Source organism: Schistocerca americana, chromosome X (assembly GCF_021461395.2).
Source record: "Schistocerca americana isolate TAMUIC-IGC-003095 chromosome X, iqSchAmer2.1, whole genome shotgun sequence".
Lineage (NCBI taxonomy): Eukaryota > Metazoa > Arthropoda > Insecta > Orthoptera > Acrididae > Schistocerca > Schistocerca americana.
In genome coordinates, this window is record NC_060130.1 from 609,333,300 (window position 1) to 610,486,732 (window position 1,153,433).

The window sequence follows — 1,153,433 nt, forward strand, 5'->3', positions numbered from 1 at the left end:
CGTCAGGAGTGCCCCAGGGAAGTGTTGATAGGACCGCTGTTATTTTCTATACACATAAATGATTTGGGGGACAGGGTGGGCAGCAATCTGCGGTTGTTTGCTGATGCTGCGGTCTACGGTAAAGTGTCGTCGTTGAGTGACTGCAGGAGGATACAAGATGACGTACAAAATTTGTAGCTGGTGTGATGAATGGCAGCTGGCTCTAAACGTAGAAAAACCCTAAGTTAATGCTTACGAGTAGAAAAACAAATCCATAATGTTCGGTTACAGGATTAGTAGTGTCCTGCTTGACACCGTCACATCGTTTAAATATCTGGGCGTAACATTATAAAGTGATCTGAAATGGAACGAGCATATGATGATTGTAATAGAAAAGGCGAATGATCGACTTCGATTTGTTGGAACAATTCTAGGAAAGTGTTGTTCATCTGTAAAGTACATCTACATCTACATGGTTACTCTGCAATTCACACTCTACCATTCCACTCTCGAATGGCGCATGGGAAAAAGGAACACCTAAATGTTTCCGTTCGAGCTCTGATTTCTCTTATTTTATTATGATGATCATCTCTCCCTACGTAGGTGGGTGTCAACAAAATATTTTCACATTCGGCAGAGAAAGTTGGTGATTGAAACTTCGTAAATAGATCTCGCCGCAAGGAAAACCCCCTTTGTTTCAGTGACTGCCACCCCAACTCGCGTATCATATCAGTGATACTCTCACCCCTATTGCGGGATAACACGAAACGAGTGCCCTTCTTTGCTCTTTTTCGAAGTAGACCGTATATAGGACGCTAGTGTGACCTATTCTTGAGTACTGCTCAAGTATTTGGGAGCAGTACGAAGTCGGATTGAAGGAAGACATCGAAGCAGGCGGGCTGCTAGATTTGTTACACCTAAGTGTTACGGAGATGCTTTGGGAACTCGTTCAGGAAACCCTGGAGAAAAGCCACGTTCTCTTCGAGGAACGTTACTGAGAAAATTTCGAGAATCGGCATTTGAAGCTGTATTTTGCCCCCAACATACATTGCGCGTAAGGACCACAAATAGAAGAGACGAGAAATTAGGGCTCGTACGGAAGCATATAGATAGTCGTTTCTTCCTCGATGTATTTGCGCATGGAACAGGAAAGGAAATGACCAGTAGTGGTACGGGGTACCATCCACCACGAGCCGTAAGGCGGATAGCGGACTGTAGATGTAGTTGTACTCTGCTTATTATTTGAGCTTATTTGGCTTTAATTTAATTTCGTATTTCTTTTATTTCTGCAAAGAAGGACCACATGTGAACATGAATATCGCTTTAACGCGCTTTCACGAACACAACGTTCCTCGCCAAGCGGCCAAATACATAATCGATTTCACCAATGACTGAACACCTTTACAGCCAAATTAAACTATAAATCCCCACATCTAGTGTTGGCACATTTGTTAGCGATAAATAATCATAACTCTTCTAAAGATTAAATATATTTCGACATAGATTGAGCAACTTTCAAAAACCCTTTTAGTAATAAGAATAGTGTTTATTGCACTGATAATAGACCAACAGGAATTTAGAGATTCTAGCATTGTGACTTTGCTGTTTCCATAAAAACGATTTTGTCAACAACACTGACGACCATTGTTTTCGCACTTGGCTCTATTGTCTGTGTGCTGGCGATTCACATGCGGTGTGTTTCAGATTTCAGTGTAGTGCTTACTTTCATTTGTCCAATTAACAGTAGGAGTGACGGCAGTGTAAAAATTGTTGGTTTCTTAAAAATTAGATTTATTTGCTTTTGTGGGTATTACAGGTTTCTGAATCTATCAGGCAGTTCTCTTTAATTTGTTTTTAACCTGAAGAAGGGTAAAAAATTTTAAAAACAATGTAATACTACTACTTCCACTGTTATTTAAAACTTTCGTTATTCGTTCAAACATATTTTGTAGGTATTTTAATTATTTATTTCCAGGCTAACGTGGAGCTATGCACATAAATCTCGTGCACAGAAGAGATCACAAAAACTTGGACGCGATGAAAAATTTGTGAAAGAACAACAGAAAGATCAGAAAACATAAGTACCTACTTATTGCCAAAAGATAATCCAGAGTCGAATGTAAGTAAGTCTTGAACGCCAGCAGAAACAGAACTTGTTCTGAGCAAAACCTAAACCACTCCATGAAGTTTCGAGATTGCATCCGAATTACGTTGACTTCTTGCCACGATATTTTGGCTGACAACCGTTCAACCATCTTCAGGCGAGTGTATTGCCCTGGAGATTACTAGTTCACATCGTTAACTTCGTACCAAAAGGTGGCGCAGAGACGCATGCGCGAATGCATCGGGTTCCACGCCTTATCCAGTTGAAAGCCGCCTTCACGATTAATAAGAACTTCCACCAAACATATTTCCACTAGTTCCCTAATAATTGAATCACAGAAGGATCTCGCCGAGGCCAATATTTTCGTGGCAGAATAATCCATGGAATCTACTGTGAGAAGAGATTAACGTAATCCGGCTGCAATCCTGAAACTATATGGAATACTCTTTTCACTGGGAAAATTTCGCCACAACAAAACGTACACTTGCTGCGTCTAATGTAGGCATTTTGCCGTCTGACGAAGGGCAGGTAAGCGAAGAAAAGCATGAGTCTGATGGATGTAGTGACTGTGACTGGAATCCAAGTGATGCTGGGCAATATCCATCTAATAACATCGATAGAGACAGAATTATTAGAATGGACGTTTCAAATATTGACCTTCGACCAGTTCAACAGTTTCTAGACAAACAAAGTAGAAAATTTACCAGGCATCTCTTGTATTCCAAAAGCTCTAACAACAAATTTGAGGTAAGAAGAGATGGGTTAATGTGGAGCGACAGCCTGATAACACTCTTCTGTTGGCCATGTTTATTATTTCAAAATGATCCCAAAACGCCTGTTACATCTAAATTAGCTAAACTACACGAAGGATTTGACTAGGCGAAAATAACTTGGCGGGAGAAATACTCTATTGTTCCTGACCACGACAGTAATTTGTTGCACAAAAATACTTATTTAGCATGGAGATGTTATGAAAAAAGCATAGTAGGTAGCAGTGTGCATTCCACGTTCCAGAAACTATTGCTGAAAGAAAGAAACATTTTATGTGAGCTGTTCAAACGAAAATTTATATGTGATCCAGCAAACTGACCATGCACTATAGGATCACTGAAAGAGGCCTTGTGCTACGCTGTGTTCTATCACCAGAACTGTGCTTGTACTAAATTATAGTGGGCGAAGTGTGCACAGGTAACTCCCTCTTGCAAATTTTCCCATCACTACGTGCCTTGGCCAGTACGGAACTGTTGCCTGTGCAGTTTTTACGTACATTCTAGCTACGGATTTTACCGGCCAATGTTAGAGCAATTATTTATGCTTTTTCTGAACCACCCCTAATTGAGTTAGCACGTAACGCAGATGCCACTGCAATTGCATTAAATGATGAAAGTGTGTATGCATCAGTTAACGAGGTTATTTCGGTAGCCCAGTCACGCACATATCCACACACGCTGAGGTCGCCGCCCCTTGCAACGTGCATAGCCTAGCCGCAGGAGCAGCCGGCAAACACAGAGCCCTCTGTTAACCAGCTCATTGCGCAGCTAGCGAGTCTCACTGCCCAGATGGAGAAACAAGTGGGGCTGCAACGCACAGAGAAGAGCCATGGTTTTAAAACTAGCCCTAGTAAGGGTTGTACATTCAGATGGTGCTGGTACCACAGGCAGTTCGGAAGCGCAGCTGGACAATATACAAGACCATGCAAGTACTCAAACTTCGACGACAAGCGCTATAGGACGCACACGCTCTTCGAGAGAATCACAAGCGCCATATGGATTGCACAAACGCTACGGCATCGTCTGTTAACAGTTCGTTTCGCCTTTTCATGCAAGATGTATGGGTGAGTGACCAATTCCTCATCGACACTGGATCGGAAATAAGTGTGTACCCTAAGAGCAGAAATGTATGCCCAATAGAAACTTCACACCCCCTGCTGACTGCAGACAGCGATACGATGATTTCAACATATGTGGAGAGCACGTCGACCTTGCACTTGAACAACTAATTCCGCCGTACGGCGGACTTTCATGGTGGCTGACGTGGGAGGTCCTATCATTGGCGCTGATTTTGTGCGACATTTTTGGCTAATGCCTCATCTCGTTTCTTGGCGTTTAGGGCAAATGACCTTTGTGACATCCTCTCCTCCTATATCTTCCCTGCCAGGTCACGTAACATGCGATGCTGTCGCCCTGCACTGCATGAAGATGTCCGGCAATCTCGAGACAACCTCGCCAATTCGAAAAGACGCGCTATCGCACCTGTCACAATGTGGATTGCATGCGTGTGCTTTATGTGAGAAGAAGGCTGTATCCTGTGTATTCGAACATACCATACCAGTACCAGTGCTACATGAGAGTTGCAGCATTTGTGCCACACTAGTGGTCTAAATGAGCAACACAAAAAGGATCCGAAGGTGCTGTCAGCCAATGTCACTTCAGCATGTGACGACAGCCTTTTTCTAGAGCACAGGAATTCGCCGCGCTCGCTGGCCCTGTTGTGGCAGGTAAAGACGCCATCATACAGGGTGTCCCACTTAAACCTCCCTGATTTCAAGGACCCAGGAGAAAAAACCCACAGTAGATACGACAATTAAAAATGCACCACATTGTAGAGCATCTCAAAGAATTTATATTCCCACGTCAGAAGTGCCAAGTATGGTCGCCAGAGTGCAGCATGGTCGCATGAAGTGAAAATGGCGACTACACAGCAGCGCGCGTAAGTAGTGTAGTTTGCAGAAACAAAATCGCCGATTACTGTGGAAAGAAATTATCGTCGTGTGAATGAATGTGATCCACCTGGTGTGAAAACAATTATGGAATGGTATAGGAAGTTTCTGGCAACAGGAAGTGTTCTGAAACATTCTGGCGGTGCACGTTACGGCGTTTCTGAAGAGACAGTGAAGGACATCAGGCAAACGTTTCTCAGAAGCCCAAGAAGTCAATTCGTCAAGCATCTAGGCAACTTGATGTACCTCGATCAACATTGCATCGTGTAGTTCACCAGCGTCTTCGTATGTGTGATTACAAAATGCAAATTCTGCAACATCTGACACCGAACGACAAACCAGGCCGACAACAATTTGCTGCGGATATGCTGGAGCGTACCGATATGGATGCCAGCTTCCTGGAAAGATGTTTATTCTCAGATGAGGCAACTTTTCATCTATCAGGAAGGGTTAATAGGCATAATGGCTCTGAGCACGATGGGACTTAACATCTGTGGTCATCAGTCCCCTAGAACTTAGAAATACTTAAGCCTAACTAACCTAAGGACATCACACACATCCATGCCCGAGGCAGGATTCGAACCTGCGACCGTAGCAGTCTCGCGGTTCCGGACTGAGCGCCTAGAACCGCTAGACCACCGCGGCCGGCTAATAGGCATAATGTTCGGATTTGGGGTTCGCAAAATCCGCACATCGTCATTGAACATGTTCGTGTTAGCCCTAAACTAAATGTCTGGTGCGGGCTAATGCACGAGAGAAAATGGTTCAAATGGCTCTGAACACTATGAGACTTAACATCTGAGGTCATCAGTCCCCTAGAACTTAGAACTACTTAAACCTAACTAACCTAAGGACATCACATACATCCATGCCCGAGGCAGGATTCGATCCTGCGACCGTAGCGGTCGCGCGGTTCCAGACTGAAGCGCAATGCACGACAGGATTGTTAAACCATTCTTCTTTTCGGAACAAACAGTGAATGGGTCAGTGTATCTAGACATGTTGGAGCAGTTTGTGTACCCTCAGATACAAGACTTGCAACCCAGCATCATTTTTCAACAAGATGGAGCTCCGCCGCATTGGTCAACGGCTGTCCACGAGTTCCTGGGTAAGAAATTTCCCAATCGTTGGATCGGACGCGGAGGACCCATTGCCTGGCCACCACGTTCACCCGACATTACGCCGCTTGATTTCTTCATGTGGGGATTCGTGAAGGACCGCGTGTATGCGACCAAAGTGGATGATATTTCTACATTGCGACATCGTATCAATAATGCGATTGCAACAATAACAGAGGAAATCACCTGATGATGGCAACATGGTCGATTGTCGAAATAATGTGTCCTTTGTACACTCACACTGGACTGTTCACCCGAGATTTATTTCATCTTGAAATACGCCTGGAGAAATTGAAGAATCACAACTTGGCAAGAAATTGAATATTGGCTCGATATTCTTCATGCTACAAATTTGCTTCTGTGAGTGCTATTAATTGGACTGACAAGGGAACTAAACAGGAAGGCGATGCTCTTCGTCAATGGGTACTCAAAGATCGTGAGTCTACAACTTTACAACTAGAGGACGTGTCGCTACAGGGTATATGACAAGGAATTTGGTGTGACATGAACGAAGGAAGGCAGTGGCCGTTCATTCCTGAAATCTGGCGGCGTTAAATTTTTGATATCTACCACAATCTCGCTCTCCCTAGTATCAGAGCCTATGCCAGGCTGGTAGATTCGAAAGCGGTTTGTCCAGGCGCACAGAGATAATCCCGTGCCTGAGTGTCACCAATGCCGCAAAGTATCCAGACACGTGTTCCCGCCAGTCGGATTCTTTCCCACGCCAACAGCAAGATTTAACCACGTTACGTTCTTACATATATTGTAGGACCATTGCCAACACTGGTGGATACCTCTTAATACTCATCGACCGTTTCACGAGATGGCCAGAAGTGGGACCTGTTCGCGATATTTTTACTGAATCGGTCGCCAGGGCGTTAATGTGGGGTTTGGCATTCCACAGAAGGTTACGACCGACAGGGGCGCAGAGTTCGATGGACAGTTGTCTCAGGAATTGCGCCAGCTTTGTGTCGGCATGCATATTCGCTCAACTAGTTACCATGCTGCCAGCAACAGAATGGTAGAGCGAATGCATCGAACTTCAAAGCCGGCTTTAAGATGTCGTGGGTCGTCATAGTTCGATGCTTTGCTGATAGCACTGCTAGGGTTATGTACGGCAATTACGGAAGATATTCACTGTTCGCCCGCACAGATGGTATGTGGTGAGCAGCTATAGGTTTCCAGCGAGCTCATGATACCTACTCCGCTACTGTCGCCGTCACCAGAGATCTCTGCCGATATCGTGCAACAAATGAGTTCACACACGTGACATCTCAGGCCGCTCAATCCGTTTAGGCACGGCGACCGGAAAGTTTTCGTCCATAATGACTTGCAAAGCTGTCAGTTCGTGTGGTTCAGAGACGATTCCATTCTTCCTCCGTTCTCTCCTCCCTAATCCGGGCCCTTTAGGGTAATTTTTAAGAGAGGAAACACGTCTGTCATTGAAAAGTGCGGCAAGCGTGACACCATGTCGATTGAATCTGCACATACTGACGACGGAGTTCTCCTCACTTGCGGCACACTAAACTGGAGTCACAGGCACCTACACTCTAAGCCTTCACTACCTCCCAACCATTTGGCACTTGTGCACGCTCTGGCAGAATAGTGAAGTGCAAGTTCTCATAGGCGAAAGGGGCTCTCGGTTTCGCGTCGGCAACACCGCGTCAGGATTCTAACCCAATTCAGCAGATCGGGCTGTGTGGCCAATGGCTAGCTGCTTGCTCGATCCGTGTGAGATCATTGGCCGGCCGGAGTGGCCGAGCGGTTCTAGGCGCTACAGTCTGGAACCGCGCGACCGCTACGGTCGCAGGTTCGAATCCTACATCGGGCATGGATGTGTGTGATGTCCTTAGGTTAGTTAGGTTTAAGTAGTTCTAAGTTCTAGGGGACTGATGACCAGAGATGTTAAGTCCCATAGTGCTCAGAGCCATTTGAACCATTTTCAGCCTCAAGTGTGTTATCTTTTATCTTTGTTGTGGTTCTCAGTGCTTGTACCACGAGATGATTGTTCATATAACGAGTGCGTTTGGTTTGGCGCAATAAAGTCGTATTAGGTAAGACTCATCATGTTTTGCGTTAACAGAAGAGAAGTAATAACACATCCCCATAAAATAATAGTGCCTCTAATTTCCGTAACTCTTATTATAAATAATATGAGGGAGAATTAGGTTCTATGAAACAGCAAGTGACTTGGGTACAGCTGTATGATACACCTGCCCTAAACATTTGAACTAAAATGTTAATAACTTAAAAACTTTAATGATGCATGTAGTTATTTCATCAGTAACTCAGAATTATCAGATGGACGTCAGTTTACATGTATCCTCCAAGGTGATAATTTCCCCATCTCACAGCACAGCCATCCTGAAAGAAACACCATTCCAGATGCATCTCCCAAACTCCTTGTTCGCCTCATTGCAGAGGTCCTCGATTCAACTGGAAGTGACCACCTAACTTTTCACCTCACCATTTCCTATACACTACCTCATTCCCATGCTCCCCATCCCAACCTCCGGCCAAAAGTTGTCCACAATTGCTCCTGCGAGAAATGGAATGCCTACCCAGATTTGAAGCCACCCACTAACCTCCCAGTAACCTGACGATACCCCCATGCAACGGCCTTCCTGCTCCAGTCCTTGTCGGATGCTGTATCTGTCCACATTCCTACCAAGGTCATCTGTCATCAACGTCTCACCATCCCGCCACTGAGAATCCCGTCGTTTATCTCGTTCCTTCCTAAGGACTCGTGACGAGCACACACTCACACGCCACTGGCAAATACAGAAACACATCAGCAATTTATTCAACGCTAAAGGACGCTGGGGCTGGCTCCAGATAAGCACCAGATTTAGAGCTACACTTCCGTTAACGTTTTCAAGTACTGGAAAACTCACTGGCAGTCACTCCATCCCTCACTACGCGCTCCTTCACAACAACCATCCCTTGTCTGACAACCTAGGAAAAACTAACCACTTTGCATCCCACCTCTCTGACGTCATCTCAGTCCCCAACAGCCCTCATTTTGATTACTCCCTTGTCCCTACCATCCACAAATGCACAAATACCATTGTTCCATCTCTGGGTTCCAGCTTCCAGTACTTGGCCAACATACCACAAATGGAATTAAACACCCCAATCACAGTACGTGACACAAAACAAGTACTTCACAGAAAATGCAGCACATTCCCTGGTCACGAACAAATTACATCTACATCTACATCCATACACCGCAAGCCACATAACGGTGTGTGGCGGAGGGTACCTTGAGTACATCTATCGGTTCTCCCTTCTATTCCAGTCTCGTATTGTTTGTGGAAAGAAAGAATGTCGGTATGCGTCTGTGTGGGCTCTAATCTCTCTGATTTTATCCTCATGATCTCTTCGCGAGATATACGTAGGAGGGAGCAATATACTGCTTGACTGCTCGGTGAAGGTATGTTCTCGAAACTTTGACAAAAGCCCGTACCGAGCTTCTGAGCGTCTCTCTTGCAGAGTCTTCCACTGGAGTTTATCTATCATCACCGTAACGCCTTCACGATTACTAAATGATCCTGTAACGAAGCGCTCTGCTCTCCGTTGGGTCTTCTCTATCTCTTCTATCTACCCTATCTGGTACGGATCCTACACCGGTGAGCAGTATTCAAGCAGTGGGCGAACAAGTGTACTGTAACCTACTTCCTTTGTTTTCGGACTGCATTTCCTTAGGATTCTTCCAATGAATCTCAGTCTGGCATCTGCTTTACCGACGATTAATTTTATATGGTCATTCCATTTTAAATCACTCCTAATGCCTACTACCAGATAATTTATGGAATTAACTGCTTCCAGTTGCTGACCTGCTATATTGCAGCTAAATGATAAAGGATATTTCTTTCTATGTATTTGCAGCACATTACACTTGTCTACATTGAGATTCAATTGCTATTCCCTGCACCATGCGTCAATTCGTTGCAGATCCTCCTGCATTTCAGTACAATTTTCCATTGTTACAACCTCTCAAAATACTACATCATCATCCGCAAAAAGCCTCAGTGAACTTCAGATGTTATCCACAAGGTCATTTATATATATTGTGAATAGCAACGGTCCTACGACACTCCCCTGTGGCACACCTGAAATCACTCTTACTTAGGAAGACTTCTCTCCATTGGGAATGACATGCTGCGTTCTGTTCTCTAGGAACTCTTCAGTCCAATCACACAATTTGTCAAATAGTCCATATGCTCTTACTTTGTTCATTAAGCGACTGTGGGGAACTGTATCAAACGCCTTGTGGAAGCCCAGAAACACGGCATTTACCTGGGAACCCATGTCTATGGCCCTCTGAGTCTCGTGGACGAATAGCGCGAGCTGGGTTTCACACGATCGTCTTTTTCGAAACCCGTGTTGATTCCTACAGAGAAGATTTCTAGTCTCCAGAAAAGTCATTATACTCGAACATAATAAGTGTTCCAAAATTCTACAACTGGTCGACGTTGGAGATATAGGTCTATAGTTCTACACATCTGTTCGACGTCCCTTCTTGAAAATGGGGATGAGCTGTGCCCTTTTCCAATCTTTTGGAACGCTATGCTCTTCTAGAGACCTACGGTACACCGCTGCAAGAAGCGGGGCAAGTTCCCTCGCGTACTCTGTGTAAAATCGAACTGGTATCCCATCAGGTCCAGCGGCCTTTCCTCTTTGAGAGATTTTAATTGCTTTTCTATCCCTCTGTCATCTATTTCGATATCTACCATTTTGTCATCTGCGCGACAATCTAGAGAAGGAACTACCGTGCAGTCTTCCTCTGTGAAATCAACACCTAAGAGAATGTCCTGTCTCCTATCTAGTTACACTTGCATCCCTTTATGCCACTTTCATCTCCACAGATTACTATCCTGAACTGTGGAAAACTTTCAAAATCCCACTTTTCCTCAAACTGCACAAACCCTCTACTGATACCTCTTCTTGCCACCCCATCTGCCTCACCTCAGTGTTTAGCAAGGTCTTCAAATCCATCCTTTCCCAATACATCCATTAACGCCTGAACCAACGCTACCTCTTCCCTGTTAACAATTGTGGCTTCCATCCCATCTTCTGCTCTGATTTCCAGCTCCTGCACCTCTCACATCAGCTTTCACACCCATAAATCCGCTATGTTTCTCTCCCTCGAACTAGAGAAAGCCTACAACCATGTGTGGCATTCCAGTCTCCTTTTCAAAATCCAGACATTCGCTCTTCCAATTAATTGTGTCGGCTTTTTTGTATCCTTCCTCTCTAATCACCCATCCCTCGTCACCATCTACAACACCAATTCCTCTACCTTCCTCTTAACAACACAAACACTGCAATATCGCAGTTACTTTATAAAGTAACGGATACTACAGTCTACTGTCCTTTTTTGATTTAAGGTGTGCGTACACATTTTGCATTTGAAGATGGATTCGTTTCAGCGCCTGAGTTAATAGTTTGAAAATAAGCATTACATTGTTTATGGTAATCCCCAAATACGTAACAAACAGAAATGAGCATTGGACATTATTGCCGATATATTTCTCCGATAACCTAATAAAAATACGTCGTTTTATATGATAAGTCACACTAAGTGATGTCGTACTAAGCGATTTTTTAAATATAGTTTATATAGGATTTAAGCAGGACGGTTAGATTTAGCTGTTATAGCTACTACGTCGTAAAAATGATGTCGGTAGAAACGGTATCGACTGTATTCACTGACACACACTACGTTACTATACACTCTAAAGATCCAAGATGACGACACGTCCCATCACATAATCATCACGTCACATATTCTTGCAGATGTAATTCAGTTGTATTGTGCTACATTCCTACCATAACGTTCCAGCTTCCCAACTCGATCGTTAAGTGTGCTGGGTGCATTGATCGTGACTGGGCCAAATATCTCACGAAGTAAGCCTCAAACGAAAACACTACAAAGAACGAAACTCGTCTAGCTTGAAGAGGGAAACCAGATGGTGCTCTGGTTGACCCGCTAGATGGCGCTGCCATAGGTCAAACGGGTATCAACTGCGTTTTTTTTTGTTTTTTTTTAAATAGGAACCCCCATTTTTATTGCATATTCGTGCAGTACGTAAGGAAATATGAATTTTTTAGTTGGTCCACTTATTTCGCTTTGTGATAGATGCCACTGTAATAGTCACAAACGTATAAGTACGTGGTATCACGTAACATTCCACCAGTGCGGATGGTATTTGCCTCGTGATACATTACCCGTGTTAAAATGGACCGTTTACCAATTGCGGAGAAGGTCGATATCATGTTGATGTATGGCTAATGTGATCAAAATGCCCAACGGGCGTGTACAATGTATATGCTGCTCGGTATCATGGGCGACATCATACAAGTGTCCGGACCGTTCGCCGGATAGTTACGTTATTTAAGGAAACAGGAAGTGTTCAGCCACATGGGAAACGTCAACCACGACCTGCAACAAATGATGACGCCCAAGTAGGTGTTTTAGCTGCTGTCGCGGCTAATCCGCACATCAGTAGCAGACAAATTGCGCGAGAATCGGGAATCTCAAAAACGTCGGTGTTGATAATGCTACATAAACATCGATTGCACCCGTACCATATTTCTATGCACCAGGAATTCCATGGCGACGACTTTGAACGTCGTGTACAGTTCTGTCACTGGGCACAAGAGAAATTACGGGACGATAACTGATTTTTTGCACGCGTTCTATTTAGCGACGAAGCGTCATTCACCAACAGCGGTAACGTAAACCGGCATAATATGCACTATAGGGCAACGGAAAATCCACGATGGCTGCGACAAGTGGAACATCAGCGACCTCGGCGGGATAATGTATGGTGTGGCATTATGGGGGGAAGGATAACTGGGCCCCATTTTATTAACGGCAATCTAAATGGTGCAATGTATGCCGATTTCCTACTTAATGTTCTACCGATGTTATTACAAGATGTTTCACTGCGTGGCAGAATGACGATGTACTTCCAACATGAGCGATGTCCGGCACATAGCTCGCGTGCAGTTGAAGTGGTATTGAATAGCGTATTTCATGACAGGTGGACTGGTTCACGTTCACCGGATCTGACGTCCCCGGATTTCTTTCTGTGGGGAAAGTTGAAGGATATTTGCTATCGTGATCCAGCGACAGCGCCTGACAACATGCGTCAGCGCATTGTCAATGCATGTGCGAACATTACGGAAGGCGAACTACTCACTGTTGAGAGGAATGTCGTTACACGTATTGCCAAATGCATTGAGGTTGACAGACATCATTTTGAGCATTTATTGCATTAGTGTGGTATTTACAGGTAATCACGCTGTAACAGCATGCGTTCGCAGAAATGATAAGTTCACAAAGGGACATGTATCACATTGGGACAACCGAAATAAAATGTTCAAACGTACGTACGTTCTGTATTTTAATCTAAAAAATCCAAAATTTAAAATTGTGAGCCATATGTTTGTAACTATTACAGCGCCATCTATCACAAAGCGGAAAAAGTGGTCCAACTAAAACAATCATATTTCTTTACGTACTACACGAATATGTAATAAAAAATGGGGGTTCCTATTTTTAAAAAAACGCAGTTGATACCCGTTTGACCTATGGCAGCGCAATCTAGCGGGCCAACCATAGTGCCATCTAGTTTCCCCCTTGAAGTTAGACAAGTTTCGTGCTTTGTAGTTTTTCCGTTTGACGCTTACTTCGTGAGATATTTGGCCCGGTCACGATCAATGGACCACCCTGTATTGCCTAGGACATAAACTTTCAAAAGCACAACATCTCTCTTTTAACACCTGCCAGAGAAGCTTTTTGTTGACTGTCCCGCAATATTTTCACGTCGACTAAGCGCTCAAAGTTCTTTTAACTCACCGTATCATTGAACTATCCCACTGGCGACTATACTGATCTACCGCAAATTATTCTCTTTAAGTGAGAACGGCAATACATGTATCTGGCTGCCATCATCGGAATGATCAGGGCTTAAACCAAGATCTTTTTTACTCGACGGTGTGTCAGAGAAGCAACATATCCGACGGGGGGAACATACAAACGGCGTCACGCTTTGGTGGGCAGATCCGGCCAGCGATTTTCTTCTTAATGATATGCACCGCTGGTGTCTGTCTGTATACCGCGATATTCCCACGCAGTTTGTAGTATTCCCAACTTCACTGTCATGGAGACAATCAATTATCCATTATCTTAACACTGCTTTTACCGTAAAAAAAGTTTCTCTCGAATAGTGTGCGTGTTTCTCATAGCTGTTTGTTAGCAAGGCTGAGGCTATTTCCTACACCACTATTGCTTTCCTCATTTTGCTATTCCAGCCGCGCATACTGCGGGGGAGGAACGACTGTAGGTAGGTCTCGAGTCTCTCTGTATTTATAGTCTTATCATCATGGTCATTTGGGGAGCCTATGTATGTCGTGACAAAAAATATGGAAAACAACACATTATCACCCCTAATACCATGTAGGAAGACGGTTGGCATTCAGTAAACGTGCTTAATTATTGGTCCTCCATGGTTTTCAAAGGACTCTTATATCATTCTTGCTTAAGGTAATGGTGAAACGAGCAACCCACAAAGGCTCAATAATAATAATATTGAGATCATCTTCGAGTTAAAAAAAAAGAGAGAGAGAGAAAGCCCAGGAAGATGCTTTTAACCTAGACTAACAATAAATAATCTTCTCTTTCAAAAATGAGTTTATTTTCTCATACCCTCCCATACCTCTTTCCGGGGCCCCATGCGAACTTCTCTGTACATTGGGTTCAAAATGGTTCAAATGGCTCTGAGCACTATGGGACTTAACATCTGGGGTCATCAGTCCCCTAGAACTTAGAACTACTTAAACCTAACTAACCTAAGGACCTGACACACATCCATGCCCGAGACAGGATTCGAACCTGCGACCGTAGCGGTCGCGCGGTTCCAGACTGAAGCGCCTTTAACCGCGTGGCCACACTGGCCGGCTGTACATTGGGAAATACTTATCATTTAATATATGAACTGATGTACACTCGTTATTTGGAAAATAATCTTTCTTCTTCTCCTCCATGTCTGACCGCCCTGGGTTACCAATAAATGATATTATCTTTCTGTGGTGTCACCGCCAGACACCACACTTGCTAGTTGGTAGCCTTTAAATCGGCTGCGGTCCGGTAGTATACGTCGGACCCGCGTGTCGCCACTGTCAGTGATTGCAGACCGAGCACCGCCACACGGCAGGTCTAAAGAGACTTCCTAGCACTCGCCCCAGTTGTACAACCGACTTTGCTAGCGATGGTTCACTGACAAAATACGCTCTCATTTGCCGAGACGATAGTTAGCATAGCCTTCAGCTACGTCATTTGCTACGACCTAGCAAGGCGCCATTATCAGTTGCTATTGATATTGTAAATAATGTACAGACAAGAGCTACGTTCAACATTAATGGATTTAAGTTAAGTATTCCACCAGTTACCTCCTTTTTTTCTAAGTTCTAATATCCTTGTCCTGTTCCAGACCTCACGCCAGCCTGCGTGAGCTAAACGCGTGCCTTTCGGCTTCCTCTATTCATACGGGTTGGCTCTTCTGCCAATCCTCAACACTTTCACATACGTGTATTTTTATAACTGCGTAGGTTTCGTTGCCCTTCAAATTTTCTGAGTATCGTATCACGAAATAATGTAAAAAAAACTATAATGGAGAAACCAACGTTTTTCCAGAAGAAGGCCGCTTTAACTATGGCCGAAACGTTCGTTTCTCCAGGATAGTTTTTAGCTTTTTTGCATTATGACAAGTTACGATATTCAGAAAACTTGTTTGTCAGACAAAAACAGAAGAATATTTAATTGCATTATCTGTTGACACTCCCTTGCTGAACCGATACTGAGATACTAACAGCGACTTATGTGTCGCGTTCATCCTCGCTGTGTCGTAATGAATTGCTTTTTTGCAATGTGTGATGTGCGGTTTGTTGATTGAAATAGGCCTACCTATGTTGTCTAGTCTCGCCCTAGTATTTTCTTCCTGCCTAGAGGAACACTAGATTTCCATCCGCAAATGGGGCCCTTATTCCTCACTATTCCCTACTCTACTTTATCCAGCTGCCTATCTACACCAGGCTAGTTCGCATTCACTATTCTGGCTCTCATCTTCTCGAATTGATCTCCTCGAGACGTCGACAGCAAACCGTACCAGCTGTGGGACTGTGGACTCCAACCAGAATGCAAGAGAGTCTACCACAAAAGAGTTTTTATGCTAGTCTACGATGTATGAACAGTAACTGTTGAATGAAAATTGTCGAACTAGCATATTCTAGAGGTTTGATGGCGACATACCAAACAGACGTACCGTGGAAGCAGCGGTACTTGTCGTTCTACGAAGAAGGTTTACACATTCTTCCCTACGTACGAATAGACATTATCCTTCTGAAATGTGGTACGTGATGTTGCCTGAAGGAGAAGCTGTGAATCAGGCTCAGAATCAAACTCATGTAGTGATTACTGTTGAGATGCATCGGTTTTGAACTGTAGATTAAAACTGAAGAAATTCCAAAAGGGATGGCGGTTAAGGAGATGGCACCTGGATAAGTTGAAAAAAGCCGAAGTTGTTGAGAGTTTCAAAGGCATAATTAAACAATACAACAGGCGGGAGGAATACAGTGCAAGTCGCATGGGTATCTTTGAGAAATGAAACAGTGAAGGCAGCACAGGATCAAACACATAAAAAGGCAAGGCCTAGTATAAATCCTTGGATATTACAGGAAATATTCAGTTTCATTTAGGAAAGGAGAAAATATAGAAGTGCAGCAAATGAACCAAGTTAACAGAATACAAATGTCTGAAAAATGAGACTGACTGAAAATCCAAAATGGCTAAGTAGGAATGGCTACAGGACAAATGTAAGGATACAGAAGCATCTATCAGTATAGAAAGATAGATACCACATGCAGGAGGTCAGACGGAAAATCACTACTAAGCAAAGAAGGAAAAGCTGTAAGGTGGAAGGAGTATAATATAGAGGGGCTACACAAGCGAAATGAACTTGAAGACCATATTATAGGAAGGGTAGAGGACGTAGATCCAGATGAGCTGGAAGATATAATACTGCGTGAAGAATTTGACATAGCATTGAAAGACCTAGCGCCAAACAAGGCCCCTGGAGTAGACAACATCCCCCCAGGACTGCTGATATCGTTGGGAGAGCCCTCCATAACCAAGCTACTCCATCTGGTGTGCAAGATATATGAGACAGGGAAATACTTGCAGACAGCAAGAAGAATGTAATAACTCCATTTCCAAAAATGCAGATGCTGAAAGGTGTGAATAATACTGAACAAAAAGTTTAATAAGCTATGGCTGCAAAATACTGACAAATACTATTTTCATAGGAATGGAAAGACTAGTAGAGGCCGAACTCTAGGAGATTTGCTTAGGTTCTGAAAATAGGTTGGAACGCGCAAGGCAGTACTGAACCTACAACTCATTTTAAGAGATAGGTTAAGAAAGGCAAACCTACGTTTATTCCTTTAGTAGACAGAGAGAAAGCATTTGACAGTGTTGACTGGAATACACCTTTTGAAATTCTAAAAGGTAAACTACAGGGAATGAAAGGTTGTATACAGGTCAAGTTATAACAGTTGGGGGTATGAAGGAGAACGAGTGGTTGGGAAAGGAGTGCGACATGGTTATAATCTATCTTCAGTGTTATTCAATATGTACATGTAGTAAGCAGTAAAGGAAACCAAAGAAAAATTTGATGACGGAATTAAAATTCAGTGAGAAGAAACAAAAACTTGCAGATTTGTCGATGACACTTTAATTCTGTAAGACACTGCAAAGGACTTGGAAGGACAGTTGAATGGAATGGACAGTTTCTTGAAAGGAGGACGTAAGATGAACATCATCAAGAAAAGCAAAACAAGAGTACTGGAATGTAGTCGAATTAAATCAGGCGACGATGAGGGAATTAGATTAGGAAAGCAGTATATGAGTTTTGCTATTTGATCAGTGAAATAACTGATGATGGCCAAAGTAGAGACGATATAGAGTGTACACTGGCAAAGAGGAGAAGAACGTTTCTGGAGAAGAGAAACTTGATAACATCAAATATGCGACCGCCAGACTAAAATATTAGTACAATCATTTAGGCCGGCCGGTGTGGCCGAACGATTCTAGGCGCTTCAGTCTGGAACCGCGCGAGAGCTACGGTTGCAGGTTCGAATTCTGCCTCGGGCGTGGATGTGTGTGATGTCCTTAGGTTAGTTAGGTTTAAGTAGTTCTAAGTTCTAGGGGACTGATGACCTTAGAAGTTAAGTCCCATAGTGCTCAGAGCCATTTTTTACAATCATTTAGAGGTTTCCAACTCACTCAAGATTTATTGTTGCAACAGTGCATATGGAGTACATGAAATTATTACCTTCACAAAGCAATAGCACAAGTGGTTCTGAGGTTTCAGGTATCGACCCACAGCACATGGTGTAGCCTCCATGGGCAGCAGTGCAGGTGCTTATTCTGGCATCCGGTCGATTGTACAGATGGCGAATGTTGTCCTGAGTTACTGCTCCACCTGTTCACGTAGTTCTGTGACAGTTGTCGGTTGATGAGTCATACGAATCATTTCTTGTCCCATCATATTCCACACATGCTCGATCGGGGCAAGTCCGGAGAACATGCTGGCAAGGGCAGTTGCTGCACGTCTTGCAGAGCACGTAGAGTTCCACGGGAAGTGTGTGGGCGAGCCAGTGTGTGTTGGACGAATGGACCCTGTAATCCCTGACACGCTACTCGTTAAAGCCTGTGCTATGGTAAGTGAGCGGGATTCACCTTATGAGAAAGGATTTTCGCATAGATATCGACCGCGTGTACCTGAATGGTGGCAAATCAGACTTACATCCACTCTGTAATAACAATGAATCGTCAAGTAAGTTCGAAATGCAATTACACGTCAGGATGGATCAAAAACAAACCAGAAGATGCTACCAATGTGACAATAATACGGTCGCCAGCCTAATTAGGCATTAACTGAGTTTCTTCCCTGTACAAGTTGGTATATATTCATGCAAAACAACAAGTTGTAACACTGCATAATATAGTAGAATTTTAGAACCAGAAACTCTATTTAACTGATAGTTTCACATTCTGTACTGATATGGAAAATCATGAATACATAACACTACACTATAATGTTTACTACAAAACTTTATACTGTCTATTAATCTGATTAAAATCGGGCATAGGTTACCCTAGAAATTGTACTTCCATGCCACACACAAAATGTCAATTTTGATAAAGATAAAACACTGATAAATTTTGACTTTTATATTGACTTTAACTTTTGCTGCTCAAACCAATTTAGAACACTTCAGAATTCAAATGAAGGAGGGGGGGGGGGGGACCCTGAAACTGTTATGATCGCTGTATTTAAAAAAATGATTACTGAAATTATTATTCATTCAAGATTTCCAGTATATAAGTTACTACTCTTTTCATCGTATTTTCTGCTCATTTAAAAGCCTTTAAATCTGTCTCGAAATAATAAACTTCATTACTATATCAATACTAAAGTTATCTTTCGACTTCGTTAGACCTTCGCTGTTCATTTACTGGTTCATTAACAAAACATTTCTTTAAACACCATTCTAATATAGCTAGTTCTGCAAATAATTATTATTAACACAATTTTTAATTTTCATTTCGGGACGCTCGGATTGCACAATGTTTGGAAAGGACCCTGTCTAGGCTAGTTGTGAGGATAATTAAATGTTGGGAAAGTTCTGGTAAAATTTAGGTTATTATTGCACAGTTCACTCTCTGATCCATACGAATACAGTACTAAAAGTTTCAACCTGCTAGTATCGATGCGGCGGTTGGTGGGCGGCACGATGGCGAGGCACAGAGCGCACATACAACCACAGCTATGGCTCTTGATGTATCGCCACTTTAATTCTTCTTAGCGTCGCAATACTTTTCCATTTAGTGCCTATGGAATTTTGCCATGCTATGTGGGTGTCAGAACGGCATACCCGAGGCTCAGTGAAGCTATGTCTTCCAGGAGAGCCTCCTCGCTCCAGGTGTTGCTCAAACCAGTGCCAAACTCCAACTACTACCGTGCCCGTTGTGCATTTTCCCGCGCTCGCCTGCCATCCACCTTTTACCGCTCCCTGACAGACCGGGTATTCACCCGAGATTTTGCATTCTACATATCCTAACACATTGCCTACGTATGGACCAGACGTACAGTTACAATTTTAAACATCTTGCAACAGTTTCAACATTTGTTACATTTCAATTCTATTACAATATAACTTGACATTTGACATGAACATTAATATTCACATTGAAACTTATTTACAGTTTTCTTAACATAATGGCATGAAACAAAAAGAAATGAAATCAGAACATCAATTACACAAGTTTATCGTAAAATCAGATGAGAAGAATTACTTATATGTACAATAGTACAGAATCGTTGTTCTTACAACCCTCCGAGACAGCGCTCAACCGGTCTACGTCGTACGTGCAAAGACCATCACTTATGTCCAGACAGAATCTGCTTTCGTTGCTGAAGGCCACGGCACGCCATTCCATCTTACAAGTGATCCTCTGATGGCACTAGTCCAGCCGTGCACGTTGGTGTTGTGATGTGAGTGGGCGACGGGCTAGAGGTGCGCGTGCCTGTAGGCACACTGCTATGAACCAGTTCGCAACATTTCGTATTGACGCGTCTGTGCTCGCAATCCCTCTTATCTATTCTGTGATAGCTGTACGATCTGCCAGCACTCGCCTTGCAACACGAATATCCTGTGCTGCGTGGACTTCCGGAACCTACAGGTCGGACAATGTTCAAGGGGTTACTGATAACAGCATCATTGCACAACTGTCGTAGCACGGCCAACTTGTGTGGCAATTCTCCGAAATTACCATCACGCCACTCGGAAGACCACAATTCGACCCTTTTCAAAGGTCGCTCAGTTGGCTGTAGGAAGCACAAGTGCATCTCCGTGGCATTGTTGCCTGCTTGCTTCACAGTTTTGTACCACACTGAGCATTCTGGCTCTGAGCATTCCCTATGAAAGGGTAGGCACAGGTGGCGCTGTGATAGCTATGCCATTATGCTATCTGTTGGCGGGAGACGTTGAAACCATTATCAGTACATCTAGCATCCCCCAGGTGGCATATCTGTCATCGGATCACAATCGGCGTCGTCTTTCCGAGTGTAATTTTTTTTTCCTTGCAGTGTAGATGAAAGGTATTTGCTTGGTGTGTAGCCTTGTATGAAAGTGAAACGGTGGACTATAAGAGAATATAAGCTTTTGAAATGTAATGCTACAAAAAGATGCTTACGATTAGATGGGTAGATCATATAACTAATAAGGTACTGAGTGGAACTGGAGAGAAAATAAATTCGTGCACAACTTGACTGAAAGAAGGGATCGGTTGATGGAACATATTCTGAGACATCAAGGGATCACCGATTTATAAGTAGTATTGGAGGTAACTGGAGGGGATGAGTAAAAATTCTAGAGAGAGAGACCGATAGATAAATATAGTAAGCTAGGTTGCACTAGTATCAAATCAGTCTTCAGGCTGAAGAACACAAAAACAACATTGGAGTAGATATTATAGGTTGTATCCAGCAGGGTGGCAAACCATAACACATTCTTGATGTGGATTCGAGACGTATCGATCCACGATCGATAACCTGAACCTGTTGGAGGAGGATATACATTAACCTTTCTTGGGTAGACGACAACTAACAGAATATTTTTTATGCAGGAAAGTCATATGGCATTACCTGGAAATGAAACATTCTAGAGCAAATTCAATAGTGATGTTTCAATGGTCGTCTGTTAATATTAATTCGATCCTTGCTACCACAACAGTTATAAAAATTCCATATTGGATAAGCTCTGTTTGACATATTTGTACAAGGGAGTAAAGCTCACAAAGAAGTATTTTAAGTGTAAACTTTCTCGGCATTAACATTAACACTACAAAATCCACTCTAAGGCTCTACTGTAATTCTTCTTATTTCCTAACAGTTTTTCAGTTTACCTCCCTTCCAAGCATGTAGCAGCTTCTTGTTAGTACAATTCATAATTATGTTTGAAAATTTGACTAAAAGACAAATTCCTGATTTCATATACATTTGTTTTCGTTCCAACATGAGTCACAGACTGCCCAACCATGCAGTGGTGGTGGTTGTTAGTGTTTAACGTACGCTCGACAACGAGGTCATTAGAGACGGAGCGCAAGCTCGGGTTAGGGAAGGATTGGGAAGGAAATCGGCCGTGCCCTTTCAAAGGAACCATCCCGGCATTTGCCTGAAAAGATTTAGGGAAATCACGGAAAACCTAAATCAGGATGGCTGGAGACGGGATTGAACCGTCGTCCTCCCGAATGCGAGTCCAGTGTGCAACCATGCAGTACCTTCGAAATTATAGAACTCTAACCCAAAACATATGTGTGTAATGGGTTAAGGATTTTGCTTGACTACACACTAAAAACATCTCAGTATACAAAATAAAAATAAAGTGGATATAAAAGACAGTCAACACAGGAAACTAACTTCTTTCATGAATTCATAAGTGTGCGTGTGTGTGTGTGTGTGTGTGTGTGTGTGTTTGTGTGTGTGTGTGTGTGTGTGTGTGAGAGAGAGAGAGAGAGAGAGAGAGAGTGCTGATTTTAGCTGCTGTCGTCATGTTTTTAATATACATGACTCTCAAATTAGACACATTAGCCATCATGTTGAGGGATGATATGGCACTCACATGGTTCCATAATTATGTTAAAAAAGCGAAATACCATATACTGCATTGACTTGTACAGTGATTTGAGGCCACTTGAAGAATTGCACCGATACATTACTGACAAGAACCAGCTGTTCTACAATTTTCGATGGTACCACGACTTCAGCTCATATCTCTGTGACCATTTCTGCTAATGTTTCTCCTGACGAATGCATAAAAACAAGTAGCACGCATATCACTACATCAGTTGAGGTATAGATGTTATGTTGTACACTCTCAGTTTAAAATGAGTGAGCATCGATATTAAGAGCGAATTCCTTTCCTCAACAGATCTAAGGCAGGGGGAGTGGAAGTATATAACAGCATATCTAGCATCAATGTGGTGAACAATAAACTACATGTAGGAAATGATGATGCTGTGATAATATCTCCTGGCTCATATGATACTGACGATTTGGATGTATATATGAAGCTATTTGTATAAAGCTTTGAGTTACGTTAACAAATTTAAAACAAGGATAAAACAACAAAGCAGACAGTAGACAGCATGCCTCAAGGAACATTGCATCGTTCTTCCTAAAAACGCAGTCACTGTAATATCGTATTTATTCACCGATACTGGACAGCGACTTTCAGTTATAATGTCCTCCCACGTATGAGAATTACATAATGTGTGTACGAGTAGGGCTGTGATGCAGGAACAACGATCTATGGAAATTGTCTGGCTGTGAGTCGTACACGAATAGCCAAAGCAGTTAAAGCGACAGCTCATGTGGAATGGGGAATCTGGGATTAAGTCGCAGTCTGGCCCAAATTTTCACTGTCGTCAATCCCGTATATATCTAGTGGTTGTTCACATTCACACATGTGAATACATTTCATGTACGACAGACATTAGCGATGGAGGTGCAAAAGGATTGCTATTAGGTGTCTCTAGGAGCCAAGAGTTAATGCATAATACTGATGAAAGTGAGAGTCGAATCAATAAGTGGATATTCTACCTGTTAGCACCATAGGTGGCAACGAATTCATGTCTTAATGATAGATTATTTCACATAATATACAGATTTTTTTCCACAGTGGGTCCACATTACAAAATTGTGGAGGTGCCTATCAATCCAATATATGAGAGTTGCCCAGAAAGTAATGCACCGCATTTTTTTTCTGCAGCATTCTTTATTGAAAATAATGACAATTACACGAAAGAATGTTGTTTTATTTACACACCCCATTTTTCCACGTAACCTCCATCCCGCCCTATGGCCTTCCTCCTGTGCGAAACAAGGGCGTTTATGCCCTGTCTGTAGCAGTCCTTGTCGTGGTGGCGGAGCCTGTGCTTCACTGTCTGAATCGCCTCCTCATCGTCCTCAAAATGTCTTTCACTAATGGCATCATTTAATGGCCCAAACAAGTGGAAGTCCGAGGCGGAAGTTTAGGTTTTTCAGGTGTGACAGCCATGGATGGTCTCCCCGACCGCTGCAAATCGTGGAGCTCCGCCGAACCGCCTTCTGATGACCTCACCCTCCGTTCCCAGCGACTAACTGCGCTTCTGTCGACAGCAGATGTTCCATAGACTCTGCACAAGAGTTTGTGAATATTCCCCACGGTTTCTTTCTCTGCAGTGAGAAATTCAATGACGGCACATTGCTTGCAACGTACATCACACACAGACACCATTTTGAAACGGTCCTGCAGCTACGCTATCTGCCGGGAGTGACGGAAACTTGGTGTGCTCACTCAGGGGACTTCAAATAATACATGCGTAACATTTCGCATTTGTAGCTATGTTTTCGGTCAGAAAAAAAATGCGGTGCATTATTTATTACCCTTGTACCTCCAGTTAATGTTCAGGCACTGAACCATCTGGAGTTGAATATCATAGATCAGAACGGGAACCTAGCCGATTATTGGTACGAGCAAATTACGGTACACCTTCATCTGAACAAGCATCATGTGTATAAAGTATAAATACAATGCACACAACCATCAGAAGACCGCTTTGCAGAGGAAGCTGAACACAATAACGCTTGTGATTTATGAGTTTTTTAATCGATTGGGCTGAAACCTCGTAATGATACTGCTCGATGTATCAGCTCCAATTCAGTACGACGATCAGTCATTTGTCAGGAATATTTCTCCTGCAAGTCTTTTCCTTTAACAACTTCTAACAATAACGATAATAATTACTATTCAATATCAGGATGACTTAACACTTCCAGGCAACATTTTCCTATGTTTGGAAGGAAGGTTTATGGCCATGAAGTAACATTGCGACTTTCCATAATGTATTCGCCTTGATATGGTAAAAAATCGACGCGCAAGTCGCCGAAGTGACGTCAACTCAAAAGACTTGCACCAGGCGACCGCTCTACCCGACAGGAGGCCCTAGCCACATGACATTGGACTTAACAGTATCTAGTTCGACGGTTGGAATCAAGAATGAAATGGAATCACATCGACTCTCAAAAGAAGAAATGTTGGAATAACATCGACTCTCAAAGCACATGTCTCCACATCAGCTTTGAATCTGAATGCATCAGAAAACAGAGGAGGTTCTTGGATCGATTGCCAGATGGCTGTTTTACTGCCTGTATACCACTCAAAATATTAATGGGTTTCTTTGAGAATAATAAATGCATCATTATGAATACCAAACAGGAGCTGATTCCAGTGCAGATTGCTGTGGATAATAAATCACACATTCAAGAGGTGCCATAATAAACAGGATAAAATTGTGCTGGATACATTGGTGTGGAAAGAGCTCCATTTATCAGTATCAGACGAGGAATGCCTGAAACTTTTTCGCATATTGAATGTATGTGCCTAGGTACCATTAGCTTTCTGTTTATGGGAACTTTACGAGTATCCAATCCTTCCAGAGACTTCCAAACAATCATGGACAATAAAGACACCTGTTTACCTAGGAACACATCGATTTATTAATCTAGAGGTGCAAAAAGACTGTAGAGGGAATCAGAAAAAGGATTCAGTATTACTGAAGAATCCCACAACTGTTGCTTTGCCAGAACCATGTAGTGTAATACACTGTGCTAAGACTCGCTAAACCACTGTATGGCTTACTCACTATCATCATGAAAAATGGTGGGATGTTGCAGGGACGTCGTATGAAAAATGGTGAACCTTGAAATCCCATCACGCAATTGTACTTCTTTTTTGCAATACCTAGACTGTCAGTTAATGTCAAGATGATAAATTATGCTCACATCGGTGGTATGCACAAGCTGTCGACTCCATCATCAGCATGAGCAAACTGGAACAAGTACGCCAACAGCAGATATAAATAACTCGGTATGAACAGCCCCTCTTCACTTTAGTCTGATTATCATTGACAACTATAGCATAAATATGAAGTGTCAGCCTAGCAATGCTAATGGTGATGGTGTGGGTAAGCATAATGGTTTTATCGAGTGATGACAACATGCCATCGTCGCTTTATGACTATCAAAGTGTGGGTTTCCTCTTGAATAATTCTAAGAAATGTAAGTATACGGGTGAGTCACCTAACATTACCGCTGGATATATTTCGTAAACCACATCAAATACTGACGAATCGATTCCACAGACCGAACGTGAGGAGAGGGGCTAGTGTAATTAGTTAATACAAACCATAAAAAAATGCACGGAAGTATGTTTTTTAACACAAACCTACGTTTTTTTTAAATGGAACCCCGTTAGTTTTGTTAGCACATCTGAACATACGTATAAACAAATACGTAATCAGTGCCGTTTGTTGCATTGTAAAATGTTAATTACATCCGGAGATATTGCAACCTAAAGTTGACGCTTGAGTACCACTCCTCCGCTGTTCGATCGTGTGTATCGGAGAGCACCGAATTACGTAGGGATCCAACGGGAACGTTGATGGACCTTAGGTACAGAAGAGACTGGAACAGCACATTACGTCCACATGCTAACACCTTTTTATTGGTCTTTTTCACTGACGCACATGTACATTACCATAAGGGGTGAGGTACACGTTCGACGGGCGTTTCATAGGACGTGGAGGACGCATAAATTGGCCAGCCCGTTCTCCTGATCTTACACCTCTGGACTTCTTTCTGTGGGGTACGTTAAAGGAGAATGTGTACCGTGATGTGCCTACAACCCCAGAGGATATGAAACAACGTATTGTGGCAGACTGCGGCGACATTACACCAATTGTACTGCGGCGTGTACGACATTCATTACGCCAGAGATTGCAAATGTGTGCAGCAAATGATGGCCACCACATTGAACATCTATTGGCCTGACATGTCGGGACACTCACTATTCCACTCCGTAATTGAAAACGGAAACCACGTGTGTACGTTTACCTCACCTCTCATGATAATGTACATGTGCGTCAGTGAAAAAGACCAATAAAAAGGTGTTAGCATGTGGACATAATGTGCTGTTCCAGTCTCTTCTGTACCTAAGGTCCATCACCGTTCCCTTTGGATCTCTACGTAATTCGGTGCTCTCTGATACACACGATCGAACAGCGGAGGAGTGGTACTCAAGCGTCAACTTTAGGTTACAATATCTCCGGATGTAATTAACATTTTACAATGCAACAAACGGCACTGATTACGTATTTGTTTATATGTTCAGATGTGCTAACAAAACTAACGAGGTTCCATTTTTTAAAAAAACGTAGGTTTGTGTTAAAAAACATACTTCCGTGCATTTTTTTATGGTTTATATTAACCAATTACACTAGCCCCTCTCCTCACGTTCGGTCTGTGGAATCGATTCGCCAGTATTTGATGTGGTTTACGAAATATATCCAGCGATAACGTTAGGTGACTCACCCTGTATATATTTATGTGTTATGCATAATTTAGCTGCACGGTGTGGCCGCGCGATTTGAGGCGCCATGTCACGGATTGCGCGGTCCCTCCCGCCGAAGGTTCGAGTCCTCCCTCGGGCATGCGTGTGCGTATTGTTCTTTGCATAAGTTAGTTTAAGTTAGTTTAAGTAGTGTGTAAGTCTAGGGACCGATGACTTCAGCAGTTTGGTCACTTAGAAATTCACACACACACACACATTTATGCATAATTTAAAAGAAATGCTGTTTACAGCACTTATACGATGGTTTCGTTTCTAGGTGATCTGAATACTTTCATACATATGTGTGAGCAGGACAGTAGATTGGCATCATCACTACAGCCTGACAATGAAGCTATGGCGTTCCTAATGTGTGATTTGTACGAAGGTGGCCATAAGTGTACATATTTATATGTGCCTATCTTTTTTTACACTTGCATTCAGTACTTCTGTGCTCCTTTTTTTGTTGTATAGATGTTATCAACATTGAGCTGCCACAGGCCATGACACCATTTTCTAGTCAGAGCTCATGGGAGGAGACACCGATCGTCGAACAGTGGATACGTCTGTATTACTACTTATGCTACCAATAATAATAATTTACACTTCTATATAATGCTTATGATGTACTTTTCTTATGATTTTCAAGACGCACTTGGTGACAACATAGCCCCAGATGTGAATGAATGCTTTACTGTACGCATAAATGTCGGAATATGTGTGTAATATCCCGAACGATGGACGTGACCAGTGGCATTGTCCTGTAGGTAGATGAAACCATGCCAAAGAAAAATAAACCACATGTAGGGGTGGACACAATCCCCAGCGATACATTCATAGCCGGCCGGGGTGGCCGAGCGGTTCTAGGCGCTTCAGTATGGAACCGCGCGACCGCTACTGTCGCAGTTTCGAATCCTGCCTCGGGCATGGATGTGTGTGATGTCCTTAGGTTAGTGAGGTTTAAGTAGTTCTAAGTTCTAGGGGCTGATGACCTCAGAAGTTAAGTCCCATAGTGCTCAGAGCCATTTGAACCATTTTTTATACATGCATACTTGTGTTGATCCATTGCGCCTTTAGAATGACGAGGTCAAATGCCACGAAAACTTTCCCTAGACCATAATGCTCTTTCGTCCAGGCTGAATCCTACCGACGATTGTTGCAGGGCCACACATACCCAAGGCCATCTGCCTGGTGGAACAGAAAACCTGATTTGTCTGAGAAGGCCACCTGTGGCCACTCACTGGACGTCCGGTTGCAGTAATGACGTGCAAATTCCAGCCTTTGTCGCCGATGAACAGTAGTCACCATGGGTGCATAAATTAGGTGCCTACTGCAGAGGCCTATAAGCAGTAACGTTCACTGAACAGTCGTTGAGAAGACGCTGTTGGTAGCCCCTGGGTTCATCGGTGTGTTCAGTTGCTCAGCAGTTGTGCGTCTATTCCCCAGTACACATATCCGCAGCCATCATTCACCCTTTTCGTCTATGGCTGTGGTGCACCACAGCTGCATTGGCGTCGGTTTTGGATAGCGCCATTTTGTCACGCACGGTATACTTTGACCACAGCGGCATGCAAACAGTTTACAGACTTCTTCCAGCCTTAGCCCGAAAGCCAATGACCGAACCTTTCGGACGTCAGATAAATAGCTTCATTTCCACATTACGGCAATGACTGCACTGTGTTGCCACCTGCCTTCTGTGAGTGGTTATTGCACATTGATATCGAACGTAGCTGGTGGCCCCAATAATGTGACTGAACCCAGTATTATTGTTACACGCACTTACTTGTTTTTGCTCACTGTGTCCTTACAGGATGAGGTACCTAAGACTGGCCACCCCAAATATATCCAAAATGAATAAATACATCGGGATGCCGTTTTCGCTAAGCTATAGCGGACAATATGGCGAATTTCCTGAGATTTGGAATTAATTTTTATCGTTTGTGGTCACCGAATTATGTCATCGACTTTTTTAAATTGAATTATATACCTTTTTTCTGTGGTAACTGAAAGAAGCTTCTAAGAGAATTTCAACGACATAACATGTGTCGGACTTGATCAAATGGTATCAAGATAAAAGCGCCACAAATCGCTGTCCCGCCGTCAGCAGTATAAGTTCCACTAATGTCTGTCTTATTATACCAAATGTAAGCAAACATGTAACTGAGGTACGGCTCATGTGTTTATTATCATGGCTCCGTTATAGAAAGTGCTCAAATTGTTGACCTTGAACATTGCTACACGCTATAAAATGATTCTGGAGAAAGAATACTGCGCGTTGAATTTCATCAGGAGTTAACGGCAACACAGGTCCATGTTATAAGGCATTTCATGCCTTTAGGACTCTTTGGTGTTTCCTAATAGATCTCTTGTTTTAATTTTATCCACAGATAAAAGTATAGAAATGTTAGATTTAGTGAGTGCTGACCATTTTGCGTTTACTGAACGGCAATTCCAGTACTCTCCAAATATTCTCGTAAGACAGTCTGCCATTACATGTGTGGAATGGGAGAGATAATCGTCATGTTTGTACCACACTGATTGCCTTATGTCTAGTGAGAAATCTTCCAGTAACTGCGGTAGCAGCATATCTTAGAAACTCGAGATACTTGAGTGTATTTAGATTTCCTTCAATAAAATAGAGACCAATGATGTGGGTCTTGAAAAACACGCACCAGACATTGATAGGGCAAGAGTGTTGTTTTTATCCATTTCCTTGAGTCAGTGTGGATTTTCAACTGCCGATTAGTGCATATTGTGCAGATTGACTTGTAAACAATGCTTCTTCGAGAAATAAAATTTTGCATAGATATGCTGCATCACTTTGCACCTTTAGTAGATAACATTCAGAGAACTGTAACCAAATTTGGAATTCATTGCCAAGAAGCGAAATTTGAAAAGGATGAAATGCGATGGAATGTTGTATTCGCAGAACACTCGTTTGGTTGATCCCTCTTGTACCTCCGAGATGCCTCTTACTGACATTTGCGTTGTATTTTGCTGCTGCTAGAATGAGAGCTTCAGTAGTTGATATTCTTGTTCCTTGGCGTATTTTATTCTCCACACGTCCAGTTTCTAAACTTTTTTTAATAATGTTTGCAAAGACAGCTCGTAAGTGCTTCGCACGATCTAGATACGCCGGCCGAAGTGGCCGTGCGGTTAAAGGCGCTGCAGTCTGGAACCGCAAGACCGCTACGGTCGCAGGTTCGAATCCTGCCTCGGGCATGGATGTTTGTGATGTCCTTAGGTTAGTTAGGTTTAACTAGTTCTAAGTTCTAGGGGACTAATGACCTCAGCAGTTGAGTCCCATAGTGCTCAGAGCCATTTGAACCATTTTTTTTTATCTAGACACGCTTCAGCACACAACTGCACCGCTGCTCTAATAGCTTGGAGATATTCACTTTTTCGACTGTCGTATATATTGTGAATATCTCAAAAGCTTTACGAGCAAGTTATCTGATTGTTACAACAGCAGAACTCGGAACGACAGGCTTCAAGAGCACAAGCAAACACAAGAACCATACCTGAGTTACGTGTTTGCTTACATTTAGTATAATAGGGCAGACGTTTGTGAAACCTCTTCTCCAAGCTGCAGAGCAGTGGTTCACGGCCCTGTTATCTGGATACTATTTGATCAAGTCCATTATCTGTTACGTCATCAACGTTCTCTTTCAAGTTTCTTTCAAATGCCACAGAAAAAGTATATAGTTCCATTAAAACAAGAAAACAAAGTTGGTGTCGTAATTCGGTGACTAGAAATGTGAAAGTTGCCTGCGAACTTCAGGAAATTCCCCATATTGGCTGCTATGACTTTGCGAAAATTGGAACCCGATATATTTATTTATTCTGGATACATTTGGAGAGGCCTGTCATAGCTACCTCACCCTATATATTATGTACATACCAGTGAATGTGTGTGTGTGGTTGTTTCTTCCTGACATACAGCTGCTAGTCCACATACACTGTAAATACTGCACATAAAAACTCCATGGTAGTTGTATTAGTTTGAAGTGTCTTAGTAATCAGTCATGTAAATACTCATATGACATCCTTCACCTCCTTTCTTAGTATTAGTACGATATATCTCCGCATATAAGCAATCAGATGCTGATATTTCTATATAAACCAATCAATTGTATTACTGTGATCTATCTCTCTGCATAAAAACAACCTTTTCTCTTTAAAAAATTGGAAAAGTGCGTTGGTTATGATCATAACCTGTAAGTTAATTTGTTATATCAGTGCTATTTTTCTGGAAGAGACACTATTCCTCTCACCATGAAGTCACCTAATTCTCTTAAATTCCAATAAGGGGGCGACAAGCTCCGACGCCACATTCAATCACATCCCAGATGTATTCGATCGGTTCAGATCTGGCGAGTCGAGGGGGGGGGGGGGGAGGGGGCTGCAGGGCAAATACATCAGCTGGAATTCGCCACTGTGTTCCTCAAACCACTCCACCACACTCCTGGCCATGTGACATGGTGCATTATCTTGTTGAAAAATGCCAATGCCGTCGGGAAACATGATCGTCATGAAGGGGTGTACGTGGTCTGCAACCAGTCTACGATACTCCTTGGCCGTCATGGTGCCTTGTGCCTTGCACGATTTCCACTGGATCCATGGATGCCCACGTGAATGTTCTCCAGAGCTTAGTGGAGCCGCCGCCAGCTTGTCTATGTCTCACAGGTGTCAAGGAGCTGTTCCCCTGGAAGACGACGTATTCGCCCCCTCCCATCGCCATGATGACGACGGTATAGGAATTCATCAGACCATGCAACGCTCTGTTACTGCGCCAGCGTCCAGTGCCGATGGTCACGTATCCATTACAGTAATGGTTGCCGATGTCGTGGCGTTAACATTGTGCACGTGCATGAGTCGTCGGCTGCAGAGGCCCATCGTTTGGAGTATTCGGTGCACGGTGTGTTCAGACAAACTTGTACTCTGCCCAGCATTAAAATCTGATGTTAGTTCCAGCACAATTCGCCGCCTATCCTGTTAATTCTGGATCTATGAAAAATCAGTTGGTGGGTCGAAGGCGTCTATTCAGTCACTTGTAGAACAATCTGGTGTGGCAACAGAAGACAGAAAAAGTAAAGCTGAAGTTTAAATTTCGCGCTTAAAAATCATTTCATGCAGGAGGATTGTGCAGACATACAGTCCTTTGATCCCGTACAGAGGAAATAGAAATAGGCAAACAGGACGTTGAGAAGCAACTGAAAGAGTTAAAAACAAATGAGTCACCAGATCTGGATGTAATGCCAATTCGGTTTTACACAGAGTACTTGTCGGCATTGCCCTTCCATATAGTTTGCACTCATCGAGAATCTCTCACCCAATACAAACCCCCAAGCGAGTGGAGAAAAGCCACATGACTTCTGTAGACAACAACTGTAAAAGAAATGACCTGAAAAATGCAGATCGATACTCTTACGATCGGTTTGCTGCAGAATTCTAAGTTCGAACATAATAAATTTCCTTGAGACGGAAAAACTTCTGTCTCGAAATCAGCAGGGATTCAGAAAGCATCGCTCTTGCGAAAGTCGGCTTGCCATTTTCTTGCGCGATATCCTGTGAACCATGGATGTAGGGCATATTGCTAGATTTCCGAAAAGTGTTCAGCGGAATGCCCCACTGAGACTGTTAATGAAGGCCCGAGCATACGGAATAGGATCCCAGATATGCGAGTGCTCGAAGACATCTTAAATAATAGAATCAAGCACGTTGTCCTTGACAGCGAGTGCTCTCCGGAGACAGGGGTATCGTCAGGAGTACCCTAGAGAAGTACGACAGGACCACTCTTGTTCTGCATGTACATAAACAATCTGATGGTGGGCATCGATCTGCAGCTATTTGTTGACGACGCTGTAGTGCGTGGAAAATTGTGCGACTGTAGGGGTCTATACAAGATGATTCACGAAGATATGAAAATATTTTAAAATGTTATTCTACAATTAAAACTAAAGAAAAAAGTTCAGAAAAACACAGGTCCGCAAATGATTAGTTACGGAATTACTACCGAGCGAGGTGGTGCAGATGTTAGACACTGGACTCGCATTCGGGAGGACGACGGTTCAATCCCGTGTCCGGCCATCCTGATTTAGGTTTTCCGTGATTTCCCTAAATCGCTCCAGGCAAATGCCGGGATGGTTCCTTTCAAAGGGCACGGCCGACTTCCTTCCCCGTCCTTCCCTAATCCGATGAGACCGATGACCTCGCTGTCTGGTCTCCTTCCCCAAACCAACCAACCAACCAACCAACGGAATTACTGCTACTAAAAGATGTTGCCTGAAATTTAGCAATTTCGCTAATATCAAGGCATCGCATAGCTGTACGATGTTAAAGCAAAGCACGATTTCCATTTATTTTGTTGTTATTGGTCTGGTGAATCTAGTAAAACATGTCCCAGACGTGTATCTGCAGTTGTTTTCCAGAACATCCAGAGAAGCAAAGTTTATTATACAAGTAAATTTGTTTACTTTCCATTAAGAATGTAGAAACGTTTATGCCATTGTTGGCAACCGTTGGTGAGTTGTTTCAGTCGTTTCCTAACCTTGAAACGAGCCAGTTTTCTATATTGTTCAGTGAAAGAAACATAATAACAACAGTGTATTTAAGTGAAACCACATAGTAACTGTTGTAGTTCGTAGATAATTTTTGAAATAGGGATGCCTTTCAAATTTACAACAGACGAATACGTAGACATGGTGTTTATTTATGGCAAATGTGATGGTAATGCTACGGCTGCAGTTAACGAATATCGCGCACGTTATCCATCTCGGAGGATTCCGAATGCACGAACCATTAGCGGAGTATTTCGAATGTTACGGGAGACAGGTTGTCTACCTAGATTTCATAATCATTACGAGCGTTCGATACGTGAAGACGATGATGAGGATATTATGGATACTGTTCAACGTAGCCCGGATACCAGTACACGACGTATCTCTCAACAATTAGGCATTTCACAATCTGAGGTATGGTGTACACTGAAGTACAATAATCTGTATCCTCACGATAAACAAAAAGTGCATCATTTACATCCGAGAGATCCTGCCCTTCGCTTGGAGTTGTACAACTGGTTAAATACTAATCGGCAGTTACACAAATACATTTTATTTACTGACGAGGCACAGTTTACTCGATATGGTATAAACAGTTTACATTACGAGCATGTATGGTCTGAAGCAAACCCACATGCAACAGTACAACGCAATTCAAAGCAGTGATTTTGCATAAATGTGTGGTGTGATATAATCAACATTCTTTTTATTGGACCATTCATTTTCCCATGTTGTCTAACCGGCGAGACGTACTTACAATTCTTTCAAGAAGAAATACCCCACTTGCTCGAAGATGTTCCACTTGCTACGCGATTGCAAATGTATTTTCAATAAGACGGCGCGCCTCCACATTTCACCAACGCAGTTACTACACATTTAAATGAACATTTTCCCCAGAAATGGATTTGTCATGGTGCTACACGTCTGTGGCCTTCCAAATCTCCCGATTTAACACCAATGGGTTATTGTGTATGGGGAAGGATGAAAGACATAATTTATGAGCACAAAGTCAATGCACGTGAGGCATTACTTGCTCGCATTATGAATGCAATAGACGAAATTAAGAACAATCCTATGAAACTGAAACGAGCAACAAAATATGTTCATACACGTGCAGCTAAATGCACTGAACTCGGAGACATTTTTGAATATTTCTTGTGAATGTATTGTGAAACTGTATGTGCACTGCACACTGAGCTTTGTTTTTTCCGGTTTAACATGAATTCACTTGTGCTATGACACTAATAAAAGCAGATTATCTGACACATTCACACGGTTGCAAATGACGTTATTACCGTCATTTTCCAAAATTAAATTCTCTACAGCTTCTGTTGAAAACTTTGGGCAATTGTCTGGAATTTAAGAAAGAAATTGGGCACAGTAGTTAAAAAATGAAAAATTTTACGAAATTACCCATTGCTTCTCTGGATGGTCTGGAAAAGTACTGTAGATACAAAAAAAGAATAGTTCAAATGGTTCTGAGCACTATGGGACCTAACTTCTGAGGTCATCAGTCCCCTAGAACTTAGAACTACTTAAACCTAACTAACCTAAGGACATCACACACATCCATGCCCGAGGCAGGATTCGAACCTGCGACCGTAGCAGTCGCGCGGTTCCAGACTGTAGCGCTCGACCACTTCGGCCGGCTACTGTAGATACACCTCTGGGACATGTTTTATTAGATTCACCAGATCAATAACAACAAAATAATTGGAAATCGTGCTTTACTTTAACCTCGTACACTTTGCGATGGCTTCATATTAGCGAAATTGCTAAATTTCAGGCAAAATCTTTTATTAGCCGTAACTCCGTAACTAGGCATTTGGGTACCAATGTTTATATGAACTTTTTTCTTTAGTTTTACTTTTAGAATAACTTATTAAAATATTTGCATATCTTCGTCAATCACCCTGTAGAATGGCTAGGACAGAACTTTTATTTCGTTTAATGAATAATAGTTTGGTCTAAATTTAGAAAAATGTACATTAATGCGGATGAGCTGCTCTCCGTTGGATCTTCTCTATGTCTTCTACCAACCGTATCTGGTACGGATCCCACACTGGTGAGAAATATTCAAGCAGTGGGCGAACAATTGTACTGTAACCTACTTCCTTTGTTTTCGGATTGCTTTTCCTTCCGATTTTTCAAATGAATCTCAGTCTGGCATCTGCTTTACCGACGATCAACTTTATATGATCATTCCATTTTAAATCACTCCTAATGCGTACTCCCAGATTATTTATGAAATTAACTGCTTCCAGTTTCTGACCTGCTATATTGTAGCTAAATGATAAAGGATCTTTCTTTCTATGTATTCTCAGCACACTACACTTGTCCACATTGAGATTCAATTGCCATTCCCTGCACCATGCGTCAATTCGCTGCAGATCCTCCTGCATTTCAGTACAATTTTCCACTGTTACAACCTCTCGATATACCACAGCATCATCCGCAAAAAGCCTCAGTGAACTTCAGATGTTATCCACAAGGTCATTTATGTATATTGTGAATAGCAACGGTCCTACGACACTCGCATGCGGCACACCTGAAATCATTCTCACTTCGGAAGACTTCTCTCCATTGAGAATGACATGCTGCGTTCTGTTATCTAGGAACTCGTCATCCAATCACACAATTGGTCTGATAGTCCATATGCTCTTACTTTGTTCATTAAACGACTGTGGGGAACTGCATCGAACGCCTTGCGGAAGTCAAGAAACACGGCATCTACCTGGGCACCCGTGTCTATGGCCCTCTGAGTCTCGTGGACGAATAGCGCGAGCTGGGTTTCACACGATCGTCTTTTTCGAAACCCATGCCGATTCCTTCAGAGTAGATTTCTAGTCTCCAGAAAAGTCATTATACTCGAACATAATATGTGTTCCAAAATTATACAACCGATCGACGTTAGAGATATAGATCTATAGTTCTGCACATCTATTCGACGTCTCTTCTTGAAAACGGGGATGACCTGTACTCTTTTCCAATCCTTTGGAACGCTACGCTCTTCTAGAGGCCTACGGTACACCGCTGTAAGGAGGGGGCCAAGTTCCTTCGCGTACTCAGTGTAAAATCGAACTGGTATCCCATCAGGTCCAACGGCCTTTTCTCTTTTGAGCGATTTTAATTGTTTCTCTATCCCTCTGTCGTCTATTTCGATATCTACATTTTGTCATCTGTGCGACAATCTAGAGAAGGAGCTACAGTGCAGTTTTCCTCTGTGAAACAGCTTTGGAAAAAAACATTTAGTATTCCGGCCTTTAGTCTGTCATCCTCTGTGTTTCAGTACCATTTTGGTTACAGAGTGTCTGGACATTTTGTTTTGATCCACATACCGCTTTGACATAAGACCAAAATTTCTTAGGATTTTCTGCCAAATCAGTACATAGAACTTCACTTTAGAATTCATTGAACGCCTCTCGCATAGCCCTCCTCACACTACATTTCACTTCGCGTAATTTTTATTTGCCTGCAAGGCTTTGGCTATGTTTATGTTTGCTGTGAAGTTCCCTTTGCTTCTGCAGCAGTTTTCTAATTCTGTTGTTGTACCACGGTGGCTCTTTTCCATCTCTTACGATCTTGCTTGGCGCATACTCATCTAATGCATATTGTACGATGGTTTTGAATTTTGTCCACTGATCGTCAACGCTATCTGTACTTGAGACAAAACTTTTGTCTTGAGCCGTCAAGTACTCTAAAATCTGCTTTTTGTCACTTTTGCTAAACAGAAAAATCTTCCTACCTTTTTTAATATTTTTATTTACGGCCGACATCATCGATACAGAAACCGCTTTATGATCGCTGACACTCAAGATTCCGTATAAATGTTGCACCTTTCTTTCTTAGAAAATTTAATTAATGACAAATATGGATAATTTTAGGAATGAATTTACCGTAAGATTGACCTTACTTTAAAATGAGATTTTTAGCTATAGGAAGTTTGTCGATTGCCTCAACATATTGTTACGTCGGTTTCTGCCTGATCTCGCTAAATATGTGACTCAAGTATTTTACAGTGACGTAAAAGAAGTCTTGAGCTTATAATGACCAGTGTTTTGCAGTTTGTCATCAGTCTTCTGACTAATGCGGTCCTGTGCCACCCTCTTCATCTCTCAGTTGCAATTGCACACCATGTCCTCAATTATTTATATTCCATTCTCTGCCTTCCCTTATAGTTTTTATCCTCTACAGTTCTCTCAAGTACCATAGAAGTTATTGCTTGATGCCCTAATACATGTCCTGTCATCCTATCCCTCCTTCTTGCCATTGTTTTACACACATTCCTCTCCTTGAAGATTCTTGTCAGTCTACCTAATTTTCAACATCCTTATGTAGCGCCACATCTCAAACGCCTTAACTCTCTTATTTTCTGTTTTTCCCACAGATCATGATTCACTTCCACAAAATGCATTGCTTCAAACGTCGATTCTCAGAAATTTCTTGCTATAATTAAGTATGGTATGTGATATTAGTCGCCTTCTTTTTGCCAGCAATGCCCTCTTTGCCTGTGCTAGTATGCTCTTCATATCCTCCTCATTTCATCTGTCACACAAAATTTTGCTTTGAGGGTAGGAGAATTCCTCCATTACGTGTACTTCGTGGTCCCCAATCTCGATGTTAACTTTATTGCTTGCATCATTTCTGTCACTCCTCATTGTTTTCGTTTTTATTTGGTTTATTCTCAATCCATAGTGTGTGCACATTGCACTACTCACTCCATTCAACAGGTTCTATAATTTTTCCTCACATTCACTGAGAACAGAACAGTAGTGTCATCAGTGAATCACATCATTATCCTTTCACCCGAATTTTAATCCCATTTCTGAACCTTTATTTTGTTACTGCCATTGATTATTACACGTATAGATGGACCAGTAGCGGCAAAAGACTGCATCCTTGCCTTCATTGTTGTTGTGGTCTTCAGTCCAGAGACTGGTTTGATGCAGCTCTTCATGCTACTCTATCCTGTGCAAGCTTGTTCATCTCCCAGTACCTACTGCAACCTACATCCTTCTGAAACTGTTTAGTGTATTCATCTCTTGGTCTCCCTCTACGATTTTTACCCTCCACGCTGCCCTCCAATACTAAATTGGTGATCCCTTGATGCCTCACAATATGCCCTACCAGCCGATCCCTCCTTCTAGTCATGTTGTGCCACAAATTTCTCTTCTCTCCTTGCCTTATTCCTTTCTTACTCCACGCACTTCAGTCTTGTCCCTCCGTTCTTGTTGTTCCACCTTTGTACTTGTACTGGATTGGTGCGTAAGTCGGTAGCGTTTTTCCATGTATTTAATAAACACAACAGATGCACATAACACAAACTTTAATCATCAGTGCCGGCCGATGTGGCCGAGCGGTTCTAGGAGCTTCAGTCCGGAACCACGCGTCTGCTACGGTCGCAGGTTCGAGTCCTGCCTCGGGCATGAATGTGTGTGATGCCTTTAGGTTGGTTAGGTTTAAGTAATTCTAAGTTCTAGGGGACTGATGAGCTCAGATGTTAAGTCCCATAATGCTCAGAGCCATTTCAGCCATTTAGTCATCAGTAATATGTCCTTCACTACTTACAACAATCTGCCAACGCTGGGATAAATGTTCGATTCCACAACTGAAGAAATCACTGTTTTTGAGACGAAAAATTCGTCAGACCATGTTGCGAGCGCCTTTTCAACCAGAACGGAAGTTCTCTGAAGGTTTTTCGATGGAGAGCGGAAAAGGTGAAAAATCTGAGGGCTCAAGATCAGGTGACTAAGGTGGATGCGGATTGACTTCCCAACGCAACTCCTGTGTAGTTTTTTTTTTCAGTCTAGTAGAATGCGGACGGGCGTTCTCATGGAGTAGCATCACTGCATGCAGTCTTCCTGGTCGTTGGCATTATCCCATACAAGGCGCAAATGTTTCTGGCTGCCTCCGCTACTGTCACCACTCTATCCAACTCAAACAGAAAAATATGTCGGAAATGTTCCGATTTCTCCATTTGACATTTCATTTTCTAGCGTCTACAGCTCCACTCACTACCTCCAAATAACAAAATGACAATCTGTAAACTCAAATAGCATAAAAGAACTTCAAATGAAACATGACAATCGTTAAATAAACCAGTAGCAACGGGAATATCAACATGCAAAAAAAAATCTCTGAGAATTCATGCACCAACCTAATATTAACTGTGTATTACCTACCTTTCCCTATAGCTTAAACCTATTTTCCTAAGAATTTCGAACATATTGCACTATTTTACACTATAGGATGATTTTCCTAGGTCGTTAAATCCCATGAACATGTCTTGATTTTTCTCATCTTGCTTCTGTTATGAAGTGCAACGTCAGAACGTTCTCTCTGGTACTTTCACCCTTCCTAACAGAGACATCTCATGGTCTAGTGGATAGCATTGCTGCGTACAGATCGCGAGGCTCTGCGTTAGATTCCCCCCCGCCCTGGATCGAAGATTTTCTTCAATCAGAACTTACTGGACAGCTCCAGACGGTGTCTTCCAGCCAATAAAACCATGCTACTTGATTTTCACCTTTCCTAAGGAGAAACTGATCATCACTTAATAGCTCCTCAATTTTCTTTTCCATTATTCTTCATATTATTTTTGGCAGCAATTTGGATGCATGAGTTGTGAAGTTGATTGTGCAATGGTTCGCGTATACATTTGCTCTTGCTATCTTCAAAATTGTAAGGATCATATTTTTCCATCTGAGGCTATGGTGCCAAACTTATGGATTCTACAAACAAACGTGAATGATCGTTTGGTTGCCAGATCCCCCACTGATTTGAGAAATTCGGAAAGAATATTACCCACCTTATTTGACAGCAAGTCTTCCAGAGTTCTAAAATGGCTCTGAGCACTATGGGACTTAACAGCTATGGTCATCAGTCCCCTAGAACTTAACACTACTTAAACCTAACTAACCTAATTACATCACATAACACCCAGTCATCACGAGACAGAGAAAATCCCTGACCCCGCCGGGAATCGAACCCAGGAACCCGGGCGCGGGAAGCGAGAACTCTACCACACGACCACGAGCTGCGGACTTGCCAAAATTCTGTTAAACACTAACTCTAATACTGGATTCCCTATTTGAGTCAAATAGACGCTCACTTCTTCTGTCACGTCATCGGAGACTTCCTCTCCCACGTAGAAGCCTTCAATGTACTGTTTCGACCTATCCGCTCTCTCCTTTGCGTTTAACAGTGAATTCCTTTTACACTCTTAATGTTGACACTATGTTTACCAGACACTTCTTTATTAACAGATTCTTCCATTTCATCGCCAAAATTTTCATCCTCTGTTTATTTGTTACCTGGCGTGATTAATTTTCTGTTTATCTGTTCAGGTCTATTACGACTTGCGTTTTATGGACTGAATGTAATCCTAAAACTTATCTTCTTGAAAAATGACTTTGTTCTAGTTTCTTTAGTTATTTTGAATTTCATGAATGTTGGCATCGCCTGAGCTTCCCAACCGAAACAAAAACCAACAATAGTAATTTATATTGCTCTCTCTAGCGTCCCCAGTCTGATTCAAGCAGAGTTCAGAGTGTGTTCTTAATCTGTTAGTCTTCTCTAGAAAAGTGGGTTCAAAATAAAAATGTTTGGTGGTGAAGAAGATCCATTAAAAACTCCTCCATGAAAGATCCATATTCAATTATTAAAAAGTGCTGAAAGTTTAGTGAAATAAATTAGAATCAATCTGAATCTGACTGACTAGTCCTTGAAAATGATGCATATGTACTTTTGGTGTTTTTACATGTGTACTTCCACATTATTAATATTTAATGCACTCTGTTAAATATGTGGAGTAGTTATGTACATTTTTGTGTGCTGTATATGTGTATTTTAGTTTTGAAAATATTGTTATAAACGAATAATGAGTCGTCACTCCGGTTTTTACTTTACAAAATCCGGCAACCCTTTGCGACCATTTCTTTTTCAATTTCTTTAAACTTATCTTGCAGACATTTCGCCTTGGCTTCTCTGTCTGCATCGATTATATGAAAGTTTAACTGAGATGCTCTGGGAACTTGGAAGGAAATCTAGAACAAAAGTAACATCATTCTCATGTTATTCTGTTGACTAAACTTGAACAATCAGTGTTTGAGGAAGTCCATGTGAGAATTCTGCTGTCTCCAGCCTATCACTTGCGTAATGATCATTAGACTAATATAATAAATACTGAAATGAGCACCGAAGCAAATGTGCAGTCATTTCACCCTTTCTCATCTATGAAAGTGGCATAAATCCGGTTGGAGAACTTAAAAAACAATCTCTAGGAGAAATTCAACATCATTCTCGTGACACTCTGTTGGGTAAACTTGTAGAACAAATACTCAACGAATACTATGTGACAGTTCTGCTGTCTCCAGAGAATAACTTGCATAATGATTACTAGAATAAGATAATAAATACTGTTCTTTTGTATTGAAGCATATGTCCAGTGATTTTCTCCTTTCTCAAAGTACAAATTGAATAGAGCAGATAATCCCTAACATTAGTATGAAGTATCCTCCACCTCACACTTTTCTGGGGCTTCCGTAATATATATGTAGATTATACATATGGCTGGCACAAAAAATAATAATCTATAAGTGTATGAAATATTTGTTTGAGGGGCTATGGTTGCGATCTATTCGCCACTATTCTTTGATGAAAACCCAATTTCCACAGTGCATGAAACTCCTCCAAGTGCATAGAAAAAGAAAAATGAAGGATATAATAGAAGGAAATGAAGATCATACTAGAATAAAATTCGTCTTATACATTTTCATGCTAATATAAAATATAATCTTATTGAAAATCTTTTCTCTTATTCACACACAAGAAAAGAAACTGAATGTGTTCAGTGAGCTCACTTATGGGAGAAATTTGCAACAGCTGAAATTGTCGCAGTGGGGCCAATATCATATCAATAACGATATAGTTATAGAGATGTCTAAATAATCTTTTTAAATGTAGGAAGTTTCTTGTGATGAGGGAAACTGCAAAAAAAAATGGAGTAATTGTGATTTGGCTTGGCTAAATAAACTTTTCTCCATCGGCAGAACCCATCGCTTTATACAGACAAAAATTGCAGTTTCAAATATCAAAAAATAAATAGCATCACTGTTGGAGAGACTGTTATAATTGTGAACACTTTTATGTGTGAAGGCATTTCCAGATGGAGATTAGAATGTGTTGACAACAAAATATAAGGGGCATTCAAATGAAACCCAGTCACTAGTATAAAGCAAAGGTAACGATTTTATTAACTCAAAAATGTAGTTATACTGAGTACACATACTCAAAAATTGTCGCCAAAACAGTTGACACATTTATCCCATTTCGACACTAGCCGGTCGATTCCATCCTTGAAGGAGCTAGTAGGCTGCTGTCGGATCCAGGCCTGGACCCAGTCACACACTTCGTCGTCCACTGCGAATCGATGTCCGCGAATAGCTTGTTTTAGAGGTCCAAATAAAAGAAAGTCACATGGTAAAAGGTCGGGACTGTACAGTGAATGTTCCAGCGTTTCCCACCGAAACTACGGCAATGTCGTCTTCATCTCATTGGCTGTGTGTGGGCGAGCATTATCATGCAGGAAGATAACACCATTGGACAACATGCCTCGGCGTTTCGACTTGTGGCTTGATAACGCTGTGCATTGATGGTGGTTACCCGTTCCAGGAACTCGACAAGCAGTGGGCCTTTGTGGCCAAAAAAGGACATCATGACCTTACCAGAACTGGTGTGCACGGCCTTTGATTGCTTTGGAGGTAGTGAAGTCGCATGTTTCCACTGCTTGCTTCGACGCTTGCTTTCCAGTTCAAAATGGTGACACAATGTTTCGTCACCTGTGACAATATGCGACAGAAAGCCGTATTCCTCCTCATGATAACGTTGCAGATGACTCAAAGACAGAGCCATTCGACTATTGTGCTGTTCGGTGGACAGTTGGTGGGGAACCCACTGCACACAGATTTTTCGAAAGTTCAAGTGTTGATGCATTACGGTGTTGGGCGGTGCCCACGCTAATACCCAGTAACCAATGGATCTCGTCCACAGTGATTCTGCTGTTGTCCAAGACTAAAGCATTCACTGCTGCAACCAGTTCTGGTGTGATGACACGATGAGCCTGTCCAGGACGAGCATCGTATTCCAGTGACTCGCGCCCCTCATGGAATCGTTTGCGCCATTCCACAACACTTGAACGATTCAGACCGTACTCTCCGTACACAGCCTTCATTCGTCGATACATTTCACGGCCTCCAACTCCCTCCGATGCCAAAAATCGAATCACTCTTCGTTGCTCCTGCTTGTTCGGTAGTGGACGATAACTTGTGTGACCACCGTCTTTTCGGCGTGACACCACACTGGCGTTATTCAACGTCAAACGGTGTGCACGTGTCACTCTGTCTACTAATAGATGGCACCACCATACCCACCGTTATGTGGTGAACAACTTACGTGTAAGGCAAAGGTAGACGCACTGACAGCTTTCATTTGAATTAACCTCATATATTAGATGAGTCATCATTATTGCTCCTTGGTGCTGGTTAATCTTTACAAGTTTTGATAATTCTTTGTATGAAATGGCTAGGTCACATTATATAGAATACAGTCACACAGCATTGAAAAATTGTTGTATTGCAGCAGACACAAGCATCTTTGATCAAACTCATAAATGCGATATCTCTACTGGTTGTTGGGTGATTAAAGACCAGTATGACCTGGGAACGTGAATATTACTGAGCTGAGGTTTTCACAGGCGTTTTTTGCTACATCTGGTTTAGATTAGATTTACTTTCATTCCAATTGATCCGTAGTGAGGAGGTTCTCCAGGATGTGGAACACGTCATAAAAACAACATCATCATCATCATCATCATCATCATTTAAGACTGATTATGCCTTTCAGCGTTCAGTCTGGAGCATAGCCCCCCTTAAACAGTTCCTCCATGATCCCCTATTCAGTACTAACATTGGTTCCTCTTCTGATGATAAACCTATTACTTCAAAATCATTCTTAACCGAATCCAGGTACCTTCTCCTCGGTCTGCCCCGACTCCTCCTACCCTCTACTGCTGAATCCATGAGTCTCTTGGGTAACCTTGCTTCTCCCATGCGTGTAACATGACCCCACCATCTAAGCCTGTTCGCCCTGACTGCTACATCTATAGAGTTCACTCCCAGTTTTTCTTTGATTTCCTCATTGTGGACACCCTCCTGCCATTGTTCCCATCTACTAGTACCTGCAATCATCCTAGCTACTTTCATATCCGTAACCTCAACCTTGTTGATAAGGTAACCTGAATCCACCCAGCTTTCGCTCCCATACAACAAAGTTGGTCGAAAGATTGAAGGGTGCACAGATAACTTAGTCTTGGTACTGACTTCCTTCTTGCAGAAGAGAGTAGATCGTAGCTGAGCGCTCACTGCAATAGCTTTGCTACACCTCGCTTCCAGTTCTTTCACTATGTTGCCATCCTGTGAGAATATGCATCCTAAGTACTTGAAACTGTCCACCTGTTCTAACTTTGTTCCTCCTATTTGGCACCCAATCCGTTTATATTTCTTTCCCACTGACATTACTTTCGTTTTGGAGATGCTAATCTTCATACCATAGTCCTTACATTTCTGATCTAGCTCTGAAATATTACTTTTCAAACTTTCAATCGAATCTGCCATCACAACTAAGTCATCCGCATATGCAAGACTGCTTATTTTGTGTTCACATATCTTAATCTCACCCAGCCAGTCTATTGTTTTCAACATATGATCCATAAATAATATGAACAACAGTGGAGACAGGTTGCAGCCTTGTCTTACCCCTGAAACTACTCTGAACCATGAACTCAATTTAACGTCAACTCTAACTGCTGCCTGACTATCCATGTAAAGACCTTTAATTGCTTGCAATAGTTTGCCTCCTACTCCGTAATCTTGTAGAACAGACAATAACTTCCTCCTAGGAACCCGGTCATATGCCTTTTCTAGATCTATAAAGCATAGATACAATTCCCTGTTCCACTCGTAACACTTCTCCATTATTTGCCGTAAGCTAAAGATCTGGTCCTGACAACCTCTAAGAGGCCTAAACCCACACTGATTTTCATCCAATTGGTCCTCAACTAATACTCGCACTTTCCTTTCAACAATACCTGAGAAGATTTTACCCACAACGCTGATTAAAGAGATACCTCTGTAGTTGTTACAATCTTTTCTGTTTCCATGTTTAAAGATTGGTGTGATTACTGCTTTTGTCCAGTCTGATGGAACCTGTCCCAACTCCCAGGCCATTTCAATTATCCTGTGTAGCCATTTAAGACCTGACATTCCACTGTATTTGATGAGTTCCGACTTAATTTCATCCACCCCAGCCGCTTTATTGCACTGCAATCTATTGACCATTTTTTCCACTTCCTCGAATGTGATCCTATTTCCATCATCATTCCTATCCCATTCTACCTCGAAATCTGAAACATTACTGATCGCATTTTCACCTACATTGAGCAACTCTTCAAAATATTCCCTCCATCTGCCCAAGGCATCCACAGGATTCACCAGCAGTTTTCCTGACCTGTCCAAAATACTTGTCATTTCCATCTTACCTCCCTTTCGAAGACTGCTAATTACACTCCAGAATGGTTTTCCAGCAGCTTGACCCATAGTCTCCAACCTGTTTCCAAAGTCTTCCCACGATTTCTTCTTGGATGCTGCAATTATCTGTTTGGCTTCGTTTCTTTCTTCAACATAACTTTCTCTGTCTACCTGGGTTCTAGTATGTAGCCATTTTTGATACGCCTTCTTTTTCCTTTTGCAGGCTGCCTTGACTGTATCATTCCACCAAGCTGTTTGCTTCATCCTACTTTTACACACTACTGTTCCAAGACATTCTTTAGCCACTTCTAGTACTGTGTCCCTGTACCTTGTCCATTCCTTTTCCAGTGACTGTAATTGACTACATTCAACTAACTGGTACCTTTCTGAGATCGCTGTAATGTACTTGTGCCTGATTTCCTTATCCTGAAGTTTCTCCACTCTTATCCTCTTACATATGGACCTGACCTCCTGCACTTTCGGCCTCACAATCCCAATTTCACTGCAGATTAAATAATGATCAGTGTCATCGAAGAATCCCCTGAATACACGTGTGTCCCTCACAGCCTTCCTGAATTCCTGATCTGTTATTATATAGTCAATGACAGATCTGGTTCCCCTGCCTTCCCAAGTATACCGGTGAATGTTCTTATGTTTAAAAAAGGAGTTTGTGATTACTAAGCCCATACTGGCACAGAAATCCAAGAGTTGTTTCCCGTTCCTGTTGACCTCCATATCCTCTCCAAATTTACCCATAACCTTTTCATACCCTTCTGTTCGATTTCCAATCCTGGCGTTAAAATCACCCATGAGCAGAACACTGTCCTTGTCCTTTACTCTAACAACTACATCACTGAGTGCCTCATAAAAACTATCCATCTTATCTTGATCTGTCCCTTCACAATGCGAATATACTGACACAATCCTAATTTTCTTGCTAGACACTGTCAAATCTATCCACATCAGTCGTTCGTTTACATACCTTATTGCAACTACGCTGGGTTCCATTTCTTTCCTGATGTAAAGCCCTACACCCCATTGTGCTATTCCTGCTTTGACTCCTGACAGGTAGACCTTGTATTCTCCCACTTCCTCTTCTTTCTCACCCCTTACCCGAATGTCACTAACAGCTAAAACGTCCAGCCCCATCTTACCTGCAGCCTCTGCCAGCTCTACCTTCTTCCCAGAGTAGCCCCCATTGATATTAATAGCTCCCCATCTCATTACCATTTGTTTGCCAAGTCGTATCTCAGGAGTCCCTGGTTTGTCAGTTAGAGGTGGGACTCCGTCACCTCCAAAGGTCCGAGGCATTTTGCTCTGGTTGTTGCCAGCATCATATTTATAGTACCAGGGAAGCAGGTTGCGAGCCTTACTTGCCCCGAGTCCCATTGGGTTTTACCCCTAACGGCTGAGGGACTAACCGGTGGATTTGGTAGTCTTTGCCGTATGAGCACAAAGGTGACCACGACTCAGAATATGTCCGAGATGCCCAGCCTTATTCCAAAGTAACTGGTATCCTGACTGTCGGGACCACTTACTTGGCCACTCATACGTTGCCCGTGGTTCATGAACTAGGACATGACTACAGGAACCCACACCATGAACCATAAAAACAACAATACAAGACAAATATTTACAACTAAAACAAATAAGCTAATGTACCATTCCACAGGTCCCAAGTGGAATGATCGTCATTTTTTAATGAACACTATATGAAAGTCATTTTACAAATCAGTTGGTTTTACTGAGAAATTCATCAATGGAGTAGAAGGAGTTGGCCACCAATAAATCCTTTAGGCTTCTCTTAAAACTGAATTTCATTGGTTGTTAAGCTTTTTATGGCTGCTGGCAAGTTATTGAAAATGTGCGTTCCTGAATAATGCACACCTTTTTGTACAAGACTAAGTGACTTTAAATCCTTGTGAAGATTATTCTTATTGCTAGTATTGATTCCATGAATTGAGCTGTTGGTTTGAAAAAGTGATATATTTTAATGACAAATTTCATTAAGGAATAAATATATTGGGAAGCAGCAGTTAGTATCCCTAGTTCCCTAAACAGGCTTCTGCAGGATGTTCTTGAGTTCACACCACATATAACTCTTACTGCACGTTTTTGTGCCCAGAAAACTTTAGCTTGGCTTGATTAATTACCCCAAAAAATAATCCCATATGACATTATGGAATGAAAGTAAGCATAGTATTCCAGCTTTTTCAGTTTTATATCCCCTATGTCTGACAAAATTCGCATTGCAAACAGAGATTTGTTAAGACGCTTCAGCAGTTCTGTGGTGTGCTCCTCCCAGTTGAATTTATTATCAAGCTGTAATCCCAAGAATTTAACACTGTCCGCTTCTTCTATCTTCTTGTCATCGTATGTTAGACATATACTCGTGGGACACCCCTTACAAATTCTGAACTGCATGTAATGTGTTTTTTCAAAGTTTAGTGACAAAGAATTGGTTAGGAACCAGTGATTAATGTCCACAAATATTTTATTAGCTGATCTTTCTAAGACTTCACTTGATTTGCTATTTATTGCAATGTTTGTATCATCGGCAAACAAAACAAACTTGGCATCTGGTAATGTTACTGATGAAAGGTCATTGATATATATATATATATATATATATATATATATATATATATATATATATATACATGAAAAAGTAAGGGCCTCAAAATGGAACCTTGTGGGACCCCACATGTAATTGGTTCCCAGTTGGATGATGCCTGATAGCTTGATACATGTCTCTTTCCTAATAACACCCTTTGTTTCCTGCCAGAGGTATACGATTTGAACCATTTTGCAGCATTTTCTGTTACACTATAATATTCTAATTTACTTAAAAGGATATTGTGATTTACACTACCAGTTGCCTGCAATTTCTTGTCTAATGAATTAAGCACATTTTCACTGTAAGTGTAGATAGCCTTCTCAATATCAGAACCTTTTAGAAATCCAAACTGTGACTTCGACAGTATGTTATTTGAGATAAGATGGTTATAAAGCCGACTGTACATTACTTTTTCGAAAATTTTTGAGAGTGCTGGTAACAGTGAAATTGGACGGAAATTTGATGCTATTTCTTTATCTCCCTTCTTAAACAGTGGCTTAACTTCAGCATATTTAAGCCATTCAGGAAATATTCCACTGATAAATGACGGGTTACACAGATAGCTTAATATGTTACTTAGCTCAGAATCACATTCTTTAACTAACTTTGTTGATATTTCATCATACCCACTAGATGTTTGTGATTTTAAAGATTTCGTGATGGACATTATTTCTGTTGAAGTAGTGAGGGTCAAATTAATATAATGGAAGTTGCTTGAAATTTCTGGTCTGAGGTATTCCATAGCAGCATCTACCGAACCTGACAACCCCATCTTTTCGGTAACAGTTATAAAATGTTTATTAAAAAGTTCTGCAATACTATACACATCTGTCACCAATGTAGTGGCTGAGTCTAGTGATTAGTAGAAAAATCCAGTGATAAGTTTTATTCTGAGTCTTACTCAAACAAGCTCACATGCAGCTTCAGTTTCTATCAGAGGATTTGAGTTTCTTTTCTTCTGTGACAAATATACCATCTATACTTTCCATTAGATTATCCTTTTGATATAACTTAGATTTACCACAAAAATCTCACTGCTGTCAATCTCAGAAGCACATAGTATTGTGTGAGCTCCATTCTGACACATTAGCATCCAGCATAAAACATTTGTTTAAAGGGATAGAAATCCAAAATATAATTTATTTTCTACATCTACATCTTTATTCTGCAAACCATCTTGAGGTGCATTGCAATGGATATGTCTCATTGTACCATTTATTAGGACTTTTTCCCATTCCATTCACATATGAAGTGCGGGAGGAATCATTGCATAAAAATTTCTTGCATGACTTGCCATCTCAAATGCAGACAAAATTCCAAACTTTCGATGATATTCGTCATAATATTCCGAAGGGACTAAAACTTCCTGTCATGAGCTGGCATGTTTTTCTCTTGTATACCCACAGAAGGGCATCTGATTGGGTGGATTACATCATGATGGCGCATCCAGAGGTGGCACACTCTACATCCATAGATTTTGCTTGCATCTCTATCTAACATTGTTTGCAGTGCCATCCATCACATCAGGCACCGAACTTCGAGAAGTATTACTCCGCGTTTTTTCCTTGTCAAGTGCATGCTTCCATGCATTGCTGAGTGCATAGCTGGTGTCTTTATTGAAGTTGTTATCACAAATTCTAACGCCAACAACTTCTCTGATCACAGAGTTCCAAGAGTACAAAATGTGACCAACTATCCTCGTTTTTTCAAACAAAATCTTATGTTTATTTAAAAGGCTGTGTTCTGCAGCCATTGACACTATCTGTTCCACAGGCTACTGTACCAACGTGTAGCAAACCTCGAAAATCCTGCTTTTTCTCAAACCAAACAAACTTCTTCACCCCTCTGATACCTCCTCATACCACCCTATCTGCCTTACCTCAGTGTTTAGCAAGGTCTTTTAATCCATCCTCTTCCATCACATCCACCGTCATCTGCATCAATGTCATCTACTTCCTATTACCCAGTGTGGGTTCCATCCATCTTTCACTACTGATGATCAACTCCTGAACCTCACCCATCTCCTGTCTCAACAGCTCAACAACCATAAATCGGTCTTCTTTGCCTCTCTTGACCTAGAGAAGATGTATGAACGTGTATGGCATTCCAGTTTCCTTTTTAAACTGCAGACTTACGCACTTCCCATCACCTGTGTCCATCTTATCACATCCTTCCTCTTCAGTCCCATATCTTACGTCATTGTTAACAACACCAATCCCCGTTCCTTCCTACCCACTGCAGCAGTACCCCATGGTTCTGTTCTCTCTCCATGCCTGTACCTCTTATACACTGCTGATATGCACAAACCACCTCTTCCCATAAACTTCCTTCAGTATGCTGGTGTCAACAGTTTCCTCATCCTCTGTTCTACACTCCACAAATCCAACAATACCTCCAAATCCACCTCAATCATTTTACCAATTTAACCAATGGCTCCTTAATATCAACTCCTCCAAAGCTCAGGCAATAATTATAGGATGCACTACCTGCACCTTCCATCGCCATGACTTCTACCATACCACTTATGACCGTACCATCCAGTTAAGTAATACACTAAAATACCTCGACTGACAACTAACGTGAACACACCACCTACAAACCATCCAACAAAAAGTCCACGATAGACTTAAACTACTAATCAGCCAAACATCAGGACTACAACTTACCACTGTCCTTCACATGTTCAAATCCCTAAGCTGCACCATCCTTTGCTATGCAAATGTTGCATGGATATCTGCTACTTCCAAGTTCTGTAGGTCTCACCAGATCTTTGAATACCATACACTCCACCTCACTTTCCACATCCATTTACCTTTCCCCACAACGATCCTTTACCAGCTCATCACATTCCCACCTCTCCTCACAATCTACACCATCCACAAACTCGACTCTAATAATGCTGTCGTTCCCCCACTACTTTTCAGTCCTCATATGCTGTTGCACTTTTACCAAAGACATATTCCTCCAATCCTCCACTTATATAACCTCCACATTCTCTCCCAAAGAAACTTCAGCCATCCCCCACTCCCAGGTCATAAACTCCACCCTGATATTTACCCATACTACCAGCTATAGGTCCATCCCACCCAGTCCTTCTCATCAGGGTTTCCTCTCCCTCCCCTTCCCACATTTCCTTACCCCCTTTTCTTCACTTCTGTCTTTCTTTCTCATCCACCTTTTCCCAACAAGTATCAGTGTCACCAATTCCCCCCTCTACTGCAATCTCTCTTCTGTCTCAACAGCCACTCCTATCCCATCGTTGCAATGTATTAGTCCTTCAGCCTTATATCACAACATTCCTACCCTCTCCGCCAGTCAATCTGTTCCTCTTCAACAACTGACTCCCTATCCCATGGCAGATCCTTCCAATTTCTAGTGATAGGGAAATGCTTCTTTTATACATGAGTGTTTTGGCAACATGTTGTAAATGTTTTAACTGCGTGCTTATTGTATTTCATTTTATTGTTATTGTTTTTAACTACCAATGCAAAACGCCATCCATCATAAATCTCAAAACCTCCCATTTTTTTCATCTTTAAATAGTTTTAAATCCTGTGTATATATCTCTGCTATTTGTTTCTTGTTTTGTCATCTACTTTACTATGTTAATTACCCCATGACTGAAGCGCAGGTTGTCTGTACCATTGAAATAACACCAATGAAAATAAAAGCCACTGCTTATTTATACAAATACCCTGTGTTTAAAGTGGCATTGATGCTTGACACAATGATTGGAAACTGCCCATACACACTAACCCAAGTAAGTCTTGCCACACTCACAACGAATGTTATTAATTCCTGGCACTCTCAGGTCGAGATTATCTTTAACTGGTCGCAATATTTCTCTAATTTTTCTGGGTGGCCAGAAGATCGGTCTGATCCGCTGCCTGTTTAGGACTCCAACTATCTTGCTAGTTGTTACACCGCAGAACTGAAACCACGCTATGTGTTGGTCCTCTTGGCTTGTTTGACTGGCATCACGTCTTGGTTTTCTCAATAGTGTTGATCTCATGTCATGGACAGAATACATGTTCCTTCTGAACACTGTCTTCAGATGCTTAATCCCAGAACCCAGTTGGTCCATGTCCGAAATATTTCTGGCCCTGTGTACTAAGGAGTTCAGCACAAGTCTCTTCTGAGCTGGATGTGTATGTGTATCTGTATGTGTATGTTTCCTGTACACAGAATGGCTGAGTCGTCCATCTGATTTCTGTTTGACCAACACATCTAAGAAAAGTAACTTCCCGTCCTTCTCAACCTCCACTGTAAATCTTATGTTGGGATGTATACTATTAGCTGGCAGTTGTGGCCGAGCGGTTCTAGGTGCTTCAGTCTGGAACCGCGCGACCGCTACGGTCGCAGGTTCGAATCTTGCCTCGGGCATGGATGTGTGTGATGTCCTTAGGTTAGTTAGGTTTAAGTAGTTCTAAGTTCTAGGGGACTGATGACCTCAGATGTTAAGTCCCATTGTGCTCAGAGCCATTTGAACCATTTTTTTTATACCATTCAAATGATCTATGAACTGCTGCAGTTCCTCACTGCCATGTGACAAGATTAAAGATGTATTAGCGTATCTGAAGAAGCAAGATGGCTGGAAGGGAGAACTGTTCAACACTCGTTCTTTGAAATGTTCACTGAAAAAGTTAGCTACAGCTGGTGACAGTGGCGAACCCATTGCTGTTCCATTAGCCTTTTCATTATAATTTCCACCAAGGTGTGCCAAAATAATTTCAAAATTTCTGTGGAGAAATGAGTGACCAACAGTTTTAATGTGTCTTCCACTGGTATCTCCGAAAATGGGGAAACCACATCTAGACTAACCATGATTTCATTTGGGCCTATCCTCATCTGCTTTATGATATCAACAAACGATTGTGAGTTCGTAATATGATGTCTATAGGTGCCAATAGTTTCGTCAGATACTTTGCCAGCGTGTATGTAGGAGAGCCGGTAGCACTAATAATCGGTCATAATAAGATGCCGTCTTTGCATATTTTAGGCAGACTGTACAACCTGGGTGGCCTTGGTGCTCTTGGTCTTACATTACTCACTAGTTAATCAGAGAAGCCAGAATTCTTACGTGGCTCCCCTGTCTTTCTGCAGAGTTCTGATGTGGGATCCCATTCAAGAATTCGATATGTACTATCTACCAATAATAAACCCACTTTATTATAATTCTTAGCATTGAGGATAACTGTAGCCTTCTGCTTGTCAGATAGTGAGACAACTAACTCTTCATTCTTCTCCGACGATTTCAGTCCTTGTTTTCCACTCTGACACTATAGGACTTAGACGACTTGACTGTCGCTAAAATCTGGTTAGTAGGAAGGCTTACCTCATCTACCGCTTCCTCAGGAAGATACCGAACCGCTTGTTCTATTCAGCTAGTAATCTTGGTCATTGGTAGCTTTTATGGAACTGGAGCAAAGGTCAGCCCTTAACTGATAGGCGATGTGGTTTCTTTGTCATAAATGATTGTTTGAATCCGTCTGTGTGTGCAGTAATTATTCTAATCTTATTCTCATGATCCCTATGTGAGCGATATATAGGGGATTGCAGTATATTCCTAGAGTCATCATTTAAAGCTGGTCCTTGAAACTTTGTTAATAGACTTTCTTGGGACAGTTTATGTCTATCTTCAGGAGTCTTCTAGGTCAGTTCCTTCAGTATCTCTGTGACATTCTCCCACTAATCAAACAAACCTGTGACCATGTGTGCTGTCACTCTCTATATATCATCAATATCTCCTGTTAGTCCTATTTGGTATAGGTCCCACACACTTGAGCATTGTTCTAGAACTGGTCACACCAATGATTTGTAAGCAATCTCCTTTATAGACTGATTGCACTTCCCCAGTATTCTATCAATAAACCGAAATCTATCACTTGCTTTACCCATGACTAAGCCTGCATGGTCATTCCATTTCATATCCCTAACAAAGTGTTGCACCCAGGTATTTATATGAGTTGGCCAATTCCAATAGTGACTCATTGATATTATAGTCATAGGATACTACAATTTTTTTTTGTGAAGTGCAAAATTTTACATTTCTGAACATTTAAAGCAAGTTGTCAATCTTTGTACCACTTTGGAATCTTATCAAGATCTGGCTGATTTTTTGTGCGGCTTCTTCAGATAGTGCTTCATTATAGATAACTGCATCATCTCCCAAAAGCCTGGGGTTACTACTAATATTGTCTGCAAGGACATTACCATACAACATGAACAGTTTGAATGAGCAGTCTATTGTTGAAATTCGTGCAGTCATGACATGAACAAAAGACATATGAAAGTCATATGCCATAGCTTCCCACAGCTTGTTATGGCAAATACGTTGAAATATCTCTGACAAAGATAGACATTTATAAAAAAGAAGTAATCATTCTGTGTGTATACCAATCACTTTCTTATAGTGCAGATACATTTTTAGTAAGTTAAGTATAGACTCACCTCACAAAAATAAGATATTATGTGAATATGCACAAACAAATCTCTGATGAAATCCCTATCAAAGATATAAACCTCCTTTACAGTTTCTGTATCACAAACCTGGTCAATATTGCGAGTAGGATAACTAAAAATGCACCATAAGGAATAGATCATTCACTTACAGAGATGGACATGGGAGCTGTAATGTATCTGTAAAATGCCTTGTTCTCTCTCAGAATGTTAATCAAATAATAAGAGTAAAACCTGGTTTGAAATAGTTAACCAAACTGCACATCTACAAAAGAACTTTTTTGAATCAGAAAATATTGGAATTTGTCAAAGACATGTAAACCCATAGTATGGAAGAAGTACATACGAAGCACAGTGTAGATTCCAAACTCCCTGTGTTCCCCATATTATTTTAACTGAAAACTGAGCAGATATTTCTAGATGTACTCACATCAGTAACCATGTCCAATAAAACCAAATACATAACAGTAGATACTATTAAATCTTCTTGTACATTTAAATGTCTCAAATCCATACAAAAATCCCTAGCAAGACAGTATTTCTAAAACTTTATCACAGTTACAAAATAATTACAGGAACGTACTACTTAACACAAATAAGATGTTAAATGACATAATAAAATTAATAATAAAATAAAGCCAAAGCAATTTGCGGAACCATAAAATAAGAAATAAGGAAAAACAAACAGAAACATAACAACTTCTTAGAAGGAAAGTCTGCATTGGCCATAATCTTGATGGTTTATTGTCAGCAAAATCGATTTTCGATCACATAATGATCATCTTCAGTGCTGTAATGTACAAATTAAAGCTCATAGACACTGGGGTCAAGTTATTATCAGTAACCAAAGCTATGAAACCATTACAATCAAAGTTATTGTGGTCGTTTCATAGCGTTGGTTACTGATAATAACTTGACACCAGTGCCTATGCTATGAAGCTATGAAACGATCACAATAACTTTGATTGTGATCGTTTCATAGCTTTGGTTACTGGTAATAACTTGACACCAGTGCCTATGAGCTTTAATTTGTACACTACACCACTGGAGATGATCATTATGTGATCGAAAAACGATTTTGCTGTCAATCAACCATCAACATTATGGCCAACGCTCACCTTCCTTCTAATTTCACGTATATGGTTGTTGTGCACACAACACTCTAAAGGATATGAACAGGTCAATAAAATATCCATAGGAACGAGCAGATTTTGTGATTGAGTATTTTCCCATTATTGTATGAAAAATATAATAAAAATTCTCAACTACTGTTCTAGCTTCTGTAGAAAAAATGTTGATGGTATTGACCACTACAGAGCATGTGGCTGGACAGTTACATTGAAAATGAATTAGTCTATCATATATGTAAATTTTATTTAAACCAGACAAGAGTCATAGCTCCATCAAAGAAAGGTGATACAGAAGAAATAGAAAGTTACAAGCTTGACTATTTCCTGTCACCATCTTCAAAACTAATGGAACCAGTTATGGAAGACAGCCTATTGAATAACTTGAACAGATACAACCTCCTCCTGAGAGCTTTCTTTGGTTTCCTAAGTGGTGAAAGTACCAAATCAGCCATAGTACAGTTTACAAATGTGGTATGTTATGGGCTAGACCATGATAACTCCATCACAGGAAAAAATTTAAAACTTTGTGAGGCTCTGGCACCGTTGACCATGAAATTGTACTAAATAAACTAAAATCAAAAGAAATAAGGTGAATAGGAAATGAGTAGTTCCAATAGTATCTAGAAAATGGGATATAAAGCATAAAAATACCACAGTCCTGAAATCAAGCATTTTTGTGAACCTTCTTTTCAAGCCAAGTACACATTAAATTTGTAGTTTCTTATAGTAGTATCTTAAAACCATTATTACTTTTGGTATATCTCAGTTAGGTTTCACACATTGTTACATATGTAGAAAATCGTGATAGAGTAAATGAAACCATTAGGGGTGTATACATTTGGTGCATACACTATGTATTAAAATTAAATCTAAAGAAAATAGTATTAATTTCAGTTGACAGGGGAAAATAATATTGACAAATTGAAAGCAGCTAATAATCACATAACTTCTATGGAAAACATTAAAATTTTGAAGATACATATTGACTTTTAGTTCAACCAAAATGATTGCTGAAACACAATAGGAAATTTTATACTACTGGAATCCTGTCATGAAATTGTAGCAGATGTACTACATACTCACCTATTACTCTTATGTGGACTTATTCCATAGCTATGTCATAGTTTTATGAGTCAGGGGGCAGAACAAGCAGAAAACATGGACACAGTTTCCATTGTACAGGGAGAGTTGTAAATATAGTAACTACCTAATACTTTATGAGGTGACTTGCTACAGTTATCAAGAACTTGAAGAACTGTGTAGTAGCCATCAGCTGTAGGAATTATTCTTTATTCTTTACCGACCTCGGTCGTGGCGACTATTGTCAGAGGAAGAACATCAGATTGTTAAGCAGTTCAACTTTCCTTTAGATCGACTTGAAGTCCTCAAAGTTTCGAAACGTTTACATAACTTTACGTATTACGCCATGACTCTAAATAGCATGAAATTGGTTTCACAATAGCTCGCAACAGTGTATAAAAGAAACAGTTTAATTGGGATCAGTCCTCACACTATTTATTTCCGAAACTTGGTGTCTCAGATGGCTTGGTGTGGCCTAGGAATCTCTTTTCGTCGCACTCGTGGGGCTAACTCCATAGTCTGACGTAGTTATGCCTGTAACCAAGTAAAAGCTGACAGCAGCAACTAATTCTCCCCCTCTGTGTCGCTGGACCTTGTTAGATAGGTTATTTACCATGAGTTTGAATTTGCCAAACGTGACTTCTAACCTCCGAATTTCGTTCTCTAGTGCCAATATATTGCAATTTAATCTTAGGGTCCACTGACGGTTTGACATTATCGCATCTGACTGTCGCGGAAACAAGACATCACCTGTTGGTGGACGTACCTTGAAGGCTTCCATCAGGCTGCAACAGGATTGTTGGCTCATTTTGACGAAACGTCTCATGTACCTTTTCCCTTTCGTCCTGAGCTTGATGCTTTGAGCTGGAAATGCTTCTTTTCGCCATGGAATAGGACCATGTGCCTTACGCAAGAGGAAGACCTCTTGTTAGTTTGTTATTCTTACTCATAATGTAAGTGCATAATGATGTGTTGGGATAGCAGCAATCATATCATGTGTTCTTTGCCTTTTTCTGCCTTCCACATTCATCTTCTGAAAGCGTTGCTGACAGCAGAGACATGAACTATCGTGGGGTGAGTTGGAATCTGCTTTTTGGCGCTGTGACATCGTTTCTATCACCTGAAACGGGCCCTGATAACACATCACAAAGTTCTTTGCCTCTCGTTTTGGTACATATGGCTTGGTGATCATAGCTCATCAGCCTATGTGATACTTAGGTAACACTGCTTTTTTATTATGGGCTCTGACTTGTCGTTCCAAAGCTTTAGTGTTCATGTTTTTCACCTGCCACCAAATAGTTTTTCAGCTTTTAGAGCAATTTTTCACTAACGAAGTATCACTATTGGGGGAGACTTACAAATTTCAGAAGGGGAAGGCATAGTCTGGCCAAAAACCACCTTGTATAGCGATAGCTGTATGCTTCTGTGGATTTTAGAATTATATTCTCTTGTGACGTATGCAACTGAAGTGTCCCAGTTATTATAATTCATGTTAACGTAGTAGCTTAACATTTTCCAATTGTGTGATGGACACTTGCTGTTCGATCCTTGCACTATTAGTCCAAAGCACTAGTCCAAAGTTTCTTGATGTTCAGTAATCTGCATAACTGCTTCATTAAATCAGGTGTAAAATTTGTTCGTTGGTCAGTTATTATTGTTTCAGTCATTACGAATTTTCGTATCTACAGGTTCACCATTGCATGTGTTTGTTTCTGCGTGTTGGTTTGGTGTAGCTGTCATAGAAACGAAACATAAGAAATGATACATTATTGTCAACACATAACGGTTTCCTGCTGATGTTTGGTCAAATGTAGTGCGAATATCCATCCCAATCGTTTAAAATTGTTTATCTGGCTTGTGTGATTTATGTAGCATAATTCTGTGGTGACTGAGCTACTGCTGCACAGAATACAATCCTTGACATAATGCATGACATCTTGTCTGTGTGTTATCCACCAGTAATTTTGCGCTACTCTGCATTCCGTTGCCCTGTGATTAGTGCGTCCTGCTACATTCGAATCATGGCCTGCCTCAATGCCTCATTTCATAGTTTCCCTGATACTACTATGCATAGCCTGCACCTAGTCTTCCTTGCTGTCTGGCGAACTGCTGACAATCTAGGACATTGCCCTGCACTTCCTTCCAAATATCCTTGTCTATGGCAGCGTTTTCCATGGCGCGTACCCTGTGACTCAAACTGTCTGCATTTGTGTACCGCTTTCCTGGACAATGTTTACTTCGAAATCAAACTCACTGAGATGCAACACCCATCTAGTCAACCTCCTAGTTGGATGGTAATGTCCTAATAACCACTTGATTGTTGGATTATCAGTTATTACTTGAAAACATCGTTCATATAAATAACATCAGAAATAAATTATTATAAATATTAAAGGTAGCATTTCTTTCTCAGTTGTTGAACAATTCCTCTACAAATTAAACTGTCTGGATGCATTCACTATGCAGTTTTCCTGCCCATCTACATCCTTACTCAAAACACAACTTATTGCTAGATTGCTGGAATCACATGACAGTATACATTGTTTCTGGTAATTTCGAAAGGCAAGAACTGGGCTAGACATTATTGAATCTTTCGTTTTTAAGAATTCTACTTCACAATATGGTGACCAATGACACTTTATTCCTTTCCTTAATCGCTGCATGAGTTTTCTTCCAATTTCAGCGAATTTTGGAACATATTTTAGATATGACTGCAATTCCTTTATTATAGTAGGTGTCGGAAAATGTTTTAAGGGGGCAATAATTCACAGATCGATGCAGGCACTGTTTTGGCGTATAATGTGGCCCAAGCAATGAACTTCTTATAAGATGAAATGGCATAGGACCAGGCTGAGGGTTAAATATGTTGCATGTATATCTTCTTAAACTTTGCATAAATGCACCATTTGCTTGTGAATCTCTTTGGAGGACACATCTATATCATCTAAAACGATCATGATTGATTCATTTTTAATCCCCACAGCGTATCACCAAATAATCTCTGTAAAGTAGGTGGTCCCTCTTTCAGCCCAAAAGGCATGTTGATAATAACCAGATGGAGTTGAAAATACTGTCTTCAGACGATTTTCAGGCACTACATCTATCTGATGGTACCCACTTTGTAGGTCCATAGCTATATAATACCAACACTGGTCCACATTATTTTAGATTCGTGTTAAATTTAACATTGGCTAGGCATCTGAAATTTTATTTTTATTTATTTAAGTAACAGTAGTCACAGCAGAACTGGTATTCTTTCCTGTTGTCTGTTGATTTTTTGGGCATGATGCCAATGGGTGCTGATCAGGGCTATTGCTTGTTGCTATGATTCCATTTTGAAATTATTGACTAATGAAGTCCTCCACAACAGGCTGCAGTTGTTGAAGAACTCGACACAGTTTCTTACAAACCACTGCATAATTTCCAGTGGGTATATGCTCTTGGACTAGAGGCATAGCAGGCAATGGCTGAAGAGTATTAAACAACCTCATGTATTCCTATAAAAGCCTTTCCATGTGCTTCTTGTCCTGTCCCTCTAGATGTGCTACTTCCTTTCTTAGAGTGGTAAAATTGACAGACTAATCCGATGTTGTGTAACTTAATATGAAAATCCTGCCCAACTCACCTTCAATTAGTGTTTCTAAATTACGTATTGGTGAACCAAGCGATAACTGTCCTTCCTCAGGACTAAAATTATCAATACTGAGAGGCACTACTTTGCTGCCTTCACTTTACCTTATGTAAGAAAAACTATAAAATGCAAAACATTTTATCTTATCTTATTCTTCATTTTCAGATAAAAGTTCAATGCGGATTAACTTTTCAATGCCCTCTGAGGTGATATCCTATGAGAAAGGGACCCTGTATATAGTTTAGGTGCCCACCGCTGGCCTAGAGGTGAACCTCGCGACACTAACGATTATTTATTTATTTATTTATTTCTTTTGCCATAAAACCAAGGTGGAACATTGCTTGATTTGATTTGATTTATTGAGCACCCGTTTTATCATGTACAATGATATGGGATTTGTCATATGTTACATACAGAAAAAATGTGAATAACAACATATTATGTAAAAAAATATCAGTGAACAATCTGAATTAAATATATGGGCAAAAACAATTACAGCTTACATGATATAAATTTGTAACAATATAGGACACAAATAAGTTACATATATTCTGTGTATAATGGACAGCAACAAGAAACAATGATTTTAACACTCTATATTGACAAATTAATTAATTTTTGGGTGTAAATAAAAGAGTCTACCCCACGATACAAGTTTGTATATAGTGACTGGTAAGATAGGTGAAGGCACGCTATCTTTCTGAAGAATTCATGTGTTCACTAACACTGTAAAAACTATTACTAATTAACATTCTTTTGATTTCTCTTTTAAAACTGCTCAGCTTCTGAATCCTTTTAATTTTTAAGGGAGGAGCACTATAGAGAATTTTTGGGTAGTATATTGCACTCTTGTTGTACTGGGCTTTCTTATGCACTTCTCTGTGAAAGTCATTACTCTGTCTTGTTGTACAGTCATGGAACTCACTGTTTAAAGAAGAAAACTGGGGTGAGACTTCAGAAAGCATATACTTTCATAGATGTAAATGGATGGAAGAGTCATGATTTTATATTCCTTCAAAAATTCCCTACATGGATAGGTGCAGCTCCTTTTATGATTCTTATCGCTCGTTTTTGAATAATAAAAGTGTGTTTTGCCTGACTTGAATTGCCCCAAAATATGACACCATATCGCAAAAGGCTATGCATAAATGCATAATATGCACACAGTACTGTTTGATCACTGCAGCAATTTTTGAGCATTCTAAATAAATAGCAACATTTACTTAACTTTATATTGAGCACATCTATATGCTTGTCCCACTTTAGATGCTCGTCTAACCAAATTCCTAAGAATTTTGTATTTGGCATTTGTAGTGTATTCTGTTGGCCTAGCTTCACAGTTATATTGGGCTTCACATTATTTGAAACATGTCTGTAATTAATCCATAATGTTTTTTTCTCATTCACAAATAAACTGTTGCAAAAAGCACACAATCAGCTTGTGTTAAATAGTTTGGCAAGTCATTTATGAAGATCAAGAACAACAGGGGTCCCAACACTTAACCTTGGGGCACCTCATAACTAACTTCCTTATAACCGGAAAAGTATGACTTTCTATCATGAACTATTTCTACTTTCTGGCATCTGCCAGATAAATATGACTTAAACCATGCATGAGCAGTACCACGAACTCCATAGAAACTAAGTTTTGTCGAGCAGTAGTTTATGATCAATAATGTCAAAAGCCTTTGATAAATCTAAAAAGACCCCACAATTTACTTCATTATTATCAATGGAATTTAGGACAAGTTTTAGAAAGTTGTATATAGCTGTTTCAGTTGATGTATTCTTTTGAAAGCCCTTTTGTTCATTGACCAATATTCCACTTTTTTTAGGAATGTAGAGAGTCTTCCATGCATTACTCTTTCTATAATTTTTGAAAAACAAGATAACATTGATAAAGGCCTGTTGTTTTTTACATCATAACGATCCCCATTTTTGTATAAGGGTTTTATAATTGATTGTTTCAGCTTTCTAATATATACCATTCCAAGTCTACTTTGGTGTGATGTGCAATCAGGAAATCTATCCAAGAATGATTTCACAGACACTGGCAGCCATGGGAAGAACTTCTACATTAACTCAGAAATTACCTTCCACAACTCGAAAACTTACTGGTACTGTTCAAGTGAGAGTATTTGCATGTCTCCCATCACGCTGCTTAACGCCTGGTGTGGCAGATTTAATTCTACTTTACCAAGTACACCCTTATTTTCCACAGGTACCTGAGGCCCAGTATCTAATAAGAATTTACACAGCTGTCATTTTAGGTAACTGGTCAAAAAAATTTCTGCCACTGATTTCATACTTGTACTAACAGTTCTCTGCAATTACACTTGATATACCATGTATGACCACATCTGAAAAATTTAATACCCATATTAAAAACAAGCGTCTCCTGATGTGGATTCGTGTGGGCTAGGCTCCCGTGCTGAAGAAGGGTGGGGTGTGTAGATGAAGATAGCATGATCATGGTTATAACAACTTCTTTATTGCAACTTGTTTACAATCACTGTCTTCGGAGTGCAAGTAACAATGGTAGGTGAGGTGAATATCAAGGAGTTTCCCATTATGATAGCACTCAGTTTCTGACTGTGCACCATTTCTGCCACCAGTGCTATATTCTCAGATTCCTTTGTCGGAGATGGTAAGACCAGTGGCACTTGCTGCAAGGATGTCAGGCTGCATTATGCTCTAGCGCCTAAGGTCTAGATGTCTTCTTTTGATACCCCAGCGAGGGCAGGGATGGCTAATCCCTCACATACAACTCCCAGGATGGTGGCAAAGTGCAGACCTAACCTGGCATCCATGTGCTTAGCTGGCTGGCAGTGGTTCGTGTTCCACTGGTGACAGGAGCAGCTGCATCATTGATATGGTGTAGAGCAGCATAAGCTCAATGTCACACAATTTCCCAACCGTTCAAATGCTGATGGGCATGTTGTGGTTAGTTTAAATGCTGTTGCTGCTTGCTGATTTTTCGGGAGTCACGGCATTAGTGTATCACTCTGCATTATCTGGAATCAAGGCAATGACAGGCTGGTGTAAACTGCAATGAGTATGGTGGTAGTTCATTCTGGTGACTGGTCTGGTTTCATTACATGGAGGGCTGTGAACACAGGAGAGTCACTGCTCCACTCACCATGAGGGTCGCTAACTGATGCCTGGCTGATTCCAGTATGGCCTGATTACTATCCTGGGGCTCCATTTCTGTCTCAGATACACTGCAACTTTTTCTGTTGACATTACATACTCAGCATGATGTGTTACATGTGGATATATAACCATCTTGTAACTACGAAGACTTTCTGTTCATCTAAAGGAAAGATGAGCTGCTTATCCTTCTGAGGTGCTGCTTTTCCTGTCTGTCATGATCGCCACTATGATCGAAACAAATAAAGAGTATAGTATAATTTGCACATCTGATGGCTAAAATGCAGTTCTACAAATTATAGTAACTATAATAATAATAATAATAATAATAATGATTAGTTGGTTCAGGACAGAACTAAAGAAGCCTCGGACAAGCGCTGTCAGGGTCGGGGACGACGCTTGAACCCTATGCCCGCCCACAATGGTAACGACACTGCTAGCCAACTGGAAAATGATTTAAATCCAAATAGAGATGTTTTGCAGGATATGCTTCCTGCAACCACCCTAGAAGGAAAACAAAGACAGAGGATGAGATGGTCAGATGAAGTTAATCGACACCTCATGTTCTGTTATTACCAAGCAACAAACCTAGGAACCAACACAACTGGATACAGATCACAAGTATACACAACATTTATTACCAGATGCCCAGAATTAAAAGTTTTAACAGAACAACGACTAGCTGATCAGACCCGTGTAATAATAAAAAATAACAGGATACCCCAGTCAGAATTAGAAAACATCAAACAACAAGTACAACAAATACTGGAACAAAATAATGTGCAATCAGAAGAAGAAGAAAATACAGTAATGGACTCAAACATCCCAGAGCAAACAAACAAAGAACAACACGCACCAATTAAACAATCAGGGGAAAACGAAATCTTAAGACAGCCACCAGAACAAGCACAAATAGAACACAAAGTGACACAGATGTTAGATATAGAAGAAAAATTTCAGCTAACATATATAGAATACAAAGACACAAATACAGACATTAGACCATTCTTGCATAGACCACCAAATAACCCACAAGTCGAAACAACAATAAAAACTATCAACACAATCATACACAACAAAATAAATGAAAATACAACTATGGAAGAGTTACAACTACTGGTTTATATAGGAGCACTCACTACACTAAATATACCCACTAGGCAGAGATCAGAACAAACAAACACACAGAAGAAACCCACAAAACCAGCATGGCAACACAGGCTACAGATCAGAATAGAGAAACTGCGAAAAGACATCGGACAGCTAACACAATTTATAAGAAATGAAATATCAGACAAAAAATGTAAAAGGTTAGGTAAAATCTCACAACAAGAAGCAATAGAGCAATTAGATGAAAAGAAGCAGAAATTACAAGCATTGGCCAAACGACTTAGAAGATACAAAAAAAGTGAAAATAGAAGGAAACAAAACCAAACATTCAACAAAAACCAAAAGAGATTTTACCAAACAGTAGATAACACACACATTAAAATAGACAATCCACCAAACATAACAGACATGGAACACTTCTGGAGCAACATATGGTCAAACCCGGTACAACATAACAGGCATGCACGGTGGATACAAGCAGAAACAGACACATACAAGATGATACCACAAATGCCTGAAGTGATAATTTTGCAACATGAAGTCACCCGAGCAATTAATTCTACACACAATTGGAAAGCCCCTGGAAATGATAAAATAGCAAATTTCTGGCTAAAGAAGTTCACCTCAACACATTCACATCTAACTAAATTATTTAACAGTTACATTGCAGACCCATACACATTCCCTGATACACTTGCACATGGAATAACCTATCTGAAACCTAAAGATCAAGCAGACACAGCAAACCCAGCTAAATATCGCCCCATAACATGCCTACCAACAATCTACAAAATATTAACTTCAGTCATTACACAGAAATTAATGACACATACAACACAGAACAAAATTATAAATGAAGAGCAAAAAGGCTGCTGCAAAGGAGCACGAGGATGTAAAGAGCAACTGATAATAGATACGGAGGTGACATATCAAGCTAAAACTAAACAAAGGTCGCTACACTACGCATACATTGATTACCAAAAAGCCTTTGATAGTGTACCCCACTCATGTTTACTACAGATATTGGAAATATACAAAGTAGATCCTAAATTAATACAGTTTCTAAACATAGTAATGAAAAATTGGAAAACCACACTTAATATCCAAACAAATTCAAATAATATCACATCACAGCCAATACAGATTAAGCGTGGAATATACCAAGGAGACTCATTAAGTCCTTTCTGGTTCTGCCTTGCTCTGAACCCACTATCCAACACACTAAATAATACAAATTATGGCTGTAATATTACTGGAACATACCAACACAAAGTCACACATTTGCTATACATGGATGATCTAAAACTACTGGCAGCAACAAATCAACAAGTCAACCAATTACTAAAGATAACAGAAGTATTCAGCATTGACATAAATATGGCTTTTGGAACAGACAAACGTAAGAAAAATAGCATAGTCAAGGGAAAACACACTAAACAAGAAGATTACATATTGAATAACCACAGTGACTCCATAGAAGCGATGGAAAAAACAGATGCCTATAAATATCTAGGATACAGACAAAAAATAGGAATAGATAATACAAATATTAAAGAAGAACTAAAAGAAAAATATAGACAAAGGCTAACAAAAATACTGAAAACAGAATTGACAGCAAGAAACAAGATTGGTTCAAATGGCTCTGAGCACTATGGGACTCAACTGCTGAGGTCATTAGTCCCCTAGAACTTAGAACTAGTTAAACCTAACTAACCTAAGGACATCACACACATCCATGCCCGAGGCAGGATTCGAACCTGCGACCGTAGCGGTCTCGCGGTTCCAGACTGCAGCGCCAGAACCGCGCGGCCACTTCGGCCGGCCAAGAAACAAGACAAAAGCTATAAATACTTATGCTATACCAATATTGACCTACTCATCTGGAGTAGTGAAATGGAGTAACACAGACCTAGAAGCACTCAATACACTTACACGTTCACAATGCCACAAATATAGAATACATCACATACATTCAGCAACAGAAAGATTCACATTAAGCAGAAAGGAAGGAGGAAGGGGATTCATCGACATAAAAAAACCTACATTATGGACAGGTAGACAATTTAAGAAAATTCTTTTTAAAACGAGCAGAAACTAGCAAAATACACAAAGCAATCACTCATATAAATACATCGGCTACACCACTGCAATTTCATAACCACCTTTACAACCCTTTAGATCACGTAACATCAACAGATACGAAGAAAGTAAATTGGAAAAAGAAAACACTACATGGCAAGCACCCGTATCATCTAACACAGCCACACATCGATCAAGACGCATCCAACACATGGCTAAGAAAAGGCAATATATACAGTGAGACGGAAGGATTCATGATTGCAATACAGGATCAAACAATAAACACCAGATATTACAGCAAGCATATTATTAAAGATCCCAATACCACAACAGATAAATGCAGACTTTGCAAACAACAAATAGAAACAGTAGATCACATCACAAGTGGATGTACAATAGTAGCAAATACAGAATACCCCAGAAGACATGACAATGTAGCAAAAATAATACATCAACAGCTTGCCTTACAACATAAACTTATAAAACAACACGTTCCCACATACAAGCATGCACCACAAAATGTACTGGAGAATGATGAATACAACTTATACTGGAACAGAACCATTACAACAGATAAAACAACACCACATAACAAACCTGACATCATACTCACCAATAAAAAGAAGAAATTAACACAACTAATCGAAATATCCATACCCAATACAACAAATATACAAAAGAAAACAGGAGAAAAAATTGAAAAATACAGTACATCCAACTGGCTGAGGAAGTCAAGGACATGTGGCATCAGAATAAAGTTGACATTATACCAATTATACTATCAACTACAGGAGTCATACCACACAATATCCACCAGTACATCAATACAATACAGCTACATCCAAACTTATAGCCGGCCGAAGTGGCCGCGCGGTTCTGGCGCTGCAGTCTGGAACCGCGAGACCACTACGGTCGCAGGTTCGAATCCTGCTTTGGGCATGAATGTGTGTGATGTCCTTAGGTTAGTTAGGTTTAACTAGTTCTAAGTTCTAGGGGACTAATGAACTCAGGAGTTGAGTCCCATAGTGCTCAGAGCCAACCAAACTTATATATACAATTACAGAAATCCGTAATTATTGATACATGTTCAATTACCCGAAAGTTACTAAATGCAATATAACATATACCGTACAGTTAAAAGGAAGTGACGCTTGATCAAGGTCCGCGTCACATCCCATTTTTAACCAGACTTAACGTCTGAGAAAGTAAAGAAATAATAATAATAATAATCATTGGAATAATTTGTTTAAATAGCTGAGGATTCTGACAGCACCATCTGCAAACATCCTAAACTATTATTAATTCTAGTACAAGTATTTTTATCTATGTCCTTGGAGCAAGAGATGTATTTAACATACTTTTACAAAGAAAAATAATGAGCAAATCAAAACAATATTTTCTACCAGAAAACCAAATTGTCCATGGAGATTAAAGAAATAAGTGAAACCATTATTTTTAAAAAGCCATTTAAAGTAATTCTCTGAAATAATGCTTATTCTATTGCAAAGATTTATTTAGATAACAAAAAGTTGGTACTTGTAAAGAGCAATATGAATAACTAATAAAATACATTATACATCAACAGTATAGTACACGATACTGGAGAATTGTAGGGCTAAGATCTGTGTTGGATAGTACCAAACTTCTTTTGCCTTCGTGAGTGCCTCATCTTCTTCTCTGTAGAGGGAAACTACTACAATATTACGAACCGACTGAACAAGAACCATGAAAAAACTAATAGGAAGCTCACCCTGCGGTCCGCAGGAAGGGTTTGTGCGTAGTGCACACGGCGTATCCAATGGTCTGCACTTTGTGCAGCAACTGAGGGAGATTACGCAATGATTCGCGCACATGACTTGTAATCGGGAGGATGGCAGTTAAAATCCGTGTCCAGCCATGGTGATTTAGATTTCCCATTGGTTTTCCTGAAACACCTTACGTTAATGTTACGATAGTTCCTTTGAAAAGACATGGCTAATTCTCTTCCCTAAAGTGAGTTTGTACTCAGTCTGTAATGACTTTTCAGGTCTAATATCATATTATTCTAAAACTAACTGCAGTCAAATAAACTACTAAGTTATATTCCTCTGATACCAGGACCTCTTCACTATCTTCACAAGGCATTTTACTTTGGTGTACTGACGCTGTATGCCTCGTACAAACCCACATTAATTTACAGTTAAATTAGCTTCCACTGTCTGCACTACTCCCTACAATAAAAATCAAGGCCATGTCAAAATCAATAAAAGAATACAAAGAGAATAAAGATATCAATTATGGGGATTAAACAGGCATTTTTGGTATAATACAGGAAGTAAACGTACCTCTAGTAATAAAATGTGTTATTCTACAAATGTGTGAATAAATATGAAACTAGAAGAACTTTATACATGAATGGTAGCAGATAGTAACATTCTTGAGGATATTTTAGTAAGAGTAGCATCATCCTGCAGGTACAGTGACCTTATATCGTGAAAAAAGAAAGCAGGGTGCTAGTTACTGAGTTACCATTGTGGAATACCATTCAAAATCAAGCCATTTCGTGAATACTTGAATAAAATATAGGTACTCCCTCAAAAAAAATTTAATTTCATTAAGTTTCAGGTCTTTACATTTAATTTAAATTTGTATTTCTCGACATCTAACTTTTTGGTCATTTATCTCAGTTAGATGCGTATATTTTATTATAAGACATGACCTAAGAAATTGATATTTGGCACTTTTAGGAATTATTTTGTCTTACGCAAGAATATCCAGAGCTATTAACAATGGATGCGCTAAACTGGTATATCTGCATTAACTTCGCTGATCAGCGATTATAGCTGATATGTCAATATTTTGTTTGTAGTTTTTCTGCTGGTTGATGTGTTTCTTAATATTTGTTTTTGTTAATTGACATTTACTCGCTGCTAAAATGGGAACAAGAGCTGCCGCCTGTAAGTGGCGTTGGTAACGCCTTTTTAAGCCCTGTCACCTCCAATGTAGCTTTTAATTAAAAAATAAAACACGATGTTTGTAAAATCGTCAACTTTAATATTGTCATTTAAGTACCTTATTATGTAGGCGGCTGAAATTTATGTAGTATTATGTTCAAAATATTGTGATAATTTTATGTAGTTTATGCGGAGGGCACAATCTGCGTAAATTTTCTAAAGTAGCGTCTGTACCACCTGGACGTCAATTTCAAATTTATATTTATACGTATTACTGTTTCAGTACTCATACAATGCAGAAGTGCTCTAATATTATTACGTGTCGAAACTCATAAAATTCTAAGACGGCGGGGGAAGACTGTACTTGTTCAGATAAAGTCATAAGCGTATAATAAATACTATTCTATGTGTAGTTCACATTAATGTAAATTACGTGCATATGATGTAAATCAGTGTGGGGTACACATTCACTTATCTTGAGGAACAGTTGTATTTGAAAATAAGAAATTCCCAATGTTATCAGTTGTAATATTTCGCATTTATCTCAGTAATCACGTGTGTTAATTACAAATATCGTTGTTATTCATGTGTTTTTTATGGTTCACGTAATTCTAAAGCAGTTATGTCTCATGAGTGTAGGAGCCATGTTGTACTTAACTTATGTATTTATGAAATGTTTGTTACTTGAGCCATTTGAGTCGATTGAGACAAAACTGTATTTGCCAATCATATGCGACAAAGTTTTGCAGTTTGGCCGTTCACACTTGTTTTACATTTTATTGTTTTTATGGTATACAGGTGCAGTTTTCCAGTCACTAGTAATTGTACAAGAAGTTGGCTTGTAATAGTCAGGTTCTCAAAGTGTTCGATAGGTTGGAGGTGCAGTTGTAAAATGTATGAATAAAACTGTTGTTCTTGAAGTTAGATGCAATCTTATATTGTATGAGCTACAAACCCTGTATTATGTATTAAGTGATGCATGTGAGGAGCTATGCTGTGATATACTGTGTATTTGTATTTGCAATCATTGTTTACTAATGCCATAAGGCATGTCTGTGTTCTCCGTCTTGTTTTGTTATTAAATTTAAACCAAATATGGTTGAGTACTCTGTAAATGTATAGAATCTATTCATAAAGCTATGCATATGAATTGTGTACCAGTACTTGTTGCTTGGAAATTCACTTTTGCGACACCAGTTTCATTGAAATAGTTTAGGTCATGTTTTGAAAAACCTATTGAATTGCAAATACTGATTATTCTGCAATAGTTGTTGCTGTTGTGAGCTTCATTCTGAAGACAGATTGAATGCAACTCACTACTCTATCCTGCACAAACCTTTTCATCTCTGAATAACTACTGCAATCTGGAGCCATCTATGCATTTGAGCCCGCTTACTGCATTTGTCTCCTAACCTGCTGCTATAATTACACTCTCTTTCTCTTTTTCCCTCCCTTCCTCTTCCCTCTCTCTCCATCCTCCCTCCATATTTCCATATTTTCACTCCCATAAAATGATGCACTCCAGGAAAATAGGACTACCTTCAGAAAGACTTTCTAACTCTTAAATTTAACAAATTTCTGTACTTCATAAATGTTTTTCTTGCCATTGCCTGTCTACATTTGATATCCTGTTTACTTTGGGTATCATCATTTATCTTGGTGCCCGAGTAACAACTTTCTGTGATATAAATAACCTAGGTTTGTGTTTAGGCAACATTTATGTTTTATGTTGATGATATGACTTAGTTTCACTTAAAGAAATGTAGGCTACTGTTACTGTTTAAAGATTTTAGAGAAGTTACAAACTCTTTGTGCTTTTCTTAAGTAATTTTCAATCTAGCTCTTTATGTTAGCACTATGTTACTGGTTTTATCCAGCTATCACCAGTATGTTACTGGCTTTCTATAAATCACTTATATGTGAATGTACTCCAGCCAGACAATTTACTTCAGCTTGTTAAAAGATGATATTGCGTGTAAACTCGGTCAAGAATACATTCCATTACCTTACAGTTAGGCCTACTTAGATATTTGTTCATAATGATAATTTTTAGTCAGTAATAGCAGCTGCTATATTAAAGAACAAAATTTTGGCTATCAGGTAGTTCTAGAAATTTTCAGATGGGACATATATTGAATATAGGCATCATGAGTTTCCAATGATTCTAGGCTTTCTGTAGTCTGTATTCTACTGTGATACATATTAATAACCAAAAAGGCATAAGTTGCTGTTTAATTTTTAAAGGTTCATTTCTTTGTTGTTATCCAAACAAAATTATTTTACAACATAGGAACCACATATTCAAAAGTTACAATTTCTATAAATAAATATACAGTTGACAACAATCCTATTGATGCTGTCTTCTAACATTTGTTGTTATATTCGAATTAATATTAATATTTATTGATCAACCATTGATCATGTACATGGTCTGGGTGTCATCAGGTTTATACATAATAAGTAAATATGTGTAACTACACACACAAATGATATGCATATACAGTATATAACACAACAAACAATATAATAACTTGATAGAAAAATCAAGGGAATAAAAATACCTGATGTACTGTAGTACTTATACTATTATACAGCTTCCCATTTAACTACAAAAACTGTCAGGAGGCATACATACATTTTGAACATTGGTGTTAATTGCTACCTATTTTCCATTTAGTGTAAATAATCTTTAACTGTATAGCAACGTTTTTGAGGAGATAACCAGGTGATTGCTGTGATGTTTTACAGGTTACTCCTAAAAGTCCATTAATTCACACGTCTGTTATCGTAGTATATTATCAAATACTTTGCAATAATTTAGGTGACATTTTGTCAGTTATGCCAACATATAATTAGAAAATCGTACTGCATAATTAGATAAAAAACTTGAATAGTCATACTATCTTCAATTGAAGTGCTACTTTTATATTTCTTTTCTCACTCATCTCTTCTGTTACAGTTACTGCAAAAATTCGGAATCTTCACGATTATCAACTTCGACTTCTGCATGGAATTATGCCTGTGCCATCTGGTGTAGATATTGCCAACACACTGAAATATTTTTCTCAGACATTATTGAGTATGTACCATACTGCATATCATGGAATTTCTTATTTGTCAATGCTTTTGTTGAGTATTAGTAATAAGATGTTAGTGAGCTTACAGAAAAATCTGTCTGTATTGTATGGGTCTTATAGAATGAAATGGCAATGATAGCTTTCGGCAGTCAGGGATTGAGCTTGAAATACAGATTATGCTGTGAAAAATATAACTGCCATTTGGCAAGACTTTTGCAGTTACATGTTCGATAGGTTGAAGAGCTGTAGAGGTTATGTCAGTATTTAAAATAGTCATAAATTACATATAATAATGAAAAGAAGCTTCTTTATTCAGAATTGAATGGATAGTATAAATGTGGAAAAGGGGGGAGGAGGAGGGATGAGAATGAGTTATCATGTAGGGAAAAAATGTGACTTTAAATTTGGTTAAATAACAGCCAATGTTATAAGCGTGTAGTAGTGTTTCGATGTTTTATCTGGATAATATATTCTAGATAACAGTTGGTTTGCTAAATTTAATTACAAAAGACAAAGTGTTTAAAATGAACCACGCTGTTGGTACCCATACATTGCAGGAGTGGACAGAGGTATTGTTTGCATTAAAAAACTCATGCAAGAAGTCTTACATACTTACGATAAAACAATCGTAACACTTCAAAAAGCAAAAAATTCCTTTTCTAATCATGTTACAGATGAAATTTATGTATGTAACTGTGTTTCAATAACAGCCCAGCAGCTCCTAATATCAAGTTGTCAAAGTAGCCTCCGGTATGAAATGCAACATAGGAGGTCAGAGTGTAGGGGATCCCTTGATTCTATTTTTTTTTCTTTACAAGTAGTAACTCACTATGACTGTGCCTTCCAAAGGTCTCTGAAACATAGACCTATACCCACCCATTATTAGCCATCCAGTGTGCACAGTAGTACAAGTTCTGATGTAATGGCAAGATCTTTGAAGTTGTTACTAGTTCAACATCAATTTATATGCTCAGGTATGACTTTATATAGCTCCTAAACATTTTGGGAATTAACCTGAGACATAAAAAGAGGTACTTGTAACTTCCAGTGATGAACAGCCAGTGAATAAAATGTCTATACTGGAATCACTGGCCTTTGAAAACCTACAATTGTTTTTGTGGACAGGAAGAGCATTTTCAAAAAGTGTGGGAGTTATTGAAGTAACAGTGATGATGATGATGATGATGGACAACATCATCTACATATATAACCCCCAAGCCACTGTACGGTGCATGGCAGATGGTATCATGTACCACTACTAGTCATTTCCTTTCCTGTTCCACTCACAAAAAGAGCAAGGGAAAAATGAGTGTCTGTACGTCTGCATACATGCACAAATGTATTTAATCTTATCTTCATGGTCCTTACACAAAACGTACATTGGAGGCAGTAGAATCAATCTGCAGTCAGCCTCAAATGTTAGGTCTCTAAATTTCTGCAATGTGCCTCACAAAAAGACCATCGTCTTCTCTCCAGGGATTCCCTTTTTACTTCATGAAGCATTTCCATGATACTTGTGTGCTGATTGAACCTACTGATAACACATCTATCAGCACACCTCTGAATTGCTTCATTGTCTCCCTTTAATCTGCCCTGGTGGGATCCCAAATAATAGAGCAGTACTCAATAATTGGGTACACTAGTGTTCTGTATGCTACCTTTTTTATAAATGAGCCACACTTTCCCAAAATTCTCCCAATAAAACAAAGTTTAACATTCGCCTTCCTAATTACCAGCATTACATGCTCATTACATTTCATATCACTTTGCAGCATTATGCCTTGATATTTAATCTATGTGCCTGTGTCAAGCAGCACATTACTAATTCTGTATTTGTATTTTACAGGATTGGTTTTCCTACTCATCCACATTAACTTACATTTTCAACATTTAGAACAAGCTGTCATTGATCACACCAACTAGAAATTCTGTCTAAATCAGATTGTATCCCCCTACAATCACTCAAGGATGACACCTTCCCATACACCACAGCACCGTCAGCTGTAAATTGCTATTCACCCAGTCTGCCAGATTGTTTATGTATGTAGAGAATAGGAGTGTTCCTATCACACTTCTTTGTACACTCCTGCTAACACTCTTGTCTCTGATAAACACTTGCTGTCGAGACCAGTGTAATGGGTTCTATTACTTAAAAAAATCTTCGAGCCACTCATGGAAGTGGAAACCTAATCCATATGCACAATCCTTTGTCAGCAGTGTGCAGTGGTGCACCATGTCAAATGCTTTCTGGAAATCAAGGACTACGGAATCTGCCTGTTGCCCTCCATCCATGCTTTGTAGGATATCTTGTGAGAAAATGGCAAGCTGATTTTCAAACAAGCAGTGCTGTCTCGATCATCATCATTATCAAAAGAAATAACACGTACTGCAGCACCATAGATCTGATACAACTTTAACAGGATGTGTGTTGATATTGCAGCTTTTTTATTTACACAGATTGTCAATTGATCTTTCAGTTGAGAATGGATCTGGGTCACATCTTTCCATCATACAAAATTGAGATTGTTATTAACCAATGCACCATAAATGTGGCTTTATTCAGTTGTTTTACACTGATTTTTCAGAACAACTACAAAGTCTTTCAAATATAGCAGAAGGTAATCATCTACCAAATCTAGTGCTACAAATAAGTAATTGTGGGACATAACTTGGAAACAGTGGATAGAGAATATGGCTGCAAGCACCAGTAGTCAAAAAAAATAAGACTTGACGATAGGGTGGTTGAGAATTAGATGTGGCAAAATAAGCAGATATAAGATATCTGACCAATCTTAAGTATTGACAGGCATTATGTTATCGTGCAGGACTCACTGTTCTGTTGTGAAATCTTTACATGAAAATTGTCAGTACTTAATGATGAAGAGAAAAAAGTGAGAGGGGTCAATTTCATTCACTTCAGTTTTTTTGTAATTTTCGAGTAGTTGAGAAAAAAACTTTAATGGTTAAAGTTTCTGTGGAGTAGTATATCTTGTTAAGTACTATCTGTAGAGATTGTGAAAAATTACATACATAATTATCATTTTACTCAGTGTCCAGTTACAGTGTAGTGTGAAACATAAAATAATTTGTTCATAGCACTGCATACCATTAGTAATCAATTTGTCTATAATCAAATCATCATTGTGGCTTCATTTATTTTGTTTGCAGAACTGTCTCTTAATTTTTATCAATTGTATTTAATCTGTTTTTCTTTCAAATAACAGCTGTATTGAAAGATGTGCCTGACTCACCACTTGAGATGTTGAAATGTCAAGAAAAGGATGGGATTCGAATGAGCCTTTATCCCAATCTTGATTATAGGGGTCTCTTTAATGCTGTTGTTCAGCTTGTTGATATTGCACCACTCATACAGTTTGGTCTGCATGGTATGCTACACAAACTCTACATATTCATATTTTTAAATGAGTTTTGATTTTCAAATAGTGATACAGAACTTGTTTCTTTGTGTACTTCAGCATTTGGGCAGGCAATTCTACAGTGTGTGGGCTGTATTTTACCATTTTTGGAACAAGATATGATTGATGCTTTGCCCTATACAGCAGCTTCAACAATTGCTGTTCTCCCATCTACTCTGCATCAAGAGATTGTTAATTCACTATGCTTTTATATACTGCCATTTACAATAAGTAAGTATGTAAAAAAATTTGCTTAAGCTAAAATAAAGACCTGAAGGAAACAGTACATAATTTTCTTTTGTGTAAGTGCCTGTCCAGACTGTACTGTCCCAATTTTAGCAAAGTTATTGCTTTGTGTAATTTGTTAATATGTTGAGAAACAATCTTTTTAATTGTGATTTTTTAGTTGTAAAATAATTAGAATAGAAGTTGCTGAATAGGTAATATGCAATTCTTGTACTCACATTTGCTTGCCTGTGGTATTACTGGGCACTGTAGAAATATTTTACTAAGTGAAGATATCTCTATGCATCCATTAAATTCCTTTTTTTCTTTCTTCACAATACGCATTTAAGTTAGTTACCTCTCTCTTGACATGAGGGGAAGGAATAATCACAAGTCTGCTGAATTTAATAAACTTAATGACCATCGAGGCTCTTGTCAAATGGTGTATTGAGTTAAATGGTGCAGTGGTGAGACACTGAACTCATATTATGTAGGAAGGCAACTGAAATCCTTATTTGGCCATCCTGAGTTGGGATGTCCATGATTTCCCGAAATCTTTGTAAGGTGTCTGCCAGGATTGTTTGTTTGAAATGGCCCACTGAATTCACTTCCTCATGCTACTCTAATCTGAACTTGTGCTCGGTCTCTAAAACCTCAGTGCTGACATGAAATTAAATTCTGATCAATTTTCCTTATTTTGCCAAATGGTGAACATTTTAAAACTTTTGGCCAGTCTGTGCTAAGTACAGCTTGGGAGAATGGGATTGGTGAGGATCTTCCTCCCCCCCCCCCCCCCCCCAAAACTATGCTGTACCACAAGCGTGCGCGCGCGCGCGCACACACACACACACACACACACACACACACACACACACATTGCAACACCATGAAGGTGGCATGGGACAAACATCAGATTAGTATGAAGCATGCTTAGATATGCAAATGATTAGCATTTCCTACAAAGTAGGTGGTAGTAATGCCACCTACATTCTGTCTTTAAGAAAAGATTAAGCTATGGGTTTGTCACTCAGAAGTTGCATTTGAAAGTTGGCTGTTTGTGAGAAGATATTGTAAGTTACTAACAATGTGGTTTACTGTTACACAATAATGCTGCTTATGTTAATCAGGATCATAGGACTCCTGGAAATGTGGAACCCATCAGTTCAGGAGGGCTCTACTTAAAGCCATGCAGAATCTCAGTAGTCCCATGTGACTAGCACCAGGGAGGACAGATGTTTGTGTGTTCAGCCATGCAGAATTGTGCTGCCACATCACGTACACTGGTATCCAAAATTAAAGCAAAAAATTGCTATTTCCCTGTCCTGTATCTAATTCATGATATAATCATACAAACTCTCAACAGATGTCTGTATGTATGATCTTGTTCTGCATGAAAGACAGCATTCTCGTCAATGGACAATCACACAAACGACAATGTCAGGACACGTATCAAATGAATTAGTGTTTGCCGAGTAGTCCCACATCCACAATCGCTGTGTACGCAGTCACAGACAGTGTAGTATGGCACAGAGAAGACACCTACCAGACTCTCTGAGGTAAAGGGCCAGAGGAAGAATGGAAGCAGGCCAGTCACAAACTGATGCGGCCAGATGGCTTAATGTGAATTGTTCTGTTGTTTCTCGGATGTGGTGACAGTTTATAGAGACTGCAACTTTATCCCAAAGACCAACACAGGGCCAACCATGTACGACATCAGAATGGACCGTTACATGGCTGTAAGGGCATGACAGGTACCTATTATTATTGGCATCTGACCTCACAGCATTCACTAGATGTATTATATGGAGGCAAGCGATGCACAGAAGACTTTGGCAGAGTGGCCTTTATTGTTAGGGTACTGCTATATATGTGCCTCTGACATGACTTCACAGAAACGAGCATCTAGAGTGGAGTTGTCAACATGCCTCCTTAACAGTTGAACAGTGGGCCAAAGTTCTTTTCACAGGTGAGCCACGATTTGGTCTGAAGAGTGATTCTTGATGGATTCATATCTGAAGGGAATTTGCAACATGATTTTGGGACCCAAACACTGTGGAAAGAGACCAGTATCAAGGAGAATCCCTAATGGTGTGTGCAGTGATTATGTTGACCACCCAGACACCTCTTTGTGAAATTCTATGGGTGAATTAACAAGATTTAACTGCAGTTGTTGTGATGTGCTGTGGGCCCAGTTTTTGTACGGACAGACGATAATGCCCAAGATCATAGACCATGGGAAATTGATGTTTTCTTGGAAACAGAAGATATTTCATACATGGGATGTCCTGCTTGATCTCCCAATATGAATCCAGTAGAGCATGTATGGGATGCACTAGGAAGATGGGTTAAATCACATCAGCATCTGCCAGTGACTTTCCAAGACTTGCTAGGAGCTCTCCAAGAAGAATGGGCGTTATTGCCTCAACATGAGATTTATGATGTCATTCACAGCATTTTCCATCGTTGTCAGGCCTGTATTGCTGCCACAGGTGGTCACACCTCATACTGAGCACAGTAACCAGTTATCGGAATGTCTGTGCAAATCCTTTAAGTTGGGAGAAACAAAGAACATTTTTGTCTACCATTATGCATGTTGTGGTTGCTTACGTTCTTTGTTCTTTACATTGTTTCTACTTTACTGTTACCTGTTTATATTTTTTGTGGCAAAATAAATGTAACCTTGAAAAATTTCTGTTTGTTTCTTTAATTTTGGACACCAGTATATATTGAGTCAGGAAATGGACTTGTTCACAGCAAGACAAATATCCATTTGTACTGCTAGCAAGGCATCTATTCGTGCCACTTCACTCATGGCAGCAGAGAGATATGCACCAACAATGGTGCGCCGAGCAATAACCCGACAATGGTGCACCCACCAGTAATACTGGGCACAGTAGTGGCACCATGTCAACTTTTCTGACAAGTTCCAGTTCTGCATACAGAATCATGATGGTGTGTGGAGACACAAAGGAATATGAATATTCCCAGATGGCATTCTTTATTGTCATATGCCACAGAGTTGAAGTAGCATGAAATGAGATATCTGTATTTGTCATTCAAGCTCAGTTCGACTCCATGCCCAGCTGGCTTAGAGGCATTGTTGGTGATAGTGGTGACAGCTCTGTGTACTAAATTCCGCACCTTGTGTTATTTTTTAGTTTAGTTTTTTTGTATGTTTAGTTGATTGTATTTGTGACTGCTTGCCATGATGTGGTACATGTCAGTTCCCCATAATCATCTACAAGTAAAATTTCATCATTTGCTACCCTTTTTGGTCTTGCAATTTTAGTGGCCAGCATTGTGTGTTCATTGGGACAGTGGGGGGAGGGGTTTGTAATGCATCCACAGCTAAATTTGGCAGCCCCCCCCCCCCCCCCCCCTCCTCTGACCTCTTAAATATGTGCTCCCCAACTGTTACAAATGATCTGTGGCAAGTAGTGAATGTTTTACTTTCTAGTGCCCCTTTTTTTTAAATGTTAATCCATCTGGCAGAGAGAGCTGTATCTGAATGATTGTCTTAAGATAGGTACAGTATGAAAACCAAAGTTGAATGTTCTCTATTTGTGAATTATTTTTCAGTTTCCTGTTTTTCTTTAGCTTCAGCAGGACAGCACATCAGTCTACAATTAAGAACTCCTACAATTAAGAGTTTGAAATAGTACACTGAAAGGACATATGTGAAATATTTATTACTGAAAGTCTTTTGTTTAGATTTTAATCATTCATTTCATTTTTTCACTCGAGATCTTAAAAGTGCGTTCAACCCAACCAGCAATCCCTGACTGTTAGTGTAAATCTGTAACTTTCAGATCCTTCTAGAATGTCAGTGATTTTGCAACCCCCTGAAATGAAGAGTTAATGTTGATTTTTAGTAAGGTTATTGTTAATAGTACAGGTACCCTTACATCAGCCCTCTAACTCAGTAATACTTTGAAAGTCTTACATGAATCTCTTACAATGTTGACTTGGATTGTTTGATCTACTAACATCCAAGCAGATGTGCGATTATTAGAGATATCACTAATGTTAAATGATTGTAAACAGAAGTAAATATCAAACAAAATAAATCACAATGTCAAGCAAAGTGTAGAGATTTCAATCAGCCAATGATTTAAGCATGAATCCATATTAGATATCTTATATACACATAGCATATCAAGTTCAATCAGTCCAAATGTTCAAATATTGTTCAGTAAAACATCAAAAGCAGAAATGTAAAGTGTGTGGTGTTGTTTGTTGTTGTGGTCTTCAGTCCTGAGACTGGTTTGATGCAGCTCTCCGTGCTACTCTATCCTGTGCAAGCTCCTTCATCTCCCAGTACCAACTGCAAACTACATCCTTCTGAATCTGCTTAGTGTATTCATCTCTTGGTCTCCCTCTACGATTTTTACCCTCCACGCTGCCCTCCAATGCTAAATTTGTGATCGCTTGATGCCTCAGGACATGTCCTACCAACTGATCCCTTCTTCTAGTCAAGTTGTGCCACAAACTTCTCTTCTCCCCAATCCTATTCAATACCTCCTCATTAGTTACGTGATCTACCCACCTAACCTTCAACATTCTTCTGTAGCACCACATTTCGAAAGCTTCTATTCTCTTCTTGTCTGAACTATTTATTGTCCATGTTTCACTTCCATACATGGCTACACTCCATACAAATACTTTCAGAAACGACTTCCTGACACTTAAATCTATACTCGATGTTAACAAATTTTTCTTCTTCAGAAACGCTTTCCTTGCCATTGCCAGTCTACGTTTTATATCCTCTCTACTTCGACCATCATCAGTTATTTTGCTCCCTAAATAGCTAAACTCCTTTAGTGTCTCATTTCCTAATCTAATTCCCTCAGCATCACCCGACTTAATTCGACTACATTCCATTATCCTCGTTTTGCTTTTGTTGATGTGCATCTTGTATCCTCCTTTCAAGACACTGTCAATTCCGTTCAGCTGCTCTTCCAAGTCCTTTGCTGTCTCTGACAGAATTACAATGTCATCGGCGAACCTCAAAGTTTTTATTTCTTCTCCCTGGATTCTAATACCTACTCCAAATTTTTCTTTTCATTCCTTTACTGCTTGCTCAATATACAGATTGAATAACATCTGGGAGAGGCTACAACCCTGTCTCACTCCCTTCCCAACCACTGCTTCCCTTTCATGCCCCTCAACTCTTATAACTGCCATCTGGTTTCTGTACAAATTGTAAATAGCCTTTCTCTCCCTGTATTTTACCCCTGCCACCTTCAGTGATTATAATATCATAACTATGGTGTCACAATGTAAATGCACCAACACTTGTTAAAATGTTTACAGGGGTCACACTTCAGAAATATAATGGAACAAGACAGATATGAGATTATATTAATTTCAAGATTTTGTTTTTTCTTCTTCTTTTGAATTGAAAGTTAATGGCTTCAACTACCATTTCAATAATCATGAAAACATACATACTCTGATAAACCTCTCAACAGTTAAAATGTCAAAAAATAACACAAGACAAGTAAATAAACCATAACTTCTTTACATGTGATAAATTAAAGTCCCCCACTGCTTTTTTTCTGTCTGTATGTAAAGGCTAATCTCAGGAATGACTGTAGGGATTTTGATGTGGTTTTCATTAATAGGTAGACTGCTTTACAAGGAAGGTTTGCATACATAATTTATTACTGCTACACCAGACATATCTTCCTGCAATAAATACTTAGTGTTAACTTTGTGAAGTCAGGATTCATCACTAGTTTAATATAAATTAAAAACTTCATGCAATTATTTACTACTGTAACCACTTCCTTTGTCTGCAGTCCATTAGTGTGTTCGAGGGCAAACTACAAAGTCTAAACATAAAATCGTAAACACAGCAGGAATATATTCCTGACAGTTGTTTCAGTGAAATGTAAAACATGGTTGAGTGCTTTGCACAGCTCACTATCCATGCGCTGAAGGTAGCAGTGCTCTGGACAACTGCTTTCTGTGACAGTGACACTCACCATCAGACCTGCAACAGACTTGTATGGTATCAATATAGTCTCTTGCCAAGAATCTCTTGGGGCACATGCACAGTCATTTCTCAGAAAAGACTGTAGTGTTGCACTCTACAATTTATTCTAGTAGCCTCCAGATAAGCCTTATGATGTTACCTTTGGTACTCTACCTAGACATTCTTGCTTAAAAACTAAATAAAATATTATCAAAGTTCAGTACCACTGTGCTCGAACATTCATGACTCAAAATATATATACGAGGGTTGGAACTTAAATAGTGGCAACTATTTATTCACAATCGATACAAAAGAGTTACATGTTTGCATGTGCTACTGTCCTTCAAAGTAATCGCCAGTGTTGTGTAGAACCTGTTGTCAGTGATGTGGAAGGCATATTATACCGTTAGCAGAACCTGTTCTGTTGATGGTGCGAATGGAGCGGTATAAAGTTATGGTGATTCTCGTGTACGACTGTGATGGTCCTATCCTGATGCATTGCGTTCCTTCATGGCAGACCGTCAGTGCACAGTATTACTGTTCATTTTTGGAGCATCACCTGTGACCAGCTTTGCAAAAGAAGCGGCGACACTTTCTGCGCAACCCACCCATCATTTTGCATGACAATGTGCGGGCGCATACAGCGCAAGCTGTGGCTGCTCTGTTTGGTCGATGGGACTGGGAAGTACTGTACCATCCACCATACTCCCTGGACTTAAGTCCTTGTGACTCTAATTTGATTCCAAAGATGAAGGAACCACTTCGTGACATTTGCTTCATAACTGTTCCAGAGATTCAACAGGCAGTAGACTGCTCCATTCTCACATTCAACAGAACAGGCTCTGCTAACGGTATACTATGCCTTCCATATCGCTGGCAATGGGTTCTACACAACGCTGGTGACTACTTTGAAGGACAGTTTAACAGGTGCAAACATGTAACTCTTTTGTATTGTTTGTGAATAAATAGTTGCCACTATTTATCCTCAGCAGTTCTCTCCCATTTCTCCTCTTTTAATACTGAGAATGATTCTATTTATTAAAACCAGATGTTAACAACTTATGTAGCTTTCTTTCTGTGACTTCATTCTTTACTTGTTCTGGTTGCAGATGACTAGAGAGAGTTTTGTCTAACCTGATTTTTATTTTGTGCAGTGGCTCTTTAATTTTGCATAGCAACTTTGTAAACAGCTTCATATTTGAACAGCATATTGCGGAGTTTGTCTTTCAGATCAGCCCCTACTCCAATTTTATGGATTATGTTAATGATTTCATCTTTATTACTTAACACGGTTTCTTCTGAACGCTCTTGTACATGGTGTCTTCATGCATTACATCTTGAACCATGTCTTCAGCAATTTGCAGATTTTGTTTTATTACTTCAGATATTCTGGCAAAGTTGGCATCTCTCATAGCAGTCATCATTCCACAACATGGGATTAGCTCCATAGTCTCATCAGTATTCATCTCTGTGGCTTCATTAACAAATTTCAAATTTACTCCACACTCTGCAACTGTAATTGCAGGCTCACAAAGTTGCAAAATCACTGTTGTGTCAGCACTGTATTTAGACTTGCCAGTATCAGCTTCCAGTAACACTTATTTCTTAATGGGCTTACATCGTGCTCTACAGCTCGTGCAATTTTGAATCCAGAAGTTTATTATAAAAGTTCTTCAAAATTACACTCACTTGACTTCCAAAATCCAGGAGAATACTACTTCTTCTCCGTACACCTTTGCTCTACTGATAATGACGACATCCTCTCTTCTCCATAAAATAATTCTTCTTGCTTTCTACTCAGATCTCCTGTCTTGATCACAGTAACTTACTTCTGCTCTGGCATCACCTCTTTGTTTAAATGTTTTTGATTGTCATAATTTGTTGAAAGTGAATACCCTTTTTGCCAGTTTCTGAAGCCGGTCCTGTTCTGAGTCTAATAATATGTTCTCCAGATTCAGTATTTTATCATTATTATTCCCTTGCCAAGGTCTTTGCTGAAATTTGCTTTCTCTGTGATCATCAAATCTTTCTTGAAGGCGTGCTCAGTGATTCCACTTCTGTCTCTGGTCCTGCTTATGCATTTTTCTGTTATCTCATTTCCAGTTCCATTCTGGAAAATTCTATAATAATAATATTTCTGCTGTGAGTCCCTGACTTTCTCTTCTGTCCTCATTTTCTGTGTATCCAAAAAATTGTCTTGTCTGATCTGCTGTATTGATAATTTTCACACTAACAGTCTTCATATATCGGAAGATAAACACTTCACAACCCACATCATGACATCATCATGCTTAAATGATTTATCTAAATACCAGTTCGTGCCTTGACCATTCCAGCAAGCCACATGCATTAGCATGCCCCTTCCAGTATTCAGGGAGGTGCACTGGCCGTAGATCGAATCCGCACATATGGCTAACAATGAGGTTCGATGTGCCACTCTGCCTCAATATGATTTTTGGGTGGTTTTTCACATCTGACTAGATTTTTTGGTTGGTTGGTTGATTGATTTGGGGGAGTGGACAAAACAGCAAAGTCACCGGTCCCAGTGGATTAGGGAAGGATGTGGAAGGAAGTTGGCCATGCCCTTTCAAAATAACCATCCCGGCATTTGCCTGAAGCAATGTAGAGAAATCACGGGAAACTAAATCCGGATGGCCTGATGCATGTTTGAACCATCATCCTCTCAAATGCGAGTCCAGTGTGCTAACCACTGACCATCTTGCTCGGTGTGACTAGGTGAATACTGGGCAGGTACCCATGTCCCGCCTCAGTTTCATAATTCATTAACACTTCAAAAACATTAACACACTTTTGCATGGGACAACACTAGACGCAGACTGATGGGGTACACAAAAGCCTGTCTTGGGAGGTTGGAGGGTGGTGACAGAAAGTGCATCTAGCTCCCGTCCACCACTAAAACTTCCAAATGCAAATTAACATGCTGAAGCTGTGAAGATGTGGGATAAGGCTGGGAAAAAGAAGGAAGACCAGTTCCTGTCTAATTCTATTCCCAAGGAATCTGTTGATGTTCCATCAGCTTCTCATCAGTATTCTTTATTATACAGTGAACTGATAATGCTTGTCCTATATGCATCTTGACCATTACTTCATCAAAATTACTGTCTCCAATTCCATGTATGTCATGGTACCATCATCTGTTGCAGTCCAAAGTTGCACACATCTCCAACTGTGCAATTAGCAACATAAGAAATTGTCTGCACCTCTGTTCACAATGGCAGCAACACACTTCTATAAGTTACAATAAATGCAACAGGATTTACATATACGTGGGACTCGAATCTGTTAAACTGTGTATTCTGTAGGAAGTATGTCTGCCTTTGCTCATCATTGCTTACATCACGGCTGTACATGCACGGCACTGTGATGCACTTCGTCAGCTTTGGTGGTATACTTTGTAATACCTTGGTTCATAGCCAGCCACACACACATCTTTTGGTGCACTACACTTGCTCAAGTTCAGACACTGCTTTCTTTTTTTCCAGCTCTTTAATCTGTGTATCATTTGTCATTAGCTCACTCTGTTTAGTGACCACTTCCTGCACTTTCAAATTTAGATTAGTAATCCTTACACCCTCATCTGCACTAGTTTCTTACATTGCTTCAGTATGTTTCACAATTTCAGATTTTATGTTGTTTATTTTGGTAGCTAACTTAGTATGTTTAGCACTCTAGTCAGCCTTGAAATTTGTGAGACCTTATTTCACTTTATCAGCAAAAGTATTTTGGCTTTTTAAAATCTCTCTTCTTGGCTTATTAACCCCTGTTTCCTGGAACAATGATCTCTCTTCCCTTTTTTAAATGCTTAGCTGTGTTTTCCTGAATGCCTTCAAACTGTTCATTGGTACCCTGTTGACTATCCTTGATTTTATTGGAAGACACTCTTGATTGTTAACGATGATGTTCTGAATTTCTTTAAACTGTTCATGTGTACTTTTTTGACTTTCTTTCCTAAGACAGTTTAGATTACACAAAAGTACTTGCATCATACTAGAGAAAACATCTAGCACCTGACCGTTCAGTTTTCAGTTTCTATTGCCAAATGTGTGGTAGCAGTGTGGATATCTATTGATCCACTGCTTCCAGCGTACTATTCATACAAAAACTAGCGTCATCACTACTATATTCCCCATAATCTGAATGCCTGACTTTTACTTACGTATGTCCTCAACCGAAATTAATTCAACATTTGCAGTATTCACCATCTTGCATTCATCATCCATCTCAGATTTGCTAGAGCGGGACACACAAACGCGTTCTGGTGCAGCACAACACCTAATCTCTCACAATACTGTTTCAAATAAATACAGCACACTAATGACACTGTACATCACACTTAGCACCAATGCAATGGCATGAAATATTACTCTTCGCCCAAATAAACGTGACACTTAATCTGTCTGCCCATGGGGATGTTCTGGTTATTATTACATAGTAATGTAGGCGTGATGTGGTACAGCATGAAGATTCTGCAATTTTCCTTTCTTCAATACATCCAGATGTGATGAACTAATTCCACATGTACAGTTACTGTTCATGTCTATTGTTTGTTGCTCAATGTCTATTGTTTGTTGCTCACTGTTGGTGTGTAACATCTCTGTTCATTGTTTTCTTCTATTTCATCACTGAAAATTATGGCCCTGGCATGGTCACCACATGTAACCCATCTGCACACCTTTAATCAATTATTTATTTTAAACATAAATGTTCACTCAAGTTTTGCAGCAGTATTGGCCAAGTGAAAGTGGTTCACCACATTAGGTATGCAGTCAGCTATTGGGCTGAACCATGTGTGTAAATCAACCTGGACACTGCACCGTATGCATATACAGAGCTATATTTAACTATTATTCTCAAATGATAAAAGTCGCTCAAAATTAGTTTCTTATTTCACTCTCTCAGTCCAGCATCACTCATCCTGCTTAGCCACATAAGTCAGTTTCTTTCATATAGTTTCCTTTAAGACTATTTCAGTTATTTAGTTACTTCATCCGAAATTGTTCCAATTTTTATATACTGTTGCCTGTAATCAATTTAGTTTGCAGTGCGCTACCAATGGCTGCCATACTCTTATCTCTCCAAAATCTTGACACTGCTCACAACTTATGATTATTCACAACTAACTTCACATAATTATTTCCCATGAATAGTTAATCACTATCATGATTCAAATACTTCTCCGTACCACTTTTAAGCTATTCATATTTCAAAATTAATCTGCTGTTCACTTCTCCGGGCAACAGCCTGATCATCTCCCTTGACCACTAGCCACTGACTGACTTAATCAGGTGTCTTGAAAATGCACACATTCTATCAGAGATTTACCAACGATTGCCATGAAACTGTAACTTCCAGAACATAAATAATACAGTATGTGATCAAAAGTATCCAGACACCTCCAGAAACATACATTTTTCACATTAGGTGCATTGTGCTGCCACCTACTGCCAGGTACTTTGTATCAGCGACCTCATTAGTCATTAGACATTGTGAGAGAGCTGAATGGGGTGCTCCGCGGAACTCATGGACTTTGAACATGGTCACGTGATTGGGTGTCACTTGTGTCATACCTCTGCACGTGAAATTTCCACACTCCTTAACATCCCCTAGGCCCACTGTTTCCAATGTGGAAGTGAAGTGGAAATGTGAAGGGACACATTTAGCACAAAAGTGTACAGGCCAATCTCGTCTGTTGACTGACAGAGACCGCCAGCAGTTGAAGAGGGTCATAATGTGTAATAGGCAGACATCTATCCAGACCATCACACAGGAATTCCAAACTGCATCGGGATCCACTGCAAGTACTATAACAGTTAGGCAGGAGGTGAGAAAACTGGGATTTCATGGTTGAGCAGCTGCTTATAAGCCACACATCACGCCGGTAAATGCCAAACGATGCCTCGCTTGGTGTAAGGAGCATAAACATTGTATGATTGGACAGTGGAAAAACATTGTGTGGAGTGACGAAACATGGTACACAATGCGGCGATCCGATGGCAGGGTGTGGGTATGGCGAGTGTCTGGTGAACGTCATCTGCCAGCGTGTGTAATGCCAACAATAAAATTCGGAGGCAGTGGTGTTATGATGTGGTCGTATTTTTCATTGGGGCGTGGGGTGGGGGCGGGGGGAGGGGGGGGGGCTTGCATGGCACTATCACAGCACAGGCCTACATTGATGTTTTAAGTGCCTTCTTGCTTCCCACTGTTGAAGAGCAATTCGGAGATGGCGATTGCATCTTTCAACACGATCGAACACCTGTTCATAATGCACAGCCTGTGGCGGAGTGATTTCATGACAATAACATCCCTGTAATGGACTGGCGTGCACAGAGCCCTGACCTGAATCCTATAGAACACGTGTGGGATGTTTTGGAACACGGACTTCGTGCCAGGCCTCACCAACCGACATCAATACCTCTCCTCAGTGCAGCACTCCATGAAGAATGGGCTGCCATTTCCCAAGAAACCTTCCAGCACCTGAATGAACGTAAGCCTGTGAGAATGGAAGGTGTCATTAAGGCTAAGGGTGGGCCAACACCATATTGAATTCCAGCATTACCAGTGGAGGGCACCACGAACTTGTAAGTTATTTTCAGCCAGGTATCTGGATACTTTTGTTCACATAGTATATTAAAGTCAGCTGAAATGAGTTTCTAACATCTATCATTAGTAAGGATGTCGATGCTGTTACCTGTACATACTGTAGAACTGATTGTAATTACAGGGTCTCAGGACTTCAAGATAGCTCATGTTAGGGCAATGTCATGTTGTAGTAGAATGGCACAGAACCCTGAAGTTAAGAAGGGATGTAACATCATGCAGGCATCTGATCCAGATACCAATGTCAGAACTGAAAGAAGATATGGAAGGAAGAGCCACAGATACTCACGTCATCAAAAAGAATGAATTGGGGAGGAATGCAAAGAGTAGCTTTCCTTTGTATGTTTAATACTCTGACCCTGCTTGAATGTATTAAAATAGCATTTATGCTTCTCAACTTTGAACATTATATTCCAAAATCCATGCACTGCTATATCTGTTAAAGAATGCCTTTGTAGGAGCTCACATAAACTGGAAACATTATGTGATTAAACACCCCACACCTTCTCCAAGAAAATGAATGAGAGTAGCCAATGTAAAACCTCCATTAATGAAGCAAGTCTCCAAATTACCAGACAAGAAAACTCTTTTGATGTTTATGACTCATAAATGGAACTTGTAGTGTAACATGACACTTTGTTAAGATATTCCACTGTACATTCTTAGGCTCTTCAAGAAATTGAAGATATTCATGTGAATGTAAAGAGGAAAACTATGATTTTAAATTAATTGAACTACAATGGAACAAAGCACTGTCGCTGGGCTTTTGTTTATGCAAAGCCAAGATATACTCAGGAGCTGCACCTCCCATGGGCATTAGTGGTGAATAGAAATCATCACTTGCTTTGGTGGGTGTGTTATTCCATGCAGCCACTGAGGTAAGGTGTTATGGTGGACTGCCAAGGATTAACCAAATATCCTGCATTAGCAATGAATCTTATGTAAAATGGAATGTAATTGACTTACTCTATTGTATGCAGACCAGAGAAAAGGAGGAGCATGGTGCTCATTGTAAAGTATGTTGTATTCATTATTAATCAGACAACATATGGTTGGAATGATGGAACTCTGGTTACGAATGCTTTACATTGTCTGAGGAGAGAAATTAGCTCTTTTTCTAGATAATTCATGAAATATTCTGGGAAGAGGATCCAAGCACAGTGAAGAAGATTATTAGGTAGTAGGACCAGCTCATCAAGATAAAGCTACTGTAGTATCAATAAGATATTAGCAAACAAATTGTGTACTGTTCCAGGAGGATATATGCAACTATACGTTCGATGTCTCCCTTTGAGCACGAGGACACTACAAGCTTAACACCTGTAACAAGGAACCATCAAGTCTTAAGAGGATTTCACCCATATTTTTGCACTGACTACCAAGATGAGAGGGAAACAGGCTTACACGATTCAGTAAAATATGATCACGGTCAGGACTCATTTTGAAGACATTGCAGCTGTTTGCACAAGGAAGACACCTTTGTGTGTTTCTGTAGGAGGCACATTTTTGTGAAATTAGCACATTAGTATCAGAGAAATGACCTTCATAGTGACAGGGTCAAAGATTGATCGAGTGATTAGTGTAGGAGGGGGAGAGGGGAGGAGTAGTTTTCAAAATTTGAATTTTTTCATGGTTTCCCCAAACCACTCAGATTAATGCCCAGTTTGCTCTTTGAAAAAGACACATCTAGTTTCCTTTCCCATCCTTATCCTGCCCAAGCATGTAATCCATTTCTAACTATATTACTGATGACAGTATGTTATACCAACCTGCCAATCTCCCCCTCCCCCTTTCAGCTCTTTTCCCAAAGACTTGATGTCTTTTCATTAGTACAGTTGCTCACTGTATCACAAGCAGCTGACTTGAGAGTATGTGTCACTGAAGATAATGGTGAGCTCTTTATACTTGCCAACACAATCCTGTAGACATTCATTTATTCATTCGTTCCTTGGAGTTAAACTCTTAAGAACTAAAGAGAGAGCATTGAAGTTCACAGGTACAATAGTCATTAAGTTAATATAACTTTTTCAGTTTGGTTGATTTCCATCATCATCATCATCAGCAGCAGCAGCAGCAGCTGCTGCCATTTGACATGCACTGCTGAATGAAGATGTCCTCCAGACTTTCCCATATGTTATGACCTGCAGCTACGTGCATGCATGTTCCTTTTGCATATTTTCTGATGCAATCTACTGACCTTCCATTAGGTCTTCATCTCAGTCTTTTCTTATCTGTTGATACTGATCAAAGAATTCCCCATTTTGAAGAAAACTGGAATGGAATATTGCACTGCTGGGAAATATAGATTAGTATATCACTGCATTAAAGATGTGACACAATATTCCACTTATTTCAGTAGTGCAGATTTCACTAACTTACTTGAGATACTGTCAGCACCAGTTGAATGTTTACTGTTTAATAAGATAATGATTTTCTTAAGTTTTCCAATAGTCAAAGGAGGGAAGTTCTTTGATCACAAATAAATGTAACTTACTGATTGAGCATATCTATTGTCTTGTGCACAACTGTTGTTTGTATAGTCTGTTTGTACAGTAACAGCTATGACCTCTAATAAACATTTAGCACCCCCTCCTTATAATTAATTTTATCACTGTTAACATAAAGGAGTATATTGTAGTGACAGTGAACAACTCTCCATCATAGTTGCAATGGCCATTTGTAACTTGCCTTAATAGACACATGGATTTTACATAAATCCCTCCTCCCATATTATTTTCACAGTATAAAGGTGCTAGGGCGTAGCTATAATCTTGGAGAAAGCTGACGGTGGTTGTGGCTTAGGGTTTTGTATAGCATAAAACATACGGATCATTTATCCATTGTAAACTTGCTGCTAGAACTGTAATTTGTTTGTTTTACTTGCCAATCCTCTTATGTTGTGATGAAACATTGTCACATATTTACTATCCAGCAAATTTCTTCTTCTATTTCCCTAAGAAAGGACACACAAGCTTTGTGTCAGTACTCTTTATTGGTAGCTGCTTTGCTTTTGACAGCTGAGCATGTAAGTTATGTAAATTACCACTTTCAGACTACTAAAGCCATCAGAGTGCAATAGGTTTCAAGTTTAAAATGCTTTTGTCATGCTTTTCCTTAATTACTAAATTTAACAGTGCATCTGATACTTCTTTACCTGACTTGTGTAGTAATAGGTCATAGTTACTAAACAGATGTGTATGGAAATTGCTGATATCTATTGCATATGTATTCTACATCTGCTTTCTGCAAGCCATCTTATGGTGTTTTTCAGAAGGTACTTCTGGTGTCATTTCCTTTTCTACCTATGATGATCAGTTTACAGGTGGTATGTGGGAAGAATGTTTTAATAAACCTCCATATGAGCTCTAATTTCTCTGATTTTCTTGTGGTCATTTTACAAGACATATCTGGGAGGAAATAATATGATGCCTAACTCTTCTTAGAATTTCAGCAGTAACTCTCCACCCCATGGGGTACAATGATTCTTTTATAGTTACTGCCACTGAAGTTCGTTGAACATTTCTGTAATGCTCCCACTTTGACTAAACAATCCTGTGATGTAAAATACTGCTCGTCATTGGTCTTCTGTATCTCATATAGTATTCCAAATCACTACGGGTCTCAACCTGATGAACAGTACTCAAGAACTGGTTGAACAAGTGTATTATAATACACGTCTTTTCTAAACGAATTACTTTTCCTTTAGATGATCCCATTGACCAAGGTCTTTTATCTCATTTTCCTGTTTGTTTTATTTGATCAATCCACTTTATGTTACTCTGGATGGTTACTTCTAGATATTTTATGGTAGTTATTGTTTTTAACCTTTTTTTTTTTTTTTTTTTTTTTTTTTTTTTTTTTTTTTTTTTTTTCCCAATAGTCCACTCTAACAGTAGTGGATCACTTGGCTTATGTATGCACTGTACCTTATATTTATGTTCATTGCCAACTCCCTGTCACTGCACAAACTATTGATCCTCTGTAGATCTTCCTGAATTTCACTACAATGTTCCGTATATACAACAGCATTGTCCATGAATAGCTCATGAAGCCTCCAGTGTTATCCACTAGATCATTTACATAAACTGTAAACAGTAACAGCCTTGTCACACTTCCTCGGGGTGCTTCCAAAATTACCTTTAAATACGCCAGTTTTTATTCTGTTAAGAGTTACATTTTGAATTCTATCAGTAAGGAAGTCCGGAATCGCATCACAAATCTGGTATGATACTCAGTAAGCTCATATTTTGTTCACATTCCTCAAAGTTTCTTTAAGTATTTTGGATTTTATAGTTTATTTGAGTGATGGCCTAACTTACAAGGGATTTTTTTTTTATCAAGTTGTGTCGTTTTTGAATATTCACAATAAATATGTTTGTGTAATACTGTAACATTCATTGCATACTACATTGTTTGTGCCACATATCAGTATCATAAATACTTTACATGTTCTGAATTGCAGTTCAGTTACTAGTTCATGTAACTTTACACTGGGTTTCGCATTTTCACAAATTTTAACACTATTCAAATTTTTAAATTATTTCTGCCATGTTTCTCCCATAACTATAAAAAAATTTTCCTAGCAGATTAAAATTGTCATGTATAGATAGCTCAATCAGTGGAGCATTTGCCTGTAAAAGGCAAAGTTTCCTGATTCATGGTCTGGCACATGGCTGTAATCTGCTATGAAGTTTCAAGTCATGCTTGTTTTGTGTTTTCATGTTTAAAAGTTGTTAAAATCTTTCCATAGTATGTTGACTATAAGTAACTGAAATGTATTTTTGCAAATTTGAAAATTCAGTGCTGTGGCTTTACACAAATTTTCTTTTTAACTGAATCACTCCACCTCAGTCTTGCAGCAATGTTACACAATTCTATACAAGCCATCATCTTCAACTATCAGATCCAATGTCAAAGGCCTTGAGTCGTTTCCTCTTGTGGTATCTTTCTGGTTTATATTTATCTTTATCTTTTGTCACTCCCTTCTCAGCATAGCCTATATTTCACACTTTCCAATTTATCCATTTTTCTGTGTTCTGTATTAAAACAACAATGTCATATTGATTCAAACATCCCTCTAAAGCTTTGCTTGTGTCCTGTATTTTTCTTTCTCTTTCGTTTTAGTTCTCATGGTTAAAAATATGAAAATTCTAACTAATAATCTCACTTCCTTCTTAATATACCATTAACTTCCATGAATTTATGTATTATGTATTTCTGAGTGTCTACAAAGTTGATATGAAGTAATTAACATCTCATCTTTCTCTATTTTCTGTATGTTTCTGAACATCTTTTGCTGTTTAATGTTCTTATAAGTCCTCTCAATGCACTGAAGTGGCATCAGGTTGTAAGATTTGCACCAGACTGGGAGGTGTATTATTCTTTTTTGTTACAAAATTGATCACCAATTAGCACTTCATTTCTATTTTTTCTGTGTGTTGTGTTGTTATGTGGCATTCTAAACTAATTTTGTGATTGGTTTTGCATTTCTTATTTCCTATCTTCTCAGAACATTTGACAAGTAGGCTGCTTTAATAAAGGTGGTGGCTTGTGTTATGTCATAGACTTGAAATTCCAGAATGAATGAATTTCAAGTTTGTGAATAAATTATTAAATCTCTGTCAATAAATTATTAAATCTCTATCACTTAAAAGGGATTGTGAAATGCCTAAGGCAACATATGCGTTTGTAGGCTTTCTTTTAACTTACTAGATTTTCATGGTACAGTATGTGTATGTATTTTGCAGTACGATGTGAAAGAAATCAAATTCATTCAACATCTTTGTTCCAGCAAGAGGAGACGATAACGATGGTGAACAAGAAACATTTGCTCGCCAGTCTGTTGCTGCAATAGTTATGATGATCTTCCAGTACTCAGATAATCCAGGTATGTTTCTTCACTATTACATAATTTATATAATTAAGTAATTACTGAAACTCATGTAATTAATGGATACTTGGGTTGCATTTACAGACTTCCTTGAATCACTTGTTGTTAATATTGGCCGGCCGAAGTGGCCGTGCGGTTAAAGGCGCTGCAGTCTGGAACCGCAAGACCGCTACGGTCGCAGGTTCGAATCCTGCCTCGGGCATGGATGTTTGTGATGTCCTTAGGTTAGTTAGGTTTAACTAGTTCTAAGTTCTAGGGGACTAATGACCTCAGCAGTTGAGTCCCATAGTGCTCAGAGCCATTTGCACCATTTTTTGTTAATATTGCACTACTTTTGTCCTCCTCCTGGCAACATTGTAGCATAAATTCAATTTATTGTCACTTGGAAGCTAAATACCAGTGGAATAGTGCCTATCACAAGAGATATTCATATGCAGAGTATCTTATCTTAAGCTTTTATAAATAAATAAAGCTGAGTATATATATTTACTCCATTGACTTTTGCAATGGAGTCAGTGGTCAACAGGTACATAATTTGGAATCAATCTCTAAAACATATTTCTGCATTCATATTTTTTCTGTGTTTTGGTATGATGCTTTTTGAATAGTCCCTTATCTGATGAATGATACTCCAAATGCAAGTATCTCATGTATGAAAAGGAAAGTGTGAGACATTGAATATTGTAACTTAAATTTTAAATGGAATCTGCAGCAACATGAACTGAATTTAAAGAAGTAAAAACTATGTTTGAAGGGCCTCAAAATGAATAAGGGCAATGAAAACAATCATTGGATGTAAAGAAGAATGATTTACCAAATCTTTTCACCCCAGGGGGCTCACATCTCTCTTGTGAGCATGGGCTTGGCCACCACGGGGCCCCAGCGCATCCAACTCTACTTCCTGTTCCGTGCTGCAAATCTATACTTCTACTGTTTGTTTCTCCTTTGTGCCTTTCTATTGTATGGTCTTCTTGTTGCTGATCATGCTTGCATTTGGTTTATGATTTTGGACACGATTTTTTTTTTTCCAGCACTTCATACAACTTTTCATACTTCACTACATGGTCCCCATTGTTGGGTTTGACATACCATTCCTCTTCCAAATTTTACGGAAGTGCAGATAGTGCGGGAAAGGTCACCCAATGCAGTGAACAGTCCACCTTTTGTCCCTTCCTGTCTTCATACTTTTCCTTTCTGGCAAAAGTAATATACCCAAAACCCAACATTGTAGCCATCTCATTGTGGGGTGAGTTGTCACAAGTGCCTACACAGTTGCAGTCCCCTGACTACACAGGGATTACCGTATTGGTGTCAGAGCTTGGAAGTCCTCACTTATGCCAAAGAGTATGTGCTCATCATGACTGGGACACAGGGATTCTGGGCTATGGTTAACTGGCCAGGTTGCCGTTGTGTGGGTGGGTGGCATCCATGGGGAAAGCCCCCATTCAGAATGGGTGGCACCAAGGCAGATCACTTGCAAATTAAGCAGCTCAAACTTGGCCCAAGCAGTCTTCTCTGAAGAAAAGGATTGCTAGAATGTGGGAATACATGACCCAACAACATTTCTTTCCCTGGCTAGGCCATGGGAGGAATGTAGGGCCAAGAGACAAGGGGAGAGATAGTTCCCACAGTACTTTGTTTGCTCTAGAACTGACAGGAATTCTGTCTTGGTCACAAAGTCATTATTCTTTGTTGAACATGTTCAGGAAAGGTTTGGAAAAGTAGCAGTAATTTTGAAAAAGTGGTTCAGTTCTGATTAAACAGCATCCCCCACTCATTTCTGTAACTATCACATCCCGTAACGGTCTCAGTGCTGTACAGGGTATCATCTTCCCCCACAACTTCATTTTACAGACCGATGACAAGCTTTGTGGCAATTTACCAATTTAGAGTCACCTGGTGTGCATTTTGTTTGTTGTGTCCAGTAGGGACCAAAGAACAATAAGGTTGATTTTGGGGTCTACATTTTGGGCCGTGAAGGTGACTAATTGCTTGTAAAGGTCAAAGTGATGGTATATCAGTGCAATGTGAAACCATATGCTCCCCCTCCCATGTGGTGCTAAAAATTCATGAAACTTGGGCACACGTTTTGCTTTGTAATGTCAGCCTCCTCTGTAGGGATTGTGGAAGTCAATATCGCACAAACACTCCTTGTGCCCCTCCCTCCATCTGTGTCAGCTGTGGGGAGCACCATTTCTCCTGTTCACCGGGCTGACTCATATTTCAGGAGGCCAGGAAGAAATATGGTCTTTTATATCCCGTAAATATGACAATGACTTTTGCTATGGCTACAATGACAACATCCAATCTTGTCACAGAAACATAGCACAACATGCTTACTACGTCAGGCCCTCATGGCTACTTGACAGTACCCACTCCACTGGTGGTTGAGGCCCCTCTCCTAATGTTTCCCCCACACCCACTTTGGGGGCATTGACTCCGCACTCACTGTGAACCTGGATTCCCAACTCCCAGCTGGAGAAGCAACACCCTCTTCCCATGTCTCTCACCAGGAAAGGGTCCCTCGGGATGCTCCCCTCCAAGGATTCTGCTGATCTGCAACCTGATACCAGCCGGTGACTAAAGGAGCCACAGGTTGATGATCATAGGGCTTTGTGTCCCTCCTCTGTCCCTGAAACTAGGACAGACAAGCCCTCTCAGACATCAAAATCTTGAAAGGAGAAGAAGACGAAGTAAGTTCTAGTGGTCCATGCCACAGGAACCCGCATGTTCTGGTTGTGTACCTGACACAAAAAGTTCCTTTTGGCCCCTTTGGCACTGGATCCCCCCCCATACGGCCTGCTTCACAAATGATGTGGATGGATGCTGTATCCTAGCAGCCAGTGTCAGCAGGCAACCCTGGGGCATGACCTGCCTCCACAGGATACTGATAGCGTGATCCTCCACTAGAAATGTAGTGATTTTTTTCCGCCAGCTGGTCAAGCTAAAACTTCTCTCATGAATTTCGACTGCTTTCTGTGTTGCCCTCCAGGAAACTTTGTTCTCAACATTGCAAACAGTTACCTTCTGTCCTTGAGACCGGTGTGACAGTGATGATTTTCCAGTTATCCTCTCCCTTCCTCAGCATCACTCACCTAGACGTCCACCCAGACGGGCTCTCAACAATGCTGACTAGGATGACTTTGTCTCTGCTATCACCCGTAGCACCCCATCATGTGGAGGTACTGATGTGATGGTCCAGAGTCCAGTCACAACCATTCTATTGGCACCAGACTTAGCGATCCCCTATTCCACCAGATCCCCCTGTTGGAAGATAGTACCTCAGTGGACATTAGAAATCACCATGGCCAATAGAGATCACAGATGGGCTCTCCAATGCCATAAGTAGCATCCATGACTGGAGCACTCCATTCCCATTAACAGCTTTATTCCCAGGTCCATCACCTAATAAAATGACAGAAACAAGAATGCTGGGAATGGTATGTTACTACCACTGGACAGCGTTTGCCTTCTTCCCAGGTTTTGGCAAAGGTTTGACACCTGTAGGGTCACAACTCCCCCACAGGTGTACCTGGCATCTCCCTAAATAGTGTTGTGTATACTAACCCATATGCTGTTGCCAAACATTTTCCTCTGCATTATGCTCGAGTCTCTATGTCAGAGAATTACCAGCCTGCATTTTGTATTCTCAAACAGCAGTTGGCGCAGATTCACTTACCTTTCACTACACATCACCTGGAGCCATACAGTGCTCCATTGAGTGAATGCCAATTCCTCAAAGCCCTAGACTTATGCCCTGATATGGACCCAGGGCCAGACCACATCCAGAGCCACATGCTAAAACACCTATCAGTGGGTTGCCAATGACACATCCTTGCCATTTTCAACCATATCTGGAGTGAGTTCCCACCTCAAGCAAGCATGATCATCCTGATACTGAAACTGTGTAGACACACTCCTGAGATGGGTGATCAACACCCACTTAGTCTCACTAATGTTCTCTGCAAGTTGCTCGAATGTATGGTGAGCTGGCAGTGGTGTTGGTACCTTGAGTCTTGGGGTCTTTTTGCTTTTTCCCAAGGCTTTTCATGAAGGCAGTTCTACTGCTGACAGTTTTGTCTGTCTGGAGTCTACTATCTGATCAGCTTTTACCTAACATCAACACCTTTTCACGGTGTTCTTCAACTTGCAACAGTATTATGACTCTACATGACGTCATCACGTGAGTGGTGTCGCTGCGGCAGGCTCCCAGTTTTTCTCCAGAACTTTTTGTCACACGATACTTTCTGGTTTAAAGTTGGTGCTTCCCACAAAACACCCCATATACAAGAAAATGAGATCCCACAGGGCTCTGTATTGAGTGTGCCCCTTTTTCTAGTGGCTATAATTAGTCTAGCTGCAGCTATGGGGTCAACAGTGTCACCCTCCCTGTATGCTGTTTTGCATTTACTATTGCTCCTCCACTGTAGGTGTTGTTGAACACCAGCTGCAGAGTGCCATATGAAACATGCAATCTTGGGCTCTCAGCCATGGCTCCTGGTTTTCAGCTGCCAAGACATGCATCATGCATTTCTGTTGCCATAGTACTGTCCATCTACAACCAGAACTCTACCTCAGCAACCACTTTCTGGGGCTGTTCTTTGATGCCTGGTTGACATGACTTACCCATCTTCAAAAACTTAGGCAAATGTCATGGTCACACCTTAATATTCTTTGCTGCCTCAGTGATACCAGCTAGGGAGCAGGCCATTCAACAGTTATGCAGCTTTACAGAGCTCTGATTCTGTTCTGTCTAGATTATGGGAGAGTGGCTTATGCCTCATCATCACCTTCAGCATTGCACGTGCTGGACCCGATACATCATTGTGTGGTCTGACTTGCAATAGGTGCTTTTCAGACCAGTCCCATGAACAGCCTACTGGTGGAGGCTGAGGTCCATCCATTATAGATCAGATGCCAAAAAATGCTACTCAACTATGCAATATACATTTGCTGCTCCCCTGAGTGTCTGAACTGTCATGTCCTTTTCCCTGATAGGGGGATCCGCCTCCCACAGTAGTGGCCCAGGACTGACGTCATGATCTCAGTTCGTATACAGTGTGTCTCATCTAAGCTCCAACTTCCCCTACTCTCATCTCTTGTCAGTGAGCAATCATGTACAACCTCATAGTGTATACCCCATCCTCGAATATGTCTCAACCTATCCTTTGGACTGAAAGACTCTGTTGACCCCTTGGTTTTTCACCATGTGTTTCTGGCCATCATTAATGGATTTCCAGGTTCAGAAGTGATATACAGTGGCAACTCTATGTTCAATGGATGAACTGATTTTGCCTACCACACTCAAGATTCATTGAGCTGCACACCCTGCTAAGAAGATGCAGTGTATTCACTGCAGAATTGGTGGCCATCGCTCGAGCCTTCAGTCACATTCATTCTTGCACTGGCGAGACTTTCTTAATTGACAGTGACTCCCTTAGTAGTCTTCTGGCTATCAACCACTGCTACCCTCAACACCCATTAGTTGTGACTATCCAGGATCTTCTTCCTGACCTCTGTCAAGCTTGATGGTCAGTCGCCTTTGGTCATGTTGGCATCCCAGGGAACAAACATGCTGTCTGGCTGGTCAAGTTGGTTACCAGAATACCGACTTTGAAGATGGTGGTACTAGAACTGGCCCTTTACTCAACTCTACTCCACCAATTGTTGGAGGCTTGTAACATAGAATGGTGTGCTCTGATTTCTCCAAAACTGTGAGCAACAAAGGGGGCCTTATCCATGTGGCAGTCTTCCTTCAAACTTCTCTCATGGAATATGCCGTTCTCTGTTGGCTTCACATTGGCCACACTTGGCTGACCAATTGCCATATCCTACAGTGTGAGGACTCAACCCCTGTGTTGGTGTGGTGTCCATAGTCTCCACACAACAATGACAGACAACTTCAAAACCCCTGCCCCATTTGTTTACTTCTGTACTTTTTTGTCACTGATACTTTCATTTTGGATGATACGTGGGAAATGTCACTCAGATACCCAAAGCATTTCTTGATTTCCTGAAAATTTCTTTCCTGAAAATTTCTTTGGCAGGTTTGTATTGTTTTCTAGTATACAAAGTGTTTAGGAATCTGAAAAATCTCTCTCTCTGTGGACATTTTTCAGAGCAGCTGGAAAAACTGTGACATTCTCCACTGCAATCAAAGTTGAGTAATGTTTCTGTAGATCACTAACAATCAACTGCCATCCACAAGTATTAATGACTACTTTAAAATTGTTGCAAAGAGTAACATCAAACACCCAAATACAGAGCATGCTGTTTAGCAGAACAAAGGTTATTATAAAAAATCTGATTCAGTACTTATGCTATATAAGTTCTGTCATCTAAAGCCATCCCATATAAACAGTAAGGGTAAGAACACTCCCTTCTGCAGTTATTACTGTCATGCAATCCATTTGAGTTGGCTCTCCTCTAGTTCCACTGCTTCTCTTGTCTCTGTCCACTTTTCATTTCACTAATCGTTCTTCTTTCCTCATTCCTTCATTCTTCAGGTCTTTGTACACCTGCAGTATTATTTGTTTGTTTTATATTCTCTTTGTTTGTTCCTTTACCTTCTTCTTCAGCCTTTTTCCTGGTTTGTCCATTGCTATTTTGCCTGTACCCATATTTTTTGTTTGCTTCCGCCCTTCTGACTTGGAATCTGCCCCTCCCTTCTCTTTCCTGTAAGAGTTGTCCTTGTATTTGCTTCCATCTGTTTTGCTTTCCACCCCTCTCCATACTCAACACAGCCTTCTGCCATAATCAGATCCCCACCTTTCTTGCCACCTCACTCTCGTCAGCCTACAGTGCCATCTTAACCAGTAACATTGTTACATCAGAAGCCCATGCATGGTCTTTTTGTGAAGAGCAACTATAGTTGAGAAACACACGCAAACAGTTGTGTACTTTGTGTGTGTCTATCCATCCATCCATCATTCAGCCTTTCTTATGATGAGGTGTGGCTTTTCCTCCCAATCATTCTTTGAATTGTCATTAGAGGCATATATAATGTCATCATAAAATAAATCCGCTTGACATTAAAACTTTGTCAGACTGTGACTTGAACCTGGAAATTTCATGGCATGTCATTCTTTTATTTGCTCAACAGTAGATTGGTAATTTGTTTGAAATAGAGCATTTTTTAGCATTTAAAGAAACATCTATTTATGTAAAATTTTTTGTTATTCCCTAGAGTATATATCTTCCTCGGTTATGAATTATTATTGTGAGTTGTATGATTGGAAGTTGAATTGGGCAGTGTTTTTGGATTATTCTAACATAAAAAAAACTGAAATGACACTTGTGAACTACACTACTGGCCATTAAAATTGCTACACCATGAAGATGATGTGCTACAGATGCGAAATTTAACCAACAGGAAGAAGATGCTGTGATATGCAAATGATTAGCTTTTCAGAGCATTCACAGAAGGTTGGCGCCAGTGGCGACACCTACAACGTGCTGACATGAGGAAAGTTTCCAACCGATTTCTGATACACAAACAGCAGCTGACCGGCGTTGCCTGGTGAAACGTTGTTGTGATGCCTCGTGTAAGGAGGAGAAATGCGTACCATCACGTTTTCAACTTTGATAAAAGTCAGAGTGTAGCCTATCGCGATTGCAGTTTATCATATGGCGTCATTGCTGCTCGCGTTGGTCAAGCTCCAATGACTGTTAGCAGAATACGAAATCGGTGGGTTCAGGAGGGTAATACGGAACGCCATGCTGGATCCAACGGCCTTGTATCACTAGCAGGTGAGATGACAGGCATCTTATCCACATGGCTGTAACGGATCGTGCAGCCACGTCTCGATCCCTGAGTCAACAGATGGGGACATTTGCAAGACAACAAACATCTGCACGAACAGTTCGACGTTTGCAGCAGCATGGACTATGAGCTCGGAGACCATGGCTGCAGTTACCCTTGACGCTGCATCACAGACAGGAGCGCCTGTGATGGTATACTCAACGACGAACCTCGGTGCACGAATGGCAAAACATCATTTTTTCTAATGAATCCAGGCTCTGTTTACAGCATCATGATGTTCGCATCCATGTTTGGCGACATCGCGGTGAACGCACATTGGAAGCGTGTATTCGTCGTCACCATACTGGCATATCACCTGGCATGATGGTATGGGGTGGCATTGGTTACACGTCTCGGACACCTCTTGTTCGCATTGACGGCACTTTGAACAGTGGATGTTACATTTCAGATGTGTTATGACCTGTGGCTCTACCCTTCATTCGATCCCTGTGAAACCCTACATTTCAGCAGGATAATGCGCGACCGCATGTTGGGGATACAGAAAATGTTCGACTGCTGCCTTGATCAGCACATTCTCCAGATCTCTCACCAATTTAAAATGTCTGGTCAATGGTGGCTGAGCAACTGGCTTGTCACAATATGCCAGTCACTACTCTTGATGAACTGTGGTATCGTGTTGAAGCTGCATGGGCAGCTGTACCTGTACACGCTATCCAAGCTCTGTTTGACTCAATGCCCAGGCGTATCAAGGCCGTTATTATGGCCAGAGGTGGTTGCTCTGGGTTCTGATTTCTCAGGATCTATGCTCCCAAATTGTGTGAAAATGTAATCACATGTCAGTTCTAGTATAATATATTTGTCCAATGAATACCCGTTTATCATCTGCATTTCTTCTTGTTGTAGCAATTTTAATGGCCAGTAGTGTAAGTAACCAATTCAGGATTTTATGGCAATGCATGGCAAATTATAAGAGGCTTGTGATGAATTCTCCGCTGTACGTAGCCCGCTCGAGGGTTAACACAATGGTGCTTATCTATTAACGTGAAACTTTCACACTATACTGTTTGATACATCATGAAAAACTAACTGGTCATCATGAATATTGTCACATACTAATTTACCCATTATCTCAGAGAAATGCAGCAGTGGCAGCATTATGCAGTAACTTACTTACATATGGACAGATACTACATAAAAGATTATGTTTCCCTGTCATGGTCATTAGTCCAATGAATTGCATCACTGGAAATGATGAGATCAAAAAATTGTGGCAAGAACCCAGTCAAGATTCATTGTTATCCCAGTGGTTTAAATGGATCCACCATACTTGCTACGTGTGTGACTGACATTCTGTTGGTGAAAGAATCACTTTGATGCGTTAGATTTTCAACAATATGCTCCTTCATACATTTCACAGATTTGCCTTTTGTTGACATCAACAAATGGCAAACAATGCAGTACCATTCAGTGATTAAAACAAATTATATAATTTATGTTCTATGTTTATTTTAAATAAAAGTAATACACGCAGCATAACTATGTTGCAACTTCTTTCTTTGTAATCTTTATAGAAGTATTTTGGAAAACCCAGAATAACATGATACCATGCAGAAATTCACCTGTTCCAGTGTTTTTACATTTACACAAATGAAGAGAAATGTGGAACAGTGCACACAAATGTCTTATTGCAGGATCAAAAGGCACAGTGGTACTGTTACTTTGATCAGTTGAATCCTGTGGCCACTAGAAATGATGGGAAGTGAAATGGCTATAAACTGCAGAGAAAATAAGTAAGGTACTGAGGTTAATCATGAGGATACACATTTGTAGAGGAGGACACTTGTCTTAGAAGACCATACTAATCTATATAAAGAACACTGTAATATATGTAAATGAGGTTAATCATAAGGAAACAAGTGAGAGTTTAGGGGACAGCTAAAGATGTCAGCCACAAGAAGAATGAAAGTAACCATCCTTTGGCTAACTAACTTGTTTAACAATTGTATAATACAAGGTGGAATTACCCGTATATGATGAGGATCTGAGATTATTATTATTAAAAAAGGCAAATATAAATATTCCACTCAAATTTATAGGCTGATTTGTTTGTTAAATACCTGAGGAAAGCTGCTGATATGACTTACATAAGAGACTTACAGCACATAGGACACTGAAAAGAATGAACAAAAAACCAATAGTTTTCTGTAATGGAAAATTGATTTAACTGCACATTTCATATATTATAAGATGCCCAGAGCAAATATGTGATTGGAATGATGATTGATATTAATGCCACATACTATGGAACATGGTGGCCCACTCATTTCTCAGTGTGCACTGAAAGTGCCAAAACAGCTTGAGGGATTGCTGTCATAGTTGAGTAGTGCATTGAACTTCACTGAAAGCTTTTATAGCTGACAGTGTAACGAAAGGTGTCCATGAAGGTCAAATTATGGTCAGATTTTCTGAAACATGATGACTTAACTGCTTCTGGATGCCATAAGAAATAGCTGTTTTGTTGTCAGAGTCGTCACATACAGAGACAATCTTACTTTAATAACATCTAGGCAGGTGTGTCAGTTGACACAGTATACTGTGGAATCAATACAGAGGTGGTGCTCTAAAAATAAACTGTAAGTAGAAAATATCAAAACATTGTAACTGATGTGGAAAGACAATGTATCCGGAACCAGAAACTCCACTGTAAGACTATATAACAAACTTTATTCAAGCACTGCCTGACAAAAAAGTACCAAAAAGTGGAGAAAAAAACAAAACGAAACATCACAGGTTGAGAGGCAATGTGATGATATTGTAGTGATTAGAAAATTGAGTTAAATTTACAAAGAACTCGGTAGTATGAGCTCGCGTATCAGTATGACATCACACCATCAGGACTGCATGAATGCACACACTGATTCCATTGGGAAGAGTGTCAGAAAGCTGTTGTATCCACTCCTGAGGCAATCTGGTCCACAACAGTTGTAACTGGTCCTTGATATCCGGGGTATTGGCATTGGGACATAATTAACATCCAAGTTGCATTTTCTTTTGGGGCAGATCTGGGATGTCTTGCTGGCCACTGGAATAGCACATCACAGCACAGACAGTTCACAGAGACATGTACCATATGTGGATGAGAATTGTCATGTTGGAAATGCTGTCACATGAGAGTTAATAAATGAGAACACAGGATGGCTGTACTGTACCATTTCGCTGTCAGAGTTCCCCTCAGCCACTACCAGCCATGGCTTGAAGTCATGCCCAATCACTCCCCACACCATGACATCAATAGCAACACTGCTGTGCCTCTCCAAAACGTTGTAATAACAGGATCTCTCACTAGATTGCTGCCATATTTCTCACTAGGTTGCCACCATATTCCATGACAATAATCATCTGGCATAGTGCAGAACCACAAGTCATCACTGAACACAATGCATCACCATTCATCAGTGGTCTGTGCTTTTTGATCGTGGAACCACTCCAGATGCAGCATTGTCTGGTGTTAATGGCAGCCTACACATGGGACAGTAATTCCATAGTCCAGCTGCTGCTATTTTCCAATCAGTGGTGCAGGATGACACAGAATTTTGCAGGGAGTCCATTACTTGTTCTCAGATGGCAGGCGTAGATGTGAAGGGCCACGATGTACTTGGTGCACAATATGGTGACTCTCCTTTGTGGTGATCATACAGAACCTTGACAATACCTATGCTTGCCCTCATGTTCCCATGCAGTCTACTATCGGACTACTGTCACATCCAAATGCCCCATAAATCTGGATATTGCATGATTTTACCACTCGGCCAAATGAAGACTCACATTGAATCCACTTTCAAATTCTGTCAGCTGCTGATAATACTGTCTCATATGGGTACGCAGCTTCTCCACGTCCGTTGCACTGATCACCCTTCGTCTGAAGTGTTCATGCTCCTTATATGCCCTTCCCAGCCTGGTAACAACATTTTGTGCTGTTGATGTTTTTCCTGTCACAGAGAAATGCAACACCAATCATTTATACTCTTTGCCACTGGTGTGTATGTGTACAAATTTATGTTGACATCAGACCATATCTTCTGGGTGTTTCACTCTTTTTGTCAAGCTGTGTATATTGGGTCTATCTCAATGAAAATTCTCATACAACCACTGAAGTGAAGCAAGTAAAAAACTCTCCCCTGATTTATGAAAACTATTCATAAAGTAACTTCTGATTTCATATAGCTTTTGTAATAGGAGAGATAGTGGTGCCGCTCTTGTGGTGGAATACACCCCAGACCAGCATGCTGTGAGCAGTGGAGAATCAAAGCCATGTCTTTGTCCCTTGCCGAGCCACGTGCTTTCAAAATTTGTGTTGCTATCACAAGACTTGCCAGTTTTGAGGTACATTGTGTAATAAGGTTTCTTCTGCTAAAATACTGTAAAGCTATCAAAATCTGTCATTAACTTTGTGTACTTTATGGGCTGGACATGATGAGTGGAGGTGGGGGAAGACAATGGTGTCATATATTCAAAACTGGGCAAATCAGTGTCCAAGATGATGAGAAAAGTAGTTGACTAAGTATCTTAAATGCAAACCTTATTTGTTTAGTTGATGAAAGGGTTAGAGAAAACCGAAGATTCACAGTCTTTGAGCTTTGTATCCATTTTTGAAGATTAGTCATACTCTTCTGCACAAAATGATTACTGAATATTTGGCTACTGGAAATTTAATACCAGGAGGGTACCTTAACTAATTTCTGATGAACAAAATCCTCAGTGTATGACAACAGCATTTTCCTCTCTTGTGTGTTGCAAAAACTTTCCTCGACAAAATTGTACAGGAGATGAGAAATGTGTCTGGTATGTGAATGCAGAAACAAAACTTCGGTGAGTGCAGTGGGGCCATACTTGATCACCAGAAAAACCTACAGTGTGTCTTAAAACAATTTCCAGCCTGAAACTCATGGCAGCTGTCTTCTGGGACAGAAGAGGAATTTTGTTAGTAGAGTTATTGGAGAGAAATGCCACAATTAAGGCTGAAAGTTACTGTGACACACTAACAAACTTGAGAAGGGCCAGTCAAACAAAACATTGTGTGTTCAGCATGATTTTCCTTCACGACAGCCTCACCCGCATACAGTATGACTTACTGCAACCAAACTGCAAGAGTTCAAATTAGATGGATCACCCTCCCTACAGCACTGATTTGGTGCCTAGTGATTATTATCTCTTCATGCATGTGAGGAAATGACGTGGCTCAAAGCATCTGAACATCATTGTTATAGGTTGGTTTCAATTGCAATGGCAGAATTCTACAATTGTGGAATTCCAAAGCACATCAGATTCTGTTAAGTATATCTCAGTATCACTGGAAACTATGTGGAAAAATAAATTAGTGTGTGTACTTTCACAGTATCATAAAATAAATCCTGTAATTTCATTTTTTTAAAACCAAACGGAAATTCCTTTATAAATAACCCTCAAACTTTGTTGCTACAGTAGCAACTGACATTTCTGTTCTCCAGCGCATACAGTTAAAATATTTCATGATGTGATACTGATGGTCACAGCTAGCTTCAGAACAAGCATTTTCAGGGAACCACAATAGAATACAGTAAATCATTAGAAAAATGGCATTCACCAAATGAGAATTGGCAACTGACTGGTGGCCTAATATGATGAAATGCAGGCATATACATTAATTGCTGCTAAGTGTGACAAAGAAAAAAGATTGGCCATCCCACACTAACAAAAGCCATAGTGTACTTTTTGATCAGACATGTATCTGATCCATATTTTATGTTTAGGATGTTTGGGCAAAACAAAAACCTATGTCAATGTGGGGCTGGTAAAAACTGCTGAACATATGAAACTTCCTGGCAGATTAAAACTGTGTGGCGGACCGAGACTCGAACTCGGGATCTTTGCCTTTCGCGGGCAAGTGCTCTACCCAAGTTTGAGTCTCAGTCCGGCACACAGTTTTAATGTGCCACGAAGTTTCACATCAGCACACACTCTGCTGCAGAGTGAAAATCTCATTCTGCTGAACATATGGTTTTAAAATGCAGCAACTCAAAAGTAGCCAAAAATCTGCAGAATATTTTGATTTAAGAAAGCATGAGAAAATTAAATAGGCAAAAAGACAAGGTCTTGTAAAAATCCTTGGATAACATCCAAGATATTGAATTTAACTTATGATAGAATAAAATATAAAGGTGAAGCAGGTAAAAGGAATACAGACATTTAGAAAAATGAGATTAACAGAAAGTGAAAAGTAGGAATGACTAAAGGACAATTGCAAAGCTGTAGAAGAATGTATGACTGTGTGAAAGATAGATGCTGTCTGTATGGGAATAAAAGAGCCTTTTGGAGAAAAGTAAGGTACCTGTATGAATATTAAATAGCTCAGATGGCAAGCCAGTACTAAGTAAAGAAAGGATACTGAACAGTGGAAGGAATATGTCAGAGAGCAACACCAAGGAAATAAAATTGAAATCAATATTATGGAAAGGAACGAAGAAGTAGATGAAGATGAGATAGGAGATTTGATTGTGCAAGAAGAATTTAACGGAGCACTGAGGGACCTAAGCTGAACAAGGCATGTGGAAAAAGACAACCTTCTCTCATAATTATTGAAATGTTTGAGGGAACATACCATAACAGAGTTATTCCACCTAATATGCAAGATATATGAGACAGGTGAAATAACGTGAGACTTCAAGAAAAATGTAACAATTGCAGTTCCAATGAAGGTAGATGCTAATAGAAGTGAATATTTCTGAACCAACAGTTCAACTATTGCAGGATATTACATGAGAATGGAATGGCAGATAGAAGCTGAACTTAGAAAAGATCAGTTTTGTTTCCAGAGAAATGTAAAAAAAAACACAAGGCAATACAGACAACTTCTTTCAGGAGAAAAAAATGCAAATCTTCTATTAGCATTTGTAGATCTAGGGAAAGCTTTTGATGATATTCACTGGGATACACTCTTTGAAATGCTGAAAGTAGTAAGAAAAAACGGCAGGGAGTGAAAGTTGTTCTGCAACTTGTACAGAAACCAGACTGCAGGTATAAGATGTGAAGGACTTCAAGGGGGAAGCAGTAACTTAGAGGAGAGTGTAGCACAGTTGTAGCCTATCCCCAATGTTATTCAGTCTGTAAATTGAACAAGCAGTAAAGGTTGTAGATGGTTCCCAGGGAACAGCAAAAGGTAGTGAAGATGTAAAACAAGGAATGATGAAGATGAGAGTATCTTGCAGAAGTAACTTCATTCGTGGATAAGTTAAAACTTTAGCTATAAGTTAGGTCTAGTATTAATTTAATGTCTGAATACTAGATGTATGTTTGCTGTAAATCTTGAGCAAATTTTGTAGTTGCTACAAAGTTGACAACCTTGTGTAATTATAAATCACCATATAAATCTAGAGGATGAGTCCTCGGAGTTCTCTGCAATAAATAAATAAATTTCTTTCAGATTTTCCATCACTAATGACCACATCATTTATCAGATGTTATACATTTTCTTCATGTCTGCCTCCATCTCTTCCTGGTGAACCGGGAGACTTTTAACACTAACAAACATAGGGGAAAAAATGCTTCATCTACAACTACATGGCTAATCTGCGAATCACCCTTAAGTGTCTGGCAGAAGGTTCGTCAAACTACATTAACACTAATTATCTATTATTTCACTCTCGAACAGAGTGCAGAAACAAAAAAAAAAAAAAAAACAAACAAACAAACACCTACCTTTTTCAGTGCAAGCTTTGATTTCCCTTATTTTTTATGATGTCGGTGTCAAAAAATATTTTCCAATTTGGAGGACATAGCTGGTGATTTAAATGTAATGAGAAGATTCTGCTACAACACCTTTATTTTAATGATTTCCATCCCAAACCTTGAATTCTATCCATGATGCTCTCTCCCCTATTTCTCAATAATGCAAAACGTACTGCCTTTCTTTGAACTTTCTCAATGTACTCCATTAATCCTATCTGGTAAGGATCCCACACCATGCAGCAGTACTCCAAAAGAGGACAGACAAGAGTAGTGTAAGGCAGTCTCTTTAACTGATCTGTTGCATCTGGCAAGTGTGCTGCCAATAAAATGCAGTATTTAGTTTGCCTTCCCCACAACATTTTCTATGTTTTCTTTCCAGATTAAGTTATTTGCAGTTGTAATTCCAAGGTATTTAGTTGAATTTACAACCTTTAGATTTGAATGTTTTATCATGTAACTGAAGTTTAACAGATTCCGTTTAGCACTCATGTGGATGGCCTCACTCTTTTCATTATTTAGGGTCAACTGCCAATTTTTGCACCATATGTGTATCTTATCTAAATCATTTTGCAATTGGTTTTGATCTTCTGATGACTTTACTAGATGATAAATGCTTGCATCATCTGCAAACAATCTAAGACAGCTACTCAGATTGTCTCTTAAATCATATAAGGAACAGCAGAGGGCCTATAACACTACCTTGGGGAACGTCTGAAATCACTTCTGTTTTTCTTGATGACATTCCATCAGTTGCTATGAACTGTGACCTCTCTAACAGGAAATCAGTAATCCAGTTGCATAACTGAGACGATATTCCATAAGCATGCAATTTGATTACTATCCGCTTGTGATGTATGGTGTCAAAAGCCTTCTGGAAATCTAAAAATATGGACTCAGTGTTAAATCCTTTGTCATTAGGATTCAACTCTTTGTATGAGAAAGGAACTAGTTGTGTTTCACAAGAACGATGTTTTCTAAATCTGTGTTGACTGTGTGTGAACAGACTGTTGTCTTTGAGATAATTCATAATGTTTGAACATGCTATATGTTCCAAAATCCTGCTGCATGTCAGTGTTAATGATATGGGCTGTAATGTAGTGCATTACTCCTGTTGCCTTTTTTGAATATTGATGTGCAACTGTCCAGTCTTTGGGTATGGATCTTTTGTTGAGTGACCAGTTGTATATTGTTTTTAAATATGGAGCTATTTCATCAGCATACTCTGAAAGTAAGGTAATTGGTAGACAGTCTCGACCAGAAGACTTGCTTTCATTAAGTGATTCAAGTGGCTTCACTACTCTGAGGTTATCTACTTCTAAGTTACTCATGTTGGCAGCTGTTCTTTATTTGAATTCTGAAATATTTATTTTGTCTTCTTCGGTGGAGGAATTGTGGAAAGCTGTGTCTAGTAATGCTGCTTTTGCAGTAGTGTCATCAATAGTATTTCCATTGTTTTTGTGCAGAGAAGGCGTTGACTGTGTCCTGCCACTAGCATACTTTACATATGACCAAAATCTCTTTGGATTTTCTACCAGGTTTCAAGACAAAGTTTCATTGTGGAAACTATTATAAGCGTCTTGCCTTGAAGTCTGTGCAGATTTTGAGTTTCTGTAAAAGATAGCCAATCTAGGGGATTTTACATTCATTTGAATTTGACATTCTTTTTTATTGTTTCTGCAACAGTGTTCTGACCTGTTTTGTGTACCATGGGAGATCAGCTCTGTTGTTTGTTAATTTATTTGGCATAAATCTCTCAATTTCTGTCGATACTATTTCTTCGAATTCAAGCCACATCTGGTCTACACTTGCATTGTTCAGTTGGAAGGAATGGGGATTGCCTCTCAGGAAGGCATTAAGTGAATTTTTTCTTATTTTTTGAATAGATATATTTTTCGTTTATTTTTCGTGGATTTGGGAGTTACGGTATTCAGTCTCGCTTAGACAATGCTGTGTTCACTAATCCATGTATCCATTTTGAGGCTCATTATTAGCTTAGGATTCCATTATAATGTCAATTCTTTGCAAGTGTGATAGTTTATATTCACTGAACATATAGTTTATGTTGATTGAACATACATTTCCATCTCTTGAAATTCTTCCTCATCTACAATACATGATGCAACATTTTATGTAATTTATTAACTCTCTTAAGACTTATTATCTTTTCATAAATCATTAGTCATATGCATACAGTCTTCCTGTCTTTTTATTTCTCATTATATGGAAGTCCCTAGATTTGTTCAAGAAAGTTTTAAAATAAAGCAACAATTTTTCTGTGAAATGTGACTTGACTGTTAATTTACAGTATGCCTCCTGTCACTGTTTCACGGATGAGTTTCACTTCAAAAATGAATTTACAAGAGACAATCAAGTTTGTAAAAGACATTTGCATACTGAAAGAAAGTGCGGTTGTTGACATTTACTGTAATGTGAAAATGTTGACTGTTTACTTGATGGACAATCTACTTGATGTTTATCATTCAACATGTGCTGCTATTCTTAACCCTTTGACTGAGATGAGTAAGACATGGGAGCCGTGCCGTGGGTGGTGCATTATCATGAGGCTTGGTGTACCCCAGAGTGTGGATACTTTCGAAGCACTTGACGTTTGTATTGTCTCTATTTATTTCAGAGTTTGAACAGGCACAGGGATAGTTTGGAGTATTTGTTTACACTGCGTACATTCATTTATGATGCATTTTTATTGACCAGGCATTTAAACTTGTTTTCATCTAGGGTATATCTCTACATCCTGTCAATACTTGCTTAAACTAGATTGACCAGGCAGTTAAACATGTTTTCAGCTAGGGTATATCTCTACATCCTGTCAGTACTTGCTTAAACTAGATTATTTACTGCTACTGTTTTTTTCTTTCTTTTTCTTTTTGTTAAGTTTCAAAATAAGGAGATGCAAAGGGAGTTTTTTTTTTCATTCATTAGAACACTATTTAGTGTCAAGTGCCACCTGTTGGTTTTACAGTAAAGCATTAAATGTGGCAAGTGTCTACTGATAGAATTGACGTTGACATGGCAGTGAAGCCATGTACTGTAAAGTGATGTGTCATTAGTTAGATTTAAAGCAAGTGGTGAAGCACAGGTTTTTTCCAGAAAGTAATACATTGCATTTCTTTTTTTTATTATTTCTCAGATAGGTTCAATAACTTAAAATTCTTTGAAGTATGACCATTCTGCGTCAATACATTTTTTCCAGAGCAATTTCCATGCATCATAAGTTTTCTGGAACTCCTCAATTGGGATGCTGTTCAGGGAAGCCATCAATGTAGCCTGCACATGTCCACCAACTCGAGATGCTTTCTTTTGAGGTCCCTTATCAGCCAAGGAAACAGAAAAAGTCCTCCAGGGCAAAGTCAGGAGTATAGAGTGGCTGTGGCACTGTTGTCATACTATAGGTCAGGTAGGCCATGACGAGAAAGCCGGTGTGAGCCTGTGCACTGTTATGCATTTTCCACAATGCGCAAAATTCCTTTCAGACGTGAGCAACCCTATGATTCAGTCTCTGGAGCACTGCCTTGTAGAATAGAGGATTGATGGCCTGTTCAGGGGGGTACAAACTCGTGGTACACTATCCCCTTTGCATAAAAAAAAAACAATGAGCACGGACTTGACCCGTGACTTGCTCATGTGAGCCTTTTTCTGGCACTGCGACCATGTCACGTGCCATTCCACACCCTACCTCTGTGACTCCAGGTTGTACAGAAAGACCCATGACTCATCCCCAGTGATCACATTGTGCAGGAAATTGAGATCATCTTCACAGAGTTGCATGAGTTCTTCACACACTTCCACTCAGTGTTGCTGTTGCATGTCAATCAAAAGTCTGGGCACAAGTTTTGTGCAAATCTTCCGCAAGGTCAAGTCTTCCGATACAGTCTCATGAACAACTATTTTCAGCAAGTCAAATATTTTGAACATCAAGTGAACACTCATTCAGTGGTCTGAATTCAGGAACTGGTGCACACGAGACACATGGTTGTCGGTTCACAATGTTGATGGGCCTCCCAAGGGGGTCTCATTGGCAACCTCCTCCAAACATCATGTGCCTCCTGTTTGCCTGTGACCTGTAAAGGCAATCACCCCAAAGGCTTGCTTAAGCATTCCAAAAGTTTACAGTGGTGTCTTGTTGAGCTTCACGCAAAAGTTTCTAGCATAGATTTGTTCTAAAGCTATCTCCATAATAAGTTCAACACAACCACTACATAGAGGTTCATGGAAGAAGCCATTATAACCCTTCAGGAGCACAGAGGCAATTGAGTCATTTACTGCTCAAAAGTTAAAGAGTCCCCCCCACCCTCCCCAACTGGTCCAACTGCTTTGCAGCGTATAGTCGCATAACAAAAAATTGCATCACATTACTTTCCGGACACATCCTGTATAATGAGAGTTTACTAGAAGTGCCTCTGTCTAACCATCACAAAAGTCAATCACAGCTAAGCAGTTAGCAAAGGCAATTCTCAAAACATCTACAGCAGTTAAGTACACTACAGTAATGTAGAAATGAACCACAACTGGGACTCATCACATTTCAGCTGGTGTGCAATTCACTACAGTCATGGTGTTATCTGCATGTAGATACATTCACTGATATGGACTCAGTTTTATAGTTTCTTTGAAATGAATATATCAAAACTTTTTAAAAAAGGGGAAAGAATTAACTATGTCATTACTTACATAATCTATTTTAATGAAGACAATGGCACTACAAAGTTCCAGTGGAACCTCAAGTCTTCAAACCTAGATGTTTAATCTCAGAACCTAATGAAAAAATGATAGCATGTGAAGAATGTAATGTATTATGGCAGTGCTTAATTCTTGGAGCATATTCTAAGTTCAATCACAATAAATTTCCTTGAGATGTAAAACCTTCTGTCCACATATCAGCATGGGTTTAGAAAGCATTACTCATGCAAAACTCAGCTTGCCATTTTCTCACACAATCTTCTTCAAACCATGGATGAAGGGCAGCAAATTGCATATTTGTAGATTTTTGAAAACTATTTCGCACAGTGCCCACTGCAGACTGTTAATCAAGGTCTGAGCAGGTGGAATAGGTTCCCAAATATATGAGGGACTTGAAGACTTCTGAAGTAATAGAATCCAGTACATTATTCTGTATGGGGAATGTTTATCAGATACAAGGGTATCATCAGGAGTGGTTCAAGGAAGTGTGATAGGACCACTCTTGTTTCCTATACACGTAAACAATCTGACATATAAGGCAAGCAGCAATCTGTGACTGCTGATGACACTGTAGTGTATGGCAAAGTGTCATTGTTGTGGGACTGCAGGAAGACACAAGATGACTCAGGCAGAATTTTTATGTGGTGTAATCAATGCCAGCTTGCCCTAAATGTAGAAAAATTTAAGCTAATTCAGATAAGTAGGAGAAATTATTCTGTAATGTTTGAATATGAGACTAGTGGTGTTGTGCTTTGACACAGCTCGATTAAATATCTAAACATAATATTGCAAAGCAATATGAAATGGAATGTGCATGTAACGTCATGAGTAGATAAGGCAAATGGCTTTCTATGGTTTATTGGAAGAGTCCTGGGAATGGCTTTGTATGATTTATTGGAAGAATCCTGGGAAAGTGTAGCTAATATATAAAGGATACTGCATATGCACTGAGGTGACAAAAGTCATGGGACAGCAATATACACCTGTACAGATTGTGGTAGTATCATATACACAAGGTATAAAAGGGCAGTGCATTGGTAGAGCTGTCATTTGTACTAAGGTGATTCATGTGAAAAGGTTTCCAATGTGATTATGGCTGCACGACAGAAATTAACAGACTTTGAATGCAGAATGATAGTTGGAGCTGGATGCATGGGACATTCCATTTCAAAAATCAGTAGAAAATACAAAATTCCAAGATCCACAATGTCAAGAGTGTGCCGAGAATACCAAATTTCAGGTATTATCTTTCACCCTGGACAATGCAGTAGCTGGCAATGTGCGACGTACAACCAATGTTGCTGTTAGGACAGTGCAGCGAAATTTAGCGTTAATTGGCTATGGCAGCAGACGATGGATATGAGTGCTTTTGTTAACAAGACAATGACATTTGCAACACCTCTTTCGGGATCATGACCATATCGGTTGTACCTTAGGCGACTGGAAAACCATGGTCTGGTCAGATCAGTACCGATTTCAGTTGGTAAGAGCTGATGGTAGGGTTCAAGTGTGGTGCAGACCCCACGAAGTCATGGACCCAAGTTGTCAAAAAGGTGTACAAGCTGGTGGTGGCTCCACTATGGTGTGGGCTGTGTTTACATGGAATGGACTAGATTCTCTGATCCAACTGAACTGATCATTGGCTTTAAATGGTAATGTTTGGCTACTTGGAGACCATTTGCAGCCATTCAACAGTTTCTTGTTCCCATGACAATGTGACATGTCTGTGGGCCACAATTGTTCACAGCAGAGTTAAGATCATTCTGGTCAGTTCAAGCAAATGATTTGGCCATCCAGGTCACCAGACACGAATCCCGTCAAAAATTTATGGAACATTATTGAGAGGTTAGTTAGTGCACAAAGTCCTGCACCAGCAACAATTTCGCAGTTACGGATAGCTATAGAGGCAGCACAGTTCAATATTTCCATAGGGGAGTTCCAATGACTTGTCAAGTCCTTGCCATGTCGAGTTGCTGCACAACACCAGGCAAAAGAAAGTCCGGCACAATATTAGGAGGTATCCTGTGACTTTTGTCACTCAGTGTACAGGCTGTCCCAGAAGGAACGGTCAATGTCAAGGGTATGACAGGGATGATCATTCGGAATGAAAAACTTCATATGGACATAAGCCCTATTTCAAATGGTTTCAGAGCTATAATGCATTTAATGTACTTTGTTATGTATTTTTTGTATTATTCGGTTCAGTGTCAGGTTTACACATGTAGATATGTACAACCATTAGTAAACATTACAACATGTATGTTACAAAGTATCAGCTGAAAAATACATGTTTTTAACACATTAACCTCTAAGCATTATCATACATGTCACATTGCAATTGTTGTACAGTTCATAATAAAAGTTCAAATACCTGCCGTCAACAAACTGCCTATTGGCTTCTGTCTCGGGATCTTTGGCCGACGTTCATCTAATGATTTTTCTGACGTTTCGGCAGCACGAGTGGCTGGCATTGTCAAAGCTTCACATCTCCATTGCCAGTGGTGAACTGGAGCCGAGCTCGCGGGCGCAGACTATATGTACCTGGCGCGCCAACGTCCGAGGGCTTCTCCGCGGTCATTTCCGGTGCGGTTCTCCTCTTGCTACCTGCGACGGTCATTTGCTGCAGTACGGGAAGCCAGGATCCGTTTACCTTAAGGCTCTCCTCTTTCTTGTTCAAACTGTTCGCGTGTTGCGAACAGTTTGAACTGTTCGCAATACGCAAACAGTTTGAAAAAGAAAGAGGAGAGCCTTAAGGTAAACGGATCCTGGCTTCCCGTACTGCAGCGAATGACCGTCGCAGGTAGCAAGAGGAGAACTGCACCGGAAATGACCGCGGAGCAGCCCTCGGACGTTGGCGTGCCAGGTACATATAGTCTGCGCCCGCGAGCTCAGCTCCAGTTCACCACTGGCAATGGAGGGTGAAGCTTTGATGATGCCAACCACTCGTGCTGGCGAAACGTCAGAAAAATCATTAGATGAACGTCGGCCAAAGAACCCGAGACAGAAGCCAATAGGCAGTTTGTCAACAAGTGGCCACGAAAGCCTCAACAATTTTGTACCTGCCGTCAACTTCAGTGGATCTGTGCACTCGTAGGAGACCACATTGTGTTTCTTGTTGGAGTGCCTCTGCACAGTCCCTAAATGAAAGCAGTAGGGTTCATTACAGGACCTCGCATGTTTAGGTTTGATTTATACATGTCAGACTTCATCCTGCCACATAGAGAGAAGTCTAATGGCATAGGGTCTGGCAATCTTGGCAGCCAATTAATTGTTGGGTGGATAAGGCACATACGAGGGCGGTTCAGAAAGTAACCTCCGATTGGTCACAGTGCGGGTTGTGGGGGGAGTAGCGACGCCATCTGTGCGTTCACGCACTCAACAGGTCAGTCGGCATCAAGCCGTGGTCGAGTGAATGTCGTACCTGCGCTAGTTTAGTTTTTGTGGCAGTTTGAAATGTGTGCTGCAATAGAAAACCCCGCCAAATGTGAAGTGCGTGCTGTCATAAGGTTTTTTACAGCCAAAGGATATTCTGCAGCAGCTATTCATCGTGAGCTTTGTGCCGTGTACGGACCAAGAGTTATGAGTGAAGGAGTTGTCCGTGAATGGGTACGTTTATTTAAAAGTGGACGAGAAAACGTTCATGATGAAGAGAGGAGTGGTAGACCATCATTGGTGACTGACGAACTCGTTCAGACAGTTGATGCAAAAGTTCGTGAAAATCGACGTTTCTCAATGTCGGAGTTGTCTACTGGTTTTCCACAGATTTCTAAGACTCTCTTGTACGAGATAGTGACAGCAAGATTGGGTTACCGTAAGTTCTGTGTACGATGGGTGCCCAAAATTCTTACCGACCACCACAAAACTCAAAGAATGGCCTCTGCATTAGACTTTCTGTCACGTTATGAGGACGAAGGAGAACCATTGTTAAACAGAATCGTGACCGGTGACGAAACCTGGATTAAGTACGTGAACCCTGAGACAAAAGAACAATCAAAGATGTGGGCACATTCAAATTCGCCTACCAAACCAAGAAAAGCCTCACAAGATTTTTCTGCCAGAAAACTGATGGCAACGGTGTTTTGGGATGCCAAAGGGGTGTTGTTGGTTGAATTCATGGAACGTGGTACGACCATTAATCAAGACGTGTACTGTGAAACAATAAAAAAGTTACGACGGGCTATACAGAACAAACGCCGTGGTATGCTGACTTCCGGTATCGTTTTTTTGCACGATAACGCCCGTCCTCACTCTGCTCGCAGAACAACGGCCCTTCTTGAGTCCTTCAAGTGGGACGTTATCAACCATCCACCTTACAGCCCAGACCTGGCGCCAAGTGATTATCACCTCTTCATGCATTTGAAGAAATGGCTCGGGTCACAGCGGTTTGATGACGACGAAGAGCTCAAAGATGCGGTCACAGGCTGGCTCCAGGCACAAGCGGGTGATTTTTATGCAGAAGGAATTTCAAAGCTTGTGAAGAGATACGATAAGTGCCTCAATCGCTATGGAGACTATGTAGAAAAATAGTGCAAAGATGTAGTTGTAAGATGTATATATTAAAATATTTTTAGTTAACTTGGTGTATTTTTTTAAATCAACCGGAGGTTACTTTCTGAACGGCCCTCGTACATGCACACCACTAACCCAAAAGCAAATCTACATTAATGTGTTCTGCCTTGGAAACCATTTGGAATAGGGCATATGCCCATATGAAGTTTTTGCTTCAAATGTGCATCCCTATCATATCCCTGAATACTGACCATTCCTCCTGGGACTCCCTGTGGAATACTAATGTGACCCATTCTTGAGTACTGCTTGAGTGTTTGGGATCCCCTCAAGGTCAGTTTAAAAGCAGACGTTGAAGCAGTTCAGAGGTGTGCTGTTAGATTTGTTATCGGTAGGTTCAACCAACATGCCAGTATTCAGGGATGCTTTGTGAACTAAAATGGGATGCTTGGAGGGAAGACAGTGTTCTTTTCTTGAAATACTGTTAAGGAAATATGGAGAAGCAGCATCTGAGGCTGACTAGAAAATGATTCTCTGGCTGCCAAAATATATTTCGTGTAAGGAATATTTCTACTTTGTTTCCCTGGTGTTTTCTTTGTGATTAATAAGCCTTTGGTCTACAGATGTAGCATAAATGTATGTGTTACAGTGTCTGGGACATATTGTGTAATTCGTACATCATAAGAGCATGTGACTGAGATCACAGTTTATTATCTCAAGTCTTCTCCAATTTCTGTGTTGCTTTGCATATGTGTAATACAGGCAGGCATGAGAAAGATTTTCTAAGTGGACTTAAATGGTTGTAGTCTCTTCTCCCTTGGTAAAACCATGAGTTCATAGTCTCAAACTGAAAAAAATTGTTTTGATATTCTAATCACATTTAACAATAATGAATGCGACACCATAGGTTTTCAGATTCACTAATATGCACATTTATTTTCCCCTCAACACAGTGTCAAGCAATGACCGGTCTCTAACAATAAATCTTGAAACATCTGCCCCATTAGCTTTTATGCAAAACAATGTCATTAACCAGCCAAGTACAATACCCTTATATCTTGACATTAGAAACAAAACTCACTTTCATTGGTAGCTTGTATAACTAGTTCCATACTGTTGCCGTTACTAAGTTTGTGTTCACAGAACACTGCTGTACAGTTCACGTAGCTCTCTCTAACATAGTTTGATTAATTGTCTGCTAAATGACATTCAATAATTAATGACAGAGACCATATTGAGTCATTCAAAACAGAACAATAGTAGCATGGCACATTAGTAGAGTGGATTTTCTGCCTCTGCAGCATGGTGTGCATTGTATGAAACTTCCTGGCATATTAAAACTTGGGTACTAGACCAAGACTCAAACTCAGGACCTTTGGCTTTTGCGGGCAAGTACTCTACCTACTGAGCTACCCAAGCATGACTCGCAACCCCTCCTAACAGCTTTACCTTCACCACTACCTCATCTCCTAACTTCCAAACTTCACAGAAGTTCTCCTGAATTCATTCTGGAAACATCCTTCCACACTGTGGATAAGCCACGTCTCCACAATATCCTTTCTTCCAGGATCCAGGAGTGCTAGTCCTGAAAGTTTTGCAGAAGAGTTCATGTGAAGTTTGAAAGGTAGAAGATGAGGCATTGATGGAAATAAAGCTGTAAAGACAGCTCATGAGTTGTGCTTGGATGGCCCAGTCAGTTGAGCACTTGCCTGCCAAAGGCAAAGGTTGCCAGTTTGAGTCTTGGTCCAGAACACAGTTTTAGTCTGCCACGAAGTTTCACAACACATTAGTAGTTTGTGCACATACATGTCACAAAGAAAACATGCTAATTATTGAACAATTTTCCAAGGAAATACTTTTTATGTACATAGATGTTACTTGTATGAATATGACCTGCAGACCACTACATAATATATACCAAATGGATGCAAACTTTCATAGAGACTGAGTATTTTTTGGTGGAGGGTAGTATTTATAGACTGATGTACAGATATTTTGTGATCTCAATTAGTTTATAAAACTGCAGAGGAAAAATTTACTAATGTAGATGATGTATAGATTCCAATAATTATTTGCCTTAACTAAAGGATTGCTGATGAGAAAACTATAAAAGTTCACAGTACTGTTTGATTATCACACTGGAGGCCTCCATGATGGACATCCTATTTACACATACCGTTTTCATGTTCAAAATTTTTCTGATTTATGCAAATTCTTAATTGGAGGTTTAACTGCGTGATGAAGAGTATTATCTGGTTCAGATAAACTGGGGCAGCAGAGGTATACTGTTGTATCGTGGAATCTAATGGTCATAATGGCTCACTTGGCAGATTTCAATTGTGAATATTATTTAAGTTAATTATTTTTCAGAAAAATGAAACAAATTACCATAAAGAATGAAATCAGGACATTCTAATGAGTGTTGTCAATTCTCTGTGAACTGTTGATAACTCGTATTAATTTTCATAAAGCATACTGTTGTAATGAGTTTGTTTACTAATTTTCTTAATTGAAAAGGTTTCAAACAAAGCTAAATGCACCTCTAGTATCAGCAGTTGGTAAATTCTGATGTGAGTAATGAGATTACATAAAATACTTTGTAAATAAGAACTTGATCATTTTGTGTATATGTGGTATATGCCATACTTGTACAAGTATAATCAGCTGAATGACAAAGGGGGGAAAAGATATTAAAGAAGGAGCCGAATGATAGCAAATGGGGTAATTCCACCTTGCCATGTGTCAATATTTCCTGATTTTTAAGTATAGCTATAAATGTTCCCATATGGTGAATGGTTTTTCTCAGTGTTTTAATAAGATAATTGAGTAACCCAGTTTGACTCTCTCTCTCTCAACACCACACACACACACACACACACACACACACACACACACACACACACACACACTCACTCACTCATGAAAGAGAGCACTGGAGACTATTTCTTAATTGTGTTTCATAATGAGTAGTTAATCATCGCATAAATATACTTGTTTTCAGTTTTGTAAAGAAAAAAGAACTAATGTTGTTTCTGTAATTAAGTTATGCATAATAAAGTTCACAAATTTGCAGCTCATCATTGCCAGTTGTTGGAATGTTTGATGGCAACAAAGAAGAATGTAGTGAAAGATCTGCTTTGTGTAATAGCATATGGAACTTCAAGTGCTAGGTCATCAGCAGCAAAACTATTATTTTATTATTGGCCAACGTTCAACCCTGTCTTGTTTGATCGAAGAGTTGTTTTGCAGAAAGTTGCAAGTAAGTAATATGGATTTTTACTATCAGATTTAAAACCTGAACTCAAAGAATCTTATTCAAGGCACCTAAGACATGGCATCATTAATGTGTACAAAAATACTTATTGCATGTGCACTTGTGATTTCTTTTTCAGTCTGCATGATATTTTAGCAAATAACTGTTCCATCCATCACAGTTAGACCAGTGCTGTTGAATTGTATCATCTAAGATGCCATTGTTTCTCTTGCTACTTTCTTTTCATTTTCACCACCACCACTGCCCTCTTCACCACGGCTGTGACTGCATTTGCTATTTGTTTGGCAATTGTTGGCACCAGGTTGTGAAGATTTTGGGCTAGATCTTGGACGTGAACTCATTTAAGTTTCTTCAGCACTAGTCAGGACACTTTTGAGTGTTTCTCAGGCCCTGAGTCATGTGTAATATGACTGAAAACAACTATAATATTGTCTGCTATGTATACTTATACAGCTACCATGTTGTGGTCCAAGAAATCTTTTGCTGAATTAAGGCTCTCCTAGTTGTCATTTCTGCAAAATAGCCATTGTCATTATTGTGTAACACAACGGTGGATATTGTGGGCTGTAAGAAATGTGTGGCATTTTTAGTCTTCAGATTGGTCTTTGATGTGCAAACCTTCTACCTATCTGTGCAGTACATACACATACAACATGGTATGTGTCTATTTTCTTAGGGTGTATGTCTTCTTCAAGTACTTGATCATCTGGACGACCCTTTGTCACAAATGCTTCCACTATATTGGGAACTGCTGCCTGGTGCAGACATTCTCATTGGGTTTTTGTATAGATTTCCCAAAATTATTTTAAGCAACTGCTAAGATGATTCGTTATAGCAAATAATTCATGATAATACACCATGGTGATGTATTTGATTATTATTCATATAGTAAGATGACATTTCCATGCCATGTTATTATGACCCGTTGGAATAAAAATAATATATGCTCTCTCAAAAGTTGTAGCAATTGAATTAATTTATCAAATTTTATATTCCTATACTAAAGGTCATAATGTTTGTCCACTACATATAAACACACTCATTTACTGCTAGCATCATGAAACCACCAAATAATTTTTATGAGACCGTATAATCTTGGCATTTCAGCAGTGCTTTGGGTTTTTATTTTCATATAATTTGCAAGAGCTTCCTTACAATGGTAAGTTTTTGCTCTTGCTGCACGTAACTCATGAGATCAGCAAGTTGGAAGCAAAGATGTTACTGAGGGTACCGGAAAGAATTCAGATTAAAAACTCTTGCTGTTCGCTGATTATGTCACATATTTGTCACCAGACATTTATGTGGCATTCAGAAATATTAATACAAAGCACAATGAGTTAAATAGGAGCAATGCCAGAAGACAGTCTAGTGCTGTTGTGAAGCACGTCTACAGCAAGGTTACTGCTGTTCTAGAGACTGTCCTTGCAACTGTCCATTAAGTGCAAGCTGCATCTGTGGAGTTTCAGTTAGCAGAGCAGTGATTATTCTATAGATGATACCAAAAAAGGCTGTGGCTGGTCTGTGCTGTGTACTTTATGGGACATGGGTTGCAAAGGGTGTTTATTGCCCACTTGATATGTCATGGGCAGTGTTATTGACAGCAATGTGCAAGTGCAACAGTGCCCTCCAAGCTTCTTTCATGCACGTTTTCTGCATGACTATCGCTCTTGGAGACAAGGCTCACCTTTTCCCTGAAATGGCCATGTATGGCCTGTAGTGTTCATGTCTGAGTTTCTGGTGAGATGGAGGTCAGAGGCATTCTGGAGCCAATGGACTGCCTAGCTGCTCTGATGTTCATTCTGAGAGACAGTTTCAGGCCCATAGGCTACTACCGAAGGCTTGTGGTTTGTAAATAACTGATACTATACACTGTAAAGAAAAATGTGAAACTTCTTCATAGTACATATGTAATTGACAGTGCCTCTGGGTCTATTTGGGAGGAGGTAGTTGGAGCCTAATTGAGTGTTTTTACTGCATACATGAACAATCATTAACTACTTCCAAGTTTCTTATGCACCAGAATGACACTTGTTCCACATTGGGATGCATCTACTGTAAAAATCATTAGTTTGCATGGTATAAATATTAGTAGACATGGACCAGACTGGAGCTTACTCTTAAACATAAAGTGTGTTTTGTTGCAGTCCATAGACTGTACAGTACACCTCAAAGGTAACTAAGTGGGCAAATGATTTCAGCCATGTTCAGAATGAACTTCTTCATAGTAGTTAATTTTTCCTAGGAGAACTTGTAAATCTGTGGTACTCTTTTGGTTCTGGTAATATGTCTACAGCTTCTAAATAGAACAGTGTGAGTGATATGCTCATTGAATTAAGAATATGACGTAGATGTTCTAGTTGTTCTTTAAAGAATGTACATTTTTGGCCTGCCTCATGCAGCTTGGAGAAGCTGATTTGCAAATTATTCAAGTGATCATGCTGGTCCTTGCCCATAATAATAATGTTAGGAAGGTAGTTTGCACACTCCAGTTTTTTTACTCCAAAAATCTTTGAAAATGATGGCTGCAGTTGCTATTCTGAAATACAGTATTTTATATCTATACAGGCCAAAGTATGTATTAATAACTGTGAGGTCACAAGAAAGCATCAGGCTAAGAGAAATTGCGAGTAAATTTTGATTTTTAAAAATGTCCACCAGTTGCTAACTCGCAGAGCAGATTGTACGGATATGTAATGGGGTATGAATCTACCACTGATGGTGCATTAAGTGGGCAGATACAGCTTAAGATCTTCAAAAACTCAATTTTTCAAAAGTATTATTTTTTATTATGCTCCGCATTAATACAATGACTTCATATTATGGGACTGCAATCAGAGAAAATTCTGATACTAACAGGGGAACAGCTATATTGGCTATATGGTGTCATGAATTCTGATTCTGACTCAGTGCATCATTTTTGTCCCAAGGGAAATGATAATGATGTCCATATCATGTGCAAAATGTTGATAGCTATGGGCACAAAAAATACTTGACCAGTTGCAGTGATGGGATCTATCAAGTGTGTGCTTAAAAATTTAGTGGCCACAGAGCTCTTAAAAGATGGTTTGGAGCTAATGCACAAAATGTGAATGAGTCACTGAACAGCAAAATTTGGAAAGTTTGTCCCAAGTTTGTTTAATGAACATAGTAAGAGCATGTGGACTATCAGACCAATTGTGTGATTGGATTGAAGAGTTCCTAGATAACAGAACACAGCATGTCATTCTCAATGGAGAGAAGTCTTCTGAAGTAAAAGTGATTTCAGGTGTGCCACAGGGGAGTGTCGTAGGACCGTCTGCTGTGACAGAGAAAATTCTGATCTGTTTTATTTTGTCTTAGAATCCACTTAAATTCTTACCTTTGTTTATTTCAAATGACTGTGTATTTCCAACAAACAGGGCAAAAACGTTATGGTGTGATAGATAAAACATGTATATTCATGAAAGCAGAATCAATCAGTAAACATTATTGTGAGAAAAAAATCTTTTGATCTTTTCCTTGAAGTATATGAATGCTATTATTACTGCTCATATGGACAAGTGACCAGCAGACTGCAGCAGTTAAATATAGAGACTACATTTCCCAAAGTATTGGCGGGCATAATATTTTTGGCAGATATATGTTTCTCTCTGGAGCCACTCCCTGAAGAAATGATGTTGCATCAATAAGTGACTTGGAAATTTACAGTTTCTTTGAAGGATTAAATTTACTCTGAGATTTGTTTAAACATCTGTTTTGTGTGTGATTTTAAAATTTGAGGTCTTACAGCAGTTATCGTTGTCTAAAACTGATCTTTCTTTTTCATATTTAGATGACTTCGTTCCATTTGTTTGCCAGCGAGATATGTGTCCCAGTGCAGGGAACGCTGAAGCAGCAAAAGTTTGTTTTGATCATTGCATTTCAATCACGTTTGCCAGTGATAGTCCTCCACCTTTGTATCTTTGCATAGAATGTGCAAATGAAATACACAGGGAACATCCAAATCAAATGTTCTTTGACATATTACATCCAATGCAACAAGTATCAATGACTTGTGAAAACAAGGTAATTTCTGCAAGTGATCTTAAGAACTCTGTACTGTTTTGAAACTCTTAAAATTAATGTTTCTTCCTACAGCTCTCCTTATTCTAGTGCATTAATCAAGCTCTATATTTTAGAATTGCAGGGGTACTGACAAGTATGCTATCTCAATTTGCTTTTCAACTGAATGTGCAAGCTACAATGGAAACCACCCTATAAGATATTGTCAACAGTGCCACAGCATCAGGCATAATAATCGCCGAGGAATGGATCATATTGTGCATAAGAGTTTGCCATACATTTGGGATATGGATACCAAAATGAAATCCTATTTGGTGGAAGCAATAGTCAGGTTAGTAACATTATTTTAGTCCTCCCAGAAATTCATTTTAAAACATAAACAATATTTATGCCAGATATTTGTTTACATCTAGTTTGGTGTAATTGTTTGTATGTTCTGCGGATCATACATAATTTTGAGCTTTGCTATGATGAGGAATGAGTCAGTTTTATAATAATAGTACACTTTTCCAATGAAAAATAAATATGACAGCATTCTGACCATTTACAAAAGTGTCTGAAGCTACCTTTTTTAAATTTTTTTGTCTGCAGTGAGTGATTTATACATAACTGTGTTCAATCTCTCTCTCTCTCTCTCTCTCTCTCTCTCTCTCTCTCTCTCTCTCTCTCTCTCTCTCACACACACACACACACACACACACACACACACACAGTATTGTTGATTGCATAACGGTTTCAGGGCCCTTTTTTTTCACTAAAAACAACAGATCCACTGTCATGGTATGAATAATTCTCTGTAGACCCTTTAGATATAGTTGACATGCTTGTACTCTTGATTGAAAATCTGACCCTGTGTTGCACTATGAAATTTAGAACTAAATTACTTTGTCAACATTGAGTAACTTCATCAACTGAACTGAATTAGGGACTTACCAAATATACTCAAAGATGTTGCTCAAGGGAACATAGAGTTTCACACTGAAATGTGAGAAGACCTGGACGTACATACCTACAAAATGTTGTTGCCCAAGAACTAAGTGAGAATGGAAAACACACAGGCCTTTGGTAAGAAATCCAACTTCATGTCTCTCATTTAACTGTATCATTTATCGAGCATGAATTTCTTTCCATATGTAAGACATCATACAGAAACCAATATTTTGGTACTGGCCAGTAGACAACTCTAGTAAACTTTATGAACATTTGTTGCATAGGCTCATGTAACGTTCTAGTAGATTATATTTGAATTTGATATGCAAGATTTTGTTCCATTAAGAGCGAGGTGTTGCGACTTCCTTGTGGACAGAACTCAAAATATTGCTGTTAATGGAACAAAATCAACAGATGGAAAGGTAATTTGTGGAGTACCAGAAGGAAGTGTGATAGGACTGTTGTTATTGTGGTCGTCAATCCAAAGACTGGTTTGATGCAGCACTCCATGCTACTCTATCCTATGCAAGTCTGTTGATCTCTGAGTGACTACTACAACCTACATCCCTCTGAATCTGTATACTGTATTTATCTCTTGGTATCCCTCTATGATTTTTTGCCTCTTGACACTTCCATCCAATACCAAACTGGTGATCCCTTGATGTCTCAGGATGTGTCCTATCAACCAATCCCTTCTTCTAGTCGGGTTATGCCACAAATTTCTTTTCTCCCAATTCAATTCAGTGCCTCCTCATTAGTTTCGAGGTCTACCCATCTTGACTGTTACTGTATACAGCGTATGTAAATGATCTAGTAGAAAGTGTTGGATGCTATTTAAGACTGTTCACAGATGATACAGTTGTCTGTAACAAAGTAGCAATGCCAGAAGAAAGTATTCATTTGCAGAATGACCTGCAGATGATTGATGAATGCTGCTGTCTCTGGCCATTGACCCTGAACATAAATAAACGTAACATACTGCACATAAATAAGAAAAAAAATCCATTCCTATAGAACTACATTATTGATGAGAAACTGCTGGAAACAGTATCTACCGCAAAATATCTAGGAGTAACTATACAGAGCGACCTTAAGTAAAATGACCACATAAAAGAAATACTAGGAAAAGCAGAGGCTGGAAAAGGTTCATAGGAAGAATGTAAGGAAGCATAACTCATCCACAAAGGAAATGGCATATAAGGTGCTTGTTCAACAAATTCTTGAGTACTGTCTATCAATGGGATCCTTACCAGGTAGGACGGATAGAAGAGAGAGACAAGATCCAATGAAGAGCAACACATTTCATCATGGGATCATTTAGTCAGTGTGAGAGCACTACCAAGATGCTCAACAAACTCCATTGGCAGACATTACATCTACATCTACATCCACATCCATACTCTGCAAGCCACCTGACGGTGTGTGGCGGAGGGTACTTTGAGTACCTCTATCGGTTCTCCCTTCTATTCCAGTCTCGTATTGTTTGTGGAAAGAAAGATTGTTGGTATGCCTCTGTGTGGGCTCTAATCTCTCTGATTTTTATCCTCATGGTCTCTTTGCGAGATATACATAGGAGAGAGCAATATACTGCTTGATTCCTCGGTGAAGGTATGTTCTCGAAACTTCAACAAAAGCCCGTACCAAGCTACTGAGCATCTCTTCTGCAGAGTCTTCCACTTGAGTTTATCTATCATCTCCATAACGCTTTCGCGATTACTAAATGATCCTGTAATGAAGTGTGCTGCTCTCCGTTGGATCTTCTCTATCTCTTGTATCAACCCTATCTGGTATGGATCCCACACTGGTGAACAATATTCAAGCAGTGGGCAAACAGGTGTACTGTAACCTACTTCCTTTGTTTTCGGATTGCATTTCCTTAGGATTCTTCCAGTGAATCTCAGTCTGGCATCTGCTTTACCGACGATCAACTTTATATGATCATTCCATTTTAAATCACTCCTAATGCGTACTCCCAGATAATTTATAGAATTAACTGCTTCCAGCTGCTGACCTGCTATATTGTAGCTAAATGATAAGGGATCTTCCTTTCTGTGTACACGCAGCACATTACACTTGTCTACATTGAGATTCAGTTGCCATTCCCTGCACCATGCGGCAATTTGTTGCAGATCCTGCATTTCAGTACAATTTTCCATTGTTATAACCTCTCGATATACCACAGCATCATCCGCAAAAAGTCTCAGTGAACTTCCGATGTTATCTACTTGGTCATTTATGCATATTGTGAATAGCGATGGCCCTATGACGCTCCCCTGCGGCACACCTGAAATCACTTTTACTTTGGAAGACTTCTCTCCATTGAGAATGACATGCTGTGTTCTGTTATCCAGGAACTCTTCAATCCAATCACACAATTGATCTGATAGTCCATATGCTCTTACTTTGTTCATTAAACAACTGTGGGGAACTGTATCGAACGGTTTTCGGAAGTCAAGAAACACGGCATCTACCTGGGAACCCATGTCTATGGGTCTCTGAGTCTCGTGGATGAATAGTACAAGCTGGGTTTCACACTAGCGTCTTTTTTGAAACCCATGCCGATTCCTGCAGAGTAGATTTCTAGTCTCCAGAAAAGTCATTATACTCGAACATAATACGTGTTCCAAAATTCTACAACTGATCGACATTAGAGATATAGGTCTATAGTTCTGCACTTCTGTATGACATCCTTTCTTGAAAACAGGGACGACCTGTGCCCTTTTCCAATCCTTTGGAACGCTATGCTCTTCTAGAGACCTTTGGTACACCGCTGCAAGAAGGGGGGCAAGTTCCTTCGTGTACTCTGTGTAAAATCGAACTGGTATCCCATCAGGTCCAACGGTGTTTCCTCTTTTGAGCGATTTTAGTTGTTTCTGTATCCCTCTGTCATCTATTTCGATATCTACCATTTTGTCATCTGTGCGACAATCAAGAGAAGGAACTACAGTGCAGTCTTCCTCTGTGAAACAGCTTTGGAAAAAGACATTTAGTACCTCGGTCTTTAGTCTGTCATCCTCTGTTTCAGTACCATTTTGGTCAAGAGTGTCTGGACATTTTGTTTTAATCCACCTACCACTTTGACATAAGACCAAAATTTATTAGGATTTTCTGCCAAGTCAGTACATAGAACTTTACTTTTGAATTCATGGAACGCCTCTCGCATAGCCCTCCTCAGACTACATTTCACTTTGCGTAAATTTTGTTTGTCTGCAAGGCTTTGGTATGTTTATGTTTGCTGTGAAGTTCCCTTTGCTTCCGCAGCAGTTTTTTAACTCTTTTGTTGTACCACGGTGGCTCTTTTCCATCTCTTATGATCTTGGTTGGCACATAATCATCTAATGCATATTGTTTGATGGTTTTGAACTTTGTCCACTGATTCTCAACACTATCTGTACTTGAGACAAAACTTTGGTGTTGAGCCATGAAGTACTCTGAAATCTGCTTTTTATCACTTTTACTAGACAGAAAAATCTTCCTACCTTTTTTAATATTTCTATTTACGGCTGAAATCATTGATGCTGTAACCGCTTTATGATCGCTGATTCCAATATTTCAGTTATGTTTGTCACCAGAATGTCTAATATGTTATCACCACAAGTCGGTTCTCTGTTTAACTCCTCAAGGTAGATTTCAGATAATGCACTTAAAAAAATTTCACTAGATTCTTTGGCCCTGCCAGCCATTATAAACATTTGAGTCTCCCAGTCTATATCCGGCAAATTAAAATCTCCACCCAGAACTATAACATGGTCGGGAAATCTACTCAAAATATTTTCCAAATTTTCGTTCAGGTGCTCTGCCACAACAGCTGCTGAGCCAGGGGGCCTATAGATACATCCAATTACCATGTTTGAGCCTGCTTTAACCATGACCTTCAGCCAAATTATTTCACATTTCAGATCTCCGTCAATTTCCTTCGATACTATTGCACTTCTTATCGCTATAAACATGCCTCCCCCTTCACTGTCCAGCCTTTCTCTGCGGTATACATTCCAATCTGAGTTTAGAATTTCATTACTGTTTACATCTGGTTTCAGTCAACTTTCTGTCCCTAGTACTATGTGGGCATTGTGACTGTTTATTGATGAGAGCAGTTCTGGGACCTTTCTGTAGACGCTCCTGCAGTTTACTATTACCACCTTAATATTGTTATTCCCTGTTGCATTTTGCCTACTACTACCACCTTGTCACGTCTCAGGAGGCATCTTGTCGGGCCTACGGAGGGAATTCTCTAACCTAAAAGACCCATGTGGGCACTCCACATGTACTCTGCTAACCTTGTAGCCACTTCCTGCGTGTAGTGCACTCCTGACCTATTCAGGGGGACTCTACATTTCTCCACCCGATAGCAAAGGTCGAGAAATTTGCACCCCAGATCTCCGCAGAATCGTCCAAGCCTTTGGTTTAAGCCTTCCACTCAGCTCCAAACCAGAGGACCGCGATCGGTTCTGGGAACGATACTACAAATAGTTAGCTCAGATTCCACCCTGCGAGCGAGGCTTTCTGCCTTCACCAACTCCGCCAACCGCCTGTATGAACTGAGGATGACCTCTGAACCCAGACGACAGGAGTCATTAGTGCCAACATGTGCAACAAATTGCAGTCAGGTGCACCCAGTGCTCTCTATCGCCGCCGGCAGGGCCTCCTCCACATCTCAGATGTGGCAGACAGAGTGAACACTGGCCTTTTTCCCCGACCATTCCACTATTTCTCTAAGGGGCTCCATCACCCGCCTAACGTTGGAGCTCCCAATCACTAATAAACCCCTCCCCCCGTGTGCCTGCTCAGACCTTACTGAAGGAGCGGCCACATGTCCACTCACAGGCACAGCGGGCGATGCCACACAGCCAGCCACCACATTGACCCTCCGCCTCGTGCGCCGCCAATGCCGCTGAACGTGCCACTTCCCTTTGGGAGAGGGTGGCCCAACCGCGCCCGGTACCTCCGAAGACGTCTCGACAGCAGGGACCATGGGTGAAGCTTGTAACACCTGGGGTGTACTATTCGACGCACCAGACTCCACACTGCCGCGACACTTCGAGGCAGCAGCCTGAAGATGGATGACCGCAGCCTTCAACACATTCAGCTGTCCGCGAACAGTGGCCAGCTCCTCCTGCGTCCGTACATAGCAATCACACATCTTATCCATCCTAAGAAATCACTTTACTGTAGAGAGTTAATCAACATTTAACTAGACTGGTAATTCACTAAAGGCAGCTAATAGCTGACTAAACTGTGATTACTAGACACTTCTATTTGGAAATAATGAAAATAAGCACTAACTGTCTCTGGACTGTATTCAAAACAAACACTAGCATTACTGGCACTGCAGCTGACTAAAGGGACTCTCTCTGACTGTATTCAAAAACAAACATGAAATCTATGGAACACTATTACTAGCTGAAAAGCAAATATATTTTATAACAGCTATCAACCACTAGCTTCATGGTATGTAGAATAAACTCAAATGTGACAAGCTGTGGATCATTATCTATCACTATTCTGAGAAGTAACCCCAGTGTCAAAGATGTTGGTCAAGACCCAGAATGACACATGTGGACCTTATTATCGAGGACACATGTGAGAAGTGGGAGGGAGAGAGCATCCAGCACTACCAGCCACACTGGCATTGTGAATGGTCTAGCGTAATTAATGTGCATCTTCTTCCAAGGATGTTCAAATTTTGACCAAGGCAGTAAATGGTACTGGGTTCTCTCTATTTACTTAACCAGATAAGATTTGGAGCACCAACTCCCCTCTTACGTCAGACCCGGGTTTTACAGATCCAGTACTTTTTATCTCACAGTGAAACAAGATTTGATTTTATGTAATGCCATTTGAAATAATAGTACTCATTAATAATTATAAGGGGATGTTCAAAAGATTTCCATTTGAAGTCCGTACACTCCACAATCGGTATGCCAATCAGGCAAAATCACCAAGAGCATTGAGACAATCATCCCACCAATACCACAAAACTAGAAGATACCCGTTCGTTAAAACACCTTGTCCTGTTGCATGAAGAGATCCATAACTACCTGCTGCATGTCATCTTCTGACAGGAATTGTCGATCCTTCAAGGCCTTTTTTAAGTGACAGAAGTCGTGATAATCACATGGGGACAGATCAGGGCTTTAGGGGGGATGCTCAAGTGTTTCCCTCTTGTATTGACGTAACTTCTGCATCACAACATTTGAGATTTGGGGATGTGCATTACCATGAATCTGCATCATCCCTTGGCACACCACTCCACAACAGTGGTTTTTGACTGACATGCTGCCCCATACACATTCCTCATTCTCTGATGGGTGTCTATCGGTGTTTTTCGTTTTGCAGCCAAGAAAAGAATAACAGCATGTTGGTCCTGTTTCTACACATTTTGGAATAACATCGCCATAGTTCATGTTTCTTCACTTACTGCACACAATCGCAAAGACATGAATGCCCACTAATCCCTTGCCTACACGGCAGTGCTTATATACCGGCAATAATAATAATAATAATAATAATAATAATAATAATAATAATAAAACCCGTGGAGGCCCGGGAAAAGAATAAGCCTCAGGTATGTTCTGCCAGTCGTAAAAGGCAACGAAAAGAACAAACCACTAATAGGGCTAAGCCCCCTTTTAGTGTGATTAGTTGGTTCAGGACAGAACTAATGAAGCCTCGGACAAGCCCTGTCTTGGTCTGGGACGACGCTTGAACCCTATGCCCGTCCACAATGGTAACAACACTGCTAGCCACACGGAAAATGATTTAAATCCAAATAGAGGTGTTTTGCAGGATATGCTTCCTGCAACCACCCTAGAAGGAAAACAAAGACAGAGGATGAGATGGTCAGATGAAGTTAACCGTCACCTCATGTTCTGTTATTACCAAGCAACAAACTTAGGAACCAACACAGATCACAAGTATACACAACATTTATTACCAGATACCCAAAATTAAAATTTTTAACAGAACAATAACTAGCTGATCAGATCCATGTAATAATCAAAAATGACAGGATACCCCAGTCAGAATTAGAAAACATCAAACAACAAGCAAAACAAATACGGGAACAAAATAATGTGCAATCAGAAGAAGAAGAAGAAGAAAATACAGTAATGGACTCGAACATCCCAGAGTAAACAAACAAAGAACAACATGCATCAATTAAACAGTCAGAGGAAAATGAAATCTTTAGACAGCCACCAGAACAAGCGCAAATAGAACACGAAGTGACACACATGTTAGATATAGAAGAAAAATTTCAGCTGACATATATAGAATACAAAGACACAAATACAGACATTAGACCATTCTTGCATAGACCACCAGATAACCCACAAGTCGAAGCAACAATAACAACTATCAACACAATCATACACAACAAAATAAATGAAAATACAACTATGGAAGAGTTACAACTACTGGTTTATATAGGAGCACTCACTACACTAAATATACCCACTAGGCAGAGATCAGAACCAACCAACAAACAGAAGAAACCCACAAAACCAGCGTGGCAACATAGGTTACAGATCAGAATAGAGAAACTGAGAAAAGACATTGGACAGCTAACACAATTTATAAGAAATGAAATATCAGACAAAAAACGGAAAAGGTTAGGTAAAATCTCACAACAAGAAGCGATAGAGCAATTAGATGAACAGAAGCAGAAATTACAAGCATTGGCCAAACGACTTAGAAGATACAAAAAAGTGAAAATAGAAGGAAACAAAAGTAAACATTCAACACAAACCAAAAGAAATTTTATCAGACAATAGTTAACACACACGTTAAAATAGACAATCCACCAAACATAACAGACATGGAACACTTCTGGAGCAACGTATGGTCAAACCCGGTACAACATAACCGACATGCACGGTGGATACAAGCAGAAACAGACACATACAAGATGATACCACAAATTCCTGAAGTGATAATTTAGCAACATGAAGTCACCCGAGCAATTAATTCTACGCACAATTGGAAAGCCCCTGGAAAAGATAAAATAGCAAATTTCTGTCTAAAGAAGTTCACCTCAACACATTCACATCTAACTAAATTATTTAACAGTTACATTGCAGACCCATACACAGTCCCTGATACACTTACACAAGGAATAACTTATCTGAAACCTAAAGATCAGGCAGACACAGCAAACCCAGCAAAATATTGCCCCATAACATGCCTACCAACAATATACAAAATATTAACTTCAGTCATTACACAGTAATTAATGACACATACAACACAGAACAAAATTATAAATGAAGAACAAAAAAGCTGCTGCAAAGGAGCATGAGGATGTAAAGAGCAACTGATAATAGATGCAGAAGTGACATCAAGCTAAAACTAAACAAAGGTCGCTACACTACGCATACATTGATTACCAAAAAGCTTTTGATAGTGTACCCCACTCATGGTTACTACAAATATTGGAAATATACAAAGTAGATCCTAAATTGATACAGTTCCTAAACATAGTAATGAAAAATTGGAAAACCACACTTAATATCCAAACAAATTCAAATAATATCACATCACAGCCAATACAGATTAAGCGTGGAATATACCAAGGAGACTCATTAAGTCCTTTCTGGTTCTGCCTTGCTCTGAACCCACTATCCAACATGCTAAATAATACAAATTATGGCTGTAATATTACTGGAACATACCAACACAAAATCACACATTTGCTATACATGGATGATCTAAAACTACTGGCAGCAACAAATCAACAACTCAACCAATTACTAAAGATAACAGAAGTATTCAGCATTGATATAAATATGGCTTTTGGAACAGACAAATGTAAGAAAAATAGCATAGTCAAGGGAAAACACACTAAACAAGAAGATTACATATTGGATAACCACAGCGAATGCATAGAAGCGATGGAAAAAACAGATGCCTATAAATATCTAGGATACAGACAAAAAATAGGAATAGATAATACAAATATTAAAGAAGAACTAAAAGAAAAATATAGACAAAGACTAACAAAAGTACTGAAAACAGAATTGACAGCAATAAACAAGACAAAAGCTATAAATACTTACGCTATACCAATATTGACCTATTCATTTGGAGTAGTGAAATGGAGTAACGCAGAACTAGAAGCACTCAATATACTGACACGATCACAATGCCACAAATATAGCATACATCACATACATTCAGTAACAGAAAGACTCACATTAAGCAGAAAGGAAGGAGGAAGGGGATTTATCGACATAAAAAAACCTACATTATGGACAGGTAGACAATTTAAGAAAATTCTTTATAGAATGAGCAGAAACTAGCAAAATACACAAAGCAATCACTCATATAAATACATCGGCTACACCATTGCAATTTCATAACCAGTTCTACAACCCTTTAGATCACATAACATCAACAAATACAAAGAAAGTAAATTGGAAAAAGAAAACACTACATGGCAAGCACCCGTATCATCTAACACAGCCACACAACGATTAAGACGCATCCAACACATGGCTAAGAAAAGGCAATATATACAGTGAGACGGAAGGATTCATGATTGCAATACAGGATCAAACAATAAACACCAGATATTACAGCAAGCATATTATTAAAGATCCCAATACCACAACATTTAAATGGAGACTTAGCAAACAATAAATAGAAACAGTAGATCACATCACAAGCAGATGTACAATAGTAGCAAATACAGAATACACCAGAAGACATGACAATGTAGTAAAAATAATACATCAACAACTTGCCATACAACATAAACTAATAAAACAATTCCCACATACAAGTATGCACCACAAAATGTACTGGAGAATGATGAATACAAATTATACTGGATCAGAACCATTATAACAGATAAAACAACACCACATAACTAACCTGACATCATACTCACCAATAAAAAGAAGAAATTAACACAACTAATCGAAATATCCATACCCAATACAACAAATATGCAAAAGAAAACAGGAGAAAAAATTGAAAAATACATCCAACTGGCTGAGGAAGTCAAGGACATGTGGCATCAGGATAAAATTGACATTATACCAATTATACTATCAACTACAGGGGTCATACCACACAATATCCACCAGTACATCAATGCAATACAGCTACATCCAAACTTATATATACAACTACAGATATCCGTAATTATTGATACATGTTCAATTACCCGAAAGTTCCTAAATGCAATATAACATATACCGTAGAGTTAAAAGGAAGTCACGCTTGATCGAGGTCCGCATCACTTTCCATTTTTGACCAGACATAACATCTGAGAAAAGAAAGAAATAATAATAATAATAATAATAATAGTAGTAGTAGTAGTAGTAGTAGTAGCAGTAGTAGTAGTAGTAGTAGAAGATGTATAATTTATTTATGTGTGTACGAAGGTGAGATTTTCCCATGTAACATGTTATAATATTCGTTACTTCATCTGTGTTGATACTGCTACTTCGTTTATTCTTTCTGTAAATAGTTCGAAGCATTAGGCAATTCATAACATTCCTTCTTCCCATAGTAAGTCATCAGTTTTATAGTTTTCATAAAATAATTTGTTTACATATTTAAAATACGCTTAGGTATTTAAATACTGCATGTCATTAAACTGAACTGATAACAGCCCACAAAGAACATGCTGACTTGAGTTCTGCCAAGTCTCACTAAGCTATTGGTCTTCATGCGGACAGTAGAAAAACATGTTCTGGGAATCCCGGGTGGTGTGCCAATACAAGTTTATCTGTAGCTGGTATAGATCAGGTACATAGTTGTGTTTTAATTCGTCAGAGCTACCAACATTGAGGAGAATCTCTCAGTAATGACACGGCAAATGTGGAGTAGGGCGGGGGGCACCCAGAAAGGGAGGAGCACCCAGAAGGGGGGGCACCTTCCACCACCCCTCACCTACCGCTACCAGAAAGTTTTAAAAATTAGAAGCCTGATTTAGGCCTTTAAACACTATATTTTAAACATTTTCTGACCCTAAATAAAGATGGTATATGTAATTGTTCATATATTTATTTTTATTTTTGTATGAAAATTAATCCAAAATATCATTTTCAATAAAGAAAATTACTTCAGCCTCAACATCACTCACATTTTGAATGAATTGATGGGCGAATCTGCAGTTGATGACCCTCTGCCAGATCTGCATTTACTAGTGACTGCTGCTTCCTTCATACATTCATTTCTGCCCCATAGAAAGCATCGCCTTTTTGTATTTTTTTAAATTTTTGTTTCACTGCCCTTTTTTATGGTGGCAGCTCATATAACTTGTTGATGATAAACTTTCCCAAAATCAGGTAACAAATCTTGTCAGTGTTTTTGTTGTTGTTGCTGTTGTGGAATTGGGAAATGACTTTTTTTTTTTAATCTAGGTCATTGCTTCTGGTGCCAAGCATCAGAGCAATTTTTTGTAGCGAGTTCTTCTTTTGTGTAATATTTTGATAACTATGACTCCAGACATTCCAGAGGCACTTCACTGCCTCACAGAGTGTGGCGAATTCATAAATTTTGCTTCTTGTCCATTCTGTTTCACAAATGAACACACATAAAGACAAATTGCAACACTACAGGCAGAGCAAAAACAAACACTACCACTACATAGTAATGTATGGTGATTGTAGGCCATTGTTCCTCTCTCCTGTACTGATACAGCCATGGAACACTGGTTTTGTGTTGCCAAGATGTTGACAACACGCAAACATCAGTAATCCAGTACTATCCATGACCAATGTTGCAGGACATGTTTTAAACTCAGTGTAAACGTGCCTTTAGCAAGACATGGTGACAAAATCATTTGTAGACAAGTTCACCGCATACTCAGGAAGCAAATCATTACGGTCTATAAAACATTTTAGTAGCGTATGATTAGAGTAATGTAAACAGTACTTGTTTGATTTTCATAATACATCAAATTGTAAAATGTCTATTTCCATAATTTTTAATAACCCCCCATCACACTGTAAATAAGGCAATAAATCTGTAATAATTGTGGATAGTCCATAATAGTTGGCAGCCATGATTCATAGTTAATTTTGAGAGTGGTAATGACTTTTAATATTACTTCACTCCATTGTTCAGAAGTAATTCTGAAGTCCAATTTTCACTGTGTGGGCAGCTTAGCTCCATATAGTCATTTTGGTATGCAATGTACAGTTATAGTAATATATATTTGAGAGTTGAATTGGCTGGCTGCTGAAACTGCTGATCTGGTTCTCACTCATTTGGGTTTCAACAGCCTGTATGCAAACTATCTACTATCTGTGTAGTATATCTATGTCAGTTACATGGCCGGCCGCGGTGGTCTAGCGGTTCTAGGCGCGCAGTCCGGAACCGCGCGACTGCTACGGTCGCAGGTTCGAATCCTGCCTCGGGCATGGATGTTTGTGCTGTCCTTAGGTTAGTTAGGTTTAAGTAGTTCTAAGTTCTAGGGGACTGATGACCACAGATGTTAAGTCCCATAGTGCTCAGAGCCATTTTTTTCAGTTACATGTTCAGCAGACTGACATTGGTCACATACTACTATTTGTATGCCTTTTCCCTGCAGTTCTCTGGAATGATCCAGTACATATTTCCTTAAGACTCTCAGCTGTCTGCTCAAGGTCACTTATTCCTGCTCGCTGCACCTGACATACATGAGTTTCAAAGTGGGTTTTATTAGTAGCATGATTTGTTCTTCCACATTGCTACATTGCTTACACTGCATGAATGAACTCATAGCATGTTATTCTCTGTGGTGGCCTATAGGATGCTTCTACACAGGGCGGAAATAATGGCACTCTTTTCTGCCATAGTTACAGCTGTTGCCTCTTATCTGTATGTATCAACCCATGGTTCCATCCAAAAATAGAGTGTGATTAAGTTTATGTTGCCAGTAAGCTTGCTTGTTTCTATAAGTCTGCAGATATATTCCTGAAACTGGTGTTGCATATTACACCTTCACTGTGCACTGAGAGATTTCCTTGTTATGTTGTTAGATGGTGCTGAACGTATGACAGACATAATAGTTTATGCTCCGACATCTATCACGACTTTAGTATAAGGTTTATAATGTGAATTTGGCTCCTGATTAAATCCCTCACCAGTATCTCCACTCCTACAATTCTTGTTTTAATTAATTTCAAGAGTACACAATGATCAAAGTCATTGTTTTTCTGTTTGGCCAAATCACAATTTTTGAAGAAATCATTTGATGTATTCCATGACTCATGCTCATCAATTACACAGTCTCTCTGAAATTTACGCAGTGGCTTACCACAATTTTTTTCTCAGTGCTTTTTCAGCAGCTTAGGTTTGCAGCACTCTGTTACTAAACTGAATGTAAGGCAGTCTTCCAGATGCCAAATGTTCTGCTATGTCTGGTGTCTCAAGACTATTGGCATGTGGTCCTTCGGTGATCTTGCTGCATCACTCACGTTTTTCTGCTTGGCCTGTTTATCTAGTTTGACTTTGGGCTGAACTATCAGAAACTATCATTATCCTATGCTAGCACTAATAACGCTCTCATGTTTTACACCATTCTTGTTTGATGCAGTCACACACAAAGATTGTGGTGTGAGAGATGAAATATCATCCGTCAGCAAGATACCATTGTATTCCCAGGATATGTAGATGAGCTTTTTTCCAGATAAGATACAGTAGCCCAACAGAAAATGAGAAAGCTGGTTGATGAGAGAAGTTTTAATTGCTATATCCATTTGCCGATGAGCCAGGTGTATGTGATTACTGATGTCACAATTATTGACAAGTGATGTTAGCACACCTACTAAGCCATTGTCAGTGTAGATATACTAGAATCTGTGCAATTCCTGCAAAGCACCTATCTTCCTCCTGGTATAATTGTCTCTTCCTGATCTGAAGGTTACTCCTTCTGAAGTTTCTGGACTGGTCTTTCCGGAGCACTGAGTCAGTCTCCCTGAACTAGCCTAAGTAGCCACTGAATATTCTTCCAGTGGCCAGTACATAGTTTGGTAATTATTTCAATAAAGAGGAAAGTGTTAACAGATGCTATGTAGTCCAGTTCTAACAGTGGTACTGTGTAATTATGGTGTGGAAAAATACCTGACTCAGTGTTTCCAATTTTTGTGGCATTAAGAAACATAGTGGTTTTGTAAGTAGCACATTATGTGACAGCATTCATAGTGTGTTAGGTAGTTGTAATAGTTAAACAACTGGTTAACCTGAACCACACAAATGTGTGGAAACTTTCATCATCTTGGCTGTCAGAGGTAACCAGTGTACAGATTGACTTCCCTTGCATAGTTCTCCGATTAGGTAATGATTGCAGGCATTTTAACTGAAGGAGCATGGCACAGTGACATGTCTCATTTTCCATTAGGCACTTTGAGACGGCTCCACACCATAGCAGCAGGTTCCACCCTATTCACTGATGTTTCCCAATGTAGATCAAATTGTCATCTAGAAAACACCTTGATGATTACCATTGTGCTCCCATAGTCCAGTCAAAACACTAATCCATGTTGTTCTAGCCATGTGGTAACACAGGCAGACTGGAGCAGCAATATATAGAGCTGTACAGGCAGTAGTTTAGTGGTATCATGTAGTAAGTTGTATGGTTTTTAATAAAAATTGACATATCAGATGAAACAAAACATGCTGAAATTTGAGGCATATCACTGACTATGTTATTTCACTGATTTTACAGTACTGCATATGCATTTGATGGTGAGTACTTTTTATGATTTTCTGTCCACATAGGTGAATTCATAGATAAAACTAAATAAGACTACAGGGATGTCACAAAAATGTTTGAGTGTTTTCCCCTAGGGTTCATTCAAACATACACAATTTTTATTAAAACTTCCTTCATCTGGAGAGACCTAGGATTATATAGAACTACCTAATGATGTTCCAACACAGAAAATTAGTAAAGTTGCTCAGTGATTATCACAGCACACTAGCATTTGGTAGTAACTTGGTTTCCCATCCAACCACTCTCATTTAGATTTTCTCGTGGTTTTCATCAACTGTTCGTTTGAAATAGGACTCTGCTGATTTGTTTTCCCATGTCTTGTCCTACCTGACATTGCCTCTAATAATCCTATCATCAGTGAGATGTTATTTATTTATTTATTTATTCATCTGTGGAACAATAAATATTGTATGGATGTCGTCAGTTTACAACACATGAGCACACATTTACATTTACAATGAAACAGGTTTCTCATATTTTGTGTAGTTTTTATAACTAGTCGTACACACATTTATAATTACACAATATTTTGGTGATAATGTCATACGTTGCTAATAATCTACACCTATGTTAAATATTCTTTTACAGTATAACAACTTTTACTTACTAGAAAGGTTTTAAGCTTTTGTCTGAAAGTGAGGGGCTCATTTATCTCTTTAATTTCTTGTGGTAATTTGCTATACAGTTTTATCCCATTATAAAATATAGTTTTTTGCGTCTTTGCCTTGTTCTTTCTATCTAGATGGAGGTGGTGACAAGCTCTCTTTTCATGGTCATGTATTAGGCTGTTTGTGTTGTACATGTTGAGATTTTTCTTAATGAACATTATGTTCTGAAAGATATACTCACAAGAAACAATTAGAATTCCTAGCTTTCTAAATAATTCTAGACAGTGGGCCCTGTTGTTGCTGTTTGTTACTATCCTTATGGCTCTTTTTTGTACTTTGAACACAGTTTGTATGTTACTGGCACTTGTTCCCCAAAACATGATCCCATAGCTGAGGACTGAGTATAGATATCCGTAATATGTTATTTTAAGACAGGTATTATTGCATACCGGTGCAAGGATTCTAAGAGCATAGCATGCTGTGGATAATTTCTTTGCCAAAATGTTGACATGGTTTGTCCATTTCAGTTGGCTGTCTACATTCATCCCTAAGAATTTGGTACTTGTTACACATTCTAATTAATTATTATTAACTTTTATTCTAGTGGCATTGTGTTTTTTGTTCAATTGGAAGTTAATATAGTTAGTTTTCTTTACATTTAGGGTTACTTTATTTTTTAATGACCAGTTGTGGACATCATTGAGAGCCTCGTTTGCTCTTTCTGACAGTTGTGTTGGATTTTCACCTGTTATTACTATGTTGCTGTCATCAGCAAAAAGTATTTTTTCTCCATGTCTGATACTTTGTGGGAAGTCGTTAATGTATATAAGAAACAATATTGGGCCTAATACACTTCCCTGTGGGACGCCTATATTCACATTTTCTGGGTCAGACAGGTGTTTTATAGGGGAATTGTTTGAAACTTGTGATATCTCAACTCGTTGAACTCTGTTTTCCAAGTATGATTGGAACCACTTCTTTGTCACACCTCTTATTCCTATTTGCCCTAATTTATGAAGTAAGATTTTGTGGTCAACTGTATCAAAGGCCTTGGACAAGTCTAAAAAGATACCACTTACATTTTCACCTTTGTCCAGTGCTTCTAAAATTACTTTAGTGAATTGTGCTATAGCTGATTTTGTGCCTTTTCCGGGCCTAAAACCAAATTGGTCTTTGGAAAGAAGATTATATTTATTCAGGTAATTTAGCAGTCTCTTTTTGACTAGCATTTCTATTATTTTAGAAATGATAGACAGTATAGAGATCGGCCTGTAGTTCTCTACATTTTCCACATCTCCGTTTTTAAGGATAGGTATAACTTTTGCTTGTTTTAGGTACTCCGGAAAGTATCCAGATTCGAAAGATTCATTACTTATGTCTGTTAATGGGCCCTTTATGGAGTCTATACAATCTTTGATTACGCAGACTGGGATTTCATCAAGTCCTACTGAAGTTTTATTTTTTAGTTGGTGTACTACTAGTGCCACTTCCCTTTCTGTAGTTGGCAAGAGCACCATTGAGTTTGTTGGCTGGTTCTGAGTAGGTAAATCATACGTATCTGGAAATTTCTGCTGTAATTTTTTTGCAATACTACTGAAATATGAGTTTACAAAATCAGCTAATTTTTTAGGGTTACCTACTGGTACATCTTTGTTTTTAATATGTGAATTGAGGTCCTTTTTAGCAGAGTTAGATGTTTCCTGTTTGACGATGTTCCAGGCTGCTTTGCTCTTGTTTTCAGCTTCAAGTAATATTTTGTTGTTTGAAAGTTTTTTTGTGGCTAGCAACACCTTTCTGTATATTTTCCTGTACTTTTTGTAGAGTTGCAGAACTTCTGGGTTAGATAGATTATTTTTTATGGAGTTGAGATATCTAAGAGTTTCTGAGGATTTTTGGATACCTGTAGTCACCCATTGATTTCTCTTTGTAGTTTTAATTTGATAAAGAGTTTTGGGAAACATCTCTTCAAATCTGAGTTTAAAAATTGACATGAACTTGATAAATTTCTGATTTGCATTGGTTTCTGCATAGACTTCCCTCCAATCTTCATATTCTAGCTGGGATTTAAACTGATACAGGGCTGATTTGGAAAACATTCTTTTGTATGTACAAAGTTTAGGAGGGGTTTCTACATGAATGTTAGTTTTTAAGATCTGGCAGAGGTGGTCTGATAGGCCCAGGTTTTGGACAACAGTATGACATTTTTTACTATCAATATCTGTGGCTACATGATCTATAGATGAGGAGGATTCTTTCGTTATTCTAGTTGGACAATTAACAAGGGAGGATATTCCATAACAGCTTGGAATATTCACATATATGTTGCTAGCCTTATCAGGCTTCATCATATTAATGTTTAAGTCACCACAGATAATTACATTTGCTTTTGGTCCAGAAACCTTGTCTAAGCTTTGATTCACTTTTGAGAAGAATATATCAATGTCTCCACTGGGAGAGCGGTAGACACAAAATATGACTAATTTTTTTGCTATGCCAGGTCCTATTATTTCAACAGCGGAAAGTTCGAAATGTTTGTCCTCACCTAGATCTAAAAGATCATATCTAACTTTAAATGACATACCTTTTTTTTTTACATAGATACATGAACCTCCACCATTCATTGAGATTCTGCTATAGTAACATGCAAGGTCAAATGAGGCTAATGCAATGTGTTCAATTTCCTTCCCTTTGCACCAGTGTTCAGTGATACACAAAATTTGGCTATCAAAATTTTCCAATTTTACTTCTAGCTGTTTTGCTTTGTTCTTTATGGCTTGAATGTTTTGGTGAAACACTGTTAGGCATTTGTTTTCACTTATCTTGGTGGCGCCTTTCCCTTTAGACCTGATGCTAAAAAATCCTTTAGATGAGCTGGTGGCATGGTTATTCTTCTGTTGATGACAGTGGAGGTGAGTCTGTTGCCAGTTAGACTTGGAAGTTGGTGTATCTGAAGGTATCTGCCTTATGTTAGTCTTTTAATTGAGGCCAGGTACCAAAAATCCTTGTTGTAGATTCCTCTGCTTGCAAGCATTTATCTCTTTCCCTGTTATGTGCTGTTGTTCACTGCTTTGCCCCAGCAAAAATCCTGGCTTCTCAAAGGTGGCTGCCTTCTTCTGGTGTGATGACTGCTCCTATTACCACTGCTGCTGTGTGCTGTTGTAGTGAATGCCAGTGATTCTGGTTGCTTGGTTATTGATGTTGGAACTACTGCTTCTGATGTTGCTGTGACTGCTAATGATTCTGGTTGGTTGGTTTTTGGATGGTCCATTTGCGTGCTGCTCCTGTTTTTGCTGGTGTTTCTGCTATTGGAGATTTATACCATCCCAGTTCAGTGGCTGTCACTTTGTAATTGCATTTAATTGCTTCCCTTATTAAGTTTCCTAACCTGGCCTTTCCATTTCTGTTAAGGTGAAGCCCATGTTTCGTAAAACATTCTCTGTCAAGTGTGCTTGAGTCAATTAATTTCACATTGCTGAATAGCCTACAACTACTTTTAAGTTTCGCATTAATTCTGTGAATTTCCTTATTCACACATGACCATTCAGGTAAATCATGCCTGTGGGTAAAGTTCACCAGTAAAATGTTTGTATTTGACAGTACTAGCAATAGACTCAAGGGCTGTTTATACATTTTCATAGCATTGTTTTCGTAAATGTCTTTAGCTCCTGCGCAGATTACAACACTGTCCTGCTTGTCATAGTTATATTTTACGATGTTTTTCGTCACTTCTTTGAAACCAGCACCTGGTTTAACTGTGCCTGTCTGTGACTGTCGTTGATTTACTATTTACTTGCAGTTCTTGAGAAATTCCTTTGGCGTGACTGTCTCCAAAGACGTCGACTTTTGATTCTTTCTTCTTTGTCACACACGTCGGTTTTTGTTTATTTGTATTTTCACTTTGTTGCAAAACGTCGTATTTGTTTTTATCGCAAAATGTGACAGATTTTACGGAGTTTGTTATTCTTTTAGTGGATGAGGGATTACCTTTTAGCGACACTTTTATCCACTCGCACGTTGTTTCACTGTCTTGCATCACTTCATTAGCGTTTTGCATATCCTTATTGCAGGCATCACTACTATTCGACAGAACACTGTACCTGTTTTTATCTGTAATTATAATTTCATTTTCTGCCTTTGATGCCTGTCTATCGCTTCCTTTCCGCTTCTCATAACTCACCAGGTTCCCGTTTTGTGGCTTTATTGTTTTATCATTTAGAATATGGCGCAACTTTTTCAGCTCACAGTTTTCGTTAGTTATATGCGAAATCTCACGTCTTAGAACATCTACTACTTTTTGTAAACTTGAAATACGTTCGTTTAGTTTTTCGATTTCACTTTTACAATTTTCACAGGATTCCTTTTTTACGACAGAACAGTAACTTTTATTCACTCGTTCACTATGCATCACTACACTCGTCGCCATCATAATCTTCCTTCGTTCTATTCCTGCACAGAAGCTGCTGGGGGACCAATCTCCAGTTTAGGTCTATGAGCTATTTTTATTTTAAGCCAAATGAAATCTTTGTTCAAGTGAATTATAGCTTAAAATGTGTGAAATTTGTCTTTGAGTACAAATTTTATTTTTGGATTCTTAATTTCAGAAATGTGTTACCCTTCACTTTTTTTCCTCCAGTTTGTTGAAAGAAGCAAAACCCTTAAGTATTGAAGTGAGCAGAGAAACTTCAGATATCCACACAAAGGCAACATTGTTAAATGTTCTGAATGTAGCAGACAACATACCAGTTGAAGAGAGGCAATTACTTGGACGTTATGGTGTATGGCTTTTAGTGGGACTTTGCACACCAAATGAAACAAAACCTGTTGAGATTCTTGGCAGATTGCTGGCCATGTTATTCCACTGGTTTGATATTACTGCATATTCATTTGATGGTGAGTACTGTTTATGATTTATATTTGTGTATATATGAATTCACAGGTACAAACTATATGCGACTGTAGGACATCAGCTTACCATTCAATTTGAAAATGATTTCATGAGGGACACTTCAAGATGAACAAAGCACCATTTAATCAAGTTAATGGTTACTCTGTGTTGTATAAATGTTCAAACTACGGCTTGATGATTTTGGTGCAGTAGATAAATGATGTAGTAGCTTGTAGGATTACAGGTAGTATTGGTAGCACTGGTAGATAAAAAAATCTAGATAGTTAATGTTGTTATTTTGTACTCAGCAAAATGTTCTTTATCAAAGGCAAGAGTCTCCTGTTATTATTGATAAGTGTGTAAGTTGTTTGTGAATAACAGAAACATGTTTTGCATAAGCTCAACAAAGTATTGAAGCAATGTCTGATATGATTTTTGAGGGAACTGCATTTTCTTGCACTCCGTGATAAATTTGGTTTCTCTCTTTATATGTAACATCCCTCTGTTTCGAGTAACAATTCAACAATTTTTCAATAAAACCTGAATTAAACACTGGCATTTTGAATTCTGCTGTAAGTAGTGTTTATTTTCAAGAAACAGACAAGAGGATAACTATGTATAACAAAAATGTCCCATAGGTTATCCAGCCCTCTATATAACCTCACTCAGTTTCTAGACAGTTCACTGCTTCCAGTTCCTCGGGGAATCTAGTAAGACACTGATTGGATACACAATCAAAGGGATCGAAATGAGGTAACACCCGATAGGTATGCAATACACCGAAAGTGCAGGTAATGTGTTTTAAGTCTTAACTGACCAGGGGTACTAGGAAAACTATCATAATCTTTACTTACTTTTCATAGTCAATGACAGTTTTACAACTCTATTTCAGACAGAATAAGATGATAGATTATAATTATAAACAAAGTTTTAATACATATTAGAAAAACAAATTCATTAAAAACAAAATTTAAAGGAAATTTAAGTTAAGAAGATATGTACTTTATTTTCGTTAATGAGATGGTAGTGTGTTGAAAGAGAGAATTAGGTTCTTTCAGATAACTCATATGCAGTAACTTCATATTCTGTCGAAATAAGTTGTGGATATAGTCAGTAGTAGTGGTCACCGAATGCTTTGCATAGTTATCTAGTTTCAGCATTTCTCCTGACCAACAATTGGAGCATATGGGAAAGTAGGAATTTACTATACCTGCCATATTACAAACTACCATAACAGTGTCAAAAAGTATTTAATGACATAAAAGAGTTCTCTGTGAAGACTGATGATTTAAAGGGAGAGTAACTCAACAATCAGAAAGCTGTACACCATTTGCATGTTCCTTCATTGCATGTTTGCTTAGTGTCGTGTGGCTGTGAAAAAAAGTAGAATAACACTAAATATTTAATCCATTCTATTTGTAAATATATCTGGATAATTTTACAGTTTAACCCATGTTTTTGTTCGTTGTGTGAATAATGCATGTGAGAATGAAAAAAGAAACGGTGTTGAAAACTACTTCCCGATGAAACTTCAGAAGCACAAAGGCAGAGCGTGGACACACTCCAATTAGTGTCCACTAATAGGTGTCCAGATACTGTTGATCAGACAATGTATGAAGCATATGACAGCAACTTCTTTGTCACCAGCATCCAACGACGACTTACTTTGTGGACTTGCATACATCCTGCAGAGAGGAGATTTCCTTGGAATGTATTCAGGCCATCTATTATGATTTCATGTCATGATGTTTAAAGGAGGAGGAGGAGATCAGTGTTTAACGTCCCGTCGACGAGGTCATTAGAGACGGAGCGCAAGCTCAGGTTAGGGAAGGATGGGGAAGGAAATTGGCCATGCCCTTTCAAAGGATCCATCCCGGCATTTGCCTCAAGCAATTTAGGGAAATCACGGAAAACCTAAATCAGGATGGCTGGAGATGGGGTGAACTGTCGTCCTCCCGAATGCGACTCCAGTGTGCTAACCACTGTGCCACCTCGCTTGGTCTCATGATGTTTAGAGGCACTGATTTAATCATTTGGGATTTTACACTACACTGACTTCTCAGAGTCTGAGATGTTGTACAATTCTGTAATTGTAAATATTTCTATGTAGTCATATACTATGTCAGTCCAAAAAGCTTTGAGACTGGAATAATAAAAAACTAGAGAAATGTTAAGGTTGTGGTTTTGATGCTTCAGTTGTTCCACATATTCTCCACCACTTGTGTAGAATGCACAGTGTTCATATAACTGTGTAAAACTGTCAGAAAAGTACTTCTTTGAGATGTTATTCCACTAAGGTGTCATATTGCCTTGAATGTCATTTAAGTCATCAAAGAATTGACCCTTCATGTGAATTTCTGCACTTCCATCATTTTGTGGTAGCTTTGTATTGAAAATACCGAGTCTCATCATCCTTGATGAGTTTTTCTATAAAAGAGTTGTCCACATTTTGCACTTCAGTCAAGTCACGGCAGGTGTTCATGCATCATCGTTTTTACTCAGGAATCAGTGTGTGTGGAACAAACTTTGCACACACATTTCTCTTCTTTAAAATGTTCTGGGGGTATCTTGAACACCTGATTTAGAGATGTCGCCCCATTGCAATTTGTTACACAATAACATTGACACACTACAGTTGCACATCGTCAACTGCTCAGCACTGTCAGGAATAAAATCACTGAACTTTTTGGACAGGTGGTGTACACATTCTGTTCATACAAATTGCATGTTTCATTTTTGGTGTTGCAGTTATCACAAACTCTTTTATATAAACCTGTAAATCTTATTCAGGAAGTATGACCAATAAGTGCGTATATTGTAAAAATATCTTGTGTAGCTTGGTTTTGTTACCAACTAACATGCTCAGCTTGTACACAGTTATAAAATAAGTAACACACATTAAAGAAAAAAAGAAACAGAAAAATATAAAACTGGTAGTGTCCTCTGTAAACTGTCACTAATACTGTGTGACACTTGCAATTTTCAGATGCAGCTCTTGGTCTTGATACCTGAACATTTGGAGTTCAGTGTTCTGTGGAATTAATGAAGTTGTTTTACCTTTCCTGAAGACAGCTGGAATGCAGTCTTCGGAAGTATCTTCTGTTGCAGGAAACAAGAATATGAAAATGCAGCTTGTTTTGTGACTTACATGTGCAAAATATTGATTCAAACATGAAGTATTTCAAAGTGTTTTATTATGTTTTCATGGATCACACATTTACCATATCACAGCTTTTCAGGAAGACATATCTCTGTACATTGATAAGTTCAAGTTTGATATATCTCTTGTGCTCTGTTAATAATAGAGATGACTTTACTTTTGATGTGTTGCAAAATTCTTGTTATTTGCTTAATTACTATATGCCAAATAAATTTCCAACGGTGTAGCACTAGAACAGTTTAATAGTGATGTTAGTAAGTACAAGTGTGCTACAACATTGCATGATATTGGCAAATTTGACAAATGTTAGATTATAGATTGTCCTTAGCAGATAACTGCATGATTGTGGAAGTAGTAGCCTGCATATGTAAATTTATTTTGATATGCAATTTGCTGCAGAAATGAGTCAGTGCATGTGCTATTTGTTGAATATGGATATGAAGGCCATACTGAAAGTCATGAGCAACCAGTTGGTAAAATTCCAAGTCCAACAATGTAACAAAAATGACTGCAGGATCCCAATCTACAGACTGTACATCACATGTTGCCATATTACAATATTTAGTGTCTGTCACATGACCACAGGCAGTATTTCTAAAATGGCATGTTTTGACAGCAAGCTGTCATTGAATTCCTTGTTAAATAGGGAAAATGTGCTGCCGAAATTCACCTCAGACAACAACGTTCCTGTGGAGATGTCTTCTTGGCAACACCAGTGTTAGGAGTTGAATGAAACATTTCAAAGATGAAAACATGAATATCCAAGATAAGCCATATCGTAGTCATCCTTGAACTGCCTTCACAGATTGTAGTAAGGGAAGAGTTGATAAGCTCACTGGAGAAGACAGGCACGACACAGTGAATGAAGTAACTGGAAAGAGTTGATGAGCTCATTAGAGAAGATGGTCATGCCACAGTTAATGAAATCACTGCAAAGCTTGCAGTTGGACATGCTACAGTGCAGTGAAATGATTCAAAGCTTATTCTATGGAAAAGTTTGTGCTCATTGGGGCCTTCGTTTATTGACCAAAGACCACAAATGTCAGAGATTTCAAAATGAAGGTGATGATTTTTTGATGAGATTGTGACAGGTCATGAAAGCTGGTTCCATCTTTACAAGCCTGATTCAAAATGTCAGAGTATGGAATGACACCACTCGGATTTGCCATTGAAGAAGAAAGCAAAGACAATGCTGTCTGCTGGGAAAGGTATGGGCACTTTCTTCTGAGATGCACTTGATTGTTTTCTGATTGTTTCTCCTGAACCTTGGTGTCCACAGTATCCAGACCATTTTGAAGTTCTGTTATGCACTGCATGATAGATGCCCTGGAAAGGAGAAGATAATCTTGCAACAGAATGACATCCTTCCTCACAGTGCCCGTGTCATTGTGGATAAAGTCAGGACATTTGCATGGGAAACTCTTCCGTATCCCCCCTACAATCCACTTGGCACTGTGTGACTACCATCCTTTTGGTTCTTTGTTAAGGAACAGATGTGAAGCCAACATTATGAGACAGTGTAGTCAAGCAGCACATCAGTGTCTTCAGGAAACTGGAATGGAGTTCTGTTGTAAGTGTATTTTCAAACTTGCAGAACAATGAGGAAAATGAGTGCAAAGAAATGAAGACTGTGTTGAAAAGTGAGAGAGAGTACTGTATGTAGATTAAGATGATGATCTTAGTTCACACAAAAAAAAATAAATAAATAAATAAAAAATAAAGATCAAAAATATTAAAAAGTGTTGCTCATTACTTTCAGTTTAGTCCTCGCACAAGTTGTCACTTTTGTTCAATAAAAAAGCAGTATTAAAAAAATCAATATGTATCTGTCATTAAACTGAAGCCACAGATCCATTCCTTTATGTTTGTCTGCTCATTATAATAATACTATCAAAGCCACAGCAGTAATCCATGTGTGCTTTTTAGAACAGATTTTAATTATTGAAGTTGTCAAAGAAGGCTTATGGTATATGTCAAGGTGACTAAATCTTATGAAAAATGTTTGAAGTCTCAAGTGAATTTCAAGATATGTGATGTGTCTGCTGTGCCATTCACACTTAACAGATTCATGTACAAAGTACAGTTCAGTTTAATGCTTTTTACACAAATCCATATGTAGTATTAATTAGTAGCATGTCATTCATAATGGGCAGCTGTCCAAAGACGCTTGCTTTCCAGTTGCTCATTTGCTCATTTTTTTTTGTTGTGAATTCATTCAGACCACAGATTAACCTGACATTTAAAAAATTATGGAAACACTTTGCGATCTGATACCAATGGGCATATTATAGTGACTAATGACTGGATTAAGGTATTGAGGAGATCTTTAAGGGCATTAGGGAGCTGATGCAGATACCATGTATCAGGCTGTTAACTGTTGGACTAATGGCAAAGTGCTCCCCCCCCCCCCCCCCCCCTCTCTCTCTCTCTCTCTCTCTCTCTCTCTCTCTCTCTCTCCCTCTCCCTCTCCCACCCACACACACACACACACACACACACACACACACACACACAGATACTGGGTATCTGGCTGTTAACTGTTGCACTAGCAGCCAAGTGGTCTCCCTCTTTCCCTCCCTCCCTTCCTCCCTCTCTGCCTACAACACCCAACATCCTCCAACATAACTATTTCTTTATGCCATAGCAAATGGACCATTAATCTGCTCCTTCTCATTGTATGAGGTTCCACAAATTTCTGTCTACTTCTGTTATGTGTATTACTTTTCCATTTCATATTTTATATGACACCGTAATTTGTAATATATACCTGTAACCCCACATTCCAATTGCCTCTCTGAATTTTCAATCAGCTGTACTTCAGTGCTTTGTTCCAGATGTACACTTTCAGATATTTCTCCCCCTCACATACGTCACTGTTTGATTGCTAGAAGAAGACATTCTTCACTTGTCCCCATCTACGTATGATGTTATCCTTGCTTTTGCCACCATAAGTAATCTTGTTTCCCTGATAGGAGACTTTTCAATTATTTTCCCACTGTGTATTTCCCAATTTTAAGCAAGTTTCTATTCTCCTTTCTACTACTTTCAGTTGATTTTGTTTTGTTTATCCTTAACTCATTATGCACACTATGTGTGTTGTCTGTATTGTCAATGAGATTCTACTGGACTTCTAAACCAGAAAGACAATGACATCTGTTACATTTAGACATCTGTTTTTGTTTCCTTTACACCTCTATTTGTCTTTTATTTATTTATTATTATTATTATTATCTTCTTTCCTTTCTCAGATCTTAGGTCTGGTTAAAAATGGAAAGTGACATGGACCTTGATCAAGTGTGACTTCCTTTATTATTATTATTATTATTATTATTCATTCCCTTCATTACTGACTGAATGTACAAATTAAACACCAGTGACAATAACATCCGGCTCTACCTAACTCTTTGTCTTAATATGGTCTTCACTTCCTTGATCTTCCACATTTATTACTCTCACTTGCTTTTTTTAGCTACTGTAGATTACTTGTCTGTTTCTGTATTTATCTTTATAACATTCTGAACATCGTATTCCACTCATAGTACTGGTGGGTTTTACTAGGTTGACAAATGTTCTGACAGTCTCCAGATTTTTCTTTATTGTTTCTTCCATTGCTAAGCACAAAGTAAGAATAATATTTCTGGTACCTAAAGCTGAACTGAAGTCACATTAATCTTTGTCCAGTATCTCATCAGTTTTCCGTTCTTCTGTATATTGTTTAGTTTGCAGCCTGTGTGTATCGTCACACTATTTCTTTGATATCTCCACATTTGTGTGTTTGTTTCTCCTTTGGAACCATGATGATCATGTTTTCTTGTAAATTTGATGGTAGGTCTTCAGTTTCATAAATGTGTAACACTAGATTAAATAACTTCCTAGTTTGTACCCTAAAAATATATCAGAAACTCTTATTACCATGTTTGAACTCATACCATTCGATACTCATCAGAATTCTGGCTGCTTTATTGTGTCACTATCAATGTATCTCTTGCGCATCAATGTCCTCCTCCTCCTCCTCCTCCTCCTCCTCCTCCTCCTCCTCTACCACTCTTCAAGACAGCTCTTCTCCATCATTAACAATATACTTTTTATGTACTCATTCCTTGTATGTGCCATTTTCTGTTTACTTAATAGGTGTTTCCCACCTACATATTTTAGCTTAACTTTTTTTTTATTGTGGTAGTGTAGTGCTTAAAATACAGGACTCATGTTTTGAAGAACTAAGAGTTAAATCCTATCTCTCTTATTGATTTAGGATTTATGCAGTTTCCTTAGATCACTTGAGGTAAATACCAGAGTATTTCCAAAACAAAGTTCTGCTTGATTTTATTCTCATCTCATGTCCTATCTGAGCTTGTGCTCTATCTACACTGATGTTACTGTTGATGAGACATTGCAAGATTAACCTTCATAATTTGTGATTCTTTAAAATTTCATTTTACCTTCATGCATCCTGGGACAAATGTTCCTTCAACTACCTCACTCTCAGTAGATTTGTGTGTGTTTGCCCTATATTCTGATGTAACCTCTTTGCTTTTATTGTTAATATGATTGTAGACTTCCTACATCATCCTTTGTGTATATCATTATTTTCATCATCATCATCAGCAGCAGCAGCAGCAGCCATTTAACATCCTCCACTGGATAAAGGCCTCTTCTGAACATTTCCTTGCATTTTGGGATTTGGTTATAGGCATCCATATTGCTCACGAGTGGCATCTGACCTTTCATTAGTCCATATGTCTGTATTTTCTTATATCTTGCAATCTGGAAACAAATTCCTTTGGTCCATCTACCATCCATTTGCCTAGCTATATTTGATGCCCACATATTCATTATAGTTATAATTACACCTTCTTCTGCAATTTGTTTCCTAATCCATTTATTTATTTTCTGTCTCTCATACTAATTTCCATCATACATCTCCCATTGCCTGTTGGGCAACTCTCAGTTTTTTTTAAAGGATTTCAGTCTAAAAATCCATGACTCACTTTTGTGTTTGTTAGCCCCACATTGGGAAGATATTACATTTTGTGCTGGAATTTGTTCTGGTATCCATCTTGGGGAACTAATTTATGTCAATTAAATTTGTAAAATACAGATAATGTGTTGAAGTGCCCCAAATTGCAGTAAAATTGAAAAATTAAAGTAATGCAATTACGTGCAACATTTGTAACAAATAAAATAAAAACATTAGGTGCATCTGCTACAGGAATGTAATGAAGGTACATTAGAATTTCTTTTATTTCCACAAAATTTGTCTATTTTGTACCACAGCTGAACAGCAAATTCTGACTTTTCCATGGACTTGCAATAGTGAGTGGAGGAAGATGATTTTTCACAGAAGTTAGTTTTCCATGACAAAGCCATATGTCGTGTATCTGGAAAGGTGGATTGTCATTATGTGCATGCTTGTGGCACAGAATGTCTACACAGGATTGTTCAACACATTCATGATCTACCTAAAGTTTTACCTAAAATTTTGTGGTATGCTCTCTCTGAAAGTTTATAGATATTGTCTCCCTGTTCCCTCAAGAAAACTTTGACTGGTTTCGCAGATCTGGACATGCTGCAGCAGTGGCTTATGCCACAATTACAGCAAGACAATGGTGAGTTTATTTTGCAACAAGACGGTGCTCCAACAAACTTTCATTTGTCAATGCCTCAATGGTGAACTGCTTTAACATTGAATCGGACGATTATCCCATCGTGACTTCTCTTCTTCGGTGGACTCCACAGTCACCTCACCTTACTCCATTAACTTATGGGGTTAAGTAAAAGATCATGTGTTCCTGTGTCCATTGTCACTTATCTGCAAGAATTGCAAGGAAGCATAATTAGTTTGGTTACAGTCCTTGACCATGATATTTTGGAATGTTTATGCGAGAGTTTGACTATCATTTTGATATTTTCCACATCACTTACAGTGAGTTAAAAACTGGGGGAGATGTTTTAGCCATTGAGATGTGTCTACTTTTTGTAGTTTTTCTGCAGTCATCTTTTGAAACAACGTAGTTACTTATGAATAACACTGCACGAAGGGAACCAACAAAATTATTTATACAGTGTCAGCTGTGGAAGACAATTCCCCATAACTGGAACAAATCTTTTGAAGTGGATATAATACAAATGACCATTTGCAAGTCATGAATAAACTAACAAATTGATTTCTCCCCAGTCACTAAAATTATCTCCCTTAACAGAATTAGTAAACAGCACCTTTTGTGAGGAATAATGCTCACTGCATCCATAGCATGATATGGATACATCCTGAGTGGTTTCAAATAGTGAGCATCTCAAGGAATGTGATCTGAAATGACCAGGTTCAGGTGTGGCAAACCTGAGATGTTTCAGCTTTGGGCAGGTCAGCACCATCAGTTTTATATTACCATAAACTATGGGTATGCTTAACTAACAACTGTCTGATCTGGCAGGCCAACATTGTGTGTGTCAGGGAATGGGGATGGGAATGAGAATGGTAGAAACCTCTATTAAAAATTTTCTCTGTGTCAAGATGTGTTGTATGCTGATGAGTTGAACGGCAGTTGAGGCAAATCAGTCATTAACTGGCAACCCCTGGGGCACATGGCACACCTCAGTTGTACAAAGGGCAATCATAAAGTTTAAATTTTCATCTCAAAAAATTAAAATTACGCAACAAATTTGTTTGTTTGCAGAGACATATCTGCAGTCTTGGTACACATTGAAATCCCACACCACTGTACCATAACATGGCCCTAGAGGAGCAAAAACAGAATGAACCAGCTCATCTCCACTTACTCAGTGGCAGTGTCATTTTGCTTAGACCCCTGCAGCAGCATGCTATGGTACTGTGGTGCTGATATTTTAATGTATATGAGGACTGCAGACACATACATACAAATAAAAAATTAATTACATAACTTCATGACTACCCTTAGTATAAGGCTTCCCAGGCAAGCAGGTATTTAGCTGGGTGGACTTTCAATTGCCTTCTGCTCATGAGACATCTATGGAGCATACCAATTTTAAGAACAACATGCCCAGACAAACTGGTGAACTACTGGTCAGCACTCTCACCCATCTCAACAAGAGGTGTTCTGAGGATGACCCTACTGAACACACACACATACGATAATAAGGAACAGTTATCATAACAGGATACAGTTGTGTCAAAATGTTTTCCATTATTGTTAAAAGGAAAGAGAATACCTTTGAAAACATGTCCCCATTTTATATACAAAAGTATCTAGATGGTATTATAAGTGGCCTGAAATCAGTTAAGAGACTCCTAAATCATACAATGTTGATATAAAATGCCACTTTTCAGTAAGTAAGAAACCTAAAATTTAAGAAACTTAGTGAATATCTCATTGTATGTGGACTGCATAAAACACTTAAATTCCAGGAATTGGGTGGTGAAATATAAGGGACTAATAAACAAAGATTTTGTCAAGTTACCAAAATAATAAGTACACAAAGGTGTTACAAGCATTTGGAACACACTGAAGAAAGTGAATGGCACCCTTGAGAAATCACGTGCTCTCATTTTGAATTCAGTATGCCAGTCATACCGTATTACATTAAAGCTTTTCTTCTCCTTTTCTTTTCCTTTCTTCTTTTTTCCTTTTTTTTTTTTCTTTTACTGTGAATCTTTATATGCCAAATCCATTGCAATATTTCAAGTTGCAAAGATTTGGTCATTTCATAGTTGCTTGTAAAGATCATGCAAGTTGGTGGAACTGTGGTCAAGAAACTCCTGAACCAAGTATAGGATGCACATCTTCACCAGTCTGTGTTAACTGCTAAAACAAACATTCACACTCTAATAATGAATCCCATCTTCACAGAAGAAAATAAAGTACAAAAAAAATCAAGGTTGTGAGATGTATGCCATGCACTGAAGTAAAGAAATAATTTAAAGCCATACAGTCTCCATCATTTCTTACCTCATTTGCATCAGCCTTAATAAAGTCCAATGTTAGTGTATAAACACAGACATGAGCAGTAAATCCCACTGACAGTTGTTGCTGCACAGCCAAACTGCACATTTCTCTAAGCACCAGAGAACTAGTTACAAAGACTTGAAAGGCTTACAATGGGACACCAATACCCCGAAAAATAAAGATCTCACCTGCAGTGATTGGTCTGGTATATAGTATCTGCGTGTGTGAGTGATGTAGTTGCACGCAGGAATAATAGCAAAGTATTTGTTTTGCAAATAAAAAACGCCTTCACGACAATACAGCTCTGATGTGAGATACAGGAAAAGATAACTTGGGCTCAGATTTTTAAGCACTAAAGATGGGGAAATTATTTATTTTTTATGTTCTAAAATACTCAAAATATGTGACAGCAAAGTAAAAATACTGAATTATAATTCAGTTTATTTATGTGAACATGAACAATCTGCAGTATTCACGAATTCAATTTATGCTACACTTCACTGATAGTGCTGAAGAACTACAATACACAGTGAGATTCATCCTCAAGTTCGCCATCACAAATGATTGGTTATTATCCTGAAACACTGCCTTTTACTGTGAAAATCAATGCTCCGCATCACAAGTTGTCAGTCTGGTAAATTTATAGGTCATATCTCTCACACTCACAGCGATATCATCCTTGAGATGACCATCTAACATATTTGAAAATTTTGCACTTAGTTTGAAACCCACTATTGTTTTCAAACACATAATGGAATTAATTTTTAACATCTGTACTGCAAATCAACAAAGACTGTTAAGTTTTTGTTCAGTATCATGAACATCCTGAACTGTTCCTGAAAGAAGGTCCCCCTCATTGTCCAGTACGTTGACTACCGAGGCAAAATTTTCTTCATAACACTGGACTACAATAAGCCAAGATCCCCATTGCATTGTTACTGGGGTGGGTGGCAATGGTACATTGGGATTTTTAGTCTTACATACGTGAATCATTCTTGGCAACTTAATGAACAATCATATCCCGTTAGATACAAATTTATCCTCACTGGGACATACTGCTCTAATGTCCTTACATAGTCTGTGCAATGCATGTAACGTGGATCATTTTAGAATAACCAACAACAAAACCTACCTTCTTTGTACATCTACATAGCTATGTGCAAGCCACTGTATGGTGTGTGGTGGAGGGTACCCTGTACCACTACTATCATTTCCTGTCCTATTCCACTTGCTAATAGGGTGAGGAAAAAACAACCCTCTGTATGCCTCTATATGAGCCCTAATTTCTCATATCATATCTTCATGCTCCTTATGCGCAATTTATGTTGGCGGCAGTAGAATCGTTTGGCACTCAGCTTCAAATGCTGTCTCTCTAAATTTTCTCAATAGTGTTTTTCAAAAAGAACATTGCCTTCCCTCCAGGGATTCCCATTTGAGATCCCGAAGCAACTCCATAAAACTTACGTGTTGTTCAGACCTACTGGTAACAAATCTAGAAGCCTGCCTCTGAATTGCTTCAATATCTTCCTTCAGTCCGACCTTGTATGGATTCCAAACACTCAAGCAGTGCTCAAGAATAGGTCGCACCAGCAACCTATATGCTATATCCTTTACAAGTGAACCACTCTTTCCTAAAATTCTCCCAATAAACTACAATTGACTATTTGTCTTCCCTATCACACATGTCACATGCTGGTTCTGCCTCATATCATGCTGCAGTATCTGTTATTAACAGTAAAACATTGTTGAACTTCGTACTACATGGTTAAAAATTTGCGTTGCTTAATTAAATAATCTTGCAACTTTCTCATGGTTCGCTTCAGTCATTTCTTGGCTAGTTAGTGGAAAACACTTCTTTGAAATCACTTCATTACTTTTTTAATACCCCAACGATGACATTTTGAACTTCACTGCCACTAGAGTCTGAAGTTTCGTCTGACATAACACAGATTTTCTCATTTTGACACATCAACTAACAGACCCGAACTATTTGAAACAGTTAACGCAGAACAGGGAATCAGTGATCGTAAAGCAGTTACTGCATCGATTATTTCAGCCGTAAATGGAAATATTAAAGAAGGTAGGAAGATTTTTCTGTTTAGCAAAAGTGACAAAAAGCAGATTTCAGAGTACTTGATGGCTCAACACAAAAGTCTTATCTCAAGTGCAGTTAGTATCAAGGATCAGTGGACGAAGTTCAAAACCATCGTACAATATTCATTAGATGAGTATGTGCCAACCAAGATCGTAAGAGATGGAAAAGAGCCACCGTGGTACAACAAAAGAGTTAAAAAACTGCTGCGGAAGCAAAGGGAACTTCACAGCAAACATAAACATACCAAAGCCTTGCAGACAAACAAAATTTACGCAAAGTGAAATGTAGTGTGAGGAGGGCTATGCGAGAGGTGTTCAATGAATTCAGAAGTAGGATTCTATGTACTGACTTGGCAGAAAATCCTAATAAATTTTGGTCTTATGTCAAAGTGGTAGGTAGATCAAAACAAAATGTCCAGACGCTCTGTGACCAAAATGGTACTGAAACAGAGGATGACAGACTAAAGGCCGAGATACTAAATGTCTTTTTCCAAAGCCGTTTCACAGAGAAAGACTACACTTTAGTTCCTTCTCTAGATTTTCGCACAGATGACAAAATGGTAGATATCGAAATAGATGACAGAGGGATAGAGAAACAATTAAAATCACTCAAAAGAGGAAAGGGTTGCAGTGATGTACCGTAGGTCTCTAGAAGAACATAGTGTTCCAAAAGATTGGATAAGGGCACAGGTCATCCCCGTTTTCAAGAAGGAAAGTCAGACAGATGTGCAGAACTGTAGATCTATATCTCTAACGTCGATCAGTTGTAGAATTTTGGAACACGTATTATATTCGAGTATAATAACTTTTCTGGAGACTAGAAATCTACTCTGTAGGAATCAGCATGGGTTTCAAAAAAGACAATTGTATGAAACCCAGCTCGCAGTATTCGTCCACAAGACTCAGAGGGCCATAGACATGGTTTCACAGCTAGATGCCGTGTTTCTTGACATCTGCAAGGCATTTGATACAGTTCCTCACAGTTGTTTAATGAACAAAGTAAGTGTGGTGTCACCGCCAGACACCACACTTGCTAGGTGGTAGCTTTTAAATCGGCCGTGGTCCGCTAGTATACGTCGGACCCATGTGTCGCCACTATCAGTGATTGCAGACCGAGCGCCGCCACACGGCAGGTCTAGAGAGATTTACTAGCACTCGCCCCAGTTGTACAGCCGACGTAGCTAGCAACAGACACTGACGAAGACTTTCCCATTTGCCGAGAAGATAGTTAGCATAGCCTTCAGTTAAGTCAATTGCTACGACCTAGCAAGGCGCCATTAACATTGGTTATTTATCTTGTCATGCCTGTACCGACAGACCGATGTTCTACAATTATGAATTAAAGTTAAGTATTCCAGAAGCTATGTACTATTTTTGGCTACTATAATTTCTGTTATTGTTCCAGACCTCACGCCATCCTGCGTGAGCTTATAGCGTGCATTTCGGCTTCCTCAAACAACACGGTGTTGGCACTTCTGCCGACACTTCAGTAAGAGCATATGGACTATCAGACCAATTGTGTGATTGGATTGAAGAGTTCCTAGATAACAGAACGCAGCATGTCATTCTCAATGGAGAGACGTCTTCCAAAGTAAAAGTGATTTCAGGTGTGCCGCAGGAGAGTGTCATAGGACTGTTTCTATTCACAATATATATAAATGACCTTGTGGATAACATCGGAAGTTCAGTGAGGCTTTTTGTGGATGATGCTGTGGTATATCGAGAGGTTGTAACAATGGAAAATTGTACTGAAATGCAGGAGGATCTGCAACAAATTGACGTATGGTGCAGGGGATGACAATTGAATCTCAATGTAGACAAGTATAATGTGCTGCGAATACATAGAAAGAAAGATCCTTTATCATTTAGCTACAATATAGCAGGTCAGCAACTGGAAGCAGTTAATTCCATAAATTATCTGGGATTGGGCATTAGGGGTGATTTTAAATAGAATGACCATATAAAATTAATCATCAGTAAAGCAGATGTCAGACTGAGATTCATTGGAATAATCCTAAGGAAATGAAGTCTGAAAACAAAGGAAGTAGGTTACAGTACACTTTTTCGCCCACTGCCTGAATACTGCTCACCGGTGTGGAATCCGTACCATATAGGGTTGATAGATGAGATAGAGAAGATCCAACAGAGAGCAGCACACTTTGTTACAGGATCATTTAGTAATTGCGAAAGCGTTATGGAGATAATAGATAAACCGCAGTGGAAGACTCTGCAAGAGAGACGCTCAGTAGCTCGGTACGTGCTTTTGTTGAAATTTCGAGAACATACCTTCACCGAGGAGTCAAGCGGTATATTGCTCCCTCCTATGTATATCTGGCGAAGAGACCATGAGGATAAGATCAGAGAGATTAGAGTCCACACAGAGGCATACAGACAATCTTTCTTTCCACAAACAATATGAGACTGGAATAGAAGGGAGAACCGATAGAGGTACTCAAGGTACCCTCTGCCACACACCGTCATGTGGCTTGCAGAGTATGGATGTAGATGTAGAAATGAATTTGTTGCAGATTTCACTAATAAAACTTCTGAAGGTAATTTTTCTTAACATTAAAATGTGATGGTTTGAATATATGGAGAGTAACTTTCTTGACATTGGATTATTTACCTTAGACAAAGGCATGTCATTTAACATAATGTCCTACATAAATATCCACAATAAACTGAAAATGTATCAGGTGCTGCAGGAGAACCTGGAACTGCATCACTAATTAGAGGTCCCTCCCCCCTCCGCCCCCCCTCCCCCCCCCCCCCCCCCAAAAAAAATACATTATTCTATGAAGTCTAAACCTGCTGCAAGCCAGATAACCAAATGATGATGGTTTCATCAGCTGTGAAATTGAAAGAATATGTTTCTTGCCCTACAGATGTTGTGTAACTTGAGAGTGCTGTTCAGCAGCTGACAAGATGATAAACACACAGCAGCAAGCTGATATGCAGATATGGAATACCATAAACTCTGCATTTAGAGCAGCAGATGTTTATAGATTAGATTAGATTAGATTTGATTAATACTTGTTCCATAGATCATGAATACGACACTTCGTAATGATGTGGAACGTGTCAGGTTAATAAAAGATGTCTGTACAAGATATTATATTACACAAAATATTGCATGACACTAATGTTTAAGTTGGTTTTTTTTTCCCCTCCCTTAATTTATATCTAAAAATTCAGCCAATGAGTAGAATGAGTTGTCATCTAGAAATTCTTTTAATTTATTTTTAAATGTTGGTTGGCTATCTGTCAGGCTTTGGATGCTATTTGGTAGGTGACCAAAGACTTTTGTGGCAGCATAATTTACCCCTTTCTGTGCCGAAGTCAGATTTAACCCTGCATAGTGAAGATCATCCTTTCTCCTGGTGTTATAGCTATGCACACTGCTACTACTTTTGAACTGGGTTGGATTATTAACAACAAATTTCATAAGTGAATATATATACTGTGAGGTTACTGTGAGGATCCCTAGATCCTTAAATAGATGTCTGCAGGATGACCGCAGGTGGGCTCCAGCAATTATTCTGATTACACGTTTTTGAGCAATGAATACTTTTCTACTCAACGATGAATTACCCCAGAATATGATGCCATACGAAAGCAGTGAATGAAAGTAGGCATAGTAAGCTAATTTACTGAGATTCTTATCACCAAAATTTGCAATAACCCTAATAGCATACGTAGCTGAACTCAGACGTTTCAGCAGACCATCAATGTGTTGCTTCCAGTTTAACCTCTCATCAATGGATGCACCTAAAAATTTTGAAAATTCTACCTTAGCCACAGACTTCTGTTCAAAGTCTATATTTATTACTGGAGTTGTGCCATTTACTGTACGGAACTGTATATACTGTGTTTATCAAAATTTAAAGAGAGTCCGTTTGCTGAGAACCACTTAATAATTCTGTGAAAAACATCATTTACAATTACATCACTTAGTTCTTGGTTTTTGGATGTTATTACTATACTTGTATCATCAGCAAAAAGAACTAACTTTGCATCTTCATCAATGTGGAATGGTAAGTCATTAATGTATATCAAGAACAGTAAAGGACCTAAGACCGAACCCTGTGGGACCCCGTACTTGATAGCCCCCCCCCCCCCCCCCCCAGGTTGAGTATTCAGCTGTTGTTTTAACATTACATGAACCACTTGTTTCAACTTTCTGCATTCTTCCAGTTAAGTATGAATTAAACCATTTGTGCACTGCCCTCCTCAAACCATAATGATTTAGCTTATCTAAAAGAATTCCATGATTTACACAATCAAAGGCCTTTGAGAGATCACAAAAGATACCAATGGGTGATGTCCGGTTATTCAGAGCATTTAATATTTGATCAGTGAAAGCATATATAGCATTTACAGTTGAAAAGCCTTTCTGAAAACCAAACTGACATTTTGTTAGTATATTATTAAAACAGTTTCTTCCTTATTTATGTAACATGAAACAGAAATGAAATAAACTGAAAGACCTAGTATATTTATAAAAAATAATGTGAATGTTATGTGCTTATAACTGAAAAGCAGGTTGTTATGGAATTATAGCAAAAATTTTCAAAATATTTATTTGCATTAAAAACTATTTATTTGTCTAAAATAATTGTGGTGGAAGGTGTGTGATGAAATCCTAGTACACTGCTGCATAATACAAAGCCTGGGTCTACAAGTCAGTGTGTGCCTGGATGTAAAGTCTATCCAGGATTGGTAGCGTTGGCACTGATCAGGAGTTACTCCAAATGAGGAGCCGTGGAGCAGTCAGCACAATAGTACAATATAACTCTGCATTATGACTGGTCTCTTGGAGGCCGTTCACCCATTTAAGTACTGCTGAGGCAGAGGTATATAGCATGGACTATTATTGGCACACGACTTATGGAGGGAACCAGCTTTGTGCTGCCTGTGCCTCATGTCATCGATCAGAATACTGCCAGATGGAAAGAGTAGTGCCTGGTGTGGTGGAAATCTGGGTCCCCATCAGTAATAAGCCACCTTGTCTTTGTTGTTGTGCTGGCTTGGTACCAAGAACTGTTATGCTTGAGCTGGCTTGCTGACATATGCACAGGAAGTGTATGAGGCATGATGCTAGGGCACCTGCTAGATGCGGGTGTATTGTGGTTGCTGTCTGATCAGAGTTTAGGTGTGGATACCTCACTTTCAGTGTCAGATCTTCCCCTGCCTCTGCCCAGAATGGAAAAACTACACCAAAGAGCAAATAAAATGGTTTTAGAGAAGAGACTAAAGCATCAAAGACTAAATAAGCAGCCATTGTCTATTATAAAACTTTAGAAATATACATTGTCAGTAGTTTAAAGGAACTACCAAGACCCCTCTACCCAACCTCCAACGGCCTTGAACTCTTCACTAAGGTGCGAGAGAGAGACAAATGTCTTCAAGAGAAAAATTTTAAAGCTTCTGCTACCCCTATATTATGGAACTGTCACCTACATAGACAAGTGTGAAAGGGCAAAGAGGGGAGTGTCAGTAATGTTGTCGCAGTATATGTTGTGTCATTTGAGATAACAGTGTGTTTCATTTACTTCCCTGTTTGGGAACTACTGTATAGTGCATTCTTGGGGTCTATCAACCACTTCTCACCACTATTCCTCCTTTTGGGACATATCAGTGCATGTAGTGTCCATTGATACTGTAACTCTATCTGTACGAGAGCTCAAGAGGTAGAGAATCTCCTCAGTTCAGAAAACATTTGCCTCGTCAATACAGGGAAAATAGCACATTGTAGCTCAACAACTCAGTCATTCTCTGCTACTGATCTCTCTCACTTGATCTAAGACCTAGGGACAGTGTTTTAAGGATTGAGTGAGGATACTGGGCTTTTATTTTATAAGAAACTGATTTGTTTGCCATGTCTAAGGGATTTAAAAACACAAGCCCTCAAAGCACTTGACATCACGAAGTGTGTGATTGGGAAGCACTTGGGGACAGGCAATCCTGCTTGCACCAATTTTATAAAAGTTTTATGTGCTTTTGTTTAGCCTGTGTTTGCAAGGTCTGTGGGCCAACATGACTACCACACTTAAGAATACTGGATTCAGTACATCATGAGGGCACCAGGTTGGCTACAGGGTCATACAGGACAAGCCATATACCAATCTTTCACATACAAGCAGGAGAGCCACCAGTATCTGCTTGACAAAGGCTGTATGTGGTCCAAACAAGCATTCAAGCTCTAGTCCATTCCAATTTCTTTGTCCTTTTATGCAACAATTATCATCAGTGTGATCAACAAAAGCAGCTATAAGATAGCAGCAGTCAAACTTCTGGCAAATTAAATGTGATGAAGTCTGCTTAAAATGTCTTTGAAAAGGATGTGACTCCCTGACGTATAGGTTCCTCCTCAGACATAAAAAAATACTAGTTTATGATGAATACAGTTCACCATATTCCAACTGATTTTATTTTATATCATAAAAGGAGAGCAGGAGCCAATTTATTAGTGGAGCTGCCCACAGTTTTTTGTGATGATGCAATGAGTATGATTCATGTTTTAAGATTTTGCATTGTGTCTGACCTGTCTAAACTGTTAAATAGGAGATTGACTATCTATCTAAAACTTTTAGGTAAGAGAGTTAAGTGCATGCATAGGATGACTGGCTCATCCAGGTATTATGTAAGTGATCAACCAATTGCAATTTCTGCACATGATGTTTTGTGTATTTCTTGTACCGATATTCATTTTACATCTTAAGGCACAGACTGTGCCAACTTGCGAGTGACTATGAGTGTTAATGTGAGAAAGAATGTAAGAAAGTAAATGGGATTTTAACTAGTTTTGAATTGTCTACATTATATAATTTGTAATCAAATGCATCTCATAAAGTATTTTTAAGTGTACTGATAATCATGGTGCCCTAAAATAAAAAGTCAAACATGCTTTTTATTCTCTTTGTTGAATGTGATTCAGAATAGTTGTTTGCAACACCATTATTTTTTAAGACTGTAATATTTCTTGGGTCAATGTATATATAGCATTTTCAACCAAGCAACCCTTCTGGTTTAGAAACTAAGATGTATTTAGTAAACTCTTTCTGGATCCACCTCATAGATCTAAATTGTACACCAAAATGGAATTAAAAATCATTGCCTGTTGCAAACAATGCTTTTACCAACTCAGATATCAGAGTATCAAATCTGTAAGTACATTTCTCTTACTTTCCAGATCTCACAGAAGCTCTCCAGCAAACCTTGCTGCACTAGTATTAACGGAGATGTGACTTAGTCATAGCCTACATGTTGTTTCAAAAATGAATGTTTTTGCACACTGCATTGCAGAGTGTTAAAAAATGTTGTTATTCTAGACATCATCTACAACATGTGAATAATTTCTCCTGCAGACACACAATTACTGAATCTATTGAAAAACCTGTGGAAAAAATAGCAATATCAGTATACACTGATGTGCCAAAAGTTGTGGAATATCTCCTAATATCATGCCGGACCTACTTTTTCCAGGTGTAGTGAAGCATTTTTACATGTATGGACTCAACAAGTCATTGGAAATTCTTTGCAGAAATATTGAGCCATACTGCTTCTATAAATGTCCATAATTGTGGAACTGTTGCCAGTACAGAATTTTTTGCAAGACCTGACCTCTCAGTTACATCCGATAAATGCTCGAAGAGAATCATGTTGGGTGATCTGGGTGGCAAAATCATTCACTTGAATTGACCAGAATGTACTTCAGACTAATCATGAGCAATTGTGGCCTGCTTATATGGTGCATTGTCATGGGAACAGGAATTCGATGAATGGTCGCAAATGATCTCCAAGTAGCCGAACATAACGATTTCCAGTCAATGATCAGTTCAGTTGGATCCATTTAAACACAGCCCACATCGTTATGGAGCCATCACTGGCATGCTCACTGCCTTGTGTCGATGGCTTCATGGTGTGTGCACCAATCTCAAACTTCAGCTGTTGCCAACTTAAATCAGGAGTCCTCTGGCCAGGCTACAGTTTTCTAGTCATCCAGGTTCCAAACAATATGGCCACAATCCCACGAGAGACATTGCAGGCAATGTCATGCTGTTAGCAAAGACACTCGCATTGGTCATCTGCTGCCATAGCCCATTAACACCAGATTTCACCACACTTTCCTAAGGGATATATTTGTCATATACCCCACATTGATTTATGTGGTTATCTCATGCAGTGTTGCTGTTCTATGACAGTAATCGATTTTTGAAAATATATTGTAATTGGATAGATAAAAAACCTACTTAAAAGCAGAGGCAGGAGAATGCATATATAAAATGTCACAGCATGCAAGCTTTTGGAGCCAGTGGCTCCTTCTTCTGGCAGAAAGGTTGAAGGGGAAGGAAGAGGAGTAAAGGGAAAGGACTGCCGACATTTAGAAAAAGGGTTAGAGTTCAGAAAAGTCACCCAGGTTGGGGTGGACTTACCAAGCTGGGTGAGAAGGGAATTGTTTCCTTCTCATCCCATCTGGTATGTCTCCCCTGACCCAGAGTTGTGGGTGAACTCTGACTCTTTTCCTAAACCTTACCAGTCCTTCTCCTTCACCACTCTTCCTTCTCCTTCAACCCTTCTGCAAGAAGGAGGAGCCACTGGCTCTGAAAGTTTGCAAACTGTAACACGTTTTATATGTTTGTTTTCCGGTTGCCACTTGGTGAGTAGATTCTTTATGTATCCAGTTACATTAGAGTGTTACTTATCTGTTAGCACTAACAATTCTATGCAAATTTCACTGCTCTTAGTCATTAAGTGAAGGCAGTCATCAACTGTATTGTCCTTGGTGAGAGGTAATTGTGGCATTCTTGGCTCACTCTTGTACTATGGATCTCAGAATATCGAATTCCCTAACAATGTCCAAAATGGAATGCCCCAGTTGTTTAGCTTCTACAACCAAAAGTGTGTTAATTCTCATTGTGTGGCCATAATCATGTTGGAAACCTTTATGCATGAATCACCTGAGTTCAAATGACAGCTCCGCCAACGCACTGCCTTTTTAATCCTTGTGCACACAATACTACCACCATCTGCATATTATTATCCCATGACATTTGTCACCTCAGTGTATCCAATGGCATAACACTAACGTTGTTGATGGTACACTCCTGGAAATTGAAATAAGAACACCGTGAATTCATTGTCCCAGGAAGGGGAAACTTTATTGACACATTCCTGGGGTCAGATACATCACATGATCACACTGACAGAACCACAGGCACATAGACACAGGCAACAGAGCATGCACAATGTCGGCACTAGTACAGTGTATATCCACCTTTCGCAGCAATGCAGGCTGCTATTCTCCCATGGAGACGATCGTAGAGGTGCTGGATGTAGTCCTGTGGAATGGCTTGCCATGCCATTTCCACCTGGCGCCTCAGTTGGACCAGCGTTCGTGCTGGACGTGCAGACCGCGTGAGACGACGCTTCATCCAGTCCCAAACATGCTCAATGGGGTACAGATCCGGAGATCTTGCTGGCCAGGGTAGTTGACTTACACCTTCTAGAGCACGTTGGGTGGCACGGGATACATGCGGACGTGCATTGTCCTGTTGGAGCAGCAAGTTCCCTTGCCGGTCTAGGAATGGTAGAACGATGGGTTCGATGACGGTTTGGATGTACCGTGCACTATTCAGTGTCCCCTCGATGATCACCAGTGGTGTACGGCCAGTGTAGGAGATCGCTCCCCACGCCATGATGCCGGGTGTTGGCCCTGTGTGCCTCGGTCGTATGCAGTCCTGATTGTGGCGCTCACCTGCACGGCGCCAAACACGCATACGACCATCATTGGCACCAAGGCAGAAGTAACTCTCATCGCTGAAGACGACACGTCTCCATTCGTCCCTCCATTCACGCCTGTCGCGACACCACTGGAGGCGGGCTGCACGATGTTGGGGCGTGAGCGGAAGATGGCCTAACGGTGTGCGGGACCGTAGCCCAGCTTCATGGAGACGGTTGCGAATGGTCCTCGCCGATACCCCAGGAGCAACAGTGTCCCTAATTTCCTGGGAAGTGGCGGTGCGGTCCCCTACGGCACTGCGTAGGATCCTACGGTCTTGGCGTGCATCCGTGCGTCGCTGCGGTCCGGTCCCAGGTCGACGGGCACGTGCACCTTCCGCCGACCACTGGCGACAACATCGATGTACTGTGGAGACGTCACGCCCCACGTGTTGAGCAATTCGGCGGTACGTCCACCCGGCCTCCCGCATGCCCACTATACGCCCTCGCTCAAAGTCCGTCAACTGCACATACGGTTCACGTCCACGCTGTCGCGGCATGCTACCAGTGTTAAAGACTGCGATGGAGCTCCGTATGCCACGGCAAACTGGCTGACACTGACGGCGGCGGTGCACAAATGCTGCGCAGCTAGCGCCATTCGACGGCCAACACCGCGGTTCCTGGTGTGTCCGCTGTGCCGTGCGTGTGATCATTGCTTGTACAGCCCTCTCGCAGTGTCCGGAGCAAGTATGGTGGGTCTGACACACCGGTGTCAATGTGTTCTTTTTTCCATTTCCAGGAGTGTATATAGCAGCAACCAGCCACACATTGGTTTTAGGTTACTTTGTTGAAAAAGTACCATTTCCGGTTTCAAATTGATACAGTTTGTTATGCATATGTGCTTTCATCAAAACATGTTACATCATTTTACAAGTGAGTTGCTGTGTGAAATGTGTGCCTAGAACATTTATTCTTACAATTTTTCTTCAATGAATCATATTCACAGTTTTTGTACACACACACACACACACACACACACACACACACACACAGAGAGAGAGAGAGAGAGAGAGAGAGAGAGAGAGAGAGAGAGAGAGGCACACATACCTGCCCCCCCCTCCCCCTCCCTGACACACACATTGGTTGCTGCTGTACACAACCAACAATTTGTATCACATAACAACCGTAGTATACAATCATACCTTTTTTCACAAAATTGCAATAGCCCTAATGTGTTTATGAATCAGAGTTATCATCAAAACAGATGCTGAAAACTGCATAAATTCACACTCCAAGTGGTTGACCTCCTTTTGTTGAACTCTTTTTTTTTTTCTTTATTATAGTTGTTGAGTTCAGGATTCCAGCTTAACTGATGATTTGAACTGGAAATCCATATAACTAGAAATTGAGGTAGAGGACATCATTTGTTATTATGACTCTGCTTCGTAAGGCTTAATTATGAATCAGTCAATGAACCTGTTGTATTAATTAATAGTTACTTTTCACTTCATATTATCAGTGCAGTTATCATAAAATCATGTGTCAACTAGTTATTTCTCACAAGCAGGGCACGCTAACACAAATATGTGTTTAAACTTTCATATTTCATGGGATAGGTGTACGTCTACATTTAAACTCTGTAAGGTGCTTTACAGTATGTAACTGAAGTAGATGGTGTACAGGAATCACCCCCCCTTCCTCTCCCCCCCCCCCCCCCCATTTCCCACAAATTTTCTAATTTTACCAATTATTTGAGCAGGGCCATCAGTTTCATATTGGAAGCAGTTTTATGAAGCACACCTGAAAGTATGCACACAGCTGAACTTTCTTACCTCAGTAGTGGGTGCTCCTGTTTGTACATACATGTAGTGTTCTCACAAATTTCAAAATTTCATAAATAAGTAAGTCTCAGGACCTTTCTGATGTAAAATTTAAATTATGAATAAGTACAAGTGGTAGGCATGGAACCAGACACCTGCACATCACTAAACAATGACTGTAACTACTACAATATGGTAGACAATGGACAGTGTGAGGCATTGCCTCACAAAGCAGTTACTTACTGTTTTGGAATAGGATGTAGCATTCTGGATATGGATCTAGTCAGTAGCCCTTTGTATGGCAGTTTTGGTGGATCCTCACATTCTGATCACGTTGTCATGTCCTGATCATCAGTGTGATGTTCAAACATAGTTACTTCCAACAAGGCAGCACAACTGTGAGGCAGTTCTCCATGTTCCTTGTGTCGGAAGCCTCTATTGTTGATTTGTGTGTCAGGACTATGTTAGAAATTCACACAAAGGACATGGATGACATCTTTGCACTTTGTCTCCTCAGTGTTAAGATCATCATCCTCTACTTCATAGGTAATGTCTGACAAGTGATGTAGGATTTAGTACAGTCCAAAGTTTGCTTTAATAATTTTTGGACATCCCAAACTTCCACACAGTCATAAAAATTCAAACTAGGTTGCTTGTGTTCTAACTTACAGGTAGGTGTTTGGTATTATAATGTTCATCATCCTTATCCTAGGCATCCAAGGTCCATAAGTGTGCTAGACATCTTTCTCCTTCACTTCTGGTAATGAGTTATTTGAGGTAATCATTTCCAGCATCATCTGTTGAAATGGAAGCAAAATATGTGTTGTTGATTCAGCCTCTCAGCTGTGAACCTGGAAAAATTGCATGAAACCTGTAGTGTCATGCATTCCTGTGATGTATGTTAATTTCATGACAGACAGTATTTTATCACAGTCTCTCTGTCTGACATCAAGAGAATATCAGCCAACGTATTGTTAAAACATTCTGTGGGGTCATTCATCTACTGATGGTAGGCAGCTGCCATCTGTGAACAACATTGCATAATGAAATTACTTTTGAACCCAGTATCGACTGAAACACTTTTCCATGATCTGGGATCACTATACATGGAGCTCTATGCTTCAAAATTACGTCTTCTGTAAGAGGCCAGGCAAGTCCCATACCTTTGGCAGTCAGTACAGCCTTCGTGAAGTGTAGTGGGTGAAGTAGTCAGTGAACACTGCTATCCACCTAACAGAGACATAGCCAATGATACCTGCTCCGGATTCTGTTGTGTGTTCACAGAACCCACAAGATCTGATGGTTTAAGTATGATGAAAATACTTCAGTATGAACACCTGTAAATGAGCTGGGAAGAAAAATAACCATTTCCATCCCATTGGTTTATGTTTCTTTTAATGCAATATTTCATGTATTATTCCGAGTTCTTCTCTCATAACTTATTCATTTTAATAATAAATGAAAAGCACCAGTTTGCTTTTGTTCTACAATATTATTTTTATTGCAAACCGGTTTTCGGCTTACAAGGCCATCTTCAGACATTTACTGAGTATTATCACCAAAGAAGTTAAATGTTAGCAGACAACATTGGAAGAGAAGTAACACATCTAGAGTGAAGTAGAAACATACAGTGAGTAACATCTTTGCAATGAAATAGTAAAAACTGAACAGTACATAAATAACAATGGAGTTGACAGGAAAACATTTAGCAGAAAATAGGAATAGCATGCCTACATAACAGTTTCTATTAATAAACAAAACTAATAAAATAAGATAAAATTAGTACTAGACAAGGCTGCATCAAGAGGTATGAAACATGCAGAGTGATACACAACCAATTAAGAAAGAAGAGACAGTTGTCAATGTAAATACAGAATACACGAGGAACTTAAGCAATATCAATAAGATAAACAGAAATTAGTAAATGCAGGAAAATTGAGGTGTTTGAGGGAACCTACAGTTTGAGAGTGTTATGGTACTGCATTTTAACATTAACATTATAATCAAAGCAGTGGCTGTATACCAGTTTACATTAAATAAATGAGCAAAGTAAAATATGAACAGTATTTGATGAGACAACTACAAGGGGAGTTAAACATGGACAGTAATACAAGTCCAAGTTAAAAGCAAACCCTTAACTATTGAAACTTCAGCATATGTGGAATACAAAGACAACTGCAACAAATAAAACAACTTAATGACCACAGGAAAATGGGACTATGTAGGAAGAGAGAGTGTGGGAAGTAATGAACAACAAAGATGATTATATGAAGTTTAGGAGAGAGGAAGTGTTGAGTTGTGTCTGGTCATTTAGGATGAGATCTGGACTGTGAGCAAGATGTTTGTTAATTTCCAGGGCTTCCAGCAGGTTGAGTTTATGGCCTTTGTTTGCTAAGTGAAGTACATGGGACACTGGCTGGTGGTTGTGACTCTCACTCAGTACATGCTCAGCAAACGCAGAGTCTGAATTCTGCAACCTCCAGCTGCGTTCATGTTCAGCCAGCCTAGTTGATATGTCTCTGCCTGACTGACCAATGTAAAATTTGTCACAATCAGAACAGGTGATTTTGTATACTTCACTGTTGGCTAATAACTGGATCACCTGTTCTGATTGTGACAAATTTTACATTGGTCAGTCAGGCAGAGACATATCAACTAGGCTGGCTGAACATGAACACAGCTGGAGGTTGCAGAATTCAGACTCTGCATTTGCTGAGCATGTACTGAGTGAGAGTCACAACCACCAGCCAATGTCCCATGTACTTCACTTAGCAAACAAAGGCCATATATATGATTATGATCATCACTGCCATATACATTTCTTTTGTGAGGCTGAGTTCTTTTTAACACTCAGTTAGAATTTCACAGTTAATTGATCATCCAGCTGTTGACTAAAACTTTGATTGGTGATGACACTGAGGCAAGTGAATTTTCAATGATAGACAATCACCCAGAACAGTCATTGTTGTAGGAACTTGTTGGAGCAGCTTCATCAATCTGGAGTTACAATCTTCCACAGCCTGTGACTCTTTCTCATAACCACGAGAAGTCCTACCCAAAGATAACATTGCGAAGATGATTATGTTCAGTTTGTGGGGTGCTCAACTCCATGGTCATCAGCACCCATACAAAGACCTAATTTTCACACAGTCCAATTTTTTCACATTCAAATCTAACCACTGTCACGAGTGATGATAATGATGATGAAATGATGACGACACAAACACCCATACCCAGGGCAGAGAAAATCTCCAACCCAGCCGGGAATCGAACCTGAGAGATAATATTGTGGCTTGCTTTCTGGTAAAATGACAAATTCTAATGGCAATGTTCTGTCAGTGATATCTCTTCTTGCAACACAGGTTCCTGTTAGCTGGGCATATTTTCTGTTTGTAGCCTTCAAGGAAAGAAGGAAGGAATATTGGGTTTAATGTTATGTCGACATTGAGGTCATTAGAGATGGAGCACAAGCTCAGATTTTGTCAAGGATAGGGAAGGAAATAGGCCATGCCCTTTCAAAGGAACCGTCCCAGCATTTGTATGGAGGGATTTAAGGAAATCACAGAAAACCTGAATCTGGATGGCTGGATACAGGCTTGAACTGTCGTCACCCTGAATGTGAGTCCAGTGTGCTAACCATTGTGCCACCTTACAAGGTTTGTAGCTTTCAGCACAATGTCCTTTGAATCATGAAACATATTATTTAATGATTATAAGCATCCAATGTCACAGAAATTGATGTCTGAGAACTGACTAGTGCCTAGACAGATTGGTCATTTATGGTGATGTCAGTGTGATTTCTCACTATTTTGCCAACTGTCAGCAATGGGTGATCTTTATCTGTGGTGGCCTCACCTCCATAGGTGGTCACCACATTTAGTTTTACTGTTTTCAATAACTTTTCAAGTGGCTGGAACCTCTATATGGTGACAGATAATGATTGTGGAACGCTGGACAGTGATCTTGACCACTGATGGGCTTTTTCCTACAGTTCAGTTACAGTCATCTGCAGTTGTGTGGCATTCATAGAACTGCTATTGTTTGGTATCTTGTAGTGTAATGGGTTGTCAAACACCCTTCTTCCTTCTTTCCTGTAGAATGTGTCATAACCAGGGCATCCACTGAGGAAACATACCATTGTGTGTCCTGTGTTCTCCTAATGCCAATTTTTCCATTAGGCAATAACACTGATGAGGAAGCTGGTTGTATTATATGTGCCATCAAGATCATTAGATGTTGTCTGACAGTTGCAACATTAGTGTTAGGTTTCCAACTCCATTTCTCCATTTTTCATCTGCCTTCAAGAGATCAGTGCCAGTGTTCAGTGAACCTGTTCTTCAATTAATAATGCTAGTTTCCTCTCACAGAGTTTGTCATTCAGTGTGCTAGTCTTGATCATTTATGTTCCACGTTAGTTATCTCTCCTATTACTTTTTGCTGTGTTGGTGATACAATGTCTGGATGGTCTTCAATGACTGCAATTGGTACAGCACTCTGAAATCAAATGGTTTAATGAGGTGACTCAATACAGCTGTGAAGACTTTGAAGAATTGCATGTTTGCCATCAGCCATATGAATTTATTATTTATTTTCTACCAGTTCAACCATAGCTACCAACTCCACAGGAAGAAAAAATGAGCTATACATTGAATTGCATATTAATATAATGTACAGCTTTACTTCTCCATGTGAAGATGCTCACTATAACCAAAACTGATAGAAAATAAATAATAAATGTGTACAGCTGATGGAAAACATGCAATTCTTTTCAAAATTCAAAGTCTGTTGAAAGTCTGTCAGTGTACTCTGTTACATCGACTCAATGTAAAATACACAATTGTTTCTGTAAATTTCAGTCTAACGTCTGTCTTATCCACCACAATATATTTGGAATCATTCCACCTTCAGTCACTCTCTGCAATATTGTCTGAAAGAAACCAAGTTGACACCCAGTTCATAGGGTGATGGGAATGACTGTAAACACATTTCCCATTTACAGTCACTCCCATTAGTTACCACTCTGAGTATCAACTTGATTTGGATGGATATTACTCACACACACTTGACGGTTGTGATGTAAAATGTTAACGGTCCATCCTCTGTGTAGTCAAATAATACTGAGATTTCACATATTAATTCATTTATATCTATGATCAGCTGTCAATCTTTTATCCAATACTGATCGTCTAAAAGTCTTTCTCTATTTTGGAACAATTTCATAGTACTATATCTCCCGTTTATACTATAACATCATTATAAAACAGCCTCAGAGAGTTATAAACACTGCCATTCATGTCATTTATGTATTTGGTAGATAATATTGGTCCTATTGCCAGTCCCAGAGATATGCCAGATGCTATTTTCATTTCTAATGGTATCTCTGCATTCTGTATCTACTTGTACTTACAAAACCCACAAGACATCATATGGTGCATGGGGAAGGGTATCTTGTGCTACTACTAGTCATTTCAATTTTAGGTTATGCACATATTATTGGTTTGTGGTTGGCAGAACAGGAAGTTGTTTGACTAACTGGCATACACCACACCAACACCATTCAATGATCACCCACAGTCAACAACACCAACTGATAACTACTAACTACAAATTATGGCTCACATGAATGTTGAGAGAGTGCTACAGAACTTCATGTTGCTTTTTTTAGAAGCACCTTGGAATAATATGCAACCATCTTCAGATGATCAGTGCTTCCTCTAGGTATCCATTATGAGCAGTAGTACCAACCTGCACCACCATGATGGACAAACAAAATGGCACAGGAAATACCTGGAATGGAACCTGGATCAGTGGCACCAGTGAATGCAGGGATTTGTCTGACGCCTGATGATGATTATAAAAGATACCGTGGTATCTGCTGATGTCAACCTGATTGACAATGCTTTGGAATAGCTGAAACTGGCAACATGTCATCACAGGAACCCTCCTCACACCCTGTATAACCTCAAGGTCCACTATCAATGAATGAGACAATCCTGAGCACCAGCATCTCACAAACCTTATGTCAAGGGGGGATCCAAGCACATTAATAATGCGTGAGCTGGAGTAACAGGGTACTGAAGGTTACAGAGAAGCAGATTTTGGTTTCACAAATGTACAAAGGTGTGCACTTTCAAATTGCTTTGTTACTGTGGATATTGTTTTGCTATTATTTCACAGTAAATATATTTTTTGGTTCCAGAAAGCTTATACTTTCACATGCTCCCCTTGAGTCAAAGTGCATACACTGTCACAGAGCTACAGGTGGTGCGATACTTTTTTTTTTTGAGTAGTTTTTATTTATGGCTTTCACAAAGTCAGGGAATACAAAATCAACCAGAACTTCACTGTCTATAGCCATATGGATCACATGAATAAATGGACTGAGATTTACATGAATAGTGTTTTCAGATTTTCAGGTTGCTTCCTGCAGAGTTATTGGTTGGTCTTCAAAAATGTCACCATAGGTTATGTTCCAATGAACTGATATCAGTGAAAGAAGCCTTTAGTTCTGTGTATATATACAGTGAGCTTTCTTCAAGACTTAAAGAGACATTATACAATCACATGCAACTTGCCATAAATCCTCTTCCCCAGAGTAAACTGCCACCATAAAAGTCCCAAGTGTTCCATGTGTTCAATATAGAAAATAATGTTTATCCCATCAGTTCCAAAGGCCTTCTTCCATTAAATTACCATAAATTTTTCAGTTCTGCACTTATTTATTACTAAAGCTATTGTTTTTGTGGCTGAGCAACATCCTGAGTAAGAACTGTGCTTTTATTTTTTGTGAAGAAGTTCCAGAAGACATAATTTTAAGTTTAATATCTCATTTTATCATTGTTGTTTTGGTGACATCATGAACAATGAGTGTTTCAGTCAACAATTTTGATCTGTTGATTAATTTTACTTATAATTTAAACTATTAAATTTTGCAATTTGGTGGTCATGAACTCAGTTTTCAAGTCATTTAACATTTTTTACATATCATTCACCTCTTCTTTCTTGTACTTTGTTCAGCTTTTGTTCAGTGATAAGTAATTGGTTTTCTTTGAATCTTTCATGACTCTCTCTCTGCTTTTATGGTGACTATCTAACTTTGTTATTTAACCATGGTATGACTTCCCAACCACATGCCATCTTCCAGCGCACAAAGTTAGCCAGAACCTAGCCTACAATATTTTCTGAATTTGTGCCACAGATCCCCTGAATTCTACTCCACATAACTAAATATCCACTGCTGGTTTGTCAGGGAGTTTGTAATCATTCTCTTCACACTTATTAAGCTAAAAAGTTACCTACCTATCTTAACTTTTCATTCTGCACCAGTGATTGTTGATACTACAAAGAGCTTGAGGTTGCTGCTTCTTATCTATGGGCCTGTTTTTTGTAAGCATGTTTAAACATTTTTCTTAGCTCATCTAACCAACCACTCAAAATAGTTTTCAGAAGAGACTTTTAGTACAATGTCACGTGATATCATCCCTACAAGTCTATTTAGATGGATGTATCTCTTAGTCTATAGGACGGAAATTGAAGTGTGTTCCTATTGCCCTAACATGATATCAGAATTTGTGTGTGATATTTTTGTGCTTTCCATGCCACTGTTAGCCTGTAGAATCATTCAATTATTACATCTGGCTGATCTTTGACACCCGTATCATCTCACATTCTGATTATTTCTTCCATTGGTCATTTCTGAACGCTTTGTGGTCTCATGCCAATGTTTCCAATGAGTATTATATGAGGGTTGGAACTTAAATAGTGGCAACTATTTTTTCACAACTGGTACAAATTTAAAAATTTCTCAGTTATTTACCTCCAACAGTAGTTACCTTTCACGTTCTTATATTATGTGTGCATTACTATCTCAAGTGAGGCTACTTATGGGATGTATCCTGAAGGCTTCTGCAGTGAACTATATTTAGAACTGTGTTTTTGTTTTCTGCCCTAAAAGTACATGCTGTCCCATGTGTAACAAATATAGGCAACCAATTCATGGTACCATGTTGTACTACACCTAACTGTTCATGGGTCTTCAAAGCTGTTTTTCCAACATAAGAAACACCTTCTCCTGCATGTACACATATTATGCTCTCAAAGTAGCTGCTTGTTTTATATGAAAGGTGGGCAAGCTTTTCTGTTTATGAGCCCATACAAGAGTTTGTCAGCGTATGGCAGCCAGGGAACCAAGCCAGAGCCAGAATGTAAACTACATAGCAACTCAAGCCTGAAGATTCCTCACACCCCCATCCCTCCTCCCAGAAAAAAATTCACATTTTTTACGAAAGAATCTCAGGAAAAGCTCAAAATTTTGGCTATTAGGAGATGTCATCTGACCTATAGATGGAAGAGTGGTGGTGGTGGTGGTGGCGAGGTGGGGGAAGGTGGGGGTGCTGCTTCTCACAGTATACTCCCTTGAAGATTCTTCTCAGCCATATGTCTGCTCTGCAAGCCTCTTCCCTTTCCTTCTACTCGTTCATTGGATGCCTATTCAGTATTAATATCCCTTTCCTACATCATCCTGAATATTTCCTGTCAATTGCTCCTTAGTCCTCTTCTTCCCTATATTCATCTGTTTTTATAGGGAATATTATCTTAGGTGTCTATTCTTCAACATTGTTACTGTATGACCAACTCATCCCAGCTTTCTGTTTTCAACATTGTGACAGAATTATAGTGTTTGTTCAGCTCCATAGTACTTAATTTTTTCTGATCCTCCATTCTGTAGTATCTTCATCAATAATGTTTCCAAAATGGTTCTTAATGTTTTCATTTTGAATAATTATAGCTTTTCCTCATGTTTATTTTTCCCTAAACTTTCAAGATTAAGATCCATATAATATTACCTTTATTATTATAAACTGATATAAGTGAATTTTGAAATAGGGCTGAACATTATTTTTCTTAATTTTGAAATAAGTATAATATGTTTTGTTTGCAGCTGTTAGACAGTCCTATCTCTATATCTCTTCTGTTGTCCATACTGAAGAGACCCATTAAGATTTTGAAATGGTCAAATATCTTAATGGTTAGTCTGTCTACAGCCAAGGATGAATCAGTTAGCTTCTTCTTACTTATCATCAGCTATTCTGCCATTTCCTTGTGAACATTTAGTCCTATATTTTCAACAATTTTATAGTAGTTTTGCATTACACTGATTAATTTAACACTAGAATTGCTTATCAATGCCACATCATATGGACAGGCAAGTCTAATAATGTTTACACTTTCAAATTGAAACCCACCCAGGTAGCCACACGTGTTAACGCAACTACTTCCTGGACTGTGAGGTATGCCATCCCCAGACCAAATATGCCCAGTAGATTTATGGAGGGGGACTGGTGTGACAGTCAGCATGGGTGTGGTTTCCGCACTGGCAGAATGGGTAAACTGCTTCTGTCCTGAGGAGGGGAGGGGAATAGAAGACTAATGACCTTAACTGTTGGATTTCCTTAAACAAGTACTTTTAATCAGCATCAGATTGAATTTCTTTGAGGTAAATTTTAGTAAATTCTGTATCTTCTATAAGACAAGGTTAAATTATAAAGGTGAGATGGCTTCTCCTAGTTTCACTCCAGTCTGAACATTACAATTTTCAGTGTATCTTACTGGTGTCTTTATTGGACAGAAATTTTCTTCCATACACATTTCAGCTAATGTGATTAATTTTGATGGTATTTCAAATTATCTCATGATCTTTGCCTGTCGGTGTATGCTGCCTTGGTTGAGCTGCACACCATCTGCTTTATGCCTCAATATGGTAGTGACCAGCCAAACCTCTACACTAGTGATACTTTGGTCAAATGACTGGGGAAAGACAGACATTTAACATGGGTTAAAGATTATTGAACATAAAAGAGCAGGGAAATCATAGTAATAATGTATGGTACACTACAGCTTTTATTTTACATAACTGATTTATTCAGCAACATAGAGCTTCCTACAGAATGGCAGTCCTTAATAAAATAAAATAAAAGTTCACCTGGTAACAATGTCCCATTTGTAATTTAACTAGCACTACATGAGTGATAGTAGTCTCCACTTAATATGTTCAAATTACTAAGTTTGTCTGTATGCCACTTATTCTAACCCCCATCCTCAAATGCATGAACCAAAGTCCACAGTCTCACGCCCCAACAGCCAAAGTCATGATTGCAAGCCTATACTCAGAACCTATCACTTGGCTGACCTCCTGATCATGGAAAATACAGGTCTCCTATGGTTGTAACTGAACAGCCACTCTCACATCAGAAAACCACAATCAGCCCTCTTTCTCAAAGGACCATTACAGAACCTCCATTCTCCCTGCATTATCCAGCAGCTCCCCAGAGCACATCGCCCACCACCATGTCCACTGACGTCACCAAACTTTTGCCAATGGCATCTCAAGTAGCTCCCCACCACATAATGCACTTCTTACAACACTTTGACACATTGTGTTTGATTGAAGTGGAATGAAAATGAATTGTAAATGTAAATGGAATTGGACCACCATTCCTACAGTAATAATAATTCTGTAATTAATTTGTGTATGTTACATGAAACATTATTTGATAGAATGTCTACTAACACTAATTACTATTCATTTAAACATAGATATATCATTTACATTGACAAGGACATGTGTTTATCACATTTTCAATGAAATACTGTCAAAACAAGGTCAATATATTAAATTAATCTGATGTACTAATAACAATGTACTGCTTCATTTACATAAGTGTATGTATAGAGTACTTTCTGGTATGACACATTTAATGTACACACTTACTTCATAACATATTTAATAATGATGTAATTTGCAATGTTACTCATGAAAATCGCTGCTGTGCAATACCATTATCTGATACTATGTCTACCTTGTATGACAGTCTTGCTTGTTATTATAGTGTGTAACCATTTATAGTGTAGAGTCTAGTTATGACTGTAATTACAGTTGGTGTTTGTGTACATAGCGCTGCATTTCTTGGACTCACATATAAACCTTAAACTTACTGAATCAGTATTCCTTGGTTTATTTTAAGTTATTAGAGTGTTCGTTCTGCTCTGAGTCTTGATATTTCCAAACAACATTTAGCTTCAGAAATCTGTAGCTGTTAGTGGTTCTCTTGCCTTTTACCTTTAAGTGCCAACTACTTTACATCAGATGCTTACTCCTCCTAATCCCTCCTTTGTTCACAGGGGTTCATCATGCCTACCTTGGTAGAACCCATTATCATTTAACCAGCCTCCATTCTTGTACACACAGCACAATGAACAGTTTTCTATAGTAATTCCATGTTGAACACGTTTCCCAAAAGGGAACCATCCCTGGCATTGTTCAACAGCTTAAACTAATGCTTATGCTCCTCCGCTGCCCCAGAATTTCCACAACACTTGTTATGGACTGCCTGTTATTATTCACATTCTGGACATTCCCATAGTAGTGGCCGGCCGTTGTGGCCGAGCGGTTCTAGGCGCTTCAGTCCGGAAACGCGCCGCTGGTACAGTCGTAGGTTCGAATCCTGCCTCGGGCATGGATGTGTGTGATGTCCTTAGGTTAGTTAGGTTTAAGTAGTTATAAGTCTAGGGGACTGATGACCTCAGATGTTAAGTCCCATAGTGCTCAGAGCCATTTGAACCATTTGAACCCACAGTAGTGGAATCTTACCTGGATTCTTCAGCTATAAAAAATTACTTCCGAAGGCAGCCTGAGGCTATCTCTCCACCCTTGTCACGTTAAAAAACCTCCATTCAGTAGCACCTAGCAGACCATCTATGTCAGCATAATTTCTGTCTGTGTCTGACTGGTAGTGTAAATACCTTAAAGTAATGAATAAAGCAGAACTACTAACTATAGACTTATAAAGATCCAGTGCATATAAATATACTATCCTATAATTTAAAGTTAAGTTAATTTGCAATCTACATCTACATCTATATGGATACTCTGCAAATCACATTTAAATGCCTGGCAGAGGGTTCATCGAACCACCTTCACAATTCTCTATGATTCAAATATCGTATAGCGCGCGTAAAGAATATCTTTCCTGTATGGGGTCTGATTTCCCTTATTTTATCGTGGTGATCATTCCTCCCTATGTAGGTCAGTGTCAACAAAATAATTTTGCATTTGGAGGAGAAAGTTGGTGATTGGAATTTTGTGAGAAGATTCGATCGCATCGAAAAACACCTTTCTTTTAATGATTTCCAGCCCAAATCCTGTATCATTTCTGTGACACTCTCTCCCATATTTCGCAATAATACAAAACATGCTGCCTTTCTTTGAACTTTTTCTATGCATTCCATCAGTCCTACCTGGTAAGGATCCCACACTGCGCAGAAGTATTCTAAAAAAGAATGGACAAGCGCATTGTAGGCAGTCTCCTTAGTAGGTCTGTTACATTTTCTAAGTGTCCTGCCAATAAAACGCAGTCTTTGGTTAGCCTTCCCCACAACATTTTCTGTGTGTTCCTTCCAATTTAAGTTGTTTGTAATTGTAATATCTAGGTATCTAGTTGAATTTATGGCTTTTAGATTAGACTGATTTATCGTGTAAATGAAGTTTAATGAGTTCCTTTTAGCACTCATGTGGCTGACCTCACCCTTTTTGTTATTTAGGGTCAACTACTACTTTTCACACCATTCAAATATCTTTTCTAAATCATTTTACAGTTTGTTTTGATCTTATAATGACTTTATTAGGCGATAAATGACAGCGCCATCTGCAAAAAACTGAAGACAGCTGCCCAGACTGTCTCTCAAATCATTTATATAGATAAGGAACAGCAAAGGGCCTATAATACTACCTTGGGGAATGACAGATTCTTTTGCCTAAAGAGGTGGTAATTTTAGATATTATCATGAAATGTCTTTTATGAAGTCATGTTTATTTACCCAAATCATTGCTGACTCCCAGATTTTTTAACCTGCACAACACTGAATTCATTGTAGCACTTCACTTATAGCAGCAAATTGGTCACAGCACCTTATTTTTCACCCTCTACTCTTTCAATTTGCACATTTATGGTACTGAATCTGGTACCTAATCTTAAGTACTGTAACCACACATGTGTCACTCTGCACCCAACATCAGCACAAAAGATGTGGCACCTGTCAATACTGGATGACAAAATAGCTACAGAATATTAAGTCTGAATGAATCTCCAAATTTCATACTCTGAACACTTTCCTTACTGGATCTGACACACATCTTTGATCAGAGGCAGTGCAAACCAGCTAATTCTTTGGCAGAACTGCACTTTCATTTATTTTAAATAACCATTTATACCCCTTGATAACTTTAAACCCAACAAAATGACAGTTATAGTTACACACACATATAAACAATTTAATTACATTATCTCTTAATCATATCTATGTAAATTGATGAATATCTTACTCTTCTCTGACCTCCACATACCTACAATTATGCCATCTGTTTTTAACTACCTCTTGGCACCAAATAATAAGTGCCTCCTCATTCTTGACATACCTTTTAGTGCCATTAAATTCACCATAACACAAAACATTAACATCCCATCACAGTTTTTACTATATTAAACATTTAATACTTAATAATTTTACACATAATTGTATACACATTACATACACTTATGGCCAGTGAAACAGGTCTCCTGTTATTGCCACTAGGGTAATTGTAACATCCAAATGGACCATTTGCTGTTTGCCACTGAGCACCCTGTTGAATTTTATTCTTCCTTTCTACCCTCTTGTTCAAATTTTATCCATTTTTATTATAATTTAGCACTGTTTTATTCTTCATCATAAAAATCTACACCCAGCACAAAACCTTTTATTAACCCTTTCATAATAAAGCAGCTCACTCTGAAATGAAATCAGTTACTTTGAAATTCTACTAATATTTTTTCTGTTACAAGCTTGCTCAACCCAAATGTTGCAGTTCTAATTTTCTACCAGTGACAAAAAAAATTACAAATTTCTTTTTCTTATGCCTATTTTAAAAAATTTCTGACGTGGCTGACACATTGTTCACAGAATTGATTATCACATACATTTTCTTGCCACAAACATCAATTTCTATGACTGGCTGTACATTTTGAGTTTCTTCCTTCTCCAAACATTTTTTCCTTAATAGATGATTTTCTATCTCTCTTCCACTTTCCACCACTTCCAATACATTCATCTCATTTGTTCATCTGTCGAACAATCTTCAGCCTTGTTATCTCCCCATTAATTCATTAAGTAATTCCTTCCCTCTTGGTTAACCTTTTCTTGTATCAAGTTCCCTACCTATCTCAGACTTTTCAAAATCCCACATATGTATATGATGTCCAGTTTTGACTGTATAATCTTCATTCCTCTATAGTGTAATCATCCAGATCTTTTGTACTCCATTCAAATTTGATTTTTCATTCAAAGCCAGCAGTTTGATGACCTCAACAGAATTTAATGTACTTATCTTTTTCTCTGCCATATTAATCTCCATAGCTTTACCCTCTGCACTTAAAATATAATTATTTACCTCACTCTTTTTGTCTTCCTCCAACAACACTTCATTTGATTCCTCTTACCTATCACTTACACTATCTCCAGTTGATGAAACAAATGCAACATTGCTTTCACCAACATTATTTGTTGTTAAATCTCTATTTATGCTTAAATCTTTCTTGCTACCACAGAGTGTTCCCTCCATTTTAATCAAATTAGGACCCGTTCTCCCCCCTTGCTCTAAGGCCTGACACCCAGTATTCATGTCATAAGCATTACATCTACATCTACATTGATACTCCGCAAGCCACCCAACGGTGTGTGGCGGAGGGCACTTTACGTGCCACTGTCATTACCTCCCTTTCCTGTTCCAGTCGCGTATGGTTCGCGGGAAGAACGACTGTCTGAAAGCCTCCGTGCGCGCTCTAATCTCTCTAATTTTACATTCGTGATCTCCTCGGGAGGTATAAGTAGGGGGAAGCAATATATTCGATACCTCATCCAGAAACGCACCCTCTCGAAACCTGGCGAGCAAGCTACACCGCGCTGCAGAGCGCCTCTCTTGCAGAGTCTGCCACTTGAGTTTATTAAACATCTCCGTAACGCTACCACGGTTACCAAATAACCCTGTGACGAAACGCGCCGCTCTTCTTTGGATCTTCTCTATCTCCTCCGTCAGACCGATCTGGTACGGATCCCACACTGATGAGCAATACTCAAGTATAGGTCGAACGAGTGTTTTGTAAGCCACCTCCTTTGTTGATGGACTACATTTTCTAAGCACTCTCCCAATGAATCTCAACCTGGTACCCGCCTTACCAACACTTAATTTTATAAGATCATTCCACTTCAAATCGTTCCGCACGCATACTCCCAGATATTTTACAGAAGTAACTGCTACCAGTGTTTGTTCCGCTATCATATAATCATACAATAAAGGATCCTTCTTTCTATGTATTCGCAATACATTACATTTGTCTATGTTAAGGGTCAGTTGCCACTCCCTGCACCAAGTACCTATCCGCTGCAGATCTTCCTGCATTTCGCTACAATTTTCTAATGCTGCAACTTCTCTGTATACTACAGCATCATCCGCGAAAAGCCGCATGGAACTTCCGACACTATCTACTAAGTCATTTATATATATTGTGAAAAGCAATGGTCCCATAACACTCCCCTGTGGCACGCCAGAGGTTACTTTAATGTCTGTAGACGTCTCTCCATTGATAACAACATGCTGTGTTCTGTTTGCTAAAAACTCTTCAATCCAGCCACACAGCTGGTCTGATATTCCGTAGGCTCTTACTTTGTTTATCAGGCGACAGTGCGGAACTGTATCGAACGCCTTCCGGAAGTCAAGAAAAATAGCATCTACCTGGGAGCCTGTATCTAATATTTTCTGGGTCTCATGAACAAATAAGGCGAGTTGGGTCTCACACGATCGCTGTTTCCGGAATCCATGTTGATTCCTACATAGTAGATTCTGGGTTTCCAGAAATGACATGATACGCGAGCAAAAAACATGTTCTAAAATTCTACAAGAGATCGACGTAAGAGATATAGGTCTATAGTTTTGCGCATCTGCTCGACGACCCTTCTTGAAGACTTGGACTATCTGTGCTCTTTTCCAATTATTTGGAACCCTCCGTTCCTCTAGAGACTTGCGGTACACGGCTGTTAGAAGGGGGGCAAGTTCTTTCGCGTACTCTGTGTAGAATCGAATTGGTATCCCGTCAGGTCCAGTGGACTTTCCTCTATTGAGTGATTCCAGTTGATTTTCTATTCCTTGGACACTTATTTCGATGTCAGCCATTTTTTCGTTTGTGCAAGGATTTAGAGAAGGAACTGCAGTGCGGTCTTCCTCTGTAAAACAGCTTTGGAAAAAGGTGTTTAGTATTTCAGCTTTACGCGTGTCATCCTCTGTTTCAATGCCATCTTCATCCCGTAGTGTCTGGATATGCTGTTTCGAGCCACTTACTGATTTAACGTAAGACCAGAACTTCCTAGGATTTTCTGTCAAGTCGGTACATAGAATTTCACTTTCGAATTCAATGAACGCTTCACGCATAGCCCTCCTTATGCTAACTTTGACATCATTTAGCTTCTGTTTGTCTAAGAGGTTTTGGCTGCGTTTAAACTTGGAGTGGAGCTCTCTTTGCTTTCGCAGTAGTTTCCTAACTTTGTTGTTGTACCACGGTGGGTTTTTCCCGTCCCTCACAGTTTTACTCGGCACGTACCTGTCTAAAACGCATTTTACGATTGCCTTGAACTTTTTCCATAAACACTCAACATTGTCAGTGTTGGAACAGAAATTTTCGTTTTGATCTGTTAGGTAGTCTGAAATCTGCCTTCTATTACTCTTGCTAAACAGATAAACCTTCCTCCCTTTTTTTATATTCCTATTAACTTCCATATTCAGGGATGCTGCAACGGCCTTATGATCACTGATTCCCTGTTCTGTACATACAGAGTCGAAAAGTTCGGGTCTGTTTGTTATCAGTAGGTCCAAGATGTTATCTCCACGAGTCGGTTCTCTGTTTAATTGCTCGAGGTAATTTTCGGATAGTGCACTCAGTATAATGTCACTTGATGCTCTGTCCCTACCACCTGTCCTAAACATCTGAGTGTCCCAGTCTATATCTGGTAAATTGAAATCTCCACCTAAGACTATAACATGCTGAGAAAATTTATGTGAAATGTATTCCAAATTTTCTCTCAGTTGTTCTGCCACTAATGCTGCTGAGTCGGGAGGTCGGTAAAAGGAGCCAATTATTAACCTAGTTCGGTTGTTTAGTGTAACCTCCACCCATAATAATTCACAGGAACTATCCACTTCTACTTCACTACAGGATAAACTACTACTAACAGGGACGAACACTCCACCACCGGTTGCATGCAATCTATCCTTTCTAAACACCGTCTGTACCTTTGTAAAAATTTCGGCAGAATTTATCTCTGGCTTAAGCCAGCTTTCTGTACCTATAACGATTTCAGCTTCGGTGCTTTCTATCAGCGCTTGAAGTTCCGGTACTTTACCAACGCAGCTTCGACAGTTGACAATTACAATACCGATTGCTGCTTGGTCCCCGCATGTCCTGACTTTGCCCCGCACCCGTTGAGGCTGTTGCCCTTTCTGTACTTGCCCAAGGCCATCTAACCTAAAAAACCGCCCAGCCCACGCCACACAACCCCTGCTACCCGTGTAGCCGCATGTTGCGTGTAGTGGACTCCTGACCTATCCAGCGTAACCCGAAACCCCACCACCCTATGGCGCAAGTCGAGGAATCTGCAGCCCACACGGTCGCAGACCCTCCATTCGGCTCTGTACCAAAGGTCCGCAGTCAGTCCTGTCGACGATGCTGCAGATGGTGAGCTCTGCTTTCATCCCGCTAGCGAGACTGGCAGTCTTCACCAAATCAGATAGCCACCGGAAGCCAGAGAGGATTTCCTCCGATCCATAGCGACACATATCAATGGTGCCGACATGAGCGACCACCTGCAGATGGGTGCACCCTGTACCCTTCATGGCATCCGGAAGGACCCTTTCCACATCTGGAATGACTCCCCCCGGTATGCACACAGAGTGCACATTGGTTTTCTTCCCCTCTCTTGCTGCCATTTCCCTAAGGGGCCCCATTACGCGCCTGACGTTGGAGCTCCCAACTACCAGTAAGCCCACCCTCTGCAACTGCCCGGATCTTGCAGACTGAGGGGCAACCTCTGGAACAGGACAAGCAGCCATGTCAGGCCGAAGATCAGTATCAGCCTGAGACAGAGCCTGAAACCGGTTCGTCAGACAAACTGGAGAGGCTTTCCGTTCAGCCCTCCGGAATGTCTTTCGCCCCCTGCCACACCTTGAAACGACCTCCCACTCTACCACAGGTGAGGGATCAGCCTCAATCCGGGCAGTATCCCGGGCAACCACAGTCGTAGTCCGATCAGAGGATGCGTGGGACGAGCTGGCCGTCCCCGACAAACCCCCATCCAGACCCCCACAGTGATGCCCATTGGCAACAGCCTCAAGCCTCAAGCCATGGACATCTCTCCAACTTCACAATTTCTTATAAACAATTCATCATATGTTTCTCTTGCACCTAGCTTCTCTCTCCTTCCATCAAGCACTCTTGCCACCTTAAACTTTTTATTCTCCAAGAATTTCAGTAACACAAGTTTTAAAATTTTCCCATATAACCTCCAATCATTAACGCTGTATTCTGCTTCCTCCTTCATATACCGCTCAGTAATAATTTTGGGATACATGTCAATAGTTTCCCCATAACTTCTTACTATGTTCTCTGTATCTGACTCAGAACCATTCATTAGCATTTTATCATCATCTCACCTTGCTCTATAGAAATGAATGCTTTGATACCCTCGTTTGATACAGCCTCACCAGCCTCATCCACTACTTTATTTTCTGAAATCTCCACATCACTTTCCTTTGACAATGAATTAATTACATCTGCCAACATACATTCAGTATCCATATAGTTGAATCAGCATATGAGTTACTATAACTATCTACTTCAACCTCCCTGGCTACATTCCCTGGATTACTGCCTACATCAAAATGGTTCAAATGGCTCTAAGCACTATGGGACTTAACATCTAAGGTCATCAGTCCCCTAGACTTAGAAGTACTTAAACCTAACTAACCTAAGGACATCACACACAGCCATGCCTGAGGCAGGATTCGAACCTGCGACCATAGCAGCAGCGCGGTTCTGGACTGAAGCACCGAGAACTGCTCGGCCACAGTGGCCGGCACTGCCTATGTCACAATGATTACTACTATTGGATTTTATGTCAGTTGAGATCATGCTACATTCAATCTCTGCCAAGTTTGTAATGACTTATGGTTTCAAACCTTATACCAAATTTTTCCCCAAAAGTTTTCTACCATTAACCTCTTCTCCCCTAAATTAAACAACTGTTTTTTCCTATTTCCTAGTACATCTTTCGCATATATTTCTCTCCCTTAACTCTTACTCTGCTTACAGTTTCTCACTTTCATATCTTCTTTTAAAATCTCCATCTCCACTACTTCAACTCTGCTTTCTAATTCCTTACATCTGTTTGGATTTGCTGCCCATTCATTCCTTTTCTACGCCAGTCTAGATTTCCATCTTCAGACCTGAAATTTGGCAAAATTTAGTTTTCTGGCATCCTGTTGTGGTTATTCTGTTCTTGCATTATTGGTCCTTCAAACCTTCACTCCCTATTATGATTTATAAAATTTACTTCATGGTTATTCCACTCTGACAGTAGTTTCCATTATTATTGCTCTACCTGTGAAACTGAGTGGACTGATTCCTTTTGACTGGTTAAAATTTCCGTTGTAGTTCTCCTTGCCTTGCCTGCTGCAAAATCCTAGAATTAACTGTTGAATGTGTTGGACTATGCACTAGGTACCACTGCAACAATTCTGGCAATAATCACTTGAGCACTGTAATTTCAGTTAGAACACCAAGAACACCAATAGTTATGTGCATCAGTTTAATCAACTTGTGTACCCAAAGCTCTTTCATTGTTTTACTGCAGTATCTATAAGTCGGTCCATTGAAGAAATCATTTTTGAGTCTTGTCTGTTTCACCACCTCCAGAATTTATTTACAAAACACATCACAGCCATTAAACAAATTTTTCCACTATTGTGCATCTCCTTCTAACTGTCTTTTCACTAGTTTTATTTTTCTCACATCAGGCTTTCTGGTGTGAAACTGTCTTAATATATGGCAAGAAGGTCTATTGGATCAAACTTTCCACTGTTAGAAAAGCATTTTGAAGTCCCCAGTTCACCTCATGGTACATTTATTATGTGGTTGCCTGACCTGTTGCTAACATATCTAATTTCAGGCTCATCTCCTCCCCACTGATTTTTTCTAATGACCCTTTAGACATCTGCAATTTTTCAGACACATTATAGAGTGCCACTCATGTTTCCCCAACAAGTACTTTCTGCCTCAGCAAACAGTTATCTACAACACTTCTCAATTCATCATGCACCTTTTCCACCTTTAGACCCAGTAACGTCTAACATTAATTTATTTTTTCATCCATGTGCCTACTTTGTCTGTGATTTTGTCCATTTCATTTCTAATTTCTTTTAACTTCCCCTCAATCAAACCCTCTACACCTGTTTTAATATTTCCAACTTCAGCTTTTAGCTTATTTTTTAATTTAGTGTTTCCAGCATCTATCTTTGAATTTAGTTCAGTTTTGACTTTTGAGATTTCCTCTTTAACTGCAGAAATTTCATTTGAAAGATCTGTTTTCATCCCACCATATTAAGTTGTATAGCCCTCATTATCCACAACATTTTATTAATTGAATCTTCCAAATCTAAACTTTCCTGCTATGACTTCAGGTTATCTGACTGACTATTATTCTCCAAACCACAAGTGCTTGATGACTGTTTGAACATGACATCTTCAATTCCAGCCAGTAGGTCTGCAAAGCTAGACACATTGACACTTTTATTACCAGTACCCGTCTTTTATGCCATGATGACTGCCTCTGCTGTGCTGTAAAGGTGCTGCTGACGCTGTCTGCTGCTGATTCTGATGGTGAAGCTCCTGTAGTTGTAGCTGACATCTGGAATATTGGTCTCCACTGCTGAAAAACCATTTCTATCTTCTTCCCTCTTGCACTGTTTCATATTTATGTCAATTTCATGCACTACTGCTGTGACCCCCCATACAAAACTGCCTACACCACTCAGGACCTGGATCGCTGATTCTTGCTTGTAAATTCATTCAGAAATGAATCAATTTAAGACCATATCCCAGACAAAGAAGACTCCATTTGCAACTTAACTTCCTTGGACTAATGTATGACTCTGTTCATTAAAACTTGGCTCATAGCTGTCTCAGGGTTGAGTTTTATGCCATCTGCTTTATGCCCCAATATGGCAGTGACCAGGCGAACCACTACACTGGTGATCCCATGGTCAGATGGTTGAGGGCAGACATATAACACAATCTGAAAACTATTGAACATAAAATATCAGGGAAATCACAGGAATAATGTATGCTAGAATCCAGCAAGATAGAGCTTCTTCTGAATGGTGGTCCTTAATGAAATAAAATATAAGTTCATCTGGTAAGAATGTCCCATTTGCAATTTAACTAGCACTATATGAGTGATGGTAGTCTCCATTAACATGTTCATACTAAGTGCATTTTTATACCAGTTCTTCCACCACATGCTAAGATGCATAAACCAAAGCCCATGTATAAGGAAACTCAGTGTCATGCTCCAATAGCTGAAGTCACAGTTGCAAGTCTCTGTTCAAAATCTGTCACTTGGCTGCACTGCTGATTGCAAAAACCACAAGTCTCTTACTGCTGTAACCAAAAATTCACTCTCACAGCCCTCTCTCTTTGGTGGGCATAACATTGTCTCCATTTTCCTTGCATTTTTCAGCAGCTTCCCAGAGCACAACCTTCCACCACCATGTCCACGAACATCACCAGCGAGCGAGATCGCAAGTAGCTCCTTACCATATGATGCACTTTATACAACACTTTGTCACATAGTGTGCAAGCTAAATGGAATGAAAATGAACTGGAAATATAAATTCAAATGGAACTGAACCACCATTCCTCCACTAATAATTTGCTTTTCTTACTAGGAGATTATTTGATACCATGGCTACTGACACTAATTACAATGCCTTTAAACATTGATGTATGAGTTACATAGTCAAGGATGTACATTTATTGCATTCTCAATCAAATGCTGTCAACAAAAATAACATGTTAAATTAGTTTGATATACTAATAACTATATACTGCTTCATTTACATGTGTATGTGTGGAGTATTTTCTAGTATGACACACGTAATGTAGACACATCATCATAGCATATTTAATAACAATGTAATTTTCATTGTTACTCATGATAATGGCTACTGTGCAATGCCATTATTCATATTATTTCTACCTTCTGAGGCAGCCTTGTTTGCTATTTAGTGTGTAAATGTTTACAGTGTAGAGTCTAGTTATGCTTGTAATCACAGTTGGTGTTTGTGTCCATAGCATTGCATTTCTTGGATTCACATATAACTCTTAAGCTTACTACATCAATATTCCTGTTTTATTCTAACTTATTGGAATGTTCTTGGTATTTCCAAACAACACTTAGCTCCAGACATCTGTAACTGTTAGTGGCCCTCTAGGGTGTTACTACTTAAGGCCAGACACTCACTCCTGTTAATCCCTCCTTTGTCCATAGGCCCTCATCATGCCTGCCTCAGCAGAACCCATTACTGTTTACCCAGTCTTCATTCATGTACACAAAGCACAATGAACAGTTTTCTATAGCAATTCCATGGTCAACACATTTCCCAAAAGGAAATCATTCCTGGTGTTCTTCAACAGCTTAAACTAATGATTATAGTCCTCTGCTTTTCTGGCATTTCCATAACACTTGTTATGAACTGTCTATTATTGTTCACACTTCTAGGCATTCCAACAGCAGAACCTTATGTGGTTTCTCCAGCTTTAACAAATAACTCTCAGCGGAAGCCAAAGGCTTTCTCTCCAGCCTTGTCACGTTGCAACAGCATGTGGAAACCCATATTAAATTCCCATGTCTTCTCTGTTATTTGTCTCAGAATGACTAGGTGGTCCAATTGTGTTTTTTAGGAGCAACACTGTTAGTCCCAAATAATTTCTTCAGTCATGGGGGTCAGTGTATTTAAAAGTAAAGCTGATATAATTTAATAAGTAACATCAAGTGATGTGATTATTTTTTAGTTATGAAACTGGTATGGACAGCTGCTATGTAGAGTGCTTTATGTTTCCTACCATTTTTTTACTTTCAGACATCTTTAGGTATAAAACAAACACCACATTATTCTGACTGAAGAGAAACCATGTATGGTGTTCTCAGAGGCTCAGTCTTAGGTCTGTTGTTCTTCCTCACGTATGAAAATGATCTTCTGTCTAATATACAACAACTCGAATTAGTTCCTTTTGCAGATGACACTAACATAGTGATCAATCAAGGCATACACACAGCAACAAAAGAAATGGTAAACAAGTTTCTTAAAAGTATCATTGACTGTTTTTCTGCAAATGGTCTCACCCACAGTTTTTAAAAGACACCGTATATTCAGTTCTACACATGTAGGGGTATTACAATGATGATAAGAGTAACATGTTGCGGGGAACTAATAAAAAGAGTGGAAACTTTAAAATTCTTAGGTGTGCACATTGATGAGAATTTAAACTCACAAAAGCACATTCTGGAACTCCTAAAGCAACTTAGTTCAGCCACATTTGCACTTAGAATGATTACAAATCTAGGCAAAAGACAAAGCAGTAAGTTGATATATTTTGCATATTTTCATTCAATAATGTCATATGGAATATCATTCTGGGGTAACTTATCTTTAAGAAAGAAAGTCTTCATTGCTCAAACACTTGTGAGAATGATACGTCATATTCACCCATGATCATCTTGTAGACATCTGTTTATGGAATTGGGTTTTCTGACTACTGCCTCACAGTATATTTATTCCCTCATGAAGTTTGTCACAAATAATCCACTACAATCCACAAGGAACAATGATATCAATAATTAAAATACCATAAGGAAAAATGACATTCATAACTCCACATTAAGGTTGTCTTTAGTACAAAAATGGGTGCACAGTGCTGCAACTTGAATTTTTGATAACTTTCTTAGTGATGTAAATTGTCTGGCAGGCAGCAAAGTAAAATCTAAAAACAAACTGAAAAAGTTTCTTCTTGACATCTCCTTCTATTCCTTACAAGAATTTTTATCATCATGGCATGTTAAAGGTGGCGGTTAGGTATTACTAACTCACATATGTATAATAATAATAATAATAATAATAATAATCGGACAAGCGCCGTCATGGTCAGGGACGACGCTTGAACCCTATGCCCGCCCACAATGGTAACGACACTGCTAGCCAACTGGAAAATGATTTAAATCCAAATAGAGGTGTTTTGCAGGATATGCTTCCTGCAACCACCCTAGAAGGAAAACAAAGACAGAGGATGAGATGGTCAGATGAAGTTAATCGACACCTCATGTTCTGTTATTACCAAGCAACAAACCTAGGAACCAACACAACTGGATACAGATCACAAGTATACACAACATTTATTACCAGATGCCCAGAATTAAAAGTTTTAACAGAACAACGACTAGCTGATCAGATCCGTGTAATAATAAAAAATAACAGGATACCCCAGTCAGAATTAGAAAACATCAAACAACAAGTACAACAAATACTGGAACAAAATAATGTGCAATCAGAAGAAGAAGAAAATACAGTAATGGACTCAAACATCCCAGAGCAAACAAACAAAGAACAACACGCACCAATTAAACAATCAGAGGAAAACGAAATCTTAAGACAGCCACCAGAACAAGCACAAATAGAACACGAAGTGACACAGATGTTAGATATAGAAGAAAAATTTCAGCTAACATATATAGAATACAAAGACACAAATACAGACATTAGACCATTCTTGCATAGACCACCAAATAACCCACAAGTCGAAACAACAATAAAAACTATCAACACAATCATACACAACAAAATAAATGAAAACACAACTATGGAAGAGTTACAACTACTGGTTTATATAGGAGCACTCACTACACTAAATATACACACTAGGCAGAGATCAGAACCAACCAACACACAGAAGAAACCCACAAAACCAGCATGGCAACACAGGCTACAGATCAAAATAGAAAAACTGAGAAAAGACATCGGACAGCTAACACAATTTATAATAAAAAGGAAATCTCGGAAAAAAAACGAAAAAGGTTAGGTAAAATCTCACAACAAGAAGCGACAGAGCAATTAGACGAAAAGAAGCAGAAATTACAAGCATTAGCCAAACGACTCAGAAGATACAAAAAAAGTGAAAATAGAAGGAAACAAAACCAAACATTCAACAAAAACCAAAAGAAATTTTACCAGACAATAGATAACACACACATTAAAATAAACAATCCACCAAACATAACAGACATGGAACACTTCTGAAGCAACATATGGTCAAACCCGGTCCAACATAACAGGCATGCACGATGGATACAAGCAGAAACAGACACATACAAGATGATACCACAAATGCCTGAAGTGATAATTTTGCAACATGAAGTCACCCAAGCAATTAATTCTACTCACAATTGGAAAGCCCCTGGAAATGATAAAATAGCAAATTTCTGGTTAAAGAAGTTCACCTCAACACATTCACATCTAACTAAATTATTTAACAGTTACATTGCAGACCCATACACATTCCCTGATACACTTACACACGGAATAACATATCTGAAACCTAAAGATCAAGCAGACACAGCGAACCCAGCTAAATATCACCCCATAACATGCCTACCAACAATATACAAAATATTAACTTCAGTCATTAAACAGAAATTAATGACACATACAACACAGAACAAAATTATAAATGAAGAACAAAAAGGCTGTTGCAAAGGAGCACGAGGATGTAAAGAGCAACTGATAATAGATGCAGAGGTGACATATCAATCTAAAACTAAACAAAGGTCGCTACACTACGCATAGATTGATTACCAAAAAGCTTTTGATAGTGTACCCCACTCATGGTTACTACAAATATTGGAAATATACAAAGTAGATCCTAAATTGATACAGTTCCTAAACATAGTAATGAAAAATTGGAAAACCACACTTAATATCCAAACAAATTCAAATAATATCACATCACAGCCAATACAGATTAAGTGTGGAATATACCAAGGAGACTCATTAAGTCCTTTCTGGTTCTGCCTTGCTCTAAACCCACTATCCAACATGCTAAATAATACAAATTATGGATACAATATTACTGGAACATACCCACACAAAATCACACATTTGCTATACACGGATGATCTAAAACTACTGGCAGCAACAAATCAACAACTCAACCAATTACTAAAGATAACAGAAGGATTCAGCAATGATATAAGTATGGCTTTTGGAACAGACAAATGTAAGAAAAATAGCATAGTCAAGGGAAAACACACTAAACAAGAAGATTACATATTGGATAACCACAGCGACTGCATAGAAGCGATGGAAAAAACAGATGCCTATAAATATCTAGGATACAGACAAAAAATAGGAATAGATAATACAAATATTAAAGAAGAACTAAAAGAAAAATATAGACAAAGACTAACAAAAATACTGAAAACAGAATTGACAGCAATAAACAAGACAAAAGCTATAAATACTTATGCCATACCAATATTGACCTACTCATTTGGAGTAGTGAAATGGAGTAACACAGACCAAGAAGCACTCAATACACTTACACGATCACAATGCCACAAATATAGAATACATCACATACATTCAGCAACAGAAAGATTCACATTAAGCAGAAAGGAAGGAGGAAGGGGATTTATCGACATAAAAAACCTACATTATGGACAGGTAGACAATTTATGAAAATTCTTTCTAGAACGAGCAGAAACTAGCAAAATACACAAGGCAATCACTCATATAAATACATCGGCTACACCACTGCAATTTCATAACCACTTCTACAACCCTTTAGATCACATCACATCAACAGATACGATGAAAGTAAATTGGAAAAAGAAAACACTTCATGGCAAGCACCCGTATCATCTAACACAGCCACACATCGATCTAGACGCATCCAACACATGGCTAAGAAAAGGCAATATATACAGTGAGACAGAAGGATTCATGATTACAATACAGGATCAAACAATAAACACCAGGTATTACAGCAAGCATATTATTAAAGATCCCAATACCACAACAGATAAATGCAGACTTTGTAAACAACAAATAGAAACAGTAGATCACATCACAAGCGGATGTACAATACTAGCAAATACAGAATACCCCAGAAGACATGACAATGTCGCAAAAATAATACATCAACAGCTTGCCTTACAACATAAACTTTTAAAACAACACGTTCCTACATACAAGTATACACCACAAAATATACTGGGGAATGATGAATACAAATTATACTGGAACAGAACCATTATAACAGATAAAACAACGCCACATAACTAACCTGACATCATACTCACCAATAAAAAGAAGAAATTAACACAACTAATCGAAATATCCATACCCAATACAACAAATATACAAAAGAAAACAGGAGAAAAAATTGAAAAATACATCCAACTGGCTGAGGAAGTCAAAGACATGTGGCATCAGGATAAAGTTGACATCATACCAATTATACTATCAACTACAGGAGTCATACCACACAATATCCACCAGTACATCAATGCAATACAGCTACATCCAAACATATGTATACAACTACAGAAATCCGTAAATATTGATACATGTTCAATTACCCGAAAGTTCCTAAATGCAATATAACACATACCGTACAGTTAAAAGGAAGTGACGCTTGATCAAGGTCCGTGTCACTCCATTTTTAACCGGACTTAACGTCTGAGAAAGTGAAGGAAATAATAATAATAATTATTATTATTGTTATAATTATTATTGTTGGCGAATTTTCCCTAAAAGGAAATCGTTAAGCTTATGACTTTGAAGGCTTGTTCTTCTAGTCCTTCCAGTACTCCTTCATTCTCTTGGAGAGGGCCTCTTTTCTCTCCTCAGACCATTCTTGTTTGGTCCACTGTTTTAGCACTTCTGACTTTACTTCCCAATTGTCTATGTGTTTTTGGAAGGTGCTTCTGTCTGTGGTGTTTGTGGTGCCAATTGCTTGTAGGTCTTTTCGGACTCCTTCCATCCAGGGTGTCGAGGCTTTAAGTGTCTTGATGTGTTCTAGAATTTTCTTGGTGAGTCTTGTTTCAGGGAGTCTATCTAAATGTCCGTAGAATTTAAGGCGCCTTTTTCTCATATCGTTCTCGATGTTCAAATATGCTTCTACTGTTGAGTTCTTCTGTAGTCTGTAGCCATCTGGTGTGGGTCTTCCTCCTAAAATTTTCCTCATGATTTTGCGTTCTTCTTTTTTGATTTCTTCAATTTTGATTTTCCTGTTGAGTGCTAGTGTTTTGCTGGCATACAGTACGGCGGGTTTGATCACTGTGTTATAGTGTCTGATGTTGGTGTTTCTGGAAATGCATTGTTTGTTGTAGACGTTTCGCACCATGCCTAGTGATTTCCGTGTCTTCTGTTGTCTGTCTTCGTAAGCCAGTTTCTCTGTTCCGGTCGGTTCGATGATTTCGCCTAGGTATCTTAAGTGTGTGACTTGGTTGTGATGTCGTCGCCTTCTCTTAATTATTATTATTATTATTATAACAACAAAATCAAAAAGCTTATAAATGTACAGCATATAGCCATATTTACAAATGAATTTGTAACATGATTATAAAATGACTCATTCCATGTAATTATGATCTATTATGTAACAAGAAACTTGAAACTAACTAACCAACAAACTAACCACAGTGTACACATGTTCACTTTATGATTTTCTAACAGGTCTATCAAGTCAATCAGCATCAAAAGTTTATTAAAATCCAATTTGAAGGGAAATCTCATGCTGGATATTTTTAAAGGATGACATTAAGTGCTCTTATACATTTGACAGTACCTTCAGAATTGTCTCACACGGCATATATTGTAGAAAAGTCTTGCCATATACTCTCTTATTATGAATGACTTAAGTTATCTCACTCCCCATGAACAGTTTACATCTTACCAATAGTCAGTAAAGTCATCAGGATGATACAACACAATTTGTCCATAATAGCAGTCAAAATGATTCAGAATTTTCCTGGGTGATTAACACTGTGTGCTGGACCAAGACCCGAATGCAGGAACTTTGCCTTTCATGGCCAAGTGCTCTACCATCTGAGCTATGCAATCACAACTCACACCCAATCCTCACAGCTTTAGTTCTGCCAGTACCTCATCTCCCACTTTCCAAACATCACACAAGCTCTCCTGCGGACCTTGCAGAAGTAGCACTCCTGGACTGCAGAGTGAAAATCTCATCCCCCAGGCTGTGGCTAAGTCATGCCTCCACAATATCCTTTCTTCTGGGAGTGCTACTTCTGCGAGGTTCACAGGAGAGCTTCTGTAAAGTTTGTAAAGTAGGAGATGAGGTACTGGCAGAACTAAAGCTGTGAGGACAGGGTGTGAGTCATGCTTGGGTAGCTCAGATGGTAGAGCACTTGCCCATGAAAGGCAAAGGTCCTGAGTTTGAGTCTCGGTCTGGCACACAGTTTTAATGTGCCAGGAAGTTTCATATCAGTGCACACTCCGCTGCAGAGTGAAAATCTCATTCTAGAAAATGATACCGTTTTTTGACAGTGTAAGTTACGTGAGACAATTAAGAAGGAATTGTCAATTTTATATGAGCAGTTCATGTTACCCATACAAATATTCAATTTGAGGGTTTCATTCAAATGGGAACTTTTGACACAGATTTTCTTGATTAGGTATGTATTTTTTCTATTGGATTATTTCTGTTGGAAATGATTTCTGATTCTAGTTGTGATCCTTATTTTTTTACTAGCTCTGCTTAAACAAGGAGATGACTTCTATATTTGTTGTATCATATTTTTTGAATTTAGAGTAGGGTGTCAGAGCATTCAAATTGAGTAGTTGTAAAAAATGTAATGACCATTTATTTTCTGTATCATTTTTCCCTGATTGTTGCTTATAAAATCTTCTCTTTCAGCAAATTTGCTGGAAGTTTTTTCAGTTTTCAAAATCACCTTCATCTTACGAAGATTAAAATTTTTCTTTGATTCATCTGTAATACATTTATAGTATTGTCTTTTCTTTTATCTCACAATTTATTATGTTTCATGACAAATTTTAACTTATTTTCTGCTTGGTGTGATATTATTTCACTATTGGAGTCCTGCTTCCCTTTCGTTTTACCTCTCCAACCTTTTTTCTTGACAATTTTGGATAAATTAAACTTTTTTAAGGGCGTTTATATACCCAGTCATTTCAGAAGTAATGTCATGTGTATTGTTCTTTAAGTGTCTCCATCTAGTTTCCATATCCCATTATTCATTATGAGCTTACACTATTGTTCCTTTGTAAAATTTGCTTTTTCCCCCTTCATCGTGGTTCTATGAGTTATACCTGCTAGCTTTCACACAATTTCTATGTTCTTTCTTTTTCAATCTTATTTTCATTTGTGAAATGATGAAGAGATGGTACAGCCAGTGTCACAATCTACTCTTCTATAAATTCTCACATAGTTTATACTGTTTTGGGACCTTGTTTGGATAGCTGATTTAACCCTTATCCATTGTGTCATATCCAAGTCCTCCTACATGAATGTGTTTGTACTGAAATTTTGTGCTGCATAGTGTGAGCTTATTCTTCAAATTTTTAAATCATAGATTATTACTTGAACTTTCCTCCTGTAAGGTAAAATTGTCATAGCAATAATTTATTTCTTGACAGCCTCACTCTCTGCAAATACCCTGTTCTCTTTTACAATCTTATGTGATAAAACAAAACAATCTGGTCCTATAAATGGAGTCATCACACCTGCTCTGACCAGCCTATCAGCTTGTTCACTACTGTTAAGTCCTAAGTGGCCAGGGACTCACCAGAGGTTTACCCTGTTGCTTTCCCTAGCCTCTCAAGGTTCATGCCGTTCTGCAGTGATCTTTGATTTCATTGCAAGGACTGATAGAAATTGAAGAGCTGCTTGGCTGTGTGATTAGATGGAGATGTTATGATCCTTGTAACACTTATGTAAATTTACCTTTGTGCATACTGTGAAAAGAAATATCTCTGCTTAGAATACCATAGCCAGTTTTCCTAGGGAGAGTGCACTCTCCAATTGAGCCTGTGCCCTGTCTACCACAGTTCCAGTACCTTTGTCTGTTTTTTAGGCCACCAGTAAACCAGACTATGACACATGAATGGTATTATGGTTCTTTATTCCACTGCTTCCTGCCTCCTATGGCTATGCAGGAATGTTTATTGAAGCAGGTGGAAAGTATTCTATAGACAAACAACACTTGCCTGACTATTCCTATGTTTGCCACATTCATTACATTAATGTGAGATTATGGAAATCCTAAAGATTTTGAGTTTTTTTTCAGTTTTTAAGCTGCATGCCTCTGCTGCAGCCTTTACTGTAAGCTAAATATGTAATTGGGGCAAGTCAAGCACAGTCTCCAACATTGAAGTGGGAGTACTGCTCAATACATTTGTTATGACTACACAAGCCAATCTCTGCACCTCCTCTAGCTCCTAAGCAGACATCTTAACAGAAATATGGTAGAATAAAATATAATATCTATTCTATTACAACATAATGTAGCCCCATAAATTATCAAACGTTTTATTACAGAGGTGTAGATCCAGTGGATGTTGCTGGGACTAAGACCTCATTTTTTCCACAGGCCTTCTGAGGGCACATACAAAGACCTTATGCATTGTGAAATATATTTTTCATGTGTGGAGTCCATGATAGTTTCACATCCAGGTTTACCACTAGGTAATTCACTACTACCTTTACTAACAGAATTTTATTGAAGAGCTTAAGATTCCAATATATGTCCTGGATATGTCTCCTTGTGAACAGTACTACAACAGTTTTCCTGGGATGACTCTTAGGTAACATTTGCTATAGCAGTTTTTTTACAATGTTCTGGGTGTATTGTGCCATTGTTATAAGGGTACTTGCAAATGTGCACTGTGTTATTCTGATTAAATCTTCTGTGTATCCTTAGCAAAAGTGGCATCTAGCATTTAACTTTTAAATGAGTTTGTGTACCACTAAGTTCCACAGAAGCAGAGACAAAACCCCACCTTTGGACACACTCTGGTGGTGTTGATCACCATTTTCACATACATCATGGCAGCTTGTACTCTTTGTCTACTCAGACTAGTCTCAATTCATCTACATATAGTGGTCTTAATGTAATGCTCTTCTGCACCTCTGATCATGGATTTGAAGGTCATATTGCTTAAAACCCCCTCAATACTTGTGTCTTCCTCAATCTTTTCAAAGAGAGCCTTCTTGGCTAGCTTTCCCTGCTGCAACGTGTTGTTAACAAGTTGATATCTTTGTTGGACTTCTGCCATCCTGGAAACTGATACTGCAGTGCTGTAGGTCTGCTTTCCTGTTTCCTGACTTGGCTATTTCTGGATATGGGTATTCTAGGAATTGGGAGTAACAGCCACGTCCCTCATTCTCTTATTCCCTGCCTTGGAAGTGGGACTGGTCTGCCAACCCCCTTATGTCTAAAACAGCCTTTTTTTGGAGATCTTACATTCAAATCCTTTTAATTCCCTCCATTTGCTCTTACAAAGCTGTTCGTTGTCACCCTATTCTTTTTGTTTGCTTCAAGTTTCCTCCTCTGTGCCGCAGACAAGGCTTTGATATTGATCTATTCCAACTTCTCTGTGATGTTTTCCACTTCTTGGACTAAGGTGCTACCTGATCTAGTTGCAGAAACAGCCTCCATCATTACTCCACCCAATGTCTGAGTATTTGAGGTATCATCAAGTTCCTCAGTTTTTAAGTTAGTTTCTGTGTTATCCATCTTGATCCCATGACAAATGGTGATATACTAGTTGTCCACAGCAGCAGAGCCCCATGCATTGTGTAAGGCTAATAACTCAGGAAGGTTGCCCAGTATCCCTGAGGCACCTTTCATCATGTCTTCCCAAGTACCACACACTGCTGGGCACAGATCGTGTCATATCTTGGGTTGGATGAGTACTTTCATTTTGTCCAATTTGTTTGATTTGACACATATTTTCACATGAATTGGATGGCCAAAGAAGGAGTACTTACATCCCCCTCATCTCTAAAAGGATCTATTCTTACATTGGCAAGCTCCCCAGACAAAAGTACATGCACACTTGAGGGGGATTAATATTAAACTGTATAATTAAAAAGTAAAAGTACACTAACAAAAATTCAGAAATTCAAATATAGTAGAATTAAATAAAAATTTATTGAACAAACTAAAAGTTGAAAGAAATGTTTCTTAAAAACTGAAAACTAACAACACCTATTAAGGACCAGAGTTTCATGAGACTCCAATCAAATGATTTTAGTTAGTGAAGTTGCAGGAAAAGGAGCTCAGGCTAAACAATCTAAATGTTTGTTGCAGATTTATATAAAGAAACTAGTTTACCTGAAATTATAAAGAGAATAGAATTGTTAAACCATTCAAATTCAGACTGTTATGGATATGCATCCATGCACTAGTGAGCAAAACTTAAGGATGAAAGTAACTTTGCATGATGTGTCAAAGTGTCACTACTAAGTAATGTAACTTGATGAAACTTCAAACAAGCATAGAAAGAAGTGTTATATTATATTACAGTACAGTGCAGTACACCACACTACACTAAACTACACTACACTACGCTACAGATGATAACCAAAAGATATACGCAATGAGACAAAAAGAAAAGACACTTCTGTTCAAAGACAATAATTGCACTGAAGTCACCATGATTTATGAGGGTCTCCTGGACATTACAAAAGGCAAGACATGGCTAATAGGGTGTGTGATCACTACGGATGGCAATGCGTGCTTGGCAACGTGTTCCCATGCTGACTACAAGGTTCATAAGGATTTCTTGTGTTAGGCCATTCCATTCCTCCACCAGAATGGTTGGCAACTGCTGGATGGTCATTAGTGAATGTGACTGTGCAGCAATACATCTTCCCAATGCAACCCACATATGTTTGATGGGCTTCAAGTTGGGGGAATGGGCAGGCCAGTCCATTTGCTGAATATACTCTTATTCTAAGAGCTTCTTTACCTGTGCTGTCCAATGTGGTCACGCATCATCATCCATAAAAATGAAGTCAGGGCTGCATGTACCTGTGAAAAGATGCACATCAGGGAAGGAGTACAGTGTCACAATAATGTTGACCAGTGAGTTTACCGCACTCAAATATTTGTAGGTCAGTGGACCCATGGAATATTATGCCTCCCCATGCCATAACACCTGGGCCATCAAAAAAATCATGTTCAACAATGTTACTGAGTGCACTATGTGTTCTCACCTCTCACAAGATGAAAGTATTCCTGTAACTCTACTTAAACTGGATCTGCTCTCATTTAAGGAAAGCACACAACTCCACACCTTGTTGGTCCAGTCTCTATGCTCTTGGCACCAACACAAAAGGCGCCACTGAAGTGCAGGTGTCAATGGAATACAGTATGATGATTGGTGAGAAAAGATACCAGCTCAATGCAGTATCTGTGCCATTATGGTGCCTGAGGTTGTGTCTCTTGGAGTCCTGTTAAATGCGGTTGCAGTTGCACCCTCTGTTGGACGTGGATTCCTTCTTGCCTGTTCCACAATGTAGCCATCATTTACTGTTGTAGTTGTCTATTGTTTACCACCTCCTCTCCTTCAAGCAGCAACAGCAGTGCCTGTGCTTTAGAACAATTGCCTTGTACATTGTACATGAAACAATGTGTGTGTGTGTGTGTGTGTGTGTTTGTTTTTTTGTTTCATCAACAGCCTCGTATTGTGGGACCATCCCTATTTGGTGCTATAGTCACTCTGACTGCACACCATGTGACATCCAACTTTCTGTACATGAGTGGGAGACCTCTGGTAATATGCTTCTACACTTCATTCATTTCCATCACATAGTTAATATATTATGGTAGCTTGTCTAGCTCATCCTTAAGTTTTGTAGAGCAGTGTGTAACAACTATTATAGAAATCACAGTTAGACAAAGTCATTTATATCTTATGTTCTCCTTGTAGACAATCCATAAAAGCTTTTAGTCCAAAATAAAGTTTGGAGTATATCTCTGAATCAGTTCAGTACCTACACATGATAGATTATTTTTTAAATAATATTCAGTTGCACAAAATTGAAATTAAAATTGCTACTTACACTTCATCAACTAAACTACATTCAAATGTTTTGCCTGATATAGTGCCCAGAGAAGTCATGCACATATTCTTTATTAATTCCAACATATATGAAAGGTTATTTCTTTTCCATATGCCATATATTGCACACTTGGTATCAAACTTATTCCTTTGCTCATTAACTGTTCATGACAATGTTTCCTTATTCATTTCTGATATGCTTGGTCATAGGATGCAGGATGATAAGGTACACACAATGTTCACTTTGTGTACTGTATGGCAACACTATGTAAATAGCTTATTCAGAAACAGTATTTTACAAAAATATGAAACTTACTAACTCATTTAACTTAAAAACCATGTAATTTTCTCTGCATTGTATAATGAAGTACCAAAACAAACATCAGTGACATAGCACACACAAATGCAGAGAAGAGGAGGACATTTAACCACTGACTCGTGTCACTAGTGCCATTTTTTTTTTAAACAAATCTAACTGATAGTGCCTTAATAATATTGTATTCCAGAATTTATACTAACACAAATATGGGTATGCAACTTAAAAAATAACTCATAGAAGGCTAAGAATGTTTCCCTACAACAATCGCAGCAGTTCTTTGATTGTTCCTATGATTGCAAAAGGCTGTTCAGTCTGAACTTCATTTCTGTCCTTGTCTGCTCTTATACTTCTGGAGTGATGCTCATGGCATAAATAATTTGTGTCCCAGAGTCTTGAAGATCCTGCCATAAAAACTGTCCCTAACACATCTCAATAAGAAGAAAGTGAGGGCCATTATGTCTAGCTAATGTGTTAGCCTCGCAAAAGAGTATTAAAAAGTGTGTCCTCAAACATCCAGTGCCTAGTGGGATGGAGTACTATCTTACTGAGATGGAATACATGAGTGCAGATGATGATGATGATGTTTGGTTTGTGGGGCACTCAACTGTGCGATCATCAGTACCCGTACAAAGTCCCAATTTTCACACAGTCCAATTTTTTCACATTCCAATCTAACTGCTGTCGTGAATGATGATGATGAGTATAAAATGATGAGGACAACACAAACACCCAGTCCCTGGGCAGAAAAAATCACCAACCCGGCCGGAATCGAACCCAAGACCCTGTGATCCAGAGGCAGCAACGCTAGCCACTAGACCACGAGCTGCGGATGTGAGTGCAGATACACGAGTGTGGATATGTGAGTGCAGATGTGTGTGAAGTGGAAAAACATATTCTGTTAGCATATCTAGGTACTTTTAAGCTGCACTAGTCTTTTTTTGTAAAGAAATAGGCTTAATTTTAGTTCATACATCGGACAGAAAACTTGATGCTACCCCATGAGTGTTCCCAAGTATCATGTGCTTATTATGCCTATTTAATACTGTTGGAATATGAACTGTGGCCTCACTGGTGAACACAACATTTTTCACAAAATCATTGTGTCTGTAAATGTGGTTTAGTATGCTGTATGCATACTTGTATTACTATGACTCATCTGTTGTCAGTATCTTCTGCAACATTTGATCTTATACCATTGCCAGTATCTTCTATATGAACTGATCTTATGCTAGGGGTGGTATACTGCAGCAACCAGGCAGACTGTCCATTAGAAATACACTATGTGATCATAAGTATCCACACACCTAGCTGAAAATTACTTACAAGTTCATGGAGCCCTCCATCAGTAATGCTGGCATTCAATATGGTGTTGGCCCACCCTTAGCCTTGATGGCAGCTTCTACTCTCACAGGCATACATTCAATCAGGAGCTGTAAGGTTTGTTGGGGAATGGCAGCCCATTCTTCATGGAGTGCTGCCCTGAGAAGAGGTATTGATGTCAGTTGGTGAGGCCTGTCACAAAGTCGGCGTTTCAAAACATCCCAAAAGTGTTCTATAGGATTCAGGTCAGGACTCTGTGCAGACCAGTCCATTACAGGGATGTTACTGTCATGTAACCACTCTGCCACATGTCATGCATTATGAACAGGTGCTCAATTGTGTCGAAAGATGTAGTTACCACCCCCGAATTGCTGTTCAACAGTGGGATGCAAGAAGGTGCTTAAAACGTCAATGTAGGCCTGTGCTGTGATAGTGCCACATGAAACAACAAGGGGTGCAAGTCCACTCCACGAAAAACATGACCACACCATAACACCGTTGCCTCCAGATTTTACTGTTGGCACTACACACTCTGGCAGACAACATTCATGGGGCATTCACCATACCCCCACTCTGCCATCAGATTGCCACATTGTGTACTGTGATTTGCCAGTCCACACAATGTTTTTCCACTGTTAAATCATCCAATGTTTACGCTCCTTACACCAAGCGAGGCACCGTTTGGCATTTACCAGTGTGATTTGTGGTTTATGAGCAGCCGCTCGACCATGAAATCCAAGTTTTCTCACCTCCCACCAAACTGTCATAGCACTTAAAGTAGATCCTCATGCAGTTTGGAATTCCTGTGCGATGGTCTGGATAGATGTCTGTCTATTGCACATTACAAACCTCTTCAGCTGTTGGCAGTCTCTGTCAGTCAACAGACGAGGCTGGCCTGTTTGCTTCTGTGCTGTACATATCCCTTCACATTTACACTTCACTATCACATCAGATACAGTGGACCTCAGGATCTTTAGGAGTGTGGAAATCTCGGGCCTATGACACAAGTGTCACCCAATCACCTGACCATGTTCGAAGTCTGTGAGTTCCGCAGAGTTCCCCATTCTGCTCTCTCACGATGTCTAATGACTACTGAGGTCACTGATATGGAGTACCTTGCAGTAGGTGACAGCACAATGCACTCGATATGAAAAACGTACGTTTTTGGGGGTGTCTGGATACTTTTGATCACATAGTGTAGGTGATCCTCCTCCTCCTCCTCCTCCTTGCTCTTTTTCCAAGCAGTGAAGCACAGTGATTAAGTTACTGGACTAGATCAAAACAGCCTCCCTCTCAGTACAGTAAAATAATACATGTACAATGCAACAAGTTATGAACACGGTCTGCTGTGCTACTATTCTACAAGGTTTTCAGAAATTCCCATAACTAACTTCTAGGGCTTGGAGAGGGAAGTGAGTAGATAATATTATGAATTGAAACCCAGGTCTGGAAATATACTACCATTTGAAAATATGTTGGTAATTCAACCAGTTTTACAAGTAATTGATTAGGTGTGTGCCAGTACATCACTTGTTTTACAGTTCCACTCGTTAATAGACAAATAAATTGCTCATGTACTCATTGATGGGTTCTCTTCAATGTGATACAGTACAGACTCTTCCAATGCTGATGGTGAAGGTACACATTCTCAAATCCACTGTGCAATTGTGGCAAAGAGGGTATGGCATGGAGTGGGACGTTGTCGAAAATGATCCTACAGGGTGACAATTATTGAACTATATGAAAAAAAACATAAATTAGTTACAAACTATGGCGTGTACCCACTTTATTCAACATGTAGACATCACTACATAAATTTGGATTTAGATTGTGACATATTTGATACGTCAGCTATCACTGGCAATGATGTGGCACAGACAAATAGTGAAATTCTGCATGACCCGCTGAAGTGTGGAACATCGATGGTGTTGATGACCTCCAGAATGGCTGTTTTCATCTCAGCAATGGTTTTGGGGTTATTTCTGTACACTTTGTCTTTAATATAGCCCAACAAAAAGAAGTCACATGTGTTCAGATCTGGAGAATATGGTGGCCAATTGAGGCCCATGCAAGTAGTCTCTGGGTACCCCAGGACCAGAATGCAGACCCCAAAGTGCTCCTCCAGGACATCAAACACTCTAGTGCTTTGATGGGGTCAAGCTCCATTTTCCATGAACCACATCTTGTCACAATCATTGTCACTTTGGATAATGGGGATGAAATCATCTTCCAAAATCTTTACGTACCGTTCAGTAGTCACCATGCCCTCAAGGCACATTGCATCGATTATTCTGTGACTGGACATTGTACGCCATGCAGTCACCTGTTGAGGGTGAAGAGACTTCTCAATCACAAAATGTGAATTCTCAGTCCCCCAAATGTGCCACTTTTTGCTTATTGATGAACCCATCCAAATGAAAGTGGGCTTCATCGCTAAACCAAACCACACATGTGCCTACTAATTCCCATCATGCCCTGTGACCAACTGTGCAGTTTGAACATCCTAACACAGACCATTCAGAAGTTATTATGATTTTATTTCTTATAGTTCAATAATTGTCCCCCTGTGTCTTCATAAATGTATTGAGCAGCTCTTCCATTACTGTAAATGTCACCATTCAGAAGAATCGTGTCGGTGTATACTGCAAATGTGTACACAACCATGTTGCTGTAATACTCACAGACATTTGAATGAGGCTTGAACCTAGTCAGAGAGGCAGGCTACATGTCAAATGACATCCATCAATCCGATGTAACCATCCCCCACCATGACTACCCCCTTGCATACATACTTAGCAAACATGTTTTCAAACAGCTGTAGCATGGAAATGATACACTTCCGGACATGGGTTCCCATACAAAATTATATGTGCTCACTCTCCTCTACTTTTTTCTCAAAAAAAGGATGTCAAGGTTTTCTTGATTTTTGTGGTGTGGTCTCAGCTTACATCTTTAGGGAGCAGTACACTATGTGGCTGACTATGGTTACAAAGTATTTCAATACTTAACTAACTTCAGCCTCATAAACAAGAAGAAAATGAACTTAATGACTCTTTTTTTTTTTGAGGGGGGAGGGGGATGTGTTTAAATAAGTGACAAGATGCATTTGGCGTTTTTGCTAGTACAGAATTTTGTGTAATTTCTGTTAACAGCTTAAACTCTCCCATATTCTTACTCTTTAATTTTAACAGTTTTATAAATTTTAAATCAATTAAACAATCTCAGAGGCATGTGAGCCAATGAATATATCATGTTTAAAAATTAAAAATAATACAAACAGGCCCAGTATTTAACTGTGATACCATCCTATTACAGAAATGGATGATGACTGACAAAGCTACACACCATGTGCAAGGGAATGAAATCTGTAACAAAGAAATATTCTTAATTGAATCCTTATATCTGACTACAAGTAAGCATGGTGGTTTAGATGTTTAAGAAAAGTCTTTGGGTGGATAAACTTAAAAACACAGATAGTTAAAGTAACATACTAAGATGGGTTTACTATAAGTCATAATGGGAGGCACCCTACATGGTATACAGTTACTATAAAGAAACTTCTAAAGAAACAGAGACTACTGCATAACAGGTGTAAAACAAAGCACGGGGCTATAGACAAAGAGATTCTGAATGAAACACATTTGGCTGTCAAGACAGCAATGCATGAAAGCCTTCAATGACTATCATAGCAGAATATTGTCAAATGATCTTTCACAAAAACCAAAGAAATTCTAGTTGGATGTAAAGGTTGTTAGTGGCACCAAAGTTAGTATCCAGTGCCTAACAATAGATAGAGGAACTGAAATGAAAGATAGAAAATCAAATCTGAAATGCATAACTCTGCTTTCAAATACTCCTTTACAAAAGAAAGCCCAAGAAATTACCCCAGTTTAATCCTCATATCACTGAAAAGATGAGTGAAACATGTGTTAGTGTCAATGGTGTTGAGAAACAGCTAAAATCATTAAAACTGAACAAAGCTTCAGGACCTGACTGAATCCCTGTCCCATTCTATACTGAATTTCTGGGCGAGTTAACCCCTCTTCTAACTATAATCTGTCATAGATCCCTTGAATGAAAAACCATGCCAAGTAGTTGGAAGAAAGCACAACTCACACCAATCTTCAAAAAGGGTAGTAGAAGTCATCCACAAAACAACCATCCAATATACCAGGTGATCAAAAAGTCAGTATAAATTTGAAAACTTAATAACCACTGAATAATATAGATAGAGAGGTAAAAATTGACACACATGCTTGGAATGACATGGGGTTTTTTAGAACAAAGAAAAAAAAAAAAAAAAAGTTCACAAAATGTCCAACAGATGGCGCTGGACACAAAACGTCAGTGACTGCACATGACAATCATGTATAAAAGGAGCTGTAATGAGAGAGAGAGAATCAGATGCACCAGCAGTCACAGCATGTTGACGTTACCTGAAAAGGTGCTTTTAGTGAAGCTGTATTATGAGAATGGGGAATGTGCTAGTTCAGTGTTATGATCCTATCACCATAGGAAGGGGATTCCAATGGGTAAAGGTCCGTTGACAAATGCAGCTGTGGTGAGAATGATTTCGAAGTTCGAAGCCACGGGTGGTTTAGACGATAGACCCCGTAGTGGCCGACCAAGCACAAGGTGCAATACTGCTGAGACAGTTCAGGAAGAAATGGAGACTGTAGTGGGTTCGTCTATGTATGGGGACGCCAGCGTTCATGCAGTCGCATGTCACACCGGCATTCCATACACTACAGTTTGGTTGGCACTTAGGCATACCCTCCGATGCTATCCGTACAAAATCCATCAGCATCATGAACTGTTACCTGGCGATTTAGTGAAGCAGAGGGCATTTGCAGTGTGGGCATTTGAAAAGATGGTGGAAGATGACGATTGGTTGAGTAACGTGTTGTGGACCAACGAAGCTCATTTCACGCTCCGAGGGTCTGCCAACACCCACAACTGCAGAATTTTGGCTACCAAAAATCCTAGAACTGTCATGGAAACTCCATTTCACGATGAGAAAGTCACGGTATGGGTTGTATTTATCACATCTACATTTCTTCGAGGAAATGCGTGATTCTGGTTTTGTAACTGCTACCATGACAGGTGAGAGGTACGCTGATATGTTACAGAATCACATGATCCCCAGCCTGGCCGAGAAACACCTGCTGGAACATATGTTGTTTATGCAGGATGGTGCTCCACCCCATATTGCTAGATGCGTGAAAGATATCTTGCACGCGTCTGTTGGTGATGATCATGTGCTCAGCCACCACTTTCGTCATGCTTGGCTGCCCAGGTCCCCAGACCTCAGTCCGTGTGATTATTGGCTTTGGGGTTACCTGAAGTCGCAAGTGTATCGTGATCGACCGACATCTTTAGGGATGCTGAAAGACAACATCAGACGCCAATGCCTCACCATATCTCCGGACATGCTTTACAGTGCTGTTCACAACATTATTCCTCAACTACACCTATTGTAGAGGAATGATGGTGGACTTATTGAGAATTTCCTGTAAGGAACATCATCTTTGTTTTGTCTTACTTTGTTACGCTAATTATTGCTATTCTGATCAGATGAAGCGCCATCTGTCGGACATTTTTTGTACTTTTGTAATTTTTTTAAATTTATTTATTTATTTTTTTTGTTCTAATAAAAACCCATGTCATTGCAAGCATGTGTGTCAATTTGTACCTCTCTATCTACATTGTTCCATGATTTATTCAGTTTTCAAATTTATACTGACTTTTTGATCACCTGCTACTTGACATCAATTTGTTGCAGAATCTTAGAACATAATCTAAGCTCAAATATAATGAGGTATCTTGAACAAAATGGCCTCCTCCATGCCAACCAGTATGGGTTATGTAGACATTGGTCATGTGTAATGCAACTCAAACTTTTCTCACAAGGGTTCTGGTATAGAGAAAGCTATTTGCGCTTACAGTGATAATGTACTTAGTTCATTAGATAATAAATTAGAGGCTATTGGCATTTTCTGTTACCTGTCAAAAGCCTTTGACTGTGTCAACCACATCATTCTCTTAAGTAAATTAGAATATTATGGTGCCACCGGCAATGCTGCAAAATGGTTTGAGTCTTATCTATGTAACAGGAAACAAAGGGTGTCGTTGCGAAATACCTGTGCAGTAAGCAATCAGTCTTCATCTGACTGGAAATTAATTACATGTGGGGTTCCTCACAGTTCCATCTTGGGTCCATTGCTTTTTCTTGTGTACATTAATGACCTCTCATCTGTTACATTGCCAGATGTTTAGTTTGTTTTGTTTGCAGATGATACAAATATTGCAATAAGTAGCAAGTTAAGTACAGATTTAGAAATAGCTGCTAACAAAATTTTCACTGACATTAACATGTGGATTAAAGCTAATTCACTGTCATTAAACTTTGAGAAGACCCACTATATGCAGTTCAGAACCTGTAAGAGATTTTCTTCCAGCATGTGAATAACATACGAAGACATGCAGATCGAAGAGGTTGACAGTTTTAAATTTCTCGGATTACAACTCAATACTAAATTCAGTTGGGAAGAGCATACCACAGAATTGCTTAAGTGCCTAAACAAGTCTGTATATGCTGTGAGAATGATGTCAGATGTAGGAGATATAAATATAAAAAAAACTTGCATACTTTGCTTACTTTCATTCTATTATGTCATATGGGATCATATTCTGGGGTAACTCATCAAACCGAGCAAAAGTTTTTAGGGTGGAAAATCATGTGATAAGAATAATTTGAGGTATAAATTCAAGGAACTTTGTAGTCTAACCACTGCTTCTCAGTATATTTATTCCTTAATGAAATTTGTTGCAAGTAATTCATCTCTATTTCCAACCAATAGCTCAATACATAGTATCAATACTAGGAATAAGAACAATCTACATAAAGACCTAAAATCACTTACCTTGGTCCAAAAAGGGCTCCAATATTCAGGAACACACATTTTCAATAAATTTCCAGCAACCATTAAAAACTTGGTTTCAGATAAAGTATGGTTTAAGCAGAGCTTGAAAGACTTTTTGATAGGCAACTCCTTCTACTCCATAGATGAATATCTTAACAGAGACTGTTAAGTCAGCTTAAGTAAAAATCTCTGTTAGATTTAATTTTTGACAGCACTTGGTCACAACAGTCAAGATTAGGTATTTTGTGTATGATAAATTTATTAATAGTGCATAACAGTGTTTCATTCTGACAGCATGTTAATTCTGTAAATATTAGCTGTTCCAGTTTACCACATTGTATTCACCTATTTCGACAATCTCCTGGCAAATGTTCAGGGTAGTAAGTATTATACTCAAATGTTTCTTGTTTTTATGTTGTGCTTTCTGACATGTTCCACACCCATAAGAATCATCTCATTTTATGGGTCTAAGGAATAAAAACTGAATCTAATCTAATCTACTCTACATACTAAAAGCTTTGAAAGAAGGCAGTCAGGTAGACACAGTATTTCTTGATTTCTGAAAAGTATTTGACTCAGTACCACACCTACACTTATTGTCAAAAGTTTGATCATATTGGTTATCAAGAGGAGTTTGCAACAGGATTGGGGACTATTTCATAGTGAGGACACAGCGTGTTATCTTGAAGAGTCATCATCAGATGTAGAAGCAGCTTTTGATGCGCACAGGGAGGTGTGTTGACCTTGTAGACAATATTAATAGTAACCTCAGAGTTTTTCCAGATGATGCAATTACCTGTAATGAATAGACGGAATCATTGAAAGAAACATCTTTTTAGTCTAAAAAGTATCCTTATTGTAACACATCTTATTTTTAATTGTTGAGTTATGAGACATTCTTTAGGTTTAAAATGACATTTATTCATAATTCTGCATTCCGTGTGCAGTGTTTCATTAGACCCTAAAGGGAGAGGGGGTTGCAGTGCTTGACTGATTCCGTGTTATGTTCGTGAAGGAGACTCATTGTTAGAAGGGCCTTTTAAACAGGCTTCTTAACTTGTAGCACAAAGAATAGTGGCAAAATTACATCTGTTGATGTGATGAATGAAGGGCTGAAATGATTTACATGCAGTTTGTACATACATACATTAATACTTATTCCATAGATCATGAATACAACATTTTGTAATGATGTGGAACATGTCACTTTAACATAAGTTTTTATTTACACAAAATAATTAATTTTTTTTTAGATCACCCTTTCTTCTAGTGTTGTAGCTATGCACTTCACTGTTATTTTTCAGTTGGGATGGGTTATTAATAACAAATTTCATAAGTGAATATATGTATTGCAAAGGTACTGTGAATATTCTGAGTTCCTTAAATAAATGTCAGCAAGGTGATCTTGGGTGGACTCCAGCTATTATTCTGATTACACGCTTTTGTGCAATGAATACTTTCTCTCTTAATGATGAATTGCCCCAAAATATGATGTCATATGAAAGCAGTGAATGGAAATAGCCATAGTAGGCTAATTTACTGATATGTTCATCACCAAAATTTGCAATAACCCTAACAGCGTAAGTAGCTGAACCTAACCGTTTCAGCAGATCATCGATGTGTTTCTTCCAGTTAAATTTCTCATCAATGCACACACCCAGAAATTTTGAATATTCTACCTTAGCAACAGACTTCTGTTCACAATCTATATTTACCAATGGTTTTATGCTATTTACTGTACAGAATTGTATAAACTGTGTTTTCTCAAAATTTAGTGAGAGTCCATTTGCAGAGAACCACTTAATAATTTTCTGAAAGACATTATTTACAATTTCCTCAGCTGATTCTTGTTTGTTGGGTGTGATTACTATACTTGTATCATCAGAAAAAAGAACTAGCTTTGCGTCTTCATGAATATAGAGTGGCAAGTCATTAATATATATTAAGAACAATATGGGACCCAAGACTGAACTCTGTGGGACACCATTCTTGGTTCCTCCCCAGTTAGAGTGTGCTCCCTGCCGTCGTTGGGTAAGCAGCTGCAGCAGCAAGTCATATACTCCTAGCTCACTCATTTGTTACATAGTTTAATTCTTAATTTCTTTGCGTGTTTTTGGTACTTGCATTGTTTAATTCATAAATTTCTGGCATATTATAGTATTTGAGAGTTTTAGCATTGCGTTTTAGTACCTGAATAGTGTAAAACCGCATAGTCTCCTTCCGCCGCCGAGCAGTGTGTCAGCAGTGCGCAAGTAGCAGAATTACTGCATTTAGTAGGCAATCTTATATTTTAATAACCGTTTAAATTTTGTGTTGATTTGTTTGCACTCTCTGTAGATTAGTTCAGACGTTCTTTGCACAACAGTTTTTAGCATGGATAATGACTACAACTGCTGTGTTCGGATGCAGGCTGAGTTGGCATCCCTTCGCTCCCAGCTTCAGGCAGTGTTGGCTTCGGTCACACAGCTTGAGGCTGTTGCCAATGGGCATCACTGTGGGGTTCCGGATGGGGGTTTGTCGGGGATGGCCAGCTCGTCCCATGCATCCCCCGATCGGACTACGACTCTGGTTGCCCAGGATACTGCCCACATTGAGGCTGATCCCTCACCTGTGGTAGAGTGGGAGGTCGTCTCAAGGTGTGGCAGGGGGTGAAAGACATTCTGGAGGGCTGAAAGGAAGGCCTCTCCAGTTTGTCTGACAAACCGGTTTTTGGTTCCTTTGAAAGGGCACGGCCGATTTCCTTCCCAATCCTTCCCTAACCCGAGCTTGCGCTCCGTCTCTAATGACCTCATTGTCGACGGGACGTTAAACACTAACAACCACCACCACCACAAACCGGATTCAGGCTCTGTCTCAGGCTGATACTGATCTTCGGCCTGACACGGCTGCTTGTCCTGTTCCAGAGGTTCCCCTCAGTCTGCAAGATCCGGGCGGTCGCAGAGGGTGGGCTTACTGGTAGTTGGGAGCTCCAACGTCAGGCGTGTAATGGGGCCCCTTAGGGATATGGCAGCAAGAGAGGGGAAGGAAACCAATGTGCACTCCATGTGCATACTGGGGGAGTCATTTCAGATGTGGAAAGGGTCCTTCCAGATGCCATGAAGGGTACAGGGTGCACCCATCTGCAGGTGGTCGCTCATGTCGGCACCAATGATGTGTGTCGCTATGGATCGGAGGAAATCCTCTCTGGCTTCCGGCGGCTGTCTGATTTGGTGAAGACTGCCAGTCTCGATAGCGGGATGAAAGCAGAGCTCACCATCTGCAGCATCGTCGATAGGACTGACTGTGGACCTTTGGTACAGAGCTGAGTGGAGGGTCTGAATCAGAGGCTGAGACGGTTCTGCGACCGTGTGGGCTGCAGATTCCTTGACTTGCGCCATAGGGTGGTGGGGTTTCAGGTTCCACTGGATAGGTCAGGAGTCCACTACACACAACAAGCGGCTACACGGGTAGCAGGGGTTGTGTGGCATGGGCTGGGCAGTTTTTTAGGTTAGATGGCCTTGGGCAAGTACAGAAAGGGCAACAGCCTCAACGGGTGCGGGGCAAAGTCAGGACATGCAGGGACCAAGCAGCAATCGGTATTGTAATTGTAAACTGTCAAAGCTGCGTTGGTAAAGTACCCGAACTTCAAGCGCTGATAGAAAGCACTGAAGCTGAAATCGTTATAGGTACAGAAAGCTGGCTGAAGCCAGAGATAAATTCTGCCGAAATTTTTACAAAGGTACAGACGGTGTTTAGAAAGGATAGATTGCATGCAACCGGTGGTGGAGTGTTCGTCGCTGTTAGTAGTAGTTTATCCTGTAGTGAAGTAGAAGTGGATAGTTCCTGTGAATTATTATGGGTGGAGGTTACACTCAACAACCGAGCTAGGTTAATAATTGGCTCCTTTTACCGACCTCCTGACTCAGCAGCATTAGTGGCAGAACAACTGAGAGAAAATTTGGAATACATTTCACATAAATTTTCTCAGCATGTTATAGTCTTAGGTGGAGATTTCAATTTACCAGATATAGACTGGGACACTCAGATGTTTAGGACGGGTGGTAGGGACAGAGCATTGAGTGACATTACACTGAGTGCACTATCCAAAAATTACCTCGAGCAATTAAACAGAGAACCGACTCATGGAGATAACATCTTGGACCTACTGATAACAAACAGACTCAAACTTTTTGACTCTGTATGTGCAGAACAGGAAATCAGTGATCATAAGGCCGTTGCAGCATCCCTGAATATGGAAGTTAATAGGAATATTAAAAAAGGGAGGAAGGTTTATCTGTTTAGCAAGAGTAATAGAAGGCAGATTTCAGACTACCTAACAGATCAAAATGAAAATTTCTGTTCCGACACTGACAATGTTGAGTGTTTATGGAAAAAGTTCAAGGCAATCGTAAAATGCATTTTAGACAGGTACATGCCGAGTAAAACTGTGAGGGACGGGAAAAACCCACCGTGGTACAACAACAAAATTAGGAAACTACTGTGAAAGCAAAGAGAGCTTCACTCCAAGTTTAAACACAGCCAAAACCTCTCAGACAAACAGAAGCTAAACGATCTCAAAGTTAGTGTAAGGAGGGCTATGTGTGAAGCATTCAGTGAATTCGAAAGTATAATTCTATGTACCGACTTGACAGAAAATCCTAGGAAGTTATGGTCTTATGTTAAATCAGTAAGTGGCTCGAAACAGCATATCCAGACCCTCCGGGATGATGATGGCATTGAAACAGAGGATGACACGCGTAAAGCTGAAATACTAAACACCTTTTTCCAAAGCTGTTTCACAGAGGAAGACCACACTGCAGTTCCTTCTCTAAATCCTCGCACAAACGAAAAAATGGCTGACATCAAAATAAGTGTCCAAGGAATAGAAAAGAACTGGAATCACTCAACAGAGGAAAGTCCACTGGACCTGATGGGATACCAATTCGATTCTACACAGAGTACACGAAAGAACTTGTCCCACTTCTAACAGCCGTGTACCGCAAGTCTCTGGAGGAATGGAAGGTTCCAAATGATTAGAAAAGAGCACAGGTAGTCCCAGTCTTCAAGAAGGGTCATCGAGCAGATGCGCAAAACTATAGACCTATATCTCTGACGTCGATCTGTTGTAAAATTATAGAACATGTTTTTTGCTTGAGTATCATGTCGTTTTTGGAAACCCAGAATCTACTATGTAGGAATCAACATGGATTCCGAAAACAGTGATCGTGAGAGACCCAACTCGCTTTATTTGTTCATGAGACCCAAAAAATATTAGATACAGGCTCCCAGGTAGATGCTATTTTTCTTTACTTCCGGAAGGCATTCGATACAGTTCCACACTGTTGCCTGATAAACAAAGTAAGAGCCTACGGAATATCAGACCAGCTGTGTGGCTGGATTGAAAAGTTTTTAGCAAACAGAACACAGCATGTTGTTATCAATGGAGAGACGTCTACAGACGTTAAAGTAACCTCTGGGGTGCCACAGGGGAGTGTTATGGGACCATTGCTTTTCACAAGATATATAAATGACCTAGTAGATAGTGTCGGAAGTTCCATGCAGCTTTTCACGGATGATGCTGTAGTATACAGAGAAGTTGCAGCATTAGAAAATTGTAGCGAAATTCAGGAAGATCTGCAGCGGATAGGCACTTGGTGCAGGGAGTGGCAACTGACCCTTAACGTAGACAAATGTAATGTATTGCGAATACATAGAAAGAAGTATCTCTTATTGTATGATTATATCATAGCGGAACAAACACTGGTAGCAGTTACTTCTGTAAAATATCTGGGAGCATGCGTGCGGAACGATTTGAAGTGGAATGATCATATAAAATTAATTGTTGGTAAGCCGGGTACCAGGTTGAGATTCATTGGGAGAGTCCTTAGAAAATGTAGTCCATCAACAAAGGAGGTGGCTTACAAAACACTCGTTCAACCTATACTTGAGTATTGCTCATCAGTGTGGGATCCATACCAGATCAGGTTGACGGAGGAGATAGAGAAGATCCAAAGAAGAGCGGCGCGTTTTGTCACAGGGTTCTTTGGTAACCGTGATAGCGTTACGGAGATGTTTAACAAACTCAAGTGGCAGACTCTGCAAGAGAGGCACTCTGCAGCGCAGTGTAGCTTGCCCGCCAGGTTTCGAGAGGGTGCGTTTCTGGATGAGGTATCGAATATATTGCTTCCCCCTACTTATACCTCCCGAGGAGATCACGAATGTAAAATTAGAGAGATTAGAGTGCGCACAGCGGCTTTCAGAGAGTTGTTCTTCCCGCGAACCATACGCAACTGGAACAGGAAAGGGAGGTAATGACAGTGGCACATAAAGTGCCCTCCGCCACACACCGTTGGGTGGCTTGTGGAGTATAAATGTAGATGTAGATGTAGATGTAGAGGACTCTACTGATTTTTCAAGACTATTTGTACTGTTAATTTCAACCTTCTGCATTCTTCCAGTTAAATATGAATTAAATTATTTGTGCACTGTCCCACTCATACCACAATACTTAAGCTTATCTAGAAGAATTTTATGATTCACACAATCAAAAGCCTTTGAGAGATCACAAAATATTCCAGTTGGTGATGTTTGGTTATTCAATGCATTTAATATTTGATCAGTGAAAGCATGTATAGAATTTCTGTTGAAAAGCCTTTCTGAAAATGAAATTGACATTTTTACAAATATGTGATGCTACTCTCAAATAATAATACCATCTATTTATATTATTATATATATATATTATTATATTTATTATATAATAATATCATCTATTTATATGTGCCTGCGATACCTTCTTGATGTAGAAATATTGTAATTATTCCTTCTTAGAATTAACATTTCTTCTGCAACAGAAATCTCTGTATTATATGATGCATGAAATTTGTTTGTATGAACTCTAAAAAATTATGATTATATTCCTACAAAATATATATATATATATATATATATATATATATATATATATATCTGCTTGTGTCTGTGTATGTGCGGATGGTTATGTGTGTGTGTGCGACACATAGTAAATCTTTCCCATCCCTAAATATTTGTAGATTTTTTATATATGTGTGGCGAACATTGACTACGAAAACAGTAACTTTGAGTTTTGATTTGCACAATTTTTGCCATATATTATTCAATGTCTTTGTTTTTGTGCTGGTTTATTATTATTATCATTTTTTTTTTTTGCATTTCTTGTGATTGTTCTGTAGTTATGTAGTTAAAGTTGTTCTACAGTGTATCTCACATTGATAATTCCTTCATCATACAACAGAGGGGTACAATTTATGACATTGGTGAGCCCTATACTAAAACAACTTCACCAAACTACTTGGTGCAGGCATTATACACCCACCAGATAACAATTGGTTTCCCCCATGCACTTTGTCCAGAGTAAAGGTGGTTCATTTTGTCTGTTCAGTTACTACATATTTCTGAATTCTCACACTATTATAGACAATTGTGTGATCCCACGTATTCAGGACTTCGCCCAACTCATCAACTGTACTTGAGTGTTCAGTGTTCTGTGAGCTTACCACCGAACACCCATGTTCAAGAGCAACATGAATTCTCACACTATTATAGACAATTGTGTGATCCCACGTATTCAGGACTTCGCCCAACTCATCAACTGTACTTGAGTGTTCAGTGTTCTGTGAGCTTACCACCGAACACCCATGTTCAAGAGCAACATCTTCATGACTACTGTAATTACTCCTTTTGGACTCTCTGAGTACTGTTTCATGACATACAACCTCAAAAATGCAGCCCAGACTTGGCAGCAGTTTATTGATTATTTGTTGTTTAACCTCCAGTTTGCATATGCCTGTTTGGATGATGTCCTGAGGAACGCAAACTGCAGCTAGCTCAAATCCAGGCCACACTAAATAATAATGATGTCAAAATCAACTACAAGAAGTCACAACTAACTCACTACAGTTTTGCTTTCCTAGGCTATACTGTGTCGACTGAGGACATCCAACCAACATCTGACCATGTTGAGTGCATCCATAACCTTCCTAGACCCACAAACTATCATGAATTGACAAAATTCCTGGGCATTACAAACTTGTACCATCATGACCTTCCTTATGTTACCTCCATCCAGGCATTGCTTGCTGATACCCTGATTGGAAAAAATACCTCAGGTGTGAGGGAAGCTCTGTGGACTGATGACATGATCCAAGCATTTAAAGCTCTCAAGTCTGCTCTCAGCCATGCTGTCATGCTGGCACCCCCAGTACTTGATGCCCCCATCTACATCATGGCTGATGTGAGAAATACATCAATAGGCTCAGTTTTGCAATAGCACATTGGTGATGCCATCAAGCCTCTCAGATGTTTCTTCAAAAAAGCTTTTGCCTGCCCAGTTCAAGTGGTCTACATTTGACTGCAAATTTCTCACAGTTTGTGAAGCAGACAGACACTTCTGTGACAATACTGATTGTGAGTTTACTAGCTTTACCAACCATTGGCTACTTACAGGTGCCATCCACAATCCTAGTAAAAGTGCTCCTCCTCAGCATCTGAGGTACGTGGAACCAATCAGCCAATATTCTACAGATGTATGCTATATATGCAGTTTTGACAATGTTGTTGCTGATTACCTGTCCAGTGTGAACATTACCACATCCCCTATTGAGATTGGCAAGTTGGGCTGCCTGCAAACAGATGACATCAGTCTTGCAGACATGCTACAGGACGCAAAATATGCAGACCAGTTGTACTTCTCCCCCTCCAACAAGTGGTATTCAGCTCTCTGCATGATCTTGCTCATCCAAGCATCAAGGCCACTATGAAACTGGTTTCTGAATGATTCATCTGGTCCAAAATTAAGAACAACTGTTGTGACTGGATGCAGGCCTGTATACCTTGCCCGAGAAGTAAATTGGATGTCATGCACAGCCCCCTCTACGACTATCCAGCATCTCCAAAGGACGCCTACATCATGTACACAATGATGTTGTCAGCCCCTGCCTTCCTGCAAGGACTTTCAATATATACTCTCATTCATCGACTGAGTAATAAGGTGGATCAAAGCCATACCTCTATCCAACATTATGGCTGAGTCATTTGACCATGCTTTTGGCAACTCCTAGATTTTTCACTTTGGTTGCCCTTCATCTATACCACTAGTCAGGGTCACCAATTCAAATATTCGCTATTCACCAAACTATGCAAGTTGTGCAGTGTTGACAAGTTCCACACTACTGTCTACCACGTGCAGAGCAACAGCCTCATGGAGTATTGGCACTGCATCAAAAGGTGACACTCATGTGCCATGGTGGTTTGTGGTGGTCAGTGACACCCCCATGGATCCTCCTAAGAATACATGCCACTCACAAAGAGAACCTACAAGCATCGCTTGTTGATACCCTCTATGGTGAACTGCTCTTCCTTCCTGCCAAGTTCATTGAACATTATAACCTCCCAAACAATGATGGGCTTCCCACTCTAGTTGATCAAGTATGTGAACACATTTTCCACATCCATATTCCTTTGCTGAAATTGCATTCAGTACCATGAGTGTTTTTCACAAAGGACTCCCCCTCCATTATGCTTCATGACAACCCTGTCTGTGCGTCTTTTCAGCCCCCATACTTAGGCCCTCACAAGGTTCTTGACCATGGACAGAACACATTGGACATACTACTAAATGACAGATGCCAGACAGTCTCAGTGAGTAGGGGCAAGCCAGCCTGGTTCTTAACACATGACCTACAGTCACCTGTTTCCTTACATTCACTGGCCATAGTCAACAACACACCTCCATGAGACACAACACTTGAAGTGTATGATGATTTTACCATTCAAAGTGTTGCTCTCCTCTCAACTCCTTCACACCATCCCAAAACATGTCTACTGTCAATATCGTGTTTACCTGGACGACATCTCCATCAAGCTTTGAGACAGCACTGTCTTCATTTCCGACCTTCTTCTGCGTATGCAAGGTGATGCCTCAACAATTCACATACAGCTATTGAACTCCTCCAAGCTCCCTCCAGACACTGAGCAGGACCTCATAGTAGCCAAAATCTTGGGTGATAGCATCCTGTCTATTGTCATCCCTCTCTGCCGTCCGCCCCAATAGCTGAATGGTTAGTGTGACGGACTGCCGTCCTAAGTGGCCCGGGTTCGATTCCCAGCTGGGTTGGGGATTTTCTCCACTCGGGGACTGGATCATCATTTCATCCCCATCTAGCATGCAGGTCACCCAATGTGGCATCGAATGTAATAAGACCTGAACCAAGGTGGCCGGACCTGCCCCATAAGGGGCTTCCCCGCCAATGATGCCAAACGCTTATTTCCATTTCCATCCCTCTCTGCCGACAGCTCATGGACATCCCTCTTGTTGATGAATCTCCTAAATCCCATGTGGGATGGCACATTTGACCACCTACATAGCTTCAAGATTTTACTGAGGACAGCATCTCCAATCCAGTTCCTCCCCCTTTGCTTCAGACCACTTGTGGTGGAGGAGGGAGGGGGGGGGGGGGGAGGCTCTGTGGCGACTACAGGCTGCAGTAACAGCAACTTAGATTTTTGACTTGCACACTCTTTGATCTACTTTCTTTGACATCTTTGTCTTTGCACAGGTTTCCTGATGTTTTTTACTTCTTGTGCTTGTCATGCAGTTGCGTGATTAAAGTTATTCTACAGCATATTTTGTGGTGGTGATTTATACTCCTTGATCATGCAACAAAGTAGCAGAATTTACCACATGTAGTTTAGTATTTTGTCATAGCAGAAAAACGTCTGCAGCAATAAATAATAATTGTGAATTGTATATCTAAAATAAAATGAAAGTATCTCTCATTGCCCTTTTATCTAAATTATCAAAATATCTGTATTGTAGAAGCACAAACCTCTTACTATCACTATAAGGGACAATATAAAGAGTAAAATTAGACTTCATTCTTGCAGTACATAAATTAATTTGAATTACAACATTTTAGCTTAAGTGTGTGATGAATGTTATGAATATCCAGAGTATCACAGAAAAGCCCTGTAACCAACAGCACCATCAAAATAGTCATATAATTATGAAATATTGAAAGTCTCGTCAGGTTTACTGCCAGATCCTAAAATCAACTTGACTCAATATTTTGGTGATCCAACTGGTTGCCATCTTCATGGAGAATGCTGCTTCTGCTGATGAGTCCCACTTAGAACTGACGCCAGGCTGCAAATTGACGTCCTAACTAGGCCACCGTTCAGTACACGGTGCATGCGCCACCCATCACAGTTGCTACCTTCCAAGACTGAAAAGTGGTGCCACCCATAGTAGAACACTGGCAGCAATGATATATTGCACTCAGGGCCACACCCAAGAGCATTCAATTTTGATGTGAGATAGTACAGGATTTCACGTTCTGCTAAGAGGAAACCCATTGTCTCTGTTGATTAAATTATCTGCCAACCTAATGTCAATCGTCTCTTTATAGACACTGTTCTAAAAACCAGAAATGTTGGCAACTACTATGGTTTCATCAAATTTCATACTGTGTCCCTCATTTAAGCAGTGTTCTGCTACTGCCAATTTTTTTCTGGCTGTTGTAGCCTCGTATGACAGCGACGTTCCACACACCTATCATCAACTGTGCGAATCGAACGGCCAATGTAATCTTTCCCACATTGACACAGAATTTTGTATACACTGGGTCTCCTAAGCCCCAAATCATCTTTCACAGAGCCAAGTTGTGCCCTAATCTTAGAAGGTGGACAGAACACACTCTTAATGTTAAATTTCCTCAAAATTTGTCCAATCTTAAACGATAGGCCTCGAGCATAAGGAAGAAAGGCCACTGATCTATGTTCCTCTTCATGCACCTCTAGAGGTGGTCCAAACTCCATATCCCAATGAATCTGCTTCTGGGAGTACCCATTTTCCTTAGAAACAGCCATCAAATGTGCAATTTCTAGGGTTAAGCTGTCCGCGTCAGAAATGACATATGCTCATCCACCACACCAATGCATTGGCATCCTTAGAACTTTGGTATGCAGAGCATATGCCATTTCTGCCACTGACAGGATTTCAACTGCTCCATTTCACTCACTATTCCCAATAGTCCAGATATTTTCTATAAGGTTAAGAGTGGATAGTTTAGCACACCTGTCATGGTGCAGTCATGTGCCTCAGTGTTTGTCAAACCATGAATGCACGTAAGCAGCCCTCTGAATATTGCTGTTGTCATAGTGAGGGGAGTATTCACACCACATTCATGAAGATATAGAAGAAAGGACAGCACTTGCTCACCAAAAATGTTGCAATACGAATCCTGAATCCTGTTCATGATAATCTGAATGTGTGGGCCCAAGTCATGGTACAAAAAGCACCGCAAAAAATTACAGAATTACTTCAGCCTGAACTACAATCTCCACATACAGTTGGTTAAATGCCTCAATGGGCCATTGGTGCACTTTATCTTCTTCTTTTTTATAGTTTTATCCATATTTTCACATTATTGGTATGTTAATGTATGAACTTGGCAATGTTAGCGAAAGAAGGTGGCAAGATACCCCTTTTCCAATGCTCCAAAGTGCCCATGGTGCTCTTTTAAGGAGATGACATCCCAAAGTCCTTGTTAGCAAACTCACCATTATGATTAGTGAATTAGAACTCTCCAACCAAACAGCAGCAGGAGCACTACCACCAACTTGAAAGACGGCAACAATAAACCAGCTGTTACCATGACTGAAGCTTTCATTATTAACAAAATTAAAATTGCATCTCACAATTACACATGGTCTGTCGAGAATAGAAGTATTGGTAACTCCTTTCAGTTTGTTTTTTGTGACACCCACTCCAGTGCCACTCTTTGTTTCTTTGTTAGTAACACTCTTGACAACAGTAGCATGATGACATGCACATCAGCAGCATCCATGGTGTGACATGGCTCAGTGAAGTTGCGTATGCAGCAGCCCAGTCCAATCCGGCTTCACATCACATATCACCCTCTCCAGTCAGCAAAGCTAGATTAGATTAGATTAGCACTTGTTTGATAGATCATGAATACGACACTTCGTAATGATGTGGAACATGTCAGGTTAATAAAAGGTGTCTATACAAGATATTACATTAGAAAAAATATTACATGACACTCATTTTTTTTTTTTTTTTTTTTTTTTGGGAGGGGGGGTTAGGAAATTACCCACATACTATATAAAAAAATTCATCTAATGAGTAGAAGGAGTTGCCATTAAGAAATTCTTTTAATTTCCTTTTAAATGCTATATGGCTATCTGTCAGACTTTTGATGCTATTAGGTAAGTGACCAAAGACTTTTGTGGCAGCATAATTTACCCTCTTCTGAGCTAAAGTTAGATTTAACCTTGAGCAGTGAAGATCATCCTTTCTCCTAGTGTTGTAGCGATGTACACTGCTATTACTTTTGAATTCATTTGGATTGTTAATAACAAATTTCATAAGTGAATATATATATTGTGAGGCTACAGTGAAGATTTCTAGCTCTTTAAATAAGTGTCTCCAGGATGATCTTGGATGAGCTTCAGCAATTATTCTGATTACACACTTTTGTGCAATGAACACTCTTTTACTCAATGATGAGTTACCCCAGAATATGATGCCATACGAAAGCATAGAATGAAAATAGGCGCGGTAAGCTAATTTACTCAGATGTATATCGCCAAAATTTGCAATGACCCTAATAGCATAAGTAGCTGAACTCAGTCATTTCAGCAGATCCTCAGTGTGTTTTTTCCAGTTCAACCCCTCATCAATGCATACCCCTAGAAATTTTGAATATTCTACCTTAGCTACCGATTTCTGATCAAAGTCTATATTTATTAATGGGGTCATTCCATTTACTGTGTTGAACTGTATGTACTTGTTTTGTCAAAGTTTAATGAGAGCCCATTTGCAGAGAACCACTTAATGATTTTCTGAAAAACATCATTTACAATTTCATCAGTTAATTCTTGCCTGTCGGGTGTGATAGCTATACTTGTATCATCGGCAAAAAGTACCAGCTTTGCATCTTCGTGAATATAGAATGGCAAGTCATTAATATATATTAAGAACAGCAGAGGACCCAAGACCGAACCTTGAGGCCCCCCATTCTTGATTGTTCCCCTGTTCGAGAAATCACCAGTTTTTTTGCATATTATGCGAACTGTTTATTTCAACTTTCTGCACTCTTCCAGTTAGGTATGATTTAAACCATTTGAGCACTGTCCCATTCATACCACAGTAATTGAGCTTATCTAGAAGTATTCCATGATTTACACAATCAAAAAACTTTGATAGATCACAAAAAATCTCAACAGGTGACTTCCAGTTAATATTTCATTAGTGAAAGTATATATAGCATTTTCCGTTGAAAAACCCTTCTGGAAACCAAACTGACATTTTGTTAAAACTTTATTTTTACAAAGATGTGAAGCTACTATACAATACATTACTTTTTCAAGAATTTTGGATAAGGTAGTCAGAAGAGAGATTGGGCGGTAGTTGTTGACATCAGACATATCCCCTTTTTTATGCAGTGGTTTAACAATGGCATACTTCAGTCTATCTGGGAAAATACCCTGCTTCAGAGAGCTATTACATATGTGGCTAAGAATCCCACTTATTTCTTGGGAACAAGCTTTTATTATCCTGCTGGAAATGCCATCAATTCCATGTGAGCTTTTATTCTTCAGAGAGTTTATTATCTTCCTAATTTCAGAAGGAGAGGTGGGAGGAATTTCAATTGTATCAAATGGTGTGGGTAAAAGGCCTCTTCCATTAACTGCCTTGCTTCTTCTAATGAACATTTAGATCCTATTTTCTCTACAACATTTAAAAAATGATTATTCAAAATTTTTTTGACTTCTGGCCAGTTGTTTATCAAGTTTCCATTCGCTTTGATGGTGATGCCATCATCCTGTACTCTTGGTTGTCCTGTCTCCCTTGTAATAATATTCCAAATTGTTTTGATTTTGTTATCAGAGGTATTAATCTCAGACATGATGCACATATTTCTGGACTTTTTTATAACCTTTCTTATTGTAGCACAGTAGTTTTTATAATATTTGGCTGTTTCTGGGTCATTACTCTTTCTTATTGTTAGATACAGTTCCCTTTTGTAGTTACTCTGCTGAGGAGGGCAAGGCCCTGTGTAGGCAACCTGCAAAGAACCATGTTATGTCATTGCAGCTCCGTGTTGCGCTATATGCAGTTGAGCCAGTGACCTTATAATACAATGTGACAATTCCAGTGAAACCATTAGCACAAATGAATTTCAGTGTACAAAACCAAAATAAATGTTAAATAGTAACTTTTTTTAAAATAAAGGCTTCTCCTGAAAATTTATATCACTGAAACTGAAAAACATTTTTGGGTACATAATACAAACTAGATACCTTTTTGGAATGCTCATTAATTTGTTCATTTAGTAGATCTATCATGTGAATTAACCAAATGCATCAGCGATTTGTTAGCCTTATGAGAAGAACAGAACATGTACTGCAATTTTTCACTATATGATCAGTCTTATGGTATTGGTGTAAATAGAGAAGATACTTGTAACAAATGTTGATCAACATTAGATTGAAATGAAAAAGAAATGTCTCATGAAATTCAGTGAAACGGAATGAAAAGAGGTGAATATTTCAGAAGCAAGCTGTCAAAAATGGACAGGCCTACAGCACATGCAACATTTATAGAATTATCAACTCACTACTGATTGGCACACACAAAACAACACATTGTAAAATATTCAGAGTCCATTGATATGTTGATAAAGCAGTTAACTGCATATTGTATAATCCACAGTGTTTAAAATTATTTTATTCCAATGCTAGAACCAAAATAGACCTGTTGGCTGAGCACAGAACATTATTTCTGTAGGTATGTTTATAACCTAAATGAACTACGCCAGTGATTAAATGTTACGCTGTAAAAGAGGGAAAGCAGGAGAATTCAACACTTCAGTTTATTGGACAAGGCTATTCTATTGAACTGTATTTGTTATAGCTGATGTAAAAATATTCCAACACACATGTAAGTAATATCTCTCTTTCCTGTGCCTATATGATTTCAGATCAAATTGAAAGCACATTGGAACGCCTCAAAGTGGACTTTGTTTGTGACTGGTTGTCCCAGCTTCGTACAAGTCACTTCAAAATTTTTGTGTCCTGTCTGTTACCACATCCAGCAGATTATGCAAGAGTTGGTGGTCACTGGTATGTGTAGCAGAAATGGATTATCTGTCATGAATGTCAGAACATTTGTTGTTAAATATCTTATGAAATTACCCTTAATAGCATACTGACATATTATGCTTATGTAGCTACATTTCATGTTCCTGAAAAATATTCTGCCTTGCATTAATTTTCCACAGCATTATTTTAAGTCTCATACATTGGTTTAACTCATTTCTGCTTAAGTATAAGAAATAGAAGTTACATTCTTTAAAATGCTAAGTTTTTGCTCATATTATAGGTAATGTAAATTAAATTTATATTTCATTGTGTGGAAAATAGTGTTGTGTGGTTTGAACTAAATGGCCCACTCCAGGTTCACACAAGTAGGGCTAAATATTTTCAGCTGGACAACTTGTCTGTTGCAACGTTAATTTTAGTGATGAGCCACTATATAGCATTTTGATAAAAACACAGAATAAAAACACAGAATATCAACACTTTCATATAACTTAAATGATTAAAGCAGCAAACAACAGAAAAATTCTCAGAGGGCATGAATGTTATGTTCCATATTTGGTGTTTGCAGTAACATCTTGTGTCAATGATAGTCATTACTACAGTCCAATTACAGCGATGAGCCACCTAATATCATGTAGGGCCCCCATAAGCACACAGAAGTGCAGCAATACAATGTGGCATGGACTCAACTAATGTTTGAAATAGTGCTGGAGGGAACTGACACCATGAATCCTGCAGGGGGTAGAGATCTCTTCTGAACAACACACTGCAAGGCATCCCAGATATGCTCAATAACATTCATTTCTGGGGAGTTTGGTGGCAAGCAGAAGTGTTTAAGCTCGGAAGAGCATTCCTCAAGCAATTCTGGAAGTGTAGGGTGCCGCATTGTCCTTATGAAATTTCGGAAGTCTGTCAGAACACACAATGGACATGAATGGATGGAGATGATCAGACAGGATGCTTACGTATGTGTCATCTGTCAGAGTCGTATCTAGACATGTCAGGGGGTCCCACATAACTCCAACTGCACATGCACCACATCATTACAGAGCCTCCACCAGCTTGAACAGTCCATGCTGACATGCAGGGTCCATGGATTCACAAGGTTGTCTCCATACCCGTACACATTTATCTGCTCAATACAACTTGAAACAAGACTCTTCCAACCAGGCAACATGTTCCCTGTTATCAACAGTCCAATGTTGGTCAAGGGTGTATGAGTGGACCTTCTCCAAAAGCCCATACTGATGATGGTTCATTGAATGGTTTACATGCTGACACTTGTTGATGGCACAGAATTGAAATCTACCGTGATTTGTGGAAACATTGTACAGCTGTCACATTGAACGATTCTCTTTAGTCTCTTTGGTCCCATTCTTGCAGGATCTTTTTCTGGCTGCAGGGATATTGGAGATTTGATGTTTTACCAGATTCTTGATATTCACGGTACACTCATGAAATAGTCATATGGGAAAATCCCTACTTCATCGCTACCTTGGAGATGCTGCGCCCCTCACTCAAATGCTGACTATAACACCATGTTCAAACTCACTTAAATCATGATAACCTGCCATTGTAGGAGCAGTAACCAATCTAACAACTGTGCCAGACACTTGTTGTCTTATATAGGCATTGCTGAGTGCAGAGTGGTACTGCCTGTTTACATACGTCTGTATTTGAATATCCATGCCTATACCAGTTTCTTTGATGCTTCCCTGTAATATTACTTGACAGCTGAATCTTGACATGTTGGAGCTGGTTTCTTTCAGTTAGCATATTAAACATCATGCTTGATCTACTTGCCATTGCCAAACTGCCACAAAAATTGGTCAGTTCACTTCCAATTGCTTGTCCAGCATGATGTGTTTGGATCCCAAATCATGGTTCTGGAACTTTTATTTTGGATTTCATCACATGTGATAACCACATCAACAACAATGCTCATACACAATGATGCTAATGAAATAAACATATTTCATACACAGCACTAACTAAACACTACTGGATACTTCTGCAGAAGATATGATTCAGAGTCACATATAAAATTATCACAATCACAGAGATCAGCTTACATTAGATAAGGTTGGACTGGCGTTGCATGAGGCTGAATTTTTGAAGACTACAATTCATCATCGCAACTACATCACCACAACCATAAATATAAATACTGAACCCAGTGTGATGGTGTAGCAGAATGGTTAGCATACAAACTTGTCTTGTAGAAGATTGTAGGTTCAAAGGTCGTCAAACACAATTTTTTTTTTTTTTTTTAATTTGTAAATCTTGTCAAAAGAGTTTGATTGTTATTTTTATTTAGTTACTTAGTTTAAATGTATTTTTTTATTTCTAAATCACTGAGGTCACGGCTCACACAGAGTGCATCACAGAGTGCAGAATGCCCCAGAGAGCTACAACACTAAGAAGAATGGCTTCTCGGCTTTTGGCAAGATCAATGTGTAGTTTTTTGGTAAGGATAAGGAAAAGGGAAATATTTTATTTAATTTCTGTAATAATGGGTGAGATCACCCACAATTTTAATTCCTTTTATTTTTTTTCCTATCATTCTTTTCTCATTTGAAATCTGCCTGTGTTACCTACAATCTGCAACCAAGTACCAACAAATATTGCTCATTGGTTAGTAACATGACAGCTCATGTAGTCATGGTCAACATAGTTTCAGGTAACCAACGATTTACAGTTTGCTTTTACCCCTGCAACTGAATTTTTTCTGTCTTGAATTTGGTCATAGAAGTTAGCTTTAATCACCATGATTTTAGTTCTACCACAGATTGTTGACTGTCATTCTCTCAAATACATTCCACATCATGATGTCCTGGTTAGCTTAGGGCATGAGTTTAAATTCAGGGCTGCAAAACGCATTGTCTGCATCAGTTTAGTTATTAGTCACTTAAAATCAGCTGTCGGCAGAGTATCTCGCATTTCCAACATACCTTGCTGCAGCCACTTCCAACATTGATCTGTGTTACACATCAACAGCATTTGTGAAGTGATCCACCATGTTTGTGTGTCATGTATAACTGAGCAGTAGCCAGCAGCCAATGAGGCCATACTGTAGCAACAAGTATCAGACATCAAATATCAAGAAATTTTAATCAGACTCTTGCTGCCATAACAGTAGGTACACCACACTGCTGTACCAGTTCAGAGTGAAATTCAAACACCTACCAAACACTCCACTGCAGTGCCAGTATGGTTGGGTCCATTTGACCACAACAGATTATGGCATGAGCTACAGTCACTTTTTGCTCCATCATATCCTACACATACCCAACTCAAGACAAGTCCAGAGATTGTGCTGTCCAGGGAAGTTGCTGCACATCTTGCAGAGCCTGTTAAATTTCATGGGCAGTGTGGGAGTGAGCATTGTCTTATTGGAACAACACATCACATACCTGTTGCAAGAATGGTAAAAGAACAGGTCTAACAACATCCTGCACATACTGAGCACTGGTCAGAATCACCTACAGAAGCACTATAGGTGAACAAGAGCTGTAGTTTATTGCACTCTACACCTTTACCTTATAAATAAATAAAAAACTTTTTTTTATTTTAAATTCAGTGCATTAGTATTTGTAAAATGACTCTTAGTGTTCATTAAAAAACGACGTTCATTCCACTTGGGACCTGTGGAATGGTACATTAGCTTATTTGTTTTAGTTGCAAATATTTGTCATGTATTGTTTTTCTGACATGTTCCACATCCTGGAGGACCTCCTCACTACGAATCAATTGGAATGAAAGTAAATCTAATCTAATCTAATCTAATCCATAAGGCCTGAGTTGGTGCCATTGTGTCTTGGCTGCATTCACTCTATGAGACAGCACTCACCAAGTCTATGCTGTACAGGCAAACGACAATCAATTCCATGTTGCCAGAATCTGTTTTCATGATGGAAGACCATGTGGCACCATTCCATCTTCCAAGTGTTCCTCTGATGGTACCAGTTGAGCCACGCATGTTGATGCTGTGGCATGAGTCGAAGATCAGCTAGAAGTGTTGTGTGCCCATAGTCTCACTGCTAATAATTGGTTCACAAGAGTTCATGTTGACACATCTGGGTTTACAAGCCCTCTTATCTGTGATATGACAGCTGTATGATCTGGCACTGTTGCCCTTACAGTACAATGATCCCTGTGGGCGTCTGTGCAGTGTAGACAGAACCTTGCCTACAGGTGTAATAATCTAACATGATCTCTGACATCAGCATCGTTGCACAACTGGCATAGCTTGTCCAACTTGGTGACAATTCTCCAAAATGACCATCCTGCCACTCAGAAGGCTGCTATTTGATCCCTTTCAAACTTACTCAGTCAGCTGTAGGAATCACAGGCGTATCTCCATGGCTTGGTTACCTGCTTGCTTCACATGTTTGCACCACAGTCAGCCTTCTGCTTGTGACCATTCTCTATTACAAGGTAGATACAGATTGTGCCCAGGTAGCTATGCCATTATGCTATCTGTTGATGGATGATACTGAAAACATTATCTGTACAATTACTATCCTCCAGGTGGCATCAAAATCAACATACATTTTCAGGTATACAATTTTTTTTCTGGCAGTGTATCTTCTTAAAAATTTCTTCCTCAAATTAAACCCATTGTTAGATACTAGTAGACTTCTTTTCACCAGGAATGCCATCTTTCTACTAGTCCGCTTTTTATGTCCCCCTTGTTTCACCATCAAGTGTCCCATGTGTAATACAGTGTCTTAAAACTGAGGAATTTTACAACCAGTATCAGTGTTTGATTAAATTGAACAGATTGCTTAACTCATTCTTGTGAGGTGTTATTTAATTTGTTTGTACTGCTATGAAGTATAGCTAACAAGTAAAATTTGAGATTTTAGACTTTCCATTCTTGCTGTTCCTCTTGTATGGTATCCAGATCATTTGAAACTACTAGATCTGGTATCCCAGCCTGGCATGTTTGAAGACCCACTGGGCAGTATGGACATCAATGATTGCCACTCTGCAGCATTGAAGTAATTGGTGTAAGTGCTGCCATAAGCCACGTCTGTCTGGTTGGCCTGTGAGGGCTCATGGCTGGCCTTTAAGGCTAGCAGTGCAGCCTCTCCATCTGTTAGTTGTAATTTCTCTTCATTGCCATATAGAGCTTGCTAAACATTGTTGTCTTTGTTCTAAATTTACTGCAACCTAGTATTCAATCTTAATTTCCCATTTGGACTTGTTATTCCGCTGTGCTATCTCCACTGTCTGTTGATCCCTCGTGCTGCCAACCTGTTATTTGTTGGTGACTCACTGGCAATGCTCTTGGCCAATCAGCCAGCCACCATTGGTTCTGAAGTTTTCCTCAGACTTGTCCAATTCCAGTCACTATAACTGGTGACAAGGTAAAAGTTTATCAGTGTTCCATGGATGCCAAGCTTATGCAACTTGTGGAACAGCAGCAGTAGCAGCAGCTTCTCCTGCAGTACGAACTCCTACATTGGGTGCCAATTAGACCACAACATATCAGATCTATTTTGGAAACTGTGTTTGTACAAGTGAAATCACAAATACATCACTCACAAGCAGCATGACTGACCAGCAGCAGTTTCAGCAATGGCAGTTCCAACAACAATTTCAACTTTTGTTGAATTGCTTATAGGTTCAGGGTTCCCAACCCATGTAGTCTGGCGTCACTTCCCATGTGGACACATTTTCAGAAGCTGAAACAACACTTCACTGCTTTTCGGGTTTACAATGACACTTTCCAATATTGCTCTTACTATCTTGGGCTTCCCCAGAGATGTGTTTCTTGCTAAAGAAGTTCGCTACACTCTTGAATCTGGTTGCATTCAGGTTCAAGAAGATGTGTTCACTGCTGCCCAGTTATTATTCTTGATTACATGTAGTCCCATCACACCTCCAGTTCCATTACTACCACAATAAACCTGATCAGTCATACTGCATGTGAATGTTGTATTTGCGATTTCACTTGTCCAAAAAACATGATTTCCAAAACTTCATATGCAGATTCACTGATCTAAGATGTGGTCTAATTGGCACCCAGTGTAGAAGTTTGTACTGCAGCTCAAACTGGTCACTCATTTCTTAGACAATGTTTTGAAAATCACACACTCTTTTGAGATCACACAGACAGAAAATGAACACCTTGTGGCTCAGCCTTTTTCCCACCATCAGCATCATGAGTCATTGACTTTGGATGTCTCCATGGCCTCTGAACAGCTTGTTACACCCTGTTGACATAAGCAGCAGGGTCTCCTGACATGTCCTGACTGCTTCATGGCATACCTGCATGTGGACTGGCCAGATTTATGGACACACTGTGGGAAAGATAGGCCTCTTCACACTGTTCATTTTCATTGTCAATTGTCATTATAGTTGGATGCCTCTGCCACATGCATAATGGGATTGTGCGTGAACTTCAGGCACTTGTTTCTCAGGGTGATCCTTCCACCTCTAAGTTGTTTATCACCCTCATTACTGCAAACCAGGCTGTCTGCATCCAGGTGGACACAAGGGCTACAGTTTCTTTGATGAACCTCCACATGTATGCTTGTCTTGGTTCTCCTGACTTGGTCCTGCCCCCCTGTATGTTGGTTACCGTTTGCGACAATTCGATTCCCCTTCAGGGTCAGTTCTCTGTCAATGTTACACAGAAACAGGTTTTCCAGTTGATAACTCTGTTTGCTGTTGATAGCCACTCTGCCGGTAAAATATTTGGTCTGATACCTTGTCACTGTTTGGATTCTCCATCACTGACAACATTCAACTTGTCCCTTCTAGGGGCTCATCGATTTCTGTGCCACCTTCATGCCTCTGTCTGAACTCAGCCTAGGGTGCACCATGGATTTCCAGGCCCACATCTCCTTACATCATGACACTGTGCCCCATTTCTGCCATGCATGACCTCTTCCTCTCTATTTACAGGTGGCCGTTAAGCAAGAACTTGATCATCTCCATAATGCTGTAGTAACTGAACCTGTCAAAACTAGTGCTTGGGCCACACTCATGGTGGTAGTCAAGAAACGCAATGGCTCTCCCCATCTGTGCAGGGATTTTAAATCAACTATCATTGCCCAGGTACAAGTGGAAACCTCCCCCATCACAGGTCCAGAGGCCCTCCTCATGAAGTTTGTTGGAGTATTTCTGTAAGATAGACAAAGTTGAAGCATATTTGCAGATCCCCCTGGATGAAGAATGCAATGCATTATGGTCATCAATACTCTCTTTGGCTTATAGAATGTAGGTCATTCCCATTTGGTATCACTTCCACTCCAGCAATTTTCCAAAGATATCTGGAGTATTTAACTATGTCTATTTCTGCTTGTACTATTTAGAAAACATAACTGTCAAGGGCACTATGCATCAGGACCACCTGCACAACCTTTGTACCCTCTGATGATACAGGACTCAAGTGTCACTTACACAAATGCCAGGTTCTTCAGGGGCAAGTGGGACACCTTGGTCAGTTGCTCAACAGAGATGGGAGTCAGCCCACTGGGGATGACACTTCTGTCATTGATTGTCTACCCTGCCACCAAAAATCCACAGGAGCTGCAGGCTTTTTTGGGAGAGGTAAATTATTATTCTAAGTTCCTGCTACAGGCAGCCCACATTTTGCATCTGCTCAAACATTTACATAAGAAGGATGTCCAGTATAGGTGGACAGCTGTTTGTGAGAATGCTTTCACACAGCTGAAGCACCTGTTGTGCTTAGCACCCTGCCTTATGCTATTTACACCATCATGTCCGCTGGTTTTGACCATGGATGTTTCTCCATATGGTACTGGTGCAATACTGGCACATAGGAATGATGATGGTATGGAGCAGCTATCTGCCTGTCTGTCAAAGAAGCTGACACCTGCTCAAAAGAACAACTCACAGATTGGGAAAGAGGCTTTGGTGATCGTCTTTGCCATTAAGAAGCTCCACTTTTTTCCTTTTTGTCGCCAAGTTTACCCTCATTATAGATCACATGCCACTTAGTGGCTCTCCTTGGGCCCCACTCTTGGCTTCTGGAGCAGGTTCCACAATGCCTCCAGCATTGTGTACTCTTCATCAGCTCATACATTTATACCATCAAATACAAGCCCACAGCACAACACACAAATGCAGATGCCCTTTCTTATCTGCCCTCATGACTTTACCTGTCATTTGACCTACAGATGTTTCCACATCAGTGAGGAATAATGGCGCACCTTGGATGTGTTTCCAATTATGGCTAATCTCATCACTGTACACATTCTCCACAACCCCATCTTGCGGCATGTGATGCACTATCTGCTCCATGGGTGGCCCACTTCTTTTTCAAAGTCTGCCAATCTCACGCTCCAGGTCTGGGCTCACCTCTCTCACCATATGTCTGTCATCTCCAATGTTCTCCTACTAGATGCAGAGGCAGATAAACACTGTGCCCCCACATTCTGCACCTCCTCCATCATGGGCACTGGGATATGTCATGGATGAAGGCAGTTGTGAGACACCATACCTACTGGCTGGGACTGAAAGAGACATGGAGGCCATGGTCTACACCTCTTCTGCTTGTGACTGGCATCAGGCAGCTCCACCCCAGTCTTTCTCCTCCTGACCCACCCTCCATCACCACTGGGATTGCATTCACCTGGGTTTTGTGGACCCCTTCCTGGATCTGTGTGGTTCATTGTAATGGATGCATATTTTAACTACCCATACATGGTCAGCATGGTGCTCACCACAACTGACACCACTCTCACTGCTAGCATCCAGATTCTTGCCACCAACGGGCTTCCTTGCACCATCAGGTTGAATAATGGGCACCAATTCACAGTGGCAGCATCCAAATGGTTCTGCACTTGCAATGGCAGCAAGCACCTGTTTAGTGCACCATTTAACCCCTTCTCCTATAGTGAAATGGAGCATATCATGCATATGTTTAAACAACAGAAGTTGAAAGCAGTGGGCACTTCTATCACCACAGCTGGGCTCACATTGTTTCTCAGCACCTAATGGACTGTCTTGTTCATGACTGAAGGAGCTCCTCCATAGGCAGCATCCATGTACTCTCCTCCTCCTGGTCCCACAGCTGATGCAATCCCAGACCTGGCCTCCCTGTCCCTTTCTGCCAGGCGCAGCTGTTTGTGCACACTTATATGAGTCGAAACCTTCATGGGTGCTGGCCACAGTTGTTGCCATCCACAGTCAGTGTCCTATGATGGTGGAGACTGTGAGGAATTTGGAGTGCTGGCACACCAACCATCTCCATCCATGCCTACCATCTGTCCCACTGCCACCATGTCAGTCAGTCCAGCAATGCCCATTTTAGCCACGCCCAACATGGCACAACCTGTGTTCTTGACACCCAGCAGCAGTGCCCAAGCATGTGGGCATGGAAGTGAAGGCCTCAGGGAAATCTCTGTCCTCTTGACTGTCAGACAAATTACCAAATTGGGTTCTTTAAAGAGCCAAATGACATTTGTATACCTCTGCTCTCATCTCTGTCCTGTCTGTGTCAGATATGGTTGCTGAGGTTATGGGAGACATCTGCGAAGTGATCACCTGTGTTACTGGAACTGCAATTCCTCTTTCTACAGGCCCCCTCCACCATCATCCAGGGTCATGGTGACCAAAGATATTGCAACAGCTAATCAGGGTCATTGAGGGGCCCTGCACCGTCTCAAGTGACATCCTTCACACACCACCTTCCACACTTTCAATTGGCTCCGCCCTAAGGCTCACTATCTAATTAAACATAATAAGAAGGAACGCTGTGAATGCTACACCTCCTCCATGAGAACATATGCATCTTCATCTCAAGTGTAGTCTGCTCTGTAGTCTGCTCAGTCCTAAATATCAATAACTGTTCTGAGTCTCTTTCTTCATGGTGTTATTTTCACCATTGCGTGAGTCCTTACTGAGCACCTTGCAGTCCACTTTGTAACAGTATTGGCATCTTCTTTTTACCCATGCATAAAGAAGAATTTGAAAATATCTCCCTATCTTTCAGCCCCATCATGCCCAATTATACACTACTGGCCATTAAAATTGCTACACTAAGACAAAATGCAGATGATAAACGGGTATTCATTGGACAAATATATTATAGTAGAACTGACATGTGATTACATTTTCACGCAATCTGAGTGCATAGATCCTGAGAAATCAGTACCCAGTACAACCACCTCTGGCCATAATAATGGCCTTGATATGCCTGGGCATTGAGTCAAACAGAGCTTGGATGGCGTGAACAGGTACAGCTGCCCGTGCCGCTTCAACACGATACCACAGTTCATCAAGAGTAGTGACTGGCGTATTGTGACAAGCCAGTTGCTCGGTCACCAATGACCAGATGTTTTCAATTGGTGAGAGATCTGGAGAATGTGCTAGCCATGGCAGCAGTCGAACATTTTCTGTATCCAAAAAGGCCCATACAGGACCTGGAACATGCGGTCTTGCATTACCCTGCTGAAATGTAGGGTTTCACAGGGATTGAATGAAGGGTAGAGCCACGGGTCGTAACACATCTGAAATGTAACATCCACTGTTCAAAGTGTAGCCAATGCGAACAAGAGGTGACCAAGACGTGTAACCAATGGCACCCCATACCATCATGCCGGGTGATACGCCAGTATGGCAATGACAAATTCATGCTTCCAATGTGCGTTCACTGCGATGTCGCCAAACACAGATGTGACCATCATGATGCTGTAAACAGAACCTGGATTCATCCAAAAAAATGACTTTTTGCCATTCGTGCACCCAGGTTCATCGTTGAGTACACCATTGCGGGTGCTTCTGTCTGTGATGCAGCATCATGGGTAACCACAGCCATGGTCTCCGAGCTGATAGTCCATGCTGCTGCAAACATCATCGAATGTTCGTGCAGATGGTTGTTGTCTTGCAAACATCCCAATCTGTTGAGTCAGGGATCAAGACGTGGGTGCACAATCCATTACAGTCATGCAGATTAGATGCCTGTCATCTCGACTGCTAGTGATACGGGGCCGTTGGGATCCAGCACAGTGTTCCGTATTACCCTTCTGAACCCACTGATTCCATATTCTGCTAACAGTCATTGGATCTCGACCAATGCGAGCAGCAATGTCGCGACACCATAAACCACAATCACAATAGGCTACAATCCGATCTTTATCAAAGTCGGAAAGGTGACGGTACGCATTTCTCCTCCTTACGCGAGGCATCACAACAATGTTTCACCAGGCAATGCTGGTCAACTGCTGTTTGTGTATGAGAAATCGGTTGGAAACTATCCTTATGCAGCACGTTGTAGGTGTCGCCACTGGTACCAACCTAGTGTGAATGGTCTAAAAAGCTAATCATTTGCATATCACAGCATCTTCTTCCTGTCAGTTAAATTTTGCACCTGTAGCATGTCATCTTCATGGTGTAGCAATTTTAATGGCCAGTTGGCCAGTAGTGTATAATGAAACTTTTAGTGACTGGGAACTGTGGCAGGCTCTCAACCTATTATATGATATGGCCCCAACTGGACATTTGATTCATAATCAGATAATCCAACACCTACAACTACTAAAAGGCTCAGTCTCTGCAGGGTCTTCAAGTGTCTTTAGCTAGCTGGTGTTATCTCTTCACAACAGTGAGATAGTATCATTGTTTCAATCCTTAAAACAGGCAAAAATCCAACATCCATCACAAGCTACTGACCAGTTAGCCTTACCAACATGGTCTGCAAAGTGCCTGAAAGGACCAACGATTCTTCTGGGGTCTTCAATTTCCAAGGCCTTTTGTTCCCCTGTCAGTGTGGTTCCCAGGAGGCAAATCATATCTCACAATCTGGTTAAGTTAGAACCAGCAATCTGATGGGCTTTTTCTAAACACAACATCTCATTGCAGTCTTTTATGACTATACCCCTATGTAATGCAGAACTGACCACTAGATGTTGTGAGAGACTGACCTGCCATTATAAAAGGAGGTAAGGAGTATTATTCTGTCAATAGAGAAGCAGTAACATCAGAATGGGTCAATTAACCCTTTGCCTGCTATGCGCAACACTGGCGGTCATGCCTCGTGTGCTGCATTTTCGCGCCCTTCACTGTGTGCTGAGTGCTGAATGCTTCTGACGCACTCTCCACACACAATGCTTCCAACACGCTTTCTGTTTTATGGCTTTCTATTTTGTTCTGGTCTTTAGACTGGCTTTGGAAGAATTGGACGTATTTATTTTCAATATTTAGACTTCATTTTCATGTGAGGTGCATTTTTATTATAATGTATATACAAATAAAGATGTTTACAATAGTGATATATTCTACATTCTCCCAAAACAAGGTTTAACAGTTTTTTGTTACTGAAATTGTTTGTGATAAGTTTTGAATCATGGATAAGCACAAAGAGTTCTATTGCGTTCCTCACATCAAAACTTGGTTTGTTTTCTAACACCATTTTGAGCACAGACTATGCATATCTTGTACTTTTCCCTCTGATCTGGTAAATGTGTTGACACACTTAGTCTTGTAGGGTACTCTGGACATTTAGCACCACCTGATCTCTTGCGATTGACCTAAAAAGTTGCAAAACTTTCTCTAATTACATTGAGATGAAACTTTTTGTACTTCACTTTCGTCCAATATTTCCAGTATAAGCAAAAGGCATTGAACATTGCCATGTCCAAAATATGGGAAAACAATTTCCTGTACGACTACCATGTACTTTCCACTGTTTTTATTAGCATGTCACTTTGGTCAACTAATCCCACTGATACATTGTAATCTATTACCACACTTGGTTTCATTTTCAGATCACCACTCCTCTGATCTCTTTTTGAAGAATGTTCTACAATAGGCTGAATTTTTGACAAGTAATCGCCATTTAGGGGCAAAGTGTTGTTGTGGAAATGTAGTAAATTCAACAGCAAAAAATACCGGTCTCTGGATATTACTTTGGAAAAAATTTGTGCTTCCAACAAGGGATCTGTCAGCTAAAATTCATTTAGTTTTAACTTTTTCACTCTAGCCATCAGAAAGGAAGACATTATAAAAACATACATTTCTGACACATTTGTGTCACTCCAGTTGTTTATTCTAGAATTTGTCTTTGGTTTGCAATTGTCTGATCAATACATATAATACATACTTGTTTCCTGGCAGATCACTTCAACAATGTCTGTAGTTACAAAATATCTAAAGTAACAGAGGCAGCTTTCATTTTCACTTACATGAGCTTTCATTCCTGATGAGGATTCATTGAACTGATACTTCTTTGGATTTATATTTTCACATCTCTATTTGTTTTCTATCATCCTTGTGGGTCACTGTGCATCTTCATTTGAAGATGATGAGTGTTGAATAGAAGTACCCAGCTGCAGAATTCCTCTCAATGTTTTGGGCTTTGCACTAGTAATTACAGATGGAGATGAATGAGAATCAACAATGTCTGTAGATTGTAAACTATTTATAAGAGAATCTTTTTATCTGAATCACTGTCTATTGATGAGCACAGTGATTCTTCAGAGTCACTCCCTGTCAACATCTGTATTATTTCCTCAGAGGTGAGGAGCTTTTTATATGTCATCACAACACATAAATTCACTATGTAAACAGAAGCGAATAATAGGCAACTGATATCTGAAACATGAATAGGGTCTCGGAGAAAGGCGTGAAACAATAGTTCAACAGAAATCACAGTAGCATTATCTGTTGTGTCTACATCTACATCTACATCTACATCCATACTCCGCAAGCCACCTGACGGTGTGTGGGGGAGGGTACCTCGAGTACCTCTATCGGTTCTCCCATCTGTTCCAGTCTCGTATTGTTCGTAGAAAGAAGGATTGTCGGTATGCTTCTGTGTGTGCTCTAATCTCTCTGATTTTATCCTCATGGTCTCTTCGCAAGATATACGTAGGAGGGAGCAATATACTGCTTGACTCTTCGGTGAAGGTATGTTCTCGAAACTTTAACAAAAGCCCATACCGAGCTACTGAGCATCGATTACTAAAAGATCCTGTAATGAAGCGTGCTGCTCTCCATTGGATCCTCTCTATCTCTTCTATCAACCCTATCTGGTACGGATCCCACACTGCTGAGCAGTATTCAAGCAGTGGGCGAACAAGTGTACTGTAACCTACTTCCTATGTTTTCGGACTGCATTTCCTTAGGATTCTTCCAATGAATCTCAGTCTGGCATCTGCTTTACCGATGATCAACTTTATATGATCATTCCATTTTAAATCACTCCTAATGCGTACTCCCAGATAATTTATGGAATTAACTGCTTCCAGTTGCTGACCTGCTATTTTGTAGCTAAATGATAAGGGATCTATCTTTCTATGTATTCGCAGCACATTAAACTTGTCTACATTGAGATTCAATTGCCATTCCCTGCACCATGTGTCAATTCGCTGCAAATCCTCCTGCATTTCAGTACAATTTTCCATTGTTACGACCTCTCGATATACCACAGCATCATCCGCAAAAAGCCTCAGTGAACTTCCGATGTCATCCACAAGGTCATTTATGTATATTGTGAATAGCAACAGTCCTATGACACTCCCCTGCGGCACACCTGAAATCACTCTTACTTTGGAAGACTTCTCTCCATTGAGAATGACATGCTGCGTTCTGTTATCTAGGAACTCTTCAATCCAATCACACAATTGGTCTGATAGTCCATATTAATCATACAAGTGCTGTGAGAGTCCAACAAAAGTGCTGACATTGACTTCAATGTAGTCATGTTCTGCATATTGAAATACCATCTGTTGCAGTTACAGCAAATGATAAGATGTGGCGCTGTACACAGACAGACGTCTTATTCAAGCACAGCTAAAAAATAGGCAAGCGAATGTCTCAGAACTTCTACAGCAGCTGGAAGCACCTGGGGCACAGCAGTGCTCAACTGCTGTGACAGTCAGCCATGCCCAGGGCATGGCACGCTCGGACTGCTGTAGCAGTCAGCCATAATCAAAGGGTTAAGAGAGCTGACTGACTTTGTATATGGACTAGTCACTGGATGTCATCTGAGTAACATATCCATCACAGACAGATCAGCCCTTTTAAAGATGCCCAAGTTGACTGTTTGTCTTGTGACTGTGAAGTGGAAATATGAAGGAACAACCACAGATAAACCAAGATTTGGTAGAACTCATGTACTGGTGGATATTGTCTCTGAATATTGTGGAGGATGGTTGTAAAATATCACTTGAAATCAGGAGAAGAAATCATGCATTAGTTTCAGAGTTGTTGTTGTTGTTGTGGTCTTCAGTCCTGAGACTGGTTTGATGCAGCTCTCCATACTACTCTATCCTGTGCAAGCTTCTTCATCTCCCAGTACCTACTGCAACCTACATCCTTCTGAATCTGCTTAGTGTATTCATCTGTTGGTCTCAGAGTACTACCAGCAATCCAGCGAGCACAACAACCATGCATAGGGAGTTTTAAAAAAATGGGGTACAGTGCTCGATTAGCCCATTATCACCTACATTTCTGTACTCAATGCTAAATGATACCTGAGGTGGACAGTGAATGACTGGAACTGAGTGATTTGTAGTGATGAATCACATGATATATTGTGGCAGTCTGATGAGTGGGTTTGGGTTTGGTGAATGTCTGAAGAATTTTCTTATCTTTCACATAACCCCACAGCCAGAAGTTACAGGGTTAAGATCAGCTGATCTGGATGGCCATGCTGTAGGAAATCAATGGCTGATATTTCTAGCATTTCTGAAATGCCTTTGCAGCAGCTGCTTCACTGATTGTGCAATGTACAGGGGAGCACCATTTAGCATAAAAAGGATCCTACCCATTCTTCTATGACATGAATGGTTGGAATGACATTGGTGTGTAAAAGACTCTCACAGCATTTACCAGTGACAATACAGGTGGGTCCTGTTACCCATGAGACTCATCTCCTTGAAAAAATATGGCCCTATGATAAATGATGCCTTCAACCTACATCATACTGTCATCTTTGCAGAATGAGGTGGTACCAAATGATGTGCATGTGGATTTTCCATTGCGCATATTCTGCTATTCTACATATTGACATGTCCTTGGAGATGAAAATAGGCTTTGTCTGTCCACAGAATATTCCATTGCCATTCATTCTCCACTTCCATGCAAGCTAGAAATTCCAGAGCATATGTTTTTGTTGCTGGCATTTCAGCAGGAAGTAACTCCTCAATATGGGTGATTTTGTATGGATAACAATCCAGGATGTTTCATAGAGTTTTATGCACCATGCTTGCAGGTATATCCAATGTTCAGACAATTACCCATGCACTACATGTTTTCACACCATTTTCAACCCCTCCTGCAATGTTGTGTGGCCACATCTTCAACAGACATTGGATCAACTTCTTCCCACTTACAGCACCACTAATGGTCAAATTTTGATTTAATTTTTTTGTTTCACAACATTTCCTCATACATCAGTATTATGCTGTTTAAATTTCTGAGCAGTAGTCCTCTTTCTACAGCATTTTGAAACTGGAACATTAATAATGGACACCCTGCACTTTCAGCCATTTCTTGGGTTGTTACCAGCATCTTCAGAAAACACTGATGAATGCCTGATGTGCAGCTGACTTACTTTTGTTTTTGAATTCATTGGTCTTCTGCATACGTGGATCTTGGGACTGACAAACTACTTGCATTCCAGTTCCTGTCCATGTAGATGACAGCATTTACATTGCCTAATTGGAGCCACAGTCATGTAAGTGCTTTGAAGTACCATATGTCTTAACAAAACAATGTCGTGTTGTAACCACAGTCAAGTCCAAATTCAAATGCAGACTCATCAGTCAAGTACAACACTTAGCATGGAAATCACATTTATTATGAATACTCACATACAGTCAGAATAGTGCAGAACTTACTTCCTGGGCGAAAAGTGTTGCTCCATGTACAAACATGGAATATTCTATAAAATACAAACATTACAAACATAACAAATTTTGAAAGCCTTTGAGAAATGATAAATGTTAATTAAAAATGGCTGGTGGTTGGATTTGGGCTGGTATCCATTAGTATGCCAACCAGCAGTAGTAACGACTGTGCCACACTTGATGCTCACCAACTCACAGAATTTTATTTGGCCTGGATGCATATATGGACTAGTGTTTCCCATCAAACACAGTCCAGACAATCAAGAATAGTGTTCCATGTGCAGAGGTGTGTTCTTTGTAGGTCCAGTATGCCCGTTTCTCTTCTGGAGTCCTGGGAATGGCTTACAATTTTTTGTCTGCACTACATTATGAGAATCAACATTACAAAAATTTTTCAGTTAGGCCAACACCCTTAGTCTTGCAGGATGACATAAAAGTAGAACTGGATCACCTAAAGGAGTTAAAATTGCTATTCTAAATTCTTTACAACAGACTGGCATTCCCTGTAGTCATTTTTTTGGAAATTAAGTGTAGCATTACATCTTTGTGGGGTCTTCAAATATATGGTAAATACTCAGTCAATTATGGACTCATCCCCTCAAAAATACTGATGAATTATTTTCAAAATTAGCGGGAGTCAGTATCTGTTTAAGGTTGATTTTTTGGAAGCCTGTTTTCAATTTCCTTTGGAGGAAGCGTCCAAAACCATCCCCATATTTATTTAAATACTCCTTATGACCTCTGTCAATATAACGTGTTACCTTTTCAGTGCACTAGCAGTCTTTCAGAAATTTCTAGAATGAAATATTGGCAACATTACAAAATGCGTCAACTATTTGGATGATACAGCAGTGACAGCTTGAAGTCAGGAGCATATATTGAGTCTCTAGAAAGCATTTTTATTCCTTTTGAAAGCTGGGTTGAAATGTAGCTTTTAAAAATGCACCTTCTTTCCACCTTGTATTAAGTATGCAGGATATATCCCTAGCTGGGAAGCCCTTAAAACAATACCAGAGAATGTGACAGCCATTTCACATATTCTAATATCAAACAAAGTACTAGACCTATGGGTTTTTGTTGACAGGATTAAATATTATGTTCAATTTAGTCCCACAAATTGCAGTGGTAGTCTTATTCCCCAAATTGCAATGATTCCCCTAACTGATAACTGTTTGTAGAAAAAAGGAGTCCCTTACCAGCTGTCCTTAGATTTTTACTAAGCATTTCTTAAGCTGAAGAAATGTGTCCATACTGCTCATTGCCTGACCTTGTACCAGCTTCTTTTTACTTCTTTTATTGGCCACAGATGCATCACCCTAGGGTATTGGGGCAGTTCTGTCACTTAAGTACACAAGTGATTCAGCACAACCTATTATGTTCACTTCTGAGTCACTTATCATGACACAAAAATATTATTCCCAATCAGAGAACAGGCTATGGGAACAGGATCGGTAATCAGGATATAGAAAACTTAATTCCCATATATGTCGTAGCTCATATATATTTATACCTGTCACTGCGTCCGTACAGAATGATGTATAACAAAGAACTGAGTAAAGTAAAGTTAAGATGGAGACTCGACAGAGCACTTAGAGTTCACAGATATTACGTTTTATGGTCAATACAAACTATCAATGCCACCCCCCCCCCCCACCCCCCCCCCCACCCCCCACCAGTACGGAGTACTACAGACTACAGATGTCCAACGTTGAGGGCGTGTGGGTGTCAACATCAGTGGAAATCGTGAGCGTAGGCAGGCCCACCACAGGTACTTCCATCTCAAACAAGGTGGGTTGTGTAGGCGGAGCGGTGAGAGGCAGGTCCACTTCGTAGTCAATCAGCCACAGCCACAATGGCCAGATGAGACAGCAGCCGGCCTGGGAGTAAGCGGGCGGGGCAGCTGACAGAGTGGTGGAGGCATGTATAGCTCTTAAATGGATCGAGCCGTCCATAGAAATGAAAGCACATAGAGATGTTCAGTCACACTCACACGGGTGTGTGAGGTTGTGTACAATGTTGAGGTGTAAGGGACCGTCCGATGGTAGGACCTCGATATCTGTCAAAAGAATGAGCACTCGGTTATCGAACGTCACTATAGAAACAGCGTTAACTCAGTGCGGTGGCACGCTGCAGGAAAAACTGATAGTAGGTGTGCGTGTCTCCAACACTGGATGTGAGGGCACAAAACCTGTGCAGGGTGAAACAGGGGGTGGGGTCAGGAAACCAGTGAACAGTGGCAAACAGTCTTCAGCAGAAGAGGTGTGCGGTGAGGCTGATGGAAGCACATCTTCATTCTTGATCAGGGATGGATCTTCTGCAGAGTCTGACTGCAGCGGTGTGAGACCATCAAGGGTCAACAAAAGCACATGCAGAGAAACTGTCTGTGTGAGGTCTTTAATCATGATGTCAAAAGTTATGTCCCCCTGCCGCAGGACCTTGTAGGGGCCAAGATAAGGTGGCTGAAGAGGCTGCCTAACCATATCATCATGCAGCATGACGTGGGAGCAGTCAGAGAGTGCGGTGGGAACATAAGTCTTGGGCAGTGAGTGACTGATGGGCGGGTGCAAACACATTTGTTGAAAATGTGTGCGCATTCAGCTAATGAAATTTGGCGAGGGGGGAAGATACTCACTAACCTGTTGAAGAATAAGCTCCCCCAGTAGAACTGGATTCTCACTGAAAACAAATTCGGATATAGTCCCCTGTAGGTTAGGTTTATAGGCCGAGTGTAGATCAAGTATCACCAATGGGAGAGCTTCTGACCAGAGACAATCATGGCATCAAAGGGCCGTCTTGAGGGTGTTGTGCCATCTCTCCACCAACCCATTGCTTTGTGGGTGACAGGCGGTAGTGTGTATTTTTTTAATATCACAAGTATTGCAGAGGATGGTGAAAAGGGAGGATTCAAACTGTCAACCCTGATCGGTGGTGATAGTGGTCGGGCACCCGAAACGAGCGATCCATGAGCCAATGAAAGCCTTGGCTACCGTCTCGGCAGTAATGTTAGGGAGAGGGACAGCCTCAACCCAGTGAGACAAATGGTCGATAGTTGATAAGATATATCTATGGTCCTCTGAAGGAGGAAGAGGCCCGATTAGATCAATATGTATGTGACAGAATTGTGCTGCGGGAATGTCGAACTTGCCCATAGGCGGGGAGGTGTGGCGGCTGACCTTGTTGCGCTGGAAAGCGACGCAGCTGCGTGCCCAGGTTTGACAATCCTGTTTGATATTCTTCCAAACAAAATGTTCTCACCTGAGAAGTGTGGTGGCTCGAACGCCCAGGTGAGCTAGGTTAGTCAGGGCATCAAAAACCTGTTGGCGCAGCCCGGGTGGGATCAAAGGATGTAGGGTGCTGGTGGAAGAATCACACCACACCTCGTTGGAAATGCCAGGAAATTTAGCCTTTGTGGAAACAAGTGACGTTTGTGGGTCTCATAGGAGAGCCTGAGAATATTCATCAGAAGGTTGGAGGGAGGCCAGATTGGAAAGATCAACAATGCAGGAAACAGCACTGATCCACGAGAAGAAATCCACAGCAACGTTATCTGCACCCTTGATGTAACAGACGTCCATTGTGAATTGAGAAACCAGGTCAAAGTGGCGGTAACATTGAGGGGGTGGGTCCTCAGGTGGGTTGCAGAACGCTTCTACCAGTGGTTTGTGATCAATGAGGACAAAAAACGAACGTCCCTCCATGTTGGGACGGAAATGTTTGATTGCCTTGTAAACAGCTCGCTATCAAATGCAGAATATTTTCTCTGTGCTGCAGATAGTTTCTTGGAGAAGAAATGAAGGGGAGAAATCATGTTGCCCTTGTGTTGTTGCAACACCGCCCCCACCGTGATGTCGCTGGCATCCGTAGTAATGAATAACTCAGCCGAGGGGTCAGGGTGGGCAAGTGTCACAGCGTGAGCTAAAGAAGTCTTCAGAGCCTTGAAGGCCTCTAGCATCAGAGCAGTCCAAGAGTCGGGTTTGATACCGGAAGTTTGTTTGCCTGATAGCGCATCCGTCAGGGGTGCCTGAACGGTGCTGGTGGAAAGCAGATGGCGACAATAGTAATTGATGGTGCCGAGGAAACAGCATAGCTCTTTGTAAGTAACTGGGGGCGGCAGAGATGTGATAGCCTGCACACGAGATTTGGGAGGCTGTATTCTGTCAGCGGAGAAGGTGTAACCTAGGAAGGAGACTGATGCCTGGCGCAACTGAAACTTGTCTTTGTTGACCCTGACACTGTTGGAGTTCTAGGTCTGGAGGACCATAGACAGATGATTTTCATGTTCCTCCGCTGAGCTGCTGAAAACGAAAATGTCGTCCAGATAAGCAAAGCAAAACTCGAACTGTCGCAAGATAGAGTCAATGAAGTGTTGCCACATTTCCGCCGCATTCTGTAGGCCAAACAGCATGAAGTGGAATAAACTGAGCGGCATGATAATAGCCATCTTAGGAATGTCTTCTGGCACTACGGGAATCTGGTTATAGGCACGTTTATGGTCAATAACACTGAAAATTGTGACGCCTGATATCATATGAGTGAAGTTATTGATGTTCGGCACTGATGGTATGAGTGTTTAAGCATCTGTAATCGTCACACATTCGAAAAGATCAGTCGTGTTTGGGGACGAGGCAGATTGGTGAAGACCAGTTGCTGTCTGAAGGTTGCAGAACACTTGCCGCCAAAAGTTCATTAATCCGCTGCCGGGCTGTGCGCAACATGATAGGTTGGAGGTATCAGACCTTATGCCAAATAGGGGGTCCAGCAGTGGTAACTATCTTTTGTGTCATTCTATCAGTGACGGAAGAAACTGAGAACTGCACATGAGATTGGTTAACGTCCTGATGCCGAGTCTTTAGATGAGTAGGGCGCAACAAGGTGTAGCTGTTAGCACAAGTGGGGGGAGCGCGATGAGGGGTTGGAACGTCACACGCAAGTAAAGTTTGTGGACTAACGTGGTGAGAGTTTGAGCTAGGCTCAGCCAAGCAGTCTTGTTTAGGTGGCGGCGCTATGGACTGCAGTTGCAGAAGTGAGGTACAAGCCATGACAAGCTCACTGTAAGTGGATGCGATGCGTTGTTTCAGCTTCTCATTATACTGGTGGAGTTGCAGCGCCAAGTCGTATTCTGACAGTAGGTCGGTAACGCAGGTCACAATGTTGCCTGTGAGGGCAGAGCACTCAAGTATGATATCATATGTTGTGGTGGAAACAGAGCAATAAAAATAGGTCCAGGTGCATGGTTTGAGTGCGTTTGTAGGATGGTGGAGCACTGAACCCTGTACAATGTTCGGAGATAGTTCATAATGAGACAAAAAATCCATACTGAGGATCAAAAAAATGTGTGTGAAATCTAATGGGACATAACTGCTAAGGTCATCAGTCCCTAAGCTTACACACTACTTAACCTAAATTATCCCAAGGACAAACACACACACCCATGCCCGAGGGAGGACTCAAACCTCTGCTGGGACCAGCCGCACAGTCCATGACTGCAGCATCTTAGACCGCTCATCTAATCCCACGTGGCTACCGAGGATTGGTTCACCAATGTTGGCAATGTAGAATGTCCACAGAAAATGTAGAGAAGGAGATGGGCTCACCGTAACCTTTACTGAGTCTGAGGTAGGTAATGATGATGCATTGACAGCTCGTAGAAGTGACTTCGTCTGTGAAGAAGCAGATGGAGCCATTGAAGTAGGTATGATTGACATGTCAGCACCAATGTCGACCAGAAAAGCTAGACCTGATGCAATGTCAGTCACATAGAGACAACCACTTGGCCGGTCGGATGAGTGAACAGAGTGTAATGTAAGAGGATGCCTGTTAGGTTCCCTGCAGGACTCAGCGTCTCTTAGTTCCTGCGGTCAGCGTTTGAGTGTTGGCATGGCAACCAATACTTCTTGGTGTCATCGCTGAACACTTTGTGGTACCAGCAGAAAGGGTGAGCAGGGTGAGGAGGAGGTGGAGACTGCGACAGTGGGGGCAGCTTGTCCTCGTTGATTTGTTCCGATAAATAGACTGGTACATAAGGTGCATGCTCGAGCCTGGAGTGCTTGGACAGCAGAGAGAGTGGGCCGACACAGCCAGGTGAAGTAGATGAGGTGATGGCAGAGTGAGCCCTGCCTCTGCCGGTCGAAGGTCGGTATGCAGGGGCGGCTGTGCCGACAGACAGTGTGGAATGAACTGGCTGATGTTGCCGCAGCATCAAATACAACTGGTCAGTGATGCATAGGCGGGAGTCAATGGACTCGAATGAGTGTGGTAACAGATGGATCTGTAGCTCAGAAGGTAGTTTGACAGACCACACAGCCCATAGCATGGCATCAGGCATGGTATGCTTGTTCATGAGCAATCAAAGGCAGCACTAGAGTTGTGAGAGGTTGCATTCCCCCTGGTGCTCTTCATAGAAAATCTTGATTATTAACTCTTGTGGCAAGCAGGCAAGTTGTTCCATTATAGTCTTCTTTGCAAACTCATATTTTGGTGCAGGCAGCGATGAAAGGAGCAGGTCACAAATCAAATCCAAGTGGTTGTGGAGGTGTGTGATAAGGCAGAGAAACTTTGAGTTGTCGTCAGACACATGATGTAACTTGAACAGACACTCGACGAGTGCAAACCATGAAGCCGAGTTGTCCTCATATAAGGGTGGTAGTTTCAGCAGGTGGCAAGGAAGGGCTAACAATGGCAGCTTCAGTGCCTCCTGGGGTCTTCTGGGGTAGCAGCTGAACTGAGGTTAAGTCAGAGGCCGGCGTGGTAGGCCCAGATTTAAACCAGGTGGGCGAATCTGTAGTGGCAGCAGCTGGCATAGTTGACTGTGTGTCACGAAAACATAGCACGGCAAGCACAGACGGTATCATGGAAACGGGCGGATGGATGGCACATGAGGGGGGCCCAGAAACTGGACCATGAGTGATGAGTGCTGGATGGAAACGACCTGCATTTGGAACAGGCTGAGAGTCCGGTGCAGCAGACGCAGGTGGTGCTGTGGGAGTGGCAGGCGGTTTGTCGACCCAAAATGGAGACCCCCGCAAGTGAGGGGAGGGGGGGCAGTGGGGGGGGATTGGCAACGACATCCGTGTGGAAACTATCTGATGCATAATATGCCTGTAGTGCATGTGGCGGGCCACAGAATTTCCTGTCTCTTCGTACTTTCTGTGTCCAAGTTGTTGCCTTCCATAGTTCCCCCCATACCAAGGAGAACGGGGTCCCACAGGACTGTATTGAGTGTATCTCTATTCTTAGTGGCCATTAATGGTCTAGCAGCAGCTGTAGGGCCATCTGTTTCACCATCTCTGTATGGAGAAGACTTCAGCATTTCGTACTGCTCCACCAGTAATAGTGTTGCTGAGCGGCGCTTACAGGGAGCCATCTACGAGGCACAGTCATGGGCTCTAGCACACAGTTTCCAGTTTTTGGCTGCAAAGTCATGAGTTAAGCACTTCTATATGAAGTGCTCAATCAGTATTGTGTAATCTGTGTAAACATAAATTAGCACAAACCATTTCAGATGAGAATAGTTCAAGGTTGTACTGAAGCCTTCTCATCTGGTACAGGGAGAAATAGCCCATTATCAACTAATACGCTACTTAGACTGTATTACACATCCAAATACAGTATACCACTTCCCTCTACATACTGCAAATTATTTTAACCATGCTCATTGTATTAGTTTTCTTTATTTTACTTTGACATTTGCATTGTATAAATTAAATTCTCATCAACTAGGTAGTAACAAATTATACGGAACCATTTTAACAATTATTAAGCATTCAATTCACTGTAACCTCAGAGAAATCTTTATATATTATGTGCTTCATATTATTTAAAAAAGCATTAACAACTGTATACCAATAAGATTGTAACAATGAGAAGTCTTTGCTGTTAGATTCAGAAGCATCTGACCCACCTAAAATTTCAAGGCGGTGGGTTGCTCTGTACTGCTAATGAAACAATATTACAACAAGGATGCAGGCCACTGAGGCGAGGTAAGGGGTCCATGTTATGTGAAACACTGAATTGGGCATGTAAATTGGACACAACTGGAACAGCATGTGTGCGGAATGGATCTGGCGTGGTTTGTGGTAATGGTGGCATTGCACATGGCCCAACAGTAACTGACGTAGCATGCTGGTGGGTGGCTAAACACGTGTTCAAAGGGAAATCACTTTGTTCTTGAAACACTCAATTTGTAGAGACACAATTCAAAATATTGTTCAGTTCACATTTCACTGTCAGATGGGCATAATCTGGCATTGCGAAGGCTGAGTCCATTATTTGCTCTAACAGCAAAGTTGTCAACCGTTTCTTTTTATGACACCATGGCCTTCATCTTTTCTAAAGTGTCCCATTATAGAATCAAGATTACAGTCAGTGTTGAGTCATGATTTTGAAGGTTCTGTGCTTCTGTATATTGCAAGCCCTGCAGACTGGGAAATTTCTAGAACATAGAACTTGGCCCAGCTACATAGTCAGTGGTCATGGATTGATGAGACTACTGTGCATGTGGCTCAACAACACCAAGCTTGTGAGATGCAGCAACCTGCATTGGCTCAAGTCTATCAGCCCTGGCCTATGCCTAATCAAATGTGGGTTCACACAAATTTTGCAGGTCCTTTAAGTGAGGCCATGTTTTAGATGTTATTAGATGCATGTTTTAATTTCCCATACATCATCAAAATGCAACAGATCACAATGGAGACTATCATTAAGGTCCTGGCCACTATTTATTATGTTCAAGGTGCCCACTATCTCTTGTCACTGATAATGGATGGCAGGTTGCATCTCCTGGTTTTCAGTGGTTTTATACCTAGAATGGAATAAAATATATACTGCATCTCTGTTTAACCTTGTTTCTAATGGCATGGCTGAATGTTCTGTATGAACATTTAATATACAGATTGGAGGACTATTAACATTCAGGCCTATTGATTCTGCACTGGTTTCATTTCCATCCTTTTACCAGGTGATACTGATCCAAGATTGAAACCCAGTGGAACTTTTGCATAGATGCCTTCATTATTCCTTCTTATATATTTATTGCAGCCTCCATCAGTACAAGAAGGAGACTCAGCCACAACTTTTAAGGTTGGCATCTCCACTGGACAAATGCCTGGCTGGATAAGTGGCTCTATCACAACCCAGCAAGACTGCCAGCTGGTCCTTGTGGCCACACCTTGAGGCATCCTTAACCAGCATCAGAACTAGCTCCATTTCTGTCTTCTGACACAAGACCCATGTCCATATTTGCCATACTGTTGGTAGTAGCCTACACTGACTGCCCAGAGGGCCAACAACAGCAGACATGGGGTTTGGTTCCAGGAGGACAACCCAGGTAGTGGGTGGCTAACGTTATCAGTTCTCCACCTTTTGTCCATCACCCCTCTTGATCTGGACTTGGACAATAAGCAGGAGGTCCCCTGGTCTGCACTGAGTTTGATTTCAGACCCATAGCTTTCTTTGGAATGAGCAGCAAGCTGCAGGCCCAAACAAACATTGCTCCCTGCCTAACTGACACTGGAAATGGGAATGGATTATCTACTGCAGGCAACATCTGAAGTTAGCAGTGTTTGCAGCACACTACATTCTTCTTCACACTAGCCATGATGTTTCTGGCCCTATGGCCTGATTCAAGGGAGAAAGGATCATGTAATCCCTCTGGATGTATTGAAGGATCACTAGATATAATTATGCATACGTCTGGTGAAGTTGCTAGGGGTGACACAATTGATACACCTGCCAGTGCCAGTTTATGTGGAAATACACCTACAGCAGATCTAGTGTTGCTATGAACTGCCACATTCTCATTTGTCAATCAGCCAATGTTTTCAACAAACTCTCCGGTGTATCTATTGACAATGACCTTGTGCTACATAGTTTTTTCCCTGACTGTGATATGGACTTTGTTGATACCTAACAACATTCGACTAATGCAGAGATATATCTGTTTACCTGTTTTTTCAATCCCACCATCCACCTGCAGCTACTTTTTGAAAGTAGCTAAGTTCTCCTCAATAAATTGTATCAGATTATCATAATAGCACTGTGTTGTGTACATAGTTCCACGTAGTCAGCACGTACACAACTTTCCCACTAGAGCAGGCCCCGCTAAGCACAACAGCACAGGCACAGTGCTCATCTGTCTCCGCACTATGAGATGGTGCTGCCATAGAGACGGACCAAATTCTGCTTCCACCAAGCCGCATATTAATATGTAACGCAGCCAATGAGATTGCTGCTAATGTAGAACCTTTTCTCCTTGCGGATCACACTCGCGCAGTGGTACGTGAACACACGAGGTATTATAACAAGTGTAAAGACCTCAGATTAGTCAGTCTGCATTTGTCTGCACCAGTTTGTACCAGTCTGCATTAGTCTGTACCAGTCTATAGTCAAGTTTCAGTCTGCACCTAATAGGATTACCATATTCCTGTATATAGCCATGAAGATAAATGTATAGACACTTTTATCAAGTATCAGAGATATGTGTGAGAATAAGATTAACGTACCAATACCAAAGGAACTTCAGATTGGCAATTGTAAATAGCATCCAGAACAAAGTTAAGTAATTTTTATGCTTGTTATTATTTTAATAAATGTGTGTGAAAATTAATCAAGTTATGTTTAAAGTTGCTTACCGTCAATCTGCTACTCTAAGTGTGCAAGTGACATTTCTATTGTCTGACCTAATGGCAGAAGATAAACACACCACGATCAGACCACAAGACATATTGCTGACACTCGCCTACTTTTTTAGAGCGACAAGTCAAATAATCTGATGGTGTGTGTACTGAAGGTCTTACAGTACGCACACCACACACTGTATGCAGTCTCCAGTTATAAGGGTAATAGGAAGTTCTCCTACTCCACTACCACCACTGACTTCTTGATTAGAAATACTAGCAAATGGCAAAATTCACTCAAAAGAAGAAGCATAGTTGGCTTTTACAGTTCTCATTGTTGGGAGTACCCCTAAAACAGCTTCTCAGAAACTACGCTGAAGAGTAGTTTTGCAGATCTTCAGACAGTTTTTAGAATGATATCTGCAGAGGGGCCAAAACTGTCTGAAACAGCTGGGCAGCTGATAATGCCTGATGCATTGCTTAAGTCCACATAGTCCTCCCTCAGCTCACCTGATGTAGCATGAGCTCTGGCTCATGCTCAATACGACAGTGGAGTGACGATATCTCCACACTAGTGGCAACCAAATTCATTTTATACCTTTAATTACTCAACTATATTATTCACTTTTAATAGTGTTTTCAGATAATACACACTAGGGTAAATGACACTTCTTGTATTTGTAAGTTCAATCACCAAATGTGAAAAGCTGTATTTGTCACAGAAAATGTAATTTCAACAGAGAGCCTCTGGTACCGTGTGCTGCGGAATTTGAATCCCCGCCAGACATCAAGGACGTTGAAGACCCCTAGAGGTCTCTGCACCATCACGCTGTAAGCTGTAACGGCGCACACCTCCTGGTCCACTTTTAGTGTGAGGGCACCAGAGTGGAACACATGGTTCCAGTGGCCAATAGCACCACCCCCGATAGACTACTTAAGCCCCTGCTTCTTGCTCAGCCAGCCAATCTAATCTCGCATACATCTGTGGACACACCGCCTCACATTATACAGCTTACTTACTTTCGTGTTCTGTGTGTGAGTGGATGTGTTTGTTAGGTTTCTGTGACTCTGTTGTTCAATCTTGTTGTTGTTCGTTCTGTCCTTCGTTGGTCGTGTCCGTCCTCTCCCATTGTGTTGTTGTTCGCGGGCCTCTCCGCAGGTCCCGCCACGCTTTCTGTCATTTCAACCCCACGACCATCCCAGTTGCTGTTACAACAGAGCCAATATTAAATCATGATGAACCCAATGGTCGTCTTGCATCCAGTTACCTTGCCATTTCAATACTCAACACACTGTCCACTGAACAGCTGTGATCTAGTGCCACTGTTGTTGTACTAATTAATCTTGATGAACAAGCTGATATGAGCATACAATTTGGGAAAAAATTAAGTGATTTCCAGTTTTCATACTATGTTGGGAGGCCTGGAATAAAAATATATTCGCTTGCCATCAGTATACACAATTTTTTTCCACCAGTACTTGTGTGCTTCTGCAACTTTGTGTGAAAGAATGAACAGTATTAAACAGCCAGATTGGGCATACAGACAAATGAAGTACAACAATTTTTTATTTAACTAAGATCCTCCAAATTAGAGTAGAATTTGCAGATCCCAAAATTTTTGCCATGCTCATTTGCCTAACTGGCTCACCAATCTGCATTCATTGTTTCACATACACTTGTAGAAGCCCATGACTGTTGGTGAACATAGTAAAATAGGCTGACTCAGAATATTTCTTTGACTGCAGCTCTCTCAATTCAATGAGATCTTCTTGGTTTACAAGCCATGTCATTCGAATGATGCAGCTTGTAAACTGAGAAGGTTTTATTGAAGCATTGCAGACAAAAGACTCCAAGAACACAGCTCTCTCAGTTCCCTGATTTTGTCCCTGCTACACTCTTTTATATATTGATCATAGTGTCATTGGCTCCACCCAGGTGACATTCTTCATCCACCTCTGGTAGGTTTCATGGGATGACTCTGTCATTGGAGATTCTTAGGATCTCTGACAATCACTGATATCAATATTGGCCTTAAACAGAGATACCAAATGCCTCCCCACCTGTAATTAGTGTGTAGAGCCAAAAATGGCCAGGTTTGAATATGGACTGATGTGATAGAGGGAATATTGGTGCCAGTAACTTAGTGATTGTGTCCACAAGCACCCTGTGTGAGCCTCATTTTACTTCTACTTAATATATGAGCATGATACTTTATACTGGGAGCAAATAAACTGTATTTAACAAACTGAAAATGCAAGGTGTTTCCCTGGAGCCTTTCAAAAAGTTTCAGCAATTTTTTTAGGTCTTACTCACATGTAGTCCTCTTTACTATGATGCCATATAGATACATTTGCACATTACATTATTCCATGAAATAACAGCTCCAGATATTTCTGAAATATTGCTGAGAAGATACCATTTCAGATTGGTAACCTCTTGTATTGACATATACTGAGCAGTGTATTAAGAACTAACAACTATTGCAATTCCACATCCAGATGCTGTTGTAGGTCTCTTAAATCTCTTTTAGAAAAACAGCGACTTCCAGTGAGCTTAGTTAGTAAGTACTCTCCACAAAGAATTGGATATGAATCTATGTTAGAGATGCATCTATCATGGACTTGATATTTCCACCATTTGGTTTTTTAATAAAAACCATGAGTGTCATCCACTGGCTTGCAATGACCCTCTTATCATGAAGCCTATCTAATTCTGTCTTCGTAGCACCCCCCTTGGTGAAAGGCATTGATTGAGCTCTACAAAACTTAGGAACTGCAGACAGTTTTATAGATATGTGAACAAAAATTCTGTGCTCAACCTAATGATGCTTCAAACATTTGTTTACAATTAGTGCATAATGACTGTAGATTTTGAAATGGAATTGCTTCTGACATTAGGTATACAAAGCACACAATTTTGAATTCAGCCAAGGTGAAAATGTCTAGTCCAAAAATGTTAGTAGCTTTAGACATATCTACTACTAAAAACTTCAGTACACACACTACATTTTTGTACATAGCTGTTGCTGCTATCTGATATCACAGAGAAATATCCTGTTTGCAGCTGAACACTACTTGCCTATGGGTCTCTGCATTTATGGTGACTCAGGCTACCTGTATGTGTGTCTATTGAGCAGTGACAACACAGCTCCCATATTCACTTGAAATAAAACCAACTGAATGTTTATGGTGAGTGTAAGCATCAGCCTATTAAGATTTTCTTGGACTGCTTTCTCCGCTGATGAAATGGCATTGTGATGACGAGCATCAACATGATGTTTTCTGACACACAAAATGCAAGTGTCAATCCTTGTTGCAGTAAACACCCACTGCATCTCTGTGGGAGCAGTGACTTTTTTGTGGGCCCTGTCACATTTTAAATATGACTATAGGACTGTCCCTTTATGGATATTTTCATGCAATGCCATGGTGTGGGAGATGCTGTGACCAAGGGTATGCAACTGATTCTTGCTCAGTGATGGGAGAGATGAATCAGTAACTACAGTCTTACATCTGTCACAATATGGAAGATGATGGCAACAGAATGTCATTAGATGAGTGATTGATGAAGTGAGGTACTTCACTTATTTCTAACTCATTACCTAATGTATGCTGGGTTGTGACAACTCTCTCAAATTATTTAGGAAATTTGAGCATGTCAGCAAAGCTTGGGTCTCAAGTACCCAGTGCTCTAGATGTCACTTCTTTGTCATGAGCTAACCACATAACTGTATCATTAATTAGCAATTCAACATAGAAAATGCTGCACTGTTTACACACAAAGTTATGGCAATGCACTAAACCTTGCAGCATGCAACCCAAGCTGTTTATAACATTGGTTAAACTTCAACCTAGATGCCACAATGTGTGTTTGATGACCATAATATTTGGCCAGCTGTTCACAAGGTTCTTGGAATATTAATGAACTGGGTTTGAGAGCAGTCACATATTTGAGACAACTGCATATAGGCAACTAATCAAAGACAAAATCAATGAACTTTACTGTTTAGTATGAGGAGTTTTACTTGCAATACAATGGAATACAGAATATAGTAAATACAACTCCCAGCTCCAGTTAGCTTCATCAAAACAAATGACTGGAGATATTGCTGTAACCAAAACCACTTACTTTTGCAGACACAACAGCCACTCTGAATCAGCATGCAACTCCAGCAGTTGTTGGAGCTGCTGGTGATGCTGCTCCTGCTGTTGCCGGGGCTATTGTCACATTTGTTGTTGCTGATGTTGTTGTTGACATTGTTGATGCAGCAAAAGTTGCTGCTGTCAAAGCTCAAGACCTTTGGATGCATGAGTGCAAATGACTGGGAATGAAAATCCTTGTCCCCACTTTTCTATCCATCATTAAGGATGAAATATGTACATCATGCTCAGATTTACTCTTTGGTGACTGAGAACCACACCCTTGTAGAACAGAACAATGAAGTTCGGCAATTGTAGAGTGTGAGAGGAAACACATATTGAAGCTTTTGACAAAGCAGAGATCATTGTTAATATATCTTAACATAACCAGAGAAAGATAGTCAAAACAACCCAACTCAATAACCTAAGCAAAACCTGTATGTATGTTGTGTACAAGACAGTTTTTTTTTTTTTTTTTTTTTTGCAGCCATGGTAACTGTCACTGAAAATTATTGGGATCTCTGACAGGATGCTGCACTCAGAATTATCCTTGGGCAGGGATACCAAACCTATCCCCTCTGGAATGAAAATGTAACTTCAGTAGGATGACAAATCTGAGAAGACTGTGTTTCCAAAAATATCTTGTGAAACATTATCTTTATCATTGTTACCTCATGAAATGGTACTAAAATCTTTGACTTGGATGCCTTCATGATTTTCATTCCTCAAACACATAATTCTGTAAACTTAGTATCATCCACTATTAAAAGTATGCCTCACTATTCATCTCTAGGTCTGCTTATGCAGCTCACCTTAAAACCCACATCACATTGAGGCTGTCTAAATTTTTCTAGACAAAACCCTTGCGCTTTACTGTCCATGATTATCTGAAACAGGAACTCTTAGATTACACTGTATGGGGGTTATAGAGCTTATCACAGCCAGCAGCTTGGCTGTGCCAATTATTACAGTGGAAAAATCAAATGGATATTCTATCAGTGCATAATCCTACCCAATCACTCATCCAGATGAACTTCAACAGTGGGGAAACAATTCTCCTAAGTAGACTTAGCAGACAGGTACCAGGATGTGATAATTAAACTAACAGTGTCGCGAGTGGTGCAGTACAGGCTGTGTCCATTGCAAGTAGCTGAAACATCATAGGTAAGTTCATTAATCAGGGTGGTTACAGAATACACTGAAAAAAATAGTAGTTCCACTTTCTGCAACCAGATGAAAATATGCCGCTGTAAGCAGTCAGAATGTGAAATGTTTCCTGTTTTGACACCAGTATGCTGTTAATCACTTGAAGATGCGTGTTTATTTCATTTGTGAATTGATCGTTGGTGTAAAGGATTAAGAAGGTTAAGTTTTTTGTGCAAAGCACAATGGCTGTTGAGAAGAAACTGGTGCACTGCTGGTAACAGCAGCCCAGAATTGTGGGAATATCACTGATAGAAATGGCTACAAAGAGGCCCAATGTGAATAAATGCGCTAAAGAATATGATGAAGAAATTTGAAGAAACGGGCGAATTAGGTGGTGCAGCTTGGAGAGGGAGAGGGCCCATTCCCATTGCAGTTGCCGATGAAGTTACTTTAGCTGTAGTGGATCGTGCAGCATTTGCCTCAAATTCTGCTGCCAGTGCTCAGCCCATGTCATGAGAATTTCTTCCCCCTGGTCAACAATTCAAAAGATTTTGAGGCATATTTTACTCTGGTATCCCTACAAGATTCAGAATGTGCACCATATGAAGCCCCAATAAAAGCTACAACACTCTGATATTGCCCTTCATTTTTTTTGGTGCACATGAAAATTGATAATGTGTGGTTTGGGAACATTCTTTGGATGGACAAGGCACATTTTACTCTGCATAGTGATGTGAAGGCACAGAACTGTTACATATGGAGTTCTACCCCACCATGAGTTGTGCAGGAAAATCCATTGCACCCATCTTATGTGGCTGTGTGGTGTGGTTTCACAAGATCCTTCATTCTTAGCCCATTTTTCTTTGAGGTGATGACAGCGAGTTGGTAAGTCAGGAGACCATATTGAACTCATGTTGTAACTTGTGACCGTGTACTAATAAATGTACCAGAACCACTGCTGTCAAGTGTTTGATCATTCCTTCCCTTTTCTTGCACCCACCCTCCTTCTGACTGCTTACAGTGCCATATTTTCATCTGGGGGCAGAAAGTGGATCTATAATTTTTTTCAACATACTTCGCAAGCACACCAATTAATGAATGTACCTATGAGGTTTCAGCACCTGCGATGTATACAGCCTGCACTGCAGCACTCAGAGCACTGTCAGTTTAATTATAATTACCTGGTACATTGAGCTCCTGGTAGACACATTTTTGCGGTACATCACTTTAATAAACACATTATTTGGCCACTATGGATACAAGCTGCTACCTGTTGGGTTTAGATGTTTGTCCCCAATTTTTCAATGCTCTTTGGAGCAACTGTGCCAGGAAAGTTAAAATAGTTTAAATTGCCTGGACAATATCATTGAGACTGGGAAACCTCAATAGGAGCATCTAAAGAACATACAAATGATTTCACAAGAAATAGGTTTGAAACAAAAATAAATGCAGCATTTTGCACCCCTAAAACAGTCAATTTAATTCACCTACTAAATCAATTATGACATAAATATGTTACATTCAGAAGATCTAAAGAATAGAACCCCACTTTTCAGGTACTGAAGCAAAGCTTTCAAACATCACTGTATCTAGCTATGATGCATCCTAAGACAGATGCCATGAACACACATAGGAATCTTTGTACTAATTTGATAAATATCTTGGTTCTATGTAGATAATTTTTGCATAATGCCACAAACCATCGCAGGGGCTACAAATTGTGACCCTATGTGTACAGAAAAACATTAGTGACAGAATTGTGCCCACCAGGGCCCTGCATTGTGGACCTTTTTCACTCAGAAGTACCTCACTAATAAGTAGCCCAACAGGCTGACAACAGGTTATCACTACACGCTCCTCAAGACCACATATACAGGGCATTTCACAAAAGGGTCTTTGGATGATAACCAGGATACGTAATATTACCTATTGGCATGTCATTACTTGGGGTTTTCAGCTGGTTTAGAAAATTTAATGCTCACATTGCAGCCATGCCCTTAGAACTCTTAAATTTCTCAATTCAGTCTTCACCCCTTCACCTTCGTGGCACACTACATTGATTCTGATTATGCAGAATCATTCCTCAAATCATTGTACCTTCTTGTCATGGACACACTGTTTAGTTTTCCATATGTGATCAACATGAGACTATACACTACAGCAGATCTGTGATCAAGGCATTATCCAAGATTTTTGCAATTAATGGACCACTGCAGACACATGTGTCTGGTAACGGACTTCTGTTTATTTGTGAGACCTGATATCATCAGATGAGAGGAACACAGTGACTTATATTATTTATCATAAATTTTGAATCATCTTGATCACAATATTGTGATCATGGCAGTTTAAATTTGTAACAGGTTTCAGTTTGTATCACAACAGTTCAAAAACTTTCCAGGACAAAGTAAAATAATCCACTCAAGATCGACTCAGTTTCATCTTCAAACTAACGATGAGGCAGAATGACTTGTCTGCATTATATAAATTTATATGTCTAAAATAATATCCAACTTCATTTCCTCGTAATCAGAGCTCATGATATTTTTATGTACCGAGTGATCAAAAAGTTAGTATAAATTTGAAAACTGAATAAATCATGGAATAATGTAGATAGAGAGGTACAAACTGACACACATGCTTGGAGTGACATTGGGTTTTATTAGAACCAAAAAAATACAAAAGTTCACAAAATGTCCAACAGATGGCGCTTCATCTGATCAGAATAGCAATAATTAGCATAACAAAGTAAGACAAAGCAAAGATGTTGTTCTTCACAGGAAATGCTCAATATGTCCGCCACCATTCCTCAACAATAGCTGTAGTCGAGGAATAATGTTGTGAACAGCACTGTAAAGCATGTCCGGAGTTATGGTGAGGCATTGGTGTCGGTTGTTGTCTTTCAGCATCCCTAGAGATGTCAGTGGATCACGATACACTTGCGACTTCAGGAAACCCCAAAGCCAATAATTGCACAGACTGAGGTCTGGGGACCTGGGAGGCCATGCATGACGAAAGTGGCGGCTGAGCACACGATCATCACCAAACGACGCCATCTGTTGGACATTTTGTGAACTTTGTTTTTGTTTGGTTCTAATAAAACCCCATGTCATTCCAAGCATGTGTGTCAATTTTTACCTCTCTATCTACATTATTCCGTAGTTTATTATGTTTTCAAATTTATACTGACTTTTTGATTACCTGGTACATACATTTGTGCATTAGCCAGTGACAGAAGCCAAGCAGAGATCCTTCATAGCTGGTATCCTTTACGCTGCTATTCCTGCTACCTATGTCACCATCATGCTGGTACCTACATTGCCTATTACCCTTTCACCTGGCTCAGCAGAATGGTATAGAATCTTTGGGAAGTGTCTAGGGTCATCTGCAGTCACAGTAAATGCCTTAGAAGACAGCCTCGTGCATACAGGGCTCAGCAGTGTGGACTGTTTGCAATGCCCCACTGTGGTTATATCAACCACCAATTCCTCCGTCTCACATCAAGAACATATGAAAGTTGTCTGTACCTTCTTAGCCATCATGAAAATTGTACCACTGACATATGTCAGTACCAGGCTGCCCTGCACCATTACCAACCAGAGGCATACTCTACTTGCACACCACTCATACTAGAATCGACCAACACATTTTCAGGTGTTACCTCATTCATTGCTACTCATTCACATGGCACATGAGACATGGACAATCAGCAGATCCCCTAAGACAATATCATCAATTTGGCCATCGACCTCCCACATTAAGTTAATAGCAATACTGAGATACCATTAGCCCTTACCAATGAAACAAATATCAAGAGAATATTGTCAGTGCGCAACAAAGGTCTACACCAGCTGAACGATAATGGGGCTCCATCATCCCTCCATCACCCACTGAACCAAAGGTATGGGTGCTAATGGCCATACACACCAATGTCACGTGGGCAGAATGCTGTATCACCGGATACTGAATTGGATGTTGAGCCTATGAAAACTGCTCAACTTCAAATGTCATGGGCACACCACTTAGTTGATGCCAATGGTATTGTTTCTGATGACTCATACAGTTTCATGGTATGACTAAAATGGAGATAGTGCAAATCAATTCTTTGCTGGGCAGTATTGCCAGAACATTATGCACACTGCGGGTCTAAATATTCCTCTTTCAGTGACTGGTATTTCCTGCTGGGCTTTGCCTCTGGGTATTATTCAGTGTTATTTTGTCAAGAGTAATCTGTAGTCACATGTGCACCACTGTAACTGTCACAAGGAACTGTAGGTTATGGAAAGAGTGACTTGCTGTGGCTGTGTTTGTTCTCCATTTACACTTTTATGCCTATGTCTGTGCTATAACTAAGTGATTGTGTATTTATAATAAATCGTTGGTTCTTCAAACATGATACTGTTTATTTTTATTTTTTATATTATAAAAAAATTCATAGGGACAGAGCAACTACAGCACCATACTGATTCCATTCTAGTGCTATGAATTTACATGAGGCATATATTATATACTGCTAAGTTATATACTGATGATCTTAATTTTGAGCACCTATATCCAGCAAGAATATTTTGTTTTCATTTAAAGTAAAATTAAGTTACTCCATTTTAGCTTTACAGTATATAGTTATTTACCTTTTTTTGTCATTTACATGTATTTTACAGGGACACGCTTGTGTCACGTACAGCTCATCTGAAGGATGGTTTAAATAGGTTATTCTGTCTTGTACCATATGAAGTTATTACCATAGAAATTTGGGATTATATTATGCCACACTGGATGGAAGCTATGGTAAATGATGTCCCAGGAAAAGAACTACCAGAATTAAAAATGCTGCTAAGGTAACTTTTTTAACATTTTATTACACATACCATGCTAGAGAGACAAACATCATAGTAAGTTGGGTATTTTGGGGATGTACTGCTTGTTAAATATAACTGAAGAAATTTATCATACATTATTTTGAGTAATAAATGACTCCTATGAAAGAGGAATCAAACCAGAAGACTTCACACAATGCAGAACCATTACTATACTTAAGATAAGAAAGGCACCTGACTGCACCAATTATACAAGGTGGTCAGAAACAGTCTGAAAAGCTAGTAATGGTGTTGCAGTGTAGTTGTCCTGAGAAATAATTGTTAAGAAAAGACTTCAATATGTTGTCCTGTTTCCGAGTTAATTAGCATTGAAGTTAGCCACCCAGGCCATTGCATGCACAAATTCAAGTGGCCTGCCAGAGACTGTGTTGCCAAATTTCTTCTTCGTTTGGTTTCCTGAAACTGAACGAAAGAGCAATACAAAAATTGGACATGGGATACTAACAAGTCTCAAACCCAAGCCAACAGCTGAGCTGTCTCGTGCGCTGTCATCTACACTAAGAGAACAACAGACACTAATAAATTGTATCTTCAATTTGCATATTCAATGGCCTGATTGGCTAACTTTGATGCTACGTAACTCAGAAACAGCACAACATATTCAATTTTTTTCTTAACAGTTATTTATCAGCACAACCTACTCTGCAACACCATTAAAAGCTTTTCAGACTGCTTCTGACCACCTTGTCGAACACTGTTGATGTTATTCCATGCCTCCAAAACACTCTGCATCAGCATCTACATCTATTCTCTGCAAACTACCATGAGGTGCATAGCAGAGGGTATGTCCCATTATACCAGTTATTAGGGTATCTTCACATTCCATTCACATATGGAGCATGGGAAGAATGCTGGTTTGAATGCCTCTGTGCATGCAGTAATTATTGTAATATTATCCTCACAATCCTTATGTGAGCAATATGTATTGTTTTTAGTACATTCCTAGTGTCATAAGTAATGCCATTTCTTGAAACTTCATTAATAGAATTTCTAGGGATAGTTTATGTCTGTCTTTAAAAATTGTCCACTTCAAGTTGGGACAAGTTGGGATGGTAGGGGATGGATGCAAATGCAGTGTGCAGCTTTTGTAAATTGATAAAAGGAAAGGTCTGTAAGTACCTGAGAGAAGACCAATTTGGATTTAGAGAAGGCAGAGGAATAAGACAAGCAATTTTGGTCTTGTACATGCTATTGCAGGGAAGGATGGATGTGAATATATGGACTTATTTTACCTTCAATGGCACAGAAAAAACTTTTGACTATGCAAACTGTGAGCAACTCTTTAGATCTATGAAGAAAGTAGGGCTGCACTAGAAGGGTAGAAGAATGATTCAATAAGGTAGAGGAAGATGCCAGAATTAGAAAAATAGTTGGATAATGATATCCCCTATCTTTGTATAAGGAGTGTTGAAAAGAAAGGTTACAGAACATTCTTACAACCAGATCAATTGAAATTTGCAAATCCTATTTTGGGATAATGTAGTGAGACATCTAGTGATGCAAATGTAGTGTCTAGCATAGTTGTGTACATGCATAGGCTCATGGGACAGATGAAATATAGGAACTGTGTGTTCTGTCTGTTTGATGTATCAGTGCACGTGAGGACATCATGGCATTCACATCACAAAATTCAATGACTGAGGAGCAGTGAGGTGTTATCCAGTTTCTGACTGTGGAAGAAGTTAAACCAACCAATATTCATCACCAGATGATGATTGTATACTGGGGAGACTATGCGTCTGACAAGTCAGTGAGAAAGTGGAGTGCCCATCTTCATGAAGGCAAGGAGTGTCCAAGTGATGTCCTGAGACCAAGTCATGCAAGCATGGTAACCACAGCTGAACTCATCAATAAGGTGAATGACTTGGTGAGATGTGATCAGCATGTCACAATGCTAATGCTGACAGTGATAGTGGGGACCAGTGTTGGAACAAAGTGGTCAATTATGTATGACAAAAAGGGTTCACTGAAGATGTGCACACAGTGGGTTCCAAAGAAGCTCAGTAAACCACAAAAGGAACTGCATATGGCACTAGCACTGTAACACCTGTTCTGGTATCGTGAAGACCTGCATTACTGGAGCAGATTGTCACTGGTGATGGGAGCTGTGTCATCACTGTAAGCTAGATACAAAGCAGAACAGCATGTGATGGAAGCATGCATCATCACCTCCCCCTAAAAAATTCAAAGCTGTGCCCTCAGCGGGCAAGGTGATGCTCACCATCTTTTTCAACACCCGATGTCCAATATTCATTGAATTCCTTGAGCATGGAAATACCATTAACAGTGACGTATATTGTGAGACACTCCATAGCCTACAAATGTCCATCAAGAGCAAACAGCCTGGGCTGTTCATGGAGGGAGTCCACAATAATGTGTGTCCACAGATCTCCAAGGCCGCATAAAGTATAATGGGCCGAGTTCAAGTGGGAGCAGCTTAAGCATCACACTCCACAGCCTGGACATGTCACCCTGTGTATTTGGTCTACTATAAAAACATCTTGAAGTGAAGAAATTCGACTCAGGTGACAAACTGAAGGATACAGAAGAAGACTGGCTCCTGTAACAGCCACATGAATTCTGTGAACATGTAATCCTTCATCTGATGAAACAGCGGGATAGCTGCGATCAGAGTTTGGTGATCAATTTTGTACAAAGACTTCAAATATACTCACAGTGTTTTTCATCCCTTTTGTTTTGAACACCTCCTCATACTCATTGAGGAAGCTACTCATATCATGAAGGAAGGGGAATAAAATTCAGTGGTGGAAGGATACATTGTATCAGATTTGCTGATGACATCATAATAGTTTCGGAGTCCAAAAAAGACATGAATGGAATGCTGTACATCCTACCAGATACTCTTAAATTAAGTGAACAAATGGAAAATGAAAGTAATGGTAGTATAAAAAATATGTAAGAAGTTCAAACTAATTGAAAATTGATGAGATCAGAACTAATCAGGTGAAACAACAGTTATCTCGGTAGTGTACTGACAGAGGACAATAGGTCCTTAATGGAACTGGAGAGAAGGACTGCATTGGTGAAATAGGCATTTATGAGTAAGAAAACATTTTAACTAGTATAAACATGAATAAAGACTCACAAAGTCCTTTGCAAAATCAACTGTATGGAGTACACTGCTATATGGGAGTGAAAGTAGAACTCTGAGTAAACTGGAAAGGAACTGACTTGAAGTTGCTGAAATATGGATATGGTGGAAAATGACAACAATTTGCTGAATGGAAAGAAAAACCAACCTAGAAGTCTTAAGGGAAGTCAATGAGGAGAGTAGATTATTCAAGGAGATGGTAAAGAGAAAAATAAAATTTGCTGGACATGTCATACAGTACTTCAGTCAATAACATTCTTGAAAGGAAAGTGTTAGGAAAGAAAGTAGGAGGATGGGCTAGAAAGAAGTATTTGGAAGACATGGACAAGAGGATAGGCTGTGACAATTACATGGCCCTGAAATGAATGGCCAATGACAGAAGAGAATGGCTGCATTGGCAAGGCATTAGCCTTTATAATATGTATGTTCAAAATATTAGGACACAATGAGAAATACTATCAGACAAACTAACAAGTGCATTTGTATCCTCATTTATCAATTATTACAATGGGTTACACATAAACATGTGACCTGGGCAAACCACATTCATCTATGTCACTCTCCTAACTATAGAGTAATTTTCCTAAAATTACTCTATAACCTACATTCAGTTGCTTAAAAGAATGAATCTTGATCTAGTGATTCTGTCATCTGGATCCCGCATGGACACTAGATCTTGAAAGCATTATTCTAGTACTACCTTCATTTTGGAAACTATTGTCAGCATTCTCAAACAAAAGCCATCTCATTTTCACTGCAGACTGTAGATCTGTACTATGGGAACATGCTTCGTGTAAGTGAATACTGGTGACAGCATGCTTTGGACGTGTAAATACTAGTGGTAGCATATTGCACTGCTCCAGTTGAGTGATGCACACACCTTCCTTCAGCAGATGCCATGCGCTCATTTCTGTGTAAGCATTGTGCATGTTCTAGTGCTCTTTGTGGCAAAATTATTTCTTTGCAAATAACTGCATATTGGGAACAAATAAGAATAGTGAATATATTTATGTAATGTTTCTGTTTTGGAATTATTTGCACTATTACCTGTTGTTTTAAGCTCTTTAACTGCTTAAATGTCCTGTAAGATCAAACTCAAAAATTGTATACTTGTTTGTGAGGAAATCACTCACAAGGGAACCTCCCCATTGCACCCCCCTCAGATTTAGTTATAAGCTGGCACAGTGGATAGGCCTTGAAAAACTGAACACAGGTCAATTGAGAAAACAGGGAGAAGTTGTGTGGAACTGTGAAAAAATAAGCAAAATATACAAACTGAGTACTTCATGGCAAGATAGGAAACTTTAAGGACAATGAGACCGCATCAACGCCGTGGTCTCGTGGTAACGTGAGCAGCTGCAGAACGAAAGGTCCTTGGTTCAAATCTTCCATCGACTGAAAACTTTAATTTTTTATTTTCAGTGTATGTGACAAACTCTTATGTTTTCATCACTTTTTTGGGAGTGATTATCACATCCACAAGAAAACCTAAATCGGGCAAGGTAGAAGAATCTTTTTACCCATTCGCCAAGTGTACAAGTTAGGTGGGTCGACAACATATTCCTGTCATATGACGCACATGCCGTCACCAGTGTCGTATAGAATATATCAGATGTGTTTTCCTGTGGAGGAATCGGTTGACCTATGACCTTGCTATCAAATGTTTTCGGTTCCGTTTGGAGAGGCACGTCCTTTCGTCTACTAATCGCACGGTTTTGCGATGCGGTCTCAAAACACAGACCCTAAACTTATTACAGTGAACAGAGACGTCAATGAATGAACGGACAGATAATAACTATGCAAAAATAAAGAAAGTAAAATTTTCACTCGTGGGAAGACTTGAACCAAGGACCTCTCCTTCTGCAGCTGCTCACTCTACCACAGGACCACGGTGCTCCTCAGCTCACATTCTCCTTTATGTTGCCTATGTGACCAAGACTGATGACCAGTTTGTATATTTTGCTTATTTTTTCACAGTTCCACACAACTTCTTCCTGTTTTCTCAATTGATCTGTGTTCAGTTTATCAAGGCCTATCCACTGTGCCAAGTTATAACTAAATCTGAGGGGGGTGCAATGGGGAGGTTCCCTTGTCAGTAATATTGTGTTTTTGAGGAGAAACAGGCAAAGCTATTCCTGTACCCAGGCCTAATGAAACCATAGTATACTATACATAACATTTTACAGTCCATGTCACCCTCTTATAGATGGATATCAATCAATATAATATGAAACAAAGGTGCCTCAAGCATCCTCAACTACAGGTATTTAAGAATGCTGCCAGTCTCCTTACAAACAGATCCTCTATTCTCAGTCCTAATTGTAATTGCTTATACTGAGATTTCTCCTGCTGCCATAGTCATATGATATCTAACAGAATTTCAGAAGAGAATGAAAGTGTAAAAAGCTTATATTTCTATGAATAAATAGTATTTATTACTATATTTCATTTCTAGCAAGTTGGGAGTATTTGGAGTTCTTTCCAATTTGTTTAGAAATAGAGACTTAACAGTTGGACAAACATTTGTATTTATTAACTATTTGTTGAATGAAAAATTTATTATTAATATGTCAATAATGTCTTTGAAATATGGTACTTATCATGACAACCAAAAGTGCAACCACATCATTATTCATGATTCTATATCAAGGTTCTACAATGTATAATGATATTACAGTTTCAAACTGAAAAAAATGCTATACCATTTGTAGAGTAAGTGGAACTTAGTTTCATGAATTTTCTGCAAAAACCTAATGTTCATAATTTTGTCTCCATTAAAGGTGGAAAAAACACTATGAATTGCTAAGCCCACATACAGGAGACCCTAATATGCCGCTCAACCCTAGTGTTGAATTGATGTCATAGATTCAAAGTGAGTGAAATAAGAAACACTCAAGATAAAATCTGTAGCCCTCATGGACCTAGTAAGTGATTTTAGGTGCTGTTTTTGATAGGTCATACAGAAAGAGCAAAGGTTGGTTTTTAATCATTGAATATCAATCATTTAATTGAAATCCACATAGTAAAAATTTTATCCTGAAACCTAAATGACATTCATTTGGTTTCCAATACATAACCACTACAGCAGGCCCAGTTTAATGGCACCCCATAGCTACACTATTTATAAACACTTGTAATAAACATTCCAATGCAACATAACATAACAAATAACAACTGTAATCTGCCATGGGCTTTAGAGCTTGGACATGCTGAAGTTAGTATGGATACAGTAATTGTTCATGAAGTACTGGCAAGAAAGAGGGTGACTCAAATTTTTCACTGCTGCTAATCATAAATTACTGATTCCAGGATTTTTTCAGTAAATGTGGCACATGTGACTCAATTTCAAGCATGAAAATTGAGAAAGGTGTTGCACTGTTCACATATTGGTGTACTAAGGAATCTGTCATCCTAAGACATGGTAAAAGAAGGCTGAATAGTTTATCAGATGGTATACTGCACATCAATATTTTACAGGATAGAAGGCATGAACTTACAAACTACTTTAATATGCTAATCCATAGCAGAAAATCATATCCACCATATCAGTGAAGTAGTTGACTTCCACTGGAAACAAGTGATATAAAAGGGAAAAGAAGATGTATTGAACTATTTTTATGTAAAGAGAGAACAGTAACAGTAAACATAAACGTAAAGTCATTTACGTAAATAGATCAGACACAGTGATACATACCCACAGTTTTGGGTAATTTTACTGTGCAGTAACACACACTAATATGACTGATATTACAATACCACACTAGTGACTGCAGACTACCTAATGATCACAAGGGAAGAATGTTGTGTCTATACAAGACAGCCTAGACACAATGAGAGGAAGCCGAAAGGCACGCGCTAAGCTAAAGCAGGATGGCGTGAGGTCTGAAACAGGATACGCAATGAATGCTATAAAGAAAAGTACGTAGCTTCTGGAATACTTAACTTTAATCCATCCTTTTGGTACATCTGGAGCTTGTGGCGATACAAGTGAGACTCTTTAGATACATGCAATGTTACTAATGGCGCCTTGCTAGGTCGTAGCCATTGACTTAGCTGAAGGCTATTCTAACTATTGGCTCGGCTAATGAGCAATGCTTCGTCCGTGTAGTCGCTAGCAAAGTCGTCCGTACAACTGGGGTGAGTGCTAGTCCATATCTCGAGACCTGCCTTGTGGTGGCGCTCGGTCTGCGATCACACAGTGGCGACACGCGGGTCCGACATGTACTAATGGACCACGGCCGATTTAAAGCTACCACCTAGCAAGTGTGGTGTCTGGCGGTGACACCACAAAGAAGACACCCAATCACTGTAACATGTATCTAGATGTAATGCACACTGCTCTAGTATGATGCACCCAACAAGCATTTTCAAGAAATCAGCAGGTCAGAGTCTTATGAGCCTGCTGAGTATCATATGAGAACACCAGATGTCAAGCAGCAGCATTACTATAACTGGCTAATGCATTAGACTAAACATCTTCATGTACTATATTTGAATATCATCACTATCTTTTTCCAAATTTCTAATCTTCTACCAAACTCTTGTATCAATACAATGAATCACATTTCTTCAGAAAGAAACAATAATAATAATTATAGTGACTCTGGAACATTTGTCATGGAGTGTAATAAGGAACCAAGGTGATATGAACATTTAATTATCAATACATTCATGCACACATTACAAATATGGTGCATGTCTATAGCTAAATTTACATCTGCATCCTGTTCCATTCAGGTATGTCATGCAGGAAAAATGATTGTATGAATGCCTCTGTGCATATAGTAACTATTCTAATCTTATCTTCATGATTCCTGTGAGAGTGATAAGTAGGGGGTTGTAGTATATTCCTAGAGTAATAATTTAAAACTGGTTCTCAAGATTTTGTTAATAAACTTTCTCAGGATAGTTTATACCAGCCTTCAAGAGTCTTCCAGTTCAGTCCCTTCAGTATCTCTGTGACACTCTTCCACAGATTAACTGGTCACACAAGTGATTTTTAAGCAATCTCCTTTGGTGGTTGACTGCAAATCTACCAATAAACTGAAGTCTACCACCTGCTTCACCCACAACTGAGCATATGTGATCATTCCATTTCATATCCCTAAAAAATGTTATATCCAGGTATTTGTATGATTTGGCCAATTCCAATAGTGACTCATTGATATTATAGTCATAGGGTACTAAGTTTTTTCATTTTGTGAAGTGCAAAATTTTATATTTCTGAACATTTAAAGCAAATTGGCAATTTCTCACCACTTTGAAATCTTATCAAGATCTGACTGAATATTTATGCAGCTACTTTCAGTTATTACTTCATTATACATAACTGCATCATCTGCAAAAAGCCTGATTTTGCTATTAATATTGTCTGCAAGGTCAGTTACATACAACATGAACAGCAAGGGTCCCAACACACTTCCCTGGGGCACATCCAAAGTTACTTCTACATCTGATAATGACTCTCCATCCAAGATAACATGTTGCGTCCTCCCTATGAAAAGTTTTTCAATCCAATCAAAAATTTCAGTTGGTACCCCAAATGATCATACTTTTGACAATAAGCATAAGTGTTGTACTGAGTTAAATGCTTTTCAGAAATAAAGAAATACAGCATCTACCTGATTGCATTGATCTGAAGCTTTCAGTATGTCATGTGAGAAAAGTGTGGGTTTCACATGATTGATGTTTTCGAAATCCTTGCTGGTTGGCATTGAGGGGGTCATTCTGTTCAAAATACGTCATTATGTTTGAGCTCAGAATATGTTCTAAGACTCTGCAACAAGTCAGTGTGAAATATATTGGACAGTAGTTTTGTGGATCACTTCTACTACCCTTCTCGTAGGCAGGTGTGACCTTTGCCTTTTTGCAATAACTGGGCACAGTTCTTTGTTTGACAGATCTATGATAGATTACAGCTATAAGAGTGGCTAATCAGCACAAATTCAGCACATAATCTCACAGGGACTCCATTGGGTCATGGAGACTTGTTCACTTTTAATGAATGTTCCTCAACACCACTGACAGTAATAGTTATTTCATTTACCTTTTCAGTGCTATGAGGATTAAATTGGAGGAATTATCCTGTGTTTTCCTTTGTAAAGAAACATTTGAAAATGGAGTTAAGCATTTAAGCTTTTGCTTTGCTACCCTCAATTTCATTTCCTGTCTCACTCACTAGGGACTGCACACTAACTTTCATACCACTAACAGCCTTTACATATAACCAGACTTTCTTTGGATTCTGTGAAAAATCACTTGACAAACAGATCAAGACAAGATCATTAAAAGCAGGTATAGCATCATAAGACTACATCCTGATATGCACTTAAATGTACTGATAAACTACTCTTTTTCCCACAACTTCATCCTCATGTTCATTTGACACTTATACTGAACACACCTCCTCCTTTCTGCACCCACCTCTTTCTAACTCTGTCCATCCATCTCATCCTCATATTTCTATCTGTCTATCTCCTCCTCCCAACTTTCTCTGTCTTTTCATCTCCTCCTCCTCCTCTCTTTGTCTATTTTATTGACCCACTCTCCCTGACTATGTCTTCCTTTGACAAGCCAACACTGTTCCCACACAATCAATATACTTGTTGTACTGGGCATCCTATGTGCCAGGGGCTGGAAAAGAAAATGTTTTTGCCTCACACACACACACAGACACACACACACACACACACACACACACACACACACACAGATATATCTATGTGTGTGTGTGTGTGTGTGTGTGTGTGTGTGTGTGTGTGTGTGTGTGTGTGTGTGTTCATTTCATAATGATTTCTTGTTAAACCTTGCATCATATGTACCACTACAATTATCATCATTATTGTACCTTTCTGAAGAAACATGAATTGTTGTATTAACAAGGTGTTTCATCTAATGGTAGAAAAAAAGTGAGTGGAGAGACTTTAACACCATGGGCAGATTTTTTGTCTGCAACATTGACCGGTTGGGCTAATGTCACAAGTTGATGGTTGATGCTCTTGTATGATACTCAACAGGCTCATAAGGCTTTGAATCTCAGTTTCTTTCAAACATTTGAGAACAGCATTGTACTACAGCATCATTTCTTCCATCTCAGTATGTACTACAACTGTGCAAAAATGAGCAAAGTCAGTAACCCTTTAGGTGTACGTGTCTCTTGCGAGATTGATGTGTGCCGATTGTACTGTGATGCAGAAAGTCATCAAAACACACTGTTCAAACTGATGATAAATGAATAATGAGATGACTGTGCTCACTACCTCAACCAAATGTCTTTCAGCTCCTAATATAGACAAGTGTTTGAATCACAAATAGTGTGAATTCCTGGACATATGTTTATTGGAGTTGTTTTTCTTGTTTCAGTGAATATTACAATCCCTTAAAATAACTGCTGTTTTTGTTTCAACACCCGGTATAAAAAATTCTTAAATTAGAGACTGATTTTGAACAATGTATGAAACAATAACCCCCCTCCCATGAACTACGGACCTCGCCATTGGTGGGGAGGCTTGTCTGCCTCAGTGATACAGGTAGCCGTACCATAGGTGCAAACACAATGGAGGGGTATATGTTGAGAGGCCAGACAAACGTTTGGTTCCTGAAGAGAGGCAGCAGCCTTTTCAGTTGTTGCAGCGGTAACAGTCTGGATGATTAACTGATCTGGCCTTGTAACATTAACCAAAATGGCTTTGCTGTGCTGGTACTGTGAACAGCTGAAAGCAAAGGGAAACTACAGCTGTAATTTTTTCTGAGGGCATGCAGCTTTACTGTATGGTTAAATGGTGATGGCATCCTCTTGCGTAAAATATTCTGGAAATAAAATAGTGCCCCATTTGGAACTCCACGTGGGGCTACTCAGGAGGACGTCATTATCAGGAGAAACAAAACTGGTGTTCTACGGATCAGAGTGTCGAATGTCACAACCCTTAATTGGGTAGGTAGGTTAAAAAAATTTAAAAAGGGAAATGGATAGGTTAAAGTTAGATATAGTGGGAATTAGTGAAGTTCAGTGGCTGGAGGAGCAAGGCTTCTGGTCAGGTGAATACAGGGTTATAAATACAAAATCAACGCAGGAGTAGGTTTAATAATGATTAAAAAAATAGGAGCATGGGTAAGCTACTACAAACAGCATAGTGGCTGTGTTATTGTAGCCAAGATAGACATGAAGCCCATGCCTACCACAGTAGTACAAGTTTATATGCAAACTAGCTCTGCAGATGATGAAGAGATTGAAGAAATGTGTGATGAGATGAAAGAAATTATTCATAGAGTGAAGGGAGCAAAAAATTAATAGTGATTGGGGACTGGAATTCAATAGTAGGAAAAGAAAAAGAAGAGAAAGTAGTAGGGACTATGGAATGGGGGTAAGGAATGAAAGAGGAAGCTGCCTGGTAGAATTTTGCATAGAGCATAACTTAATCATAGATAACACTTGGTTCAAGAATCATGAAGGAACGTTGTATACATGGAAAAGGCCCGGAGACAGTGGAACATTCCAGATTGATTATATAATGGTAAGACAGAGATTTAGGAACCCGGTTTTAAATTGTAAGACATTTCCAGGCTCAGATGTGGACTCTGACCACAATCTATTGGTTATGAACTTTAGATTAAAACTGAAGAAACTGCAAAAAGTTGGGAATTAAAGGTGATAGGACCTGGATAAAATGAAAGAAGCAGAGGATGTAGAGAGTTTTAGAGAGAGCATTAGGGAACAATTGACAAGAATGGGAGAAAGAAATACACTAGAAGAAGAATGGGTAGCTTTGAGAGACGAAATAGTGAAGTCAACAGAGGATCAAGTAGGTAAAAAGATGGGGGCTAATAGAAATTCTTGAGATACAGAAGAGATACTGAATTTAGCTGATGAAAGGAGAAAATATAAAAATGCAGTAAAGGAAGCAGGAAAAAAGGAATACAAACATCTCAAAAATGAGATCGATAGGAAGTGCAAAATGGCTAAGCAGGGATGGCTAGAGGACAAATTTAAGGATGTAGAGGCATATATCACTAGCGGTAAGATGGATTCTGCCTACAGGAAAATTAAAGAGACCTTTGGAGAAAAGAGAAATGCTTGCAAGTGTATCTAGAGCTCAGATGGAAAACCAGTTCTAAGCAAAGATTAATAGTCATTGGGGACTGGAATTCAATAGTAGGAAAAGAAGCCACCCAGCTGGAAGCCCGAGAACTCTTTGCCGAGTGTATAGAGGGTCTATACATAGGTGATGTACTGGAGGGCAATATTATGGAAATGGAAGAGGTCATAGATGAAGATGAAATGGGACATATGATACTGTGTGAAGAGTTTGACAGAGCACTGAGAGACCTAAGTCGAAACAAGGCCCCGGGAGTAGACAACATTCCATTAGAATTACTGATAGCCTTGGGAGAGCAAGCACCGACAAAGCTATACCATCTGGCGAGGAAGATGTATGAGACAGCTGAGATACCCTCAGACTGCAAGGAGAATATAATAATTCCAATCCCAAAGAAAGCAGATGTTGACAGATGTGAAAATTACTGAACTACCAGTTTAATACATCCCAACTAAAAATACTAAATGGTTCAAATGGCTCTGAGCACTATGGGACTCAACATCTGTGGTCATAAGTCCCCTAGAACTTAGAACTACTTAAACCTAACTAACCTAAGGACATCACACACATCCATGCCACAGCAGTTGCGCGGTTCCTGATAAAAATACTAACATGGAACTCTTTACAGATGAATGGAAGAACTGATAGAAGCTGACCTCATGGAAGATCAGTTTCAATTCCATAGAAATATTGGAACATGTGAGGCAATACTGACCCTATGACTTATCTTAGAAGATAGATTAAGAAAAGGCAAACCTATGTTTCTAGCATTTGTAGACTTAGAGAAAGCTTCTGACAATGTTGACTGGAATACTCTCTTTCAAATTCTGAAGGTGGCAGGGGTCATATACAGGGAGTGAAAGGCTAGTTACAATTTGTACAGAAACCAAACGGCAGTCATAAGAGTCAAGGGGCATGAAAGGGAAGCAGTGGTTGGGAAGGGAGTGAGACAGAGTTGTAGCCTATCCCCAATGTTATTCAATCTGTATATTGAGCAAGCAGTAAAGGAAAAAAAAGAAAAATTTGGAGTAGGAATTAAAAACCATTGAGAAGAAATAAAAACTCTGAGGTTTGCCGATGACATTTTAATTGTCAGAGAGAGCAAATGACCTGGAAGAGCAGTTGAATGGAATGGACGGTTTTTGAAAGGAGGATGTAAGATGAGCATCAACAAAAGCAAAATGAGGATAATGGCATGTAATCAAATTAAATCAGGTGATGTGAGGGAATTAGATTAAGAAATGAGACACTTAAAGTTGTACATGAGTTTTGCTATCTGGGGAGCAAAATAACTGGTGATGGTCAAAGTAGGGAGTATATAAAATGTAGATTGGCAATGGGAAGGAAAACATTTCTGAAGAAGAGAAATTAGTTAACACCAAGTATAGATTTAAGTGTGAGGAAGTTTTTTCTCAAAGTATTTGTATGGAGTGTAGCCATGTACAGAAGTGAAACATCGATGATAAATAGTTTAGACAAGAAGAGAATAGAAGCTTTCAGATTGTGGTGCTACAGAAGAATGCTGAAGATTATATGGGTGGATCACATAACTAATGAGGAGCTACTGAACAGAATTGGGAAAAAGAGGAATTTGTGGCACAACTTGACTAGAAGAAAGGATCGGTTGATAGGACGTGTTCTGAGGCATCATGGGATCACCAATTTTGTATTGGATGGCAGCAGGGAGGGTAAAAATCATAGAGGGAGACCAAGAAATGAATACACTAAGCAGACTCAGAAGGATGTTGGTTGCACTAGGTACTTGGAGATGAAGAAGCTTGCACAGGATAGAGTAGCACAGAGAGCTGCATCAAACCAGTCTCTGGACTGAAGACCACAACAACAACAACATGAAACAATAAGTAACTTATACAAATATATGAATGCTAGCATTCAGATTAATTAATTCAGAAACATAAACAATAAGTTACATGCTACAACATCTTATGTGTTTAATTTACATGAAAAAAATTACATTTCCATCATTATTTTCATTTTCAGCAAAATGCTGGATGCTGATATGAGTCCTCTGGGATTTGATACTAAGAAATTATACCGATTTGTATCAGTTAGATTTAAGAAAACATCAACTCAGGTTCAAGAGCAAGCATTGAACTGGCTGCAGGTAATTATTTTTCATTGGTATTATGTGCAAAATATATTTAAATAATTTTGTTTGTAATGTTTTCTGTCTTACAATTCAGGTTCTAACAATGCTAGAAATTGTGATACCTCTGCATCTTCTGTTCTCAATGTTTTCTGATGGAGTAAGGGTCATGAAGGGAGGAACTAAAGAAGAATCTGACAAACAGATGAAATCATACAAAAATGGAGATACAGGCCGTCACAGTAGCATTTGTAAGTTGTAGCCAGAGATAAACTTAAACACTTATTACATCTTTAATAAATGCCTCTTTTCAGTATCAATATTTCTATATTAAACATGATTATCAAGCTGTGTACTTTCTATGTAATTAGTGGGCTGTATATTTTGTTTTTAAAATTTCTGCATAGATTTTTCTGTGACTTTGAATGGTTGCTGCATCTTTTAAGTTCTGTACCTTGTCTGTGAAAACATGGACTTTGATGTGGTGTGGTGGCTTCAATGCCTCAATAATATTGGCAATCCTACAGGGGGTTAAACCACATTGGTTGAGGGTGGGGGGCTATCTGCAGAGAGACCAGACTAAGCTATAGTTCCTAAAGAGTTGTGTTAGCAACAATCTGGATGGCTGACTGATTTGACCTTGTAACATTAATACATGCAGCCTTCCTATGTTGGTACTGTGAATGGATAAAATCAAGGAAAACTACAGTCATTATATTTACCAAGGACATACAGCTCATTAGGAGAAACACATCTAGCATTCTACAGATCAGAGCATACACTATGAGATAAGAGAAACTTTCAGATAGTTGAGGGAGACAAAATGTAATTGTGGTTGGAGACTGGAACTTGATAGTAGGAAAGTTAAGAGAAGAAAAGTAATTGGAGTAGACATACTGGAGGAAATGAATGAAGGGAGAAGCTGCTGAGTAGAATTTTACACTGAGCATAATTTAATCACTGCAAAAATTTGGTCTAAAAATCATGAAAGAAACTTTTATATATGAAGGGACCTGAAGACACCAGTAGGTTTCAGACAACTTATGTAGTGGTAAGACAAAGATTTTGAAATGAGATTATGACCTGCAAAACATTTACAGGGATAGATGTGGACTCAGGCCATAATTTATTAGTAACAAACTGCATATCAAAACTGATGATATTGCAAAACTGATTAGAATTAAAAGAGATGGGAACTGGATAACCTGAAAGAACCACTAGTTATTGAGATATTGAAAGGGAGCAGTAGGCAACAACTGATTGAAACAGGGGAAAGAATACAATAGACGATAATTGGATGGCTTTGAGAGATGAAATAGTGAAGACTGCAGAACATAAAATAAGCAATATGGTAATTCCCAGGGCAAATCCTTGGATAACACCTGAGATACTGAGTTTGATTGACAAAAGGAGGAAAATGCATTACAGAGAACTAAAAACTAATATTGACAGAAAGCATAAAATTTCATAGGCATATACGTCTATGCTACCTATAGCAAAACTGAAGACATTTTTGGTGAAAAGAGAAGGAACTGTACGAATATCAACAGGTCAAATGCAAGACCAGTACTATGAAACGGAAGAAGAAGGAAAAGAAGAAGATGAAGATGAAGAAGACAGAGATGAAATGGGAGATATGACACCACAAGAAGAATTTTACAGAGCACTGAAAGAAGCACTGTTGGAGAAGACATAATTGCCTCAGAATTATTAAGATCCTTGAGAGAACATATCATGACAAAACTATTTCACCTAGCATGAAGGCAAAATACCCTGCCCAGCTTCAATACAGCCACCAGTCAGCTTGTGGTGCAAACTCTGTCTCACTGCACATGCATGACTTAAAACACTGCACTCAACAAAACATAATCCCAACATGCAAATATAACTTGACATGTTACAATACCTCCATTCAACTCATGCTCATTTAGTGAACAAGATAAGTTAAGAAGCACCAAACTTGATTAGACCCACCAGAAGAGACTTATAAAATTTTGACTAATGAGAATATATACAAATAAACGTGTAACTTTTTGTGTATTGGCAAGGTCAGCGTATGCAGTGCATTCTTGTCATCTTAAAACTAACACACATAAATTATGCTTGTGTAACACTTCATAAATTAATGAAATGACAGGTTCTCACACCAAAACTTACATAATACATAAAAATTAATCTAAACTTGAATGTGTCTGTTTTTGTATGATAATGTAACTTTTGTATGCAAAAATAACACATTTTAATAAATGGACACTGCATTAAATTTGAGACTCAGTACCTGTACTCCAAATGAGCTTATAAAACACACAAAACAATGAATTTAACAAATATGTTGACACAATGTGCCCTTTTCAGGTCTTAAAATAATCTTTAGCAGTACTCTGCAGCTTGCTCACAATTGACAACTTACATAACATGATCAAAGCACTTCACAAATTTGAATCATTTGAGGTCACAAACAACTTGCTGTGATAGGCAGTCATGTGATTCTTCTTGCAATAGTGAATGTCTTAGTGGAACCAATATTGCTGCTTGCCACCCAGACCATATTCTATCATAGAAACAATTGAAACCCAGTGAGACATTTGATCAAATAATCTAACTGTGTCCCCCATAGATGAGGCTACTAAAAGCCACCCTTGGCAGGCCAAACCCATACAACACAAAATTCATTGTGAGAAAGTAGCAGATAGTTGTGCCGAAAACAAAACACTTGGCTGCAGTTTTTTTTTATTTCAAAGCTGTGAGCTGTCTCTGTACTATGATAGAAAACCAACCACAACAATGCACACATAAGAAACTTCATTTCACTTGAAACAGTACCTATGAAATGTAAACAAATGATTGAAACAACATATCAGCTGTCTTTTAACATAAATACAATAAAGCAGCACTAACTATTGCACAATAAACTGTCAAGGTAAATTAAAAACCACCTCTGCACACCAAAATTAATTCAGAAAATTAATTATGTCAAATTTACACACACTGAATGAACACATAAAAATTTAACACATCCCCCACCACCAAAAATTGCAGTCCACAGATGAAAAAATCAATATCCACCACACAAACATACCATAGGCTGTTGCTCGTTACTGGATATACAATATCAGTTCCATTACATTTCTGTCGGACCCTTGATGTCCATCTTCTACTTAATCTTATTATTAATTTTTATTTATTTATTTATTTATTGTTCCGTGGGACCAAATTAAGGAGAAGTCCCCATGGTCATGGAACGAGTCAACACATGAAATTATAACACGATATTAGAAACTGATAAAATGAAATATAAAAAAACATACTCAGGTGACAAGTCATAAGTTTAAATAAAGAAAATCAACAGTGTAACACTGGAATTTGCTTAATTTTTTAGCTTTTCCAGGAGCTCCTCAACAGAATAGAAGGAGTGAGCCATGAGGAAACTCTTCAGTTTAGACTTAAAAGAGTTTGGGCTACTGATAAGATTTTTGAGTTCTTGTAGTAGCTTGTTGAAAATGGATGCAGCAGAATACTGCACTCCTTTCTGCACAAGATTCAAGGAAGTTCATTCCACATGCAGATTGGATTTCTGCGTAGTATTAACTGAGTGAAAGCTGCTAACTCTTGGGAATAGGCTAATATTGCTAACAACAAATGACATTAAAGAAAATATATACTGTGAGGGCAATGTCAGAATTCCCAGACTATTGAATAGGGGTCGACAAGAGATTCTCGAACTTACACCACATATTGCTCGAACAGCCCGTTTTTGAGCAAAAAATACCCTTTTTGAATCAGAAGAATTACCCCAAAAAATAATACCATATGACGTAAGCATATGAAAATATGCGAAGCAGACTGCTTTTCGTGTTGAAGTGTCACTTATTTCAGATACTGTTCTAATGGCAAATAAAGCAGCATTTAGTTTCTGAATAAGATTCTGGACATGGGCTTTCCACAACAGCTTACTATCTATCCGAACGCCTAGGAACTTGAACTGTTCCGTCTCGCTTATAATATGCCCATTCTGTCTGATAAAAATATCAGTTCTTGTTGAATTGTGAGTTAGAAACTGTAAAAACTGAGTCTTACTGTGATTTAGCATCAAATTATTTTCCACAAGCCATGAACTTATTTCATGAACTACATTATTTGATACTGTTTCAATATTACACACAAGATCCTTCACTATCATGCTGGTGTCATCAGCAAACAGAAATATTTTTTAATCACCTGTAATACTAGAAGGCATATTATTTATATAAATAAGAAACAGCAGTGGCCCCAGCACCGACCTTGGGGAACACCCCACTTAAGGGTGCCCCATAGGGACTGAACATCACTACCGCTCTCAATATTGCAGAGAATTACCTTCTGCTTTCTGTTCTTAAAGTAAGAGGCGAACCAATTGTAAGCTACTCCCCTTACTCCATAATTCTGCAGTAATATTTTATGGTCAACACAGTCAAAAGCCTTCATTAAATCAAAGAAAACACCTAGCATTCACAACCATTTATTTAATCCATCCAAAACCTCACAGAGAAAAGAGAAATAGCATTTTGAGTTCTTAAACCATTTCTAAAACCAAACTGAACATTTGACAGCAAATTATGTGAATTTAAATGCTCCAGTAACCTTGTATATACAACCTTCTCGATAACTTTAGCAAACACCGATGGCATAGAAATAGGTCTAAAATTGTCAACATTATCAATGTCTCCCTTTTTATAAAGTGGCTTCATTACCGAGTACTTTAATCAGTCAGGAATCCAACCACTCCTAAAAGAAAAGTTACAGATATGGCTAAGTACTGGGCTAACATACATAGAACAATACTTCAGTATTCTGCTAGATACCCCGTCATATCCATGTGAGTTCTTGGTCTTTAGTGATTTAATTATTAACTCAATCTCCCTCTTGTCAGCATCATGGAGGAGCATTTCAGGTAACAGTCTCGGAACACTTTTTTCTAAGAGCGCTATATGATTTCCTGTTGGGACTAGTTTCTATTTAGTTCACCTCCTATATTCAGAAAGTGATTATTAAATACTGTACATATATGCGACTTATCAGTAACACGGACATTCCCACTACGCACTGATTCCATATCCTCGACCTGTCTCTGCAGACCAGCCACTTCCTTTACGACTGACCATATGGTTTTAATTTTATCCTAAGACTTAGCTATTGTATCTGCATACCACATGCTTTTTACCTTTCTAATATCATTTTTAAGCACCTTACAATACTGTTTGTAATGGGCTGATGCATTTAGATTTTGACTGTTTCTAACGTTTTGATATTATTGCCACTTTGTTCTACAAGATATTCTTATCCCTCTAGTCAGCCACCCAGGCTGCCTGTTTGCGCTACTACCCTGTTTTGAATGTTGTAATGGAAAGTAACTTTCAAAGAGCATGAGAAAAGTCTTGAGAAAAGCATTATATTTATCGTCTACTGTATCAGCGCTATAAACATCTTGCCACTCTTGTTCCTTGATAAGGTTTACAAAGGTCTCTACAGCAAATGGATCAGCTTTCCTAAACAGCTGATGACTATATTTAACACGTGTTGCAGCAGAAAAATCTTTTAGAGTTAAAATTTGTGCATCATGATCTGAATGGCCATTCATCTTTTTGCTAACAGAATGCCCTTCTAGTAATGAGGAATGAACAAAAATGTTGTCTATGGTTGTTCTACTGTTCCCTTGCACTCTTGTTGGAAAGAATACAGTTTGCATAAGATTATACGAATTAAGGAGGTCTACCAGCATCCTCTTCCTTGCACAATCACCTATACAATTAATATTGAAGTCACCACATATAACTAACTTTTTGTAATTCCTATAAAGTGAACCAAGAACCTCCTCTAGCTTTAGCAAAAATGTTGTGAAATCGGAGTCTGGGGATCTATAAATAACAACAGTTGAAGTTTAGCTCCGTTAAATTTAACCACACCTGCACAACATTCAAACACCTTTTCAGTGCAGTACTTTGAAACATCAATTGACTCAAATGGGATGCCGTTTTTCACATATATGGCTACTCCCCCACACCGCAAAGAGCTCCTTGAAAAGCTGCCAGCCAACCTGTATCCTGGTAAAGGAAGCCTCTGAATTATCTCCTCATTTAAGAAGTGTTCAGGTATACCAATAATTTCAGAGTCAACATCTATAAGCAGTTCACTAACTTTATCTCTAATACCTTGTATATTTTGATGAAATATACTAATTCCCTCATTACTCGGATACCTAAGCTTTGTCAAAAGTGGTTCCCTTAAGCAGGAATACCTATCAGCTGACTTCAATCTAAAAAAGGTGCAGCTCTAACACCCACTACTGCAGGAATTTTCCCATGAGTGATCCCACCACCCCCACCTATGCTGTCACCTATAAGCTTTGCCAACCTCCCCTTCCCATACCTGTTGAGTTGCAGGCCATGTCTAGTGAAACCCGTCCTGCTGATAGACTCCACCGACACCACTGAAATGTGACCCATGCTTTCTGTCATCAGCACACCTCCAAGTCTCATGTTATTACGCCTGATGGCTGTATCAAGATGAGGCCGATGGTGACGCTGAAACAGTTCCACGAAATGCACCGTCATGTTGCCAGTCTGAGTGGCTATCTTTTCCAGGTCACCATCTATGTCATACTCCCCATCCATATCAATACTACTACCAGCCCCACCCACAATCACTACCTGACCCTCTTTAGTAAAATCCCTACATAACCCCCCTATGTTAACAGTCACTTGAGCCAATCCTGCATTAGGCTTCACAATGCTGGTGACCTAGTACTCACTCCCCAGCACTTCCTGCAACTGCTGGCCTACACCTCTGCCATGAGAACTACCTAACAGCAGAACCTTCTTCTTCCTCTTCGACTTTGCAACTGTTCTAGCCACCGTAACTATTGAGGTCTACTGCATACTTCCTACATCTACAGCTACTAGAGATTCCTCTCCACTAGACTCTGACAGTTGGTCATATCTATTGTAAACACCAATAGTAAAACTATCTGAAAATCTTCTTCTCCCAGCAGATCTCTTGCCAACAGCCAGCTCCCATTCCCCAACCCCCTTCTCCCTCCTCATCCTATCTAGCTCCTCCTGTGCATTTTTCAACTGCACTTGAAGGGCACAGATCTTACGCTCCTGCTCCTCTATCAACTTACTCTTGTTACATAACCTGCAGTTCCAGGAGAGGATCTCACCAGAATGCCCACTGGCTTCCCCACTGCATTCCCCCAGTGAAAATACTTCGAACAAGTCTCACACCGCAATCCACTTCTCACGAACCTATGGCAAAGCCCACACTTCTCACTCATAGTAAAATTTTACTTTTTCTAGGTTCCGATACTACAATAAGAAGATGTTAAAAACCTGACTACAATAATCACAAACTTACTCTACAAGGGAAGTAACTACTATTATTAACAGTATTAATAAACAACAAATGTGAATATAACAAAAGACTAATACAGAAAGAGAATCAAACGTCTAATGACACAGTAACAAAGGTGAAAACAGTTCCCAAAAGGTTCTTCTGAAATTATTTCACCAGAAAACACAAAAAACTCTGGTTAAAGACTACTAAAGTTCCTAAATAAACCACTATACACAAACAAATAATTAGTACTTAGCTTTCGATGCACCGCTACAGCTGCTACTGGTCAGTGCAGAATGTAAACACAGGTAAGAGGTTACGTTGCTCGATACGAAACACTCACAAATATCAGGTCACAACACATACGTTTCACTAACTGTGTTATCTATATTTAAACTTGTCACCATTTTCTTCCATGCTTTCTGTTTATCCCATTGTTCAATCCAATGAACCTTTGGTGAAAACAAACATTGTATGAATATTTGACAAGGAAATCTGCTGCCACCAAAATATTCACACACTGCCCAGTGGTGCTGCCGACCTCATCACAACCACCGGCTGCCTAGTGTCACAAACTCTGCCTGCTCTCGCCGCTCGCACATTACTTAAGTGCTGCACTCAGCCTGACATAATCCCAGAATGCAGATATGACTTGGAATGTTACAACTCCCATAAGGAAACTGGAAATGTATAAATCTTTATCCATACATGAAGTACCATGAGGTCTATTTAGAAGTTTTCCTCTACAGTTCTTAAGACAAAATGACTTTGGATTGCTCTGGAGAGACTGTATTTGTTTCTCTGTAGTAGGAAATATGTTTAATAAAGTCTTGCAACAAGACCTCTTTGGATGAACAACATTGTATCTGCTGATTGAGTGTCTCCAAGAAGCTGCATCAGTGTCCAGTTTCTTCCAATTGGATTGCTCATTTGGTTCATGGCACTTCATTAAGTACACAGACTGCTCATCATAAGTCAAACTACAATATTACTTCCACTTTTAAACTAGTTAGTAGGATTACAGATTCAATTCTGGAAACAGGCATGAAATAAGATATCCTCAAAATTTTGAATCAGATGCAAGTTATTTCACTCATTGTAATGCACAAAGAGAAGTTCATGCAATCTTATATCATGTGTTGTTGTCAGCATAAAACATTAGTTTCATTTACATCTATTTTATTCCAGTTCCTTTTTATGGGTAGGTCAAGGTAGTGACAGTGCTGTACTCTTCACAAGAAATATAGTATCATTCTGTTGCATTACACTAATAAATCAGTGACACAACAGCATTACAGCAATCATATGCAGCATTATTCCACTCATTTCTGTTGGTGTTATTTCAATGTAGCCAACTTCCCCTTTTTTGGAATGTGTTCCAAACCAGCTTCCTAGAGTCTTTTCCTTTTGTGTTTTTCCACTAGCAACTGATAAAATTCCTTTTATTTGTATTATTTACATACTTTATTATACTGAGAGTGAGAATTGTGTTTTTGGAGTGAGCCAAGTCTGTGGCATACAGCAATGCTCCATTAGACAGTGTGCAAACCACCTGAGTGTGGTTGCTTGTGGTGCTGCACATGGATGGATACCATAAGAACTATTATCACTTGGGCAAAGGAATGAAATAAACAGAACTATTACACCAGAAACCAAATGTCCAAAAAATTTTGCCACACTTCAAGCTTCAGTGTACTTTTTCCTGCTTCATTGCCTCATTGTGCTGGCACCACTTGATAAAGTAATTTGTTGTGGTGGTGTGCTTAAATAGACTGGTTGTCATTTGTCTTATTTTTCCCCTACCTGAATTTTTTTCCAGCTCTTGAGCTTTTCTGTGTTGTTTTCAAGCCACTGATGACTTACAATATCTAAGTATAAGTAGACATTGGTAAGACATGATATATCATTCCACCAGTAGTACTTAACAGCTTGGTAAAATCACTTTGGACATTTCTTCAGATCTTCGTCAACATCTCCCAAAAACACTGTTGGATACCTCATGTCCATCTGACTCACTGCCACCTTTTTTAATCCATTACTACCTTGACAATGTGAACCACGGGAGGAATGTACTATTCATACTTGGGTTCCTACCAGTCAAGGTAGTGGGTCGTTATAGTCAAAATGGAGGCATGCTAAAATTCACACCCAGTTTATCCACCAAACTATATCACATAGAATCCAGAATAAAATGCCAGCAATGAGATCGGGGTCACTAACAACAACTGACACTTCACACTGAAAGCATGTTTATTTAGCACACATGTAACTTCAGATGAAACTTAACTGCCTTCCTCAGCAGAGATTGCTCCTATTAATATACACATACATAGTTATAGCAAATTCCAGTATTATATCAGTAATTAAGTGCTAGAACCTTCAAAAAATTACACATGTTAAATGATAAATATTTGCAGGAGATGGGAAGTTAACTAATAACCTGCATGTCACTAGCCATCAGTTATAACTGCTGTACAACAGTATACAAAACAAACAGAGCTCAACAATATTACTAGTATAGTTCAAGGCACATTGACAAGTATTTGAGAACCATCCACTTTTTGTTGTGTGAGTAAGTCTGTCACATCAAGGATGAAACCAACATATGACACAGTAACGACATTTTATTCACTTTCTAGCATTTATTCTACATGAACATAACACAGAATTGACACACATTAGCCACCATAAAATAATACACCTTATTTTTTTTATTTTGCAGTGAGTGCCTTCCTTGTCTCAAACCATCCACCAGCAATAATCTGCCAACATAGAAGGTAGTTGTTTCCTTTCATATGACACTTCTGTAGTCAAAATGACTTTAGAGAACATATCACCAACTTCACCCAGTATGTCACTACAGCATTCTGTAAAGCCTTCCAGAAGTGAGTTAATCAAATGTACCTCCAAAGAAATGTTGCACCATACAGTCTGATATTCTTTTGTCTGTCAATCACCTTTCATTTGTAGTATTTCTTGTTTTGATAAACTTTTCCATTACCTTCTTGAGACATACCAAAACCCTCTTCCCTTCTGTAGTGAAGTGTATTCCAACCTGTTCATGTTCCAGAATATCTTTGCATTTTGAGTCTACAAATACACATCCCTTTATCTTCAGAGATAAAATGAAAGGGAATTGTTCAGTCAAATATGCATACCCTGGCTTGATTGATGCATAACACTTCAGAATTGTTTTATTAAGTCAAGTTAAGTGTGAAGTGGTGGAAGTAGTATATCTTCATGAGTATCCAGAATTTCATGTTGCACTTTTATTTGCCACTTTTCACCCACACTCAGGCCATTCCTTTTTCAGATATTAAGAGTTATGGTACTGACTATTCCACTCACAAAGAAAACATGCTTACTTCATTATATCCCAGTTGTGTTCCCAGTAATATAGCTATTATTTTGTAGTTGCCACATATCTTCATTTTATTTTCATTGTAGTACAATTAATTTAACATATTTTTTGACCTCCAACTCTATTGAAGTTGATGTACGCAACAGGAAGGGAGGACTTTTGTTTTTATTGTGGAGCACACCCACCTTGAGACATGTTTTCAGCACATCTATAAAATGTCTGCACTCCTGTGTGCATTTTGTTGAGATTTTATTTTCCCGTGATAACTATTGTTACCCTTGCATCACAGTTCTACTGAAAAGTATACACTTTAGATGAAGGAAACAAGGTAAATTGCAACTATAATTAATTAAGAATAGTTAACAAATATTGAGACAACAAACAATTTAAACATAAAAATTAGTTTCATTTCATTTATTTAATGGTATTTAGCTTTTATCACATTCATACAAAATTGATCCAGAATTCCAGCTGTTATTTCCATTTTTGCTATTGAATAGCACTTCCAGTGTGTGAGATGTTGCATTACCAAAGTCGACTTTTCATGCGTAAGTTGTGCATGCATTCCCATTGATACTGTCTTTCCAGCCATGGCTGCTGAACAACATAGAATTGGTAACGAAGGTAATACAGTAATCAGGTCTGCAGTATTTTACTAAATCTATCTATCTGTATTTTTAATTGCTTGAAACTGGTACTGACAATTTATTCAGATAAATTAACATCAGTTTCCCTTAAACCAGAACACCTTCTCCTAAATCCCAACCATTAGTTAACTTTCCTTCCTTTGCTCTTTTTCTTACTTTCCTTTTTATAGAGAGAGAAGGACAAAAATCATCAAAAGATGATATTAGTTAACATTTTTAATGTATAGTTCTTTTAACAGCTCCAGTTGTGGAAGATGAATCTGGGAATACATCTGGATTTTCTGATGAAGAATTACCTGCTATGAGACACATGCATTTTGAGACTGATGCAGAACGAAATTTGTCGTGCTGTATTCTGATGCTAGATATCCTTCTTAACCAGGTGAGGATAAACCAATATTAACAGCACTAATTATTCAAAAGATGGTTTTATCATAAGCTATTAGCCCAAGAGCATTTAAATATCTTTGACTTGTCATTTTTCATGACAGCTATGCTTGAAAACAATATTTTGATCTCACTTTCTCCCATGTATATATCAATAAATGACCATGACAGTAAAATCAAGGAAATTTGAACTCATATTGAGACAAATGGAAAAATCTTTCTTTCTGAACAATGTATAGATGTATGCTGGTGTCCAAAATTAAAGCAACAAATGGATATTTTGAAAGGTTACATTTATTTTGTCTCAAAACAGCATTAATAGGTGACAGTAAAGCAGAACCACTGTAAAGAATACAGAAGGTAAACAACTGCAACATGCATAACAGTATACAGAAATGTTCTTCATTTTTTCCATCTTAACGGATTTGCATGCACATTCCAACTGGGTTCTGTGCTCAGTATGGGGTGCGACCACCTCTGGCAGGAACGCAAGCCTGTTGATGATGGGGCATGCAGTGAATGATGTTACCAATCTTATATTGAGGCAATCACACCTATTCTTCCTGAAGTGCTGCTCACAGTCTTGGAGAAGGGTTGATGAATGCTGATGTGATGCAAGCCAACTCCCTAGTGCATCCCAGACATGCTCTATGGGATTCAAATCTGGAGAGCGAGCAGGACACACTATGTGTGCAATATCTTCCATTTCCAAGAAAACACCAACCACTCATGCTCTATAAAGTGGAGCATTATCATCAATCAATACAAAGCCAGGGCTCACAGCATCTTGCAACAACCACAAATGATGTCCCAATATCTTGTCACAATACATAACAGCAGTTAAACCTTCTCGATTCATCTGTACAGTTTCATTAAGAGGGGTTCATGTGGTCAACATAATCCCTGCCAACACCACTAGGGATCCTTCTCAGTATCGGTCTCTTCCCCGTATACACAGTGATTGTGGATGGAGGGCTATGCAGCAAACACTACCTTGTTACAGAAGTGCCATGACGTCATAATTGGCATGATTGTCCATTGACCAGAATGTCATCTTCCATGCAGAATATGACCATACAAACATCTGGTTGACAGTTTGTGTGATTATATCATGCGTTAGACATAGGACAGGGAAAGAGCAGTTTATTGCTTTAATTTTGGATGGCAGCATAGATGATTAGGTTTAGTGTGGTAAGCACTGTATAAGGTAAGATTAAGATGTAAGTCCTCCTACTTTATTTATGAGCAGCTACTTACATTTAAACTATGTCTCCATTGCTGCTACTAAATGCAACAGAAATTTATGCTGGGTGTTGCGTCTTGCAATACAATAAATTGAAGGGTTAGTAATTATAATAACAATTCTGTCTTGATATTTTGTAAAATAATATAAACAATTAAAACTTTTTCACACCCCCATCTCCCTCTCTCCTTCTACGACCATCATTTGGGAAAATGTGTATCTACATTGAATGTTCTATAGACATGGTGCTATGTAGCTTGCATAGGTCTCTGGAACCTTATGATGCCTTAAAGTCAAAATCAGGAGCATGGGATTTACTTCTAAAATTTATTATGTTCAACTAGTATGAGACAGGCCTAATGTCCATCTTTGATGACACAGTAAGTATCCTTATGTCACATGGACAATTCTAGTAGGCCCCGAGTTTACTAAATATTGCTGATGTGACATAAGGATATTTACAGGGTGCCACTGGAGATAGCCATGAAGCCCAATACCAGTCTATGAAGGCATAGTCAAAAATAATGCCTCAGAATTTTTTATGTGAAAGCTCTTAAACCTTTTTAAATAAAACAAATGTTATTAATGTTCTACATCTTTAATCTTCATATTTATGTATTTATTCCTCAACATAGTGACCCTGGCAATGCACACATTCTCCCAAAAAACACTAGTTTGTTGATACCATCACTGTTGAATGTTTGATCATGCTGATGGAGCCACACCCTCATCTCTGCTTCCACTGCTTAATTACTACCAAATTAAAGGCCTAGAAGCTTTTATTTACATTTTGGAAACAGATAAAAATTGGATGGATCCAAGTTAGGACTGTATGGAAGATGATTGATGACAGTGAACCCAAAGCATCAGATTGTTGCAGATGCTGCAGCACTCATGTGTGGTCTGGCATTGCCATGCTGAAGGAGAGGGTGTCCAGGCATGGACAAACTCCTCAAATTCAAAACTCTATTATATCATGCTGTCTCTCACACACCGATATACGAGGGTTGACTGAAAAGTAATGCCTCCACTTTCCTAACTCTTTAACAGTTGGTAGCATTGGTATGTGGTAGGTACTGGCTTGTTCCATAGCCTCTTCTCTTCAGCTCCAGTTGGCAGGGAGCCTTAGTATTGAATGATTGTATTGTTACAGTGTAAAATATGGAACCCTGCACGTACGGTTTGTCAATGTGATTTAAGCAATGTGCAGTCATTGAATTCATCAGAGAATGAAAGCAGTGTATGGTGATTGTGGTGATGTGAGTACTGTGCGTCTTCATTTTTGTAACATGAGAGGAGTTCCTCACAAATTTCAAGTCTATGTGCTTTCGTTTCAGGAGTCAGCATCTGGGGTACCCATCATGCACAAGTCTTCCGATAGCCAAGCAAAGCAATAATGTGACCCACACATTTATGTGAAATGCCAGTTGTGCTAGCAATTTCTCTCTGAGTGATACGACAACCATCCTGAATCAATCTGTCAACATTTTGCTTGTGAAACTCGGTGGTTGCTGTCACAGGACATCCAACTCTTTGTTTGCCACGCAGGTCAGATGTTCCTGCCTCAACATCTTTAAGCTTTCTCGCCCAGTGATGCACAGTACTCACATTAACACAATCACCATAAACTGCTTCCAATGTCTGATGAATCTCCTTTGGGGTGACACCGTCTCCTGTCAAGAATTTAATGACTGCACGTTGCTTAAATCGCATTGAGCAACCGTCTGCACAGGGTTCCATACTTTACACTATAACAACACAACCGTTCAGTGCTAAGGCTTCCTGCCAACTGGAGCTGTAGAGAAGAGTCTACGGAACAAGCCAGTACCTGCCACATACCAATGCTGCCAACTGTTGAAGAGTTACGAAGGTGGAGGCATTACTTTTCAGTCAACCCTCGTAGTTTATTACACACTGCCATGTTGCACACTACAATTCAGAGCCCTCTAGTGGCAGAGGGCTGCAAATATGTAGACATGAAGAATAAAGATGTTTTATTAAAATAGCTTTAAGAGTTTTCACATAAAATATTATGAAACCTTATGTCTCATCAAGCCCTTGTAGCATATTAAATTTTAAAAATAAATCCTATGCAGCTAATGGCAACTTTTAATCATCACAAAGTTCTTGAGATATATGGAATGTCTTATTTTCAAAACAAATAACAAGGACAACTTTGGAGTAAGTAGCATGATGATAACTTAGCCATAAGACAAATTTGTAATCATATTTTCTAATGATTATTTACATTTATGAAAAGGATAGATTCCTGCTCACCATATAGATGACATGTTAAGGTGGAGACAGGCATAACAAAAAGACTGTTTCAGCCAAATTCTTCTTCAGAAGACAAACAAAACCACACAAACATTCACATCTTATGCACACAAGACTGCTATCTCTGGCTCCTCTGGCCAGGCTGAAACTGTTGCGTGGAATGAAAGCACCAATCGGGAGTGGGGCAGGGCAGGGAGAGGGATATCAAGAGTGTGGGGGCGTAAAGAGTAGAGAACTTTCTGGTGGAGCAAGCAGGGACAAGAAGGTGGCAGGACAAGGCTACCAGCGGCAGCATTGGGAGGCTGTGGGGTCCGGGGAGTTGGGGCGGAGATGGGGGAGTCAAAGGAAGAGGAGGAACAGAGAGTAGAAAAGACTGGTGAATTCATTGGCAAAGAGTGGCACACAGTGAGGGTTAGGGGATATAAATTAGGAGGAGGTTGTAGGACAAAGGGGGCAGAAACTATTGGGTGGGTACAATAGGTTATCGTAAGCTAAGGCTAGATAATTTCAAGAATGGAGAATGTGTTGTAAGGATAACTCCAGCTGCACAGTTCAGAAAAACTGGTGGTAGAGGGGAGGATCCAGATGGCCCCAGTTGTGAGGCAGCCATTAAAATCAACCATGTTATGTTCTGCTGAACGTTGTGCCACAGGGTGGTCCACTTTGCTCCTTGCCACAGCTTGTTTGTGACATTCATCCTGGTGATCAGATGGTTGGTAACCATCACAATATAAAACCTGTGCAATGATTGAAGCAGAGCTGATATATGACATGGCTGCTTTTTTGGTGTGGAAGCAATGGAAGCTGTCAAAATGCAGGTATTCTGGGTTTAATGTGGACAGAGGAGCAGATGGAGCCATCAGAGAGGAGGAGGTCACCATCAAGGAAGTGCACACTATGTAGAGGAGGACCATGTTAAGTGGATGGGAGAGATGGTGTTGAGGTTGTGAAGGTCCAAAGATAGGGTGTCTTGGTCCTGAGTCGAAATAATGAAGATATCATCAATGAACTGCGGTTTGTGGTTTTGGGACGCTACAAAGCTTTCCTTTACATTTTGGGCAGTTGGTTGGAGCTGTTGGCCAATGAGGGCCAAAATTCTTTCAGTGGGGACACAATAACCAGTTATAATGGGGCATGCACAATTAATGAGTTTGTGGATTTTGGGGGACATGTATAGAAGTTGGGTGTGTGGGGTGTCATGGATGTGAGGAGGGAAATGGATTTAGGTGAGAGATTCTGGAAAGGATCTAAGGCTTTAAGCAGGGATTTGAGGTTATGCTGGACTTCTGGCAAGAGATTCTGAAAAGGACCTAAAGCTTTAAGCAGGGACTGGAGTTTACGTTGGACTTCAGGGTTTGGATTACTCTGGCAGAGTTTATAGGTGGAGGAGTCAGACAATGGCAGAGGCCATTCACCAGGCAGTCACTGCAGTTCAAAATGTCTGTGGTGAGACCCTTGTCTGCAGGTAGGGTGATTGAGTGAGGATGTGTTTTGAGGTTGTGTATGATTGTCCTTTTCTCTGTTAACAAGTCGGTGTCCTTTGGAAGGCACTTGGGGAAGGATGGAGAGGCTAAATGTCAGGTATAAGGAATTCCTGGAAGGTGACTAGATAACAGTTAGGTGGGAGTGTGGAGGGGTGGAGGATCAAGGTTAGATGGTAGTATGAACTGGGAGATGCAGGGTTCAGTGTTGGGAATAGGTTGTCTCTAGTTGAAGGGATTGGTGACAAAGAAGTGTTTCCATTGCAGCGATTGGGAGAAGGAGAGTAGATCTTTGACAAGTGCAACATGGTTAAATCTGGGTACAGGGCTGAAACTGCAGCCTTTGGGTAGGACTGAAATTTCTGTGGGGCTGATGATTTTGGTAGAAAGATTAACAACAGTGTTCCTGAATTGTTTCGGCTCAAGTTTTGGTGGTGTGTTGATAGGGAGTTTTGAGAGATGTGGTAAGGTGAAAATGTCAGCTAGGCATGGTCTGGGTGCTGTGTGGGGTTGAAAAGGAGGAATGCTGTGAGTAGGACAGTGGTTGAATAGTGGTGCCCCAACCCAGCATTATAAAATCAGTAGGTTGGATAACTTATGAAGGTAGTGCCTAGAATTCTCTTCTGGGTGCTGGAAAGCAAGGGATATAGTTTCAGAGATGTGATGCCTGTAGTAGGGAATGCATAGTAGTTGTCTCTCTTGCTGGGAGAGTAGAGATGGTTCTTACTTCCTTGTACCATGGATATGTGTTTTTGCAATATGATGTTGGTGAGGTGCAGGCATTAGGAAGGGTATTTCCAAAGGAAGAAATTTTTGTTTAGGCATTATTTGAGTAACAGGATGTGAACCTGGGTTCAGCCAGTGAAAGGGATACTTTTATGAATTGGTGCAGAAACTAGAGCAGGGGTCATTGTGACAAGGATGGTGTTGGGGAAACGGGAGGTGAAGGCATTAGGTGGTTGTGAGAGGACCTGGATAACTGAAAAAGATGCATAAAAATACATACAGACACACAAAATTACCCACAAACACATAAAAATATTCCAAAATTCGCACCAATACTTGAAAATACATAAAAATACACACAAGAAGATATGTAAGAAATGTAAAAAGAGATGGAGGGATGGGGGATATGTTAGGTCGAGTTTCACAAGTTCGTGTGGCACAGGTAATTGTGGAAAATAACATGTGAAAATATGCAAGAATGATGGTGGAAATGAGATAAGTAGCAATCATTTAATTATCAATAGGAAGAATTTGGGGTATGAGAAGCTGCACCAACAACCCACATGGTCACATAGCCATGTGTTGTGCTTGGATGAAACCATTGATATGGCATGGCTCAGTACAATGAGTAGAGTGATACTTTAGATAATAATAACAACGGAAAACATCACCAGATTGTGGGATGGAAGGAAAGCTGTTAGGCAAAATCAAACAATTAAAGTCCAGTTTGAAATATCACCAATTATGAGAAGGATATTAACCTTAAAGATGACGCGTTGAGTTGCATACTGGCACAACAAGACAGACTGTTGCACACTAAGCTTTCAGCCAAAGCCTTCTTCAAAAAAGAAAGGAAAACACGCACATACACACACATTCACACAAGCTGGCACACCTCACACACACACAACATAACAACTATTGCCAGTTGTTCTGGGAAAACTGTGACTATTGTATCAAAATAAAGCAGCAATTGGGAGTGGAGGAAGGAAGGGTGAGCGATAGCAGAGTACGGGTGGGGAAAGAGAAGATCATTGTCTAGCAGAGCATGCAGCAAATAGAAATCAGCAGGACAAGGTTATTAGGGGCACTATTGGGTGGCTGTGTGGGAGGGGGGTGGAAGGAGGGAGGGAACAGCAAGTGGAGAACGAAAGGAACAGAGAGGGGAAAAGATTGGTGGGTACACAGACAGAGAGCAGTCCTCAATGAGGATGAGGGGGCATGAGTTGGTCTATAGGACGAAAAGGGCAGAAACTTTTGGTTGGAAGGTGCAGGGACAGTAAGTTATCCTATCTTCAGGCCACAGTATTTTCACTAGCATAGAATGTGTCATAAGGACACCTTCCATTTGTATAGTTCAGGAAAGCTGGTCGTGGAGGGAAGGAGCCAAATGGCTCAGGTTGTGAAGCAGCCATTATAATCAAGCTTGCTATGTTCAGCTGCATGTTGTGCCACAGGATTGTCCACTTTACTCTTGGCCACAGTATGGTAGTGACCATTCATCCTGGTGGACAGATCGTTGGTGCCGGCCGGAGTAGCCGTGGGGTTTTAGGCGCTACAGTCTGGAACCGAGCGACCGCTGCAGTCGCAGGTTTGAATCCTGCCTCGGGCATGGATGTGTGTTATGTCCTTAGGTTAGTTAGGTTTAATTAGTTCTAAGTTCTAGGAGACTAATGACTTCAGAAGTTAAGTCGCATAGTGCTCAGAGCCATTTGAACCATTTGAACAGATCGTTGCTAGTTATAACAATATAAAAAGCTGTCCAATGATTGCCACACAGCTGGTATATGACATGGCTGCTTTTACATATGGCCCAGCCTCTGGTGGGGTAGGATAAGCCTGTGACAGGACTGGAATAGGAAGTGCTGGGTGGGTGGATTGGGCAGGTCTTGCACCTAGGTCTTCCACAGGGATATGATACCTGTGCAAGAGGTTGGGATTGCAAGTAGTGTAGGTATGGACTAGGATGTTGTGGAGGTTGGGTGGGTGACAGATCAGTTCTTCCAGCCCAGGATGGTATTAAGTTATGAAGGGGGCACTCTTTTGAAGCTGGTTCTTGAGGCTGATGGGAGGATTGGGGTTGTGTGCGAATATGAAGTGCGAAATCTGTCTGAGAACTAAGTCTGAGGGACAGTGCCTTATTAGAGATAATCAAAGCCCTGACAAAGAATGTGGTTCAGTTGTTCCATTTTGGGCCAATATTGGATAATGAGGAGGGCACTCTTATGTAACTGATTCTTGGAGGGTGGGGAATGTGGAAGGATTTGGGGGGGGGGGGGGGGAGGACTGGGGTGGAGGATATGGCACAGGAAATCTGTTGGTGTACTAGGTTTGGAGATTAGTGCCTATCTGTGAAAGCCTTCTTGAGACCTTCAACATACTGGGCAAGGGAGTTCTTATCACTACAAATATGATATCCATGGGTGGCCAGGAGCTGTATGGGAGGGATTCTTTGGTGTGGAATGGATGGCTGCTGTCGAAATGCAGACTGTTACATGGTGGTTGCTTTAACGTTGACAGAGGTGTGGATGGAGCCATCAGAGGGTTGGAGGTCAACATCCAGGAAGGTGGCCCACTAGACTGAGGAGGAGCAGGTGAAGCATATGGGAGAGAAGATGTTGAGGTTGTGAAGGAGTGATGATATGGTGTCTTGGCCCTCAGTTGAAATATGTCCCCCATAAGTTATCCAACCTGCTGACATTCTTGTCAACCCCTCATAGTACACAGGCCATACCTAGCTTACCTTTTCACCTTACCACATCCCTCAAAACTCCCTATCAACACTCCACAGAGTCAAAACAATCCCAGAACATTTTTGTTAACCTATTCACCAAATTCCTCAGCCCACACCAAAATTTAACCACGTTACATTTTTCATAGATCTACTCTCCTTCTCCCAAACCCTGAAATGCAGACACTTCTTTGACTCCAGTCCCTCCACCCAGAGCCAACCTAATACCAACACTGAACCCAACCTCTCCTCATCCAGCCATGACCCTATCCTCCCATTCCACCTAACCACCCCTTTGTCTCTTCCATGAATTCTGTATCTCGAACTTCCAAAGAACACTAACCTATCAGCAGAAGAAAGGAAAGCCATACAGTCTCAAAAAAGATCCTCACCTAATCATCCTATATGCAGATGAAGGTTCCATCACAGTCGCAATGAATGGCAGTGACTGACTGGCAGAAGGCCTCTGCTAGTTGTCTGACTCCACCTATAAACTCTGCCAGACTGATCCCATCCCAGAAGTCCAACATAACCACCATACCTGTTTAAAGTCTTAGGCTCTCCCCAGAACCACTCTGCTGAATTCATTTCCCTCCTCAACTGTATGACACCTCCCACAGCTACCTCCTACTTGCTCCTAAAAATCCACAAACCCAACAATCCTGGATGCCCCATTGTGGCTGGTTATTGCACCTCCACTGAAAGAAGTTCAGCCCTCATTGACTAGCCTCCAACATCAAGGATACCAACCACTTCCTCCATTCCTGGGTATTGACCACCTCCTTCCTGATGGCTCCATCCAGGTACAAGGGGGACCTCCTTCATCACCTAATACCACCCTGGGCTGGTTCAACTGTTCTGTCATCCACCCAACCTCCAACTTCTACAACATATGTATGCCACTTCCTATCCCAGTCCCTTGCCACAGGTATCACATCCCTGTGGAAGATCCCGGGTTCGATTCCCGGCGGGGTCAGGGATTTTCTCTGCCTCGTGATGGCTGGGTGTTGTGTGCTGTCCTTAGGTTAGTTAGGTTTAAGTAGTTCTAAGTTCTAGGGGACTGATGACCGTAGCAGTTAAGTCCCATAGTGCTCAGAGCCATTTTGAACCTGTGGAAGACCCAGGTGCAAGACCTGCCTAATTCTCCCACTCAGCACTTCCTATCCTAGTCCTGTGATAAGCTTATCCTACCCTATCAGAGGCTAGGCCACCCGTGAAAGTGGCCATTTATTATACCAGCTCTGCTGCAATCATTGCACAGCTTTTTATATTGATGACTACAACCAGCTGTCTACCACAACAAATGGCAACTGCCAAACTGTGGCCAAGACCAAGTGGACCACCTTGTGGAAAAAATTGTAGCTGAACATAACATGCTTAATTCTAATGGCTGGCTCACAACCTGCACCATTTGGATTCTTTCTTTCCCACCAGCTTTTCTGAACTTTTCAGATGGGAGTTATCCTCAGACCACAGTCTCGAATATCAAAATTATTTGGCCCCAACTTATGATAACCTACTGTCCTCGTACCCTCCATCCAACAGTTTCTGACCCTCTGTCCTATAACCTCTTCTCAGATCATTTTGCCTCATCCTCATTGTGCTCCGCTCTATGCCAGTGTACCATCCAGTCTTTTCCTCTCTCTGGTCCTATTCTGCTCTCATTCCCCTCCACCACGGCCTCCCAAAGCTGCTCTTCTGCCATTTTGGGCTTATCCTGTCACCTTCTAGTCCCTGCACACTCCACCAGTCAGTGTTCTTCTTTCCTCCCACACAACGCACTCTGCTAGTCGTCCACCTTCCCCGCCCCACTCTCAATTGCTGCTTTAGTTCATCAAAATAGTTGCAGTGTACCCAGAATGGCTGGAGGTAGCATTGTCACATATGCATCAAGTGTACCTGTTTGTGTGAATGTGTGTGTTTTCCTTTCTTTTCAGAAGAAGCTCTGGCTGAAAGCTTAGTGTGCAACAGTCTCTTTGTTATTCCTGTCTGCAACTAATTGCGTCATCTTCATGGTGAATAGCAATCTATTCTTTCATAATTGTTGGTATTCCAAACTGGATTTTCAGTTGTTTCACTTTTACATGTAAGAGTCCTTTAAAGATAATATTAAACAAGAAAGCTCTGAGAAACATCCTTCATTGTTAACTTTTCTTATGAGTAGACCCACAAGAAAAATTTTGTCCAAAGACACACATATTTGGTTAGAATGGGGAGGAAATGAGCTAGAGTTTAAAATATCGTTATCACAAAACACAGGATCTACTAGATATGATAAAGAAATTAAGCTGTAATAATATTGCATTTTTTGCACTTACCCACATCATTTACATTTTAAGCAATTGTATGATGTATTGATTTGCAAACACTCACATTGTGCCAGTTTGACTCAAGTATAAAACATGAGATAGTACCCATCATGTGGATACCACAGTGTGTTCTTTGTTCCTAAAGGTATTTATTCCAATAGCAGTCCTAATGTTTCTTGCAGGAATGTGGTGTACTTCCTGCCATTAAGATTTCCTTAGATGAAATAGGGGCCTATAATTCTGTCCTCCAGAATCCCACACCATACATTCACCGACCGTGGTTTCTGGTGTGCAACTTGACTTAGCCAACATGGATTTTCAGTTGCCCAATAATGCATGTTATGCAAATTAACATTTCCATGCTTTGTGAATGTACCATCATCAGTAAATAGAATCAAATTAATAAATGTGTCATTCCTCTGAATCTGAAGTTGAACCCATCGGCAAAATTCAATGAAATGCATACAATCCGTACTAGTTAATTCATGGTGGAGACTGATATGGTAAGGATGATATTTATGATGATGCAGAACATTAACACTACTACTCTGGCTCATGCCAGATTCCCTTGCGATTTGGTGTGAACTAAAACAAGGATCTCGAACCACAGCGACATGAGTACCAATTTCCGTTTTCTCATTAGTAACTTTCCTTTGCCAGATATGTTTCCTATATGTTAAAGATCCAGTTGTTCTCAATTTATCATACATATATTTAAATGTACGATGTGTAGGGTGAGTATGTTGAGGATATCTTTCAGCATGTAAGTCTCTAGCTCTCACTGAATTTCATTGGCATTCTCCATAAATGAGAAGCATATCAACTTGTTCTTTGAAGGAGTACAGCATTCACTTTCACTTGATTCAATGGTACTAGTCTTACCATTCCTACTAATGTTGTATTGGGAAACCATTAAATGGTGTTTACATGTCAATGGCACGTTAGATGGATACGGCGTATTCGGCGAATACGTACTATTTGCACAATATACGAGAGAGAATTGCCAGAGCATGTGCTTTAATAAGTGCCAATGTGATAAGGAATACCATTCAGTCCATGATGAGAAGATTGCAGCACTGCATTGATACCAATGGTCGTCACTTCAAACACTTTCTGTAAATGGACATTCATGCCATCTTTTCAACCTTCATTGACTTACAAAGACCGTACTGTTACACATCACCGGATTCATCTCAATACCTGCTATCAGAAAATAAGTACCAAATTATAGCATCCCATTTAAAAAAACAAGGTTGACCTTCATATCTCTGACATGACCCCACCTAGCAACAAAAAACCAACGTCATATTGTGGTCCCCATTGTACCATATAACATTTGTCCCACAAACTTTTCAGCTACTGTCATACTTTCAGAGTTATTATAGGTGGCAATAGTTAGTGTCTCACCCTGTATAACATGATTGCTGCATCTTCTATAAAACCAAAGAGCCTTGAAATGGTGCATCATTGTTTGTTAGACAAATTCTGGAAGAATATGTTTGGGGGAAAAGACCAAACTATGATGTCATCAGTCTCATCAAATTAGGGAAGGATGGGGAAGGAAGTCAGCCATGCCCTTTCAAATGAACCATCCCATATGTGATTTATTCATATATAATGTTCCATGTAATATCAATGTTTTTTTTTTTTTTTTTTTTAAAAAAAAGCAGAATTCTTGCAAGTGGCCCACTGGTGCAACAGTTGTCAATAGTTTCATTGCTTTTAGTACTTCCTATTACAATTGTTTGTTGAAAGGCTCATCTGAATGTATGCCTGTAAAAATAACAAATTCCATAAGATAAAATGTTCTGGGTGTACCAAAGCAACTGGCTTTATGCCTATATGGCTGATATTATTGGAATGAACATCGATCTCATTTGCTAGATGGAATGAGATGCTTGTCAGTTGTTACGCACTTTCCAAGAGCATACACCTTCAAATGCTTGTCTTTCAATGCTATGATAAATTCACAGATGTCAGACCCTTCTACATCCTAAAGATATTTGTAATGGAGATAGGAATCTTTGTAAGTTTTGTGCATAACAGAAAGCCTACAAATATTTTAGGAAAGTTCTGGTAGAATATAGATACTTAAGGAATAAAGGAAACTACTCACCAAGAAGCAGCAGCATTGAGTTGTCAACAGGCATGCATAAAAAATGAAGAAAACTTTGTAGCTTTCAGAGTAATCCTTTCTAGAGGACACACACACACACACACACACACACACACACACACACACACACACACATGTCCCTATGCCTATGCCTGCTGCACCCCTACATGGTGCCTCTGGATGCACAATGCTTGTGCTGCATTGCAACAGGTGGACTAGATTACGGAGGGGTTGTCAGGTTGGGGTGGGTACGGGGAAAGAGAGAGGTGGGAGGCAGAAAGATGAGTTTGTTGTGAGTGGCTAGTGGGTGGAGGGTGGCAGCTGGTTTGCCAATAAATAATGCTAGGCACGTGATGCACAACTGTCAGAGCCAGTGGGGAGAAATGCATGCTGAAGGTGATGTGTGGACATGAATTGAAAGGGGGTGATAGGATTGAGGAATGGGAAACTGTTGGGTAGAGGATATGTGGACAGTATGTTACCTGAGACTGAGGCGAAGGCAGTTATGTAAGCCAAGGATGTGTTGCAAGGACAGTTCCCATCTGTATACTTCAGAGAAGTTGGTGGGGGAGGGAAGGATCCAGGGGGTCTGGACAGTGAAGCAACCATTGAAACTGAGAATGATGGCATCAACTGCATGTTGTGCCACCAGTTGGTCAATTTTATTCTTGGTAACAGTTAGGTGGTGGCCATTCATCCTGTTGGACACCTGGTTGGTAGAGATACTGACATAAAAAGCTGTGCAGTGTTTGCAGCAGAATTGGTATGCTTTGACAGGTAGCCTGGCCTCTGATGGGTGGATGAGCCTCTGACAGAACTGGAGTAGGAAGTGTGGTATCGATAGCTAGGATGCCATGGCGTAGCTGCCATTTAAGTTGGCACTATGACAGACAATGATGACAGCGCCCTCTAGCAGGTGCAGTTCAGCTCTACGAGCACCACTGTAGATTCTCCCGATTTTGATCAAGAGCAGATGACTGGGACACTTCACACCTCATTGCATCTTTTTGTATCCTGCCTGGAAGGTCTGTGGGTCTGGTCTTGTAAACAGAAAAGTTGGCCGAATGAAGGAAGTGAGTTGGAGCAGGCTAAGGTAATACATGTCGATACTGCAGTATGAACTTAAATCACCTTTATGCTAGCAAGAAGGATACATTACTTTGCAACGAGGTGTGAAGTGTCCCAGCCGTCTGCTCTTGATCAAAATGGGGAGAATCTACAGTGGTGCTCATAGAGCTGAACTGTGCCTGCTAGAGGGCACTGTCATCATTGTCTGTCATAGTGCCAACTTAACTGGCAGCTACACCATGGCATCCTAGCTATCGATACCACAGGAAGTACTTGGTGGGTTGATTGGGCAGGTCATGCACTGTGTCTTCCACTAGGATATTATCCTTGTGGCAAGTAATTGGTATAGGGATGGACTAGAAAGTTGAATAGGTTGGGTGGAAGATGGAACACCACTTTAGGAGGCATGGGAGGACCTTGGGTAGGATGTACATCATTTCAGGTCCTGTTGATAGATAATCAAAGCCCTGACAAATGATATGGTTCAGTGTTGCAGTCCGGGATGATATTGGGTGAAGAAGGGGCACACACTGCTTTATAGGTGATTCTTGAGGGTTGTGGGAAGATTAGGAGTGTGTAAGATCCTTCCCAACCCTCCTAAAGTGATGTTCCATCACCACTCGCTCACCCTCAACCACTCTTCCCACCTCCCGTCTCTCTCTCCCTCTACCCAACCAACCCAAAATAACCCCCACCCCAGTCTAGTCCACCTGTCGAAATGTAGCACTGGCACTGTGCATCCAGACAACATCATGGAAGGGCATAGGCATACCTGTAAATGTATGTACATGTGTGTGTGTGTGTGTGTGTGTGTGTGTGTGTGTGTGTGTGTGTGTGTGTGTTTTCTGTGTGGATTTGTACTCTAGCTCAAGAAAGAGTCAGTCCAGAAGCTAGCGAGTTGCTTACTTTTGTGTGTGGGCCTGTCAATAACTCATTTTGTTTCAGTCAACGATAGCTTCCATGCTTATTGAGACCTAATCTGTTTCTACTGTGCCATAATGTTTCACATTAACATGGTGAATTAACACCCAACCAAGAGAGTTTGGAAGGTAAGGCCTCCTAATCAGCCCTCAAATAAAATAAAGGCAGTGAACAATAACATCACACAACTGTATCGAAAGCAAGTTACTATTGTTTACTGAGAAAAGTGCTTATCTCCATATCTAGCCACCAGTCCCTTGCATGGATGTCAGATGCTTTGATATTTCCCAGTCCTTCCATGGAATTTACATAAGCATGAACCTCTCCCTGCAACATCAGGCTGGTGACTCCTACCAACACTTCATCTACCTATGTGAACATTTTCCCTAAACCAGTTGAATTCTGTATGAAAGTGTGGATATTTTTGCTTCCTTTATATGAGAAGGTGGGAACCATTGAATCCATTGCAACATCAATTACAATCTTGGATGGAACCATTTGAGGGAACCCAAGAAATGGAGAAGTGAAGCTAGTTTTGGACACAGTGCTGCTTAGGAGTATCACATTCAGTAATGCCTCATTATGGTGCCTCAGCAGATTTCCATTCTCCATCCAGAGTTGCTCCATCATAGCTTGCAGCTCTGAATCCATCTCTAGCTGTTCCTGTGACTTGGTGATGGGCATCCCTTTAAATTACACACACCAAACAAACAGAGTGCTTAGAGTGCTTGTTGATTATGCTAATGAATACTTACAGCTTGTCATCTGCATATGATATGTGGATTTGATGTATTATTATGTTTCTGATCTCAGTTTCATGTACTGACCCATTCTGTGATCCTCCATTTGGTCATACAGAGCTAGACACTTAAAAACAAAAATAAAATAAGAAAAAGGTCTCACTGATGTCTCTGGCAGCACTGTGCCCTGGCAGTGACTTCTCCTAAAAAGCAAAGCTCTCAACTTACATCATCTGACTGACAAACAGTGTGGCAGCATCAGGCACTGACATGGCAGTGGTACTGCAGGCAGGATGGCACTGGGTCATCATACCCTTAATGTGACCTTGTTCAAAGGAGATAGAGGTGGTGGGCAACTTTGGATGGCCTTGTGCAACTGCAACAGCAGTGGCGGAAGTGGTGGTAGCGACAGCAGCACTGGGTAGCCTGCAGTAGGCAGTTTGGGCCGATGGCACAAAGCGTTCATCCACTGTGCCACATCACAGAGTCAGATGGCCCCGAATGATGGTTTCAAGCACACACTCGTGGATAGTAATTTATATGTGGCATCTCAAAGCCAGGAACAGTGTGAATTTGGCATCTCACTTCTGATGTCAGTTTTGCACCTGCTTGGGGGTGTAGTCAGCATCAGAAAGTGAAGTGAGCTTGTAAGAAATATACACTACTCACTGCCATGGTGATGAGAGAAGGTAGCTCTAGTAGCCTCAGACCCTTGTTGAAAGAGAAGCGAAATGCAAAGGTAAAGAAGATTAAGCCAGATTTAGCATCTGCTCTGACATCAGCTTGGAAGAGAAGAGAAAGCCTTTTTCCACCATTGCTCCAAGAGCCCTCTGTCTCACAAGTCAGGTGATCCCGCAGCATGATTTGACTGGCAGGGTGGCTTTGCTGATGACTATTCAGCCTATTCCACCATGAACTGGTCAATTCATGTCACATTCACTGAAGGGTGACTGACAAAAAAAGGTGGCCTCTTTGTAAACTTTAAACAAAAGAAAATTTTGTGGTACCTGGGAAAAAACAGCATGAAGGGGAGAAAGAGGAAAATAAAACCCTTATTAATAAATGGCTTCCATCAGCATGAAGGCAGTGAAGAAGAGGAAAGAAGTCCTCATTGATAAATAGCTTCAATCCCACAATGACGTGTGAACTTATTAACAGCTCATGCGAAGAGGCAAAAACGCCTAGCTCAGGAAAGACCATTAGGCAGCTTTTCACAGGAAACATATTTTGAAAATTAATTTAAATATAAACTCCCATAGATCACACATTATTTGATTTGCAGACGCTCACATCTGATGAGGAATAATAGTAATAAATCAAATAATATGTGACATGCTCCACTTTATCTGTACATAAATAAGTAATTGTAAGTGTATCTCCCACAGGTAATGTTTGATTCCTTTTATTTTAAATAATCTGACACTTCTGAGCTAAGAGACTATTCCCTCTACAGGAAATGTGACCTTGCTGGTGAGAGCAAAAGACAGTCATCAATGGGACATATCACACCTGCCCTATCACCCTCACCACTCACTTATAAGCAGTCACCATGGCTAGTCATGTATGGTCTAATACTACAGTATACTTTATTTATTTAGTATCATATAACAAGCTTAACAGAGAGTTTCTCAGAGATTCAATAAAAGAATTTCCTCATCTATTCCTTGTCAGAGATTTTAATGCCCCCAACTGTCTCAGGGCTTCACAGACAGGACACAAATATATTAAACACAGTCCAAGAGACACAGTTCAATTGGACCACATAATCCTTCTCTCCCATAGCCTTCCCATCTGTTCACCTGCCCTTACAGACACTACTCTATGGGAAGTTGGTACTAGTCTTTGTTTGAGCAACCACTTTCCAATTTCATTGCACTTCCCAGAAATGGCAGGCCTTGACAGGAAACCTTGAAACTGGGCATTGAGCAGAGCAAATTGAACATTGTACAGCCTACTAGTGATATGTGAATGCCCAGATAACATCTGGGAGTGGGCTGATGACATCACAAACATGATTCACTACACTGCTGGAGCATTCATCCCATAGATCTCAGGAAAAGAAAACAGTCTTCACAATTACGCACACACATGTGTCACCACTGGGGCTCATGTTGAGACCATCAGGAGAAAACCTAGCATTATTTTGGATAGAAAAAGGAAGACTCGACAAACAATTAAAGAAAGTAGATGGAGGTAATAACAAACATTTCTAAGTTAAATAAATCATCCCACTCTGGCAACATGGGCATGGGAGTAATTTAGGAAAATATCTGGAAGGAAGGATAGAAATACAGGTGGCAGAAATACAGCAAAATTATACTCTTTTGGTATCACAATGGCTTATTGTGCAGAGAGTGGCAGATTATAACGTATAATGTGATACATGGTTACACACTCAAACATGTAGAATGGAAGACTGATTTTTGAATCCACTAACACAGAGATGAAGAATGCATTTCAGGTCCTCTAGTCACTAACAAAGAGATCACTCATTCTCCATGTGACAGAATCTGCCTTCTCGATAGCAAAGAGGACAGTTGTTGGCCCTTAGGAATCCACTATGGAATGCTGCTCCACTATATCCCCACTTCAAAGATATCCTCCTGAAACTTTGTAATAAGCTCTCATTTGAGTGAGATTATAACAGCCCTTGGAGGGAAGCTACCATGATCTCTCTCCTAAATACAGGGAAGGATCACAAAACTCCAACTAGTTATCACAATGTGGCTCTGACCAGCTATATAGGAAAGACTCTTCAACTGATGACCATCAGCCACCTTGTGTAATTCTAAATAAAAGAATCTCTTGTCTTCCTCTCAGTATGGGTTCAGGAGGTATAATTCCACTCTTGAAAATCTTATTCATGTGGAAACAGCAATGCATGAGAGTTTTCTTTGCAAGCAGTAATTGGCAAATATATTTTTTAGCTAGAAGAGTTTTGTGATATTACATGAAGTCATATTATCTTACATCAACTCCATGAGCGGGGATTTTTTTGGCTATCTCCAATTTTTATTGCCATTCTTCCTACAAATTCAATATTTTACATACTGAGAAGTATCTGCCTTCTCATATCATTTTATTTGGGTAAGTGGTGATCCCCAGGGAAGTATTTTAAGTGTTTCCCCTTTCCTTGTTTCTTCAAACAACATTTTGTCCACCACAAAATGTCCTGTAGAACACTTTTTTCTGTTTTCTGTACATCCTCCAATCCTGTAACCACATGTCTCAATTTCAGACAATATTCAAAATGCTGGAGAAATGGGTAAAGAATACTGCTTTTAGGTTTTCATAGACAAAACTCTGTGCATTACTTTTAATAGCTCACACCATGACTGTAGCGTGCCAGACAGGCATCTGAGGAACCGCCCTTAACCTTTTGAAAATTTGGTGGTGCCTGGGCCTTACATTTGATGACAGACTTACTTGACATCTGAAAGATCTTAAAGCTAGTTCAGTGAGATCATTTGGAATATTAAATGCTGGAATGGCTAAACTAAGGGGCAGACAGAATGTACTTGCTGCAATTTTATAGAAGTTTTATACATTCTCTTCTCAATTATGGCTGCAGCATATACAGATCTACATACCTAAAATGTTATGAATATAATAGAGGGAAACATTCCACGTGGGAAAAATATATCTAAAAACAAAGATGATGTGACTTACCGAACGAAAGTGATGGCAGGTCGATAGACACGCAAACAAACACAAACATACACACAAAATTCGAGCTTTCGCAACCAACAGTTGCTAAGTCAGGAAAGAGGGAAGGAGAGGGAAAGACGAAAGGATGTGGGTTTTAAGGGAGAGGGTAAGGAGTCATTCCAATCCCGGGAGCGGAATGACTTACCTTAGGGGGAAAAAAGGACAGGTATACACTCGCACACACACACATATCCATCCACACATACACAGACACAAGCAGACATTTGTAAAGGCAAAGAGTTTGGGCAGAGATGTCAGTCGAGGCGGAAGTACAGAGGCAAAGATGTTGTTGAAAGACAGGTGAGGTATGAGTGGCGGCAAATTGAAATTAGAAATTAGCGGAGATTGAGGCCTGGCGGATAATGAGAAGAGAGGATATACTGAAGGGCAAGTTCCCATCTCAGGAGTTCTGATAGGTTGGTGTTAGTGGGAAGTATCCAGATAACCCGGATGGTGTAACACTGTGCCAAGATGTGCTGGCCATGCACCAAGGCATGTTTAGCCACAGGGTGATCCTCATTACCATTAAACACTGTCTGCCTGTGTCCATTCATGCAAATGGACAGTTTGTTGCTGGTCGTTCCCACATAGAAAGCTTCACAGTGTAGGCAGGTCAATTGGTAAATCACGTGGGTGCTTTCACACGTGGCTCTGCCTATGATCGTGTACACCTTCCGGGTTACAGGACTGGAGTAGGTGGTGGTGGGAGGGTGCATGGGACAGGTTTTACACCAGGGGCGGTTACAAGGGTAGGAGCCAGAGGGTAGGGAAGGTGGTTTGGGGATTTCATAGGGATGAACTAAGAGGTTATGAAGGTTAGGTGGACGGCAGAAAGACACCCTTGGTGGAGTGGGGAGGATTTCATGAAGGATGGATCTCATTTCAGGGTAGGATTTGAGGAAGTCGTATCCCTGCTGGAGAGCCACATTCAGAGTCTGATCGAGTCCCGGAAAGTATCCTGTCACAAGTGGGGCACTTTTGGGGTTCTTCTGTGGGAGGTTCTGGGTTTGAGGAGATGAGGAAGTGGCTCTGGTTATTTGCTTCTGTACCAGGTCGAGAGGGTAGTTGCGGGATGCGAAAGCTGTTTTCAGGTTGTTGGTGTAATGGTTCAGGGATTCCACACTGGAGCAGATTCATTTCCCATGAAGACCTAGGCTGTAGGGAAGGGACCGTTTGATGTGGAATGGGTGGCAGCTGTCATAACGGAGGTACTGTTGCTTGTTGGTGGGTTTGATGTGGACGGACATGTGAAGCTGGCCATTGGACAGGTGGAGGTCAACTTCATAGAAAGTGGCATGGGATTTGGAGTAGGACCAGGTGAATCTGATGGAACCAAAGGAGTTGAGGTTGGAGAGGAAATTCTGGAGTTCTTCTTCACTGTGAGTCCAGATCATGAAAATGTCATCAATAAATCTGTACCAAACTTTGGGTTGGCAGGCCTGGGTAACCAAGAAGGCTTCCTCTAAGCGACCCATGAATAGGTTGGCATACGAGGGGGCCATCCTGGAACCCCTACAAAACCCTTCACCTGACTCCATCAACCTCCTGACCCCACCAACACCCCGCACCCCTACCTTCTACCTTCTTCCTAAAATTCACAAACCCAATCATCCCAGCCATCCCATTGTAGCTGGTTACCAAACCCCCACAGAACATATCTCTGCCTCCGTAGATCAACACCTTCAACCCATTACATGCAGTCTCCCATCCTTCATCAAAGACGCCAACTACTTTCTCGAACGCCTGGAATCCTTACACAGTCTGTTACCGCCGGAAACCATCCTTGTAACAATTGATGCCACTTCCTTATACACAAATATTCCGCACGTCCAGGGCATCGCTGCGATGGAGCACTTCCTTTCACACCGATAACCTGCCACCCTACCTAAAACCTCTTTCCTCATTACCTTAGCAAGCTTCATCCTGACCCACAACTTTTTCACTTTCGAAGGCCAGACGTACCACCAATTAAAGGGAACAGCCATGGGTACCAGGATGGCCCCCTCGTATGCCAACCTATTCATGGGTTGCTTAGAGGAAGCCTTCTTGGTTACCCAGGCCTGCCAACCCAAAGTTTGGTACAGATTTATTGATGACATTTTCATGATCTGGACTCACAGTGAAGAAGAACTCCAGAATTTCCTCTCCAACCTCAACTCCTTTGGTGCCATCAGATTCACCTGGTCCTACTCCAAATCCCATGCCATTTTCCTTGACGTTTACCTCCACCTGTCCAATGGCCAGCTTCACATGTCCGTCCACATCAAACCCACCAACAAGCAACAGTACCTCCATTATGACAGCTGCCACCCATTCCACATCAAACGGTCCCTTCCCTACAGCCTAGGTCTTCATGGCAAACGAATCTGCTACAGTCCGGAATTCCTGAACCATTACACCAACAACCTGAAAACAGCTTTCACATCCCGCAACTACCCTCCCGACCTGGTACAGAAACAAATAACCAGAGCCACTTCCTCATCTCCTCAAACCCAGAACCTCCCACAGAAGAACCCCAAAAGTGCCCCACTTGTGACAGGATACTTTCCAGGACTGGATCAGACTCTGAATGTGGCTCTCCAGCAGGGATACGACTTCCTCAAATCCTGCTCTGAAATGAGATCCATCCTTCATGAAATCCTCCCCACTCCACCAAGGGTGTCTTTCTGCCGTCCACCTAACCTTCATAACCTCTTAGTTCATCCCTATGAAACCCCAAACCACCTTCCCTACCCTCTGGCTCCTACCCTTGTAACCGCCCCTGGTGTAAAACGTGTCCCATGCACCCTCCCACCACCACCTACTCCAGTCCTGTAACCCGGAAGGTGTACACGATCATAGGCAGAGCCACGTGTGAAAGCACCCACGTGATTTACCAACTGACCTGCCTACACTGTGAAGCTTTCTATGTGGGAATGACCAGCAACAAACTGTCCATTTGCATGAATGGACACAGGCAGACAGTGTTTAATGGTAATGAGGATCACCCTGTGGCTAAACATGCCTTGGTGCACGGCCAGCACATCTTGGCACAGTGTTACACCATCCGAGTTATCTGGATACTTCCCACTAACACCAACCTATCAGAACTCCTGAGTTGGGAACTTGCCCTTCAGTATATCCTCTCTTCTCATTATCCGCCAGGCCTCAATCTCCGCTAATTTCTAATTTCAATTTGCCGCCACTCATACCTCACCTGTCTTTCAACAACATCTTTGCCTCTGTACTTCCGCCTCGACTGACATCTCTGCCCAAACTCTTTGCCTTTACAAATGTCTGCTTGTGTCTGTGTATGTGTGAATGGATATGTGTGTGTGTGCGAGTGTATACCAGTCCTTTTTTCCCCCTAAGGTAAGTCATTCCACTCCCGGGATTGGAATGACTCCTTACCCTCTCCCTTAAAACCCACATCCTTTCGCCTTTCCCTCTAATTCCCCCTTTCCTGACTTAGCAACCGTTGTTTGCGAAAGCTCGAATTTTGTGTGTATGTTTGTGTTTGTTTGCGTGTCTATCGACCTGCCAGCACTTTCGTTTGGTAAGTCACATCATCTTTGTGTTTAGATTTACCTAAAATGTTAGATGCATATCATCATAATGGCACTGATTTGGGTATTAAGACTTACCAAAAAAGCACCATTCCCATCATATTTTCTGAAAATGGGGTGGGGAGTCACATTATTCACCTGGCGGCAGCTCCTCATTCTGCTACATCGCTAAAAATATTGCTCCATTGGCTAGTCATCTGTACACACCCCAGCTGCCCATCTTCATCTGGAGCACTCACATATATGATACCCAAACACCACCAACCACTTCAAGATTTGAGCAAAATAGCTTCTGATAGATTTGGAAATTTCATTCATAAGCACTCAGTTGGCCTCCTCTCTAGTTACTGTAAAATCCCAGGATGTTTTTAAAATTAATGGGGTATATTAAGTCCACATTGAAACTCATATTTTAAAAATATATCTTTATCAGCTTTTAAATGAGAACAACAATTTTAAAGCTATGCACGCAGGTTAGTCTGTCCAGGGGATAATCTAACACATGCAATCATGTTCCCTGACTGTGTTTTCAGAATTCATCTTCTGAATGAGTCAGTGCTCTAACTTTCACACCAAAATTCATATAATCCTGGAGGTGCTGATCAAGGCATTATGTTCTTTACCAGCTCCATTTCCCTGAGTGCTGCACAGTCCAATTAAGACTTGTACATAATAGGCAAAACTGTCTATTGAATCTATGACACTGTTTACCAGGCACAGAGACAATGGAAGGTAGTGGAATTTTACTTGATACCTCATTGACATTCAGGGAAATTAAATCTCTGACAAAGTAGTGAAAGAGCTTTCAGAGGAGGCCATCATCAAGCTGCGTGCCATTCCCCTGTACACAGTTATCATGCTGTTAATCCATAAACTGATTTGCTAATGGGAAAACATATAGCTGGGTAAGAGTTACAATAAGCTGTAACATGTGAAGTTACCTCCATCCCGCAATGAAGCAGAGATGATGACCTTATACCCTTGTGTGCTGGATACATTCCATTAATGCATGGTTTTCTGCTACAGCATGAGGACCTGCCTGTCTGTCTACATCTACATCTACATCTACATGGTTACTCTGTAATTCACACTTAAGTGCCTGGCAGAGGGTTTATCAAATCATTTTCGTACTACTTCTCTACCATTCCTATCTTGAATGGCGCATGGGAAAAAGGAACACCTAAAACTTTCTGTTCGAGCTCTGATTTCTCTTGTTTTATTATGATGATCATTTCTCCCTACGTAGGTGGGCGTCAACAAAATATTTTCGCATTCAGAAGTGAAAGTTGATGACTGAAATTTTGTAAATAGATCTCGCTGCAAAGAAAACTGCCTTTGTTTCAGTGACTGCCACTCCAACTTGTATATCATATTAGTGACACTCTCACCCATATTGCGTGATAACACAAAACAAGCTGCCCTTCTTTGCACTTTTTCGATGTCCTCCGTCAATCCTACCTGGTAAGGATCCCATACCACGCAGAAATATTCCAGCAGAGGATGGACAAATGTAATGTAGGCTGTCTCTTTAGTGGGTATATCACATCCTCTAAGTGTTCTGCCAACAAAGCACAGTCTTTGTTTCATCTTCCCCACAATATTATCAATGTGGTCTTTCCAATTTGAGTTGCTCATAATTGTAATTCCTAGGTATTTAGTCCAATTGACAGCCCTTGGATTTGTGTGATTTATCGTATAACCAAAATTTATTAGATTTCTTTTAGTACCCATGTGGATGACCTCACACTTTTGTTTGTTTAGTGCCAATTGCCACTTTTCGCACCATACAGAAATTCTCTCTAGATCATTTTGTAATTGGAATTGATCATCTGATGATTCTACTAGACGGTAAATTACAGCACCATCTGCAAACAATCGAAGGGGGCTGCTCAGATTAACACCTAGATCATTTATGTAAATCAGGAACAGCAGAGGGCCTATGACACTATCTTACAGAATGTCAGATATCACTTCTGTTCTACTCGATGATTTACCATCTATCACTATGAACTGTGACCTCTCTGAGAGGAAATCACGAATCCAGTCACACAACTGAGATGATACTCCATATGCACATAATTTGATTAATAGTCCCTTGTGAGGAATGGTATCAAAAGCCTTCTGGAAATCTAGGAATATGGAATCAATCTGAGATCCCTTGTCGACAGCACCTATTACTTCATGGGAATAAAGAGCCAGCTGTGTTGCACAAGAACAATATTTTCTGAATCCGTGTTGGTAATGTATCAATAAGTCATTTTCTTCAAGGTGATTCATAATGTATATGTACAGTATATGCTCCAAAATCCTACTGCAAATTGAGGTCAGTGATGTGGGTCTGTAATTCAATGGGTTACTCCTATTTCCTTTCTTGAATATTGGAGTGACCTGATCTACTTTCCAGCCTTTAGGAACAAACATTTTGTCAAGTGAGTGGTTATTTACGGTTGCTAAGAAAGGCGCTATTGTGTCTGCATACTCTGAAAGGAATCTGACTGGTATACCATCTGGACTGGAAGACTTTCATTTCTTAAGTGATTTGAGTTGTTTCGCAACACCTAACATATCTACTTTTATGTCACTCAGGCTAACAGCTGTTCTGGTTTTGAATTCTGGAATATTTACTTTGTCTTCTTTTGTGAAGGAATTATGGAAAACTGTATTAGTAACTCTGCTTTAGTGACACCATCATCAGTAACATTTCCATTGCTATCACACACTGACAGTATTGACTGTAGCGCTTTTAATGTACTCATTTCAGTGAAATATATTTTAACCTATTGCATATCATATACTGACAGAATAATGGTCCTTGATATAAATGAAGATCTCTCTCTCAGAGTTAGATGACGTCAGGCTGAGCAGAGCAGAGCACATATTTTCAACTTTTGTGGATCACGACTTTCCTTCACTAAAACATTAAGTAAGAGATTTTTGGTGTTGCATAGAGGCTGGTTTATCATGTGCATTATGTGATTAATGTACATTATAGATTTCATTTTACTCTATGTCTATATGTAGTTTTCTTTGTTAATCACAAAGTAAAGGGCCCTAAAGCTAACATCAACAACATTAACACACAGTTTATGCCTCAGATGCTGATTGCCTGACTGTTTAGTCCCAAAATACAAATCCACACAGCAAAATTTAACTACAAAATTTGGGGAAAGAGCTCTTGATTGAGGGAACCTAACTGTCTAGATCCCCTTGTCCAATCCATGTGTGCATACCACATAGTTGTTAATACCCCTAAGATAACAATCATAATAAAAGATCTGTTCAAAAAATTCTGGAACATTCATAATTTCACACCAGTGGTATGTTGGAGGGAAATGTAGTTGGCATCCCTGCACACACCTGTGTTTAATGTGTAACTGCTGGAAGTTTCATTATTGTTTGTCTGTTAGTTATTGTTGAGTGCTATATTGAGTACAACGTTGTGTCACACAGTTTGCGAATTTCGAGATAGCAGAGTTAGAGGAGCATCGTGTTTGCATTAAATTTTGTGTGAAACTCAAGAAAACCTTTACAGAGATACACCAAATGATGCAGAAAGCAAACAGTGATGAGTGCTTAAGCCATACTCAGTGTTACAAATGGTTCACACAGTTTAAAAATGGCCAGATGGAAGTTAAAGATGTCCCTCATTCAGGTTGCCCTTCAATGTCTACCAACAATGCTCATGTAATGAATACAATGAAATTTTGCATGCTAATTGAAGACAGACTGTCTTTGAGATTGCAGAACAATGTAACAATTAAGTATGATCATTTCATGAAATCCTGACACAGCATCTTGGACTGCGTCATGCTGCTGCTAAGTTCATCCCACGGCTCATGAGTCAAGACCAAAAATACCATCACCTTGCAATCTGTGAAGAGGTTTTGGATTGTGTAAATGAGAATGAGATGTTCCTTAAGAGAATTATAACTGGTGATGAGATGTTGGTTTATGGTTATGATGTTGAGACCAAGGTTCACTCTTGACAATGGGTCAGGAAAGTTTCTCTCAAGACCAGAAAAAGGTCATGAGGTCAGGTCAAATGTCAAACCCATGCCAATAGTTTTCTTTGATGTTGAAGGATTAGTTCATCATGAATTCATGCCACAGGAGAAATTGTTAACCAGTGGTACTATTGGTTCATGTTGCAACACCTTTGAGAAAGTGTGAGAAGGAAATGGCCTGAATTGTGGCAAGAAAATTCGTGGCTCTTGCATCACGATGATGCATGCGCATATTCATCCCTGTTAGTGCATGACTATTGCACAAAAAACAAATCACTGTGCTGCCTCATCCTCCGTACACTCCAAACCTGGCCCCTGTGGACTCTTTTTTTATTTGCAAAGCTGAAACCCCCATTGAAAGTGTGAAGCCTGCAGTGATAGAGGAGATAAAAGAAAAGTCATGGACAGCACTTTACATGATCCAGCAAGAGGCATACCAAGACTGATTCTGGTAGTGGAAATGGCATTGGAAGTGGTGTAACAGTTGTGGAGGAGAGTATTTTGAAGGAGATCATGCACAGTAAGTAAAAGGTAATAGCAGAAATATTTAACAGACCTTATATGTCACTTTACAGGGACCAAATATGGGAAGCCTGCTCACAAACCCTCAATGCAAACAGTGTGAATATTCGAAGTTTTCCACCCTGTGGACCACATGTATGTTGAGTAATTCCACAGTTTTGCCCAAAATAGAATGGGATGCCAACAAGCTATGATGTCACCTTTTGCCATACAGCTCAATTTTTGTGCATCATAGAGTGGCTTGGGGTGAAAAAACTGTTCTCCCAGCTGTTGTCAGCTTTCCAGACTATGGAACTGCTACTACTAATTCAAATAGCTCCTCAACTGGCTGAGTGCACTCCATTCCAGTCCTCCCATGAAAGAAAAATCTTTGGCAGCACCAGGGATTGAATGTGGGTCCTCAACATGGCAGTAGATCACTCAGCTACACAGGTGAACTACCAAATGTAACACTATACATTAAATAGTCATTTATAATTGCTATATGCTTTGTGAACTGTCCAGTGTTATGGGTGACACAATGACCAAATGACTGTTATATGATGTTATTAACTGGAAACTTGTAGGCTCTGTTCACACATGGTATAAAGACTGATTGTATTGATGTTACGCATTGAGATTCTGAAGCATGCATGTGAGACTACTATGAGCATAACTCTAATGAGCTTTAGCTCTGTTCACATGTCTAACAAAACTCTTCAGGCTCTAACAGACTAGCATACCAATTTATGGGATGTCAGATATGCTACTGGAAAATGTGAATTCTTGGACTTTTGGTATTCTGCCTCGGAAGAACTGTGAGTAGTTGACTAAGATTAGGTGAAGTTTCATTTGCTACAGATGTGTGAAGAGAACAGAAAATTCGAAGTAAAATAAGGCAACACAGTTAATTATTTTATATCGTTAAAATTATGCAAAATTCACAACTACTGTTTATAAAATACTGACTATTGTTACTTCAGTACTTGGCTTTGTTCTCTTTTATAACAATATTTGTTATTACTATTTGACACTTAATTGCAGCAAATATACACATGTTGTCACCTTTGCAGCAGTAGATGCACTAAAAGTGAACTTCTAATCAGCTGTTACTTATATAGCAGCTTTCTATCACTTGAATGATTAAATTTAGTATTGCTTTAAAATATCAATGATCTTTACCTATTTTTATTAATGGATAGTTGCATTTGTGTAATGTGGCTAGTCAAAAGCTTTGCATCCAGTTTTATTTTCAACCGCAGCCCCATATTCTGTGATATTAACTATTGTTTACAATATTTGTTTGTAGAAGCTTGCATCTTAGCATTTTGTCAATAGAAGACAGGTCAATCTAGGTTTCTATGGAATGATAGTTGTGATCATGGAAAGTGGTAAACACACAAATAGCCATTTTAGAAAACATAACAAAACCTAATTTTATTTGTCATTTTTTAAAATGTTTGATTGTTCTTATGCTGATTTTCAGTTCCCAGAGAATGATATCTTTCACCATTTAATGATGTAGTTTAATCAGTATACATTTTATGATGAAAATTTGTCTAAATAAAAAGTGGCTTTTAAAAAAAATTATTTTCAGGTTAATTTATTGACCTCTTTTTGAACTTGTTTGTAAAAATTTATAATTTGTGGAGTTTGATGTTAAAAATTTTTTAAAATTTCTCAGTTTCACAAATCTTTAGTGTGCACTAGTTGTATAAGTCTATGAGTTGTTTATCTTAAATATGTTTTAACAGTGAAATTTAAAGTTTTTTTACAAAGAGGGAGATACGTGTTTCATTATATGAATCCAATAACTAACCATTGACACAATCCTCAATAATATGTAAAGGCAAATATTAATAGGACCATGTTAACAGCTGGAGCTACAGAAGATAGAGCGGCATACAGGAGTGACTGGTGTTCTGTCACAAGATGTGTGCCAACTGCTGAAAGCAATGGTTGCTGTTTCATGGCGTACAGGTCACACATGTCGTATTGATGATAATGATCAGTGTGTCTTCTGTGAATCATGTGTAATGTGGTACCAACTGGCATTGGAATTAGTCAAGCTGTTTGCACCACAACAGCCTGCCCATCTACCAGATGTGAGTTTTGTTAAATTACCGCAGACTACATAAATCTGTACCTTTAATATATCTGCACTGTACCTGATAAGTGTGATACTGAAATGAAATGGTATTTTAAACTGTAATCAGTATTTAACAATCGCAAGTCATTTAACTCGTAATAATATCATTGCATGTATTTAATACATCATACAACTAAAGGAAACTGTTTCCATGGCATGAAAAGTTTCTAGGGTAATAGTTATTAATAAACATTTGTTAGAACTTTGTAAGAAATGGTACTATATTGTCAGTTTTGTTGTCAAACTCCTGGTATTCTTCATTGGAGGAGGAGAATATTTTTATTATATGTTGAAAATAAATAGTGCTACAGCTTAAACTTTGTCCAGTTTGGAGCAGAAGATACAGTCACCATTGGTTTAGCTGTGAAGTATTTCTCCACTATGTATATACAGATAGACTACTGGAAAAGCAAGGATTACAAAGCTTGCTGGGAAAACTCTGTCTTCATAATACTTGATGCCCTCTATCAGTTAAACTATATGGCACATAATCTGTGCAACACTCCAATTTTCTTCTAATGTGTGATGGACCACCTGTTTGAATTTTTCATATCCATTATGTGTTTTTGCTTTCTGAAAGACATGTCATGTTTTCAAAGACATACGAGGAGCATCTAAAGTAGTAAATAACTATACTGAAATGTATTTAAGCAACAGGCCTTCATTTGCATGAGACATTGTACTCTTTATCACCCAATAAAGAAACATCTTAGAGCACCTAGTAAATGGAGCTGTAGTCCATAACAATATATAGAAATAAAAACCTTAATAGGTTTTCCAACTCCTCAGTACATTCATAGTTTCAGAAGTTTACACAAAACGTGCTCCTAATACAGGTACTTCATGAACCATTAGAGTACCAAGGCACAACCACTGCTAGAAATCTACAGCTACATCTACATCCATACTCCACAAGCCACCTGAGGGGATGTGGCAGAGGGTACCTTGAGTACCTCTATCGGTTCTCCCTACTATTCCAGTCTTGTATTGTCTGTGGAAAGAAAGATTATTCGTATCCCTCTGTGTGGGCTCTAATCTCTCTGATTTTATCCTCATGGTCTCTTCTCGAGATATACATATGAGGGAGCAATATACTGCTTGAGTCCTCGGTGAAGGCATGTTCTTGAAACTTCAACAAAAGCCCGTACCGAGCTACTGAGCATCTCTCTTGCAGAGTCTTCCACTGGAGTTTATATATCATCTCTGTAATGCTTTCGTGATTACTAAATGATCCTGTAACGAAGCGTGCTGCTCTCCATTGGATCTTCTCTATCTCTTCTATCAACCATATCTGGTACAGATCCCACACCAGTGAGCAGTATTCAAGCAGTGGGCGTCAATTCTTTGCAGATCACCCTGCATTTCAGTACAATTTTCCATTATTACAACCTCTCAATATACTACAGCATCATCCATGAAAAGGCTCAGTGAACTTCTGATGTTATTTACCAGGTCATTTATCTATATTGTGAATAGTAACAGTCCTGTGACACTCCCCAGTGGCACACCTGAAATCACTCTTACTTCAGAAGACTTCTCTCCATTGAGAATGACATGCTGCATTCTGTTATCTAGTAACTCTTCAATCAAATCACACGATTGGTCTGATAGTCCATATGCTCTTACTTTGTTCATTAAACAACTGTGGGCAACTGTATCAAATGCCTTGCAGAAGTCAAGAAACACGGCATCTACCTGGGAACCCGTGTCCATGGCCCTCTGAGTCTCGTGGGTGAATAGCGCGAGCTGGGTTTCACGCGATCATCTTTTTCAAAACCCATGCTGATTCCTACAGAGTAGATTTCTAGTCTCCAGAAAAGTCATTACACTCGAAGATAATACATGTTCCGAAATTCTACAACTGATCGATGTTAGAGGTATAGGTCTACAGTTCTGATCATCTGTTCGACATCCCTTCTTGAGAACAGGGATGACCTGTGCCCTTTACCAATCTTTTGGATTGCTACGCTCTCCTAGAGACCTATGGTACACCGATGCATGAAGGGGGGCAAGTTCCTTTGCGTACTCTGTGCAAAATTGAACTGGTATCCCATCAGGTCCAGCTGCCTTTCTTCTTTTGAGTGAGTTTAATTGTTTTTCTAACCCTCTGTCATCTATTTTGATATCTACCATTTTGTCATTTGTGTGACAATCTAGAGAAGAAACTACAGTGCAGTCTTCCTCTGTGAAACAGCTTTGGAAAAAGACATTTAGTATTTCGTCCTTTAGTCTGTCATCCTCTGTTTCAGTACCATTTTGGTCACAAAGAAATGCTACAAGGGGCATTAGGTTTTGTTGAAACAAGGATCCATAATAATCTTTCTCAGTCCTCAAGGATGTGGAATTATCTTTCGTCATACAGACAAAAATTCCAAGTTATATCTTCACAGTGTTGCTAGTGGTTATAGGAAAGGTGCAGCTCTAATGTAAATCATCACACAAACTAAAAACATTATTTGTAACTTTTATGAAATATTCTGCCAGTATTTGGAGGAACACAGATGTATTATAAACTTAAATACACAGTATTGATGTCTGGAACATCAATACTGTGTGTTTAAGTATTTAAGATTATTTATGTTTTCCTCCAAAGTGCTTTCCATAGTTGAGAAGATTTACAATGCAACAGAAAAAGTGGCCTTGAAATTGTCTGAAGGGTTGGTATGTTTCAATCTTAGGAATTCAGTATAGCATTCACTAAGTTAAAAGAAAGAGTTGTGTGGGATTGTTGGCTACAAGGCCCTCAGGGTTAGGTTCAGCTGCCAATCAGAAATGATTTCCTCCGTCATGCACAATGCCTTCTTTCTTTTCAGTGTGTAAGACTGTGGCTTATGTGTGTCTGTTGAGTGTTGATGATTGAAATGGATGTGTATATAGTGGGTGTCATGTTAATGCTGAGGGAAAAGAGACAAGGAAACCTGGTGCCAGAACATTTCCTGGTCATCTCAAACAGCACCAAGAAGATAGCAGAACTTTATGTCCCATCTGACCAATAGCTCACCCTCTACAGTGACATGCCCTCTCTCCATGAGATGCTGCAGATTGGTGTTGAGTTTACCACAGAACATTTATGCCAAGTCTGGTGGTTAGGTACTATACTCCACCACCTCTCCTCCCCTTGTAGATGAATACTGGTGGAGAAAATTTCTTCCACAATGAGAATTTGAACTGGCTAACTTAGAGTTGAGTGCCATCACAAGGAACAAAAAATCTTGGCTGTGAGGGCAGATATTCACTATGGTAATGGATTATGGTTTCTTATGTGCTCAACAAGTCGTAAGGATCAGTTAGGTTAATAGGCAAGATGGACACTGAGGGTTTAGTGAATACACAGAAACTGTCTTTTGAGAAATTATCTAGCCATGGATAATATCCCATCAGTGAAGCTGAGGACCATGAATGAGTTACAGATAGAAGCAGCTCTCAAAGGAGAATATCAATTAAGGGACTGAGCATTTTGCACACTGAATTACAGTGCAGTAGGCTAGAAATGCATTCTTTATTGTAACATCTACTTTACAGCTAGCCAGCCTGAAGTATTTTCATGATTCACAAATGTTTGGTCATTTGGAATTTCTGAAGAAGAGTGACAGAGTTGGACACAGTTCTGATTTATCACAGTTGTAATGATCCATCAACCACTATATAAGGCACTGTATGGAATAACAGAAACAGAAATATGATTTTTAACTAAACTACTCCAATGATATCTGCACTCTTCTGTTTGTAGATGTCTAGTTTCACTATATTGCAGTTGGCCTGTTAAGGAGATTTCCAAAGTCAACAAATGGGAATAAGAGGTTAATAGTGTCCACTGCCTACATCACCCAGTACTCTGTTAGCCACATTGCATCAGCTGCTGATATGCCATAAACTGCATATTTCCATGTGAATGATGTAATTATGAATCACTTAGCACTTTGTTCTATGATCTTTGATTATTAGCAAGTCTTTTTACAGTCTACCTTAGCATTAGAGACAATGTTGTGCTGCACTATTTTCCACAGGATTATAGGTGTCTACCAGCTACAAATTAATCCCCTTATGGAACATTTAATTGGATTTTAATGATACACTTTCCGTCTACATTGATATCAATGTTAATGTACATGAGAGTCATATTTGTCAAAAGAACTTCCCAGGAAGAATGGGCTATGATACTCCTTGTCATGACATATCTCTACAATACAGTAAAGTAAATTGCTTCATGGTCCATGCCATGGCTGCAAGTACAAACTTACAAGGCCAAAATACAATGGCTGTCTTCTGCCCATTTAAATCTATTTTATCACAGACTAACAAGTTCACCTCATGGTGTGTTACATTAGGTTTAATGCCTATTCAAGAAAGTCCATTGTAAGAAAAATTACTAATAACCTATTTTGTCCTATATCAAGTACTGTACTTCTTACTGGATGTTATGTACACAACTGGAATTATGATTATACTAAAAAGACAGAAGCAGAGAGACACTGTCCATGTTCTCTAAAAGATGCCATGTGGCAATCCTCCAGCAGAGACTGGTAACAGCAATCTCAAATGTAGATAACGTGACGATACAAGTCAGCATATTGACACATCAATGAGAAGGGCTAAGAGTGAACATTGGAATGATGAGGAGAATGTGACTACACGACAAGGGTATACAGGTGTTCATGTACTACCACATAAGCAGATTTGACATGATCCAGAGCCAGGATACTGGAGGCAGGTTTGAAATCATCTCTGAAATTGGAAATAGCTGCTTTCCCAAGACACGGAGCAGTGTTGTAAACTTGCATTATCCACCACATTGGAGCAGTTATAGTAAATAGGTGGCAACTTGCAGCTTCCAGGATAGATACCAGCCTCCTGCCAGAAGTACTATTTAAACTGTTCTGCAGTATATGAGAATCATCTTGTTGTCATATGTTTGAATGATCCAGGACAAATTTTTGCTGTGTATGAACTAGAGCACTCCCTATTCAAGATATGCTTGATCTGGAGAAACTTCAGGCAATACCTTTTAAATATGGGATGTGTCTCATTATTTCTTTATTTATACTTGCTATATAAAGTTTGGTGAAAATAAAATATTATGGAACATAAAAGTATAGTTGCTTCTGCTGCACTTCACATTGAAGCTAAATCATGTAGAAACCTAAGTTTTGAGGATAGGCTGCTGAAACTAGAAGATGAATCAGTTAATACCAAATGAGACATCAGCAGGCCTTAAAAAGTCTTTAACCATATAAAACTGCAACAGAGACCCATGTTTTACATCAGCATTACAAGAAAACAAATTTTTCTGGAGTGGATATTGCTATTTGTTATTAATAAGACAATGAAATACCAAATTATTAACAAAAATATATCCTATAATATAAGTAAGGTGGTAAAATATTTTTGAAAATAAATGTAATATACTCCTTGGAAATAATACAAAACGATGTCTGCAAACAATTAAAAAAGTCAATCATATATAATGATTTTAGGCCAGAGGTAAGAACAAAGTTAAAAGTAGCTTTTTGAAGATAATTTTAAATTAAATATCAAAAGATATAAGGGAGGCTCATTACTGTAAATCTCCATCAAGAAGAAATGTCCATGTGAAAAAATCTCAATAAATATCTTGTAAGAGAATGAATATCAAAAGCAACATATAGAATTAAAATGAGATTGATTTTATTCTGCCAAACAGTAAGGAAGGTGTACATGGTGTATGAGTCACAAAACAATTCAGCATAATTAGTATCCTCTGGCTAATTTGATATAGAATATATTACAAACTGAGTTACAAAGAGCTGAACCCATGAAAACAAATTCATAGTCAAACAATGGAATATCCCAGATGAAATAATGGCAATATTACCAAAGGGATATATTGCAACTCATCAGATGGGAGAGATGCTGAGTCACAGGCAGACACACAAAAAGACTGATATACATGTGAGCTTTCGACCAAAAGACCTTCTTCTAACATAGAAAACACATACACATTCACACTGAAATAAAACTGACAATCAAGTTTAGGTCTCTAGCAAATTAAGACACTATAAACTAATATGCCCTCCCAGAAATCATTGACCTGCCACTGGGTGGTGGGTTACATGCCTCAAAGATACAGGTGGGAACCGTGTCAGAGGGATAACTGTGGAGCGATCAGATTAATTTATGGTTCCTAAAGAAAGGCAGTGGTTTTTCTGGAGTTTGGAACTCGCAGAGGTGGCTCTTATGATGTATTATTTACTCATCTTGACATGTGTTAGGATATGCTTTTATTTTGACCAGGTTTGAACATCCCATGCTTTTACTTCAGCCACAAAAATTATGTTGTTTCTCCACCTCACTCTGATGCACATTATTTACTGACTAATCTTGCCCATAGTTTTATAGGAGTTGCATTGTGATTTGTCACTATCATCACATAGATTTAAGAGCCTGACAGAGTTGTCATGATTTAACGACCACTCATCATTTAATGACATAATTTGTTACATTTGTGTCACAATGCTAGAAAACAAAACTTTTATCATGCTGAGCTAGATTTCATAACCTGACTTACTACACTGGTGATTTCCATTCAGAAACTGCCTGGAGGCATATTTTCTAATACATGAATGACAGGATGGTGAAATGTTTGGTAAACAGTCAAGAAATCGCAATTTAGATGGTGAAAATTGCATGCAGAAAACATCAATAGTCACAGACATTAATTAACTAACTTTAATAATTGCTTTTTTTCACAATATCAATTTATCTCTGTGGGCTATTGGCTGATTTTATGTGAGTTAGAGAATTTGGTATCAAGATGCCACCAAGGTATGTTTATTTTTATGTCTAAATATAATACTTGTCGAATATCACAACACTATCACATTTATACCCCACCGACAAAGAGTTACTGTTAACACATGTTTTGGGGCTTTACCATTTCATCATTTTGCAGAATACCAGTACTATTATCATATACCTCCTCTTCATATTTTGCTTACGCATTACAGAAATTTATAAATTAGGATAGCAGAGAAATATGTACCCATTTGTAACAGTTATCATGGTTTCCAATGCTCTCCTGGGGAACACATTTAAGAAGATTATTAATTTTTTTTTCATCTAGCAAGTGGAATGGTACACACCCTGTGTCACTGCTATATACATTGCGCTGTGCTGGTTTGCAGTCTCCTCAAGAGCTTGCAAGTTTCTCAGCCATTACTACTGAAGCATCTTCTCATTGTTCTCTAGTATGAGTCATATCATTAAATCAAAATTTTTTGCACCATCGCTCAGTAATTCTAGCTTTAAATGTTCTTTTTATGTTACTTATGGGCTGTGTCACATTTTGACCAAGATTGTATTTTAGTACAGTATCGATCCAGGGTGACGCACCCAACTGTTGCTATGATATTAACACAGAACAGGGTATTTGTATGTAATACCAGCACCATTTGCCCCATCATGATTTTGGTAATAATCAAGCTGTGAAAGGCATAGATAGCATGAATATAATTGTTGAAATAGGTGCCAGTGTAATCTCACAACATGAAAATCTGAGCTTGCAACAAAGAGTTATGCAGTAGAATTCCAAGCATACAATCAAACTGTGATTACTATAAATACTGTAATTAATTTACAATGAAAGGTTCTTTTTGCTGAACTTACAGAATTGGTAAAATTTAATCATAGTGTATGGTACTAATAATGTCTCTTTCATTGAATAGTGTTCCTAGTAACTGTCTCACATTAAATTGATGATAAATGTCAGCCAATGCATAATGACTTTTTTAAAACGAAAACTAAAAAACATTTAGTGATTTAGAACCTGATATTGAAAGGATACTTATTTATTGGCAGTTCTATAAGGTGCCAGACTTACATGAAATGAAACAAACACAAGAGATTGAAAACAGAGTTGCTCTGACCGAAGTTAAATGTTAACAAGCAAACAGTCTTATGAATATGTTGATTGCTCTCACTTTAAATCACTATCATTTTCCTCTGGTAACCTATCAGGAAATATTCTATAAATAAGCCCCTAAGGTATGAAATACAATCTGAAAGTTCTAATGTGTTTTGCATTGATTTACACTCTATTATTTCCCATCAATCATGGTGCACCATTTGACTCGTTATTATATTTGGAAATATGTAGCACTTTGGTTTGACCACAGGTGGCAGGCTAATCACTAGATATGTAATCTCTTAACAGTACAGCCCATTTTCCTAACTGCTTTCATTGTGTGAGTAGACAACATGTACTGTGATCACCAAGGGCAGTGCAGGCAACATGGTTTCTGTGGAAGAAGGGTGTAAACACTGCAGATATTCACAGTCTATTGGTGGCAGTGTGTGTAGTGTGTGCATGGTTACCAAAAGTCCTCTTTCAAAATGATAGTGCTTGTGTTCACACAAGTTGAAAAACCATGGCTACCCTTGCTGAAATAGCATTCAAGGCACTGCCAGACCCACTGCATTCACCTGACATGGTCCCTTCTGGTCACCATCTGTTCAGGGCTATGAAGGAACCTCAGAGCAGACTTCTCTTTGCAGACTTCAAGGAAACGCAAGCAGCTGTTTGCTGTGGTTATGACAGACTCTACAAAATTGGTTCAAAGAGGGCCTATATAAGTTACAGGGGCCAAGTCAGGAGAATACGCCAGTTGTGGCACTGCCTGGAATGCTATTTCAGTGATGGCAGCCAGGTTTTTCTTATTCATATGAAGATGAGCACTGACACGTTGCAAGAGCACTTTTCATGATGGTGCACACTCTCATCACACTCCCTTCAACTGCCTGTGAATACATGCAGTGTTTACACCTGCCTTCCACAGAAACCATGTTGTCCATGTTGTCCTTGATGATCACACTCCTTGTTGTCCAATATGTAATGACAGCAGTTGGGAAATAGGCTATACTGTGCAGGGATTTCAGTCCAGTGATTGATTGTCTTGTCACCTATGATTAGATGAAAGTAGTACATACTTGCAACTGTAATGATGAATCAAATGGGACACCATGAATGTTATGAAAAAACAAAGTGTAAGTCAATACTGAATGGCCCTTGTATACACAAGGCAACTTTTTTATTGTTTATTTATATGATTGAACCAGTATCAGGCTACACAACCATCTCCAGCTTTTGTGCCATCATAGAATTTCTGTAAATTGTTTGGAAGCTTTGCTTTAACTTGATATGTAGTACTAAAAGCTACAACCTGTGAGGGGACAAAAGTAAATTATACCACTACTGAAGATCGAAATGTAGACTGATACCAGTTCAGTTTATATAAATAAATTATGAAATAAGCAGCCATATACATTTCATCACCTACTTATGTGCTTAGTGAGAAGACTGTCACATCTTCATAATTAGTCAATAGTCAAGAGATGGCAAACCCATATGAAAATTCATTTTTACTATAGAAGAAACACTCTTTATGCCTATGCCCCACCACTATTTATTTTACATGTCCTAAGCTTCATGTTACAACTTCATTTTCTAATGTTACTCTATCAGACATGTTATACATACCTTCTGGAACGCTATGAAACAGAAAATCTTCAACCACCAAAGAAATTAAATGGTAATACAAAATATATCAATATCTTATAACATACAACAAACAAATTAAATGATTTTATGGGACACTGATGGTGTAACCTGTGATTATATGTTAGTATCTATGAAACAATAACTCTAAAATTGGCATTTCAACATGAAACATAGATAATGTAAAATAAAAAGTTATGAAGCATAGACAAACTGTCTGTTTTCTTATGAATCATTATTATATTTTCCCAAGAACACACAGTCACTATAGTTAAGATGAAAACTCTTCGTGTACACACATAAATGAACGTTTTGCATCACCCCTCTCTTTTGAAATTCATAGCATGGAAACCAAAAATTGGCTCTGAGGCATGCATATACACAGAAGAGGCAAAGAAACTAGTACACCCACCTAATATAATGTAGGGTTCCCATGAGCATGCAGGAGTGCAGCAATACAATGTGGCATGGACTCGTCCAATGTCTGAAGTAGTGCTGGAGGGAACTGACACCACGAATCCTGCAGCGCTGTCCATAAATCCGTAAGAGTATGAGGGGGTGGAGATGTCTTTTGAACTGCACATTGCAAGGCATCACAGATATGCTCAATAATGTTCATGTCTTGGGAGTCTGGTGGCCAGTGGAAGTGTTTAAGCTTGGAAGAGTGTTCCTGGAGCAATTCTGGATGTGTGGGGCCTCATATTGTCCTTCTGGAATTGCCCAAGTCTGTTGGAACACACAATAGTCATGAATGGATGCTGATGATTGGACAGGATGCTTAAGTTTGTGTCACCAGTCAGAATCATATTTATACGTATCAGGGATCTCATACCATTTCAACTGCACATGGCCCACACCACTGCAGAGCTTCCACCAACTTCAACAGTCCCGTGCTGACATGCAGGGTCCATGGATTCATGAGGTTGCCTCCATACTCATACATGTCCACCCGCTTGATACAATTTAGAATGAGACTTGTCCAACCAGACAACATGTTTCCAGTCATCAACAGTTCAATGTTGGTGTTGATGGACAGGCATAAAGCTTTGTATCACGCAGTCATCAAGTGTACACGAGTGGGCCTTTGGCTCCAAAAGCCCATATCAATGATGTTTCATTGAATAGTTGACATGCTGACACTTTTTGATGGCCCAGAATTGAAATCTGCAGCAATTTGCAGAAGGGTTGCACTTCTGTCATGCTGAAAAATTCTCTTCAGTCATTGTTGGTCTCGATCTTGCAAGATCTTTTTCCAGTTTCAACGATGTCAGAGATTTGATGTTTTACCAGATTACTGATATTCACGGTACACTTGTGAAATGGTCATATGGGAAAATCCCCACTTCATCACTACCTCAGAGATGCTGTGTCCCATTGCTCATGTGCTGACTACAACACGACATTCAAACTCATTTAAATCTTGATAACCTGCCATTGTAGCAGCAGTATTCAGTCTAACAACTGTGCAAGACACTTGTTGTCATATATAGGTGTTGCTGATGGCAGTGCCATGTTCTGCCTGTTTACATATCTCTGTATCTGAATACGCATACCTATACCAGTTTCTTTGGTGCTTCAGTATAAATTCATTTGCAATGTCTCCAGATCATCAAATCAAATAACAAACTAGTGTAACAACAAAATTCTTTCTTTTGCAATGGGGTTTTTTCGTAGCCCTCCTGATCAGTGTCAATACATGGTAAAAAATCACCTTGCTCATATGCAGGCCTGATCCATAATAGTATACCATCAATGAGATTATCAAGCCAGTCCAGGTCCAAACTGTTCCACTCTCCAATAGTGATTGTGTGTGAGTCACACAGAGTATGTGGTCATTGTTCATCTCCAAAAACAGCTTGTTTCAATCAATCTCATAAGTTTGACTGAATTCATTTCCAGGGAACGGGCAGGGCACTCCATTCAGGTAATCCTAGTATGCTGGAGGTATGTGTTCCTGAGAACAGAATGATGAGCAGTCCAGTCATCATCAATAAACATCATCACCAAGATGTTGGTAATATGGTCCCACTATTGGCTACAGAATATCGACCCTGTATTATAGAGCCATGAGATTGGCCTCAGCAACCTCAATCAGTATCTGCTGGCTTCATGTAATTCCACCCCAAAACATCACTCCATCATCTTGTTGCACACATGGTATACAGTGTTTGTACAACATTGTGTTCACCGTGGTCATTGGGACTGGGAATTCCCATTGTGCACTCATCTCCTAACAGTTTGAAGTGATGTATTCAGTCAGTGGTTCCTTTGACTCAAAAATTTAGTGTACCCATTGAACACAGATATCTATGTGCAGTAAGTCCTCAGTACTGACTGTTAATCAGAACAGATTACATGTCCACACCGTACCACTTTGACCCCAATGCAAGTGTCAGGCAACTTTCTTGTTAGACTATCCCTCTGCGCATAACATGATGGCATGAACCTGATCATCAGTTGCATGATGTATGTTCAGTCCACTGTTCCACATGATGGCGTGAACCTGATCATCGGTTGCATGATGTATGTTCAGTCTACTGTTCCACAGATGTTTCTAATGCATACATACTGGTGCTTTACTTTCAACTGAAGCACTGCAATCCATTTGAGTGTGGCATTCTACTCACAGGTAGTGCTCATGGTAACTGTGTGTAGGTTTACAAATAACATCAGGGGTGACCTTCTCATTGACACAGGTGTAGTCTGCATGACATACTGGAGTGATGCAATGCTTTTGCTAATATATTTGGTTAAAAATTGATAAAGTCCTTTGATTTGTATTTACATTTATTATGTTAATAGAAAGTATTGTATTCATTTGGTTTTAAATCATAACTGTACATGCTTTAACAGAAAACAAAATAACAATAAAAATGGGCACAGACTGTCTATAGTAGCTCAAAAAATGAAATAAATTACTTGTGAGGGTTGTAACAGTCAGTGAAGGATGAACTTGTAACAACATTTTTAAATTATTATATTCATAACTGTCTGAGAGAAGCACAGAAATAAAACATCACTACAACAACTTTCATATATGCCATTATCACATCTAAACTCACAGAATAAATCATTATTCAATTGTTTTGTTTCATTGCCAGCTATAAATTGTGGAATACACCAAAACCGAGAGGGTAATGTTGGTTTCTACGATATTTATTACAGTTTCCAATTGACGAGCAGAATGAAGACTCAAATCAACAACGCAAGAGTCCCCCAGAATTAGAGAAAAAGGCAGAGCCAAAACCTGATGTTGTAATCAATATGCCTATTCCTGACATTCCCAGTGTAGGTGGTGTCCTGGTTCATATGCCACATGTAAGTCAGAAGTTTGCTTTATAGCAATCATTCAAAATATTACTTTAACTTTATGTAACTTTAATCTGGAAGATGTAAAATATTTCTCTGACTTTATCGTATTTTCATATGCACAGTTTAAGTAATTTTTCTAAGTATTAGTTGTGTTAAACAAGTTAGTTCTGTATGATTACATCAGTTTCCTTTCTAGTAGAGCAGTCGAGTATTTTATTTCCTAATTTTCATAATTGTTTTAGGTATAATCTCTATCACATATATGTGTCACCATTATAAATATTGGTACAAAATGGTTCTATAAATTTCTACACAATTGCATTTTATTTTTATTTTATTTTATTTTATTTATTTATTTTGTAACTTAATTTATGCTATACATAGCTTTCCCTACAATGTAAGTGACTTCTGTGATTTGTAATAAATATAATACTTTTTTTTTTACATTCGACCAAGTCTCCCTTATTGTTTGTCTGCAATCAGGTGTATGAAGAGTTTGAGCTACCACAGGAAAATTTGTTCTAGGGTGCTGTGCAGCTATTGTGATATACTGTTTATTTAGGAGATTATAGAAGTACAAAAACTAGTGAACTAATTAAGATCATTATTTAGTATAACAGAACCTGTGCACAGTGAAATTGCTGAAAGAGGGGTATGATTAATGGCCTGAAGCCTGAACTGTATAGAGCTATGGACAAAATGGAAACAAGCGTGGATTAATAAAGAGAAATGTTGGAAGTAGAATCAGGAAATAGTGGCTGCTGAAAGAAAACTATTTTTTGCATTGGGCACAAAAAATAGGTGTTCTGATAGTTTAGGAAATGCCTCAGGTAGATGTATCTGTAGCTAATGTTTAGCATACTGTCATAAGGAAACTAGTTATGCCAGAGAAACTAGGCAAGAGAAAAAACAATCTGCTGTTAGACAGCATCTAGAAAAGAGCTTTGTACTAGCTGTTGAATGAAGTATTAGGTAAAAGGTACTAGGCCTTTTCTGGCCAAGTGCATACTTTAGCCATGGAACAGAGGATGCAGGATGCTTGAAGAATGTTTCTCAAAGGAGGATCATCTTGTGGTAGAGAAGAGGGCAGGGGATTAGCTTTGGAAATAAACTACACAAACGTTAAGTTAATTCTCTTTGTGAAGCAGTGTGATTAGAAGTATTTCAACAGCTCTCTGAGAAATGTCTGCTACTGGATCAAATTATGATTTGGGTCCTATCAATACCAATAGCAGGTGGGGCTCCACATGCCCTGGCCTTCATCTCAGTGGGAAAGGGTAGGGGAAATTATCTGGACTGATAGGTGAATATGTAAAGGTACTGGCATTCATGGCACTATCCCTATAGTTGTTGCTGTGAGGTAGCACCATTTTGGAATAAACTCAGAACTATTCAGACCAGCAGTATTAAAATAATTTAGAGCTTTTGATGTGACTGTAAAATTAACAAGAAAATAAATTTTTCACACCAATATAATAGAGGGTAAAAATAAGATCATGAACATATGATTTGTCTGGGGAAAGTATAACCTAAAATATTTGTCTTTCTGAATACCATTGAACAACTGAAGCAGAAACGTGGAATCTTCTTTTTTCTTGGCCTTTACCCTGTATGTTCAGGCAGCTGGCATGCACATTTATAAGATTTGTCATTGTTAGTAGCAGAGGGTGACTGGATGCTCTTCCTGTAGCCAATCCCTGCCCCTCCCTGTCGGAATTTGTGTACCCCACCTGCCTGCATCTAATGTTGTCCTACATGAAAGGGTGTGAATGTTTTCTAAATGTTTTTGTATCATGTAACTGAAGTGGAACATGGGTACCAGCCTTGTATTCAAATAGTCAGTTGTAGGAAACTGCCTAGAAACCATATCCAGTCAGGCTGCCACAATGGCTCTCCTTATTTATCTACTGGGCAGATTCTATCTGGGGCCAGTGTGCCTCTCCGAATTCCAGAAGTTGTGCACTAATGCGTGGGGCACCCTATGTGGGTCAAAAAGGAATACTGAATATGAATAAATATTTTGGTTAAAATCTGTTAAAATACACTCCTGGAAATTGAAATAAGAACACCGTGAATTCATTGTCCCAGGAAGGGGAAACTTTATTGACACATTCCTGGGGTCAGATACATCACATGATCACACTGACAGAACCACGGGCACATAGACACAGGCAACAGAGCATGCACAATGTCGGCACTAGTACAGTGTATATCCACCTTTCGCAGCAATGCAGGCTGCTATTCTCCCATGGAGACGATCGTAGAGATGCTGGATGTAGTCCTGTGGAACGGCTTGCCATGCCATTTCCACCTGGCGCCTCAGTTGGACCAGCGTTCGTGCTGGACGTGCAGACCGCGTGAGACGACGCTTCATCCAGTCCCAAACATGCTCAATGGGGGACAGATCCGGAGATCTTGCTGGCCAGGGTAGTTGACTTACACCTTCTAGAGCACGTTGGGTGGCACGGGATACATGCGGACGTGCATTGTCCTGTTGGAACAGCAAGTTCCCTTGCCGGTCTAGGAATGGTAGAACGATGGGTTCGATGACGGTTTGGATGTACCGTGCACTATTCAGTGTCCCCTCGACGATCACCAGTGGTGTACGGCCAGTGTAGGAGATCGCTCCCCACACCATGATGCCGGGTGTTGGCCCTGTGTGCCTCGGTCGTATGCAGTCCTGATTGTGGCGCTCACCTGCACGGCGCCAAACACGCATACGACCATCATTGGCACCAAGGCAGAAGCGACTCTCATCGCTGAAGACGACACGTCTCCATTCGTCCCTCCATTCACGCCTGTCGCGACACCACTGGAGGCGGGCTGCACGATGTTGGGGCGTGAGCGGAAGACGGCCTAACGGTGTGCGGGACCGTAGCCCAGCTTCATGGAGACGGTTGCGAATGGTCCTCGCCGATACCCCAGGAGCAACAGTGTCCCTAATTTGCTGGGAAGTGGCGGTGCGGTCCCCTACGGCACTGCGTAGGATCCTACGGTCTTGGCGTGCATCCGTGCGTCGCTGCGGTCCGGTCTCAGGTCGACGGGCACGTGCACCTTCCGCCGACCACTGGCGACAACATCGATGTACTGTGGAGACCTCACGCCCCACGTGTTGAGCAATTCGGCGGTACGTCCACCCGGCCTCCCGCATGCCCACTATACGCCCTCGCTCAAAGTCCGTCAACTGCACATACGGTTCACGTCCACGCTGTCGCGGCATGCTACCAGTGTTAAAGACTGCGATGGAGCTCCGTATGCCACGGCAAACTGGCTGACACTGACGGCGGCGGTGCACAAATGCTGCGCAGCTAGCGCCATTCGACGGCCAACACCGCGGTTCCTGGTGTGTCCGCTGTGCCGTGCGTGTGATCATTGCTTGTACAGCCCTCTCGCAGTGTCCGGAGCAAGTATGGTGGGTCTGACACACCGGTGTCAATGTGTTCTTTTTTCCATTTCCAGGAGTGTATAAATAAAAATACTTGTTAAAATCCAGTTACTGTATATCAAATATGCAGGAAGTAGGAGTTATTACTTAAACAAATATATGAAAACATTGATATTTTTAGACACAGAACATCTGGCTGGATACAACAGGACATCAGGAGCTTGGAAATTTATACATCAAGTGAGAGCTCCTGCAAAAATCAGAAGAGAAGCTAGAATGACTGCCATTTCAGAGTGTACAATACATTTTAAAGATCTTCTTACAGTGGATAGTGAAGAGTTCTGAGAAAAGTGAAATGGAGATTTATCCTGTGGAAGAGGTGGCTGTCAATGACAGGTCCTTACTAGTAATTATTTTAATAAGGTGGTTCAAGAAGATGAAGTACTTGAAGAATGTTAAAATCCAGTTACTGTTTATCATATATGCAGAAAGTAGGTGTTATTACTTAAACAAATGTAGAAAACATTGATATTTTTAGACACAGAACATCTAGTTGGATACAACAGGACATCAGGAGCTATACAATTTATACATCAGGTGAGAGCTCCTGTATCACCATGATATATAAGACAGAGAGCAGGAGAGATCCAACTTATCACAGGGGAATGAGTATAACGGCTTCATTGAGTAGGTTGTTCAGTAGTATAGTAAAAAACAGATTGGGAAATGTTGCACATGTTGTGTCACAGGAACAGTTGACTTTCACTGCTGGGAAAAACTGTGTTGATAACATCTTTTGCATATGCCAGATGTGTCAGAAAATGATCACAAAAATCAAGATCATCATTTGGTTTTGTTGATTCAGATAAAGCATATGATTCTGTGCCAAGGAAGTTACTATGGACAATACTGGAAAGGTTGGAGTGGATGGTGCATTAATAGGGTTGGTGAAAAGGATGTAGGCCTACCATTAATGCAAGACCATTGTGAAGATAGGTTGTAAGATATTGGCAAGTTTTAAAATGCGTAAAGGATTAAGCCAAGGATGTTCCATGTCACCAATTGTATTTAAGTTGTATTTAGAAGTTTTTCTTGGTTACGGGAATAGACAGTGCAGAAGTTTGAATGTGACAATACAGCATCAGAATTTACATTCATTACTATTTGCTGATGATTAAGTGCTTATGGCTCTGGATAATGATATATATATATATAATGAGGATTAACAGTCAATATGGATAAAACAGAATATGTTGTTGTTCAATGTGGGGCAGGTGAGGATTTGTATTTTGAGTTTGGCTGGGTAAGAAATTTGGAAGTGTTCAAAGGATTCTGACATATGGCTCAGAGTGTTGGACATTGAAAGAGAGAGAAAGGGGGAAAATTCAGGCTGTTAAAATGGGCAGATGGCAGAGCATGAGAGCAAGCTGCTTGGGTTGACTGAGGAATGAATGTGTAAGAATGGAGATGGTTAGACTAGAAGCAGACACAGATAGGACTGATGCTCAAACACTGAGGTGGTATGGGCATGTCAGACAGATGGAGATGAATCTACACATGAACACAGTAAATACAAACTTATACAAAGAGGAATGTATCATACTGGAAGTATGTAAGGTAACCATTTGTTTTCTTACCTAAAATGCATACCAACATTAAATGCATTTAAAATAAAGTTAGAACAGTTCTTGCTTGAACACTGCTTCTATTCTTTGTCTGAGTTTATGGACCATCGTAATAAGTAAACCTCATGTCCCAAATTTTACTACTTGTCAATTCAAAATATAGTTTACGTTGTGCTTATCATGTCATTTCACTTAATAATTGCTATTATCACATGTAGAAGCAATGTAGTACACCAACCTATGTTATTATGCGTTTTGATTATGTCAACAATGCAGTCAAAATGACTACTGTATTGTAAATTAACTAGGTTTACCACTGTCCTATAGAACATGTACAAACAACGTAGGGATGAGTTGGTTAAAACAGGGTACTTAATAAAGAAAGTGGCATATTTAATGAACTATGGGTACCAACCCATCGTATTTTTAATGACTAATTGTCCAATCTGTCTACTTACAATTGGGCATGAAAAAAATGCATCACAGAAAGAATTTTTAACACTTGTGTCAACTACCCAGCTTTATCAGACTAGTTGTATAAAACAGGGTACTACATTGTAATAAAATTTTAAAAAAATAATAAAAAAATCTCCATTTACAAACCCTGACAATCACTTCATGTACAAAAATCGCATTTATATGGTTCATCATCATTATCATTAATGCCAGCACACTGTTCATGAGCCCATTCACTATACTTATATCATTTCACCCAGCCTTATTCAGACTTAGAATTGGAGAAAAATTCATTACAATAAGTGCAAGCTGTATTATTATCTTCTCCTTCCTCTTCTGACAATGTACTATACTTCCGTAATTTTCCAACTTTATTTGCTTTCTTCTGTCCAACATTTCTAACTTCAGTAGGCCTAGAACTGTTAGAATGTGGCCCTATTTGAAGTTTCCTTTTCGGAGTCTTCCCCTTTCTCATAGAAGAGTTTAATTCTTCCTTATAAGGTGAACTTGTAATAATAGCTGTCTTTCCTCTTCTTCCTCTTCTTCTATCAGATTTTTGTTCCTTTCTTTCAGCTATCACCACTGCTTTATGATTTACGGACAGACATGGAAAGCTGAAGTTGAAGGCTTAGGCCTATCCGACTGGGGAGACCCTGGTGTGGTTGGAAAAGATGTTTCTCTGTTTAATGACTCTGAAGTAGGTTCTGGGGGTGGGACATCACCTTTATCCAATGATGAGTCAGTGTCTGTTGTTTCAGCAGGCTGATACATCCAATCAGGGAAAGTATCTGCATCCAGTGGGAAGATTCCAGTTTTATGGAATGCATTTACAGCAGTCTCAATAGAAGCAGCTTTCATGAATGCTGTCCCATGCAGCCCTGCAACTTGACTGATGGTTATCACTCATCCAGGATGACACTGAAGCCACTTTCAAAACTCTTGAGAGTAATAATTACTCAGTGGGGCCATGAATGCAACATCCAGGGGCTGCATTCAGTGGGTGCAGTGTGGGGGGAAGCATAAGATATGAACGTGGTTTTCTCTAGCCATATCAATAAGTTCAATACTCTTTGTGTGTGTTGAGTGACCATCCAAGAGTAGAAGAATGGGTTTCTCTGCAGTTGGTTTAGAAAATTCAACAAATCGTTGAAACCACTTCAGGAAAATTTCTTTCTGCATCCATCCACCAGGGCAATACTCCACAGTAGATCCTGGCGGGGCATTATGCAGCACCTCAGGCTTGCCTCTTTCTCTAGGGAACACAAACATTGTAGGCATATAAATTCCAGAAGCGCTCATACAGGCTACAGCAGTCACTAAGATGCCTCTCTCCACAGAAATCAAACCGCCAACTTGACGTTTTCCCATCAAGGCAAGCACCTTTGATTGCTTAACAGGGACTGTTGTTATTCCTGTCTCATCCATATTATAGACTCTATTGGCTGTTAACTTGTACCTATTATAAAGTTCTAACAGCAAACCAAACAACTGCTTCACCTCTGCATGGTTAAAGCCCATTGCTCTGGCAAGAGATGTTGGCTCGGCAGAACGCAGGCTAATTTCCGGATTCCTCTTCAAAAACGAATAGAACCAGAATTTACCTGCCATCTTCTTCATCTTGCTGAAATTATGTGGCAAGTTATTTTTCTCTGCCAGTTTGAAAGCAACTCTCTGCACATCATCGATGGTCAATCAAAACAATTTGCTTTCCATTAACAGGATATATTCAGCCTGTTCATTTTCCTGCTCCTCATTAAATACAAGTTTGTAACAGCCTAGACCTAAAACAACAACAACAACAACAATAATAATAATAACTGCAACAGTTTAATTAATTTCTTCTAAAATAGTAAATAGGCCTACCTTTCTTTCTAGCATCCTCTAAACACGGTACACTCCGGGCCTTTTTTACACATGCTTCCAGAGTACTCTGAGGAACCTCTTAGCACTTTGATGATTTCAAATAGCCCATTGTTTGGGCCAAAACTGCCACTACAGCTTCTTTCATACTCTCTTGACTCCATGACTGTCTGTCAGTTTTCCTTTAATAAGACGCCATAATTATGGCATAATTTAAGTTAGATCCTGTGAAAAATAGTAATAATAATAATAATAATAATAATAATAATAATAATAATAAATTTTCTAACTGAACAAGCTAAATAAACAATTTGAAAATCGCAAATGACGATTTTTAAATCAGTTCGATAAAACAGGGTACTACCCTGTTTTATCAAACTTAGTCAAACCCTATTTTATCCGACAACGCCATGCTAAGAACAAGTTGATTTCAACAGCCCTTGAGCAGGACAAACGTTTTGAAACACTTAACGATCTGTAGTGCAGACAAGGTTTAACTTATATCATATTTACTTTATAGTCTTCAAAATAGTATCTTGCAAATATAAACACACAATTCACAGTCGAATATTACAACATAACACTGTAAAGATATATTTTTCGCCCGAGAGTACTCACGGTTGCTTTCATGGACTACAGCTACTCTAAGAATGAAGGTCATTGAGTGGGAAAGAGGTTACTATGTTTACCGGGAGACGGCAGCACATTTCAGACGAGAGGAGTATGATACCCTGTTTCATCAGACCACCCTGTTTTATCAGACTCTCCCCTACTAAAATGATTCTTGGGCAAATAAACAAATAATAATGGCTGCAGGGATACTGAGGGCAATTTTGAATAAATATGCTCTGTTTCTGAAAACCCAAGAGGTGTAGTTTTTTTAGTGCACAGTTGTTTCATAGGTATACTGATGCAGAATATACACTACCACTATTCTGGTAAGCAAACTTGAGTTACAAAAGAGCACTTTTATTTGTCATGTATAACCAACAAAATCTTCAATTTTACACAGTTTTATGCCAGTTGTTTGTGTTCTTAGCCCATTTACCTCCTGGCTGTTAATGCCAGCTTTTCTGAACTGGATCCTGTACCTTTCATTCAAGTAGCAACTCCTTTTCGCCATGAGGCTGAGTGAACTATTAATTTGTGGTAGGCTACAGGGTACAAAATGACAGAAAGTTTTGTCTCTTTTATAACAATAAATAATTTCATTTTCTCAACCTTTTGTTGGAAGACAAAAATCCCACAATAAGCAACTTTTGTAACACAAAATACAGAACTTGTACTACAAAATTTGCTTCTAACCTCAAAAGCAAGAGTAAAACATTACAAAATGTAATTATATCTATCACATAATATGTTTAGTGTATGTATAAAAAGAAACATGTATTTCAGGCCACTGATGATGCTTCCCAAATAAGCAGAATGCATATGGCAATAAACATAGTGCCTTCATTTAGTTGCATAGACGGTACACACCTCCACGAAACTCATACATGTTTTAGGGTTTCACTATTATCTCCTTTAAACCATTTGATGACACTGGGCCTCTCCTCAGACCTTTCAGTCAATGACTCTTACTCAGTGCAGCACTGTAATTGCTACCATTCACATAAAATAGTTTCAATAACAGCACATGGTCACTCTTCTTGATAGCCAAACCGTTCACTCAATTTATGGCTTGGCAAATAACAGTAATGTCATACAAACAGTGCACAGAGTCAGATTTGCACCTAGTGGCCACAATTGGAAATAATGTTTTTCTCCAGTGTAAATTGGTGCCATATTAACACATTAGCACATCTATGAAGTTATGCAGCCTTACAATAATTACAACCCATACTGGACCTCCATCAGTAGCTGCACTTTAATTATAACCAATAGGTACTTCTTCTGCCAGACTCAGCTGAAAGACCTAACTGTAAGTCTTAACACTCACTTGATAATTAATGTTGATGGAATCATTTTGGTATGAACTTTGCTTTGTCCAAAAGCACTTATTATTATCAGTTTTTAAATACAACTAAACATTAGGTACTGTATATTCTGTGTATTCTGCATATTTGAAGGGAATCAAATTATTCTAGCTGTTAATGTTAGCTTAAAAAAGCAGAGCTACAATATGTGGTTATCCTCACATGCCTGAGAGAGCACTGTCCCATTCTGTATTAAATATTTTATTTACACATCATAAAATTATAAGTCAGTTTTCTATCACTGGTATGGCCTCATTTGCATGGAAATAAAATTCAGAAATCAGCACTCATGTTAAAAAATGAGAGAAAGGCTAAAATTTTGTAGTAGATTCTGTAGTCAACACATTGTGTGGCACCTTGTATCAATTATGCCAAAAAGGAATAGTTTTAATTAGGATTCTCACAGTGAAAATTTTGAAGACCATTGATTTCTCATGCCACAAATAACTTGTACTCAGTGCAGCTAAAGTTACATTGCTTTTTTAAATTTTTAATTAAAGGTACTACATCTTTTTCTTGTCTCATTTATTTCATTGAATTTTAGTTATATTTAGAGAGTTTAACAATTCTGAAGCTCTCATGGAGTGTGTGAAAATATACACTTGTGTTTTTTCTTGAAAATAAGATAGTTGTCACTGATGCGTTGTAACTGATCTGAGAGCCCATTGGAACACTTGTTACAGATAATGTCACACTTTTCTGAACAGTTATTTTGGATGTGTCTCATAACGTATACCTTTCCTCTGCCTTTTGATTGTTGACGAATACAAGAATTTCTGTTACACAAATTCTTGTTGTCAATAATCCTGCTGAATACAGTAAATACAATGTAATCTCAGTGTAATAATTCATGAAATTCTGTAATTAAATATCGCGGGAAACCTTTTGCAGAGAAAAATATAATGTTAACAGAGTAACACTGTACAAACCCTATGGCTAAGTTCCTTGAAGTGAATTGTGTCATGTGATTAAAATCGAAATTCTAGACTTTTTTTTAAAAGGTTTTCAAGCATAACAAATTTGCTGATGGAGGATGTTATTCAGATTTTACAATGAAGTTCAGTTAAAATCTGCTGAAATTCAGTAATATGTACTTTCAGTGTGACATTAACAGTCATCAACAGTGTCAGTTTCACTTTTATGGAAACAGACTATCACTCTTATCCAGGCTCATTGGCATCCTTGCTTGTACACATGTAAGTAGAAGGCTTCTGAGTTTCTTGTCGCTGTTACTGGCTATTCCTTTTGTGTGTTAATGAAAGTAAAACATTAAAGTATTGGTCCTGAAAGTATAATGCATGTAGCAGTACTGAATTTTACAGTTCTTTATGGTGTAGCAACTGCATAAATAGAATCTTATAATGTAGTAGAACTGTCACACTTTTCACAGATTTAAGACATGCAATGAAAAAAATCACAGTTTTCCATGCTTATGATACTTCCAATTTATATCACTTGCAGATAATGACAGCAACAGTTGAGACTGTTACAGAACAGCTTGACCTGGCACCAATAATACCGACAGAGAGGGTAGTGGCTGCTGTAGCCAGAGCTGTTACTCTCACTGATACAGATGTTGGTAAGCTTTTAATGTTCTTCAGTGCTCGATATTATGATAAATGTTTCGTGTATTTCTAGACTTCTATGTATTATGAGGTAACCTCCACTGAATAAAATATTCTTGGTGAATGTGTCATGTGAAACCTGTATAAAATTCCTGTGTTTTGATAATATCCACCATTGTCTTCATCAGCAATGAACTGACTGTCAAAGAAGTAACAGAATTCCATAGATATAAATAATGTAGTGGTGCCAGCTAAAACCAAAAATTATGCAAGTGCCAATGATGACATGTGGTCTGCAGGAGGGCTGTTCTCATCGCATTGGACAATGTGACACATATTCATCTATAGTCTCTCAGTATCAAGCTCTGGCTTCCACACATTACTGACTGTGCTGCCTGTATCTCTTTTAAGGTTATTGATACCTACCTAATATACATAGACTCTTTCATTATGTAAGGCACAGCATTTTAAAGACTAGAGTGAAATTTGTGCCTGGTCAAATGACGTTTTTGTGTTAGTTAATAAGGCTGTCCTTAGCCTGATTCTTCTACATTTCTATATTTGAAATACTGTGTGTATGTGTGTGTTGATTTTTTATTCTGTGTATGTGTTATGTTAAATGTAATTTGTACAATCTTAAATTGTTTGCCTGTTGTGTATTTGAAACAGAGAACTAACAAACAATATTCAAATGTATCTGAAAAAAAAAGCCTAAAACCCACACGCAGGTTGACTGATGTGTATTATAATGCTCATTACTATTCAGCAATCTGAAATGTGTATTCACTGTAGTGTGGGTAAAATCCTAACCTCAAAAGAAACTGCTCGAATCACAGTACTGTCTGAGCTTATTCTGCAGTCTCTTTTCTATAAAGCAGCCCGTCAGGCGTAAGCAAGTCTTCATGTTATTATAATACACACATCACATTCTGAGAGTTCTGAAACCTGTACAGAAAACTGGAATAGAGATCAACATAAACATCATTTCTGTCCTTTTTATTGCTCATTAAAACCATACATTGCATGTTGTACCACCATACAGTGACACCTTCAGAGGTGGTGGTTCAAACTGCTGTACACACCAGTACATGTAATACCCAGTAGCATGTCCTCTTGCATTGATGCAGGCCTGTATTCATCGTGGCATACTATCCACAAGTTCATCAAGGCACTGTTGGTCCAGACTGTTCCACTGCTCAACGGTGATTCAGCGTGGATCCCTCAGAGTGGTTGGTGGGTCACATCATCCATAAACAGACCTTTTCAATCTATCCCAGGCATGTTTGATAGGGTTCATGTCTGGAGAACATGCTGGCCACTTTAGTCAAGTGATATCGTTATCCTGAAGGAAGTCATTTGCAAGATTTGCATGATGGGGGCGCAAATTGTCATCCATGAAGACAAATGCCTTGCCAAAATGCCAGTGATATGGTTGCACTGTCAGCCAGAGGATGGCATTCACGTATCGTACAGCCATTACAGTGCCTTCCATGACCACCAGCACCGTACGTCGTCCCCACATAATGACACCCCAAAACATCAGGGAATCTCCACCTTGCTGCACTTGCTGGACAGTGAGTCTAAGGCATTCAGCCTGACCGGGTTGCCTCCAAACATGTCTCTGACGATTGTCTGGTTGAAGGACTATGCGACACTCATTGGTGAAGAGAACGTGATGCCAATCCTGAATGGTCCATTTGGTGTGTTGTTGGGCCCATCTATACCATGCTGCATGGTATCGTGATTGCAAAGATGAACCTCGCCATAGACGTCAGGAGTGAAGCTGCGCATCATGCAGCCTATTGCATGCAGTTTGAGTTGTAACACGACATCCTGTGGCTGCACAAAATGCATTATTGAACATGGTGGCATTGCTGTCAGGGTTCCTCCAAGCCATAATTCATAGGTAGTGGTCATCCACTGCAGAAGTAGCCCTTGAGGGCCTGAGCGAGGCATGTCATCAACAGTTCTTGTCTCTCTGTATCTCCTCCATTTACAAACAACATTGCTTTTGTGCACTCCGAGACGCCTGGACACTTCCCTTGTTGAGAGCCTTTCCTGGCACAAAGTAACAATGCAGATGTGATAAAACCGTGGTACTGACCATCTATGCATGGCTGAACTACAGACAACACGAGCTGTGTACCTCCTTCCTGGTGGAATAACTGGAAATGATCAGCTGTTGGACCTCTTCTGTCTAATAGGTGCTGCTCATACGTGGTTGTTTACATCTTTGGGCTGGTTTAGTGACATCTCTGAACAGTCAAAGGGACTGTGGCTGTGATACAATATCCACAGTCAATGTCTGTCTTCAGGAGTTCTGCGAACTGGGGTGATATAAAACTTTTTCAATGTGTGTAAATTAAAAATTAAGTGTGCTTGGATCCAGTTAATCACATTTGAAAAATACTATTTCTATGTAATACTACTTTTGACAACATGTATGCAGCTTATTTGGTGTGTATGTCTAAATTTTTATTTATTATACAAAAGCCCTAAATTGCTGCCTTTACAATCTTTCATTATGCTGCATGATAATATATAACATTTTCATACACACTTCTGTCTTAAATGTGATTTCTACTACTCACAATTCTCTCCCAACTTAGCTGTCTCAACACACAGTCTTCATGCAAATATTAACTTCTGACAATCCTTTGCATTTTTGTTAGGTTATACAAAGTTTGAACGAAAGTTTCAAAAACTCTTAATCTGGTGTGCCTCTTGTCTTTGTCATGCTGCCTGCTATCATTAAAGCCAGAATGTGACACATGCAAGAGCATTAGGCTTGTCATGAGTAGATACTTTTAGATACACATAAACATTCAGAAAATTGTAATAGCTTTTAAGAATTCACTTTTTTTAAACTGCCTCTCTTAGTTGCATATACACAGACTCACAAAGAGCCATTTGTATGGCTACAGAAATACTTGCCATTATTCCAAGCAGAAGGGTGTAGGTAAGAGGAAATGATTGTGGCAACTGGAAAGTGAAGGGGTGATGTTCAGGAGCAAAGGGGTGATGTTCAGGAGCAGAGGTTCATGGAGTAGAAGTCTGTATCTTCATGGGTGGAGGGTGGGGGGGGGGGGGGGGGCGGAAGGCAGCAGGTGTTCACTAAACTCACTCAAGTGTGCCACTCTCAGGCATGGTGTCCTCAATGCCTGGAACAAGATCATTGTCACTGAATGAGCCATCAGAGACAGGGCAGTGACCAGCCGCTCTGGGGAATTTGCTGCTGTTTTGTTGTGACTATGTTAATCCTGCATTTATAACATGGTGCTGCTTCTAATTTTCCACCAGCCAACAGAATTGTACTGAGATCAATTTCATTATATACACATATGTGTGGATGGATATGTGTGTGTGTGTGTGAGTGTATACCCATCTTTTTTTCCCCCTAAGGTAAGTCTTTCCACTCCCGGGATTGAAATGACTCCTTACCCTCTCCCTTAAAACCCACATCCTTTCGTCTTTCCCTCTCCTTCCCTCTTTCCTGATGAGGCAACAGTTTGTTGCGAAAGCTTGAATTTTGTGTGTATGTTTGTGTTTGTTTGTGTGTCTGTCGACCTGCCAGCACTTTCATTTGATAAGTCACATCATCTTTGTTTTTAGATATATTTTTCCTATGTGGAATGTTTCCCTCTATTATAACCATATCATTAATTATATACACAGATACTCATTGACTACAGTCTGATCACCACCTCTTTGTGACTGATAGGAGAAAAAATGCTTGTGTAAACAACAACAAAAATTTGGAAACAATTAGTGTCACAGATAAATGAAGTAACCAATGTCTTTATACTGATTGTTGATCTCAGAATGAAACCTCACATTGCTGTTTTTTGTAACAGCATCTATTCTATTAATTCAAATTTATATGCTAAAATCTGCCAACACTGGCATGTATGTTGCAACTTAAGAGATTAAACACCTGACTGTCAGAAAACTGTTTAAGAAATTCCTAAATTAAGTGACATTTCAACAATGTGATTCTTAATCAATTTTCCAGTTACTTTCTTCTAAAAGAAGTGAGTAGTCATTTTTAATATATATATATATATATATATATATATATATATATATATATATATATATATATATATATATATACACTTGTCCATATATCTGCTGCACATGATCAGGTATTCACTCCTACAGGCTCGACACTGGCAGACATCATATCTGCTCTTATTTAATTGTCCTATCTTTCACTGTTGTGTTCTACTGATGTATGATGAGCAGAATGTTGGAGACATTCATCCACTGCAGTTGCAAACTTTTGTCTAATAGCTAGTGAAATCAAGTGGGAAATCTCCTAAATGTGATACTGGTGTTTATTTGATTTTCTTTCACTGAAACTGGTTATGCTTCAGAACTCAGATTCTGGCATATTGTAAAGACATGTGCCTTCAGATGGCTCATAGTGGAACAGAAAGATAGGAGAGCAGAGCACCTGCAAGGGTACATATAACCAACATGACTTCCATCCTGTTTAGTCACTAGCAAAAATCTTTCCCAAACACTATTAGCATCACCACCTTCCAGATTTGAGGCATATGTTTCAGGACTCTAGCATCAATGTCACATTTTATTTAGGCTCTAGTTCACGCACCATTAAGCTGTGGGGGTGGGTGAGCTGTGGTGATGTATTCAGACAGCCAGGCCATTCAAACAGAAGATGCCTGATAGAGTGTGAACGAAGTCAAATGCAGCTGTCACCTGTTATTTATTCATATGTTCCATCAGCCATAATTGCAACCTGTGACTGTGGTGTGGAACAAGTCACTATTACAATTGCAGAATGCTTTGTTAGCAAAAAATATGGCAACATACAAACCATTCAAATGATTTTTTAATTTACATGTTGGCCCCCTCCCCCTCCTCACCATATGCATCTAGCAGTTTGAGGTTGTATATGTCAACTCTCTCTCTCCCTCTCTCTCCTTTTTTTCTTTCTTTTTTTCTTTTTTTTCTTTTTACCACACAACACCACCCACCCACCCACCCACCCACCCACCCATCCACCCACACACACACACACACACACACACACACACACACACACCATACTAAAACATTGAAGTAATCCTTCTAGGGATTATAATGAAATGTCAAGCAAATATGATTTCATTTTGTGTTTGTAGTTAATTTTATTATCTGTTAAATTTCTTACATTACTGAGTAGATGATGAAAAAAATGCAGTAAGCAACATTGCAACTGAAACAGCTGTTTGTTCTGCTTCACTCAGACACCTGCTGACACTGGTACTCAGGCACCATGAAACAATTCAGTGACAGAGAGCAATCCATCACCCACTGAAGGCTTATGGTTCAAACCACAGAAAACAATAAACACTACACATAATATGTAAACTTATACTTTATTTTTCAAGAAAGTATCTACTGTTAATTAAGTATTGCACTCTTTACTTTGCATTATAGATACACACTGCTTAAAAGGCACATCAACAACACAGAATTTATAGTGGAAAGTTAATGGAAAGGGCATACAAAAACCAGCAGAAAACAAAAACCAACCCTCCAGCTGCCTCTGCCACAAATGATTCCAATTTGGCATTGTCCTCCCATGCTGCCATGATATGCTTCTCTGCCAATGGCTCAACTGTGATTATTTCTTTCCAGTTTTATATTTTCACATTATTTACATCTCTTGACTGATCATCAGCCCATACATGCACATAATGAATCAACAATACTGTCTTTTAATTAACAGAACACAAAAATTCTGACTTACATATCTATTGTCACAATAACAAAGTTTAAATTCAAAGTTGCCTCTCGAAAGTTTCCACTTATCAAAGGTCAACATTTCCTTCCTTTTTTTTTTTTACCTTGCAGGGTAACAAAACCTTATCTCTGTCACCCAACACATCTAAAAATAAAACTCATGGTTTTATTGAGAATGTAACACATAGCTGTAAAAACCATTACAGTATCACCTTACAGAGCAATCTTTGTTGGCTTCCAAAAGCCTATGTGTCAGCGGACAAACATTCCCTCTGCCAGACACTAACTAACCTGGGCTTAGACAACAAGCCCTTGAACCTTGTGAAAGCAAAAATTGCCATTACATCAACCATTCTAATATTCAGAAGAGAACTCTCAAGAAACTTCAAGAACAGAAATAGCTTTAGACAAAGATATGGCCTACTCACATTTGTCTTCAACTACCTACTGGAGCAAGTTATTTGTGAACTGGAGAATTGATGAAGACACTTCCAGATGACTATAGACTGAGAGATGGTTACAAGAACAAGTTAGTGTTCCATTGCCTATTCTTTGTAGATGACCTCACACTTTTAGCATCCATGTAAATGAAGCTACCTGCCATCTCTCCTCCCTCAACTATACTTGATCTAAGACAAATTTCATCACAAACATCAGAGACCTAACATGATCCCATATGGTAACATATTAATGCAGAAGACAAATTCCCTCATGTATGTCAGGTAATGGATAACCACAAAAGTCAGTGAAGATATGGCCATGAAGAATAGGTACACAAAAATGGAAACAGGATCCATCTCTGTAAGAACACTTACAAAACTAAATCCCATTCCCTCAAATTAAAACTCTGACATTACAACACCATAGTGTGACCTTCAGAACAGTATGCTTCAGAATGCCTGAACATGGTCTGGAAAAGACTGCTGAGGACACTAAAACTAAAAGATATAAAGACTCTGAGAAAAATCATACGCCTATCAAAGAAGATAGCATATAAAGAATTAGAGGTAACAAGGAACCCTACTGATACCTAGAGTGAACTACAACAGCAATTAGAAATAGGAAAGAAATTTTCAGTGGTCATAGAGTCAGATTGACAACTGGAGATACATATCAACCGTAAAAGTGTGCCTGGAAACTGGAATGAAATGGACTCAGGAATGGAAATAAACATCAAGGGTGAGAGGATACTGAGTTAACAGAAAACTTTACTAGAATTAAGAACAATGTGTTCCATTGTAGACCTAAATGGAATATAAAAATAAGATTATATAAAATTAACTAACACAAGTAAGTTGGATTTAAGGTCACAATTAATTACAGTTTCTTTAAATCAATGGTGACAAATATATTTAAACATCTCAGTCAAACACTGAGTATGCAACAAAATGCCTGTATACTTCAATGACTCACCAACTGCATGACTCATACAGTGAATACCACAACTTCTGTTGTGGGACAGAAGCCTCTCAACAGCCATACTTGTTGGTTGCCCCTAGTGGCTAATAGTTTAGTCCCACAACTGTCATGCATGAAGTGCAAGAAGGTTGTTAATGGATCTCTCAAGAATTGGGACATTTTAATAGTTATAAGAATTTTCGTGACTGACAGCAGGCCATGTGGCAGAAAGAATGACACTACATCACATGGAAACTTGTGGAAAATTTGAGATATGAGGTCTGTTCAAAAAATTCCTGAACTTTGTCCACAAATTTTTTAGATGCATGCCTTTTACTTATTGTGCATGGTCATGTCTGAAATATCCTCCTTCACAATTGATACATCACTCCCAATGCTGTTTCCGCTTCCAGAGGCAGTCTTGGTATGCCACTTGCTGGACCATGTGAAGTGCCATCTGCAAATTTTTTTTATCTCATCTGTCACTGCAAATCTTTGTCCTTTCAATTGGGTTATCAACATTGGAAATAAAAAAGAAAAGCCCACAATGGCCAGGCCAGGAGGTTATGGATGATGAGGCAGCATGGTGATTTTTTTGTACAATAGTCATGCTCCAGCAGGTATGAATGTGCAGGTGCAGTATTGTGATGCAAGATCCATGAATTATCCCACCACATTTCAGGCTACTTCCTCCTCACATTTCCTCACAGGCATCGCAACACATACCGATAGAATCATTGATTAACAGTTTGTCCTAGTGGCATGAATTCAGGGTGAACTAGTCTTTCAAAGTCTAAGAAAACTATCAGCATGGCTTTGACAGATGAATTGGACAAGCTATTTTTTAGTCTTGGAAAACCTTTCCTGACCCATTGTGAAGATTGAATATTTGTCTCAACATCATTACCCATCATGACTCACATGTCATCAACAGTTATGATTCTCTTAAGGAACATCTTGTTCTCACTTGCACAATCTGAAAGTTCTTCACAGACTGGGCCTTGACTCAAGAGTGGTGGGATGAACTTGGCAGCAACACGATGACTTTCTGGATGCTGCGTCAGGATTTCATCACAAGATACAACTTAAATGTTACATTCTTTTGCCCTCTCAGACAGTCAACCTTTGATTGGCATGCACAATTTCATTGACGTTCCTGACTTGACCATCATTGGTAGACGTCAAACGGCGTTCTGAACGAGGTTCATATTTATTTCTGTCTGGTCGTTTTTAAACTGTGTGAACCATTCATAACACTGAGTAGGGCTTAAGTACTGATCACTGTAGGCTTCCTGCATCATTTAGTGTGTCTCTGTAAAGGTTTTCTTGAGTTTCATGCAAAATTTATTTCTGACACTCATTGGTCATTTAATTCTGCCATCTTGAAATTCACAAACTTTGTGACACAACATTCTACTCAGTACAGCACTGAACAATAACTAACAGACATACAGCAATGAAACTATTGTCAGTTATGCATTAAATGCAGGTATGAGCAGGGATGCCAACTGCATTTCACTCCAACACACCATTGGTGCGAAAGTATGAATGCTCCAGAATTTTTTGAACATACCTTGCATACTGGTTTAAACCACAATGTAAGCTGAGAAACAGTGTTTAATAAGTGCAAGTGAATTGAATACAAGCCGGCCTGTAATATTTGACAAGTGATATAATGTGTTTTAATATCAGTATTCACAATATTTTTGGGTCCACTTGTGCACTGTGTGCACTATCTAGATTAGGAAGGCAGGAACTACTACAGAAAATTTGACAATGATGTACACTGTGAGTGGTGACATCTATTGCATGTTGTTGTAATTAAGGAGATTTCAGCAACATAACTATGGAAGATCTTAACATGTCCTAATTTTTCTCTTAACATGCATCAACTCTCACTTTGATAGTTTTATGTCTTAATCTGGTGCTAACTCCAAAACATTCACCCTATTCTATGTGATAAATAATGACATGAAATGAAAAAGATATAACTTTTTTTATTTATGGCATAATTATTTCTTACTGCTTGTTGCTTGCAGTCTTTTTTGGATGGCAGTTTTAGTTTTCTACAAAATTTTTACCCAGGTTTCTGTAGTTTACAGGTAGCAGCTTTCAATAACATCTCTATGTTTTTTTTGACCCAGAGGCAAAGAAGGATTTCATTAGTTTGTCACAGGGACAAGTGACAATCTAGACATACAAAACATTATTGTATCTAAAAAGAAATTTTATTGACATGCCGAACGTAAATTCTTCCTCTCCAGGTATACATCACAGTTGCACACAGTTTGTTGATGGTGACTACATTCTCAAATCATTGTCTGCATTTACATGGTCCAAGCAATGGCACGAGAATGAACATTAACATTCAAAACTAATCAAAACCAAGAAATTTTACACAAATATGACAGGAACCTGAATAAATAATAATGAAATTTGAGCTGCTGGTCTTTTTACCAACAAAATGTTTGAATTACATTAATGTTTATTTTTTTGTATTACCATTTTTCACCTGAGTAAATGTTAGATATTGATTAAGTGCAATGTATGTTAGTTTCCTTACAATACCTGAAATTTAGGAGTTACGGAATTACATAATATTTTACATGAAAATGAAATGCCAGTTGTCACAATGAAAGCATCAGAATCTCTCAAAACTGGGAACGCAGTACAGTTATGGAGGAAGATGTAGATATATTTGGTTGTTATTAAAAAAAATAAAACTTATCTCTCTTTTATTTGTCATGGGTACACACTAGAGGTTGAGACCATCAGTTCTGAGCATATCGCCGGCCGCGGTGGTCTCGCGGTTCTAGGCGCGCAGTCCGGAACCGTGCGACTGCTATGGTCGCAGGTTCGAATCCTGCCTCGGTCATGGATGTGTGTGATGTCCTTAGGTTTGTTAGGTTTAAGTAGTTCTAAGTTCTAGGGGACTGATGACCTTAGAAGTTAAGTCCCATAGTGCTCAGAGCTATTTGAACCATTTTTTTTCTGAGCATATCAATAGTTCATCTGATGTGTTTCTTGCATGTCAGTGCAATGCTGTGGAACTATGGGACACAAGAAATTTTGACACATGCACAGTGAAATTATCCTTAACTATCTGACACATTTTGTCCAAAATTTCAGAATCAGAATCTCAATCAAAATTTTATTATCTAACTTAACAAAAATTTAAATTGTAAAATAAATATATGGGAGATTTTCTAAGCTGAAGCATGTCTCTCTGCAAGTCTGCCATGCTTCATTCCTGCCTGATGTGGTCACTTGTACTTTTGATCATTTCTGACAAATTAGATAACAATAAAAGAACGCCATTCGTCAAGGAAACACTTCAGAATCTACTAGTGCCTGCAAATTTCACTCCATAAAAAACTTTCAGTGTAGTTTGCGGTGATGAAATGGGGAATGTTAATTGTAACAATTAGGTATAGAACATTTTTTGTTGTTAACCTAGGTCAAATACAATATTACAGGATTTGTATGTACTTATTACACTTGAATTCCAAAGAAAAACTTTGTAATGAATTTAAAATTTGTGGCAAATGGAAGTATAGTAAACACATGATTTTCTTTGAAATTTGTCATAGATGGTAAATGATTAAATACCAGTAGATTCATTAATTAATTGGGAGGCATGAAGATAGATACTATGATAATGAAAATTCCAGGATGGAACTAATAAATAAAAATGAGTTTAGGCAATGACTCACATGCAATTACTTAATGCTTGAGTCATAGACAAATGTAACAACACAAAAAATTAGACTATATTTCAAGCTACAGCTTTTGATTTTAAGTATTCACATATCCATACATGTATGTGCATTCCCCCCCCCCCCCTCCCCTACACCCACACACCTGCCTGCTTCTGTGACAACACCATATGTGCGTGTGTGTATGTGTGTGGGCGCGCGCACGAGTGTGCGTATGTGTGCGCATATGTGTGTGTGTGGGGGGGGGGGGGGGGGGGAGGGGCGCATGTGCATATGCATGCCTGTGTGTGTGTGTGTGTGTGTGTGTGTGTGTCTGTAGTCAATGTAAGCTATGACCTTGTGTTATTTCTGACAGAACATTAGAACATTTTCATGTTTTTAAATTAGTATAACATGTAGGCCTACATACAACAGATTTTAAGGTACAATAGTTCTTAAATTTCTTAATTTCTATTTCACAGCCACAGCCACAGTTCAGGTTGCAAGGCCAACATTGGTTGGAGAAAATGACGAGCCCATTGATACGGGTAAAGAGGAAGAACTATCAGACTTCTGGCACACGTCTGTAGGGAAATTTCGTTTTTCTCTTGAAGAACTTCCACAGCAGCTACAGTTTATACATCAACTGTTACAGGTACCACTTATATTAAAATGTGAAACTTTGAACAGATATTTGCACACTGTACATACTTTTAATAATTAAATTTATTCAATTAAACATTTATACAGATCTTCATTATAAAACTATGATATAATAAAGATAGGAATAAATTGTGTTTGCTAAGTAGCAGATGATAAGGCAGAAACAAAAGATGACAAAAACACAAGAATTTGATGCCAGTGTCTTCTCATCCAGCATAGTGCTGAAAAACCTTGGAGGGTACAAATCTGTTTGATAATTATGAAGTATGCACACTAAATAACAAATGTTGTATTGAAAACAAAATGAATGCAAGGAGGTTCCTAAAAATATACAAACATCCATGATGATGAATTACCTGCATTCTACAAATGATATAATGAAATTTAGTGTTGGCCCAGTTAAATCCTCCACAGCCATTATGAATGGATGTATCCCCATACTTGAATGCAATTGGTAGGGAGGAAAAAATTTCATAAGCCAATAAACACTGTATCAGTAATTATAGGCATAAATAATTGTTTATTTTCCTCACTTAATTGTCATACAATGAACTTAAAATAATCTTCCTTAAAATGAGTGCTGTTGGTATAAAAATGATTTTCAGTATATATTTTTAGTGTCAAATGCAAATGTACATACAACAATATTTTGATTCAAGAATGAAATTTTGACTCTACCATGGAGGGTGCACTGATATGAAACTTCCAGGTAGATTAAAGCTGCGTGCTGTACCATGACTCAAACTTGGGATTTTTGCCTCTCATGGGCAAGTGCTCTACCAACTGAGCTACTCAAGTATGACTCATGACCCATCCTCACAGCTTTACTTCTGCCAGTACCTCATCTCCTATCTTCCAGATTTCACTGAAGGTCTCCTGCAAACCTTGCAAGATGAGGACTCTTGGAAGAAAGGATATTGTGGAGACATGGCTTAGCCACAACCTGTGGGATGTTTCCAGAATGAAATTTTCACTCTACAGTGGAGTGTGCACTGATATGAAACTTCCTGGCAGATTAAAATTGTGTGCTGGACCATGACTCCAACTTGGGACATTTGCTTTTTGTGAGCAAGTGCTCTGCTGACAGAGCTACCCAAGCACGAGTCACAACCTCTCAGCTTTGCTTCCATCAATACCTCATCTTCTACCTTCCAAACTTTAAAGAAGATCTCCTGCAAACCTTGCAAACCTAATACTTCTGAAAGAATGGATATTGTGGATACATGGCTTAGCTGCAGCCTCAGGTATGTTTCCAGACAGAAATTTTCACACTGCAGTGGAGTGTGCACTGATATGAAACTTCCTGGCAGGAGAGCTTCTGTGAAATTTGTAAGGCAGGAGATGAGGTATTTGTGGATATAAAGCTATGAGGATGGGTTATGAGACATGTTTGGGTAGCTCAGTTGGTAGAGCACTTGCCCGTGAAAGACAAAGGTCCAGATTTTGAGTCTCAGTGTGGCACACAGCTTTAATCTGCCATGAAGTTAAATATTTTGATAAATATACCATTGTACTGTGAATGATAATGAAATGTTTGAAACTGTTAGAGGAATATTTGTAATGTGAAATAATGATATTTGGGCCATATTCCTTCCTATTCCAATTTATTTTCAGCTGGTTTTTGTATATTGTGGAAAATAAGTTGGACTTGAGTCAAAACATTAAAATTTAATTTAAATCTTATGTCCAAAGTAATTTTTTCACTCACACACACACACACACACACACACACACACACACACACACACACACACATTTTGTAGTTTTTTTCATCTCGATGTTTTGAATTTCTATATTTGATTCATAATCTGTATCGAAAAGCTTCTTATCAGTTAGTTTCTACAACTATATAAACTATCTAATCAAAAGCATCTGGACACCCCTATATAATATGGAATTGACCATCAGGTCAAACCTAGCAGTTTGGTCCTTCCCCCCCTTCTTTTAAACCAACCAACAAACCAACCAACCATCAGAGGTCATGTGATGTGAAACCACCAATATAAAAGATGGTGGGAAATACTGTGCTGTCAGTAGAGAAGCTGTAACAGCATAATCGGTCAGTCAAGAGAGCTCATGACTTTGAACATGAACTAGTCATTGGGTGTCACCTGAGTAACTGATCTATCAGTGGCATTTCAATCCTTCTAAAGTTGCCCAAGTTCACTATTGGTGATGTGACTGTGAAGTGAGAACATGAAGGAGCAACCATAACTAAACCAAGACTGGACAGACTGCATGTATTGATGGACAGGGCCTGCTGAACATTGGGAGAGTATCTGTAAAAGGGTCCTTTAAATCAGTGGAAGGGATGAATCATGAGTTACAAAGTACTACCATCATTTCAGCTAGTGCAGTGACTGTGCATAGGGAATTAAAAAACATGGGATACAATAAACCACACATTTCTGTAGTCAATGTTATGCAGCGTTTTAGGTGGTGTAACAAACAACACCACTGGACAGTGGATGACGGAAATGAGTGATTTGAAGTGATGAATCATGTTATACCTTGTGGCAATACTATAAAAGGGTGTGGGTTTGCGAATACCTGGAGAATTTAATATGCCATTGTGTGTAGTGCCAACATTGGAGCACAGAAAACTGGTGTTATGGTATGGGGGTGTTTTTCATGGTTAGGATGCGGCTTCCTTATTGTGCTTAAATAAACACTAAATGTGAAAAGATATGAACACGTTTTACAACATTGTGCACTATGTACAATAGAGGTAAATTTCGATGACAGTGACTGTATTAGCATGACAATGCATCATGTTACAAAACACCATCTGTGAAGCAATGTTTTGTGGACAATAAAATTCCTGAAATGGACAGGCCTGCCCAGAGTTCTGTCCTGAACTCAGTGGAACATCTTTGGGATAGATTGTCAACTTCTGCTGTAAACCCCAGCATCTAACATTGGTACCTTCTCTGGTTTGGCTTCTTAAGGAAGAATGGGCATTCACTCCTCCACAGACTTTCAGACACCTCACTGAAAATGCCCCAGCAGAATTCAAGAAGTCATAAAGGTGAAGTGTGGACACACCCCATTTTAATGTACTCTAATATGTGTCTGGATACTTTTGATCAGATAGTGTGCAGAGGAACAAAAAAGAACAGAAGCATCTGAGATGTGGTGCTACAGAAGAGTGTTGAAAATCAGGTAGACTGGTAAGATAAGGAATGAGGAGGTTCCCTACAGAATCAGCAAAGAAAGGAACAAATGGTAAACATTTGACAGTAAGAAGGGAGTGGATGATAATAAATGTAATAGTGCATTAGGTAGTAACTGCCTTGGTTAGAGGGAACTGTAGAGTGTAAAAATTCTAGGGGAAGACATGAATACATCCAGCAAATAATTGGAGACATAGGGTGCAAGTGCTACTTTGAAATGGAGAGGACAGTGCAGGAGATGAATTCATGGGAGGCCATGTCAAAGCTGACAGAAGACGGGTGACCCAAAAAAGTCTGCATGTAATTTGCATACCACTGTGGATTGTGTGGCAGCCAGTGCTTAGCACTGTACCACAAATATTTTTGTCTACTTTTTTATTTTCTATAATCATGATAAGGTTCTGCAGTTTATTTTTAAATTTCTTGTTTTATGCCATCACAGATGTATAATATAGATACAGTCAATATATTACAATATATGTATTTATGTCTGGAGGGCTTCCCTAAGAGCACAGAGACAATACATCTACATGCTTTCTTTTTTAGTTTTAGTATCATGTGAGTTTGTAAATCTGCACTGCTGTGTCTCTAATAAACCATACAAGAAATATGGCTACTTTTGTAAATCTGCACTGCTGTGTGTCTAATAAACCATACAAGAAATATGGCTACTTCATTCGTTCATTGGTGGAAAACAACATAACAAACTCTGATGTATTTATATTGCACTTTAAGCTAAAATGATCTCCAGTCTAGTGAATCATTTTTGTATCGTCCAGTATTGATTACTTATGAGGCATTTTGCAGTTCAACCTCTACAATGCTATCCCTATTTTACCACTTTTCTGAACCTTTTCGATGGAACCTGGATTTGTATTTCTCTCTTTAGTTGGGAAACTGTTTGATTCCCAGTTAGTTCTAGGTTTCTTCTGTCAGGTGTAACTTTTTTATCTCATGCAGTGTTTTTCACATGTAAAAAATGACAGTTTGCATTGTGGTTCTTGCTGCCTTGTATATTTCTGCTTTTCTCCGTCCAAAAAAGCACACTTTTCACAACCTGCCTCTCTACATCTTACCACTGTACATCTGAAGTGGCATATGTGCTCAATTTATTGAATAACATATAAATCAAATCACTATTGGAATCCAGCACATTTCATTCAGCTTAAATGACTACCTGTCTGAGACAAGCTCTACCTCAGATGAAGCCTCCAAATTATTCAACAAAACAGCAGAGAGATAATGTAGCATTTTTAGATTTATGTGATGTCTAATACTGGTGCCTTTGATGAGAGGGCTTATTTTAATGACACACCAACCCTGAAGTATTTGGATTTACGTAAATAATTAAAGTACTCCATCTCCCATGACAAGAATATATTTATTTCACACATGCTTATAATTCAGATAGAGATACAGGTTTGTGTCTTTGCATGATTTTGTTGTATTTGATTCTCCTTGTCATATATTCTGAGCTGTTCAAAAACAAAAGTGCTGCTGTGAGCCATCTGTCTCACTCTTTATTACCTGCCAGTTTCTTATCCTCTCTCCTTCCCATACAACTTCCTCCCTCTATGTGGCAGTCAGTAACAACTGAGATCCATTCATTGTCTTATTAACTGTTCAGTCTCCAATGGGCCCTAAATTTTTATGTATGTTTCTGCTTCTTTGACTTTGTGAAATGATTTATTTTTATGAAAAAAAAGCTATGCTTTGAAGTAGTTTGGATTCAACATGGAACTGAAGGCCCTCCATAAAAGGCTGGGTAAACCTGTTCATATGTCAGCAGAAGACAAACCACCTTCAATAGGAAGATGCCTAGAAAATCACTGTAATGCTGAAGCAATCCTTGAAGTTGAGGAGGGCTGTAGCTTTGTTTTAAGTCTGTCCAATCCATAAACACCTCTCTCAGAACATTTAAACATGTAATTTTAAGAGCCTGTCAAAAATCTTCAAAAGCAATAAACCCATACTTTTGAATGCTAAAAATATAATAATGCTTAGTATTCATTTTATAGAGCCATGGCAATTGTACTCCAGTTTGAATGTTTAGATTTTAAAATGTTGTTGACAGCGAGGTAAGTGGAAATGGAGCTGGTTGAAAGTGAGATAAGTAGAAATGGAACAGTAGTTCAATTTCAGCAAGGATCAGGTTAAGGATCAACTATGTTCATTTAGAATGACCCATCTAAGTACATTTAGAGAACTGACAGAATATCTGAATTAGTGTGACTAGGTAGAAATTTGAACCCTCCATAAAATCTGAGACAGTATTTTAACGTTTATGCTATCTCACATGATGGTCATTATATGGTACCTAGACATCGATGAAATGTGCAAGCAGTTCATTATCCAACATGGGACACTCTCTTTTGTACATGTCAACATTGAGATGAAAACTTATATAAACCCATATCATCTACTGAATGCATAATAATAATAATAATAATAAATAAAAGACCAAAAAACTTCTTCACAACTGATATAAAGTTTGGAGCATTCTATTAAAACATGAAATAAGTAAATCAACAGAAGAGAAAAATGTAATGTTGCATAGTTACAGGAAGATACTTGAGACCAGAACCTACGCAAACCACATTAATATATACATATGTAAAATAATCACTAAACTATGATGCTATTGTGTGATGAAACATACCACAAGCACTGGAATTATTCATTCTTTATGGTAATCATACATAGAAAACATTTATTTTCAAAGAAATACAGGACATCATCCTCTTTGCTGTACCAACACATGAGAACAAGCTGATAATTGGTCCATTGTGCTAGTAATGTTAATATACCCTATGGCAAAATTGTGCTATGGTATCCAGTGATCTTAAGAGTAGTTACAAATTTAAAGTCCAAGTTAAAGGTTCTGTATAAAACATTATTCAAAGATATGTCTGTGTTAGGTAGCTTGCAATTATGCCTCAGTGAGAAGCTAGTGGATGACTCATAGTAAGCAGGTGATGAAATGGCATGGGGAGAGAGGAAAGGCTGAGTTGTGTGCAAAGACTGGTTATCAATAAGTGTATCGCTGACCACCGATATCAGCCCTTCTGATGCATGCAGCCTTAAAATAAGTAATGCCATTTCATGCAAAGTTACTGCTGACATCTACTATGTTTGGCATCAGTGTTAATGGTCTCTGCCAAAACAGTTAAGAAGGAATGCTGCATTGTCAACTCGGCTGAAAACGCAGGGACATCAGATACATTACAGAGAGCTCCAGTAGCCATCAATGCTGTTGTGGACTATAGTATTTCTAGTCATTGTATTTGAATATTAAATATAAATCATTAATTGTTAGTGAATATTTTTTATTGTTTCTTTCGGCAAAGTATGAATGTTGCTTGGTTGGTTAGTTTATGGGGAGGGGACCAAACAAGCATGAATGTCTGGAATGACGTACATATAAAAAAGTAAATCAGTCATTAATCTGAAAGTTGGTTTGGAAAGTGCTTCCCTCCAAACTTTGAGTTGACTTACTCAGACAATTGGTGGTGGCCCTAAAGATTAACATTGCCTCTTAATTGCAATTAAACCTATGTTCCTCACATCAGAGAAACATTGCCATTGGTGAAGGAAAGGATAAGTGACATAAAAAGTTCTTGCACTAGTCAGAGATAAAACCTTCCACATTTGGATTAATAGTCTAGCACTTAGCACTGATCCACCAGACCACACAGAAAAGGTATATTTCTCTTAATTTTGATAAGAAATTGCACCCACAGGTACATGATTCCAAACATAAGAGTTATATTAAGTGTGAATTTAAGGAAATTTCATCTGAAACAAATACTTATAGAAATATATGAAAATATATCTGTTACAAAATTTATCAAATGACTGAGTGTCCCACCACCTTCCCCTCCCCCACCACTTGCATATCTCCCAATTGTAATTCAGTTACAATACTGTCTATTTCAGTAGACCAGATGAGTAAAACTACATTAAATGTTTCATCTTACTTGTGGAGTAGTTGAGATGCATCACTCATACTTGCTAACAGTGGAGTGGTTGAGATGCATAACTCATACTTGCTAACAGTGAGCTTAAATCACTGCCCACCCATCTCATAATTAAGTTTTCTCTGTTGTTTCCCTAAATTGCTTAAGGTAAATGCTGTAAAGATTCATTTCAATAGGCAACAGATGATTTCCTTCCACATCCTTATGTAGTGGTCAAGCTCCAGGCACCACACTGTCAATGAGACCTTAAACTGTAATACTCCTTCTTTCTATCTTCTGGCCCACCATGAGTCATAGACCAGGATGAGGCATCTCAGTGGTACAGAAAGCTGTACCATAAGTGCAATCACAATGGGGGGGAATCTACAGAGATGCCAGATAAACCTCTACTTCCTGAAGAGGAGCAGTAGCCTTTTCAGTATTTGAAGGGGAAACAATATGTGTGATGGACTGATCTGCTTTTTGTAACATTTAGCAAACATAGACTTGCTATGCTGGACCTGTGAATGGCTGAAAGCAAGGGGAAACTAGAGTTATTACTTTTCTTGAGGTGTGCAGCTCTACTGTATGGCTTAATGATGATGGTATCTTCTTGGATAAAATATTCCAGAGGTAAAATAGTCGCCCATTAGATTTTCAGGGAGGGGACCATTTGGGAGGATGTTGTCATTTGAAGTTAGAGTAAATGGGAATTAGTGAAGTGTTGTGACAGGAAGAACATGACTTATGGTTGGGTGAGTATAGAGGTATCAACACAAAATCAAATAGCAGTAATGCAGGAGTGCGTCTAATAAAGTATAAGAAAATGGTAATGCAGGTAAGCTAATATGAACAGCATAGTGAATGCATTGTGATAGTCAAGGAAGGAATAAAATCAGTACAGAAAAGTTGCACAAGTTCTGTAGATGATGATGAAATTAGAAGAATGTTTGGCAAGATAAATGTAATTATTGATAGAATTAAAAAAAAAAAAAAAAAAAAAATTATTAAAAAAAAAATTATTGTTAGGGGAGCCTGTAATTCAATACAAGGAAATTGAAGGAAAGGAAAAAAATAATAGTGGGTAAACAGCAGAAAGGTAGGAACTTAAGGAGGTGGAACCTGGATAAACTAACAGTACCAGAGGTTACAGAGAGTTTCAGATGGTATGATTGACAAGAACAGGGGACAGAAATACAGTAGAAGTAGAATGGGTAGCTTCGAGAGAAGCAATAGTGAAGGCAGCAGAGGATGAAGTGGGTGAAAAGACAAGGGCTAATAGAAATCCTTAGGTAATACAGGAGATATTGGATTTAGTTGATGAAAAAAGAAAATATAAAAATGCAGTAAATGAAGCAGGTGAAAAGGAATACAAACATCTCAAAAATGAGATCTAGTGCAAGGAAGTGCAAAATGGCTAAGCAGGGATGGCTAGAGGACAAATGTAAGGATGTAGAAGCATGTATCACTAGGGGTAAGATAGATACTGCCTACAGGAAAATTAAAGAGACCTTTGAAGAAAAGAGAATCACTTGTATGAATATCAAGAGCTCAGGTCAAAAATCCCTCCTAAGCAAAGAAGGGAAAGGCAGAAAGGTGGAAGGAGGATATAGAGAGTCTATACAAGATTGATGTACTTGAGGGCAATATTATGGAAATGGAAGAGGATGTAGATTAACTTCAAATGAGAGATATGATACTGTGTGGAGAATTAGAGAGAGCACTAAAAGTCCTAAGTTAAAACAAGGCCCTGGGAGTAGACAACGTTCCAGTAGAACTATTGTTAGCCTTGCAAGAGCCAGCCATGACAAAACTCTTCCATCTTGTGAACCAGATGTATGAGACACGCGAAAACCCTCAGACTTCAAGAAAAATGTAATAATTCCAATCCCAATGAAAGCAGGTATTGACAGATGTGAAAATTATTGAAATGTCAGTTTAATAAGTCACAGTTGCAAAACAGTAACACAATTTCTTTACAGAAAAATGGAAAAACTGGTAGAGGTGACCTCAGGAAGAATCAGTTTGGATTCCGTAGAAATGTTGGAACACATGAGGCAATACTGATCCTATGGCTTATCTTAGAAGACAGGCTAAGGAAAGGAAAACCTTCATTTCTAGCATTTGTAGTCTTAGAGAAAGCTTTTGGCAATGTTGACTGGAATACTCTCTTTCAAATTCTGAAGGTGGAAGGGATAAAATACAGAGAGCAAGAGGTGATTTACAATTTTTATAGAAACCAGATGGCAGTCATAAAAGTCAAGGGGCATGAAAGGGATGCAGTGGTTCAGAAGGGAGTGAGACAGGGCTGTAGCCTATCCTCAATGTTATTCAATCTGCATATTGAGCAAGCAGCAAAGGAAACAAAAGAAAAATGTGGAGTAGGCATTAAAATCCACGGAGAAGAAATAAAAACTTTGAGATTTGCTGACGACTTTGTAATTCTGTCAGAGGCAGCAAAGGACCTGGAAGGGCAGCTGAATGGGATGGACAGTGTCTTAAGATGAACATCAACAAAAGCAAAACGAGGATAATGGAATGTAGTAGAATTAAATCAGGTGATGCTGTGGGAATTAGATTAGGAAATGAGACACTTAAAGTTATAGATGAGTTTTGCTATTTGGGGAGCAAAATAACTGACAATATTCAGAGTAGAAAGGATATAAAATGCAGACTATGGCAAGGAAAGTGTTTCTGAAGAAGAGAAATTTGTTAACACTGAGTGTAGATTTAAGTGTCAGAAAGTCTTTTCTGAAAGTATTTATATGGAGTGTAGCCACATATGGAAGTGAAACATGGACAATAAACAGTTTAGACAAGAAGAGGATATAAGCTTTCAAAATGTGGTGCTACAGAAGAATGCTGAAGATTAGATGCATAGGTCATGTAACTAATGAGGAGGTACTGAATAGAATTGGAGAGAACAGGAATTTGTGGCACAACTTGACTAGAAGAAGGGATTGGTTGATAGGACACATTCTAATTCACCAAGGGGTCACCAGTTTAGTACTGGAGAGAAGCATGGAGGGTAAAAATTGTAGAGGGAAACCAAGAGATGAATACGCTAGGCAGATTCAGAAGGCTGTAGGTTGCAGTAGTTATTTGGAGATGAAGACTCTTGCACAGGATAGAGTAGCATGGAGAGCTGCATCAAACCAGTCTCTGGACTGAAGACCACAACAACAACAACAACAACAACAACAACAATTGAGTGGCATTGCGAACACTTGATTTAAGAATCACACAAGCAGGGTGCATATATGCAAGAGACCTAGAGGCACTTGAAGGTTTCAGACAGGTTATAGGATGATAAAACAAAGATTTTGAAATGAAATTTTAAACTGCAAAAGAATTCCATGGGTAGATGTAGGCTCTATGATTTATGTGTTATGAACTGCAGATTAAAACTGAAGACATTTCAGAAAATTAGGAAACTAAAGGGATGAGACCTGTTTAAACAGAATGGACCACAGGTTATTTAGAGTTTCACAGTGAGCATTGGGCAATAATTGATGGAAACAGAGAAAAAGAATACAATTGAAGATGAATGGGTACCTCTGTGAGTTTAAATAATCAAGGCAGCAGAGGGGCAAATAGGTAAAATGAAAATGCCCATTAGTAATCCATGCATAATGTAGATGATGTAGAATTTAATTCATAAAAGGAAAAAAACAAAATGCACCAAATGAAGTAGGCGAATGAAAATAGATACATATAAAAGTGAGATTGACAGAAAGTGTAAAAGTGGCTTATTGGGTATGACTAGAGTTCATGCTAAGCTATAGAAGCAATAATAACTACGAAAAGATAGAGCCTACCTAGTGAAATACTGAACAGACCTTGGAATATCACTGACCAGGATTTTATCTCAGAAGTCTTGCAGTCTTTTTTTCTGTCCTCCTGGGATTATTTGATTTGATGACAAGTTGTTAAACAGCAAACTCAACACCACATAAAAAACTTGAGATCTTCTCATATTTATTAACACAAGTAATATTATGATAATCAACTTGTATTCAAGCATTTATACAGGTCATAAGTGAGCACTTCATCTACATTATGATTGTTTAACAAAGTGATAACAAATTTGCTCTACATTTAAATCATCAAGTTTTTTTGGGAAAATAACATGGAATTTCATTTGGTTATATAATTACTGCACAGTTTTATTGTTCAGCCCCAGCTTTAACAATCACAGCTACTGTACTGAATCACATTGATAAATACATTGTGATTATTCAAAACAAATCGACTAACTTACACATAGTAACTAACTGTATAATGTTAATGAAATAAGTGTGACAAAGATGTTTACTGAATGTGGTCTAAAATGTAATGAAATAAACTGTTATGAACTAGATGGTCATCTACTGGTAAACAGTTATTATAGGAAACAGCATAAGGATGGAGGTGTGGCAATCTTTGTGAGAGAACATATTACATGTAAGAAACTTGCATTTATTGAGCAGTACAGTGAAGAGGGGATATTAGAAGTAAGTGGTATTGCAATTCATCTAAAAGAGATGGAGTCAATATTGTAAAACACAAAGTAATACAAATATACAGATCATCTTGTGCAGATGTAATCCATTTTCTCAACAGCATCAATACCATAATTAGGAAAACTTGTCCCAATTACGTTACTTAACATTGATGCAAACTCTGACAGCATTGCTAACATGAAACTTTATTAACTTCATGCAATCTTAGAAATATAGTTACTATGGATACCAAAGTCTCAGATTCTAGTTCTACCAGGAAAGATTATGCAATAATTAACAAAATTGCTGAAGACACTGCTAAGCTTAGTAACAGACTTCCATTACTCAGACCACTCTGCACAACAGATAGAATATAGAAAAACAGCTCCTAAAATAATACCAAAAACATTTGAAACAAAACGAGTTATGAGCAATAGTAACATGAACTCTCTGAAAATTAAACTAGCTGAGGAGAAGTGTGATCAAATCTATGATGTGGAAGGATCAGATAACAAATGGGATGAGTTTTGTAACATCCTATTGAGACACTTTGATTCCTGTTGTCCCATTAAAGACATGCAGACAAGACCAATACACTGTCAGAGTGAAAGAAATAACAAACACAGACTTCCATCCACCCTTGTTAAGCTCAGGTAAGATATTCATGACCTGGATGTGCTGTACAAATTAACAGTACTGTAAATTTAAAAAACAAAAATATAACAAAACTAAGAAAACCTTTAAAGCAGAACTTTCAAACCTTAGAAGACAAGTCCACAGTAATGAAATCTCTTAATCTACAAATGTAAGCAAGATGTTGTGGAAACTGATCAATAAGTATCAAAAAATCTCAACAACTAGGGACAGTAAACCCTTATGCATTATACAGGATGGTAATATTATAAAAGAACCCAAAGCATTATGTAACCTTTTTCCCAAACATTTCATATCTAGAACAGGAAATTCAACACACACTTTAGAAATCTGCCAAGAAATACCAAAGCACACCCCTCAAGCAGTGAGTTTTGAATGTAATGAAGTTAAAGAAAATGATATAAGAAAGATAATCCTCATATTAAAGAGCAAGTTATCAGCAGGATGGATGACACATCGAACGTTGTAGTTAAAAAATTCATATTTTTGATCGCTACCTTTAGCAAGGATTTTGAAATGGTTATCTTTTCTCAGCTCTCTGCTCTTTTTACAAAGAACAAATGTCTAAAAAAACACAGCATCGCTTCAGGAAAGATTGGTGCACAACTACTGCAGTTGCTGAATTTCTCTGTAAAGTGTACACTCTCCTAGACCAAGGTATAAAGACATTCGGCATATTCTTAGATCTTTCCAAAGCCTTTGACCCAGTCAACCATTGGTTGCTCATTGAGAAACTGAAGGCTTGCAACATCAAAGACTCATCTATGCAGTTACTGACCATATACTTGACAAATTGCAAACAATGTACTAAAATTTTATCTAAAATGGATAAGAAGGTAATAGATTTCCAATCTTCTATATATAGAGTAATCCAGGGAGTACTGCAGAGATCGATCCTTGGTCCCTTTCTCTTCTTGGTTTATATCAGTGACTTGACACAACCATTCAACTCATATCTAGTAACCTATGCTGATGACATATACCTCTTATTTTATGAAAAAGACTTGGAGACATTACACTCAGTTACAACTAAGAGTGTGGCAGAAATAACCACTTATTTTCTACATCAGGGTCTAAACACCAATGTCAGTAAATCCCAGCTACTAACATTTAAAACAACTGGTTATCATGAGGCTGAAATAAACAATATTTGTGGTGTTACATCAGTAGAAACCAATAACATTAAATTTCATGGTGTCTATCTGGACAAAAATCTTTGTTGGGTAAACCATATTACTTCTGTGTGAGAGAAAATCCGCAGTAGCTTGTATCTTATGAGCCAGTTGGCAAAAATAGTGCCAGTCCAAACACAAAAAACTGTTAACTATGTAACAATTTATCCATTTCTTAATTATGGTATTGAACTGTGGGGGTTGTGTGACAGACCTGCACCTGAACAGAATATTAGTGTTACGGAAAAGAGCCATTAGGTTAATACATGGACCAAAGTCAGGAGAGTCCTGTCATGAAACCTTTGTACACATAAATGTCTAACAGTATATTCCTGGTATTTGTATTAACTTATTATACATTTTCTGAATAGTAAAAACAAACCAAATAAGTGCAGTGATACACATAATTATGATACTAGAAGTAAGGGAAATACTTCAGACAGAGGACAAAATTAGAAATAGCTGACAATAGTCCATATATTAATGAGCAGATATGCTTCAACAAGCTGCCACAAGCTTTGGAAACTTGTGTACCAAAGCAGTTTCAAAAGAAGTTAAAAGCATTCACTCAGTGAATTCTAAGCTACTTGCCCTCTCTTGTAACACATAATATAATTAGAATAGTAAGACAAATGTGTGTACCACTACTGTATGTTAGTGCCATGTATAGTAATCTACTCAACCTGTGTATGACATCTGCAAAAGACATCAGTTTGATGGCCTACACACAAAAAAAGTAAATAAATAAATAAATGTTGACAATTTAGCTGTTTTACATGAACTCAGAACGCACTTGCTCACTGAAATTTCATGTTTATGTGGTTTGTACCTATAGCTGATAACTAATATTTCTTTAAAGAGAAATTTTCTGTATAAAATAATGGTTGTACTGTTATCAGCAAGTAAGAAGGTACACAGTGAGTAATAAAGTTTAGATGGTTGCTGCTTCAATAGAAAATTGAATATTTTAAGTAACTTTTGTAGATGCTCTAAATGTAAAATGTAAAACAGAAAATAACATAATGTATTTAAGGAGAGAATTGTAGCAAGTGGGGCTACCGCACCTTGCTACATCTCAATCTTTGGACAGAAGAGAAGCAGCTATAGGGATATCAAGAGCTTAGATGGCAATCCAGTACCGAGAAAAAGTGTGAAGGCTGAAAGCTGGAAAGAATATATAGAAGAACTTGGAGATTCAGAGGAAGCTTGTTAAAGTGTTGACTTGACTAAACTCTTTGAAATTTTGAAGGTAGGAGGGATAAAATACATAAAGTGAAAGGTTATCTGCAACTTGTACAAAAACCAGACTTCAGTTATAAGGGTTGAAGGATATGAAAGGGAAGTAGTAGTTGAGAAGTGAGTGAGACAGGACTTTAGCCTGTCCCCATTGTTATTTACTCTGTACATTGAGCAAGGTCTATAGGAAACCAAGAAGAGATTTGGAAAGGCAATTAAAGTTCAGAGAAAAGATATAAAATCCTGTACAACCAGAAGAACATGTGACCATGTTGTAATTTCTGTTGGAACCAAGTCCACTAACTTGTCTGAGATAATAAGACTGCTACTGTCCACTAACTCGTCTGAAATAATAAGACTGCTACTAAGTCCATGAATATAAATTGTAATATTAGAAAGGCGGTATATTCTTCAGGTGGAGGGATATGCGGGAAGAGTTTGTACAAGAAGCACAATCATCATGGTAATTTTATAGAACATTTCTTGAATTCTTTGCTGTACAGCTGAACAAAATAGACTAGCAATCTTAAATTATCCAAGTTTTACAGGATGTATTTCTAAAGTTGCAGATTCAAGTGTTAACAAATTCTCTTTGAGTTAAAGTACATAATGTTTATTTTTCTTTATTCTGTGCCATTTATTAGAGATGAAAGTAATAACTTTTGCTTCAGGAATGTTTAATAATGTCAAAAGAATATATTTAATTTTAGACGTGAGGGAGACCACTCACCAAACAGCATGGAATCATCGACAGGCACACATAAAAGAGAAAGAATAAAATGTGCTATCTTTCAAAATCATTCCTTTTTCAAGGTAGAGTGCACACACACACACACACACACACACACACACACACACACACACACAAACACACCTGTGCTCCTACCTAGACGTCCAATGCCATGACTGTTGTTTGGCAGGTTGGGGGGATGGGATAGGCGTTATGTCAGATGGGATAGATAGAGGGAAAGAGAGGCAGGAGAAAGGCAAAGTGATTGGGAGTGGATAGCTGGTGGTTGAGAGGGGCTAGCCAGATTTCTGGCTAGGTATGCAGGAGGGAGGGCTGGCATCTGTATGGGCTAGGCACATGATGCACAGGTGTTGATGCCAGAGGGGAGCTGTGCATGATGAAGGTGATGTGCACATGTGAATTGGAATGTGATGATAGGGCAGAGTGGGGGGAAACTGTTGTGTGGAAGGTGTAGAGACAGTGGGTTTGTACTCTAGCTCAAGAAAGGATTGATTCTGGAAGCTAAATTCACTATTTGATGAGTGGTCACCTTTACTCCTAACATAACCGCAGTCTACCAGTACTTTCCAAAATAATAAATATGACTGATATGCCAGTTGATGTGCTGTAATATATTCTGTTATCAGATGATATAAATAGGACTGAAATGTGTGAGCATATACACTTGGATATGCAAGAGTGCAGGATCCAGTTTAAACTAGGAAAAGTACCTGATCGTGAAACATATTAGGTTTGACACTGATTTTTATATATATATATATACAGGGTGTTGCAAAAAGGTACAGCTAAACTTTCAGGACACATTCCTCACACACAAATCAAGAAAATATGTTATGTGGACCTGTATCCGGAAATGCTTAATTTCCATGTTAGAGCTCATTTTAATTTCGTCAGTATGGCTTCATTCCAACGTGATCAAATTGTAAATTTTCGCAATCAACATGCGTGGGCTGACGAGAATCCGCACACAATTGTGCAACCACATCAGGGCTGATGAGAATCCGCACACAATTGTGCAACCACTTCATCAACACAGTTTTTCTGTGAACGTTTGGGCAGGCATTGTTGGTGATGTCTTGATTGGGCTCCATGTTCTTCCACCTACGCTCAATGGAGCACGTTATCATGATTTCATACGGGATACTCTACCTGTGCTGCTAGAACATGTGCCTTTACAAATACAACACAACATGTGGTTCATGCATGATGGAGCTCCTGCACATTTCAGTCGAAGTTTTCGTACGCTTCTCAACAACAGATTCGGTGACCGATGGATTGGTAGAGGCGGACGAATTCCATGGCCTCCATGCTCTCCTGACCTCAACCCTCTTGACTTTCATTTATGGGGGCATTTGAAAGCTCTTGTCTACGCAACCCCGGTGCCAAATGTAGAGACTCTTCGTGCTCGTATTGTGGACGGCTGTGATACAATACGCCATTCTCCAGGGCTGCATCAGCGCATCAGGGATTCCATGCGACCGACGGTGGATGCATGTATCCTCGCTAACGGAGGACATTTTGAACATTTCCTGTAACAAAGTGGTTGAAGTCACACTGGTATGTTCTGTTGCTGTGTGTTTCCATTCCATGATTAATGTGATTTGAAGAGAGCTCTAAAATGGAAATTAAGCGTTTCCGGACACATGTCCACATAACATATTTTCTTTCTTTGTGTGTGAGGAATGTTTCCTGAAAGTTTGGTCGTACCTTTTTGTCATTTTTTAAATCTTTTGGCAGAGCAAAAACTAATATTTTAATTTACTCAAATTTCCAGTGTACTGTTGAGTATTAGTTTTGTGTTAACTTCTTGTTCTAATAGTCCATGTCTTTGAATGGGTGACATTTAAATGCCATTGAAAATTAAATGTTTTCACTGTATTTCAAATTATAAATTATATTAAGAGCCTTCAAAGTCAACTCTATAACTCTATACTGGGCCCCACTCTGAAACTTGCTTATAGACTGACTGATAAACCAGAACATTATGACCGATGACCTACTATTGACATATAGCCATCGAGATGATAGCAACGTCACCTGGTGAGCAATGACTGCTAGTCAGACACACAGACAGTGTGCTGTTTGTGTGCAGAGTGGGGAAGGTGTGCAGTCTATCAGAGTTTGCCTGAGGGTAAATTGCAATGGCTCAGAGGCTAACATGATTTCTCAGGGGTTCTAGAAGTGCTGTGATGGGTGCCTTCAAACCAGAGTGAAACCACATCCAGATGTTGTGGGGTTGGGCAGCCACTCCTCATTACAGATGTCAGACATCATAGGCTGAGCATACTGGTCAAACAGGGAAGACTTTAATGGTGGGCAGAGGACAAGTGTGTCTGAACATTCCTAACAATGGGGCTCGGCAGCCATTGACCCATGCATGTGCCAATGTTAATACTTTTACAGTGACAACTATGACTGAAATTGACATATGACCATCAGTACTGGACATTGGTACAGTATCAGAGCATTGCATGATCTTATGAATGCCAATACCTTCTTCATCTACTGCAGAATGGGGACAAGCAGGTGGCAGCTCCACTATTCTCTGGGGAACATACATGTGGGCATCCATGGGACCAGTGGAGCTTGTGGAGGGCCCGATGACAGTCAAGAAGTATTGTACACTATTTTCAGACCACATACATCCCTTCATGGTGAACGTATTTCCTGACAGTAGCAGCATTTTTCAACACGATAATGTTCCACGTCACAAGACCAGGTGTGAGATGGAGTGGTTCGAGGAAGATAATGGCAGGCTGCAATTGATATGCTGGCCCCCCACTTGCCAGACCAAAACCTAATCGAACACATCTGGGATGTGAGCTAATTGCCCCTCTCAACAGAATTTAAGGGTGTTAGGTGACTTGTGTGCGCAGATGTGGTGCCAAATCCCTCCAGTGAACTAACAAGGTCTCATTGCCTCCTTGGCACAATGCATTGCTGCTGTTATCCATGCCATAGGTGGACACACCAGCTATTAGGTAGGTGGTAATAATGTTCTCGCTGCTCAGTGTATATATTCTAAAGTGATTATGGGTTGTCTTGCATTTGCTTAGAAGTTTCTTTCCATGTACTGCATAACCTCATCTACTAATTTCATTTTAGAGTCAGGACTCATTTCTAAATAGTCAAGGGAGCCATCATGCGCAATCTTGCCAAGCTGCTCTTGGGCAGGGCTCATACACTGGTGAGTGAAAACATTATGATCATGTGGTTTATGATATGTTGGTCCAATTTAGGGATCTAGTACAGCAGCAGTTCAGCATGGCAAGGGGTTTCACAAGCTCTTTTTGGGTATCTGGAAGTATGTGGGATCAGTTGTCTATGCACACACTGTGCAGTTCCCATAAATTATGGGATGGTGGTTTGTGGATACAGAGCAAGTGCATTCTAGACTTGCAACATGGACAGATATTCTGTTAGAGGATGTCGTCACTGTTGGGGAAGACATCAAGCATGACTGGGTTTGGGTGGTTCACAATAGCATTCACATAGTCCAGAGCTGTAATGGTGCTTTCAGTTACTACCACAGATCCCATAGAAGCCCGTATCAGTATCCCCATAGCATAACACTGCCCCCACCAGATTTGAGCAACCATCCACCTGGGCTACAGTGTAGCTGGATTTGATCACAGACTTGGTGTAATAAGAAACATGATTCATCTGACTGGGCAACACATTTCCATTTATTCATGGTACAATCTTGATGATCTCATGTCCAATGCAATTGTAACTGACAGTGTCATTGTGTCAATATGGAAACATATAGGGGTCATTCATTGCTGAGCCACATTCAAAAATGTACTCTGAATGGCATATTCTGAAACACTTGTGCCTGCACAAGCATTGTACTTTGTCATCATATCTATCAGAGATTACTGCCTTTCCTTATTTACATGGCAGGCAAGCCTCTACCCTCCCCATTTTGTGTTTTCATTGTGCTTCAACCACTCTCCACAGATGCTAGTGACAGTAGCACACAAACAGCTGACTAACTGTGTCATTTCAAAGATGCTCATTGCCAGGTGCTGAGGCATAACAATCTGCTGTTTGTCAAAGTCTCATGTCAGTGGATTTCCCCATTAACAGCCTGTATCATCACTAGCATGATGACCCATTCATGTCTACTCCATTCCTGTATTTTTATTACCTGTCAACATAATGTTTTGGCTCATCTGTGTATTTACAACACTCAGGAATGCATATTTATATTAATTATTTTTGGCAACATAGGAGTTTACCACTGGTGACCCCAATGTAATTGATACCTTTTCTCCAATTGACAGGCATACAGAATGAAATGTCAAATATGGCATTATACTGCTTCCAAATAAATAGGAAATGAATGTTAACATCACATAAAATATCCTGCAAGCACTATTTAAAATAAGATCTGATTAATAAAATAACATTAGAAGTAATTTTAAATATCAGTGAACATTTGATATTGATGCAAAGACCTAAACAAATCATCCAGAAGATCCACTGAATTGGCCATCCAGTACTTTTCCCAAAGAGGCACATCCTAGGGAAATTCCTACTAACAGACATGGTCAACACATTTCCCTTCCTTTGTTCATTATTAAGACATATAAAACTAAGAATTTTTTTATTGTTTGTTTCTTACAGTTATTGTTGTTTTTGTTTTCAATGTAACTTTTATATTGTGGTTTCATAGATTGTCAAGTTTTTATTAATTTTTTTTTTTTTCTGTGTTCGCTGAATGTTATTATGTGTACCTATGAAGATGCCAAATCCCATCAAATTTTAATAAACAAGTAAAAGAAACCATTGTGAAATAGTCATGTAGTTCTGATGAAGATTTGATAAAGCTGAAATGAAGTTGCTGAACCTCAGATTACACCTTATTTAATACCAAATGATGTAAGGTTCCAACTTCATGACAGAGATGGGTAGAATTTCCCAGTAAGCATGTCAACAGGCATCCATGTGTTCATCTGGTGTTCTTACTCCAACTTTGTAAACAATATGTTGCTAAACAAATTCAAGGTATTCTGGATTGTGTCATCTTCAGTGGTGAATGAGGACACTCATGAATTTGATTTCAGAATTTCAGAATTCTGAAATATAGTATAGAGGGTGCAGCAGAAAGCTGACAAAGGCTCAGAAGACAAATACAAGATGAGATGTGAATGACTAACAGGAATGCATGATGTACTCACACTTGCAGACAAAACAGTCTCATATCAATAATTTCAATCAGAAGGGACCTTTGTTTACCCAGAGCTGTACTTCAAGACAATTCAGCAGCCCTTATTTGTCTGTTGAGAGAATTAGGGTGGCCTACAATCACATGTGATTAATTTCCTGCAATTACAGGTGTGAAAATTCCTCTTCTTTTAGGTGAACTTCTCCATTCAGGTGGGCAGTTCAGGAAGAGATTAAAATAATTTAAATTTCAAATACTGTAAGAATAGGGAAATTGGATAGTGCATTTAGTATCATGTACTAAAATATTAAGGCTTGGGAAACAATGTTAATAATCATAGTATTTACTTAAATGAATGAGGAAGTGGGAATTCAGTTTATGCACTTTGTCTGAGCATCATGCAAAAACAGAAATAGAAATGTTAGATGGTGAAGATTATTAGTTAGCAGTTACCTTTTACAAAAGTAAAATGAGTAGTTTACAACTAGCATTCCACAGGTTCAAAACTGGTACTACTCCTGTGTCTGCTCTGTATACATAATCTCCCATTTGACACTGATGAGCATAAACATCACTCTTTGCTGATAATGCAATCATCATAATCAAGCTTAACATAGCTGCAACAGTAAGAGCAATACAAGAAATATGCAAAAGTTTGCTCATAGGTTCTTGGTAACAAATCTATCAGTTCAAACACAGTTCATTCAATTCTGTAGAGGTGAAGAACACCAGTAATGGTACAGCATGGGTAATAAGAAAGACATAAAATTGATTGTTCAAAATTTCTGGGTGTGCATATTTGTCAGAAACTGAATCGAAAATCACTTATTACACATAAGCACAAATGCTCAAGGTCACCCACATTTTCTCTTTAAGAATTTACTGAGTTTGGTGATGAAAGCATTAGAAAATTAACTTACTCTCTATACTCCCATTCATTTATGTCATATGGAGTAACTTTCTGACACAATTCCACATATAGGCACTAGGTATTCATTGCACGGAAATATACTGAAAAGATAATATCTAATATCTTTCCTCAGACTTAATATAGGCAACTGTTTAAAAAAAATTATGCATATTATAACAGCCTCATAATACAGTTACTTGATTTTGTTGTGAATAATCTGGCAAAATTTCAAAATTAACAATAGCATTTATAAATATAAAATTCACAATTTGGCCTAAATCTTGCACACAAAAGAGGAAGGTATGCACTCATAAAACTATTTGACCACCACTCTTACAAATGAAAGGTACTGACACATTATGAAAGTTTCAAAAACACATTGAAATAATTTCTACTTGATAACTGCTCATACTTAATATATCAGTTTCTGTCATGGAATAGGATTAAAAAATTCAGTTATATAAATGGCCAGCATGTAGTCATGTATTCACTTTGAAAATGTATATTATTTGTAAACCTAATCTAAGTTATTGCTTGTTGGCTTTTGTCTAGGGATCTTTGACTCAAGTTTGTTCAAAATATGGTTGGAATGCATTATGTGTATAGTTCTAGTCCACCAACTTTGCCAATTGGCCCTAACACTGCTGATCGATGGTGAATTTGTATAGTCTTAAATAGGATTGTAAAAGTATAACCCTTTATTTCTTGAAAATACTTGTGAAGTACATCCTAATGGCTCAGAATTTGTTTCATTTAAATATGTACTAAAGTCATGCAAAAATTGGTGACCTCTTAGGTGTATGCTTCCCTTATTAGTGAAATTTAAATGTTAATGAGAAATTTTTTAGACTACAGTTAAGCTAATATTTAGTTTGTTCTTGATATGAACTGTTGTTAGATGCAGGCTTTATCAATGACTTGCATTATAAGTATTTCCTTGGATCATGGCTGCTTTAGTATGGGTCAGTGACAGTTACAGATAAAACAAGTTAGTTTGTTTATCATAGCTGGACCATTTACAGCAAGAATTAGGATGGTAAATCCTTCCTATGATAAAAATTTGATTGACAGAAGGGATCTACATTGAAGTCACCCAGGGGAAATCTACCTGCCCAATATATCAGCTTCATAGGGGAAGACTTAACTTTAAAAGTTGGAAAAGGTACTACACTAAAGATTGACAGAAACATAAGTCAGCAATGCTGATTATTTATTCCTCACTTTTATCTAATCTGTTTAGTCAACAACCTTGATTGTGGCACATGAGCTTTCTTTGTGATAAAAAAAAATGGAAAATTATAAAGGAGCTGATGACTTTGGCTGTACAGATTGTGTGAATGAAATTTTGTTATGATGTTCAACATATACTATAAAATCAGTGCAACTTTCAAATGCTTCTATGGCTATCTATATATATTTTTCTGAATGTGTTTGTTCTACAGTTATGCATGTTTCTACATTATACTTCCCAGGCAGAGTACTGGTCACCTTGTTATATACTTCCGATTAACTTAATGGATACTTCAAATGAGTGCTAAAGAAATATAATGCACTACATCAGTCTGCAATATTTGTATGTTTATTATCCACCAAGGAAGTGTTATAGACTCCCTGCTGTTCCTAATCAATATAAATGATTTAGGAAAGAATCTGAGCAGCTCTCTTAGATTGTCTATATATGTTGCTTTCATTAACCATCTTGTTAAGTCATCAGAAGATCAGAACAAATTACAGAATGATTTAGGCAAGAAATCTGTAAGATGTGACAAGAAACAACTATGAGAAGTGTGATGTTCTCCACATGAGTACCACATTTAAAAATCTTTTGAATTTTGGTTACATGATAAATCATACAAATTTAAAGGCTTTCAGTTTAAGTTAATACACAGACATTATAATTACTAACAACTGAAACTGGAATCATCACATACAAAATGTTGTGGAAAGGTGAACCAAAGACTACATTTTATTGTCAGAACACTAAGAACATGCAACAGCTCTTCTAAAAATACTACTTTTTAACTATGTTAGTCCATTTTCTACTGGAGTACTTCTGCGCGATATGGAGTTCTCACCATATATGATTGATGGAGGACGTTGAAAAACTTCAAAGAATAGTAGCTCCTTCTGTATTATCATGAAATAGGGATGTCACAGATATTAAATGCAAATTTATGTGCCAATAATTAAAACAAAGGTGTTTTTCATTGAAGTGAGATCTTCTCCCATAATTTCAATCAGCTATGTACTCTTTCAAATGCAAAAATAAATTTTTTACTTCCATTTACATAGAGAGAAATGTCCTTCATGATAAAATAAGGAAAATCAGAGCTTGCATGGAGGGATTTAGATCTTCACTTTCCCGTGTGTTGTTCAAGAGTGGAAAGTTGAGAAATACTGTGAAAGTGGTTCTACGAATCCTCTGCCAAGCACTTAAGTGTGAATTGCAGAGTAGTCATGGAGATGTAGATAATTAAAATACATAGTTGAAAACAAATGTATTAAAAGATGATCAGTACTCTGTCCAAAAAGTGTCATGTACATACTTGTGATAATATTTTGTTCTGAAACACAGTCTTCTATTTTCATTGTGATGAAAAATGAATGTAGCTTTATAACCAAGTATAACATGAATTCTTGCAGGAACTTCCAAATACAGAGGAACCAAATATTTTGTATTATATGCTCCAATGTTTGCACATTTTGTGCTTGCACGGTGATGCTTTAACCAAAGCAGCAAAGGACCAGCCGGGTTTCCTCATATGGTGCCAAGAAAATCTTACAATAAAAAAGTAAGTTTAGTAATACATTTATCAGTGGCCAAGTCAATGCAGCTGATATGGTGGCTATGTCAAATTATACATATACAGATATCAGCTGCTCCAGAGATGCTGATACATCTCCATGTATAACTGTGGTATGGTTGTCTCTATTGGCAAAGCTACACTCATCTCCATAAATTAAGGAATATTTTACAGCTATGTAAAACATGGTCTGTGGTGACACTGTGTGAACTTAGCTTGGTTGGTAATATATAAACATGTGACATAGTTGACATACCTGTACAAGTTTACTTGTTGTGCCTGCAACTGTTCATTTTCAGCTTAGAAAAGTTGCTCTGTGTGCTCAGCAACCCACTGGTTGCAGTTCCTTCATGTAAATGCTCAGTGTGGCTCAAAAATCTATGAATGGATCCAGGAACAGTGTGCTGTTCACATATGGGTTACAGTTTAGTACAATGACTAATTCTAACTGTCTATTCTGCTGTCATGCTACATTAGTAGGGCCCTAATGCCAGTCCAGCACAAATCTTCCAACTTGCCCCATTGTTGTAAGTCAACGCCCACTGGCAGCTAATCTTTAATTCCTTTGCATCTTGGTCAATGGAGAAGCTTTAACTCTAACATAAAATCATTTCTCCTTGACAATTCCCTGTATTGCATGCATGAATTTCTGTTTAAAACCTGTCAGGCCTTAAAAAATAAAAAAATTAAAAAAAACAATTTTTAAGTGTAGTGTCTTGTATAGGACTAAAAAAATAAAATGATCACTTGTACTAACACTAAAGATTTTTACATATTTCATAAACTGACTCATTCCATATCATTGCAGTAAAGGTGTCCTCCAAAAGTCTCTGGATCATTAACGAACTAACTGTGAGGTCAATGGAGAATGGTGCTTAATGGAGATTGATGGTCAGTGGAGAGAATGATGCTTGATGGAGAATGATGTTCAGTGGAGAATGATGATCAATGGAGAGAATGATGGTCAGTGGAGAATGATGATCAATGGAGAGAATGATGGTCAATGGAGAGAATGATTTCAATAGAGAATGACAGTCAATCAAGAAGTTTTAAATCTAACATAAAATCATTTATCCTGGAAAACTCCTACTTCATGAACAAATTCCTTTTTGAAAACTAGTATCCTGTAAAAAATTTAAAAAATTATAAAAAAAATAATTTTTAAGTGTTGTGGGTTGAGTATAACTAGAAAATAATACATTCATTTCCATTAAAAATTACCATTTATGCATATTTTATAAACTGACTCATTCCACACCATTGCAGTAAAAGACTCCTGCAAGTGATTTATGGAACATTAGCTGACTGACTGTAATTGTCAATGGGGAATGATACCGAATGGAGTATGATTGTTAAGAGAAAAAAATGAGGGTCTGCAGAGCTAGGAGATCAGTGGAGAATGGTGGTCAGTGGAGACTGATGGCCATTGGAGTATGATGGTCAGTGGAGAATGCTGGTCAGCAAAATTGTAAGAAATTGCCACAAAACAATAATAGATTGTCTCAAAACTGTATCAACCTGCCCCTTTCCCCACAAACTGTAACAAATTTTTCCTAAAACTGTATAAGTTTACTCTAAATTGTGTTGACTTGCCCTAAACTGTATGAGTTTGCCCAAATATGTGTTAGCTTTCCCCCAGACTGCAACATCTTGCCGCCAAATTGCAACAAATTGCCCTGAAACCATAACGATTTTCCTAAAATTGCAACAAATTACCCCAGAACTGTAACAAATTGCTTCAAAAGTGTAACAAATTGTTCAGCCATATTGTAATAGATTACTGTCAATACTGTCCCATCATTTAAATTAAAATATTTTCCCTACCTCTCTGCCTTTTGATTAAATTTCATTTCACATAGATGTGTGCACAACATATTTCTTTGATTTGTACACCTCAGTAAACTTCATATCTTTCCACCTCTGCCTCATCATTAAATGTGATGTGACTAAATTAAAAAAAAAAAACCTGAACTCTTTGCACCATGTTCAGAAAAAAATATAAGTACTTTTGCTTTATTGTTACCACACACACACACACACACACACACACACACACACACACACACACACATACATGCATACATTTTATGGGCATCAGTGCAGGGCCACTTGCTGTGACATGGACAGAGAGAGAGAGAGAGAGAGAGAGAGAGAGAGAGAGAGAGAGAGAGAGCATGAGCGGGTGGGGGGGTTTATGTGTGTGAACTCACTACCACTGAATGAACCAAAAACTGCAGAGTGATGGAAAGCAAAAAGTAAAACAAAAAGATATGCTACATATAAAACTTATTGTGAAAAGTTTTCAATTCAGTGTAGTTATATTCAATATTTTCCATTATCTGAGCAATTATGATGGATCACCAAATTTCCATGGAAAAGCATATGTCAGAAAGTTGGTATTCATCTTTACATTTTCATGTATTTATATTATTCACATTTTTTACAGATATTTATACTTTTTACAGATATTTACACTATTTACCTGTTTGAGAGGCATTTACAATTAAATCAATCATCATCATCTTACAATTAAATCAATCATCATCATCTTTCTTCAGATGGCAGTGACCTCATGCTAATGTGCTCACTTGACCATAAAGTATGCAACACTTACCATCATTAGTCAAAAGAGCCAATTTGCTGTGCTTTATGGTTTAAACACTTTGCAGCTTTCCTCATATTATATACTCCAATGTTGATTTTTCAGTATCATGTAACAAACATTCCTGATAATCATCAATGCCAAGTTTCTTACTTGATAATGATTTTGCCCCTTTTGCTCTACACATTACAAGTAGCACCTCAGTTTTGAGAGCATACATTGTTGCTCTCTATCCTATGAATTCTGTAGTGTTAGTGACACATGGGATGTTATGAATGCTATTACCAGGGCAAGTCAAAATATCAAACGAACTATGCAAATTACTTTTAATAAAATCATAAATATTTGAGGTGGTTACATGATCTATGAAATGATCAGTGTCTGTGTGGCACATTTTAACAATTTTTGGCTTAAATTTCTTCATCATATAGCCATAATGAAAATCTGCAAGCAGTGTCTAGCTTTGTCACTAGTTCCTCATCACTTATTTTAACAATTTTTGAATAGTTGTGCTCAAAAAACTGTTATTCATTAAACTGATATTTTTTTCTTTTCAAAATTATTCTTTGCATTCTTGCATTTCTCAGCATTAATGCCAATATACATTTTCATGCAGGCTGATTGAAGGAATGACAATATCCAGTGAATTTTACATAGACTGAGAGTATTGCTTGGACATAGCTTTAAATCCCTGTAATAAATCACATAATTTGAGATTCTTTGGAATGCCCAGCTTGTTAATGCTAGGCATTGTTACAGTTTTCTCCAGATTGAATGATAGATCAGAATGGAGTCCATGTCAATTTTCTGGGTACTCAAGATCCCCTTTCAAAATGTGCTCTACGAGGTGGAATCCAAAATATTCATGACTGGTGCTGCCATCTGTAAAGTAGGAGTAGTACAGCTTTGCACTGTTAGGCGGCGAGAGCTTCATATCTGATGAGTCAGTGTGCGAAGTGGCATTCAGCTGGGAGAACATGCTGTGTGTCCACAGCGATTTCTGTAATACTCTGTGTTTGGTGTGTGGTGATTTTATGATGGATCCATGAACAGAAGCGTGCATGGACCTTCGTGATACTGCATCTGATAATCCAACCTTATTGTCACGGGTTATCAACAGCGATGAGAGGTGGATTTATGGTTATGACCCAGAGAGAGAGCAACAATTGACTCAGTGGAAGCGCCTGGGCTCTCCAAGACCCAAAAAAGTGAGACAGGTGAAGAGCAAAGTGAAGAGCATGATCATCATTTTCTTTGATACCAAGCGAATTGTGCACAACGAATTCATCCTACCCAACCAAACAGTGAATTCTGCATACTACTGTATGCTTTCTGACAGCTCCGTGAAAATATGCAGTGATGACGGCCCGAACTTTGGCATCAAGGGAACTCGCTGGTGCATCATGACAACATGCCCTGTCACACAGCCATGTACACCAGGATCTTTTTGGCAAAAAACAACATGGTGGTTGCATCCACCCACTGTACTCGCCAAATTTGGCACCTTGTGACATTGCACTATTCTCAAAACTGAAACTCAAGTTCAAAGGCTGTCAGTTTGACATTCTATAGAGGATTCAAGAAGCATTGCTGGCGGTGATAAACTCCCTCAAAGAACAGTACTTCCAGAAAATGTGGTTGGGCGGAGAGCACATTGAATCTGCCACTACAGCACAACCTGTCGAGATGGATGAAATCACGAGGGAGGAGGTAGGCACTGCATTTATTCCATATACAGGTGCACTCTCGGGGAAAATCGCCCACATTTTGATGAAACACCAGGTCAGAACTGTGTTTTGTCCTCCAAATAAAACTCGTGCGCTGGTGGGGAGCACCAAAGATGACCTCAGTTTGAGGAAAGCCGGTGTGTAACAGATTCCGTGTCAATGTGGCAAGTCTTATATTGGTCAGACGATGTGTACCGTCGAGGAGTGATGCCGTGAACACCAGAGGCACACTCAACTGATGTATCCGAGCAAGTCGGCGGTCGCTGAATATTGTTTGTCAGAAAATCACGCTATGGAGTATGAACGCACAAGGATTCTGGTACAGATGTTGAGATACTGGGACAGCGTTGTTAGAGAGGCCATCGAAATTCGCACCAATGATGACCACATAAACCGTGACTGTGGCTATAATCTTAGCAAGGCTTGGGAAACAGCGATTGGGTTAATCAAGAGTAATTCGAGCAAACGTATAGTTGTGATGACCACGGCGGACAGAGCCATCACTCCAACTTCATCTCAGACGCCGTTGCAATCTGTTGCACCATGCGACCGTGGCGCGGGGCGCGGACAGCGGAGGGAGCGCGCTGTGGGCAGAGGGTATTTAAATCAGCCGCCGCTGCAACCAAACCCAGTTCCCTCTGAGCAGCCATAGCGTACGGATCTCCATGCCAGCACGTTCACAGGAGCTCAATCCATCAGTTCACCTCATGATGGCGACATGTATGATTGCCGAAATATTGTGCCCGTTGGACACAGTAGACCGGCAGTACACCCGTGGATATTTTGAATACACAGATTAATTGGTTATTGAATAGTGATTGAATAGATCATGTTGTTAATAATGAAAATTATTTTTCTGAGTGCATAAATTTAAATGAGCCCGTGAATGAAAAAATGAAGATGGCCAACTTTTGCAAGCTATAGAAACAGGAAATATAATTAGTTATTTTCTAGTTTATGATTACATGATTCCAACTGAAATTAAAAATGCATTTCATGTAAAGGACATGAGCAAGAATTTGATTAGTTATGTTAAAATAACAGAAAACACAAAATTATATCTATCAGCTATATCTCTATGCTAAATACAATAATTTAATTGTGATTGTTTTGAAAGAAGATAGGCTGTATAAAATGACTAATAGACTTTATAACAAAGAGATTAATTTAAATAGTGTGACTAGCGAGGATAATATGTCACTAAAGGAGAAGTGGCATTATACACTGGAATATGTATATTTTAACAGTTTGATTATGTTGTGTAAACATCAGTTAGCAGATGAATGCCAACAAAATTAGAATCAGATTTTATGAATGTAAATGTCATATTGAAAATGAAATGCACAATTTACCTTTTTAAAACAACAGATGCAAAGTGAAAGAAATGGTGGTGGTTAATCATACAGATTTAAATTGGTCTCACTCATCTCACAGTTTGCTTGAAGTAAATTATTTTCCTACTTTTAATTGATGATTATAGTAAAGCAGCTAGAGTCTTCACTATAAAATTTAAAACTCAAGTTTGTGATTGATTTGTGGAATATGTCAATGAAACTGAAACATTAATCAGTAAAATTATGAAGATATTGAAATGTGACAGTAGTAAAGAATATTTAAATTCAGAAGTTTATCAGTTTATAAGATGGCAAGGAATGACTTCAAATATGTTTCCTCCCTATGTACTTGAATTAAATGGTGGAGCTGTAAGATACAATATCAGTTACTGATATGTCATGATGCTTGTTAGCTGAAGTGAGAGTAGACAGAAGAGTTTGGCCTCAAGCAGTTTTCACAGCTATGTAACTTAAAAACAGAACTTTAGCAATTACTGTTGAAAGTATAACTTCTTATGAGATTTTGTTTCTGAGGAAAACTGATTTTAAACATTTAAAGTTGTATGGAAATAGGATATTTGTATGTTTACCAGAACATTCGAGAAAGTCAAACTGGGATTGTAAAGCAGACTTGGGAATGTTGATAAGCTAGAGTGAAGTTGGATACAGAATACTGATTAACAATAGAGTTATCATTGCCAGACATGTTGATTTTGTGGAAGGGAATATCAGGTTTATTGATCTAAAGGACCCTGATTAAGGGAGCAAACATGGAGTGATTCTGAGTGCAAAAGCATAGACAGTGAATCTGTCAATGAGGAAGTGGGAGAAACATGTACTGAAGGGAGTTCAAGCAATGATAAACAAGTATGTGAGTTGAGAAGGTCAACTAGTGTATCCAAAGATATAAAGATTTTCTCATGAATAACTTCACTTCCGTAAAATTGTTTAGTGCTCAGAAACTAGAAATTATGAGGAGGTGATGACTAATAATGAGTCAAAACCGTGGAAATAAGCAATGGATGAAAAAACTGAAAATTTTAATAAAAATAAAATCCTTAAATTTGTAACTCAACTAGTAAATGTAAGTGTTCTTAATGTAAAGTGTGTTTTTACAAAGAAATCAGATACTGAAATCTGTAAATTGAGATTAGAAAACAGAAAAAAATTGTGAATGACATTTATTCATTAGTTGCTGTGGTGCACATTTAAACTTTTGTTGTTATATTGCTGTCAAAAGGGCTTAATTGTAAAACAAATGGTTGTACATACTGAATTTCTAAAAGGAAAAGTTTTCTCAGAAATTCATGTAAAGCAACCCCCAGAATACGAAGATCAAACAGGCAGAGTTTTAAGTTTTTTAGGCTATTATTTGCTCTGAGAGAAAGCCCTCAAGCGTGGTATGATTATTTTAGATGCTAATCTTTCTTGAAAGTAAAGGGAAACTTAAGAAATTAAACTCTGTTGTCCAACTGATTTCAAATGAAATAGTTAGATGAAATAAAGAATTCTCTTAAGGTTAAATATTGACTATAATTATGTAAAGAATGTAATGACTTTTAGCCAGGAAAGCTAGATTGAGTCTCAAGCTAAGAAACATAATATTGAGCACTACAATTTTTACAATACACTAATGGAAGTTAACTTAAAATCAGCACCAACACAAGATGCAAGTCATTATATTAAGTACAGGAACTTGGAAGATTCTCTCCTCTACATCAGCTCAGGAACACAGTCAGATATACCCTAGAGGGTAAACTATTTGAGTAAGTTTCAAAATTGTTACAATTACACCCACTTTAAGTACACTTTGCAAGTACTGAAATATTTGTACCAAATAAGAGGTTTGAAGTTAACACATGGAAGGACTGAAAATATTGATCTCTTAGAGTGTTTTGTAGATGTGGATTTGACAGGTGATTGTTTAGATTATAAGTCTACATCAAGCTATTTAATTAGATTATTTGGAAATCTAAGAAATGAGGAAGTGTTAAAAAATCTTCTATTTTTGCTGAGTAGGTAGTATTGTCAGAAGATGTCACTGAGATTATGTTAATTCTGGATATTTTAAATATTTCCGATGTGAAGTCTGATGAACATGTTCATGTATATGAAGACAACTCAGGGGCAGTCAGTATTGCTAGATATGGTAAATTTACTAAAATTTCAAAGTATATGAAGTACACTACCATTTTGTGAATGAATATTATAGGAATGGAATTATAGATATTTGTAAAATAAATTCAGAAAACAATGTAGCAGACATTTTTACTAGATCTCTGAGCAAGAATAAATTTGTAAAATTTCAAGAACTGTAGACTGTAATTTGATTGTGATATAAATAGAAGGAGGCATGTTGGAATATGGTACACTTCCATCAGTGGTATTGACAGTGTTGAGAGGACTCTCAGTAATAATAATAATAATAATAATAATAATAATAATAATAATGTCATGTGACGAGGGCTTCCCATCCGGTAGACCGCTCGTCTGGTGCAAGTCTTTCGATTTGATGCCACTTTGGCGACTTGCACATTGATGGGGATGAAATGATGATGATTAGGACAACACAACACCCAGTCCCTGAGTGGAGAAAATCTCTGACCCAGCCGGGAATCGAACCGGGCCCTTAGGATTGACAATCTGTCGCACTGACCACTCAGTAGTTCAAATGGTTCAAATGGCTCTGAGCACTATGGGACTTAACATCTATGGCCATCAGTCCCCTAGAACTTAGAACTACTTAAACCTAACTAACCTAAGGACATCACACAACACCCAGTCATCACGAGGCAGAGAAAATCACTGACCGCACCGGGAATCGAACCCGGGAACCCGGGCGTGGGAAGCGAGAACGCTACAGCACGACCATGAGCTGCGGACCCACTCAGTAGTAAGTACACATGTGTATAAGACAGTCAGTCAGTTCCGTGCCTTGAGAGTGTTCACAGTGTACAGACCTTCTATTAACACATATTCCTAACAATTTTAATTGTTTCTTCAATTCAGTCATTACTGTAATGTTCATGATAATAAAATGCATATCATAATTTGGTAAATTGTGTAACTTAACAGGCACCATAAAATTAAGTTTCAACAAAAATCAATAAATGCAAGATACAGAATGTTACAGGAGAGGTAGTTTCTAATTGTCCTCAATATCATGGATTTAATAAATTTCGAAACTATCATACCGTTCTTATGTAGATAGTGGTTCATGAAAGAATAATTTAAGTTCATCACTAATCTCCTTTATTCAGAAAAAAGATAGAAATTACAAATTTTTACAAAACTCAAGATATCCATGTTTTCATGTGTTTTTCTTCTTTAGAGCTACAAATACTTTTACATTTTTATTTGTATCTTTGCAAATGAGTGAGTGAATTTCAAATTTAGGAGCTGTTTTTATGCAGAAACTGATGCTCTATAACTTTCATGAGTTAAGTTACAGGCATTGGAATATGAATGTCACTCACTTTTTGCCCAAACTGGTAAAAATTGATAGGTAATTCTACGCAAAATTTCATGCTCTATCATTAGGGTGTTTTGGAAATTTTCTACAGGATGTACTGTTTTAGCATTATAAGTGAAAAACTGAAAAAAGTACTAATATTTCATGGTTTTTTGGTCTGCAGAAGTTTAACACTAACCAGAAATCATTGCAAACTCATTTAACTTTTATGTGGGATGCCCAATGTTGATTAAAATTAGTTTCATGTTGTGCATATTTATTGGCCAGCAAAAGTCCAATTTGCCTACAGTAACCATAGTACGGAATTATCTTGGTCAGCTTTTATTTTATTAATATACATACTGTCCCTAAAATGAAAAAGTTCATTGAGACACAAACAGCCTGTTTTGCTTGTTGTTTCCTTTGTTCTTTCAATATGGTTACAAATTGTATTCAGATATTCGTTTGAGGGTATAGTCATGAAGCTCTCACTGTTTTGACATTTATCTTGCACTTTTCAGTACCTGAATTGTTTCAGAATATTCTGAATCTTCTAATGTCTTAATAAGAGCATACTACAACAGCTGCTAATCTTGTAGTAAAACAGTGTCTGAACATGAAAGAGAATTAAATGGGACAGTATGCATTGTTGTCCAACAAACATTTAATAAGCAGATGTCACATGATTGCCTGACAATAAAAACATTTGAACACCAAGGCTATTAAACTTAAATTTTAAATTTTATGCTCTAAAATTCCAGGGTTAGTTTTGTAGAATCTTGAAAAATGAAGATGTTCAGTTTTGTGAAAGTTGCTACATTCAGGCTGCTTGTAAAACAGCAAATATTAAGTTTTGTTATATTTTCTTTTAGCCATTGTGTGAGGCCCATATTAAAGTGTCAGAATCTGTTAAGTAACACATTTTGAAAAAAAATGGCGTTTGTTGAATGTTGTTAAAACAGTCCTGAATTTAAACTGCAGCTCTCATGTGTGGTTCTATAAAATCTGACTTTAAAATGCTGGTCACTGTATTTCACACTTATTTACTTGAAGCGTTCTTTGAAATGCCTCTCCTCTTTTGGCACTAATAATTATCTCATTACTGTGCAACAAGTAATTTTGTATTCGATCAGCAAACAAATACAGCTGTTTGCTAAACCATTCCGTGTAATCTGCACTTCAGTACAGTTGAAAACCTGCACATTCATCGCTGTAACTGCAGTGCACATAAAAAGCTAAACTACATGGTTTATGCACAATTTTTGTACTAACCCCCAGTTTCAGTAAGAATTCAGTGTCTGCTTATGTGACAACTAGTAGCTTTAATCATGACTTAGATTTTATGAACTGATTTTCTGCTTGGAGCATGAGACTTCTGACCAGTTTGAACTGTGAACAATCAACTAAATGTGCAGCCAGCATGTCTTTAGAATAAAAAGATCATAAACAGCATTCATATTTTTCAATTTGATGCTGATGAGCAGTAATAATATTACATGCTAGTTTTGAAAGGTTTCTAATCTAGCAGAAATGGTAAATTTCTGTGTTTGCTGCAGGAAGCATTAAGGGAATGAGATCCTTCTCACATTTATCATGTTTCAAAAAATACATCAGAACCACTGTAAACTTTTCTTCTTTGTTTTCCTCTTGTGTCCATCCTGTAACATCCACTTATGCTGAGAGTACTCAAGACTTAGTAACAGATATATTTACATTGTTTCTCTCAAATATTCCTACATGATTCAATTCATTAGGAAATGATATATTAGCAAAGTTAAATACATCATAATAAGGAATATAATTAGATGCATTGTCCAGTTTTCTGTGCATTCCCCAATAAAATCGCTTATTTATATTAATGTTAGTGAAAAATTTCATGATTTCTTTTAAGTCCCATCTGGAAACTTGAACCTGGAAAGTTTTCAGTTTTTCTAAAAGTTGGTCTTTGATGTTGGTTGAATACCATTCACTGATATCATCAGACAGTGATAGAGACATGTTCTTGGTCTTCATTTACATTTCCCTATCTTCACCTGGCTTGAGCAGTAGGAATTAACAAATAAGTGAGACGTTCATATTAAGTGGTCAATTCTGCTCCCACACTCTGTTGTTAAAAGCTGGGAGGCATGCAGTAAGAAATGGTTTGGGATCCTTAAACCCATCATGGTTGCCTATTATGCCAGTACATATTTGATTTTTAAAAGCTGAATCCACACTAACCCATTCTAGACTGTCATAATTGATTTTCACGTCCTTTGTAGGTGGCTCACACATCATTTATAATTATATCAAGTACTACTTTACTTAGTATCAGTTTGATGCCGACAAGGAATGGTGGCAATGATAACAATAATAATGGCAGTGATGAGGTCCACACAGTTCAGCCTAACAAGGTCGTCTTCTCCTTGTGTGGATTCTCAACTGCCATGGCTGCTTGCAGATTTTCTGCTGCTCAGTCAGGAGGAGGAGTGTGCTAGACTGCAGATTCTCCACTGCTGTCCACAGATTCTTGACTGCTGCTTGCAAATTCTGTAGCAATGAATGAGAAAAATTATGTCTGAGATTAATTCATAGATAAGAAACATATTGTAATGATATATTGTGTAAGCAGAAGATTACTTACCCCCCTCCCCCATGTGTCAAATTTCAACTCTTTTATCTCCCTCCATCTGCTGCATATATGAGTTATTGGAGTGTTAATAGTGAAATATATATTTATCAGACTTACATATTTCAGTTACAAAGGAGCTCACCACAATGTTGATAGCTATGATGATGATGATGATGATGATGATGAAGGTGGCAGGTGTGGCAGAGCAGCATCAATGGCTAAGCTACAAGTCTTCATAGTTTGCCACAGTGCTGAGTCAGGAGCCAAAAGTGTGATTACTAAGTAAAAAATGTGATTACTATCCATTATTCAGTAAGTTTTCTATCTCTTTGTTGTTTTGACATTTGCAAGGAACATGATCTCCAAGGCGCAAGCTATCCCAGAAACTCAGTTTCATGGATGTGTACGTTGAGTCTCATGCAATGGCAGGGGGAGCAGATGAACAGAACTTGCATCAGTTTTCACCAACAGAGTACAGGAGCTGAATTGGTCAGTTAAAATGAATGTCTCACTTATCTGTTAATTCCTACTGCTCAAGTCAGGTGATGTTAGGAAAATGTATATGAAGACCAAGAACATGCCTCTATCTCTGTCTGGTGATATTAGTGAATAGTATTCAACTTCCAAGCCATATCTTATGAGCTGCAACACACTTACCAGCAATTGCTTGTCACCTCCATCTATAACATAAGTCACCTAGGCACTACTTGCTGCAGTGCCCAGGTGACTCTAATCTTATAGACTGCTTGCTGCAGTCTTCCAATGTAATACTGCCTTGGCCTATATTTTTAATTATTCTGCAGAAGCAAATACAAATACGATACCCAGAAATAATAAAACATCACATAGATGGATTTGGTCTCTCTGATATTGACTCGCATGTGTGTATGCTACTTGTCTATGATTAATTGTGCCAAACTGATGCAAGCAGATGACAAACTCCAAGGTTGAAGCTCTGATACATTTTATAAACATTTTGAATTCAGGGAATAATTTTTTCATTACATTACTTTAAAATTTGTGCATAATTTCAGATGAATGGTGCAGGATGAAACAGAATTTTGCAGAGACTCCATTACTTGTTCTCAGATGGCAGGCACAGATGTGAAGGGGTTACAATGTGCCTGGTGTACAATGTGCAAGGTGTGAACCTTCCTTGTGATGATCAAATTTGGTCAACCAGAACCTTGACAAAATATTTTCCTGCAATCACACTCCCATGCAATGCAATATTAGGCCTCTGTCACATCCAGATGTCTCTAAAATCTGGATATTGCACAATTCATTCAGCGAGCCAAATGGAGACGCCCTTCAAAATTCTGTCAGGTGCTGATATTGCTGTCTCACACAACTACAGAGAATCTCTATGTCCTTCACAGTGATCATTCAACATCTGACACGGTTCACACCCTTTATATCCAATGCAATCAGAAATTCGTGCATATGAAAATAAGTGTTTGTGTAAATAGGAATTGCATAGCATTCATGTGATGAGATACCTCAAGGTAGCACTATAGGTATTATTAGCAATAAATGAAGATGACAATGTACTGGGTAGTAGTCCCATGACAACTGTAGTATTGTGCTGTTCGTTACTTGGTAAACATGTCGTTTTTCAAGAGCAACAGCTTTTTATTGTTCAACAGTTCAACAGTACTTTACCGGTTGTTTGTATGCACGTGTTGTAGACACATTCTCTGGGAAATGTCCAGATAACACTGTGCCAAACAATTCAACAATACCAAGGTTAATTATCCATGCCCAGGAATGCATGGGCAGTTTCAGACATGAAGAGGAACATGAAGCCAACCATTTTAATGATGTTAAACTACCTGAGGTGAGGAATATGATGCTGCATTGGCTTCCAAAAAGTTCGGAGGGATTGTCAGGCCAATCTCAGATTTCATATGGCAGTGCTCACAAAGCGTTTGAAATATAAAATTTGAGGTATATCATTTTCATAGTATGCAGGAATTGACACCAGAGAAAGAAAAGCATGTAGCTTACTATACATGGTCTCAGTCATATGATGACATCTATGGAATTGCTGAACTGGCCCAGGTTTTCTTTACTGATGAGGATGATTTAACCTTATTGGATATATGAATACTCAGAATCCAATGATTGGGTCAACTGGAAATTTACTTACCTTTCATGAAAAACACTTTCACTCTCAGAAAATTGGAGTGTGGTTTGCTGCATCACATTGTTGAATTCTGAGCCTATTTTATTTGAAAATACAGGGAACTGTGTTGTGTACCACTGCATCATTACACAGTTTATTTTGATTCTTGAAGCAGATGTGCATGACTTTTCAATAACCTCATATCTTACCAGGCCTGGTAATAACACCTATGCACTCTGGTGGTCTTTCTAACTGTCAGATAAAATTATAGCTCTGTCATTTACATATGTGCCGATGGTGCATACAGATATGAAGTTACATTTACATCAGACCATGTCTTGTGGGTGTTTCACTTTTTTTTTTTGTCAAACATTGTATTTTTATGGATTTCTGTCATTTGGTATTTTGAGTTGTATGCCCTAAAGAAAAAATGCTGGCAAATCCTTTTGTTGCTTTATGAACTGAATAATGTTTTAATTAATTAACCTCCAGATTGATAGAAATAACGCAGAGGAGCATATAGACTATCTTTTTGGGAATTGTAGGCATTAGGGAATAGGTGCCTATCTGCCTACTAATCTGCTAGTGGTGGTAGATGTAAGGAAAAGTGAAAAAGTAGCCGAACCTATCTTGTATGTTTCATGTTGTTGTAGTGCTAATATAGATATATATTGTAATTTTAAAATGCGTTTCTTTTGTAGCCTCTGGGACCTCTGCAGTGCTGAACACTCACATATATGTCAAGTATGTGTACCACTTCTACTTCATTGTGTTACACTACCTTCTGGATCTGATGTTTTCTGGCCAATAGTTCAAAGGGAATTCCAAAGTACTGACTGGAGAGTGAGATTTGTGGCAGGTATGTTGAATTCCCTTTTTAAAATATGTGAGTTACCCTGATAACTACAACTATTCTACATATGTGAGTCTTCTAAAAAGAATAATGTGTATTGTAAAACATTATGACAATTCCAAACATACCATGTGTCAGAGTCTTTAACTTATTATTCCTAAAAGCATTCAATTCAACTCAGAAAATCGTATTGTTTTATCTTTCAAGCTCAAAATATGTGTTCTTAATTTGCTTTAGGGTAGTGAATCTTGGACACCACTTATGGTACAGATGGCTTCTGGTTTTACATGCCACTTATGGCTTACCTCAATTCTGAAACCTCAGCACTGTAAAGTCTTCTTATCCACTTCTCAGTGAAGATCTTCTCCCATATGACTTGACACATCAATTCAGAGTAGTTATAACTTCCCACTTTAACATGTAATACTCTTAAGCCTGGTAGCTACTAGGTGTTCTTTGGATATAGCTCCCAGGCAAAGAGTTATGTCCAGTCATTACTGCTGTTATATGTATTTGGTTCTAACAGTTATTACAAGCTGCAGCATAGTTGTGTTTACATACATTGCATACAGGGAGTATACAAATATCTTTTTTTTCTATTTTCAGTCTATGATTATAAAATATAGTCTTCATACTATCAATTTTAGTCAATAATAATCATCCTCAGACCACATAAGGGTATTTTGCATGACTTTCTGTTTGTACCCCCACAGTGAAACCCTGGACACCCCAGTCTTTACTCAGTAGGTTAAAGTCACATTCAACTAGTATTACATGGGCTGAGTATTTAGACACTGCTGACTGTAGACTCTCTTTGAATGACTCTAGAACTGTCAAAACTGAATTGGGAAGCTGTTAAAAACATACAAAAACATGCATTTAACTTGGCTTCACCTACACATGTTATATGTGACCAGATAACTTCACTGGAGATCTGGAATGAAAAAAGGCGAAAAGGTGTTGGTTACAGCTGGGCTATGTTGGACTTGGGTTGGTAGACAACGATGTGCATAAAGGTTAGGTGGTTGTGTTGCCGCCAAAGCACGTTAAAGGACGGAGAAATTCGGGAAAATTTCGAAAAAACTGCGTGTAGTATATTAAAAGGAGTGGTATTGTGGTGGCAGATTATGAAAATGAGGCTAACAATTGTCTGACGAAGAAATAATTACGTTAAAACCTGTGGGAAGCGGCTAAAAATTTTAAGTGATGTGGGAAAAACGGAAATGGAAATAAAGCGAAAGTTATTAGAACTGGCCAAAATGGTTGTTTAAAAGGTGAAAGGAGCTGTTTGTGAACTAGAAACGGTGGATATTATAGCGGCGGTAGTGCTGAAAGCGGCAAAAAAAAAAAAAAAAAAAAAAAAAAAAAAAAAAAAAAAAAAAAAAAATAAAATATTTTTGGTTATGGTTTGGAAGTGGGTTACCCACTTCCAAACCAGATAACTTCACTGTCACACTAAACTTTGACCTCAGTAGAGACAATATATTTGCCAATTTCAATGAACATTCCCCTTCTTATGGCCTCTAATCTGTCTTTTATTATACATTCCATGACTCGCTAAATATCTCAGACCTTTCCACTTCCCGGGTTCGATTTCCGGCGGGGTCAGGGATTTTCTCTGCCTTGTGATGACTGGGTGTTGTGTGATGTCCTTAGGTTAGTTAGCTTTAAGTAGTTCTAAGTTCTAGGAGACTGATGACCATAGATGTTAAGTCCCATAGTGCTCAGAGCCATTTTGAACCTTTCCTCTTGAGGTTTCAGCCAGCTTTTGGTTCCAAGAAAAATTTGAGCAGGGGAACATTCCTGGGGGGGGGGGGGGGGGGGGGGAGGCAGTAAATGGGGGACTGTATTATGAATACTTCAACAATTTACCGATAAAATTATGACAGTTGAAGTGTCTTTATTCTAATGCCATTTGACCTCCCTTTCTGCATATTAACTGGTGAGTGTTCAACAGAGTACCTCAAACTACCGCGTAGCCAAAAAACTCTCATGTGCACTCCACAAGTACTCTGCTACCTGAGTAGCTGCCTCCTGTGTGTAGTGCACCCCTGACCTATCAAGGGCAGTCCTACAAATCCCCACTCAATAACACAGGTCTAGAAATCCGCAGCCAAGACCATTAAAGAGTTAATGAAACCTTTGATTGAGACCCTCCACCCTGCTCCAAACCAAAGGATCCCAATCAACTCCAGGAACAATATTACAAATTGTGAGCTGTGCTTGCACCCTCCACGTAAGGCTAGCAGTCATCACCATCACTGCCAGCTGCATGTATGAACTGAGGATATCCTCAGAACCCATGTGACATGCATCGTTGGTGCTGATGTGAGCCACAGCTTGCAGATAACTGCACCCTGCACCATCAATAGCCATAGGCAAGGCCACCTCCATGTCTCAGATGAGGCCCACTGACAGACATACTGAGTGAACATTGGCTTTCTTTCCAGCCCTAAATGCTATCTGCCTAAGGAGCTCCACAACGTGCCTAATGTTGGCGCTCCCAATAACAAGTAAACCCCTCCCCCCCGTGTGCCTGCTTGTATCCTGCTGCAGCAGCGGCCACCTATCTACTCACAGGGTGAATGGGTGAGGCTAGGCAGCCAGTCTCCACATTTTCCCTCCACCTCAAGCAATGCAAACACATTTCCCCACACCACTCACCCTGCTCTGTGGGTGGATCCACAGTGTCAGGTTCACTAGAAGGTGCCTCAGAAGCAGAGCCCATGGACAAAACAGGCCACACCTGAGGTACCCTATGTCACAAGCCAGATTTTTCACCTCACCTACAGCCTTAGGCCGGAGCCTGAAGATGACTGACTATAGCCAAAAGCATGTTCAGCTGTTCACAAACTGTGACCAACACCTCCTTCATCCGTACACAGCATGCATACATCCTAACCATCCTAGCAAGACCAACTGAAGAAGTAAACTACAGAAGCAGACAGAATCCTAGATACACAGTTTCCTGCCCTCCTGATGTCTCCAATGGATACTGATGCATTAAGGAGCTATGTACCTGGCTGTTCAGCAAGCAATTATTTTGCTACAGACTTAATGAATTCACCCTTACAAAAACGTGAGATTGAACATCTTAAACAGAATAACATGCACAAAATTTAATAAATGTACTGTGAGGAACACAAAGAAAAGGATAAACACTTAACTTGCCATCCTGTAGATGTATATCAGCCAAGAGCTGCGACTTCATTGACTGCCTTACTAAACGGACAGACAATTGCCTTCAAAACGAAATAAATGAGGAATTATTGCACTATGACTGAATGACTTTTACACTTACAAAAATGTGAGATTGCACCTCTTAAACAGAAAAACATGGACAAAATTTAATAAATAAAATATGCTATGAAGAAGAAACAGAAAAACATAAACACTTAACTTGCCACATTGTAAATGTATACTAGCTGAGAGCTGTGGCCTTGCTGACTGCCTCACTAAATGAATGAATGGATGCATTCTAAACAAAAAATACAAGCAACTACTGCACTACAGACTGACTGAATTTACACTTACAAAAACACGATTTAATTTCTTAAAATGTAAAGAATGAGCATTTTAAGTTGACTGATGAACAATTCTACCACTGCCAACACATATTGCACATTAGAACCACAAAGATAAGATATGAGTAATTAGGGCTCATATGGAGGCATATAGATAGTTGTTTATCCCTTGATCTATTTGTGAGTGGAACAGGAAGGGAAATGACTAGTAGTTAACCTCCACCATGCTCTGTACAGTGGCTTGCAGAGTACCTATTTAGATGTAGATGAAGATAAAGATAGAGGAGAAGACCAACACAATTGTGGACAACAATTTCAATTACAGATAAGCAGTTTATTCACTGAAATAATTTTTTCATAATTTTTTTCATAAATATGAAAAATGAGACACAAAAGCATGAATGCAGACAGGTGGAATAACATTCAAATAAAATTTAAAATTAAGCTAAAGTTGCATCATCATAAAGCATATTTGAGGTCAGTTAGGCTTCATTGAAGAATTTTCCAAATACAGTGCAACCAAAGCCCCTGTATAATAGGAAGCATGATGTGGATGGTGGGCTAAACAAAGCAGACTATGGCACAGTTCTGGTACAGATATCATGTAAGAGTCTCTTTTAAAATGTAAATAAGTGTGTGGCCAGACAGATACTCCTTCAAAAACATGATGCCACATCTTAACACACTATATATTAGAGCACAATGGGAACATAACAGTGCATCTCTGCTCTAGAACATTTTAAGCACTCTAAGATCACAACAGTACTGACTTAGTTTTTTGCTTAGCAGTTCCATATGTTTCTCCCACCTTAAATGCTTCATCTTGCCATTCTCCTAAAAATTTATTATGAAGTGTTTAGTGTGTCTGCTGTTATGTTGGTTTATTGTTTGTTTGTCATATAGCTGAAGTTTTTACAAACTTTTCTTTCTTCACAATTAATCTGTTACCCATAAACTATGTGTTTGCTTCTTCTGTGACTATTGTGACTTTCTCCTGTAGGTGACTTCCATTCATAGCTTTAACAAACAGACTTGTGTCATCAGCAAACAATATTGTATTTGCTGCTGATATGCTGCTTGGGATATCATTTATAAATAGTAACAACAACAGTGGTCCCAGTATGGGCCCCCATGGCAACACATACTTGACTCTCTGGTATGCTGATGAGTAATCTCTGCCTGTATCTTGTAGCTCCATCCTTCAACACCTCTTAGAAAAATATGATTTGAACCAGTTGTATGCTACTCCAAAAATCCCTATATGGAATCTATTAATTTTGTCACTAGATGGTATAGGTTACATAGTTTTTGCGAAAAACAGGAATAGCAGTGGATGCAATGTGTGAGAAGTCACAGAATATTTTTTTCATTTTCAGTTGAGAGAGTTACAGTTATAGCTCGCTTCATGGATTCAACACCTCTACGAAACATTCAGCCACTGCAGTCAGCTCTGGCAAATGCTTTCTGTTACCTTATTTCCAGTATGGATGACGCAAATGTGGAGGTAGCGCAGAGAGCTACTTTATACCTTGGAACTCTTCATGATACTGCTATCAAGGTGAGCTATAGCTGTATCTGACAAGGTACAGTGTAACATTTTCAAAATATAGTGCTTCCATCACATACATTTCTGACAGCTAGCATAGAACTGACAAAGTATCTTATCTTCAAGCTGTGTAGGTTAATTGCAATCTTTAGCAACTGTAATAAAAGTCTTATCAAGACCAGATGCATTTTGCTTTATTTTAAGCATATTCAATTGGTCAGGTTTTTTGTTGTTTATTGCATTATTCTTTGTCCTCCATGTGTGTGTGTTGAGTTTTGCACACAACACTTTCACTGCCCTTAACACATTTACACTTTTGTGTTGAGAAGTACCCCTGCCGTCTCCCCATTTTGTGAGGACAGTGATACTTTGCAACATGAAAGTATAAATGTATTTAGTGCAGTGAAAGGGCTGTGTGCAAAAACTCAACATATGCACATGGAAGATGAAGACAAACGCAAAAAACCTGACCATTTCAAGATGCTCTAAAATAAATCAAAATATGTCTGGTCTTAATAAGACTTTTATTACAACTGCTAAATATTGCAGTTAACCTACATAACTTGTATATGTGCAAGTGTGGAAAAAAGGTCAAAAAACAAAGAAGACAACATTAGCTTATCTTCACTTCAGATAATCTGAAATCTGTCCCATTAAATTATTGCCTGCTGTCAACATGATAGTTGAATTCAAATTATCTACCCATTACATAATATATACACTGAAAAATCAAAGAAACTGACACACCTGCCTAATATTGTGTAGGATTCCTGTGAGCACACAGAAATGCCACAACACAATGTGCCATGGGCTTGACTAATGTCTGAAGTAGTGCTGGAGAGAATTGACACCATGAATCCTGCAGGACTGTCCATAAACCCATAAGAGTATGAAGGAGTGGAGATTTTTTCTGAACAGAAAGTTGCAAGGCAGCCCACATATGCTCAATAATGTTCATGTCTGGAAAGTTTGATGGCCAGCAGAAGTGTTTAAACTCAGAAGAGTGTTCCTGGACTCATCTGTAGCAATTCTGGACATATGGCATGTCACATTGCCCTGCTGGAATTGCCCAAGTCCATCGGAATGCACAATGCACAGCTGGAATGGATGCAAGTGATCAGACAGGATGCTTACATGCCTGTCACCTATCAGAGTCATATCTAGACATATCAGGGATCCCATATCACTCCAACTGCACACACCCCACACCATTACAGTGTCTCCACCAGCTTGAACAGTCCCCTGCTGAAATGCAGGGTCCACGGATTCACGAGGTTGTCTCCATACCTGTGCATGTCCATCTGCTCAATACAATTTGAAATGAGACTTTTCCAACCAGGCAACATGTTTCCAGTCATTAATGGTCCAATGTCAGTGTTGACGGGTCCAGGCAAGACATAAAGCTTCATGTCGTGCAGTCATCAAGGGTACACGAGTGGTTCTTCATCTCCAAAAGCCCATATTGATAATGTTTCATTGAATGGTTTACACACTGACTCTTGTTGATGGCCCAGCATTGAAATCTGCAGCATTTGTGGAAGGGTTGCATTTCTGTCACATTGAACGATTCTCTTCAGTCATCGTTGGTCCCATTCTTGCAAGATCTTTTTCCATCTGCAGCAATATCAAGGGTTTGATGTTTCATGGGAGTCCTGATATTCACAGTACACCTGTGAAATGATCCTATGCGGAACTCCCCACTTCATCGCTACCTTGGAGATGCTGTGTCCCATTGCTCGCACACCGACTATAACACCACTTTCAAACTCACTTAAATCTTGTTAACCTACCATTGTAGCATCAGTAACTGATATAACAACTATGCCAGACACTTTTTGTCTTATATAGGTTTTGCTGACTACAGCACCCTATTCTGCCTGTTTACATACCTCAATATTTGAATAAGCATGCCCTTACCAGTTTCTTTGGCACTTCAGTGTATTATTACCTACCATATCAGCAGACAACTTCTCTTCACATTAACATTCAACAGTTCCTGCAAACAGTGTAACAATCAAGAAAACTCCAGACATAAAATGAGATCTGGAATCCAAATGGTACTGTCATTACAATATAATACAATGATCTTTGATTGAAATGCCTATTATTCGAATCAGTTAAGATTTCCAGTGTGTTCAAGTTTAAATTGCCTGTTTGGAGAATGTTACCCCTTTTCAGGGCATGTGTTTAACATCATGGGCAAAGTAAATAATTCTGTGAACATCTCAATGAAATGATACAGTGTTGCTTGCAATCTCCTAATTTTCTTATTTCACATTTTGAACGTCAGGTCTTAGTGCATATTTTCAAACAAATTATTTGAAAATGGATCCTAATACGTAAAGTGAATCATACATGTAATTCTACAAATAGAGAATTTCTGGCTGAATATGCAGTAAAAATGCACTCCTTCAATTTTCTGACAATTTTTTTAAAAAAACTTAATTTGCATGTCCCTTACTCTATTACAATCCAAGTAAGTGTACCTTTCCTGTTTATTTATTTATTGAATACACTTTTCATGCTGTAATATGAATAACAAAGTACTTTGTTCACTCATAAATTTAGCCAATATAAAAATGATATTTTCTGTTGAAACATGAAGCAAACATTATTTACATTTTGAAAACAGTGATGTCATTAAAAGCCTTCTAGTTCTTATTGTTACAGTGATTGCCTACTGGATAACACACACTAATTGTAGGTACAACAGGTGACAGGCTTCAGTTCATGGTATGTTACTATGAAAATGCAATCAGTCTACAACAAAGATTGCCTACAAAATACTTGATCCATCCTAGAATACTAGAGTATTAGAATATTGTTCATGTGTGTGTGACCCATACCAATCATGACTAACAGGAGACATTGAAAACATACAATAAAGGACAGCACAAATGCTTATAGGTATGTCTGACCAATGGGACAGCATCAAGGAGATGTTGCAATAAATCAACTGGCATATCTGCAAGAAAGACACAGAATATTCTGTGAAAGTCTACTTACAGAGTTCCAAGAACTATCTGTAAGTGTTGAATCTAGGAGTGTTAAGATTATTTATTTCAGGCTACAAAAGACTTATGGAACCTGGTTCACCAGGGATGGACATACCACATCTTACAGCAAATACACTTTCAGTTTTATCAGTCTACAGATTGAACTGCACTTGCATAACAAAGATAAAATGTATTACATTATACAGATATGAAAAAACACTTTGTATTTTTATTTTCAGTGTTAACAGAGAATGTACTACAACCCTTTATATACCATTCCCCAAATCACAAAGAGACATTTAGACCAATTACAGCATTCACAGAGTTGTGTAAGCAATCATCCTTGCCACACTTCTTACACAAATGTGTGACTGGAATGAGAAGAGATCCTAATAGTTGATATAATGAGAAATACTCTCTGCCATGTACTTCACCTTGGTTTGGAGAGTATAGATGTAGAACTAGATTTAGAAATGAAAGTAGCTGGATGATGTATTTACAACATACATTTTCATAATTAAAATAAAAATATTACATATATTAGTGTTTTCCCATCCAAGAAGAGCATAATTAATGATCAACATTTATTGTAAAGTGTATGAATGCAGGTACCCATACTGATAGTTTAATTATATGGTTGGAATGAGTCAAGTATTCACAGCTATAGCAAGTGGCACATTTTATCTATTTTCCTTTACAACTTTAAAGATAGAGATACTAACTGAAAATTGTCTGTGGAAGAACATTACATTTGGTCATTTTTTCTTATAATTTTTTAGAAAATGTTTTTCATGTAGTTAGTTTTTATGAAGAAAAGTGCTCTCTTGATAAATTTATTGTGTTAAAAATTGGACAGTTGCCTTAAATGTATTCAGATCAAAGCTCATTATCAAATTATAGCAAGAAATATTTCAATATATACACAAATTTTAGATCAATAGCACTTTCAGTGTAAAACAATTGGCTTCGGCTGTCATGTATCAATATGTCAACTATTCTATAAATGGTATCAATGTCATTTCATTGTGTATCACCTACATGTCCTTGATGTAAATCCCCACAGATTTGAAAAGAATGCTACTGAGAATCACTATTATTCAGCATATTTTGATGTTTGTTATTTAATATTGATATACCAGGTTATGAACTCTTCTGATATCAGATTATAACAATTATAGGATTCAATAAGTGTACATTTGAGGACTTCCCCTTGAAAATGAAATATTTTTCTTTGTGAAACAATATTACTTTACCAAAACTAAAACTGCTATTGAAAATATGAATATTTCATAGCACTGTAACAATGAAGGGAATTCTAGTAAACCTCTTGACACAAAGCTCGGTAAATAAAGCAGGAACACATAAATCAACTAATGTCTGTATAAAATTCTACTATGACTGTACATGCACCCATATACAGAAACAACTTCTATTGTAGAACTTAATCAAAAATACAGGTGCACAATGTATTAATGTAAACAAAAAAATTCAATTTTTTCTGACTATGTTGTTTATTAGATATCTGAAATATATCTGAAGAGGCTAGTGGTGTAATAAAACAGAACTGATTAAACATTCAAACTACCCACCATGTAACAATTTTGAAGAAATATTTGACTAAGTTTATAACTCATCATCTTCAGATAATGAGTTGAAGTCCTTTAGTAAGTGATCTTTTATAAATTCTGGACTTCACCCCTCCCTTGCCATGGGAGCATCAGATGATCGATTTACGGATCTCAATAGCAGTGTGTTCCATCTGGTGGAGTTAGATATAGTAGTGAAGATTTTTGGACATTAAGCCCTTGTGGTGCACATCTATTTCATTATTGTGATTTGAGACTTTCTCGGCGTATTCCATTCGTGAAATCTTCTCGGGTGATCAGCCGAGTAAAGGCGTCGTCTTCTCGCAACGTTTCGAAGGGTTTCGTACCCATCATCTTCAAGCGAAGTTATTGTTAAATAGGTAGATGAAACTTGGGGCTACAGTGCAATGTTTTAAAATTTCCATGCATCAATGCAACCTGGTGCTGGGCAAACTAAAAGTGGCCCACAAAAAAGACAAAGAGAGACCATCTTTGTTATTCGTGCAGGCCCCTTTTACTTTACATAACACTGAGTTGCCCTACTGTCATGCTGCTGCAGGCAAATTTTAAAATATGGTTCTGTAACCACAATTTTATGTATCAGCAATTTTCTTTAAATGAGTAGAGCACATCTTCATTACCTATTGCTTGGAATAGTATTGACAATATTCACTGAATAGTAAATTTTGACTAGGAGCGATGGGTATGCCTATGATCTTTTAATGTTGTAGCACCTGATGATGCAGTTTTAGGCTTTGAAACTGGTTGTGTTTTAATAAATAACAATTTTACCAGCTAGTAGTGGAATTCTTCCTAACTGTCATCAAGGTTGGAGTCAGAGTCTTTTGAGCTAGAGGTGTCATTCCTACTCCTCTTCTTTGCTGGTGGAACTTTTATCTTCTTCACTTTTTGCCTGTTCAATTCCTTGTGTTTCTGTTGGGCCTATTGCTTTATCAGTTTGAATTTTAATTTTTCTCCTAGAATTTCAGATTCTAGCAACACTTGTAGCAGCACCTTGTTTTGTGATTTTCTTTTCCACCTCCACAATCGGAGAGATTTTATTTAGGTCTTTTGTTGGTGATTGAGCTACCTCTGCACCCACTAGCTCCCCTGGATGTCTTGAAAACTGTTTGAAGGAACACTTCTAGGTTCTCCTCTGGTGGCAGGAGATGCTTGTTTCAGTGTTGGCTGTGCTGATTCTGTGGTAATGAGGTGGACATGCTCTGGAAAAGCTGACATACCAAAATGTATGGTCCCAGTTGTCCTAAATCCAGATAAGGTGTTCACTACAGTTGCTGCTTTTGCCCAAGCAGATCCCAACAGTTTGCTGAATTACAGCCTAGTTATTTCTCTGCCAGGGTTATTGTAGATGAAACTGTTAGAAGCAGAGTATTAAAATGTCTTCAATGATTTGAAGGAACAGTGGACAAGAGGCTGCAGGAAGTGGGTTATATGACCTTGTCAGACTTGACAATATAATGTCATTAGCCTCTGCACACTGTGTACACTGACTATGTTGGTATGCCAGGGATCAAGCACCCATATACATAATCTTGTGGGTGTGTCACACCCACAAAATTTTTAGTTTGGAGCAATTACAACACTGAGCTGGAAGTTAAAATTTTTAACATCTGAAACATATCAGTTTGTTTCGGATGCCTTTGTGCAAAGGCAAACAAGCAATACACTACCCTGCTCTTTGCCTGTCTCTGGCCAAGTCAGAGGCACTCCCCAGAATAACAATCACACCATACTGTGAATGGGATCCCGTCTTTTCTGCTTGCTTTCATGTTCCCTTACAAATAACACACTACTGTATGCCCACTCCACTAATCAGCAATTGTTTTAAAATATCTGCTTAGCAATACTGAGCAATAATAAAGAATAATCCAAGATATAAGGAAGCCGATTGTTGCAGACTACCTCAATAGTTTTTTTTTCCTCCCAACATAAATGCTGCGAGGTTTAAGATTTCAGAGAAATTGTTTTCATGTAATCTGGATTGCTATCATTTTGTTTGTTGAGACAATGGCTTTGAAGGTTGAGGGAGCTTATATTGTAGACTGAAGGGGTATTACCGCAATCATAGCTAGTATAAAGAAGAGGGTCCCCTGACAGTATGTGTGGAGCAAAAACTCTTTGCTGGGCAAACATTTTCACAGTTTTCAAACATTGCGTGATTACTGGATGCATGTGGAAAGCTGAAACACAATACTGAGTATTGCTTCTATACATACTTTTGAATTCAAACAGTTTTCTAGTCACTATGGATATGAAAGAAGGTTGTATACATGGAAGAACCCTGGAGATACTAAAAGGTATCAGATTGATTAGATAATGATAAGACAGAGATTTAGGAACCAGGTTTTAAATTGTAAGACATTTCCAGGGGCAGATGTGGACTCTGACAACAATCTATTGGTTATGAACTGTAGATTAAAACTGAATAAACTGCAAAAAGGTGGGAATTTAAGGAGATGGGACCTGGATAAACTGAAAGAACCAGAGGTTGTACAGAGTGTCAGGGAGAGTATAAGGGAACAATTGACAGGAATGGGGGAAAGAAATACAGTAGAAGATGAATGGGTAGCTTTGAGGAATGAAATAGTGAAGGCAGCAGAGGATCAAATAGGTAAAAAGATGAGGGCTAGTAGAAACCCTTAGGTAACAGAAGAAATATTGAATTTAATTGATGAAAGGAGAAAATATAAAAATGCAGTAAATGAAGCAGGCAAAAAGGAATACAAACGTCTCAAAAATGGTATCGACATGCAGTGCAAAATGGCTAAGCAGGGATGGCTAAAGGACAAATGTAAGGATATAGATGCTTATCTCACTAGGGGTAAGATAGATACTGCCTACAGGGAAATTAAAGAGACCTTTGGAGAAAGGGGAACCACTTGCATGAATATCAAGAGCTTTGGTGGAAACCCAGCTCTAAGCAAAGAAGGGAAAGCAGAAAGGTGGAAGGAGTATATAGGGTCTATACAGGGGCGATGTACTTGAGGACAATGTTATGGAAATGGAATAGGATGTAGGTGAAGATGAAATGGGAGATACGATACTGCATGAAGAGTTTGACAGAGCACTGAAAGACCTGAGTCGAAACAAGGCCCCCAGAGTAGACAACATTCCATTAGAACTACTGACAGCCTTGGGAGAGCCGGTCCTGACAAAACTCTACCATCTGGTGAGCATGAGACAGGCGAAATACCCTCAGACTTCAAGAAGAATATAATAATTACAATCCCAAAGGAAGCAGGTGTTGACAGATGTGAAAATTACCGAACTATCAGTTTAATAAGTCACAGATGCAAAATACTAACACGAATTCTTTACAGATGAATGGAAAACCTGATAGAAGCCGACCTTGGAGAAGATCAGTTTGGATTCTGTAGAAATGTTGGAACATGTGAGGCAATACTGACCCTACGACTTATCTTAGAAGAAAGATTAAGGAAAGGCAAACCTAAGTTTCTAGCATTTGTAGACTTAGAGAAAGCTTTTGACAATGTTGATTGGAATACTCTCTTTCAAATTCTGAAGGTGGCAGGAGTAAAATACAGGGAGCGAAAGGCTATTTATAATTTGTACAGAATCCAGTTAGCAGTTATAAGAGTCGAGGGGTATGGAAGGGAAGCAGTGGTTGGGAAGGGAGTGAGGCAGGGTTGTAGCCTATCCCCGATGTTATTCAATCTGTATATTGAGCAAGCAATAAAGGAAACAAAAGAAAAATTCGGAGTAAGTATTAAAATCCATGGAGAAGAAATAAAAACTTTGAGGTTTTGCTGATGACATTGTAATCTTTCAGAGACAGCAAAAGACTTGGAAGAGCAGTTGAACGGAATGGACAGTGTCTTGAAAGGAGGGTGTAAGATGAACATCAACAAAAGCAAAATGAGGATAATGGAATGTAGTCGAATTAAGTCGGGTGATGCTGAGGGAATTAGATTAGGAAATGAGACACTTAAAGTAGTAAAGGAGTTTTGCTATTTGGGGAGCAAAATAACTGATGATGGTCGAAGTAGAGAGGATATAAAATGTAGACTGGCAATGGCAAGGAAAGCATTTCTGAAGAAGAAAAATTTGTTAACATCGAGTATAGATTTAAATGTCAGGAAGTTGTTTCTGAAAGTATTTGTATGGAGTGTAGCCATGTATGGAACTGAAACGTGGATGATAAATAGTTTAGACAAGAAGAGAATAGAAGCTTTTGAAATGTGGTGCTACACAAGAATGCTGAAGATTAGATGGGTAGATCACATAACTGATGAGGAGGTATTGGTTGGTTGGTTTGTTGGGGGAAGGAGACCAGACAGCGAGGTCATCGGTCTCATCAGATTAGGGAAGGATGGGGAAGGAAGTCGGCCGTGCCCTTTGAAAGGAACCATCCCGGCATTTGCCTGGAGCGAGTTAGGGAAATCACGGAAAACCTAAATCAGGATGGCCGGACGCGGGATTGAACCGTCGTCCTCCCGAATGCGAGTCCAGTGTCTAACCACTGCGCCACCTCGCTCGGTACTGAGGAGGTATTGAATAGAATTGGGGAGAAGAGGAGCTTGTGGCACAACTTGACTAGAAGAAGAGATCGGTTGGTAGGACATGTTCTGAGACATCGAGGGATCACCAACCTAGTATTGGAGGGCAGTGTGGATGGTAAAAAATCGTAGAGGGAGACCAAGAGATGAATACACTAAGCAGATTCAGAAGGATGTAGACTGCAGTAGGTACTGGGAGATGAAGAAGCTTGCACAGGATAGAGTAGCATGGACAGCTGCATCAAACCAGTCTCAGGACTGAAGACCACAACAACAACATGGGTATGTTCATCATTTGTTTGTCATCATCATCACAGATGGATATTACTAACACCGACAATCTGAAAAAATAGGGAACCTGAGAATGTGCCTTCTGCCAGTTCCTGTACTAAATCAGCAACAAGTGTCAAGAAACTGTCAGGCAGGTCATACCATGAAGGATGGAAAAACACATTTCCTTGGTTTTATTTTGACAAAGAACTGAACAAAGTGTTCAGCAGGGTGTGTAAAAACACTTTTGATTCCAGTGTAGTGCTTCTGTCAGCTACTGCTACTTCTGCAGGAAGGGATTCATGTAATGCATTTGTTCAAAATGGATTTCCCCAAGAACAGGTGGTGTCCCAAGATGAACTTTTGACACGTTGCCGGATTTTAATCTTCTTTTTAATTTGGTTGGTGGTACCTGGCATTGTCTGGCAGCTATATCGGCACAAATTGTATGGTTCTTCACAGCACTATAGGCCTTCTGCAGAGTTTATTCACTTGAACATCCTGTTATAGGACTTGCCTTTCTTTCGTAATGTGTCAGCATTTTTCTGCACAAATAAGAATGCAATATATTTATCATGAACCTGTGCTGACATTTAGGTAATTTCAGTGGAAGTTCAGGAGGATGACTGTACATTATAATACTAGTATGTACCAAACTGTAATAATTAACTGTCTAATGTCAAAAATAAAAGATTATGTAATATAACTAAAAATAAAATCAAAATTTAAAATAAAAGACTAATTATCGATAGAAACTGTCAAAATAATAAACAACATTAAAGGACTAAATTTAGTTATGTCCTCTGTAGTTTTTATTTTTGAAATTATAACAGTTAAAGATTATGCTCAAAACCTCAATTTTGCTTAAAAGCACTGAACAGATTGTTCATTCTAGCAGTCCATCTCTACTGAGTTCCCAAGAGAGATGGATCAGGCACTCTTGGCGTCCCTATTATTAGCAGAAACTTCTAACCTCACATCTAGGGTTCTAAGATATGTGACTGAATGAATACTGGATGCTAGTGAGGCTAAACAGGATGATGGTATGGAAAACATTTATTGGAGGTGGAGAGGAACTTTCATGTACCTGAATTCAAGTTTACATAGTTTATCAATGGAAAAATTGCAAAAAAACATAAGAAACACTCAGCTCATCCACTATATTGCTACAAGACTGCCAGTGGCGCATTCAAGCAGGTTAATTAGAAACTAACAAGCTGGTCCATCTCACCCAGTACTCCATCTCTCCCAGAATTATCCTCCATAACTATCCTACATAACAAATGGCCATCACCAGCAACAGAAACTTGATAAATGTCCCCTGGACTAGATTATCCAAGACCAAAAACGATTTTCACGCATTTGAAAGGTGTTTTTGAGCAAAACACCACAAAGTATAAAGGTACTACCAGACAATAAATTCAAAATTGCGATAGAATCCTGGCTATAAATAAAAGCCTTCTACCATGTTGAGGAATTCATATGCAATAGTATAAGATTTATTTACTTAATTATAATGCAAACTCAGTGCTGTACAGTATAAGCTATGTAATTTTCAAGTGTAAACTGACATTTATAGAAGTTAAATCTATAACATTAAATACTGCTATCTGTGAAGACATAACTTATGCTTGATAATGTCTCATGCAACAGCAGTGTTGTGTTCAGACTAATAAAAGGATTTATTTGATTTGAAAACCAAACATGAGCTCCTCATTGATCTTTCTTATGCCACTGGAAACATGTTCGTGTAGCTGAAGCATGAACTTCTTACATATTCTGTTGTTGTTGTGATCTTTACTCCAAAGACTGGCTTGATGCAGCTCTCCATGCTACTCTATCCTGTGCAAGCCTCTTCATCTTCAAATAACTGCTTCAACTTACACCTTTTGAACTTGTTTAATGTATCCACCTCTTAGTCTCTCTCTACAGTTTTTACCCCCCGCCCCCCGCTTTCCTGCAGTACTAAATTGGTGGACCCTTGACACCTCAGAATGCGTCCTGTCAACTGATCCCTCCTTTTAGTCAAGTTGTGCCACAAATATTTTTCCTCCCCAATTTGGTTCAGTACCTACTCATTAGTTACATGATCTACCCATATAACCTTCAACATTCTTCTGTAGCACCACAGTTCAAAAGCTTGTATTACATTCTTGTCTGAACAGTTTATTGTTAATGTTCCACTTCCAGACAAGGCTACACTCCCAACAAATACCTTCCAGATGAGGCTTCCTAATACTGGAATCTTCATTTGATGCTAACAAATTTCTCTTCTTTAGAAATGCTTATCTTTCCATTGCCAGTCTTCTTGCTACATCCTCTTTGCTTCAACCATCATTAGTTATTTTTCTGCCCAAATAGCAAAACACGTTTACTGCTTTAAGAGTCTTTAATGTTTATCTTTTGTCCTTCTTTCAACACATTTGTCCATTCCATTCAACTGCTCTTCCAGTTCTTTGCTGCCTCTGATAGAATTACAATGTCAATGGCAAACCTTAAAGTTTTTATTTCTTCTCTTTGAACTTTAATTCCCTACCCAAATTTTTTCTTTGGTTTTCTTCACTGCTTGCTCAATGTACAGACTGAATAACATCAGGAATAAGGCTACAACCCTGTCTCACTCCCTTCTCAACCAGTGCTTCCACTCATGCCCAATGACACTTATAACTGCTGTCTAGTTTCTGTACAAGTTGTTATTCACCCTTTGCTCCCTATGTATACCCCTGCTGCCTTCAGCATTTTGAAGAGTGTATTAGAGTCAGCATTGTCACAACCTTACTCTAAGTCTACAAATGCTACAAATGTAGGTTTTGCCTCTCCTAAACCTACCTTCTAAGATAAATTATAGGGTCAGTTCTTCTGTAGAGGATTCATGTTGGTATTTTACAACCATGACTTGTTCACACTTGTCAGTACCTGCTCCCTCTGGAATTTGATTTATTATGCTCATTCCTGAAGTCTGATGGTATTCTGCTCATCTCATAAATCTTGCACACTGGGTGGAATAGTTTTGTCATAGCTGGCTCCCCTAAAACTATCAGTAGTTCCAATGGAATGTTGTCTACTCCAGGGGCCTTCATTTGACTTAGATCTTTCAGTGTTCTGTCAAATTCTATTCAATGTCTCATCTTCATCTATGTCGTCTTCCCTTTTTAGAATATTGGCTTAAAGTCCATTTCTGTTGTACAGTCCCCTTATGTACTCCTTTCACTTCTTTGCATAGTGCTGGTTTTCCATATGAGGTCTTAATGTTCATACAGCTGCTTCTCTGACCTCCAGAGGCCTCTTTAATTTTCCCACAGACAGTAAAATAGACAGAATCTATCTTCCCCTAGCAATATATTCCTCTATATCATTACATTTGTCCTCTATCCATTTCTATGTAGCCATTTTGAACTTCCTATCAATCTCAGTTTTTAGATATTTGTATCCCCTTTTGCCTGCTTCATTTGCTGCATGTTTATACACACACACAAAAAAAAAAAAGTTTTGCATTACCTCAGTTCTGAGAGTTATGGAACCTGTACAGAAAACTGCAATAGAGATCAACATAAACATCATTTCTGCCCTTTTTATTGCTCATAAAAACCACGCATTGCATGTTGTACCACCATACAGCAAGACCTTCAGAGGTGGTGGTCCAGATTGCTGTACACACCAGTACCTTGAACAGGCATTGATGCATGCCTGTATTCATCATGGCATACTATCCACAAGTTCATCAAGGCACTGTCCCACTCCACAATGGCAATTCGTGGTAGATCCCTCAGAGTGGTTGGTGGGTTATGTCATCCATAAACAGCCCTTTTCAATCCATCCCAGGCATGTTCGATAGGGTTTACATCTAGAGAATGTACTGATGACTCTAGTTGAGTGATGTCATTTTCCTGAAGGAAGTCATTCACAACATGTGCATGATAGAGGCGCGAATTGTCATCCATGAAGACAAATGCCTCGCCAATATGCTGCTGATATGGTTGCACTGTCAGTCGGAGGATGGCATTAATGTACCGTACAGCCATTATGGCAACTTCCATGACCACCAGCAGCGTACATCAACCCCACATAATGCCACCCCAAAACAGCAGGGAATCCCCACCTTGCTGCACTTGCTGGACAGTGTGTCTAAGTTGTTCAACCTGACCGTGTTGCCTCCAAACTCATCTCCAACAATTGTGTGGTTGAAAGCATGTGCAACACTTGTCGGTGAAGAAAACGTGATGCCAATCCTGAGTGGTCCATTCAGAATGTTATTGGGCCCATCTGTACCACGCTGCATGATGTCATGGTTGCCAAGATGGATCTTGTCATGGACGTCGGGAGTGCAGTTGTGCATCATGCAGCCTATTGTGCACAGTTTGAGTCATAACATGATGTCATGTGGCTGCACAGAAAGCATTATTCAACATGGTGGCACTGCCATCAGGGTTCCTCCAAGCCATAATCCTTAGACTGTGGTCATCCACTGCAGTAGTAGCCCTTGAGTGGCTTGAGCAAGGCATGTCATCAACAGTTCCTGTCTCTCTGTATCTCCTCCATGTCCAAACAACATTGCTTTGGTTCACTCCAAGATGCCTGGACACTTCCCTTGTTGAGGGCCCTTCCTGACCCAAAACAATGCGGACATGATCTAACTGTGGTATTGACCATCTAGGCATAGTTTAACTACAGACAACACATGCCATGTACCTCCTTCCTGGTGGAATGCCTGGAACTGATCAACTGTCAGTCCACCTCTGTCTAATAGGTGCTGCTAAAGGACGGTTATTTACATCTTTGGGCGGGTTTAGTGACATCTCTGAACAGTCAAAGGGACTGTGTCTGTGATACAATATCTACAGTCAGCACCTATCTTCAGGAGCTCTGGGAACCAGGGTGATGCAAAATGTTTTTGGTGTGTGTATTTTATCCTTTTATAAGTTAAAATTAGTATCTCCTGTGGTATCCAAGTCCTTCTACTAGGTTTTGTCTTTTTACCTATTTGCTCCTCTGCTGCCTTCACTAGTCCATCTCTCAAAGCTACTTATTCATCTTCTCTGGTATTCGTTTCCCTTATTAAGTTCAGTTGTTTCCTAGTGCTCCCTCTGAAGCTCTCAATAAACTCTGGTGCTTTCAACTTATCCAATTCCCATCTCCTTAATTCAATACCATTTTGCAATTTTTCAGTGTTTTTCTACAGTTCATAACCAACTAATTGTGGTCAAGATCACATCTGCCCCTGGAAATGAATCAGTTTACAATCTGCTTTCAAAACTTCTGTCTTACCAATACAAAATCAGTCTGAAACCTTTCAATGTCTCCTTGTTTCTTCCACATATACAACTTTCTTTTACTATTCTTGAACCAAGTGACTGCTTGTTAAATTGTGCTCTGTGCAAAATTCAATCACATGGCTTCCATTTTCATTTCTTCCCTCCATTTCATATTCACCTGCTATTTTTCTCTGTCTTTCATTCCTACTCTCGAATTCCAGTCCCTCATCATAATTAAATTTTTGTCTCCCTAACCACCTGAATAATTTTTTTTATCTCATAATACATTTCTTCAGTCTCTTCATCACGTGCAGAGCAAGTTGGCATATAACCTTCTACTACCATAGTGGGTGTTGGCCTCATATCTGTCTTGGCTAAAATAATGGAATAACTATGCTGTTCATAGTACCTTACCCACATTTCTGTTTTCTTATTCATTATTAAATCTACTCTTGCATTAGCAGTATTTAATTTTGTATTTGTAACCGTGCACTCATCTGACCAGAAGTCCTGCTCATCCTATGCCACTGAACTTCATTAGTTCTCACTATATCTATATTCGTCCAATTCATTTCCGTTTTTAAGTTTTCTACTCTTCATACCCAGTTAAGGGATCTAATGTTCTATACTCCCATCTATAGAATGCAAGTTTATTTTTTCTGGTGGCTACCCTCTGCTTGGAGATCCAAATGGTGAACTATTTTACCTCCTGAATGTTTTAGCCAAGAGGATGTTATGATCATTTAGCTATACAGTAGAGCTACATGTCCTCAGCAAAAGTAATGGCTGTAGTTTCCTCCAACTTTTGGTGTTCACAGTACCAGTACAGAAAGGCTATGTTGGCTGATGTTACTGAATCAGTCAGTCATACAGACTGTTGGCCCTGTAATTCCTGAAACCAGTTTAAGAAATTTTGGGAACCACATGTTTGTCTGGACTTTCAACAGATACCCCTTTATTGTGGTTGCACCTAGTTTACAGCCATCTGTATAGTTGAGGCACACAAGCCTCTCCACCAAGACAAGGTCCCTCAAACATGGGCCACACAGTATTGCAAATTACAACGCTCTGATAGAGCCAGATATGCCCATAATTTTGTGCTGGATAGAATGAGATCTGTTTGTGGTATTTTTTCAGGATCCTACCAATCATTTTGATGGATAACACAGAATATAATAGGAAGATTATACACAATACATCTTCTACCACCAATTTCTTCTTCTTTTTCTTCATCGTAATCATCTTCATGTTCCATTTCTTGGTGTTTGTTTGTTTGAAAAGAAAATGTTGTTTTATTATTTGCACATGTGGACTATCTGTCCTGGCAGTAGGTTTTCACAGGTGCTGCAGCTCATTGGAAAGGCTCTGTTCAATACAAATGGCTTGTGCTCTGTGCACCAGGATGATGTGGACAGTAAAGTGCTACATGAGATGGTGGGACTTCCAAGCATGGTCAGTTATGAATTAGATTTGTAACAGTGATGTTAGTCCAACAATTCACAAGCATCCATACATTGGATCCTGTCATGATTTATTAGTCATAGTGAATTGCCAAAACAGTATGTAAATATAATGTATTGAGTTCTGTTGCTCTTTGTGTGTTTTTCATGTTATGATGAGGGAAGTACAAGCTCAGGTATGTACCTACACAGATGTAATTGAAAAAGTCTTGTGTCTGATGATGAATAGTAACAATCAAAACTGGTAGCAATAATAAAGAAAACAGCTAATGATGGTTCAACATCATTTGCAGCAAATGTTTGGCATTTAGGGAAAAGTCTTTTTAGGCAGAAAGCCCTATTGTGCTGTCTGCATTCTGGTTTATCAGTATACCCAAATTGGTAGAAGTTCATTTCATTCCTTCATGCATTCCCTCATTACATGTTGATCAATTCTTGATTTTTTAAAAGGTTTTTATATTAAAACTCCATGTCTCATAGTCATAAATCAAAATAGGTAATATACACTGATTGTAAACATTCAGTTTGCACATTTGAAGACATGGTAAAAAAAGTATGGTGTTTTTGCAATATCAGTTTCTTCAATAAACTAGTATTTACATGACAAATCCAGCTTCAGATAATAACTGCCATCATCAAAGAGGATATAATACTGATAGATGGCTTTGAAAAAGATATTATACATAGACAGTGCAATGAAAAAAGAGAGTAGATGCTACCTGTGAAAGTGCAATTGTAGTATATGTGAAAATATATAAGCTTAAGAGTAAATAAATGTATAAGGGGCTTACCAGAAAATGTTAAGACTCAACACTGAAAAATTGTGTGTGTGTGTGTGTGTGTGTGTGTGTGTGTGTGTGTGTGTGTTTGTGTGCACGCACGCGCACGCACGTGCATGTGTATGTGAGTGTGTGTAACTTTTTGTTGTGTGTTGTGTATGTTCAGGGGGAGGGACAATGTCAGCCATCAGTTAGAGTTACTACACCTGATGCCTGAGTCAGTCTGGCAGGGCGAGTCAAACAAATAATAACTATTGCCTGCCATTTCATGTGTGTTGCAAGTGATCTGTTGTCAGAAAACTGGCCACATACCAACTTGTAACTACATTTTATTGTCATGTCTTTCAGTTGAAGAATATCTTATTGAATTTCTGTGCAGTTCTATTATACCAAAGTCAACCTAACTTAAATTTATTAGCTCTGCACAAAAGAAAAGTTCAAAAGGACACTATAACAAGTAAAACTAGTACAAAATGTTGTGTATTAGGCACATGCTGACTAGTGGACACATTAAACTGCTGAAAAAAAGAACAGTGTTTTGCAGGATGTGGAATTCCTTCAAACAAGAATAACAGTGCCCATGTAGTACCAGGGTCAGACAGCTGGCTGAAACCAGATGTCAATAGCTATGAAATTCTAAATTCTGACTGAAATATAAATCACAGTAAGGTGGAACGTTGTTGGTAGAGGCATTTTATAACATTTTTACAAAACAAAACAAAAAGATAATATCTAGTGATATTACAACAGGTTCTGAATGCAAAATAATTTGGTGAAGACAAGTGTTAAAGGTGGATCAAATGTGGCCATTGAATGCTTTTATAGACCTTTTGCCTTGGCAGCATTAGTGACAGAACAGTTGAGGGAAACTTGGAGAATTAGAGTATTTTACATGATTGTCCTGGTCATATTATAAATCTACATGAAGATTTTAACTTACCTGCCATAGACTGTGAGACTGAAGTGATTGAGTTGGGTAGTAAATACAGAGAATCATGTGAAATTGTTCTAAGAGCTTTATCTGAAATTACCACCATCAGTTAATCAGAGAACTGACTCATGAAGAAAACATCTTACACCTGCTGGAGACAAACAGATCCAGAATTTTTGACTCGTCATAGAGCATGGAATCAGTCACCATAAGATTGTTACAGCACCACAAATATGGCTGTAAATAGGAGTAAAAAGAAAGGCAGCAAGATCTTTGTGCTTAACAAGAATTACAAGCTACAGAGTCCAGATCACCTCAGTGGTCAGCATCAAAATTTCGTCTTCAGCACTAACAACATTGAGTGTCAATGGACACAGTTCAAGAGCATTGTACAATATGTTTTAAACAGGTAGGTACTGAGCAAAATTGTGATGGAGGAAAGGACATGCTGCGATTCAACAGCCATGCTAGAAAACTGCTATGAAAGCAAAGAGAGCAACACTGCAAATTTAAATGTAGCCAAACCCTCACTCACAAATACAAACTAAACAAAACCAAAATCATGAAGAGACATGAAGCATTTAATGAGTTTTAAAGTAAAATTCAGTCTAGTGACTTGATAGAAATTCTTAGACATTTTAGTCTTATGTTAAAACAGTAAACAGGTTGAAGCCATCTGTCCAGACACTCTGTGACCATAATGACATTGAAATGGGGAATGACACAGAAAAGGCTAAAGTATTAAACATCTTTTCCCAAAACTGTTTCACAGATAAAGATTGAACTGTAGTGCCACACAAATGACAAAATGGCTGATATTGAAATAAATGACCACAGGATAGAAAAGCAATTGCTCAACGGAGGAAAGGCCACTGTACCTAACAGGATATCAGTACGATTTTCCATAGAGTACAGCAAAGAACTTACTCCTCTTCTAGCAGCAGTGTAGGAGTCTTTGTAGGAGTGGAGTGTTCCTGATGATTGGAGTATAGCACAGATCATTCCTGTTTTCAAGAAGTGCCATCAAACAGACTCACAAGGTCTATTTCTCTGGCATTGACCGGTTGTAGAAGTTTGGATCACATCTTATGTTCACATATTATGGCATTCCTGGATACTCTAAATCTCTGTAGTGTCCAAAATGGTTTCCAAAAACAATGATCATGTGAAACCCAGCTCACTCTGTTCATCCACACGAATCAGAAAGCAGTAGATATAGGTTCCCAGGTATATGCTGTGTTCCTTGACTTCTGGAAGGCATTTGATACAATTTTGTACTGCTACCTAGTGAATAAAATAGGAGAATATGGTATCTGAGACCAACTGTGTGATTGGAGTGAAAAGTTTCTAGCAAAAGGAACACTGAATATCATTTTGAATTGAGAGAAGTCATCAGACATAAAAGTAACTTGAGACATGCCACAGGGGAGTGTTATGGGACCACGAGGCTTTTTGTGGATGCTGCTGCTGTATATAGGAAAGTCATGATGCTAGAAAATTGTAGTAAAATACAGGGAAAACTGCAGAGGATTGATGCACAAGGAGTGGTAATTGACTTTCAACATAAACGAATGTAACATATTGCAAATACATGAATAGAAAGACCCTTTATTGCATGATTACACAATTGCAGAACAATCACTGGACTCAGTTACCTCCGTAAAATATCTAGGAGTATACGTATGAAGCAGTTTGAAGTGGAACAACCTCACAAAATTAACCATGAGTAAGGCAGATGCCAGACTGAGAGTCATTGGAAAAAATCCTCAGTAAAAGTAGTCCCTAAAAAAGTAAGTAGCTTACAAAACACTTATTTGACCAATATTTGAATATTGCTCTTCAGCATGAGATATGTACCAGATAGGGCAGATATAGGAAATAGAGAAGATCCAAAGAAGAGTAGCATCCTTTGTTACAGGTTCATTTGGTAAGCACAAAAGTGTCACAGAAATGATAAATGAATTTCAGTGGCAAATGCTGCCAGAGAGGTGTTCTACATCACTGTGTGGTTTATTGTCAAAAGTTCCAAATGTGTACATTCCTAGAAGAGCCAACAAATGTATTGCTTATGCCTCTGGATATCTTGCACAAAGATCATGAAGATAAAAATCAGAGAAATTCAAACTCATGTGGAGGCTTACCACCAATTGTTCTCCCTGTAAATTATTTGCTACTGGAACAGGAAAAAGGGAAAGTGATGATGGTACACAACACACCCTCTGTGACACACTGCAAAGTGGATTGCTAAGTACAGATGTAAATTTAGAGAAGGGGATTTAATAATACAGGTAATTGTGGTGATTGTTAAGTTTCCTTTCAACTGTGCTACACAGGATATATCATGATATTCATCTTCAGTTCTTTTACAATGCCATTTTCTTCAAATACTTACACAAAAAAGAAATACCAAGTTCTGAAAATGAGTATGTTTCTGTCAATCCAGTACCACATGGCAGGAAAATAATTTGTGTATCATTATTTGAATAAATATTAATTACAATAAAATTAATGTAATGTGAGAATCCATTAAGATGCATTTTTGTAACAGTTAGCTAATGGTAAATAAAATTGTAGCCATTTAAAATAATTTTTTCAGGCACTTATTTTCTGCCTGGAAGCACAGTTTGACTCTGTGATAGTGGACCGTCCTGTTGTACTGCAGTCTTTATACCAACTTCATAATACACTTAGTGACAGAAGAATCTTAACATGGGAATTTTTCTTAAATCGATTTGATGCTTTATTTTTGGAAGCACAGATCAATCTTGAGAAATCAGGAGACATTTCTTATCTTCGAGGTACGTTTTTCAATCATATTGCTATCTTACAAATGATTTTAAGGTAGCTCTTTAAAAAAGTCTTTTTGAAGTAAAAGTGTCAGTATGGGAGAGCATTCTGATAAGCTTCCCATACACGGGCCCCAGGTTAAGTAATACTAGGTGTTCCTACAATAAAACACATTTATGTGTAGAAATGTTTTTTAATTACCACCTTCATTACCCATCAACTATTTGCTTATGCTACATTAATTTTGACAAGTGAATGAGTGAAACTGTCCACTCACAATATAGTGAAAGTACAATATAGCGAAAGTGCTCAGTAGTTGATAAACACATAAACAAGAACCTCAACACAATAGCTCAGCATACAAACTTTCATAACACTACCATATTTTGGTTATATTAATTTTTTATAAACAAATTTGACAGAAACATTTGTGTTCTGAGCCATAACAAAAAATTTTATTCACATGATGCTTACAGTTAAATGAGTCTCATATATTCTCTTTCATTAACACTATTGTATTATGTTTACATTAATTTTTTATATACAAATTTAATACAAACATTTATGTTCTGAGCCATAATAGAAAATTCTATCTGCATGATGCTTACAGTTACACCAGTCCCACATATTCTCTTTGATGAAAGTTCAAACACATTACTGTCCAGTAGATAATCCCAATAAATATTTTAAAAAGTAGTGTTGCTGAGAAACCATGTAAGAGTTGTTTGGATACTGTGTTCTATATTATAACAGTGAATAAATATTGAATGGTGAGTATCAGCTATATGAAACCGCAATTATCACATTATATGATAGTCAGATCTTAACGTTGCCTGTTAAATGTTTTCTGGTTACATTACTCATTGGACAGATTCATCATACATTATAACAACCTTTGCTGCATTGTGACTTTGATTTTTATCATCCATTCACTACATAAACTCTTTCATTACAAACCACATAGAAGTGCTTACTTGTTCCAATAATCTCTGTATCATTATCTTTGCAGGTGATCACTAACTGTGCATATTACCAGCTCATGAATAGTGTAGAAAGGTGGTGAGATAGTTGATTCTGACCATGCAACAACCTAATGTTTAGCATGGAACCTGATTTTAAGAAGATGTGGAAGTAGCATCCTCAGAGTCTTTCATGGTGGCATGTCAGAATAAAATCTTCTCAGTTTTCCATCCATGTCAATTTGAATAAAATTCTCAAACTTTTGATGGCTATCACTGCCATTGTCATCAGGAGTAAAATTACTGACTATGGGAACTGGCACTATTTTCCACAATTAAGACTTCTGGCACCAATCAGACAGGGCCGAATTGATGTGTGGACGGATGGTGAGTTGTGCAGCTCATAGCAGCTCATACCGAATGATGACAGGTAGTGCGAGGGGACAGCACCACATCTGGAACTGCTGATCCTACCTCCCTACAAGCGTTAAGCATCCATTGTTGATTCCTTTCAACATCCAAAGCCCACCCCATGCCCTACTCAGTGTGTACCCCTGGTCTCCGTTAAAATTGTCAAAGTTCATCCTGATCTCAAGTGCCTCTTTTATAATGGAATCTTAGTATGTTGACGCATCAGCCAAGACTCTTGTGTTCTCAAACTGTATTTTGTATCTGTTCTCCAGACAATGTTCAGCTATGAGCTGCACAACTTGCCTTTCAAGAACACTTCATTTTGGCCCTCTCTGATTGGTGCCAGCAGCCATAACCATGACTATATAAGCAGAATATCCTTACAGCACCGGCAGTCAGTAGTTTTACTCCTGATAATGATGGCTGAGATAGTCACCAACAGCTTGAAAATTTTATTAAAATTGGCATGGCTTGAAAACCAAAAAGATTTTGTTCATGTGGAAGTAGCATTTGGAACTGCAGTTGCAACAGCAGTAAATGTTGCAACATTTAGCCAGCTGCCAGCCAACAGCAACAACAGTAACAACATCATAAACTGTTGCAGTAGGACTTAGCCAGCCAATAGCATCAGATATTACAACGGCTGCAACAAAAAGAATACAGATAGCTTGTAGGAGTCATATCACATCCCACTTGCCCTCTTTTTTTCTCTTCTTCTTTTTTTTCCCCAAAATGGAAAAATTAGGAAATTGACTTACATTATTTTTTTTTCATTTTGAGGCAAATTCTACCAAATGAAGTAGAAATAATGGTCATGTTCAGGAATTAAAGTTTTTTTAATGGCGTTTTTGACTACTATTCTCACAGAACACACATAGTATCATCTAGATTCAAGTTTAGTTAGTGTATCAAGCAGCAGAAGCAAATTTAAGCAGCATGGGCTGCACATCTTGAGGGCTTAGCACACATTTTCCATATAAGTAGTGCGGTACATCTTGCAGGCAAAAGGTAAAATACCATATTCTTGCCCTAGATGGGCCAATCAAGCCCAACTGACCACTGTGTTATCATCTGCCAGTAGTGTCTTTGGATGCAGTATGGAGGAGCATGTGTTCAAGCACACCGGTCTCCTGGTCATCGGTAGATTTCTGGATCTTGAAACAACTATTAATCAGTTGAGCAGCTCCTCAGTTGGCCTCATGAGGCTGAGTGCACCTTGTACCAGTCCTTCCACCAAGGAAATATCCTTGCAGTATTGAGAATCGAACTCAGGTCCTTGACATGGCACTCACTTGCCCTGTTCACTCAGCTACAGAGGCAGAAAAGGTACATCTTGTACCAAATCATTAATCCTTGACTTTATCATACTTCCAGCTCTGAATGGGAAAGTGAATGCAAAACATGAATCATCTGACTGAATATTAAATGAAGTTCTAGGAATACTGGAGGCTCATAAAAAACAACTTCATTGTGATCTCTGTTTGTCAGCTACATTACTGTTAAGTACCTTGCTAGAATGTGATATCGTATTCATAAATCAACTTATGACTGTAGTCTATATCATTCTCTGTATTACCAAGCATCTGGTGATCTGGTAGTTGAGTGATGCAGGATGTAGTAATTAGATCAGTAGTTAGCAATTCTTTCTCCTCATAAGTGGTAGATATGCACAAAAAAACTGTTTGGTTCAATGCTTTCCTCTCATCATCTGTGTAAAATGTTTGTAATTTTTTTAAACTCAATATGTTTATCTAGTTGGCAATAGAGGTGAACTTGGTACTCAGATGGAGACTATTTGGAATTCGGTTCCAAAAAGCTGTGTTCAAACCTTGTTTATTGTAATGTGTAAAATCTTTCTTGACAATATATCGTGGAATTAACAACTAGTAAAGTGCAGGTTCAATCAGTTGTTGTTACGTGACAATATTTCCATACTATCTGATGCTTTATTTTTACTAAAACCATTTTACCATTTTATTTCTATTAAGTTTGGTGGTGAAGATAAATTTTGAAATAGAAACCCTACAACTAAAGGAATTTGTTTCTAATACCATCATTTTTCATTTCTATTTAACCATGTTATCCATATCTGCATCTGTTAGCTGTTTCCTATATTTCTTCTTTAGCTGCAAGTAATGTACTGAATATGTTTCCTTTGTCTTATTTTCAATGTTAATTTCAGCCACCAGTTTGTATAGCATATATAACTGTAAAAATTGTTTTCTTCTGCACAGATTTAAGAAATACAGATTTAAACAGTGAAGCATTTATGCGAAAGTTGCACCGTGCTCATGAAGCTCTTTCACAACAATGTGATGGCAGTACTATGAGTACAATGAAAACTCTGAGTGCCAGCTTTGGTGCAAAGTGGCCTTATAAACGTACAATGTCCGCACCTGCATCAATTGTTTCAAGAACAGACATTAAGCAAGGTAAATTCATGATGTAAAACAGTTCAGTCAAGTTGTGAATAAGGTTTCTCTATTGGGATAAAACACACATTTTTGTGATACAGCTAGTTTTGCTACAATAGGAGTCATATTTAAAATATATAGAAGAAAATCTGTATCAGACTCAACAATAACAAAGCAAAGTAAATGAAATCAAAACTTGCTCTAAGTTTTAAAAATCAAGAAAATTGCCAGAATTCAATATGGTAATCAAGCAGGGAGTAATTAACAGAAAATTTGAATAGAAGTAGATGAAGAATAAAGGGAGTCACCTGATTTGTTATTATATTGGAGACATTTTACTCTGTGTAGTCAGTTCTGTATATTACTTTGTGTTAGTTTAATAATGAATGATTAGATTTCCTCTTGTAATTTTGTATTAATTGTATGTTGAAATCATTCACAGGGAATAGACATATACTCCCACCTTCACAAGTATGGTGTACCTATTACTGTATCAGAAGTATTTATTTCGTATCCTGCTCATAATCAGAAATTGATTTTCTTAGCTTTGTCATAGGGAGAAGAATTTTCACCAAAGAAATATTAGTCTTTCTGCTTTCATTTTTTTATCAGCATTGTTGCTGTGAGAATAGCATCAAATTGAAAAACAACACATTTAGAATTTTTTCTTTTTAACTATTACAAAAAGTGACAATTGTTTAACACAATGAAACATGTTTCATTACAGTGCTTTTAAATATGCATGTATTTCTGATTTATCTACACAGCATTAAGAAATTCTATGAGCAAGAAATGGTGAGTTTACGACTGTGTTGTTTGTATATTTAATGGCAGGTTTTAATTATTGTTCGGCAGTACTGTTGATGTTTTAGTTTATTGTATAAAGTGAATTTGAAGGGATCTGAGAGTTCATTCTTGTAAACACTTCCAATGTCATAAAATTTCTACCATAATCCTGCAGAATGGACACATTGCATGCTGGATCTATAGTTTGTCTATAGTTTCAGGTGGTTAGTACTAAGCATTGACATTCTTAGTGGTAGAATGGAGTTTAAACTTTGAGTCATTTCTCCATCCAAGTCTATACTTGTTTGCCATTCAATTAATATGGTTCTTATATCAGAAATGCAATTCTGATGTTGAACTCAAATAAGGTATTGATAATGCCATCAGTATTCTCTGGAACATGTTCAATTTGTTTACATCTGGTCAAGAAGGGTATGTTTTGTGAGTGACTACTGCTCAATGGTGTCAGAATATCATGTCCCTTTTCACCAGCACTCACTAATCCCTACACCCATCTGTACTGTCAACTTCCACTGACCACAGATGTGATGATGACTTGTTGTGTCTCCATATTAACATCAATCTGCATTCTATAACTATAGGACGTTAAAAAAATAGTAAACTGTAGTCATTTCTGAGATGAAAGCCCTATCTCTCCAGTCTTCTATGGTTGTCTTTCATGAAACTGTGGTAAATCATACAAGTGCCTATTGTGATGAAATGCATACTAACTATCTACTGACTAATCATATCACATTGCCATGCAGGGTCAAATGATAATTTCTCATCATCATAATGTGACTACATCATAAAGTTTCCAAATGGCAGAAGTGATTGTAATTCATTGGTCGTTTAATTTATTTCTCATTGAAACCATGTGATCTTATGTAGACAAGATCACATATTTCATATGTAGTGATATACTCCTCCCCATTCACAAAATGTATGTTGTTGTTAGTGCTGCAAATAATAAATGTTATCTATTGTTCCTTGGAAACTTATAACACATTCTCTGATTAATGCACAACCGATTTTACCCCAACTGGTAATAAATAATAATGCATACTCATATTGTGATTTAAAATATATAAAAAGAAGAAGAAGGATTAGAGCTTTACATCGTATTGATGGTGAGGTCAGCGGCAGCAGTTAGAAAATGTGGTTTTCCACTAACAAATATTTTAATCTGCGTTGATCTACAGGTGATAGGCAAAATAATATGAACACTTGTACTTACTTGGGAATAGTTTATTAATAAGGGGTTGGACCCCCATTTGCCTGTAATATGGGTGCAGTTCTTCTCGGAATACTGGCATATAATGATTGTACAGTCTCCAGTGGAATGTTATGCCACTCTTTGATCAGAAGCTGTTCTAACTCATGTTGTGATGAGGGAGACAAAAATCTGTTCCAGAGTCTACACTCCAATACCGCCCACAGGGGTTGGATAATGTCCAAGTCCGAGGACTGTGCTGGCCGGGGGAGACGATGCAGTTCAGTTGCATGCTCCTCATACCACAATTGTATTTTCCTGGCTGTGTGAATGAGTGCATTATCGTCCTGAAATATGGCATCATGATTGAGGAACAACATTTGAATCATGGGGTGCACCAGATCACCTAAAATATTCACATAATCGTTGGCTGTAACACGGACTTTGAGAGTAATGATGGGACCAGCAGAATACCATGATGTGACTGCCCACACCATCACACTTCCACCTCCATGCTCAACCATCAGAATCAAGGAGTCAGGATTGTACACATTTTTGGCATTTTTTAGATGTAAACCCATCCTGATGCTGGAAATAATGAAACTGTTGAATCATCGGACCATATGACATGTTTTCAATGATCAGCCATCCAGGATTTATGCTCCTGTCAACATGTTTTACGCTTCTTTGTGTTGGCTGTCATCACTAATAATTCTGATATAGCAACTCATTCATGAATATTTGCTTTATGGAGTTCATGGCAGACAGTGTCAATAGATACAGGGTCTCAAAGATGGCTATTGAGCTATGCAATCACTTTAGCCGACATAGTTTTGTATCGTTTTGACACAATTCATGTTAGCGTATGACAATCTCTGTCATCTAGGTTTGATTTGCACCCACTACTACATTTACATGATGATGTCTTTCCATGTTTTGTGTAGGCTGTCATGACTGTTGAAACAGTTGCTCTTGAAATATTCAATAAGTTGGCTGTCTCAGTTACTGATCAGGCCCACACAATTTGCCATTTTTGGAACTCTGTTAGGTCTTTCATTGCACATCAACCACAGCCTCTGAATGCAAATACAAATTGTGTACTACTTGTAAACAACCTTCTCTGATGCCTAGTCCATACTGAACTTGCACAGTTCAGCATGACATGTGCCTTACTCGTACTGTTGACTGTGAAACACAACCATCCCCTCTATTCACATTATTTTGCCTATCGCCTGTACATGTACACATAGCAAAGTTGTACTAATTTTATCAAATCATTTACATGCCCAGGTACATCATGTATGTGCCTATTTATGTGGCACAACTAGAACATGTACTGTAGAAAAAGGAATCTTGCATTTCCATGCTGTTATTTGTTGAAGTAAAATAACTCATCTGAATATCATAGGTTCAGGCTAAAAAGGTTAAATGTTGCTCTAGCTTGCTAGTGAATGTTGTCAATTATCTATGTGCTCATTTCACTACCATGCAATTTACAACTGTTCATAATACAGTAATAATAACACAGGTATTTTTAAGAAGTCTTATACTATATATATAATAATTTATCTGGTACCACAACTGTAATCCAGTGACTAATGGAACTGTGATGTGCCTAAAAACATGGTGATGTGCAGTGGTAAGATGACACAAGATAAACTGGGTTTTATGTTTCAACAGAAACATGTGGAAAAATGATGTATTATTGACTCCTCAGGTTTGCTTTCATGTGCTTGAGATCTCTGCAAGGGCACTACAATTTAACAATTAATCTGATCTGGATCTTTTTGTACAGTCATATGAAAGAATCATGTTCATGAATATAAGTATTCTGAAGTCATATTTTTTATATGTCATTATTAATGCTGTATATACAAGTCTGGCCAGTATGCATGTGACTGTGTGCTTCATTGTAAATGCTCCACAGAGCTTTTTTGTGTAAAAAAGTCATGTGCCTTTGGTGCTTGTAAATTTATTGCATGTTATTCATAGTGAATGTGAGTCAGTCTGATATTCATCTAAACAGTAGTTTTCTATACTGTTTAACATTACTTAAACAAATTTATGTACATTAAAAATTAATGTAAATATGTTGATACATCATCTTTTTATGAAAGAAAGGGCATGGTGAAGGTGGTACTAACTGATAATGAAATAAATTTCCCATATGTTGTTAATTTGTCTTTGTTCACTAGTTGCATGAAATACTTAACAGGTTGATGCCCTTTTTTATCATGTTTATAAATGTAAGTCTGATGAAAATAATTTTGTTAATTAGAGAAGGAGAAGGTGTACAACCGCCAGTATTCAGCACCCATCCTCAAGCGCAAGAGTTCCCGATTTGGACTTGGTCAGTTGCTAGAGTCATTTCCCCCCAGTACAAGAATGGCAGGTAGTGTAGCTGTAGTGTGATGAGATTTAAGGTGCCATGCGTATCATGGTAATTACAGAATTTTTCCTGTATGTTTGTTCCATCTTTGTCTTGAACTTTTTGTCCTTATGCCTTCTTCAGCCTTCTGCCTTTCAATCACTACCATTATTCAATCGCACAACTTCTTTCTCTCCTGCTCACCTTCTCTCTCTCTCTCTCTCTCTCTCTCTCTCTCTCTCTCTCTCTCTCTCCCCCTCTCCCCCTCTCTCTCTCCATTTTCCTTTCCCCTTCTCATCACACATCCAACCTTGTAAATATATATGTATAGATATATACACTCCTGGAAATTGAAATAAGAACACCGTGAATTCATTGTCCCAGGAAGGGGAAACTTTATTGACACATTCCTGGGGTCAGATACATCACATCATCACACTGACAGAACCACAGGCACATAGACACAGGCAACAGAGCATGCACAATATCGGCACTAGTACAGTGTATATCCACCTTTCGCAGCAATGCAGGCTGCTATTCTCCCATGGAGACGATCGTAGAGATGCTGGATGTAGTCCTGTGGAACGGATTGCCATGCCATTTCCACCTGGCGCCTCAGTTGGACCAGCGTTCGTGCTGGACGTGCAGACCGCGTGAGACGACGCTTCATCCAGTCCCAAACATGCTCAATGGGGGACAGATCCGGAGATCTTGCTGGCCAGGGTAGTTGACTTACACCTTCTAGAGCACGTTGGGTGGCACGGGATACATGCGGACGTGCATTGTCCTGTTGGAACAGCAAGTTCCCTTGCCGGTCTAGGAATGGTAGAACGATGGGTTCGATGACGGTTTGGATGTACCGTGCACTATTCAGTGTCCCCTCGACGATCACCAGTGGTGTACGGCCAGTGTAGGAGATCGCTCCCCACACCATGATGCCGGGTGTTGGCCCTGTGTGCCTCGGTCGTATGCAGTCCTGATTGTGGCGCTCACCTGCACGGCACCAAACACGCATACGACCATCATTGGCACCAAGGCAGAAGCGACTCTCATCGCTGAAGACGACACGTCTCCATTCGTCCCTCCATTCACGCCTGTCGCGATACCACTGGAGGCGGGCTGCACGATGTTGGGGCGTGAGCGGAAGACGGCCTAACAGTGTGCGGGACCGTAGCCCAGCTTCATGGAGACGGTTGCGAATGGTCCTCGCCGATACCCCAGGAGCAACAGTGTCCCTAATTTGCTGGGAAGTGGCGGTGCGGTCCCCTACGGCACTGCGTACGATCCTACGGTCTTCTTGGCGTGCATCCGTGCATCGCTGCGGTCCGGTCCCAGGTCGACGGGCACGTGCACCTTCCGCCGACCACTGGCGACAACATCGATGTACTGTGGAGACCTCACGCCCCACGTGTTGAGCAATTCGGCGGTACGTCCACCCGGCCTCCCGCATGCCCACAATACGCCCTCGCTCAAAGTCCATCAACTGCACATACGGTTCACGTCCACACTGTCGCGGCATGCTACCAGTGTTAAAGACTGCAATGGAGCTCCGTATGCCACGGCAAACTGGCTGACACTGACGGCGGCGGTGCACAAATGCTGCGCAGCTAGCGCCATTCAACGGCCAACACCACGGTTCCTGGTGTGTCCGCTGTGCCGTGCGTGTGATCATTGCCTGTACAGCCCTCTCGCAGTGTCCGGAGCAAGTATGGTGGGTCTGACACACCGGTGTCAATGTGTTCTTTTTTCCATTTCCAGGAGTGTATATATAGCTGTGTTATCTCTCTCTCTCACTCTCTCTCTCTCTCTCTCTCTCTCTCTCTGTGTGTGTGTGTGTGTGTGTGTGTGTGTGTGTGTGTGTGTGTGTGTGCATATACAGTGTGAGTCACCTAACGTTACTGCTGGATATATTTCGTAAACCACACCAAATACTGATGAACTGATTCCACAGACCGAACGTGAGGAGAGGGGCTAGTGTAATTGTTTAATACAAACCATTAAAAAAATGCACGGAAGTATATTTTTTAACACAAACCTACGTTTTCTTAAATGGAACCACGTTAGTTTTGTTAGCACATCTGAACATATAAACAAAATACGTAATCAGTGCTGTTTGTTGCATTGTAAAGTGTTAATTACATCTGGAGATATTGTAACCTAAAGTTGACGCTTGAAACTTCTGACGTTCAGTTGCGTGTTGTAACAAACACGGGCCATGGTTGGCGAGCAGCATCTGCAGGGACATGTTTATGATGACGACAGTATTTACGAGTGTGGCTGTAGTGCACTGTTGTGGTTTGGTCTAGCTGTCGCTGTGTCCGCATGTAGCGCTTGCTGCTATTGTTATTTTGCATTCGTCTCCGCACGCAGACCAACTGTAGTACACCGTGTTACCAGACGTCTGTGGTAGTGTAGTGTTGTAGGAACTGTGACCATGGTGTATTCGAATTCTGGAAAGGCGGAGATGATACTCATCTATGGCGAGTGTCAATGAAATGCAGCTGAAGCCTGCAGGGTGTATGCAGAACGGTACCCGGACACAGAGCATCCAACGTGCCGCACATTGCAAAACATCTACCGCCAACTGTATGCAACAGGTATCGTCGTAGCACGCAAACGGGTCCATAACAGGCCCGTCACAGGAGAAGCGGGTGCAGTTGGTGTGTTAGCTGCTGTTGCCATGAACCCACACATGAGTACACGGGACATTGCGAGAGCCGGTGGACTGAGTCAAAGTAGTGTCATGCGCATACTGCATTGTCACGCTTTCACCTGTTTCATGTGTTGCTAAATCAGCAATTACATGGTGATTACTTTAATCATCGAGTGCAATTCTGTCAATGGGCATTAACAGAGAATGTGTTGCAGTTCTACCTGTTTACCAATGAAGCGGGTTTCGCAAACCACGGGGCAGTGAATCTATGGAACATGCATTACTGGTCCGTGGACAATCCTCGCTGGCTCAGACAGGTAGAACGATAGCGACCGTGGACTGTAAATGTATGGTGTGGAATCATTGACAACCACCTCATTGGTCCTCACATCATTGCAGGGGCCCAAACAGCTGCAACATACATTGCATTTCTACAGAATGATCTGCCAACGTTGCTCGAAAATGTCCCACTGGAAACGCGTCGACGTATGTGGTATCAGCATGATGGTGCACCTGCACACTCCGCAATTAACACTAGGCTGACCATTGACAGGATGTTCAACGGGTGTTTCATAGGACGTGGAGGACGCATAAATTGGCCAGCCCGTTCTCCTAATCGTACAGCTCTGGGCTTCTTTCTGTGGGGTACGTTAAAGGAGAATGTGTACCGTGATGTGCCTACAACCCCAGAGGATATGAAACAACATATTGTGGCAGCCTGCGGCGAAATTACACCAGATGTACTGTGGCATGTACGACATTCATTATGGCAGAGATTGCAATTGTGTGCAGCAAATGATGGCCACCACATTGAACATCTATTGGCCTGACATGTCGGGACACACTCTATTCCACTCCGTAATTGAAAACGGAAACCACGTGTGTACGTGTACCTCACCCCTCATGGTAATGTACATAAAAAGACCAATAAAAAGGTGTTAGCATGTGGACATAATGTGCTGTTCCAGTCTCTTCTGTACCTAAGGACCATCACCGTTCCCTTTGGATCCCTACGTAATTCGGTACACTCCGATACACACGATCGAACAGCGGAGGAGTGGTACTCAAGCGTCAACTTTAGGTTACAATATCTCCAGATGTAATTAACATTTTACAATGCAACAAACGGCACTGATTACGTATTTGTTTATATGTTCAGATGTGCTAACAAAACTAATGGGGTTTCATTTAAAAAAACATAGGTTTGTGTTAAAAAACATACTTCCGTGCATTTTTTAATGTTTTGTATTAACCAATTGTACTAGCCCCTCTCCTCACGTTTGGTCTGTGGAATCGATTCGTCAGTGTTTGATGTGGTTTACGAAATATATCCAGCGGTAATGTTAGGTGACTCACCCTGTATAATAGAGGGAAACATTCCACGTGGGAAAAATATATCTAAAAATAAAGATGCTGTTACTTACCAAACGAAAGTGTTGGTATGTTGATAGGAGACAATAAAAAACACACAAACACGCACACAAATTTCAAGTTTTCACAACCCAAGGTTGCTTCGTCAGGAAAGAGGGAAGGAGAGGGAAAGACAAAAGGATGCGGGTTTTAAGGGAGAGGGTAAGGAGTCATTCCAATCCCAGGAGCGGAAAGACTTACCTTAGGGGGGAAAAGGGACAGGTATACACACACACACACACACACACACACACACACACACACACACACACACATCCATCTGCACATATACCTGTCCCTTTTCCCCCCTAAGGTAAGTCTAAGTCTTTCCGCTCCCAGGATTGGAATGACTCCTTATCCTCTCCCTTAAAACCCACATCCTTTCGTCTTTCCCTCTCCTTCCCTCTTTCCTGACGAAGCAACCTTGGGTTGCTTGAAATTTGTGTGTGTGTTTTTTATTGTCTCCTATCAACATACCAACGCTTTCGTTTGGTATATATATTGTGTGTGTGTGTGTGTGTGTGTGTTTCAGTTTCTGGAAAGTCACACTTGTGAAATTTCTTACGTGCTTCATTTTCTTCTGTTGTCTCTATTTGTGAATACATTATTAAATGATTTAAACCTATGTTCATTACAATTTAAGCTGTACACACCAGTAATTGAATACACAAAAACAAACCTGTAATTCTCCAGACAGTCAAAAAGGAACATCAAATAAATCTGGCAAACTGGTCATAAGGAACCCCTAAACAAATAAGGTTCTATGTCATTTGTTAACTCTATAAATGTTCTGAAGCATAACAGATATTTCAAAACTACATTTAAAAATGAAGTAGTAAAATGTGATTTTGCAAAAGCTTTTGATTTGTATCACTGGTTCTTGTTACAACTGCATTTGGAGGCATGGACCAAGAAAATAAAACTAACACTAACTTTTCCAAGGTGGAACTCCTTCATCCAGCAAAAGAACAGAAATATTTAGAAGAATTTTCAGGGAATTAGAAGGAAAAACCGCCCAGTGGCCTGTATCAAGGGATATTAGCAATGAAATTCTGACATCATACAAACTGGAAAATCTTGAACCACTATAAGAGGTTGGGAAAGAATTAAATAAATTATGTGTAAGGGAAGGTGAGTCTGAAAATAGGAGCACAGATGAAGGAAAAAAGAACAACAATAAAAAGGGGAAGGAAAAGCTATTAAAAGAAGAAAATACAATAAAGCTATAAAGTACTCAAAATTAAGAAAATACAACATAAATAAATGCAAAAATGATGGCAGAAATGGAGATGGGAAATGTAAGAAGTGAGAAGGGGCTAGATCATGGCAGGATGGTTGTAGTGTGGTGAGACTTGATGGGTTATTCAAAACCATAAATCTTTGTAACAGTACCCAACTATTAGTGTATGAGGTATTATAGCTAAAATAAAGGATCCAAATGGTTTGAGATGTAAAGCAGGCAATGAAGTCTTAGTGTTGTGTTGCATGGTGTCTTCTCTTGCAGGATACTTACCAAACAAGGTGGTTGGCATGCTGTACTTGAATTCAGAAAGTTGATGGTTCAAATCTCTGTATACTCTGTAATGCCAGTATAGAATCCCTGTCTGTGTTTGTCCTGAATGACAATATAATAGCTGCTATGTAGAAAAAAATTGAACAGTGGTTGAAAAACACATGGAATGTGCAATAGGTGAATCTCTCAATGGTCAAGAAGATATTATAAGTGCCAAATGTGGGCATAGGATAAGCCACCCATGAGGCTGGTCACAGTATTATGCTTCATGCTATATGCAAAGCCGATTGAAGAATGGCATTAGGTTTTAGCAGGATGTTGTAGAAATTGGTTTGTTGATGAGAAGGTGTTAGAGGTATGATACCTCTGAGATTTGTGGATAGGGTGGTCATTATTTCAAGGCATGACTACAGAAGTCATAGGTCCAGTGGAAAAGTTAATCAATACATTTTAGGCTAGGGTAGTATTGTGTAGTGAGAAGAATAATCCTTTGCTATTTTGAGATGATTCAATAATTCTGAGGATGAGTGGTTGAGTGAAACAATGAAATGATTGGCTTTGTTCTGTGTAGTGATGAGGCATCCAAACAGAGAAATTTGTTGCAAACACTCAGGCTGTTAGAGGCATTTTTACAGATGGAAGAGGTATCGTGTCTTACACTGGAACTAACATTGTTTGTTACTGGATTTGACATGCTTTTCATGAAATTAATTAAGATGTTTTAGAAATATTAATATCTCTGCTACACTATAAGGTCAGAAGAAAAAGATTTTATGAATATTTAGAAATTAGATAAAGGCTGTCATACTGCAGACTCCAGGACATTGTGGTATGAGAGGTCCGTGATAGGTTCTTTTAATGTAGCAACATCCTTTTTTCCGTTGCTGTTGCTCATGTCTGTTAGTAGGTCTGTCCTCAGATACAAAGTAGTTATTCAGGAGGATAAAACTGAATGCTCTGAGGAATAAACAGGTCTTAGATCTGTTTTAAAGAGTATATTTGGTCAGCAAGCATTTGGGAAGAATTCAACAGTATTCAGATAAAAAATGCCGGTAAATCTGAAGAAAGCAGTATTCGAACAATGCATTCTTCCTGTGATGATGTATGGCTGTAAGACATGGACACTGAACTCATTTACAAAAGGGAAACTTAGGACAGCACAGAGAACCATGGAGAGATCAATGTTGGGCTATACAAGAAAGGATAGGAAAAGGGCAGATGACATCCAGTCTGTGACGAAGGTTAATGACATCTTAGAGACGGTAGGTTCCTTGAAATGGCAGTGGGTTGGCCATGTTGCAAGAAGAAAGGACAACAGATGGATGAAGCTAGTACTGGAGTGGAGTCTGAGAGAGCACCGGAGGCCTAGAGGAAGACCACCAGACAGATGGGACAAAGACATAAAGAAGATCGCAGGTAACATCTGGCAGAGAACTGCCCAAGACCGTCCCACTTGGAGAAGACTGCTGAAAGCCTACCTGAATCCATAATTTGAGGAGGCCACATCATTTTATGATTGAATTGGCTGATGATGATGATGATTATGATGCTGATGATGATGATTTGGTCAGGAAATAATCACCTGTAAGCAGACCATGTGCATTTATGTAATGGACATATTTTTGCAGAATTTGTAAGTACTGTAATATCCCCAGAACATTTGACTCACCTCAACAAATAAATGTACCTAATTTTATGCAGTATTGTGCTGTCATGGGACATATTAACTAACTTCTGCAACAGACTTGTATGTGAATTTTTAAACTCATTTGATCCCAGTGTGATCTATTTTTACATATCATTTTCTGCAAACTACTAATAATGGCAATTTTGACCTTTGTTCCATCTTATTTTTACCATATCTGTCACATGATTCAATTTTTTGTAACTGTCATATTAATACATAGTATCCTGCTGCAGAGCACTCCCAGAAGCACAGCACACCTTGTTTCTTGCTTTTCTCCTATGGCCCCATGGTTTCTTACTCCCAACATTCATTCCACAGAACTTAGCAGGTGTTAAGTATTTGTTCCTACCGCTCATATTGCCCCATACATACTCTTATCACTCAGATATCATCTGCATTCTGTTTACCCATTCTTTCTCTTTGCCATTTTGGTTAACATTGTTATAATTACTTAATGCCTCTTTTCACCTTAATTCTGTTTCTATCTTTAGTCCAAATGTTTCTTATTTCTCATCTGTTGATTTCTCATGTTTTCAAAATCCTTGTTACGATCATTTGGCTTTTAATTTCCTCCTCTTCCTCTTCTTCAATTCATTATGATATTATGATATTGGATGGCCTTCATAACAATGCTGTGCTTTTCTGCCCGTTTATCAGAAGGAAGAGTCTGTGAATGCTAAATTATAGTACCAGTGAATACGACATGTAAAGGTAAATTTGTGATATGTGTATTTGATTTCAGTTCAATTACTATTTGAGGTTTTAACAGAAATTGGGATCTAATATTTTCTCAAATACCTGACAAAAACCTTCTTAAAGCTTCCTTGTTTCGAAACCAATTAGCCTGTTTTATATTTTGCAAGGACCTTTCTATATTTTGTTCTGACATGTGATTTAGCAAAAAATTATCATAAGTTGTGACATGTCTCTCAAATGAAGGGTTAGCAAATTAGCTTGAAATGCAGTTTTGCATTTTTAACTCATAGTGAATGGATGTTTGGGCTTTAATGCTCCATAGACTTATGTGACACCTATCACCTTGGGGACACCATAGCTACACAGTTTGACTAGTACTTGCAGTTATCTGTGTAGCAACTCATGCAGTACTTGATGGAATACAAAGAAAACTGTAAACTGCAGTCCAACCCAGCTGTACAATTAGAGTCATATTTAACTACCAAAAAGAGGAATGAAGAATGTAAAAGTACTGATATCTGTAGAGACCTTTTCTTTATCAAAGTAACAGAAACAATATATAATTGCTGATAAATGGAAATGGAAATTCAACCAAAATGTGTATAAATATACTGTTGCAGGTGTTGTACATGTTATCGCTTCTATTAATGGACAGAGGATGTTATTTTGATGTCATGTGTTTATTGAAAAGCTAGGCTTAGAAATCAATTGGATCCAAATATTAGCAACTCTTAGAAGCTGACTAAAGCAGTTAGAACTTCCAAATAAAAGGATATCAGGGAAGTAAAGATTTTGTTATAGTAGATGTAAGTTACTGGACAATCACCTTGACACCTTCCTCAAAATCAGTTATATGAAAACAGACATGTTGCTTGTTAATTATGAAATATTATAAACAGGAAAGATAGAGTTAACTGTGGTAAAGAAACACTTATTGCTAAGATCTTTGATGTAGTACATGAAAAGTGTGACACAAACCTGCTATGCTCTCCTGCCCCTCCTCCAACACCTTTTTCCTTCTCTGAGGGAGACAGTGACAATGATAGAGATAAACCAACTTCCTGGCAGATTAAAACTGTGTGTTGGACCGAGACTCAAACTCGGGACCTTTGCCTTTCGCAGCCAAGTGCTCTATCATCTGAGCTGCCCAAGCATGACTCACGCCTCGTCCTCACAGCTTCACTTCTGCCAATATCTCGTCTCCTACCTTCCAAACTTTACAGAAGCTCTCCTGCAAAACTTGCAGAACTAGCACTCCTGAAGGAAAGGATATTGCGGAGACATGGCCTAGCCACAGCCTGCAGGATGTATCCAGAATGAGATTTTCACTCTGCAACTGAGTGTGCGCACATATGAAACTTCCTGGCAGATTAAAACTGTTTGCTGGACTGAGACTCGAACTCAAGACCTTTGCCTTTCGCGCGCAAGTGCTCTACCATCTGAGCTACCCAAGCACAACTCACACCCCGTCCTCACAGCTGGAGATAGTTCCACTCAAAAACTTGGCAGTTGGCAATTGTGCCAATATTATAATATGAGTATAGTTGCAAATAATAAAAATGTAAATATTTACACTTGAATAAATGGAAAACATTTGTCTAAAATTATGTACCCAACCTACTTTTGTCTTCTCATCAGCTGAAATAGAGGACATGTCCCCATTTAAATGTACTACTGGACTCTTGCTGCAAACAATATTCACTGCATTAAGTGTGACATTTGATATATGCGTGCTACACATACCATAAATATGTTGGGTGTCTGTCTGAAGAAGTACAAATCAACAGCACTTATAAATAGATAGATGAATAGCATTTCCTCCCATCCCTGCAACCAAGAAGAGCAATGCCATAATCAGAGGGTTGGTTTTCTATCAGCAACACTCTTTGTCATACAATGCGGAGTTTTCATCTGCTGTAAATATATAACTCCTCAATGTAGCCTCTCAACCTCAATGCAAAGGCTGGCATTGGATCTTTAATCCCCTTCTAATTCTCTCATGATAATCCTTCAAGTAAACTGCCCGAGCAGTTCCAGACACTGTGCAGTTGTAATCATACATGGATCAAATACAGGTTCTATTAAACGGTAGGATAATAGTTCAGTTTGCTCCATATGTCTTGTGGTAAGCACCTTTTAAGTACTGTATGTAATGACCAGCAGCATTGTCTACAAGTTTCCCAGCTCTCCAGAAGTTGGTATTGTATTCATAACATTAAAAATACATGTTTTGTGTTGCAAACACAAGGACTCACCTTCAACACAAGGACTCATCTTCAAGAGAGGAAACATGTTGTTATGTGTTCAAGCAATATCCCATGTGGGGCTGCCCCCATCAGGCACATCCCCAAGAGGTGTATAGGGGAATGTCCTCCAGATATCAAGGGTACCAGGGAAATAAAATACTTGGGACAGACCAAAATCAGCAGGTATGTGGGCCAATGGCTTGGAAGAAAGGCAGAGGAGACCCCAATTATCAACTGCTGCCTTGCAGTCAGTAGAGGGATCTACAAAGGCTAAGGACGTTCCTCTGAAAATGGAACCAGCTACCCTACAAGCTGTAAGAGGCAACCCCTCAAATGATTGGGCAATAGATGAACAATCTTTCCCTGTAAAAATAAATTGTTGTGAATGCTAACAAAGGAATAAGCCAGACAGATGTTTTGATGATGACCCCAGCTAACAAAAAAAGGATGAGAGATATGTACATAGGAACAGGGAATATGTGGAGCCTATACCAAGCTGGAGCTCTACAGCAGCTGCTAATGCAAATAAACAACTATGGTATAAAACTATTGGCTCTCCAGGAAATTAGATTGAAGGGAAGTGACATAATGGACTCAGCAAATTTCACAGTCTTCTATAGCGGAGGCAATACGAATACCCTTGGTACAGGTTTTGTGGTCGCTGAAGGACTGAAACATGCTGTAATGCACTTCGAACCAGTCAATGAATGGATGTCCATATTAAGATTAAGAGGAAAGTTTTTCAACATAACAATTATAAATGTACATGCACCCACAGAGGAGGCAGATGAACAACAGAAGGATGAGTTTTATAGCAAAGTAGAGCAGTTGTATGATCAGGCTCCTAAACATGATGTTAAGATCTTAATAGGAGACTTGAATGGAAAAATAGGAAAAGAATAGGCTTATCAGCCAACTGCAGGAAAACATAGCCTCCATGAAATTTCAAATGACAATGGAATTAGGATTGTAGATTATGCTATAAGTAAAAACATGACTGTCAACAGTAAATGGTTCCCACGCAAAAAGAAACATTGATGTCACCAGATGGACAAACTAGAAATCAGATATACCGTATATTGATTGACAGGATGGATGTTAGAAGCCAACATGGAGCTGACTGCAATTCAGACCATCATCTAGTGAGAATTAAGTACAGGCAAAGGATCTTACTACCGAGTAAACAAAAAGGCCACAAACAGAAAATTTTTGACATTAAGAAACTAAATTCAGAAGAAATACAGAGAGTATATCAGGCAAAAATAGAAGAGGGTATTAAGAACAATACCGACACATCAAATGTACATATGGAAATAATGTGGGAACAATGTAAGACTGCAATCCTCAAGGCAGCTGGGGAGGTTTTGGGACATGTACGGGCTCAAAGGAAGGCAGATTGGTTTGATGAGGACTGTATGTGAAGAATTGAGGAGCATAACATAGCACAAATGAAATTATTTCAGAGATGATCTAGAGCAAATCTGAATGAATATAATGAGAAGCACCTTGTAGCTAAGAGGATCTGCAGAAAGAAGAAAAGAGCACTAGAAAAGAAAAACTTGGAAGAAATTGAACAACTAGGAGAAGAGAAGCAAGTACGTGAAATGTGCCAAAAGATTAATGAAGGAAAGGCTGTGTTTTAAGTCAGAACAAATATACCCTAGTGTCTCCAGCAGAATAACCATCAGGCTTAAAAAAAATCTGCCTAATCTTCTGACAACCACCTGTCTGATCTTCTCACAACCAATGTTCTGGCACACATACAACAATATTTTCAGTGTTGGGAAAATGTTATACTTATGATATTAGTTTATAATGCGACAAATGCTCACTTTCATTCCAGTAAGTGATTTATTTTTATAGTTTATTGTCAGAAACATTTTGCCTTTCAAGTGTTACTTTTAGCATTACACCCAAGTGCCAGAAGTTTATTACATATTTAGTTACTGACTTTTATCCTAAAAAAGGATTGAATTTTTTAAAAATATTCACACCACTATATTCACACACACACACACACACACACACACACACACACACACACATACACACACACACACACACACACACACACACACACACACACACATTTTTTATTTAATAGAATCCATCCGAAATCAGAACCCTCTGCAATCCTATATACATGAAGGTTTACATTACTAAAGTTTTTATGTGTCTGAAAGTTCTTTGATGCAAAATTTATATCCAAGAATTCAAATTATTATTGCTTTGTCTGAAGTTATCTGTTATATTTCAAAATTTTTGTCCAAAAATGTCAATGCTTTACCATAAAATTGGTTGCCATGAATTCTAACTGTTATTGACGTGCATCAATGAAGCATTCTTAGAAATTATTTGGTCTAGAAATTAAGCACTTGCCTGGAAAACAAACGGTTTTGGTATCAAACCCTGGGCAGATGGTGGATTTTTTTGCTCTGTCTTTCACCTTGCATTCACCTCTCAGTGTTGTGAAAATATGCAAGAAACATGTCATGGTTTGCATTCCACGTTAAACTGTAGGTCCCCTTTCCTTGGTCAAATAACTGGTGTTGCTTAGGGACACTGAAGTTGCCAAAGTAATGCCCAATTAAAAGACCTCTAACATGCCATCGAACCACATGAAATTATTATTATCATGCTTTAAATGTTGTAGTAATAGTGTAGGGGAATTAATTCAATTTTTGCTGTTGTTGATCTTCTTAAGACTGTAGTCACATTACAGTTAATTTATTTTGTTAAGAATTGATTTGTTTATAATGAAGGACATTGAGAAAATGCATGCTGAGACATTGTGGTCATTATTTTGAATATTTTGAAAATTTACAGATATTCTGCTCATGATTCAGACTATTGAATTCTGAGGTACGAAGATTTTTTTACATACTACGTGAGAACCCATGAGATCATGACATTCACGTTTTAGAAAGAAAGTACTCGAAATATTAATAAAATTCAAAACAGTTTTTGATTGGTTTTTTTTTAATTTTATGGCCAGTTTTGATGTATGTGATTATCATTTTAAACTATTCTTCTTAAACTAGTAAACAAAACCAATAAAAAGCTTATAGCTGAGACAGGTACCATGAATAGAAGTAAAAACACAATAAAACTGTAGTAAATACCACTTTCCACCATCATAATACTTAAAGTATACTGTTGGTGACCCTACAATATGGGTGATTTGTGTTTATCTAAGTTTTATTAATTTCTTACATCTTTTTCTATGCCAATCTTGGCTACATATTTCTTTATGTTTTGTGTACTGATGTAGGAAGACATACACATTTGATGCTGATACCATAGACTGAAACCGGTTATGAAATAAAGAACAAATTTTGCATATGTTCAACATTAATTTTATCAATATTGAATAAATTATTTTTTCAAATACTACAAAAGTACAATAAATACACTCATTTGAAAGTTACAAGAACTTCCATTATTCTTATTCTGAATGTTCTACACTGCAGATTAATTTCACCCAAATGAATACACAAACTCTGAACAATAATCTGAAGTCCATAATTTTCTTGAGAGTGCTGGAACTAATTTTATTCTGCCAATTACTACTGGTTTCCAATGTGGACTCAGTGTATGATATGTTAATTGTATATGTTCTGGTATCTTATTACATACAAAATTCTTGTAGATTTGTTGTTGTAAATAACATAATATTTTTTCCATAGTCATCTAACCCTCTTCTGAACATACAGTTTCTGCAGTAATGTGTACACTAAACATTGTTAGGGGTAGTGAACATATCAGTAACATCAATGATGTAATATTCTGGTAAGCAGAAAATGTAAATACAAGTTACATTTTCTCTTTGTCCAGAGTGGCTCTGAGTTTGAATATTTTGATTATCTATATCTACATAATATACTCTGCAAGCCATAGTATGGTGCATAGCAGGAAGTACCCTGTACCACTACTAGTCATTTCCTTTCCTGTTCCACTCGCAAATAGAGCAAGGGAAAATCAACTATCTATGTGCGTCCGAATGAACCCTAATTTCTCGAGTCTTATCTTTGTGATCCTTACACACAATGTATGTTGGCAGCAGAAGAATATTTCAGCAGTCACCTTCAAATGTTGGTTCTCTAAATTTTCTCAACAGTGTTTCTCAAAAAGTTCCCGGAGCATCTCCATAACACTTATGTGCTGTTCAAGCTTTCCTGTATCAAATCTAGCAGCCTACCACTGAATTGCTTCAATGTCTTCCTTCAATCTGACTTGGTATGGATCCCAAACACTGGAGCATTACTCAAGAATAACTCACACCAGTATCCTCTATGTGGCCTCCGTATCAAGCTTTCCTGTATCAAATCTAGCAGCCTACCACTGAATTGCTTCAATGTCCTCCTTCAATATGACCTGGTATGGATCCCAAACACTGGAGCATTACTCAAGAATAACTCACACCAGTATCCTATATGTGGTCTCTGTTACAGGTCAATCACTCTTTCCTAAAATGCTCCCACTAAACAGAAGTCGACCATTCACCTACCCTACCACAGTTCTCACATGCTCATCCCATTTCATATCACTTTGCAACATTACACCCAGATATTTAAAAACTTGACTGTAACCAAACATTGTAGGTTTGTTCTTCCTTCTCATCCACATTAACTTACATTCCTCCACATTAGATCTAGCTTCCATTAATAACACAAACTAGAAATTTTGTCTACATCATCTTCTGTCTTCCTACAGTCACTCAACTTTGACACCTTACCATACACACAACACAGTATCATCAGCAAACAACCATAGATTGCTGCCCACCTTGCCCACCAATTCATTTATGTATATAAAGAACAGCAGCTGTCCTACCACACCTCCCTGGGGCACTCTTGATGACATCCTTGTCTCTGAAGAACATTTGCCATCAAGGACAACATGCTGGATTCTATTACTTACGAAGTCTTTGAGCCACTCAAATATTTGGAATTTATTCCATATGCTTATACCTTCATTAACAGCCTACAATGGGGCACTGCGTCACTATTCTTAGTTACTAGATTCTGGCTGTCAAATGCCTTTAAATTACAATTTATTGTTAGAAACTTTTAGTTTAGAACAGAGTTGGCCACACAGTGTGCCATGTCATATGTGTGCTGGTTGTGTGGGCTGAGGATCAACCTGCCGCGCTTTTGTCCGGTCCTTCTTGGAAGTACTCGGTACAGCATGACAGTTCATTTATAACTGCCGTGTGACATTTTTGGATCAACACAAATTTCTTCAGTTTAGCAGAATTATGGTGTCAGTGCTGTTTTCTCTTTGCTATTTGTTCATGGTATGAAGGATGTTCACCTGTCCAGTGGCTGTTTGCTTATAAAGAGACAGACTAGTAATTTATCATCACAAGCATTTAAAACTGAATAGGAATGACATAAGAGAGTAACACCACGTCCTATTTGTGGAGTTCTGTGAAATGTGTTGGTGGGAGGGTGGGAGGGGGAGGTGGGAGGGATCCATATGACACGTGTTGTGAAACTGCCACTGAGGTCACAACTATCATGTTGTAGAGAATGCTCTGCAACAGGATATGGTGTGTTCCCAGTATACACTTTGTGTCTATGCTCACTTGTTCTAACTGATAACTTGGTGGTAGTCATATCAATGTAGAAGGCCAAACAGTTTTTACATAAGAACTGGCACATGGCATGTGCCATTTCACAGGTGGCTCACCCTTTGAAAGCATATGTTTTGCCAGTTACAGGGCTGGTCTAGGTGGCCGTAGGGGGATGCATGGGGCAAGTCTTACAATGGGGATGATCACAGAGGTAGGAGCTACAGGGTAGGGTAGGCAAATGGATGCAGAAGGGGCATAGGGTCTGACTGGGATTTTGTGGAGAGAGAATGGGGGGGGGGGGGCAGAGGGGGGTGGGGGGGGCGAAGCCTATTCTAGTTGCGGTGGGCAAACTGTCAATTGGAATGGACCTCCTTTCAGGGCACGATTTTAGGAAGTCACAGCCTCATTGAAGTTGATTAATACATTCAGGACCAGGATAGTACTGAGTGACATGAAGTGTACTCCTATTTTGTCTTTTGGAGAGCTTAGCAGTACCAAGATTGCATGTTATGGCCAAAGAAATCTGCTTTTTAACTAGGGTCATTATGTCCAGTGAAGGCCGAAAGTAGACTTGTGGTGCACTACTGTCAAGAGTCTGCATCTGAATAAATGTCTTGAATGCCAAGGCTGGGGGTCAGGAAAGTTTGACGTGAAAAGGATGGCAACTGTCAAAATGTAAGTACTGTTGTTTGGTAGTTGGTTTAATGTGAATAGAAGTGATAAGCTGACCCTTGGTGAGGATGAGGTCAACATCAAGAAAAAGAGTATGCGATTCAGAATAGGAGCCTGTAAAATTTAATGTTGGCAAAGATGTCATCTACAGTGAGTGCAGGCATTTGCCTGCTGAGTAATAGTTACCATTAGAAATTAAAATTGTAGAGCATCCAAATTTTCATATAACATTTTCTTTATTTTTACATGTTTCACTCAACCAACGCAAGCATCTTCAGAAATTACATAGCCAAGGGCCACATGTTACAGAGATCAGACTATGTATAGCACCTGTATAAATATTAAAATCAATTTTAATTCCTTTTTTCAGCTCTATGTAGTTAATATTTTTAATATAGTAGCTGTTTGCTACCTGTATTGCCAGAGATATGTTATGTTTTTGTTTTTAATTTTTATATTACTGTAATATTCGGTCTCCAATTTCTTGGATTATTGCCCTCTTTTTCATTAGCTTATAGTTGTACATAGTGAAAGATGGAGAGGAACTGTGCTTAATGTGTGCAGATGAATAAGGAACTGCCAGCTGTGTGGAAATAGCTAAAAGCAGCTGCCCTTAGCTGTAGTGAGTTTGAAGCTCATAGGTGAAATCCTATGGCAACTGTGACATTGTCTAGAATCATAAATTCAGCCACATCTTCTGATGCATTTTATGTGGCTGGTCTATCTTGATATGAAGTCAAACAGAAGAAATAAGAGCACATGAAAATCTTTGGACCGAAGTCAAGATCTAGGTACTGAGTTGATGGCTGTAAATCAACAAATTTACAATAGCTATAAAGTGAGTTCTTTGCCTTTTGAGACTGGACTCAATGTTCTTAAAAGATCCATACAAGCGCAGGTAGTTGGTAGACCAGTCATGGGGATGTCCAGTAATATGCTAGTAAATGTAGTCCTTTATGTAGCTTGCAGTATAGAAAGCATGGCCAATGTGTCAGGTGTCTTGTCTAAGATATAGAGGAGATTTTTGGTTGTTGTTACAAATATCACTGGAATAACAAACTACACATTGTGGTTTATGTCAGCACAAATGATAACTGCTTCCAGCTTTCAGAGACAATTCTAGGTTCTTCTAGATGGTTGGCTGAGGTGGTAATGCTAACTAGCCTTGCCTAAAAGATGGAAGCATAACATGTGACTTTCAGCATAATTCCAATAGCTGATTAGATCCTCTGATTTGGAGCCAGGAAGAGTGTCCACCAGAAGCTGAAAAATCACTGTGATGATTTCATAAACACATATATTAACATTTTCTGTCAGATGGAGATTTTTTAGAATGTTCCTTAACAGGTCAGGAGCAGAGTACATACGACATGCCTATGCAAGTATTCCACAGACCCAGTGATTAAATTCATGCACTATTTGGTAAGAAGATCAGATCAGCTACCATAAGACAGAGAAGAACATTTGTCATTGTAGGTCACAAGGAGAAAATGTTGAATGCAGGTTTATCCATGATAAGATCATAGAATATTTCACTTACATAAGGTGACCATTTCTGCAAAATGTTAACTGAAACAAAAACTAAATAGCAGAAACATGATAAATTATTGTTACAATGTGCCTCACAAGGATAGGAGAAGTTGATCATAAATGCGTAGGTTATTACACATTCCAAATTCAAAATAGTTCATGTGAAAGTAAGTGTCAGTAGGATCAAATGTGCTAATTGGATGCTTTTGAGGACCATATGCTACATGTAGTTCTAGAATGCCTCAAGGAAAACTTAGAAAATGTTGTATATAAATTTTCTGAGCTATAAAATGGAAAATCTTCATGTGATTAGCGCAAGTGACTCATATTATACTAAAATGTTAATTAAAATTGTATTGAAGAATTAGAGAATGAATGCACTAGAGAAACATCAGAATTTATAGAGCTGAACTTTTCAATCCATTTAACATAAAGGAGGGTGTTGTGACAGTGCCATGACATTTAAGAGTGCCACCACGTCAGTACGCGCAAACGGCGATAGAGGCGCTCCGCAACTCGGCTGAGTGCGGGAGCGCCACCTAGCTACGAACGGCGCCGGCCGCATGTCATGGCATGGCAGTCGAATGACCGATACGGAATTGGTAGAATGTAACCAGCTATTGTTTCTATGTTTGTATATCCATGCAATTTATTAGTGATTAAAGGTTATAACACTTTTTGGCGATGAGGTCAGATATTTTTGTTCCTGCGTTGTGGATTTGTGTGTTCGTGTCGGGGCAGACATGGAACAGCTTATGCAAGTGCTCATTGAACAGCAAACACAGCTGACAGCTGCTATTCAGGCGTTCTCGACGTCACTTACTCATCATCTGTCTTCCTCTTCTCCGCCTCCGTTCCCTCCTTAAGACGAGGCCGCTGAAGACTGGGAGGATTATGAGAAGCGTTTGCGGCAACACTTCTTGGCTTTTGGCATTGTCGACGCTCCTATGTGTAAGTCATTATTTCTATCTTGGGATTTCCCCACGGATCTATCAGCTGCTATCTCAGTTAGCCCTACTGCGGGAACCTGCCTCTCTGTCCTTCCAAGAAATGTGTGACTTATTGTCTAACTATTACCAAAAAAACACCCACGTCATTGCTGCCCGCGTGGCATTCTACTGGTGTCGTAAACATCCCCATCAATCTTACCAGGCTTGGGCGGCGGAACTACACGGTCTGAGTAGGAAATGTCAGTTTGTCACAGACGCTCATCATGAGTCTTATGTTGATTCAATGGTTAGGGATGCTATTCTACGCCTTGCTCCTGATAAAGAAGTTTGGCAACATGCCTTACAACTGCCAAACCCGTCGTTGTCGGAAGTTCTAAGCATCACTCAATCTTTTGAAGTGTCTCACTCTGCTGGTGCACAAATAGACATGTGGTGTGATGTAGGCGCTATACAGACCACTTTCGACACAGACAATTTGCCTGTTTCCCAGGGGACCGACGATGTGGCGGCAGTTCACTTGCGTCAACAATGTCGGGTTGGGCCGCCACGCTCGCAGCGAAAACAGCAACCACAGAAGCAGGTTCGTTCTGCACGTCCTTCTGGTCCACGTTGTTTCGTACAGCATGACAGGGCTGCGTGTCCAAAATGTTGGGCCATGTGTAATTCATGTAGGAAAAAAGGCCACATTGCTTCTGTGTGTCGTCCCCTAAAGATCCTGTCAACGAGGATGAGGTATCGGACATGGATGTTAACTGTGTGCTTTCTCAAACAAATAAGTTGTTTGTTACTGTTCATGTTCTGGATAAAGATATTCGCATGCAACTGGACACTGGCTCTGCAGTAACTCTCATTAATTCTCGCACGTATTTGGAGTTGGGCTCCCCTCCCTTGTCTCCAGTTACCCAAAATCTGAGAACTTATAACAAACAGAAAATTCCTATCATTCGCCAGTTTGATGCTTCCACTGCCTACAAGTCTGTTGTTCGGCCCCTCATGTTTTATGTGGTGGATCATGCGGGCACTGAAAACCTGTTCAGTTATGATGCTTTCCAGTTGTTCGGGTTCTCCATTGATGATGATGTGCACCTCATATCTGAGGATATTCCGTATCAACAGCTGGATGGATTGTGTTCTGAATTCTCGTCCGTGTTCTCTGCTGGTCTGGGTCGTGCCAAGGATTTTGAAGCCCACATTACTCTTAAACCTACAGCTCGCCCTAAGTTTTTCCGGGCACGCCCTATTCCGGTGGCATTGCGTGCACCTGTCAAGGCTGAGATAGACAGGTTAACAGCTTCAGGGATTCTCCTTCCTGTTACCTCCAGCGAATGGGCATCGCCAATCATGGTGGTTTCTAAACCAAACGGGAGTCTGCGATTGTGTGGTGATTTTAAAGCCACTGTCAATGCACAGAGCCTCATTGACACTTATCCTCTTCCCCGTCCTGAGGAGTTATTTACCTACCTCGCTGAGGCCAGTTCTTTTCCAAACTTGACTTATCGGAGGCGTACCATCAGTTGCCGTTGGATGCATCTTCCAAGGAATTTCTCGTCATTAACACTCCTTGTGGGTTGTATCAGTACCAGCGGTTACCATTTGGCGTCACTAGCACGCCAGCCATTTTTCAGTGGTTTTTGGAACAGCTCACGGCTTCCGTTCCCGGCTGCATAAACTATCTGGATGACATTGTTGTCACGGGGGCCTCCACTGAGGTGCACCTTCGCAATTTGCATTCACTGTTTCGGGTTCTGCATTTGGCTGGGTTGAAGTGCAATCTGGACAAGTCACAGTTCTTCCAACCCTCCATCATGTATCTTGGTTTCCACTTGTCCCGTGAGGGTATACGTGCTCTGCGTCAGCATGTTGCGGCCATTACCGCTCTACCCCAGCCGTCTACAGTAAAAGAACTTCAGGTGTTTTAGGCAAGATTGCTTATTATCACAAATTCATTCCATCCGCAGCAGCGGTAGCTCATCCTCTGCATCAGCTGTTACGCAGAAACGTTCCTTTCTGTTGGTCCGACGAGTGTGAGCAGGTTTTTGTCTGCCTGAAGGCTCATTTGCAGTCGGTGCCTTGTCTTGCCACATTCTGTCCGGGTCAGCACTCGGTTCTGGCGACTGACGCGTCCCAGTATGGCCTAGGGGCTGTTCTCGCCCATCAGTATGAGGATGGGTCAGAACGACCCATCGCCTATGCTTCCAAGACCCACAACGATGCGCAACGGCGTTATTCTCAAATCAAAAAGGAGGCGCTTGCAATCATTTACGCTCTAAAAAAGTTCAGCGTTTTTTTGTATGGTTCTAAGTTTCACCTCATCACCGACCACAAGTCGCTAGTCTCTCTGTTCAGCCCATCAGCGTCGCTTCCAGATAAGGCAGCTCACCGCCTGCAACGTTGGGCCTTATACTTGTCTCGTTTTCACTATGAGATTCACTATCGCCCCACGGCCCAGCACGCCAAAGCTGATGCGTTGTCGCGTTTGGCGATGGGCCCCGACCCGGTTTTCGATCGAGATAAACTACTCTGTTTCCACATTGATGAGGCAGAACGTTGTGCGGTCAAGGGTTTTCCGCTTACAGGTTCGCAGGTCACGTCGGCTACTGCACGGGACCCGGTCCTGCATCAGGTGATCGGTTTTATTCAACGGGGTTGGCCGGACAGGACCAAGGGCGGGGCATCGGATCCCCTTCGCAACTACCATGCCTTGCGCCTTCGTCTGTCTGTTCGTAATGGTGTTGTTCTTCTGGCCACGAATGGTGCATCTCCACTGGTCGTGGTGCCAGCCTCTCTTAGCAAAGATGTTCTCAAACTGTTGCATGAAGGCCATTGGGGGATTTCTCGGACTAAGTCCCTGGCCCGCAGGCACATTTATTGGCCCAGTATTGATTCGGACATCGCTCACATGGTCGCTGCGTGTGGTCAGTGTGCTCAACAACTGGCTGCACCCCGTACAATGCCCTCTCCATGGCCTGACCCAGCGCAGCCATGGGAACGGGTGCACGCTGACTTTGCCGGCTGCTTCCTCGGCACTTATTGGCTGCTGTTGATTGATGCCTTCTCGAAGTTTCCGTTTGTTGTTCGATGTCTGTCGCCCACCACTGCGGCGACGATGCTGGCTTTGTCCAAAATCTTTGCGCTAGAAGGTCTTCCATCCATGATCGTCACAGACAATGGCCCTCAGTTCTCTTCGCAGGCCTTCCCTGATTTTTGTACTGGACATGGGATTCATCATGTTACAGCAATCGAATGGGGAGGTTGAGCGCCTTGTCCGCACTTTCAAAAGCCAGATGAAAAAATTCCTTAGTGTATTTTCCACAGATGAGACTCTGTTGCATTTTATGAGTTCTTATTGCTGCGCGCCTCTGGGTGATCGCAGCCCTGCTGAACTCTTGCATGGCCGCTAACCGGGCACTCTACTGCTCCTGCTTCACCCTGTCAGGCCTTGTACTGTTTCCCCTCGTGCAGGAAAATACTTGGTGGGCGCCGACGTGTGGGCACGAGGGTATGGATCTTGCCCTAAATGGATTCCAGGGGTGGTCAAGGCTCTTCGCGGACGCCGGCTTTGTGAAATACGTACGGACGATGGCATGGTTGTTCGCCATTATGACCAGATGCGCCCACGAGTGGTGGCCACGCCAGTGCCACTGCCCCTTCCTTCGCCTCCACCAGCCCAAGAAGCCAGTCCTGTTGCTGCTGCCGATCTCCCATGCATGTTGCTGCAGCCGATGTCGCTACCGCTTCCGAGTCTGCCGGAACCGGCCCCAGTCGCGACGCCGCCTTCTCCGGGACCCATCTCGCTGGAGTACACCCCCAGGTCCACGACACCTATGGATGCTGCTCTGGAGTTTTCACCCATCATTTCGTCCAGGAGGCACGTTCCATGCATGGGCTTCCATCCTGGACATTTTCGACCGTACTCTCGTGTTTCTCCGCGGGATCTTCTCGGGGCCTCCCAAGAGGCCATGGATGTCTCCGCGCTGTCCGTGTCTCCCAGGAAGTGAGTGTTTTTTTTCAAGGGGGGAAAAGTGTTGTGGCAGTGTCACGGCATTTAAGAGTGCCGCCACATCAGTACGCCCAAACGGCGATAGAGGCGCTCCACAACTCGGCTGACCACAGGAGCGCCACCTAGCTACGAACGGCGCCGGCCGCATGTCACGGCACGGCAGTCGAATGATCGATACAGAATTGGTAACATGTAACCAGCTATTGTTTCTACGTTTGTATATCCACGCAATTTATTAGTGATTAAAGTTTATAACAGAGGGAATCAGAGCCAATAAGTGTTAGAACATCGGTGATTTTACATACTAAAAGCTATGTCAAGTGAGGTGCGTAGATAATTCAGCTTAGTCAGTACAACAGGGATCATATCATTATTTTACCTGAGCAGGCAACATAAAACATTCATCTCAGTGGCTGTAAATGTGGAGTATCAATAAATAAAATTCAAGAATACTGCACACTCTCCTTCATGTGAGTATGTTCAAAGCAAAGTGATGGGAAACTGAAAAGATCCTCTGTGGTTGAATATCCATGTTAGAAAGCTACTATGAAAGCAAAGAAAGCTGTATTGCAGATTTAAATGAAGGAAAAGGCTTGGTAAGCAAAGGATGTGAATGTAAATAAAATGAGTGCAAGGAAAAGAAAGAAGGAAAACTTGAGTTTAATATCTTGTCAATAATTAGTTCATTATAACTGAAGCACAAAGCTGGATTGGAGAAGGAAATTGGCCCTGTTCTTTACAGTGGAATCTTCCTGGTAATTGCCTCAAATGGTTTGAGGAAACTGCTAGAATACCTAAATCTGGATTTCTAAACAGATTTTTGAAACTGTCCACACAAACGTGATATGAAAGTAATAGTATTTACAACCTAACAAAAAATTATGTGTGTCTCAGTATTGAAGTCAATAAATGAATCCAGTCACTCAGTAATCATACTTAAACTGACATGAAGGATGATACAGGAAAGTGTAAAATACTACATAAAAATAAAAAATAAAAAAAACTAAATAAAAAATACCAAATTCCATCTTCCAAAACAGTTTCACTAAGGAACACTGTAGTGTGGTTTTCTCCTTTGAATCACTGCATGAATTTAAAAGTGACAGTTACTGAGACTAGTGTCATGGGGTACAACATTGTTTAACACCACTCAACTGAGGAAAAGCAAGCAGTAATAATGGTATACCTGCATGGTGGGAAATATGTGTACAGTATTTGGAGTATCTTACTTACCTTCAAGCAGCTTTTTATTGTAGGTTGCTACACTAATGAGCAATTCCAAACTATTGAGTAAAAGAGCACAGGTCATTCACATTTTCTAATAGACATGGATAATGGCATCCAGGTTGCTACCATATTCCTCAACCTCTTAAAGGCGTTTGATACAGTAACACACTCCCATCTAGTGAATGAAACAAGACCTTAAGGAATAACAAACCACACTTAATAATTTCAAACCCATCTAGTGAATGAAATAAGACCTTAAGGAATAACAAACCACACTTAATAATTACAAATAGTCACAACTGTTAAAAATCTTGGAGTTTTAACTGGAGTAGTTTAAAGTGGAATAAGCACATAAAATTACTTGTAAGAAAGGCAAATAATAGACTAACATTCATTTTAGGAATCTTAAGAAAAAGGCTTCACCCACAAAAAAGTAGCTTACAGAACCTTTGTTTAATCAGTTTTTGAATGTTGCTCCTTTGCCTGGCATCTTTACCTTTAGTAGGAAGGATTCATAGAAAAGATGAAAATGATCAAATGAAAACGTATATTTATTTAACAAGCATAAGAGCATCATAAAACAGCTCATCAATTCCTGTGGATGACACTATAAGAGATACGTTGTGAACTGCTAAGAGGTTTGCTCTTTAAAATTCTTTGTGTATATATTTCAGTTAAGGTCAAACAACAGATTACTTTCTTTTCTCATGCAGGATGAACATCCATGATTGAGAAAATATTTAAAAAGGGAAACAAAACAATGCACACATGTTATCTGTATTGTTTGTACTATACATTTACAATTAAATATGTTAAAAGTTGAATTTTTCTCGTAGTTAAAATGTAATGGTGTTCTCATGCTTACTGTCATTATACGTGCTGATAGATCCTACTTAAAAATGACAATCAAAGCATGATGGATTGGATGTATCAACAAATATAACTCCTCATGCTAATAAGGATGAGGACAATATTACATCATTGTTATAAAGATAATTCAATCTTGCCATATTTCAGTGTAAATTTATGCCACACACGAGCAAGGTAACATGCAGTATAGCTTTTTATAAGTTTCCTTTTTGCAATTAGATCAGAGATGAGGAAGATATACATATGAAGTGTTATAATAGAATATATGATTTCATATTTGTATAGTGCCTAGGCACTCCTTAGTTTTTTTCTGGATTATTTGCAATAAGTTTCATAATGCATTGCAAATTTGTAGACTTTTCTGTTTTTATATGTTTATAACTAACATTTCTCTTATAAATTTCAGATGGTCATATTCACTCTTTGGGTGGAACAGATGATGGAAATTTTCTTGGGTTTTTAAATCGTGTCATTAATTTGGAAGAATCAGATCATGAGACAATGCATCTTCTAATTTTTCTTATGATGCAGTTTCTATCCAGAGCAGACCAGGTATACTGAAATATGCTACATTATATTCTGTTGTAAAATTATATATCAAAAGAGTGATATTTGTCATTTGTCTTTGAATTAAATTTCCAATATCTAATATACAGTGGTACTATACACTGAAGTGACAGATGTCATGGGGTAGTGATATGCACATATACAGATGGTGTAGTATTGCGCACAATGTATATTAGGGCAGTGCATTGGTGGAGTTGTCATTTGTACTCAGATGGTTCATGTGAAAAGACCTCAAAGTGATTATGGGAATTAACAGATTTTGAACACTGGATCCCTTTGACATTCCATTTTGGAAATTGTTAGGGAATTCAATATTCCAAGATTCACAGTGTCAAGAGCATGCTGAGAATACCAAATTTCATACATTACCTCTCACAATGGACAACACAGTGGCAAATAACCTTCACTTAAGATCTGAGAGCAGGGCATTTGCATAGAGTTGTCAGTCTTGACAGACAAGCAACACTCCATGAAATAATTGCAGAAATCAGTGCGGGACATATGATGAATGTATCCAAAAGGATAGTGTGGTGAAATTTAGTGTTAATGGGCTATGGTAGCAGACAACCAATGCAAGTGCCTTTGCTAACAGCATGGTATTGCCTGCAGTGCCTCTCCTGAGCTCGTTGCCATATTGGTTGAACCCTAACTGTGGCCTGGTCAGATGAGTCCCACTTTCAGTTAGTAAGAGCTGATATCAGGGTTTGAGTGTGGTACAGAGCCCATGAAACCATGGGTCCAAGTTGTCAACAAGGAATGTTGCAAGCTGTTGGTGGCTTGATAATGGTTTGGGCTGTGTTTACATGAAATGGACTGGGTGCTCTGGTCCAGCTGAACTGATCATTGCGTGGAAATGGTTATGTTTGGCTACTTGGAGACCACACTTGCAGCCATTATGGAGTTCATGTAATCAAACAACAATTGAAGGCCACAATTGTTCATGACTTGCTTTGAAGAAAATTCTGGACAATTTTAACAAATGATTTGGCTACCCAGATCACCCAACATGAAGCCCACTGAATGTTTATGGGACATAATTGAGAGGTCTGTTTTTGCAAAAAATCCTACAGCAGCAACACTTTCATCATTATGGACAGCTATAGAGGCAAAATGGCTCAATACTTCTGTATGGGTCTTCCAAAAACTTGTTAAATGCCATGTTGAGCAGCTACACTTCGCAATGCAGAAGGAGGTCTGACACGATATTAGAAGGTGTCCTCTGACTGTTGTCTGTCATCTCATTGTAAATGATTCATTCATTTTCAAAGTTATATAGTGTACGAAGTGTTGCATGTACAAATGTGACTGATGTGTGAATAGATGTGCAAAATCATTAAGTCTGCATTGTGCCCACCAGTTGTAATTATATGTACAGTGCCTTGCCAAAATGGTTACAATGAAAGACAAGAGATTTTGTGTGTTGAAATATGTGAGGTGTATATCTGTTACAAAGATGGAGTGTGCATTTGGAAGAAATTATGGAAAAGAACCTCCATGTAAAGAGAACATTCTGCACTGGTGTTCACAATTTTGGATTAATCATTTTCTCTGTAAACAGGTAAGTACTGCTTTGCAATGTGTACCAGATGCAACAAGGGATAGGTTGAGGGAAAGTTTTGCATGCAGTCCAAAAAAACCAGCAGTCCACACAAACCACAAACTTGGAATCCCATAGTAAACTGTGTGGAAGATTTTGTGATGGTGTTTACATTTCAAATTGCACCATCTGCAGCTTGTGCAACGACTGAAACTGTATGATTAAGGACAATGGCGTCAGTTTTGCATTAAAATGCAGGAAGTGCTTGAGGATGAACTTTTCTCCTCCAAGCTGATATCAAATGATGAAGAAACCTTCTATTTATCTTGAAAGGTTAATTGCCACAATGTCAGAGTGTGAGGCACTGAACAATCTCATGAAATTTTGATGCATGAACAAGATTTGCTGTAGGTTGATATGCAGTGTCACAGATGAAGGTGTTTGGTCCATTTTTCTTCTGTGAGAAAATTCTGATGGGTAGCTCTTACCTTGATATGTTGCAGTTATGGTTGTTTCCACAACTGACTGCTGATTCTGAAACTCTGTTTCTGGAAACCTCTTCATTGGAGCAACAATGTTTGTCACCACCTACATGGTGAACTTCTGTGTTACTGTACTGGCTGTAGTGGTGAAGATGATGTGACAGTGTTCCTTGGCCCCTGGGTATAAGAAGTGTTTTACACCTATGGAGGGGAACAAGTGCATTAAGAAACTTCCTGGCAGATTAAAACTGTGTGCCAGACTGAGATTCGAACTCGGGATCTTTGCTGTGAACCAGGAGAGCTTCTGTTATGTTTGAAAGGTAGGAGACAATGTACTGGCAGAAGTAAAGCTGTGAGGACAGAGCGTGAGTTGTGCTTGGGTAGCTCAGATGGTAGAGCACTTGCCCGCGAAAGGCAAAGGTCCCGAGTTCGAGTCTCGGTCCAGCACACAGTTTTAATCTGCCAGGAAGTTTCATATCAGCGTACACTCTGCTGCAAAGCGAAAATCTCATTCTGGAAACATCCCCCAGGCTGTGGCTAAGCCATGTCTCTGCTATATCCTTTCTTTCAGGAGAGCTAGTTCTGCTTGGTTTGCAGAAGAGCTTCTGTTAGGTTTGGAAGGTAGGAGACAAGGTACTGGCAGAAGTAAAGCTGTGAGGATGGGGTGTGAGTCCTGCTTGGGTAGCTCACATGGTAGAGCACTAGACCGTGAAAGGCAAAGGTCCCGAGTTCGAGTCTCGGTCCAGCACACAGTTTTAATCTGCCAGGAAGTTTCATATCAGCGCACACTCTGCTGCAGAGTGAAAATCTCATTCTGGAAGTGCATTAAGAGTTACCTTGTTTGAGATACTATTACATTCTGTACCCAAAAATATTTATTCATTGCAATAATAAAATTTTAAATTGGAAGAGTTACTGTATATTCCTTATGTTGTCTTCATGAAATGCATTTATAAAAAAGTAATAGGTCTCATTAAAAATATGAAAATTCCAAACTCCATTACTAAAGAAAAATTGTGACTGTAATCAAAGAGTTTGTATTCTTCTAAAATCATTTAAAATGAAAACTGAGAATAATATCTATAGTGCATTAATTGTTCAAATCAGTCAACACCCTTATCACATATATAAAGAATCTCTGAATCAATTATAGAACATTACCTGACTTTCTGTCCATTAGATTCACCTTGGGTGAAAGTTGTAGCCAGTTAGAATCTGTACCAGCATCACTCCTGTTGACATTGTTCGAATTTTACATAAAACTGAAGTGAAAAGTATGACCAAAACACAAAATCCATATTGGGAAATGTCTGATCTACAGGTCTACTATAAATGATTCCTTTGTTTCCAGAGTTCTAGATTTTCTAAAGTGTTTCATGTACAAATATCATTTATGGAGGGAAAGTTTCCAAATAACTTGAAGACAGCAGAAATAAAACCAAGGGTAATGAATATGAAACAGGAAATGATAGACCTGTACCACTCCTGTGAGTCATACAAAAACATTTGAGATTATACTCGAAGACTCATAGCCCGTCTGATGATATATAGGGTAATCAATAAAAGCTAATTTGATTTGAAAATGATAAATGTGCCAGGGAAGCAAAAACAGAAAATTACAGACCCCTAGCACTTCTCTCACTTATTTTAAAAAAAGTTTGAGCTTATGCGCAAAGCCTCATACCAGTGCAGATGGTATATGGTGTAATCAAAAAAGTTAATTTGATTTTGAGAATGGTAAGCGTGCCATAGTACTAATCATAGATGTCATTGATATTTCCATAAACAGCTTAGACTAAAGAAGTGAGTAGCAATATTTATGGGTCTCACAGATGTATCTGACAGTATGGATCACTAAACATTTGTACAAATGTTAGCCATGTAAGGTATGAGGGAAGCAGAAGAGTAAATTTGATCATATCTCAAAAACAGGGGTTAATACACAGAAATTATAAAATCACCAGCAAAGAGGATAAAATCTAAAGCGAAGACACTATGCTTCTCAGCTCACAGTGACCCATACTTGGTCTAACATTTAATATATTAAACACAGATCACATGTCAAACATTTTTAAATATGACAATATTGTTATTTACAGAGATGAAACATCTCCACTTTGTTTCTCTGCCCACAAGGACCAGTACTTGGCCCAATACACAAATCACATGTCAAGTGCTGTTAATTACGGCAATGTTGTTACTTACACAGATGATACAACTCTATTGTTCAAGGATAATAATACTGAAAGTTTGGAAATAAATAGTTCAGTCCAAATATTTACAGAAATAAATTTACATAATAACACTAATAATACTCTTTATTTAAATGTAAGTTAAAAAAGATCAGAATGAAAATACTAGTATTTATATTTTATGAATAGAGCAAACTAAATTACATTCTTGAGTCTAGACCTGTGCAACTGGGTTCATCTGAATTCCGTGCTTGAAATTAAACTGCAAGAGGACAGCTGGCTATCACCAGCATTGGCTGGTGTGAATTTTTACATTTTATACTGATGACCACACAGAAAAAAAACCATATATACTAAATTCCTTAGGATAATAACTGATGAAAGTGTAAACAGGGATAGGCACACTGAAAATCTAAGTGGAAAAAGCAGCACAAACTTATATGTTGTGCACAAACTCACCTATGTAAAACACATATATTATCAAAATGACATACATCCCACTAATTCACTCTTCATGAAACTATGGTAGATTATGTGTAATATATTTATTTGAATTCTTACACTGGACAAAATTTAATATGCTCCTGCTATTCAAGATACTGAGAAAGAGTAGGGCTTGAGTTAATGATCTTGCAGTCCACTTGAAAGAAGATACAAACTGGTTATCCCAACAATTACAGATACTATCTGGATCCTACACTGAATTACTCTATTGGCACTTTGAGCAACAGAAAAATCAATGGGCTATGGACTGCTTTAACACTTTTAAGACTGGCCTCAGTCACTGTGGTGTGGACAACTGGTCTGCTGTTTGTAACACATTTTCTGAAGATCATTGATTTGTAATTCTAAATGCCATGAATTCATGTGATGTGTCATCTGTGTTGATGAAATGTAGTTTACCTATCTGTAAAAAGTGTAATAAGAGATATTAACATTAGCAGATATGCAGACTGTTTTAGTGACTAATGGTTTTACTCCAAAAAAGAAAAACCCTTACACACCGTTTTTAAATATAATTTGCCTGCGTGTGGTATTTTTCGAAACACTGATACATACAAAGAACTACATTACAACTTGGACACCACCAAGATATTTCTTTTCATCCTGTTTCTCCCTTTGATCTCTTACTGGCAGATGAAGGTAGCCCTTCAGATCAAAGTAGTATGGACTGACACAGTGCATCAACATACAGTATTCTGTTTTTAGAACAGATAGGTCATATTTTGAACACTACATGGTAGCACAATGCAGAAAACCATTGTTGTACAGACACATGATTACTGATAGAGCAATGGCAGTAATTAATTTTTACACACTACACAAGCCAGATTTGGGCACTATACATCTAATCAACTGCCACTGAACAAGTACTTCTTGTGTTCCATCTCGAATATGTTCTAAGTATTAACACCTGAATCTACATTTCATTTGTAATAATGTTTTGCTGAGTTATCATTGAGCTTTTGTGTTGTGTATAAACTTTGTTGGTCACTGGATTGTCCTAAGACAATGAACTGTTGGTTTTGGACACAGTTACAAATTGGGCATATTTGGGAAAATTTGCCAGAAACATGCTATCTGGTTTTTAGCCATTATGTGTTCTGTGCATCTGAAAATTATGTACTTGAAATAATGTGAGTTTTTACCTGTGATAAGGATTCCATACAGTTCCACATAAATGTCTGCTTACTAAACATCAGATCTAGCACATGATTTGAGGGAAGAGTTCTTACCAAACACAGCAACTGTGCAAGAAGCAAAGCTATTCACTAAACATGTGAAAAACCTACCACAAAGTACAAAAAACTTTATTAGCAAACAGAAATTGCCTTTGAAATGCAGAAAAAACTTTAGGTGATTAATGCTTAGTGCTAAGACTTACAGGTATCCCTCAATGTAGCAGGCTGCAGTATGTGTAAATGGGAAGAGAAGTACAATATTGTTTGACCATACCATTCATGAATATTCACTGAATTCTGTGACAATGGTGTAATGCCTTACGATATTTATCTCAATTCTTTTCAAGTAGAATGACCAAGCACATGGATTTGACTATGGGGAAGGGCAGTTGCTAGTGTAAGAGTCACTGGAGCAATCCCAATGAACTGCACCTCATCAACAAGGGTGTTTACTTAAAAAAAATTTGTTAGACAGCTTCTTGAGTACTTTATGGGATACTTGACAAATCTGATAATTAGAAAAGTGAGATAAAATTCAAGTAAGAACATTGTGTCTGGCCACTGTAAGAGGGTTACAAAGATACTCAACAACTTCCAAAGATCTGCTACAGAAAATACACCTGCATATATCAAGCCTACTTCTCGAAATTCCACAACTACATTCCAGGACACAGCAAAAATAAAATTTTGGTTTTTCCCCCTCCCCTTCCCCCAAATCGTGTCCCCATCCCTCCATTTCTTGCCAAATGAGGGTACATACTCGTAATTCACCCAGTAACACTGACAAATGTGGTCATTCGGATGGTCCATGTGTTATGGTGTGTGGAAGTATATTGCATGGCTGTACTGAGCTCCAGATCTTTGAACATTGTACACTCACTGGTCATTGTTATTGCTATACTGTACTCTTTCCCCATGTGCATCATTTCAGGGGTGTATTTGGCCCCCACTCTCTTTTTGTGGATGACAGTGCATGACAGTGTAGAACTGTGCAGTTGGAAGAGCTCTTGAAATGATAGGATATTCAGTGAATGGACTTTCCTGCCCATTTCCCTGCCTTAAATCCCATTGAGCACATGTGGAATGCATTGGGTACATGTATTTCAGCACATCCAAATGCACTCATGACTTTCCAGCAGTTGTCAACTGTACTGATGGAGGAATGGAATGCCTTACCACATGAACTTCTCAACAACATTGTGCCCATCATGAGAACATACTGCAGTGCACACATTGCCATCTGTGGTGATCACACAGCCTATTAAGAACCATGTCCCACATGTTGTAATGTCCAGGATGAAGTAAACAGCACCGGGTCCCATGTGGGAGAAATTACACCCAGACAGACAACAGAAAATAGGTTTATTAATAACAATAAAAATTCGCTCTACTCTGTCCTGGATCATTAATTAATATGAACTCAAAATAGTTTAGCAGTCAAAGTAACTGTCTTCTTTTAACACTTATTGTAGGATAAGGGAAGGCAAGACAGTTAGGCTGTACATCTAGAATGTCTGATTCACTGACTGTGTGATGAAATCTATGTCTTAAGGACCACAAGATGGGGTGACAGCCTCTGAGCACAATCACAGTAACAAACCACCGTACCCAATTCCAGGAAGCATAGTGTCAAGGGGCCAAGTCTCAGTGCAGGAAGGACAAATATGGCTCATGGCTCCATGTAGGTCTGGAAGTGGCATTCTCCAGTTGGCTAGCTGGGTTCAGCTGGTGTATATGGACTTCATAATTGGTGAAAGAAGATTTGGTAAACAGTTTCAGTTTATGTTTATTCTAGCAGCTCCAGATTCCAGTTTCTGATTATCCATCTTCATTGCTAGAGAAAATACAGGAACCAATTAAAATACAATTATGGTACATAGTTACAGATAAAGTTAACACATTTCAGCCATTAATTGTGATGGTTCCTCTTAGACTATACATATCTGGAGCTGAAATCCCACTGAGGCTGTTCTTTACAGTTATCTCACAGCTGACTTCAGTATATGCAATACATGTATATGGTGCCGTCTGTTCATTCATTCACACATTTTATATATGGAGCTGGTTATTTATGTCATCACAAGAATAGCCATTTGAAGGAAATACATTTTCTATCAGTATATAATAGAAGTAGCTACAGTCCTGAGTATTCTTAAAACAGTAAAAAGTTTTACAATCAAGTAATTAATAAAGTGAGCTACTTTGTGTAGATGGCTACTGATATGTAGATAATTGCTATTCATATTCTATCATGAAGTTCATCATGTATCACAGAGAATCTGGGCTTAATCTTGAGGAACAATGTTGAAAAGAGAAATTTCTATCAGGGGTTGGCATATACAAAACTGAATGTCCAAACAGTGATGCGTGTTACATGGGACAGGCTGGCAGATGTTATAGGTGAAATTTGGCAAATATGTTTCTATGATTTCAAGTGGCCATGGTGAGCCCATGGTGTCCTTAGACATGAGGATGTTGCATCTATGTGATAAGGGTAAGTGTATGGATTTGTTAGAGGATGTCAAGAATTTTTGCTGTCAAGTGTCTCATGGTGGGGCACTGCTCACTGAGCAGATGACCATGAGAGCTTCTTGGCTTTGGGAGACATTTGAAGATCTATGGTGGTTGATCAAAAGATGTGGGACATTGACATGAACAATGTAGTTATAGTTATCCACATCCAACACTGTTTGTGAGTAGGAATGTTCTGCGGGCTTCTATAATTGAATTTACATGCATTTGTATGGTTTATCTAATAGTTTACTATTTTTAACATCAATTAATACCATAACAACAAGCATTCTTCTGTTATTTGGGATGTGAGAACACCTTATTCCACATAAGCTCCTTAATTTCTCAGCAACTAGTGTCACTATGCTTGGTAATCAGCTTTAATTTTTCTTTGTTATTAATTAAACTGGAAATATTGTACTTTAAATCAAGACCTATTTGCATCCAGTGTTTGTTTTAGTACTGATAGGAGTGCATAATTATGGAAATTACAACAACTAAGTGGGTGATTAGTTCACATAAACACAGCTAGTTGTACATAATGGTGTATCTAAAACTGTGGTTTTAATATAATCCTCTTTCAACTGCTATTGTTAAATTGTATAGAAACCAATGGATGGGTAATGTTTCTAGATACATTTATACATGACATACTTCTTTGATATAATTACACACATTACAGTAGTCACCTACATGAAGCGATTCACGTTACTACCAACTACCAATTTGACTGCAAGGAATTTTTTCTGTTTTAACATCACTCACAATTCACATCCTTCCTCACCACCAACTGACTAGATCGAGTAGGATATTCCCTGATACTAGTCTGCTTATTCCTGCTCTCCTTCTTGCACCCGTACCTGTTTGTGTATGTAGTTTGGTTGTGTATTTGAGACTTTCTTCTGTGTGTTATGTGTGCCATTGAAACTTTCTTCCATGTGTTATTTGCATACTCAAGACTTCCTTCTTTGTGCCATCTGCACATTTGCATCATCAAGATTTCTGAATTTCTGCTCTCTCTCTCTCTCTCTCTCTCTCTCTCTCTCTCTCTCTCTCTCTCTCTCTTTGTGTGTGTGTGTGTGTGTGTGTGTGTGTGTGTGTGTGTGTGTGTGTTTGACATTACACATCACCTTATATTGTGGATCACCGTGACTGCCACTGCCTCCATCTTGCTCCCGCTGCCATTGCTTACATCACCAATACATCACCCATCAACCACCCTCTCACCACTGACACCACTTCCGCCACCACCACTGCCACCTCTTTTTCAGCACCATTGCATCATCCTGGACATTGCTCCTGCCATCCCTGTCATGTTGGAGACAATTGCACTGTCTACAATTCCACCATAGCTCATTGCTGTCATCCCAGTACTGATTCTGCACTGCTCACTCCAATCATCACCACTCATCACTGTTTGCCATCATGGATCATCCCACAATGTCAATCATCTATATGTGTCCATCCCCTGCTCCTTCTGTCACCAAATGGTGTGTGTCATCTAACCCACCCCTGTACATCTATCCTTTCATCCTCTCCAACCCAGCTCAAAAAATTCCTCAAACCCAATTCACACACCCTAAAAATCAAAAATTACATGCCAAGCCTCCATATCCAACATATCATCCCAAGAAAAGACTCTATATTACTGAAGTCCATGAATCCCAGGTTTCACACTGACCTCCTGTCCAAAATTCCTTGCATTACCTTAGATCCCAAAGCCTGCTTAACAACTCTCACCATACCACCCCATGCTACACAACCCCAAACTTACTGTGATCCTCCCACCTTCACTGCAGTGATCACTAAAGTTGACATTGAGATCACAGATGAAGAGGCGGAATGTGAACTGAACAACAAATGACCTTTCTCCAACTAGCCTCATTTGTGTTTCACTGACCCTGCCAACACCATCAATCTTCTCCTTGAAGAGGGAGCCTTATATACCACCTTTGCCATATGATTGAACCTTTCAAATCCAATCCTCACTCCTAAAACTGTCAAAAGTGTCTTCACTACAATGACCACCTAACTGCAGATTGTGAAATACCATCCACCTGTCCACACTGCAAAGCCTCCTATTTCGTTAAACAGTGGCCTAATCTTGTTTCCCCTCCTATCTGCAACATTGCAATGATTCCCAACCCACCTAGTCTGCAAAATGCGAAGCCAAGCCTCATCAACCAAACCTGAGTTCACAGTCCTGATCCATTCCACTCACACATTCAGCTCAACAATTTCCTCCACCCAACCCCCCTGCTTAAGACATCATCAAGTTAATGACAGTCATCCTCTAAAACACTCAGCAATTCCAACATCAACACACCCTCCAACAAATCTCTCTTGCTATCCACTCCAAGAACTATCTCAACACCCAAGTCACCTACTCCCACAGTCAGGGCCACCTCGTCTTCACCCAACTTGACGCCCTAGTTAAACCCTCACTAGTCCTCACCCTCAAACACCACTCTTATCCTTTATAATGACACGACAGCATCTTACCCTTTATAATGACACAGCAGCACGACAACATCCTGTACCCAAACATCTGCTTCCTACCCCACCAACAAGCATTTTTAATTCTTATCCTTCTCCAACACAATGTCCACACCTTAATCCTTAATGAAACATTGCTCCAGCCCTATCACACGATCCAAACCTCTCCCTTTATCCTCCACCAAACAGACAATTCCCTTCCCTGGCCAGAGGTGGGGTTGCAGTTTCCCACCACAAGAACATCTCTGTTTGGCCATAACCCTAATACAATACTCCCACTGAACACCTTATCATTACCCAATTCTTCAAAAACCTAATCATTTCCTGTGCCACTATCTACATCTGACCTAATCACTCCACCTCTCTGACTTTCTCATCCACATCAACCATACCTTTTCCACCTTGATTATTTCCGTTGGCCCCAAAAGCTGTAGTAGATCCCCTACAGAACTCCAATGGTGGTGTCAGTTTACAGACTCCCTGCAGATTGACATGGTTCTCATCCCACAACACAGCCATCCTGAAAGCAACACTACTGCAACTGTCATCCTAGCATCTCCCAATCTCCTCTCATACCTCACTGCATAAATCCTTGATCCAGTTGGAAGTGGCCATCACCTATTCTCCTCACTGTCTTCTACACACTACCTCATCCCCATGTAACCCATCCCAACGTGTATCCAAATACTCTCCAAGATATCTCTCATGGCAATTGGAATGCCTACCAGAAAGTCTGGAAACCCAGATTGAAAGCCATCCCCTGGCCTTCCAGTAACCTGAGAATATCCTTCATGCCATGTTCTTCCTGAATCAGACCTTATCAGATGCTATATCTACTCACATTCTTGCCAAAACCATACATCCTCATTGCCCCACCCCCAACTCACAAGCCCGGCTCCTTCTCCAAGAATCCCATCCCTTGTACTCCTCCTAGTTGCAGACCTGTGACTGGGATATGCCACTAGTGAATACAGAGATACATCAGGAATTTATTAAATGTGAAAAAATCTTGAGACTGGCATCAAACTTGAACCAGACTCTATGCTATAGTTCCCATTAACTCTTCCAAGTTTTGAAAAGCATTCAATCAACTCGCTGGCAGTAACTCCATCCCTCACTACCTGCTTCTCCACAATAACCATCCCTTACCTGACAATCAGAGCAAAGCTGACCACTTTGCATCCTATCTGTCTGACATTTGCTCCATTTCTGATGACCCCCACTTTGATAACTCTCTGTTCCCTACCAACTGTGAACACACAAACACCACTATCCCACCCCTGGCTCCCAGCTTCCAGTATTTGGACCATACATCACAAATAGAAATAAATACACCAGTCACAGCACATGACATAAAACAAGAATTCCACAAAAAGAAACACAACACTCCACCCAGTTATGGCTGCATTACCTATTGACACCCCAAAGAATGTCCCTCCTCCTTTCTTGTCGTCCTTGCCACCCTATACATCACTATCCTCTCCACAGTTTACTGTACTCAACTATGGAAAACCTCCAAAATTCTAGTTTTCACCAAACAACACAAACCTTCTACTGATACCTCCTCTTGCTGCCCCATGTACCTCATTTCAGTGTTCAGCAAGGACTTTGAATCCATACACTCCCGCCACACCCATCAACACGTGAAGCAATACCACCTCCACACCAATGGCTTCCTTCCCAATTTCTCCTCTGATGACCAGCCCCTTCACCTCACCCCTCTCCTGTCCCACCAAATCAGCGCCCATAGATCAGCTGTTTTTGTCTCTCATGACCTAGAGAAAGCCTGCAACCATCTCTGCCATTCCTGACTCCTCTTCCAGCTCCAAACATCTGAACTTCTAGTTAATTATGTCTGCCTTTTGCATCACTCCTCTCTAATCACCCATCCTTTGTTGGTATTAACAGTACCATTTCTTGTACCTTCCAACACTGTGTAGGAGTACCCTAAGGCTCTGTCTTCTCTCCTCTCCTTTATCTCCTCTACTGTGCTGATATGCCCAAATCACATCCACTAGTCCACGTCCTTCAGTATGCTGATGACACCACTTTCCTCACCCTCTACCCTACACTCTAAATATCCCAATGATCCATCCAAATCCACCTCAGTCAGTTTACCTCCTGGTGTCACCAATGGCTCCTCAAGATTATTCACTCCAAAACCCAGGAAATACTTATAAGATGAATGACTCACACCATCTGTCTCCATGACTTTTACCTTACCATTTACAAACAGCCTATCCAATTAATTAAAACACTAAAATATCTTGGACTAACACTTGACTGGTAACTAACATAGAAAGCTCACCTACTAACCATCCAACAGAAAGACAAAAATACACCAAAATTACTGACAGCCCAAACATGAAAATTACACCCCTCCAGTATTCTCCACACCTACAAAACCCTGATCCAACCCATCCTCTGCTATGCATATGTTGCATGGATATCTGTCCCATCAAAGTTCTGTAATTCCCTCCAAATTCTTGAATGTTATGCACTCCGTCTAACTTTCCACATCTATTTACATTCCTCCCCATGGATTCTCTACCATCTCATCAAATTCCCATCACTTTTGACCCACACTGAACACTTCAGCATTTCTGGTAGATTCCAGTAACGCCATCATTTCCCCTGTGATCACCAAACCAAGTACACAGCTGCTATTTTATAAATACTTCACATTGTCCCTATGTCTACACACACTGCATATCCTATCCCAATGCAAGTTCCACCAATTCCCACTCCCAGACAATGTTTTCTGCCCCAATATTTATCCCCCCTACCAGCTTTAACTCTTCCTTGCCTATCCCACTCCACACCAGGACTCCTCTCTCTTTGTTGTTCTCCATGCATCGCCATCCCTTTCCTCTTGCTACCACTACCCTAACCACACACCAAAGTCCTCCTCACCCTCTGCCTTTCCCACCTTCCACCTCAACCCCTACCTTCATCTCCACAGATATTCCTACCTAACCTACTCCTATCTTTTCTACCCACACCCATCAACCCTATGGAACATAATCCTTCCTGCAGAAATACCTCTCACCCAATGCAGGTCTTTCAGACTTTAAGTGAAAGTGCAGTGCTTCAGCAGTTTTTTTTTCTCAAAATAATTTCAACATTCTGTGATGTATTTTCAAAATTTATATATTTTCATTTTTCAGCTGTTCATCTTTCATTTCTTTCATTTTTAATTTAAAATGGTAAAACAGTCAAGCTGTTTTCTTTCTCATTCTTAATTATGCATTTTTAACTGCCCTTGGCTGAAGAGCAGAATATTGTACTTCTAACAGCACATACCCTGCCCGTATGGGGCAAGGGGAATGAAATAAGAACAAAGGAAAAAATGCAGTCACAATTGTAATTGCTTCTATTGCGTATGGATAAAAAATGTGTTTCCCAAAAATGGCTATTCTTGTGCTAAGGTAAATAAGCAATTAGATATACAAAATGCATTACTAAAAGATGACACATGAATACAGGGCATCAAGTCATGTATGACATACACTGAGACCATCTGTGAGATAAGTGTAAACAGTGGCCTCAGTGCAGTTTGAACTCTCTATATGTATAGTCCAAGAGGAACTATGCCAAATAATGGCTGAAATGTGTTAACTTTGTCTACTGGTATGTATCATCAAGTTATATGTGAAATTTATGCAATTGTACTTTGGTGTTAACATGTGTATGATTGTATTCTAATTGGTTCCTGTATTGTGTGTAACAATGATGGTGGGTACTCAGAAACTAAAATCTGGATCCGCTAGAATAATCATAAACTGAAACTGTTAACTGCATCTTCTTTCACCAATTGGATAACTTAAGCCATAATTCAGTCCATATCCAGCAGTTGAAGCCAGCTCGCCAGCTGGAGAATGCCACTTCCAGACCTACATGGAGCCACAAGCCATATTTGTCCTTCCTGCACTGAGACTTGGCCCCTTGACACTATGCCTCCTGGAATTGGGTACAGTGGTTTGTTACTGTGATTGTGCTCAGAGGCTGTCACCTCATCTTGTGGTCCTTAAGACATAGATTTCATCACACAGTTAGTGATCAGATATTATAGATGTACAGCCTAACTGTCTTGCCTTCCCTTACCCTACCAGAAGTGTTAAAATAAGACAGTTACTTTGACTGCTAAAGGATGTTGTGTTCATGTTAATTATTGATCCAGGACAGAGTAGAGTGAATTTATATTATTATTAATAAACCTATTTTCTGTTGTCTGTCTGGGTGTAATTTCTACCACATGGGACCCAGTGCAGTCTACTTCATCCTGGACATTACAGCATGTGGGACACAGTTCTTAATAGGCTGTATAATCACCAGGGGTTGCAATGTGTGCACTGCAACATCCTCTCATGCTGGGCACAATGTTGGTAAGAAGTTCATGTGATAGGGCATTCCGTCCTCCACCAGCACGGTTGACAACTGTGGATAGTCGTCGGTGCATGTGGATGTACTGAAATACATCTATTCAATGCATCCCACATTTGTGGCAGATGAACACAACATGGACTGCTTGTGGTCATGAGATGTGGCAGAGGCAGTTAGGTCCATTCTAGTTGCACCTCCTGGTGCCACCTGCCTGCTGCCATCTGCTGGCAAGGCGAGCACCCTGAGTCACAGTGGCACTGTCCTGAATTATCCACAACAATACACTTGGTATTGTTGTTTTCCTATGGAAGCTGATTTTTTTGGCCAACCTAGAAATTCTACCATGTGTCTGCTCAATGGTGGACAGTTTCCACCAACATTCAGTGATTGGAATTCTTGCACTGACTCAACTGACTGCATGTTATGTATTAGCAAATACTATAATTTCATACACCTGAATGTAGGATTTTAAAATATCAAAACCAATCATGGCTTAAAAAAATATTAGCACAGCTGAAGTGGCTCTCTCTAAATTAATTATCATGCCTGTCAGTTCTGGATGTCCTATGTACCAAATCCTGTAAACCCAAGATGATTGTGACTCCCTTCAAGCTACTAACTAAAATATGAGGTTACACTGATGTCACTTGGTACTTAATTTGAGCATCGAATTAGCTCTTCACATCAGTGGTGTCATTTCTGTAGCTAATCAGTCGTTAAGCAAAGTTTGGTAGTGATTATGAACCAAGGAGCTATATCCATCCCAGTTCATGATGGTGGCTGAAAGAGCCAGTATCTATTTGAAAGCTGATGTGGATAGCATTGGTTACCATCTCTAATGCCAGTAGTCTAGTGGAGGTGGGCAGAACAGTCTGCGCCTGGAGGACATCTGGGCTGAGCATATAGTATGCTTCACCCGAGTCAGTGTCCATTGTGGCCAGACAGGTACTATAAAGATTCAATTTAATTGTGAACTAACAAATCTGTGCCTTATGACCAGTTTTACCACAGATTTGGCATGTTGCCCAGCAAAAGTAACATTTCCGGTGCTGATTTATGAGGATAGCTGCATGACTGTAACTTCCAGTTGGACCAGTTACACATGGCAGCCTTCCTAGATGGAACTAGTCTACTGGAACTGATAGGTTTGGGAGGGCAGGACTGAGCTTGTGTCTTCAGTATGGACTGGGTGGCAAATATATGTGATACATCTTGCAGGGCCACTGAGGACTGGACTCACTGCTCAAAAGCCTCAACAAATGGGAAGCAAGTTGCTAAAGGTGGATCATTTAATGTGACAAGGTCATACTGTAGCCCCTCATCTCTAGAATGAACTAGAATCATATCCATAACCAGTAACTTGACATATGATTGTTTGAAGTTAGCATTGCAGCACTGAAAATGCCAATCCCAGGAATTGAGCTTACCATTCCCAGTAGGACTGTCCATTCTGTTCATAACAACTAAAAAATTTGTGCCTGGTCTCTGCCACATGAACTTACAAATCAAAATATTCTAGTGAGCATGTTTTCGAATGTTCCTACATCAAGGGATTCAATTCTACTTTTGGAGTTAACTGCTGCAGGAGGTGATAGACAACAGAAAAGTGCACTGTTGGGTATCACCTGAGATTCTGTGGCTGATGCAATGCTGCTTTACAAGGGCAATATAATTGACCCATGGTTCTGCATTTATGTCAAACACTGGGAATGTTGATGGTGAGTCCCTGAAGCCCTTCACCGTGCAATCATTGTGAGACATCTGATTGCAAATTTCAGGTGACATGGTTATAGTTACTGTCTTCCCCAACATAGACTCCTGTTCCTGTTGCATGGTTTGTAAAAGCAACTTGGATAGTCATGTCTGTGGTGGTGTGGGTATGCTGAAATGGAAACCTGATGTAAGCATGCTATGTATGTGATAAAAACATGTAAAAACTCCATCTACCTGGGGCACAGCACAATATTTCAGTCTAAATTCACAAAAAAATCTCATTGAAAATTGAAGTGCCCCTTGCCACACACAGTGCAGAAGAACACATCCAGCTAGACTACACACAATAGGTTTATTAATAAGAACATAAATGTACATTTATCTGTTCTGAATAACTGCTGTGCAAGAACACAAAATACACTCCTGGAAATTGAAATAAGAACACCGTGAATTCATTGTCCCAGGAAGGGGAAACTTAATTGACACATTCCTGGGGTTAGATACATCACATGATCACACTGACAGAACCACAGGCACATAGACACAGGCAACAGAGCATGCACAATGTCGGCAATAGTACAGTGTATATCCACCTTTCGCAGCAATGCAGGCTGCTATTCTCCCATGGAGACGATCGTAGAGATGCTGGATGTAGTTCTGTGGAACGGCTTGCCATGCCATTTCCACCTGGCGCCTCAGTTGGACCAGCGTTCGTGCTGGACGTGCAGACCGCGTGAGACGACGCTTCATCCAGTCCCAAACATGCTCAATGGGGGACAGATCCGGAGATCTTGCTGGCCAGGGTAGTTGACTTACACCTTCTAGAGCACGTTGGGTGGAACGGGATACATGCGGACGTGCATTGTCCTATTGGAACAGCAAGTTCCCTTACCGGTCTAGGAATGGTAGAACGATGGGTTCAATGACGGTTTGGATGTACCGTGCACTATTCAGTGTCCCCTCGACGATCACCAGTGGTGTACGGCCAGTGTAGGAGATCGCTCCCCACACCATGATGCCGGGTGTTGGCCCTGTGTGCCTCGGTCGTATGCAGTCCTGATTGTGGCGCTCACCTGCACGGCGCCAAACACGCATACGACCATCATTGGCACCAAGGCAGAAGCGACTCTCATCGCTGAAGACGACACGTCTCCATTCGTCCCTCCATTCACGCCTGTCGCGACACCACTGGAGGCGGGCTGCACGATGTTGGGGCGTGAGCGGAAGACGGCCTAACGGTGTGCGGGACCGTAGCCCAGCTTCATGGAGACGGTTGCGAATGGTCCTCGCCGATACCCAAGGAGCAACAGTGTCCCTAATTTGCTGGGAAGTGGCGGTGCGGTCCCCTACGGCACTGCGTAGGATCCTACGGTCTTGGCGTGCATCCGTGCGTCGCTGCGGTCCGGTCCCAGGTCGACGGGCACGTGCACCTTCCGTCGACCACTGGCGACAACATCGATGTACTGTGGAGACCTCACGCCCCACGTGTTGAGCGATTCGGCGGTACGTCCACCCGGCCTCCCGCATGCCCACTATACGCCCTCGCTCAAAGTCCGTCAACTGCACATACGGTTCAAGTCCACGCTGTCGCGGCATGCTACCAGTGTTAAAGACTGCGATGGAGCTCCGTATGCCACTGCAAACTGGCTGACACTGACGGCGGCGGTGCACAAATGCTGCGCAGCTAGCGCCATTCGACGGCCAACACCGCGGTTCCTGGTGTGTCCGCTGTGCCGTGCGTGTGATCATTGCTTGTACAGCCCTCTCGCAGTGTCCGGAGCAAGTATGGTGGGTCTGACACACCGGTGTCAATGTGTTCTTTTTTCCATTTCCAGGAGTGTAGTTTAGCAGCCAAATTACTTGTCTCAGTTTAACACTTCTGGTAGGATAGGGTAAGGCTATCCAGTTCACTGTCTGAGTAAGTCTTAAGGATCATGAGGTAACATGATACTCTCAGAGCACAATCACAGTAAGAGGCTGACATACCCAAGTCCAGGAGGCTGAGTGTCATGAGACCAAGTCTCAGCATAAGAAGAATAAAGACTGTTTTTGGGCCCACATAGCTATTGCATTGGGATTCCTCAGTTGGTGAGCTGGCTTTAACTGCTGGATATGGGCTGTGTGTTGGCTTGAGTACCAGCTGGTGGATGAATTGTTTGCAGACTATTGGTGGCCACATGATATGGTGGAAGCATAGTGAACCCTGGTAGCTACACCTTCTTAGGAGTGATGAGCTGCTGCCTGCCAGTGAGGCAAGTACCCTGAGCTATAGTGGTGGCATCTCAATTGTCTTCAATAACACAGACTCTCATTGTCATGGTCCCTGCACTCTCATATGTAGGCAACCTACAGTGCTCTACTGTTATGGCAGTGGGGGATATACCCAAATGTATCACAGGGGAACATTATAAATTGTTGTGACTTTAGTGTAATTATTGACTTTGAATAAAAGTATCATTTCTGTTCTTCTCATTGCATATTTCTTTCAGTTAATTTGTGTACTACACTGTAGCAGTTCTTTTTATATATGGTTCAAGTTTCATCAAGGTATGTTACTAGGCAGTGACAAATCATTCAAAAGTTACTTTCATCCTTAGGTTTTTCAAACCATTGTATAAAAAACAATTTTGTACTTCATCACTGCCCACACTAATGACACCCAGTGGTGACTCTTGTATCACAAACATGCTGCTATGCCTCTTGCACTAACTCCATTCTGTTTGGAAAACTCCTCTGATGATGAGTGAGTTTTTGAACTCAGAAGAATGATAAGTTGTTGCAATCATGCTCTATAGATATGACTTTGTTTTAAAGGAATTATATTGTACCCAGTAAGGATACTAATTTTTAAAATAATTCTTTTCCTACTTCTAGTGATTATTCTTATGGACATTTTCTGCAGTTTGAAATTGTGTCCATGATCTGTGCCTTTGACCCCCAGAAAAGAATCCCATAGCTAAGAATTGAATGTATGTAGGAATAGTACTTCAGCACAAGATTTTGTCTCTTATATACAAAACAAATCACCAAGACCATAATATGACACGCAGCATTGTCTGTATTTTCATATTTTGACCCTATGTTAATTGATGTATATGTATTATGAACCTTATTGGACTCAGTACGCTACCTTGAGAAACACCTTTGTTTATACTGGATGTCCCAGGAGGAGTGGTCAATATCCAAGAATATGGCAGGGATGATTATTTGAAGCAGAATGTCTATTAAACTTGGGTTGTAAAAAGCATATCCTAAGGGCTATGAGAACTACTTCATCTTCAATACTGTGAAACAAATCTCTTCTATTGCAGTCACTTTGCTTTCCATATTTTGGACCAAAACAAGAAAAAATGTCCAGTAAACATGGTCTTTAAAGTGCATACCTTGAGACCTATGAGAATTTCTTCTCAGTACTGTGAAACAAATCTCTTCTACTGAACAACTACTCATAACTCTTGAAGTATACATTTTAGAGCCCATATTTGGTAGACTTTTTTCCTTCAAATTATTGTTCCTATCATATCTCTCAGTACACTCTGTCTTTTTATTCATCTGACTCATTTAACTAAAAACTTATCAGTAGATCAGTGAACGATCTCTAACTTTTGCACCCTATTTTCCAGGTAAGATTGAAACCATTTGTTGTATATTCCTCTTACACTCGACTTGTTTACTAGTATTTTATGGTCAACAATGTCAAAACCTCTCAACAAGTCTAAGAATATGTCTGTAACAAGGTCATCTTTGTCAAGATTTCAGCTACTACTCTGGCAAACTCTTTAAAAGCTTAAGTTGTACTTGCTCCATAATGGAAACTGTGCTTCATGAGAAAGAGTGTATTTATTCATGTAACTCATTGGTCTACCTTTCACCATCATTCACTTAGTTTTGAGACACAGATGATAATGAAAGTGGTCCTTTGTTTCCAATACTTTCTGTATTACCTTTCTTTGAAAAGTGCACAACTCGTGTGTATTTTATGTGCTCTGGAACAGTATCTGAACTAAAGGACTCATTTATTATGCTTCTCAATGAGATTTGAGTGCTGAATATGCAGAACAGAGACTGGAACCCAGTCTATTCCTGGTGATCTTTTTTTTCCTCTGTTGTGGAAACATCATCATTATCCATACTGTGCAAGTCATAGTGGGTGTTAGATGTATTTTAGGAATATTTTGTTGCAACTTATCCACAATACCAAAGAAATAGTCATTTACAAAATTTGCCAATTCCTGAGGATTTTCTATTATTATATCCTCATCTTTGAATTGTATATTATTACACTTGTGTAGTGGGTGTTAGATGTATTTTAGCAATATTTTGTTGCAACTTATTCACAGTACCAAAGAAATAGTCATTTACAAAATTTCCCAATTCCTGAGGATTTTCTATTATTATATCCTCATCTTTGAATTGTATATTATCACACTTGTGTATGTCTTTGCCAGTTTTATATTTTATGACATCCCATAATGTTTTGCTTTTGTTTTCTGCATTATATACCATTTTGTTAGTGATTTTTTTTAGTCTCATGGCATCCTCCTATGTAACTGTCTGTGAATGCCTTTGTGAAACCTTCAGCATACCAGGCAAGGGAATTCTTGTCACTGCAGGTATGTCATCCATAGGTGGCCAGACTCTATGGGAGGGATTTTTTGTGGTGCGAAAGGGATGGCAGCAGTTGAAATGCAGGTGCTGTTGGTGGTTAGTGGGTGTAAAGTGGACAGAGGTGTTGATGGAGTTTTCAGAGGAGTTTAGGTCAAATTCCAGTAGGGTGGCATGTTGGGTTGGCGAGTACTTAGTGAAGTGGAAGGCAGAAAATGTGGTTGAGTCGTGAAGGAATGAGGACAGTGTGTCTTTGCCCTGAGTTCACATCATGAAGGTACAATCAATAAACCTGAAACAGACAAGGGATTGAAAGTTTCAGGAACCTTGGAAGGTTTCCTGTAGATGGCCCATACACAATTGGCATAGAAGGGTATCATGCAGGTGCCCATGGCTGTGCTGCAGATTGTTTGTTTATCATCCTTTCTACATCTACATCCATATACATACTCTGTAATCCACCATACAGTGCGTGGAGGAGGGTACCTCGTACCACAACTAGCATCTTCTCTCCCTGTTCCACTCCCAGACAGAACGAGGGAAAAATGACGGCCTATATGCCTCTGTACGAGCCCTAATCTCTCTTATCTTATCTTTGTGGTCCTTCCGTGAAATGTAAGTTGGCGGCAGTAAAATTGTATTGCAGTCAGCCTCAAATGCTGGTTCTCTAAATTTCCTCAGCAGTGATTTACGAAAATAACGCCTCCTTTCCTCCAGAGACTCCCACCTGAGTTCCTGAAGCATTTTCGTAACACTCGTATGATGATCAAACCTACCAATAACAAAATCTAGCAGCCCACCTCTGAATTGCTTCTATGTCCTCTCTCAATCCGACCTGATAGGGATCCCAAACGCTCAAGCAGTACTCAAGAATAGGTCATATTAGTGTTTTATAAGCGGACTCCTTTACAGATGAACTACATCTTCCCAAAATTCTACCAATGAACCAAAGACGACTATCTGCCTTCCCCACAACTGCCATTACATGCTTGTCCCACTTCATATCGCTCTGCAATGTTATGCCCAAATATTTAATCGACGTGACTATGTGAAGTGCTACACTACTAATGGAGTATTCAAACATTACAGGATTCTTTTTCCTATTCATCTGCATTAATTTACATTTATCTATATTTAGAGTTAGCTGCCATTCTTTACACCAACCACAAATCCTGTCCAAGTCATCTTGTATCCTCCTAAAGTCACTCAACGACAACACCTTCCTGTACACCACAGCATCATCAGCAAACAGCTGCACATTGCTATCCACCCTATCCAAAAGATCATTTATGTAGATAGAAAACAACAGCGGACCTACCACACTTCCCTGAGGCACTCCAGATGATACCCTCACTTCCGATGAACACTCACCATCGAGAACGACGTACTGGATTTTATTACTTAAGAAGTCTTCAAGCCACTCACATACTTGGGAACCAACCCCATATGCTCATACCTTAGTTAGGAGTCTGCAGTGGGACACTGAGTCAAACACTTTCTGCAAGTCAAGGAATATGGCATCCGTCTGATACCCTTAATCCATGGTTCGCAAGATATCATGTGAAAAAAGGGTGAGTTGCATTTTGCAGGAGCGATGCTTTCTAAAGCTGTGCTGATGCATGGACAGCAACTTCTCTGTCTCAAGGAAATTCATTATATTCGAACTGAGAATATGTTCAAGAATCCTGCAACAAACTGATGTTAAGGATATTGGTCTGTAATTTTGAGGATCCGTCCTTCTAACCTTCTTATACCCAGGCGTCACCTGCACTTTCTTCCAGTCGCTCAGAACTTCACATTGGGCAAGAGATTCGCAATAAATGCAAGCTAAGTAAGGAGCCAATGCAGTAGAGTACTCTCTGTAAAACCAAATTATAATCCCATCAGGACCTAGTGATTTATTTATTTTCAACCCATTCAGCTGCTTTACAATCCCAGGGATGTCTATCACTGTGTCCTCCATATGGGAATCTGTACAAGACTCAAACAGCAGTATGTATGTACGATCCTCCTCCGTGAAAGATTTCTCAAATGTTAAATTTAAAATTTCAGCTTTTGTTTTGCTGTCTTCCATTGCCAGACCAGACTGATCAGTGAGTGACTGGATGGAAGCCTTTGACCCGCTTACCGATTTTACATAAGACCAGAATTTCCTTGGGTTTTTAGCAAGATCTTTTGCTAACATATGGCAGTGGTAGTGGTTGAATGCTTCACGCATCGCTCACGAATCTCTACTAACTTTTGCCTGTCCTCATTCTCCTGATCTTTCTTGTACTGCGAGTGCAACTGCCTTTGCTTCCTGAGAATTCTCCGAATTGCGCTGTTAAACCACGGTGGGTCTTTTCCATCCGTAACCCACTTTTTCAGCATATACTTGTCCAATGCGTGATTTACAATGTGTTTAAAATTTGCCCATAATTCTTCCATGTCCATCATACCGGAAGTAAATGAAGTAAATTCATTTACTAAGTGGGATGCTAACAACTGCTTATCTGCTTTTTCTAATAAGAATACGCTCCTAGCCTTCTTGACCGACTTTTTAACTTTTGTAACCATAGTCGTAATGACAACATCATGATCACTAATCCCTGTCTCAACACTGACACCATTGATGATGTCTGCTCTGTTTGTGGCTGCCAGATCTAAAATATTTCCGTTACGCATTGGCTGTTGATTTAGTTGCTCAAGACAGCTTTCAAAGGAGAAGTAGATCTGTGTCAGTTTATAGTTAGTAAGATGTTTTTTTTTTTTGTAATGAACACTATATGAAAGGATCATTTTATGACACTCATTTACCAATATTGCATTAATGCATTGAATTTAAAATTTTAAAAATGTTTTTTTATTTATAAGGTAATAAATATATAATAGAACTATTACAATACTTATTTACAATGGAAACATTACTGCACTGAAATGGTGCAGAACTTTGATTGTACTTTATATGTATATACAGGGTGTCCCATTTATCTTGACCAACCAAAAAACTGTTTGTTCAGATGCAAATTAAAAATGTTTCAAGCAAATGTTTGTTAGCCACCATGGGGACATCAATCACCATGATTGCCTTCATTGTAGTTTTGTTTTTTACAAAGGCATGAACAGCGGTTTGATGTGTTTTAAATGGCACCCTCTATTTTTTGTTCCATAATTCATTTTCTCTCCTAAAGACCTATTCATAAACGTATCACAGTGACAGATTCACTGAAACACAACGTTATTAAATACATAACACAACATTGGCATTGATGCTCCCAGCGCATTGTGCAGGTACTCAGGGTAATGGAACACATCGACGTGCTGATGTTGACAGAGGACAAATGTAAACGTAAGTAGAATGCACACCCATCATTCTGCCACTCATCATCAGTTGAAGAGTTGTATGAGTAGAATGTACACCAATGAAGAGAAGGTAGAAATGCTACTCATCTATGGGGAATGTAAGTTAGCAGAACAGTAATTGCAATACTGTTCTCTTATGTATGGGTACATTTAGTACAGTATTTAGTCCTTTTAAATACTGTTGTGTAGAGTAGGCATGCAGTAAAGGCTGTCCTTCCTACAAACTGCATCAACATAACATTTTTTTATCGTTGTTGTTGTTGAAGGTAGGCAAAATGCTATGCAGGCAGCAGAACTGTACAGAGAGTGATGTGTTGACAAGAAACCACCTTCCCAACAGATGTTTTCTCATCTTGTTGCTACACTTCAGGAAACAGGAAGTTTCAACCCACGAAAATGCAATCATTGTAGCACTCGCACAGACGAAGCTGCCGAAGTTACTGTTCTCACTTCCGTTGCTATGAACCCACATGTGAGCACATGACAGCTTGAACATGAGACTGGCATTCCTGAATCCAGTGTACATCATATTCTTACATGTCACTGGTTCCATACTTACCATGTTTACCTACATCAAGAATTGCATGGGGATGATTTCCAGAAACATGTACAGTTCTATCAGTGGGCACAGCAGCAAATCCTCACCAACCTGAACTTCTTTTCCAACGTTCTATTTACCAATGAATGTCCCTTCTCAAAACAAAGGACAGGTAAATACAAGGAACATGCATTATTGGTCCAGCAACATCCCACAATGGCTTAGACAGGTGGAACATCAGTGTCAATGGAGAGTTAACATCTGGTGTGGGATGCTTGGTACCACAATTATTGGCCCTTATTTCATTAATGGTAGTGTAAACAGCACAACATATGCCAACTTCCTCAGATGAATTCTTCCTCCTCTTCCAGATGAAGTACTGGTAAGAACCAGAATGCTGATGTGGTATCAACATGATGGATGTACAGCACATAATGCCTTGCATACACGTCGTGTTCTGAACCGAAAGTATCTTGCCAGATGGATTGACCGAGGAGGAACAGTTACTTGGCCTGCTAGCTCTCCTGATTTAAACCCTCTGGACTTTTTTCTTTGGGGATACATTAATGATGTTTTCTATTGTGATATTCCAACAACTCCAGAGGACATGCTGGGACGTATCATGCTTGCTTGTAATTCTCTTCAGCAGGCAACACTGGAAGCAGTAAATAATTTTCATTCAATGAGTGCTTCAGTATATTGGTGTCCAGGGTCACCACTCTGAGCACCTATGAATGTTCCACTCCTGGGAAATGGTACAGGAGAGTCAAACTCAATTTGGTGTTATGTTTTTACTTTGTTTTCATCTGTTTCCTGACAACTCCAGCAAATGGACGAGTTTATGATCCCGGGCTCAAAGTCAGTGTTGTGTTATGTAATTAATAACTTTTTGTTTCAGTGAATGGTACACTGTGATACATTTTTGAATAGGTCTTTAGGAGAGGAAATAAATTACTGAATAAAAAATACAGGGTGCCATTTAAAAAAGTCATACCACTGTTCATATCTCTGTAAAAAGCAAAGCTAAACTGAAGGCAATCATGCTGATTGATGTCCCCTTGAAGGCTAAAGAACATTTGCTTGAAACATTTTGTAATTTGCGTCTGGACAAACAGTTTTTTAGCATGGTCAAGATAAATGGGACACCCTGTGTGAAGCTTTTTACGGCTGCTGGCAAGTTATTGAAAATGTGTGTTCCTGAATAATGCCACACCTTTTTGTACAAGAGTAAGTGATTTTAAATCTTTGTGAGGATTATTCTTATTTCTAATGCTGATTCCATTAACTGACCTGTTGGTTAGAAAAAGTGATATATTTTTAATGACAAATTTCATCAAGTAATAAATATATTGGGAAGCTGTAGCTAGTATCCCTAGTTCCCTAAACAGGCCTCTGCAGGATGTTCTTGAGTTCACACCACATATAACTCTTATTGCACATTTTTGTGGCTGGAAAACTTTAGCTTTGCTTGATGAATTACCCCAAAATAATCCCATAGCCATAGTATGCCAGCTTTTTCATTTTTATATCCCCTATGTCTGACAGAATTTTCATTGCAAATAGAGATTTGTTTAGACACTTAAGCAGTTCCGTGGTATGCTCCTCCCAGGTGAGCTTATTATGAAGCTGTAAACCCAAGAATTTAACACTGCCCACTTCTTCTATCTGCATATACTTATGGGACACCACTTATAAGTTCTGAACTACATGTAGTGTGTTTTTTCAAAATTTAGTGACAAAGAATTGGCTAGGAACCAGTGATTAATGTCCACAAATATTTTACTAGCTGATCTTTCTAAGACTGCACTCGAATTGCTATTTATAGCAATGTTTGTATCATTGGCAGACAAAACAAACTTGGCATCTGGTAATGTTACTGATGAAAGGTCATTGTTATACACAAGAAAAAGTAAGGGCCCTAAGATGGAACCTTGTGGGACCCCACATGTAATTTTTTTCCCAGTTGGATGATACATGATAGCTTAATACATGTCTCTTTCCTAATAACACCCTTTGTTTCCTGCCAGAGATATAAGATTTGAACCATTTTGCTGCATTTCCTCTTACATCATAATATTCTGATTTACTTAAAAGGATATTGTGATTTACACAGCCAAATGCCTTTGACACATCACAAAACATACCAGTTGCCTGCAATTTTTTTGTCTAATGAATTAAGTACATTTTCACTATAAGTGTAGATAGCCTTTTTAATATCAGAACCCTGTTCCCTGAGTGGTCAGCATGACAGAATGTCATACCTCATGGTCCTGGTTCGATTCCTGGCTGGTTCAAAGATTTTCTCCACTCAGGGTTAGGTTAGTGTTTTTTAATGTCCCGTCGACAACGAGGTCATTAGAGACGGAGCGCAAGCTCGGGTTAGGGAAAGACGGGGAAGGAAATCGGCCGTGCCCTTTCAAAGGAACCATCCCGGCATTTGCCTGAAACGATTTAGGGAAATCACGGAAAACCTAAATCAGGATGGCTGGAGACGGGATTGAACCGTCATCCTCCCAAATGCGAGTTCAGTGTGCTATCCACTGCGCCACCTCGCTCGGTCCCACTCAGGGACTGGGTGTTGTGTTGTCCTTATCATCATCATTTCATCTCCATCAACACACAAGTCATCGAAGTGGTGTCAACTCGAAAGGCGAATGGTCTACCTGACAGGAGGCCCCAGCCACACGGCATTTCCATTTTTCCATCAGAACCCTTTAGAAATCTGAACTGCGACTTTGACAGTATTTTATTGGTGATAAGATGGTTATAAAGTTGATTGTACATTACCTTTTCTAAAATTTTTGAGAATGCTGGCAAAAGTGAAATTGGATGGAAAGTTGGTGCTATTTCTTTATCTTCCTTCTTAAATAGTGGCTTAACTTCAGCATATTTCAACCATTCAAGAAATATTCCACTGATAAACAGCTGGTTACAAAGATAGGTTAATATGTTGCTTAACTCAGACTCACATTCTTTAATTAATGTTGTTGATGTTTCATCATACCCACTAGATGTTTTGGATTTTAAAGATTTTATGATAGACATTACTTCTGCTGGGGTAGTGAGGGTCAAATTCATATTATGGAAGTTACTTGAAATTTACGGTCTGAGGTATCCCATGGCAGCATCTACAGAACCTGACAACCCCATATTTTCAGTAACAATTATAAAATGTTCTGCAACACTATACACATCTGTTGCCTATGTATCATTTACTCTTAATGCTACTTGCCCCTCTTCATGTCTGGTTCTACCAGTCTCCTTCTTCACTATATCCCATATTGTCTTCATTTTGTTATCTGATATGACTATCTTTCCCTTGTAATATATTTGCTTTGATGCTCGTGTTACAGTCTTTAAAATTTTGCAGTAGTTCTTGTAATGTGCAATAGCATCGACATCAGAACTGTTTCCGATTGACAACAACAGTTTTCTTTTTATTTTACAAGATACGTCTATTCCTTGAGTAATTCATGGCTTCTTTATAGACTTTGCTCCAAGCTTGGTTAGTTTTGGGGGAAAACGGTGTTCAAATAAGGTAAGCACTTTATTAGCAAAAGTGTTATATTTTTCATTCATGCCATGATCACTGTAAACATCACTCCAGTGAATGTCTCTGAGGAGTGTCTTAAAATTATCAGTTTTTGGCTTATCGGTTACCCTCTTGAGTTCAGATTTAACAGATTTTATATCCTGTTCAGTATTAACATTTAACAGAAGAAACTGCATGTCACAGTCTGAGAGGCCATTGACTATTGGTTTTGTAATATAATTTTGATCATTGGCCTTTTCTATAAAGATATTTTCAGTATCTGTTTGTGAGCAATTGGCTACTCTAGTTGGGAACTTTACAGTGGGAATTAAGTTGAATGATAATGTTACTAACTCAAATAAGTTCTTATTGGGAGAGTCTTTAAGGAAATCTACATTGAAGCCACCAGCAACCACTATTTCTTTGTTTTTGGTTGTTAAATGGGCCAGAACAGCTTCAAGGTGGTTTATGAACAGATTAAAGTTACTTGCAGGTATTTGATATACACTTAGTATTATGAAGGATTTTTTATGAAATTTAACTTCTGTTGCACATGCTTCCATATTCTGTTCTAGACAAAATTTATGAATGTCTATGTTCTTAAATTTATGACAGTTCCTGAAAGTTCCTTTAACCATTTGTGCTCTACAAAAGTGAGATGCTAACCTAAATCCTGTAACATTTAAAAGTTCTATAGCAGTGGTCACATGATGTTCAGAGAGACAGATTATGTTAGCTGGGTTTGAGGACTCTAATTCATCTATGCAGATAATTAATTCATTAATTTTATTTCTCAGTCCTCAAATATTTTGACACAATAAAGGTAGGTGACACTAAACATTGACTGAGTTAAAATTGGGTAGAGTTGAAATTTCTGCTGATTGTTGAAAATTCTGAACCAACAGCTGTTTATGCTGATGTAATAATCTAGAATTATGTTTTTGGTTTCTTTCTCAAACTGATGGTTTGTCTCAATCATAACCTCTCTTAGAACTTGGTTTCTTTCTGTCCTCCCTACCTTAAAAAAAGGGTCTTTTCTGAACCCTGTAACCACTGGTATTTTATCACTCATGACAGTGCCTCCCCCCTTTAACTTTCCTGCTATTCTCCCTGCCAGTGTACCCTTCCCTTTCCTGTTGAGGTGAAGTTCATGCCTCGTATAATCCCATCTATTGAGAGAATTAACAGGAACCACACCGATGTGTGACCCTGCACCCAACATAAGCAACCGTTCCAACTCCAAATTAACTCTCCTGACAGAAGAGTTCAAATGAGGTCACTCATGGTGCCCAAGAACAGATACAAACTCAACACTAGTATGCCTCAATGCTGATGCAATCTTTGCCAGTTCACACTCAATACTGTACCCAGGATCTCTGTCAATACTATTACCTGGCTGATCCACTATAACCACAGTGTCTTCCTTAGTGAAATCTTTGCAAAGTGATCCTAAATTCTCTGTCACCTGCTCCAGACCAGCACTAGGCTTAAAAAAATTGTTGACTTGGTATTCTGATCCTACTTCATCCTGCAAAAGTTGGCCAAAACCCCTTCCATGTGAACTACCTAACACCAACACTTTCTTTCTTTTTACTGATTTCCCTACGTTCTTACTTTTCAATTTGGTGCTGAAAGTTTGTTGTGCCCTGTCTACATCTGAAACTGCTTGAGGCTCACCAGCTTCTAACTGAAGCAACAGATCAAATAATGGCAAGTCCATATACACAAGTGATGCTGGTATACAGGGCAGTGACATAGAGAATGATGACAAGTGATTCAAATAGGTTAAGGGGTGGTGATGGTATAGAGGTGGTGAAGGAACTTAGTATCTTTAATGTAGGAGGGTAGATTTTGGGCAATTTGTTGGAAGCTTTGGTCAACTAGGAGCTAGTAGCCAGCCAAAGCAGGTTATCCAGGATTGTCATGTTTGTGGATTTTGGGAAGCATGTGGCAGGAGGATGTGCAGTGTGTTGTTCGGGTGAGGAAGGAAATGGACTCATGGGAGAGGTTCTGGCAAGGGTCTAAGGATTTCAGAGTGGATTGGAGGTTATGCTGGACTTCTGTGATGGGACCACTATGACAGAGCTTGTAGGTAGAGGAGTCCGACAATTGGCAGGGACTTTCTGCCAAGTAGTCACTGTGATTCATAACAACAGTGGTTGAAAGGTTGGTGTTCTTATCAAGAGGCCTGGGAAAGGACAGTGAGGTCAAGTTGGAGGTAAGGAATCCCTGGGAGGTAACCAGGGGGTGGTTAAGTGGGACAGGTTGGGGGTCACAGTTGGATAGTGGTATGAACTGGGAGAAGCAGGGTTTAAAGTTTTGATTAGTTTGGCTGTGATTGGATTGATTGGTGGCAAGTGTCCCCCATTGTAGGTATCGGGAGTAGGAAACTAAATCTTTGGCAAACCTCATATTGTTAGACATGGGTGGGAGCTAAAATTAAGGCATTTGGATAGAACTGAATCATGTGTGGGACTGAAGTTTTTGGTGGGAAGTGTAAAAACAGTGTTTTGGATTTGTTTGAGTTCTGAATTTTTTTAAAGGGTTGGGAGGGAGCTTTGGAGGATGTGGTAAACTGAAAAGGACATCTAGGCAAGGTCTCTGTGCTATGAGAATTTGACAAGGGAGTTACTGTGGACAGGATGGATTTTGATGGATAGTAGTGCCCCACAGTGGAGGTAGAATATCGATAGGTTGAACAATTTATGAAAGCAGTGTCTAGAATGCTCTTCCAGGTGTTGGAGTGCAAGGGTTTCATTTCCAGAGATATGGTGTGTGTAGAGATGTTTTCACAGTAACAGTATCTTATGCAGGGAGCAGTGGTGGCTCTGGGATACCTATGCCATGGATATGTGTTTCTGCAGTTTCAGGTTTGTGAAGGATAGGGACTGGCTGAATCTAAAAAAAAAGGTGAAGGTTGTTGTGATAGCATTTAAGGAACACAATGTAGGACAGGGTTTTAGTCAGGAAAAGGGATAAAGGGATATTTTTCTGAACTGGTGCATATAGATGGAGCAGGGATCCACTGGGGTGTGGATGGTTTTACAGAAACAGGGAGTGATCTGGAAATGGATGAGTGGAACCATTAGGTGGATATAAGGGGAACTGGATAACAGAGCATATGTTTGGGGTTGGAAATCAGGGAAGAGATTCTGCTGAGAACAATAGGAAAGTTTTGTGCTGTGAAAATATTTGTTCATGTGTAAGTCACCATCATACATGGGAAAGAAAAAGGAAATATGTAAAATTCATATTAGGACAATGTATGAGGAGGGATGTGTTGAGGGCAATGTGTGAGGAGGGACATGTGGATTTCAAGGTCAAATGTCGGAATTAGTTGCTAGGAAAGTTTTGTAACTGCGATCCTGTTGAGTGGTACATGAACCAGTGTGCGGCACAGTCATAATGACCATGACTGGTGCTACAGGGTGACATGAAACATATGTGAGACCACATTGGTCAGAACTGGTTAAATGTGTGTGTAACAAAACCAAGAGGGCAAACATAGAAAAAGATGTGGATGCACACTACAGAAAAGACAAAGTAGATGTAAATTACAAGACAGTAATAAAGGACAGATGATACAAGGTTTAAGATTGAAGGGAATCAATAGGTATATTAAGAAATTTCTGGTAGAATGTAAATAATTTAGGAGTAAGGGAGATCACTCAACAAAAAGAAGAAGTGTTGAGTTGTTGACAGACAAACATGAAAAAAGAAAGAAAACTTGCTGAATTTTCAAGTTATCCTTTCTTGCGCTAGAGTACAAATATACACACAAAACACAGACATGGATGCATATACATGCACATATCAATGAACTATGCAGATTGGAGTTATCCTTACAACATATCCTTCACTCCCACATTCATCCTGGCCTTAATCTCTGTTCACCAATCATCCCCATCCCCCCCCCCCCCCCCCACTCAACAGTTTCTCTTTCCTCTGTCCCATACCTCCTCCTAATTCAGGTCCCCACATCACCTTCAGCATGCATCACTACCCATCACACACTCATGCATCACATGCCTAGCCTGTGCACCTGCTACATTTCACTCCCATGTTCGTAGCTGGCAAACTGGCTGCCTTTTCCAAGCTGCTAGCCACTGACCCGCATCACCTCTTTCTGCCTGCCACTTTGCTCTCTTTCTCCACATCCCACTCGAGACCACCCCCACCTTAACCTGGTCCACCTTCCAAATTGTACCAGTGTCATTCTGGATCCTTTCAGTGCCATGCAGGGGCCTTGTTGTGTGTGTGCGTATGCATGTGTGTGTGTGTGTGTGTGTGTGTGTGTGAAAGAGAGAGAGAGAGAGAGAGAGAGAGAGAGAGAGAGAGAGAGAGAGAGAGACAGAGAGAGAGAGAGAGAGGCAGAGCATTTTTACTCTAGCTCAAGAAAGGATTACTCCAAAACCCAGCAAGTGTTCTTTCTTTTTTTGTATGTGCCCGTCAATGACTTTTGGTGAGTGTTCTCCTTTACTCTTTCACAACTGTCTGGTGGCAGACATGTTTTCAAATACCTACTGAAGCCCTTGACAACCCTGTCTGTCGTCTAGAAGAATTCTTGAATAAAAATAACTAGTGAATTACAAATTATTATGTCGCCAGCATATAGCCTAAATATGTATTTTTAAAAGGTTTTTGCAACTTTAACTGATATAACACTTATCATAATTTTAAACTATAAATCAAAGTAACTACACAAGAAATAGAGGAATTGTTCTGCAACATTTGTAGTAGTTTCAGTGTAAAGTTAGTGTCATTTCTTCGTTTGAAAAGATGAATTTTAATTTTCAGGCTGTTTGATATAAACTGTGTGTCCTCGAAATAACTACTATTGTTCATTTCAATTGAAAACTGTGCTTGTGGTTTGCAGTACCTTGTATTTTGTATTTATTTCATGCTGAAATATTACTTCATTTCCATAGGCTTATCCCAGTGATGAAAAAATTGTAGCAAAAACCCAAAACATTGTTTTGAGGCACTTGTACTTACTGTTGGGATACAATCAGAATGAGAAGGTCTTTCATATTCCACCCCAGAGATTAAGGTAAAATTTCAATTACTTTGTGTGATTTTGTATTTTATTTTGTGTACCTCTTTACCCTTATATATTCTTCTGACCAGAAGCCATTTAATCTGTTGTAACAGTCTGTAAATATATTTTCAAGTGTACAAAAGTGCTGAATATTATAACAGTTAATGTGTCATAGCATCTCTTATGTATAATAATGTTGGAAATGACAATTTGTTATCCATCAAAGGTATTACATACCATCGCATTATATATACATGAATACACCCTTATTCAATCATGTAACATTGTTCCCTAACCCATCTAGTGAATTTAAAATATGGGATAATGGAAGTTAAATTTTAATCTCTACCACGACTGCACAGTTCAGTGTAAGTCAGAGATAGAGGTTATAGATGTGATTATACATGTACATTTAATCCATTTGGAAGTTAGTTTTAGACTTTAGTCAAGTGTAAAGTGACAATTAAGCCCAAATGTAAGTGACAGGCGAAACATGTTGCAAATCTGTTATAAGAACTTTCATTGAAAATTACGTATTTTTGAAATCTTATTGATGATGAAAATATACAACTTTGAATATGATAATCAAAATGCCTGTGTGAAATGCAAATAATGGTTAGAGCATTGAGTGGTCAATAGGCACAAAATGTATTTTGCTAAGCTTTACATTGACGTCAATCTTCAGAGCAAATTAACATAGAAAATACACACACACTCTCTCTCTCTCTCTCTCTCTCTCTCTCTCTCTCTCTCTCTCTCTCTCTCTCTCTCTCTCTCTCACTCACACACACACACACACACACACACACACACACACACATACACACACACACACACAGAGAGAGAGAGAGAGAGAGAGAGAGAGAGAGAGAGAGAGAGAGAGAGAGAGAGAGAGAGAGAGAGAGAGAAAGAGAGAGAGAGAGAGAGAAACATGGAGAGCATGAATGATTACATGATACTGGCACTGCAGCTCGACATGAGTGAGGAGCTATCCTGGGTGAGCAGAGTGTGCGCTGATATGAAACTTCCTGGCAGATTAAAACTGTGTGCCCGACCGAGACTCGAGCTCGGAACCTTTGCCTTTCGCGGGCAAGTGCTCTACCAACTGAGCTACCGAAGCATGACTCACGCCCGGTACTCACAGCTTTACTTCTGCCAGTACCTCGTCTCCTACCTTCCAAACTTTACAGAAGCTCTTCTGCGAACCTTGCAGAACTAGCACTCCTGAAAGAAAGGATATTACGGAGACATGGCTTAGCCACAGCCTGGGGGATGTTTCCAGAATGAGATTTTCACTCTGCAGCAGAGTGTGCGCTGATATGAAACTTCCTGGCAGATTAAAACTGTGTGCCCAACCGAGACTCGAACTCGGCAAAGGTCCCAAGTTCGAGTCTCGGACGGGCACACAGTTTTAATCTGCCAGGAAGTTTCATATCAGTGCACACTCCACAGCAGAGTGAAAATCTCATTCTGGAAACATCCCCCAGGCTGTGGCTAAGCCATGTCTCCGTAATATCCTTTCTTTCAGGAGTGCTAGTTCTGCAAGGTTCACAGAAGAGCTTCTGTAAAGTTTGGAAGGTAGGAGACGAGGTACTGGCAGAAGTAAAGCTGTGAGTACCGGGTGTGAGTCATGCTTCGGTAGCTCAGTTGGTAGAGAGAGCACTTGCCCGCGAAAGGCAAAGGTCCTGAGTTCGAGTCTCGGTCAGGCACACAGTTTTAATCTGCCAGGAAGTTTCTAGCAAAGATGCTACTGAGTACAACAGGGTAGATTTCAACAGTTGCTGTACAAAGCAAGTCATCAGGATCTTTTCCCATGATATCAGCTTCACTGAAGAATGTAAATGTGTATTGTCCTTATAACACATTCTTTGATCCCACAATCTTCTTAGCCTTCATCCTGTCTAGCCCATGCCAATCACACACCTCCACTCCCCCCCCCCCCCCCCAATCATACCCCTCACTCATTCTGTACCCACATTTCCTTCTCCACAGGCTCCTTCTCCATCTGCTCTATCACCTCCTTCCATTCCACTCTGCTGTTCATTGCACTTACAACTCTCCCAACATACGTCTGAATGAGATCACTGGTGCCATATTCATATCATATCCTACTATTGCCCCTCCCTTCCAGCTATCAGCCACCCCTCCCTCCAAAGATTCTCCCCATCCCTGGTTCTTGTCTCTTCACAACTGCTCCACACAACACAACCTCTTACCACAGTGAAGCTACATCACTGCTGCAATGTAATCAGCTGGGAGAATGAAGCTGTGCACATGTCTACAGGTATTTGTGTGTATTTTTTGTAAGTTAGCTCTGAAGAAGATCATTGTGTGAAAACTTAGTAGTACTGTCAGTGTTGTTTATGTGCCTATCCACTGCTTAATGCCTCAGCTGTATGCTGAGTTGCTAGCTTTAGTCCCTTGATTAAATATTTTAGTGTTATTGACAACAGACCTGATTTCTTATGGGGTGTTGACATGCACCCACATGCATGCACGCGCATTTACACACACACACACACACACACACACACACACACACAATGATTTTATAAGGAATTTGTAGAATAATCTCATACTGAAGAATTTTTTGTAATTTGTTATAAGAACTCTCTTACAATGTAACAAAAGACTAAGACCAGGTGACATTTTAATTTTTATTTGAATTTAGACAGTGTTTTAAATTCCTGATGCTGCATGAAAATTTGTTATAAAATGTGCATCCAACTGTTTCAGGATCTGTGTCAATATGTTCATCCAACTATTTCAGGATTATGTTACTTAAGACTATTTGTATACATGTGGTAGTTATCTTTACACCTAGCACATAATTGTTAACAGTTCTGTGGCCAGTTGGTGACAAATTATGTGCTGACTTCTGCCCTGGATTCTTCAGGCAAGATTTGTTTTACAAATTTTCTGACACCAGGATCGCTGAACAAAAACAGATTGCAGGTTAGAACATGTGTATAAATAAATTGTGTGAGTCCAACAATATAACAAAATTCACTGACATGAATGTTCTTGCCGTGGACAAGAGCTAAAATTCCCACTTATTCAGGGAAGCCATAGAAATCCACAAATATGACAATAGCTTCAACAATAAAGAGAAAAGCTTCAAGGTGGGTGGATCCTAAATTTCTGTGCTGCAGCAAACAACCATTTTAGGTAACACAGAGAGCACCACAGCAGCAGTGGCTGCAAAAAAGCTTTCACATGTTGGCACCACAGGTACATATGATCTACAGCCACAAGCTTGACTTCAGTCCACCCTCGGCACTGGTGAGTAAAGGTTTCACAATGCCAACCACTCACGCTGGAGGAACATCAGAAAAACTGTCAAACAAATGGCTGAAGAACCCAAGACAGAAGCCAACAGGCACTTTGTGTTTTGCATCTACTGCTGTAGTTATGTACATATTTTTTCACTGAAATTACACTGTTAATTTTTAAGAACATAATTATTTCATATGCATACAATGGAGGCACTCTCAGTATTTGGTATCAGTAAATTTATTTCTGCAGGAATTCCTTGCTGATAGATTTCCAAAGCACCTATCAGCCTTCTTTTATGGTATAAGTACGCTACTTACATTATGTCTATATTAGCTGCACTGTCCCCATGTACTTATACAGTACGGGATGTGTAGATAAATAAGACTTCTTAGTTGAGTGTCATGATCAACAGTTTCTGACATTTTTCTCAGGAGAAATATATTTGTGGGTAATATTTGAACAGATTTTATGTATATGAGTATCCTATGACATTAAAATGTCCACCATCAACCCCAGAAACTTGCTGCAGTAAACTTTTGAAATACTGGAGCCCCACAAGATAGATATCAAGATCATCTGCTTTAACTGCCCTTTTGCCCTTTTTGCTTGTATCCCCGTGAAAGCTGCTTTACTTCTATTTATAAAATGGTTGCACCCCCGAAATATTTGTATGCTCTATTTGTCCCTAAACATGTCCTCATTTCTAGATCCTTTGCAGATTCACTGGTGACTGATAGAACTGTGTCATCAACGCTGGTGGCTGTTGTTTAAGAGCACAAGATCACCCTGACTTTTGAAACCTTGCAGATTTATTAGTTATTTTTCTTTGAATGCTATTAAATGTAATGTAGATGTGGTAATCTGAAATAAATGGCACTAAATATACTGTGCTGTGCTACATTGCTCCTCTAAACTCAGTGAAACTTGTCACCAGGGTCACAAGAACACCTTTGGTTGTATGTGTTTTAAGGAGCTTTTACGGATGCACGTCTGGCATGACATAATTGCCTTATAGGTCAAATACATACAGATTTTTTAAACAATGTGCACAGTTCACAGCGTGCACAGCTAGCCCTTACCACTCAACTACATGTTTACATCAGTGCCACTAAGTGGTAGCACACTGCAACAGACTTTTATCCTCATTCACTTGGCATATATCCCTCCATATTTGTAGCACATTCCTCAGATATGCCAGTTCACTCACTATGTAGTAAAATTAGATCGGACACCAGTATATGTTATTATTATACTGACAGAAAAACCTATTTTGTGGGATTCTGAATGAGATACAGTATATTAAGTGTTGGATTTTATCATACAGTAATCTATTTGAGGCACTGAGAACTATAAAGCACATCATCATCGATTGTGAGACTGTAGCATTTGTTCATGTTTCTGACATCTGTTGATCTTATGGTGGGTCTGGTTTATCTGCACTGTAGACCCACAGTGTATATATGAATGAACATTCACAAAAAGCTGTCTCACTGGTTTCTCTGATGTTCACTTAAATGTCAGGTCAAAGACAGTGTGCTTTTGGCCCTTATGGCTCACAGCACCTCATTTGTATTCTATTCAAGTGACCTTGTTGGTAGATATTTAATCATTTCTGCAAACAGCAGTTTGTGTTTGGAGTCAGTTGTTAACTGTGCAGGAACCAGCTTTCCTATGCTGTGTCAACATGAGATCTGTTGAATCTGTTTTGAGTGCTTGCAGGAAAGAAAATTACCAGGAAAAGATAGCCACAAAGGAATTAGGGCCACGCAGACCTGATTCATTGTCTGAGAAAATGATGAAATCAAATAATCATGACTACAACCTAACATTTAACAAAGAAGTGTGTAATAAGCATAAATTCTTGTGTGAGTGGAATGTAAGAATGACTTATTTTCAGCCTGGAAGTTAATATGTTAACTAATACATGTATTTGGGATCTTCTACATTTGTCTGATAAATGCTTTCACTTACACAAAAATGGGGAGTAGTGAAAGCTTAAATATTATTTCATTCTTGCCATAAATTCTACTTAATTATGTACAGAACTACAAAATTCCACAAAAACTATTCTTTCTTTTTTCAGACAAGTTATGCATATTATTATTATTATTATTATTATTGACAGCAACTGAAGTTTTATATATTTGTTGATCCATGACAGTGATACAACAAATGCTATTTATTTTACACACTCATATTTATCTGAATTAAAAACTTTGTGAACGCCCAGAATTGATACTTACATGCTGCCACTGGTCATCAAGATAATGAAAAGGATAGACTCCTACTTCCCATACAGAATGTTGAGTCACAAACAGGCACGACGAAAAGATTGCCGTGCTTCTGTGACTGTTTGTGTGTTTGTGTGGGTGGGTGTTTTCTACTTCAAAAGAAGGCCTTTTGTCTGAAAGCTCAAATCATTGTACCTGCCTGTGACTTATCTCCTCTGTATGGTGAGTAGCAATCTATGCTTTCCGTAATTTTGTTGTTGATCCATCCCGGACTTTCCATTGTTAGAACTGTATTGTCAGCATGCATGACAGCTGTTTTATTTACAGCTTCAGTGATCATGAATCAACGCACCAGATAGTCAGCATGTTAACACTCAGCCTCCAGGATTCAGGGAAGAACACTTGCCCTGGGCCAGATTTGCCTTACAGATTAATGATGAGCCACCCAGCCTGGATGTGGTTTTTATGCATTTCCTCTTATCTTAGTAGGTGAATACTGAGCTGGTACCTGCCTCAGACACACTACGCAAACATTTAGAAAACTTTCTCACACTTGAATGTGAGACCCACTCTATACTCAGACAAATGAATAGACAAATTTCATTCTGGGAGGAGTGGTGGGATCAGTAAGGACATCTGGCCACCAGCTGTCACTAACATTGCCAAAATTCATCTAAGAAATCGCAACCCCATAGAGAGATGGCACAAGGCAAGGAAGGAGAAGAAGAATTGGTCTTTATGAGTCTTTAATTTTCATGATTTCCATAAATATAGTTTTTCCACATACACTAATTTACCAATGACATTACCCAAGTATGCTACATCCTCAACAATAACGATTGTAAAATTAAAGTGTGTAACAGGATTTTACAACTGTGCCCATGCTATTTAAGAGTGATTTGCTTATTTCAATTGTAAAATGCAACAATTAAAATGAATAAATGTTAATTAGATCACACATCCTATACAGTATATCCAGCATCAGAATTATTTAAATAGTAACGAAACAATTTGCAGAAGTCGCCATTAAGCCACATCACTGTTTCCCTCAGATGTAGTCACACGGCTGTATCAAAAGTTTGTTCTAAATCAATGTCTTTAATTGATGATAGTCACACCAGAATAGTATCAGTACACAAAATTTCAGCACAAATCTTGCAAAATACACAGCCCAATAAAAAAAGTGAAACATTCAGGAGACATTGTCAGAAGTCAATGCAACCTTGCACACACCATCAGTGGGTATGTAAATGGGTTGCACTTCTCTGTGGCAGATAGACTGGGCACCAGAGTGTGTTTGTGTGCTCATGTTTAGTGTTAAGAGGCCTGGTATGGTGCATCACTGTGAAGGATGCAGAGATGCCACATACTCATGTTAGACAGTGTAATCAGTATCAGACAGAGTTTGAAAGGGACCTCATTGTTGGTCTCCATTTGGCTGACTGATTGAATTGTACAATACCTAGATTTTGGGGCATTTGGATATTACAGTGGCCGGATGTTGGAATGCATGGGGGTAGCCATACCCACCAACATCAAAGTTTCATTTGACCACATCTTACCAGCCCAAGAGAGGATCACCATATGGTGCACTGAGCTCATCATACCACTCCACATCTGTACCTGCCATCTGAGAACAAGTAATGGGTTCCTTGCACATTCTATGTCCCCTCACCCCCACAACATTGGTCAGAGACTAGTAACAGTCAGACAAAGCAATTACCACCCGAGACATCTTACCACCACAACACAGTCAACTATGTTTGGAGTGATGCCTCATCTGGGGAGAATGTACTGCTGCTGAAAGGCATCACAAAGTGTTCAGCAACAAACTGTAGTTCTGCACTACATTGGATGGCCATCATTGGTGAGTATGCAACCTGGGGAGTGGTCCCATTCTTCCAGTGTTTTGGGTAAGCAGAGTGTTGTTACTCCTGGTGTCATGGTGTGGGGATCCATCGGGTAAGACTTCAGTTCATGGCTGGTAGTGATTGAGGGAACTGTGATGGCACAACAATATCTAATGGACATCCTGTGTCCTCACATGATATATCTCATGCGATACTGTCATGGTTCATTTTCAAAAGGACAATACTCATCCACATATGGCCAATGTCTCTATGAATTGTCTGTATGATGTTGAGGTACTCCTGTGGCCAGCAAGATCCTCAGCTCTCTCCCCAATAGAATATAAATTATGTGGGACTAGCATGGACATCAACTTCGTGTCAGTGGATGTCACAGACCAGATACAGCAGTTGTGGGCCATATTGGCCCAGGGGAGTATAAGCATGATGACACCCTTCCCAACTGAATCAGTGCATTCCTCCAGCCCATAGGTGGTTGCATCATTGTTCTGCTAATTAGGCTCATATTGCCAAGTTCTTTGTAAACTTGACTTAAATTTATGATCACTGAAATAACATTACATACCCTGAAATGATAATTAAATCAAGACCCTAAGTTGCCAACAGGTGTTGATATACATCAACTGGGACAGTTGAAACTGTTTGCCCCAACTGGGACTTGAACCCGGGATCTCCTGCTTACATGGCAGACACTCTATCCATCTGAGCCACTGAATGCACAGAGGATAGTGTGACTGCAGGGATTTAGCCCTTGCACGCTCCCCAAAAGACCCACATTCCCAACTTAATGTCCACACACTACATTCATAGTGCCCCTGCCCATTACGCTCATCACTCGTGGCAGACAATCTTACCTAGTCCCTTAAGAGTTCAGGCAATGTGTGTGCATCTGCACATGTATCACATACCCTCTTAAACCATGAAGTTTCATTTCATTTCCTTCTCCTTTTTGGGTCCTTCACCTATTTTGTCTGGCAGTATATTAAAGGCTTACACACAGAATGTCTACATAATTTTGAAAATTCAAATAACTTGCTGTTGTAGCAATATTCATAATCTTACATAACAAGTTACAAAGATGAAATATGGTATAAAAAATAAGTGTCATGTGCCAGCATTTTATACATCAACTGAAATCAGTTGTAGTCCATATTTCTTATAAAACTCACAGTTGCCTGCAGATAGGGACACAGAAAGAAAAGTGAAGGAAAAGATTATAGTGTGTAAGAATGATATGAAGAAAGCAACACTATAATGACTTGGAAACCTGTCCTAGTTAAGCACATAACTTCAAACAAAATCATTTTCCTGAGGATCAAAATATTCATAAACCAAGCACACAGCCATAAATACGACAATATCTAAGCAGAATCAAATAATGTGGAGCCACAACATAAAGGTAATATGGTTGAGTTGAAATCCTAGCTGAACATATTACAACTTAAATCTAAACACAAAACACAAGGCAGCAAAATCTCCAGATCTATCTCTACTTGTAATTTTTTTATTGCTGTTAACTAAAACATCCAGTGATGTTTTGCTCTTCCAGAATTCCATTCCTACACATCACCTCATTTTTACATGCCCCATTTTTCCATGAAGATAACTGACAAATCAAAATTGAGTATATTTTCTATGCAGACACAGTGTTTAAATGAATCATCATTCACTACATGCCCATCTGATTCCCTCAGTTTCTCTTTAAATTTACTAACAAATACATTCAGAATACTTCTCAGGCCAGTCTAAAACATTTGTTTCCAAAATTAATTAATATTTGCCAAATTTATTCCTTAAGTTCAAGACTCTTTACATGACTCTCAGTGTTGGAATCACATCCATGAGTCACAGCTTCTTCTCATGAATTTATTTGTTTATTTAGTCACCAGTCTTCTGACTGGTCTGATGTGACCTGCCACAAATTCCTCTCCTGTGACAAACTCTTCTTCTCAGAGCAGCAACTGCAACTTATGCCCTGAATTATTTGCTGGATGTATCCAGTCTCTGTCTTCCTCTATGGCTTTTACCCTCTGCAGCTCCCTCTAGTATCATGGAAGTTATTCCCTGATGTCTGAACAAATGTTCTACCATGATATCCCTTCTTCTTGGCAGTGTTTTACATATATTCCTTTCTTTGTCAATTCTACAGAGAACCTCCTCATTCCATACCTTATCAGTACACCTAATGGATAGCATTCTACTGTAGCACCATATCTCAATTTCTTCAATTCTCTTCTGTTCCAGTTTTCCCATACAATGCTGTGCTCCAAACATACATTCTCAGGAATTTCTTCCTCAAATTAAGCTTTTGTATGTCCATTCTTATTAGCAGGAGGTCTCAGGGACAATGGCCGTATACTGTCTTGACAAAAAATAAAAGCACCTACAGCCATCCTTATGGTTTTATTTTATTTTGTCACTACTAGTTTCAACACTTCATTGCGTCATCTTCAGTCTGTTTTTGCTGCGGTACAGGTTGATATGATCCCCATGCATAACCTGTCAATTGCCAGCATTACTGGATATGCAGATAATGTGTCAACACTCCAACTATCAACTGCCAGTTGTACGGGTAAAATAACCAGACAGGCAGTTCTGACATTGTGGTTGATAATGGAAACATCTGTCATACATCCATTTTGATCCGAGCACTTCAGACTTGGTCTTCCACTCTTACTGTTCTCTCTTGGTTCTTGTTCATATTGTATATCACCTGTCTTTCCCTACAACTTATCCTTATTTTTCTCATAATTTTGAACATCTTTCAGCATTTTACAATGACAAATTATTTTTCTAGATCAACAAATTCTATGAGCGTGTCTTGATATTTCTGTACTCTTGTTTCCATTATCAACCGCAATGTCAGAACTGCCTGTCTGGTTATTTTACCCCTACAACCACATTTCAGTCCCCCATGACTATTATATTTTCATCTCCCCTTATGTATTGAATTATCCCTTCAGTATCCTCATATACTCTCTTTTATCTCTTCATCTGCCATCTGCAGTGTTGGCATGAGTACCTGAACTATTGCTGTTGGTGTTGGTTTGCTGTCAATTCTGATAAGAACAACCACATCACTGAACTGTTCACAGTAACTCTCTCTCTGCCCTGCCTTCCAATTCATAATGGAGCCTACTCCCATTATACTATTTTCTGCTGCTGTTGACATTGTCCTATATTCATCTGACCAGAAATCCTTGTCTTCTTTCCATTTCACTTCACTTGCCTCCACTATATCTATACTGAGCCTTAACATTTCTCTTTTCAGATTTTCTAGCTTCCCTACAATATTTGAACTTCCAACATTCCGTGTCCTGATTTGTAGTACACTGTTGTTTCATTGGTTACTCAGTTATGTTATGTTATGTTATGTGGTTTATTCATCTCATTACATACAATTTTCAAATCATTTGATTTGATGTACAGGAGACATGTCAAGGTTTACAAAAGAAACTTTTCTCACTTTTTTATAAGAACTACAAAAGTTTACATTATATTTTACATTTCTAAGTTACAGCTACACATGTACATAAAATAATAAATGTATTACAATCCCTGTGTTCAGATTGTGAAGCTGTCCTCAATGAATTCATCGACAGAATAATAACACTTTTCCACCAGGAGAGTAAAGAGCAATCTTTTCAGTGAACCAATCTCCATTTTAAATATATTACTGCCTTTTATTTTATTGAAAATTTTTAACCCCATATACTCTGGCGTTTGGGCATAAAGTTTTAAACGATGTGTTGGAAGTTTGAAGTTATCTCTGTGGCGAGTGCTGTAGTTGTGGTCAAAACGGAAATTGTCTAGTGTATGTTGATTTCTATATAGGAACACCATCATCGCATATATGTAAAGTGAGGGGATAGATAGTACTTTTAAATTTTTTAACAGTGGTCGACAGGATTCCCGTTTTTTTGCAACACACATGTTTCTAATTACTTTCTTTTGTAATACTAGGAGCCTAGTGACATTTGCTGAATTTCCCCAGAAGATTATGCCATAACGAATAACTGACTCAAAGTAGCAGTGATAAACTATCTTTCTGGTATCTATGTTAGTGGCACCTGACAAAATACACATTGCAAATGCTAAGTTGTTCAGTTGATTTGCTAAGTAATCTATGTGTACCTTCCAATTTAAATTTTTGTCAAGATTTAGGCCTAAGAACTTCACGTGGTTTGCTTCTGTGATATCCTGATCATTGCAAGTTATCTTTATTTCACTCCTTTCTACTGATTTAGCTTCAAATTGCATCATTTTGGTTTTAGTTACATTTAGTTTTAGTCCATTTTGATAGAACCAAGATTCAAGTTTTTCTAAAGTGTTTTTGGCTTTTTCTGGAATATTTTCAGATACCTCATTTTCAATTAGAACTGATGTATCATCAGCAAATAAGACTGAATGAACATCAATAGCAAGTGGTAGGTCATTTACGTAAAAAAGAAACAGATAGGGACCCAATATCGAACCTTGTGGGACTCCTTGGGGAACTGTTTTCCAGTCTGATGAATAATTGGTTCCATTTGAAGTTAAAATTACTCTTTGTTTCCTACCTGACAGGTAAGAGCTAAACCATTTTAAAGCAGTGTCTCTGATTCCATACATCTGTAATTTGTGGAGGAGTAATGCATGGTTCACTGAATCAAAAGCTTTAGTCAGATCACAGAATATACCTGTGACCTTTCTACCTTTATCTAACGTGGAGCATATTTGTTGGATAAACTCATTTATAGCATTCGCAGTGCTTTTACCCTGTTGGAATCCGAACTGGTTTTTAAAAATTATATCATTTACAGTAAGAAAGTTATTAATTTGTTTTGCTGCAATCTTTTCAAACACTTTAGAGAAGACCGGCAAGAGAGAGATAGGGCGGTAATTCCCCATATCTTCTGTCGATCCTTTCTTGAATAGAGGTTTGATCTCACCATATTTCAATACCTCTGGAAAGCATCCCTGTTCATAAGATTGATTTATAATAGTTGACAGTGGTTGGGAAATAATATCATACACATACTTGATTACAGATGTTGTTATTTCATCCCACCCATGTGAGGTTTTGTTTTTTAGAGACAATATTTCCTTTTCCACATCCCTTTGGGTTATTTTTTCAAATTGTTTAAAAGATGTGTTCTGGCTGTTTTCCAAATTTGTGATGCCCTGATAGAATGTCATATCCACATCCGATCTTACTACGTTTAGGAAGAATTCATTGAAACAACTTGACATCTGAACAGGGTTTACTATAATTTCATTTTCATGTCTAATTTTCAAAATCTCATGAATTTTTACTTTGGCTCCTAGTTCAGACTGAACAACTGACCACACTGCTTTTGTCTTATTTCTGTGTTCTCGTATGAATTTATTATTTGCCATTTTTTTAGCTGCCGCTACAACTTTCCTAAATACAGCTTTATACTGTTTGACATAAATGACAAAATCTGGATTTCTGTTTGATTTTAACTCATTGTGGAGCTCTCTCTTTCTGGCACTAGAGATCTTTATTCCTGTTGTAATCCATTTGAGTTTACCATTAACCTTCTTTTGCTTATATCTACGAGGAAATGATTCATTAAATACCTCTAAGAAACAATTTAAGAATTTGTCATAGTTAATCGAGCTTGAACTATTGTAGTCTACAGGCCAGCTTATTATACTTAATTTACTGCGGAATAAATCCATTTTACTTTTACTGAGATCCCTTTTTATACACACTTCTGGAGGCTTTAGGTTATTTGCTTTTGGGAGCTCAATAAACAGAGCTGAGTGATCTGAAATACCCAAGTGTAAGCAGTATTTGTGCTTATTTCCACTGTCAAATATGTAGTTAGTAATAATATTATCAATGCAGGTCACTGATCTGCTGTTTTCCCTAGTGCCTTCAGAAAAATTTAGCTTGAAACCAGATTTCTGAGTTAAGTCACGAAATTTTGTGGAATCATTGCTTTCAACTAAGACATTTAAGTTGAAGTCTGCTGCTATAACAACTTTTTTCTTACTTTCTTTCTGGAGTTTTTCCAGGAGGCATTCGAATTTGCTTAAAAACACTTTTGTTACCGCACATCCAGGAATTCTGTAGATTGCTATAACCAATGTATTCAGATCACTCAGCTCTACAGAGCAACTTTCAAACACGCTCTCTTCATTTAAATAATTAAAACTATCTCTTACTGTATAACTTATGGAAGAATTGACAAGAATGCAGGAGCCTCCACGAGATTTGCTTATTCTACAAAAGCTAGCAGCTACCTTAAAATTATTAATACTATTTAGTACTTTTATACTATCTTCTGTTAACCAGTGTTCATTTAGGCAGATTATTTTAATATTTACGGATTCTGAAAGCAGAATTTTTAGTTCGTCGATTTTTGAGAATTTACGATTTGGTTGTTCTGCCCCTAAGCCATTTATATTCAAGTGCATCAATAGATCATTTTTTCTTTTAGTTATTTCGCGTGCATCCTTTGTTTGGTACCTAAACTTTTTATTTTCAGTTTGAATTTTTTCTTTGTCACCCCTATCACAATGAATTAGTTTCCCTTGCTTCTTAGGACTTTACACACGTCTATGAACATTTTACTAAGGTTCACAGAGCCTAATCTATTCAAGTGCAGGCCGTCTTTTCCCAGACACTTGCAGTTTAAGAATTTGTTTGGGTCAATGAATACTGCACCGAGTCTGTTGCACTGTTCCCTAATGCCGGTATTTATCCTGTTGATGTAAGTATCACTTACCGATCTTCAATGAATGATTCCACTAATTACCAGCCTGGCTGTTGGGTATACAGTTTTCGCCGATCTAATCAGATTCCGCGTTTCATTCACGATTTCTTCCTCACTGTTACTGCGGATGGAGTTTGTGCCCACGTGGATTAAGACACCTCTGTAATCGTCCGTACTTAAAGTTTTGTTACCAGTTTCGCCCGTGTTTCTTTTCGTGGACAATACATTCTTAAAGTGTTTGTTGAGCTGATGCGATCGGATTCCAGGTCGAACATCGACCTTGCAATCCGGCACAATAACATTTTTTAATATAGAATCACCTATTAACAGAAAATCGTTTTTGTCATCTTCTTTGTTCGTTGCACTTTTACGTTTGCCCTTCTTATTATAGGAAACTGTTTTCCATTTATACTTATCACTTGTTTCACTGACAGAGTTCTCTGTTGTATTATTTGCCGTATTACACAAATGCGGATGTTTGCCACTTTGTTCAGTAATGGGTTGATTTCTACACACGCAGGATTTTCTTTCAATAACCAGTTCAGAATTTTCTTGTTTCAATGCTAAAATTTCCGCCTTCAGCGCTTCAATGTCACTTTGAAGCAATTTAATAATTTCTTCTTTTGAGTTCACGGTACTTACGAGTTCGGCCGTCTCCATACGCAAACAATGTGGACACGACCATGGAAACTCGTCTTTTATGAGTTTTAAATTCACTTTCGCGCATTTTTCATGAAACCAGTAGTTACACTTCACACAAAAGATGCCTTTCATGACGCGTTTCGAACATTCTCTACACGATGAACTATTTAATTTAACCTTTTTTGAGGACTGAGATGTGTCACAACACTCTTTTATCGGCGCCATCTTGCATCCAGTCTTATTCTCATAGACACCTCTGCACTGGCAGTCCCCTCCTGGAGATCTGAATGGGAAACTTTTCCAGAATCTTTTGAGTTCATCATGACACTTTTCTCAGCTACAGGCTACACGCCCTGTAGATACACTTTATGTGTCTTTAATGCAATGATTTCTGTTGCCTTCTGCATCCTCATACCATCAATCTTCATTGAATTTTCCACCTTGAGTGGCAGTTTCCCACCCACAGGGCAAGAGAGTGCCCTGAACCTCTGCACACTTTTTCACCCTCTTTGACAAGGCTGTTAGCTGAATGATGGTGACTTCTAATACTGGAAGTGTTTGGCCACCACTGCTTATGAATTTTATTAAAAATTTAAGTGGTGGTGGAGTTGAAACCTGAGACTTCATTAATATCAAGCTGAAGTCCTCAAAGTGGTGCTTTAATGTTTGGAAATAGGTGAAAATCAAATGGGATATAGTTGGGACTATATGTAGGATGATAAATGGCAGTGAACACAAGGTGTCTCATTGTTACATAAGTCACAGTGCTTGTGTGTTTTTTGGCATTGTCATGCTGAAGGAGATTGTGCTTCAAGTGTGGACAAACACTTTGAATTCATACTTTCAGTTTTCTGAGGATCTCTCATGCATCAACCTAGTTATGGTACACACCACCGCATAACACACTGCAATTCAGAGCCCTCTAATGGCCAAGGGTTGCATCTTGTCACCGAGTAATATGTATGGCATGTAATACATCAACCAATATTGAGAACAGAATAAAAAATTTGAAGGCATTCCTTTTCAGCAAGCCCCCATATATCACGAGGAACAGCTGGTTTTTTGAAGTATTGGCTATCCTGCCAACTTGACTATTTCAAACTTAGTCCCAGTATGTACAAATTTGTGTACCCTTTTATTGGTATTGAAGTAGTAATGTAGTTTCAAAGAGCCTCTTCTCTTTGGTGGTGTGTATATTGACTTACTAAACTAAACTGATGTCTTTTATTCTTGTTGCTGATGATGAATGGCTGAATTAGTGATTTATTTCTATGTAAATCTTATATAATGTGTTTCAGGATGTCACCAGTATTTAATGCATTTTTGGCAAACTTGCCACAATTGTTGGACCAAAATCAACTTATGGGCTGTTCTCTCCTGCCAACATGCCTTGTGCTTTTACAGTATTGTCCTTGTCCTCATCATCCAGGAGAATTCCAAGTTCCAGCATATAGCCTATGGTTTCTCGAGCCCCATACACGTCGGTCTTGGCTAATGGCAGTTCTTGTTCTGATGTACAAGGTATCCTAGACTGGTTAAAATATATTAAGATATATTATTAGTAGTTTTACAAATATTATTTTTATAATGGTATTTCAGCTAAATCCTTTCACATATAAATTTAACTGCTACATTTTTATACATTATGGATTCTAATTTAGACACAACACATGACTTTAATCAATTTATTATAATACTTCTTATAATTATAGTGTCCATTATTTCTAAAATATATTTTGTGGTGAAGTCTTTTAATGTAACGCTACTGATCTGTTCTTTGTGCCATTATATGTATTGCAAAAATGTCTGTGCAAATAGCAACCTTTTCTTTAAGATAACTGTACTGGAAATTTCAAACTGCTTATTGGGAACTACTTCAGAGTAGCCTCATTTCTTCAATTTTCTCTTCCACATACCATATATGTTTCATCTCTCAACCATGAAGAGTCATGGTACAGATGATATTTTATCTTCTGTTTACATAATGACATATATTTTCATATTTATGAGTTCTACAACTTCCACAAAACAGCATGAGCCACAACATCAATGCTTGCACTAAATATGCCCTTTCAATGTTAAAAACATATGATAGTGCACTTACTGTTTGTAACTGTGCAGAAAGACATGTTAGATTGCATTATCGGCAGTAAACTAATATAAACAGTAACAACTGAAACACTGAAATATACCTGGGAGTAACAGTCCAGAGGGATGTAAATGGACTGACTTGCTAAAAATATTTGTAGTGAAAAACAGATTCATTGCAAGAATTTAAGAAAATGGAATTCATTCATGAAATCACCTGGTCAATTGATTATTTAATATTTTTTGTTAATTTGGTCTCTTACTATCGAAGATTAATAGATGAGATATCAAAGATACAAAAAAGAGTAATGCGCTTTACTATGGGATTGATAAGCAGGTGTGAGAATATTATGGAGATGCTCATCAAACTCTAGTGACAAGTGCTACAACAGTGACATTTTACTCAAGGAGAAAGTAACTTAAAATTTGGTGAGTTTATATTCTGCGAAAAGTCAAGCACTGTATTACTTCCTCTTGCATACATCTTCCAAAACAACCACATTCAGAAAATAAGAGAACTCAGCTTTTAGGGAAGTTTAATGACAGTTATTCTTTTTGTCGACCAATTCGGAATGGAATACAAAGAAGAGACAATGATACTGGACACTCTAGGAGTTGTACCTGTTGTCGAGCAGTCACCCATTTTATTACACTTTATGAAGAAGTTGATAAAATATTAATATATGGAACCTGGATCTGTAATGATTGTACTACTTATTACTGTATTAGAGAGGTATTTTTTTCCATTTCACTGCAAACTTAACTCCTCAAAACTGACCAAACTGCTGTTTCTGGGTTTCAAATAAATATATTGTTTGCCATTTGCTTTACTGGTTTAGGTGTTTTGTTAAAAGTTTTTTGTATGTGCACACATATTTAAGGAATGCAAGCTTTGAATTAATTTTTATCTCCATGTGTAGTTTTGTCTTATTAACTCTAGATGCACTAACTCATTTTGATATGTGTGACCTACTTTTGTGAGCCTTGTTCCATATTGTTACCAAATAGAAGCATTTACTGAATTCAGTATTCAGTTGAAAAATTGTAGTTGCCCTTTGTGGAAGTGTATTTCATGAGTGACCACCTGGTGAGGCTCAGTTTTTTTAATAAATACCTCCATACTTTCTTTTGGTTGAACTAACTGAATTTAATTTTGGCAACTATACAGGCTGCACTGATCTCATTGCAATTTGTAATTTGATCCTGCTATAAGAGCAACTTATCCATATTTAGTAGAACCTACTGATTCTTTTCCTATATTGTTGATCAAGTTTCTGAACATAGTCCATGGTTAATAACTGCTGATACACTCATGTTCTCTGTGACAAAGTTTCACACAAATTTTGAAATATTATATGCATGCCTGTCTCTGAATATTTTCACGTTTTATTCCTGAAGAATCAAGTTAACCAAGTTCACTAGCAATTCTTTTTATTACTATGACCAGTTTCAGCAGATTTGATCATTTGAAAATGGGTCACAACCTGAAACTATTCCCCAAGTGAATAAAAGTCAAATTCACAATGTTGCCTGTTTTTCTATCGTATTGTGGCTATCATGCCTACATTTATGTGTTCACTATGCTGTTCATAGCAGCTTACCTACACTTCAGTTCTCTTATTTATTATTAGATCAACTCCTGCATTACCTTACATGTTTTTGTGTCAGTGACACTGTATTCCCCCTTCCCCTCACTGATGGACTATGGACATAGCCATTGATAGGTTGGTTTGCATGCCTTAGCAATTCAGACAACATACCATATCTGCAACTACAACATAGGGGTATCCATTGAGAGATCTGACAAAGGAGTGGTTCCTGAAGAGGGGGAGCAGCCTTTTCAGTAGTTCCAGAGGCAACAATCTGGATGATTGATTGATCTGCCCTAGTAACACCAAAGAAAACGTCTTTGCTATGCTGGTACTGCAACGGCCGAAAGCATAAGGATACTTCAGCAGTAATCTTTCCCAAGGCCATGCAGCTCTACTATATGGTTAAATGATGATTGTGTTGTCTTTGGGTAAAATATTCTGGAGGGAAAATAGTCCCCCATTCAGATCTCTGAGTGGGGACTACTCAGGAGGATGTTGTCATCAAGAGAAACAAAACTGGCTTTCTACACATTGGAGCCTGGAATGTTGGATCCCTTAATCAGGCAGGTAGATTAGAAAATATGATAGATGGATAGGTTAAAGTTAGATATAGTGGGAATTAGGGAAGTTCAATGGCAGGAGGAACAGTAATTTTGGCCATATAAATACAGGGTTATAAATACAAAATCAAATAGGGGTTATGCAGGACCAGGTTTAATAATGAATAAGAAAATAGGAATGTGAGTAAGTTACTATGAACAGCATAGTGAACATATCATAGACAAGACAGACAAATAGCCCACACCTACCACACTAGTACAAGTTTATATGCCAACTACCTCTGCAGGTGCTGAAGAGACAGAAGAAATGTATGATAAGATAAAATGATTATGCAGATAGCTAAGGGAAATGAAAATTTTTTGTGATGGGGGACTGGCATTTCACAGTAGGAAAAGCAAGGTAAGGAAAAATAATGAGGCAATGTAAACTGGGTGAAAGGAATGAAAGACAAAGCTGTCTGGTAGAATTTTGTGTAGAGCATAATTTAATCATCACTGACACTTGGGTTAAGAATCATGAAAGAAAGTTGTATACATGGAAGAGACCTCATCTACATCTACATGATTACTCTGCTATTCACAATAAAGTGCCTGACAGAGGGTTCAATGAACCACCTTCATGCTATCTTTCAACCGTTCCACTCTCGAATGGCACGCAGGGAAAACAAGCACTTAAATTTTTCTGTGTGAGCCCTAATTTCTCTTATTTTATCGTGATGATCATTTCTCACTATGTAGGTGGGTGGCAACAGAATTTCCATGGGCAGATGTGGAATTTGATAACAATTAATTGTTTATGAACTATAGATTAATACTGAAGAAATTTCAAAAAGGTAGGAATTTAAAGAGATGGTAACCAGAGGTTGTCAAGAGTTTCAGAGGGAGCATTAGGCAACAGATGACTAGAATAGATAAAGGGATACATTAGAAGGCACATGAGTAGCTTTAAGAGATGAAATACTGAAAGCAGTAGAGAATCAAATAGCTAAAAAGACAATGCCTAAAAGAATGTCTAGGACAACATGGGAGATATTGAATTTAATCAATAGAATGAGAAAATATAAAAATGCAGCAAACAAAGTAGGGGAAAAGGAGGACAAACATTAAAAAAATTACACTAACAGGATGTGCAAAATGGCTAAGCAGGAATGGCTAGAGGACAAATGTAAACATTTAGAAGTATATTTCGTTAGGGAAAAGATAGATACCACCTACTGGAAAATTACAGAGGCCTTTGCATAAAAGGGAAGCAGCTGTATGAACATCAAGAGCTCAGACGGAAAAACAGTATTAAGCAGAGAAGGAAAGCTGAAAGGTTGAAGGAGTGTGTAGAGGGGCTGTACAAGGGAGATGAACTTGGGGCATCATTATAAAAATTGAAGAGAACACAGATGAAGATGATATGAGAAATATGATACTGCAAGAAGAATTTGATAGAGCACTGGAAGATCTAAGTCAAAACAAGGCACTTGGAGTAGACAGTACACTATCAGAACTACTGACAGCCTTAGGAGAGCCATCCATGACAAAATTATTCCATCTGGTGTGCAAGACATATGAGACAGGTGAAATAACCTCAAACTTCAATAAGAATGTAATAATTCCAGTTCCAAAGAAAGCTGGTGCTGAGAAGTGAGAATATCACCAAACTGTCAGTTTACTAATTCATGGTTGCAAAGTACTAACATGAATTCTTTACATTATAATGCAAAAGCTGGTAGACATCAACTTTGGGGAAGATCACTTTGGAATCTAGAGAAATGTTGGAACATGAGGGCAATACTGAACCTACAGCTTCTATTCAAAGATAGGTTAAGGAAAAACAAACCTTCGTTTATAGACTTAGACAAAGCTTCTGACAATGTTGACTGGAATACTCTCTTTGGAATTCTGAAGGTAGCAGGGGTAAAATACAGGGAACAAAAGGCTGTATACAACTTGTACAGAAACCAGACGGAAGTTATAAGAGTTGAGTAGCATGAAAGGGGAGCAGTGGTTGAGAAGGACAGGGTTGTAGCCTATATCTGTTTGACCCTGCAGCCAAGCGACTAGCGCGAGGTTTGGTGTTCTCGTAAAGATAAGTTATTTTAGATTATAAAACACATAGATTAGTACTGATTACGTGGTAAATAAGTGTATTAGTGTGCCGTTTAAGTGTACCATTAAAGGTTTCATTTCTCATTACGTAATATAGCAGAAAACGCGAAAAGACCGTACAGTCGTATTTTCTGTTTACGTTCTGCTGCAGCAAATCTATAGAATTTCGTTTAGTTGTTCCTTGCTCTCTCCAGCAATTTAACTTAGCGTACCTCTTCATTATTTAACTAGCATTTCCGGAAAGTAGCGTAAAGTTTAACTTGTTGTTTCAGAAACTTTGCACTTTTGTTTTTGTTTACACACAGTTGCGTATAGGCCAAATTTGTGTAACCATATTTTCGTGTTTATCTGTAATTTAACTGACTTATTCTTAATAAATTATTACGTTTATCATGAGTGAAAAGTGCTTGACTTGCCGTAGAATTGTTAGGTCGGGGCTTTGGTGTGATGGGTGCTGTAGTTTTTTCCATGTGGGTGACTGTAGTGGCGTGGGAATAGGGGAAGTAAATGAGACTCATCAGTGGTTTTGTAGGATTTGTAGTAGAGATAGGAAGATACTGGAACAGGAGGGGAAAATTGCTGCCCTTCAGGCTGAGTTAGACAAGGCCAGGGGAGATCTTGACAGGTTAAGGAGGGAGAAGGGTAAAGAGAGGTGGGAAGTAGCAACAGGCAACAGGAGGAACAGGCCTAGAACTTTGTCTGACAGCTTTATGGTGAATGTGGAAAATAGATTTGACCTGTTGCTTCAGTTAGAAGCTGGTGAGCCTCAAGCAGTTACAGGTGTAGACAGGGCACAACAAACTTTCAGCAGCAAATTGAAAAGTAAGAATGTAGGGAAATCAGTAAAGAGAAAGAAAGTGTTGTTGTTAGGTAGTTCCCATGGAAGAGGTGTTGGCCAACTCTTGCAGGATGAACTAGGATCAGAATACCAGGTCACCAATTTTTTTAAACCTAGTGCTGGTCTGGAGCAGGTGACAGAGGATTTAGGATCACTTTGCAAAGATTTCACTAAGGAAGACACCGTGGTTATAGTGGGTGGGGCAGGTAACAGTATTGACAGAGATCCTGGGTACAGCATAGAGTGTGACCTGGCGAAGATTGCATCAGCATCGAGGCATACCAGTGTTGAGTTTGTATCTGTTCTTGGGCGCCATGACCGACCTCATTTGAACTCTTCTGTCAAGAGAGTTAATTTGGAGCTGGAACGGCTGCTCATGTCGGGTGCGGGGTCACACATTGGTGTGGTTCATGTTGATTCTGTCAGTAGGTGGGATTATACTAGGCATGGCCTTCACCTCAACAGGAAGGGGAAGGGTAAATTGGCTGGGGAAATAGCAGGAAAGTTAAAGGGGGGAGGCACTGTCATGAGTGGTAAAATACCAGTGGTTATAGGATTCAGAAAAGACCCTTTTTTAGGGTAGGGAGGACAGAAAGAAAACAAATTTTAAGAGAGGTCAGAACTGAGATAAACCTTCAGTTTGAGAAAGAAATCAAAAAACATAATTCCAGCTTATTACATCAACATAAACAGCCATTGGTTAAGAATTTTCAACTGTCAGCAGATATTTTAACTCCATCCAATTTTAAGTCAGTCAATGTGAAATGTCAGCTATCTTTATTGCATCAAAATATTCGAGGACTGAGAAATAAAATTAATGAATTAACTATCTGCATAGATGAATTAGAGTCTTCAAACCCAGCTGACATAATCTGCCTCTCTGAACATCATGTGACCACTGGTATAGAACTTTTAAGTGTTACAGGGTTTAGGTTAGCATCTCACTATTGTAGATCAGAAATGGAGAAAGGAGGAGTTGCCACATTCATCAGGAACTGTCATAAATTTAAGAACATAGACATTCATAAATTTTGCCTAGAACAGCATATGGAAGCATGTGCAACAGAATTAGATTTTCACAAAAAATCTTTCATAATATTAAGTGTATATCGAGCACCTGCAGGTAACTTTAATCTGTTTGTAAACCACCTTGAAGCTGTACTGGCCCATTTAACAACCAAAAACAAAGAAATAGTGGTTGCTGGTGATTTCAATGTAGATTTCCTTAAAGACTCTCCCAATAAGAACCTATTTGAGTTAGTAACACTATCATTCAACTTAATTCCCACAGTAAAGTTCCCCACTAGGATAACCACTTGCTCACAAACAGCCATTGATAATATCTTTATAGAAAAGTCAAATGAACAAAATTATATTACAGAACCAATAGTCAATGGCCTCTCAGACCATGACATGCAGTTCCTTCTGTTAAATGTTAATACTGAACAGGATATAAAATCTGTTAAATCTGAGCTCAAGAGGGTAATCAGTAAGCCAAAAATTGATTATTTTAGGACACTCCTCAGAGACATTCACTGGACTGATGTTTACAGTGCTCATGGCATGAATGAAAAATATAACATTTTTGCTAATAAAGTGCTTACCTTATTTGAACACTGCTTTCCCCCAAAACTTACCAAGGTTAGAGCAAAGTCTACAAAGAAGCCATGGATTACTCGAGGAATAGGGGTATCTTGTAAAACAAAAAGAAAACTGTATCTGTCAATCCGAAACATTTCCAATGTTGATGCTATAGCACATTATAAGAAATACTGCAAAATATTAAAGACTGTAATACGGATGTCAAAGCAAATATATTACAAGGAAAAGATAGTCATATCAGATAACAAAATAAAGACAATATGGGATATAGTGAAGGAGGAGACCGGTAGAACCAGACATGAAGAGGAACAAATAGCATTAAGAGTAAATGATGCATTGGTGACAGATGTGTATAGTGTTGCAGAACTTTTTAACAAACATTTTATAACTGTTACTGAAAAGATGGGGTTGTCAGGTTCGGTAGATGCTGCTATGGATTACCTTAGACCAGACATTTCAAGTAACTTCCATAATATGAATTTGACCCTCACTACCCCAACAGAAATAATGTCCATCATAAAATCTTTAAAATCAAAAACATCTAGTGGGTATGATGAAATATCAACAAAGTTAATTAAAGAATGTGATTCTGAGCTAAGTAACATATTAAGCTATCTGTGTAACCAGTCGTTTATCAGTGGAATATTTCCCGAATGGCTGAAATATGCTGAAGTTAAGCCACTGTTTAAGAAGGGAGATAAAGAAATAGCATCAAATTTCCGTCCAATTTCACTGTTGCCAGCATTCTCAAAAATTTTCGAAAAAGTAATGTACAGTCGTCTTTATAACCATCTTATCTCAAATAACATACTGTCAAAGTCACAGTTTGGATTTCTAAAAGGTTCTGATATTGAGAAGGCTATCTACACTTACAGTGAAAATGTACTTAATTCATTAGACAAAAAATTGCAGGCAACTGGTATATTTTGTGATCTGTCAAAGGCATTTGACTGTGTAAATCACAATATCCTTTTAAGTAAACTAGAATATTATAGTGTAACAGGAAATGCTGCAAAATGGTTCAAATCTTATATCTCTGGCAGGAAACAAAGGGTGTTATTAGGAAAGAGACATGTATCAAGCTATCAGGCATCATCCAACTGGGAACTAATTACATGTGGGGTCCCACAAGGCTCCATTTTGGGGCCCTTACTTTTTCTTGTGTATATCAATGACCTTTCATCAGTAACATTACCAGATGCCAAGTTTGTTTTGTTTGCTGATGATACAAACATTGCAATAAATAGCAAATCAAGTGTAGTCTTAGAAAGATCAGCCAATAAAATATTTGTAGACATTAATCACTGGTTCCTAGCCAATTCTTTGTCACTAAACTTTGAAAAAACACACTACATGCAGTTCAGAACTTGTAAGGGGTGTCCCAAGAGTATATGTCTAACATATGATGACAAGAAGATAGAAGAAGTGGACGGTGTTAAATTCTTGGGATTACAGCTTGATAATAAATTCAACTGGGACGAGCACACCACAGAACTGCTGAAGCGTCTTAACAAATCTCTGTTTGCAATGCGAATTTTGTCAGACATAGGGGATATAAAAATGAAAAAGCTGGCATACTATGCTTACTTTCATTCCATAATGTCATATGGGATTATTTTCTGGGGTAATTCATCAAGCCAAGCTAAAGTTTTCCGGGCACAAAAACGTGCAGTAAGAATTATATGTGGTGTGAACTCAAGAACATCCTGCAGAAGCCTGTTTAGGGAACTAGGGATACTAACTACAGCTTCCCAATATATTTATTCCTTAATGAAATTTGTCATTAAAAATATATCACTTTTTCAAACCAACAGCTCAATTCATGGAATCAATACTAGAAATAAGAATAATCTTCACAAGGATTTAAAGTCACTTAGTCTTGTACAAAAAGGTGTGCATTATTCAGGAACACACATTTTCAATAACTTGCCAGCAGCCATAAAAAGCTTAACAACCAATGAAATTCAGTTTAAGAGAAGCCTAAAGGATTTATTGGTGGCCAACTCCTTCTACTCCATTGATGAATTTCTGAGGAAAACCAACTGATTTGTATATAAGTACAACATAACTTCTGCACAATTTCAGTGCAGTAATGTGTTCACTGAAAATTTGTGTGTGTGTGTGTGTGTGTGTGTAAGTATAATCTAACTTCTGCACCATTTCAGTGCAGTAATGTGTTCATTGTAAATAAGTATTACAGTAGTTGTATTACATGTCTCTTACCTTATAAATAAATATAAAACTTTTTTATTTTAAATTCAGTGCAATAGTATTTGTAAAATGACTCTTAGTGTTCATTAAAAAATGACGATCATTCCACTTGGGACCTGTGGAATGGTACATTAGCTTATTTGTTTTAGTTTAAATATTTGTCATGTATTGTTGTTTTTCTGACATGTTCCACATCCTGGAGGACCTCCTCACTACGGATCAATTGGAATGAAAGTAAATCTAATCTAATCTAATCTGGTATTCAGTCCATACATTGAGAAAGTAAAGAAGAAAACCAAAGAATAATTATGGATAGGGACTATTGTTCTGGAAGAATAAACAAAAACTTTGAGGTTTGCCAACGACATTTGATTTCTGCAAGAGACAGCAAGACACTTGGAAGAGCATTTGAATGGAGAGGGCAGTGTCCTGAAAGAGGGATATAAGATGAACATTAACAAAAGCAAAACAAGAGTAATGGAATGAAGTTGAATTGAATCAAGTGATGCTGAGAGAATTAAATGAGACATTTAAAATAGTAGATTGGTTTTGCTGTTTGGACAGAAAAGTACCTAACAATGGCCAAAGCAGAGAGGATATAAAATGTAGACTGGCAATGACAAGAAAAGTGTTTCTGAAGAAGAGAAATTTGTTAACATTGAATACAGATGTAAGTGTTAAGAAGCCTTTTCTGAAGGTATTTGTATGGAGTGTATCCATGTATGGAACTGAAGCATGGATGATAAACAGTTTGGACAAGAATATAATAGAAGGTTTCAAAACATGGTGCCACAGGATCATGTTTAAGATTAGATGGGTAGTTCATGTAACTAATGAGCAAGTACTGAATAGAACTGGTGAGGAAAGAAATTTATGGCACATCCCGACTATAAGAAGGAAGTGGTTGATAGGACAAATTCTGAGACATCAAGAGATCAGGAGTTTAGTATTGGAGGGAAGTAAGGGGGCTTAAAATTGTAGACGGAATCCAAGAGATAAAAACAGTAAGCATATTCAGAAGAATGTAAGATTCAGTAATTATTTGGAGATAAAGAAACTTTCACAGGATAGGGTAGTATGGAGAGCAGCATCAAAACAGTATGAGGACCACAACAACAACAAACCTGTACTAACATGCCCAGAAGTTGCTGTTCTTCCTGCAACCAGATTTCAGTTCTTCCACACCATGTCTAAACTATATGTAACATAAACAAAATTGTTATTACTTTTAGAAACACCAGAGAAAAGACATTTGCTTTTTTGTTGTGTGCATTACTGTAAAGTCTATGGCACAAAATACTTTTTATTGAAGCATATATTAAGATTTGTTACAATCTGTTCACATATTGAGCATAGGAAAAGTGATTGCTTATGTGCCTCTTGTATGTATTTTTTTTTTTTTTTTTTTTTTTTTTTTGTATAATTTTTGTCTTCATAGTCTCTGTGGGAACATTACATAAGGGGTGAATTATGTGTGTAGGTTCTAACATGAAGGTTAGTCTTTGGCATTTTTTAGCATGTTGTTCTGTAATCTTTAAGTGCCTGCCAAGTGAAATTTCTTAACTTTTCACAACACCCTAGTAAGATGAATGGAACTGGTGCATTTGTGCTGACTTTCTTTACATATCCTGTTAGTTTGACCTGGTCTAGACACCACACACTTGATCACTATTCCACCATTAGCAACAGAGATGTTCTCTGGCAAAAGTGTTGTTTCCCAGTGCCTTATCAGTAAATGATGTCTGCAACTAAGCCAGTATATCTGTTCTAAATCAAATTACCACATTTAATATTCCCAGGTATTTGTATGACATGAATGTCTCAAGTTATTATTCATAAATCTTCAGTTACATTTTTTAATTTCACGAAGGTGACACTTGTTAATAGTTAGTTAATAGTCTTAGTGCCAGGTTGATATATTGTCATAATCAGATTTGGTATTACTGTAAATATCACTATATAAGTATATGTCATAGAGAATCACAACTGCAAAATATCAGAGAATGAAGCAAGTACTAACCACTAAGTCATAGGCCAAGACACACACCCATGCCCGAGGGAGGACTTGAACCTACGGAGAGGAATATATATTCTTAGTATAAATATCTTATGTAAATGCCCTTGTAGATAGCATTGGTAGCCCTCTGAGGCTGTTAATGGATGGTGCTATTGTAGTGCAAAGGTTGAATCACTGGAAAATGACTGTGAAATGTAGGTACACTGAATTGCCAATGAAACTGGTATAGGCATGCATATTCAAATACAGAGGTATGTAAATATGCAAAATACTGCACTGCAGTCAGTGAGTTTGAAAGTGGTGTTATAGTCTGTTCACGAGCGATGGGAGGCAACATCTCCGAGGTAACGATGAAGTGGGGATTTTCCTGTATGACCATTTCATGAGTGCACTGTGAATATCAGGAATCCAGTAAAACATCAAATCTCTTATATTGCTGTGGCCAGAAATAGATTCTGCAAGAATGGAATCAATGACGACTGAGGAGAATCATTTAATGTGGAAGAAGTGCAACCCTTCCTCAAATTACTTTAGATTTCGAAGCTGGACCATCAACAAGTGTCAGCATGTGAATCATTCAATGAAAAATCATTGATATGGGCTTTTGGAGCCCACTCATGTACCCTTGATGACTGCACAAGGCAAAGCTTTATGCCTCGTGTGGGGCCCTTGACCACTGACATTGGACTGTTGATGACTGGAAACATGTTACCTGGTCAGACAAGTCTCATTTCAAATGGTACTGAGCTGATGGACATGTGTGGGTATGGAGACAACCTCATAAATCCATGAACACTGCATGTCAGCAAGGAACTGTTCAAGCTGGTGGAGTCTCTGTAATGGTGTGAGGGGGTGTGCGGTTTGAGTGATATGGGCCACCTGATACATCTAGATACTACTCTGACAGGTGACACATACATAAGCATCCTGTCTGATCGCCTGCATCCGTTCATGTCCATTGTGTATTCTGACAGACTTGGGCAATTCCGGCAGGACAATGCTACAACCCACACATCCAGAATTGCTACAGAGTGGCTCCAGGAACACTCTTATGAGTTTAAACACTTCTGCTGGCCACCAAACTCCCCATACATGAACATTATTGAACATATCTGGGATGTCTTGCAACATGCTGTTCATTAGAGATTTCTACCCCCTTGTACTCTTATGAATTTATGGACAGCCCTGCAGGATTCATGGAGTCAGTTCCCTCCAACACTACTTCACACATCAGTCAATCCATGCCATGCCATTTTGTGGCACTTCTGCATGCTTGTTGGAGCCCTACACGATATTAGGCAGGTGTACAAATTTCCATGGCTCTTTAGTGTAGATCTCCAACTGACAAGGAGTTTGTGCAAAGACTGGTACTTGGCACTCAACCTAACGTATTGTACTGCAATGCATATAAGTAAAATTGTTTGATTACATCTTGATTCATCAATCAAAGGAATCAGTCATAGTAGGCAAACATATATGGGACTATCCATACAGTGCAGTGTTAGATCAGAAAATTATTCAAAAAGTTGTAGGGAATGCTGATGGCAGACTCTGATTGAACAGAAGGATACTAAGGAGGCATACTACATCCACAAAAAAGATGCATGTAAATCTTACAGACAACTGCTTCTTGCATGTTGTCTGTCCACCTTTGGAGCTATTCTTTTCAAATTTTGATACTGATGCAAAACAATATACACTCCTGGAAATTGAAATAAGAACACCGTGAATTCATTGTCCCAGGAAGGGGAAACTTTATTGACACATTCCTGGGGTCAGATACATCACATGATCACACTGACAGAACCACAGGCACATAGACACAGGCAACAGAGCATGCACAATGTCGGCACTAGTACAGTGTATATCCACCTTTCGCAGCAATGCAGGCTGCTATTCTCCCATGGAGACGATCGTAGAGATGCTGGATGTAGTCCTGTGGAACGGCTTGCCATGCCATTTCCACCTGGCACCTCAGTTGGACCAGCGTTCGTGCTGGACATGCAGACCGCGTGAGACGACGCTTCATCCAGTCCCAAACATGCTCAATGGGGGACAGATCCGGAGATCTTGCTGGCCAGGGTAGTTGACTTACACCTTCTAGAGCACGTTGGGTGGCACGGGATACATGCGGACGTGCATTGTCCTGTTGGAACAGCAAGTTCCCTTGCCGGTCTAGGAATGGTAGAACGATGGGTTCGATGACGGTTTGGATGTACCGTGCACTATTCAGTGTCCCCTCGACGATCACCAGTGGTGTACGGCCAGTGTAGGAGATCGCTCCCCACACCATGATGCTGGGTGTTGGCCCTGTGTGCCTCGGTCGTATGCAGTCCTGATTGTGGCACTCACCTGCACGGCACCAAACACGCATACGACCATCATTGGCACCAAGGCAGAAGCGACTCTCATCGCTGAAGACGACACGTCTCCATTCGTCCCTCCATTCACGCCTGTCACGACACCACTGGAGGTGGGCTGCACGATGTTGGGGCGTGAGTGGAAGACGGCCTAACGGTGTGCGGGACCGTAGCCCAGCTTCATGGAGATGGTTGCGAATGGTCCTCGCCGATACCCCAGGAGCAACAGTGTCCCTAATTTGCTGGGAAGTGGCGGTGCGGTCCCCTACGGCACTGCGTAGGATCCTACGGTCTTGGCGTGAATCCGTGCGTCACTGCGGTCCGGTCCCAGGTCGACGGGCACGTGCACCTTCCGCCGACCACTGGCGACAACATCGATGTACTGTGGAGACCTCACGCCCCATGTGTTGAGCAATTCGGCGGTACGTCCACCCGGCCTCCCGCATGCCCACAATACGCCCTCGCTCAAAGTCCGTCAACTGCACATACGGTTCACGTCCACACTGTCGCGGCATGCTACCAGTGTTAAAGACTGCAATGGAGCTCCGTATGCCACGGCAAACTGGCTGACACTGACGGCGGCGGTGCACAAATGCTGCGCAGCTAGCGCCATTCAACGGCCAACACCACGGTTCCTGGTGTGTTCGCTGTGCCGTGCGTGTGATCATTGCCTGTACAGCCCTCTCGCAGTGTCCGGAGCAAGTATGGTGGGTCTGACACACCGGTGTCAATGTGTTCTTTTTTCCATTTCCAGGAGTGTAGGTGACCATGTCCCAATTCAGGCTGATAGAACAATAACTGTTCAAAACCATGACCACCAATACATTATAGCTATTAATACAGTAGATTTTGTTAAACATATTTATTCTTCCAACTTATTGTTCATTCCTAATATTGGTGTGCTTCAGCTAGATATATGTAAATATTATTCTCATATCTCTAAACATTCTGTTTGGATTGCCTTTATAATCTACCTAGTTTTTAACACAGAGCTGTCATCATTTAAGTTATTGTTATCATTGTACAAGTTGTAAATGGTAACTTTTCTGTTTCCAGTACCAGTATAATCAACCTCCACACAGTGGCCAACTTCAGTCACTTATCAAAATTGTGCTGAATACATTGGACTCACAACATCATCAGTGTCGTCATATACCTGCAACTCTAGTTATGGGAACATTGCCATCTCGTTCTGAAGGTTAGTTTCACTCTTGTATAATGAATTTTTGTTATCTTGTTTATGAGTGGCAATATTCTTGCCAGTAATATTCTTCTCAATGTGTCACTGAATTGTACATCACTCTATTAGTGGTTCATCCATTATAAAGGTAAAAGTAAATTTGTATCAGTAATGTATTACTGGCTGGGATTCCACTTGGGTTTTCAGCCAATTTTAAAAGTTTCCTTATTCACATTTCACTGGCCACAAATTCACTATAAAACCATAAGTGTTTTGTGTTTAATGTAGCTGTTTCATCTAGGGGATTTTATTGAGTGCTTGTAAATTATGTTGTGTAAAATAGCTTGTGAAACTCAATGTCAGTACTCGCCTTGAGTAATACCAATGAGTCAAATAATATTCATGTTCACACCTGACAAACACTGCTATATTCTTAGAGAGTGATAATGACACAGAGGAAGAGCTCATGGAAGATGCATCACTTTGGAAGGTGCTGTGCTGCTGTGCACATCATCACCAATTGTGCATCTGCTGTGTGTCACATAGACTTTGCACCTCACAACCTATTTCCCATAAAAGGTGCAGCACAGACTGGCAACTGTTTTTTATTCTTGTTACTTATGTTATGTTAACTGCTCAGATTGGGCATCTTCACAAACTTTCTATATAAACCTTTTTATCAGTACTAGACTTGATGTGGATTTGTATTGTATTCAGTTTGGTCCATTAATTTTCACATGTACATTACTGCACATTGTATAATCACGTCTTGTTCTTGGTGTTCAGACCACGTCAAATTGGAGTTAAAACTTGAGCTTTCACTTATTGTCACATTTTGTTCAGGAGTTGACTTCCTTTATAGTTTTGTTCAAGCTTGTAGTTCATCAGGTGACATCAGTTAGAATTCTAACATCTGTTAGTCATGGAATCTGCTTGGCAAAATGCAAGAAACTAGCCAAGTGGCAGTGTGTTTCCCCTCCCACACTGGGCCACAGTTGAGGGACAGAAGTAGAACGGAGACCATCCACAGCATCTCCTACCCTCCAAAGAGTTACAATTTTTGCTTATACTCCTTTGAAGATGCTTTATATCAAGTGCTTGTCTCCAGGCACCACTCAGATTATAACCTTCACCTCTGTTAAAATTGACACTGCACATGCAAATTCCTACCACTCCTTTTAGTACTTTATCTCAGTAAGCTAACAGAGGGAGATGACCTTTGTTTTTCCAAAGTAAACTTTGTGCCCCTGTGTAACACTATATTCCTCTATTGATGATTCCAATTTTTGATCATTGGGATTATTTTATGCTAGGATCCTGCTGGAAAAAATCTTTGATGCCAGTAGTGCAGATTGTTTTCATAATACCATAATGCCATTGGACTGTCTCCTGGCCCTGCATAATTCAGTGACAGTTCCTCCATACTATCATAGCTATGCATCAGTCACTCTGTGAATGCATTTGTTGTGCTCTGTACTGATATTTGTGGATAACAGTTACACACTGGTATCTTGGGAATAGATTATTGTATAGATGTTTGAGTAATGATGAACAAAAAAGTCAGAACGCATTTTTATAGACAGTAATTGGTACCAACTGGTATTCCAAAGATTATGAAAGTGATAGAACAAAACTATTTCAATTTGCAGATGTGAGTCATAATTATCTCTATGACTTATTGTTTCATTAGACAGTTTTCTTTTGTTGACTGTTAAAATCTGTCATCATTATCTATTCTGTAACATTTATTACATGTAGTCTTTCTTCCCAGAAACTGCAAGAAATATTGCTGCTCTGCATATAGAGACCCCCCATTTATCTCTTATTCTTCTATTCCAACTGAGTGAGGTGGTAGAGTGATTAGCACACTAGACTCACATTCAGAAGGTTGACGGTTTCAATTCCAGTCCAGCCATCCAGACCTAGGTTTCCTGCAATTACACTAAATTACTTAAGGGAAATGCTGGGACATTTCCATTGAAAAGGGCATGGCTGATTTCCTTCCCCATCCTTTCCTAATCTGAGCCTGTCCTCTGTCTCTAATGACCTCATTGTCAATGACATGTTAAACTCTAATCTACTTACTTACCAGCCGTCTTCTTCTTCTTCTCCTCCTTCTTCTTCGCCATCTCTTGTTCTTCCATTTATTTATTTATTCTTTGGAACTACTTACTGATGAAACAAGAGACCATTATACCCATATCATTAACAAAGGGATTACTACATATCCTTTAGATAAAGCAACAAGTGGATAATATAATGGAAATAACATGATGTTAGAGATGTTGTTATCAGTAGCTGGAATACTGAAACAGTGGTCACATAAATCAATTGTAGAGACGGTACAGAATGACTGGAAAACTAAAGGAACAATGGTATTTACTTACTATTTATCTTAATCAGTGATAATATTAGTTGTAATCATGATTGAATTTTCTCATGTTGAGAATTTATAGCAAGCCACATGTTTTACTTGGGAAAAAAACTTTCTTTAGCCAATATCACATAAATTCTTTTTTATTTTTGACAGTGACTTCCACAAATGTAAGTTTCACCTTGTGGTCCTCAAAAATTTTGTTACAGAACATGTTCATTGTGAATTAGAACCTTATGCCATGATGTCATGATAGTGCTACATTTTATCCACCATTATGACAACATGGCATGAGTTTCTAACTCACAATGAATACATTTTTTTTTTTTTAAATTTTTTGGAAGACCAGAAGATGACAGTTTCATCTGTCAAAACTGGCTGTCAAAAATAAAAAAGAATGTATGTGATCATGGCTATAGAAGGTTTTTTACCATGTTTGTAATCACGATAATTATTTTGTGAAAATCAGTGTACATATCCAATGACTCCGCAGTGCAATTAACAGCCCACTTCTTCACATGTAATATTTAGACTAATGGTCACTATGGTTTTTAACCTTCTGCTTTTCAAGCTAGATAATACTAATTACTGTGCATTCATATGTTTTGAGATTGGTAATCTGTTCTGACTGTTTTGTACAGATCTGAATCAACCATCTTTGGGTGGAGACATAGATGGAGGTGGACAAGGTGGATGTGGATTTATCAGTGGGAATGGTGGTCTCATCAACATTGGAAGTGGCAACACAGAAAAACTAGATACACCCCCACTATCCCCACTCTTTCCAGAAGAAGTGAATCCTCATATTTCAGTCACCCCTAGAGCTGGGAAAATAACAACACTTCACCATCAAAGGTCTTTGCCTAACTTTGAAATACGACACCATACCAATTTTCCAAGCAAATCATCCAGCTTTGAAAGAAGGATGCCAGAGTCAAGGTACTAATAATACATATAGTGCAGAATCTACAGCTAAATACTGTGCTTGATACATGCCTCACTGGTAGCTGAATAGCACTGGACCTATATAACTCACAAAAATTAAGCCTTTTAATGCTGACAATTTAATGTGACCAGTTATTTTAACTACCAAACTTATTAATTTTTATGATGTTTCGTCAAGTGATTGAGAATATAATAAAATAAACTGTAGTACAAAATGTCCATGAAATATGAATTTCCTATTTTGTAAATAGTGAACATTGTACAGTGTTGCTGTGTGTAATTTGTGCCATTTAGTTGCTCTGATTTGCAATGACAGTTTTAGTAAATGTATATTCCATACCAATAGACATTACTTTCTGAGAACTAGATGACCAAGAGTAACACCAGCTTAAAAGTCTTTATGGCCACTAATCTCATTCTCACACATTGGAATGTGTCAAAGTGTTCACTCAAGACCCCAGTAAGCCTCTCCATCAACTTCTCACAGTTATCAAACTTGCTGACATATACTGCCAGACAGAAAAACTAAAGCACTCAGAAGATATGGTGATTTTGTACATGTAGACACCATTGGCAGGTATGTAACTGATTAGAGTTGCAAATCTCTGTGGCAGGTAGAATGGCCACCATAGTGTAGTATTGTTGCCAGGTCTTGTAGGGTATATAAGGAGCAAGAACTGCGTCAGATGTTGAGTGATTGCTATGAACAACATGGAGATACTGCTTGCTTACAAGAGACAGTGGTATCAGTATCTGACAGAGTTTGAAAGGGGAAATATTTTGTGTCTCCATTTGGGTGGCTGCTCAACTCTTATAATATTTATATTTCTGTGGCATTAGGATGTGACAGTAGCCTGATGTTGGAACTGCATGTGAGCAGTATGGCAGGCAAACTAATCATAAAGTTTCCAGTCAACAACATCGGACTAACACAAGGAGGATTGCCCTCTTGTGCATATTTTAAACCCTTCACATCTCCACCTACCACCTAAGGATAAATAACGAACTCTGTGCAACTTTTCTGTCATCCTCACCATTGGTCAGAGACTAGCAGCAGCTGGACTAGGAGATGACAGTCCCATGCATAAGCTGCTGTTAACATGAGAATGCAAAAGGCTGCATTTTAAGTGTTGCTTTGTCTGGGGAGCTTGGGCTTTTGATGAATGGCATCACATTATGGCAGCAACTTCTGGACTTGATGGACATCTTGCATCTTCATGTGCCACCTCTCATGTGATAGCTTTGTGGTGCCATTTTTCATCAGAACAATGCTCACCCACAAATAGCATGTGTCTGTGTGAATTGTCTGTGTGATTTTGAGGTACTCCCATGACCACTAAGGCCCCTAGCGATCTGTCAATCTGTACCCCATAGAACATACGAGGGGGGACCCAAAAGAAACCGTACCCTTAGGACACTGCCACTCATAGACAAAGTGCAGGGTTCTCATGCTAGATGGTGTTAGTTGAGACCTTCATGAAACAGCTGTGCAGACAGTGTCAGTGTAGAGCTGAACGTGCAAGTGTGGTATTGTGTTTCTCTGACTGTTGGCGGGTTACCTCTGCCAAGTCATTATGGCAACTTTAAAAGAACAAAGAGTGTGTGTGAAATTTTGTTTCCTGCTTAAAAAAACTGCAACAGAGACACACCAAATGCTTCAGGAAGCTTTCCAGGAGGACGCTATGAGCTGCAAACAGGTTTTTGAGTGGTTTGGGCACTTTAAACTTAGTGAAATGTGTGTTGAAGACCAAGCTCATTCTGGACGCCCTTCAACATCGCAAAATGGGTAGAACATTGAAAAGGTCCACCAAAAGAGGAACGAGGATCGTCGCCAAATGATCGACCAAATTTCAGCAGAGACAGGAGTCAGTTGGAGCTCATGCCAGTGGATTTTGAGTGAGGATTTGCACATGAGACATGTTGCTGCTAAATTTGTTCCGCGCCTTCTCACACAGGAGCAAAAAACCATCCACATGAATGTGTGTCAGGACTTGAAAACAGAGATTGCATGTGATCCAAACTTCTTGAACAAAGTCATTACAGGGGATGAGAATTGATGTTATGAGTATGACCCAGAAACCAAGCAAGTGTCAAGCCAGTGGAGGACTCCAACTCTCGCAGACCAAAAAAAGCAAGGCAAATGAGGTCAAACGTGAAGACAATGATCATTGTCTTTTTTTATGTTTGTGGAATTGTGCATCAGGAATTCGTACCCCCTGGCCAGACTGTTAACCAGCACTTTTACTTGGATGTTTTAAGGTGTCTGCGAGAGGATGTGAGGAGGAAATGCCCGGAACTTTGGCGATCAGGTGACTGGTTTCTGCATCACGACAGCGCTCCAGCACACACGGCCTTATGAGTGACCCACTATTTGGCATCTCAGAGGTGGTCTGTTGTTCCGCACACTCCGTATTCACCAGACCTAGCCCCGTGTGACTTTTTCCTATTACCACAAATGAAAAAAACGCTAAAAGGGAAGCGTTATGTTGATGTGGAGGCGGTAAAAACAGCTTCGCAAAGGGCACTGGACAATATTAAACTTGAAGAGTTCCAAACATGATTCCAACAGTGGGAAAAAGAGACTTTACAAGTGCATTGCATGTAATGGAGAGTATTTTGAAGGTGACTGAAGTAATTTTGTAAAAAGGTTCATCAATAAATTTTTTATGACAACAATCTGGTTTCTTTTGGGTCCCCCCTCGTACGTGGGACCAGCTTGAACATCAACCCCATCTCAGTGCAAATTAAGGACCAATTACAACTTGCCATAGGGCTGTCTGACAACTGTTTTACATATCCATCTACAAGCTTTCCTGCATTGTACCAATCTCAGAATTCCTGTGAGACCTGCAATCCTTTCTCACCTTTCCTGCCCCATCCTTAACCTGCCTGCCAACTTGCTCATATTCCCAAGCTCAACCAAATTGCACATCCATTGTGGCTTGTTCCAGAGTTCCCATTGTAAAGTTTTATGCTCTTAAGGACCAATACTTTTAGACTGTTGTCCACAGACCAGAAACGTGAAATAATTCCCCAGTTGGCTCTCCACAATTTGGATGCCTTTATCACCTACTGTTACCTGTGTCAGCATCAATGCCATCTCCTTGTATACCAACATTTACAATTCAATTACATAGCATTTTCACCATCAAACATTACGTATCTCAAAGTATGGCTGAGCCCAAATTCACCAACTCCTTCCTGGCACAATAAATATGTACACATCCTCAACCAAAACTTCTTCTTCTTTGAATGCAGAAGCTGCAAAATATTCAACAGCACATGCAGAGGCCTGTTCATTGGCCAATTAGAATAATGTATAGTATGTCTTCAGAATTCTAATTCCTTCATGTTGTTTGAATTTGCTGATAACATATTTTCTACCTGAATTTGAAGTGCTGTGCTGCAATACAATCATGTTGTATAAAACCAAAAATGCCACACAAATGAATATACTGAAAATAATTATTAGCCACAAATGCTAGCAAAATTCTTCACCTGTGTACTCCTCTTTCTTATTATTTGTGTTGCATTACCTTCTCTGATTTCTTTACAGATCAAAATGAAATAACTTTTTGTTATACAAAATAACAATGAATTCTTTAATACTTAACTGCAGACTAATATTTTTATAATAGCTCATAGGTGTAAATAAATACAAAATTTCAGTTAAGCCATTGGTATATTTATCCATTCACACACAATTGTATTTAAGGCCAGCAGTTTTAATAAATAATTGGATTTTTTAAAATTCATTCTGAGATGAGATCAGTTCAAATACAAGCAACCGACTGTCCAATAGCAATTTTTACAAACATAAATTGTCTGTGCAGGTACAACATCCCATAGAATAAACACAATTATTTTTAAATAACATAAATAATTTAGCTGACAGTCCTATCTGTTAACAGAGAAATAAAGAAACAAAAAGTAATTATAAACTGTGAGAGTAATCTCCTTCTTGAAGTAGTCTTCTTGCTCATTTCAGAGGGACATAGTAACATGTGCTTGTAGGTTCACAAATAGGATTTATTATCCCAATCACAAATCAGTTTAACTTCTGATTGACAATAAATTCATTAACCAGGTAATAACATGAACAAACTCTCCTTATGGTTCTGAGTCAAATTCATTTCTGTGTTGTATGTAGATCTCCTTAGTTACCAAGTTCTACAAACATGGAACTTCACTATAGCTGGAGCTCTGCAGACTTTGAGCCCCTGCCTGCTTACCTGCTGTGACATCATGATGCCCCCAGAATATCTTCAACATAAATCACAAACTCACCAATCTTAACACAACCTAATTTTCTTTTTCCTATAAATATTATTACATATATGATACATGTCTTTTGTAGGAAGTGGAGTTATGGAGCTGAGTGGCCATCTCAAGTAAACTTCAGAGGCAAAGTCACACCACTGTCATCTTTTGAGAATTACTGCAGAATTGAAAACAAATGAGATAATTTGGTACAGGAAAAGTCAAACACAAAATTAAAAAAAAAAAACTCTGATGTAAGGATCAATGTGGATTATACATTTACTGAATGCGTAAAATGCAGACTTGTGTTTTCATTAATGCGAATTAGCAGATTGTAGACAGATACAAACTAGGTTGATTCAGTGTTTAGTGTCTTGCAGAAAGCAGGAAGTGCAGTCACCCAAGTAAAGAAGATTTGCTTGGGAAATATCAGAACATGTATGTGACTTGATGAACACTACCTAGCTAAAAGGAATCAGTATGATGCTCATATTGGAGAGGAAGTAGTGTCCAGCATAACTCAAAGGAATGTGGTAGGAATACTGTAGTTTATGATATACTGGGTGTTTCCATGATGATGATACAAAATTTGTTAGATAATGGTGTGGGAAAAATCTGTCACTATAATGCAGTGATTGTAAATTACAGTTTTAACCAAAAAATTAAAAAGTTGACAGTCTAGATTACAATATATTATTAATTTTTAATTCCGGTATCCAGTTTTGGTCTGTGTGACTATCTTCAGACCAGAGTCTCAGATAACATGAAGAACTGTACATTGAGCTCCTCTGAGTATCAACTGTTACATGTCACCAGCTGCATAATACATTTAATAATACTACTCATTTAAGACTACTGCTGTTGAATACATGATACTTCTTTATGCCGCATGATCTGAACACAATTTGTCACAAAGAAAAAGAAAACCTGATACTTAACATATTATAACACATAAACTCTTTAACTCTGTGCTTTATTAACAAATTCAACATTTCTTTCAAATAACATAGAATTTTTTTCTTGTATTTTAGTTACTCAATTGAAGCAGAAACAACTGAATCAGAACTGGCAGCTATTCCAGAAAGTCCAAAATCTGATAGTACACTTCATGGCAGCATACAGGTAAATTTACATGCCCTTTTTATGGGTATTCCATTACTGTCTCTATAATGATCTAGTGTGCATCTTAATTCAGTATTTTATAAGATGACAACTCGAAGGCATCACTAAGAACAAAAATTAAGATAAGTGTATGTTTTAATGATAGCAGAATATAATTTACTGTATTGAAAGAATTTACTAGAATGTCACGTCATTAAATGTGGTAATAAATGAAAGTGCAGTACATAAAAACAATGATTACAAAATGCTGCAATGATTAAAAACTCACTTTAAATGTTCAAAAATGATGGCAGGCAAGGATTTGGTGATATAGTTTAGGAAGAATCATCCAAACATGAACCTATCCTATGACTACAATATGAGTGAGTCACAGTCGTCATTTGTCAACTCATACAAATACTCAGGTGTAAAAATTTGTGAGGATATGAAATCTAATGATTACTTAGTCTCAGTTGTAAGTAAAGAACATGACAGATGCAGTTCATTGGTGGAATATGAGAGGAATGCAATCAGTCATCATACAAACTGTGTACAGTGCCAGATTTGCACCTGGAGGCCAGAACTGGAACTAATTTTTTTACGGCATTAATCAGTTTTATATTAACACATTAACATATGTACCAAATTTCGCTGCCATATGATAATTACAATCCACACAGGACCTCTGTCAGTTGCTGCACTTTAATTTTAATTGCCCGGTGTATTAGGTTATGATATATCTGATACCCACTAAGTGTTTACTGCATTCCTGGATGCGTAGGTTTACTGCTTCTTGATCACCAATTGAAACTGCTTTCTAGTTAAAGGCTTAAAACTTTTGCACAATATTTGTGCAATACCACAATAAACAATGTGCAATAGATAATATTTTGTTAGATGAATTCTATTATTGCAGTTACTTTTTTGATTTCCCGATGGAAGAATGAAGTAATGTGCCAAACAAACCTTCTTCCTTGAAAACTATCTGCCATAAAACTATAGTAAGAGCACGTGATAACACCCAGTCAATTGAAATTCTATAAAAAATAAAACAATAAAAGTTTTGTGACTATATTATGTTTCAAGAGGTGAATTTGTGAGATAATAGTCACAATATTAGAATAAAAATTATTTAAAAAAATTGATATAGGGATATGCGTAATAGTGGTGTAACTCAATACATTTGTAAAACATCTCAAAATATTTATTTATTTGTTTCTTCACCTTCAAACATTTTACTTGTTATTGATCAAAATATTTAGGGGAAAGTTGGTTTAAGTGGTCACCCTAAGGATTATGTTTTTCTTTGGCATGTCATAGATCAGCATATGTAATATACATGTATAAACTGTATACATCCCATAAGTATAAAACAGTTATTATTCAAATCCTTATTTTGTGGTGGAAAAGTGAACTGAAGTGAATGTTTCCAAAATGGCCATTTTACCTAGCAGGTAGGACAAAGTGCTCAGAGACAGTGAAAAGGAAAAATAAGACTCAAATGAAGTGGTATATGTTCAATAGGGTTTTTGCTTGTATGTCTCATCTAAACTGTATCAATCAATCCTAGCCTGCCCACTTTTTCTCTTTCTTGAATGGATGTGGTACATCATTATGCTCAGCAATATGAGATGTAAAGTGTCATAAATCAGTTTCTCATATGCCATAATATCTTCATACCATATAGTTATGGAGTTCTTCCTCCTGTTCTTGTTTGTATATACATGTGAAATTCTCAAGAAGCTTCTCGTCTTCAGCAGCATGATGGTTTTTTAAAAGCTCCTCTTTTAAGTGTATTTCTTAAGACATAATATTTTGGCTGCTGTAGCAATCAGTATCTTTTCTTTTCTGACAGCATCCAGTCCCTATTGCATAGCTTGGGAATCCCATGATTCTTGTAGTGATTTTCTGAAATAATTTGATGGCATTGTAAACTGCCAGGTTCCCTACTGTACCTACACACTCATTAGTGTGAGTTAGCAATAAGAATGGGTACTGGGCTATGTACATATTGAAGGCGTGGCTCAATGAGGTCATTGGGTCGAGACATACACATCTGCTTTATGTCCAGTAGCAAAAACAGCTAAATAATCTTCATTAAATTATGAACTTATAGTATAATAAATTAATCACAGAACAGTTACATGAATAAATTAATAATGTCTGCAGCTCGTGGTCTCGCAGTCGCGTTCTTGCTTCCCAAGCACAGGGTCCCGGGTTCAGTTCCCAGCCGGGTAGAGGATTTTCGCCTGACTTGAGATGATTGGGTGTTTGTGTTGTCCTCATCATTTCATCATCATTCTTGAAAAATGGCGAGATTGGACTGTGCAATGTTTGGAATTTTGTACGCGCGCTGATAACGATGCAGTTGAGCACCCCACAAACCAAACATCATCATCATAAATTAATAATAATAAATTTTAGTAGGATCAATGGTCATAAATGATAAAATTTGGAAATTTTGCAAATAAATGTAGACAGCAACATGAGTTTAAAGTTGCACAAGTCTAATAATTTGTTCAGAAATGAAGCAAAGTTATACAGAAATGATGGTCCTAAAAATATACTTATAGAAGGTTACAGAATAACAAATAGTGAACAGCAGTTTATATTGTGTAAAATGTAGCAGGAAATTTAATAGAGTTCCCAATATTTTGACAATTCATTGCTAGGTTGAAAGTTACTAGTTGAATTTTACTTCGCATAAGACTGCTTCTTTCATGCCCCAAAAACAGAAGTATTACAGAAAATGGATAGTGTGATTCTCTTGTCAAAAATGTTGAACAGCTCGTTGTGTAAAGAATGTAATAAAAAGGTGATGAAAGGAATCCTCACAGAAGGTACGCCAAAATAAACTTAAAGCATATCAGTGCATTTATGGACATGTCTCGACTGTTTACATTTTGAAACATCTGAAGTTGAGAAAGCGGTGAAAACAAAAAGCGAAATTATCAAGATATTACAAGGTGATATTGAGGTGTTGAAAAGTGAAGTCTTCACTCTAATGCAAGAAAATGATAAATTATTACCAAAAGAAAGAAAACAGTGTGTTCGAAACTGTGAAACAAAAACAAAACAACATTGTGACAATTCGTGTGCATATACTAGCAATGGAATGAAACATTAAAACGGTGACTCCAGAGAAAAACAAAATGATAAATAACATAAGTAAAGTAATAGTGTTGGTGGACAGCCATGGTTGTGGACTAGCGGAAATTTTCAACCAGACCACACAAATAAAATCAAGAGATATTACTAAATCAAACACCCCATTTTCTGAAGTAGGGAAGCTAGGACAATCTCCCGATTGTACCAGTCTTAATCAAAATGATTTTGTTGTATTATTAGGAGGGTCAAATGATGTATATAAAAATAAAACTGAAAAGGTCATATGAAGTCTGAAAAGATGCTTAAGCCACCTTACTCACACAAATGTGGAAGTATGCAATATTCCACATAGATACGACTTACCAAAATTGTCCTGTGTGCACAAAGAAATTGCAGGGGCAAATAAACATCTGTTAGGAGTATGTAAGCATTTCAGAAACATGGTGACTGTGGACATTAGCAATATTGGTTGAAAATTTTATACTGTCCATGGCCTACATCTTAACTTTTTGGGGAAACACGCGATAGCCAAACAAATAGCCAATATTGTGTCAGAAAAGCAGAAAAAATCCTCTGATAAAAAGTTGATTCTTGGTTGGCATTACCCTCTCAATTCAAGTGCACAGAAAAATTCGATGGACTACAAAGTCATTCTTCATTAGAGGAAACAAAGAAATGGAAAACAATACAAAAAATATAAACCAATCCAGTGCTACTGAAGAAGTGAATCTGACATCAAAAACATCAAATAATCCTCTGCATGAGAAAAAGAAGAAAGCAAAATCACCATCTAACAATGACCAACAGAATAGGAATAAGACAGCAGTTCCAGTGCCGAGAGGGAAGATTACCACCTCACCAGAAGTGAAGTGCTCAGCATCAAAGGAGACAACAATGTTTCAGCTACAGAGGAGGAATGCAGTAACTCCAGCTCACTTAAGTGGTTTTTTTCTGATGGGTGCCATAAAAAGGACAAAAAGTTAAGTACAGGACAAGTAAATACCTCAGTCAATACATTAATAATTACACATCAAAGCATTCAATCAATCAAAAACAAACTCTTAAACTTACAAGTAGCTATGGAAAGCATTGGTATAAGGCCTACTGTTCTCTGTGTAACTGAACATTGGCTAAAAAACAATGAAATAACTTGTATAAACTTAGACAATTATAAGTTAGTATCATACTTTTGCAGAAAGAATTTTAAAAATGGTGGTAGCTGCATATTTGTTAGACATTGCACCTCCTGCTCTGCAACTGCAATTCCATTGGAAATATATGCAACTGAAAAACATTTTGAGTGTAGTGGTATAAGAACTGAACTGAAAAATGTAACCTATGTAATAATGTCTTTATACAGAGCTCCCAGTGGTGATTTCAGTATGTTCATAAAAAAACCTTGATAAGCTGCTATCACAATTTTGGAAGAACAAGTTAATTTTATGTGGAGACTTGGATATTGACTCCCTATCTGAATCAAAATATAAAACGTAACTAGAGATCTTACTTATAATGTATGGTTTACATAACACAATTCAAAACTATACAAGAATAGGTATGAACACTCAAACTGCCATTGATTACATAATTACAAATATTCAGTCTGGCAGATATAATTGCCTAATAGAAGACATGAATTTATCAGATCACAACTCACAGACAATAATAATAAAAGAAGCAGGGAAATTATATTCCCTCAGCTTTATCCCTTACAGAGATATGAAAAGTTCTAATATAACAGATCTAAAGATAAATCTATAAAATGAAAAGTGGCCAGAAATATACTTATCTAATAGTGTTAATTATAAATATAACTGTTTCCTAGATATATGTTTAAAAATCATTGAAGAGTGTTTGCCAACCAAAACTCAACCAATAAAGGAAAAGCAAGGAAATCTGCCATGGCTAACAAAAGGTCTATTAGTATCCTGTAAGAAGTTAAAACTTCTTTATGCAATTTGGAAAGCTCCAGATAGGCCTATTCATTTTGTTGAATATTATAGAGCCTATAAAAAGATTTACAATAAAACTTTAGTAGCTACAAAAAAACTGTATAATGGAAATGTTATTACACAAGCTCCCAACAAAGTCAGAAGCACTTGGAAGATAATAAAAAGAGAAGCAGGAAAGTCATCAGCAAATAACAATAACAGCTTAAGCCTAAAAATCAATAATGTTGTAACAGAAGATCCAATAATCATTAGCAACACTTTCAACCAATATTTTACCAGAATCTGCCAACAACTTACATAGGGTAACAATAGTGATTCTCTGCAATCCCAAAAACTAGTTGAGAATAAACAAAAGTCACCCCTAACTCATATTACCTGTACCCTCAACTGAACAAGAGATAAGAAAAATAATAGAGAAACTATAAAATAAAGCATCCACAGACATAAATGGACTGTCAAATAAAAGTTTGAAGCTAACTATTAGGGAAACTGCTAAACCCCACTGCCACTTAGTCAACTCATGTCTCAAAAAGGAATCTTCCCAGATAGAATGAAGATTGCCATAGTACTACCACTATTCAAAATAAAAGGTGATCACATGTGCCCTGATAATTACAGACCAGTTAGCCTTCTTCCCATTTTGTCAAAGATCCTAAAAATAATACTATTTGTTAGGTTATTGGCATTTTTTGAAAAAAACACTGTCATAAATGGTAGACAGTTTGGGTTTCAGAAGGAAAAATCTAAAGTGTCAGCTGCATTTGAACTTATTAGTATAATCTCTGCAGTCCTGGATCAAGGCCAAATCCCGGTTGGTGTTTTTTGTGACTTATCTAAAGCTTTTGATCTTGCCAATCACCACATATTAATAATGAAGCTACACCACTATGAAATTAGAGGAACTGCTCTTGATATCATAAAATCATTTCTGCAGAACAGAAAACAAACTGTGGAAGTGTCACACAATCAGGGGAAACAGCTATCAGAACTACAAGATATAAAACAGGGGGTGCAAGATGGTAGTATTCTAGGACCCCTCCTTTTCCTTATATATATAAAGTGAATAGTGAATAGTGTTTTATTCGTCTCATAACATACAATATCTAATCATATGATTTGTGTACAGGAGACATGCCAAAATAATGGATAACACAACTTAGGCCTAATTGGTACAAATAATTTGAACATTAATATGATCAGAAATTCCTAGATCTAGACAAAATTTATATCCATCTCCAAATACATAATTCATTAAAATATTGTCAATGCATGTAACTGACTGAGCATTTTCTCTTGTAGATTCAGAAAAATTTAATTTGAAGCCGTATTTTTTTTATTAAGTCTGTAAATTTTGATACCTCACATGTTTCATTCAACATATTGATGTTGAAATCAGCAGCAACTATAATTTTTTTCCTCTTTTCTTTACTGAGGTATTCTAACAAACTCTGAAATTTATGTAGGAAATGCTCAGTCGTCACCTTCCCTGGTATTCTATAAATTGATATTATAACAACATTTAAGTCCTTTAACTCAACACAGCAACCCTCAAAAATACACTCTTCATTAAAATAATTGAAGTCACATCTTACATGGTAATCTAAATCAGAATGAATGAGTATGCACGAACCTCCTCATGACTTATTTATCCTACAAAAGCTGGTGGCTACCTTGTAGTTTTATTTAAGATTTTTATGGTATCACTACTAAGCCAGTGTTCATTTAAACAAATTACTTTAACATTTAGAAATTCAAATAAAAAAAACTTGTAGCTCATCTAACTTAGAGCTTCTGTCACATGAGTATTAAGCACTTAAACCATTTAAATTACAATGCATTGTATAGTTACTACTAAGATCATCAATTTTATTTTTTAAAGACCTAATATTTAATAATGAACCATCCTCACAAAAGGGTAAGTCTGGATTCTTATGTAACAGCCCATCAGCTTGCTCACTTGGTTTGTACATTTCTTTGTCACTTCAATATTGTGTACTTACATCCATAGTTACATTCTTGATGGCACTGGATCTGGATGGTGCTGAAGTGATTTCCCTGGTGCCAGCCATAAAAAAATCACTGTTCCTCTCTTGAGCTTTCCTTGTTCTGGAGCTCACACATATAGCAGCTAGTTTGTCTTCCAGTATTTTTGGAGCTTGGAAAATTTGTGCTTCATTTCTTTTTGGCTTGAACCATTTCGTAATTTGAGTTTCTTTCCCAGCTTGGATGTTACTTTCTGGCCTATTGGTTTTCAACCATTTCGTGATTTGACAATGATTGATGGCTATATTTTTCGCTGCATGAACAGAATGCTTTGTTACTTGCAATTGATTTCCACTTGTCCTGGGTACTTCATTGCACCGTGAAATACAAGTAAAATTTGTTCTCATAACTATGTACTTTCCTAATGCCTTCGCACCAAACTGTTTACACATGACCACCTCAGTAAATCATGATGATGCGGGATATTTACAATGAGTACATTCATGTGAGATAAATTATTGGGGCATTTTCTCAATTCTGTGCTAGCCTTGAACGACTCATTTCTATATATGTCATTTGATCCTACCAGCAATACAACAAAGTCATCCTTACTCAAACTAGTTACTTCACATAATTTTGTAAGGTTTTTCAGTTCATTTAATGGAGCCCCAGGCTTCACGAAACCATTTGCCCTGTAATTGTATTTTTTCATTAGCACTGTGGCAATTCTGTGGCCATGGCTATTGCCTAACACACATATATTTCCGTATTTTACAATGTTAGCAGTCGGAAGTAAATCGAGCAATGGTTTGTTTACTGATTTACCTTGTAATGTAGACAGTGAATTGATTCTCTTTGCAGATGACACAATAAACGTAACTGTGAGACCGAGGTTGCAGGAGGCCATAAGTAAAAGTAATCAAACAGTTGAAATGATCACCCACTGGCTTGAAGTGAATAGGTTAATTCTCAATTATGAGAAAACTAATGCTATCCTATTTAGGAACAAATAAAGAAAAACAAGTGAACTAACAAATTTGCAAGAGCTAAATGTAAGAGAAGTTGAAAGTGCTAAATTTTTAGGGATCACAGTTGTTTAGGATGGAAAGATCATATTTGCAATATAAGCAGTAAACTTAGCAGTGCTATTTTTGCTCTGAGAAAAATTAAGCCGCTAATAACTGAAGATGATGTGCACATGGTGTATTTTTCATACTTCAGTGCTATAATGAGCTGTGGTATAGAAATCTGGGCCCACTTCACTGAGGTAATTAAAATTTTCAAATTACAAAAGAGAGCAATTAGAATAATAGGAAACAAAAGACAAGAGATAGTAGCAAGCCTCTGTTCAAATGATATAAGATTCTAACATTCTACAGCTTGTATATATATAAAATTCTGCTCCTTGCTTGGGATCATAAAGATAAATTCAACAAAAATGAAGATGTACACCACCACCACACCAGAAACACCAAGAAATTAAGAATTCTGCAGTGTAACACAACTCAATATGAGAGAAGCAGTGGTTACGTGGCAGTAAAGGTTTACAACTCTTTACCACCACACATCACTAATGACAAATTGAAGGATACTCATCTCATACTCCGACTGAAACATGACCAATGTTGACGAGATTTTAAACTCGGATCTGCCATGTTTCTCCCTTAGTATATTGCCTTCAGTTCTATACTTTTCCTCATCACGCATTTCAAAGCTATGGCTCAGATTTATTATGAAGCCAGTACATTTTTAAATCTGCACTTAGATGTCACAGTTACTTTAGACTGTATAAAGGACCATACTTCCTAAAGAAAGTCATATATGTTGTCCAGTTATTTTGTTCTTTGTAGATGAACCTGTTTACAAGTGTAATGTGCTGTGAATACATAGAAAGATAGTTCCCTTATCATTTAGCTACAAAATAGCAGGTCAGCAACTGGAAGCAGTTAATTCCATAAATCATCTGGGAGTACGCATTAGGAGTGATTTAAACTGGAATGATCATATAAAGTTGATCGTCGGTAAAGCAGATGCCAGACTGAGATTCATTGGAAGAATCCTAAGGAAATGCAATCCGAAAACAAAGGAAGTAGGTTACAGTATGCTTGTTCGCCCACTGCTTGAATACTGCTCAGCAGTGTGGGATCCGAATCAGATAGGTTGATAGAAGAGATAGAGAAGATCCAACGGAGAGCAGCGCGCTTCGTTACAGGATCATTTAGTAATCGCGAAAGCATTACGGAGATGACAGATAAACTCCAGTGGAAGACTCTGCAAGAGAGGCACTCAGTAGCTCGGTGCGGGCTTTTTTTTAAGTTTCATGAACATACCTCCACCGAAGAGTCAAGCAGTATATTGCTCCCTCCTACGTATATCTCATGAAGAGACCATGAGGATAAAATCAGAGAGATTAGAGTCTACACAGAAGCATACCGACAATCCTTCTTTCCACGAACAATACGAGACTGGAATAGAAGGGAGAACTGATAGAGGTACTCAGGGTACCCTCCGCCACACACCGTCAGGTGGCTTGCGGAGTATGGATGTAGATGTAGATGTAGATAAGTTCAAACAGTCAATCAAACAACTGCTATTAGAAACCCCTTTATATTCAACTAGAGAATTTCTTTCAAACGAAAATAACTGAATCAAACAGACATAGTACACTAAAAGAAAAATGTACACAGGTATAGAGAAAAGAAAAAGTAAAATGTGTTAACTTCTTAACAGCATTGTTTTATCTCAAAATTTTGTTTTTCTACAGTATTATTGCTGTTAATTTTTTTTTATAAATGTAAAGAAAATGGGATCTAGAATACGTATGTGCTATGTGAATGTATTATATCGTATATATAAAATGATGGACACATAGCATAGAATTATTGCAATTATTAAATGTTCTGCAATTTAGGTACATAGGTTATGTATGCCTCATAAAATCCATTCCATTTACAGTATCTAAAATTTTGTAACTATGATGTAAATGTCCAGAAATGTTGTGGCTAAAATTTAGTAGTAATCTTAGCAAAACTATAGGTAGAATCAGTAAAAGTAATGTATTTTATTGGAAAACTGACAAGGCAAATATGTTCTTGGACTTATTCCATAGATGTACATCATAAGCTGCTAAATAAATAAATAAATTACAAAACTTTCCAATCACATGATGTATAATATTGAGTGCTACATCCTCCAGTAGCTTGACATCAGAGTAAAAGTCTGCTACTTCTTCTTCTACAGATGTGTCCCTTCTCACTTCTCCCTTGTGCCCAAAAGCACTTCCAGTTCCCAGCATTCTCCAATGACCTACTGCTCCCACCAAGGAGGAGTTGAGATGGCCCTCACCAAAAACATGACTTTCTTAAAACGTCATTAAATGCACAAAATTGACCATCATTCTAATGCTAAAAGCATACTAACTAGACTTATTTAAAATAAAAACTTACTTGCTAACTTCTCTAAGGATATTAAACACAATATTCTTCAATTCTCCACTTAAACACATGTGTACCTAGTGCACTCATAATAAAAAACGACAGTTGCAGTAGAATAAATGAAATAATGAACATGACAAACACCACACTACTTCATTTGGTTGTGTGAATGTGTGTTTGGCTCAACGTATTTGCACAAAAATTACTTAAAACTATTCAATATGCAGGAACTAAAGAAAGTACAGTGATTTTGCTTGTTTCAATAATAGCTATGGTGCCATGCTATTATCGAACACCTAGTTGATTTTGCTCACCCACATAATTTAATATGTAATAAGTGACATATTTTGTAGAAATATTATTAATTTCACTGTAATTTCTAACATCAATGTTTTTATTGTTAAAATTGCCATTGACATATTATTAGATGCATAACATTACAGTGATTATTTTGATATGCTTGGATTTGCTCTACAATATTTTCTTGAAGCAATCCAGATTATAAACATATTTAAGAATGTCTGTCTATTGTAAGTCTTAAATTCTTGCCCGTCTCCAGATTCAATCACTTTAGAGCAGGTGAGCTGCCAGCATGTCTTCTGTAGCTATTAGTCTAAAACTCACTAAGTGCATGTGTTAATCCCCCCTTTGTTGCTGACCGCTCAGCCTCACCAGTGTAACTTATGGCCCCAGCCTGGACCCAAAGCTCCTCCATTTGAACCTAACTATGAAATATTTTGATCAGCTTGCAATTTATCCAGCATAAACATCAAGTTATAGTGTCTTAATATACATCTGTAATAAAATAACATAGCTTTTCATCAAGTTGTTAATATACTAATGCCTTAATATAATTATTTTATTAAATACTCTTGTTTTATTATCAATTCTGTTGTCTTGAAACAAGGTAAATACATTTAAAGCTATATGTTCACGCAATGTGTCCACATGGCCACTTTAGACTGTCAGGTGACTGGCCGCTATGCCTGGCTAAAACATATGACATTTTACCATCATTACAGATATTAACTGTCACAATATATATTTTTTTAATAGATGCAAAGGAATCTGTCACTTCACTTAGATCATATGCAGAGAAAATGATAAACATTTCACTGCAGAGGAGTGCTTGCAGTTGACACCACAGAATTCACTGACAAAACCAATTGCATCTGTTTGAGGAATTTTAAATGTTTTCCATGAGGCTGCAGCACTCTCCAAGAGAATAAAACTTAGTGGCCACATTACCCACATGACAAAGATAGCCATCCTTACTCTGCATATAAATCTAATAAGAGGGATAGATAAAATTTCGTGATATTTACATAAACAATGCAGAGTTACATATAATGTCGAAATCATATATGAAGTAACCTGTTAACAAACCCTTTGATGCTGAGCATTTGTACTTTCTAGTATCCTCTGGTGTTACACCCTAGTGTGGTAGTATTTGGTCAGAACTTTGTCAGTTAAATGTGTTTCCTCAACACTCTTTTACTGATTAGTATGCTCTTTTTATTAAACTATTTTGTTAAAATAATTTTAAATGTACTGTAGAGAACAGAATGGGTGGTTTTTGCAAGTCTGTTTAAAAATCTGAGGTACTATCTGACATACTATCTGACATAATGTAATCAGCACATTACGTGCACTCCTGTTCCAATGCTTCTGACGGCTGTTGTCACTGTAAATTACAAGCATTCAATACTAGATGGCGCGATACAAGGTGCCGACTTGCTAACATCGACAGCGCGCAGGCCTGTCAGTCTGATGCTGCTTACAGTACCATTCGCACACGCGACCCTTAGTGATGCGTCTTAATCAAGTTGTGCATTCCTAGGAAAATTTTATAATGTACAAATATATTTTTATCTTTAACATGAACACTGTTGCTCTAAACCATGTCATAACTATTTACTCTATGTAAGTATGCTTTCTTTTTCTACTGTACCATAGCAGTTAGCTATGATGTAATTTTATTACATATGTTTAATTTAACAATTTTTATATTATTCCAAAACTCTGTTATAGGTAATGTAAAAATTTTTTACTTCTGATGAAGGCTGCCTTAGAGCAGCTGAAACCTAGGTAAAGTTGAAAATTTTTTACCTGTGCAACCGAAGAGCTGTATTTTCAAGTAATATTATAAAAATATATACTATAGAAGAAATCAATTGATTGTCCAGGTCTTGCATTGTTTTTGTATATTAACATCCTAAGGTTAACTTTATTTAAATTCCCTTTAACACAGAGGAACAACTGTACATACATAAGCTAGGAACTGTCATAATATTATATTTGCCACACGAAAACAATTTTTGAGTCAGGGCATTTATCCAATACAAGAATTCCATAGGTAAGAAAGGAGTGGAAAAATGCAAAATATGCTTACATATGTTGCATTTTGCTCACATTATTGCTCAATTTTTTTCGGTGTAATTCACCCAGCAGCATGTTTGAACTATGTAGAAACCTAATAGTTTAATTATTTTGTAATCTTCATTGGAGACACTTAAATTGTAAACAGCTCCTTCAGTTTCACTATCATTAGTAAGTGAACAGTTTGTCCATAACCAATTGGTACATCTATCCACTGCTACATGTAAGTTATGTCACAGCTCCTCTAGACCATCAGAATGTGTAATTAAAGTTGTATCATCTGTGTACGACACTGCCTCATGCACCAAGAGGGAAAGTAAATTATTAATACAGACTGTGAACAGGGAAGGACCAAGTATTAAACCCTGTGCCTTTTGTAACGTGTAAGCAGTCTGAGCCTTGACTGTTTGTAGTTACTAAATGTTCTCTATGACTTTGAAAGATGAGGTCTGAAACCATTTTGTTAGGAGCTAAGTAGGTTATTTTGTCTGAAATACTGGTTCTTCTGTTTGTGCATATGACATTTTATTATATCTAAAAACAAAGATGATGTGACTTACCAAACGAAAGCGCTGGCACATCGATAGACACACAAACAAATACAAACATACACACAAAATTCTAGCTTTCGCAACCAACGGTTGCCTCGTCAGGAAAGAGGGAAGGAGAGGGAAAGATGAAAGGATTTGGGTTTTAAGGGAGAGGGTAAGGAGTCATTCCAATCCCGGGAGCGGAAAGACTTACCTTAGGGGGAAAAAAGGACGGGTATACACTCGCACACACACATATCCATCCACACATATACAGACACAAGCAGACATATACAGAGGCAAAGAGTTTGGGCAGAGATCATGCCCTCTCCTTCCCTCTTCCCGACGAGGCAACCGTTGGTTGCGAAAGCTAGAATTTTGTGTGTATGTTTGTGTTTGTTTGTGTGTCTATCGACGTGCCAGCACTTTCGTTTGGTAAGTCACATCATCTTTGTTTTTAGATCCCCCCCCCCCCCCCCCCCCCACGTGGAATGTTTCCTTCTATTATATTCATGACATTTTATTATTTTTTATATTACTGGTATGAGAAAAATTCTTACATTATTACACATTGAGGAAGGATAAATCACCAGCTGGTGCTTCTTTTAGGTACTATTTTAGGTGAACACAACTGTGACTGCATTTTTTGATCTGGCTTACTGCCAATTTTCTTGAATCAGATTAAGTGTCCATAGGTTGTGGTATCTCTGTTGACTCAGCTACAGCTCTACCTTATCATATTGCATTGGTTTTCTTATTTTGATTTATCATTAACAATATTTTTAATCACATTACATGGAAATTATGGAAACATACTACACCAAAAAATATTGATTCTCTACTTTTGGTTTTGCATTAGGCTTCCTTTTTAGCCGTTACCAAGCTCTGTGCAGTAAATACAACAAAAGTTATTAATTTTTGTAATTTACAACAATATAAATGTATTTATATTTTTCTCTACATTGAAATATTTTTTGTTTTCTCTACATCCAACATAAGAGAAGAGACAAAGTCCTTTGCATGTATTAAAAATATATATTGTGCTGCAAGGTTTAGCATAGGCATATCTGTTTCATCTCAATGAGACCTTTTATCTGATATCCTTAGTTCTTACATAGCTATAGTGCTTCATGCATTGTCTGTTGTGACTGCAGTTTTAAAATGTGCGATAGTGAACTGCATACTTCCACAGTGGGTAAAGAGGCCTGCAGACCACACTGCATCTTTCTGGGCAAACTCTGTTATGTCCTATCTTCTTATGTTGACAAACATGTATATTGGAAAATTACTTTGGACAGCCTCATGACAAATACTGTCACTTGCAGGCCAAGCAGTGCGCTATATCCTCTCTTCTTATGCGTAATTCGAAGCAAATGTCAAGGATTGCTGTCAAAAGGTGTTGTGTGGTTGCACGACAATGCCTCCCTGCATGTTGATGCCCACAGTACTGAAACACTCCAGAAACTCAAATTTGAAGTACTGGATCCTCCTCCACATAGTCCCAATCTTGCCCATTCTGACTATCATGTGTTTGGTCCACTCAAACAGAGAATTTAGGGGCCATCAATTTGCCTCAGACTAACCAGTGAAATGTGCAGTGCATTCCTGTCTCACAGCTCAACAGAGAACCTTCTTTTATGAGGGCATCAGGAACATTGTACAATGATGGACCAAGTTTGTTGGAACACAAGGAGACTATGTCAAAAAATGATGTTCTTATAAGTTTCCTATTTGATTGCAATAAAATTTTATAACTACTTTGTGGATAATAATTGACTTGTTTCAGAAGTCCTTCTTCTTAAAGTGATCCTAACTGTGTACTGTTTTTCATCCCATTGTGAACAAATTTTTTGTTTCCTGAATGTTGAGTTTCCTTCACTGTCATTCCATACTGCAGACATACAGAGTTATTCTAAATGATGGACCCATTTTCAAAAATTCATATGTATTCATGTAGAAATCCAAAATGAACAACATTTATACCAATGAAAAGAGGAAGTTTCAAAGTTTTTGCCATGCGGTGGTGTGCTGGCGGTGATGGTTTCAGAAGCGGCCAGTAGAGTTTGCCCAGCAATAGGGCCATCATTCCATTTCACTGTCAGCTGTGAGTGAGACATCAACTGTGGAGCACAAGGTTATCTGCATTCTTGAGTTCACGAAAAGTGAATGGCAAATTGCAGTGCAGCAGGCATTTTGTACCAAATTCAGTATCCTACCACCAACTCGCAAAAGCATTAGCCATTGGTTTAAGGAATTTAAACAGTCTGGGAGTGTGTGCAAAGGAAAAATCACAGGCTGACCATGTGTGTCAGAGGATTATGTCTGATGGATTCAAGAAAGTTTCGTGCCCAGTCGCAGTAAGTCTACCAATGAAGCCAGTCAAGATCTAGGAATACCCCAACCAACTGTATGGAAAGTTCTGATATGGCATTTGCTGTACAAACCCTACTAATTACAACTTGTGCATGCTCCAAACCCCAATGACAAAGAGAAGCGTCTTGCATTTTGTGGTTATATGCTAGCAAAGATGGAGGATGACGCATTTCTACAACATGTAATTTTTAGCGATCTAGCAACTTTCCACCTTCGTAGAAAAGTCAACAGACACAACGTTCACATATGAGGTTTGTAAAATCCACATTCACTATTGCAACATGAAAAGACTCACTGAAGATCAACATGTTCTGTACCGTATCCCGTACAAAGGTTTATGGACCATTTTCCTCTGTGGAAAGATCTGTAATGAATCACATACCTGGACATGTTGAAACAGTGGCTGCTCCCTCAAATTATGTAAGATTCCCAGGACTTCGTTTTCCAACAGGATGGAGCTCCGCTCCATTGGCGCTGTTATGTACAAGGCCTTTTGAATGACTCCCTTCCTCAGCAGTGGATCAGTCACAAGGGACTTGAGGACCTGGCTTTACACTTCTGACCACCAAGATCTCCTGACCTCTCACCCTATGACTTTTTCTTATTGGGTTATGTGAAGGAAGCTGTTTACATCCTGCCTCTAGCAACCACTCTGAATGCTCTGCAGAACCAGATCACTGCTGCCATGCTCTCAATAACAGCAGATACCCTTTCACTTGTGTGGGACATGTTTGCCTACCACATCAATGTTTGCCATGCAGCCAACAGTGGCCACATTGAACATTTATAACATTTATGACATTTCTAAATTTTAAATAATTATTAAACCTAGTCAATTACAAATTATTAAATTTCTTAAATTGATATCAAACATTATGAAAGGCAACTGAAACTTCCTTTTTTCATTGGTATAGAGCTTTTTCATTTTGCATTTGTATTTGAATAAATATGAAGTTTTGAAAATGGGTCCATCATTTAGAATAACCCTGTATTTCAAAGAGCCCATGGCATATTGTGCATGGAAGCTGTTTGTTGATGTATTGGGATACCTACTTATGGTGGAGCTGTGTTTCTTACATACAGAATTAATATGCTGTTCCCATTTCAACCCACTGTCCACAGTGATACCTAAGAATGTAATTGATTCTGTTCCTTCCAGCCTAATTTGATCTATCTCTAACTCTATATGCTCAGACCTCTCTCACTAATATTGAACACAAATACAGAGATATATGTTGTTTGCCGGCCGAAGTGGCCGTGCGGTTAAAGGCGCTGCAGTCTGGAACCGCGAGACCGCTACGGTCGCAGGTTCGAATCCTGCCTCGGGCATGGATGTGTGTGATGTCCTTAGGTTAGTTAGGTTTAACTAGTTCTAAGTTCTAGGGGACTAATGACCTCAGCAGTTGAGTCCCATAGTGCTCAGAGCCATTTGAACCATATGTTGTTTCCTCAAGTTGTTCCACATTTTGGTCACTATTCAATATTGTCATGTCACCTGTGCACAGAATTTTCTTCTCTTTCTCTTGTGCACCTTTGTTGTTTATAAACAGATTAAACAGCAATGTCCAAAATACAAAACCTTGTGACACTCTGTTTTGGATGGCTTTGGTTTATGACTGGTATGTGTTCCCAATTGATGCATTCTGTTTCCTGTTGCATGGGTGTATTATATCCAGTCTCCTGCTTGTTTTCAAATGCCTTAGTTTTCTAATGTGGTGTCAAAATTACAATCATTGTATGTTCAAATAACGTATATGGTGTTCTTGACCTGTACTATGGCATGAAATGTAACTAAATTTGAAAGGACAATGATGAATCACTTTACAAGGGCTACAAAGCAGGAATTGCAATAGTGTATCCAGAAGGAAATAAATAATAGTTAAATGGTGAAAGTAATATCATTTTCATGATTCTACAAGACTGTGGCTTCTAAGAATTAAAAAAATAATATAGTCTATGTGTTCTGAGAACTGCATTACAGTTTTCTTGGCCTGCTTTTCACTGGTCTTATGGGTTTTGTTAAGATACAAATTTCATTCCAGTCTCTGGAGGACATCTGCAGAATTTGTAGTTTGAACATAATTCTGATTCACATCATGGCTTCTTACTAACTGATGTTTGACGCTGTGCACCTTGATGCGGGACATGATGTCACTTCTTTTTTAATTCCCCAGTGCAGTTTGATCAGTGTTGATTACAGTCAACAGTGCCGAAATCGTTCATTGCTGGATTACAGGCCACTGGCACATTTTATATTCATATTCAAGAGCCATGTATCATTGAGATCTCTCCCTCTTTCAGACTTAAATTATTGACATGTGTAGCAGCCTCTGTCGCCTCTCTCTACAATCTATAATAATACATTCATTTCCTGCCATGTATGTCGCCAGTCTTTATCAGATGAACATCAAGTAAATTGTTACTCTTTGTATTTTATGTAACAAATTGCTTGTAAACCCCTTCCAAGGTCTCCAGTCTGCTATAAGTTCGTTCCTTTCCTGTAAGTTTGCTATTCATGTCAATGCTCTCCCACCTTGTTTAGGTCTCCTGCAGTTTCCACACTTCTTTCCTACATGTCAGCAAGTCTTACAATCAAACAGTTTTTCAACTCTATTGCTATCCCATTCCTGATTCACATTCTATATGGATCTTAAGGCTTAATAAGCCTATGACACAACTTCAATAGGGGATGGTATGTACCCAGAGGTGCAGGTGACAAGTCTTTTCCCTGTGTCTTCCACAGAGAAATGAAAAGGATTATGAACAGCAATGAGATAAAGATGAATTAGGATATTGGATTCACTGGATGGGGAGCAGAATTCTAGCTTTTTTGGGAGGGTGTGGATGGAGGGGGAATTCAGTGTTTTGAGTAGAATAGCCTTCAACTCAGAGAAAGATCGAAGTTAGCCACAGTTCCAGAAAAAGGATTTTATTGAGTTCATTCAGTGATATTGAATGGTGGTAGGAGATCACTCCCATGACCAGTTTGTGTCAGTAATTGGTATCTTAGTACTACAAGAAGAGACAGTGCCTTGAGGCAGAAAGTGGACTTGCAGTATGCATTCATTCATATAATTAAAAATTCCAATTATTCATATGTTCAAAATAGTGTTTATAAATACTATTATACTAAAAACAAAACTTTTGTATGAAACAGTTGTAAATTCCAATACATGCTGTGATGGGTGGACTTTTTTAAAGAAAAAACTAGTGCTGTGAAATAAGAAATGTCTACTGACTGATTTAAGTAGTGATGTGTCAGCATAAAGTTAAGTTAATGGAATGTGCTTCATGGGATTTGAGTATATATGAACCAAAATTTCTCATCTGTCAGTTAAAAGATGTTGAAGATTGTAATTGTTATTGCAGTGACATACATGTGCAAGACAAAATTCTCTGGTCTGGATCTTTTGTCATCAAAACATCTCCAAAAACAGCACAGAAGACAAACTAAGTGCAATCATTTAAAGTACTATTCTTAATAAATCTGTCCCAAAAACAGGTATCCAATGAATTGAAGTTTTAGTTTAAGAAAATAAACTTGATTTAAATGGTTCATTGTAAATGGATTCTAGTATATATATATATTAGTTACATCTAAAGGCCATATAATAGACAATACATTTGTAATACCTTTCTTCATTGTTATAACAATTAAAGCACAGCTTATATACATTTTCAATTATGACTGATTGGGGGGGGGGGGGGGGGGGGGGAGGAGGAGAAAACAGAGAGCAACCAGATTTAAAAGGAATTTTTAATTAATTTTCACTAATGAAAACAAGCTCTTATTTTAAAGATTTTGAAAATTCATTACTTGAAGCTCTTGAACAAGAATTTGTTTATTTATTTAGACCAACTGTCTGAACTATGTATGTGTAATTTTTCACTGTGCTCACCTTAATAAATACATACACCATTTCAGTTCAGTAGTGTGACAGAAAGTGGAGTATATAATGATTACAATTATGAACCACAAAGACACACTGGGAAATATGTGAGGAAAGAGAGAGACTGGAGAAATAGGCCCACGTGACCACCGAGTTTCATAAGTTCTGTTCTGTTGCACTAACTCTTATTTAACGTATCAAAAATTTTTCCATTTTCACTGCACAATGATTTCATTACCTCACACAGCAGAAAATGGGAACCTATTTAATATTTCAATCACTGATCTAGTTCATGCTGTGGGCCCAACTGAAAAGAAGCTTTTAAAATTACTACCTTATTTAACAGCAAACTATGTCAATAATTTCTTTGGTTGAATACGTAATTGTGATGATTTGTACTTCCATCCTCATCATGTTTTGTAACTATGAGACTCTTTTTTCATAGGTTTCATATGCATTTGTGAGAACCACCATTTGATATTCTGGAAAGTCTGAAAATAGCTGGAATTGACAAAATAAATGTTGTTTTCATAGAAAACATTAGGCAGTGCTGAAAAACTGAGGTGAAGCCTCTTGTAGCATATAAGCTTCAAGAGAATTTATAATTGCACTCAGTTTGATGAACTACTGTGACAGTGTTAATAATGTGTGAAAAAGTGGCATCAGTAATTATTTCATAAAATTTGCTTTTTCATTCAAATCAAGACTGATTTCAGACCCATATCTCTGGTACAGATTGCTACATTCTTATATTATTAAATATGGGTACAATGCATGTGTTACTAATGGCATGTCATCTGCTGTTCTGCTGTGTAGGAGATAGTTTTATCATTAGAGGCCCTTTCAATGGATAAAAATTGGTGAAACTGATTAGAAAGCCACTCTTTCTTTATGTGTCTCACATTAATAATTTACAGACAAGAAAATTTATTACCCTATTGTAAATAATAAACACTCCAGATTTTGACTCTACAGTCCTACTTTGCTTGCTCAACTTTTCTCAAAACATAGGTTACATCAAAACATAGTGCCCAAATAGTGTTATACAGTGACATTGTGTTGTACAAAACTGAGAGGACAGTCAGAAAAATTTACAACAATTGCCCTGTCATCTTTCAATATGATGAAATCTAACTCTTAACTGTAAAAATATATATAACAATTTGTATGTGCCTTCTGCATCCAGGGATCATCTGAAGATGAATGTCTACCAATGGCTGTGGAAAATACAACTGCTTACCATCAGAGGAAAGTTATCACACCAGTAAATAATGGAGGCCAATGTTCTCAGGTAATGTAACAATAATGTTATAAGCAACTTTTGAAGTATTGTACACAGAATTACTCAGAAAAGAAGCAGTTTTGTAAGAGATATCTAATATAAGAATACTAATTTCCATAATATTGGAAGTATATTTATTGGGGCAAAATATTTTGTATTAACTACAATAGTTATAAATATAATGGAAATATATGTTTTAATATGATTACCACAATCAGCATATACACCTTTAGGGAGTTTTATAGTTGTGATTCATCATTCAGTGGATGCACATCACTCAAGAAATGTTTCCAGTTATGTTTTGTATCATTCATAACACAGTTCAGCACTTCTTTCTGTCAGCAGAAATCTACAATATACATCTCTTCTGAAACTGGAACTATGTGCTGAGGAAAATTCACATAAGACCTTGAAGAGAGCAGAAAAGGTCAAACCACATCAGGCTAATTAGGTTGAAATTTACTGCATTTTGGGGCCATTGTAGATTTGGTTTTCCTTGTGGAAGGCAGGGATGCCAGTGTAGTCATAAGGACAATATGCACAAATCTTTGTATATCCATTCTTCTAGTACAAGGTAACCACACCTGTTAATGTGCACATCATGTGTATTCCCACCATGTGATCCACACCAGTTCAGAGCATAATATGAGCTGTGTCAGTGTGAGTGGGTTGGTGCAAAGCGGAGAGCAGAGGTCAGTCTGTTTATTGCCCTAGCTGGCCACCCAGGTCACCTGATCTTTCAGTGTGCAATTACTTTGTGCGAGGAGCCCTCAAGTCTAAGGTGTATTTCTACAAACCTCATAGTCTTCAAGAACTACAGCAAACATTTCAGATGAGACTGCAGCAATTCTAGCAGTCCGCCCAGCAACTTCGTGACTAGGGCCGACAAGTGTCAGGAGATGAATGGTGGTCACATTCAGCATCTGGTATAGTCAGGTTAGTAGTGTATTTCGTTTCCTCTGCTATGTTTCTTCATATCCTGGAACTTTGTTCTCTGGGCCACTTTTAATTTTATTTGATCCACCCTGCAGATGGTTACATGGACTTTGACTGTTCAGTGCAAAATGAAAATGAAAACACCTGCTGCTGTCTTTTTTGCATTTTATTTATTTATGCAACCAGTTTCAGTGTTTGATTACATCATCTTCAGACCCTTGACAGCTGTAAACTGGGGGAATCCAGTCTCATGTGCAGTCATAACATGAGCGAATATGAAATGACTCTTGTCCGTAGATCATTGGTTTACATGACATTGTCACTTCATTCATCAACTGAGTCATCGGTCTAAGGGGACAGTGATACTGGTTGCATGAATAAATTAAATGCAAGAAAGACAGCTGCAGTTGTTTTAATTTTCATTTGATATGCAAAAATTGTTTTTGAGTGTTGTGCAGTGAGCTATTTAATTGGTAAATTTTCAAATTTACTCTATTAACAAAGACACTTGAACTGCAGTCACAAACAAATTCACAAATGATGACACATTATGTGCAAGACAACAACTGTTATACTCACCTGTGCCATACACCAAATACTGCACAAGACTGTCATGCTGTACTGCCACTGTTGAGGAAACAATTAATCAGTTTTGTGATCATGTGGCCACCATAGATTGGGAAAAACTAAACAGTAAGTAATTTTCATACTATTTTCAAATAGCCACAATTACAGAAATATTTCCTTTCATCACAAGCCACTAGGCCCATCGGTTGAAGTGTCCATGCCAGGGGGCCCAGGTTTGATTCCCATCTGGGTTGGAGACTGTCTCCACTTAGGGACTGGGTGTTTGTGTTGTCTTCATCACCATCATTTTATCCTGATCAATGTGCAAGTCGCTGAAGTGGCATCACCTCAAAAGACTTGCACCAGGCAATCAAGTTCTGCCTGCCGGGAGGCTCTCACCACGTGAAATTTTGTTTCATTTTCATCAGTAGAAGTGGGCTTCTGAATCTGTGTTTGAAAAATGAATTCAGATGAACCAGATATTTGATAACTTCAGCTACTCTTAATTTCGCAATTTCATTTTGTTGACATATGTTCCAGAATTTATGAAAACTATCTCGTCCGCATAAACCACTGTTTACGTGGCATGTTACTGGGTGTTATAAATGTGTAAGATAAGGGATCAATGAGTGGAGCACATTAACACATAACACAGTAACACATAACAGGAAACAGCATTCACACTAGCTTTTGGGCAGTAGCTCCTTTTCCAGCAATAGTACACCCATCCACACACACAGACACCCAAATGCACACTCCCATAGTCACTGTAATTTTATAAACAACAGTGGCCCTGATCTTTGGGGAACACCTTGAGTATTATTTAGAAACTCTAAATTGTAGTTTACAGACAGTTTCAAGTTACAGAGATATAATTAAATAGGAGAGAGATCTCCAAGTCTCTAATGCATCATAGTTTTTCCAGTAATATTTTATTGTTTACAGAATCACATGCCTTATGCAGATCAACCAGTGTGTCTTCAGCAGATAACTATAATTCACAATAGGTTTGCATAAAACAGCACTGACTGTTGACATCTGGACCTTAAATCATGTAGAGACTTAGTTATGCTATTATTATTTGACAAATGCATGCATATTTGCTATTGTGTGTAGTATTCAATTATTTGGAAATACTAGGACCAGGAAAACTGCAAAATAATTTTTAATACAGCGTCTGGCGCACTTTGTAGACAGGGAAATAAACACTGTCTTTTCTCACACATTCTATAAATTGACAATTAACAAAATCCAGTCTCTTAATGATAATGTATACTTATACTTCTTTCCAGGTAAAATTTTTAGTATTTTTGCAAATTTTTTGACTTCTTATTTATAGGAGTTGGGGAACTGGGCCTTACAGAAATAACAAACAAAAGATTAAGATCATCTGGAGTATAATCAACATTGTTTGTAGGTGTTTCACAGTTCTTATATCTACCTAATACAGCTTAATGATTGTCCATGCAGTCATATACTTATTATTGGAGTTTTAAATGTAGCATAATTTCCTATGGATAATCTAAGTTTTCATGTGAATTGCCTTTTGAGGCCAATATAAGCTGCTTTATCTACTGTCCACTCCCAGCTTAATTATTACAGATAATAAATAACAATATCAATTTCTGATAATAAGGTACGAACCAAATACATAAAGTTCTGTGTTCATGTCTACTTACCATACTTGTACTATGATTTACAATTATATGACAGGAGGCATTTCTAAGAGAGCGCTGATAAATTTATTGAAGGCATCCTCTATATTTTTGGAAGCACTTTTCTTTTTCAAGTTATTCATTCATTCTTTTATTGTTGTTTAGAGCAATATTGGATACATCAATATATATTTACAATTTAAAATTTCAGGGTAAAATACAGTTTGATCAATTGTAACATATTGGAATAGACACACACATAATGAATGAAAACACAGACAAAACAGAACTTTATTAATAATTTAAATGACTATTTATAGGCATCCAATTTCACTTTCTGCTGCAATCTGTGAGTGTTGATCAAACACAAAAAAATGACCTGTCTCACTGACACAGTATGTAGACATTGGTTTCGTAGGGGAAGATGGGGTAAAGTGGCCACTCTGAGGGAAACTGAATTTTCATCAAACTGTGGTTATTGATAGAAACTTTTCACTTACTCATTTTGACTTTACATCTTATAAGATATCACACCAAATATTTTGAAGTGAAAAAGAAAAATATATATAGAAACTATATACATTTTTCTGAAGGCTTATATAGTGACAAATTTTTCCCAACCACAGCAGATAGTGTGCCCAGTGTCATCACAATAGGATCCCACATTTGTTGTTCTGATTTTGAGACACATATTCTATGCATCTTGATTCTGTAGTACCTGCAAAAATATCAAGTGGCTACAGCAGACCATTTTCAACTGAATTTTTGTATTAGGCCAAACGTAACAGGACAGAGATGGGTTTAAATAATATAAATTAATTAATTCTAAACTGTCACAAAGAAATAGAATGAGGAATAATATCCTCGTATACAAAATAATTTGGAAATCAAACTGATATACAGTATTTTGTGTGCTTTATGGAAGCAGTGACAATATCATGAAAAGGAAAGATTGTTACTTATGATGTAAATTTGTTGACCAAAACACGTTGTTTGATATTCTAGAACAGTATTACTCTATGTATATTTGAGGTAACAAGAATAATACAAATGACTTACCTTATGTCAAACAACAGATGTTTCAAGATTTTAAATTGCTTGAATTTGATTTTGCACTTGGTGATAGCCTTCCAATATTGTTTTCTTTCTGTCTCCCCCCCCCCCCCCCCTCTCTCTTTTTGAAGCTTAAAAAGAGAAAAGAAAATTAAAGAAAGAGGTCATATGTTAGGCTATCGCTGAAAAAGTCCCACTATATTATAATACAATATCCTTACTAGATAGTATTAATGGAGTACATCAAGTATGTTCAAAGGAGGGCAGCACATTTTGTATTATTGAGAAATAGGAGAGAGAATGTCATGGACATGATACAGGAGTTGGGGTGAACATGGTTAAAACAAGGCATTTCTCATTGCAGTGGGATCTTCTCATGAAGTTTCAATCACCAACTTTCTCCACGGAATTGAAAATATTTTGCTGATGACGATCTACATAGGGAGAAATGATCATCACAATAAAATAAGGGAAATCAAAGCTCACATAAAAAGATATAGATGTTCATTTTTTCTGTGCGCTGTTCAAGAGTGGAATAACAGAGAATTATTGTGAAGTTGGTTCAATGAATCCTTTGCTGGGCACTTAAGTGTGATTTGCAGAGTGTCCATGAAGAAATAAATATAGATATAGATAGCAAATGTTGATAAATTAGTCAGTAATACATCTTTAGTACAGTATCTACATCAATTATATGGGCCATTTTCTTCATTAAAAATATGCTACTGCTTACTTTTTAATAGATCTTTGAACATAATATTTGCAACTCATAAACCTGTCTACTGTTAACCCCAGAAAATTTTTGGTCTCAATTTGTGTTATCAGTGGATCTCTAAGCCTATCATTTAGTGTGTCTTCATTTGTTATTCTCTTTGGAAGTACTTTCATGTAGGTTAGTTTATTTTTGGATTTATAAATGGTTTGTACTTAAATATTCACTTATTGTTTCTGTGCCAGTGAGAGTTCTTATTTGTAAATCATTTCTTGAGCTACTGTTTACAATGGGTGGTGTATCATCTGCATATATGATTACAGTTTGTTTTACTGATGCTACCATTAACACTCACATACAGCTAAAACAGAACTGGACCGAGTGTTGAGCCTTGTGCTATACTGTATTTTACTACTTGAAAATCAGAATAAAAAGTGTCACCTTGCATTTTAATTCTACACTTTGTTCTCTTTTTACAAATAATTTTATTAGACTGATTACTTTCCCCTTATTACATGTCTACACACTTTATGTAAGTGTAGAGTGTAATAGTGTGGCATACAAGGTGAATGGTTTCTTATTGATCCAAGACTGCACTGCAAACTTATTTATTTTCTTTTAATTTTCTGATTATATGTGCCATGAAATTTTCTGCTGCTGTTTTTGTGGACTTCTCTTTCCTAAATCCATCCTTTTTTTCAAACATGATATTTTATTGCCCTATGAATTTTGTAACGCTATTTTTTATAGCTGTTGCTACAGCTTTTAGTGAGATGGGTCTAATCATTATATGTCTCCCTTTTTGTCATTACCCTTATAAAATAGTGCTATTTTAATCTTTAGGAGACATATTAGGAGCAGACACTTCTCCATTAGCAAGTCTACTAGGAACATGAGTGGCTTTGTTAAAATCTGTGAGTAGTGTTTTAGAACTTTTTTCAGTTATTCCATCTGTTCCCTCTGTATTTTTGTTTTGTAGTGATCTTATTGTATTTGTAACTTCTGTTTCATCTTATCAAAACAAAAAAGAAAAAAAAGACATTTTGTTACTTGTGGAAAACCTGTACTGCTTTTAGCCAGTGCTTAATTTTGTTTCATCAATTACTGAACTATGTTTACATAAAAGTGTTTTAAAGTGGGACACACTTTATGTGGGTCAGTTAGTTATTTCCTCAGTGCAGGAAGTACTATATTCCCACTTTTTGCCTTATTTGATCCATTTCTGTTTGTATTTGTTTAATCAGAATGTCTTAAAATATTTAATGAAATTCCAATTTGATGTTTATAGTATCTGGATGTTGATTCCATTATCATTCTGTTATATTCTTTCCTCTTATGTCTGTACATCTCAAAGTCTGTTTGATTATTACATTTCCAATATATTTCATACTCATCTGTGTGGTGACTTCCGGTTGAAATGAAAGATTTCCAGCTTTCTTCCAAACCATTGTATCATTGTTATACACAGCCTTCAAGTCCTCTGATCTGGGTAATGTTTCTGGTATGATGAGATGAGCAGGGTGCTCTGAAATGACTGTGTTAATTATGTGTACATTCAGTTTAGTTAAAGGTTTGTTTGTAAAGTGATCTTAAATTATTGTGTTTGATGATTCACTCCTCCTTGTTGGGCTATTTACATGCTGTGTCCGTTTTGTAAAGCTGCTCTGTTTAAGTGTCTTTATATTTAGGTCCCCAGCAATGATTAAGTATTGGAAGTCATTAATATCTTTATCAAATAACACTTCAAGTTATGTTATGGAATATTATATCCTATATATTGTATAGTGATGTATCCTTAAAAACTGAGATTTACCCCCTGAAAAATTGTTTAAGTTGTTGCTGCTTCAAAATACACTTCTGAACAGTTTGTAATTGGCCACTGATCAGACTCACTTACACTGCTAGTCACATGCAATGCTACCCTGTCACCTTTATGATTAGTTCTGCAAAAATATGACATTCTGTTATAACCATGTAAATTCTACGTCTTTATTTATTTTCTGCCAGTACATGCTCCATCAATATGAAACTATTTGGTAACTCAGCAGCAAGTAACACTTCTATCTCCTCTGCTTCTTCATATATAGTGATCATCCTTATGAAATATTTGGAAATCAAAATTTGTTTCAGTTTCTTTTATATGTTCCATTTGGTCTTCTTTTTTACCTGTGGATATTAGAATTTCTACTCCCTCAGTTGTGCAGCTTACATGTTCCTTGGGGCCCTTCCGTTTTATGACATGGTACCTACTGCTTTTGACAGCAAAAAAGTTCTTCAGATGGCATCCCATGTACAGCATTATTCCAGTTTAGGACATTTGGTTTCTCCTTAAAGCTTTTAATACTCTTTATCATTTAGTAGCTTAGCTTATTCAAGTTCTTCATACTCTTCCTATGAATCATTATTTGTTAGTTATATACATATACTTACTGGTCTGACAGGTAGTTCAGGTAGTATCATTTACATACATTTTCAACAAAATTGTCAAAGCAGGAAAGATACATTGCAGGACTGTAATGGACACCAATGAGATTATGAAATCTCCTATCTGAATTTATTAGCTAGCTGTAAACCCAAGAATTTATCCCTGTCAACTTATCCTATCTGCTTGTTGTCATATTGTAGGCATATACTGATGGAAACCCTCATACAAGTGCTAAACTGCATATAGTGCACTTTCTCAAAGTTTAGTGACAAAGAATTGGCCAGGAACCATTCATCAATGTCCACAAAAGTTTCATTAACAAATCTTTTTAAGACTATATCTGGTTTGCTATTTATTGCAATGTTTGTATCATTTTGAAACAAAACAAACTTGGCATATCATAATGTTACAGATGACAAGTCATTGATATACAGGGTGTTACAAAAAGGTACGGCCAAACTTTCAGGAAACATTCCTCACACACAAATAAAGAAAAGATGTTATGTGGACATGTCTCCAGAAACGCTTAATCTCCATGTTAGAGCTCATTTTAGTTTCATCAGTATGTACTGTACTTCCTCGATTCACCACCTGTTGGCCCAATTGAAAGAAAGTAATGTTGACTTCGGTGCTTGTGTTGACATGCAACGCATTTCTGTGAACGTTTGGGCAGGTATTGTTGGTGATGTCTTGATTGGGCCCCATGTTCTTCCACCTACGCTCAATGGAGCACGTTATCATGATTTAATACAGGATACTCTACCTGTGCTGCTAGAACATGTACCTTCCCAAGTACGACACAACATGTGGTTCATGCACGATGGAGCTTCTGCACATTTCAGTCGAAGTGTTCGTACGCTTCTCAACAACAGATTCGTTGACCGATGGATTGGTAGAGGCGGACCAATTCCATGGCCTCCACGCTCTCCTGACCTCAACCCTCTTGACTTTAATTTATGGGAGCATTTGAAAGCTCTTGCCTATGCAGCCCTGGTACCAAATGTAGAGACTCTTCGTGCTCGTATTGTGGATGGCTGTGATACAATACACCACTCTCCAGGGCTGCATCAGCAGCGCATCAGGGATTCCATGCGATGGAGGGTGGATGCATGTATCCTCACGAACAGAGGACATTTTGAACATTTCCTGTAACAAAGTGTTTTAAGTCATGCTGGTACGTTCTGTTGCTGCATGTTTCCATTCCATGATTAATGTGATTTGAAGAGAAGTAATAAAATGAGCTCTAACATGGAAAGTAAGCGTTTCTGGACACATGTCCACATAACATATTTTCTTTCTTTGTGTGTGAGGAATGTTTCCTGAAAGTTTGGCCATACCTTTTTGTAACACCCTGTATACAACAAAAAATAAGGGATAAGATGGAACATTGTGGAAACCATATGTAATTAGTTGCAGCTGGATAGTGCCTATTAGTTTCATGCACTTCTGTTTCCCATTGACATCCTTTGTTTCATGCCAGAGATACATGAGTTGAACAAATTTGCAGCATTTCCTGTTACACCATAATATTCTAATTTACATAAAAGGATATTGTGATTCTCACAGTCAAATACATTTAACAGATCATAAAATATTCCAGGAGCCTGCAATTTTTTGACTGATAAATTAAGTACATTACTGCTGTATGTGTAGATAGCACTCTTAGAACCCTTTAAAAATGTGAACTGTGACACTAACAATATATTATTTGTTGTCAGGTAGTTAAGAAGTCAAGAATGCTGGCAAAACTGAAATTGGGTGGGAATTTGTCAATACTTCTTTATCTCCTTTCTTAACCAAAGACTTAACTTCAGAATTTTTCAGTCACTCAGGAAATGTTTCATTAATAAATGACAGGCTGCACAGAAAATGTAAAGTCCACATTGGAACATCAACAATATTGTGAATATTATGAAAAGGATAGATTTCTACTCACCATAAGAATGACACATTGAGTTGCAGACAGGCACAACAAAAAGACTGTTACACTTTGAGCTTTCAGCCAAAACATTCTTCAGAAAGTAAAAGGAAAAAACACAACTTTCACAGAAGTAAGCATACTTCATGCACACATGACTGCTATGTCCAGCCAGTCTGGGCAAAATACAGCTGTGTTGAATGGAAGCAGTTGTCTGGAGGGGGCAGTGAAGGGGGGGGGGGGGGGTGTTAAAGGGTACAGATGAGGGTAGAGAATTCAGCACTACATGGTGGAGTGTGCAAGGACTAAATATTTTCAGGATAAAGCTACCAGGCACAGCATCTTGAGGCTATTGTGGAGGGAGAGGGCAGGGAGCAGAAAAGGAGAGCAGCAGAGAAGGGGAGAAGACTGGTGGGTGTGTTGGTGGAGAGTGGTTGAGAGGGCATGTACTGGGAAGGGATATGATAGAAGGGGAGTAAACTGATGGGTACAGGGTGTAGGGATAGTAGGTTATACCGTAGGTTGAGGTAGCGATGATTTTGGGAGCAGAGAATGTCTTGTAAGAATAACTCCCATCTCTGCACTTCAGAAAAGCTGGTGGTGGAGGTGAGGATCCAGATGGTATGGGTTATGAAGCAACAATTGTAATCAGGCAAATTATGTTCAGCTGCATGTCGTGCCACTGGGTGGTCCACTTTGTGCTCGAGAACAGTTTGGTGATGGCCATTCATCCTGGTGGATGGTTGATTGGTAGTCATATCAATATAAAAAGTTGTTCAAAAGTTGTAGCAGAACTGGTATATGACATGGCTGCTTCCACAGGTGGCCCAGACTCCTGTCACAGGCTTATCGTACTGCATCACAAGCCAGACCACCTGTGAAAGCAGCCATGTCATGTGTACATACATACTCCACAAGCCATTGTACAGAGCACAGCAGAAGATACGCTGTAGAATTACTAGTCTTTTCCTTTCCTGTTCCACTTGCACATAAACTGAGGGAAAAATAATTATCTACATGTTTCCATTTGAGCCCTAATTTCTTGTATCTTATCTTTGTGGTCCTTATATGAAATATATGTTGGCAGCAATAGAATGGTTCTGCAGTCAGCTTCAAATGCTCGTTCTCTAAATTTTCTCAGTAGTGTTGATTGAAAAGAATGTTGCCTTCCCTCCTGGTATTTCCATTTAAGTTCCCAAAGCATCTCTGTAATACTAGCATGTTGTTGGAACTTACTGGTAATGAATCTTGCAGCCTACCTCTGAATTGTGTTGATGTCATTCTTTAATCTGTCCTGGCACAGATCCCAAGCACTCGAGCATTACTCAAGAATAGGTGGCAATAGGATCCTATATGTGGCCTTCTGTACAGATGAACCTCACTTTCCTAAAATTCTGCCCATAAACTGAAGTCGACCATTCATCATCCCTACCACAATCCTCACATGCTCATTCCATTTCATACTAGTTTGCATCATTACACCCAGATTTTAGACAATGCAGCTATATCCAGAAGGATACTAATAATGCAGTATCTGAACATTAAGGGTTTGGTTTTCCTACATATCTGCATTAACTTAAATTTTTCCACATTTACAGCCAGCTGCCATTCATCACATCAACTAGAAATTTTGCCTAAATCATCTTGTATCCTTCTACAGCCTACAGTCACTCAACAGTTACCTACCTGTACACCACACCAAATCAGCAAACAGTTGCAGATTGCTGCCCTCCCCGTGCACCAGATTATTTATGTATATAGAAAAGAATAGCAACCCTATCACACTTCCCTGGGGTGCTCCTGACAATATGCTTGTCTCTAATGAACACTTACCATTGATAACAACATACTGGGCTCTGTTGCTTAAGAAGTCTTCATGCTGCTCACATATCTGGGAACATATTCCATATGCTCATACCTTCATTCACAGCCTGTAATGGGGTATCGTATCAAATGACTTTGGAAAATATGGACTCTGCCTGTTGCCCTTCATCCATTGTTCACACTACATAATGTGAGAAAAGGGCAAGCTGAGTTTCACACAGCTGATGCTTTCTGAAACCATACCGATTTGTGGACATTAACTTCTTGGTCTCAAATAAATTTATTATATTCAAATTGAGAATATGTTCAAGAATTTTGCAACAAACCAATGTTAAGGATATTGATCTGTAACTTTGTGGATCCAGTTTTTTGCAATTCTGATAAGCAAAAGTCAGTGCACTTTTTTCCCGTCACTTGGGACTTTGTGCTGAGTGAGAGATTTGCAATAAATGCACGCTAAATAAGGGGCCAATGGCTTAGAGAACTTTTTGTAAATCTAAATCAGGATTCCATCTGGACCTGGCAGATTATTTGTTTTCCACTCTTTCAGTTGATTCTCTGTTCCTGATGTACTTATTACTATGTCATCCCTATGATAGTTTGTTCGATGATCAAACAACAGTATGTTTATGTTTGTAAGACTGTCCTCCATGAATAATTTCTAAAATGTGAAATTTAAAACTTCTTTGCTACCTTCAACTGCCACACCAGCTCTGCTGCAATCATTACACAGCTTTTTATATTGGTTTGACTACCAACTGGCTGTCCACCAGGATCAATGGCCACTGCCAATCTGTGGCCAAGAACAAAGTGGATCTGCCTTTGGCACAAGATGCAGCTGAACATAACATGCCTGATTATAATGGCTACTTCACAACCCAGACTATCTGGATCCTCCCCTCCACCACCAGCTTTTCTTAAGTGCATGGATGTGAGTTATTCTTACAACACATTATCTACTCCCAAAATCAGCCTGGCCTCAACCTACAGCAGCCCACTGCCCTACACTCTCTTCCCAATGGTTTCAACCCCCGTATTGTATCACCTCCCAATTCATATACCCTCATCCTCATTATACACTGCTCTCTGCCAGTGCACCCACCAGTCTTTTCTCCTTCTCTGCTTCTCTCCTTTTTTGCTGCCCATTCTCCCTCCCTCCCCTACAGCCTCAAGGTGTTGTGCCTGTCAGCCTTGTCCTGAGACCATGTCATCCCTGCACTCTCTACCAGGCAGTGCTCACTTCTGTCTATCCCCCCCCCCCCCCCCCCCCCCCTTCCACCTGTATCCTGCTATCCACCCCCCTTTGCTGCCTCACCCCAGATTGCTGATTCCATCTGACACACTTGCATTCCGCCAGAGTGGCTGGAGATAGTGGTTTTGTGTGCATAAAGTGTGCTTGATTGTGTGAATTGTGTGTGTTGTCCTTTTCCTTTATGAAGGAGACTTCTGCCAAATTCTCAATGTGTAACAGTCTTTTCTGATACAGTAGATGATGAATATAATGCTTTTCTCAAGACTTTTCTCGTGCTCTTTGAAAGTTGCTTTCCGTTAGAACATTCAAAACAGGGTACTAGCACAAACAGGCAGCCTGGGTGGCTGACTAGAGGGATAAGAATATCGTGTAGAACAAAGTGGCAATTATATCAAAACGTTAGAAACAGTCAAAATCTAAATGCAGCAGCCCATTACAAATAGTATTGTAAGGTGCTTAAAAATGTTATTAGGAAGGCAAAAAGTATGTGGTATGCAGATAGAATAGCTAAGTCTCAGGATAAAATTAAAACCATAAGGTCAGTCGTAAAGGAACTGGCTGGTCTGCAGGGACAGGTCAAGGATATAGAATCAGTGCATAGTGGGAATGTCTGAGTTACTGATAAGTCACATATATGTACAGTATTTAATAATCACTTTCTGAATATAGCAGGTGAACTAAACAGAAACCTAGTCTCAACAGGGAATCATATAGCGCTCTTGGAAAAAAGTGTTCCGAGACTGTTACCTGAAATGCTCCTCCATGATACTGACAAGAGGGAGATTGAGTTAATAATTAAATCACTAAAGACCAAGAACTCTCATGGATATGACGGGGTATCTAGCAGAATACTGAAGTATTGTTCTATGTATGTTAGCCCAGTACTTAGCCATATCTGTAACTTTTTCTTTTAGAGTGGTCGGTTTCCTGACCAATTAAAGTACTCGGTAGTGAAGCCACTTCATAAAAAGGGAGACATCGATAATGTTGACAGTTTTAGACCTATTTCTATGCCATCGGTGTTTGCTAAAGTTATCGAGAAGGTTGTATATACAAGGTTACTGGAGCATTTAAATTCACATAATTTGCTGTCAAATGTTCAGTTTGGTTTTAGAAATGGTTTAACAACTGAAAATGCTATATTCTCTTTTCTCTGTGAGGTTTTGGACAGATTAAATAAAAGGTTGCAAACGCTAGGTGTTTTCTTTGATTTAATGAAGGCTTTTGACTGTGTTGACCACAAAATATTACTGCAGAAGTTGGACCATTATGGAGTAAGGTGAATAGCTTACAATTGGTTCACCTCTTACTTTAAGAACAGAAAGCAGAAGGTAATTCTCCGCAATATTGAGAGTGGTAGTGATGTTCAGTCCCAATGGGGCACTGTTAAGTGGGGCGTGCCCCAAGGGTCGGTGCTGGGGCCACTGCTGTTTCTTATTTATATAAATGATATGCCTTCTAGTATTACAGGTGATTCAAAAATATTTCTGTTTGCTGATGACACCAGCTTGACAGTGAAGGATCTTTTGTGTAATATTGAAACAGTATCAAATAATGTAGTTCATGAAATAAGTTTGTGGCTTGTGGAAAATAATTTGATGTTAAATCACAGTAAGACTCAGTTTTTACAGTTTCTAACTCACAATTCGACAAGAACCGATATTTTGATCAAACAGAATAGGCATATTATAAGCGAGACGGAACAGTTCAAGTTCCTAGGTGTTCGGATAGATAGTAAGCTGTTGTGGAAAGCCCATGTCCAGGATCTTGTTCAGAAACTAAATGCTGCTTTATTTACCATTAGAACAGTATCTGAAATAAGTGACACTTCAACACGAAAAGTAGTCTACTTTGCATATTATCATACGCTTATGTCATATGGTATTATTTTTTGGGGTAATTCTTCTGATCCAAAAAGGGTATTTTTGGCTCAAAAACGGGCTGTTCGAGCTATATGTGGTGTAAGTTCGAGAACCTCTTGTTGACCCCTATTCAATAGTTTGGGAATTCTGACATTGCCCTCACAGTATATATTTTCTTTAATGTTGTTTGTTGTTAGCAATATTAGCCTATTCCCAAGAGTTAGCAGCTTTCACTCAGTTAATACTAGGCAGAAATCCAATCTGCATGTGGAATGCATTTCCTTGACTCTTGTGCAGAAATGAGTGCAGTATTGTGCTGCATCCATTTTCAATAAGATATCACAAGAACTCGAAAATCTTAGCAGTAGCCCAAACTCTTTTAAGTCTAAACTGAAGAGTTTCCTCATGGCTCACTCCTTCTATTCTGTCGAGGAGCTCCTGGAAGAGCACAAAAATTAAGCAAATTCCAGTGTTACATTGTTGATTTTCTTTATTTAAACTTATGACTTGTCACCTGAATATGTTTCTTATATTTCATTTTATCTGTTTCTAATATCATGTTATAATTTCATGTATTGACTCGTTCCATGACCATGGAGACTTCTCCTTAATTTGGTCCCACGGAACAATAAATAAATAAACAGTCTTTTCTGTGTGCCTGTCTGTAACTCAACATGTCTGCTTTATGGTGAGTAGCAATTAGACCTTTTCATTATATTTTAATGTAACTGGAAAAATAAGCCGGCCGTTGTGGCCGTGTGGTTCTAGGTGCTTCAGTCTGGAACGGCGTGCCTGCTACAGCCGCAGGTTCGAATCCTGCCTCGAGTATGGATGTATGTGATGTCCTTAGGTTAGTTAGGTTTAAGTAGTTCTAAGTTCTAGGGGACTGATGACCATAGATATTAAGTCCCATAGTGCCCAGATCCACTTGAACCATTTGGAAAAATAAAAAAAATCTACTCACCAAGCAGTGGCAGGAGAGTAAACATATGAAGGTGTTTGAATTTGCAAGCTTCCAGAGACAGTGTCTCCATCTTCTAGCAGTAGGATAAAGAGGTAGGAAGAGGGGTGAAGGAAAATGAGGTTTAGGAAATTGGGTGAGTTCAGGAAAGTCACCCAGAACCCCAGGTCAGGGGAGACTTACCGGACATCCTTCCACTTCAACCCTTCTGCTGGAAGAAGAAGCCACTTGCTCCAAAAGTTTGCAAATTCAAGTACCTTTGTATGTATATTCTCCTACCACTGCTTGGTGAATAGATTTTTTTATCTATTCAGTTACATGATATTTTCAAAAATGATTATTTTTGTTGTTATATTGGCCCATGTGGCCATTAGTCCTTCTTATGTAATCCTCTGTCCATCTTTGTTGCCATCTATCTTGTTCAAACTGTCATCTGTTCTCTACCTTATGTGCGAATATGCCCATTTATTTATCTATATCACCTATGTTAATCAACATATTGCCCATAAATCTATTCTACTGCTGATTGATATGTGCAACACAGGGTCTGTTGACAAATGTTCACTGAGTTTTATCTTTTTTATGCATCACATAAGAGAATAAGATGCAATAATAAGTCCACTTGTTTACTCTTCAATTTGTCTTTGCCTCAAAATTGGCTAATTAAGACATATTGTTATTATTTATTTCCTGGCAAATCTTTCCAACAATTTTTGTATATACAAGAAATCAATAGTAAAATAAACAGCAGTCATTTGCATTTATCTGAGCTTTTGGCCGTAGACAACACATTTGTTTTCTGCACATTGTAGGCACTGTAGCAGCAATTATAGATTGTGAATACTGGGAATGAGCATGTGTGGGTTGGAAAATCTGTGCAAAAGAATCATCTTTTTCTGAATCTGGCTTTGCTGATGAGTGTATGTGTTATCTCATAGGAAGCCAAAAGGTATTTACACACCATGTTTAGTCTTGAACAGCACTCCATTCTAATGACTGGATGTATCATCAAAGCTAAGTTTTGCCTAAGTCTCAGAACTTCTACAGAAGCTGACCACATCACTGGCACATTGACACTGAACTGCTGTTGCAGTCAACTGCACTTAGGACACAGTGTGCTGTGACAGTCTACTAGTGGTAAAGGCTAATAGTAACTTCAGACTTTTTGCATACATTGCAGTTATTGATAAGGAAGTACTGTCTGAAACAGTGAAACATATATTCCTTCAGAACTTGATAAGATTTCAAAGGACTGGATGCTAACTGGTGAAATGTGTTTTTGAACAGTAAACAATTAGGGCCTGATGTGAAATTTGTCTCTAGCTGACTGGGGCTGGATTCTAAGATTCCAACTGCTGAAACATATTTTAGAATGGTAAACAATTAGGACTTAATGTGAAATTTGACTCCAAAAGTTCAAGGCACCCATATAAAAATATTTCATATTCTTATACTGCTTATGTAGTGATAGTGTGTACATATTCACTACCATTTTGAAGATTACAATCAGCAGGAGAGGCACTTGATCTACACAATATTGTTATTAAGGGTAGGCCACAAATAGCAAACTGCAAATCTGGAATTGCTATGGTATCAATATGATACTGATTCACTCCTCACTGCCACATTTTTAGAAATGTCTTCTGTGTAATGGATGAATTAACTTGTTTCTATCTTTATTATTTGTTTTAACTAGTCAAATGCCAAGGCTGCCAAACAAATGGCAGTAGTATCAAGAAACTTATTATACTACTTGAAAAGTGTAAAATATATTGAAACTACTAGTTTCTGTACTACTTGATCTACTTTATGGTTCTAGAGTTTCTATTACTCATCTTAAATGCACCAGTCTAAACTACAAATTTTTACTGGCTGTAATAACAAATAAATTGTTTTTAATTGTATGTATTTTTTTCAGAATCTTGCAAATTACAGTGGAAAACAAAATGTACATGGGAACTTAAAACCATTGCTGACATTCAATTCAGGAAATTCTACCCATCAACAATCAAATAAGTCATCTAATAATAGTAACAATTCTGTTGTTACCATGTGTAACTCTTCTGCAGTCACAACTCCTGAATCATATAAGTATGTATAAGTACCAGATCATCATGACAAAATTTCTTCCATTGTACTTCCAACTATAAAAAATCTTTTAGTACTGAACATATTACATGATTTTTCTTGTTATTTGATAATTTCTCACAATGTTCACTCATATTGTTAAACGATGTTCTCTATTCTGATTTGTTCCTCGTATTACCAGAAGGTGTGGATTTGCCCCTTCTCTTAATATACAAATTGATTTAATGAATTAAATGAAATTTAATTTTTTAGCTTTTGAATTATAACATCTGATGATATTTTTCTGTTGTACAGAGCATGCAGTCACAATACCACAGAAAATCAGCAGTACAATTCTATAACCAGATCACTTGGAAAGCAAAAATGCTTGTATGAACTGACAAACATAAACATGCTAGCACAGCAGCTGCCATGGCAAATTGATATTCCCAAGCAGACAGAACGACTTTTGCCTATTGGAACAGCACGCCTTGGTGAGTTCATTTCAAAATGAGAGTTTTACTTTTCAGAACACTTGTGAAATAATTAATAGTTATGTTCATTCCTGGTTTTTTTTTTTTTTTTTTTTTTTTTTTTTTTTTTTTTTTTTTTTTTTTTTTTTTTTTAGTGAACACTACAACTTTGTGATACACTGATGTTAGTATTAACAATGATATAATGCATATTGTAAGTCAATCTGTAAAGTTATTCATTGAAATATGAATAATGTATCCTATTTCTATTGTGCCACAGCTCTTTGTTGCTACTCCTAATACTGGATTACATGTTTTTATACTATCTAACTGCTCTATGTATTTTTTTTTTTTTTTTTTTAAACCTTTTCCATTACCATCCCACAGCTTTCACTACTGCTGTTATTTTCCCATTCCATATGCATATATTAGGTATAAATATTACTTTCATACACTCATTAACCCAGGTAACTACAATATATACATAATGATAATAAAACATTCCCATTTGTTTAAAAATATGCTTGTCTACATTTTAAAATTCTTTTTGCACTAAATAATCCTTAGTGAGTTTCCAGATTATTTTCTTAGTCATACCATCCCACGGATTCTTAGTTAGATGCTTTAACAATTGTACACATGAGTATCAAGGATTGCGTTCAACAACTCTCATTCTTTGTGGTACACTTCTCAACTGGTCTTTATTTCTTCTGTCATATGAATGGATAGCTGCAGGTTTTTTTTGGTAATATATTGCCTATTATTAGACAAACTATTGTTATATATACACATGGAGGTATGTATGAATGTATGTATGTGAATGTAGGCTTTCCTGGTGTATACTGGTGATGAAATCTTCTCGGGCTTCCATCCGGGTAGCTGCATCGAAAATCCGCTACGTTTCAATGAGTATCATTCTCATTATCTTATAGCGATGTGTCATCTTCACCAGAAGATGATGAGAATGACACTCATCAAAATGTCGTGGATTTTGTGATGCAGCTACCCAGATGGAAGCCTGAGAAGGTTTCATCAGTGTATGTATGTATGTATGTATGTATGTTCCACATCTCCTCCTAAATTACTGGATCAATTTCAACCAGACTTGGACCACATAAAGCTTATTATCTGGAAAGAACACTGAGTGCGTAAGAACCCTCTAGCTCCCATATGAGTGGAAGTGACACAGAGGTAGATAAAGAGAGGGACAAGAAGAGATGGACAGATAGAGATGAGTGGGAGGGAGGGCAGCGGGAGAGGGCTGGACAGAGAGCAATGGGAGAACAAAATGGTCAGAGAAAGTGGGGGGGGGGGGGGAGGGGGGGGGGAGCGCAGATGGATAGGGAGAGGGGGTATGAGGAGATGGACAGAGAGAGGCAGGGGAAGTACATCTAATTGACAATTTTTGCAAGAAATTTTTTTCTATGTCTACCTGTTTCTGGGACTTCTTGCTCTTCCATTCAAATATGGTGCAAGGGAAGACTTATTATGTAAATGCCTCTGTGCATGCTGTAATTAGTCTAATCTTTTCTTTGTGATTCCTGTGGGCATCTGTAAGTTTGACATGTGTCTCCAAAATAATAATAGTAATAATAACTTTGCCATTAGAAAGAAAGACTGAAACTGCAATTTTGAATGAATGTGTGTTGAACTTATAATTTGTAATCAGTTCATTAAAAATTAACATCTCGTGTGTATTCCTAGATACATCAATTAAAGCTTGTTCTTGAACATTTGTAAATTGGTGTTCTTGGGACCGTGTGCATCTCATTTACCTTCAATTGTTTCCAAGTGCAGTTTCTTCAGCATCTCTACAATACTCTCCCTTGGATCACATTTCTGTTATTGCTAGTGGAGCTTTCCCACAGAATAATTCCATACTGTAAGTATGGTTCAAAAGGGCCATGGTATACAATACCCACAAGTTGTTTATTGGTATACTGGAGAAGTTGTTTCATAATGCACATTACAGTGTTTAAATTACAGCAGACTTTGTCTAAACATTTTCTCCATTGGAGCTTATTTTCTGACACAGTTTCCAAAAGTTTTGCACAGGTACCTTCTTTCAGTCATTTCTCATCTACAGGATGTACATTAATAAAACTGACAAACTGTACGGATGGGTTCTTAACTGGAAATGGAGGAAAAAGGTCCTATGAACATGTGCCTGTAAGTGCATTGTTGCCACTTTAGATGGCACTGACCAATGAAATTACCTCTTACCATGTGGCATGTGTTTCTCGTGTGTTGCAGTCTGTATGATTGGTGCAGCATACAGTAACCAGCAGAATGGTCTGGTATTCATATTGGGGACAACCCAAGATGGTGTTTGTGTATGGCCACACAGATGGAAATGTTGAAGAGGTAGAAACCAGTCGTCCATATCTAATGTTCACACAGTCTGCTGCCTCCCTGCTCATTTGTCTCTCTGAAATGACCCATGATCACACAAATGCCCAAAAAGGGCTTGAAGTGTTGTGTGATGTGGTGTTCCCAACATGAATACTGGGCCTTCTGCTGCTAATAGTACACTGGGTCAATCACACAGCCTGCAACACAATACGGCACATGGTCAGAAGAACTTTCATTTACCAGCACTATCTACCATGGCAATGATGCATTTGTAGAGGCATGTTCATAGGACCTATTTCCAGTCAGGAATATGTCCCTCCAGTTTGTTTATTTTATTAATGTTCATCCTGTATAAATACACTATTGGTCAAAAGTTTTCGATCACCCTTGATAAGAACCATGTATTTTATGTTTTGTGCAAATACATTGTAAAAACTAAATAGATGAACAAAGTAAGTGTTTTCTCTCTGTGTCATTAAGTAGAATATAGTATGGTTTAGATTTTAGCCTCTTCAAAGTATCCACCCTTCACCCACAGAAGAGCTGCACAAACTCTTAGCATTCTGGATGTAAGATTTTGTAGTGCTTTTGCAGATATTTTAATCCAGCATATACTTAAATTATTCTATGTATCTTCAAAATTAGACTACCTCATTTTTCTAACCTCTCAATCAAGTGCTTCCTATAAGATTTTAATGGGGTTTAAGCCAAGTGACTGTCTAGGCTAAATCATATTCTTCAGATTCTTACATTTCTCTTTCATATTGACATACCCTCTACACAGTTTATAGACATGTTTGGGATCATTGTCCTGCTGCAGCATAAACCCACAATTGGTAAATCTCTTGGCAGGTGGAACTGCTTTGTTGATCACTCTCCTGTGGTATCCTTTCTTCTTTAATGTTCCATTAATTCTAACTAGATCACTGAATTTATCACCTACAAAACACCTCCAGACCATGACTGACATTCCACAATACTTCACCATTTGTGTCACACACTGACTCTTCATACATTCTCTACAAAGTCAGTTAACAAACAGTTGGTGATGGCTTCCAAATATTTCAAACTTAGATTTGCCTGTGAACAACACCTTAGACCATTGCTGCATGCTCCAGTTTTTATGCTACTGCAACCATTGCTATCTTTTAACCATATTATGTTTGGATATTTAAGATATTTTGCCCACTATGCAGCCCTTCAAACCTTGTTTACAGGGACAGCGTAGCATTGTTGAGAGAGAGATTGGAGCTGCTTGCATACTATGTACTTGCTCACAAATTTCAGGTGTAGAATGAGTCCTCTGATGGTTAATTTGTACATGCATAAATTGATCTTCCCAGTATGATATTATTCAGGGTCTTACAGATCAAGAAACACTTACATTGTCACCTGTTTGCTTGAACTGTTGCAATGTATACGCCACTGTAGATTGAACTATGTCAACTTTTCTGCTGATGCCTTACTAGAATAGTCTTCCTGATACCAAGATACCACTACAGCATATTTTTCAATTCCAGACTCCTGCTCCTGTCTCATTAGATGGTAATATGTTATGAACCTCAGCAGGCATACAAACTACTGTATCTATGGTAGCAGAGACAAAATGCGAATTATATTCCTCAATCTATATTTATTGGGAAAAGCCAATAATGAGAATATGGCCAATGTCAACAAAGTAGCCTAAATAAAAACACAACCAAGCAAGGAACAAAATATGTATCCCATGTTGCATCCTATAGCAGAAGAATACCAAAATAAAATGTTTTCCTCACAAGTCTCTCACTCGAAACAAAATAGAGAGTGCTTGGCCTAGCATTACCACAAAGCTGCCCAGCAAGGCAAGACCACTGTTCCATGACACTCTTGAGCCACAGTCCAAAGCTACCACTCCTGACGATCCAGAACTACCAGTAGACGAGTTGCATGGATGTTGTGGCCAGGATGGCAGATCCCTACAAGTCCAAGCAGTGTGTTGAACTGCCTTCTGGCTGGCTGTGTGCTATCTTACAAGATTGGTTGGTGACTGGATCATCTGGGACTAGTTTTGATCATGCGAGTAGCATAGGAAAGTAGTTGACTTGTAGATCGGGAGCCCTGGCACTGATGTTGATCCTGAGTTCTTGGGCAATGGGACCTAGTGGTCATTGGCTGAGACAAGAGGCTGTGTTTTCATCTCCAGCAGTGGCCTCAGAAATATGTAATAATTTGCTTTGGCTTTACTCACAGTGATGAAGGCATCCCGAATCTCTGTTCTGTCATGTGGGATGCCAATGTCACAGGCAGACGGCAGAGATGCTGCATTCTCCCCCCCCCCCTCCCCCCCCCCCCCCCACTCTCCAGGAGAAATGTGAAGGCTCATCTCGACCTTGGACCTCAGATCAGCTGTTGATCATAACGCCAGTGCAGCAGGATGTGGTGGATACACCTCCATAGGTGTAGCTGCAATAGCAGGAGGACCCACCAGGCATACTGCAGGTGGCAGCAGTAGCAGTGGCAATGTACTGGAAGGCAGACAGTGACCTTCCCTGAGGTCAAACGGAAGAGGAGGCAGAGGATAAGCTGGCCCCAAAGCACGCTGGCAGCGGAGCTGGTTGCTGTGCTTCTGGTACTCTGTGGCACCTACAAGGGTGACAGTTGCCATGGTGTGGCCAAGGAGCTTGAAGACTGTGGCCACGACCTGCTGGGGATGGTTTCTGGTGAACACCATCGCCCAAAATGGATCCTGCAGCAAGAAATGAGAGGGATTAAAATGTTTCTGAGCTGGGTGGTGGGGGGGAGGGGTGGGGGTCGGGAACAGATGGACACGGGTCATCAATGAGGGTGGCCACGTGAAGTTTTTCTGCCAGGGATGATTCATCCTGGACTGTGGACCAGTAGGTGGTAAGGAAGAATTTGAGAGCATCGTCCAGGGTGTGCTACTGACACAGTTTGGCTATCTGTGTCTTAAATGTACAAACAAATCTTTCTGCCAAACCATTGGAAGCAGGATGAAATGGCACCGTATGGACCAATTGGATGCTTGAAGTAGCACAGAAGGAAGTGAATTCAGCAGACATAAATTGAGAGCTACTGTCAGTTACAATTGTTCCTCGAAGTCCTTCAGTGGCAAAGATGTGGGAGAGAGCATGGCTGGTACTTGTGGCTGATGTGGAGGACATGTGGGAGACATATGGGAATCCACTGCCAGTGTCCACTATGATGAGCCAGGAGAAACCAGGGAAAATACCTACAAAATCCAGGTGTAAGTGGGATCAAAGGGAAGCAGTTGGAGACCAAGGAAACAGGCAGCAAGTGGACACCAATTGTTGACTTTGACACATAGTACATGATGTCACCATGTGAGTGATGGCAGCATTCATCCCTCTCCAATAAGGAAGTTGGCAGGCAAGGCATTTAATGAGGACGATATGCCAATATCAGACATGTAAGACCTTCCGCTGGTGCAGGGAGGGTGGCAGCTCAACCTGCAGTGATCATTATCCCCCAAGAGAAGGAGGACACCATCTCCAACTGCCAAGTCATCACACCACTGCCAGTAAGTTTGTATCTCCGGCTGCATAAGCTGACGTGATGTATGAGTATCCAAAGTGCTGGGTCATCTGCCATGTGACGTGCAACGCACTTGGTGTACACAGGTTATGTAGATACCATGATGGTGGTGGTGCCATCCAAGAGGAAACAGGTAACTGAATCAGCTTTGAAGTCTGGGTCCTCCCTCCCCACCACCACCACCCCCCACCACCACCACTCCAGGAGACAAGAGAGAGAAGCTCCATTGGCATGTAGAGTTGTGGCCCACTATTGAATGTCGTATGAATACTCTGTGAGCAACAATGCCCAGCTTTCGAGGTGGTGAGCAGTCCTCATAGGGATGGCTGAAGTGGCACCAAACAGGGAGACCAAGGACTTGTGATCCATGAACAATGTGAAGCAGCAGCTGTAGACAAAGTCATGGAACTTCTTAAATCCTAAAATGATGGTGAAGGCCTCCTTCTTGATTTGGCTGTAGTTGTGCTGTGCGGGTCAGAGAGTTTTGGTGAAAGACAATTCGGCCTTTGTTGCCATTGACAATGTGAGACAAGACAGCTTCCAATCCATAACCAAATGCATCAACAGCTGAGGTGAGAGGTTTGGGCGAAAGCACACTGGTGTAAGGAGGGCTGATTTCAGATGTTGGAATGCCTGATCACATGCTTGAGACCATCCCCATGGAGTATTTTTGTGAAGGAGGAGGTGAAGTGGTTCCACCAGAGCTGAGGCATGGGGAACAAAATTCCTAAAGTAATTCAGCTGTCCAAGGATGGACTTGAGCTGTGAAGTGTCCATTGGTGGTGGAAGCCACCATATATCTTCACTGTTTTGTGGCAGTGTGTACATAGCTTCCTTGCCAGTTCTGGGGTGGTAGTGCCAGCAATGAAGATGTCATCGAGGTAGTTCCCAGGAACGTCTCAGCTCTGCATCTCCAAATGTGCAGGGTACTTGTGACCCTGAATGGGAGTCAGTTGCAATAAAAAATCCCAGAAGACATAGTGATGACAAGGATAGACTTCGATGTCTCATGCAGAGCTAGTTGGAGGTAGGTGTCATGAAGTGCAATCGTGGCAAATACTTTTCCGCCCACCTTTTTTGATGGAATGTTGTCAACCTTTGGTATGGGGTAGTTGGCAATAATGGGCCATACATTGATAGTGGCTTTAAAATTCCCACAAATATGAAGAGACCCATTCAACTTTTTGGCAATGATGATGGGCGAAGCCCATTGACAAAGGTGCACTAGCATCAGGACTCCATCTTCCAGGTGACAAAGCTCTATCTGCAGCTTATAATGTAGTGCAAATGGTACTGGATGGGCTTTGTGGAACTTTGGAACTGCTGATGGGAGGAGTTCGATATGGTCTTCAAACTCAGAGACCTCTGGAGAGATGTCGAAAAAGATGTCTGAGAATGAGTCCAGAAGCTCTTGCAACTTAGTGTCCAAATACAAGGTCTTGATAGCAGGTGTGGAATCATGTAGCTCAAGGTCCAGGGAGTGGAAGAGGTCCATCCCTAATGAGCTGGTAGCCTTGGAGGCAGTAAGGACTGAAATCCATGTCATGACATCATGCCTGAGGTATTTGATCTGTGCTGCCATGCTGATAGCCACTCCTGTAGTTGAAAAATGTTGCTGTAACTCTTCTGAGGGGCTGTGAATGGATGAAGTGGTGGCGATCCCAACTGGTGATGCACATTCCCATTAATTATGGTGGCTGAGGATCCTGTATCCACTTGAAAAAGGAGAGGGGTGCCATTTAGCTGCACCATCAGAATGATAGCCACCGTTGTGTCTGAAAAAAGTGACTGTATGTACAAAACCAGTGGAATTTAGTCTGACTCACCCCTTACAGATTCTGGAGGGTCTAATGTAGTGTAGTCCAAGGCCATCAACATTGACAACTGACAGGCTTTGGCGTTATGACCCTATATCCCACAGGCTGTGTAGGTCACCCTCTGGAAATGACAATCTCATAGTTGATGCACAACTAAACATTGACTATAAGAGGGCAAATGTTGCTTTTGTGGCCAAAGGTGAGGACCAAGGACCTAGCCCGAGGGGATGGTTGCAGCCTTTGTGGTGGAACGTGGCACTGGTGCTGTTGTTGTGATGTGTGGCAGGCAAACAGCAAAGACATGTACTGGCTATTGGAGTGTGGCAGATGACCAAACTGACTGTTCATGTGTGCTAATAATCGATAAACAAGTTTTGATGGAAGGATCTTTCAGTTTCAAAAGACCTGTTTGCATGGAGCCATCTGGGGCATGTACAAGAATCATGTCCTGAATGAGTTCGAACCATATGACTGCTTGCAGTGAGGGTTCCCACTGAAGAACTGACAGTCACAGGAAAGACTTTGAAGAGTAGCAGTCCATTCCCTCTAAGACTGTACTGGACGTTTCTGGCAACAGAAAAACTTGTGCTGTGCCTGTGTGACGTGTACCTGCAAGTCAAAATAATCCAACAGGGTAGATATAAGTGCCTCAGAGGAGAGAGTATGAGGCTCCTTGTTAGGATGAAATTGCTTCAACAGATGATAAATATCAGAGCCCATATTGGCAAGAAAAAATGCACAAATTCTACACCACTAGTGGCATTATGTGCAATGAAATGGTGTTCCAAATGGGCCATGTAGTTTTCACATGGCTCAGTGGTTTTGCCAAAGTTGGAAAACGCTGGAGGTAGGTACAGAACACTATCAGAGAGGAGTCTGAGTGTGACCTATGCATCAGAACCTCCAAGGATGGGGAGGAGATCACTGAATAATGAGCTCATTTGTTTCTTGCAAGCATTTGAACAGCCCTATGACTCATGCTAAAGGTTCGCCTAAACCTGGAATATCATCTGCAATGGAGAAAAACAACTGAAAAAACGCTTGAATATTGAAAAAAACCTACTCATCACCACTGCTGTTTGTGTGGTGGCAGATCAAAATGCAAATGTTATTTCTCAGTCTGTTTTTATTAGGAAAAGTCAATAAACAAGAATATTGCTGATCTCAAAAAGTAGTGAAAACAAAAACACAATTTAAGCAAGAAATAAAGTATAGTTCCCATGTTGGATCTTATAACAGAGGAATACCAAAATAAGATGTTTTCCTCAGAAGTCTCTCACTCAAGAAAGACCACCAAAGAACAGAAAAAAAACTGCTAGAGTTTGGTCAGCACAGTGTTACCACAAAGTTGTCCAAGGAACCAGACCACTGTTACATGACACACTTGAGTCACAGTCCAAAGCTACAACTCCTAATGATCTGAGACTACCAGCAAATGAGGCGCATGGATGTTGTTTCTCGGATGGCAAATCTTTACATATCCAGGTGGTATGTCAAATGGCCTTCTAGCCAGCTGTGTTCTGGCTATATGCCAGTTGCTAGATGGATCTTCTGGGACTAGTTTTGATCACCTGAGTGGCATAGGAGAATAGTCCACTTGTTGATCGCGACCTCAAGTGCTGCCGTCAATCCATGGTGCTCAGGTAGCAGGCCCTGGCGGCCGTTGGCTGAGACGCAAAGCTGTGTTTTCATTCCAACAGCAGCCTTGATCATACTGTAAACATCTGCTTTGGTTTCACTCACTCTGATGAAGGCATCCTGTATCTCTGTTCCGTCTTGGGGGATGCTGATGTCACAGGTGTACAGGACAGATACTGTACAAACCCTCTGCTTGTTGCACATAATGTACTGTAAACTAATGTGCAATGATTGCTACACAGACAGCTGAAGGAATGAGGCCTTCTCAAATGAAACTATCTTAGGCAAAGGCACTTCAATGTTGTTGTGGAAACTCATCAGCAACCATCTATGGAACTATCTGTCAAATACACAACACAGGCCCTTAGTCTTTGCTTCTTTATATTTTTTATTATTATCAGCTAATATTCAAAACAAAATCCCTGTTTTAACCTCAAATCCATAGTTGTGATCAAAAACTTTTGACCAGTAGTGCATATCTGTGACCTTCATTTTCTTTGTTATTGAACACAATGAACATGATCTGTTTTATAGATATTATTGAATCATATGGTGTGAGCCATGCACCTTGGTATTTGTTGAAGTAAATGAACTTCTTTCAAAAGTTTCTAGATTTATTTCTACATTTACTAATGTCATATCATCAGCATACAATATTTTGGTTTTTCTGATTTAGTTCAGTATCTTTTATAAAGAGGTTTAACTATGGTGTGCAATACTTACCTTTCTTAACAGCCTTGAATTCAGATTTGCATCCTGATTCCGTAGTCTCATGTTGTTTTCTGTTTCCAACTTATGGTTTTATCTATTGTGCTGCCTACCCACCCATGACATATATGATTCAAGTTTTTCAATTAGACCTGGATGGATGGCTGTTTCAAAAGCTTTAGAGAAATCCTGGCTTATACCAGATATAGAGCTCCATTTGTCTATTGCATCAATAACAAATATTCTTAGGCTAGATATAACTGATTCTGTAGATTTCAATTTTTGGAAACTGTGTTGTACCACAATCAGAATATTATGTCCCTCTAGGAATCTCATCCATCTACTGAACACCAGCACCTCTAATATTTTTTAGAAACCCTGTATCAAATTTACTGACCTGTAGCTATTTGGGTGATCTTTGTCACATTTTTTATATATTAGCAATACTTTGTTTCTGTTCAATTTTTCTTGAAATGCCCCTTCTCTGAATGAGCAGTTTGCTACATCTGAAAGTGCTTCAGCTATTTCCCCAGTCACATACTCTCCTGTAGACTTAGGATTTTAGTCTCTGGATGGTTTTTATGAGTTTATGTTTTCTCACTGGTTCCATGAACATTGATTGGGATGGTTACTCAAGTGTTCTAGGATGCTCGGACCCCTAATGATTTCTTTCACACTATAATTTTTGTAGAGAGTCTGTGAAATTGTTATTGAAGATATTAGTAATTTTTGTTCCATCTGTGACTATGGTGTTGGTTTTAATTATCATAATAAAATTTCAGTTATTTATTGTCTTTTTAGTTAATTTATTGTTATATTCATTCTGCCCTGTAGTAATGATTCTTATGATTCTTACTTTGGTTTCTGATTCATTGCCCATGTCTTTGGTGTAGTCTCCAGGTGTTATAATGTCTTTCATTTTCAATTTAAATAATAATTATATTAATTTTTCTGGAAATATTGTAATTTTAGCACTTGAAGAACCATTTAGCCCATGCTCAATAATGCATTAAACATCTGATTCTGTTTTTCTCAGGAGCATGTCTACTTTTAGTATTTGTTGCCTGTGTATTGAATGTTTAGTCGCAGGACTTGAATGTCTCTCATTGTTTATGACATAAAAAATCTTTTAAACTAGTGGTGTGCACATAAGAAGGCAGGTTCTGGGGCAATGAGCAGTGTACCACATGAAGCTTCAGGCAGCAGCATCATTGTACCATGTCTGACTGGAGCATGCACATTGTGGTAGAACATTTAGCATTGATTTTTTTGTGTTATTTTAGGTATGGTGACAATACTTAGCCACTGTACTCTTCATTGTGGTTGGCATAAAGCAAACACAACAAGCCTTATGTTAAGAAGTGACAGCAGAAGTTTTCCAACCACATAAATTTTTATAGGGAGATTCAGAAGCAGAAACAATGGCTCAGTGTGCCACTTACTGCAGCATTGTCATTTACCAAGGAAGGCAATGTCTGGAGAATGTGATGTGAACAGAGACAGAGAACATACTGGCATGCTGTAAAATATTTTCTATACCTCTTTGTGCTGAATGCCTCAAGCAGCCACCGTCTTACATGCACATCACTACAAACAGTGGATAATTGGTCATAACCTTTACAGTCTTCAGTTGTTTCCTCTCAAATTGTTCTCATTTTCTACAGTATTATTTTAAAGGATAGATTGCTGCTCACCATATATGGGAGATGTTGAGTGAAAGACAAGTACAACAAAAAGAGCACTATACATTTAAGCTTTTGGCCAAAAGGTCTTCTTCCAAAGTAAGAAAACACACACAAAATCCATAGTTGCACAACTCACACATATATGAGCACCGTCTGCAGCTGCTGTGTCTGGCCACTGCAACAAGAGACAGTGGTCATGTGTTTGTGTGCTCTGCTTGTGTGAATGTGTTTGTTTTCTACATCTGAAGAAAGCCTTTTGGCCAAAAGCTTAAATGTATAGCAGTCTTTTTATTGTGCCCTCTGTGACTCAGTGTCTCCTCTATACAGTGAGTCACAATCTATCCTTTTCATAATATTGTTGTCACTCCATCCTAAACTTCTATTGTTTGACTTTGTTCTCTTTTTCTCATTGAAGTTGCTGATAATTGATTTTTGGACTTTAATGAATTTTGTGTGTGTGTGTGTGTGTGGGCGCGCGCGCGCGCGTGCGTTTGCATGTGGGGAGGGTGGGGGGGGGGGGTATAATTCAGCTGGTTCTGCAGTCCAACATCCTTATCTCCCCCCCCCCTTTTTTTTTACAGTGTGATGGTTCCAATTCTACAGTTAATGCTTCACTAGTTGGTTATGTGTTTGAATCTATATGATCTTCCTCGATTTTAGTGTGTGATGGTTGTGTTGCCATATTAAATGTGATAGCATTAAATTTTAATGCTACAACAGTTGGTTCTGCCATCAAATCCATGTGTTTGCTTCCTAGGATCTTAAAGGAGATTCTCTTAGGAATTTGTTTATATCAACTACTGTGACATGGAAGTATTGTTCACTTGCCTCCCCAATGTCTTGCTCAGATGATGTATGTCATTATTACCCTCTGTCCTATCCTGTTGACATGGAACTGCATACAGTGCCACCTCTACCTCTACATCTGTATACATACTCCCAAGTTGTGGTGGAGAGTACTTTGTACCTGTACAATTCATTTCTACCCAAAAATAGACTGGACTTTAATGAATTTGTGTGTGTGGGTGTGTGTGTGTGTGTGTGTGTGTGTGTGTGTGTGTGTGTGTGTGTGTGTGTGCGCGCACGCGCGTGTGTGCATGTGGGGAGTGGGGGGGGGGGGGTATAATTCAGCTGGTTCTGCAGTTACAACATCCTTATCTTCCCCCCCCCCCTTTTTTTTTTACAGTGTGATGGTTCCAATTCTACAGTTAATGCTTCACTAGTTGGTTATGTGGCTATCTACAGGGTGTTTCAAAAATGACTGGTATATTTGAAACGGCAATAAAAACTAAACGAGCAGCGGTAGAAATACACCGTTTGTTGCAATATGCTTGGGACAACAGTACATTTTCAGGCAGACAAACTTTCGAAATTACAGTAGTTACAATTTTCAACAACAGATGGCGCTGCGGTCTGGGAAACTCTATAGTATGATATTTTCCACATATCCACCATGCGTAGCAATAATATGGTGTAGTCTCTGAATGAAATTACCCGAAACCTTTGACAACGTGTCTGGCGGAATGGCTTCACATGCAGATGAGATGTACTGCTTCAGCTGTTCAATTGTTTCTGGATTCTGGTGGTACACCTGGTCTTTCAAGTGTCCCCACAGAAAGAAGTCACAGGGGTTCATGTCTGGTGAATAGGGAGGCCAATCCACGCCACCTCCTGTATGTTTCGGATAGCCCAAAGCAATCACACGATAATCGAAATATTCATTCAGGAAATTAAAGACGTCGGCCGTGCGATGTGGCTGGGAACCATCTTGCATAAACCACGAGGTGTTCGCAGTGTCGTCTAAGGCAGTTTGTACTGCCACAAATTCACGAAGAATGTCCAGATAGCGTGATGCAGTAATCGTTTCGGATCTGAAAAATGGGCCAATGATTCCTTTGGAAGAAATGGCGGCCCAGACCAGTACTTTTTGAGGATGCAGGGACAATGGGACTGCAACATGGGGCTTTTCGGTTCCCCATATGCACCAGTTCTGTTTATTGACGAAGCCGTCCAGGTCAGTAAACCAAATGCTGCCCACATGCATATCGCCGTCATCAATCCTGTGCACTATATCATTAGCGAATGTCTCTCATGCAGCAATGGTAGCGGCACTGAGGGGTTCCCACATTTGAATTTTGTATGGATAGAGGTGTAAACTCTGGCGCATGAGATGATACGTGGACGTTGGCGTCATTTGGACCGCAGCTGCAACACGGCGAACGGAAACCCGAGGCCGCTGTTGGATCACCTGCTGCACTAGCTGCGCGTTGCCCTCTGTGGTTGCCGTACGCGGTCGCCCTACCTTCCCAGCACGTTCATCCGTCACGTTCCCAGTCCGTTGAAATTTTTCAAACAGATCCTTTATTGTATCGCTTTTCGGTCCTTTGGTTACATTAAACCTCCGGTGAAAACTTCGTCTTGTTGCAACAACACTGTGTTCTAGGCGGTGGAATTCCAACACCAGAAAAATCCTCTGTTCTAAGGAGTAAACCATGTTGTCTACAGCACACTTGCACGTTGTGAACAGCACACGCTTACAGCAGAAAGACGACATACAGAATGGCGCACCCACAGACTGCGTTGTCTTCTATATCTTTCACATCACTTGCAGTGCCATCTGTTGTTGAAAATTGTAACTACTGTAATTTCGAAAGTTTGTCCGCCTGAAAATGTACTGTTGTCCCAAGCATATTGCAACAAACGGTGTATTTCTATCGCTGCTCGTTTAGTTTTTATTGCCGTTTCAAATATACCGGTCATTTTTGAAACACCCTGTATATACCTCCACACAAGCCCTAATATCTCTTATCCTATCTTCAAGGTCATTACATAAATGTATGATGACGGCAGTAGAATTGTTTTGCAATAAGCTTCAAGTGCCAGTCCCCTAAATTTTCTCAACAGTGTTCTTTGAAAAGAAGATCATGTTCCCTCCAGGGCTCCCCATTTGAGTTCACAAAGTATCTCTGGAATACTTGCATGTTGATCAAACCTACACAAATCTAGCAGCATGCGTCTGAATTCCTTCACTGTCTTCTTTTAATCCTACCTGATTTGGGTCCTAAAACTGGGTTGCACTAGTGTTCTATACATAGCCTCCTTTATAGATAAACCACACTTCCCTAAAATTCTCACAATATCCTCAAATAAATGTAGATGGATACCCACCATAGAATCATTGACAGCAGGGTTGTTGGCTGCCCCTCAAGTGGTAAGCTATGAGCAGAGAAAATCGCTCACATGGAAAGCTATGAGCAGAGAAAATCCCTAACTAATTGTCAAACAGAGAGAGGAAACTCTATTTCCTAGTTCACATTGTGTGCCTCAAAGTCTGTAATCATTCAGACCAGATCAACAGATACATTGATATACACAGATTCCCAAGATGACAGAATTTTAGCATGGTGTGACATGCTTATATAACATGTAGATGGAAGTCATGCTTCCTACATCGGCTGTTGGTTGTGAAAAACAAATAATTTATTCTATTATGGTTACACTACTGACCAATGTGACCACTTTGCCATTATAAAGTCTGCATATTCATACTTAGCTTTAACATAGCTGTGGACACAGTATATAATTAATTATAATATTTTTAAAAAAACTACAAAAAGTATGTTTTTATACTGATCTTTAAGGACCCAATTGCTATGTTGACTAGTTGCAAGATGTGTAGAGTCCTCAGCAGTCCCATTGTATCACATATTGTCAACTGCAAAGACAAGATTAGACTGCCTGCAGACACACAGAGCAACATAAGCACTCATTCCTTCCATGGAATGGGAAGAAACAGTATTGAGTAGTGTATATTTTTGTGGATGTGTATTTTTGCATGTATTCCATGAGCCCATCATAGAGGGATTACAATGTTGTTTGAGTTTTTAATGGAAATGTGCAGTTTGGTGGCCTTCTGAGTGCTATTAGATGAGAACAGCAATGTGCTTGCATCAGATTTTTTTTTTTTTTTTTTTTTCCCCCCCCCCCCCCCCCCCCAGTAACATGCAATTAGAATTTTAAATCTCAGTTTACTTGAATGGTGCAGAAAAACTATTTTTGCTATTTTTGCTCTGAACTTTATGTTACAAAAAGCGTTTCAATTGAAGTAAGTCTTCTTGATGGTGAAACTGCAAAAACAGCTAAATAAACAATACCATACATAGATGTGTTAATTACCTGGAAACTAATGAAGTGGTGATGTTCCTGCCACATTTTGGAAATTAGCTACATGAATACTGTAAGAAATTGTATGGGTTATTTTCCTAACTTTATCAGTAATGTAATAATTACATCTGTTTACATGTCAACAATGTGACTGGGATAGAAAATAATTATGTAAGTTAATTGAACTCAGCCTTAGCAGAACTAGTTACTTGAAATGGTTCGAATTAATTAGGAAATTATCCTGAATAATGTAATTTAGGAAAGTTACACCTGATATACTCAGAATTAGAGAATGACAGCATTATCTTATAGTACATCTCTCACTAACACTAATAATGATTAAGAAAGCTAAAAAATATCATTTAAATAGGCAAATAACAAATCAAAATGGGAATGAATACCAGCCTGTTTTGCTACAGATGTATGAGGATGTTTTGAGATTGTATGAAAGTAAATTTCTGAAATGACTGGAATCTGGATTGCTTTCTTCCAAAACTTTCAGAAGGTTCCTAACACTGTCAAAAAACCACTTTTGATATTGTGAAGTGTGTACAGGCCATAAAAATTTTCTGTATTTTTGCATGAATACCTCATGAAACTCAGCATGCATAGATCAGCTCTGTAGACAGATTATATAGTGTGTCTGTTTGTATGTGTGTGTGTGTGTGTGTGTGTGTGTGTGCGTGTGTGTGTGTGTGTGTGTGAGAGAGAGAGAGAGAGAGAGAGAGAGAGAGAGAGAGAGAGAGAGAGAGAGAACTATAGATATTTACCTGACAGTGCTTCTGTGAGGCAGCTGTAGCCATCAATGTGATAGTCAGAGTTCAACAATAATGTTATCATCTTACTCTTTTTTTTTTTTCCATATTAAGTTCACCTCTATCATAGAACAAGACAAATATATCTTCATCTACATGTACATGGATACTTTGCAAGGCACAGTACAATGCATGACAGAGGGTACTCTGTGCCACTGTTAGTCATTTCCTTTCCTATTCCTCTTGCAAATGGAGTGAGGGAAAAACAGCTAAATATATGCCTCCCTATGAGCCCTAATTTCTCGTATCTTATCTTCATGATCGTTAAGTGCAATGTATAATGGTAGCAGTAGAATCATTTGGCAGTCAGTTTCAAAAGCCAGTTCTCTAAGTTTACTCAATAGTGTTTCTCGAAAAGAATGTCACATTCCCTGAAGTGATTCACATTTGAGTTTCCAAAGCATCTCTGTAACACTTATGTGTTGTTAGATTCTACCAGTAACAAATAAAGCGGACTACCTCTGAATTGCTTTGATGTCATCCTTCAGTCTGATCTGGTACGGATCACAAACACTTGAACAGTACTCACACCAGCCTCCACATGCGGTCTCCTATACAGGTGAACCACTCTTTCCTAACATTCTTGCAATAAACCAAATTTGGCCATTCACCTTTCCTACCACAGTTCTCACATGCTCATTCCATTTCATATCGCTTTTCAAAATTATGCCCAGATTTTTAAATGACTTGAATGTGTCAAGCAGGACCCTAGTAATACTGTATCTGAACATTATAGGTTTGTTCTTCCTACTCATCTACATTAAATTACAATTTTCTACATTTAGAGCGAGCTGCCATTCATCACACCAATTAGAAATTTGGCTAAGTCATAATCACTCAAATTCCATTCTTTACCCTGCATCACAGCATCATCACCAAATGATCACAGATCACTGCCCACCCTGTCCGCAAAATAATTTTTGTATATAGATAACCACAGTGATCCTATCACACTTCCCTGGGGCACTTGTGATGATACCCTTGTCTCTGATGAATACTTACTGTTGAGGACACATACCGGCTTTTATTACTTAAGAAGTTTTCAAGCCACTCACATATCTGTGAACTTATTCCATAACCTTGCACCTTTGGTAACAGCCTGCAATGGGGCATCATGTCAAATGCTTTCCAGGAATCTAGAAATATGGAATCTGTCTGTTTCCCTTCATCATTATTCACAGTATATCATGAGAGAAAAGGGCAAGCTGAGTTCTACATGAGTGATGCTTTCTAAAACATGAACATAAGCTTCTCAGTCTCAAGAAAATTTACTATATTTAAAGGGAGAATATGTTCAAGGATTCTGAAGCAAACTAAGTTAGGAATATTGGTCTGTAATTTTGCAGGTCCATTCTTTTACCCTTCTTATATACTGGAGTCACCTGTGCTATTTCCCAGTTGCTTGGGACTTTGTACTAGACAAGAGATGCATGATAAATGCAGGCTAGTTAAGCAGCTAATGGCGTAGAGTACTCTGGGGAAAATTAAATTGAGTTTCCATCTGTACCTGGTGGCTTACTTACTTTCAAATCCCTCAGTTGTTTTTCTGCACCAAGGATGCTTATTACTATGTCATCCATATGGGAGTCTGTCCAGTGGTCAAATGATAGTATGTTTGTACAATTCTCCTGTGTGAATGATTTCTAGGATGTGAAATTTAAAAATTCAGCTTTCATTTGGAAATCTTCAACTGCCACACCAGACTGGTCAACAAGGGACTGAATGGAAGCCATAGGCCAGCTTAGAAATTTTACATAAGACCAGAATTTCCTTGGGTTCTCTGCCAGATCTTTTGCTAAGGTGTGAGGGTGGTAGCTGTTGTACGTTTCACACATAGATCTTTTCATAGATGCGCGAATCTCTACCAGCCTTCACTTGTCGTCATTTGTGCATTCCTTTTTTAACTGAGATTGCAACATCCTCTGCTTCCTCAGTATCCTCTGAACTTCATTATTAAACCATGTTGGGTCTTTTCCAGCCTTTATCTACTTACTAGGCATGTAACTCTCCAGACCATGATTTACAGTCTGCTTAAATTTTGCCCATCATTCCTCTACATCCTTCTTATAGGAACTAAGTGACGTCAATTCACTGTCTTAAGTGAGATGCTAACAACTGTTTATCTTCTCTATCTAACAGAAACCCTCTCCTGGCCTTCTTGATTGACTTATTAACTTTTGTAATTATAGTTGCTATAATGACATCATGATCGTTAATCCTCATTTCCATACTGGCATTGTTGATGAGGTCTGACATGTTTGTACGTATAAGGTAAAAGATATTTCCATTGAATGTGGGCTGCCAATAGCTGCTCAAGACAGTTTTCAGAAAATGTGTTCAAAAGTGTTTCGCATGGTTGTCTGTCTGTACCCCCTGCAGTGAATCCATAGACATCCCAGTCTATACTCAGTAGGTTAAAGTCACCTCCAACTAGTACGCATGATCTGGGTATTTATGTGCTATTGACCATAGACTTCCTTTGAATGACTCTAGAACTGTCACAGTGGAATGTGGTGGCCGATAAAAAATCCAATGACTATCTTAATTTCAGCTTCACCTGTTATACATTACCAGATAATTTCAATGTCACATTAAATTTCTACCTCAATAGAGACAATGTTTTTGTCAACTGCAATGAACCCTCCCCCCCCCCCCCCCTGTATCCTCTAATCTGTCTTTGTGATATATGTTCCATGACTCACTAAATACCTCAAAACTTTCCATTTCAAGTTTCAGCCATCTCTCAGTCCCCAGAATAATTTGAGTGTGAGAACTTTCCTGAAGAGCAGTAAATTTGTGGACTTTGATACAAATACTTTGACAGTTTACTGATTTATGAATTTATGATAGTTGAAGTGTCTTTTTTCTGAATGGTGTTTGACTTTCCTTCCTGCATATCGACTGCTAAGTGTTCATCAGACCACCTCAGACTATTGCCTAGACTAAAAAACCCTCATTTTCACTCCACAAGTACCCTCCTACCCGAGTAGCTGCTTTCTTTTCATAGTGCACCCCTAACCTGTCAAGGGTAGTCCTATAAATCCCCAGACAATAACACAGGTCTAGCAATCTGCAGCCAAGATTAGTACAGAGTTGATGAAGCATTTGTTGAAAACCCTCCACTCAGCTCCAAACCACAGGACTCCAATTAAGTCTGGGAACAATGGTGCAAATTGTGAGCTCTACTTGCGCCCTGAGTGTGAGGCCATCAGTCTTAACCACCTCCACCAGCTGCCTGTACGAGATGAGGATGGCCTCAGAACCCATGCAACGACCATTGTTGGTGCCAACGAGAGCTACAACAAGCAGACGACTGCACCCTGCATACTCAATAGCCACAGGCAAGACTACCTCCACATTTCAGTTGAGGACCCCCGGCAGACATATCGAGTGCATGTTGGCTTTCTTTCCAGCCCCGATCACTATCTTTCTAAGAGGTTTCATAACATGTCTAATATGGGAGCTTCCAATAACTAGTAAACCTTTTCCCCTATGTGCCTGCTTATACCCTGCTGAAGGTGTGGGCATCTGCCCATTCACAGGGTGAATGAGTGAGGCCCAGCAGCCAGGCTTCACACTGGGCCTCCAGCTCTAGAGACACAAACACATTACATGAGGGCGGATCGACCATGTTAGGTGCACAAGGAGATATCTCAGAAGCAGAGCCCATGGGCAAGACAAGTGACACTTTAAGTGTCCCATCCAATGTGCCAGACTCTACACCACCACAAGACCCTGAGGCAGCAGTTTGAAGGTGACTGACCATAGCCAAAAGCACACTCAGCTGTTCGAAAACTGTGGCCAGATCCTCCTGCATCTGCGCACAGCATGCATTCATCCTACCCGTCCTAGCAAGGCTATGAACAAAAATAATAAATTTTAGAAAATATAATGTAGTTGGGTAGATAAAAAATCTACTCAACAAGTGCCAGCAGGAGAAAACATTCATATGGTTAAGAAAATGTGCAAGCTTTCAGTGCAGTGGCTCCTTCTTCTCAGCAGAAGGGTTCACTGGAAAGAAGATGGCTGAGGGAAAATGATTTGTGACGCTAGGAAATTATAAAATGGTGAGAGTTTGGAAAAGTCACCCAGAACTCCAGATCAGGGAAGACTTACCATTTGGTCTGGTAAATCTCCCCTGACCTAGCATTCTGGGCAACCTTTCCAGACTCTCGCCATTTCATAAACCTTGTCAGTAACTTTCTTTCATTTCTCTTCCTTCCCCTTCAGCCCCTCAGCCAGAAGAAGGAGACACTAGCTTTGAAAACTTACACATTTTCTTAATCCTTATACATGTTTTCTCATGTTGCTGGTTGATAAGTAGATTTTTTATCTGTCCAGCTAAAAAACAAGACAAGCAACACTTCTAATTGCAAACAATCTATGTTTATATTTTCATTGATGTATCTATAAGTGGAATGGGCTTGGAATAAAATGATACCTTATGTTATAGCCTTGACCATACTGTGCACTATAGGCAACAGTTTTGGAACATAGATAGAGATAAATTACTTTCGTGTGAAGAAATGTTTATGCAACACAGGGGTTGACAAAATAACTTTTTTACAGCAGAATAACACTGGAATTGAAGATTTTACTGTACAATTATTGACATTCTCATTTTGTATATGATGCTCAATATAACTGAACATGTGCAGTATGTTGTTATACATTGTGAATTGGTGCTGCTATTCTGGAAGTATCATGATATCTTTATTATTTTCTAAGTTAATTACGAATACAATTGATCTCACTCACTTTGTTCTTATCTACTGACAATTTTTGTTTTCCTCAAATACATATCATGTGATTGATACTACTTTTTCATCGCAGGTATGTATTGTTTCAAAGAGAGGTCATGTGCTATCATTGTGAATTAGAAAAAGCTATAAACAACTGTGAATAAAAATATGTTGATTAATATTTTTATTTTTAATATAATTACTAATTTTTGAAAAATGTTGATCTACTGTACTGAATATACCTCAGTTGCATTGTATTTATGCTATGTAGCTTATTAAGTGCTGAAAAGTTGAAGTAATTACTATGTCAAATCCTCACCCTTCAAATAATTAATAAGTATAAGTAAATGGCAGGTATGTTTAATTTACACATGTAGCTGTAGAGTTTGGTTAAAGATGCTTCATGTATTTGTTTGTCAGCGCATTGGACAGTGACCTTTAACTCATGACTTTGATGAGAATATGCTTTTGTGTTTGTCTTTGGTTGTTTATTAGAATAGAATGGCATTGTTGTTTTGGTTGTAGTGCCAAAGAATGTGACTTCATCTTTGCAATCTGAAGATACGTATAGCTCTCCTGAGTCACCCTTGTCCAAGATGGATGTAATGACAGTTGGTAAGCATTGCCAACAAATAATATTACACCCATGTGTAATGGTATGATCATCAGCATGGCATTCACACTTTATGTTCATTTGTGTGGTGCATGCTAACAACAAAACCTGCCTTGCATATTTCCCTGCAGAAAGGAAAACAAACAATAAATTTTAATAATAACAGAGCAGCATCTCATAAAAGCGATATGGTTTCCAGTCTTCACTTCATAGTAGTAAATCTTTCTGCTGACTTTCATAGATACTGTGAATTCTATATTAAAAGAGAGGAGGTGGATTTGAAGTGAATTACTACTTTATTATATTCATTTGTATTAGTGAATTTTTCCAATTTAATTAGTTAAAATCAGGTAACTACTACAGAACCAGTCATATCTCATCTACATAAATGCAAATCAAGTATTTACTGAAAGTTTTACAACTATTAATTGGATTCAACATATCTGTGAAACATATAATTTCTTTATTACAGTTTTACATAAATACTATTATTTTCTATCATATTTTTAATGTAATATGCAAAAATGAATGAGGTGGACATTGATTTTAGCAATTCTGAAACTGGTTTTAAATTTTTGAAATTTAACATGCCTATGGCCAAGAACATAGTCACTGACAGCCTGTGTAAATAACATGCAAAATTGTTGTCATACCTGTACTGAGAATGATAATCTGTCCCAGATATCTTGCACAAAACATTTTCCCCATTGACAGGAAAGGAGTACAAATTACTCTCATGTAAAAGAAGTCAAGTATTAAAAAAGAAAATGTCCACAATGCTGTTGTCAAAGGTAAACTTACAAATGTTGAAAATCTGAATTAGTAGATGCTTGAAGAAATCCTTGACTTCCTTTCTAATATCAGATTTCTTTCATACAGACTTTCAAATTACAGCCTGTCAATAAATTAGTTAAAGTCTACCCATTCCTAAAACTGATAAGATTTATGAATCTAAACTACTGACAAAACTTTTAATTCATATTCAGGTTCAGCCACAAAGTAACTGATTTATGCATATTGTGGTTTTTACTATATTTGCCTAGAATAAAGTTTCCTCTTTGAGTGAGTGTCAAAAAGAAAAATTAGAAATAAAGTTCGTAAACATATACGTGTGTTTACCTTTACTAAATGATCAACATGAATAAATTTCAAAGTGATATTTGTTTGTTTTACAAAATGAATAATTCATTTGCCAAAAGATAACACATGTAGGGGCTACTGGAAGAAAAATGGAGAAAGGAGAAGACATAACAAAGTACAGGGAAGAAATAGCTGACAACAATGGATAAAAGGCAAGTTCAAGAGGAGAAAATTATCTGCAAGACTAAATTACAGAGAAAAGAGAAAAGAAACACCTGTGTAGTGGAAAATGCAAGCCATTCAATATTGAAAAAGAGATAGAAAAATGAAAATAATCCAATTATACACTACATAATTAATTGAGACCTAAAGGAATTACTGGGAAATTAGTGGGAATCAGCAATATATAGGTAGAAAGAAGTTTTGGAATAAGGAATAGCAAAATGACAAGAAGTCCTAAGCAAATGGTAGCTTTAAAATATAGAAGGAAATGTACAGAATCTTGATGTAATATGCAAAGAAATTATAGTGAACACTGTGTGAACTAAAAATGAAAATTCTTTGTGCAATGTTTTCAGGTCATATAATAGTTATCTGTTTGTGTACAGCCGGCCGAAGTGGCCGTGCGGTTAAAGGCGCTGCAGTCTGGAACCGCAAGACCGCTACGGTCGCAGGTTCGAATCCTGCCTCGGGCATGGATGTTCGTGATGTCCTTAGGTTAGTTAGGTTTAACTAGTTCTAAGTTCTAGGGGACTAATGACCTCAGCAGTTGAGTCCCATAGTGCTCAGAGCCATTTGAACCATTTTTTTGTTTGTGTACAAAACTGGTAATATTATTAATGTTAACTCTCCTCCTGGCCAAATAAGATTATTAAGGTTGTTTAATCATAATAAGCATTCCAGACATACTGATTAAATATTGAGTAAATTTCATGATCTAGCATAATAGTGTTCTATGCATTCATTCTAATACATGCACATAAAATACACCAATACTTCAGGAATATAAGCTAACAGTCAAATCATTAAGGATCTAATGTGTCAAAGTTAACTGATATTTCAGGGACATGAAAATTTGATGGAGCAGTGGACAGCTGCATGCGGAGTGTAGATTCAAAGTTTCCACTAAAATGAACAATTATAACATGTTTTGTTCTTCATAAATGGGACTGCACATAAGCCTAAATTGATGTAGTGTTAAAACAGACTTTGTTGTTTTCTGGCACACAATAAATCAACCTGTGAAGTAAAAGGCATGTTTATCAAAATTTATTCAATTTTGGAATATTTATGATGTTAGCTGCATTCGATATTACCAATTGCTGACACATCAAAATTTGTGCCAGACCAGTACTCAAAATGAGATTTCCCACTTGTCATGTTTGTTCATCTTAACCACATTGATTATCTGAGCATGCTTCCAGGACTGATGCAAACTTCCACTTGTCACGCTGTCTATGAACCCATCACTTGCAACTTTGTTTGTATTCCTGTGACAGAGAAACAGACATATCCAGCTTAGTATTATGATCATCATTTAGCTCATTGTAACTTGTAATACTTACAGTCAACAATGGCTAGAGAAACAAACACTGGTGATGATGAAACTTCCTGGCAGATTAAAACTGTGCGCTGGGCCGAGACTTGAACTCAGGACCTTTGCCTTTTGTGAGCATGTAGTGCACTTGCCCGTGAGAGGCAAAGGTCCCAAGTTTGAGTCTCAGCCCGGCACACAGTTTTAATATGCCAGGAAGTTTCTTATTAGTGCACACTCCACTGTAGAGTGAAAATCTCATTCTGGGACTGGTGATGATCTTGCAGCTGTACTAAATTTATGAAGTTAATAACCTTCCTGACATTAGCTGCATTATATATGAAGATATTACCTATACTATGTAATCAAAAGTATCCAGACACCTGGCTGAAAATGACTTACAAGTTCGTGGGGCTCTCCATCAGTAATGTTGGAATTCAATATCGTGTTGGCGCACCCTTAGCCTTGATCACAGCTTCCACTCTCGCAGCCATACATTCAATCAGGTACTGGAAGGTTTCTTGGGGAATGGCAGTTCATACTGCATGGAGCGCTGCACTGAGGAGAGGTACCAATGTCAGCCGATGAGGCCTGGCATGAACTCGGCGTTCCAAAACATCCCAAAGGTGCTCTGTAGGATTCAGGTCAGGACTCTGTGCAGGCGAGTCCATTACAGGGATGTTACTGTCATGTAACAACTCTGCCACAGGCCATGCATTATGAACAGAGCCTCGATCATGTTGAAAGATGCAATTGCCATCCCCGAATTATTGTTCAACAGTGGTAAGCAAGAAGGTGCTTAAAACATCAATGTAGGCCTGTGCTGTGATAGTGCTACATAAAACAACAAGGGGTTGAAGCCCCATCCATGAAAAACATGACCAGACCACAATGCCACCGCCTCCAAATTTTACTGATGGCACTACACATGCTGGAAGATGACGTTCATCAGTCATTCACCATATCCAGACCCTGCCATCGGATCACTACATGGTGTACCATGATTTGTCAATCCACACAACATTTTTCCATCGTTCAATTGTCCAATGTTTATGCTGCTTACACCAAGCGAGGCATCATTTGGCAATTACTGGCGTGATGTGTGGCTTATGACCAGCTGCTCGACCATGAAATCCAAGTTTTCTCACCTCCCACTTAACTGTCATAGTAGTTGCAGTGGATCCTGATGCAGTTTGGAATTCCTGTGTGATGCTCTGGATAGATGCATGCCTATTACTCATTAAAACACTCTTCAACTGTCGGCGATCTCTGTTAGTCAACAGATGATGTCAGCCTGTACGCTTTTGAGCTGTACATGTCCCTTCATGTTTCCACTTTACTATTGCATCAGAAACAGTGGACCTAGGAATGTTTAGGAGTGTGAAAATCTTGCATACAGACGTATGACACAACTGACACCCTATGACTTGACCACATTCGAAGTCCATGACATCCACGGAGCACCCCATTCTGCTGTCTTATGATGTCCAATGAGTACTGAGGTCACTGATGTGCAGTACCTTGCAGTAATTGTCAGCACAATGCACCTAATATGAAAAATGTATGTTTTAGGATGTGTCCGGATACTTTTGATCACACACTGTGCCTATTGATGACACATGAAAATTTCTGCCAGACCACGACTCAAACATGGATTTGTCACTTGTTTCACTGCTGGAAACATGTTCAGATAGCTGAAGTGGTTAAGGCGACTGACTGTGACAAGTAGGAAAATGGAGTTCGAGTACTGGTCTGGCACAAATTTTCATATGTCACCAACAGGAAAGAACTTCATACCTAATGCAGTTAATGTCAGAAAGGTTCTGCAATTGCGAATAAATGTTGTAAATTTGGTACAGCTGATAGATCATCACCGATGTCTGTTATTTCAAACATTGTTAAAAATAAGTATTACAAGTGTTAACTAGCAAGATTACAATTATAACATTAATGTTGAATTCGATTTGCTCCTTGAAACCCTGTGGCAGGTATGCAAGTAGAGTTGTGTGTGATGGATTTGTAGATAGCATGACAAATGGAAGTTGTGTCAGTCCTGGAAGCATGCTTGGATAGCTGAGGTGGTTAAGGTAACTGCTCGTGACAAGCGGAAATCCAGGATTGAGTCATGGTATAGTAGAAATTTTCATGTGTCACCAGCAGGTCTTTGTATTTAATGTAGCTAATGTAAGAAAGGTTCAGAAATTGTGAATTTCATAAACCTAGTACAAATGCAAGATCATCACCAATGTCTGTTCCTTCAGAAATTGTTAAAAACAGAAGGTATGTATCACAGATGTATTGCTGTATACTACCTTCTTTGCTAAAACATGATTAACTGTGAACTAAGAACTGGGTCAGAACATTCACAGTGGTCTCTCCCACTATTGTTTTGTAAACACTTTGAAACTGTGCTCCATGTTCATATGGAGCCAGATGGAGATAGTCAGGCAAAAGACTGAGGATATTATAATTAGGTGTGAATATGGCCTTTAATTCATGTAAAAAGTAACTTGAATCACAGTGGTTACTTCCAGCTATGTGACAACAAAATTTTATGCCATTTTCTATTGCTTCTATGAAAACAGTATTATTACAGACCTTTCTTCCTAGACGACAGTTCTGACATCTGCTGTAATAAAAAGGTAACTCATCAGTAGGAGGAATATTCAGGAACAATTAGTGAGATATATTTTTAAAATATGGAAAATAAAAGAATTTGTTTATAATTTTCATAATGTGATTTAACTATTGGAATAGGTGTTTTCTCAGTTGATTTGAAGTTATGCAGTGCTAAATGTATTGTGAATAGCATCGTACACACATCAAAAAAAGTTTTGCATCACCCCTTTTCCAAGAACTCCTGAAGATATACTTTGACTGTGGAGCTTGTATCACAGACACAGTGTCTTTGACTGTTCAGAGATGTCACTAAAACTGCCCAAAGATGTAAACAACCATGCATGAGCAGTGCCTATTAGGCGGAGGGGGTCCGACAGCCGATCTGTTCCAGTCATTCCACCAGAAAGGAAGTACGCGGCTCATGTTGTCTGTAATTCAACCACGCCTAGTCTGTTGGTATCATGGTTTGATTGCATCCACATTGTTACTTTGTACCAGGAAGGGCTCTCAACAAGGGACATGTCCAGGCATCTCGGACTGAACCAAAGCAATATTGTGCGGACATGGAGAAATACAGAGAGACAGGAACTGTCAATGACATGCATCACTCAGGCCACCCAAGGGCTACTACTGCAGTGGCTGACCACTACATATTGATTATGGCTTGGAGGAACCCTGACAGCAACGCCACTATGTTGAATAACGCTTTTTGTGAAGGCACAGGACGTCATGTTATGGCACAAACTGTGCACAGTAGGCTGCATGATGCGCAACTTCACTCCCAATGTCAATGGTGAGATTCTTTGCAACAACAACACCATGCAGTGCAGTACAGATGGGCCCAAAAACATGCTGAATGGACTGCTCAGGTTTGGCATCACGTTCTCTTCACCAATGAGTGTCGCACATGTCTTCAATGAGACAATCATCAGAGACAAGTTTGGAGTCAACCCAGTCAGGCCGAATGCCTTAAACACACTGTCCAGTGAATGTAGCAAGGTGGAGGTTCCATGCTGATTTGGGGTGGCATTATGTGGGGCCGATGTACACTGCTGGTGGTCATGGATGGTGCCATAATGGCTACACGATACATGAATGCCATCCTCCGACCGATAGTGCAACCATATTGGCACCATACTGCCGAGGCATTCGTCTTCATGGACAACAATTCACATCTCCATCATGCACATCTTGCGAATTACTTCCTTCAGGATAACAACATCACTCGACTAGAGTGGCTAGCATGTTCTCCAGACATGAAACCTATCAAACATGCCAGGGTGGATGGGAAAGGGCTGTTTATGGACAATGTGACCCACCAACCTTTCTGAAGGATCTATGCTGAATCGCCATTGATGAATGGGACAATCTGGACCGACAGTGCCTTGATGAACTTGTGGACAGTATGCCACGAAGAATACAGACATGCATCAATACAAGAGGACGTGCTAGGTATTAGAGGTACCAGTGTGTATTGCAATCTGGACTGCCACTTTGGAAGGTCTCACTGTATGGTGGTACAACATGGATGTGTGGTTTTATGAGCTATAAAAAGAGCAGAAATGATGTTTATGTTGATCTCTATTACAATTTTCTGTACAGGTTCTGGAACTCTCGGAACCAAGGTGATGCAAAACTTTTTTTGATGTGTTTATAATAAACATCTACTCATGTGATAAGAAACATATTGCAATTAAATTTCGTAGAGAATATGTCTAGAAGAGGATCAGTTGTGACCAAGAGTGATGAATAGTTTAATGCATTCTATCTCTCTCAATTACTGGACATTCCACATGTGGATGTCACCAATGAAAAGTAAGGAAGTGGGAAGCCACACACAAATGATGTACAACTTCAATACAGAATTCTGAATTATTTCATTAAATGAGCCTGGCTCTGTATTTAGAACAAAAACATTGCCAAGTGTCATGTCCATCAATAAATCTTTCAGAATCCTACAAGCAGTGAATAAAATAAAATCAGTTAATGTTTGTTAATAATGATCTATCTGATCAAAAAACAAAATCATATGCCTAGTTTGTCATTTAAGTAGCTATAAAATTATTACAGAAGACAGAAAAGAGTTACAGGAAATAGTAAACAAGTATAAACAAAAATTAATTCATAACATTAATATTAGTATGGCAGATAAGGCACTAGCATAATTCTGTATGAACTATTATCTTTCTGTACTTTTATTTTCTTTAGTCTCTTTCAACCACTGATATTCAAAGCAATCTGCAAAGTACTTCCTCAAAATTAGGTCTCATTGTCAAAAAAATACATTTATAAGTATGATTTCTGTAAAAAAAGCTAGGTTTCTTCCAAAATCTACTGTCAGCAATGTTTTGTATTGAACTTCTATCTTTCTACTGCAGTTACTTCATCTTCACCTACCTTACTTTTTCTAATGTAGTCTCAGCTAATTAACATTGATAATCTAAATAATTTTTCCACTTTCAGTATTTCCATTTCTGTATTCTAAACAGCCCAACATGCAGCCTGCATATTTGATATGGACCACATCTGCTTTTTGTTCTTGTAATTTAGCCTCTATGAAGCCTTCATTATTGAAAAAGTAACTATGAAAGAATTGAAATAAAACTACTGTAAAAGAGAAAAAAATGAAATGAAATGCCGTTTGGCTATGGTGGGTGGGGGTGGGGTGGGCGGGGGGGTTAGGGTCGTGTTATATGAAATTAATTTTTCTAATACCCCACATAGGTAGTACTGCAAACATATTGGTGGTCAGTATTAAGCAAACAGCTCAATTAGTACACTCATCAAAAACAATGAACCTTAAAAAATGATTTTTGTAAAAATGATTTTGAATGGCATCACAGAGAGCATATTGGGTTTCATTTATCTGGTCACTCTGTAACTGGAATGAAGATCAAAAAGATGAGAAACTAGAAAATACAACTTTCAACACTTTACTGTTGTATCTATCACTGGTTAGGAGGTGCAGTCTAATTTATGTCCAATGGGTCCCCGAAGCTTGAACCTGATAACATGAAACCAAAGATGGCATGTATATTGCATTTGGAATAGGTATGGGTGATATTAGAAATACAGTGTTTTGGATACTCATCATAGTGGTAAGATCTATTTCCAGTTATTTCAAGAAGTAAACAACAATTTATCAATAATGTGAGGAAAATTGCTTGATGCATGATTTTGGTTATAGATAATCATATTGAAGGAATCAGTTGTACAACTTTCTCAGTGTGTTAAACAGTAAATTGTGCATTAATGTCATAACCTGCTTTGAACGAAACCTAACTACAAGAGGTATTCTCAATATAAATCAAATTCCTATGCATGGTACTGTATTTTCTTATACTTTGATACATTGGGAATTACATCGAGAGAATACCTCATCATCTGCATGACCATTTATATTCACAGATGTAAATCAAACACTAGCTGCATATTCTATGTTGTTTGATTTATGAAATTGATGTTAAAGTGATTTACTGCTCTCCATAATACTAGTATGTATTCTTTTAATGCTGTCAGTGCATTACATCTTTCCATCATATGGTATTTATGATTAGTTCTATATTTTGGTGTTTATTTGATTGTTTACCTATTACTTTTCAGTGAGTGCATGTTTAGCAAGTAGGATTAATTTCTGGTATGATATAAAACATATAATGCACTTTTCAGGGTCCATATGTTCCTTCTCCACACTGTGCCCTTTCCCTGCAGTTTAATTATGTGGGTTTCATTTAACTTTTTTAGCTATTTATCTCTCTAGTACATGTTTGTTTCTGAACTAATCTTTTAGCTGCTAAAATACAAGAAAATATTTTTACAAGGCAAAACATGCATGGTCTGTTTCAGTGTTCATAATTGATTGTATTTTCAGTATGTAGTGACTCTAGTTTCTAAGTTTACACTTTAATGACTCAATTTTTCCGTATGTTTTCACATCTCGTCACTCACCAAATAACCCACACACAGTATGTAATTTAAACAGAAATTAATCAAAGGTGAAATCAACATCTGTGATGAAGTACCTTAGTCTGGAACTAAGATCATATAAACCTATACTAAGCGAAATTGCCAAAATAATTCTCTTCATGATGATCCTCCTGGACTGTTTATAAGTCTGTCAATACAGATTTCACAATATGAGAATTTGATTAATGTTCTGTTAATGCTACTCTCTACAGCATAGAGGCATCCAATGAAGGCCAACAGTTACTAGAAACAGAACTTTTAAATAAAAACCATATTTTCTGAAGTCAGTTAAAAACGATTTTCACTACTCTATCAGTTGTCATATCAATGACATGTATTGGTATTAGGAACCCATGCACCCACACACAAACACACACACACTCACACACACACACACACACACACACACACACACACACACACACACACAACACACACACGTTTTCATACTCATGCCACATGAAAATGTATACATACAGTCTGAGGAGGTGTGGAGATGAGTGTGTAATTCTTCATGTGGATCGAAAACTAAAGGAGACCCTCTAATGCAGTCACTCAGTATAAAGGTAAACTCTATACACTCTGCATATCTGTTTCCTTCTAATTGACTAAATCAAACATAATTTTAAAAAGAAAATAAATAGAATGATATTTGGTTGCGAGTTGTCCATATGTGTGTCAAATCTGAGGAAAACACGTCTAAATTACAGATCACTATAAAATAATGTTTCTGAAATTTTGTACAAGATCATACATAATTATGATAAAAGGCTCATAACTAAATACAGTTTTTCATCCACTGTGTTACAGTCTTCCACTTACTCTCAAAACAGAGAGGTTGTTTCCTAAATATTCTTTTAAAATGCTGATTGACTCCTGAAATATTTATATCTGTCTCAGTAGCACTTCAGTACAAAATAATTCAGTTAATATTGTTCTAGATATTATTTTATACACTTCACAACTTTCATTACTATGTACACATGTTTTATATACATACACACATTTTGAACATTGCAGCAAATGCAACATATATTTACATCACAATATACTTTATGTCAAACTGTTTTGTTTTGTATGTTGTTTAGCTGACTTTCTTGATGGTGATTCAAATAAAACCAAATAATTTTCCTATTTTGCGATAAAAAGACATGGTATTTATGAAATGGGAAAGCTAGTTCTGATTATCTGTCTCAGAACTAAAGCAATTTTTTTGGAGACTTACGAATGTTTCTCATCACTATAAGACCTTTAATGTATTTCTCAGTTTTTAGTCTGGCTTTTGAGTTCTCACTGGCAATTCCAATATTAAAAAAGGATTTAAGTTGGTAGTATGTAAAAGTGCTGAGGCTTGATCCCATTTTTTTTATTTACCAACCAAATTACTTAGCTGACAGAAAAAGAAATGTGTGATATTTCTAAACAAATGGATTTTATCTCATTCTCCATGTTATTCAAACTCTGCTGTTTATAATTTAATGCTGATTATCAGCCTGCAAAAAAATCTGTCAAATATTAGTTTTAGACATCTCAAGGAAGCCTTGTAGTTATCAGTGCAAAAATATAGCTTGTAATCAAAGCAACAGTGGCCAAATTACTCAGTGACAAGTGTCTGAGTAACAAATCTATTGTTCCTCACAGAATGCACTATGAATAAATCTCATATGGATTGTTTCAACACATCCATATGTTTAGGATTATATTTAGAAACATTCAGAATAATTCTTGCAGGCCCTATGAGCCAGGTGGAATGCTAATGTTCACTGGAAAGTTTTTCATGACATATCAGTATTTACTTGAAGATTATTCATTTTTCTGGTATATTTTACTTCTTCGTAAAAAATTACTTAAATGAATATAACTGAATGGATAAAAGTTTCAAAAGGGATGAGCATTAGCCAATAGGTAACAGGATGGCAATGAGGTTTGAGGTATATCTAGGAACATGGTTACTAAAAGTAGATGCAAGAAAAGTTTCATAAATGGATGTGTGGAAAGCACAAATAATACTTTTGCAATAAGCAGAAGCTGCTGTGTTGTGTAAAGATTAGGAGTGAGAAGAGAGGTTTAAGACTGATACAGTTGTGGAGTAGCTATTAAGAGTAGTCTATGTTAGATTGAGTAATATGCTCTGCACTTGGTGGTCAGTTTTCTCTGTGAGCTCATTTTGGGAGTGATCATTCATACTGATGGATAAATGATTTGTGGTAAAACACATATAAGAACCTGCAAAGCAAATGTGGTAGGCTAGACCCATGGCATGGCTCCTTTCATAGATGACTCTGTTACAAAGTGAAATGGTGTTGACATTGTCAAGGATGTTGCACCCTCATATGGAATGATGTTAATGGGGCACCTACTTCACACTCCTTGATAACATCTTTTTGATTTGGAGCCAGTAACAAAATACTTTGTCCTTGTTCCTCCATAACCATCCACCCTATCTATTTTCTTTTGCTCTGTGAGCCATCCTCCCAGATACAAATATTCACTTGTCTCATCACTGTGTAATAACCTTTATCCATATTAATGTCAGTAATATATCAACTTCAAAAGCTGCAATCCGTTCCACACTAAAAATCTTCAGTGTACGGTGTTGTCACCCTGCAGATGGCACATTGGCACTGACGAACAATTTCTCTCCCCATTCTGTAGGCAGTGTCCAGATATTGACTGAAAGGTGAAACAGGTTTATAAACAAACAGGTGTATTCAGATCATTAGTTTATGACTTTGAAAGTTCTCTATAAATTTGTTACTGTAATGGCAAAGTGACATAGACTTCAAGATTGTTTATTGAATTAAGAATAACAGTTATTGAATAAGAATTATACGTTTATTGACAGTTTTTTGCATGATTTATCTGTGATGAAAGAATTTTTGGACCACTTTTCATAATTTAATGTTTGCTTGAGTTAACATTATACAGTTTGGTATGGTGCGTGTGAGAGAGAGAGACTGCTCAAATCACACTTTATATTAGAGTGTTTCAATATTGCAAAATGTCCTATTAAATCATACAGTGATCAGGATACTATATTTGGCATTGCTCTAGCACATGAGAATTCATTACGGTAATACAGTAATTCAATAACTTTTGGGCATCAGTGTTTTATGAAAATTGTTTGGTGCCTTAGTGTACTAATTTTTCCAAACCTATAGCAGACTGAGAGCTTTGTTTGTTGTATTGACACTACGACAACACCACAGCTTTTGTTTTACTGATTCATAACATACCAAAGGAATTTTTACAGTTTATATATCTCTTCCTGCAACAAAGACACATGTGAGTTAACAAACTGGGCCACCTTGAAGTGTACTGATTGCCTCTAGAGTGCTGCTTGTGATGTTTTTGTACTTTTATGTAACTTATAAAATAAATTTATATTAATCCAAAATGTCTCGTATGATATGTTGCATTCATTTCTACAAATAGTACCAGATTTGGTGGTTCCATGATTTTAAAGCCACTGAAACATGTATGGGCCTGAGTACAAGTTACCAAAATAAAATTTTTGTTTTTATTTTTTGTCAATGAAGTAAATTGTTTGAAAGAATCATACTTTCAACCTAAAGGCTTCCATCAGTGAAAACCCTTTTAATATGGATAACATTCACTGTGGAATTAAAAACTTTAGCAACAATATTCTTAATTTTGAATGATGTTTCTCCGCCTGGACTGATAGGGTCATCACTGAAGTGACACATTCTTATAACTTTATATCATAACTTATGTTTCACACAACCCACAAGGTGAAAAACACCAGTGTAGCAATCAGGTTCCTCAAATCCTATATATTTTCTCTCTGATAACAGAAAACATACAGATTGTTACATATTTGCATGGTGCATAACTGAAACTTAATTGTTTTAATTTACTTCAAATGTCTTTTGGTCTTGTATACGAAATATGAAAGCTGCCTTCATCCACTTGACACTGAGTAGGGAACTCAAATCATAAAATACATAATTCCATTTGTGTAGCCATGGATAACAAAGAGAAACGTACTCTAACACAGTTGTTGAAGAAAAGCTTTAAAAATAAAGAGATGATCAAAAACATCAAAATAGACTCTGTCAGCAAACATCTGTTTAATTCATCCAACCAGCACATTTAATTCCAGTTCTGACACTATACAGGGTGGTCCATTGATAGTGACCGGGCCAAATATTTCATGAAATAAGCATCAAATGAAAAAACTACAAAGAACAAAATTCATCTAGCTTGAAGAGGGAAACCAGGTGGCGCTATGGTTGGCCCACTAGATGGCACTGCCATAGGTCAAATGGATATCAACTGCATATTTTTAAATAGGAACCCCCCCAAGAAATATGAATATTTTAGTTGGACCTCTTTTTTCGCTTTGTGATAGATGGCGTTGTAATAGTCACAAATGTATAAGTACATGGTATCACGAAACATTCTGCCAGTGCGGATGGTATATGCTTCTTGATACATTACTCGTGTTAAAATGGACCATTTACCAATTGTGGAAAAGGTCGACATCATGTTGCTGTATGGCTATTGTGATCAAAATGCCCAACGGGGGCTATGTATGCTGCTCGATATCCTGGATGACATCATCCAAGTGACCAGACCATTTGCCGGACAGTTACATTATTTAAGGAAACAGGAAGTGTTCAGCAATATGTGAAACATCAACCATGATCTGCAACAAATGATGATGCCCAAGTAGGTGTTTTAGCTACTGTTGCAGCTAATCCGCTCATCAGTAGCTGACAAATTGTGTGAGAATCAGGAATCTCAAAAACATCGGTGTTAAGAATGCTACATCAACATCAATTGCACCCGTACCATGTTTCTATGTACCAAGAATTGCATGGTGATGACTTTGAATCTCGTGTACAGTTCTGCCACTGGATACAAAGAAATTATGGGACAATGACAGATTTTTTGCACACATTCTATTTAGTGACGAAATATCATTCACCAACAGTGGTATCGTAAACCGGCATAGTATGCAGCATTGGGCAGTGGAAAATCCACATTGGCTGTGATAAGTGGAACATCAGTGACCTTGGCGGGTTAGTGTATGGTGCAGCATTATGGGAGGAAGGATAATTGGCCCCCATTTTATCGATGGCAATCTAAATGGTGCAATGTATTCTGATTTCCTATGCAATGTTCTACCGATGTTACTACAAGATGTTTCACTGCCTGACAGAATGGCGATGTACTTCCAACATGATGGATGTCCGGCACATGGCTCGTGTGCAGTTGAAGCGGTATTGAGTAGCATATTTCATGACAGGTGGATTGGTCATCGAAGCACCATACCATGGCTTGCTCGTTCACCGGATCTGACGTCCCCAGATTTCTTTCTGTGGGGAAGTTGAAGGATATTTGCTATCATGATCCACTGACAATGCCTGGCAACATGTGTCAGCACATTTTCAATCCATGTGCGAACATTTCGGAAGGCGAACTACTCGCTATTGAGAGGAATGCCCTTACACGTATTGCCAAATGCATTGAGTTTGATGGACATCATTTTGAACATTTATTGCATTAATGTGGTATTTATTGGTAATCATGCTGTAACAGCATGCATTCTCAGAAATGATAAGTTCACAAAGGTATATGTATCACATTGGAACAACTGAAATAAAATGTTCAAATGTACCTGCGTTCTGTATTTTAATTAAAAGAAAAATACTTGTTACCAACTGTTCATCTAAAATTGTGAGCCATATGTTTGTGACTATTACAGCACCATCTATCACAAAGCAAAAAAAGTGGTCCAACTAAAACATTCATATTTCTTTACGTACTACACAAATATGTAATAAAAAATGGGGGTTCCTATTTAAAAAAACACGGTTGATATCTATTTGACCTATGGCAGTGCCATCTAACAGACCAAGCATAGTGCCATCTGGTTTCCCCCTTCAGGCTAGACAAGTTTTGTTCTTTGTAGTTTTTTAATTTGATGCTTATTTCGTGAGATATTTGGCCCGGTCACTATCAATTAACCACCCAGTATATATGCTGCAATATGTTATAATAGAAATGAGTAACTACAAAAGCAGCCATTTCATATATCAGCTCTGCTGCAGTTAGGTCACAGCTTTCAATAAAGGCACGGCCACTATCTAATCAGCCACCCACAGAAATAAGCTTTGCCAAACTGTGCATTCTTCATGAAGTAGAGTGAAGGTGAACCTACAATATTGCATCAAGTAACACCTCATTTTAATTCTGTATTCTGTTTTGATTCATTGTAATAAAGTGCAATATGATGTCATAAATTGTCTTGTGATACGGTTATTTATACTGAATTAAATGTAGCATGTAAACTTGATTTATTGAACATGAAGTTCCATGAAGCACCACAAGTCTCAATAGAATTCCTGACTGGTGAGTTGTGGGTATACTCAACTTGATGCAAATTCATACTGCATACTTAAAACCCCTCCTGCAGTGGGCATGTGTGATGGATAAATCAATTGTGATCCTGAAACATTTCTTCATTGTTTGGGAAATGTTCACTGGCCTCTAGAAGAATGTGATTGCAGAAATTGAAACTTTTCACATTTTTCATTGCAACATTCCTTGACATAACTCTTCAGGCTTTCCCGGTGATCTAATGACATCTTGGGTTGTCAGGTGTTCTGCCGGATATCAGCATCGTACTTGCACGATATTTCAATCACGTAGCTCGTGGCCTTCATCAGGTGCGACCTGAGACTGTCTCAGGTTGCACCTGATGAAGGCCACAGGCTATGTGACCGAAATATCGTGCAAGTACGACGCTGATATCCGGCAGAACACCCGACAACCCAAGATGTCATTCCTTGACATGTTCTGTGAACAAGACATTGTCACAAATACAAGTTTACCTGTAATGAAACCTTAAGTAAAAATTATTAACTATTAATTCCTGAGAGCTATGTCACAAAATAAATGTAAGCAGCAACCAACAGTTTCTGACAGCTGAATAATATGTTTCAGAAGAACATGAAACATAATTTAATAACACCAAAATTACTGGATAGCATTCTTGCTTGGCAGTGTATGGAGTATAATTTAATTTGCTTAATTTTTGGTAATCAGTGTGTGTGTATCATTTTTATTTTCTCAAACATGACACATGATTAAATTTGGAAAACTCACATCATGCAAAACAAAATGAACACACAGTCACAGAAATCATAAATCGTTGATAAGTGTCCAGCACTCAGCTTTACAGGTGCTGCAGTAAGCAGAGAGATCTGCAACATACTCAGAAGGTGATTGTAAGACTGCAAATGAGCAGAAGTTCAACAAAAGTTGTCACTCAATTTGATAGAAAAACCCTGCAAAGGTCCTATAGAGTTATCAATCATGTTCTAGTCACGTATGAAGTAGATCATTCAGCAAGAGCATTTGTGCTGTTGAGTTTTGATGAAACTGACTCTTAAGTAAAGAACGCTATTTCAAATCCTAATTTACTGAATACTTGCTCTGGTGAAGACCATATTATGTTTCTTCCATTCAGGAATTAGAGAGATGTAAATTTAGAAAGTGTAGCATCATCCCTGCATGTAATAAAATCACCTAAAACCAATCAATAAAAGCTATGTAATCAGCTGATGTTGATGTTGTGTCAGTTTCTACAGTGAATTTGCAGCACAGCAGGCCTCATTTCTGTCCATCATTTACAGCAAATTATTCAAGCTGAAAGGTGTATTACATGATTAGAAACAGATTTCCTTTCTCCAATTTTCAAGAAAAGTATTAGAACTAATTTGCTGATCTACAAAGCTACAGAAAAAGAAATCATCACAAGTTGTGTAGAATTATTTATCATGGTTTCTATGATAATTTTCCTTGGGCGTAACTCGTTCCTGTCTTTGAAGTTAGCATGGATTGCAGAAACAAAAATTAGTGAAAATTAACTAATTCTATTTATTCATAAGATTCATGCTGCTTGCAAGTTTCTTGCCTTTTTTAAGATTTTTGAAACAGTTGGAGACTATTTGATTGTTTGTTCTGCCTTGTTACTGAATTAATGGCTCCCTGTTGTATAGAACCCACAAAACATTGGGCATGCCTTATACATGTGTAATAGGATAACTGGTAATGGCAAAGTATATAAGTGAATTATTCAACTATGTCAGCAGCTCTTTTAATAGTCTTTGTAGCTAATGATGTTATTTATAAAGGATTTCATTTTTGTAATAACTTTTGCAACATTTGCGAAATATTGGTTTTCATATTGTGACTGGACAATTTCTTCCATCAAAAGGAAATGTAAAGTAATGCACATTAGTACATGAAAGTTGCTTGTATAAATGGTGTTTCAGTAATAATTAATAGGAAATATCATTTATATCATTCAAATACCTCTACATGATAACATTGTGTTATTTAAAGCTGAATTATCATGTGGCTCTTAGAGTGAGAATAGCAAATGTGGTTCATTGTTACATTTATGAGGGGATGTAGCTCTCTGTCAAGCAAAAAGTCTACAAGACAATTGTTGTCATCCATCCTCAAGCATTTTTGATGGACCCATATTGGCCATCAATGTCTGAAGGAACTGAAAAAGCTTGGACAGGAGCTGCACATTATTTGATGGATTTATTTTGCCACTAAAAGTATATTGTAGTGGTGTAAAGTGAACACCAATGAGTTTCTTCACTAGAAAGGCACCAAACAACAACTGCAAAGACCACTGCAGCAAAAGTAAAGTTTAGGACTTGTTCAAGCATTCATTATCCCTGCATAGCAAGTGTAATTGAAATATGAAGGGAAATCTGCATAGTTTTAATGTTGGAGTTGATTTATTATTTTTATCTTGCAGAGCTGTCTACCATAGAAGTCTCCTTCTGTTCTATTCACATCAGTGGCCATTATGTACTCAGTCTTTTCAACATTCATTTGGACTGTATGATAGAAGTTGTCCATATCTCAAACTTCACTGCTCTTATTATACATTCACATCTTATTCAGACTATTCACAGCTACAGATTACTCAATTTCCACTACTAAAAGAAATGGAGAAGGTTAAACGAAGGCCACTACTTGTCTCTCATGTCATCAGTTAGTGATAAAATATATTCTAAATTTTTGTGATTAAGTATTCTACTGTTTCCTCGGCATTTGTCCTACCACAACAGATTATTCTGATTTTACTGCCTGATCCCCCCCTTGTTGCCATGATCATGAGTTACCCTAAAGGAGAAAAATCTTTTGTAACAACTATTTGTGAATTGTGTGAACTTTTTCAGTGGTTAAATTTCTGAAATGTATATTGAAAAAGGCCCATCAGTCTGTTAATGAATGTGTGAAACCACCTAAAAACAATTCCCAAGACTGACTAGTGTATACTTCTGCTAGACCAATATTTTTAAATTCCACACAGATTTGATCTGTGTCTGTCTCACTATCTCTGTCTTTTAACATGTCACTCCTCTTCCTTCTTCTAACTTTTGCTGTATCTTCTATTCAGTCTCAGCAACACTACTTCATTTTTCCAAATTGATGTTTTGTCTTCCATAACTCATGCCTTGTACTACCTGTCTCCTCCTCCCTAAAAAATCATATTTTTCTCTTCGATTTTCTTACATTTTACTCTATTGTTTCTTCTATCTTACTTCAATTCTCATTTGCTCAATAACACATCAGGCTTGGTCACTCTTCTTTGGTTAATTCCCCGTGCCCTTCAAAAATTTTAATCAGCTGCACCATTTATTTTTATCCTGCACCTGTATCTTTCCCTCTTTCATTATTAAACCAACTCACTGATTTCTGAGATTTGTACATTTACCACTCCTCCTCCTTTTACCATGGTGACAAAATAAATAACCTAGCTCTGATAAAACAGAATTAAATTCAGCAAGATCAGTGTTCTGTTTATTCTAGGCTAATCTATGATTCAAGCAGATAAACAATTTTATCCACCTTCAGTATATTTCCTTAGCTTTCATTTTCTTATGCTAATCACTTGTATTAAATGTCTACAATGTTTCTACTGGTCCACACATTGTATGTAGTACTTATACGCAATGAAATTGAATTTTAAAATACAAAATTTGTAATTTTTGTATGATCAGTAATGTGACAAATTTGGAAGTTATCACTTATTATAGATTAATGATTGTTTTTAATTAATTTTCTGTGCATATAGGTTCTCCAATGGATATTGACAGTGAAAATAATGTGTCATCAGAAGTAGCATCAACATGCAGTGCATCTCACTTGGAGTTCCCTGTCCCTGAGAGACTACTCCCAGTTGGTCCAAAACAGAAGGACCTTTCATCACTTGTGGAACATGTAAAACACGCGTTAAGTATTGTCTCAGGTACACAACATTCTGTTCCAGCTGTTGTCATTCCCAACATTAAATGTCAAGTGCATATTATGGGTGACTTCTGTGTAATATCATATGAATGTACCTTCCCCACTTGAGTTGTGAGATTATACTGTCATTGTTGTTAATACCTGTAAGTCTATGAGAATTCATGTTACTATTCTTCATTCTCCTTGTCACAGTTTCACCACAAAACAAAAAATATGACAAATTTAATGTTATTAAATGATAATGAATAAACTATACAATGAATGTAATGACAAATATTTCCATCATGATTGCTTCATTCGAGACATTACATAAAATAAAGAGATTAGGATTGTCATAGCTCTCAGGTCTAATTTATGATTTTTCTGAGTAATTGCTTTAAAAATGATAGAACATGTAGGTTCCAGAACTTCTACAACTTCCAAATAAATATTACAGCACAGAACTAATTTATTAATTATATCACTGGTACCAATCACTTGCTTGTTAACCTACCATAAAGTGTTTGTCAGTCTAACAGAACTTTCATTTCGCAATTACTTTCTCTCATTTTTATATAATTTCCAAATCAAATTTTATCAAATGTTGTCCATAGGGCTATAAAATCAATGACATTGTTAGTGTACTCAAATATTTTTTGTCTGTTTGGGACAGACTAATTTTTTAACCTTATTTGTTCCATGCAGTTTATGTCCTTTGGATTTTCCCACTGTTTCATTGCCGGCTTATCTTTATTCAAGGTCTCTACAATGTTTATTCATTACAGCTTATTGATCAAGTATGGATAATGCTAGATGCAATTCATCTACTCATTAGTTGCAACCTGTGTAATAGCTTATTGGTGAACAGTGTCAAACCGAACAACATTTTGAGAGTGGTGCATTCAGTTTAAGCCTGGTGGAAGATAAATTTTACTTTCATGTCAGTCCTTTCAGTGATGGCCACAAAAGGGAAACAAATGGTTGTAATGGTAAATTATATGAACATAAGGTGAAGAGACAAGATCCATATATTAACATCCATTGATACTGCTTTATGAAATGGTAGATTAAAACTGTGTTTTGGACTGGAAATCAAAGCTGGAACCTTGAAGCTAACTTTTGGGTTTGAGTCCCATTACAGCATACAGTATTAATCTCCCATGAAGTTCCAAAACACCACACATGCTTCTGCAGAGTAAAAGATTCCTGAAACTTCCTGGCAGATTAAAACTGTGCGCCGGGCTGAGACTCGAAATCGGGACCTTTGCCTTTCGCGGGCAAGTGCTCTACCAACTGAGCTACCCAAGCACGACTCATGCCCCGTCCTCACAGCTTTACTTTTGCCAGTACCTCATCTCCTACCTTCCAAACTTTACAGAAGCTCTCCTGCGAACCTTGCAGAACTAGCACTCCTGAAAGAAAGAATATTGCAGAGACATGGCTTAGCCACAGCCTGGGGGATTTTTCCAGAATGAGATTTTCACTCTGCACTGGAGTGTGCACTGATATGAAACTTCCTGGCAGATTAAAACTGAGTGCCGGGCCAAGACTCGAACTCAGGACCTATGCCTTTCGCGGGCACTCCACTGCAGAGTGAAAATCTCATTCTGGAAACATCCCCCAGGCTGTGGCTAAGCCATGTCTTCACAATATCCTTTCTTTCAGGAGTTCTAGTTCTGCAAGGTTTGCAGGAGAGCTTCTGTAAAGTTTGGAAGGTAGGTGATGAGGTACTGGCAGAAGTAAATCTGTGAGGACGGGGCCTGAGTCATGCTTGGGTAGCTCAGTTGGTAGAGCACTTGCCCGCGAAAGGCAAAGGTCCTGAGTTCAAGTCTCGGCCCAGCACACAGTTTTAATATGCCAGGAAGTTTCATATCAGTGTGCACTCCGCTGCAGAGTGGTAAATGATTCCTCCTGGTGCTATAGCATGTAAAAAGAGGATATTATTTAATCTTGCATGTGATTCCAAAATTATGTGATACCTATAGTCTTGGATACAAATTTGTAATTCCTACCTTCAGAAATGAGACTGACTGTTTATAACCATTGAACCAAAGCCTTACACTCGTATCCTGGCCTGATGAATTTAAATGCCTGCCAGAATGCATCGACCTAGACCACAGCCTCTAGGTGGCACTCCTAAAATTTGCAACCACTGCTGTCACTATTTCAGTACTATGCATGGGCCACACTCCCCGAGCCAGCATATTGGCACTCACAGCCATACTATAAAGGTGACAGTGCAGGGGCCTGGACTCAAGACATGTTCTGACTGCATTCTTGTACTGTTCATTCTACTCATCATTGTTTGGTTCGTGGTGTTGCTACATCTAGGCTCTCAACTCGATTTGCTCTCTGGAATTGTTATCCTGCCATGATGTATTCATTGTCCATCCCTCACTGTAGTCTTTTGGTGGTTATGGTGACTCACTGTTGATGCCCTTAGCCAGTTGGCCCGTGTCTCCTGGGCTTGTTCAATTCCAGTTACTACTGTATAATTGGCAACAAGGGAAAAGGTTATCAGTGTCTTACAACCACAAAACTCATGCAAGTTGTGAAACAGCAACAGTTGCTCCTACGGCAGTTCCAGCAGCAGTTGCAACAGCAAATTGTATTGTTACAACAGGAAATTCAGCTTTTGTCAGAATTCTTGCATGTTCAGGATTTATACCCCATCCAGGCTGTGGTTGCTTCCCAGTTGGAGCCCCACCAACCCATGTTTCTGCCATTTAATGACATCAAAGAAGTTTGGGACATGTATTTGCAATTGTTGAAACAGCACATTGCTGCTTTTTGTGTTCCCAATGATACTCTCCAACAGTCATTCATCCTTTCTTGGCCTTCCATAGAGACATTTTTCTTACTAAATAAGTTGGCTCTTCTCTCAAATCCAGTTGTACTCACGTTAGAGGAGATGTGTTCATTGCTGTTGAATTATTAATCACAGTGATTCCATGAGGTCATATTGTGCCTCGAGTTCCATCAATATTCCAAGCAATTTGGTCTTTCATATGGGTCTTGGGTGAAGTATTTGCAAGGACTGAGTCAGCATTGTGATTCCTTGATTCAAGACATGGTGGTCCAATTGGCCATAGTCCAGAAGCATGCACTGCGGCCCTGAAGCTGGACTTCTTCATTGGATGACATTTTTAAAATATGTGCACTCATACGACATCACATAAGCAGCAAATGAATGCCTTATGGCTTGTCCCCATGTAGCAGTGGGTCAACTGCCACCAGCGGGGTGGAATTCCTGTAAATCCTCTCCCACTGACAGCATCATGATTTGTCACTTTTAGACCTGTCAGTGGCCTTTGAGCAACCTGTCATGCCACTTTGGCATAAGCACCAAGATCTCTCATTTTGTTCTGATTGTTTCACACCTCACAAGCATGTATACTGTCCAGATTACTGGGCTTACTGCACCCATTGTGGAAAAGATGGGCATCTCCAAACTGTCAGGCGTCAAGCATTGGGACAGTCAAACCTCACTCCACAGTTGCATCAAGGGACGGTGCACGACTCCAGGCTGTTGCTACCCAGGGCACTAATCCCACCACCAAGTTGTTTACTGATCTCATGATTGCACATCAGGATGTTCATTTCCCAGTAGAATTAGGTGCAACAATTTCCCTGATGAATCTCCCAGCATAATCTGATCTGAGTTACCCAGCATTGGTCCCACCCTCCCACAAGTTGGTTGCAAATGGCGACAGATCAATTCCCCTCAAGGTACAATTAACAACTACAACAGCATACAAGAGGGTTACACACCCAATAACACTGTTTGTTATCAATAGTCACTCTCCTGGCAAGATTTTCAGCTTGGATGCTTTCTCACTATTTGGTTTCTCAATCACTGTCAAAGTTCAGGTTGTCTCGGACACAGTCCCCTTCCAGGAACTTGATGACCCTTGTGCCTTTTTCTTGCCTCTGTTCGAACTTTGCCTGGGGTGCACCATTAATTTTGTGGTACATAGTTCTGTATGTCCAGATGCAGTGTCCCATTTCTGTTCGGCACATTCACTTCTGGTCTCCCTGCAGACAAATGGTTCAAATGGCTCTGAGCACTATGAGACTTAACATCTGATGTCATCAGTCCCCTAGAACTTAGAACTACTTAAACCTAACTAACCTAAGGACATCACACACATCCATGCCCAGGGCAGGATTCGAACCTGCGACTGTAGCGGTCACGCGGTTCCAGACTGTAGTGCCTAGAACCGCTCGGCCACCCTGGCCAGCCTCCCTGCAGACAGCTGTTAAGCTCAAACTAGATTGTGTTCATGAAGCTTTGGTAATTGAACCTGTCAGAATTAGTGCTTGGGCCACACCCCTGTGATGGTTAAGAAATCAAATTGCTCCCTCTGTCTCTGTGGAGATTTTGAGTAAACAATCAATGATCAGGCACATGTGGAAACCTACCTCATACCATATCTGGAGAATCTCGTCCCAAAGCTTGTTGTTAGTGAATATTTTTCTATGGTAGTCCTTGCCAGTGCTTATTTACATGTCCCACTAGATGAGGAATCACAATTCATTATGGTCATCATTACACCCTTTTTTTGTACAAATACAAATATTTGCCCTTCAGGATCTCTTCTCCTTTGGCAATCATCCAGAGATACCTAGAACAGTGAACTATGTCCATCCCAGCTTTTAACAATTACCTAGATGACTTAATTATTATGGGTGCTATGTGCTAGGACCACCTGTGCAACCTCTGCAGCACCTGCACTACATCACATGATGCAGGGCTCAAGTGCCACCAACACAAATGCCAGTTTTTCCAGGAGCAAGTGGAATACCTTGGACAATTGCTCTATGAAGACAAGATTCAGCTCACTAACCAAAATTTCTTGACTATTGACTCTCTGTGACATTGCCAAAACCTTGCAGGCCTTTTCAGGCAAAGTGAATTATTATTCTAAGTTCCTCCCACAAGCAGCGTAACTTTATATCAGAAACTTGCCTACATACATTTGTTTATAGCCCTAATTCTTGTAACGTTTTTGGAGAATCAAAGTTAAAGTATCTCGTTTAATTGTCCTTTTTTCATTCCATCGAGTTAAATATATAATAAATAGCGTATACCTTCGTTGTTTTAATACAGATCTCAGAAAAACAGCGGAATTTTAAATCAGAAACTTGCTTATATACATTTGTGAATAGGCTTAATTCTTGTAACGTCTTTTTTGATTTTCGGTAATTTAATTGATTTATTCTAGCTAAAGTATTATTTTTGCCATGAGTGAGAAGTGCCTGACTTGCCATAGAATTGTTAGTTCCGGGGTTTGGTGTGATGGATGCAGAAGTTTTTTTCACTGGGGGGACTGCAGTGGCATGGGTGTTGGGAAAGTGGATCAGGCTCATCAGTGGTTATGTAGGATTTGCAGCAGAGATAGGAAGATAGTGGAACAGGAGGGGAAAATTGCTGCCCTTCAGGCTGAGCTAGATCAGGCTAGGGAAGATCTGGACAGGTTAAGGAGGGAGAAGGGCAAAGAGAGGTGGGAAGTGGCAACAGGTAGCAGAAGGAACAGGCCTAGAACTAAGTCTGACAGTTTTGTGGTGAATGTCAAAAATAAGTTTGACCTGTTGCTTCAGTTACAAACTGATGAGCCTCAAGCAGAGGTAGGTGTAGACAGGACACAACAAACTTTCAATAGGAAATTGAAAAAGAATGTAGGAAAGTCATCGAAAAGGAAGAAAGTTTTGTTGTTAGGCAGTTCTCATGCCAGAGGTGTAGGCCAACTTCTGCAGGAGGAATTAGGACCAGAATACCAGGTCACAAATTTTTTCAAACCAAGTGCTAGTCTGGATCAGGTGACAGAGGATTTAGGTTCACTCTGTAAAGGATTTACCAGGGAAGACACCGTGGTTATTGTGGGAGGGCCAGGGAACAGCATCGACAGAGATCCTGGGTACAGTATAGAGTGTGACCTGGTAAAGATTGCGTCGGCATCGAGACACACCAATGTTGAATTTGTATCTGTCCTGAGACGCCATGACCGGCCTCATTTGAACTCTTCTGTTGGGAGAGTTAATTTGGAGTTGGAACGGCTGCTTGGGTCGGGTGCGGGGGCTCATATTGGTGTGGTTCCTGTTGATTATCTCAGTAGGTGGGACTATACCAGGCACGGCCTACATCTCAACAGGAAAGGGAAGGGGAAACTGGCTGGGGTAATAGCAGGAAATTTAAGGGGGGAGGCACTGCCATGAATGGTAAAATACCAGTGGTTACAGGTGTTGGAGCAGCACCTTTTTTAGGATAGGTAAGACAGAAAGATGTCAAGTTCTACGAGAGGTCAGGATTGAAACAAATCTTCAGTTTAGGAAAGAAATTAAAGAGCACAATTCTAGCACATTGGATCACCAATCACAGCTACCAATTATAAATTTTCACCAATTACCAGAAATTTTATCTCCACCAAGTTGTATCTCAGTCCTAGGTAATTGCATTGATGAATTAAAGTCACCCAACCCAGTTGACATAATCTGCCTCTCTGAACACCATGTGACCACTGGTATAGGAACTAGGCCTAAGCACAATGAGAAACTCAGACAGGAGAGTACTGCAAATGTCAGAATAAGGAAAGGTTCTCATAAAAGTATAATTAAAAATAATGTAAGTATATTTCATCAAAATATTGGGAGTTTAAAGAATAAAGTAGATGAGCTTCTGGTTTGTTTAGAAGATTTAGAAGCTGAGAATGAAATAGATATACTATGCCTGTCTGAGCATCACATTGTTACTGATATGGATAAGGTAAATGTAAGTGGTTATAAGCTCTCTGCACATGTAATGAGAGAAAATATGGAGAAAGGAGGAGTTGCCATATATGTCAAAAGTTATCATTGTGCAAAAAGTATAGAAACAAAAAAGTTTTGTGTAGAGAAATATATAGAAGCATGTGCCTGTGAGCTTAAATTAAATAAAGGCACATTTATAATTGTAACTGTATATAGGTCCCCATCAGGAAATTTTCATCTATTTCTGAAAAATTTGGAGTCCTTGTTGTGCTATCTGTCAGACAGGGGGAAACAAATTATTATTTGTGGGGACTTCAATGTAGATTCTCTGAAAGAGGGTAATAGGAAAAATGACCTTGAAGTATTACTCGGTTCTTTCAATTTGACACCCGTTATTGATTTTCCTACTCGGGTGGTAAAGGATAGCAGCTCACTGATAGATAACTTCTTTATAGACCAAGATATGTTTAACCAGATAAATGCTCAGCCTGTTGAGAATGGTCTCTCTGATCATGGTGCACAGCTAGTTACAATATATGACATAGCTCCATTCAGCAGTACTAAACAGTCCTCCAAAGTAGTACGTTCAGTCAATGATTTAACAATTGCAAATTTCAGGGAAAGCCTACAGCAGTTAGACTGGGATGAGGTGTACCGTGAACCTGATGCCAATTTTAAATGTAATTTATTTCATGACATTTTTGTAAATGCATTTGAAAACTGCTTCCCCAAGAAAATACTAGGAGAAAGGACGATCTTCACTATTCAAGATTAAATCTAACTTTGGCACAGAAAGGGGTGAATTATACTGGCACTAAAGTCTTTGGTCACTTACCAAATAGTATCAAAAGTCTGACAGATAACCAACAAGTATTTAAGAAGAAATTAAAAGAATTTCTGAATGACAACTCCTTCTACTCCATAGAGGAATTTTTAGATATAAATTAAGAAAAAAAAGAAAAAAAAAACAAAAATATTAAAAAAATAAAAAAATAAAAATAAAAAATAAAGAAAAACAAAAAAACACAAAAAAAAATAAAGTTGTTATATCAACTTAAGTATGTCGTTAAATTAACCAAATTATGTCATGTATTGGAAAATTCGACTCATTCCACATCATTACGAAATATCGTATTCATGATCCATGGACCTAGTATTAATCTAATCTAATCTAATCTAATCTAATTATGTACCCACTTAGCCAGTTACAGAAGAAGGGCATTCAGTTCTGGTGGTGCCTGTGAGCATGCTTTCATGCAACTGAAGTGCCTGCTACACTCAGTGCCTTGCCTTATGCACTTTTCTCCATCACATCCCCTTGTTTTGGCTATTGTCACTTCTACCTATGCCATTGGTGCAGTGCTGATGTACCGTAATGATGATGGTACTGAGCAATTTATCACCTACGTTTCAAAGACACTGACACCCACTCAAAGAAACTACTCACAGGCTTTTGTGATCATCATTAAAAAATTCCTTTGTACCTTTTTGGGACCAAGTTTTCCCTCATTACTGCAACAGACCTTTGACAGCATTCGTTGGGCCCCACTCTCAGCTTCCAGAGCAGACAGCTCAAAGGTTCCAGCACTGGACTCTTTCCCTTAGTTCTTATAATTACACCATTAAGTACAAACCAGGTGTGAAACACAAAAACGCAAGTGCAGTCTCTCATCTACTCTCAGAACCAGATCCACCTTTTGACCAACATGAGATCTCCTGTTTCCACATTGACACATAACAACAGTGCACCTTAGACAGGTTTCCTATTGCCGCTACTCACATAACCACTGACATTTCCCATGACCCTTTCTTATAGCGTGTCACACACTGTGTTCTGCTTGAGTGAGCCACTTACTTTTCAAAATTAACTGATCCAGAACTCTGGGCCTAGGCTCACCTCTTCCATTATATGTCTCTTGTCCCCAGTGTTCTCCTGCTAGATGCACCATGTTGTCATCCCAACTAACTTATGCTCTCATGTCCAGGATCTCCTTCATTATGGATACTGGGGTATGTCATGGATGGAACCCCTTGCTAGACAACATGCCTACTGACCAGGACTGAACAAAGACATGGAAGGCATGGTGTGCAGCTGTTGTGCCCGTGCCCAACATCAGACTGCTCCACCTCTGTCTCTCAACCCCTGGTCCTGTCCCCATTGCCCCTGGGATCACATTCATCTGGACTTCATTGATTCCACTTTGGGCTTTATGTGACTCATTTTTGGGGATGCTTACTCCAACTACCCGTATGTGGTTAGCATGGCGTCCACCTCTACAACTGCTATATTCAATGCACTTATCCAGATTTTCACCACTGAAGGGCTTTCCCACACCCTCAATTCAGACAATGGACCCCAGTTCACAGTGATTGTCTTTGAACAGCTCTGCAAAACCAGTGGCATCAAACATATGTTTAGTCCACATTTCCACCCATCCTGCAGTGGTGTAGTGGAGCAGGTGGCATGAATGTTTAAATAACAAATGTTGAAAACAGTGGACACATCAAACTCACCAGTGGCTTGCACAGTGCTCCTGAACACCTTGGGGCCCACATCTGTACCTGACCGCAGCCCAGTGAAACTACTCCATGGGTGACAGCCACATACTCTCCTCCATCTTCTGATACCACAACCCTTGGAAACCCAGTCCAACATGCTGGACAGTACCCTGTCGGTTCAAAGGTCTGGGCAAATTCACGTGGAACAAACTCTATGTGGATGCTGCCTACTGTGGTGGCCATCTGTGGGTGACACCTTATGACAGTTGACATGTCGAGGAGATAGGAGTATCAGCACACCAACCAACTCTGTCCCCACCTACTGACTGCACCAGCATCAGTAGGTCACATGAATTTGGAGTGCCTGCCCTTGCCAGTCTCTCAACAACATGGGTATGATTTTCACTCCAAGGCTCTGTCAGTGGTTCCTGTGCAGGTAGAGACCTCACCGCAGCATCTGTCCATTCAACAGTCATTTCCCACACCACTGTTCCCCATCACATTGTTCAACATCCTGGTTTCCTTATCCCTGCTGGCAGAACACCAACCATGCCACTGGTGAACCTTCTGAAACATTTTCGAGTGTGCTTCAGGCCCTAAACACAAATTTTGGGGAGGAGGGATTGGTATCCCAGCTGGACAAATTTGGAAGCCTAGCAGAACACATGGATCTAGATGACAGGCAGTGTTCCTCAAATTTGCAGACACTACTGTCACTGCCTCAATACTGCACATGGGCCACACACCCCCTGCACCAGACTATCGGTGCTCACAACCCTGCTGTAAAGCTAGAAGCACAGGGGCCATGACCTATCGGGTCTCACACTTGTATCGTTCATTGTACTCATTGTTGTTTGGTTCCTTATATTGCTATGTCTAGGCTCTCAACTTGGTTGACTCTCTGTACTTGTTATTCTGTCATATGTTGCTGTTTTTGTCTTACCGTGGGTTTCAGCTACTCACCATCGATGTCCATCACCAGTCAGCCAATGTCTCCTGGTGTTGTCTGATTCCAGTTACTATATACATATACAGCAACCATGTTATAGAGAATATATACATTTTATGCAGAACTTCACCTACCTGACAGTTTTTTATTTATTACATATTATGTCAAATTATACGTATTCATTTTATTGGGCAATTATGTTTCTGCTTCATGAAAACTGATAACAGTTAGGAAATATTATTGAAGTAAATATACTCTATTTATTGTTCATTTATTTAACTCACTCCAATCATTCATTTTTTACAAAGTGAAGTCCATAATTGCCACATTGTGTAAGCACATGGAGACAGAAAGAATGTTTGTTTGTGTGTGGGGAGGGGGCTGGTCACATTTTTTAAGTATATGTAAATTTTGACACTTAACAATTTACTAAAAAAACATCATCTCAATTAATCTGGGACCGATATGGCATAGAAATGCTCTGCGTTACTGATATTTTGTCACATATAAAATCATGAGCAATCAAATTAGACACAACCGCCTTGTAATCTATGTAATTTTTACTATTATGATGGGAATTACATACAATTTTATTGCCTACATAAGACACTAAAGTGATTTGTGAACCATTCTTATCCATCACTGCACAACTACTGTGTGTAATTCATGGAGATTGGTTGGATGTGGGACCAAGGTGTGTGTATGTGTCTTGCTTGATAGTGTCCCGTGTGTGCTCAGTATGTTTGAGGGTAGCTGACATGTGGTGGGGCCACAGGGGCTCTCACAGACACCTTCATGTATATGCAATGTTTTTTAAATCCATTGTGACATAATTAGGGAATGATTGGGTTGTGCATTATCTTGCTGAAGGTACAGGTGATCTGTGGGTTCCTGTAGGCATACAAATGGGTGCATGTGCTTGCTCTGTTCATTACTGTAGCATTTACCAGTAAGAGATGATTGGAAATAAGCCATCTGTCACATTTACCCTATACACACATCACTGTGGCTTGTGAAACGCATTGTTCCTGCACAGTGTTGAAGATAGAATGCCCCACATGTCTTGCACCCACCAGCTGACAATGTTATTTTCTTGAACATCCTACATTCGACTCTCATGCCAACAGCCAGGGGCAATTAAAAGGTATCCCAGCTTGAGGACAGTTTCCATAAGGGTGGAAATTAATGAAATAAATAGGGAGTGCAGATCAGAAAGGTCACCAAAGTTGTTTCATTAAAATGAGAATGGTATTGCAGGGAGAGTCAATGAAGTACTTCTAGACTTTCAATCTCATATTATTTTTATCTTGCTTGAAGTAACATTTAAATAGAGAAGAAGTGCTAATGTTTCATGTAAAGATGCATATGTGATCTGATTACTACGTGAGAAATTCTTTGCTGATGAGAATAGTGACCATTTATGCCAAATATAATGATTCAGTTTAAAACACTGGTCAATCAAAACATTGTAGAGAACAAATATTTGAGGACTGTAAAGCATAGGTTGAATTTTCAGTAGAAGCTTTTGAATTATAGATGCCCACAGGTCTCTCAGTTCAGGCTACCAGTTTTTCCTCCCCAGACATGGCACTGTGCTAACCTCCAGGCAGAAGACAGGCATCAAATTAGTTTTGTTTGGGGATTTTATCAATAGTTTTATGATACATTTTCTAGGAGAAAAAATTAATGGATCTTCTTTTGTCCTACATCCTGATGTAGAAGTAAAACCTTTTCATCTAGAATTCAGGGTGACTGTAACACAATCATGGATACCTTCTCCTTTTATTGTTATCTACTTGAGTGGAATGCTGTGAGGATAATTAGTAATAACATGTCTGATCATGACGGGCAAATATTAACACTGAAAGGAATTAATGTAGACTCATAGACTTATACCCCGTTGTAGTAAAAAAAGAAAAAAAAAAGAAGCTTTCTAGATTTTGATCAACTGTCAGTTCATACATTTAAAGCTAATCTTGAAGATTTCACTTCACATGATGTCTACATCACAGACAACTTGTATGACAAATGTTGTTCAGTCTAACAAAACTTCACCACTCTCTTTGATAGCTCTTCTTCAACTTAAAAATAAAATTTCAATTGCAGACAGAAAATCCGTACTAATGAGAGACAGTTTTGGCTTACCACTGGTATTAGAATATTATGTAGCAGAAAATGGAAGTCTTATAATAATATGAAGGATATTTATAGCCTGTTTCAGAGTTTTGTTATAGACGATAGTGCAAATTGCTGAAAAACCTCCTCGGGCTGAAGCAATGAATTGAATCAAAAGACTAGGTAACTTTTAGAACAAACATAATATATAGATGATTTTGAAAGATGTATCAGGACAACAGGTGTGTACTCAACACGTTAAATATCTCCTATATGACAATAGAACTGTTTGTGATCCCCCAACATTTTGCATATTCTGTAACCACTTTCTGTTTACTGATAGCAAGCTTCCTTTTTTTTTAATACATACCAATATGCCAAACTTGTTCAAGCTACTACTCCAGGATGATCATGTCACATGCAGATTGCAGCTACATGAAACAAGCAAATAGACATTGAATCATATATAAAACCACCAAAGACTCAAAACTTACAGGGAACAATGAAATATGAAGTGGGCTTGTCAAAATTACTGCAACATGCATAATAATTGTAATCAATCACAAGTCTAATGTGTGGTCTGTTTTCAGAGAGATTAAAATGCCTATCAGCAAAAGCACTTTCTAAAGTGAGAGAAAGAGGTATTTTAGATAGAAACCAATTATCTTTCAATGAATGTTTTTGAAGGTTTTTGAAATGGAAACCAGTTCTGCCCAGGTTTTTATCATGTCAATTGCCAATTGGTGGTCTGTGATGGCCATGTGAGGTGGAATATTATACTCTGTACATCTCTCTATAATTATTTGCTGGATGTATTCCAATCTCTACCTTCCTCTACAGTTTTTTCCCTCTACAGCTTCCTCCAGTATCATGAAAGTTATTCCTTGATGTCGTAACAGATGTCCTACCATCCTGCCCCTGTGTTCCCTGTGTTCTCCATATATTCCTTTCATCACCAATTGTGCAGGGAACCTCCTCATTCCTTAGCTTATCAGTCCACCAACTAATTTTCAATATTCTTCTGTAGCACCACATCTCAAATGCTTCCATTCTCTTCTTTTCTAGTTTTTCACAGTCCTTGTTTCACCACCATACAATACTGTGTTCCAAACATGCATTCTCAGAAATTTCTTCCTCAAATGAACACCTATGTTTGATACTAGTAGACTCAGTCTGCTTTTAATGTCCTCCCTGCTCCATATGCCATGGGTTATTTTGCTACCTAGGAAGTAGAATTCTTTAACTTCACCTACTTCATGATCACCAGTCCTGATGTTAAGTTTTTCAGTGTTCTCAATTCTGTAACTTCTTATTACTCCCATCTTTCTTTGATTTACTCCAAGTGCATTTTCTGAACTCATTAGACTGTTTATCCATTCAGCAGGTCCTGTAATTCTCCTGCACTTTCACTGAGGACAGGAATGTCATAATTGAATCTTAACATTGATATCCTTTCACCCAAATTTTAATTCCACTCTTGAACCATTCTTTTATTTCCATCATTGCTTCTTCAATGTTGATTGATCAACCTTCTTAATCCAAGCCCTTCGTTCTTGGTATTCCACTCTTATTGTTCCCTCTTGGCTCTTGCACATATTGTATATTACCTATCTTTCTTATAGCTTATCCCTATTTCTCTCAGGATTTTGAATATCTTGCACCATTTGACAATGTTGAACACTTTTTCCAGTTAGACAAATCCTATGAATGTCTTGATTTTTCTTTAGTCTTGCTGCAATTATCAACCACAATGTCAGAACTGCCTGTCTGGTCCTTTACCTGTCCTAATGCCAAACTGATTGTCATCTAACACATTCTCAATTTTCTTTACCATTCTTCTGTATATTATTCTTGTCACTAATTTGGATGCATTATCTGTCAAGCTGAGTGTGAAATAATTCTCACACTTGTCTGCTCTTGCAGTCTTGTGTGAATGATGTTTTTCTGAAAGTTAGATGGAATATTACTAGTCTCATACATTCTACACACCAACAAGAATAGTTGTTTTGTTGCCATTTCTTCAATGATTCTAGAAATTCTGATGGGGTGTTATCAATCCTTCTGCCTTATTTGATATTAAGTCTTCTTAAGCTCTTTAAATTCTGATTCTAATACTCTATCCCCTATCTCTTATAACTCCTGTTTCTTCTTCTGTCATGTCATCAGGACTTCCATATACTCCTTCCACCTATCCACTCTTTCCTCTGCATTTAAAAATAGAACTCCCATTGCACTCTTAATGCTACTGCCCTTTTTTCCCTTTTTTTTTTTTTTTTTTTTTTTTTTTTTTTTTTTTTTTTTTTAATTGCACTGAAGGTTGTTTTGACTTTTCTGTATGCTGAGTCAGTCCTTCCGACTGTCATTGCTTTTCTGATTTCTTCACATTGTTCATGGAGCTATTTTGCCATAGCTTCCTTCCACTTCCTCTTCATTTCATTCCTAAGTGGCTTGTATTTCTGTATCCCTAAATTTCCCTGAACATTTCTGTACTTCCTTCTTTCATCAATCAACTCAATAATTTCTTCTGTCACCCATAGTTTCTTTACAGTTACGTTCTTTGTATCTGCATTTTTCTTTCCAACTTCCATGATTATTCTTTTAAGAAATGTCCACTCCTCTTCAACTGAACTGCCTACTGAGCTATTCCTTATCACAATATTCATTTCAAACATATCTCTTCATTCCTTAATACTTTTGTATCCCACTTGTTTGTACATTTATTCTTCCTAACTAGCCTCTTAAACTGCAGCCTACTCTTCATCACTACTAAATTGTGATCTGAGTCCGTATCTGCTCATGGGTACACCTTAAATCCAGCATCTGTTTTCTGAATCTCTGCCAGACCATGATGTAATCAAACTGAAATCTTTCTGTATTTTGCAGCCTTTTCCAAGTATGCCTCCTCCTTTTGTGATTCTTGAATAGAGTATTTGCTATTACTAGCTGAAATTTATTGCAGAATTCAATAAGTCTTTCTCCTTCTCATTCCTAGTGCCAAGCCCATATTCTCCTGTAACCCTTTCTACTACTCCTTCCCCTACAACTGCATTTCAGTCCCCCATGACTGTTAGATCTCCATCTCCCATTATGTACTAAATTACCTTTTCAATATCCTCATATATTTTTTTATCTCTTCATCTTGAGCATGTATATCTGAACTATAGTTGTTGGAGTTGGTTTGCTGTCAATTTTGATGAGAGCAACCCTATCACTGAACTGGTCTACATTTCTATTCATAATGAATCCTACTCCTGTCATACCACTTTCTGCTGCTGATGATATTGTCTTATACTCATCTGACCAAAACTCCTTGTCTGCTTTCCCTTTCACTTTATTAACCCCATTATATCTAGCTTAAGCCTTAGCATTTCTCTTTTCATATTTTCTAAGGTCACTGTCATGTTTAAACTACTGACATTCCATGCGCCAACACGTAGATCGTTGTCCTTTTGTCGGTTATTCAATCTCTTTTTCAAGTTCACTTTGCTGTTGGCAATCCCCTGTCAAGAGTTTGGAAGACTAGTCTGGAATCTTTTGCCAATGGAGAGACCATCATGACATTTTTTCAATTACAGGCTACATGTCCTGTGGAAACACATTATGTGTCTTTAATGCAGTTGTTTAGATTGCCATCTGCATCCTCATGGCATTGTTCATTGCTAATTCTTCCATCTGCCTCTTAAAAGTCAAATTTCTTACTCAGGTGCTGTGTAATGAGTTTTATTAGCAGCTCGTAAAAGATAGATAAAAGAGTAATAGACCTACATTGTCACCTTTTTTGAAGAGGAGAAAGACTTATGCATTTTTCCATGGCTCTGGAATATTTCCTTCGTTATGACAGTTATTTAGTAGGAGTAGGAGCACTTCTTGAAGTGTCTCTCATGCAATTTTAAGCATCTCACTCATGATCTGATATTCTCATGGAGTCTTACAATTCTTCTGCAAAAACACAAGCTATATTCAATTCATTTATATTGACAGGTTCCAGTTCTCTCATTCCCACATTTATCATAGATCTTTATGATTCATCTTGCAGGCTTTTCTTTGTGACTGATTGACTGTAGAGCTTCCAATAAAAGTTCTAGACAATTCTTATAATTCTGCCTCTTTCAGTAACAACTTCTCTTTGGCCATTCCCAGTTTTGTGAATGATAATCTCAACTTTTGGTTGCCCAGAAAAAGGTCTCCCATATTCACTTTTTTTTCAATTACTCTTATGCTTTGTCTTCTCTCATCTCTTTTGATTGCCTTCTTTATGTTTTGTATTTTGGTGAGTCTCTGTCAGTGTTTTTCATTCATTGAATAAGCTGTTCTGTTTTGAGGGTGAATTTTGGATTTTTCTGTTTTTGAGTGCACTGACTTCCTTTACCACTGTTCCAGTACTGTTGGTAATTTCTGTCAAGAGTTCAATCTTCTTAATTTTTCTGCTGCTAGTTTCATGTCTAGCAATGGCTGAATTACTTTTTCTTCTTTTTCAGCTCATTTATTGTAGGTTGTATCTTGTTTTTCATCACACATTTTCTCTTGAGTCAAGTTTTAATAAAGTACCTGGTCTATGGTCACTGCCTGTATTGAAGCTATTTGTGACTGACACATGTGTTCATGCAGTATAAATGTTCTTTGTTAAGAAATGTCATTATCATTTGCCCTCTCTGTTTTTGTATTCCAGGTTCAAAATGTTCAGTGAAGGCAGGGTTGTCCGGGAACTTCATTCTTATGTTGGCATTAAAGCTGCCAAGTATTAAGGAAAATGTGGTGTTTCCAGAATTGATCGCTGTTATCAGATCTTCATAGAACTGTTCTATCTCTTCATCTATTAAGGTGGAAGTGGGTTTGTAGGCACAAATTATTTGAAGACTAATCTTAAAATTCAACTCATGGATCATGCAGATCACTCTGTCTGAAATGTACATGGTCTTGGTGATAAGGTGTTTACATTTGTTGTGAATTAGCAGAACTATGGTACCAATATGCAAATTTACATCCAGTTTATTCTTAATTAGGAGGTTCTACAACTGGAGGATAGTAATCACTTTGTCTTTGAGCCTTGTCTCACTGATTCCTAGTTCATGTCTTTCAATGTTCTTCAATTTAAGTGCCAAACAGAGATGTTTTTCACTTCTCATGTTGTGAATATTATATGCTGCAGCATAGAAAGTTTTTTTCAAGTTACTCCTATTCCCTTTTTGTTTAGTTTGTGTTTTCATTTGAATTTTTGTCACCACTAACCTCTCCCCTTTGTAGCAGTTCCACCTGCTTTGTTTATTTCTTCATTTGTTGTTTGTTGTCCTGGGTGTCGACATACTGTGTCGCTACACTGGCTGAAAAATGGGGTTTATAAAAATGGTTCAAATGGCTCTAAGCACTATGGCACTTGACATCTGAGGTCATTCATCCCCTAGACTTAGAACTACTTAAACCTAACTAACATAAGGACATCACACACATCCCTGCCCGAGGCAGGATTCGAACCTGTGACCATAGCAGCCGTGTGGTTCTGGACTGAAGCGCCTAGAACTGCTTGGCCACCGTGGCTTGTGGGGGTTGTTATTTGGGCACTAAATAATGTAACTCACATGTGCACATTTGCGTTTCATAGTACTTTAATTTCATTATTCACAACCCCCCAATAATACACAGTTATTTGGCCAGTGCACTATTGTTTAACTTTCGATAAGCCTCATTAACAGTTTGCAGCCAAACCTCCACATACTGCTACAGTAGTTTCCTGTTGAACATCTGCAAGCAGTAAAACCTAACCACAAAGTTCACAGGTCTTCTAATAAATTGAACAGTCACTGTCATTGCTTTAACGCACATTCTATTGGTGTAACAATTATTTCACTGTTCAGTTGATACATTGTTGTCATTCTAAGCAACACAGTTTCCTCAACTGAAACTCGGCTGTGGACTGACTATCTGGTGACCAAAATTTGGACCCTTATATATCCTCACAATAATAGGTGATGAAACTACGCATTGTTCGAAGTTTAATTTACAGAAATTACAATTAAAACTTAGCTCATTAAATTAACTGAACACATAAAAAAACTGCATCTTTGTAACAGTTTCTTCTACTACAAGGGTTAAGCCAAATTATTTGTTAAATCATGAAATTAACATATATAGTTATGCAAACAATACTTTTGACAAAACTGTTAATTACTTTGGAATTAATTAAGGTCTGTCTTTGCTAACATGTATTCAAATAGATCTAAATAGATCCTTTAAAATTACTATCATTTCATCTTCCAAACGTTTATAATTAGTGCTGAATTAATATTTGTTTATATGTCAACAATAGAATTTAAGCTACTAAACAATTACTGATTTTGCCCTATAATGAAAGGTACTAACTAATAATAGTCAAAATAAATTAGAAAAGCAATTACATACATAAACTAAGCACAACATTAGATCTGGTGTTATATTCTTTAAAACTAAGGGCCAAACTTTCTCTTTTATGAAAATACAGATTATACTCACATACGTTACTGTTAATTAAGCCAAAATGAAAAAATGAATTTTAAGGAGGCAGATGACTAAACAAGAGGGGAATTAAAATTATCCCAGCTTGCTTCATCACACCTTCCCCCACAGAATCCATGAGGCAGACTGACATTTCAGTGTGACATTCTGAGTCTCCATCTCTACTTGCCTGGGATTTGCTTGTTTTAAACATTGACCTTTTCATTTAGGGAAAGTTTGTACCTTATCTTATCATGCTAGTTCAATGCAGGGTGACAAGAGGTGGAGGGTTCTGTAAGAATTGCAGAATACAGTATGTGATCGAACGAATATTGTATGGACTATGCTATACTTTTTCATGAGTCATAGTGTTACAAAGTCACAGAAAAAAATCAGCAGTGGTTCTTTTTGCATCTTATACAAAGTTGATCTCCAGTATCAACAAACAGGGAACATATCTGAATGGTAGATCGCCTTATTTTAATTTATGACAAAAATGACATTTTGAAAAAATGGTATACAATGTAAATTATGTAGCATATAGGGTTCTGGATAATATCAGCTCATGGCTTTCAGAGAGCCAATCATCACCAGAGTAACAGAGTGCACAGAGTTTCTAACATGGAACTCATCTAAAATGTATTACATATATTTTATGTTCTTAGTAAGAAAGGTAAATAAAAAACTTTCAAGAAAGTAACAAATCCAGATATAGATGGTAGTGTTCAGAAGTCATAGATGAAAACATCAATGACAAATAAAGTTTGAGCAAGCCTGGAGATATGCACGCATAGCCTAATTTTTAGTGCAGTTGGTCATGTAAAGCAGGAAATATGGATTAAAAAGTCCCAATCTAGCACAGATATTCAACTGATGCAACATATTCTGCAGATTCAGCTTTATCTCACTGGCTTGCACTTATAACATTTCATGTCACTGGATCTTAATTTATTTCATCCCCACCAGTCCACTCATTTCCATTCAGTACATTTAATTCAAGACAAAGTTGTTTGAGTTACACATTATTCAAACAGCAAAATTTTTCTGTGGCTAAATTTTGGTGGATATTTTTGTGCTAGCCTGCAAATAGTATTCACTCAGAAGTATGGAAAGAAATAATCACTTACAGACCTTAAGCCAAATGCTGTTTCATTTAAATAGTTAAGTTCCTTACACATAATTCAAATTGTTAGAACTGTGTAAAAATGTAAAGTCATTGACTTCAGAGGTAATATGAAATATGTTTGCATAAAGAGTGTATTTCTAACAAAACATAAAGTTGTTTGGCATGTCATACAAAACACTGAGCTGATTCCAAGTGAACAACCCATCCTTTGCTACAATTTCTCAAAATATTTACCAGGCAAGGTGCCACAGTTGTTATCAAACTTGACTCACATTTGGGAACGACAGTTCAAACCCACATCCAGGCATCCTGATTTAGGTTTTCCATGATTTCCCTAAATTGCTTCAGGCTAATACCAGCCTGATTCCTTGGAAAGGGCATGGCCACCTTCCTTCCCCATCCTTCCCTAATCTGATGGTATCAATGGCCTTGCTGTCTGGTCCCCTCCCTCAAACCAACCAACCAACCAAAATATCATTACCCAAAAACAACCTTCTAGGTAAGTTGATTGCCAGCTATGATTAAACAGACTGAGAGACCAGCACAGATATAAAAGACAGGACAAAACTTGAATTTTCACTCTTTAGACATTCTTGAGTGCTACAATAATGCCATACCATATAATAATCAAGACTACTGCTAAGGATTTTATGCTTGAAACGACATATAATTTCGATCAATACAGAGTCAGTTGTGATCAATGACAAGCATACATAATCATCTGACAATCCATTAACTTCAAGGAACAATCAAATTTCAATGCTGAACTAATTAATGTAACTAGAGCCTTATTTTAACTGTCATAGCACATATTGATTTGGGCTCTTGATGTTGCAAAACTGAAGCAATAGAAAAACAAGTTGGCTTAAATCCTATACACTCTACAAAGCTGACTCATTTTATTGATGTTAGAAGAGACCAAAGGAGAAAGTTCTTACTGCTTCTTAATGAAATAGTGACTTATATTAAACTTACAACTGCTTTATTTATTTGCCAAATGGTGTAACACTTGATACTATTGTACATTTTATTACAGATAAAAGACAATGTCACTAATGAAAAGTAGATAAGACACAGAGTGCAAATATCTTACTTGTATGTCAGGATAGTCTAATGGAGAAACACGTTGTCAAAGGTTTCGGGTAATTTCATTCAGAGGCTACGCCATATTATTGCTACGCATGGTGGATATGTGGAAAATATCGTACTATAGAGTTTCCCAGACCGCAGCGCCATCTGTTGTTGACAATTGTGACTACTGTAATTTCGAAAGTTTTTCTGCCTGAAAATGTGCTGTTGTCCCAAGCATATTGCAACAAACGGTGTATTTCTATCGCTGCTCGTTTAGTTTTTATTACCGTTTCAAATATACCGGTCATTTTTGAAACACCCTGTATCTCAACACTGAAGAATATGTGCAGGACAAAAACCAACAATAAAGATATATTAGGCCTAAAAATTTGGCTAATTTGGTATGAAGGACAGAGAAATTCGTGTTCCAAATGAAGAATAAAGTTGATCTTGTGGAGGGAGTATCAAGGCTGTAAATCAAAAGGAAAAGGGATGACAAAAAAAACTGGTGATTTGAAAAATAGTGATAAATCTCAAACAAAAGTGGACAAAAAATTTAATCATAATATGACCATGTACTGAAGAAAAATTGCAAAATACATTATTTGAAGATTGCCATGGTAGAGGAATCGCCAAAATTTTACAAAATGCTCAACAAAGACTTCATACAACTGGCCCTGTCAAACCAGGAATGCCTTTATCTGAAATTCTAAAAAACCATTAAAGTTCCTTACAGTGTGGAAGCAAGTGTATTGTGATAGGAGATGCAGATGGAAAGTAGGAGGGCAATGAGCATTTTAAAAGATAAGCTTTGAAGTATCCCACATACACTCCTGGAAATTGAAATAAGAACACCGTGAATTCATTGTCCCAGGAAGGGGAAACTTTATTGACACATTCCTGGGGTCTGATACATCACATGATCACACTGACAGAACCACAGGCACATAGACACAGGCAACAGAGCATGCACAATGTCGGCACTAGTACAGTGTATATCCACCTTTCGCAGCAATGCAGGCTGCTATTCTCCCATGGAGACGATCGTAGAGATGCTGGATGTAGTCCTGTGGAACGGCTTGCCATGCCATTTCCACCTGGTGCCTCAGTTGGACCAGCGTTCGTGCTGGACGTGCAGACTGCGTGAGATGATGCTTCATCCAGTCCCAAACATGCTCAATGGGGGACAGATCCGGAGATCTTGCTGGCCAGGGTAGTTGACTTACACCTTCTAGAGCACGTTGGGTGGCACGGGATACATGCGGACGTGCATTGTCCTGTTGGAACAGCAAGTTCCCTTGCCGGTCTAGGAATGGTAGAACGATGGGTTCGATGACGGTTTGGATGTACCGTGCACTATTCAGTGTCCCCTCGACGATCACCAGTGGTGTACGGCCAGTGTAGGAGATCGCTCCCCACACCATGATGCCAGGTGTTGGCCCTGTGTGCCTCGGTTGTATGCAGTCCTCATTGTGGCGCTCACCTGCACGGCGCCAAACACGCATACGACCATCATTGGCACCAAGGCAGAAGCGACTCTCATCGCTGAAGACGACACGTCTCCATTCGTCCCTCCATTCACGCCTGTCGCGACACCACTGGAGGCGGGCTGCACGATGTTGGGGCGTGAGCGGAAGACGGCCTAACGGTGTGCGGGACCGTAGCCCAGCTTCATGGAGACGGTTGCGAATGGTCCTCGCCGATACCCCAGGAGCAACAGTGTCCCTAATTTGCTGGGAAGTGGCGGTGCGGTCCCCTACGGCACTGCGTAGGATCCTACGGTCTTGGCGTGCATCCGTGCATCACTGCCGTCCGGTCCCAGGTCGACGGGCACGTGCACCTTCCGCCGACCACTGGCGACAACATCGATGTACTGTGGAGGCCTCACGCCCCACGTGTTGAGCAATTCGGCGGTACGTCCACCCGGCCTCCCGCATGCCCATGGTCAAAGTCCGTCAACTGCACATACGGTTCACGTCCACGCTGTCGCGGCATGCTACCAGTGTTAAAGACTGCGATGGAGCTCCGTATGCCATGGAAAACTGGCTGACACTGACGGCGGCGGTGCACAAATGCTGTGCAGCTAGCGCCATTCGACGGCCAACACCACGGTTCCTGGTGTGTCCGCTGTGCCGTGCGTGTGATCATTGCTTGTACAGCCCTCTCACAGTGTCCGGAGCAAGTATGGTGGGTCTGACACACCGGTGTTAATGTGTTCTTTTTTCCATTTCCAGGAGTGTATTATCTTTGTTGTGGCTGTTCAACGGATGCATGATTTAATGGAAAAATTGTATGTTAATATTGAAATCATGAACACAAACAGGAAACTACAAAAAACTTGTAAATCATTTCCCAAGGCAACTTTCATACCAATTAACAGATCTGTAAGAGAGCATTTTACAACTCATGGTCTGCACTGAAGTAACAAGGGTAAAGATGCTATGGGCGCCAAAATAATGAAAGTTGTTCTATCAACAAGTAAAGTAAATAGCATCCCACTTTCCTTTCCAGTAGTGGCAAGTTTAGAACATCCAACCATACCTGTGCAGTCAATGACAGAATCAGCAGGAACACTACAACAAACTTCAGGCACAGCAACAGTGTTCTTGGAAATTCAAAATGTAGCCTTCAAATCTACTATTACTGTCCCCCTCTATTCATCAGCAATGGTGTCAGAAACTTCATCTTTTGTTGACTTTCCATCTGTGGCCCAAGACCTTTCACCAGTATTAGTCCACTCACAAACTTCAGGAGTGCAAGACCCAGTGGTCCTGATAACTGATTGCCTCCTGCTTGATGCTGTTTTGTCCATAATCTCCGCACTGCTGTCAACCTCAGGCTCAGGGTTCCTGGATGAGTCTCCACTGGAAAGTTGGAGCAGTGGAACCTGAGCCACAGTACTCAGTCGTTGCACCACTATAGCTGGGATCATGAGACCACTGCCATTCGGGTGGTGTGGCCTGTTTGGGACTTCCCACAGAAAGTTGTGATTTGAGCACACAAAAGAGTGAGTCTTAAGCCTTACTTATTTTGAAACTGCTGTCTTTTTTTATCAGTTCATTTTTCACCTGAAACGCTATAGATTCTTTTAAAACACAATCATAGAATATATTGCCCTGTTCTAACAACTTAGTGTCAATGTATTCATGCTTACTTCTTTGAAGATGCAGTGCTCTGTGACACCTGACTTTGACAGAAAATATACTTAGGTCAGACTATCCAGATGATACATAAGATGTGTGGAGTATGGGCATCACACAGATAAAGAGCAACCAAGAAAGTCAGCTTTAGCAGACTGTATCTCCAAATGACATAGCATGAATTATGATGCCACCAAGTTGTTAAAACAGATCAACTCATTTAGTGGTTTGGTTTGGAAATTTGACTACGTGATGAACTGATGAATAAAACCAGCAGTCTCCAAGTATGTAAGGTATAGGACCCAGCCTTTAGTGTGCTCAAACCACAACAAAAGTCCATAAGAATAGTCACTCATGCCATGCCAACAGAAGAGCTGAGACCACACCAAATAGACACTCAGCAGTGTCATGGGCTAGCAATAGTGGTGCAGCGACTTAGAACCACATCTTGGGTCCTACAGGCATGCTTCCTCTTCCAGCTAGCCAGCAGAGATGCACCTGAATGCTACAGACTATAGGGTACCATATCATGTAAGTGATGTGTTGCATTGGCTATTTAGGATCGGCAAATGTTGATCGTTGACTGCTGAAGAAAATTTATTTAATGTAGTTTATAAAGTGGTGATGAGAATGCGGTTTCTTTGTAATATGCATGTTACATGAATGTCAATATAGATGGTATTGCTACTGGATGGGGTGACGTTGGCAGTGTCTAATGATTGGCCGTATTTCCTGTTTTTAATGTTTCCTCCTTGCAGCAGATTCCCAACTCAGAGTTTTGATGACTTCCATGGAAGAAGAAGGCCATGACAATCCATAAAAGGGTCACAGAACAAAAGATATTGGAGTTAGTAGGGCTGCAATTAGCTGTGTATATTTGGAATACACTTGTCAAGCAGACAAGGAATTGTTTAAAGTTGTTTCCTGAGCGTAAAAAGTTATTATATACATGTGGTGTATGAAAGAAGAAAAATCCTCTCATTTAGTAGTGTGCAGAAAAGCAGTCTATTGTTGAGTTTTCAGCACTCAACAGCATGTCAAAAAGGAGAAGAATTTAATGGTATGAGGTGTACACAGTCTAGTTGGATGCCGATTTGGAAAGAGAGAGAGAGAGAGAGAGAGAGAGAGAGAGAGAGAGAGAGAGAGAGAGATTTTCAAGTCAAGATGCAGGTAATTAAAAAAAAGTGTTTTGACATTAGCAGGTAATGTACTTCATTGCTCAGCTAAACTGTCACAGAGATACCTGGGAAACATTTCAAGACCTGAGACCAAATTCATGAAGGAAGAAATATATAAGATGATGTCCAGTTTGAGACAGTCATCAGGACTGCCTGATGATGGCAACAAGTCAGCTTATGAAAGTATCACATCATTTGGATGATGACACCTAGGTTAATTCATTTCGAAATCATCATATGCCAGGGAAGCCTAAAATTACACATTGAGAATCGAAACATTATAAATGATAGTATGTGTGCTGTAGATATTTGCATTTGAAATGTGCCTGAGTGAGTTGGTTCAAGTAGTTCACGAGACAAGAAAGATAGTTGGCTCAAGGAACAATACATAAAGAACTGTGAAATTAAAATTTATTCTGTACCTCCTTCTGAACAAAAATGATTCATCATCTGCTAAAAACTGAATATTTGTATCAGGTTACCAGGGTACCACTAAAAATTATGGCTGCAGTGATGTAATACTTGTAGTTAGCTGGAGGACATCAATCAATGAGGAAGGGAAACTGTAGTGAACTGTAGTGAATAAAGAATGATATTTTCACTCTGCAGCGGAATGAGCACTGATCTGAAACTTCCTGGCAGATTAAAACTGTGTGCCAGACGAGACTCGAACTCAGGACCTTTGCCTTTCGTGGGCAAGTGCTCTACCACCTGAGCTACCCAAGCACAACTCATGCCCCATCCTCACAGCTTTACTTCCACCAATACCTTGTCTCCTACCTTCCAAACTTTACAGAAGCTCTCCTGTGAACCTTGCAGGACTAGCACTCCTGAAAGAAAGGATATTGCAGAGACATGGCTTAGCCACAGCCTGGGGGATGTTTCCAGAATGAGATTTTCACTCTGCAGCAGAGTGTGCGCTGATATGAAACTTCCTGGCAGATTAAAACTGTGTGCCGGACCGAGACTTGAACTCAGGACCTTTGCCCTGTAATGAATAAAGATCATAACATGTAGATAGGTGGTAGTATCTATAACATGAACTGAATGTATCACCATTTTGTATCATGCCTTGATACACTAGCAAGTAACAGTATTTACAAATACATAAAAATATAAGGATACTTATTTTAAATTGTAATCTTCCCAATTTGTCCCATGACATGGGTTTCAGTGACAAATTAAACATGTTTTACATATACAAATATGTAACTGCTATAAAATGCTGTCTTTCATGTCTGTAGATGCTTGAATCTAATCTCAAATAGCCATTTATAAGTTTTTACTGATCATTTTAAAACTATCATGACAGCAAATATTTTATGAGTACTGAACAGCATTGCTACAGCACCATATTATTATTATTATTATTATTATTATTACTATTTTTTCTTGTCATCATTAATATTTTTCTTCTGTTGAAATATTTAGATTGCCCGAATACACCAGACTTGAAGTCAACAGAACTTGAAACATTTGCAAGTACTATATATTTGAGACAAGACAGTTTTGAGAAATCAGAAACTCAGGTAATAATTTGGTTTTACTTCTCATAATCAGATAATTTTTTTCTGCTTTGATGGTTGTAATAATGATGCCATTTCTGTTTTCTTGAATGTATTCCTCGTGACCTACGTTTCTGAGCAATTAATCTAGTTTGTAACTGATACATCTATCCATCATGTTATAACAATCATAATGAGAATATTCTATTGTCTAATTATGTAAAAATTTAGTCTTTTGTTAAGTGTGTAGAAGACTTGTCAACAACAACTAGTAAAACTGCATAATGTGGTAAATTATAAAATTGCTTAAGAGATAGTAAAATATATGTACTGGTACATAATATTAAAATCCTAAAGTTTTATATTAATATTTCTAACATATTAGTTTACTGGAAACAAGGATTTTTCATATTATTAGCCTAAGGTAATGCCATCAGCAGTTAAGATTTTTGTTGTTCAGTAACACCATTTCTTCACAAAGATGGAGACCAATTTTCTAAGAAGCCTTGCTACTGTCATACTGGGGAAGTTTCTTTGCTGTAATTTTTATAGTTTGTTCTTCACATTGTGATGTGGAGACTGTGCATAGAGTTTTCATCTGTGAGTGTAACACATTAATTTTCTTTGTTGTTCCTAGAACTCTACACATGATGAAAATGGTTAACTATGAATAACCATTTTTGCAAGGAATGTTTCATGTTTATACATATATTAGTATTTGTGAAAATTGTAACACCAAGAATGATAGATGCCACTGACGTGAACTTAATACTATAGTTTAAGGAAAATGTCATAGATGTCACTTGTCCAAAGCAGTCACCACCACCAGCCCTTTGAGGAACTCTGGCATTGGGTCTGCTGATTGGGTAACATTCATGATATTATAAGAATGACAGTTTGGTCCTTAAGTACAAACTGATAAATGTGTGTGTAGCTCAGGGTATCACGATTCTATGTGTTGGTAATCATTCTAGCACACAAAATAAAGCACCAGTTTTTTTATCTTCAAGCAGCACTTTCAGTGCAATTTTGGAAGTTATTGCTGCCTTTCTTACTTCATAACTGAGAACCTGTCAGCTTCATTCTCATGACTTACATGAATTTTATAGAAAGAAATAAGTTTCCCGTTAGTAAAGTACTGTACGGATATGTTTAACTTGCATTGTCTACTGCGCCCAGCGGCCCAGTAGACACTGGTAACTGAATATGTAGCATTGAAGTCTGGCGATGGAAAAGTCTCTGGTTCAGATCTCACACATCATCAGTAAACATGGAACTATTAATCAGCAGGTCTTTGGTTCAATGCCACATTAAGACAGTAACTTTTTACCCTCAATTCTAGCAACAGTTTGTTAATGTGAGAGACGCCAAGAAGCTCCAGAGCAAGAACTCCATGTTAAACTGACTAAGCTAGTTATAACTTTAAGTTAGTATCCCCTCTTAGTGCCATTTGAGAAGGTACCTTCCCAAAGCCTGACTGACTCCAAACCTTCAACCTCCTTCCTCCAACTATATCCACACCCACAATCAATTACCCCTTGAAGCAGTCACCTACAAACAAATTCATGGTAAGTAATGGGCACCCACATGGCACATCCTATGCCAATCTATTCATGGACCATCTACAGGAATCGTTCCTAACCACCCAGAATACCAAACCCTCACCTGTTTCAGATTCATTGATGACATCTTCATGATCTAGACAAAGGGTGATGGCATCCTGTTCTCATTCCTCCAGAACCTAAACCCGTGCTCTTTCATTTGCTTCACCTGATCCCCGTCACCCTAATAAGCCAACTTCCTTGATGTTGACCTCCACCTCAAGGTTAGCTACACTAGTATATCCATCCACATCAAACTTACCAACCACCAACAATATCTCCACTTCAACAGCTGCTACCCATTCTATATAAAGAAGTCTCATCTAGACAGTCTAATGACCCAAGGTCTTTGCATCTGTAGTGATGAGCACTCCTCCAAGTGTGCCAAGGCTCTCTGACTAATAATTACTCTACCAACCTCAACCAGAAACAGCTCCCCATGCCTTGTCTCTCCAGTCATCTACCACCTCCCACATACCCACTGTCTGACCACAAAGGAGCACTCCTTTCATGACTCAGTACCACACAGGACTGGAGAAATTTAATTACATTCCCTGCTTGGGTTTTGATTATATCTCATCATTCCCTGAACTGAAGAATAACCTCCTTACTGTCCTCCCCATGTGTCCCTACAGAGGTATTCCATCACCCACTGAACCTACACAACATTCTTGTCCATCCCTACTCCAAATCACCTCATGGTGTATATCCTCCCAATAGACCTAGATGCGAGGCCTGTCCCCTACATGCTCCCACTGCCATCTACTCCAAACCTTTCACAGGCATTTCCTACCCCATGAAAGTCAGAGCTACCTGTAAAAGTAGTCATCTGATCTATTGTACAAACTAAACTGCAACCACTGTGCCAGTTTCAATGTGGGTATGACAACTAACAAGCTGTCTCGATTGCAAATTTTTTTTTATTATTCATATGACCGGTTTCGGTTCATTCAGAACCATCTTCAGATCTGATATTTAAGTTACAGTAGTAACCCGTCCAATTCAGCAACTTTCACATGCTAGATGTGACGTAGCATGTGAAAGTTGCTGAATTGGATGGGTTACTCCTGTAACTTAAATGCTACGTCACATCTAGCATGTGAAAGTTGCTGAATTGGACGGGTTACTCCTGTAACTTAAATATCAGATCTGAAGATGGTTCTGAATGAACCGAAACCGGTCATATGAATAATAAAAAAATTTGCAATCAAGACGGATTTAAAGTAACATTATAAAATCACTGATTGCTGTTATCCCATAAGACATTATGTCTGTTTTTGCAAAATAACAAGCTGTCTCTCCACATGAATGGACACCTTGAACTGTGGCCAAGAGACAGCTTGACCACTCATTTGCTGAAGATGTGGCCCAACATGATCTGCTTCACTTCAGTGACTGCTTCACGGCCTGCATAATCTGAATCCTTGTTACCAACATCAGCTTTTCTGGACTGTGCAGGTGGGAACCCTACCAATAACATATCGTTCATTCTCACAACCCCCTGACCTCATCCTTCACTGGTCCCTGTCCTCCAGCAACCTATCCCCTTCCCTGCTTCCACTCCAGTGCTACCCACACCTTCTATCCCACCAATACCCTTACAAGTCTCATCCCCCTCCCTAATGCTCTCCTCTACCTCCCGACCCAGCAGAGCCTCTTGGTTCTGTACCTAGCAGACTGTCCCTAGGGACTGATGGCCTTTGTAATCTGGTCCCTTCAACCTCCACAAACCAACCAACTGTCCCCACCACAGCCCTGTACAACCCCACTGGCAACACAGCATCCTACCCCACCCGTAAACCTGCTATCGATCCCCATATCCATGCCATGCTTCCTCCTTTCCCCCATCACCCACCTCAGCAGATGGCTGCTCATGCCAGACGCAATCACAGTCATGCCCCAGTGCTCTAAGACAGTGCCCACGTGATTGTCAGTTGTGCTTGTGGGAATGTGTGTGTGTGTGTTCTCTATTATGAAACAAGAACCTTTTTGTCCAAAAGCTTAAATTTTGAGCAGTCTTTTTCTTTGTGCCTGTTTGTGGCTCAAGGCTTCCTCTATGTCGTGAGTGACAATCTGTCATTTTCTTATTGAAGCATAAATTATGATACATATTATGATTTGCAAAATTTAAACCAGATACACTAATTGATTAACAGATAGTTCCAACAATAAATCCTTAACCCATTTACTGCTGCAGTCATCCTTAGTGCATGCCAAATTGAATGCTGAATTCTTGTTATCTACCTGCAATTAGTACCTAGAATTTAGGATAGTATCATGTGCTGTGTGACCCAAGTGGCCAACCTTGCCCTTTGTTGCATATTTCTGTGTGAAATCTTGTTGCTCACATTTCCTTAACATTAAGACAAACTAAATACCATGACTATAAAAAAAAAATATTTAAACTTTCTGACTCTGAAGCTTCTTAATAAACTGATTACTATAGTGCAAAAATCACAGAGATATTATAACTGTTTTCCTCTTGAATAATTATTTATTTATAAGTCATGCAGTTGTCTACATGTGTTATCTATGACAAAATTGTAGTATCATTACAGATTCATTTCTGCTGTCCCCATTTCCTGATCTATAATAAAATTGTTGTATCAGCCCGTTTCCTGGTTGGTTGATAGGTATGTAGCCGATGGAAATCTGCTACATTGGAAACAAAATAGTCCTAACACATGATGGATGAAACATGAACATAAAAAGCAGGTGTTTTCGGGCACAGATGGGCATCCCAGACAAAAAAGAGTCTACTAATATCAAATGTCAGCCTTAATTTGAGGAAGAAATTTCTGGGAATGTATGTTTGGAGCAGAGAATTGTATGAAAGTGGATCCTGGACTGTGGGAAAACTGGAAAAGAAGGCAACTGAAGTATTTGCAATGTGCTGCTATGGAAGGCTGCTGAACATTACATAAACAGACAAGATAAAAAATGAGGTTTCCACAGAATTGGCAAGGAGAAGAACATATGTAAAATATTGACAAAAAGGATGGGCAGGATGATAGAGGGTAAAAGCTACTAGGGAAGACTGAGACTGGGCTATACACAACAAATAATTGATGACACTGAGTGCAAGTGCCACTCTTAGATGTAGACATCAGCACAGGAGAGGAATTCATGTCCACACCTATGCATTAGCTCACTTTCCTTTCAGTGTTTCCCAATAAACACATTTGGAAAATGCATCTGAGTAACTATTGAAGGATTCATATCAGCTTCCTCAGTGAACTTATTTTCCAATCTTTTCTTATAGGTTCTTTTTTTTTCTCCCGGCAATAGCTGAAACTTTTTTATAGACTTTTTCACACAATTACTGCCTCATAGAGTATATCAGAAATTAAAATGCACATATTCAGAATCTATAAAATGACATTTCTGTACAATTTCACAGTCCTACGCACTGATCAGCAAACATAAATTCCATGTTTATTTCTGCACTGGTCTTCCTGTCAGTTTTTCTTCTATCTCAGCAAGCTGATGCTGCAGGTTGTCACCATCCAAACTTTTCTTGTGGTACACAGCTTGATTGTCAAACATTTTATCAGTTGACAGAAAATGGTTTGTCCTTGATTCAGTTTTTCCTCTTGCATCAGTTCTTACAAGCATAACCACATGTTGTGGTTCTGTGACTGTGAAGTCACAGAAACAAATTTGATCTTGAGTACCAGCTTCAGGTTTGAAAGCCTACTTTGTTTCAGTGGAATAAGTTGTTTGAAGGATAGTACCCCTTTCATCAATGAAAAGCTTTTAATGTGAATAAAATTCACTGTGGAATCCCGTTAAGTATTTACCTGAAAATACCCCAAATTTTTAATGAACTTTTCATTGAGTATGGGGAGATTTGTCGCCAAAGTTCAACATTCTGAACTGTTAAACAAAACTGAGCTAGAAGATAATTTTGTAGGAAACCAAAGTGTGAATGATATTTCCTGCAATACTGCAGTATGCAGCAGTAAAACATATTTATAAAAATAGAGATAAGCCAGCGACCTATTATTATAGACCCATAAACCTCATTCTATCATTTTCATTATCATTTTAGAATGTAGTTTACAAAAGAATACAGAATTACTTTCCTGACAATAACCTTTGAGCAAGTGCACAGTTTGGATTCTGTTGAAGATCCTCTACAGAGAAAGCACTTGTTGAAGATCCTCTATATGGAAGCACTACGTGAGTTCTTAAACATTCTTGTCGTACTTTTTGAAAGAAATTTCTGCCATTACTATTCATTTATTTCACACAATCGTGATTATGGTATTATAAACCAGTCTAACGTGCAAGTTGAAATGCCACAAAGTGTCTGACATACCCAATTGACAAGTTGTTTTGATGATGACATGTCATTTGGACATGTCAGACACTTTAAATTATATTGCAACTTGCACTTGAGAATGGTTATAAAGCCAAAATAATGATTGTGTGAAATAACTGAATAGTAATTTACAGTCAAATGGCAGAAATGTCTTTCAAAAAGTTCTATGTGACTGTCGTCCCCCATAAATATAAAATCAGTAGCAGGTGTTATAGAAATAATCATAATAAACTGTTGGAATTTCTGAAACTGTACTAAAGCCTTTGTGTGGATCATAAAATTATCTTAAGGAAATAAAATATTATGTTGTTAATCACATTCATATTAATATGATCATGTTTTCACGTTGGGTTCCTCGTGTCTGTCTTACACCTATGTTTGATATTAATTTAAATCATTGGACACAATAGCAGCTGTACTTCTTGTTCTATTAAACTATTTGGTACATTCTGTTCTACTTTTGAGAGCAAAAATTGAAAAGTCGCTCTGGCATTTCCTTAATTTAGACTGTATTTGTAGTATTCGTCTTTTGTTGTCTTCTTAGTGATGTTTGTAATCACATGTTGTTGTTTTCTTGCACTTTCATAGATAAATATTTACATAAATACTTTCAAACAATGGAATGTAACAATATTAGAGAAGGAAAGTTGCTACTCATCATATAGCGGAGATGCCGTGTCGCAGATACGCACAACAGAAAGATTCTCACAATTATAGCTTTTGGCCATTAAAGTCTTTGTCAACAATACACACACACACACACACACACACACACACACACACACACACAAACACAGGTTGCACACACAACTGCATTCTCAGGCAACTGGAACCACTAGTGGTTCTGAGACTGCAGTTGGGTGTGCGAGCCACATTTGCATGTGTGTGTGTGTGTGTGTGTGTGTGTGTGTGTGTGTGTGTGTGTGTGTCTATTGTTGACAAAGGCCTTAATGGCCAAAAGCTATAACTGTGACAATCTTTTCGTTGTGCCTATCTGCGACTCAGCAACTCCACTATATGATGAGCAGCAACATTCCTTCTCTAATATTGTTCCATAAATACTTTGTAATATAGATATTTCAGTGCTTTGATTTTGCCACCACTCCTTTGATTGTTGAACAGGAAAAAAAACTTCTATTGCAATACTTTATTTACAGTAGCCATTCTTTTCCGCACTTATTTCATATACTTCTTGTGCACACAGAATTTTTGTGTCATTCAATAAGATCTATGATCTCTGAAGCTATTTAGGGAACTTTAACTATTTTTTCATTAATTTTGACTTGTTATAGGGCTTCTAATGCATTTTCTGTCAAATTCTACATAGCCATTTTCTCCTTCAGTATCCTGAGTGCTAATTCAAAATCAAATTCATTGTTATACTGTAGATGAATTTTTCCATCAGAATACCCCAGAAACTTTACAATGAACATGCAGTAAGTAGAAATTTTATGTTTCTGTCTACTACATAGGTCACCAAAGACCCTACAAACTTTTCAAATATCTACATCCTTTGAATGTACAAATTAATGGATCCATAATCACCAACTTCTCTTCTTCCAGCTTCTGCCACTATCAAAGATCATTTTGTTACTTCTCTGTATATTTTTTCACAGTTCTTTCATATTTTCAACATGGGTTTCAATATCAAAACTAATCTGTATTCATTACCTAATTTAAATGAAACTATAGTCATTTTAATTACAAATAGTTCTATTTTTCACAGAAAACAACATGGGAAAACTTTGTCTTGGATACTGAAGGTGTCTTTCATAACATATTATGATCATTAATGTGTCATCATAGATAATTAGTATTTTATATTTACTGATAAAACATTATCATTCTCAACATAATTACTCTGGGGCATATATTGAAGCTTGACACTAGCCTTTAACCACTGACACTTTTTTTTTTTTTTCACCAAACTAAGAGTTTCTCAAGTCAGTAAATGTAAGCTCACAGTAACACTCATGTTTCATGAAATGTAGAAGTCATTTGTAGATGGAACAGAAATACATATAACATTCATTCTTAACATAAAGAATAAGTAAACAGTCATGGAGAAAAAATCTGAAAGCTTATGGAGGAAAGAGGTATTATTTTATATGCTTGTGTGTAGTAGAAAATATTAAGTTTTGAAAATGTTCCAGCTTGTGTGTCCTACTGTTTTCTTGTCTTCTTGTGCATTTGTATTTGTATTTTACTAATCTCATAACATACATTTACAGATCATCTTATCATGCTGTACAGGAGACTCGTCAATTTTAGCCTTATGATATACATAATTTCCTCTCACTACTTTTTACCAGTGCAGGTTGATATTGGACAAAGTAATATTATTAAATTGTTTTTCTTATGACGTAACAGTAGATTATCTATATATATGCATACAATCTCATACACAATGCTGTAATATTAAACAGTCACACTATTCAAATGATGATTTCATCGTTTATAAATTACTCAGTTGAATAGTAGCATTTTCCATCAGGAGATCATATAGTTTTCTCTTCAGTGAACCTATCTCCATGCTCAGTACATCACTACCCTTGACTTTATTGTAATTTTTCATTCCCATGTACAGGGGTGTCTGTTGGTAGAGTTTTAAGCGATGTTGTGGAAGCATGAAATTTTCTTATTGTCTAGTGTTGTACATATGTTTGAAATGGTTTTCTTCTGTTAGCTCAGGATTACTATGTAAAAATATGACATGTCTTTGAACTAATAATTGCAGAATTTTCTGCTAAAACTCTCCTAGATCTTCAATAATAGTACAACCGCACTCAATGTCTATAATTTGTATGTTTAGCTGCCTTTGACATTTTCAAATCATGGTATTTCCTACAAGGCTATGTAGGCCTAATGATTGTGAGAACTTATGTATGTGACTCCTCATCAGCCGTATACCAGTATTACATATTTAACTTGAACTTCTAAATGCACTGTGAATTGTAATATTCATATAATTCGATCATTTTGGTCATAAAAGGAAATACTGGTTAGTGTTTTCATTAAATTTAGTTCTGGTCTGATGGTTTTTCTGTGTTACAGAAATTTTCACATATAGTTCTGTCATAACCTTTCTGAATGTAACCCATAATGAATACAAAATGCTGCTGTTTAGCATTCACGACACTTCTAAAATGACTCAATTGACAGCTGAGGTCTTTCTTTGCAGTAATTGACATTTACTTTACACATTAATTGAAAAACACAAGTTTCTTCACGGTAACAGTACTATACTAGGTTCATACTGTAATAGTATATTCTGCCTATGCAGCTACCTCAAATAATTGCATTTCCTCTACCCTCTAGCAATAGTAATACCCAGACAATACGAGGTGTGCCTAAAAAGTATCTGACCTTTGATTTTCCCATGCAAACTAGAGACAACAGTGTGGCACCACTGTGCACAGTGAAGGAAGAGATCTTTATGAGCATGCTTGAATTTTGTCCCCACCTTCCATCATGTCAGTCACTGCCTGTTAGTCGCTGAGTGAGGTGCTACACAACGTGTTCATAAGGTTACCGATTCTCTCAAGATGACTGAAGATGTTGAGTAAAGATACTGCATCAAATTTTGTGAAAAGGTTGGTGATTCTCAAAGCAAAGCAGTTCATAAGATTCAGCAGGTGTTTGGAGAAGATGCAATGGGTGTAATACAAATTAAGGAGTGGTTCAACTGATTCAAAAATGGCCACACATCAGTGGAGAGTGACCAGTATTCTGGCAGGCCCCAAGCTGCTCAGAGTGCAGCTGTTGTTGAGGATGTTCAAAATTTGTTGATGGCGGACCATCATTTGACCATGCGGGAGATTGCCCAAGAGGTTGTTGTGAGTGAAGATTCGGCACATGGCACATGCAATTTTGCATGATGGTTTGAACATGCACTGAGTGGTTGCAAAATTCGTGTCCAAGTTGTTGTCGCGGGAACAAAAAGACCCCATTTTGATGTTGCACAGGATCTTCTGGACCCCACCAACACTGATCCTGGGTTTCTGCACACTGTGATTACTGGAGATGAGTCATGGGTGTACAAGTATGACCCAGAAACAAAAAGACAGTTGTCGCAATGGAAGCATCCCGAGTTTCCAAGGCGAAGAAAGTGTGGCAGGTGCGAAGCAAAATCAAGGTGATTCTGACTATCTTCTCTGATGTCCATGGAATTGTGAATCACGAATACACACTGGAAGGACAAACAGTGACAAGGGAGTACTATCAAAATGTTCTCTTGTGGCTCCATTACACAATTCACCGCAAAAGACCAGACATGCGGACGGCGAAAAACTGGCAACTTCATTACGACAATGCCTCCACACATTCATCCCACTTGATCCAAAATTTCTTGGCTGAAAATGCAATTACAGCCATTCACCAGCCTCCCTACTCTCCAGACATGGCTCATTGCAACTTCTGGTTGTTTCCAAAATTGAAGACACCACTGAAAGAATCCTGTTTTGAGAGCAGAGAAGAAATAATGCAGAACATGACAATGGAACTGAACACTGTTCCAAAAGAAGACTTGCAGAGTTGTTTCCAGCAGTGGAAGGATTGGTGGGCTAAGTGTGTGCTAGCACAAGGGGCCTAGTTTGAAGGGGATTAGAGTTCGAACCTCGTCAGGTATTCAAAATATTTTTTTGGCCAAAGATCAGATAATTTGTAGACAGGCCTCATATGACTTTGTTTGTCTTAATCAGTAATGACTGAAATTGACCGTTGTTCAGCTTGCAGTAAAGAAATGTTACTTACATTTTCAAGCGAATAGGGACATCTTTTCATTTAGCAGGACATTAATAGTATGATATTTGAGTGTTTTACTTAAGCCACAAACCAAATTGGTTTATGACTTTTCTCATCTTTCTTCTTTACTTTTTACACCAGAATTCAACTAACTGTACAAACTGAAGGTATAATCATGTTACTAACAGACAATCCTTTCATAAGCCATCACTAACTTCAAGCTGAAGGAGGTTTTTGGGATATTAGGTAGTTTTGTAAAAATGTTACTAAAACTACTATTTGTAATTCTGTTAGAGTTGTGGTCAGAAAAAATCCTTTTGTTTGCAGTGACTAGTTTCGAACAAGAGATCCATTATCGAACCATCACCTTCATTGTAAGTATTGACATGTAATACAACCAGTACATTTGCAAATCATCAGAATTTCATGCCAAACAGCATCAGGACCTGAGTTTACACATGTTACTCATGATCACAGTTTGTGGCTATTCGCTTAGGTAGTGGTTATGCTGTGTATCAATATTTATGATGGAGGTGATGCTCTGATAATGGATGTTATGTTCAAAACTAGTCACCTCAAATAAAGGATTTTTTCTCACCACAGTCTTGACAGAGTTACAAGTAATAGTTTTAATAAAACAAGGGGCTGGCCCATTTTTCCTTCATTATGCTGAGGGTTCATAAAAATGCTACTGTTTTTGCAACTTATGCTAATTAATATTAAGTTTACAGAATGCTCATTACTGACTTTTAAATTGCTTGAAATTTCAAAGAAAGACAATATGAACATGAAGGTTCAACACATGTTTCAAAGTTTTTAATGATTACTTAAATTATTCAGTTAGCATAACTGTAGATATAAATTAATAACCATAGCCCTGATGACAGTTATACAGCATGAGTCCCTAACCATTGCCACCAAGAATAACTCTGAAAGTATGATAGGAGCTGAAAAGTTTGTGGGACAAATGTTGCCTTAGACAATGGAGGCTATAATATGACGTTGGTTTTTTGTTTCTAGGTGGGGTCACTTCAGAGATATAATGCTCAACTTTAATTTTTTTAAATGGGGTTCTATAGTTTGGTACTTATTTTCTGATAGAGGCTATCGAGATGAATCCAATGATGTGTAACAGTAAGGTCTTCGAAGGTCACAAATGTGGCATAAACATCCATTTACAGAAGGTGTTCGAAGTGATGACCACTGGTATCAATGCAGTGCTGCAGTTTTTGTATCATGGATTGAGTAGTATTCCTCATCACATTGGCACTTGTTGAACCACATGCTCTGACAATTCTCTCTCGCATATCTTCAGGTGAAGTTGGAACGTCTTTATAAACAATGTCTTTTACGAGTCCCCGCAAGAAAAAATCCAGATGTGTCAAGTCTGGTGAACAAGCTAGCCACAGCACATCTCCTCCCCACCCAATCCAATGATTTGGGAATTGTCTCTGCAGCTCATTTCTAGCCATCAGCGATAAATGTGCTGGACACCCATTGTGTTGATACCACATTCTGTTCCTTGTTCCTAAAGGTATTTCTTCCAGTAACAGACCTAATGTTTCTTGCAGGAATGTGGTGTAGTTCCTACCACTAAGATTTCCTTTGATGAAATAGGGGCCTATAATTCTGTCCTCCAAAATTCCACACCATACATTCACCGACCACGTTTTTTGGTGTGCAGGTTGCCGCAGCCAACGTGGATTTTCAATTGCCCAATAATGCATGTTATGCAAATTAATATTTACATGGTTCATGAATGTAGCCTTGTCAGTAAATAAAATCGAATATAAATGTGTCATCCCTCTGAATCTGAAATTGAGCCCATTGGCAGAATTCAGTGCGAGCCATACAATCTGCACCAGTTAATTCTTGGTTGAGGCTGATATGGTAAGGATGATATTTGTGGTGATACAGAACCCAAACAACACTACTCTGGCTCATGCCAGATTCCCTTGCAATTTGGCACAAACTAACATAAGGATCTCGAACTACAGTGGCAAGAGTAGCAATATCCATTTCCTTGTGACTAATTTTCCTTCGCTGGATATGTTTCTGATGCATTAAATTTATCATACACATATTTAAATGTATGACATGTAGGGTTAGTACATTGAGAATATCTTTCAGCATATAAGTCTCTAGCTTTCACTGAAATTTGTTGGCATTCTCCATATATGAGAAGCATATTGAGTTGTTCTGTGATGGAATACATCATTCACAGTCCCCTGATTTGACAGTACTAGTCTTATGGTTCCTATTAGTGTTGTATTGCAAAATCTTTGAATGATGTTTACATGTCAATGGCACATTAGATGGATACACTGTATTCAGCGAATATTTGCTATTTGCATGATATACGAGAGAGAATTGTCAGGGCATGTGCTTTGATAAGTGCCAAAGTGATAAGGAATACCACTCAATCCATGATAAGAAGATTGCAGCACTGCATTGATACCAATGGTTATCACTTTGAACACCTTCTGTAAATGGATGTTCATGACACCTTTTTGGCCTTTCTTGACCTTCAAAGACTTACCGTTGCACATCATTGGATTCATCTTGATAGCCACTATCAGAAAATATGTACCAAACTATAGCATCCCACTTAAATAATGAAGTTTATCTTCATATCTCTGATGGAACCCCACCTAACAACAAGAAACCAATGTCATATTATGGCCCCAATTGTCCCATGCAACATTTGTCCCACAAACTTTTCAGCTACTATCATACTTTTGGAGTTATTCTTGGTGGCGATAGTTAGTGACTCACCCTGTAATTTATTCTACAGAGGCAGTTGAGAATTTGAGCATTAAGATTCAATTTTGAGTTCTCTCGGTAATAGTTTTGTCCATTCAAAAATGAAATGAAAAAACTAAATGCGAGATAAATTAAAAATGTCACAAGAATTTGAGTTTTCCGAGAGACAAATGCCACCAAATAAAATGTGTATCAGGTAAAAAAGAAAAAAAACTTAGAGACATGTGATCGAGGGAGAGAAAGTGATATTGCCAGATTTTAGGAACAGAATATTTATTTATTTACTTACTTATTGCTCCACAACAAGAAATTAGAAGTAGCAGCTGACAAGGAAAATATACATTAGGAACAAAACAAACACAGGTATAGAAAATAAAAGCTCTGTGGATAAAGAGAGTAACGTAACAATTAACTTTGTAAATAACGTTAGTAATGTGTTTAGATTAATAAAGCTATAGGAAATTTTTTAAAAGTTCGTGGGAAAAGGGAATAGTAATCAAAACTGAACAATTCAGAATCAGATTGTGATGGAAGCAGATAGAGAGAAGATATAATGCCAGTAACATACAACAGAATCATTTTAAGAATTAAGTGGTTCAGGGGAAGTCACCAGTAAACAGTTGAATTTCAACTTCTCCAACCCTTAACAAATTTTTTGAAAATGATCTGTATGGTTTTTAAAAAATCTGTAAAATCTGTCATAACAGTGACTAGTAAATTGAAGTGTATATTTATAGTAAAAATATAAATAGTTTCACAATGGACAAAAATGTAATGAAAATTATTTTACCAACTATATTAAGCAACATGAATCAACATTTATGGAGATGATAAAGATTGTAAAGTAAATGGCAAACAAGAATTTCATCTGCACTCATGGAAATAAGCAAAAGGTAAAATGATATTTTGTAGGATCTGAATACAGTAAAATAGCTACCAAATTAGGAACTGCAAAATTACTGTAAGTGCAAAATTCGTTATACCTAATATGTCATAGAATCAAAATATAGCAAATATTTCTTTATAAATGTATCAAAAGCAGATGTCAACATAAGTTTCTCCCTGAATCATGTATGTACCTTTGATTTAGGTCATGGGAAATACGAATTTTACTCAATCTATGAAAAAATTTAGCAAAGCAACAGAGAAAGTAATATTAACTCGGAAATGATTACAGGACTGGATGAAATATGAACTACAGCAACTAATGCAGCTTGTAAAGTAGTTTCTTCCCATCTCCTCACCTTACTAGTGCATTAATTTAGGAGTTATTAGCCATTTTCATAAATTTATGTGTTCAAAACCACATTAAAGTCAGATTGGAGAGTATTTAGAATAATCTTGTTTCTGATAGAATTGACAAATGTGTAATGATAGAGAAGCAAAAAAAAATTACTTTCATATGAATTTTCAGATAGATGGGAAGAATAAATAAAAGTGGTACAAGTCAAAATTAAATGAGGTAGTTTATGATAATTCAGAAAAATTGTCATAGGGAAGGCTCCCTAATTGTTTGTCTCGATCTTAAGGTTGGAAATTGCTATGCCATGAAAAAATGGTCATTAAAGCTGTTGGTCTTTATATGTTACAGTGTACTTCACCCACAGCTAATCGAGAAGAGTCTACACATGGAGTAAACCTAAGACGTCTTATCAAACAAACTGCAGTTGACTCTCCTCCACCACATATACAAGGGGAATTAGAAGACTACCATTCATCATCCCACAGAATTGTACAATATGACAGAAAAACTCAAATAGGTTTGTTCATTTCATGTTTGTAAATGTTTTCATGTTGTAGTCATTTTCTTCCATTCTGTTGCAATTGCATTTCAAGTTATTTTATTACATATCTACAGGAGATGTTTTATGTGGACATCATTTTACAATAGGATAGAAGTGAGCAAGCTGGTATTTTGAAGTTTGCTTCTACAAAAACCTATTAAATGTTACTGTTCTTAAGACCTACCCAACAGCTTTGCTGCAGTGGGAACACTGGTTCCCATCAGATCACTGAAGTTAAGTGCTGTTGGACTATGCTAGTATTTGGATGGGTGACCATACAGTCTGCTCAATGCTATTGACAAGTGGGGTGCATTCAGCCCTTGTGGGGCATACTGAGGAGCTACTTGATTGAGAAGTAATGGTTCCAGTATTGTAAACTGACATACGGCTGGGAGAGTGGTGTGTTGACCACATGCCTCTCCATGTCTGCATCCAGTGATGCCCGTGGGCTGAGGATAACACAGCAGCTGGTCAGTACCGTTGGTCCTTCATGACCTGTTTGGGCAGAGTTGTTTTTTTTTTTTTTTTTTTTTTTAGTTCTTAAGACCTAAAAATAGCATAGAAATGGTCAGAACCATATGTTTCTACTTTCAAAGTCGTTACAGAAGTCTAGGAAAAAAAACATGTACTTCTTGTAATGTCTGGATTTTAATTTCTGCAGTTGTTACATGCCATATATAAATAGTTTTGAAACCTGGAGCACCATGAAGGAACTGTCTAAAATGAAATTGATACAGATTAGATACAAACCAATATACAGTTTTTTTGCAATAGTTAGAGTATAATCTAAAACCATTACATACTGAAATCAGAACCTCAAAGTTTTATGGTATGCAATCAAAGAGGGCCTTGATGTGTTCCTGGAAAAACTACCTCCACTCAGTTTTTATGTGAGGCCAAAAAACTACCAAATTTGTTACTGTAGGGCAGTGATGAACAAGTTACAGATCAACCTGTCCCCCAGATATGTTCCACACATTATGTTTGAGGCAAACTTGGAGATCAAGGAAATGATTACAGCCTTGTTTCTTTCAGAATTGCTTTTACATTCCTTGTCAATATGGAAAGCTATTGTACAGCTAAAAAAGTGCCATGTTAAACAGCTTTGATGTGTAGTACCTTAGATGCAAAAATCGTTCTGATATATCACTTACTGTTCAGATCATTCTGAAATAATAGAACCTGACATTGAATATTGTTATCAGAGATGCCCCAAACGCCATACTTGGTACTTGTCCATTATGATATTTGGCAGAATAAGTTTCCAGTTTGCTGTTATCATGGTAGCCTGTAACACATTTGTGGCTGTCACAGACAAACTGTTACAGCAGGTTTCACACAAAACAACTAAGATTCGCACACAGCATGCCATTAACTTTATTCACAATCTCATTACTGTCTGAAGCAATTTTAGTATCTGCTTAATGAAAGCTAACATAGTGATATGTGTGCCACCAGTTTAGCTCACAGTCAGCAGCATTAGACCATAAGTGCAGACAGGTCCACACACTTGGCCATGCTGTAACATTGTGGCCACACTGTGGACAAAAAGGTATAATACAGCCTTGTGACAAAGAACAGCAGTTATCCTGTGCTGTAATCACACTGTGTAATTTAGTACCAGTTTCTCATTGTGTATAATGCTCTTCTAATTACTAGCTCAACTAGAGCATTTCTATCATAGCATCACAGCTTGTACAATATAAGTTGTCACTCTTTGACTGTCCCAGTTCTCAAAGAACAAATCATCTACCCCCATTTGAATTCTGACAGGCTGATGTTCCCTCTGCTGTGCTGCCAAAGTATACTGGTGCTTGTTGTCACGTTGCCACTTCATTTCATGACACTTTTTTTCTGTAACACTGACTTTCCCAATCACACAATGGAGGATGTTGTTTGATCTATGTGTATCCTGTTTCTCAAAATGTTCATAATCTGATGCTGATACATTGTTCTACACATCTGCTTGAATTTTGAATCATTTGTTTCATCTCTTTCTTTGCATTTCAATTTTCAGAAATGTGAATTTAGTTGCTGAAGTGAAAGTAAGTTTTACTGTCATCATTCTTGATAATTTTTTGGGGCAAATAATAAAAATTTTAAATTTGTATTATAAAACATTTCAACCAACATTCAGCAAGAATTGGCTCCAGAGTATTACAATCTGATTGTATTCCAAATTACATCCTTGTGTACCTTTTCCTTGTGGAAGGCAGTGCAAGTGTATGACCCACGGGGGAGTGTAATGGAATTTTGAGAGTCCTGAGCTGGCCGACACTTGAAGATGGACACAAACTACCCAATGAGGAGCATGAAGATTAGGTTAAATTACATTAGATGTGCCTTTTGTTCAAATGAATCAATAGTGAGGAGCTCCTCCAGGACATAAAACATGTCTGAAAAACAAGAAGACACAATAAATATTTACAAATAAAAACAAATATGCTAGCGTATGTTCTACAGATCATAAATGAAGTGGTCCCCATGGATGTGGATTATGTCAGAAAAAATCTTAAACATATTATTGTTTAAGAGGTTGTAAGTAGCTTGTCTCAAAACATGTTAATATTCAGTACACTGAGGTGCATAAGCTAACTCTTAAGGTATGGTAGCCATCCAACATCAAACAGAAAAATTGTATTACAGCACTTATTTACAATGATCATATTGTTGCAATGAATTTGTACATAAAGACAGGGTTACACTGGTTATAGCATGCAGAATCATTTATGAGGTAATTCTTACAGTGCTGAATCCAGGGTCACATGGGAGGAGGCCTTAATATGTGGTACAACAGGAGGTGGCCTCTGCCATGGACTTCACAGTGGTGTGTGTAATGTAATAATATATAATAATTATTTGTTTACATCAGGTAAAATCTTTGAAATAAAAAAAAATAGAGATCATGATAAAATTTCAATGAAGTTATTTGTGCAACCAGTTGTTTATCACTGAAACATTACCTTATTGGCTGAAATATGCTGAAGTTAAACCTCTGTATAAGAAAGAAATACCATCAATCTGACTTCAGATTTAAGTCTCTCCAGAATTCTCAAAAAGTTTAGAAAAGGCACTTAACAACAAGGGTCTTAACCATCTGTCTACAGATAACACTTTGTCACAGCCACCGTTCAGATTTCTAAAGCATTCTGATATTGAGAAGGCTGTTTGCAAATACAGAGAGAATGTACTTAATTCATTAGATTATAAATTATTGGCTGTTGCCAAAAAATGGGTCAAATCATACACTATGTGATCAAAAGTATCTGGACACCTGGCTGAAAATGACTTACAAGTTCGTGGCACCCTCCATCGGTAATGCTGGAGTTCAGTATGGTGTTGGCCCACTGTTAGCCTTGATGACAGCTTCCACTCTCACAGGTATTCTTTCAATCAGGTGCTGGAAGGTTTCTTTGGGAATGGCAGCCCATTCTTCATGGAGTGCTGCACTGAGGAGAGGTATCCATGTCGGTCAGAGAGGCCTGGCACGAAGTCGGCATTCCAAAACATCCCAAAGGAATTCTGTAGGATTCAAGTCAGGACTCTGTGCAGACCAGTCCATTAAAGGAATGTTATCATCATGTAACCACTACACCACAGGCTGTGCATTATGAATAGGTGCTCGATTGTGTTGAAAGATGCAATTGCCACCCATAAATTGCTCTTCAACAGTGGGGAGCAAGAAGGTGGTTAAAACATCAATGTAGGCCTGTGCTGTGATAGTGCCACACAAAACAACAAGGGGTTCAAATCACCTCCACAAAAAACATGACCACACCATAACACCACCACCTCCGAATTTTACTGTTGGCAAATTTTCTTACTCCTGCCTGTCATAGTACTTGAAGTGGAACCTGATGCAGTTTGGAATTCCTGTGTCACGGTCTGGATAGATGTGTGCCTATTACACATTACGACCCTCTTTAACTGTAAGTGGTCTCTGTCAGTCAACAGACAATGTCAGCCTGTATGCTTTTGTGCTGTATGTGTCCCTTTATGTTTCCACTTCACTATCACATTGGGAACAGTGGACCTAGGGATGTTTAGGAGTGTGGAAATCTCATTTACAGACATATGACACAAGCGACACCCAATCACCTGACAACGTTCGAAGTCCGTGAGTTCTGCAGGGCACCTCATAATGTCTAATAACTACTAAGCTCACTGATATGAGGTATCTGGCAGTAAGTCACAGCACAATGCACCTAACATGAAAAGCGTATCTGGATACTTTTCATCACATAGTGTATTTTTTTTACAGGAAATAAAGTGTGTCTATTGAAAACTGTCTTGTATTCAGCAGTCAGTGACATGCAAATGGGAACTAATTACATTCAGTGTTGCACAAGGTTCCCCCTCAGGAGACACCACTTTAACAAAGCTCTATCTGTGTGTGCAAGGGAGCTTGTGTATTCTAATGAAGTGGAGAGTTATACCAGCAATAATGTAACTGCTGGCAGTGTCTCCCAAGATGGGCAGCTCTCCACAGAGGATCTGGACAAAGTGTGTCTCACAGTGTCCTGCCTAGAATCTTATCTATTCCTTTTCCTCTTTGTAATTGTAAGGCAGCAGGCAAAGTCCCCTAAAATTTGGGCAGCAGAAGATCCATGGTAACCAGAACAACAGTGATGCACATAGGCCTCACTGTGGAGGGATGGATAATGTTACATAGTCAATGAGAGTAGGTGTAAGGGGGAAGGCCCTGAAGTAGAACCTCGACAGGTATCCATGCCGTGAGGTGGCAGCCCCACCATGACACTTGGGGCCGTGGGCTGATAACATGCACCACCAAAAAACTTCAAACTACAGAAATTAAAAGGAGAAGTAGCCAAATGGATCTTAATGATTTGACCTTTTGCCTGAAAAAGAAAACCTGTATTGGATTTTGAAATGTAAAAACATTGAGAGGGGTGGGAGGATTAAGACAGGCCAAAAAGAGTTGGAGATCTATAGACTGGACATATTGGAAGTAAGTGAAATAAGATGGCAAGAATCTGGGAAGCTGAGACACAGAATGGTGGAGTGCTGCTGTATGTAGGAGAGACAGGTGAAGATGCAATGTAAAGGATTGGTGTTGGGCTCCTACTATCTAAAAACTGCAAAATGAGCTTACTGGAGCAGAAATCAGTTTCAGAAAGAACAAAAACTTTATATTTTAGAACAAATTCGCATAATATCACTGCTATGAACCTACTGAAGGAGAATTAAAAAGTGCATTTTATACAGCATTAAATGGAGTCTTAGGAAAACTAATTGTAGAAACATAAATTTTTAATGGGAGACTCGAACGCAAAAGTTGTTTGAGATTATGAAGGACTCCAATACACCATGGGTGTGTACACCATTGGGAATAGAAATGTAGATGTTGAACTGCTGATAGATATGCATGCTGAGCATGACCTGGACACTGAAGGCACACTGTTTCCACATCACAACTGCCATAACAAAATGTGCGTCTCGCCATATCATCTGAAAATCATATATATCACATAGCCATAAGTTGTAAGATTTGATATGCTCTGCTAAATGTCCCAAATAAGATAGGAACAAATGTTGGAAGTGACCACTACTTACTTTTGGCTGAGTTCTGACTGAATATAGTGGCAAATAGAATCAAGCTCAATCACTGTGTGTGTGCGTGTGTGTGTGTGTGTGTGTGTGTGTGTGTGTGTGTTAAGGCTAAAAGACAAACATATCAAAGAAATATTTGCCCTTGAACTACAAAACAGATTCCGGGTCACCTCTAGTGAAAACATTATGCTGGAAGGAAATAACAAATTTGTCAAAGCTTAAAAACAGTCATCTACATTCTGGAGAGAACATATTAAGGTTGAAGAAAAGAATGGATTTTTTTATGACACGCAAAATGAAATTAGCTGCAGGAAACAAAAGTTAAATCTCTGTAAGACAAGAGTGCAGAGGATTGAAGTGAATAAGGAATACACAGAGGGACACAAAAGAGTAAAATTGAGGATAAGGCAAGATAAATGGAAATAGATAGATGAGCAGTCACAGTTAGCAGAAGAGGCAGAAAGACAGGGAAATCTAAAGGAGCTGTCCAACATCACCAAACAACTTTCCATGAAGACATTTAGGCATGAAGGACCAGTTAAGAGCAAGGATGAGGTGATCATTACAAACCAATGGGAACAGCTGCAGAGATGGGAGGATCATTTGAATGAGCTGTTAAATTGTAAAGACGACGAAGAGGTATACATGAGGGATTTTCCAATGGAAGTTGAAGCAGATCATGATATTAATCTGCAGTATCCCACAGTGGATGAAATTAGGTGTGCTTTGAGATGCCAAAAAATGCAAAAACTCCAGGCCTAGACAGCATAGTACCAGACCTGTTAAAATCCTATATCAATAATACTGTTAAAGTGCTCCACTCCTTACCAAAGCATATTTGGCTTGAAGAGAAATCCCTAAAGAAGTGGTAAAATGGATTAGTGGTAAAGCTCCCAAAAATGAAAATTTGTCAAATTGTAACAACTGGCATGGTATTACACTGCTGTCAGTGTGCAGTAAAGTTCTCGCCATTGTTATTTTAAAGAGGATTAAAGATTCAGTTGACTAATTTTGGTTGTGTAATGAACAGGCCATTTTTTGGGCACAACACAGTTTTGTTGACTTTTTATTGATTCTCTTATGATCATATTAGAGCAAAGCAAAGGATTCCAGTCATTCATTGATTTTGAAAAGGCCTTCAATTCTGTGAAACATTCGGTACTGTAGCAGGTATTGTGGAAGTATAGTTCACCACAGAAAATTGTAAACATCAACAAAATTCTGTATGATGGCTACAACTCTCAGTTCATGGAACCAGTACTAGAAATAAGAACAATTTTCTTAAAGATTTAAAGTCATTTACTTTGATCCAGAAAGGTGGCCATTATTCAGGCACACATATTTGAAATAACTTATCAGCAGCCATAAAAACTTTAATGACTACTGGATTTCAGTTTAATAGGACCTTTAAGATTTATTGTTGACTAATTTGTTCTATTCCATTAACATTTTTTGGTTAGCAGAACTGATTCTTGTATATATCATTAGCAATATCAAATAACAGGTGTTTTAAGTAAAATGTGACTCTGAACATTTTCAGTATAGTGGTGTGATAACTTTAATAAGTATTGTACACTGATTTTCTGTTGATGATTCATGGTAGCAATACATTATGAATTATAATATGCACCTCTGTTTATTGTACATATACATCATTTGGGACAAGTTTTTATCACTTAAATGGATGTTGTTTAAGATTGTTTTGACATATTTGTCATCCATAAGGACCGTTTCACTTGGGATCTATGGACAGTACATTAGCATACTTTTTATAGTTATTTATTATTTATTGTATTTCATGACATGTTCACCATCCTTGAGAATCACCTCACTAGGAATCTGTAGAAGAAAAAGTATATACAGTATAAAGTAATTGTGCACTTTCTTCTTGTAGCATTATCACCAGTATGTTAAAAAGTTGTCCAGCTGACACAAAGTTTACATCTCAATATTGAATCATATTGAAAGTCATAAATAGCCATGTTATGTTGGTTAGTGTTTATTTTTTATACAAACCATGGAAACCATTTTAATCTACCCTTTTTTTGTAATTTTTCAATGAGGCCTACATTGGTTTGCACACTTTTTTCTCCACTATTCTATAGGTCTGAATATTTTTTTCTGTAAGTCTGAATATTTTTGTGCAGTAGAAGTAAATTCCTGTTGCCCACTTATATTGATGCAGCACTTTCTGAATATCTGTTAGCATACTTTGAGGTTGGCCTTGCCATCATTCTTTACAATCCTCTACATCTCAAAAGATGCTGCTCAGTAGGATACACTGTCCTTGCATAGTTTTGATGACAAATCTGAAACTTGTCATTTCATACTTGGTTCTAGACTTATGATCATGAAACAAGCTTTCAGTACCTGTCACATTATTTATCAAAGGATCGTCTCCTTTATTGCAAAATCTCTTAACTTAGTAGTCTATGATTGATAAATAGGTTCCAAGTGGCACATACTTTTTCATTACCCATTCTTTGAATAATTTTTCAGACTGCACTATGTACTGTTGCAATTTTGGTGCAATTTAATTCACACAGATCTGTCTGTCTTCACTATTGAACTCCTGAGCTCTTTCCTTGTTGCATAGTGTGGAGATATTTTATGGACAATGGATTTATGTTGTATGTTTATGTTCCTGCCTTTGAAGTGTTTTACCCATCTCCTAACCCTGCTGGAGCTGATTCATACACCTCTGTATGTATATAAAACCTGACACAAATTTCAATAGCAAATAATTCAATGACAGCAAGTCATTGGAATGGAACTTCAGTGTGGGACATTTTGTAAATATAGCAGTCCACCTGCTTAACTTTAAGATGCTTGCCTCCCATACAGCAGGCCCAGGTTCAATTCCCAGCTGGGTTGGAGATTTTCTCAACTCGTGGACTGTGTGTTGTGTTGTCCTCATCATCATTTCACCCTCATCACTGGCACGCAAGTCACCCAATGTGGTGTTGACTGAAATAAGACTAGCACTTGGCGGCCGAACTTCACCAGGTGGGGCCTCCTGGCCAACAATGCCACATGATCATTTTGTTTCATTTGTAAATATAGCTTGTAGCCACATGATAAAAGTTTGTGATGTCACAAATTGACAAATACAGCCTAAAATTTTTATATTATGAAAATGCAGTCATTTTTATTACATTGTTAGAATGAAAACTGTAACAAAAGGATAGTCATAGATTTCAGTATGAACTTCATATCTGTAATTTGACAAAGAGCATTACACAAAAAACAGGCCACTATAATTAATAATTGCTGTTAGAGGCATAATGCTGTTTCTTCCTGGCACAAGGTACTTTAATAACACGTCTTAGGAGCCCTTTCTCTTGGATTCTTCTGCAAGTGTCTATTACACATTATATATGAAAACTGAAAAAAACTTTTGCATTAGGGAAGAATAAAATTCATCATCTGCTGTGGGCACTTAGTAACTTTGTTCCCATTGTTCATTCATTAAATTATCTCTGGATAGTGAGAATGGGTCATTGGTCAACATTTATAATTTTTTGTGAAACTATAATTATAATTTCATTCTTAGCTGAAGCTGATTATGTGGGATACTTTATTGCTGCCATATGTACCCATACTTAGATGAACCCTTTGATTATTATTAGGATAGACTTCCACTTTTTTTCTCTGTCTTGTCCAGCTGTTCATGAACTCCATTGACTATATGCACACTTTTGTCCACAGTTTCCAGAGCACTGTAGCTGTTGGAGTCTTCTAGACTAATGGTGGCAATGAGTTTCTTACCATTCTGTTCACATATGGAGCACAGGAATAATAATTGTTTGAAGGCCTTTTTTTGGTGCAGACATTATTCTAACCTTATACTCATGACCTCTATGTGAGCAATACATAGGGGATTGTATTATATTCCTAGAGTCATCATTTAAAGCCGGTTCTTGAAACTTTGTTAATAGATTTTCTTGGGATAGTTTACTGGTATCTTCAAGAGTCTTCCAGTTCACTTCCTCCAATATCTCTGTCACACTCTCTCCTGGATCAAACAACAAACCTGTGACCTTTTGTGCGTTCAGTATCCAATGTTAGTCCTATTTGATACAGGCCCCACATACTTGAGCAATATTCTTGAAGTGGCCACATGAGTGATTTGTAAACAGTCTCCTTTGTAGACTGATTGCACTTCCCCAGTATTCTGCTAATAGACCATAGCTGAGTCTCTGTGATCATTCCATTTCATATTTCTACAATGTGCTACATCCAGTTATTTGTATGAGTTAGCTGATTCTAACAGTGACTCATTGATATTATAGACATAGGATACTACATTTTTGTTTTGTGAAGTGCACAGTTTTATGTTTCTGAACATTTAAAGCAAATTGCCAATCCTTGCACCACTTTGAAATCTTATCGGGATCTGACTGAATACTTATGCAGCTTCATTAAGATAGTACTTTGTTACAGTAACTGCATCATCTGCAAAAAGTCTGAGGTTACTATTAATACTGTCTGCAAGGTCATTAATATACAACATGAACAATGAAGGACCCAACACACTTTCCTGTGGCACACCTGAAGTTACTCCTATGTCTGACAATGTCTCTCCATCCATCTCTGCGTCCTCCCTACTGAAAAGCCTTCAGTCCAGTCACAAATTTCACTTGATACCCATATTATTGTACTTTTGACAATAGTTGTAGGTGTGGTACAGAGTCAAATGCTTTTCAAAGAGCAGTAAATACTGCTCTACCTGAGTGCCTTGATCTAAGGCCTTCAGTATGTCATGTGATAAAAGTGCAAGTTGGGATTCACATGATTTATGTTTGTGGAATCCATGCTGGTTGGCATTGAGGACATCATTCTGTTCAAGATACTTCATTATGTTTAAGCTCAGAATGTGTTCTAAGATTCTATGACAAATTGATATCAAGGATATTGGATGGTAGTTCTGTGGATCACTTCTAGTAGCCCTCTCATAGACAGGTGGACCTGCACTCCCCCCCCCCCCCCTCCCCACCCTCCTTGAGGGACCTATGATACATTATAGTTAGAACAGGGGCTAACTCAGTCACAAATTCAGTATAGAATCTGACAGACCTTCCATTGATTTCAGCTCTTTCTCAACACCACTGGCACAAACATTTATTTCATTCATCTTTTCAGTACAAGGAATAAATTGGGACAATTCTGCTGGCTTTTCCTTTGTAAAGGAACATTTGTAAACAGAGTTAAACTTCTCAGCTTTTCCTTTGCTACCCTCAATTTCAGTTTTGCTTCATTAGCTAGGGACTGGACACTAACTTCAGTGCCACTAGCAGACTTTACATATGACCACAATTTCTTTGGGTTTTGTGAAACATTATTTAGCAATGTTCTGCTACAGTAGTCATATGTATTGCTCTCTTGACAGCCAAACATGTTTCATTCAGCATCTCTCTATCTATAGCCCTATGCTTTGTTTTACACCTGTTATGCAATAATCTCTGTTTCTTTAGGAGTTTCTTTACAGTGACTCTATACCTTGGAGGTTCCTGCCCATTATGAAGTTCTACTGGGTACATATGTATCCAGTGGACGGTCAACAGTTCTTTTAAACTTGAACCATAGTTCCTCTATGTGCTTCTGCCCTGTCCTGAAAGTTTCAAGTTCCTCATTGAGATATGACATTACTGATTTTTTATCAAGTTTACTGAACATATATATCTTCCTGCTTGTTTTAGTTGCCTTTTGAACTTTGGTAATCATTGTTGCTACAGCGATTTCGTGGTCACTAATACCAGTTTTGATGTGGAAATCTTGAAGAGATCAGGTCTACTTATTGTCATGTTTCACAGGATGTCTTATCATGCCCACCAGTAACAAAATTATAATTTTCTAAATTAACTGTTGGATGATTAAACTCTCCACTGATAATTACAGTATGATTGGGGAACTTACACATAAGTGATCTGAATTTTACTCTTAAGTTTTCAGTTGTAGCAGAAGATGAGGCTAGTGGATAATAGAAGAATCCAATTATTATATTATGCTCACCCCTGATACTTAGTCTTGCCCAAACAATTTAACATGTAGCTTCAATTTACATCTTGGTGGATCTGAGTTTCTTGTCTACTGTGACAAATGCACCACCTCAATTTCACATTTGCCTGTCCTTTTAATATACACTAAATGTTCTCCACCGAGCGAGGTGGCACAGTGGTTAGCACACTGGACTCACATTCGGGAGGACGATGGTTCAATCCCGCGTCCGGCCATCCTGATTTAGGTTTTCCGTGATTTTCCTAAATCGATCCAAGCAAATGCTGGGATGGTACCTTTGAAAGGGCATGGCCGACTTCTTTCCCCATCCTTCCCTCATCCGATGAGACCGATGACCTCGCTGTTTGGTCTCTTCCCTCCAAACAAACAACAACAACAAATGTTGTCCAAAAATCTCACTGCTATCAATTTCATGTTTCAACCAGTTTTCTGTACATAGTATTATGTGAGCTTCATTGCTTTTCATGAGTGTTTCAAACTCTGCCACTTTGTTGTAAATGCTTTGGCAGTTTACCATTAGGATTTTAATAGTCTCACTTGCATTGCTGTTGATTGTGGGTATCAGCTGCTATAATTATATCTAAATTGGAATCCAATGGATGCCTGTGTGTGCAGTGACTGTTGAATATTCAAACTGAAGAAAGTACCTCAGTCATCCACTATCCACAATTTATTGCAGATCTAGATTTCAACTATATCATAGTTATTGTGGGTGCATTCCCATAGAGTCATATAGGACCCAACATATTAGAGCATAACATATGACAAAATGACATTTTCCTTTACATGGCAGCCATGTAAAGGCTAGCGTTACTTTATCATATGTTATGCTCCGACATGTTGAGGCCTGTAGGACTCGTTGGTAATGAACCAATGATGACTACAATATATTTGAAATCTTGATCTGCAGTAAATTATGGATTCTGTGACTGACTGCTGTCCTTTCTTCAGTTTGCTATATTATGCTTTAGCTACTGCCAGATCAGCTTTGTGTTTTACGCTCAACTGCTCCTACTGCTTGATCATGGAGTGATGAGCACCATTGCTACTGCAACAAAGACCAACCTTATCACTTTCCAACCAGATTGAAGAAACTGTATGGAATCTTCACATTTTAACCGTTTCTTATTGCTTCACAGCAATCTCCACATGTTTCCACTCTGATTATATTAATATTACCTAGACAGATTATTTAGTATATTCTGTTCAGTAAAAAAATTATGTTTATGTGACTTTTTACACTCTTTAATTTAAGCAAAGAATTTAATTATTTTATTTATTTGGTGTATAGCAAAACTACAGACAACTTTGATGCATTTAAAAACAGTAAAATAAAATATTTAAAAAACATAAAAATTAACAAACTAGTATGAAACTATATATAGCAATTGAATATTTAGATACATCATTAATTTCACATTTCTATCATAGCTCTGTGGCCTAGGAGCTTAACCAATAAGTAGGCTTTTAAGAAGCCTTCATAACATCATCTCAGTCTCATTTCAATCTTCTTACTGGACACTCATGCTGTCTACCATAGTCACAACCAATCCTATTTGTGATCCCCCATTTATAAAGGAATGCACTGCATTTTGCATGCCTGGTTCTGATGCAGCTGTAGTGGCCAAACCAAAAAATGACTGGTTTATGACAAATTATTTGATGAGATAATCTTTTTTATATGATTTATGAATGTTACTGAATTAACAAAATATAAGCTTAACTATTATACTTCAGTTAATGGTATGACACTGATAATAAAGTACACGCTATATTTGAAGAGAGTATTGGTCAGCTACATTAAGACCAGAAGTTAATATTTTGTGCTTTCAAGCAAGAGAGATAAGATTTTAAGGTAAGACTAGCTAATATCTGTAGTTTCCATGGTACTGTTAATTTCAGTACTGATTCATTAAGTAGGATCTTAGATTTCCTGGTAACAAACAGATTAAAAGTTCCTATTTTGGTTAACACACAAAATGGAATCAGTGACTATAGGGCAGTTCTCTAAAGGAATATTATGAAAGTAGGTATGTATTTTTGGGTATCAAGTGTGAAAAGAAACATTCTGAAAGTTTTGTAAGAGTTTACATCAAACATTCATCTTCAGGACTCAAAATGTGGAATATTAATTAATGAAATTCAGGAGCATTCTACAACATGTCTTTGTTATATTTGTGCCCAACAAGGTTGTTATGAATTGGGAATACTCGATGAGGTTCAATAATAGTATCAGAAAGTTGCTATTAAAGCAGTGTCAACACAGATTTAAATGAAGCCAAAGCCTTATTGACAAACAGAAGCTGAATGTGTCCTCAGAGGGTTGACGTAATGCATGTGTGGTAAGTCAAGTTGGTCAGCTCTTGGCAGTTCTAGTCCACCACATGAGTAGTGAAATCAGATGGTGTAAAAGGTCAGTGCCACAAGTGAAACTGCTGGTCCTGGCTCCATACACGTCAAGCATTCATCTTTGCTTTTGTTCCATATCCAAAGCCGGCCTCCATGCCCTACTAAGTGTGTACCTCTGGTCTCTGTTACAATGGCTGCAGACATTCTAATCTTGGCTGGCTCTTTTATAAATGAATCCCAATAACATGATGCATGTGTCAAGACTCTAATCTATACAGCTGTATTTTACATTCATTTTCCAGGAAATACTCAGCTGTGGGCAACTTCTCAAGCTCCCTGTTGAAGTACTATGTCATATATGTGACTGCAGGCTTTCTCGGCATATTCCTATAATGAAATCATCTTGGGTGATCAGTGGTGGTGTCACCTTGTCGCAACATTTCAATGAGTTTTATTCACATCTTCTTCAGGCAAAGTGTTCTGATACTGTGTTCTGTGTATCTGTATAGCTACTAGACCACTCACCTCTTCTATGGGTGGGCCAATCAAGGGCCCCCCCCCCTTTCCCGCCCCCCCCCCCTGAAGCAGGTGTCACACCCTTGGTGAGAGAACATGGAACAGAAGCATTGAGGCAGACACCACTGCCTTCACAGGGGATTGTTCCTGTTTCAATTACGTAATTGGGGAATTCCACTCTGCGCTGAGTTGAAACCTGCTATGGCAGGTTATTAGGTTGTTGCCCAGACATATTTCTACCACATTGCCAGTTGGGTCTCAGAACCTGCTGACACTGAATAGTTTCTTTGTTTGTTCAAAACTGAAAGTGTGTTTCTCATTCGTACCATGCTCTGCCACCATGGACTTGTTTGCTGCCCTACTCAAAAGTTTCTGATGGCTTCCACATGGTGCCATGAGATGCATCGCTGGGTCTATGTGATGTACTGCGTCCCACATTCACACCCAACACTGTAAATGCCTGGCATTCATAGTCCTAACCTGTTTTTGGTTGATCCAAGCATATGTTTAATTTTCTGTGTTGCATGAAAAACAGTCTTTATTTGACGTTTCTCCATTACTCATATAATTTTGGCCATCAGCGGCCCTGCATATGGCAGGACTGCCTCATGTTTGACTTCTTCTTCTTCTTATTCTTTTACTTCATCTTGCGATTTGTCTTCCCTTCTCTTACCTGCTTTTAAGTTACGTCTTATTTGCATCTCATTGTAACCATTTTTGCAAATATTTTCCCACAGGTAAGTCATTTGGCAAGTCCTTCATGTTGCACATGGACATGGCTGTGTGAACTAAGATGGTTAGTACAGTGTTGTGTTGTGCTGGATGGTGGCAACTCCAATCATTAAGGCAAAGGTCCATGTGTATCTGCTTCCTGTAGACTGAGAGTTCCAATGCGCCATCCAGACTTTTCTTGATGTACTATCTAAGAAAGGCTGGCTTCCAATCTCTTCCATCTCCATGATGAACTTGATAATGTTGTCAGTGCCACTGAAATGACATAGAAACTGCTGCAAGTTTTCCCCACCATGTTGCCAGACCGCAAGTGTGTCAATTATGTATCTGTAAAATGTCTTTCGCTTTAGGTGGATGGTATTAAGCACTACATCTTCAAAGTGTTCCATGTATAGATTAGCCATACCCAGAGCTAATGGGGAACCCATTTCAACCCCATCTGCTTGCTCATATAGGTTAGGCGAGAGTGAAGGTCCACACGGGACAGTGATCTGAATCGGGTGTTTCTCCTGTTTGTCAGTGTAGTGTGGCAGTCTTGCATCTTCACTTGAGAGCTTTTATGTTGGAAGAGTCAGGTATGTTGAGTTAGTGGTTTGCACATTGAAGCTTTCAAGATATGAGATGAGTCAGTTTTTTTGAACTTTTGGTCTAAGTATTTACCATATAATTGATGGCTGTCTGTCTGCTATAAGAAAATCCCAAAGAATTACTGTACACAACTCATGTTTTAAGATTAGTTGTTAGTTTAACAGGTTGCCATATATGGCAGCTGATACCAGAAGTTCAGAAACCAATTGCCACAGGCCAAATATCCTAGACTTTAGTTGGGGAATATGTTCACATGGGTACCTTTGCCCCAAAATGTTTGTGTTTTCTTTCATCAGATTTAATACTGAACACATAATTTTATTTAACGTATTTAAGGAACCTTAATTTATAGTTCACTGTTTCAGATCAACTGATTCAGTATTAATCCGATTAGTCCAACTTCACATCACAGAAACTATAAGAGCAAAATATTCTCCATGCCATTGTCCTCTAAAACATTAGAGGAGGATACGAAGCTAATAGAAAATGTATCGTCCCCTAGAAATATAGCTAAAAGACTTAGATATAATGAATGCACATTACATAAAGGGTTATGAAGTGACACCATTGGGACATTTCGAGAGAGTACTTTCTGAAACAGAGGAAACTGAATTGGTAGAGCACTGTACCAAACTGTATTCTATGTTCTATGACCTTATTTTTAATAACTTCCAACATTTCAGCATATTAGTTTGCCAAAAATAATGGTGTAAACTACCCGTTTAATAAAGAAACCCAAGTGACAGGGGAAAACTGAGCTCATTCATTCATTGCTCATCCTAGTTTAAGTTTGAGACAAGAGTTCCACAGTATCCTCTTCAAAGTGTCCCTCAAGCAGATCTAAGGAATCTTCCAGAGGCACCTGGGTGAAAAGTGATGTGTCATCAAAACTTACTCATAAGTTCTTCTCATCCAAGCATAATCCTTGTAATAACTTTATAAAGTTTGTGGAGTTCTTGATGTAATGTTGTCTGTGACATATAAGATGTTTTAGCAGCTGAGCCAGATATTTGGCTATCCTATATGTCGCCAATTTAATGGCCACAGTGGTATGCCTCCCTTATGTGTTTTCAGAAGACTTAGTTTTATGTTGTCTCGTTGTTTCTGTAGGCTTGTACCAAGGCACCAATGAGAGGATGTTGTTTGGTGGCCAGTATCCTCTTTCTACAACACAAACTGTACGCATATATTAACTGGGTTTCTTATGCATAAAAATAGAAATTTACTTGGCTAAAGATAGTCATTGTGATACAAGCTCTCTGTAATCATCCACATTACCCTCACGGCTGGTGAAGTACAAAGTCTGCTGTGTACACTCCTCTGGTCACTATGTGCTGCCTGATTCTAGGGCTGTGACTACAACTTCAGCTCAGTGTGGCAGATGTCTCAGTGACTCACAGGATAACAGACTGGAACTCACTCGGTGTGACAGATTGGCCCTCTGATCCAAAGCAGCGATCTGAATACTGGTGGCCAAGAGGGCATTAGCGACGCATTTCCTGTGAGTCTGCCATTAGCCTCTATCAATCTTCTTGCACCCTCTATGCTGCATGGTGTGCTGGTGCCAGCTTATGCCAGAACATCCCCCCCCCCCCCCCCCAAAAATGCCACACTGTTGTCATGCAGTGAGGATGCGAATAACAACGGGGAGGGAGGCAGGTCACTGGACATAGAGATGGGCTGGGAGCCATGGCTGTAGAGGACGGCATACTCCTGTCCATACCCCGCATCTGGCTTGCGAATCAACAGGAATATCCTCTGGGAAACTGCTGCTAGGGAAAACATCCAGGCCTGAGGGTGCGTCGTGGGGTGATGACGGTGATGGTGACAGCTATGGCGGACCCATGGCCATGGGGTCGGCAAGCAAAGATGGCTGGTGAGGGCACATCGCCCATCCACTCCTCCTGGGGTGCTCTGGTGGCCCCAGTGGGTGGCTGCAAAGGCCACATGGTCCTGTGAAGCCATGAATCTGGGGGAAGAAAAGCAACAGAATCATGGGGCAAATTACATGTGTGAATTTGGTTCTGGTGGCAGCACTGCAAACCATCGGGACATGCAGTTAAATACATAGAAGAGCCAATGAGCTCCTGGATTATGCCTCTGTCCCAGCACCCTTAGTTGCCATAATCTCTGAAAAGAAGAAAATCGTGTGACACAAAGCAATACTTGCAGACCATTGGCAGCTCTGGATGCTGTGGTAGGTGTAGCAAGTGTAGCAGCATCTGATGGCAGTGGCCATGCAGATGTTCCATTGGTGATGGTCTGCCTCGTGGCTGGGAGCAATAGGAGGTAAGAAAGAATTGCAACACCTGTTCCCGTGTGTGGGTGGTGCAAAGTTTGGCCATCTGTTGCTTGAATATGCATACAAAGTATTCTGCTTTGCCGTTGGACTGTGGATGAAACAGAGCACTTGTTAGATGACAAATATCATTGCGTTCACAAAACTGTTCAAAGTCACATGAAGTGAACTGTGCTCCATTGTCCAACACAACTACTTCTTGCAAACCTTCTATGCAAAATATGGAGAACAGTGCTTGAATGGTGCTATGTGATGTGGTACAAACTGTAGGCACCGCAAATGGAAATTTTCTAAAAGAGTCTATCACTATGAGCCAACGAGTGTTCCAAAATGGTCATGCAAAGTCAATGTGCACTCGTTGCCATGGCGATCGAGCCTTAGCCCAAGCTTACAGTGTCTGGCGGATGTGAATGGTTCTTCCCACATGCACAACACTGTGCTGTCATCTGTTCTATGTGGGCATTCATGCCTTGCCACGTACAGTGCTGGCGCACTAACTGTTTAGTGTGAACAATTCTCTAATGTCCTATGTGGAGCAATTGCAACATATCCTTTTGCAACACTTTGGGAATAAGTACATGCGATTGTCCACTGTCATTTTGAACTAGAATCACACCTTGTTGTACTGAAAGGCTATGCCGATGTGCAAAATATTGACACACAACTGAGTTCTGGATACTGTTCAATGAATGAGGCCAAGACATTCAAATTCAATGCAGCAAAATCTTGAGGTCTGAGTCTGCTTCCATTGCCTCTGCTATTTTCCGGAAGTGTAAGGAAAAGTTTCCTGCACATCAATTTAGGAACAATATGCAGCAGATGCATCAAAATCAGAGTCTGGCCTAATCAGAAGGCCAGCTAGGGCGTCTGCATTACCATGCTTTGCCGTAGGTCTGTACACAATTTCATACTGATAATGCAAAACCAAAAAAGGTCATCTTAGCAATGTTTGAGCAGTGCATATAGGAGCCAGCTTTGAGAGATGAAACAAGGATGCAAAGTCTTGTGATCTGTCACTAAATTGAACGTGTGATCATACAAATAGAGATGGAATTTTATGACGAAATATGCCAGGAGTAATTGAAGAATCACAGTGATGGGATTTGGTCACACCATACATAATAGTGAGAGGCTGTTTTTCAATTTGAAAATAATTGCACTGAGTTTGAGTTAACAACTCTGAAGCAGAAGCAATAGGTAATTTGAAAATAATTGCACTAAGTTTGAGTTAACAACTCTGAAGCAAAAGCAATAGGTCTGTCTTGTGTACCAATACTGTGCAAAAGCACGGCACTGATTCTATAGGTAGAAGCGTCAACTTGCAAAACTACCAGCATGGCTGGGTCAAAATGCACTGAACATCTGTCACTAAGCAAGGCATTTTTGAATTTCCAAAATGCATCTGGATAATTTTTAGTCCACACAAAAGGTACATGTCTGCAATGCAAGCAATGCAATGGAGTCGCAATCTGAGTGGCATTCAGTATGAACCAAATGTAGTACATCATCTTGCCTAGTACTGAGTGCAGTTCAGGCACATTGTGAGAAACAGGCAGGTCATGGATTGCAAGCAAATGAGAGTGTAGGGGGTGCACACCCTGACTGTTTATCACATGACCTAAGTACTGTAGTTCAGTTTGAAAAAAGTCACACTTTTGGAGACGCCACTTGAGTACTGCTTCATACAACACTCAAAAAGGAGTACACAAACTGACAATGTGTTGCTCTGGCATACAACTTGAGAAGATAATATTGTCAAGGTAGTTTGAGCAAAATGGCACTTTTGGAGTCAGCTGTTCCAAGTAATGTTGAAACATGATGGGTGCAGAAGCACTGCTGAAGGGCAAACACAAATATTTGAACAGTCCTAAGTGTGTATTTATACAACAAACATTTTCTGTGATTGTTCATCCAATGGAATTTGCAAGTAGGCATCACATAAATCTATCTTAGAAAAGTAGTGTCCTGCACCAAGCCTGCCCGTGAGTTCCTCATGGTGAGGTAATGGATAAGTGTCAACTACTGTCTGTGGGTTGACTGTAGACTTGAAGTCCACAAAAATGCGAATGCAACCAAAGGCTTATGCAACAAAACGAGAGGACTTGCCCATTGACTAGCTTGAATGAGAGCAATCACACCATTATCTTGCAATTTTTTCAGTTCACTGGCTACTTTGTCTCTTAAAACAATTGGAACAAGGCAGGTCCAAAAAAACTTAGGCTGTGCATTGTCTCCCAATGTAACATGTACTACAAAGTTATTAGCTTTTCCCATTCCTTCTGAAAATAATTCAGGAAATTCCTGAAGCAACCTAGCAAAAGAAAGTGTGGCACACTGTCTTTTGGACTACAAGCCATTATGGGAAGTACATTGTCATGGATGTTAAGGCCAAACAAATCAAAGGCATCTAAACTGAAAATGTTCTCACTGTCTCTTGATTTCAACACAGTAAAATTCAATGTCCTAGTGTGAGATTTGTAAGTTTCAGGCAAACTACACTATCCAGGCAATGGAATTTCCTGTCCGTTGCAAGCAGTGAGGTGCTTGCTAGATTTATAAAGGCATGGTGAGCCTAACTGTTCATACGTGACATGATTAAGCAATGTTATTGGGGTGCCTGTGTCTAATTGAAAGTTCACACGATGGCCAGCAATTTGGAATTAGACAAATAATTTGTTAGAAAGCCATTGCACAGCACTAGCATGAGAGTAAGGCACAACCTTAATCTTACTTTTGTCAGAATCTGTTGCAGGTTCAGAAAACACAATGTTCACTGCATTTGTACAAGCCTGTTTTTCTGGGACCAGGAAAAATTGTCGTTTTTGTGCCATTGCAAACAAACTGCTTGGACATGGCCTTTTTTTCTGCACATGTAATACATTGCGTTATATAAGGGCAAGCCAGCCGGTGTGGCCATGCGGTTCTAGGCACTTCACTCTGGAACCGTGTGACCACTATGTTCGACCACTATGTTCGCAGGTTCGAGTCTTGCCTCGTGCATGGATGTGTGTGATGTCCTTAGATTAGTTAGGTTTAAGTAGTTCTAAGTTCTAGGGGACTGATGACCACAGATGTTAAGTCCCATAGTGCTCAGAGCCATTTGAACCAACCGTAAGGGCAAGCAAAACATCTATGACAAGACTTCACTAAGTTCACAGGCTTGTTTACATGTCTACATGGCTGTCCTTGCAGCTGTGTATGCGCTCGATGTTGTGGCTGCTTGGAGCAGTCGCAAACAAGGTGCGACTCGACCTGACAAATTGGGGCCTGGTCAAATTTATCGGCCGCTATGGCACCCAAATCATATTGTTCTAAGATCTGCAACACTTGAGGAAGTGATGGATCAGAGTACTTTAAGATCTGTTCCTATATTCTACTACCTGGGACATTAAATGTTATAGCATCTCTAATTATCAAGTCACTGTAAAAGTTGCCACAAGTACAATTAAATTTACACTTCCCAGTCATGCCTGTTAATTCTGTATACCATTGACAGTATGTCTGCTCTGGCTTTTTCTGCAAACAAAAGAACTTATATCTGGCTGCATATACTTGAACTTGGTGGTCATAACATTGAGTTAATGCAGCGATTACTTTGTCATAGCTGAATTCATTGGGATATGCAGTTGGGGACAGTTTTTGTATTAACCTGAACACTGGGGACCCTGCAATGGAAAAAAAGTATTGTAGTTTCACATTACCTTCAACTTGATGAACTACGCAATGAGCTTCGAACTGTGTTAGGTATTTGAGCCATACCTCTTGTGTCATTTAATTGCCAGAATGGTAGTATGCTGGTCAGTGGCACTTGTTGGGCTTGTCAGTCCGTTGGCTGTTGCTGTTGTGCTGCGATGCTGCTTGTGCAGCCCGAAGTTGTTGTACCGCCATCAGCAAGGCAGCAATTTGTTGGTTCTGAAACTGAAAAGCTTGTATTAGATCCATTACATTGTCTCTCTGCAGTTGAGGCATGGGGGCAGGGGGTAGAGGCGGCAGGGTAGGGATGGTTTACACAGATACGTTATACCAGAAAAGCAAGCAAAGCCTCTGAAAGAGAAAGTTGATTAGTTCTGTTGCTTCCCTCCTGGAATACATGCAAGAACACAATGGGAAATTACCAATGAGTACCCCTGCAAGCTAAAACACAAGAGCAACAAGCAAAATCTTCTTCTGAATTATCCTTGTTGCCATCTTTTATTTCATTTTATTGTCTCTGTGGGCTTGTACCAAGGGGAGGATGTAATTTGGTGGCCGGTATCCTCTTTCTGTAACACAAACTGCATGCATATATTAACTGGGTAGTTTATTCATAAAAATAGAGAGTTACTTAACTCAAGATAGTCGTTGTGGTACAATCTCTCTTTAATCGTCCATGTTAGCCTCACGGCTTGTGAAGTACAAAGTCCACCATGTACACTCCTCTGGCAACTGTGTGCTGCCTGATTCTGAGCTAGAGTTTGTGACTGCAACTCCAGCTCAGTGACTTGCTGGATAACAGTACTTTTTTAGGCTAAGATCACTGTCCAATCATACAACATTGATTGAAATTAAGCTTAATAAGAAATTCAGACAGGCAGGTACTAGAGGTGTTAAAATATCACAAGATTCTCATAGCAGTACAGTGAAAATTAACGTTAGTATATTGCATCAGAATATCATGGAGTTAAAAAACAAAGTAGATGAGCTTCTTGTGTGTTTATAAGATTTAGAAACTGAGGTTGGAGCACATGTACTATGCCTGTCTGAACATCATATAGTCACAGGTATGGAAATGGTACATGTAGGTGGATATAAGTTTTCAGCATACGTAAGTAGAGTCACTATGGAGACAGGAGGAGTTGCTGTATATGTTAAAATCTGTCAGTGTGAAAAATTTGGAAACTAAAAAAATTTGCATAGAGCAACATATAGAAGCATGTGCATGCAATCCTAAACTAAATAATGGCACTTTTATAATTGTAGCCATGTATAGGTCCCCATTGGGAAATTTTCAACTATTTTTGAAAAACTAGGATTCTTTGTTATGCTATCTGTCAGACAGAGGAAAGAAAATTATTGTTTGTGGGGGATTTTAATGTAGATTTTGTGAAAGAGTCTGATGAAAAGCTTGACCTTGAAGTATTTCTTGGCTCTTTCAATTTGACGTCAGTTATTGATTCTCCTACTCAGGTGGTACGGGAAAGCAGCTCACTGATAGCTAGTTCTTTTTGCGGGATGATACAAGCAGAGTAATCACATCCAACAAGCAAGAATCAGCTGTGGAAATTGTAAAAAATGTCTTGCAGAAAATTATTAAGGGGTTCTCTGCAAATGGGCTCTCACTAAATTTTGAGAAAAAACAGTTTGTACATTTCTGTACAGTAAATGGCATAACACCATTGATAAATACAGACTATGATCAGAATTATGTTGATAAGGCAGAATATTCAGATTTTATGGGTGTGTGCATTGATGAGAAATTGAATTGGAAGAAACACAGCTACTAATGCTATTAGGCTTATTGCAAATTTTGTTTTTAAACATGTCAGTAAATTAGCCTTCTATGCCTACTTTCATTCACTGCTTTCATATGGCATCATATTTTGGGGCAATTCATCATTAAGGGAGAAATTATTCATTGCACAAAAGCATATAATCAGAATAATAGCTGGAGCCCACCCAAGATTACCTTGCAGTCATTTATTTAAGGTACTCAGGATATTCACAGTACATTCGCAATACATACATTCACTTATGAAATTTGTCATTAATAACCCATCCCAATTCAAAAATAACAGCAAAGTGCATAGCTACAACACTGGAGGAAAGGATGATCTTCACTAATCTGGATTAAATTTCACTTTGGCACAGAAAGGGGTGAATTATGCTGCCACAAAAATCTTTGGTCATTTCCCAAATAGCATTAACAGTCTGATAGATAGCCAACCAATATTCAAAAGCAAATTAAAAGAATTTCTGAATGACAACTCCTTTTACTCAATAGATGAATTTTTAAATATGAAGTAGTAACTGTACAAAAAATTACTATTAATTTGTGTAAAGAAAACTTATGTTAAAGTGACATGTTTCACATCAGTACGAAATGTCGAATTCATCATCTATGGAACAAGGATTAGTGTATGTATGTATGTATGAACTCACTGGGTACAACAGACTGGCCCTCCGGTCTGCGGTGGTGATCCAAATACTGGTGGGCTAGAGGGTGTTGGGGACACATTTCCTGCAAGTCTGTTGTTAGTCTCTATCGATCTTCTTGCAACTTCTCTGCCAACACACACAGCATTGTTGGTTTTGTCTTCCTGCTGTTGAGCCTCTGGCAGCAGGAGAAACTTATCACATTGTTTTCTGGTGGCTTTCTTCTTGTAGAACTCACTGTTTGTGTAAGTGTTGTCATCTGTCCACTCTCAGATAATATTTCAAATCTGGTGGGAAATTCTATGAGCAATTAGAAAGGTTTCACCATTATCCCCACATATGACGAATCTATACATGGAGCACTTCAAAGATGTAGTGCCAAATACTGCCTCTGTAAAGTGAAGGGCATGTTGATGACACATTTTTTGTGTGGCCACATGGCCAAGATAACCTACAGGACTGCCTATGTCTTCTCAGTGACATTCATGACAGCTGGAAGTGCACCATGGAAATAGAACAGGAATTAAACCTTCCTTCTTGGACATTTTGATCAAGAGAAGTTCAGACAGCACACTGGGGTGCTCAGACTTGCCATCATCCACCACACTGCAACTCCATACTAACCACTTTAGTACACAGAGCAAGGTCCATCTGTGACAGAAAGAGCTTGCCAAATGAGTTACAGCAACTATGGGAAAGTTTTCACGAAGAGGATTACAACGAGATGCAAGTAAGACACACCTCAAAGACAGATAAGAGGAAATAGGAAAAACCAAAAGAAGAAGAAGAAGAAGAAGAAGAAGAAGCAAACAAACATCTGGGGTTCCTGCCATATGCAGGGCCACCAACAACCAACATCGTGTTAATAATGGAGAAACATCAATTAAAGACTCTATTCCATGCAACACAAAAAATTTTGGATATGTTCGGATCGACCAAAGACACTGGCCATATACAGTATTGAGTGTGAACGTGGGTTACACTACATCACACAGACAGAGTGATGCATCTCACAGTGCTGTATGGTACCCATCAGAAACTTTCGACTATGGCAGACAGACAAGTCCATGGTGGCATAGCGTACTATCACTGGGGGGGGGGGGGGGGGGGGGGCACACTTTGGATTTTGAACAAACAGAGAAGCTATGTAGTGCACCTGGGTTCTGGGACGTGATTGTCAAAGAAGTGGTAGAAATATGTCTGATCATCAACCTGATAAACTGAGATAGCGGGTTTCATCTCAGCACAGTGTCGGGTTCTGCAATTACTGCAATACAACATGAATGATGCACTCTGGAGGTGGCAGTGTCTGCACCCTGTTCCCCACCACTGGTGCAGCATCCGATTCAATAGGCCCACTCACAGGAGAGATCACTGGCCCGTCGTCTATATACACTGTGCAACAAATTAAAAGGATCACTTTCCGAAACCCAGGAATTGTCTCACATTCTGACATATAATTTTAAAATTTGCCTCAAAGGTGCTTACAACCCTTCTGGGCATTGGTGCAAAAGTCTGGTGCCCTGCGATATCACCCTCAAACTCGACAATACTTCAAACAACAAGGTGTTGACACATGGGAAAAAAAGCCCAGAGCTCAGGAGTTCATGTGAGCTGAATGGTGGGTTAATGGTATCTCACTGTCACCCAGTTTCGCCAGAATTCTGCCTAACTCCGCCATAGTAGTATCACATGATGGGAACGTCACACCCCCTCCTACCCACGTTTCACCCCTTCTTTGGTTGGTTGGTTGGTTGGTTGATTGAAGGGAGGTACCAAACAGCGAGGTTATCAGTCCCAACAGAAAAAGAGGGAAAGAGGCTGCATGTGCCCTTTTAAAGGATCCATCCTGACATTTGCCTGAAGCGAGTTGGGTAAACCACAGAAAACCTAAATCAGGATGGCCGGACACGGGTTTGAACCGTTGTCCTCCCGAATGTGAGTCCAGTGTGGTAAACACTGCGCCACCTCACTCAATCACCCATTCTCTTGACGCCTCTGTGATGGAGGTCAGAACTGGGACACCCAGCATTGGAATAATGTGTTTTTCTTATGGGTGGCCGAGGAAAGCATTTCAGATACACCACCACTGAGAATCAATACAAAAAGGTCTCAGGGGTGGTATGAAGGGCATCAGTGAAACCATTCCTTCCTTTGGGAAGTTGATTCCCATAAATTTCATGGTCGAAAACGACAGCTTCCAGTACAATGAGCAACAGGACAACATTCTTGGCTACGTTCGACACTGCTGTCACCCTCTGGGCATTTCAACCCTACTCTAAGGACATTGTGGGACTGCAGCCCCATTTAACTTGATCTGACCCTTTGGAGTGAAGTGCAACAACAGTTTTTGCTCCAGTTTACATGGTGGAACCAGTATGTGTAGTTCAAAACCATTTGACGAAATCTGAACATGATCTGAAGCAGCAAAGTTTCTGCTTTTCCACACCTCTTATTTCATGCCCTTCTGTGACGTGATCATGGTGGAGGTGCTGTAACATTAATATGTGCGTGAATAAAGCTACAAATGGTCTGCCTAAGACTCCCTAGTCTGGCAACACCCTCAGTGCCACCCACAAATGATTATTGAGCACATTACAAATGCACCTGTCAGAAACTCTGAAACACACTCAGCCTCATGGCTGCTCTGGTGCTGAGGGTTAGACAACCCATTTGACACCCCTTACATGGGGTTTTCCTGCTTTCAGGCAGTAGAGCAGTTGGGAGATTGAATTTGTGTCAAAGTATTTCACAGATATATTTGTGATGTGCTCAACAACAGTACATCAGTGGCACCGAGGGTGTTGCCGACCTTTGCCATTTTATTCATGCACATGTTAATGTTGCACCCCCCCCCCCCCCCCTCCCCTCTGACCGTCATCACACCACAGGAGTGAAAAGAACAGAAACGCCATTTGCTGCTACACTACACTCCGAGGGATTCAGATCATGTTCAAAGGGGTTGCAGGCCCACAATGTTCTTAGAGTAGGGTGGAAACGCCCAGAATGTGACATCAATGCCAAACGGTGTCAACATCATCGTCTTGTTGCACATCAAACTGGAAACTGTCGTTTTCGACCATGAAATTTGTGGGAAGTAATGTCCCAAGGGAAGAGATGGTTCCACTGACGTCTCGTATGCCACCCCATGAGGCCTTTTCGTGTCAATTTTGAGCTTTGGTGTGTGTGAAATGTTTTCCTCTGCCACCCATAAGAAAATCGCATGATTTTAACACTGGATGTCACAGTTCTGACCTCAATCACAGAGGATTCCAAAGAAGGGGTGCAATGTGGGTAAGAGGGAGTATGACTACCTTCCCATCCTGTGACACTACGACAGTGGTGTTAAGCAGAATTCTGGTGAAATCTGGTGGCAATGTGACATCATTAACCCAAAACAGCTCACATGAACTTCTGAGCTCCGGACTTTTTTTCGAAAGTATCAACACCTTGCTGTCTGAAGCGGCGCCAAGCCCGAGGGTCCCACATTTTCTCACCATTACAGAGGAAAATTGTAGGCACCTTTGAGCCAAATTTCAAAGTTATGTGTTGCAATGGGAGACAATTATGGGGTTTTGAAAACATGATCCTTTGATTTTGTTGAACAGTGTAGATATTCAGAACTCAGCATCCAGACACTTCACCTGAAAAAGATTGGTATGAAACTTATTGAAACTTTACAACAAGATGACTCCACCAGTCGCCTGATCACCAGAGGAACTACACTGATGAGCCAAAACAATTATGACCACCTACTTAATAGCTTGTTTGTCCATATTTGGAATGAAATAAATCACTGACTAATCATGTAGGTGTCATCAGTGTACTGTAAGCAACAAGATGGATGCAACATTTCAGATTTGAGAGCCTGTTCCTCAAAGTGCTCCTTGAAGAGGTTCATGGGAGCAGAAAACAGGGGGAATCTCATCACTGTTCCATACATCATCTCATAGTATTTGTCACAGTAGGAAATGACAGAACAACTTTTTCTCCCATCCTGTGATGTTTGCCAATATTAGATATTGTTAGTGGAATACAGCAGTGCATTAGACATTTCTTGCATGATGCAGCTGAGGACATAGACTAAGTTCCAGCAGTATCCTGTAGAAATGTAAGCCATCTAAATGTAATATTAGAAACACTTACACTTATTGTGTGACAATGAGAACTTGGTTGTCTTGCCAGTCCATAAAGGAAATGCCACTGTGGTTCTGAACACTGAACACTACCACCTGAATCTACTAAATTTATTAGAGGTTGACACATACCAGAAGCTTAGTCGTGATGTGACAAAGGGGAGGGAAGTTATTAAAAATCTCTGGTATACCACACAAGGTGATGAAGAAGTTAATACCGTGTGCCACCAGACTTCCGAGCTATTATAGATTGCTGAAGATGCATGAGGACTGAGTTCCTTTGCTCATTTGTAGTGCAAACAGTATGTCCACTTACAGATTATCAGAACATCTGGCAGGGTTATATCACCCACACTAGGACATTGTGAATAGCATGTTGTTAGCCCACAGACATTTGTTGAGACAGTCAAGAAAATAAATATAGGCCAAAACGAAATAATGGTTAGTCTGGACTTAGTGTCACTATTTATGAGGGTGCCAGTAAAAGACACAGTGGATCTTTTGATCCAACAATTTCCATCTGATATCATCAAGTTATTCTCTCACATCATAACAAGAACATACTTCTTCTATGGTGAAAAATATTGCGAGATTACAGATGCCACAGTGATGGGATCCCTTGTCTTGCCATCACGAACTTCTTTGTGGAACACTGTAAGGAGCAGGGTCTTATTTCTGTGAAATCACATCCCTCTTGCTTCCTACAGTATGTTGATGACACCTTCCTGAAGTGTTCTCATGGTGAAAAATGCACTGCAGAAGACCATCAATCACATGAACAGTGTCCGTTTCAACATTAAATTTACTATTGAGATGGAGAGGTATAGCAAGCTCCTGTTCTTTTATGTTTTAGTTGAATGGAACACTCAGTTCCCAGGAAATCAATGCACACTGATGAGTACGTGAATGCCAATAGTTTTCACCACCCTGTATGCAAGAAATCAGATATGAATATGTTAGTACACAGAACAAAGAATGGTGTTTCTTGTTTTCCATTTTTACTTATGTGTGCATGGACACACTGGAACATTGCTGTGCATCTACAAACACTCTGCTCTTTTCTGCACAGTTCTGCATGGTTTTGCACTGCTCTGTGGCATGTGTTTGTGTGTTGCAAGGTGTTGCACAGCTCAGCGAGTCTGGTGTGGACAGAGCTTATAATGTGGAGGATTTAACTGGTTCATCCCCAAGAGGCCCAGACTCACCACACACACCTGAGCACCAACATCTAATAACACTTTATGTTCTCTTCTGTTCACTATACTAATCAAGCAACACTCCACCTCTACATACATTTTGTATTATCGTAACATATTTCACCTTTCACTATTACACCCATTATTCCCTTAATCTTGCTCCTGGTGTCCCGCTTTTCCACATTGTGGTTGGCAACACTCATTTTGCATGTCACCTGCATGTCCACAGTGATAGCACTTTACATCGATAGAGAAGGCTTCAGGATGGCTGGAGTAAGTAGGTAGACCACTGTCAATGCAGATGGTGTTAAGTGTCAGTTAGCATCATGTAGGTACACTGAGCCAGGTGGATTTCTGACAAATTGATAAAAACAGTAAATTATATTTATTCTGAGCAAATGCTACATCAGTCATGGTGTTGCCAGGAAGCAGTCAGCACCCCAAGATGCTGGCTGGTCTCAGTCAGGAAAGATGCTCGGGCCAGCAAATGACCTTAGGTAACAGCCAGTGCACGGCACCACCCTGTCGAGTGGGTAGCAGCTGACGCAAGGTTATTTAGTCAGCATTCTGGCAGTAGATTGGAACATCATCAGGCAAGATAGTAGCATTGAGGTCCGCAGTTCAACTCACAGTACTTGAGTGCTTCCTGCACTGGGTGATGCAGCTACACAGTGTGATCACACTGTGTAGCTGCACCACGCAGTGCAGGAGGCACTCAAGTACTGTGAGTTAAACTGAGGACCTCATTGTAGGTGGCAGTGACAGCAGCCTGCAGGGGCACAGCTGTGGTAGTAGAGTGTGTGTTCACAGGCAGGCAGCGGATTGGCAGCTTGTAAGGTTCAGGTGTGAACCAGGGCCCTCAGGTAGGCACACTGAAGTTGGTAGAAGTCAGTTCAGTTCAACTCAATTCAATCTCTTTATTCATCCGTTAACAATATACATTGTATGGCTGTAGTAAATTACCATATAATTTCTTATATTTAATTTGTTACAAAAACTTGAATAATAAATATAAGTATTTCATATCAGTATATACAAATAATATTACTTTCCCATGTTCAGATATTCTTCAATGTTATAAAAACTAAGTGTTAGTAAAAATTGTTTAAGATCCACCTTGAATTTATGAAATTCTTTAATTTTCTTTATTGTAGAAGGCAATGCACTAAAAGGTATTTTGGGCTCGTAGTTTACCCTTTTTTGGTAGAGCACTCCTTTGTGGGTTTCTCTGTCAAAATCATCTCTGTTCCTTGTTTCATGGTTATGAACCTGATTATTTAATGTTGAAAATTCCTGGTGAGTTTTCAGAAAGCAGACATATTCATAGATGTATAACCTAGGAATAGTCATTATTTTAAATTCTTTCAATATTTCCCTGCATGGCACTCTACAGAGAACCCCTTTCATTATTCTAATAGCCCTTTTTTGAAGTTTGAAAGCTTGTTTTGCCATACCTGTATTTCCCCAAAAGATCACACCATATCTAAGCAAACTGTTCATTAAGCATAATAGGCACACAGCAGTGATTCAGTGTTGCAACATTCCCAAAGCATTCTTAGCACATAGCAGCATTTACTTAGCTTTTTATTCAAAACGTCTAGATACTTTTCCCATCTCATGTGCTCATCCACTCGTATACCTAGGAATTGTGCATATGAAGCTTGTGCAATAACATAGTTTCCTAACTCAGCTTTTTCTAGCTTTGCTTTTAATATTACTGTCACTAAACCATTTTCCTGTCTCATTTATTGTCCTAGAGACACGCTGCTGTAGATTATTCTCAGTGTTTCCTTTTATTAAAATGCCAGTGTCATCAACAAACATCACCATTTCTGCAATTGGCAGATGGTTTGGCAAATCATTTATATACACCAATTTTTTTTTAATTTTTTTCTTAAATCTGAAAGACACTCTTTGCCTTCATGACATATTTGTACTTTCTGTTGTCTATCAGAGAGGCAAGACTTGAACCCTTGAACCATTTGAAGGCAAGTCCCCGGACCCCATAAAATTTTAGTTTCGTAAACAATAAGTCATGGCTGATTAGATCAAACGCTTTAGATAAATCTAAGAATATCCCGCAGCTTAATTCGTTCTTCTCCAAGGCATTTAGGACCATTTTCATGAATTGGAAGACTGCTGTTTCTGTGGATCTCTTCTTTCTAAACCCATTTTGAGCATTAGTCAGCATTTTATTTTTATTCATGAAGTCAGGTAGCCTTTCATACATCACTCTTTCAATTACTTTAGAGAAACATGACAATAACAACACTGGTCTACAATTATTTATGTCAGCTGTACTATCCTTTTTGTGAAGTGGCTTTATTATGGAGAGTTTTAGTTTTGATGGGAACACCCCTGTCATGAAAGAAGTATTAATAATGCCAGTTAGGTGACTATCTTTACTGGTAGAACTATGTTTGATTACCTTGTCTGTAATTCCATCAGTACCACAAGACATTTTATTTTTTAGTTAATTAATAGCATTTCTAACTTCACATTCTGTTACTGGGTACAGAAACATTGTCTTTTCACAAAATGGTACTTTGTTTGAATTGCACAGACTTTTAAATAGGTTCAGTGCTACATTTACAAAATGTTCAGTGAATACATTGGCTATCTGTTGAGCATCTTCTATCACTTTACCCTCACTTTTAATTTTGAAATTATGAGTCTTGATTTTACATTTTCCTATGCTATTGTTTATAACATTCCAAATCGATTTTGATTTATTGTTAATGTATGAATCATGTTTGCTGCCTGTAAAACTTTCATATAGACCCTTCTACATTTCCTGTTGTATGGTTTTATTGTTGTATTTATTTTAGCATGTTTGCTTAGGTTTCTAAGGGTGATTGCTGATTTTTTACTCCCTTGTGTTACCCATGAGTTTCTCTTCCGACTGACTTTAATTCCTTTTAACGGAAATGCTACATCATTGCAATATTTATAATCAGTGAGAAAACTGCCATACTTTTTGTCTGCATCATCAGTTTGTTCTATGCCCCACTGCAACCTTTTTAGCAAACTATTAAATATGATTACGTTGTTTGCATTAATAAGTCTTTTTTGTAGATATTTTTCAGTGACTGTGCATTTGTTATTGTTCTCATTTCTTATCATCATTTTTAAAGCCATATGGTCAGAAGAGCCTGTATCTGTTAATTCAATATTGTACTCACAGCTTTGTTTGTTGGTAAATATCTGATCAAGTGTTCTTACAGTCTCATCCCCATATCATAATTTCCTGCACAGTAGGTTGCATGTTGTATGTGTTGAACAGATTTAATAATTGTACCTTGTTCTTATTACTTTTGTTAAAATTAATCTTAAAGTCACCAAGAACTATTGTGCATTGTGACCTACCTCTCAATTCATTTAAAAGATCATGTATATATAATAAGAACTGGGTAAAGTCACCTGATGGGAACCTATAGATGCAAGCAATGATAGTCTGACAGACTGTAAGTTCACCAATACAACATTCAACATCTTTTTCTGCACACTTCACCTTGCTAAGTTTTACCTCTTTAGATTTAACATTACTTCTAACCTAAATGCATACACCTCCACATTTATAAGTGTCCCTGCAAAAGCTACTTATTAAGTCAAAATCTGGTGTATTTGCTGCACAAATCTGAGTGTCCCAAAGCCAGTACTAATTGATACACAGCACAGAAAACCTCCTTAATATTACAGGTTAAAATTACTTCCAGCTCACTCATTTTTGTTGCCTAGTTCTTGTACATTCTGATACAGTAAAGTTAAGCCACCTAGATTTGGTGCACAGCTCACCTTAGTGACCCGTTCAGGTTTTGACCAAGTCTGACATATTTCAGGCTTGGTCAGTCTTACACGTTTCCCCGATCTGGTTCTGAGTTTTGAGACATATGTTCCAAATTTCTGATACGAGATAATTCGTTATTTACCATACTAAGTATTTTTTGGGCCAGCAGTGTCTTTCCTATTCCACTAAGGCCTTGACAATGTCTTGTATGACAAGTTCTTGAGCAGTTACAATTGTAAGAGAGTTCATGGCTACAACTGATACAGTCCTTACTAACTAAAAGCATTATATTTTTGAACTATTTGTAAATTGTTTCAAAATACTTGTTAGCTTTAGTTATTTCCCTGTTTACACATTATGTTTCAATTAAATTGTGACAGTGAGGTATTTTAAATAATATAACATTTGTGTTTGTTAACCTGCCCAGTGTTGTCTTCAGAGCTGTTGTTGCTGCAGCTGTTTCATTATGGTATACATCATTTGAACCACCTATAAGAACTGCAAAGTCACTCCTTGACAAATTACTGCAATCTTCAGTGTTGGTGAGGGTCTGGTTGAATCTTGCTCCAGGTTTCAGTATGCTTTCAGTTTTAATGTTTTTTTTTTTTTGTTTTTTTTTTTTTGAGTTGTCAGGGTCTGCATTTTTGTAGCCATCCCTTTTCCAAAACCATCAGAGTAGATTCTGATGTGTGTTGTTTTTTCTCTTCACATTTCTTGACACTGTGTTCCATCTTGTTCTTTATCTGTTGCATTGATACATTGTTTGTTTTATTCAATTTCAAAAGAGGCACCATCAAATTTGGGTTGCTGCACGATTTTTTGGTGTGGTTTTTATTCAATGATTTAAATACATCTGCGCCTTTTGCGCCACAATCCATGTTGTTCTGCTTCATGTGTTTGGCTTCAAATGTGAGTGTGTGAACTTCATTATCTTCAGGTCCATTATAATCAGGATTTTAAAGTAAAACTATGGGCACTCCTAATTAAACACTGCCTCTACAGCATACAGGAATTCCTCGAAAACAACCTGCTTTAAGGAACTGCTACGAGTAACTACACAACAAAAGCATCAGATAATGGATCCAAAACTATTGACCTTATGTAACGTAACTGAATGTAAGTTTTAGTGGTATAAATGCTAAATTCTGGTACAGAATAAATATAAGACCTAAGTACATTGCACATTTGATATAAATATGTAATCATTTTATAGATTCATAGACATGTACCTCTTCTTATAAATGCCTAATATGTAACAAATGACCTGTCCTATATGACAATGTGCATTTCTGTATGGTGTACAATTCAGAGGATCAAAACAAATAAATATATAAATAAAGTATGTTACATACTTTAGGCCTAATAGTTTTCAACCAACATTCGTGACAGTTCCAGTTTTTTATGATTACCTTCTGTCCCTTTAGTGAGGGATCTACATTTCCACATCGAAAATGAAATATGTTTCCACATTCCATGCACTCAACACCACTTCTCACAGTTTTCTGGCATTTTCGACAATGTTTATTGGTCCTGTCGCCTGTATTTTTACTACTCAAATTTTCTGTTACCACATCACTGTACAATGGAGATTTGCATTGTTGTTTTTGTTGCTTAAGTTCATCATTTTTTTGGTTTTAACCCACGAATTTCAGTTAATAGAAATGCTATAATATCATCTTTGCTCTGTAAATTTTCGTGCATTTTGTCTTTACCGCAATTAAAACAGTATCAAGTCTTTCATTTTGAACTTACATTTGCACACTTATAGTGGTAAACTGCTTCACATTTTAGACACATTATTCCTTTTTCGGCACAATAACAGTGGGAAGATGCCCCATTTTCTTGTTCAATGTTGGTCATTGATGCTGCACACACTAGTTCATCTTTGTATTTTTCAGTGTTCATGTTTCTTCTTTTATCAACTTTTTTAATAATATAGCACTGCAGACAAGTATTATCACAATAAGTACTGATTTTTATTACATTACGTTATGCACTTTCCATTGTAATTTTTCATTTTACTAATGAAGCTATTGCACTCGTCATTTTCATTCGGCGCCATCTTTAATAATAGTCAGACACCAGATGGCCCCAGGCTGGAAGGTACCAGTTCAACTTATGGTGGTATCAGGCCTAGTCACAGCCAGTCATTTCACAGCTAGCAAAAGTGGCAGTTATGGTAGCTCAGCCATCCACATTCATACCAAGCCATCAGTCCATGTCATGTAGAACAAGGAAATATCCCAGTGCCAGGCCTGGAACACACTGAAATCCAGATTGCTGTGGATGCAGTCTACTTCCATGCTTCCTCTTGCAAAAGCTCGCCTGCTTCTGAAGTAGCTTACAGTCATATGGCTATATAGAAATACTTATAGGAACACCAGATATCAGATTAAGATACCTTGGAGGTATTCTAAGGAATATAATTTATTCTTGAAGCATGTAGTTTACTGAATCCTCTTTACAACTATTTGTGAGAACTGTTTGTCAATATGAAACACAAACCAAGTAAGATTAATAGAGGTGATAGAGAACGTTCAAAGAAGAGCAGTAAGATTCATCATCAGTTCCCTTCTCAAGCCTGTTAGTAGGACAGAGATACTAATTTAGCTCCATTGGCAGGTGCTACAAAGGAGCATTCTGTGTTATGAATATATTTACTCTTACAGTTAAGAAAAACTTACATTCCAAGAAGCATCAAGCTATATATGGCTTTCTCCCACATATATCTCAAAAGAGGGCCATAATAATGTAATCATAAGAATTCAAGTTTATATAGATGCTGTATTTTCACAAACCAAAGATTACATTTCCAATCCAAAGAACTCCCCTGAGTGCAGTTCTACTGGCAAATGTGATAGCCTTATGAAATTCTTCAGTCTTCTTTTATTCTGCTTGTAATAACTCTATTGAAACTTGAGACAGAACACACAAGAAGTCTCATAAAAATCTGTATGCTTAGTAATGCCTTTGTTAACTTTCTAAAATACTCAACACTCTTTTGTTTATACTAATAAGGTATTTTCTCTGTAAAAAATTATTCCCTGGCGGCACCTCACACTTTCCTGAGAAATGTCATTTTTGCTGTTTGTAGTTTATTTCTATCATGTTTTTTAACAATCGATGACTCACTACTACACAGAAAATTTTTTTATAAAAATTTAATTTTGTTTCCTCCCATATTTTCTTCTGGAATGTTTTATTTATTATTTTGCATATTGACTGACAATTGTTAATCTTATTTTCTAAGTGTTTGTCCATGTCATAGTTTACATCATATCCTGAGAAATCAAAATTGGAGACCTGCTCAAATGGTGTATTATCTATTATTATTTTTCAGTGTATGCGGTGTTTCCCATGACATTCAAAGGCTATATTTCCTTTGCACTAATTGGTGTAGTTTATACAATGCTTTTTGCAGTTTTTGTTGCTTTCTTGCAAAACTGTAACAAAATCTGCAAGTATAAGGATATTAACATATTTATTTTTATTAATGTGCATATCCAGATTTATGTTCCTTCTTAATCAAATCATTTATATGTATGTATTAAATAAAGTTAGCCTTTTCTAAGTCCTTATTGGTAGTGATTTCTTCAGTTTTATTACTACCAACATTTATTATAATTTTTGTATCCATGTATAAACTTTTTATAGCCTCAAAAAGATGAAGAGGATATCCAGCCTTAGTCAAAATGGTCCATAGTTTCCTTCTGTTCATACTGTCAGTAGCTCTATTTTTTAATCTATTTTTCATTTATGTTGTTGTTGTGGTCTTCAGTCCTAAGACTGGCTTGATGCAGCTCTCCATGCTACTCTATCCTGTGCAAGCTTCTTCGTCTCCCAGTACCTACTGCAGCCTACATTCTTCTGAATCTGCTTAGTGTATTCATCTCTTGGCCTCCCTCTACGTTTTTTACCCTCCAGGCTGCCCTCCAATACTAAATTGGTGATCCCTTGATGTCTCAGAACATGTCCTACCAACCGATCCCTTCTTCTAGTCAAGTTGTGCCACAAGCTCCTCTTCTCCCCAATGCTATTCAATACCTCCTCATTAGTTATGTGATCTACCCATCTAATCTTCAGCATTCTTCAATTTTTTTAAAATTCACTAATCTCCACCACATCAAGGTCATATCACATTGGATAGCAAAAATTGGTTTTTAATTGTCCTGAGGCCAAAAACTGCATAAAAAGAATCAATCACACCAGTTTTTAACTGTCCTAAACCCGAAAACCACATAAGAAGCATCAATGACATCGGTTTTTTAGTTGTCCTGAGGCTAAGAACTGCATAAAAAGGACCAATCACACTCAAATCAGATTATTAATTTCCATGTGACTGGCGCAAAACATGCTCAATATGCTGTCCACTGTTTCTTGCAACAAGTTGAAATCAAGAAACAGCATATTCCAGAACTGATTGAAGTGTTTCCGTGGTCATGTTCAGAAGGTGTTGTACAGTGCATGCCTTCAATGCAGCTAAGTTGGAATCAGAACACTGAAAACAACATCTTTTCAGATAGCCCCAAAGCCAGAAGTCACATTGATTAAGATCAGGTGATCAGAACAGCCAGGCTGTAGGGAAATGGCGGCTGATAATTCTAGCATTTCCGAAATGGCATTTCAGCAGTTGCTTAACTGGATTATAATGTGTGGTAGTACGCCATCTTGCATAAAAGTGATCCATCAACATGTCCAAACTGTTGGAGAGCTGGAATGACGTGGTTGCACAAAAGACACTCGCAACACTTACCAGTGACAGTACAGGTAACAGGACTGGAAGCATCTGTCTCTTCCAAAAAATATGGCCTTATGATAAATAATGTCGTAAAGCCACATCACACAGTGACCTTTTCAGGATGGAGTGGTACTGGTCAATTTGCGTGTGGATTTTCTGTTGCCCATATTTGACAATTCTGTTTATTAACATATCCTGTCAGATGGAAGTGGACTTCGTCTATCCACAAAATCTTCCATGGCCAATCATTGTCCACTTCCATGTGAGCAAGAACTTCTAAAGCAAAGGTCTACCTTGCTGGCAGGTCAACAGGAAGCAACTTGTGCACAAGGGTAATTTTGTATGGAGAGCAAAGAATGATGTTTCGTAGGATTTTATGCAACATGCTCACAGGTATGTCCAACGTTCGGCAATTCTCCATGCACTACAAGTTTGCACACCACCACTCTTCTCCTCCTGCATTGCTGTGACCACTGCTTCCACTGATGTTGAATCAATTTGTTTCCTCCCTCTAACAGGTTGCACACCAAAATAACCCATCTTTTCAAATTTCCAAATCATTTTTTCCAGACCCACAGCAGTCATTGGACCAATGCCTTTTTTCAAACCCTTCAGTGTCCAGAACTTCTGCAGAGTGATGTGTGCACAGTCATCAGTCTTGTAATACATCTTTACAAGCAGACCACAATCCTGCATTGAGACAGTCATGGCGAAGGTCACAGATGTGAAAGTAGGAAAAGTCATGTTCAAATGGTTCAAATGGCTCTGAGCACTATGGGACTTAACATCTATGGTCATCAGTCTGCTAGAACTTAGAACTACTTAAACCTAACTAACCTAAGGACATCACACAACACCCAGTCATCACGAGGCAGAGAAAATCCCTGACCCTGCCGGGAATCGAACCCGAGAACCCGGGCGCGGGAAGCGAGAACGCTACCGCATGACCACGAGCTGCGGATGAAAAGTCATGTACCCGGCATGTTTATACTAACTTAAATGTGTGATGCGCATGAACATTCAGCGCCATCTGTTGATCAATTTTCACATTATTTTGTCCTTCCCCCTTCTCTGACAATATTCCACTGCAATTTGATGTCATTCTGACCCATGCTGTTATTTCTACAGCATTTTGAAAGTTTAACTTTAATTATAATCACCCTGTATATAGGCTGAAGTGGCAAGTGAAAATTTGTACCAAAGCTGGGAATTGAACATGCCCACTTGCTAAACAGGTGTGTTAGCCACTAAGCCACCTTGACACAGTGGTTCACACAAGTGCACAGATTATGCTGTCATGCCTCCCTCTTTGACCCAAATTCCCCATTTACACACAAATAGAATTGTTGATGCTCTCTATGTTCTGGAATAGCACCTCAGCTATTGGGGAATCCAGCCTGAAACCCAGGGGTAGGTATTTATACAAATGAAACAACACAATTTCAGAGATTTTACTGGTCTCATCCAGATATGATTTGTTGTCTATAGACTGAAGTGGTGAGTGAAAATTGAACCAAGGCCTAGAATGATCAGCTAATGCAAGAACTGATCAATGGTCTGCAAGGACAAATTTCTCTATGCACATTTTTGTTCATCTTAAGACTGTGAACACAAGACACTATGTCATTTGTACACCACTACAAGAGGATTATTGCAGTGGATTACCAACTGTTTGACAGTATTCCTTTCAAGCATGTATTGAGTCATTGTTTTGATGGTCTCATATGTTACAGCATGATTGGATACAACCTTCACAGAAATAAGTATGATCTTTAATGCTCTCTAGCACACCTGGTTCCCCACATTCCATTAATATGGACTTGAATTCATTATTATGATATGCAATGATTCCCATAAACTGGTCTGCTTTCTTGAAAATGTCCTCCTTGTTATTCTTGTTCTCCTCTTCAAGGACTCAGGTGAAGTCAATGTTCTCAAAGCCTTGGTAACTAAAATATTGAATTGGTTATTCAGTTGTCATACTCATTACTTCATACAACTGTCCAATAAAAGTGATGTCTGTTCTTTCTTCCCCATATATAAAACTCACTGCATACCTTTCAGAGCAAATTTTTCCTTCATATTTTTTGAGATGGTTGTCAATTAGACTTCCAGTCTTAGAGCAGATGCTGTTCATACCCTCAAGAAGGAAACATGGCAGGAAGCAGCCCTCTGTGCTTAATAGCACTACCCATTTTATCAGTAGCATCATTCACCTGAATTCCCATTACTGGCACTAATATCTGAATCTTTGCAAGTGGAAACATCTTTACAAATACATTTGAATCAACTTTTCTATCACTACTTACCACTGACCCCACTTTTATTCCAAGGTCTCTAACACAAAAATTGGATGCACAACATCATTTGTAGGTAGTTTAGAGCTCTAATTGCAGAAAGAGGATTATATATCTGCTTTTGAGTGAGGTGCAAGTCAAATCCCATTAATAATTCTGCTGCATCTAGATATAGACCCTAAAGACTTCACCTTTGTACACAACACTAGGCCAACCAACAACGTGACTGTCATACTAATGCCACTTTTTTCCTTGCAATGTTTGATTACATTACTTGTAACACATTGTTTAATTATTTCCATTTTCTTTTTCAAATTACTTAATTTATGAACTAAGATAGTTTCTGAACCCTCAAAACAATACTCATTATTTAAAGTATTTTCTCAGCGCAAGCCTACCCATTGTTTATACCTAGCGTACATCCCAGCAACCTTTATAAGATAGCATCTCCACTTCTTTGCTAGCTAGATGCTCCGATTCTTTGACCTGATTAATATGATTTTAACATACCAATACTATCTACTTCGTACACTTTTGAATTACACACATGAAACAAAGTTTTGCATAACCACGATTCCCAGAACTCCTGAAGATAGATGTTGACTGGGGATATTGTATCACAGACACAGTCCCTATGACTGTTCAGAGATGTCACTAAATCTGCCCAAAGATGTAAACAACCATGCATGAGCAGCACCTATTAGACAGAGGGGGTCCGACAGCCGATCAGTTCCAGTCATTCCACCAGGAAGGAGGTACACAGCTTGTGTTGTCTGTAGTTCAACCATGCCTGGACAGTCAATACCCCAGTTTGATCTTGTCCACATTGTTACTTTGTGCAAGGAAGGGCTCTTAACAAGCAACGTGTCCAGACATCTCGGAGTGAACCAAAGCGATGTTGTTTGGACTTGGAGGAGATACAGGGAGACAGAAACTGTCGATGACATGCCTCGCTGAGGCAGCCCAATGGCTACTACTGCAGTGAAAGACCACTACCTACAGATTATGGCTCGAAGAAACCAAGACAGCAACGCCACCGTGTTGAATAGCGCTTTTCGTGCAGCCACAGGACATCATATTATGACTCAAAATGTGTGCAATAGGCTGCATGATGTGCAACTTCACTCCCAACGTCCATGGCGAGGTCCATCTTTGCAACCACAACACCGTGTAGTACAGTACAGATGGGCCCAACAACATGCTGAATGGACCACTCAGGATTTGCATCACGTTCTCTTCAACGATGAGTATCACATATGCCTTCAACCAGACAATCATCGGAGACATGTTTGGAGGCAACCCAGTTAGGCTGAATGCCTTAGACACACTGTCCAGTGAGTGCAGCAAGGTGGAGGTTCCCTGCTGTTTTGGGGTGGAATTATATTGGGGCCGACATATGCCTCGGGTGGTCATGGAAGTCACCATAACAGCTGTACGATATGTGAATGCCGTCCTCCAACTGATAATGCAACCATATTGGCAGCGTATTGGCGAGGCATTCATCTTCATGGATGAAAATTCGTGCCCCCATCATGCACATCTTGTGAATGACTTCCTTCAGGATAACAACATCACTCGACTAGAGTGGCCAGCATGTTCTCCAGACATGAACCCTATCAGACATGCTTGGGATAGATTGAAAAGGGCTGTTTATGGATGATGTGACCCACCAACCACTCTGAGGGATCTACACCAAATGGCTGCTGATGAGTGGGACAATCTGGACCAACAGTGCCTTGATGAACTTATGGATAGTATGCCACAATGAATACAAGCATGCATCAATGCAAGAGGACGTGCTACTGGGTTTTAGAGGTACCAGTGTGTGCAGCAATCTGAACCACCACCTCTGAAGGTCTCGCTGTATGTTGGTACAACATGCAATGTATGGTTTTCATGAGCAATAAAAAGGGTGGAAATGATGTTTATGTTGATCTATATTCCAATTTTCTGTAGAGGTTCCGGAACTCTTGGAACTGGGGTGATGCAGAACTTTTTTTGATGTGTTTGTTATTGATCTTACTCTGAAATACATTTATAATTTCTATCAAAGTATCCTCCCGTTATTGACACATTTCTTAATCCCTTAGGCCTAATGCAGTCAACTAGTATCCATTCATGTACTGTGTTTACCAAGACAGCTTCCATAAAACATGTTGTTAATTGAAACTGCATCTGGGTTTAGAACTATTGCTCATCCACTTGCTATGGTGTTTTTTAAAAATTTCAGATACAATCAACAACGGCGTGAAATGATTATCATTCTATATGTGCACATTCTTAATGTTGCCATTCAGCTCATATCTTTCTAATTGACTGAAATGCTATGAACCTTAACAAAGTAGTTTTTTGTTTAACATGTAATAAAACCTCATTAATTAATATTTGTAAAGTAAAAACTACTTGACAATGAATCACCTGGAAGGAAATGTACTACAAGACAAGACACCAGATGTCCAAATATATTGAATAATGTTTTGCACGGGGTCCCAGTCCTCTCTTGTTCAATTTGTATATGTCCAATATTCCTGTAACACAATTCAGAATTTTTTCTATGTGAATGACTGGCAAAGCTACCAAACATAAAGACATTCAAAACAACTGAAGAAATCCTAATTTATGATCTATCTACCTTAAAGCAATTCTTCCATAAAATGAGGTGACAACATAACTCAAATAAAACAAATGTTGCATGTTTTCATCTGTTCAGTAGACTGGCACACAGGGCCCTTGATATCTATTTTAAGGAAGACAAACTTTGTCTTAACAAACATCAAAAATATCTCGGAATCACCTTAGTCAGGACATGTTCATTTAGAGGAGAACTTGATGCAATCATCTGCTAAGCTCAAAAGCAGAAATGTGATACTTCATAAGCTCTGTGGCACTAGTTGGGGATTGTCAGCAGATAGTATTTGAGTATCAGAACTCAGATTGATGTACACAACAGCAGAGTACTGTACATATGTCAGGCTTAGTAGTCCATGTGTGGAAAAAATAGATACACTGCTTAACAAATCCATGTGCATTGTTAGTGTGTCAACACAATCTACTCCCACATATTGGTTACCTACCCTGAATCACATTCCTTCCACCTTCTGGTCTCAGTTGGAAAGTGTGCAACTATTTGAATATCAGAAGACTGTTGATAGCCATGAACTGCCAATACTGAATGATATATTCTCTATGAAGTGGAAATGACTGAGATCAAGACGTCCTACTATTATCACAGCCAGGGTTCTTAGTGAAGTTAATTCAGTGCCACTGATGAATGGGTGTGCTGCTGGCAACAAAACTGTTCTTCACAATGCCTGAAACTGCACTGCATTCAGGAGAGAGCACCTACATTTGACCAGCCTTGGGCAATTTGGACTGCTTTGAATTACATCCAGATGGGCCATGGAAGATGTGCAGACACTCTCCACAAGTGGGGGAGGCCTTCATCATTATCTTGTGACTGTGGTGCTGAATGATAGACAACTGTTCATGTTGTATGAACTTGTTCTACGTGTGTCTACAAGTGTCCATTTGAAGACTTCCTGACATTAATAAGTAGAATGTTAAACTATATAAAGTACTTTGAAATGCCTGTATGGAATTTCTGACCAAGAGTCCCCTTCTGGGGAATTCACACAGCTGGTGCAATTGTTTCTATTCCACTTCCATGACTTGAACCTTAATGATGATGGAATGATGGCGAGAACAGCACATTCAAACCCAGTCTTAACTGGAGAAAATCTGCAACTCAGACAAGTATCAAACTCATGGGTCCCATGATCAAAAGTCAGCAACACTAACTACAAGACCATAAACTGTGATATACAAGAGCTTGAAATTTGCCAATAACTCTTGTCATTTGCATTATGTTATGCTGGAGATCTATGCTGACATATTTTGTAATTTTTGTATATTTAATGCTATTCTTGTAATTCAAAAAGCCTTAATGTATGCTATATGATAAATAACTAATAATAATGTAAATTAGAATGAAGTTAGATTGAAGTAGTTCTGAAAGACTTTAAAGCTGGGTTTAAATGCTGAAATTACAGATTTCTAAACTTTTACTTCCTTTTCAACAGTTAAAGCAGATGATGATGTATACACACAGAAGCAGTGGTCAGGGAAAAGTGGAACATTTGCTGCAGGCCAGCGTGTGGCCTCAGATAAACACCAACAGTCTGGACCCTGGTAAGCGGTATTCACTGTGTATATAAAACACTTTCTATTTCCATTAGTCACAAGTCGTCATATGGTCTCTCTTCAGGTGTCGCCCTCAGACATCTGTACTGGATCCTTTAACACAACAAGCATGTCATGCTGAATTCCACCTGAAACAGAGCTCATTCAGAACTGGAGATGAATGTGTTTATGAAAGGTAAGAGTCTAGTTCTTTTCTGTTTGTAAGTGAGAAAGTGTTTCTCTTCTTCAGCCTCTCTTCTTTTTTTGTAGACCAGCATGTAGTAGCAATCAAAATGAGGAAAATAAATTAAGTATGCCTATAGTTATGATTTTTGAATTAGGGTAGACCTTGGTCTGAGCACTTCAGTACTGAGTGCTCACTCAGGCAACAGTAGAGGAATTTGGACCAAAATCAAGAAAAAAATGAACTTTAGATACACTATATGAATGTCATGTTAAAGTGAATATCACTCTACTCTTGTTTATTATCACATTAATGCATATTAATGCAGGTAGATGATTAATCACATAATCATAAAATGGGCAAAACAATGTATAGTATGTCCAGATGCCATTCAGGAATATTGTATTTTGTTTTCTCTTCAGGTGGAGTCAGATTGGATTCAGCCCATCTCCTTCACTTTCATGATTTTTGTTTTAAGACCTGTGAAAAAATGGAATATACTAGTAAATTAAAGGCATACCATCAGTGACAAATAAAGAAAGTGATTGTGACTGAATTAGTACAGCAAATCCTCAAAATAAGTGTAATAGGCACTTATGAAGATTTAAACTGGAAGAAATATATTGTATACCTTTTTAGAGACAACATCCAGCAACTTTTGCACTTAATAATGTTAGTTTTCTACAGACAAACAAAGAATTAAATTGACATGGGTATGGTTACTACTGGCAGGTGTTCTACACAACCAGAAATGAGAATGAGACTTGTCTGTTTATTCATTCTGTCATGTTGTCATAAAAAGCTAAATGATGCTTACACATCAATTTGCATATGTCTCACAGAAGTCCCCTTGATGAAACACACAGGTAGAGAAAAATATATTTTTGTCTGAGATAACATTTATTTATTTTTTTGTCATTTGTGATGTTGCTACTCTCAGTATAGATAACCCACGTAATTAATAATGTTAACATCCCTCAAGGATTGTTCATGAGAATATACAGTCAGTTGTAGAAAGATGATTTCTGTTACCTTGTAGTTGTTCATCCCACATGGCATTAAATGTAATATCCGCCATATGGTGTGTGATATATACAGGGTATTAAAAAAGTATCAGATATTTTGAGAAGTGATACTTTGATACTGTGAAACACATCTCTTCTATTGCAGGCTCCTTGCATTCTGTATTTTTGGAGGTGGTAATATGGACTGAAACAAGAAAAAAATATCGAGTAAACATAGGCTCTAAAATGCATACCTTAATTGCAATGAACTATGTTTTGGGAGGAGGTAGTATGGACCAAACAAGAAAAAAAATAGAAGAAACGTGTTTCACCGTAGCAAAGATGAACAAGTCTGCATAGCTCTTAAGCATTTTAAAGCCTATGTTTACTGGACACTTTTCCTGTTTTGGTCTGTACTCCCTAAAATATGGATAGCAAAGAGTCTCCAGTAGAAGTGATGTGTTTCACAGTATCAAAGATCACCAAGTGCTAATAGCTCTTAAGGTATTCACTTTAGATCCCATGTTTTATTAGTCTTTTCTCTTGTTTTGGTAGGTACTACCACATCTCAAAGTATCTAACAGTTTTTGATAACACCCTTTATTTGTCAGCACTGTCTTTGAAATGTGTAAAATAAATTTTCTTTTAATATAAATTTACATTTAGTTCACTGAAATGGTACTTCAGGAAATATGATTATTTTCTAAACTGTAAATAAATTTCATTCATTTTCCACTAATTTTCTAAATTTTAATTAAGTGTACAGATTCCACATCAATTTCAAACCTTTCTCACAAAATATTCACATGACTCTTACAACATGATACATGCATCCATGCTACAGACTAGCAAAACTATAAAAAATTAGATAAATTTTTGTCATTTATTGATTATTCATGACTTATCAACCTCAACATTAACAGATGTATATATAACTAGCAAACCAAGCAATGCTTTATAGTTGCTAAATACAAATGGCAATTGAATATATGTCCCAATCTTCTTCTCGCTCCCTCTTCTCTCTCTGTGTCCACCACCTTCCCTCTCTCTCTCTCTCTCCCTTTGTCTCCTCCTTTCCCCTTTCTATGCCCACTTCTTCCCCCAGCCCTCTGCGTCCACCTCCTCTTTCCTCCTCTCCCTGACATAGAGCCTTGTGTATTGTTATGGCCAATGAAATCTTAATTGGAAATTAAAGTCCTGTAAAATGAATGGGTAAATTGGTTGGAATATTTGGTATACAGATATAAGAGACCTCTCCTGCTCCTGGATCTGTGAACCAAAAGACGTGCTGCAGTTGTTAGCACACTGGGCTCACATACAGAAGGACAATGGTTCAAATCCACATCTGTCCATCCTGATTTAGGTCTTCCAATATTTCCCAAAATCACTCCAGGCATATGCAGGGATGGTCCCTTTGAAAGGGCATGGCCAATGTACTTCCACATCCTGGAAATACTCTGAGCTTGTGTTCTTTCTCTAATGACTCTGATGGGATGCTCAATCCCAATCTCATTTGATTCCTTGTACCTGTGGCAGTAGCTCTAATGACAGTGTTTTGCATAGTTTTAATTTGTAAATGGGTGTGACTGCAAAGCTTCAGATGATTCAGATTCTGTAATGGGATTCCAATAATAGGCTAATAAGCCATCAATACAACTTTCCTGTTTTCTGTTAACTGACTGTGAGAATTAAAACAAGCACATATAGTTGTGTATACAGTTTTTGATTGAAATTATAAATAAGGGAAAGGATATACATGGGAAGAAACAATTTGTCTAATGATTTAAATGCCCTGCTATCACAGTTAAAACTGACTGCACAAAAGAAACAATACCACACATTTTCACAGCACAGCATGATATAGTGTTCTCTTTCTTTCAGTTGGTTTTAACAGAAAAATGGACATTCTTGTTGAAGTAAATATACAGCCTGTGTCCCTCTCAATCTTTATTACAGTATTGATTAAAAATTTGAAGTAAGCTCAGCAATAAATTTTTGAAATTTTTGCTAACTTTTCCCTATTGTAGCCTATGTCTGTCCAATTGTTTATTAGTACATCATGTAAAACATTGAAGTAAATCAGTGAAGAAATTTTTGAGATTTTTGCTAACAGTGCTTCTTCTTTGTGCATTGTTATACATATAATTATATACTACACATATTAAAGAATATGTAGCCTGTTTCCATCCAAATGTTTATTAGAGTATCATGTAGATCCATCAGAAACTTTTCAAGATTCCCTTGTTATATGATATTTATTCCTGTTTATACATTATGTATATTATATATATATAGCCTATGACCACCCAAATACTTATTAGAGCGTTGTGTAAAGTTTGGAGTAAATTGGTGAAGAACTTTTTGATGTTTTTGCTAATAATTTTTCCTATTTATATATCATTATACATATCTTCATATACCACATATATTTAAAAATGTATAGCCTCTGGCTGTCTGAATCTTTATTAGAGTATTTTGTAAAACTTTGAATTAAATCTGCCAAGAAATTTGTGAGATTTTATTGGTAACAGCATTAAACAGTCATTACATAGTAGTGTAGATTTTATGGATATATTCGTACACTGTATAAATTAAATTAAAAAAATATATAACCTATGCTTGTCCAGACATTTATTAGAGCATCATGTAACAATATGAATTAAATCAGTCAAGAACTTTTCGAGACTTTTGCTAAAAATGTTAAACTTGGCCTTATATAGTAGTATGGATTTATTGTACATTTGTCTATTTTTGCTGTACTCTGGTGAATTTTTTCACTAATAGATTCTGTCTGTTTTCTATCTATTCATAGGTGTTCTGAATGTGGACTGGTGAAGGAGGAATATAGTGATGAAGAAATGGGCCTTTGCATCATTATTCTGGGAACATTTATACACCGTGAACCAGCTCTTGCAGCACCGTTGCTACCAGAGATACTCAGCATTGTTTCAAAGTAAATTATTCCCAATTTGTAACAATTGTCCTTAAAGTAATTGTCTGTAATGACTTTGAATTGATAAAAAAGTAGTACTAGGAAATTAAGATACATTGGTGACAATCTGCCAGAGCAATGAAACCATAGGGTAATAAATGGGTTCACTGATACTATTCACATTCTTTAAATATTAGAAGAGTATGTGTCCCTAAAATGTATGATTTCTTCCACTGTGAGCTTGGTTGATTTATTAACATTTGTAACATTTTAACATTTTTTATGCAGGTTGTTTTATATGCCATGGTCTATGTACATGTGCCTATACTACTAAATTCCACATCCAGCTGTAATGCTCTTTAATTTGACCACTATAAACTTGTGTACGCTTGCACCAAAATAATAACATATGTGGACAAGATGTATTACAGAGGGAACTTAATTGAGGAACAAAGGAGAGTGCTACGTTATTCTAAAGATGAACATTACATAAATTTATACATTTTCTCAACAAGTAAAACAACCATTAAATAACAAAATTACACAAGCTGATATCTGATTGTGTGGATCATGATATTCTTTTAGAATATATTAAATTTGATGGAGCTGATGATTTTACAAAGAACTACTTTGAATAATATTTAAGGAATAAATGCAAGATAATGTGTTGATAATTCAACTTGACAAGAAGAAGGGACCAGTTGGTAGGACATGTTCTGAGGCATCAAGGGATCACAAATTTAGCATTGGAGGGCAGTGTAGAGGGTAAAAATTGTAGCAGCAGACCAGGAGATGAATACACTAAGCAGATTCAGAAGGATGTAGGTTGCAGTAGGTGCTGGGAGATGAAGACGCTTGCACAGGATAGAGTAGCATGGAGAGCTGCATCAAACCAGTCTCGGGACTGAAGACCACAACAACAGCAATTCAAACATTGTTTTAAAGAGAGAAAATTTTAGTGACTGGAGAGACATTATGAAGGAAGGCCCATAGGACTGAATTTTGAATTCACTCATGTGCCTTATGTAGGGTGACTTTCCAATGTGTACAGAAAAATAAATGATGTGTACATAATGCTGAAAGAAATTTGAAAAGTTATATATCATTTTAAGTAGACCACAAAGAACAAGTGAGAAGAACAGAAAACTAGGTAAATTATATACACTGCCAGATGAAAAACATAATGAAGCACCCATAAGGAGAGGGGGAAATAAAATGATACTCCATAGGTTGAAAGGGTATGTAATGTAATTTCAGTGATTATAAAATGAAGTCAAATTCACAGAGAACTTAGCAGTATGAGTCCACTTCTCCATATGGCATTCCACTCCCTGCAGCCTGATTGCATGCATTGATTCAGTTGAGAAAAGTGTCATAAAGTCATTCTATTGACTCCTGAGGCAAGTTGGCCCACAACTGTTGTAGCTGGTCAGTGATATCATGGATACTGGCACTGGGTCTGAGCTGATGTCTAAGTTGGTCCCACAGATGCTCTATCTGTGACAGATCTCAGAATCTTGCTGGCCACTAGAATAACTCAGCATGATTCTGACAGAAAATAGAAGCATGTGCAACTTCTGAATGACCATTCTCCTGTTGATAAATGACACCACAATTCTATAATGTAATGCTTGAGGATGTAGGACATGTGTCACATACTGTTGTGCCATTGGTGTTCCCTCAATCTATACCAGCCTCAACCTGATGTCATATCTGATGACTCCCAACACAATGATGCCAGGTGTTATATCCCTGTGCCTCTCTAAAATATCAGAAAACTGGAATTTCTCACCATGTCACTATCTTACTCAACAATCATGGTCATCCAAGATAGTGCAGAACTGTGATTCTTTGTTGAACACAATGCAACACCATTCAACAGCAGTCGATGTTTCCTGGTGAGGGCATCACTCCAAACAAAGCCATTTGTGCTGTGATGTTAAGAGCCTATACATAGGACAGTAATTCCCTTGTCCATCTGCTGCTAGTCTCCAGTCATGGCAAGGGATGAAATATGATACAGACTGTTAGAGGGAGTCCATTTCTTGTTCTCAGAGGGCACTCGCAGATGTGAAAGGGTTATGATGTGCTTGTCACACAATATGGTGACCTTCCTTTGTGGTGGTCAGGCAGGTTGACTGGAACCTTGACAATGAATATGCTTGTCCTCCTGTTGCAATGCCATCCAACATCAGTTCAGTGTCACTTCCAAATGCTCCACAAATCTGGATATTGATTTGTTTGACTAGCCAGCCAACTGAGGACTGAAAATAGGTCCTCTTCATACTCTGCCAGGTGCTAGTAACACAGTCTCACTTGAGTATGCTGCATTCCTGTGTCCTTCACAGTGATCACCCAACATCTGATGCTGTTCACACCCATTATGTACCCAACCAGACCTAATAACAAAACTTAATATGAACAACACTAATACAATTTATTGTCCATTCTACCTGTCACAGAGGATTGTAACTCTAATCATTTACACACCCACTGGTGTTGTGTTAGTATATGAAGTTGAAATCTGCACATGTCTTCTGAGTGCTTAACTTTTCTGGCAGTCATTGTATAAAATAATCACATTATAAAGATTCCATAGAGCTGCTTCATATGACACTTTGGTCACAAAGTTTGTGAAAAATTTCAGCAGTGAACCAACCAAAAGAGGCATATAACTGTTGATACATCCTACTTTATCCAGGCTTGTCTGGTGACGCTACTTGGTGAGCGTCTTTGAGCAAATATGGTGTACTTTTCCTTGTACATATCCACTGTATATCACCAATATAAACCAAGAAGTTTCTGACTCAGTTTCTAGTTCTGATATTCATATGCAGCTACTTATTTTGCCACAGGTGGTTTCCAAAACTCATGCCTACAAACAAACAAAAATTGATGTTAATTCATTTTTAATCCATTGGGCAAACAAGAAACTGAAGAGTTTGCTTGGTTGGTTGATTTTAGGTTAATGAACTAACAGCATGCTCAGCAGCCCCTCAGTTTAGGGATAGTTCATCTTGAGTTAGTGATGTCCACGAGGAACGTGTTCTGATAATGAAGGCACATACGAGTAGTAAAATCAGGACCTTGAAGGCAAAACTCATGACAGAGCTCAGAAATAATTTAGGAGTCAGGCCAGTACATAGGTCAGTGGAGGGCTCATCCATGACGGGTGGAACCCTACCCCACATATGACCATGCCAACCCAATGAAGGGCGAAGACAGCTACAGAGCAATGAATGCCCCCTAGTTCACAGGTTCAGAATTTTAGAAGTTGGAAGGCTAAAAGCATTATGGACATCAGTTGCACCATCAATAATAAAAACTGCATGAGAGAAAGAGGTAAGACAGCATATGGACATGTTTGGGGCTCTGCATGCAATGGGAGGTGTCTCATCCACAGTCGTCCCACCCTTCATCCATTATAGTCAAGGTGTTAAAGAGCACCCACTATTCAACAGAATGCTAACCCTACTGCAGAAAAATAGGGTGTTTCAGAAAAAGAGGCAAATAACATCTAAAAGCAATTAAAGCAGAGTAAAAGAGGGATGAAAGAGTGAGCTAGTCAGAAAGGTAGGCTCAGCAGTTCCCCAGACCCAGAATGCAGCAGGAGATGTCTCAGCCCAGCTACCCTACCCCAAACCGCAAAGGTAGCTTAAAACCTTAGGGCTCAGGCAGTACATAGGTCAGAGGAGGGCTCATCCATGGCACGTGAAACCCACTTTCATGGAGAAAATGAAGAACCATTCATCCACTCATGAATCACCCACCAATATCAAAGGCGAAGAATTAGGAAGATTATGCTAAGCATGGAGAGCCAGAAGGTTGGTGCAGTCCACTAGGATATGAGGTACTGTCTGTAAGGCTCTGCAGTGTGGGGGTGACTCATTCACAAAATGAAACTATGGGTTGGCCTGGTATGGCCACTGTGGAGGCAACATTGGACAGTAGATTCTTCCAGGAGGAATGGAAGGAAGAGCATCATGCAGCAAGGGTCTCCTGGTTAGTGTGATAGTGTGGATCTATTGGGGTGGGGGGGGGGGGGGGGGGGGGCACAGGCCATCACATGTTATTCGATCTCCAAGTGAATAGAGGTCTTACTTGAACCTGGAAATCCACCCCTGGAATCATCAAAATGAATGGACAGCAGCCAATGACTTCTCTAGCCAAACAGTGAGCTGGTGCATTCCATGTGATACCCACATGACATGGGACCAAGAGAAAAACAACCAAGCAAGCAGTATGACTTCTTCTTCAATTTCTTCTTGAAAAAGTTTCTTTTTTAGAAGAAGCTCTTTAGTATTTGGTTTCACTTTTAGCTTCTTACCTTTATTTTGTGTTGCCTTACATTGTAGAATATTGACCTTATCTGTTTGTTTTTGTTTGAACTTCCTTTTTTTTATTAAAATTCTTCTTTTTCTTTTTTATAGCTGCAGCCAACACATTTTTGCAAGGGCTTGAAGTGAGTATAGCAGTCTTTTCTTTTTTACTCCTGGTTTGTTTTTGATTTACACATAGGCAAATGTCTTACATCCTTTGGGCTTATGTGGACTCCACTTGTTGGATTCTCAGAGGGACATTCTTCAGTAGTCGGACACTGAGGGGAACCTTCTCTTGGAGAAGGTTTATCACCTAAAATTTATCACCTAAAATCTGGAGGCACCCTGCACTTGAAGACAGCTCATAATTTCACAGAAGATTAGTGTCCCTATCCAAAGGAACATCAGTAACCTTAGCTGCAATATAGTCTTCATTGGTAAACTTGTTAGGGTCCAGAGGAAAAATTCCACACTTTCTAAAGCCATCGACTGCTGTCATTGGGATAGCTGCATGACAAACCACTTCATTCAAGAGTGCACTTATTTGAAACTGTGTAATAGTTCTTTCCTGGATTATTTTGAAGAAATTTTTCACAAGCTTGTGTGTAGAAGGTTTTAAAAGGAGACATGAATTCCACATCGAAAGGTAGGAGCTTGTGACTACAGTGTGGGGGCAAAGCACAAAACAGTTGTATAATTTTCTCTGGTCCTATCAATGAAACCTGTGTGCTTAGCATGGGTAGAGTAACCATCTAAGATTAGTAGAAATGTATCTTGAGCTGTTGATTTTCCATGTTTTAAAAAAAATGTTCAAACAAATCCAAAAATCTTCCACTCTGCATCCACCCGCTAGGGTGGCACATAAATTTGGTTCCTGGTGGAACCAACCTTAATTTATTGCCTAGGGAAGATCACAAAAGGCAGAATGAAATTTCCTCCTGCAGACATGCACACTAGAAAACTTGACAGCAAACCTCTATCAGCTGAAGTAGTAGCTCTGACTTGTCTTCCTTTGAGTGCAAACACTTTGCTGTTGTTGGACTGGATTGTCTGAATGCCAGTTTCATCTACATTATAAATATGATGAGCAGGTTGCAATCATTTGTCTTTCTGTGTTTTATGGATATCAAAAACCCTGTCTACATTCACCCAATTAAAGATACTGTGCTCTAAAGCACACCGCCAATCTTTGCCTGACATTTCAAACTCTTTGTGCAAATGATGTGGTATTTTGTTATGCTCCATTTCAAAAATGGAGTTAAGGAATTCTTGCTCTTGTTCTTCACTGAATACAGCCCTTAAGCTGCCCATAACCTTTTTACTGCCAACTGCATCTCTATTTTTCCCTTGAACTCTTTGTTTTAGCATATTATATGGGATACTGAATTGTTTTGCTGCTGCTGGAACAGGCCTGTTATCATTCTTTGCTGCTTTGATTGCCTTATGCATGACAATGGCGGTCCCATGTTTGTTGTTCTCTTTTCTGGATGTATTTATTTGGCATCTTGAAGCCCTTGCAAACCCATGTAAAAGAGCAGAATAAGGGATGTTAGTTTTTTTGTTTAATTTCAGTTGTTATACTGTGCATAAAATATGGAATTAGCTAATTCTCATTGGAATAAACAAATTGAAAATGAAGTATTGAGAGTAGCGGCCATCCATTGGGAAAAGTGGCTGCCTTGTTCACTTTTCCCGACGTGTAGCATGGCTACTTTTCCTAATTGGACATCATGTCTGTATCAGTGGTTCACACATGAAACAATACAACTGAATGAAATGGCAGTGACTTATATTTTTAAGCCAAAAGGCACTGTGTAAACCTTGATATCGCAAAAACCTATTGGTGTACATGAAAGCAAAGCATCTAAAGTAATATGACTGACTCACCTTACATCAAATAATTGAAAAACCTAAATCTTTTCACAGAAAGATAACAGAGCAAGCTTCCTTGGTTTTGCCACATCTCAGTATGAACAACACTGTTGAATGGAAACATCAAATAAGTAGGACTTCTTTTCCCAACCTGGCCACTTTCCCCTTCTTTCCCCTACTGTTAGAACTGAAGAAGCCAGATCCCCACTTTGGCAAGCTACAGAGCTAGTTTGAAAGACACCAGTGGCCAGTTGCACACCACAATGATGGACTGGGTCTAAAAATTTCAAAGCTGGTGATGTCACTGAGCCATAAACTTGGTAGCCATATTTCAGTCACTATGAGACCAGAGTCCAGTAAATACAGAGATGAGCAGCATTATCTAGATCCCAAGAGGTGTGGACAAGGAAGCAGAGAGTGTTGAGCTTTTGCAGATAGCTTTTGTTGACAAATATGTGGCAGCTAAGTCAACTTTTTATCAAACAGGAGACCCAAAAAACAAGAGTGTGCAACAACATCCAACTCCTGGGTATCCAAGTTGAGTTCTGAGTCAGGACGGACTGGACTGCAGAGATGCATGACCCATGTTTTTTGAGTAGAGAATTGGAAACAATAGAAAAGTGTCCAAGTGGGGGCTATTTGGCTGCTGCCTTATAGCTTGTGTTCAGTTCAGGCTACTGAGTCACAGCTGTACCAAGTGCAAAAGTAATTGGTATAGAGCACAGGGGTGACCAGCAGCCCAACAGAGTAAGTGTGTGACAATCAGTACAGAGCCCTGTGGGAAGCCATTTTCTTAGACCTGTGAAGAGCTGAGTGAAGTACCAACTCAAACCCAGAACAACCACTCAGATAAATACTGATGAATAAAAATCATAAGGGAACTTCAAAAGGCCCAGTCATGAAGTATAAGTGAAATGTGATGATGCCAAACTGTGTCTTATGCCTTATGTAGGTCAAAAAAAGAGTGTGATAATGTGTTGGTGTTTTGAAAAAGCCTGTCGGATTGCTGTTTCCTACCTAACCAAATCCTCAGTTGTGGATCATCCCTCCCAGAAACACACTGATAGTGGACCAGCATAATCTGTGGACAACAGTCCTTTCAAGCAGTTGGCATAGGATGATTTGTGAGGATAATTGGTCAGTAGCTGTAAAAAGACTTTGGGTTTTTGCCTGCCTTCAGGACTGTGGTGCTGATACTACTATCTCCCCATTGTGAAGAGAAAACACATTCTACCCAGATAAGGTTGAGTACCCTGAGTAGATGTAGCCTTTGAGTAAGTAACATTCAGGTGTTGGATCATCTGCTTATGAATTGAATCATCACCTGGGGTCCTATTGTGAGACAAGGCAAGTGCATGGAGCAGTTCCCAGACATTGAAATGTTCTTTGTATCATTTAGCTTGGCAGGGGGTGAAGCATAGGGGGATGTCTTGAACTTGGCATTTCTGCATTATTAAAGTAAGGTAAGTAGAGGATGCTGATGTTGAAGGTGGGGTGCATGGTGTTCAGTAAGAACTGACAGTTTGGTACAATGACCATCCAGAAGGTCAAGACCCGGGAGAGTTGATGATCTTTGGCAGCCCATAAGACTACGGAAGTTTGCTCACGTCTGGTAGGAACATGTATACATTGCCATGGGGGAGATTTAGTGCTCCCAGTATGCGTTCTTTATACACTTCATTAGATAGCATTCCTTAATGTGAAGTTGCTTGATACTGAGGAGGACAGGCTGTGAAGAATGCCACTTGAGCTGTTGCAGGGTCCTACACTGATCTTGTGCAGCTGTTGCTGTGTCTTTGGTCCATCAAGGCTCTGGCTGGCAATGAAGGGGACCTGTAGGAAGGAGATTTACAGTTCCAGCAGTATGGGTGATAATGTCAGAGATGTCTTGAACAACCTTGCCAATGCATCCTGACAGAGGGGCGTGAAGATAGCAGCAGAGGCATGCAACTATCAGTTGGCTCTGCAAAGCACCCACTGTGGAAGTTGGTCCGTATGGCAGTGGACAGGAAGTCACCAAATAGCCAAAATGATGTTACTGTCAAAATGGTTCAAATGGCTCTGAGCACTATGGGACTTAACATCTGAGGTCATCAGTCCCCTAGAACGTAGAACTACTTAAACCTAACTAACCTAAGGACATCACACACATCCATGCCCGAGGCAGGATTCGAACCTGCGACCGTAGCAGTCGCGCTGTTCTGGACCGAAGTGCCTAGAACCGCTCGGCGACCACGGCCGGCCTGTTATTGTCACAAAGATCATCATGTGGTGACCAATGTAGTGAAACCACAATACTGAGGGAAGAGATCTTTAGGTCCACAGCTGAAAATGTGCCATTGATGGCACTAAAGGTGTAGGAGTACCATCATTGACAAGATACAGATCATAGTTGGTAAGAAAATGGTCAATCAGAAGGGCCCTATCAGACTAAATGAGACTTCCTCCAAGTAAGAGAAAGGGGGGAAAAGTTGCTGGATTAAGGTGGTCAATTCAAAATAAATAAGTGGCCTGCCTGGAAGTAAATAAACTTTATGAATGGGGAGCAATGACGTCACCTACACCTCTACTGCTATTGCTGTAAATGCTGAAAATGTATGTGAACTCCATATGACCTTTGTTTTTAATTGTGAAATAGCTTAACTACTCTTCATTGAAAAATTGCAAATTATTACCTGAGTTTTTTCATAGGTTATTAATTAACTGGTTGGCAATGACATGAGATCCTATGCTTGGTCCACAACTAATAGTATAAGAAGATATGATTAGACAAGATATAGTTACTCTGTTACATCCATTCTTTATAGTAGCATCTCTGTTGGTCTGTTTTCCCCTCAGATAGTATCACATTACAAAAAGCTGTTTCTGTTGCCCTATTACTGTCAGCAAATCTTCAGCTTTAGAGTAAAAGTAAATATTATAATGATATGGTGTATGCAGCTTACTGCCTGGTCCATAGCCAACATTACCAAACTGTAACTGTTTTACTTTCATTGAGGGGAAACATTTGTCACTCATATTTCACAACATAACATGATGGTTGCCAACTTGTGCCTTCTGTTCATGAGACTGTGTAACAACAAAAACTATGGTTCCCACTTCTGCATCTCATGCAATCGGAGTATACTATCTTGCTATCACAGATTTGTTTTTTGCTAGAGATACTAAAAACTGTTGTGCATAAACACTGGCTTCCACCATTTGTGTACTATGTGTAAAATTCTTGTGTTTGTTTTATGATTAAATGCAATGTGACATTCAAAAAACAATTTTAAACAAGGAGAAGTTTTCCATTTCGTGTTTGTTCAGCATGGAAACACCAATTAATAAAATGTTAAATTCCATATTTGTGGTTCATTGCTTCATCTTGTGATCATGTTAACATGTAACATTTGCCCTAAAATTTATTCTGTTGTGACTATGTTTCATATTGTGACTTGTTTCATATTGTTGGTGATTGTAAACAAGCCACTTCAAGTCCTCTTAGTCATTTTTTCTTTTCTTTTTCAGGATAGCTCTCAATGCAACCTACCCATGGCAGGCTGAGACAAATATATATTTACCAGGTGGTGCTATTAGTGTTGCACACCAGTTTCTGAGATGTGTGCTCCACCAGCTTGCACCAAATGGTGTATTTGTTCAAATGTTCCAGACTAATGTTGAAGGTATGTTGGGTGGATACTAAACTGGTACATCCACTGCAAATTTAAATTGGTAATATGTAATGCCACTTCATTATTGCAACAGTCCTTAAGTGTTATTTAGTCAACTTTTTTCAGTCATTTTAATGTTTCATATCAAATAATAATCTAATGGGATCTTCAGCTCTCACACAGAAAAATCATATCAATACTGTTTCTTATAGTTTGCAACCAAGTAATACACTACTGGAAAATTGTAGCTGGGTTATCAGCGAAATAAGTAAAGAAAGCCAACATTCTCCAGACACTGTGTACCAACTGAGGTAACTAATACACTTAAATTTTAACTCTGATTTGTATGATATAATTCACCATATAGCTGTCATATCATTTTAATATCCATGGGAAAGATATTCTGTAACATTTTAACTGGTGGGTGCACTGAATTTATTATTTATTCACTTATGTGCTAAAAATCACCCACTGACTCATCTCACTAAATGGTACAACTACTGAAATCATTCACAGATATTATTCAAAGCTTGAATTTACCACTTGACGAAGATACTATGGAACTTTATCTGTCACCCCTTTTGCATCTTCATGTTATAGTTCATTAGCATACCAATTACCCTTAAAAGTGACAATTGAAATCTACACAAAAAAATTATGTGAGTAACTACATCTATGTGGCTGATTACCATTGCTCCTTTAATCTTGGTAAATTCTTTTCACATGGTCGTTTCAGTTGCTGTAGCTAACAGTTTTATTTCTGAGGCACACAATCTTAGCTTCACATGATTGGTGAAGTCAGATTTTCTTTCAGAAGGCTGTCCATTCGTTAACAGAAATACATTAATTTCAAAATTATGTACTAAACCACCAACTGGAAGTAAAAGCTGTGATATTTACATGTGACACATACCCTCTCATTAAATTATACATGATGTATAAAAAAGAATCATCCGATTTGGCACATTTATATTTCTGAAACTAATAAACGTATACAATGCTTTTGTTTTTTGATAAACAGGAAATTAAAAAAAATTAATCCCTTTTCAGAGATGTTCAGTATGGCCCCTTTAGATGCACAGCATATGTGCAGTATTGAAATTGTTCCCACAATGCAGTGAGCGTGTCCTGAGTTACAGCTTCCACAGCTGCATTTATGTGATGTCTTAGGTCATTCATTGTTGTTGTTAACTGAGGCACATAAACGAGTCTTTTATAAACCCCCATAATAAATAATCACATACAGTCAGGTCCAGAGACCTTGGAGGCCAGTAATGTAAGGCTGAATCATTTTGTCCAGTGTGACCAATCCATTGCTCAGCAGTCCTTTGATTTAAAAATTCCCACACTTAGAGACAACAATAACTAGCAAGAACCATGTAAAACTTGAGAGTTTGCTCTTTCCAACAATACATATCTCAAATGGCATAATAGTTTTGATTTTTTAAAATCAGATGATTCTTTTTGATACATCCTGTACTGTTAAGCAGACTTACATGTAATAAGTATTTTCAATCACAGTTTAATCAAAATAAAAATGAATGATGTTTCTTTGAACATAAAGAATTTCACTGTTTGAGGTAACTGCTACGTAGAGAGTTGACCCACTGAACTTTGAATTGATTAGATTAGATTAAGTTTTCATTCCATAGAACCAAAAAATGAGATGATTCTCATGGGTGTGGAACATGTCAGAAAGTATAACATAAAACATTTGAATATAATACTTACTACCCTGATCATTTGTCAGGAGATTGTTGAAATAGGTGAATACAATGCGGTAAGCTGGAACAGCTAATATTTACAGAATTAACATGCTGTCAGAATGAAACACTGTTATGCAGGCTTAATAAATTTATCATACACAAAATACCTAATCTTGACTGTTGTGACCAAGTGCTGTTAAAACTGAAATCTAATGGACATTTTTACTTAAGCTGGCTTAACAGTCTCTGTTAAGATATTCATCTATGGAGTAAATGGAGTTGCCTATCAAAAAGTCTTTCAAACTCTGTTTAAACTGTGCTCTATCTGAAACCAAGTTTTTTTATGGTTGCTGGCAATTTATTGAAAATGTATGAATATTGGACCCCTTTTTGGACCAAGGTAAATGATTTTAGGTCTTTATGTACATTGTTCTTATTCCTAGTATTGATACTATGTATTGAGCTATTGGTTGGAAACAGAGGTGTATTACAAGCAAAAAATTTCATTAAGGAATAAATATACTGAGAAGCAGTGGTTAGAATTCAAAATTCCTTGAACAGGTTTCTACATGATGTTCTTGCTTTTACACCACACAGTTTTGAACCCTAAAAACTTTTGCTCAGTTTGATTAGTTGCCCCAGAATATGATCTCATTATATTTATATCTCCTGCATCTGACATCATTCTCACTGCAAATACAGGCATGTAAGCAATAAGGTTAAAATTGCAGCTCAGCTTTTAAACTTGTATTCTTGTTGATAACTGCTGCTGATTCAGTGTACATGGGCATCTATTCACTGATAAATGTAACAAAATGAGAGAAGTAAAGGTAAGAATCTCATTGGCTAAGGGGATTATTATAGGAAATGGTTCACTAACAGTGCAGGTGTAGGTATGTGACAGAGACTAGCAGTCACTAAATCCAGGAGGATTGTTTGACTGAAGGAGATATTGGGAGAATAGTTTCCACCTGTGTAATTAGTATCAGAAAGGGAAGGATCCAGATTCCACAGGTCGTGAAGCAGCTTTTGAAACAGACAGATGTTACTGTGACCTACATACACTGCCATGGGACACTCAAATTGGTGTTTAACTACAGTTTGGTGGCAAAAGTCTGTGCATTACAGTAGACTGATTTTTGGTATGTCTGGTTACCCTCTCACTTGATACAGTAGTGCCAAAACTTAAAGAGGATTATGCTGTGTGGACTTATCTTCTGTCTTGTATATGGACCAGAATATTTTTAGATTACTCATTTCAAGGTTACTCATTTCAAGGCACAATAAAGAGAAGTCAAATTCATTGTGACGGTTGTGATTCAGCTGATTTGAAGGTGGCAGACTTGAATGATACTATGTAATAGGGGACTGTTCCTATAGGTCTCATGTGTGAGAGTGGTTGGTGTATTAGGGATGTGGGAGGATATAAAATGGCTGATGTATTTGTGATCCTTATTTGTTTAAATGTTGCTGCAAAGGCTTTGTCGAGGCCTTACATTTCCTAGGAAGGGAATTATTTATCACAGCAGGCATGCTATTTGTGGATGGCCACAACATATAGGAGGGACCTTTAAGTGTCCGAGAGGTGGAAGCAATCAATTGAACTGGAGGTATGTTTTGCAGCCAATGATTTCAGTATAGATGGGTGATTATATGGACTCATCTAAGACTTATAGAATGATATCCAAGAAAGTTGCTAACTCAACCATAAAACACTCAGTGAAATGGATAAATGAGAAGTTACTGAGGAATTAAAATAAAGTGTCTTACCATTGAGTGTAGATCATGAAAATATTAATCAGTTAGTATCAAAAGCATAGTTCAGAATTTTGAGCATCAGAAATGATTCCTCTAGATGACCAATGAACAGATTGGTATGCAAGGCTGCCATTTTAACACCCATAGATATGCCACAGATTTGTTTGTTTATCTTCTTTCCATTGGGAAAAATAGTTATGGATGAAAAACTTCTGAGTCATATCTGTATGAAAGAATGGTTTGATAGGTCTGCAGTCAGCAAGATGTTGAGAAAGATGGTGTTTGATGACAAAAAGGCCATAGTAGTGAACAAGGAGGGAACAGAAGTAAGGGTCATGATTGGGATGGAATAGGAAATGTTGTAGAGAGGTGAAGGAGAAAGTGGTAATAGTACTTATATCTTTAATGTACGAAACTGATATTAGGTTAATAGTAGTTAAGTGTTAGTCAGCTGAGTTGGGAATACAATAACCAACTAAAATGGAGAATGCAAGTACGCTAGGTTCATGAATTTAGAGAAGCATATTGTACAGTGGATGTGTGGAGGGTGATGGAATAGGGGAGAAAATGAAGTAATTTGAAAGGTTTTGGAATAGACTTAAGCATATGAGCAGGCTTCAAAGACCACAAAAGACTTCAGGAATGGGACCCCTGCAGGAGGGATTGTATGTGTCTGTATCAACTATTTACCAAACTTCTCCATCAAATAATATCTACAATTCATCAGCACAATGATTGAGCCAATACTGTGCAGAAGGTGATGATTTAGAGATCAATTTTCACTTGCTATTTTCATGTGCTCAGAGATTGGTATCATTAAGAAAGATACAAGGGAAGGAAGATGAAAGAAGGTTAGAGGTGTGAAATTCTTGGTGGCTTATCAAGAGTAGGTGGGTTGGGTAAATGATATTTAGCAGAGGTATAGACTGATTAAGCTAAAGTTCTATGTGGGATCTGGACCTATTTTGATCTCAAGAGTATGAAGCAAAGAAATATTTCCATCATGGAATATTATTATTGGGGATCAGATGATACACTAGTCTAGCATTATTGAAATTTTGAATGGTGCAGGAGGGTGATTTCTTCAAACACAAGTTGAACTTCTGCAGGATTTAGATTTTTGAAGAATTGGTTAACAAATGATAAGTAATATGTCTACTTTGTTCCTGAATTCTTTAGGGCCAAGGGAGGATTTTTCTAGAAAATTGTAATGAAACAGGAGAAATAGTCTAATGCCTGGTAGGTACAGGAAAAGAGAATGAAGGAGATGAGGGTATCTATGTAGATTACAGTTGTCCTAATGCATAGTATTATTCTGACGCAAGAGGAGGAAGTCTGTAAGTAGGATAGTTTCCTTATGAGGCAATCCTATTGAATGAGTGTAAATATTTCAGTCTGAGAGAAAGGTTATGACAATTACGTATTACACCCTATTAATACTTTTCGAAGGCACTGAAGGTAGTCCAGAGATGTTTACACCATTGTGACTACCCCCTCGGTATAGTCCTACATAAACAGATTTCAGTGGCATACAAATATGTGTGTGAAACCTGCCTCTGTGTCTGTTCATGTACCTTAATGCAAGTCTATTGTTGTATCTATGTCTTTTACCAAAACTGGTCCAGAAATTTCTGGCACACGTATAATCTGACAAAGACTTACTTGGATATAAGAAAAATATTTTTTCTTTTTTGGTAATATTTAACTGATGTAAGGGTGTTAGATTTTTTTATTTTATGCAGTTTCTTTTGCCTTAAAAATAACTTACCAGGCAGAATGGCTGCTACTTAAAACATCTGCAAAAAAGTATGGCTGTAAATTTTGTTAAATGTATAATCTCTGAAGATGATAGCTGTTATAACCTTTAATCACTACTAAAGTGCGTGGAGATACAAAAGTAGAAACACTAGCGGGTTACATGTTACTAACTCCGTATCTGTCATTCGACTGCCGGGCCGTGACATGCGGCCGGCGCCGTACATAACCAGGTGGCGCTCCCGCGCTCGGCCGAGCTGCGGAGCGCCTCTATCGCCATGTTCGCGTACTAACGTAGCGGCACTTTTGAATGTCGTGGCACTGTCACAACACTTTTCCGCCCGTGAAAAAAAAACGCTCACTTTCGTGGAGACACGGACAGTGCGGAGACATCCATGGCCTCTTGGGAGGTCCCGAGAAGATCCCGCGGAGAAACACGAGAGTATGGTCGAAAATGTCCAGGACGGAAGCTGGCGCGTGGAACGTGCCTCCTGGACGAGATGATGGGTGAAAACTCCGGAGCAGCATCCATAGGTGTCGTGGACCTGGGGGTGTGCTCCAGCGAGATGGGTCCCGGAGAAGGCGGCGTCGCGACTGGGGCCGGTTCCGGCGTACTCGGAAGCGGTAGCGACGGCGGCGGCAGCAACACGCCCGGAAGATCGGCAGCAGCGACAGGACTGGCTTCTCGGGCTTGTGGAGACGAAAAAAGGGGCGGTGGTACCGGCGTGGCCACCACTCGTGGGCGCATCTGGTCGTAATGGCGAACAACCATGCCGTCGTCCGTACGTATTTCACAAAGCCGGCGGCCGCGAAGAGCCTGGACCACCCCTGGAATCCATTTAGGGCGAGATCCATACCCCCATGCCCACACTTCGGCGCCCACCTGGTATTTTCCCGCACTAGGGGACACAGGACAAGGCCTGACAGGGTGAAGCAGATGCAGTAGGGTGCGCGGTTGGCGGCCATGCAAGAGTTCAGCAGGGCTGCGATCACCCAGAGGCGTGAAGCGATAAGAACTCAGAAATTGCAACAGAGCGTCATCTGTGGAAAAATCACTAAGGAATTTTTTCATTTGGCTTTTGAAAGTGCAGACAAGGCGCTCGACCTCCCCATTCGATTGCAGATGGAAGGGCGGTGCTGTAACATGATGAATCTCATGTCCAGTACAAAAATCACGGAAGGCCTGCGAAGAGAACTGAGGGCCATTGTCCGTGACAATCATGGATGGAAGACCTTCTAGCGCAAAGATTTTTGACAAAGCCAGCGTCGTCGCCGCAGTGGTGGGCAACGGACAGCGAACAACAAACGGAAACTTCGAGAAGGCGTCAATCAACAGGAGCCAATAAGTGCCGAGGAAGGGGCCGGCAAAGTCAGTGTGCACCCGTTCCCACGGCTGCGCCGGATCAGGCCACGGAGAGGGCAGAGTACGAGGCGCAGCCAGTTGTTGAACACACTGATCACACGCAGCGACCATGTGGGCGATGTCCGAATCGATACTGGGCCAATAAACGTGCCTGCGGGCCAGGGACTTAGTCTGAGAAATCCCCCAATGGCCCCCATGCAATAGTTTGAGAACAGCTTTGCGAAGAGAGGCGGGCACCACAACCCGTGGAGAGGCGCCATCCGTAGCCAGAAGAACAACACCCTCACGAACAGACAGACGAAGGCGCAAGGCATGGTAGTTGCGAAGGGGATCCGACGCCCGGCCCTTGGTCCTGTCCGGCCAACCACGCTGAACAAAACTGATCACCTGACGCAGGACCGGATCCCGCGCAGTAGCCGACGCGACCTGCGAACCTGTAAGTGGAAAACGCTCGACCGCACGACGTTCTTCCTCATCAATGTGGAAACAGAGGAGTTCATCGCGATCGAAAACCGGGTCGGGGCCCATCGGCAAATGCGACAACGCGTCAGCGTTGGCGTGCTGGGCCGTGGGGCGATAGTGAATCTCATAGTGAAAACGAGACAAGTATAAGGCCCAACGTTGCAGGCGGTGAGCTGCCTTATCCGGGAGCGACGCCGAGGGGCTGAACAGAGAGACCAGCGGCTTGTGGTCGGTGATGAGGTGAAACTTAGAGCCATACAAAAAAACGCTGAACTTTTTCAGAGCATAAATGATAGCGAGCGCCTCCTTTTCTATTTGAGAGTAACGCCGTTGGGCATCGTTGAGGGTCTTGGAAGCGTAGGCGATGGGTCGTTCCGACCCATCCTCATACCGATGGGCGAGAACAGCCCCTAGGCCATACTGTGACGCGTCAGTCGCCAGAACCAAGTGCTGACCCGGGCGGAATGTGGCAAGACAAGGCGCCGACTGCAAATGAGCCTTCAGGCGGACAAAAGCCTGCTCACACTCGGCGGTCCAACAGAAAGGAACGTTTTTGCGTAACAGCTGATGCAGAGGATGAGCCACCGCCGCCGCGGAGGGAATGAATTTGTGATAATAAGCAACCTTGCCTAGAAACGCCTGAAGTTCTTTGACCGTAGACGGCCGGGGTAGAGCGGTAATGGCCGCAACGTGCTGTCGTAGAGGGCGTATACCCTCACGGGACAAGTGGAAACCAAGATACACAATGGAGGGTTGGAAGAACTGAGACTTGTCCAGATTGCACTTCAACCCTGCTGAATGCAGAACCCGAAACAGTGAACGCAAATTGCGAAGGTGCTCCTCAGTGGAGGCCCCCGTGACAACAATGTCATCCAGGTAGTTGATGCAGCCGGGAACGGAAGCCGTGAGCTGTTCCAAAAACCGCTGAAAAATGGCCGGCGCGCTAGCGACGCCAAATGGTAACCGCTGGTACTGATACAACCCACAAGGAGTGTTGATGACGAGAAATTCCTTGGAAGATGCATCCAACGGCAACTGATGGTACGCCTCCGATAAGTCAAGTTTGGAAAAGAACTGGCCCCCAGCGAGCTTGGTAAATAACTCCTCAGGACGGGGAAGAGGATAAGTGTCAATGAGGCTTTGAGCGTTGACAGTGGCTTTAAAATCACCACACAATCGCAGACTCCCGTTTGGTTTAGAAACCACCACGATGGGCGATGCCCATTCGCTGGAGGTAACAGGAAGGAGAATCCCCGAAGCTGTTAACCTGTCTATCTCAGCTTTGACAGGCGCACGCAACGCCATTGGAATAGGGCGTGCCCGGAAAAACTTAGGGCGAGCCGTAGGTTTAAGAGTAATGTGGGCTTCAAAATCCTTGGCACGACCCAGACCAGCAGAGAACACGGACGAGAATTCAGAACACAAGCCATCCAGCTGTGGATACGGAATGTCCTCAGATATGAGGTGCACATCATCATCAATGGAAAACCCGAACAACTGGAAAGCATCATAACCGAACAGGTTTTCAGTGCCCGCATGATCCACCACATAAAACGTGAGGGGCCTAACAACAGACTTGTAGGCAGTGGAAGCATCAAACTGGCCAACAATAGGAATTTTCTGCTTATTATAAGTTCGTAGATTTCGCGTAACGGGAGACAAGGGAGGGGAGCCCAACTCCAAATACGTGCGAGAATTAATGAGAGTTACTGCAGAGCCAGTGTCCACTTGCATGCGAATGTCTTTATCCAGAACACGAACAGTAACAAACAACTTATTCGTTTGAGAAAGCACACAGTTAACATCCATGTCCGATGCCTCGTCCTCGTCGACAGGAACTTTAGGGGACTGACACACAGAAGCAATGTGGCCTCTTTTCCTACATGAATTACACGTGGCCCAACGTTTTGGACACGCGGCTCTGTCATGCTGTACGAAACAACGTGGACAAGAAGGAAGGGCGGAACGAACCTGCTTCTGTGGTTGCTGTTTTCGCTGCGAGCGTGGCGGCCCAACGCGACGTTGTTGACGCGAGTGCACCGCCGCCACATCGTCGTTTCCCTGTGAAACAGGCAAATTGTCTGCGTCGAAAGTGGTCTGGACAGCGCCTACATCACACCACGCGTCTATTTGCGCACCAGCAGCGTGAGACACTTCAAAGGATTGAGCGATGCTGAGAACTTCCGACAACGACGGGTTTGGCAATTGTAAGGCACGTTGCCGAACTTCTTTATCAGGAGCAAGCCGTAAAATAGCGTCCCGAACCATTGAATCAGCGTAAGACTCATGATGAGTGTCCGTGACAAACTGACATTTCCGACTCAGACCGTGTAGTTCCGCCGCCCAAGCCCGGTAAGATTGATGGGGCTGTTTACGACACCGGTAAAAAGCCACGCGGGCGGCAACGACATGGGTGTTTTTGCGGTAATAGTTAGACAATAAGGCACACATTTCTTGGAAGGACAGAGAGGCAGGTTCCCGCAGAGGGGCTAACTGAGATAGCAGCTGATAGATCCGTGGGGAAATCCAAGATAGAAATAACGACTTACACATAGGAGCGTCGACAACGCCGAAAGCCAAGAAGTGTTGCCGCAAACGCTTCTCATAATCCTCCCAGTCTTCAGCGGCCTCGTCATAAGGAGGGAACGGAGGCGGAGAAGAGGAAGACAGACGATGAGTAAGCGACGTCGACAACGCCTGAATAGCAGCCGTCAGCTGGGTTTGTTGTTCAATAAGCGCTTGCATAAGCTGTTCCATGTCTGCCCCGACACGAACACACAAGTCCACAACGCAGGAAAAAAATATCTCGACCTCGTCGCCAAAAAGTGTTATAACCTTTAATCACTACTAAAGTGCGTGGAGACACAAAAGTAGAAACACTAGCGGGTTACATGTTACTAACTCCGTATCTGTCATTCGACTGCCGGGCCGTGACATGCGGCCGGCGCCGTTCATAACCAGGTGGCGCTCCCGTGCTCGGCCGAGCTGCGGAGCGCCTCTATCGCCGTGTTCGCGTACTAACGTAGCGGCACTTTTGAATGTCGTGGCACTGTCACAACAATAGCATGATCATAAACTCACTGGATTCTAAAGAGATCATGAACAACCAATAGAATCCAGGACACTGAAACACTTAAAATATTCTATTACAACAAATTTTTAATGGGAAGATTTATGAGCATTGAGTGATGTCCTACTGTGATAGAAAATGAGTCACTGAACAAAGTGTTGAGGTTTACACTTACTGATACTCTTTGTTCTGTATTTGCTGGTTAGACAAATTGTGAACAAGAAGTATAGAATCACACAGTCCAAGTGTAGTTCAGACATGAGGCAGTAGTTGTCATCACAAGTACCTGGCATAATATGCAGGTCATATGGAGCACCAATGAAAACTGCCTTTCCTGGTGGAGCACCTACTTTTATCATACAGGTCAGCCATGGGAACCTTCCAGGTGACACAGCGATTGCCTCAAGGGTGGGACTTCTTTCCGTCACTTGTCTTGCAGCACCCAGTTGCAGTTCACAGTGCTGACTGTGATAAGGGGGTGGTGGGTCAGTTGTCAGTATGAGGGCCAGGAGGACCCCGGCGGGGCTGTGTCCAGGACACCTTACATTTCTATGTCGAGAACCTCAGGACTGTCAGGAGCAGGCACAGCCATGCATGGAGCAACCACTGTAGATGTGCCCGCAGCAGAAACTTCATACATCTGGAGATTCTGAGTGCCATGGACTGTAGGGGGAACCCAGGATGGACAGCAATCAAATGATTGCACCCACACCAAGGTAGTGAGGCTGGGACTGGTGACAGGCCCAAGGTGGTGGTGGTGGGGGGGGGGGGGGGGGGGGGGGGGGGAGGAGGAGGGTCTGCACTGGGTTTTCCTTTGAAAACTTTCTTGACTGTGTTGTTCTCTGCCATTCTTTCTACATGTCCCAACCAACGAAGTCTTTTGCTCTTTATTTCAGTCACGATATCTGGTTTGTTGTACGACTCTCTGATCTCCTTATTTTTTCTGATTCTCCAAAAATCCCTATCATTCACTGGCCCATAGATTTTCATAAGTATCTTCCTTTCCCATCCCAGCAACACTCCTCATCATTCCGTGTCATAGTCCAGGTCTCCGAACCATACATCACCATAGGTCTAACTACTGTACGGTACACCATCAGCTTCAGATTCCTACTAATGCTCCTTACTTTAAACACTTTAACCACTTTAAACACTTTAAGTAGCTCCTGTTACCATCTGCAATCCTTGCATGTATTTCTTCTCTCATATCATTATTCTCAGTTACCAGTGGCCCAAGATATTTAAAGCTCTCACAGTGTTCATATTATTTTTGGTTCAAAGTCATGCTTCTCTCTCCTTCACTATATCTTTTCCTAGATGTTAACATATACTTGGTCTTTGATTCATTAATGGTCAGTCACATCTCTGCACCATATCTTTCTACTTTTTCAAGCTTTTCTCCCAGGTCCTGCTCCCTCCTGGATAACAAATCAATATCATCTGCATACGCAAACTCCTGAGTCACTATTAAACAGTGTTCCCCCAGGGTTGTTGCTTTGTGTCTTTTGCATTACACTCACCAAGGTGACATTAAACCGAATAGTGGAGAGCATATCACCCTGCTGCAGTCCTTGGTTAATTTCAAATGCCTTTGATAAAGTGCCCTCAATCTTTACTTTGCATACTGTTCTTCTCAAAGTCATTTGAACCAATCTTATAAGTTTGTTATGGACTCCTGCCTCTTGCATTGCCTTCCAAAGTTGATCCCTCTTGATACTATCATAAGTTTGTTTGAAGTCAATGAACAGCAGGTGGACATCAATGTTGTACTCATAACATTTTTCAAGGATCTGTCTGATAGTGAAAATCTAGTCTGCAGTTGATCTATTAGTTCTGAAACCACACTGGTAGTCTCCTAGATAATCTTCTACATATGTTCTTAACCATCCAGCCATGATTTTTCCTAATACTTTATATACTATACAGAGTAGTGCAATTCATCTATAATTGATGTATTTTTACCTAAACATGCTTTTAATAATTTGATAATCAAGTCTTTGAATTGGCAAGGAACCAATGTGATTTTACATGAAATAAATGCTGATCTAGTCTCTGTATATGCAGCACTTAAGATTTCAATATGTTATCACTTTCAATTATTTTTCACATGTACATACACACACAGTTCTTCCTGTACTCGCATCAGGTTGGCGCAACTGGATTCTTGTGTCCAAGGCAGTCTTGGCACAATTGTACACCTTCCACATCAGTATACAGCCAGCAGTGCTGTGCCCCCTTCACCAGCCAAGCATATCCTCTCAACAAGTGCAAACAAAAGTCCCCACGAGTGAGTGCTCAATATTTTTTACCCACGACTCCCCAGTGATCAGGGTACAGAAACCCTTCCCTGGTTCACTATGTGTCCACTGTGTTTGGATCTCAAGTGAGACTTATCAAGGCAACAATACATTTTCTTAAATATGTATTAAAACAGCTGGGTGTTCCCATATATTAATTGATAATACACAAATCATTTTAAATTTTGAGAAGATTCCTTTGCATCCCACGAGGTACCCACAGTACTAATTGCCAAATTAACAATTAATTCTGGTTTTTACATCTGCACAAATACCCACCACACTAGATGAACCTAATCCCAGACCCATTGATTTCCATGATTCTAAATCTGAACATTATATTTACATACTGACACAAGAGAGAACAATCAATGTACTGTACATTTCCTTACTCATCTCATCAAAATGCACCAGACTTAACCTCCATGAGTTATTTCCCATGCAACAGTTGCTTTATTTAATGTTTCCCCACATGTTGTTGTTGTTGTGGTCTTCAGTCCTGAGACTGGTTTGATGCAGCTCTCCATGCTACTCTATCCTGTGCAAGCTTTTTCATCTCCCAGTACCTACTGCAACCTACATCCTTCTGAATCTGCTTAGTGTATTCATCTCTTGGTCTCCCTCTACGATTTTTACCCTCCACGCTGCCCTCCAATACTAAATTGGTGATCCCTTGATGCCTCAGAACATGTCCTACCAACCGATCCCTTCTTCTGGTCAAGTTGTGCCACAAACTTCTCTTCTCCCCAATCCTATTCAATACTTCCTCATTAGTTATGTGATCTACCCATCTAATCTTCAGCATTCTTCTGTAGCACCACATTTCGAAAGCTTCTATTCTCTTCTTGTCCAAACTATTTATCGTCCATGTTTCACTTCCATACATGGCTACACTCCATACGAATACTTTCAGAAATGACTTCCTGACACTTAAATCAATACTGGATGTTAACAAATTTCTCTTCTTCAGAAACACTTTCCTTGCCATTGCCAGCCTACATTTTATATCCTCTCTACTTCGACCATCATCAGTTATTTTGCTCCCCAAATAGCAAAACTCCTTTACTACTTTAAGTGCCTCATTTCCTAATCTAATTCCCTCAGCATCACCCAACTTAATGAGACTACATTCCATTATCCTTGTTTTGCTTTTGTTGATGTTCATCTTATATCCTCCTTTCAGGACACTGTCCATTCCATTCAACTGCTCTTCCAAGTCCTTTGCTGTCTCTGACAGAATTACAATGTCATCGGCGAACCTCAAAGTTTTTATTTCTTCTCCATGAATTTTAATACCTACTCCGAATTTTTCTTTTGTTTCCTTTACTGCTTGCTCAATATACAGATTGAACAACATCGGGGAGAGGCTACAACCCTGTCTTATTCCCTTCCCAACCACTGCTTCCCTTTCATGTCCCCACATATATGCATTCATATAGGTATGTTAACATACATAAATCCCTCATAACTCTTCCTTTACCTCTAACAATCATATCATTATATAGACTTTAATTTCCCTCTACGTCAACACATATACCAATGGTAATAAATATTCACTTCATATACAGTTGAGTACATTTTATTCTCTTCATTCACTTTTCAACATACTTCCTTAGCTCAGTTATATTTCACAGACCCAAAGGTCTCTTTGATATTGGGTACATCAGTTTGTAGGCATTGGAATGTGGGCACTGTGTTACTTCAAATGGCCCGTGATACAATTCAAATAATTTTTTTGGTTTCCCCATAAATTTCACTGGATTTTTCTATAGTTATGACTAAGACTCTATCTCCCTGTTTAAATTTAACTGTCCTATACTTTCCATCATGTCTCTTCTTTCTTTCAGAACCCTTCTTTAGCAAATGTTGATTAACCAGTGCCTTCCTCTTTTGCTTGGTTCAAAGATTAGCTGAAGGAAGCTCAGTAAACTCTGCTATCAAATTACCAGGTTTTCATCCTATCATTACTTCATATGGAGAGAAACCAGTACCATTACTCTTAACGGTATTTATAAGATCTTCACATACAGCCACATGCACCACCCAAGTAGTGTGTTTTTTGCTGCAGTAAATCTTGCATAACCTACCCAGTTCCCACATGTACCTCTCAGCTGGATTGCTTGCCAGGTGGCACACCAATATCCTTACATGTCTAATTTTTGCCCTTTTTATAAATTTCTCCCACACTGTGGAAGTAAATTGTGCTACATTTCCTGATAAGATCTTTTCAGGCAATTTGATATTCACTATGTAGTCCTTTTCCAGTTTATTAACTGCACTCTTACTTGTGGCTGTTTTAGAGCATATAGTTTGATATGTTTAGAGAATACATCTACTGCTAATAATATATATTTCAGCCCACCATGACCTTCTGGCAGGGGTCCAAGCAAATCAATAGCAGTAAATGACCTGCTCTACTGAGGCTCATTTTCTGTACATCTCCCTGCATAGCTAGTGTATTAAACTTCACCCTTTGACATCACTCACAAACAACCAGCTGCTTCCTTACTCTTCTAGCCATGTTATTAAACATGACATATTCCTGCATTATTTCTAAACACTTCTGTGCTCTGTAGTGCCCATGGCTGTGATAAATGTGATTAATTAATGTTTCTACCTATTCATCTGGGAAACACAGCTTCCATTCTTCCCTGTCTAAACTTTTTTGCCTAAATAGTACACCCCCATAAATCTTATAATACTGTTTAATGTTTTCATATCATTTGCATTCAAAATTAACTTTAATGAATTTCATTGTTATATCCCCATTTTGGAGCCTGTCTTTGCATATTTTTTCACCCCCTTCTCTTCCTTTACACCTTTTACATACATTATTTGGAACTCTCTCTTAGACTCCTTTTCTTCCTCATACTCTTCCTCGACAATTGGCAGTTGGGACAAGGCATCTGCCATATAATTGTCTGTCCATTTTATATACACAATCTGATATCTAACTTGGTCCAGAAACATGACCCATCTCATTAACTGATTGTTCAACAGTTTAAATTCTTAGAGGTAGCTCAAAGATTTATGGTCAGTAAATGCAACAAGCTCCCTGCCTTCAAAAAAAATACTAAAATTTTGGAAGCCAAATACCATAGCCAATAACTCTTTTTCTGATATTCCATAAATTAGTTCATGCATAGATAGCATCCATCTTGCAAATACTATAGTTCTTTTCTCCAGCTTTCCGTGTATAATTTTCTCCTAGAACAGGACTGAACTTATACCATAATCTGAACTGTCAGATGCAATGCAGAACGGCAATAATATGTCTGGATAGTATAATGCTTTACTATTAACTAAGCTGCTCTTGATAGCTTCAAATTCCTTATCACACTCAGCAGACCAGCTCCAGTAACATTCTTTTTTAACATCCTACATAGATATGGTGACTCATATTGTAATCACTGATGAATTTGTGATAAAATGTACATAGCCCAATAAATGACTTCAGTTGCTTCCTATTTGTTGGTCTCATGCACTCAGCAATAGGCTTCATCTTCTCGTTGTTAGGTAGTATACTCTCAGAAGTTAACAGAGGATGTGAGAATGACAATTCTGGCTGCAAAATTCACATTTATTCGGGTTAGGAGTCATCCCTTCTTAACTTTGAACACCTCCTCCAATATTTGGCTATGTTCCTACCATGAGCTTCTGGTTATCAGTACGTCATCAACATGCACAGTAAGTTTTCTCAACAACTCGTATACAAGAATGTGACCTAGTGCACTGATGAACACAGCCACTGATATAAATAATTTAAATTGAACCACTCTAATCATATATGTTCTCCCTTCAAATAAGAAAGCAGTATATCTCCTACTGTCTTCAGCTAACCTCACTTGCCAGAAACCATGAGTTTAATCTACATTAGACATGAGCTGTACATTGTTAAAATTTTGCAAAACTTCGTTCATGTTTTCTGGTTGGTCATTCTCTTTTACAATTATTTTGTGCAGTTTCCTTGCATCTAACACAATCCTCACATAACCATCATTCTTTTTGACTATAACAATTGAGTTACTATAATCACTCCTGCCCAACCCAATAAACTTCCAATCTAGCATTTTTTTTAAATTCTGGCCCTTACTGCTCCCTTGCCTGCCACAGAAATAGTGAAAGGCTTAATCCAAATTACTTCATGGAGTATTGCCTTTAAATGATATTTAAAATTAACCATTTGCCCTGGCCTATCTGAAAACGCATCTTTATATTTACTCAAGAGTTCCCCGAGCTGTGAGCTTTGATCTTTTGACAAATGTTTGATCGCTTTTATTTAATCATTAATTTGTTCTAGAGAACATGCCTCCCCACTATACACAGTCTACCTTTTTATGTGAGCAATCATTTTACCTCCTATCAGTTTGTTTCTAAATTTAATTCTTTTCCTGCTACCTTTGTCATTAAATTCCAGAACTCTGTCTGTTACAGTAATACTGCAACCATATTTACTAAGAAAATTTGTCCTGAGAATAAAGTTCATAGCAAGTTCATGCACCACAAAGCAACCTGTATCAAAATACTGATCCTCAATCTTAAAATCTGATAGAAACTCCATCTTTACTGGCTTGCTATATCCCCCAGTTGCAGTCTTTATTTTAACCTCAGTTACAGTCAACTTCACCAAATCTCTGCTTCTTTTCTGTTGCCAGAATGATTCATATACAGCTGACACACTAGACCCAGAATCTAATAATACAGGACTTTCTACATTGCTCTCTTTGACATTAATAATTGATTGAACTCTTTCAATAACCAACCTCTTTTATTCAATCTCTTCCAAAAGATCTGCTTCAGTGTCTTCCCTGCTGTCTCTGACCATCATATGAACATTCTTATTCATATCCTCAAATTCTGTATCTGCACCTTCCTTAAACAATTCTTAACCACTTCCCTTATATCCTGTTCACCCCTTAATTATTCAATTTTCCTTTCCACTTTAAATTTTAATGTATCCCATTTCTCAGGAATTAAAATTTTATGGCTCTTGCCATAAGATATCCCAGTCATTAACATCATACTCAGCTTCCTCTTTTCACATCCAACCACCACTGATATTCTTATTCAAAACCGTCTGACTACCTTTCATAAAAACATGTGTCTCAACTTCTTCATCAGGACAAAATGTAACAACTTTTTCATTATTGCAGTCAACCTCAACTTCACTCACTAACTCATCATTACCACAATAAACATTGTCAGGTGCACCCACTGGTACAATCACAGCATTTCCATATGCATCATTATCTACTGCTTCATCACTTGCACCAGTGATACATGCACAGTACCAATATTGTCATTAACAGCACATGTTCCATTTCAAGCAGGCTCACATAATTAATATCTGAAGAACTTCCTTCGTTGCTCATCTCCATGTCCATATACATAACCTGATTACAAATAATTTCATTATTATTTGCTTTGCACTGCATTTCCACATCAACACCAGTTTCTACTTCTGGTAGAGCAATTGCCTCTGTTTCAAAATTCTCTCTAATCTTCATTGAAGCTGAAGCCACTCTATTGTCTCCATTAACTTCCATTTCAACCATTTTATTTCTAGCAAACAATTCCCCAATATAACATCTAGAATCATCATTGTTACATTTTTCATATGGCATGTATCATTAATATTGTCCCTTCTGTTCCAATTACTGTAGTTATTAAACCCTTCTGAGATATCTTCATTACCTATTTTTACATCCATCTTGGATAGAGCAATCTCTCTTCTTTGTTTCTCACTACAGTTCTCTTCCCTGTTGTAACCTTGTCTGGTCATAGTCTTTGCATATCCTTTAGCCCCCTGTGAACCTTGAGTGAGGCTGCCATTAGTTTTCTGATGGTCTGACCTGAAACCTTGCACCCTGTGCACTTTCAAGTCTTAACCCTTGCCTTACTTTTCCTCTCCACTTTCAAAATTCTCCCTTGTTTCATTATAACATCCACTATATCTCTGCTGTCTGTCTGTCCAGTTCCTACTGTGATTATTGTGTCCACTCCTACCATCACTACCTCCATTCCTATGATTTCCGTTGAAATTGGTATTGTAATTACCTCTGTCATGATTTCTGTTACTTCCTGCTCAACAAATTTTGGTCTGTAACATGGACCCTTGTTTTCTATGAAATCCAGAAACTCTTCTACAGGATCAGTTCCCACGGCAATGATTCTTAAAGTAGAGGTTTGTGTAAGCACCCCTAATGGCCTATTCAAATGTATTTATTTATTTAATTCCCTTGCACAAAATTCCCTCATGCTCTCTTTACCACTCTTATATCCTGACCCATTTGAAAATTTTTTTGTAATCTTACTTGTTTAGCTTGCCCCAGTATTTATTTAAGAACATCATTTAAATAGTCCTGAAATCACCAAATTGCACTGCATGCTGGTTACCCCATGTTTGAGCTCTCCCTTCTGACAGTCTCTTTACAAATTTAATTTTAGCCAACTCACTCATGCCAGCAACAAAATTATCTTTATATGCAGCCAAGCAATCTATCTTTTCTAATGTCTTATTCAATGTTTCAAAAATGCATTCAGATCACTTCCTGGCACCCAACCCATTTCTTCCCTTCTTCCTAGTATGTTACCACTACTAATATCTCTCTCTGCACCCTTGTACACCCAACAACTTTGTGAATTATTAATTTCGTTGACAAAGGCTGGCTATGAGAAAAATTTACAGTGCAGCCATTGACTGTACTTAACTTGCATTTCCCCGGCCAACATATGCAGCCTCTGCTGCTGTGCATTCTGTCTGATAACAATGTGCTATCACTTGCAACATGCCATGGGTCATGTAGTGTGAATCTGCCACCTCTGTTCCATGGAGCCGATGCCATGTTGTACCCATGTGATGCTGTGTGAAGAAGGTAACTCTGCAGCTCAGTGGTGATGCTATGCCACCTGAGTTTGTTGCCACTTCTGTTGCTTGGTGCTGATGCAATGTTGCCTGTGTGTGACGCTGTGTAGATGCCGCCTCTGCCACTTGGTGACTTTGACCACATGGCCTGCTGTAACAGTGATGTACCAAGCCACCGTCATCTGTCGCTGCTGTTACTAACACATGCTATGATGCTTATTGTCTGCACTAAGTGCTCTATTACTGCTGCCACTACTTTTACCACTGCCACTCTATACAGAAACTTGGGAGCACCCACACGAACTGCTCATTACACCAGCTTGGATACTGGGACAACGAATCCAAAATATCAATAGACTGAAAATGCAGTCCAATCCAGGATGAGCCAACCCAATTAAATGCTATTGCCCATTTACCGGGGCATGGGTAATGTACAGCCATTAACTTTGAGCTTGGCTTGCTGACGTCAATGGAGGGTGGCCATACATCATCGCTCTTTAGCCCACCAATACATCATAATACTAATACCAAAGCCATATATTAGGAGTGAGAGATCAGCGAGTAATTAATAGAAGATGTACTGAAGTTGAATCTGTTGCCCATTTACTGGGGCATGGATAATGTACAGCCATTAACTTTGAGCTTGGCTTGCTGATGTCAATGGAGGGTGGCCATACATCTACATCTACATCTACATGATTACTCTGCAATTGACATTTAAGTGCTTGGCAGAGGGTTCATCGAACCACAATCATACTATCTCTCTACCATTCCACTCCCGAACAGCACGCGGGAAAAACAAACACCTAAACCTTTCTGTTCGAACTCTGATTTCTCTTATTTTATTTTGATGATCATTCCTACCTATGTAGGTATGGCTCAACAAAATATTTTCGCATTTGGAAGAGAAAGTTGGTGACTGAAATTTTGTAAATAGATCTCGCCACGACTAAAAACGTCTTTGCTTTAATGACTTCGATCCCAACTCGCGTATCATATCTGCCACACTCTCTCCCCTATTACATGATAATACAAAATGAGCTGCCCTTTTTTGCACCCTTTCGATGTCCTCCGTCAATCCCACCTGGTAAGGATCCCACACCGCGCAGCAATATTCTAACAGAGGATGAACGAGTGTAGTGTAAGCTGTCTCTTTTGTGGACTTGTTGCAGCTTCTAAGTGTCGTGCCAATGAGACGCAACCTTTGGCTCGCCTTCCGCACAATATTTTCTATGTGGTCTTTCCAACTGAAGTTGTTCGTAATTTTAACACCCAGGTACTTAGTTGAATTGACAGCCTTGAGAATTGTACTATTTATCGAGTAATCGAATTCCAACGGATTTCTTTTGGAACGCATGTGGATCACCTCACACTTTTCGTTATTTAGCATCAACTGCCACCTGCCACACCATACAGCAATCTTTTCTAAACCGCTTTGCAACTGATACTGGTCTTCGGATGACCTTACTAGATGGTAAATTACAGCATCATCTGTAAACAACCTAAGAGAACTGCTCAGATTGTCACCCAGGTCATTTATATAGATCAGGATCAGCAGAGGTCCCAGGATGCTTCCCTGGGGAGCACCTGATATCACTTCAGTTTTACTCGATGATTTGCCATCTATTACTATGAACTGCGACCTTCCTGATGGGAAATCACGAATCCAGTCGCACAACTGAGACAATACCCCATAGACCCACAGCTTGATTAGAAGTCACTTGTGAGGAACGGTGTCAAAAGCTTTCCGGAAATCTAGAAATACGGAATCAACTTGAGATCCCCTGTCGATAGCAGCCATTACTTTGTGCGAATAAAGAGCTAGCTGCGTTGCACAAGAACGATGTTTTCTGAAACCATGCTGATTACGTATCAATAGATTGCTCCCTTCAAGGTGATTCATAATGTTTGAATACAGTATATGCTCCAAAACCCTACTGCAAACCGACGTCAATGATATAGGTCTGTAGTTCGATGGATTACTCCTACTACCCTTCTTAAACACTGGTGTGAACTGCACAATTTTCCAATCTGTAGGTACAGATCTATCGGTGGGTGAGCGGTTGTATATGATTGCTAAATAGGGAGCTATTGTATCAGCGTAATCTGAATGGAACCTAATCGGTATACAATCTGGACCTGGAGACTTGCCCGCTCTTTAGCCCACCAACACATCATAATACTAATACCAAAGCCATATATTAGGAGTGAGACATCAGCGAGTAATTAATAGAAGATGTACTGAAGTTGAATCTGTTGGTCAAAATCCTGATGAATAATAACATTGTTCAAAACAGATTGATTTTAAGTTTTGTGTAAATCCATTTTTATTGTTTTCAGAGAAGCACAATGTATGCAAATAGTGGCCACAAACAAATAACTTGCTGAATAACTGAACACTGTCTATCACCAGTGCAAACTTTGGTATTACTTTGTGCAGATGTAGCTTTATACCCAGCAGCATGCGCTAAATCACAACATACAAGATCCAGTATATGAAAATAACATTCGTAGATTCATGCTGCCCATAGCATTACCAGCTCCTGATGAAATACCTCACCATCACTCCAGACACCAGATGACAGGTGAAAGACCATGAGCCCTGCCCCACACACTGATTTAAAGCTTTGGTTACATGACCACTCCTTAATTCAGCACTAATAGTTTCATCCTGAAAACTGTTCATAATTTTCATAACAGTTTCATATAATTACTTATGATAAAACAGATGAAAATCTTTGCAGCCATTTTCCAATCTCTTGACAAACTCATTTATGGATTATTTTAACAATTTTAAACAAATCTCAAACACATAAATCACCACATTTGGCACTCTCATCAGAACACTAACTTGACCTATTTTATAAATCACATCTACAATTCAATACACATAGAAAGGGATTAGAATAATAAGGAAATAAACTCATGCTGATAAGATAATTTGTGTCTCTGTGGAGGAGTTCTTAGTTATGACACTTACTTACATAAATAAACTATATTGTTTATAACATTTTTATAGTTGTGTAATTAGAAAAGTAATCTGTTCATTATATTGCAGACATTTTCCTCTTTCACCCGGTGTATCATGAGTGTGACTTTCATGATCGATTCAGTTGTTACAATTTGCTATGAACAATAATGGTAATATTGTCAGACATGGATTTATCCCTCAGTGAGCTCATTCCACTTCCACAGTTCCAAAACTGTTATTGGTTTTTCTCTAGCATGCTTGTAATGAGTTTTAGTGTAATAAAATCATATTAGTGACGACATTGCAAGCCACACATCGCTCCGTATTAGCTTGACCTGCAACCATGTCACCAGAACACACTCCTCTTCCTACTTGGAAAAACCCCAATGAATGTTGGGCCTCATGGCTTGCTAGCACTCTTCACTTCCACTCAGCTCACCTGTCATAGCTGTGTGACATCTGGCTGCCCCAACAAACATTCATGCCAGCCCACAGCTGACCTGTCAGATTCAGTCCATCCTGCAGCAGTCAGATCAGACACTTATGGTGTCACAATCTCTTTGCAACAAGTAATCTTATATTTTCAGAAGTATTTACTTTCTTCACAAAGTAAATTTGTTATGTATACTCCTCAGAGTCCATTAATATTTTTTATCTGAATACCCATACACTCTGTAGCTGGCTTTCAATACAACACCACTCCGTCATGGTTTTACTGCCTCCCATCAGTGAAGAATGATAAAGATCATTGATATAGTTCAGAATGAAAGAAAAGCAAGACTGACAATATGAAAAGAAAATTAAGCAATATTGCCAATAACCCGAGTGCCGGGTGATCATGAGTCGCCTAGTATTGCTAAGACTGCAACGTGCTCTGGGGTTTCTACCTTGCAACTCCTATTCTTGGTGCACATATCTCTTTAAGTCAATGACATTTTGCAGTCGTAATGGATTTCCTGGCATCCTATATTGTAATCTGTATGCATATAAATACAGGCTTTTAATTACCATGAATGGATCAATGTTCTCATCAGGAAACTGTTTGACTTCCATGTTATCTTTCTTATTTTTGTTGTTGTTCTCAGTAAAACTAGATTCCTATTTGAAAGCACATCAGAGGTACCCTAGCATCACGTACCATCTTTCTTTCTGATGCCATTTTCTTAATATTTTCATGAGGTATATTTGCTCTTTGAGCTTGAGCTACATCAACAATAGCCAGCAATTCCTCTAGACGAAACAATAAATTATTGGGCCTTATTTCACACACATACTCACTTGAAGCACTGATAGAACTCACTGAAGCTGAAATCATTATAGCAACAGAAAGCTGGCTAAAGCAGGAGATAAATTCGACTGAAATTTTTATGGAGGCGAAAACCATGTTGAGAAAGGATGGATTAAATAAAGTAGGTGGTGGTGTGTTTGTGTCTGTTGGTAGTGGTTTATCTTGTAGTGAATTACTATTGGTAGAGGTTATACTCCAGAGCCGTACCAAAATGATGATTGGCTCCTTCTACCAGATGATATAATAGCTAAATGGTTCAAAGAAAACTTGAATCTCATTACAAATAAGTACCCCACTCATACAGTTACAATTGGCGGAGACTTCAATCCACCCTCGATTTGTTGGCGAAAATACATGTTCAAAGCCAGTGGTAGACAGAAAACATCTTCCAAAATTGTACTAAATGCTTTCTCTGAGAATTACTTTGAACAATTAGTTCATGAGCCCACACAAATTGTAAATGGTTGCGAAAACACACTTGACCTCTTAGCCACAAATAATCCTGATCTAATAGAGAGCGTCATGATAGATACAGAGATTAGTGAACACAAGGTCATTGTAGCAAGGCTCAAAACCATATCAACCAAAACCACTAAAAATAAATGCAAAATGTATCTATTTAAAAAAGCAGATAAAAATTTGCTTGATGCCTTCCTAAGAGAGAGTCTCCATTCCTTCCAAGCTAATTATGTAAGTGTAGACCAGATATGGCTCAAATTCAAAAATATAGTATCGACAGCAATAGATAGATTCATACCGCATAAGTTAATAAGAGATGGGACTGATCCGCCATGGTACATAAAACACGTCAGAACACTGCTGCAGAAGCAACAAAGAAAGCATGCCAAATTCAGAAGAACACAAAATCCCAAGACTGGCTAAGTTTCACGGAAGCTCAAAATTTGGTGCTGATGTCAATGCGAGATGCTTTTAATAGTTTCCACAATGAAACATTGTCTCAAAATGTGGTAGAAAACCCAAAGAGAATCTGGTCGTATGTAAAGTACACCAGTGGCAAAAAACAGTCAATACCGTCACTGCGTAATAGCGATGGAAATGTTACCGATGATGGTGCCACTAAAGCGGAGTTTTTAAATACTGTTTTCCATAATTCCTTCACAAAAGAAGATGAAGTAAATATTCCAGAATTCAAAACCAGAACAGCTGTTAGCATGAGTGACATAAAAGTAAATATCTTAGGTGTTGCGAAACAACTCAAATCACTTAAGAAAGGGGGCAAGTCTTCCGGTCCAGATGGTATACCAGTCAGGTTCCTTTCAGAGTATGCAGACACAATAGCGCCTTTCTTAGCAATCATATACAACCACTCACTTGATGATAGGTCTGTTCCTAAAGACTGGAAAGTAGCACAGGTCACACCAATATTCAAGAAAGGAAACAGGAGTAACCCACTGAATTACAGACCTATATCACTAACCTCAATTTGCAGTAGGGTTTTGGAGCATATGCTGTACTCGAACATTATGAATTACCTTGAAGAAAATGACTTATTAATACATAACCAACATGAATTCAGAAAATATTGTTCTTGTACAACACAGCTAGCTCTTTATTCCCATTAAGTAATGAGTGCTGTCAACAAGGGATCTCAGATCAATTCCATATTCCTAGATTTCCAAAAGGCTTTTGATACCGTTCCTCACAAGCGACTATTAATCAAATTACATGCATATGGAGTATCGTCTCAGTTGTGTGACTGGATTCATGATTTTCTCTCAGAGAGGTCACAGTTTGTAGAGATAGACGGTAAATCATCGAATATTACAGAAGTGATATCTGGTGTTCTGCAAGGTAGTGTCATAGGCCCTCTACTGTTCCTGATTTACATAAATGATCTAGATGATAATCTGAGCAGCCCCCTTAGATTGTTTGCAGATGACACTGTAATTTACTGTCTAGTGAAATAATCAGACGATCGATTCCAATTACAAAATGATCTCGAGAGAATTTCTGTATGGTGTGAAAAGTGGCAATTGGCACTAAACAAAGAAAAGTGCAAGGTCATCCACATAGGTACTAAAAGGAAGCCAATAAATTTTGGGTATACGATAAATTGCACAAATCTAAGGGCTGTCAATTTGACTTAATACCTAGGAATTACAATTATGAACAACTTAAATTGGAAAGACCACATAGATAATATTGTGGGGAAGGCGAAACAAACACTGCACTTTGTTGGCAGAACACTTAGAAGAGGAGACAAACCCACTAAAGAGACAGCCTACATTACATTTGTCTGTCCTCTGCTGGAATATTGCTGCACAGTGTGGGATCCTTACCAGGTAGGATTGATGGAGGACATCGAAAAAGTGCAAAGAAGGGCAGCTCATTTTGTGTTATCACGCAATAGGGGTGTGTGTGTCGCTGATATGATATGCAAGTTGGGGTGGTAGTCACTGAAAGAAAGGTAGTTTCTTTGCGGCAAGATCTATTTACGAAATTTCAGCCACCAACTTTCTCTTCGGAGTGCAAAAATATTTTGTTGACACCCACCTACATAGGGAGAAATGATCATCATAATAAAATAAGAGAAATCAGAGCTTGAACGGAAAGATTTAGGTGTTCCTTTTTCTCATGTGCCATTCGAGAGTGGAATGGTAGAGAAGTAGTATGAAAATGGTTCGATGAACCCTCTGCCAGGCACTTAAGTGTGAATTGTAGTGTAACCATGTAGATGCAGAAGCAAAGTCTATTGCTTCAGGCTTCAGATGGTTCATTACCTCCTCAAACTTTTCTAAGTAGTGCGCCCATGCATTATGTTTTTAATTTCAGTAACTTTGACATAATCTGTTTTTGCCCATGCAGTATATTTTTGATGGCAGTATGTTTGACATAATCTGTTAAGTTCTTTGATAAGTTGCTCGCTCATGTCATGTAGGGAAACATGCTGAAATTTTAATTTGTTCATTGTTTTTGCTTTCCAGGCATTCCTTAAATTGCTTTCAGATAAGCTGTGAGCCATTGTCCAATAATATGGTTTTTGTAACACCTATTTTCACACATTAATCTTTCTCAAGTTTATCCACCAGTAATTTTACATTTGCTTTCCTAATAGGGTGGGGTACATATGTTCCTCACTATCTTGTTACACATGTGCTCAACTAGTGCAGTGCACTAGCACATTGAGGACTGGATCTACAGAATGAAATAACGGACATAGAAATATTCTCACACTTCCTGTTTCAGATCTGGACATCAATACATATAACATATAGTAGGTTTACATAGGATAATGTACTAACTTATGTCCTAGAAAACACAATACATCTGTACTTGTGGACAGTACTATCTACATGCACCTGGATCTGACATCCATATCAAAGTGAAACTAAATAATTGCTTGAAAGTGTCGATATCATTTAATATAATACCCTTTGGCATACATATGATTACAGGGAGGGCTGTCTGTACATGGCTCAGAGAAAGCAGACAACAAACCATGAATGAGTTGCAATGGGTAACATACAGTGGGTGCTCACAGTTTGTGGTATGGACACTGTTTATCACACACAACTCTACTGACAAGGCACTAAGCAAACTATAACATGTGAACATGCTCGTGGCAGTCTACATAACTTAGACCAATAAGTCAGACCATAGTTATAACCAGACTGGCCACACACAGTGTTATCATAATGACAAAACACAATCGTGCACTTGTAATACAAGAGGAGGTGAACAAAGTGGCGATGGATGAATTTACTCTAAGCTTAATCACACATGACGGAATGCTGTTACACACTAATACTGTAATGTACATGAAACACAAAGGAAACAGGTAGGCAAAAGGACAACCCATTTCTGAATTTACTCTATAATAATTAACAGTGCAAGCAAGGCAATGCAATTAAATCCTGTTACTACTGTGGAGAAGAAATGACTGGTTATTGCTGAAAGTACAGTCGCAAGATGGTGCACACGTGCAGCTCTTTGATAATACACTTGCTGTCAACATTAATACAGGGGATTCTGTCAGGAAGAGGCAGTAAGCTGTGAAAATGAAGCTACTTGGTGGTGTGTAAGGATTAATTGCAAGACTTGGTCTATATCAAGAGAAAATGAAGCACACTGCCACTAGCCCTCAATAAGGCTTGCAGGTGCCAGCAATTACAGCTCAGCTAAAGCGTGCAGTCCTGACTCACCTATGTTGTCTTCACTTCACTCCTACCTGTCTGTAACACTGTTATGGCAAGCTGTCAAATATTAGTTCTTCTAACACAAAACACTCTGGAGTTAACACTCAGAAAAATGTTATCCCATTTAAATGAAGATGTGAGTTGCTTGGTGTTGGCACAGGAAGTGATGGTCAGGGAGCACTTTCTGCCATGTGCCTTTCTGGAAAAAACTCCAAGCTGCAGCAAGAAAGTGCATGGCAGAGAGAGACTCTACTCTTATTTGCAGCCTGATCTGGCACTGCGTGACATGTCATCTGCTGCTGATATCTGTTGAAGCAGATGGATGGTGGATGCCCACACACTGTAGTATGTCACCCCAAAGATACAATTTCACAAATTTTTTGATACATCTATCACTACAAAAATATATTCACGCCCCTCCCCTAAATATGGGTAACAGTTGAAATAGGTTGGCAATAACAGAATCAGGTCTGTTTTTTGCCTCTACATTGTACATTTGGTCTTGTATTATCTTATTATTTGCTCTAACCTTCTGACATCTGTTGCACAATTCTAACCTGTTTGGCAAGTGTCACTGCATGTTGTTATATACAGCTGTTTCATGGAGCTTTGCTATACATTTTCTTGCCCCATAGTGACCAAACTTTTTTTGTACGTAGTCAATAAGCAAATCCACATACTGTTCAGGAAAACATATTTTCCATTGGCTTTCACTTTTCTTCCTCCTTCTCAACAAAATGCTTTTGTGTACCTGATTTTCAGCCCTTTTTATGTATCTTATATGCACATCAAAAAAAGTTTTGCATCACCTCAGTTCCGAGAGTTCCAGAACCTCTACAGAAAATTGGAATAGATATCAACATAAACAACATTTCCATCCTTTTTATTGCTCAAGAAAACCACACATTGCATGTTGTACCACCATATAGCGAGACCTTCAAAGGTGGTGGTCCATATTGCTGTACACACCAGTACCTCTAATACCCAGTAGCACATCCTCTTGCACTGATGCATGCCTGTATTTGTCATGGCATACTATCCATAAGTTTGCCGACCACGGTGGTCTCGCGGTTCTAGGCGCACAGTCCGGAACCGTGCGACTGCTACGGTCGCAGGTTCGAATCCTGCCTCGGGCATGGATGTGTGTGATGTCCTTAGGTTAGTTAGGTTTAAGTAGTTCTAAGTTCTAGGGGACTGATGACCACAGCAGTTGAGTCCCATAGTGCTCAGAGCCTATCCATAAGTTCATCAAGGCACTGTTGGTACAGATTGTCCCACTCCTCAATGGCGATTTGGCATAGATCCCTCAGAGTGGTTGGTGGGTCACATTGTCCATAAACAGCCCTGCTCAGTCTATCCCAGGCATGTTTGATAGGCTTCATGTCTGGAGAACATGCTGGCCACTCTAGTCTAGCAATGTCATTATCCTGAAGGAAGTCATTCACAAGATGTGCATGATGGGAGCGCAAATTGTCATCCGTGAAGACAAATGCCTCCCCAATATGCTGCCGATATGCTTGCACTATTGGTCAGAGGATGGAATTCACATATCGTACAGCCATTATGGTGCCTTGGCATATGTTAGCCCCACATAATGCCACCCCAAAACAGCAGGGAACCCCCACTCTGCTGCACTTGCTGGACACTGTGTTTAAGGCATTCAGCCTGACTAGGTTGCCTCCAAACACGTCTCCGACGATTGTCTGGTTGAAGGCATATGCGACACTCATCGTTGAAGAGAACATGATGCCAATTGTGAGTGGTCTATTCAGCATGTTCCTGTGATACAATATCAATAGCCAACGTCTATCGTCAGGAGTTCTGGGAACTGGGGTGATGCAGAACTTTTTTTGATATGTGTATCAGATTGATTTGCTGTAAATATAGAACCCACCTTGTTAATTTCAAGTGGTTAAGTTTACATGTTTCTAAGAAAGTCAGTGCCATGTGGGAACTATAAACAGTTACTTTGTGTCCCAACAAACATTTCTGAAATTTCTGCAAGCTGAAAATAATAGCTATAGCCTCCTGCTCCGAGATACAATAGTGACTCTCATATTGCTGTAAAGATCTACTTGCAAAAGCTTCATCCCCTTCTTTATTCACTTGAAACAACTTCCAGCAATACCAAACCTGCACAATCTGGTGTTAAACAAGATGGCTTACCAAAATTTGGATGTTATAGTATTTTGTTGTCCCACAGGGCCTCTCAGCTCCTCAAAAGTACTCTGACAGTCCATTATCCATTTGTCAGGTTCCTTAAGCATGGAGCATTAAATAATTGTCCTGCCAAAAATCTCTGATAGGAACTGAATAAACCAAACACACACTTTAACACCTTCCTTTCAGCAGAAGCTTTGTATTCCCTTAAAACATCAATTTTTTGCAGGACCTGGAAGAATTCCTTCCCTAGTAGTGACATGTCCTAAAAATTTCAATTCCTTTTTTAAGAATTTGGTTTTATCTCAATTTCATTCTCCCTTTTGGAATTACTTCCACAACTTTAGTAACATGAAATTTTCTTCCAAAGTTAATGTGGAAATTAGAACACTATCAATATATACTGTTATTTTCCTTAGTAATTCATCAGCCAAGACCAGTCACATAGCCCATGAAAATGCACAAACACTTATATTCAGCCCAAAGGATAGGCTACAACTTTTTAATGATTACAATGACCTTCAAACAAGACTGCTGTGTACTTCCTGGATCCCTTAGGAAATGGTAAGTTCCAATAGCCATATGTTAAGTCCATTGATGCAAAGAATTTTGCCACTTTCAGTTTTTCTAACAATTCATCAATGTTTTCAAGTCAGTCACTTTCCGGTAGGTCCATCTTATCCAGAGCCCTAGCATTTTGACAAAAGCCTCACAGGTCCATCTTACTTAAGCCCCAGAGTCAAAGGATTATTGTATACACTTTCAGTTTTTTCAATAATCCTACACTTAAGCGTTTTTTTAATTAAGTCCCTCACAGCTTCCCTATGCTTTTCAATAATTTTTAATGGTTTTTGAGAACCTTCAGATCTCCTTTAACAGTCTAATAACATACACAGTCTCCTACTAATCCTGTATGATCTCAGAAAACCTTCATATGCTTAAGCAAAACCTCTTTTAATTCTCTTGTTTGGTGAAACCTCTTTGAATTCTCTCTTTTGGTGTTTGTTTAATTTGTGAATTTCTCCCACTTTTTCCTGTTCTTTTATTTTTTACTGCAAAAATTCCACTGGATCCATCCCCATTTCTTCACCATATCCATTATACCCTTTGAACTCATCCTTTTTTCCTACAATACCTTATAGGGATATTTTTCTCTTTCCTCAGTCATCAGTTTCTTTTTCCTAAAACACAGTAAAGTCACTTTTCTCCCATTTATTTCCAGATTCACAGAATGCTTGTTAAAAATTTTAGCCTTATTAAAGAAGTCTACACACACTGCCACATCAATACTTGAACTTGGAATTGCCAGAAAGTTGTGATAGAAATGAATACCATTTATTTTTAAAGGCAACATTACTTTATGTTTAGCAGGTTTCTTTATCTTCCCTGTGGCAACAATTATTTGGATACCTAAAACAAGCATTATTTCCAATGCTTCCTTGTCATGTGAAACATGTAACAATTTCTAACAGCATAAATATTGCTGCCATTGTCAGCTAAACACTACCATTTATCATATTGTACCAACAAGTTAATTACTAGCTGCCCTGTCTTTTCTTGCTGTTGTTGACTTCAGATTATTACAGTAAATAGTGCACAATTTCCCTTATGTCAAAACCTTCTTCACATCTAGAGGTTGTCCACCTCCCGGTAGCTGAGTGGTCAGCGTGACGGACTGTCAATCCTAGGGGCCCGGGTTCGATTCCCGACTGGGTCGGAGATTTTCTCCATTCAGGGATTGGGTGTTGTGTTGTCCTAATCATCATCATTTAACCCCCATCGACATGCAAGTCACCGAAGTGGCGTCAAATCAAAAGACTTGCACCAGGCGAGTGGTCTACCCAATGGGAGGCCCTCATCACACGACATTATTATTATTATCATATAGAGGTTACACATGCATTTGTGGGATTCCTCTCACTGCTCATCCTAAATCTGCCCACTAATGACAAATGATAATGCTTCAACAAACCAATCTTCTCTCTCTGTATCTGTTTAAGTTCACTTTCAGCTTTATCTTTTTCCACATTTCCATTAATTGTAGGATCCCTGTTACAGTCATCATCTGTCTGCACAAATCCTCAGTGATCTCCCACACTTCCTCCATATTTCCTTCATTTAGATCCCACAATCCCTCATTATCTGTGTTCTCCCCTTCTTCCTGACAAGATTCTTCATCTGTTCTACCACACAAGTTTTCCATATAAAGAAGTTACATACGCTGCAGTGTTCACTTCCCTCACCACTGTGCAAAAACTTGTCAAAGCCACTATTAAACATGCATATTCATGCTTTGCTGGTTTCATTTGCCTCAGTTGTATGCATTTAGTCATTACTTTTAAATTCCATTTCCCTATTGTTAATGTATACAAAAGGCATAGCGACTGCTACCCATGGTGTAAATGATAGCAACTTCACAGACAGGATCTAGTTTTCTTTATTCTGTAATTCAATTCTATGTCATTCCCTACTCATATACCCACCAGCTGTCTGTTGTGAAAATCATCATCACATATTGGAGAGAATGGTGTATAAAAAGGTTGTTACTCTCTAGTATTTGGCCTATTTGCATTGCATGAGTTCCTTACCCCCTTCACAATTGTTATTCTGTTTATATTAACATTCTGGTGGGTTTCTACAGTTCCATGCCACCTAAAATTCCTGTTAGCCTGCTCCTCCTCTGCAATAACTTTTCTACTCTTTCCAAGTAATTAATAAACTTATTAATGTCATCCCTAGGAGAAGCAATAATTTTGTAATTCTGCTTCATAATCAACTTCCCATCTAACCAGATAAGTAAGATGGCATCGAAGGTAAAAGTTCGAAATGTGTCTCTCCACAAAAATGTAAATTTTGCGACAAAAAAGAAAACGTGTGAAAACTGCAAGGGCAAAATTACGAAGCTAAATGAACGAATTAGTAGCCTACAGTTCGTAATAAATGCCCTGAAAATGGATATTACTAAAATTCAAGAAAGAAAAACCGAAGTGAACACGCCACGTTTTCGGCAAGATAATTCGACAGTTTCCGAAAAGTGGACAAAGGTGAAGTGCAGCGGCCGCAAACAAAAAGTACAAGACCAAGAGAATTGTGAAAAATAAATGTAAGCTTCGTGCACGACAACTTATTTCAAGTACTTTCCACAACAGATTGTGGAAGTGCAGTGTTTAGTGATAATGCTCATGAACCATGTGAAAAGCAAAAGGATCTCGTAGATAAGCCAGAGCAAAAGAATTCGTTGACGCAGAAAAATAAGAAATCCGACGTAAATATAGTAAACAAACATCTGCCGACCTTATGTAGTTCCGATGGATTACCGGCTTGTGTGAAAAAGAAAGAGGAAATAAACAGCTCAGTTAGGCCTACATTTTGTAGCTCCAAAACAATTACAAAAATCGAAATATATTCAGACAGCCAAGAGCGAAACATAGCTACTGACTTTCGTAATAAAAGCAATGTGAACTTAAATTCCATGGTGAAACCAGGTGCGAAATTCTGCACAGAAACTGCAATAAGCCATGAAAAAATTCGCACATTAAGCAACAAAGACTTTGCCGTTTTCCTAGCGGGAACAAACGACGTCGCAAGAAACGAAAAACAAGATCTGTTGCTTTCACTGAAAATGCGACTGTATGAACTAAGATGTACTAACGTCATTGTATTTTCAGTACCACATCTTCATGACCTAGCGGAATGGTCCTGCGTTAACAAAGAAGTGGAAAGTGCAAATAGTGAGATGAAACAGATATGCAAACGATTCGAAAATGTGACTTTCATTGATATAAGCAAACTAGGAAGGAGATTCCATACTAGACATGGTTTCCACTTAAATAGATTAGGAAAAAATTTCGTAATTGCAAAAACAATATAAATAGTAAATGCCAAAACGAAAGTAAGTTGTGACACTTCAAACGTAATTCCCCTCAAGGACAAGACCCACAAACTACTTGGTGAATCTGAAAATGAAGCATCACCACTACAAGACAAGTGTGATGTTCTGACATTGCAAGAAAACACCCCAAGTACTAGCAGTTCACAAGGAAGCAAATCAATAACAACAGAACCAACACCTGAAGTATCAGAAACAGATACACCATCATCAACAGCAAAAACAGAAATGACAGCATCGATGACACCGGGAGCTACAACAGCAGCAGCAGCAGCAAGCAACTCACCATATCCCAGTGAACGGCCTACAAGGTGCAGAAAACCTGTCCTTCTGGAGGATTTTTGGTATCTCGCCAGGGCAAGGAACGGAGTATGACACCACAAAATGTAAATACAAATGTAACCAGTTCTCATCCTCATCACCTGCAGATTCTAAGCTTAAACATTCAGTGTCTTAGAAATAAATCATTAGAACTTGAGGTAGCTATGAACAGTGCAGATATTGACTGCATGTGCATTGTGGAGCATTGGTGCAGAAGTTTTGAACTAAGTAGCATTAATATTCATCCGTTTAAGTTGGCAAGTCAATATTGTAGAAAAAATACCAAAAATGGAGGTGTATGTATATTTACCAAACCAAGTATCAGCTGTAAAAGAAGGTGTGAAGCTGAATCATTGAGTGTGGAAAATCATTTTGAAGCTGCAGCTGTGCAGTTGAATGAAATACAGGGAAAAGTCATAGTCATAGCAATATACAGACCACCTACTGGTGATGCAGACATATTCTTTAACCAATTAGAAATATTGCTTAACACTATGTTCACCGATAGAGCCACTGTAGTTGTGTGTGGGGACTTCAATATTAATCTTATGAGTGAAAGTAGGCTAAAAGATCAGTTCCTAAATCTGTTATGTAGTTTCAACCTGCTTCCACACATACACACACCCACAAGAATAACAAATAATACAGTCAGTCTTATTGATAATATATTTTCAAATGTAGGACGCACAGAAAAGTGACAAATACTGATTTGGGATTATCAGACCACAATGTTCTTGTCCTCAAAATCCCTTCAAGGCCACTGAAAGAGAGAAAAACACACTTCATGTATAAAAGAAATTTTTCTACAGAGAACTGTGTAGAATTCATAAATATGCTAACTAATGAGGCTTGGGCAGAAGTACTATCCCTAACAAATACAAATGATGCGTATACCACATTTTCTTCCATTTTCATGGGATATTTTGAAATGTGTTTTCCAAAAAAGCTGTCAAAAATCAGGTCACATGGTAATACAAAGCCAAGTTCTTGGATCACAGCTGGCATCAAAACTTCCTGTGGAACTCTAAAGAGACTAATTTCCAAAATGAAAACATCCACAGACCCACAATTCATAGAATATGTCAGGAATTACAAGAGGGTATATAGAAAAGTAATCGCTAAAGCAAAATTCATGAGTAATGATAGTTTTATAAGACAGTCTGGAAACAAATCAAAAGCCATATGGGGTATTGTGAAGACTGAAATGGGGAAGAGTTGTGAAAACCAGGACATTAGCCTCAAAAATTTAAAAAATGTCAATATTAATAAACAAGATTTGCCATATTATATTAACAATTATTTCATAAATGCAACAACTTCATTAAGCTTAAAATTTACAAATGAAGAAAAACCTGAATATCCAAAAACAGCTTGTAGGGTGAGGGTAGAGCCAACAAATGAGGGTGAAGTGTTGAAAGTGATACAAAGCTTGAAACCCAAAATGTCGGCTGGCATAGATGAGGTGCCTGTGTCAATCATAACAAGGACAGCACCACAAATCGCAAAGCCCTTTGCACACATAGCCAATTTATCATTCAGTGAAGGAGCTTTTCCAGAACGGCTGAAAATTTCAAAAGTGAAGCCATTATTTAAAAACGGCGACAAGTATAAGGTAGAAAACTATCGCCCAATATCTCTCCTCCCAGCATTTTCAAAAATATTAGAAAAACTGATGAAGCACCAAATCAACACATATCTAAATGACCATAATTTACTTAACAGAAATCAGCATGGCTTCCAAGCACGTAAAAATACCGAAACAGCAGTAATGTGCTACACTGAATAAATAATCAAAAATCTGGAAAAAGATTATAGTGTAGTAGGAGTAAATTTAGACCTTTCCAAAGCTTTTGACATGGTGAACCAGGACATTCTCTTAGAAAAATTGGAATCGTTGGGCATACATGGGATAGGAAAAAAATGGTTTGAATCATACCTAAAAAACAGAACACAGGTTGTAGGACTGACATCAACTTACTCCAACCACAAAATAAATTCAGTATCAGAGGCAAAAAATGTAGAAATAGGAGTACCACAAGGCAGCATCTTAGGGCCCATATTGTTTCTTGTCTATATAAATGATTTTCACACCTCAGATGATGCAGCCAAAGCAATAATATTTGCAGATGATACTGTGTGATAATAAGTGCACCAAAGCAGTTGCTACCAACAACTGCTGATAAAGTACTAAATCACATCCACTCTTGGCTCAATGCAAACAGGTTGACATTGAATGTAAATAAAACAAATTATATGCAGTTTGGGAAAAGATGTCAAAATGTAAATCTTGATCTGGTGTGGGGTGACAAAGCCTTAGACAGAGTGACATCCACAAAATTGCTGGGGATTCATGTGGATGAAAACTAAATTTTAATGACCACGTAATAAAACTTGCACAGAAACTTAATTCAGCCTGTTTTGCTCTCAGAATTTCTGCAAATGTTTGTACCTCAGAGGGTGCCAGAATGGCATATTTCGGCTATTTACAATCTGTTGCCACATATGGAATAATATTTTGGGGTTCCACAACAGGGCGCCTAAAATAAATTTTTTTGTTGCAGAAGAGGGCCATCCGAATAATAACTCACAGTCATCCACAGGCACACTGCAAACCCATATTCAAAAAGCTTAGAATACTTACTATACCATCATTATACATATACAAATGTGTATTGTATGTCAGGACCCACATTGCAGATTTTCAGACAAATGCCGACTTTCATAACTACAATACCCGTAATAGTGCAGCACTCCATACTCAGCAAACAAAAAGAACGAATACACAAAGGCATGTGAGCCATATCGGTGCAAAACTGTACAACGCACTGCCAGTCAACATCAGGAAGTTAGAAGATGATGACAAATTTAAAACAGAATTTAAAAAATTTCTAGTAGAACAATGTTTTTATTGTGTAAATGACTATGTTGCTCAATAAATATTTTCTGATGATATTTATAAAGGCAAAATGGAAAATACTCAATATTTAGGCCCTACCTAATCATTCATTACCTAATCATTCATTACATTACATACTTAAAGGACAGCTGTTGTGTGATGTAAATATATACTTAAGCAGTATGGTGTATATAAGGACTTGCTGTTTAGGGAGGACAAAACTAAAGCCTTATGAAAAACAGACTATGCATTTAAAATAACAAGCAGGGATGTATATAGGCTATATTACTTACATTGTATTATTATTAACCTCATTGTATTATTTTGTTTTGTACTTTTTTACATATATATTGTTTGTGTCCATTTCTTTGAAATGGCTTGACAACATCCATACAATACTTATTGCCAACGGATGGATAAATAAAATAAATAAATAAATAATAAATAAAAACCCCATTATAATTTGCTCTATCTCTAATGTATTTATCAAATATGATGCATTCATAACCCACTCTAAGCAAACCTTTTTACACTTTCATTCCTGGAATTGAGCTTTTCTTCTGCCCAGAAACTGTTTCACAATTCCATTTGTTTCTGTCTATCCCAATATTCTTGCAAAAATGTTTCCTTAAATTTTTCTAATGTGTCACACTGCTCAGTGGCAGTTAAGCCCCATGTCCTAGCTTCTTCCAAAACTTTTGACATAATGAAGCCTACCTTTTGGCAATCACTCCATAATCTAGGCAAAGCATTTTCAAAATCATTTCAAAATTGTTTTGGATGCACATTTTCAGACAGATCAAAAAATTGCCTATTATTAATATAAGCAACTTTAGATGATTCAGTAACAAGATTACATTCAACACTGTTAGTACATATTCTAATGTCATACACTACCTTAGACAGTCTGTTGTCATACTCATGCAGTCTACTTTCAACTCTCTCAACCTGATTAGTCAGCTGATCACTAGTTTTCACCACTACCACACAATGAGACACAACATTTCCAGGTTTTAAATGGTTTTCACTTTCAGCATTAATCTCACTATCTAAGGCTTTATGTTCATTTCCACAAATAAATTCAACAGAAGCAACTTTCTGCTCAACTCTATGTACATTCTCTTGTAACTGATCTATCCTTTGCTTCCTTTGTATAGCCACACTTTTAATAACTTCTGTTAATTCACTTTTCACACTTTCTGAGGACTGTTTACATATTTTCTTGACTTGAGAAACTCTTTCCTCAATCTTAGTTTAATAAAATGCAAATCTTTCTCCCACATTTGCTTCAACTCAGAAGCCCGTCATTCTATTTTCTCATTAATTTCAAATTTATAAATTCTAACATCACCAGCTAAACTACAGATATCTTCTGATTGCTGTCAATTTTTTATGAAGATTACCAATCTATTGTTTAAGCTCACTAGAATAGAAAGTTCACTAGGTTAGTGGTGCATATCTAGTTTCACATCACTAAAATTTTATTCATGTTAAACATTAATCGTTCAAACATTTCTTGCAAGCTTTCTAGTTGAATTTACTCTTGTATAACTCCCTGTTCAGGTTGTTTTACAGGCAATATACCAAATTTGGTATATGTTTCCACAGTTTTTTGTTCATCTACATTAAAATGACTGACATCAAACAAATTAGTATCGATCAAACTCATTCAATTGATTATTGTCAAATTAAAGTGTACTGTACATGCATATCTCAAAGAATAGACACTGTGGATCATCCATAGCTGTACAAAATACTTGAAAACCAACTTGCTGATTGTAAATTCCTTTACATCAGCTGTATTAGGTATAGATCTACCGCCCAGGAGTGACATATGAAAATTTTTACTGGACCGGCCTTGAACATGGATTTCCTGATAATCATGAGTGGCCATGTTATCCACTTCAGCTATCTGTGCACACGCCTTGGACCAACACAAATTTCCAGATGTCACACTGCCTACATCCTTTTATCATAGGCCACAAAATTCATCACCTAATGCTTCCAACATTACTTCAATGCCTGCACCAGAGAGAATGAGGTAACAAGGAATCAAGATGAATGTTGTTATTGTCTTATGCCCTTGTAGACTTACAGTACTTACACATATGTCTGAAAGAAGTGTGATAAAAGGATGTAGACAGTGGGACATCTGGGTTAGAGTCCTCATCCAGCATGAATTTTTGTATGTCATTATTGGGTAATAGATCTATACCTAATACGGTTGATGTGAAGGAATTCACAGCCAGTGAATTAATTTCAAAAGTTAAAATGCTCTCCTGTAGCTGCATTCATTATAACATTCTGTTCTGTTTCTGTCCCAGTGATTGGAGAGAACTGCTGTACATTAACAACTGCAACATCATTATTTTCTTATCCACCTGCTTGCCTTTGCTTGGGACTGCATGGTTTATTGACACTCACACTAAAACTGAATCACATCCTCTTCTTGCACAACTACAGAAATGTCACTGTTTTCCATAATGGCAAGCCTTTTAATTCCAGCCAATACTAGACAAAACAAGCTTAACTTACCTACAGTCATCTGCTGCATCCACATTTTGTCATCTCTTTGGGTCTCAACTTCAACTTCTGCTACACCAGTTTCCATGCCTCCGTCTGTTGCATATGTCATCAGTGCTGTTCTACTCCACTAGCCACTAAATGAAAAATGTGCCACTTTCTCTTACAGTTCTACCGTGCTTCCTCCATTATGTAGATGATGTTTTGCCATCTGCTTCCCAACATAAAGAGACAGTTTTCATTGCATTAGCCTCATTTTTACTTTCTCATGCTGTATACCAAGCTACACTGCCCTCTTCCAGAATCTCACTCATTCACAGTTTCAACATGCTACACTTTTTTTACTTCCTGGGTGGATATGCACTATGTACAGCTGTGTAGCCTGTTTCCTACACAAGGTTGTCCACCCTCCTATTGGTGATATTCTTCTGCAGCACATACCTTCCCTGAAGTAAATGAGTAATGTTTTTTTGACTGTAAAGCTGTAATAAAAACCAGTCACACTACGCAAATTACGTGGTGCATAAACTGTTCTCAAGTTCCATGTTTTACTAATATTAAATGAGAGAAAGTCCTTGAATGAATATTCTGATATATTCAAAGAATGAAAAAATCAGGATGGCATAATGCCAGTATTATGGAAAGGATAGATTGCTACATGCCATATTGAGGGTATGGTGAGTCGTAGACAAGTGCAACAAAAAGACTATTAACCATGCGAGCTATCAGTCAAAAGGCCTTTTACTATTGCAGAAAACACACCCAAGTTCACACAAGCCTAACTCACACACAAATGATCACTGACTCCGGCGGCCCATACCAGACAGTAGTTGGACAGTTGACAGTTGCTTGCTGTTTGGCCTCAGTTGGTTTTAGGGTGTGAGCGCACCATCATAAATGTGGCTTACAATTGTGTACTGCATTATGTATATGTTATAGTTGAATATGAAGTCCACACCTTCTCACAGAACATGCAGGTTGGAGGCTTGTCTGCTCTGTAAAAGAGCATAGGTCATAATCTGCGGCAGATCTAATGACAGAACACAGTGCCCATGCAGGCACAAGTGTTTTGGAACAAACCATTCATTACACACTGTTGAACAAGGGGCTCTGCAGTAGACAACTCCTACATGTTGCCAAGTTGATGATATAACAGTTATGATTACAGTGGGCATGGAATCAATGTGATTGGACTATTGATATGCAGGTAGTGTCATCTGATTGAATAAATCACATTTCTTTTTACACCAGGTCAACGGTTAAGACTGGATTTGACATCATCCAGGCAAATGGCCGCTTGATTCATATAGCGTGCCATGGATGCAAGCCAGTGGGGCCAGTATTATAATAGGAGTGTAAGATGGCAGCTAGAGTAAAAGTTAAGCAAGTGTCCTTGCAGAAAAAAGTAAATTTTGCTGTAAAAAAGAAATCATGTGAAAATTGTAAGGATGAAATTATGAAACTGAATGAATGGATAATGAGCTTACAGTTCATAATCAGTAGCTTGAAAACATATTTTCAAAATACAGCAAGAAAACAGTGAGCTGAACAGGCTAAAACTTGTGCGAGATACTTCATCCGTTACAGAAAAGTGGTCAAATGTGAAGTGCAATAACAGCATGACCAAAGTGCAAAATCAGAAAACCTGTGAAAGTAATACAAGCTTTGCGCACAAAAACATATTTCAAGTACTTTCAACCACCAATAGTGAAAATTCAACATATAGTTTGTATGAATGATGGGAAAGCAAAAAGGCACTGTGAATAAGGTAGGAGAAGAAAATTTATTGACAAAAACAAGCGTGAATGAGGTCAGTATAAATGTGCCTACCAAATATTGAGCCAAAGTGTTTAGTGAAACAATAACAGCAAACTGTTTGTGCTTTCAGACAGCCATGGTCATGGACTTGCAAGTAAGCTAAAAGAAACAGCTAAAACATATTTGTGTGGTATAGTGAAACCAGGAGCCCCACTTAACTAAATTTAAAAAATTACTACATCCGCAGATAATGACTTCATTGTACTTCTGGAAAGCGCAAACGATGTCTACAAAAATTAAACAGTGAGTGCTACCCATGATCTTAAACAGTATCTGAGAAACCTCACTCACACAAACGTAATAATGGTTGATATTCCACATCACTGTGATCTTGTAAGATGGTCATGTGTCAATATGGAAATAAAAAGTGCCAACAATCAGTTTGCAAAAATTTGCAGATATTTTTAAAATGTGAAATATGTTGATATAAGCAATATTGGATGTAGATTCCACACACAACACAGATTTCATGTGGATGACATGGTGAAAGAATATCTGGCAAACCTGATAACCAAGGAAATAAAAAACCACCAAAATAAATTCAAAACCTAAATGATAATTGCATCACCATCGCCAGACTCCATAATGGAAGCACTTCAAAAAGAGGTAAAAGCATTAGAACCACCATCAGCACCAGCAAAGCATGTAAAAAAAGATGAAGTGTTACAAGAAAGAACAGTGGACAGTGATTTGAATGACAAGTGAACTACAGTTCCTCATCATCCACATATTACTTGAGATGAAAATAAGAAAAATGAGAAGACTCCAAGTTCACAAGAAAGCACAGCAGTAGTGGCAGAACCAACATTGGAAGTGTCAGAATGTACAAGTATATACTGAAAGTTGCCGGAAACCTGTCCTTCTCAAGGATTTTTGGTATCCCACCAGGACACGGGAATGAATATGACAGCACAAAATGTAAATGAAACTGTAACCAGTTCTCACCCTAGTCACCTGCAGATTTTAAGCCTAAATATTCAGTGCCTTAGAAATAAATCATTGGAACTTGAGGTAGCAATGACTGGTGCAAACACTGACTGCATGTGCATCATGGAGCATTGGTGCAGCAGTTTTGAAATAAGTATAATTAATATTCATCCATATAAGATGGCAAGTCAGTATTGCAGAAAAAATGCAAAAATCAGAGGTGTGTGTATCTTTACTAAATCAAGTATCAGGTAAAAGAAGATGTGAAGCTGAATCATTGAGTGTGGAAAATAATTTTGAAGCAGCAGCTATACAGTTATTTGAAATACAGGGAAAAGTCATAGTCATAGCAACATAAAGACCCCCTACTGGGGATGCAGACATATTCATTAATCAGTTAGAAACACTGCTTAACATTCTTTTTATTGAAGGAGCCACTGTAGTTGTCTATGGGGATTTCAACCTAAATCTTATGATTGAAAGTAGACTAAAAATCAATTCCTAAATCTGTTATGTAGTTTCAATCTGTTTCCACACACACACAAATCCACAAGAATAACTTATAGTACAAACAGTCTTGTAGATAACGTATTTTCAAATGTACGATGCACAGAAGTAGAAGTAACAAATCCTGATTTGGGATTATCAGACCATAATGCTCTTGTCCTCAAAATTTCTTCAGTGCCACTGCAAGAAAAAAAGTGTACTTCATGTATAAAAGAAAATTTTCCACTGAAAACTGTGTAATATTAACAATTATCCTAACTAGTGAGTGCTAGGCAGAAGTGCTGTCCCTAACAAATACGAATGATGCATATAACACTTTTTCTTAAATTTTCATGGGATATTTCGAAATGTGCTTTCCAAAGAAGCTATCAAGAATCACATCACATCACAATACAAAGCCAAGGTCTTGGATCACAGCTGGCATCAAAACTTCTTGATGAACTCGAAAGAGAATAATTCAAAATTGAAGACATCTACAGATCCACAGTTCATAGAATATGTTAAGAATTACAAGACATTATATCGAAAAGTAATTGCCAAGGAAAAATTTATAAGTAATGACAACTTGATAACACAGTCTGATAACAAATCAAAAGCCTTATGTGAAGACCAGGATATCATTCTGAAAAACACAGAAAATGTCAATATTAAAAAACAAATTTGGCAAATTACAACAACAGTTACTTCACAAATGCAACAACTTCATTAAGCTTGAAATTTAGAAACCAAGAAAAACCTGAATTTCCAAAAGCTGCTTGTAGCAAGAGGATAGATCCAACAGACGACATAAAGTCTTCAAAGTAATAAAAAGCTTGAAACCTAAAATGTGAGCAGGAGTAGATGAGGTGTCTGTTTATATCATAACAATGACAGCTGCACAAATCTCAAGGCCCTTGGCATACATAGCCAACTTATCATTTAGGAAGGAGTGTTTCCGAAAAGGATGAAAATGTCAAAAGTGAAGCCATTATTCAAAAACAGTGACAAGCATGAGGTAGAAAACTGTCAGCCAATATCCCTCCTTCCAGCATTTTCCAAAATAATAGAAAAATTAATGAAACACAGAATCAACAAATATCTAAATTACTGTAAGTTACTAAACATAAATCAGCATGGCTTCCAGGCAGGTAAAAATACAGAAACAGCAATGATGTTCTACACTGAACAAATAATCAAAAATCTAGAAAAAGATAACAGCATTGTAGGAATAAATTTAGATCTCTCCAAAGCGTTTGACACTGGCAATCATGGCATTCTTTTAGAAAAACTGGAAGCATTAGGTATTCATGGGACAGGGAAAAATTGGTTTGAATAATACCTACAAAACAGAACACAGATTGTAGGACTGATGTCAGATTACTCCAACCACAAAATAAATTTAGTATCAGATGCAAAAAATGTGGAAATAGGAGTGGTCAAGGCAGTATTCTAGGTCCCTTATTGTTCATTATCTACATAAATGACTTTCACACCTCAGACAGAGCATCAAAGGCAATACTATTTGCAGATGACACTAGTGTGATAATAGGTGCACCAAAGCAAATGCTGCAAACAACTATTGATCAAGTAATAAAGAATGTCCACATTTGGTTCAATTCAAACCAGACATGAAATGCAACTAAAAGAAATTATATGCAGTATGGGAAAATATGTCAAAACATAAATCTTGATCAGTTGTTGGGTGACAATCCCATAGACAGAGTGTCATCATCAAAATTGCTGGGGATTTGTGTAGACGAAAACCTTAATTTTAATGACCACATAATGAAACTTGTGCAGAAACTTAACTCTGCCTGTTTTGTTCTTAGAGTTATTGCAAATGTCTGTACTGCAAAGGGTGCCAGGATGGCTTATTTTGGCTATTTTGAGTCTCTTGCAACATACGAAATAATATTTTGGGGTTCCACCACCTGCCGTCTAAAGCTAATCTTTCTGTTACAGAAGAGGGCTATCCAAATAATAACACACAGTCATCCACAGACACAATGCAGACCCTTATTCAACAAGCTTAAAGCTCTAACAGTGTGTGTGTTTTATATGTTTGGCCCCACCTTGCAGATTTTCAGACAAATGCTGATTTGCATAACTACAATACTCAAAATAGCACAGCACTTCATACTCAGTGAACAAAAAGAACACACACACCAAGGCATGTGTGCCATATTTGTACAAAACTCTACAACATAGTGCCAGCCAACATCAGAAAGTTAGAAGGTGAAAACAGATATAAAGTAGAATTTAAAGAATTTCTACTTGAACAACGTTTTTACTCAGTAAATGACTATTTAGGCCAATAAATAATTCTGATAATGTTTACATTAAGGCAAAACTAAAAACACTGTCTATCGTCCCCTAAAGTTTCTGTTAATTTTGCATATCTGATGGACAGCTGCTGAGTGTGAAGGGCTTCCTGTTTAGGGTAGACAAAAGTAAAGCCTTGGGGCAAACAGACTATGCAGTTGCAATACTGTTAGTACACATGTATAAAAAGTTGTATTACTGTGTCTTGTCTGACCAAGTATTATTCTTTGTACATTTTTTGTACAATTTTGTATGTATTATTCTTTGTACTACTTAATGTAAAATAAAATAATATAATTATGGGGGATGTTCACTTGGGGTTCCAAGGAACCTGATACAGCAAATCTGGGACACTTTTAAGATGCCAGCTCTGTGTCCACAAACCAATGACATTTAATTTATGGGAATTGAATGACCTGTGGATAGGCATCTCATGCCACATACTTCCAGAAACCTACCAAGGGTTTGTTGAATCCATGCTATCCAGAATCACTGATGTGTTCCATTCCAAAGTGGAACCAAAACACTATTATCAGGATGATCATAATTTTGTGACGCATCACATTGTGCATGCACATGCACACATGTTTCTGTGTGTGTGTGTGTGTGTGTGTGTGTGTGTGTGTGTGTGTGTGTGAGAGAGAGAGAGAGAGAGAGAGAGAGAGAGAGAGAGAGAGAGAGTGAGCGAGTGTCTTTCTGCTGTATGATTATTTTCTATGTTACAGAACATCTGAGAATGCAGTTCTTCAAGTCTGTAACTCAAGCACTATTGGACTTCCCTGAACTGAATGTGCTGGCACCACTGCAGCTTTTGTTAGAGGCATTAAATGCTCGCAAGTCTCTTCCCAGTGAAAACCTTGGTACAGTATTGTGGAATGTGGCCTGCTACCTGGATTGCTTGCCTGCAGAAGCAGGTGCAGGACTGTGGGGTGGTCTTTTAAGTCAGCTGGAATTATTGCTACGCCGGCTGTCACTTGGCCTGTCTGTCCTCCCTGACCCTGCTCCTCTTTTGCGAATTGCTTCTGCTGCACTCAGAGCTCCAGGAATTACAACATGCAAGGTTAGTTCAGGCTAAATGAAAGTTGTTATTGCATACCTTAATGTAAGTTCACGATGAGGAGTTGTCAGATACAAATACATTGCTGACATTAATTAAATAACTGCTTTTTGAAGCTACATATCCAACTTTTATGGCATTGGTATCTTGAAATCTGAAACACTGGAGCTGATAAAATTATGTTTTTAATCATGTAACATAGGTACCATGATGAATCACAATTTCAGAAATTTGGAATAAATTAAGATATGAATTAACTGTAGGAAATTACTTCCACTGAAGGAATTTACAGCTAACCGAATTGATCTTATCAACACTATTTTTGCTTTAAAATTCTACAAATGAATGCAATACAATTAGCAGAAAAACTGCAGCTTGGAAAAACAATCTTTCCTACCCAGATATATTAAGAAGCTACAATTTATCTATTTGCTTCTGCTTAGTATTCACATGAGTGCCCTGATTATTTTTATTTGATCCTATATGTTCTTCACATCAGATACAGTGTACCTGCAGCTTTTACACTGTACTGTTACACTGTCCAGTCACATTAATGTGACCATTTGTCAAAAGCCTGAAAAACCACCTTTTTCAGTGTGGACCACTGTAAAACATGCAGTAAGTGAGTCAGTGACATTCTGGAAGGTAACAAGAGGGATGTGAAGCCATTACAACTCCAGTGGTGTGGCCAACTGTGCTAGGTTTCTCGGCTGAGGATCCATGGCACGAACAGCCCAAATGAGATGATCCCACAGATTCTCAATTGGGTTTAAATCCAGGGAGCATGGTGACCAGGGGAGTATGGTAAACTCATCCTGCTGCTCTTCAAATTATGCTCCTGCACTGCCAGCTGAATGACTCATTGCATGGTCCTGCTGGTAGATGCCATTCTCCTGAGGAAAAACAAACTGCATGTAGGGGTGGACATGGTCCCAAATGACAGATGCATACTTGTGTTGATCCATTGTGCCTTCCAGAATGATGATATCACTCAGGGAATGTCCCTCAGCCTGGTCTCTTCTGGCAATTGTTGCAGGCTGTTTGCTTTCAGACATTTCATGTTGTACTCGCCAATAGCCATCTTTCTGATGGAGCATAAAACATGATCTGAGAAGGCCACCTGTTGGCATCCATTGGACATCCTGTTGAGGTACTGGCATGCAAATTCCAGCCTTTGTCAGCATGGGTGCATGAACCAGGTGCCTGCTACAAAGGCCCATACTCAGCAACGTTTGCTGAACATTTGTTAAGAAGACACTGATGGTAACCCCTTGGTTCATCTGGACAGTCAGTTGTTTCACAGTTGCACATCTATTTGCTCATACATATCTCAGCAACTGCCATTCACCTCTGTCATCTATGGCCTGTGGTGTACCATGTTTGCTTTGTCACTGGTTTTGGATTGTGGGATTTTGCCATACACAGTATAGTTTAACTATGACAGCATATGAACAATTTACAAACTTAGCCATTTTGGAAATTCGTGTGCCCTTGGTCTGAAAGTCAATGATTATGCCCTCTTGGAAATAAGATAAATCACTACATTTCCATATTATGACAACAACTGCACTGTTTTCTGTGTCCCCCCAACACACTTTATATACAATCCACTGCCAGCACTGCCACCAGCTGTCTGTGAGTGGTTATTGCACATTGATGTTGAACATTGATGGTCATCAGATTAATGTGACTAGACTCTGTATAAATAATTCAAATGAGTAACAACTCTAAATGAAAGAAATGTAGTCTGTGTTATGGCCAGTTTTTGTTACAAGGTCATTCTCAGGTGTTCAATAACTGCTTAATGCAACAGCTGTCTGGTTCTGAATTTACCACTTATTTGCACACTGGTCATTACTAGATTTAAAGCACAGATGGTTTTGTGACAATACATCTAGTGCTGTTAGTTCTACAAGAAGACAATTCCTGAACACTTGAAAATGAACTAGGGATGCAAAATCTGTATTTTAAGTTGACTGACCTGCCAATAATGTTTCTTGGTTGGCTTCTTCTGTCCAAAGTTGGCTGCAAAGATCTTTATGTAATTGTTAAAAAAATTGTACAATGAATTGTTGGACTACATTTTTAAGTAAATATCTTTTTTATTATCTTTGTCTGTCATAATTATGATCAAATACATGCATAAAAAAAGTTTTGCATCACCTCGGTTCCGAGAGCTCTGGAACCTGTATAGAAAATTGGAATAGCGATCAACATAAACATCATTTCTGCACTTTTTATTGCTCATGAAAACCACACATTGCACGTTGTACCACCATACAGCGAGACCTTTGGAGCTGGTGACCCAGGTTGCTGTACACACCAGTACCTCTAATACCCAGAACCACATCCTCTTGAATTGATGCATGCCTGTATTCACTGTGGCATACTATCCACAAGTTCATCAAGGTATTGTTGGTACAGATTGTCCCACTCCTTAATGGCGATTCGGTGTAGAACCCTCAGAGTGGTTGGTGGGTAACATTGTGCATAAACAGCCCTTTTCAATCTATCTCAGGCATGTTCGACAGGCTTCATGTCTGGAGAACATGCTGGCCACTCTAGTCCACTGACATCATTATCCTGAAGGAACTCATTCATGAGATGTGCATGATGGGGGTGCAAATTATCGTCCATGAAGACAAATGCCTCCCCAATATGTTGCCGATATGGTTGCACTATCAGTCAGATGATGGCATTCACATATCGTACAGCCATTATGACACCTTCCATGACCACCAGCAACATATGTTGGTCCCACATAATGCCGCTGCAAAACATCAGGGAACCTCCACCTTGCTGTACTCACTGGACAGTGTGTCTAAGACATTCAGCCTGACCAGGTTGCCTCCAAACATGTCTCCAACGATTGTCTGGTTGAAGGCATATGCGACACTCACCTTTGAAGAGAACGTGATGCCAATCCTATGCTGTCTATTCGGCCTGTTGTCAGGCTCATCTGTACCACATTGCATGGTATCATGGTTGGAAAGATGGACCTCACCATGGATGTTGGGAGTGAAGTTGGGCATCATGCAGCCTATTGCGCACAGTTTGAATCGTAACACAACATCCTGTGGCTGCACAAAAAGCATTATTCACTATGGTGGCATTGCTGTCAGGGTTCCTCCAAGCCAAAATCCATAGGTAGTTGTCATTCACTGCAGTAGTAGCCCTCGGGTGGCCTGAGTGAGACACATCATCGACAGTTCGTGTCTCTGTATTTCCTCCACATCCAAACAATATCGCTTCGGTTCACTCCAAGACACCTGGACACTTCTCTTGTTGAGAGCTCTTCCTGGCACAAAGTAACAATGCTAACATGATTGAACTGTGGTATTGACCATCTAGGCATGGTTGAACTACAGACAACACGAGCCATGTATCTCCTTCCTGGTGGAATGACTGGAGCTTATCAACTGTCAGACCCCCTCTGTCTAATAAGCTCTTCTCATGCATGCTTGTTTACATCTTTGGGCAGGTTTAGTGACATCTCTGAACAGTCAAAAGGCTCTGTGAAACAATATCCACAGTCAATGTCTATCTTCAGGAGTACTTGAAATAATACATCTACATCTACATCTACATTTATACTCCGCAAGCCACCCAACGGTGTGTGGCGGAGGGCACTTTACGTGCCACTGTCATTACCTCCCTTTCCTGCTCCAGTCGCGTATGGTTCGTGGGAAGAATGACTGTCTGAAAGCCTCTGTGCACGCTCTAATCTCTCTAAAATTACATTCATGATCTCCTTGGGAGGTATAAGTAGGGGGAAGCAATATATTCGATACCTCATCCAGAAACGCACCCTCTCGAAACCTGGCAAGCAAGCTACACCGCGATGCAGAGCGCCTCTCTTGCAGAGTCTGCCACTTGAGTTTGTTAAACATCTCCGTAACGCTATCACGGCTACCAAATAACCCTGTGATGAAAAGTGCTGCTCTTCTTTGGATCTTCTCTATCTCCTCCGTCAACCCGATCTGGTACGGATCCCACACTGATGAGCAATACTCAAGTATAGGTCGAACGAGTGTTTTGTAAGCCACTTCCTTTGTGATGGACTACATTTTCTAAGGACTCTCCCAATGAATCTCAACCTGGCACCCGCCTTACCAACAATTAATTTTATATGATCGTTCCACTTCAAATCGTTCCGCACGCATACTCCCAGATATTTTACAGAAGTAACTGCTACCAGTGTTTGTTCTGCTATCATATAATCATAAAATAAAGGATCCTTCTTTCTATGTATTCGCAATACATTACATTTGTCTATGTTAAGGGTCAGTTGCCACTCCCTGCACCAAGTGCCTATCCGCTGCAGATCTTCCTGCATTTCGCAACTATTTTCTAATGCTGCAACTTCTCTGTATACTACAGCATCATCCGCGAAAAGCCGCATGGGACTTCCGACATTATCTACTAGGTCATTTATATATATTGTGAAAAGCAATGGTCCCATAACACTCCCCTGTGGCACGCCAGAGGTTACTTTAACGTCTGTAGACGTCTCTCCATTGATAACAACATTCTGTGTTCTGTTTGCTAAAAACTCTTCAATCCAGCCACACAGCTGGTCTGATATTCCGTAGGCTCTTACTATGTTTATCAGGCAACAGTGCGGAACTGTATCGAATGCCTTCCGGAAGTCAAGAAAAATAGCATCTACCTGGGAGCCTGTATCTAATATTTTCTGGGGCTCATGAACAAATAAGGCGAGTTGGGTCTCACACGATCGCTGTTTCCGGAATCCATGTTGATTCCTACATAGTAGATTCTGGGTTTCCAAAAACGACATGATACTCTAGCAGAAAACATGTTCTAAAATTCTACAACAGATCGACGTCAGAGATATAGGTCTATAGTTTTGCGCATCTGCTCGACGACCCTTCTTGATTGTGATTGACACTGAGTTTTATATGCTGATTACCAACTGACTGACATTGCAGTGTACTCTTTTAATACTTGTGACTGAGTTGTTCTTCCTTGGTACACAATGCTAATTTAAAGATGTGCAAAGGACAGTCTCCACAAAACATTAATATACACAGTTATAACATTTGAGATAATTTAGGAGGAAATGATACAATTCACCCACTAGTAGAAGCGTTGAGCTGTCAGCAGGCACACAATACAGGATAAAAGCTTTGCTAGCTTTCAGACGAACCCTTTAACAAGCATTAGTACACACACACACACTTGTGCAGCTACATTATTCGGTGTGCTAAACACACTGTGCTTGGGGCCTGGGCGAGGCTGGGGCGAGGGGTTGTGTTAGGTAGAGGAAGCAAAGAGGTTGGAAGCAGGAGGAGTTGAAGAAGGGCGGCAAGTGGCCCAGATGAAGGCAGAAGGGTGCAGGATGGGACTGCAGAAGAGAGAGACAGCAGTTGCACAAGGGTGGGAGTGGGGGGGGGGGGGGGGGGGGAGGCGAGGTGATTTTTGTTAAACCCATTGTATTTTTAATAAAGCCACATATGGCCCCTGTGATGAGCTTGGTGAACCTGAATTTTGTGAGCTGTGGACTGGTGAGCACCACCAGACCTCTGTAACCATAAGCTCTGGGTATACTTCAAGTACTACCATGTGGCACAGTGGTAGAACACGTTTCTTCACTTAACTGCCTGGATTGTGGAGATGGTATAAACCTATATTAAAAAAGGAAATCTTTCTCAAGGTGTGCTACATGCTGATGATATGCATGGCTGTTGCAGCAGAACTGTCATAAGTGGGCAACCTCTGGGGACCTGCTGCACCTCATTTGTATAAGGCTTACCCAGCAAGTGAGCCTGCCAGATGGAAACTTACTTCCCTAGCTGCTCATGGGACTTACATGAAACCAAAATCACTATTTCCTATTCCTAGCAGTTTCTATGATCCATTGGGTAAAGTATTAAAACCAAATCCTTAAGAGATCTTGTGTGGCTCCTCCACCTGGGACATTTGTAAATGTAAGGGAAATCAGTAATAGAAACAGACCGCACCCTGTGGTAGACAATGTGTTTATTATTGTAAATACATAAAAGATTCCTTTTGAAACCTGTCACCATTCTATATCCGTAAAGCTCTAGACGGACTTGCAGGACAGCTTAAATCTATTAAGGGACTGTGCTGTAGTCCACTCCTGACTGAGACACTGAAAGCTACCCAAGGGACCAAGTTGTTAAATGCTAAACTACTTAGAAAATACAGCCTATGTCGTCAACACTGAGTTGCACACTGGGCTAAATTATTGTAAATGAGTTGTGATATGCCATTATGGTTATACAGGATAATTATAATTAAAGTTCCAGTTTCAAAGCACTGTAAAAAACAGAATTTCAGCTCAAAATGATGTAAAATTTGAACAGGATATTATTGAAGAATGGGGAAATGTTATGGAAACAAAAAAGTTTTAACAAAATTTGCCCCAAAAGTGTCATAATGTAAATGAGTTTGACAAATGGCAGATGAATCACAGTATGATGGCTATGGTGTGAGTTCCACACACTATGTCATCAAAAGTATTCGGATACCCCCAGAAACATATGTTTTTCATATTAGGTGCATTGTGCTACCACCTACTGACAAGTACTCCATATCAGCGACCTCAGTAGTCATTAGACATCGTGAGAGAATAGAATGGGGCACTCTGCCGAACTCACAGACTTCAAACATGGTCAGGTGATTGCGTGTCACTTGTGTCATATGTCTTACTTGAGATTTCCACACTCTTAAACTTCCCTAGATCCACTGTTTCCTATGTGATGTTGAAGTGGAAATGTGAAGAGACACGTACAGAACAAAAGCATACAGGCCGACCTCGTCTGCTGACTGACAGACCGCCAACAGTAGAAGAAGGTCATAATGTGTAACAGGCAGACATCTATCCAGACCATCACACAGGAATTCCAGACTGCATCAGGATCCACAGCAAGTACTATGACAGTTAGGTGGGAGGTGAGAAAACTTGGATTTCATGGTCAACCAGCTACTTATAAGCCACACATCACGCCAGTAAATGCCAAAGGAGTGTAAACATTGGATGATTGAACAGTGGGAAAATGTTGTGTGGAGTGACGAATCATGGTGCACAATGTGGCGATCTAATGGCAGGGTGTGGGTATGGCAAATACCCAGTAAACATCATCTGCCAGTGTGTGTCATGCCAACAGTAAAATTTGGAGGCAGTGGTGTTATGGCTTGCACCCCTTATTGTTCTGCATGGCACTATCACAGTGCAGGCCTACATTGATGTTTTAAGCACCCTCTTGCTTCCCACTGTTGAATTCAGGAGTGGCAATTGCATCTTTCAACATGAGTGAGCACCTGCTCATAGTGCACGGTGTGTGGCGGTGTGGTTACATGACAGTAACATCCCTGCAATGGACTGGCCTGCACATAGTCCTGACCTGAATGCTATAGAGACCTTTGGGATGTTTTGGAATGCCGACTTTGTGCCAGGCCTCACTGACTGACATTGATACCTCTCCTCAGCACAGTACTCCATGAATAATGGGCTGCCATTTCCCAAGAAACCTTCCAGCACCTGATTGAACATATGCCTGTGAGAGTGGAAGCTGTCATTCAGGTAAGTGTGGGCCAACACCATACTGAATTCCACCATTACCGATGGAGGATGCCATGACTTGTAAGTCATTTCCAGCCAGGTGTCTGGATACTTTTGATCACATAGTGTTCTTTGCAATGTGCATGACCACACAAGTTTGACACTATTGGTTGCGTAAACCCATTCACCATGGAAAGGTCAAACTGTGTTTGATGGGAAAAATTGGTTTATAAATGTCCTGAGGTCAATAACTCAGCTGCATGTAGTGCCAGTGGGTGCTTAACTCTGTTCTTGGTAGCAGTTTAGTGGTGGCCATTCATTCTCGTGGATAGATGTCTGATGGTCATTCCCACATAAAATACTGTGCAGAAATTGCAGCACAGCCGGTATTTGACTTCTACATCTACATATATACCCCACAAGCCACCATATGGTGCATGGTGGAGGATACTCTGTACCATTTCCTTTCCTGTTCCACTCACAAATAGAGCAAGGGAAAAATGACTGTCTATATACCTCTGTATGAGCCGTATTTTTTCATATCTTATCTTTGTGGTCCTTGTGCAAAATCTAAGTTGGCACCAGTATCATCATTCTGCAGTTAGCTTCAAATGCTGGCTCTCTAAATTTTCTCAATAGTGTTCCTCAAAAAGAACATTGCCTTCCCACTGGTGATTTCCATTTGAGTTCTCAAAGCATCTCTGTAATACTTTCCATGTTGCTTGAATCTACCAGTAACAAATCTAGCAGGCTGCCTCTGAATTGCTTCAATGTCTTCCTGTAATTTGATCTTGTGTGGATCCCAAACATTCAAGCAGTACACAAAAATAGCTCATACTGGCAGGTCATGCTTTACAGATGAACCACACTTTCCTAAAATTCTCCCAATAAAGTGAAGTCAACCATTCACCTTCCCTACCATAATCCTCACATGCTAATTCTATTTCATACTGTGTTGCAGTGCTATGCCCAGATATATAAACAGTATGACTGTGTCAAGTGGTACATTACTGATGTTGTATCTGAACATTATGGGTTTGTTTTTCCTACTCATCAGTACTAACTTATATTTTTCTACATATAGAGTAAGCTGCCATTCAGCACACCAACTAGATATCTTGTGTGAGCCATCCCAAATCAGTCTACAGTCACTCGTCTTTGAAACCCTCCCATACACCACAGTATCATCAGCAAAAAATCACAGATTGCTGCCCACCCTTTCCACAAGATCATTTATGTACATAGAAAATAACAGCAGTCCTAACACGCTTCCCTGGAGCACTCTTGGTGATACCCTTGCCTCTGACGAACTCTTGCCATTGAGGAAAATGTACTGGGTTCTATTACTTGAAAAGACTTAGAGCCACTCACATATCTGGGAACCTATTCTGTATGCTCATACCTTCATTAACAGGTTACATTGGGGTGCCATGTCAGATGCTTTTTGGAAGTTTAGATATATGGAATCTGCCTGTCGCCCTTCGTCTATAGTTCACAGTATATCAGGTGAGAAAGGGCAAGCTGAGTTTCACATGAGCAATGCTTTCTAAAATCATGCTGATTCATGGACATATGCTTTTTGGTTTCTAGGAAATTTATTATATTTGAACTCAGAATGTGTCCTAGATTTCTGCAGCAAACTTATGTTAATAATATGGGTCTGTAATTTCGCAGATCCGGTCTGTTACCTTTCTTATGTACAGGAGTCACCTGAAGTTTTTTCCAGTCATTTGGGAATATGCACTGGGTGAGAGAGCCACAATAAATGCAAGCTAAGTAGGGGGCCAATGTCATAGAGCATTCATTGCAAAAACAAAATGACCTGGCGCTCATATGTTTTCAACTCTTTCAGTTGGGTTTCTCTACCACACAAGCTAATTACTATGTTGTCTATGTGGCATACATTGCTGCTATTACAGGTGACCCTGCCTCAGATGGGATAGGATAAGCCTGTGAAACAACAGAAGTAGGATGTGCTGGTCAGGTGAATTGAGCAGAGATATGACACCTATGGCAAGGCTTTGGGTGTGTGAGTGGCATAGCCATGGATGATGATGTTGTGTAGGTTTGATCAGTGGGAGTATATCACTTTAGAAGGGGCAGGATGTTTCTCATTTTTGTGCACAGTGACACATAACCAAAGTCCTAGTGAGGGGGTTCCAGTCTTCAAAAGTAATGTATGATGAGACGATGCTCGTTTGCAACTGATTCTTGGAGGTGTTGGAAGGTTTAGTACTTGCTTTCCCACAGTGTGTGAGGATATGGCATGAGAAATATGTTTGCAGGCTATGTTTGGGAAATAGTGACTGTCTGCGAAGGGCTCTGTGAGACCTTCAGTGTACTGCCGAAGGGAATTATCTTCACAACATATATAGTACCCATGGGTTGTTGGGCTATATGGGAGTGATTTGTGGTGTGGAAGTGGTGACACTTGTCAAAACATTGGTACAAACTTCCTTTACCACATTTATGTCACTTAATGGCATCCTTCCCTCATAAAGCCCGAGTCGTCCGTCTTTTGTTACTGTTTTATAACTTACATCTTCTTTGTCTCTTCCATATTATTCATCCATAGCTTTTACTGTGTGTTCCTTCACGTCTTTGTTATGCACACCATCACCAGCCATGACAATCTTGGTCATGCATGACTTTTGGAGCACACTACAGCACCAGCTGCAGTTGCTTTGACTGTAGAGCATGTTACCCTCTGAAACGATCATCAGCCAAATCACAGTTACACGTCATCAAGGAACAATTTACTGCATTTCATTTCCTAATCAACTGACCGTTGCTCACACATTGCTGTAATCATTATTTTATGCCATTCGCTTCTTTCCTTGTGTGTGACTATGTTTTTGTTTCCTAATCCAGTCCTTATTAATGCTTCCATTTGTTCATTTCCCACATCTATTTCACATATTTCTTTTATTTTATTTATTTTTAGCCGGACCTCATCTCCAGCTATCTACATCAGTTCAGAGAAGTGCCCTCATCCTTTGCCAATACCTACTCCTACATCCTATTCCTTATCTGCTCCTAAGCCATGGAATCCTCCCCATTGGCCTACTCATTGCTGTTGATGCAACTTTTCTGTATACCAACGTCTCCCATGCCCATGGTCTTGCTGCTATTGAACACTACCTCTCTCAGCACCCTTCTGACTCCAAACCCACTACCTCATTCCTCATGAGCCCATCCAATTACATCCTCACACATAGCTACCACTCCTTTGAGGGGAAGATATATTAATAAATCCACAGCACAGTCTTGGGACACCTGCATGGCACATTTCTATGCCAATCTCTTTCTGGGCCACCTATAGAAAGCCTTCGTAGCCTCCAAAAACCCCAGATCCTATGTTTGGTTGAGGTTCATTGATGATACCCTCATGATTTGGACCTTGGTCCAGGACACACCTTCTCTCCCATTTACTTCTCCTGGTCTTTTTCAACCCAGTGTGCCATCTTCCAGGACAGTTATCTCCACCTCTTGATGGCCCCATCCATATCTCTGGCCATATCAAGTCCAATAACCCTCAGCAGCAGGCTAGTTGCCCATTGATGGTATATCTGCAGTAATGAGCATTCTCTTTTCCAGTATGCTGAAGGATCTCACAAAGATCATCACAGACAGGCACTTTTCCTTAAACCTACTGTGCGAACAGATTTCTCATACCATATCCTCACACATTGTGGGAAAACAAGTAGAATTAATAGTTAGTGCAGTGTTACTACAACTGGGAGAGAGTGAGACTACCCTCACTCTCCCTTCATTCTCCACTGATAAGCCAAACACATGAACTACAGTCTGAGCATGCCACAGTACTCTTCTGCAACAGCCTACTAAAAATTCCTGAGAATTTAAAATCATGTCATTTGTTATGAAGATTGTTCAGAAACAGTTATATGTAATTAATCTTCAGTTTGAATGTCCTCGTTTCAATAGGTTCCACAAAAATTTATACTTTACCAAAGTTTTAAATCTGCTTTGTTTATTTGTCCAAGAATCATTTTAGTACATTTTTTGTACATGTGATATAGGACAGTGCTAAACCTAGTTAATTTACAATACAGTAGTCATTCTGACTTCATTGTTGACATGATTAAAATGCATAATAATATAGGTTTGTGTACCACATTGCTTCTACATGTGATAATAGCAGTTATTAAGTGAGATAACATGATAAATACAATGTAAACTATATTATGAATTGATAATTAGTAAAATTTGGTAAACGAGGTTTACTTATTATGGTGTTCCATAAATTCAGACAAAGAATAGAAGAAGTGGTCAAGCAAAAACTGTTTTAACTTTATTTTAAATGCATTTAATGTTGGTATGCATTTTAGGTAAGAAGGCAAATGCTTATATAGCATAGCTCCAGTATGATACACTCCTTTTTTGCATAAGTTTGTATTTACTGTGTTCATGTGTAGGTTCATCTTCAGCCTACTTCCATATGTGTGTGTATCATAGTTGTGTCTGAAGAGAATTTCCTTTTTTAAGATGCCCCTTTTTGTGAAAATTATTACTTTGTATACATACAAGGAAGGCAGCAGCAATATTTTGAGAGTTTTAAAAAGGGATCTACAGGAATCCTTGCATTTAGCTTTTATGTCATCCTGATCATCTTTTTCTGTATTTTAAATGTTTTTGTTGAATTTGTGGAATTCTCCCAAAAAATTATTCAGTACATAAGTAGCAACTGTATGCTACAATGGTACATTGTCAGCACTGAAGAGCAGCTTGTATTCTGAATGAGGATCCTAACAGCAGTCTCTTATTTAAATTGTTTATGTTCACCTCCCACTTCAGATCTGCCTGAACATGAATGCCTTGACATTTTTACTGCAGCAGATTTTCCTCATTCTGTGATTTAATTAGAATATTAGTGTCATCTGTAAAGAGTACAGTGGTTTCATCAGGTATTTTACTAGCCAAGCCACATATATACAGCAGAAATATCACAGGTCCCAGAACTGACCCTTGTGGGACTCCATACTTAATTTTCTCCTCATCACTGTAAAAACTAATTTTTTTATGTTTCACTATCTTTGTGTTTTATTTTTGTACTCTGTTGATGTTTACTGAGATATGACTGGAGCCACCTTTCAGACTGGCCACTAATTCCATAATTACTTAATTTACCCAAGAGAATGCCATGATCAATAACGTCAAAGCCTTTACTAAGATCCAGAGGTATCCCAGATACATGTTGCTTATCATCCACTGCTTTTAATACTTCATTTAATAAGGCAAAATTTGGTGTCTGAGTTGACTTTCCAGCTCTCAACCCATGTTCGGAGTCACTTATCAGACTCTCTTTATTTAAGGAAACTGTTATTCTTCAAAGGAACATTTTTTCCATAATTTTGCTGAAGCCTGACAATACTGAAAGTGGCCTATAATTAGCAATATCACCTTCTTATACAAAGGTGTTACTTTTGCAGTCTTTAGATTATTTGGAAACACACCACTCTCAAAAGAAGAATTTACTATGTCTGTTAGTGGTTCCACAATAAATGTTGTGCTAACTTTGATAATAGCATCTGGTACCTAATCAACACCCGGTGAATATTTATTAGGTAATTCTTTCAGGATTCTTGACAGTTCCTCAGGTGTCGCTGGATACACGGAAAATGTATTTCGATGAATTTTTTGATCTGAGTGACTGGCTGGCTGTTTGTCAAGGTGTGCATTTATTAACATCTGTGCTATATTAAAAAAATATTTGTTGAAAGCACTAGCCACATGTTTGGGGTCCGTTAGTTTACTTTTAGTCATAATCAGCTCAATATTATTGTGGCTAACTGGCCGAGTGCCCATTTCTTTTCTTATATATTGCCAGGTTGCTTTAGTTTCATTCTTGGAGTTACACAATATTTCGTCATTTTCTAGATTTTTTTGCTTTTGAAATAGCTCATGTTAGTATTCTTTTGTATCTTTTGAAATATGTAGTAAAGTCAGGATTAGTATTTTGCTTAGAGCACTCATACAATCTCCTTTAAAATAAATAGAGCGAATAAGATATAATTGTAGGTAAACAACTAGAATTCTCTCAGATACAGATTTATTAGCACTTCACTTCTACACAGATACAAGTCCGGAGACTAACTGCCGTTAGCGGCCAACATCCTCCCAAAGCCCTCTCCTCAAAGATAGCACACTTATACACTGAAAAAATATCGATATTTATGGCGCTCTACGCCACATAGCCCCCCCCCCCCCCCCATGCAGTATGGAGTACGTCCCTGTGAATGGGGGGGGGGGGGGTGAGAAGTTAGGAAGGTAATGTACAGTTCTTCAGTTCTTCCGCGTCAGGCAGAAGCAGTCAACTGGTAGGAGACCGGGGGGTGAAACTCGGTACATCGACGGTGAAGTCAGCAAGCGACGCCGCTGGCTGAAGATGACGTCCCGTCCTGGAGTGTAGGTGTAGCACTTTGTCAGCAGGCAGGCAGAGAATCACCTTGCCAGAAGGCCTAACAAAGGCACATAAATTGCCACATGCAGCACTTGTGCTCAATTTAAAGCGATGCACCACATGAGTTTCTGCACTTCCTCCCCCAACATTGTCACATGTGAGCACCACACACACCGTATCGCCATCTACGGCAACAGATAATTTATGTATGTCATCAGGGTGTACATGTATTGTGAATTCTTGGGTGGCACCTGTACGAGCAATGGTAGGGAGGCAGGGAGGTGTGGGAAAGCCATGGCAGGGGGAAGCATCTGGGAAGAGGGGGGTGGCAGGCGCACTGGACTGCGCAGGCGACAACCTCGAACGATCAGCTGACGGATGAGGGAGCATGACCGAAGGCAACGAGGAGCCAGCGTGGATTGAACAGCGTGACAAAGAGCTGTCACACGAAGATGGTAACACAATGGTAGAATCCGAGTGGTTGGCAGTTCGACTGCGAGGGCTGTGAGGAGTGAATCCTCAAAAAGATTGGCCACTCGAATTAGATGTACGCGGAGAAGAAGCAGTGCTCGGCAGAGAAGCATGCTGTGGAGAATCAATACCCGAATATATGGCATGAGAAGATGGATGGCCGCTCGAAGCAGGAGTGGGAGAAATAGGGGCAGAATCAGGGAGGTTCACCTGAGCCTCAATGAAAGCTGGTTTCACTCGGTTGAGTGAGACAGTGGTTACAGAGTCTTTTATTAGGAGATCCATGTCATTCTTGGAGCGTTTGACAACCTTGTAAGGACCTGTGTAGGGCAACTGAAGCGGGGCTTTGATTGAGTCATCTCTGAGAAACATGTACTCACAAGAGTCTAGCGTGGGCGGTATGTACATGCGCGGAGATGTATGAGTAGCCGGAGGTGGTGGCTGCATTTTGCTGCAGTGCAAGCCCACTCGCTCGAGAAGTGAAGGGAGTTCAGAGGGCCATGGAAGTGGAGTGGGAGTGAGTAATTCTCCAGGCAAAATCAGAGGTTGGCCATACACAAACTCGGCTACGGAACCATGAGGTCTTCCTTGAAAGACGCACGAAGGCCAAGAAGCACGAAGGGCAGTGCTTCTGTCCATAGTGAGTCATGGCAACGCAAGGCAGACTTTAAGGTGCGATTCCGTCACTCGACAAGACCATTGCTTTGGGGGTGGTATGCGGAAGTACGAATTTTGACAATACCACACATTTTACATTAGTCAGAGAAAACTGAAGACTCAAATTGTTGTCATTGGTAAGTGGTGAGGCAAACAGGTGAGCCAAATCTAGAGATCAATGAATCTAAGAATGCTCGACTTACTGTCTCAGAGGTAATGTTCGGAATAGGCACAGCCTCAACACACCGAGTCATCCTGTCAATAGCTGTAAACAAGTAACGGAAACCCTCGGAGGGGGGCAAAGGGCCTACGAGGTCCACATGAACATGGTGAAACCGGCCTGGCAGTTGGGCAAAACAGCCAAGGGGTGGGGAAGTGTGCCTGGAAACTTTGTTCTGTTGACACAACATGCATGCCCTGGCCCAAGACTGACAGTTGCAGCGCATGTCTCTCCACACAAACCATTCAGATACCAGACAGGTGAAAGCTTTGACACCGGGGTGTGCTAATGTGTGTAATTTGTCAAAGACCTGGCGTTGAAGGGGCTTAGGAATGAATGGCCACAACACACCAGTCAATTCATCACACTGCACTAAGTCAGATATGCCAGGGAAAGTAGAGCGTACCAGTTGGAGAGAGGAGCTGTGGTACGAAATTAACTGCATGGTATCAGGGTCTGCCGATTGCAACTGAGGTAGGTCCATTAAGTCAATTAAGGTTGTGACAGCACCAACGCGTGAGAGAAAATCAGCAACCACATTGTCCGCTCCTCAGATGTAGCAAATGTCATTTGTACATTGCAAGATGTAATCGATGTGATGAAAGCGTCGTGGGGACAGATCAGCTGCAAGATTTTTTATGGCAGGAACCAACGGCTTGTGATCAGTGAGCACATAGAAATCTCGTCCCTCAACATCAGTTCTGAAGTGTCTTATGGCCTTGTAAACTGCAACTAATTCTCTGTCGAATGCTGAGTATTTCTTCTGCGCGTTGTTTAGCTTTTTTCAGAAAAACTGCAGGGGGGTCGTAACATCATTGTATGAGTGACTCAGTACTGCGCCAACAGCATTGTCACTAGCGTCAGTAGTGATAAACATTGTGTCGTCCACACATGGGTCAGCAATAGTGGCAGCGGAGGCCAACAGCTGTTTGAGTTCGTTAAATGCCTTGTCCATGTCTGGTGTCCATGGGACCTGCCGGGTGCCAGAAATTTGTCGGAGAGCGAGAGCATCTGTGAGAGGAGCCTGCACCACAGAAGCAGCTGGCAAATGTCTATGGTAATAATTAACTGTTCTGATGAACCTGCGTAATTCCCTATAGGTCTGGGGGCGTGGCATCTCGAGAACAGGCATGATCTTGTCCTGCGGTGGTGTCAGACCATCCGACGACACAACATAACTTAGGAATGTGACAGATGACTGGTGCAATTGAGTCTTTTTATTGTTCAGTTCAATACCAGCAGCTGCTAAAATATCTGTCACATCTTGAACACGCTCCTCACTCTGTTCCAAAGTAGAAGCAAAAACCAATATGTCGCCCATGTATACGAAACAAAAGTCTAAATGGGATAAAGTTTGATTGACGAAACGCTATCATGTTTGGGGGGTGTTTTTCAACCCAAATGGCATAAATCTGTATTGAAACAGCCTGAAGGGAGTGGTTATGGCAGCCTTTTCAATATCCTCCATAGCCATAGGAATCTGATGAAATGCGTGCTTACAGTCCGAACTGTCACTCGGCAGAGAGAAAGGAATATGTTTGTTTAGTCTGGGGTAAAAGACGGTATTTTGCACAAAGTCTAGTGACAACAGATAGTGCTTGAGGAAATCAATTCCGAGAATAGGTTCTTCAATTGTTGACACTAAAGACGTCCACTCCAGCTTGCACTCGGGCGAAAGTTTCACGGTATACAGAGTAGAACCCGAACACTGTAGGGTAGACAAGTTCACTGCACGAAGTACTGTTTTGTGTGGTTGCACTTTATTGGTTGCTAGTCGAACCGACAGCAAAGAGACGTCTGCACCAGTGTCTACCAGAAAACGTACACCTGATTGTAAATCGCGAACGTAAACTCGACCACACTTACTGTTGTTGTCCGAAACGGAATGCAACATTGGATGGTGCCTGTTGTTTACATCGTAGGAGGTGGCACCGCAGCCTACCTCCAGTTGGACTTTGGGTAAGAACACGGTGACTGGCATTTGTGAGCTTGCTCCCCGAATCTTGCGTGGAAGAAACAGTAAGGTTGGGTGGGCCTGTGCTCCTGTGGGTAGTTGCTAGATGACAGAGTATGTGACCCAGGGTCTTCCACAGAGGCCGATGCACTGTCGTTGCAGGGAGTTGAAGGTGCAGGCAGGGCGGCTAGTTTAACAAACTTGTTATTAGCAGCACCAGACAAGGGCGTGATGTCAGAAAGCTTCTTGGTGTAGTCACGTCCAGAATGCAGTGCACAGAGCTCACATTGCCTGGCGAAGTATGCTCTGTCAGCGGCGCATAAGCGTTCATTTACTGACCTATCTCCATACGCAGAGATTGCAGTCTGGACAGGCAAAGGCAGCTTTTCTGTCCAGATTTCTGTGACCATGTCATCAGGCATAACTTGCTCATCGACGAGAAGGTGGACGCACCGCCACAGCTGGGACGGAGACCTGTCACCGAGACGCTCTTCGTAGATGAGCTGTCGCATATTTTCTCTCCTGATTTTCGAGACGCGCTCCAGTATTGTCTGTTTTGCCACAGCATACTTCCCTGCTAGGGGGGGTGCTTTGACCAGATCGTAAATTAAATCGACACGGTCATGAAGATGGTTCATAAGCGTGCGTCGTTGTCCAAAGCACAGACATTGAATGTTTGCTCAACCAGGTTAAACCAGAACTCCGAGTGAGCGGGTTTGAAGTCTGGTAGTTTTGGCAGATTTGGCACTGCAGTCACTGTGGAGGTGCACCCATTTCTTTGGACGGAAGTAGAGCATGCAGAAGATAGCGAGTCCGAATTATTGGCATCCCGTAATGCGGGTATCACGAAATTCACTTGACGCTAGGGGGGCGGCTGAGAAGTGACGGACACTCGAACAGTGTGAGGATTATAGGCAAAATGTGCATTCTCATTGACGTGGTAGCTCGGAGAGAAGCCACAAGTACTTAAGTACGCCAGTGAATATCCGTTATGCACACTGTATTCACTCGACCGTGAGTGGTGGGGCTGGTTGTGGATGTCCGGGTAATTACTGTCCAGCACAGAATTGTTGACTTGATTAGAAGCAACACAAGGATCCCACACATGTCCACTAGGCTGCACACTCGGTGTGATATTTGCTGTTTGGCGAGCATTGAGCACCTGTTGACTAGCTGGCGAGGAAGGATACACACGTGGCGGGAACTGATTTGAGTTTGCATTTACTACTGGATTCCAAAGTAGCAAAACTTCACTCAGTGCCACGAACTGTATTGAATTGTGTGTTTGACACAGGAGTAGAAATGTTCTGAACAACACTCTGTGGAGAGCACGTGGAAAGGTCTAGGCTAACAAAGCCAGAGTCCGAGACCATTGGCAGTTGGAAGAAACTGGCGGCACTTGATGAGTTCCACTGCATGTTCGGGCTGAAGGATTCCGAAGAGTCTTGCAGCATGTCCACTATGATGGCAGGAGTGCTGGACAGATGTTGCTGAAATCTGGGCGGCGGTGAGTGCTAAAAGGCCACTGTCTGAAGCTGAACAACGGCCCTCGCAATCGCGAAGAAACCCGAACCGGTAAGCGCGTAAATAACCTTCGGGCGGTAACTCGGATGCGTATTACACAAAAAACGGGGTCACTAGTGAGGGAATAAGATATAGTCATAGATAAACAACTAGAATTCTCTCAGATACAGATTTATTAGCACTTCGCTTCTACACAGATACAAGTCCGGAGGCTAACTGCCGTTAGCGGCCAACATCCTCCCAAAGACCTCTCCTCAAAGATAGCACAGTTATACGCTGAACAAATATTGATATTTATGGTGCTCTACGCCACAAAATGATATCCTTATCCCTTTTGTAACCCACTTGTTTGTTTTTTGAGTAGAGGTAAACATAGTTATTTTCTTGGGATAGGCCATTTCAAATAGATGTTTGAATGTAGCCGTAAACTTATCGCATTTCTCATTGGTCTCATTACAGTCATATACATCTTTCCAACTTTCACCCTTCAGGAGAGAACACATTTTTTGTACTGAAATTCTTTATAGTGTGTTATATTGTACTGGGAATTGAGTGTCTGGAAATATTCATTTCAAGAATTTGAGCATTGTTGTCACTAAAACCCATGTTGACAACTTGTGTGTTGTAGGCATATTTGCACATATGTATCAAGATCTGATCAATATTAAATGCAGAGGTTGGTGTTTCTTGAGTTGGTTCAGTTATCATTGCACTGATGTTGAACAATTATAGTATATTTATAATTTCATCTCTGAATTTATTGGATTTCGAGAAATCAATATTAAAGCCACCACATATAATTATATTTTTCTTGGGAGAGTGAATTTTTTCCAAGAGTTCCTCGATGCGATTGTAAAATACATTTTTGTCTCCATTTGGTGACCAGTACACACAAATAATAACTGTATTTTGCCTTGATAGTTCAGCTATAGAGAGCTCTATATCTTTTTGACAGGACAGTTTATGGAGTTTAGTTACACTATTGAATTCTGTATTTTCTCTAACATATACACAGGTACCCCCATGACTCGATATTTTCTAAGAAACGTGCTTGCTAGTTTGAACTGAGCAGTGTATGTTTGCTCTAACATATCTTGTTTGAACCAGTGTTCTGTTAAGCATAGTACATAAATATCATTTACATCATTTAACATTATTTCTATTTCATTTAGTTTATTCAAGAGTGATTGAACATTTTGATGGAGCAATCTAAAATTAGGTACAGGGAGTAAATCATTTCTTGCTTGTCCACTTACCTCAATATTTGAGCTAGTGTATGTAGTGGGAAAAGTCCTCATGTTTTCAGGCATGGCATTCATGGTGTGTGACATATGGCTTGCTGGTTCACTGTATGTGGGTTCCTGTCTTTCTTCTGTTGAAATGTTCCCAATTTCCACTTTTGTTTGTTCTTTTTCAACCATCTGTCCATTAACGAATGCCTTATTGCTGCATTTGATGGCTTGAAATTTAACCTAGTTAAGAGTGTTGTTGTGACTTTCTTTGAGCTTACTTTTTGTTATATACTGGTCCATAATTGTCTGTTTTTTTGTAGGTTGCACTTTCACTTCAAGACTGGCACTTTTTTTCTGATTGTCCATTTGCATATGCTTTTTCCCTGTACCTGTACTTGGTTTTTCAGTTGTCGCCATTTGTATGAAAGAAGCAAGCATATTACAAATGCAAATCTTTCCTTGTTTGTTTATATGTAAGCCATGAGTTGTATATTCATTTCTTTTGAGGCGTTCAATCTGAAATTCACAGATAATCTCTTCCTACAAATGACTGTGGCAGTGTTGATTTTTTGCTAACATAATGCGATTTACAGATCTGATTTTTTTTCATGTAGACATTGTGCATCAAGTGTAAGCGGTATTGACTGAATTATTACATTTGTTTTGTGCATGAGTTTAAGTATATATTCCAAAGAATCTATAAGTTTTGTCAAAAATTCTTCCAGAGGTTTTTCAGTGTCATTTGTACCACCAATAACGATTAATGTATTGTTAATGGAGAAGTTATCCGTTAATTTGTCCACTTGTTTCACAATTTCCTTAATTGGTGCACCAGGTTTTATAATACTTTACACACTGAGTTTTTTATCTAATTTGCCTTGTACTATACTCACACAGTTTCTGCCATGACTGACACTTAAAATGAGCACTTTTTCTCCTTTTGTAGCAATTGTTTGAGGCCTAACAGGTTGCGAGTTTTCACATGAAACATACATGATAAGAATTTTTTGCTGCACCTTGTTCACAATTAGTGCTTCTGGGCCCTTGAGTTTAATCTTCAGAACACTGTTTTCTTCTTGCAACACTTTTTTAACTTCGTTCTTGAACACTTTAGACCATTCATCAGAAAATGACGGAATTTTCAGCGCACTTTCCTTTGTCAGTGGTTCACATTTTGGTGTTTGGAGCTTAGTAATTTCCATTTTTAGTGTACTGATAATAAACTGTAGACTGGATACTCATTCGTGTAGTTTTGATATTTCGTTCTTACAATTTGCACATGATTTCTTTTTACTGGAAATATTTACATTTTTCCAAGGAGATGTATGACATACTTTTGCACTGAAATCTGAAGACATGAAGTCAAAATTTTAATTAGATTTGTGTTGTGATGTAAGAACATTTTGTAAAATTTCTGTAGAAGTATTTTGCAGGTCATCAGTGTTTTGCCAAAATCCCACATCAACTGAAATTTGAAGCCTCAAGAGTTAAGTATCAAATGTGTTTTTGTATTAAAACATCATATGGAAGGTTATACAGTGTTAAGTTCAATATTTACCAAGTTTATCCAAAAACTGTAAATTTTGGCCTAGACTACCATACATATAAGAGATGATCTACCATTTAGAATTAAGTTATGATACAGATATTACAGCACCATGTTCTGATTATAAAATAATAAAGATGAACCAAATTTCAGCAGATGTATGATTAAGATGTACAGTTCAACAGAAAGCACCATTCAGATTCCAGTGACTACCCCAAGTTTTAATTAAGAAATTGTACAAGTTATGTTATTTGAATAGAGAATCAAAACTTAAATCACATGTTCTTTAAACATTTATCTTCTGTAAGAATAATCAGGGAGTAGATATAATCCCATTTGGGAGAGTTATTAGAAATTTAATGTGACAAGAACAATGATTATCAAGTACATAGTTAGGTGCACTGGCAGTCAAGAAGTGAGTACCCCATTTGCCATTTGCACCAAGGACACATAGGCAGCCCCATCAGAACATTCAGAGACAGTGTCCAATCAAGGAGTGTCAGTCGTTTGAAGCCTTGTTATGTATTCCCTCATGATGGTAGTTGTAACCATGAGCCCTAGCCTCAAATGGCTATATGCAGGAGAACTTTTAAGTTACCATGGGAGATACTGTGGTCATACACTATTCACATTGTATAGAACAGACTTTTCATTTGAATGTCAGACAATTATTTTCATAGTATGATCTGATTTAGCAAGTGTTTGTGTGCCACTCGTATTCCAAAACTGCATTTTGGTGGAGCAGTAAACTTTTCATTTTTAGGTGAGCTAAACTGTCTTTGATAGATCTGGTAGATGTTTTATATAGATGGAGTTTGTAGAGCTGTGAGTAGGATCTGGAGTCTGAGCTACACTGGGTGCTGGGGAAAGTAAACATTTTAGGTGAAATATTAGGATTTTGTGCAAGTGCTACAAAGGAGATTTGACTATATGGATTCTTTCTTGAAACTTTGGTTAAATAATTTCAGTAGCTACATCCTCATGGTATCACAGTATCAAGTAAGAATTTTTTTCAGCTGTGGAGAGATGAAAGTTTGGACAAGTGGAATGCAGACTAAAGGTAACATATTTTTGACTGTATTCAGGTTACCTACCTCAGTGTACTGCTCAACACATTTAAGGGGTCACTCTCTTGAAACACCATATTTATCTCCTATTCAATGCAAAAGTTTGAAATTTGGCTCAAAAGTGCCTACAGTGTGCCTTTGTAATTGTACAAGGGTGTGGCGCACTGAAATGTCACTCTCAGGCTCAGCAGCACTTCAAACAGCAAGGTGTCACCACATGCAAAAAAAGGCCAGAGCTCAGAAATGATGCCACCCCTTCCCTTGGGTTACACTGATTCCCACACATTTTATGGTCAAAAATGGCAGTTCACTGTGTGATGAGCAGCAGGACAAGGTTGTTGACAACATTCAATACTGCTGACACCCATCGAGTGGTCCAACCATTCTCTAAGGACACTGGGGGGCCTGCAAACCCACTGAACACAATCTGACCCCTTTGGAGTGTAGCACAACTGCAACTTTTGCTCTGGTATACTGTATGGAACCACTAGGAACCACTCAAAACCATTTAATGAAATTTGAATGTGATCCAAAGCAGCAAATGGTGTTCATGCCTTATGGCAAAGGATCTGTCTAAGACAACCCAGTTCAGCAACACCAAACACCATCATTGTCACATGCACACTTTCATTGCACACTTTGAAAATGTACCTGTACAGAGGCTTCAACACCCATTCATCTGACTGGTGCTTCGCTGCTGTTCTAGAGCCTGCTTGTTGATCTGCAGAATCTAAAGGGTGTCAAGGTGGTTGCCTGCCCTCAGGTGCAAGAGCATCAGCCAAAGACAACTATTTGAGAATATGTTAGAAAAAAGTAAAGAAGTAGAATGTTAAGTAACTGCTGCAGCAAGATACAGACTCAAGAAAAAAAACTGTTTTGGATGCAGATTTATAAGTAGAGCATAACTACTGCATTGATTTGAATTTTTTTTTAATTACTTATAATGATATAAAACAGATTGCTTTCCCATTGTCTATAAATAACGATCTTCTTTAGTCATTATTTTTAAGCAAACAATGCTGCAGGTTGCAAGTAATTGGCTTTGTTCAAAGAGAGGTCCAATGTTGATGGTCAGAACTGTTCAGAGCCTTAACATTTATTCAGCAAAAATGTAATTTTTCCTCTGATGCTTTGAAGGGCAAACTACTACTATAAATTAGTTTTGGAATTATCACATTTCTGCTTATTGACATGTAAATAAAAACCAGCATTGTATGTAATAATAAATTATTGTCATGCTAGACCAGTAAATAATTAAATGCCTGTATGAATAAATTAGTTAGTTTCTAATTAGATTTTCTTTTTTGTGTTGGGCAGACAAAGGGTGACACAGAAAAATGGGAACATTTCCACAATCCAATAAAACTAAAAGTGATGAAGGAAAGAAATTGCATTCATAGTAATTGAATCCTTACAACTTTGCCATTTACAAAACATTTGTGGCATTTATCATTTTTTTTAAACTTACATCCTTTAGGTGGCGTCCTCCTGTACAAATACATTCATTAAATCTGCTGTTGAGATTCTTCATTGACTGCTGTAACATCTCAGCTTGCATACTGTGAACTGTATCCCAAATTCTCTGTTTTAACTCAACCAAGGTTCTTGGTTGTGTCGTTTAGACTTCGCTCTTGAGGTAGCCCCACAAGGAAAAATCACAAATGGATAAATCTGGTGATCTGGGGTCCAGAGAATGTTACCAAATTGTGAAATCACATGGTTGCCAAGAAAGTCTTGCACATATGCCATTTATTGCCATGCAGTGTGTGATGTTGCTCCATCATGTTGAAACCAAACGTCTTGAACATTTGGAAAGTTGCTCAATGCAGGTGTAATGAAAGTTCGTGACATCTCCATGTAACGATTGACATTGACAGTTATTGTGTTTCACTGTTCATTTGCAAAAAAATTCAGTCCAATAATCTCATGTGATGAAACACCACACCATACTGTCACTTTACTAGCGTGCTCATGAACATCAGTAGGATTTGTGTTTTCCCAGTAATGGTAGCTCTGTTTATTCACATAACCTGTGAGATAAAAATCTGACATCCACAACTTGCTTATAAATTCATTGTCATTGTTTATTTTTGTTACCATTTGTTGATAGAATCCTAATCATAACCATTAATCGTTGTCCTCTAATTGTTGCACCATCTGTAGTTTTTAAGGATGAAATTTTAAATCAAGATAAAGAATTCTGTGACACTCTCCCAGGACATTCCAACCACTGCTGTTTGCTTATGAATTGAACACTGTGGACTCCATAAGACAGATTCGTGTACATCAATGTTCCCTGGAGAACATACACTTCTTGTCATCCTGTTGGTTTCTTCTTCAGGGCAGATCCAGTCTCTTCAAAGTTATTAATCCAACATTTTATTGTGTGTTTTGATGTAATGGCATCATGACATGCTAAATTATAAAAACGTTGAGACTACCTCTGCGTTGCTACCAAACTGTTGCTTTTATAAAACATTTTTATAGCTAACACACACTGTTGTCCATTCCACTGAGCCATGATTACTGAAATGGCAAACTGTTTACTTGCTAACTGTCATGAACCCACAGTGCTGTCACCTGCCCATGGCTGCCACTACTCATTTCAAATATTCCCGTTGTTCTGTGTCACCCTGTACATCTAATACCATTGTAAAATCTACGTCTACATCTATACACATACTCTTCAAAGCAGAAGATCATGACAGGAAGTACTTAACATTATATGACATGTTTATTGTCATTCCAGTCACATATGGAGACAGCAAGCATGATGCTTTAATCTCTTAATGCATCTTGCAGTTAGTCTAATATCGTCTTCATAGTCCGTATGGTAGCACTATATAGGAGACAGAGAAACATTGTTAGGTTTTTCACTACATACTGGTTCTTGGAACTTTCTAAGCAGTATTTTCTTATATAACTGTCATATGTCTTCAAGAGCCTACCAATGTAGGTTTTCATGATTTCTATATGCTCTCCCATGAGTAAAAAAACCTGTGTTCATTTGTGCTGCCTTCTTTGAATACATTCAGTATCATCTGTTAGTCCTGTTTGCTATAGGCTCTACAAACTTGAACAAAATTCTAAGATGGGATGCATAAGTGTTTTGCAAGCAGTTTTCTTTGTAAATGAATTTCATCTTCCCAGTATCTCACAAATGAATCTAAGACTAACTCCTGCCTTACTTATATCTGATACAATGTGGTTATTCTATGTCACAGTCCTATAAGTTGTTGCATCCAGGTATTTTTATGTGTTAGCTGATTTCAGTTGTGACCCACTGATAACGTAGTTATGGGATACTATCTTTTTGCATTTTGCAAGTGCATTATTTTACATTTCAGACCATTGAACCCAAGCTGCAAGACTTTACACAACTTTGTAATATTATCTAGATCTGAATTGGGTATTTGTGCATCATTTTGCAGATAGTAGTTTATGATAGATAACTCCAGAATGTGCAAAAAGCCTAAAGTACTATTAACATTGTCTGCCAGGTCATTAATATACAATGTTAACATCAGGGGTTCCAATGTACTTCCTGGGGGCACACCTGAAGTTACATCTACTTCTGTCAATGACTCTCCTTGCTGGATAATATGGTATCTTCTGCTTATCAATAAATCCTCAATCCAGTCACAAGTTTTGTCTGATATCCCATATAATCATACTTTTGTTCATAAACTTTGGTGTGGCACCAAGTCAAATGATTTTTGGAAATCAAGAAATACTCCATCACCTTGATCCATGCATTTTAGAATGTAATGTGAGAAAAGTGCAAGTTGGGTGTTGTATCATCCATGCTGGTTAACATAGGGGTGGTCATTCTGTTTGAGATACCTCATTATGTTTGAACTCAGAATATCTATCAAGATATTACAACAAATGGATGTCAGTGAGACAGGATGATACTTTTGTAGAGTACTTGCGTTAACCTTCTTGTGGGCAAAGTGTGCCTGTGCATTTTCCAATCACTGCGCACAGTGTTTTGTTTTAAGTATATGCCAAATATTATTGTCAAAAGCAGAGATAATTCAGGTGCTATAGCTGTACATAACAGGAGTTCCATCAGGCCTCAGAGACTTGTTTAATTTTAGACATTTTAGTTCTTTCTCATCATCACTGACATCAATATCTATATCCATCATCTTTGCAGTGGTGCTGAAATTAAGCAAACATAAATTTGAAAACAGAGTTAGTTATATCCGCTTTTTCTTTTCTTCCCTCAATTTCAATTTTTGTGCCATCCATGACTATCTGACTGACTGATTGACTGACTGATTTTATTCCCTGTTTCATGGGTCCAACTGCGTTAGATTCACAAGGATATGGAATGAGTCAGTTTTTTACAAATACAATATGATAATCTTATAGTATATACAGACATTTGAGTACATAATTATATAAAAATTTATACACTAAATTCATTGAGCAGCAATACAGAAAAAAAGATGATACATATTTTCTTAGAATCATTAAAGCACTACAGAAAAACAGATACAGAGCACAAACGGATACAGAGCTCAAGTTAAATAACATTGTTAGTGGCATTATATCAACTTGCATTATATAATATTAAAATTTTCCAATTTATTTATTTAAAAATTCATCTAGACTGTAAAAAGCTTTTTCTAGCATAAATATTTTTAATGCTTACTTAAACTTACTCTTGTTATGAACCTCCATCTTTATTTCAGGAGGAAGAGCATTGAAGAGATTTGTTCCAGTGTAGTGGACACCCTTTTGCGCCAAGCTCAAATTTCTGTCCTTGCTGTGTATGTCATTCTTCCTCCATGTGTTATGCTAATGATAATTACTGTTTTGTTGGAATATCTCTATATTTTTACAGACAAAACACATGAGAGAAAAAAATATATTGGCATGTAGTTGTGTATATTTTAAGTTTTGGAAAGCTATTTCTGCATGAGTCTCTTGGGCGCAACCAACATTTAACTCTTAAAGCTCACTTCTGAACAATGAACACTTTCCTTGCTAATGGCTGGTTGCCCCAAAAAATAATGCTGTATCCAAAGAGTGAGTGAAAATAGCTATAGTATGTCACTTTTGCAGTGTTAGGCTCAACACATGTAGTGACAACCTGTAAAGCATACGTAGCAAGCTAAGCTTCTTACAGGGATCTGTTATATGCGAAGACCAGTTCATTTTCTTGTCAATGTGCACTCCAAGAAATTTTATTGTTTCCATTCTTTCTATTGGCTGATTACCACATGTCACACTTATCTCTCTCTCTTTTTCTGTTTTTGTACAGAACTGAATGAAGCTGGTCTTACTGGAATTTAATGATAGGCTATTCACCTTGGATCAATTAACCACCTCTGAGAGTATGTGATTAATGGATTCCTCACAATTACTATCCATTCTACTGCTTATAAAAATTGTGTTATCATCAGCAAATAATGTAAATTTACATGGCAGGCTTGTACATGATGGTAGATCATTTATAAAAATCATGAATAATAGTGGCCCAAGAATAGAGCCCTTAGGCACTCCGCATGTAACGGAACTCCATCCAGAATGTGAGGAAACATCACATTATTCATCTGAGCTATTCAAAACAACTTTTTGTTTTCTGTCTTGGAGATGCGACTCTAGCCGATTTCCTGCAACATACCTTATTCCTACAAATTTTGCTTTTTGCAAGAGAATCTGGTGATCAGCACAGTAAAACACTTTAGACAAATCACAGAATACACCAAGTGCTAGCATTTTCTCATTAAGGGTTTCTGAAAGCTAAATTTGGTGTCACAGACAGCCTTAATACACAGGGTGAGTCACCTAACATTACCGCTGGATATATTTCGTAAACCACATCAAATACTGACGAACCAATTCCACAGACCGAACATGAGGTGAGGGGCTAGTGTAATTGTTTCATACAAACCATACAAAAATGCACAGAAGTATGTTATTTTAATACAAACCTACATTTTTTTAATGGAACCACGTTAGTTTTGTTAGCACATCTGAACATATAAACAAATATGTAATTAGTGCCATTTGTTGCATTGTAAAATGTTAATTACATCCTGAGATATTGTAACCTAAAGTTGACGCTTGAAACCTCCAACGTTCAGTTGCGTGTTGTAACAAACACGGGCCACGGTCGGCGAGCAGCATCTGCAGGGACATGTTTATGTTGATGACCGTGTTTACGAGTGTGGCTGTAGTGCACTGTTGTGGTTTGGTCTAGCTGTCGCAGTGTCCGCATGTAGCGCTTGCTGCTATTGTTATTCTGCATTTGTTTCCGCATGCAGACCAACTGAAGTACACCACGTTACCAGACGTCTGTGATAGTGTAGTGTTGTAGGAACTGTGACCATGGTGTATTCGAACTCTGAAAAGGCGGAGATGATACTCATCTATGGCGAGTGTCGACGAAATGCAGCTGAAGCCTGCAGGGTGTATGCAGAACGGTACCCAGACAGAGAGCATCCAACGTGCTGCATATTGCAAAACATCTACCGCCAACTGTATGCAACAGGTATGGTCGTAGCACGCAAACGGGTCCGTAACAGGCCCGTCACAGGAGAAGCGGGTGCAGTTGCTGTGTTAGCTGCTGTTGCCATGAACCCACACATGAGTACACGGGACATTGCGAGAGCCGGTGGACTGAGTCAAAGTAGTGTCATGCGCTTACTGCATCGTCACCGCTTTCACCCGTTTCATGTGTCACTACATCAGCAATTACATGGTGATGACTTTAATCATCGAGTGCAATTCTGTCAATGGGCATTAACAGAGAATGCGTTGCAGATCTACCTGTTTACCGATGAAGCGGGTTTCACAAACCATGGGGCAGTGAATCTACGGAACATGCATCCTCACTGGCTCAGACAGGTAGAGCGACAGTGACCGTGGACTGTAAATGTATGGTGTGGAATCATTGGCGACCACCTCATTGGTCCTCACTTCATTGCAGGGGCCCAAACAGCTGCAACATACATCGCATTTCTACAGAATGATCTGCCAACGTTGCTCGAAAATTTCCCACTGGAAACATGTCAATGTATGTGGTAACAGCATGATGGTGCACCTGCACATTCCGCAATTAACACTAGGCTGACCCTTGACAGGATGTTTGACAGGTGTTTCATAGGATGTGGAGGATGCATAAATTGGCCAGCCCATTCTCCTGATCTTACACCTCTGGACTTCTTTCTGTGGGGTATGTTAAAGGAGAACATGTACCGTGATGTGCCTACAACCCCAGAGGATATGAAACAACGTATTGTGGCAGCCTGCGGTGACATTACACCAGATGTACTGCAGCGTGTAAGACATTCATTATGCCAGAGATTGCAATTGTGTGCAGCAAATGATGGCCACCACATTGAACATTATTGGCCTGTCATGTCGGAACACACTCTATTCCACTCCGTAATTGGAAACGGAAACCACGTGTGTACGTGTACCTCACCCCTCATGGTAATGTACATGTGCATCAGTGAAAAAGACCAATAAAAAGGTGTTAGCATGTGGACATAATGTGCTGTTCCAGTCTCTTCTGTACCTAAGGTCCATCACCGTTCCCTTTGGATCCCTACGTAATTCGGTGCTCTCCGATACACACGATCAAACAGTGGAGGAGTGGTACTCAAGGTTACAATATTTCCGGATGTAATTAACATTTTACAATGCAACAAATGGCATTGATTACGTATTTGTTTATATGTTCAGATGTGCTAACAAAACTAATGGGGTTCCATTTAAAAAAACGTGGGTTTGTGTTAAAAAACATACTTCCGTGCATTTTTGAATGGTTTGTATTAACCAACTACACTAGCCCCTCTCCTCATGTTCGGTCTTTGGAATTGATTCATCAGTATTTGATGTGGTTTATGAAATATATCCAGTGGTAATGTTAGGTGACTTGCCCTGTATAAACAACATTTTTCTGGGTTTTGTGAGAAATCTTTCAGTAAGATTCTGCTATTTTGCCCTTGAAGACTACTTGCATTACCCTAATGACTGACAAATTTATTTCATTCAGTATTCCTCTATCTATAGCTCTATGGTTTGTTTTACACCTATTATGCAGTAGTCACTGTTTCTTTACAGTAAATGTATGCCACAGAGTGTCCCTCACATCATGAAATATTCTATTGAGTACATGTCTATTCATTGCAAGGTATGTCTTGAGTCTCAGTTCCTTCATATGTTCCTGTCTAAAGGTCCTTTGAGATATGATATGACTGTTCCTAATCAAAGATAACTGTTCTGAGTTCTTTCAGATTTGACATGAATGCCTTTTATCTAACTTTCTGAAAATATCACTCTTTCTTCTTGCTCTATTTCCCCTCTGTAGTTTAGTAATCATTGTTGCATAATATGTGAATGAATAAATATCTAAATTAGTAACTATGTACAGTGAATGAATACATATCTAAATTAGTAACAATGTACCATCCTGAATATGTGACAGTAGAGTTACATAAAACCTGGCCATTGCTGAGTAAACATGGTAAGTATTAAAATTAATAATCCTCTATTTGGTTTATCTTAGGGGTTCAGTTACCACACAACTGCGATAGGGCTAATTGGGATCTTCTTATGCAGGAGTCTACTCTCTCTGAGATACCAGAGGGCAACTTCATATAGAGTAGCCATAGTACACTCTGCTGTTTATGTTTTATTACTTTTGTTTTATTTGACAGATCCTGATAATGACTTGAACTGAAATATTATATTGTGTGTGGTGTACATAGTACAAAGTGCAATCTAGATTAGAGAGTAGTAGAATCTAGAAGTAAAACATCACTTTACATGGAGCAAAAGCTCAGAATCCGACAAAGATGGGGCAGGAACCTGGCTGTGGCCCTTATCAAAGGAGCTTTTCTGTCTTTCACTTGTAGTAATTTAGTAAAAGCATTGAAAATCTAGATCTTGATGACCAGACAGGAATCTGACACCTCTCTTCTGAAGTGGTAGTCCAGTGATTTAAGAGTATATTTTCCTTCCTCATATGAGGTTTATTGCGATATACAGTCTATGACAAGGTGAAGCCCATGAAGCAGATACACTTCAAGGAGAAGTAATAAAAATGTGACTCATGACAGCTCCACTGCTGACCAAGTTGCCTGCCACAAGGTAAATTACTGAAACTCTGGAAATGGGCACATCCTGTGAAACCCGTTGAAACTTGATTTAGAGAAAAATGACCATATTGATGGGTTTTCAAATGCCATCCACTATTTTTGTTTTAATGTCATGAAACTAACATTGGCATTTCAGTATGAATAATATTTTATTCAGTTTACTAGAACTAAGACTCACATGGGCATAGCTTACAAATACAAGCTGGGTGAAGACAACAGTTGTAAGAAAACAATCTGTAACTACAGGTATCTTTCTCAAGGAACATGATATCCTGGGTTTACAAGCCTTGATGGCTCCTGGCTTGGGACCATGAGGAAACTGGTGCAGCTTTGTGTGGACAGGAAGTGAGGAGAGAGTGAGCATCCAGTAATGAACAGCCTTGGAAATTCCTGGAAGGAAGTTAATGATTAAACCAGCAAGGGCAACTGGCCAACTGATTGCAGATATATTTTCTTCTAAAGATGAAATATTACTCATAATTTATATAGAAAAATACTAAATCAGTTGTAAGGTACTACATAATAAATAAAGATACCTAATTCTGAATCTTGACACCTCTAGGTCAGTGCAATATTGCACAATGCTACACAAACTCTTGTTTTTAAGAGTGATTGATTTTTATAAGTAATTATTACAAGAATACTTTACATTATGCTGCTGGTGAACCAAAAGTGCTGCAGTCACAAACAATATGTTGTACAATGGCTCAACTGTACAATGAATATCCACTAACTCTGAATGACTGTAACTTAAATGGATCTAAAGTACTGGTACTTTAATTAAAACAATAGTATTCAATTAAATTAACCAGAAATCAAGACACTCCACAAGTTTTATCATAAGCATATATGTATATATAAGCTGTATCCTCATTGAATTAAGTATTACACATTTTTACTGAAACGGGCATCTAAGTAAACTGAGCATAGTTTGAATTTGGTGCAAGCTACATAGAAATAAGTGACACATTGTAAAACTACAGGAAAATATTCTCTGATTTAATAGCTAATATTTATTTGTGTAATAATGTTTTCTCTCATTTCTTGTTTAAAACCAGCTGTGCAATGTGGCACTATTTTATGGTTTTTATTGGTGTTATGATTAATACCTGTGTGATAGTAATCAGTATGTTTGAAAGTGACCAGTGAGGGGAGCCACTCCATCTGTTATGTACTTGTAGCATCTCTGGTTCAGAGTGCCCTATCTTTGTGACTTTGCTTCTTTGGACTGCTTTGTTCTAGTGTTCACTGTCAGCGCATAACATCTTCAACTCCCATATACATGAGTTATTAATAAACATGTATTGAATACTTAGTGTGTGTTCTCTCTCAACTAATCATACGTGATAACCACAGTGGTGTCCCCGACACCATCGTCGTCTCATCACAAGTTATTTTGTGCTTGTTTTCGTCATTTACGAACTACATGTGCCAGCCCACATTATTTCCACCACGACAGATCTACCAGGGTGTTTCAATGCAAGTGCAACGGGCCCCATTAACTATGCCACTTGTGATCACGAGTGCACAAGTGTACCTAGTTTGAATTTGTCTAAAAGTGAACAATTATTTACGTCCAGCCACCCCAGAGGCCACCTAACCTTACTCAATTCATTCACCTGAGCAGCAACCCGATCAGCTACCGGCCCCAACACAGTCAGCTGCAAACCCCCTCCTGTTCTGCACTGCCCTGACAACCTGTGATCGAGTTGGATTTCCTATACCATTATGAACTTTCACTATACCTGCAGGCCGCCACGCTTCGCCACACATCTGGTTCTACAGTTCTGTGCACACACAAGTTCAGCACCACTTGACTCTCTGCCCCCTTGGCTATGCTTTCCACATGTGCATCTTTGGTCGAGCGCATAACGACACGGCTCTCCGATCTGTTGTACATGCCCTTACAGATCAACGAACTCCACACCCAGAACAATGCCTTACACAATTGCCTCACCTCTACCTCTGCCGAATTGTCACTTGCACAGCACACCTTTCATCGCTCATCTCCTGCCCCGCAGCGAGGTGGCGCATCACACACCTCTACATCGTCTTCCCACCAACCTGCTTCAGTGTTTAGCATTCCACTGCATGCTGTTTTCTTTGCACCACTGTGGACAAGTCTCCAAGTTGCATCTGCATGTGCCCCTCCTGATTCTTCACGCCGCGTCACTCCTGCATCGTGCCTTCCATCACCAAATACAGCCGACGCCCTGCCTACGCCACAACGCCAGGTTCATCAAGGTCAGTGAACCGACGTTGCCTGTGGATACCTCATTGATCCTTATTGCCGACCCCCTTACACAAATATCGGCCATCAGTAATGGCACTTGTCATAGGATTTGCACCACAGATGGCCCTCCTGTTCGTTATAAGGCCAGGCCCCTTAACACTTCCAAACTTCTGCGTGCCAAGGAGATCTTTCAGGATCTGTTGGCATCGGGCGTCCTCTGCCCCTCCAATGGCAACTGGTCTTCTCCTATTCACCTTGTTCCCAAAAAGGACGGCACCTTACACATGTACTGGGACTACGGGTCCCTTAAGGCCCGCACCATTATCAATAACTACCTCTTTCCACCTGTCCAAGATTTCACTCAGTTACTCCGTGGTTCTACCTTTTTCTCCGTTTCAGTTTGTTCCAAGTCATATCATCAGGTTCCTATATATTCACCAGACATTCTGAAGACAGCCATCATCACACCTTTCAGTCTATTTGGATACTGTTACATACCTTATGGACTGAAAAATGCTGTGCATACGTGGCAGTGGTTCATTGATTCCATTTGCTCCCTTTGCTTAGATGATATACGTATCTTTTCCTCCTCTGCTGAGGAGCATCAAGTTCACCTCGATGTGGTCCATTCGGCGCTAACTGACAACGGTGTTATGATCAATCATGGTAAATATAAACTGTGTTCCACATCCGTTACCTTCCTCGGCCATTCTGTCTCTGCCAACGGCCTCTGACTGATGAGTTCTCATGTCAAAACCATAAACCTTCCTCTCCCTTAGGGTTATGCTCAGCTCTGTATTTTTCTGGGTATGGAAAACTTTTACTGCCGCCATATTCCTCAAGCTGCCTCCGTCCAAATGGCCCTCTCTCTGGCAAAATCACCACTGCAAAACGGAGGGTGAAGTGGACCAAACCAGTGCTCGACACTTTTGGTAACTTTAAAACTCCCTTCGCCAAAGCCATCACATTTGCCCACCATGACCCTGAGGCCTGTGTCTTGATCATGACTGATGCCAGTGACTCAGCTCTGGGCACTGTTTTACAACAGCATACCACTGGCTCCACTCAACTCCTTCACTTCTTTTCCAAGAAACTGACTAAGAGCTAGTGCAAGTGGTCAGCTTTCGACTGTAAGCTCCTCGCTGTGTACAAGGTGATTAAACACTTTCATAGCGAGCCTTCACGATCTATACAGATCACAAGCCATTTGTGGATGCTATTCATAATCCAGTTAAGGACCTTCCACCGAGGCGTTTCTGCCATATGAACTACATCTATCAGCACTCTTCTAACACATGCTATATCTGTGGCACAGAGAATGTTGTGGCAGACTACCTTTCCTGCATCCTCCTCCTAATGATACTGCAGAACCTGGAGGAACTCACCTGACTACAAGCTGAAGACGATGATATACGGCCAATAATTTCAGACAATAGCTCTGTCAGGCCCTGTCCTCTGTGACACCTCTACAGGCACACTTCAGCTCCTGGTCTCCGCTGCCCTTCATTTTATGGTCTTTAATGCCTTGCACGGCATTGCTCACTGTGGGTCACGAGCTATGACGCAGCTGGTCATGGAGCGCTTCGTCTGGCTTGGTGTGAAGCACGATTGTCACACTTGGAGCCATGCGAGTGTTCCGTGCCAGCACAGCAAGGTCAGTAGGCATGCTCAACCCCCATTGTGCAAGTTTGGCATTCCAAAGGGGCGTTTCTGACATGTCCGTATTGACGTCGTTGGTCCCCTCCCCCCTTCCAAGTGTTACAGGTATATCTTATCGATTATTCACGATGTGACCCGCTGGGTCGAGGTGGTCCCTCTGTTTCACAGAGGAAGACCACATGGCAGTTCCTTCTCTAAATCCTCGCACAAACGAAAAAATGGCTGACATCGAAATAAGTGTCCAAGGAACAGAAAAGCAACTGGAATCACTCAACAGAGGAAAGTCCACTGGACCTGATGGGATACCAATTTGATTTTACACAGAATATGCAAAAGAACTTGCCCCCCTTCTAACAGCCGTGTACTGCAAGTCTCTAGAGGAACGGAAGGTTCCAAATGATTGGAAAAGAGCACAGGTAGTCCCAGTCTTCAAGAAGGGTTGTCGAGCAGATGCGCAAAACTATAGATCTATATCTCTGACGTCGATCTGTTGTAGAATTTTAGAACATGTTTTTTGCTCGCGTATCATGTCATTTTTGGAAACCCAGAATCTACTTTGGAAACCCAGAATCTACTCTGTAGGAATCAACATGGATTCCGGAAACAGCGATCGTGTGAGACCCAACTCACTTTATTTGTTCATGAGACCCAGAAAATATTAGATACAGGCTCCCAGGTAGATGCTATTTTCCTTGACTTCCGGAAGGCATTCGATACAGTTCCGCACTGTCGCCTGATAAACAAAGTAAGAGCCTACGGAATATCAGACCAGCTGTGTGGCTGGATTGAAGAGTTTTTAGCAAACAGAACACAGCATGTTGTTATCAATGGAGAGACGTCTACAGACATTAAAGTAACCTCTGGCATGCCACAGGGGAGTGTTATGGGACCATTGCTTTTCACAATATACCTATAAATGACCTAGTAGATTGTGTCGGAAGTCCCATGCGGCTTTTCGCAGGTGATGCTGTAGTATACAGAGAAGCTGCAGCATTAGAAAATTGTAGCGAAATGCAGGAAGATCTGCAGGGAGTGGCAACTGACCCTTAACATAGATAAATGTAATGTATTTCGAATACATAGAAAGAAGGATCCTTTTTTGTATGATTATATGATAGCGGAACAAACACTTGTAGCAGTTACTTCTGTAAAATATCTGGGAGTATGCGTGCGGATTGATTTGAAGTAGAATGATCACATAAAATTAATTGTTGGTAAGGCGGGTACCAGGTTGAGATTCATTGGGAGAGTCCTTAGAAAATGTAGTCCATCAACAAAGGAGGTGGCTTACAAAACACTCGTTCGACCTATACTAGAGTATTGCTCATCAGTGTGGGATCCGTACCAGTTCGGGTTGACGGAGGAGATAGAGAAGATCCAAAGAAGAGCGGCACATTTCGTCACAGGGTTATTTGGTAACCGTGATAGTGTTACGGAGATGTTTAGCAAACTCTAGTGGCAGACTCTGCAAGAGAGGCGCTCTGCATTGCGGTGTAGCTTGCTCGCCAGGTTTTGAGAGGGTGCGTTTCTGGATGAGGTATCGAATATATTGCTTCTCCCTACTTATACCTCCCGAGGAGATCACGAATGTAAAATTACAGAGATTCAAGCGCGCACGGAGGCTTTCAGACAGTCGTTCTTCCCGCGAACCATACGCGACTGGAACAGAAAAAGGAAGTAATGACAGTGGCACATAAACTGCCCTCCGCCACACACCGTTGGGTGGCTTGCGGAGTATAAATGTAGATGTACATGTAGATGTAGATTGACTTTGATATGCTGCAAGATGGCACTGAGCGAGCAGCCCTGCAGCCGCCTTATTCGGGCCCTCAACTCGTGTTACATCACGGTACGAACACGTTCATCATTTACCTGCACGGACGGCCACAGACTGTGTCTGTTAATCAGCTGAAACTGGCTTGGTCTCTCAATGATCTACCTCCTGACACAACAGCCCTGCCTTTGGCTGATTTGTCTCTGCGTGTGCAGCCATCAGAACCACGGTGCTGCTGCACCACCAACACTGCTGCACCCACTTCCCATGCTGTCTGCCACCTACAACTGCCTCATTGGCACCAAGATTACGAATTAGTGTAATGAGCCTTCCCTCCACCATGCTCCACACTACTGGGTGGGGTGGGGGTGGGAAGGGGGGGGGGTTGCTCTGTGGCGTCTCTCGCGCAGAGCGCCCTCTCTTTGTGACTTTGCTTCTTTGGACTGCTTTTTGGCATGTAACATGTTCAACTGCCATAATTTATAAATATGAGTTATTAATAAATGTGTATTGAATACTTAGTGTGTGTTATCTCTCAACTAATCCTAAATGATAGCCACATACTGAATTAAGAAAACTCATCTAATTTAAATGATGACCATTTTTCAACTTAAATCTGTAAGTGTTGTGAGCACGACATGTTTATAAATAGGTGACATTTTTGTACCTAGGATTTCATGTTGGGCAAGATTTTAGAGTATTTGTTAGAAGATGCTGGGTCTTTGCTCACTTTTCACAGGTGTTGAACTTAGTTTTTGAGTGAAAAGTCAGCTGCACAGCTTCAGTAATCAACTTTGAAATTTTATGGGCCATAGAATTTTGAGGAGCGTATGGGGCTTTTAACATTTTCATTTTTCTTTCAAGTCCTGTAAATGTTTGTGACTGAAAGACTTAAACTTAGTAAGAGCAATAGCTATATTCATAATTAACGTTTGTGGATGATTAAGCAGCATCACTGATGATTTTTTAAATACTATAACGTAGTTGGGACTTAGTTATTGGTCTTGCTTTGACTATATTATTTAATTATGGAACCTGCCAGAACTTACCCACTACTGTGACAAACTTAACTGTACTGTTATTTTATTTATTTGAATTTCAGTATGGAAATTCATATACTTGTATTAATAACTTGATGTAGAGCCATCACATCTTTTTGTGATTTGTTTGAACAAATGTGATAACCTTTGTGAACAGAATTAATGATTTACAACAAACTACCTTGTGTTATTCTGGGCTGTAACAGTGTGCCGGGTATGTGAAATGAGATAATTAGATCATTCCCCTTGTGTCTGAAGAAAGTGAATGACTATGGCTAATCGGTAAAAATTGAAGAAACAACAGTTTCTCTATGGGCGTGATGTCATATAGAATATATGTATAGCTGATACTGGAATATTACTTGGGTGTATATTTAGACTCCATGTCACATCATATTAACAAAACATGCCTGTACAGAGAAAGGTAGGTTGAGGGAACATAATTGGTTTTCTTTCTTCACCCTTGCAAAAGATGCTTATTTCCTCATAGATATTTATGTACAGAATTCAGGTACCAATGTTCAGGGACATGTTTAACAATATTTTTCCGCATTCGGGAGGACGACGGTTCAATCCCGCGTCCGGCCTTCCTGATTTAGGTTTTCCGTGATTTCCCTAAATCACTCCAGGCAAATGCCAGGATGGTTCCTCTGAAAGGGCACGGCCGACTTCCTTCCCAATCCTTCCCTAATCCGATGAGACCGATGACCACGCTGTCTGGTCTCCTTCCCCAAACCAACCAACTAACCAATATTTTTCAGTCCACCATAAACTGCTACTATATGCTTCATTAGCATAATATATGGTTAATTATGATTCATACAAAGACACAAGCACACTTCTTCCACTTATCCTCAATCTACAGTTTTGGCTGGAAAAATACTTTCTTATATGCTACAGCGAAAAATATGTTTTTGTGTACCTTACACTGAGAGTGCTTTGTAACATACATACACAGAAGTAGATGAAACAGGGACAGTATAGTAGGAGGATTGTAAACTAGACAGGTTTTGTAAATTAGTTACTAATGATGTTGGAAATTACATGATAGATGCACATTTTCTACTTATATTGTGTTGCAAACATTTGTAGTAATTCTTTACTCAATTCACAGGTACTACCTTTACTTACTTTGTCATCATTCTGTGTTTCATCGCAATTACAACTTTTATTCATGGCCTTGATATAGATTTTCAATACTGCTGAATCTCATATAATTAATGTTGTTAACATTTTCAGGGTTTGCTTGATCCCTTCTCAAAAGTAGTGAGCTTTGCTATCCAGAATCATGCCATCAAGTATAACAGCTTATTTGACTTGTGCTATCTTTGCAACAGAGCATTTACAAGGGTAAGTCATATTAATAATAATATTGTTTATCCTTGTCGTTTTATATGTTCTATGTGTGCAGTATAAGATCTTGCATGTGTACACCATGTGTACATAGAAATTAGGGAAGAGCAGGGAAATAACACCACATTTTGTTTTGGAATTTGTCAGTGCCATGAACAAATCTGTGGCACCCTGAGTGACCTGGGATTGTTGAACACATATCTATACTAGAAAAATCAAGATATTATGAACACCTTCAGAGCCATATAAACATTTTCTTAGATCTGCAACCTGTTGGTAATGCCCCAAGTACCTGGGTAATTTCAACACCCTAACTGCGTGTATGAATACCATGGAATACAGACAGAACAAAATTCCTGTTCTAAGAAAGTAACACATTTTATGATCTTAACGTATATGAAAATACAGACACAGCACGTTTTTTTTGGAAATGGCATCCAAGTTGGAAAAAAATAAATGAACTTCAGCTTTATGTAAGCCTAGAACTCTGTTGACACTTGTTGCTGGTCCTTTTCTTCACCATATATTTGGCACACACAGAAATATTGTGAAAAAAATATTAAGTTTCTTCAATTAGATGTATGTGGTCATATGAACTCTTTCACTTGCCATTTTCCAAAATGTAATACATTGATCCTAAGTATCAATGCCCACAAGGAGCATTTTGTTGCAACTAAATAAATGGTACAATGTTGTCAATGTGGCTAAAAAAAGGTGGCATTTTGCACTTTTTCATGTGAAATATCTGGAAACAATTCCTTTTTGTACAGAGTCCGCCCCTGGTAGCTGAGTGGTCAGCGCGACAGACTGTCAATCCTAAGGACCCGGGTTCAATTCCCGGTTGGGTCGGAGATTTTCTCTGCTCAGGGACTGGGTGTTGTGTTGTCCTAATCATCATCATTTCATCCCCATCGACGAGCAAGTTGCTGAAGTGGCGTCAAGTCAAAAGACTTGCACCAGGCGAGTGGTCTACCCGACAGGAGGCCCTCGTCACACGACATTTCATTTCATTTCATTTGTACAGAGTACAGAACCATTCCACAATTTCCAGTTGACCACCCCTGAATGCAAAGCCTACATTTTCACTTTTGTCGTTACTTCGATCAACGCACAAAATTGTCAGTTACTGTCACAGGAGTTGCTGTTTTCTTCTTCTTCTTGACTTTTTGTCCGTCTGAAAGTCAAATCCAAGTTTCCTCTTCTCATAAAAGATCAGTTCATTTCTAACATTCCAGGTAAGCATTCGCTTACACATTTGCAAAATGACTCATCTGCAAGACTTCCTTGTTTTGTTTACAAGCTGCTTTCATCATGCTAGGAAAAACAGCAAGACAAAATCAAAAGAAACTCCTACACTGGTACCTGATGCTCACATAATTTTGCACAGCACCTTGTAAAGATGCAAACTATACAGGGACAACAGAGTGTCACTATATACTTTAATGACTTTGCTAATGCTCAAAAAGTTATGAAACCCATGCTGTAGGATGCACGACACAACATAGTATCCACCAACATTATAGTTATTACAGTTAAAAATATATTGATATGCTTGTTTCAGTTTTAGTATAAACCAGAAATAACATCAAAATTAAATAGAATTTAATTTTCAGCACCACAATAAAAGTGTCATTTTCAAGAACCCATTGCCTCTGTACCCTACTTCTGGTATCGTCCACTATATTACAGTAGTGTATCCTGCTGATGGCAGCACTACTCATCCAAGAAAATGGTGTTATCAGTGTTGCCTAGTATGATGGTATTCCCCCAGTCCCCAACACATATGGCTGGAAATATAGTGGCTCACATTATTGTTTAACATTAAAAAAATTACAGCTAATATTTGCCCCCAAAACTTTCACAAAACCTTTATGGTTATAGTGACAAGTTATTGTTATTCCATCTTATTTGCAGAACTCATACTATGCTTCAAATGTTGCTAATTGCAATAATTTGGTGAAATACACTGAAGAGCCAAAGAAACTGGTACACCTACCTTATATTGTGTAGGGCTCCTGCAAGCACGCAGAAGTTCCACAACACAATGTGGCATATACTCGACTAATGTCTGAAGTAGTGCTGGAGGGAACTGATACTATGAATCCTGCAGTGCTGTCCATAAATCCATAAGAGTACGAGGGGGTGGAAGCTCTTCTGAACAGCTCATTGCAAGGCATCCCAGATATGCTCAACAATGTTCATGGGTGTGGAGTCTGGTGGATAGTGGAAGTGTTTGAACTCAGAATAATGTTCCTGCAGCCACTCTGTAGCATTTCTGGATGTGTGGAGAGTCACATTGTCCTGCTGGAATTGCCTAAGATCATGGGAATGCACAATGGACATGAATGAGTGCAGGTGATCAGACAGTATGCTTACATACATGTCACATGTCAGAGTCATATCTAGATGTACCAGGGGTCCCATATCACTCCAACTGCACATGCCCCACACAATTACAGAGCATCCACCATCTTGAACAGTCCCCTGCTGATATGCAGGGCCCATGTATTTATGAAGTTATCTCCAAACATCCACTGAATACAATTCGAAACAAGACTTGTACAAATAGGCAACATGTTTCCTGTCATCAACAGTCCAATGTCAAGGTTGATGGGCCCAGTGAAGGCATAAAGCTTCATGTCATTCAGTCATCAAGTGTACATGTGTGGCCTTTTGGCTCCAAAAGCCCATGTCAATGATGTTTAGTTGAATGGTTCACAACCTGACACTTGTTGCTGGCCCACACTAAAATCTGCAGAAATTTGTGGAAGGGTTGCACTTCTGTCATGGTGAACAGTTCTCCTCAGTCATTGTTGGTCCCATTCTTGCGGGCTCTTTTCTGGCTGCTGCAATGTCAGAGATTTAATGTTTTACCAAATTCCTGATATTCACAGTACACTCGTGAAATGGTCGTACGGGAAAATCCCCATTTCGTCTCTACTTCAGAGATGCTGTGTCCCATCGCTTGTGTGCTGACTATAACACCACATTCAAATTCACTTGAATCTTGATAACCTGTCATTGTAGCAACAGTAACCAATCTAATAACGGCAATCTGCACCAGCGCTGTATTCTGCCTGCTTACATATCCCTGTATTTGAATATGCATGCCTATACCAGTTTCTTTGGTGCTTCAGTGTACATTCCAGTAAAATATATACAATGATTCACATTCATAATACTATTTACTACTGACTGATGCCATTTAATATTTCAACTTAATCATTTTTGTCTTATTTTACTTGTTGAGTATGAAAATATGCAAAGTCTAAAGCAGTGAGAAACGAGGAGGGAATATAAATACGCATATGATGATAAATTTCTATTCATCAAATATCAGACATGTTGAGCAGCAGACAAGACTGTAGAGAAGACAGTACCTACTTAAAATTTTGGACAGAACTAAGTCATTCTTCAAAAGCAACAAACCACTTAATTAATTTATGAACATCCAATGTTCTTGTCCAGCACTGTATCCTGACTGGGGTGATAAGTGATCATAGCAGGGGTGGGTAGTGTGGACATGGACGAGGTGTGAAGTAGGAATGGGAAGGAAAAGCAGAAGACCACATTAAGAAAGACTGTGCCACAGCACAATATGGCAGAGACTTCAGATGGAGTGGCTGGCACCTACACAAGAAGGTAAGTGGTGGTGAGGGTCCCATTAGCTGAAACAGTGAGAAAATAGCCCATAGAGGGAATAAAAGAAGTAGAATAAGAGAAAGAGACAAAGACAGGAAAGTACAAGTGAGCTAGCTTGGAAAGAAAAGAATCAGGATGGCTAATATTGAGGCAGAGGGTATCCATTTGGAAAAGGTTGTGATGCAGCCATTAATGTCAACCACATCATTTAGAGCATATTTTCCTATGCTGGATGATTTAATTTTCCCTTGTCAGGAGTTTGCCAGAGGCCACTCATCAAGTTGGCTAGTTGTTTCTTGATAATACGCATACACAATGTCTCTGCAGTGGTTGCAACGAAGGTTTTAGATGACATGTCTGCTTTCACATGTGGCCTTTGCTCTGGTAACAAAGAAAATGACAATATACCAGGGATGAAACTGAAGGAGGTGAGACAGGCCTTGCTCTTGGGTTCTCCATATGGAAAATACATGTTGCAGGGACTTGGGAGCAAGAGTAACGTAGCAGCAGACTAAGAGTGTTGGGTGTATGTGGAGTTAAGGCATACATCTGTTTGTGGGAAAGGTGGAGAGCATGGAGGTGATCTGCCAAGACATCATTAAAACTTACACCAGTATCTTAGGGGATTACTTTTCACTGCAGATGGAGCATCCATGGGTAGCAAGCTGTTTTTTTGAGGGGGGAGGTCTTTTTGTTGTGGAATAAATAAGATCTATTTTCAGTCTGTGCAGGCTGCAACCACCCACACTAACTCATCTAGGAGGAGACTCTTTAGCACCCAGGGATAGAACAACTGAACACTATAGCCTTCAGGGCTTCAATTATCTCTCCATATGCCCTGAAATTCCCAGTATGCAACTCTCCCCTCCCCGTACCTGGTATTTCACCATACAGCCAATCTACACTGTATCTTTGTCTATCTATTTTTCACTTCTTCCAATTCCCTACCATATGGATCATATTAGAGGTGCAAAGCCTATCTATTTGAATCCTATCACTAACATTTCCTGCTTTGTCACAGGCAATGCCATCTCTGAAAACAGCCATGGAATCTATCAAAATCACAGTAACCACTGCGTTGTGTCCTGTATGGATATGAATATGAACCAGCTGTACAACAAAATGAATTAGAAGTGCCACACAGTAGTCAAAGGCCAAGGACACTGCCCAGTTGCAGAGCATTGTTTATAACATAATGTGTCTGATTTCAACAACTGCTTCACAATTTGACCTGTCTGTATTTGCCACCCTTATCCTTCCTCAACATCAACTTTTCACAGTTGTGCAATATATATATTTTCCTCACACAAACTTCTTGACTCTAGCCTCTGCTGTTAACTCTCCCATATCTGCCTCTGCTCCTTTTCTGATTCCTATCAATTCCATCTTCTTGCTTCTGTGAGATTCATACTCCTTCTGTTCTTTATCTGCTTCACCCTAGCTCTGTTATACTTTCAAACAATGGAAAATCCAGAATGGAGTGTAACAATATTATGAAAAGGAAAGTTGCTACTCACCATATAGCAGAGATGCTGAGTCACAGATAGGCACACCAAAAAGACTGTCACAATACAAGCTTTCGGCCATCAACACACACACACACACATACATGAAAATGCAACTCACACACTCATGACCACAGCCTCTGGTAACTGAAGCCACTTCTGCTGCATTGATGTCTACGTTTTTTACACTGGCACCATCCTTTCTGACTCCAGCACCTACTGTCTGTACTTTTCCCAACTCATGACAGTGTGGCTTCAGTTGCCAGAGGCTGCAGTCATGTGTTTGTGAGTTGCATACGAGTGCAATGGCGCATGCACATGTGTGTGTGTGTGTGTGTGTGTGTGTGTGTGTGTGTGTGCGTGTGTGGTCTATTTTCATCAAAGGCCTTGATGGCTGAAAACTTATATTGTGACAGTCTTTTTGCTGTGCATATCTGTGACTCAGTATCTCTACTATATGGTGAGTAGAAACTTTCCTTTTCAGTTATACTTGTCTTTATCACTTGTTCCATAGCCTCCATCTCACCCAACACCATGTTCCCTTTCCTTCTAGTAAGCCCTACAGTGCCCACTGCATTCCTGTGTAGATGTAAGCCATTTCTGCTGCAAGGTGTCTATATTTTCTACACTGGCACCATCTTTTCTGACTCCAGCACCTACTGTCTGTACTTTTCCAAATCCATGTAACTCTTTTCACCGTGTGTCTGTTCCATTTACTCAGCACCCACCTCAGCCAAGATCACTATTTCTCTCAACTGAGTTGAAGCGCCAGTTTAGAACTGGGTCTGTGTTTGCATGATTTTGAATGTGTATATTATCTGTGTGTGTGTGTGTGTGTGTGTGAGAGAGAGAGAGAGAGAGAGAGAGAGAGAGAGAGAGAGAGAAAGAGAGAGAGAGAGAGAGAGAGGGGGGGGCGGGGAGAAAGAGGGAGAGAGAGAGGGAGGGAGGGAGAAGGAGAGGGAGAGGGAGAGGGAGAGGGAGAGGGAGGGAGGGAGGGCATTCAGGACATCTAAATGCAAAATTTGATTTGTATGTTCATTTATTGCAGTCATGTTAAGAGTAAACGAAGCACTATTAGCATTGTCTTATGTGTGGGTTTTTGCAGTCTCAGTATGAACGTTTAGTGAACGTAATTGTTGCTGGTTTCCTACTCTCGTATAGCTGATGGAAAGCTAGTTCCTTAATAGCATCTCAGTTCCTTTTCTCCATCATAAGAAAATATACCCCCATTAGGCAAGATTTGAATGTTGTTGTTGTGATCTGAGACTGGTTTGATGCAGCTCTCCATGCTACTCTATCCTATGCAAGCTTCTTCATCTCCCAGTACCTACTGCAGCCTACATCCTTCTGAATCTGCTTTGTGTATTCATCTCTTGGTCTCCCTCTATGATTTTTGCCCTCCACGCTGCCCTCCAGTACTAAATTGGTGATCCCTCAATGTCTCAGAACATGTCCTACCAACCGATCCCTTCTTCTAGTCAAGTTGTTCCACAAGCTCCTCTTCTCCCCAATTCTATTCAATACCTCCTCATTAGTTATGTGATCTACCCATCTAATTTTCAGCATTCTTCTGTAGCACCACATTTCAAAAGCTTCTATTCTCTTTTTGTCTAAACTATTTATCGTCAACGTTTCACTTCCATACATGGCTACACTCCATACAAATACTTTCAGAAATGACTTCCTGGCACTTAAATCTATACTCGATGTTAACAAATTTATCTTCTTCAGTAACACTTTCCTTGCCATTGCCAGTCTACATTTTATATCCTTTCTGCTTCGACCATCATGAGTTATTTTGCTCCCCAAATAGCAAAACTCCTTTACTACTTTAAGTGTCTCATCTCCTAATCTAATTCCCTCAGCATCATGTGACTTAATTCGACTACATTCCATTATCCTCGTTTTGCTTTTGTTGATGTTCATCTTATATCCTCCCTTCAAGACACTGTCCATTCCGTTCAACTGCTCTTCCAAGTCCTTTGCTTTCTCTGACAGAATTACAAGTCATCAGCGAACCTTAAAGTTTTTATTTCTTCTCTGTGGATTTTAATACCTACTCCAAATTTTCTTTTGTTTCCTTTATTGCTTGCTCAATACACAGATTGAATAACATCGGGGATAGACTACAACCCTGTCTCATTCCCTTCCCAACCACTGCTTCCCTTTCATACCCCTCGACTCTTATAACTGCCATCTGCTTTCTGTACAAATTGTAAATAGCCTTTCGCTCCCTGTATTTTACCCATGCCACCTTCAGAATTTGAAAGAGAGTATTCCAGTCAACATTGTCAAAAGCTTTCTCTAAGTCTACAAATGCTAGAAACGTAGGTTTGCCTTTCCTTAATCTAGCTTCTAAGATAAGCCGTAGGATCAGTATTGCCTCACGTGTTCCAATATTTCTACGGAATCCAAACTGATCTTCCCCAAGGTCAGCTTCTACTAGTTTCTCTATTCGTCTGTAAGGAATTCACGTTAGTATTTTGCAGCCATGTCTTATTAAACTGATAGTTCGGTAATTTTCACATCTGTTAACACTTGCTTTCTTTGGGATTGGAATTATTATATTCTTCTTGAAGTCTGAGGGTATTTCACCTGTCTCATACATCCTGCTCAGCAGATGGTAGAGTTTTGTCAGGACTGGCTCTCCCAAGGATGTCAGTAGTTCTAATGGATTGTTGTCCACTGCCGGGGCCTTGTTTCGACGCAGGTCTTTCAGTGCTCTGTCAAACTCTTCACGCAGTATCATATCTCCCATTTCATCTTCATCTACATCCTCTTCCATTTCCATAATACTGTCCTCAAGTACATCGCCCTTGTATAGACCCTCTATATACTCCTTCCACCTTTCTGCTTACCCTTCTTTGCTTAGAACTGGGCTTCCATCAAAGCTCTTGATATTCATGCAAGTGGTTCTCCTTTCTCCAAAGGTCTCTTTACTTTTCCTATAGGCAGTATCTATCTTACCCCTAGTGAGACAAGCCTCTACATCCTTAAATTTGTCCTCTATCCATCCCTGCTTAGCCATTCTGCACTTCCTGTCAATATCATTTTTGAGACGTTTGTATTCCTTTTTGCCTGCTCCATTTACTGCATTTTTATATTTTATCCTTTCATCAATTAAATTCAGTATTTCTTCTGTTACCCAAGGGTTTCTACTAGCCCTTGTCTTTTTACCTATTTGATCTGCTGCCTTCACTATTTCATCCCTCAAAGCTACTCATTCTTTTTCTACTGTATTTCTTTCCCCCCTTCCTGTCAATTGCTCCCTTATGCTCTCCCTGAAACTCTGTACAACCTCTGGTTCTTTCAGTTTATCCTGGTCCCATCTCCTTAAATTCCCACGTTTTTGCAAAGTCTTCAGTTTTAATCTGCAGTTCATAACCAATAGATTGTGGTCAGAGTCCACATCTGCCCCTGGAAATGTCTTACAATTTAAAACATGGCTCCTAAATCTCTGTCTTACCATTATATAATCTATCTGATACCTTTTGTATCTCCAGGATTCTTCCATGTATACAACCTTCTTTCATGATTCTTAAACCAAGTGTTAGCTATGATTAAGTTATGCTCTGTGCAAAATTCTACCAGGCGGCTTCCTCTTTCATTTCTTAGCCCCGATTCATATTCACCTACTACGTTTCCTTCTCCCCCTTTTCCTACTCTTGAACTCCAGTCACCCATGACTATTAAATTTTCTTCCCTCTTCACTTCCTGAATAATTTCTTTTATCTCATCATTCATTTCATCAATTTCTTCGTCATCTGCAGAGCTAGTTGGCATACAAACTTGTACTACTGTTGTAGGCATGGGCTTCATGTCTATCTTGGCCACAATAATGTGTTCACTATGCTGTTTGTAGTAGCTTACACATACTACTATTTTTTTATTCATTATTAAACCTACTCGTGCATTACTCCTCTTTGATTTTGTATTTATAACCTTGTATTCACCTGACCAAAAGTCTTGTTCCTCCTGCCACCGAACGTCACTAATTCCCACTATATCTAACTTTAATCTATCCATTTCCCTTTTTAAATTTTCTAACTTACCTGCCCGATTAAGGGATCTGACATTCCACACTCCGATCCATAGAACGCCAGTTTTCTTTCTCCTGATAACAACGTCCTCTTGAGTAGTCCCTGCCCGGAGATCCGAATGGGGAACTATTTTACCTCCGGAATATTTTACCCAAGAGGACGCCATCATCATTTAATCATACAGTAAAGCTGCATGCCCTCGGGAAAAATTACGACTGTAGTTCCCCCTTGCTTTCAGCCGTTTGCAGTACCAGCACAGAAAGGCCATTTTGGTTAGTGTTACAAAGCCAGATCAGTCAATCATCCAGACTGTTGCCCCTGCAACTACTGAAAAGGCTGCTGCCCCTCTTCAGGAATCACACATTTGTCTGGCCTCTCAACAGATACCCCTCCATTGTGGTTGCACCTATGGTACAGCTATCTGTATCATTGAGGCACGCAAGCCTCCCCACCAACGGCGAGGTCCATGGTTCATGGGAGGGAAGATTTCAAACACTGTTTATCAAGTGGTAACAACCAAAAAATTCTCAACAAAAAGAAATGGATACAGGAAGGCGTTCTAGAATAACATCAGTCATTAGCATTATATTTTCAATGTTCTGGAGCATACCAGAATATATGTGAGAGCTTGCTACAGTATCTAAGCCATTTGAAGCTAGTGTCTGAAAACAAATGCTACCTAAGCAGACCATTAGAAGCTCTCTCAGTAGCATATAATAACTTTGTGCAGCTCATTAATTTAATTTGCTAATTTTTAGATAATGAAGCAAACATCTAGAAAATTGTGGGAATCGAACCATAACCAAACTTTGTTTTCTGCTAACATTTCAGTTTTAAACCATTCAGCCAACATTGAAGCAAGCCATAAAGATGTATGGCTTTCTCCAAAGACCACTGAACAGTTAACAACCAAGATGCTAGCTAAAAACATAGTTTACTTATTGCTGAATTCCTACAATTATATATATATATCATGTAATACACAGTTAAAACATAAATATTCACAACAAATCAAAGCTCTATGATTAGTTCATAGCTGATTTTAAGTCAGGGGGGAAGATCGTGTCTTGTCACGTCCAAAGCAACATTTGGGGTCTCAGTTGATGTATTTTTAGATCACACATTGTGCAAAGTTCTTCTGTTTGTCAGTCACTTTTGACTCCATCTCCTTACTCTTCTCCTTATTATTATGGTTTCATTTTCATACATACCATCATCTGTCATCACTTTGACCTTGTAATTTGTGCAATCCATGTCCATGCCTCAAGGCTATTTTCTGCTGTGTTCTATAATGTAGTTTTCTTCACTACTTTCCTAGAATTTTCTGCTAATATAGTCTCTCACCTAATAATTTAAGTGCTTTATTTTATCATTTTATGCCATGTTAGACATCTATGAATTCACTTTATGATAAGTGTATCAATATTTATGTCAAGCTTGACATATTCCATTATCTCTTTTTGTTTGTATGGTTGGAGGAAGAACAAACACTTCACGGAGGAGTTTAGTCTTTGTTTTTACTTTGCTTTATTCAGAATCTAATTCATACAATAATGCAAATTACTTTGAAAATGGAAAGGCCATGATTTGTTGCCTGTATCTGTTATGAGATTCTCTGTAAAATTAATCCATTCATACAGACATTTTTATGTGACTAATAATTTCTCTACAGTAAAGTTTGCTAAACTGCATAAATGATACATATAGCATTATACACTGCCAGAAAAATGCAACATCCATGAGGGCAAGATCATTTTATTAGTAAGTAATGTGATAGGTTCATCATTGTAGGTGTATACTATAACAAATTCAGACCAAATGAAACACACATCACAGTGAACGGTGCCCAAAAGGTTGCATTGCTACACAGGTGTACCCCTCTGGCAGCAGTGCAGGCATGTATTCTTGCATGCATGTGATCAAAAATATTTCGAATGACATCAAGTGACAGGTTGTCGAAGCATCTTGAACCCTTTGTTGCAATTTAGCTATGGTTCCTGCAGACTCTGAAGGAAAGGTAAGTTCCTACTTCATCATGTTCCATATGGTTTCAGTTGGTGCGAGATCTGGTGATCTAGGTGGCCATGGCAGTTGTTGTACAACACAAAGAGCACCTTACATTACAGCAGCCTTATGTGAACATGTGTTGTCTTGCTGAAAAAACACATCACCTTCCTGCCAAACAAATGGCAGTAGCATAGGGATAACAACCTGTGCAGTGCAGTGGGCACTGGTTACTTCACCCTGCAAAAGCATCAAACGTGACCATAAGCTGTAACTGATAGCCCTCCACACCCTGAGGCCTTGGGTTCATTCACTCTGTAATAGGCTGCCCACCAGGTCTACAATGTACACTACTGGCCATTAAAATTGCTACACCACGAAGACGACGTGCTACAGACATGAAATTTAACTGACAGGAAAAAGATGCTGTGATATGCAAATGATTAGCTCTTCAGAGCATTCACACAAGGTTGGCACCAGTGGCAACACCTACAACGTGCTGACATGAGGAAAGTTTCCAACCGATTTCTCATACACAAACAGCAGTTGACCAGTGTTGCCTGGTGAAACGTTGTTGTGATGCTTCGTGTAAGGAGGAGAAATGGGTACCATCAAACTTCCGACTTTGATAAAGGTCGGATTGTAGCCTATCGCAATTGTGGTTTATCGTATCGCGACATTGCTGCTCGCGTTGGTCGAGATCCAATGACTGTTAGCAGAATATGGATTCGATGGGTTCAGGAGGGTAATACGGAACGCCGTGCTGGATCCCAACAGCCTCGTATCACTTACCAGTCGAGATGACAGGCATCTTATCCACATGGCTGTAACAGATCATGCAGCCACATCTTTATCCCTGAGTCAACAGATCGGGACATTTGCAAGACAACAACCATCTGCACGAACAGTTCAACAACATTTGCAGCAGCATGGACTATCAGCTCAGAGACCATGGCTGTGGTTACCCTTGACACTGCATCACAGACAGGAGCACCTGGGATGGTGTACTCAATGACGAACCTGGGTGCATGAATGGCAAAACATCTTTTTTTGGATGAATCCAGGTTCTGTTTACAGCATCATGATGGTCGCATCCAAGTTTGGCGACATTGTGGTGAATGCACATTGGAAGCGTGTATTCGTCATCACCATACTGGCATAATCACCCAGCATGATGGTATTGGGCGCCATTGGTTACACGTCTCGGTCAGCTCTTGTTCACATTGACGGCACTTTGAACAGTGCACGTTACATTTCAGATGTGTTACGACCCATGGCTCTACCCTTCATTCGATCCCTGCAAAACCCTACATTTCAGCAGGATAATGCACGACCGCATGTTGCAGGTCCTGTACGGGCCTTTCTGGATAGAGAAAATGTTTGACTGCTGCCCTGGCCAGCACATTCTCCAGATCTCTCACCAACTGAAAATGTCTGGTCAATGGCGGCCAAGCAAGTGGCTCGTCACAATACACCAGTCACTACTCTTGATGAACTGTGGTATCGTGTTGACGCTGCATGGGCAGCTGTACCTGTACATGCCATCCAAGCTCTGTTTGACTCAGTGCCCAGGCATATTAAGACTGTTATTACAGCCGGAGGTGGTTGTTCTGAGTACTGATTTCTCAGGATCTATGCAGCAAAATTGCTTGAAAATGTAATCACATGTCAGTTCTAGTATAATATATTTGTCCAATGAATACCCATTTATCATCTGCATTTCTTCTTGGTGTAGCAATTTTAATGGCCAGTAGTGTAGATGTGTATGTCCATCACTCACTTACAGAAATAATATACTCTCATCACTGAAGACAACAGAGTGCCATTTCACCATCCAGTCAACTCCATCAGAGTTGCCATGCTTGGTGGTGTCATGGTTTCATTTGCTGTCTGGCCACAGACACACATGTTCTTAGTCCTGCTGCAAATCGTGTAAATCATGGAATTCTTTTAGCTAAGTCATTATGGTTTGAGGGGGGCAGTGCACAAATGGTTTAATTCATACTTAACTGGAAGACTGCAGAAAGTTGAAATAAGTGGTTCATGTAATGTTAAATCAACTGCTGAATCCTCAAACTGGGGGGCTATCAAGTACGGGGTCCCACAGGGTTCGGTCTTAGTTCCTTTACTGTTCTTGATATACATTAATGACTTACCATTCCACATTGATGAAGATGCAAAGTTAGTTCTTTTTGCTGATGATACAAGTTTAGTAATAACATCCAAAAACCAAGAACTAAGTGACGTATTTGTAAATGATGTTTTTCACAAAATTATTAAGTGGTTCTCAGCAAATGGACTCTCTTTAAATTTTTATAAAACACAGTATATACAGTTCCCTACAGTAAATGGCACAACTCCAGTAACAAATATAGACTTTGAACAGAAGTCTGTGGCTAAGGTAGAATTTTCAAAATTTTTAGGTGTGTCCATTGATGAGAGGTTAAACTGAAGGCAACACATTGATGGTCTGCTGAAACGTCTGAGTTCAGCTACATATGCTATTAGGGTTATTGCAAATTTTGGTGATAATGATCTCAGTAAATTAGCTTACTATGCCTACTTTCATTCACTGCTTTAGTATGGTATCATATTCTGGGGTAATTCATCGTTGAGTAGAAAAGTATTCATTGCTCAAAAATGTGTAATCAGAATAATTGCTGGAGCCCACCCACGGTCATCCTGCAGACATCTATATAAGGATCTAGGGATCCTCACAGTAACCTCACAGTATATATATTCACTTATGAAATTTGTTGTTAATAATCCAACCCAGTTCAAAAGTAATAGCAGTGTGCATAGCTATAACACCAGGAGAAAGGATGATCTTCACTATGCAGGGTTAAATCTGACTTTGGCACAGAAAGGGGTAAATTACGCTGCCACAAAAGTTTTTGATCACCTACCAAACAGCATCAAAAGCCTGACAGATTGCCAACCAACATTTAAAAATAAATTAGAAGAATTTCTGGATGACAACTCCTTCTACTCATTGGCTGAATTTTTGGATATAAATTAAGGGAAAAAAAAACAACTTAAACATTAGTGTCATGCAATATTTTGTGTAATGTAATATCTTGTACAGACATCTTTTATTAACCTGACACATTCCACATCATTACGAAGTGTTGTATTCATGATCTATGGAACAAGTATTAATCTAATCTAATCTAATCTAGACAGACAGTTCCCAATGGTCCTCAGTCATACAGCAGGAGCAACACATGTCCAAATTTCTTCCTTTGATGATGCTCAGTTGGCCACCACTGCTCAAACAATGCACCAATCTCGACATGCATGTCCAAATTTCTTCCTTTGATGATGCTCAGTTGGCCACCACTGCTCAAACAATGCACCAATCTCGACATGCATCTGCACAACACAGACATCTAGAACCTGGTCTACAGGTGTGGTAATTTTCCACTGACCACTGCTGAAAGTGGGAAAATACTATACATTTTGCCCAACATGTGCAACAATCTGTAGATGTGTTTATCCAGTTGGCCGCAAGTCCACAATTCAACCCCTTCTAAATTGCTGTGGTTATTTAACAGGAAAACATGCTTGTCGGTGGGGCATGATTACATCTAAGGATGAATGTTGCAGTCACTGTTCACCTCTAAACTCAGCACAGTTGTTGTCTGAAAAGAAAAAATGGAGGGTGCACAGAGAAGCCTTCTGGGCATCATCTGGTTGCTGATGATAGTCACAAATGTATCATTAACACTACAACCCCTCATGATGCACATATTATACTTTGGTACCACTGAATGCAGTCTTCCAAGGTGTTGCATTTTTTTCTACCAGTGTAAATCTGTAAAAACCTTAAGGCATCAGTATATTCTTTATATTTATTTGTCTTTTCTTAAAACATTTCTGGAATTTTGAATTTCAGCATACTAATATGCAGTTTTACGTGTTTTTACAGGAGAGAGAGAAGCTCATTCTCACACGGATGGTTGTTTTTGAGCTGATCCAAGCTTTAAAATTCAAGACTTCCATTCCAGATTCAAACATTATAATGCTCATTAACTTTGTTCTCCAGGTAAGTAATGTTACATGTAAAATAGAGGGAAAAGTTGTGAGGCTGACTTATCTGGCAGATGGTATACTGTCTATTTACAGTTACCTTTTCTTTCTGTAACATCTTTTCCATTCTCTTTTCACTCATGAGTAACTGAAATAAAAACAACTTCTTAGTATCATGTAGCTCTTGTTTCTGCATCATGGCATGGACTCTAAGAAATACTGAGAGCATTAGAAAGGCATCCTCATCCATGACTGTTCAGTTATCACATATAGCTCAAAAATATTAGCTTTAACTGGGTCAAAGCTACCCACATTTCACTTAATAAACATCTAGCTGTGCTCTATATAACTGAGGTCAACAGACTTTAATGATCACCTTAGCACTTTCATGCCTGTGGAGTGTTCCTCAAACCATTCTTTCACAGTGTGATAGTTATGGGTTGGTACAGTTTCTTCTTGAAGATACATATCACAAAAGTGCAAATGGGACCACCACATAACTTAATAGTAGGTTCATGTGTTGTTTACCATTGTTGCAGCAACAACCCTCCATCCATACTTCAGAACCCTTCGTGCGGTGGAAAAGCTAATAACCTACGAAATTTTTGTGCTAGAGCTAGAACATTGCTGAAACAGCATGGTTCAAGACCCCAGCCTGTCACAGTTGTAAGCTGAATTTCCTCATTCTGTAGCCCAGTGGTCCACAGCTCGTGGTTGTGCGGTAGCGTTCTCGCTTCCCGTGCCCGGGTTCCCGGGTTCGATTCCCGGCGGGGTCAGGGATTTTCTCTGCCTCGTGATGATTGGGTGTTACATGATGTCCTTAGGTTAGTTAGGTTTAAGTAGTTCTAAGTTCTAGGGGACTGATGACCATAGATGTTAAGTCCCATAGTGCTCAGAGCCCTTTGAACCATTTGTAGCCCAGTGCTGCACTGCCTTGGTCACTTACATGATGGAAGGAAGGTCCCTGTCACAACAAAGCTGGGCAGAGCCACTATAAATACTCACCTCTCAGGCCCTATCAGTACCTTATCTTCAGCTAATGCTGATACCAAGACATACTCCATGCCAGTTGTCCGTCCCATGTGGGCAATCAGCTTCATCAACATCCAGCTGCACATTCCACTAGCTGATGGTCTATGAGCTGCAGATAGGCCTGATGATTCTGGGGCTCAAGCCAATGCCACCAAGAAGGGACCACCTCCAAGGTGATTTCATGTGGTTCTGGGCATCTGCAAAGGGTTCTTGGTTCAGGACCTGTACGTCAGCATACCAAATACCTGACTGACTGTCAGAGAGGCCAGCACACATGGCTGCTGCCTGTCAAACAGCTGACATTACTTTCATGTCTGCAAGGCTACACCAGCTGCTGCCATTTCACTGAGGCAACACTCCTGCAAGCATCTCATGCTCCTGTGGCCAAGCATGCCACCATGTGCTATGTTGAGCTAGCAGCTGCTGCCCAGGGGTCTCTGTATGCTTCCAAGTTGTTGCCAACAATCTCTGTACAAGTGTCTTACTGAATAAAAAATGTTATCTCTAATTGAGCTCTTTTGATTCCAGAACCACTAGTGAGAGGTCATACACATCCCGTTGACCTGCACACACCATCCTGAAACAGCCATCCTGTCCTTAATAGTATCCACATGCCTGACGCTGTTATACCGGTGACAGATAATGGTAAATAGGTTTGGAACCCCATGTCATCACTCTCATGATGATAGCTCCATAACCTGCTTGAAAAGCAACCTGTTTGTAAACAGGATGCACTGTTTGCCATGATTTCTCATAATTGCAAGCACCACCATCAGCATATTGCACCCATGTTAATCTCTGTTGCATGTGACATGTAGCAAATAGAGGGATACAAGTAGGGCAGTGTCTACTCTGACCTACAGACAGTAATTGTTTCTGAACTCTATGGCTGTTCATTGGTTTCTATTTGTTCAGCATTGAATTGGTGGGTAATGTACTTAACCTGGCATTTCTGTCTGTCATTATTATCTGTGATAGTCAATAACAACTCCTGCCATCAACATATTGTTGCGTACAGCAGCTGAGTCAGGCTGCAGCAGTTCACCCCAAATCATGATTTTCATTGCATATCCTAGGCACAATGTTATGTGAAAATATAATTACCTATATTACTTCTGAAATGGAATATCTTAGTTATTGGGCACCCACAATCTGTTTACAATAAAATGCACTGGTGTTCCATATGCACGCAGCCTGAGCTCAGTTATCAAGCTGATAGCCTGTACAATGTCTGTTGATATTCTGGTCATGTAACACTCCAAATTATTATCTTATAGGTACAATAATGATAGTGATCTTTCCCCAGCATAGTAACTATTTAATTCAATTTTTCAAAAATTTATCTTTTTCACTGAATGAATCAGTAAATTCCTACATGATGTTTCTTATACATGCACTTACCAATATTTTCACAACTTATTACTTAGACCAAGAATCATAATGTTTCAATGGTTATAATTTCCATTTAGAATCATATTTGAATGGATGCATAAATCACAAAGGTTAACTTTTTTCAAATCAATATTTTGTGCTGCCCATTTCAAAACTTTGCTAATGCTTAATTTTTCATGTTCTTAATATAAAATCAGTTCTCTCTGGTGGAAAATTCAAGCCATTTTTGTGTAGTTTCAAATCATTAATAAGTGAATTCTTGAATAAAATCAAATATCAGACAGAATCATAGCCCTTACTAAAAATAATATTCATTTAATATTCTAAGATAAGTAGGAGAAGGAAAAAATACAAAAAACAAGTGGTGCAACAAATAATTTATTCAGGCCTTAACTGATGTGGGTGCAAATTTACTTTTCAATTTTCTTCATCCCCCTGACCCTTTCTTACCCTATCCCATTCAAAAGTATGTCAATAAATGTATCTTTATAAAATCCCAAGACACAGATTTCAGTATAGAAACTGCAAATATTCTTTCAGTCCCACAAATCTCATGAAAACAAAATTAGAAAAATAAGTGGCCATATAAAGGAACATAATCAATCTTGATCATGTTGAGCACCACAGCTCTCACCAAAGTTAATGATTAATGAAAAATACCTCAGCCTTATTATTACACATTTATTGTGTTATCACTGATTTTGCTCATAGAACATCTTCAGGCTGCTAAGATGCGGCAGAGTCATGACACAAATGGTCTGGTTGTCATGTGTAATATTAAAGACCAAATCTAAACACAACATTCATAAACATTCTACTGACCACCTTGCAGAATATGGTAAGCAGGCAGAGCATATTGTGTATTGTTTACTGTACAGTAATGTTTATTATCATTGTTTTTAGATTTGGTCTTTAACATTACATATGACAAACAGACAGCACAGCTTGGCTGCCTGAAGATCTTCTGTGAATGAAACTGGTCATAACACAATAGATATTTAATAATACTGCTGAGGTGGTTTTCCATAATCATTAATAATCAATAATTCTTTCCATGCTCCACACATGAATAGAATGATAAGAAACCTTTAAAAAATTCTGCAGTAGACTCTTTGTCATTCACTTCTGTAAGCTGTGGAATGTAGACATAGATGAAGCAATACCTAATATTGAAAATAATTAGCAGTAGTTTAGTTACATTTATGTGAATGTCTTTGACTCACTTTTGGTGTCCATCTTACTACTTCAGATGTGTTCTTTCAGGATGCTGGTAGCTCATTACCAGTGAATATGTTGGTGGAACATTCCTTCCCTGTAGGCCCAGAAGGTGGTCCTGTGTACAACACAAATGCTTCAGAGTGTATGAGACATCACCTTGGAGACTCATTGGAATTCTTAGCTGACTTCCATACACTAAGCAAAGTCAAGGTAATGATGTTGATAACTGGGTAGTTATTTTTTCCTTTCTTTTCATAACACATACTTTTTTAAATTCATGTTCTAGTTTCAGGTGTTAACGTTTCAGAATAAGATCTCTATATTTCATTTGTCTCCCTTGTGTTATATAAGCTTGCTTGGCTCATTTTGCCATCACTCCATTGATATTGGCATATCTGATTTACAGTGAGGAACACACACTCTGACCAGCCAAAACATTAAGAACTGCTTAAGAGTGTGATTATCCACCTTTGGAATGCAATTCTCCAAGGGCTATCATATGAGAGCTCACACCAGCTGGAAGCATTATGGCAACTGCACACAATGAGACTGAGTGCCACTTGGTGGTGCAACAGGCTTATGATGTGGTAAGGGAAGTCTGAGGCTGAGCAGAGACAAATGGAAGTCTGAGGCTGGCCCACTCTGTAAAACAGTATAGGAGAGAATCCATGCTACATCTGATGATAGAGTTCAGTGCTGACATAGGCACAATTGCTTCAGAGTACACTGTTCATTGCACATTGGGGCTCCATTGCAGATGACATCTATGTGTCACCATGTTTACCTGACGACATCATCAGTTTGAATTTCTTGGAGTGTAGGATCATTGAGATTGGATCATGGATCAGTGGAAACATGTCACCTGTCCAGATGAATCATGTTTCTTGTTACACCAGCTCAATGGTCATGTGTGGATATGCTGTCATCAGGCAAATGGCTGTTCAAACCATGCAACGCACCATGGACATAGGCTGGTGAGGGCAGGATAACGCTATGGGGGACATACATCTTGGCATCCATGGGACCTATGGTAGTAACCCAAGACACCAAAATAGTTGTGGACTGCAGGACCATTATTGTGGATCATGTGTGTCCCTTCATGCTTGATGTCTTTCCTGATGGCAATGGCATATACCAACAATTTAACAGCCAATGTCACAAGGCCAGACCAGAATCATGCTAAAATGGTTAGTGAACTCATATTGATACCTTGGCTGCGAAATTTGCCTGGTCTGAACTTCATAGAATGCATCTGGGATTGATGAATTCTTCTCGGGTTATCAGCCGAGTGGAGTGGTGGCGTCATCTTGTCATAACGTTTTGATGAGTTTCGTACCCATCATCTTATGGCGAAGTTGCCTTCACCAGAAGATGATGGGTATGAAACTCATCAAAACGTTGCGACAAGATGATTCCACCACTTGGCTGATAAACTGAGAAGAACTTATCAGTGGAATACATCAAGAAAGAATGCAATCACATACATCTAGGATGTTACTGGGGGCCAGCTCTGCATGCACAGAACCACAAGCCCATAATTTACAGGAACTGTATGGCCTGTGCATAGACTTCTGTTGCCACATACATCCAGAAATCTACCAAGGACGTGACATGTTTATGTCATGCAAAATTTCTGCTTTATTTATTGATGTTTTTATTTGTATACTGTTTATTTAGCCTGACCAGATTAGGGCCTTAAGATTCTTTCTTACATCTGACCAGGAACAACACATACAGAAAACATTACATTACAATTACAATAATAATAATTTGCATCATCAATATAAACAATAATTGGCAACAATAATAATAGTATCACTAATAGTAATGATAAACTATTGGAGGCACTAAGAATGCTGTTGATTGTTATTACATAACAATCTCTGTTATTAATAAAAAGTAATAATTAGCAATAATAATAATAGTAACACTAATAAAATAGCGAGGCATTAAGAATGATGTTGATTAGTTTCGTACTTTAGAAGGCTCATTTGGTATTAGAAGAAGTGGAAGGGGTAATGAAAGAGGAGAAGTTTAAAATGAAAATGACAGTGGCTGTTAGTAAAGAAGAGAATTTCAATAGAGAACTCTATAGACAAGTGGTGGGAAAAGTGATGAGGAGAGAGTGACAATAAGAGTTAGCTGCAGGTAAGAGTATGGAAGAGACAGGTATTGTGGTAGAAGGTGAGTCATTAGCTGCCTTTTAAAATTTGAAAGGATTATAATTTCTCTAATAGTTTGAGGAAGGATGTTCCAAAGTCCAGTTCCTGATACAGACAGTGACTTAGAGAACACGGCAGTGTTTGGTAGTGGTACAGAGAGGATTTTACTTTGTTGTGAATGATTATTTTTTGCTGTTGTGTTCAGACAGATGTGTAATGGTTGGAGATACATAAGAAAAAGTGTAATGATTGAGAAGATGATAGAGCAAACACAGATCTCTGTGATTATTAGCATGTAGGCATTATAATTGTTTGTAAGCAGGAGTGATGTGGTCGAAATAGCATATGTCACAATTGTAACATACTCAAGCTTTCATCATCAGTTCCAGCTGGTGTGAGCTCTCAGATGATAGCCCTTGGAGAATTGCATTCCAAAGGTGGATAATCACACTATTAAGCTGTTCATTGTGTTTTGGCTGGTCAGAGTGTGTGTTCCTCATTGACAATATTGGATTGTGAAATGTTTGTATTAAAGCAGGCAATAATAACTTCACTTATCCTGAAAAAAAGGGAATAAAATTTCTAGCTTATTATTGTCACACAACAGCTGTGGTTTCAACACCTGTTCAATGCCCAGTTGCTTTAAAGTTACTGAAGATTCTTTCCATACCTACTGCATAGTTTAATACAATTTGATTTAATTAAATATAATACCAGAAATTATGTACATAACTGAGAGAAATGATATTCCACAGTTAAATACACTGTTAATTTAGATATATTTGCAAATCTGTAAATATGCAAATTGTACCTGTGAGCTCTAAAAATACATATTTGGATACATACCTTTAGAACATGAATCTAATAAGCCCTTGACAGCTGTGTCACAGGCAAATGAAAAAATAATTGCAAGATGAAGACATCACCTTGAGACACCACTGCATACTAAAAGTCAGGACTTGGTTCAGGGTTTTGATGAGTGTTGAGAGAGAGAGAAAAGAAAGAAAGAAGAGAACTGAAGTCCACATAAGCACTGTTAACTGCAAAAACGATGGGCCAGACACACTTGAGTAAAAGTCTCACATGTTATTATTATTATTATTATTATTATTATTATAAGTATTACAGGATTAATTATTAATGACAATGCTTCACTGTATTCCTGTTATCTACTGCCAAGCCTCTCTATTCAGGGCATCTGCCTTGTGCACACCCTTATTCTACGTTATTTCAATGATGTGGTCCTTCGAAGAATGTCGTGGAGTGCCACATTTATGTGTGCCAGGTTATTTCCATTCAAAAATTTTCTTTGCCCACTGATGATGTGACATACTTAACAAATGCTCATACCACTTTCATGATTTTCTTTCAATTCTATCAATCACTATTTCATTTGCCCTAATTCTAGCTCTTACTTCATCATATGATTTTTTCTCAATTCTTTATATTCTGGCACTCCTTCATAAAAAATCCATTTCCACAGCTATTAGTCTTCTTTTGAGGTCAGCACTTAAAATCTAATGTTGTGATCCACAGCATAGGACAATTTAAACAATTAGCATATCTACACTTTTATTATTGTTGTTAGAAATGTTCTTGTCCATCAAAAAGAATTCATACATTCTATTGCTTTTCCATTGTGTTGTATTCCATATTTTACTTCTGTTTTACCCAGTACACTTTTGTCAATAAATGGGCTTACATATTTAAATTTTTCTACCTGTCTCATAACTGATCCACCATTGATGTGATGTCCTTCAGCAAAGGAAGGAGGTGCAAAATACTTGTTTGACCAACACTTGAATATTGCTTGTCAGTCTGGGATCTGTACCACATAGGATTGATAGAGGAAATAGGGTAAGTCAAAAGAAGAGAAGCATGTTTCATTATAGGTTAATTTAGTAACTGAAAAAGTGTCAGGGAGATGCTCAGTCAACTCCAGTGGCAGACACTGTTAGAGAAGAGTTCTGCATCACAGTATGGTCTACTGTTAAAATTCTCACAGCGCACGTGCCTGGAAGAGTCAACCAGTATACTGCTTCCTCAGACATAAGTCTAGTGAAAAGTCTCTGAAGATAAAATCGGAAATGAACCCACACAGAGGCTTACAGCAGTCATTCTTCCTGCGAACCATTCACAGCTGGAATAGGAAAAGGGAGAAGTTTGAAATGGTGTAAACTCATACAGTTGAAAGTACATGATGCTAGAAACAAAACATTCTCAGTAAACATAGGGTTGAAAATGCATAAAAATGCATACCTTAAGAGCTACAAGCAATTTTTCATCTTCGATACTGTGAAATAAATCTCTTCTACTGCAAGTTCTTTACTTTCCATATTTTGGGAACTGGTAGTATGGAACATAACAAGAAAAAAGGTCCAGTAAACATGTGCTCTAAAATGCATTCATTAAGAGCTGTGAGCCCTTATTCATCTTTGCTACTTTGAAACACAACTCTTCTAATGATCAAGTGCTCATAACTTTTAAGGTATGTGTTTTAGAGCACATGTTTGGTGGACATTTTTTCCTTGTTTTGGTCCAAAATATGGAAAGCAAAGAACTTGCAGTAGAAGAGATTTGTTTCACAGTATCAAAGATGAAAAATTGCTCACTGCTCTTAAAGTATGCATTTTAGACCCTATGTTTACTGAGACTTTTTTGCTTCTAGTATCATGTACTTTCAACTGTATGCATTTGTGCCATTAATCAGGATACACCCTGTATATTTATTTGAAATATGCTTCCCACAGTTTTGCTCTAGGAACCATGTCATAAGCTTTTGCTAAACCTACAAAGGCAATATATAACTCCTTCCCTACTGTTATAAATTTCTCCATTAGCTGTTGTAAAATAAAGAGGTTATCTGCACAAAATTTATTCCATCTGAACCCATTCTGGCCTTCCATAATATAGTGACCAACATTCTGCCTCATTTTCTCATAGATAATTTTGCCAAATAGGCAGCCCATCACACACTAATGCCTCTGTGGCAGTTAGTTTCTCTTATAATACTCTCCTTGAAAATGGAAACCATATATGATCTTTTCCTCTCTGATGGAATTTCAGTCCCTTGGCACCAGTTATTCATAAGGGGTATTATTCTTTTCTTCAAATGGTGTCTTCCAGCTTTCAATAATTCCATGGGAATATTTCCAGGACCAAGTGATCAGACAGTCTTAGCTAACACATTTTTCACTTTCTCCGTAGTATTGGTCATATTTTGAACAGTTCCTCCAGTCTTACTTTCTTCCTCTTTTATGAACTGAGGTCTGTCTTCAATCAGAAGACCTGTATAATGCTTTTTCCCAATCCCTTAAAGGAATTAAGTTGGCAGGTGCTTTGTTTACTTTTTTCCATACCAGTAATAGTCCTCCACACTTCTATCATTTGTGATCCACCTCTTAAACTCGCAATCTGAATGGATTTCAACTCCCACATCTTCTTATTTTCTAATTTAATCCTGTTTCTTAATTCATGACTTCTCAACTGGTAATTTTGTTTGTCTTGAGGTGATTTAGTTGATAACCATTTTTTGTATAAATTCTTCTTTTCCTGTATCAACTTTTTAAGGACATCTGACATCCATGGAGGATCTTGTTTGTCTATGCTCTTGCTCTCAGCCCCAGTACCCGTAGAGCAATTTTCCTAATTGCTTGTTTAGTATTTGTCAGCTTCTGGCATCATTTTTAGTTCACACTCTAATCTTCATTCAAATAAATCCTTCATGTTGATTTGCTTCAGGTGAAAGAGTTTGTACCATGTCTACATCAGTTTCTCTTCATTGCTCTGGCTAGTCAGTTGTCCAGTTGTTGAGAGTTTACTCATAAATGGGTGTTTCACCTTTGGTAAAGCATAAGTAGTGATTAGAGTGACAGTTGATTTCCCATGTGGCTCTACAGGCTTGAATTAATGTTTTTTTTTTTATGTTTGCGTAGTAATGATGTAATCAATTAATGATTTCTGCTGTAACAAGGGTCTTTTCCATGTATATCTGTGAATATGTTATGTGAATAATATGTGTTCAGAATCCTCAAGTTATAATGCTAATATAATTCTACAAGATTGTCCCAGAACATTTTCCTCATACCTTCATGTCTTCCTACTTCTGCATCATTTACTTGTGAGCCCACTCTTGCATTAAAACTCTTACTCTTATTACATCTTGGTGGTTTTTACCTCGGTTGAGTAGGTGGTCTTATTTCTGGTAGAAGTGATCTTTTATCTGCTGTAACATATCATCATTCAGTGCATATACTCCTATCATCACAGTCATGTTATACATGACTGTGATGGTAACAATGCTTTCATATAAAAATCTATAATCCTTGATGCAAGTGCTAAGGGCTTTGTTAATTAGAATTGAAACATCTGCTTTTGCCTGTTTATGTCTATCAACTCCAGACCAAAATTGAATGAAATTCCCAAATTTCTCATTTCTTTGTCTCTTTTTTTTAGTTTCAGACAAAACAGTTATGTCCATGTTCAGTCAATTCATTTCATTCTCTGTTTCAGTGAATTTATTTGCCATGCTCTGAACATTCCATGTACCGGCCCTCAGTGTCCTTACCTGGCCAGTAACTGTCATAATGTTTCTCCATCCTAGTCTTGAGGCTTTGTTGTAGATTCATGAGCATATGGAAGTTTTCATGGCCCATTCCACAGCATATCACCGGCAAAGTAATGGGCTAGTCGAGCGCTGGCACCGCACTTTCAAGGCGGCTCTTCAATGCCACGACTCTCTATGGACGGAGGCCCTTCCCCTTGTGCTACTCGGCATTCGTGCGATCTATAAGGAAGACCTCAAAGGCACAATAGCCAAGTTTGTATACAGCCAGAACATTGTTCTCCCTGCCAAACTTGTGAGCCCTTCTGCTTCTCTCCCTCAGTCTGACTTACCTTCCTTAGTGGACCACGTCAGACGCCACTTCATCAACCTCCATATCCCTCCACCTGCCAGCCATTCCTGCCATAACATTCACGTCCTGAAATCTCTGGACAATTTTGAGTACGTCATGCTCCGAGATGACACTGTCCATGCTCCCCTCCAACCTCCATATACCGGCCCGTACCGAGTTCTCCGCTGCTCAGCCAACACCTCTGACATCCAGATGAAAGATTCAGCTGTTACAGTCTCTCTCAACAGACTTAAGCCTGCTCATGTTGAGCCTTCTTCTAGCCCCCTTCAGGCCATGACCACGCCACTCACTGTCGTGGCTCACGACACTCCGACCATTCCCTCCACGTCAGACTTACACACTCGATCAAGTGACTTCCAGCTCCAATCGTCGAGCTCTCCTCCGACCTAGCTCTCTACTCCAGTTTCATGCACTCCATCAAGTGACCACATGCTCCCCATGTCAAGCTTACCTACGATCACGCCCTCGCCGCCGGCCCCTTCGCCTGTCGCTTCAACCACTCCACCGTCACCTGCCTCACCCTGTCGAGGTTTCTCATCCCCCCCCCATCTTGAACGTGCCCTCACTCGAGGTGTTTGTTCCTGTCCCACCAGACATAATCCAGAACATCTTAATAATACTGCGTGATTATACACCGTTTATTGTGTGTTTCCCTTCATCCAGTGCTCATGACACAACCTCTGCCATTCCCTGCCACCTGGTGAAATGTGTTCCCCTCCCGCCCGACGTCGACCTGGACATGCTTCGTGTGTTCGCCACGCTCTCCGGAGACATCGTCGTTGTCGCTCCGTTCCACCCACAAACCGCCGTCCTACCTGTTGCCACATGACCAGCACGCCCAGTACGACACCCAGCTTGCTTCAACAACTTCCAGGTTCAGTGGCCGAACCTTCCTTCACGACATTTACACACACAGCTTCCCAACGACGCTGTCTAGCTGACCATCGTCCAGCTCCTGCAGACCACCGCTGCCTATACCTTAGTCAACTAACTCCCCCCCCCTCCCCCCTCCAGCCTCTCAAGAGTACTCCGTACTGCCTGCGGGGGAGGGGGGGGGGGGGCTATGTGGCGCTGATGAGGTCGACACCAGTATCGATATGCGTTAGTCTTTGGACTCTGAGCGTCGTCTTTGGACTCTGAGCGTCGTCTTTGGACTGTAAGCATTGTCTTTGGGCTGTTCCACCATGTCAGTTCTTTGTGAGCATTGCATGTTTTTAGGTGAATAAATGAACTACTGCAAAATGGGTGTTGTTTGGTGTAACCAACCCTAACTTCTTCCTCACACTAATTCCTTCCCATGGGGTAGGGGGTGGTGACAGGAAGGGCATCTGGCCACCCCTTAATATTCACATGTCACATCTGATTAACCAGCAGACCCTGCAAGTTGAGATAAATGCTTGGAAAGAGAGAGAGAAAGACAGATTTTAGTCATTTGAAAAGTTTCTCTCAAAATTAAAGTGAACACGTTTCATGTTCTGAAATATTTTCTTATTATACATTTTAGTACATTTGTACTTAAGTGAAATAATTTTCTATAATTTATTAAATCATAAAAAAGACAACCAAAATTTATATAATTTATGCAGTACATTTGTGTATTGGGTAATCTGGTTTTCCAAATGTATCAGGTACTTCGAGTATTTGTGTTATCGAGTACTATGATTGTCTGCATTTATCATATATTCTGGTTTGTAGTTAAAACAAGGCTATTGACTAGTTCCAATACAAGAAACAAACCTGTAATTGGATACTATTGAGTTCTTTCTCTTTGTTATGAGCATTGCCTTGCTTTTTCCACATTTAAAGAGAGCTGTCTTTCAATACACGAAGTAAAAGTTTTTCCCAAGTCTTTCTGAATCTCCTTCAGTAGTCTGATGATGATACTTTCCTTTAGACAACAGCATTGTTGGCAAACAATTTAATGGTACTGCCTACTGTATCTGATGAGTTATTAATGTATATTGAGGAATTTATTGGTTCTATCATACAACCGTAGGGTACATCCATTTTTACTTTCATTTCTGTTCAACTTTGCCATCTACTGTGGCATAATGGTTTGTATTAGTAAAAAAATCACTGAATCATTAACAAATATTTGAAGATATACCATCTGATTATATTTGGATTATTAGTCAATGATGTGGAACAGTGTCAAATGTCTTTTGGAAATCTAGTAAGATGGAATATGGTTCTTTATCCGTAGATACCATTTGCAAGACACTATGTGTGAATAAAAATAGCTGTCTTTCACATGATAAGTTTTTTTAATACATGCTTATTATTTGAAAGAACCTTCTATTCTTCCAGGAATATCATAATCTTTGAACTTGAATATTGTCTAGGGTCCTACAACAAACAAATGGTAGTGATAGGAGTCACAATCATGTGGGCCCACTCTTTTACCCTTGCTCTAAACTGAAGCAGCACACACTATTTCAAATCACCTAAGCCAATTCACTGTGCAAGAGAATCTCATTAAAAATGAGTTCAGAGAAGGGCTAGTTGCCAAGCATATTCAAAGTAAAATCTAATAGAACACCTATCAAAGCCTTATGCCTTGCTTGTTTTGAGTAGTCTTAATTGTTGTTAAATTCAAATGATACTTATTTTATTTCTCTCTATCTGTGTGTGTTTGTGTGTGTGTGTGTGTGTGTGTGTGTGTGTGTGTGTGTGTGTGTGTGTGTGTGTGTGTATGTGTATGTCTGTGCGTGTGTGTGTGTGTGATATTCAAACAGTGGAATGGCACTTTTTAGTCCATGGTCTCCAGAAAAATGTGTCTGTTGGAGATGTATAGATGATAGTTAGCAACATCATTTCAAACTCCTTGCCTGATTTGCAGATTTGACTACATTCCAGTGACCTAGTCTGTTCCTAACATTACTGGTGCCAACTGCAGCCCTCAACTGTTTTAACTCAGCTTTTACTGCTGCTTTTACTACATAAGTCCAAGATCACCTCTTCCTTCTCCATAATCATGGCGCAGTGAGAAAAACTACTATGATGCCAAAGGCCTGCCTCATCTCCTTCCAAGTAGCTTGCTTCACAGGAAGCTACATGATAAATTGTGTTTATAATTTTATATCCTCCAAACCAATTAAAGAATTAGTTATTGCTCTTTATAAAATATTAATTACTAGCTTCTTTGCCCATTGTAAGAATGTGTATTATCACCAACTGTCACTTAATTCCTGCAAAAATACCCCTGTTAACACTTCCAAAGCTGCAGAAGCACTAAAACTAACCTCCTAAACAATTGTTATCTCTACAGCAGCTTCTTATTGCTGGAATAATCAAATTTAGCAGTGCAGTCACTTCCAAGGATCTTCATTTCTTGGCAAGTGTCCACTGCTGTGCACTTCACTGGAATGTAAAAGTTTACACAGCAAATGAATGAATGAATGAAAGTGATATGATTGTTAACTTTGTTGATAGGAGGCTTGTTGTCAAATAGATATCAAACTTAACTATTTTTTCAATTTCAGTTGCTGTTTTCTTTGTAGCTACTGAATTGTTAAAGAACTAGTTTATGCAGCCTATCTATCCGTAAACCTAGGTGCTGTAGATGATAAAATACTTATGGCATGCACGAATAATAGTAGAATTCTGAAAGGAAACTAAAATTACAGAATTTGACATATATGTTTAAGCAAAGTATGACAAGTTGTTCTTTTGTGCATCACTAAAAGAAATAAAATAGAAAAGTTTATAGTATACAGACTAGCACAATCAATTACCGGATCTGTCAACAAACAAAGGCATTATGATACATTTATTTTAGATTTCTTTAGACATAGATTGAATTTTTGTGTTTAATCCTTTTGATTGATTATGACACATAATTAATTCATATAGCCATTTAGAAGGATCTGAAAAAGTTATCTGCACACAGTATGGTGCTGTAATGTTGCTTTACTGGTAACCTTTCATTTCATTCAACACTGGGCAGCACTATTACATTTGGAAACATAAACTCTGTGGTTTTATTTTATGTCTGATAAAAATTTTCTTGAAATAAGTTTTTACCCTGTTTTGACTCATAAATATCTTAGTCAACAGGAATTCTTCCAGCATGTGATGTTAAATTCATTTTCAACTAGTGTCATGTACAGACAAAATGAATACAGAATGAGCTTATACAGCAGCAGAACATTGAACTTGTATCAGTGGTGTAATGGTTCAGATCCACATTTAGTACAACACTGTAAATTTGCTGTGGTTTTCCTAAATCTCTTCTTAAATCTTTTCTGACTAATGTAGTGATAATCTATTGATGAAGTTGAAATCCAATGATTTCTTGCTTCTTTTCCATATAGTTATCAACTTTCTCTAAAAATGTAATTTTTGTGGTATACTAATTGTATGAAACAATTGTCTTCTCCCCTGCTACCATACTGATCTCTATCATCATGTTTCAAACTAAATGTTCTTCATTTTAGAGGTATTCTTCAAGTTGTTCTCTTTATTTGTAGTCTCTTGTGAGATATGATCCAGTGTGCCACTTTCCCTGTACTACCTTCATTTCCATTTTTGATATGATTGTGCTTCCCTATTCCTCTGATGACACTTACTGGTGCCATTTGATTATTTATTTGTAGCACTATGTCATTTATTTTAACATAGCAAGAATAAAGTTGTGTCTCTTTTGCTTGTTTTTGTTTTATATATCTGGATATTTCCTTCTAGATCTACATCTATGTACATTCTCCACAAGCCAACATATTGTGTTTGGCGGAGGGTACCATGTACCATTAGCCATTTCCTTTCTCACTTGCAAATGGAGCGAGGGAAAAACAACTGTCTATATTCCTCCGTATGAACCCTAATTGCTCTTATATTGTTTTCATAGTCCTCATGCAAAATGTATGTTAGCAGCAGTAGGATTCTTCTGCAGTCATCTGCAAATGCCTGTTCCTTAAAGTTTCTCAAAAGTCTCTGCAAGAAGTATGTGATCTTCCCACCATAGACACCCATTTGAGTTCATCAAGCATCTGTATAATACTTGAGTGTTGATTGAAACTACTGATAACAATCTTAGCAGCATGCTTTTGAATTACTTTGATACCTTCCTTTAATCTGACCTGGTGAGGATCCCATATTTGCTAGTGGCACTGAAGAGTGAGTCACACAAGTGTACTGTATAGTCTCCCTTGTAAATGAGCTACATTTTCCTGAAACTCTCCAAATAAACTGAAGCCTACCGTTCACCTTCCCTACTACCATCCTTACATACTCATTCTATTTCATATTGCTTTGCAGCATTATGCCTGGATATTTAATCAATGTGACTCTATCAAGCAGCACACCACTAATACTATATTCAAACATCACAGAATTGTTTTTCCTACTCCACATTTAGAGCAAGCTGCCATTCATCACACCAAATAGAAATTCTTCCTAATTCATCCTGTATCCATCTACCATCACTCAACAGTGATACTTTCTGGCATACTACAGCATCATCAGCAAACAGTTGTAGCTTGCTGCTCACAGTATCCATCACATCATTTATGTATGTCAAGAACAAATTTGATCCAATCACACTTCCCTAGGACACTCCTGATGATAACCCTTATATCAAATTAAAACTTAGTATCATGGACAGTGTACTGCGTTTTATTATTTAAGAAGTCCTTGAGTCAGCCACATACCTGGGAACCTACTCTGCATGCTTGGGCTTTCATTAACAGTCTCCAGTGGGGCACTATATCAAACCAAACAAAACCATACATTTAATCTTAAGCAATTTTATAACATTTTAAGTAGCTTCATTTATTCCTTAATTATTTTTTCTAAATCTTTCTGATTTCTGAAGTAATAATGAGGCAAAATAAAAGTATATAATACCACATTTTGAAGTTTAGTATTTCTGTAAGTATTTTAAGAAAACAAAATAATGCTCTTCTTTAATTAAGTTGTAAGAGCATAACAGTATGACAACTGTAATTGTTACTACATAACATCATAGTACATACAACTTTGTCTTCCCCTGGTTTGGTGCACTACCTCAACAATGTCATAATGTTTATTGCAATGTAAGGGAGAGATAGCTTGCTATTCACCATAAAGATTACACATTGAGTTGCAGACAGGCACAATGAAAAGACACTTATTCATTAGCTTTCAACCAAAGCTTTCTTCAGAAAAGGAAACATGCATACATTCATTGACACAAGCAAGCACACCTCACACAGATATGACCGCCATCTCAGGGTAGCTCAGAGCAGAGCACACTCCAGTCTGAGCTGTCAACGATGGTAATCATGTGTGTGTTAGGTGAGCTTGCTTGTGTGTATGAATGTGTGTGCATTACCTTCTCTAAATAATGCTTTGGCTGAAAGATAATTGATAAGTGTCTTTTCATTGTACCTGTCTGCAACTCTATGTGTCATCTTTATGGTGGGTAGCAATTTATATTTTCCTTGTATTGTTGATATTCCAACCTGGAGTTTCCATTGTTTGATTGTTCATCCTTTTATTATTCAAGGACAACTAGTTGTTATGCATGTACATAAATTCTGCAGAACACACACACACACACACACACACACACAAAATCCACAAAAAATAGATTGTTCTAGTACATACAACAGTTAATGCTCAAAAAAGTTGCTGTCATTCTGTTTTGAGCCCATTCAATTAAGTTTTATATTTTTCTATAATTAAATATATGGATGTTATGGAAATAGTCATCTTTCCAACTGAAGTGAGGGGATTTAAAACTTTCCAGGCATATAGATTTTTCTGTGAAATTTCATGAGAACTTCTATTTATGATCCCACTAGCACATCTGTTATGCACAAGCATTCCTCCATGCAGTATCTGGCTCTAAACCAGATATCATTGACTTTTGCCATTAGGAAACTTTTTCTCTATGTAAGTGACATCTTTCCATGATTTTACTGAACAAAGTGATTGATCTGATAGACACTGAAAAGGCAAGCTCTCACAATGAATGGCATGCAAAACAATGAAGGGACTTACTGAGGAATGCATGTACTCAAATAACATCTGTGCAGGGACTTAGGACTTCAGCGTACATGTTCTAAAGATGCCTTCAATAGAGGAGCCTAGTGTACTTTCATCACAAATAAGTGGAAGACTCAGTAATAAGTTATCATGTGAGCATTTGATGTGTTCCTCATATCAACATTGCCGTAGTTTGTCCTCATATCTATGTATGTCCAGTAGAAATAAATATATATATTGTGTTCCAGAGCTACTGTAAAGGTATGGCAGCTGGACTGAATGAAGATACACTTGGTGGCGTACTGAAGAGTGGAATTGCACAATTCCTTGCCTTAGAAATCACAAGAGGAAACAGCAGAGACAGCAGAGCAGTGTCAAGATACTTGCCTTGGCTCTACAATGCACCTTCAGCTCTGCAACAAGGGTGTGTAAGGCTGACTTGTTTGAAGCATTTCCGTCTCACATTTTTTTTCTGTTTGCGGTACTGATATTTGCAGTAGAAGCTATCTTATTTATTGTACTTAGTCTGTGATCATTGTCTTTCATGCTGTTGAAGCATTTTACAAAATAAATCATCACTACAAACCATAGAAATGCAAGTGATGAACTAAATCCGTGCCTCATTATTACTGAAAACTGCATAAATAAGAGTCCAGTGCAGTGAGAGTGAGTTGAATAATTTATGACCTAAGTAAAAAAATTGTTCTCCTTCCAGTTAGTACAAAAATGTGAACATTTTCCAGCTCTTCAAATCCCACAAAATAATATTTTTTGTGTATATGCTGCTGGCTCTTAAAATTGTAACATCAAATTTCCATGAAGTGTGCTGCTGTATTTTAGTCAATCGGCACAAAGTAGGTAGGAGTAACACTTGTAAATTCTGTATATAAATTAATATTATGCAATCAGTTTTTCATTTATAAATCACATTTGAATGTTAATTGTTTGTGAGAAGATCATGTTATGACGTGTAATGGGGAGAAATGTCTACCGGCCCGTGTTAGAATTCAATAGCAGCGGAACTGTGACCTACTGAGGCTGCAACTGATCATTCTGCAGTATTAGCACTCACATTAATTGACATATGATACACTGCCATGCATGATCTAAATGGCTATGCATGATTAGTGCCCAATAGGACAGACATATTGATCCTCCACCTGTGCAGCATTGTACTGCCACATCAGATAACTTGAGCCTTGTTTGCAGTAGGAGAAGTATCCACATGGACAGCACCACAGACTATCAGCATGGTGTCCATCCTTGTGGCTTCTCTTGACACAGCAGCAGAGACAGGCATGATAAAAAGTATAGTGCACCCAATAAAAGCACTGGAAACAAGAGTGGTACTATGTGATCTTTTCCAATGAGTCACAATTTTGCTTGTACTATCCCAGTTCACATATATGAGTATGTGTGGATGTTCTGAGGAGAACAGATGTTGCCACATTTGCATTTGTCATCATCACACGCCCACCACCTAGCGTGATGTTATGGGGTGCCACTGGGTACACAGCAGATTACCTCTTGTTCATATAGTCAGTAATAATTGACAGCAATCATTACATCTCTGATGCGTTAAGGCCAGCAGATGTACCATGTTTTCAAGGTCTCCATGATATTGCCTTTCAACAAGATAATGCAGGGCTAAATTTCTCCCATCTTATACCAACTTACCACAATACAAAAGAGTTCAACTGGTGCCCTGGTAACTGTGTTCTACGAAACTATAAGCCAATGAAAATATTTGGTCATAGGCTGCAAAAGGCTGGAGCAGCTCAGCTTCTCAGCCAGCACTGTGAACTAAATTTTGCACCCTATATGCCTCCAAATCAACTATGAATTTAATCATGTGTTCTTACTCCTATACCGTATATGCACAATAAATGAAATTTTATTATTTGCTGTCTGTCCTGGTGTTTCACTTATAATAGGCAGTAGTGTAATAAAAACAACTTTTAACAGCAACTTTCATATTATCAGTAATGCCATTAATTATCAAATATGGTATAAAGGCCATGCAAAACGACAGTTTTCACATGCCATTCAAAAGCATTTCTTTTCAATCCATTAGGTAGTAATGAATGTTGTTCCTATAAATTTATGGCCAACAAGTTACTATCTCTGTCACCAAAAAAGTGTTTTGTTATAAATGAGCATATTCTTATGAACAAACATAATCAATCTATAAATGGCCACAAATTGTACATTAGATCAGCATTTTTGTGTGAAGATTTTGCAGCATCACCTTCGGATAAGACAGTTTTTGAAGGTATTTACATTACTCCAAACACTGCCAGGGTGTTGAATTTATTACTTAATGTATTTCCTAAATGTTTAATTCCACTTTTTATAGGTGAGACATCTTAACACATTATTTTAGTTCAGGGATTTTGCACACCTCCTGTGTCAGACTCTGAGATACTTTTCATAAGGCTTTATAAGTTTATTTTGCAAACAGTGACTCTGACATGCCTATATTTATGACTGGGCCTAATTTCCTCCAGTCATCCATAGCAAAATGAACAAGCTTTTATTTATTGCTAAAATTTCTACAAAACCCATGACAGTGAAAGTGCTTTTGTCTTTGACTTTGACACTATAATTACACCCTCTTGTAGCAAAGATTTCTATGGCATCAGCCGTTTTTTTGTTAATTTCTGAAGATGTGAAATGACCATGGTGTTTGCTTAACATAAGTTACAGCTGTTAAGGTGTTCAGTATATACTACAAGTTATATATCAGTATATGGAGACAAGTGTTTAAATTAAAAATATTCAAATTATATAACCTTCATCTTTTCATTAACTGATTAAGTCACTGCACTTAATCTTAGAAAGAGTATCAACCTATGTTTTATCGTAAGCTTCAGTTTAGTTTGCATATCTGTCTGTTACAGTAGTTCCATTATCAGTAGTTGCTAAGAAGCCATTTCTTTTCTGGATTACACAATATTAATCAACACTGTTGATATCTACATTTTTTATTTAATGATTCCATAAACAATGCTCACTTTCCACTTTTTCTTATTGGCAAGGTGCATGTCCAAGCACAAGTAAAGCCATTATCAACTAAAAGATTGATTCAAACACTGCACTGCATTACTAAACATGATACTATTGGAGGAAGCATGGTCTTACATTCCTCCAACCTTTTGGCTCACTTACTTAGCCATTTATATAGGGACCCATAGTATAAAATGGACTACAAACCACTATGAAATATAGCATTATTCATATTTTTCATTCACTGACAGAGGTGGAAGAAGTGATTAGTGATAGAAAAACTTCCAAGACCAACAAATAGTTGAAGCACGCCTCTCTTTATTTGTACCCTGGCACTTACCTACATAGCAACCAAGCCACGCTAAGCAACGACACCACATACAAGGTGTTAGTGGTATAAGTGCAGATGTTTCTGTTGATGTCTGAGGACAGTGTACTGAATGACATTACATTAGTATTTGCTTCATCTTCAGACCAATAGGTATAGCTGTTATAAATAGTATGTTTTTAGGTTGGTTAGTATTTCCAAGTATGTGTGACGTGAGCAAACCATTAATGTTTATTCCCCCCCCCCCCCCCCCCCCCAGGAAGTCAGTCAGATATTGAAATGTGGACATGTGGAGGCAAAACAAATAGTCTATACTGACAGGTGCAATCCACTTCATGGTGCAGTTACAACTGTTCAGAAAACATTTGATGTGTTTGTGGGTTTGTGGGAAGACTGTTAAACACAGAGAGAAAACAACTAACACACTGAAGTGGGTATGAGTTAAGGTAACAATGACAACTATATCTGTAACACTCTGGATATATTTTCCAGGAACCTTATAATGATATTTATTACAATCCTCAGTTTTATGTCCTGGCAGGTAAATACACTCCTGGAAATTGAAATAAGAACACCGTGAATTCATTGTCCCAGGAAGGGGAAACTTTATTGACACATTCCTGGGGTCAGATACATCACATGATCACACTGACAGAACCACAGGCACATAGACACAGGCAACAGAGCATGCACAATGTCGGCACTAGTACAGTGTATATCCACCTTTCGCAGCAATGCAGGCTGCTATTCTCCCATGGAGACAATCGTAGAGATGCTGGATGTAGTCCTGTGGAACGGCTTGCCATGCCATTTCCACCTGGCGCCTCAGTTGGACCAGCGTTCGTGCTGGACGTGCAGACCGCGTGAGACGACGCTTCATCCAGTCCCAAACATGCTCAATGGGGGACAGATCCGGAGATCTTGCTGGCCAGGGTAGTTGACTTACACCTTCTAGAGCACGTTGGGTGGCACGGGATACATGCGGACGTGCATTGTCCTGTTGGAACAGCAAGTTCCCTTGCCGGTCTAGGAATGGTAGAACGATGGGTTCGATGATGGTTTGGATGTACCGTGCACTATTCAGTGTCCCCTCGCCGATCACCAGTGGTGTACGGCCAGTGTAGGAGACCGCTCCCCACATCATGATGCCGGGTGTTGGCCCTGTGTGCCTCGGTCGTATGCAGTCCTGATTGTGGCGCTCACCTGCACGGCGCCAAACACGCATACGACCATCATTGGCACCAAGGCAGAAGCGACTCTCATCACTGAAGACGAAACGTCTCCATTCGTCCACGCCTGTCGCGACACCACTGGAGGCAGGCTGCACGATGTTGGGGCGTGAGCGGAAGACGGCCTAACGGTGTGCGGGACCGTAGCCCAGCTTCATGGAGACGGTTGCGAATGGTCCTCGCCAATACCCCAGGAGCAACAGTGTCCCTAATTTGCTGGGAAGTGGCGGTGCGGTCCCCTACGGCACTGCGTAGGATCCTACGGTCTTGGCGTGCATCCGTGCGTCGCTGCGGTCTGGTCCCAGGTCGACGGGCACGTGCACCTTCCGCCGACCACTGACGACAATATCGATTTACTGTGGAGACCTCACGCCCCACGTGTTGAGCAATTCGGCGGTACGTCCACCCGGCCTCCCGCATGCCCACTATACGCCCTCGCCCAAAGTCCGTCAACTGCACATACGGTTCACGTCCACGCTGTCGCGGCATGCTACCAGTGTTAAAGACTGCGATGGAGCTCCGTATGCCACGGCAAACTGGCTGACACTGACGACGGCGGTGCACAAATGCTGCTCAGCTAGCGCCATTCGACGGCCAACACCGCAGTTCCCGGTGTGTCCGCTGTGCCGTGCGTGTGATCATTGCTTGTACAGCCCTCTCGCAGTGTCCGGAGCAAGTATGGTCGGTCTGACACACCGGTGTCAATGTGTTCTTTTTTCCATTTCCAGGAGTGTATTTTTCAGTATCCATGGCAGGGAATCCATACCCTGTGTAAAATAGATTGTCATGTATGTGGCTGGATGTGTGGGAACTGCAGCAATTGAGAGGTAGAACCAAGGACCAGTGTGTATGTGTGTACCAACTCCTCCCCCTCCCTCCCCCCAAAGCATATAATGTGTTACTGTTTCTATTCTTAGACAACTTTCTTTTTCAGTGTTAGGTGAATGACACTTTTGTGGTGTGATCTCTTGGTCCAGTGAAATTACATTTTTCTATTTTTTTTTATTTCATGAGCAATTGAATTCCCTTCATCTGAATAACTCCACTCACTTTGACTTGCACACACCTTCCATTGTACTAACAAGGTGCACTTTGTGACAATCGCCCATTAACACTGGAAATTCTAGACCTTGGTGACATACAAATTAATGGTTCAGTTGTCAGGATTGTGTACGGCTCTTTTTATCCGAGTGTTTGGGGTTCAGTGAGCTTGTGAGGGCTACAGGAATCCACTGGAGGAGTAAGATAACTGCAGAAAGCCGTATGGTGTTCGTGAAAACTCTATATTGTTCTAACACACCTAGAGCAGCTACAGGTGTGCACCCTCATCATGTGGAACATCCTAGTCTCAACCCACAGAGTCCACATTCCATGGGCAAGGTCAGGCGTCAATCTCACAGACCTCAGCAGTGAAGCATTGTCATGAAGATGACAATAGCTGCTACTCTCAGCCCAGCCCAAGTGGATAGCAACCTTCCATGGTAAACATTCTTCTACAGTACTGTGTCAGGTACAGGTGTGGCAATCATGGTTCTTATGCTGCCAGTGGGGTGGCTGAGATCTGTCCAGCTGCTGCAAGTGACACAGGCATAGTTGTCTGGGGTGTGGTGCCAGTGTGGCATCTGGCTAGTGGTGTCTCACTGATGGCACCTGGCTGATGGTATCTGACACTGGCAGGTGCCAAGTGGATCAGTACCTGAGAGGGCCTCAGTTTGGCACTCAGCCCATCAATCCTGCAGCTGGACCCACTGGCAGGTAGTTCAGTCAGGATTATGGTGGAACAGTAGCAACCTCCTGATGGAAGTCGACACTGTGACATGTCTTACCAATTTGTTCCGGTGAGCTTCTCGGTCCGATAGTTAATATTTATATGCACCAGAGTGGGTTTGCTGTGATGTTTCTGCTGCTTATGTCACACACACCACATGCCGAAGTGTCCTCGGTTTAAGTAAATAGCCAGGCACTGGCTGGCAGGCAGGTGGTGGCACCCAGTGATGACATGCCATAATTCTGTACCATCATGTGTCCTTTTTATGGATCAAGCCCTCTTGCCTAGGCACATGCCATTACACTCTCCTCTCTTCAAAGAATTTTGCTCCCCAGATTTTCTTTGCTGCTGTACCTGGAACTACTTAATGCTTTACATTTCATTGACAGCTCATTCAGTTATTGTTTGGTTCACATTAATTTTAGAGTTCCCTTCTGTAGCTCTTCAATGGCTAATCTGATACATGGATACATTTCAAAACTTTCCACAGTCACAGGCTGCTCCTGGAAATTAGCTCCGGCCAGAGTGGCCGAGCGGTTCTAGGCACTTCAGTCTGGAAATGTGCGACCGCTACGGTCGCAGGTTCGAATCCTGCCTTGGGCATGGATGTGTGTGATGTCCTTAGGTTGGTTAGGTTTAAGTAGTTCTACGTTCTAGGGGACTGATGACCTCTGCAGTTAAGTCCCATAGTGCTCAGAGCCATTTGAACCATTTTTTTGGGAAATTATCACTAGTCCAGTAAATATCAGGATAGCTGAGATGTGTTATCATGCTTTGACTTTATTTGTTACATACATGATTAAGTCCACTTTTTAGTATTTCACTCACTGCTTCCTCTGACTCTCTCCAAGGTATGTCACTAAGGAGTCCATAACACACGGTGTAAGACTTTGACAAGTCTGTTAGGCAGTGGTGTCAAACCATCTTATATGGATTGGATTTTTGGATTTGTAGCAGGAATCCTACCACAGCTACTTCCAATTGACTTCCATAACATTTCATAACTATTTACTTAATCTTTCCTATAAATTATCCTCCCCAATTCCATATCTAGCTTCATTTATGAATCATTCTTCATCATCAACTTAGTCATCCTACTTCCTACATAATACATTATCTTAATAGCTTCTTATGCCTTAGAGCCACATCATGAAAAAGGACAAAGACTTGGCAAGAAGAACTTGACACAAATTATATATAAAAAAAGGAATCCATGATATAGTAACAGCAGCCACATTTTGAATTATAATGTCTAGAGAACTGTCAATTAAATCCCAAAACTTCTCCTGCCATTCCTGGGAGACTGGCTCAGCATACTGTATTTCATGAGCTTCGTGATACCACTCCTGTATTTATGCAACCACTGATACTCTGCCAGCTACAACCTGTGCCACTTAATTCAACTCCTCTTACTCAAAAATTATTTTCTACTCATCATATTTCTCTGAAATCTGGTACATTCTTCCATTATTACTGATTCTGACAGTTATCTTAGGTAGAATATCTTCTATCATGCCAATTGAATTTCAAGGGACTACAAGCAGTATAATGACGATGTCATGGCCAATGGCCTATGCAATATCTCAGTGCCCTACTTCACTGTTTTAAGTATGACGTTGCATGAGGGAAAAAAAAAATATTATTATTCTGCCTATGAAATCATCCTCAACAGACTTGGGTTTCATAAAGTTTGTGCAAGATGGGTCCCAAAACAATTCACACAGTTGCATAAACAAATGCACTTAGGCAACTGCAAAAAACATTTGGATCTCTATGGTAATGAAGGGGACAACTTCTTAAACAGGATCATTACTGGTGACGAAAGATGGATCCATCATTATGAGCCAGAGAGTAAACGGGAGAGTATGGAATGGAAAGATCCTAATTCGCCATGCAAGAAAAAGTTTAAGACCAAACCGTCCACAGGAAAACTGTTTCTTACAGTTTTTTGGGATGCATAAGGTCCAGTACTGGAAAACTATGGGGAAAGGGGCACAATAATAAACAGTGTACATTACAGTGAGATATTTACTGTCAGGCTAAAGCCTGCAATTCGAAGCAAATGCCAAGGATTGCTGTCAAAAGGTGTTGTGTTGTTGCACAGCAATGCCTGTCTGCATACTGCTGCCCAAACTGCTGAAACACTCCAGAAACTTAAATTTGAAGTACTGGATCATCCTCTGTATAGTCCCAATCTTGCTTCTTCTGACTATCACTTGTTTGGTCCACTCAAACAGGCATTAAGGGGCCATCTGTTTGCCTGGGACAAAGCAGTGAAAGAAGAACAATGGGCCAAGTGCCCTGAAACGCAAGGAGACTATGTCGAAAAATGATGTTCTTGTAAGTTTCCTATTTTATTACAATAAAAATTTATAACTACTTTGTGGATAATAATTGACTTACCCTTGTATCTACTAGTTTAGGCCCTTGAAAGACTCCTAAACATATACTTACATGACAGCAATATTTACAAGAAGTTACACCTTCTATCCCATACTACTTACATTTACCTAAACTTCCATAGTATCAATGTGCCACTTCATCTGAACTATTCTCCTTACACTTACTGCTGTAATGCCCTCTTTGGTGGCATGTCCAACATATCATGTCATGTGACTTAGTGCATGGAGATACATAAACTTGCAGGCATTAATACAACTGGTTTCATTGGTTCCTTCCTTGGGCCCTTCCCAGGTACCACAACCAAATTTATTCATGACATAATCAAACAGGACAATAGGAAGAGGACAAATCCAGGGACAATAAACACAAGGAACTAACAAGTGGTTATAGATGCATATGCTGCAACTTATTCTTGACTGGATTAGTGATGACTAAACTTCCATTGATCCCTCTTCTGGCACCAAAATGAAGTGGCCCGGTAGGTAATTACTGCTAAAGAGGTGCAGATGATTTATTCTTCAGATTGTAGAGATGGCATTCAGCTCTCCCACTTAGGCATTTGTGAAAATTATTTCTTGTTCCAACAAGCTTAGAGCATTTTCAGGTGTGCATCCTCATCATGTGGTGCACCATGGTCTTGATCTATGTTGTACCTGGTGATCAAAAAGTCAGTATAAATTTGAAAACTGAATAAATCACAGAATAATGTAGATAGAGAGGTAAAAATTGACACACATGCTTGGAATGACATGGGGTTTTATTAGAGCCAAAAAAATACAAAAGTTCAAAAAATGTCTGACAGATGGCGCTTCATCTGATCAGAATAGTAATAATTAGCATAACAAAGTAAGACAAAGCAAATATGATGTTCTTTACAGGAAATGCTCAATATGTCCACTATCATTCCTCAACAATAGCTGTAGTCAAGGAATAATGTTGTGAACAGCACTGTAAAGCATTCCGGAGCTATGGTGAGGCATTGGCGTCTGATGTCAGTCAATCACAATACACTTGCAACTTCAGGTAACCCCAAAGCCAATAATCGCACGGACTGAGGTCTGGGGGCCTGGGAGGCCAAGCATGATGAAATTGGTGGCTGAGCACATGACCATCACCAAACAACGTGCGCAAGAGATCTTTCATGCATCTAGCAATATGGGGTGGAGCACCATCCTGCATAAACATAGTACATTCCAGCAGGTATTTATCAGCCAGGCTGGGGATGATGCAATTCTGTAACATATCGGCATACCTCTCACCCGTCATGGTAGCAGTTACAAAACCAGAATCATGCATTTTCTTGAAGAGAAAAGGCTCGATAATGGTAGATGTGGTAAATCCAACCCATGCCGTGACTTTCTCGTCATGCAATGGAGTTTCCACGGCAGTTCTAGGATTTTTGGTAGCCCAAATTCTGCAGTTGTGGGTGTTGACAGACCCTCGTGAAATGAGCTTCGTCGGTCCACAACATGTTACTCAACCAATCGTCATCTTCCACCATCTTTTGAAATGCCCACACCACAAATGCCCTCCGCTTCACTAAATCGCCAGGTAACAGTTCATGATGCCGAAGGATTTTGTACGGATAGCATCGGAGGGTACGCCTAAGTGCCTACAAAACAGTAGTGTTTGGAATGCCGGTGCGACGTTCGACTGCACAAGCGCTGACTTCCCCATGCATAGACAAACTGAACTGTCTCAGCAGCATTACACCTTGTGCTCGGTCGGCCACTACAGGGTCTATCATCTAAACAACCCATGACTTTGAACTTCGAAATCATTCTCGCCACAGCTGCATTTGTCAATGGACCTTTACCCATTCAAATCCCCTTCCTACGGCGATAGGATCATAATGATGAACTAGCACATTCCCCATTCTCATAATACAGCTTCGCTAAAAGCACCTTTTCAGGTAACGTCAACATGCTGTGACTGCTGGCGCGTCTGATTCTCTCCCTCATTACAGCTCCTTTTATACACAATTGTGATGCGCAGTCACTGACGTTTTGCTGTCCAGCACCATCTGTCAGACATTTTGTGACCTCTGTTTTTATTTATTTTTTTTTTTTTTTTTTTTTTTGTTTTTTTTTTTTCTAATAAAACCCCATGTCATTCCAAGCATGTGTGTCAATTTTTACTTCTCTATCTACATTATTCCATGGTTTATTAAATTTTCAAATTTATACCGACTTTTTGGTCACCCGGTATATGTTCCACAAGTGTGGGTAGATGATGATTTCACAGACCTGAACTGCAGAGCATTTTCGTGACATCAGTAACTGCTATGCTCAGTGGGGCCTGAGCATTGAGTTGCTTTCCATGGCAGACATACATGTACTGTGCTGTGTCAGGTGTTAGCATGGTGGTCTGGATTGTTGTCAGGGTGTATACACCCTGGGACAACTGGGAAATCTGGGGAAAATGTGGGAACTTTTTCATCTGGGAGAAAGTCAGGAAAAACCCAGAAATTTTTCATAAGTCTGGGAATTTATCATTGTTTTAGTTTTCAGTTAAATTTTTGTAAGTCTGACTGGTAAAAATTGATACTCTAACAAATAATATTACTGTATCCTACTACTTCAAAATAATACTGCACCAATAAAACATAAGTGAGAGAAAAATACCAAAATAAGACTTTAATTGCAAAGGAAATGCACCATTTACAACAACAAAACACTGTGCACACACAAGCGTCTGCCAACAGCAAAATGTGTCAGAGACCTTAGGACAAAGACTATGCAATACCTTGTAACAACAAACTACTTCTGATGAGTGTGACATCACAACTGTTTACATCAGATTCGTTTGAACAGTTTCCAGCAGGCTCATGTGCATGCCCAGTTCAGTCACATATGAGCTGTACAGTATCCCACTTCTCTGGCTACTTGAAGCCACATGCTAACTGGAAAACATTTTTCTGGTGTTCCAGAGCTGCCAGATTCATGCATGCGCAGAGCAGTCTGAGTCACACTGGGGAGAGGGGTAGTCTCCACATGACCCATGTTTATGTTGAGTGATTTTGCTGTTTCCTCTTTGTGTACAGCTCCCACATCAAATGAAAACAAAACAGATTTCTGTGGCTGCGAGCTATCAAATGAATTAAAATACATTTACATAATTACAGAAGGTGAAATATATTATTAGTTTCAGTTTTCTGATTTTATTTCATTTCCACATTTTTGGCAGTCAAACAATAATCACCTGGCAGAACAACGAAGTTATTTTTATCAAATGTTAAGAAGTTTGGTTTTTATTAATCTTTTCCGCTGAAGGAGTCAGTTTATTTGAAACAAACCATTTCATTCCACAGTGTAGGCTAGTTCCTACTGTTTGCTGAATTTCAAGTGCAGTTTTCATCTTCTGGCACATACGGAATTTTGCCATAATAAAGAACCAAAAATGAGATAGTACAGTACTGGTACTTCAAGAAAATTTACATCCCAAAAACCACACTGAGAAGCTTAACATCAGGTTGTGGCCTACTTCACCGTGAATCAGGACATATGAATGTGCACTTCAAGCAGAATTATGCAATTTAGTATGGTTTACAAACTCCCAATCCTCTTGGTGTATCCTCTGATATCCTGTATCTTTTGTGATGTAATATAAGATATCTTAATGCTTAGTATGTATTAACATACAAGCTTCCATTGCCATTGTAGCTGCGCAAGTGCGGTAATGCCTACTTTCTGTCACACTCTGGCAACTGGTGAGATGAACTTATTTCTAACAGGTCTTAGGAAAATATTGCAAATGGTCATTTGAACAGCATTACTTTCAAAGTAAACTTCCTTTTATGTTACATTTGGAATGTGTGATTAATATTTTAAATAATAGAGCATTTGACTCTCATTTAAAACATAACAATTTGAGGACCAGCCACTTAGAAGTATTTCAAGCCCAAAAGACCAGACATTTATTTCACTATTTTAAATTTTACTGGCACATTTGTGTGACGTATCTTAAAGCGTAACACACACAAAAAAGACCAATATTACATGTGAAAGCTTAGCTTCTATTGTAGCTTATTAATCTTCAAGATCAGTATTATATGTGAAAGTTTAGTTTTCCTTGTAGCTACACTATGTATAGTAACTTAAACCATTAACTTTTCCTATTTGTGTGTTTGCTCTACTTAAGTGCTGTTGCAATTGACTAACAATATCATGTCCTATGCTCTGAATATTAGCTGTCATCAGCTGGTGAGATCACATGACATGAGCTATGATTTTTTTTTTCTTTTTTTCTTTTCTTTTCTGGGTTTCATTTTCTAAAGTGGTGTTAGGAAGATCTATGCCATTGTATAAAACATTAACCATCCAAAGGATTGATAAGTGTAAAGAGTTCCATGGGAAAGTATACTGTCATTTAACACTGAAAAAGTATATTTTCACCCAGGAAAAAGCATATTTTGTAACTGGGAAATCTGGGAAAAATCTGGGAATGTTTTTTCTTTGTCCCTGTATACACTCTGGTTATGCTTTCAGCAAGGCACCTGGTACCTGCCCAGCTGTGGTGAGTGACTGAGGTGTAAATCTTCAGGGTGTAAGCCCCAGTCCAGCATGTGGCTGTGACCATGTAGGTTGCAGATTACTCAGCTTGCAGCATAGGGTGATGGTATTTTGGTTTCTGCTAAATATGCCAGGAGACCATTACATCCAGAAGGTGGCTGCATGGGCAGTGGACACTGTGTGGCATGGACTGGGCAATTTTTTAGGTTAGAATGTCTCAGGAAAACACAAAGATGGCTTCAGTCTCAAGGGGGGCATGTTGAACACAGGAATAACTTATATCTAGGAACTATTGGTATAACAGTGGTAAATTGTCATAGCTGTGCTGTGAAATTACCAGAGCTGCAAACACTAATAGAAATCAGTGATGCTGAAACTATTATAGGCACTGAAAGCAGGCCTAAGCCGGAGATGAGTTCAGACAAAATATTTATGAAGAACCTAACGGTGTTCAGAAAGGATAGGCTAAATACAGTCAGTGGTGGCGTGTTGGTTGCTGTTAGTACTAGTTTATCTTGTAGCAAAATTGAAGTAGATAGTTCCTTTGAGTGAGTATGGGTAGACATCATTCTTGGCAACCAGAACAAAATAATAATTTAATCCTTTTACTGACCTTCCAACTCAGATGATACAATTGCTGAAAGGTTCAAAGAAAATTTGAGTCTAATTACAAACACATATCTGACTCCTACAATTATAGTTGGTGGTGACTTCAATTTACTTTAGTTATGTTGGCAAAAATACATGCTTAAATCCAGAAATCATCTGAAATTGTGCTAAATGCATTCTCTGAAAATTATCTCAAGCAATTAGTTCATGAGCCCATTCAAATAGTAAACAGTTGTGAATTCACACTTGACCTCTTAACAGCAAATAATCCTGAACTACTAACGAGCATCAAAAAAAGATACTGGGATAAGTAAACACAGTGTTGCTGTAGCCAGATCATATACCCTAACTCCCAAACCATCCAGTAGTAAATGAAAAATATATCTAATCAAAAAATGGATAAAAATTCACTTGACACCTTCTTGAGAGACAATCTCCACGTGTTACATATTAACAATGTAAGTGTAGATCACATGTGGCTTGAATTCAAAGAAATAGTATCGACAGAAATTGAGAGATTTATAGAAAATAAATTAACAAACGATGGACCTGATCTCCCATGGCAGCCAAAACTAGTCAGGAAAATGTTGCAGAAACAACAAAAAGCATGCCAAATTCAAACAAATGCTAAATCTCCAAGATTGACAATCTTTTACAGAAGCTCAAAATTTAGCAGGTACATCAATGCAAGATGCATATAATAGTTTCGACAATGAAAACTTGTTTCAAAAAATCCAAAGATATCCTGGTCTTATGCAAAGTATACCAGTGGAAATACACAATAAATGCCTTCTCACAGGTGATAGCTAGGGAAATGCTCTTGATGACAGTGCTGCTAAAGTAAAAACAGCCTTCTGAAATTCCTTCACCAATGAAGATGAAGTAAATATTCCAGAATTCAAATCTAGAACAGCTGCCAGCATAAGTAACTTAGAAATAGATATCATCAGTGTACTGAAGCAACTTAAATTACTTAATAAAAGCAAGCTTTCAGGTCCAGACCATATATTAATTAGGTTTCTTTCAGACTATACTGATGCAATAGCTTCATACTTAAGAATCATATACAACTGTTCACTTGATGAAAGATCCATACCCATAGACTGGAACATTGCTCAGGTCACACCAATATTCAAGAATGGCAATAGCAGTAATCTACTAAATTACAGGCCCATATCATTAACAGCAATATGCAGGAGGATATTGACTATACAGGGTGGTCCATTGATAGTGACCGGGCCAAATATCTCACAAAATAAGCATCAAACGAAAAAACTACAAAGAACGACACTCGTCTAGCTTGAAGGGGGAAACCAGATGGCGCTATGGTTGGCCCGCTAGATGTCACTGCCATAGGTCAAATGGATATCAACTGCATTTTTTTAAATAGGAACCCCCATTTTTATTACATATTTGTGTAGTACGTAAAGAAAGATGAATGTTTTCATTGGACCACCTTTTTCGCTTTGTGATAGATGGCGCTGTAATAGTCACAAATGTATAAGTATGTGATATCACGTAACATTCCACCAGTGCGGACAGTATTTGCTTCGTGATACATTACCCATGTTAAAATTGACCATTTACCAGTTGCCAAAAAGGCGATATCATGTTGATGTATGGCTATTGTGATGAAAATACCCAATGGGCTTGTGCAATGTATGCTGCTCTGTTTCCGGGATGACATCATCCAAGTGTCCGGACCATTCGCCAGATAGTTACGTTATATAAGGAAACAGGAAGTGTTCAGCCATATGTGAAACATCAACCACAACCTGCAACAAATGATGATGCCCATGTAGGTGTTTTAGCTGCTGTCATGGCTAATCCGCACATCAGTAGCAGACAAATTGCGTAAGAATCAGGAATCTCGGTGTTGAGAATGTTACATCAACATCGATTGCACCCGTACCATATTTCTATGCACCTGGAATTGCATGGTGATGACTTTGAATGTCATGTACAGTTCTGCCACTGGGCACAAGAGAAATTATGGGATGATGCCAGATTTTTTGCACGCGTTCTATTTAGTGACAAAGCATTATTCACCAACAGCAGTAACATAAACCGGCATAATGTGCACTATTGGGCAACAGAAAATCCATTATGGCTGCTACAAGTGGAACATCAGTGACCTTGGTGGGTTAATGTATGGTGCAGCATTATGGGAGGAAGGATAATTGGCCCCCATTTTATCGAAGGCAATCTAAATGATGCGATGTAAGCTGATTTCCTACGTAATGTTCTACCGACGTTACTACAAGATGTTTAACTGCATGACAGAATGGAAATGTACTTCCAACATGATGGATGTCTGCCACATAGCTCGTGTGCGATTGGAGCAGTATCGAATAGCATATTTCGTGACAGGTGGACTGGTTGTCGAAGCACCATATCATGGCCCGCACGTTCACCGTATCTGATGTCCCCAGATTTCTTTCTGTGGGGAAAGTTGAAGGATATTTGCTATCATGATCCACCAACATGCATCAGGGCATTGTCAATGCATGTGCAAGCGTTACGGAAGGCGAACTACTCGCTGTTGAGAGGAATGTCGTTACACGTATTACCAAATGCATTGAGGTTGACAGATAATTATTTTGAGCATTTATTGCATTAATGTGGTATTTACAGGTAATCACGCTGTAACAGCATGCATTCTCAGAAATGGTAAGTTCTCAAAGGTACATGTATCACACTGGAACAACCAAATAAAATGTTCAAATATACCTACGTTCTGTATTTTAATTCAAAAAACCTACCTGTTACCAACTGTTCATCTAAAATTGTGAGCCATATGTTTGTGCCTATTACAGCACCATCTATCACAAAGCAAAAAAGTGGTCCAACTAAAACATTCATATTTCTTTACTTACTACACAAATATGTAATAAAAAATGGGGGGTTCCTATTTTTTAAAAATGCAGTTGATATTCGTTTGACCCATGGCAGCACCATCTAGTGACCCAACCATAGCGCCATCTGGTTTCTCCCTTCAAGCTAGACAAGTTTTGTTCTTTGTAGTTTTTTCATTTGACACTTATTTTGTGAGATATTTGGTCCGGTCATGATCAATGGATCATCCTGTATATTGTGTTCAAACATTATGAATCACTTCGAAGAGAAAAATCTATTGAAAAATAGTCAACACTATGAGCTCTTTACTCAGATGAAGTGCTGAATGCTGTCAACAAGGTATTTCAAATTGATCCCATATTTCCAGATTTCCAGAAGGCTTTTGATACAGTACCTCACAAGTGACATGTAATCAAATTGCGTGCTTATGGAATATCATCTCAGTTATGTGACTGGATTTGTGATTTCCTGTCAGATAGGCACCGTTTGTAGTAATTGATGGAAAGTCATTGAGTAAAACAGAAGTGATTTCTTGCATTTTCCAAGGTAGTGTTATAGGGTCTCTGCTGTTCCTTATCTATATAAATGATTTAGCAGGAAAACTGGGCAGCTGTTTAAGGTTTTTTGCAGATGATGCTGTCCTTTACTGTCTAGCAAAGTCACCAGAAGATCAAAATAAATTGCAAAATTATTTAGAAAAGGTATCTGTATGGTGCAAAAATTGGCAGTTGATCCTAAATAATGAAAAGTGTGAGGTCATCCACATGAGTGCTAAAAGTAATCCATTAAATTTTGCTTACTCAATATATCAAAAGACAATTAATTCAACTAAATAGCTAGGAATTACAATTATGAATAACTTAAATTGGAAAGAAAATGCAGAGAATGTTGTGGCGAAGACAAACTAAAGACTGTGTTTTCTTGACAGAACACTTAGAAGATGCAACAGATTTACAAAAGAGACTGCCTACCCTATGCTTGTCTGTCCTCTTTTGGAGTACAGCTGCATGGTGTGGGATGCTTACCAGATAGGATTAAAGGAGTACATTGAGAAAGTTCAAAGAAGGGCAGCACCTTTTGTATTATTGAGAAATAGAGGAGAGAGTGTCACAGACATGATGCAGTATTTTGGATTGATATCATTAAAACAAAAGCATCTCTCATTGCGGCAGAATCTTCTCACAAAATTTCAGTCACCAACTTTCTCCTCTAAATGCAAAAATATTTTGTTGACACTGACCTACATAGGGAGAAATTACTATCACAATAAAATAAGGGAAATCAGAGTTCACACAGAAAGATATAGGTGTTCACTTTTTCTACATGTTGTTCAAGAGTGGAATAATAGAGAATTAATTGTGAAGGTGGTTTGATGAACCCTCTGCCATGCACTTAAGTGTGATTTGCAGAGTATCCATGTAGAAGTAGATGTAGGTATAGAAGGTTGGTGTTGTTGGGTATCCAGTGGTCCAATGGCTGGGAGAGTCTTACTCACCCCTCAGCACATCAATGCTGTGGCCATATGCCCTATTGGGCAATCCTATCAGAATGATGGTGGGGTAGTAGTGACCTCACAGTTGGTTTGTTGTTGTGATATTGCTGCTGCTAATGCCACATACACTGCTTGCTTAAGTGTCTCTGGTTTCGGTAACACTGACTGACGGGCAGGAGGTGGCACCCATGGCCATAACATGAGTCTGTACCAGCATATTGCTGCAAGTGCCCTTTTTATGCCACTGAATCCTCATGTGTTGGCTCATGCAATTACATTGAATCAGATATAATGTTGACAGTTGCTTTTGGTACTTTCCACTATATTCTGTTGCTCCCATTAAATTGTTTTTGATGGAGTAAAACCAAACCTGACCACAATGTAAAAAGGAGTTGTCATTTGGACGATTTAATTATACCAATTTATATTTTGTTACTGCTGTTCTTCTGGACACTGTTGATGTTATAAATCAAGTTTGTATTTAATAATGAGGATTCATTTATTATTGCAGTAAATGTGTGATTAAAATTTGTGCATTTTGTTGCCTAAGTACATATGAAATCTCAAGTTGGCTTCCTCCTTTTCTATTAACTTGAAGAACAACTTCAAAGGGTGCAAGTGGAGACTGAAATACTCATGAAAATTTAGAAGCCCATTCCCAGTCATCATCTATTTCACAGATTTCCTGAATTAATTTGTCTGTTATTCTAGGAAAGATTAATTAAAGTCCATCTGTCCTCATTATTAGCCTTGGTTTCCTGTGACACCTCTTGTGCTATCAATGAAATTTCATTACTTAGCAGTAAAGGTCTTCTTCTAATAGTTTACTTTTAATTGCATCAGTTAGTTAATTCTTCTATGTATATCATTTGAGTTCATGTTGTTAAAAGTTTTTCCAGTCAGAGATCATTGTAACTGTAGTATTTTGTTTCACACAACAGATTGCACATGAGATGTAGGTGATGACTTTGACACTGGAAAGGTCTTAGGCCAGATCTATTTGTCTATAAAGATCTTAGTGTTGTATTTCTTACTACATTCCATGCAGCTTTCATGTTTCCTACTGCAGGAATGATTTTAAATATTTCCCCAATGCTAATAAAGTATGTCATCTGTAAAACTCTCATTGTCATAAGGCATTTACTTTTGTATCAGATGAAGGTAATGAATTTTAAATGTAGAAATTTTGCCTTGGTATCTGTACTAGATTTGGAAACTCATATTGTCAGTTGTTCATGACTTGATGCGTTGTCCATCTGAAAGGGGGCATCTCTTATGATGTGTATAATTTTCAAATGTTGTATCACTTCTGGACAAAGACAATTTTTAAACCAGTCTGTGAACATTGTAGCTGTCATTCAAGACATCTTGTTGGACTTCATTTTTATAGAAAGAGTAGATTTGTCAATGTTCATAAACATACAATGATATTTGGAACTGCAGATAAGAAAAGGCTTGGATCTTAAATGTCCTCTTGCGCTGGTGCAGAAAAGTTTAGTGTAATTGACTTCATTTGCTTTAAATCCAGAAACTTATCTTTTAAAATTAATGTTTAATAAGGCAAAGGTTTTAAGCTTAAACCAATCTTACCAGTATTAAATAGTTCCTCTGGAGTGTAGTCTTGATTTGCTATAGTTTCTTTTAATGTATCTATAAATAAGCTTGCTGAAGTTCCATCAGGAAGTTGCTGCATCTTTTCTGAATTTTATATTGTACAATTTATTTTGTTGTTTAAACCTACGTAGCACTCCCTATATGTGTAACTTTCCTTTGTTAACAGAAGTTTCACAGTCCTTTTTCTGAAATTATTATACAAAAGCTTTGCTTTTGTTCCGACAGTTACAGTAACTGCACCAATTTGTTTGTTATTATTGTCTTCTACTTATTTGTACAGAATTTCTTATAGTCTTTCAGATATAGGGTCATAGACATTTCCAGTGATCTTTCCAGAACTAGGGCTGTATTTGTATACAATTGTGTATGGCAGAGCAGTCCTACTCATACTTCAGGACTACAAGAAGAAGCATTGTTACATAATGCTTCACATTGTGTGATCCAAGCAATCTCTCTCTCATTCAACAAGCACACAGAGCCCATTGTAGAAGTAGGAACAATTCTCTGTAGACATAATTATTATTTACAAGTGGATGTGGTTATATGGCACAGTTGCCTTCCAAGATTTTTAGGCTGTATTTGTATAAGAATAAATAAATAAACTACAAATAAAAATTCCGTATTCACTAATATGCATCACCTTATTTTTTTTGACATGCATGGAGAACAGGAGTTACTAAATGCATCATTCAGAATGAGTGGAAGAAAATTGAAGAAATTAATTGGTCCTTCAAATTCAAAATCATGTTAAGCATTTCACAAAATATGTCATCATTTATGTTCTAACAGCCTTCTGAGGTGCCATGCCTGAATAAAATCTTCTTGGTTTGCAAGCTGCAACACGTGAGCTTTTGATAGCTGTATTTACCATTGTCATCAAGAGTAAAAGCCACCGACTGCTGGAGCTGGCACGGTGCTTTGCGTATAATGGTGTTAGTGCAGCATTTGGAACCTCTCAGAGAGGGCTAAAGTGATGCAGGCATGGAAAGACAAGTTGAGCAACTCCTAGTAGCTTTGGTCCACCATGGACACTGTGACATGCATGGAAAGACAAGTGGAGCAACTCCTAGTAGCTTTGGTCCACCATGAACACAGTGACATCAAGTGGCACAACGGCCTGGCACCCCAACTGAAGTAGATTAGATGTACTTTTCATTCCATTTGATCCATAGTGAGGAGATCCTCTGGAATGTGGAACATGACAGAAAACAAGAATACACAACAAAAATTTACAACATAAGAACAAATATGTACCTTCCACAGATCCCAAATGAAATTGCCCTTATGGATGTGGAATCAGTCAAAAAAACTATTATAAATCTTGAGCCTATTTACATTTAAAAGGATATATAACTTTTCACCAAATATTAAATGTTCAATACACTTAGTTGCATATGATAATTCTTAGGCTGTTGGAGCAATGCAGCATCAAATAAAAAAATAAAATAAAAAACATCTCAGTGCACTTATTTGCAATAATTCCTTTAATGCTCAAAATTTATACAGAAGGCAGACTGTACACAATATTCACATTAGGTGGTATTATTAGTAAGATACATGCATCAATCAGTTCTGCTCAGAAATTCATCTGTGGAGTAGGAGATGGCCACCAATAAATCCTTTAGACTCTTCTCAAACTGAACTCTATTATTAGTTAAAGTTTTTGTAGCTACTGGGACTGTGCACAATGTTCACATTAAGTGATATTATTAGTAATGTACACACATCAATCAATTCTGCTAAGAAATTCGTCTGTGGAGTAAGAATTGGCCACCAACAAATCCTTTAGACTCTTCTCAGACTGAACTGTGTTATTAGTTAAACATTTGATGGCTACTGGGACTGTACACAGTGTTCATATTGGGTGATATTATTAGTAACACATTGAAAATGTATTTTGCTGAACAGGGGACACGTTTATGAACCAAAATAAGTGACTATAACCTTTGTGGAAGTTATTCTACTGATTCCATGAACTGAGCCGTTGGTTTGGAAAACAGATATTTTTTAATAAAAAGTTTCATTCAGGAATAAATATACACTACTGGCCATTAAAATTGCTACACCAAGAAGAAATGCAGGTGATAAACGGGTATTCATTGGACAAATATATTATACTAGAACTGACATGTGATTACATTTTCACGCAATTTTGGTGCATAGATCCTGAGAAATCAGTACTCAGAATGACCACCTCTGGCCGTAATAACGGCCTTGATGCACCTGGGCATTGAGTCATGCAGAGCTTGGATGGCGTGTACAAGTACAGCTGCCCATGCAGCTTCAACACCATGCCACAGTTCATCAAGAGTAGTGACTGGCATATTGTGATGAGCCACTTGCTCGGCCACCATTGACCAGACATTTTCAATTGGTGAGAGATCTGGAGAATGTGCTGGCCAGGGCAGCAGTCGAACATTTTCTGCATCCAGAAAGGCCTGTACAGGACCTGGAACATACGGTCGTGCATTATGCTGCTGAAATTTAGGGTTTCGCAGGGATCGAATGAAGGGTAGAGCCACGGGTCGTAACACATCTGAAATGTAACGTCCACTGTTCAAAGTGCTATCAATGCGAACAAGAGGTGACCGAGACATGTAACCAATGGCACCCCATACCATCACGCCAGGTGATACGCCAGTATGGTGATGACAAATACTCACTTCCAATGTGCGTTCACTGTGATATCGCCAAACATGGATGCGACCATCATGATACTGTAAACAGAGCCTGGATTCATCCAAAAAATGATGTTTTGCCATTTGTGCACCCAGGTTCATCGTTGAGTACACCATGGCAGGAGCTCCTGTCTGTGATGCAGTGTCAAGGGTAACCGCAGACACGGTCTCCAAGCTGATAGTCCATGCTGCTACAAACGTCGTCGAACTGTTCATGCAGATGGTTGTTGTCTTGCAAACGTCCCCATCTGTTGACTCAGGGATCAAGACGTGGCTGCATGATCCATTACAGCAATGCGGATAAGATGCCTGTCATCCCTGCTAGTGATACGAGGCCATTGGGATCCAGCATGGCATTCCGTATTACCCTCCTGAACCCACCGATTCCATATTCTGCTAATAGTCATTGGATCTCGACCAATGCGACCAGCAATGTCACGATACGATAAACCACAATCACAATAGGCTACAATTCGACCTTTATCAAAGTCGGAAACATGATGGTATGCATTTCTCCTCCTTACACAAAGCATCACAACAACGTTTCACCAGACTATGCTTGTCAACTGTTGTTTGTGTATGAGAAATCAGTTGGAAACTTTCCTCATGTCAGCACATTGTAGGTGCCGCCACCAGTGCCAACCTTGTGTGAATGCTCTGAAAAGCTAATCATTTGCATATCACAGCATCTTCTGCCTGTTGATTAAATTTCACGTCTGTAGCATGTCATCTTCGTGGTGTAGCAATTTTAATGGCCAGTAGTGTATTAGGAAGCAGTATTTAGTATCCCCAGTTCCGTAAAGAGCCCTCTGCACAATGTTCTTGAATTCACACCACAATGAATTCATATTGTTTGTTTTTGGGTTCAGACAATTTTAGCTTGGCTTGATGAGTTACCCCAGAAAATAATCCAGTATGACAATATGGAACGAAAGTAAGCATAGTAAGCTAGCTTTTTTACTTTTATATTCGTATGTCTGACATCATCTGCATAGCGAATAGAGATTTGGTTAGGCACTTTATCTCCTTTCTTACACAAATACTTAACTTCAACATATTTCAAGCATTCAGGAAATGTTCCACAAATGAAAGACTGGTTACACAATGACCTTAAAATATCATTAAACTCAGAGGCACATTTTTTAATCAACTTTGTTGATATATTATCATATCCACAAGAACTTTTTTTGTTTTAAGGATTTTATGGTGAAGATTACTTCTAATGGTATTGTGATGGTCATACTCATATTAAACAATGGAAATCCAGAATGGAATGTAACAGTATAATGAGAAGGAAAGTTGCTACTCAGCATATAGATGAGATGCTGAGTCGCAGATAGGCACAACAAAAAGACCCTCACAATTAAAGCTTTCAGCCATTAAAGCCTTTGTCAATACTAGACACACACACACACACACACACACACACACACACACACACACAAACAAACAAACAAACAAACAAACACAACTCACACACACGACTGCAGTCTCAGTCAAAACTGTGGAGAGTCAGTGAAGCAAATGGTTAGTATCTATTATATAGGAGGGTAGATTCTGGGTAATAGACTGAATGTTATGGTCTACATCTGTGTAAATACAGAAAAATTTTCTTATTCCTAGCCAAATCCCAGTCCCTTATACTGTTCCTGCATTGTTGCTTGGCTCATGGGATCCCACCTAATGGTCTTACCATCAAATTACCCATCTTGGGCTGCCACCTCTCCTTCCCCAATGGCTTCCACCTGTTCAGATTCTGTCAATCCTTAGCCCTCACCAACACAGTCCTGCAAAATAATATCAACCAAGCCCATAAATCCTTGCAGTACCTTCTCTCCATATGCAAAATTCTCCTGTTATGCAATCCCAAATTCCTGGAACCCATAACACACAGTGAAATTCTTGCCTTCCAGAACTTGAGCAACAAGCACAATCCACCTCAAAAAGCTCTCCATCCTGCTCACTTCCTACTCCGACCTTGGAGTACCACTGTCCACCACCTCTACAACAACCTCCAAACCTCCCCCACATCCTCTCATACCTGACAAATCCTCTCTCGCATACCTACTACATTTACCCTGCCCTCCAAAACTCCCTCCCACCACCACACAGAATTCAGAACCTAAACAGTCCCACAAAATGGTCATGAAACTTTCCTCCAGAAGCCTTAGCCCCACAGAGATATCAGTCTTTTTCAAAGGCCTCACCTTTTGCCCCACTCTCAAATTCAGTAATGCAGAACTTGTTAAAGACCTTCAGTGGAAACACTTTTTCACCTCCAACCCTACCAATCAGACTCAACCAAAGACCAATATTGAACCTTGCCTAACTCAGTTCACTCCTCCATCCAACTGTGATCCACCCCCACTGACCCCAAACCACCCCCTTCTAACTTTTCAGAGTTTCTTGATCTCAAACCTTGCCTCACCATCATTCCCCAAATCCCTCAACATGCAAACTAACCTTACATCTGCAGAAATAACCGCAGTCCACCACCTAAAAACTGATCCCGTCCTTATAATCCTACCTGCGGACAAAGGCTGTTGTTTTGAACTACAAGGATTACCTGGTGGAAGGACTCAACCAGCTGTCATATACTTCTACCTACAAACCTTGCCACAGTGACCCCATTCCAGTAATACAGCAGGATTTCCAGTCACTACTCAAATCCTTAGGCCCATCCCAGAGCCTCTCCCCAGAGTCCATCTCTCTAATCACCCCTACCACTTCTCACACTCCTACCTTCTACAGGCTTCCCAAAGTCCATAAACATAACCCCCATTGTGGCTGGTTATCGTGCCCCCACTGAGAGAATCTCTGCTCTCATAGACCAACACATTCAGCCTATTACCCCGAACCTACACTCCTTTACAAAAGATACCAACCATTTCCTCCACCAACTCTCCAATGTCACTGTCCCTTTTCCAGACATTGCCCAGCTCATCACTAGTGATGCCACTTCCCTGTACACTAACATTCCTAATGCCCATGGCCTCACTGCTATTGTACACAACCTTTCCCAATGCCTGATGGATACCAAAACAACAACCTCCTTCCTAGTCGCCATGACCAACTATATCTTTACCCACAATTACTTCTCCTTTAAAGACATTATCTACAAACAAATCAGAGGTACAGCTATGAGCACCAGCATGGTGCCATCCTATGCCAACCTATACATGGGCCATCTAGAGGAATCATTCTTAAAAACCCAGAATCCTAAACCCCTAACCTGGTTCAGATTCACTGATGACATCTTTGCTGTCTGGGTCAAAGGTGAGGACATCCTATCCACATTCTTCCAGAACATCAACAACTTCTCCCCCATTTGCTTCACTTGGTCCTACACAACCCAACAAGCCACCTTCCTCGATGTTGTCCTCCACCTCAAAGATGGCTACATCAGTACCTCCATCCATATCAAATCTGCTAACCACCAGCAATACTTCCACTTCAACAGCTGCCACCCATTCCATACCAAGAAGTCCCTTCCATACAGCCTAGCCACCCATAAGCATCACATCTTCAGTGGCAAGCAGTCCCTCTTGAAATATACCTAGGGTCCCACTGAGCCTTCACTGGCCATAATTATACTCCCAACCTTCAACAAAAACAAATCTCCTGGGCCTTATCTTTCCAGTCTCCCACCACCTCCCAAAGTCCCACCATCCAGCCACAGAGGAGCATTCCCCTCGTAACTCAGTACCACACAGGACTGGAGCAACTGAATCACATTCTTTGCCAGGGGTCAATTACCTCTGGTCATGCCCTAAAATGAGAAATGTCCTGTGTGCTACCCTTCCAACCCCGCCCACAGTCGTACACCACTGTCCACTGAACCTACACAATATACTTGTCCACCCTTGCACTACCCCTGCTCACAATCCCTTACCTCATGGCTCATACCCGTGTAATAAACCTAGATGCAAGACCTGCCCCGTACATTCTCCAACCACCACCTACTCCAGTCCGGTCACTAACGTAACCTATGCTATCAAAAGCAGGGCTACCTGTGAAACCAGTCATGTGGTCTACAAGCTAAGCTGCATCCACTGTGCTGCATTCTATGTAGGCTGTCTGTCCACATGAACAGCCACTGACAAACTGTGGCCAAGAAACAAATTGAGCATCCTGTTGCTGAACACACTGCCAAACATGATATCCTTCATTTCAATGATTGCTTCACAGCCTGTGCCACATGGATCCTTCCCACCAACACCAGCTTTTCTGAATTGTGCAGATGGGAACTTTCCCTGCAATACATCCTACATTCCCATTACATTCCTGGCCTCAACCTTCATTAGTCACTGTCATCACCCATCCAGCCCCTTCCCTGTTCCCATTCCATCACTACATTGCCGTCATTCCACCACCACACCCAGTCTCTTTATTTCTCTCCTTCTTTTCTGCTACTTCTCCCCCTCCCCCTCCCCACCTCTCCCCAACCATCATTTGACCTGCAGCACTTCACTGTCCACCATCCTCCACCATACTGTTCCTCCCCCTCCCCACCCCAGCCTCCTACTTACCTCCACCCAGTCGCAACTCCCATCATGATCTGGTGCTGCTGCTCGCAGTGTGGTTTCTGTTTCAGTTGCCTGAGACTGCAGTCATGTGTGTGAGTTGCATTTGCGTGAGTGTGTGTGTGTGTGTGTGTGTGTGTGCTCATATGTGTGTCTAGTGTTGACAAAGGCCTTAATAGCCAAAAGCTTTAATTGTGAGAGAGTTTTCATTGTGCCTATGTGTGACTCAGCATCTCTGCTACATGGTGAGTAGCAACTTTCTTTATAATAATATCATCATGTTAATATTATTGTCATTATTTGTAGTGACTGATCTGAGATATTTCCTGGCAGCATCTACTGAACCTGACAACCCCATCTTTTGCATAACAGTTGTGAAGTGCATATTGAAAAGTTCAGCAACAGTGCACACATCTGTTACCCATGTATCGTTTACTCTTAATGATTTGTGCTCCTCTTTTTCTCTAGTTCTACCAGTCTCTTCCTTCACTATATCCCATACTGTCTTTATTTTGTTTTCTGAAGTGACTATCCTTCTCTAATAATGCATTTGCTTTGATATTCGTATTACTATCTTCAATATTTTGCAGTATTTTTTACAATGATTTACAGCATTTACATCAGAGATGTTTCCAACTGATAGATATAGCTTCCTTTTTGTCTTACAGGATACCTTAATTCCTTGAGTAATCCATGTCTTTTTTATAGACTCTGGTTTAACCTGAGTTAGTTTTGGGGAAAAACAGTTTTCAAATAAGTTAAGAACATTATTAATAGAAGTGTTGTATTTCTCATTTATGCTATGAGCATTATACACACCATTCCAGTTTATGCCTTTGAGGAGTTTCCTAAAACAATCAATTTTTGACTTACTGACTACACTTTTGAACGCACATTTAGTAGAGTTTATACCCTGATCAGTATTAATATTTAGCAAAAGAAACTGCATGTCATGGTCTGGGAGGCTACTTATTATTGCGTTTGTAATATAGTTTTGTTCACTAACATTACTATAAAGATATGATCAATGACCATCTTTGAGTCCTTAGCTATTCTAGTGGGAAAGTTAACAGTATAAATTAAGTTGAATGACAATGCTACTGAGTGCAGTAAGTTCTTACATGAAGAGTTTTGAATAAAATCTACTTTAAAATCACCAGTAACCACTAATTCCATGTTTTCTGCTGTTAAATAGGCCAATAGAGCTTCAGAGTTATCTATGAACATGTTAAAATTACCTGCTGGTACTCAGTTTATACTTACTGTTATGAATGGATTGTTACAAAATTCTACTTCTGTTGCACATGCTTCCATATGCTACTCTAGGCAAAATTTGTGAAAATATATATATATATATATATATATATATATATATATATATATATATATATATATATATATATATATATATATATATATATATATATATATAGTGGTAGTATTGCAAAGCTTTTTCTGCCTTAATCTATCTAACAAGCCCTCATCATGCTTCGACATTCCAGATGATATATAATCATGTCACTCTGGTCTCATGCTAGCCCGTGCCTCCCATCTGTTTGTGTCGATTCCAAAGCTCTCCATATCTTGTTTACAGGAGTCCTTGAACCTCAATACAGGACGTCCTACAGGTCTTTTGGCTATAGAGATCTCTCCAAGCATCACCTCACGTGGTAATCTGTCAGGATCCATACGGTGGATATGTCCCAGCCAGCGGAGTCATCTCTGCTTCAAGATAGCTGAAATACTGTTGCAATTAGTTTTAGATAGCACTGCTTCATTGGTCACTCGGTCCTTCCACGTTACTCTGAGAATGGATCTCAGGTACCGCATGTGGAAAGCATTAAGGCGATGTTCTTGTTTGGCATAGGTAGTCCATGTTTCTGATGCATACAAAAGGATGCTGAGGATGCAAGTTTGATATACAAGAATTTTGGTGGTCAAAGAGAGTTTGTTGTTTTTCCAAACACGTGTAGAGAGTTTGCCAAAAGTTGTCGCAGCTCTTCCAAAGTGAGCATCAATTTCCTTGTCAACAGACATGTTTGATTCTATAGTAGATCTAAGATAGCAGAAGTCTACGTTATTACATTTATGGCAATAACTGATGAATGTGGCAATTTCTCCATTGTCCAATTCTGCCCTCCAAAAGTGAGAAGCTAACCTAAATACTGAAACACTTAACACATTTTCGCCAGCCGTCACATGATGTTCAGAGATACAGACTATGTCAGCTGGGTTGGATGACTTAATCATCAATGCAGATAAGTAGTTCATTAATATCACTTCTTAGCCCTCCAGTATTTTGATGCACTAGAGATAGTTGTATTTAACATTGACTGATATAAAACTTGGTGGAAATAAAATGTCTGCTGATTGATGAAAATTTTTAACCAACAGCTGTGTTTGTTGATCCACTGTACCAGAATTATGTTGTTTAGTTTCTTTCTTGAACTGAAGGTTCATTTCAATCCTGAACTCTCTTGGAACTCGACTTCTTTCTTTTGTACCTATCCTAAAAAAAAGAGGCTGCTCCAATACCTGTAACCACTAGTATTTTATCACTCTGAAACTGCTGATCCTGCCTCTGTACAAGTGCAGGCATCTGTCTTTACTTTCACTCGATACCCCAAGCCTGCCCCCATGCCCTACTAAGTGTGTACCCCTGGCCTTGGTTAAAATTGTTGTGGTTGATTCTAATCTTTGTAGTCTCCTTTAGAATGGAATCCCAATAAAATGATGTGTGAGCCTAGACTCAAGTCTTTTCAAATTGTATTTTATGTCAGTTTTCCAGGCACTGTTCAGATATGGCTGACTTCTCAAGGTCTCTTTGTTTAATGGGTCACTTTTTCTCATTACAATGCTCAACAATACTGGAAATAGTTTGACAAAAAATGCTGCCACATTCACAGCGGTCATATACACACTGGGCACTGAAAGAGCTATGTTGTCTTTAATGTGGAATAATTTACCTTGTATTTTGGAGGTGGCCAGAACACTGGTCTCCTGAAGAAATATTTCTCCACAACTTTCAAACAGAATATTTTATTAGTGGATTCATCTACTGTATTATATCAATGATATACATATTGACCACATACATAATTGTGTCAGTATAATTAAATTAAAAAGGAATTGGGAATATTTAAGATCAGCATTTGACTAGACGCTCTGAGGAATGATAAGTTTCTATTGTGTCACAATGTACTATAATTTGATGAGATCATTATCACTGTTTTTTTAAGCAATGCACCCAAATAGTACCAGCTGGTTATTATTTTCATTTTCTTCTTTAACAGTTATTTCAGATATTCTCCTTATGGGACAAGTTTGTCAATTGAAAATTTCATTTTCTCTCACTGTACTTGAAAAATGATATTGCAGTATCATTGCTCTTAGATAAGTCATTTTTGTTCAGTCACAGCTCCAGGCATTTGCTGCATAATACATCCACATTAAAAACACACAACCCTACAGTTGAGACTTTGTCATTTGTTAAACACAGTGGACACCATATCAGTAAATACACTGGAAATATCCCAACAGACCAAGTGTACAAATGTTATAGAAACATAATTACAGGCACCTTGAGATTAGAGATGTGCAGAAAATTATTATGTTTGAAAAGACCTATTATATGGTCAGAAAAATATTGAATAAAAACTTATGGAACTACATAAAATGACTGTACAATTAATTTCTGTAGTAATAGAATGAAGCAATATCTAGTTCACAATGTTAAACATTAATGGGACTAATGGAAACTAAAAACAAAAGCATCAGTTCATAATTTACAAGAAAAAATCAAACTCACATGTCCTTTACAAAAGGTTTGTTTAATTAACACTTCTACAGCTATGTTTTTCTTTTTCTCACTGATCCATTGTTCTTTGATGTAGGCAGTTGCAGTTGTTGTGGGCATCAGCCTTCTGGCTGATACAAACAGTTGTAATCTAAATCTTACAAAACAGAAAATTAAAAATGTTGTCCTTAGTGATTAACACACTGTTAAAATCTCCATTGCTGCTAAAATTTCACTGTTAATTTCCTTCTTGCCCTGCTGGGTTTCCTTGCATGCAGAATTGAGAACTGCCTTATTGTGTTCCCTTCAAATGGTCTCATTTTCTATTGTCTTTTTCTCTGTTTTATCTAATAAAGGAACCTTTGGTTTCAAAAGTTTTTTGTTTGTGTGTTTGCTTGTCAGTACCTAATGAATGAGAGTCTTTTCTAGCTTTATGAAGATATAATTTAATTTTTGATTCTGTTTTCTCAGTCCTTGTTACTCAACATCACATTAATTTACTGTTCCTTCTGAACATACTACTTATATTTTATGTATTGAAGTGAAAGGTTTGTGAGAGATTTCAATTTTTCTCAGGCCTCGTGAATTCATTGAGTGTGTTGGTCACATACGCTTACTTTCATGGCTTCTATTGGGAGCACTGACCCACACTGCACTACATAGTGGATCAGTGACAAGTCACACTCCTTGTCAACCAGTACCACAAGAAGCCTCCTGCCACATTGCTGACCACATCCAAGTCATTATGGCAGGTTTTGCCGAGCAATCAAAAGCATCAGTTTTGCATATGTCTTCTCTTTTCCACGCCTTCATTCTTTGTCAGGTATGTATAGTGAGCACAAACTGCAATGTCTAAGATGTGCCTCTGTCAGGTAAGTTTGTTGTATAGCTTTAACGGTTAAATAATATTGCTGTCTTTTTGCAATTCAATTCCAAAGCTTTTTAAAAAGAAATAAAAGGATAGCAATGACAAAGAAATGATTCATAGTCATTTAATTGGAGATTTCAGTTGTATTTTAAAGTATCAGTAACATGTACTATATTCAGAGAGGTGTAGAGGGTATCAGATAGATTATGATTTTAATACAAATTCCTCTTCAGAAGTGTACCTTTTCTGTTCTTTCAAAACAAACATGTAAGGTAACATGTTCCATTCATCTTTATCCGCTGTGTGAAACAGCAATAGCATTTAACAGTGACTCTGATATTTATTAAATTTGTAACTAACTAACTAATATGCTAATCATGGCTGGGACTAACCACTGTTGTAATGATGAAAAGGGGATGCAAATCATAAGTGCATGACACTAAATGTGTAATGTGACACATGCAGGGTGTTAAAAGAAAGTATTCCATATTTTGAGAGGTGGTAGTGTGGACCAGAAGAAGACAAAAATGTCCAGTAAAATGCATACCTTAAGAGCTATGAGCACTTGTTTATCTTCACTAATGTGTAACACATATCATCCAGTGAAAGCTATGTCAAATTGCCTACAGAATGCAGTACACAAATGAGGACACTTTCCTGTATTACTATGCATGGATACAGCATGCAGTAAACATCTGTTAGTGTTGTTACTGTTCACTGGCAAATAGAAGCAACTGTCAAGCCTGTATTCTGAAATAGTACCCAGAATGCAAGGTGCCCTCTGGACAGTTATCCATCCATGCTTTCCAGTGACTAGCAGGCAAGTTCCGTACCTTCAACAATGGCAGATCATGGCAGAATTCACACCACTCTTACTTCTTTATGATATTTTGTGGTTGAATGCTTCTAGTTATTACTGTTAACATATAACAATCACTAACTCACTGTTCTGGCATAATTAGATTAGATTAGATTAGATTAGATTTACTTTCATTCCAATTGATCCGTAGTGAGGAGGTCCTCCAGGATGTGGAACATGTCAGAAAAAACAACAATACATGACAAATATTTAAACTAAAACAAATAAGCTAATGTACCATTCCACAGGTCCCAAGTGGAATGATCGTCATTTTTTAATGAACACTAAGAGTCATTTTACAAATACTATTGCACTGAATTTAAAATAAAAAAGTTTTATATTTATTTATAAGGTAAGAAACATGTAATACAACTACTGTAATACTTATTTACAATGAACACATTACTGCACTGAAATGGTGCAGAAGTTAGATTATACTTACACACACACACACACAAATTTTCAGTGAACACATTACTGCACTGAAATTGTGCAGAAGTTATGTTGTACTTATATACAAATCAGTTGGTTTTCCTCAGAAATTCATCAATGGAGTAGAAGGAGTTGGCCACCAATAAATCCTTTAGGCTTCTCTTAAACTGAATTTCATTGGTTGTTAAGCTTTTTATGGCTGCTGGCAAGTTATTGAAAATGTGTGTTCCTGAATAATGCACACCTTTTTGTACAAGACTAAGTGACTTTAAATCCTTGTGAAGATTATTCTTATTTCTAGTATTGATTCCATGAATTGAGCTGTTGGTTTGAAAAAGTGATATATTTTTAATGACAAATTTCATTAAGGAATAAATATATTGGGAAGCTGTAGTTAGTATCCCTAGTTCCCTAAACAGGCTTCTGCAGGATGTTCTTGAGTTCACACCACATATAATTCTTACTGCACGTTTTTGTGCCCGGAAAACTTTAGCTTGGCTTGATGAATTACCCCAGAAAATAATCCCATATGACATTATGATAAGTGACAGCATAAAGATGAAGAATGCAAGAGCAGAGAAGGCTGTGAGATGTCAGCCAATAGCCTTCTGACCATGACCGCATCATGACAGGAGCGCCCTCTAGCCGAAGAGAATATAAGTGCTGCTCCTGCCAGCCTCAGTCGCATAGTACTAGACGGACATTAGTAGCACAGTACTAGACTGGTTATAGCAGAGAGGCCTAGATGAACAGTAATATTAACAATAGCAGTTATTAGTGATCCATATTCATTGCTTGTATGGACATTGTCTACAGGAAAAGACATTGACTGTTTGCATGTTGCCCATCGCTTGTGACAGCATTGGAATTCAAAGTTAAGTATTGTCAATCTTCTTATTTGTATTAAAAACTATTAATGTTATTTGTTGAATTGTTGAATTGCTATCCAAGAATGCAGAATCCTTTAGGCACCCTATAAGCAACAAGTTGGCAGGACCACACACTCACATCCTTAAAACTGATAATATAAAATTGCTAGCGCCAGGTGAGGTTTGGAGGTAGTGTACAAATATAAAAATCTATTTTATGAATGCCACAAATGTGCTGGTATATTTTGAGTGTTTTAACCTAATGAATCACATTTCACAGTCTCATGAGAGCACTGTGTCTGGAAACGAGTTGTTGAATTGTGTGGGGGACATGAAATGGTTGAATGCTACCAGTTATTACTGTTATTCATAACTCTGCTGTGAAGGAGCAAGTATTTCAACAAGTGGAAGAAGATCCTGGAATTACAATACACAGAATTTCAGCATCTATTGGTGTTAGTCATCCTCTAGTCTGGGTGATCCTTTATGAACAGTCACTATAGCCCTTTCATGTACAACATATCCAAGCCCTTTGGCCACAAGAAAAGCCAGCCAGGATGCAGTTCTGCCAATTGCCATTGGAGAACTATGGTGAAGACCCATTTTTCACAACAAAGATACTTTTCAGAGACAATACCGATTTCACAGCACATGGGATTGTCAATTTTCATAACCAGCATGTGTGGGCTGATACAAATCCAGTGGACAATGGAAGATGCAAGGCATCAGCACCAATATTCATTTAATGTATGGGCAGGAATTATTGGTGTAAACCAGGGCTTCACAACATACATGCTCGCGGAGCAAGCTGTGAGCAGCAAAGCGCAAGCACGGAGCAGCGCGAGCACGCTACCCCCACTACCGGACCAGAGCGGAGAGTGGTGAGAGTCACGTGGGCCACACAACAGCTGCTGCCAGTCAGTGTAAATCCGCAGCCACCTGCAGGGATATCACTCATGAATTATACTGCGACAAATGAAACAAATAAAGGAGAATCTACACGTGCCAGATAATTTTATTAGCTTAGTGTATGCCTCTACATTCGTATTAATTTGTGAACTCTTACACAATAAAAGGTGTCACTGAAGTGTGGGATTCTCAGTTATCTTGTACTTTTTGCCCTTTACAATTGCGTTTATGTTCGGAGTAATTGTTCTTGTGCATTGTAGGCGCAGCATGCAGTTTAAATTTTGATCAGAAAATGCATTTCTCAGGCGCGTCTTGTTACATTTCATTGCAGAGAACAGTTGTTCACAAACATACGTGGAACTGAACATTGATATTATTGTAGCCACCAGTTTGTGCAAACGAGGAAATATATGCTGAGGGAAGTGTCTGTAGAATTCCAAAATGTTTTTCTTGTTCTGAAATTTGTCTCCGTATTCTCTGTCACACTGCAGGTCAATAATTTCTAGTTGCAGCTCAGGACGATTCTCTTCAATATTCGCTGAATATGGAGAGGAGAACAGATCAAAATCACTGTCTAGTGCTGTCAGATCTTGAAAGCGTTGATCAAATTCTTCCTTAAGGGCAACTAAACTATGTGAATAACGTTCACAGTTTTTGTGAACATCTTGCATGGATGGTAATTTAGGAAAATGAGCTAGATTTCCTGTTTCCAGCTGACTCACCCAAAGTGTCAATTTCATTTTAAAAGCTCGTATTCGATCTATGAAATGAGTAATTAGCAGATCTTTACCTTGTAGTGAAATGTTCAAAGCATTCAGATGGCTAGTTAAATCTGCTAAGAACGCGAGATCACATTTCCATGAAGGTTCTTTTAATTCAGGAACACACATGTTATTTATTTCCATGAACATATTTATCTCATCTAATAGGCAAAAATTTCGATTTAATAATTCGCCACGACTAAGCCAGCGGACCTCGCTGTAATAAGGCAGGCTACCATACTGGTTTCCTATATCCTCAAGAGAGCTTTTAAATTGTCTGTGTTGTAGCCCATGCTTCCTTATATAATTGGTTGTATGAACAACAACACTCATCACATTTTTTAGAGTGATACTCTTTGCACATAAGTTTTCCTGGTGGATCACACAGTGAACGCCGCTTATTTCATTCGGCACGGTCGGTTTTTGCATTTTCTCCTTCAACAACGCAACAAAACCTGATTTTTTCCCTGTCATCACTGGTGCACTGTCTGTAGACACTGAAACTAAAGAATTCCACAACAATTCTATATTTTCAACACTTTCTTCAACACTACTTAAAATATCACCTCCAGTTGCAGTGTTCTTCATGACTACTACATAGAGGAGCTCCTCCCTCACCTGAAGATCTCTATTAACACCTCTAATAAATATGGCAAGCTGTCTGTTCCAGTGAGATCAACACTTTTGTCCAGAACTAGAGAATACGCCATAAAATCTTTACAGATATTTGCAAGCTGGCTCTGGACGTCGTCTGCCATGTCCTGTATGCGACGCATAATGGTCATGTTAGATAATGGCACAATCCGAAACTGTTCAACTTGAGATGGACATAAATGTTCCGCTGCAGCTACCAAACATTCTTTTATTAAACTGCCATCAGTGAAGGGGCACAGGGATTTTGCTAAAAGCAAAGCAATTTTGTAACTCATTCTGAGAGCTGCCTCAGTTGATTTTTCTTCGTCGTCCAGATCTTCTTTGGATAGCTTCCTTTTAAGTTTAATAACTTCCTGTGCATGATCTGGTCCATCACATTTTCCACTTCCATAGTCTTTCGCATGGTATGACATATAATGTCGCTGCAAATTAAATTTCCTAAAAGAATTCAGCGTTTTGTGACATACTAAACATTTTGCAACTCCATCTTTTTCTGTAAACAGATACAATTCCTCCCAATGGAGATTGAACTGCGAAAGCATGATTGGGGTTACACAATGGCGACTTGACATGATTCTTAACCAGCGAAGTGACTGTTAGAGCTGATCGTAGTACTTTAAACGTTACACAGTCAGTGTGAATTCAATAGGCATGCTGCGGCCGTATTCAAACGTGCGCGCGCATTTCCCCTCCCTCCCCTCCTTCCCTACTCCGCAACCTTGCACCTGCTCGCGAGCACGTACCTGAGCAGACACGAGTACTCATGCTCAAAACCAGCCAGTTGTTAAGCCCTGGTGTAAACTAACATCCTCTTACATCTTCAGTTCCTATCAAATAACTTACCTGTCCTGCTAGAGAAGGTACCTCAAATTTTGGAGGACAACAGTTCAAACCCATGCTGATTTCCCTAAATCAGGTGCCAGGATGATTCCTTTGAAAGGGTGCAGCCAACTTCCTTCCCCATCCTTGACAAAATCCAAGCTTGTACTCTGTCTCTAATGACCTCATTGTTGACCATATGTTAAACCCAATCTTCCTTTCCTTAGAAGAGGTACCATTCCAATAATGGTGGAAATGTGTTTCATGCAAGTGGTGCACCAGCCCATTTCCTCCTAAATGTCTGAGAACGTCTGACATGGACATTTAATGGACAATGGATTAGTCCAGGAGGTCCAGTACATTTGCCAGTGCATTCTGCCAATCTTCATATTTTGGTTATTGGGCCACTTGAGATCTTTAGTGTATGCAAGCCCTCATTAATGATGTAAAAACAATACGGTAATGTACCATCAATGCCTGCCAGCAGATATCTAACCAACTTAGAATATTTAAGAGAGTCTGTGTTTTCCTATGATGTCAGACAGAAGCCTGCCTTACTGTGAATGGACGCTATATTATTAATGACTCACAAGTGCAGTTCATATGTAATGGCAAGCAAATTACATCAGAAATGCTGCTGTTTTGTAGTAACAGAATAATATCTTCTCATTTGTTTACTGCATTATGTAGATTGTTCATAATAGCAAAGAGCTTGCAGTAGAAGAGATATGCTTCACAGAAGTGAAGATGAAGAAAGTATGTATTTTAAAACCCATCTCTACTGAACACTTTTGTCTTGTTTTTGTCCATGCTACCACCATGGATTTTTTTAAGCACCCTATATCCACTGAACGTCTTTTTGTGCATGTATACACTAGTTGCCAGAACAGTAGGTAGTGCAATAATTACTGGACTTACATTAAATTACTATTACTCATTTACTTGGCACACACATAGAGTGAAATGCATGGGTATTCCTCTGCTGCTTTTGCCCTTGTATATAATATGTTTGGTCACTGTATAATTCATTTCAGGAAATCCACGTGTGCTCTTTAAAATAAATGTTGATTATATTTACTGCATATATCCCTAAGAGTCTGTCTCCATCCAACCCAAACAAACTTTCTTGCATTATGGGGTTCTAGTTACCTGTAACTTTGATGATCCTCTCTCCCTTTTCTTTTGTGCACATTTATAGTTCTCTAAAGGCAGCTTTTTCATAAGGCATCTCATTTGTTGGTACAGCATGCACTTGTATTAGACATATTAATTTGTATTGCCTTTAATCTTTCACAAGTAGGTTGTTAATTCTGAGAACTGGATTATTGAAGTTTCTTTCCTTACAATAATTCCATCTGTTTTCTTCCACTGACTTGATATTAGACAAAAAATTATCCAATTTGAAGTTTCATAGACTCATCTGTTGTAGGTTACTGTACTTAAAATGTTCATTTGCAGGTTTACCATTTCCCATCTGATAATGTTTAATTTCTTGAGACCCATATGCATTATTGCTTCTACTATTCAGTGAATGGTCGCCTTTGCTTGTAAACTATGTTTACAGCAAATAAATTAGCATTCTTTGAGAAATTTAAAATTCTCTGTTAATTAATGAACCTTTTGGCACTAGGATCACACTTCAAAGCAGCATCCAGTTCTGTCCCAGGCACTTTTAAGGCTGCTTCCAACTGTGAAATGCACTAATCCAATGATGTTCTTATTTCTCTTTCCATTCTCCAGCACATTTATTTAAACATGGAGGACATTTTCCATTTTTGTCTCTGATATTTTATATCTCTTGCTGGAGATCATAAAAACATTTTGGAACACAGTTATCTCTGCAGTTAATATTGGTATGCTGTACAGACAATGTTGAAAAGTTCTAACTAAAATGGAAATAGTGTTCACACTAGAAACTGAAAATATTTTGTGCCTTTTAAAGGCTTTTGGCTGTGTAAACCATGATATCTTCACAAAAAAAATTAGAATCTACAAACATACTCTGAAAACCACTGTGAAGTTCATGGCAGAGGATACTTCTCATTGTATCACGTATTAGGTTTTCTTCCCATTCCAGTCACACATGCAGTAATTGTTCTTGAAACTTTGTAAGTAGTCTTTTGTGGGATAGTTAATGTCTGCCTTTAAGTACCTGTCTGTTCAAGTTTTTCATTATTTCCGTGATGCTGCCCTGTGACCATTTGTGACACCCTTCTTTGTATATATTAAGTATCTCCTGTTAGCCATATATTTTATGGGTTCCACACTTGAGCAGCATTCTGGGATGGATTGGGTGAATGTCTTTTTTAGCAATCTTCTTTGTAGACTGATTTCATTTACTTTGTATCCTACTAATGAACCAAAGCCTGTCTCGTGCTTTACATGAGACTGAGCCTATGTAATCATTCCATTTCTGATGTTATGTTGGTAATCTGGCACCTTATTTCATCTTTGCTGCAAGCATAAATGAGGTGGTGGACTATCTTTAAGGAATATCCCAATCTTTTTATACAATATAACGCTGTTGTGTGAATAGAAGTATTTTGAATAATGTAATTGTCATTTATTCAGATCATCAAAACACCATCACATTCGAACATGCTCTATGCCCAGGGCAGTAAATCTGTGCAGTTATCTATGTATGTTATGCTGACAGGATTATAAATAACTGGACATGCATATTAGGTTATGTGACCACATTGTTTGTGATACTTAGTATGGTTTACCATTACATGATTAAGTGCATGTGAATTCAGGTTTCCAGAAAGTCTTCAAATTTGTCAATATTATGAGTAGTATACATTGCTGCTCACCATAAAGATGACTTGTTTTGCTGCATACAGGCAAAATAAAAAGACTGTCACACATTGAGCTTTGACCACAGCAGCCAGAGATAATGGCCATCTGTGCATGAGGTGTGCTTGTTGTGTGAATGTGTGTGTGTTTTCCTTTTTAAAGAAGGTTTGGCCAAAACCTCAATGTTTAACAGTCTTTTCAATGTGCTTATCTACAACTCAATGTGTCATTGTGAAGTATGATGTAATGTTTAATTAATAAGTGAAAGGAAAGTAAATGTTATTTTCAATACACAAGATATATCTTCTATCAGAAATAATATATTTGTCCCTGGCTTGGCTTGTTCTCAGTTTCTGCTTTGGTTAAGAAAGGCATAAATGTTTTTGGCAAATGTGGGTGTAAGATGTTCAAAAGGGGTTAGCTACTTTGTTCTGAGTCAGAATCAAATAGCATTTATAACTAAAAAATGTTGAACCTGTGTCAGCTGAATATGCTCTAGCTGTTAGTAAAATTAGTAACACTGAAGGCTTATGGCATCCTAGACTTATTCATCTTGGGCTTGGCACTTTCTCCAGAGGCAAGACAGAGTGAAGGGATGAAGTTGGAGTGTTGTGATTCTGAACCTGTTGACAAGTATAACTCATGTTTGCTTGGTAAGATGTGTAAATTTTCATTTAATATGGCTGGAAGACAAAGGACAACTGAGATACGTGACTTGGTGCATGTCGATTTGTGTGGTCACATGGAGCAAATATCACAGTATGTGGTTAAGTACATGTATGTACTAGCGAATGATGATTGCAGAAGAACATTCTCTTTTCCTCAGTGGTATTGATCAAACATTTGGTTGGGGTTGAGCATTAGATTATTGTGTTGTATAGTGTAAAAAAGTATGGTGCTGTAGAAAGGATAAGAGATCAATTTGTGAGATGCCATGATGCATGTCATTTGATTCTGGTCTGCATAAGCAATATAGGGCAGAGGCATGCAAATGGCTGTATACATGAAGAACCTTGTTCCACATAGAGCACATAAAAGTAAGACATCACAGGAGTTATGGAAGGGTAAAGTATCTTCTCTGAGCCATTTAAAAGTGTTTAGTTCTCAAGCCTTTATGCATATACCAGTTAAAAAGAGGACAAAGTGGGATGCCAAGGCTAGGGAACTACTTTTGTAGGTTACAATGAAATGACTAAAGGTTACAAACTAGCTGATACCCAGGAACTCAAGAAAACTCTTAAAATCAGGAGTGTTGGTTCTCAAGAGAATGAGTGCAGGACTGCCAGTACCAGGGCACCAGCTGTAAGTGAAGATTACTGTGTGTTCTGGTCAAGTGAACAGCATGCTGAATGCTGTGAGACAGAGGATGTAGTGAAAGTCGTTAGCACTGGGAGTGACAGTACAAACACAGATCAAGACAGGGACAACATCTCAGATGCTCAACCAGTTGTGGACACAGAGGAATCTGATGTGCTTCTGATTTACCCTAATGTTCCAGAAGGTGATTAGCCATTCATAGTGTCAGCTTGTGTGCGGGAACCCAAGGAGTACCCAGATTATGCCACCTATTTTGTAAGTAATTTTTCCAGTTTTGGAGAAAATTCTGTGAACCTGGATGATAGCATGTTAAGGAGTGAGAGAGGAGACTGGATAAAAGCCTTGATAGAAGAAGTAAAGTGTTAACAGAATAATGGTGTTTGGGAACTTGTGGACACACTATTTCTTTAAATTTTTGTGTAATTTCAGTAAATTGGCTTAAAATTTTTAAGATCAGATGGCACTTATCTGTAATTAAGGAACAATATTCATAACTGAATTTTCAGAGAATATGTGCAACTGTTCAAATATGACTATCACAACGTCCAAAATGAAGCAACTTTGCATTGCTTTCCATTCTTGGTGACTGAAGTAGCCCCCATAACATTAGTCATGTCAGTGCTTTTGATTTTTTTCTGTATGAATTTCATTTACTAACCAATTAGTACTATAATTATTATTCCCTGGAGTAATCCTACATAGTGTTTTGATGGCAATGTAAACATATGCATATATATGAAGGATTATTTGTAATAGTTGAAAAGCAATGGCCAGTTTTTTTATGGGATATAACATTATGATTTAAAAATCAATGTAATGTGTGTTTTTATTCCTTAAGTATGAGATTATTGTACTGTGTATGGTGAAGTCTATTAATCAAATCATATGGAATTTCACTGTACATCTCCTGGCAGAAAAGACATGAAGTGTACTAGAAAGCTTAGGTTTTCCATGTGGCCACAAGTATTCCACCAGTGTTCATACACAGAAAAACAGGATCATCATCAGTGCATTTCAAAGGAAAATTAACTGTGAACATCATTTCATGACCTACTTAAATCATAAGTAATGTTTTGTAAACCCATTTAACTGTACAGGGTGTTTCTGTAAGAGCATGCATAAATGTAATAGGACATAGAGAATGCTCCACTGAACAATTTGAGGTAGGGAACCTGTGGTTGGAGAAGCCAGCTTAAGGGGATATGGAAATAAACTTGTCTACCAATTTGTCTTGAATTACTGTTTTCCAGCTTATTTACAACTAACGTGCATACAAGTTTACACATGCTGTGCTGTTTTTTTACATGTACATTCTTTATTTCCTGCAAGACAATAAGGAAGACAAGTCTGATTACTGCGAAGTCATGATGCAGGTTTTGTTTACTTGAGGTTTGTGCGAAGAGTTGCACCTGATTTGTTGGAGAATGTACCCTTGGCTGTTCATCAGAGGACGTGAATATAACACAATGGTGCACTACTTCAGTTTAGTGTGGACGTCCACAATGTCTCACTGCTGTATTTCCTGGTCACTGGATTGGAAGGGCAGGTCCTATTCCATGGCCTGCAAGGTCATCTGAACTGAATCCACTTGATTATTTTCTATGGGGATATCTAAAGTCACTTGTGTATGAGACCCCAGTGGATACAGAGATGGAATTAGTTGCAAAAATTGGAGCTATCTGTGATGTGATTCAAAACATACCAGGGGTATTTGTCAGGGTGCATCAGAATCTTGTTCGCTGAAGTCATGCTTGCATTGAGATTGATGGCCATCAGTTTCAGCACATTTTGTAAGATACAGTACAAATGGTATGTCCATTGTGTCAGTGATGTATTTGCAGTTAACTGTAACTAATGTGAATTAAAAAAGTACAGAGTAATGTGATTTTATGCCTATTATCTCCTTAGGCTCTCTTCTCTAACCCCAGGTTTCATACCTCAAATAATTCAGTACCGCATCCTCTATGTCATGTTAAATTTTTGCGTGCTCTTATGGAAACACCCTGTATAATGTTTCTAAATTCAAAATAACAAGTGAAATGAATGTTGTTTAAAAATATGCATACACTGAAATGACAAAAGTCATGTAATACCTCATAATATAATGTCAGACCTCCTTTTGGCTGGTACACTGCAGCAACTTGACACAACATGGACTCAACAAGTCGTTCGAAATCCTGTGCAGGAACACTGAGCAATGCTGCCTCTATAGCCATCCATAATTGCAAAAGTGTTGCCAGTGCAGGATTTTGTGCATGAACTGACCTCTCAATTATGTCTCACAAATATTTGATGATATTCATGTTGAGTGACCCAGGTAGCCAAATCATTCACCCAGACTGTCCAGAATGTTCTTCAAACCAATTGCAAACAGTTGTGTCCCACTTTCATGGTGCATTATCATCCATAAAAAATGCCATCATTGAACAGCTGCAAGTTGTTTCCAAGTAGCCAAACTTAACCATTTCCAGTCAGTCACCAGTTCAGTTGGACCAGGGGACCCAGTCCATTCCATGTAAACACAGCCCACACCATAATGGAGCCATCACCAGCTAGCACAGTGCCTTGTTGACAGCCTGGGTCCACTCGAACCCTACCATCAGTTCTTACCAACTGAAATTGGGCTCATCTGACCAGGCCATTGTTTTCCAGTCATCTAGGGTTCAATTGATATGGCCACAAGCCCAGGGGAGGTGTTGCAGGAAATGTTGTGCTGTTAGCAAAGGCACTTGTGTCAGTTGTCTGCTGCTGTAGCCTATTAATGCCAGATTTTGTTGCAATGTACTAATGGATAATGTTTACACATACATCCCACATTGACCAAGCCGTGGTTTTCCAGTCATCTAGGGTTCAACTGATATGGCCACAAGCCCAGGGGAGGTGTTGCAGGAAATGTTGTGCTGTTAGCAAAGGCACTTGTGTCAGTTGTCTGCTGCTGTAGCCTATTAATGCCAGATTTTGTTGCAATGTACTAATGGATAATGTTTACACATACATCCCACATTGACCAAGCCGTGGTTTTCCAGTCATCTAGGGTTCAACTGATATGGCCACAAGCCCAGGGGAGGTGCTGGAGGCAATGTTGTGCTGTTAGCAAAGGCACTCATGTCAGTTGTCTGCTGCTCTAGCCCATTAATGCCAGATTTTGTTGCAATGTACTAATGGATATGTTTGCACATACATCCCACATTGATTTCTGTGGTTATCTCATGCAGTATTACTTTTCTATTAGCACTGACAATTCTTCACAAATGACACTTCTCTTGGTCATTAAGTGAAGGTCATCAGCAAATGAAATGTCCATGGTGAGAGGTAAAGCATGAAATTTAGCATTATTTGCACAGTCTTGACACTGTGGAACTCAGAATATTGAATTCCCTAATGATTTCTGAAATGGAATGTCCCATGTGTCTAGCTCCAACTACCATTCCACATTCAAAGTTGTTAATTCCCATTGTCTGGCCATAATCACATCAGAAACCTTTTCACATATATCACCTGAGTACAAATGAAAGCTCTGGCAATACACTTCTCTTTTATATCTTGTGTATGTGATACTACTGCAATCTGTATATGTGCATATTGCTATCCCATGACCCTTGCCACCTCTGTGTATATTTTCATCACATAAAGCACACTTTTATTGATCATAAAGAAATATGCAATATGTGTAGTTCCAGGAGCCTGATCATCAAACTTTTCTGTTGCATTCAGTGCACTAGTAAAGATGTTGTGTCATATCTGTCCTAGCTGTATTGTCCTACACAGAAATTACAGTAATCAAATCAACATTTTAAAATGATTTTTTAAAGAATTTCTTTGGACTGTAAGTAATCCATCATGACTACCAGTTTGCCTATTTTCCATAAAGAAGACACTTTGAGTTGCAGACAGGCACAATTAAAAGACACTTACATAAAGCTTTCGGCCATGGTCTTCATCAGTAAAAAACACACACACCCAAGCAAGCACACCTCATGCACACACTACCATCAACTGCAGCATCTCAGGCTGGAATGCAACTATCATGTGGGATTCAAGCAGCAGGGAAGGGGAAAGGATAATAGTGCACACGTGGGGAGAGAGACAGATGCTGTCAGGTTTAGAGAGCAGGCACTATACTGCCAACAGGCACAGTGCCAGGAGGTTGTGGGGCAGGCTGGTGGGGAAAAAAGGAGCAAAATTGAAGAGGAGCAGCAAAGGATGGGCAGACATGTTGGCAGATGACTGCAAATAAAGGGGTGGAAGATGAGAATTGGGGGGAAATGATAGGACAGATGAGATGGAAACTGTTGGGTGGAGATTGTGGAGACAGTGTGTTACCATAGGTTGAGGTCAGGAAAATTATGGGAGAAGAGAATGTGTTGTAAGGATAGCTCCCATCTGCACAGTTCAGAAAATTTGCTGGTGCTTGGAAGGATCCAAATGGCTCATGTAGTGAAGCAGCCATTGAAATCAAGTGTGTTATGTTCAGTTGCAAGTTGTGCCACAGGGTGGTCTACCTTTCTCATGGCCACAGTTTGGCAGTGGCCATTCATCCTGGTAGACAGCTAGTTGGTGGACATACCAATATACAAAGCTGTGCAATAATTGCAGCAGAGTTGGCAAATGAATGGCTGATTCACAGGTAGCCCAGCCCTTGATGGGGTAGGATAAACCTGTAACTGGACTGGAATATAAAGTGCTGGATGGGTGGATTTGACAGATTTTACACCTGGTTCTTCCATGGGAATATGGTCCCTGTTGCAAGGGGTTGGGACTGTGAATGGCATAGGAATAGACCAGAATGTTGTGGAGGTTGGCTGAGCAAGAGAACACCACTTTAGGAAGGGTGGGAAGTATCTTGGGTAAGAAGTCCCTGATTTCAGGATATGATGATAGGTAATCAAAGCCCTTGTGAAGGATGTGGTTCAGTTGTTCCAGTCTGGGGTGGTACCGGGTGATGAAGGGGGCACTCTCTTGTGGCTGGTTCTTGGGGTTTGTGGGAGGATTGAGGGCGTGAGGGTAAATGGCATGGGAGATCTGTTTGCAGACTAGGTCTGGGGGTTAGCGCCTGTCTGTGAAGGCCTTGGTTAGCCCCTTAGCATACAAAACAAGGGAGTTTTTGTCACTGCAGGTATGCCGTTTCTAGGTGGCCAGACTGTACGGAAGGATTTTTAGTGTGAAAGGAGCTGTCAAAATGCAGGTACTGTAGGTGGTGGGTGGGTTTAATGTGGAGAGAGGTGCAGCCAGAGCCATTAGAGAAGAGGAGGTCAACATCTAGGGAGGTGGCATGCTGGGTTGAGGAGGACCACATGAATCAGATGGGAGAGAAGGTGTTGAGGAGGGTGTCTCAGCTCTGAGTCCAGATCATGAAGGTATCATCAATGAACCTGAAACAGACTAGGGGTTTGGTGTTTTGAAAGGTTAGGAAGGTCTCCTCTAGGTGGCCCATAAAAAGCTTGGCATAGGAAGGTGCCATGTGGGTGACCATGGCTGCATTTCAGATTTGTTTATATACCTTTCCTTCAAACAAGAAGTATTTATGGCTAGCATAAAGTTAGTAAGGTGTATGAGGAATGAGGCCCTGGGTTCGGAGACTGCAGAACGTTGAGAAATGTGGTGCACAATAGCAGTAAGACCATGTGCATGAAGGATATTGGTGTATAAGGAGGTGGTATCAACAGTGATGAGTAGGGATACTGGAGGTAAAGGGGTGGGGATGGTGGAAAGTCGGTGAAGGAAGTGGTTGGTGTCTTTGACGTGGGAGGCTAGATTATGGACAATTGGTTGGAAGTGTTGGTGAATGAGGGCTGAAATTCTGTCAGTGGGGGCACAATAACCAGCCAGAATGGGGCATCCAGGATTGTTGGGTTTGTGGATTTTGGGAAGCACGTAGAAGGTGGGTGTGCAGGGTGTCATGGGGGTGAAGAGGAAAATGGATTCTTGGCAGACGTTCTGGGAAGGGCCTAAGCCTTTAAGCAGGGACTGGAGTTTGCGTTGGACTTCTGGAATGGGATCACTCTGGCAGAGTTTATAAGTGGAAGAGTCAGATAATTGGCAGAAGCATTCTGCCAGGTTGTCACTGTGATTTATAACAATAGTGGTGGATCATGTCTGCAAGTAGGATGACTAGGTCAGAAGTCATTTTTGGTTGTGTGTGGCCATTCTTTCCTCTGCTGATAGGTTGGTGTTCTGAGGAAGCGACCTGGGGAAGAATGGTGAGGCTAAATTGCAGGTAAGGGGTAAGGAATTCCTGGAAGGTGATCAGCAATAATCAGCATTTGGTTAGGTGGGAGTGGGGGGGGGGGGGGGGGGGCATCACGGTTGTATGGTGGTATGAACTGGAAGAGACAGGTTTCAGTGTTGGAATTGGAGTTGTTTTGGTTGGACGGATTGGCAACAAAGGAATGCTTCCATTGCATTGATTGGGAGAAGGAGAGTAGGTCTTTGACAAGTCCAGTAGGGTTAAATTTGGGTGTAGGGCTAAAGGTGAGGCCTTTCGATAGGGCTTAAACTTCTGTGGAGCTGAGGGTTTTGGTGGAAAGGTTAACAACAATGTCACAGGAATGTTTTGCATCTTGGTTTGGTGGAGAGTTGGCAGGGAGTTTTAGGGGATGTGACAAGTTGAAGAGGTCAGCTAGGAAGGTTTAGCTGCTATGACGGGTGGATGAGGAGGAACACTGTTGGTGCGATAGGGGTTGGATAGTGGTGCTCCAAGGTGCCAGTAGAATGTCAGCAGCCCAGATAACTTACCAAGGTGGTGTCTGGAATGCTCCTCCAGGTGCTGGAGAGCAAAGGATTCAATTTCAGAGATGTGATTATGGAATAAGTATTGCAAAGTGTAGTATCTTGTGGAGGAAGCAGAGGTGGTTCTGGGATACCTGCGCCTTGGAGATGTGTTTTTGCAGTACCACATTTGTAAAAACAAGAAATTGGCATAATCAGAAAAGGAGTGGGTCATTGTGAAAGGAGGGATGGGATCCAGAGAAAGGAATTTTACAGTTAGGGCATTTGGAAGGACTCCATGGTTTAGGCAGCATTTGAGAAATAAGATGTGGGACTGGTTTTTATCCAGGGAAAGGGATACTCTTCTAAACTTATGCAGAAAGATGGACCAAGGCTCCATTTTGGCAGGAGTGGTCTAAAGGAAATGGGATTGACACAGAAATGGGCAAAATAAGTGTTGATATTTGTGACAGGAGCAGCTAAGTGAGAAGATGCATAAAAAATACATAAAGGCACGCAAAAACACGCACAGGTATGCAAAAAATGCACAGATATGTAAAAATATGCACAAATACATAAAAATGCATGAAACCACATGAAAATATGCACAAATACATAGAAAACGTACAGAAACGAGGGTTAAAGTAAACGATGAGGTGTGTGTGTGTGTGTGTGTGTGTGTGTGTGTGTGTGTGTGTGTGTGTGTGTGTGTGTGTTACGATAAGTGTGTGTGTTATGAGAGAGGGTGGGAGGATGGTTTAGGTCAAGGTTCAAGCCGTTGGTGAAGTATCAGTGCAGCAGCAGTGCAGTAGCGAGTCGCATATTTAGCTTTCACATTTGTTTTGTAGTTTGATTCTTAATTTCTTTCCGAGTGTTTGTGCTCTTCCATATTTAATTACATAAAATCCTTGCATATTCTCGTATTTGAGAGGAGTAATATTGCTTATTGATAGCCATAGGGTATAAATTCGCAGAGTTGTTAGATATTAGCAGTTGGATGGATAGGGTGTGTGCGTGCTGTGTGCAGGCGCAGGAGGAACTGGCCACAGTTCGCGAGCAGCTGAGCATGCTGTTGGTCACGGTCAGCCACCTTCGAGGCAGAAGGCCAATGTGGAGGCTGGCCGGCTGGCCGACTGGCCTTGCCCATTCATCCTATCAGTGGGCATGTGGCCGCTCCTTCAGCAGGGCCTGAGCAGGCTCACGGGGGCAAAGGCTTGCTGGTTATTAGGAGCTCCAACGTTATGCAGGTGATGGAGCCCCTTAGGGAAATAGCATACAGGGCTGGAAAGAAATCCAAAGTACGCTTGGTTTGTCTGCCGGGGGGCCTCATCCAAGATGTGGAGGCAGCCTTGCCTGTGGCTATCGAGCGTACGGGATGCAGTCGTCTGCAAGTACACTCCTGGAAATTGAAATAAGAACACCGTGAATTCATTGTCCCAGGAAGGGGAAACTTTATTGACACATTCCTTGGGGTCAGATACATCACATGATCACACTGACAGAACCACAGGCACATAGACACAGGCAACAGAGCATGCACAATGTCGGCACTAGTACAGTGTATATCCACCTTTCGCAGCAATGCAGGCTGCTATTCTCCCATGGAGACGATCGTAGAGATGCTGGATGTAGTCCTGTGGAACGGCTTGCCATGCCATTTCCACCTGGCGCCTCAGTTGGACCAGCGTTCGTGCTGAACGTGCAGACCGCGTGAGACGACGCTTCATCCAGTCCCAAACATGCTCAATGGGGGACAGATCCGGAGATCTTGCGGGCCAGGGTAGTTGACTTACACCTTCTAGAGCACGTTGGGTGGCACGGGATACATGCGGACGTGCATTGTCCTGTTGGAACAGCAAGTTCCCTTGCCGGTCTAGGAATGGCAGAACGATGGGTTCGATGACGGTTTGGATGTACCGTGCACTATTCAGTGTCCCCTCGACGATCACCAGTGGTGTACGGCCAGTGTAGGAGATCGCTCCCCACACCATGATGCCGGGTGTTGGCCCTGTGTGCCTCAGTCGTATGCAGTCCTGATTGTGGCGCTCACCTGCACGGCGCCAAACACGCATACGACCATCATTGGCACCAAGGCAGAAGCGACTCTCATCGCTGAAGACGACACGTCTCCATTCGTCCCTCCATTCACACCTGTCGTGACACCACTGGAGGCGGGCTGCACGATGTTGGGGCGTGAGCGGAAGACGGCCTAACGGTGTGCGGGACCGTAGCCCAGCTTCATGGAGACGGTTGCGAATGGTCCTCGCCGATACCCCAGGAGCAACAGTGTCCCTAATTTGCTGGGAAGTGGCGTTGCGGTCCCCTGCGGCACTGCGTAGGATCCTACGGTCTTGGCGTGCATCCGTGCGTCGCTGCGGTCCGGTCCCAGGTCGACGGGCACGTGCACCTTCCACCGACCACTGGCGACAGCATCGATGTACTGTGGAGACCTCACGCCCCATGTGTTGAGCAATTCGGCGGTACGTCCACCCGGCCTCCCGCATGCCCACTATACGCCCTCGCTCAAAGTCCGTCAACTGCACATACGGTTCACGTCCACGCTGTCGCGGCATGCTACCAGTGTTAAAGACTGCGATGGAGCTCCGTATGCCACGGCAAACTGGCTGACACTGACGGCGGCGGTGCACAAATGCTGCGCAGCTAGCGCCATTCGACGGCCAACACCGTGGTTCCTGGTGTGTCCGCTGTGCCGTGCGTGTGATCATTGCTTGTACAGCCCTCTCGCAGTGTCCGGAGCAAGTATGGTGGGTCTGACACACCGGTGTCAATGTGTTCTTTTTTCCATTTCCAGGAGTGTAGTTGCTCACATCGGCACCAATGATGCCTATCGCTTGGGTTCTGAGGTGATCCTCAGTTCGTACAGGCGGCTGGCAGATTTGGTGAAGACCGCTGGCCTCACACGTGAGGTGCAAGCAGAGCTCTCTATTTGCAGCATCGTTCGCAGAGTGAATCGGGGTCCTTTGGTTTGGAGCTGAGTGGAGGCTCTCAACCAGAGGCTTTGTCGACTCTGTGATGGTCTTGCCTGCAGATTTCTAGACTTGCACAATTGGGTGGGGAATTGTAGGATGCCCCTAGATAGGTCAGGGGTGCACTACACAAAGGAAGTGGCTACTCGGGTAGCAGAGTACTTGTGGCGATCACGTGGAGGTTTTTTAGGCTAAGCAGTAATGCGAGGTGTCCTGATGAACACCCACCAGTCAACGTGCAGGCAGGGAAATCAGGACGTGATCTGTGTAAAGACACTTGTGCTATCAAGATATTAGCAGTTAATTTTCAGAGTGTTCGGAATAAGGTTCCTGAATTTACTGCCCTCCAGGAAGCATGTGGCGCGCAAATTACTCTTGGGACTGAGACCTGGCTGAACCCTGAAATAGTTCTGAAATATTTAGTGAGGGTTGGAATGTGTATCAGAAAGACAGAGTAGATAGCGTAGGAGCTGGTGTCTTCAATGCAGTTGACAAAAATATTGTGTCTACTGAGGTCGAAGTAGAGTGTGATTGTGAAGTTATCTGGACATGTTTAACAGGGCTAGGAGAAATAAAGTTAATTGTTAGGTGTTATTACTGGCCACCAGGTTCCACCATGAATCATTCAAAGGGAGTCTACACTCTGTATCGCAGAAGTACCCGGATCATGCTATATTAGTCGGAGGCGACTTCGACCTACCTAGTATAGACTGGGATGTCTATGGATTCATTACAGGTGGTACAGACAAGCCATCATGTGAATTACTTTTGAACACATTATCCGAAAACTGTCTTGAGCAGCTAAATTGACAGCCAACATGTAATCGAAATATTTTAGATCTGGTAGCCACGAACAGACCAGACCTCATCAATGGTGTCAGTGTTCAGACAGGGATTAGTGATCATGATGTTGCCATTATGACTATGGTTATGAAAGTAAAAAGTTGGTCAAGAAGGCTAGGAGAGTATTCTTACTAGAAAGAGCAGATAAGCAGTTGTTAGCATCCCACTTAGTAAATGAATTTACTTCATTTACTTCCGGTATGATGGACATGGAAGAATTATGGGCAAATTTTAAACACATTGTAAATCATGCATTTGACAAGTATGTGCCAAAAAAGTGGGTTAATGCCAGAAAAGACCCACCATGGTTTAACAGCGCAATTTGGAGAATGCTCAGGAAGCAAAGACAGTTGCACTCACGGTACAAGAAAGATCGGGAGAATGAGAACAGGCAAAAGTTAGTAGAGATTCGTGCTGCTGTAAAAAGAGTAATGCGCGAAGCATTCAACCACTACCACTGCCATACCTTAGCAAAAGATCTTGCTGAAAACCCAAGAAAATTCTGGTCTTACGTAAAATTGGAAAGCGGGTAGAAGGCTTCCATCCAGTCACTCACTGATCAGTCTGGCCTGGCAATGGAAGACAGCAAAACGAAAGCTGAAATTTTAAATTTAGCTTCTGAGAAATCTTTCATGCAGGAGGATCATATAAACATACCGCCGTTTGAGTCTCGTACAGATTCCCGTATGGAGGACATAGTGATAGACTTTCCTGGGGTTGTGAAGCAGCTGAATGGGTTCAAAATAAATAAGTCACCAGGTCCTGATGGGATTCCAGTTCGGTTTTACAGAGAGTACTCTACTGCATTGGCTCCTTACTTAGCTTGCATTTATCATGAATCTCTTGCCCAACGTAAAGTCCTGAGTGACTGGAAAAAAGTGCAGGTGATGCCTGTATATAAGAAAGGTAGAAGGACGGATCCTCAAAATTACAGACCAATACCCTTAACATCGGTTTGTTGCAGGATTCTCGAATATATTCCCAGTTCTAATATAATGAATTTCCTTGAGACAGAGAAGTTGCTGTCCATACATCATCACGGTTTTAGAAAACATCACTCCTGCGAAACGCAACTCACCCTTTTTTCACATGATATCTTGCGAACCATGGATGAATGGTATCAGACAGATGCCATATTCCTTGACTTCCGTAAAGCGTTTGATTTGGTGCCCCACTGCAGACTCCTAACTAAGGCACAAGCATAGGGGATTGGTTCCCAAGTATGTGAGTGGCTCAAAGACTTCTTAGATAATATAACCCAGTACATTGTCCTCAATGGTGAGTGTTCATTGGAGGTGAGGGTATTATCTGGAGTGCCCCAGGGAAGTGTGGTAGGTCCCCTGTTGTTTTCTATCTACATAAATGATCTTTCGGATAGGGTGGATAGCAATGTGCGGCTGTTTGCTGATGATGCTGTGGTGTACGGGAAGGTGTCGTCGTTGAGTGACTGTAGGAGGATACAAGATGACTTGGACAGGATTTGTGATTGGTGTAAAGAATGGCAGCTAACTCTAAATATAGACAAATGTAAATGAATGCAGATGAATAGGAAAAAGAATCCTGTAATATTTGAATACTCAATTAGTAGTGTAGTGCTTGACACAGTCACGTCAATTAAATATTTGGGCATAACATTGGAGAGCGATATGAAGGGGGACAAGCATGTAATGGCAGTTGTGGGGAAGGCGCATAGTCATCTTCGGTTCATTGGTAGAATTTTGGGAAGATGTGGTTCATCTGTAAAGGAGACCGCATATAAAACACTAATACGACCTATTCTTGAGTACTGCTTGTGCATTTGGAATCCCTATCAGGTCGGATTGAGGGAGGACATAGAAGCAATTCAGAGGCGGGCTTGCTAGATTTGTTACTGGTAGGTTTGATCATCATGCAAGTGTTACAGAAATGCTTCAGGAACTCGGGTGGGAGTCTCTGGAGTAAAGGAGGCGTTCTTTTCGTGAATCGCTACTGAGTAAATTTAGAGAACCAGCATTTGAGGCTGACTGCAGTACAATTTTACTGCCACCAACTTACATTTCGCAGAAAGACCACAAAGATAAGATAAGAGAGATTAGGGCTCGTACAGAGGCATATAGGCAGTCATTTTTCCCTCGTCTGTTTGAGAGTGGAACAGGGAGAGAAGATGCTAGTTGTGGTACGAGGTACCCTCCGCCGCACACCGTATGGTGGATTGTGGAGTATGTGTGTAGATGTAGATGTAGTGTGGCACAGGCAGGTATGGAAAACAAAATGCTTCAGTAGGTCAGGATGAGGGATGAAGTGGGATCAATGGAATAAATATAACTATCAGAGGAAAGAATCTGGATCATCAGAAGCTCCCTCAACACCTGTAAAAGCAACCATGTCATTTATAAGCTATGCTGCCATCATTGTACAGCTTTTTATATTGGTATGACTACCAACCAGCTGTCTACCCGGATGAACAGCCACTGCCAGACTGTGGCACAACATGCAGCTGAACATAACACACTTGATTTCAATGACTGCTTCAGTAACTGAGCCATCTGGATCCTTCACTCCACCACCAGCTTTCCTGAGCTGTGCAGATGAGAGTTATACCTACAACACATTCTCTGCTCCCATAATTACTGTGGCCTCAACTTATCATAACATACTGTCCTAGCACCCTCCACCCAAAAGTTTCCATCCCCTCTATCCTGTCATCTCCTCCCCATCTCATCTCTCACCCTGTTTATTTGCAGGCCTCTGCCAACACATCCACCCATTTTCCCTCATTCCTTTCCTTTTTTGATCCAAAAAGGATGTCCTAAAACCTCCTGACACTGTACAGACAGCATTCATCTCTCTCCCCATCCATACAATACTATCCCTTCCCCTTCCCCACCCTCTCCAGATTTCTTCCTGCATCACACGTGATAGATGAATTCCTGCCCAAGACACGGAAGTTGCCAGTCATTGTGTGTGGCATGTGCTTGCTTGTATGTGTGAATGGTGTGAGTGCCTATCTTTTACTGTTGAAAGCTGTGGTTGAAAACTTTACGTAAGTGTCTTTTAATTGTGCCTGTCTGCAACTTGACGTGTTTTCTTTATGGTAAGCAGTAGAACTTCCTACATAGTTGACATTCCTACCTTTAGTTTACACTGTTTCATTTTTACCAAACAGTTTTCTTCCATCCCGAAACCCTGTAATGTTTTCCTTTGTTACTCTTCACTACAACATTATTCTTGTCAGTGTCTGATCTTTCTATTCTTTCTTTGTGTTTCTTCACCTACCTCTGAGCCATACTGCATCCACAATCATCTGCATACAACACAGACTCTGTGACTCCAAAGATTGTTGATGCAGTATCAAATGCCCCAGATTCTTTCCTCTGATACACACACACACACACACACACACACACACACACACACACACCTCATCGTTTATTTCACCCATGTTTCCGTACAGTTTCAACATATTTGTGCATATTTTTAGGTATCTATGCATTACTTTGCATACTTGTGCATGTTTCTGAGTGCCTTTACATATTCTTTGCGCATCTTTATGCATCTTTTCACTTAGAAGCTCCTGTCTCAAAGATAAACACCTCTTTTGCCCATTTCTGTGCAATTACCATTTCCTTTACACCATTCCTGCCACAATGAACCCTTGGTCCATCTTTCTGCATTAGTTTAAAAGAGTATCATTACTCATCACTGCTGATGCAACCCCACTATTCACCAACATCCCTCATGTCCATGTTCTTCTGTTATTGAACACTACCATTCCCAATGTCCTTCAGACTCAAAACCCACTACCTCATTCCTCATACACCTTACTAACTTTATACTAACCCAGAACTATTTCTCATTTGAAGGAAAGGTAAATAAATAAATCTGCAGCACGGCTATGGGCACCTACATACACCCTCCTATGCCAATCTTTTTATGGGTCATCTAGAGGAGACCTTTCTAGCCTCCCAAAACACCAAACCCCTAGCCTGGCTCAGCTTCACTAATGATATCTTCATTATGTGGATTCACATCCAAGATGCCCTATCTTTGTTCCTTCACAACCTCAACACTTTCTCTCCTATCCGCTCCATTTTGTCCTCCCCGACCAGTGTGCCACCTTCCTAGATGTTGAACTCCTCCTCACTGATGCCTCCATCCACACTTCATTCCACATGAAACCCACCAACCACCAACAGTACCTACATTTTGTCAGCTCTCATCCCTTTCACACCAAAAAATCACTCCCATAAAGCCTGGCCACCTGAGAATGGCATATCTACAGTGACAAAAACTCTCTTGCTCAGTGTGCTGAGGGTCTCACCAAGACCTTCACAGACAGGCGCTATCCCCTAGACCTAGTCCACAAACAGATGGCATGGGAGCATGCCATTTCCCCTCACACCCTCAATCCTCTGACAAACCCCAAGAACCAGCCACAAAGGAGTGTGCCCTCCATCACCCAGTGCCACCACAGACTGGAACAACTGAACCAAATCCTTCACCAGGGTTTTAATTACCTATCATCATACCCTGAAATGTGGGACTTCCTACCCAAGATACTTCCCACCTTTCCTAAAGTGGTGTTCTCTTGCCCACCCAATTTCCACAACATCCTAGTCCATCCCTATGCCACTCACAATCCCAACCACTTGCAACAAGGATCATACCCCTGTGGAAGACCCAGGTGCAAAATGAGCCCAGTCCACCCACCCAACACTTCCCATTCCAGTCCTGTTATGGGTTTATTCTATCCCATCAGGGGTTGGGCCACCTGTGTAAACAGCTCTGCTGCAGTCACTGCACAGATTTTTATATTGGTATGACTACCAACTAGCTGTCTGTCGAGATGAATGGCAAGGAGTAAAGTAGACCACCCTGTAGCACAACGTGCAGCTGAACATAACACACTTGATTTCAATGGCTGCTTCACTACCTGAACCATCTGGATTCTTCCCTCCACCACCAGCTTTTCTGAACTGTGCAGATGGGAGTTATCCTTACAACACATTCACCGCTCCCGTAATTGTCCTGACCTCAACCTATGGTAACATACTGTCCCCACACCCTCCATCCAACAGTTTCCAGCCCCTCTGTCCTATCATCTCCTCCCCATTCTCATCTCCCATCCTGTTTATTTGCAGCCCTCTGCCAACACATCCACCCGTCCTTCCCTGCTCCACTTCTTTCTTTCTCCTTTTTTCCCCACCTCCCTGCCCCACAACCTCCTGACGCTGTGCCTGTTGACAGTCTAGTCCCTGCTCTCTCCAGCAGGCAGTGTTCATCACTGTCCCCATCGGTACACTACTATACTTTCCTCTCTCGTCCCTGCTCCAGATTACTGCTTGCATCCCATGTGATAGTTCCATTCCAGTCTGAGATGCTGGAGTTCATCATTATGTGTGAATGAGGTGTGCTTGCTTGTGTGTGTGTGTCTTTCTTCACGTGTTGAAGGCAGTAACCAAAAGCTTTATGTTAGTGTCTTTTAATTGTGCCTGTCTGCTACTTGAAGTGTCTTCTTCATGATAAATAGCAATCTGTCTTTTTCTACATTGCTGATATCCCTAACTGGGGTTTCCATCATTTGAGTTCACCTATTTTCTAATTCTGTAGAATTTATTTTCAAATTTCAGCAAAACTTGTAAATATTTGGTTGATAAACATTTATATTCAGGTACTGACTGTGGCAGAAAATTTTATTTTTGTTAATTTTTATCATTATTTTGAGTCATGTTATATGAAGTAGAGAATCCACACTAATAACTACAACCACTAAATATGATAAGGTATATCAAAATTAATGCTCATACTGCTCAAACAAATAGGTCATCCATAAGGAAGTTAATTTCAGTAACAGTTCAATAAAAATAGAAAGCCTAGTATCTATTATATGTAGTTCTTTCAGGATAGATCACTATTCACCACACAGAAGAAGCATTGAGCAGTAGACAGGCAGGTAAGAAAGGAAAATTAAATTATTCAGAGAGCTCACAACAACAACAAACAAACAAACACACACACACACACACACACACACACACACACACAAAAGCCACTTTCTACTTCACAGCTGTATTCAGGTCTTGCTGCAGTGTTCTTCTTCTGCAGCTTCCGCTTCTTCTTTTTAATTCACTTTATAAAAATTTACTATGTACTTGTCTGTGAGTGTGTGTGTGTGTGTGTGTGTGTGTGTGTGTGTGTGTGTGTGTGTACGCACGTGTGTGTGTGTGTGTGTGTGTGTGTGTGTGTGTGTGTGTGTGTGCGCGCGCGCGCGTGCACGCGCACTTTTGTGCATGTGGATGGGCCGGTGGGTGAGTGTGGGTTTGGTATTGCCATGCTCATGTCCCATATTTATGAAGTATCTCATCTAAATGTCCAGCTAGAAATGTCCTTTTTAATTGCATGTCTACAGCCTCACTCCTTTCCTAATCAGTGACTAGTGATTTACCTGAGATAAATATTTATATTTAAGCCTGGAGTCTCCATCAGTTTTAAATGTAGGACAAATCAATTTAAAATTCAAGTCAAGGGATACAAAGTGAGGAAGAGTAGTTAGTAGAAAATTATTTGCATTTACTGAAATTATTTAAAATACATATTTATCTAATCACTGGTATTAGTTCCTTTTTGAAGCTAATATCATTGTTGTTGTGGTCTTCAGTCCAGAGACTGGTTTGATGCAGCTCTCCATACTACATGCAAGCTTCTTGATCTCCCAGTACCTACTGAAACTTACATTCTTTTGAATCTGCTTACTGTATTCATCTCTTGGTCTCCCTCTGCGATTTTTACTCTCCACGCTGCCCTCCAATACTAAATTGGTGATCCCTTGATGCCTCAGAACATGTCCTACCAACCGATCCCTTCTTCTAGTCAAGTTGTGCGACAAATTTCTCTTCTCCCCAATTCTATTCAGTACGTCCTCATCTAATCTTCGGCATTCTTCTGTAGCACTACATTTTCAAAGCTTCTATTCTCTTCTTGTCTAAACTATTTATCATCCGTGTTTCATTTCCATACATGGCAACACTCCATACAAATACTTTCAGAAACGACTTCCTGAAACTTAAATCTATACTCGATGTTAACAAATTTATCTTCTTCAGAAACGCTTTCCTTGCCATTGCCAGTCTACACTTTATATCCCCTCTACTTTTACCATCATCAGTTATTTTACTCCCTATATAGCAAAACTCATTTACTACTTTAAGTGTGTCATTTCCTAATCTAATTCTCTCAGTATCACACAATTTAATTTGACTACATTCCATTATCCTCATTTTGCTTTTGTTGATGTTCATCTTATATCCTCCTTTCAAGACACTGTCCATTCCGTTCAACTGCTCTTTAAAGTCCTTTGCTGTCTCTGACAGAATCACAATGTCATTGGCAAACCTCAATGTTTTTATTACTTCTCCATGGATTTTAATTCCTACTCAGAATTTTTCTTTTGTTTCCTTTACTGCTTGCTCAATATACAAATTGAACAACATCGGGGATAGGCTACAACTCTGTCTCACTCCCTTCCTAACCACTGCTTCCCTTTCATGCTCCTTGACTCTTATAACTGCCATCTGGTTTCTGTACAAATTGTAAATAGCCTTTTGCTCCCTGTATTTGACCCCTGCCACCTTCAGAATTTGAAAGAGAGTATTCCAGTTAACATTGTCAAAAGCTTTCTCTAAGTCTACAAATGCTAGAAACATAGGTATGCCTTTCCTTAATCTATCGTCTAAGATAAGTCTTAGGGTCAGTATAGCCTCACGTGTTCCAACATTTCTACGGAATCAAAACTCATCTTCCCCGAGTTCAGCTTCTACCAGATTTTCCATTCATTTGTAAAGAATTTGTGTTAGTATTTTGCAGCCATGACTTATTAAACTGATAGTCTGGTAATTTTCACACCTGTCAACACCTGCTTTCTTTGGGATTGGAATTATTATATTCTTCTTGAAATCTGAGGGTATTTGGCTGTCTCATACATCTTCCTCACCAGATGGTTGTGTTTTGTCAGGGGTGGCTCCCCCAAGGCTATCAGGAGTTCTAATGGAATGTTGTCTACTGCCGGGGCCTTGTTTCGACTTAGGTCTTTCAGTGCTGTGTCATACTCTTCACGCAGTATCATATCTCCCATTTCATCTTCATCTGTGTCCTCTTCCATTTCCATAATATTGTCCTGAATTACATTGCCCTTGTATAGACCCGCTATATACTCCTTCAAACTTTCTGCTTTCTCTTCTTTGCTTAGAACTGGGTTTCCATCTGAGCTCTTGATATTCGTGCAAGTGGTTCTCTTTTCTCCAAAGGTCTCTTTAATTTTCCTGTAGGCAGTATCTATCTCACCCCTAGTGATATATGCCTCTACATCCTTACATTTGTCCTCTATCCATCCCTGCTTAGCCATTTTGCACTTCCTGTTGATCTTGTATTTGAGACGTTTATATTCCTTTTTGCCTGCTTCATTTACTGCATTTTTGTATTTTCTCCTTTCATCAGTTAAATTCAGTATTTCTTCTGTTATCCAAGGATTTCTACTAGCCCTCATCTTTTTACCTACTTGATCCTCTGCTGCCTTCACTATTTCATCTCTCAAAGCTATCCATTCTTCTTCTACTGTATTTCTTTCCCCCATTCTTGTCAATCGTTCCCTAATGCTCTCCCTGAAACTCTCTACAACTTCTGGTTCTTTCAGTTTATCCATGTCCCATCTGCTTAAATTTCCATCTTTATCTAGTTTCTTCAGTTTTAATCTACAAGCTAATATCATAATGACATAAATTTATATTGAAAAATAAAAGATAACACTGGCAAAATCTTATATGTGAACATTATCTTTCAGTTGTGGACTGTATACTTGGAGCAAATTGCGTCACATAACTTGCCAAGTAGTGAAGCTCATTCATTGACCATGAGCATCTTATTTGATTTCTGGGGTAAGGTTACGCCATGTATACTGCATCTTGTGGCCCATTCTAAAGTGGTGAGTGCAGAATAAATTACAAAACTATACAGATGTTATATAATGCATTTAAATGTTGCATGAGTGTAATTACATCTCTTAGTAACTATTCTAAACTATATTTCTCATATTTACATTATAATGAACTTACCAGTTTTTTGTTTCACTTTGCATCCAGTAGAATAATTTGAATTGTAATCTGAGTGTTTGCAAATGGAGTTGTTATTTTAAGGTCATTTTAGCTTTCAGTAAATGTTAATGAAATTTAAAACACTCATTCTTACTTAAATCTCATATGTACAATAACTTGTGAATGTGAAAGAAATCTCTGAGCAAAGTCTTCCATTTGAAAATCTAGTTCCTAAAACAAACGTTCATCATTGTTACCTTTGCCCTACATTGTTTTTTCATTTTTCTGATCTTATATTAGACTTGTTTTGCTATAGAATTTTGTTTCAGATACAAATGTCAATTACCACTGCCTGAGTGATGCATGTGTCAACAAATGTTGACCTTCTCCAATTACGGAACTATTTTACATGGTCATAAACACTTCTGTTCTACCAAGTCACTCTTTGAATATAAGAGGAACATCTTTTCTCCAACACACTTTTCGTTTCATCTACATTATCCTGAATTCCTTATCCTAATATCTTTCTCCTCCTCTTCCCAAAGCTCACTATAGGAACTGGCTACTAAATCCTTGCTAACAATCACATTTTAAATCTTATTGTTTTTCTCCCACAGCACACTGTCCCCTCATATTTATAGAGAAAGTCTGGACTCTCAGTCAAGTTCATGGAAAGACCTGGAATTGCCCAAAAAAGGATTGCTTCGCAGTTTCTTATCCACATTCACATCTAAAATTACTTTCTTCCTTACAGGTTTACTTAAACTACCTACAGCATTCCTCACCTTTGTACATGGCACAGAGGACTCTTCTGTCTTCTCATGTTTAATAGTATTATAAAAAGATTCAGCAGTTCCTAAAACATTGCTTCCAGTGTACAGGAGGCAGTCTCCCACAATCTCCTCCATTTTAACTTTCATTACAGACTTGGGCTTTACAGTGGTAGCTTGAGATATGTGTTTCATTCAAAAAATCCTCTCTTATATCATGAATGCACTATTTACTCTCCCTTCTGTATTTCCTGTTCTTAGTCCTGTTCCTTCTGCAGCCTACTGTCCCATCTTTGGCTACAGCTGAGGAAAATTTCAGTTTTCCTGACTATGTTCTGACTACTCTGTTCTGCAAGATTTATTAAGGAATGCTCTCTCTTTAGTGCTGCACTTCTTATTATTTCTTTGGTAGTTGTTCCTTTGATAATTATTTGTGCTACCATACCTGTCCTTTTTGTCACATCAATTACTATTATCTCTCCTTTGATTTTCTGTCTCTGATTAAAATTCTATGGCTGGTTGTTTACTCATGTGAATTTTTATATTAATACTTGATACAGTTTTTCAATGTAAGCTAATAATTTTCAGCTGAATCAGTCAGACTGTGAATCAGCTCCAACTACAGCTGTTCTGACAGTGTTCATTTTTAACATAATGATATCAGTTAAAATACTTAGCAGCCTATCAAAATGAATTAGTTCTAGCAATTCTTCATGATAAAAGTCTGCTACTGACTGCCTGAACTATATACTGAGAATTCAAAAGTTTGTTCTTCGGATGGCATTCTTTCACTTGGCTCCAGTGCTTATGCAAGAACAGCTGTTTAGACATCTTTTATGATATAAAATCAACTGAATGCTGATTTGCCAGGGTTTCTGCAGCCATTTAATACATTTTACCTTAACTTCATCATCCATCCTGAATGAAACTGTCTTTATAAGATGCAAGGTATTCAACAGCATGATACCTATTCTTGCAGGATAAAAACTTAAAGTTTGGTGTGGCATACTAGGAAAATGTACATTTGCCTGAGCACAATTTAATTCAAATTATATAGATTAACATTTCAAACTTCTTTTGAAGATCATCAATGCTGCTAACTATTTCTTACCTTAAAACTAATTTAATTTCCTCATTACATGTCTGAACATTCCCATATACCTCTGCCAGAACTTCCCCAGCTGAAACTTTATGAGGATCTAACGGCCGCCTGCATAAACTAATTTCCCCTTGAAGCACTATTTTCACTGAATCTATTTTTGTATCCAGTCTCTCTTCAGCTGCTCCCATCTTAACTCTAATTTTCTCAATCATTATTTTATTTCCCTCTATAGCTTCATACTATTTTTTCCCTAAGTTATCTTTCGTATCCCTCAGTTCACCACTTAACTTCTCTAGTTCACCTCTGAATTCAGATTTTAGGCCTTCTATTTCACCACTTGGACTCCCTAGTGACACATTTCTCTGTTACATTGCATTGCTCAGTACAGTTGTCTAAGCAACCTCTGTTTCTACACCCATTTTACTTAGACATTTAACACAACTGATGTTGCATTGTCCAAAGCACTCATGTGATCTTATTGGCTGTTGACTGTTACTACGTAGAGACTGTACATATGTGACAGAGTCTGGCACTGCCTGCAAAATCATTAGATATTTGCCTATCCCTGTAAACTTTCTAAGTCCAGAAGTATGCACCACAAAAACTAAGTTAAAAGTGAAAAACTAAGTTAAAAGTGAGCACAAATTATTCAGAGTCCAAAGTCTCATTGAAAAAACTTCAGAGAATCCACCAGAGTCAACACTGTGCAGCTAATGTGCAATGCATATCATGAACTGCTCATAACAACAGACCTCCAACCTGGCTGTCATGATTAACCCCAGCACCCATGTCCCAGCATTCTTTTATAGCCAAGGTTGGTAGATGTAATGTTGTCAGCTTCCATTAAAATTATATTTGGTGTCTTACTCAGATTTATCATATTTTATATAGGCATCTGACATGTGCATGGAATTTTGCCAGACATTTTGCTTATGTAATCAGAATTGAGGTATTATTAACAGTATTCAAATAATCCTAAATAGAATTAGTAGATTTCTTGTCATATTTACTAATGACAAAGAAAACATCACTATTTACTATGTAGCACTATTATTTTATTGTTTCATGAGAAATGGCAGATCACTAGCTTTTATGTGGTGTGTGTTACTGGGACTGGGATCTATTTTTATGATCTATTTTTAAGACTTCTTATTTGCATATCACAGTAGTATGTAAATCAATCAGCTCATTCACTTTCCTTGTTAGAATTGTGCTTTTTCACTTTCACTGGAGCTTTACTGGCCCAGGCAAATGTTTGGCAGACAATAACCATGCTAGTTATTTCCAGTAGCTCTAGATAACTTCTTTCCCCTCTTTCTTAGTCAGTCTCTGTATCTGCCCACTTGTTTTGGACAGACAAATGACCAGTCCTTCATCTTGGCCACTTCTTTACTTCTGGTATGCATGTCACCTGTCTGTCAGATTCGTGTGACTGGTGCAGTGTCTCCCTCTCAGCTAGGGTCACATTCACTTGCTGTTGTGCACATAGCCTTGAGAGCTGCCATCTTGTATGAGGTAGAAGACGATATGGCATGCTGACAAACTTGACAGAATGTTTATACTAAGGATCCCAGCAAGTGGTGAAATACAATAGAGGGCAAATTTTAGCTGAAGCCTACCTATTCAGAGAGCTATTTATGATGATGTAATATGGGGAGAAGGGGTTAGAACTTCTCAAGGTGTAGATGTAAACATGAGAATTTTTGAAACTGAATCTGATTCAGTCTTATGAAAAACATCAATAGTCTACTGTATAAAGGAAATGTGCTACAATTAACCTAATCATACTAGGAACATTCTGGTAGAATGTAAATAATTAAAGAGTAAAGGAGGCCCCTCCTCAAATATCAGAAACACAGATTTGTCAACAGGCACTCACAAAAAGAAATAAAACATTTTTGATAGAAACAATATAATGAAAAGGGATAGTTGCTACTCATCATATAGTGGAGATGCTGAGTTACAGATAGGCACAACAAAAGGACTGTCAGAAGTTGAGCTTTTAGCCAACAAGGCCTTTGCCGAAAACAGACAACAAACACACACACACACACACACACACACACACACACACACACACACACACACACACACACATACACACACATGACCACAGTCCCTGGCACCTGAATCCATACTGTGAGCAACAGCGCATGATGGGAGGGTCAACTGGGTGGTGGGGGTAAGGATGAGGCTGCGACGGGGAGGAGGGGGGATATCAGGGTAGGGCTGTGGGACGGCAAAGTGCTGCTTGTGGGAGTATGCAGGAACAAGGTGGAGAGAGAGTGGACAGCTAAGTGCAGTCAGGAGGTATGATGGAGGGTGGGGGAGGGGGTTAGTGGACAAAGAGAGAAGTAAAAAGCCTGGGTGTGTTGGTGGAATAGAGAGCTGTGTAGTGCTGGAATGGGAACAGGAAAAGGGCTGCATGGGAAGGACAATGATGGATGAAGGTTGCGGCCAGGAAGGTTACATGAGCATAGGATATATTGCAGGGAGATTTCCCACCTGGGTGGTTCAGAAAAGCTGGTGTTGGTGGGAAGGATCCACATGGTACAGGCTGTGAAGCACTTCTTGAAATGAAGAATATCATGTTGGGCAGCATGCTCAGCAACAGGATCAATCAATCAATCTCTTTATTCATTTGTTAACAATATACATTGTATGGATGTAGTCAATTACGATATAGTTTCTTATCTTTAATTTGTTTCAAAAACTTGGATAATAAATACAAATATTTTATATCAGTATATATAAATAATATTACTTTTCCATATTCAGATATTCTTCAATGCTATAAAAACTATGTTTTTGTAAAAATTGTTTAAGATCTGCCTTGAATTTATGAAATTCTTTAATTTTCTTTATTGTAGAAGGCAATGCACTAAAATGTATTTTGGGCTGGTGGTTCACCCTTTTATGGTAGAGCACTCCTTTGTGGGTGTCTCTGTGAAAATCATCTCTGTTCCTTGTTTCATGGTTATGAACCTGATTATTTAATGTTGAAAATTCCTGGTGAGTTTTCAGAAAGTATACACACTCATAGATGTTTAAGCTAGGAAGAGTCATTATTTTAAATTCTTTAAATATTTCCCTGTATGACACTCTACAGGGAACTCCTTTCATTTTTCTAACAGCCCTTTTTTGAAGTTTGAAAGCTTGTTTTGCCATATCTGTATTTGCCCAGAAGATCACACCATATCTAAGCAAACTGTTCATGTAAGCATAATAGGATGGCCCAGCTGTTTCTTGGCCACAGTTTGTCAGTGGCCATTTCTGTGAACAGACAGCTTGTTGGTTGTCATGTCCGTGTAGAATGCAACATAGTGATTGCAGCTTATCTTATACATCACATCACTGGTTTCACAGGTAGCCCTACCTTTGATGGGATAGGTGATGTTTGTGACCGGACTGGCCTTCGCAGGCCATAATTACCCTCCCAGCCGTGTACAAAATCAGAACTCCCATGCCTTATCTTTCCAGTCACCCACCACCTCCCAAAGTCACTCCATCCCACCACGGAAGAGCATTCCACTTGTAACTCAGTACCAACTGAATTACATTCTCCACCAGGGTTTTGACTGACTCTTGTTGTGTCCTCAAATGAGAACTGTCATACTCACTATCCTTCCCATCCCTTTCACAATGGTATTTCATCATCCACCAAACCTTCACAGTAACCTCATCCATCCCTACACAACCCCTGCTCCCAACCCCTTGCATCATGGCTCATATCCCTGGAATAGACCTACACGCAAGACTTGTCCCATACCTCCTCCCACCATCACCTATCTATTCTGTTCATAAACATCACCTACCCCATCAAAGGCAGGGCTACCTGTGAAACCAGTCATGTGATATACAAGCTAAGCTGCAACCACTGTGTTTCATTCTACATGGGTATGACAACCAACAAGCTGTCTGTCTGCAAGAGTAGCCACTGACAAACTGTGGCCAAGGAACAGGTGGACCACCCTGTTGCTGAGCATGCCACCCAAAATGACATTCTTCATTTTAATGCTGCTTCACAGCCTGTGCCATCTGGATCTTTCTGACTTGCCCATGTGGCAACTCTCCCTGAAATATATCCTATGTTCTCGTAACCATCCTGGCCTCAACCTTCATTAGTCATTGTCGTTCCCATGTAGCCCTTTTCCTGTCCCCATTCCAGCACTACACAGCTCTCTACTCCACCAACACACCTAGGCTTTTTACTTCTCTCTTTGTCCACTAACCCCCTCCCCCACCCTCAATCATACCTCCTGACTGCACTTAGCTGTCCACTCTCTCTCCACCTTGTTCCTGCATACTCCCACAAGTGGCACTTTGCCATCCCTCAGTCCTACCCTGCTATCCCCACTCCTCCCCTCCACAGCCTCCTCCTTACCCCCACCACCCAGCTGCCTCCCCCATCATGTGCTGCTGCTCGCAGTATGGATTCAGGTGCCAGAGTCTGTGGTCATGCGTGCATGAGTTGCATTTGCGTGAGTGTGTTTGTGTATGTTGTCTATTTTTGACGAAGGCCTTGTTGGCTGAAAGCTCACTTGCTGACAGTCTTTTTGTTGTGCCTGTCTGCAACTCAGCATCTCCACTAAATTGTGAGTAGCAGCTATCCTTGTCATAATATTCTTACATCCCATCCCGGATTTTCCACTGTTTGATTTTTTAAAGAAAAACAGTCTAGGTTGCAGGGGAAAGAATACTTTTATCAATGCATTTCACTCTTCTGGGGCATCATCAGAAAATTTTAATGTACTGGAAAATTTTGCATTTGTCACATCTGTGTGTGTGTGGGGGGGGGGGGGGGGGGGAGGGGGAGGGGGGGGGGTATTGTGTGTACCTTAACATGTTCACACTAGCATGTACAAGTGGTGACTCACACTAGATACTCCCACTGGGTGACATGAACTACTGGTGGCTCACACTCAACTCTACCAATTATGTTACCAACAATACACTAACCAAATGCTGTATTACCTATCAGCTAGGTGCAATGAACAGTTGTGAATACAGTATTGTATGACCTTCCAAAAAGAAAGATTTTAGAGCAAGTGACATATCACATAATTCTTCATTGATTTAGTGTAAATTCATTTTATGAGATCTCTCATTATTTTAAAAGAATCAGCTTTCAAAATAAAAGGTAAATATAATAAAATAATAGGTTACGGTATTGAATATGAAAATTGCCCCACAGAAAGAAACAGGGTTAGCAGCACCATCACATGCAGGAAAACTTTAATATGTGTGCTGCCCTAGAGCAAGAAACACAAGTCTCAGTGCCAGTGTGATTAAATGAAACACATTGGAGTCAGCTGAAAAGTAGTGTTGAAATATGACCACATTTATTAGTTTTGAAACTACATATCATAATCTGTACACTAAGCAGTAACTCATTCCAATCAGACTCATTTGCTAGCTTTCAGAGCAATCCTTACTTAAGCTAGAGTACAAATACACATACAAAACACACACACACACATGGGAATCCCTGGAGGGAAGACAACGTTCTTTTTGCAGAACACTATTGAGAAAATTTAGAGAACAGGCATCTGCAGCTGACTGCAGAATGATTCTACCACAACCACCATACATTTCGCATAAGAACCATGAAGATAACATAACAGAGATCGGAACTTGTAGAGAGGAGTATAGGCAACCGTTTTTGCCCCATTCTATTTGCAAGTGGAAGAGGAAACAAAATTATTAGTAGTGGTACAAGGTACATCTATATATACATAGATACTCCGCAAATCAGTGTACATTGCATGGCAGAGGGTACCCCGTACCACTCTTAGTCATTTCCTTTCCTGTTCTACTCACAAACAAAGCGAGGAAAAAACTGCTGTCTGTATGCATCTGTATGAGCACTCTCATATCTTATCTTTGCGGTCCTTACATGCAATGGCTGTTGGCGGCCATGCACCATATGGGGACTTGTAGCATACATACGTAATGTAGCTGAGACCCCTGACATTATCTTCACAATTTGTATAAGTCATTTGTCTCTCTTTCTAATGTATGTCATAACAATGGACTGGCAAATAAACAAGCCATTTGCAAAAGCTTTGCCATGGTCAGTCATTGATAGGCAGAACACCATGCACCTGGTGAACACAATAAAGACACATGAACAGCCTGTGAAGTGCCCTCAGTGTACTGTGAAATACGTTAGGAATCACAGTAATGTCTTACATGCTTATACAGGGATCTTTTTTTATACAGTCTTTCTGTTCAGGCATTCAAGCAAATCAAGTATGGTGGTCCAGAATCTGTGATACTACAGATCCTGTCTCAACAACACAATGATTAACAGCAGCAAATATGGAATTACAGCTTCTTCTATTTGCAAACACATTTTTGTCCAATAACATTTGCATGGCTGTACATAAAAGTCACATCTGCCTGTTCTGGATATGAATATCCCATGTTGGTTAAATGGATCACTTAGCACACTGCTACTAGTCAAATGAAAAATAAGTGAATCAGCAGGTTGACTTGTATGGATGTGACTATTCAGATATGTATAGAAATTAGTTTTAATTATTGGTTACAAACTTCAGTTATTGGATTATATTGAGTGTCCTTGAATGAATTGATCTTAAATTTTCATTACAATTCAAAAATTAAGTATCTTTTGATGTATGTTGGTGTGGACTTTTATTCTTGTTTTGGTGTGAGAAATATGCCTCTAGGGTTTGTAAAGTTCTACTAATGGTTTCTGTAGATCACCCCAGACTTTGATAAGCATTTTTAATGTTTATTTCCTGTTTCTCTATTAAGAAGTGCTATTATCTAACACAGATTATATTTTATTGACATCTGTCATAATTGTTTCAATTCTTCTGATTTTTTTTTTATTTCAGGTTTTCAGTTTTCAAAGTCAAACAGATGTTGTTGGCATAGAAATAAACATATCTGTTGTGAAAATGTTTCTCAATTTGTGTTCTAAGGTTTTGATCATTTTGCTGAAAACTTATTGGATATAATCAAATTACGATAAAATTTCACATCATGAAGTTAACCTTCCAATAGGCGCGCCTCCTAATTGGACAAGGGCGGTCGCACAGATCTCACAGATACCACTTGTTGTTAATAAACTTTATGTCTTCTTAAACATTAAATTTTTATGATAAAAGTAATACTGGGTATTATCAGTGGGTCATACAAATAAAAGCAACATAATAAAGTTATGTTTCCAAATATACATTTTCTTCCCACACCTTCTCGAGGTACAGATACTTACTTTCCGTGTACAAATGTCAAATTTATACAGAATTATGCTTAAAATTTTGGTTTCTCAATACACTAAAGTTATTTAGAAGCTGAATTACTATCAATGCAGACATTTTTGAATGCTGTAAGCAAATAAACTGCTGCTGTTGGTGTTCTTCTTCTGCGTGCAACACATTTAAAACTTTTGTACGGAGGTTTCCAGCCTCTTTAGTACTTCTCCTTTTTACACGTTCCTGCACAAGTTCATTCAAAAGATATCTGAGATATTTTCTTCTCTTGAGATTATCACTGGCGTTTCCTTTCCAGGTTATAAATGAATTTATGGCAGCAATGTTCATCATCAAAAAAAACACCACCACAAGCCATCACTTTTTGTTTCTCATAATGTTGAAAGACCTACAAAATTTGTTGACAGTGTCAATGCTTCCTTTTGTGTGACTGTAAAAACTTATAATTTCTGGTTTCTTGAGATACCTGTTCCTTCATCAATTTTTCCATCATTGTGAAGGCTGGGTACCAACAAAACATTCTTGTAGTTTTTTTTTTTTTTTTTTTTCATATATTATATGAAAGCACATCTACCTCGAAAAGCATCGAGTTTTTCATCGATTGTGACATTTTCACCAAGTGAATAGCATTTTTGGCAGTTCACAACAAATTCTTCAAACATAATTCTTATAGGAGCTAGGCGGTCAGTTTTTCTTCATTCTCCTCCTGTTTCCTCATCATCTAAATGAATAGATTGCATTAAAAACTGAAATCTTTTTATACTCATGATGGCTAGGAAGTCATCCATCTGCCATAAGTAGTCAAGATTCAGATGATTCATGTGGTACACCCCAGCAAGATAATGCAGCCCAAATAAAGCTTTCATTTCCAGTGTGTCTGTCTGTTGAGCATCCCTTTAATGAGAATAGTTGCCTTGCAGCGTAAGAATAAATTTGTTTGTATTTTCTGCAATACATTGAATCATTGTGTCAGAGATGAGGCATTTCCATGAATCTAGAATATTAGTCACGTTTTTTGCAGGTCTGATTACTCTGGGCAGATGTAGTAAAATATTTTGTTAACCTCACCTATGTCTGTTCCTTGGCTTTTTTGTGCCATGACCAAACCTTGATTATTTTTTTTTTTTAATTTTTCCTTTGAACAGCTTGAAATGTCAATGTGGCACTCTCATCTCTGTTGTTTTCTGAGCTGGACTGAGCACTCAGTTCCATATCAGAATCTCCATCTCTTTCTGATATGTGCTCTTCTTCATCATTGTCACTATCCTCTATAAAACTGTTGTCTTGATCATCCTCATCATCAGTATCACACAGAATTGCATTTATCACAGCATCAACATCCAAAGGATTTTTAAAATTATACTTGTCTTTGTCCCCCATTGTACCTAAGAAATAAATATGAAACAAAACTCAATAAATAACATGAAACAAGCATTGAAGGTTGCGCATATCTGGTACATACAATTTAGTTTAATTTCATTGTCAATTCAAGACACATGTAAATTCACCATGTACACTTCTTTAAATTATTAATAAGCACTAAACATTTAACAATAAATAATGGAAAATGGAAAGTTAAAATCTTACACAGAGAGTTGCACATATTCCTCAGATACAAAACACGTGTTACTAGCTTGCTGTTTACCATAGCAGGCAGCAACCAGAATTGAAATAGGGTGGCATTGAAAGAGGAGGCTAGAACAAAGGGGGATTTCCCTCCTGCCCACTTTCCAAGAAAAGGTAACAAACATTGTCACTGTGTATCTGACACGTACACACACATATCTGAAGGTTAAAAAGAGACATAAATAATCATATTATGATAACAATAGGATGTACATAGTACATACTTATGACATCATGTGTACCTTTCAGGCAACACAATTATCTTCCAACAAAAATATTGAATTTATAGCTACCAATCTCTTGGAATATAACCATAACCCAAATTATATAATAAATGGCGAATTTAGAAACTCCACAGTCCTTTTGGGTAGATAAACTTTAATAGTGCTTGTCTGCATTCACAATTTTTCATAGTCTACTTGTAATTTGACAGAATAGGTTTTTTAGCACAGTAACAAGTCTAATATAAAATGTTTCTTCACCATACATAAATAACAGATCAGTTGAATAATGACAGTAATTTTAAAATCATTCAGTATCAAGATACAAATGATGACACTAATTGAAATTAAGATGTAAAGCTGTTACCATGCAACAGACTTCATAATTTTCAGCTATTAACTGATGTTCAATGCAAAACAGGTTTGCAAATGTCTGGGAGACAGTTTGAAAACTTGTGTAGGCCCCTATTGTGTAGTTGATAGCTGGAAATCATTATCCATTAAAATATTCCTAGCCTTATATTTATTAACATATGATACTCATTGAAAAATACTGCAAAAGAAACATCATACATTAAAATAAATTCCTCATTTTTTATGACAGCATAGATAATAGCAACACTGTTTTGATGTATGAAAATGTTATGTCTTCCCCAACTGAAGTTTACTGCAATTAATTAAAGATTATTTTAAACTGGATCTGTTTCACATTTATTTGCAAAACGTTTTCTGCAGCCATTCTGGAAATATGGATACATATGTTTTTACATTTTGGTTGTTATAGATTAAAAATATTGTTTCTTTATAAAGTTGGTGTGCAATTTACTTACAGTGTTTCTACCTCTTGTTCACATATTCTGCAAATCATTGTTTTTTCCATCAATGTTAGCAGAGGTTTCCAATGGCCTTGTCACAGTGGTAACATCAGTTCCCGTCAGACCAATGAAGTTAAGCACTGTCAGGCTGGTCTAGCATGTGGGGGTGACCATCCGGCGTGCAGAGTGCTGCCGGCAAGCAGGGTGCATTCAGCCCTTGTGAGGCAAACTGACCAGCTACATGCATGAGAAGTAGCAGCTCTAGTGTTGTAAACTGACGTATGGCTGGGAGAGTGGTGTGCTGCCCACATGCCCCTCCATATCCACATACAGTGCCACCTGTGGGATGAGGATGACACAGCAACCAGTCTGTAGCATTGGGCTGTTATGACCTGTTTGGATGAAGTCTAGTTTAGTTAGCAGAGGTTGAGGATGATTGAAACTTTGTTGCATACATACGCTTGACAGTTTTTGCCTTTTTGAAAGCACTTTCTCGTATGCTGCCTTGGCGTTATTTGCACTTCACCTCACTTTACAAATAGAACTGTAGTTACATGTGTTCTGCTTTCAGCACAGTGTGTGTGTGTGTGTGTGTGTGTGTGTGTGTGTGTGTGTGTGCACATGTGTGTGTGTGTGTGTGTGTGTGTTTGTGTGTGTATGTGTGTTGAGGAGGGAGGAAGAGAGAGAGACAGAGAGAGAGAGAGAGAGAGAGAGAGAGAGAGAGAGAGAGAGAGAGGGGGGGGGGATGTAGTCATGTAGAGAACATGTATTCCAATATACCAACAACTTAAACAATAATCTTTATTGGACAAAATCTTAAGACATACAGTACACTTCCATGTGAATACATCAAAGAAATAGTCAAGCTGCTAGAGCCAATAACAGAACAGAACTATTTCCAGTTCCATAATGATTTCTATTTATATAGTGAAGGATTATCAATAGGATCCCCAGTGTCTGGAACCATAGTAAGCATTTTTATGGACCATATAGAACAGGTCATATTTTTAAAAAATAGTGCCAAATAGGTACAACATCCTACACTGGATCAGGTGTATGGATGACACCTTTTGCCTGATAAATCAACCAAGCAATAAAATTGACCAGTTACTTAAATTCTGTTCATGAAAAGCTAAATTTTACAATAGAAAAAGAGCAAAATATGCAGTTAATTTCGTGGACCTTGCCATAAAGATCCATAAAAACCAGCACACATTTCACATATGCCAAAAACTGTCAACAAAAGACACAATTATACATAAGACATCAACTCATCTTAATTGTCAAAAACAAGCAGCACTTACATTCATACTCCCTAGACTACACACGGTACCATTAGACATGGACAACTATCAAAAATTAATACATAGTACAAATAGCCACAATCAAAGGGTACAAAGAAAACTTACTTCTGCATCTATACTCCACAAGCCACCCTAGGGTGCATGGTGGAGGGTACCACTACCTGTCATCTCCTTTCCTGTTCTACTTGCAAATGGAACAGGGGAAGAATTGCTGTCTAAAGGCCTTCATAAGAGCCCTAATTTCTCACATCTTACATGAAATGCATGTTTTCAGCAAGAGACTTATTCTGCAGTCAACCTCAAATGCTGATTCTCTAAATTTCCACCATACTGCCTCCCAAAAAGAGCATTATCTTCCCACCTGGGATTGCCATTTGGGTTCATGAAGCATCTCTGTAATATTTGCATGCTAATCAAACCTACTAATAACAAATCTAGCGGCATCCCTTTGAATTGTTTGAATGTTTTCCTTTAATCTGGTATGCTGGGGATCCCAAACAATTGAACAGCACTCAATAATAGGGTGCAATAGAACTCTGTATGCCATCTCCTTTGCAGATGAACCACACTTTCCCAAAATTCTCCAAATAAAACAAAATCAACCATTTGCCTTCCACACTACCAACCTGTCATTTTCATTCCATTTCATACCACTTTACAATATTACACCAAGATATTTAATCAAGGTGGCTGTGTCAAGCAGCACCTTGCTAATGCTGTATTCAAGCATTACAGGATTGTTTTTTGTACTCATCTGTATTCACTTACTTTTTCTACATTTAGAGCAATCTGTGATTCAACACATAAACTAGAAATTCTGTCTAAGACATCTTGTATCCTCCTACAGACACTCAATTATGACAGTATCACCAGCAAACAGCCATAAATTGCTGGTTTTCCTATACATCATATCATGCATGTATATAGAATGTGGTCCTATCACAATTCCGTGGGGCATTCCTGATGATAACCTCGTGTCTGATCAACACTTGCCTTTGGGGACAATGTACTGGGTTCTATTATTTAAAAATTCTTTGAGCCACTCACATATCTGGGAACCTAATCGTTATACTTGTAACTTCCTCAGCAGTTTACATTGGGTCACCATGTCAAATGCCTTCCAGAAATTTAAGAATATAGAATGTGCCTGTTGCCCTCCATCCATGTGAGAAAAGGGCAAGCTGAGTCTTTTACAAGTGATGCTTTCTAAATCCTTGCTCATTTGCTGACTGAGTGTCCATTCTTTCTGATATGGCTGAAAGAACAGAGACCATTTTTATCCAGCAGCCATTATGAACTAATACACAAAGGAATTACTAACATTGGCTGCAAGTGGACATTGATTGAAATCAATGGGGAAAGATGAAAATTTGTGCTGGACCAGGATTTGAACCCAGATCTCCTTCTTACTAGGCAGATGCTCTGACCACTAAGCCATCCAGACACAGCAAGCACTGCAACTGCACAGACTCCCTACCACACTTCCCATCAGATCCAAATTCTCAACTTCTCCATACTACTAATGTAGTGCGACTTGCTGATTATCCCCATTACTCATGGCATTTTGCTGATTTCCATAAGAGTTTGAGCCTGATGTGCATCTGCACTGAAGAGATCATTGGCCGTCTCACCTGAATTTTATCTATATACATGATGCCTGAATTTTTGTATCAGGCAAGATGGCCAACGATCTCTTCAGTACAGAGGCACATGACGCCTGAATGCTTACAGAAGTTGGTAAAATATCTCAAGTAATGAGGATAATGGGCAGGGGCACTACATTAGTAGTGCGTGGATAAGTTGAGAATTTGGATCTTATGGGAGGTGTGCTAGAGTAGTCAATGCAATTACAATGACCACTGTGTCTGGATGCTTAATGGCCAGAGCATCTTCCTAGTAAGAAGGAGACCTGGATTCAAATCCAATTCTGGCACAAATTTTCAAATTTCCCCATTGATTTCAATCAGTGCCGACTCACAACCAATGTCAGTAATTCCTTTGTATCTTAGAAGCTTTTCTGTCTCAAGGAAATTTACTACATTCAAACTGAGAATGTTTTCAAGAAATTTGCAACAAATTGATGTTAAGGATATTGGTCTGTAATTTTGTAGACCCATTCTCTTACCCTCCCTCTGTACAGGAGTCACCAGTACTTTTCTCCAGTCACTTGGGACTTTGCAGTAACTGATAGATTTGTGATAAATGAAAGTTAAGTAAAGGGCCAGTGCCATAGAGTATGCTCTGTAAAACCAAATTGGGATTACATCTGGATCTTGCAACTCTTTTGGTTGCTCCTTTATGCCAGGGATGCCTATTTCTATGTCCTCCATGTTTGGGTCTGTGTGACAGTCAAATGATTGTATATCTGTATGATCCTCCTGCATGAATGGTTTCTTAAATGTGAAATTTAAAACTTCATCTTTCCTTTTGCTGTTTTCTATTGCCACATCAGACTGGTTGATGAGTTACTGGATAGAAGCCTTTGATCTGCTTGGTGATGTTACATATGATCAGAATTTTCTCAGGTTCTCATCAATGTCTTTCTCTAATGTATGATAATGGAAGCTGTTGTATCCTTTGCACATTGATCTTCTTATGGACACACAAATTTCTACTAACTTTGCCTGTTAACATTTGCACATTCTTTTTTGAACCAAAAGTGCAACAGTCTTTGTTCCCTCAGCATTTTCCATATCTGATTATTAGATCATGGAGGGTTCTTTCCATCCTGAATCCACTTACTTGGCACATACGTCTCCAGAGCACAATATACAGTCAGTTTAAATTTTACCCATAATTCCTCTACATCTGTCATATTAGTGCAAAATGATGAACATTCATTGTCTAAATAGGATGCTAACAACAGCTGTTCTGCTTTTTCTTGCATAAATATACTCCATACCATCTTGACAGATTTAATAACCATTGTCACAAAGATGACATCATGTTCACTAATCCCTGTCTCTATGCTGACACTGACTATAAGTCCAGGCCTGTTTGTAGCTACAAGGTCAAAAATATTTCCAATGGGTGTGTGTTGTCTAACTAGTCATTCAAGTTGTATTTGTAAAACATGTTCAAAAATACTTCACAAAACTGTCTGTCTGTACCACCTGCAGTGTATCCATCAGATTAAAGTCACCTCCAACTAATACTGCATGATCTGGGTATTTCTTTGTTACTGTGTGTAGATTTTCCTTGAATAATTCTGCAGCTCTTACGGTGGATCTTGGTGGCTGGTAACATCTGATAATTAACTAGAGTTCACCTGGGCTTTCTCCTCATGTCCAGATAACTTCACCAAGTAACAAAGCTAAACAACAAAAATCTAGAAACAGGAAAAAGCAAACCCCAACTTTCATCTACAAAAGGGCAGAACCCCACACAAACAAACATTCAAGACACAAACGGCAACAACACAGTGTGAGAAAGAAATGGAAAAGAAAATATGGTAATCAGTGATGTAAAACCATAAATACACACAAAGAATAAGCAATATTTTCAAAACAATAAGGCATAAAAATAGTCCACCAACCGAATAGTTCAATTCAAAAGTACTTTCCAAAAACAATAGGGATAACTGACCCATGTCAGAAAACAGGAATATACCAACTGAAAAATAATAAACATGACAGATGATACATTGGTCAAACCAAAAGGACATTTGACACCATATACAAAGAACATGTAAGAGCATGGAAGTATAGGATGAAACAGTAAACTTTTGGTGAACACTTACGCCAACATCAACATAAAATTACCATCAGAGACACAGACATGGGAATTATATGGATAAACATCAACAAAAAATACCTCTTCACCATACAAGAAAACTACCACTTTCAGAAACTGTAACAGAAAAGAAACAAGTCATAAATGATAATACCAACCTGAAAAACCACACACTGTTTAAACTAATTGACCATTTAATACAATACCACTTAATACAGTCAGACCTCCACATATTTCACCCACTCACTACCACCCACTAGTCAGGCCTCATTCACCACTACCATCTCCTCCCAGTTTCTCTTTTGTGATCATTATCCTCAAAGGTTCAAACCACAACTCTCAACCCAACCCCTCCCCCCAAGCCCCACCATATCTCTGCTGAACATATAAGAATGTCAAGTTTTAAGAGAAGTTAGGATTTAGACAAACCTTTAGTTTGAGAAAGAAACGAAAAAAACATAATTCTAGCTTATTACATCAGCATAAACAGATGTTGTTTAAGAATTTTCAACAATCAGCAGAAATTTCAACTGTACCCAATTTTAAATCAGTCAATGTGAAGTGTCAGTTATCTTTATTGCATCAAAATATTCGAGGACTGAGAAATAAAGTTAGTGAATTAATTATGTGCATAGATGACATAATCTGCCTCTCTGAACATCATGTGACCACTGGTATAGAACTTTTAAGTGTTACAGGATTTAGATTAGCATCTCACTTTTGTACAGCACAAATGGATAAAGGAACTATCATGAACTGTCATAAATTTAAGAACATAGACATTCATAAATTTTGCCTAGAACAGCATATGGAAGCATGTGCAACAGAATTAGAATTTCACAAAAAATCCTTCATAACATTAAGTGTATATTGAGCACCTGCAGTTAACCTTAATCTGTTAATAAACCACCTTGAAGCTCTACTGGCCCATTTAACAACCAAAAACAAAGAAACAGTGATTGCTGGTGACTTCAATGTAGATTTCCTTAAAGACTCTCCCAATAAGAACTTACCTGAGTTAGTAACACTATCATTCAACTTAATTCCCACTGTAAAGTTCCCCACTAGGGTAGCCTATTGCTCACAAACAGCCATTGATAATATCTTTACAGAAAAGTCCAATGAACAAAATTGTACTACAAAACCAATAGTCACTTGCCTCTCAGACCATGATATGCAGTCCCTTCTGTTGAATGTTAATACAGAACAGGATATAAAATCTGTTAAAACTGAGCCCAAGAGTGTAATAAATAAGCCAAAAATTGATTATTTTAGGACACTCCTCAGACACATTCACTGGAGTGATGTTTACAGTCCTCAAGGCATGAATGAAAAATATAACACTTTTGCTAATACAGTGCTTACATTATTTGAACACTGTTTTCCCCAAAAACTAACCAAGGTTAGAGCAAAGTCTACAAAGAAACCATGGATTACTCAAGGAATAGAGGTATCTTGTAAAACAAAAAGAAAACTGTATCTGTCAATCTGAAACAGTTCTGATCTTGATGCTATAGCACATTACAAAAAATACTGCAAAATATCAAAGACTGTAATGTGGCTATCAAAGCAAATATATTACAACGAAAAGATAGTCATATCAGATAACAAAATAAAGACAATATGGGATATTGTGAAGGAGAAGACCAGGAGAACCATTCATGAAGAGGGACAAATAGCATTAAGAGGAAATGATACATTGGTGACAGATGTATTTAGTGTTGCAGAACTTTTTAACAAACATTTTATAACTGTTACTGAAAAGATGGGGTTGTCAGGTTCTGTAGATGCTGCTATGGAATACCTCAGACCAGCCATTTCAAGTAACTTCAATAATATGAATTTGACCCTCACTACCCCAGCAGAAATAATGTCCATCATAAAATCTTTAAGCTCAAAAACATCTAGTGGGTATGATGAAATATCAACAAAGTTAATTAAAGAATGTGATTCTGAGTTAAGTAACATATTAAGCTATCTGTGTAACCAGTCATTTAACCGGTCAAGCTAAGCTACTACTTTAAGAACGGAGATAAAGAAATAGCATCAAATTTCTGTCCAATTTCACTTTTGCCAGCATTCTCAAAAATTTTAGAAAAGATAATGTACAATTGGTTTTATAACCATCTTATCACAAATAACATACTGTCAAAGTCACAGTTAAGATTTCTAAAGCATTCTGATATTGAGAAGGCTATCTACACTTACAGTGAAAATGTTCTTAATTTACTAGACAAAAAATTGCAGGCAACTGGTATATTTAGTAATCTGTCAAAGGAATTTGACTGCATAAACCACAATACCCTTTTAAGTAAATTAGAATGTTATGGTGTAACAGGAAATGCTGCAAAATGGTTCAAATCTTATATCTCTGCCAGGTAACAAAGAGTATTATTAGGATAGAGACATATATTAAGCTATCAGGCATCATCCAACTGGGAACCAATTACATGTGGGGTCCCACAGGGTTCCATCTTAGGGCCCTTACTTTTTCTTGTGTATATCAATGACCTTTCATCAGTAACATTACCAGATGTCAAGTTTGTTTTGTTTGCCGATGATACAAACATTGCACTAAATAGCAAATCAAGTGTAGTCTTAGGAAGATTGGCTAATAAAATATTTGTGGACATTAATCACTCGTTCCTAGGCAATTCTTTGCCACTATACTTTGCAAAAACACACTACATGCAGTTCAGAACTTGTGAGGGGTGTCCCACGAGTATATGCCTAACATGCAATGACAAGCAGATAGAAGAAGTGGACAGTGTCAAATTCTTGGGATTACAGCTTGATAATAAATTCAACTGGGAGGAGCACACCACAGAACTGCTGAAAGGTCTTAACAAATCTCTATTTGCAAAGCAAAATTGTGTCAGACATAGGGGATATAAAAATGAAAAAGCTGGCATACTATGCTTACTTTCATTCCATAATGTCATATGGGATTATTTTTTAGGGTAATTCATCAAGCCATGCTTAAGTTTTCCAGGCACAAAAGTGAGCAATAAGAGTTATATGTGGTGTGAACTCAAGAACATCCTGCAGAAGCCTGTTTAGGGAACTAGGGGTACTAATTCCTTAATGAAATTTGCCATTAAAAATACATCACTTTTTCAAACCAACAGCTCAATTCATGGAATCAGTACTAGCAATACGAAAAATCTTCACAAGGATTTAAAGTCACTTACTCTTGTACAAAAAGGTGTGCATTATTCAGTAACACACATTTTCAATAACTTGCCAGCAACCATAAAAAGCTTAACAACCAATGAAATTCAGTGTAAGAGAAGCCTAAAGGATTTATTGGTGGCCAAATCCTTCTACTCCATTGATGAATTTCTCAGTAGAACCAATTTTTGTGTGTGTGTGACTGTCTATATATATGTTGTAGTTCTATATGTTTATTACCTTATAAATAAATAAAAAACTTTTTTTATTTTAAATTTGGTGCATTAATGTGATCTTAGTAAATGAGTGTTTGTAAAATGATTCTTTCCTATAGTGTTCATTAAAAAAATGATCATTCCACTTGGGTCCTGTGGAAGGTACATTAGCTCATTTGCTTCAGTTGTACATATTTGTCATGTATTATTTATTTATTTATTTATTTAGCATCCAATAGATCACACATGTGATATAGGATTTGTCATTTGATTACACGTAACACATAACAATGCATACACATAATAAATTGACAAACACACACAAACAGCAAAAAAATTACATACACGTAGTACATAAGTAGTGTACAAGAACTTATTACCCAAAAAACAAAAGTACGTGCTCATGATAAACAATTTTAGAACATGAACTATGCCTTATACACAAAACGTATTACAGATATACACAAAACGTATTACGGATATTTAACAGATTTTTCCTAAGTACCATAATTACAAAGTTGAAAACATCATTAAATTAGTTTGAATTTTTAAATAATAAGTACACCTTTCAATCCACAGTCTGAGACAGGTATTCATTTACACTGTAGTAGCATTTTTCCATCAAGTATTTTTTTACTTCATGCTTGAAATTATTTTTGCCTTTCAATTCTTTAATTTGAGATGGAAGTCCATTTAAAAGCTTTATTCCTAAGTGGCTAACATGTTTCTGACTTCTAGTTTTTGCTACATAGGGAATGTGGAAGTCTTTACAATGCTTTGTATTGTGATCATGGTAGCTTGAGTTGGTCTGGAGTTATTTTTACTTATCATTTCCAGGCATTTAAAAATATATATTGATGATATTGTAAGTATCTTTAGTTGTCTGAATAAGGGTCTACAGTGAGTTTGTGGTGGGCTGTGTGTCATGATACGAATAGCTCTTTTTTGCATAATAAAAATGTTATATAGTCTTGACCTGGTTTTTCCCCAAAAACTTATGCCATAGCTTGCAACTGATTGGAAATAACTAAAGTACACCGCTCTAATATGTACTTTGCTGCATACCTTGGATATTATTCTTAAGGCAAAACATGCTGAGCTAAGTTTCTGAGTAAGATATACACTGTGTTCATTCCAGTTTAAATCTTGGTCAATTCGTATTCCCAGAAACTCTGTGGTGCACCCTTTTTCTATTTGTTTGCTATCTAGCATAAGGCACATATTTTCCTCTTAGCACTTGCTTCCATACTGTATAAAGTTTGTTTTCTTTGTATTTAATGTCAGCTTATTTGAATAAAACCATGACTGTATGTACGAAAGCATTTTTCTCTGCTGTAGTACACAATGATTCTTTTATATCACTAATTATGATACTCGTGTCATCTGCAAATAGTAGAAATTTGGCTGAACTGTCTGGAGCCTGTATATCATTGATATAAATTAGAAATAACAATGGCCCCAGAATGCTGCCCTGTGGAACACCTACCTCAATTTGTTTTGGTTCAGATATGAGTTTAAAATTGTGAATATTGTTGGATGACCTCAGCTCAACAACTTGTGACCTGTTTTGCAGATAATATTCAAACCATTTTTTAACAGTACCCCTGATGCCTATTGCCTATTGTTATATATATACAAGGTGAGGCAGCTAAGTCATAACACCCATTGTATCTCCCCAACAAAGATGCCATTTGGATAGTGAATTGCAGTGACAGGGCCTATTTGAATTCATCACAAATCGTGTTTCTGCTAATTTTTTATTACAGAGGTGTGAGGCCATCTTTGGTTTTTTCAAATCAAACTCTATGTTGAATTTACCGTAACATGATGGTTTTAAAAAGACAGTTTCAAATATGTGTATATTATAATATTTAGGCAAATAGTTTATGTAACACAGATATATTCTCATATTGTGTTCATCCTTCGAAGTGGCATTGTCCAATGTGACCTTTCCTTTTGTGCAGAGTACATGGCAAATGTTGCGAGTCCATCCTTACACAAACACACCCATTTACTCAACAATAGTATTACATACACGAGGTGATATTTTACACAAAAATTAACTGATGGTGTCACACAAATATTATTCAGTTATTTCACAACTGTGATACCAAAGTAGTAGACAACATACAGTATTAAAATACTAGAAGATTTTAATATATTTTAAGTAACAGAAATACAAATGTAAATGATGAGGCCCTTATTCATCACAATTATTTCGTATGTACACTCCTGGAAATGGAAAAAAGAACGCATTGACACCGGTGTGTCAGACCCACCATACTTGCTCCGGACACTGCGAGAGGGCTGTACAAGCAATGATCACACGCACGGCACAGCGGACACACCAGGAACCGCGGTGTTGGCCGTCGAATGGCGCTAGCTGCGCAGCATTTGTGCACCGCTGCCGTCAGTGTCAGCCAGTTTGCCGTGGCATACGGAGCTCCATCGCAGTCTTTAACACTGGTAGCATGCCGCGACAGCGTGGACATGAATTGCTCAACACATGGGGCGTGAGGTCTCCACAGTACATTGATGTTGTCGCCAGTGGTCGGCGGAAGGTGCACGTGCCCGTCGACCTGGGACCGGACCGCAGCGACGCACGGATCCACGCCAAGACCATAGGATCCTACGCAGTGCCGTAGGGGACCGCACCGCCACTTCCCAGCAAATTAGGGACACTGTTGCTCCTGGGGTATCGGCGAGGACCATTCGCAACCGTCTCCATGAAGCTGGGCTACGGTCCCGCACACCGTTAGGCCGTCTTCCGCTCACGCCCCAACATCGTGCAGCCCGCCTCCAGTGGTGTCGCGACAGGCGTGAATGGAGGGACGAATGGAGACGTGTTGTCTTCAGCGATGAGAGTCGCTTCTGCCTTGGTGCCAATGATGGTCGTATGCGTGTTTGGCGCCGTGCAGGTGAGCGCCACAATCAGGACTGCATACGACCGAGGCACACACGGCCAACACACGGCATCATGGTGTGGGGAGCGATCTCCTACACTGGCCGTACGCCACTGGTGATCGTCGAGGGGACACTGAATAGTGCACGGTACATCCAAACCGTCATCGAACCCATCGTTCTACCATTCCTAGACCGGCAAGGGAACTTGCTGTTCCAACAGGACAATGCACGTCCGCATGTATCCCGTGCCACCCAACGTGCTCTAGAAGGTGTAAGTCAACTACCCTGGCCAGCAAGATCTCCGGATCTGTCCCCCATTGAGCATGTTTGGGACTGGATGAAGCGTCGTCTCACGCGGTCTGCACGTCCAGCATGAACGCTGGTCCAACTGAGGCGCCAGGTGGAAATGGCATGGCAAGCCGTTCCACAGGACTACATCCAGCATCTCTACGATCGTCTCCATGGGTGAATAGCAGCCTGCATTGCTGCGAAAGGTGGATATACACTGTACTAGTGCCGACATTGTGCATCCTCTGTTGCCTGTGTCTATGTGCCTGTGGTTCTGTCAGTGTGATCATGTGATGTATCTGACCCCAGGAATGTGTCAATAAAGTTTCCCCTTCCTGGGACAATGAATTCACGGTGTTCTTATTTCAATTTCCAGGAGTGTATTTGTTTTTCATTTGAAAATATTTACTATTGATCACAATACGAAGAAAATACACACAAAGATGCAAAATACATACTATGCATGATACAAAACTAAACTGAAGCATGTGCTCAAAATGCTTCCCCTCTCCTGCAATGTACATTTATAGTTGCCGTTCGAATGATTTGTGAATGGCTGCGAGGATGTCACATGAGATATCAGCGCATGCTTCGATGATATGTTGCTTCATATCATCTGGCGTAGTTGGTATTTGAACATACACTTTATGTTTGATCGCTCCCCACAGAAAAAAATTAAGAGGGGTCAAATTAGAAGACCGGGCTGGCCACTTCACTTCAGCACATCGTCCTATCCTACAATCCAGGAACTTTTCATTTAACAGCTCTGTAGCCACACAGGAAGAGTGAGCAAGGCAGCCGTCATGTTGAAACCACATGAACTGATGTGTAGTTAGTGGTACCTCTTCCAGCAAAATGGGCAGAACGTTTTGCAGAAACTGTGCATAGTTATTGCCATTTAGTATACCAACAATCCAGGAAATTTTCATTTAACAGCTCTGTAGCCACACGGGAAGAGTGAGCAGAACAGCCATCATGTTGGAACCACATGCACTGACGTGTAGTTAGTGGTACCTCTTCCAGCGAAATGGGCAGAATGTTTCGCAGGAACTGAGCATAGTTATTGCCATTTAGTATACCCAGAATGACGTACATCCCCACAATGACATATCTGACGATGCTGCACCACACGTTCACACTCCACGGTTGCTGATGCTGTACCTGTCGAAGCCAGTGAGGCTTCTCTATTGACCAGTAATGCATATTATGCAAATTCGCATTACCGTGGTTGGTGAAAGTCGCTTCATCAGTAAAAAGCACCCATTCAAAAAATGTTGGATCATCTTGTAGGTGCTGCAGAGCAAACTGGCAAAATTCCTGGTGCTGTTCGAAATACACACCAGTGAGTGCTTGATGTAATGAGAGGTGAAACGGGTGAAATCTATGCCAGTGACTTATACCACATTCTGAGGCAATATGTTGTAATGAAACAGTAGGGTCATTATGTGTGAACGCTAGAACGCTGTCTTCATGTACCTCACCAGCTGCAGTTTTCTGCCTTATCCACTGTACGGCATTCCATGATCTCTATTCAAGTAGCTTCTTGAAAATATGTGCAAGAAGCTCATGCATAGGAGGCTCACGATCAGGATACAGCTCTCCATATTGCTTTATTGCTCTAACAGCATTTCTTCTGCTTTCACCATACACTAGAACCATATCTAACTTTTCTTCGTTGGTGTACATGTCTGCTCCAAGGAACTGTGACAGAAATGCGATGTCTCATTACCCAAGCAGCACATTTATACCCTTTTCTCCAGCTACCTCGTGTATCACCTTGTGGTGTTATCGAGAAGCAGGAAAACAATGCCTTCTCTGTTAAGTTCCTCAGTGGTCAACAGGAAAGGTCATATTGGACAATGATGCTTTGAAGGACGAACACAATATGAGAACATATCTGTGTCTCAAAAACTATTTACCTAAATATTATGATATACACATATTTCAAACCGTCTTTTTAAGTCCATCATGTTATGCTAAAATTTAACATAGGGTTCCATTTAAAAAAAACAAAGATGGCCTCATATGTCTGTAATAAAAAATAGCACAAACATGAAATGTGATGTATGCAAGTAGCCCCTGTCCCTGCAATTCACTGTCCAAAGGGCACCTTTGTATCTATTATGGTTGGTGAGATACAAGGGATGTTATGACTTAGCTGCCTCACCCTGTGTGTGTGTGTGTGTGTGTGTGTGTGTGTGTGTGTGTGTGTGTTTTGACAGTGCTCATGATCTACACAAAAAATAAATGAACAAATATAAACACTGTAATACTGTTCTGAGAGCAGAACACGTGTAACTGCAAGTGTATATGTACAACGAAGTTTCTGCTGATCTCAGCCTCTGCTACCAACGAGGGGGAAACAACCAGAATATAGCAGTGGAAACTACAAGTTGGAATATCAACAACATAGGGAAAGACAGACTGGTACTCACTGTAAGGTGACATTTTGAGTTGCAGTAAGGCACAATGAAAAGACACTTAAACATCAGCTTTCAGCCAGATTCTTCTTCAGAAAAGGAAACACATACACATTCATTCACACAAGCAAGCACACCTCACACATGCATGACCACCATATCCTGACATACTTTTAGTTTCATCCATATGAGAATAAATATTAGGTATTGACAGATCATGCAGCAATGAAGTGGTTGTTAGGTTTGAAGGATCAATCAGGCAGACTTACACGTGGGCATTACAGCTAAGTGAGGTTGACTTTGAAGTGATTCACAAACTGAGTAAGAACCATGGTATTTTAGATAGGGAGCATATGATGATGTATTACCTGGGCATGGAGGTCATAGAACCACAGACAGAAGAGTAACAGAATGTTAGTGTTGGAGAACAAGGAAACAATATGTAGATCAGTGTGTACAAAATTCTGTGTCATTTGCACAATGTGAAGATTTAAGTCATCAATGAGTCATGCTACAAAGGTTGCCAGAGACAACTAAGACTTAAAAGATAACAGGAATGGGTATTTTAGCACCTTTTATCCAGACACCAGTGGGAAACTGCTACATTCTGACTATTATAGATCATTTCTCCTGGTGTATGGCATTGATCACTACTCCAAATCAACAAATCAATAGGTGGACAGGATAGTGTGTGTGATGGTAAATGAATAGCTGCTAAAGTTCAGAGTTCCAGAATTGCTAATCCCAGACCAGTGCACCAACTTCATGTCAGAACTGACAAAGCAGTTATACCACTAGTTACATGTTTACAAACTGCAAACTAGCCTATTATCCATGGGCTAATAGAAAGTTGGAATGCATTGATTGCAGGATAAGTAAGATGCTGAGATATTACTTCAATAGCCACAATAATGACTGGGATCTTTTCTTATCATAGATGGTAGCAGCTTATAATTCAAAAATATATGACAACACAAGTCTGTTACCATATGAGATAGTGTATGGAAGCAAAGTACCTCCACCATATGAGGTTATCAAAGATGGGAAAGAATGGGAAACCTGTATGGAACTTCACTAGGGTATTGAAGGAGTTATGGAAGTGAGTGCAAAAGGTGAACACCAAGACCCTTGAATGCCAGGAAAGAATGGGGCATCATAATAATACATTACAAGAATGTTAGTTAGGGCAATGGGTAACATTGACAAGCCCGTATACCCAGGATGGTAAGACAAGGAGTGCCATCACTCAGTATCAACATTCATACCAAGTTGTTGAAATTCCATTGCCAGTGCATGTCAAATTACAGTTACCTATGCATATGACTATTGTGTATGTGGGGTGCTTTCATCCTTTTAAAGGTGCACCAGAAACACTGCTGCAGGTGGTAGCATTAATCTCTAAGAGGAATGTAGGGGGTAAGAAGATGAATAGGCAACCAGAAGCACTCATGGAAGCCACATGCAAAATTCCATTCACATTAAGGTCTTAGAAAGAGGGGAGCATAATAATGTGTTTTATATTTAAGTGAACTGGCAAAATTCTGTTATAAAATGACATCAGGTGATATAACTGGAGTTTTGTATATACTTGATAGTGTATTTCCAGGTGTGGATCATGGACACTGGATATTCTAAACAGGGGAAGGAAGAGTAATTGCAGCTACCTTTTCCCAGGCAGCATCACCAGAATCATAGATGGTTGAGAGATTGACTGCATTTATTGTGAAGAATTTTGTCTACTAATGTCTTATTTTTTGTGTGTGTGAAGTTTTGGTGATGATGGTAATTATAGGGTTCTTTATGGTATTCTGAATATACATTTTTTGTGATTTAAAGTAGCAGTATGTTTTTTCCATGTTTGCAATATGTAGTGGATTATGTTGTAGACTTCTGGTATCTGAAGTGATTTTTTCTTGTCCTATATCTCACTGATTGGAATATTGGAGATTAATCATGTAGTGCCTTTAGGTGACTTTTGTATGATGATTAGTAAGGGATTTATATGATTTATGGCACATTGAGGATTTCCCTGTTGTTATATGTAGAGGAATATACAGGATCTAGGAGAATCACTGTTAACAGTTATATTTCATTCTGATTTTTTTATTTTTTCTTGGTTATTTGTCTTGTTAGTTTGGGGCTTTGGGAGATTGCTCATTTTGATTTGTTTCACTTGTCAGTGTACTTAAGATGAGATTTGTTTTGGTGTAACTGATTATGTAGGGGGACATATGGTGACATACTATCCTTACTGTGGAAGTAACAGAAAGAGAATGGGTTTGTGTGTGAGCCTGACCCAAGTGCTCAAGAGTGTTACAGAAGCATGTGAGGTGCAGTTATTTCTAGGGGGAGCAGAGCAAAAGGATAATCATGGGATGTCCTGGCACTGCAACCCTATTTTCAAAAAGCAGAGCTACATTAGATAAAATCCATGTATGAGCATGGGGTGGTTGTTGCAAGTCATTATGAGCAAGATCAACCAAGGGGTACAGTATGACTACAGCTGCAAGGCAGTGGTTTGTTAATCAATCGTACAACTTACGACATATCTGGACCAACTTTTCATCTCCTGGATACCACAACTGGTACTATCATTGTGAATATGGGGTAATACTTATTGTACTATCCAGATAAACTACTGGGAGTACTCCCAGGCCAGAAACTGACCCATCTCAATGACACCACTGGATACGACCTTCTTCACTCACTGCACAAGCTAATAGCAACCCAAAAAGAAGGGATGAATGTGGAGCAGATGCTCACACATGCAGCAGTACCATAATAATTGGCCCCACAGAGTTTTGATGATAAGTGTTTCAGTTTTTGGTACCACTGTAGTTTTAACTCTTCCTAGTGCAGCCTGTATCTATTTAAGGAGAAAACTGCTCTCCCACCTGTGAGCCAATTACACCAGCTACCTGTCGACTGAGTCAACCTTAGGAAGTAAGAATTGGCTGAGTAAATACCCAATGGACATTTTGGTTCAAGCTGAATTACAGTAAAGAAAATCTAACATGTCAGGTGCAAAAAGTGAGTTGAGACCTTTTCCAGAAGGATGGACACTCTGTGATCTGGTGGAACAGATCTTCCAAAGAGAGGACACACACTGCACCACAGATTTGTTTAGCCTAGCAGAAGAGACCCCTGACTGACTCAGCAGATAGACGTCACTGCAGAGTGACCTCAGTGCTAGGTGTTCTTGTGCAAGAACCTGTATTCAGACTATCTTGAAATTGCTAAATTCATCAGTTGGGTCTCCTGAAAAGTGAAGTTGCAACATCATCATGACACGCTACGCCTGTGGAAAAACTGGGTCCATGGGGTGGTAATGTCATGATTGCCCAATGAGTACACCTTGTGACCCAGTTCTGACGGAGGGAAAGCACTGACTTTTCAAAAACTTTGGTGGACTACATTCATGCAATAACTGCCCATTCTAGAGAAGCAGTACCAGTCACTACCAGTAGCCAGCTATGAGGGGAAGCCTACACTGATCAACATCCTGAAATGGATCATCAAGCTGTTGCTCCTAGACACTAGCAGCGAGTCTGCCTAAGTCCAAATGCTGCTGACTTGGTGCTTCCAGCTGGTGGGCCATCTGCTGGTTAACTTTCATTTAGTGCAGGCTGCCTACCTTGGGGATCCACAGTTTGTATTTGGGCCACTTAACAGCATAGCTGCCATCACCTTGTGCAGGCAAGCTCTGCTGTTGTTCATTGTCCTGTGCAAACACACCTCTTAGCTGTCCATAATGATGCTGTCATCTGTACTGTGCTCCACAGTTTAACTCTGTGTGCCTTGGCACATCCTGCACTGAGTCGTACATCTGCCCAATTATTGCAACTGACTAACAGTGTGTTGACCAACTCCTCAGTAGGTGATGCAGTGCTATAGCTCTCTACTTATGATCATGTAACCTAGCTACCAGATGGGACACAAAATAAAGCAATATATGAAATTACTGTTTTTATGACTAGATGACAGAATCACCAGGTAACTACCCACCATACCATTTCAAACACACCACAGATGGAGATGACCAACATCTTTGAAGTAATGTACTCCGGTCACATATTTCATATTGCTTTTTCATTTGACAACACAGTCTTCACACTATTGACATTTTCAAAATACTAAAACTGATTATTGCAGATAATTTGTAGGAGTAGGCTTAAGGTGCATTGTTGCACTATTTTTTATTATGCTCAGGCTACTTGAGCATTGTAAATCCATACATTTACAGCTGTGTTCTCTTTGACAGAAATATTGACATGAAACTCTTTAACAGTGATGAAATACATAGCTATAACATCAGAACAACTGATTAATAGACAATCTACGCTGATGAGCCAAAACATTAGGACTACTACCATCCATAAGACTGAATGCTGCCTGGTGAACTTTCAGGCAAGTGACGCAGCAAGGAAAGTATATAAGCAGAGCACAGGTGAATTGGGAATTATTCTTGCAATGATACAGGCCACAAATGGGAAAATTCACAGACATAAGTAACTTAAACTTAAGGCATATTGTTATGGCTCAGGACCTGAGAATGAGCATCTCAGAAGCACCAATGCTGGTTGGCTGTTAGCATGCTACTGTCATGAGCATCTACAAAAAATGGTTGAAGTATAGTGAAACTACAAGTAGGTGACCAGGTGTTGGACATCTGTACCTCATCATGGGATATGGAGGTCAGAGGCTTGCCAACCCTGTAGCAGGTCTGATGCAGATTTCAATATTGGTGCAGGCACAAATGTTATGAAGCACATTGTTTAGCACACTGTGGAACATAGGGCTCCAGAGTAGTTGACCTCTATATGTCACTATGTTGATCCAATGACATCATTAGCCATAACTGCAGTGGGTTGGAAAGACATTGAGATTAGACCATGGATTGATGGAAACATACCTCCTGGTTAGATGAATTACATTAATATTCACTGCACCTTGGATGTAGGATGGCAGGGAGTATTGTGCCTTGGAGAATGTTCACTTAGACCTCCATGGGGCCTGTGGAAGTAATCAAAAACTCCATGACAGCACAGCTGTGGACTACATGAAAATTATTGATACTCATGTGCTTGATGTCTCCCCTGATGGCCATGTTATCTTCCAGCAGTACTATTATTTGTCTCACAAGGCCAGAATCATACTACAGTGGTTTGAGGAGTGTGATACTGAACACACATTGACACCTTGGCCATGAAATTTGCCTGATGTTAACCTGATGGAACACACCTGGGATCTTATCAGGCACTAGCTTCACACCCACAACCCACTCACCTGTAACTTACAGTAGTTGCATGACTTGTATGTAGACATCTAGTGTCATATACACTCAGAACTCTACTAAGGACTTGTCAAAGCCACGCCATACACAACTGCTGCTGTGTTGTGTTCCAACACACTATTAAGCAAATGGTTATAATGCTTTTTCTCATCCATGTATTTTACAGTATAATAGAATTTTATGAACTAAACAATGCAGATATCATTTTGTAAGATAGTAACTGTACTTATGGTCTTGATTATTCTGCTTATGTGCTGTTGTTATTAGCTTCACAGATGATAAGTATATACATTGTCTTATTAGCTCATCCTGTATATCTATTTATATTAATTTATTTATTGTATTTAAATGCTTGACTAGTTACTTTACTCAGTGTTCTAACATATATTGTATTTAGTACATGTTTGTATATTAACAGTATTTATGAATAATATTCACTGTCATGTTGATTTTAATCATGTACCAATGACAACACTTATCTTACTTCATGCGATAAATGGCTAAAAGGAATCCTGATTCTTGTCCAGAGTGACTACATGCAAACATTTTGTGGTCATTCACTCATAGACACAAGTGGTCTTCATATCTGAAAGCTACACCATGTGATCATAAGTATCCAGACAAATGGCTGAAAATGACTTACAAGTTCATGGTGCCCTCCATCAGTAATGCTGGAATTGAATATGGTGTTGGCCCACACTTAGCCTTGATTACAGATTCCACTCTTGTAGCCATATGTTCAGTCAGGTGCTGGGAGGTTTCTTGGGGAATGCCAGCCCATTCTTCACAGAGTGCTGCACTGAGGAGAGGTATTGATGTCGATCAGTGAGGCCTGGCACGAAATCGGCTTTCCAAAACATTTCAAAGGTGTTCTGTAGGATTCAGGTCAGGACTCTGTGCAGGCCAATCCATTACAGGGATGTTATTGTTATGTAACCACTCCGACACAGGCTGTGTATTATGAAAAGGTGCGCAATCGTGTTGAAAGATGCAATCGCCGTCCCTGTTTTGCTCTTAAATGTTGGGAAGCAAGAAGGTGCTTAAAACCTCAATGTAGGCCTGTGCTGTGACAGTGCCATGCAAAACAACAAGGGGTGCAAGCCCCCTCCATGAAAAATATGACCACATGATAACACCACCACCTCCGAATTTTACTGTTGGCTCTACACATGCTGGCAGATGACATTCTCCGGGCATTCGCCATACCCACACCCTGCCATCAGATTGCCTCATTGTGTACCATGATTCTTCACTCCACACAACGTTTTTCCACTGTTCAGTCATCCACTGTTTTATGCTCCTTACACCAAGCGAGGTGTCATTTGGCATTTACCAGTGTGATATGTGGCTTATGAGCAGCCACTCGACCATGAAATCCAAGTTTCCTCACCTCCTGCCTAACTGTCATAGTACTTGCAGTAGATTCTGATGCAATTTGGAATTCCCGTGTGATGGTGTGGATAGATGTCTGCATATTATGCATTACAACCCTCTTCAACTGTTGGAGGTTTCTGTCAGTCAACAGACGAGGTCAGCCTGTATGCTTTTGTGCTGTATGTGTCCCTTCGCGTTTCCACTTCACTATCACATCAGAAACAGTGGACCAAGGGATGTTTAGGAGTGGGGAAATCTTGCATACAGACATGTGACACAAGTGACACCCAGTCACCTGACCACATTCGAAGTCCGTGAGTTCCGCAGAATGACCCATTCTGCTCTCTCGTGATGTCTAACGACTACGGAGGTTGCTGATATGGAGTACCTGGCAGTTGGTGGCAGCACAATGCCCCTAATATGAAAAACATATGTTTTTTTGGGGTGTCTGGATACTTTTGATGACAGTGTATGTGCTCCGACTCTGTATCTTGCCATTACCTCTTGACAAGATGGCATTCTAATCCTTACTGGTCATGGTGGTTGTCTGAAAGGTGTTGTGGTGGGGGTCAATGTGTCCTTAACCAATTGTCACTGAAACATTTTACAATGGAATGACTGGTTGTAGGAAGGTTCAAAACCTCCAGTTAATGCTGTCTGCTTTCTCTGATCCCTTTCGTCTAATACAGTATGGTAGTCACACCTGCACATCACATGCATTCCATAATTCTCCAAAAGGTCACACTGTTTCCTTAAAGTTGCATGCTGTGGATTTATTCTTCAGCTGATATCATGTGTGAATCTTCCTCTACACTATTTTCCACTTGCCATGTTTCTAGCATGAGATATACATTCTCAGTTGCGACATCTGTCTTATAATATATGCTGTCACTTGTTTAAACAATCCTGCCTTTTCTACAGCTGTATAAAACGTGTTGCTGTTTCAGTTGGCAGAAATGGTCAATTTACATTTTCTAAGCCTCCTAGAAGCTCTTCTTGAATGCAACTCTGCTGTTTTGAGTAAACTTCTGCCAATTTGGAGTCCTGTTCTGTTTGCGTATCATATCCAGGTAAGAGTAAAAAAAATTGTATTATTTGAATTTCTACATTCGTTGAGATAATGCTGTATTTACAGTTCTCTCAATGCATTTCTTTAATTTTGCCAGATAATCTTCAAACTTGTGGTGTGTGATGACTCATATGAAGTCCAATCTTTTGATTCACACCTTGCAACCAGTTATTTGAGTTTCCTGTAGTAATTAGTGCTTATTGCTATTTCCATATTTCACAGCTTCCAGGACATCTGCATGTTCGCCTTCAGGGATGTCGTAACTTTCCACCTGTGGTCACACCAGCAATGCCACCTCCAGATGAGACTCATTCCTTGAGTAACATAGTCCTTCTACGATGGCTTCAGCGGCTTCAGTTTAAGATGGGACAAATAGAGTTGCAGTCATCTGCAGCAACACAGTTCTACTCTGTATAACAATGTTCTGCAACTGCTTTACAGCAGACCAATTTCCAAAAGAAATTCAGATCAACTCAGTGAATCTACTGGATAACTGCACCTAATATTTCAGTTCCAGAAAACAGCCTTTGGCCAATAGATACCATTAAAGGTGGTGTTCATAAAACACAACAGTTTTGTTGTTTGCACATGAAACATCAGTTGTAGTGCATAGGACACTTTTTGCCTTGAAATTAATTTAAAATATCTTACAAAATTTACTGTTTGCCATTACATCTCAGTATACACAGTATTTTATAAATGAGAGTCAAATTTAAAGAACAAAAAGGTACAAAGTAAAAGTTAAAATAAGTATTGAACTAGATTGTTTAAAAAGCCTTCTCTAGAAAATAATACTACTCACACATTACTTGTATGAAAAGAGTGGCTAAGGTTTTTGTGATCATGGGTTTGAAAAATTGTGTTCCATCCATCACATAAAGCTAAAATATTAAATATTCACATTGTACTAGCTATTCATATTGTAGTTTTTATATATGAGAATAAATCTGTTGTTACACAGAAGGAAACAATTCATTACTAGTGTCACTTCTCTCATAAAAATCTCATCACTGTCACGACAACAGATGGGTACACTTGCTTTTTTGTTATCTTTCCACCCAGAAATCAAGATCTCTTTTCCCAGCCCAGATGGACTCTTGTGCATAGATCCATTATTACTGGTATGTTTCTTTGATACTGAGTTGCTTTATATGAAAGAAACTAAAAATGTTCCATCTCTGATTCCATAGCAAGAATTTGGCTGTCATATTAAACATGCAGTCAGTTAGATAACTACAGCTGTAGCACCACAACCAGTAATAACATTGATAATTTGTATTTTTTGTACTCATATGTATTTATTTTAAATGGCTATATGAAATACCTGCAAATTCTTATCTCAGCTACTTACTTGTTGTTTGATCATATATGATATTATTATGTAAGTTGTGTAATGTAAGCCCATTCTTTCTTTAAAATAGCAATATATTAAAAGCATTTTGTACCATTTAATTATAAGTGACTGTACACATATAGATGTAGTATTCTGTCACAATTCCAAATCTCTTACCAGCTATAAAAAAACAGTATTTTAAGTCTGAAATTCCGACTTACATTCATACACTCCTGGAAATGGAAAAAAGAACACATTGACACCGGTGTGTCAGACCCACCATACTTGCTCCGGACACTGCGAGAGGGCTGTACAAGCAATGATCACACGCACGGCACAGCGGACACACCAGGAACCGCGGTGTTGGCCGTCGAATGGCGCTAGCTGCGCAGCATTTGTGCACCGCCGCCGTCAGTGTCAGCCAGTTTGCCGTGGCATACGGAGCTCCATCGCAGTCTTTAACACTGGTAGCATGCCACGACAGCGTGGACGTGAACCGTATGTGCAGTTGACGGACATTGAGCGAGGGCGTATAGTGGGCATGCGGGAGGCCGGGTGGACGTACCGCCGAATTGCTCAACACGTGGGGCGTGAGGTCTCCACAGTACATCGATGTTGTCGCCAGTGGTCGGCGGAAGGTGCACATGCCCGTCGACCTGGGACCGGACCGCAGCGACGCACGGATCCACGCCAAGACCGTAGGATCCTACGCAGTGCCGTAGGGGACCGCACCGCCACTTCCCAGCAAATTAGGGACACTGTTGCTCCTGGGGTATCGGCGAGGACCATTCGCAACCGTCTCCATGAAGCTGGGCTACAGTCCCGCACACCGTTAGGCCGTCTTCCGCTCACGCCCCAACATCGTGCAGCCTGCCTCCAGTGGTGTCGCGACAGGCGTGGACGAATGGAGACGTTTCGTCTTCAGCGATGAGAGTCGCTTCTGCCTTGGTGCCAATGATGGTCGTATGCGTGTTTGGCGCCGTGCAGGTGAGCGCCACAATCAGGACTGCATACGACCGAGGCACACACGGCCAACACACGGCATCATGGTGTAGGGAGCGATCTCCTACACTGGCCATACGCCACTGGTGATCGTCGAGGGGACACTGAATAGTGCACGGTACATCCAAACCGTCATCGAACCCATCGTTCTACCATTCCTAGACCGGCAAGGGAACTTGCTGTTCCAACAGGACAATGCACGTCCGCATGTATCCCGTGCCACCCAACGTGCTCTAGAAGGTGTAAGTCAACTACCCTGGCCAGCAAGATCTCCGGATCTGTCCCCCATTGAGCATGTTTGGGACTGGATGAAGCGTCGTCTCACGCGGTCTGCACGTCCAGCATGAACGCTGGTCCAACTGAGGTGCCAGGTGGAAATGGCATGGCAAGCCGTTCCACAGGACTACATCCAGCATCTCTACGATCGTCTCCATGGGAGAATAGCAGCCTGCATTGCTGCGAAAGGTGGATATACACTGTACTAGTGCCGACATTGTGCATGCTCTGTTGCCTGTGTCTATGTGCCTGTGGTTCTGTCAGTGTGATCATGTGATGTATCTGACCCCAGGAATGTGTCAATAAAGTTTCCCCTTCCTGGAACAATGAATTCACGGTGTTCTTATTTCAATTTCCAGGAGTGTATATCACTTACTTTCACAATACTTCACTTTATCTCAGAAAAACTCAATCAAAATTTATTTATTTGCTCCATGCAACTTATGATGTACATATATAAACGATACAGTACAACAAAAATATATGCTGCACAAGACCCAAATATAAAAAGAAGTTATATGCATAGTTGAACACTATGCATATAATATTTTTAGAAAAATTGTCTATTAATTAAATTATACAATGACCCATATACTTTGATTTCTGAGTACCTTATTTATGAGCATGGTTTTTGCAGCATTTCCTATTAAAACAAAAACATAGTGCTAAGAATAAATAGCAAACTACCAGTGCATACAGGAAATTAACAATTTACAGCACTTCTTGAATTGTGTCTGACTCATCAAACATGAAACTTTTGAAACTTTTCATGGAAAGTTGGAAATAATGCAAAACCTGATAATTATAATAAAAGAAATAATTAAGTAGTGGACATAAGCATAAACAGGGTAATAAATATTTTTCAGCAGAAACTTAAAATATTCCAGATTCATGAGACATGAAACCTTTCATTGGTCAAACATTAAAGGAAAGAGATTCAAAGACAAGGCAAAAATATGAGATAATAGAATAACCACTACAAGTGCCCTAGAAAAGGAAAACATTTTAAAGCAAATATTGGAACTGCCCTTTGTTTTAATATTTTTACTATGCTTGGTGAGGAAGATGATACACAAACTCAGCCATTTGGAACATTCTATTGTGTGGCTGCTGTGTTCTCACAGAAAGCATGGACAATCTTGTAAATCGGTAGCTTCAGTCCAGTAGTTGTAGCTTAATTTCGTATATTATGGACAACAACCACTTCTTTTCCATAATTCGTTCTCCATTAGCACCAGGTGCTTTGCTGTCACTGTGAATGCCACCTGCCTATGCTAACCATCTCCTTGTTCCCACTGAACATTATTTCCTTCAACATTCAGTCAACTCCAAACCTCCTTCCTTGGTACTATGTCAACTGCAATTTCATGAATAATGCCTTCTCTTTCAGAAGCGAGATTTACAAAAGGTCTATGATACAACATGTGTCCTTACATTGCTTATTCCTGTGATAACATTCTACAAATAGCTTCATCCTTTGTCTAGTTCCAATTCTCTGAAAACTGAGATTTTTCATGCTTCAGTTGGGGTCCTAGTCTTGAGTGAATGTTCCTCAAAATTCATACAAATCCTTCACTTGCTGCATGACAACATGAGCACTACTGTCCTCAACAATTAAAGTGGATCCAGAGAATCTTTTAAAATAAAAACAGGAATTAAGCAAGGATATGCAAGGATTGCTCTTATCTTGTTTTCAATATTTGTTGGACCTTGACTACACCCTTTGAAAGAAAACTATCATCAGAAGTTTCAATAGCGTGCAGGATGGGTGGTGGGATTTTCATTTTTAGTAGACTAAGAGCTATGACTTAGTTGATCATAAATTCCTTCATCAAACTTCAGTATGCAGATTATAATGTGACTAACTCAGAGCCCTCCATGCAATTTTGAACATATTCATTATTGACCATCTGTCTAGATTTTAACAGCAGGAAAGCTTACATCTTGCATTAACCTTCACTATATACCAACTGTACAGATACGGTCATAACACTCAGTGGTGAAATCCTGCACTGTGTTGAGTACTTTCCTTACTGTAGTAGTCATCTCGTGACTAATCCAAATACTGTTGCTGAAATACAGTATTGCATAATGTCAGAAGTTCCATGAGGCTTTCCACAGATGATGTTTTTTTATACTGAGCAGTCACAGTGCTAGAAAATTGTAGAGAGCTGCAGGAAGACTTGTGGAGGACCTACAATTGGTTCAGGGATTGGCAGTTGACTCTCTACAAATGTAATCTGTTGTTCATAAACAGACAGAAAGACACAATTTTGTATGATTACATGACTGCAGAACAAGTACAGGAAGCACTGACATCCATAAAATATCTAGCAGTATGCTTAAAGAACAATTTAATGTGGAATGGCCACATTAAACTAATTTCAGGTAAGGTAAATCCCAGACTGAGATTCATTGAAAGAATCCTCAATAAGTGTTTCCACCCACAAAGGAGGTATCTTATAAAATCCTTGTTCGAACAATACTTCAGTATTACTCATAGGCCTAGGATCCATTCCAGACAGGATTGATAGAGGAAGCAGAGAAGATCCAAAGAAGAGTAGTGCATTTCATTATAGCTTCATTTATTCAAGTGCAAAACCATCATGGAGATGCTCAGCCAACTCCAATGGCAGACACTGCAAGAGACACATTTGGCTTCACAGTGTAGTTTACTGAAAAAATTCTGAAAGCATACATTCCTAAGTATTTTAAGTAGTGATTGCTCCCTCCTATTTATATCTTGCAAAAAGACCATGGAGATAAAATTAGAGAGATTTGATCTTGCATTGAGGTTCTTCCCACAAAATTCTCAGCTGGAACAGGAGAGGTGAGGACTGACAGTGGCACACATAGTACCCTCCACCACACACCTCAAGGTGGTTTCTGGAATTCTAATGCAGCTTTTGGCCATTTTCAGGAGGTCTTCAAGAACCATGAGCTCAGCACTCTGACCAAGCTCTTTGTCTATGAGACAATCATTATACAGACTCTCACTTACAATTGTCAGGCATGGATCACCTATAGAATGGGAAACAGATCGTCAGTGCTGCTTCAGAAGACTGCTGAATGTGAAATGGCAAGACAAACATAACAATATTGGTATCCTGGAGGAAACAAACGCTATTGATCTTTGGTGGGGTGGACATATTATCTGCATGTCAGACAGATATCTACGAAAACAAATAATATGTCCCCAATTCTACATGAATGATGAAAACAAGGAAGACAAATGAATGGTACGAAGCTGTTCTGAAGTCATAATTTTGAAAATGCCAAATCAGCACCTAAAACTTTATGAAGGTTTTTCACCCAAGAGAACTTGAACAAGCTAAATGCCCTCCTTAGTAAAGAAAAGTGGACAGAGATGTACACAGCCAATGATGTCAACATGAAATTCAACATATTTCTTGACAAAATGATCCACCACTTTGAAGAGGCCTTTCCACAAAAACCAGTAACAATAAATAGTAATAGAAACAAGAGTTGGATTACACCAGCTATAAAAATCTCTTGCAAACATAAAAGAATACTCCACATGTTATGTACACAAATTAGTGACTCCCCCCAACTAACAGAATACTATAAAAACTATACATGTATCCTAAGAAGAGTGATAAGACAAGCAAAAAGGATGCAGAATGATGAGTACATCAACAAATCCAGCGATAAAGTAAAAGCAATGTGGAATATCATAAAAAGGGAAAGAGGGGAAATGAAAGCTTCACATACGAACATAGAAATCAAACTCCACAATGAATCTATATCTGATCCCGAAGTTGTGGTGAACTCATTCAACAATTTCTTTACAAGCATAGCTGAAAAACTGGTCCAAAATAATCCTAACACAAATTACCAACCAGCAAACCAAAAATATCACACATGTGCAGAGTCAATTTTCATTACCAAAGTCACTGAAAATGATGTTGCAAAAGCCCTCAGAGAGTTAAAAAATTCATATTCAGCTGGAATTGATGGTATCCCAGCAGTTGTAATCAGAAATTGTGAACACACAATTGCTGAACCATTAACTCACCTCTGTGACTGTTCTTTCCAGGCAGGTCTCTTCCCTGAAGCTCTGAAACTTTCTAAAGTAATTCCTGCCTTCAAAAAAGGTGATAATAAAGATATGAATAACTACAGGCCTATCTCAATCTCATCCTGCTTTTCTAAAGTTTTTGAAAAAATAATGTCCAAAAAAATGATGGACTTCATTGAAAAAAAAAAAGATTTACTAAGTTTAGCTCAACATGGATTCAGAAGCAACAAATCTACTGAAACTGCAGTATATGATTGCATAAATACGCTTTTAGAACTGTTAGATAGAAAACAACCCATAACAGGCATATTTCTGGATCTGTCAAAGGCTTTTAACAATGTTGACCACAAAATATTACTGGAAAAATTAGAACACTACGGTATCAGAGGAACTGCAAACAACTGGATTGCAACATTCCTAACCAATCGGATGCAGAGAGTCAGCATGAAATATACTAATAGACAAAGCAACTCAATAACTGAAATACTATCAAGTAATAAAATTGTAAAGCAAGGTGTTCCACAGGGCTCAGTATTGGGACCCCTACTTTTCCTCCTGTATATTAATGACTTGAGCCTGAATGTTGCACACAAAACAATAATATTTGGTGATGACACAACTGTACTCCTCAAAGGGGAGAATACAGAGTCTGTACAAAAAGCTGTGAACTAGCTGTGAACTATCAACACCAAAAAGACAGCTTCCATGAACTTCCACACAACACAAAATGCAAATTCCTCTCAGCCATCTGTCACTATAAATAACCAGTCAATAGAACCGACACTGTTTTCGAATTCCTAGGTCTGTGGGTTCAAGATAACCTGAAATGAAATACACATACAGGAAAGATAAATGCCAGGATTTGTACTGGCTGTTATGCATTGAGTGTACTGAAAACATGTGCTAGCCTGAAAACATTAACCAGTGCATACTATGCTTATATACAAGCCCACCTAAAATATGGTGTAATATTCTGGGGAAATGCTCCAACTGCTCTGAGCACATTCAAAATCCAGAAGAGAGCAATGAGGATTATTACTGGGAGCAAACCCAGAGACTCCTGCAAACCCATCTTCAGAAAGTTGGAAATCCTTACACTGCCTTGCCTCTACATTCTTGAGACTCTAAAATTCTTCAGAAAACACATAGTGCCAACTGACCCCAGAGTCATAAAAAATAATGAAATACATGAACACAACACCAGGAAAAATGCAAACCTACATGTTATACGTACAAACACTCAACTGTGTAAAAAGGGAGTTTACCGCATGGGCCTCCAACTGTTCAACAATCTTCCCACTAGTATTAAGTCCATCGAAGACAACATAAAATTTAGCAAAGCCATGAAGTCATATTTGTTGTGTCACTGTTTTTACTCGGTAAATGAATACTTAGAACAGTAATCTTGCTGTTTGTGTTAAATTGAAAACATTTAGCAATATAATACATTAGGATACTATAGGCTTACGTTAATACATGTTAACAATGTTAAATGATATTTTCCGACATCTGCAACACACTGTCTACCATCAGATCACATTGAACAAATAAATAAAGCAATTGGGAAACCACTGCTTCTGATGTCAGCATGGCATCAGATCATTTACAATGTCTCACAATACTTCAAACAGCAATGACAGACTCTACAACCAGATAAACCGAACCACAGAAAATAATGATAAAACCTCATGACAAACATTTTGCAGCAATCTGTAGCTGGTATTGACAGGATATGCCCTCACTGTAGTAGAAAACATGGTGTCAGGATTGGTCTTACCTTTTCATGAATTCATAGAAGAAAATGGTCCTCATGGAAAGAAAAAAGAAAAAAAAATCTTTTTAGTAAGCCATTGCCTATGACAATGAGAAACTTGACTGTGAAACAGGTCAGAACTTCCTCAAGTATGTCATTCACATTAGACCCTAATTTAAAAACTGGCATATTATCCACTACAATCCTTATGTCATCAGCAAACATTGTGAAATTATTTAAATTATTTATTTTGCTGGTGGGTAGGGGCAGGACATTCACACAACAGTAAGGTCCCAAGCACAGAACCCTCAGAGTCTCAGTTGCATATTGTGCCCAACTCTGAGGTCACTGCATTTTTGAATGTGCAATCTGAAACATATGTAATTCACTATCTTGTGCCATCTGTCTTGAAGGTATGCTTTTAATCAGTTACCTACAGGGCCTGTGATTTCGTAAGCCAGGCCACCTCTAAGGGTATCTTGTGATGTATCCAAGAGAAAGATCACATGAGACACTGATTGACAATTTTTACTATTTAAGAATACTAACAGATCATTGGCAAATTAGAAGATTGCTTGATCCATAGTAACCACTTTCTGAAAAACCAAACTGTCAAACATTACTGCTGTTTAGGTTTCTGAAGTGTGCCAGTATTATGTTATATGCAGCTTTTTAAAGAACATTCAAAAATATGATTTAAAGCAATATGGGATGATAGTCTGCAACACTTGTTGGATCCCCAGTGTTGTGAAGAGGCCTAACAACAGCACATTGCATTCTTTCTGGAACAATTACTTTTTACTTGGACATGGTGCAAATATGAGTCAAAACTTTGCATTTTTCACTGAAACATGCATTAAGCACACTGCTGGAAATGTAATTTATACCAGTGGAGGTTTTACTTTTCAATGATTATGTGATTTTCCTTATTTTATCAACTATCACAGGGGATACACGTCTTTGGCTGTCTGTTTAAGTAGAGTTACATTTTTGTATATCTGCAGCTTTCTCTGCAGAACCATTTCACAGGCATGTGTGACTGTAACCTTCCCAACATGTTATGTGCCTTAGAAAAAGACAAATTTCTACTCACTGTAAAAAAGAAACATCAAGTTTCAGACAGGCACAATTAAAAGACACTTACATATAGCTTTTGGCCACAGCCTTCATCAGTAAAGGAGAGACACATGCACCATTCACATACAAAGGCAAGCACACTTTATACACACACGAGTGCCAACTCCAGCATCTCAGGCTGGAAAGCATTCCACCAACCAGCTGTCTACTAGGCTGAATAATGTAAAATTTGAAATTTTCCCAGTGAATCAACTGTTCAAAAAGATTTTGGGCTTGCAGCCAGTTGTCATAAACTTCATTGCATGATATTTCGGCAGGACAACGGCCAGCCATCATCAGGTGAACCCAACTAGCACTGACAAAGACATTCTGCCCTCCGTCTTATATAGTGCGATGATAGTACTGCCACGCATGCATTGCAGTCGCGGAGACACAAGGGCCACACTGCCCAATGACAGTGCCCTTGCTGGTGGAAGTGTAATACTCAGCTGCCATTGGTATTGTCACTGGCCACAGCTATCAAAGTCTTGTGGCGTCTTCGTCTTGAGCAAATTTCGGAGATGATGAGATTCCATGCATTATTCAATTGGTAATCAATGTCACGGTTCATTAGATTTCCTGCAATGCATATTTCAATGGATTCTTTGAAAAATGGAGCCCCAAAAAGTTGTTGCTGTGGCCAAAATCAAAGTTTTGTTGTACTCCATTGAATGTCTGTTAGGAATACAATGTTCTGCAACTGCAGACTTACTGGATTGCAGTAGGTGAGTGAAACATAACATCGCTCTTCCACTGTATGCGTTGTCTGTCCCATATAGGCCATACCACATTGAAACGGTATTTTGTAAATTCCCGCCTTCTGCAGTAACAAATCATCTTTCACCGATCCCAGCAAATCCGAAATCTTAGAAGGCGGATGAAAAACCACTTTCACATGAAAATTATTAAGAATCCTCGCTATCTTGAAGGAGGTATTTCCAACAAAGGGAAGAAAAGCTAGGGACTTGGCTGGCGCGTTCTCCTCTTTATCTACTTCCCGGTTCCTGGCTCTAATTGAGAAGGCTCTGTTAATTTGGCGGGTCAAGTATCCCAGCAAATTAACAGAGCCTTCTCAATTAGAGCCAGCAGAGAATGTCTTTGTCAGTCCTCATTCAGCTCACCTTAAGATGGCTGCCAGTTGTTCTGCCGAAATATCGTGTAGTAAAGTTTACAATGACTGGCTGCAAGCCAATCTTTTTGGACAGGATGAATGGCCACTGACAAACTGTGGCCAAGAGCAAAGTTGACTGGACTTGCATTCGGGAGGACGACGGTTCAATCCCATGTCTGGCCATCCTGATTTAGGTTTTCCATGATTTCCCTAAATCGCTCCAGGCAAATACCGGGATGGTTCCTTTGAAAGGGCACAGCCAACTTCCTTCCCCATCCTTCCCTAATCCAATGAGACCGATGACCTCGCTGTCTGGTCTCCTCCCCCAAACAACCCAACCCAAAGCAAAGTCGACCATCCTGTGGCACAAGATACAGCTGAACATAACACTCTTGATTTCAATGGCTGCTTCACTATCCTAGTCATCTGGACCCTTCCCTCCACCACCAGCTTTTCTGAACTACGCAGATGGAATTTAGCCTTACAACACATTCTCTGCTCCCATAATTATCCCAGCCTCAACCTGCAGAAACATACCATCTGCACACCCTCCACCCAAGCTTCCACCCCCTCTCTGCTATCATCTCCTCCCCATTCTCATCTCCCACTATGTTTATTTGCAGCCCTCTGGCAACACATCCACCTGTCTTTCCCCACTCATATGCTTTTTTGCACTTTTTTCCCCACCTTCCTACCCTACAAGCTCCTGACACTGCCTTTTGGCAGTCAAGTCCCTGCTCTCTCCACTAGACTGTGTTGGTCTCTCTACCCACCCATACACTACTATCCCTTCCCCTTCCCTGCCTCCTCCAGATTGCTGCTTGCATCCCACATGATAGTTGCATTGTGGACTGAGATGCTGGATTTAGCAATCATGCTTCCTGTGTGTGTGTGTGTGTGTGTGTGTGTGTGTGTGTGTGTGTGTCTTTTACTGATGAAGGCTGTGGCTGAAAATTGTATGTAACTGTCTTTTAATTGTGACTGTCTACAACTTTGTCTTCTTTATGGTAAGTAGTAATCTGTATTTTGCTACATTGTTGGTATTCCTACTTGGAGTTTCCATTGCTTAATTATAAGCCAGTTAGGTTATCTTCTTCTGGTCATTGTTAGGTTCTTCAAACAGTTACTAATTATTCAAAACAAATATGTCAGGTTTACCTTTTAGTTCATTTAGATTCACTGTTTTGAAAACAATTTGCACTATCTCCAAGTAAAAAGTAGTAGTCCCTGAAAGAATACAATACGCTGCACTTAGACCTTTTCACAACATAAGGTGATCAGCTTGCAGTCCATATTGAAAAACAGATTAGTAACTGACATAGGCCCTAAGGAGCCTAGCAAAATTTTACAAGTGGCCTTTCATAACTAAAGAAAGTGGTTAAATATTACAGACAATCAAACAAGTTTCCATTTGAGAGCACAGCTGCAGCATATATGTAATGTAACATCAGTACCGATATGTAGACAAGGGATTCATGTGACATTCATGTCTTTCGACGTGCATTCAGAACCTGGTAGACATCCACCAGAGAATGAAGAATTAATACAGGGAATGGTGCGCCAAGTTCTGGGCTGGACATGATTCGACACAAGATGTCAGTCGATCTGGGAGGCCAGTAAAGTTTTCCTTGCTGTTATAGCACCCTCAGTTTTTTTCTCCTGGGTGCCTATGGTCTGTATGTGAGTAGGTTGTCATCGTGATTCTGTGTTTCATGTAGTCATCCTGAGTATCATCTAGCTGAAATGGGAACAATGTATCCATTGGTGTTTCAGCCTCATGACAATGAGGCAGATAGAACAGTGTGAAACGTATAGTGTCTTACCTTGCTGAGTATATGCAAATGTCACAATGGGCAGTATCATGTCCCAATATCTTATTAATGAGTTCTTTGAGGCCATTCATTTTGGGTGGTAGGCAGTTATCCTGTGGGTGATGTCACAACTTGAAATTACCTCTGATAGTAGTCTCCACGGGAAAAGTTTTCCACGATCACAGATCATCGCACTGGGTGCTCCATGCTTTAAAATGATGTCTTCTACAAGAAACCTTGCACTTAAATGTCCCTACTGGATTGAACATATATGTGGCACTTGCATGGGGGGATAACTAATGATACTATGGACAACAATGAAAAAATATTTGATATAATACCTCAATGTGGGGTACCTGATACTACTTGTTGTTGATTGTGACTTTGTAGTGATGGAAATCTTGTGTTGTTCACAGGATGTCAGAATACATAAAAAAAATTGTCCTACCCTTATAGAAAATTTAGGCTTTTAAGCTTGATAAGTAAAATACTGAAGACAACAGTGTCACAGGTCTTGCTGAAATTTGATAGCATATGGTAATTTCATCTTGTTTGTTCATAGCTAACTATAGATTGTTTTTTTACATTTCATGAAGAGTTGAGATGTTTGGGGAAGCCTGATTGCTACTCATGTAGTAGATTATTTTTCGTTAAGTAGTTGGTAGTTTGAGATGTGGTTTATGTGTTTTAAAACTTTGGGTAGTGCCAAAGACAAATGAGGTGATAGTTGCAGGGTGCTGTGACAGTAGTTTTGATTGGTGGCTTGACAAGTCTCTGTTCCCAGGCAGTCAGGGGATGGTAGCAGATGATTGTTACTGTGAGCAGGAGAGGGTTATTAATGAACATAGGTAGCATAGTTATGAAGTCATGATTATTAGGTGTTGTTACAGTATGTGCAATAAATTTTGTATGGTATTTACTGTAACAATCACAAGAAAGAATTTTGCACTCAATACCATTTTCTCTCCAAAATAATAAATGTTATTTTGTTTGTGGTCCAGTAATGCTCCCAATAATGTTGTGTATTGGTTCAGCTTTTCACCCATGGCAATGGTACAACTGCGGCTTTTGCATTTATCTTATTTATTCCTGGACCACACAGTTTATTCCATATTAAAGCTGCTCTTTGTGTGTTGTGTATCAAGGTTTCAGGATGTCAAAGTTCAACTTTACTCACAGACTCAGACCAATATCTGCCTGTAGGTAACATGATTTTCCTTGAGATGAGACATTGGTTTTTATGTCTTGTGGGTTGCATCTCTGAGATTTGTGAGCCATTTAGTTCATCCATGATCCAAGGTGCAGATTTCAGTTTTCTATTTCTGATGATGATAAAAAGAATGTGCAGTGGAACCTCACTTTACAAGCACCTCCCATAATGTAGAATTCTTGTATTGAGGAAAACAAATTGTAAAGAAGTGACTCACTTAATGAATGATGTTTCTCATAATGAGTGACAATGACCTTTAGTACATACTGCAGTCTGGGTTTAGTGCTCTTTCTGCTACCATCTTAGTGCAGCTTTTGATCACACATTCTTCTGAACTTGTGTTCACACAGTGTTCTCTTTTTTGTCCAAATTTTAATAACCTTCCTAAATATGTCCCCAGAGGCTAAAAGATGGCCATAAGAGAAAGAAAATGAACTTAGAAATGAAATGTAAAATCATTGAAAAACCTGAATGTGGTGTGAGCGTTGCTGATTTAGCATGCACATACACTCAGTCTACATCAAGTATATGCACTGTCCTCAAGAACAAGGACAAAATTAAGGAGATGATGCTTCAAAGGGAGTGACAAGAATATCTAAACAGTGGTTTCATATTCTGGATGATGTCGAAAACTTGCACCATATATGAATACATGAAAAGCCGTTGCAATGCGACTTATTAACAACATACCTTGTGAGAAGATGAGAATGATTTTCGCTGACCTTGTTAAGAAGATGCCAGGATCAACAGTAGCCAAAGAGGTGTTTAAGATAAGCTGGGGGTAGTTCGAGAAGTTTAAAAGAAGTACCAGCATCCACAGTGTTGTGAGGCACAGCAAAGCGGCCAGCACCAACACACAGCAGAGAACTTCATCAGCAATTTCAAGATGCTCGTAGATTCTAAGGGTTATCTTCTGCAATAGGTTTTTAACCATGACTGATGGCTCTGTTCTGGAAAAAGATGCCAAAGCATACCTTTATAACAGCAGAGGAGAATGCATTTCTGGTCACAAGCCAATGAAAGACCATCTCAAATTGCTGTTCTGTGCCACTGCAACAGGGATTGAAAAATTAAATTGCTACTTGTTTATGATTCAGAAACTCCAAGAAGTGTAAAGTCCAGAAAAAGCAAGTTAAATGTGATGTGGAGGTGCAAAAAGAAGGCTTGGGTGACACATGATCTTTTTTGTGATTGGATCAATGAAGTGTTTGGTACTTCAGTGAAAAAATATTTGCTTGAATAAATGGCATGAATAAGATAGAACTTTTAGTGCTTTTTCTGCATGGGATGCATTGTTGTATTTTACATTAATTTGTATGGGATAAATTTTTTCGATCAAGGAGTGTATTGCACTATGAGTAAGATTCTGGAATGAATTATGCTTGCTATGCAATGTTCCACTGTATGAAGTCATTGTAATGATGTGTCAATTAAATTAACAGAAATAGTTATTTGTATTCACGTTAAAACTCTGATAGCACAGCAAATCTGTGACTGACAACAGTTCTATAGGTTTTGAAGAACAAAATTTTATGGTATGGTCAAAGGACTCTTTAAGATTTTTGCAGCTAGGAGTAAATTTTCACAGCTTGTTGGAATCTATGGTTATTATATATCTACAGATTCAATAATGCTCACCTAAATTATGATACTTTTCTACAAAAATTTTAATATGTTTTTTGTTATATATGTTATAAACTCTGGGTGTGAAAAACTGGATCAACAGGCAGCCCTTTTCTACAGATGTAATATACACAGTTTTCAGGGACTGTGCTTTGAACCCTATCACACATTTCTCAAGTACGTTTCTGATTAGTTTCATGCATTAAGTCCAGCTCTGATGAGAGGAGACATAACTGCACAGCCTGTTAATGTAGTCTACTAATAAACTAATGTAATGCTTTGTGTGTTTTAAAAACTCAAGGCTTCACCATGTTCTGAATTTCTCAAACTAACTGGGTGAGTTACTCAACAGATTTGAGTAATATTATTTTTGTTAACATATGTAGATAAAAAAGAGATGGAACCATTCCGTAATCAAACATTTATTTTTTTTAATGAAATTAGAGTGTATTCGAGAAGAAAAATGGATGAGAAGCAGAAAAATGGATGAGAAGCAGAAACATTTGTTACTCAAATTTAATGAATTCACTGAAGCTGGAAAATTCAAATAAGCCATTACATACATAATCAGAGCACTTTTAGAGATTTCATGTGAAAGAGTACTGTGCAAAAGACCACAAAAATATTAAATTAATAATATCATTATTTACTGTAGTCAGACACAGTAATAGAATAAATGTTATTACCCTAAAGAATGGCCATTTAGCAAAAGGGTAAAATCTTCTAGTTCATTGTATCACATCACATTCCTCTTGAATTTCTTCTATATAATAGACATTTTGAACCATTTGCTGGGATATTCTTTGGGATCTTCTTGTGCTCACAATTAGTTTTTCTACTAATGGAAGTTTCCTCAAAATATTTTGTTGGGACAAAATGAGAGCATATGGGCAACAAAAGGATATCAAAACTTGTAGACTAAAAAGCCCTTAATAGTAAGACATTCCCATAACTAGTATCAATAGGATACTTAATCCTTTTCAAAGGGAAGCAGAAAGTACCAACTACAGTTTTGTTTATTTTTTAACACTTTCACTATTTTTTATATATTTTAATTTATCAAACAAAAGATAGTTACTGAGGTACTACCTGTTTGCAATGAACTGTCCAACACTGAAACTACCAGCAAATTACTTAACCATGCCTAGCCCTCCCCCCATCTGGACTCCACAATCCATGGGTTCAATGATCTACTTCTCTTCTGTGAAATTTGAACACCTGTCCTTCTTTGAAGTCATTTCTAAAACTAATTTATATACTGTGGTAAGTTACACTTTGTTGAGCAAACAAAGTAGTGTAGTGAGTTATCTGAACAAGTGACAAAGAAATTTGAACTGCAGTGTGTTATTCTCTGAGTTTGCATTATAATGGGTTTGTCATGACAATTGCTTTGATTTATCAAGTGTACATAATATTTCTTTGATTTATGGTGTGTGTGTGTGTGTGTGTGTGTGTGTGTGTGTGTGTGTGTGTGTTTGTTTGTTTGTTGAAATAAATGAGTGAAATTATGTTTGGAAGTATGTATTTGACACAACTGAGTATAATACCTCCTTTTGTGTGAGTGGGGGAGAAATATTTTTTCCACTAAGCAGCTACTAAAATTTATTTATTTGTATACCAGGTCTGCAGCATTAAAACCATGTTTCCTTTAAAGAGACTATGGTTTCAAATCATCTCAAAATATTTGGAGAACTGTGTTTCTCACGTAGTTCTACTGTAATGGTTTTATCAATGTTAAAAAACTGAAAGAACAGTACTCAGATTAACCTCAAGTAATATAGAGTGGTAATGTAGTTACTCACGTTTATTTATGTAATTGTATTATGTGATTTCTGACCATTTTTAGGTAATCTTGTACTTTCATGTGATTTTATTTAGTACAGAAATGTCCTGTTGGCAGTTGTTAAATGGATATTAAATCAATAACCCACTAAAGATATCCTACAGCCTACGTTTCAGGTATTGATTTTTTTTCCTGGATGTCAAAATCTGTGTTACTAAATATTTTATTTTCTTGTGAGTATTGGGAGTTCCTAGTGTTTGCGTTATTATTAACAAAGTGGTTTCATGCTTTGATAATTTCATGAGGTATTAAATAATGGCCACTATATTACTAAAGTCATTTCATCCTGTTTCCAGACTAATGTTTTGTTGGATATTTTTGTGTTTCATAAACCTGGCTCACAGTAATAATTCTTTGGATGCAAAGTAGGGAATCATTTATTAAGTACTGTTAACACATTGACCAATTGATGCTGTGAAATACCATAGTTCAGTGTCATTCACAAATGCATCAGCTTTAAAAAAAACAGAAGTGAATGTTTTAAAAACTTCCTTCATCACTGTTCATATCAGGTTTAGTGCCCAAATACATAGAACGAGTTAAAGTTCTACTACCTTTTGTAACGATCACATTCTTTTACACTGAGGCAACAAAAGTCATGGGATAGTGATATGCATGGATACAGATGACAGTAGTATCACATACACAAGGTAGAAAAGGGCAATACATTGGAGGAGCTGTCATTTGTATTCACGTGATCCATCTGAAAAGGTTTCCAGTGTGATTATGGTTGTATGACAGGAATTAACATACTCTGAATGTGGAATGCTAATTGCAGCTAGGAATGTGGGACATTCCATTTTGAAAATCATTAGGGAATTCAATATTCTGAGATCCATAGTGTCAAGAGTGTGCTTAGAATACCAAATTTCAGACATTACCTCTCACCATGGACAATGCAGTGGCCGACACCCTTCACTTAACGACAAGAGCAGTGGTGTTTTTGTAGAGTTGTCAGTAGTAACAGACAAGCAACATTACATCAAATAACCACAGAAATCAATGTGGGAAGTACAACAAATGTTTGCTTTAGGACAGTGTGGCAAAATTTGGCATTACTGGGCTATGGCAGCAGGCAACCAATGTGAATGCCTTTGGTAATAGCACATCACCTGCAGCACTTCTTCAAGGCTTGTTACTGTCTTGGTTGGATCCCAGGTGATTTAAAACTGTGGCCTGGTCATATGAGTCCTGGTTTCAGTTCATAAGAGCTGATGGCAGGGTTAGAGTGTTGAGCAGCCCCTCAAAGCTATGGACACACCGTGCAAGCCGGTGATGGCTCCAAAATGGTGTGGGCTGTTTTTACATGGAATGGAGTGAGTCCTGGTTATGTTTGACTACTTGGAGACCATTTGCAGCAATTCATGGACAACAAAGGAATTTTTATGACTGACAATGTGCAATGTCACTGGTCGACAATCTTTCGCGATGGGTTTGAAGAACATTCTTGACAATTCAAGCAAATGATTTGGTCACCCAGATTGCCCACCATGGATTCCATTGAACATTTATGAAACATAATTGAGAGGTCAGTTTATGCACAAAATCATGCTCCAGTAACACTTTTGCAATTATGGGTGGCTACAGAGGCAGCATGGCTCAGTATTTCTGCAGGGGTCTTCCAACGACTTATTGAATCCATGCCACATCAAGTAGCTGCACTACACTTGGGCATAAGGAGGTCTGACACAATATTAGGAGGTATATCGACTTTTGTCAATTAGTATATTTTTGGTATAGGTTTCTGCTGCAGTATTGATTTATTTACTCGTAGTGATTACAAAGTTAGACAATAAGCCTGTTTCAGCATTTTTGCCATTTACGAGCATATCTGTGTACATTTTAGTTTCTGTGTCTATGTATGACACATTATACTTGTGTCTTAGCTGGTATGATACAGTCAATACTGTATCTTGTAGCATAAGTATCAGTTAGCGTGAAATATAATTTCCATTGTAAACATACAGCACTTTTGGAGACGGAGTTCATAAAAAGCTGTCAAAAGTAATTTTATCAAGATCACAAAAACAAAGGTGCTTAGAAAGAGTGTGATCGTAACATACCAGAAAGATAACTGATGCTTACACTCAAAGATGCAGCTATGATGTAAGCATAATGTGCCATATCCAGTCACAGACACTAACATAGGCATAGGGAACAATATTATACTTATTAAACCATCTGTAAGGGTATGCTTAATAATGCCAAAAATGAGCTTGTAGTGTAACTTTGTAATCACTACGACTAAATAAATCAGTGGTGCAGCAGAAATCTCTGTCAAAAATACTATGTCATTCCTTGACCTCAGGCATGCTGTGGGACCACAAAAAAAGATATTGTGATCAGATTAATTACATTAGCAGTGAGTGTGCATAACTGAAGTACTTTCACTGTTAAATTTTATTGCATTCTCTTAATTTTTATGCAAACAATGTGGGAGTGTGGTACTTCCACATAAATATCCTTTATTGGTTTATTCGGCATTTACTTCACACAAAAAAAAAAAAAAAAAAAAAAAAAAAAAAAAAAAAAAAAAAAATTAGTAAACAGGAGAAAACCATGAAGAAAATACTGAAGTTACAGAACGATCCAGCTGCACACAGGGTAATATACTGCACACAACAACAGCCACAAAGTCATTTAGTGTTATGTTGTTTAAATGACTAAATAATACACTGAAGCACCAAAATGATTGTGATTGCGATTTTTGTGATTTTTATTGGTCCCATAAATTACCTTTTGCACAGATATGTACTTGTATCATAGGACAGATTATTTGGCTTACAATCTAGGTAATATGAAATATAAAAGTATATAAAATAGCTAACACATTAAATATACATAGGAGCTTTCGCAGTATATATATAATATTACATGGTACACAATGACTTATGATGCAGTATATTCATAATATTACATGGTACAAAATGACTTACGATACATGATACATACAAAAAAATAATAATAATAATTTTGTGAGATATAATTAGCTTATATTATACATCAGTGGTTCCCAATTATAGTTATTTCCTTAACAATGATTTCTGTTACTAGTTCTTTTTATGATGCATGTGACAAAGAAATAATGAACTCAATGTGGGATGTACAACAAATGTTTGCTTTCGGACAGTGTGGCAAAATTTGGCATTACTGGGCTATAGCAGCAGGCAACCAATGTGAATGCCTTTGGTAATGGCACATCGCCTGCAGCACTTCTTCAAGGCTCGTTACTGTCTTGGTTGGATCCCAGGTGATTTAAAACTGTGGCCTGGTCATATGAGTCCTGGTTTCAGTTCGTAAGAGCTGACGGCAGGGTTAGAGTGTTGAGCAGCCCCTCAAAGCTATGGACCCAAGTTGTCAAGAACACACCGTGCAAGCTGGTGATGGCTCCAAAATGGTGTGGGCTGTTATTACATGGAATGGAGTGGGTCCTGGTTATGTTTGACTACTTGGAGACCATTTGCAGCAATTCATGGACAACAAAGGAATTTTTATGACTGACAATGTGCAATGTCACTGGTCGACAATCTTATCACTCACAGGATGAACTTTTGATCACTATTTGCTAATGTAGTCAGCTACACTATAAAATTCCCGTTGTATCAGGAACTTTTTTAGAGTTGTGGGGAAAGTTTTCTCAGTTTTGAGGTCTTGTAATTTCCTTGGCATTGCTTGTATTAACTTGATGCCAGGGTATGTGGGTTCTTTTTCAAAAATCTTGAGTCTATGTGGAATGCACCACAGTTGTTTTCTGTTCCTTGTGCAGTATGTATGAACAGTCTCATTAGTCTCCAGTTTTGTGTGATCACGTAATGCACTCACAATGGTCTTGAATATATACAATGATGGAAATGTTAGAATGTTTAGTTCTTTGAAACAAGTTTTACACAATTCTTTTTGCTTCTTTTTCAATATAATTCGAATGGCTTTCTTCTGTAATGTGAATATTCTCTTCATTCCTGTGATAGTTGAGTTCCCCCATACTGTGATTCCATAACGCATGTATGGTTCAGAAAGTCCATGATAGACAGTGCACAAGAGGTCCCCGTGAGTGTACTGAGTGAATTGTTTCATTACAAATATCACTGAGCTTAGCTTACTGAAAACGGTATTTATCTGCTGTTTCAAATTTAGCTCACTGTCTATTGTAATACCCAAAAACTTAACTGAAGGTACTTCTTCCAGTCCTCTTTCATCTAAGAAAACATCCATAAGTTCTTATTTTTGTTTATTTTTGAAGACCATGTACATACACTCCTGGAAATTGAAATAAGAACACCGTGAATTCATTGTCCCAGGAAGGGGAAACTTTATTGACACATTCCTGGGGTCAGATACATCACATGATCACACTGACAGAACCACAGGCACATAGACACAGGCAACAGAGCATGCACAATGTCGGCACTAGTACAGTGTATATCCACCTTTCGCAGCAATGCAGGCTGCTATTCTCCCATGGAGACGATCGTAGAGATGCTGGATGTAGTCCTGTGGAATGGCTTGCCATGCCATTTCCACCTGGCGCCTCAGTTGGACCAGCGTTCATGCTGGACGTGCAGACCGCGTGAGACGACGCTTCATCCAGTCCCAAACATGCTCAATGGGGGACAGATCCGGAGATCTTGCTGGCCAGGGTAGTTGACTTACACCTTCTAGAGCACGTTGGGTGGCACGGGATACATGCGGACGTGCATTGTCCTGTTGGAACAGCAAGTTCCCTTGCCGGTCTAGGAATGGTAGAACGATGGGTTCGATGACGGTTTGGATGTACCGTGCACTATTCAGTGTCCCCTCGACGATCACCAGTGGTGTACGGCCAGTGTAGGAGATCGCTCCCCACACCATGATGCTAGGTGTTGGCCCTGTGTGCCTCGGTCGTATGCAGTCCTGATTGTGGCGCTCACCTGCACGGCGCCAAACACGCATACGACCATCATTGGCACCAAGGCAGAAGCGACTCTCATCGCTGAAGACGACACATCTCCATTCGTCCCTCCATTCACGCCTGTCGCGACACCACTGGAGGCGGGCTGCACGATGTTGGGGCGTGAGCGGAAGACGGCCTAACGGTGTGCGGGACCGTAGCCCAGCTTCATGGAGACGGTTGCAAATGGTCCTCGCCGATACCCCAGGAGCAACAGTGTCCCCAATTTGCTGGGAAGTGGCGGTGCGGTCCCCTACGGCACTGCGTAGGATCCTACGGTCTTGGCGTGGATCCGTGCGTCGCTGCGGTCCGGTCCCAGGTCGACGGGCACGTGCACCTTCCGCCGACCACTGGCGACAACATCGATGTACTGTGGAGACCTCACGCCCCACGTGTTGAGCAATTTGGCGGTACGTCCACCCGGCGTCCCGCATGCCCACTATACGCCCTCGCTCAAAGTCCTTCAACTGCACATACGGTTCACGTCCACGCTGTCGCGGCATGCTACCAGTGTTAAAGACTGTGATGGAGCTCTGTATGCCACGGCAAACTGGCTAACACTGACGGCGGCGGTGCACAAATGCTGCGCAGCTAGCGCCATTCGACGGCCAACACCGCGGTTCCTGGTGTGTCCGCTGTGCCGTGCGTGTGATCATTGCATGTACAGCCCTCTCGCAGTGTCCGGAGCAAGTATGGTGGGTCTGACACACCGGTGTCAATGTGTTCTTTTTTCCATTTCCAGGAGTGTAGTTTATTCAGATTAATAATTAACTCATTTTCAGAGAGCCATAGTGCTGTACTACTGACTGATATTTTGCTCAAGTGCCTCCAAATTGTTGGAAACATTTCGCACAGTCATATCATCTGCATAAAGTATTTTGATTTCATTTTCACATGTTTGTATATTATTAACAAATAAATTGAAGAGAACAAGTCTCATTGCAGATCCTTGAGGTACACCATACTTAATGCTTCTAACTTCTGATCTGTATAAGTTATTAATGGCTACATATTGCCTCCTGTTACTTAGATATGATGTTATCCAGTTTGCTGCAAGTCAACAAATACCAGTATTCTCTAGCTTCTTTAATAGGACTGTATGATCAACTGTGTCAAACACCTTGGATAGATCAAGAAAAACTCCAGACACTACCATCTTGTTGTCCAAGGCCTGTACAATTGATTCTGTTAATGATTCAATTGCCGTTTCCATTAGTTTCCCTTTCTGATATGTGTGCTGTGCTGGAGTTATTACATTATGTTTTTCCAACTAAGCAGTTAGTCTGTTTAGCATGAGAATTTCTAATATTTTGGAGAAGCCTGATGCTAAAGATACACGCCCGTAGTTGTTAGGGTCGTCATATTTCCCTTTTTGTATACAGGTACTACTTAAACTAATTTGAATTTATCTGCAAATACTCCTTCTTGGAAAGAGCAGTTGGCAACATCCAGTAGTGGCATAATTATTTCTGCTGCCACCTGCTTGATTAGGTAGTTTGACACTTCATCATGTCCAGCGGACTTTTTTTGCTTTCAGCTTTTTCATAACATTTGTCACTTCCTTTTCAGACACTGGTTTCAGGAACATTGAGTGGCTTGGCTTATCTGTCACAATAGTTTGGCGACTTCCTTGGCTGTTTCCAGAATGAGATTTTCACTCTGCAGCGGAGTGTGCGCTGATATGAAACTTCCTGGCAGATTAAAACTGTGTGCCCGACCGAGACTCGAACTCGGGACCTTTGCCTTTCGCGGGCAAGTGCTCTACCATCTGAGCTACTGAAGCACGACTCATGCCTGGTACTCACAGCTTTACTTCTGCCAGTATCTCGTCTCCTACCTTCCAAACTCTACAGAAGCTCTCCTGCGAACCTTGCAGAACTAGCACTCCTGAAAGAAAGGATATAGTGGAGACATGGCTTAGCCACAGCCTGGGGGATGTTTCCAGAATGAGATTTTCACTCTGCAGCGGAGTGTGCACTGATATGAAACTTCCTGGCAGATTAAAACTGTTCCTTGGGCTTGAAGTGTGTCCGTCCACTGTTCTTTTCTTAACATCACTTTGAAGATGTTGATATTTTGTAGGCTGATAAGTCTAACATCTCTTTCTACACTTCTATCTTCCATTTATGTGTTCAGATTTCCATATACTTCACAAAGCTGTCCAAAATGATCAGAAATTCCTGTTTGTAGGACCTTTGTTGTATATGCATTGCTATATATATTATTATATTGTCAATAAGTGACTCAGTTTTCAAAGTCACTTTTGTTGGTTCCATAACAGTTGCCTTCATGTTGTATTGTAGTAGCAGCTCCTCAAATTTTTGCTTTCTCTGTGTCTCTCTTCCCATATTAATGTTAAAATCACCACATATTACACAATCTTTCATTTTGTTTTTTTCTAGTAGAATAGAGGAAAGGATTTATTTTGCCACTTGGTGATCGCTACATATAGAATACTCTTAACTCATTGTAGATCATACCTGTAATTTCAAAATCTGTTTCTTTGCAATTTGGTAAAGTTTTGTGTGTATCATTCATACTACTATCATAATTCTCTGCTGTTTGGACAAATATTGCTACTCCTCCACCTCTATATTCTGATCTGCAGAAATAGTTTACAAGAACATAATTTTTTATAGTAAGACTGCAAATTTCATTTTCTTTTAAGCCATGTTCACTTATACACAATATGTCTGGGAATATTTCATTTGCCAGTAGTTCTACTTCTAGTTTTTTATTACTCATGTATTGCAGATTTTGATGCAAAATTCTGAGCTTAATTTCTTTTTGCTTACTAATAAAATTCTCAGTCTCTATTTGATTAGCATATTCATGTTCTTGCCATTAATATTTAACTTCCAGTTTTTTGCTTCCCTTGGCTGTACCATGAAAAATCATCTCCATAATGTTGAGACGTAATCTTCCTTCTTACTAAAGTTCTCATGGGCACTGATTCACTAGGCTTTCCTTTATCCCTTTGTGCAGCAGTTTGCTGCTGTTCTTCATCTTTATTGCTTTTGCATTTTGGGCTTAGTTCCAGTAATATATGCTCTTCTTCTGCAGTGAGTTTTGGGTTTTTATTTAGTGTCCTTGTTTCTATTGTGGATATGTTACAATTCAGCTCAGTCTTATTAGGCCTAGCTATTTTTTGTTGCAACAGTTTTGCCTTTCAGATTAATTTGCAATGATATTGCTTTTTCTGGTGTTGGATATTTTGGATTTTGAATTGGTTCTATCATTTCTACTATGGAGCTCTCAAAATTCACCACTTTTTGGTTTTCAATTACTGTCTTCATTTATACTGTGGATAGGCATGCATATTCAAATACAGAGATATACAAACAGACAAAATACGGCACTGCAGTCAGCAATGCCTACATAAGACAACAAGTGTCTGACGCAGTTGTTAGATCAGTTCCTGCTGCTACAATGGCAGGTTATCAAGATTTAAGTGAATTTGAACATGGTGTTATATTTGCCACACAAGCCATGGGACACAGCATCTCTGAGGTAATGATGAAGTGGGAATTTTTCCACATGATCATTTCACAAGTGTACCGTGGATATCAGAAATCTAGTAAAACATCAAATCTCTGACATCGCTGCATCCGGAAAAAGATCCTGCAGGAATGGGAGCAACAACAACTGAAGAGAATCGTTCAACATGGCATAAGTGCAACTCATCCACAAATTGCTGCAGATTTCAATTCTGGGCCATCAACAAGTGTCAGTGTGTGGACCATTCAACGAAACATAATCAGTATGGGCTTTCGGAGCCAAAGGCCCACTTGTATACCCTTCATGACTGCACAACACAAAGCTTTACAGCATCTCTACAGATGGTATTATTTAGAGGGTTTCCTCCAGCACTAGAAACAAAATAATTTTCAGAAGTCACCCTATTCCACTGGATCAAACCAAGTAACATTTGTGAAAACAAGCCAAGGAGTCATTGTTGTGGTATGGATTGACAGTCATTTAATTCTGATGCAATGAGTCCACTTTCATTATACACTCCTGGAAATTGAAATAAGAACACCGTGAATTCATTGTCCCAGGAAGGGGAAACTTTATTGACACATTCCTGGGGTCAGATACATCACATGATCACACTGACAGAACCACAGGCACATAGACACAGGCAACAGAGAATGCACAATGTCGGCACTAGTACAGTGTATATCCACCTTTCGCAGCAATGCAGGCTGCTATTCTCCCATGGAGATGATCGTAGAGATGCTGGATGTAGTCCTGTGGAACGGCTTGCCATGCCATTTCCACCTGGCGCCTCAGTTGGACCAGCGTTCATGCTGGACGTGCAGACCGCGTGAGACGACGCTTCATCCAGTCCCAAACATGCTCAATGGGGGACAGATCCGGAGATCTTGCTGGCCAGGGTAGTTGACTTACACCTTCTAGAGCACGTTGGGTGGCACGGGATACATGCGGACGTGCATTGTCCTGTTGGAACAGCAAGTTCCCTTGCCGGTCTAGGAATGGTAGAACAATGGGTTCGATGACGGTTTGGATGTACCGTGCACTATTCAGTGTCCCCTCGATGATCACCAGTGGTGTACGGCCAGTGTAGGAGATCGCTCCCCACACCATGATGCCGGGTGTTGGCCCTGTGTGCCTCGGTCGTATGCAGTCCTGATTGTGGCGCTCACCTGCACGGCCCCAAACACGCATACGACCATCATTGGCACCAAGGCAGAAGCGACTCTCATCGCTGAAGATGACACGTCTCCATTCGTCCCTCCATTCACGCCTGTCGCGACACCACTGGAGGCGGGCTGCACGATGTTGGGGCGTGAGCGGAAGACGGCCTAACGGTGTGCGGGACCGTAGCCCAGCTTCATGGAGACGGTTGCGAATGTTCCTCGCCGATACCCCAGGAGCAACAGTGTCCCTAATTTGCTGGGAAGTGGCGGTGTGGTCCCCTACGGCACTGCGTAGGATCCTACGGTCTTGGCGTGGATCCGTGCGTCGCTGCGGTCCGGTCCCAGGTCGACGGGCACGTGCACCTTCCGCCGACCACTGGCGACAACATCGATGTACTGTGGAGACCTCACGCCCCACGTGTTGAGCAATTTGGCAGTACGTCCACCCGGCCTCCCGCATACCCACTATACGCCCTCGCTCAAAGTCCTTCAACTGCACATACGGTTCACGTCCACGCTGTCGCGGCATGCTACCAGTGTTAAAGACTGCGATTGAGCTCCGTATGCCACGGCAAACTGGCTGACACTGACGGCGGCGGTGCACAAATGCTGCGCAGCTAGCGCCATTCGACGGCCAACACCGCGGTTCCTGTTGTGTCCGCTGTGCCGTGCGTGTGATCATTGCTTGTACAGCCCTCTCGCAGTGTCCGGAGCAAGTATGGTGGGTCTGACACACCGGTGTCAATGTGTTCTTTTTTCCATTTCCAGGAGTGTAGTTTGGCATAGGCACTTCATTTAATGAGCTCTATATGATTATTGTGTGGCTTTTAAATATATGTAAGTGTGCATGTGGAAAATGAGTGTTATGTGTGCCCATTGGTGAAATGCACTGAGTATCTAAACTTGGATTATATGTGACACTGGCAGAGAATAGAAATCCCACCTGTCACATGGTTGTAATGAGTCTAACAAAATGACAAAAGTTACATTTTATGTTTTCCTTCAACAATTCTAAAACTGTGCCTTCTAGCAAACATATTTCCCAGTGCAAAATTAAGGTACATCGAATTTCCTACAGAAAGGGTCCTATTTATTTTTTCTCTATGCCTAATAGTTTCTGCATTACAGCAGGTAGAAAAATCACAGATTATTATTAGAAACAGTGCTTTAGTGGTATAAAATTTATGTTGACTGTTAAATGGAGTGAGTTAAAAACAAATATTAAATGTATGTAGCATGTCTAAGTGCCATGGAGCTGAGCCGTACTAAGGGATAAATAGTGTTCTGGGCGGGAGGTGTGGGGGGGGGGGGGGGAGGGGGGGCGGAACAGAGTGGAGGGTAAAAGCTCAAGGGAAGGTAGATCACTGAATTGCAGTCATGCAAATCTCTCCTTCATAGGTCTGCAAAATGAAGAGCAAGCTGGTAGTTCCTCATTCCCTCTACTACACTTCGTCACTAAAATCAACTGGAAGGGAGGGGTGGGGCAGAGCTTATTTTCCACAAAGTGTGTTAGCACTACTTTGAATACAGATGTGAGTTGTTAATAATAGAAACACAAGCAAAGCGTATGGACAGATTCAACCTAAATCTCCGCACACTTTTCTACACTGCCACAGAGGATATTGACTCTTAGTCATCCTGTAGGGCAGATGTAGCATTCTTCCAGGAGAGGCATCTTCCTGTACAATGAGCACCACTTGCTTTTTATTTTGAGGACAGACTATACTTGTGCAGCATTTTTTCTCCAGCTCTCTTATGGAAGCAGACAAAATAACTTCACTGAGGTCATGATTATACAGGGTGAGTCACCTAAAACTTGCACTGCAAGTATTGTGGAAATGGAGACTGAATTGATTGGTAGTCAGAGAACTGCTCTCATGCGCATAGTCATGTCATACCCCTCCCCATCCAGCTTTCCCCCCCCCCCCCCCCTCCCCTCCTCGACTTATCTGGATGATTAACTGTTCAGTTGCAGCATATTGCCCAGCCTTCCCACACCACTGTATTTAGTGTTCACCTAGGGAATCAATTGCACTAGTACACAAATAGTTTTATTTTCCATGATAGAGTCATTGATCCATTTATGATTCACTTTCCCCACAGTGTGTGTTTACAAGAAGATTATATCATATTAGTCAAAAACACGCCACATACTATGCACATCATGTGACAAATGGATATACAATGTATCCATCACAGAAAGGAGGTGACAATTGTAGTGTGACTCAACAGTGTATATCACGCCAATGTGAAAATTCTTACCACAAGTAGATTTAGTGTATATCACTTAAGTGTATATACATAATGAATAATGACTAACTGCCTAAAGAATAACCTGCGAGATGTCATTGGATATAGTTTCTATTTTGCTTCACGATAAAATGCTTTTAGTAAAGGAATGAAATCCTCTTCAATGTTTCAACCTTGCCTCATTCATTGGTATTATTACTTAAACCTACAGTGAGCAGATAGGGCAACACTACTCTAGGCCCTAGCAGACAGGAGTACTTCTTGTAAGCAAAAGCCGTATCTCCTCCAGTACCTATAAAAACAATAAAGAGTATGAAGGAAGAGGGTCACCAGATCACATCCTTGGCCTGTTCAAAGACCTGGTCATTGAATAAAAACTGTTGTCATCCTCATACAATAATCTAAATCTATTGGTTTGTCACCAACCTTTACCACAATTAACTCTTAACAGTCATATGACAAAACCAGACAGGATAAACACATCAAAACTTACTAAAATATTGGTCTTATTGCAATCAAATCTTGAAATCCTTAGTTCCTGATATGGTTTATGTATTAACCTTTAAGGGGTCATATCAGTGAAGTGACGTGCTGCTGGACTACATGGCACAGTAGTACTGTTGTTGCACATAATAGGCCTTTAATTTTAGAATAGGGACTTGTCATCTCTTCCTCCCCCTCCTCCTCGTCTTCCTCCTCCTCACAGTCTTGTTACATATGTTTGATTTATCTGAGCTTGAGGCACCATTTTGTTTGGTGTATGCACATTGTTAGACCAATCTGCATCTTCTTTATATACTTTTAAACAAATGTCTGCCAGGTGGCTAGAGACTTAAGTCATCTGGTCTGCATAAGATGAGTCATCTATTCTGCATAAAATGTAACCATACCATCTTTGTCTGACAACAGTACCCATTACGGATCATATTGCAGGTTCCAAACTACCCCTTATATATTCATTAAGGATCTTATCCTTAAGGATGATCCCACTTGAGACATCACAGTTAATGCATCTCCTTTGAGTGTACTTTTTGCACATGCCTCTTCTCTGTGACCTATACCTCACTGCCAAAAATCATTGTAGGACTAATAGCTCTTCTGTATAGTTTCTCTTGATTTGGTTCCTTTTAATTGGACAGAGTCCTGAAAAGATCAATCCTACCTAATTCTGTATTCTGTTGTAGTTGTGCTGGTGGTCATACCAGCACTCTAATGCCTCTCACCACTTCTCCAGCAACTCTTGACTGTTTTGTTCGTCTTATATCAATACCATGTCATCAGCTTACAAAATATTCTGGTGACTTTTATAGTGAGGTACTCTGATAATTCATAATAATATTAAACAGGAGTGGGCACTAGAGTTCTGTATAGATATACTCCAACATTTACATTGAAACTCTCCCATTGTCCTTCTGAACCCCAGACATGCATACTAACATTATTGTACATATTTTCAAAATGCTCACATAATGTTCAGGCACATTAGGTTCTTAAGCATGCCATATTAACAACTGAAGCATGCAGTCAAAGGCTTTTCTAGACCAGTAAATCACAGCCACAGATTTACCCTTACCCATTGCCATTCTTACAGCATTTACTTTGTGTGGTGCCTTTGCCTAGACAGAAACAATATTACTTTTCTGTTCCTTCTCCTATCGTTCCTCCGCTTCAGCATTTTAGGTTACGCTTTTTCATCTTCCTCCCTGTGTGCTCCTGAAGGCCGGTTCATCCATCTGACATGGTGACTTGGTAAAGCATAATTCCCAGCCGTGGGTCGACAGGTAGGGTTCGCATGTATTCCTTGGTACAGGCCAGGCCCAGGGAGGGGTGATTGCCTCAGCTGTTACCTTCCCAAATTGCCAATTGATCCCTGTTTCAGGTGTTCAGGAGATGTGACCTGAGGTGTAAACAATCATTTAAGGTGTGTACGACCTCCCTCTGAGGGGGAGGGGGGATGGGGGGGGGGGGGGCAGTTGGAAGGAGTGCACCATCAGAGATGCTGGCAATTGTGGGGGATTTTCTTCCACTGAACCAAAAATCTTCTTCACAGTCTATGTCTACTAAACATAAACAGAATGAGGCTAACGATTCAAAGACGCAGGTTGAGCTTACTAAACAAGCCTGTGACGAAATGTGCTATTATTCTTCAAATCTTCTCTCCTTTCTCTATCAGTCCTGCCTCATAAGGGTCTCATACTGAAGAGAAATACTCAGGCGTACAAGGCAGAAACGCAACTGCTTTCAGGCCATTCTTCTGTCCGTGAGCACTATAATCTGACAACTTTTTCCCATTGAAATGGCGAGAATAAGTGGAGCAATAATAAGTGGAGAATAATTGGAATGAATTAGCAGAGGTTTTTAACTTGGCGGAGGCATCTCTTACAAATCGAAATCAGGTTCATTCAATTGCCGTAGATCGGAGACTGGAAGACTTGTGAGAATACGGCAAGTAAACAATACTCTGACGAAAGGGGATTTTAGGGGTGAGCCCTATACCGTTTCTTCTAAGTATTGTGGACAGACATATTACAACCTCTTTCATACATCTCATTAAGTGACTGTAATGAGAAAATTAGGGCCTAATATGAAGGCTTGCACAAAGCGATGATCAGCAGTATGAGTTCTGACTTTTGATTTTCTCGTTAAATAAGATACAATATTCTCCCATGAGTTTTGTGGACCTATAAATGGATGGACTGACGTCTTAATAGGTAGACTAACACTAATTTCTTGTACCTTATTTTCGCGGTCTTTGTGCAAAATGTACAATAACAGCAGTAGAATCCTTCTGTGGTCAGCTTCAAATGTCAGCTCTGAATAGTGTTCTTCAAAAAGAACATCATCTTCCTTCAACTGGTTCTCAACTGAGTTCTCAAAACATTCACCCACTAATTTGGCGGCTGCCAATAGGAACACTTCTATAGGGCTGTATGCTGAAGGAAACCTAGGTCTTCAGACTCGTACATGTGTGGGATGTGGTGGTCAGTAGACAGGTATTTTGTTATTGCCCACTGTGTCAGCTTTTCTGGAATATTTCGAAAACACGTTTCGGCTTGCAGGAGGGCTGGGGGGAAGCATATTGTTCAACATCCTGGTATGTACCCCAACACATTTAAGTGCCCAGTCCTCCTGAGAAGAACAGAACTACTTTTGTGAGACTGGAATAATTAACAGCTGGCTGCCACAGCGAGCGAGGGGTTACAGGTACAGAGACTCCCCATCTCCTTACGATCCAAGAAAAAGTCCGCAATAGATGCTGCCTCCTGAAACTCCTCTTCGGCTGGACATGGGGACGGCATCGTTCCACCATCCTTCACATCTACAAATCCTTGATCTGCCCCATCCTTTGTTATGCCAGCATCTCCTGGATTTCTGCCCCTCCCAGATTCTATAAAGCCCTCCAAATCCTTGAACGCCATGCACTCTGCCTCCTGTCCCCCACACAGATCCTCTACGACCTCATCCCCATCCCACATCTTCTTCTTTTACTCGAACACATCCACACCCTGTACATCGTCTGCAGACTTGATCCCCCCCACCTCCTGGTGTCTTCTATCCTCTCTACCCCCAGCCCATTGCTGTGCCTTCACTGTTGTTTCCCCCCCTCTCTCCATCTCCACACCCTCCACCTTCTTTCCCAAGGCAACTTCCAGCACCTATCCCTCCCGCATGATGAGCTTCACCATGATATCTACCCCTCTTACCGACTCTAGTTCTACCTTCCCCCCTCCCACTCCTCAGGGATCACTCTGCCCTCCTCTTCCCTTCCCCTGAGCGGTTTTCCTCCCTCCTCCACTCCCTCCCTTTCCAGTGCACCGCTTCCATGTCTCTGTGCTCCTTCCTGACTTGTCTTCCCTCTCCGTCTCCCACTGCACCCATCTCCTGCCCCTTAGTGCGCCCCCTGACCCACTTTCTTTTCATCCCAACCCCTCGAGCCCCCCTCCCCCACCGTCCTTTCTTGTCCCCTCTTTTCCCTTCTCACAGGCCTCTCCTCCCTCGGCAAGTCCCTCCTGGTGGGTTTTATTCTTTGTCGTGTGTGCTCCGTCCTGTGCAGTGGTTTTAAAGTGTCATCGTTCTGGAATGTATTAATAGTGTGCCCAACTTTTCACTTGTGCACGACTTCAGCGTATTTTATGAGCTCTGCAAATAGCCATCTGTGTTTATTATCTTTATGTGGACTTTTTAAACTGTTCAACAATGAACATCTCCATGTGAGTGTATATTTTAAGCCCCACTGTCTCCCCTTGTTATGTTGTTATGTCCCCTTTTTATCGCCTTTTATGTGTATCATTTCATCTTTCTATTTATACTGTCACTTGGCTGAAGAGCGATGGAGAGTGCCACTGACAGTCCTTCTGTGATCATATGGGGCTGGGGAATGAAATTACAATAAAGGAAAAAAAACAGGCACAGTGAGAAAGTGGGTTGCCGTTCTAATAGTATTATTACTCATCCTTATGTTCTTCCCAGCAGCAGCTATTCACATATAGAGCAGCAGGAGGCTACTCCCCTGTACTTCAGTTACAGCTTGCACTCCTGTGATTACTTCCCATGTAGGGGTATTGGCTAGACTGGCTGGAGCAACTCTTTAGTGCTCTCTGCTAGACTAATAGAGAAAATATCCTCTCCACATCCAACAGTTATTGACAAATGTGGCGTAAGCTACTGTCTAGCGGCAACCGAAATTGTTTAAATAAAGAATATTCCGCTGTACATACAAAATGAAGACTTATTTCCATCCTAAACAGCGGCCCAGCACAGAGTGAGTCTTCCCAGATGGGGGAGGTGAGAGGAGAGGGCCAACAGTGCCCTGTGGTGGTGTTGTGAACTAGGTCAGTTGGTCTCCAAATATCGAAGTGATCACAAAATTTTACATTCCCTCTAATAAATTTAAATTTCCCTTCATTTTTTGAATTTCCCCTCCAAAATTTCAGTTTCCCAGGATTTCCAGGGGAGGGGAAAGGGGCATACATGCTGGCTAGGGAAAACCCCTGATATTATCAGGTGATTGGGCTAATTAATTGATCAATTAATTAATGTGCATAATTAATTTGATATCAAAATTGCACCCACGCTCTCATCACCTCACTAATATTGGTATTTCACAGCTACTAAAGCTAAATAGTGACTGCGCAACTCTGCCTTATTCAAAAATATTTATGTTACGACAATTAGCCTTCAAGACTATGAATTCACTGGTGAAAGACAATGTTACTGCATGCAAAACGTTTCAGTGGGTGAAATCACAATTTTTTTCTAATGTGCTTTTGGTTATTTATATGAAGAGTCGTTACAACTTGAATGCTCTCGATTACAACATGTTCCCTGCTCACTTTGTATGCACAGACTCAATTTGCTTAAAAGGAATGAACTCATTTCAAAGTATAAGCCCTGCTTTAAGAACTGTGAGTCAAATACGCAATGACAGATTGATGGACCACCATCAATTAAGATGTATTGTGTTAGAAGTATAGGTGAAATGACTAGTAATAAATAATGATGTCTGTTCCATAGTCACAACAGCCAAGTAAGATGTTACAATTTTTTAATAACCTGTAGCTTTACTTCATGGTTTCTATTATGATGAACATACACACTTCATATTGAAATATGTTGCATTCTTAGTATACACAGAAGATGCCAGAATAATAGAGACACTCTCTGACAGCATTTAATCACTGTGTTCTTTCGAGGATGTGAAATGTAGTAGTAGTACGAGGCTCGGAACTTTACAATTGCCAACTACTTGTTTACATGTTTCAAAGTTTTACTGAGCTTCAAAGTAGTCATCAGCATTGTGTATAACCCGTTGCCAGCAATGTGGAAGTCATAGGATAATCTTAGCAGTGCCAGTTGTGTTGTCAGTTCAAGTGGCGCGGTCTATTGCCTGACGAATTTGTAGGAATTCTGAAGCGAATGCCATGAAGTGTTTCCTTCAGTTTAGAAATCGAGTTTAGCTCACGAAGGCTTAAGTCAGGGGAATGCAGTAGGTGGTATACCACTTAGCAGCCCCATCACTCAAACAAATTAGTAATAGCTTGCACTGTACGTGCTTGAGCATTGTCCTGCAAAATGATAGTCAGGTCCTGCAGAAAGTGTCCTCACTTCTGTCTCTATGCTGTTCATTTTTGGAACACAACCTACGACCAGCTTAGAAACAGAAGTGATGACACTTTCTACAGGGCCTGCCCATCATTTTGCAGGACAATGCTCAAGCACGTACAGTGCAAGCTGTTACTGATTTGTTTGACTGGTGGGGCTGGCGAGTGCTATACCACCTACAGCACTCCCATGACTTAAGCCCTCGTGAGTTAAACTCGATTTCTAAATTGAAGGAAACACTTCACGGCATTTGCTTCAGAACTGCTACAAATTCGTCGGGCAATAGACTGCGCTACTCGAACTGTCAACACAAATGGCGCTGCTAAGTATATTCTACGGCTTCCACATCGCTGACAATGGGTTATGCACAATGCTGGTGACTGCTCTGAAGGTCAGTAAAACTTTGAAACACGTATCTGTTTTGTACGAGCAGTAAATAAATAGTTGCTACTATTAAAGTTCCAACCTTTGTAGTAGTAGCTTTATTCATCCGTAGATCTCTTTTTACAAGGATATAGGACATGTCAAAGTATTTACAAATTTAGACCAATTTAAAGTAAGCTAAATGTGGAGGAGAAGAAAAGGTTGTCGCAAAATTCACCAGTATCCCCTATAAACATATGATGATGTCACTTCGACTATTCAACCATCATATACATCAAGGAGAAGGAGAAGATGGCATGGATGCACCGAATCTTATGTTCGCTGCTATTCAAGACCCAGAATTCTACAGGTTTCCTGCTCTCCATCAACTCAGGAAGATGTGTGGAAATTGTGTTGCTGTGTCTGCTTATGAAAATATAAAATTACTTTTAGCTGGATGACAAATAGATGAATTTTTACCTTGCAATCTGTGTATGACTTTTCTTCAACCTGTTCCCACTTTGGTTGGTTTTCTTCAAGTACTGGCAATATAATTTTAGACATATTTGCTATATGTCTTTGAAAGTGGACATGGTCATGTGCCTCCTGCTCCCATAAGCCAATTCGTGCTGCACAATAGGAGTAATCCCATGCAGCCTTTCTGTATATTTTATTATCTTCCGTATTGAACTTCACCTTCATTTGTGTCCTGAACATCATTTATATACACAAAGCAATAGGGGAAGGGTGTTTTTTGTAAATAATAACCACAAAGACATTCATTTATTCAATTAATACAGATACAATTTTATTTTTGAGATAAAGTTCCGTTCTTGAGATACAATTTAGTTCTTGAGGTACAGATCAGTTCTTAAGGTACAGTTCAGTTCATGACATACAATTTGGCTCTGATATTTCAATTCATAGATGCTTTTAACATATATGCTATTACTAAAACAAGGAAAAAATGATCCTCTCAACAGTAAAACTGACTGAGAATATTTTTACATTTTTTCCAGTAGCATTAAATGGGAATATTTTACAATTGTTTTATAAATCTTCGCTAAAAACTAATGCAGAGATACTTTTTTACTACAGTATAATTACATACTCCCAACAGCATACGCTTTACAATAATTCTGATGGACTGTGAGCTATATACACTTAAAAACTAATTAGTCTTTGACAGCTAGTGCCATGTGAAACTTTAAAAACTATCTTATTTACATGACACGCATTGTACATAGATATATAATAGAGGGAAACATTCCACACGGGAAAAATATATTTAGAAACAAAGATGATGTGACTTACCATACGAAAGCGCTGGCAGGTCGAAAGAAACACAAACAGACACATACATACACACAAAATTCAAGCTTTCGCAACAAACTGTTGCCTCATCAGGAAAGAGGGAAGGAGAGGGAAAGATGAAAGGAAGTGGGTTTTAAGGGAGAGGGTAAGGCGTCATTCCAATCCCGGGAGCGGAAAGACTTACCTTAGGGGGAAAAAAGGACGGGTATACACTCGCAAACACATACATATCCATCCACACATATACAGACACAAGCAGACATATTTAAAGACCTTTAAATATGTCTGCTTGTGTCTGTATGTGTGTGGATGGATATGTATGTGTGTGTGAGTGTATACCCGTCTTTTTTCCCCCTAAGGTAAGTCTTTCCGCTCCCGGGATTGGAATGACTCCTTACCCTCTCCCTTAAAACCCACTTCCTTTCGTCTTTCCCTCTCCTTCCCTCTTTCCTGATGAGGCAACAGTTTGTTGCGAAAGCTTGAATTTTGTGTGTATGCATGTGTCTGTTTGTGTTTCTATCGACCTGCCAGCGCTTTCGTATGGTAAGTCACATCATCTTTGTTTTTAAATATATTGTACATAGATATATTTACATGTGTGCACATAGTACACCCATGCTGTCTATGAATAAATAATTATTTAGATGATATATATTTGCTTATGCTTTTATACATTTCTCAATACATTTTACTTTTTTAACTTTTCTCACAGCACACACACACACACACACACACACACACACACACACACACACACACACACACAAACTCACTCTCTCTCTCTCTCTCTCTCTCTCTCTCTCTCTCACACACACACACACACACACACACACACACAATGCGGTGACAGGCCGATTTTAGACTGCAGCACAGTGTACACCTCATGTCGTCTCAATTGAATACTAGTTTTCCATAACATATGCAGTGGCTGCGGTGAAGCACTGTGAACACCACTGTCAGGCACTGCAAATAGTCTTTGATAGAGAGATCTCAATATCATATGGTTCACACCATTAGCCTGTCTCTGGGTGTCGCCTTCCAACCTGCAATAAACATACATTTTTGATTACAGACCCACAAACACAATCAGCAGTGCATTCACCTCATCTTACATAAGGTCGATAAGCTTCTTGTTCTGTGAATATACCAACAGGGTTATTGGTCATGTAAGATGACATGTGGAATTCATTACCATGGTACCTCATTAATTCATATGGATTGCAGTTCATCACCCAATATATGATGCTGTCTGTATCCATATGATGTAACTTAGGATCAGTGGAATGAGGTATCACAAACTCATAATGAAAGCAGTATGTGTGGAATTTGGACAGGTTTAGTATGCACATCTCCACACAGATAGGTCTCGTGAAAACTACTGCTACCTTTGCCATCCTCACAGCAACAAGTTCTTAATGAATGTTGTGACACGTTTAAAATTTTGTCTGACAATGCATTCTATCACTCCCCAAAGCCCATCCCATTTGGTGTTAATCAAAATTTCACGATATTCCCTCAAATTCACCAATGTTTTGCAGAAAATTTATTTATTCATTAATTTTAAAAACTCATTCTCAAAGTCACTCATTGTGGAAGCTCTGTGCCTCAGATTCAAGTCAATATACTCCTTCATCCAGAGGGACTGCTTGAAGGAGATAGCCCATGTGATTCTAACCAGCTTCATCTTGAATCTGAGATACTGTTGGAGAATACAGAATGAATCATATATCTCCACTTATTCCCCAGCATTGTTATCGGTTATTTTGGGGTGAAGCCTCCTCACCAGAGAAGTTGCTCTGGACACAGTGGCAAATCATGCATATTAATATGGTATTTGAGTTCTGTCTTCACCACATACCCCACATCAGAATCAACCAACATAACCCCCTTGATTTTTCCACCTAATTCCCTTGATTCATCTTCGGGCACCTGTCGAAACTCCTCAATCAGCAGTGATCGTTGCATGGCATGCCCATATGTTATTTACATTCAGATACGTGACGTAACTCAAATCAAGGGATGGCCTGAACCTGTCACCCATCTGTGAGATATTTGCCTTGGTGTGCCTATGGACACATTGGCCAAGTCCACCATACATCTCTCGCTCAAAGAAAATAAGCATGTCGGTATCGGTCAGTAGTTCAATGCTGCACTTCATTTTCTTGAGCATAGCATCCCAGGATAACCCAGGTGCCATGTAATAAAATACAGGATCCAGAGAATATGTGGCTATGCATAGACTCCGGAATTTCTCGGAAACATCCAAAAGCAATCCCACGGCTGTGTTCTCGTGAAGTCATGCGTACTCTCCTAAAGATATGATCCTGAATTCCTGCCAGACATTCTCAGCGTGCTCATACTCTACATCTGACATGGCATCACCTGTGAGGTTACTGCAGAATGCAGTTACTTCAGATAGCCTGGTTTCATTGAGTTTTACCGTAGTATCCAGATATTCATACAGGAAACTCCATTTCCTAATCACAAGTTGAAACTTTTCCTCATGGGGAAATGCAGTTCGAGTGATGTGTATACCCTCCTGAGGTAGAGTTTCAACGAGTTTCTGGAGTGGCCCCTGGATAAAACGTAGCAAGTCAAGGAAGCGGAGCGTAATTCTTGGCATCATTCGTTTGGAGAATGAAGCATATTACTCGACGTTCTCAGCCAGGACACTGACGTAATTTTTCTCCCACCCAAAATAAGCCAAGTGCTCAATAAGAAAGTGAGTCATACCAGCTTAAATTATGGAGGAAAACGGGTATGTGCCTTGCTAACTGGTACTTCAAATTGCATGTATTGTGAGCTGGCCACAGAACTTACCCTAATGACAGTGGTACCTATGAGGAGTTTCAGCTTTTTTATCTAACAGCAGCCCACTGATACGGCAGTCAACCAGGTTATTGTACAAACCTTCACTCTCCTTTGCTTTGGTCATGGGAAGGTTGTTGCTGTAAAGTTCATCAACCTTCCATGAAAGTTTTTCGAGCTCATTGAGAAGCCAAACAGCAGAATAATTCCCAAAATAAGATTTGTAATGGTTGAGACTTGAATCATAGTATGATAAAATTTGGTATGCTGCCACATATGGTATGTGTTTTTCTGTGAAGGTAGTATTTGAAGCTGTGCGTCATCTTCACAGCGGGTCACAGGAGCGAGGAGACATTCAAAGTTGGCATACACTATAAATGGGCATCACTCCCGATGATGAGCATTTTTAAACTTAATGAATTTGGTTTCCTCAGTAGCCATAATAACAGGTACCTGATCCTTGGAAGCGCAGTCGACTAGATGCTTTGCAAAATACTCGCTTTTGGAAAAAGAAGTCAAACATCTTAAGCAAATATGCTTTACACATGATTGGTTGACAATTGGCAGGAAAGGAGATGGGGCATGTCTTTGATCCAAACGTAATGATAATTGCCTTTCTCCTTATTTTTCTCATCGGAGAATAAGAACATATTTACATGAATCTTACACTCATCAGCAAATTTTGAGAAATGGAGGGGGCCGACAACTATACGCTTGTTCTGCTCATCTGACTAGCATTTCTCCAGGCCATAGACATGAACCAATACTCCAATATTCTGAGCCTCAAATTTAGGTATATCCTGGATCTTAATGGGAAATATTCGATACAATCAAAGCTATAACACTTACGAACATCAATACCTTTGCCATATCAAGATGAGCACTGCGAATCTTTTGGGTAATTTCTCTCACAAGCCAGAATGGACCATGCAAAATTAGTCAGATCGGTTTTATTTTGGACATTAATGCATGCCTTCTTATCAGCTATATCCTTAGGGAGCTTCATATAGCTAGACCCTCCTTTTACTGGATCATAGATGTGTGTATGTATGTCAAGGTGTAGTATTTGGCTGAGCACTGTAGCTGACACTGTAACTTCCATATTGGAAAACCAGGCCAGTATAGCTCTCAAGGTGGATTCACGAAACTACTCGGTGATTGATGTGTTCCATGCTATCACGAGAACGAAGACTTGTGTCTTCAACAGTAGAGGTGGCTCCAGGGGGGGATTAGGGGTTGGGGGGTGGGGTGGGGGTGGTGCGACAGTTCAATGCACACCACTGCACCACATCTAATGATGGGACATCACGGATCATTAACAACCTTGAGGAGTTCTGTTTCCATGAGAGGAAGACACACTCTTAGAAACCCACCAGGGTCGCAACACCCTCCAGCCGGATTCTGAATCCTAGTGAACAAGATCCACTCCTTCACTCCTCAAAGGTGTCTGCAGTCACTGAGTATTCTAACTGCAACACAGTGTAACTGACCTAAAGTCTTTCACTAAAGGAACAGGTGAAGGAGCTGCCACTAGCCATAGGATCATTGCTATTACTAATACTACTACAACTACATGACGAAGCTGCTTGCAGTGAGGTTTTGTGAGGTATGTGCCCTACCTTGCGAGATCGGCGAGGACAAGAAGGTAGAGAAAAAGGAGATGCTGCGGTATCAGACCAGTGTGAGCATCCTGGCTGCGGCTGTTGCTGCAGCCCTGAACCACTTGCTGGAAGGAAAGTGACCCATGGATGTCAGAGCGGTGCTGGGGCGGCAAGAGTGGGGCAGTGGTGGTGGCGGCCGCAGTTTCCTGCATGGCGACGAGGTCCGTCTTACATGGCGAAGCAAGCCTCACCCAGCCCCGCTTTGGCAAAACAAGCTCCGCCGTCCTCAGTACCTCCGCTATGGTGTATTGCGGGATTTGTTCCCCTGATGCAGCCGCTGTAGAAGAGAGAGATAATAAGGAAAATTAACTACAACATTCCAGACATTGCCAGCTGCTGCTGCTACAAGGAAAGAAATAACACTGACTATTATTATTTGTAAATAGAATGAGTACATTCATATACACTGAAGAGCCAAAGAAACTGGTACATCTGCCTAATATTGCATAGGGCCCCACCGAGCACGCAGAAGTGCAACATAACGTGGCACGGACTCGATTAATGTCTGAAGTAGTGCTGGAGAGAACTGACAGCTTGAATCCTGCAGGGCTGTCCATAAATTCGTAAGAGCACGAGGGGATGGAGATCCCTTCTGACAGCATGTTGCAAGGCATCCCTCACATACTCAATAATTTTCATATGTGGTGCCTTTGGTGGGCAGCGGAAGTGTTTAAACTCAGAAAAGTGTTCCTGGAGCCACTCTGTAGCATTTCTGGACTTTTGGGGTGTTGCATTGTTCTGCTGGAATTGCCAAAGTCCGTCGGAATGCACAATGGACATAAATGGATGCAGGTGATCAGACAGGATGCTTACGTATGTGTCACCTGTGAGAGTCGTATCTAGACATATCAGGGGTCACACATCACTCCAACTGCACATGCCTCACAGCATTAGAAAGACTTCAACAGCTTGAACAGTTCCCTGCTGATATGCAGGGTCCATGGATTCATGAGGTTCACTCATACCCGTACACGTCCATCAGCTCAATGCAGTTTGAAACGAGACCTGTCGGACCAGACAAAATGTTTCCAGTCATCAACAGTCCAATGTCAGTGTTGACAGGCCCAGGTAAGGTGTAAAGCTTTGTGTTGCACAGTCATCAAGAGTACATGAGTGGGCCTTCAGCTTCGAAAACCCATATCGATGATGTTTCGTTGAATGGTTCACACTCTGACATTTTGCTGCCTCTGGATCTCGGGGTCCCAAGTTCGATTCTTGACCGGGGTTGGGGATTTTCTCTTCTTGGGGACTGTGTGTTTATGTTGTCCTCATCATTTCATCATCATCATCATCATTCGTGACAGTGGCTGGATTGGACTGTGTAAAAATTCGACTGCATAAAAATTGGGACTTTGTGTGGACGCTGATCACCATTCAGTTGAGCACCCCACAAACCAAACATCATCATCAAACGCTGGCACTTGTTGATGGTGCACCATTGAAATCTGCAGCAATTTGTGGAAGGGTTGCACTTCTGTCATGTTGAACGATTCTCTCCAGTCGTTGTTTATCCCATTCTTGCAGGATCTTTTTCCGACCACAGTGATGTTGGAGATTTGATGTTTTACCAGATTTCTGATATCCTCAGTACACTCGTCAAATGATCATATGGAAAAACCCCATTTCATCGTTACCTCGGAGATGCTGTGTCCCATCGCTCATGTGCTGACTATAACATCACGTTCAAACTCACTTAAATCTTGATAACTTGTCATTGTAGGAGCAGTAAACGATCAACAACTGCGCCAGACACATTTATATAGACGTTGCCTTCCACAATGCCGTATTCTGCCTGTTTACATATCTCTGTATTTGAATACGCATGCCTATATTAGTTTCTTTGGCACTTCAGCGTAAATTAACTATTTCAAACTGGCTCCTTGGCATCTCCCTCACATCATCCAACAGCTTCTCACGCCGATGAAGGTCTTTCTCCATCTCCTCCACCCACTGTGGCATTTTGTCCTCGCCTGAGTTGGGGAAAAGCCATCTGTCCACCTCACTTATATCACCTAAAACCACATATTAATTTTTGTTAATATTAAAACATATGCACATGAAAAAAATTACTAGAAAAAAACATATTTTTAAAATATACACTCAAAGGAGATCTGTAATGGCTCCTGCTTATCCTCGACACATACCCCTTTCTGTTCCTCTTCTTCTGCCAGGAAATAGTCTACAACAACAATAAAGAATATGCACCATATTACATACACGACGAATTTTTTGTCAAACAGCAACATATTACGTGTACACAGTACTATGAAGAAGAAAAATATATAGGCCCTATACTACTTACAATGCTGTTGCGGTTGCTGCTGCTGTTGCTGCTTCTCAGCATCAAGCTGGTCAATTATCCGTTGGGAAAATACTGAACCAATAAGCCGATATTTACTTGATATTAATACAAAATTCTTAGGGGAAGAAAAAGTTACAGTTATTGATTTTTGTCCCTAAAAATCGTCTACACTAGTAAAGCATATGCAACATATTATGTATACAAGAAAAGTGTTTAGAAAGAAATTATGTATACTACGATGAGGAAGAAAAATTCACCATTACTCTTTAATATCATTCTTGAAAAAGTTATCAGGACATGGGAAAAAGAAGTCTAAGGAATCCAAATTGGCATTAGAAAAGATAATAGATTCAATGTGAAGTGTTTAGCTTTTGCAGATGACCTTGCAATCCTCACAAATAATAGAAACGAAGCCACTAACGTCATAGAGAAGTTACACGAAATTGCACAAAGAACTGGCCTGCAAATCTCATATGAGAAAACCCAATACATAGAAAGAGTGCCACAAGACAAATTGCCTATTGTGACAACCCATGGGAAAATCGTACAATTGCCACATTTCAAGTACCTGGGAGAAATCATCCAGCCATCAGGGATCAACCTAAAGCCCAATGAGGAAAGAGTAAAAAAAACTACAGAAAGCATATAAACTCACGTGGAACTATTATAACAAAAAGTCCATACCCATTAACGCAAAATTGAGGCACTACAACACTGTCGTACTTCCGGAGGCACTGTATGCATCTGAAACAACACAAATGGGTGGGCAAACTAAAATCAAAGAAATAGAGAAACAAGAAAGGAAAATTCTCAGGAAAATTTTTGGCCCGATACAAGAGCAAGGAAACTGGAAGAAGAGACCAACATCAGAATTATATAAATACACAGAGAAGATTACGGATACAACAAGGAAAAGAAGAATGCAGTTCTATGGACATATCCACAGGATGAATGAAAACAGAATTTCAAAAATGGTTCAAATGGCTCTGAGCACTATGGGACTCAACTGCTGTGGTCATAAGTCCCCTAGAACTTAGAACTACTTAAACCTAACTAACCTAAGGACAGCACACAACACCCAGCCATCACGAGGCAGAGAAAATCTCTGACCCCGCCGGGAATCGAACCCGGGAACCCGGGCGTGGGAAGCGAGAACGCTACCGCACGACCACGAGATGCGGGCAAACAGAATTTCAAAGAGAATTCTTAAAGTCTTCAACTCAAGCAGGGGAAAAACAAAATGGATAAAAGAAATTGAAGAGGACCTCAGACAAGCACACATAACAATAAACGATGCAGAAAATAGAACTGAATTCAGGAACATCATCAAAAAACATAAATTTGACACCACAACACAGAAGAGACCCGGATGCAAATGGACAGCGGAGCGAAAGAAACAACACAGAGAACACATGAAGAAAATTTGGGTTCAGAAAAAACATAAACAATCATCATAAAGGAATTCAAGTTCAAACGCTCTCTTTAAATGGGAATAATCGAAAATAATAATAATAATAATAATAATAATCATGCTACGATATTGCTGCTGCTGTTGTTTTTCAGCACCCAGTTCGTCAATTATCCGCTGGACAAGTGCTGAAACAATAAGAAAGTTACGTTTATCGATTTTGGTCCCTCGAAATCATCTACAACAACTTCAGACACGTTGTCGCAACTGCGAAGATGAAGAAAGAAATATACACTTACGATGCTATAACTGCTGCTACTGCTGGCGCTGATGCATCTCAGCACTTTGTTCATCAGCTATTCGGTGGATATACGCTGAAACAATAAGACGACACGTGTTCAATAGTACGAAATTCTGAGTAAAAAACAAGTTGCAGTTTCTGATTTGAATCTGTACTTAAACAGGTTATCCTCCATCCTCCTCTTAAGGGTCTCTGCCGCTTGCCGTCACTGGCACTACTGCTGCTCGATGCCACTGAACGCTTCATTTTAGGTCAGGACGAACAACCTAACGATTAACGCACACGAGTGAGAACAAGGAAATCGACCTTATGCAACGGCGATGAAGATGAAGGCAGAATGAGACTGGGAAGCCTCAGTCACTCTCATCTAATACTTTCCCCTCTTTGGGTAAGTCTTTGGGGGAGTTTGTAGCCTTACGGCTTTTACTCCACTTTGCACTTGCGTGTGGTTTATTTCTGTGATTTTTGGTTGTCTGCGTGATGTGATGATTGTTCTGTTTGTGTCTGGTACCTGCTGGGGGTTGGCGAGATGATTGATATGATCGGGAAGGGAGAAGGATCAAGAATTGGATATACGGATTTTCTCTTCGACTTAGTCATCAAAGATCGTCATTGGGCGTTTGTGCTTGTCGCGGGACATGGCATACCGACCTAGGGAGTGGATGAGGACGTTTTCTGACCTGGAAGAGCCTTCATAGAAGGCCCTTGCCAGATCTTGGAAACGCTCTTTTAGGAGTGGGATTTCAGCTGCGGCATGCAGATCGTCAATAGGGAATCTGAGGGGTAGACACAGTGCCCTCCTGAAGGTGTGGTTCTGCAGCTTCTGGAGTTTGTCCAGGTGCTGCTTCGCCGCATATACCCAGACGGGGCATGCATACTCCATTACTGGCTGTATCAGGGCCTAGTATACATTCACACCCACAGAGCAGGGAAGGGAACTGGTTGAGATTACGATTGGGTATAGGATGGACATTCTGGCACAGACCTTCCTGTGGACCTCATCTATCTGGGGTTTCCACATAAGACGAGAGCCAAGGTTATGCCAAGGTACTTGGCGGTTCTGCACCAGGGGAGTTGGGTTCAGTTTGGGTGAAGGTAGAGGGGGGTGGGGGCGTTGAGTTTCAGTGTCATCTAGAAGCCTTTGTAGCCTACGGATGACCGGGTCTTTATTTGCATTTTGTGTGTAGAAGGCTGTGTCACCTGCATACTGCGCTGTGTGCACCAGGGGAGCAGCTGGTGTGTCCGCAGTGTATAGACTGTACAAAACGGGTCCCAGGACCGATCCCTGTGGCACCCCAGCACGAATATGATTTTTGGTTGAGGTGGCGGTTTATACTTTGACAGAGAAAGTCCTATTCGTGAGATAGATTTTGATCTGCTTAACTATGATTCCAGGGAACCCTTGTGAGTATAACTTGTAGTGTGGCCCTCTATGCCATACTGAGTCAAAGGTTTTGACTACGTCTAGTAGCACTGTCCCACACTAGCCTCTGTGGTTGAAGCCCTCTCGTCGTGCAGTGGCGGCATCCTAGCGCGTCTTTTTGTGAATTGCTTGGTTGCTTCCCATAGTGTGTGATCGTCTACTTCGAGAGCTGTGAGGCGGTTTTGCCATTGCTGGTTTTTGTGCTCATTGAAAACGACCTTCAGCTCTCTCTGTAGACGATTGAGCAGCCTCCTGGTGGCCCGATTTCTGGTGATCTTCCACTCTTTTGCCACTCTATTCTTATGTCGAATTTGAGCTAGCAACTGTTCCGGGAGCTGTATTTGTGGGGGTGGCCCGTCCCTTTACGGGGGTGTGGCCTCTTTCGATGCTTGCAAGATGGAACCTGTTAGATCGTGTAGCGCTTATTCTACTGTTTCAGCAGTAGGTGGCGGAGCGCGAGTGATATCAGAGGCGGTATCGCTCCCAGTCTGAACGTTTGTAAGACGTCTGGTGCCGTGGGAGTGCTACCCATTCTCCCACATCGATCTCTAGAATCAGTTGGTTGTGGTCGGAGGACATTCTGTTGACTGTCCTTGGGGTCACAAACTCCGCGATCCTCCAAGTGAGGGCTATGTCTAACACGTCAGGCCTACCTTCATTTTTTGGAAAGTTCGAAGTGGTGGTCGCATGCTAGTCGTTGCAGTTTGGCGCCTGCTCTGGAGGTTACTACACCACGAAGAGGACGTGCTACAGACGCGAAATTTAACCGACAGGAAGGAGATGCTGTGATATGCAACTGATCAGCTTTTCAGAGCATTCAAACAAGGTTTGCGCCGGTGGCGACACCTACAACGTGCTGACATGAGGAAAGTTTCCAACCGATTTCTCATACACAAACAGTAGTTGACCGCCATTGCCTGGTGAAACGTTGTTGTGATGCCTCGTGTAAGGAGGAGAAATCATGTTTCTGACTTTGATAAAGGTCGGATTGTAGCCTATCGCGATTGCGGTTTATCGTATCGCGACGTTGCTGCTCGCGTTGGTCGAGATCCAATGACTGTTAGCAGAATGTGGACTCGGTGGGTTCAGGAGGGTAATACGGAACGCCGTTCTGGATCCCAACGGACTCGTATCACTAGCAGTCGAGATGACAGGCATCTTATCCGCATGGCTGTAACGGATCGTGCAGCCACGTCTCGATCCGTGAGTCAACAGATGGGGACGTTTGCAAGACAACAACCATCTGCACGAAGAGTTCGACGACGTTTGCAGCAGCATGGACTATCAGCTCGGAGACCATGGCTGTGGTTATCCTTGATGCTGCATCACAGACAGGATCGCCTGCGATGGTGTACTCAACGACAAACCTGGGTGCATGAATGGCAAAACGTCATTTTTTTATGAATCCAGGTTCTTTTTACAGCATCATGATGGTCGCATCCGTGTTTGGCGACATCGCGGTGAACGCACATTGGAAGTGTGTATTCGTCATCGCCATACTGGCGTGATGGTATGGGGTGCCATTGGTTGCATGTCTCGGTCACCTCTTGTTGGCATTGACGGCACTTTGAAGAGTAGACGTTACATTTCAGATGTGTTACGACCCGTGGCTTCACCCTTCATTCGATCCCTGCGAAACCCTACATTTCAGCAGGATAATGCATGACCGCATGTTACAGGTCCTGTACGGGCCTTTCTGGATACAGAAAACATTCGACTGCTGCCCTGGCCTGCACATTCTCCAGATCTCTCACTAATTGAAACCGTCTGGTCAATGGTGGCCGAGCAACCGGCTCATCACAATACGCCAGTCACTACTCTTGATGAACTGTGGTATCGTGTTGAAGCTGCATGGGCAGCTGTACCTGTACACGCCATCCAAGCTCTGTTTGACTCAATGCCCAGGTGTATCAAGGCCGTTATTACGGCCAGAGGTGGATGTTCTGGGTACTGATTTCTCAGGATCTATGCACCCAAATTGCGTGAAAATGTAATCACATGTTAGTTCTAGTATAATATATTTGTCCAATGAATACCCGTTTATCATCTGCATTTCTTCTTGGTGTAGCAATTTTAATGGCCAGTAGTGTAAGTATGCCTTCAATTTGCCCTAGAGCAGCTATGTCTCCCTCATCTATTTCGTCTTGTGGGGGTCGGTAGATTGCAACAATAGTTAGTGGTCCGGTGGCAGTGGTTACTTCCCCAGCCACTGCTTCGATTTTATTGGTAGCTGGTAAGAATACCTGGTGGTGGGGGATCCCTCCTTTTTATGTGAATGGCCACTCCTTCGCCTTGGGTTGGCCTGTCCTTACGGTAGCTAACATTGTTGGGGACTGTCGCTTTTATTCCCGGTTTTAGGTGGGTTTCCCCCATCATGCATATGTCGATGGAGAACTCCTTCATGAGTTCTCTGAACTCGACCTCTTGATTAACAATGCTGTCTGCGTTAAAGACAAACATTGTCAGGCCTTGGATGTTCGGTCGTTTATCCATGATGGGGTTTTGAAACTACTGAAGAAGTCGCGAAGGGAAGAGACTGCTGGACTGCTGCCTGAAGGGCAACGAGGATCTGCGTGTTCTACTTCTGGGCCTCCCTGAATTCCTTCATCATTTCTGTGACGAGGGTCATGGTCTGGACCATAATCCCTGACACCTGATCCGAGGGGGTGGACTGAGTGTGAGGTTCCCTAGGGCTTCCTCTGTATTGGTGGACCGGGTTGTTGTAGTTGTGTGTTTCCCGGTGTTGTTCTTGTGGGTTTGGTGTTGTGGTGATAGGGCTACGTTTTCATGGCTTCTCGTAGGAGAAACCACTTCTGCGTATGTTGCCCTTGGTGTGTCTGGTCTTGGTTTTACCCAAGCCTTGTCAGTGTGTGTTGATGTGTTTTGTTTCTTTGTGTGACTGGTTTTGGTGGTTGTGTTTAGTTTGCGTGTGTGAGGGCCGGCCTTTGCGCCCTTTGCGTGCTGTGAGTGTCTTTTGTGGACCTCGCAACCTTGGTAACCCGCTGTGTAGTTTTTGTCACACAGCGCGCACCTTATGTGCGGTTTTAGTGCGCAGGACCTGGGGTCATGGGCTTCAGCGCACTTGCTGCATCTTATCGTCATGATGCAGTGTGCAGCGATATGGTTTAGGCCTTGGCACCTGAAGCACTGCACCGTCTTGTTTCTGTGGCACAGTGGCTCGGTGGTGACAGGCACAGCCAAGACCATTTTTATCTCCCTCTTGTTTTGAGATATATCAGGAAGTGTGACCTGGAATAGGGGACACTTATTTTCAACTTTGCCCATCTGCTGGACAGCTGTGACGACGTACCCCTATGCAGTCAAGTCTGTTTTGATTGCCTGGGGGGACAGTCCTCTTGGGAGATCACTGATTACAATATTTTTGTTGCGTGTTTTTGTTGTAGGGAACGTGTAGTGGGGTATGTTTTAGTTTGTGAGAAGTGTTTTGACGGTGTTGTAGTTTTCCAATGTGTGAAGTGTTATTTTTATTTTGTCACCACCAGCAGGTTTTGCCTTAAAACTGTCTCCCCCGATTTCCGATTTTAACAGCTCGAAGATTTCCTCGTAATTCCGAGGAAACTCTGCGACAATCGGAAGGAGTTGGTGGGTGACTTGTTTCTGTGTTTGTGTTTCTGTCGTGTTGTTTTGTGTTGTCTCTGGCTCACCAGCCACCACCTGAAACCTGTTCAGGGTGGGTTCCACTCTCCGGGGCGCAGGAAGCCTCGGCTGGCGAAAGATTTTCTTCGCCAACACGAAACCATCCAAATCCTGCCTAGTTATGTGGTTCCCTTCCTGAGCGATGGCTTCCTGTTCCCCTCCCAGGGCGACTATAGGTGCTGCCGGGGACGCACTCTCCTTAGAGGGTGAGGGAGTGGTTGTGGTAGTGGTGGTGGTACGTTTCTTGCCCTTAGGGTGCTTGTCCTTGTGGTCCTCCTTTACACGCCGCTGTTTGGATGATGTTGACATGTGTGTGTGTGTGGGGGGGGGGGGGGGGGGGGATTTAAGGTATTTGGATTGGGTGCAGGGTTGGATCGAGGCAGTGGCTTTGCAGAGGATTTCGATCGGCAGATGGGTCGTCTGCTTGCTTTTACTCAGGGATGCAATGTAGTCTGGTAGGTTGTTGGTGGCGTTGGCAAGCAGGAGCCGACTTAGGACAAGGCGAGGAGGGGCGGGATCGCAAGTACTGACTATGTATGTCGATGTCGGCGTTTTGTGTGTTACAGCATTAGGCGTTTTTCTCGCCATGTCCGGGGCAGAAAAGGGGGCTGCTGCCAAGGGGGTGACAGTTACAGCCATTGTTGTCACTGTTAGGTTACTTGGCTGCATTGCTGGCCCTACTGCGCTGATGGACGCGGAGGGCTGGACGGCGGCGACGGAAACCTTCTCCTTGCTTCCGCGGCCGGCTTCCAGGTCCTGGCTCACAATTTACCTAACCTTATGGGGAGCAGAGACTGGCTCTGTGGCAGCTGGGGCACTCTAAACGGCCGACGACGCGGCCCGCGGCAACAACAAGACGCGCCTTCTGTCAACAGCGGTAGAACACTTCGACCCCAAGGCACCACTGGAGCTCGACATCCCGCAAAACGAAAAGAAACACGACAATTCTGCTGTCAGGCGTCGCTAAACAAAATATCCTGCTCTCCGTAATCGCTTACTGCAGACCTTTAATAAAAGCAAAACCGAGGGTTCTGCTGATTTGTCACCAGTGCAAGCGGGGTCCTATGGCTGACAGTGCGCGAGTTAGAGGAACAAATGTTCAACCTTTAACTGCCACTCAGCGATTGAGCCTGGAAATGGAGGGGGCAGGGTTTACATACCTTCACTGATTCAGTGTCAGCAACAGGAACTCAGTATTCCGGAACGCTGAGCCAATAGGAGTGCAGTATTCTGAGACAAAAAAAAAAGTGTGTGAAATCTTATGGGACTTAACTGCTAAGGTCATCAGTCCCTAAGCTTACACACTACTTAACCTAAATTATCCTAAGGAAAAACACACACACCCATGCCCGAGGGAGGACACGAACCTCTGCCGGGACCAGCTGCAGAGTCTATGACTGCAGCGCCTTAGATCGCTCGGCGAATCCCTCGTGGCATTCTGAGACACCTTGGTCTGATGCTGCAACTGGGAGTAGGCACTTGAGGTGGTAAATAAATTTAATTACATATACACAGTACTATGGAGATGAAAAAAATAATGGATATATAGTCTGAAACAATACGAAATTCTTAGTGAAAAGAAAAGAAGTAACGTTTTATCGATTTTTATCCTCAAAATCAACTACATCAACATCATGTTACGTAAATAATAAAATTTTTGAAAGAAAATATGTATACACGACATATACTGCAACAATACGAAAAACTTAGTGAAAAAATAACATTTAAAGTTTTGGTCCCTCAAAATCATCTACAACAACCTTAGACTTGTTAGTCACAACATATGACACATATGATGAAAAATATGTGTATCACTTATGATTGTACTGCTGTTGCTGCTGCAGGTGCTGTCACTGCTGTTGCTGTTCCTGCTGGTGCAACTGCAGCCACTGCTGTTGCTGCTGGTACAGGTGCAACCACTGTTGTTGCTGATGCTGCTCGTATTGCACCTCTGCTACTTTTGCTGCTACTGCTGTTGCTGTTGCTGCAGCTGTTGCCTCTTGGTCTTTTCTTTTACCAGCTGGATATATGTTGAAACAATAAGATATATATTCAGAACGAAATCCTTTGTGAAAAAAAAAGTTATTGTTATCGATTTTGATCCCTCAAAATCATCTACAGACCAGTTGGCACACCAGTACCACAAAGATGGAATATATACTTATAATGCTGCCGCTGCTGCAGCTGCTGCCACTGCCTCTGCTGTTGCACCTCTGCTATCACACCATCCATGACTCTGTGGATACATGTTCTACATCTACATCTACATACATACTCCGCAAGCCACCTGACGGTGTGTGGCGGAGGGTACCTCGAGAAACCCTATCGGTTCTCCCTTCTATTCCAGTCTCATATTGTTCGTGGAAAGAAAGATCGTCGGTTTGCCTCTGTGTGGGCTCTAATCACTCTGATTTTAACCTCATGGTCTCTTCGCGAGATATACGTAGGACGGAGCAATATACTGCTTGACTCCTCGGTGAAGGTATGTTCTCGAAACTTCAACAGACGGCCGTAACGAGCTTCTGAGCGTCTCTCTTGCAGAGTCTTCCACTGGAGTTTATCTATCATCTCCGTAATGCTTTCGTGATTACTAAATGATCCTGTAACGAAGCGCACTGCTCTCCATTGAATCTTCTCTATCTTTTCTATCAACCCTATCTGGTATGGATCCCACACCGGTGAGCAGTACTCAAGCAGTGGGAGAACAAGTGTACGGTAACCAACTTCCTTTGTTTTCAGACTGCATTTCCTTAGGATTCTTCCAATGAATCTCAGTCTGGCATTTGCTTTACCGACGATTAATTTTATATGGTCTTTCCATTTTAAATCACTCCTAATGCATACTCCCAGATAACTTATGGAATTAAATGCTTCCAGTTGCTGACCTGCTATATTGTAGCTAAATGATATGTGATCTTTCTTTCTACGTATTCGCAGCACATTACACTTGCCTATATCGAGATTCAATTGCCATTCCCTGCACCATGCGTCAATTCGTTACAGATCCTCCTGCATTTCAGTAGAATTTTCCATTGTTACAACCTCTCAATACACTACAGCATCATCCACAAAAAGCCTCAGTGAGCTTCCGATGTTATCCACAAGGTCATTTATGTATATTGTGAATAGCAATGGTCCTGCGACACTCCCCTGCGACACACCTGAAATCACTCTTACTTCAGAAGACTTCTCTCCATTGAGAATGACATGCTGCTTTCTGTTATCTAGGAACTCTTCAATCCAATCAGACAATTAGTCTGATAGTCCATATGCTCTTACTTTGTTCATTAAACGACTGTGGGGAACTGTATGAAACGCCTTGCGGAAGCCAAGAAACACAGAATCTACCTGGGAACCCGTGTCCATGGCCCTCTGAGTCTCGTGGACGAATACCACGAGCTGGGTTTCACACAATCTCTTTTTCGGAACCCATGCTGGTTTCTACAGAGTAGATTTCTAGTCTCCAGGAAAGTCATTACACTCGAACATAATACGTGTACCAAAATTCTACAACTGATCGACGTTAGAGATATAGGTCTATAGTTCTGCACATCTGTTCGATGTCCTTTCTTGAAAACGGGGATGACCTGTGCCATTTTCCAATCTTTTGGAATGCTACGCTTTTCTAGAGATCAACAGTACACCGCTGCAAGAACGGGGGCAAGTTCCTTCGCGTACTCTGTGTAAAATCGAACTGGTATCCCATCAGGTCCAGCGACCTTTCCTCTTTTGGGCGACTTTAATTGTTTTTCTATCCCTCTGTCATCTATTTCGATATCTACCATTTTGCCATCTGTGCGACAATCTAGAGAAGGAACTACAGTGCAGTCTTCCTCTGTGAAACAACTTTGGAAAAAGACATTTAGTATTTCGACCTTTAATCTGTCATCCTCTGTTTCAGTACAATTTTGGTCACAGAGTGTCTGGACATTTTGTTTTGATCCACCTAACACTCTGACGTAAGACCCAAATTACGTAGGATTTTCTATCATGTCAGTACATAGAACTTTACTTTCGATTTCGTTGAATGCCTCTCGCATAGCCCCCCTCACACTACATTTCGCTTCGTGTAATTTTTGTTTGTCTGCAAGGCTTTGGCTATTTTACGTTTGCTGTGGAGTTCCCTTTGCTTCCATAGCAGTCTTCCAACTCGGTTGTTGTACCATAATGGCTATTTTCCATCTCTTACGATCTTGCTTGGCACATACTCATCTAATGCATATTGTACGATGGTTTTTAACTTCGTCCACTGATTCTCAACACAATCTGTACTTGAGATGAAACTTTTGTGTTGGGCCGTCAAGTACTCTGAAATCAGCTTTTTGTCACTTTTTCTAAAAAGAAAAATCTTCCTACCTTTTTTTAATATTTCTATTTACGGATGTAATAACCTATGCTGTTGGTTCAAATGGCTCTGAGCACTATGGGACTTAACAGCTGTGGTCATCAGTCCCCTAGAACTTAGAACTACTTAAACCTAACTAACCTATGGACATCACACACATCCATGCCCGAGGCAGGATTCGAACATGCGACCGTAGCAGAAACACGGTTCCGGACTGCGCGCCTAGAACCGCGAGACCACCGCGGCCGGCCACCTATGCTGTAACGCTTTATGATCGCTGATTCCCTGTTCTGCGTTAACTGTTTCAAATACTTCGGATCTGTTTGTCACCAGAAGGTCTAATATGTTATCGCCACGAGTCGGTTCTCTGTTTAACTGCTCAAGGTAGTTTTTAGACAATACACTTAAAAAAAGTTCACTGGATTCTTTGTCCCTGCCACCCATTATAAACGTCTGCGTCTTCCAGCCTATATCTGGTAAATTAAAATCTCCACCCAAAACTATAACATGGTCGGGAAATCTACTCGAAATATTTTCCAAATTTTCCTCCAGGTGTTCTGCCACAACAGCTGCTGAGCCAGGGGGCCTATAGAGACATCCAATTACCACGTTTGAGCCTGCTTTAACCATGACCTTCACCCACATTATTTCACATTTCAGATCTCCGTCAATTTGACTCGATACTATTGCACTTTTTATCGCTATAAACACGCCTCCCCCTTCACTCTCCAGCATGTCTCTGCAGTATACATTTCAATCTGAGTTTAGAATTTCATTACTGTTTACATCTGGTTTCAGCCAACTTTCCGTCCCTAGTACTGTGTGGGCATTGTGGCCGTTTATCAATTAGAGCAGTTCTGGGAGCTTTCTGTAGACGCTTCTGTAGTTTACTATTATTACATTAATATTGTCATTCCCTGTTGCGTTTTGCCCGCTGCTACCTTGTCGCATCTCAGGAGGCGTTTTGTCGGGCCTAGGGGTGAGAATTCTCTAACCCAAAAATAACCACATGTGCATTCCACACATACTCCGCTACCCTTGTAGCCGCTTCCTGCGTGTAGTGCACGCCTGACCTATTCAGGGGGACCATACATTTCTCCACCCAATAGTGGAGGTCGAGAAATTTGCACCCCAGATCTCCGCAGAATCGTCTGAGCCTCTGGTTTAAGCCTTCCACTCGGCTCCAAACCAGAGGACCGCGATCAGTTCTGGGAACGACACGACAAATAGTTAGCTCAGATTCCACCCTGCGAGCTAGGTTTTCCGCCTTCACCAACTCTGCCAACCGCCTATATGAACTGAGGATGACCTCTGAACCCAGACGGCAGGGGTCTTTGGTGCCGACATGAGCAACAATTTGCAATTGGGTGCACCCAGTGCTCTCTATCGGCGCCGGCAGGGCCTCCTCCACATCTCGGATGAGACCCCCCCAGCAAGCAGACAGAGTGAACACTTGCCTTCTTCCCTAACTTTTCCGCTATTTCCCTAAGGGGCTCCATCACCTGCCTGACATTGGAGCCCCCAAACATTAATAAACCCTCCCCCCCCCCCCTCCCTGTGCCTGTTCGGACCTTGCTGAAGGAGCGGCCACATGTCCACTCACAGGCAGAGCGGGCGATGCCACACGGCCAGCCTCCACATTGACCCTCCGCCTCATGCGATGCGAACGCTGTTGAACCCGTCACTCCCCTTGGGGTGAGGATGGCCTAACCGCGCCCAGTACCTGCGAAGATGTCTCAACAGCAGGAACTGTGGGTGAAGCATGTAACACCTGCCGGCCGAAGTGGCCGTGCGGTTAAAGGCGCTGCAGTCTGGAACCGCAAGACCGCTACAGTCGCAGGTTCGAATCCTGCCTTGGGCATGGATGTTTGTGATGTCCTTAGGTTAGTTAGGTTTAACTAGTTCTAAGTTCTAGGGGACTAATGACCTCAGCAGTTGAGTCCCATAGTGCTCAGAGCCATTTGAACCATGTAACACCTGGTGTGTACCATGCAACGCATTAGACTCCCCACTGCCGCTACACTCCGAGGCAGCAGCCTGAAGATGGCTGACTGTGGCTGTCAGCACGTTCAGTTGTTCGTGAACAGTGGCCAGCTCCTCCTGGTTCCATACACCAGTCACACATCCTATGCATCCTAGGAAATCAACAATTTACTGTAGAGAGTTAAGTAATCAACTTTTAACTAGACTGCTAATTCACTAAAGGCGGTTGATAGCTGACTAAACTGTGGTTACTAGACGCTTCTCGTTTGAAACAATAAGACAAAATTTATTCAATGTTACGAAATTCTTAGTGAAGAAAAAAGCTGTAGTTTCCTATTTGAATCTGTAGTTATTGGGTAATTCTCCATCCTCATCCTCTCTCTGCCTTGGCCGCTTGATACTGCCACTGACACCGACGTTGCTGCTATTGCCATGTTTCATTTTTCACCTACACAGGTAACACGCATGCAAATAAGGAGCAAACTGCCGATTAACGTACATCAGCAAGAACCAGACGATCCACCTCACACTACAGTGGTTGACTACAGAATGAGGGCGACTGGGGGTGGGGTGGCCTTCATATGCCCTCTGCCCCCTCCACCCACCACTTCCCCCAGGGAGCCAATAGGAACGCAGAATCAGCCCACCTGCTGATGAATGCTGGTCTGATTGTGCTCGACAGGTCGGTGCCGGTTTGAGCCCCCTGGAAATGTCTATGCTGGTGTGCGTGCACAGCCTGGGTCCTACTGGTTGTGGGGTTCTGTTATTCGACAAAACCGAATGTTATATTAAATGTAAGTAATTCTCCCCCCATTTCACGAGAACTATACATTCAGCTTCCTATGTATCTAGGGTTGCCATAATTTCTGTCTGACAAACCGGGACATTTCTCTCAAATTGACTAAAAATGGACGTAATTTGGGAATGAGAAATCGGGACAAAGCGGACTACTTCTCTTAAGATTGGAGCAAATGCTGCTTTCAGTTGCGAACAGTTGCTGCTATACCGAAAACAATGGAACTCTGAAAGACCACTGCATATTTGTTTGACAGTGGCGGCCACTAACAATGATTTCACAGTTACTGTTGATTTTCTCATGCCCAACGTCACTTTTTTTTTCTTTTACCTTCGGAAACATTAAAATTTTGGAGCCTAGCGTGAAAGTATAGTTCACTGATTTCAAAGATATAACGATGTTTAACGGTATGACAGCACACTGCTAATTTCGCTGCTGTTACTAATTGACCTTGTTTGACTGATTTGAAACAAAGTAACTGTGCATTTCTTTAAGTGCTTCCAGAGTGCACGTTTGATTTGTACTTTATGTTAGCTAAATGATCCTTACTATCTGATCTTCACCATCCGCAATGGTATCATAGCACTTAAAAATTACACATTCTGCTTCATAGCCATGCCTCCCTCGTTTTATGAAGAACCATTCATCTGAATATTTTCCTTGGCATCAACACTTCCTCTTCGGCATTTTGAGTTCACTTTTTACATTCAAATACTTTCATAAAAAATTAACCATGATACGACTCAGAGAAACAGTGAATCACGTTGCTGCAAACCTTAAACTAAACTTAGATAAGGGATACTGATGGTGGTCCATCAATCTGGCATCGCACATTCGAGTCATGGTGCTTAAAGCAGGGCTCATACTTTGAAATGAGTTCATCCCTTTTAAACACGTCAGGTAGCAAATAAAATCTGTACGATGGATATCATACAATAACGGTACAAGTTGTGTAGGAAACATGTAGTAATTAAGAGCGTTCACATGGTGACGACTCTTAAACAGTTTCATACATATAGATATAGAGAGCACATTACACACATTTAAAGACACTATTAGCTATGCATAGCCACCTATGGCGAGATAACATATACCCATAAGCGACAACATTGGTAAGTCCCTTCAAATCAAGAACATTGACAGGATATGCCAACTGCTATTAAAGCCGACCAACAGGCTACAGCAGGGAAGCCGACAAGCTCGCACGCTAAGGCACAAACAAACCACCAAAACTACCCTACACTGTCAATCCGATATACGACCTATCGGACACTAAATGATGATGAACCCAACTGTTACAGGCATGCTGATGCTGACCGAGAAGACAACACCGGTACCCAGCTGCAGCTGCCGAGTAAACCGCTCCATAACGTGAAAGGTATTCGCCAGCACGATACCCACTACTAACAAAGCTTACCCTTGCATGACCTGTCGCAGGCAACAAGAAAACCGTTACTGCTCTTACAACTCGACCCAACTGTTGCAGAGGTTTCTTTCCCATGGCTCTTGACTTGGCACTTTTTTTCTTCTGCCCTTTAAACCGCTACCCTTTGTTCAACATTCAACCCAATCTATCTCCAGATGAGCACGTGTTAATAGTTAATTATAACCAGACGTACGCAAACATCGCAGTACCCACATCCTGCGAGACTTTCCTTAGTGAAAACTAAGCAATATGCAGAGATGGCAGCAAACCCACCCTAAAACAATTATACACGTTTCTTGAGTTCACCCGCTCAAACACGTTGTAAGCAGAAACATTCTCTTTTACCAGCGAATCCATTAGTCCTCAACGCTGTCGTAACATATTGAGGAAGCAAGGGCACTAGAATATTTTTTTCTAATGTGTGGCTACAGCTCTGTTCTTCAATAAGCAGAGTTGTGCAGTCACTGTCCGACTTTAATAGCGATAACTAAAGCATAACCTCACTTTCCACAATACACTTACTACCACTCCTCAAATTTACTATCACAATTATGCCATTACCTTATTCATGGACATCCTGTACACACATGAGGTTTAATAACTGAATGATGGATTCATAGTGATTGTCTATTGTACGTTTGGAATAAGTGAGTCTTTGCATTCAAGCCGATCAGAGGTTTCTACATAACATGGTATTCCTTTCCAAAACTTCAGCTCCCACACACACACATGTTATAGGATCTAAACAAGTATGTATCATTATGTTGCCCTGCCTCGCACATGTACCAACCAAATCTTTGTATGATACTCTGACAGGTTATTTTGTTTTTTCGTAACAAACACAATTTTGCCAGCTGCAACAATAGATCCGTCTCACAGTGATCTTCATCCTACTTCGAAGTGTTAAACAGGTGTAGTGCTTAGCATCAGAAACTTAAAATGAGCTTAGAGTAGACGCAGAACAGTTTTGTGGTTTCTTCACCCATTTGCTTGGCCCCTGAAAATTAATTCCGAACGGACATACTCTAGTATATATTGCACTCGGAATGATTTCTTAGTCAGGAGAAATTTCTATGATCTGGGTGGTAGGTCTAGGGTGCTATGCATAGAATGCACTGACACAAACGCCGACTTGGCGATCTGAATATATATAAGATGTCACTGCGTGTTGGCTGGATTTACAAGTATTAAAAATACGAAAACGTTTCGTGGAAGTGGCGAAATCGATAAAATAAAAAAGATGCTAGGGCTTTTTTAAACTGTGATTACATCCTTTATTCATCAATTAATATGTGACGGCGGGAGGCCTTTTAGCTACTGGGCAGTGCGAAAACGACACCCACCTGCCGAGAGCGGATATATTACAATTTTTTATACACTTATAAATGATAGTCAGAAATGTTATCAAGCTTGAACGTAACGGTACTGTGACTTATGTTCCAACATATCACCAGAAGTTTGTGGGAAGTAATCAGACTACTATTCATGTAAAAAAAAAAAAAAAAAAAAAAACAAACCTATGTCCAGTCGTAATGGGAGGATAGATTTGATGTGGTGAATTGTGATTTCAATGCATTGAGGAGTATATCCAAACATAAGGGGTTAGATTCATTTCGGCAATAGCTGTGCAACATAGCAATACGAGGGTTCAACTGGATCTGCTTTAGTGTACAAAAGGATGAGGAATACGGCTGTAACAAAATGGATATACAGACTGTCCCATCATGTGCTACCCTATGTAGATCCCCAAGTTTTATTTGTTGTCCTGTCGACTGCGATGTTGATTACAGTACACCAACCCATACTGGTGATGTTTTTCCAATCCTTTTGTCCATGGGAGCCCTTATATAAACGATAACTACACTGCTTGTCTGAAATGCATATATGTTGCAGTGTAAAGTTACTGTGGCTAATGTTCTGGCATGTGCAAGGAAAATGGCTTTGTCTAGTCGTAAGGGAGAGATTTTACATGGAAAATTATGTACGCTATAGATATTGATATTTCAACGTGAGATGCATTCCAGAACCACAGCTGTCAAGATGAGACATTTCCAGTGCGTCGCTCAGTGTCAGATTGCAGCAGCAATCTTAATATGTAATTGTCATTACACTGATAAAAGATGTGCCTGGTTCCCAATATATTTGTGTGTCTAGAGATAGCAGTAGAAAGCATAGTAGCAAACAAACAGGTCGGGGCTGGAAACAGTAATGCCTTTGTTCCAGGCTAGTGGTGGTCCATCCTTTGTACACCAGTTCAGAGAGTCCGAGAAAGCTTCCGATCTGTCATGGCTTATGACGATTTGGCTCGAAGCTCCCTCTTGTTGGATGAATAGTGAACTAGTACCTAGTTTGCACTGAGCCACCTTCAGAAGAAGAAGATTCAATACGACGAGTGTTGGCACCGGGAGTATTGATAGCATTTGAACTCCTACCACTCAGATCCTCCTGGGCGGAGGACCTTCCACTGCTGGTAGGCCTCTCTCTGTGGCTGACATGCGCTTCTGCAGTTGTGGCCATGGCAGCCATGGGCCTCGTATAGGGTGGTAGTTTTCTCCGGTCTCTGAGCATTGGTTGCAGCATGGTGCACTGCGTGTGGACGTCCAGAAAGCGAGTACGTGGGATGTAAGAGTGCTTCCAGCAATCTCAGACATCTAGCAGTGAATGGATCGTGTTTCTCAAAACAACATTTGTTGTTGTTACTATCCTATCACGCGGTAGACCCTTTCCTCTCTCCTTCTTTGTCTTGGTGTAGCTGAGAGAACCAGTCAACTTAGGAATTCTGTAGTACTTTTAAAAAGAAAATACACGTAGCAGGCCTGTAGTTGTCAGGAACTCCACAACTGTGACGGTATAAATTTATGTCGGAATTTGAAATTTCAACTATCATTTCGTACATCACCACTTCCAGTTGAGATATCAAATAATAATAGGTTTGGATTATTTAATGAAATTTCTCTTGAAAAACATAACACTATTTTTATGCACACAAACCACTACGCAGTGTCGATATTTTTATTTCGAGTAGTTTTAAACTGTGTATATGTGTGTGTGTGTGTGTGTGTGTGTGTGTGTGAGTGTGTGTGAAGCAAATTGTTTAAACGTCTATATTAACGATTTAATTAATATTTCCTATGGAACATATTCAGAGGCAACATTTGTGACATCTTCGAGAGATGATATACCACACCAGATTTAACATCTCGTGTTCAATGACAAGTGCACCACAAAGAAAGTGCGCCAGGAACGCTGGGGCAGTTTAGAGTCCATGACAGAAATAAAAAGTGTAATTCAAATATCCCATGTTAGTTGCTATGTCATCTGCAAAGTAAACTACAGCTCTCTCTCCCTCTCCCTCTCTCCCTCACCCTGTATACAATATTTGTTCTGATCTTTTTTAAAGTGTATCCCGAGTCAGCCTGCTAGTAGTTTTGTGACATCGTCAATTAGTGTGTGTGTGTGTGTGTGTGTGTGTGTGTGTGTGTGTGTGAATGAGTGAAATAGATACCGTATCTGCCTTATATCCCCTACATCACGATCATGTGACAGGAAATTAATTATTTATGAACTTCAGCAGTATTTCTGGATCTGAAAGGAAGATAGCTCTCATGTGCTCTGGTATCTGACTGGTTGATTCATGCATACAGACCACTTGAGATGACAGAGGACGTCAACAGGTTGTGTGCTTTTGTTCCAGGTATTAGCACCGTAATTCATGGGGCTGTGGAGCAGCTGACAGCTGACAACAGTGCAGCGAGCTGGCTGGTATTTCCAAGTCCCTCTAGGGCGTCCCGAGTCTGGGCAATCTGCATGGGTAGCGAGACACAAGAAACTTTTTCAGATATGTTTAAGCAGACTGTCACAGAGTAATTACGTTTCTCTTACGGAATTGGAATGGAAAAAAGTGCCCCAATTGTTTAAATATTCCACACACAGCAATCGATTTCCTGACAATTTTTTTAAATAAACTGTATTCCATACATCTCATGTATCCCATAAATTGGTTAAATAAACAATATTCCACACGTTGTCTAAATTGTTTCGGCAATATTCCATACACTACAATCAATTTACACCAATTAGTCAATATTTCCAGAATGGAGGGAAGAGGAAAAGTAAAGGATATCGATTTAATTAATTAGTCAATCAAATTGATAGAGTGGTAGGGAAGAGGCTATTCAATAACCTGAAGCAGCTCATGAATGCCGAAAGGGGCACAATTGAGCTATTTCCCACATGTTCTTTTCAATCAACTTAATTAATCAGTCAATTAATTTGACATGAGAAGGGGTGCCAATTTCTGAGAGGAGTGGCGAGGGGGGAGGGGTAGGAGTGACATGGACAACCACCTAACTGAACAACAGGTTAAGGACGGATTATCCCCAGGGGGGTCATAATCAGCTTAGCAGAACAGTACGTTAAGGACCTGTCAATCAGAAGAGAACTACAGATTTGCCCCTGAATGTCCCTGATGTAGGCACTAACAAATTGTGCTCATGGCACAATTACCCTAATAATATGGGGAAGGAGGAGTCAGAGGAATAACATTTCATTAGGAAAGCTTGGTTCAACTGGCCCTGATTGATAGAACCATGTCATGCCCCTTGCCAGGGTCTTGGTGAAGACCTTAATAGCACCAACAGTGGAGGAGGAGGAGATCACTGTTTAACATCCCATCAACAACCAGATCCTTAGAGACAGAGCACAAGGTCTAATTAGGGAATTATGCAGAAGGAAATGAGTCATGCCCTTTCAAAGAAACCATACCAGCATTTGCCCTAAACGATTTAGGGAAATCATGGAAAACCTAAATCTGGATTCCCAGACATAGGTTTGAACCATCATCCTCCCAAATGAGAGTCCAGTGTGCTATCCACTGTGCTACCTTGCTCGGTAGTGAAATTTCAGAATGATGAAGCTGGTGGAAGAGGCACCGATTCTCCTTGGGGGACAAATAGCGACTGTACTCCAGACAGACTCTGACTCATCGTGAGTGGTTGATTTTAGGCTGGGTAACCTACTGCCTATGTGGAAATTAATGGGATACTATCATATAAATTTCCCAAGCAGTACATGGTATACCTCTGACCGTGAAAGAGTCAGGAGTTAAAACCTCCCGTCTCTCAGATCTCTGGGAGGGGAACACATTGAGAGAAAACGTATATGAAAGGAAGAAAGAGAAAATGAAGAAAGGAAAGATAAAGATAGGAACATGGAAGTCCACACTCAGCTTCAAGGAGGGAAACTTGAAAATGCAGAGTAGGAGACGTAAAGGAACTGATTAGATGCACTTGGCACATGGGAAGTAATATGGGGAGAGACTAGACAGGTAAAAAGTGGAGATTATAAACTTTTCTACTCAGGGGAAATCAAGAATGGTGAAAAAGGAGTAGGAATACATTTACTAAAGAAACTAAAAAATGAGGTAATAAAGGTGCAATATGTTCGGAAGATGTGGTATTAATGCAGGTATACATGCTGACCAGCTAGCTTAGGGGTGAAAAGTTGGAAGAATATCATGAGAAGATTCAAGAACTTATCGAGAAAGAAAGTAGAAACACCCGCATTATCATTATGAGGAACGTAAATACTGTGGTGGGCGAAGGAAGAGATGAAGATACAGTGGGAAATTTGGATTAGGGATAAGAAATAAGAGAGGGAACAAGTAATTAGTTTCTGCAAAGAAAACTCACTGGCAGTGGGTAACACATTATTTGAAAATCTCAAAAGGAAACATTATTCATGGATCTCAAATCTGAATAGAGAAAGGTATCAACTAGACTAGATTCTGATACAAAAAAGGTTTGGAAACAGTCTGAGTGACGTCAAAGCTTACACGGGAGTAGACATAAGCTCAGACTAAAACCTCATAGTGGGAGATATATAAGTGAAGTTGAAGAAAGTGTGGAGAGGTAAAGCAAAAGAAAGATTAAACTTGGAAATATTTAAGGAGAATGTGTAAATGACAAATAGGTAAAAATGAGGGAAGGACTCACGAACTCTGCCAAAGAAGTACTAGGAATTGATGTCTCCAAACGTATCAGGAAAGAATAGATAACAGAAAACATCTTGACAAAGATGGAAGAAAGGAGAAAATCGAAAAATGTAGAAAATGAAGAAGGCAAAAAGTGATACAAGAAATGAATAATGAATTAAGAAGGTAAACTGAAGAAGCAAGAGAGAGAGAGAGATGAATGAAACGGTAATGGGAAAAAATAGATTAAATGGAGAGAGAAAGAAATATTGAAATGATGTACAGATTAGAGGGAGACAGTTTTTGAAGGTAAAAGAAGGAAGACTAACACAGAAATAGAAAAAGTGGATAGTACATTAGCTGAAGAACCACAGGAGGTTCTGGGCAGATGTCAAGAACATACAGAATGTCTGTATAAGATGGATCAAATACCAAGTGAATTCAAGCTTGAACAGGAGGAATGTGAACCAGAAGAAGGAAAGATGTTCAGTATCTTGGAAGCAGAAGTAGAAAACGCGTTGAAGGAGATGAAAAATTGGAATATAACTTCCCAGCAGAAATGTTGAAGAGTTTGGAAAATGGGGGAAAGAAGGAAATAGTCTACATTTGTAGTCAGATATATGACAAAGTCAAATGGCCTGATGACTTTCTTGCAATGGTAACGACACCAATTAAGGAAAAGATAAATACCAAAAAATGTGAAGAGCAGAAGACTAGCAGCCTAATTTCTCATGCACCTAAAGTATTGCTGGGACTGCTGAGTAGAAGGCCATTTAACAAGTTGAATAGCTGGATTGGGAAGGAACTATTCAGATTTATAAGGGTAAAAGGAACAAGATATGCTACTAGACTGATAAGAATCATAGGGGAAAGATGTACTGACACAAGATAGAAGTACACACATCAAAAAAGTTTTGCATCACCTCAGTTCCGAGAATTCCGGAACCTGTACAAAAATTGGAATAGAGATCAACATAAACATCATTTGTGCCCCTTTTTATTGCTCATGAAAACCACACATTGCATGTTGTACCACCATACAGTGAGACCCTCAGAGGTGGTGATCCATATTGCTGTACACACCAGTACCTCTAACACCCAGTAGCACGCCCTCTTGCATTGATACATGCCTGTATTCGTGGTGGCATACTATCGACAAGTTCATCAAGGCACTGTTGGTTCATATTGTCCCACTTCTCAACTTCGATTCGGCGTAGATCTCTCAGAGTGGTTGATGGGTCAAGTCGAATATAAACTGCGCTTTTCAATCTATCCCAGGCATGTCGATAGGATTCATGTCTGGAGAACGTGCTGGTCACTCTAGTCAAGCGATGTCGTTATCCTGAAGGAAGTCATACACAAGATGTACATGATGTGGGCGCGAATTATCGTCCATGAAGACGAATGCCTCGCCAATATGCTGTCGATATGGTTGCACTATCTGCCGGTGGATGGCATTCACGTATCTTACAGCCGTTACGGCGCCTTCCATGACCACCAGCGGTGTACGTCGGCCCCACATAATGCCATCCCAAAACAACAGGGAACCTCCATCTTGCTGCACTCGCTGGACAGTGTGTCTAAGGCGTATAGCCTGACCTGGTTGCCTCCAAACACGTCTACGACGATTGTCTGGTTGAAGACATATGTGACACTCATCGGTGAAGAGAACTTGATGCCACTCCTGAGTGGTCCATTCGGCATGACATTGGGCCCATCTGTACCGCATGCATGGTGTCATACTTGGAAAGATGGACCTCGCCATGGATGTCGGGAGTGAAGCCTATCGCACACAGTTTGAGTCATAACATGGCGTCCTATAGCTGCACCAAAAGCATTTTTCAACATGATGGCGTTGCTGTCAGGGCTCCTCCGAGTCATAATCTATAGGTAGCAGTCATCCACTGCAGTAGTAGCCCTTGGGTGGCCTGAACGAGTCACGTCTTCAACAGTTCCTGCCTCTCTGTACCCCCATGTCTGAACAACATTGCTTTGGTTCACTCCAAGACTCCTGGACACTTCCCTTGTTGAGAGCCCTTCCTGGCACAAAGTAACAATGCAGACGCGATCGAACCGCGTTATTGACCGCCTAGGCATGCTTGAACTACAGACAACATGAGCCGTGTACCTCCTTCCTGGTGGAATGACTGGAACTGGTCAGCTGTCAGACCCCCTCTGTCTAATAGCGGCTGCTCATTAATGATTGTTTACATCTTTGGGTAGGTTTAGTGACATCTCTGAACAGCCAAAGGGACTGTGTCTGTGATACAATATCCACAGTGAACATCTACTTTCAGGAGTTCTGGGAACCAGGGTGCTGCAAAACGTTTTTTGATGTATGCATATGCTGTTTTTGTTTATTTGGAGAAAGCTTTTGACAGAGTACAGCGGAACATTCTGAAGGATATTTTGAAGAGGAAAAGTGTAGCTTGGAAAAAGAGACGATGGATACAGAACCTACCGGGTGGCTATAATCAAACTTTCCCTGTTTAACATGTTAATTACGGTATGAGTACCAAACTTACTAGCATTAATGTCGAGAGTATGGGGCGCATGATTTCCATGTGTCACAGAACCCCATCCAGTTCTAACTATAGCCACCAGGTGCCTTGACCAATCATTGTGATTCATAGTCACACACAGCTGCCCAGTCACAGTGCACTTGTTGATGTGTCATCATGAGCTTGGACAAAAGGAGCAGGGCATTATTGGTGAAGCTCTATTATCAAAATAACAGTAATGCTGTAGCTGCACTTGGAGAATATCGCCAGCTGAAAAGATTATGGAAGGATCCTCTTTTCACACCTGCTGTGCAGAGCATGATGAAAAACTTCAAATCAACTGGAGAACTGGGGGTCGCTCCAGGAAGAGGCCGACCACCATTGCACCACAGGTGGTTGATGATGTTGCTGTTACTGTGGCAGACAATGCTGCACACAATTCCCAAACGTCAGGCTGTGTGCGTGCTGTGTCACGACAGCTGAACATCCTGTGGTCCACTGTACAGAAGATTATTTCAACCATTCTCAAATGATATCCATAGAAGATGCATATCGTACAGCAGCTTGCACCACAGAACACACAACGACATGTTGACTTCGCTCTCCACTTCCTTGCAAGGATTGAAGTTGATGAGGGCTGGCACAGGACCATGCTATGGACAGACACAGCTCATTTTTCTGTTTGTGACCTCCAATCACTGTGCATGAAGTTCCTCTGTATGGTGAATGAGTCATCATATGGTGTGGCTTCACAGCTACGTTCATCGTTGATCCATTCTTTTTTGAACACATTGGTGCTCAAGGACCAAAGATGTGGAATGTGACTGGCCAGCGTTACTGCTATATGCTTCGCCAGCATGTCCTTAGGAGGGAGATGCATTGAATTGAACAGTTATCATGGAGGGTAGGGCATCACCACACATCACTTGTGAAGTTCACCTGCTTCTCCGAAACACATTTGGAAACGATCGAGTTATCAGCCTATCGTTTCCAAATACTTAGCCAGCATACCTATGGACATGCTTCGTTCTGCTGTGCATAATGCAATCCTGCGCTTTCAGACGCTTCTGGACACTGATGGGCGCCATATTGAGCTCCTTTTGGAGCAGTAATGGTACTGGCACATAATTGTGTAGTGTACTGTAGCAGCACATTAAAATTGTTTCAATTGAATTGATTCTATATTATTCTCTTGCCCATGTCCTTGACATTAATACTGCCAAATTTGGTTCTCGTACGGTAATTAGTTTCCATGTTATGACATGTTAAATAGGGAAAGTTTAATTATAGCCACCCGGTATATTTACAATAGAAAGTAAGAATATGGATTGGAAATGAAATGCCTGAAGGAAGAAGCATTGGAAGGTGTGTTAGAAAAGGTTGTTGCCTCTCTCCTTTAACATTCAGATTACACCTAGAAGAGATTATATCGAATGACTTAGATGGAAAAAAAGGAATCTATATTGGTAGACAGAGAATAGAATGTATACGATTTGCTGATGAGATAGCGGCAGAAAGTGAACGAACTATAAATAAAATGCTAAAAGATCTGAATGATGCTTGTGTGGAATATGGGATCTAAACACAGAAAAAACAAAGAGTATGGTGACCAGCAAAGGAAAGATATGGGCACATATTAAGTTAGGACAAGTTGTTAGTAGCCAAGTAAGACTATTTAAATATTTTGGAAGTACAAATACTGAAGACTTGAGATATCATCGCATTGCTAAAGCGGAGGAGGCATTCAATAGAAATATTATTATATGGCAAACTATATAATGATCTGAGAAAAAAACTTGGCAAATGTTTTGTCTGGAGTGCGGCACTCTATGGGGCAGAAACATGGGCAGTGAGACGAGAGAATGAGGAAAGGCTAGAAGTATTTGAGATGTGAATATGGAGGAGAATGGAGAGGATAAGCCAGATGGAAAGAGTAAGTAACGAAAGAGTGTTGGAAAGTGTCTGTGAGAGAGGATTGCCTTCTAATAGATGCTTTCGAAGATCTAGTTCATAGGAGGAAACTGGGAAGAAAGAGGAGATAAAAGATGATAGACAGCATAAAGGTAATGAAAATTATACGAACCTGAAGAGGTTGACAGAAGACGGAGAACATGGAGAGTTACCACGTGAAAACCTGCCATTGAGCAGAAGACTGATGCTGATTATATTTTCTGTTTTCTTTCGAAGGTATTTTATTTCATAGATCGTATTACTGATTCAGAAAAACTTGTGTTTTATGAAGTCATAGATTTAAACACAGTTGATCTGAATCATACTTAACAAACAGAATGCAAAAAGTTGTACTGAATGATTCATACGATGTTGAAAGAAGAGAAAAGTTTGATGATTGGGGAGAAATCACTTAGTCCCACAAGGTGCAATTCTGAGGCCACTCCTATTCCTTAAACCTAAGTATGACCTTCCACTTAACAGTCATCAAGCAGAATTGATAATTTGTGCAGACAATATTAGCGTTATAATAGAGCCCATTAGAGAGAAAACGACAGATGAGATTGTTAATGATGTTTTTCAAAGAATTATTAAGTGGTTCTCTGAAAATGAACTCTCACTTAACTGTGAGGAAATACGTTATGTTCAGTTGTGTACAACAAACAGACACATACCTACAATTGATGTAGCACATGGACAGGAGTCAGTAATTGGGATAGAATGTTCCAAATTTTAGGTTGTATATGTTGATGGAAACTTGGAATGGAAGAAGCATGTTACTGAGCTTCTCAAATGATCAAGTTCAGCTACTTTTGCTCTTTGTATAATTGCTAGCCTTGGAAACAAACTAATCAACCTTATAACATATTTTACATCTTTCCACTCAATGTCTTATGGAGTAATTTTGTGAGGTATCTCAACACTTAGAAAGTGGGGAGTAAGAATAATATTTTTACCCACAGTCACCATGTAGGCACATCTTTAAGGAGTTAAGCATATTAACTGCACCATTACAATTCATATAGCCCCTAATAAAATTCTTCATAAATGATCCATAAGAACTTCAGAAGAATAGTGACATCCATACCTACAACACTAGAGGAAAAAATAACCTTTATCACACATTATAGCTGCCGGTGGCTCAGAATGGAGTTCAATAGGCACCAACAAAAAGTTTTGATCACTTGTCCAATGATATAAAATATCTGACAGCTGGCAAAGAAGGTTTTGCACCTAGCCCAAAGTCATTTCTCCTGGACAACTCCTTCTATTCCATGGGCGAATTTGTATCTAAGAACTGGCAGCATGTAAAAAAATCCAATTTTTAGCAGTAGTTGCTTGATTAGGAGTACAAATATCATATTCATTGATGTAAACACTAATCACGTGTAATATATCCTGTAAAGCGACTCTTTTCACACCATTTCGATAAAAGAACCGTTCAAACAATCTATTGAACGTGTAACTAACAACCAAAGAATTGATCACAACTAACCAGTCAACCAGCCACTTTGCATGCTCGAATCTCATGCGATCTATTATATTATCTGGAATTTCCATGCGATCAGCTACCTATCGGTCAACTGGTTCACACATATGACAGCCACGAAGGGATCGCATGCTCATACGACGGATCACTCCGATCATGTGTTGGGCAATTTCAGTGAGTCACTGAGCCCTTTGCATACATGCCAAAGGTCTAAAAGTTATCCAGCGCTCTCAATGCTATTGTCATAGTGTGCGGCGAGGTTAGAACAGTGAACTGAATACTGAGCTCGGATTGAACATCCTTGTTCTTGTGATACCGAGGAACGATACAAGGAAGTGCAGAGTCTAATATCTTTGCGGCGAGTCTATTCAGATGCAAAGCCTTTGGTTGCTTGTTTTATTTGTTCTTCGTATGACGTGTAACCTGTGTTTACAAACACGAGTAGTTGATTAATGTCACGTTACTAAGTAAGTGTTTATTGTTGGGTCGACTTATTTTTCTCAAGTGAGTAAACATGCCAGTGGAAAGCGACGTGTATTCTCCACCTGTTTCATTGTATAATCTGTCATTCGACAGCAACGAATTTTTGAAGGTGAAGTACTGACAGTATAATTGTATTTCATAGTTGCTGAATATATCGTAATTTCGAAATAAATAAGTTTCTAGCAGTTTTTATTCACATAGAAATCATTCTCCGTCGATGAGTATCTTCAAGAGCACCGTAATAAGACCAGCTTGGAAACACTCAGAGATGATTTGGGAATATACCTAAGGATTTTACGATCGTCGATGATTGAACTCATAAACAAAGACTATGCAGATTTTGTAAATCTGTCTAGTAACCTCATCGGCCTCGATAGAGCTATAAATGGCATGCAGTTTCCGCTTGGACAGCTGAAAGAAGAAATTGTTGTAAGTATGATGTTGCTTGCCAGTTAGTGTAAGAGGGAATTAATTCTATAAATTCTCTTAACATATACACACAGATAGTCAACTCATTGAAGTCGTTCCGATCGCTCAGCGCTGGATTTGTTTGCCCAAGGAAAACGTTATTGTATAAACGTAATAGAAACATTATATCTATTATTAACAAGAGACCTGTCTGCAATAATAATTGAAATATCACAGACAGATCTTCTGTGCCATTGGAATACCACATTCCATATGTGATCCAGTCGTGTATCTCTTTACTGTGTTACAAGGCAGGTGTCTTTTATGTTAGTGGATCAATGTGTCAGGTGCAACAACGGTAGATATCATAAAGCCTTCAGGAAGGAAAGAAGGGTGGGGGAGGGGAGCATCAAAATCCTGCGTGAGCTCTACATCATTTCTGGCAAAATTTAAGGGGACTTAGGAATTCCACAGAGCAGTCATTTGTTGCCAATTCTGCTGAGCTGCAGCAGTTATTTATAAATACTGTAGAAATCATGAGTACATAAGACGATAATCTAAATTTTTTGTGCTAAAGTAGTGGAAACTTTCCTAAATATTAACACTTTCAAGCTAAGGTTGAAATAAATTTTCTTGGATTAGATTCAGTTTTCGTTCTATAGACCGAAAAAATGAGATGATTCTTGTGGGTGTGGAACATGTCAGAAAGTGTAAACTTAGAACATTTGAATATAATTCTTGCTACCCTTATCATTTCTCAAGAGATTGTCAAAATAGGGCCGGCCGCGGTGGTCTAGCGGTTCTAGGCGCTCAGTCTGGAGCCGCGCGACTGCTACGGTCGCAGGTTCGAATCCTGCCTCGGGCATGGATGTGTGTGATTTCCTTAGGTTTGTTCGGTTTAAGTAGTTCTAAGTTCTAGGGGACTGATGACCATAGATGTTAAGTCCCATAGTGCTCAGAGCCATTTGAACCATTTTGTCAAAATAGGTGAATTCCTTACAGTAAACTGGAACTGCTAATATTTGCAGAATTAATACACTATCAAAATGAAATGTTGTTATGCACTTTTAATAAATTTATCACACACAAAATACCTAATCATGACTGTTGTGACCAAGTGCTGTAAAACTGAACTCTAACTGACACTTTTACTTAAGCTGGTCTAACAGTCCGTATTACGATATACATGTATTGAGCAGAAGGAGTTGCCTATCAAAAAGTCTTCCAAACTCTGTTTAAACCGTGCTTTATCTGAAACCAAGTTTTTAATGGTTGCTGGCAGTGTATTGAAAATGTGTCTTCCTGAATATTGGACCCATTTTTGGACCAAGGAAAGTGATTTTAGGTATGTATACTTCTCACAAACATACATAGAAAATGATTTTCATGAATTACTTTTGTATAAAAGAATAAAAATATTTGTTTATTAGCTAAATATTTGTTATTCTAACTATCAACTGCAATTTGCGATTACAGAAGTGTCTGATTTCACCCGTCTGCTTTGACTCATGATGTCATCAATTTGATGGAAATGGCTATTCTAAGCGTCTCCAGTATGGTGCCTATGACATCACTACACACACACACACACACACACACACACACACACACGCGGCAACAATACCAAAATGTTTATAAATAAGACAATAACATCTCCCTCCAAAAATACAATCACACTAACGGGACAACGCGGGAAATTGGAGGTTTTAGGGTGAGGACAAGCTAAATATAACAGTAAAAAAACACACCATGATCCCAAACCACACAAAATGATGAAAAAAAATTACAACATTCTGCTACACCAACAAAATCTATAGGAATCAGACATCGCCCTTTACCTACGAGGGTAATCCCAAAAGTAAGGTCTCCTTTTTTTTTATAAGTTTATAGACCTGTTTATTTCTACAATGGTTGACATCGGTTTACAGCTTGAACAATTAGCTGTTTTTCGACATAATCACCATTTCTGTCTATGCATTTTTGTAGATGCTGTGGCAGTTTTTGTATGCCCATGTCATACCACCTCGCCACCATGCTGTTCAGAAAGTTGTGAACCTCTCCTGTCACCTCCACATCGGAGCTGAATCACTGGGACCATAATTAACTCTGACAGGTACTGTGAGACTCTGAAAAAACTCAAACAGTCAGTTCAGAACCGGAGCAAAGGCACACACATTCTCCATGACAATGCTTGTCAACACATTGCTTGGCAAACCGTTGCTCTCCTGCAATAGTTTCAGTGGAACATAATGACCCATCCACCTATAGTCCTGACTGGGCGCCCAGTGACTATCACCTTTTCCCTAGGTTAAAAGAACATTTGGCCAAAAAGCAATTCAGCTCCGACGACGAGGTGAAAGAAGATGTTCATAACTTTCTGAACAGCATGCCACCGAGCTGGTATGGCATGGCCATACAAAAACTGCCACAGCGTCTACAAAAATGTATTGACAGAAATGGTGATTATGCCGAAAAATAGCTAAATGTTCAAGCTGTAAACTGATGTAAAGCGTTGTAGAAATAAACAGGTCTATGTACTTATAAAAAATAGGAGACCTTACTTTTAGGATTACCCTCATATATAGTTCAACCGCAGCTGATGATACCAAGACAACACCTACAGCTAAAAAGTACAAAAATTGGAATTGGAATTGGACATTTCCCTTGATTGCAACTGACGATAACAAAACACCAATACCTACACCTAAAACTACGAAAATTTGAATCCGTCATTTCCCTTGACCTACATAGGTTAGCCACAATTATTGATACCAAAAAACCAACACCTACGACTACGGAAAAAAAAGCACAACACCTCAATATAAAAATCAAATATCCCTACATAAATTAAAAGACATTCAGTATGCCATAAATAAACAAAACATCACAACTTGAGAAGAATAGACACAAAATAACAATTACTTACCACCAACAAATTCCTACGCTGCAAACTAAGTCCCCCTGCCTCCTCCCCCCTCCCACACACACACACACACACACACACACACACACACACACATGTACCCGTCCCTGGTCTGAGACAACGGCACTCTGATCAACCTCATGTTCTCGCGACAAATACTACACTTCACAATCTCAGCAATCAGTACAATTTAATAATGGACAACATGTCCTCCCCGGTCTCCAGCTGTGATATCAATGCCTAACAACAGAAACCACACAATTAATTAAATGTCTTAACGCACCTTAAACAGCAAACCAGCAATGCCAAACACATAAACAAAAAATAATAATTAAATGATAACTCACTGGGAAAGCTTCCAAACCTGACGTTCCTAACTACAAACACTGCCAACAATTTCACACATCCGATTCAACATATTACACACACACACACACACACACACACACACACACACACACCAGCAGAGACACAACAAGACGACATCTGCAGTGGTTAGCACACTGGACTCGCATTCGGGAGGACGACGGTTCAATCCCGTCTCCGGCCATGCTGATTTAGGTTTTCCGTGATTTCCCTAAATCGTTTCAGGCAAATGTCGGGATGGTTCCTTTGAAAGGGCACGGCCGATTTCCTTCCCAATCCTTCCCTAACCCGAGCTTGCGCTCCGTCTCTAATGACCTCGTTGTCGACGGGACGTTAAACACTAACCACCACCACCACCACCACGACATCTGCAAACACAACCAGCTCATAAACGCCATGCTGTAATGACATCACACACCGTAACACCCTTATGTCATGGGCCAAAGCAGACGGGTGGAATCGGACGCTTCCATTGAACAAAAATTTTTTAATTGTTTTTATACATAACAGTTCAGTTACTACATTATGACTTTGGCTCAATTCATGATCCTTGAAGAAAACCAAACCCATGTTTATGCTGTCAGAAATGTGTTTATCCTCCTCCTTGCCTTGGCATTGGTGGGACACTCACCTACAGTTTAGGATTTCTGGCTTTATTTATCGTTCTGGTTCGAACTAAAAATTTTGAAGAAATTTGAATTGTGTGTCCAATAGACAATCATAATCAACAGTGCTGATATTCCAGAAGTAATAACCTGTCTGCAAGTTTCACTTTGACCTAGAAGAATCTTGTATTTTATGTAGTCTTAAGTCCTGTTCTTGCAATTAACACACTAAATTGTCCAAAAGTCTGTCAGGGTCAATAGCTAGGTTCACTTACCCTACACGGAATAAACTGTAATTAGACTCCTTTGTGCTGTGACACCTTTAAACTTTCTATTTTAACTGGTGGTTTTACAACTAATTGCTCATTGCTCACTACTCACTTGGACTCTGATATGGCTAATTTTGTGTTGTAATTTAAGAAGGAGACTAGAACAGACATTCACTCATTCACCCATCTACACATTTACACTTTGAATAATTGCGAATCTTGGGGAGAGACAAATGAGTAAGTTGACATATTTTGCATATTTTCATTCATTAATGTCGTATGGAATAATGTTCTGGAGTAATTCACCTTTAAGAAAGAAAGTGTTTATTGTTCAAAAAACACAATGTAAGAATATTATTTCATGCACTCCCATGATCATCTTGTAGACTTATGTATAAGGAGTAGGACATCATGACTACTACTTTGTAGTATATTGATTTCCTCATTTAATTTGTTGTAAATAATCCGCAGTAGTTCAAAAGGAACAATGATGTATGTAATTGCAATACCAGAAGAAAAAAGGACATTCATTACATCACATTGAGGTTGTCTTTAGCAAAACATGGGGTACACAATGCTGCAACAAAAATTTTTGATAACTTACCCAGTGATATAAAATGTCTGACAAATGACAAAGTAAAATTTGAAAATAAACTGAAAAAGTTTCTCCTTGACAACTCTGTCCAATCCACAGAAGAATTTCTATTACTGCAATTTCTAAAAGGTGGTGGCTAGGAATTACTAACTCACATATGTAAGTCTTCTCTCTCTCTCTCTCTCTCTCTCTCTCTCTCTCTCGCTCGCTCGCTCACACACACACACACACACACTCTCTCTCTCTCTCTCTCTCTCTCTCTCTCTCTCTCTCTCACACACACACACACACACACACACACACACACACACACACATCAAACATACAAAATTGTGGTACCTGAAAACCAGAAATCATTTAAAATTAAGTATAAGAAAGATCTACAAATGTTTGATGGCAGTAACTAAAATTAAGAAAATTGAAGATGAAAATATTTAATTAGTCTAATGTTGAACAATAAATTTTAATGATGTGGAATGAATCATTTTACATTCATATTGAAAATTATTTTGTAAATATGGGTACATGCAGAACATGCAGTTGGTAGTTTATTATTATGATTATTGTTATTGCTATTACTATTATTGTAATTATACAGAGGTAGCTTCGTAATTCCTGACTTCTCTGCAGAACTACTAAAGTTCACTAATATACTTTGCTTATCAAAAAAGTTATTCCAGTCACAAAATGGTTCAAAAACTGCCACAATTTATTTTACTTGTCTTTGATCTGCTGTAGCCTGAAAATATGTAAAGACAAACCACTTGAAATTGCAATAGGATGTTGAGCACATCAATTTGTGTATGTAATCTGAATATCCCCCTTTACACTTTGTTTTAATTTGATGCCATCTTAAATTTGCTCAAAACTGTAGCAGAAGTTTTATGATATTTTCCTGTCCCTCACTGAAAGCCCCCTCAAACCTTGCATGTTTTGATGTTTTAACCAAAGTTTTGCGTAACATATTTTCATTCTGTGTAGAGCAACTGTGCAAAATTTCTTTCAAAATGGAGTACTAGGGACGGAAAGTTGGCTGAAACCAGATGTAAACAGTAATGAAATTCTAAACTCAGATTGGAATGTATACTGCAGAGACATGCTGGACAATGAAGGGGGAGGCGTGTTTATAGCGATAAAAAGTGCAATAGTATCGAATCAAATTGACGGAGATCTGAAATGTGAAGTAATTTGGGTGAAGGTCATGGTTAAAGCAGGCTCAAATGTGGTAATTGGATGTCTCTATAGGCCCCCTGGCTCAGCAGCTGTTGTGGCAGAACACCTGAAGGAAAATTTGGAAAATATTTCGAGTAGGTTTCCCGACCATGTTATAGTTTTGGGTGGAGATTTTAATTTACCAGATATAGACTGGAAGACTCAAACGTTTATAATGGGTGACAGAGACAAAGAAACCGGTGAAATTTTTTTAAGTGCACTGTCTGAAAACTACCTTGCGCACTTAAACAGAGAACCTAGTCGTGGCGATAACATATTAGACCTTCTGGTGACAAACAGACCCAAATTGTTTGAAAAAATTAATGCAGAACAGGGAATCAGCGATCATAAAGCATTACAGCATCAGTGATTTCAGCTGTAAATATAAATATTAAAAAAGGTAGGAAGATTTTTCTGTTTAGCAAAAGTGACAAAAAGCTGATTTCAGAGTACTTGATGGCTCAACACAAAAGTTTTATCTCAAGTACAGATAGTGTTGAGGATCAGTGGACGAAGTTCAAAACCATTGTACAATATACATTAGATGAATACGTGCCACGCAAGTTCGTAAGAGATGGAAAAGAGCCAACGTGGTACAACAGCCAAGTTAGAAGACTGCTACGGAAGCAAAGAGAACTTCACAGCAAACATAAACATGGCCAAAGCCTTGCAGACACACAAAAATTACACAAAACAAAATGTAATGTGAGGAGGGCTATGCGACAGGCATTCAACGAAATCGAAAGTAAAGTTCTATGTACTGACATGATAGAAAATCCTACGAAATTTTGGTCTTATTTCAGAGTGTTAGGTGGATCAAAACAAAATGTCCAGACACTCTGTGACCAAAATGGTACTGAAACAGAGGATGACAGACGAAATGCCGAAATACTAAATGTCTTTTTCCAAAGCTGTTTCACAGAGGAAGAGTGCACTATAGTTCCTTCTCTAGATTGTTGCACAGATGACAAAATGGTAGATATTGAAATAGATGACAGAAGGATAGAAAAACAATTAAAATTGCTCAAAAGAGGAAAGGTCGCTGGACCTGATGGGATACCAGTTCGATTTTACACAGAGTACGCAAAGGAACTTGCCCCCCTTCTTGCAGCGGTGTACCGTAGGTCTCTAGAAGAGCATAGTATTCTAAAAGATTGGAAAATGGCACAGGTCATCCCCGTTTTCAAGAAGGGATGTCGAACAGATGTGCAGAACTATAGTCCTATATCTCTAACGTCGATCAGTTGTAGAATTATGTTCGAGTATAATAACTTTCCTGGAGACTAGAAATCTACTCTGTAGGAATCAGCATGGGTTTTGAAAAAGACGATAGTGTGAAACCCATCTCGCGGTATTCGTCCACGAGACTGAGAGGGCCCTGGAGATGGGTTCTCAGGTAGATTCCATGATTATTGACTTCCGCAAGGCATTTGATACAGTTCCCCACAGTCGTTTAATGAACAAAGTAAGAGCATATGGACTATCAGACCAATTGTGTGATTGGATTGAAGAGTTCCTAGATAACAGGATGCACCATGTCATTCTCAATGGAGAGAAGTCTTCCGAAGTAAGAGTGATTTCAGGTGTGCCGCAGGGGAGTGTCATTGCTATTCGCAATATATATAAATGACCTTGTGGATAACATCGGAAGCTCAGTGAGGCTTTTTGTGGATGATGCTGTAGTGTATTGAGAGGTTGTAACAATGGAAAATTCTACTGAAATGCAGGAGGATCTGCAACGAATTGACGCATGGTGCAGGGAATGGCAATTGAATCTCAATGTAGACAAGTGTAATGTGCTGTGAATACTTAGAAAGAAAGATCCTTTATCATATAGCTACAATATAGCAAGTCAGCCAGCAACTGGAAGCAGTTAATTCCATAAGTTATCTGGGAGTAGGCATTAGGAGTGATTTAAAATGTAATGACCATATAAAATTAATCGTCGGAAAAGCAGATGCCAGACTGAGATTCATTGGAAGAATCGTAAGGAAATGCAATCCGAAAACAAAGGAAATAGGTTACAGTACACTTGTTCGCCCACTGCTTGAATACTGCTCACGGGTGTGGGATCCGTACCAGATGGAGTTGATAGAAGAGATAGAGAAGATCCAACGGAGAGCAGCGCCCTTCTTTGCAGGATCATTTTTAATCGCGAAAGCGTTATGGGGATGATAGATAAACTCCAGTGGAAGACACTGCAAGAGAGACGCTCAGTAGCTCGGTACAGGCTTTTGTTGAAGTTTTGAGAACATACCTTTACCGAGGAGTCAAGCAGTATATTGCTCCCTTCTATGTATATCTCACGAAGAGACCATGAGGATAAAATCAGAGAGGTTAGAGGCCACACAGAGGCATAACGACAATCTTTCTTTTCACGAACAATACGAGACTGGAGTAGAAGGGAGAACTGATAGAGGTACTCAAGGTACCCACCGCCACACACCGTCAGGTGGCTTGCGGAGTATGGATGTAGATGTAGATGTAGAGTTGATTAGGGGTAGATAATTTCAAAAATTAGTGCAGTTGATGTGGAATGACCATGCTGATCTTGACATAAGAGTGAATTTTCCTCAAGAAGGCTCACAGACTAATGAATTTCAAAAGAAAATACTGTGCAATAGATGAAGCTGTAAGTGTCTCTGCAACATTGCATTACTCTAGATCATACTCCCTTCCCTCTTTCATAAAACGTATGGTCACTGAACTAGTGCCGGCCGGGGTGGCCGAGCGGTTGTTCTAGGCACTACAGTCTGGAACCGCGCGACCGATACGGTCACAGGTTCAAATCCTGCCTCGGGCATGGATGTGTGTGTTGTCCTTAGGTTAGTTAGGTTTAAGTAGTTCGAAGTTCTGGGGGACTAATGACCTCAGAAGTTAAGTCCCATAGTGCTCAGAGCCATTTGAACCAACCATTTGAACTGAACTAATTATAAGTGTTTTTATTTGACCACAAAATGCATCATGTTGTAGTTGAGTGATAACTGCTTTATCTTGTGTATAGTTTCAAAACACGGTGAAGGCATGGATAAGAAACCGAAGGCGTTGTGACCATTGTTGGTAATCGTGAACATTCCTGGGTATCCAGTTAAGGGCATTTTTACAAGAATATACATTTCTGCCATGTAGAAGAAATGCAGTTTGACAAGGTATAATTGTTAAGCTGAACCGTCCCCATGAATAAGAGTGAGCAATTGTGTCAACATGTCAGTAAAAGGCAACAGGACAAGTGGTGAAGTACAAATACCCAATACTTTTGAGCTCACAAACCTCAAAACTAGGAGCAGACATTATGATAATAAATGAGAGAAAATATTCTCTCTGGCCAAAAGACGAACAAGATTGTACACACTCGGTATTATACAACTTTATCATGTACTGTTATGTGATAGATCATACATTGAGGGGCCTGCAAAAAGCAGAATTAAGAGTATTTTGAAGTGATCTGTAGGCATTATATTTTCCTAAAGTTATAGGAAACACAAGGAAACTGATATGTTATGCAGCACAATCAAAACCACAAGAAATTGTCAAGTTTGATGTGTTTTTCCCTACTTTAACTGATACTGAACCAGTGGGAAACACTTTATGTGCTGTGGAATGGTATAAGTTGATACTTTCTTTTCGGTGTGACACCAGGGCAGTCCGGTGTTGGAAAGAGTAGAGGCAGCCCACACAAGTGACTAAGACAGACTAACAGGTTGGTGGAACAGAAAGCATTTTGTGGACAGTGTGACATCCTGTACTCATAACTAGGAGCACCAGGTCACTTCAATTATAAGTTAATTTGAGTATGTATTAGTATTTAATTGCATAAACAATCAAAATTACACCATAAATTCGCAGCCCCTGTGAAAAACCCATAAGATCAATGCTAAAAATTCCCAGATTTTACATTTCTTCCTAACAAAGTTTACATCTATTCTAAGTTCTTACTTGACTTCGTCCTGTTTCTTCCTGTTGACATTTGATGTGACTAAATTAGTTATAAGTGACACAAAAGACAGATGGTTCGCACCATAGGTGTTGGTGGCATCGAGGGAATATTTTAGGCCATTGTGGAGAGGGGAAATGATCAGTGTTGCCAGCACAACTTGCAACATTTAGCTTCATGGCACAATTATGATGCAACTACCTCTAGGTTGCAGCAGTAATGGAAAAACAAGACGGTAGATGCAAAGTGTTCCAGACTGAGCCAATACATGACGAAGGAGCCCAGCCATCAGCTTTTCTCGTGCCATTCAAACCCAGTTGTTTTGCCTGTTTTTCAGATGTACTGTATTCAGTAATAGTATCAATCATCAACATTTTAAATTCAGACACAGTCTTGAAGAATATGCTCAGTCATAATCAAAGAAATGTCACCCATTTCTGGCAAGTGAACTTTTATCACATGTTGACTTGTTAAGCCGCCCAATAGCCAGCGCAGTCAGCTCACCACATTAACTTGCATAAAATGAGCTTGGCTACTGGATGTGTGGAGAGGGAAGTGGCCCTTCAGTTACCGGAGTTCTGGTAGGTGTTGTTGTTGTGGTCTTCAGTCCTGAGACTGGTTGATGCAGCTCTCCATGCTACTCTATCCTGTGCAAGCTTCTTCGTCTCCCAGTACCTACTGCAACCTACATCCTTCTGAATCTGCTTAGTGTATTCGTCTATTGATCTCCCTTTGCGATTTTTACCCTCCACGCTGCCCTCCAATACTAAATTGGTCATCCCTTGATGCCTCAGATCATGTCCTACCAACTGATCCCTTCTGGTCAAATTGTGCCACAAACTCCTCTTCTCCCCAATTCTATTCAATACTTCCTCATTAGTTATGTGATCTACCCATCTAATCTTCAGCATTCTTCTGTAGCACCACATTTCGAAAGCTTCTATTCTCTTCCTGTCCAAACTATTTATCATCCATGTTTCACTTCCATACATGGCTACACTCCATACAAATACTTTCAGAAACGACTTTCTGACACTTAAATCTATACTCGATGTTAACAAATTTCTCTTCTTCAGAAATGCTTTCCTTGCCATTGCCAGTCTACATTTGATATCCTCTGTACTTCGACCATCATGAGTTATTTTGCTCCCCAAATAGCAAAACTCCTTTACTACTTTAAGTGTCTCATTTCCTAATCTAATTCCCTCACCATCACCCGGCTTAATTTGACTACATTTCCTTATCCTCATTTTGCTTTTGTTGATGTTCATCTTGTATCCTCCTTTCAAGACAATGTCCATTCCGTTCGGCTGCTCTTCCAGGTCCTTTGCTGTCTCTGACAGAATTACAATGTCATTGGTGAACCTCAAAGTTTTTATTTCATCTCTATGGATTTTAATTCCTACTCCAAATTTTTCTTTTGTTTCCTTTACTGCTTGTTCAATACACAGATCGAATAACATAGGGGATAGGCCTGTCTCACTCCCTTCCAAACCACTGCTTCCCTTCATGCACCTCGACTATTATAACTGCCATCTGGTTTCTGTACAAATTGTAAATAGCCTTTCACTCCCTGTATTTGACTCCTGTCACCTTCAGAATTTGAAAGAGAGTATTTCAGTCAACATTGTCAAAAGCTTTTTCTAAGTCTACAAATGCTAGAAACATAGGTTTGCCTTTCCTTAATCTTTCTTCTAAGGTAAGTCATAGGGTCAGTATTGCCTCACGTGTTCCAATATTTGTACGGAATCCAAGCTGATCTTCCCCAAGGTCAGCTTCTACCAGTTTTTCCATTCATCTGTAAAGAATTTGCACTAGTATTTTACAGCCGTGGCTTATTAAACTGACAGTTCGGTAATTTTCACATCTGTCAGCACTTGCTTTCTTTGGGATTGGAATTATTATATTCTTCTTGAGGTCTGAGGGTATTTCACCTGTCTCATACATCTTGCTCACCAGATGGTAGAGTTTTGTCAGGACTGGCTCTCCCAAGGCTGTCAGTAGTTCTAATGGAATGTTGTCTACTCCTGGGGCCTTGTTTCAACTCAGGTCTTTCAGTGCTCTGTCAAACTCTTCACGCAGTATCATATCTCCCATTTCATCTTCATTTACATCCTCTTCCATTTCCATAATATTGTCCTCAAGTACATCGCCCTTGTATAGACCCTCTATATACTCCTTCCACCTTTCTGCTTACCCTTCTTTGCTTAGAACTGGGTTTCCATCTGAGCTCTTGATATTCATACAAGTGGTTCTCTTTTCTCCAAAGGTCTCTTTAATTTTCCTGTAGGCAGTATCTATCTTACCCCTAGTGAGATAAGCCTCTACATCCTTACATTTATCCTCTAGCCATCCCTGTTTAGCCATTTTGCACTTCCTGTCGATCTCATTTTTGAGATGTTTGTATTCCTTTTTGCCTGCTTCATTTACTGCATTTTTATATTTTCTCCTTTCATCAATTAAATTCAATATCTCTTCTGTTACCAAAGGATTTCTATTAGCCCCCGGTCTTTGTACCTACTTGATCCTCTGCTGCCTTCACTACTTCATCTCTCACAGATACCCATTCATCTTCTACTGTATTTCTTTCCCCCATCCCTATCGATTGTTCCCTTATGCTCTCTGTGAAACTCTGTACAACCTCTGGTGTAGTCAGTTTATCCAGGTCCCGTCTCCTTAAATTCCCACCTTTTTGCCGTTTGTTCAGTTTTAATCTACAGTTCATAACCAGTAGATTGTGGTCAGAGTCCACATCTGCCCCTGGAAATGTCGTACAATTTAAAACCTTGTTTCTAAATCTCTGTCTTACCATTATATAATCTATCTAATACCTTCTAGTATCTCTAGGATTCTTCCATGTATACAACCTCCTTTTATGATTCTAGAACAAAGTGTTAGCTATGATTAAGTTATGCTCTGTGCAAAATTCTACCAGGCGGCTTCCTCTTTCATTTCTTACCCCCAATCCATATTCACCTACTACATTTCCTTCTCTCCCTTTTCCTACTATCAAATTCCAGTCACCCATGACTATTAAATTTTCGTCTCCCTTAACTATCTGAGTAATTTCTTTTATCTCATCATACATTTCGTCAGTTTCTTCGTCATCCGCAGAGCTAGTTGGCATATAAACTTGTACTACTGTAGTAGGCGTGGGCTTCGTGTCTATCTTGGCCACAATAATGCGTTCACTATGCTGTTTGTAGTCGCTTACCCGCACTCCTATTTTTTATTCATTAGTAAACCTACTCCTGCATTTACCCCTATTTGATTTTGTATTTATAACCCTGTATTCACCTGACCAAAAGTCTTGTTCCTCCTGCCACCAAATTTCACTATTTCCCACTATATCTAACCTTAACCTATCCGTTTCCCTTTTTAAATTTTCCAACCTACCTGCCATTCCACACTCGGATCCGTAGAATGCCAGTTTTCTTTCTCTTGATAACGATTTCCTCTTGAGTAGTCCCTGCCCGGAGATCTGAATGTGGGACTATTTTACCTCCAGAACATTTTACCCAAGAGGATGCCATCATCATCTAATCATTCAGTAAAGCTGCATGCCCTCGGGAAAAATTACGACTGTAGTTCCCCCTTGCTTTCAGCCGTTTGCAGTACCAGCACAGAAAGGCCATTTTGGTTAGTGTTACAAGGCCAGATCAGTCAATCATCCAGACTTGCCCCTGCAACTACTGAAAACGCTGCTGCCCCTCTTCAGGAACCACACATTTGTCTAGCCTCTTAACAGATACCCTTCCATTGTGGTTGCACCTACGGTACAGCTATCTGTATCGCTGAGGCACGCAAGCCTCCCCACCAACGGCAAGGTCCATAGTTCATGGGGGGGAGGGGGGGGGGGGTAGGTATGAAAGCATTTTGTGAAGTGCTGAAAATATACTTTTCATGCAGGTGATGTGCTATGATGGAGATTTCACACGGAAATAGTACAAGGTTTTTTTTGCGATAGCACCTTTTAAATAATTTCATATTGAAAGCTGACCTGATGCAGTTGCAACAACTACATACACTACTCAGGTATATACTTTGTAACCCACACACCACACACTGTAGATTGGCAGCAGTGATAGAGGGCGTGAAGCGAAACTGTAGCTCCTGAGTTTTCTTTCACATTTACGTTTTACACAGTGTACAGAAATTCACTGAGCTGACATCTGATAAGGATGTAATTTTAATTGTTTTTCTTATCAAAACTAAAATAACAATTTAATGGTGGTGAGCATATGAGGTGTGATTCGTAAGAAAAGCTATAAACGATAACAGCAGTGGTGACAAAGTATACATCATTAAGCAGATGTCCCCGTTTATGCTTGTGGTTTAACCTCTTAGCTGCTGCGATGGTTTTTAGTTTAATTCAACATGTTCATAAATTTTTGCTTTTTTCTGGATGAGCACAGAGGACATTCTCTCAAAAATGTGTGTTTTTGATGAATAATTTGTTGTTGTAGCTTGTTGGAAAACAGCTTGATTACCTTATATGTAGGCACCAATTTCAGTTTTTTGATGAATTTTTGCTTGTTACACATCTGTGATTTTTTAAGAACTGATGAATGTCATTACCACAAATTATTGTGTAAACATTTTATTGTGCATTTAATTTCCTTCACTTAGACAGATTTTATGCAAAGTATTAGAGAGGATTGCAGTTTTTAATCATATATGCCAATTACATGTGTTTTTTCTTATATTTTGGGGGTTTCTAACATTTTCGTTGATTGTGCATTTTCCTCAGTTTTGCATTTTGTAAGTCTGGACCATACGGAAACATAGACTAGGGGTTTCACTGTAGATCTAAAAATTTCTGCTTCCTCTAAATTGATAGCAATTGAATGACATCAGCTAGTATTGACTGATTTCTGATCATTGTCAACTACAGCTTGCAAACAACACTGTGTTTTGTGCATCTGCTCTTACATAATCAGAATTAAGAGGTGGAGCCAACAATTGCTGAAATGTTAGCTGTAGTTAAATTGGAAATAATCTTATTTACTGATGTGTTAAATCCATTAAACACAGATTTCAATTCTACCTGAAGTTAGTAGTGACTGAAAAGGAATACAAACTGGTCAACAACATTTGATTACCATCAATTCAGATACTCCCATCAGCCTCCTTACCAATAGTACTCTTTAAAAGTCCACATAGAGTACAATGAGTTCATTTTAATTCTCATTATGTAATACCTGTTGTTAGCAATAAAGACTAAATTCCAACTGAAATAGTATCTCTTTTTTCATGCAGCAGGTAAAGATTGCTTTAGAAGACGCTCTGAATGGTGTAACAGATCTACTGAAGTGCCGCCACGATGTATTTGTGAAGAAGTTGTGCCTGCAGAATCTGATTAATGTTGAATTCTTTTTAAGTAAATTTGGCTATGTACTTGACTCAGAAGAAACACCTCATAAATATTTTCTGGATCCAGATTTCACAGAACGAGTTGCATCAGAATATAACAAGCTGCTGTTTTCTGTTTCACAGTGTGAGGTTTATTTAACTAATTTACATTCAAAGGTAAATCTTTTGAAAACCATTTATGATACATACTATTTCTTTTGTCATAGATTGTAGTGCTGTCTGTATTATTATTATTTTCATGCTAGTATCAACTATTCTGTATTGATAGAAAGAAATATGGATTACTGATAGCTTGCAGCCACATTTCTGTATATGTTTGCCTTGCAGTTTTTGCACATGCTCCACACACTAAATGGATTGACTGACTTCCCTTTTGTGTATGTTAGTTGAAGAAAATAAATAGATTGAATGTGAATGCTGTTACGTTTTTTCAGTATAAGTCAGATAGATAAAATAACTTTTCTAAGACTGGCGTCATTTGTTTAACAGTGTAATATGTAAAACTGTATTATATTATTTTCAGTAAAAGGTGTTCATTAAACGTGGAGCACAAGCTTGAATTGGATGAGGGCAGGATAACAGATAAGCTGTGTCCTTGTCAAAGGAACCATCCCAGCATATGCAATGTAGAGTGCCCAAGGAACTTTATAAATCTGAGTGGCTAGTCAAGGATATGATTCACACTTCTGTCAAATCTAAATCCAGGACATTAGCTAGTTGGACACAGTGATTAATATTTCTTTTTAACACCATATCCAGAACCCTAATTACTATCTGGCCCGAAGTAGCAGTTGAAGTAAGGAAATCAGATACTTAAACATGATAAATGTAGATATTTAAAACTATATTCTTGTCTACTAAAAGAGGAAAGCAATATGTGATAAGATAACAGGAAAATGTTTGCAGAAACATGGATCAAGTTGAAATCTGAAGGCAGGAAAAAGAAGTCAGAATGTTTCTCTCTTGATGATGTCCAGCTACTATTTGTGTTGCTCTTAACCCAGGCTATTGCATGAATTTCCTTCCACTCTTGTACCTTTCAACACATATTCCCTTATCACATAGTTTTATCTCCATGTGAGGGACTAACCATTATCAAACACTCATAGTTAATTGTATGATTGACCTGTTGTTACTCCTGTGTTCCAGCAGTTGATAAGTGTATTTTATTCTGTTGTTGTTGGAAATTAATGCCTCCTATCGTTACTCTCATAAAATATTGTAATACTTTGTGACATTTGACACTGCTGCCAAAGTTCTGAGCTACAGCCCTAGCGTCTTCTGTTGAAACACAAGGTTGCACCGTAGTATGTAGAACATGGTTAACACTGACGTGCATATTATAATTCCTAAATTATGAAAGTGAAATGCTAATTTACATTCATAAAAAACTGGAGACTGTTGTTTAGAGGTGCCACATTAGATATCAGCACAGTTAGATGCAATGTTTGTTGCTTTAGAGAAGCTACAGAGGAAATACTATCAAGTAATTGAAAGCAGGTGGTTGGTCACCACTGCAGTGGCTGTGTGAAAGATCAGTGACAGCACCTGTGCCAAATACCAGGTAACAGCTGAAGGAGTCTGTCACAGATTTTTCATTGTTCTAGGCAGTGTGAGTACCATATTGATTTACTACATTACTAAAAAGATTGTGCACACAGAGTGCTGTGAATGACTGAGCAGACTAACAAGACTAGAAAAACAGTAGGCACCAACTTAATGCACTTCTCCATAATTGAAGGTGAGTGGTGGAATATAAGACATATGTTCACATTTTTGAATTGGACTCAGAAAGACAGGTGTTGTTCTAGAAGAAAAAAAAGTATTGAATTTTCAGGGAAATGGTGATGGATGGCATATAGGATCAGGAGGACATTGCTGTCAGCAAGTTGAATATTAAAACACGTCGTCATTAAGTTTCTGATGTCATATTTTAACTGTTAGTTTATCATCTGCTTCATTCCTTATTATAAAATAGGTGTGTTTTTTACCTAAACTCACTATCTGTTGTTGCCATGACCTTCTTAGGTATTAGTAACCAATATATTAACATTTTCTTGAATACATACACTTTTTGTGTTATGCATTGTGGCACTAGTGAAGTCAAATATGGGGTATGCCATTTCTCAGAGTTTAAAAATGTTTCAGCCTAACTGTATTACGTTAGAATATGACAAATAAATATAATCATCTACTTATTTAGAAGGAATGCGTTATACACTAAATGTTATTGTAGGTTATGAGAATAGGTTACAGTGCTGCTGTAAGTCATTATGCAAAATACAAGAAAGAGTTCATTAAACTTCAGGTCTTAAATTTGGTATATAATTATTTTTCCAGTTTTGTTGTGTTTCCTTTTTTCCTATATTTAATAGAAACTTTTATGTCAAGCCCTGAACACACACTAGTTTATCACATACACATATTAACACAAATTGTAATTGTTTGCCATTTGTATTACTAAAGTTATGGTTGATTTTCAAGTTTCATTTGTTGTATTAATACTGAAGACTATTTTAAATTAACTTAATTTTATAACAACTTGCTGTTATTGTCTATAACACCAGTTTATTTTTTAGGCTGTACCTGTACAAAACAGTGAAATGTGTTTCTGTCTGAAAGAGAGCATGGGAAAACTGAGGAAGTTTGAAACATTCTTGTTTATTGGCTTTTGTCATTCAGAAATATCTTTATAGAGTCCCATAACTGAAATAGTGGTCAGTGAAATCAATTGTTGAAGCAAAAGAAAGTCAAGGAAATTAAAGTACTACAGAAGATTCACACTATTTTTCATTGTTGTTCATGTAATATTTAAAGTTTTTTTTTTTTGTGTCTTGGGTCATGTTTCCCAAATAACTACAAGTTTTTAATTGTGTTAATTTTAAGATATTGGGAGTCTTTCAATTATTTGCAAATTCCTGTACATATTAGAGAAGAATTATCTGAGTTGCTACATGCTGTATATACTGTAGAGGAAACTCAGTTATTCATACATAGATTTCCATGTGTGACTTGCAAATCAACCATTTTTAACAAAGTTAAGAAGCTGTATTTTAATTGTAATATTTCTCTTGTGTCATCCATTAACTTTTTCCAGAAAACAAGCAGAATATCTGAAGCCATGATGTTGGGCCTGGATGATATGTTTTTGAAGAGTTTGAAAATGAAAGACATGAGTTCCATTGCACGTTGCTTAAGAACCTATGCAGCATTAGACAAAGTACATGAAGCAGAAATGTTGTATCGTAAGAACATGGTTGCACCAGCTATTTCAAGTGTTATAAGTGAAACAGCAATGGAATCCAATATAATGGGCCTGAATGGTGTTTATAACAGATTACTTGACTTTGTAAAGGTTGACATGAGTAATCTTTTAGAACTCACCAAACTCACCAGAAGGTATGATAACTCTCTCTCTCTCTCTCTCTCTCTCTCTCGCTCACTCTCTCTCTCCCCCCCCCCCCCCCCTCCCTCTCCATCTTCATCTCCCTCTTCCCTCCCCCTCCCTCCTACCTTCCCCCTCCCACCTCATGCCCTACACCCCCTCCGCACTTCCCTTACTTCCTTATCCTTCCTCCTTTCCCCCTACCACCCCCCCTTCTCTCTCCCTCACCCACTTCCCCCTCCACAATGCCTCACCCCTTCCCCCTCCTCACCTCCTTGATCCTCAGCCTTTTCTCTCTTCTGATTTCATCTCAAATTAATGTGTCAATAAAAGAATGCTTGCCCATTGGGATTGCACATTTGGAAATACATTTGATGCACAGATCAGTCAACCATGCCTGGTAAGACTGCACTGGTTATTTGTAACAGTGTTGAATATGCAACATTTTTACATTGTGTGGTATATCTGCATATAAATATAAAACTCTACAAATGGTAGTGTTGTATGATTTACTAACAGTGATCAGTGAACCAAAGTGCAGTAATATTTTTCATTGTAACAATGAAATGTTTTCATATTTTTGAGCCACAGTCATGTAATAATGTTTGAGTGATATTATCGCAATTTGACTATACAGTCAGATGGCAGAAATATCATTCAAACAATGAAATGTATTTCATAGTCAGCACGAAGTAACTTTTACAAGTACACAACAGCCATTGTGAAATATGCAGGAACTTATCCGCAATATTGTTCATTCTTTATATTCATGTTTCAGTTCTTAATGTTTGTTTCAAAAATATGGCATCAGGCATGAAGCCTTCTCACTATTGACACACCAATAGAATATCTCATTTCTCTTTCCTTTCTTTCTGGACATGGCATATCATTTTGTAGAGTATTTCTTGAATGAAGATAGCACCATTTGTGGGAAGCAGCCTCCCTGGAGCCAGGTTAGTTTCCCCTTGTTAAATATAATACTAAAAGGAGAAATGATTTATACTATCTATCACTTCTTGTTAGTGTGGTACAGAAAGGATGAGGTATTCAGACATAAATATCCGTGACCACTTACCCAGTGCCGGCCGAAGTGGCCGTGCGGTTAAAGGCGCTGCAGTCTGGAACCGCAAGACCGCTACGGTCACAGGTTTGAATCCTGTCTTGGGCATGGATGTTTGTGATGTCCTTAGGTTAGTTAGGTTTAACTAGTTCTAAGTTCTAGGGGACTAATGACCTCAGCAGTTGAGTCCCATAGTGCTCAGAGCCATTTGAACCATTTTCAACTTACCCAGTAGAGTGATGTAAGGAATTTAATAGATAATAAAATTAACTTCAAACAAATTCTGAAAGCATATCTGCTGGACAAATCCTTATGTTTTTCATATTTTGTTTTCATCTGCATGATGTCACAGTCTTTCCTCCCTGCAGTGTAACCATTCTCACATGCAGGAAACTCCTTACCAACACATACTCGTCATTTAAAAAATAATGTATCTAAAAGTTAGGTCCACATGCACCTGTCTCTTTGGTACAACCAGTGCCCTTGTCGAGCAAATCTTAATAAAGTTAATTCTCACTGAAGTTTGTCATGATGTCCTTACCATAAACAGTATAATTATATTGATGATGAAATTCCATAAGTATCCAGCGTTGCTTCTGCATGTATCGGTAAGTAGCCAGATAGTGGTGCACACGTCAGAAAAACAGGAGAGAAACGATGATGACCCAAGGCAGGAAAACCGCCTGCAGATGGGACTCAAACCCACACCAAAGTCAAGCAACAGGGCTGACTGAACAGCAGACCTGTCACAGCAAGAGCAAGTCAATAACAAACTATGCAGCAAAGAAGTGCAACAAACTTTCGACACAGTGCTGTCAACGGGTCAAGTACGAGCCACCATCCAAATAGAGACCGAAGAGGAAAACCATTACCAAAGTGAAGTTGTAGATGAGCAGTCAGTAGTGCAGTGGAGACTGCTATCAGATGAAGTAAACGACTGACTAAGTGGTCGAGGTGCGACGGTATTTATGTCAGCCATGAGGGACACTATTGGCTGGTGTATTCATGTGGTGAGACGGAGGCGCACTCACTAGGTGTGTGCAGCGGTGTGGCAACACTGCCCTCTATCGTCCATCAAGGCCCATTTGCTGCAGCCTGATACCAGAGCTTCCATCTGTAATCTTTCAACATTAAATCAACTTCGCTTCAACAAAATGTGCTGAATCCATTCCCATCTTCCTTACCAAAGTGCAAGAGATTTATCAACACAGATATGTTGTTTGGAAGTGTAGGAGAAATTTGACATGAGATGTTGAACAGATTTTTATGCAGCTTCTTTTTGAACACAAGAGTATCAAATGTGGAATTATGTACAAAATGGAGGCTTTTTAGTATAAGATAGGTTGTATGTTCTTTGCACAAGTTTTGAGAAATAAAACTGGATCTTGGATTCAGGTTGTTCCCAGGTTTGTATAAAATTCCTTTGCAAATTAATAATCTGATCAGTGCCTTTGTTTCCTGAGCATTTATTTCAGTCAAGCTCCTAGTTCAAAAAATGGCTCCATGTTGGAATGTGATGTCAAATTCTGACAGATGGGTGTATCTCTTCAGCCACATTCTTCTGAATTTTTCAAAATATTACATCATATTATCTTCATTTTCAAGAGTCCACCTACACATCACTAGTACCAATGTACAGTAGAACCCTGGTTAACCGAAATAAAGAGGGGAACCTGTTCCAGTTAACAGTTTTTTCAGTTAAGCCATAGACATCTGATATGTGCTACAGTATTTTGCATTGTATGTATTTTTGAAAATTTTGAAGCAAAAGAAATCTCTTTTCAGGGTGCTCTTAAATTCTTATGAAAGTTAAAATTACAGCATTATGATTACCATAAATTAATATACAGTGCACTGTACATCATTGTTTATAACATAGCACAAAAATACACTTGCAGTGGAAAGAAACAAAGACTCCAGTGCATTAGTGTTAGAAATGTAGCTTTGTTTAGACTGGTGAGTCAGTGGGTGTTTTTTGGATTCATTTCATATAACCCAGGGTTTGGTTGACCCCAGTTCGGCTAACCCGGGTTTTACTGTACATAGATTTTGAATGCATGACCCCATGACATTCAAAAGGTATTATCACTGTTTGCAGCTAATTTTTCTCTTCATACAATGTCATGTCAGCATTGAATACAATTTTTCTTTCTTTTTTTTTTTTTTTTTTTTTTTTTTAGTTTATTCAACATTGTCAGGTCAGCCATCAAAAGGCAAATTAAATATTTATTTGGAGAATTACTCATTCACAGCAAGATATTCATTGTTTCATATCCTTCTGTTGTGATGTGCAGTCCCCCCCCCCCCCCCCCTTTCTCCCTGACACACACACACACACACACACACACACACACACACACACTGTCCATATTATTATTATACAACCACAACAATATTGATCAGACAGCCATACCAAACATGGTCATCAACAAAAATGACTTGCACATTTCACAACAGAGTCCATTCTAGCAACTATGTGAGTGAAGGTAATGTGGAAAGCAATTTCAGCAATTTCATTTTGGGAACAAAATATGAGGAAACAAAAATTTTGTCGTACCGTGAGGAAATAAAATGTAGACAAACATGATCATAGTACACTCATGTCCAAGGGGTCTTTGAGATCCTTGAAACAACGTGAGACATGCCAATAATGCATGTGTTAATAGGTATACTGGAAAAATAGCGACATGTTGAACAGTTATTTGATTAAAAATCATACTGGAAAACTAACTGTGGTCTACAGGTAATGCTACATGGTTCAAATGACTCTAAGCACTATGGGACTTAACATCTGAGGTCATAAGTCACCTAGACTTAGAACTACGTAAACCTAACTAACCTAAGGCCATCACACACATCCATGCCTGAGGCAGGATTCGAACCTGCCACCGTAGCAGCAGCACAGTTCCGGACTGAAGCACCTAGAACCGCTCGGCCACAGCGGCCGGCTAATGCTACATGTAGTGTCTCTTCATTGATTGACATTATGTCAGTACAAATTGTGAAGCCGTTGCATGCCAGTATAGGATTCACAGCATCTGTCCAGACTGTGGAACAAGACAACAAGCATGGCCTATAGTAACACATCATTTTGACATGTAAAACCATCTCAATTTCAGCAGTTGGCACTTCGGCAAGATAATGACCCTGAGTCTGGGTTGTTACACATGGCAACCTTGACCATACTCTTGTTAAATATTTTTCTTTCTTTAACACTTTAGAGACGAGCGACGTAGTTCCTACATCGGTCCGACAGTACCCCAAAAAGATCGCCGACGTAGCTCCTACGTCGGCCGATTATCAGCGACGTTAACGACTCCCAGCGCATGACTTTCATATTCTGTAGGTTTAAAAGTACTCTCTGGTTATCCTAGTACCAAGAAAAAATTATAGATGGCAGCATATGTCACTGTTGGAGATGGTACAGGAGTACATTTAGAGTAATTTGCTTTGCCGCACTCACGCTCGACCTACAACAGGCGCGCGGCAGTTCGAAACTTTAGATTGTTGTCGGCTGATAGCTTTGCACTTTATTTTCGTCATGGCCTTGTGAGATGAAGAAGTAGAGTTTTTATTGGACAATAGAGGTTCAGAATTAGATGAAGAAATTGCAGATTTTGATATTAGTGATGGTAAGCTATTTTTTGTCCGAATTTTCCGTAATTCTGTGGTTTGATTCCTGATGAGAAAAAAGATAATTTTTACGAATTTTCTTGTAAATGAAAACGATCCCTCGGACAGTGAACCATCAGGAAGACCTGAAGATGAGGCTGTTGACATCGTTGGCACACAAACACAACTGGTCATTGCAATTTGCCATATTCTTCTGGCCAGTGGACAGATGACGATACAATCAGTCCCCAGCTTCCTGTTTTTTCTGAATCCTGTGGAATTCAAGATGGGATTGACCAACATTCTTCAGTGTTTGATTGTTTCACGTACTTTTTCAATGAAGAACTGGTGAGAGTGATCAAACGAGAGACAAACCGCTGCACTAGAATGACAATAGAGACACTAAGTGCTACAGGAAAACTGAAGCCTCAGTCAGTGTGGCGTAAGTGGACAACAGTGAAACTCAGTGAACTGTATAAATTTTTTGGTATTATTTTGCATATGTGCCTAGTCAAGAAACCAAAACTGTCTGACTACTGGTCAACAAATCCCATGTTGCAGTCCTCATTTGCGGCAAAGTGTCTGCCAAGAGAGAGATTTTTGTCAATTCTACGAATGTTACATCTCGTAGATAACGCAACATATATTCCTAAAAACCAGGTAGGTCACGATCCTATTCATAAGGTAAGACCTATATTCGACAGATGTGTGACCCAAAGTGGAAAGGCTTACAAGCCAGGGGAAAATATTATTATAGAGGAAGGAATTTGCCCTTTTCATGGTAGACTGAGTTTTAGAGTGTATATAAAAAATAAACCTAATAAATATGGCGTAAAATTTTTTATGCTATGTGAAAGTGGGTACGTCCTGAAACGTGAAATTTATTCTGGGAAACAGTCTAATGCCAATAACAGCATTTTACACATTGTAGACAGATTGTGTCATTCATTTCATAATAAAGTTCACACATTGTACATGGACCGATTTTACACCAGCCCTGATTTACTGTATTATTTATGGGGGAAAAGAACTAAGGCAGTTGGTACTGTGCAGAAAAATAGGAAAGGACTACCAAGGGATCTTGTAGGCCAGAAATTGAAAAAAATATGAACTTTCGTTTTGCAGACTAGATCACTTACTGATTGGAAAATGGAACGACAACAGAGACATTTTTCTTTTGACAACAAAGCATAAAATGACAGCAACAAATGTCAGTGTAAAAACTATATTTGGAATGGTGGAAAAAATGAAGCCAGACTGTGTTTTGGACTACAATAGTAAAAAAGCTGGTATGGGTCATAGCGACCAGCGAATGGCGTACTATCCTTTTGAACGAAAACAAATAAAGTGGTGGAAAAAAGTTTTCTTTCACATTTTCATGCTCATGACTGTAAATTCATACATTTTGTACAAAACGTCACGAAATACAAGCAAACATCTGGTTGAATACATTACAGAGTTAGCAGAGAACTTGGCTCACAAAGGTGGCCTCTTAGAGTCATGCGCTTCTCAGAATAGTTCACCCATCAACAGACTAAGCGGAAGACATTTTCCAAAATTCCACCCACAAAATTGTGTAAGTGGCCTCAGAGAAGGTGCAAAGTACACGCAGAAACAAGCAAGGCCAGATATGGTAAAGTTTCACGCGATATTATTGTGAAACCTTTGACGTAGGGCTTTGTTTTCCAAAATGTTTCGAAATATTTCATACAAAAGCCAATGTAACTTTGTGATTATTAATAAAATAAAAGTTCATATTTCAACAGTTATTCATTTAAAACTAACAACTTCAATCCTACGTCCCTTAGAGGTCCTAAAACCTAAAAAAAATTAATATACAACCCTTGTCACTAATGTAAATGTTTATTTCTTTGCAATACTCTACAGGGAATGGACGTAGTTTCTAAATGCAAAAGAACAATCTACTTTCTGTGGTATAGAATCTGCTGTAGAAAATTCAGAAAAACTGTGAAATCGCTCAGTACCAGCCAGTTGAGCGTCCACACTCTCGCTCAGTCCTCAACTTGTTAAATGTTCTCCACAGCAATGATAATGTGCTACATGCAACATTTTTACTTCCAGCCCACATTGCAGTGACTATGGTCGGCATGTAATCTGCCAGTATGTTCACTTTACAGTCCCATTTCGTACAGCTGGAATATTCTGTGCACACAGAATACAGTCCCAACTACTTCAAATAAAGTGTTGACAGACACAGAGTATTTGTAAGCACTCTTAGTAGCTTTCTGCTAACCATCTATGTCACATGTTTCTGTGTTGCCCTGCACAGTTTACTGCACACGTTGTCATCATGACATAGTGTTGTTTCGTTGATCTCAATGATTCTTTAATTTATGGTCACAAGTGTTCTGTGATGTCATGTAACAAGAATGTATAGGTTGTTATGTTCAGTTAAATACTGCTTATTTTTGTATAATTATTTCTTTCTTATTGAATTTACAGATCTCTGTACATTTTAAATGTAATTTAATTTTTGTGCATACATGTTTCCAGATTTCCAGCTGTAAAGAGTTTTAGTTTTGTCTTGAACAGTTTTTGGCCTGAAGTTGAAGAGAGGCTTGAAATGAATTTATCATCTATATTTGCTCCAGGGAATCCAGATTTGTTTTATAAGGTTTGTTGATTTTGCTGTTGAATTTACACTGTGATTGAGTCAAGGTATTTATATATTTAAAATAAAGAACTTTAATGTCAGATTTTAATTTAATTGATTTTAGCATTTTTCAGAAACTGAGATGTTTATGAAAAAGTTGGAGTACTTCTGTGGAGTGGAAGAGGACATAAGTAAATTCCGCAGTCACCCACAGTACCAGTCCTTCATAAACAAATGGAATTTATCCATATATTTTCAGATCAGGTAATACAATATATATATTTGGGTTACATATATGTAAAGATTGTGTTTTTGGGTTAAAAGGAGACCATTCGCTGAAAGGCACAAGTGTTGAGTTGCACACACAAAAGAAAGAAAACTTCTTAGCTTTTGGAGTTAACCTGGAGTTATCCTTGACACGGTAACATAAAAAAAAGAAACACACACACACACACACACACACACACACACACACACACACACACACCTATGCCCATGCCCCTACATCGTGCCAGCTGAACTAACAGTGCCAATGCTTTTCAGCAGACAGGGTTGTGGTGGGGGTAGTGTCGGTTGTGGTGGGTAGAGCGAGAGGGAGAGGGACTTGGGACGGCAGCTAGCAGCTCGGCGTGAGATGGCCAGTTTGCTGGCTAGGAATGTGAGAGGGAGGGGTGGCACATATAAGGGTTGGCACAATTTTAGAGGCCGGTGGGAAGCAACACATGCTGAAGGCGATGTGGGGACATGCATTGGGAGGAGGTGACAGGATGGACGAAGGGAAAATTGTTGGGTGGAGGGTGCAGGCACATTGTGTTACCTGAGATTGTGGCCAGACAACAGGAGTGGAGAATGCGTTGTAAGAATAACTCCCATCTGCATAGTTCAGAGAAACTGGTGATGGAGGGAAGGATCCAGATGGCTCAGGTTGTGAAGGAGCCATTGAAATTGAGCACGTTGTGTTCAGTTGGATATTGTGCCACAGGATGGTCAACTTTATTCTTGACAACAGTTTGGCATTGGCCATTCATCCTGTTGAGCAGTTGGTTGGTAGTCATACCAACATAAAAAGCTGTGCAGTGTTTGCAGCAGATTCGATACATGACATGGCTGCTTTCACAGGTGGCCCAGCCTCTGATGGAATAGGATAAGCCTGTGACAGGACAGATGGAGGTGGTGCTGTGTGGGTGGATTGTGCAGGTCTTGCATCTCATTCTACGACAGGAATATGATCCCTGTGGCCAGGGACTGGAAGTGGCATCAGGATGGACTGGGATGTTGTGTAAATTGGCAGGCGATGGAACGGCACTTTAGAAGAGGTGGGAAGGATCTTATGTAAGATGTCCCTCATTTCAGGCCAGGGTGGTAGATAATGAAAGCCCTGGTGAAGTATATGGTTCAGTTGTTCCCGTATAGGATGATGTTGGGTGGTGAGAGGGCACTCCTTTATAGCTGATTCTTGGGGGTGGTGGGAGGATTTGGGGGTATGTGAGGGTATGGCATGGCAAATCTCTTTGTGGACTGAATTTGGGGAGTATTGCCTGTCTGTGAAGGCCTTTGTGAGGCCTTCCGCATACTGGGCAAGGGAATTCTCATCACTGCAGATACATCATCCACAGGTGGCTAGACTGTGTGGGAGGGAATTTTTGGTGTGGAAGGGATGGCAGCTGTCAGAATGCAGTTACTGTTGGTGGTTATTGGGTTTAATGTGGACAGCGGTGTAGATGGAGCCATCGGAGAGGTGGAGCTGGCTATTGTGCTTCCATTGAAAGAATTTCTGCTCTTGTTGACCATCACCTCAGCCAATTGCCTGAATCTTAACCCCCCCACATCAAAGATACTGACCACTTGCCCACTTACCGACTTTCCACCATCCCCACCCCTTTACCTCCTGAATCCTTACTCATCACTGTTCATGCCGTCTCTGTATGCAGCAACATCCCTCATGCTGACGGCCTCGCCTTTATCGACCACTATCTCTTCCAATGCCCTTCATACTCTAAACCAACCACCTCTTTCCTTGTACACCTTACCAACTATATCCTATCCCACAATTAAACAATTTTTTCAGCCTTCAGTTGCAAGGTAATTTTTACTCGTTAACCTAGGTTTCGATTCCAGTAATGGAATCTTCTTCAGAACAAAAAATTAAATTATTTTGAGAGCCAAACACAGGCCATGTCACAGATTAAAAATTAAAAACAATAAAGACGCATAATCATAAGATTATGTCTGTCAAAATTAAAATCATTAAGGCGAACGTAGATGGAGCTACGCCGACCAGAAATAAGGACCACACGTGAGCGGCACGGAAACTTACTTTTCATTTGAAGGGAAGGTTTACAAAAAAATCTGCAACACAGCCATGGGCATCCGCATGATACCCACTTATGCCAACCTGTTTATGGGTCATCTAGGGGAAGCCTTCCTAGCCTCCCATACTCCCAACACCTAGTCTGATTCAGGTTCATTGATGGTACTGTCAGGATCTGGACTTAGGACCAGAGTGTCCTATGCACATTCCTTCTCAACCTCACCACCTTTTCTGCCATCTGCTTCACCTGGTTGGCCTCCTACCGAACTCATCGCCTTTGCTTGATGTTGACCTCCACCTCTCTGATGGCTTCATCCACTCCAAAGTCCACATTAAACACATTAACAAACAACAGTACCTGCATTTTGGCAGCTGCCATCCCTTACACACCAAAAAATCCCTCCCATACAATCTAGCCGCCCATGACCGACATCTGCTGTGGTGAGAATTCCTTTGCCCAGTATCAGTATGCTGAAGGACTCACAAAGGCTTTCACAGACAGGCAATACCCCCCCCCCCCCCCCCCCCCCCCCCCCGCCCCACAAACCCAGTCCACAAAGAAATTTACTGCACCATATCCCTCTCGCAGACCTAGTTGCAAGATCTGCTCAATCCACCCACTCAGCATTTGCTACTCCAATCCTGTCACAGGCTTATCTTATTCTGTGAGAGGCCAGGCTGCGTACAAAAACAGCCATTCATGTATCAGTTCTGCTGCAAACACTGCACGGGTTTTTATGTTGGTATGACTACCAGCCAGATGTCCGCCAAGATGAATGGTCATTGCCAAACTGTTGTCAAGAACAAAGTTGGCCACCTGACAGCAGAACGTGCAGGTGATCACAACATGCTCAATTTCAAAGGCTGCTTCAAACCATCTGGATCCTTCCGTCCCCTGCCAGCTTCTCTGAACTATACATATCACTATGGGAGTTATCCTTACAACACATCCTCCACTCCCGTAATTGTCCTGGCCTCAATATCAGGTAACCTACTGTATTTGCACCCGCCACCCAACAGTTTCACCTTCCTCCATCCTGTCACCTCCTCCCAACTCATGTCCTCACATCGCCTTCAGCATGTGTTGCTTCCCACTGGTCGCTACATTGTGCCTGTCTCTATACCTGCCACCCCTCCCTCCTGTATTCCTAGCCAGCAAACTGGCGGTCTCCCGCTGAGCCGATAGTCATCCACACTCAGTCCCTCTCCCTGCCTCCCCCTCCCCTTCCCCCCTCCCCTCCCTCTCCCCCTCCCCCTCCCTCTCCCTCCCTCTCCCTCTCCCTCTCCCTCTACCCACCACACCTGAAACTACCCCCACCATAACCAGTCTGCCTGCTGAAAAATAGCGTTGGCACTGTTAGTCCAGCCATCACCATGTAGAGGCATAAGTGTGTGTGTGTGTGTGTGTGTGTGTGTGTGTGTGTGTGTGTGTGTGTTTTTACTCTAGCTCATCAAAGGATAACTCTAAAAGTTAATAAGCTTTTTCTTTTTTCTTTTGTGTGTGCCTATTGACAACTTAATACTTCTGCCTTTCAGTGAGTGGTCTCCTAAAATTCAAAAGTATTTACATTCTTCGAGAAGTTTTGTACAACATTTAGAGATTGCTTCAATTATTACATACCACAGAATATACCATTACATAATTACTGCCATTCTGCTGTGGAAATTAGCATGGGTAGATCATATTGTGTGCATTTGATGCAGTATAAAATTATGTCACAGGTACCTGTAATTGAAAGAAATGTTTTGGTTCACTGTGTGTTCATGTAATGAGAGAGTTATTGATTTAAGTAACTTTGACAAATGAAAGAGTGTAATGACTGGTGTTCTCAAAAACATATAATGTGAATGGCAATTACTCATTGTTTTCTGTAAAACTGATGACAAAAATTCTAGAAGATTATAAAGCATTTAGTATCAGTTCCTTGTACAGAAATATGAATGTTGAAAGCTTCTCTGCTCTGTATAGTATAAAAAATTGTAATCTTTGTTACAACTAACAGTGGGTTGTAATCTTGGGGAAAAACATAAAAGTTTTTGCACACACCACTTGCACGACTCCAGAGCCGATGGTTTAACTTGAATCACTCTTGGCATGGAATCAACAGTTGCTGTTGCAGTGGGCATGGGTATATTGTGGTTGGAAATTGAAACAATGGAAAAAGAAATTTCTGGTCAAATGTATTGTGCTTCCTGTTCCAACATCTCACAGATTGTTTTCCTGATACATTGTCTTCTGGGAGACTACCTGATACGAGGAGCGACCAAAATGTAACTAGAATTCCATTCCTACCGGTGGAGAGGACTGATTTTCCTGTTAAGTGCCACATTTCGCACTGGTTTTAATCAGTTGACCATGCAGCTGTTTATTTGGAGTACTTATTTTCACAGATACTTTTCTCATGTTCAGAAGCCTACTAATATCAAGATTTTCTCAAAAATCATTATAGTTGAGATTTAGTGCTCTGAGTGTGACACAGAAATCAGTCAGTTTTCAAAATGTTGGAATACTGCTTAATCACTGCAATCAAAGGAATCAGAACAGATTAAAACTAGTGTGAAAACACTTTTTTACACACAAAGGGGATAGTTCAGTATGAATTTATTTCTTAAGGTACCACAGTTAATGAGGTTAACGCATTACTTCTTTCAATTGTTAAAGAAATTTCATGTGGTACTGCTACAAAAATTCCCCATTTTGTGGTGATCAAAGGACTGGTTAATCCACTGTGACAGTGCTTCTGGTCCTACAGGATTGACTGTCAGTCTGTTTTTGACCGTAACCAAAGTGTGGTTTGAGATCCATCCTACACAATTTTTCTTGTTAATTACAGTTAAAATGAACAACAATTGGAATGTTTTCAGGACATAGTTCAGATGAACCAAAAATTATTTAATACATGGAATAGTTAATACACTGCAAGAAGACACATCAACAGATAAACTCCGTATCTTCCTGTGTGCAATCTCTGGGATCTCTAGCTGTCACAAAATGTGCTATAAAACTGTGGGCTGCCTAATTGTTACTGCAAAGAACTTGGATGACTTCATGTCTGATGTCCCCCTCCTCCCAACGTCTCCTCCAAGTCAATATATTATTAGATGAGTGGTCATAATTTTGTAGCTGGTAAGTGCTCAATACGTCACTTCAACTGAAATGCTTAACTTGTTAAAATTTTCTTTGGAGCTATTCAAATTTATATTTGTATATATACTGGCTAGTGTGTAGCAGTTTCACCTACTTTTTAATTCTTTCTTTGTTGTTCTCGGTGTTGACGTACTGCGTTGCCTCACTGGGTGAAAAATTGGGGTTTTTAATGTGGACACTGACTACTGTAAATAATGTAGCCAACAGGTACACATTTGTGTTTCGCTGTAGTTTACTTTCACTTTGCAGCCCCCCCCCCCCCCCCCACCCCAAATAATACACAGTTATGGATGTATAGCCAGTGTACATTTGTTTAAACTTTTCATAAGCCTCATTAATAGTTTGCAGGCTAACCTCCACATACTGCTACAATAGTTTTCTGTTGAACATCTACGAGCAATAAAAACATAACCACATAGTTCACAGTCCTTCAAATAAGTTGAACAGTCACTGTCATTGCTTTAACACATGGCCTATTGGTGTAACACTTATTTCACTGTTGATACGTTGTTTTCGTTCTAAGCAACACAGGTTCCTCGACTGAAATTCGGCCATGGACTAACTGTCTTGTGACCAGAAATTGAGCCCTTATATATCATCACAATAATAGGTACTGAAACTACACATTGTTCAAAGTTTAATTTACAGAAATTACAATTAAAACTTAACTCATTAAATTAACTGAATCCATTGAAAAATTGGTTCCTTTTAACAGTTTCTTGTGCTATGAGGGTTAAGCCGAATTATTTGTTTAAATCATGAAATTAACATATATAGTTATGTAAACAATACTTTTGACAAAACTGTTAATTACTTTGGAATTAATTAAGGTCTGGCTTTGCTAACATGTTTTTGAATAGAGCCAAATAAATACTTAAAAAATACTATTAGTTGTTCCTCCAAATGTTTATAACTAGTACACAGTTTATATTTGTATATACATCAAATAGAATTTAACTTACTAAACAATCACTGATTTCTCTCTATAATAAAAGATACTAACTAGGAATAGTCAAAATAAATTATAAAATCAATTACATACATAAAACTAAGCACAAAATTAGATCTGGTGTTGTATTTTTTAAAACTGAGGGCCAACGTTTCTCCATTATGAAAATATAGATTATACTCATGTATGTTAATGGTAATTAGTTCAAAAATGAAAAAAAACAATTTCAGTAGGCAGATGGCAAAAACAAGAGGTGAATTAAATATATTCCAGCTTGCTTCGTCTCTAGCAATTCAATGAAAACTGTTGGCGCTTATCATTAGACATAGATTCCACAAATGATATAAATCTCTTTATTTAAATTTTCACTTTGTGACTGTGCTGCTCACCCATTCCATTCACAAAAGTCTCTGTTTTCATACATTACATATACATAGCTACATATGCCATCTGAGGGCTCTCAGCCACTAATGGCTAGGTTCAGGTTTGTTGAACTTGGGGTTCCTTTCCTGCAGGCTGAACAGTTCCGCAAGTCATCTGTTACCATTAAACAGTGTATACTTCTGAGCATCTGTTGACTTGAAAAGTGGAATATTGTACACGAGTAGAATTGTGTGTGTGTGTGTGTGTGTGTGTGTGTGTGTGTGTGTGTGTGAGAGAGAGAGAGAGGGAGAGAGCGGGGGTGGGGGGAAGGTAATTTCTTCTTCTCATTCTTCACTTCATGTATAAGGCAAATTTCTGTTATGGCACTCCATCTCGTGTATGGTCTTCCTACATCATTTCTTCTTCACTGCATTCATAATTGAGAAACTTTTCAGGAACTCTTTCTCTACCCATACGATCTACATTTTCCTTCCATTGTCTCTCATTTTCCTTCAGTTTTTATTTTAAGTCATATATTCCTTAATCTTTCCTTATATCTTCATTTCTTGTACAATCTTCCCTTGTACATCCTTCTGCTCTTCTTAGAAATCTCATTTCTGGAGCCTGTATTGTACTTTCTTTGTGTCTTGTCCATGTTTCACTTCCATAAATAAGTGTTAGTAATGCTATTGTTTAATAAAACTTCAGCTCAGTTTCTTTCTTGGCTTTATTTTGCAAACATTTTATGGTCATTACACATGTGGAAGTAGATTTATTTAATTTTTGGTCCATGTCGTGGGTATATTAGTAAGCAACATCACATCCTAGATATTTAAAATGTTTTAACTTACTCTGAGGTTTTATTATCTAAAACTATTTTAGATCTTACTGGTTGTCTGCACTGAAATACCATTACTTTCATTTTATCTACAGCTTTCTCCCATCCCCTGCTTTTTCTCTTATGACCCATTCTCTTCCTCCAGTCCCTGTACATGACTTTTTACAGCAGAGCGCAAGAACACACATGTTGGTAACTCTAAAACTGCCACTGAGTTATTTGATTTTGATGAAACTTGTCAAAATGGAAAACAAATTACTATGTCAAAAAGCTGCTGAACTCTTAATATGCCATGACAGGTGAATGAGGATTCTGTTATATTAAGGTCAATGGCTGTGCACTATGTACCAGCAGGTAGTATTGCTTGCTGCTGATTGCAGTTTATCATTCTTCAATATTTCTGCTCATATTGGTCATGACCCACAAGTGCTGTATAAATATGGAATCAGTAGATTTTTGAGGGCTGTAGTCAGTGCCATGCACAGTATCAATGGCCCTAAGTAATTAGTGCCCAAGAGGAAGGACACATTTTTCACTTGGTGATGCATGATCACACAGCCACATCCTGTTCCTTGGCTCAGGAAATGGACCCATCAACAACATTTTATTTTCAGATGAATCCCAGTTCTGAATACAGCATCATGAGGGACACGTGTATGCGGAGGCTTGGAGAAGACCGAACATTGCCAGATTGCATTTGTCACTGTATGGGCTGGCAGCCAGTGTGATGGTATGGGATTTCATAGGGTACACAGATAGATGGTAATTTGGACATCTGATTTACTAAGGTCAATGGCTGTGCACTATCAACAATATTACTTGAGAGACTGCATGTTGCCTGTGCTGTTGCAACCTGCCTCAGTGTGGATGGTGTTCGACTGTTGTCCTCACTGGCATGTTCTGCAGATGTGTCACCTTCTGAAAACATCAGGTCACAGAATGCCAAGAGACTGGCCTGCCATTACTCACTGGCCATTATGATTGATGAACTCCGACATAGAGTTGGTGCATTATGGAATGATATACCTTTATCTATCATCCAGACTCAGTTCACTGAATGCCCAGCTGAGTTAAGAGTTATTGCTGCAGCCAGAGGTGTTTGCTCTGTGTACAAAATTTCACACCCTGTATAACCCCAGATCACCAACAAATGTACAATTTTAATTGCTGGTGTGTGTGTGTGTGTGTGTGTGTGTGTGTGTGTGTGTGTACTTCTGTTGTACTTCTGTATATTTCACTGGTCATGGGGTCTAGTGTGATGTCTTTGACACTCCAAATGAAATGGAATGTACTGTTGTCAGTTGGTACTGGCATCCAAATAATGAAGATAGTTTACATGCTTAGTTCTCCCCAGAAAATAATGGAAAAGATGGCTTTTAATAGCAGTTACAGGTCAGAAGTTTTTCATAGTGCCTATATTGTTATGAAGATGGGGAATCTCTGAAAAGTGCCTAACCAAGGGTTGGAATCGGTAGCCATGCCTTTGAAGGCAGCTAGGTAGCTTTCTAGTGGAAAAACAAAGATGAATAGTCAATGTTGTTGAAGTGCATAACATACTTAATTTCATTACTTGCTATGGCACAATAGGGACTAAGACAGAAGAGTTAACGGAAAGATGAGCACATGTGGGGAGTTACAGTGCTAAAATCATTATGAACAAAAATTGTATGCTAAGAAAAGCCACAGTATTTATTTAACCTTTATTTCATTACCCAAAAGAAAATATCACAATCTTTCAATACTTCATAACCCTGAATGTTGAGCCAAACTGGCAATAGTCAGAAAGCAGTCAACGTGTTAGAGATGCTTGCTGAAAAGTTACTGGAGCTTTAAGGACAGTTCAAGGGATCTTAGACCATCTACAGTAAATTTTTTGCATGTTATTTGAGTAGCAGATAAAACTGTTTTAAGCAGAATGAAAAAACTCTGTGGGTCACTGCTGTTAACACATTGTTTACAAACATTTAATAATGTACTTAAAAATTGTTGTTCTCAGTCAAGTACTTGGATCACAAACTTTTTCACTACCCACTTCTGTGTAATTGAAATTAGTTGGCACCATTGATCTGATCCCATCAAAGTAATCAGTAACAGCATGTTCTTGGTACTTACAGACACTCTATCATAAAACAGGTGTTAATTGAACATAATTCCTTTACAAATGTTTCTAATGTTACATTTATTGAGAATGAAAAATTAATATCTCTGAAAATATGGCTATGGAAAAACAAAAACTTTTTGCTGAAAGCTAGGGTGTGAGCATGGATGCTACGCACATCTCTTCCACACACTCTTCCTGACTGTGCAGCCTGCCATTGGTGGTGTAGTGAAATATGCCAACTGAGGTATTGATTATACAGAGTTGATCTTGGAGTAGATTCTGCCCTGGCATTAATGGTTTTCCTTTGTCAGTACAGCTTTGACAGAAGCAAAGTGTGTCAGGTTTTGGCATACAGGATCAACTATGCCCAAAATGGTAGTGTATTGATAGCCAATAGATTTTACACATCTGATGTTTATTGAGGGAGCATCAAAAAGTAGAGGGCATACCCATATCATCCAACCAATTCCGGTGCTCTTCCTACATTGCCAGGGAAACATTTTCTTCTAGCAAGGAGATGTCGATGCACACGTATTTTGCATTATGCAACAAACTCTTTCCCTCCCATGAGACACAGCCTTATTGAAGGCACCTTCAGTGACGGATGGGAGTGACTGCAAGCTCCAGTGAAGTTGAGGACTATACCAGTAGCATAGCAATTGTCAAGGTCACCCAAGCCAGACAGGCCTGGACAGAGGAATGAAATGAATCGTGTCTCACATAGGGCAGGGGGGGGGGGGGGGGGGGGGGAGGGGCTTGATAGGCATTGGGAAACAATTACTGTAGGGGAGTAAACCCCAAGGGAAAATGCTGGTCCTCCAGATTGGGGGTTGGGCGAGGGGCTAACAATCTCATCTCATAAAATGAAATTTTTGCAGATACCACACATTGGTCTCAGAAGGTTACAGATACAGTATGATGACATGTGATGAAGCAGGCTGGGATATTTTTAATTCCCCTCTTGTTTTGCCATCTGCCGACTTAAATTTGTTTTTTCATTTTCAACTAATTATCATTAACATACGTGAGTATAATCTGTATTTTCATAAAAGAGAAAGGTTGGCCCTCAGTTTTAAAGACTCTAACACCAGATCTAATTTTGTGCTTAGTTTTAGATATGTAATTGATTTTCTAATTTATTTGGACTATTCCTGGTTAGTATCTTTTATTATAGGGTGAAATCACTAATTATTTTGTAACTCAAAATTCTATTGTTGACATATAAACAAATAAAAATTCTTTACTTATTATAAACATTTGGAAGACAACATAGTAGTAATCTTAAAGTATCTATTTAGCTCTCTTCAAAAACATGTTAGCAAAGCCAGCCCATAATTAATTCCAAAGTAATTAACAGTTTTGTCAAAAGTGTTGTTTGCATAAGTATATGTGTTAATTTCATGATTTAAACAAATAATTCGGCCTAACTCTCGTGGTAGACGAAACTGTTTACAAGACAGAATTTTTCGATCTATTCAGTTAATTTAAAGAGTTAAGCTTTAATTGTAATTTCTGTAAATTTAACTTCAAACAATGTGTAGTTTCAGTACCTATTATTGTGAAGATATATAAGGACCCAATATTTGGTCCTGAGACAGTCAGTCCACAGCCAAGTTTCAGACAAGAAACCTGTGTTGGTTAGAACAACAATATTGCTTCAGATTGACTGTGGAATAAGTGTTAAACAATTAGGCCATGTGTAAAAACAATAACAGTGTCTGCTCCACCTTTCTATTCTTCAAGAACTGTGAACTTTGTGGTTAGGCTTTGCTGCTCGTAGATGTTCAACGGGAAACTATTATAGCAGTATGTGGAGGTTTGCCTGCAAACTATTAATGAGGCTTATCGACAGTTAAACAATAGCACACTGGCCATATAACTGTGTATTATTAGGTGCTTGTGAACAGTGAAATGAAAGTACTGTGAAACGCAATTGTGCACCTGTCGGCTTCATTATTTACAGTAGTCAATGTCAGAATCCACAACCCAATTTTCAGCCAGTGTAGCAACGCAGTACGTCGACACAGTGGACAAGAAACGAAGAAATAAATAAAGCAGGCAGAACTGCTACGCATGGTGAGGAAAAAGGTTAAGGAGAAGGACAATGAATATTACGTTAGCCACGTGGAATGTGGGGACATTTAAGAGACCTGACAAATGGCAAGAAATTAGCGAAGAAGTGGATTAGTATAGAGGGAAAATAGTGGCACCACAAGAAACATGATGGAAGGAAGAGGGAGTGATAACATCGGGGTAACATATACTCAGTGGTGGCTGCTGTGTAAGAGCAAAAGAGCATGCGAACACCCTACCTTTCGACACCTTGTGGATTTATTGATTATTTTTCTGTGAATGCTGTTAAAAATAACATAGGTGCTTCAATATGAAAGATATGGCACTTACATCTACCATGCTACTGCTCCTATAGACTCCATGAAACTTGGCAACAGGGTCATGAGGATACCTTCAGTTGTGCACATTTTAAGGAGCTTTTGCACATGCGCAACTCACATGGTGTAATCACCTTATGGGCCAAATACATACAGGTTTGATAAACAATGTGCACTGTTCACGATGCGCACTTCTAGCCCTTGTCACTCAACTAGAGGTTTACATCAGTGCCAATGGGTGGCAGCACGCTGCAACAGACTTTTATCCCTGTTTGCTTGACATAAATTCTGCTAGATGATAGCACACTCTTCAGATATGCTAATTCACTCACTATATACTGCAGTAAAATTACATCAAATGTCAGTATATGTTAAAGTTGTACCAACAGTAAACCTAGTTTATGGGTTTCTGAATGAGTTATAGTATATTAACTTATGAATTTTATCATCAGTAATGCATCTGAGGCACTGACAATGAAAACTCCCCCTCAGATTTAGTGCTAAGAGGGCCCAGTGAACAGCCCGTCAAAAACTGAACACAAATCAAGCATGAAAACAGGAAGAGGGTGTACTGAACTGTGAAAAAAAAAGCAAAATAGAAACAGTGAATTGTCCAAGGACAAGAAGTGCAGTTATAGAGAAAGTGAGCAGAGCAGTGACATCATGGTTAAGTGCATACAGGTTGGACTGCAACGCAGTCGAGCCTTGTTCGAAACTCTGTCGTGCCAATTTTTTCCGCTGTATTCAAATTTGTGTCTGTGTCATGATGTGATGTCCGTTTGCAACAGCAAGGTGAAAGGACGGGACCAGTAATGACAATTGATTCTGGATTCTGCACAACTCCTCTATTAGCAACCCAAAGTAAGTGGCTGTCAAGTGGGAACCGCAAACATTTGATGACAAGGCAACAAGTCAACCAAATCCTCCACTGGAAAACATGTCTGGTGTGTCATACATGGCATTAGTGACACTATTTGTGTCATATGGTGGGAATCTCTTACCGATGCACCTAATTTGTAGCCTGGTGAGTGAGTGAGATATGCCTCCTTGGCCAATTTAGGTGTTCGTGTGAATGTGATCAGGGGAAATGATGAAAAAAGCAGTTTCACGATCACACAGTTTCTCTGTGCTATGTAACATATGTTTTTATTGGTTTTGAAGTTGCGTTCTGTTTTTGAAGTTTTGACTGTTGAATTCCTTTGTTGTAACATAGTTGACACCCATTTATTTTTTGTGTTCATTTCTGTGAGATGTCTATGTGTTAGCTCACGTGCTCTCACAATTCTCACGTTTACTTACAATGTTAACATATTTTTGGGTATACTAAGAAGATGTTTGTAAACAACAGATAAGATGGAATGAAATATTGTCATGACATGTGTTTTGTCACAGGTTTCAGGAGATTGGGGGTCCTGTGGAATTTATTTGAGGTGGTGACAGAAATCTTGCATTTTCAACAGCAATGTTAACTCAGATATGTTAACTCATATTCTATATCGAGTCTATAGTATGACAACTGCTAATACTACAAAAAGACAACAAAGATTTCAGTGACTGGATGGACAGTTCACAGTGTTATGAAAAAAAAATGTAATTGCCTTGAGGGAGTTTTGAACATGGCTCGCACGCCAAACAGTCTATCACTGTGACCACTTGACCACAATGCTGCGACTGTTTTCTTTCATTCAATATTGCACTTGTTAAGCTTGGATCATTTACTGTTCTTATTTTTCCACAGTTCACAACAATTTCTTCTTGTTTTCATGCTTGATCTGTGTTCAGTTTTTGACTAGCTATCCACCGGGCCATCTTACCACTAAATCTGAGTGGGGTGCGATGGGGAGTTTCCCTTGTGAGAATCATAAGGGCCTAAAGTACATCACCGTTGATTGTGAGAGTGTAGCATTTATTCTTGCTTTTGAAATCTGTTGATCTTATGGTGAGTCAGGTTTATCTGCGCTGTAGGCCCACATTGCATATATGAAAATCCATGAAAAGCTATATCACTGGTTTCTCTGATATTTGCTTAAATGTGTGATTGATGATAATGTGCTGTAGACCCTTATGAATCTGAGAACCTCATTTGTATTCTCATCAAATGACCATGTTGGTAGACGTTACTATACGAGTTTCATCATTTCGACAAATGGCACTTTGTGTTTGGAGTTGGTTATTTTACTGTGCGGGAATCAGCTTTCATGTGCAGTTTAAACATGAACTATGTTGAATCTATATTAAATGCTACCAGAAAAATAAAGCTGTGAGGATGGGTCGTGAGTTGTGCTTGAGTAGCTCAGTCGGCAGAGAACTTACCCATGAAAGGCAAAGGTCCCGAGTTCGAGTCTCGGTCTGGCACACAGGTTTAATCTGCCAGGAAGTTTCACATCAACATACACTCTGCTACAGAGTGAAAATCTCATTCTGGGAACAGAAAAGTAAATTACCAAGAAAAGTTAGCCGCAAAGGAACTAGAGCCTCCAAGAACAGATCCGTTGATTGAGAGAGTGACGAAATCAAATAAGTGTGACTAAAAGTGAACAAGGAAAGTGTACAGTTAGCACAGGTTGCTGTGTGGGTGCAGCATAAGAATATCTAATTTTCAGTCCAGAGGTAAATTCGTGATCTGATACATCTCTTAGGGATCTTGTACATTTGTCCAAACAAATGGAAAAGCGTGAAAACTCCCACTTACACAAAAAATGCAAAATGGAGAGTTGCAAAAGCTTACACATTATTTCATTATTGCCCTAAACCATACTTAATCATGTACAAAACAACAAAATTCCACAAAAACAATTCTTTCTTGTGTCAGATAAGTTATACATATTATTATTATTATTATTATTATTATTATTATTATTTGCAATGGCTGTAGTTGTATAAATTTGTTAGTAAGTGAAATTGTTATACAGCAGATGCTATTAATTTCACACTCTGAGACTGATCTGAATCTAAAAATTTGTGAACATCCAGAATGTATATTCACAAGCCGCCATTGCATATACTGATGTGTAGTGGAGAATGTAAAGGGCCATCATGGTACTGGCTTTCTTATGCATTGTGCAGTGAAGGCAGATGTAATTAGTTTCACAGCAATTTGTGGTAGGATGTGCCCTTTGAGACCTGGGGCAAAGTTTTTTTAATGTTACAATGATGTCTACTACAGAGGATGCAGATGAAGATGAGAAGGTTGTTTTTACTCCAAACTGGGGGAGGAAATGAGCAAAGTTCAAAGTTGTGATGTGAAAATGATACATGGGAATCTGAATGCAAAAATAGCAAAATAAGAAGTGTATAGAAACATAAAAGAAGAAGAAAGCCAGCATGAAGTCAGTAATGATAACAGACTAAGGCTGATAGACTTTGGCAGAGGGAAGAGGATGATGATAATGATAAAAAGCACATGAAATCCAAGACTAGATATTATGAAGTGCAGTTGGGTACCCCTGGACAGAGTTACAAGAAACCAGATAGGCCATGTAATTATAGATAAACGGCACACATCAGACATTATTGAAGTTAGTAGCTGTAGAGGGGAATCTGAGACACAGATCATTACTTAGTGTGAATCAGATATAGACAGGAGATAGAGCTGGTGAGAAACAGAAAGAGTAGGGGAAAAGTGAAACACAATACAGAAAGTCTCCAAATTAAAGAAAAGTAAGAAGAATACAAGAATAAATAAGAAGTGCTTTTCAAGAAAAGGAAGAACATGGAAGATAAGGGGACATGGAAACTAAATGGGAGATGCTAAAACAGCCATCAGTGTAGCCATAGAGGAAATACTGTGGAGGGTAGAATACAAAAAACAATAAAATGGTCCGATGGGGAGTGTTCACTGGTGTCCAAGAGAGAAATCAAGCAAGGCAAAGAATACTGGGAAAAGAAAAAAAGAAAAAGAAAAAGAAAAAAGGCTAGCTGCAGAAGAATATTGAAAGCAGGAGAAAAGAACAGATAAGTTATGCAAGGTGACAGAAAGGCAATATGAAAGGAGGAAGATAAAGCAGTTCAACAAAATGAGGGAAAATAATGAGATATGGAAGTTCTATGAATGATCTAGAGAACTGAGGAGAGAACTCCAACTGAGAGCAGTCTTATGTAAGGATGAAGATGATAACCTAATTCTAGATAAAAGCAAAGCTTTGGACAGAGAGAAAGCCTTGAATGAGGAATAGGAGGAACAGGATTTAAAATTGGAATTTGAAGTAGAAACAGAGGAGCAGGAAGTCAAACCACCAGACTTAGAGGGAGGGAATAATGCAATTAAAAACTTAAAAAATAATAAAGCAACATGAGAAGAATGCATAGAGGTTGATGATTGTCATGATTTGGCAAATTTAGATTATTTCAACTTCGTGAGCACATGCACTCCCTGTCACTACAGCTGTCAGTCAATCTGAGGAAGGGAATTAGTGTGCACTATCTATCAGTGCATCGTGTTAATGTCAGTTTATGTATTATCATATTTAACTGGTGGTAGTTCATGTTTTTTGAGGTGGAAATGGGGGACCAGCCTAGCATTCGTCTAAATTAGTGTGAAAAATTACCAGACCAGTGGCCTTTTGCCTGCTACATAGATTCGATTCAGATCTGACCCACCCACATCCCTGTCTCTCAAGAACGTTTGCTGCACATTAAGCTATATGAGTCTAGTAGTGTTACGTTCCAATTTTTTGCTTCCATTTTACTGTTGTTTTATTTCATTTTATGTTTTTCACAATAATGTTTTATATGAAATTCAATGGGCAGTCTGTTTTTGTCAGAAGTGCTCAAAATGAGGATGTAGAACAAGATAATTTTCTGTAAGTTACCTCTTGTGTTATCAACAAAATAAAATAATTCTCTCATATGAAACAATAACATCCCTGCATCTTTCATAGCATATGGCTTCACAGAAATAAACTAGATGAAGTTGGCCAATGAACTAGTTCAATTCAGTTAACTTTTTTGTCCTTCACAAGATGGCCAACTTCACAGCATTAATATTATTGATATTAAATCCAAATAATAAAGTGAAGGTAAATTTCTTTGGTCAGCTTTGTAGTAGTAAGACATACCTCATTGTTCAGTGATAATATATCACTTTAATATTCACTGTACGTGTTAAAACACACAGCAGGCTCTTTACAAAGACTCCCTCTAAGCTGAAACATGAACTAACAATTTCTATAGAAATTGACTTCAAAATATTTTGGAAATTGAGAAGGAATATAAAGTATAGGAAGTATTGTCTGTACAAAGTTGTTGCCAATGGGATATTAATGAACTGAAACAGTAGAATGGAATGAACAAAAAATGTAAGTTGTATGTATAGCATTACAGGATGGTCTGCCGTAATTCATTTACTCTATGGAAGCTACAAAATGTTGTATAGATAACACAAAATGTATATATTATGAAAGTTTTGCCACTTAACATGTTGAAAAATAAAACATTGAGAAGTACATGTGAATTAACCTTTGTTCTTCTTTCTTAGTCATCTTTATGAAGAATGCATATATTTAGTGCATTTAAATGTTCAGTAACAACATTTTAATTTAATGAACTAACATCATATTTATGATGTCTTTTTCCTTGTATGATAATTAATGCCTTATGCAAATAGTTTAATTTTATTTACCAGTAATAAATCTTCATTGGCAATAACATTGTAAACTTCAGTTCATAAAAAGAATTATACATTAATATAATTACTTATTTTTATTGAAGAGTGCTAATGTGATAACTTCAAATGCCACACTTGTGGGGAGGCAGCGTAGAATATCACATAAGTTATTTTTCGGGTATACTAAGAAGATGTTTGTAAACAACAGATAAGATGGAATGAAATATTGTCATGACATGTGTTTTGTCACAGGTTTCAGGAGATTGGGGGTCCTGTGGAATTTATTTTAGGTGGTGACAGAAATCTTGCATTTTCAACAGCAAGTAATTCCAGTTTGAAACTTGTGGCATCTGAAACAGTTTGGAACAACATTAACAGGTGTTGGTCTGATGGCATTTTTCTGAAGCAACTAACACACAAGTAAGAGCTCTCTTGATATAAAATCTGATCATAAAAGTGCCAACAAATTTTGAAAGGGAAGAAGAATAAGAACAAGGTGAATTTGCAAATTGTCATAGGAGTGGCTGTATCACTACACAGAAAATTTTGAACATTTATTTCTGTAAATCCTATCTTGTGGGAATTTTATTCTTTTACTTACATTTCTTTTTGCATGTAGTCATCAAATGATGACATCATTGAAAACATCATGGTATGTACATATAATATGTATAACATTTGTGTACAACTTTTACTACATATTGTAATTATGTACAAAGGTCACTGTGTAACATATATAACTTAAAAAATCATGTCTGTGAACACACACATTTATTTACAAGAAAAGATTATAATTTTTTTTTTTTTAAATTCCTGCCCAGGCATGCTCTTATGGATTCTAGCAATTTGTTATGCAACACTGAGCCCCTGATATATGTTCTGGGATCTATTCTTTTTAATTTTGTTTTTGTCTGTAGTAACTGTGCTTACTACTTGTGTTGTAGATCGTAACATTTGGGTGTGCCACTCTGATGGTCTACAGATAAAGTGATAAGTCTGTATACATCAAAGGAGTATACAGTTAGATATTTGTTTCGAATAAGAGCATCATGATAGGTCTCATGTATGCCAGACCACGTAGCAGCTTAATAGCTCTCTTTAGTGGCACTAGTATTGTTCCAGTGTACTTCAGCAGCACAACCCCACAGTTCTATCCCATAATTTATGAATCAGAAACTGACACATAGAATGCTGTTTTCAGCATTGTGTTACCTACTGTTTTGGACAGCTGTCTATGCAAGTGTAATTCACTGCATATTTTACTGCATACATATTTAACATGGTTTTCCCATCAAAGATTACTGCATACATACATAACATGATTTTCCCGTCAAATAATGCCATCCAAAGTGCGGACCAAGGAATTTACAGTCTTTGTTGTCTGTGTATGACATTCCACAAATATTTCCTTTACATCTGTGGCATGAGTTGCCTGCTTTGACCTCCTACAATTCTTACTTTGTAGTATTGATATTTACACCCTGGTTACAAAAATATTTAGTCACTTCAGATTTCCCATGTGTTGACGAATGAGTTACCTTCTCCTTGTTATCTGCATAAAACAACAGAGAAGTGTCATCAATATAAGTAATTACATGGAAATTATAGGTTGTATAATATCATTTAGACATACATGAGAAATAGAAATAGTCCCAGTTTTGACACTTACGATACATGCCACAGTTCTGTTTCTGGCATACACTGTAAGTTGAATTTTCTCACCCTATTTTGATAGCTTATGTTCGTGCATTGTTTACAGTTTTAAGGTATGTAGGTAGGAGTAAAACAGATATGTGTCTGACATTGCGTGCCCTCAGTTTCTGTAAAAGCAGTGCATGGTTGACCAGATTGAATGCCTTTATAAGATCTAAAAATTTGCCCAATGCATTCGTCCCTTCATCTAGATAGCTATAGACTTTGTGCAAAAATCCTGTAACAGCTGTTATACTGCTGTGTTTTTTTTAAAATCTATGTTGGGTTTCTGAGCAGAGAAGGCAGTAAGCTGAGCAAAAATCACTGACTCAGAAATCTCACTAAATGTGAGAATCAGTGACACTGGTCTGTAGTTTGATGCTTCCTCCTTTGATCCTTTTTTATAATTGGTCTGACTATGCTTCTTTTCAGTGCACTGGGAAACATAACTTCTTTGACACCACAATTGACAAGATCTATAATTGGTGTAACCAAAGTGTTAACCCAGTTTTTAATTAATTTACTGTGCAAGGACCATCCTAAACACTTGAGTGCAACTGTAGAATCATTTTGCTTATCTCTTGTTTTATTACTTCCTAAAATTTAAAGCCCTGCATTAGTCTGCATTTGTCTGTACCAGTCTATAGTCAAGTTTCCGTCTGTGCCTAATAAGATTATCATATTCCTGTACATAGCCATGAAGAGAAATGTATAGACACTCTGTCAAGTATCAGAGATATGTGAGAATAAGGTGAACGTACCAAGACCAAAGGAACTTCAGATTGTCCATTGTAAACAGCATCCAGAATCAAGTTACGTAATATCCATGCCTTTTTATTATTTTAATAAATGTGTGTGAAAATTAATCAAGTTCTGTTTAAAGTTGGTCGCCGTCAATCTGCTACTCTAAGCGTGCAAGTGGCATTTCTATCATCTGACCGAATGACAGAAGATAAACACGCCACGATAAGACCACGAGACATATTGCTGACACTCGCCTACTTCATTAGAGCGACAAGTCAAATAATCTGATGGTGTGTGTACCGAAGGTCTTACAGTTCGCACACCACACAAACTAAACTCACTTGGTTAAGCACAAACAGTCTTTCAATACTTGGAAGGAGAAAACAAAGTGTTATAGTTCTGAACTATCTTAGTCAACTGAGTAGGACATTAAAATAGTTCAACTGTGTGGTAATGAGGAAAACAAAGTGATGTACTAAGCCTTGGCTCTGAAAGATAGGAAACCAGCTCTGATCATAAATTGTTAACACACTTCAGATAAACATTTTTGGAATAAAGCTCTTGAGTATCTTAGAAAAATAACTAAGTCTGTTCAAAGTTCACAACACATTTATGATAATGGCAAAGTCCAATAGAAACTAAATCTGACAACATAGTCCGGCTGTTAGATTCCAAGTTTCAAAGAAGAATTTTCTATGTCCAGTGAAGCCAAAAAACTGGCAGTCTCATAAATATTATGAAATCAAGAATCAGTCTTTCTGTCAGGGCCACAGGTTTTGTAAAGAGGCCATACTGCAGGATCAAGAATGAGGAGACTGTCTCATACAGTGATACCAGCATAGTGACAACCCCAGACTGAGCTCCTTATTGTGAAAATGCAGTAAGCATCTGGCACCAGCCAGGAAGCTCCCTCTGTGGGAACTCACTGCCCAGGACCCATGCATCACCCTAAATACAGCATTGGTGCCAGGATATATTCAGTCTTGCTTCCTGTCACATGGCTGCTGTAAGATATAGGTCTGTGGTGCCAGTGACCTCTGCTGGAGCTTTGGTCACCATCTGGCAATTGTGTGTGTCACGATAGCCCCGAATATCTTCTCCAAGGAAGCAGGCTGCCTATGTAACTGGGATGTAGTTTGGGTTGTAGGCTGGGTAAGCAAAAGGCCTAACCATAGCAATTTGTTTTCACAGACATAACCACGATGAAACACATCTTTGTGAGCCAAGGCCCCTTGCATAAAGCTTCAGAGATGCCTTACCAAGGCCCCTGCCTGGCTATTGAGTGTGGTGAGTGGACACTGACTTTACAGATAAAAGGGCAAAAGAAAATCGTGTCCATCGATCTTTGTGAACCAGCATACGAGAGTACTGACAAAGTGCTGAATCACAGGCCACTACTGCATGGGCCTACGTTCACCCCCCACCACCAGCAACTCAACTGGCAGCTGCCACACAGCCAGACCCAGGTGCTGCACCACACTAGATGTCAACAGAAAAAGGGACAACTGTGACAGTGTGATATGGGCAATGAGAGCAGTTCCAACTGAACCCATAGGCGATTTCAAAAACTGACAATTGTTTTTTGATGACTACTGGTTTTTTTATAAACTCTTTATTAGCCAAGGTCACATATTGGAAATTTCATAACTGATTTTGACCATTGCCAGTCATATTTAGATCAAAATATACACAGCAGTATTGGCTGTTGACAATGCAAAGGTATGTCAGCTTCAACTCGTACTTGTAATATTTATAAATCATAAGTACAGATAAGCATTGTCATCGTGCCTTTCAAAGTAACAAACCTAATAGCCAAGCTGTCTGTTGACAGTGACAGTCAAAGCCAAAAATTCCTAGCAGTTGAACGAAAGCTCAGGTCACATCCATCTAGAAGAAGGGCAGCAGAACTAACCTGTTTGAGACAAACAGGTCTATTTGCCGATCTGCCCATGCAAGCTGGCTCATGCTCATGCCTCAGCAGTGGGCAACCAGACGGTGTAGGGCGAGTGATGAAGGGTGAAGGGGACGGGAGCGGAGGGATGTATCGGAGAAACTCATCGAGGAGTCCATTCTACGACCACTAATGTTAGTTCTGTGGAGATATATTGCTTTATGGTGGCTAATTACTCCCTTTCATTGCAAATTTATTTTCTAGACTGTTGCAGTGATGAGAAATGACAACAAAATGAAACTTAAATTTCTTTTAATTGATGAAGTGAAGAACGTGGCACATCTAAGTATGAAATGTGACATTTCTTACGATTGATGCTGCCTTATAATGAATATCATTTTCAGATGATTTTCATGATCTCCTATTTTAAGCTTTTAAGTTGAAGTGTGTCAGTGAGCTTCTGAGTTTTCATTCTCATCATTGTGGAAAGCAGCTACTCATATGAGTATGTAGGTCCAAACATTGATGTAACTGTAGCTTCACTTAAAAAGTCATGCAAATTTATGTTGAGGAAAATTTTCATACACATCTTTGAGAGTTATTTTATAATGAAACTTGTGATGTGGCTCTGTTTGCTGATCTGCTCATGTGAGCTGGCTCATGCTCGTGCCTCAGCAGTGAGCAACAGGCTGGTGTCGGGCATAAGAACAGTGGTTGTGAAAAGATTCAACCACAGGGACCAGAGGTGAATGTCATGCCTTGTCAATTACAACTGATTTAAAATTGCTGCTGCCAGTGAATGCAGGTCCATCTCAAGCAGTTTTTGAGCAAACACTGTGAAGGGAATTGTGTGCATTGGATATTTGGAGTTGTGTACCTTGCAAAAGGTCATTGCTCACAGCAGTTTATAAAGTTGCATGTTTTCAGTGGGCCAAACAATAACAAAAATGGTCAGTACCTGACTGGAGAAGTGTATTATAGTCAGACAATTGGTGACTATGTCGCTTTTCAAATTATGTAAGGTGGAGTGCACCAGTGACCCAATGAAGCATTTAACCCAGTAAGAGTGCAGAGTGTAGTTCAGGGTGGAGGTGATTCTTTATTATTATTATTATTATTATTATTATTATTTTCTTGATATGTGGTGGCCCACTCATTCAGTGTACTGTGAACATGAATCAAGAAGTTTATTTCATTCTTGGTGACCAACTGTTGCATTTTCTTCTACATCTTTTCGATGAATGTGCTGTGGACATTCTCAATTCTCACCTTCCAAGTTGACAGTAGCTGTGTCACAGGGCTGCACACACATGTTCCTGCTCCTCTCTCCACTCTTATAGTCCCCTGACTATAACAATTCCCATATAACACTCGACTGGCCTGTTAAATCACTCAGACCGAATCCCATGGAATATGCATGGAACTTTTGGAACAGCAGGTGAAATGTGGTGTTGAACGTCCCTGCAGTCAGGTAGCTCTATGGGATCTAATCATCAGTGTGTGGCTTTAGCTGAATGTGGTATGCCTGAAGGAATTAGTGGACTTTCTTACTTGCTAAATTGCGGCCATTATTAAGGTCCGAAACTCCTGAGTGTGACTGATCTTTTATCAAATGTGCTTATTTGATACTCTAATAATCAACATGATTAGTACAGGCTGTGAAGGATAAAAATTAGATAAACTTGGATGAATTATCCTTTGCTGTTTCAGGTTTTGGAAATTAAATCTACTGATCCTTGCAAGATACAACTTTTGGATTAGTGCAGTATTACATAAGGTAAGTTTGTTGTGTGAACAGATTTTTGCAGTAAGAGAAGAGATATTTTGTGTAAAACTAAAATTTTGAAACTTACTGTAAATAACAGTGATCTCTCTCTCTCTCTCTCTCTCTCTCTCTCTCTCTCTCTCTGTGTGTGTGTGTGTGTGTGTGTGTGTGTGTGAGAGAGAGAGAGAGAGAGGGGGGGGGGGAGGGGGGGTTAGTATTATGAACTATCTAGTTCCTGTGCATATGATTTATTTAAAGCTGTTCTGTATAACATTTTTGGTAAATAGGGCATTGCACATGGCACTAAAATATGAATAAGAAAACATTATGATTTATTAGCATTCTGTTCAAAAGGAACCTTGTTCAAGTCCCAGGTTAACAAACAGAACACTTTTGTTTATTACAAGAGTTAGGTAAAAACGTAGTATATGTACACTGCACCTAAAAGTATTATTTTCTGTTGTTCTAGTAAATGGGAGTCTTCTTAAGCCCACCATATGGAAGAGATTGAAGGTACTGACAACTGTACTGTTAGAGTTGTAAAGCGTCACACAGAGATACTCTGGAAATTCAGATTGATGTCTTTAGGTGGTGGATTCTTCTCATGGAAAGGGAGTTGCTACCTTATATGGGAATTGTTATAGTCAGGGGACTATAAGAGTGGAGAGAGGAGCAGTAGCATTTCAGAAACTGTGTTATGGCTAGGTAAAGGCAAATTTCTTTTGTATGGGGACAGGTAGAAAGAGTGAGAACACATGGTGAGGTTTGAAGGTGCATCAGTACTCAATGCTTTGTTTATGGTTGTACACAGTGGCCAACACTTTTTTTTCCAACAGTCTCTGCCACTGTCATTAACACCAAGTTTAGACAATTTAGCACTTGCTGAAATTGGGATAAAGCCAAGTACAGAGCAGAGAATCTTGATATATTGCCTTTCTTAGTGCAGAATATTTAGCCTGTGCTCCTCTGTAACAAAGTAAATGACTGTCTTTGTCATCATCATCATCATCATCATCATCATCATCATCATCATATAACAACTTCGTATATGATTAGGTTTATGCAGTGCTCCAGAACAAATAAACTGAAAAATTGCAAAGGGCCTGTGCCAGAAGCTGTACGTGGACATATGTTTTCATATAATAGTCACTCTTCCTTACATTTTGGTTTATTCCCATTTGTTTTTCTGTGAACACTGGCATTAACAGTTTTTTGTTAGTGTAAAAGGTGCTATAAGGAACATTCTCTGTTCATCTCTGAAGCTGCTAAGTGAGATTTATTTATTATGTTCATATTATAAAAATTTTAATTGTCGGTGAAAAATGGTCAGAATTGGATTGGAAACAGCATATTCTCTTGGTCACTGAAATTATATATGAGTTTGCAGTGATGCGTAGAAAAATTTATTTTCTGTTTCACAACTTGTAGTAATTCTTGCAGTTGGCTATGTAATGTTACTAGAAGTTGGTTATTCAAAGATATTTTCAGTACATCATATGCACATTGCCTCTTAGCCTAATCTTTCTGTGAGTTCTTCCTGAAAAACAATTCTTTCTTGTTATGGATTTTCTTCGTGAAGTTTATCAGCAGTTAAATATTTATCAACTGAAATCTGTTTCTTATTCTATCTCTAATAACCTTGTGACAGATAGAACATTAATCCCATACCTTCCTTTCTACTTCCCCTCTTTTGCATTATCATTTGAACTATGTCACTGATTATGAAATACAAACTTCAGATCTTGCTATTGTCATTAGCAGCCTTCTGAATGCACCTTATGAGGTTTTCTTTCACATTTTGCATGGTCATACCATCTTCCTCACAAACATAAAAGTGTTTACAATACTTTTGGCTGCAGTTTTGCTTTTCAAATGCAGAGAAAATAACGCAACATGAACTTTGAACTACACAGGACTTGATTTTGTGAACTGCAGTACATGCAGGAATGAAGTCCATGATGAAAAATCATCTTTTCTCAAATTTATTTTAGCTTTACTCTGACTTTGCAAATGTTGCTTATAGTTCAAATGTTAATCTCAAAAGATGCTCTGTTGTGAAGTTACAGAAATATTAAAGGCTCAAAGATCCCATATATTAACATTTGTGAAGTTTGTAGATTTGTGTGCTACCTTAGTAAAATAAACAATCACATTTTGAAGGACTTACACAACCAAGCTCAGCTTGCTTTGTTGTCAGAATACTACTTATTTTTATTATTTCTGTGCTTGGTGGGGGGAGAATAGTTACCAGTACTGAAATTTATCAGAAAATTGGTACAAATAACTAAGATAACTAACTATAATTTTGTGTACAGATAGGTGGAGGGGCCTCTTCATGACTGAACACATTTATATCTTCATACCAATGATTAGCTTGTCCAGTGGAAGACCACTAACAACAAAAGTCAATTTTGACCAGATTAAATTATAAAGTATTAGGGCACACTGTAGGAAAATAATTTTATTGCATTTTTGCATCCCTCTTTGAGTTTTGCATTTTCTGACATTAACAGACTAACACAAAGTGGAAACTGCATTCTAAGTAGTTTCCGAAGAGGAAAAGAAGTGTAAACCACAAGTCACAGCTTCTATAAATGAAGATACAAATGCCTATTAGACCACACTATTGGAAGGTGTGTTGCAGAATAAACCTCCATCTTGTGTTGTTACATACCTGCAGTTGTGTACATGGAATAAAGGGTTCATTAACTGTCTTATAACATACACTAATATACACTGAAGTGCCAAAGAAACTTATAGTCACATGTATTAAAATACAGAGATATGTAAACAGGCAGAATACGGAGCTGCGGTCAGCAACACGTATATAAGACAAGTGTCTGGCTCAGTTGTTAGGTTGGTTACTGCTGCTACAATGGCAGGTTATCAAAATTTAAGTGAGTCTGAACGTGATGTAATAGTTGGTGCATGAGTGATGGGGCACAGCATCTCCAAGGTAGTGATGAAATGGGGATATTCCCATACGACCATTTCACGACTGTACCATGAATATCAGGAATTCAGCAAAACATCAAAGCTGTGACATCACTGTGGCCAGAAGAAGATCCTGCAAGAACAGGACCAATGATGACTGAAGAGAATCGTTCGGCATGACAGAAGTGCAACCCTTCCGCAAATTGCTGTAGATTTCAGTGCTGGCCATCAGCAAGTGTCAGCATGTGAACCATTCAACAAAATATCATTGCTATGGGATTTCAGAGCCAAAGGCCCACTCGTGTACCCTTGATGACTGCACGACACAAAGCTTTACACGTCACCTGGGCCCATCAACATTGAATTGGACTGTTGATGACTGGAAACATGTTGCCTGGTTGGACGAGTCTCGTTTCAAATTGTATTGAGTGGGTGGATGTGTATGGGTATGGAGTCAGCCTCATGGATCCATGGACCCTGCATGTCAGCAGGGGGCTGTTCAAGCTTGTGGAGGCTCTGTGACGGTTTGGGGCATGTGCAGTTGGAGTGATATGGGACCCCTGATACATCTAGATAAGACTCTGACAGGTGATACATATGTAAGCATCCTGTCTGATCACCTGAATGCATTCATGCATGTCCAGTGTGCATTCCAACGGACTTGGGCAATTTCGTCAGGACAATGCGACACCCCACACATTCAGAATTGCTACATAGTGACACCAGGAACATTTTTCTGAGTTTAAACACTTATGCTGGCCCCCAAACTCTCCAGACATGAACATTATTGAAGGTATCTTGGATGCCTTGCAATGTGCTGTTCAGAAGAGATCTCCACCCACTTGTACTCTTACAGATTTATGGGCAGCCCTGCAGGATTTGTAATGTCAGTTCCCTCCAGCACTACATCAGACATTAGTTGAGTGCATGCCATGTCGTGTTTCGGTACTTCTGCATGCTCATGAGGGCCCTACATGATATTAGGCAGATATACCAGTTTCTTTAGCTCTTCAATGTAGAATACATATGCTAAGTAATTATCATAGACACAAAATTAACATTAATGGTTTTCTGTAGTAAATGTTTTTGGAGGGATTACCTCTTAGCAATTCTGCTTCATAGTGCATACACGCGTGCTTCCCAGGTACACAATGCTCTTCGATTTGCAAACTTTTGGTTTTTTTCACACAAAATTTGTGCTTTATCCACCTAAGATTTGAGTATTACAATATTTTGACATTATATTCTACTTTTATGCAGTGGCCATTAAGTGTGGAAAGTGCTGGAATTGCTTCAACATCTACTGTTAAGGAAGGGCATGAAAAAAGTGCAGTACAGAGCCTCCAGTATCTTGTGTGTCTGTACAATGATATTGAAAAACTGATAGAAATGCTTCCTAGTCTCCAGAGCATTGTCATGAGCAAAGCAACACAAATATCACAAGAAGCTCAGAAAATATTTGAAAGTAAGCATTAAATTTATATACAGGTAACCTAATATAGTATTTATAATAATATAAGGAAAAGGGGAGAATGCTACTCATCATAAAAATGACACATTGCGTTGCGGACAGGCACAATGAAAAGACTGTGAAACATTTAGCTTTCAGCCAGTGTCCTCTTCATAAAAGAAAACACACACCTCATGCACAGATAACAGCCATCTATAGCAGCTTGGTCCAGAATGCATTCCAGTGTGTGTGTGTGTGTGTGTGTGTGTGTGTGTGTGTGTGTGTGTTTTCTTTTGTGAAGAAGATTTTGGCTAAAAGCTAAATGTGTAATAGTCTTTTTGTTGTGCCCCTCTGCAACTCAACATGTCATCTTTATGATGAGAAGCAAACTATCCTGATAATGTTGATATTCCAAACTGGAGTTTCTGTTGTTTAAAATAGCATTTCTTACATCACAGTTTGAACACAGACACCCTTACTGTTTCATAAGTAGTAGAATACTCTTAAGTATAGTCAGATTAAGTTCTGAATTTATTATTGCGTGTATGCATGAGTGCATGCAACTGCATGCACCCCCTTCCACCCCCCCCCCCCCACCCCCCACCCCGCTCTCTCTCTCTCTCCCTCTTTCTCTCCCTCTCTCTCTCTCTCTCTCTCTCACACACACACACACACACACACACACACACACACACACACACACACACAGAGAGAGAGAGAGAGAGAGAGAGAGAGAGAGAGAGAGAGAGAGAATGAATTTGGAAACTATAAGATAATTTTTATTGCCATGTACTCTGAAAAAAAAGTTCATGCTTAACTTCATATTGCAGGGAGCCAGCATTCAAGCCAAGAGCAGTTGAAACAGCAGCTTCCGAAAGTCACACAAGAGATAGTGAATGCAGTAAGCCATCAGAGTATATTACAGCTCAAACAAGTTAATGATATACCTCGACTCTACAGACGCACTAATCGAGAGGTTCCTACCAAGGCATGTTCATATGTTCTTCAGATGTTAACTCCACCGACAAAGTTTTGTGCAGCTAGTGCTTCTTCAGTGTCTCCTAAGCTGCTTGATCACTGGTTATTGCTTATATTCTCAGCTATTACAAAGCAGTAAGTTTAATTTTACAACATTAACAGCATTTATTCCAGCAATTGTGGTCTAGTTGTCTGTTATCATGTGGTTTGCAGATTTAAGAAAATGCTTAAACCATGAACTTATATTAATTGAATAGTTTCCATTCAGGAGGGAAATGTTTGCAGTTTTCATTCATGAAACACATTGAATTAAGGGTGGAACCAGTTTATGGTTCCACTCAGTTCTGTCCATTTACTGAGCTAGGTGGCACAGTGATAAGACATTAGATTCTTAATCAGGTTGATGGTAGTTCAAGTCTCTGTCTGGCCCTCTATATTTAAGTTTCCTGTAAATCCAGTAATTTGCGTAAATTCTTTAAGGTGAAAACTGAGATGGATATTTTGAAAGAGCATGACCAACTTCCTTCCTCTATCTAAGCTTTTGGTCTGTCTATAACAATCTCATCATTGACACACAGCTAAACCCTAACCTTCCTTACTTCCTTTCCTTCCCAAGTTCCCAATTCATTAATGAGACCTGAATTATGTGTAACATGCGGAACCAAGGCCAAGACAATCTGTACCCATTCCTCTACAGTCTTAACACCTTCTCTCCTATTCATTTGCATGCCACCTTTCTGGGTTTTGACCTACACCTTTTTATGGTAGCTTTAAAACCTTCTCCCAAATAAAGCCCACCAACCATCAAGAGTACCCCCACTTCAATAGCTTTTATCCTCTCCACACTAAAAACTCTTAAAGTGTAGCTGCCCAGCAATGATGCATTTACAGCGACAAGAAATCCATTGCCCACTATACTGAAGATCTTTGAAGCTCTCCTTCAAACCTATACCTCCCCTCTCATATCCACACATGCTCCAGATTCTTCAACCATTTTCATGAGCCATTTGCAATGGATCATGTTCCTCATTATCAGATATCACCATGGGCTCTAACAACCTAACCACATTGTTCACTATGTCTTCGATTGCCTGTTATGATGCACTGAAATGAGGAACATACTGCCAAAAATGCTATGCAATTCTCAAAACAGTATTTTCTCATCTACTGAGTCTATGAGTACCAAATACCACATGGGTCATATCCCTGTGGAAGACGCAAGTACAAGATTTGTCCTGTATACCCCCCAAGCACATCCTGTCCCAGTCTTGTCACAGACAAATACCACTCTATCCAAGGCAGAGTCACCTGTGTAAGCAGTCTTGCCAAATTCCAGCTCTGCTCCAATTTCTGAATGAGTGACAACCATCCAATTGAGGCCAAAACAAATTTGACCACCCAGTGGCATAGCATAACATACTACTGAGCTCACCATGCTCATCTTCATTGACTAATTCACAACCTGTGCCATTAGACCCCACCCCCCTCTCCAAATTACAATCATCTGTGAATTATATTGATGGGAAGTGTTCTAACAACACATCCTTTGATCCCACAAATCCCTCGACCTCAATCTTTGCCGGTCCCTATCCCACATCCACTTCCACTCTTGTCTCTTATGAGTTCCTACCTCACTCCATTAATCCACACCCATACTGGTCTCTCCTCAGTCTAATTTTCCATATTCAACTTCCCCTGCCCATGCCAGGGCAGGATCAACAGTACCAAAATCTTTTGCTGCCTCTCCCTCCCAGTCATCAGTCTCCCTTCCGCCACATCTCTCTTTCCCACCCCTTCTCCTAGTTCCTGTCACTCCTCTCTGCCGAAAACAACCCCTCACCCTAGTTGAGCTGCAGAACCAGAACAATGTGGCTGATTAGGGTACAATTTCTCTCTCTCTCTCTCTCTCTCTCTCTCTCTCTTTCTTTCTGTGTCGGGGTGTGTGTGTGGGGGGGGGGGGGGGGGGGAGGGGGTGCGCATGCACTTGTGCATCCATGCATGCATGTCAGTCAGTCTGTCTGTCTGTCTGTCTGTCTGTCTGTCAGTCAATCAATCAATCAATCAATCAGAGACAACTTTCAGGAAGGACATTATTCGAAAGTATTGTATGATTTATTCTTGTTATCTCGTTTATGTTCCTGTCAGCCGCATAATACCTCAACTATACAGTGAGTGGCTACCTTTACTCTTTCCGCTAACTGTTTGAAAGTTTCATAATCCAATCCAGGCATATGCTAACCTTTTCTCTTTGAGAAATCTGTAATTCTTGATTCCAGAAGAAGCATCTGTGTTTGTCAGAAGAATAAAATTGTAGTTTTGTGAAAGTAAAGTCCTGAGGTACACTATCTGATCAGAAGTATCCAGACAGTCCTATGTAGTGCAAAGTTGACCAGTGGATGTCACGTATGGTGGATCTATCAGTATAAAAGGAAGCTTGACAATAGAGAAGCAGTAACAGCAGAATGGGTTGATCAGAAGAGCTCAGTGACTTTGAACTTAGACCAGTAATTGGATGCCACCTGAGTAACAGAGTCATCAGGGACATTTCAACTCTAGTAAAGCTGCCTAAGTCAACTGTTGGTGATGCGATTGTGATTGTGAAGTGGAAGCACAAAGGGACAACACAGCTAATTCCAGACCAGGGTGACCTCATGTACTGATGGAAAGGACCATTGAGTATTGCGGGGCTGATTCTAAAAAAATCACAAGAAATCAGTGGGAAGAATCACTTGTGAATTCCAAAATTCTACCACCAGTCCAGTTAACCCAGTGATCGTGTTTAGAGACAATGTTCAAGCAACTTCTCAAAAGCACACATTTCTGTAGTCAATGTTAAGTGACACTTGAGGAGGTATGTCGAGCGATGCCACTGGACAGTGGATTACTGGAGACAAGTGATTTGGATTGATGACTCGCACTTTACCCTCAGGTTATCTGATGGAAAGGGTGGTGTTTGGCAAACGCCTGGAGAACATTACATGCCGTCACAAGTAGCGCTAACAGTGAGGTACAGAGGAGATGGTGTTACAGTATAGGAATGTTCTTTGTGGTTAAGGTGTGGTCTTCTCATTGTGTTTGAGAGAACAATAAATGCGGAAGGATATGAACACATTTCATGGCAGGCTGTAACCCCATACAGTAGAGGAATAGTTCGGAGACAATGGTTGATTGTATGAGCGTGAGAGTGCACCCTGACATAAAGCAGCATCTCTGAGGCAGTGACTTGTGAACGATAACACTCAAAATGTACTGGCCTGCTGAGAGTCCCGATCTGAGCCCAATGGAACACCTTTGGGACGAGTTTGAACATTGACTTCACTGCAGACCCCACCTTCCAACATCACTATCGTCTCTGGTTTCAGCCCTTGAGGAAGAATGGGCTGCCATTCTTCCACAGGCATTCAGACATCAGAAAGTGTCCCCAGCAGAGTTCTAGCCATCATAAAGGTGGGGTGTGGAAATATCCTATATTAATGTACACTAATAGGTGCCAAGATACTTTTGATCAGATAATGTATGCTTAGATAAGGCAGTTCTTGACCTTCGAGATCATATGTCAGTCTAGAAATTCTGCTCTAGCACAAACTTATAATCTTTCATCAATGAAAAACCTACTCAAGGAATAACTTAATTTTAATATAAGATGTCCATTTCTTTTATAATTTGTATTATTTACTGTTCTTTCTCATGCCAGACCCAAGGACATAAAACATTCATGACTATAATTAGTAGAGATGATAAAATACATAGCCAGTGAATGGACTTTGATCTGTAATTTTTTAAATTTATTCATTTTTTTGTCGTTTTCTTAGGAAGTTGCCATATTTCATCTCTTTTACACTGTTATGTTTCAGATATTTTATAGCTGTCAGTGATGTGTTAACATCCGTGCAGAAAACTGAAGAAAGCCTTCGTCGGCTGAAGAAAATTAGAGATAGATCTACATCAGCAAATCTTGTTGAGGGAAGAGGAATTGGTGATGATGATAAAATCAGACTACAGCTTGCCCTTGATGTAAGGACTTTCTGTGAAGAGGTAATTATCAAAGGAGTACAATGATGTGACATCATAACTTTATTAAACAGCAAAATGAAGGTCATTTCAAACTGTTAAAGTGCAAAACCATGCTTGCCATTAATTCTGCTTAATGCATTGAGAATCAAGGAATTTCTGATGAAATTGATGAAATTGACAATGTGACAGAACAAACATGGTGCTTGGTAACTATGCTTACGGCTTAGGGAGGAGATGCTTGTTCAAACTGCTGGAAGCTGACTAATCGAGAAAGCATGATGATAAGTCCGGTGTAGCATTATGTATAGACCGTGACTGATAAATTACAATGCATTGTGGAAATGACATTTTGAAGACGAATCAGATTTCTTTACATTCAGCAAATGTAAACAGCTTACTTTTGATACATCTGAGTGTGGCTTCTTTTCCAAGGAAGCACTGTGTGCGGAGATGGATAGTCTGAGGAGAAATAACATTATAGATAATCCTGCTATCCCTCCACTCAAGATTTCAACTGTTAGAGTGCTACTACAATAAACTGCTGAATTTTTAGAGTTGTCAGGTATTATTTAATGGTAGAAACAGTAAGGGAAGAGGTACTATAACAAGTTGACAAATACCAGTTATATGCTTTAATAAATATTTGAATAAAATTTTACGTATTGTCCAGAAAGTCAGTGTAAGTGCAGTTGCGGTGTCACAGCTGCTTCAATGGAATTTTGCATATGTTACCAAAGAAATTTACATTTTTCATAGAAAAATAATAAAATGACGATTTTGCTTGCTTCTTGCAGACAACAAAACTTCTTTTGCAGAAGTTCATAGACAGAGTTAACTGAAGGTTCTTTATGAACATATCATTGAGGGACTTGTAAGATAAATTCACAGCTCTAAAAGAATAGTCAGACATGGTAAACATGTGGCAGAAGTTTCCTAGGCTCAAGACAATCTTCAACCCCCATAAAAGATACACTATATGAGAAAAAGTACATGAACACCTATTAGTGGACACTAATATTGGATATCCACACTTCACATTTATGACAGCTAGAACTCTTCTGGGGACACTTTCAGTGAGGTATCTGAATGTCTGTTGAGCCCATTATTCCTCAAAAGCCAAAACCCAGGGCAAGTAGTGTGTTGGACTCTTGGGTCTGAGATGAAGTCAACATTTTGACTCATCCCAAAGGTGTTCCATTGGGCTAAGGTCAAGATTCTGGGCATGTTAGTCCATTTTGGGAGTGTTATTGTTTACAAACCACTGCTTCACAGATGTTGCTTTCCAGTAGACTGCATTGTTTTGCTGATACAAACAATCGTATTCTCCAAACTGTTCCTCCTCTATTGTGTTCATATCCTTCCATGTTTATCATTTTCTTAAGCACAGTAAGGGGACTACATCATAATCATAAAAAATATCGCCATACCGAAACGTCACTTCCTGTGTACATCACTGTTTACACTACACGTGATGGCAGGCAACATTCTCCAGGCAGTTGCCAAACCCAAACTAGGGACAGGAAAAACTGACCAGTCAAAACCAATACAAGTATTTTGGTTCTGAATAACTGGTATTTTTCATTATTTACTAATAACCAGGTAAAAAATTATTTTTGCATGAAAGCCTGTACCTTAATCTACTTTTCTACATAATTTCCATCAATATTGAGGCACTTGTCATAACGTTGTATCAGTTTTTGAATACCCTCCTCATAGAAGTCTGCCACCTGACTTGTTAACCACTGCATCACCATTGTTTTGACTTTGTTATCATCTTGAAGATGCTGACCGCCTACGTTTTTCTTCAAGTGCAGGAACAGATGATAGTCACTGGGCACAAGATCGGGGCTGTATGGAGGATGATCTGGAGTTTCCCATCGAAAAGGTGTGATGAGATCTTTGGTCTGATTCGCCACATGCGGACGGGCATTGTCTTGCAGCAAAACGATGCCCTTGCTCAACTTACCACGTCTTTTGTTCTGAATCAAACGGCGCAGATTGTGTAATGTCTTACAGTAAGCTGCTGAATTCATTGTCTCATTACGAGACAGAAATTCCACAAGCAATACTCCTTTTCTGTCCCAAAAAACTGTGCACATGATTTTCCGGGCAGAAATTGTTTGCTTAAACTTCACTTTACTGGGTGAATCTGAATTCTGATATTCCGTGGATTGTTGCTTTGTTTCTGGTGTGATGTAGGCCACCCATGTTTCATCGCTCGTAACAATTTGGCTTAAGAAATCATCACCGTCATTGTGGTACTGCTCAAGGAAAGTCAATGCACTGTCTAAATGTTTGGTTTTGTGAACATCTGTCAACGTTTTCGGTACCCAATGTGTGCACAATTGTCGGTAATTCAAGTGCTTGGTCACAATGCCATACAAAACACTACGAGAAACATTAGGAAAGTCATCCTGCAAGGAGGAAATCGTAAAGCGTTTGTTTTCTCTCACCTTATTGTGCACTTCCTGCAACAAACTTTTGTTAACGACCGAAGGACGCCCACTCCGTTGTTCATGCACATTTGTGCGACCATCTTTAAATGCTCTCACCCACTTTCTTACCATTCCATCACTCATAATGTTTCTCCATAAACTGCACAGATCTCACGATGAATATCGATCGCTTTTAGGCCTTTAGCACTAAGAAATCTTAAAACAGCCCGTACTTCACAGTCGGTGGGACTCACGATTATCGGAGGCATCTTAAACACTCAGTACACAACGTAAACAAGGAAGAATCAAACTGTAATGGCGTCAGTACGTAGACAACAGATGTAGGTACCCAGTGCGCATGCGCAGAACATCGACCGCAGCGCTGCGGCCGTGGTGTGGCTAAACGGTACCCACACAAAAAAAAAAAGAGACTGTTGACATAGCTCAAGTTCACAGGCCATGCACTAAGTATTACTGAATAGTGTGGCATAGCGTACTGAGAAGATAATAGGAGTCTTTTTCTGATGACACAAGTTGATATGTTATTGTATGATTCAGAATTATGGCAAAAGCAGATAAACAGAGCTATGCTGCATCACTCCCAATAATACTTAGGCTGTTCATCAGATAGAATGGTACAAGATATGATCCTTCTCTTATAGGGGTAAGAAAAGGAAATAATTTTCTGTTGAGTCCTAGGAAATGTAGTCATCCAGAGAAATGAAATTGCTGATGATGTTACTGCCAAGGAAGTTTGATCCTTCCACCTCCTGATCTCTGTTCAGTCCCCCTACAAGCTTTTACCACATACATGACCCAATTTTTCAATCTCTTTTATGTGCCTATTGACAACTCAACACTTTTTTTATTTAGTAAGATGATACATTCGTTCCTGAAGTACTTGTGTTCTGCTAGAACACTCCATTACCATATTTATATACAATATTCTCTTCTTTTTTGTGTGTGTGTGTGTGGGGGGGGGGGGGGGGGGGACTTCCAGATTTACACATTCTGGCATGAGGCTAGATTACAACATTGGACCTGCATGTTGCATGCCAGCAAATACCTGTCACACCACCGTGGATGACGCACAGTCTTCAGCTCTTTTGTCCTTCCAGTGAAAATAGCAATCTGCAGCACCACAGCCTTTTTCTGAGATGATTACATACTCCTGGCTTGGATCTTGTCAGAGTTCCATATACGGTAGAAGTTAAGCATTCCATAGTCATATTCTCACAAACGGAGTACAACTATGACATTCAAAGAAAGTAATTTTTGAGAACATTTCTCATGGAGAAAAATAGGGGTCTGCCTAAATACTTTAAAAATGGATTAGAAGCAGCCTTGACTGCAATAAATATTTGTAATCCATTTTTAAATTCAAAGATAGCTTCTCCGACCAAGACTATCTGGTCACAGAGTAGGTCTTCAGGTATCTGAGTTTTTAATAAGATTGTAATCCTTGGCTTTGCATGTAATAATATCCAGCAAAAAATATAGGATTCTGTAGGGCCTAAGGACAAGTTCAACAATTATTATGACAATTGTATGGGTGTAAAAATTCATGCTCCACTCTATAAGATACTGAACAATGTTTGATGTTTTGATACTCTTGGTCTATAGTCTTGTTGTTCAAGGTTTGTGTGTGGGCCACTTGTTCTGCTTTTTCAGTTTTATTTTAAGTAATCATTCTGAATATTATCAGGTAGAAACAAAATTAAGATGTTCATTGTCGATTTGGCCTTGTGACAGTGGTACAGAAAGAGCATAATGAAATGTACACTATCTGACAAAAACAGTGAAGCACCCAAAAGGGGAGAAGAAGACAAAATGAAGCTTCACAGGTTGAGAGGGTATGTGATATTATTTCAGTGATTACAAAACTGAGTCAAATTTACTAAGAACTTGGCAGTATGAGTCCACATATCAACATGATGTTGCATCCCCTCTGGCCTAGATGCATGCACTGATTCAGTTGAGAAGATTGTCATAAAGCCATTGTATCCTCTCCTGAGGCAAGCTAGCCAACTGTTGTAACTGAATACTGTCACTGGAATGGAGGTGACATCCAAGCTGGTCCATCATGTGTTCTTTTGATGACAGGTGCTGGGATTGTGCTAACCAAACGTGTACCTCAACATCGTGCAGACAGTCCATGCGGTAACGAGCATTCTCCTGTCGAAAAATGGCACAACAATACTGTCACATAATGGTTGACACATGAGGATGTAGGACGCCTGTGATGTAATGCGTGTTGTTAGAGTTCCCACGATCACACCATCAGCAGTCTGAAGTCATACCCAATGGCCACCCACACTGTGACACCAGAAGTAACACCACTGTGACTCTTAAAAATCTACATCTACATCTACATCCATACTCCGCAAGCCACCTGACGGTGTGTGGCGGAGGGTACCTTGAGTACCTCTATCGGTTCTCCCTTCTATTCCAGTCTCGTATTGTTCGTGGAAAGAAGGATTGTCGGTATGCCTCTGTGTGGGCTCTAATCTCTCTGATTTTATCCTCATGGTCTCTTCGCGAGATATACGTAGGAGGGAGCAATATACTGCTTGACTCTTCGGTGAAGGTATGTTCTCGAAACTTTGACAAAAGCCCGTACCGAGCTACTGAGTGTCTCTCCTGCAGAGTCTTCCACTGGAGTTTATCTATCATCTCCGTAACACTTTCGCGATTACTAAATGATCCTGTAACAAAGCGCGCTGCTCTCCGTTGGATCTTCTCTATATCTTCTATCAACCCTATCTGGTACGGATCCCACACTGCTGAGCAGTATTCAAGCAGTGGGTGAACAAGCGTACTGTAACCTACTTCCTTTGTTTTCGGATTGCATTTCCTTAGGATTCTTCCAATGAATCTCAGTCTGGCGTCTGCTTTACCGACGATCAACATTATATGATCATTCCATTTTGAATCACTCCTAATGCGTACTCCCAGATAATTTATGGTATTAACTGCTTCCAGTTGCTGACCTGCTATTTTGTAGCTAAATGATAAAGGATCTATCTTTCTGTGTATTCGCAGCACATTACACTTGCCTATATCGAGATCCAATTGCCATTCCCTGCACCATGCGTCAATTCGTTGCAGATCCCCCTGCATTTCAGTACAATTTTCCATTGTTACAACCTCTCGATACACCACAGCATCATCTGCAAAAAGCCTCAGTGAACTTCCGATGTCATCCACAAGGTCATTTATGTATATTGTGAATAGCAACGGTCCTATGACACTCCCCTGCGGCACACCTGAAATCACTCTTACTTCGGAAGACTTCTCTCCATTGAGAATGACATTCTGCGTCCTGTTATCTAGGAACTCCTCAATCCAATCACACAATTGGTCTGATAGTCCATATGCTATTACTTTGTTCATTAAACGACTGTGGGGAAGTGTATCAAACGCCTTGCGGAAGCCAAGAAACACGGCATCTACCTGTGAACCCGTGTCTATGGCCCTCTGAGTCTCATGGACGAATAGCGCGAGCTGGGTTTCACATGACCGTCTTTTTCTAAACCCATGCTGATTCCTACAGAGTAGATTTCTAGTCTCCAGAAAAGTCATTATACTCTAACACAATACGTGTTCCAAAATTCTACAACTGATCGACGTTAGAGATATAGGTCTATAGTTCTGCACATCTGCTCGATGTCCCTTCTTGAAAACTGGGATGACCTGTGCCCTTTTCCAATCCTTTGGAACGCTACGCTCTTCTAGAGACCTACGGTACACCGCTGCAAGAAGGGGGGCAAGTTCCTTCGCGTACTCTGTGTAAAATTGAACTGGTATCCCATCAGGTCCAGAGGCCTTTCCTCTTTTGAGCGATTTTAATTGTTTCTCTATCCCTCTGTCGTCTATTTCGATATCTACCATTTTTTCATCTGTGCGACAATCTAGAGAAGGAACTAAAGCGTAGTCTTCCTCTGTGAAACAACTTTGGAAAAAGACATTTAGTATTTCGGCCTTTAGTCTGTCATCCTCTGTTTCAGTACCATTTTGGTCACAGAGTGTCTGGACATTTTGTTTTGATCCACCTACCGCTTTGACATAAGACCAAAATTTCTTAGGATTTTCTGCCAAGTCAGTACATAGAACTTTACTTTCGAATTCATTGAACACCTCTCGCATAGCCCTCCTCACACTACATTTCGCTTCGCGTAATTTTTGTTTGTCTGCAAGGCTTTGGCTATGTTTATGTTTGCTGTGAAGTTCCCTTTGCTTCCGCAGCAGTTTTCTAACTCGGTTGTTGTACCACGGTGGCTCTTTTCCATCTCTTACGATCTTGCTTGGCACATACTCATCTAACGCATTATGTACGACGGTTTTGAACTTTGTCCACTGATCCTCAACACTATCTGTACTTGAGACAAAACTTTTGTGTTGAGCCAACAGGTACTCTGAAATCTGCTTTTTGTCACTTTTTCTAAACAGAAAAATCTTCCTACCCTTTTTAATATTCCTATTTATGGCTGAAATCATTGATGCCGTAACCGCTTTATGATCGCTGATTCCCTGTTCTGCGTTAACTTTTTCAAATAGTTCGGGTCTGTTTGTCACCAGAAGGTCTAATATGTTATCACCACGAGTCGGTTCTCTGTTTAACTGCTCAAGGTAGTTTTCAGATAAAGCACTTAAAAAAATTTCACTGGATTCTTTGTCCCTGCCACCCGTTATGAACGTCTGAGTCTCCCAGTCTATATCCGGCAAATTAAAATCTCCACCCAGAACTATAACATGGTGGGGAAATCTACTCGAAATATTTTCCAAATTATCCTTCAGGTGCTCAGCCACAACAGCTGCTGAGCCAGGGGGCCTATAGAGACATCCAATTACCGTGTCTGAGCCTGCTTTAACCGTGTCCTTCACCCAAATCATTTCACACTTCGGATCTCCGTCAATTTCCTTCGATACTATTGCACTTCTTATCGCTATAAACACGCCTCCCCCTTCACTGTCCAGCCTGTCTCTGCGGTATACATTCCAATCTGAGTTTAGGATTTCATTACTATTTACATCTGGTTTCAGCCAACTTTCTGTCCCTAGTACTATATGAGCGTTGTGACCGTTTATTAATGAGAGCAGTTCTGGGACCTTTCTGTAGACACTCCTGCAGTTTACTATTAGCACATTAATATTGTTATTCCCTGTTGCATTTTGCCTACTCCTACCTTGCTGCATCTCAGGAGGCATCTTGTCGGGCCTAGGGAGGGGATTCTCTAACCTAAAAAACCCCCATGTGCACTCCACACGTACTCCGCTACCCTTGTAGCCGCTTCCGGCGTGTAGTGCACGCCTGACCTATTCAGGAGGACCCTACATTTCTCCACCCGATAGCGGAGGTCGAGAAATTTGCACCCCAGATCAACGCAGAATCGTCTGAGCCTCTGGTTTAAGCCTTCCACTCGGCTCCAAACCAGAGGACCGCGATTGGTTCTGGGAACGATACTACAAATAGTTAGCTCTGATTTCACCCCGCGAGCGAGGCTTTGCGCCTTCACCAATTCCGCCAACTGCCTGTACGAACTGAGGATGACCTCTGAACCCAGACGGCAGGAGTCATTGGTGCCGACATGAGCAACAATTTGCAGTCAGGTGCTGGAAGAATGGGACCTCTCCCAAGGTCACTGCCGTACTCATTGACAGTTGTCATCCTGGGTAGTGCAGACTACAATGTGACACCATTCATCAGCAGTCCATGCTTTCTGACCACAACAACACTAAATATAGCCTTTTGTGTTGTGGTGTTAATGGCAGCCTACCAATGGAATGGTAATTCCGTAGTCTGGCTGCTGCTAGTCTCTGATGATTTGGGATGACACAAAACGTTGCAGGCAGTCCGTTACCTGTTCTCAAATTGGGAGTCCATTACTTGTTCTCAAGTGGCAGGCATAGATGTGAAGGGGCTACGCTTTTCTTAGTGCACAATATGGTGATCCCCCTTGTAGTGGTCAGATATGGTTGGCTGGAAAAGTGACAATTAATATGCCTGCCTTCACATTCTTGTGCATTCCAACATTGGACCACTGTCTCATCCGAATGCACCACAAATCTGGATATTGTATGATTCAGCCAGCTGGCCAAATGGAGACCCACAATCAGGACCCCTTTAAACTCTGGCGGGTGCTGACAATACTGTCTCACACAATTATGTAGCGTATCTGTGTCCTTCACAGTGATCACTCAACATCTGACGCTGTTCACACCCTTCATATATCTTATGAGGCCTGGTAACAACACTAAAACATGAACAACACGAGTGCACTCTGGTGGCCATTCTACGTGTCACAGAGAATTCCAACTCTGATCATTCACATACCTGCCATTGGTGTGAATTTATATGAAGTTACATTTACATCTGATCACGTCTTGTGGACGCTTCCTCTTTTTGTTAGTCAGTGTATATTTATTGCAATGGCAGTCATAGGTACACTTGCTTCAATTACACAAAAAGTAAAAATAATAAATAATTTTGTGTGTGTGTGTGTGTGTGTGTGTGTGTGTGTGTGTGTGTGTGTGTGTGTGTTTTTAACAAAATAATATTGTTTTTAACAAAATGATAAAAACAAAAGGAAAATTTGATTGAGAAAACTAAGAAATTATGGAACAGAAATGCTGTACAATACCTATCTTCAGGAGGTAAAATTCATTATACATATATCTGTTGTGTCACAATAGGTGGGACATTCTCATCCTGGTGTCTGACTGGCCCTTCCAATTTCAGTTTCTGTACCTCTTCCGCTGTACGTGAAATTTGTATTGGAATCAAACACAGCAGTTTAAATCTTGTTGGAAAGTATCCCTACCCAACTTAATAAAATAATCACAAAAATTTAACTGAAGTTGAGGACATGAGGACAGGCATGTTGTGTACTGCACAATGAATAATGTTCTCAGGGGTTTAAGAAAGACAACAGGTTTATTCAAATAACTAAATTACAACATGGACGACTGAATGGTCTCAAAATATAATAGATTAGTCATTTGCTGATATGGTAACACTAAATACAACAGCGCACGAGAATAGGTTCTGTAGTGGTGACCCGCCCAAAAAGTAAATGCTCTACAACTGTTCCAGTAATTATAGAACACAAAACCGAGTGTCACTTCTTCATTGCTGAGTATTCACCTGCGTGAACACAATTTTCACCAACACAATGTGCAGACTCAAATGTCTCTCATGGGAGAAATGGCCAGGGCAAGAACCAGAGAAAAGGAACACAGTTATCACATGAATGTACCAGCTGTGATGGGTGTGAGCTTGAAATTCAGTTAGTATCCACATCTTGACAACCCCAGGGTTCCTGAGCTGGGGACTGGTAAGTACCACCGGTCCCCTGTCACCGTAAGCTCTGGGCATGCTTCAGCAACCATTCTACAGTGTGGGTGTGTCTCAGGAAAGGAGGTCTTGGCTTGACTGTCCGGATTGTGAGGATTGTAAAAATCTCTATAAAAAAAACCCTCAGCCTCAAGGTGTGCTGCACATCGATGAGATGCTTGGCTGTTGAGGTGTAACAGCCATTAGTAGGCAACCTCTGGGGAAACTACAGAGCCTCATTTGTTTAAGGCTTACCTAGGCACATGGGGCTCTGTCTAGGTGGAGTTTTATTTCCCTACATGATAGCGAGACCAAGATGTATCCTTCAAAATGTTCTCTTCCTCCTCCATGCGGAAAGGGTGGACCACTAATAAGTACCAACACCCAATGTAACAAGAGGGATTGTGTAACCAATCCTCCTGACTCAGATATTATACAGAGTTCCTTAGTACATAATAACAGAATGCACACTGCTGGTCAGAATGTGTTTTCGATTGTGAAGTGAAAAGAGAGCAGCTTTGGGAAGGTTTCACATTTTTATATTCAGAAAGGTTTAGAGGGCGTCACAGGTACTCTGAAATCAGTGAAGTGATTGTGTAATTGCATGCTGTTGGTTGCAACTGCAAGTTCCCAACAAGTCACCAATCACTGGAAAGCAAGTCCCTTGGGGAATATGCCATAGAAATGGAGCTCCACAATAGCTTGAACCGTAGCAAAGGTGTTGTGACCTGTAGAGATCTGTTCGACATTCCCAAGGAGGAATTGAAGGATGATTGGGTTTAGAAGGGGGTCACTGATGTGCAAAATATATTGAAAAGGGTGAATGGGGATCTCGTAAAATCTGATTCCTTCATCCTTACATTCAGTAGCATATAACTCCCAGAGCATATCAAGGCAGTTTTCGTTCATCTAAGCATACAGCCATATGTCCCCAAACCAGTGCGCTGTTTTCAGTGGCAGCACCTTGGGCACACCACTGTAGGATGTAAGGGTGAAACCACTTGTGACAAAAGTGGCAAGATAACCCATGATGAAGTTGGATTCTCCTCCCCTCCAAAATGTGTAACTTGCTCTGGGAATCATCCTGTCTTGTCTGGAGTAGCATTTGCAGTGTCTTCCATGAAGAATGGAAGCTGCAGGAGATTAAGACATGGTAATGCATCCCATATGGAGAGACCAAGAAGATCTATTAGGTCATGCAGCCTCCCCCATTCACTACATCTTTTGCTTTGCCCTTGAAAAGCCTGTTTTGACAGCCAGTGCTTCTACACAAATGGAGGTTGCTAGTGTCAGCACTAGTACCTGTTTTTTTCAGTGCACGTATCAAGCTGCAGTTCTTTCAGAGCCCATAGCCCCTCAGAGAACATTAGCTAAAGCGATAGTTGCCACCACTGCATACATTGCAGTGCCTCCAAAGGCAGAGCCCAGTAAAAAATATCGCATTGCCTCCACCACTGCTGCGATACCTCCTCCAAAACCCTTCCAGTCTAACAAAAGCAAATGGGTAGCTCCTACAACAGAGAAGAACAGACAATAAATCAGATGTCGGTGTCATTTGACTTGATGCTCTGCTGATTCTGCTTCAGAGCCAATGGACTGTGAAGTCTGCCTGGAGCAACCATCTTGCCCAAAGGCTGAACCTCCATCTGTTGTGGGCTCCCCACCATACTACAGTGGAAGATGAGTGGGTTCGAGACTCATGTGAAGGAGCTGAAACTCGTGGCACAGGCACTGTCCCTGTGCTTGTGTTTACAGGAAACGCATTTCAAGAGTCACTGATGCCCCTGTGCTCTGTGCTACGGGGCTATGCTCTCCACCAAAAGGATATTACTGGGGATGGAACCAAGAGGGGTCTTCCTATGTTTGTCAATAAAACACACCATTCCTCTGCTGTCTCCTTGGTTACTGACTTACAAACAGTAGCTGTTGTAGTTCATGTGGATCAGAAGGTCGCTATCTGTTCCCTGTCTTTACCTCTCCAGGATGCAATAGACTCTGAAGCTCTTGTGGGCCTTATTGAACGCTTCCCCTCTCCCCCATCTGTTTCTCCTACTGGGTAATTTCAGTACCCACACTGTATTACGGGGCTCAAACTATACTAGCCCCAGGGGCCAAGTCTGAAGGACCTTGTGAGCTGTGCATCCTCAACACAAGCAGTCCCACTCATTTCTTGGCTGCTACTGGGTCACCCTCAGCCATCAACCTCTCATTCTGCTCCCCAGCGCGTGCAGACTCAGCACAGTGGGAAACAACTGAAGACTTTCATTCCATTGACCATGTCTGACTGTGGATCCACCTAATGGACAGAGGGTTAATTGAACAGAAGCCATCAAAATGGATGATCAGCAAGGTTAACTGGGTGCTGTTCAGCCCGCTGGCTGTGCTTGAACACTGCAACAGTTTCCAGGAATGGGTGGACCACATCACACATGTGTTGCTGACCTATCCATCCCAAAGTGTTCATGTCATCATAGCAGGCAAACTGTTCCTTGGTGGACAGATGAGTGCTGTTCTGCAATCCAGGACGGGCATGTAGCTCTCGGACAGTTTAAGTGCTGACCGACGCAGACAACCTCAGAGCCTTTCACATTATTAAGGAGAGCAAGAAGTGGTCATGGCAAGCATTCCTATAATTTATCAACCATTTTACTTGTTCTACTAAAGTATTGGAAGCCATTGGGAGGATTTCTGGTAAACATATTCGCTTACCAATAGCAGCAGTGCTGGGACAGGGATGTCTCCAGACAACACCTGGAGACATCACTCAGGTGCTGGCCAAGCATTTTGCAAAAACTACTGCTAATGCAAGCCAGGATCAGGCGTTTCGTCAAAACAGTGTGGCTGAAGAGAGGGGCAAGTTGGACTTCAGATCCAGTAATTCTGAGTCCTTCAACTCCCCTTTCTCCATTTGGGAACTGGAATCAGCACTGTCTGAGACTTGTGACACTGCACCTAGGCACAACCAAATCCACTACTGCATGATTCAACATTTGCCAGTGGCATCAAAGGAAGTCCTCCTCAAATTTTTAATCATATGTGGCAGACAGTTAACATTCCCAACTCATGGAGGGAGGGAATTTGGATACCTCTCCTCAAACCAGTATCTCCAAGTAGTTACAAAAGTATTGCCTTAACGAGCTGTGTGGGAAAGACCCTGGAGCGAATGGTTAATCGTCATCTCATCTGGTGGTTAGAGATTGGGCAACTCCTTAGCCACTCTCAGTGTGGATGCTGGAGGTTTTGGTCCGCTGTCGACAACCTGACACTACTAGAGGTGGGTATTCAGCAGTCCTTCCTATGTAAATGTCAATATGTTGACATATTCTTTGATATCTGTTATGCATATGACACTACTTGGAGACACAGTATTCTCGTGCAACTGCATCAATGGGGCTTTTGTAGCCGTGTCCCCATCTTCCTATGGTCCTTTCTGTCTCAGCAACCTGAGTCGGTGACTTGCTGTCCAGTGATTCGGAACAGGAAAATGGTGTCCCTCAAGGCAGTGTTTTAAATGTCACCTTCCTTGCCATAGCCATAAACTGTGTCAAGTTTATGGTAAGATGTCCTGTACAGTGCTCCTTATTTGTGGACGGTTTTACTGTTCCTCCTCCAGTGTTGCAACAGTGAGCCATCAGTGTGTGTGTGTGTGTGGGGGGGAGGGGGGGGGGGGGGGAGGTAGGGCGCACACGCATGCGCATTTTAATTGTTCACGTCATATTTTTAATTTACCTGACTTGCATAAGAGGGACACCATCCTACATTTTAGAAACTGAGTGTGGTTTCTGGGCCTCATTTTTTACTCCAAATTGTCGTGGTTGACATACCTGCGAGAACTCTCAAGGCACTGAACATCATAAAATGCCATGGGCACAGGTCTTGGGGAGTGGACAGTGCACATCTTCTCCAGGTTTATAGGACTTTCATGTGTTCATGGCCAGACTATGGGTGCATGGTGTAAGGATCGGCGAGGTCTGCTTATTTTAAGATCATTGGCGCTGTTCATATGAGGGGATTCAGCTGGCCATGGGTGCTTGTAGGATCAGTTCCATAGCAAGTCACTGTGCTGAGGGTGAGGAACTGCCACTCACCACCTTGTGGCAGCTCCTCATGGTGCGTCAGCCATGTAAGTTCCTCACAGCTCAGTTTTCACCCACATACTATACTGTTGCTTGTCCGCCTCTGGAACACCTTTCCTCCAACCGTCCATGAGCCACAATGCCAGTTGGAATCCGCATGCATCATAAGCTGGAGTCATTCCGTTTAGAACAAGTGCAACCCCAAATCCAGAGTTTTAACTGTCTGCTGCCCTGGGTACTGCAGAGGCCTAGAGTAATTTTAGATTTGGTGCAGTGAGAGATTAGGTGAGAGACTGCACTCCTGCTTATGTTTTTAATGCAATATGTTCTGACATTTTATATGACCTCCACAACTATGTAGCTGCCTTTACGGGTGGGTTTAAGCAGTAGGCCTTGGCTGGTTGCTGTGTTGTGTTCCTGGATCATGTCATCAAGGTCCTGCTGCTTCAGTACTTTACTGTCTTTGACACACAATTATATGCAATATTGGGAGCACTGGAGCAGATGAGACATTCTTCCAGTGCTACATTTCTGGTCTGTTCCGTTTCTCTGAGTGCCCTTCACTCTCTGCAACATTTGTACCCAGCAGGTAAAGTCGCCCACAACATCCAGGGTGCCCTCCTCCCAACTATGACAACTCGGGAAGAAGGTGTCTTTCTGCTGGGTACCAGCATACTGCGGGGAACAAAAGGACAGATCTTAGCAGCCAAGGAGGCATGTTGTGATCCTCAGTTATTTCAGTGTTCCATCCCTTTGCATGCTATAGGCTTGCTGTTGAGCTCCGGAGTCTTGCGTTGGTGGGAGGACGAGTTGCTGGAAGTGACAGACAATAAGCTTCATCCAGTAAAGTCCACAGAGCTGCTTTGGTGTTCCTGCTTCCAGCCACGATGACAGGGTGAGGTCCTCCTTACATGTTTTCACATAGGCCACAGCCCTATGGTGCCTGGGTTCTTGCTCTGGCAAGAGAGCCCTCCAATGCGTGGTGCTTGTGGTAAACAGATCACTCCAACATGTTCCCTAAGATTTTAAGAAAATGATTTAAATGTGTTAACAGGGTGACTGGCTCACCCAATTTTTTTTTGAAATTGGACAGCCAGTGACATTTGCCTATGCCTTTCTTTTAGCTCCTTTGTCATTATACTTATGTTTTAATTTCATGTATAGCTACTTTTACTCATTTCCATTGTTTTAGTGCATGTGGGATAGAGTGATTGTGTGGTCAGTTCGATTGCATGAATGAGGAACAATTTTAGAAATTTTATTCACATTCGTTTGTTTTAATGAGTGTAAAGACACTGAATACCTTGCCATTGAGCACCCATCACACACACACACACACACACACACACACACACACACACACGGGGGCACAAACGCTTGCGGAAATGCCTTGTGGCATGAACCACTGTTTTACATACGTAGCTGTGTTGCGGGAGTAGAGGTGGCATGGGTGAGTCTCAGATACGAAGTGTGAAAGCACATCATTGTGCACCCGTCGCTGTGTGTGTGTGTGTGTGTGTGGGGGGGGGGGGGGGGGGAATTCTGACGATGTGACTGCAAAGAGAAGATCTGAACTGAGGATGAGTTTAGGCCAACATGTACTGCTTAGTCTGAGGCGCACCATGGGGCCTCCACACAGGACCCACCCCCACACACCCTCCCTCTCCACCCTCACAGAGATCGAAGGAGGAGAAAGGTGGTCACAACAGAGGATGGTACCAGTGGGAAGGGGAGGAGACCATGTTGTACCAAAGGCGAGGCCGAGGGTGGTGGTGTTGATGATGCGGGTACAGATCGTGGGTGCTGGACTCAGAACGCTGGGTGTGAGGTAGGAGGGGTGACTGGTTGTAAGTATTGTCAGACCAATGTATGACAGGGAGGGCCAGCAAGGTGCTGGCCACAAGCATGAGCAATGTGTCAGGTAGCAGTGCACAGTGTGGAGGTGCCAGGCCAGGTTGGCTGGAACAACAGGGTGAAGGGATGCCACTCTGAGAGTGAATCACTAGTGCCGCTGGCATGAGGTTGGGTGCCAGTAGGTCCAGGACAAGGTGCTGCAGTGTGTGAAATAACACTGCTGTGAGAATGGTGGAGGTGGCAGGGATGGCGAGGCAACGTTGGACACAGTCAGCTATTGGGAGCAGTAGAGGCGAAATCAGTGCATCAGGCATAGGCTGCAACAGAGAAAGAGGGGCTGGGGCATGAGTATGCCAGATGTCAGGGATGCTGGCACTTGTGTTGGCAGCTGGTGGATTGGGATCAGTGCTGATGCTGATGAGCTTAGTGGGTTTATGACAATGTCCTAGGCAGTGGTGCAGTGGGCTGGCATCTTTTGGGGAGTGGGGGGAGGGGGGGGGGGGGTCAGAGATAGGGCAGGGGGAGACCAGTATCAACAGCAAAGGTGCTTCAAGTGGTGTCGGTGTGGTGCCAGTGGTGTCGTTGTGGTGTCACCATGGGTGGCAGCAGATGTCTGTTGGGTATTAATAAGAATGGGGTCAGGTTGAATGGTGTGAGGTCAGGGAGCATATAGTTGGGCTTGAGCCTATCAATTGTGGTGCTGGTACGTGTGCCGTGGAGATGGAGGAACATCTTGGGGTCCCACTTCAGGACCCAGTGGGGGCTGGTGAGCATTTATGCACAGTATTACTTGGGTGAGCAAGACTAGGTTGCATGGCATTGAGGGGGGAGGGTGTCTCGCAAGTGAGCCATGCAGTCCTGTAAGCTGTGGATGAACTCGGACATGACATCACCTGCAGGCAGGTTGGTGGGCTCCAGGAAATAACCCAGAACAGCAGCTGGCTAGCTGTGACCAGGTCAGTGTTTGATGTCTCCACGTTGGTCTCATGAGCGACGTAAATGCCGAGAAGTACCAGTGCAGTCTACCTGCTGGTGTGGTTGGCAATGGTGAGAACGTAGTGTCTGCTATCAGAGGAAGATAGATGGCTGCTGATTTTCATGTGAATATGGGCAAAGTGATGCCCAGCATCTGGGAAAATCGCGACAGGGATGTGTATGTGGTGACTGACATTGCCCACTGGCAGGCGAGGTAGGTGTGGGCCCAGGTCTTGTAGCCCCTTTGAACACCTGGCCACACAAAATGCTGTATCACCAGAGTGGTGGAAATGTGCACACTGGGGTTTTTGAGGTTGTTTAACTACTTGAATGCTGCCTTGCAGAAGGCAGCAGATAGGAACAGGCATGGCGAGCCAATGGATATGCTACGCCAGATACTGCTGTCTGAGCCAGGGGTCAACATACATTGAGGCAGTGGCTGAAAGTGACACCTAACCAAGGGCAGACGAGTTTTGAGTTGTGCTCCTGGGTAGTATTGAGTACCTGATAGTCAAGGGATGAAGTGATGGTGCAGGTGCAGCTGAAACAGTCAGTGATGACGTTGCCAATCATGGCAACATGACTTATGTTGGTGATAAACTTACAAGGGGAGCACTGGTCAGTGTCTTTTGAGAGGGCAAACATTATAGGCTTGTGGTCGATGAAGACTGTGAAGTGAAAGACCTTCACTGATGGCCAAAAGTATTTGATTGCCTTGTAGATGACAAGGAGCTCTTGTCGTATGCACTCCAGTGGCATTGTGTGGCAAAGGGCTTGCAGGAGAAAAAAGCGAGTGGCTGTCAGGTGTCACTGACATGCTCCTGCAGGATAGCACCAGTGACCATCTGGCTGGTATCAACCATGATGGAAAGTGGGATGGTGGGGTGGGGCTAGATGAGCAGAGTAGCATTTGCCAAGTCATACGTGACAGCAGCAAAGCTGTTTTCCATTTGGGGCATCCATGGCACTGACTTGTTCCCCTTTGTTTTGAAATCAGGACCAATCGGCTCCTGCATAGTAGTGACAGCCCATAGGTGTCGGTGGACAAAGTTTAACAAGCCGAGAAAGCAGCAGAGGTCCTTCAAATTCTCAGGGCGTGGGAAACTGAGGATGTCTTGCACTTTGTTGGACAGTGGGTGAGAGCTGGTGGCGGAGGTGGTCTGGCTCAGGAGTACCACCTTGCTGACACCAAAAATGCACTTAGCTGTGTTGACAGGGATGCCGGTTTCATGGAGGTTCTCAAAGATTATGCAGAGGTGCTTTCCATTTCCTTGGGCATTGTGCAGAAATCAAGGATGTCATCCAAATAGGCGAAGCATTAGTTCAAGCCTTGCAAGGTGCCATCCAGGAAACACTTCCGCATTTGGGCAGCTTTACAGAGAGCAAAGGTCATAAAGGCATTCTCATGCAAGCCAAAGGGTGTGATAGTGGCAGTGTTCTGGTTGTCCTTATGTGAGACAGGGATCTGGGAAAAGCCTTGGTGCAGTCAAACTTGTTGAAGATTGTAGCATCTGCCAGCAAATTGTTGTAGCTGCGTAGGAGTGGCACACGATACCAGGCAGGAATGGTGCTGGAGTTTAGCACCTGGTAATTGCCCCATGGGCACCATCTGTTCTTGACAAGGTGGAGAGTGGATGCCTACGGGCTCTTCAAAGTGTGCAGCACACTGGCAGTGACCAGGTTGTCAAACTCTGCCTTGACAATTTTGCAATCATGACCTTTTCTGGTGGTAGGGGTGATGGTCAGCAGAAAAAGGGATGTCTGAAAGTTAAGCATAATCTTAAAAAGAGGACATACTGTCTTATCAGTATGGCAGAAGGGTTACTGGACAAGCTACAGTTTAATCACAAGACATTTGACATACAACAGTGCCCAAAACAGACTGTTAAAAAAATCTGATAGCTAAGATGAACGTTTGTAAGAAAATAAAACAACTAGGAAATAAGAAGAATAAACTGTTAATATGTGATATGGTTACCCCTAATAACCATACATGCTGCACTGTGACGGTAAGATGTTTCAAGGACTCTCTTGGCGATCGACCCATTCCTCAGAAGAGCAATGTGGAGGTCTGGGGTTGTCCTTGGTGGAGGCTGACAGGATGCTGTTCATCTCCCTAATGCGTCCCAGGCATGTTTTATATGATTCAGGCCTTTGCTGTCCACTCCGTGCAATGGATATTGTTATCTTAAATTCATTCACCAGAGCAACTCGATGCGGACGAGCATTATCGTATGTAAAGAGAAAGTGTGGACCAGTTGCACCTTTGAAATGGTGAGTGTATGGTAGTAGCACCTCATCTCTGTAGCTGAGTGTTTAAAGTAGTCCTTTGACCACCAACGAAGATGTGCAGCTCCATATGGTCATTCATCATAATGTCACCCTATAGCATAATGCCATCACCATCAAACCAGTCTCTTCCTACAATGCTCCTGGGGTTGCATTGGCTCTCTCCAGCATAATATGCAATGAAAATTGTTTTGTAACCTGAAATTGGGTTGACTGTAAAGAGCACATTCCTCTCATCATTCATGGTCCATTTTGATGTTGCTGACTCCACAATACATGGGCCTGTCTCTGTGCTGTAGTGAGTGGAATGCACATGTCCTGCTGTTCTGAACCTCTGATACATAGTTTGTCAGCAAACATCATTTCCTGAGGCAGGTGCAAGCTTTGCAACCATGCAGCCAATTGTCTTGCAGGTGTACTCTGATTTTGTCAGACAGTTATGGCCTGATATCAATCATGCTGTAGAAGGCAAACATCTCCCATGTCTTGAAACCATCGTCAAAACCTCAAAATGACACTGGCACATACAAGGATAGTGAGATTTCGGTCTGTCTCTGGCCTGCTTCCAGGTGGTCCAGTATTCTGCCCTGCATAACAGGTTCCAAATGGCGTCTTTGTTGGATTATGTTGTCAGCTTCAGCAAGAGATTACACTCTGATCACTATGAATCGACAAATAAGACTGAGACGCACATTGTTTGTGTTTACCTTTCAGTTACACCACTGTTCACAGCAGGGAATACTCCTTTCCTGTACAAAGCAGGGATTGTAGGTAAATATTTATGGTGACATTGGGTGATTACTCACCTTTTCTCTTTTTATTTACGTGTTTTTGTGATTATGCTTAACTTTTAGACATTAGTGTATAAAGAAAGTTTTTGAAAGAAATGCCATTCAGATACAAAATAGTGCTTGGTAGTAATCATCATATGATTTTTAAAGATCTCATATTAATCTCTACTGGTCTCTTCATAAGATTTTTGGTGAACTTGTCCATCATATTTTTGTGATATTAAGTAACTTACAGCAGCTCCCCCTCCCTCTCCCCCTCCCCCCTCCCTCTCTGTCACACACAAAGTAAGTTGTTATTATATTTGCCATATTATGCAATTGTTTGTTTTTCAGGTTGAAAATAAGGGCCTAAACAGATCAGAAGTTGAAAAACTGGAAGAACTTATTAACCTCGTTGAAGAGGCTACACTTAAATCTGAAAAATGACCATCAGTCCAGTGAATAGAACAGAAAATACATGTGTCAGATGAAATGTAACTTATATTAAGAAAGATGTAAAAGTAAGGTTTCAAAGATTGAAGTTATGGCTTTAATAAAGAAAATTGAGAAATATATTGTAATTAAAATTTTTCTGCATCACGCACACAATATTTACTATTTTTGATAGTCATGAGATCTAACGAGATATCTTAATCAGTTGTTACACAATGAAATATCTATAATCCCACGTATATGCCACTTAGTTGACAATATCTATGACAGACCTAATTATTCCACTTTAGAACATGAATTGGTTTGCCATACACATCCTCTTCCACCAGCTCTTGGAAAACATGTTTGTCCAATAATACTGACAATTGGAGTGGTATGTAAATGGCACTGTGTGTTAAAAATGCATCTGTGGCAGGCCTGGATAAGATTTTTGCTATTGGCAAGCACTTGCACTTTGGGAGTGCAGTCAAGCCTGCTCAGCACTGGAGCTTCCACCAGCACTGCACTATTTTGAGGAGGTGTGTAATAGAGACAGCTATATGCCACAGGTTGCACAAATGGGAAACATAGGAAGATATGATTGCAACACAGTGGGTTTATTTCTAGGAGACAAATATTGCACATACTTTTATAATCAGGATTTTATCACTAATGTTTATTTTCAATCTTTTATCTTTCTACGAAAGCAATAAATTTAATACTTAGTTAAATGAATATATTATATAGTGTTATTATGATGAGTGAAACTAAACATCATTTTTGCTAAACAAAATACTTTACATACAGGCACATAACATTAGTTGTAATGTTTATAAATTTACACTTATTCCAATAATATGATGTGTAAGATCTGAAACTATGGTTCCTGATACAGCCAAATGTGGGGAGCTATGAAATGTAAAATCTGTTAAACCCAGATGTTGGCCAGATTGTCAATTTCATAATTGGAGTGCGTGAAAGGGGGGGGGGGGGGGGGGGGAGACAGTAACACATCACATCTATACACACATGCTAACCTGACATCAGACATCGAAATAACTTTGACAGCTTGCCTGTGCACTCAAGGGTATTACTCTTGGTGCAACACTTTATTAAAGTCTTGTAAATTTGTGGATTGGACAAACAGGCCGTACAGCCAGGTGCTACCCTATTGGTCTATCAGCTCAAGTTGGAATTAATGGCATACCAGCAGCTAAAAGCAAGAACTGTCTTAACAAGTAAATTGAAATTAGTCTTCACTCTAAAAAGCCTTGGAATCTCTTTGGGAACTAATGATGAAAAATGTAATGATATTACAATGCGTGTTTTTTCCAGCTCATAATAGTGTGATGACATGTCAAGCACATTGGTGTTCAAGTGATATGAAAGAGCGAAACAGTTCCCATTTCACACTGAATGATGTGTTTCTGTGGTTTCTCCACTTCCTCCCCCCCCCCCCCCCCCCCCCCTTCCCCCCACCGCACGGACACAGTAGCATTCCTAATGCAGACTAGAAATCAAATTTAACACTACTGGTTTACCTAGCAGATTGTTTGGCATGTAACAAGGCAACTGTCTTGCTCTAGTCGCATCTGGCTGCAGTCTTCCTTTTCCTCCTCACCCTTCTTCAGCCTCCCTTACTGCTGTGCTGGGAGTGTTAGGTAGGCGTGCAGCCAGAGACCTCGCACCACTGGTGTGCTCATCTAATTTTGCTCTTTGTGTAATTGCTTATCTTTGAAACAAATTAATCAACCTCCTAATGTATTTTGCATATTTTCACTCAATAATGTTTTACAGAATTCTAATTTTTTTGTAAGTCATTACTTAGGGAAAAAAGTATTGACTGTACAAAAATGAGCAATAAAAATAATATGTGGTGTTCACCCACGGTCATCCTGTAGCCTCCTCTCCAATTTTGGACCATTCGCCCAATAATGAAAAATGTCTGACGGGTGGCAAAGCAAATTTTAAACCTAACCTAAAATTATTTTTCGTGAACAACTCCTTTAATTCCAATTCAGTTGTGTGACACAACCACAAAACATTCTTTATATGTGGCTGTGACATCTACCTCTGGTGTTGTGTTCTGTTCTTCAGGTGTTCTTAAGCTGTGTTGACCTATTGCTTGTTGTTGCCAAATGCCATATTAACTTCCACCTGTAATTTGTCCCAGCTCCTGAGCTTTTCCTCATTGTTGTCAATCCCCTGCTGGGCTTTATTGCCCAAGTAAAAGCAGAAATTTGTGAGACACAGTGTTTGATCCTATCTATTGAATTTTCTGACATGATCACATTATCCAATTGGATCCTGCCCAGGATCTTTCAAACCTCTGTTGTATGCTCAATGTACATTTGACCCGCTTAAGCTTTGGTGTCCGTTGGTACCTTGGCAATGAGGACCATCTGAGGAATGTATTGTTTGTGTTTGATTCCTACCGGTAAGGGCAACAGCTTTTGTGTAGCCGTATGGGAGCTATGGCAACATTGTTGTCTGAGATATCCAATGTCACCACCAAACTGTCTCATGTAGAATTCAGTACCAAATACCATTTACAAGAGCAGTTTCAGTAGTGCGTGCTTCTACAGGGTGATTCCTTGATGATGTTACAAACTTTCAGGAATGATGGAGAGGGGTAAATGTATCAAGGGACCCTGGTCCAGAAAGTACAGATTCAAAAATACAAACAAAAATCACTCTGATATCTCTGGCAATGGAATACATGTAACGGTACTGTGTTGTTAAGGTTGTAGGGTAGTTGACTTTCAGAGGTTATAGTATGGATCAAATCAAGGAAAAAATGTGTAGCAAACATGGGCTTTAAAATGGATACCTTAAGAGCTATGAGCACTTTTCCGCCTTTGCTACTGTGGAACTCATCTCTTCTACTGGACAAGTGCCCATAGCTCTTAAGGAACGTATTTTGGAGCCCATATTTATCAGACCTTTTTTCTTGTTTTGGTATCTATTATGACCTCTGGAAGTTGCCTACCCACTATCATATTATCAACAGTACTGGTACATGTATTTCACTGTCAGTGGAGGCAGGACAATTTTCACTTATAACATACCACACGACTCACTTATATCCAAACCAGACCCATACCTCAAACTGATACATTTACTCTCCTCCATCATCCCTGAAACTTTGTATCATCATAATCACAGAATCACCTTGCATACGTGGAATGTTATATCAAATTACAATATTTCATAAACAAGTAAATCCCACAATGTTTTAGAAATAAAATGTCAAATCCTAAATAACTGTAGGAGGCGAGAATCAAACCAATGATTAAATGTTGCCAGCAGCAACTATAACCTCAACACCACAATACATGATTCACAACATGTGGCAATATTAAAAGTTTGGATGGTACAGCTAGTCACCAGAGTTAAAATTATAGTAATAACTTTATGGGATTCTTTATTACAGTAACTTATTGTTTTCTGTAGTCCATTGAGGACTTGAAATAATTTTCTACATAAATTGATACACGATCTTACCACTATCTCAAAGAAGGCCATTTGAAGTTTTGATTTTGACATTTCATTCAGTTGTGCTGTGGTTTGGCTGTCACTTTTATGGCCTTGCTGCAGTGTGAGATGTAACTATCGGATTAGGAGATTCACATAATGCAAGTCCCGATATCGGTGCCGTACAGGAGTAGGTGATACACTTTTTGTTTGTGCTGTACAGTACATATGTCTACACGATTACTCAAAACATCATACTGTACTTTTATTATTTTTATCTGTGTTTTGTGTTTGTGCTTCTTACTTTCACACATATTAAATGTTATTTAAGATCATTTAAAGAAGACTACTAAACTACAAAAATTTTGAGATGTTAACTTCTAGTAAACAATATTAGGAAAAGGATAGATTGCTACTCACTGTAAAGATGACCTGTTGAGTTGCAGACAGTCACAAGAAAAAGCATGTTACACATTGTAGCTTTCAGCCAAAGCCTTCTTCAGCAAAGAAAACACACATTCACATAGGCAAGGACACCTCAAGCACACATGATCGCTACCACCAGCAGCTCTGATCACAGAACCAGGAGCTGCCGGTGGTAGCGGTAAAATATATATATATATATATATATATATATATATATATATATATATATATATATATATATATATATATATATATATATATATATATATATATATGTGTGTGTGTGTGTGTTTTTTCTGTGCTGAAGAAGGTTCTGGCTGAAAGCTATAATGTGTAACAGTCTTTTTGTTGTGCCTATCAGCAGCTCAATGGGTCATCTTTACAGCAAGTAGCAAATATATTAATATTGTTGATATTCCAACCTGGAGTTTCCATTGTTTAAACTTTGAGTATACACATTTCAGTTCAGTCTATTTATTCATTTTAATGTCACCGCAATTATTTGATTCAACCTTTTGACAAAAATATGTGTCACTGAATTTTCTAGACAATAATGCAGTACAAGATGGGTGCACATTCAATATATAGCACTTAAACATTTGAAATATTATCAACTTAATGACTTTAAAAACATTTCTGCTTGTGCAATAATAGTGCCTTCGTCTTGGATATCTTTAAATGAAGGCAAGTGGAATCTATAAATATTTTTTTCCATAAAATTAACGTCTTCACATTTCATTATTCAGATATAAAATTTTACAAATTTTTCAGTAGAAGAAGATAATGTTTAAAAAAACGGTTTGTCTCAGATTTTTGTGTCATTATACAGAATATGTAATCCTCATACTGGGAATTACACGATTATTTAATTTTCCATTATAAATTTGCAAATGTATTGTTGACAGTAATACCTGTCATTATCATTTGCGTATGTAAAGGATAACACTATGAACACAAAAGTTCCATTTCTTTATGATGTTTTTTTGCACGGTCCATGTCAGTCTAAGTTGAGAACAGATATATGATACTGTGACATGGATATCAGCGTCATATTTCATAGTTCGTAAAAGTTACCACACCTCTCCCCAAAATATGGCAATGAGCTGATTACATGAAGAAGTCTTTAAAAATTCTACATATTACTCCTGTCATAACATGATGTGCTGAATTATTATTTTTTTTTTTTTTTAATTAACAGGATTGTTCAACAGCATATTTTATTATTGACTGGATAGTCTGTTACGGACGTCAGTTCATAAGTCAGATTAAGGCTTCCTTTATGGAGAGTGCATTGTCATCATTCAATAGCACACACTAATCATTGCAACTACTGTTCATATTACATGTGAAGGATGAACTCAGCAGATAGAAGGTAGCAGTAAAAACTTTAAACATTACCATTTGAGATGCCAGTAAAATGATGTATTTATGTTCAGTGTTAGTGGAGGAAATGACAGTTGCTTCTGTGCAGTAGGCTTCTTACTGCATTTAACTTGCTCTGGGAAGTTTGCTATCAGATCTCTGATGAGATGCTGCTCAGTAACTACGAGACACAAAATTCCTTGGTTAATGGCTGGCAGTTCAATCACCTAATCATATTCTGCTGTTTCTGCAGCAGCTATGTGGCAATATTCACTAACTATATCTGCGAAAGAGCTAGTTAATTCATGTTGTCAGATATCTCAAACTTTGTATTAAGTGTGCACCAGCAATGAAGATTTCCATAGTTATCAAAAATGTTTAAGGATTAGAGCATCCTGGAATATAAGAATGTACTAGTTACTACGGTTGATAAGAATCATTCTTGTCTATGTTTCATCACTTGAAAATGTATGTGGGTATTGCAGTTAGGTTGTGAAGCATATTTTTTTGCTGCCTTATTATACTGCAACTTTCTAAACTCTAGATAAACTTGCAGTATTGTTACTGTTGTATTATTTCAACTTTATCTGCATTATTGAGGGTGAAATTTATTGGGACATGCCTATGAGCACATTACTCCAACTATGTCAGCTTGGTGCACATTCCTTAACTGGATAAGAGGACCTGTTAACCATGTTTACTTTTCCTGCTCCAGTATGTGGTTTGATAGTTGTTTTCTGACAGTTTTAGCTTTATTTTCATGTTACTGGAGGAAATATTTCCAGTGCTGCTGAGACTTGCAGCAGTTTGTGGTCAGTGCACTCAGTAAATAGCATCTGAAATACCAGCAGATAATTCTTTTGGAAGTGTGTTCTACTTTTGTTTCTGCTGGTGTCCTATGACGTTCCCCAATTATATTGAGCTCTGGCTTACATCTATGATTGTTTCTGTTGCACTTCGTGTGCATATTTATTCCTGTATTATCCCTTTAATCCATCAACACTTCTTCCTGTTTACTCTGCATAGGTTTCCCATTCCAACAAGCAGATTTCCCACTTCACAAATCAGAAGTAACCTCAGAGTAAAATACCATATATACTCAAATAATCTGTGTTCTCGAATAATACGTGCACCCTAATTTTGAGGGAGGGATTTTTTTTCTTTAATTCTATAATGATGTATTCAAAATTTCATATAATATCAATTGGTTTGAAGAAATGTGTCATAATCTTCGCATGCTGTTGTACAGGTTAATAAATCATTAAAACACAACCAGTTCAGTGGCGTGCAGCTGGCCAGCTGTCGGGCCTGCCGACTTGCCCATTAGCTGGGTGGCTGGCCTGGGAACATTATCTGCGCCATCCGGGACTCTGGGCCTACCTGCAATAGGAAAAAAAAGTGAATTACCATGTTTAAGAATTTAATGTTGATATATGCAATAAAAAATTTTAGTCAATACGTATGCTCCCTTACCTCTCTATTCATCATCACTTTCGTTGTCATCACTAGTGGGAGAATAACTGTTGTCTTCACCATCTTCCCATAGAGCGTCGTCCTCTGCTCCATCCAGTGAATTTGTGATACCACATTTTTTGAAGGATTTTTTTCCACCAGTGGGCAGAATGGAGTCCCAGGCACTTTTCACCCACTCACAAATCTGGCCATTTGATTTTTCCACTCGGTCCATTGTGTGTATCACTGTTTAAGTGCAGTTTTGAATGGCCAATTTATACACACATCTAGTGGTTGTAGGATGGATGTTAGACATCCAGGGATAGTGACCAAGTCAGTTTTCCATTTTTGTAATTTGTCTAGCAGTTCCTTAGTTGTATGTCTTCTGAAGCTACCCAGGACCAACATGTTACGTAAATTCAGTAACACATCAGATTGACATTGCCAAACATGCGTCACCCAGTCAATCATAAGGTCACTGTCCATCCACCATTTCAGATTCGCTCTCATTAGTATGCCTTTCACTGATATTTTCGGAATGTTTTTCCTTTTAAATATCATGTAAAGTGGTAGCTTTCATCTATCGCCAATCACACACAACATCACTGTACACCTTTGCTTCTCACTGCTGCCAGTTTGTATCATGATGCTAGACTCTCCTTTCCTGTTCACAGTGTTGTTGAGCGGATCTCAAAATAGACTGGCATTTGATCTGTGTTACCAATTTGCGATAACATATAGGACTCTTTGTGTAACAGATTTATCACGTAATGATGAAAGTGCACTATTTATTTCCTCATAATCGCTGGGAAGCCATTGAGTAATGGTACTTTTCCTCCGGAATTCTAATCCATTTCGGTTGAAAAGCTGGGAAGCCATTGAGCAATGGTAGTTTTCCTCTGGAATTCTAATCCATTTCGGTTGAAAAACCTTGATAGCCAGCCCTGGCTAGCTTTGAAACTGGTAATGCCTAGTTCTTTGGCTAAAGTCAATACTTTAAGCTGGCACACTTCACTTGTCACCGCGCATCTGTATTGTCACTTCTCATCTACATAATCGCAGAGCCTTTTTTTGAGATCCAGATGCTTTGCTTTTTGGCTGCAAAATGCCTGGTAATTACTGTTAGTTTCTTGAAGCCGCGTTTTGTTTTTCCATCAGTCATGAGCACAACTCTCACTCACGCCGTACTTTCTTTTCGCTGCACAGTTTCCAGTGTTCTTGGCTTCTTCAATAATTTCTGTTTTTCTCTAGTATTGTAAGAGTGATAACAAGAACTTGTAGCCATGATTAACAAGTTTTAAGACATCAATACTTCACTTCTATCGTGCTACTGATGTGTTACAGACTGAGCCCACAACAATGCAATAGTGTAATGGGATGTGTTGTTGGAGGCGGAGCAGTTCCAATATTGTTTCGAATAATCTTTGTATCCCAGTTTTTCATCCTTAAATTCGGGAAAAAACATGCGGATTATTTGAGTATATACGGTATGTACTATATCGTCAGCTTATGCACAATTCCCAGTTAGTATACCTTATGTGTATGAGTGGGCTTGCTTGTTAATCCCTCTCCCTCAGGCATGTTTCCTGGCGATGCAGGTTGGCTAACCACTAACTGCAAGTGCATTGTTGTGCATTATGTCCATCCAGTTACATTGTGTGAATAGTACTGTTTGTATGCCATATGTTTCCCTGCTGTTTTCATGAAATGATTCTGTGTCTGTTTCCCCACATTCCTGCTCCATATACGCATGAAGTTGCTCTGAAGGAAGAATTCATGTGTAGCATGACTCATTCTTCTAGTACATGTACTCTTTGTGGGCATGCTCACAGTATAATGTTAATTGTTGCACTGTTTGGTGACTATTCACAATGGCTGATATTTGTTTTATGGGCACAAGGCCATGGTCTAAGGCATAATTCTCTGCCTAATGTTTTGTCTTCCAATGCTGGAGACATCATCAGAGCATTAACGACTCAGAAAACTGTTGTAGTCTCAAATAAGCTCAGAAAACAGAACTTTTTATATGCATCTATGCAATGGCCGGTTCATGACGTCATCAGACCTCTGCCTAAGATTGCAGAGTCACTCCAGAGTATGTTATGGAGCTTGTAGTGGGGACGAATTGGCTCAGTTTGTGTTATTTAGCACTAAGGCACACAACTTGTCTAATTTCAATCCTCCTTCCTTTCTGTTTGGCAAGGATTATGCCTTGGACCACAACCTTATGCCCACAAAACAGCTATCAGCAATAAAGCAAATACTAGTCATGGTCCGCAGCTCGTGGTCGTGCGGTAGTGTTCTCGCTTCCCACGCCCGGGTTCCTGGGTTCAATTCCCGGCGGGGTCAGGGATTTTCTCTGCCTCATGATGACTGGGTGTTGTGTGATGTCCTTAGGTTAGTTAGGTTTAAGTAGTTCTAAGTTCTAGGGGACTGATGACCATAGATGTTAAGTCCCATAGTGCTCAGAGCCATTTGAACCATTTGAACTGGTCATGGAAGCCTGCATTGTATGATCTATTCACAGGATTCCTCAGCAGGAGTGATAGTGCAATCTGTTCTCACTGCACCCAAGAATTTATAATTCCTTGTACAGTGCAGCATGACTAGATTTGTGTATGAGTGCTAGGCTAACTGTGAACCTGTTTTTATCTGTAATTCCTCAGACTCATGAAAGTAGTGTAACACTATAACCTCTACTGCTGCCTCTTTGGAGATTTCCTCACTGTAGAAATGCATTGCTCTTAAGTCATATAATCTGTTGTTTGAAGTCTATTATAATTTTAGAAAATTGTAATAGACTTCAAACAACAGATTATATGACTTAAGAGCAATGCATTTCTACAGTGAGGAAATCTCCAAAGGAGACAGTGAAGGTTGGTCCATTCTACTAATATTAGATAGATCTTTATTTTCCACTTTCTTAAGCAGTTCAATTGCTAAATTGCAATTGCTCAAGGTCTCAGTTAACTAACTCCAAAGTGCATCACCCAGCTGTGGATTAACATCATCAACTCTTGGATGTTTGCACAATGGATTGTGCTATCTTTACCATTTGGTGGCCCCTCAGGAGCTCTGGTTTTCGGCATGCTGTCAGGTTGATTACTTGGCAGGTCAGTCACCCAAGTGCTAAATAATCTGTGGTGGTGGTCCACATTAGCATGTGAGTGCTGATAAATATTGTCATTGCAACTTCTTTCACTTTAGTCATATGTCTGGATTGATGTCCCAGGAATGGTTTCTGTCCCATACCCTCAGACGTCAAGAAGAATATAATTATTCCAATTCCAAAGAAAGCAGGTGTTGATAGGTGTGAAAATTACTGGACTATCAGTTTAATAAGTCACAGCTGCAAAATACTAATACAAATTCTTTACAGACAAATGGAAAAACTGGTAGAAGCCGACCTCAGAGAAGAACAGTTTAGATTTGGTAGAAATGTTGGAACACATGAGGCAATACTGACCCTACGACTTATCTTAGAAGATAGATTAAGTAAAGACAAACCTATGTTTATAGCATTTGTAGACTTAGAAAAAGCTTTTGACAATGTTGACTGAAATACTCTCTTTCAAATTCTGAAGGTGACAGGAGTCAAATACAGGGAGTGAAAGGCTATTTACAATTTGTACAGAAACCAGATGGCAGTTATAATAGTCGAGGTGCATGAAGGGAAGCAGTGGTTTGGAAGGGAGTGAGACAGGCCTATCCCCTATGTTATTCGATCTGTGTATTGAACAAGCAGTAAAGGAAACAAAAGAAAAATTTGGAGTAGGAATTAAAATCCATGGGGAAGAAATAAAAACTTTGATGCCGACAACATTGCAGTTCTGTCAGAGACAGCAAAGGACCTAGAAGAGCAGTTGAACAGAATGTACAGTGTCTTGAAAGGAGGATATAAGATGAACATCAGCAAACGCAAAATGAGGATAAAGGAATGTAGTCATATTAAATCCGGTGATGCTGAGGGAATGAGATTAGGAAATGAGACACTTAAAGTAGTAGATGAGTTTTGCTATTTGGGGAGCAAAACAATTGATGATGGTCAAAGTAGAAAGGATATAAAATGTAGACTGGCAATTAATTGCAAGGAAAGCATTTCTGAAGAAGAGAAATTTGTTAACATTGAGTATAGATTTAAGGGTCAGGAAATCTTTTCTAAAAGTATTTGTATGGAGTGTAGCCATGTATGGAAGTGAAACATGGACGATAAATAGTTTAAACAACAAGAGAATATAAGCTTTCAAAATGTGTTACAGAATAATGCTGAATATTAGATGGGTAGATTGCGTAACTGATGGTGAGGTACTGAATATAATTGGGGAGAAGAGGAATTTGTGGCACAACTTGAGAAGAAGGGATCAGTTGGTAGGACACATTCTGAGGCATCAAGGGATCATCAATTTAGTATTGGAGGGAAGTGCAGAGGGTAAAAATCATAGAGGGAGACCAAGGCATGAATACACTAAACAGATTCAGAAGGAGGTTGCAGTAGTTACTTGGAGATGAAGAAGCTTGCACAGGATAGAGTAGCATGGAGAGCTGCATCAAACCAGTCTCTGGACTGAAGACCACAACAACAATTACAAGCAGTATTAAAAGTATCACAGCCCACTTATGAGATAATTTTGTAGTCCACTACTGTAGCATGCATCAAAGAGCATACAAGAAGGATATATGCATTTTGAAATGGAAAGACTGAGGTTATAACAGTTAGTTTCTGTAATACGCCCTCCAAACCTATATGTGAGGAAGTATCTTGTACATATACAGTAGACAAGACTCAGAATAAGTTTTGAAATTCCAAGAAACAAATAGTTTAATATGTTCAAGAATGCAGTACCTTCTGTGACTTGGCAAATTTAAAATTCTTCAATAGCCATTGTGACAATTGCCTCTAACCCTGGGTTAGGGTTGAATCATGACACTCAGTTCCACATAGAGACTAGCAATGGTTTTGTATGGCAGAGATCTGGAACTGACTGAGCATTAGGAGTTACTACTGGATGGCGAGTGGCAACTCCTCAACTTCATCACAGAGGCTTGGGTATTGCTGGATCTGTAGGAACATGTTGCCAGCTTTATACCCTCGCAATAAATGGTATTATTTTTCTGCTTTTCTTAACAGTATGTAAAACATCATGATTTACATTGTATGTTATTTTAAAATGCTGGCAACTGCAGCCAAACTTCAACATTTTGAAAGAAATAATCTGCATTGGCTGTAGAATAGTTTTTATTGCAGTAACTATGACTGTAACTAACTGCCTTACAACCACTCCCCATCATTCAAATCATGTTGTAATCACATAGCCTGCTAAGAGCTGTAGTCCTTATTTAAAATGGAGAGAGTAGCAGAACCCAGTAAATAAGAACAGCCTTACCGCATAACCTTCTTTTTATTTTTTATTTTGTAAATAAGTACTAGCACTTTTAGTGTGTTATTTGTTTACAACATGATGTGAATGATGGGGAGCAGCTCTAAGCCAGTTAAAGATACCTTTTGGCAATGGCCTAGTGGTGCAAAACCAGTTGTGACTTTTACTAAAAAGTATTCTACAGCTAAATTGTATGGGTGGTTTTCTCTAAAAAGATTATCTCCACAGAAAAAAAACCCAAAAGATTGAAACTTCTGTAAATTTTTGAAATTATTAAACGTGTAAAACAGGACACCAGCTTAGTTTTCAATGGTCAAACACAATTACTATGCAGATGGTAGATTACAATAGTAAATTCAGTTTAATTTTTTATCTTTTGTTTCATGTAATAATTTACACATAAGATAAAAAAGCTTGACTTTTGTTAAAAGTAACAGTCTGTGCATAACATGAAAAAGTAACATTTTTCCTTTGTAAGCACTCTGTATTTTATCATTTTACCCATCATCTGTATAAGTTGCATGTCATTTTGTGTATGATTGTGACATTCACTTACTTATAACCTGACTAAAAGCCGTTTCGTAATGAAATGAATAACGTTTTTCAGAACATTGGGAAAGTGTTTGTTTCTTTTTAATATTACTGCCATGTTCTGTCAGGCATCGATGCACAATTCGGTTAATGTTAACGATTTAGGTTACTTTATAATTAGAATTACCTCTATAATGCAATAGTCTCTTGTAATGTTAAATTATATCATTGCCTTGCACTTAAATTACATTAAATATATATCTGACTTCCTTCTACATTCCAAAAATCATGTTCTGTGGGATCCATGGATTAAAACTAATGTAATATATTGAGCCATACAGCAACAAATTCAACCATTGGGAGGAATGGGCAGAGGAGTATTTTATAAAAACACTGAGGACTTTTTGGTCCAAATCGTCTGCTGTTAACAGATAAGTGGGAGCATATCCTGGTGACAACTGCTTTAGCCCTGTTCTCACCATGGTCATGCTGTCCAGTGTTCCAGTGGTGCAACTTTTTACACCATTCACATTTTTATTAACATGTTAATTTTTTGTAGTAGTTACTTCACTTAAGTAGCAAGTTAGACTGAAAAATGAGGCACTTGCCATGCCTCCTTATACACCTTTTCTGCTTTGCAAAATGTTACACATTTGATCCCTTCAATTTCCTGGAGTGTCTCCTCCTCCAGGTGAATGAGACAAATACTATTCCAGGCAGCATGGCTCTCAGTGGAATTAAAACTTTGTGGTGCAGATTAGCATGAGATGCAAGACTTATGAGCTGCTTTGTCATGATGTATGCATGCCGCCCTACCGTTATGTGCCAGTATAATGAGTCTGAAATGCTGACCCCTAAACATTTTAAAGCCTTTGATATTCTGGAAGACTTATGTTGAAATTCAACAAAAATGACGATCACCTGCAGTTAAACATTAACTTCCAACGTAATGTAGCATTTGCCAGTTAAACACTCCCTCCCCCTTTCTCCTTTGCTTTCTGGAAATTCTTCCTTAAGTTCACTGTTGTCTAAATCCCGTACTAAAATTAATGATGATGTGCAATTTTGCCAAAATAGGATACTCTCCAAGTAATTTATATTCTGCAGCAGAGCAGCTTGATGCAATGTGACTGTTACCACTAGTGAAGTCCCAGTTCAGAGACTTCTCACCAGGTTTAGGATTCCTCCTATTCTGTAGAGTGCTTTCTGTATTTTTTTTAGTGTACCATATTCTCTTTATATGACTCAAAATATATTCTGACAATTGATGTGTAGTTTGTTACTGTTGCCTAGTTGGATTTTGATGTTAAAGCTACACAGCAGCTCACCCCAAGCAACTGTGACTCTTTTAATAAAAATTATGTCCACCATAGAAGTTCCACATGTCCACATGGAGCTGGGAAAATAAAAGTTGACTTGACAAAACCCCAGAGATTGCCTTTCACATTAACAACCATCTGATCAACATTGCACACTGAGGTTTGCAGCACCCTCACAAACCAGGAGTTTCTTACAAAACACAAATTTCCATTCTACCATCGACTCTGGTCATGGAAACATGACAACAAAACAGAAAACACATGTGACATATCAACCGTTACAAATACATTGAGCATTACAACTCAAACTATTGTTGTCATAAATAATGCAAAGGTTTTTCTTCTGAAAACAGGTTGGTTTTATTCAGGATTCAAATAAATTATTTTATTTCTCACTCTTTTTGGCTACAAAACCCATTTCTCAACATAATCTCCATTCAATGTGATGGCTTTACACCACCTTACTGGGAGGGGCTTGTATACCTACATGGTACCACTCTACTAATCGACGTCGTAGCCCTCATCTTGCTTCATCAATAACCTCCCCATCATACATGTACTGCTTCCCATGGATTTTTCTTTGGCCAAACAGATAGAAATCAGAATGTACGAAATGTGGACTGTAGAGTGTATGAGGAAGAACAACAGTCCAATCAAGTTTAGTTGAGTTCCTCTCAGGTGTGCACACTTATGTGAGGCCTTGCATTGTCATGGAGAAGGAGAAGTTTGTTTGCATTTTTATGGTGACAAACATGCTGAAGTTGTTTCTTCAGTTTCCTGAGGGAAGCACAACACACTTCAGAGTTGATCATTGCATCATAAGAGAGGACATCAAACAACATAACCCCTCAAACAGCATAACCCCCTAAGAGTTCTAGCACCATCACCGTGAGTTTACCAGCTGAGAGTATGGCTTTGAACTTTTTCTTTGGAGAAGAGGTGCTGTGGTGCTACTCCATGGATTGCCATTTTGTTTCCAGTTCGAAGTGATGAGTCCATGTTTCATTGCCTGTGATGATGTTCGACAAAAAATTGTCACAATCAGCCTCGTAAAGTGCAAGCAACTGTGCACAGATCGTCCTTCACTGCTCTTTATGGTCTTGTATTAAGCAGTGAGGAAACCAACAAGCACACACCTTTGAGTACCCTAACAGGTGTAGGAATGTCCAACTGTGCAGCGAGGTGTTTGTGACCTGTTGGTCACCTCACATGAGTGTGTCAAAATGTTCTAACGTTGCAGGAATCACAGCTGCATGTTCCCGTCCAGCACGCGGGATATCGGACAGGTTTGCGTGACCTTGTTGTGATGATGACAGATGCCTTACGCAATCACTCACTGTGCTTTTGTTCCCTGCCAGGTTTCTGTAGACAGTCCACAAGCACCTATGAATATCTGTGATATTCTGGTTTTCTGCCACAAAAAACCCAATGACAGCTCTCTGGTTGGAATGCACCTCCATTACAGATGCCATTTTCAAGGCTATACATAGCACTGCCACCCATCAGCACTTCATGGAACTATAGAAGCTGAAGGTGGAATATTCCATGTCTCACAACAAATTCCGAATTTTTTCAGCCGAAATTGGCCAAGAAAAAAGTGTTACATTACTTACTGAACACACCTTGTAGTTAGTATTCAATCTGAAAATGGTCATTTGGAAGCTTTCCAGGTAATGATACATGGGTCTGGAAGGCATTTTCAGTTAATAAGGTAACAGATATTTTTCAAAAGGTACAATTTATGAATGTGAGTACAAATAAGGTAGTGACTTTGAACATTAGGAGGAGACACAAATCACAAGCTAATGAATGTGTACAGTATGAACAATTACAACTGCAACACCAGCAAGGATAGCAAATAAAATTTTACATGTGGTGCATATGAAATATAGTAGGAAGAATGCTTGATTAAATTTGTAGGTAAGTTGAGGATATACAGAATGTGAAATTTAGTGTACAGAGCTGCTACCTTGGAGTAAAAAAGGCTTTAGCCATCCCAACTACCAAGTGAAACTGAGCTTGGATGACAGGCATGGGTTCATCATTTCTTGCAGCTTCAAATCTATGGCAGAGTTCATCACTCATAGTGGCTGAAGAGTCATGGCATAGCAGTGCCTCAGCAACACATGCCCGTTTGTTTTCAGTGTGTGAGGGAACTGCAGTACCTGCTAGCTGGGGCAACAGTTGAACTCTGTCTGTATCAATCTACATCAGGACAGCATGGGCAACACGCAGTCTTGCATTGTCTAGTCCCCAGATAGAGCACAATTAAAGCCTTAACACATCAGAAATATATCACCCACTGTACTCAATGGTATCTCACACCATTATTCCAGCTGCTAAGCCAATATGATGACAACAAATGCAATCCAGCAAGGTTCTTTCTCCTTGGAGGCTCCACACATGGATATGTGCAGTGTGATGCTGTATTCAGAACTGGAACTCTCCTGAAAACATGATGTGGTGCCACTCCTGTGTCCATTGGAGTCATTTTTGAAGCACCTCTGCCTGCTGTTGAGCCAAGGAAAACAGAAACAATGGTCACTGTGCTGACAGTCCTCAATGCTCCAGATGTCATCACACTGCCTATTATAATAATTATCTTCCTGCACACAAGCCCATTTTCTGACACATAGCTTTGTGATCTTGAATGGGTGAGTGACCAATATGTCCAGTCTCTTGGGAGTAAGTCTCACAGGGTCATTAAGATTGTACATGATATTGAATATGGCCCTCCTGAGCTCACTGACTCCATATTCATATAACACCTGTGGAATCCTGATGACATGAGCTGCCAAACAACAGTAAACTGTAGTCTCGATTGGCCACAATCCTGTTGCTGAGGAATTCTGACACTTGCCAACAGACACTTCTCTTGCTTACATGAGACATGACATGATCTCCTGACAAACAACATTCAAATATTATTTCTGAATGAGAAAACCATTGTACAGTCTTTGTTTGTATACAGAATGTAGATGGCACCACTTTCACTTACTTTTTGTGGTTGCATGAAATTTTAACCATTTGGGTAACTGAAAATGTAGAACTCTTCATGCCATTTTGACATCTGTTGCATGCTGCCTTCATGATGTTGCAATTTTGATGGCTAGCAGTATATTCACATGGTGTAAAGTGCAGTGCAGTGTGGATGAAATAAGTTTTCTTCTGCATGATACCAGTAATATCATATTTTTTCAAAATCTTTCTTGTCTTTAGACAATAGAAACACAGGGTCTAAAAGACAGTGAATCAGTCCTGTTAAAAGCACTTTTTTTACTATGATTTGATTGTCACTTCATCTCTATACTTCAGGAAAACAAATTATTGTAACATAATATTATCACATTACATGAGATCATAAGTGGAGTACTATAGCATTAAAAGCATCCCTTTCTAGTACGATAAGTATACCAATCAAGAGGCAAGCCTCAGTACTTTATTGACTAGCAACTAGACTTGCCTCAGCACTCGTTATTTGACATGCATCATTTCTTGATTTTTCTGTTCAGTATAGTGTCGGTGTATGTACCTGACTGTTGCACAAGTACAGTTCACGCACTGGTCACTGTGTTATGCAATGATGGGAAAAATACACTTGTTTATTTTTCCCATGGCACTGTGCAGTGGAATTGCATTTGTAATTCCAGTAAATTCTGTTCTACAATCATGAAGAGAGAGTGTGAAAAATGATAAATTACTTGAGTATTCTCATAGTTTAAATTGTTTAGCAGAAATCACAATCAAAGTCCTACACAGCCTCAAATGAAATGCAACATGTCAGTGTTTGAGTCTATGTGGGAAGAGCCCTTCAGAGGAACTTAAAATAACAAAGTTCTCAAGTTTTTAGCCTAGTGAGTTCATCAAAAAGGTGCCGGTTGGAAATCGGAAAACTTTATATGAGAGCCACTCACTTCGGAAGGAAAAAAAAAAAAAAAAAGAGAGAGATCATATTACTTGAAATATTATGTGACAACAGTCCTCTTGACATACCAGTCCCATTCCAAGTATAACAAATACTTCCTTGTAAACAGATTAAGCTGTCACTGTCTAAAGATACACTGCATAGTTACTGAACAGGTAAATATTTGCTGTTGGTTTCTGTAGTTGGATGGTCAACATACGTACTTTCCATAGAGGGGCCTGCCCTCTGCAGGATGTGCATATGCCTGGCTAGACAACTGTGTATGACAAAATATCATTACGTTCTGTCAGTTTCCTACACTAGATGGTGTGTTGACTACAGATAGATGGCCATGTCCATTGGGAGGGATGATAAAACTGTTGGCAATGTAGCAGCTCAATGGCAGCATCATCTACCCACTAACTAGTAGTGGCTCTGATGTGGCATTCCTGGCTTCTGGGAAGTACATGAAGGATAATTACTGACAATATGAGAACTCTTCTCTGTAGTTTTCATACCCCTGATTAATCACAATAATGCATTTTTAATGCAATACCATAGGAAATTGTGGCAACTGCACACTATCTGTTGGGGAATATTATTCATAGCCCTCTTATACTGACTCTGCTTGCAGAAGATTTTGTCTTGAGAGATGATGTCTGCAAGACAATCAGCAATACAAAACTAAATTATTTGAGAATTATTTTAATAAGTTACCAATTACAACAAAATGTTATGTTGCAACTATTTTTGAATAACTTACCCTCATTCCTTATCCAGAATATTAGCTGGGGTATTTCAGGAGGAATAGTAAATATTCTAGGAAGTGGAAGTACAGACTAATGTGTTAAAACATTCTATTTAAGATGTGTCCAATTTTTATTGGTTACAGATATGCAACCTGGTAGTACATGTAAGTTTTCATTTCACTTGTCAGTACTCCATTTTCTATGGGTTTATTAATCAGCTGTCTTTTTCGTTTTGTAGTCCATGTTGTGGGGCTGTACTTGAGTTTACGTGACAGAATTTGTCAACTATGGTTGTGATTTATTGGTCAATTCTACTGTTTCAGTTACACACATCTCATCTCACATATTAACAAATTCTGAGTATCCCAATATGATATTTTTGTACAGGCTTTGTAATGGAAATGCTGCTGTGTTTGCAGAAAATATTCTAGACAATCGTATAACCACAGTTTACTGACTCAAGAGTATTTATTCATGTTTTCACTAAACTGCATGAGACTGGTACAATGCCCAGCAGTCAAATTTCATCTGAACATACAAATGAATAGTTTGGGCATGTAGTTTGACACTCAGTCAGTAGAACATATTGTGATATTCAGTCAGTAGAACATATTGCTTCAGCAAGCACATAAAGAATTTCTACATGTATCAATGTTCCACATACAAGAATATGGTATACATTATGTATGCATGACCTCTATCCTTATCATTTACAATGGATACAACACCTCCAAGGAGGAGATGGAATTTTGTCATTGGCTAATTGCGAATTACTAAGTAATGCCATTAATACTGTTGACTGGCGAAGTCACTACCACCTGTGATGGTATCAGCAACACATTTAACTCTCATGAATGGTCTGACAAAAACCCACATGGCCTGTGAAAACATTTTTTCAAGAGCAATTCTTTGTAGATGTGTGGTGTGATATGCTAAACAATCAGATGATGAGCCTGTTTCATTAACTGCATCATGTTATAGGGCCTCATTACCTACACTTTCTTGAAAATAAGCTTCCAGCATTATTGGAAGAGGTTCCTATGACTACAAGATTGGATGTGTTCTTTCAAAATGATTGGGGCTTGGAGACCCTAATCAGCAAGCAAAAATGTAGTTGCCAAGGAGAGACTCTGCAGTAAGTTGATGACAACTTATTCTGCCAGGCAGTATTTGTATATGCCAATGATTGTATGATAATGGTATACAGGCCATAAGACAACTCACAGGGCTCGTTCTCTTTCTGTGGGCTCCAAATGATTTGGATGACTTGATTCTACTCATTATCCTCATATTGTGAATATCATGATCCTATTAATATATGTAAGGTAACATTATTTGTTTCTTTTTAATCTTTACAATGATTTGAAAACTGGATTGCAAGCTGTGTGTATTTTATTGTAACACATTATCTCTGCATATACAACATTACGATTAAGGTTAAATTGATTAGACCTAGCACGAGTTAAGGGATCAGAAATTAATGTCCACTGTCTTATTTTATTTATTTTATTTTTTCCACGTTGTTGAAACCATAACTGTGCATTACTGACAAGAATGATACCAGTGCCATCTACTATGGGCACCAGAAGTCTTTTGAAAGGCAACTGTGATTCACGGGAATTGCTGAATTGGTGTGTGTGTGTGTGTGTGTGTGTGTGTGTGTTTGATTTTGTGGGATACAAGTCATGATAAAAAATTTGTTTTTTACCTATGGTTATAGAATACAGGGTGTACATAAAATCTGGGAACACTTTCAATTATTTATTGCACAAGAACCAAACAACCAAACGTCGTACAGATATCATACATACGTCATTTTGATCATTTTGATGAGAAACCCTGAAAGTGTTTTTTTTTTTTCCCCCGTGTATACCGCCACAGCGTAGTTTGGTAATTTGCTGATAGTCAGCACTAGTTGCAAACATGGCGAGTTCAGGTGCGTAGCGACCTTTCTGTGTGTTGGAGTTCAACAAAAACAAGTGTGCTACAGCTGTTCAATGGATGTTTAGCTCAAAGTACAGTAAGAAGCCACCAATAAGGAAGGCCATTTACCACTGCCACAACAAATTCGTTGCGATGGGTTGCTTGTGCCTGGTAAAGAGAAGCGGACGTCCCAATGTGAGGGAAGTGAATGTGGAGCACGTACGAGACACATTCATAAGGAGTATAAAGAAATCGGTGCGTCGTGCATCCTGTGAACATTGATATTGGGCCACGATTGATGGAAATGTGTTGTCTGGCCAAATAAATCACATTTCTCACTACATCAGGTCAACGTTTGTGTCCAGATAAATGTCACCCAGGTGAATGGTTTTGCACTGTGCCATGGGCACAGGTCTTTGGGGGCAGTATTATGCTATGGGAGAATCTTATCTGGGCTTCTGAGGGAAATTGTCCACATCACATGGCCAGAATTGTGCTACAGTGGTTTGAGAAGCATGACAAGGAACTAATGTTGATGTCTTTGGCCACCAAATCCACTTGATCTGAAACTGATGGAACACATCTGTGTCACTATCGGATGCCACCTTCATGCTCACAAACCACTGGCCCACAATTTACAGGAATTGCATGATCTGTGCATAAATGTCTGATACCACATACATACAGAAACCTACCAATGGCTTGTTGAATCCACACCATGCAAAATTGTTGCTATATTGTGATCCATAGGTGCACCAAGAAGCTATTAAGCAAGTGGTCATAATGTTTTAGAGTATCGGTGGATGTATAGTCATGGTTGCCTTGTAGTGTGTAGCAATGGAAATGCAACTAATATGAGTTGCAAAATTTAATCTAGAGAAGGTTATTTCTGTCTTTAGCCATCACCTTGATACATTTGCAAACATATCTCTTGTAAAGTATGTACTATGTAATGTTTTCCCCATATGATTATTTCACACCATTATATTCTCCTGATGGTTTATTTGCAGGTTTGAATTTTTACTACCCCAATGTTCACTGTATTTTTGGATATTGGTCTATTTGCCACAAATATGCTTCAAAATTGTTTATTTTAATTACTTTGCTATGCAAAATAGTTACATGCTTCAAGGACAATATATGATTGTGGCTGGTTACCCCCGGAGCATTACTACTATGTTACAGTTATGTTACAGACTGTTACATCCATTTACCTTAGTTCAATCACATTCCAATAAACATTAGTGATTGTGTGCAAACAGCATGAAACTGCTGTTCTTGACCATCTTCTTCTTATGGACCAACTCCATTGAAAATGTATGGATGGTGACAGTGACACTCTACACAGCAATGGATATAACATCTGGAATTTCACACTAGCTGTCTACGTAGGAGATGGAAGAAGAAAAGAGATTTAATGCTTATCTCATAGACTTCCTTCTCATAGAATTTACATAGACTTCCTTCTCATAGAATTTAGAGTATCATTGAAGTTAAGACTGCTGGACAGGATATTTTGAGGCAAGAAAACCACATAATTTTTTAGGATTCACATTATCTTGATGAGAACTATTGTGTTCACATTTACATATATCTACACAATTTCTCAGCAAGCCACTGTACAGTGCATGGCAAAAGACACTATGCAACAACATTAGTCCATAAAGTGAGAGAAATGAGTGTATGTGCCTTGGTACATACTCTATTAACCTGTATCTCATTCTCAACATCTCTATGTGAGATACAACAGAGGAAGTAGAATTGTTGTATAGTATTCCTTAAATACAGTGTCTCTTAATTTACCCAACAGGGTTGAACCAAAAAACTTCCCTTTCGTCAAAAGATTCATCATTTAAGTTTCATGAGCAACTCTGTGACACTTCCATATGGGCTATATTACCTGTTAAAATCCTAGCAGTCATTAAGGGATGTTTATATGTCTGCTTTTATGCTTGCCCTATAAGATGTCTAAAGTGCTCGATCTGTATTTGGTTGTTGTACTCTGTTTCCTTTGCACATACACTGCAGAATCTTCCCAACAAATTTAAGTATCCCATTCATCTTCCTTACAACTGATTTTAAGAATTACCCCTAAATAATTAATCCAAGTGATGGGGTTAAGAAGTTTACCACTAACTTTATAATCAAATACTATCAGGTTCTCTCTCTTCGAGATATTATCTTGCAATTATCTACAAATATACAGAAGAACCATTTAGTACACCAATTGGAAATACTAAGTCACTGTGCATTTATTTATGGTATTTTTTTTCTGATAAGTCATTTGCGTGTGTTAAAAACATTACTGGTTTTATTACACCATCTTGGGGAACCCCTGATGTTACATTCATTCCTCTGGCGTATTTGGTAAACCATTCTTTGAGCCAATTAAATATTGATGAACATAAGCTGTATGATTGTATCTTAGTAATTAATTATTGATCAACTATCTCAAGAATTTATAAAAACTGGATATACCTGTTCACCTGCATCTACTATTTGGAAAATTGATCTTCATTGTTCTTCAGTAGAGATGCTTGTTTCAGTACCTCTCATTTGTGTGTGTGTGTGTGTGTGTGTGTGTGTGTGTGTGTGTGTGTGTGTGTATATGATAGTCTAACAGAGATAGGGCAGTAACCTCCACTGTGAACACATTTTTTTACTACTGAATTTAATATTTCAACTTTTTGTCTGTTGATTGTTTTTCTACATCAGGCTGATTCATACAATGTGCTAGAAGGTTTGTAATCCACTGATTCCATATAGGATCAGTTTCCGAGTCTTTTCTGATAGATCTTACACCAGGATCTGACAGAGGAATTTATTGTAGATTTGTCATATAGCCCTTTTTATGCATGCATATTTTGCCACTAACTTTTCTCTGCCAGTTTCCTTATATACTTTTTAGCATTGAGAACATAACAAAACGTACCTGTTTTTGCTCCATTATCCAAATGGTACAAATCAGAACACATTTTTTTAACATATTTAATTACAGAGTAATTTGAGGTATGTTTGAGCTTTATTTGCTACCTTTTATTAATTTAGTTCAAACATATTTAATTACAGGGTGATTTACAGTACATTTGACCTTTATTCATAATTCAAAATGTATTGTATTATGACTATAAGTTTTCAGTTTGTCTTTTTTAAGTAGGGTACCAGTGACTTGTCTATTAGTTCTACCAACTGCAAACGTTCTCCTAAATTATTTGAGAATGTTTTCACTTTTGGCGACAGTCAGTGCAGTGAAATTAAATGAAATGACCATATGGCATTGTTAGCCAGGATGTCCCAATCGGGTATGGCCGGCAAAAGCAAGTCTTATTTCATTCGGCGCCACATAGAGCGACTTGTGACTGATGATGAGGATGAAATGATGTTGAGGACAACACAACACCCAGTCCACGGGTGGAGAAAATGTCTAACCCAGCCGGGAATCGAACCTGGGCCCACTGCATGGGAGGCAAGCACATTACCACCCAGCTAAGCAGGCAGACACTCGGTGCAGTAAAGTCAGTATGACAGCTGATCTTTATCTCTCTCGTGAAAGAAAGATCAGGTCTGCTTGTAGCCTCTCAGATGTGGGTTGTCAGACTATCTGTTTGAATCTGTTGTCTGATAACTTGTTCAGTATTACTTCACTGTTGGATAACTGGGGCAGGTTAGAAATACCCAAGTTGTTGAAATGCCATCCCACTGAGAGATTTGCAGCAGTCCATTCAGCCATATGAACTTATTATTACTTCACAAGGCTGTTTGTCCTTAATGCTACTAGCAACATAGGCATAATTTTCCAGTTAATATTTGGCAAATTAAAATCACCTGCAACTGCTACCACATAATTCAGGAAGAGACATCCAACTTTAACAGTTCAATAAACAGGCTATGGCAGAATACTTAATCAACATTGGTCACTCTATGCTGTATGACAATGTCAAAATTCTAACACCAATTTCTTAACTCTAGGAACTTGGTGCTGAAGGAAGTAGCAGAAATTGTTTATCTAAGTATTTAATTAATTGAGGTCCTGGCTTCAGCCTGATCAAAGTGTTGAAGCTAGCAATGTGCGAGATTAATTCCGTAACATGTTGCTATAGTGTAATTTCTACTGACTCACCAATATCCCAGCATGGATTGGGTGCCACCCACAGATTCAGTTAATAGAAAGGTGTTTGTTGCTGATCATCATCACAGGCCCTTGAGTATTCTGACACCACAACTACAGGGTAACTTTTACGTGTAATATAATTAGGCCTTAATAAGTGTGCTGTAGCTTCAGTCTGTAAGCCGAAAGATATATGGCCAAAACATTAGTTGCTCTAAATGAAACAAGTAACAGAAACAAGTTTTTATTCTTACGTGAGGTTGAACTTTTTTTAAAAAAAAAAAAAAGCAGCATCTCCTTTCATATGACCTACCATTGTATTTGCGTTATCACATACAAACGAAATTAAATTTTTCCAGGTAATTCCTTTTCTTTGCAGCTGGTCATTCAAGATATTAAAATTTCCTTCACCAGTATTTAAAACTGATCTTTTCCTGTCTAACATCAAGGTAAGTAAGAACAATTGGATACACTTTAACATCTTTAGTGTCTGTGCTATTATCACTTGCAAGAGAAAAGATGTGTACTTTTAAATATTATACTTCATTCTGTGTTCCAGATGACGGCAAATGCAGCTATTTTAGTTCTACAACAACTGTATTTTTTAGCAATCCGAGAATCATGACATTCTTTTGAACAACTATGAAGTATGATCTGCACAAGAAATCGAACGGCCATGTTCAACAATAAATGAAATAAAAAGCATTTCTGCAGTGGTGACAGTCATCCCTATCAGTTTTTATTCCAAATTATGACAATGGTGTCTGTTAGGTCTAGATGTACGTTAGAGAATCCTAAACTCAGATTGGAATGTATACCACAGAGACAGGCTGGACAGTGAAACGGGAAGCGTGTTTATAGCGATAAGAAGTGCAATAGTATCGAAGGAAATTGACGGAGAACCAAAATGTGAAATAATTTGGGTGAAGGTCACGGTTAAAGCAGGCTCAGGCATGGTAATTGGATGTCTCTATAGGCCCCCTGGCTCAGCAGCTGTTGTGGCTGAGCACCTGAAGGATAATTTGGAAAATATTTCGAGTAGATTCTCCCACCATGTTATAGTTCTGGGTGGAGATTTTAATTTGCCACATATAGACTGGGAGACTCAAACGTTCATAACGGGTGGCAGGGACAAAGAATCCAGTGAAATTTTTTTAAGTGCTTTGTCTGAAAACTACCTTGAGCATTTAAACAGAGAACCGACTCGTGTCGATAACATATTAGACCTTCTGGTGACAAACAGACCCAAACTATTTGAAACAGTTAACACAGAACAGGGAATCAGCGATCATAAAGCGGTTACGGCATCGATGATTTCAGCCGTAAATAGAAATATTAAAAATGGTATGAAGATTTTTCTGTTTAGCAAAAGTGACAAAAAGCAGGTTTCAGAGTACCTGATGACTCAACACAAAAGTTTTGTCTCATGTACAGATAGTGTTGAGGATCAGTGGACAAAGTTCAAAACCATCGTACAATATGCGTTAGATGAGTATGTGCCAAGCAAGATCGTAAGAGATGGAAAAGAGCCACCGTGGTAGTTAGTTAGAGAACTGCTGCGGAAGCAAAGAGAACTTCACAGCAAACATAAACATAGCCAAAGCCTTGCAGACAAACAAAAATTACGCGAAGCGAAATGTAGTGTGAGGAGGGCTATGCGAGAGGCGCTCAATGAATTCGAAAGTAAAATTCTATGTACTGACTTGGCAGAAAATCCTAAGAAATTTTGGTCTTATGTCAAAGCGGTAGGTGGATCAAAACAAAATGTCCAGACACTCTGTGACCAAAATGGTACTGAAACAGAGGATGACAGACTAAAGGTCGAAATACTAAATGTCTTTTTCCAAAGCTGTTTCACAGAGGAAGACTGCACTGTAGTTCCTTCTCTAGATTGTCGCACAGATGACAAAATGGTAGATATCAAAATAGACGACAGAGGGATAGAGAAACAATTAAAATCGCTCAAAAGCGGAAAAGCCGCTGGACCTGATGGGATACCAGTTCGATTTTACACAGAGTACGCGAAGGAACTTGCCCCCCTTCTTGCAGTGGTGTACCATAGGTCTCTAGAAGAGCGTAGCATTCCAAAGGATTGGAAAAGGGCACAAATCATCCCCGTTTTCAAGAAGGGATGTCGAACAGATGTGCAGAACTATACACCTATGTCTCTAACGTCGATCAGTTGTAGAATTTTGGAACACGTATTATGTTCGAGTATAATGACTTTTCTGGAGACTAGAAATCTACTCTGTAGGAATCAGCATGGGTTTCGAAAAAGATGGTCGTGTGAAACCCAGCTCACGCTATTCGTCCACGAGACTCAGAGGGCCATAGACATGGTTTCACAGGTAGATGCCGTGTTTCTTGACTCCCGCAAGGCGTTCGATACAGTTCCCCACAGTCGTTTAATGAACAAAGTAATAGCATATGGACTATCAGACCAATTGTGTGATTGGATTGAAGAGTTCCTCAATGGAGAGAAGACTTCCGAAGTAAGAGTGATTTCAGGTGTGCCGCAGGGGAGTGTCATAGGACCGTTGCTATACACAATCTACATAAATGACCTTGTGGATGATATCGGAAGTTCACCGAGGCTTTTTGCAGATGATGTGGTGTATAAAGAGATTGTAACAATGGAAAATTGTACTGAAATGCAGGAGGATCTGCAGCAAATTGACGCATGGTGCAGGGAATGGCAATTGAATCTCAATGTAGGCAAGTGTAATGTGCTGCGAATACATAGAAAGATAGAGCCCTTATCATTCAGCTACAAAATAGCAGGTCAACAACTGGAAGCAGTTAATTCCATAAATTATCTGGGAGTATGCATTAGGAGTGATTTAAAATGGAATGATCATATAAAGTTGATCGTTGGTAAAGCAGATGCCAGACAGATTCATTGGAAGAATCCTAAGGAAATGCAATTCAAAAACAAAGGAAGTAGGTTACAGTACGCTTGTTCGCCAACTGCTTGAATACTGCTCAGCAGTGTGGGATCCATACCAGATAGGGTTGATAGAAGAGATAGAGAAGATCCAACGGAGAGCAGTGCGCTTTGTTACAGGATCATTTAGTAATCGCGAAAGCGTTACGGAGATGATAGATAAACTCCAGTGGAAGACTCTGCAGGAGAGACGCTCAGTAGCTCGGTACGAGCATTTGTTAAAGTTTTGAGAACATACCTTCACCGAAGAGTCAAGCAGTATATTGCTCCCTCCTACATATATCTCGTAAAGAGACCATGAGGATAAAATCAGATATATTAGAGCCCACACAGAAGCATACCGACAATCCTTTCCACGAACAATACGAGACTGGAATAGAAGGGAGAACCGATAGAGGTACTCAAGATACCCTCCGTCACACACCGTCAGATGGCTTGCGGAGTATGGATGTAGATAAAGATGTAGATAAAACATGATGTTGGTAATCATCACAACCACCCCCAGTGTGCTTTATAGAAATGCCTTGTGAATACACTGTATGAAACACAGGCTGGTATGATTTATTAGATTTTATCAAATGTGGCCATTCTATACTACACTGTTTCTGAAATTTCTGTCCAGTTCTACGTTTTTTTTGTAACAGTACCATCCACTGCATTAACACTTTCGTATTACCCAGTATTACTATCTGAATTTGCTACAGTACTTAGGCCTATTTTTACTTTTTTATTATGATTGTTTTTCACTTTCCTTCTTAATACAATCAACATATGTAAATCCATGACTATTGGTACTCAGAACATGTACAGAAGCTTCCATCTTATTATTTTTTTCACTTTCATTTCAGACATCATTTTCACTGATAATTTCGCATTATCATTTGTTTTGTGCTGTGTTTACAGAAACTTAACAGTGGCTGAAGGAAAAAAAAGACAACCAATGCCTTGCATTTTTGAGAAAGCAACTAAAAAGTTGCTAATACTATATGAACAGTGTTCTTGAATTCTAGCCACTAAACAAACAACATCACAAAATTACAAAAAATTCAATTGTCTACAATAATTTGTGCCTGGCACAGTAAAAGGGAAGGAGAGAGGATGGAGGAGAGGGATGGGGTAAGGAAGGGGAGGGAGGGGAAGAGGGTAGGGAGGGGGAGAGGGTACGGAGGGGAAGGGGTAGGGAGGGGGAGAGGGTACGGAGGGGAAGGGATAGGGAGGGGGAGAGGGTACGGAGGGGAAGTGGTAGGGAGGGGGAGAGGGTACGGAGGGGAAGTTGTAGGGAGGGGGAGAGGGTACGGAGGGGAAGGGGTAGGGAGGGAGTCGAATGGGGTAGGGATGGCGGGAGAGAGGAGAAAGGGGGAGAGAGGAGAAAGGGGTAGAGAGGGAGGGGTAAGTGGGTGGGGAAGGAGGTGGGAGGGGAAGGAGGTGGGAGGGGGAGGGGAGAAATGAAAGCAGATGGCCATTACTTTAAGTGTCAGCATGTTGTGTATTATTGATTATGGATAAATAGGTAAATTGCATATCTTGTGACATCAGCTAGTCAGAAAAAACAGCGAGAGCTTATAGATAAATGCCTTGAACCTTCTGACGTCACTTGGTACAAAGGCAATTTTATTCCTACCCTTTAAGTTGACATGCACAGAACAGAACATTTTCACCATTACTCAGCATGAACTATCTTAGTAAGATGTAGTGATGAAATCATACATAGACAGGTTTACTATGTACTCAGGAAGGAAATCATTACAATCCATAAAACTTTTAATAGCATAGGAGTAGGGAAATTTGAACAAATTGTGGTTATAAATCTGTAACAATTAGTTGGCACTCATGGGTGTGTAGTGCAATTGAATCGGATATCAATAACTCATTAGGGAATAAAAAATCCAGGACGGCATAATGACAATACTATGAAAAGGATAGATTGCTACTCACCATATAATGCAGGTACTGAGTCATGGACCTGCACAACAAAAAGACTGCTAAACATGTCAGCTTTTGGCCAAAAGTCTTCCTCCTGATCTCCCCCCCCCCCCCCCCCCCTCCCCCACACACACACACACACACACGACCTTTAGACTGGACTGGTAGTCTGGCCTCAGAGATGGTGGTCGTGTGTGCACGTGTGTGTGTGTGTGTGTGTGTGTGTGTGTGTGTGTGTGTGAGAGAGAGAGAGAGAGAGAGAGAGAGAGAGAGAGAGAGAGAGAGAGAGAGAGTGAGTGAGTGTTGTGTTTGCGTGCATGTGTGTGGTCTAATTCACTAATTCAGAAGAAGGCATTTTTTTTGATAGCTTACTCATTTCACATTCATTTTGTTGTGCCTGTCTATGACTCAACATCTCCCATGAATGGTATCAATCTGTTTTTCCATAATATTAAACACCATCTACATGCAAATGATATAAGGAAGTTATTGAAGACACTAAAATTAGTGTGCCTATACTCAAACTGGACTCTAATCTATCAAAAGTCAGGAACATTGTGTGTGGGAAAGACATTGGACAGATAAGCATAGTAAAGGTCAGTATGGTAGCTAGAAACACAAAATATTTCTAGCAACATAGTTCAAATTTAGAATGGTAAAGAAGTCATAAACAATTTTATCCAATTTGGTGTTAATATCTCATCTCCCTCTTACCACGAAAACATCACAGAAGCCTACAATAATGTAAAAGTGCATATGTTGACATACATACTCCATTTGCAGTTCTTCAAAAATTTATACATGGTATATGGAGTTGCCTGAATCCCAGATTACATTATTTATATAATGGATCTTCACACGTACACCCCATCTCTTATGCACATTCTTCAATATGCAGATGTCTGCATTTATACGGTCTGCTAATCTCAGGGTCAGAGGAAGATCTAAAAAGGCTGATAAAGGCCATTAATAAACAGCTTTTCAACAATGAGGTATTAATATCAGCAGAGGAATTATCAGTTGTTCCATTTCTAAAGAAGGTAATATAACTTAATACTTTGTCACATGAATCTAGACTTCAGACTACAGTAACTGATAAAAAGTATCTCGACATTTATTACTGGATACTAATATGGGGTGTGTATGTACTCTTTGCCTTAATGCTGGCTTCAATTCTGCTGGGAACACTTTCAATGAGGATCTGAATGTATCTGGTGGCAGGGCAGCTCATTCTGCCTCAAGAGCTGAAAGCAGAGAAGGTAGTGATGTTGGACGCTGGGGTCTGAAGTGAAGTCTGAGCTCTAATTCATCACAAAGGTGATATACAGGGTTCAGGTCTGGACACCAGGCATGCCAGTCCATTTCAAGTGTGTTCTTGCCAACAAACTACTGTCTTACAAATTGTGCTTTACGACAGGGGCCATTGTCATGTTCATACAATCCATCATCATCATCATTTAACTGTTCCTCTACTGTAGTGCTTTCTTAAACACAATAAGGGACCACACCATAATTACAAAAAACTCCCTCATATCGTAACACCACCTCCTGCACAATACATCATGGCAAGTAACGTTCTCCAGACATTCCCCAAACACAAAACCCTTCATAATATTGCTAAAAGGTATAGTGTGAGTCATAACTCCGAATCACTCATTCCCATTCATCCACGGGACAGTGGCATCGTTCTTTACACCAACTCAAGGGTCACTTAACACGGATTACAGACGTGTGTGACTCATTAGGAGCTGCTCGACCATTGTATCCCATTCTTTTTAACTCCCTACACCCAGTCACTGTGCTACCAGGATAGCTGCTAGTATTCTGGAACTCATGACTGATTCCTCTTGCTGATTTCATGTGACTTTTTACAACCATCCTCCACAATGCTTGCCTGTTCCTGTCCTTCAGTAGATGAGGTCCACCTTGTCCTGGTTTAGCTGTGTCTGTTCCTTCAGGTTTCCATTTCACAATTACATCACCACAAGTTAACTTGGCAGCTTTAGAATGGTTGAAATGCCTGATGGATTTGTTCATCAGGTGACAGCCAACACCTAGTTCACTTCTGAAGTCAATGTGTCTCCTGACTGACCCATTCTGCTGACAACACAAGACTCCCCACCTTCTTTTATACTGATGAGTTCTCCTCTCATGACATTTAGTGGTCTGTTCTGCATTACATAGGAAAGTCTGTATACTTTTAATCAGATAGTGCATTTGCAACAACACCGTTATTCAGCTTCCTGGGAGTGACATTTGATATCTAGTTCAGCTGAATGTCCTATACCAATCCTGTAATCAGGAAGTGTGAATTGGCATTTAATGTTACTCAACCCACCTTACGAATAAGATGGAGAATGCACTCCAGCATTTTGCTTGTTATATATGGGGCACTTGTCATATGTAGAATACATTTTATACCATTAATCCTAGTGACACCTGCCTAAGAAAGTTAACCGAATTTCAGTATACAGGGTACCCAGTGAAGGAGTCCCCAATTTCAAAATTAAATACCTCTAAAACTAAGATCAACAGAAGAGTGCAACAAAAATGGTGTTCATTGTGAAGGCTGCTGACAGATGGTGCTGTATACTGTGCAGTTCATACAGTATTTTGCATAACTAAACTCATTTTCTGCATTCAGTCATTGTAGTCCCATCACAATCTTTTTGAAATTTACACCACTCACAGTACGGAGGTTGTGCAAATGAACAATGAATTTTCCTTTCACAAACTGTGGTGTCTCAGCAGAAATGGTTTCAGATCCACACAGATAGAAGATTCAAGCTCATCCAATATGGTGGGATGGTTCTTGTAGACAATGTGCCCTAAAAGGAGTCAGCTTGGGCAAATATGGAGGCCAATCTATCTCTGTGCCAGTAAATTTGCAATACAAAGTGAAACACTTGGTCGGTGCAATGTGGACCGGCCCCATCTTCATTTCTCACATTAAAAAAGGATCAATAATCCATCTGTTGCAAACTGCAGCCCAAACAGAAACTCTGGGAGAATACAGTAGTTTTGCCTCACAAAAATAGGGATTTTCAGAACCCCAAAATCACCAGCTTTGTTTATCCACGACTCCATGCAGGTGGAAATGTGCTTCAGCTGAGAAACAGATGCAGCAAACGTCAAATCCTTAATTATCAATCATTGTGAGAACCTGGTTCAAAAACTCGGCCCTCTATCGCACATCTTGTACAGGTCTGGTATGGTGGCTTTCGATTCTGAATGGAAACGTGCATGCTCTATCTCATTATTTTCTGTATTCTGGATCATTTTAAACCAGTCTCTGCCGCATTTATTCAGATGGATTTTGCAGAATAATTCCAGAAACCATGGCGACCTTTTCAAGAGTAATTAAGTTTACCTGGGGCCAACATTCCCCATCTGAGCATCAGCCATGCTGCCCGTCCACTGGAATTTGGCGATGAGTTTGTGAAGGGTTTTTGCATCGTGTCCTTTTACAACATTAAATTGTGTTTGAAAACTGTGTCTTGTTGCCACAGCATTCTATTCTAACCTGTGATATTCCAGTACCAGAAAAACACATTGTTTAATGGAATACACGATTTCAACATCTTCCTTCGGTACATTAATCTTCATTCACAATTCTGCGGTGGATTACACTGAGCTGCAGTGCACTATTTATAGGCACTGCAGGCTAGTGTTATTACAGCGCCATCTGGTAGCAGCTTTTCAACTATTTCAAAATGTCTTTATAAAATTCTTACAGCTTTGGCAATAAACATACCCCTTGTTGCACTCATCTACCGATTTTAATTTTTGAAATATGTAATTTTGAAATCAGGGAATCCATCACTGGACACCTTGTAGATGTGAAAGTGCAAGTCTTGGAACAATAAGGGGTATACCTACAAATTCACAGATAATACAGGCATCAGAGAACTAGCTGAACCGATAAAGAGAGCGGTTATCCGGTAAGTCCCTTCTTTCTGACTCTCAGTTATAGACCATCTAGCTTATGCAAAAATATGGGCATTCGTAGCTATGCTAAGTCAATAACAAATTAACATATAACTATAAGCATTGTATTACTTTTATATGGCTTCATATAGCACAGTCAATTGTGAAGCTATGATATATATCAACTCATAATGGAAACTGAAGAATTTCAAGACCCCTGTTACATTTAAGATTTTTTTAAATACTACAAAATATATGGCCATGTTATTTTCCATTTCATACAGAGTTTTCTAAAAGAAAAACTGAAACTCATAGAGGACCTGCAAGAAGCTGTAACAGAAGCAATGAAATTTGTTAAAATGAGTTTGACAGTTAAAATCATGAGTTTGGTGGTGCCAGTGTCTGTAGCAAATTCTCTTGAAGGCACTGTTGCAAGAGAAAGAAGCTATTCCATTTTAAAAATAGTGGAGGAGTATATGGAATGAAGAAAGTACAATAAAGCATTAGAATTTGTTTGCTCAAAATCTTATTTGGAGATCATCATCAGCAACTGAGAAACATAACAACTGAATAAAAAAATCCATTTCAGTTGTAGCTAATGTTCTTTTTATTGCATGACTAGTTTCAGAGGCTTTATAGCTTCTTAATCATGTTCCATCCAAGAAACTGGTAAGTCATAGGTGTATGGTAGGTGGGCCAATTAATCACAATGGATCAAACACTCACTTATTTGACATGAGCGAACAGGGTAAAGTGAATGAGGTTTTTGACTTGCCACGTTGTCTGCTTGTGCAAAAAAAAAAAAAAAAAAAAAAAAAAAAAAAAAAAAAAGAAGAAAGGGGGTAGATTAACTACAAGTGAAGTGGATTTCAATTCAGTTACCAGATTTTGCTTCGATTTAAACTCATTAACTGATAATGTGAAAGATGTCTAGATGACAAAAGGAAGCATTCAATAATGAGCTGAATAAACCTGGAGAGAGAGAGAGAGAGAGAGAGAGAGAGAGAGACCGAGTGTACATATATGTACATATACAAAACAAAAAACAGGGCTGCATAAATTCAAAACTGGATATGAATGGTAGGAGGTACGGATCATACCAAAAATCAATAGTGGGTGATGGTGAGCAGAGCTACAACCTCCAACAATAAGTACAGCCCACTTTACGTAGGACGGCACTTCCGTACATAGAGGTGGAGCTATAGGGAAGCATGGAGGGGATGGAGGCTTGGGCATGGATGGCAGCAGAGTGTGGGCATACGAAGTCTGTGTTGCTGAACTATGTTGCTGTGGACAACAATCAGGTTCATTTGCCTTCAATACAATGTATTATACGTTCAAATCTATGACAGAATAATACATTTTAAAACCAGTTTCGATAATTTGTCTACATAAGAGAAATCTTTCTTACGGCTCCACAGCAATTGTCTGTGTGACGTTGGAAGGCAAGAACAATTGATACAGCAATGTGAAGACCTCAAGTACATTTTTTCTCAAAACAACAATAATCTAAAATAGTTGCAATAATTGCCACTTATTGAAATTTGGAATATATTATAAGTAAAAATGTAATACATAACAAAATAAACTTCAGACTCAAACCGAAATCATTATATTTGTTTGACAACTGCTTCCCCCCCCCCCCCCCCCCCCCCCCCCCCCCCCATATGATTTTTTAAATGTGTCTAATGCACATGCATGGCTGTTTTTCACTGCAGTTCAATGTAAATCACTAGGTGTAAAAAAGAATTAGTGGTAGCAAACACTTGTGCAAAATACGATTGTAAAAATTGTCAGTATATTGTCATATATTTTGGTGTCAACAGGCATTATGAGTTTAAACTAACTCATTCGACATTACAGTGGGAGAACACATTTATGATCCATTGGAAAAGCTAACAACTTACCATCTTCTGTGAATAACTTGACAGAATGCTGGCAGATAACGTCAAAAACCACTGATATCTCAACAGGTAACTGTCGCTTTCATTTTAAGGCATTTTCCAATTCGAGCCATGAAAATGACGGGGGTTTACATGTTGAAATACTGGAGTTTTTGACAAATTTATCCAGCCACCTTATCACGAGTAATACAACAGGCTGGGAAAAGCTTAACTTCTCCTTTGCCAATGTGTTGAACATTACAGTCTGAATACTTCACAGGCTACACATTCTTAATCAATAAAAGCTAAGAAGTTCTCGGGTACAGTGCACGCAATTGATATGTTGACAAAAATGTTTTTAAACCATGAGTCTTTTAAAACAATGAAACATCATTACTTTACTTTGTTCCAAAGTGTACATCATAATACTATCAGCTATCTGAGTCCATGTACGAACCATCTGATAGTAAATTTAGGATGATACGCACAATCTTCCATCTTCACCTCCCTGTGAGAGTCTTATTTCTGAAACTTTTCAGCGTGACACACACAGTGTGCCCAAGCTGAAAGGGGATGCTGTCTATTGCTTCATGCACAAGCCTTTCAGTGTCTTATCTTGAATGTGTTTTTTTCTGTTTTCACATAGCTTGTAACCTGTGTGACCACTCTCACAAGCAAGAAAGTCAAATTTGTACATTCTGTTGTGTGACTTTATAAATTAATGAGCTGCTGGAGTTCAGCATGACCCTGGCTTATATTGTCCGGAATATTTTCAGTTTCCAGCCAGAGCACAATATTCCCTTTTCTTGGTCTTTTCTCTGTAACAGCTGAACGACAACTGGTACGGTAATTACAATGACTGACTTTGAAGCTAGGTATGGCAAGAACTGTTTAGAGAATCACTTCTCTAAAGTGACAGCATTCATTTCTGAATGGTAGTCACTACTGTTTTTCTTACATGTAAGTAAAAGTTTGCTATAAGGAACCATATGAGAAGAAGAGCCAGCATGCAGAATAAGTATCTGAGAAACTTTTCCTAAGGGAACTTTAAAACCGCCAGTACCATCACTCATTTTCCAGCAGGTATTCATGGAATGATTCTGATTCACCCATGTTTCATCAAGGAAATATGCTCTAGAACTACTTTTTTGATTAATCCTATCTGCTGTGAATCCCACACTTGACAGCAATACTCAAGAGGAGGGTGGAAAAGCATAGTGTAAGTAGTCTCTTTAGCAGACATGTTGCATTTTCTAAGTGTTCCACCAATAAATCAACGCTTTAAAGTCAGTACCACCATTAAACTGTTGTTTATTTACTGTGTTACATTTACAGTTACACAATCATGATTTCGGCTTCAAAGTGCCATTATCAAGTGTTTTCTGAAAGCAGATTAGACAATAACAGTGAAATACGTAACATGTGATATAACCATATAACAATCCATCCATATTTGTAATGCTTACTTACGAGTGTAATAAATTGCCTAAGATGGTATACTGTCATATTAAAATACTCTATTAGACACATTGTCAATGACTAGCTGGACTTTTATATTTATGGATGCAGCGAATATTATAAAGAGGTTTGTTACTGTTTATGTTTATGAGCAGGCAACTTGTTGTATACTAAGATAAACAGGTACTGCAAAGATGTAACAACTCCCATAGAAAATAAATTGCTCCTAACTTTTCCTTTGGACACTGAATCCAAAGACTAAAAAAGGTCACCTGCTTGTAACAGGAATTTCTTTGACCAAGACAATTTGACACTTAGCCAATTGTCATTCAGCCAAGATGGTGTACTCAGTAGTTAAACAAAGCAATTTGGCTCTGCCAGAAATATCGACTCTTAGACAATGTGTCTAATAGAGTATTTTAATATGACAGTACGAGGTGCATTCAAGTTCTAAGGCCTCCGATTTTTTTTTCTAATTAACTACTCACCCGAAATCAATGAAACTGGCGTTACTTCTCGACGTAATCGCCCTGCAGACCTACACATTTTTCACAACGCTGATGCCATGATTCCATGGCAGCGGCGAAGGCTTCTTTAGGAGTCTGTTTTGACCACTGGAAAATCGCTGAGCCAATAGCAGCACGGCTGGTGAATGTGCGGCCACGGAGAGTGTCTTTCATTGTTGGAAAAAGCCAAAAGTCACTAGGAGCCAGGTCAGGTGAGTAGGGAGCATGAGGAATCACTTCAAAGTTGTTATCACGAAGAAACTGTTGCGTAATGTTAGCTCGATGTGCGGGTGCATTGTCTTGGTGCAACAGCACACGCGCAGCCCTTCCTGGACATTTTTGTTGCAGTGCAGGAAGGAATTTGTTCTTCAAAACCTTTTCGTAGGATGCACCTGTTACCGTAGTGCCCTTTGGAACGCAATGGGTAAGGATTACGCCCTCGCTGTCCCAGAACATGGACACCATCATTTTTTCAGCACCGGCGGTTACCCGAAATTTTTTTGGTGGCGGTGAATCTGTGTGCTTCCATTGAACTGACTGGCGCTTTGTTTCTGGATTGAAAAATGGCATCCACATCTCATCCATTGTCACAACCGACGAAAAGAAAGTCCCATTCATGTTGTCGTTGCGCGTCAACATTGCTTGGCAACATGCCACACGGGCAGCCATGTGGTCGTCCGTCAGCATTCGTGGCACCCACCTGGATGACACTTTTCGCATTTTCAGGTCGTCATGCAGGTTTGTGTGCACAGAACCCACAGAAATGCCAAGTCTGGAGGCGATCTGTTCAACAGTCATTCGGCGATCCCCCAAAACAATTCTCTCCACTTTCTCGATCATGTCGTCAGACCGGCTTTTGCGAGCCCGAGGTTGTTTCGATTTGTTGTCACACAATGTTCTGCCTTCATTAAACTGTCGCACCCACAAACTCACTTTCGACACATCCATAACTCCATCACCACATGTCTCCTTCAACTGTCGATGAATTTCAATTGGTTTCACACCACGCAAAATTCAGAAAATGAATGAATGCACGCTGTTCACGTAAGGAAAACGTTACCATTTTAAGTATTTAAAACAGTTCTCATTCTCGCCGCTGACGGTAAAATTCCATCTGCCGTACGGTGCTGCCATCTCTGGGACGTATTGACAATGAACGCGGCCTCATTTTAAAACAATGCGCGTGTTTCTATCTCTTTCCAGTCCGGAGAAAAAAAAAATCGGAGGCCTTAGAACTTGAATGCACCTCGTATACCATCTTAGGCAATTTATTACACTCGTAAGTAAGCATTACAATTATGGATGGATTGTTATATGGTTATATCACTTGTTATGTTTTTCACTGTTATTGTCTAATCTGCTTTCAGAAAACACTTGATAATGGCACTTTGAAGCCGAAATCATGATTGTGTAAGTGTAAATGTAACACAGTAAATAAACAACAGTCTAATGGTGGTACTGACTTTAAAGAAATATATTATAACTGTGGTCCCACATTATGAAAAAATTATTAAATAAATCATTGACTTTGGTTTGCTTTCCACACAACATTATCCATGTGTTAGTTGAATTTTAATTATTCGTAATTATAATCCCTAAGTATTTAGTTGAATTTACAGCCTTTAGAATAGTGTATTTTATCCTGTAAACCAAATTTAGCAGATTCCTTTTAGTACTAATGTGGATGACTTCAGACTTTTCATTACTTAGAGCCAATTGTCACTTCTCACCATACAGATATCGTGACCAAGTTGTTTTCTAATTTATGATGACTTTATAAGATGGTAAATCACAGCACCATCTGGAAACAGTCTAAGAGGGCTGCTTAGATTACCTCCTAAGTCATTTATTAGATCAGGAACAAAGGAGCGCCTATAACACTTCCTTGCAAACGCCAGACATCAATTCTGTTTTACTTGATTATTTTCAGTCGATTACTACATACAGTGACCTTTCTGACTGGAAATCACGAATCCCGCCACAAAACTGACAATACTCCATATGCATGCAATTTAATTAAAGTTGCTTGCGAGGAACTTCACATTTAATTCCGCCACATGACACATCACACTAAAACGTTTACAAATACACATTCATAGCTATACTGCTACAAGAAAGTAACATCAACATCTGAATGAATAATTCGGTCGCACTGTGAATGAAACTGCATTGTTACAAAATATGGCAACTGCGCGGCATGTGGAAGAGAGATTTTTGCAGTCTAATTTGTAATTCGCGGCTAGCCACTTGGAAAGAGAACGATTCTTATTGGTTGATAGCAGTTGATGGTGGAGGAAGCACAGAACAGCTGAAAATAGGGCCGTCTTCCAACATGACATGAACTATACGTCTTGGTTTGAAGACTCAATTTGCCCAGAACTACCACTACAATCTGCAGAATGTGAATAGAAGAACGGAAGAAGAATAAGATTCAATGTCCTGTTAATGACACGAACATTATACACAGAGCAAAACTGATATTGTGGAAATACAGGCAAGGAATTTGGCAATGTCCTTTTCAAAAGAAGTATTTGTGCATTTGCCTTAAGTGATTTAGGGTAACTATGGAAAACCTAAATCTTGATGGTCTCCCAAACATCTAGTAACATTGCCACTGCACCAGAATAAGATTTGCTTATGTGCTTTTCCCCCATTCACATCTGTACAGAATCAGCATAAAGGAAACCATATCCTGTGACTGAGAAAATACATTAAATGGAGATATAACACCATTCTCATGTTGGAAGCATAAAGCTCTGAAAAGGGGGGGGGGGGCAGATCACCCAACAACAAATGTTCAGTTATGATACATTAAGTAATTTATTGAAAATATATACGAGAGACCATAATGTGCTAAAACAAAGTATTACTACCATGACCATCCAATCTTATCCAGCTAAATGCCAATTTAAAGAGTGTAATTCCAGGAAGAAGCCAGTGCGGGTTTTCTAGTATATTTAGCAGGGTGTGTCATCATGCTGTTTAACAAGCAGCTCACATTTACAAATATTAATACTCTTAATGAGCAGTACTGGATGCCCTGTAAAGCAATTGGGTTTTGTGTACCATGGCAAGCCCAGCTCAAATTTCAGTACTAACTGTTTTTTTATGCATTTTAACACAGCAAGTGTATCCTGCAGTAGAGATAATTTTCTATAATAAATGTGCCATCTACCAAAATGAAAATGCCCCGAATCACAGTCAGGCAAGTTCGAAAAACAAACAGATGAAATCTGACATTTTCACGGGTCTAACAAACCAAATGATTACTTTACCAGACAAAACAAAAATTTACATACAACCCACATCATAACATCTCAGTGCCAAAAAGACACTTTCCACATGGGAGTTTATAACAAGCTTCCTGAAAACATAAAAGCTATTACTGATGTCAAAACCTCTGGAAAATTCTAATATCATACTTACAGTAACTCTGCTTTTACTCCATTGAAGAATATTTAAATTTATGAAGAGTGTTATATAAACACCTAATGTATGAAGTGCTTAGTTGTAACCTTAAATAAGTACGCCTAGAAATCACTTTCAGAAGTGTACTTATGACTTGATTTGTCCAACATCTTATGCAAAAGACACTTTTGCACACAACAGGAGCAATAAATACACAATACAATTGAGGACTTTTAGACAGATCAGAAGTAGGTGCTACATTGCATGCCAAACAACAAAAATTTCATTTGGAAGCAATCATAACTTGTATCCATGATGAATCACAACTGTGAGACAGGTTAAATGAGATCTATTTTGATATCAATTATTTCCATTCACACCGTCCCATTCTCTTTGAAGATATCAGAATTGATCTCTACCTCTCTGATGGCTCCATCCATACTTCTACACCTATCGAGCCCACTAACAACCAACAGTACCTGCATTTTTACAGCAGTCATCCCTTCCTGCCCCCCCCCCCCCCAAAAAAAAATCAATCACATATGGACTGGCCACCTATCTGCGGTGCATCTGCACTGATGAGAATTCCTTCCTGAAGGTCTCCTTAAGGCCACCATAGACTGGCACTATCTCCCTAAACCTAGTCCACAGGCAAATTTCCCACGCCATATCCTCATACCAGATGCAAATAAGCATCCCACTTACCAATCAATACAATCCCAGACTGGAAAAACTGAACTATGTCCTTCACCAGGGCTTGAATGTCTATCATCGGCTTGAAAATGAGGAGCATCTTACCCATAATCCTCCCATCTGCTCCTAATGTGGCATTCTGCCATCCCACCAGTCCACACAACACCCTGGTCCATCCCTATGCCACACCCATTCTCAGCCCCCTGCCACAAGACTCAGATTCCTGTGGGAGACCCTGTTGGAAGATCTGTTTGATTCACCTACCCAGCACATCCTACCCCAGTCGTGTCACATGCTTATCCTATCCCATCAAAAGCAGAGCAGGGCCATATGTAAAAGCATCCATGTCTTATACAAGCTCAGCCACAATTTCTGCATGGCATTTTATGTGGGCATGACCACTAGATAACTGCCCATATGAATAAACGGCAACCACCAAACTGTCACCAAGAGTTAAGTTAACAACCCAGTGGTGGCAGAACATGGTGTCGAGGACAATGTGTTTGATTTTAATAGCTGCTTCACACAACCCATGCCAATTGAAATCTTACCCCCTCTCCACAGCACTAGCTTTTCTGAACTACATAGACAGGAGTTGTACTTGCAACACATTCTCTATTTAATCCTCCTAGCCTCTATCTCTGATAACTGTCTGCCCCCCATCCACCTGACCATAACTTCACTCATCTTCCACCCACACCTCTGCCCCAGTTTCCGTTCTGTCACCTCCTCCCAGTCCGCTCGATCATGTAATTATCGTGCGATGCACAAACTCCCTGGTGCCCACGTGTCAAGTTCCTATTCTGTGCACCTGCTGCCTCTTCTTCCTATATTCCCATCCCATACAACTCTTCCTCCCTTCCTCAACTCTCCCTCCTGATCTCTGCCTCCTTTTCCCACCCTCGCAGACTCCACTCAATACAACCCCTCAACCCCAGTCTACCTGTCAAAATGTGCTCCTGGCACTGTGTACTGAATGAAATGGTACAGATCTGGGTGTATGTGTACTCTAGCATGATAAGGGATTCGACCAAACGCTAGCAAAATTTTCAGTCTTGTTTATGTGACTGTTGACGACTCCATGCCTCTACTAATCGATGAATTGTTACCTTTTCTCCTAAATTATTTATCAGAATTATGATGAAAGTGGTAAGATGAAGTTCTGTGTAGGTTGCATAAATTTGGCACTGATTAAACTTAAGAGAATGTGATGAGGGTAGGTCTACCCTCATTCCCACTATAGGTGGGTCCCTCTCAGCTGGGGGGGGGGTCTGACTGATCTGTCCTTCATTTCTAACCTTCCCATCTCTAGCCCTTTCTCTTCACATATTAGTTCCAAAAGCTAGAGTAGTTTTTATTGACAGTACTCACATTTCTCACGAAGGCAAGTACTGGTCAGAAACTGTTTTATTGTATAGTTTACTCAAGAGAATTGTCTTTTTGATAAAATTTATCATTCATTCTGGTGATGTACATGACATACTCTTAGACAGAAATTTGCCCTTCAATGTTCACCCAATACCGCTTTAATATTAACATGGAAGCATACAATGAATATACCTAGCATTGAAGACATACAGTGAGATTCAGATAGAAGGAGACAACATACAATCCAAAAACACGTATCACAGTAATTTTATTGTATGATTAAAAAATAAGGGGACTTCAGCTGGTAAGGCAACTCTTGGCCTCATCATGATGTAAAACTCATTAAGTTACAACATAGCACACCGCCATATGAAGATATAATTATTTATTAATGGCTGGAAAGATGAAGACTACGGCCGAACACTCAGTTTAATCAACCACAGAGTGTTAGCCACCTTCCTAAGCAACTTATCTTCCCAATGGTGCCTTGCAACTAATCTGACTAAGGAACTTTTGGCACATACAATGACAGCACACAAAGTCACGCTATGAATCCTACTTGAAGATGAGGCTGCACTATCTACTATAGAACAGAAGATACACACGTAAGAAACCTTTGTAACTTCCTGAATGCTTGAAACTTAACTGCAAGGTCACATCTTTTCTCTAACGAAGTCCGACACTGCTCTTGACTTAAACTACAAGAACTTAGAATTTTGCATTAAGATGTATAATATGACAAATTATTATTCAGATGATGATAATCAGTTCTAAGTACCTTTAAAGAATGAATAAGTACTGTTTTGCAAGGACTACAGACTCATGATAGTGCACAATGTGATGCTTTAACTCTGAATAGCACTTTCCCCTCAAAAATATTTCTTTATTTGAACAATTATTTCTGAAGAATACTGTATTTGACTATAGAGAGTTTGTAAGCATACTAATATGCTACAGTGATGCACTCATATCACTAACTGGACTATTGTTACCTACATCAATGCCACAAGATACCTAGATTGTGTAACATATTGACCTTACCATAACTGCATCTGCTTCAAAAAATCGATGAAATCATAGGCCACACTACAGAAATATCTTTAAAAAACAATTTATTCAACACTTGGGGTACTTCTGATTAGACATACTGCAACAGTAGTGACTTTTTTTTTAAATTGTTTGTTGGGCTCCGCATATGTTTCTTGACAAGAAAACTGAGTATCAGGTATACATACCATTGATTTTACGCAAGGAAGAAGTCATCAGTTCCTCTCTTCAGGGGTGGAATAAACAAAAGGATGAAGCACCTTTTCTTAAATTTATCACTGGGAGTAATTATATAGGAAATAATTTTCACTCGGGCTGAAACACTACACTCTACACTGCATGAAAGGTTACACAATGTTATGTTCACTAATTATTATTAAAATGTCACTTTCTACACGGAATTTTGTAATTTTTATTCCAAAAAGTCCACACTTTATAGACACTCCTAACATCCAAGGACTTAAAAATAACACCATCAAATTTGCTGTATTTGTACAGTCCATGTCACAAGTTCACTTTTCATTATGTACATCTGTTCACAAAAAATTGCACTATTTAATTTTTTGAAGTCACATGGTTTCAGTTTTTACGTAAACACAATGTGTAAAATCACAAATTGCTTCTCCAAAGGAAATTATGAACGTCTTTTCGATATTCGGGGCTGGTGACTAGGCTCCATATGAAAGGACGAGCTGGATGTGTGCTAATGGCTCTGTATCCAATGATGCTCTTAACTCTGTAACAGAAATAACTGGTATCACAACTTAGTACATCAGGAAAGTTTAAATTTATAAGCTAAAAAATTTCATGTGGATCGAAAAGGAGACCTAAAGTATTAGTTACATAGAAAAAATACAGGTGCTTCAGTGGTTTCCTTATTGTTGATTTAATACTGCTGATGGCAATGACAAAAAAATGATATTACCTACTCTTGCTTGGGATACACCATTCACTTGAAAGAAGCAATTTGACACCGTGTCTCTGACACTATAATGCAAGTAACATTTTATCAAAGAAGAAGTATAAGAAGAGGAAGGTGTCCTCATATTCCCAATCGATCAAGTGGATCAGCAATTTTGTGCTTTCAAGATAAGCTTTCTCAATATCAAAGAAGACTGCAGTAAGGTGGTATGTTCTAAATCCATATTGGGAGCAGCTACATAGCTTTCTGGATTCCAAAACCTAGACAAGATGATGGTTAGTGATCAGTTCTAGAGTCTTTCCCCATGCAAGATGTAAGGGTGATATAACACACTATCCTTTTTTGATTTTAGGAAAGGCATTAGTTGCAGTAGTGGTCATCACTCCAAATTCTCCTTAAAGCAGCTAGGCTGGGTACTTCTGATCACAAATAGGGATTATGTAGAATGCTGCACTGAATCTTACCTGTTTCTGGCAAAGTAGGGATTGTAAATGGATAGTTGTACACTTGACAGCAAAAGAACTGAAGCACTGTGACAAACAGCAGAAAAATTGGATCACTTGGCAACAGCAGCATAAAAGTCAGGCCAGGGCATGATATCAGACAGGGAAAGTGGGTCACTGATTGAGATGATACGTTATATCTGACACTCACTATGTATTCACCTATGCCCTACGTGCTACGGATTGCTTACTTTACAACATGACTACAGACCTGACAATGTTCGAACTGCAGCAACAACATCTGGATAACTACAAATATGAGGCACAGAGGCTACAAAAGTTTTAAGAATGTGCTTATAAGGCCTCACTATGTACCATTCATGATTAATCAAGAATAAAAGATCAATTTTATAACTATTTTTTTTCTCTTTTTTTCTAAAATTGCTCATTCTCATCTTTTGCAAGCTGAAATGATAAATTCACATATTTTAGAATGAAGTTCAAAGCCACAAAATTACATTAGATGAACATATGTTCAAGGAGACTGCTCCAACACCCATCTTTCATTACATAATCGTTAAAGGAGTGGAATGGTAATCTGAAGGTGCAGAGTTCAAAGCTCCATGTTTCTATTTTTTTTATTATTTGTATGAATTCACTAGAATATAATAGATGGCGAAAGCTTGGACAATGTTCATTCAAATTTTGAAATCAAGTATGAGAGTAATGAAATAGCTCACCTTACTGCACATCAGTTTCACTACAATTCAAACATTTTTCTTCCAGTAGCTTATGTTGTTAAAGATATGGTGCCTTGTGTCAGAGAAAATATCCAGCTCCAAAAGCAACTTTTGGAGAGCTATTCTCAAAGGACAGAACCAAACTTTATAAATCCGTACAGCTAAACTTAATACTTAACACCCCTGAGTGTTTGGAAGCAGTGATTACATTTTCCCAATAAATTAACAGTAGAATACTTCGACCAGCAGTGCACTAGGAAGGATGTTAAAAAGTACTTATACACCTCTAAAACAGCTATTAACCCGTAAGTACTTGCATGACAAGAAGTAACATAAAAAAAAGAAATGCATTGATTTATGGATGATCTTTGGACATAAATGAAGAAAACAGCATGTAATTAACAACATTTAATGACACTTTGATTTATTATGTGAGGAACAAAAGAAATGTAACCTAATACTTAAAACTGCTATACAGCAATAACACAGAGCTTTTCAGAACATCAGAATATTTCAGTGAGCTAAGCATCTTATGTAGATAACTTTGGAATGCACTTTGCATACATCTTCCATACAAGTAGCACACACTGTTTAATGCTTGTTGTCATTTGTACTTTGACTGATGAGGCATCTCTTCTGTTTGTGCAACGTTAGTCCAATTTCTGTTTGCAGTGTTTGATGTTGCTGACCCTGCTGTTGGGCCATCAGAAACTACGTTATTCTGTTCCTAACATTGAGGGGTATATGGCTGTTACCTATTCTCCTGATAACACTCCCCATGATGAAGTTGTTTGCAAGCTTCTCCAGACATGTTGTTCTTTGTATATTTTGATTAGTGTTCATTTTGTAAATGGTATATGAGTTTAGAGCAGAGAGATTTAGAAAGTCGAACAACACAGCTAGATGTCATCTTCTTCTTTGGCCAACGCTATAATTGCTGCATACCTGGTCACATGTGTCCACTGCTTCATTAGTGTGATTGTAGAAATTCACAATGTGTGTGTGTGTGTGTGTGTGTGTGTGTGTGTGTGTGTGTGTGTGTGTGTGTGTGAGGGGGGGGGGGTAACAACACCTGTCTCTGAATCTATCTTGGAATCAGTTTGAATTGATGATGTTAGCACATTTCTTTCGCGAAACCAAATGAACTTTAACTCGCATTCGTGTTTTTACTGGGCAGGAACTTGGCAGGAATTTCATGCTCTCCCCCCCATGATGTTTCCACTAAAGTAAGCTTCATGTCCAGCAGTGTTCTGGCAAGTGGGACAATGGTATACCAGTTATCAACAGTTATATTCCTTCCAAGTCTCTTATGTGAGCAACAAGGCATTGAACAACATCTGAAGGACTATAACACTGCCTGAATGGACCATCAGGCAGCATTCTTGCATACACCTCAAATGCGTGCAAGTAGAATGTTCTATTATATACTAAGGCAAACACTTTTATTCCATATTTCTTAGGTTTTTCAGGCAAATACTGCCTAAATGAGCAACCACCTTGAAATGGAATGAGTTGCTCATAAATCGCCAAATAATCCGTAGAGGTGTAGACTTTCATAAAGTTTACTCCTGTGAATAAACGAAATGCACAAATAGCAGCCAATTTGCCAGCCTTCTTTCTCTCATCTCAGTCAGTGGCGTTATCAAACTGAATAGAGAGAAGCAAGAACAAAAATCCCTGGTAAGACATAGCCTGGGAAAAAAGTTCCATTTCCGTCCCGCTCACGCGTATCTCTGAAGTGGAGATGGTAAGCTGTAGGTTCCAGCAAACAGTAATAAGCCAAGCAATGCCTTCATTTCAAATTGACCTGTAACTTGAGCATCACGACTCCTCTCAAAATTTGTGGCAGTTTTCATAAAGCAAGTAACTAATCTCTCAATTATATTCTAGTCAAAGTAAAGAAAGAAGGTCTGTTCCGATGTTTTTGTTCCCTTTGCTGTGCCATAAGCTCTAGACGGATGTGTGTTAATAATATTGTGCTTTTTAGCATGGTACTTCAACTAAATGGCTGGCTGCTCAATTTGCTTTTACCATCTCTGCCCAGAAAAAAAAAAGAGTGTCATTTTTTAGAGTCACCATTTCACCACCAGAAGTAACAGAAATGACTGAATCAGTTTCATGTTCATTTTCTTCAACACAGTTGTCTTCAAAATCAGAGAATCTTCCCACAGATTCGCATCATCTTTGTGAAGTAATTCTGCAATACTTTCTTCATCAGTCAATATTTTAGGCATTCTCTGACAGGAAATGAAGAACAGCCAGTCTCTTTCCTTTTGGCTAAGAAAGAAAATGTGATATAAAAATAAAATTGGTAAGTAATTAAATTTACTTACGCCAAAAAGAAGACACCCACTTCTTCAAACTCTGTTATTTGCGGCCGAAGACACACACTCGCGTAGGGTCACAGGTGCAAAAACTGTGTAATGCAAACACTCCCATCGGATCAGACAGGCAATAATGCCAGAACACTAATAGTGGCATCAGGTCAAACACTCAGTAACAGCAGTTTAATGTGAAACAATGGGGCCAACAATGACTCCAAGTACACTCAAGTTTCAGAATGTCACGTAAAAAAACACCTCAGGTAATCTTGACCCGGTGTGACTATGCAAGGGCTGATGCTCTCATGAATAAGCAGAATTAACAAATTAGTACCACAACGTTACTGGATCACTCACTTGTCAGAAAATATATTAAGTATAACATGCAAAGTTTCTTATGGACTTCTAGAAATAATTCAAAGCTCTATGGAGTAACTGGAACCTTCAGATATTCGCAGCTTGAGTAATGAGTTAAATTCAAACTAATGGGCTTTTTGTTTGGTATATTCATTAAATTCAAACCAAACATCACAGCAAATACATGAAAACAGTAAAAATCACGATTCGCTGTATCTTCCTGTCGTTAAGTAGCAACTGCATCACAATGCACCATTATATACCAACAATTTTGGTCCATCACATATGTCTGTTATTTCACTTTCCATTCCCATGACTAAAATGCTTGCATAGGATCTGGTGCAATGTCAACACTGTGTAATACAGTTCCATAAACCCTTCTATGGCAAAAAAGTCTCGAATTTCTTCATGGGGTTTGTAACATTATTCAGGTTTATATCATATATGGTTGTCTTGGATGCGAATTCTAGGACCTGTATATCATGTGGATGCCCCTGTAATTATTTACAAACAAATCAACAACAGACTAACACCCTTAAAAAAAAAAAAGAGGAGGAGGAAGAAGATCAGCGATCAGGAGATAACTGCCAATCATGTGATGAACCACTATGGCAACATTAGTACGGGACACAGAACATTGAAAAATGTTGGGAGAGGCCTTTGAACAATTGCAGGACACTTAATTGCTAGTAACAAACATAACAAATAAACATACACAAACCAACAAACACACCACTGGGTGTCATTATGCATGTTTGAATCAATCATTTACCACCACTTTAACTGTATTATGCTTGTGGTGTTGATAGTGGATGGATGACTGTAAATGAGGTGGTGTTAGAGGAGTTTACAACTCATGTCAGACTTGGCATACTGATCTGATATTTATATATCTCGTCATGCAGATGATGTCGAAGATAATTAAAGCAGTTTTCTTCAACTACACGGACTGTACTCCAATAAGTGCCTAGCCTACAGCTGCACAAGTCAGTAAACACCTGCAATATGCAGATAAAATGACCATGCCTGTCACATATATGGCACCTTGATGAGTTTTTAGGTATCCCGGATCCAAGCAACAGTGTTTAAGTGGCAGTAACACTTATTATCAAAGTTCACGTTGTGGATGACTATGGGAAGTTACCTGTGCATTGGAAACTGTGGATTAAATACCCACCTCTGTGATGACTGGAACCTCAGAACGTCAAGGGCATATGCCTAGACTCTAGCTCTGGACCCAGTAAATGCACGGTATTCAAGAAAAACCAATAATGGCCTGAAATACATTACATGTATGTGGGCTATAGGTATTTCCAGTACACATGATTCTTTTCCCTTTTGCTTAGGTATTCAATGTTGGGCAGATATGTGTTACAACGATTCAGTCTTACTGAGTATGCAAAAAGACAACACAAACATTGTGTGAAAATCACTGTGCCTTGGAATACATTTGGATGTATATTTCTTAAAGAAATTGGCCTCAGACACATGCCTGCTATAGACGCTAATTACTGGTATTTAGCAACTTTACAGTGCAGCTATCAATTATTTGTTAAAAATAAAAGCAAGTTTCTTAAGACTAATTTAATGATGTTTATTCAGGGACACACAGACAGGCATGCATGGGTGAACACAAACTCAAGACAAAATCATCAATTTCATAGGCGGGATTCTACTCCACGATCTCAAAAAAAAAAAAAAAAAAAAAAAAAAAAAAAAAAAAAAAAAAAAAAAAAAAAAAGCACCTTAGTAACTTGGCTCTCTCAACCTCCACAAGCTGAAGCCACATTGGCTTAAGGGCAGACCTAAAGCAGCAAGAATGACACAACTACTGCTCCTTTTGACAGAGATATAAATGTTTATTTCTTCCCTCAGGCATCAGTATAAAAATGGCAAGCAGAAATTGCCCTTGCAGGCTGTCAGTTGCAACTGCTTACTGATAGCATTCAGTTCAAGACAGAGTCAAGCTCTGATTGAAGAAGGTAAGTTTTCAGGTAGAGATTCTGCAGGATGTGTGGTGTGCCACCTGCCACTGCAAAGAGATGTTGGAGGAATTATTTTGAAAGATGCACTACCAACAGATTTCCTGATTCGGGTAGGAACAGACTGAAAATGCACCAGGACAGAGAACTTGTGCAGAAGAGCCGACAGCTTCCTTCTGACACATGAAGCAGTTGTGGTGAGAGATCAACTCCTACAGCTAAAGTGGCACTGTTCACTGAAGGGTGAGGCAAACTGGACTGCATGCACACAGACCTGCTGTAAAACAGGAACTCAGAGAGCAAAATGTTTAATACCAGGTGGCATTTGTGGAGCTCCACCTGAACGCAGCATGTGAAAACAGAATTTTCATGCGCAACGATGGTTCAAGAGTGATTTAAAGGTCATGAAGGGCAAGACATTGTCAAGAATATGTAGTGACTATAAGGAGAAGTCGGTAGCTATCAGCTTCCTGACGGAGCAAGGAGAAGTCGGTAGCTATCAGCTTCCTGACGGAGCTGGATTTCTGCAAAAGAATCAGGTGGGCTTCACAGAATCTAGGGAACTCTTGGTATCAAGCCGTATGCCCATATAGTGAAGAATGTGAGGCTTCATTCAGTGCAAATGGTATGCACTGAAGAAAAAAATTAAATGTGTGTAAGGCATTAATGGCCAAGAGACCCTAGTCGCCAGTTGCGGTTCAATTCGTTTTTATTTTATGCCACTTCAGTGAATTGCATGACAATGATGAGAAACACACACACACGCACACACACACACACACACACACACACACACACACGAACGTTCCAAGCACAAAAAAATCCTCGATGCTGCCAGGAATTGAACCTGGAGCACCATGACTGAGAGCCATCTATCAATGTAACCATGAGCTCATGACCTATGCATAATTCTGCATTTGTTCAGCAGCAGCTGTCCCACAAGGGCATCCATGTTGTAGACTGGCTGCCACAGGCTGCTGCTATGATTCCAGTGGAGAACATTTAAGATGAGGTAGTATGAAAGCAACAATAATACTTTCAGCCAATCAGTTTGGGTTTCAGAATGGTTGTTCTACTGGGAAGGCCATTTAAATGATCAGTCAGCAGATTTTACAAGTAGTAAATAATGAAATAGCGCTGGTTGGTACTTTCTGAGACCTATCTGAGGCAACTGACTGACTGCATCACAGTATTCTCCTAGATGAAGTTTTATGGGATTGACAGTACAGCCAACCAACGGATAATGTCATAACTAACCAAAAGAAAGTAGAAAGTTGTTCTTAGTAAGTCAACCAATATATGTCTGATAACGACATCATTATTAGAATAGTGTGCCAAAATAGTTGCTTACAATAACAAAGCTTTATTTATGACAGACTGTTTTGGCATTTATCACCATTTTCAAATATGTCTAGACTGATGTGATGTCCACATTATGTCATTAGTGAACTGTCTTATAACTGTCAATGTTTTAAAAAGATGGTAAATGATGTAATATATTGAAAATAAAATGTTAATTACAGTGTCACAGTAAATACAATTCAGAAAAATACCAGCCCAAAGCAGAACATAAAATTCTGAATAATATAAATCATGAACTGCTATTAAATGATGCTATAGCATTAGAAGCTGATAAAGGGAATAGTGCAGCCATACTTAACAAAAACGAGTATGTCCACCAAAAACTCAACAACCTAAAATTGATTTCACTATAGAAATTGAGAAAGACAATACCACTAACTATCTAGACCTCAAAATTGGCAAAAATAATAAAGACACACTTGATATCTATAGAAAGAATACCACTTCTGTCAACATTAGAAATGCCAATTCCTGTTATTCAATTGCTCATAAACTAGCATTTTTCCATTCAATGATTACTAGATTAAATAACCAACCATTAGAAAAACCAGCAATTCAAAAAGAACTTACCACACTTCGCTTTAGAGCCTATACAAATAACTTTGACCCCAACATAATCACCAAATTATACTAGAAGCATAAAACACCGAAGCAGAACAACACACATACTGAGATATGCCTAACATGAGAACCATCACCCACACAGAAAATAAAATATGTACCAGCAGTCTACCTTGGTAGAATCTCCAACAAAATTAATGCACTTTTTTAAAGCCTTCTACAAAATTAACTTCCACCACCACTGGACCATTGAAATATGAAAGTCCAGGCATGTATAAAATTACATGTGGCAGCTGTAATAGCTTTTACATTGGAGAAACAAGAAGAAATTTTAATGTGAGATAAAAGGCACACATTAGAGAGAGTGAAAATAATTGGTCGAGGTTCTTTTTATACTTGAAAAATCAAAACCATATTGCTGATACAATCGAAAATACACTCCAGATTCTACACTGAATATCAAAAGATTTTGCTCTGAATGTTTTTGAAGAACTGGAAATTTATATACACATGAGAAAACACCCACAAGAAATATTAAACGAGCATACAGAATTTAGACACAAGTACTACCTCAAAAATTTTATTGAACTTTTAGAACACAAAAATGGCTAAATTGGAAGTAGCATATGCAACAAGCAAATACTATCATAACAAATTTTAGTTAATAAAATTAATATCACTGTTCATTAGCATAATCTCTATAAAGACATAATACAGTACGAGCAGAACTGTAAAACTGCTGTCACGCCATAATTAATGTCTTATTTTCAACATATTACATCATTTACCATCTTATTAAAACAGTAACAATAATAAGACAGTTCACTAACGATGTAATATGGACGTCACATCAGTCTAGATGTACTTGACGATGGCTATACATGCCGAAACAGTCTGTCATAAATAAAGATTTGTTGTTATAAGCGACTACAGTGAAACCTGTATTTTACATTTTCATTAGGTCCAGGCTTAAAAACTGTAAAACTGCAGGATTGAGGAAAATGGTGAAACTTCCAAAATACAAGCAAACACATCTGTAATTGGCATATATGATCAAAAATCACAATCCTCGCCAGTACAATGTATAAAATCTCTATAAGTGAAGGAAATCAAATGTACAATACAAGGTTTCTACAATAATTTGTGATAATGAATTTCATCAGTTCTTAAAAAATCATAGACGTGTAACAGCAAGTAGAAACTTATAAGAAAATTGAAACTGTTTTCTGGGTAAAAGGTAATCGAGCTATTTTCCGATATGCTATGACCATAAATTATACAACAAAACACACATTTTTGAGCCAACACTTCCTTTCTGTTCACCCAAAAAAAAAAAAAGCAAAAATTGATGAACATGGTGAATTAAACTGAAAACTGTGAAGTAAGATGAATGGCATCGGAATCTAACACATGGTTGTGTGTATTTTCCTTCTGTAGCCAATGGAAGTTTAATTTGGTTGAGTGGACTTCAAACCATGTACACACTAAGCTTGAAGCATGTTTTCGAAACATTTTTCTGGCTACTTGATGTGGACACTGCTTGGAAACATCTTTTGAAACACAGAAACATCTATTCACAGCAATGTTGGTATGGATCAAAGGAAACAATGTTTCAGGCCATCAATGCATGGTGCGCACTGCAAAGTACAAGCGTATGTTTATATGTTGCATAGTGTCGTCTGCTGTATAGACTTGTTAGGTGTTGCTGTATTAAGTTTGCAAGCAGTACAGGAACAGTAATAAAACAAAACGCTCTCCAAAAAACCGCTGCTACATTTGGAAGAATACTTAGCAAGACTGTGTACAATAGAAAATAGGGTTGATTGTTGTAGCTTGCTTCGAAATGTGAAATAAGAACTCAAGGCTCTGGAATGAATCTCCCGTTGACAAAAAACTAAGACTAACAGCATGTCTGAGTAATTGTTTTCCTGCAATTTCTATCCTTTTTTTAAAGGAACGGTGATACCATATATGTCAGAAATTCAAAATCATTAGATGATATCCAAGTGAAATTACAGAAACTAGAGGTGTCTTCTGTACTCAGTTCCCATACATACCAAGTTTTTCCCACCAGTTGTTCTATAGTTGGTTTTCACACACCACAGATGACGACTGGATGCAAACCAACAAATCGATTTATTACAACAACTAGTCTGATTTTATCAACCACTAACATCTACTACACAAACTCTCCATCAAAATAATATCATAGTTTTAAAACCAATTACGAAATTCTTTTATAAATGCAAACTTATTCTGTAAATTGATGAAACACTGAGATATGCTTATGATAAGTAAATAAAAAAGAATGAACAACGATGACATATTTCATTTTGTTTGCGTGTAACTTTGAGTATTAATAATGCAGCAGCACACATTAGAGTTTCCTCGTCTCTAGATATGATGTCGCTCACAATATGAAAAAATTCAAGAACAAATAGTGTTGCAAACGGTGTGAATACCCTGAGAGATGTTTACTGCCAGTCTGGATAGAAGCAGAGACAAGAAATAAAGTCAGAAATGGATGCGATACACTGTAGGAAATAAATGTTTTCAACAGAAACACATTTCCAGTGGCATTGTGGACGCAGCTTCACACTATGTTGCATTGTTGCAGTTCTGACGTCACTAATGATCTTTTGACTATCGACTTTTGCAAGTGCTTGTGAACGACCTCTGTGTGGACTTTGCACATTATGATTATTTATTTCCTTCAAAGCGTGTCACATATGTTCGCAGCTCGCTGCATTCCAATTTTTTTTTTCAACTTAGCGTTGTTATCACGTTCGTTACGGCCATAATACAATATGTTCTGCAATATTCGATGTTGTTAAACATTTCTATCAGGTTAGATAATGAATGATGAAATAAATATTTGCCTGTTTATTTCCAAATGAAAGGTGATTCCCAAGTGCAGTGTTAGACAGAAACTTAGGACGACAGCTTACATCCCTGCAAGTTAAATGAGCAGCAATAAAATTCATATTGTTCCTTGTCACAAATACTTTGCTGTGTATTTCCGAACATGTGAATATTTCCAAGTGGGTGGTTAGGCAGAAACCTAAAAGGACAGCTAAAATTGCTGTAGGCACAAACCTAAAAGGACAGCTAAAATTGCTGCAAGTAAAACAATGAACAATAACATTCATACTCTTCCTTGTCATGAATATTTCGTACATTGTGCAAACACAAGGATATTCCCCTCCAGAGTTCTTGCTAAAACTGAGATTCTCCTGTCACTAATACATCTATAATCATCAACTTGACACTGTAGTGATCGAAAACCGATAGCCTCATTCTTTATCACCTTCACAGAGTCACCATGTTATCATTATGTTAGTTCCTACAAAAAGTAGTGTGAAATGTACCTGACCCACCATCACTGTGCGGTGAAGCTAAATGCTGAAAGTAGCGTTGGCAACACCAAGATTACGTCAGCATGGCCTCTCTCTCGTCTCCCCTCTCCGCAACTGCCTAAAATATTCCGTTAACTCTACCATCATCCATAGTGCAAACTGTCCATCTTTTGTGCCACTTATAACTTGTTTATTCACATCTAATGTCAATAGGAAGAAATTGGGATGAATTCAAATGAGATGTAGAATCAAGTCAATCTTACTAGGATGAAGCATAAAAAAAGGGGATTTTTAGGATTGATCTAATGGGTTTTTCACAGGGACTACAAATTTATGGTGTAGAATAATGAAAAAAGTAAAATTGGAGAATGTAACATCAAAGTTCCACTCTATTCTAATAATCACGTTGTTATAAGACATGTTGGGCCTAAAGGAGAAAAATTGTTGATGATATCAACCAATACAGTCTGGGGGTCATAATTCTGACTGGGGAGAAATCGTGCACAGGAGTTCCCCAAGGCTCAATCGTTGGTCCACTACTGATCCTCATCTACGTAAATGATCTTGCATCTAATATACAACAAGGAGAATTAGTTCTTTTGCAGATGACACTAGTATTGTAATCAATCCAAGCACATATACAAGAACAGAAGAAATTGTAAACAAAATTCTTAAAAGCTTCATTGACTGGTTTTCTGTGAATGGTCTCACCCTCAACTTTAAAAAGACACAACATATTCATTTCTGCACATCTAGGGGTACTACACCAACGATAAGTGTAACATATGGCAAGGAAATAATAAATAGGAGGGAAACTTCAAAATTTTAAGGTGTCCATAATGATGAGCACTTAAATTGGTAAATGCATATCTTGGAACACCTAAAACAACTCAGTTCAGCTACATTTGCATTTAGAATCATTGCAAATCTTGGGAAGACAAAAATCAGTAAGTTGACACATTTTGCATATTTTCATTCAATAATGTCATATTGAATAATGTTTTTGGGCAACTCATCTTTAAGAAAGAAGGAAAAACATGCTGTAAGAATATAATGTCATGCTTGCCCATGATCATACTGTTGGGCATCCTGACCACTGCTTCATACTATATTTATTTCCTCATGAAGTTTGTTGTAAATAATCCACTACAGTTCAAAAGGAACAGTGATGTACATAATTACAATACCAGTGACGTTCGTAACTCAACATGAAACTGCCTTTTGCACAAAAAGGGGACACAACACTACAACAAAAAATTTGACCACTTAACCAGTGATATAATATGTCTAACAGACAGCAAGATAAAGATTTGAAAACAAACTGAGAAGGTTTCACATTGACAACTCCTCCAATTCCATAGAAGAATTTCAGTTACTGTAATGTGCAGAAAGTGGTGTGTAGGATTTACTAACTGTATATCTTTTTTCTTTTTTTTTATGGGAGCAGGGAAGAAAAAAGCTCAGAAATGTTCAGAATGTAGCCATACGTACACATTAATTTGTGGTGTGAATTTAAAATGACTCATTCCATATGACTATGATCTTTGGGCACAATGGTCCATGGAACACGAACCTAAATAACTAACTAAGGAAAACTTCCTTTGATGCACTTTGAGGCTGCATTCTTGAAGCCTGGAAGAAAGTTGTCTCTTCTGGCCATTATGTCCGACTTCTCACAGAGTCCATGTCAAGATGCATGATTAAAGTTACAAATAATGAGGAGAGTCTGGACAAGATATTACTGCACTGAAAACATTTTATTTTCTTTACTTGTATTTTCTCAATTTTCCATCAGTGATAGCTGGTGGAAGATCACTTTGTGACAGAAATGTGTTGAACCCGAGGTGATAAAATATGAGTTAGTTTTCCTTTATTTTTAAATATTAAATTTATCTTTCATTTGTTCTCTGCATACATACTTGAAAAGTAATAAATTATGAGGGAATTTTTAAGGCTATTTTTTTGTTATTTCAAATTCATTTCTTCTTGTCCTCTACTGGCACCTTCTGCATCCCACCCAAAATATGTAAAAGATTTCTTCTAATGTTTGTTCAAACCCTCCACCTCTTTTGCTCACTAACAAACTATGGGCTGAGAATGGTAGGCAAGCTGGATGTTTCCATTTGTATACAACTATTAATGATGTGGGTTGGCCTGGATCTGATGTGACAGTTTCTTGTGATATCATGAGAACTTTTCTGATGTTTACAGTGAGATAGTTACCCGAGATTTGGTCAAAACTCGGCACATTGTACAGTAGTAGTTTTAGGGGCAAAGTAGCCTATAGTAGTGTAAAGCCTCATGGGTGCATCAAGACACCAAACAAATAGTAGCTACAGTGGCAATTAGCAAAAATGCATTAATCTTAAAACTTTTGCGAACTGGTAGGAACTCATGGAATTGACGAGTTGGTTGTTGTCCCTTGTTGGGGATAGAAGAGAAGTCTGTGGTCAAATCGATGCAGATTTATTTTTGCAATATATCAGTTTATCAAAGCTGACATATGGGATCAACAGAAATTGTTTGAGCTCATTCTGGGTACCGCAAGAATACAAGAATAAATTCTGTTTCTGTGTGTGTACACAGAATTTCATAACCAGTAAACATCTGAATATGAGCATTGTGATTTAGTGCAGAAGTGCTGGACTTGACAGTGGGAGCTTTAGGTACTCAGCAGTTTTTCCCCCAAAGCATAATGTATGGAGACAGAAGAAGATGGTGTAACTAAGCAAAGGTAGCCTTGCAGAGCAAATGACTAGCTATGGGAGTTAATGGCTGTTACGAGACTTGTTGCACTGAGAATAAACCATGTTATTTTGTTTGACCTGCTTCTGAGTTTAGCCAAAATTCTGACGACATTGTTACATTTTCCAATGACTTTTCCATGTTTGTCTGTGCTAGTGTCATCTGTGAGATTACTAAGTTTTCTGTATATTGGTCATTCTGATTTTGCACTAGTTGTCTGCACAATTCTTTCAGTTAAAAAGTAGCTGGTGGGTTGCTTCTGCAGACAAGTAAATGTGCTCTAGGCATTATTAACCACAAAGTAGTGTACAGACTTTATGACTGTTTTGGGACATGCTGAAAAATGCAAGCGTTGAGCTAGGACAATGATCGCTAACTTATTTCACTAATTGCTAGTTAATATAGCAGTTTGTTCTAACAATTGCTCCTTGACGATTCTCACATAAATACTGCGATGGCCTAGAGAGGTTAATATCGACCCGTCAGACAATAACCTAACAAAAATTGGACAGGCTGCAAGGCACTACATTGGTAATGAGCTCTACTCTCAACTAGATAAACTTCTTATTGCTATTTCTGTCTCTTTCTATTATAAGCCTACTGCAAACTGAACAGTTTGTTAATATGGATGTTCTTGCTTTTAAGAAAGTACCATCAACAATGATTGCTTTGTAATCATTATGGTCAGAAGTTACTTTGCATTGTTCTGTTTATTATAGATTACTGACAGTTTTACTTTAGAATGACATATTAAAAGATTGTGGAGTCAGCATACTGCATTCCTCTCTGTTTTAATTTCTGGAACCTTTTGCACCGCACTTTTTCAGTAATTGCGAATATTGAGCATAGTTCCTTTGCACAGTTAACTTGTATGATATGAGGCTTTTTATTATAAGTAGCGTGCAGAATTTCATTGTTGATGTTTGCATTTTGCAATGAATGCTCTGTTATTGGCTTTGCGTTCCTCTGATTTGGGGTAGTGCCAATGACACTGTTTTCATGAAATCTTTTTAAAGTCTATAATGATCATAAGTTGTGTTAGGTGTGTATAATTCTTACACTACAACCAGTGATTGACTTTTCAGTTTTCAGCATCCTTGAGAAAGAAAAACAATAATAATTGTTACAGCTATTGATTAAGGAATTTCAGCTTGCAGTCAGTGCACCTGAGTGATTTTAGTATCTACATCCTAGCCCGTAAGCCTAGTTTCAGAAATGGGAGTAAAAAGTCATTGGTTAACACTGGTGATATTTCTGCCCTTTGTCAACTGCCAAACACATCTTTGAGAGGCAAGATACATTCTGCACTTTCAAGCCTGCTCAAGGAAACATAGGCAGCATAAACATACTACTCCTGTGGCTATTAAAACTGGCAACACTGTATGATATGTTTGGCTACTCTGCGATTGTCAACTTGCTTTCAGAAATGGCACAGATTTATCCTGCTAAATTAACCTGATTTTTTCTGTCACTTGCATTAAATAATCTAAGCGATTTTCATTTAATATGCAAAATCGGGTTATTAGATTTATGGTTCTGAGTCCAGAAACGTCATTCCATCGCAAATTATATGTGTCAGCTGTCACTATGGCGATGACAGAGCACGAAAAACAGCACTGGCTTGCTAACATTTAATGTGATCACTGTCTAAAGCAATAGCTGTTTTTGCTGCGGGTTTGAAGCTCACTGGAGGACTATTACTTAGCATTTACATTTTTCATCTTCTTTAAATTGCCAGACCAACAACTGGCAAGTAATATTCATAAATCCTCTGCATCATAAGTCTTCTCATAAACTTCACTCATAACTTTACTGGGAACATCAACCTGTCTTCTCATACTACTGCTCATCAGCTCTTGCTTAAATGAAAAATTGTGGGTCACATAAATATAACATAAGGGAGCGACAAACAGATATCTGTGCCCCATATTTGTTTGTATGCAGACTCTGTCACTGCGATTCAAACATTCAGTCAGGTCCATAATCTGTGTCGTACAATAAGCAATCCTTGGCACAAAAGGATAGGTGAATACACAGTGAGCATCAGATATCTCTCATATCCTCAATCAGTGACCCACTTCCTCTGTCTGATCTCTCACCCTGACCCAGTTTTTATGCTTATATTGCCAAATGGTCAGATTTTCCTACAATTTTGTTTACAGTGGCTAAGTCTTTTTGCTGTTGAGTGTGCACCTGTGTGATGTCCAACACAAAAATTTAGCCTCTCCCTGTTTATAGTGTCATGATGCAGATCAAATTTGTGACTAAGCTGGTGATATGGATGAAGTGTTGTGCCACACATCTGTTGGACTGGACACTAGGATCTCATTATTCAATGCAGTTGTGACTGGGTATATTTATGATGTCCCAGAAATCTTCCTTAAACACCTTTCGAACTTTAGCTCTGGCTAACTGAAACATTGTTATATTTTCTATGAATGGATTGCTTCTGGATCTTCATAGCATCAGCTGTCTGTTCCTTAATGAATATTATAACTGCTATACCACCACAGAACAGGTTGTCCCATAAAACAAAAGGCAAATTTCTGAATGGACCCATCAATGGCTTTGTGGGTTACTTCTGTAATATGGTCTGCCCATTCCTGGACAATGTCACTGTTAGGCTCACTGAGCATCTATTTCTGCTGCTGTCATTCAGAAATTTCTCTCTTTTCCTCTCTTGAAGTTTCTTGGCTGTGTGTTGCTGGACAAGAAGTCACTTCCTAGTTCCCATGAAGCATTATCTGTAAGGGCATGAGAGCAAATATGATTGTGTTTGGAATAACACCAATGCAGTGCTGAAATCCATTATTTTATCCACTATTAGAAAATGAAGTTCTTATAATTGAAGCAGATCTTCTAAAACTCAACCTCTGGGGCAGGTGCTGGAAGAGTCTCAAAGCACACTGTGTCCGTTAATGTATACAAGGAGAATAAATGGCAGAGATTTCTTTAGGATCTCACTATCAATATAATTATGAGGGAGTAAGCAGACACTGCACAATGTTACTAAGGGTGAAGTATGAACTGATACACCACATAGTAAAGTGGTGTGTGTGATTTAAGTCACTGATAAACACAATGGTGCCATCATCCATACATTCATCAATGATGTCATTGTTCCTATGTCATTATTCCCATAAAATTTTAACTCCGTGGTACAGGAGATTCAGGGAGCCTAAAATATCTCTCTTTTGGACATGGACCAGTGTTGTCCACAGTAGAAGTTACAATTTCTCCATGTAAGTTCTGCTAAAATCATCAGTGCCATCTTTCCCATAGATTTCTGTATCTCCTTCTTTCATCATCGTGATAACTCTGCAACAAGAAAGAAAGAGAGAGAGAGAGAGAGAGAGAGAGGAGCAATATGAGTAGGTCGTTCCGTTACTGGTGCTTCTAAGTTCATACCCCCACAGCCTTACGGCTTTCACTATACATTTTTAGTCCATGGTTCTCCTATTGATGCAACCTTCCTCTTCTTTAGTAAAGATCGTTGCACTGTCCTTGGATATAACTAGTTCTAGCCACTAGTGATTGATCTCTTTAGTTGCATGAATAATTTTAGAACTGAGTGTGGATTTTTTTTCTCAAATGCAGCATTGTATGTTTATTTGCATATGCTGATCTTGGTGCCAGAATTACATCTTTCTACTTGAATTAAGCTGGCTTAAGACACTCAGCATGTCATCAACCTTTTATTACATTGCATCCCAGGGATCCTCTTCTGGTTCCCATTCTTTCTATTGTGTCTATATTCATCATATCTTAGCACGTTGCAACCCCTTTATTTGAATTACGTGTTAAGTGCAGCTAAACTATGAATGGGTACTTTCCAGTTTTCTTAATTTTTATTAACTTTATTACTTCCTGTACTGCTATTGTCTCAACAAAAAGATCATTATTTCCTAGTTGCTTAATGGATTTATGTAACAGTAATACTTTATCAAATGATCCTCCATTTTTATCATAACAAACATGTTTTGTATTATGGGGTATGTTCTGTTACTATCTCTAAGAGAATATTCCAACAAGCAGCTGGTGAGTACAGAGTCCATCGATATAGGGCCATGTCAGGTTCCCCAGAGGTTGCCTACTAGTGATCGTTTTGCCTCAAAAGTGTTCCATCTTATCAACAAACATTCTGATGACAAAAAATTTTTTTTTCATTTTTCTAATTGAGGTTTGTACTTTCATTGCAACCAGGGCAGTCACACATTCATTCCCACAGGTTGTCATTGAAACATGCCCCAAATTAATGGTAATAGACTGGTGGCATTTGGCCATCATCCAGCTTGTGGCCTTGGGGTCCTCACACTCTTACACAGCCATTACTACTAGCTAGCCCTCTAAAGGGAGGAATACATAGGACAGTCAGAGTTACACTTCCTGCGTGCAAAGGTTAGTAATGGAACAGTGGCTTGGGATCCCTTTTGTTCATCAATCATGTAGTCGAGACGTGAACCCCCTGAGGACAAGAAAATTGATTTCATGGTAAGGAATGATACCATTTGGAATGACAGAAATTCTAGAATAAAAGAGCCTGTATGCCCGATGCACTATCTGCTTTTGCATGGTAAATGGCATGTCTGCGGCCTCATCACAAAGGATGTCTATTAAATTGTCCTACATGCATCTGTGACCAGCTTAATCATATCAGTGTGGAAAATGCGGTTGGTTTTGGGCTATGTAGGTCATACTTATCTGCACACTGAGCATCCAAAATGAAGCAAGAATAACACAAAAGATTTATGAAAATGGAGCGCACACATCCTGTCTTCTCTCAAAGACCCCTATTTAATGCACTTCAGAGATGTTCAGTGCCTTCATTGTTCTTGTCCTCTGATTTCTTGTACGTAGTAACTATTAAGAGCCTGCAATACCGTGAGGTCCATAAATATCATTGTATATTTGTAACTTCAAATAGTATCCCTCAAGTGCAGGAAGGATACACACAAAGTACTTTCTTTATGGAGAGTTTTCATTATCATTTTCTCTTCACGAAGAATTACTTCATTTGATGTGGGATCAGAATAAATAATGTAAAAAAAAAACTTAGCATTTTCATCACAAAGTTCATAGGTGCAACCAAGAAAAGTAAATGAAAAAAACATACTTACCTAACACATCAAACGCTTCTTCAAATGAAGCGCATGGTAAGAGGTCCTCTGTGTAAAAGGCGAACATTTTTTCTGACATCTTCAGTAACAACTCATCGTTATGTCGCAAAAATGTTGAGAGAGTCGACGGCCACAGTTTCTCATAGGACACTGCCAAATTCTGCAACACATCATTACACAATATCACTGAATTTCATTAACTTTATACACAACAATGAAAGTAATAGTATTTAGTTTTTTGCATGTTGCAAAACATCAGCTTCTTCTTGTGCTTTTGTCCCAGATCAGAGCAGTGCCAGCAGAGTTATGGACAGATTTGGCATGGTTAATTTAAGGGGTGGCTGCATGCAATTCCTGTTGTCACACTGTTACCCCCTGGGAAGGGTTGTGTGCACCCCAACTGTCTGCATGTAGTGTTATTCTTGTGAAAGAATCACGCACCTAGTCGTATGTAGGAAACATCCTAAAAACCACATCCAGGCTGAGCAGCACACCGACCTTCATTGTTAATCCACTGGGTAGATTCAATTTGGGGCCAGTGTACCACCCCATGCTGGAACTGGTGCTTTAACACTTTAATGGTGCTTTACTTGATGAATATAACATCTGACTGAAAAATAAATCTACAAATAGTATTGATAAAGTGAAGGGCAGTAGCTCTTTTATAAGGGAAAAAATAATTTGATATCCGTAGGGTCCTCTTTTAACAGAGAAGAGCATGTTTTGATTAATATGGCAGGAACACTGAATTACATATTTTTAAGAGAGAAATTTAATATTAAAAGATAATAAACTATCAAGAAAGTATTGTTTTAAGTTGTCAAAATGACACTGGATGAAGTTTTACTAAGAAACAGCAATGATAAAAGTGAAATTAAAAACACAGACAAAAAGATCCTAACAAGAGTTCAGTGTAGTAACAATAAATACTGATAAAAAGGAAGTGTGAAATTTATAGGTGATGACTGTATGTGGATATGTGATGTGTATATTGTGGAAGCACGTGAACAAAGTTTTAGAAACAAAATCTTAAACAAAGACAAAATAACAAAGCTTCGCAGAGACATAGACATATTACAAAAAAATAAAAGTATATGCTCTGAAAGCAAACTTAATCAATAAAGTAATGTGCTGCCAAAACACAGTTGCTAACATCAAATGCTTTAAATCAAACACCAGAAATACAGTAAGCAAAAGATAAAATTGGCAACAGTATTCATAGCTCTTGATGTGAAAGCTAATCTACAAACCATAGTGCAAATTCAAGATGGTTTATAGTTGTAAGCTACATTCAAGTTGGCAGCACCATTTGCCAAACTTGTGAAGCCTGGCAAGCAAGACAATGTAAGTGTTTTATCAACTAAATGGCCATACCAGAGGTTCAAATGAGGTTCCAAGAAATCAAGCAATTAAGCTATAAGCTCATTACAAAATAGCCTCAGGAAGTGAATTCACACAAAAGTCATTATTGTAAATATTCCACATGGATGTGATCTGATATGGCAGTTTGCTGGAGAAAAAGCTGTAAACTAATGACAATCTTAAAAGCATACATACTTATCTTCCTAATGCAGCACTTGTTCAGCCTAAGCAGTTTAAATACAAAAAGCCGTTGTGTGATGTGGTGCAATGGTTAGCACACTGGAGACGCATTTGGGAGGACAATGGTTCAAACCTGTGTCTGGCCACCCTGATTTTGGTTTTCCGTTATTTCCCTAAATTGCTTCATGAAAATGTCAGGATGGTTCCTTTGAAAGGGTATGACTGACTTCCTTCCTCATCCCTCCCTAATCCAATGGCATCGATGACCTGGCTGTTTGGTCCCCTTCCCCAAAACCAACCAACCGACAGGTCCTTACAAATTGGGGAGTGCACCATCATTAACCTTGTGGAAACAAAGGCTAGTAAATTAAATACAGGAGCTATGAGAGGCAGCCAATAACTGTACTGCTGTGGAACAATATAAACCAAACACACATGAAAATTTTAATAATCAGACAAATTTAAGAAACCAGGCAAGCATGCCGAGTAAGTTGAACAGTTTGGCAGAACCTAATGTGATCAAACACACAAAAAATAGTCTTAAAATAATTAATACACATTTTGGAAGCCTCAGAATTAAGTATAAAGATTTAGATACAGCATAAAACTTATGAACTCGTCATAATTCAAAACTGCGGTAATTGGCACTTGTAGCCCACAATCCGTGATCTACTGCATCACTTTCAATAGAAAATACAAGCTAAACAGTTGCTTAGTGACTATCAGTGTGCAGCAGATGTCATAAGCTATAGGTTGAAGGACTTGCAGACTATAGGACACTAAATTTAAAATCGAAAAAATGGAATGCCTGATAATCACTGTTGTATAGATCTTGAGAAGTGTTGATAGCTTCATAACTACATTTAGAGACTTGCTAATGCATACGGACTGCGAATGCCATGGGAAAGGAATGTCTATAAAACTGTAACTACTGTGGTCGTATACAATGTAGACAACTGGTATCAACAGAAAAGTTATCTTGCGTACTTACTTAATCCGGTCTGAATTCACTAATAAAGGAGCTAATTAGGGACTTGAGAAATATCTTATTCACCTAAGAAAAACAATTAATGATTCTTAAACCTGCAAGTAGTTTATGATCTGAAACTACCAACATTAAATACAGCTTCCCTCTACATCTACATCCACATCCATACTCCGCAAGCCACCTGACGGTGTGTGGTGGAGGGTACCCTGAGTACCTCTATTGGTTCTCCCTTCTATTCCAGCCTCGTATTGTTCGTGAAAAGAAGGATTGTCGGTATGCTTCTGTGAGGGCTTTAATCTTTCTGATTTTATCCTCATGGTCTCTTCACGAGATATACGTATGAGGGAGCAATATACTACTTGACTCTTCGGTGAAGGTATGTTCTCAAAACTTTAACAAAAGCCCATACCGAGCTACTGAGCGTCTCTCCTGCAGAGTCTTCCACTGGAGTTTATCTGTCATCTCCGTAACGCTTTCGCGATTACTAAATGATCCTGTAACGAAGCGCGCTGCTCTCCGTTGGATCTTCTCTATCTCTTCTATCAACCCTATCTGGTACGGATCCCACACTGCTGAGCAGTATTCAAGCAGTGGGCGAACAAGCGTACTGTAACCTACTTCCATTGTTTTCGAATTGCATTTCCTTAGGATTCTTCCAATGAATCTCAGTCTGGCATCTGCTTTACCAACGATCATCTTTATATGATCATTCCATTTTAAATCACTCCTAATGTGTACTCCCAGGTAATTTATGGAATTAACTGCTTCCAGTTGCTGACCAGCTATTTTGTAGCTAAATGATAAGGGAACTATCTTTCTATGTATTTGCAGCACATTACACTTATCTACATTGAGATTTAATTGCCATTCCCTGCACCATGCATCAATTCGTTGCAGATCCTCCTGCATTTTAGTAGAATTTTCCATTGTTACAACCTCTCGATACACCACAGCATCTTCTGCAAAAAGCCTCAGTGAACTTCTGATGTCATCCACAAGGTCATTTATGTATATTGTGAATAGCAACGGTCCTATGACACTCTCCTGTGGCACACCTGAAATCACTCTTACTTCGGAAGACTTCTCTCCATTGAGGAACTCTTCAATCCAATCACACAATTGGTCTGATAGTCCATATGCTCTTACTTTGTTCATTAAACGACTGTGAGGAACTGTATCGAACGCCTTGCGGAAGTCAAGAAACATGTCATCTACCTGTGAACCTGTGTCTATGGCCCTCTGAGTCTCGTGGACGAATAGCGCGAGCTGGGTTTCACACGACCGTCTTTTTCAAAACCCATGCTGATTCCTAAAGAGTAGATTTCTAGTCTCCAGAAAAGTCATTATACTCGAACATAATACGTGTTCCAAAATTCTACAACTGATCGACGTTTCTGTCTTGTATGTGTTATTGATAACAAAGTTCTAGTCCTAAAATAGTTTTTTGAGCAGGTGATATGCCTGATATTCACAAAAGTGCAGTCTGAATTACAGATCTGCTGTGAACTGGTATTGTACAGCATTTGAAAGGCAGTGCTCAATATACTGGTCATGGAATTTAATATACAAATGCACGAACGACAGTGGAAGAGTACATTGACAATACAACCATACAAAAAGGAATAGAGCGTAAAATTTCTGGGAATATATCAAGTTTTTTGCAGGTCAAGGCACTGCAACCAAAAAACTTATTTATTATTATTATTCTTATTTTTAACTGCATACACTGTTCTTTCAAGCTACACCTATTCACTGCAAATTTACTGAAATACTAATACACAAATCACATCTCTCTCTCTCTCTCTCTCTCTCCCCCTCCCCCCCTCCTCCCACACAGACGTACATATACAGGGTGAGAGCATTACTGATTCTGAACAAAAAACTTGATCTGGACATATACCCTATTCCGAATGGCTTCCGAGATAGAACACTTTTAATGTACATTTCTATTTATTTTCTGTATTATTCATTGTCATTATTTACAATGTACCACAGTAGTATAGAGGAAGTTGAGAACAACATTTTGGTACAGGATGCTTGTGGTCTATCAAGTCAGAAAACTACACCATACTGGCCTACAAAAAGTACTTAAGCTACAGTGCTCGCGCGTTACACAAGGTTTCCAATATTCTCGCGATCTCTTCGTGCAAACTGTTAGTCCTAGACAAAAAATAAATAGGACCTTTTTTGCTGCAAATTTAATTTACTTTAATTGTGAACTGAGACACGTTTTTGTTGGAGTGTGTGATTTTCGAGTTATTAAAGACAATCATACAAAAGTGATACTAAATGTGTTCTATCTCGGAAGCCAATCGCAATAGGGCACATGTCCATAAAAAGTTTTTTATTCAGAATCACTAATACTATCGCGTTTCAAAGCATGTATCTTTCCTCCTGACTCACCCCGTATATATAAACATTTCTTACAAGAGTGAGTTTTGTTACTAACCTTCAAAATGTATTTGTATATGCCATCAACAAGACCAAAGAAGACAACGTAAGGTTTGTAAACTGAGTAGTCTTTGACTTCCAGATCCAGCAGTCGATTTTCTGGCCCTGGACCACTGGGTTGTGTTGCACGAGCTTGAGCCAAAACTATGAGCCTGTTAAGGTGACGGAAGCGATCCTCCTTCCACCGGGCAGGTGAATGAAGTAGTAAGTACATGACACACTTATATAATGGACCTTCTGCAATGTAACAGTCTTTTATCCAGCCATGTGGGTTGGAAAGATAACTAATCATTTCTTCTTCCTCACGTGCCCATGAACGTGTTCTATAAAGACAGAAAACTATTTTTTAGAAACTAAGTACTCACTGAAAACACACACAAAAAGAATAATTTCAATTGCACAGTAATGCACAAGGTGTTTAGTATTTACATTGGGGCATTGCTTTTTTCATGATTTTTTTCCAACTACATACAGTACCAAAATACTGAGTACAGTATTGTGACTAAAGTGGATTGATTTATCATTAAAAACTCGCGATTTAAGTACACACTTAAGAGGAAGACCAAAGAGAAAAGCATACAACAAATCAGTTGGGCAAGGAAAAATCAGTGTTCCAGTAACAATACTTACGTAGTGAATATATATAGTGCCATATGCAACAAATATGGCACAAGAAACATGTTGGACTGTGGACCACCACCACCTGTATCTTCATGGAAACTCTTCTCCTGGGCAAAGCGCAGAAGTAGCAATTTCAAGTCGTGCACTGTTGATCGGTATGTTATGTCCCTGTTGACAATGATACAACAAAGTTACCAAAAACCAATTTCTGCACAGTTATAAAAAAAGTTGCTGCAAAGTTATCCATGAACACACTCCAGCCCAATTACACAGAAGTCAAAACAAAAAATTATGAGAAACATTAATAGCTCCAAGTCTTACAAAGAATAAAGGGAATGCGTTTTACTTTCCCAGTTTAGGATTAAAAGTCACAGGTATGCTGCTTTCTGTTCTATTATTAACATTTATTTTAGACATCAACCAAAAATGTTGCAAAATGAGCCACAGTTAATGAACAAAACTTCAAAAACTAACTGCTACAACAAATTGTTTTTGATTTGAAGTTATTCGGTGGGGACCTACAAATGTAACATCATAAATCTACAGTAAATGAAAATTAGCATTATAGACAAGCTTTTGTTCATTGTTTAGATAACTGTTGAGGTTATTTTGAGAAAAAAAAAAGTTACAATGTTCAGATCCTGGTGGAACTCTGTAATGCGCAATTCCCAAGAAAATGCCCTGTTTAATTCTAATCTCAGAAACTTCAGGTGTTCAACTTCAATTACTTGCCCATCGTAGTTTGAAACTGAATAAGTTTTATTTTAGTGTTTTTTGTTTTTGGCAAGGAATTTATTTTTAAAATCAATACGCAAGTTATTATGTAACCCATTTTTTAAAAATTGTCATCTTCAGAGATGAAAAAGTACACTCACAGAACTTTAAAAAGGAAAAACACTACAAAAAAGGATATGCTTATGTTAATTTTAAAGATTCCAAGTTAAATGTTCCTCACTGACATGGAACAAACTGAAACACATTTTCATTTAATACGTAATACAAAAACTGCACAAAAATGAATTAAATGCATATACACTGAGGAGGATAATCTTAAGTTACTGTAGTTGTGCATCATTCAACAGAAAGCTGTTTATATCATTGGCTAAATTCCTGCACTGACAATCCTTTTGCCATGTTTTCTTAGAGATATGCGGTTAAATGAGAAAAATTACAGCCAAGGATCAATGAATGTTCACATGAAATAACATTTATCACAATGAGCATCATTTTATTTGTTACAAAGAACCTAACCTGTGTCCAGTGCCTTCCTGAAGATACGTATTGTGACGCGCCAGGCAACTTGCGAAAGCTGATTCTGGGACATGTGGACCCCAAACTGGTAACAATCCATTGCATCTTGTGTTGGCATTCTGCAATGCAGCTGAATCCCATTCATCTCTAGTACGAGCCAATCTGTAACATTGAGATGAACACTCAATGAGGAAGATAACGGGAGGTAGTTAAAGCACTGATGTAGCTAAACTTCTGATGAAACACTGCTGAAATGGGACTGGGAGGGAGGGAGTGTGGCATGAAGAGAGGGTGGCGTGAAGAGAGGGTGGCGTGAAGAGAAGGAGAGGAGGTAGAGAAGGGAGGGGCTGGAGAAATCTCATGAACTTCTTTTACGCTGTTATATAAATCCCATTTTGTTATTTTATATATCTGTGTAACATTTATAGTTGGTTGGTTAGGAGTTTAAGGGAGTAAACAATGAGTTCATCTCTCCCTTGGTCAAGAGAGTGTGATTTCATCCAAAAAATTGACTGAATTATGAAATTATGTAAGAATGGTAAAATGTAGGCATTGTAAGCAATATTGATGCCAGAGCTGAAAAATAATTTAAAGAGAAGTAACAGTATATGAATCAAGTCAGTACATAGGTCAGAGAGCAGGCATTGGCTCACCCCACCTATATTTGACTCCCCACCAACCCAGTTAAGAGTGAACACAGTTACTATTAGATTTATAGTTTTCCGTAAGTTCCAGATTTAATAGTCAAGCTGATGGTTGCAGGCATGTTCTATAGATGTTGAAACTGTGTACACAAATAAATGGGCCATTATTTATGATTTTCTAACTGAACTCTACAGAGATCATCTCATGAAATACAAATATTCTGACACCAAATGCACATCATTACACTTAAAATGACACTACTGACAACTTTAAGAACATTAATAACACATTCTTGGGGTTCAAGCTGCGTCAAGTGGTTTACTGCCCACGAGCTTTCGGCAGAGATCCCCTCTGCCATTGTCAATTGGATGACTGTCATGTAGTAGTCACTGCCATGCTTATATAGCGGCGCCGTCGCTCGTGACGTCACTGGTGCTCGGTCCCGCACCACATATGGTAATGTTTTGGACGTGCGACCGCCGGGCCTGTTTCAACTCCTCCTTCACTGGATCCCATGCTGTACTTAGCTGAAATCCACCATCTGCAATGCACCTGAGTACAGCATGGGATCCGGTGTTTAGGGAGTTGAAGTGGGCCCGGCAGTCGTGAGACCAAAACATTACCATATATGGTGCGGTACCGAGCACCAGTGACGTCACAAGCAACGTCACGAGCGACATCATGAGCAAGGGCGTGGCTATATAAGCACGGCAATGACAACCATACGACAGTCGTCCACTTGACAATGGCAAAGGAAATCTCTGCTGAAAGATTGTGGGCAGTAAACCACTTGACGCGGCTTGAAACCCAAGAATGTCTTATCAACGGTTATCGCCGCGAAAGCATGTATTCATACATAACTTTAAGAACAAATTGTACCTACCAGTTTCAATCAAAAATTAGTTGAAGCGGCTTCAATGAAAAGGGATAAGCAAAAGAAGAAACTGAACACAAATATTGTATAAAACAGGCCCTTTACCAAGTTTACAACTTGAATGTGACCAAATTCCACTATGTGAAATATGTTTCGGCAATATGACCTGAAGTAGAAATGAAATGTGGCTGCAAAGTATGTCACTGAAGATGTTTAACTTAAAATCTTTTTGTCCTTTTAGAGAGTCTGTGATGACTATGAAAGAAAACATCTGAGTGTGAACTCTGGTGGATACAGTGTGATATGTTGGTACGTCAATGTGTAGCACTGCCACACAAAACAGGCATTTGCAATGTGGTGTCAGTCAGATTTATGCAAAATTTATCACACACAGTGATGATGTCTTATTGCTATTATAATAAGAAAAGGACTAGTACAGGATGTATTAGATATTCTTCTTTGCATTTTCTCAATGATCTTAAATTATGTTCCGGTACATATAACCTAATTCCTGCAGAGATACACTACAGGAACTAAACACAAACACACACACACACACACACACACACACACACACACACACACACACACTGTGCATTTCACTGGAGAAGGTGAACAACATTGTGGGCAGCCCACATCATCAATAGACCAAGCAACAATCTCTATTGTCCATATGTGGATTCTTGAAGAACACTGAATACGTATTAAAAAGATACCCAAAATGCTGGACATCTACCAGGAGTTGGGTTGGTTTCATTTTTAACAATTTCTTTGACATGAGAAAGTTTTCAGTGATGTGAGTGCCAAAATGTTTTAACATTTAGAAGACAGCAAATGTTGGGACATCGAGTTATTTTGGACCAATCTGATATTTAATGGACTTCTTGGCTAGGCTAGAGACTGAGAATTACAGCTGGTCCTACATTAATGATCCGCAAATCGAGGAACAGTCAAAGTAATGATGGCATAATGTGTTCTTATGACCGAAGAACTTCAACACCCAGAAATCTGTCAAAAAACAAACAGTACCATTTTTCTGGGACAAAGATAGTATTCTGTTGGTGGTCTATCTAGCTAAGGGCCATAATATAAACAGAGAGTATTACATCAGCTTTCTTAACCAGCTGATTTGGGCAACTATGATGAAATGCCTTGGCAATTTTACCAAAGGAATTCTTTTGTTGCATGGCAATACACCACCACATTCTTCCCAAGTTGTGAAATTAAATCAAAGCCACATTTTTTCCAACCTGTTCACCATTGTCTCCCCCTTCCTCAATTCACCTGGCCTGGTGCCTCTGAACTAGCTTCAGTTTCCTAAGCTAAAGAGACACCTGAAGCAGCAAAAAGTTATCATTGTGACTACACTGACGGTGTCAAAACATGCTGTTGAGAGCTGGTTTGATTGTCTGTCATGTGACTTCATTTGAATGGATTACAAGAACTGCAACAATGGCAATACAAATGTATTTGTCTCAAGAAGGGAAGGGGGAAATGTTGAATAAATGTATACTGTCAAAACTCTGATTATTCTTCCTGTGCAAGCAAAATGCATAGGACAGATGACACAGATCTTTCCCATTACACTTAAAATTGTGGACTGGCATCTACTTGTGAAATAAAATGTTAGAATACTTAGTGTATGAAAACTCAACCCAACTTCTCCCACTTCCACAGATCTGACTAAGACTACTACGTTTTTTATCACAACTTTAAGTCTATATTACACAGCCACATATCAAGTACTGATTCATTCTTCACTTTTCTTGCAGAAGTGCTGTCCATAGTGGTGGTGGTGGCAGCAGTGGTGAGAGGAGAATGAAAGGAAAAGACAAAAGCATAAAGAGAAGTTAAGCATATTATCAGTTCATCACTTTCATAAATA

The 1,153,433-nt window shown here is 39.3% G+C and overlaps 3 protein-coding genes and 1 non-coding gene across 4 annotated transcripts in view; 2 read left to right on the forward strand and 2 right to left on the reverse strand.

Annotated features, from left to right (window-relative positions):
- The first annotated feature begins 70,698 nt into the window (after nt 1–70,698).
- LOC124554918 (protein unc-79 homolog) lies at nt 70,699–929,875 on the forward strand. The gene is made up of 50 exons (XM_047128608.1): nt 70,699–70,814; nt 73,771–73,890; nt 77,113–77,274; nt 77,365–77,535; nt 95,916–96,011; nt 123,818–124,003; nt 127,830–128,062; nt 128,176–128,390; nt 148,938–149,194; nt 233,795–233,936; nt 271,305–271,481; nt 285,729–285,852; nt 285,932–286,085; nt 297,453–297,595; nt 326,848–327,075; nt 339,814–339,966; nt 350,724–350,841; nt 362,154–362,326; nt 386,481–386,629; nt 401,193–401,350; nt 406,245–406,426; nt 426,823–427,024; nt 430,618–430,815; nt 435,075–435,188; nt 460,600–460,745; nt 494,702–494,823; nt 510,852–511,074; nt 525,975–526,116; nt 529,114–529,411; nt 534,709–534,799; nt 555,614–555,718; nt 572,793–572,965; nt 573,257–573,435; nt 595,413–595,502; nt 614,832–615,005; nt 641,708–641,805; nt 656,804–656,972; nt 701,435–701,543; nt 701,620–701,730; nt 705,535–705,675; nt 715,356–715,510; nt 761,258–761,592; nt 801,292–801,402; nt 816,525–816,641; nt 820,313–820,477; nt 834,560–834,735; nt 865,701–865,947; nt 894,762–894,902; nt 928,435–928,557; nt 928,779–929,875. Exons 1-50 carry the CDS (start codon nt 70,793–70,795, stop codon nt 928,971–928,973), a joined length of 8,013 nt encoding a protein of 2,670 aa, XP_046984564.1. The 5' UTR covers nt 70,699–70,792; the 3' UTR covers nt 928,974–929,875.
- On the reverse strand, nt 909,462–909,534 carry Trnat-agu. The gene has a single exon. It is a non-coding gene; the product is annotated as a tRNA-Thr (tRNA).
- A 69,818-nt stretch (nt 929,876–999,693) lies between the features above and the next one.
- On the forward strand, nt 999,694–1,079,628 carry LOC124555726 (conserved oligomeric Golgi complex subunit 2). The gene is made up of 12 exons (XM_047129743.1): nt 999,694–999,903; nt 999,996–1,000,223; nt 1,015,366–1,015,635; nt 1,018,577–1,018,878; nt 1,026,051–1,026,171; nt 1,026,275–1,026,414; nt 1,044,108–1,044,275; nt 1,049,893–1,049,959; nt 1,054,142–1,054,346; nt 1,055,162–1,055,444; nt 1,059,164–1,059,344; nt 1,079,410–1,079,628. Exons 1-12 carry the CDS (start codon nt 999,826–999,828, stop codon nt 1,079,500–1,079,502), a joined length of 2,136 nt encoding a protein of 711 aa, XP_046985699.1. The 5' UTR covers nt 999,694–999,825; the 3' UTR covers nt 1,079,503–1,079,628.
- A 43,690-nt stretch (nt 1,079,629–1,123,318) lies between these two features.
- The window catches only part of LOC124556456 (protein purity of essence), a 443,522-nt gene continuing 413,407 nt past the window's right edge, over nt 1,123,319–1,153,433 (reverse strand). Inside the window, exons 79-83 of the mRNA XM_047130407.1 lie at nt 1,150,030–1,150,191; nt 1,148,788–1,148,946; nt 1,148,156–1,148,480; nt 1,143,177–1,143,336; nt 1,123,319–1,124,006 (exon numbers count right to left, since the gene is read on the reverse strand). Of these exons, the coding sequence (XP_046986363.1) occupies nt 1,123,939–1,124,006; nt 1,143,177–1,143,336; nt 1,148,156–1,148,480; nt 1,148,788–1,148,946; nt 1,150,030–1,150,191 (874 nt within the window). The 3' untranslated portion in view covers nt 1,123,319–1,123,938. The remainder of the gene's footprint in view (nt 1,124,007–1,143,176; nt 1,143,337–1,148,155; nt 1,148,481–1,148,787; nt 1,148,947–1,150,029; nt 1,150,192–1,153,433) is intronic.

Excerpts from the sequence above, each read along its gene's own strand:
- LOC124554918 (XM_047128608.1), top strand. The coding sequence starts at position 70,793 with ATGGGAACAAGAGCTGCCGCCT. Across the intron at positions 327,076-339,813 it reads AGCCTGCCCATCTACCAGAT|TTTCCAATTGACGAGCAGAA; the intron begins GTGAGTTTTGTT and ends TATTTATTACAG. Across the intron at positions 555,719-572,792 it reads ATGGAGGCCAATGTTCTCAG|AATCTTGCAAATTACAGTGG; the intron begins GTAATGTAACAA and ends TATTTTTTTCAG.
- LOC124555726 (XM_047129743.1), top strand. The coding sequence starts at position 999,826 with ATGCCAGTGGAAAGCGACGTGTATTCTCCACCTGTTTCATTGTATAAT. Across the intron at positions 1,026,415-1,044,107 it reads TCCATATATTTTCAGATCAG|GTTTCAGGAGATTGGGGGTC; the intron begins GTAATACAATAT and ends GTTTTGTCACAG. Across the intron at positions 1,049,960-1,054,141 it reads TTAGTGCAGTATTACATAAG|TGGCCATTAAGTGTGGAAAG; the intron begins GTAAGTTTGTTG and ends ACTTTTATGCAG.